At 37.7% G+C, this 1153433-nt stretch overlaps 2 protein-coding genes across 10 annotated transcripts in view; both read left to right on the top strand.

The window, feature by feature from the left end:
• The first annotated feature begins 234904 nt into the window (after positions 1–234904).
• GPC5 (glypican 5) lies at positions 234905–970685 on the top strand. 8 transcript variants are annotated; one of them, XR_012584227.1, is made up of 9 exons: positions 234905–235128; positions 249522–249683; positions 353695–354389; positions 377111–377244; positions 381225–381350; positions 483508–483628; positions 625925–626087; positions 827398–827492; positions 964267–964392. XR_012584227.1 is itself a non-coding variant. In XM_074563101.1 (8 exons), the coding sequence occupies exons 1-8, from the start codon at positions 234963–234965 to the stop codon at positions 964422–964424; spliced, it is 1725 nt and encodes a 574-aa protein (XP_074419202.1). In that variant the 5' UTR covers positions 234905–234962; the 3' UTR covers positions 964425–970685. The 8 variants fall into 8 exon arrangements, 7 of the variants coding, with proteins under 7 accessions (XP_074419202.1, XP_074419192.1, XP_074419213.1 ...); XM_074563101.1 differs by lacking the exon at positions 827398–827492 and having other exon boundaries at positions 964267–970685; XM_074563091.1 differs by lacking the exon at positions 827398–827492 and having other exon boundaries at positions 964264–970685.
• A 124484-nt stretch (positions 970686–1095169) lies between these two features.
• GPC6 (glypican 6) overlaps positions 1095170–1153433 on the top strand; it is a 779374-nt gene continuing 721110 nt past the window's right edge. The window contains exon 1 of one of the 2 annotated variants that reach the window (XM_074563067.1): positions 1095170–1095530. In XM_074563067.1, the coding sequence (XP_074419168.1) occupies positions 1095170–1095530 (361 nt within the window). The remainder of the gene's footprint in view (positions 1095531–1153433) is intronic. The other variant, XM_074563077.1, reaches the window with a different exon arrangement.

Raw genomic sequence — 1153433 nt, 5'->3', positions numbered from 1 at the left:
AAGTACTCATTTTGGATCATCATTTCTAAAGCTTAGGAAGTCTTGAGTCAGTTGTGTAGTGTTAATTCCTCATACAAACCGAACCTGTGTTTTACTAATGTCAGTATGTTGAATGATTTTGATAAACCTAATTTTTAGTTGTCTCTCTGCTAAACAATTTTGGTTTATTCCGAGTTTATCATCAGTCTAATTTGATTTCGTAAGCCTCTGTGATGGATTTCCACAAGGTTCTACACAGCATGAATTACTGCTGGGAAGTTACTGGAGCACCTCACAAAGAATAAAGCTCAACATATGCAAATCTTTTATAAACAAAGCCATAGTTTTAGTACCCCTATCTCCTACGTGCTGCAAATTACTTCTTTGCTGCTTTTTACAAACAGGTTTTCAGAAAGTAGCTATGTTATATTGAAATGATATTTAATATTTAAATACTTTAATTTAATTTGGAATTAAAATGTCTATTATATATACCTGCACTAAATCAAATGAGTTCATCATGATAAGTCCTATTACAGCACATGACTAATGAAAGCAGAACTAGAAGAGAGACTGAAATTCTGGTGAAATTTTATTTCTACTTTCAAAGCAAATGGAAGAGGCCTTAGGAACGTTTTGTATTAGCGCAGAACTGATAAGAAGTATTCAGCTATTATTCTGGAGCAGGAAGGTGATAGAGTAAAGCAGCTTTTCTCCTAACTCACAAAATACGTCCCAGTCCCCAGATCCTCCCCTTTCTAAAAGCTTTCCAGTCCCTTGATGTATATGTGATTTTGTATAAATAAAGGAAAGTTCAGTCAGGGCATGTCTGCCTAAAGTTCACGCAGTGTGAAATAATTATTCAGTCTGCCTGCCTTTCCAGATTAGCTAACCCTGTTAATTCCCCCTCTTTACCAAAAAGCTAATTGTGTCACTCGGGCGTGCTCAGACCTGTTTGTTCTAAGGAGATGGACGCCTGCCTCTTGAAGAGAACAGGACCGAAATCCAAGTTTAGGAAAGCAGACATCTATTGTATGGAGTGTGTTTTGGAAAAATAGTCTCATGGTAACGATGTTGATCCACAATGTGGGAAAACCTGAGTTTTCCCCATGAGTTTTAGAGTGCCTGAAGACACATAGCAGAATAGTGACCAACAGCACACCCCTGAACGCATGTTAAGTTAGATGAATATTGAAAAAAGAGCAAAAACATTATCAGGAGTGAAACAGAGAGTTAGACCTCTTTGACCACCTAAACAACTAACTTACATGCTATACATAACCGTGCTCTTCCTTACTGGTTTTGGCTTCTTTTTTTTTTTTTTTTGGCTCCATGATACCTGGTTACAGCAAAGGCTTTGATTCAGTACCAGGTTAAAAACTGCACAGAATCAAATTTTTCAACTTTCAGGAGGAATGCTTCAATGAACTAGATTATTATGTGAAAGGTGGGCAGTGCTGCCACTATGCTGTTTTATTATATTGTTCCATTTGACATCCCTCTTCAGAGGAGGAATCATCCTGTATGTGTCTACAGGACCGTTCTGACATACCTGTGTTACTAGTAGTCAGTGGAAAGTGGATGCCTAAGGAACTACTCTCTGCTTTTAGAGGTACCTTCTTCCTTCCTTGGACATTACAGGGAATTTTAGTGGTTATTTTCGGTAGAATGGATCACCCCCATTTGGGAACATATCTAACATTTTAGTTAGGCAATAAGCGGTGATTACTTAAATTAATCACCTAACACTGGATTCCAAGATTTCTTCAAGTTACAGCAATATAGATCTTCTTATTCTGTGTTTATACCAAGAGGTGTGTAGGTTTAACTGAAATTGCATTTTAACTAAAATCTCACTTTACTTATAGCTGCAAAATTACTACACTATTTCAATGAGAATAAAAAGAAAGTACTTAAGCAAGATAAATAGTAATTATGAGATCTATATACAGACAGAATAGAACCAGTAGAAGAACTATAGAACTAATTTTGGAAAATGTTTGGTTTTCATATTATTTAATGAAGCAAAACTAAACTTCAAAATGTTGCCCAATTAATTAATGTTTAAAATGAGTTTCTAATTTTTTTTTTTTGTATGAAACTCCTGTATGAAACTAACCTAAATGTCAATAACCTGGATTTCTATCTGTGTATCTGTTTTGTGTGATTGATATTGTTTGGAATATTTTAGCTGCCAGGTGACAACATGTTCAGAAATGGCTGCTGTTCTTTTCAAAATGGAGATTTACATTAATATGTCTTTGCTGAATGTCTTTCTCTTCCAACTTTGCTCTTGTCAGTTCTATTGTCCTGAGAGCAAGGTCAGATGAAACTAAAAAAAAGTTATCCATCTTAACAGTTGTGAAATTCCCTCATAAATAGATTCTGGGAAAGATTTGGAAAGGAAATCAGGGTTTTCTATTTAGATTTAACAGATTTAATTATTTCAGTTTTAACAATGAAAATAGACAAACCATTTAAGAAATTAAAGGAACCATGACTGTTAATATTAGTACAGCTTTAGGTTCTACACCTGAAAGTACTTTTCAAACCACAAATAGAAAAAAATCTTCTGGCACAGCACATAACTAAGAAGACTTTCAGTTCCTAAGACGGCTAGTTTGCTAAAGATACTACTTTTGAAATAAGTAATGTTAGAGCTGATTTTTTATTATTATTACTTAAAAAGTTTTAAAGCACCAGTAACTTTCTGTATGCTGTTTTAATTATTCCTTAAATGTAAAAAGAAAACAGAAGTATTTTGCAACATTACAGGTAAATGAATCTAATTATGTACATGCAAATACCAACAAAAAGTATTTGCAACCAAACATTTCCTTGTCAAACTACTATTCAGCAGCTGTCATAAATAGACTTTTGAAGTGTCCTGGTTTGGGGTGGATCAGAGCCAACTTTCTGTTCAGTGAAAGAGGCTCTTGCTCTTACTTGTTGCTGTTACAACCAGGGTCAGCTGACTTCATTGTTTACCCCCATGGAGGGGTTGAACCTGTGGGGAGAAGCAGACAGGTGACCCAAACTGACCAATAGGGTATTCCATCCCATCTGCCATGCTCAGTATAAAAGCTGAGGAATCAGAGGGGCCAGGTTGGTTCTTTTTTGGCTTTTCCTCTGATGGCTATCTTTCTTTAGTGACTGATGTCTGAGGAGGACCTTGTCAGCTCATCTGCCTTTGATCCTGGTCAGTGTGTTCCAGTTCCCATTTGTCACTGAGTCCAGCCTGGAACTCTCCCAATGCCTGTTGGTAATATCTCCTTGGGAGATTGATATGGTTTTGTATATATTTGTATGTATTGTATCTTTTTCATTATTTTCTTTTTTAATTTATTATTAATATTTCATTAAAGTAGTTTAGTTTTTTCTAAATTCATAAATCTCTTTATACTTCTTCCTCTCCTTGGAGTAAGAGGTGGTGGAGAGCATCTGTTGTCTTGTCATTGGCCAACCCAGCCCAAACTTCAACACAAACTTAGATAATTACATGTATATCATTAGAATACTATGTTGAAGAAGTAACAGGCCAGAGAAGTCTATATGCCTGAGACTGCATTTCTTAGTCACATTATCAAAATGATTATGTTGCATTGGGAACTGATAATCAGAATCAACACAAGTAAAATGCCTTTTATAGAGTCAAAGAGAGTTATTGTTTTCACTCCTGAAATTAATCTTGCTCAGTGCTAGACTGTTTATGGCATGTGCCCTTAATCATTGGCACAGAACCTCTGCACAGACTCATCATTTGAAAGTGTTAGATGAGAAGCAGGACAAGAATAGATTTCCATGAAAGGATGGCATAGCAGTATCTTCTGAATATGAGCATATCAATTCTGAAAGGACAAAGCTGTGATCTAAAAATAACATTGGAAGGCATCAGGGAAGGAAACTCATTTATAATATCTTTCTCAAAATGGGAAACCCCTTCCCAAAGGGAAGGCTACAGAATGTGGATCTTCTTTGGCTTCTGTTGTTTCATTCATTCAAAATAACAATAATGATCATATAATAAGGCACAGGAGAAACCCCTGTGCCTGTGAATTTGTAGATGATGTAGCTGCTTTTATACTAGTCAAGAAAATTATGGCATAAGGGACAAAGCCAGAGACTGGATGAGGAGTTGAATGCAGTTGACTCCAGCTGGTCTACAATGAGTAGGATATAAAATGATTATTAACTGAACCCTGAAAAGAATAAATGTAATATAAAATAGTTATTTAGGTTTTGGGGGTTTTTACTTCTTTGCTTGCTTGTTTAGTTTTAAATCCAATTCTGTCCTACTTACTGTATGGCCTCTAGCACTTTGAGTATATGTAACTAGTTTGGTACAAAGATTAAGATGTTATTTTTCATTTACACACATAGCTTCACAGTTTATTGGAAGTAGTCACTCGTTACTTCTCCAGCACAGATTCAAGTTTTACAGTCTCACCTGGGACAGCATTCTCTAATATTACAGGATACCCAAGCTATACCCTTCATATCCTCTTAAGTATTTCTTTCCACTCCTTGGTTTCCTCTCTTCATTCAACACGAAAGCTCAGTTAGCTCAAGGGACTGGTCCTGGAATATAGAATAATTTGTTTTCAAATGGCCTTCTTGCTGTTCAGTTATCTGTGTGAAACAAACCAGTGGCTGAAATTTAATTCCTGTAGCGCAAGTGCTCCACAAGAAGTAAAACTATCATCAATTTCATTGGAGGGATTAGGTGTACCCTTACAGCCAGTTTTATCCCTGAAATATCTTTCTGTTAAGCAACTCGCAATACTATTTCCTCTTTGTATTATTCTGTAAATACAGCTAGGACTACAGCCATGAATACTCCCAATCTATCAACCTACAAAAGCACTACATGAACTTTTTAATTATTATGTCTGATAGTAATCAGCAGACAGGCCCTGACCAACATCTATATGTATGAAACTCAGAACATAAGGAATGCCACCAGGCTCATTTCTATGTTTTTATTAACAAAATTACTTCTAGCATTATCCTTTGGGACACTAATTGTTCCAAAGACAGAGCCCAGGTCCCTCCTTCAGAGGGAGGGACCCTTCTGAAGTTATAGGAGGGGTTAGGAGCAGTTAAGTGCTGTTCCCCTTGTTAGGGTTTCAATAGGCACTTTGCATCTCTGAGAACTCTGCGTTGCAGAGGTTCCTCTGGTACTTCCAAGGTTTACAGTCTCCACCTTGACACTGGGCCCTAAGGATGCAACTGGAGTGGTTCTGTCATCTAACTGGAGTTTGGCAATATAGCTGTCCAAAGGTCTTCACATACTTGTCTGCCTAGCTAGCTGCTACTAGGTCCGTGCCACCTTTGTCAGCTCCATGTGGATTCCTCAGATACCTTAGACATTTAGAATAGTATTCAAAATAACCATTTTTAAGTACCATCTCATCTGGCTCTACTTTGTAATCTGAAATTTTTGAAAAAAAGTGATTTTTATTTGGTGCTTTCTCTGCTATCTCCCTGCTTTTATGTTAATCTTGAAATAAGATTTTTTGCTGTGGGGCTCAGCTTGTTTTTGGTTTCTAAACAGGAAACAAAACCTCTTCAAAGTTAGGATAAAAAGCGATGGATACTGTGCCGGGAAGGCACTATGCATTATAATGTCAGAATTCCGGATATAACCATTGTCTTTAAATTTTTCTTTCTGCCTAGTTTTGAGTCAGTTGGTCTGTGTGTTTCCTGAAGGCTTGTATTACTTAATCTAGAAATGTATTAACAGTTCAAAGTTTATTTGGCTTCAGTGATGAAGTATATATCTTGAAGGCAATTTATCTTGTGTAGGCTTAAAGATTTATAGCTTTTTTTTGTTGAGAGGTTACAGAGCATAAAACATGCGATGAAAAATTACTTCAATGTGACTTTTGAACTATTCTGTTGAAACACTCTATCACTCAGCTATTGGGAGTAGCTTTGCTACTATGAATTAGCCCCTCCATTCTCTCTTCTCCATCTTAAAGTGCCATGATGTGAAAGGGTGAATGTTGCCGCATTAGTAATCAGCAAAGAAAGGATCAAAATCTTAATATAATATACAATGTGAGATACATCAGGGCACAAAGTTCTATTTTAGCAATGTTAAAAGGAAATAATTTTCAATCACTTAAGTACAGGATAGAAGCAATTTGGTAACTAGACAGCACTAGATAGCCTGAAAGCACATGTTTGTCCTGTGTTCTTGCCAATTTCTGAGCTTAGTGGTTGTGTTTGATAGGCACAAAATCATTTATACATCATTCATTAAGTATATCTCTATGTAACATGAGTTGGTTTGGGTTTTTTCCTTTCTTTTTTTCTGATTATTCACAATGCAATTAACATAACACAGGCATATTATTTTTCATACTTCCATTAATATTATTGAAAGTCAGATATTAGAGGCTATACTGTCCATGTCCCAAGCATGTGGAAGGTCTATGACTGAAATGTTCCCTGAATTGAATAATATTACTTTCTATCACCCTGTAAACTAAATTGGCTATAGTATTTTTTCCTTACTTACCATGGGATACTGTAAAACCTTCTCGTATTTAAGATTTGTCATATTTTTCTCTCCTCCTTCTGGGAGGAGGGATTTTTTTTTACTTACTTTTTGAAGGTTCTCAGGAAGGCTAAGTGTACACCAATAAAATATAAAGGACTCCGATGTGGGCTTTATCAATGACATACAATTTTCCACACTTTTGACTATTAACGTGGGCCATAACATTTTTAGCCCATGCAGACTAGCATTTTCCAGATTAATACGTGGGAAGGTTTGGGGTTATCTCTTAGAACTAATTCTAACAGTCAATTTGAGTGCCCTCCCCTATTTGGGAAGGAAAATGTAAGCATGATGTATATAGGTGAGCTGACTGGGTATTGGCTACACCATGTCAGTTGGCCCCAGAATCAAAGAACACTTCCTAGACTACAATAATAACTAAAATAAATTTTAAATTTGAGTACTACATTGCATATTATAAAATATTATTTATATTAATTTGAAAAGTAAAAGCAGTTGTTGCATATTCAATGGTAAATTTCAATGTCAGCATTTTATTAATATTTGCATGATAATTCTTTAAACTACTTAAAATAAGTTATAACAGAAGATAAAAAAAATCCTACAGTTGCACCAGTGGTATAATTCCTGCAAATAAGCTATTTGATCATTTTATCTTTTTGTTCTCTTAGGAATTTGTTTGCAAACAGATGCTGATTTCTATGAATGTATTCAAAATACATTTATTGAAGAGCTGAAATACACAATACATTTAATGCACACAGTACTTGTACTGAGCAGGTGAAATGCACAGTACATTTAATGAACACAATACATTTACTGAACAGGTGAAACAAAGTACGATTTAGGTCTTGACTAGTGTGGTGTGCATTAGCACATAAAAATATGACTAGTGGCTTGTATTAAAAATAACCAAGGATATATTACAAAGAAAAGAATCTCTGCATTAGAGAGGAGTGTCATTGTAGCAATGGTTTACTGCCCTTATGTTGTTTAACGGTATGCTGATACAAATGCAAATGCACTGATGTGTGTTATGAAAGCCATGCCCTTCTGCCCTTCAGTTAAATCTATGGTCTCATATCCAGTTTACAGTGATGAATTTGAGGTATCACTAATTTAAGTCTTTGAATGGAATTTAAAATCTCATTGTAGAAGAGGTAAACCAAAAGAGATTTTCTGTATGCATCCTTTTGTGATAACCTTTTTATTCTCTAATGGTCATAAAGTTTAAACTTGAATTTAAAATGTACAAGCTTGAACTCAAAAGCAGGAATTGAAGAAGAAAGGATGAAAGTTTCCCATTGTACCTTGACAGAAGTCATTTTTGATCCCTCATTCTCTAAGGAGTCGATGTGATACTCTGCTTGTACATCTTCACTTAAAAGTATTGCCGACCATTTAAAACAATATTTTATCATTCAGGTCTCCTAATTTCAATCCACCAATTGGGGTAAATTAATAGACAGAGATGGGCTTTTTCACAGGACAGCTCAGCCAAGGGCTATTCTTAATAAACCTCTTTATGCTGGATTTTCCCATTATGACGGTGCAGAAAATGGGATAGAAACCAATAGAATTCTGCATGACTTTTCTTGGTAGTAAGAATATCCTTCTTTCACAAATTCTGTGGGTACATTCAGAAAGCAATGTAAAAGTAAAATGTCTATTACACTCTAATAGAGGAATCCTTTTTCCAGAAAGTCTAAATAGCATGCTGTTTCACAAACTATTGTTTGCATGGCAAATAAAATTAGCCTTGTATTACTTTCTTAACAGTTCAAACCATTTTCTAGGAGGGTTTTATTAAGTTGGGAAGTTTACAATAAGGAGTTCCTCCAGTCAGTATATCTAGCAAAAGAATCATTGTTTTCTTTGCCTGGATTTCTACAAATCATTTGCACATGAACTGATAAGTAACTTCAGCAGGGACTTAAAACCTGGGGGATTAACTGTGACTGGAAACATGCATCTTCTTGCTTCCCTCTTTGTTTACTTTTCTACAAGGCTTGTTATGTAGCCTGAGTCTGCACTAATCCTTCAGTATCTACTTTTGACAATTCCTGTCAGGGAAAGGATAAGGATGAACACAATCAGTGTTGTCACTGTCACCCCCCATGAATAACAATCTGTTGCTCCTCTGCTACTCAGTGGGGCAAGTTGCTGAAAAACTTAACTGAGTCAATACTAAAGTTAATACTTTATAACCTGCATTGGTTTTCCTGGTTTAGGCACCAAGTGTTTCCTGTTATTTCTCTTGTTTGATGAGATTCATAAATTCATGTACTTTTAATGAGACTGCAAACAAATTTGAGAAGGATTGGGAATTTTGACTAAAAAATGCCAATCTTTCCTAACCAGAAGTTATTCTATAACCTCACATCTAGGAAGAGTTTTTACCTTCCTTACATCTTATGTTTTCAAAGTAAATTCTACCTTTTGTTTTCCTACATAGCATTTTCTTCACACAAAAAAAAATGTACGTGGAGAAGGAAAACACATCTTTTCTTGAATCTAAAAATATATATCTTTCAATAGTTGAGACTTTTTTTTACAGGAAAAAAAAATATTCCAGAAGCAAATATTACACAATAGAAGTGAGGCAACAAATAAAACGAGGACTCTTCAAAAAGAGATGATAGGGCAGCATACGACAAAGAATGTTCATGTTCCACAGAAAGCAGGAGTAGTAACAGTTTTGAGATCTATTCTATTTTACACTGAACTATGAAATAGAGAAACTATCGCTCTGCTGAAGGAAAACCCACAGAGATCCAAGGAAGTGCCAAGGCTGACTAAAGTGTGATGCTAGAATGAGACTCGGTGCTTTAGTTCCATAAAACCTACATATTTTGCTGCAGGATAGGCAATCTGTCAAACAGATACTGTATTCAGGCTGCATAAATATTAGTAAGTTATACATAAAGGAAAATAAACTATGGGTCCAGAGTATTTGCATATGAGTCTGCATGGGGAGAACATGAGAGTCTCTAGAAGAAGCTGAATTCTTGATGAGTCTTAATAAAACTACATAAAACAACACAGTATAGAATTAAAAGGAATTTACGGGATTCTTAGTTATTTTCCTGCAGACAGTACATTATATAGCCAATTCCATAACATAATCTACTTCATATTTAAAGCTGCTAACTTTGCCATTTCTTTGTCCTTCCACCATTGTGTTTGGAAGGCTGTTTAAAAAAAGCTTACTTTTCTCACTATTACGGATCTCTTTTTTTTTTCTCTTGCTTTTACTTTAACATTTGTCATGATGTTTAACTGACTGTTTCCAAATCCTTTGGAAACAAAGCAGCAATAGTCAAATGTTATATAAGGATTTTGCACTTGATATAACACATTTGAAATAGAAGACCAAGGGGGTGACAGGAAATCTGGTGACAACTGCTAATTGGCCTTAGATGTGGAGAAAGCCCAAGAGCTTGGACTGAGGCTACATGATTAGTCATGCCTTTGGTGGCTCAAGAAAACAATAAATAGTTAAAACAAAAGGTGGAGGGAGGAAGTGGCTTCACACATTGGAGAATTCACACACTGGAGAATTCTACGTTCAATTAGTTTGTTATGAATGTATGTGATCAGACCTCCAATGAACCCAGCTGAGGGGGTGACATTTTCGTAGGGAGGAAGACTTAAATTGGGTCAAGCAACATGCAGGAACAGATAAATAATTCTGAAGGGTCAGCATAACAGTGGCTTCCCTTTGTCACAAGTTGTTCCAAGGAATGGACCTATCTTGTAGACTGTTGGACTGTGCAATATGGGCAATGTAGAAGAAACAGCTAATTTTCAAGTGGCTTAATTGGATAGTAGAAGATCTCTTATGTTATAACTGAATGAGAGGCAACTGAACTGTTCTTGTAATTAAAAACTGAAAGATTCAATTGAACTGTTCTCGTTTCCTTCAGCACTGAGAAGTTTCCTCACTTGAGTAGACCTACCCAATGTTTTTACTTCAAAAATTAAATTGAGTCTGAAAACTGGGTTGAAAAACCAAACTTCTAGGCACTGTTTTGCCAGATAGAAGAAAGAGACATCAATTGGTAACAGCACGAAACCAACGAGAGTGAGAAGATTATGTCAGAAAACCAAAGCATATTACTTATTTCTAGAACTAAGTGGCTGTGGACACATTCTTGGGGAAAAAACATATGTCAGCTAGTTTTTTCCACCCTAGTTATCTGGCAAAGACTTACTATGGAAAGGTACATTGTCAGTTAATCATAGAAATATATCTTTCAAAATCAAAAAATTAAGTATGTTCTTCCTTGTGCTATGTAGTACGCTATAGGAAAGATATCACAATATATAATTAATTTAAAGAAATTAATGTTTCGTGCAGAACCAGTTTCAGGGCCCTGGTAATCCAGAAACTGCACAAACTTCATGATAGAACTACAGAGAAATTGTCTTTACATCTAGGGTTTTTTGTTGAATCTATGGCTACTACAGTTTCATTGAAAATATAACAGCATATATAACACCAATATGCCACACTTCAATAAGTACTCTCTGTATAAAACTGAGAAACAGAAAGTATATGATCTATCAAGTAAATACAAAAAAAATGCATATACTATGCAGGAATCTCAAAGTACTTCTAAAAATATGCACAGACCCTGACCTGTGCCTCGCAAGTTACACAGTAACTCATAAGGCTGTTGAAAAATTTACTTAATCTACCAGAGTGTTGAAAAATGCAATATTCATCCATTTGCGGATCCCAAGAACGGTTGACACTGGTCCCTGTTTGACATTTCTGCCACTTCTTCCCCAGAGAAATGAAAAAATGTTTATGGTTAATCACATGTTTTATCCACAGGTCTCTCTCCCAGAATAAATTTGTTGGCTGTTTAAGAGATTCACATAAGCGTGTCCACGATGCTGCTCATACCTTTTTTTTTTTTTCTCTAATCCAAGTAAAGTATTAAAGCAAATTATTCAATACTTACAATGACTTGAGGCCGTAGTATGATACTATTAGGAATGTTAAAATTATAGTGATGAGAGGTGAAAGCTAGTCCAAAGACCTGCAAATTGTACCTGTGCTTTATAGCAAAGGTGCATTTCCCTTCTTTCTGTGAATTTTTATATTTTTTTCTTTCATTTCTGGGATGTGTCCCTCCAAATAATTTTTATTGCTTTGGATAATTAACAGCAGATAATTAACTATCTTTAGAAGGCTAGTCAAGAGCTAACCACCCCCTATAACACTTTAACTTAGCTGTCTTGTATAACTGTTTCACCTTGTAGTGGAAGTCTACCTTCCCCAGCATAAAAACATATACAACATACTTTCCCTATGCTCTTTACTACCATTCCCACATTCTGTGATGAGCATGGAAAATGTATCATCAATATCTCTGCTGTGTTCTCAGCAACTCAACAGAACTTTTTGCACAAACCTCCTTATTATCTATGCATCACAATTATGAAAAATCTACAGATAAACCAGTGTCTGCACTTTCAGGGGAGAAAAAAAAAAAAGCAGAAACAGTGTTCTCTAATGAGGATTTATGTTCTCATTTTTAATAGGACAAATGCCGCATACTAACCTGAAATGTGTGGTAACCAGGTAGCAACTAACCCTGTCAATCTGAGAGAAATACACGGTGCATGTTAAAGCACAGCAAAAACTCTTATGCACCATCCATCAAAAGTTACTTTTTAATTTATTCAGTAGGTTGCCATGGTTAATAAAAAACAAATTATTTTTTAGTATCCTACAGCTTTGAGATGCGCCTAAAGTCTCAGCAGAGATATTCACCTGATAATATAAAGTTCATGGTTTATTCAACCACAGCAGCTGTTGTAAACCCTAGGTTGTCATTTATTTTCCAGCTCTTGAAAAAGATTTATAATCTGATTTTAAATGCAACACATATTTAGCCCTCAGATCTGTAGCAAAAACAGTCACACTGACATTTTACTAGACCCAGAAAAAGAAGGGGGAAAATATTTTCCTGGTAATAAAGAAATAAAGTGAAAATAGCTGGATTTTACCTCTTCTGAAATCTTCAGTAAAAAGAGAAAAAAAAATCCTCCTGTCTTCCTTTTTTCCTGGTTAGAATGACTTTTTTTTTTTTTGGTCAACCAGGGGCAGGCAAACAAAATCAGAAAGGCTTAGATCATGCACTAATGTAATTATGCTTCTTATCATTCAATCTGATTGAATAAGGATACCCTTTTATCCAAAATGCATGGTCCCAAATTTTTAAATTTTAGAAATTGACACCAGATTGTGCCTTTTGTCTAAAAGATCCATTCACCGATTACTTATACCTCCCAAATTATCTCATGTTTCCTGAGAATTACATGCTGTTTACTGATGTTTTCCTAGCTACAACCATTCTACAATTATAGTAGAGGCAAATCAATGTCCATAATGCATGGGCCTCCAACTCCATATCTAAGAAACTTTTCCCACTCTTTCTGTAGGTTTTCTGCTACTGTAATGGTGTCCTTGCTGTTAACAAGCCAGATTTATGTTAAGATTTTTATATATCTGACTTCATCCGGTTCCTGCCCATACATGGGTGGTAAAATACTGGAACAGGTGTCCCAGAAAGGCGGTAGGTGCCCTGTCCCTGGAAACATTCAAGGTCAGGTTGGACGGGACTCTGAGCAACCTGATCTAGTGGGAGGTGTCCCCGCTCATTGCAGGGAGTTTTGGACTGGATAACCTTTAAAGGTCCCTTCCAACCCAAAACATTCTATGATTCTGTGATACATGAAAGTGAGTTTTACTTCTGCTATAGAATCATAGTGGCTCCTCCGGGATTTAAAGTATATTAAGATATTGCCAGAATGGTTTATTTTACTTATTCCTGTAAAGTACCGAAGAGTATGGGGGTTGGAACTAGATGATCTTTAAGGTCACTTCCAACCCTAACAATTCTATGATTCTATGAAACAAGGATTTTCTCTGTCCCTCTAAGCGATGGAGAGATGTGTTCAAAATCACAGTGATTTGGAATGCATATTGCCATTCATTAGAAAGATAGACAATTTGCGTACTTTAAATAGATTTTTTTATATATATATTTTTAAGTAAGAATTAAACCTCCATCATCATCTCTGATGCTTTTGTGGAATTTTAAAGGTATTTTAAGGAGTAAAGAAACATTTTCTAAGACTATTTTAAGAGGGCCACCTTTCTTAAACCGAGAAGGAAAGATTTAGTTGGAGAAAAAAGATGACCTGTCTGAAATAATAAATGTTTGTGCATGACTCATGTTGTATGTCAAAATTTGGAACCAGCGGAACAAGTAGCATACTATGAGCAGTGATTACAGTACGTTTGCATATCGATCACTGTGTACCGTTGTGTAATTTATCATTCTTTGAAGTCTTGGCACTGTGGTTTTAAAAGACCAGACACATCAATTTAAAAAGAATAAATTTTTATATATTTATTGACGGATTTATTGCATTAAGACATTCCGTTGAGTCTAAGTACATGAAAATGCTAACAGGCATGAATAAACTCCCTTTTACAAGAGGCAGTATGTTCTCCTGAAACACTAGCCAACATCTGGAAACAGCAGTGCTCTAACAGAGTGTTCTCCGTGTGGAAGCTCCTATCACAGTGACACCGCAGCAGGGCCAGTCTACAGCTCCCCACAGCCCTGACCTGCCCAACCAAGGGCTCTGCTAAGCCAGGCCCACCCGCAGGCCCATGTCCCATCCCAAACTCAGCCCATCCTTGTCCCCAGAGAGGTGCCCAATGCCCAGGGCTGGGGCTGCCCATCTGCCCCCAGCTGCCCTGCTCCTGGCTGGAGTGGTGGGATGGGCCATGGCTGCCAGGTCCTGCCCCATGAGGATCACCCCATGGCTCCCAGAACCCCAGCAAGCAGCCAGCACACAAGGTACCTGACAGAGTGATAATTACCCTGACAGAGGGTAATCTGTATTTTAGACTACAGATTTTAATTACAGGATTCATAAACTTGCAGAACAGAGCTAATTAGGTGCAGATTTTTTATGTTTATATTTTAAAAGGATAAATGCCTAGAAAGTCGTTATACCAAAAATTCACCAAAATATGCTTTTTGCTAATATAACTAGATATGCTACTATAGGAAAGCCACATGAATACTGACAGTAACTGTCAGATTTTGTTTGGGTTCAGTAGCAAAAGACATGCATAAAATAAAAGTATATTCATGCAAAGAATAAGAACATGCTTAAATATCCTTTCCATGTCTACCACAAGCTACAAATGTATAACTTTCATCTATGTCTCTAACCACTCAGTCTAACCCAAACCTCAGATCCATCCATACTAGTGACTCACCTTCCTCAGGCCAACAGAAAGTTTATACACACCAAAACTTTCTCTTCAGATATGCACAGTCACAATTCTGCCTTTTCCTGTGCATCCCTAAAAGTGCTGTTGTTTAATTAATACTTATTCTTTGAGCATGTTTGGCTTATGTGGACCAGTAGCTCAATAAACAAGTTACTGGGTTTTGTATTCATTTTCAAGAGGCAGAGGTTCAATAGGTTAAAAGAGTAATACACAGCATACATAATAATTTCTCACTATGATAATAAATTGGATGCTTGCATTTAAGCTTTTAAAAAGTTATTTAAGGCCTCAAGGTAAACTGCCCACTTTCCAAAGTCACTAGATATTCAGTACTATGAAAAACTGATCACTAAATTTGGATCTCAGATACAAATATATAAGCCAAAATCAGAATGCACTCATGAAAAACTAGACTGTCATCTTCTTTCACCAGTTTAAAATAAGAAATATTTTCAGAATGTTATTGAACTATTTTATCAACCATGAATGAATTAGACTATCTGGTGCTGGCTCCCCAGGTCATTCAATGTAGAACGTTATGTCCATTTTAGTTACAGTATTTTCTTCAGCTTCTTAATGAATGTATATCAGAATTGCTGATATATGTAACACCACAGATTGTCTTCCACTCATTGGCTTCAGCTACTTCACAAATATTTGTCATCAAATTACCTCATCTGGATAAATTAAAGATTGTTTTACTGTACTTCTTCAGTATTATCTGCTTGCACATTTAAATGTTACTTGGAGCACCTGAATGAGAACTCTTTTTGATGTCTTTATTGACAATGTTTGCAGTCCAACAGAAAGTTTTGTTTTGAGAATGTAATCATCGTCATTCTTAGTTTGTATCTTAGAAACTGTAGGTCAATTCTATGTTAAATCTCATCTTTAGAAGGCTAAATTAGGTAAACATAATGTTTCTAGCTTTCCTCTAAACCTCTGAATGAAGACGAAAGAGGAGGCACGGGCAATTAGGATTTGCTGTGATGGAAGGAGAAGAATGGATATAGAATCCATAGATTCTATAGAATATAGAATCATAGAATCGTTTGGGTTAGAAGGGGCCTGTAAAGGTCATCTAGTCCAAATGCTCTGCAATGAGCAGGGACATCTTCAACTAGATCAGGTTGCTCAGAACCCCATCCAACCTGACCTCGAATGTTTCCAGGGATGGGGCATCTACCACCTCTCTGGGAAACATCTTCCAGTATTTTACCACCTTCATTGTAAAAAATTTCTTCCTTATATCTAGTTTAAATCTACCTTCTTTTAGTTTAAAACCATTACCAATACATATAACAAGAAGTAGTACGCTTCTTGCCGTATGAAATAGTGCAAATAAGATACAGCGTTTCTACAGGAGATATCAATAAATCCTGTTCCAAAGATCACTTTGGCAAAAATGTCAGCATTGGGGTTATAACATTGGGATTATAATCTCTGCATAACACTGGACTGAAATTCTGATAACCTCAGTCCTTCAAATGACCATGCATGGAAGCCTACTACCTTCAGTAGATTTCTTTATATCTACAGTACCAGGTCCTAAGATATTCAAGTTAGCAGAAGCCATAATCAGTTGATCCTTTAGAGATGGAGCTACTCCCCAGGTCCCTAAAGTGTTGAAGAAGTTTGTGTTTCATAGGTTTCCTACTCTCTTCTGTACAGAATAATAAAGGAAGCCACAATCAAATCAGCCTTACTCTTCAGTAAAAAAGTAAAATGTACTTTCTGATTGATTCTACTCTTATCATCCTGCCAAAACTATTTTTGCCTTAGATGTTCTCCAAGTTTTAAATCAATACCAAAGCTTAGTGCACCTAAGTATTGGTTCTTCTCTCTTGCTTGTCCAGTTTTGATTATATGACAGTCTTGTACAAGATATCTTTTCTAGTGCCTTAATCGGTACATACGTATAGCTGATTTTTCTGTTATCTTTTCCCTTTTTTTTTTCCTCAGGAGGGCTATTCTGCTCTTTTCACACTTTTTCTAAGGCATTCTGGACTATCCTCCCACTGTAAATATTATCTAACTCATTTTCTGATGAGTATATTTAATGCACATTTTATCTCACTTTTCTTCCTGCAAACTTTTTATTTTTTTGCTTCTTTTTTATTACCTAGCAACATGTTTACTTTCAAGATCCTATCTCTTCTTTTCCCTTCCTCTAGAGCTATAGATTCACTATATTTTGGGGGGAGAGGGAGGAAAGAATTTTTTTCAGAATTATCGTTTATAATTTCAGAATTATTATTTCCTGTCTAGAAGTGATTAGTAAGCACAAAAGAAAAAAATCAAAACTTAAGTTAGCCTTTAAATACCCACTACATTTTTTCCCCTGATACATAGATGTATTTTTGCTGTATTGCTTTAAAATGAATGAGTCTCCATGTCATGGTCCATGTTAATCAGTGTATAGTTCCACTCTTTGTCTTCACTAGATCTTCACTGTCTTTTTTTTCAGGATTTCTCTGCTTCATGAATACCACAAGACCATTTTTCATCTTTTTAAATTCTTTATCAGTAGGCTTTTTTACTATCCAGCTTTTGATCTGCATGAATCCCACAAAACTTTAGGAACCTAGGGAGGTCCCTAGATGAAGGCCATAAATTTACTGAGTTTAGGCCCACCTTTGTAGTCAGTGGAGGGAGAGACAGGGAGGGAGAACTAAGATCAGTCCTGTTCATTTAAATCTGAATCCATGGGCTGCAGGAGGACAGCCTGCCTCAGCATGGTCTTCACCACGGGCTGCAGGGGAATCATTGCCCTGGCACCTGGAGCACCTCCTCCCTGTCCTTCTTCAATGACCGTGATGTCTTCAGGGCTGTTTCTCTCACACATTCTCACTCCTCTTTCTCTTCTGGCTGCTATTGCACAGCAGTTTTTACCTTTTCTTAAATACCACCACCACTGACAGGCTCAATTGGCATTGGTTCTATCGGACATAGGGGAAGCTTCTAGCATCTTCTCAGAGAAGCTGCCTCTGCAGCCTCCCCGCTACCAAAACCTTGCCATGCAAACCCAATACACTATGTAGGAAAAAGCATAGAGCTTAACTAGAATGTTAACTTAGGTACATCATTTAAATGCCTGAATTTAGACCAGCTCAAGGTTGGTCAACACAACTATTTTACAGGAAAATTGCAGTCATTACCACCATTGCTAGTGATAAAACCAAATAATATTGATATTTACTTCTAAATTGCATGAAAGAAAAAAGTTATTGCCCTTGCATAGAAATTCACTTTTCAGTCATTTTAATCAAAACATACTATTAGAATCATGATTCTCATAACCTGAAAGAAGTGATACATAACACTCATCTAACTTATTAAAACCTTCTTTGATCTTCTAGAATAAAAATTTCTTAAATGCCATTAGGTGTAGTATTTATAGTGAAACATACACATATTCCATTACTATGCCTGGGTATTGCTCTATTATAGACCATGTAGAGAGGATTCATCCACAGTTATAACTGTAAATATAAGAGAGAGCACCAGTCAACTTTATATACACAGGCAAGATCTCTTTTTTTTTCCTTTGTAATCAGTGCAAAGCAGCTAACTTCCTTTCTTTCTTTTTAGACTGATTACTGTCTTACTATACCTGGTATCTTTATGCTGTACAAACTTCCTTAATGTTGATAAGGTTAAAGCTGGTTAACACCTGTAGAAACGAGAACAGAAACAAGACACAAAGACATAAAAGCCTTTCTAATTCATAGGGTATTAAGAGTGGGGGACATACGTCTTTTTTATTTAAGTCTTTAAAGCCAATGGTGATTTCAATATTTAGTATTCTTTTTATTGCACAAATAGATGAAACACTGATCTCAGCAAGAAACAAGAGAAGTCCCAATGAGGCTTTTCCAATTATTTGATATAAGAATTTTACCATGCCCCTAATGGTTCTCATCTCTAGTCTTTTAAATTGTTTACCTTGTGTCCCAGGAAGAACAAGGAGAAACACATTCCATTCTGTTGCCAAAGAGAACTGTATAGTCAAAGTTCCAATCTTCATTCTAATCTTTTTTATTAGAACAACTGAAAAAAATATATTTCATGTAGAGTAGTATTAATTCAATTAATACATTAATTGAAAATAAATGTGTATTATTTTAACATTACCCATATTTATTCAGTCCATTACCTTATCATCCCAACTTTATTTTTTTAAGTCATTCTTATGCATTAAACAAATATTATCTCCAATCATGTCTAGGCTGTAAAATAGCTTCATTTTCTGGTTAATTCAAAATTCTGATTCCTTGTGTTCTCCTCCTGCAATTTTCTATGCTAAGGATTGACTCACTGCCACCCTCTCTTCCAAAGTGACCTAAATAGTTCCTTCTATTTGTGAAAACAAAGCACAGCTCAAATAAGAATGTACTCCAGGGACCATTCTCAAGAATAGGAATGGACATGGACAAAAACTATAGCAGATCTGTATCCCTTCACCTCAGAGCATCCTACAACAGTACAGAGGATTTTGTATCCTGAAATATCCACACCTGTCCTTTATGTCATACTTCTACAAATGCAATGCGTACCTTCAGTTTCATATTATAAAAACACAATCCTGATAAGCCAGAAGATCATTTTACATTATTTCAAGCACTTTTAACAGAGAAAAATAATGAACACATACACACACACATTAGTACTTATGACCCAAGGACTGAAGGGCACAACACAGAGCCCAAACAAGACCCAGGACCAAACACTGTCTAACACAGACATGATGAATCTCTTCTAGACTGTGTTAGGCCTGTACAGTGAGTAGGTGGGCCACACTGAACTAGTCAGTTTCTGGTAGTTAAAGTCAGAGTTGCCTGAAGTCATATCCAAGTTCCTTTTTCTCTGAGGAAATCCATTTAATTTAACACTAAATTACTAGTAAGCTGGCCAAGTATTCCCTTCTGTTACTATGATACTGAATTGGGCAACAATGACATTTATAAAAGTTAAAAAATACTTAAAATGAGTAATAGTGGAAAAGAAGAGATGCACTCTTCCAGATGAGATGGAAAAGCAAAATTCTTGATATTAGTAAATTTAATACCTTCAGACTTTGTGGGTACAATTCAGCTCCAGATTATAGACATCTAAAATTGGGTACTCATACATAGTCAGCTAAATACATCATTTCGTTCACTAGGTTGACTAGGGACTTGATTTACTTCCATTCACACAAGCATTTAGTGCCTCTTCATATTTCATATACTCTGGGGAATGAAAGATGCATACATATGTCTGGCAGATGCAACACAGCACCAACAGAAAACATGTACTGTTCTGAAGAGATGGTTAGAGAGCAGTTAGGAGGATATCCTGGGGCTCATCAAAGGGTATTGGATGTCTGCGTTTGGACAAGTGAATTAAAGCCCTTGACTTTCAAAGCCTATAAGATCCTAAGACACGTTATTCGGATATAAATGCTTGTGTACAGTCCTATTAATTTGGTATCCTCATCTGGAGCTGAATCCCACTTGGGCATCTACAATCTGAAGTTAATCTGAAGCCCTTAGTGCTTGTTCCATTTGAATAAACATAGGCGTCTAGATTAATTTCAGATGTCTAAGGTATCCAAGACATCCACACAAGACTGGCAGGTATAGTGCCTGATCTAAGGGAGTGCCTTTCTGGGCAGCAGATAAGCAAGGATGAGTGAAATGGCACCAGACGTGTGATCGCATCCATTGGCAGCACGAGATCTTATAAAAAGGGCCATAGAAATATTGCAATAATACCTGGCAGGATTCATTTAAGTTTTGGGCAGCTTAAATTCAGTTAATGAATATTATACCAGGTAACTATTGTAGATTCTCTAATATTTTTTATAGCAATGACATTGTGCTAACTGAATTCTAATTCACTAAACTGCAACCTATATGCCTAAAAACCCTCTAGGCATTCTATTCGGTACAACTGTTTTTCAGTTCCTTCCCTGAGTTTTTAAATAGTTATCTTGCATATCTTTTTTAGTCAGCTGCTGATATCACATCACTGTAAGCCGAATTTCAGTAATCAACTACATTATTTCTACATAGTCTTTATGTATCTCAAAGGGATACTGTGAAACATAATTAATATGTTTGAAATCTTTGGAAAAATTCAAATGGAAACCAACGGAGAAAAATAGAAAAATTTAAAAGGCAGTTGAGAAAAATCAGTGTATCTCAGGTGTAAAACTGACGTCAGTACAGTGGAATAAATAGTCCTATTGTAGATAAATAGTCCTACCATAAGTAACTGTAACAACTGTCCAAGCAGACACTTGTGAAATAGAAAGTTTTATTTTCATAAAGCCATTTACAAGAAACCAGTGTAAATTCCATGTTCAACAAAGGTCCACGGTATACCATTTTTAAATTAAAATGTTATGCTCTTTCTCAACTTCTCCTATACCTTCCAATAATAACAAACAGAAAAATTTCCAATAATAGCAAAGAATCATTTTTAAAATTCAAATTTAAACTAAGTTATAAAATTTGAAGCTCAGCAGTATCAAATGCAAATGGCAAAGCAGTGATAACATTACATATGTAAAAATAAGATGTCAAAATCAATAGAAAATGATGAGTGGTGGGGCATACATGTGCGTAATTAGAAATCCTCATGTTCTTGTGAGGTTTCAGAATATGTAAGGCTGTAAGAATAAGGACAAAGGGAGACAGAAGCATTACTGTAAGAAATTAAAGTATTCCTTGATTATTTAAATGACAGTAAGAAATTCTTTCTTTTATAATCCCTTGGATTTCAGAAGCCTATGGAATACTGGGGAGAAGTTAATACAGACCACCAAAACCATGAATAAACATACCATAGTACAGTGAAAACCAAGGGGTAAAAAGAGATGAACTTTTAACTTGATGGTGATCTACATCCTTCCCTTTTCCACCTTTGCCTTCCTTCCCTGTAAAATTGACTCTCCCTTGATAGTCTGTTTTTTTTTCCATTTCTTTCCTCTCTAACGCCTATACAAGATGTTTCTCATCACTTAAATTTTGGTCTGCACTCATTCTGACCAGGCTTTCTGTCCAGTCCATACCACACAGTCTCTTAAGGATTTTGCTCCATTACCCAGATATATTTCCATGGATTTTTTCTCCTTTTGTTCATCTCTGTAGAGATAGTGTTGTCATCCAGAACAAGTGGAAATAATAGGAGGAAACAATAGGAAATTTCACAGAAAAAAAAATGAAACTGTCTCATGTAACTTTATCTAGTCCTCCTCTCTGTGGCCTCAGTCTATACAGAAAGAAGAAACAAATCCCACTGCTGTAGAATGTCTGTGGGAAAATTAAGCACAACTAGCATACTTCATTATGAATCATTAAGAATCTCATGTAAATTATGTATTCTAATTTAAGTGTATATATTTGCAAATAAATTACTCAATATAGAAGAAAATTTTAAGGAATAGAAAATAAAACTTGCACTACCGTGGTGCCATGAATAGCACCAAGTATTTACAAAATACTTCATATCTCTGTATTTAAAACATAGTGACAAATTATAGTCTCATTTATTATTTAAAAAAAGGAAAAAACAACTTAATTGATCTGAACTTATTGATGCTCCCAAAAGGAATTTTACTTTTCAGTAATCATCTTGGAAGTATTTCATTGTAACTGACAAAGTTATTGCTAGAATGTTGTAGCTTGCTCGAAGACAACTTCTTTATCAATCATCTTAAAACCAGGTTTCCATGGCTTCCATTTCCCCAAACTAAAAGCAGCTAGTCAGATAACATTCAAAGAGCACTCTCTCTCAAAAATAATTGCTAACATGGAAAATTGTTTTGAACAGTACTAAGCTTTATACTGTCAATAAATTCACAAGTTTTCTCACATTTAAGTTTATATTCATTGCTTTTTTTCTGTAGGCTTACACAAAATGTCAAGAGAAATCAATGGCACAAAATCAACTTGAAATAACAGGCGGACAATTTCCATTGCAGTAAGAAGTAGTCATGTATTCATACCTCAGAGCAGAATTTGGCTCACTGCAAAAAGCCCTCCATCATTATGAATTTGCATGGACAATAGAAAGCAAAGCAGAAGCTCTCACTCCTTTTCCATATTCCGTCATTAAGGTAATATTGCAAATAAGAGGGCCGAACTGTGATGAAATTAGCATATCACAGTAAATACTGTATTGCTATACGCTTCCCTAAGCATCTGTTGATGGTTTGTCTGAAGATCCTGTCTGAAGATCTAGACAACCTAAACATTTAGTCTGAAACAGTAAAGTAATTTTATTATTCTTGCGGCGAAGTACTCAGAAGTCAAGACGTGCAGTCTGTTTACTGTGGCACCGACTTCATATGAGAGTGGTTGAAATAGAAGAGTGCATTGGCAGATGTTATTATACAGGATTGATGAGGGAATTCAGGAGGAAAGTAAGGACCATTCAATTGCATTTAGAAGGCAAAGGGTACAGAACATTGCCGATGAAGCCGGCCAGAATGGCTCAGATGTAGAAGTTGTCTGCTATGTATTACTTCTGCTGAAAACAGATGAATTCAGCTATGGCATGGAATTCTGTTTCTCCCAGACACAACCTATAGAAAGCAAATAGGATTATTTTTTAAAGTGTTTTAATTTCTGTATGAGTCTCTGACATTTCATCTACCTGTTCCTTACATTTTGCAGTATGTGCACTCAGTACGGATCTGTTTACAGAGTTTTGGTGTCCTTTTCCACAACATTATTCTCCTGCTCTATAATTAACATTTTGTTTAGCGATAGCAATTATAATAAAATTATCATGCTGAACTATATAATATTTCATGCTAAGCCTGCAGCTGTTGACTATAGCCACTGTACTGAAATAGATTTTCCCCATATCATCTTATTAAAATAATTACAGGCGTCTTTTTAAAAGTACAATCTTAATGATCTTAAATTAACTTCTAATTCAAACAACTGATTTTTTCATTAATATATTACTGATGTTATGGATCACCTTGAAACATCAAACATTTAAGGAATTAAATGGAACACAGTTTTAATTAATTCCTACATACCAAGATGATATTCAATTCATTGTGCTTTAAAACACTTATTAAATACACTGTTTGTTTTTTGTCTTTTGTCTAACCCCTCATAATTTCTCATTGTTGTTTCTTTTTCCCTTGTTCAAATGTCTTTTATTAAGACTGTGTCCCATAACTGTCGAGCAAGTTTATTTGCTGAGTATTCTGTTCGGACACATTAGATAACCGTTCTTATTTCTTACAGGAGTCTTTAGTTCAAATCTGTTTTATTTTATATCACCTCAGCTGTCAGTCACAGCATCTGTCCACCAGAGTCATCTGCTTCTATGTACATGCCTTTCCCCATTCTGGTTTTGTGAATGCAATATCTGGTTTGAATGAGCCCATTAATTCATTCTCAACTTTTTAAAATATAATTTTATATCCCACCCACAGTGGGTTACTACAATCTCTTCAAGCATCAGTCTGGCTGTCACATAGCAGGAAACTAAGAAATTTGTGGGCTTACTGTTAATTACTAAATATGTATTCCCAAAATGAAACCTTCTTCTGGTGTGTAATAATATTGTCAGCTTTCCAGTTCTGTAAGCCAGTCGAAGTCATCCCACAGTTACCTACTTTGTTCTTCTTGCCATAATAAATTTCTTCCATTTAAGCTTCTTGCGTAGCTGAATCTTCACTGAGACCAGTCCTCACTGACACAAAGCATGGAATTCATCTGACTAAATAGTAAGAAACGCATTTTGAGAGGGTGATTCATCTCATATTAGTATAGAAATCTGGAACAGGTTAGATGACTCATATTCTATTTCTCCCATTCAATACAAAAGGGACAATAAATGTTACTTGAATTGTCTGAGAGTATTCTGCTTTGGCTAATTCCACAGTAGTATTTATCTGCTGGAACCTTTTCTGCTGTGTGGTATATTGACCACAGGCAACAGCTAAGCACCCACACACACCTCCAATGGGATGGGAGAGGGATAGGAAGCTACCCGTTTAGCAATAGCCAAAACACTGATGTTTTATAACACAGTTTTAGTCAGAAATACAAAACACAGCACCATACTGACTGCTGCAGTGAAAGTTACCTACACCCCAGCCAGGCCCAGTACACAGAGCTACCTCAAAACAAAACAAACCTTTGTCCCTTATTTCCAGTCACAGTAGTTTGAACTTTATGGAGGATGAAGGGAAATATTATCCTACAAACTAAATTTCTGTGTCTACGGAGAAAGCCAGGATCAGCTTTTGCCCTATCTATTTCGTGTTGTACGCACTCTCCCTCACACAACATCTTTGCTTGTGCCCTTCCTTCTACTAGCAAAAACTGGTTTTAAGCAAAGTAACTACTATTCTTATCTCCTCTACCCTTCTCTGCATCAAACATATGAAAGGCAGTAATGACCAGCCAGTTTTCATGCTGAAAAACAAAGCAAGCCCTTATCAGTCATTACAGAGTTCTTTTTAACAGGGCATGCTTTCCGTAAAAATTCGGCTATAACCCAGGTACAATTTTATAATTGAGTTACAAACCTTAGAAATTACAGGCAGACATAACAGCTGCCTATAGATTAAACTTTTCAGACTTGTGCTTCTTCTGTCTATTAACTGTGTACTTCTCTATGAAGGTGCATACTAAAGCATCTCCAGATGCTCCAGAAACAAATCCACAGTACTCCAAAATTATATTAAATTATATTATGCTCTACAGTATTTTTTCAGTACAAATGTAGTCTACTTTGGAGATGGTAGTGCTAATTGCATAAAACCAAACCGAGCTCTGTAATTCCCTTTTCTAACTCTTTAAATCTTCAGTAGACTTGATGACCAGCCTAAAATAAACATAATGCATCTACAGAGGTAAGTGGTTAGTGTACTTTCTTGCCCTTATGGAAAAAGGATGCCACTGAGAACTTTGTTCCAATTCAGAACAATTTGCATATTTGTTTAACTTTGGTTTCACGTAACAGCCTAATTGAATTCACATATTAGCACTGAAATTCAAAAATGCCTTTCCAGTAGGTTTTCCATATCTCTGCAAAAGTTTCCTATCTACCTTCTTTGGATGTAAATTATTTTTTTTGTTGTTTTTTAAGAGTTCTTTGGCTATATTACTTCATGCCTTATTTGTAGACATCTAGTTGTCTAGTGGACTTTGATTTTATACATCGAGACTAAACATTCAGGCTCCGTATCCAGTGCATAAAAAGAGTTAATTGGTTAAGAAAGCAACAAGGCATTACATGCTACAAAACTCACCTAGATGGGACAGTAAGGATGGAATTCATGTGTCTCATGCCCAAGCTATCCACCCATTATAATCACTAGAGAGAAATAGATACGTTCAGAGGCTAATTCACCTGTCCTGTCTGCTTTTTGTCTTATGAGGAGATGAATCACTCCCTAAAGATGAAAATTTCTCTCTTTTGAATACAAAGCTTGACTGGAATGACCAGCTAACTTTTTGACAGTGAATAAGAACAGAGGACTCTGGGGCTGAAGAATATTGTTGGGTTGAAGAATATACTTGGGTTTAATATACAGTATGCTCTCATGTCAATACTCAGAATTCACAGCTTTAAGAGCAGGACAGCAATTGATATCTCAATCCCTTCTTCTAAAAGGTGACTTATTTCTTCCAAAATATTGCAGGAGCAGCTAGAAGTAAGATTTTAATCCCATTCTTTGGTCCTAAAATATATTCTTGTCTTTTCATTTATGTACATACACAAGCACCATATATAGACATCTTTGATTAAATATATAATCTACCATAAAAACAAGGACTTGAACCTGGAAATCACACTCTAATTGCTTCATGAAAGTAATGAATTACAATAGATTTATAATATTATATTTTATGACATAACAGGGTGTTCTACTGGATAAAGTAGATTCAACCAACCATAGTCCAAACAGGAAACTGGACTCCAGGTTCTGCAATTTAAAGTCCAAGTATTCCTTTAGCTGTGGCACATTTTGTACCAAACAGACCAGTGCCCCAGAACAAAGCACAAATCTGAATATGAAAAAGGCTGTGTTGGATGCTGCTGTAGTTGTTCCTATTACTGGCTCTTGTCACTGTCCCTCTTTCATCAAAAGCCTGTTTTATTAGCATCTGAGAACACAGGACAGATCTGACTTGGCAGACAAGATATGGAAAGGAAAAGGCTGGAGACATTATAGTAGAAGCATACCTAATCTGCAGTACTAGAAGTAAAATGATTCTGGCACACAGATTCTGATATTAAAGATCTCTGTTCTGTAACAATAAACATTTTCAGAGTCAGTCAGCAGCTAATGTGAGTTGGGATGCAGGATGTATCAGTTTTGGATCAGCAAAACATGTAGAGATAGTTAGATACTTAAATCTTATGCAAGTCCCCATGTGGATCTAATCAGTAGACATTTTCAAATATTTAACAGATAGAGGCAATTGGCTTTGTTCTGTATTGACTAACAGTTTATCCATTTCCATCTAAAGTACTCCACAGAAGGACTAATTCCTTTTGAAGACACACACAGAACCATTGTGCCAAATGTTGAATGACAGCCAAGCTGTCCAGAGTCAGTTTCTGAGCACTCTTTCTAAACACATTTAAATTCAAGCCTCCACCTAGACACCCAAAAAATTACCAACATGAGTAGAAAGTAATGTTAGCACAAAAAAATTGTTTGGGAATTACAGCTCACATATCAAACACTTAAATAATGACAGAATCATAGAATTGTTCAGGTTGGAAGAGACCTTTAAGAACATCAAGTCCAACCATTAACCTAGCACTGCCAAGTCCACCATTACACCATGTCCCTAGGCGCCACATCCACACATCTTTTAGATACCTCCAGGGATGGCGACTCAACCTCTTCCCTGGGCAGCCTGTTCCAATGCTTGACAGCCCTTTTGGTGAGGAAATTTTTCCTCATATCCAGTCTAAACCTCCCCTGGTGCAACCTGAGGCAATTTCCTCTTGTCCTATTGCCTGTTACTTGGGAGAAGAGTCCGACACACACTTCACTACACCCTCCCTTCAGGTAGTTGTAGAGGGCGATAAGGTTTCCCATCAGCCTCCTTTTCTCCAGGCTAAACGACCCCAGTTCCCTCAGCTGCTCCTCATAAGACTTGTGCTCAAGACACCTCACCAGCTTTGTTGCTCTTCTTTGGACACACTCCAGCACCTTAATATCCCTCCTGTGGTGAGGGGCCCCAAACCGGACACAGTATTTGAGGTGCAGCCTCAACAGGGTCGAGTACAGGGGGACAATCACTTCTCTACTCCTGCTGGCCACACTATTTCTGGTACAAGCCAGGATGATGGTTGAACTAGATGATCTGAAGGGTCCCTTCCAACCTAGGTAACTCTATGATTCTATGCTATTGGCCTTCTTGGGCACCTGGGCACACTGCTGGCTCACATTCAGACAGGTGTCAACCAACACCCCTAGGTCCTTTTCTGCCAGGCAGATCTCTAGCCACTCTTCTCCAAGCCTGTAGCACTGCATGGGATTGTTGTGACCCAAGTGAAGGAGTCGGCACTTGGCCTTGTTGAATGTCATACCATTGGCCTCAGCCCATCGATCCAGCCTGTCCAGATCTCTCTGTAGAGCCATCCTACCCTCAAGCAGATCAACACTCCCATGCAACTTGGTGTCATTTGCAAAATTACTGAGGGTGCACTCAATCCTCTCATCCAGATCATTAATAAAGATATTAAAGAGAACTGGTCCCAGTACCGAGCCCTGGGGAACACTACATCTGACCAGCTGCCAACTGGATTTAACTCCATTCACCAGAACTATTTGGGTCCAGCCTTCCAGTTTTTTACCCAGTGAAGAGTATACCCCTCCAAGCCATGAGCCATTCTCCAGGAGAATGCTGCAACTGGTTCAGTTCCTAGTTCAGTGCCATATTCTTCTTCAGACCAAAAGCGATTGTTAGAGCAGCACCACATTCTCCCTGCCTTGATCCTTTCCTTCCTCACTCAAGGGATTCATTACACCTGGAGTATAAGGAGGGACTGTTTATCTTTGCATTCAAAGACATTAAAGGTAAGCCTTCCCTCCCCCAGGCAGGTCCATGCTTTCTAGACATCACATCATAGGATTTTCACATACTTCACTGAAAAATATGAACATACACTCTGAAATACTTCATGCTATTACTTTTGGTTAATCTATTCAGTAATACATATTAAATGTCATCCTTAAGTAAAACAGATTACTCCAGATATATTATTAAATTTTATTTAGAATTGTACAGTGGTCCTGTAGCTCCAGTGACTTGATGCAATTATTCTTGATTTACATCAGAATGATTGAAATTAAAATCAGTCTAGGATACCAAAAGTTTTAAAGGCCAGGAGGACAAAACCCTATTATCGGCAAGTTCTTCAAAAATCAAATGCGCAACACTGTTTAGGGGAAATTTCCTTAGTAGCTACTTTTAAGAATAATTATATAATATAGATAATTAGGACTGCTGTTTGTATAAATACTGGAGTTTAAAATAGCATTTCACACTAATTATCTGCAGTTCAAGCTAAGAATGATTATGGAAAAGAAACTTAGCTTTTTAGCTGGTATAAGTCATCATGGTCCATTAATGTCAGTACAGATAACTCGGTATAGATTGCCAGATTTATACCAGCTAAGGACTTTAATTTGTTTTTTTTCTCCCGTCCCTGGAGTGAATTGGTGGTTTGGATAGATTTGGAGTCACTACCTAGCATTGCCTTGTTTTCTCTCTGAAGATGAGTTGCACTGTACAATGAAATTATGCTGATAAAAAAGTGACATCAGATAGCCCTTGGGGAAATTGCTTTGTCATGTCACCCAGATTTAATTAGGCAAAACTAGAATCTTAGCTGACATTGAATGTCATTCATGGATTTCTAAAATTAGAATTCCATGTGACTTGGTAATGAAAAAATAAGAAGTCATGTAATACTTGATTATGATTCAATTTTAAGAAAACGTTTCATTTTTTCAATGCAATTAACTGAGTAATGAAAAAGATATGAATCGGTTCCATGGTCAAAGTGTTAATGCAGCTCTCAGGCTCTTTTAGTTTTGCAGTATATGTTACCGTTTCTGGTTTTCGCTTGTTCCTCCCCCCCCCCTTTTTTTTTTATGATTTGGATAGCATCTGCAGAGGTAAGTGGTTAGTGTCCTTTTTTGCTCTTATGGAAAAAGGATGCCACTGGGAGTTTTTTTCCAGTTCAGAACATTTTCGTATTTGCTTAACTTTGGTGTCCCATAACAGCCTGATTGAATTTGTATATTAGCACTGAAATTCAGACTATATATTATTTTAGTGATGATAGCTATACATTAAAAAAAATTAAAAATATGCTTATACAGTGATGGGCTCTGAGCTGAGTACTGGTATTCAGGGTCAAGATCCCAAAAGTACAACATGAGGTTCTCTGAAAAGATCAGTCTAGTGTTCAGTAGTAATCAAAAATTCAACTAAATTTTAGGAGTTTCTAGGAAAGACAACAGATAACAAAGAAAAAATAATGACACTGCAAATTCATACTGCATGTCAACCTTTAATACTTTGTACAGCTTTTTTCCTTCCATTTCAAAAAGGATGTAATAAAATAGAGAAATGTTCTGAGAAGAGCAAAGAGATCATCAAGGAAGAATTTGGAGGAACTTGGAACTAAATCTTTAAACTGGAAAAGTGAAAAGCAGAGAAAGAGACAGAGGTTTTGATGATGATGATGAAATCTGTGAAGTCATGAATGGCACAAAGAACGTGAACCCTAACTGTCTGTTCATTGTCTTAACTTTTCAAGAAGTAGAGATACCTTTGACCTGGTTTTGCTATGTCATGGTCTCATGCAGAATCTTGAGCCTTTCCTCGTAAGAAAAAAAAAATAAATAGAAAAACACAGAATTTTTTTTTTCAAAGAAAGTAGTCTTAATTTCTAACTTGTAAACGCTAGACAGAAGTAATTTTTCACAGTAGAGCCACTGGTCTAGTAAAAAATGAAATTTGAGTTATTGAAGAGCTATACTTCTTGAGTTCTTTCAAACACCTGTGAAAGTCTAATCTTTTTGTAGGAGCCTATGGAATCCAGATCAGAGATTTCAGATATCTGGGAATATGAAGATCTTATACATTAGAATTAAATTTGGGTAGAAATTATTTGCAAGACCTTTCTTCTCTATAATCTGTTCCTCCGTTTCTGAAAGAAATCAAGTTGTTCTCTTTCAGTCAAACATTGTGAACATAAACAATTTTTGTATTACATGATTTGCCATAAGGTGCCAGAAGTCAGGACATACTAGAGGAACAGTAAGGGAAGGACACTCTGGAAGAGTAAATTCTGGAAAATAGATAATAGGATTGTAAGTGTTTTGCCTACAAAAACTATTTCTTTTACTGTTCCTTTACAAGCAGTACTCCTTGTCATGATTATGGTTCCCAGCTCAGTCTTCCACACTACTAGCCCAGATGCTGAGAGAATTCAGGTTTTCTTAAATCACAATAATGTAACAGTTTCATTTTCCAGTAATAAAATAGCTTTTCAAGAATATGATGTGTTTCATGTTATATGACTGCTCTATGAGCTGTGAGGCCTTTTAAGAAATACTTTTTTTTCATTTAAGTATTTTCAATATGGAGAAATTAACTAAAGACTTACTATTCTAAGTCGTGAAACTGAATGGTTTCTGCCATAAGCTACAGTAGTTGCTAGATGGATAATGCAGTAACAGCCATTTTCTTGGCTTCAAAACTGCAAGCTAAACATTTTGCAGAGGGGCTCTTTTACAGGAACTCTCTCATCATATTGAAACACTTGCGGGTTTTTGTTTGTCAGAGTAAATTTCCTGTGATGGGTACCCCGTGGACTTCACATAAGTAAAAAGTCAAATGGACATTTAATATAATATTATTTAAGAAGATACCCTTCTCATTTTTCAACATATTTTTTTTTTAAATTCTTGTGGGAGTCAATGCTTGTAGCTAAGCTAAATATGACTATTCGACTTGTCGCTTTTTGCTTCATTATATTACAAATTTTTCTAGAGAAAAGGCAATAAATTATGGATTCTATGTAAACAATGTGTATACATCCATTTATAAAATGTGGTGCATCAACATTTTTAAAAATGGCACCCATATGCTTAAGGAGTTTGACCCTTTTTGTCACTACCAACGTTATCTAGCAAATCATTTCTGTTACTTTTAAAACCTACATGAATTTACTAGTTTTGCAATCCAGTAATAATGGCTTGAGATTTGCTAAAGTAGGTGGCTGTTTTGTAAGCTTTCCTTGCAAATTTTGCCGGTATTAGTCCATTCAAAGTGGCAGCCCCAGAGGCTTGTTTATGTGCTCAGATTCCAGGCTGTCCTCTCTATTTAAAAATGAAAGCAAATCAGAGATTTAGACATGTGCATAGCAAATAACCCTATTGACTTGATGTACTTGCCTAATTGGGAGGAATGAGACACGTGTCAGTTTAACTAAATTTTATTAATCAGTTTTATAGGCTAAGTTGTGTTATGCAGTTTTGAAGAATAAAAGTTCTGCAAGTGTGTAAAGTTTCTTTGTGACTGATTGGAGGCATGATGTTTTTCTGCACTTACCACATTCTTCATAGATTAAAACTGCTTAGACTAATAACTTCAGTTTTGGGTAATGCAAGTGTCTGCCTCTTCTGCTAAATAAAATATGCTCAAGCCTGGAATGCTGATCAGATCCACACCGTATTTACAAACCAGATCAGTCCCTTGCTCTTTTCTGGGGTGCTCCAATGACCGTCCTGTCTCGAGGTAGGACACATTCTGGAGAAAGCTCATCCCACCCACTGCTTCAGAAAGGGCAGCTTGGAGAAGACCAGTCCAGTTTTGATTCTCTGTACCCTCAACACCTCTCCAATGCTACTCCAAAAAGTTTTGTGCCTGCAAACAGCCTGTGTGCCTTAATGCCATACCAGATGTTTAGTAATTGAATCCAGCCCTTCTTAAGTTCAGAAATGGATTTGAGCTCACTTAAATGTAGGTGACTATGTTTCCGCTATACTCAGTGAAAATCTAATAAGAACAGTAGGTGGAATTCAGACAAATTTATCATACCTTAAGACATATTTTCACTATCTGAAGTTTTTGTTATCTGAATCTGGACTCATGATTATATTGATAAGAGGCTTATTTCTGTTTCCTAAATACGTGAGTCTAACACTGTATGAAATATTTGAAGATATCCAAAACATTTGCCTGGGGCTGACAGGCATAAGACAGCACCTGTAGGAAACCTGTGTTGCCAGGTGGGCCCAACTCAGCGGGGCCTATGCTTGGGCAGGGAAGGATTGTGTGGAGGTGGAGATTGGCCAAGATACAGCATTGCTGGGGCAGGGGCTGACAGCCCTGGGGGGGTGACATGGGGTCCTGGGGCATGGGCAGGGTTGGGGAGCCCCAGCAGAGGCTGTACTGGGTCAATGAGGCCTCAAAGTCCTGACAAACTGAAGCTTAATCATGAAGTGATGGTGAATTTAATACCATGCTAGATGTTTCCAGTTAGGCAACAATCATTGATGAGAACATCCTAAGTGTAAATTTTGGATGTAGTGCTTACACACATTTGAATTTAGTTATTTACTTTTTGCCCAAATGTAAATAAGAAATCATAAATAAGAGCAGGTTTAACGGAAAAATCTACAAAGTGAAAAGAGAGAATAGCTCAAGGTTGTAATAGTGTGAGATTCCCATCAAAAACAAGAGAAAGGGATCAGAACATCTCATTCAAAAAAGACTGAGATGGCTAAAGAAGACACAATCAAAGAAACCAGAGGAACAAGACTTCAGACAGCCAATTCTGAACAAAAATGTCAAAGCGCAGAAGTCCTGGTATTTGACCACACATAAATAGCTAAAATGTATATCTCAGTCTAAATTAGTTGTAAGGTGTATGCATTTCAGTCATTAGAATTAAGGATATTAAAATAGATAATCTAGAAAACAGTTATATGATCCCCATATTAATATAACAGATTCTTACACAGACTGTTCAGTGGAAAGTTAAAGAGATTTGCTGACGTAATTTTGCACATGCCTAGACTCAGATGATAAAATTTTAAGGTGCCTGTAGCCAAGATTTCCTACACAATTATTTTTCAAAAACATTAAAATCACTAAAAATTTCAGAGGGACCAAAATGATAAATTTCAGACAAATCTACCTAGAAGCTCCCTTATATGAATAAGTATCTTACTTAATGACAAATACACAATGTTAATAGTTTTGCATTAACACAATATTCAAATTCTAAACAGGTTTTTGAGGTGCTGAAAGGGCTCTGTGACAGCCAAAAAAATAAATCTTTTTCAGGCACCCACAGACATGAGAGAATTAAGCAAAAGGCAATGAATTGCAAATTTTACAGAAATACCAGTTTGCATATCTGGAGATAATTTATGGTTTAGAGAATACATCAGATGAATTTGAAAGGATCTGGAATCAATTTCTAAGACACACGTGAAGGGATTCACTTAATTCTAGATCCGACACTTAACTGCTAGCATATGGCTTAACAACTTGTGTAACATATACAGGTGCTGACTGCCTGAGATAAAGCAATTTTTTTATTCTTCATTCATTTATGACTTACCATTTCTTTTACCTTTCAGTGGGTACATGGAACAGTGTTTATCACAATCCAGAAAAGACACCAGTAAAAATTATGGCTTTTATCAAGCCAAGACTTACTCATGGTAGTAGTGGGTTAGTTGCTAGCTAAACCAAATGAATACTAAGCAAGCTTACTTTATAAATTGGAAGTTTAAAAATATTGATTTCAATATGAACTGTTATGGCAGCTGTGATTATTCTAGCTTATTTCTAGCTAAATCGCCATGACTTTTATAAGGAACCTTTAATTCTAAAAATATTAGTGTAAATTTTAAAATTGAACATTTTCTGTGCTTCTTTCTGGCTCGGTTCATACAATGTCTATTTCATTTATAACGCATGTTTTCCACTAATTCTGATACACTTGAAGTGGATATCAGATTGTATGTTACTTTTTTTTTTTTAAATTCAGTAATACTCTTTCATGTTGCCTGTAGTCATTCTGACCTCTCAAAAACTCAGACAACAGACCTTGAAGAACTTATTTTCTTATTACAAGTAATGCTGTAGACTTAAAAAAAAAAAGAGAGAGTCATTTTGGCAGAATCATACTCAGGTACACTGCATGCACAAAAACACTGTGTATTTTTGTTACTGTGTAACAGCAAGAGCAGTCTCTTCTCAGGGCTAACAGGGGAAAGAAACTGTAGTTTGCCTTGGTATTGCTTGTTTTTCCGTTGATCTTTTATGTTAAAACTGCACAGGTTCTTAAATATGTAAGATGCTTGTTTTTGAAGGAATGAACCTTTGTAAAACACAGCTAAAATACTTTCTTCAAGCCTTATTCAGTCAGTTGGAAGTTGTTCCAATGAATTACTCTAACTAAACTCCAGCTATTTTCCAGGTAGGGATAAATAAAGTATGGGAGGTCTCAACTACTTGGTTATTTGTCTCTATCAGAACCTGCACTTTCATATATTAACTCTTTCAATTTCAGTGAAATACATCAAACATGACCTATATTTTTCCGATAATTAATGTTAAACTATTAAATCTCACATTCATTCTAAGGCAAAATAAAGGAAATAGCAACTTACTTTTCCAGACCTTGGCTGCGCTGTAGATATTTCATATTGTCAATATTTTTACTTAACTTTCTCCTGTCCCTTTCATCAACCTGAGTATAGTCTCTTCTGATTTTATCAGATTACCAAGTGATAGATTTTTATACCCCAGAAAATTTCTTCTCAGAAACAGCATGAAGTTTAGCTAGGAGCAAAAGTTCAGGTTCTGTTATCTCTTTGATAAAGCCTTCCTTGATCTGCTTAAAGTGACTCCTCCAAGTCTCTGTCCTGAAGATCTGCAAACTAAAAAACCCATTTCACTGAAATGATTTCTCTCTCACTTCTGCCTGCCTATAAATCCACTTGTGGCACTAGTATTGATTAGCGTGTCAATAAGTATTTTACCTGACTATCATTCACAGTCTAATTGCCAATAATGGCAGATTAAAAGATACTACAGAACAGAATGGAATTTATTTTATATTTAGACTTATTTATGAGCATGATATTTGATAGGTGAAACCTTACACTGAAATCATTCAGCTAACCAGTACAGTATGTAATTTTTAATAGCATTTTCAGACAGGATACGTGAATAATTGGGAGTGGGGAGGGTGGTGTGTAGATAGAGAAAAAAAATAATTTTTAAATTCTTCTAGATGTAAAAACCTTTTTTTTTATCCTATAGGAACACAGATAGCTATTACAGTGGTATCTCGAATCTGACCTCTGGAATTGATTTTTGAAATCTGAGTGGACCTTAACATAGGTCTTGCTATGATTTGGCTTCTCTTTAGTAAGTTGATAGGAACGATCAATTTATTTTTCTTTTCCCGGGTTTTACAGGATTCAATGTATATTACTTTCAGCACTTTTTTAAATTCCACATTACTGTGTATCATATTTCCAGATGAGTTTTTTCTTCAGTGATGACATTTTAGGGATTTGAGGGTCTCTCAAAAGCCAGACTAGAGTCATAGACCTGAAACTCACTGTCACAGAAACTGGCGATTGTCGCTAGTCTTGATCAACAGCTAATAAAGACATTTAAACTAATGTCTTTTATATCTTGTAACTATGTAGTAAAATTCAAATATAGATTTTAGTATATAAGGTATACAAACATGATAAACTGCCAGCAGAGTCTTCTCTTCCCCGTCTTGATAATACATAGTATTCACAATGTTAGAAACTTGTTGCAACCCAGGCAATTGCCAGGACTATTATCAACAACTTTTATATGTAATTGGGATGGGAAATAGATCTACTTACTTATGCCTAACTGACATTTACAGCAGAGTGATAATGTCACTTCTGAAAGATAAGAAGTGGTTGTGAATAATCTTTCAAGAAAGCTGCCAGGACTAATATTCAGGTTTAGTTATGAGAATCTGTAGGAAGGAGTTTATAATCTGTGCATACATGAATTTTCAAATTCATATTTTATTCAGTGAAATAGTACATAAGACAAGTACTTTTATTGTTTGTTTGTTTTTTAAATAGGAACGAGGTACCAGCATCAAGAAGTCTTTGTCATTGTTCTCGATAGTTGGATGAAACAAAAAAAAGAAACTTGGAGCTGATGTAAGGTACAGGTAGCTATAAGCTTGATTATAAACTGTTGGTGAATAAAGTGTAGAATAAAGTATTGCTTTATTTGCTTTATTTCTACTCGTTTGACTGGTGCAAAGACTAATTTCAGGCTAAAATGGCAAAAAGTGGTACCTTCTGTTCCTTAATGTAGAAAAAAAAACCCAAAACCTATAAAATAGGTTGCAAACCACCTTTTCAGTGGGTATTTTTCCATAGTCTTCCAAGACTTTGGAAGAGAGTTTACTATGTCTGCCTTTAGCATTTATAGTATTCATAGCATGCTAGTAACCAGGACTCACATTTTCATAATCGTACGAAATCTAATTTCCCTCACTTTCTTTGGAAACCAGGGGAAATACCCCCAAAATTACATTTAGTTTCTTATGGGTAAGGAGACCAGAATCTTATCCTTGGTATTTTAATAGTGAAAAGTTCTAGTGTGTTTTTTTTTTTTCTATTATTATTCTGTAAATAAAATAAAAGAGCATGTGGTGTTCTTCTAAGTAGACAGACAAGGATAAATGTCCTATTCAAAATCTAAGAATTTAAAATTGTAAAATTGTAATCTATCTAAACTAGATATTACCTATGAATGTGAGCTTGTTAGATGATTAGAATCTTAAACACTATAAAATTCAGACTTACGAATTAAAAGATAACAGCTATTAGCTTTTTTGTTCTCTGGTGCATCTCCTGTTACACTGTAGAAATATTATGCTAGAAATGCTATTTACCACTGTGGTAACTCAAATAGTGAATTCTCAAAAGAAAATTATAAAGTCCTCTTATGTGTATTATCTTTCTAAGATATGTTTAATGTCTCCTATTAGCACTTCTTCTACCAAAGATGCAAAACAATGATTAGGAGTGGAGCATTTACCAATAACACACACATGAGAAAGGAGCTAAAACCAAGAAGGAAACCATGTTGGCATTTAAATTTCTCATTGTGATTGGATGTATTGCTCAGAAAAGCTAGGCCACGAATTTGTTCATCCCATACACTTTTATTTCCTTGTTAAGTAATTGCCCTGAACAGCTTTGCTACCAGTAAGTATTAATTACATAGTGACGTCTCCATAACTTACTTCTAGCAGTACACATAAATTTAAAATTCCTGCTCTCTCATGAATACCTCCTGAATTCTTTTTTTTTTCCCCCCACAAAAATGCATTGCCAGTCCAGTTCATTGTTCTTAACCCATAAATAAGATTGCAGTCCTGAGAGTCCTATGCGTATTACTCAATTTTATCCTAAACCAGATTCTCCACAAATATTATCTGGCTAATTTTCATAGTCTTTGCATTCTTCAGTGTGAAACAACTATAGGGATTATTTTTGCCTTTCTCTTTGAATACCCTTTCAGCCTGTCGTGTTATTGTATGCTTGTAAAGGAACTTAGATACCTAAATGTTTTGTTAGGTTCCGTCTCTTAACCAGAATTTAAGCAAGGTTATAATGTGACCGTAGTGTGATTTAAATCCTCAGACCCATACCTAAACCATCAGGCATCCATTTTCATGTTAAAGATGCCCAAAACCGAGTCTTTTTTCTCTGCAAGCCCACAGTCTTCACATATATTTCTTTTGTAAAACCTGTTGTTCTCCACAAATTGAGTTTCCCCAAGAAGCTCAACCTCAGAAGTATTATATTGAATCCAGCATGGTGTAGACTGTGTTTAAATTGCTTTACCACTTCAAATCATTGGTGTTTCTGCCTCCCATTTCCTACAAGCTTGCCACAGCTATCAGGCATTCAGGCTTAGGGGTGTAGCTGACTGACCATACTTGTTTTGACTGGGATAGAGTTAATTTTCTTCATAGTAGTTTGTATGGTACTATGTTTTGGATTTGGGATAAAAACAGTGTTGATACCACACTTTTTAGCACTGATGTTTTAGCAATTGCAGAACAGTACTTGCACAGTGTCAAGGCCTTCTCTGTTTCTCACACTACCCCGCCAGCAAGCAGGCTGGGGGTGCACAAGAAGCTGGGAAGCTTAGTTGCCAACTGGGGTTAAACCACAACATTCACTTTGTGTACAAGTGATGGTTTATTGAGCTAAAAGGCAACTGAAATGAAATACAAGACTGCTACTTTCATCGAGAGTATGAGCTATGCACCTGTGTGGAAAACTGCATCTAGACTTCTGTCCCCTCTCCCAGGACTGTTGATGAAGTCTGTGAACAGTTCAGGAGTGGAGAGTTCAGTTTGGTGCTTCTCACTAAATGGGTAGCAGAGTGGTAGCAGAAGACCTTACAGCCTCCAGAAAACATGGAGCCCTCTGTAAGGACAGTTCATTGGATACATCAGGCTGCATACTTGCTCTGTTATGGTTTAAGATAAATGTTTTTAAACTGAAAAAAACAATTATGTAAATGACATCGGGGGGAAGGTAAGGTGTTTGGCAGGAAAGATTACCCTACACAGTGCCAGAAACTGCAGTGATGTCTTAGAGGTGCCAGCAAGGAAAATCAGGAAGGAACAACACAAAATGCCTCTGTTTTGCAGTAAGGAGTGAGCTGGGGTCTTGCTGAACACTTTTTTCTACTTCAAAAAGCTGGCACACAGCAAATGTTCTTTTAGGTGCCCAGCAGACCAGCAGACATTGGCACGTAGATATTAGCAAACTAAGCAGAACAAAGAACCATTCTCCGGCCCTGAGGCCAAGAGGCATGGCACGGTCACCTCCGCACAGCATAGCACTTGGCTACAGGTCTTTTCTAGGCCTTATGTGGTGCGTCGCTGGCAAGGAGACATGGTTGCTACTTTTTATCTATTTTTATCAGTTCAAAATCTCTGGAAAAAATTCTACAGCTGCCTCTGAGACTACATGATCCATACACTGATGATCTGCAGTGTAACATAAAAATACGTGGGGGAGTTTGAGGATTCAAAGACTGCTGAGGTAGTCCTAGAGAACTAAACAGAGCAGAGAGACCCAAACATGGAGAAGTGTTGTCCACAATGACTTTTGGGAGTGTTCCTTGGTACCTACTCTCTTCAACTTGTGCTCAGACAAAATCTGAGACAACATTGTTTGGCACAGCAAAAACTGTACCAGTGATGACACTAAGAACTAAGCAGTCAAAACAATGACAGGTTAGTGCTGAATACCATCTTCTGGCCCTGTTTTATTTTTTTAACATAGACACAGTCAGCAAGGATTTGGTTGAATGAAGTCACAAAAAGAAGCTGGCAAGAGCCACCCTATTTCAACTGGGAAAGACAATCAAGTTCTCATGCCAAAGCTAATACAATTCTTGCCGATCTAGTAAAGTTTTCAGGGTAGACAAAAGGCTTGGTACTATTCATGAAATATAACCAGAAGGACAGAATGGATATAGAGTTAGCTAGTGTAGGCGTCAGGATGCTGGCCTTTCCTCACAGAGTGTAAATGCATAGTTGTTTCAAAGCAAAGAGGTCACACAGATACAAGATATTCTCTTTGCCTCATTCTTATGATGGTATCCTCAACCTTGCACTCTTTTTTGTACACTCTATATGTATGAAAAGAGTTTGGTCTGGATCACAGACTAGGACTCACCCTCTACAAGCATGGTAAACTTAGCCCATATAAATCCATGCAGCAGTGAAACAGAAGTAAGGTGAAAAGTTTTTCAGGGAGACTGTAAACTCCATCTGGATTTAAAGTAACTGTGGGGATTAGCTGGATGTTCCCTTCACTACGTACCAAATGGACAGAACTGATTATATGTTTTATGCAGGTTCTAACATGTAGTGTTTGAAAAGACAGTAGATCTTTTGAGCTTCTAAAGCTTTTAGGACTCACACAACAAATTCAAAAAGAGCTGATCTACAGCTCTAATATATATTGATTCGTCATGTGCTAAGCTGACAACTGCAGTAGAGATGGCCTTCGATTTTAATTGCTCTGTTAGGCTTTTTTGGGAGATGGATGATCTGATGACACATAGTATCAGTAGTAGTTTTTTACCCCTTTTAAAAGTCCATCCTTATTTTTCAAATCTTATGGTACAGATTCTGCAGATTCTAAAAGAATTCTTTATCAAGATTCAGGTCTTTATTAACAAATGCTTTTCCCTCTGTAGTAACTGTCCTTGCAATTTGAAAAATTAAGTCCTTTGTCATGGTTTAGGCTGGCCTGGCCACTAAAACAACAACAGATGCTCTCTTTAACCTATTTTCCTTCCCAGGAGAAGGGACAGAGAATAAGGGAGAGAGACCTAAGGGTTAAAAAGAAAACTAAAACTACTTTAATGAAATATCAATAATAAAAAGAAAATATAATAATATCAAAAAAAGAAAATCATGAAATATATACAACCTGTATTGAGCTTGCAGGATGACAGTCATGTCACTGGCAGCCACTGGGAAAGTCCCAGACTGGACTCAGCGATGGACAGGAGCTGAACTCAAGAGCTGGATTCAGGTATGCACAGATTGCAATCAAAGGCAGACAAACAGACAGAGTCTTTCTTGGATGCTGGCCATCAAAGAAGAGAGGGATGACCCCTTTGATCCCTCAGCTTTTATACTGAGCATGAGGCAGATGGGATGGAATACCCTGTTGGTCAGTTTTGGGTCACTTGTCCTGTCCACTCCTCCCCATAGGTGAGTCTCCTCTACGCTTTTCTGCTTCTGACCCTCCAGTGGGGCAAATAACAAAGTTAGCTGACCGTGATTGTTATAGCACTAAGTATAAGCAGGAGTCTCTCTGCATACCATTCCTTGCAATTAGCTATAAACATCAGACGTTATATGCTAGAAGCAGACACTGTCTGAAAAATATGCCATTAATTTCAGAGAGTTACTTAGAAGAGACTTAACTGAAAAGTAAAAATACTGAAAACAAAATTGGTTCTGTTCTACCTCAAGCCAGGACATCTTTGCATTAGCCCAGCTTAAAGTAGCATGCAACATTTTTTCCTCTTTATCTAGTATTCCCAGAAGACTTCTCATTATTTACTTCTTAGCTCAGACTTATCAGAATATCTTCCTTTAACATCTCTCTGCTTTATCTCAGCTTGCTTTTTGACATTAGCAAGTAGAACATATTTCAATAATAGTTTGGCCCTATTAACTAGAATGGCTTCTTTTCAGTTGAGCAACAACACACCTCTTTTGATTAATTCTTTACATTTCTCTTATCCTTTTTCATAAGTTATAGCATTTTATCTCTTTTGTTTATATTCATACACTGTTCCTCTAGACTGAGTGTCTTCTTTGTATTTTTTCCTTCCTCTGACAAGGAACTAACCATTTCATTTTCATTTTCATCTACTTCATTAAGCACAACTAGTGTTGGCATTTAAAGCACTAGCATACAGCGACAAGCAATTATAAACAGTCAATCTGCTTTGCAAAAGGACAGGAATTTGTCAAACCAGAGGAATAGACTATGAGGGCAACTAGTACTGTGTAAGCAGGTTATCTGTACTATTGCTTGGGATCACTTTTATTAAATCAAACTGCTAGCATTTTGTAACAAGCTATTTGGCCTTCCACTTTTTCTGCTATAGCCTCAAAGAAGATGAAAACCATGAAAGATGAAAACCAGCACTCCTACTATGCCTACCAATAACTGAGTGCTTAGAAGTACATCACATGTCCCAAAAGTCAAAATGTCACTTCCATTTAATAAATACTGGTATGAGCTGTAGCTTTTCACAGAAGGCATGCATACTGTCTTTCAAAACATCCCTCTGCCTCACTTTCTTCATTCGTTATCATTCCAAATACCTCACTAAGATGTTGAACCCTGCTCTGGTCCCATTTCTTCTAACCATCTTTCCTGTCCGTTGACAGCAGTGCCTTCTTAAGACTGCATGGGTAAACTAAATTCCTCCCAAGAAAATAATTTTTTGTGAATTTCACAACTGCTTTGCCATTTGGCAGGAAGAGTGTGAAAACCTTCCCTTTATCTAGTAATAATTTTTTGTTCATTCTTACTTGTCATGAACTGCTGTTGTTTTGTTCCATTATTCTCCATGGTTTAAATGTTAGGAGCAACTTAGAAGCTCTTCTGATTCAAACGACACCTAAATGCAAAGCACAATAGAGCAAGCTAAACCCAGGGTCTGGAAGGCAGTGGACTCAGGTCCAAAAATGTTCCTTATTTCCACACATTTCATCCAAAAGTTGAAATCCAAGTATATGGATTGGTGGACCTCCTTGAGCAGGAGGGTTGGGCCAAATTACCTCTAGAGGTCCCTTCCAACTTCAACTATTCTGTTATTCTGTGATACATCTGTTGGTTGACTCTGGGTTTATGTGGCTTGACTATAAAACGAGCTGTCTTAAAGAAAAATCCGTGAAAGACAATCTTCTAGATGACACTGGATGACAAGAAAGTGGGGGATCTGGTCTTTCAAAGTAAAAAATACTTCAGAATAAATTTCTGGAACAGAGATGTATTTTCCTGTAGCTTGCTTTCTGTTGACATAAATAACTGGTGAGACATAATTTTACTGGAGCTTTTGAGTGGGCTTTTTGGCCAGCACATGAGCTACCTATTACAAATGTCCTCTGAATTGGAAAGCTTTCTGAAAGGGACTGGATTCTTTCAGAATCTATTTTTAACGTTTATAGGAATTTGAACTTGTATCCATCCACTCCAATCAGTCACAGTGGGATGTCCCACAAACCTTCCAAAATGTGTCATTCAGTTGTGGTGCATTCTAATAAGAAAACTGCAGAATAAGCCATTTAAATCAGTGCTAGTGTGGAAAAGGAGCAAGAGTTCAAAATTATACTTGATATAATATGGCTAATATGGATTTATTAAAGTGTTTGTATGAGATGTGGTTCCTCCAGCTGGTTCCTCTTCTATCTCTCCAGCCAAATTTTACCTAAACTGCAAATAAAATGTAATTTAGATTCATTGCTAGCAAAGAATAATCTGGGATATGTGTAAATATTCTGTGCTGTTCCTACAAAGCCTGTAAAATAAAACAGTGAAAACTGCAGAACTTTAAACGCCTTAATAATGGGCCTTCTCATTTTGATTCCAACAAAAGTGTGCCCAGCAGTGTGCCCAGGTGGCCAAGAAGGCCAACAGCATTCTGGCTTGTATCAGGAATAGCGTGGCCAGCAGGAGTAGGGAAGTGATCGTGCCTCTGTACTCGGCACTGGTGAAGCCTCACCTCGAGTACTGTGTTCAGTTCTGGGCCCCACTGTACAAGAGGGACATTGAAGTGCTGGAGCGTGCCCAGAGGAAAGCTACCAGGCTGGTGAGGGGTCTGGAGACCAAGTCATATGAAGAGAGGCTGAGGGAGCTGGGCATGTTTAGCTTGGAGAAGAGGAGGCTGAGGGGAGACCTCATTGCCCTCTACAGCTACCTGAAAGGAGGTTGGAGAGAGGTGGGTGTTGGCCTCTTCTCCCAAGTGAATGATGACAGGACCAGAGGAAATGGTCTGAAGCTGTGGCAGGGGAGGTTTAGATTAGATATTAGGAAGAATTACTTTAGTGAAAGAGTGGTCAGGCACTGGAACAGCCTGCCCAGGGAGGTGGTTGAGTCACCATCCCTAGAGGTATTTAAGAAACGTCTAGATTTGGCACTTCAGGGCATGCTCTGAAGGGCAGAGATTGTAGGTTGTTGGTTTTTGGTTGGTTTTTCTTGTGTGTGTGTATGGTTGGACTCAATGATCTCAAAGGTCCTTTCCAACCACGAAGATTCTATGATTCTATAATGAAGAGTTTCAGGTTAAAATATCAGAATTGTGCTTTTACTTTTCCACTCTATCTTAACCACTCTGTTTCTCCTATACATAGAGATAGACTGTTTTTCTTTCATTCTTTTTTTAACCAGATTATTTCTTTTCATTATTTCTTCAGAGTATAAGGGAGATATAACTGTTAGAGCATGTATTGTGTTCAGACAAAATACATTCAGACTTCTCAGATAAGTGGCTTATGTGTAGAAAAAAAAAAAGCAACCTTAAAAAAACATAAGGACAAGGAAAGGGAGTGCATGCTAAGTGGTCTTGCATCACACATGAGAAAGAAGAAATCTCTATAGCCTGCAAAGTGATACTTCAGAGGAGTAATAAAGCAAACAAGAGTAGAGTGCACAATAGTAGAGTGCAGAAATGGCAGGAGTCGATACAAATGAAGAGAAATTAATGAGATATTCTCCTAAAAGAGGCTGACTTATAAGTGCTTTTCATATTTCTAGTTATCTCTGAAGAGAGCTTACTGGAAAGGAAAAGTAACAGTACGGAACACAGAGGGTAATATAAGAATACAGGCTGTTATAATAACTGTTCAGACAGTTAAGAGAAAAGTCTGTCTAGGAAAAAATTGTGGGGTTGGCCTATTCTAATGGTGGCAAAATTCTGAAAACTGTTGAAATTACTCTGAACTTTAGTCAGGGCTATTATTACTAACACTAGAAAGTTACAGAGAAGACTTCTTAAACATTACAAAATCTTTTCAAAGTACTTACACTCATTTTTTAACAAACATGTATGCACTGACTATTACAAAAGAATAAAACAAGGTTATAGTGTATAGATACATACAACATACATGCTCCTGCCTTCAGATGTGCTACGTTTCTAGGAGTCCACTTTTTAAAGATACAGATGCCATTTTGTGTGTAACAGGGATGTAACATGTTAGGGAGGATACAGAGAATAGGTCCATACAATATTACATGCATTTGCAGACTCATTTGATCTCAGGCCTCAAACACGTGAAAAGGAAGAGGGTGGGTGACTGAATACTTGCCCTCACCCCATGCACTTGATACCTTACCATTTGAAGACAGTCTTAGGTATGTCCATGCTCTCCAGTGGAGTCCTCCACTTACTAATATCTACCGGTCTGTCGTTGTATCATCCTGACAGTGTTGGGGAAGCAAGTCACACAAGTTTTCATCTGGAAGAGCCTCCAGCATCATCAGATTTGTAAGAAGGGGCATTTCGTGCCTGTGAGGACACATTGACCATCTACAGTGATAAGTAGTAAAAGAGCAAGGGATGATCGTAAGCAAAGTGGCATCGACTGATTTGCATCCACATTGCTTTGCTTTAGATCCCTGTAGCAAAGATTTGTCTTGGAGAGACCCAGCCCTGCCTAGACCCAGGGAGCAAGCTAACATTAGCTAACTGACCGCTCTTTATCTAGTAACACACACATACTCTGTGGAGGGCAGATCAGAGAGGTAACCCTTTGCCTCATTAACAGTTCGTGTAACTGCAGAACACTTGTAAACAACTTCTTTAATGTTTCAGCTGTGTTGTATCACAGTGCCTTTCTCTTCCCTTAAAACCATAGTCCCACCAACAGCTGTTCTTTCTGGGATTAAACCATATGATTTTCCTTCCTTTCGGTGTACAGCAGTTTACAAGTCCAGTTTTTTCAGACCTGTATCACTTTGATGAATTTGTAGCTAGTAGAAAAGGAGAGCAGAGGATCTGTAGTTGAAAATACCGAAAAATAAGTTGATTCAAACTAGAGGAAGCTGAAGAACTGGATCCCTACAATACCCCCATTAGAGCCGGGTAATACCTCATGCTAGGGTATAGAATTACAGTGGCTTTGAAAATTTAAAGTGTCAACATGTAGCTGAAATATAAAACTCTTCCTTATTTAATAGAAGAAAAGAAAATGAAGAAACAGGCTTTGTTTTCTATGAGTTTCATCCAGAATTTAAAATGGACACAAAAGTTCTAACACAGGACAACACTAAAGCAATCTACAAACAGAGCATCATTACCTGAAGGAATCAAGCTGACTATACTGTAAAGAGGGTGTCAGGCTTAAGACAACGATATGATCAATATTTAAAGAGACAGATTGCTTTAGATATTTAGTTATTTCTAGAAAAAGGCTTTAAATTTTATGTGCAGTTCATCAATATCCTAGACAAAACTATCATTTGAGCTCAAGTATTATACCTAACAAAATATTCTCTTTGAACTAATATATATTTGTGTATGCAGTGCAAAGGGCAATTGTCTCCACTCTTTTTAGTTCCAGTTCTCTATAACACATGATTAATGATCTAAAGTACTGACCAAGATTCAGAATCTTGCTTTATAAATTCAATTTCAGTGTTTTAACATTATACTGTTTATATTCCAAGCCCTTTATAAGATAAATTATTACCCATTATTATAAAGATAAGAGCTTACAAAATTATTTATTTTTTGTGAGATATAACTGAAACTGTAGCCACAGTTAATGATTTCACTGTAGACTGTAAGCAAAGCTTCAGTTTTATTTACAACAATGATCCCATGAACTTCAAAGAGATCATTCTTTTATATAAAAATATGTATAAGCTTAAGTATTTTTAAGATTGAGGACTGAATCTTTGGGGGTTTTTTATAATGATTTTCCTTTTCTTTTTTTTTTTACTCTTTGCTTAGTTGTGACTACTGATCTGATGTTTTAACAGGTATCTTTGCTAATCTTTTTTTTATAATTGCTAGCAGCAAATATATATACAAATACAAAAGCAAGGTTCTAACTTGACAAGAAAGTGGCATTTCACAGTGCCTTAAAAATATCGTGGACTTTACTACCTTCCATGGAAAATATGAAAGAAAAACAATTCAATTACATCTCTATCCCAGATGAAAGTTGGGGGAGGGGAAACGAATGTCATACACATTATTAAACAGATTTCATCACTGCAGATTTAATGAAAGATGCACCACACTGAACCCTAGCATTTCATTACTTACCAAAAAAAACATATGCTTACACGAGAAAAATCAATGAGATCGAGACAGCCAATAATGCTGCAGCTTTAAAAGGGCTAGAAGAATAAAATTACTTTCATTCATTCTAGTTATATGTGCATAATAATGGCTTTTACCGGTATTTTATTAATCTATGCTTAAAAAGAATTCATTTCCCAAAGTGATAAGGACAGTGATTGTTTTCTATCAAGAGTGAAAACATAATAAAATGAGAGAAAAATACATAGACCAAAAAAGCAACAGAAACCTCAGCTAGTACTCAGAGAACATACCGCTGAAAAAAAAATTCCATCTTTTTGTTGGCTGCAAAGCAGCTTTCTTGAACAGAAAACTCAGGTAAGGATATCTGTGAGATAGGGGCTGGATTTGTTTTATCTGTTGTGATGCTCCTCTTTGTCCTTTTTTTCCAAGGCAGTATGTAGAACACATAGGTAGAAACTGTCCGTGTTGTTCTATACTCTTAAACAGAATATTTGGTAAAATCCTTCTTATTTAAAAAAAAAAAAAAAAATCACTTCTGTACTGAGGACTTGAAATCGCTCTTGTGCTCTCTGCTTTAGCTGGCTTCTTCTGCGGTAGTTAAGAAGTCCATGGTAAGTCCATAGAAGACAAATTTTTAGGATGTTATAAAGATCTGTGGAAAATTCCACCAGATAAAGGTCATGCCATGGAAACAATATACAACTAAAATGTTGATGCTTAACAAAAACAAAATGCATTTATCAAGAGCAAGTAAATAACAGATATCCAGAGAGACAACAGCAAGGCTACCATTAATGTATAACAGTAATGGAGAGACACTTAATCTTTTTGTGCGTAAGATATTTAGTCTGAATATTCTCAGAAATAACTACTATATCCAACTTTCTACAGGAACAACGCTAATAAAAAAATAAAACCAACTAAGAGATCTGAAATGGTGACAAGATAAAAACAAGAGAGGTAAAATATTTCAATTTTGTAACTTTCCAAACAGCAAAATATGGAACGATGGTATAATATTAGACGACATTGGCTTCCATTTGATTGTGATTAAAAATTTAAAAAAAAAAAAAAACCAAACAAATTTATATAGGAATGGTAGATGCATCAAAATTTTATGTAGTTATGGTAGAATATTAATATTTTAAAAATTCTGAATTTGTGATTTTTGTGAAAGCACCTGGAAAGTTGAGATGTAGAAATCAAATATGCAGTGTATTTCCTGTAATGGCCATTATGTAATGTAATGTAATGTAACGTATGTAACAGCATTTCATATCTAGAGAAATATATCCTCACAAAACTTTTGTTAAATAACCTGAAAATGATACAGAAAAACAGACAACTGGAAGCTAGACTTCCTTTTGAATAAACTGAAGGGGTTGGCAAAGAGTTTTAGCACTTCTAATACTTATCTTGCCATCAATTAATCAATACTATCAGTACCATTCTCACTAAAGCTTTTTAAGCACCCTCGATCCCTGAAAGTCTTAACCTACAGTGCTGGCTCAGGTACAACTTGTGTCAGAACAAGCGTGTAAGATTGCATTCTTCTTCAGCAACCTTGTTCAGCAGATGTGGTTTTGTCACGCTTCTGATTTAAACGGAAGATACATTAAAAAAATGATAAAATTTTTAGGCACAGGAAATATTTTTTTCCAGTGCTTTATTACCATTATTTTGTTAATGTGGGGTTTTTTTTTTGTATAGCATGCTTATGTCTTGATTGTTCAGTGAGACTGTTATTGTGTGTTTCTCAAATTTCTCTGGCTTCTCAAGCTTTTTTTTGATCCTACAATAACTTTCATGACAATAACTATCATGACTGTCCACCCATTATGAAAAACAAATAATGGGAATAATCAATTACTAATTGTATGGAAAATATGGGTCCTTAATCATTGACACCTCACCTGGAACAGGCAGTTAATACACAGAAAATCTTTCCACCTATCAGTAAAGTCTTTCAGTTTACCCGCTACTTCATACATTAGACTGGCAATTTTTCTGCTTTTCTGTACTTAGGAATTAATAGCCACTTCTATTTTATATGATCTTGTTCCTTGGTTAGAGATTTTTGCCTATGAATTTTATCTGGATACTTTTCTACACTTGATAATGTATCTGACTTTATAATCTGAAGAAAACTGCAGAAAGTTGTCAGGCCATTCCTTCCTTCTTTGGGAACATGGGAGAACATTGAACTGATTCTAGCAAAACTACACAGGGTGGTTTCCAGAGAGTAAATCAATTGCAAGTTCCTCAACAATCCTAAAGCCTCCTCCTACAAAAAGAAACCAGCAGAGCAATTTGCCCCTATTTGATCTGCAGTTTCTGTAGCCAAACAATCCACTACTTTCCTGTTTCTGTATTTTATTCAATGAACTTGTGACGTTTTCCTCATTCTCACTTGCTTTCTCCTCTCATCTTCTGCCTCTTGGGCCCTAGCAGTCTCGAAGTCTGGTTTGCACAACGTTTCAGCTTAACTGAAGACCTGAAAGGTGGCTCCTTCCATACTAATTTATAATCTAGTACTGAAGACACTGTCAGGGAAGACTTGTCTTCAAATACTTTCATGCTGAAGACATCACTGAATTCAACTCTCTGGTTCTCACCTTCTCCAAATTTCTGACTAAATTAAGCAATCTGGACTTTTATTAAAAAGCTAAGTAAGAACACTATCAAAAACTTGTCCTAGAAGAGGAGACTGAAGTTATTACTCAGATTAGAAGAAATATGCTTTTGAGTGCAACAAACAGTTCCAGACCTGAATCCAGTCTCACATGGCTCTTAACTCAGTGGTATGTAGGTATCTAAGAGAGGAAGATGATTTCAAACACGCCTTTATGTTCACATTTTTATTGGCTGACATAGCAATCTGCTTTTTATAACACTTCTACTAAAAGGTTGGGAAGGGGGCAGCTGAATATCACTGTTCTTTACTGGCTCTGGGTCTTGAACTTTCTCTTTAAGATGAAGATATCTATTCTTCCACCATTTTTTCTCATATATATCTACAAGGTTCTTTGAGGCATAAGCACAAAGCCCAGTGAGAACCTCAATATCCGTCAAGGCTTATGGATGCTGTTATACACCATTTATTTAACATTAATTGTAACTAGTCCATAAGGCACAGTCGTTGATTGATGAAATTAATGGTCAGTTGCTGGCTGATGCTAAGTGAAGTAGTATGATTCACACATATCTATCCAGCTACAATAGTAATGAATCACAGGTCACAGCTGCATTGCTTCTACATGCTTAACAAAAATGTATTGTTAACAGTGCAACCGGGGACTGTAAGGGAGGGCTGCTTTTACTACCCACCTCTACGTGAGGAACAGACAGGGTACCTGAAGACCAGTAAAACTGGTCTCTTTCCTCCTTTCAACAAGGTCTGGTCTCTTTCTTCCCTCCTTTCTCCCTGGTACTTGAAGATAGCCGGATGAACTATATTTCTGATTCTGCATCTTCTCTTGTCTCCTTTACTGGTCTCTGTTTGCACAGAGGACTGGCCATAATTTTGCTGGGGGCAGCTCTCCACTTCTGCAGAGATGGGCAACGGCAGTGTCATTAACTAAAACACTTTTCCTTCAATATATTTAATGCTCAAGTCTGTTTCTTATGAAACAAATAACATCAAGACATGCCTATAAGAGATTCTGAGCACTGGGCTAGGAGGCTTCCCTTGCTTATTTTCAAGGGTAAGTGGCAGTCCTTTTTCCTTCTCTCCCCCATTAGCTTCCTTATTCCTTATGAGACATTTCATGCTTGCCATATTTAATAGGAAAATATTATTGCAATATTTCATATTCTCCATTTCTTTTTTACCAAGTTTAACTTTATTCAAAAGTAGTCACTTTTCTACCACTTTTACCCTTTAAGCCAGCCTTGAAGGAAGTGACTTCCTGAGCCCCTGGTATTGAAATCACATAATCCAGCTGTTAATTACCAAGGTCCTCTTAAAAGTAGTCAAGCTGCTGGTTCCTAATACTTTCAATGGAAGGCTGTTCTAAGACGTCATTCTTCTTATAATTAGAATCTTCCTAATTTCCACTCTAAAAATATAAAATGGCAATTTTCAGTCCTGTTTCTGAGCCATTGTTTGAGTAGGTTTTCCCCCTCCCCAGTTTGCCTCAGATAGACTTGGGGAACTACAGGCCAGTCAGTCTCACCTCTGTGACCGGCAAGATCATGAAGCAGATTCTCCTGGAAACCGTGCTAAGGCACATGGAAAATAAGGAGGTGACTGGTGACAGCCAACATGGCTTCAGTAAAGGAAAATAATGCCTCAGAAATTTGGTGGCCTTCTACAACAGCATTACAGTGTTGGTGGGTAAGGGAAGAGCCACTAACGTCATCTGCTTGGACTTGTGCAAAGCATTTGACACTGTCCCACACGACATCCTGCTCTCTAAATTGGAGACACATAGATTTGACGGATGGAATGGATTTGATAGATTTGGTGATGGATAAGGAATTGGCTGGATGACCAAACTCAAAGAGTTTGGTCAATGGCTCTATGTCCAAGTGGAGAACAGTGACAAGTGGTGTTCCTCAGGGGACAGTACTGGGACAGGTGCTCTTCAACATCTTTGTTGACAACACAGACAGTGGGATTGAGTGCACCACAGCAAGTTTGCTGACGACACCAAGCTGTGTGGTACGGTCAACACACTGAAGGGAAAGGAAGCCATCCAGAGGGACCTGGACAGGCTTGAGAGGTGGGCCCATGCAAACCTCATGAGGTTCAACAAGGCCAAGTGAAAGGTCCTGCACCTGGGTCAGGGCAATCCCAAGTACAATACAGGGCGGTGAATGGATTGAGAGCCGCCCTGAGGAGAGGGACTTGAGGCTGTTGGTGGATGAGAAGTTTAACATGAGCCAGTAATATGCACTTGCAGCCTAGAAGGCCAACCACATCCTGGGCTGCATCAAAAGAAGTGTGGCCAGCAGGTCAAGGGAGGTGATTCTGTCCTTCTACTCTGCTCTTGTGAGGCCCCATCTGGAGTACTGTGTCCAGCTCTGGAGCCCGCAGTATAAGAAAGACATGCACCTGTTGGAGCAAGTCCAGAGGAGGGCCACAACAATGATCAGAGGGCTGGAGCACCGCACCTAAGAAGAAAGACTAAGAGAGTTGCAGTCATTCAGCCTGGAGAACAAAAGGCTTTGGGGAGACCTTTCAGTACCTAAAGGGGGCGTACAGGAAAGATGGGGAGGAACTCTTTATCACAGTGTAGTGATAGGACTAGGGGTAAAGGTTTTAAACTGGAAAAGGATATATTTAGATTAGATATCAGGAAGAAATTCTTTACTGTAAGGGAGGTGAGACATTGGAACAGGTTGCCCAGAGAAGTTGTGGATGCCCCAACCCTGGAAGTGTTCAAGACGCAGATGGATGGGGCTTTGAGCAACCTGGTCTAGTGGGAGGTGTCCCTGCCCATGGCAGGGGGGTCGGAACTAGATGATCTTTAAAGTCCCTTCCAACCCAAACAATACTAAGTTCAAGATATTTATAGATAGCAGTCAGTATTCTTTTCAATACATGTTCTTTGAATGACTTTGAGTATGTTCTTAGATGGACTCTCCATTCTCCTATATCATTCTAGCGTTCCTTCCTTACATCTTTCACAGTAATTCTTCTTTCCTAAGGACTTGTGACCAGCCTCGTACAGATATAGTTGCATCCTGTGTTCTACACTTCCTAAAAAATATCAGTAATACATCAGTTCCATTGGTAATATTTTGCCTGATGACACCTGTGTCTCCTACAAATGTTATCTCATTCACAAGAATAATTCGGAACAATCTATGGCCCTAATCTGAACTTTGCAAGTAAACCAGTTCATGGCTGTAGAGTCAGCCTGATAATAAATCAGAATACATTTCAGTACATACCTATTTGAAGGTTACGGTAAATAATCTTGGGAGCAATAACAAATATCAAATGGTAAACCTATTTTATTTCTTTTTTTCTGCTGAAAACTGTGATCAAGAGATAAACCTGAAGCAAAAGTGTAAGTATGTATCTTTCTTGTATAAGACAACCCCCACTTCCTGAAAAGATCATGTGGGATCACAGCATTATCTAGTTAAGTTCAATCAATCTTAACAATTAATACAGAGAGTTACCATCATTACCTGCTTAATTTCTAGTTAGTTCTGGAATTTCTTTGTGGAAGTTAAACTTTTTCAGGAAAAATTGTCATTAAATATAAACAAGTTTCAAATACATTTTAAGGTTTTGTTTTCAAACGCCGGTGAACACAGTTAAGGAAGTAATTATTTCTGCCTAACTATCTGTCTCCTGAGGATGAACAGTTGGTGGCATTGATTCTTCAGTGAATTTCACATTTTTCTACCTGCAACAAGATTCCCAGTCTTTCCAGAAGCAGTCTTGATGGATTGAGCAAGAAGCATGTACACTATTATTTTTCACTACATTATACCAAAATGAATGTTTTCGAAATGTCACAGTTTAAATTTCATGGGGCATGAAATCTACTTTTGAAATGAAATTTAAAGCCCTTTTCTAAATAAGAAGTCTAATCTTATAGTCAAAAACACTTTATATTTCCTGACATTATTAACCTTGGAGGGCTGCCTGCAAGATGATAACACTATCTGACATATTAAAACTGAATTTTCTTTTATATAATTATGTTACAGAATATTTAAAATAGATAAGGTTCCACAAAAAATATTAATGTGCATTTAGCAGTATTTTCATTTACTAGTAATAAATCTAGCTGCCCTTCATTTTAGCATGTTAATGTTAACACAAATACTAACAGATTACTTCTAAAGAAAACTATTTTTGGACTAATCATGGTACTTAATGTCAAAAAAGATAACACTTTGCAGTAATCTCAAGGAAGCTCAACATTAAATATACTCATTTGCTATTGAAACTGCAATACATGTTGCATTTTCTGTTTGCAAAGAAAAGGAGAACAAAGATTTTTAACAGATTCCAAATAGTAGTAATAGCTCTCATATTCATATAGCAATCCATAATTAATTTATTCATTATTGTGAGACCTAAACCCAGGCTTTTTTTAAAACAATTTTAAAAGAAACATATTAACAGAACTGAAGATTTTCACATGCTTCAACTTTGAATTTCTAAAATGCAGACTAGGAAAAATATAATGAGAAAACCATAAAACCCTTACAAAAGAAAAGCAATATCTCTTTGGAGGCTATCAGGTCTTGATAAAAATAAAAAAAATACTTTGTCTTTTCTTTATTTTTGCTTTTGAACATTAGGCTTGGTGCTATTTCCATTTCAACAGTCTGTTGTATAAGCAGAACAGTAAGATAGACAGATGAATAAAGATTACTTTTTATGTCGGCATAGCATTCTCCCTTGATGCAGAAAAAATAGTGAAGACATTGATCCCATGTTATTTAATATCTTATTTTACCATAAAGCAGCCATATGTTCAAGGATAAGACAACTTGAGAAAATAAGCATGAAATATTATTTGTGTTCAAAACCCGTTTTTTTAGTGGAAAAGTATTGGAAAGTTACCAGCTTTTCTCATAGGTATCTGTCATGGTTCTGGCCAAATTGGCCAATGACCGGTGACAGATGCTCTCCTCCCATCTCTCGCACATGGAGAGGAGGAGGAGAGATAAAGAGATTTACAAGTTTAGAAGAAACTAAACTACTTTAATGAAATATTAATAATAAAATAAAAATAAAATAATGAAATAGATACAATATATACAAAACCGTATCAAGTTCCCAGGATGACGATCACGTCACCAGCAGGCACTTGGGAAGTCCCAGACTAGACTTAGTGATGGGTGGGAACTGGATTCCGGATCTGGAGTCAGGAACCCATGGATCAGGATCAAAGGCAGACGAACAGACAGGGTCATCCTTGGACATCAGCCATTAAAGAAAGAGACTTGACCCTTTGATCCCTCAGCTTTTATACTGAGCATAATGCAGATGGGATGGAATATCCCTGTTGGGTCAGTTTTGGGTCACCTGTCCTGTCCGCTCCTCCCTGCAGGTGGGACCCCTCTATGCTTTTCCACTTATGACCCTCCAATGGGACAAATAACAAAATTATCTGACCTTGCTTCTTACAGCAGTAAGTATAAGCAGGAGCATCTCTGCATACCATTCCTTGGTATTAACTATAAACATTGGTCTTATCACTCTGAGAACAAACAATTTTCTGCACAATCTGCTGTTAATTTCAGAGAGTTAGAAGAGGCCTAGCTAAGCAGTAAAATTACCGAATAGAAAGTTTGTTCTGTTTTACCTCAAACCAGGACATTATCAATAAAATGTACTTCCAGTTCCAGAAACCAGAGTTTTTTAGGAAAGGAAGAATAAGTCTGATGGCTTAAACACCAGGCTGAAGTTTAGAAAACCTGGATTTAATTTCTGAATTCAGCATTCCTCTCTCTCTGCTCATATACTTGTTAATTTGATAATGATCTAGTCTCCAGCGAACTTTACCAGAGTGTCCCAAGAATTAGCTCTAGATCAGGTCCTTCATATGCCATCTGAGAGAGCTGTGCTTCCCTTTTCCCTTTATACTCGCAAATCTATTTTCCATTTTTTGCAGGTAATGCGTCTTCCACAGTTTTGTCCAGGATAAAACTGCACTCACATCAGGCTGTTGGAAACAGATGCAACACTGAAAAAAGCTGCTACCACCAAATTGTTTGTATCTCAGGTGCATCTCTTACCTTGGGTGTAGTGGGATCCATCCCCATCAGAAGTTGACAGCCCTCAGTAAAATCTAGTTGAGTTTCATTTCCCTCTAGGGCTAAGGGCAGATGGCACGTGCTGGCACCAGTGCCAGCACCACAACACATCATGAGAGGAAGTACACAGCAGCACAGGGAGCTGAGACCTCAGCTGGGATTCGCCTGGCTACCCCCAAAGTCACAGAGTTTTGTATGCAGCGACGTAGTCTGAGTGTGAAAACCAGTGAGTTGCTTGGTCCTGCTACCTCATTTATCCTGTGAGTTCATGCCTGAGGTGATTTGTGAGACTTTGTTCTGTACGCTTGTGCTTTGACCCTCCTTTTTATGATGAAATTGAATGACAGATTTTTGGTACTGAAAAAGCAAGTTCAGTGACAGCATTACGGATTTCCCACGCTTTTGTGCACCTGTGCTGCAGACCTCAGTGCTGCTGAGTGCTGGCTGTCCTTGAGTTCATAGAAACAGGCATGTGACAGCATGGGCTGAGCGTGAAAAGAGGCAAACAGGAGAAAGCAGCAACGTCCTTTAACCTTGATCATGGTCATTTTGGGGTCCTTCTAACATATAACCATGAAATATCCTCCTTGAGTTAGTGTTGTCATGATAACATGTGTAATTTATATTGTTCTTGTTTTGCATGATACTGTTCTCTTAAACTTCCAGTGTCTTATATGTAAGCACACACAAGAACACACACACACACACCCCTACCACAAAATATTCTTTTGAGATACCCGCTAGATAACAAACACCTGAGCCACTGCTGCTTGCAGACACCCATTTGCAGTTACCAGCCCTATAAGAGTTGTGGTGAGAGCCCTCTGTGATAGTTCCTTATCCTGCATCAGGAAAAAAAAAAAAAAAACCAACCAAAAAAACCCAAAGCATAAAATCATCTTTATCAGCTGTTTAAACTCCACTGCGTTTGACATGAAGTAGGCAAGGAGAGTTCACATGATCCCTTCTACCATCTTAAGTTTCTGGCATCTTCAGGTATCTAAGTCTAAAAGCACTGAAGGACAGGTTCAGCATAGCTAACTTCAGACTTGAAAATGTTGCACTCATGCCTGATGCCAGAGGCTTCCTTGCTGGGAGAAAGACACACTTCTAGGCAATTCAAGGAATCTACCTTAAACACTCCTTAGGAATGAATCACCCTTAGGAGGTGTATATCTTTCTTACTTGGCTGACAGGACAGTCTAGGCTGACTAGCTTTTATTTAAGCATCTGACTTTCAGATGCTTAAATGAGGACAGACGAAGCCAATTCCATTCGTCTGTGGCTTTAATTGGCACTATGAATTGCTACAATAGAAAAAACTAAGAAGCGTGTTTCTAAGAAACGTTACTTTCCTGCCATTAAGAATCTTAGAGACAAGGGTGATAACATCCATTAAAGAAAAACACCTCATCCAGAGAAACATCTCTTAGATTCAAAGCCTGTTATATGTGCAGACACAGGACATCCTTTTCAACTGCCAGATAAGGTAATAAAAGACAGCAAGGCATAAGGTAAGGCATAATATCTGCCTGAATGCTGTAAAACCTGCAGGAAATGTAAAGTTGTTGCGACTGTGATACACGCCAAAAATGCATGCGGCATGCCACAGGATATCTGTAAAGTACTGTAGCCAAAAATGTTTTGAAGATGTCAGATCAAGGAAAGTACATTCCCATTTATTGGAAGCATTTTCAAATTACAATGCTCTCTCACTGTCATGAATATAAAGCTGTGACTTCCTTTGGTTTTCTATATCACTTCATGCAGGTTTTCTACAAAAAGCTTGTGAGACATAGATGTTTTCTGAGACTAGCCCTATCACAGAAGCTCCAACTGAGCTTTCATGCAGGGTAAAAACAAGTATTCATTTGAGCAGCACTATCACATTTATTATCTGTTGTCTTTTCTGCTGCAATCAATAAGGTGAATGTCTATGCAAATCAAACATTTTCAGTGCTGAGCTGAAACACACATCTCGCAGGAGGTCACTGTACAAGCTTTACCCATCTGATACAGACTGCTGCATTTTGCTGTTGAAATGTAAGGTGTCTCTCAAACTCTTACTTTCCCAGACCATGCTGTTGAAGAAAGAAGTAAAATTAAAGCAATCCATACTTTGCCATGGTCCAGAAAATGAATTGAATTTAATCTCGGGAATAAAAGATTATTTCTAACCTGGTGTAAAAATAATCACTAAAAACTGCAGTTGCCCATTTTCAGGGGCCTCATTGAAATGAAAAGGGAAACAAAGGGAGACGGGCATTGCAAAGGAAGCAAATAAACAGAAGATCAAACTTGAGGCTTCTTTAAATCTTCAAAGAGGACTTTCTGAGGAACAGAGAAAGGAAACATTTCTTTATTTATGTTTAATAGGATGTGGCTCCATTTCCTCTCTTCTACTATGACAAGTCCGAAAAACAACTTATATCTTCTACGATCAGTCTGTGATGAGGGATCTTGCTTCCATTAGGCATGGTTTACACATAAAAGTTTCATACTGTGCTTGTGAATATAAGTTGCCCTGTAGGTATTAATATTACAGGTTAAATAATTTTTTCCATGTTTTTTGCGAACACAAAAGATCCAACAGAAGTCACTAACTTGCCAAATAACCACACTGAGCTAGATCCTCCTGTTCCAATGAATTCGTACTGTATCACTTGAGGATATGATCGGAACATTTCAAGGTGGTTTTTTTTTTTTTCAATATTTGTTGTATTTTCTCTATCATCTGATCAGTAGCTTGACTGATGAAAACTCTTCAGTCTTGTACCAATGGACCTTTACAGCAAGTCAAACTAAAGTCATATTACTGAACTGATGTATTTTAAAGTGAGTAAAATAGAAAACAAGTTAATAATTATCTCCTTTATTCTGGAACAATGCAGAAATGACAGAATGAAAGCTCTACTAAAGCCAGAGTGGCTTGCATTTTTGAAATCATGGCCCTAGTCAACTAAGATAAAGCATTAATTTTGTACTACCTAAAAGTCTCCCTCTCCTAATCAGATCAGGTCTGCCGCTTTACATGTTTCACCTCTGTTTATACTGAAAGAGAGGCATAGTCTGTTGCTGTGTGTTTTTGTAGAGCCTGGCAAAATGAGCCTGTGAGCTCAGCTGGGTATTCCAAATGTTCTTAAAATGTTTTTCGATAGATAGATTGACAATGAATAGATTGTCATCATTGATGCCAATAAGAGACAATAATTGATGCCAGTAGGATGTCTATGCAGATAAGAACTCAGCAAAGTATTACAACCCATTCTTGTAATTTATTATAATAACAAAGATAATTATAATTATTAATAATATTAACAACAACTAACAGTAATAGTAACAAAAATGGTATCTCTAGATGCCACACTTAAAGAAATTCTATAAATATGTTGTCTGGGACTTAAAATAAAACTATTTTTAAACTCCATATAGTTGGACTTGATGCCTAAGAAGATTTGTGTGCCCTAAAGTCTGCATCAGCTGCTTAAAATGTAATGGATGTAAATATCAAGAATTTAAGGGTCCCCTTACCGCTATTATCATAATTTACATGGCTATTGAGGGAAATAAGCTGTCACCTGAAAACCCTCATAGAACACCATTACAACTTCCAAACTGAAGAATACTCTGCAGACACGTATATGTAGCTCTTCTGACTTGTATTTTGCAACCAATTACGTGTTGTGCCAATAGAAAGTGAAGGCAGCTTCTCTCCAATATCGGGATTTCACTTAAGTGTGTCCTCCCTTGAATAAAGCCCAGGATTTGGAATAAATACATTGAAATTCTAGCTTTATATACCAGCTAAAAGCCCAGAAAGACTTTCAATTCCTAACAGGGACTGCTGTTTCTCATAGTAACAATGAACTTGGTGTGAATGCATCAGCTAAGAGCACTATGTAAAAATTCGTTTCTCTTCTTTCCCTTCTCGTCTATTCCCTTCTTTCCCTTTTCTCATCTATTTCTTAGAGGACTGAACACCTGAAACCAGGGCTGAGTAGTGTTTAAAAATAGCCATGATTTCAAAAAAAAAAAATAGAAAAAAAAAAAGAAAAAAGAAAGTAGTAATATGTTTGGCTCAGATTCCTTCCACCTAACTTCAGGCTCCTGAATGTAAGCAGAACAATCAGAAACCCAGGCCAGTCAATGGCAACTGGTGACAAAAGGAACATACGCTCTTTCTAGCCCAGATTATGCACTCCTGTGCATGTTCCCACACTGTATCTGTTAATTCTTTAATTCAAAACATACAGAATGTTCCCAGAGCAATGCCACGGCTGGAGACTTTTCTCACATTTCTGAGCAGAACAAATGCTATCCACATAGTCTGACTACAAGACCACAGCCCTTCATGCATTCTCTCTCAGTGGTCCGTGGCCCACATTTTATTTCTGTCACTGGAATAGCTTCCGTAAGAACAGGGAAAAAAATATCCCCATCTCATCCTTGCAGTACCTTATATTTTCTATGACAGTCTGAAGAATGTAAGACATTTACCACTCTCTGCATCCACTACTCAAATTTTAGAACAGCATTTTTCTCATGGCAATTATGAAAGTCTTCCCCGTCCTATCCCCCCCTCTTCCCAACTCCTACCCACAAACACATGCCCAGGGCGAAGTGATTTAAAAAAAATAATGTGTCTTTCTGAAAATACACAAGCAACAAGTATTATTCAGGCTCGTGGTGAGGTCCTGGGACTTGGATTATATGTGACTTTCAGGTTGTGTCTATTACTGAATTCATTTCACATCCACAACGTGTAAGAGCAAGTGCACAGTCCACTGTGAACTGCAGAGGAAGCAAGGAGTTGGGCAACGTGGGGTTACCCTGCCCTTAAATGTAAGTCAAAGACTATTTCTAGCTGCAATTTAGACACACACACGCATATGTGTCTGCTGAATTGACTAAACTAAGTAGACATCCTACAGCAATGCATAATATGTCTTAGAAAAAAAAATCAAAACAAAGTAAAAAAACTATCAAAACTTAAAAAACTATGTAAAACCTAAAGCACTTTCAAAGACCTAATTCACAATAATAGCCCAAGATGTTTTCAGTTTCACCAGATAATTACCTTCTTGCTTGAAGGATGACCATGAACAAAATACATTCAAGAATTTAAATACAGTGAGCAGAATTAAATTAGCATGACTGTGCAGAGTCAAAGCAGATGGACTAGATCTACAGGAATCTCAGTGTTTAATTTGAAATAAATTGCTCAATTCCAATTTATTTTCACAATCTCAAATTAGTGCTGGCACTAACATTTTAATATACGAATACAAATGGAAACACAGTTAAACATAGGGCGTAAATGGAGTCAGGCAAATAAAAAATGAGGAACCATTGCACAGTAATCCAAAGCAAAATAAGCATAATGCAGATTTAAATAATGCACCACAATATTAATATATATTTAAATAAGAAAAACTACAGTCCAAGGACTAGATAAAATCCTTTCCCTTTGAGGGCAAATGCATTTGCATTTGATTTGGTTGATTGTCAGAAATTTTCCCTATCTGGGAAAATCAGCAGACATTTTTTTTAAATGTCATTAATTTTGGGGGGCCATATTTTGATTCATTATTACTGAAAAGTGCTAATGGTTGAAGACTACATTCAGTTAGCTTATTTAGAGACTGGATTATGTTTGACTTTTAATGAAACCTAAAATTCATAATTCAAAAAGAAATAAGGTTTTACTTCTACCCTTTTTTCAGACAAATCTAAGGCCAGCTTCTTACAAGTCTCATAAAGATGATGAGATGGAAATCTAGACTACCATTATTATTTTATTTTCTTCTCAAGGCCATTTGATGGTTTACAAAAAAGGATCCAGCTATTCCACTATCGTTCATGGAAATGTTTATCCCATGAAGGCCCCAGCACCGCAGTAAATGTTCAGCAGAGGTGCCAAGAAACAGAGATGAGAGGCAACCTCTCAGCATAAGTGGCTCATGAAGGAAGGTTTAGCATTATTACAGACATTATTTCCACTGTGTGATTTTTGGTGGTTTTTTGATTTTTTTTTCCATTCTGTGGATGAATGAAAAGCTAGGACTGCAGAGCCATCTTGTAATTAAATTTAAAATGTTCTTTAGAAGCTATAAATCCCTAATTCAGGTTCTACAGGGCATAAAGACAATTTGACATTCAAAATTTAACCCTTATTTTTCTTTTTACAAATTCACTTCTAGTTGTTTATTTTACAGACCAATTGCAGGCTCTGAGAATGACTTTTGGTTTTTCTTTACAGTACCATCCATAACAGGAATAGTGGGACTGCAGTTCTTAGATTCTAAGATAATAGAAATAATTAGCTGTAAGAAAAACAGAAAACAAAAAAACCTGATTCAGTTATTACATTTTGCTTATGAGGGACAAACAAGAGATTTGCTTCTTTGTTCGTTAGCTGAAGGAACATAATTAGATTGAGATTCCAGACTCCGAATGGCCCTCTAACGGGAATAAGGCATACAAATGATCACAGAAATTGCTATTGCAAACTACCTGATATTGCAAAACATTGGTAATTGATGGGTGAATGCATTCAACTAATACTAACTCTTATTAAGAATCAGATCAAATGGAATCATCTATAATTTGGATAGGAAGAAGGTACGGTGAAGACTGAAATCTATAAAAGGAGGGATATCGTGCTCTTTTTTATTTATTTTTAAATGTAATTAGAATAACATACAAAAAAGGTTTGGCTAGGATCCAGCATCACTGCTTAAACAGATTTTGTTCTCGGTTGCAAGAGAAGAGCTCTTATCCATTCCATTCACAGTGGTAATTGTTATATAAAGTGGTCAGACTGTTACCTAAACAAGACCTTCTCATGCCTACATATTCCAGTGTATATCCTTGATTCCCAGAAACAGCAATCATACAAATGTGTATCACCCTTGGCTAATGTGACAATACAACCATCTGATGAGCAAGGACAGAAGGAATGATGAAAGAAAAAAAAAGAATAAAACAGGATGCATTTTCAAGATAACATACTTGCTTCCTGCAGTAGAATTTTAAATAATTCTTTGAAGAATATTGACACAGCGAGACTGCAGCAATTAATGAAATATAAATTGTATAGAAAACAGTATAGAAGTTCCTTTAAATTCTCATTGTAATTCTACTGATTCCACGGCAAGCCTATTAAATAAGCATCCACCATTTCTGTATTCATACACGAGTTAAAATTTCTATAAACGTTCTCTCACGAGGCAATGATGCTTTTGCAAAAGACCCAAATGTACGGAAAATACAGCTAACAAAAAACTAGAAGTCCTACCACAGGAATTAAAGAATCATCAGATTGCTCTAATTACAAGGCATATTTCTTGGAGTGTGCCCTCTCTAGCACATATCACTGTGCATCCGTGCATTGCTTTAATTGCCAAAAGAAGCTCTATCTCACACACACTTGTCTCCTTGGGAGAAGCTGACAGTACAAATATGCAGTGGATGTTAATTATTCAATGCACTACCACAAGGCACTCAGGTATTATGATGATAAGCACAGTGTAAGAGCACATATGAAAAATAATAGAACAACCCACACTGCAAGAGTCTGACAAAGCTGGAATAAATTAAAAGCTGAAGAAGCAAGCGAACGTTAATATCTCTACTAGAAAAATGGTTTTTAACAGATTCTGAAAACCTAATGCCAATGCTTCTTTCCTGTCATTCATATTAGCACTAACCCTTATTATTTTTGCAGACTGATTCACTTTTCCTTGGTCTTTCAGCATACATAAGAATTATGTGCCTGTATGAGGTCATCTATAGCTCAAGAAGACACGTACAGCGTCTGCCATGTCTCCATTAGCTGCTAGAAAAAATACATGTGTAATACTTTATTTTTTTCTTTAAAATTCTGCAACTGCAACTCTATTCTAAGCAATTGAGGTTCTGTATTGTTGCATAAAGCTACCAGAAGAAATTAAGCCAGGTTCAGACAACGTATTGCATGCAAGATCTAGCATAGTTCTTGTTATATATGAAAGCAACTGTTCTTTAACAGAAACATTTTTGCTTTTACTTAACTGCAGGAAAATGAAAACACAAGAAACTAACAAGTTTGACTTTAAGGTTAATGCAGCAGAAACCATTTCATTCCAATCCATTCTCCTCCTAACCTGTGATTTATTTATTACTATTGTTTTTCAGCATTGTAACAGTTTAGTGGTACTGAAAACAGAATTGTTTAGGAAGAAATAAGATTTTTAACATGTAGTGCTCCTAAGCACTAATACAGATTTTTAGAATACAGGATAACCCTCCTGTTTAGGTATTGACAAAATCAAATTACAAAGGAAGATGTAGTCTACCTCTGCCATCTGCTGTAAGAAGAAAATACTGCAGGTCTTCTACTTGAACCAAAATTTAAACAGAATAAATTATTCGATTGTCTTTACCATTTAGACCTACTTCTGATATCAAATCACAATTTATTTAAATACAAATCAGTAAAAAAGGGATGGCAGCATAGACGTACCTTAAAAATATATATAAATCCGTTGTTCAAAAAGCAGACCATATGTGTCCATTTGTTGAAAATTTAAAAATGAGGATTCAAACAGCACAAAGAAAGTGAGCTTACAATTTTAGAGTTTGAGAGACGGTGTGTGAGTAACCACTATAAGCATCATAGTGAAAGTATGAACTATTGGACTTTTTCTTCAATGTTTACATACTTCTCTTAATATATAAATATAATTCCAGCTTTAAAGCTCATTAGTATACCCAGCTTCCAGAATAGTGGGCAAAGACAACTTTAGTTTGTGGTGCATTTTGGTTATTGGTCAGCCTCTATAGATATGTCCACATTCTAAGGAGAAATGCAAGGACAGGTTTCAAGTGCTGATTTCCCGATCATCTATACTGTTTTTTAGCTTTCTCCCTGGACCTGTGCTGGATCAGTACAACTACGTATCTGCAGGTTATAGGCTTTGAGGTCATGGATTTTTCTCTGACCATCAGATTTAGCAGCAGAGAGCCAATTTGTGTGAACTGACTGCAGTGGTGCACAGTCATCAGCTTCTTTTACCCGGTTAGGCCAATAATGACACCACCTGGGAAAGGAAATGATGTCAAAGAGGTAACAGTGCTGTATTAGTAGTGCTTTGTTTAGAGCACAGGCAAAATTTTAGTGCCTACCTAGGCAGATTTGGGCATGTTCCCTGTTGCATACCCATCAAGGGACCCAGATCCTAAGCAATGAAGAAGATTCTTCAGTGGTCAGCTCCTCCTAATGACTTCTCACTGTCAACTTTGGAGAAAAATAAGATTATTTTTTTGGACTTCAAAGACCATTTTTTAGAATCCCATCTGAAGAACAACATTAAATGAGAATCAAGTCAACCTGGAATAAGACTGTGACAAGCCCTCACAGCTGTATTACTTTAGTACCTCTTCTCTGCAGCATTCAAAGGTAGACATCTTTGTCTTACCACAAAACAGAAATTTGAAAGCTACACTTTGACAGACTAATGCCTGAAAAAGACCATCTGCTAGATGAATTAAACTTATGCCACTTACAGATACCAGAATATTTCTTTTGAAATCACAAAAAAAATCTATTTCTACCTGGGAAGATATTTTGCATTTTCAAGGTATATATCTCTCTATCTATACATCTATATAAATTTATAAGACGTTTGTTATGTACATAACACTTATTAGACTTTTATATCATTCTTTGTGTATGTGGATGCCTCATAAATGAGCCCTCTATCTTGAAAAAGACAATGTTTTTGAAAAAAAGCAACTTTTACAGAAAGTGTTTCATTCGAAAAATGTCAACTGTTTCAGGAATATGTATAGAATATATATATTTTTATATAAGCATCTAAGTTTTATGCTCCTTTTATTCTTTTTTTTTTAAATATTGCTCAGAAGTGCTTTTAAATTGTGAACATACAATGTGCCAGTGGGGGGATTACATCAAGCAAAATTTAGTCTGTTCTTTTCCTCTTCTGCTCTTGGTTAAATTTCAGTTCCCACCCTCCAAGTCTCACTATCATGCTGGTTTCTTTTCAGGAAGCAATAAAACTTTCACTAAAATACCAGCCAGAACGAACAAAGTAACTTTTATTATTTACTTCAGTTCTCCTGGGAAGGAAAGAGACATCGAGGATTTTGCTTTTGCTAACACTGTTGGCAACAAGACAAATCAACGTGACAGGCTACTTCCAGAGTTATGTGATGGGCGCTTCATCCTCCAAGGCACTTGTTTTCCAGTCTTTGGGATCTGGGAGATGCTGTCACTCATTTCTAGCTCAGATACCCATCTTTTTCTCTTCTATGGTGACTGAGGAACAAGAGAGCAGAGGGTGATGTACACCACACATCACACTTCCATACAAAACCAGGACATCGCAGAAGCAGACACCTGGACTCAAAAAGTAGTCTTGGGCCTGGCAGCTCATTTCAGTCCCACTTGCTGCTTCTTCTCATTGAAAATCCCAGCTCCTCTTACACACCATTGCATTTATTTCTGCTGAAAAAAAAAGATGTGAAGAAAAAAAAAAAAAGATCATATTAATGTAGAAAGGCCTATCTTTTGCTCAAAGACCCAATATGAGCAGAGTGTCTGAATTAATTCTGCATGACAAGAATCCCTCCCAAACATGACAGGAAGCTACATTACCCGAATAATGAGGATTCAGCTGAGGTAAGTCAGGGAAACGCATGGACTAGTATATGCAAATACAATGCCTCATTTAATGCCTGGAACATACAGACAAGTCCAAGAAGGCTCAGTGTTAATCAAAGCACATTAGAAGATTTTGAGAATATTCAAAATCCAATCACATTTTGCAACAGACATACCTGTCCTAGAAATTCAGTATAGTCTCTAGGGGATTTACTGTATATTCCTGAGCAGTAGAGCGAGTACGGCATGGTTTATAAAGATTTGTTACCATAAAAATGCAGAAGGCAGTGACCTGTATAACTGCATATAAGGCTGCTATCCAAGCTTTGCATTAAGAGGAATTTCATTCTCTCTCCTTGTCCCTCTCCCTCTGGGGAAGCGTATTTGAATTGCAGATAGCATCACTCATCATAATGCAACACTGCTTACCACCTGTGTATTTCAGGTACTAGACGCTGGTTTCAACACAAAACTATTCTACCAGAAGATGTAACATCTAAGAAACACCCCCTCGGTTTTCCTTATTAGGAGTTTGTTTCTACTTTCTCTTTCAATTTCAGAAAAGCCCTTCCTTAACTACAGTGCTACACCAAGAGGCATTGGGAACTTCAGTACTTATGGAGATGCTTGCTTTGAAAATCACAGCTGAACACAGTCAAAACGCCAAGTCTCATGGGGGCGAGTGCCTTTCTCTGTTCACAATTCACATGAAGAGCGCGTAAGGGAGAAACTATATGTGCTCAAACTTTTGCCTCTCTTCACATAAACAGAAACTGAAAAGATGTTTGCCAATTTAATGTTTTTCACTGACAGTGCACTGAGAAGACTACACACCTGTTTGTTTGTTTGTTTGTTTGTTTGTTTGTTTCTCCAAACAATTATTCCAAAAAAAATATTTAAGTTGTAAGGCTACATAAGGTAACTGTTTCATCTTGTTTACCACTATGAAGGACTTTTAAAGCACATCTTGGTCTGAATACCACCTACCATTTGGTTTTCTTATTTTTCAGTCAGCAGGGTAAGTATACAAACACCCTTTCTCACATACAGTTGCAGTATCCCCGTAAGGCAGCCAATTGGCTGCAGTAACTTGCTTAACCAACTGCTAAGTTTCTTAATAACTGAAAGGGTTAAACACAAAAAGCAAGAACACGTTGATGTTTTTCTCATTAAAAGAAGTGTGGTTTGCAGTTATTTCAACAAGCGCCAAGGAGATCGAAAGTATATAGTTATTTTTAAAAATATTAAAAATTCTATCTGATATATATTTAAGAAATATTCGTGATGTCATAGAAACATAACCCTCATTGTTAACCTCATAACCTCACCAAGGCAGAGTAGAGGGGGAGGATGACCTCCCTCGACCTGCTGGCCACACTCTTCTTGATGCACCCCAGGATGCCATTGGCCTTCTTGGCCACAAGGGCACGCTGCTGGCTCATGGTCATCCTGTTGTCCACCAGGACTCGCAAGTCTCTTTCCACAGAGCTGCTCTCCAGCAGGTCAGCCCCCAACCTGTACTGGTGCATGGGGTTATTCCTCCCCAGGTGCAGCACCCTACACTTGCCCTTGCTGAATTTCATAAGGCTCCTCTCTGCCCAAATCTCCAACCTGTCCTGGTCTCTCTGTATGGCGGCACAGCCTTCCGGTGTGTCAGCCACCCCCCCCCAGCTTTGTGTCATCGGCAAACTTGCTGAGGGTGCACTCTCTCCCCTCTTCCAGGTCACTGATGAATATATTGAAGAGGACTGGACCCAGTACTGACCCCTGGGGAACACCACTCGTCACTGACCTACAACTAGACTCTGTGCCCCTAATCACTACCCTCTGAGCTCTGTCTTTCAACCAGTTATCTATCCACCTTACTGTCCATTCATCAAGCCCAATGTATTATAAATAAAAGATTCTTTAAAAAAATTAATAAGGCTTCTGAAGCCTCTGTCACAGACTGACTCGTGGTTTTAATATGTCACTTAAATTAACCTACAACTGAGGAAACCATGAGAAATAGATCAACCCGCTGAGTGTCGTGGCCTCACAAAGACAGGACTATGTTATAAAAGGACTCTTTGCTAATAAATTACCAGGTCTCAGGGTTACCACTAGAGAATGCAACAAAGACACAGATCCTTTGGAAATAAAAATGTCCTTTGTTACAATCACAAAGAATGGTCTAATTCCCTGCACTCTCTTTTCTCTAATCCTTGGTCAGTGAAACATTCTTGCTCCTAGTTACACGGGCAATATAGCAGAATCATTTACCTTATGTTGTACTATGAGGCTATAAAAAAAGGAAGTAAAAAGCTGGCTGCTTTGCTCTGTTTTCCACATCTATTGATAAGCAAGCCACACAGCTACTTTCTCACCCAGAATCCCTATGTGTATTTTATCATTCAGATTAAATGGATTATCCCAAGCAAAATACAGACACACATATGAATCATGGGTTCCCTCCTGCAAAAAAAAAATAAAAAATAAATAAAGCTGCTTTGTGCTTTGCTCCTGTGGAGCAAAATAGTGATTGAGCCAGTGAAGCCATCTCCTTTAGGATCCCCTCTTCCCCAGGGACCGCATGGATGGCACACATTTACTGCAGTTACTCCTATACAGCAAAACCTTTTCCTTTCCCAGTGAGGATGGCACTATGGGGAGTACCCAGCTAATAATACACCCTTATTTTAGAACATGAAGACTCTCAAGGAGAAAGAGAGTCTTCGCAAAACTGTCAGACATATCGTGTGGCTTACTAGCTGTGTTACAAAAGGTCAGCATTGCTTCTAAAGGAGAAATTTACCTAGAAAATTCACAGCATAGGAAAAAAAAAAAGGCATTTTAAATACCATAGGACAGGTTCTCCTGAATTTCCCTGACTTTCACAGCACTCTCATCCATAAAATACAGACTTCAGATGCCATGCACTGGGAACCAGTATCATGTAAAATGTGGTCCTGCACTTATCAACCAGCAGAGGGAGCAGGACGAGGAAGGGACGTTCAAACAGAGTAAAGGCAATTTGTCTGCACTTCTATTTTTAGGGAAAATACTGAAAAAGTTCTTAAATTGAAAAGTAATTAGTTCCTACAACTAGCGGTGTCTTCTCTGTATACAGTTGTGGTAAGTGTACATCTTCTTGTCAGCAGTTCTGCACTAGCATATACACTTCTTTCAATGGAAATGGAGACTAGAGGTCTCCACAACAGATGAATTCCACACTAGATCCATGAAAATGCCACATAAATGAACGAACTTCATAATGACATATTAAAAAGAGGGGATATTCATACACAGCCCTTCACATGCATTAAAACCTTTGAAGAATTTTATTTTAATTGAAGTGATCTTTTTCAGTTTCTTTACTTTAAAGATAAGAATTATGGCATGAAATGTTACTATTAGTACTAACATGAGCAGAAAGATGATGCCATTTAACAGGAAATACTATGTAAATGCTTCTCTCTCAGAATTAGTATTTCTAAAAGCCTGCTCTTTGTCATTACTGATTAAAAGTCAATGATGCAACACCTATGTGTTTTACTCCCCCACAAAGACGTGGCCAGTGAGCACAAATGCAAAATGCTACACAAAAATGGCAATAATAACAATTATTATTTTATTTTACTGTGCAAATGCTTACACACAGAGCAAATCAGCAAGGGGGGGAAAAAAAACAAACCACATGCAGCCTACAGCAATGGCTAGTTATCACAAAAGAAATCATGTTTATTAGTATTAGATACAGCTCTACAACAGTCCAGCCTCCCCACGCACACCGAGAACCGGTCCTTGCATGCATTCTGCTCTGCTGTACTTACACAAAGGATAGGGTTTGTCTCACCTAACCTGAGACGCCAACAGCGCAAGCTGTTCGCTGCAGGCTCCCTCTATAATCCAGGCAGACAAACAGGCAATTCTAGAGCACAATCCATCTGACTTATTTCAGGCGTACAAATTAGGATAAAATGAACTGCACCCTAGAAAGGGGCCTAGGGTGATTAGATCAGATGTAGAAGTCTGCATTTGGTAAATGAACCCCACCCACGCTGTCTGCTCCGGAGGGCCCGTCGTCTCGACAGACCAGGCAGGCAAAGGCCAAAAGCAGAAAGAAGCACTGGCAAACTGCAGCAGTGCTCGTACGGCTCCTTGCTCTATACACGGAACACACTGGCTCTGGGGGGATTTTGTGTCCATAGTGTCCTTCTTATTTTTAATTAAAGGATTCCCACTTCAGTGAGTGAATTTGTCCCAAATGCAAAAGTAAAAAGAACAAAAAATACCTGATAAGCCAGTATTATCTCTAAAACTGACCTATGCTCTATAGCTGTCTTCATGCTTCATTGAAGATCCTCTGCCTAGAATTTTGCTCCAAGCTCCCTCATTTCCTGATACAGCTGTAGAGAAAGATTACAAATATGATCACAATCTGTACTGTCGTTACCCCTCTACAACCAGTACATTAAGGTTGCAATTTACCTGCTATTGTGAGACTTGGAACATTTCAGCCACTAGTTTAGGAAACTGCCTTAATCATGAAAGTGATGGAGTGATAACAAATGAAAAATTCTGGGATTTGAGGATTCTGATGGTCATTTTGAACTCAGACCGAATCGCAGCATGACAGGCAGGGTTAGAGTGGGTGGAAGAATGGTATTTATTCCTGAGATTGCAAAATTGAGTTGTATTCTATAGTAAAGGTCCTTTGGAAGATCAGAAGTTATATTTGATGCCAATGTTAAGCTAATAGTTTTGTTGGTTAAATCTCCCTGAGACATCCAGGTATTCCCAGTTTTTAATAGGGCTTCTCTGAAGGGGATAGTAGCTGACTTCAGGCACACACTGTTTAATTTCAGTGGAACTATTTGAGCATATTTGAGGTAATATGTACCTCATTCAGTACCCTAGTGGGGGGTACTGGGACCTAAATGAATAAAAAGCTATTATGCAACTGAATATACCAAGGTTATTATGAGTTTTTATAGAATTGGTTTGGCTTTTGAAGAAAGCAAATATTCTGCTCTCCTTAAGATCAGTTTAGTGGATGTTGCATCCACAGAGTAAAAGTGGACAATTACAGCTCTTCTAAAAAATATGGAATTGAAGTTCTGCTCTAAGGATAGCAAAATCCTTCCATTGAATTTCACGAAGAAAATTAAATTTTCAACCAGATATATTCTTAAGGTGGCATGCAAGGAGATTTTTAGCTTTAATGTACAGAACTGTCAGATCTGTGTGCATATCAGGCAGATTGAACATTACCAGAAACAGTTACTCATTTAATTTAGGGCAGTTACAATTTAGACATGCAATTACATACAAAAGCTCAATACTAAGTAAGTTCCTCAGACAATGCAGCACCATGCATACTGATACAGTATACTCCTACAGTCCAGTAGTTCACATATAAGCTCTGTTTTTTTCTGATACCAATCATCCCACTGTTAACATGAATTATTTTGGTGCTGTTTTAGTATCAGAAAATCCTCACCGTAAACATCAAAGAGTTAAGTTAGGTATTCATGGCTTCAAAAACCTGTAATCTTGCTGCTTGAACTCCTTACCCAGGCCTACAAATGCATGTCAAGCTGACCCATCGTAGTCAATTCTTATTGCCCTTATCTAAAAGGATTCCCTGCTGCAGAACAGTCCTGTGCTGCAATGGTAATGGCAGGAAACTGAAAACAGACTCTTTTCTAACAACAGGAACTTCATTTATAGTGCACGCATAGTGTAAGAGCAGTCCTGGGTTTCCTATCAGCATGCCTGAGCCTAATTACACCTGCTGTAGTCCTGAGTCACCAGCCAAAGGCCTGGAGTAGTGCTTCAGTGCCTTGCTGAATTCAAAGAATAGCTGAGATGGAGCCTGCAGACAACTAATGTGCTCTAAGAACAATGAGACAGTCATTTCATGGGGCGAACTGAGGGATTTCGAGGGAGCTGCCACAGAGACTACACATTGTTGCAGAGCGAGCGGTACTGTTTTGTGTACTGCACTTCACTCTAACATTTTCACTTGAAAACTAAGCTATTCAAACCCAAATAAAACCCTGAGTCTCCTGGACTAATTTTTAACATCAGGGGGTTGGTTTGTTTGTTTTTCCAGCTGCTGCATTTTTTTTTCTGTATATACATGCATCATTTTTCTACCTTGTAAGTAACAGAGTCTCTTTCCAGTTTTCCATCTTTCTCCAGTTTCCTATGTTTTCTTCATCTTTTGTGTGTTCCTTATGATTCCTAACACACTTGCTGCTCTCTGCCCCAGTTGCTGCTGCATAGCAAAAGTGAAAATTGGGGGGCAACATTCTGGTTTGCCCTCTGGAGTTATTTCTGTAGTCTGAAGCATTTGCTTCTTTTGCATTTCACCTTTCTCGTAATGCAAGGGTGGAAAGTCTCTGGCTTCTGGGCAGCTTCTGACTCTTGAGACATTCAAGTCACAAGACATGCTACTAGCACAAGCAACATATCTTGCTTGTGAAGACCAGTACCCTTCATGAGGCCAGGATCCCCCGCTGGCCTGGTTTTAGATGGGAGAGGGTCCCTTTCTCCATGTAGCCATTGCCATCTCTGGTGTCTCCACAGCTGCATTCAGCATCTGGAATGTGTTTTAAGGCTCTCAATCAAATGAAAATATTAATCTAATTTTTCAGGAAAGCTGTAAAATCCTGCTTTACTGTGTCCTTTCTATAAGTGCCTCTTGAACATATTCTAACACAAGTATTTTTTGTGCTAGGTCAAACAAATTATTTGTTCTGTCCACAGCTTCGCTTACATGCTCTGTTAAACTTCTCAGTTCTTCGTTCTGGTAGAACCTTAGTTCTGCGTAAAATAGAACTGTAACTGTTGACTGAAATCTCTCTTCCACAGAATAAAATAACTGTTGAAAATGCAAGGGAATAGAAAAATAGACCATAGTGAAAGTCACTGACAAGCTACACCCAATTCTTGTTTTCATATGATATTATAGACAAACTGAAAGGTACTGCAGCCAGTACTGGACATTTTACATCTCCAAGGTACAGAATAGCACATTAAATTAATTTTCAAGGTTTTTTTGTGGACAGCAGACTAATAAAATTAAACTTATATGTTCTAGAGACAAAACAATGAAGGAGTAAGGGGATACTGATACAAGGAATTATACAAAATCTAGGGAAAACAAACTCTATGTTTAACTTACCCCGACCTGAAACAGCTTTTTTTTTAAAAAAAAAAATACTCAACTATTGACCAAACCTTAAAAACTGAAGCAGGGAATTCTCTTTGGATAAAAAGTAAACGCATCACATTTTTAAGTTACCTTCCCCAGAAACCCAAACAGAATCCATGTTATAACCTCAGTGAGAAAGCAAGGTCTCGTTTTGTCTGTGTGCGTGAAATACTGCTAAATAAAAACACTCAAGGCAAGAAGCTTGGGCAGGGGTGGTGTCATCACCTGAACTGCTTAACCCTTAGCTAGAGGTCGGGTTTAGACTATGCCAAGTGTAGCAGTCGCTGGGGCAGTGCTTGGGCATAGTTCAGGGGACAGCACATGCAGTCTGCCCTTCCCAATATGTAGCCTGAACTAGACTGCACCAGGTTTGGCTCCCTTCACACTCCGTATCTCAGCAGGATTTGCAGAGTCTCAAGCATCCCTGATGGCCCTCATGCCGCATCCCAGAGCTTGCAAAAGGTATTCTCAGATATGAAAATACCGGTCCAGTGGTCTGCGCTCATATTGTTTCAAATGATTTGAACTGGGAAAAAAAAACACAAAACATCAACACGAAAAAAACCCCACACAATGATAACTGTGTCCTAGGGACGAACAAAAAGCATGGCATGAAGCCCAGAAGAGACCCAGAGCCAAGCAAAGTTTGGTTGCAGCCAAGATTTAACACTTGGCCTCAAGGCCAGAGAAAGGTCCTTTGCCGTGTTTTGTTTAGCAGTAGAGATGCAGTCATTGCATCTGTCTAGCCTATCATCTTCTCCTCAGCACTAGCTAGTAGCAGATGTTAAGGGAAAATCTGTATGAAAAACTTCCACAGGCACACCTTTCCAAATTCTAGCAAACATCTCTTTTAGGATTTCTAGGTTCAGATGTTGAATCCAGGACACTATGCTTGATAATTGAATTTGTTCAATGCTCTTTTCTGGACTAACATAAAGTTTTGGCTTCCAGAATGTCTTGTCACAGATGAGCCCTACAATTTAATTTTTCTCTCTGTAGAAAAAAAAACCAAACCTTTCTGCTTTTTAAAAATCTACTGAGCAATTATTTCACTGGGTGACATTTTGGATTTTCTTTTCACTAAAGAGACTTTATCTACAAAGCTCCTTCTCTCTGAAACTCTTCCATACCTTAGTCCATATTTACTAATATTTCTTATCTTCCCTGATTCTATTGTGAGCCTTTGTATCTTTTTAAAATCCCGTGGGCTTTAACTGCATGTATTAATCAAGATGCAGGTGCATCGTGTGCGGAGGCATCAAAGCACGATGTTCTTTCCCAATAAGTCTAGTAATTCCTAACATTGCACTGCATTTTCACTGCTACTGAGCATTGAGTTGATGTTGTCAGAGGACTATCACAAGGTCTCAAAAATTTCTGCTGAGAGGTAATAGATAAATTACAGCTTAATCGTGTACATCTAGAATGTATATCAACAGACTATCACCTGTTTTGACAGTCCATTTTTAATAACCTGTAAAGCACATACCCAGGAAAGTAATTATTAGATTAAATATAATATTAAGGTACAAGAAGATTATACAGTTATCTGAAAAATATTGATTTTCCTCATGCTACTAACTTCATTGAACAAATAATACTTATCTATAAGAATAAAAAGTGCACTGTAGTTCATTAAATAGTTGTACTTCTGACTCTTTCAAGTTTATGATTGTCTGTTGTGCTGATGCCTTGAAGTTGATTCTGCCCTACTTGCAAGTTATTCAAGAGGAGAATAACTTAGATAATATGATTGGTCAGCAAAATATATAAGCTTCTACTTGCAAAATACAATAGTGGCTACAGAGAAGCACAATTCACTATCATTAACAGTGCAGCTGCAGCTGCACCTATATATTTCTCTGTATTACTCATAATAAAACAGTAGCATTTTCTGTCCCCTTTGCTCTCATGCAAATGACTTCATAAGCAACAAGACAATGATGAAGCACTCCTTTTTCGACTCACTCTTGATGTATGCCCACTGGGACTGTACGAGACAAGCCTTTTGTCCCACATAGCTTACTTTCAGATGGAAAAAACAGATATATGTTTAAAAAATAAATATGAAATATTAAAGGAGATTGTGTGAAGCAAAAATTTCATTTTAAGCAAGTAGGAACAAAGGAAGAACTATCCTGTCAGGTAATCAGCATCCTCTGGCTACTAGTTTTTCTTTGACTTAGACATTCATCTAAAAATACTAGTTCAACAGCAAAAAAAAAAAAATAACAAAGGAATTCCATGTGGCAAACTTTTCCCAAATAGAGGACCAAAGAAGTCCCTATGGACATATACAGTGCATTCCTGAAAGAAAACAGTAATATAAGATGTATTTAAAGCAACTGAACAGAGAGAGCATCCAACATTTATTCAAAACAAATTCATAATATATTTAATTACTCACTAAATCTTTTCCTTATCAAACTCCATAATTTTCTATTCTGGAGCTATAATTCAAATGTAAAATAAAAGGAAACTTTTTTTTTTTTAAATCATAATTCAACTATCATTTTATTTCTCTTCTACTGAATTACATTCCATCGAGCAATAAGTGTCTTTATCTGTACTTAATAACTCATTTTTCATATTATACAAGCGCTTTCAGGGCTTTTGTATTGTATTTCTGGGGTTTGATTTTATTCATTTCTAATATAACCATTTTACAGAGTCTCCAAAGAATAATTCAGACAAGGAGTTGGCACAATAATGTGCCTCGCATTGAAAAGAGCTGATTTTTGGAGAGAGGGTCACTCTGTGAGATGTGAAAGTTATCATTATCCTTATAGGGTCAATTCAATTTAAAACTTCTGAAGTTAGTTATGTACTTTAAAAGGCATTCAAAGAACAGAGGAAAGACTATTTGGAGCTTTCAGAAAACGTTGGTGGCATTAATAGGAAAAAATACCCCCACCTTTTCATGCATTTGTTTCAGCACATTACCCTTGTGAAAATAGAACTATTAATTTCTATTTAAGAGTAGGTAAATACTGAATAAGATCTGAAATCAGAGAAACAGCTTTGTATGATTTTCTAGGTGACTTTATTGGATCTGAGGATATATACAGTTGGGTTTAGTTCAGTCTTTCCCCACTCTTGCTTGTATCCAAATGGGGTTGTCATAAATCGGGACCACTACTTGCTCTTCCAATACAGTGCATAGACTCATCATGTATTTCGTGATCTTTAAAAGAATGTTTAAAAAAGGGATCAAAGCATAGTGGAATTCAGGTGCCGACGTCAACCCAGATGTGTCCAATAAAAGCTAGACTTTGCTTTAGGTCACAACTTAAGGAGAAATCCACTGCTTGTCCTCTTCTGAAGAGAAAGTCACTGCGTACCTGAGTACACCATTCACAGTCCTGCAGGTGGAGCAGCGCCTGGGCTGCTCCCAGGCTATGGACTACAGGTGGGGAGTTGCAGGATGTTCACTTTAATTTCTAGATCAGAAGCTGTATGTCATTTGGTATGTGCCATTGTTATGTACACACCATTTGGATGAGGAGACTAGTTGGAGTGTATTAAAATCCCATTTTTTTTACTGACCCTAAGGCATACTTTTTCTTGCTGTTTTAAACACTATAAATCCAATTAAAGCAGAATCATTACAATGATTTTAAGCTATGCAAAACTTATAAGGTACATGAGAGGGTATTTTCAGTCCAATGATGCTTAAAACTATGACAATTTAACACATGCCACTCTTTTCATTGTCCACAACAAATTACAGAGTTTGGTTGGAAAACAAAAAATAAAATACTTCACAGTAGGGGTCTCTATGTATTTGGTGGCTAGAGACCTAATCAGTTTGAAGCTCCCCTATTATGTTCAGCATGCCTGGAGCTTTTTAATAAGTGGAAAGTTAACAGTGAGTTTGTCACAATCTTGTGCCATGTAGTTAAGAATTAATACTGATCCTTTAGCTTTGCTGTCGGGCTAAATTAAAGATCCTGCACCAATGTGCATTAAATGTTTCATAGAAAAAACTTTTGTACAATTTCTTCATAAGAGAAGAGAGACCGTATATTGTCACTAGCATTCACCTTCCTCTTCCTTCTAAAAACATGTATGCACAGCCCTTTGGTTTGATAAATCACGTGCAGCCTCGGAGATGCAGATTCAAATCTAAGACCAGAAAGAAATCAACTTTAGTTAGCTAGTACCTGCTTACGTAGAAACAGACACCATATTCTTCTTATCTGCTGAATCAAGTACTAACTTTCACGGTTTTTCCCCAGGTGAAATAGTTAAATTATCTGACCCCCAGTTTGAAAATTTTATATTTACATACTGGCATCGGACTTTTCAAAGCATAGATTAATAGCAGAAAAAGCCTGCCCAGACATAATTACTATATTAAAAGACAGCAGGTAGCAAGTTTTTGGAAGCATTTTTACTTAGAACACAGCAGAGGGTAAAATTAATTTCTCAATTATCTTAAACCAACCTGTTATTATAACACACTTCTGAGTCACGGGTACACTTATCAACAGCATCAATTTTTCACTACATTTCTCCATTTCTTCAGTCCCAAAAATGTTAGCTAGACCTACTGGTGAGCATTAATCTTTCAAAGCCAAACTGTATTACTCAGTAGTAGGAGTGAAAAAATGCATCAAGAGGAGTTTTTTGTTATTCCCTTTTCTCACCACCTCCTTGTCTCTCCTCCCACTTCCCTCCCTCACCCTTCCTTCCCCCCCCTCTTCCCCCAGGAGAGAGTCACATGCAAAATTCCACAAGTTCTTAATTAAATTGAGCTGTGGCTGATCAGAAATGACTTTGAAATGTAATATTACTGAAAACTTTCAGATGCATCTACTTATTTAGACATTTGTGAAGCTGATCAATTATTGTTTTCAGAACAAAACCCTACATCCCAAAGGCAAGGTGACTGACATAATATTCAGTGTGTTGGTGACGTATTCAGCACCTTGTTCGTGGTAGCAGACCAGTTTAGTACTCTTTACAAGTTCATAAGTATACCCAAAGGAGTGAGCACTTCGCATACTTAAGCATTGAACCATCCAGTAATCACCTTGCAATACCTAAAGAAGTAAAACGTCTGAACATCTGAATTTGTCACTTTCTGGTTTGGACAAGCAGAATGATGAAGATAATAGTTAAAGTAATCTGGCTCTGGCAATCTTTATGGAGAACTCTTATTCGTTTATTAGCAGCTATGTGACCACTAAAAGCCACAAAAAGAGAGGGAAATAAACAAATCAAAGTATTTTCAGAGTCACCCATGGGCTACATCATTGTGACTTTGCCAAGATTTACAATGTTAGCTGTGGTAAAAACTCAACTTGCCTTGCACAGCTATAACATTAAGGACTTTGCAATTTCCTGGTTATTAATAATAAAACTACCATTAACATCTTAAACAGAAAGACAGCAGAAGAGGAACAAATGCACCTCTGGAAGGAATTAACCACTTCTGAAGATGATTAAAGAAGTGGATGTGAAGCTTTTTATTAAAAACACTGAGACTGAACTTTCAATTAATGAAGTACTGCTTATGGTTTTTGGCTTGATTAACAAAGTCTGTAACTGAACAAAAATGGTATCAGTAATGAAGACAAAGTAGAGCTCAAAAACATGTTGCCAGTAGTAGAAAAGGGACAAACGCTCTGTATGTTAATTCAGAAATGTAGGGAAGTAGAACATCAATACAAGCCCTGAAAACAATTGGTACTTTCAATATTTTTATTTCCCTGATAATCTGTGAAGGTCATCATCTGAGGGCATATATTGATGAGAGGCAAAATTAAGTTAAGTGTCATGATTTGGCCCGGGTTGACTGATGACAAGACAAGACGTGCTCTCCCCCATCTCTCACTCCAAGGAGAGGAAGGAGAGAGACAGAGAGATTTACAAGTTTAAAAGGAACAAAACTGCTTTAATTAAATATTAATAATAAAATAAAAAGGCAAAATGAAATAGACACAATATATACAAAACCATATCAAGCTCACGGGGAGAAGTCACCAGTAGGCACTGGTGGAGTTCCAGACTGGACTTAGTGATGAATGGGAACTGGATTCCAGATCTTTATTCAGGAACCCACGTATTTGGATCAAAGGTAGACAAACTGACAGGGTCATCCTTGGACATCAGTCATTGAAGAAAGAGAGACATTGAAGAAGCAAGCCATTGAAGAAGAGAGTGACCCTTTGATCCCTCAGCTTCTATACTGAGCATGATGCGGATGGGATGGAATACCCTCTTGGTCAGTTTTGGGTCACCTGTCCACTCCTCCCCACAGGTGCAACACCTCCACAGGGTAAACAACCAAGTCAGCTGACGCTGGTTGTCACAGCAACAAGTGTGAGCAAGAACCTCTCTCATTGAACAGAAAGTTGGCTCTGCTCCACCCCAAACCGGGACAATAAGATGTGAAACCAGTTGTGTTATTGAACTTAAGTGGGTGAACTCCCGACTTCACCGTAATTCTGTGGCTGAACCTGAACAGCTGTGTGTGCTGCAGGCCAAGGGGCAGGGTCCTGCATGATCCATGCCTTACAACTATGGATGCAGCTCTTCGGTGCCCATTGTGGGTGGCACAGATGTGTGTCCAGGTTTGGCACAGGCTTGCCCAGGCCATTACCGGAAATTTGCTGCTCTCAGCTAGTGCTTTCTATGTCTATGCCTAGAGCTGGTACTGGCAGACTCATAATTTCAATGAGGACTGCAAATGATTCAGTTTAGGAAACTCTCCTGCCAGTTTTTCCACTTGTGTTAGAGCAAAAATGTTAGCATTTCTTTAGCTTACCTTTAGCTTCTATAATACAAAAGTTGTGCCATCCTTTAATAAAACACTTTGAAATGCAAGCAAGTATAGAAATGCACAATGATATTATGCAGGTTGTTTACCTGCATGGATTTCAGAAGCACCAATGAGGAGATAAAAGGCACACAGAGCTGAAAACAGTGTGCCACAATCGTAGCCAATAAGCCTTAAATTTTAACAATCATGAAAAAGGTAATGGTGGATCCACCAGTCTTTTGTCTGAACAGAGATATTAATATGTAATGGGTTTTAGCTTGTGAAATTTTAGGTCTGAATATAGTATTTTTCTTCAGATTGTTGATGTGTGAATCTTCACAGTTAATCATTGTATGGTTACTTATACAAAGAAAAAACCCTGCTACTTCTATTTCTGTAGAGCTCTTCTGTACATAAACATGTGGATGCACACACACACCGCAGAGACAATCTTGTTACAGTACCAAACTCCATGAAAAATAAAAAAAGAAAGAAAAAAACAGGAGTTATAAAATAGATAGTAATTTTCATTCTTCAGGGCATATAATAATAATGAGGTTAGAGGAAAAAAAATTGCCTTAGGCACATTGTACATGATTAAAAGATCTGAGATGGGGCAGCTTTAATGGCAGAATAATAACTATGCCACAGGTACAATTAAATATGACACTTCCTATGATCCCCATCCCACATATGAGTAAGAAAGATCTAAATTTTGGTTGTTATGGGGAAGTAACTTATCAGTTTGGGTGGTTTTTTGCACATACCAAAGGGCAATTATGTACAGTAGAGAAATAGTCTTGTTCAAATAACCTCATTTGCAATACCAAAATTGTCTTGTGTCATGGATTTTGATACAAAACCCAAAAATCACTTCATGGTCAGCACGTGATACAAAATGGGAATAAGATTATGTGAGCAAGTGAGAATAAGAAGTTATGGATTTTATTTCAGTGTTGCTCTTTATTGAAAGAAATGGTCACCTTAGCTCAGTTTTATTTCTCACTTGTATTTGTAATACTCAGACATTCAACAAGCTCAACAATGACATGCTACAGTGGCAGTAGTTTGAGGAGCAAGACTATGTCTTCATACTAATCTATGATTATCACTGAATTAAGAAACTCTTAATTCTCAGGAGACCTTTTACATTTCTTTTTTGTTCCAGAAAGGCTGGAGAGGAAGTATCTGGCTTAGACTGTAAGAGGAAAACATTACTTCACTGCACAATTAATCCCATAATAATTCTTACGGTTCTCAAGATTAAATAAAGGAATTAAGGTAATAAACCATGTAAATGGGCATTAGAGAAATAAAACACTTTAAAAATCAGAAAAGAGACTGGAAATGAAATGAAATTAAGAATTGCTATAAAATATAATAAAAGACAGGTGTTTAGCAATTAAAAGGGATGATTGTTGTAACTGGGGCAGCTGAAAATGGTAAGAGAACAGCTGTGCTTTAACATTACTTCTATATTAGCTCTGTATTAACAAAGAATGCTTGTTTTTCATTTGCTTTCCTGAAAATATTACATTACTGCTATCTCATAAAAGAAATTGGAAGCTAGTGATAATACTTTAATTAGCAGCTTCATAATACTATGAAATTGCACAATAAAACTAATTTCTGAACATTTGTGCACTGGTCTTGAGCATCAGTTGGGTGGCTATTTCACAGTTGTTCACTAGACTGACTGAACATTAAACAATGCTTCTCAACTACAATTTCTAAGGAAGTCATCATATCGTGGAGGAAACAAAAAAAAGTCTCCCGGAGAATCATCTGTTGGCTTAATGAATGTGCTTTCCTCCCTCATTCTTTCTGGTCTAAGCGTGCCCTGATGATACAGTATCTCACTTACTATTAGTCTCTCTTTCCAGAAGACATTTTAATGACCAGGTATTTTACATTATTTATTTTCCAGCTGGTGAAACATTTAGAAGAATTATACTGCCACTCCAGCATTTCATAGCGCTAAACTCATAAGGATGATTCACATTTTATCAGGGTAATTTGAGACAGCTTGTCTAATGACCAGTGCTGACATTTTATACATCCAAACATACAACAAATATAAGGTTAGATTTTTTAGCCGTAGCTTCTTATTTTTGCAAATGTCATTTTGCACACACAGCTTGATTGAAAAGGCATTTTTATACTCTTGATTGACTACCCTACTACCGCATCAAGCTGAAGAGAAATGTCTCACATCTGTAGGAAGGAAGACTGATTATTGTCTGTATCCGTAAGTCATATTGTAGATAGTGTGGGTATAGATCACACAGATTATGACAAAACACTCTTTAAATAATAAGTAATGATGAGAAAATCTTTGTAAGATGATGAAAAATACACACAAAATGTAATATTTACCTCAAACTTATCTTTACTTTATGAGATCATTTTTTTCTTTTCTTAATGTGACTCTCCTCTGCCCAGTCGGCTTTTAAAAAGTGTGTGAACTATACTGGCAGGATTGAACAGACTGAGAAAAGGCATGTGCTGTTGTGTGATAACATGACCTAACACCCAAACACTAAGTGAGAAAGTACAGACATCATCAGTTGATTGTATTGGTTTCTCCAAAGAAGCAGCTTCAGGTGGGACCACAACAACCATTTATTGACTCTCCCCTGAGCTGACTTTGCCAGTGGTACATCCCAAACCAGGACAGAGCTCCCTACCAAGCCCCTGGCAACCATTTACCCCTACACACTGGTGCACAGGCACTATGTGTTCATGTCGTCACTACTGTTAAGCAGTGTTAGCATTATAAACTTTATTCCTTGTACTGATTCTAATCTTTATACTCAGCCCATGAAGACGTGGGCATGCTTCTCCTCTGAACTTGCTTGTCATGCCCTAGCACTTATCATAGCAGAGATAACATAGGTCTGTTTCTTGAAGGGGTCAGTCACCTCATAGACAGGGATGTAGAACCAAAGTGGAGATGTTTAACGCCTTCTTTGCCTCTGTCTTCAACACAATAATAGGCCCTGGGACCCCCGAAGCCCTGTGTTGAATGCCCATAACTGGGGGGCATAATGAACTCCCATCTGACCTTGAGCTTGTTCGAGACTTGCTGCTCCATTTGGATGCACATAATACTATGGGTCCTGATGGGATTCCTCCCAGGGTACTGAAAGAGCTGGCTGATGTCATCACAGGACCTCTCTCCATTATTTTTCAATGGTCTTGGGAGTCAGGAGAGGTCCCAGTTGACTGGGCAAATGCTGTCCCAGTTTTCAGGAAGGGTAAGAAGGAAGACCCTGGTAATTACAGGCCTGTCAGTCTCACTTCACCGCCTGGTAAAATTATGGAGAAGGTTATTCTGGGAGTTATTGAAAAACACTTGAGAGACAATACAGTCATAGCCAGCATGGGCTCACAAGGGGAAAGTCCTGCTTAACTAAATTAATTTCCTTTTATGTCAAGGTCACCCATCTAGTTAACCAACAGAAGCCAGTAGAAGTGTTGGTGTTTTTTTAATTTTAGCAAAGCTTTTGATATTGTCTCTCACAGTATCCTTCTGGATAATCTGTTGGCTGACAGGTTGGGCTCAAAGGGTTACAGTAAATGGAGTTACATCAGGCTGGCGGACAGTCACCAGTGGGGTTCCTCAGGGCTCAATTTTAGGGCCAGTGCTCTTTAATGTTTTTATAAATTATCTGGACAAAGGAATCAAATATTCATTAAGTAAGTTTGCTGATGATACTAAATGAAGAGAAGCTGTGGACTCCTGCAATATTAGAAAGGCCTTACAGAGAGGTCTGGATAGACCAGAGAGATGGGCAATCACCAACCGTATGAAATTTAACAAGAGCAAGCGTTGGATTGTCCACCTGGGAGAAGGTAATTCAGAGGAGGGCAACCAAGACGGTGAACGGTCTTGAGGGCAAGACTTCGGAGAAGCGGCTGAGGTCACTTGTTCAGCTTGGAGAAGAGAAGGCTGAGGGGTGACCTAATCATAGCCTATGACTTCCTCAGTGAAGGCAGTGGAGGGTGAGCTGCTGATCTCCTCTCTTTGGTGACCAGTGATAGGACATGAGGAAATGGAATGAAGCTGCATCAGGGGAAGATCAGATTGGACACTAGGGAAAGGTTCTTATCTGAGAGGGTGGTTGGTCACTGGAACTGGCTCCCCAGGGAAGTGAACATGGCACCAAGTCTGTCAGAGTTCAAGGAGCAACTCAACAACACTCTTAGTCAGATGGTTTAGTTTTAGGTAGTCCTGCAAGAAGCAGGGAGTTGAACCCAATGATCCTTATGGGACCCTTCCAACTTGAGATGTTGTGTGATTCTAGTTGATCTATTGTGTGATCTGGTTGACAGGGCTTTAAACTAGATATGAGCGGGGAAGGGGAGATAACCGGGCCTGTCAGGACTAAACCCAAGGGAAGCATGACAGGGCTTGAAGGATGGTGGACTAGTGAGGACTCTTGCTCTGCCATTTCATTTGAGAGAAGGGATAGATGTTTAGAAATCACCTGAGAAGGGTTTGATAGGCCCACACTCACAAAAAGGTGTTGGAATCATTAGCTCATCTGAAGTACGTCTATACCAATGCATGCAGTATGAGCAACAAACAGGGGGAGCTTGAAGCCATGATGAACCAGGAAAACTATGACATAGTGGCTATCACAGAAACGTGGTGGGATGCCTCACACGACTGGAGTGCCACAATCAATGGCTACAAGCTCTTCAGGAGGGACAGACAGGAAAGGAGAGGTGGTGGAGTGGCCCTGTATGTTAGAGAATGCTATGAGAGCTTGGAAATCAAGTATACTGATGATGGGATGGATAGTGTTTGGATTAGGTTAAGGGCCAATAAAGCTGATATCACTGTGGGAGGCTGCTATACACCTCCCAACCAAAGCAGTGAGGCGGATGAAGCTTTCTATAAGCAGCTGGGGGAAATCTCGCAGTCCCTTGCTGTTGTCCCTGTGGGGGACTTTAACCTCCCGTATATCTGCTGGGAATACAACACAGCAGAGAGGGAACAATCCAGGAGGTTCCTAGAATGTGTGGAGGGTAACTTCCTCACACAGCTTCTTGTGAACAGGGAAGAACTTGTGGGGGAAGTAAAGGTTGGTGGCCATCTAGGGCATAGTGATCATGAGACAATCGAATTTCTGATTCTTGGAGAAACAAGGAGAGGGGTTAGTAAAACTGCCACCTTAGACTTCCAGAGGGCAAACTTTGACCTGTTCAGAAGACTGCTAGACAAAATCCCTTGGGAGGCTGCCCTGAAGGATATAGGAGCCCAGGAAGACTGGACATACTTCAAGAGAGAAGTCTTAAAGGCACAGGAGGAGGCTGTCCCTGTGTGCCAAAAAAACAAGTAGTCAGGGAAGGAGAGCGGCCTGGCTAAATAGGGGCCTTTGGCTGGACCTCAAGAACAAAAGGAGAGTCTATGACCTCTGGAAGAGGGAGCAGGTCTCTCATGAAGACTATAAGGATATAGCGAAGCTATGTAGGGAGAAAATTAGGAGAGCCAAAGCACAGCTAGAGCTCAACCTAGCTACAGCTGTTAAGGATAACAAAAAATGTTTCTATAAATTCATTAACAACAAAAGGAGGATTAGGGAAAATCTCCCTCCCTTACTGGATGCAGAGGGAAACAGTCACAAAGGATGAGGAAAAGGCTGAGGTGCTCAATGCCTGCTTTGCCTCAGTCTTTAGCAGTGGAACGAGCTGTTCCCTGAGCACCTAGCCTCGTGAGCTGGGAGACAGGGAGGGGAAGCTGGACAAGGTCATCACAATTAAAGAGGAAATGATCAGTGACCTGCTACACCGCTTGGATGCACACAAGTCTATGGGACTGGATGGGTTACATCCAAGAGTGCTGAAAGAGTTGGTAGACGTGCTCGCCAAGCCACTTTCCATGATCTACCTGAAGTCATGGCTAACTGGGGAGGTCCCAATGGACTGGAGGGTAGCAAATGTAGCACCCATCTACAAGAAAGGCAGAAAGGAGGATTCAGGAAACTATAGGCCTGTCAGTCTGACCTCGGTAGCAGGGAAGGTCATGGAGCAGATCATCTTGAGTGCCATTACAAGTCATATAATGGACAAGCAGGGGATCAGGCCTAGTCAGCATGGGTTTAGGAAAGGCAGGTCCTGCCTGATGAACCTGATCTCCTTCTATGACAAGGTGACCCGATTATTGGATGAGGGAAAGGCTGTGGACATTGTCTACCTAGACTTTCGAAAAGCATTTGACACTGTCCCCCATAGAATTCTCATGGAAAAACTGGCTGCTCATGGCCTGGATGAGCATACGATCTGCTGGATCAAGCACTGGCTGGATGGGCGGTCCCAAAGAGTGGTGGTCAATGGAGTTAAATCCAGCTGGCGGCCGGTCACAAGTGGTGTCCTTCAGGGCTCAGTGTTGGGACCATTTCTGTTTAACATCTTTATTGATGACCTTGATAAGGACATAGAGTGTATCATCAGCAAGTTTGCAGATGACATGAACGTAAGCAGGAGTGTTGATCTACATGAGGATAGGGAGGCTCTACAGAGAGACTTGGATAGATTGGACCGATGGGCCAACGTTAATGGAATGTGCTTCAACAAGGCCAAGTGCGGGGTCCTGCACTTGGGCCACAATAACCCCATGCATCGCTACAGGCTTGGGGCAGTGTGGCTGGAGAGCTGCCTGGCAGAAAAGGACCTGGGGGTTCTAATTGACAAGCGGCTGAACATGAGCCAGCAGTGTGCCCAGGTGGCCAAGAAAGCCAATGGCATCCTGGCTTGTATCAGAAATAGTGTGACCAGCAGAAGGAGGGATGTGATTGTCCCCCTGTACTCAGCACTGGTGAGGCCACACCTTGAGTATTGTGTTCAGTTCTGGGCACCTCAATACGAGAGAGATATCGAGGTGCTGGAGCGAGTGCAGAGGAGGGCAATGAACCTGGTGAAGGGCCTGCAGAATAAATCTTACGAGGAGCGATTGAAGGAGCTGGGACTGTTTAGTTTGAGGAAGAGGAGGCTGAGGGGAGACCTCATCACTCTCTACAACTACTTGAAAAGACATTGTAGAGAGGTTGGTGCTGGTCTCTTCTCACAGGTAATCAGCGATAGAACAAGAGGGAATGGCTTCAAGCTGCAACAGGGTAGGTTTAGGCTGGACGTTAGGAAAAAAATTTCTCACAGAAAGAGTGGTCAGACACTGGAATAGGCTGCCCAGGGAGGTGGTGGAGTCACCATCCCTGAATGTGTTTAAGACTCGTTTAGATGTGGTGTTAAGGGATATGGTGTAAGGGAGAACTTTGTAGAGTGGAGTTGATGGTTGGACTCGATGATCCCAAGGGTCTTTTTCAACCTAAATGATTCTATGATTCTATGATAAATGTTAAGAAGTAAAATATCCATATCTAGTTGTAGCCTGTTAAAGTGTATTTAAGCTAAACTGAGATTTCTGTCTTCAGTGTCATTAGTTATATCTAATACAGCACATAGGTACCTAAAAATCAGGTTACAATGTGTAACTTTTAGATACCTCATGGGTGATTTAAGATTATATACAACACGAAGAAACTATTGTGACAGAGGAAATAGCTCTCATGTCAATGTTGAACTGTTTGGTTTTTTTAATTTCCTGAAGTGAAATTGGAAGTTTCATTCTGAAAAAAAAAGAACTGATGTTAAATGGTACCAAACCATCAGCTTCTAATATCACTTTTTGGAAAGGAGATAAAAGGCAATGATAAGATAATGGAAGACAAGGGAAATGCCAGACAGGTTGGAAAAATCTAAGGCAGCAGATAAGTGATTAATAAATAATGATTGAGGCAAAACTTTAAAGTGAGATAGCTTTCTCATTCTGCTTAGATAAATGTGGTCAAAAAAATGCATATTAAAATTAAGAGGTCTTTTTGCTTTCAATAATTGATTTCACTAATAACTATTTAGGAATAACTGTTTAAAGCAAAACAGAAGTATACTGTTTGCATGATAATTAGCGATGTTAGTTGAGACATAATTTAAACATTTAGAGGTGCACAAATTGTTCCAATAGTATAAAAAGACTTCTGGTAAGAAAATTAACTTGGCACTGAAATTAAATAATTGTTTTGTCTAAGACTTCTATCTTAATAGGGCAATTTAAAAAGAGAGATTAATATATTTCCATGGTTCTAAACAAAGTATAAATGACAAAACCACCATATTTACATGACCAAGTCCAATGCGTTTGGCATTCTGTTCATATAATTAAGAACACATTGAGTTTAAAAAGCCTTTCATGCAGTGACTCCAGTGTACTTTGTAGTTACATGAACCAACAAATATCCTGAGATGAAGCTGTTCTTTCTACTGAATATTGATTTTTCTGTTTTTTTTTACCATTGACCTAGATGGGGCGAAAATTTTACACTTGCTGTTATCCATACCTGAAGGAACACAATTCATTCCTATTCAAACTGGATGTCTGTCACAGAATGAGGAATTAGTGTGAGTCCTCACCAAACTATTTTTAAGACACTTTACAGTCTGTATGCAATGAGAACAAGGCTTTTTAGCAACTGTATTTCAGCATGGTGAGTTAAATGTTTTAATGATTTCATACTGTTACTTTCTCACAGTGTACACAATAAAAGTGAGCCTATGCCAGAACAATATTTATTTTGATTCACCAAAGCCATTCACTTAACAGCAGGAGAGATGCCTATATGAGGTATTTGGAACAAAACTTACCTCTAGGGTTATGCTTTGTATGGGGAATATCTTAATTAAGTTCCATTGCAATATTGAAACTTGAGAATGAGGTCGTAGCCTGCTGTAGCATGAAAGCCTTTAATTTGCACACTTCTGTTCTATTGAATAATCAAGGAAAGTTTAATTGAGCACTCTAGAGCCCTGGGTGTTCAGAGTTTCTATGTACTTATATTGTGTTCTCTGTGCAGTGGTTTAACTCCACATAGTTATTTAGGAGCTCATTTAAGGCAATTAAAAACTACAGCTGGGGTTTTGTTGGGCTGTCTGTGCTCAACCTGATTGGGTAATTAGACTCAAATGGATACCTTGCACCCACTTCAGCCTCAGACTAGCAATGCTTTGTGTGTGAAACAGAAAAGTATTTTTTTTCCAGTTAGAATTTTTGTTCTTACAAATAAAAAAAAAAACAAAACAAGTATAATATGTGCTTTGCACTACAGTCATAAAAATTATTTCTTCACTGCTGATAGCAATTCACACTAAGGTGACATTTTAAAAAGAACCCACGGTAACATATATTCAAAATATTTTGGCACCTCTTGGGATTTCTTAGTATTGCCCTAAATTCCATTTTAGATTTTTTGAAAAGCTTGCTAGCCTCAGACCTTGATAACTTGAAGTGTTACCTGCGGCTCATAAAACCACAAAAGTGCCATTTACCTGTCAGTAGTTGCCTAGGTCTAAAAAGTAGGTCCTTAGGAGCCTGTCTCAGCTGCTGGGCATCCTCAGGGCTCTTGCATTACTTAAGCAAACAGCTTCTGCAAAGCAGGTTGGCTGGGAGCTGAGCCTCTGCTTCTAGACATGCCCACAAATCCCCGGGCAACACCCGGTTCATGGCCATCGAGATTATTTCACAACTATGTCCTACAGGGATTTACAAACTATATGCTGTCCTACCAGCTCTTCCTCAAGCAGCTGGGAGGCACAAAGAGAGATGCACTCCTCACATCTGTGCTACTGGGTAGACGAGGGCCAGGGAGCCAGCTCAAGCACGGGGCCTTTGAACATCGAAACTGCCGCTTCAGTTACGCACTGGCCATGTTTTGTACCATCCTAACTAACTCCCTTAAGGATAAATCTGCAACATAGGAGGCTATCCCTCACTAGCCTAGTGGCAGTCCACGCCACCCATCTTGTAAGGCCAGGGGTCAATTTTTGACTCAACAGCGACTGGCAGTAGCCAGGGAGACCCTACCCATTGCACTGAGCTTCCTCTTAAACACAGCCAGGGAAGGCAGCCGAGTCCATGTCATGCTGTGATAACATTCAGAGGTTTAACTCCTAGCTCTACCTGAGGACATGTAGAACAACCTCAGCCCACAAATACAGGATATTTTAAGGCAGATATCCCTTCCTGAAATTCCTTCCTGAAATTGCTTGGGGGGGGTAGGACGGGGAGGGGGGGGGACGGAAATCATCCAGTAAGAAAAAGAAAAGGAAACACAAAACTGATTTTACAATCTTGTAGTATGCCCTTGAGATGACAAGCTTCAGCTGGAACACAGGAGACATCAGGTTTAAATCATGTTCCTCAGATACTACATATTTTGTATGAAGTGGAATAAATTCATCCCAGGAGGTGCACTAAGAATAAGCTGCCTCAAAACACCCCATAGCCTGGCAAATAGAATGCAGTTTTGGAAGGCTGGAGTTGGGATTCAAGAACCTACTCTAAATTAGTCAAGATAAAGGCTGGAAAACAATTTTCAGGTCCTCAAAACCTACTATCTTAAATTCTGTTGTGCTGCTTCATTGAGGAAAAGCCTCAGGGACCTATCTTCTTCTTTAATACTTTCTGTTGATTAACTTATACATCCTCCCCAATATAATGACCTCTGCTAGACTCCTCAGAATCTGACTTTCCCCAGGCATACTCACAGACACGTGTATCTCAGAGACTTCAAATGGCAGGAAACCTGCTTGCAGCAATTCAACGCACTGCCACGCCTAACTATGCTGAGTACTGGAAGCAATATAGGTATTTTTTTCCCCATTTGGATTCGCACAATACACTTCACAGGGTTGGTTAGCCTGCACTAACTGCCGCAGCAATGTGACTATGCTGCTTCTTGATCTGGGTTCCTTTGTATCTTTCCATAGTATTGTCATAAGATACATAGAAATTCCTAAAAAATAAAGCATCACAATGTCTATATCAAATTTGGGCTTCTATCTTTATTTTAGATTAATTAATTAAGATCTCATTTTAATTAATTAATTAATTATAATTTAATTTAGATCTAATTTTAATCAATTCTATCTTTAATTTAGATCTAATAAAGGATATAGATGCCTATGTATAGCTAAGCAAAGAGCCAAATATTCAAAGCGATGACAAGGAGAAATATAGTAAGAGCAACAGAAAAAAAAATCTACTCCTAATTGCAGATTTGGTGTGTTCTGAAGAGAAGTAAATCTTGGGGGACTAGAAGAAAGAACAAGGTAGTTGCAATAGTAGGACAGAAAGAGAGAACCTACTCAAAGAATACAGGAGAGCACATCAGAGTTCCCATGAAATAATTTTTTTTCCTCTACTGTAGTTATGACTTGTATCAGAAAGAGAATTGGATATTAAAGCTTATTTGCTTTATTGGAGGGATTTAGGCTCTCTGCTCCATCTAGTTATTCTTTATGATGCCAAACCCTGAAAGAAGAGAGCTAAAACTGATAATCCTATTATGCAAGATAACATATGGGTAGTAAATGTCTCCAGTAAGGAAACTATGAAGGAAATTTTTTTTTTTTAATATTCTTCAGTGTTTTCAAAGAAATATAAAGATTTTTTTTTCTTTCAAAGGCACAGAATTAGTCCAAGTTTACAGTAGTATAAGTACAAATGTAATTTTGCTCAGTCCTTCTGCTTGATACTTTTTCTGCCTTTACTTGAAGAGATGCATGTAAATTGCATCAGTTTTGCATTGTTTTTTTTCCTCACAGGAAATCTAAGAAAACTCTGATTATAGCTTTCACTTTCATGTTAACAATTCAAAATGAAAAGAATTCTGAAGGGGGATTAAAAAGGATGTGTATGTATCCGCATGCACATTCATCATGACCTACTTAGTTGTGCTAATAGGGCGGAAGGTTGCAGTAAATCTGAGGCAGCTTTAAAATCCTCCCAAACTGTTATCAGTAACAAAGTCATAAATCACTTAGTTTCTTTATTAATTTCATACTTCAGTGGCATCAGATGTGTGTACTGGATGCAGTTGTAGTGTAACTAGAAGTACACAGCCTCTTGGATTTAGAGATAACCAAAGAGAAGCCAATAAGAAACAAAAGATTTCTATGGAAAGTTTTCACAAAAGGAAATTTGACCTTTAGGCCAGCAGATTTGTCATTCAGCAGTATAATAGGAACAATGTGCACTTTTTAATTGGCTTGTGATTCCTTTCCAGTTTCCTGAAATTATGTTGATTGAGGCAGTTAAGAATATAATCAAGTTTGCAGCAGTAGCTGATAAATGACCTGTATTATTAATATATAACATTAGGATTAATTAAATAGACACAATTAAAAGATAGTTCATGTATGCCCCATTGTTTCACCAATGAAAAAAGAATTTACCAAATGTGTTCAATGAAGGAGAACCTGTTTTGAGAAAAGATTAGTTCAAAACTTGATTGATACTATGTGCAGTTTTAATTTTAAGGTCTTGAAAGTGCATGCCTTAGCAATACCTTAGCAGATTCAAAATCCCTTTAACTCCCGGTTAGTTTACTTCTCATTCATGCTTTTCCCCTACATGGTTTAACTCTTCATACATTATTCCTGCTCTCTTTTGGCCTGTACTCAGGAAAGAACTGCCCGTTAAATAAACCTGGACTTTTTTTCATACTAAAGAAAAGCAAGCACTCTGTGTATTCACACTCTTATACGGGTTCAGAATTCACTGATATGTGTTGTTTATTATATGATGGGGCAACTGGATTGATATCTTATAAACTCTAAGAGGAAGAAAGTGTAAGCTTTTCAATTTTATAAAATTAAGTATTTGAGAGTACTAGTTCACATCAAAGCAACAGACCTGTTCAGGACAGGAGTCAAAATTTCTTAAATGCCATATAACGAGTGGGAGGTAGAAACGAAAGAAACAACGCAAAATAGGATGTCACCATAATAACAGCCTTCTGGTTTGCTACTCTTCATGATGTGCTAGAGCGAAGTTACTCCCCACTCCTACCTCAGTCCTATTGCATCCATTGGTCTGAGTTCACATCCTGTCCTTCCCTGTCTGAAGTGTTAACTTCCACTGCAAAAGGCGTAAGTGTGACAGTGAATTCAAAAGATTTAATGTTTCACATAGGACTTCAGCACCAACATAGTTTTATGGTTTTTGAAGGAGTCACAGAATGAAATCTTATGACCTGCTCTGTGCAAGGGGTCAGGCTAGCTGGCCTTAAAATCTATTATTCCTAGGATTCTTCTTATTTGAGACATCACGCACGGTGCAGAGGTCAGAAATTTTTTGATCACAGCTTTTCTTTCCTTGGGTAAGAAGAATACTCTCAGCTGTCATGAGTCAAGTCCTGTACAAGTACAGGATATTTCCAGATATGTTCACCAGAAAGCCAAACCAGCAAAAAGTCCCTAGCGTACTTTGAAGAGCTGTTGCTTTGCAGACCCGAGGGAGCAGAGGGCCAGGGAACAGTCACATCACAATGTCAATCAGTAGTTCAACAGATATATCCACTGTGGTGGGAAATAACCTGTCTGCGCACAGCACTGCCCGCACTGTGCGTAAGGCAGTGCCGCTTGAGCTCCGGGCAGAGGTACAGTTATTCTCCCCTATTTCCAAACAGATAGGAGGTGGGTGAGCTCTGGTCCAGAGGACTATATTATCAGTAACTTTATATACTCTGCCTCTTTGGGTGTGATGTCAGCGTTGGTGATGTCAGGTTTTTGGTTATCTCAGAATAACCCTGCACTCTCACTAAACTCACATCTGCCTTATACCTTCCCCCTATATACTACATCACACGTCACCCTGCAGAATAACAAGGATGTCCTAAACGTCCGTATCCTCATTGCCTATTTTTAACTACTGTTTTGGCTACCTAGGGTATATTTTAATGAACATTAGCTAATAAGGAAAGTAATTCTAATGCATCTTCCCTCATCAACTGCAAATGTAAGAAATGTCACAATTAGAAACCTACTGAATTAGATCAGTGGTTATAGGAAGTTACAATGATTTAACTGGAAGAAGGTTATATAACCAGGAGCCACATGTAAGAAAGAAATAAAGCTCTGGTTGAATATATAGGACTCGTAGTTGTGAAACTTGCATTTCATGAAGAAGTGAATGAGGCAAAGCCCATGAATATTGGGAACAATCCATATTTCTGCAGAGGGAGTGCAATCTCACAGTAGCAGACTTACTTTTGCCTAAAAAAGAAGAATTCTGCAAGTCATGAAGGAAAAACAACAGGCACAAATATGTCAAAACAATGAAGAAAATAGATGTAAATATCTTAAAAGTGTCTGAAACTCTCTAGTTGAATAATAGTTAAAAGTAATAGCATTAGAGAAGAAACTTCTACTTAAATTTGCTGTAGCTAAGGGCTACAGCACATTATACTGCAATCTTCACACTTTGAAATATACAGGAAGACAAATTTACATTTTAAAAACATTCCCCAATCATAACTATAATTCCTGTTCTGTGCTTTGGTATAACATTAATGATTACTAAGGAAGTCATAACCTGAGAGAGTATTTAATAAGCACATTTTTCAGTTAGTATTGTCCGCTGGAAAAGAACAAAAAAAAGACCAGTCTTTGGGAATGGTAAAATACAGGCCTCCTTGTGTTTTGTTGTGATGAGCAGTCATCAAAATTTAGATCTGTAATTGCACACATGTGACTGTGGTTGAATATACTATATTATTTGTCAAAACTGGAGAATGTAGCAAGGTTGCAACATCAGAAACAGTTGCTAAGGAAAAAAAAAAAAAAAAAAGGCCATAAGCCTAAAATTTTAAGTACAAACAAGGAAGCCCTAAAAGAAGTCTGGGAAGTAATGATTAGAGTAAGACTGAAGCATTTAAATCCCTTTGTTCTAATAATTTCCTAGGGTCCTTCTTTCTGCTTCAGCTGAACAACGCAATATTTTAGCTGACAAAGTTTCCTGACACTTCCACGCTGAATTTAGACGATTTTGAGAAGGGGTAGCTTGTCTAGATATATCAGCACCTGGTCTTCTTAGGCAGTTTATAACAGCTGGACTACAGAAGTGACTACCCAGAAACACCAAATCATGAAGGTTTAAACGGCTTTCCTTTTTTCCCAAAATACAAACAAGTTCCTGGTGCTCCTGGGCAAAAACTTGATTTCCCCACCCCAATCTGTAGATTCCTACACTGTTCAAATTATTTTGTAATGTCTGTGATTATTAGCCTATGTCAAATGCCTGTCTGATCAAATGTTGCCACAGGGAGATGATAAGAAATTAGACCAGGGTGCTCGAGGTATGGAAGACCAGAAGAGGAACAGTTAAGGGGCAGTCTGTGCAGTCACCCAGTGTGGTACCTCAGCCATGGGTGCAAGCTGACTGGTTTCCAAGGGGCACAGTATGAAAGACTCACTTTACTTGTTCTATTGATCTGCATGTGACTTTTTGCCTATTAAAGCAATTCTCAAAATGAGTAAATCCTTAACAATCTCAGGGTTTTTTTCTAAGCAAGTTGCTCTCTACAGTCTGGCTCTAAATTAAGGTCATCCTCTGAATCTTTCTTCCTCTTTCCTACCACTTTCTTCCCACCCTTTCTGTGCACTTCAGTTGTATTCTGCTCAGCAGGGGACCCATATTGGATTGGGTTTACGGATGCACTTTAACTAGAAATACCTCAGAGAAGAAATCTAAGAACAATCCCAGAACACTCAGAATTCAGAACAGTTGTTGTTTTGGTTTTTTTTTAAATAGTATAGCCAGGATCATCTGATTTCTACTTCTGCATCATTTTGAGGTATTTGGGTTTTATTACAAGCATAAAGAATAGACAGTGCGTATGTAGTTTTTTTATGTGTAGGTGTCACGGTTTTGTCAGCAGGGGGCTGCAGAGGTGGCGTCTATGAGAAGAGGCCAGGGACTGACCCACGCCAGACACATGGGTCCAAAACGGACCCATAGCAGGATGCAGCTGAGCCCATCAGCCAGGTTTGTGGTTCCTCTGTGACAACACAATTAAGAAAGGGAAAAAATGCTGCAAAGGCAGAGGAGAAGAGAAAAAAATGAAAAGAGTGGAAAACAGCAGAAAGAACACTAAGGTCAGAGAATAAGGAGCAGGGGGAAGTGCTTCAGGCACCAGAGCAGAGAATCCCCTGAAGCCAATGGTCAACCCACACTGGACCAGGTATTTCTCTGCAACCCATTGAGGAGGGTCCTCCTGGATTCCCTTCAGGGAATATCCACCATAGATATTTCCTGAAGGAAGCTGCATTGCCTGTGGGGAGAGCCCATGCCCGAACAACAGAAAAGTGATGAGGAAGGAGCAGCACCTCAACCCCCATTTGCCACCCCCCAACTCTGCTGTGGAGGAAGTAGAGGAGTTGTGAATGAAGGAATCAAGTTGAGCTTGGGAAGAAAGGTGGAGGAAAATTGTTGTTTTAATGTTTGTCTTTGTTTCTCACTACCCAGATCTGTTTTAATTGGCAATAAATTAAATTATTTTTTCCCAAGTCAAGACTGTTTTGCCCACAACAGTAATTGGCAAATGATCTCCCTGTCTTTATCTTGACCCACAAACTTTCTTGTCCTATTTTCTTCCCCTGCCCCACTGAAGAGAGTGAGTGAGTGAGTGAATGAGTGGCTGGGTGGGAGGTTGGCCCTTAGCGAAGGTCAGCCTACCACAGTTGTTCAACATGGTAGGCATGACCCTCCGACTTTTCTGCCCCAGGCTCCATTATGCGCAACGGTGAGAATGAAGAGAAATTGGTTGCCAATTCTGCTGTGAACTCTCATGCTTGTTTTTAGAGCATCCTTAAGACTGCTTCTTGTTATAGTCTCAATGGGAGAAGCTCAATGGGCAACCTATGGGGTTGACTGCTAGCTATGAATCTCCATAGAGAATTTAGTCAAGTTGAATGATAACATTCAGCATAATTTTTAAAAGGCACTGATTATGTGAGGTTCGCATCCCAGGTTTCACTTTCAGAAAAGGTAGTTCTCTGGATTTTTAAAAATGGGTAGACAAATAGTGCAAAGGGAACATAGCTGGATTAAGTTTATAGTGCTTAGTGAGAAAATCTCGCTAGAAGAAGAATTGCATGCTTGCATGTCATTAATATACTTCTGTGATTCATGAAGTAGAAAATGTTTATCTTTTATGTTGCAATACATAGTTTACTTATTTAAAGATGTTTAAGAAAACAAAGATTATAAAGACTCTCTTGCATAATATTGTATAGAAGAATGTATTTTTGCCACCACAAATATGCCTAAATGTTATGAAAACAATACAACATAATTCCTTTGGTTTAGAGTGTCAATAACCTGATTCACTAAGCCCATCTAATGTATGTCTGCTACCAATTATTACTGCAATTATTTAAAGATTAAGGCTCCCTAAAGGTACACAATATGATAAGCTACAATAATTCCTCTAAAACGTATGGTCTGAAGATATCCCACCGAATGGCGGATAATGATTTATGGTCTGTTGGTAAGAGATGCAATTTAATTGCACTTTGGAACATTCCTAAAACAGCAATCATCATGTCACAGAGTACCTGCAAAATGTCAAAGTCTAATTATTTCCATGACAATGTTTCTCAGATTTGACTCTGGTAATCGTTCACTCTGAAGGTTTACCCATAGAAAATGAAACATCAAATAAATTATGCTCAGCTGTCATCTTTACCATGTGCCATTTTTGTCTAAATTTGGCCAGTATGTGAAAAAAGGGAGGTGATCTGATCTGTTATGGAGCTAATCCTAAATACTTTAATACTTACGTGGCTTCAATTAGTTTAGCAAATGATGCCTGGGAATTGAAAGGTAGATACATGGATAGAAACTATATTTATTTCAGGAAAACAATAAACTAATTTTTAGCTCAGTGGTGAGATTCCAACCTGCTTTCCTGTATTTTGACACCTATGGAACTGTACTGCTTTTAATGGAATTAAATTATACACCAGCATACATCTGGTCAGAATTAAGTCTACCTTTCTCAATTTCATCAGGAAAAAAAATAAAAACCACTGAATTAGCTGCTCTATGCAATTCCCATCCCCTTATCTCAAAGTCTAAGTTTGCAAATAAATTAATTCAGTCTGTCCTCTTCAAGCAGATTCACTGGCTCTCTCCCAGTGCTTCTGTAACTGTTGCGGTGAAGTCTCTGATGATTTTTTCACTGTTTGGAAGCACCCTAGAGATTTCCCCTGTATCTCATAGTTACACTTTGATCTTTCCTTCACAAGATTAGCTCTTCAGCCAGTGCTGCAGGTCCATGCTGTGATTATCTCTGGATACACTCCCCCCTGGTATCCACATGGAGATTGTTCTTGGCTGTCCTAGAGGCATGTTACTCACACCAGTGAAATTCAAACAGGAGCCTGAGGGCAGATCTTAGTTTGAAATTCAGTAATTGTGAGCCTGCATGAAGTTATTACTCACTGCTATATTTGCGTCACATGCCTCCGAAAAATCTCTACTCATGGGCACACACCATAAAGTTAGAACACAAGAAGGACCCTGAAAGTCCTAAAATCAGAAGAAATGGGGGAAAACAGGAAATATCGTTTGAAGTTCAGCAATAAAATAACTCTAATAGAAGTGCTAGGATTTCAGAGAAAGCAATGGTATTTTGTATCTGAGCAGTGCAAAGCAGTGCAGATGGCTCTCAGAGGAGACACTGCCACTGTAGATACCCTTTGCCCAGGACTGACTTAAATCACAGGTCTCAGAGGAAACAATTAGCCCCCTTCTTTAAAACCAATGATAACTATATGTAATTTGATTTTTAAACTATCTGAATACTACATGAAGAACTGGTGGAAATGCAGAGATCTTTACTGCAGAGACACTTATAATACTTTACACAAGCAGATCTCCAAGAAATTTCAGAGACGATTTATATTGTATTTCTCATTGCATGGAATACAGCTCAGTTGCAAAGGCTTTAAAGTTATTTTACGTTTAAAGTTTTTGCCATCGAAGATTATCGAAATAATCTCTTTGCAGGGCTTAATGTTTAGGTGCCACCTAAGGATTTTGAATGAACCTTTTTTTGCATCATTTGTTAGTGCTCCACCACTGGGACGCTGTGAAGACACAAGGGAGGAGGAAGCAGCCTCACTTCGCTTTCATTTGAGAGGTGGGCTGACTCACCTGGGCCTTGCAGGTGAGGAGAGTGGAGAAAGCATCCTGTTTCTGTGTTCCACAGTGTTTTAGGCACTGCACTGGCCCACAGTGAACTGCACAACAATACAAATGAAGGAGCACAGAGAATTTTACTGCTGGGTGCATATTGGATATTCAAGGTCGCACAGATGTAAAACAAGAATTTTGAGAACCTACCTTTTGCACATAAATTGCCTAATTTTCTTCCCCCTATTTTTTACTTATGGCACTGTCCAGAGACCTGTTCTTTCTTCATGTATGTTTATGTATATATAGAGAGAAAACAACATTCTCAGCTGTATTAAACAAATGGCTTTCTTATTATCCTTTTATTGATCAGCTATCATTGTAACCCTTAAAAGAAACAATTAAAAACAGTTTGAGGCAACAAAGGTATGTTGCAAGACAAGAGGATATGTCACCGTAAAGTGTCCTGTAATGTAATATTAAACTCTAGAATTTATGGCTGTTTTCTTCCTTGTGGTGTTTTTCAATACACTTTTATTACAGGCTCTAAATTATACTTTCACAGAAAAGGTCTCTCTTTAAACCTTTAGGTCAGGATTGTTCAGATCTTTTCACACTGAATCAGTCAGCTTTAAAGCTGGCAAAATCCTTGGCAGGCTTGTAAATCTTTCAAAAGATCTTATCCAATTACCCTTCATGGTCCAAAGGCTTCTACGGCGTGACTGTTTCCTTCTATGTGAGGAATTAAGTGCTCATGAAAGGTTAGGAACCAATGGAGTTGAAAAGTAAGCCAGCACATTTTTCTACAGTTCAGATACTATGGCTATATCTACAGAGACAGTGTAGAGATCTATAAAGAAATTCAGTCATGGTCAAGAACACTGACGGTCCTTTGAGACCAGAAGAACAGTAAGGCCTGAAATTTTTAGTTTATTTGTTTATAAAACACAATTGGCCATGTTAAAACTGGAAATTTCTGCATATACATCTAATGTCTTAAATCTTGCCAAAGACCACAAAATATATTTCATTTTATCTGTAACTATCATAAGCCTTGGTCTTTATTATATGTAATAAATATATTTCTCCAGGAAAGGTGGCAAGAGGTCAATGATACCCTAGTTTTTTTAATATGATGAGAAATATAGTGAAGAGCGATCTTCACTATATGAAGAAAGTACTTTAGCACTTCTTTTTTATATTTTATATACTTATTTAATGCCTTTACTAACTAAGGGAATATAAAAGATAAATATTTACTAAGGCGTTTGTTAATATCAGAAAGAATTTTGGACTCAGTAGGTTTTAAACTGCAGTATTTATTCCAGTGACATATAAGCAGCAATTACCAGGCTATAGCAGAAAGGGAAGAAAAACACTAAATCAATTTCACATGTAGCATAAAAATATTATTTCATCTCACTCTGTTGGTCAGGATTACTAGAAAAATGCTCCTTCAAAAACATTACTTGCGTAATAAAATGACAGTTGGGAACAAATGAGAAAATGCGTGCTGTCTCTTTGAGGGAGAGCTTAAAAAACTTCTTTTCTTTGTAATGCAAAAAAAGAAGAGATTGCAGTGAGAGAAACCCAGCTGCATATTTAACCTGTATTAGTGACCTGTAACTAAACTTTGACATGCTGACATTTCCCAAATTTATATATATACACACATATGAAGATATACATATTCATTTTGTTGGTACACACATATATATTATGATGTTCATTTTTTTTCCACTTCACAGTGAAGAGAAATTTCATTTCTGAATTGAAGATCTGAAGAATTACATAGCAATCAACTGCTACTCCAAGCCCTTTCTATGGCTGATTTTCAATTGTATCTTTTATAATTATTCATTTATGTTGATGCAAGACAGAAGGATCTTGAAATGTGAAACTTCACACAGTGGAACCTTACTGAAAAGCAATCAAGTCAAGCAGAATTAGGTCCTTGTTAGTTTGGTTGTTTCTAATACACTTCAATTCTGAATAGGGAAATTAAGTTAAAAGGAATTTTCATAGGCAGCTTTTAAAAAGCTTTCAATTTTACAGCTTGTGTGCTTCACTGTATTGTTACCTCAACAGAACTTGCACTTATTTCAAACAACAATGTGAAATGGAGGAAATAAAATAAAAGCTTAATATGATCCCAAAGTCTGTAATTAAAGGTCTTATGTATATAAGGAAAATGCTGTTAGTCATTAGAAAAATAATTATTGAGATGGTGTGGGTTTCTGCAGAGTTCAACCTTTCTGTGACTTTCATGTTTATGGATAAAAAATATATTCCATTTAGTGAAATTTTGTCCAGTTCAGATTCCAGAGAGCTTGTCAATGTCATGTGTCCCAAGACTAAATTTCATTTATAAACTCATCTGTCAAAGAAATAAAAGGTCACTGCTTGGTTTCCAGCAAGAAATTGCTTATTATTTAAAAGGAAGTTTCCAGATCTAGTGGGAGAATAGTGCTGCATTCTGAAGAGAGGAAAGTGCATTACTAATGCTGTGGCTCATGTTTATTTCACAAAATTACAAATTGCAACACAGAGCTAGAATGAAGCAGGCCAGTACTTTTCTACGTGTTTTATTTTTTGGATATAGTGTTTCACTGTAACCTTGGAACGTTTCCTCCTGACCAAACCAGGACAAGAACAAAACAGAATAAAGAAATCTGCATGGGAACCCTAGACACAGATTATAAATTTGGTGCCTATCACCTAGATGAGGTATCTGAAACTTCTGAGTACAACTGCACTTCATTGAAATCACTTTCATAAAGATTTCACCTTGACTAGCGATGTGTGTTACAGCAGGATCAAGAATTATGTGTATGATAAATGTAATCAAATTCTGGTAGAATTTGGGGTTGTTAAAGAAAAAGAAAATTAAAAAAAAAATATTTCACTTTATGAATTCAGAGAGGAACATAATTTTAATGAAGGAACAAAAATAGAAATACTTCTGTAAAAATAATATATTGATGCTTTTATTCCTCCTTTATTTCCGTTATTTTTCTTCACTAAAAAATAAGAAAATCAATGCTAAGTGTGTTCGTAAATATTTCCCAACGTTTTTCATGGGTTTGATTTTTGACACAGTATTTGAATTAGGTTATTTAAGAGAAATTACCGAAGACCAAATAATCAGTTTGATCTTGACACTATTGCAATGTATAAAATTCATTCCACATCCTCCATTTTGAAGGCCAGATATAATCACTCTTGCCTCTTCTCTTAGCAGAGATCCTCAGTAATGAGTCAACCACCCTTGCCGGATATTCTCAGAAAGAAGCACTTCCATGAATCTGAGATTGAGTGTCTTGATGTATTAACTCGTTATACTGTCTTCTGTTCTACTGACTCTCTTATTGCTTTTTCAAGTTTAAAATTTTAGCAGACCTTTACTCCCTGAGGAGTGTTTTGCTAAAATCAGATGTATCCAGTGGATGTTTTTATCAGTGCTCTTTTCCCTGCTAAGCTATGATGTATCATGAAAGGTTGCAGAAAAAAATGGCTACATGAAGACTTTGCTGACTTCCTTAAGCATCTTTTCTTCCTCTTTTTTAAGTTTGGACTTGGCTCTCATGACAATGGGTCAGCGCAAGTTTTTGAAAAAAACTTCTTAATATATTCAGAAAAAGGGGTAATCTTTTGGAATATTTTCAGAAATATTCTTAAATTTATTTCTGGTACCTAAGGCAATGAATATTACACTTGAAATCTAAAACAGTATCACAGAGAAAACGACCAGAATGAAGTGACAACTGAATAGTCTATCTTGTTTGTTTTCCATACTCTCAGACTCTGTCTCAACTGATTTGAGTAAATATGGAAGCCTCAAGTGTAAAGAAAACTTCTGTTTACATCTTGTATCTACCACCATTCTAGTCTCCTTACAAGCTGCCTGTGTTAAGACATCTAAAATGCCAAGTTATGAGTTATGTGACTTTGGCTATGCAGATGGCAAGATTAAGTTATCATCTACTAGATATGGTTTGGGGCGATAGCTTTTATTGTTATTTCATGTAGTTCCTTTGCCTTGATTGGTCATTGCATGAACACTTATATTACTTTGCTGGAATGAAGAAGGTCAGACATCCTCAAATCACTAGTCCTTGGTGTAAAATCATGATGCCATTCCAAAGATTATATAGCCATGTCAGTCATAAAGATGGAAAATGTCTGCTTTTACTGTCAGCTTTTGCTAACATCTCTAGTAACTTGGAGTCTGGGGTTTTTTTTATTCCACTGGGGGCTGACAATCATTGTTGATGAAAATGTATAAACTGCCAGCTCAAACCACATGCAGGTATGCGTATGTCATGGGAAATGCTCCACACCTTGAGGGATTAGTCATTATGAAGAGGGCATGCACAAAACAAGCAGAGGCATACCTGGCCAAGCAAGTGAGAATTATTGCAGTTCCCAGTATAATTCAGAATGGTTTTTGAGCTAGGCCAACTTGTGAGTGGCTACTTACAGCCCTAGAGACATTCAGTGATGGCTGGGTTTTTGGAAGACCTATTTGCATGATCCCTGGCCCAGTGAAACAGCAGAATGTCATTGCTGAATTATTTCTGCAGTATGAACATTCACTGTGAAACTGAACTGAGATAATCAGATTATTCCCCAGAGACCGTTAAAGAGATACAAAACTTTTTATTCACAACTTCTACAATTACAAACTGAGCTTCTGTCATTTTTTATTGTCAAGTTACAAATAAATTTAAGATAAAAAAGCATTCCATATTTTGCCAAAGTTATGACTAACTTCAGTAATTATTCTGTTGGTTTGTATTGTTTCATTTCATCTGTCTTTTTGATTTATTAAACTGTGACTAGTACAAAATGGAGTAAAATTTATAAAATACCAAACAGCTTTTAAATAAGATCACTCAGGTAAATTCAAGATCATCCATTTATTTAAATCTTAGTATTTCAGAAAAGCTGAGTTAATTTATTTTTAATTTGAAAGTGTTAATTTCTTATGAAATCCTGATTCTCTTCCTCATGCTTGTCAACATATACCCTTTAGATTTCCCAGGGTTCATGTGAGTAAAAGACTAATATTCTCTTCTATCTCACAGAATCACTCAACAGTTGAGGTTGGAATGGACCTCTGGAAGTCAGCCAATCTAATCCTCCTTCTCGAAGCAGAGTCAGCTAGAACAGGTTGCCCAGGACTATATCCATTTGAGTTTTGAATATCTCCAAGGATGGTGGTTCCACAGACTCTCTGAGCAACCTACTCCAGGGTTTCATGGCTCTTACAGTAGAAGATTTTTCTTGTGCTTAAATGGAATTTTCATGTATTTCAATTATGCTCCTTGTGGTGGGTTAACCTTCACTGTCTCCCCAGTTCCCACCAAGCCACTCTCTCAGTCCTCCTCCTTAGCAGGACCAGGGGAGAAAATAAGATTTAAAAGTTCACGGGATCAGATAAGGATGGGGAGATCACTCACCAGTTACCATCACAGGCAAACCAGACTCAGCTTGGGGAGTATTTGAATTTACTGCCAATTAAAACAAGAGAATAATAGTAAGAAACAGAAGCAAAACACACACACATGCTTCTTCGCAGGTTCAACATCAGTCCTTCATTCCCAATTCCTCTGTTTCCTCCTCTCCCACCCAAAGCGGTGCAGGGGGGTGGGGAAGGAAGATTGCAGTCAGTTCTTAACAGTTCATCTCCCCCGATCCTTCTTCCTCATGCTGTTCCCTTGCTCCAGCACAGGGTCATTCCTACAGGATACAGTCCTTCACGAACTGCGCCAATGTGGGTCCTTCACAAGGGCTGTAGACCTTCCTTCAGGAACAGACTGCACCAGTGTGAGTGCCCACATGGGCCACAGTTCCTGACAGAAAACCTGCTCCTACATGGGCTCCTCTCCACGGACCACAGCTCCTGCAAGGAGTCTGCTCCTGTGTGACCTCTCCACAGGCTGCAGCTTTCTTCAAGGCACATCTACCTTCTCCAGCATGGGGCTGTCCATGAGCTACAATGTGGATATCTCCTCCACTGTGGTCTTTACCATGGGCTGCAGGGGAACCTCTGCTGCAGCACCTGGAGCACCTCCTCTCCCCACTTCTTCCCTGGCCTTGGTGTCTGCACGGCTGTTTCTCTCATGTTTTTCACACTCCTCTCTCTCCCAGCATTTGTTACGCTTTCTTTAAAACATTATCACACAGGCACCACCAGCTTTGGCAAGTGATGGGGCATGGGGGCAGCCCCTGGTTTCTTCTCCCAGAGGCCACCCCGCAGCCCCCCCTCCTACCAAAGCCTTTCCACGTACACCCAATACACTCTTCTTAATGCAGCCCAGGAGATCAGTGTCCTTCTTTGTGACAAGACCATGTTGTGAGCTCATGTCCAACTCATTGGACAGCAAGACACCCAGATCCTTCTCTGCAAAGCTGCTTTCTAGCCAATCAGCCCCAGCATACTGGTGCATGGGGTTAATCCTCCCCAGGTGCAATACTTTGTGCTTCCCTTTGTTAAACTTCATGAGGTTCATGCCTGTCCATTTCTCCAGCCTGTCGAGTTTCCCTCTTAATGGCAGCACAACCGTCTGCGGTACCAACCACTCCCCTCAGCTTTGTACCATCTGTGAGAACTTGCTGAGAGTATATTTGGTCCCATCATCCAGGTCATGAATTAAGATGTTAAACGGTATTGTCACCATTGTCAGCCCCTGGGTTACACCAATAGGAACTGGCCTCCAGCTGGACTTTGTGACACTGATCGTAACCCTCTGAGCCCAACTGTTCAGCCAGTTTTCAGTCCACTTCATTGTCCACTTACCTAGCCCACATTTCATCAGTTTGTCAATGAGGATGTTATGGTAAGCAGTGTTTAAATCCTCACTAAAAATCAAGATAAATAACTTATACTGCTCTACCCTCACCCACCAAGATGATCATTTCATCACAGAAAGCTATCAGGTTGGCCAGGCATGATTTTCTCTTCATAAATCCATGCTGACTACTCCCAATTACCTTCTTGTCATTCGCAAGTTTGGAATTGGTTTCTAGGATTAGTTGCTCTGTCACCTTCTTAGGGATCAAAGTGAGGCTGATTTTCCCACATCCTTCTTCTCGCCCTTCTTGAAGAAAGAAATTACATTTGCTTTCTTCCAGTCCTCAGGAAGCTCCCCAGATTACCATGACCTTTCAAAGAGAATTGAGAATGGCCTTGCAGTGACATCAGCCAGCTTCCTGAACATTTGTATCAGGCCCACGGACTTGAGTATGTACAGGTTGTGTAAATGTTCCCTAATTTAATTCCGCTCTACTCTGCAAGGTAAGTATTCCTTGCTCCAGACTCTCAGGTCTCAGGGGACTGGGATTGCTGAAGGCAAATCTCACCAATAAAGACTGAGGCAAAGAAGGTAATAAATACTTTGGCCTTCTCCATGTCTTTTGTCACCCAGATCCCTTCTCCATGCAGCAGGAGGTCCACATTTTCCCTTAGTCTTTGTTTTGTTGTTTATGTATCAATAAAAGCCTTTCTTGCTGCTGTTCACATACCTCATGAGGTTTAACACCAAGTGACTTTTCTTGCCCCTTCCCTGTATGCTTGGACAGTGTCTCTATATTCCTTCTGGGTCATCCGTCCTTGTTTCTGTCTCTTCTATGCTTCTTTCCTGCATTTGACCTTTTTTCATCTGTGTTTTTACATGATATCCTGCTTGGGGGCATGGACTCTTCCTGACCTTGGAGGAGCTGATCCTTTGGAAAACAACCGGCTCTCGTGGAACCCAATCTCTCCAGGGCCATTGCCCTGTGATTCTTCCAAGCAAATCCCTGAACAGGAGGCTAAAGCTCTGCTCTGCTCTTCTAAAGTCCAGGATTGTGATACTGCTATTTGCCTTTCTCCATCCTCTCATGGGGAACTCCTGAGAATTCTTCTACTTCGTGGTCACTGCCAAAGCTGCCTCTGACATTCACACCACCAGCCAGCCCTTACTTGTTTGTTAGTATCAAGTCCAGCAAAGCACCTCCCCTCATCAGTTCCTCGATCATCTAAGTCAAAGAAGTTGTCTCCAACCCACTCCGGAAATCTCCTGCGTTGCTTGTGCCCTGCTGTGTTTTCCTTCCAGCAGATACCAGTGAAATTCAAGTCCTCCATAAGGATCAGGGCCTACAAATAGGAGACTTCCTCTAGTTGTCTGAAGAAAGCTTCAGCTACATTTTCCTGATCAGGTGGTCTGTAGCAGACACCCACCACATCACCACCCACAATGGTCTGCCCACTAATCCTTACTCCACTTTGTCAGGTGGATCCTGTCTCTTACAAGCTGACCTCAATCATCAAAGAGGCTTCCATGGTCACAAAAAATACCAAATCCCTGTTTTTGGCACCAGCTGCACAAGCAGCTGAACGTGCAGAATCCATCCACTCCTGCACAAGACTTCCCTCCTCACTAGAAAGACCGAGAAGAATACCAAACATTCAATTAAAGAATAAGGCACTACTAAAATGAAGGAGGCAGAGATTCTAATCTGAGTTGCAAAGCTGCAAATATCATTTTAATAGAAATGCTTTTGAATTATGCTGTTGTAAATCAGAATCTGCCCCCTGCACTATTAAATGAAACAAACCAAATAGAATTTCTATTTTCCTCTATTCTCAGTCCTTTGTGGTGAATTTTCTTCTTGGACTGTGAACTTGTTATTGATTTTTTTACTATCTGCATCACTCATTCAATAAGTTTATCACCAAACTTTGCCCTAAAAAATGCTCAAAGCAAATGAGAAAATGCAGTAGCTGTTCTCCTTCAGTAATGACTAAATTCTCCCTTACTTTTGAGGAGTCATGTTAAAAATCAGACTAGCAAAAAGATAGACTCAAGCGCTGTATTTACCAGCATGAGTACATGGGAATATCTGGTTAAAGGACAAAGGAAACCATTTTCAGGGATATATCCTTGTAAGCAATAGTTTGGTAGTTGAGGTTTACTGGCTGTCCCAAAGGTTTAAAAGCTGGAAATGCAGGAGTCTGTCTCAACATAGCTGTGTAGATTCTTTATGTCATGAGATACACTTGAATCATCTCCTTACAACCTAAAACAGAAAAATCAAGGAAATGCCAAGATCTCCTTACAGGGGTCCCCTAGAATGACATGGTAGGGGAGATGATATACCGTCTCCTATGAAAGAAAACAAAAACAAACAGAAAAAAAAAAAACCCAAAATTAACACATGGACAATCCCTTAATTTTAGAAACTCCCCAAAACCTGTATGCCAGCAGTGTGCCCAGGTGGCCAAGAAGGCCAACAGCATTCTGGCTTGTATCAGGAATAGCGTGGCCAGCAGGAGCAGGGAAGTGATTGTGCCTCTGTACTCGGCACTGGTGAAGCCTCACCTCGAGTACTGTGTTCAGTTCTGGGCCCCACTGTACAAGAGGGACATTGAAGTGCTGGAGCATGTCCAGAGGAAAGCTACCAGGCTGGTGAGGGGTCTGGAGACCAGGTCATATGAGGAGAGGCTGAGGGAGCTGGGCATGTTTAGCTTGGAGAAGAGGAGGCTGAGGGGAGACCTCATTGCCCTCTACAGCTACCTGAAAGGAGGTTGTAGAGAGGTGGGTGTTGGCCTCTTCTCCCAAGTGAATAATGACAGGACCAGAGGAAATGGTCTGAAGCTGTGGCAGGGGAGGTTTAGATTAGATATTAGGAAGAATTACTTTAGTGAAAGAGTGGTCAGGCACTGGAACAGGCTGCCCAGGGAGGTGGTTGAGTCACCATCCCTAGAGGTATTTAAGAAACGTCTAGATTTGTCACTTCAGGGCATGCTCTAGTGGCACAGATTGTAGGGGTTTTTTTTGTGTGTGTATGGTTGGACTCGATGATCTCAAAGGTCCTTTCCAACGATGAAGGTTCTATGATTCTATGCATCCATGGGTCTTTTGCCTCCACACCGGCACTCATAAATCCTCTGGTATTCTATGATTTAGAAGATGACTTTTTTTAATTTTATTTATTTATTTAAGTAGAATCTTCCTAGGCTCTAGGTTTTCAATGTGTCGCTGTATATTTCAAACCACATTAAAAAGATACCCTTTCAAAATCAGTAATATTTTTAAAGATTTTTATAAATGTAAAATAGCATCAAAAGTCTCAAGATGCTAAAATCTGTTTCTGTGATCATCTTCAGATATTTGACAGTATCAGAGAGAGTGAGGGATCTGCATTACTTAAAAAGAAAATTATCTGCAACTGAGTTTATCTATTTGAAAGAATGTGATTTCACTGAAAGGAGCTGTAAAAAAAGAAACAAGACAGAAATAAACCACACCAGAGAGAAAAACCCAGAGGCCCAAAAAACCCTAAGAATGGAAAGCCTACAAGTAGGAAGAGGAGATGATTTTGAGAGAGAAGTGCTGTTGAATATGAAGCGAAGAGCAGAGGGGTGGGAACTACAAGCCACCTGAGATAGTGGGATTCACTTTGGCTTGGAGAGAGCTGAGGTGGTACAGATGAGATGCAAATATCTCGTTGGCTGTATTCCTTTGGGTGAATAAATGGTACATCCGTTTAGAATGAAGTAATCTGAATCAATTTTAATCAGTTCACAGGCTTCAGGAAAGAGGTGTCTTAAAGGTGGTAATTACTGTTAGTAGGCAGATATGGACATTATGTGAGAAGATAAAGGAGGGCAAAGATATTTGGCATTCTTTCTACGTAATCCTGACAAGAGAACAAAATTAGTGGGTTTGCAGAGATGAGCCCCAGATTCAACTCACCTAGAAAAAGGTACAAGATGAGATTTGAAACTTGGAGGAAGTGTTCAGGGGGACTAGGGGGAGTTCATACACTAAGTTTTCCTGTAGGTTGTTACATGAACTAAAAACATGTCTTATTTGTCTCTGTTTCGAAAAATCTTTAGAAGTCTAAGAATCAGTTATTTGGTATGCTTCAGAAAAAAAGGTCTTTTGTTTACAGAAAAACTTTCTATACTGGTCTTCTTAGACATCTTTTGCTGTTGAATAGTTTCTGGGCTCAATAAAGCACTGATTAGGCAACAGACCCTCCATAGGCGAACCTTTTAGGATTTGTCTATGTGGGGTTTCTTGCAAGATTAATTCTGGCTTCTTTTCATGGCCATTCCTTGGTTTCTTGAATGTACCTTTATCTACAGACACTATTTGATTAAAAAAAAAAAAAATACTCTGAAAAAAATTTTTCTCATTTATTCCCAGGAGCTGAAGGTAAACTAGCAGATTTAATTTTTATTTCCATGACAGTTAGACTTGAAATTCTTTACAAGTTATTTTTTCTGAGATCTCTCTTATCCAATTTTTACTTTTGGATACAAAGATACAGTTTAGACAGTATTATTACAGTAATAAACTTATTTATGTAGAAGTGCAAATTTATACTAAAAAACCCAGAAAACTTACACGTTCTTAAAACTGGGCAGAAGATTTTAGTTATGATGAATTCAGGCAGGCTTTTCTACATAATTGTATTTATTTGATACTATTCTACTGATATGCTTCAATATCAGAGACAGCAGTTAATCCAAAATATCAGTGCAGGAAGTTCTGCCTTGATGTTGCAGATGCAACCCCACACTAGGGAAGTTCAAAACCAGTGCAGAGCTGAGAGGTCCAACAACAACCTATGAATAGGTAATCATTACTACACCTCCTACTGCCTTTCACAACTTCAAAGGAAAATCTTCTATAAGAATTTAGCTAGAATTCTTTTGTGCTGGTCAATGACTTCCTTATGTGTAGGCATGGAAATCTAAAGAGTTACAGATACGTCACCCCTCCATTTCAGTCTTGAACCTGATTGGACAAGTCTATTGCCAAAAAAAGAGTGACTTGGGTAAACAGCTCTAGCGGGTACAGGTAGCACAGAAGGTTTACAGCCTGATATCAAGACTTTTTGAGGCCCAGAAACTCCAGATTAATAACTTGGAAGATTAATGTTCAGCATCTTTGGGGAAAAAAAAAGGCTTTTATTGTGGCTAGCAAGGGAAATGCTAGTCTATTTCTTATTAGGAATTTGCTGCTCCCTCAGTGTCCAGGGATGCTAACACATGAATACAGATTTGTGCAGGATCAGTTAAGCCCTCCAGAAAAAAAAACAACAGGGAAGTGGAGTCAATATTTTTGTGATCTTACAGGCTTTCTCATTGCTATGCTTCTAAGTATATAATTACTCATTTGTAGTACTGTAGTGTCTAAAATCTCTCTAAGGGGTTATGAAAGGAGGAGTCCGTTTTGTCAGGAGCAGTCAAATTCAAAACAAAATGCAGCCATCACTCCAGAGAATTTTCTACAACAAAGATTAGATCAATAACCTTTAGTGTACTTCTCTTACCTTAATAATTCTATTCAAAACATAGGAAGAGGAATTATGTACTCACAGTACCAGAATTAAACCAGCTGAGCTAAAGTATCCTGTAGCACGCCAATCATTTTCTCCCAATAAAGAAATAACCCACTGCTGGAGTGTCACCTGTGATCCAGGAAACTGCTATCAAAAAATGAAGCACAGAATAAAATACATCACAGAGGACACAAGGAGTCATCCAGAAAAGGATACCTGAGAAAACGCAGATGAACCTCACCAGAGATCATCACCTTTACCTGCTCTGATGAACTTTACTCCTTAACCCATTTTAGCCTTGGATAACTTGTTTTATTCCCCACCGGACTTAAAAGAGATCCAGCTGATGTTAAAAGAGAAATGTGAATTGTTCAGTTCCTTGAAAGTCCTGAAGTGTCAATGGTCATATTGGGTATAAGAAGAATGAAAACTTTTTTTTTTTTTTTTCCCACTGACTACTTCAGTAGGACAAATTTTCACGTAAAGGCTTTTAAAATTCATCAACCAATAAAATGCTAACGCTATGAGTTACTTCTTTAAATGATCTTTTCCGGATCAGCCGAGATCTTCTCTGAACAGCACAAGAAAATAGTTACTAAATAGTATAACTTCCTTCTCAGGACAAAACACAGTCACATCTCAGATTATCCAATATTAATTATCTCTCCTAGTTACCTGTACATAATGAAGATAGTGGCATAGAAGATGGTAAGGATGTTTTATTTCCTTTGGATTTTTTACTTAGGCAGCTGTAGGATTTTTTTTGGGTCAGCTGGAACCCTTCCAGAGTCACAGGAATAGATAAATCCCATGATCTTCAAGAAGGTTATAAAAGTCATATGCAGATTTTGTTACAATTGACAGGAGTCTTTTCATTGACTGTAATGGAAAACACATTATGCAGAGGAGCAGGTTATGCAGATTTGCAAGATGGGCCTACCCTTCCACACACATAAAATAACACTACTTTGGAGAAATTCTTCAAAACTAGAGGACATATGGTCTGGGAATGCATCTGAATTTCCAGAGAGAAGCAGTGATAAATACAGTTCATACATGGCCAGTTACAATCACGACTTAAATCTATAGTTATGCCTTGCAGCGTGATTTTGCTTGCACATTATTCCTGTGATAATCTACCCTTAATTCCTGAATATTTCAATGATCCTTAAACTTTTTGAATGGTTGGAATTGGGGATTGAGAGATTCATGGATTTTAAGTCCATAAATGATGACTGGATATAGCTTTGGTCTTTCCTTAACTGTAGACCACTAATTTTCACCTACTTATTACCAATCTTAATAACCTGCCTTGATTGTATCATTTCCTTGAAAGCTCATTCTAGTATTCATCCACCTTTGCTATGAAAATCTTCTGCTTACCCTTTCCTTTGGATCATCTGATCCAAAGATGATCCTGATCATCTCTAACATGAAATTAAAGAGTATGGTCTATCTTGCTTCACAGAGTCACAGAATGATAGAGGTTGGAAGGGACTTCTGGAGATCATCTAGTGCAAGCCCCCTGCAAAGCAGGGTTTGAGTGTCTCCAGAGATGGAGACTCCACCACCTCTCTGGGCAGCCTGTTCATGTGCCTGGGTGAAGTGCTAAGCACAGTATCCATGGTCAGCACTGCTGCAAGTCTGCTATCACCAGTATCAAAAAGTAAAGCTCTGCCTGGGTGTGTGGGCTACTTCCAGCACCAGTGCTGCAGTCTTTTGGAGGGTTAACTGAAGCCAAAGGAACCTAATTTAACGCAATGAAATTGTGGGTGTGCTCATTTCGTAGTGCTGAGCATCCTCACTTAGGCTATTTTGCTGAACATAAGGCTACATTCAGGATTTCTTGCGATCAGATCAGTTCTGGAGAGGTCAAACACTCTGCTGAAGTGTCAGCCTTTGAAATTGAAAGTGCAAGGGAAGCCGCAGGGAGTCAGGCCTCTCCTGCAGTGAAGGAGGCAAAGCGGCCTTTGCTCTGTATGCACCATCGTTCGATTATTGTTGCTTTTGTTCTTGTGTTAGTGGGCCTGGTACTACCCACCTTCCCGGAGACAACTAGCTTGAAGTTGAAGAATTTTTTTGCTTTTCAGGGCCAACAGGTTTGGGCATAGGCAGTCTTAGTCGAGTAAAAAAAATATAGATCTTGGTTTGCAACACAGTGGTCTGTTTTCTGTTTCAAAATGCAGTTTTATTTTATTTTCCTTGAGGATACATATGAAGGCAGTACTTAAGGAAGAAGTAGAATGATCAAATGTATATATTCCATAAAATAGAATACATCTAAAAATTATAAGTATGCTGACATGTTAGGAGAGCTTTTTGTTAAGCTTAATGACCCACACATATATCTTTATACTTCTGTGTAACAGTATTTGAACTCAGATGTATTTGTCATTAGCTGGAGTTAAATTTTCTCTTACCTTTGTAACAAACAATAAACACTCATGAAGTGACAAGACACTACACCAGCTCTAACCTGGTATTTTAGAAAGTGTAGCCCTACAGCAAACTAGTAAAGTAAAAAATGGTAAACCATACTAGCACAGATTATTAAATGACAGTGACTCAAAAAACTTGTTGCAAAATTCCTGTTGATTTGCTGGAAATCCTGAAGAGTTTTACTACTTAGGCTGAATTGCTAAAAAAGTCTATATTCCTCAGGAAAAAAAAATGCACAGAGGGAAGGGGAGGTTATCTTAAAGTAGATTTGAAACTGTTTTATCTACAAAATGAAAATTTTGCTTTATGCCTTGAAACTAAGCACCAGTATGGTAGTTTTTTGTGTTCCTAAATGTAATGCAAAGAGATTGATACTAACATTAATGTAATTCAGAAGAGGCCACATGAATAAAAATGAGAATTAAAAAATGGAAATATATTCTACCTAAAGTCCCTAATAATATGTTTTTGCTTTTAGAATTCTGCTTTAGAAGAGATTAAGAGCATAATTCACCTCTGTAACTGAGCAGAACTCTGTACAGAAAACAAGGTGGAAGTACAAACGTAGATTTATAGCTCATCTATGGAGGAAGTGCCAGAGGCTAAAGAGTGTATTTTGCGACTCTCTTGGCTCTGGGACCCTTCTGGCATACAGGAATAAGCAGGAGATGGGACACCCAACGAAGTCAGCAAGGTGGAATCACAGCCTTTTTGTCTTTGCTCCCTGAAATGGGAAAGTTTCAAAGGTGGCCACCATTGCAAACCCTGTTTCCAAAACCAATGTGAAAGGATCACACCACAGGGACCCCACGAGTAACAGGGTTTAATCTGAGTCATATATGAACCAACAGCAAGTATTTGGAAATGGATAATTGCACCTGACAAACACATTTGTTACATTTTTTTCAGCTGCCGAACTCTTAAATAATGACATTGCTTCTGAGCTGAAGTGAAAGCATCTTGAAAGTCACCTTGACCTTAGAATAACACAGAAGACCCAACTAGCAAGGTATAAGCAACTTGTTCTTACATGGAAATTTTAAAGTAAAACTTCTATGTGTCAGTTCATCATCACATGTGCCCCTCTTACCAAATGAGAGAAGCAGGCATTTTCAGGAGGTGATACATCCAATTTTAAGACAGATGTGTGAGATAGATGTACTGCCTTTTGGAGGTGACATTTTTTCTCTCCATTGATCACTAAGGTGACCTAGGATGAACTAGATCCTGTTTTGATGTCTGCTTTGTAGATAAGTTGAGAAGAAGTGTTTCTCAAGTTAGGTTTTTGCCATTTCTTTCTGAAATAAAATGTTCTAGTCCCTCCAATCACAAAGGAGTCATGAGAAATATTTTTCTTTAAGACTTATATTTCTCTTTCCTAGCAATATTTTTAAGTGTCCATTTGCCCTTCAGGAATCAAATAACATAAATTGTAAAAAATACAATGAAATTTCTTAAAAATAATTGAAAATAAAGAAGCATCTTTCACTCAAAGACCACAATTTTCTCAGCACTATTAAAAAGCCTTTCTCCATCTATTTTTTCCACAAGCATATTAACAGTTTCAGAATACCAACTGAGACACAGTCGTAAAATATTGCATTCATTTCCCTCATTCATTTGAGAAAACATAAAGGTTTCTTATCATGATGCTGTGTCTTCATTTTGCAAACTTCATTTTGAAAACAAGGTCCAAAAAACATTTCTTGATTTAAAAAAAAAAAATAGTTGAAAATGACACTTTCAAATTCATTCTACTCCATGTCTGAGACTGTTTCTTTTGAAATCCTAGAATCCGGTGCTAGGGCAAGTTACAGCAAAGGAAAGCATCTGTTAAGATGTTGGAGGAGTTTTAGAATGTCTTTTTCAAAACTAGTTTCCAGTTGCTGAATCCCACAGGCGCTTCAAAGTCAGGTGAACTAAAAAGCCATTTTCGGTAAACATTCTAAAAACTTACCACAAACTGGGACCATGAAGACCTTTCCCGATCTAGCTTTACACTTGAGACACAGGTGTACTAAAACAAAACTGTACTAAAACAAAACAAAACAAAACAAAAGAAAACAAAACAAACAAAAGCCATTTCCTGCCATTCATTATATGAAGAATCTGAGGGCTTCATATCAGAGGCAGACTACCAGACCTTATTCATTTCCTCTGTGGTAGTCACTTTCGTCCCTACCTGATGTCTCCATGTCAAAGTGCTAGGGATGACAATAACAGCATTCAAAATCTATGGTGTAAATGGTCCACTGTTGCAGCAATAGCGTAAGCAGAAGAATGATGAGCACTTATAACAGCAGAAGAGCTGCTTACAGTAAATATACTGTCTTTCTTTAAAATGGCTTGATAGCATGGTTGAACCCTTTTTTCCCTTAAATTTCTGAATGAGTGGGGTTTCCTCTCATGTGAACAATTTATACAAGCCTTAAGGAGGGGAACTGGATCCTATCTAGATTCAAATCTATAGGGTAGGTTTTCAACGTGGTTTGGGAGGCTTTAACTACTGAATAAATTTTTCTGATGAGATTATTTAGTTAATTTGGAAAACTAAGGAACGTATCTAGTGTTTTTTAGTTCTTGATTTAGAAGGCTTATTTCACCATATTTAATACAGAAAAAAAGAGTACTTGCTATTCCGACAGGTGAAATATCCTGAGGAGAAAAAAAAATGTTAAATGCTTCTTTTTCCCTAAGAGAGCTCTAATATCAGACAAATGCCTATGGCATTCTCCTCACCAAGATACTGCTTTTTTTAAAAGAAAAAGAAAACAAAAAAGAGAAGTCTATAATTTTGAAGAATTCTGTGGAATTCTTGGTAGCTAATGGCTATATTCAAATACATTTAAATGACTGGAAATTTTCTTGGCAAGATAAGATATGTAAATATTGCCAAAATGTGAAAAAAAAAAAAAAGACTATATTGAATAGATGTCTGCCTTAGTTTTGCATACACTACTGCAACTGTCCTTTGCAGTAATACATTCTTTATTGATATACTTTTCCTCTGAGAAGCTTCTCAAATATAGTAGTCCAATCTGGCTTCAGTGTAGTAGTCCAAAATTTTTTTAGTTTGAAGATTTATGTTCTCCAAAAACTAGACTTTTTTTATGGAATTATGATAGATAGCATATGTAGGAGAACTCTTAGCCTGACTAAGGGAAGGTAAGAAAAAAATTATGAAATAGAGGAGTCAATAGCAACAAGGAAGGACCTTAAATCTTATTTTTTTCTTTCACCATGCATTCTACCTTTTTCTTAGCCAGAGCCTAAATAGAAGCGCACGGTGCTAACAATGAAATAGGTGGTCTTCCTCATAGAGCAATTGAAATTGAACAAAAATATTAATACTGAATTTCAAATTTTAGACTTTAGACATAAAAGGTGTGATTTGTAAAGGGAAAATTACTTTGCAGATTCAACTCATCCTAAAGTAGCCATTTTAAATGTATCAGCTAAATAGAACCCAAAAAGTGTCAAAGAATCAAAGAATGGTTGAGGTTGGAAGAGACCTCTGGAGGTCATCTGGTCCAAACCCCCTGCTCAAGCAAGGTCACCTACAGCATGTTTCCTAGGTGTTTTTTAATGTCTCCAAGGAGGGAGACTCCACAACCTCCCTGGGTAACCTGTAACAGTGCTAGGTCACCTTCGCAGTAAAAAAAGTGTTTCCTGATGTTCAGAGGGAACCTCCCATGCTTCAGTTTGTGCCCATTGCCTCTGATCCTGTCACTGAGCACCACTGAGAAGACCCTGGGTCCCTCTTCTTTGCACCCTCCCTTTAGGTATTTACATACGTTGATGAGTTGCCCCCTGAGTCTTCTTTTCTCCAGGGTAAACTGTCCAAATTCTCAGCCTTTCTTCATACATGACATGCTCCAGCCCCTTAATCACAGGTCTCTTCTCTCTGTTTTCTCTCTGCTTATTCATTAAGGCTTCTAAGATGATTAACTCAGACATATACAATGGGGACGTCTACATTTAGTCAGACTCAAGAGCTGAAATGACCATACTCCCTAAGATGACATTGACTTGATTATATAGTACAACTATTCATTTCTGATATATACTTCAGCCCTATTATCATGTTTAACACAGAAAACTTTACTGGAATCTTTGGCATATATAACATACAGCTGTTCTAGCAGTTTATGTTTGGAAGTGTACTACCTTATTTCCTGGCTCTAGAGGATTTGCTTTCTAAATATTTCAAAAATACTGCTTTTTTATATGATTCCCTGCTGATCACCACAAAGAATACTCAAATACTTTCTTCCAAAGTTTGTTCTGCATCAGTGGATGATCGGGTCCCTTTGTTGAAACTCATAGGCTGAGCCATAGACAAAACCCAACCAAGTAGCTTAACGTGACCACTGACCTTTCCAGCAGTTCCACTGTAATAACCCGGCATGAAGACAGTGGGAATCCTGATATCAGTTTATAACATCTTTGGACTTTACAGTCTGTATAAAGCAGAAAGAAGCAACATATCAGTCTAATACAAAACGTTTTCTTTTTAACATTAAAAAAAAAAAACAACCTGATGGATTAATAATATGAACATATTTGAAAAACATAAATTGCAATCAAAGAACTTCAGAGTTACAGGGAAGTTAGATAGCTAGCAATTTGATATTACATTTTAAAAATATAAAAAATCTAAGAATATTAAATGTCAATAACATTGAGATCTAAAAATTAAAATTCCACCTTTTTATTTTTTTTAAATGGTCATTGTGTTTGCGTTATGAAAAGTTAGATGAGGTGGTGATGTGGTTTTGCCTCATTACACAGCTAAGACGTGCATAAATCTGCATTACTTCATGCTCTCCCCGGCCTTGCCCCGATTACTTAAATGAAGGCTTATTGGAGAAACTATAGTAATAAAAACTGAGCTGCACCTCTGAAGCAGTCCTGCAATGTACGACATTACAGGAAGAGGATCTCGGAGGGGGCGGGGGGAGGCTATGTGTGGTTTCTTTTAGCCCTGTAAAAAAAAAAAAAAAAGTAGAAAAGCCATAAAATAGTAATGTTTAAAATAAGAAATAAACGACTGTATAGAACTGCACAATGCCCTAAAGTTTCCAGCAGCTCTGCAAAGGTACTGTCATGTGAACAGTGCCATCTAATGGGTTTTTTTGAGATTAGATGGCACAAGTATTCACGAAACTGACTTGAGCAGCATTCTCATGCTGTTGAGGCAGACCGGCTATCCGAATATTATTGGGAACATTAACTATACATTTATTGGTAGAATCGTGCACTGATATAATCATATCATTTCAGGCACTGCTCTTATTTTAATACATAGTATTTAAACTTGGTTTCAACAGGAAGCAATCACACAACTATTTATTTGTTTTAAAAATACACTGCTATCATTTCAATACTGAAACCATAAAAATAAAAGTAAATTTTTAAACAGTCAATAGAAATATTTTTTGATCTAGAGATCAAGAAATAAAAGGTCAGAATGAAAAATAGAGGAGGTATTGACAAAGCAAGAAAGCAGGGAGAAACCTCTGAATTACAGTGTTTTATCCCATTCTTAGCTAAATGGATAAATTGAACCACAATAACTGAAGAACTCTTACTTCTTCCCTATTCCTCTCAACCTCTAGCTTCTTATTCTATCTTCCTTTAACCCTAAAATACATATAGCAGTGTTTTTACTTCATGATTTTATTTCAAGTTTATTTTGGCTGAGCAACAATATTTTTAGTGGAATTTAATATTGAAACATAGCCTTTATATACAGCAAGAATTCCACAGCAGGAATATATCTCTGTTATACTATCTAAAATGGCTTAGAATAAATAGAACAAGAAGCTTCCTATGGAGCTTTAATCCACCCTATAGAATCCAGTATTCCTGCCACAGAATTCTGTAAAAATCTATAGGGACAGTAACATAATCTTAAACCATACAGCATTTTTTTTCCACAGGGGAAAGAAAAAGCAGAACTGTAGTCACAAAGAAAACCAAGGATGATCACTGCAATAAAACTACAGGCCATGTTTTATGAGGCTGTAAGCAGAAGCTTCAGCCACAAAATAAGCTGGCTGTCTTTAGCCTACTTAACAAACAGATACATTTCCAGAACTTATAAAATATCTCTGAGCTTCTAATTAGTAAAATTCCAAGCTATAATGGGTGCAGTTCAGGTAATTCAGTGAAAGTCTAATAATGATGTGTACTCAATGCTACTGATACCTATGTTGCAACATCTAGAGCAACTTTCACAGCATTTAATGAATTGTAATTATAAATGACCTTGCTCTTGAGGGCTTGAGCTGTGCATGTATTGTGCATGTATTGTAACTCAAAATCCCATCATAGCAGAACTTCCAGCTGCTCAGATGTTGATGGCTTAGCAGGTTGCTCTAGCATCTTGTTGGGAATTAAAATTTGACCACTAGTTCTGTGGTGGGTATACAGGCAGACAGATCTCAAGCTAAAAGGTTCTCCTGAAGTGAGTGTTGCTAAGATTTGGGAGTGACTCAGCTGGGTGAGTTGTTTTGCCATGAGGCATCAGTATCTCATGAGTCAAGCAAATAAATTGCAATGACGCATTTTGAAAACCCAGGCACTAAGCGACAACTGCGTTGCTTATGATTTCATCATTGTCAATTATAGAAACAATATGGAGCTTGAATTCAAAAAGACTAATAATTTTTGTTTTAAATACAGTAAGCCACTGAAGGTGAGTCAGCTGAATGATCAATATGTGACTAATTCAGATACCTAAGGAGTAAAATCTGTTGTTTTGGTGCTCAGATTCTTTACTTAAAACTCTGTGATTCCCCTATGCTTTCCCACTAATCTCCACTGGTTTTGTCTGGCATTCCCTGTGACAGATCCAACTTTTATTCCTAATTTTTAAATTTGTATATACTTTCTTTCTTCCACCTATATCAGCCCTATATCAAGACTTTGTTCCTTTCCCCTCTCTTTATTCTCATGTTTTTTCATTCATCTGTGTTGTTGGAACCACTACGTTCCCTTGCCTGTACCATTTATACAAACAGAGATTATTTTATGAAGTCATAAGCCCTGGAACCTCCATACAGTTGCAGTAAATATGTAATCTGAATTCTGCTTCAAAATAGGAAAGTAAAACCTATAAATAAATGTTTCACACAATTTTCTGAGGGTCTTTTTCCCTTAGTAAAATACCGTAATGTGCTGCGGTCCTGAATATCTAGATTAATGCTGCCATCTAGCGTACATTGGAGAAATGAAAAACCACTTCATGCGAACATACGCAGTCTTCCAGCTCCCTGACCTATTTAAGACCTATTTAGCTTTTTCCTAGACTCAATTACTTCAGAGCAGACATTCAGTGAAGTGTGTAAAGAGTTAGCTCCAAAACTGTCATTTGACATTATATTCTGGTTTCATGTGATGAATTTAGTTTTTGTGCCAAATAGTGCAGTTACTAGAAACATTTTTGGTTTTTATTTCCGTAAAGGAATATATAGAAACAAAATGAAAATAAAAGAAATCAACAATTTCCTATTTAACAGGAATATGAATATGGTTACCCTAAAACTGTGTATACACTTGGTTTTCTTGAATATCTATCTATCTCACCATCAATTTATAGGAGAAAGGATTTTTTCTTATAATCTGTGAAAAGAAATAAAATTACTCACTGGTAAATATCATTGATTTAAAGGGATAAAGACCATACCTATCTCAAAATCTATGAAATTATTGCAAACATATCTTTTTATTTTAGAATAAATGTATGGCATGAGTGTTCCAACTTTTTCATGGTAAGAAATCTGTCTTAACAACTCATGAATCATATTTTTTTTCTTCTAGGATAAAGTCATTTGTGTCTACACTTGAAGTTAAAATACTGAACAAATATCTCTCAGGAGTCTTTCAACGACATCTGCTTTTCTCCATTGATTTTATAGGTAGTTAAACATTAGCTTTTAGAGGACTGCGTCCTAAAACATGAAATGCCTTACTCCAACAGAATCGCTGTTAGACTGCTTTTACCACTAACTAAGAGGCTCTGGCACAGATTAAGATGATTTGCCTACCAGCCGGTGCTGCACTGCTTGCATATGTTTCATATCAGTGCATGGGTTGGTGGGCAGATAGTTTGGTGGACTAAAGAGAGATGGAAGTGCTGGACCTCCTTGGGCACAAACTGGCTGAGACATCACAGAAAAAGTACATCTCTGAATGAATATGAAAAGCCTGAGCAGAATCTCCTCATTATCCTCCTAAAGAGGTTATAATTTGTTCATTCCAAAACTTTCTCATCACTGCGAATATTGTTGGTCTTCCTCCTATATTTCTGTGATGACTTCTCTAGAAATACAATTTTTACTCCAATTGCTGTATTAGTAAACAACAGAGATATTGCCAGTGCAGCTGCTTGTCATCAAAAAGTTATCTTCCCTAATTCATACAGTTCTGGAATGGGAAGTGGATCTATTTTCTAAAAGTCTTCTTTCCATATGCTTACGTAATGTAAATTGAACAGTTTTATAGAATTATACTATGGGTTAACTTAGCTATAAGCCTAAATATTTTAGATACTTTTAGACCTAGTCATAATACTGTGAATCATTATCACTGTGCTCCTAGAAAATAACAAGGGAAAAATAGTACAGTGCATTTAATAACTAGGCTTTCGTTCAGATATGTTGTTTTATTCCTTCCTCCCTGACAACCATCAAAATAAAACTAGCATTAGGAGCAGTTCATAGAAAAGGGGATGGGAAAATGACTGTTTCTATACTTAATTCCACCATTTTACCCACAGTGATGAGAATCATCTGCCAAATGAGAAAATTGTGACAGCCTTCAACAGAGGACTGGATGAAAGGGGTGAAAAAGATCTCAATTATATAAAATCTAGTAAAACCTTTGATGTGATGCCACATTGAAAAGCTGTTCATTTAACTGAGGACACTGAGATTAGTAGATGAATTAGTAAATTAGTTGAGCTCAGTAAATAAAGTCATAAATAACCTAAGGGACCAGAAAAAGTGGTGGTTACGCATAAAGGAAACTTTCACCAGCCAGCTTGAAAATAGGTGAAAAATAGATCCTTCCAGATCATTCTTGAAATTGATTTTATTTAACATTTTGATTGTGGGAGCCTCGCACTAAAAGTTGGGAGCTGTAGATGGAATCTGAATGTGATACATAGGCTGGAGATACTCAATACTGGTATCGATATCAAAGGCTGGACTAGTGAAATGGACAGAAGTATGGTTGTAAGAAATTTCAGATCATGCATTTAGAAATCCATACAAGGAAAATGATATTGTGAACTGAAAATTTATCTGCCTAAAATGACAGAGGAAGAAAAACAATTATGTTTCCCTGGATCCTATGAATTGCCAGCGTAGTGCAGCAAAAGCAAATATAATCCTTTTCAGCTCAGAAACAGTTCAGCTGTTCATCATGTTGAGATTTTGGGGTGTTGTACATAATTCTGATGAACCCATTGAAGAAAGATGAAAAAAAAAATTCAAATAGATATAGAGGAGGTCATGAAAAACAAGAAGACAAGGAAAGAGGCCCATAAGACCAGGCTTGCCTCATTTAGTGAAACAAAGGCTCAGAAAGGAAATAATTCATGGCCCTACTGGAAAAAGAAGTGAACAATGAGAACTTAAGTGTCATTCCTTGTGATTAAAACCGGATATATACTGTCTATTCTGCTTTGTTATCTTTTACTGAAAAGAGAATTCAAGGGAGAAGCGGAAGTAAAAGGGAGGTGATTTTGGCCTGACAGAATGATCCCTGGGCGATCATTCCACCCGGCATCCCTTTAATTGTAGCTTTTCTATAAAGCTATTTTTTGCACTGCACTACTAGGATCTTGGGGCTTTCATTCTTCAGCTGTGCCTACCATGAGCTGAATCACAGTGTAAATGTCTAATTATATCAACTAATGTCATGCGTTCAGATTGCAGAACTCTCAGCTAGTCACCTAAGGCTTCCTTTACAGTCAACGGAAGGAAGTGGGACTTACAGGCACAATTTATCTGCCTTAACTTAAAATTGTGCTGCAACATCAGATAAATGGCATCCCAGAAGTGCGTACTGAGTGATTAGCTGAGAAATGGACTTGTAAAAGACAGTAGGTGAGATTAATCTCACTCTATCTTTCTGATATACATGTTAAAACAGAGACTGTGTGGAGTACTGCATTCCCCAGGTACCACAGACTCAGGAGAAAATGAAAGCCATTCTGTGACAGAGAAGCAGAAAGAACTCAGAACAGCTGCGGTTTGAGCCATTTATTTAGTATGTATTATAGGAAGAACTGCACATGCTATCTGCAGTTCTCACAGGATAAAAAAATAGCTCCGGAATGAATGCATGGACTGAATTTATTTAGGGAGTCCTTTTATCATCATAAGCTACCATCACGAGAATACAACTGAAATCAGTTTATATTAATCAGTAAATCCAAAGCAATGAATGTAGCTAGGCATGCACTTTGGGACCGTATTATGCCCTTTATAATTTCTGTTTACAGCTTGGCAATCTGAAGCATCATATAAAATCAACGGCCTTCACCATTTGCTGTACAGGGCTTTGAAATGCTATGAAACATTGTGATGAGCAAGAATGAATTCTGCCCAATTAACTTCATTTATAGACACATTCTGTCCTTGCAAGCCCATTACATACAGACTATGCTTTTGATATTTTCCTTCTTTTATTCACAGACTGTAAAGGCATGAATATTTTTCTGTGTTTGTAGCTGTGATTACAAATTATTTTAACCTCCTTTTGTTAGCTGTATGTAAACAACAATGCTAATGACTATGGGTTGACAGACGAGCACATAAATGAAAACTTTCCTCTGCTAATAACAGTTGTTTAATCAACTCTAAGATGAATAAAAAAAGGACACTGAAAAATAGAGTCAGTTAATATTGTAAGAACTATCTATAACAGTAATTGTTCCTTTGTGTATGCATATAGAATGTAGGTCACTGAAACTCTCATTTCACATTGTTTTTTCTGAATTCAGTACAAAACAAAATAATGCACATTCAACTGCATACACCTGTAGATAGAAGTGATTAAATGGATAACTCATCATTATCTGTTTCGAGAATTTTGGGGGGTTGTAAATCCAGATTTTCTGACACTTTGATTTCTATTTTGAGTAGCACATGAATTTGCCATAGACAATTTATTTTGCTGAGTTAATTTCTCGTAATGTCCAATAAACCTGAGAAAGAAAAGTCATGGGTTTGTGAACACAGTGACTACCCAAGTCACCTATGATACATTTAATTGAATAAAATCCCATATGCTAATAAATAAGGTAGCTATTCTTAAAGTGATATTCCTTCAATTTAAAACATCTTATTGCCTTTTATTGAATGAAGTGCATTAAGATATAATACTTTATGCAGTTACAAAATATGATGTGCATCAGAGTAGTATATGACATCTGAAATGGAAAAAAAATCTTTATCATTATTTTAATAATGTTTTAATTATATAATTATAATTTTTATATGTTTTTTAAAAAATGGGTTTCTGATATACTGCAATGTACCTACGAGCAATATATCTCCATACGCAAAAATGACCCAGGCATTTAAATCCTCTGAGATCAATAACAAGGTGCTTGTTTATGTCACCTGAGGAGTTGATGTAATATATGGAAGTCATAAATTAAAATATTCAATTGTCTTGTCTCTCTTAATTTGTCTAGTTAACAATGACCTCATATATTTAAAAAAATAACAATTTTATTCCTTGCATTTCATGAGATGAATGCCATGAGGCTTTTAAAAGAACACTTGTGGGAGAGCAGAATGTATCATAGAGAGCTAGTAATGCCTTTTTTAAATTTGCTAAAATCATCAGCTCCTTAGCTTCAAAGGACTGAAAGACCAACTGGGCTTCTGATACCAACCCAAATGAATTTACATGCTCATATCTCATTTCTCTGGATTCCAACTTGGTCTAAGATGTTGGATGACTGGGTTTGGTAGGTTTTTTGTTACATTCTAAGCATGGGGATTTTCTTCACCATAAAGAATTTTCTGATTAACGGGAAGAAATTTAGGGAAAAAATCCTTTATCTTGTAAATAAATTATTAAAGAGTAAATGATTCAAGATTCCTTTCATCACAGAAAATAAAAAAATGAGAAACTTAGATTTTGATGTCCTGAACTGATTGTACTGAAACTATTGATATATATTAAATCCAGGAAGTTTTCCCACATGTACTTTAAGTTCAGGTGCTATGCTAATTAAGAAAACTGTAATTGATGTAAAATGTAATGTATTATCTAACTTCCACCATTACTCTATTGCTTTTGTATGAATGTTCCAAGTTTTAATGGTAGGTCAATGTTAAAAAAAAAAAAAAAGGAGAGAGAGAGGGAAGAAAGCAGAATGAACCGTGCATCAAATCAATTGCACTCATATTTCATAGAAGATCATAGCTGAATTCTAAGTGAATTCCTCTTTGATCTCCCCTCTTGCCCAGGTTACCCTGTCTAGGAACTATGTAGCCAGGAACAAATACAAGTCAGCAATGTGGCTGATCAAGGAGTGGGGGCCATGAGTTTACATGATTATAAGCAACTTCAGTGGACTTTTTGGTATTTGGTTTGGAAAAGAGGAAAGACTTCCTTTTCTCAGCTTCTTTTCAGTTATTATTTACAACTTGTAACAGTTGGAAATGGTGTTTAACACAATCCACTACAACTCTCCAATTCAAGCGTTAAATTATTATAGTTGTCTTTCACACCTGGAAATGTGATCTTAAAGTCCTCTGAGATAAAACATGAAAATGAATTGGTAGATGGATCCAACAACTATTTTTAGCCACAGTGCAAAAATACCTATCTTTTGTGCATAACTGGGAGTTTTGTTAAGTCAAGACTCAGAAATAAAATAGAATTCAGTTATCTCAGGACTGTTAGCACAAAGTGTCAGCTTACAGCAGACATGGCCATATTCATAAGAACTCCACAATTTGTCTCATGTTTTAGTTGTTTCTTACTATAAGACAGAAATGCATTTTCAAAAGATTATGAAATACTAAGAGGAGCAGTAAATTGCTCTCCAAAACATGCTTTCCAATTTCTATTACATTTAGTATCTGTATAGGATTATGACAACATAAAATATTTACTCCATAGAAGCCAGGACCAGCTTTTCAGTAACTCTTACAGTGTAACTTCCCTGCTCTGCGGTTAAAAAAGGACAATTTAAAAAGAAAATGTGTTTCTTCTAATTCTCCCAGGATTTTAAACCAACTGCAGGGACTTTGCTCTTGGTACAGAGACGAAGCATGAAACACTCAAGCTCCAAAGGAAAATGTTTCAGAAAGTTGTGAGAGCACTGGGATATCATGGAGACTGTTCTATGACCTTCACAACGGTGGAGACAAGTAACAGCTGCTGCAATTAAGGACTACAGTGGAAGCAAAGTGACAAAAATCACTGTGTATCCTTTCTGATCTCTGTACAATCCTGATGCAGAGATTAATAAGCGTGTGGACCGAATTCTATCACTTGTGATGTTACGTTTCAGAAGAAACTCCCATTATACATATCTGCAAGATAATTAACACTTTGGGTCACTCTGCTTCCAACAGACCTGACTTTAAGACAACTATTTGATCCATTATCTTGTGTGGGATGCATTATGTTGACTGCCATGAAAATGGATTCGTACATTGACAAATCTCTGCACATTGAAATCACACTTCTGTTTGTTGTTTTAGTTGTACTCTAAACAACTTTGATGGTATAATTTTGCTTTTTAAAAGAATATCTAAATTATGCTGTGTTAAAAAATTGTGAGTTAGGAAAACTCTGACAAGTCAGAAAAACATGAAAAAGAGTATGAAATAGATGCAAATTCTAAGCATCTATTTCAACATCTACCTAAGAAATTATTAACATTCTTTATCTTCAAGTTCCTCTTTTTTTGATGATTTTCACTAATTTTGATAATCAAGTTTGTGGGTTTTTTAATTGCTAAAGAATTCTAATTATTTTTTTTTTCAATTGCTTTTAAACTGAATCCTGGAATTACTCTATCTCATGTTATTTTCTTTAACCAAATTTTTGATATTTTCTCTACTCCACTTCTTTGATTTTTTATCACATGCAAAACAGTCAAATCTATCTAGAAGTTTTAGGCATATTTATTCTCCACATGGTAACTGGAAAGTTAGTATCTTTCTTAACCACTTAATTATGAGTACTGTTCAGCTACCTATCAAAACTATTGTCTGTCTATTACTGTCTAAACCTCACCCTGAGATCCCACAGCTGAGACTGTGCAGGCAGTGCCTGAATTGTAGTTATTACTGCCAAGGATGATTTCAGATGTGCTGAATGCATGTGCCTTTGTGCACAACTCAACAAATCTAGAAAATATGATCTCTTACTGGCATTTACTAAAAAAAAAAAAAAATTGTATTTGCAAATACTTCTAAAAAAATATAGAGTCCTGAGCTGACAAATAGATTTTTCACCAGTGATAATCCAGAATCTATTCCTAAATTTAATGTCAGGAGGAGGAATCCACCTAAACCATCTTGAAATATCAAAACTGATGAACTTACACCACTGATGTAATAATGTATGATTCGGTGCATTTTCCCTCTGTCTCACTAGGTGGCAGACTCAAGTGGCTCTGGTTTGAAAGGATCATCCTTTCATGGCTCAGAAGGGAGTTTCATTGTTACATAAAAAATTGCTCAAATACCCAAATGTAAATGACTTCTTAAGACATCCACTTAAGCTGAACCAATTCACGATCACTCAGCCTCAGGTTACTTTGAATTATTTAACAGAGTAACTTCCCAAAACAGTTTATTACATCTGGTGGATTTTTGGCGTGTGTCCCCTTCACATATCCTGGGCAAAAGACACACTCTGTACTACGTCTTACACAAAATAGTCAGTCTTACCCTTAAAATAACTAAACGTACTTTCAGTGTTTCATTAAGGGCTTTCAGTCTCATGTGTAGAAAGACTGGCCTTAAATGACACTGAAATAACCGTGGCTACTCTCTTAGCTGGAAAAAAAAAACATCAAAAACTCTTTTTTTTCTATTACTATATCAATTTAAAAAATATTATTCGGGATTAAAAAGTCTTGAAAAGAAAACTCTTTCTGGACTTAAAACAAAGGAGGACTAATAAATTAGTTCCTTGCAAAGACTGTGGGTCTGAAAAGATGTTGTGATAATTTAGTGCTCTCATGCTTCTGCTCCAGGCCTGCAACCATTATCTGATAAACAGGTTTTAAACTGAGGATTTTGTAAGTTGTGAATGTGACCAAACTCCCATTATTGCTAATGGAAGCTACCTACACACTTTTTAGCTTTTTTTTTTTATTATTTCCTTGAAAAGTACATTATCTAAAGCACTTAGCACTGTGGTAGCTAATAGCAAACACGATTTAAACAGAGAAGCACTAATAATGTGTAAAAGGGATCTCAGTTTGTCTGCTCTACGTGATTCCATGCTTCTGCCATCTTCTCTCATTTTTTTCCGTGATGTGAAACATTTTAATTTACACTGAATGTATAAATGATTCTGAAAAAAAGCAAAATTACCATGAGAAACAGCTTATTGCTCGGTTGGGGAAAGTACTAAGATTTATGGACATGGCTTGGATGTTTCCTGTTGCCTATTTTAAAATTGTGTAGCGCCACTGACAGCAGAAATGTATAGCATTATCAGTGAGACAGGAGCCTGACCCTTTTTGTTTAAGCAGAAAAGAATGGTGCTACCAGCCTCAGCCAGCCTGGACCAAGGAGTTCTATGCACATGCGGAATCTCCTACTAATACAGAACATTACCCCAAAAATCTTCATACACCTTGTGAAATGCCTTCTTCAGCCAAGCTGCATGACTAGAAGTGAATGAAAACCCTGGATCACTAACAAGATAATATGCCAAGGTTTTACTTGTTCTTTTTATTTTACCCCAGAGAGAACAAGTTTGGTGATATCTCTAGACATGTCAGCAGAGGAGACAAATTACTACATCACCTGCGAGTAGTCATGCCTTCAACAAATCACATTTTTACCAAAACTGTATGTGAATATACTTAGTTTGCATGTGTGTATGTATGACTCCTTCTAGTACACAATTTTATCTCTGCTCTTTCCAATTTTTGAAGGCAGCAATCCCTTCTCCCAAGGCCATGACTAATGTCCCTTGCATGGCACAGCAGAGATGGTAGTCTTTTATTGTGTGGCCTCTGTAAGCCTGCCAGCCCATCACACAGGCTGAGCTGGCAGGCTTATTTACCCCCAAAGAACAATGCATATCTCTTTAAAAAAGCGTGATGTGGGATCTGTGTAAGAGTGGAAAAGAAAGAGGTACAGAGACAAAAGGTTGTTTATTCAAAAGAATTGTGTATTCCTTTATAACATGCAAGAACGTGCTTTGATTCAAAGTGCAGTGATTACGCATGTATTGTTAACTCTAAATTATTTTCAAGTCATATTCTTGAAACATGTCCCTTTGCATCTTAACTCAAATGTAAGTAGTTAATCTCAAGATATGCAAAGCTATTTCCAAAGATAACTTCTTAGATGAGATGTTGTTGCTGCTGGAAATAAACCAGTATCAATTGCCTTGCCAGGCTGTTCCTAACAAAACAAAACAAAACAAAACAAAAAAAATTCAGGTATGTCTTTAGTACAACTATGTTTATTTGCAAAGGAAGACTACAGAGTCTTCTTTCTTCAAAGAGAATAAATAGGAGGCCATCTCTTTATTCGAAAACATAAGTCTGTTTTTGCAGTCAGTTCTGTGCCTAAAAGAAGCTCTCTCTGTCGCTCTCCTGCCTTCCTCTTGCAGCGGCGCTCACACTGCTTCCCTCACTGCTGGGTTGTTTTCAGACTCACGTAAATATGGCCTGGCTTCATATTTGCTTACGCATGGATATGGATGTGTAAGCACATGCATTGCATTGTTCATTTTAGTTTAAATATTGCAGTTGTCATCTCCATTTATGCAAAAGAAAATTTCTTCAGCTACTTGGGCCAGCTTCTGTTCACAAATTGTGGTGCTGACCCATGTCTAGGCACAAGTGTCCTAACATTTCAGGCACCAATAAAGAAAAAGCACTTAACCGCACCCTCAAATAGCTTGAATAAAACAGGGATTAACAAATTCTTTTATGCATGAGACTGGCAGCAACATCTTTTAACACCACAATTTCCATCTTTCAATCTCTCCACAGTATTAGTCCAAAGCCATGTATTTAAAAGATATTATTTATTTTGCAACACATATGAAATACATCTGTATGAAACTCAACCAGCATACAACAAAATAACTGATCTAATTTTTATTTCATTATTATGTCAAAGGGAAAAGAGATTTACTGGAATTGACAAAGAGGTATTTTCTTACAAAAAATTCTCTCTCTTGCTTTCCTTTGTATCTTTTATTACTTTTGTGGAATAACAGTGGGAAGAAGAAAGGTCACAAGGCATTTGTTTGTTATATTGCTTAGCTCTCACTTAACGTCTTTGTCTTTTATTTAGAACTAGTCATTTACTATAGTGGCAGATATGTGTGCCTAGAGTGCACACTGGGGGACACCTCACCTATCCTGTCCCTGTTTTCCTGAGATTTCCTTCGTATGCTACTGTGATGGTTTTATCTCCGTCCTACCTCTTAAATCCCTGTACTTGCACAGAAGGCAGTGGCCTCTCCCTCGGGGCATATCTGCTGACTTCGGGAAGCTTCTCCAAGCCCAGCTATGCTGGACCTGCCTGTATGATGCCATGTAAACTTTTATGCCTTTTGAGGAAGAATATTTCTGCATGGGACAGTAGTCTGAGTTGTAGATTGGGGTGGACTAAGACATGGACCCACAAGCAGGAAAAATGGAAAAAAAAAATGGAAAAAAACACAACCAACTATTAACTGGTGCCTCAAAACTATTACTTGCATAGCTGACTTCAACAGAGGCTTTTTGCTTTTTATGGTTTATTTAATTTTTTTACTTTTTTAACATTGCCTAATCTTTGTTACAGATTTAAACTATTTCCTTGCCGATGTTCTAGCTCTAGCCCTCTATTTTGATACCAGTTTTAATTCATCATCAAAGGGTCTGGCAACATTTGAGTTTTCAGATATCTTCAAGGTCCTCTCTCTCAAATGTAAGCAGTCTTAGACATCAATTTTCAAAAAATGTCCCTTCTAAATACTAAAAATACTGTACTGAAAAAAAAAAAAGAAAAAAGGGAAAAAGAGAAATATTTGACAAGTAATTTTTTAAAAAGTCCGTTTTTAAAAAGGAAGTTAAAAATGAGTCTAAACTACTATGTTAAGAATACTTAAGAATGAGGGAGCAAGAGACATATTTACCTTTTGTTATATTCACCTTCACATCACACACTTCAGTTTGTCTAGTACATGCTCAGCTCTCCGCTTCAGCATATCCATGACAGACACTTTCATGACCTCGGTTCAGAACTTAGTACCTCTTGTTCTATTGCTTTACAGCTGAGAACTGTGGAAAATGGTTTAGAGGATATGGATGAGAATTGCTCTGTATCTAGAAGCAGCAATCTGGCAGCGAAAGAGAAAAGCAGCAGATTATTAGCTAGCGATCAAGAAAGAGATGGTAATCAGCACGTTGTTTTTACCCCTTTGAGTCTTGCTGTGATACGTGCATCTTGCACGTGATGCTGTATTGATTTTCCATTCTCTGCAAGCGAACTGCAATACAACACACTTTCATAATCTATCTACAGGTAACGCCATACTTCCTGCAACACCCTGGGCTTCAGAAATTCTGGAAAGGTAGGTTCTCCACCTCATCAGTGACAGAACCAGACAAAATCCCTTTGCTATATCAAGTGACAAGAGCATCTCCTTACTGAAAGACATAGCAAACATCCCTTAAAATAAATTACCTGGCAAGGACTGAAATCAACACCTTTATTTCTATGGCCACCACTAATGTTTTCATATTATCTGTCTTACCACTCTGTTAGGAAAAGCTGGCAGAAGATGGGCTTAACCTTTATCCTTCAAACAATTAATGTCATTCAGTTCTTAGAACTTAAAATAATTAGTTGTCCTGCCTGTTCTTTGCAAATGCCATTATTTGTCTTTAATTGCCTTTTTTTTGTTCTTCCTTCTCTTTTCTTAAAGATCACTTAATCCAAAAAAAGTCAGCCTTACAAATCATTGAGTTTCCAAGAGCCAGTAATTGCCAGATATCCTGGCATAGTCTCCGGATTTGTGCCTATGCTATACAGAATTACTCAGTGGTGCTCAGGAGAAGTCCATCTGGGCCACAATCTATTTAGACAGCAGTGCTCCACGACTGCACCTATATAGACATTGATATATGTTGTCACATGCTGCCACCCCTTGCTAAACCAGAGCAGCCATGGGGCTGGAGCCAATGTGCCGATTCACACAAAGATCATGCAAATCAAACATGCTCTTAGAGGTTCAGCCTGCTATAGACATAGCTGTTATGGTGAGATTTTCTTAATGAAATATTAACAGAATTAAATAGAGTATTATGAGAGTCAATGAAACCCTTCACATCAACCTGCTTCTCAAATATACTTTTCCCAATGGAATTCCTTTGAAGTGCATGTCTCTTTTGACTATCTAAAAGTTGCCATTACACTATTTAATTTTTCAGTACTACATTCCATTTATTTTTACTTCTTATTGTTAATTAAAATGTTTTTCCTCTCTTTCACAACCTGGCACTGTTGTTGGAGGACAGGGAAGTTCACAGAAAACGGGACAAAGCCAGTCAGACTAAAAAAATTAAATCGCTATTTAACAGAATGTCTAGCGGTCAATATTGAATCTGTAATAAGTACAATATTCAAGTCACTAAAGATTGTTGCATAAGTACAGGTAATTTTAGCATCTGAACATACGATCATTTGATGAAAATTTAAATCTGTCCCTTATCTTGGAATTGGAATTGGCCGATGGATAAAATTGTGGTTGAGACTATCCTGATGTCTCTCTTGCCTTGTCAATCATCTTCTGTATCCTTGCATACATCATTATGTGTATACACAGAGAAAGATTTCTTTTTAGTCTGTAAAATGGGAGATTTAATACCTTCTCATCTTATGTGGTACTGGGAATTTAGGGCTACTTCTGTATTTCAAAATTGATTTGAGAATCACAGATTCTAGCCAAGTAAATTATATTACTCTGAGTAGCCCACATCAATGAGGTCCTTAAATTGCTGTCATCAGGCCTCTACTGACAATTTATGTAGTTATATATACATAAAATATGTCTCTCTATAAATAACAGGATGTTCACAGATGACACAAAGTAGCTAAAAAAATCCAGCATCATATTCTGACTTCTCAGTGGTTTTACAATGTACAATTGCACACGTTTTTTATAAATCAACTTCTTTTTCTGAACACCAGTAAGTTGTAGTATTTTTGTATGCTATTGAAAAACAACCATTAATTTTGTTAGTGTAAGTAGTTGTTGGATGCTATATCCAGCAAAAACACCCATTATCCAAGCTGCATTAGTTAATTTTACATACATAGACTAAATATGCTGTTGTTTCCTTTCCTATTAGCTAAATACAGGATGTATGAGTTACTGATTATTTAAAGGAATGAGCAACGCTGGACAAGCTTGTACAGTCTTGCTTCTTTTCGTGCACAGATAATAAAACAGAGTTCTTAAAAGTTGCTAGCTGGTTAAGTGTGGAGAGTCCCACTTCACTCTTATTGAGACAAGTACAAATAACTGTTCTTTTGATTTGCTGTGAATGCACCTGTCTATGTTCCATTCAGGACTTGTCAAGAGTAGGGGAAAATTTAAAAATAATTTCTAAATTTTATTTGTTAGTTTTTTCTTTTAATGTTTCTTTAGGAAATTATACTAAAATCCTTCTTTTTTAAGGTACTTTTAACATAAAATCATTTTGTTCTTGTTAAATTTTTGAGATCAACAGAAAAATATTATTTCAACACAAGAAAAAAATCTAGGTGTTTCTTTAAAGAATGTCAATACTAAACTTTTTGGTCTTTTTTTTTTTTAATAGAAGCTCGTGATTTCTTTTTACTTAATGTATATGTAGAAAGCTTGTACTTGTTCATCATTGTCTAATTCTGAATATACAACAGGGGATGCAACAGGAGTGCAGCACTAGACACTGCCCAAAGTCCTGATTTCATTGTTGTTAACTAGTTTACTTAGCAAAAAAAAAAACCTTCCTAAACTTCATTCTCTCCTTCTTTTTGTAAATTACAGACTGATCATATTCTCCCATCTTTCAAGACTTTGAAATATAAATTACTTTTGCTTTGTCTATAGAATGTATGTACATAGATTACTAGCCTGCAGCTAATATGTTTACTCTAGAGCAAAGTTCCACATTCATACACACACCAGCAGCAGTTCAGAGCATTACAGTAGTAAATTAAAATCTTCATAAAACAGGAAAAGAGACTGTCTCTGGAAAATCCCTTCTGGACATCCAGGTCATTGTCCATGCCTCAGTTCCTTTAGCATTAAAAATCAAACAATGGCTGCCGCCCAGCCGCAAGATAACAAGCCTTATCTTCATCTCTACTACTGTACTCAAATTTTATTCAATGCCTGAATACCTATCCAGAAGTTGTAAAAGTTTTCCTTCTGAGCCAATGAGATGTGACTTGTATGTAATGTGGCTGAACTGAAACCCCCTGTCCTCCTGGAGACAACGGCCAGCAGTAATCAAATCTGGTGGTAATAGTGGTCTTCTAGTTGTGATTGACGTGCCTTTCACCACATCCTTAAAGTTTTCAGGTTTTAAAATTAATTGGTTTTGAGGGTTCAGTTGCGAAATTAAAGCAACAGCCCTCTTTTGTGTTTACTTCTTTTAGTTGGAGATGCTAACTAGGCTAGTTAGCCAACCAGCTAACTAAGGCTAAGACTGTTATTAGCATCTTCAGGATTAAGAGGGTCAAACAGTTTATGTATACATAAATATATATAAGTATACATATATAAAATTTGAAAGCACAGAATATATAAGTATACATATATAAAATTTGAAAGCACAGAATCACAGAATCACAGAATCACAGAATCACAGAATCACAGAATCACAGAATCACAGAATGGTTTGGGTTGGAAGACACCTTAAAGATCATGTAGTTCCAACCCCTCTGCCATGGGCAGGGACACCTCCCACTACACCAGGTTGCTCAAAGCCCCATCCAGCCTGGCCTTGAACACTTCCAGGGATGGGGCTCCCACAGCTTCCCTGGGCAACCTGTTCCAGTGTCTCACCACCCTCACAGTAAAGAATTTCTTCCTGATATCCAATCTACTCTCTTTCAGTTTGAAAGCAATCTTAAGATTGCTTAACCAGACCAATCAAGTGTACTTAGCTCTAATTTATTAAGGATGACGGAGAACAACCAATTATTGTTTTTTCAACTAGTTCTAATTACAATAACTAGGGATGGTGGCAGGAAGGAAAGAGATAAAAGTCTCCAAGGACAGAGAGGGGAATACACCCAAATCTTATTGGCAAGTAAACATGTCAGAAATTAAAAATAACTATAGTAAAAAAGCTGAAGCTCTAATTCTTTAATGAATAGGAACTTTTCAGCTGTGAAAAACTGATGGAAAACAATACTGAATTGGAAATGAGCTGATTTGTTCCATTACAGTCAGTAAACATAACAGCTAAAGGTTTCCACAGAGCCATTAACTCATCAAATGCACAAACTATTCATCGAAGTACGCAACGGTAGAGTTGACAGTTGCAAACGCTTCAGATCTACAGTACTTGTAGACTACTATTGCTATGGAAACCTTAATTTGCATTCCCCATTTATTTTTATTTTAGGTTTGCAATGTAAATAGCCTACAACATCATTTTCTATTGTGCAATTAACTTAAAAGGAAAACAAAAAAACTATAGCAATTTATGCAAGTATTAAGTTTCCATACGCTTTTCTTTGGCACCAGCCCACAAAATACTAGTTTTCCTCTTCTTTATAGGTTCTCCCTCTTAAAATGTATGTATTTCTCCCACTTAAAAGAAAAAAAGTAAGATTTAGAAAAATGAGAGAAATGGGAGGTACATCTCTAAATATAGAAGAATCACAGGCTTATGCACACAGAAGAAATTGCCAGCCAGATTACTAACAGAAGCCAGGAAAAAAAAATAATGAAAAAGCTATTCCCCCTAAAAGGTAGAAAGATGGGCATCATGGGACTCCAGAATCAGTGCAGAATGCAAATTTCTGAGTTTAGATTACCACAGATTGTCCCCACGTTCTGTTTGGGAACATTTTCGAGGATTTTTTCATACTTTAAATGTGATTTCAGATAAACTGCATGTAATACGCAGTAGCTACACCAATATATGGCAGACCCAAATGTTCATACTAGATGGGGTTTTCCACTGTAAGACCCTCAATGAAATAACCTTGCTGTGCAGGTGGGGAGGCTGCAGAATTAGAGATCAATGCTCCCAGGAAATATTTTTTTTGTGTAGTGCACAGGTTGCCTGCACATGCGCTGGAAGTTCAGTGCTTCCGAGTGTGGATTTGCCGGTCATGAAGAGAGGCACCTGTGAGCTGCATACACAGTACCATAGATTGAACTAATGCCTTCTGCAACTTCTAGATTTATTGCACAGGATTCTATAATGCATTCAGGACTATTTCCATTTGGGATTTCTCACAGGAAATATTCCATCCTTAGCCTGTGTCAGTCACTCTGTGGCACACATATAAACCAACATCTATCAAATTATGCTGCTGTGGGGACAAACCCAGCACCTCTTTGTGCTTCCTATTTCATTAATTAGAGCACATCCCTAATGCCCACTAAATTCCAAGCATAATTTACGATGTAAATTCACAATTCACTATAGCACAGTACCTTAGCACTTATGGACAGCTTGAGCCCAAAGCAAAACAAGAAAAAAATAATCACTTGTCTCTGGTCCATGTTCCCAGTACATTTGGTTTTGGCCTGAGGACAGACAACGCTTACTTTGACGTGTCTGGTTTGGTCAATGATATCTTTTGATTCACAGTGAACCAGTTTCATTTCTTCCATGTTAACTAATCATTATAAATTAGGAACAAGTAAATCTACCACCATTATAGAGTGCTTAAGTAAAATCATGGGATCAAATCGGAAAGTCTTATGTAAATCTTGCAGTCTGACACTTGTAAGAAAAGGCTTATCTGTTCGATTAAATCAGAGGTACTACAACTGTGAAACTCTTTTTATTGTGACATTTTGTTTTCCAGCCAAAACCAAGAAATCTGCAACTTGTGAAAGAGAAATTAAAATATTTTCCAGATCTTTGGTACTTTCTTCTTTCCCTATTCTCATTGAAATTCACAGGTCACATTGAAACAGGCTGCTTCTTCTAATCGTTTCACAACTTTCTTTAACCTGGAATATCATACACAGGAAATGCCTTGCCACTCTCAACTAAATGTGTTATCGTATCTGGAGGCAATGATGTTAGCAGATAATACATCAGAGAAGATGGCAGTTGGTGTTCAATGCAAACCACAGGTCAATGTGGTATACTGTTAGTAGCCATAATAAATCATTAAGAGGAAATACCTACGACACTTCCAGGATGTGTGTTAGCCCTACATGGAATTTTTATATCACAAGCCATAAATATCTTCTTAATTACATGCAAAGCGACAAAATCATGTGCAATAATTTACAGCTGTTTGGGTTTTAACTAGAAATTACTGAAGGAACAGAAAAGAAAAGCCTCTCTGTTCTTTGCCATTTTAACCTTTCGGGCTGAAATGCTTGACCTAGGCAATTCATTTTAACTATTAAAATGAGTTCTTGAACTATGTGTGAAATGTACAGTCCATGTGTTAATTGCTGCATGAAAACTAATTAAATACAAATTGATATGCAAATTGCCAGTAACTCATATAAAAATCTTGTGTACAAGTTCTTCCAAAGCTGCCATCCCATTTCTGTTGGAATTAAAAGGGTCTTTTAACACCACGAAAAGGCATTCCTAGTCTAATATTCTAAGATATGATATTATAAAATAAAGCTTTGTTTCGGCAATAGCAAACAGTCAATAGGTTCCTAGACTCTAAACTGCTCAGCTTTTATCATTAACACAGTGCAAAAAAGCCACTCTTCAATTAAATTAAAGGGCTTTCCAGATACATATCCTTGCACTGTCTGTTTAACAATTGGTCTTTATGATCCCACATGTGTACTCTAATCCAGTCTGGGTGGGCTACCCTTGGTCTGTGAGGGACATCCTGAATCTGCTTGACTCAAGGGGCTCTAAAGCCCTGTAACCACTTCGACAGATTTTGTAATGAGCTAAATACTGACTAAATATTTTTGATAACCATTTTTAATGGATAGAAAAGTGTAATCACTTTGGATTAGTTAAAAAAAAAAACTTTTGGCATACTCCTTAAATAACAGTTAATTATTACAGACATTTGTAATTAAGGTATATTCTGGGATGGCAGCCTCTGCTCACAGAGCAAGTAATCTACTCCCAGCCATCTTGGTGGTCATCCTCTATGTTTTCCCCAGTCTGATGGTGCCTTTCTTGCTGTGGGTGAGGAACTGTATGCAATAGCCTGTATATAGCCTGAAAAATGGAAGACAAAGTGCAATATTCGGTCCCCTGGCAGCAGTCATTCTGGTACGCTGCTAGCCTCCACTGCTGCCATGGCAGGCAGTTCACATCTGTTCAGACACATCAATTCCAGAGCTCCATGACCAAAGGAAGGAAAGTCATTCTGTGAAAGGACCACAGGCTAGTTGGCCAGATATCCTTTTTCCTCTTTTAGAAGATGGGTACAACAGTTACCTTTTGCATTCATCCGGCACCTTCCCTGATCTCCACAACCTTTCAATTACCATTGAGTAAAAATACCCCAGATGTTGCAAAGCAGCAAAACTCCCATGAAAACATGCCTGGCTGGCAGATGGATGCCTCCATCTCCTGCAGGAGGTAATCTGACCTCTATAACCCACCACTTCCTTCTGGACCTCATGCTCACAGGGTACTGTGAAAATCCTAGTCAGTATGTTGAAATTTTTAAGTAGAATATTTTAATTTTTTTTGAAGACTTGAGCTGTGGCTTATATTTGTTGCTTTTGAAACTGAATTGCAAAACCTACGTTGACCATTAGAAAATGAGTTAGATCAAAACTAAGAGCCCTTTGCAAATTCAGCTCTGTGTGCAAGCCTCCTCTACCACTTGAGTAAAATAGTTAGCAACTACTTCACAGAAATGACTATTATATTTCTGGTTGAAAAGTTTTAACTAATTCTCACTTCAATGATTTCACAGCAAAAAAGGAAAAAACCTATTTCCCTGCTGTTTGCCAGTGCCTATGTGCTGTGACTAACTAAGGTTTCTCTGTGTGTTTCATTTTCAAGTCATATTGAGTCCACAATGACTAGCTATTCAGACTTCTATCATATTATTGTTACCTGTATCTTTTACTAAAAAACCTGTCAGGCTCATAGCTTCAATGTTCCACAAATTTTTACTTTATTTTCTTTATTTTCTTTCTTTTATTTCACCAGTATTCTCCGTAACTGGTGTTGAATGGCTTGACTTCAATGGCCTGTAGAATCAGCTTGAATTCTCTTTTGGAGAACATTGTATTAATCAAATACAACACTTTATCTGCACAGGTTGTCCTAGTAAGATCTATGAGACTTGTCATATTATTAGAGGAACTTATCCACATATCCTGATATTAAATGAAAACATCTGTTTGATTGTATGCATTGTACTCAATCACATTCTACAAATGCATAATCTAATATAAATGGTGCCTATTAATTACTTGGTGTTATTTGATTTTTTCCCTCTTTTTCCCTCAATTTTTTTACAGCTATCCATGACTATAAAATCTCTTACAAAATGACATTCTGATTTCCCCACTCAATGAATATATATTCAGTCTCACTATCTAAACCTTTCTAAACTTCTAGGGTTATTCTTTACTTAAATTGTAGGGTTTTCAAAATATAAATTTCTTTCACCGTGGGCATACATAAGGCCTCACAAATGACTGCCTTGAAAAAAAGTCATTTTTTTTCCTCTGCTCAAACAAATCTTTCTGAAAGTGAATTCATCCCACAGATAATGACAGGATATATTTTGTCTTCAGGTTTTACATTTGTTGCTCTCTCTCAAAAATAGCGTGATACAAATATATATAAATTGGAAGGAAAGAGAATGTTCCTCAGAGAAATGAATCTTCTTGGCTCCATAAGCAAGGAATTGCACTGGGAAATAAAATAGGAAAAATAAGGAAAAAAACTTAAAAAAAACCCAAACACCCACACAAATTTCAGAATGTTGAAGATACAACATATATTACATTTCTTCTCGGTGACAGTGTCTAAAAAATATTAAAACTGTATATAAACAAAAAAGTAGACAGACTAAGAAGTATTCTGAAATAAAGAAACAGCGATAGGTACAATTTGCTTACTTTTTAGCTTTCTCAAGACACCTGGACGCATCATCTCGAATACCTTGTAATCAATATATAGTGAGTAAAATTATTTTTCCAAACTGAGATTGTTCCCATGACTCTTGGGATAGACAGAGGTAGCCATAGTTCTACGGTCACACTATAATACATAACTAGAGTTTACGTGGTCTAGTTTCTTATTATTTTTCTTCATTTCATATTCTATTTAATGCTTGACCTTCAGATTGAGAATATGGTTCTAAGACTTGTTCCATTTCTCTGGATATCATCTCCTGCAAATTAAGAGAATGTATCAGAAAGGAAATGTGTATTGGGTTAAATGTTACATAAAAGATTGTATGTCTCATTAAACAGTTTATCAGCTAAATAGGTAACTTTCACCAGCTAAGAAATGGGCTTCCAATTTTAAAACGTTCCGGTTTGCCTTCATAACTGTCATAGCGAATGCTAATTATTTGTTACATGCCCAGGTTTATCCAGATATTTACATGGCCTCTAAATTGATTGTGCATACAGAACAAAGAGTATGCATCTTAGGCACTTTCCTGGAAATCATTATTACTTTTTTGCATCTTATTTTTTTATTATTCCGAACTCATAAATTTGGCCAAGATTTTCCTTTCGCTTAATTTTCTTCAGATCTGAAGTACATATTTGAAAAGGAAAAATGATGTAAAAATTACAATTCTTCCAGAACTGTATGGAATAAGACTGAGCCTTGCCTTCAGTGATTTTAGTCTTTTGTGACTCACAGAGACAAAAGACTCGTACAATGACGACAGCTAGTGACTGATCGAAGTCCCAAACACATTGTGTTCTCGCAAAGACATAAATATGTTCTGTGTTCCTACTTGCTCTAAGGATAATAAGTACAATAGGACTACTCATGTAGGTTAATGCAAGCATTTGCAGCGTTTCCTAGTGATTTCTCATTCTGTTAACCCTAACAGCATATGCCCTTTTTTTTACAGGACTATATTTCCTTCTCATTATTGTAACATTCAAATTGAAAATACGGAACTTTTAGATTTGCTTGTATGCAATTTAGCAAAACTCTAAATTCTATTGAACTATGTCAATGGGCTTCAGATCACATCTTTTGCTCCCAGTCCCAAATAAATTTAGTATCACACACAGTGCATTGCTTTCGTAAATTATCCCTGTCCAATCAGTAAAAGCAAGATACAATGTCAGAAAAAAGTACTTTTTTAACTGAAGGGGTTTTGTTCCTTGCTCTATAAGATGGGCTTAAACAAATAAATAGAAAGAAGAACTTGTGCTGAAGAGCCTTTTCAATTTGCTTCAGTTTAGCTAAAGTGGCAGATGGCAGCTATCTCTGTTCTTCTCCCAGTCCTGCTCTCTGTATGGCTTCTCTCTGCTGTTCAAAGGAACTCCACACTCCATACAAATTATTTCAGAAAAGGAATATTAAGGTGCTAGCTGAAAGAAGTGCTTTCATGAAAAGCAGGAAGCTGCTTTGGGGAGAAAAAACAAGCTCTTTGTTGATGGAACAGGACAGGGCAGGGGGCAGAGCAGCGTGGGTTTGAGTGGCAACAGAATGCACCAGAATTTTAGCATCACCCTAAAGTACTTACTAGTATTTCTGACTAAGCCTAAACTACAATAATATCAAAACAAAAATTGATGTAAACATTTCTTAGTCTTTTACTACATTAAGAACAGTTGCTCACCTCACAAGATGTTTTAATGAAAAGAAAATTCAACTTGTTCATTTCTCAGGACCAGTTGAGCATTAATTTTTTGTAAATGTTCATTTGATTAAAAAAAAAATCAATTCCATGTGCTTCTTTAGTTCTCTTTAATTAGCATCATAAATCCAAATTCATGGCATTTCTTTCAAAGCAAGTGTAAAATTCTGATATGAATATGTAGTGGCTTGAAATACTAACTAACTCCTCAGAATTTCTTTAAGTAAAACCAGACATTTCTGAAACTGATTTGTTTCAAGTATTACAGAATCTTTTTTATAGATTGTTACATTCCTTTTCAATACGTAGCTTCTACATTATTAATTCTACCTATTTTTGTCCACTGCAAAATAATTAAAGATTTTATTTGCTACTATTGCTCCACTTACTAACAGTTTGCTTCTGGCATACCTAAGGTATTGAACATCCAGATTCCACTGTGCTGTACGTACGCAATAATAAGACATCCTGAACTACCATGCTTAGTCTAAACACGGGAAAAAGCTAAGAGGAAAATGGGAAAAGATTATTTTTAAGTTACAAAATAATATGGTTAAATACAAGCTATGCAAAATGAATTTGTGAAGGATTATGATTTGGAATTATTTTTAATTTTCGAATTTTGAAACAATAATGCTTTAAAGGGGATATTTTCCTTCCACAGTCACTTTCACTTTTCCATTAGAAAGCAATGAGACAAGTTTAATAAAAATGAAATTAGAGAACAAAACCAAAACACTTACTCTTTCCCTTTTTCCTCACTGAAAAATAAAAAGATAGAAAAGTACAATGCTCAAAGAAAACTGAAACACAGGATAAGGATGAGAAGTTCAATGTAGTGGAGGGATTTGAAAGGAATGGTTTTAATCAATTTTCCAGAAGATAGAAAAGGGAGGTAAAAGTATGGAATGAACATTTAAAATCTTCAGTTCGTCTATACTTTTTTCCCACAAATATAGCTTCTTCTCTAAGATGAAGAAAAATAACCATGAGACACAAGGAATCAATAGAAAGACAAAAAAATGCTGGCTTTTATTTTTTCAGTTACCTGTTCCACAAACCAATGTATTTAACTCTTACATATGTATTAACTCTCACTAAATATATAGCAAAAGTTATGTCCATAGGCTTCAGAAACATTTATATTGACCCTGGGGGGAAACACCCAGTTGCCTGTATTTCAGGATATGGTTTCGCAGCATGGCCTGAACTGAACAGCTTTCCCTTTCTCAAAGGAGAAAGTTTTGCTTTTCTCTTCCATCTGCGCTACCCCACACTCCTACAGCTTACTTAGAACAAGTGCTGGTGTTACTTTGATCACAAGATAAACTGATTCACCTCATAAAAAACGGCAAAAAAACCTAACTTTGCAGAAAAGAAAAAATAACGGGGGCTGCAGAGCGGGGGTTGGTCAGGTTAAGGAGTTGAGTTTGCTGCAATCACACAAAATGCTAAAGCCAGGATAAGGCAGCAGGAAATAATGCAGCTGATAGCAGGGGCAAGTAGAAGAAGGAATGAAACAAAAGATTAATTAAATGAGCTCTTAAAAAGGGAAACATTTTTTTTTTCATTTTTGTTTTCTTTTTCTTCTCCTGCTAGCCAGTAATTTGGCACAAATGTAAAGAGAAATCAATACAAATGAAACTGAGCAGGTGTCGTCAAGTCATATTTAGCTTTGAAGTCTGTTGCTTCTACACCAGACTTAAGAAGGGCTTGTACATTGTTTGTTTTTTTTCCAAATATAAAGGCTATTCTAAGAAAAGATATTACCTCTACCTCCAAGCCACATCTTTTCTCAGAACAACTGACTGCTTGGTTTGGTGAGTATAACAGGACGCTTAAGACTGCCTGTAATATGCCAATGCATTGACAAGATATTAAAATTGTTATTTTTTGTTGATGCTGTCAGAGTTTCAGCTGAAGGCATTAAGACAGACGGTGGTAGCTATGCCTACCTCATGAGAGACAAAGCCTAAGAATCAGATTTTTTAGGATCAGGGCCTGTGACAGTGACAGTTTGCAGAGGCTAACCGGCTACTGCTTAGGACTTCTATGAAATGTTGCACCTTACATTACCAGTGCGTTAGAGAACTCCAGGCTGATTGCAGGTTGTGAGAACTTCTGTAAGCAAGCTTCAATCCTACCTGAAGTGTAGGAGAGGGCATTTGTGCGTGACTAAACAAAGAATGTGTAAAAAGTTTAAGATGCAGCTGAGGTATGGGGTATGTTACGAATGGGGATCTAGCTAAGAAAATGCAATTTAAAGAAAAATGTGTCAAACAATTGCAGAAGTCTTGGCTAGCTGACAGTTGAGTTCACCATAAGGAAACTGTTGGTATTTTCTGTGGGAGTGTGTGAGAAAAACTGGATCTTGGTGTCAGGCAAAAGAAACTGACAGCTCTGCTCTCATTGACATAATGAGACATAAGCCTCATTCTAGAGAAACGTTGACAGTCCTAAATCACCCCTAAAATAAATTATTTTAACCAACTACTCAACTTACTTATGTTGCCAAACTCATTTGACATATATTCTGTACAGGAAAGGTCATGGAGAAGCGTGCCAGTGATGAATCCCATTGCTCTCCATCTATGGAATAAGGCCAAAAATGTTCCAAGGTCCTGACTATGGGAATGCCAAAGGTCATTCTTGGAAATGCATGTTTGAGAAATGTTTCATAAATCAATTCTCAAAGCACCACAGAGACAAACTGAAAAGAGAAGGAACCCTCAAGGTTTTTGATCTGGGAGAACAACAACAAAACAAAAAGTATTCTATGACTGAGGGGGAATGAAAGAAACAAAATGTTTCCAGGTTCTACATGTTTTTTTCAAATGTGTAAAAAAGCTCTTTGACCCATTTGATTTGGTCTGTTCTATCCATGTTGGTTTGAAACTGCAAAATTCATCGCTATAGCCTCAGGATTGCATTATTTGCTCTCAGTTGAGTAAAGGATATACGCTGGGGTCAGTGTTAACAGAAACTGAATTCCTCAAGCTTAAGGGATAGCAGTTTGGGTGACAGTTATGTAGTCTTTCTGCTTGCCCAAGCAATATTCTTTGCTACTATACATCTACTATGTATTTGCCAAACCTACTTTCAAAAATACCAAGTATTTGAGTTTTCATTGCTTCCCTTGAGAGACTGTTCCACAGTCTAATACATTTAGCTGTCAACAAGTAAAAGACTAATCCTGAGTATTTTCAGTTTCAGGCTGAATCTTTTGTACAGTTCTACCTACATTCATACTCCAGCCTGCATTAGCTACTTTTTATCTTGAAAATTTGTTTCAGTTTTGCTATACCAGCATTGCAAGTCTTAAATAATACATGAGTAACCCGCATCAGGGACCAACTGGAAGTACTAAAGCTGGAACTGCTAACTGTTTCTAAATATTGTATAATCTTAAGAGAATGAGAGGAAACACATTTTCTTTCAAAGGCATCTGTGGAGGGAGACCTGTTAGTATGTGTCAGATTACATCTCTGACATCCCTCTGGGTGAACCTCAACACTGTTTAACTTCCTTCCAGAGCAGTATGTAGCTTGATGTAGATGTTTACTTCTTTTTACCAAACTGTGTGCTGGGTTTTTTTTCATATGTTTCACTATAGTGTCTTTTTCAGCATATTATTTTTAATGCATGTTAAGAGTTCTTTGGAAATTAAGTCCAGTCAACTTGACTGAGTTGCTAATTCATGTTTTAGTTCTCTCAATCTAAAAATAATGACAAAAATGTTATGCATATATTCAACGTATCTTCTGTAAGGCACTTTAAGTCATCCTTTAGACTGATGAAATACACATAACAATTTTTATTTTTTTTTCATCTATTTTAAATAAATTGGGTCATTCACTCTGTGTTTAGCTGTTTTGCCTTTTACAGCTTGGCATCACCATTACTGCCTACTCATAAGCTGGTATTATTTCTTAAAACTTCGCTGTTTTAGTGGAAATTTATTTTTTTTAGTACAAATATTTTAAAAGTAAACAAATTACTCTGTCATAGGATACTGTCAACAAGTCAGAAAAAGATCATCAGAAAGTAAAGGGATTGATTTGTACCATCTAATTTCTGTTTTAACTTGACAGTTCATGGTTATTACAATCTGAAAAGATAGTAAAAATAGAAGTCTACCTAACACACAGTACTAATAAAGTGCTGTGTCTCTGCCAGGTCTTTGGATCCTTAGTGGCATGAGAAGGTTCAGATTCCCGATTTGACAGCAGCTAATATCTACAAATGAATAAATCACAGTCAATCAGACCCCAAGTTTTAGTTCATCCAATTTTAGAAATAAGGATCTGCCGTGAAGTTCAGTTTTGGGTTACCCATAAGAAGGAACTGATCCAACCTCAGAGGATGCAAGGAGGTCTATCAGACGATTAGCAGCTGACTCTGGTCATTGTCAGTTCAATATGGTCAGGAATTGAGATTTTTGCTCCCTTTCTCCAGAAGTTCGCCATTAAACTATTCCTTGCTTAAAAACAATTTTATCTTTTCTGCAGGTATTGAGATATCTGTTCCCATACTTCAATTCAGCAACTTCAAGTTATTGAAATACTAATATCACATTAATGCTTTCAAGGATTTCTATCTTGTTCTAAATGCAGAGATTGTCTTATTACTCTTTTGTGACTAAGATGAACTTGTACCTTCCCAAATCTGTGGCTTTGGACCTATATCTCAGTATTAAGTTTAACTGGAGGAAACCTAAAATATTGCTATAAAATAATCTGTCCTAGTAACCTGTGAACAATGGTAATTTAAGTTCTTGCCAGTAACTGATATTAAGGTTAACCATCTCCTCAGGAATTGCATTAAGCCTGAGGTTGATAGATATAACCAAAACCAATTTGAGTAAAGTAATTTAACAGGCAGCAGATGATATGCACAGATGGGATTTCCCAATTGTATCACTTTGGGGATAGAGCTAGTGTTATGAAAAAAATCAATCATGCCATTTCATAGATGCTTTCCATAGGAACTCATGTAAAGAACACTGGAACTGACAAGATTTTTGTTTCAATAACATTTAATCAATGATTTTTGACCTGGAGGGGGGAGAAAGGTAGAGAACCTTTCCAAACAAATCAGCATTTAATCCAACTTAATTTATACCTTTACTTTTGGACAGTAATATGTCCAAACTACAGAAAAGCAGAGAAAACATATTGATTTAGTTGCCTTCTTTGATTACTTTTTTCAATCAACGTGTTCACCCTTGACTCACAAACTAATGAACAACTGTTCCACTTAAACTCCTAGCAGATCACCTGTAAGTAAAATTAACATCTAAGATTGCATAGTTTAGATGTAAAAATAGAAAAATTAAGTTCAAAATACAAACCCATATTTTATTCTAGGGATATATGTACATGTACAGAAAAGTATACAATTCTCATTGACTTTAGGCGTTCTTGTTATGCAAGGGTGTGAATGTAAATATGAACTGGGAATTTGTGTCATCAAAACCAAAATATAAAGGACATAAATATTTATGGTCCTTATTTAAATAAATACAACTACTTTTATGAGGTAGCAACAGAAGATCAGGATCCCAATGTACTTAGTGTTCAATAAATACAGAACAAAACACACAGCATATCCCCATTCCCCAGAAACAAGGATAAGAGCCTTCCTCATAACTTACCAATTTTGAGTACCTACAGTTTTGTCAGCAACAGTGTTTGTTTGTTTGTTTTAAAATCACACATATAAGACAAGGAAATTGAATATAACCTTACAGTATATCCTAACAGAAAGACACACACACACTCCTTCTTGCCTTGCTAGCTGAAAACTACATGTTCCCAAAACCTCACAATCTAGGGCTTGTTCACACCGTGGGTTGTGTTTGACCACAGGCTTCACATCAAATGTTCCAGAGAATATGGTTGGAACCCACTCCAGGTCATAGTTGAGATTTACCTTTAAAATAGACTAATGTTTGGTCAGCAACACACTCCAATTTGCAGTGATAATATTGTAAGAACATACCAAACCATGGGAAAACTAACTTACCATTACCATCAGCCATCTATGGGCAGAAATAGATTATTCATAACTTCTTGAGCGATTGCTGTTTTGTTAGTATTTCAGATGTTACATTACCTGATTCGACCTTAAAGTTCTGCTGCAGAGTTGTATTTTCCCTCTATCTGAAGTAGACTCAAAAATTGAGACTGCTTTACATTATAAGTTTTACAGTCACTCTTTAAGCATCCTAAAAACTTTCCTGTATCACCCCATGAACTGTAGAGTTTGTTTATCCACATCTTTCCTTACTCTGTACAGCAGGACAAGTCTTTGAATTTTTCAGTGACAGAATATATTGAGCCTGATTTGCAACTGAATTTCCCAGTTTTATGACAAATGGGGCTTCACTGAAATCAATGAGATACAATTGCAACTCAAAATTGTTCTCTGCTGACACAGTGCCTTTTGGAACAGGGAGGCATAGGCAGTAAATTACCTGTTTCCAGCCTATTTCTCACCTATGAGGGGAAACAATATGGGCAAATAGAGCCCCCCCAGCATATGTAGTTGAGAACTTGAACTGAAAAATGTGTGTTATGTTTTACATGCTTGATTGTAAACTGCACCTGCTCAGGAGCAAATGCAATTCTGTTTAGTACAATGCCATGGCAATGGCAGGCTATGGTAAAAACAAGTGGGTTAGACTCAACCCAGCTAAATCCACCCACATATTTGAGTCACTGTCCCAGCAGTTACAGCAAACTCTCTAGAACTCAAATTAAATCTCTCCCATTCTGATTCTCATGCATGGAACCAGAGGTTTCTTTTTTTAAAAGCCATAATACGCAGATGACCATTCAGTTTAATGACTAAAACAGAAATCTATCAGGTTAAATGTTGGTGTGTGGAGTGTATAATTGGAAGGTAATGTCTATAAACACTTCATTTCATCACACTGAACATTATGTTTCAGGTATAGAACAGAGGGGAAATAGAAAGAGTTATCTACAAAAGAAAAAATGGATGAAAGCAATAATTAAACACAGACGAAGGACAATGAATTAGCAAATGCTCTCACTGTACTGTCTTCATAGCAAGAAGAGAAGACATGTTCATTTGAGTGAGGGGTTCATTTTTCAGACCAAATGATGTTAGGGATATTCAGTAACCTTTTTGCGCAATGGCGTTTAAACTGGCACTAGTAACAGACAGTACTGCACTGTGCCATTGCAGCTGGGTATGAACCCGAGTGCTAGCTTTTTGAAAACCTAACAAAGCTTCTTTTGGACTCTTTACATTTCAATTTAACTGAATTGAAGTACTGACACATTCCAGTTTAGCCGCTATCCTTTCTGCCAATGCAGGAGCTTTAACAATAATGGTTATTGCATTTTCCCTGAGTAGTTGCTTAGAAAACATTAACATTTTCACTAATTTTGGTCATTAATAACTACTATATCAACCAAATACATTAGAATCAAGTAGTGCTTTAAAAAAAACCAAACTAACACAAAAAAAACCACCACAGTGACATTCTGTGTTTACTAAACATACAAACGATGCTAGGAAATTTCCCCTCTTCCTCAGCTATACCATAAAGGATTTAATATACACAATTGAAAAATTGTTCCTCTGGTCATTTTTCCCAAGGTAGTAATGAAAAAAATACCAAGATCTTTTTTTAAATAAGCTGTGAAAAAGGTACACATTAAGGACAAGATTGCAACACCCTTACTCACTCTGAATAGTAATGTTCATCATAACTGGTTCCACTGTACTCAAAGGGATTGCCTACCAAAAAAAGGAAGTTTTTATCTGAGGAAGAACAATCTAGATCTAGGAAAGTAATAAGATTATGTGGCTGAAAATAAACACACAGATAAATACCATAGTGGCATTTACTATTTTCTACAAATTGAATCATGAAAAGCTCTTTCTGTAGGAAAGCAAAAAATATTGTGACCAAACCAGTTATTTAGATAAAAACATATATGCTACATACTTATTAAAGACAACATAAACACTATATTTTGTTTTGTTGCACCACAAAAGGAGCATGAGTATGATGGGGGGGATGGGGACACAACAAATAGATCCAAACCACAGACATGTGCTCTTAATCTTTTAGTCACAGCAGCCTCCACATGACATCTTTTACAAGCCAACTTGTCTTCATTTTTAAAATGATGATGTCTAAGGCATTGTTCAAACACAACTCCCTCTTGGACTACTCTGTTTTTGGTGCATTCCTGTCAGTAAGATGCAAAAACCACAAAGCTGATGCTGAGTACTGCCAACTCATTCCTTGCATGGCAGAGAGCTGTAATTCCTGACTGCAGGTGGAAATCCACAGTTCTCTGAAGTAGCTACCTGGCTGGTAACAACTAGAGGCAGTTTAACTGTACCCAGTCCAGTAGTGATAGACACCTCTTACTTCCTCCCTCTGAAGAAATTGAGCTAATTCTAGAAAGAGATCAGGTGGTTTTTCTCTTTTTATAATTTTTATAATTATTTTAACCTTTTAAAATTATCTGAAGTTTTCTAACGGTTTGTGACTTCTTGGCACCTTCCTGTAACACCCTGGGGTTTTCGTGATTCAGTTTGAGAAACGCAGCCCTTGCTGATCTATGTTACAAACAGAAAAAGAAGAACCAGCCTAATAGATTCCAGCTAGTCATGCAACTGCACTGTCTTTCTGTCTGGATATTTTGCACTGTTTGTTCATAACAATCTCATAACATTGAAATTTTCATAGAGTTCCCTCTGATTCCCTAGCAACAGACTGAGAAGCCCCCCCGGCAGCAAGCCTAAATGATATGCTTATCTATGCCCAAACATCTATTGACAAGAACAGATTGTTTTTTAGAAAGTGATCTTTGTCTTACCAGCTAATCTCAATTCCTGTAGCTCTGTTCTCAGCCACACTGATTATCAGTCGTTCAGATGGTTCTTACAGACCCATAGGCGTAGACTCAGGGTCCAATCAGTTCTTGCAATGTCACTTTAAATACTCAGATCAGTAGTGTTTATTGTTCTTTGCAACATTTGTGCAACTAATGGCAGGGCTACCCCTGCTCTTAAATGTTCCCATTGTGTCTCTTTAATAGATCAATGACGATCCTTCAAAAAGACATGAACTTCTGCAACTGTAAAGAGGAGGTTGTTTCAAAGTCCAAACTTCTTTGATCCTTTCAGTACTTCACCCAGAGGAGTTGACAGGTTTCTTTGCTCAAATTCATGGATTGAGAGCAGCGTGGCACACAAAGTGTTCTTATTGACTCTGTTCTGGGAACTCAGTGGAAAGAAATGCAATGTCCCAGCCCTACAAACTTATGTCCTCTTCAAGAGAAGGGGCCAGCTCAACACTTCAATGAAGAAAGAAAGCAAGAAAGCATGAGAGAGGAAGAGAGAAGGAGAGAAAGAAATAGAAGGAAAGAAGGAAAAGAAGGAAAAGGAAGGAAGGAAGGAAGGAAGGAAGGAAGGAAGGAAGGAAGGAAGGAAGGAAGGAAGGAAGGAAGGAAGGAAGGAAGGAAGGAAGGAAAGAAAGAAAGAAAGAAAGAAAGAAAGAAAGAAAGAAAGAAAGAAAGAAAGAAAGAAAGAAAGAAAGAAAGAAAGAAAGAAAGAAAGAAAGAAAGAAAGAAAGAAAGAAAGAAAGAAAGAAAGAAAGAAAGAAAGAAAGAAAGAAAGAAAGATATTTCCATATGTCTGAAAGGGAAATGAACCCTAGTTAGGAGGAGGGGCAGGCTGTCTTTAATTGCACCCATGATAACACTTTTAAGAGAACATTGCCTGTAAGAACTGGAATACTTGACAAGAGAAGGAAGGCAGCCATGCAAGATGCATGTAGGTAAGGAGGTAAGTCACGCTACTGAAATAGAGACTTTACATAACTTTAGTGTAACTAGATTAAATTCACATTTTGTTTAATTTATTCATTTATGTCTTTTATAAAGAAATGCCTTTTTTTTCCTTATTTTCTTAACTCAGTTTGGTTCAAACTAATTGGGCGATAATAAAACACTCTTCATTGGAAAGTGCAACCGAGGTATAAGTAAAACTTCAGAGTACACCAGCACCCCAACACGTCTCGCACTGTAGCCAAAGGATAAGAGTGACATCTCAATTGAATAATGTCAGCTAGAACAGTGGGTATCATGGGCATCACAGAGGGCACAAGTGTCTTCCAGTGGCTGTGGCAGGGACTGGAGAATCTTCAGTACGCAGTAAGATACTAAGACATTCCACTGAACCTTGAAGATCCCAGAGGAGACTGTAACATGGTTTATCTTATCTGCTCAAATTTCCTTTGAAATATGTATTTTCAGTCAGACCATGCTCTATCTTTGCTCATTCCACTTATGACCAGTTGAATGGTTTTCTTTCATAGCTACTATTGACTAGCTCATTAATAAAATAGGATCTAAAACCTTCAAGTTTTGCACTTGTCCAATATTTTTTAAGCTTCCCAAGATGTCACACATATTCCTGTCATTATCATTCAACTATAAGAACTTAAATAAGCAAATAATGACAGAAGGAAACTTCTTGGCTAGCCTCTGCTCCTCCAGTTTTTGCTGCTGTAAGATTTCTTAAAAACTAATTATGGTCATGGCCCCTTCCCCCTTCAAATCTAGTTTAAAGCCCTATCAATGAAGCCTGCCAACTCTTGCCCCAGAATCCTTTTCCCCCTCTGGGATAAGTGCATCCCATTAGCTACTCGCAGCTCCAGTGCCTCATATACCAAGCCATGATCGTAAAACCCAAAGCCCTGTCTACGACACCAGTCCCGGAGCCATGAATTGACCTGTTGACTCCTCCTATATATTCCCTCGTCCATCGCTGATGTCAGAGGGATGGAGGAGAACGCAACCTGAGCTTCTGATCCATTTACCGGTTGCCCTAAGGCCCTGAAATCTTTTTTAAATTATTATGAGCCATTTTCAAAAAGGGAAAGAAGGAGGAACCAGGGAACTATAGACCAGTCCGTCTCACCTCCGTGCCTGGTAAGATTATGGAGCAGATCCTCTTGGAGGCACTGCTGAGGCAGAAGAATAACAAAGAGGTGATTGGGTACAATCAACATGGCTTCACCAAGGGCAAATCATGCCTGACAAACCTGGTGGCCTTCTATGAGAAGGTCACAACATCAATAGACAAGGGGAGAGCAACTGACGTCATTTACCTGGACCTGAGCAAAGCCTTTGACACGGTCCCGCGTGACATCCTGGTCTCCAAGCTGATAAAATATGGCTTTGATGGACTGACAATTCAGTGGATAAAGAACTGGTTTGACGGCCACACCCAAAGAGTGTCTGTCAATGGGTCCATGTCCAAGTGGAGGCCAGTGACAAGTGGAGTCCCTCAAGGATCAGTACCGGGACCACTCTTGTTTAACATCTTCGTCAGCGACATGGACAGTGGCATAGAGTGTACCCTCAGCAAGTTTGCTGACAACCCCAAGTTGTGTGGGGTGGCTGACATGCTGGAGGGAAGGGATGCCATCCAGAGGGACCTTGACAGGCTGGAGAGGTGGGACCATGCCAACCTCATCAAGTTTAGCAAGACCAAGTGCAAGGTCCTCCATCTGGGTCGGGGCAATCCCAAGCACCGATATAGGCTGGGCAGTGACTGGCTTGAGAGCAGCCCTGAAGAAAAGGACTTGGGGGTGCGGGTGGACGAGAGGCCCAACATGAGCCGTCAGTGTGCACATGCAGCCCAAAAAGCCAATCGTATCCTGGGCTGCATCAGGAGAAGCATGGCCAGCAGGTGGAGGGACGTGATTCTCCCCCTCTACTCCATTCTCGTGAGACCCCACCTGGAGTACTGCATCCAGTTCTGGAGCCCCTACTACAAGAGAGATATGGACGTGCTGGAACATGTCCAGAGAAGGGCCACGAGGATGATCAGAAGGCTGGGGCACCTCTCCTATGAAGACAGACTGAGAGAGTTGGGGTTGTTCAGTCTGGAGAAAAGAAGGTTCTGCAGAGACCTTATAGTGGCCTACCAGTACCTTAAGGGGGCCTACAAGAAAGCTGGTGAGGGACTTCGTAGGATGTCGGGTAATGGTAGGACTAGAAGCAATGGATTAAAACTAGAGATGGGTCAATTCAGACTGGACATTAGGAAGAAGTTCTTCTCCATGAGGGTGGTGAGACACTGGCACAGATTGCCCAGAGAGGTGGTGGAAGCCCCTTCCCTGGAAGATTTTAAGTCCAGGCTGGATGGGGCTCTGAGCAACCTGATCTAGTAGGAGATGTCCCTGCCCATGGCAGGGGGGTTGGAACTAGATGAGGTTTAAGGTCCCTTCCAACCCTAAAAATTCTATGATTCTATGATTCTATGATTCAGGTCTGGATGACTTTATATTTTTAACAGCCCTTTTTGTGGATATATTTTCATCACCAGCTCTCAACTATTATGTTTCTATTATTGCTACACTCCTTTATTCTGCAAATTGAATTTAACATGATTTGTCTACTCACTCAAAAAGCCAAAATCATTTTCTGTCACAGAGCTGTACTTCTAAGATTTGTAGCTTAGCAAATTTCACAACTCCGAGTGACCTATTCTGATTTTCAATCAATTTCAAGTGCAATTCCAGTTCTACCTAAATATGTAAAATTGATTCACTGCAAATTGAACTTGCTACAGCAAGGTCTCAGTTTACGAAAAATAGATAACAGTTGCAAAAAACCCAATCCTGTGCAAATTCTTTAGGTGGTCCAAATGTAAAACCAAGTAGCTCTTTTTCCATGAATATCTATGACTCTCTGATTTTTCAACTCTATCAGCCTTTCCTGTAGATCATCTTTGTTAGCTATTCTTTGGAGAAAACCTTTTCTAAATGGCAGTTAGGTTGCTGGCCACCTATTCTATCTGCCTGCTTTATTCTGGAAGTTTTTCGGTTGTGCTTCCCTGGCCAGCTAGAGAAAATGCTTACAGTGGCACAGAACTTTCAAGATAATTCCTTCTTAAAGAAAATACATCTTCAGACTCACTGGAACACCAAGTCGAACACAATACTTCATGAAAATGCAGAACCCATCCAATAGGACAGATCAGACAAAGTGTAGAAAAGAGTTTTGCCTACAACATATTTCCAGTCTTGCTCTTAATCTGGCAATTTACAGTGGGTTTTGTTGGTTGCAAAAAAACATACACACTTCATCTGGGGTCTTCATACGAGGTCTTCATCCCTTGGAAAAGCCTCTTGACCACTGCCTCGAGTTTAGCAAATCAACTGTTCCTTTCTGAGAGATCACCCTGTGTGTTTCCTTTCTTTCCCTTCTTCCATAATACCGCACAGTAAAAGCTTCCCACCCAAGCCTACCCTGTCCTGTTGAGTGGCTCTTTGAGTTGGTACACTACCATTGATGGATGATTTGCCTTGACCCATTCTGCTCCAGTCTGGACAAGGCAAACAGGCAAACCAGCGTTTCTGGCCACCCAGAGAAATTTATTTGACAAAGCATGAAATCCATATCCAGTAAACAAATAAACCAGTAAACAAATAAACCATTCATCATACTGTTCCAGTATTATTGCATCTCTTCTTTCTCTTTTTTTTTGTTCTTTATTTTTTATTTTTTTTGAGGGGGGAGGGTGGGAACTGTGAGTTTGCTTTTATTTCCATTTGGTCTCCATTTGGATATTTTTTTAGTTTCTTTTGCCTGTTTCAGATTTCCCCAGGCATTTTCCCTGAATCACTTATCTGTTTTAGTTCATCAAAACTTGCTTCCAGGTCTATTTTTTTTAAAGAAGTCCAATCAGTGATGCTTTTTTTATCCTTTCTGTGAGATAAAGAGGTAGAAAAAAATCACAAAAAGTAAACTGTTTCCACTGAGAATAGAAACTGATGGTAGAATCAGTCACTTCTTTGGTGTAATCCTATTTTTTTCTTATAAAGGATGTACAAAGTCTTCCTCCCTAGAGTTGGAAAGTTGTAACTGTTAGCATTCAACATAAATGCTCTCTTTCTTTAGCTTTCCCTCAAGGGCAGATACATTATCAGAGGTTTTATGTCATGCTTTGATACTTCCTTCTTTATGCTCTTGGGGATTTTCTCTCTCTAAGGGTGCAGTTCAGTAACAGAGCTAAGCCAGTTGTTGCTAGAGGAGGTGGCTGTGGACACCCAGCTCTCCCCCTTGGCTGCTGCCTGCACACCCAACTGCACGGCTCATGCCTCTGGCTCTTCCTGGAAGTGAGCACTTGGCTGATTTCAGCCTCTAAAAGAGCTGAAAGCTCCTCTTTTCTCTATCACATTAATTTTCTGTTGATTTATCAATCAATCTGTTCAGCATGTCTGGTAAGCACTAGAGTGGATGCAGGGGGGAAAGACAGGGATGGGGGTAGGAGGAGCAGAACCATCCCACCTTGGTGGCAGATGGATATTACATTAGCCAAGTTGGTTTGAACTGTTTCTGTACACGTGCAGCTTCTCACTAAAAAAATATTCACAATCTTTATACCTACTTTATTTCCATTTCTGTGAGATAGCCTCACATTTGTGTCTGTTCTGGGTGCTGACATGCAGGCATATTTGAACCGTGGATTCCTATTTTATTATGGGGAAGTAACTTATGAGGGACCTTAAAAGGCCTTTAAAATTAAAACTCTTTTAAATGAAGGGCAAAGGCTTCACTCACACACTTCATTCATTGCATGTTAACAAATCCAAAATTTGCTCTGCTCCGATTGATGAGGCCAATAGTAGGCATATGTTACAGATCTTTGTTGATAACAACCCACCACCACTGACAACAGCAAAGGCATTAAAAAGACTAAAATAGTACCACCCAAAATGCATGGAAATAAATATACAATGCCAAAAAATGGGTAGCCGTGAAGACACAAAGTGGTATTTGGTGGCAGTATAAAGGATGATTTGCAGAATTCTCTACTTGGCCACAGTATGACATATAGTGCCTCTCCTGTTTACTTCCACTGGGAATTTTTTATCTCTGACCATGTTCTATAACCTATTCTGGTTTTGGATGTATTCCTCTGTCTGTTTTATTCATTTTTGGACCATATTACTCTCTCCTTGTTGTTGTTGTTTCTTTGAATGCTATTGTTTTTCTTCTGCTGCCAGCTTTAGCTCTTCCTTGATGCTAAAATTTTACTGTTTGGTTCTTTCTATTTAGCAGTAAAATACAGGATTTAGCTAATGTGTTTGTGCCAGACGTAGGTGGCGGAAGCTAACTGCAGGCTCCTTTTGTGTTCCCTGAACTCCTGACAAACCAAGGGCTCATCTGTGTGCTTTTGAGCTGTGTGGTGCTATGCCATTATGTATAAAACCACATACAAACAGAATTTTGGCACAGAATTTCATCCGTTTCTTATACTGTCTCTGGTTCTTTTAATATTTTTTTAATGATTCACCTTGTCCTGAACAGGACATCATTATAAAAATAAAGTAGATTTCAATAACTAAAAAGACAACATTTGTCTTGGGGGTTTTGTTGTTGTTGTTGTTTTACATTCTGTATTTTGTTTTCCTAATGTTTTGCCTCTTACAAGCAGGCAGAACAGCTGGACTTGTTGCTAGCACCACTTTCTTCTCCTGTAATAGGTGATATTTTTCATGGCATAGATTTAGCAACTGAGGCACTGTGTTAGGAACACAGTCAAACATAGAAGGAATACGAGTTCCCTATACACAGAATAGAGAGAAACAGGCAGATTTAAAGGATGATTCGACCCATTTACAATCACTTTTGTCCTGAGAGATATTCACTTCTCTTTTCTGGGTATTCAGGGAGGTTTGAACAATTACACTCTAAATTAGGCACTTCTTTTAAAGTTAGGTGGGTCAGACTGTATTTAGGCACTGTTAGAGAGAAAATGCATCTTTGCCTGTTCCTTTGCTAATCAAAGTAAAACTTTTTTTCAATTATGTGTTCAAAACTCGTCCAATGATGACCTGTTCTGTAAAGAAAGTAACTTCTTTACTGTCTCCTAAAAGAAAAATCCATTCTCAACATATGGAATATGAAGAGATATAATTCATAATTACCTTCATAATAATCACATCAGGTAGTTTCTGTTCCATACCAGGACCATGCCATTCCGTTTTCCGTTAATTTAATTAGTTTCCATGATGTACATAGTTTTAGCAATTCTGAATTTGTTTTCACTTTTACAGATTGATACCTACATATTTGGCAGAATATTTTGGCAGAATATTATCTGAGTAACATACTCAGGTCTTTGGAACACTATTCATGTAGCACTAACTTGAAAACATTTCCACCCGTGGATTTCAAAGTACTTACTAAATATTAGTTAATTATATCTCTTTATACCTCTGTGAAAAAAATATTCTCATTTTACAGCTGAGGAAACTCAGGCCCAGATCATTACAAAAAAACTTAGAGAAACATATTCGAGTATTTTGACTTTTAAAGTATGTGACCTAGTAATAACAGAATTTTATTTTTTTTCCCTCCATTAAGCAAGAAAGCATCAACTGATAGCAACTCAGTGAAAGTAAATTGAACTATTCCAATACATTTTACCTACTATCTCTGCCTGGTGTTAGAATAATTTGTATCTTATCATCTGTCTCTTTACTGGAAACAGAACCCCTTGGTAAATGGTGTCTTAAAAAAAATATCTGAAGTTATAACATTTTCCATCACTCCTTCTAGGCAGTCCTAATGATCTGTCATATATAATTACCCTAGAAAAGTAAGAGTTGAGTACTAATCAATATCAGTAGACAGATGGAAGCCCAAACGGGAAAACAGAGGAAGAGGTTGCTGTCTGACCCACTGGGTTTGCTTTTTTCTTTAAATTAGGAGTATATCGTCAGAATGTTTGACTGATTCATTTGCCTTTTAAATGACAAAAGGACATTACTCTGAAAGTTTTAACACTTTTTTTCCACCGGGAGTTTTAGTAATGTGATGAGAAGAACACACTGCCTATGTGAAACTTTGAACTGTGCTGGTGCAGGCCGAAAACACAGTTACTTTAATCGAAACTAAATTGACTGTGCTGATGAGAAGGTCATCCTAACCTCACTACAATTGTCTTCCTTGTGCATGCACATGGATTCCAGCATCGAGACAGCTCTGGGAACTGACAGTGCTGGGGCCAAAAACAAACTCTTTCTGTGTGGTGCCAGGTCTCTGCCAGAGTAGTTATTACCTGATTTGGTAACGGTCTTGCAAACAATAGTACCAGCAAAAGCAAACTGGTGGAAATTGTGGTGCAGGCAGTGGGGGACAGACACTTGTTTTGGAGGAGAAAGGTTAACCATCATTTTCTCATCAAATATTCACAGTTCGGTCTAATAATTGCACGAAGCAAACTTCAGATCTAAGCATTCAGAGTACCAATACTTAGCATAAATTGGGCCATACTGTACCCTATCTACTGTGTTGGGTGTGGATAACTATATGTAATCCTCTGGCTCAGAAGGTGGTATCATCTGAAACAGCTCAGCTATGAACATTGTTGCCCTGGACTTGGGATTTCACAAAGACTCTGGTGAAATGCCAAAGGCAAGTTAGTCTCCTCCTAAGTTCAGTGACTCGGTGGAACGAGCCTATAGGTAAAGCACAGACGGAAAGATTTTTTCGGACGTGGTATAGCACAAAGCTGTCTAGGATTTTAAACACTGGTTTGAATCCATGGGTGAATATTAGTACAGGTCACAATCCTAACAGCAGCCACCTTCTTGAGAATAATGCTCCTTGAGGAGCATCTGTTCCTCAAAAGCTATATGGAATTTTGCTAATTCCTACAATTTCAATTGTATCCTAGTATTGCACATAACACTTTGGCATCCACCTTACTTTCTTTGTAAGTGAGTCACAGATGTTCCTTACTTTCTAGTAACTGTAGCTAAAATGAAACCTTTAAAAATATAGATAAGACATCGTGAATTTCAAGAATGATGCATATCCTGTTATGTCAGAGGTGAAACAAGAAAAAACAGTTCTTGAAAGGGAATCTACAGGATGAAATGATCAGAAAGGATTTTTTCAAGGGAAAAAAAGAAGTTTCTCGGTGAATAACTGTATAACTATTCTAGCACTAACACAAATTATTGGATTTCTTAAGGAATAGTTCATAGAAGTAGTTTTTCCACTGAATATGAAGCAAAGAACCAATTCTTTAACGAATTAATTCAATTCTGTACAACCTTTTGCAGCAAGGTAATATCACTGTTGTTATCTTCCTTGCCCTTTATCTCATTTACTACCCCTCTTCAAAACAAGCGCTGAGCAGATACTGCTGTTTTACAGCATTTTACATTCAAACTTAGCACAGAAGGAAATGAGCTTAAAAGCTTCAAGACAGTGGGGTATTATTTTCACAGTATCTAAGGGTCTGTCTTCATTAGAGAAATTTGCATATGAAAATATGTCACAAATTCAGTTGCCTTAGTGCAAACCCAGATTTATAACAGATTAGCAAGCATACATTATGAACTAGTACTATTCCAAGTAAAATAGGGTGACTTTATGTAATGTGGCCGACATTATAACATTGCAAACCAGCTCTCCCCCACTTTAAACTGCTGTAACTCTACTGCAGCTTCATTACAGTTGTGATAAAGTCCTAATATGTACAGATCCTAGAGCAGTTACAGTGTTCTTTGACAACACATACCAAGTCAGCCTAGGGCTGGTCAGAGCAGAGACTGAATGAGATTCACTTCACCTAACTTTAGTGCTTGAAACTAGTCAATAGAGAGAAATGGTCACTTTTTGATCGAATCTGTCCTAAATGCTTAATTTAGGATGAAATTAATTACTTTTTGGATATTCCTGTTTTCTCATAGTAAGGATCAAGGAAGTCTGAGGGAGACAGTTTCACCAATAGATGACTACCTCGTAGAAATCTAGTTTAGCCACATGAATCCCAACCATTACTCCTATGCAGCCACCCCTGATTTATATACATATATATTTATAATTACTGGCTAATGCTTTAGCATAATAATTCCCTGATCTAATCTCTCTAAGCAATATAAGTGCCAAAGACAGTGGTGGCAAAAACAGTTTGATGCTTTTGTTACACAGCTAACTAATTCCAGAGACAGAGAAAGGTGAATAAGTCTCAGTACTGATAGGAGAAACCTGGGACTTGCAAGTTATCTTACAGGTCTGATCTAGCAGCTGGAGATCCACAAAGCACAGCAGGTTTCCAAATACATTTTCCTTGGGCTATGAACAAAGAAAGGTTATACAGTAAGAGCTGCATGACACCTGGCTATTTGTACCACCCTAAACCCTGAAGAAAGGAGTCTCTTCGATCACGGGAGGAAGAAATGAGACAGTGGGAAGAACAGGCAACTGGTAGTTACATGTCTCTATTCTAGACCAGAGATTGGGCATTTCCTTTACCCTAGACCTTTTTACCCTCAAACCTGCTCAGCAATGAATTTACACCCTGAGAAATACCCTCTAGATGCATGCTACAGGACAGAGGACATGTGTATGACATACCTGTACCATTGCAGCCTTGCAAGTTCATACAAAGGGCTTCATCGCTCTGCCTGAAATGTGCATCTTTCTTCACCATCAAGGGCAAGATCTTATTAAGGGGTAGTTTGATGTTTACTTACTACTAGCAGCAGCAAGAGCACAGCGTTAACTCCCAATGGCAAGCATGGTATTGCTAATGTGTTATACCAGAGTTTTAAGGAGTTTAAGAAAGGAGAAGTATTACACGAATCATATTCAGATTGCTGATCAAACACCAGCACCTTCTGCAAAAGATGCACCTCTGCAGCAATGTCACATCCTTTCTCTTTCCGTAGCACATCAAGGGTTTCACCGCGGAGCTCAGCTCCAGTGTTGCTTGTACTTGCAGTATGTTGTTGGTGGACACCACAAACAGGCACCAGAAGTCTGAGTACACGACAGAAACTTGTTATATCCAACAGTTTCTGAAACTGCTACCATTCAAAGCGGGGTTTTGCGTTCTAGCTAGCTGAGAGGGACCCTGGAGTTCTGCCTTTTCCCCTTCTTCCTGCACTGACTTTCCTGCTTCACCAGTGTTTTGTCCAAAGAAAGATGTATAGCACTCCCGATGCTATTTATGCTGTACCCTGAACAGCTCAGCTCTTCCACTAGTCTTTCAACCTTCGTGTTTTTATCTCAAAGAAACCAGCTAGCAAACTCCTCTACTGCACTCTTAAGTCTCACGTATCTGCGGCTTTTATCTGTTTGCTACGGCAAAATCAGCTAGCATTTTTTCTACTCTTCATCTTAAAATCTGTGGAGTCAATAGTCATATCCCCTTCATCCTTTCGCCATCTCAAAGGAAATGTCCACAGCTTTTCCACTATCAGTATCCACCGATGTCCAGCTGTCGTGCTCTGTGCCTTCTCTTTCTGTATTTATTAGCCTCAGGTAACCACCCCTTTCTCCTACTCAGATACAAAAGGCAAACAATACCGGTTCGTCACAAGGTTTTTAGACACATCCTTTTCAAGAAGGTAGACGTACAGCGATGAGAAATCTAGCCCTAAACCCACACAATTTTCCTGAGGCAAAGTATATGACTAACACAGAAATTTGCAGACATGTTGCCATAAAACTGCCATTTCAGCCACATTTCCATACCCCCTCTCACTCTTTCTTATGGCCACACTTTACAGCTGGTTGACCTCCCCAGCTTATCCTCAGTGTCCTCATGATCACGCCACCAGATCATCTCTTCACTTAACAAAAGTGAGGGGAAAAAGATTTCTTTTGAGTAATTCCTCAGGAATCCATACCAGAAGTTTCAGGGGAAGATAAACAATAAATAAACCTTCTGGGCTGATTTACAACTCTGTCAGATTCTGCTGAAAAGAGTGAAGGTGAAAATTTTCCATTAAAGTATCAGTATTTATTTTTGTTTTTATAGAGAAAAAATCAAACAAACAGATTTGTGTGTAGAAAAGAGATATCTCAAGTGGGTTACTGTAGCTGAATTCAAATAGTGTCTCGGTTCATTTAGTTTTCAGTAGGTGCACACAGTATTTTCTAAAAGCATACATATAAATATATAAGCTCCAGATTTCTATATGCTGGTGCATTGCTATCATGAAACCCCTGAGTTTCTAATTAATGTTTTCAAGACAATACAGTCTATTTCTTTGTTATATCAGGCTGGAACAGAAAAAGAATACCAGGATTAAAATATATGGACAAGGGGAAAATACAATATTACTATTTTTGACTGAGATACCTGGAAACATCTATTTTAATGCCCTGCTTATATCAACTGGTATAAGAAAGATACTGCATCTCCTGACAGATTACTTCTGTTATATTCTTTAATCATCACATCTACAACAACTTTGTTACCTCAGATATGTTGTACAGCATTTTCCATATAAGTATTAATCAGAGTTTGGGAATATTATTTTTGCTATATTGTATTTTAATTAGTGATTAAAACAGAAAATTTAACTAGTCAGTATGGAATTTTGGAGCCTTGATATGGGTATGTAACAGTCCCATTTCTTACAGTAATGTATGTGAAAACCACTAATATATTTGGGGAATACTTATACAGATTACCTTGATATAAAAGTCCATGTGACCATTGCTTATAGGTAAGTATTTAGGTATTGCATGTACTATACCTGATGGTTTTAACTTATTTATTTCTTCCAATTTTATACTATATAGAAAATATGTGTATTTTCTTCCTTATTTATTGTGTTACACTAATCAAACTTCAAAAAAATTTCAAGTGAAAACAAAGAGTCATTTCACTTTAAATACCTTCTGGAGACTGTCAAATTCAATGTTTAAAAGTACTGAAAACAGATTGACAATATTTCTTGCAATATATTGCCATCTAGAGGAAAAAATGTATGTTGCTGCAAAAAAAAATGAGGGTTTAGTCGTTATTTTTAACTGCTATGTTTTACTGTGAAAATCACTCATTGTATTTTTCTAGGCAGAGATGTGCCATATTCACAAAATCAGGTGATAGAAAGGTTAAATGCATAAGCACAAAACATGCAATAACACACATGCATGCAAATATGGAATACTGTATGTGACCCAATCATACAGATATATATCAGCCAAACAAATGTTATTGGAATTTTCGGTCTGTTGCAAAAGAAAAGGGTTTCTGAATAATTCTTTTTGTGTATCCAAAACCTGTAACTGAATTTCTAATTAGGGCTAAGTAGCACTCTTTTCAGATAGTGGCACCAAAATATTAGATTTACTGATTAGACGAATGGAAATAAGTGAGATGCACTGCAGGATAGCTTGTAGCTACATAGCTGATTATACCTAGAAATAAACGGGATGTACAAGTCTAAAGAAATAACTGAGGGTATTAGGTATGAGTTCTGGCTCTCATGTAAGATATAATAGAAGTATACAGTATATAGTACTGTATATAGTGTATATAGTACATAGTACTGTGTAAAGTACTATGTGTATAATGTGTAAAATTGTGTATTTAAGTACATTTAAGTAAATTTAAGTACTTTGTTGAATCAGGAACTCTGTTTTCAACTGTTTTTCTTGATCATAAATGTGACCACCCTAAGTATATTTAGATATGAACTAATGATGAAAGAATTATTCTGGTTCCTTTACAATTTCCTTGTATTAAAGGTTTCTAGTGATCATTTTAAATGATTGAAAAATACCTTCAAGTATAACAGAACATGTTAGGAAAATAACAAATTGAGTATAAAGCCCCCTAAACCAGTATGAGGTCAGTTAGTGCAACCTAACTCACATGTAGCAAACTCAATTGCAAGTATTCTTTATCTCAGATTCCTAAAGTGCAGTTAAATACAAGCTGATCCATATGTGTGAAGTAGTGATCTTATTTTTTCAAAAATGTGGCAAAAAGTATGAGTATTAGCTATCTCAAAGAAGCAAGAATTTGAGTTACTTCTATATAAATGAAAACAAAAAACGCAGACACTAGCATTTAATCTCATGAGGTCCCACAAGGGAAAGTACAAAGTCCTGCACCCGGGGAGGAACAAACTCAGGCACCAGGACATGCTGGAGGCCAACCAGCTGGAAAGCAGCTTGGCAGAAAAGGAGCTGGGGGTCCTGCTGGACACCAAGTTGAACATGAGCCAGTGATGTGCCCCTGTGGCAAAGAGGGTAAATGGTATCCTGGGATGCGTTAGGGGGAGCGTTGCCAGCAGGTCAATGGAGGTGATCCTTCCTTACACTCAGCATTGGTGAGGCCACACGTGGAGTACTGGGTCCAGTTCTGGGCTCCTCAGTATAAAAGAGACATGGACACGTTGGACAGAGTCCAGCAAAGGACCATGAAGCTGATGATGAAAGGACTGGAGCACCTCTCCTATGAGGAAAGGCTGAGAGAGCTGGGACTGTTTGATCTGGGGAAGAGAAGGCTCAGGGAAAATGTTGTCAATGTGTACAAATACCTGAATGAAGGGTGCATAGAGAACAGAGCGAGGCTCTTTGCAGTGATGCTGAGTGACAGGACCAGAGATAAATCTGCTGTAGGTGGCCCTGCTTGAACAGAGGGATTGGGCCAGCTGACCTCCAAAGGTCCCTTCCAACCTCAACCATTCTGTGATTCTGTGATATGAGTACGCTTAGTTTGTCTTCTGCCACTTCAAGAAGGGAAATATATATATATTGACAACCAGTGGCAAACAGTGGGGGAAACCTCAACATCCACTGCTTGTAATTATTGTCTTAGTATCTCTCTCAGAGAAGATGGAGAACTCACTAATTTTCACTTCTGATTTCCTTCTGAGACATACCTTATGAATTTATTAAATTCTTTTTCACTGAGGCAAAGCAATACAAGCATATATTTTTATATTTTGTCAAGAAATAAAGTCATGCATTCACAGCAAGGAGTTTGGTCAGAGGTCATTTTGGAAAAATACAAAGTGATAAGAACCGATGTCTTCTATGGATTGCTTCCTTGTATTTGAAGCTATTTGACTTCCAGAATTAAAAACCAGGCCACAGAGAAATGTGTATCTGGGTAGTTTAGCAGGAGACTAATTGAATGATTTTTGGATGAAAACAGTTAGACTTTTTCAAAATAAAGGAAAAGTAAAATTTCCTTTTGTTGACATGAGTGTTGCATTTGGAATTCGGATGGCCTCTGGAAAGTAAACTATTCCAGTTATGTTTTGTTCACTTTTCTTAAAGCTGGTATTTTTATAAGGTAATCAGTAGTAATTTACATAATGATGTAACAATAATACCTGTAACAGAGACTTCACTAAGTTTGTCAGTATCTGTTTGTATTAAATATTAACGTTAGTAGTATAAAAGACTTTAATCATAAACATCTAATTGCATTCTGGTTTTGCTTTTAATTAAAAGTCAGGTAAAATCAAATCTTACATTTTAAGTGTCTAAAAATATCTCCAAAAATTACATTTAACAGGAGTTTTCAGTGAACAAAAATTGTAGCTAGTAGTATAGCTAGCTGAAACATCAGGGGTAAAAAAAAAAAAGTTAAATAATCTACATTTTTATTGACTTCTTGTATTATTACTAAATTAAATAAGTAATAAAGTAGTTTAAGACAGAAGACAGTAAATGATATCCTTCAAGAAAACATAAAGAAGACAAATGAAACTGGACAACTATTTTTTAGACAGAATACAGAGAGTTACTGGCTGGTAATTACTATCCTTTAATACAAACAGGCAGTCTATGATACTAAGGAAAGGCACAATTTATCTTAAATAGTTTATTCTAGTTGTTAGATTTTGTGTATATTTAGATATATGAGATACAGCTTCTGTGACATTTCTATGGATGTGAATGAACACAGTATCCACCTGAACAAGGTAGGCCAACAAAGGTGCACTTTTATAAATGGTTAATATTGGTTTGCTATCTTGCCTACACGAGCTTTGGCATCGCCAGCAGCTGGCTTAAACATGCCCTGAGGGTAGTTTTGAACATACTGGCATTGCCACACTTTGTAATTCTTTATAAATTCCCATAATATTGTCTCCTTGTTTAGAAAATATATATCATGTGCACATTTTATTTATTCCTGTGTTGCTATTACCGTATAGAACTTACAGTTTTATCCCAAGTGAAGGGAAGTGCACACATTATGTGCTCTATAGCGCTGATCCTCCACCCTCCAGACCAGGATGCCTGCTGGAAAGCACTTTCAACCACGCCGTTTTTTCAGTGACATTCAGAAGGATGGCAGGAAGCAAGGGGTGAGGTACACTCAGTTCTTACTGTACGTGCCATTGATCCACTGAGGCTTGTTAAAAACAACACAGGATCTTTTTTGATTGCTGTAATTTGTACACATGAAAAGAAACATGAAGAAAATAAATGTTTTATATTCCAACACTGAGTGAATTTAAGATAAAAGATTGGCTAGTCTTGGTAATGCCCATGAATTTAATACCGCAGGTGTTTTTGTAAAATCCGAACCATAGCCATTAAATTTAAGATAAAAGATTGGCTAGCCTTGGTAATACCCATGAATTTAATACCGCAGGTGTTTTTGTAAAAACCAAACCATAGCCATTAAAATCACTTTGCCAGGCTTAAGCAATCACTGCTAAAACAGCATATTCTGATAGTTTAAACCAAGTTTTTCAGAAGTGATTTTTGGCTGTAGTCACGTGGCTGTTCAATGCTGGAACTGAGATGCAGTGACAGGATCTAGCTTGAATAGATAGAGAATGAATAGATAGAGAATTAAGTCCGAAAATCAGGATCCTGCCTACAGGCAAGCAACCAAACCTATGGGAAAAGATGATGATAAGCACAGGGTTTGAAAAACTGGTATGCAGGCAACTTGTATGTTCCTGAAAGCAGAGATGTATATAGCGTGTGACTGAAGCACACTGAGAGTAAGTGCAATATAAGTTCCTTCACCTTGTTCAAACCTCATCTCTAAACCTGTATCATTACACAAGGCCTCCAAAGGCACCTCTTACTTCTTCATCAGTTATTTTAGTGATCTGAAACAATAAGAGACCTAGCACGCTTTATATATATAAAAATAAACAAACTCACTATATTCCATGTATTTCTTCTTTTGTCATACTAGATCTAGATTAACATGGAGGTACTTTTTTTTTTTTTTAATTCAGTGCAAAATATAATAGTAATTAGCCATTGGATAACGAATAACTGGCTATCATTTAGGGTGCCAGTGAAAGAATTGACAGCCAAGATCTTCAAATATTTCTCTAACAAAAACTTTCTTTCCAAGACTCCCGGGTAACTCATGAGGTCTTATTCCCCCACAGTCCTGTATGTCACTACAAGCAGTCTCCCTCTTCTTGCTGTCCCTGCATAATTTTCTTCAAAGTGCTTCACGACAACGTATATTTTGTTCTTTGGCTTCTTTTCCGTATCTTCCTCATGTGCTGTGTGCCACTTTCTCTTTGCACTGTCACTCTTCCTCTGGGACTCTATTTGTTCTAAAATGCCACCCGCACTGCTGCCCTCACTATGCATCTGTAAGTAGGGACAGTCTGCTTCAAATTTATTTGCAACAATTGACTGCAGTAGCCATTTTTGATGGTGTAAAACCAATTTCCTTCCCCTTTGTAGCAGGAAAAAAGTGTCAGTTTTATCTTAAACCTTGTTTCAGTTCAACTGAAGACGCTGCAAAAATATCTGCTCTAGTAAAAGCACACAGGAGACATCCTGCCACTTCTTCTGTTACTGCAATCAAGTTTAAAACAAAATAAAAGTCCCAAAGTCTACATAAAATCATGTCACTCATCATAACACTGAAGCATTGCCCATTTTCCATCTCTGTTTTACTATTTTGCCAGCTGTTATCATTATAAGCATGAATATTGATTGCTTCAGAAAAAATCCTCTGAATTTCACAGTCGATGTGAAAGGACAAAATAGAAATATCTTATTGATAGACATACATATTTAAAAACACTGCTTAGAATTTACTTGTGTTTTACTTAGTACTATGTTATTTTAATTGCAGTTTTTAAATGAGCAATGTGGAACTCGTGTCAGTACTAAAATTGAGCTCATCCTTATGTTTGCTTCCAAGTTAACTGACATTTGTGTGCACTGTAAGAACTGCATGTGACAGAGGTCATCTTGAATGAAAGAGAATATGGGACTGTATCAGCTGTCTTTAACAATCACATATAAAACAATCATTTCCACGACAGGGATGAAAGAAAAAATAATAATAAAAAAAAAGAAAACCAAACAAATCGAAGGAGACCATACCAGAAATGTCTATTACCGCCTTACTTTCAGTGAAGTTGTAGCACTTCATGGAAGCTCTTGAGTCCTTAAGGAAAATATGATTTGCCACTCGTAACAGTTTAATCTAATTAAGCCTTCTTTGTCTGTAGCAAGAGTATCTGAGCATCTTGCCCTATTTTCAAGGAAAATTCAGTAAATAGTATGTTAAATTAAATAATTAATATTCCTTTTAGTGTTAAGGTAGCCAAGAACACCAAAGAATACTAGCACTAGCCTGTAAATTTTGTAGAAACTTAACCCTAGTACAAAAGCTACCCCAGATTGTTATCCAGCACACAAATTCCCTTTGCCAGGCAAGTATTAGTGACGAGACTTCAGCAGCTTCTGTCCTTATTCCTTTTTGGTCAAGGTTGAAGTCAAGACATGCCAGAATGAATGCCTCGTGTTGCACACTGCGGGTATGGAGAGACACAATCCTTCATGATTACCTTTCTAGGCACGTGAGCAATTTATACAAATATATGAGAGGAAATGATGAAGTGCTCCAGCATCTGTTTTTGTTTGTTCCAGGTAGATACCAGAATATATGCTTCTTTTTGCCAAAATTCTGAAGTTTCAAGAGTATTAATATTTTATACTTTCCTGCATATATTCATAGCATGCATAGCTCAGAGAGAGAATGCAATCTAAAAAAATTTGAACATAGGAGAATATAGACCTTTCTTGTTCTGTACACTTCCTGTATATTCTTCAAAAACATTTTTTGCCTGAGAGGAATGAGCAAAATCAACCTTTAAACTTAAAGAGTGTTATAGTTTGGACATAGCTGCCATCCTTTAAGACAGCTGCAGTAGCAGCTACACCTCCGAATAGAACTGGAAAGCTTCAGGGAAATGATAAAGGTCCCAATCTTAAATAGAACATGCTTCCTGGTTTGGAAAATATTCTACTTTTCTAATATTTTATTTTGTTCCTAAGATGAGTGAGACCAAACTTTTCCAAATTTTAAATTTAGCAAAAATCTAGGAGAGACAAAGAGAAGGAGAGCTGTTTCTGAATTGAAACATTAAGTCCATGGTCCCTGGAGAGTCTGCGTGGTTCTGCTATCCTGGGGCCATAGGAAAACTGGGATTGAACCAAAAAGGTCATTTTGTAGGGCTTCTCAACTGCCGTTTCTTCAATTGTGAGTCAAACAGAAAAGTCCTCTTACGCAGTACCCCAAATCAGTCTAGGTCTAAATAGTTGAGAACCTATTTCCAAAAATTGATAAAGAGTTAAAGAAGTCAAATTTTAACTGTTAGATACCCCCCAAAAAAACCCCAAAAGTTCCAAATGGCAGGACATCTGTTGTGCAACTATTTATTAAAGCAACTCAAATTTATGTTTGTCTTGAGTGTATTCAGACCAAGAGGTAGAACCCTCCCCCTTTTTTCTTCTGGTTTCCTGTTATTGTTGCTGCAGCTGTATATTTCTTCTTCCATTTCACTTTGTGCTTTAAATAAAGAGCTAAGTTGTGACTCTTGGCTTAAATTTGTGTTAAAATTGTGAATGCTGGTTTTGAATTACTTTACTACCTGAAGATCGTTATCAAAGTGACTGTTTCTTCCTAAGAAAGGAGGTAAGAATGTATCTGTTCTATCTGCATCATGTTCCGATTCTTGAAGTTCCAGGAATCTTGGATTTAACAAATTGAATTTGGAGTGACTGATGAAAAAATAAGCTGATGATAAAATACTTATCTCTCCTCAAAATACTTAAAACATCTTTATTCAAAGTTTTCTGTTTATTACTAGAGCAAGTTAAAGCTTCTTTCTCATGAGGATTTTTTTCTGATCTTGCTGTACAGCCATGAAAATGTGGGTAGGTTGCTAATATCCATAGGAGATTGCTCTCATTTCCACTGCATTTTACTGACAATTTTTCTGGAAGATAAAAAGCCAAAGCAAACAAAACATGCATACATGATCTTTCTTGCTACGTGGTTTTTCAAGCAAAATGGTTATATTTCCTTCTAGACTGTTTTTTTCTAACATAATCTAGGTAATTTCACATTCTTCAGTTTATTATACAGATGACTAAAATAACCAACAACTAAGAAACATTGTTTTCTTCTTTCACAGAATAGTTGAAACTACATCTCTCAGTTGTCACAGTGATAGCATACATCTACAAGCACACACCCATGCACAAATACACATGTACATTATACAAATGAGAATATTTTTCACATTAAAAATTTAATCATCGTAGTAAAATATTTCCTTTTTATACTTTTTCTTTGTTTTTCTGTTTGTTTGGTTGGTTTGGTTTTGGTTGGAGGGTTTTTCGCTCTAACACCTTTGAATATCATCATACCTGGAGCTTTTTTGTTTACCATTCTCAAATTCAGTAGAAGTCATTTGCTGTAGAATGCTGTGGAGTAAAATATTCCAAGTTCATGACTGGTTGAAAATAATTTCAAAAGGAAATCAGTAGTACTTTCTAGGGAAAAAGTTTTACTATGTATTTCCTCAGTGCTCAGGAACGTGGGATTTGTAAAAGCAGTAACATTTGGAGTCTAGAGAAAAAACTTACCACCTCCTGTTTGGTTACAACTGAGCACTCAAAATATATATATTTTTTTCCCTCATTCCTTCAACATCTATGACTTTGTTTCCCTTCCAGATTAATACAACTTGCTCTTCCATTTCAAATGCTATCAGACAAAATACTGCTTCCCCTAAAGAAGACAAACCCATTGAAATCACCATCCCTCTTCTCATTTAACGTTAGTCTGGGTTCACATTAGCAAGAATGCTGTGAGAGGGAACCATCTTCTGTCTTAATATTCATTAAAATATTCTGAAATTTCAATTCCGTGCACGTGAGCCTGAAGTGCAATTCACATGATGAGGCTGGTCTGCATAGTACTTGTGCAGCTGATACTTTGTTAGGTGCATAATATGTGGTACCTATAGCAGATATGGGTAGAGTGGACAGTTAAGAATACCGAGCCATGAAAGGATCCAAACAGTTTGTTCTCTGACAGGCAGCTGCCTCTGGATCCTGTTCAAACTGCCTAGCCGAGGCTCTTAATTTTCACTTTGCAGGACATGAAGGGCAGCCACCTAAACCCAGTAACCTGATTCTTAGCACAGGAATTAGAAGCCCGTATTCTGAATGTAATCAGCAGCGAACAACAGCATAACTGGTTCTTGAAGAGGTTTTGGTTGAAATTTACCACCCACTATAACAAACTATGTGTTGTTTGTTAACGTCAGAAGCTGGGATGACTGAGGCATCTTTCTCCTTCCCTCACAAGCCATTTTTGGTGAATGTATTTCTCCTACCTGTTGTTATATGAAATACTCACCAGAGATAAAAATATGAATTCAAACTCTTTAATAGTGCACCAGTGAATAAAACTCTACAGCCTCCTCCTAAGGCATCTCTGAGAACTTACAGAGTAATTCAGTGTCTAAATTAGGAGACAGTCTCTCTCCGCTCACTGGAAGCCTCGGTGTCTCTGCAGAGGGATGGAGTGTTACCGCGCTGCACAGTGAGTTTACCCAAGCAGGCCAGCAGGAGATAGTAGGAGCAGAAGTACAACCGAAAAAGGTCCTGACGTCAGGGTTAGCAATACTTCTCTTTAATCAGGAGGCAAAATCCTCTTCCCAAGGTGCAGTGCAGGAAAAGAGGGAGCATTAGTGAGGGGGGTTGCTCATGGTTAGAGCACCCACCTGGGAAACGGGGGACCTGCGGTGGTGGCCAGCCTCAGTCAGAGGGGGTTTCAACCAGTGGCTTTGTTTTCCTGGAAGGTACCTTAAGAGCAAGCAGGGCCAGCCCACAGGAAAGAATACCATGAGCTCGAGAGAGAGAAAACCAGCGAGAAGCAGCCTCGTTTCTCCGGCCTCTGTGGGAAAGCGGAAGCCCTGGAGTCTGCTCACAATAACTGAAAAGAGCAAGTAGCTTGTGACTGGTAATAAAAACATGATAGCTGGCAGTGATGGTAGCTGGCGTGAGAAATGTGAGCCGGGGGTGGGGGGGGTCGTATCGGGGAGCATAGGGCAGATTGCGGTTGTGATTACAGAGCTCCGGGAGCTGGAGTAGAGGGTGAGTTTTGGCTTCCTTGGGTTCCCAGGTGGTGACGGAGTGCTGCTCTGCACAGCAAAAGGGTGTTAAAAGAAGCTGTGACCCCCCAAGACAGTGAAAGTTGTGGTTCCTCCCCCACCCTGAAGCTTAAGAAAGGTCTATAAGCTCTTTCACACCACATCAGCAGCTTGCAGGGGAATAAAACAAATTGTGATGAGCCTTTACTCCAGTCATTCTCAAGTGTTCATGAAAAAAAAGGGGAAACGTAGCCCTAAATCAGTAAGTATGCACAAACTAGATCCTGACCAAAATTACAAATTTTGCTTACTTTTTTGAAAACTAGCTTTTCGCTAAATTGTATACATATATTTCTGGATTAAAAAGATATTTAAATAAGTGTAGGTAGTAGGGCAAATCTGTGGCTTCCCTATTACAGAGGAATAAGGTATCATAAAACACCTCCCACTCGCCTGCTGGGAGAACAAGAATACGTGAGGCAATTTTCCCCTTTCCCATGCATGTGGGCAGAGGGTGGGTTGGCAAGGGGAGAAAATAGGAGAAAGACTGACTGATATGCTACTGAAAAGGCAAGATAGACTAAATAGGACCAAAAAAACAATTAGACCAAAGGTAAAGATAGACCACTCTGCCCAGTGTACGATAGCAAGAGCAGAAATAATCCATTGGATAATTCTTATCAGATAGTTACCAGAAGCAATTTATTTGAAACTTGAGTTTTTTAAATAAAACAAAAAAGTTCCATCTATTTCAGGATGATAAAGGAGTCAAAAATTATTTTTTTTTGTCCAGCCACTCCAAAAATAAAAATTTCTAATAAGCACATGGACCACATGGACAAAATTACTCGAAAATGCTTCCCTAAAAATCATTTTGGTGTCCAAAATTAATGTTAGTTTGAGTAAAGTACTACACAGTAACACCAACGTTAGGCAGGATTTGTGTTGACTGATTTATGCCATCTGTTCACGACTCAGATGTCACTTTCTCTAGCTTTCAAATAGGGAAAACAAAAACAAAACTTGCTCTTCCCGATCTCGATTAAGGTATTTAGTGAATTTAGTTGAATTTTCAACATTTACTGAGCTGTTTCTTTGAAAAATAGCACTTATACCGTAATGTTCAGTTACACTTAAGCGAAAAGCACACTTTGCAACATATCAATGTTTTAAAGAGAACGAAGGAATAAGTATTGTAATTAGGAAATGTTTTGCTAACAGCTAGAAATGTACATCCACTCTGTAGACTTGTTGGAACATAAACTGCTTTTTTCTCTACATCTGGTATCCATAAAAAAAAAAAAAAAGGACCTAGCAACCAAACTTTACATATAGCATTTTAAAGGGGCAGTACACAACAGCTTACCCCTCTCATGAAATAATACAGAAGCCTTTTCCTGAAACGAATAAACGGAACTAATAGCTCAGTGCTTATTCGAAGTGTCAACCAATTTAGATATAAAGCCGCCATAGATTTGCGTTTTGATGACAGCAGTTTGCGTCTGGCATTATTTACTGACAATCACAACTCGCAGGCAAAGTTCCCCTCTGGCTAAATCCCCCTGATTTCACTGAACTCCCCTGATTTCACCGGAGCCGTTGCTCCCGAGGAAAGCCTGCCGCCCTCGCAGCCTTTCACTCACCCCGGGGGGAGCGATTCCTCACCGCCCCCCGTTACGGGCGCTTTCGCCCTCCTCCTCGGTGCCCTCCTCACCCGACGGAAGAGCCGAACGGACCGTGAGCCCCGGCATCCCGCACGCCCCATCCCGCCGCCCCGCCTGCCCCCGCGGCGGCCGCTAGGGGGCAGCATGGTGCGCGGCGGCGGGCGGCGGGAGCGGGCCGTGCCCCGGTGCCGGGGACGCCGCCGGGGGCGGCGCGGCGGTGATGCGCCTCTCGCCCGCTCCGGTTGTCGGCGTCCCCCCCGCCCCCCCGTCAAGACCCGGGGAGCGGGTGTCCCGGGAGGGGGCGAGGTGTTGTGTTGGGGAGCGGGCCGTGTTTCCCGGTCACGTTTTCTCGGCAGGTTGCAGGCTCGGGAAGCCAAACGGCGAGTCAAACATCTGTTTCGCCGGGAAGAGCCCATCCGCGCTCCGTAACAGCGCTGCTCGCTGATGCGCGCCCAGACCGTCGCGCTACTTTCTCTTTCAAGAACAAAGAACTCTCGCTTTCCAACAGTAATCGCTTAAATATTTCCCATCTGGTAATGCTGCCGGAGTAATTAGTTGTTCCGTGTTAGGCTATGAGTCAGAAAGCTCTCGAGGGTGGTGGGGTTGATGGAAACCTCCTGGGGCTCCGTCTGGGGAAGGACCAAGGTCTGCACCCGAGATGGCATCACCCCACAGTCTCAGTGGTCCGTGGGCAACTGGGTCCAGGAAAGCACCAGGTGTTACGGCAGGTGCTATGGCCAACATGAGCCCAGAGTGTGTTTTCATGGACCAACCACATACTAGGCTCCATTACGAGAAGGATGGCCAACATATCAAGGGAAGTTACTGTTCTCCTCTACTTGCCACTAGTAGCCAGGAGCTGGCATATGACAGTCAGTGTTGAGGCCCTCCAGTTGCAGGAGAAACTGGTCCAGTGATGGGTGACCAAGATGGTCAAGGCCTAAAACATACCCCACAAAAAAAGGGATTGAGGGACTGGGCTTTTGTGGTCTTGGGAAGAGGAGGCTAAGGAGGGACCCAGTGATTGCCTGTGACTACTTGAAGGGCCATTTCGAAGATGGCAATAGTGCCAGATAGTGTAAAGAGTGGGCAAATACTACACATTTAATCTTGGGAGGTTCCATTTGGACTTTAGGGGGAAACAAGTCAGGAGGGTTGTTCAAGACTAGAAGAAGTCTTGAACAGAAGTCTTCTTCTAGAAGAAGACTAGAAGAGTCTGTCCTTAGAGGGTTTCAGACATCAAAGCTGACCTGGGAGTGGGGTAACAGTCCTGTTTCAAGTAGGAGGTTGGACTCAATGATCTCCAGAAACCTCTTCCAACCAATATTTAGTGATTCCATGGTTTGTATGCTTGCCAAGTTTGACAGTTCTGGCTTTCACACATTAAGAATATACAGAAAAGCGCAAAAATGTACTGTAATTTACCAGTAAGTTTTTGTATTTCTGTTGTACAAAGTATGCAGTACAACACATGGTCTATTACTGTTGTGTATTACTGCTGTATGTCCCAGCATTTGTAAATGCATTTATAGCTGGGTGAATGAGACTAAGCATTCATTTGTTTCTATGATGGAAGAAAAATCCTTTGGGATAAACCTTAATACAGGAGTTATTGGCTTATAAGCATCCCTGTCCTGCAACTACTTATGAAATAAATTAGTTGACCTATTTTGAATCTCTTGGCTCAATAGGTATGGGTAGGATTTTTAAAGCACTTTAAATCTTAGTATTAAAAAGACCGTAACTTTGCCTTAGACATCACGTGCTGTTAAAAGATAATAATTCTGTGAAGTAGGTGTTATGTTATGCCTCCTGGTTGCAAGATATAGTTCTCTGAATATATACTAGGAGCAATGGTAAATCTGAATCTCGACACCACAGAAATTTTACCTCTGTCACCAAGGACCAGCACTACCAATGAGAACCGTAATTATTAACTCCTGACTACAGAGCCTACTTTATCAAGATGCCATATAAACCACAAAATTAATTAAATTTCTCATAATACACTTGACTATATTTGAGCGGCCTCCTCCAGAAGCAGGCATGAGTCTGGAACAACAAAAAGTTAATGCAGCAAATTCCAGTTTAGTCCTGAAAGGTGTGGGATTTTGTGCTTTTCATCTTAGGAAGCAAAATTGAGTTTCAGTTTCCTCAGAAACTGTAGCTTTAGTCAAAAGTAGAAATTTGAAGAATTGCTGTTGGCACTTACAGTGAAAAATATCCAACTGCAAAATTTAGCAAGGAAGGAAAGGGCAAGCAGCTGAAATCTCCCTACATTTTTTGCAAATGGCGTTTAATAGAGACAGTGAAGAAAGTGGGGTATTTTTATCAAATCATTACTGATTGATAAGTCATGATCAACACATGAAAATATCATTCCAGGTTTGTGCATTTAGGCCAAGAAAAAAAGGTGTTTTATTGTAAGATCCAAAAGTGTGAGAGTTCATGATCGAAGTAACAAAGATTTCATCTGAAAAGTTCTGTCTTTAAGATTCAACTGTCATGGACTCTTTCAAGGTGAAAATGAAAAAAACAAAAACAAAACCAAAAACAAAACCTTATAAATTAAATGTACATCTCAGAATATCTTTTTTCTCATTCTTCAAAAAACTCATTTACGTAAGTGACTTACAATGTTTGTTTCTTCAACATCAAGACACCTGCTGAATTTTTTTTTTTTTAGGATTAGTGTCTCTATGTCAGTTGGAATGACTGGAGGTAAAAATGAACACATCCTGCCTCAGATCTTGTGCTAAATAATGTTTACTATTGCATTCCACATCATCTCTGTGCTCTGAGCCCACAGCTGGTCCCTCAGGAGTGCCACGACTAGTCTGTTAACTTCATCCACGGAAGATCATGAATATCAAGTTTGCCTTAGGAAGTAGATACTACCTACACAAGTTCCTTTTTCAATATGTAAGATAACTAAGCAAGAAACATGTACTAACACGCTTCTAAGAGGTGAAGAATGGCCTAAGGGAATTCCTTACCCATGGAAGTGATACCAATTCTCCGCTCTCTGAAAGCAAAGTGGTAATAAAAAAAAGTAGTATGCCTGAATGACATTTTTCTTCACCTTAATGACCTTTATACTGTTCTACAGCCTGTATCGAAGCATAAAAAAATGCATGCAGATTTTATTTAGGTACTATTAGTGGTGTTTAGTATTTTTGAGGAAAGAAAACAACCTTTCATGTTGCCGGCATAAATGAAGATACATGGGAGTAGCACAGACTAGCATCAGAGAATATGAGAGGGTGGAAGGGTTGTGGTCCCACCCACACAATCTGAGCAGTGAGCCAGGGGGTGGTTCTTCCTCTCCGTTGGTGGGGTTCATCCCTTCAAACCGTTAGAAGCCTTGGTAAAAACTTTATCAGTCTTATGTCTCTCTGGTGCTAAATGTGGACAGTGCACGTGCTAGCAACAAGCCTGGCACAGCAGAACACAGGCAAGAGATGCAAATACCAGTGTGGGTGTGAGCCGTCCTCCATGGGGATTTCACCAGCTGTTTCCAACATCACAGAGACAGGCATACAGCAGCCCAAGCTAAAGGTGAAAAAGGGAGCACCGGAGAAAGTTACCAAGCCCTTTCATTTTTTTATGTTTTCCAGCGTAAAACCACTGAATGTTCTCATTTTGTTAGGGTTGTGATAATGAATAGCCAGTACCTGTTGTGCTTTGCACAGATTTGTTTTATCAAACCTCTGGTGTGGACGTGCATTTGCATGCATGCGCAAGTTGACTAGAGAGTTTTCTGCTAAAAGCCATATGGAGTTACACCTAAACAACATTAGAACTGCCAGTGGAGTGGACTGTCCCCAAAACTGTATCTGGTTTTGCTTCAGAAGAAACTGGTTTGTAGTGGCTTTTTTTTCTGAAAGAAAACCCGTAAATGAGCTAATGTTTGGATTGTGTGAATGATAAGGAGATGAGGGCTCAGGATTGAACTGAGGTATGCCATTTGATACTGTGGGTGTACCCTTTGAGAGTTAAACATTTCCATAAGCATCTGAAAACAAATTTAATTAAGATTTAATGGTTTATAGGGATTATTTTTTTTCATCTTTTCAAAATGGTAAGGGAATACCAACATATGAATGATCACATAACTTTTAAAACAGAGAATAGAGTTGAGCATTTCTGGAATTAAACACAGATGACCTGTAAGTAGCCTTAGATGGGTGCTTTTTAATGACATTTAGACAGAGATCATTTTCCCAGTTACATCAAATGTCAATTTTTGCTATTAATAATGTTGGATTCTACTTTTTTTTTTATATGAGGCTCTGTTTTTGAGGCAATTCTATAAAAAGAGTGGTTTTATTTTAGAAATGTTTCAGTGGTTACTTAATAATTGCAACATCCAGTCATACATTAAACTTTGAACAGCTTTCTGATAATCAAAGGGTTATGCTTGATATTTCAGAATGTGCCAAAGGCCTTATGATTAAAGTTTTAAGAAATTAATGAAATGAATACCACCTTACAGGTTTACTAAAAGACAATATACACATATAAAGATGGAAGAAATTAGGTTTAATGAGAAGTATAATGTTGGATCTCTTCAGAATATAAAGAGAATATAAATAACTTGTAAATGGTAGAAATAATTTTACAGAATGTATTATGTATTAAGACAGGAAAGTGGTGATTATGAAAATTAAACAAACAGTCCCTATTCATTATGTGGACAAAGTGGTAATTAAGAAAGGAATTTTAGAAAAAGATGTATTTGGAGAAATTATTTCAGCTAAATTTAACATTGCATTGTTAATTGTGTAAATAAAACAAAGCTATTACCCCCACTTTATCCCAGCCACATAGAAAGCATGATTACACTCCATACATTATATGCATTACTTTAAAACCAGCTGGAAATAGTACCAGCTCACATTGCTTTTTAAAATTAAAACTGGAAGAGAAACTATTCTTTCCATGAATAGGTTACTATTCATGGATGCCCAAACCACAACAGGATGTTAAATTAACCTCTGAATTAATAAATTCAGGTCTCATTTGAAACCTTCATAAAGGTTTCAGATTTTTTACACTTAAAACTTTTAGGTATACACAACTGATGAAGCTTTGTTCTGTAGTGATTTTTAGGGCACAGTTCCTCTCAGTACATTTTAGGCATCAGTCATGTAAACAATTGCATCTGAGCTAGTCATCCTGGGCTCTCCTCGTAATCAAAGGAGAGAAGAACTTTTGGGGTACGATTCATCTGGCCAGTTTTAGGTTTCTTTATTAACGTCTGATAAATTACACCAAAGAATCACTTGTTTATTTCCACTGATTGACAAGGAAATGACTGGCACACATCCTACCCTTTGTCATCCAGCCATTCTTTAGAGATTTACCTTGTACTTAAATACAATCAGTAGGGTTGATTTTGCCTGCATTCCTAGAAAGCTAGATTTATTGGATCATGTATTTTGACATGTAACGGTTTCATCATCATTTGAGTTAAGTCTGTTGGAGTCTAAAATACTGTGAAAATACACCAGCATTAGTTTTATCTACAGTACATTGGCTTACTGAATATTAGCTTTTCTTTTTTTATTTGGCTTTGGGTTTTTTTCTCTGTGATTTTCCACAGTTGTTCTGAAATCTTTACAGATACTGTAAAGTGGTTTCTACAGGCGTCTGTATGTCTCAAATGGAAGTCTTCATCACTTCATGAGAACGAATGCATGCATGAGAACAAAAATTCATACAGAAATAGGTGAATGGGAAGATCTGTGTATGTAACTGTAACTGTGCTATATGAACTAACATTTGAGTGTGTGTTGTACCAAATATTGAGTTTGGGAAGGACATAGTGTAACAAGAGCATGTTCCAAAGCTGCATTTACCTGGGGCTCTTCTGTGCTTGGAAGATGTCACCACTACCTCAAAAACATAAAAACAGTACAGCACTCACAGTCTGTAATTTTAAGGTATAGCTGATCAGTATAACTGACAGACATATCATTTTACAGATTTTTACCGCATAACTTTATCTTGTAGGCAAGGCTAGAAAATACGAGCAAAAATATTGCTGACTGTTAAGGTAAAGAAGGGTTATATATGTTTATGAGAGCTTTTGTGAACAGTCAGCATCAACTTGTATACCAGTGCAATACAATTCCTTGTAGAAAAAGAAGCCTGAAAACTAAAAATGTAACAGATTTCATTTCGTGAAATGTGAAGTTGTAAGGCATCTACTTCACCAAAACCTAAAAAAAAACCCACAAAACCAAACAACCTAGTAAAATCCTCACTGACTTTAAAAAAACCCAGTGGTTAATTTCACCTGATTTTCTACCACAAGTAGTTTTAAACAGATTATATAGACCTATTTCCATGTTTCTACAGCAGTATAGATGGAAGAAAGAAATCTTCAGTAAAGTAAATCTAACTTTACAAATAAAACATCCATCAGCCTGATGACAAGGGAAACTCTCAGAGGCAGTTGGGACAGATGATCATCGCAGGTCCTTTCCAACTGAAATATTGTATTTTTTTCTCACATTATTCCCTTCTTTACTGTCTCCTCACTGCTATTTCTGTATGTGAGGTTCTGACTGCATTGTCTTGGTCTGCTCTTCTGTTTCATCTATTTTACATCAGAATTATTTCAACAAAAATTCAAGCCCAGGCTTCTGGGCACAAAAGGTTCAAATAAGCATTCATCTTTTGAATTATTTTTTCTGACCCTTCAAATTTTTAGGAGACTCACTAAACATGTTCAGCTATCCACTAATCAGCATGAGAAGCTGCTTCAGTCTTTGTTTTGCGATACATCCATTCTGTTAACATTTCCCCTGGTGGAAAAACCTGGAATATGGGGCAATTATAGACTGAAATCTACTATAGAGATAGTCATAGCAGGCGTGGAGTGATATGTCAGATGCCAATTTGAAACAATGATTAATACGTTATTAATATTTTCATAGATAAATAAATATATCTTCTCAAGGCTGAACCTTTTATTTCCCACCCTTGCAGCTCTAAAATTTTCAGTAGCACTGTCATCTTCAAGTGACATCTTTATCAAAATATTACCAATAGAAACTTTCAAAAAACTATTATTGAACTTACTAGCTTTCCTATTTTTAGAAAGTAAAATTATAGAACTGACAAAGTGTGTGCAGTGACTGTTGCTATGTCTGTTTGGAAAAGTAATTTCATTTTGGCTGGCTTTGCACCCACTTCACTCACTTACCCTAAAATTTCTGTCTTTCTTAAACAAATGGTTGTCCAGAAACGAAAAACTACATGGATCTGTTTTACTCCACTTCAGACCGCTTGAAGAGTGGCACTAGTAAGTAGTTTTGGCTGAGGAATTGACAGCCTGATATATCTATCTCTTAAGGATGCTTGAACTCATTGGAGAAAGTATTGTGTATATGACATTACAGACAAAACTTTGCCAACCAAAACTGAATTCCAGTTGAATTATTTGTTAGCTATTCCTTTCCAATGAGTAAAAGAGAGATCCCAGATATTATAGATTGAAAAAGCTACTGAATCCTTATACAAGGGCTAAGCAAGATGAAAGCCTGCTTTGTGTGTTAGAACGTCAGACTTCAAACAGCATTGACGGGGGCAGCTCATCTGAACCAGATTCTTTAGAAAGCCGTGATGAGCTAAAACTCTTGATTCTTGGTTTCCAGCCAAAAATTGCACTAGTGAAAATATAGTGTTGAAAATATAAATCCACTTCCAAACATGCCAGTTCTTCTGCATAGTTCATTACTTTTTTCCTAAAGTATAGAATTTGATGAATGCAGCCACTTGTGAATACTTTAAAATATTTTAGGTATTTTGTGAATACTTTAAAATATTTTAGGTGTTTTGTGACATATAATAGCTAAGACAAGTATTATGTTGTACATCATTGACCAAAGAAATTGATTATTCTGAATATGTTAAGAATATAGTTATCTATAGTGTAATGTTATTTAATATGTGTTGTTTTTTCTTAATATCGCTAATTAATAAAGCTGATCTTTTTTATATGTTTTAAGGGGGACTTTCTACATAACTCCACCGCTGTTCTTTCTTGGAGGTTGGCTTTGGTTTTATATTGGAAATAGTGACTGTAGTATGAAAGGTTGCTGTTTCCCTCTATTTTTTCCTAGCGTGCCTTTGGAGGAAGGAGGTGGATGGAAAAACAGATTTGGAAGGAACCCTAAAATATTCAGGGGGGAGGTGGAAGGTATTGATATTTTTCTTTAGCTCTACTTCTCAGCTCCCAGTATGGAGAAGTTCTATTACACAACAGATACAAATGCTGTAATAACTTAAGGAAATTCTGGAACCAGAATTGTTAAAAACTCTATCCCCTGACTCGTGCCCGCACCCTGTTGCTATATCTATAGCACTAATAAACAGGGCGAGGGCATATAGCAGATGCTGAAGTGCTACTAGCATGCGATCTCCCGTACAATGTGATTTGCTGGCACACAAGCCCCTGTGCTTTTGGTCCGTGCTAACTAAGGCTCTGTCAGAACACTTTTAGGTGCTGCCCAGGAAATTCCACTGGGCAGAGACTGTTCTCTCCTAGGCAGTAAGCATGAGGCCATCCCGTGTGGGAAATGAGAAAGGATTTTAGCTTTATGGGGGTGTTTGCCACTGCCATCAGGGCTAGCTGAATCAGCCCTTGTCCTTTTTATTTATTCATATAAATGTAGCCTCAGGGTTTGCCCTCGATGGTTGGTGGCCAGAGGATAACCAAATAAAAGAGCGTCACTTTAATGGGGGTGTTTGTGACCTGTTTGTTACCTGAGATTCTGCTCAAGGTTGCAGAGAAGCCTAAAGGAGGAAACAAATTTGTCCTAGCAGAGAAGAAGGATAAACTGCTTGGAAACAAAGTTACAAAAGCCATTAAAAAAAAAAAAAAAAAAAAAATAAAAGGCAAATTTAGAATATGCCTTAAAATAACTCCTTAAAATCTGTTCATGGTTGTCCATAAGGATTTCCTAATGTGTATGTTAGCCATAAAAACTGAGGAAACTATTCAGCTACAGCCCATCCCAGAGTATTGCCTTTTGGAATCAGTTCCAAGCTTCCCCCAGGGATGGGAAAACACTACCATTTCTCCCAAGCCTCCACAGTGCTGCAGCCTTGAGCAATTTTATTTCCCTTTGGTACAAATGTATCCTCTCTTTCGTTTTGTTTTTTTTTTAATCTGCTATTATTCTCAGCCTGACTTATCCTGCTGTTCAGAGCAAATTCATCAAGTAGACCTCATCGTACTTTCAGGGAGGTTGTTTGATTCCTACTGCATTATTTATTTGCATGTTGTTTCTAGCTTAAATGATCTTCTAGTTAACAAGATGTTTTCAAAACTCATGTAATGTTTTGTGAATATATACCTAAAGAAGCATTTTTTTGTATATGTGTGTGTGTATGTGTATATACACACACACCAAACTGCCATTCTTAAAACTTTTGTTTAAGTCTTTAGAGCCTAAACTATGAAGCAGGTGTGCAAAGCAAGGGCACTTCTTGAATATACCACAGCCTCTTTCCTACTCATCCAAAGGGCTGTAATTTCTGTCATCCAATTAGGAAGCAGATGGATTATACACCTGGATCCTCTATTTACACAAGTTCTTAATGTTAATAATACAAATGATGTTAATAGTATGGGTGAAAAAATTGGACATTTTAGAACGTTTTGTCTCCTCCTGGAAGCCTTTTATCATTTTTTGATCTCCTGCCATTGTGGTAACAGATGGTAAAAAAATGACAGTATAAACATCAATTTTAATGCTAAATATTAAACTTTAATAGCTCTAATGATGTTAAGGTTCTTCACTGAGCACTAGTAGTAATGAAATCTGAAAGATAAATCAGTTCACCTTTATTAGACACCTCACACCTAAATACCCTGTTTGCTGAAGCAATCTTTCTAAAACAAGTGCTTAAGTTTCCTGGATAGTCAATGGTAAGAGTTTGTTTCACGTAAAGGCCTCAAGAGGGTGATTCTGCCTGCTTCAGTTTAACAAGCAAAGTTAAGCTAATTGGATTTCCTTACGGTATCCTCAAAAAAAACCCTAGCCTTCCTCATTGACTGTACAAGGAACTCAGGTGCCCTGAGAGTAGTTCAGTAGCTTACAGGAGGGGATTAATCATACCTAATTTAAACTGTTTAAAAGCTGATTGTCTAGCCTAAGCTTATTGCTTACATTTCAACTATGATCAACAGCAGAGGTAAGTCTTTCCAAGGATAATTCATCTCATCCTCTGGAGATGCCCATTAGCTCCTATTGTCCAATAAAAGATTGTCAGGGAATGAGCTCAGACACTGGATACCTACTTACTCACACTATTTAATTGCTTACCGTCTTCCTGGAAGTGCCTTGGATTGTTACAACTTGTTTTCTCCCAGCCAAATCCACTGTATAAGATGCAGATGCAATTAATGATATTAAAGTTGTTCAGTGAGCACCAGAATCAACTGAAATCTGTGTCGGAACTCTGTCCATCTTTATTAGACACCTTACACCTAAGTTTCATGTGTTTGTAGAAGCAGTCTTTCTCAAACGAGTACCTAAATTTCCTGGAAAGCCAACAGTGCTATTAGTCACTGCTGTTCAGTGCCACTCACTTTCAGAGCCAGGGGCTTGTCCCTAGCCCTGTTGCATTCAGCTCTACGGACAAAGCCTATATGACTAGTTTGGGGTAAATAATAACTTTCAGGCAGCTAGTGCTGGTGAATTAACTCTTATCTAAGCTGCAGGTGAAAATAAGATGTCCAAGTCAGGTAAATTGAATTCTCTTATGACAAGTTTGTACCTGGCAATGGATTGGGAGCCCTTACCAAAGCCATCTGTTCTGTTTAGTGTGTTTTTTTCTCTCGGTGGTATGTACATCTCTAATCACACAACTCTTTCCCCTCTGCACGCCCTGGCTTTTATGACAGGCTGAGCTCATGCTGAACCCTTTCTTTTATTTAGATTCGTATGGTCTTCTCTTCCCAATTACCTGTTTCTGTGAAAACTGTAAGAACTTACGTATTTTAGATGCTTCCAGCTCTCTGTCAGAAGTGACTAACATTAAGCAGTAGGTGACTGAAATTTAGTAGCGTATAGACTACCATACTTTTTACTAATGATCAGCAAAGGCAACAACAATGTTATGTCCTGGTAAGTATTGCAACTATTTTATTGTGATGTCATAAATACCCTTGTTCAGTTCAGAAACTTCAAAAAACATTGTGAATGGAACTATTAAGTGACAGCAGTCAAGTACCTATCGTCTTTTGCTGGGAATGATGACTTTCTTTCTGCTATTATCTCTTTATTGATAGCCGGTTTCAGAAATTTGTAAAGAAACAAGTATTCTTCCAGGATGCCTCCACCTTTTATGAGAATGGATGTACAGTTGGCCTGATAAAAATGTATTATCATCTATCATGCTTGCTTACTAATACCAGTATCTTTATAAACTGGGTTTATTAGGAAAAAAAATGAAGAAGAAAAAATATTGGAATAATAAATCATGTTAAACATACAGAAAGGTATAATAATTTATATAACAAAATTTTCCAAAAGTCATCATCATCCACCTCCATCCTTAGAGTCACAAGACTGGTCATTCTGAAGGTTTTCTACACATATTCACTTAGGCTGAGTGTTTGCAAACTGTTACAAGCGAGAGCCCAACAGGGTGATAATAGATTCAAACAGCAGTAAATTTTTTCCAAGTGTTACAGCAAAACGAAAGCTTCATAAGTCTGGTTGTTTCACATATCACAAAACACACAAAAACCCTGAAATGTGCTTTTTCTTCCAGCTTATCATGCTGTGAGGTTACTGACTCTCTTTGAGACCTTTCAACTTCAGCTAGTGTCATTTATACCTTTTCATAAGACCAAAGGCCAAAAATGTTGTAACCAGCTGGAAGCAGCAATATCCTAACATAAACAGAATGAACAAGAATTTTTTTGTTTCCATTCCTCCACATAAAGCTCCTGTCTAAACCAATTCATTTTAAATTCTCTTACCTTCAGTTTCATCGTTTCTTCTGTGCTGTCCTTTATGTCTGGAAGAAGGAATATATATCACTGAAATGTTTCTTTAAAACAAACTGTTATGCCTTTCAGCAGAAATCTATACTATAATCAAATCTAAAATAAGATGCACACCAATTTTAAATTTGGTCTTTAAACTGGACAGCTGGGAAATTTTCTGTTTGGACTGTGTTATCTGTCTAATTGAACTGCTTTCTGAGCAATGCAGATTGTGGTGAAAGGTGCCCTCTAGCAAGATGGTGTTTCTAATTGACTCATCTGAACTGTAGCATTATTGCTGTCTTTCATTCGATTGGGTCACGGTGAGTGCATCATGATGCTCATGATCTTTAGGGAGGGTGGATCACCTTCCTAAATTTTGGATGTTAGGAATTATGGGCTACAAAATTGCCATTTACATACAGACAACCGATTGAATTTCTTCCTGACGTGGTCTGTTACTACAAAGACATTAGAGATCCTATTTTAAGTCACATGTGCAAGCTGCCTGGAGACTATAATCAGGTTGAATAATCAGGTGGCAGGGCAAAATTTGGACTCTTTTATGGTACATTGAGTTCACTGTCTTTGTATTCAATTCTAATATTTTTTACTTACTAAGGAAATAAAATCTCCTTTCTCTTCATTTGCATTAAAAATCAGTTCATCTAGAAAAGTGCGTATACAGTTGCACTGAACTCCTGTCAGTTATGTGCAAGTATCAGATACAGGATAAAACCTTGTAACTAGGGGCTCTTAAAAGCATTATTACACTGCATCTGCTCTTATTTCAGAGCCTTGAATACAGATAGAATGAAGTCTGTGTTGCTAATGGTTTGTTGGTTTGTGGCTCATTTGCTAGTTCTCCCTTTCCAAAATATTGCTTGCATATTTTGTAGTACATGATTATGCAGAGACAAAACCACAGATGTTTGTATTACTGAGGTTTCCCTCTTCTAACTGCATACTCTCTTAAGCACGTTCCGTGAAAAATTTGCATCTTATCCTTTCATTTCATAATCATGTTAGAGATCTTCTGGAAGCAGCATTTTATGGTCATTTTATGATTCTCCTCAATTTCTTTTCCTTCCGTTCTTCATTTTTTCTTTCTTTCATGTCTCCTTCTATCTCATTGGCATGTCTGACTGCTGGCAGTACTGTCAAGTCACCCATCCTCTTCTGTTGCTTTTGTTATACAATCACTGGAGTGATTATCCAGTGGCCAAACCTTGGCTTGATGTACCTCACAATGTCAAACTAGTCCCCAATGACACAGTCATACCAACGGTAGATGCTTGGAACAAGAAAGTTGTGTTGCCATTCTCCAAAAATACAATATGAAGACATATGAAATTTGGTTTTGACTTCCATCTAATCAAAATATTTCTGGAGGGAAGGGTGTTTGGGAAGGATAACTAACAGGAGTCTAATTTCTGAGGATGGAATTAACATGGTCCAACTGCAGCAGTCTAAATCTGTAGGTAGCCTATACTAGTCACCCATGTAGAGAAACAAGAATATCTAAGGGTGCTGCATACCAATTATCCTAAACAGCTATCTTAGAAGACAGGAGTCATCCATTTGAAAGACAATGTGTCACTGACTATAAGGGAAACTAGCTTATAATTCTAGTTGCATCTGCAAGCTTAAAATGATGTTCTGCTTCAAGAACCAGTGGAGGAAAAGCTAATTATTCCAGACATCTTCTATAAGTCTTCAGGAAAAAAAAAAAAAAAGTAACAGGAAGGGGTTTCAAGTTACAATTCCAGCATAAGGAAGCTTGCTTTACCAAATAGTTGAGAACTCATGGATCTCTTGCTGAGTTAAGAAAGCGTATTTTATCACTGTCCAGAAAATGGCTAGAGTGAGAATAATCATAGAGCAACTGCTAAGCTGACAAGAGGCTGTTGTTTTATTCAAGGGGCTTGAGATAATACTGAGTGTATTTAAGCACATTTTTCTTGTAATTTATTGTTTGCTAAGGACATAGCCGTATACTCTTAAACATTTATATAAATATTGTTGTTCTTTCCATTAAAGTGCCATCATTCTCTTCAGTTTCAAAATAGTCTTGAAATGCACTTTCTTTTCTCTAGCCTGAGCAGCACAGTTGAAAGACAGAAATTAAAGTAGAAGTGGGGGTGAAAGGACAAGCTTGTTGGTACTACAGCTAACTTCATCTGATGTTAAGATTGCAGGTGAGTAACATGCCAATTTTTTCTTAATTCTGTCCATAATAATAATAAAGAAAATGTCTTCTTCTTATGAGAATGAGGTTCTAAGCCCCTGCCATTTTTTCAGACTGAAGTTTCTACCAAGTTATGTCATATGGTGTCTTCAGAATCACTCCAGTGACAAAGCTACACATTTCCTTGCTTTAAGTGGAGCTATCTGCTCACATTAACATTCTCCACAACTGATCATAAACAATATGGTAGAGCACCAGAACGTTATTATTTCTGCCTCCACTCCTCTCTGGCAACATACCTTGAGCCACTTTATCTTCTTTGTCCAGAAACATCTTGTCTGTGCAGTCCTAGACTGAAACTGCAGAGGCATACTTTGCCACAAAAGTCCTCTTCAGACTTTTAAAGCTGTACAGTTTTCTCACTTCAGTTTGAAGCTCTTCAAAATTCTTCGATATTCAGACAGTAAGTACATTGATGTTGAGGTAATAATCCTATTGTTTCAAACTCTAGAGATGTAAAACCTGAAGAAAGATTGAAAGAAATGGGAATGTAGACACTAAGGAAGTTGGAAGTTGGATAATATTTAATCAGAGGTCAGATCACATATAGTATATTATATGCCAAAGCATAAAAGTGGGTTGTTCAACGGGTGTGTAGGAGGAGTTTGAAGATCCGTGATACACCAGTTATTGCAAATGCCTACATAGAGTGTTAGCCTTTTGGGAACAAGGTGTAATTAAAAGTACTTGTGGTTTGCAGGGCTGAAAGCTACTTTTGTTAGATTAGATCTTGGTGGCTGATACACAGGTATATGAATAGATATATGCTATTTCGAGTGGAGAAGAGAACAAAACTTCTTGCCAGTATGTAGTAAATACATCTCATGTAGCTTTAGGTATCCACAATATCTAAACTTGGTCTAGTCAGGGTAGACGTCTTTTATAGTTAAAGGAAATGAAAAGGCACTTTTGGGAATTTTCTATTAACTTTAGTATCTGAAAAGTCCACTCTAGAATGAACTGTTCTTCTCTGCTGTGTAAAAAGCCTAGATGACTAGATCAGACATAGACGTCTTCAGTTTACATATATGTATTTAATAAGGTGAATTTCAGCAACAGTGCTGGAGCTGACTTCACCTGTGGACAACAAAGGCCTTGACTTATATTGACTGACCACCTGATAGTAACTAAACACTGGAATCATTTCTCAGTGACTGATGAGGAAATGGGTTGGATATCACATTAACTCTTTGGTTATTTTTTGGTACAGGAATATTTAACAGTTCTTTTTTTTTTTTTTTTTTTTTGTCTAGCTTGCAGTATGAACGTGGGAAGATAGTCCTTGTTAAAAAAACAACAAATCTGGCATGTGTACAGCAAATTCACTTCACAGGAATATTAGAAGGTAGAGATAAACCCTACAGATTTTAGACAAAACTTAAGATGAATTCTGCACAGGGTGGGAAAGCATTAAGACAAAAAATATTGGAATTTACCAGAAATTCAGTATGTATTAATGGCCACAAAAGGAACCATTCTGTAAAAACCAGACTATGGTACGTCTCAATTTCTGCAGTAGATTAAGGAATGGGCGGTACAGCATTCATTGGGTATTCAAGATCCACTTCCAAAAAGTAACTTTATGTGGCAAAACCTAACATCTTCATATCTAGCTATTAAATGTGTGAAACAGAATTGAATGCACTAAGCTAGGCTCCCTTGGTGTCAATCAGAAGGACCTACACTCCTATGAATGAGAGAAACTAAGTACACTAACACACTAAGTACACTATGAACTTGCACATTGAGGGGACGTTTTGACAAAATAACTGGAGGTAATTCATGCCAGCACTATTCAGTTACGTGATAGTTCTTTTCTTTTTTTCTTCTTTTTTTTTTTTTCCTCCCCAGAAAGCTGAGGGTTAGATTCTTATTAGACTTAAGGACACAAGTCTCTCACTCTGTAGTCACTGGTTTAATAACTTAGCATTAGCGAAGGGCAGGGACCAGCAATCACACTGAATGAAGGAATCATGCTTGCAATGATTTCTGTTAAATGTAATGTCACCCATGTTAAGCATTCTTCTGGCATGTAGCTGCGGGGACACTTTGTTTATGAGTCTTAGATGGCTGTAGACAAGATAGGTGACAAAATTATTTGCTCTGAACTTCAGCATTTTCAGGCATCAGAACTTCAGCTACGGGAGCACGTGGCAGCAAAAATGAAGACGCCTTTTTGGACCTCATCATTATCTCTGGTGGTGATTGAAAGAACTCTATTTTATTATGTCTTGTTCCAAGCCAATAAAGATACGATCTTCATGTTGGACATCCAGATTCCTTTCTGTGAAGCTTGGGCCTGAGAGACCTCACATTGTCTTTTGTACCAAATTAAAATGTAACATGCTAAAAGATAACATCAACAAAACCCAACATATTGACTAACTCAACATTAACCACGCTAACACTGCAGGAAAGTAGTCATTATTAAGAGCTCTCCAGAATTCCAGCCCTTCTGTAGCCTGGAGATGTTAAGCCCTGGTGTACTGAGGTTGTGCATGTCCCACATGCTCTGACGCTTTAAGGGTTAACTTGTTTCATTTGTCCACAAGTAGAGATGACTCCGGCACTCTTGTTTTCAGTTTCTGATGAACAAATGTCATTCCGCAACATAGATGATAAATATGGACCAGAATCTGTTTTGTCATACCAAGTATTTCAATAATGATCACCTTATATTGGATAAGGTAAATGTGGATTTGTGCTTGCATATCTAAACTTATATTTCAAATCAAAGAAAGAAAATTCATGATCATTAAATCACAATCAAACAGTGTCAAGCATTTATAAAAACAGATTAGATGTGTAATCACTTATTTAGTTCCTAGTTGAGCTACTGCTTGAAAATGAGAAAAAGTCTAAAACAAGTGAAATAGTCAGGTTTCTACTCTATTTTTAAGAAATGTAGAAATACATATATGCTTTGAGACCATTTTTCCTCTGTCATTCAAGTGGATTCTTTCACCTCATTTCACTTGCATGTGACCTTTACATTCTGTTTTTATAACTATGAATAAATAATCTTCATATTCTCGGGGTGCAGCAAAGCACTTGCTAGATCTTCTTTGGCAACAGTGGTAATTGTTTTCTGGTTAATGTCAGTTAATAGCACATGCCTCTCCATAAATACAGAAATAGAAGGGATTGCATGCATGAACTAAAAACAAAATTTCCTCTCTATTTGAGCTTGCTGATGCTCAGGTACTGTTAATATTGATGCATAAGCCATGCATAATGGCATAAGCTTCACCCATACAAAAAGCAGACGGTTTCTAAGAATTCCTGGAGTCATCCAACAGCAACTTAGAAAACTGCACGCATTTTTATATTATATCAGCATTTGGGCATTTCTCAGCTTTTCCTCACTGAATATGTGAATCTTGACATTTGCTTTTCGTTTTCATTGAATATCTTTGCACAGAAACAAGATCTGGTTGCCAGTCAGGATACCTGTATTAATATAACTAATTTTGCTAGATAGGATAACATTGTAAGGATTTACATGTAGCATCCAGGTTCTGATGGCATACAATTATTGAAGTGTTTGAGAGGGGTTTTTTTATTCTCTATCCATTTCCATCTAGGTATGTATAAGGACAGAGTATTCAAGCAGGCTGTCCAGCATGTCCGGGAAGCTCAGTCCTCAATGGCAGTCTCCACTATCATAATCAGCAGCCTTCTATTTTTCCATTTTCAGGGTTTATAATTTCAGATCGATTGTAAAATTAGATATGCATATCTATCTACCAATTAAATCATCATTTATATGAGATGAGACATCAACACCAAATAAAAGGTACACGCTCGCAAAGACGAAACATCAGTCAAAACCCCAAATTGTACTGAAAGCCCAGATTGTTAAAAAATCAAAATACAGAATCAAAATACAGCTCCACCAAACCAAAACACTGAAGCAAAGTAATAAGAAGTAATATTGTTTTCTTATTTACATTCAGATTTACAGCATATAGGGCTTCAAGTTTTATTCTGCATCCAGGAAGATGAAAACTTTTAAAAATGAAAGTTGAACTATCATATAATTGAAGACACACCTAAAAATACTCCCAAAACCTGTCTGTATTTGGTAAGATGTGGAACCAAATAATGAGACAGCACACTACACAAATTTCAAATACAGCTCTACTTAGCAGCAATTCATAATTGGAGAACAGTTAATTCTCAAAAGTATGGTCTGAGAACAAGGTGAATTCAGAGAAAAGCCATAAGTAAGCTTATAAAGCAATTTCCACGCATTTCAAGGAAGTAGGTAAACCAGAGATTATTATGTAAATGCAGATGCAAGAACAAGGGAAGTAAATCTTACATATGGGAAAATAAAATATCTATTTGAAAACTTAGTGTTGAAAAGCACAGAATGTTCACACTAAAAAATTCTAGGATTTCAAAATAAACAAGATGAAGACACCAGGAAACTATCAACAAAAAGGCGATCAACAAAAAGGGCTAAAGGTGTTGAGACAGTAAATGCATTTTGTCATCTAAGGAAAGATTACAAAAATAACAGGACTTTTATAGGTAATTCTGTTTACCGCCTTTTAAGGTCAGGAACTTGTTTTTAACCTCCATGCTTGCAATGAATGTAGCACTTACTTGTTCTGCAGAAGATTTGTTATAAAACATGGGGAAGCAGATGCTGGTTTTGAACTCAAGCAGAATATCAAGCCAGAATGTCAGGAAAATAGGCTGTTTGTAAAGGTCAAAACATCTGAATTAACAAGACAAAAATATGTTTAACTATTTGATTATTAACTTCATTTACAGAATTTTATATTGATTTATAAATTTGGAAGGAAAAACCCCACCATTAGTACTTTCTAGTGTATACTGACATTAAAGCCAATGCTATCATAATATAATGTGTATCTAGTGTCTTTAAATCTAAACACATACGTGCATATGCACATACATAATTTCCTGAATAGGCTATACTTTGGGATTTGGTTTTGATAAGGCCACAGCGTGGCCATTTGAAAATTTTTGTCAGAGAAGAACATTAGAGATTAATGACCTAGCGTATGTAAAAGTCCACATTTGTTGTTAATTTTAATTGTATATATTTGTCTTAGAGTCCCATAAATGCTGTCATTCTGGATCATTTGGTGCATCTAGCCCAGTCTATTCGCCTTCAATAGTTGACAACAGATGTTGTTACATCTTGTAACAGATGTTGTATTTCCTGCACATTAAAGTAGAAGTGGTGCTGAAGAAATCATCAAAACAGAAAGAGAAGGTAGAATCCCCAAAGATCAGTTCTTGAGATTCACGGGTCTGGATAACAGCACACACCAAGGAACCTACTCTGCTTTCTGTTGTGGACCTCTTTACAACAGACTCCGTAGCTCAGTTCAGGCCATGTCCTACCTGGTCACCTCTGCTGTTTTAGTTACGTTGCCTTATAGTGTGGGGTTTTTGATAGGATCGTAGGATCATCCCATCTCATTGTTTTACCACATTCTAGCCAGAATCAAGGATTTACAAATGTCCTGGAACTCAATGGAAAATCCAGTTCAATTAATTTATTGACCTTCAGTTGAGGTGGGAAGTTTTGGGCTGGGGATTTTCGTGGGTATTTTTTGGTTTGTTTGGGTTTTTTTGTTTGTTTTTTTTTCTTTCATATGTATAAAGACAAATAATTAAATGCTGGTTTTTTTAAAAAAATAAATAAAATCTGTAATTAAGTGGGAAATTTTTAGAAGACAGATTTCAACAGAGTTTTCCAAAGAGCTGTCTCCTCATTCCTTCTCTCTCCCCAAATCAGCATATTGGAAATATGCATTTGTTCTGTAGTAATGAGAAGTTAATTTACAGTTTCTTCACTCCTTATTTGGAGAAATCCATATGAAAAGAGGAAACTATTTTTGGTCTAAGAACATATGGAAAGAAATGGAAGAACTCACATCTCACATTAACCATGATCTAAATCAGAATAAAGACAAAGACATTAAAGATGAACTCACTGAACATCTTTGTGTCTTTTGAAAGTATAGTTAAATATCATCACATTTTTCCCATTGTTCTCTCTAGTTCTCTTTATTATTGTGGTTACATCTACAACATTGTTATTCTCTTCTGTTGTCTATGAAAGTGGATTCCTTAGTTTCATAGAGCGTAAGGACTTGGGTTGTAATTCACTTCATATTGTCAATATCAGTTTGACTACACCCTTTTCTACATTCTGCAAGGAATTTGTTTTTATCCTCAGTCTTGCATTTGTTGGATCCAGTTGCTAGCTACCATAAGGTGTCAAAAGTCTACTAAATTTATGCTATTGATAAATCTGTCCCATGATTAGTGGCCAGAAACAGCTATTGAGAAGAGTCAACGTTATATAAAATATTTTGCTTAGACACTGGGCTGTGGAACAAGATGGAATAGTGCAATCTTTTTGGGTAAAGCAGTATCTTAAAATGGTTTAGATTACAAATTGAAAATTGCTCATTTGTACACATTGTACAAACTCATTATTTCATATTGCTTATGAAATAATATTCTTATTCACAAGAGTTTGAGCCTGAAATTCTCAGTTCAGAGGTCTTAAACTTCTTCCTTATTGTGCTAAAAAGTAAACTTTTTGCAGCTGCCACAATGGCATAGGTACATTTCAAAACCCAAATATATCCAGTTCATCCTATACAAAATGCAAGAGTTTAAGTTCAGACTACTTTTAAGATGGTAATATCACTTGTCTGCTCACCAGATAAACTTCCTTGAGGAATTTGGCTGGTGTAACTGATTAAAGCTGAAATTGTTTTGTAAAAATAAAAGGTGTGGATAATTTTCCATGCTGTATTCAACAGATAAAAGTGAGATGATCTCTTAAGAAATATTCAGCTTTCTAACCACAATTATCACTGCAGATTTCATCAATATCATTTTATCAATAGCATATGCATATGTGCATTGTGAAAATAAATTTGTATATTCTTCATTTTCACATTGCATCAAAACATCATTTTCAGTCTTTGAGACTGAAAGACGCAATAAGATGTGCTGATCATACCAGTGCGCAAATACAGCTATGTGATAGAACTTCTAAGCACATTTCTGAACTTCATAAGAACAGAGTAAGACTTGGTGGTCAAAATGTTGTGCCCACATTTCAGATTTATTCTTATTTGGGCACACAGTGTGGCTATGAGTGTACTTACGCCCCTGCATGAGCAATCGGGAGCAGGGCACTTGGTATCTTGCAGATTACTGGTGCTCAGTACTTTTGAAAAAAAAACGCGCTTGGCGAGTTTGTCCACAGGGTACTATGATGCAGCGTGACGCTGCGATGCCTAAAGTCGCTGCAAGTGAGCTTCGTTTGTGTACCAGAAACAGGATAACCGTGTTCATTATGCCTGAGCTAATTATAGGGCTGAAGTGTCTTTTTGAGGGAAAAAACCTAGAGAGTGTGATGCAGATGGAAGGAGAGAAGATGATGGAATAAAATAAAATGAGAAAATATTTTGAGGATAAGTAGAGAAAGTCTATATTTGAGACTTTTCTTGAAAATGTTATCATTGCAACACTGCTTATCTTACAAGGTGGAACAAGATTTGGTCCTTTGGATTCATGATTTTAAAAAAAAAGAAAAAAGAAAGGGAAGGAAAAAAAAGGAGGCCAGGCTATTTTTGGACAATTAGCATTTGATCAGAGCTGAAAATATAGAATATAGTATTTTTTGCTCATGTAGGAAAATAGTGCAGCTAGGGTCAAAAATAGCTTTACCATTGCTCCAAAAGGAACATGACTAAGCTTAATTAATGTGCAATTCCACAAAACATTTTTTAAAGGTATGTCTAACAGTCATAACCATTATGTGTCTTAATGACTGCAATAATTTCTTAGAGAAGGATGAGATATTTTTATTTCTTTCTCTTCATAAAAATATATTTTTAGCTCTGCATTTATTTTGTGTTTGTTCCATTTAAATCATAATGTTAGGTTAAAGTATTTCAAATTATTTGGCACATCAGCCAAATTATTTGGCACTTTTTAAATTTTTAGTGGATCATTCCGTAACAAAAAGAAAGATGCCAGATTTCTTCACTGCCTAATGTCCATAGCTTTTTTTCATTTAGATTGTTCTGAGTGATCAAAATCTTAATGGCTGACTTAACGCTATTGTCAGATAATTTTTTTTTTATTGTAAAAATGACCAAACAACTTGAAACTTCAACAGCTCATTCATTTTCAAAGCTGCTCTATCTTCCTTTTTACATGCACACATGTATAATGTTGACGATTCATCATTATTGGCTTCAATTTTTAACTTGCCAGTTAAGATTGACAGTTATAACACATTATTGTCTCTAACTTTATTCACGTACTTTCTTTCATTTAAGGAAATTAATCACTTGAAATTTATGTAGTTAAATTTTCCTAAATAAAAATATGAAGATAGCAAATGTAATTGTTTGCATAAAAAATTGAGGTTTTTTTAATCTCAAGGTAGTCGCTTCGAATGTTGAAAGATATGAAACTATGTTGTTAGTTTATGTCTCTGAAGAAGTAAGTAGCTTTTTACAAATTAAATTCATTTAACAGCTCTGTTGATGATGCAAATAAAATTAGGAAAAATATACCACAATCTCTCATAGACACTTTTTTTTTTCTTCAGATTTAACGAATAAGGATTATATAACTAGATGTTGTTAATCAGTAGAGTAGATGTGACATGGTTTATATGCAAGGAGCAGATCCACTGAATAAGCAGAGCCTATTTCTACCGTCACACTTCACACTATAAAATAGCTTGGTAAAACTCAATCCTATTTTAACAAGAAGTACTCGCTAAGTATCTTTCTCGCTGCTTACTTGCTAAGTATTGCTTTCTTCCACTAAAACTATGGCTACCCAGACTGTCTTTGAAGACACACATAACATATTAAAAAGTAGAATTTTAAGCCTATGTTAAAAAGATATTATTTGCCATACAATTTGAAGAAATCTCTAAAAGCAAAACAGTTAACAGTATGTTTAAATAAATGAATAAATTAATCTTAATTAATAAACAAATAATTACTAAATAAAATGTTAATGTATTACTGAATAAGTATTTATTAAATAAATTAAAATTTAAATTAATTAAGTCCTATTATAGCATTTAATAAAAAGATATCTGTCCTCTGGATATGGAAGTTGTGATTTCTGAGTTTTTAATTTTCAAATAATATTTGTTGGATATTTCATACTCATTCATATTTGTAACTGTTTTGTTATTTTCAGATAACTTTATGAGATTAAAAAAATGTGGATTTATTTTGTTCTGAAAAAGCAATAAGATCCAGATTCATTTTTTTTTTCGAATTTGTTCTGCTAATAAACACCATATGTGAGGGGCGTGAAAGTGACTTGTAGTATCTGAAAGCTCGCGGAACGTGACATTTGTTTTGCTGTAGTTCAATATTTTAAGTTCCGTGCTATAATTTGGCACAGCTCTTGAACACACATACTACGTTCAGTTAAGAGGAATCTCTGTTCATGAAAGAATTTGGACTAGCTTCAGAGTAGCTGACTGCAGACTGTACTGCAAAAATGTAACTGAGATACAACAGTGATGTGCACAACTGGAGAAGGGTTTGCTGACAAAAAGACGATAGAATTTGCCTAAATGTAGTTGAAAACGTGTCTTTATTTGCTTCTGATATATATGCATCTACCTGCACAAGTAGACTGCATGTCTAAAATACGTGTCACAAATGGTGTTCATTAATCAAAGGTGCGGACACAGAACCATTTTTTCTCCTTTTTCCTCACTCTGCTACTGCAATGCTAGCTGACCACGTAGCTTTTGACCAAGCCTCCATCTCTGGCAGACATTGAATCATCTTTTCTGCTGAAGGAATATGAACCACAGAAATGGAGACATGGGGAATGGTGAGTTGTGTGTTGTCAGCACAGTCACAGCATCTAATCCAGCATCTCACTTCTGAACCTCTCAGTCGTTTCCCTACCACTTTCAGTAGGAGGAAAGAGGAGGAGGCAAGGAATAGTCACAGAATTAGGCAAAAAGTTGTCTACTCTACATGTACTGAGGGCTGTGGGTTAGTCAAGAATACCTTCCAAGAAAGAGTGCGCTCCTCAACTCAAGTCAGGTGAACTGACTCACACACACACAACTTGTTGTTGGTAACATCTAGTGAAAATCACCATCAGAATAATGAAAATATTTTTAGTTCAATGCCTGAAGCCATCTAAAACAGGAGTTAAGCAATTCAGAAGAATTTCCTCTTATGAAAGGTCATATCATCCCTCTCTTCTAGAAACAGTGTATTCAACCCACCTTGCAACAATCATAAATTCTCACGAGTTGCTGACCCAACAAAGTATATTCATCTATGTGCATGCTGACGTCACCAAGAATCATTAGTCCCACTAACACAAAACTACTGAGAAGTTTAAAATCCTGGCCAAATATTCTACAGTAGACTAGGGCAAGCCGAATGCTTATGGCATCACTACCATTTTTTATTGGTGTATACATGCATCCATACATATGTTTATTTTAGTATAGTATTTTAAGCACAGTCCCACAACGAAGGGTAGAGTCACTGTGGTCTTCAATACATACATATGAACAGCCATCCGCTTGAATTTACTTAGAAACTTTTCTCACTAACAAGAGAGAGTGCTCTTTAAAAGTCTGCACACAGCTAGCCCAGCTGCCCAGGTGATGCTGAAATGATGAAATTACTGTATTTTGCTGTGATAGATACAGTTAAGATGGTTGAGCTAAAGCTACATTAAAAGGGGAGGAAATACCTGAAGTTTGTTCTTACTTTGACTAATGTCTTAAAATTATTTAAAATGAGAAGAAAATACCATTGTATGTATAAGTTTTTCATGTATATTCTTCTCACAGCTCCTCACCTCAGAAGGGATGGCTGCATCACGGGGCTTTGTAGGAGCTGAGGACGGCACTGGAGAGGACATGAAGCACCGAGCATTTGCACAAGTGCAAAATAAGGGCAGGGGGTGATACGATGGAGAGCATGCAGCTCACAGAGGCTGGACGGCTTCATTCTCTCTTGGGATGAGGACACCCTAGGTCTACCCAGCTCCAGATATACTCCTAAGGAAGGGCTGTCAAAGGATGTCTTAGATGTGTAGCAGTCATTGCCTGTAGAAATGCAGTCAATAAGTGGAAGTATAATGTTTAGTACTGCACATCGTCAATGAAAAGTTGATTCTCAAGTCATCTCAGTCCATTATGGAGCCCAAACATTCGGGCCTCTGGTTGGACAGCAGGGTTATGTTTGGTCAACAAAGTTGCCAAATGCTTCAAACAACATTAGCATTGGTTCCTCTGAGGCATTACTGTGGTCCTGGTGCCATGGTGGTGCTTTACTCGTTGAGTAATTCCAGGGTCAAAGGCCACCAACAGAGCAGGGATCTCAGAAGAAGACCCGAAGTACAATTTAACATTAGTCCTGCAGATTCAGGGGACAGCCAGAGGTGTAAAAGTCTTAAATACAAATATCAAGGATTTATAGATGTTGGTCTGAAGAATATCCATATGTTATATAATAATTATATATTATATATATACATACATAAGAATATCTACAGGTATTATTGTAACATTCAAAAGGTCCCACTGTGCCTTGTTATTCAGCTATTGCTTTCACATGAAAAAAGTCTCTCAAATCCCCATTTTTTTTACCACTCATAATTTTCTCTTCATTACACAATAATTCCCTCTTCCATACTAATTCTCTCTCTCCCTTAGTCTATTAATCATCCTATTCCCAAATCCCTACAGTACCTGCGTTGTCCCAGTCCTTCCATCTACCATTTTCATCCTTTTCCACTCCATCGTTGCTCATCTTCATTCTCTAATTAATCCAGGAGACGGGTAGCTCTATGAAGCATTTGGGTTAGCTAGCCCAGGCACGGGGAATCCCTAAAAGATAACCATGTCTCTGTAATAATTATTTCAGTAATCGTTCTTACACATCTGTGAAGGTGTATTACATAATTATATGCCTTAATTGCACCAGGATTGATTCCTACACAACTGTGGAAAAAACCCTCCCATGGAGTGTGGAGAGGGGATTTTGGGGAAGGGTACAACAGCCATTTTGCTTTCCCTCTCCTGGTATGGTCTTTTATTTAGCCTCAGTAAGTCACTGCGAGGCTTGAAACCACGCTCTTAGTCATTCTGAATGTTTGTAAAGCGGGGAGGGGGGGAAAGTACCTGCTTTTTTGCATGGATGCAAAGGGAACAGAAGGCAAGAATTACATCTACCAGTACCTAGAAAGGCTGAAATACAGACGGATTTATTGGACACTTGTAAAAACAGTGTCAGAGCACAACTTCATCCTGGAGAGATCCGGTCCCTATTGCGCTCAAGTTTTTTTTCCCCCTTTTCTCGGAGCCTCTTCTTTAGCATCTTTTTCTTACTTTCCAAATCCCTTTTCTTTAAAGACCTCTCTTACATCTATGCTTCTTTTGGTTTTAGCCCCCATGTTTTTATGTCTGATTTGCTCCTAAGTAAATCCTATGGCTTCTCCTATTTTCCAGCTGTTCAGTGCTTTTCATGCTACCTCCCTCTAGACTGAGTATTTAAGAGAGCAGAGGGAAGATACTTAGGGACTGAGAAAAGGAAAGGTAAGTGAATGGCTTGAAACAGTAAGCAGTGAGACAGTTTCAACAGCTGAGAAAGTAGAACTGTGAGATGGAGGACAGAACAGTTGAAGATGAAGCATCTAATCTTCAGTCCTCCTTCTCCCAGCGATGCCTTTGCTTCCTCTAGCCAGCTGGATCACGCTAACAGTAACCTCTCTCCAAATTACTTCAGAATAGCCCGACATCCTAATGGGAAGGGGTATTTCCAGTTTCTTACTAGCTTTCTCAGGAAACCTAAGGCACACCTTGCAGCAAAACCCGCCTCCATAAAAATCACAGAAGCAGATGCTTTTGGCTGGCTTGAGAGAGAAGGGGCTAAGAGTCCTCCTGCCTGTATCCAGCCATTCCAGCCTCAGAGCGTGCAAATCCTGAGTGCCAGAGGAGGGCAGAGAGAAGGGAAACACCGCTGCAAACGTAACTCTCTCCAGTTATAAACGCTCCTTCTTTCCATCCTGCTTCAGCTGCTCAATTTTCAGCTCTCCACAGATGCTGAAATACACCCACAAATTAGAAACTTCTACACCTCAAATGAAACTAACATATAAAGGGGAACATTTTTACTTGTGAAATGAAGAAGTAGAGTCTGGGCAAACACTGATCTCCAGATAGGATAACATCATAAACACTGGGAAATAAAATTAATGGTTGAGTGATAACAGTACTGAACTCCCAAGAATAATAATCAGATATAGATGTTTAACTGCCTGTGACTGAGGACTCTGTATCTTGTTATAACTCACCTCCCTAGAGTACATGCCTCCTTCTAAATATAAATATTTGAAATTAAGATTCATGTGTACTTGGGGATGATAAAATGTGCAGAAATTACAGGCTTGATTCTAAAAAAAATGGTATGACTGGAAAGTATATTTTAATCCTAGAAAAAAAGAAGTCTCTTTACACATTTTTGTTTGCTGTTTTGTCAATTCTATTTAGTGTTCTTGAAACTAAGTGGAATAGTGAGTATTAGCTCTGAAAAATCAGTGATTCCAAAATGTTTTACTTCAAACAAGTTATTTTTTTAAATTTTAACTGGCTCGTGTATTAGCAATGATGGATAAATAGAAAAAAGGTATTTGGGGGACTTTTCATCCTGTTTCTTCTTTCTGACTGAAACCTACTAAATCTGTCACCTCTGCTACAGATAAATAGTCTGCAAAGTTTTGAAATAATAATACAAATTTTAAACAAAGAGAATTTTTAAAGTTGGGAGTAAAATACCAAACTAGAGCACCTTCTGTTGGTCTGTCACTACTGAGTTCAGTTACATTTTTAGAAACAAATGACCCTAAAATCACCAAAAAGAATGTTGCGATTTTTTTTTTAATAACCCTTGCTGTCTTTAGTTTAGGAACTGCAAACAGACAAGGAGCTGGCATCACTAATGTATATCTCATTAAAAACATTCGTTTAACAAACTTAAAAAAGTTTTAGTTTTACTTCAGATAATATTTTTCTTTTCTTTTTAGGGGTAGCTTGCTAGGTTAGCTATTCCTAAGAATTCTTAGTAGTGTGTATTGCATAACATACACATTACCTGTGATCTTGAGTGATGTATAAAGGATACTGATTTATTCCATATTCTATCAATTAAAACAGAGAAAATTGGCCTTAGTTAAGGTGTCAGCCTTGGCTTTGAAAGAGCTAACTTCTGTTCCTTATTATGTCAGATTTTTCATCTGTTACATGGGAATAGTAATTGCCATGTCACTCTGTGTTGTGAAGGTAAATATTATGATAAATGTGATGCGTTCAGCTACCGTAGTAAAGAAAAATAAGATGGGCAGCACTCCATAAAGGACAAACAGATGAGTTAGTACATGTTAAACCAGAGTGACCTTAGGGCCTTCATTTCTGAGTATTTTCTGCAAGATATGGAACAGTATTTACTGTTTAACAAATTTCCACTTTAAGGGCATTCATAGTTCTTAGAAAATCTGTTCTCGTTTAGTGGATTCTACTCCAAAGCTATGTTCAAAGCAAGTTGCCTGTAGGAGAATCCACTAGAGCTGTGAAACACAAAATACAGCAACATGTGTGCTTGTGGATGACCTATATGCCTAGGGGATTTATGAACACCATTCCACTGGTTTCAGTGGGAGCCAGATTGGATCCTATGAGCATAACCATCAGTGAAATAACATGTTTAATTTTCTTCCTCAATGGCATGTTTCTTCTAGGTGTGGTGAGAGGAACACAGACACCTAGGTCCTGAATTCAGTACATCCCCTCTGTTCCAAATTAATTATGTCACTCAAAAAAATAAAATCAGTCTTGTGTTGTTTCTCATTTACACTTTTGTTGGCTCTTTTCAGCCAGTGGACAGTTTGGTACAATGTGATGTTACTTTCCCTATCACTTCATTTACTCTAGATTTTGAGGATACAAGATACTTGCCCAGCTTTGCAAAAGCAATTTGGAATTTTTGGATATAAGACAAGGATTGCAATCTTACCTGTTTGATCAGCAGGACTATTGCCACCAACTTTGGTAAGGCCTGGAGTTCATCCAAAGCAGTAAGAACAAAAATATGCGTATATTTGCATCTTACTGATTACCTTTTGTTGGCCTTTTTGCCAAAAGTTACAGGAGAATAGGGAAAAAAAAAGGAGAAAGAAAAAAAGGAAAAATATAGAAATGGGGGAGTGGAGGTGATGAATAGGAATAAGGAGTGGGAAAGGAGCCTCAGCCACAAGGGAAAACAATATTACTCAAATACAATTCAAAAACAACTACATTTTGTATTACTGTGATTTTCAAAAGCATCTATGTTTTTCAGTTGAAACGGTCCTTTATCAAATAGAGGATTGCAAAATAAATTGTGCATATCAGTAAATATATATTTAAGCAAAAAAAAACCCAAACAAACAAACAAACAAAAGGGTGTGGATAAAAAAACTCACAGCCAACTTCCACGACATTCCACATCACCTATAAATCCTAAAAAAACCAAAAAATACTCTGTGGTTTATTACTTTCTGAAGGCTCAAACACAGCAAAGATACCTAAAAGATAATGTTGTAGCTTTAAGGAGATGTAGTATGAGCTTAGGAACGATTAGTGTCTTATTCCAAACAACTACAAAACAAGACAAACTGAGAACAAGCGTACTTTTCTTGCTATATAGTGAAGGTATATCAGAATAACTGATAAAAACAAATATTCTCTTGCCTGCAGAAATCATTGGAATGATACAACAACAAAAACCTCAAAGTGCTTTGGAAACGGCAAATTCACACTACAGTTTTTCTCATCTTTTTATTCAGAAGTTGAAGTGATTTCTCCATTTACAACAACATAAGGAACTGCAGAAACGTTGGTCTATAAAATATTGCTGTCGTGTAAAATATACATAACTAAAGGCACTTTTACGTTTTAAAATAGAGAGTTAAATACATCTTTGAAAAGTAACTATGTCACTGAAAAGCATGTTGATCTCTAACCATCATTTTATATCTGAGTCCAGAAAACTGCGGCGAAAGCAACGATGACACGGGGCCATGGGAAAACCTGATAATTTTCTTTTTTTTTTTTTTCCCCGCACGCATCACTTAAAACACTCCCGCACCCCCAAAGCTTTGCTACAAAGAGCATCCCACAGGTCCTGGCACTTTTTCCTCCTGCTGCACCACGTTGCCCACTTTCTGCTGTCCCCGCCCTGGGGACGCTGCAGTTCATGGTGGCTCCGGGAAGGGCACATCTGCTCGGGGAAGGGCACATCTGCTCGGGGAACCGCGCTGCTCCCGCCAGCACACACACACACACCCGGGGGGAGGCTGCGGACGACGGCGGGTGGCACCGGCCGGAGCCCACCCGGGAACCGCGAGTGGCGGGTGGGAGTCCCAGCCACAAGCGGCCACCCGGCAGCGGCGCGGGATGCTGCTCCTCGCCATCCCACTCGCCATTTGGGTTTCCTCTCCCCTCACCCCCCCCCCCCCCCGCCCCCCTCTCCGCCCAGAAGCAAGTGCAGGACTTTCCCTCGGACAAGTGCAGCCACACGCGAGACCACCCCCTTCCACTCCGCGCGGGGTGGGGGGGGGGGTGGGACGGGCGCGCCCCCCATCCCCCGTGCCTCCTTTCCTTTCCCACCGCGCTCAACTTCGCGGGGCGGCGGCGGGCGGGCGGGCCCGGCCCGGCCCGGCCCAGCCCAGCCCAGCCCAGCCCCCCGCGGCCAGGCCTCCCCCCCACCCATCCCCCGGGCCCTCCCGTGAACGCGGGGCCACCATGTGCATTCCCCCTCCCCGCCTTGCCCTCCCCTTCCCCACCGCCTGCGCAGGCAGGATGCGCGCAGCACCGCCATCCCGCGCCCAGCGGGGAGCCCGGAGCGGCGCGGCGGACACCGCCGTTCCACCCCCCCAACCACCAACAACAACTCCCCCTCGCCCCGGCCCGCGGCCCGCACCCCAGCGGAACGGCGGAGACAAAGTTTGGCGGCGGTTGGCGGAGGTGCCCGGGCGGAGCGGAGCGGCGCAGGCCGGGCAGCTCGGTGCATGCCTGCTGTGTGGATGAATCGCAGCAGGCGGCGGCGGGCGGGCGGGGGCGGGGGGGGCCGCGGCCGGCGATTGGGCGGCGCGGCGCTCGGAAGCACTTTGTTTTCTATTCTAATGAGGGCGGAGCGGGGCTTGTGGATATTTACGTTGAGGCGGGAGCCGCCGCCCTTCATTCACCCACATGGTTCCCCGAGCCCGGGCCGCCGCCACCGCCGCCGGGACCTGCCTTCGCGCCACTTCCCTCCCCCCCACCGCCCCCTCGATCCGCCCCGCCGGGGGAGCGGCGCGGCACCCTTCAGCCCCGCCGCGCCGGAGGTGGCCGCGGGAGGAGGGAAGATGGTGGCGGCGGCGGCGGCCGCCGCTGGCTGGTGAGTGTCGCTGCCGCACGCGTGTCGCTGACAGGAAACCTGTTGTGAAGGCGCCGGCGGCCGCCCGGCGCGGGGGGCGAGCCCGGGGAGGGGAGGCGAGCGCGGCAGGGGGGCGGCCGGCGGAGCGCGGCGCCGAGGCAGCGGTTTAGCGGCGCGGGGGGTTCGCTTTGGCGGGCCGCTGTTGAGTGGCCGGGGCGGCGGGAAGGGAGGGTGGCGGTGTGTGTGGGTGGGCGGCGGAGCGGGGTGGGGGGGTGGAAGCGGGAGCAGGGCGCATGGCAGCGGCCGCCGCGGCGGCGGCGCCTCCCGAGCTCGCACACGGGGCGGGAGGGGCCGGAATGAGGGAGATTTGAAAAAGCGTGCGCGCCGCTCGCTGCTGCAGTGAGTCCCGCCGCCCCCTTCCCGCCCCCCCCCCACCTTCCCCCCCTCTCCCTTCCCCACCACCCACCCACCCTCCCTCTGCCGCGCTCCGGGCCCGGGGCGGCCCGCCGGGGCCGGCGCGGGGAGCGGCCGGCGGCGGCCGAGCCCCCGGGGCGGGCAAGGGCGGGCGCGCACGGCACAATGGCAGCTGCCGAGGGCCTGGGGGTGGGAGCGGGCGGGGGTTTGTGTGTCTCCCCCCACTGCAGGGGGGGGGAAGGCCCGTCCGGGAAAGTTTGCGCCGTGCCCGCATGCGGGGCGGGGGGGGAGTTGGCGGCACCAGAACAAAGCCGCACATGGGGCAGAGGCCGCGGCGGCGCGGGGGCTCCGCTCGCCGCCCACGCCCAGCTCGGGGAACGGCAGCGGCGGTAAAAGAGGCGGCGGCGGGCGGGGAGGGAAGGAGGGAGGGCGCGGGGCGGGGGGGCTCTCGGGGAGTTCCCGGCGGAGGCGCTTTGTGCTCCGCCGGCCCCCCCCAGGGGAGGGGGCGCGGGGCCCCGGGGAGGGGGCAGCGCCGCGGGCTCCGAGCGCGTCCCGGGCCCCTCCGCATGGGCTTTTGTTCGCAGGAGGGGCGGGGGCGGCGGGGCCCTCCTCTTCCCCCCCCCCCCCCGCTTCCCTCCCTCCCTCTTCCCCGCCGGGGCGCGGGCGGCCGGGCGCGGGCTCCCCGCCTCTCCCGGGCAGGCGGGTGGGGGGCAGCGGGCGGGCCCCTCGCCGCCGCCGTTCGGGAGCCGCGGGGCTTCATTACGAAATCGGCGCGGCGGCAGCTGCGGGGCCTCGGCGGCGCCATGTTGCTGGGGGGGGGGGAGGGGGGGAGGGAGGAGGCGGGGGACATGGCGGCGGCTGCGTGCTGGGGCCGATTGTTCCCTGTTTAGGCCCGGAGCCGCGTGTGGGCAGCGGCGGCGCGGGGATACGCTTCCCCTCTGCGCACAACCCCCCGCCCAGGCTCCGTCTCGGCCCAGGCGGCCCCCGGGAGCGGGCGGACCGCGGGTCCTTTCTCCTCCGCCGGGGCTGCGGGGCTCGGCGGGCCCGGGCGGGGGGGGGTGTTACGCCGTAGCCGGGCTGTGACCTCCTCGCTGCTGCCGGCGGCGGCGCCCCCTGGCGGGCGCCGGGAGCGCGGCCGGCCCCTGTGTTCTCGCAGGAGCACGTGCTGCGCGCTGAGGGGAGCGGGCCCGGCCCGGTTAGGGCCTGCGGGCCCCGGCCCCGGCGGCGGAGCCCACCGACCCGACCCGGCTTCCCTCGGGCTGCCTTGGGCCGCCGGAGAGGCAGCGGGTGGCCCCGGTGAGGGGGGAGGTTGGTTCTGGGTGGAGGGGGGGAGCCCGCGTGTGGGGTGTCGCACGGGGCGGTTTGTCGCCAGCCGGGAAAGGGGTACCGGAGGGTTCGGCGCCCTCTCGGCGGCTGGAGGTGGGGGATTGGTGAGCACTGGGGGTCGGGAACTTCATCGGTGACTTTGTTTGCTCCTCGGCAAAGAAAATAAAAAGCAAATAACTCGGTGGGATTTTTTTCTCTTTTTTTTTTTTTTTTTCAGCATCGGCACGTGCAGCAGGAAATAATGAAGCTTTTCTGTGGATGTTGCAGTAGCATATTCGTGGAGGAAGTTAACTTTTTACAGAAAACAGTAAGCTTTTTTTTTTTAATAATTTATTTTTTTAAAATGTGGAGGCAGAGCCAGTGCTCTTGAGACCAAGCCTGAGACTTTGGGTAGGAGCACTAAATTCCAAAGAGTTCCTTGGGGTTGGAGGCACATGGAGCAATCCACAATTTCCCTGGTTAAGAGGAGACTAATAAAAGTTTTTCAAGCACTCATTTATCCAACTGAAGCAGCTGGACAGTGAGAAAGTCTTAAAATGTTTAAACTTGATATCTGGGCTTATTTTATTTTTTTCTTTGTGCAAAGCTCCTTTTTCAGTCTACCAAAAGTTATGGTTTTCTTGTAGTTTCAAAGTATTATGTTAAGTATCAGGCAGGAGAGAGTTTATGATCCTTCAAGTCCATGTTCCTATTAAAGAAGGAATAAAATGTGCCTTCAAATTTTGGACATAATTTGGTTGTGGTAATATATTTTACAGCTATCATTAGAAACTGCATTTTGTTGCTAGATAGGCCAATATAAATACAGCGGTAGGAATTGTATTTTGAGACACGGTGTGTGTGGCAGTAGCAGCAAGTGTTCTAACCTGCCAGCAAAGCCAGTAATTGGAAAACTTAAGAGGGCACCTGGCATGTCATGGGATACTTTCTGGACTTTACAGAGCTGATGGTATGATCTGTTCAATATGATTTTTAAATTCCCAATTACCTAAAATTGAGCATAAACTTTGTTTATATTTGATTCAACTTTTATTGGCCTTATCCTTTTTTTTTTTTGAGGAGAGGTGATGGGAGTTCTTGCCCTATTTTAGATTGATCTTTGAAAGCTAATAGTTATTTTTGTCTCCAGAATTTGTGAAGGTGTTCTGAGAATGGTATGGGAGAAGCAGTTGACTCCTTCCAACAACTGTCAATCAGCGTTAATTTTGATATTCCCTAGTATTGTGTATGAGAGTCCTGGATTGATCTAATGCGCTGCTTCAGCTTACTCTGAAGGAAGTCTTTAGCCCAGAACCAAAATGTGAATATTTGTTCTAAAGCTGGCTTGTCAAAGGTGTGCAATTCAAAACCTGATCAAATACTCACTTTGTTCTTTTCTTTCAGCAGGTGCAATGTAGACAACATATCTTGAATTACTAAAAACGCTGGTTGCGTCAGAGTAATGTCAAAGTGCTTACAGTGCAGGTAGTGATATATAGAACCTACTGCAGTGAAGGCACTTGTAGCATTATGTTGACAACTGCCTCAGGAGATCTTGCAGGACTTCAGAGATTGGAAAGGTACAGTGTGGTGGTGTCAAGTGCTTTTTGTACTAAGGTGCATCTAGTGCAGATAGTGAAGTAGATTAGCATCTACTGCCCTAAGTGCTCCTTCTGGCATAAGAAGTTATGTCTTCATCCAGTCACTCAGGTTAAGACTGTAGATGTTCCAGTAGTTTTCTGCTTTGCAGTCTTCTGTTAGTTTTGCATAGTTGCACTACAAGAAGAGTGTAGTTGTGCAAATCTATGCAAAACTGATGGTGGCCTGTTATAATCTACATCAAGGAGTTTGAATGCTTTCTGCTGGTTATGGGATATTTTGTGGCCTTCCTCATTTTAACAGCGGTCTAGTGAATGACAGCTCTTGTAGCACTAAAGTGCTTATAGTGCAGGTAGTGTTCACTAATCTACTGCATTATAAGCACTTAAAGTACTGCTAGCTGTAGAACTACATACTCAGCAGCATGCCTTACAATTTATTTGTTGTTTAATTGAACACTGTTCTCTGGTTAGTTTTGCAGGTTTGCATCCAGCTGTATGATACTCTGCTGTGCAAATCCATGCAAAACTGACTGTGGCAGTGACAAGTCAGTCAGTGAGCGTGGAAAAATTGTACCCCTTTCTACACAGGTTGGGATCAGTTGCAATGCTGTGTGTGTCTGTGGTATTGCACTTGTCCCGGCCTGTTGAGGTTGGTGGGGATAGAGGCTGAAACACCTTCGTAGCTTTAAGGAATTTGTCCTTCACTGATCCAGGAAACTTAAGATTTTTAAGTTTCTGCTTGAAAAAATGTCATGTAACTTTCTGTGTAACCTGTCTTTCATTTCCTGTATGTGGCTTCTTGTTTGTATGTACTGGATTTGTTGCTGACACTATGTACTTACTGGAATCCTTAAGTGTGGATTTTTTTTTTAAGGCTATTATTAGCTTTTTATTAAACTGAGGTGGATACTTGTATGCAGTTTCTTCATGAATTTGTTGGGAAGAAATGGATCTTGGGTATCAGAAAATCTGGATGAAAGTTCTAACTTGTTCAGTGAAAGCTTGCTTCTCAAATTCAAATTACAGGAAGGATTTGGCAGATTTTTTTGGTAATGCTTTTTATTATGTTGAAACTCTGTGTATGCTCTAATTGCTTATGGAGCGCATTTTTAGCCTTAGTTTTTCCGTCCAGAATTTGTCAAATTTGAGAGTAATCATTCCTTAGCTATGGAATCTTTAATGTGAGTCAGGTGTCCACTTCTTTGTGGAGTATCTGTGTCTGTGGTGAGTGTAACAGTGGTCAAATTCTAGCCTTTGGAATGAATCACTTAGCACGTGACACATAGCAATGAAGTAAAACATCTCTTCAGCTACCTGAAGAACTTAACCTGGGGGAAAACTCGTCTGTGTAACTACTTCAAAGAAGCTGAGGTTGGTTGGGGAATATGTGGTAATTGGGCTCTGTGAGGAAGTGTCAATGTAAAAACTGCAAGTGGAGCATTCAGCACAACTTGGTTTTTTGAATGAGCTGCGTGTTAGTAAACTACAGTTGTAGCTCAAACACTAATGGTTTTATTTCCTAAAACAGGCTTCCAGAGAACTAATGCTGTAAACTCAAAGTTCTCCATTAGTCACTTCAGCCTCCAGACCCTTTATGGTACTCTGAAGTGCCTTTGTGGTAGGAAATTAATAATACTTTGGTCAATGCTGCCCTTGCTGTTCATACTTCAACTTAAAACAGAATACTAAGCCAAATGGGTTGTTCCTAATGTTGAACACTGTTTTCCAGAGTCGGTCAATGTGTATTAAAATGCTTTGTTGGAATATTACTCTGTCCTCCAGCAAGACATTGAAAATTCTTAGGTGGGTTTGGCATCTCCTAAGTTTTTTTCTGAAGTAGCCAGAATCTACTCTCTTATGTGCTACTCAGTTTCTGACCCCTTTTCTATCCCTGTTTCTTCAGAATGTATTGCTCAAATAGGTTTCTTACCCAAAATATTCTTTTCCCAAGCTTAAAATTTTCTTTTTAGTCTTGCTGATCAGAGGAAGCTTGTGTCACTGAAGTCAGCAGACAAAGATGCATGTCTCGTCGCGATTTCTATACGATAAGTTTCTGCTGTAGTCTGCTGGTCATGGCAGGTTTAACACCTTTTTGAGTGTAAAAGCAATATTGTTAAAAGTTGAAATGCATGAAGTGTTTCAATATGTGATCCTGTTCATACTGCCATGTAAGCATCACTTTTTGAAATGTGTGGAGATGTGTATTACAGGTATACAATGAAGCTTGTAAAACTGACAGCTGACAGAAGTGGGTTTTGTGCCCATGGAGCCTTAAATTGTCCATCAGATATGTTGGAGTGTACCTAGTTTTAATGCTTTGGTATGAAAATGAACTATGTGACATGTTAGTGTTTCCATCATTTAATCTTTTTAATTGCCTAGACTCCAAAAAATACTCTTACGTGGTGCAAGTCTGTGAGGAATAATTTTGTAACTGTAATACAGCATTTTAAAGACATGGTAAGGTATGCTTTACTCAGGGGCAATGACAACAATGCCTGTGTAAACTGTAATATCAGTCTTATTTGCCTGCTTTTGATACAGTTTTGGCCTATTAACTATATAACTTACATTATCAAAAGTTCCAAGTTAATCACGCATGCTCTCTTTTGAAAATACCTGTAATACTTTTATACTCTGATTCAACTCATTCTAATGTATCAGTAGCTTCCTCATGGGTAATAAGTGAATATAGTCTTGCCTTGTACATCAGTCTCAGCGTAAATTATTTTTCTTCTTTTTATAGTCCCTTGAACATCTCCTAAGAAGTGATTGTTAGTCCTGTGTACGTTAGTTTTGGTGTAGCTGAGATGTTGAACTCTAGTTGATAGAAGACGGTAGGGAGAGAAGTAATGCTGCTAAGTTCAGCTGGCTTTACTGAAATAAGCTGATCCTTGTCACTGATATTTCTGTAGAAGGTTGACTGGAGTGGAGTGGTTAGGTAGCTAAAGCAAGTGTCAGTTAAAAATCCTGCAGAAATATCAAGAAGCATTTTCTGCAGATGGGTTTAGTTGAGTCTATTAAAATACTGTCAGGCGGATGAGAAGCTTCTTTCTTTCTAGTGGCTTTGATACAGGTAATAATTTTTGAAATGAATTCCTGCTATGAATTAGTCTGAGCCATATGAACTTCTTTGAGCTTGGCACTAATAAAGATAAGCCTGCATGGATTTTTAGGAATTGTCTAAAATTTTTTTTTAAAATGTGTATTGTGCAGGAAGAGCATAACTTAGTCTGTCTTTCTAAACAAAAAGCAAGAAATTCCAAGCAGTATTAATACTTGCCTGAAGTTCTAGTATAGCACAGTTAGCCTTATAAGGAAAACCTTGTCTGTTAACCATAGAAAACTTCTCTGTACACTCTTGGTATCTGAAAGCATGCTGGGAAATTAAGCAGTTGTTTTTCAGTAATTTGCCACTGGATGATACTGAAAAACCAGCTCAGTTCTTTAGAACTGACTTTCTTGTGTTGACTTTAGAATATCAAAGCAACTAGCGAGATGACTGTCAGGAGCAGACATTTTGAGTAATAGCTAGTTCATAGGCATGAAATGAGCATAGCACTAGAAGGGGACATCCCCTGCTGTGGCGGCACAGACTTGTATCTCTCCTGCATAGCTGACATACTATCATGAGAAAATGAATGCAACAATCCATGGTCTGCTTTTCACTAATTCTCATCTTTAAAATACATCACTTGTAGACAAGGCCACTTATGAACTACACAAATACAAAGTCTTAAAGACTCATAGCTTCAAATCTGGGACTTGGCTTATAAGAGGTTTTTTCCCACGCCACCTTTCTCCTCCCTAGCCCCCCATCACTAGACTAGAATTCATTCCCTGAAGCCACCTTCTCTCTAAGTGTTTGATTTTAGTAGCTTTGGATGAACAGGAAAATAGTATTCAGTATATAAAACAGAAATGTCATGCATCCAAGAGATAAACCAACTAATCATAAAACAGCCGACTGCATCACGTTGTGACTCTTCATCATAGCCTTGCTATGACAGCTACAGTTTTGTTCTCAAAGAGACTCATTTCTGGTCATTCACTATCTGTTCACCTTTTTGGATGATGTCTAAATGAGAAGATGGTGGGAAATAAAAATGTGCCATTAGGATTTTTCCCTACTGCATTTAGTACATTAACTGCGCTTCCTGATGGATTATCTGCTATGCTTGTGTCTTCTGTGTAGCAGTGTTAACAAGGATCTGTCTTCCCTCAGTTAATCTGGTCAGCAGGGGAAGAGTTAAGACTGATACCGGTTAACATGGTGCATGAGAATTGTCAGTCTGGAATCCTCAAGGCTGAACACGTGTTCCCACCCTGGCATCATTGGGTGCTACCACTTCTAAAGCTTCCCGTTATGGAGGGTAGTTTGAAACAGAGGGCAAACAAAAATACATTACATATAATGAGCGAAGTTAGATTTTTAACAGGATTTAATACAAGGCTGTTACTTGCTACAACCAGTAGGATTCCTGGCTAGAGGGGAACTGACTAGCGGCCCTGTGAGTAGAGACTGAGAGTTGTAAAACGGATCTTCTCACAGTTATTCTAGATTTTCTACCTTCCTATGAAAGAAACAAAACCAAGCATCCATAATCTAGCATTTCATTCTCACTGTTAAATAACTTAATTTTGCATGGTTTCCCTAAGTGATGTAATGAATGAACAATTCTATAAATTTAGTTTCATTTCAGGCTCACCTGTTGGGGTTGGTTGTTTTTTTGTTTGTTTCTTGGGGTGGGGTGTTGTGGGTTTTTTCATTATGCTTAACTCGCTAGGGTGACATGAGTGATTCCAGTCCAGGTGTCCAAATACAGAATGCTTGGTGGACACCTGACTTCAGGCTCCTTGGAAACTGGACCGGGTTTTCTAAATGCGTAGCAAACTACAAAGCTGTAAATGCAAATAGCTGTAATCTGGGTAGCCTTAGATGTCTTTGTGACTTGAAGAGATTAGCACTTCTCTTCATCACTAGGAGGACCGATCCTTTCAAGCATCACAGATTGTACCAGGTTTGGGCACCCACTGAGTCTGAACGAAGGAATCTCCACAGCTAATACTAAAAAATTCTTTATGGCCCTTACATGTGGGCCAACAAGCTTTGCATGGAACAGGGTTTTTACATGGGTTTGGTGAACAGAGCTAGCTGAGGCTTTTAACTGAAGAAATGCTGATGTTGGTGATGGGTGTTTTGTGAGTAGCTGGGATTCATGCCATGGTTTTGATTACAGTCAGCTGGGCTACTAATTAGTAATCAGCTAGATTAGTGCTAGCTATTAATGTATAGTCTGAACTCCTAATGGAGCGATGTTTGAAAAGACAAAAAGTAGTCTCTGACAAATGCTTGGGTACTAGTCTTTGTATGTTGAAATCACTGGAAAATACATCTGCTCTCATGAGTCTGGCTGACGAGATGTGTATTTTGGGGAATCTGACGTGCAGATAAGTGATGGCTGGTCATGTCGTGCTTGCAGTAGAAATATGTGGGCCTGTTTCCTGCTGGAAAAAGTGTGATGGGAGATGGGAGGCAATCAAGGATGCAATTAAAGGTAGGGAAGATGAAAACTAGAATGGGTGGGAAAAGGAAAGAGTAGAAAGCTCAGTTAAAGTAGGAGACTAGTATAACTTTGGTTACTTAATCTGTATTTTCTATGCCTTGTACACTGCAGTGACTGACAAGAATGTAAGAGCAACTGTCCTGCTGTGGGGCATGTCAGCAGTTTGGATAGAAATGGTCTGGATTTTAACAATGGATAAGGCATTGTACAACAATAAGAAATCCTTTGGGTGACATGTTATAGAATCTTTAAAAGATTCCAGATACCCACATCTTTGCAGTGTGTTTATGGCAGTGCTTTTTCCTGCTATAGAACAAATTAACTAGTTCCTGCTTGGTGTACTTGATGCAGAAGGAAAGCTGCTGCTACTGTTGCACAGGACTGGCACTTTTCTAGTCAATTCTCTAACTGTGCTGTCTGCAGAGATGTAAAATAGGAGCACTTGGGAAGTATTGAGTCACTAGGTAGTTGTTTTGTTATGTGTGTATCTTTTTTTCCCCCACATCCCCCCCAACCCCATGCTACTTTGGCAAACGCCCATGTTTTATTTGGGAAATTTACCTTAACTCCGTAGTTTCTGAATGTTACTGTAATACTTGGAAAAGCTTGCAAATACTTTGAAATAGAAAATCTAGGTGTTAAACCCTGTAAACGTCTGCAGGCTTAAGTTTTTTTACTTTCCTGGTTGTTTTCCAAAGACCAAAAAATGCTGTGTATTGTGAGAAGAGAAAGGCTTTTAAGTATCTTATTTTCTACAGTCAAATTCTAGAAATTGGCACTACTAAGTGGCTGATCAGATTTTTCTTATTCAGTAAAAACATTGAAATGAAGGGTTAAATAATGAATCAAGAATGACTTAGTGACAACTTCTTAACCGCATAAGAGATTGTCGGTGTGTGTGAAACTCTGCTAATAGTTAGGTAAAAATTCCTTAATTCTCATCTAGCAAAAGCTTTTGAAAAACATGCTGATCTAAAATATTTAGATTTTATGATTGGAAGTTACTATATGTGGGGCGGAGCTGTGTGGTTACATTATGCTAAGTAGCTGATATGATGTAGTATGAGTGAGATGCTACAGTTCTGGGATGTAGCTTCTTTCGTTTGCATCAGTATTCTCAGATGAAGTGTACATATGAGTACACAAGTCACAAGTACAAGCATATCTTTGTGTCTTATCAAAACAGCTGCAAGTCATGAATCTTTTTCAAAATTGCATTATGCTTATGTTCTTAAGGTCTGTGGCAGGAAATAGTCCTTCTTAACATTTTATGTTAAGAAGTGCCCCCTTTCAGCCATCACATAGAAATTCTGCAAGCCTGTGTTCCAGTATGGCACTGCACAGGGTGGTTAACTTTCATGAGCAGAAAACTTGCACTCTGAACTGCTCACTTCATAATTTGGTTCCAGCCTGAAGGTCATACAGCTAACTTCTAACATTCTTCTGTACATCACCAAATAAGTGCTTCTTTGTATTTGTCAGCATCTTCTAGTAGAGATTTAGCCCTGATCTTGCAGTAGTTGACAGCTAGTGTTTCTAAAAGCATTGGACTGGATTTCTGTGCAGGTGAGTATGCTCTGAGAACTGGTTAGGTGTTAGAAAGCCCAAATATGCTTACTGACACAATTGCAAGAATGAATGTAGAGAGTATTTTGGAGTTGTCATGATTAATGAATGTACCAGAGGTCTTTTGGAGTATTTTCAACAGTCAGCCTGTAAGCTTGAGACACCTCCGACTTCATGGCAAACTGGGACTGGAGGTGCTGATGAAGAAATTGGCTCGTAATTCTGTCTCTGTGCTTTAATTTCTGGGGGTCAGGTGAAGTATTCAGTGAAGTAGGTCGTTGTTGTGCTCCCCATTCATATGTCTCCATTTGCAGAAAACTCGATGCCAGGTGAAACCAAATGGTTGAATTATTAATAGATCCTAGTAGACAGCATTTGAGAGGCAGCTTTAGCAGGGTAGTGAATGCAGGTTTTGCTCAAGGAGATGGCATGAGCAATCTGTAATACGGGTTATCCATGGAGATCAGTGCAAAGAAAAGTGAGCATGTTCTTTGTCTGGCCAGGTCTGAGTCAGCTCCTGTTTGAAGCTGTATTCTGAATTAGGATGTTTCTCTTTACCTTTATTTCCTAGCAACTCATGTCTAAGGATTGTTCCCATCACTTTGACGACAGATGTTCACTTGTTGCTATCTACTATTTAGGTTATTTTTGTCCCTTTTTAAGGTTTGTTTATTAAATTCAACCAATAATTAAACACCCAGTCAGTAGACAGATGCAGTTATACATGGATTCAAATATGTACTGCACTTGGAATTTGGAGGGGAAAAATACATTTATTTCTGTGACTAAAGCATTTCTAAACATGAGTGGAGGCTGAGGTGGATGGAGCTTAAAACTTAAAACTAGAGTAGGGGAAGAAAAGGCGGGGGGGGGGGAGGGGGAGATAATTGCTGGAAGAGAACCCTGTGTGTTGGGGAGGCTCTTCCAAGAAAGCGTCAAGGTAGACTGCGCTTGGAGTGATAAGCATTGTTTTGCCACTCTGGGTTTAGAATACTGCAACAGTTGTATATATTGCAAACCTAGTTTCATTAAAAGAGACTGAGATCCATTTTTTTGTGCTCTTTTTCTTGTTTATTTTTCTGATTTGCTTGTCTTTTCAGACAAGTGAGAGAGGTGGAGAAAAGCCTGCAGAGCTTTGTTTGCTGGACCAGTGGACTATTCTCAGTTCTTACTAATTGTATCCTCACATGGCTATTGAGTGTGCCCAAGACTTTTCTTAGGTGTCCCATTCTGCTCTGGTGATGGGGAGGGATATAAAGAGAGGGTTAATGATTTGGGGGTTTGGGGGAGGGGGTGGTGAGGGGTGATGGATTTTTTTTTTTTTTTGGCACTTGAGGAAATGTGAGAGTGTTACAGTTTTGAACTGTTTCATGAAGAGAGTAAGTGAAGAGTTCCACTTACTTGTGACGTGAGTTGGTTGTAGTTTCTTGGATACTGAGAAGCCTTATAGGTAGCTACTTCAAATTGGTGGTTTCCAAATTTTTTTTTTTCACAAAAGCCAAAAACTTCAGTCTTGATAATTTTTCACTGTGCGAATGGAGAGTAGTGGTTAAAAAGGAATCGAAGCTTTGGAGAATCCATTCTGCAGTACTGTGTGATGGTGCCTTCTAAGACTCTTGGATTCCAGCTGAAGGTGGCTGTACTCTTGTATTAACAATACTTCCTTTTTCTCCCCAAATCATAAAGTTGTTGCCTGGCAATGTAGCCTAGTATATCAAAAAGTAAGCCTTCTTACACTGATTGGATGTTTCGCTGGGTTACTTCCATGTAGCAATTGTCAAAATAGCATGCCTGGGCACAACCTGGAATCTGAGCTCTGCCCTTCATCTATTGATATAATTCCCACCCAAACTCAAGCATCGTCACTGGCCTTGACAGACATACTTCATGCTCTGACATGTGAGTGGTTACCTGGGGAAATAGTTTGTGGGAGCTATGAACAGCACTGTATACGCTGAGGCATTCAGTGTTGACAGCCGGGTAAATGGTGTCTGTATCTCGGAGCCACATTCAGGTATCTGCAACCACATAATGTTACACGTGAAATGATTTGCTCTATCTATGCGTATGTGTGGTTCCACTTGTTAAGTGCTTCTCTAGTACTAAATTAGAGTTAGGTCTGAAATACGTATTGATTTGTAGGCCTGTTCCCCTTTGGGGATAGAGAAGCTATGGTACGTTGGGGATCACCTATTTCTAGAAGTCTGCAGATTTCTAGGACGTTTAAATTAGGTTAGATTCCACCTTACATTATCTTTTATAAGAAGCATGGGGAGCCAACAAAAATGTAAGTATATTCTTACAGGCATTGCAGAAACGAAAGGGACTGTCTAGCATTCAAGAAAAAAATAAAGGACGTGCTTTATTCATAAAACATGAACTACGTATTTCAGAGTTCTGTTAGTGGTAAACGGTCTTCCCTCAGCCTGAAGGAGCTTGGAAAGTCTGCCCCTTCCCTCTCTTCTATAAAAGTTAACCATAAGGGAGCCTTTGCCAAAGAATCTAAACAACAAATAGGTAAAAAGAGAGTTCTGATAAAGCACACTGGAACAAAACCTAGATCAAAGTTCTGTAGGAAACTGCATCTGTATTTCTTCTCAGTCTGCTGAGAGATAGGGAGAGAAGGAAATAGCTGAGAGATAGATGCCGTAGGGGGGCTAACAAAGTAGTGTTAAGGCTTGAGACTACTTGAGTAGTCGCTCAGCCAGAAACTCCATACAGAGCCATTTTTTTTGGGTGTGGGGAGGGGGAGGAGGAAGCAAGGGGGGATAGTAAAGGTCCCCTCCTTGGTAAAGACTGGATTTTGTTTGTTTGTAGCAAGTCACTTCAGCATGCTGAAAGGAGAAAAACCATAAAAGTCAAGTGAAATTAAGCTGGGAATTAAAATACCTGTCCCTTCTCAGGTTGTTGGTTGTTTTTGTTGTTTGTTTGTGGTTTTGGTGGTTGGTTTTTTTTTTTATATATTGGCCTTGGGCAATGAGCAACCAGTTAAGCTTTCCTTTCTGCTCAAAACAGAAAACTCCAGATCAATCACCCTTAGATCCACTGTTGTAACAGCTTTTGTTATGGCTTCCACCAGATGGTACTCCCAGACCACAATTCTGGATTGCTATGGCAGAAGCATTCCTTGGGACTAAGTGGTCCGTGTTGTTGTGATGAGACTAGCCCTGTGCTTGGAAGTGTGACCTTTCGAAGTCTCCTGCTCACCCTGGTTGCCTTGAATTCCTTGTTTGTGGGTTTCCAGTTTCGGCCTGATGTCCAAGTTCACTAGTATTCAGAGAAGTAAAGGCAGCACCTGAGTATTCCAGGACTTGAGCTGGTGTGCAGTGTGTTCAAGGTACCAGAGTGCCACTTCCATAGGGCAGCAACACCACCTTGTGTTTGAGTGGCGAGGCAGGGTGTGAGCCTGTGTTCTTTCATGTGGTAGCTGTAACCTGTAGAATTGGTGTATTAGTCAGTAGTTGAATCTCCTGTATGATTTGAGCACCTTGTCAGAGCCACAGCTAGGTGCTTCACTCTTCTGTTCAATAATGTGAGATCTACCTCTGTTTTACTCACTGGGAACATCCTAATCTATTGAGGTTTTATGGCCACAACAAAATCAGAACTATATCTGTGTCTCTGGTGTGCTCCCAATTTATAGTTGGGAAGTTTGTGTGTACCTTATGCTGAGAGTCTCATGAACGGTAAGGACATAGACATTGATAATGCTGGTTGATCTGGTTGGTCTGTTCTAGTATCTGGGTTATGTTTGCCTTTTGCTAAGAGTTCCCAGGCTCCTTTTCTTAGATCTGCCAGCAAGTCTGAAAGTGCAGCATTTGTACCAGTCTTTGTTGACTTTATGTTTAGAAGTTTTCTAGTCCTAGTCCACTAGTAAAAGGAGACTTTTTGCCTAAAATACGAGATTATTAAGCATATTTCTTGGGCAAATGTGGAGGGGAGTAATAAGGACCGGTACTATTTTGTGTGCAAGTGCAATGCAATGTTGTAGCACTGTCTTAAAAGTGAGTTACAGGGGAAAGGGGGGTGGAGGAGGAAAAAGGGAACTTGGAGGGAATGTGCTAAGCAGAGGAGTGTTGATAAAGAGGAGTACCCGTTGCGTTTCTTATTTTGATGAACAACCTCTAGCAAAACGTTCATGCTCCAATTCCTTCATTTAAGCATCCTAATAAACATGCAAAATCGCAACTGACTGGTGTCTGTCTAACATGTTGCTTCCAATCTGAGTGCCTTCAGAGCTTTCAGTCTTTCCAGCTAATATGTCCAGGGATACCAGAAATGAACTCAGAGATCCTCAGCTATGATCTCGCAGATTAAACACTAGGACTTTGACAAAGCAGATGCCTTTTCATTTATAGTTCCAAAAACATGCGTGAAAGTGAACCTAAAAAGATGTGAATAGCATTTGTTTTAATAGGCCTACTTTTATTCAATGAAACTCAGCTACTTCTAAGCTGATTGATCCTTTTGATGAGATGTTTGATAGGTAGCTTTTACTGTACAGGTGCCAATTGTCACATTCTAATCACAAGTTGTCTGGTACTTTGAGCAGGTGGTTTTCTGTTCATACATAGAACTCGCACAACAATGAGTAACAGGAGTCAAGGTTGTAGATTGGAAGATCCCATAGGTTGTGACTTTAGGATTCTAGGATTGAGGCTGAAAGGTGTATGTAGAGAATCTTCTTTCTGACTCACTGCTGTGTGTTTGTTTGGCTTTTTGGGGTTTTGTTTTTAAGATGCTGGGAATCCCATTTTTAAATTCAAATACAACTTTGGAAGTTCACCTTCTATTAGCTTCAAAAGGAGTAAATTACTGGATCTAAGCACTGCTGACACTTTATGCTATATTTTTGTTCTTATCATCATACCACAACCATGCTTCTCCAGAGTTAGAATTTGTCATTGTAAGAAGTGTTAATGTTGTTCCTCTTACCTATAGCTATCCATCCGACTGTTCATGTATAGATAATTAATAACCTTTTATAGCATTTCTTAAAATGTTACTTTAAACTTGTTAGTCAGAATTTTAATAAATACTGTGGATGCCAGAGAATGTTTTGTGGAAGCATTCAGTAAAGCTACAGATATGTGCAATTTCTCTGATTTTGAAATTTCTCTAATTTCCCATGATTTTTTTTTTTTCAGGGCTAGCCTTTCCCTGAGCATACAAGGTCAAAAACTAACTAATGACATTACATCTTTGTCCTTGAGGGGCCTGAAAAATGTGTTACAAACAAATCAGGATGTTTCCTAGTTTCTTCAAAGTTCAGGAAATGTTCTTTCTTCACAACTGCTTCTTGTTTTCTTAGTCTACACATTTTCTCTCTTACAGTACATATATGCATCTCTCTATAGGTACGTATAGCTACTGTGTGCATAAACATATGCATATGGGCAATGCTGCTTATATACAATAGCTAGTACATACTTATGTCCACACAATGCAGGGCAAGGAACAGGTTGGTTAGTAAAATGACTTCCTGCATAATAGCTGCTACAGTGATCAGGAAATGGAGAAGGAATTACTGTAGCCTGACAAAACATCAGCATTTTATGTGTATTCCCTCATTCTCATTAGTGGTGTCTATGAAACTAAATTCTTCCTGGAAAACCTGTTTGGGAGGGGAGAAACTGTTTTTTTACTTGAATGCATTTTCTGATGACTGAAGTCAGCTGTGGACAGTGCAGGTGCTGAACCTGGAACCACATAAGGTTTTCTCTTTTTGAAATCCTGAAATATTAGCAGGGTGAGCTTTTTTGCCTTAGCTTGGTTGTCCATGGAAAGATGTCCAAATGTGTTGGGAGTGGTGGGGGATGCAATTGGACAAAATTAGGGGTAGGGAGGAATCCATTAAGGGATGTTTAAAGAAAGTGTGTAATTCAGGTAGTTCTGAAGTCACAGATGGTTAGAAGAACATGGAGGGGAAATGGTACATTCTTCCTAGGGATCTGCTATTACAGTTGAGATACTGAGTAAACAGAGCTGTAGTGTGACCTTGCCACAGCCGCCTTCTTACACTTATGGAGGAGTCTTGTTTCTCCATCAGGGAATTAGGTGGTCATACAATAGTAGCAGAACTAGGATGGCTTAAATATCTGAAGAAAAGTTTGTGTCATGAAACTTCTTATAACTGGTCTAATAAGATATTTTTTCTTGCTGTGGAATCAGCCTCACTTGTATTTATAATAATTTTCTTAGATGCTTGAGTTATTACTCCACTTTATTGACCACCTCTCTAGGAAGCCTGTTCTAGTGTTTGACCACCCTCTCAGTAAAGAAATTCTTAATGTCCCATCTAAACTTACCCTGGTGTAGCTTTGAACTGTCCCCATGTGTCCTGGCACTGGATCCCAGGGAAAAGAGATTAGCATGTCCCTCTCCACTTTCCCTCCTCAGGAAGCTGTAGAGAGCAATGAGGTTGCTTCTCAGCCTCCTTCTCTCCAAACTATGAAACCCCGAAGTCCTTAGCCCCTCCTCATAGGACATTGCTTCCAGCCCTTTCACCAGCTTTGTTGCCCTCCTCTGGACACATTCAAAGACCTTCACATCCTTCCGAAATTGTAGGGCCTAGAACTGCACACAGTACTGAAGGTGAGGCCGCACCAACATTGAATACAGTGGGATAATTGCCTCTTTCGACCGAATGGCGATACTGTGTTTGTTGCACCCCAGGATCCAGTTTGCTCTCGGCTGCCACGGCACACTGATGACTCCTATTGAGCCTGCTGCTGACCAGCACCCCCAGATCCCTTTCTGCAGGGCTGCTCTCCAGCCACTCCTCTCCCAATTTATACTTGTGCCTGGCCTTACTAGGTCCTAGGTGCAGAATATGGCACTTGGACTTGATGAATTTCATGTAATTGATGATTGCCCAGTGCTTTGGTCTAGCCAGATCCTTCTGCAATACATCTTGTCCCTCAAGAGAGTCAACAGCACCTCCTAGTTTGGTATTGTCATCAAACTTGCCGATGGTGCATTCCACTCCACAGAATGGCAGAGCTTGGAACAGCTGAGGCATTCTGCTGCCTCAACTGAGTTGGTACAGCTCAATGACGCAAATTTGTGGTTAAAGTAAGCACTGTGAGGAAGCGAAATGGGAATGAATACGTACCTGGATTTGAAGATAAAAAGTTCAAGACAAACTTTAAAAATCAAGTAAAAAATACTAGCTATTGTGTCAAGTTATACTTCAGGCAAAATGCAGGGTTTTTTACCAGTATGTCCTGAAGTGACTCTGTCTCCATTACGCTGATTAATTTATTAATCAACTTCCAATAAGTATTTGAAAATTACGGATATGATTGTTTGCAGTGATAAATTGTGAAATTCTTTATAAAAGGCTGGTATAAACTTATTTTTATGAAGTGGTGCACGAGGAACTGCATCTGCTGTATCATCTACTGCTCTATCAGTAACTGGTTTTAGTTTGAGTGTCTAATTGAAGGGAGAACTGGAAGAGCTAGGATATTAAGTTCATGTCATGTCTTCAGAGGTAGCAATATAACCATTTGAGATATTTATACTTTTTTTCTATAAAATACAAAGTTTTCAGGATTTTAATAGGGTACATATGATAATATTGTGTCTTAAGTAATGAAGGAAACTCAGTGGTGACAGAACTTACTTTGCATATTGTGTTTTGTATAAACTACTCTGGAATAGAATTTAGGTAGCTGTTGCCATGTTTGAACAGTTGGTGGCTCCAATGCTTTGCAGCTGTCACTATACGTAATGCCAAAACAAGTTAATTTCAGTTCTAGCTGTACTGAACTAGTCAGAAATTTAAAAAGAAAATCAGATTCAGGAACTTAGTAAAAAGCCAAACTCTTCAAACTTGTATTTTAGACCACAATGTAAATGCTCTCCTTAGTTCTTAAATAAGTGTAAGCTCTGCTATTCCTGTATAGCTTACCATAAAGTATAAGGGTCTCCTCCACAAAGTGTCAGTTCAGAATCAGTAGCAATATTCTTAAAACCAGGATAGCTGACAGAGCATTCCTGCTCTGTATTGCAGGATTATACAGGCAAGACAGAAGACAGCTCTCCTGAACAGAGGGGGGCGAAAAAAAAAAAAAAAGAGGAGGGGGGGAACAGTCAAAGAATCCATTTCTGGAAAAGAGGCAGAGATTGGCAAATACCATGTGGACAGTTTTTAAACTGAGACTCAAAACAACTGCTTATGTACCTAAAAAGGGAAGTGCTTTTGTTTAGACTTTGAAATAAAGAATTTAGTGGGCAATGGAGTTTGATAGAGCAGGATGGTAACTTCTTAACAGAAGAGCAGGTGCTGATTAGCTGACACTTTCAGTGATTTCAGGAACATTTAATAAATATGAGACTTGAACAGGATGGACAACTTCATAGAAAGTGTTAGTCCTAGAAGTCTGAAATCCTTGGATAAGTGTGTAGAAATTAGACTAGAAACTTCCAAAGATGACTTTTTCCAACTTTTTGGCCCCAGAAAATATGATTGGCGGGATGGAACATTCTTCCCTGAGTTTTCCATGTTTTAGGGAAAAGGAAAATTTAGATTTTTTTTTTTCCACTATGGGAAAACTACAGTTTGTATAATTTAACTGAAATATTTGTATTATGCCATCCAGAACTACTATAGGCACCCTGTGTTCCTGTTTTCCTTCGTGCCTTGTTTTTCATCTGGATTGTATTACCATGCTTTGTTCTTGAAAATTCTGTAGCTTGTGATGGGAACAGCACTGCAGGACAAAATCACGGGGAACACAGCATTGCAAGTACAGCTTAGCCCTCAGAATTGGAGTGAGGTAGAGAGCAGCTTGAGAAGACACAGGCCAATGATACATAGTGACCCAAAGCTATGTGCAAGTGTGGTCCATGTGTAGCATTTTATTTCTGCAGAGTTGAATGTTATGTGTTGATGAAGTTATGTTTGGGGGTGAAAAAAGGGGATGGGGGTGTGAGGAGCCTTTGCAATGTGCAAACAAAATTCCTTACCAACACCCTTGTTTTTTTTTTTTATTTCTTTCTGTCCCCTGCAGGATTCTCTCTGCTGATCAGAACTTGTACGTCAGTTTTGATTACCATATAGTGTCATACTATCTTAGCAATTTTCATCAAACAATATATTCTAGCAAAATGAAGCCAAAAAATGGTATCACCTACCCTCACGTACTTTTTTCTTTTGCTTTTAAAATTAAGATTTTTGAACTAATTTTTTATAGTAATCTTAAGAGTTGCACTTGAAGACAAGGCTTGAATGTAGGTAGAGGTAGTATTTACCAGAGAACTGCCTTAGCTTTTCCTCTAAGCCTATAAAACACTTTCCAAATATATTTTCTGTTCATTTTTGCCTAGTTATTCCTGGTATTTCTATTATATTAAGGTATTAAGTGTTAGTAAATTCTACTGAAACCACGTAGTACTAAATACTAAGATTAAACGTAGATGCTTGTGTTGTCCTTACTGTGCTCTGGAACAGTCAGTGGATAACAGTAGGCTAACCTCTCAAAGTACTTACATGCTGCAATCTCCAATTCTTGTTCCTGCAGTGGATTTCTAAGTCACTCACATGTAATATATAGTTTCCATGAAATGTATGTTAATGCTATTGGCAATACAGGAAACACACAATTCTGAAATCCTCATCTAGAATATGCCTTGAGCTAAGGCTAGTCATCTCATTAATGGGAAGCAGTTTGGTTCCAGTTTGTAAAAGCTTTTGTTCCTACGTAAGAGCAAATACAGTTTCTCTGTGTAGCAGTAAGATGTGGTATGTAAATTGGTGGTATGTAAGTATCTCCTTAAGTACCTTTTTTTTTTTTTTTCTAATGAGGATCTGGGGCTAACTGTTTCATAGAATCATAGACTTGCCTAAGTTGGAAGGGCCCTTTCAGATCATCTAGTCCAACCTTCAACCTAACCCTGCAAAAAAACATCACTAAACCATATCTCTAAGCACTATGTCTACCCATCTTTTAAACACCTCCAGGGATGGTGCCTCAACCACTTCCCTGGGCAGCCTGTTCCAATGCTTAATAACCCTTTCAGTGTAAAAATTTTTCCTAATATCCAGTCTAAACCTCCCCTGGCACAACTTGAGACTGTTTCCTCTTGTGTGTTACTTGGGAGAAGAGACCAACCCCCACCTCACTACAACCTCCCTTCAGGTAGCTGTAGAGAGCGATAAGGTCTCCCCTCAGCCATCTTTTGTCCAGGCTAAACAACCCCAGTTCCCTCAGATGCTCCTCATAAGACCTGTTCTCCAGACCCCTCACCAGCTTCATTGCCCTACATACACTAGTTTCATTTTTCTGTTTAATACAAAGTGGGAAGTAAACTTGAAGTACAGCTTCACAAGTAGTTCAGGGGCAGCAGAATTAATGAAAAAAAACCCAGAAAGCTGAAATCTGTTACACTATAAACACTTTGGTCCAATTGCAGGAAATGGAAGTATCAAGTATGTTGGTCCAGTTGCAGGAAACTGAAGTATCAATATGTTCTGTTTAGGTGCAAGTCATGTGGTTTATACCTCTTAGGCATAGTTTTTAACGTTTTTTAACCACCAATAAAAAATGAGAAGCTGGGTATCAACAACAGAGTTACAATAAATGCTTCCCAAGTTGCAAGGGCATGAGGAATAGTAACACAAGGTGTGAGTGATTCCATTTACGGTAGGAGTGTCTACATATGTGCATATTGGCTTACCTGCTGACTTAAAGGTGGTCCCTTCTTGAACAAGTATTTTCTGATTGCAAGGTCTCCTGGGGCATCCCTGTCCAATGAAGTAAAAATATTGTGAACATCAGATGCAGACTAAGGGAAAAATTAACTCATCACAATGGAACTTGAATTTGAGTTTATAAAATGTGAACAGCTGTCCTTTGTGGTGTGTAGGGAAAAGAAGACATTGTCTCTTGTGTATTCTGTGTTTAGAGATGGCCAAAATTATGTTGACCTTTTGATGCTTCAAAGAAGAGTATTTAAATATCCACAAAAGTCTGGCTCTTTTTAATACTGATGATGCTAAACCAAAATGGATATCGAGTGTAGATTTCTGTCATGGTTTGGGCTGGACTGGCCACTGAATAAATGACAGATGCTCCTCAAACTAGGATGATTTTTTTCATATTAGGATCAGGTTGCAGAACTGTACTTCTTCCAATTACACAACACATTGTTTCTCTGTGTTACATGCTAGTATTTTGTAGAAGTTGCTGCTTTGCTTTGCTGCAGTCTCCTCTACTGGGCATTCCCTTGTAGGTGTTCTTTCTGATAATGTTGTAATTGTACACGCCTGGGTACTATCCTGTAAGGAAGACAAGTGATATTAATGAAAAGAAAATCAGATTAAGAGTGTGCACCCTAGAATATCTGAGGAAGTCTCCATGGAAACAGTGTACCTAGCAGTAAGGAGAAGTACTTTTCAAAGTAAATGGCTGATGACTGAGCTATGCGTGAAGTATAAATTGTTAAATAAATAAAACCTCTGTGAAACGATATGTGCAATCACCTTCTGGATACAGTACTGTGAAGCGAATGCTTCAACTTAGAATTACTGTAAAGAACTGAAGCTCTTTCGGTGCAGGGAGGATCCAGCGCCTGCGTTTTTAAAACCTTTTTCCTTTCGCTTTATGGGAAAAGGCAGTAACGCAGGGCTTTGAGTAATGTGACCCGGCGGCTGGGAGGGGACCCTTCCCCTCCGTGGGGGGGCGGTGTGTGTCCGTGTGGCTCTCTCCAGCGGTCTGTCCCGCAGCCGCGGAACACTCGCGGAGCAGGAGTTGGTTGCGTTCCCGCGGGGCGCGTCGGGGAGCAGGCAGCGGAGGCTGCTGATCATAAGCCCTGGGGGCAAACCCACTTGAGCAGCCTAATAGACACGGTTAGCAGGTAACGGCACGAGCAGTAACGCTTCTCGGGTCTGCCAGTAGTTTTTTGGCAGGCAGCGATTTGCTAATTTCACCGGGAAGATGAAGAAGACGTGAGGAGTTACACACAGGCAGGGAACTGAGATGCAAGGGATGCACCGGGGGAAGCAACAATTGAAGTTTCCGTTGGAATACAGAATAATAGTACAATAGCACTTGGGGGCGGGAGTAGGCAATGCTGATGGTCTGTGATACTCCTCTGTGGTCCGCAGCTACTTCCCCAGCGTTTGCTCCCACTCATCTCTCCCTACCTGAGTCCTCAGCTGACAGTTCTTTGTGATTGCAAGCATGAAACAAAACACTGTTTTTTCATTAAGATTTCATAAAGATTTTCAGTTAAATTTTTTCTTTTTTTTTTTTTAAGAAAAAAACCACAAAAGCTCTTTGAGAGTTTATCTCCAAATAGAGATCAAATTTTTGTAATGCTAATATTAGCTTTTCAGCACCACTGTTAATGGACCCTTAGATGAGTTAAACTCAGAGTTGTGTTTGAAGTTTTACTGGCCTCATTGCAAGTTTATGGGGTCATTCATAAGAGAGTGTGGTAGCGTTATGAATCCAAATGCTGCGTAGCTTTTAGTTTTAGTTTACTAGCTTAATTATCTCAACCAAAAATAAGAGGACTTTTTTTTTTTTCATTTTTACTTACCATAGTAACTGTGGAATGGTTCTGTGTATCTGAAAAAATAGTTGATTTGTTGTTGTGTTGGGGTTTTTTCTCCTGTACTGCTGCTGTAGCTTCAAGGAGCTCCATTTGAGTGGTAGGATCCTTGCTCTGTTCAAAGCTGCATAAAAAGCAAAAGGCTAGTATCAGAACCAAGAGCTTACAGAAAGTGTGTGTTAGACCAGAAATAGATGGGTAGAATTTGCCACTGGGATATGATGCGAACATACTAGTCAACACAACAGTCCATGTTCTTAATGAAAAACTTCCTTAATTGCTTTGATACATATAAAAATAATAGTTAAAAGACTCATAGTAAAGAAAGCTTTGAAGAATGACTTAGAAGAATGAGGCAGCTTAATGGATACTACTTTAAACTACTTTCAGATATATGAGACAAAATAGGAGATAGCATGAAAGTATTCAGTCATTTCAGATGTTGGAGGTGGAGACATGCACTGTAGTCCTCTGGAAGTAGAAACTCCCCTTTGCATCCTGAGATGGGAACAGAAAAGGGATATGCAATTGAAGCCAAGTGACTTGTGTTTGATACAACAAAGAATGTGAGAAAAGTGGATGTGGTCAGAGTGACAGGTCAGAAAGGTTATTTTTGTAGTAGCTCTCTGAAAAGATACAAACAGGGAAGACAGCACAGCCAAATAAAGCATTCTCAGTAGTTACAAGATGACTGTCCAAAGGAGAACATCATCTGTGTAGACAAGCAGGAAATTTAGTGTTGTGTGCCAAAAATAGTAGAAAGTTTCATTTGAGCTTGATGTGATTCAGAGGGATGAGTTGAAGGTGTAACCTCCTCTGACATTGGGCCAGTGCGTCAGATAACATAGTGGTATTTTTCACGATGATTAAGTAAAGGAGGCAAAGGGAGAATTTGTGGAAGTGCTATTCTTTAGTTATCTTGAGCTGACAGCTAGATATCCGTGAGGAGCCACCAAGGGCTTTGTCAAGGCTTTGATCAAGAAGAGACAAGTCTGTAGCCAATGTTAATGTTCTCTCATTAAGTTCATATATATATATATATATATATATTCTTGTGTCAAAATGAGAGAAGTCCCTTTCTTCTGCATATGGTTGCACATATGCAGACACCTTTTCCAGAATATTTGATTCATGAAACTTGTTCGCTAAAATATATGTTTTAACACTAAAATCAGGGAAGCTTTGAAACATAAAACCTGCAAGAAAATTAAATTCAGTCTCATAATTGTAAGTCAGTTATTTCCTTCACAGCCCCTATGGTAAAATCATTAAAAACAAAACCAAAACTAATGCCCTCAATGCCCAAACAAACAAATAAAAAAATCCCAACAACCCATCCCATCTTTTGGACTAAACTGGAATCTTCCTTATCTTGAAAGAGCTTGTTAAAACATGTACTTTCAATTTCTTACTGAAAAGCTCCCTTTTCCCTTAGCCTGTAGAACTGGAGGATAGAAGTTTCTCTGAATTGCTACTAGTGGACCATGGGAGGAAGTGCTGATTCAATTTAAAGCCATGGGGTTCTAGAGTTTTTCCAACATCATCTGTTGCTGTTGGCAAACTTCTGTGTGGTTGTGAAGTAAATGAGAAATTTACCTTTTTTTTTTTTTTTAAAGTAGAAATACTTGTCTTTTTTTCTTAGCCTACAAGAATATTTCCCTGTCTGCTAATACTTTATTTTCATATGTTTATTGTGAGTGCTTCACGTCTTGTAGTAGGTGTTGAGGTTGGCATTTCTTGATTCCCAGAACTTCCTCTACTATCTTCAAGCTGCTGAATAAGATCCTACATTTTATGGCTCCTGTATTTGGAATGTTTTTCCCAGAAATATTTTTCAATATTTAAAAATAAGTGTTCTATTTAAGAAAGAGTATTTTATTAACTGACAAGGTGTTCGCTGCCTATTATCAGCTTCCACACAAGGCATTGCATTTTTTTATTATTTCTATTTTTTTTATCTAAACCAAATCTTTTTATTTGCAGTGGGACTCCCTGTTGTGTTTCCCCTTCTTTTTCCTCGTGAAGAGCCTAAAATGTCTTTTTCTGTAGTTTGCTTTATTGAAAAGATGGTAACTTGTCATCTGTGTTCACTCTTTATACATCAACAGTATAACAACAGTAGGACAAATTCTATTAAAGGACATTTCGTATAATATATGTTGGAACTTGCTGTCAGAAGGAAGTTGTCAAATCCAGGAATACAGATGATTCAAAAAAGGGAAACACTAGTCCTCTCTGCTTCTTCGGAACTAAGTTGTCACTCAGTAGACTGGATAATGTTAATGTAAAGCTGTTCTTTTATTGTTTTGCTCAGCAGAGAAGTGGTTGACCTGTAGTGCAAGTTTTAATAACTTATATGTCAATTTGTTACCTGTGTTCAAATGGATGCATAGAATAATTCACGCTTTGAACTCTTTTTGCAGTCTTGTGTTGAAATTGCTGCCCCAAAGATTTATTTTAAAGTGAAAGCTGGGATAGACTAATGCTGACTAGTGTTGAATGACCATCGTCAGCTTCAAGATGGACTAAGAACCATTATCAGCTACAAGGGATGAGGTGTGACACTTAAATTTGTGCATGGAGGGGATTCTTAAATCTGGCATCAAGGAAGCTATTTGAAAGATAACCTGATGAGTCCCAGCTGCTTCCTTGGCTGCTCTGACAGATACCATTGGACTTTGGCTCGTAGACATGAGAGGGTTTTGTAAAACTGGTCCTTTATCACTTTTGCCTAAGAAAATTGAAATTTTTGAAGACCTCTTGAAGATGTCTGAATTCTTGAAGACTTCTGTCAGAAAAGCAAAAGTTTGGCATTTAAAGCCGAAGTGAATTGTGTAAGCTTGTAAGTTTATTGCGAATAGTTCCTAAAAGCACTACAGTTTATTTTAAGTCTCTCTTTTTTTCGTGCTTTCTGGGGTTTATTGCTTACACAGCAACGCGTTGCTTCTTTTCCCTGCATGTTTCACCTCCCCACCCTGCACCCCCCCGGGCCATGTGGGGGTCTCCCCAAACGGTCCATGCCCACCTCCCAGCCCCGACGGGGCGGTGTGAAGGCACCGAGACGCGGGCGGTGGGCAGCCGGGGGCCGGGCCGGGGGAGGGTCCCGGCGGGGGCGGTGCTGGCAGCTTCCCCCCCCCCCCCGCCCCCGGCGGCGGACGCGGGCCCGACGGCGGCGGCTCGGGGGCGTCTCAGCCGCGCTCCCTGCCATGGGAGGGAAGAGCCTCAGCCTCGGCGTCCTCAGCCTCGGCGCCCTCCTCCTGGCCGCCGCCTCCGGGGGTGCGGAGCCGCCGCCGAGCTGCGAGAGCGTCCGGAAAGTTTTCCAGATGCGGCAGCTCGGTCCCCTCCGAGGCATCCCGGAGTCCCCGAGGGCAGGTAAAGGGACAACCCGCAGGGAGCTGGGGGGGCAGAAGGGGCGAGGAGCGGCGGGGGCCCCGGGGGCTTCTCTGCCCGGGTGCGGGGAGGGCGGGTTTGACTTTGGTGCCGCTGACGGTGATGAGCGGGTGGTGCCGGCGGCGGGGCTTGCCGGGGCTCGCCCGCTCCAGCTGCGGCTCCGCTGGGCACCGGTCGTGCCTCCTGGGCCGTCCTGCCTCCGCGCTTACATCGGGGGTTGATGGGGTCTTTTTCGTGGCGGGGGGGATGTCCGTCTCCTTACTCGAGTGAGAAAACGCTCTGCAAAAGCTGGAGCACCCCGACACCTGCCTAAAAGCCACTTGCGCCCCCTCGTATCGCGTGGGGCACAAAGAGAGCCAGCTTCAGCTGGTTGGGGGTGTCGCCGTGCTTTCAGCTGTCTGTGGGCAGGCACAGGGACATCGGTGCCAGTGCAGACCCTGAAGGGACAGGGAGAGCGCCGAACTGCGTCTTGGACTGGTGGAGTTACTCTTGTGTGAAATGAGAATGATTTACACCACAGCGAGTGGTGGATCTGCACATTTTGTCTACTGGATGTCTGCCTATAGCTGTAACTGAATGAAATTCCCGGGAAAGTAATGCCTTAAATAATGGCAATTTGAGTACATCCTAGCATTTATATCAACAATGAAACTTTTTTCAAGCAGATGCTAAATGACGTGACAAAGCATGTATGTAATAAGATGTACCTTCTTAGATTTGGGGTTTCTTTCCAGCCTGGTGAGAAACTCAGTTGATTTCAGTGGTGCTAATCACAGAATTAAAATTTAGGTATTTTTATGGTCAGGGATATAGCATTGGAAAAACACCTTCCCCCCCCCCCCCCCCGCCCCCAATATCTGTAAAGTATGTTCATGTTTAGATGACATGTTAACTAGTAAATGTGAGTCAATGCTGTCATGATAGAAAATGACTTCTCAGTGCAACAAAAGCTAAATTAACATCCCCTTCACTTTAAACTATCAATAGCATCTTCCTTTTTTTTTAAGGTAATCTGTGTATTTTTTATTAACTGCAAGTTGAGATAGGGCATACTATTTTCATTCCTAAAGGAATAACTTCAAAATACAAGTTTTTAATCACTCTATTTTAAAACATAACAGATAATCCTAAACTTAACGGGCTTAATATTGCAAAGTGTAGTTTACAAATCAAAGTACTATATTTAGGCTACCAGTACATTTGAGAACTTGCATCGTCTTCTTACATTGTCCTGAGCTAAAGGTTATATTATTGTCTTTGCTAAAAAGAAAATAAACACTTTAATTGGAAAGCCTGGATAGATGGGTACTGTGCAAAGGAAGATGTCTGGAAAGTGAAATCTGAGTCAAAGCCCTGTCAGTGATTTAAATTTTTTGTGCTGATAATTTGTGTCAATTATATCAGTATGAATGGTATGGTAGCAGTTTATCTATATTCTTCTCATTCCACAGTCTAGCGTAACTATTACACTTTCTCTGCCATTGTCATTTACTTTGATACCATGGATTCGCTTGTATACTGGGGATAAGGAGGAATCACGTTGCCTCAAGAGGAAAGAACTACAGTACTTTATATATATTTCTTCTGCCCTCCTCTCTGATTTCCTCCCTTCCCCTATAATATTTTTATAACACCCCTCTCATTTTCTTTTTTTGACTTTTCTGTATTTGCTGTTCCTGAAGCAAAAGCTGGTTTTGAATTAGAAGAGTAATAAAAGAATTCCTCTCTCCGCTGCTGCCCCTGCAAACAGCAGTCAGCAGGAGGTGCGGTACAGCTGTGTGGTCAGCAGCCTTCCACCCTTTGAAGGAATTGCATTGCTGGGGGCAGCCTGGAAAACGCCAGCCCTCGAGGAACCAAGTACAAGCGTCAGAGTTCTCACTCTGACTAGCTTTGATCTCAGAGGTACATGAAACAAATAATTGCGAACAGTAAAATCTATTCAGAATTGGAGATGACAAGAAAATGGGGATTAAATGAGTATTTTAGAAGGTTTAGATGTGATTAAAGGTATTCGTAGGCTGGAAACATAATGCGAAGAGGAAAGAAATGTCACTTTTGCTACTGATCTTCTATATTCAGCCTTTTTTTGAGGCAAGAAATAAAAAATATTTTAAAATCTCATCTGATGGCACTTAGAAAGGCATTTGTGTGTGAAACACACACAAACACTTTCCGTAGGTGTCCACTTGTGGAAACAGATGTCAAAGCTGCCTTTATAAGGCTTAATTTGGTTACTTAAATGTAGGCATCTGGCACCATTTGAGTTTCCCTAGAGTCTCTGGAATATCCCCATGGGGCTGGCAGATGCGATACCTCTGGGAGACTCGTGTCTTTCTGGAGTGGCAGTGGGTGGGATATCTGTGGGCAACTGCACTGCACGGCCAGGACAGCCAGTGGCATCTGGGAGCTACTCAGCTATCAAATGTTAGATGTCGACTTCAGAGTGAACTGCATAGGTCCTTTGCTTCTATCGTATTGCCTACATTTCTTTATTTTAGGGGTACTTTAGACTTAGCTTGTATAAGGACACCTTCATTTAAATGCCTTAAGCTGAACCACACCTTTTACATGGAGAAGGATCACTAGCTGAAAAAATGTGGGAATGTTAGCTGGTGTATGGATTTGTATACAGTGGAAGGCTACCTCTATAGTCAGAAAAATTATAGGGAAGAAGTTGGCTTACGTTGGCCTTGTTTTCATTGCTTATGTAAAAATAAGACTGTAGCATTCAGAATTGTATTTTTTCATCTTCTTAGTAGTAATAAAGAATAAGCAGCCTTATATCAGTAAATCATGCAAATTATAATTCTGTTTCATTTGAGGACTGCCATGTGTCTGTATTTTGAATATATGTTAGCGCAAAACACTGTGCATTATTTTATATAATTAGCTTTGCAGCCATTGTATGTAGTTCATGTATCTTTGAAGGAGCAAAAATATCTCTATCATTATAAGCAAAAATGCTAGATACATGCATGAAGGTGATCTTGAGGGGTATGGGAACCACAAATTTGAGTTTGTGTTATCAGTCTCATAACAGGATATCATGGTGCTGAAATTGGCAGCTAATAATCAAGATAAATTAATATCTTTAACAAAACCAAGGTTTTTTATTGCTACCCCCCAGCAATGAAGAAACCTGACTAGCTGTGCTCAATCTTTTGTAGCAGTGATTTGTGAACTATAGTACAGAGTTATGCTCAGCCCCATCACACGCTGCATTGAAACATTTATCACTTTCATACTGCTTTTAAATGTTAGTTGCAAAAATACTTTGTTTTTTACTGTCTGGTTCTGTGCTACAAGTGTGATAGTGTTGAGGCTGTCCAGAAAAACCTCACTAATTAAAAATCCTAAAAAACCCTTTTCATTATATGGGCAATCAAACAATATGCGAAGCATGAATTAAATACAAAAAGGCCACAAAGGTTTGGTTTGGGTTTTTTTTTGTTTTATTTTTGTATATACACATTGTTTGGATTATTTAAAAATAAAATTGGTTTCTGCAAAATACTTCTTTTAACATATTTTTGTTTCCTATGCTCAGTTTCTGATATTGCAACATAAACCACTTTCTTGAAGAATTCCACTCTTACCCCATGTATGCTAGTAAAGCTAGAGTTTATAGCTGATTTCAGCAGCTCATTTTTCAGACAGATGGGAGCTCTCAATTCTCCTTGTTCTTTTGGTTGCAAATAAGATTTCTTCTCCAGTTTCCTTCTCTTGGAATCTGTAGAGCAGCAGAATAGGATGTGACAGTAAGCCAGTCACCCTTGTCTTCTTGGCAAAGGGCTTCCAGTAGGTACATCGGCAAACAAACTGTCAGGCGCTTCTGTTTGCACCAAAAAGCTGAATTCCATGGCTTATTGAAAAATGTTACATTTGCTGGAACTGTAGAATCAAACAGTTCCCAGTGAAGTGGAAGAAAATGCTGGAGATATTTTTTCCAAGTTCTCAGCAGGTTTTTTGGTGTTTGTGGTTTGGTTTTTTTTTGTTTGTTTATTTGGGTTTGGTTGGGTTTTTTTGTTCGTGGTTTTTTTTTTTTTTCAGGAATCAATCTAGATTTCAGCAACTTTCGGGAGGTCATGTATTCAGCTGTGAGAACAAGAAACAAAGAGTGAAAACTATGTGATTAGTATAAATTTTATTGCAAAGGCTTTTTGATAGAGGATCATTATGCATATGAAGTTGAATAAATGAGGCAAACTATGCTTGAAGGATGAGATAATCTCAGAAAAAGTTGGTGTGCAATGCTCTTTTGTTAATTCAAGTTAAAATATTCTTGCTAATTCAGCTTAATGTGATAATAGAAGTCCGTTTAAAATCCAGATCCGAGTACTTTGATGCAACTACAAAATGATCTTTGAATTTTAATTGGGGTTTCTAGTATGAGTTACATCCAGGTAATCTGGATTTTGGTTCTATCTGAAATCAAATCAAGAATTTTTAATTTTTTTTTTCTTTTTGGTGTGTACAGGCAAGGGCACTTCTAGTTACTCTATTTGTCTAACTGACATTCAGATCTCCGGAAGAGGCTTTAGGTAGAGACAAAAAGTGAGTTGCTCTGTCGTATCAGTTATTGATGTTCATTATATCACATCTGATTTTGTAAGGACTGTTGCCCGCAACATATTTTTGTGTGTGTGAACATACACTGTTGGTTCCTGCATACAAGTAATATTTCATCTCTGGATCCACAAAATGATCACTGTGAAACAATTCTTGAAACATTTTGGGATCTCATGCTGGGTGGAGCAGATTGGCTCATGTCTGCACTGCTAAAGGCTGGTATCCTGTAGAAGGGACCGACTGTCCTCACTTGATGGTGTTTGCCTTTTGAGTCTTCTCTAGATCCAATATGATGCTCTTGTAATGCTAAGGCACTATGGATTTTTGGGGTTCTCCTCGCCTACAATTCAGTCAGTCTTAAAAATAGGAAGGCTTTTCGCAGGCAGCGGGTGTAGTGTAACATGAATGCACGTTTTGTGCCGTGAGCTGTAGCATGGGTGTATGAAGGGATGCCTGTACCTTGCTAGGGTTCCTGCTAGTAGGAGGATGATCTTAGAGGGTGTTAGGAAGGAGCCAAACCTGTACTACAGTGTTGCCTATGGTGTCCTCTGAAAGCAGTATGTGTAGAATAGTGTAGAACACACCATCCCTAGAAGTGCAGTTGGGCACTGCGTTGAGAGAAGTCCTGGCACCACTTGAACAGAGCCTCAGAAAGAGGTGAGATGATAGTTCAGCAGTGCGGACAGTCAAGGCCAGGTGCCTGAGGCTGATCCCTGCCTCTTTTATTTAACAATGATAAAGTACTTTAGTCATAATGATGGTGATTAATGCTAAGTCTGGAGTGGCGCTTGGAACAAAAATGAGTTAACGGATATTAAAGGGCAAGCATGAGAAGGACAGATGTTTGATACAGGTTGCAAATCTATTTTGCAGTAAACCACTGGTTTGAACAATTGCTTCCAGGCCCTATGGCACTTCAGTGCTGGCTTTTAAAAGACTGTTTATCATGACAATCCTAGGTCTGTTTTGGGATTTTTCAGACTCTGGATTTGACCTCATGGACGTATTCGTCTAAGCAGACAGGCAGAAATTTACCACACATCTGGTATTTTCTCTTCCTGGCAAATTGGCGTCCTCATCCTGCGAGCACTTTATCTCAAGGTACTGAAAATATAGATTTGTATGGTTGAGACCATGAATAAAAGTTTGAAATCAGCTCTGGATCTTTTGGAAATAGGTAAACCTATACCTCAGAGTAATTACATTTTATTACTGCTGAACTGTTTTTTCTACACCCATCTAGATGGCTTTCAGTTGTAAAACCTTTCCTGTACTATAACTGTTTATGTTAATATGTTATTACAAGATAAGTTATTTCACTTTTTGATGTCTTGTGATCTTGTCTAAAAATAGATTGCAGCGTAGGGTCTTCATAACTTGGTACTGAAAAGAGCCAATATTTCTTATTGGAGCAGAAAATGTTTTCTCACTGTATTTCAAAATAATTGCTTATTGACAAAATGATTCTTGTGGAAGACAGGAAGATTTTTAGATGTGAAAACACAGAAAATAAGTCTGTGGGTTTTTAACATTGGTTGTACTGAAATGGAACGACCTGGTTCGCTTGCTGGTTTACATACCCTCTTCTGAAATGTTATCCATAAGCTGTTGCTTGTTCTGTAGCTCTCCACAAAGCCCCTCTCTGGGTTTTGAGCAACCGCTCCAGTTTTAGTCAGTTGGGTTCTTTTGCATGATGTGTTTGGTTACTTTTTCCTGACCATTGAAAGCAGCTGTGTTTAGTGAGCTGGAACAGAAGTAGGTCAATAAAATGTACTTTTATATGCATGTGATTAGCAGTCTTAAAGTATAAAACAAAGTTCCTTTAGGATTGGGAGTGGTAACCATGTTAAATAGATGCTGCTTAAAAAAAATGCTTACCATAAAATCAAGGGACTAAAATAATATTGAAGAGTCATATGAAACCATAAATAAATATTCGTTATTATTTTAAAGTTTTGCTAGAATGACTTCTTGCTAAATATCTTCTTGAGGCTATACTAAAGCTCATATTAAGCCTAGGTAAAATTTCATATTAGCTCCTGCTTTACAAGAAGCAAAGCGCAGAAGGCTTAAAAGCTAAGCACTGCCTAACATTTGTTTAAAATATTAAGCACAGTTTGGCTGATAGAGCTAATCTTCAGGTTATTTAATTTTAATACTAAACAAGTATTCTGCATGTGTGAGCCTATATACACATGGAATTGCATGTGAGCAGACGCTGTGTATATTATTTGTTAATAACTAAAATGTAGTAGTATCTTTTAATTAAAAGAAAAAAAACAACTTCTAAAAATTTATTAACTAATCTGTTCAGCCCTGTAAAATGTGAATGATTTTATGTTGTTAGTAAAACTAAATGGTGTATGTTGCAACTGAGGGTAGGTAGCATCAGGAAAACATGGCATCCTTTTTTTTCTTTTTTTATTCTTTTTATTCTAGGAGTAGAAATGAGTTAATCTTAATGACCTTCCTGTGATAAATGCGTTCTCAAATGAAGGTCAAAAAGAAGGAAAAGTAGTGTTGATCAGAAAATCTAGAGCCTAAAGCCAATCAGGAGGATACACAGTTTAACCTTTTACATTTTCAGGGAAGGGTTCAGGGCAAAAGCATGATATCTCTGTGTATATTTAGTGTCACTGACTTTAATCGATGCTAGAAACTAAACAACTATGGCACTTTCCTTAATATCAGTGAAATAATCTTCTCTACAATAACAACTAAACCAAAGTGTATAGTAGCCCTGAAATTACACAAGGAGAGGGGAAATAGATGGGCTTGTATAAAAATTGCCTGGCAGGACCCTGTAGTTCTGTTCATCCACTGGCTGGTGCCTGCCCCAGCTCCCTCGTAGCCTGCATGGGTAAATATTCCTGCCCCTGTGCTGGAGGAGGATGCCAAGTGCCTGGAGCTTGGTGTGGAGCTGAAACATGGCCAGCACGCATATGGGGACTCCGTATCCGGGAAGTGCTTTTGCATTCCACAGCTAAGGTGTGCCCAGACACAGGCAAAGCCCAGACCAATAATTACCAGACAGAATTTGTACTTCCTGAAGAAATCACGAATGAAATTATCCTGAGATCCCACCACTGTGGTGCTGACAAGGTTAAAATTCAGGAGCCCCTTTTCTCTGCTGATGTGCTCTGATTATTGTGCATTGCCCTTCTGCCCACAGCTCAAAGCAGATAAAAAAGCAGCAGGAGCATCACAAGTTATGAATTATCAGCTTCAGGTGAGCTCTGCATACTTTGAAGGGTTGCTTCATTAGTTGGGTTTTTGTTGTGTTGCCTTTCTTGCCTCACGCACACACACACAGAAAGTCAGAATAGTTGTTTGTAATATTTAGAATACCATGGAAACACTTCTGTGATGCTCTAAAAAAGATATACTTGATATTTCAGACCACTATTTAAGATCATAGACCTAGTTCAAAACTATAGTCAATAAAGACCATGATTGATCCCTGTGCGTGTGCCCCTAGAGAACAGCTAGAAAATCTTAAATTCTTGTTGATGACATTAATAGAAAAGTATCCAATTTTACTTTTTTAAAATATCCTTCTAACGCTTTTCACTTCTGCTGTACTAAAATACCTAACTTAGCCCTGAAAAACAGGCTTGAGTGTATTCATTATGTTCCATCTGCAAATTAACAGTTGAACTTTGAAAGATTTTCTGCTTTTAAGACTTTCTATGCTTTATTAATTCTGTTTGTGGCCTTGAAAATGTATTCCATATTGATATGCTAACTTTTTTGTCTAAGTTCATCTCTGGAAAATGTGTATATTGGATACGCCATCACAGCAGAGAAGCAAGTTGTGAAAAGTGCAGCAGAGTATGTGAGTCTTCAGTGTGACACTGCATAGTTCTGTTTTCTTCATTATCATGTTTTCAGCTCATGAAGAACACTGCAAGAAAGTCCTAATGCAGACAATGCTTAGTAAAATTAATCTAGATTAATTTATCCTCCTCTTTGTTGTTTAATTCTAGTTCAAACTGCTGCTGTGTTTCTTAGTCTGACAGATTTGTTGGGCTCATAACAAAAATTTTCTGAGGTAAAGAAGAAAATAAGGATAATTAGGCGTATTAAACTTAAAAAGTATGAAATTGAGAAATATGAAAAATACTGAGAATTGTGCTAGAAAATAAATATTTCATTTTTATATAAATATATAATTGTATTAAATATTTATGAAAGACAGGTACATGACATGAGTCGATCAGGGTTCTCAGGCTGATTTGTGAAATTGGAAGTGAGAAAAGCATGTTGAGAATGATTGCTTCCAGCACCTGGTAGAATTAAAGGATTTGGAAGCCAAAGTGGTCATGAGGAATCTCAGCGCTACTAGTTAACTGAAGGAGCACATTGCAGGAAGAGTGGAGAGACCTTTTTTAGAACAATATAGGAGCAGTGGGTTATCTTGTGGATATCTAGAAATGAAGTAATTTTAGTGTTTTTGCCCTCATAAAAGTGATGCAGCTTTGAGAGAAAGCCAAGCTCAGGGTTGTTCTGAGTTAGCTTCTGTGTCAGTCTCTTAAGTAGGTGCTGAGCATGTTTCTTGACAAAGACAGGCTTTGGGCAAGATCGGACACGGATTTAAAATACAATTTCTAATAGCCCTAGAGGTTTCAGCAACATAGGAGTTCGTAATTTAATCCAGGTGTTAGTCTGTTTAGATGAATTTCTGAAATGATGAATTTCTGCAATGATGAATTTCTGCTGAACTGTTCAGCATCTATTTCTTTAGGGCATCATATAGGACAGAAATATTCTCTTAATGGGATATTTCCATTTTAGAGTCCCAATTCAAATTAATGGATATATTAGTTACCAAATGTAAATTTGAGCAGCAATATTAATAATGATGGACCAAACACCTGAAAATTCATGCATGTGGGTTAAAAAAATCTCTCTGTCTTAGATTTGTAGTATCACAAGTGACCTCCATCCCCCATGCACTCTTTTTTTCGTAAGTCATGCTGGCTAAATACTTATTTATGAAGATGAAAGACTTTCCTGGAACAGTAGAATTGGAGTTTTAAGAAAAAACAATTACTGCAAAGAATTGTAAAATTGCTTGGTTTGTCAATGTGAGGCAAATAGACAAACAGTAATAGATCAGGTTATATGAAAAATTCTTTTGTTTTGATCTCTCTGCTGATTTGTTTGAAGGTTAGTAAAGAGAATTAATATGCACAAATAATGAAAAAAGAACAAATAGAGAATCTGCTTGTAAATAAGCAAACATTTCCTTTTCAGAAAAGAACCTAAAGAACATAATCAAGGGAATAAGGAATACAGTAAGTCTAAAATTGGTATGGCATTGAAATCTGTCCAAACAACTTAATAACATGGTTCCTCTCTTTTACAGTGTCTGTTACATGACTAGATAGCTGCCTGCCTTTTTTCGACACTAGTGAGTTGGTTTTTGTTACAAGCAGAAGATAATATTCAGTAGCCAAAAATGAAAAAAGGCCGTTGTAATGCAATACTGTGGATATTGCTATCAGTATAAACATTTTTTTTCTCTTGGTGTTTGTCAGGTATATTGCTGCTGGCATACTACGGACTATACCTTAGCTTGTCTCGTACTGTGATATTTTTTGTGTAATAAACTCTTTGAGAATAAAAAAAAATAAAATGGGAGGGAGAACTGCGTGTCATACCTGTGGATAGACCTTTCTGGTGTGATGAGAAAATATTGCTGCAGGCTTGTTTATCGTTCCTTTAATTTGTTTGTAGGTGGGTGGTATATTAGTTCAGTTTTCTGCTTGCTGTTTTAACAGTATGTTATTTTAAAATTTTAATTTACTGTAGCTAATATTTAAATTAATTAGTATTCAGTGTGACAGCAAATGTATCTAATCATGAGCAAGAAGACTTAAAAGGATTAATAGAAACTTGCAGTGTTTTATTTCCTTAAACAACGTTAACTTAGATGTGTTTTGCCTTAGAGTAATTGCACCTGAAGGTTTATGTTATATGTACATGCAGCATAACTCACCTCTGGAGTGAGGTAGTATTACCATAGCTTTAATCCTTACGTTGATTTATTTGAGTCATGCACCACTAATCTGTTCTCTCGACCCATTCCCTTGAGTAACCTGCTGTCTCTTTCCAGAACGAAATTTTGCTGAAGCCATCACCGCTGCCCTGATAAAAAGATTTAACTTTTAAACAAGTGTTGTAAGAGTTACAGCTATAGGTTGCAGAAAAACAAACTTTCATGTAGTTCAAGTTCCAGCTTTGCTCGTTTTAACTCCTAGATGTCGCTAGCCTTAAGCACAAGCGCCTGAAGTGGTTGCTTGGGGTCCCATGACTTGGTCCGTTCCCACTGCTGCACCTTCACTACTTTTTACTTTCAGCTGCACTGCAGCAATTGCCTTCTGCAGAGACCTGCACCCAGAGCCGCAAATCTGCATTATATCGCTCTTACGTGATATAGCAGTTTCTGTGTCTGCTTTGATTTACCCTGGGCTGTGATTTGGACGATCACAGGGCATGCCATTATTTTGTGAGGAAAAGTGGGATGAGAGGAGAGGAGTCTTCAGTATTTTGGTGGTGGGATCATGGTGTCTGGGACTGGGAATGTGGGAATGCTGCATAAGTTAAGGATGGTCAGCAGTGCAAGAGCTTAAGTTTGGAGAGCTGGTATGGACTGGGAGGAGGTTGGAGTCAGTGGGGCCAAAGGATTGAAATCTGGCTTAGGGGCATGCAGTGGAGATGGAGGAGAGGGAGGCCGTATATAGATATTACATGGATTTTGAGGTTGTAGAGCACTAATGAACTGTATTTTTAATATTCACAGTAAAAATTTTTTTAAGATGTTCATTAATGTTGCTTGGAGGCAAGTACCTTTGTTAAAGGATGTCTCTGATGTTCTTTTGCATGCATAACAGAAATACTAGAGTAGCTAATAAATAGGTAGTTTAATAGACTGCCTTAATTTTGCAGCTTTGTTTTCATTCTTTGGCTGAATTGGAATGTCAGAGGATGGAATATTAAAGTTTTCACATGGCAAGAGATTTGTAAAAGTGTCTGGTCAGGAGGTGTTACTTAGTTTGTAAATTGTAAAAATGTACATACTGAAGAACATGGAAATTCTATTTTTAAATAAATTATGAGGATAAATAGCCTTCAAAAACATCAAGCTGTATGTGGAAAAAGATATCTTGTAGCAATACTATAACACTTAAGAAATAAAGTTTCTTAATACGTGCAGTTCAGTGATTTATACCTGCTTTAGAATAGAGTTTTAACTTTCTCTTGTGATAATGAAGGTGTTCAGCTTTCTGGACTGTGGTTTGTGGGTGTACTAATCACTGTGTGTTAAACTGCTACTGGAAACCACTTCAGAGAGATTTACAGGGATCTCACTTGGCTTAGTTCATTTTCACATCCAGGAGTTACGTTCTTACTTTTGCATGCTACCATGAAGGCAATCTCAGATTTGTGAATTCTGTACAGTAGTCAGATTTCTTAAAGTATCTACTGCTTTTCTTTTAACAGAATGATATTTACTGCTGCTTATGTCTGTGAAATGGATTTATTTCAAGGCACACATTTTTACCATGGGCAGTAAACTGTTCTCGTGTGTATGGAGTCAAACTTCTGTCTTCATAAATATGGAATTATATCAATTCCTGAGCAGCATTCCTAACTAAAATGAATTAGTTTTCCTGAAAACTTACATTGTATGACCTAAAGCATGAAGCAGAAAAGATCCTTTAAAAATTAAGAGAGATTCTGTAGTATTTAATACTGAAGGTTCAAACATATCCTTCTTCCACACCTGCTTTTGGGTGGAGAGACCAGGAATTGTGAAGGTGGAAACCACTGATACCAGAAGGAAATATTCAGCAAATCTGAGACCATATTATCTGCAATTAACAAGGGAAGTTCGTTTATTTGTCATGGGAATCAAATTACTTCTGTGTAGTATTGTAGAGGCAAGTATTGTAGGATAACTCCCTTGTGTTTTGTTTTGTTTTGTTTTTTTTGGTTGGTTGGTTTTTTATGGTCCATAGAATCTACCTGTTTCATTCTGGTCTTGTGCTTTTCTAAATGTGATTTCTAAGCAGTCTTTTGTATCTTTTCTACCTGTCTAAATATGACACAGTAGGTTCCTGCTTCAGGATTGGGATTGCTGTATGTAAATAATAACATTTTTTCCCACTGTGTAGCTGAAGTTCCAGGGCTAGGAATCCCTTCATTAAGATTGCTCCAACCAACACATGGATAAAGAGACATAAGTTTGATATAATGAATTCAAACATTTTGCCGTTCCTCCAGAATGCCCTTCAGTAGCTTAACTTTTCTTTCTTAGCTTTCTGCAATTTATTATTTAAAACAACTAATTTGCATAAGATAACTAATGGAATATTTAGGGTGGAAAGTATCTAAGGCCTCCCTTTCTTCATAACTATATTCATACTCCCTTATAATTTATTAGAGAAAAATAGATAAAAAAGATTTAAAAGGAATGTTAAATCTTGTAGGTTTAGTGGTAGGGAAATAAAAGGTTAAGTACAAAGAGGTGGTGTAAGAGCTGAAAGCAAGCGTAGAGGCAAGGGCAATGTGGATTTAAATTTTGACATTTGAATGTCTTGCTTTTTTTCTTATGATCATGATCTTCCCTTTTTAACTATTATGAAGAAAGTATGATGCATATACACGTAACCATGGACTTAGACTTTAGTCCACAGAGCAGATAAACAATGTTTCTCATTATATTTGCTAGAAATCTTGTGATATCTTTCAGTGAAACAGTGTATCTGAGAACAGAATTTGGATTGGACTGTGAAATTTTGTATTAATACAATTTATATTCTCACATCTTTCTTCTTTCATGAAATGTTTGTTTCCTCATTTTAGAAAGCATTGTTTAGATACAGTGTAAAAAAGATTTTAAATACCACATGATAACAAGGAAGGTGAATAAGGTATTTTCATTCTTGATCATGCTCCAGTTGAAAAAAATAAAATGAAACAGACAGCCATTATAACAGTAGTGAATTGCACCTCTTGAATTTCAGCATGCACAAAATTTGAAAAGGTGTTCCTTTCTAGGAACGTTTTCCGACCTGTTGGTGAAGTGGTGGATCAGCGTGACAGATGCATAGGAATGTTAGACAGTAGAGAAAGACACAGTAAGAGGGATTAGACTGTAATTTAGGACCGCTCCATATAAAAGTTACTATTACAGCATTCATTATAAACCTATCAAGAATGGGCTTTCCACTGGTGTGTTTGTAATATTTAGCAGTAGTTAGCTCTTTCCAGTCCAAGATTTACAGAAGAACAAGAGTGCCAGCCATGAGCTGGCCCAGCAGTTCAGTATTCTAGATGATCATGGAATGGTTTGGGCTGTAAGGGACCTTTAAAAGTCATCTAGTCCAAACCCCCTGCAATGAGCAGGGACACCTCCCACTACATGAGGTTGCTCAGAGCCCTGTCCAACCTGACCTTGAATGTTTCCAGGGGTGAGGCATCTACCACTTGTACAATGCATATTCAATATATTTTAACAACAGTAGTTAGTAATATTCACAGCTGGAATAAGATTACAGTGTCAGGAGAATTACATTATTGGATATTAATTAACTGTAGTAAGTACTTTTCCCACACGATTTTTGTTAGTATCCCCTTCTATTTTTGTTTAACAGGATGAGATGTCTTTGAAGCTTTGGGTATTTTACGTGTATATACCTATGTAAAAAAAAAAAAAAAAAAAAGTAACTGTTTTCTATGTATTTGTGTGTTGCATACTTATGTTTAGTAGTAATCAATGTAATTATCTCTTTCTCTAGGGGCTGATCTCCAGGTTTGTACTTCTAAAAATCCAACATGCTGTACCAAAAAGATGGAAGAAAGATATCAGACTGCAGCAAAGCAAGATATACAGCAAGTGCTTCAAACATCAAGTGCTACATTAAAATTTTTAATATCTCGTAATGCAGCTGCTTTTCAAGGTAAGGCATTCTGCTTTTTGTTTCCAAACTGCTTCATACTTTTCTTGATTTTCACCTTTGATTAGTTTATGCATGTAATAGAAGTTACGTGTTAATTTTTAGTTTCTCCCTATGCTTTTATGCTTTCAAAGGAGTATTAAATCATGCAGGTGATTAGAAACTGCATCGCTTTTGGAATTTGTGACTTTTAAAAACTGATATTTGGAAAAAAGTAAGAAACCATTTTAGTAAGATGCTTTGATTTGAATTGTAAACCAGTACCTTGGTGTTCCTGTTGAACTTGTTTAATTTTGGATGATACTAAAATGCAAAATTACTGCCTGCAGTGCTACAAAAGAGACATTTTGTTATTCTAGTATTTCCACCCACCATGTTCGTTGTCTTGTTCTGCTAGAAATACTTTGGTAGTTTGTTTTTGAGGCTCATTTTTGGGATCTAGTTTTGTAAGCTTTTGAGTTCCTAAAACTTTTTTCTGAGTTTCTAAAAATAATTAACAAAAAAATTGGAGGTTGAGTGACACTTGCTCAATGCACAATAGGAAGCTATCTGATAAATTAATAGTTATTTGGGCTGGTGGTGGGATTGCCTTTTAGCAATTACACTGCATACTACTCAGTTTTCTCTGAATTAATATTGCATAAGTTAATGCAGAAATTGGTTAGGAGCTGGGAATATGTGAAAAATAGTGGCAATATGAGGTTTTATGTAATAGAAAGGGATATAGAGTTCACATGTGTACATGTGTTGAGGACAAAGCCCTTCAGTCTTGTCATTTGTCTGTTAATGTGACTTACGGCCTTAATGACTACTTCATTGGACAAGGTAAAATGGTAACTTTGTACAGGCTTAGGAAGTTGTCCTTCTGGTGACTCTCTTGTTTTTAACTTTGTGAAGCCAAAATGATTAGCAGAATGAAAACGACTGCCTAGGGTCAGAAAATGGGCAGCAAAGATGACTCTGGGGTACTAAAGCCTTCCCTTTTGGAAATTTAGGCTGTCTAATGCTAAAAAGAAGTTGTAGTTGCTCTCTACTTTCTGGGAGTATTGCCATTTAGTGTGCCTAACACAGCTGTCAACGGGTGTCATGATCAGGAGATCATTGGTAAAATGTGCAAAGAAATCTCTCCCTCCCTCTCTTCTGCCTTCATTCTTCCTTCCAACTTCTGTGTATTAGCTCTCTTTTTTTTGCACTATATTAGTATAATATGTTGTATTGCTTTGCTAACCTAGGGCTGTAGACTCTGTAGAGCTCAGTATGCAACCCAACTGTACTTTCCTTAAGTGAGGGCTGTACTCTCTGCCTTGGTGTTTTAACACCTCCCTCTCTCCCCCATCCCTAAAAAACAAAACAAAAAAACAACTCACAAAAAAACCTTAGGTGTCTAGATAACATACTTGTGCAATGCCAAGATTTCTCAGTCTTCACAAGAATGGGATTTAAGTGACATTTAAGTGAAGTTAAGTGAAATCGGGACCCAGAGACTACGTTTCTGTTGCTTTTATGTCCCGAGGAGCTCAGCCAGTGGGGTGTTTTTAGAGCACGTGTAGAGCGTACCTCTCCCCTGTAGGTGGAAGACAGGGATACACACATGCCTTTGGGGAGAAATGCCTGTGCTTGCCTTGGGTACAATCTGAGCAGATATTCAGCGTGTGTGTTCTAGGCCCTTCTCAGCTTGTAAAGATTCAAATCATATCACCTGCCAGTCCAGGAGGATGCCCTAAACACCAGTTCAGACACTAATGTGGGACATACACACTTTTCACTCTCCCACTAATGCTATTTTACAGTGTAGAAAGGAATTCAAGAAGCACTGACCCAAAGAAAGGTCCCAAAGGATGATAACGTCCTCTCTATAGACGGATGGTTTCAGGACTGCTTGAGAATGACAGTTTTTCATTTTTTTTTTTTGTGAAACACATGTGAGCAGTTCTTATTGCAGGAACACAAGCCATCCTTCCCAAATATGTAGCATAACACTAATTACTTCTCCCACTGTCTTTCTTTCATCATTTGCTTTTAATATTTTTCAAAGCATATACTTCAAAGTATATATATTATTTTATATATTGTTATTTATATATAATATATATACCTTATATACTTCATATATTTTTGAAGTACATGCTTTTGTACTTTTGTCTTTAATTTCCTTTTATGTAAAGAAGTATAATTAAGAAAGAATATTCCATGGATTATGGTATTATTTAGATTTAAAACCTTGAAGTAGTTATTTGTGGAAAAACATGCTGTTGAACATACTGGTAATTTTTTGAAGAATTGCTACTGTTGCCAATTAAAATTCAAGCTAAATGATTTCAGATTCAGAAACCATAATAAAATGCTGCTGGTGTTTTTTGGGTTTTGAAATCTAGGAACATAATAATAAGTTATACCTGGTCTGAATTCAGTTCTGACCCTGCTTTGAGCAGGAGTTCGGACTGGAGACCTCGTGAAAGTGCTTTCCAATCTGAATTACTGTATGACAGGGTATCTGTCTTTAGGCATTCCCTTTATGTATAGCTGAGGCTGCAGCTAGGAGTGAGATTACCTCTTCTGCTACTTTGGCAACTGGACAAATGTCTCAGCAGTTACACAGAAAGTGTGAAGGGGATTCTTGTGGTGTGTCCAGAGGGGAGCAGGTGTCGTGGGCTTTGCCACGGTTGCCACCTGCCTCTTTTTGAAGTCTGTTGAGGTTGGATACCATGGCCTAAAAGAGGTGGACTGGATCCAAACAGAACATATAGCTGATGTTTTCTCTCAGTTTCTTATATATTCAGTAGAGAGAGGTAGGCAGTTAAAATAAGTAATCTGTATCTGCCTCTGGAGCTCTTCAGAGATGTGTTTTCTCTATTAAATACAGTCTAGAGATCCTGAGTACTTCAGGATCACTAAGTACTAAATACTTTAGGGTGGCTGACTTTGTTCATGAAATGAGGCATCTGTCTGCCTGTCTATCTACTAACTCTATGTGTATGTATGTATCCTTATATGAGAGTAAATATAGGTATATATTGACATATCTTTGCCACCTTCTAATGTTTGTCAAAATCCCGTGGTTCTATATTGTGCTAAGTGCTGCTGGCTGGCAGTAACTCTCTGTTGACAATTTTCAAATGTTGCAAAAATTCCGTGTTTCGTAGGACATGTCAAGCTACATGATGCAAATCGTACCACTTGTGTACTACTTTCTAGCAAGTACTGTTGCAGTTTTTTCCTTACATTTCAGGATTTCAGAGTATGTATTTTCTTTTTCACTGTGAATCTTGTTTCTTTTTAATATCTTTGAGGAGTGATAAGGGAACAGAAGGATAGGTGAGAGTGAAGTTAAATAAGATATTAGTCTGGTAAGTGGGAGAAATAGTATAGAGAGCAAGAAATTATTCTTCCCTTTTGAAGGGTGACTGGAAAACTTAAGCTCTATGATAACCATGCTTCAAGACAGTTAATTTGATAGGATAACATTCTTGCACATCTGCATTTTTAGTATTTATTATCTTAGTAATAACTGAGAAAAAGATAGTGAATGCTGTACAGGGATGGCCGTAACATCTCCATTCTAGTGGTAACCATAAAAACAAATGCTTTTTTAACCTTTATTTTATATGCTGTAGACCTATATATATACACACACACACACTCTCGTTTTGCACAGTTCTTAGATGTTGCTCAAAGTTTGCACTGACCCTTGTCTATACCTTCAAACAGAAGAGGAACAAGCGCCACCAGGGTCAGCCCTTGTGACTGGGTCAACCCTTGTGTAGTCACAATTCAGTGCCAGTTTTTGTGTAGGGGAAAAAAAATCCCTACACTTTGTAACAACTTGGAGGGGAACTGAATAGTCATCTAAGTATCTGGTGATTTGGAGTGGGATGGAGCTCTGTGCAACAGAATAGCAGATCTTGTGTCACTTCACTATTTTTCTGCACCGAGAGCTCATAACCCTTTAAAAAGTGGCAATATATGACATAGAACAAGATAGCAGCTTGTCTGGTTGAATGGGAAGTTTAGAAATAATAACTAAGTTGTAGAGTCTGAAAGCAAATGGACTTTTCTTTGTGCTACTATATTTGGCAACTGTAGTACTGTACAATTGATTTAAAAATATGGAACTGTGAATCATTTATGAATGTGGCAACCTATCACCAAAACAGTGGACTTGGCAAGTATGCTTCTGTAAGAAAGAGGTAATAAACTGCATTTTTCAATATAGCATTTCCTGACCCTTTTACTGCTATGTAGGAGAACTCTAATGCCTTTGTGATCTAAGTTCTGGAGTATATTGAATCAGGTTTTCCTGATACAGTTTCCTGTTCCTCTGTAAAATTATTACTCCACAATAGATCAATGTCCACTTTAACGTAGACCAGAATTAAGTGAAGTCAGACTGTTATATCACATTGTTTGAGGTCACAGTACAATTACTACATTTAAATATGATAAAGTTGTAGTCAGTAGCTAAAATAAATTGTGTGAACTAGGAAATGTGTTGAAATCTTCTGAGCTGCTTTCTCTCTGATAGCATGGTAAGCCATAAGAAATAATGGAATATTTGTTCATCCTTGTAAAACTAAATCTGCCCTGGCACTGATTCAATTGTTTTGCATTTATGAAGTTTTCTGAAGAAAAATTTGAAGATCAGAAAATTCTCCTAGCAAGAGCTGCTGTATATATCACTTATGGTTTCAAATGATAGATTGCTCTCTGTATCATTTGCAATGTGAAGAACTACTTTGAAGTTCCAAAATTTTCCTCTTTCTCTGCTCTGTAATGCTTTATATTTTAAGTGCGATATAAATAAGCTAAAATCCAAATACCTGTGAATCCCAACTTCTATTACTCAAATAAAACTGAATGGTTCTATTAAAAGTCAAAAAAAGTGGACAGGCTAAGAGACCTGGTTGTCTATCTGTTGTTGTACTGGGGGATAAGGGTCTCAAAAATATCTCTGGTTCACCTGAATTATGCTCCTTGTTTTCTGTTGCTCTGCAGACCTTCTCCACACCTGTGATTTTGTCCCCCTATGGGCTGAAGAAGTAGGAAATTCTAATAACGTGGGAAAATGATTATACCCACTGGTTGGTTTAAGGAGCAAAGCAGTTATACAAACCCTGCTAACTTTAGAAATCGTCTACTCAGATGGTATTTTGATTCCTTTATAATACAAAAGCAGGATAAACAGTATGCCAGTATAACTTAGAATTGGATCCAGTATGTCTATATATACATAAAATATAGCATTAAGGGGCTGTTCTAGGTGCAGAAATTTGGAGATTTAGATTAATACTTTAAATTTCATTATTAATCCTGAGTTTTATTTTTGTATTGCAAGCAATCACTCTGTAAGGATTTGCTTCCATTGTATCTCATTCTTATCTAAAAGATATTTACTTGCATACGTGTATGCTGTGCTACAGGCATTCCTGGAGTATATATACACAGGCATTTAATGGGCTTCTGTAACAACAATTTTTACCCCATCAGTCTTTTCTTAAATTGTACTTTTTTAGTGTGCGCTTGCGCTTGCGGATTCCTGTCTCAGACTACCGTTATTTACCATCACTTAAGTATTTCTCCTAATTGCAATAATACTTCACTTACAATTAAGCTGACATAGGTACACTGGCCAAAGTTTCAGACTCATATATTTGGTGAATACTATGTTTTTTTCATAATCATATTTTTTGTTAGTAACCAGTTAAATACTATTTTGGTTTACATCTGTGTAACACAGTGATCAGTGTAGATGTATGCTAATTTAGAATATTTATACTTTATGTAGTGCTTATACATTAGAAAAAAACCTGTGAATTAAAAATTTAAAACATCATTCCCTTGGGAGCAGTGGCTATAAAAAGTTTGCATTTTCACAGAACTGTGGCTGCCTGCTCCCTGCTTATTCTGAGAATTTTGGGAAACTGATTTGCTGGCAAAATGTAGGAGTTTGAAAGCAGACTGAACTCCAAGAGAAGAAGGCAGTGTAAAGTTGGTAGTTTAGAATGAATGCTTAGTGTTGTTTCAAAGATAGCGTTTTCCGTAGCCTTTTAGATTTCCAAGATTTCTAAGTACGTGTGGAAAAGTTTTCGCTTAGTATTTTTATTCTCTCTGTTAAGAAAATGAAAAAAAAACCAGCAGCAAGTCAAGTCCTTTTGAAAGACAGAATTCAAAATAATCTTGACAAGTCGGAGATGAAGTCTAAAATCCTGTTGTTCAACAGGAACAAGTGCAAGGTGCTACATTTAATTGGGGAGAAACAGTGGAAGACATAACAGAATGGTGGATAACTTGGAATGGATCCGTTCTGTAGGAGAAGTTCTGGGAGTAACGATGGATCAAAAGCAGACAGAAGTCAGCAGCTTCATGCTGTTGTGACACAGGCAGCTGTAGTTGTAAGATTCTTAAAGAGAAAAACAACAGAGGAGGTTTGTGAAGTGAAACTTCCCTGTTTTGCACTGATGAACTGGAGAACTGGTGTTCATCTCCGGTAGCTTGCTTAAAGAAAGGCATGGACCAATTGGAAAAAAGAGAGAAAAAATATGTTCTGAAATATAAACCTGTAACTTAAAAAAATGGACAACCCTAGTTCCTTTAAAATGAGAAACCTAGGGAAGAATTATGCTATTCCTTCAAAAACATAGGTGACAACCGAGTAGAAGAAAGTAGTTATCTGCACTCTGTCATGTATTAGATTAAAAACAGTGTTTTCATACTGTAGCAAAGGAAATGCAGGCTCAATATGAGGAAATATTTTCCAATTACAATATTAAAATGCTTTTGATTAAACTTTTGGGGAGTTTCCACGTCCAGAGGTCTTAGAAACAGACTGACAAGACAGCAGCTGCCATATGTTGCAGATACGACTGATTCTGCTTTGGGGCCAGGAATTAGACTAGACGGCTCAACAGGCTTTTCTCAGTCCTACGACAAGCTTAAAATACAATTTACAAAGAAAGGTTAAAGGAATTGAATGTTTTAACTAGTTTTAAGCTTAATCTATGGGTGCTATGATCTGACAAAAAAAGGTTCGTGAATTTCTTTCCAAGAAGATAACGCATTTCTCTGCTATAACAGAACCGGATGGACTGCTTCAGCCATAAAGGTGCTTGCAGATGAGTTTAAATTTAGAATCCTGTATTTCAGTATTAAAAGAACAAGAACTTTCCCAAAACTTTGTTCATTAAATATGATTTCATTATTTATTATTCTTACAGCAGAACTGTTGTGTATAGAGCTACTAAATCTGTACGCTGTCACTTGAATAGATACTTAGTAATTACAGTATTATGAACTACGTATTCCACGTGGGAAATTCAAGGAATTTTGCAGTTTTTATAATATAGAAAGTGTTATTTTTAGCCCCATTTTTTTCAAATTTCATCTTGGTGAACCTGGCATACTGCTTAGGAGAAATGGAATCATCTACTGCGTTTTCAAAGGCTTTGTAGGAGGTAAAACCAATTTTCTTTCTCAGCAAAAGTGAACTAAAATTGTATAGTTTTGGGTGGAATTTTTAAAGATAGACGCTTTTACATCTAAAGCAGGTAAATCTAATTGCATTTTAAGTGACATTGTTAATTAGAAAACCATCTTGTAAAAACAGCAAGTAGGAAAAGTGAGGGAAGGTGTAATTGCATCAAATTGGAATTAAACAAATAAACATTAGAATACATTATTACAAAATTTCACAAACCAAACACTGACTTTTTCCTGTAGATAACTACACCTGTACTTTAAAAAGTAGATGATGAGTAATAAAGTGAGAATTAAACCAGGAAATCTGCAAAAAAAGAACTGAACAACAAACATAAACCTGGGAGGAGAATTTTGCTCCCGTGGAGTAAAATAAAAAACCCTGAAGTTATTGCTAGGCACCTTAGGGGGTATATCAAATGTCACTAGAAATCTATGGTTAGGCAAAACTGAACTGAGCCCGGTGTCACCCTTGACTGTAATGAAAGCTTGGACACTTATATTTCAAAAATGTAGATACCTACACTGAGGTGTGTGAAGCCATGCCCCCATGTGTATATTATGCACACCAAAGTAACAGCCCTCGGAAGTTCCTTACTCTCTGAAGCTTTACAGCCACTCTGTCTAATGTAGCTCAAGGGCGTTGAGTAAGGTCTGGGAACACAAGCAGGTTATTGAGCAATAACCTAATATTTGAGTTTCCAGCCTATCAACTACTTGGAGGTGATTGCTTTTATCCTGAAGTAGATGAAAGCTGTTTTACTGCTCAGAGTGAACTGCTTCCCTCCTGCCGGAGAGGTAGAAACGTGCAAGTAGATTCTGTACACAGAATGTGAAACCTGCTGTTCACCCCTTTACTTATCATGTGTCAGTTTGCTTACATGCAAAATAGGAAGTGATTATCTACTTTTTCTGGAATGAAGTAGAAAGGTATGTGTTTTATCATGAAGTAGGTGGTATAGTGATTTTAACAGTGCTAATGAAACAAACCTTTACTAATATTAAAGAGGTCATCTGCAGACATTGGTATCTGTACTTTGAGTCTTAAAATCTATTGACATAAGTATTGTCAATTTTTAATACATCGACAAATCTCAGCTTGCACTAAGGGCTTGAATTTAGGTCTGTGCAGACTAGAGGAGTGCTGTGGTAGAGATCTGCGGATCCTGGAGTTCCAGAAGAGAACGTTTTATATTCTCTCTGTAAGTGCATTTAAAATGCACATGCATAGCAGATCACGATACAGAATGCCACAGATTTTCTGTAGATCAGCTGCATAGCCCTTCAGCTCATGTATAGTAGCCATTTCTGTAGGACTAAAAGTAGACCATTCTGTAGGTCTAAAAATATAGCAGATTACTGAAGAGAGTTAGCTGTTTTCTGGGTTATTTATTTTGCAGTGAGTAACTCTTAGACTTACCTGTTGCAGCTGTTCAGGTCTGTATAGCTACTTAATATTCATTGGGACAGAAGCAAAGTGAAAAATTAGCTCTGTAATTGAGTGGTTAGGGTGCTCATCTGCAACAAAGGAAGGCTGCATATTGCTGCTCCAGTGAGTATTTTTAATTATTTGTATAAATATAGTCTAAACTGACATACTTTCACCTGCTAGGCCTGAATCACCTTCGGACAAGTGTTTTTTCGAAGCATGTACGAACTCTGTGCTGGATATACTTCCAGTTTTCCATATCTCATTGATTGTGTTGTTGCCCTCTTCAATGGATCCTGTATGGTCACCAGGACTTTAAAAAGAAGGAATTATGTGCTGAATGGGAGCCAATTAACTAACTTCTCTTAAAGAATGAAGAGAGATGCATCTAAATTCCTATGGATATTCTCCACCACCACCACTGTGACAGCTGTGGGTTGACTGCTTATTTTGAATGAGAGAAACTTGTGCAAAGTATAGCGTAGATGTTCTGCAGGATCAGGCTTATTACGTAGCTGAGACAATTTATTTCCAATCAAATTACTATGTTATTTTTATACTGGAGTATAGGATGTCTTTGTTCTGTGCTTGTGTAAAACGTTTGTATAAATATATTTATTTATTGTTAGATGTCTAAAAATAATTAAATATTCAAAGTGTTTCTTGTTCTTTTTGTTGTACCTACAAGGTTTTTGTGGTTTGTAAGATGGGATAATGTAGTTATAATTTGCAAGGTTTTTAGATGTGCAGAATGGTACTAGAAATTTTAAGTTATATCACAGCTTTCCATTGTGCTCCCATTATGTCATGGCAATTTTAAACTTAAGTAGTTTGTAAGCTAGTTTTCTTGCTTTTGCCTAACACAGTTTTAACCTCATGTTATTTTAAACAAATTGCTGGTAATGTAAAATATCTGATAATCACCAATAAGTATTTAGTTTTTTCACTCCTGATATGTTACTTAAAAGCTGAAAGGAAAAATTCTATAAGCAAAGTAAGGCCTAGTTCAACCATATTAAAATTCTATTTACATTTTAATTTGCTTTCTGCTGTGTGACTGTGTTATACTGAAGCTATTACCTGGCTCAGTGGTCCTCACAGACAATTTCCCTTTCTCATTCTGATTTTATTGTAAATGATTGTCAGTGTAGTACAGGAAACTGCAAATTCAATTTTGATCAGTCCCATGAGGGACTTGCTTCTTCATGACTTATTCTTGTTGTTTTAAAAATAAATTGAAATAGCCATCTAATTTAAGGGTTTCCTTCAAAGTACAGGATTAAAATCTGTAATTTTTTTATGCAAGGGCTTTTCCTTTATTGCGTTATTGGGTAGAAGCTAATATTTAAGGAAATTTTGTAGTGATTACCCCCCCTGGGAGAGATTTAGTTCTTCATTTAATATTTCCATTTTATATTTAATGGTTCATTAAGCTGGCTTTTTTTCTTTCTTTTACACCTGGTGATCATAAACCTGCTGTTTTCTTTTAAAGATAATGTTTTCTTGAGTATTTAATGTAATTTAAGATTTGAATGTAGCCTTTCCTCCACTCGCTGCACTTAGTCCTTACTGTGAAACAGATCAATGACCCCTGTGGTTTAAAGAACTTTAATTTTGCTTCCTTTTTCTGTGCTGTGTTACTGTGAGGCAAAATAGCCAAGAATGTGGAAGATGAAATAGTGTGAATTTAGAAGGGGATCATGAGGAGAAGAAAAGGTAACTGCATAAGAAAAAAAAGGGTTAGTGCAGTGTGACCCTCCCAGAGGCAAAGGTGTTAACAGTAAATCATTGGGATGAGATTCAGGCCTGGGTTCAGCTGCACAACAGGCATCTATCTTGTGCTGCTTTAGCTGTCATAGAGTGTCCTGTCTGTCCTCCAGGCCTACCTCTACAGAGAGATGCTGGTCCTGTTTGTCCTCTGTTTTATCTGCTGATCCCGTGGTGTACGTCCTGCATAACCTCGAGAAAAGCAAATGACAGTATATTTTGGACAGAAGACTCAAGTTCACTCTTTCAGGCTGTAGATGTCCACATCTAGTGTCTACATGTCGGGTAGGGGAATTTGGTCCCATAACGGTAAAAGGAAATAAGATCAAATATGTCTATTTTAAATAGAGTTAAGTAACTTCAATGACTACACTTATATTAACAGTTTTTACTTAACATAAACTGTGTATAGTGTATATTTATATTTTAAAAGTGATGGACTACGTTATATTAAAGCCTTAGGCAATGTCACCGTTACAGAACAGTCACTGGAGCCTGAGGGGGAAAAGAAAAAAATGGCAATTCAAATTGCTCTTCAGGAACATCACGCTTTTTGAATTAGATACGGTATAGACAAGATAGTAAAGTGAAAAAAAATCATTATTATCATAGAATCATAGAATCTTCATGGTTGGAAAGGACCTTTGAGATCATCGAGTCCAACCAACCAACCTACAATCTCTGCCACTAGAGCATGCCCTGAAGTGCCACGTCCAGACCTTTCTTAAATACCTCTAGGGATGGTGACTCAACCACCTCCCTGGGCAGGCTCTTCCAGTGCCTGACCACTCTTTCACTAAAGTAATTCTTCCTAATATCTAATCTAAACCTCCCCTGCGGCAGCTTCAGACCATTTCCTCTGGTCCTGTCATTATTCACTTGGGAGAAGAGGCCAACACCCACCTCTCTCCAACCTCCTTTCAGGTAGCTGTAGAGGGCAATGAGGTCTCCCCTCAGCCTCCTCTTCTCCAAGCTAAACATGCCGAGCTCCCTCAGCCTCTCCTCATATGACCTGGTCTCCAGACCCCTCACCAGCCTGGTAGCTCTCCTCTGGACACGCTCCAGCACTTCAAGAACAAACCTACATTATTGTAGGTTTGTTCTTGCTTCTAACTACAGATTTGCTTCTCTAGTTGAAATAGTTCTTTGATACTCTGTTTCCGTTCCTACAGTTGCTATGGTATCTAATGTAACTGGAACAGGAGCATACTGTCAGGCAGATTTGGGTAAATGCACTGAGGCTCAAGCTTTTTGTATATCTTCTTAAAACTCAGCTTCTCGTATGAAACCAATCAAAAGCACTTATACTAGTCGCTTAAATAATTAAAAATATGCATATCAATTAAAGATCTTTACAAACTATCCAAGCATCAGCTTATGTCTGTGTACTGATCAAGGCAATCAGCTGGGGAATGGATTAAAAAAAACCCAAATAAACAAACCAGAAGTGAATGAATCCTAAAAAGCCAAACCTTAGAGAAGTAATAAGAGAAGTATAGAATTAGGGCATTAGGAAGAAAGAAGAAAAAAGGGGGAAATAATTGTAGTCTCTTTCATTTCTTCTTTTCTCTAAAACTTTACACCCTCAGTTCCTTCAGCTGTGCAGTGTACAACCATAACCAATAGTCATTTCTTGAGGAGATTACAACCTCAAGTGACTCTAAGTATCAGAAAGGTAGGGGGAAGTCAAAGACGGTATTAAGAATTCTCTGCATCCAATTAATCTGCTGGTTGTTTTAGAGAATCCAGGAACTTTCTTTTCTGCGCTTCAAATGAGGACACTACTACTTCTGTAACCTGAAGAGAAGAAAATCTGACTGTGTTTTAGAGACTCTGATTTCTCACTTCTCTGATCTCTCTTTCTCACTTCTCTGATGATCTCAAGATCATCTAGCTTTAGATTTCAATGAAGCACATTATAGCTAAAAGCTGTAAGGAGTAGTTCCCTAACTTGGTCCATTTATGTGCAAGTATCTTCTGTAACACTGAAAGAAGGCCAACCACGGCATCTTCTCACTGTGTATGTTGAGAATGCAGAACAAGTGATAGGTTTTTTTTTTACTTATCATTTGAAAATGTAAAATCTCATACAGCGTGAGAACAGCATTACAATATTTTCCTGAAAAGTTAAAATGAAAATTCTTAAGACCAAGAAAAGTCTATTTGAGGTTCTAGCAAAATGAAGCAAGAAAAACGTTCTAAATAGAGTATGTCAAGTTTAATTCAAAGTATAAGTAGTTTCTCAGAATAAAGCTGCTAACCTGCTTCTGTTCCCATAATAGTATAGGAAAAAGTAGAATTGGTTATTCTGACTCAAAACTTCAGAGTTTGTACCAATTCTGGGGCAAAACCTGTGCAGTTTTTCTCTACAGCACTATAGCTAGATTTTCCATTACCTTAAACTTTAGAAGTCATCACTATCTATTTAATATGGAGATGCAGCATTAGTGGCATTCTTTTACTGTCCCTTTGTATCCACTTTCACAGAGTAAATACTCAGTTATCTGAAGGACTCAATATATGAATCCAATTGATAGGAGCTGTTAAGTAAATCTACGCAGGTAAATGCATCTCTTAAGCAGAGTGATCTCTGGCCATGAGCTTGGTTGAGTTGCATATGCAATATCCAGGCATAAGCAGTATCTAGGCCAGTGGTTCCACAGTAGACTAACAATATCCATGTGCATAGCGTTAAGCTGTTCCATTTGCTGCCCTTATGCTCTGTAACGTGATTATTTTCACAGTTTTTCTGTTTTGCTTGAGCGTGTCTAAAACGATGATGGAAACCCATCAGAGTAGTGTTTTTAGAGTGTGGCATCAAATGTATGTGTTGCATGCCCTTGGGTATGGTGCCGGGGCAAATGGTGGTGCTTGAGTGGGAACTGCTGCTGGAACAGTGATAATGAATGGTATAGGCTGGAGGGAGCCAAACTAACCTATATTGCTTTTTAGTCCCAGGTCCCTGGAGTGAGGTGAGGTTTTGTTTCAGTGGGCACAAGTTGGCTCACATCAATCTTAGGAGCAAGCTGGCATTTAGATAATACAGCTGATCAGGGGAGGTGGGAATGAACCGGGGGAGTTAACTTGCTTGGGCTTGTATATGTAGCTGTACTCTGACTAGTCTTCCAGGAAACTGTTGACAAAGTCCATCAACAAAGGTATTTAGTACACAAGATAGACAAGATAAAGATAAAATCCTTGTGTGACTGAATAACTGTGGGGGAGGGGGAAAGAAAGAAGTTGTTAACAAAAAAGTATGCGAAGAAATGGTTGATTCTTACAGTGGAGGGTGGTCACCAAAGTGTTTTTTAACGGTGGGTGCTGTTCAGCATGGAGCAAAAAAAAAGACCTGCAAGAAGGAACAAAAAGTTGCTTGTGATCATAAGTTATACGGGGTAATATAGAAGACAGCCAAATGCAAAAAGTTGCAGAAAGGCTTTACAAGACTGGCTAAACAGGATTTAAAATGGCAGACAAAATCCAGTAAGATTGCATGTCAAGTGATACATATGAGGAAGATAAATTCTGTTTCTTGTATAAGATGATAGTCTTTGAGTTGACCACTAATAAGATCTTGTGACTGCGATAGGTAATTCTGTGAAAAATGCAGCTTGGTGCTCTGTAGCAGTTAAAAAAGTAAATGGCATATTAGGAACTGTTAGAAAGGGAACAGATGGAAAAGCAGGAACCATTGTATGTTGTTACCTAAATCCATGTTCTCCTGCATTTTGAATACCATGTGCAGTAGACTACTGACAGAGGCTTTGGAATCCCTTGTCATTGAAGCTCTCTAACTTCTAAAGAGAAAAATGCCTCAACATCATCTGTCAGGAAGGTTATTGTTGTCATTTATCCTTTCTTGGGGAAAAATGAGAGATTTGATGACTTCTCAGAGTTGGTTCAATCTACATTTTGTTATGGGATTTTATTTTTATAGCTTATTAATAGCTACAATATTCTGGGTACTAAAGAGATCAGGTCAGGCTTGATGAGGCTCTGAGCAATTTGATCTAGGTAAAGATGTCCCTGCTTACTGCAGGGGGTTGGACTAGATGACCTTTAAAGGTACCTTCCAACACAACACATGCTATGATTCTATGAAGCCTTACAACAGCCAGTGTCTGGGAGCTCAGCCAGATGGACTCAGATGAGAAATAACCCATAAATTTTAATAGTCAAGGTGATTAGCCACTGGAACAAGCTGTCTATGAGGATGATAGAATATCAACCCCATCTCAAGTTCTTCAGTTCAAGTTTAGCTTTTGAAGACGTTCTGTAACCAAATGCCAGCCGTTGCCCTATTTTGTAAAGAAATATTTTACAGGCCCAAGGTGTGTTACAGCAGTCAGGTTCTATGATCCTACTCTAGTCTTAAAAATGGTGAGTGTGAACATGTGAGTGTGAACATGTGAAGGCATTCATCGTAGTAAAGTCTGGCACTAGAATGCTTCCTTGAAAGATGAATAATGTCAGTTTAATCAGAAAGCTGAATACAGTCTGCCCTACACACACATCCCCTCACAGTTTTCTTCCTGATGCAGGGAGTTAATGGAAGACCACTGAATTATTCAAGTTCTCCAGGCACTTTTACAACTAAGTGGGATTTAATGTGGAATGTGTATCATTAAATTTTTCTCAAATATAAATATCACATCAAGTATTTATGGTTGCTTTGGATTCTCTTTGCATGCTTTATACATTTTTTTTAAGGACCTTAGGACCTATGCATTTTTGTATTATTAGAGAATCCTTTCTGGATTACTAGGCTTAGGGGTATCAAGTCATGTTACACATTTAAGTCTTGAATCAAGTCTCTTTCACTTCTTTCAACATCACATACCTGTACACCACTGACATCATTGCTCTGTGCTGTCAGTTTTTGTATAATTATTCATTAAGGTTATTTTTTTAAAAACAAATAATGTCCAAAATGTCTTCCATTTCTTCACCATGCACTGGTGCACTCTTCACCATGATTCATACTATCCAATTGAACTTGGCTCCAGCTTCTAAGAAAGAAGCATTTAGAGCCTGACATCCATCAGTGGAACTTCCAACCATCAAATTTTACAACAATGGAATTTCCAACCATCAAATTCTACAACAAAACAGGACTTTAAAGATTTTGGCAAAGATTTTATTTTTTGGTCACAAACGGAGAGACGTTGTACATAGCAACAACTTTGTTTCTTACCAAGCTAAGATACTTTCAGCGTCTTGAAATCTTACAACACTCGTATTTCACCATGAAGAAACAATCCCTTTTTCCCCCTGGAGTCCTCTTCAGGTTATCACTTGAAATGCGTAGCATAATACAGGGAAAGAATAACTTTGGAAGCAAGCTGCCATGATTTATTATTGCTTTTTAAATGAGTCTTTACCCTGCATGAAATAATATTTTGCATCCTTTCTTTAGCAGGCTAGAACTTCACATGCCTTATAAATTACCTACATAATAAGTGAAACCAGGTTATTTTTTATCTGTGATTCTCTAGTGAATATTATTTTGAGCTGCTGTTTGGTTTTGCTTTTCACTTTATCTTTTGCGATTCATGACTGTTACTATGGTAAGTATATAGGATTGAGAACATGCCTAGCTGAAGGAGGTAAACAAATGCTAGGATGACAAAATATGACTTTTATATCATATAAAGTATCATTAGAATTCTGATTTTGCTGGATTTTATTATATAAAATAAGTTAGGCAGAAATTCATAGATAGAGATAAATTCTCATGATCTGAATTGAGTGGATAAACTTTCAACTATGTTTTTTAAGCTCTTAAAAAGATATTACCTTTGTCTACAAATCCTGGTCTTCTCTGTGTCATTAGGTCATCAGAATTGTAGGAACTGTATGATATTAGATAACATACTTTAGATATATGAAAATTAATCCAAAGATAAAATTCTTGTACTCAATGCTGTCTCAATTAAGTTCTACTTCAGGAGTTTTTGAAAGTGTTTTGCTTTGTCCACTAACAGATCTATTTCCAATACTGGTATCTGGTTGTCCTGTAAAGACCAAGGCCTGTTCTAATCTAGTTGTTTTTAGTAACCTAGTAAAGTTATGCCTCTGAGGACCTTTGAGAAATGCCTTAAGTGAAAGGACTAGTATTTCTAATTGTGATTTACCTTTTTGTCTCATTGCTTTGGTAGGTTTTCAAAAATTAGATGTAACAGCTGCTTCTAAGTATTTACCTGGTGAGAACACAACGGTAAAAATCTTCCCTGATGCTTTAATTGTGCTACTTATACGCGAACACATACTTTGTCCATTTCCATTCAGGGAGGAAAAATGTGTCTACCTAGAAATGGACAGTAGGGGGACTTTGACTCTGTTCTCCGTACTGTTTATGTATTTTATTTTAAACAGCCAGTGGATTCAAAACAACAGTAGAAACCAGAGTGCTTCTCACTCACATGGCATCCTTGTTCTGTGTCTTCGTAGCAGGGACTAAATCAGTAGGTCTTTCTGCCCTTATCTGAGTTTTTGATGATTAAGCTAGAGCTAGGTTTCCTCTGCCTGCTCTCCTTCCACCCTGAGAATCTTACATCCCACGCCAGAGGGTGGCTGGCTGAGCTTTCACAGGAGTAGTGGAAGGTATTTTCTCACACATTGCTTGATAGTCCCAAGGAGGAGCCCTATCTGGCTCTTTCCAGATTTAAAGAAGAGAATTTATGCATTTCCAGACTGAATCCAACTTAATGTTTAGATATGTATGTATCAGTGCATGTACGTTAGTGATTTTATCTATTTATCTATTTATTTATTATAAGCTTAATACAGCACCAGGGTTTGTTTTTTTAGTAAGTTTTAAGTAGTTTGATTGGGAACCTGATAATTATTCTTTTAAAATTATATCATATCAGAACCATAGTTATCTTTCAAATAAGGTGCTAGAATGCACCACAGTGTTCAATCCTTAGTAATATCATAGATTTCCTACATGAACTAAGAAGTCATTTAATCACTGGAGGAATACAGTCTGTGTAACATCTACCTAAATGTTGAGTTAAGCAACTAAAATTGTAAGTGGATTCTGGATAGTGGTACAGATCAACTACTTTTCAACACTACCTCAGTATGTGGGTCCCTAAGCTCAATAGATATGTCTGTTCTTGGATGTATTTTGGCTTAGAGAGAAGGGAGGGAAGTAAAGCTGGGTTGTTAGAATAGAGGACAGGATAACTCAGAAAGTCTGCTCTGTAGTCTTGTGTGGGTCCATTTACATTAGCAATTTAGGTTGAATTAAGAGAGCTCTTTTGAAGGGGTTCTCCCAGCTGTCTTCATGGACGCTGCTGTGGTTTGTATCACTCAGCAGTTGCACAGTTCACAAGCTTGCCTCCTTACAGATGAATCTAAACTGAAAGGTGCCTTTCAGGATTACATCTATTTTTCTCCAGCCTCTGGTGGGCATGGGATCTGTGGAACTGAAATAAAGTCCTTCAGAATTCAAGTAGCATGAACACTGGATCATCTGCACCAACTGTTTCCCTCTGTAGATCTATTCCTATTATGCAACAGAGCTTGCTACTTTATGTAGTCTATGTGATCTTAAGTAGAGTAGTCCCATCCATCAAGGAATTGGCCATCCTTATTGCCATTTCTGGAAGTGAGATTATTTAGCGTTTCTGGGAATCAAATTCTTAAAAGCTTCTCATTTTAATTCATCAAAACGTCTTTAAGACTGATGATATCTGCCTTTTATGTTCATATATATTATATCATGATGGTAAGATGACAGAAGGCTGTTTAAGACGACTTCTGGTACTTCAGAGATAACTTTAAAGCACGTTAAGCAGTTCATGTGTTTTGCAGTGACCCTTTCACAATAATAAATGTTGCGCATTATGGAACTGTAATAACCTCTTTGAGTAAAATGATTGCTACTCAAATAATGGAGAAAAAGTACATTATATTTAAATGGGAATTGAGAAGGATGTATATTCCAGCAGGAACGAGGTGAGGTAAGTAGTTTTCACAAAACTACTTTTGCACAGAATCTTGAGATGTTTAATAACTACTAGTGGCCAGGATGTTGATTTCAAATCTTCTCCTTTTCACAAATTAGGTTAGTATCTCGTAATAAAAACAGTTACATGAAGGGATAAGGCCCTGGAGGGAAGAAAGCAAGCCACCCCAAGAAAGCTGGTTGATATTCAAGGATCACCTCCTCCCAGCTCAAGAGCAGTTCATCCCATGAAGCAGGAAGTCAGCCAAAAATGCCAGGAGGCCTATGTGGATGAACAGGGAGTTTCTGGTAAATTTCAAACACATCAAGGAAGTATACAGAGGGTAGAAGCAAGGATGAGTAACGTGGGAAGAATCAGGGAAGCTGATAAGTATGGGCTGGATGAGCAGCAAGTGAGGTGGACTGAAAACTGGTTGAACATCCGGGCCCAGAGGGTGATGATCACTGGCATGAAATCTAGTTGAGGTCAGTAACTACTGGTGTACCCCAAGAGTAAATACTGGGTCCAGTCCTGGTCAACGTGTTCATTAATGATCTGGATGATGGGGCAGAGTTTACCCTTATTAATTTTTTGATAACATAAAACTGGGAGGAGTGGCTGATATACAAGAGGGTTTTGCTTCCATCCAGAGTGACCTGGACAGGCTGGAGAAATGGGCTAATGGGAACCTCATGAAGTTTAACAGAGGCAAATGCCAAGTCCTGCACCTGGGGAAGAGTTATCCCATTCATCAGGACATGCTGGGGGCCAACTGTCTGGAAATCAGCTTTGCAGAAAAGGATCTGAGGGTGCTGGTAGATACCAAGTTGAACAAGAGCCAACAATGAGCCCTTGTGGCAGAAACCACCAGCAGCCTCCTGGGCTGCATTAGGAGGGCTGTTGCTGGCAGGTCGAGGGGGGTGATCCTTCCCCTCCACTCAGCACAGATGAAGCCACACCTGGAGTTGTATTTTGTTCAGGGCTCCCCAGTACAAGACAGATACGGAGGTACTGGAGAAAGTCCAGTGAAGGGCCGCAAAGATGACTGATGGACTGGAACATCTCTCCTATGAGGAAAGGCTGAGGGAGCCAGGACTGTTTAGCCTAGATTTAGCAATAGCTAATATTGCTGTGTTGTTTTATGCATGTAAGGTGAATCTTCCCATAACATCATTGATCATTGCACAAAATCTGGCTTTGCTGGTATACCTAAACATAGGAGTGGGGTTCAGATGATTCGTTAAAGGTCTCTCGTGTAACTCTCCCTCTGTAACCCCCTTGGTTACCTCCTCTGCTGCCCACAGTTCGGCAGGCTGTGTTCCAGGGACTGTCCACTATGGTGCAGCTGAGCATGGTCTTGTCTCTGACTTCCGAGGAGGTTACCTGTACTGGCAACCACCTCCTGTAGCGTGCCACTGCCATCACTGCCCTGGTTCCTTTAGTCCCCTGCACGGTTCCTTTCCATCCCATGTGCCAAGTCCGTGTTAACTGCCAAATCCACGCCAGAATGCCATGGGGCCAGGGCTCCTGATCTCTAGTGCTCCGTAGGCATTTGTGAAACCAGACGCAGGCCTGCTCTGCTGAGATTGCAAGCCCAGCAGGAAACTTCTTGTACTGTTTGGTGTCTCCTAACCCAGCTGAGATAGACCCGCTGTATGAACTCCGCCGTAGGTCTTAAGTTGCTTTGTGTTGCATACATAGTTTGGGTCCAAAAGGGACAGAAACCCCTTGGCTGGGATTCCCTTCAGAATAGACATGCCTTTTACACATAATGAAGAGTCTGGAGGGGCTTTGTTTGTTTGTATGTTTGTTTGTTTATTTATTTAAATACTTGAGAAGCTTTTATTTTTCAAGCACTGTAATAGTTTCACTGGTGAACCACAGCCAGATATACACAAGTTGATCGATCTTTACAGTTGAGCCATCTTCTGGTAGGCTTTAGTAATGGAGGATTTGCAAAAGCTAGGTATTCGGCTTTGAATGGATTTTAATGATAACTGAAGTTACTGTCTCCATTAAAAAAGAATCACAGTCAGAAAGTGACTATAGTAGTGCTGGAAGAGTCAAGTTATCCTGTTGGTTTGCCTTTTGAGTGCAGACTTTTTCTCAGCATGACAGTGTATGTGCAGGAATCCTTAAGAGCAGACCATCATATCCCTAATCCAGATACTAGCTCTTCATAACAGAGCTACGACTAAGTGTGGATTTGGTTTAGCTCAGCATAAAACAAAGGAATTTTGTAAAAGGAAAATCATGGGAGAATCTAAGTATCATAAGCTTCAGAAACCATAGCAGCCGTCATTTTGGGAGAACACAGCTGTGACAGCCATTTATTGTATAAAAGGCGTTAAGGAAAGGCCTGTGAGGCCTAAGGGCAGGTAGAAACATGGCAAGGAAGGTTAATGTATAAGGACATGCTGATGGTCATAGGAACTGTAAGATGTCTTCGAGGGGAACAAAGCACTAGCCCTTAGTCTGGGATTCAGAATTTTTTTTTTTTTTAAAGTAATACTTATATTTACTTTAATAATTTTATTACTTCAGAGTGATGTGTGCGAAGAGTTAATCCAGTTCTGTTGTTTTTAAAACAGCTGCAAGAAAACTGAGAATGTTTTGGAAAGTAGATATTTTAAAAATGTGGAGATCCAGATCTATTCTATTGCAGGTTTTTTTTCTTTCTGTGTACAGCACAGATAAAATACTCTTCTTTGCTTGAGGAGGACACAGACAACTGGCTTGGCTAAGGACAAAACTAGGGCCCTGCACCTAGGAGAGCTTGAACAACAAGCTAAAAAGTGAGTGAAAGGCTTGTTGCTAACCTGGAGGGCAAATGTGTAACTTGAGGAGAATGCTGCAGTGTGTGTACAGACCTTTTGTTTTAATAATTTTCCTTTGTTTCTATGGATGTTTGGTGTTTGGTTGTTTTTGTTGTTTTTTTTTTTTTTTTTTTTTTTTAAACAGGGATGCTGGTCTGTCTGCATCATCTTTACATCAATTTCAGAAAATAAATCTATGGCAAAGATAAACCCTATTATATTGCCAAGGAAACACAGGTGGCTGTCACTCAGGTTAGAGAGAATGCTTGATAACACCTTTGATAGATGTGCTGCGTTCCTCAGCAGAAAAAATGGTGAGGAACAAAGACATATCCAGTCACGAAAAGATAACAGTTCATAGCCAGTTTGCAGAGCGTGAGCAGTCCTGGTTCTTTTTTTACTTACTTCCATTTTTTTTATATCAATTGTACTTCTTTAAGTTGAATGCTTCATTCTCTTGCTCATGCATGTACATTTCCTGTCTGATTCATGTGGTGTTCCTTCTTATGCTCATAACTTTCTTATCTATATCTATTTTTATTTTGGTTATTTTTGGTTAATACTTGCATTTGACTCTGAGATTAACATCAGTAGTATTAAAAAAAAAGCTGTTCTGTTCCTGTGCATTAGACAAATTAAGCATTTTTTGTGATTTGGTTTCCTAAGTGCAAACATCTAATACTGTATTTGGTGACCTGGAACCTCTTGCCTGGCCTCAGAGGCTCTTCTGAAGTGCAGGTCTCCTGTGAATGCTGTGCCACGTCTACTGGCTATCACAGGTACTCTGGGGCTCTTCCAGTGGCACTGTATGTTTATGGTTAGGTAGCTGAATCCCATTCAAATTGCTTTTAAACGGATTTATTGAGAGTAGTGTTGATGGCAGTGGAACTGATAGACAACAGCATTTTTAACACTGCTATTTAGGAATTAGCTGAATGCAATGAGGCTGGGAGAATAAGCTATTCTTTACCTGGCAGTCATGAAAAGCCTGGTATATGTCTATAGTTTACTGGAATGCATGTGGGAATCTGGCTTCCCAAGGAGGAACAAGTAAGATATGTGTTATAGTGGCATCCTTTTAGGGCCTTTGCTGAAGTTACATCATTGTTTTGCCATGTTAGGATGCCAGCAGTCAAAGGCTCATAATTACTGGAATATTGATTCCTGCAAAGAGACATTGGATATCAGAGGTAGAATTGCACAGATGGGCTAATACCTGGTCAGGTATCTTTTTGAAATTTTCCTTTTCCAGATATTGTTGCTCGTTAAAATACTTAGGAGCCAGATTAAAATCCTGTCAAGGGGAGTGTCGGACAATGTCTTAATGTGGATCAAAACTTGAAACATGAATTCTGTTTGACATGCCATATGTAGTGGTAGAATCACATACTCTTAATGTTTCACGTTAAGGTATCAGAAATTCAAAATAGCATAATAAATGTACATTCATTGTTTCAATGTACTTTTTTTATAACTAGGCATCATTTTATTTCATCATTTAGATTGTTCTGATGGCAGTACTTATGATTGTCTTTTCCTGCAGCCTCTCCCAAAAATGTTTAGAAGTCAAAAGGAACAGCATTTTCTTAGGTGTCTCTGAAACTCTCTAAATGAAAGGAAGAGCTCTCTTCATAGACAGCGAGAGCATTTCAGTCAAAACTAACTTGATCAAACATAACAGATGACCGAGATTTTAACTGTGCTTTCAAAAGACAGCTTTGTTGATAATGTGAAAGTTAAGCAATTAGTCTGCTTTCCAGACTTCTCAGCTATTATTCACAAGGAAGGTATTGTGAGAAATTCCACTCTTGCCTTTGACCCTTTCCTTCACACTTATAAATACATTAAAGTGAAAACCAATGTTCTCTGTTCTTTATAAATTTTTCACTTAAAAGTCTTTTAAGAATAAACATGAAAGATTGCATGTAATGGTTTATAAATATAGTTTCTCTAATACTTCTCTTTTGAGAATAATAAAGAAAACCATTGTGGTTACATTTGCTTCAAAAGTTAAAAGTATTTGCGTTGAATGCCTGCAGTATCAGTCTGAAGGAAAAGTAGGTTGAGGAATATTTTATAGCTAAACAGTTTTTCCTACTGTAGCTCTGAACCTACAAGCACAGTATTCCATCAAATTTCAATTTATGTTGTCTCTTCCGGTACAGAAAAAGCACGAGTTTTTGCAACATACATGGTTGTGTTCAGGTTATATCTTTTTTTTTTTCTCTTTTATAAATTCTCATGGAAAGGATAGGTATTTGTCCCACCCGCCTGTTTATACATTGAATGTGTGAAGACTTTGAAGTCCAGGTTTTATATTTTTTCAGCTGTGAGGTGGTAAGTGGAGGGTACACCTCACTGAAATTAGTTTGATAGCATGGTGATTTGGCATGGAGTCACTCAAGACAGCTGAGTGGTGGAACCACTGAGATAATTAATTAATCTGTTGAGGATGTCCTGAAAGGCTTCTCTGAGACAAGTCATCTGAATTTGCCATTGAAAGGTACCTATTTCTTACTGCTGTCTGCTCACAGTTGGTGGTTATAAGTTTTAGAAAACTTATGGAAAATTATAGAAAGTAATAGAAAACTTATAGAAAACCTAGCTTATTTCTACCTAACTTGGACACCTAAGTTAGGAGCAGCTTTCCTGGGCTCCTTTGTAGTCAACAGTGAGAGAATGGTACTGACAGAGGAAGATTAGCCTGCTGCTTCATCTTCTACCTCAGCACCTCAATTGGTACCTGAAGTTAGACAATGTGAATTGAGGTATTAAGTCCCATCGATTTCAGTAGAAATCGGGTTGCCATTTTGAATTTGGGTATTAAGAGGCATATTCACTATCTTTAAATATTTTGGTTTCTAACATCTATGTTCAGACTCCTTGTGCAAATAGGAGTTCAGCTGATTCAGTTACGAATCTGCTTCTTTTTGTGGGCTTTGTGTGTGCCCTACAATCCTGACTTCTTTATTTAATGTAGGTTCCTATGTTAAGTCAGTATGAGTTTCATCCTTTTGTGAGCATGGCTTTGATTTTCAGTTTCCAGGCTTGCATGTAATACCTCCTTACCTTGTAAGTATCTGTGCTACTGGAAGGATAAAATACGTTTAAAGGCTTGTGAGCCAGCTGAGTATTGGAGATATCTTTTAACAAAAGTAGCTAGTTTTGTCTCGTTTGACTTGCTCCACTTCATGGATTCATATCAGAAACATTTATGCTGAGGAATAGTATTCTGTTGGAACAGGATGGGATAGCTTTGTCTGACAATTTTTCAGTTAAGTACCAGTTTTGATCACAGGTATTCATAAAGCTTTTCTTAATTTTCTATTTGTTATTTTTAGCATTGATATGAACCTTAAGGTATTCCTGTTCCTTGCTTCATACTGGTGCCTCTTAGAAGAGTATGTGCTGTGTGCTCTACTCTTTGTAGTAGCCCAACCACTTTTGTGATTGCTTTGTGAACTAGAGTGGGGAAACTAACACTGGATAGTTTTTCCTTCTGTATTATATTTAAATTGGATTCTTTCCCTGATCTGCTTCATGGAGCAGCTGCAGAAACAGTTGTGTGTGTCTCTGGAACAGTTGTGTGTCTCTCTGGTTGTGTGTCTCTCACAAGTTGTGTGTCTCACAACAGTTGTGTGTCTCTCACAAACCTTATGAAGAACGACTGAGGGAGTTGGGGTTGTTTAGCCTGGAAAAGAGGAGGCTGAGGGGAGACCTTATCACCCTCTACAACTACCTGAAAGGAGGTTGTAGAGAGATGGGGGCTGACCTCTTCTCCCTGGTGACAAGTGATAGGACGAGGGGAAACGGGTTCAAGTTACGTCAGGGGAGGTTTAGATTAGATATTAGGAGACATTTTTTCACTGAAAGGGTTATTAAACATTGGAATAGGCTGCCCAGGGAGGTGGTGGATTCACCATCTCTGGAGGTGTTTGAAAAAAGGGTAGATGGGGCACTGAGGGACATGGTTTAGAAGTGGCTTTTGTCAGGGTAGGCTAAAGGTTGGACTCGATGATCTTAAAGGTCCCTTCCAACCTCAACAATTCTATGATTCTATGATTCTACGGTACTGCAGCCAGACTTGTGAAACCATAGTCTAAGTCGCAATGCTTTTGAGATACATGCTTCCAGTGCTTATAATTAAAAGGCAGCTATGATTACATATCTGTCATAACTTCTGTTTTCATGATCTTTCTTATTAGAATAGATAGCCACATTTGTCCCAAGATGTAATTATTAACCACATCTGTTTTGCTGTAAATCAAATGGGCTACTTTTAAGTTCAGGGAAGGGAAGCAGTAGTGTAGTCTTGCTACTTCAATGCTTTGTATAACTAATGCTAAAATGCATTTAATTAAAAGGTTGACATAGTCTGTCCATAGTATAGTATAATTCATATTTTATATTTATAATCAAGTAAATACATCAGAACCTTATTCTATTTCATAAGGATTTGTCTGCAAATTTGTTAAATGAGTTCTGTACAGTGCAGACTGAAAATATAGTAGTATTTAATTAATATACAAACTTCTCTCAAAACAGTAGATCGCAAAAATTCTACTATAGAATTTGAGTGATCCACAAATTAGATCTATAAATTACTATCTGTAAGTTACTATAGAATTTCTGAACTGAAATCTGAAATTCAGCAGAACTTAAACTGGGAGTAAATGCTAAGGTGCATTGAAGTTACAGTGGTGGAAAATAAGACTAATATTTCATTTAAAGTACTACTCCCATCCTTCAAAGTTGCATCCATCTGAAGAAAATAAAATGTTGAAGTTTAACATATATCTCAGTTTAAAGGTAATCCAAGTTAAATATTAAGATTTAAGGTGATAAGTAGTAATTCAGAAGACAGTTATGAATCAAAGGAAAAAGGAAAACGTTTCCTTACTGTTATAGCTGACCAGCAAAATCTCAGAAGTAGGAATTAATCTGTAAGTTAATACATATTTAGAAATTAGCCCAAGTACCAACAATTCTTTGCTTTGACTTTATTTCTGTTTTATATATTTATTTTCTTTTCGGTCTTTCCCATCCAACTCTTGGTTCACATATACTCCAGATATTAAATGCTGGGAACTTTTGGATAGCGGAAGCTTTTGAACAGATATATATTAAGTATCTCCACTTTTTTCCTCAGGATATAACAGGGTTCTAGTATTTTCCTTTTATCAGTAAATAAGCATACATATGTTGTCCTTAGGCAAGGTATATTGGATAATGTGACTATCTCTCAGAAGGCATGTAATAATCCTTAGTAATGTTGTACCCTGAGTCTGCTGGACTTTAGTGTCGTTGTTTTTATAAGATTGTGTGTCTTACAAATAGGAGTACAAAAGATTTCTTTTTTTTTCTTCCCCCCCCCGAGGACCAAGTATCCCACAAAATGTGGTGTAGGCAAGTCTTTTTCTAGACAGATTTTAAAAGTGAGGGAAACAGATAGGCAAATGTTTATATTAGCTGCTGTCATAAACATTCTTTTTGATCCAGCTGTGGCAGGTTCTTCTAGATGTCTGTTGTCCCAATCCAAGAAAAGTCTCTGTTGCTTGCAAATGCACCAACTCTCAGCTCTTTACAAACAAAACTGTAGCAATTGAATAAAATGGGAAATCTGTGGGCTCTGGAACAAGAAGCAGCATAATATATCTAGAGAGCACAAGGGTAGATTTATGTTGACAGTCCTCAGTAAGGGAGAGGTGCAACTCAGAGACACGCTCGCGTGTGGTGACAGAGATGAGACGTCACACCATGCCTTCAGCAGCTGGGTTATCTCCCCCAGGGTGAAAATACTGTCATCTTAGGCTCATATTGGTCCTCCCTAGCTTTAGGTGGAGCTGCATCTGTACTGATAGATAACACATAGCCTGGGAGGAAGATTGAAACTGTTAGTTACCTGTGTTGCCTGAGGATTAGTATTTTCTCTGGTAATGTTTTGACTTATGCCATGTTGTGCTCTCTGAAAATGTTCATCACAGAGACTAATCCCTACAGGCCATTCAGATGAGACTGTGGTAAGTTTGGCTGTCTTCACCCTACATGGACCTCAGACGTTACTGTCATAACACATTATGCTCTGTAATATGCTATGAAAAGGTACTGCAACTGGCTGTGACAGACCCTCAGACACTTTTGAACAGAAAATGAAAATAAAATGTTGATGCCATAGGGTTCACCAGCTAGTTGGTGGACAGAGCCTGTGCTTCAGAGGTGGTACAGACCACCCAAAGCTGACCTGCTGTTTGGGATGACTCTCCTCCCTCGTTGCTGCAGAGGCAGTCTGAAGTGACTCTGGTTTTCATTTAGTGAGATCAGCTTACTCTGAATTTTTTTTATATCTGAATTTGCTGAGCTTTATGAAGAGCTTCCTGATTATATAAAAAGTGGAAGATTGAGTGATGGCACATTTTTCATGTCTATACTTTCATTCAATCGTTTATAAGAGCTTTCTTGTTTTCTATAAAGGTTTGTACTTGAGGTATGAACTAAAGAGGAAAAGGTGTCTTACAATGAATATTGATTTTTCAGAATGACAGATGGAACTTGTCAAACACATTAGGTTGACTTTAGCATAAATTTCCAACATTTCACACACACCCTACCTGCCCCTGCTCTCTCTCCTCCATAAAACAGGCTCAGTTCAAGTCACCTATGCTAGAGGCAAGCTGAGATGCCTGTTTCTCTCCATTGATTCTGCAGGGTCTAAAATGACTAGCTCGGATGCAATTGTCTACGCTGGAGGCATCTAAAATCAAATGGTGATCACATATGATACATCTGGGCTTAACTTTTTGTCATCACATTGGAGTTATTGTTGCTAGTGAGAGGAAAAAAGAATCCGTGGTAGATAATATGGATTTACACTTGCGATTGCAGTTACTATGACGATAAATAACTTAGAAGTATACCTGGGAACAGTTGCATGGTATTTGCATTTATCTTTGTAGATCAAATCAAAGGGACTTTATCCTGAGGCGGTGATAGGTGGAGTCTCATAAATTAATAAATAGCCAATTCATGGCAATATCTGTGCTCTTAAAATTATTAGCAGGTTGCAAGTTTTGCTAAACATAAAGTAGTGCTAGATAGAAAAAAAAAAAAGATCAGAAGCAGACATTAGAAATTGTGAGGACCTAGAAATTGCTTGTACACTCTGGTGATGAGTATGAATAGGTAGAGAACCTGATCCAATTTTTTTATCCTTACTGCATTTTGTGGCTGGCGTATTTTAAAGTATTTCTTTAAATATTTTTTACTAGGTCAGAATAATCTGTTTTCTTGCAGTTACTACATACTTTCCTTTTCCACCTACTCACAATCACACCTAATCAGATGCATTCTGTTTTTTATTGCTGTTAATGTTGTTTTCCCCCAGTCGCTTAGCTATATGCAATTTAGTAATGCACATTAAAAATGTGGAATCTAGATTACTAACCTTCTTAGTCTTACTGTGTAGTATTCAAATTCACTCACACTGCAGAAATTGATTTTAGAGCTGCCTTTCAAATCACAAATTATTCCTAGAGTACTTAAAAATATACAGAATGTCTTTTTATTTTGTTAAAACCCTGTGGATTAAAATACATGAGCCAATGTATCCAGGGAATGAAATAGCGACGTAAGAGAAAAGCAACTTTAAAAGAAATATTATGGGATGGGTTAAATGTAATGAAAACAAGGAAGCAAATTTTGATTTTCTGTTATAATAACTGCAAGTGTTTATAGCTATAGTGTTAATCTACAGCTTCTGCACTGTGAATTTGAAAAGGCATATATGCTAAATGAGGTCAAGCCTGCAAGGCTTCATGTTTTAAGACAGATATTGTGTCGGTTTGGATGTCTTGCTCCACGGTAGTACTAATGCATAACTCTCTAGGGTACAGCTAGCTTGTACTATTTCATGACCAGCTGTAAGTTTTGGAGAGTCACCATCACTTTCACCAGCTACATGTGAGAAAAAGTATATTATTCTCCCACAAACCTGTTCATATAATTCCTTACTTGTAGTTTTCAACAGCTGGAGCCTTGTCTGAACTGTGATAAAATCTTTGGCTAAGATGTATCAGTAGATCATCTAGTCAAACATTATGTTTTTATATCTATATTGAGTTCAGTAAGTAAAATTTAGCTAATACTATTTTCCAGAAATGTGTCTAATTTTGGTTTGAAGTTGTCCGGAGGAGAAGATGAATGCATTGTTTTCTTCGATAATTTGATCCAGTAGGTAATCACACTGCATGTCAACATCTTTTCTGTTAGATTAAAGAGCCCTTTAATATCCAGCATTTTCTCCGTATGAATGCAATTATATCATTCTCAATAATAGTTTCAGTAAGCTAAGCAATTCTCTAAGTGCCTTACTGTAACACATTTTATCCAGTCGTCAAATAGTTTTACTGGTGTAAATTATTTATGGTTTTATGATGTACAGATGCAATGTACAGATAAAGTTACGCTACGCTGATCCTGAAAATATGCAAAGTGGAGCTGACATTAATAAAAAGTCAAAGGTGGAAAGTTGAAAACCCACCCAGCTAAGTTACATGCAAATAAAATTATTATCTTAAGTCTAATAAACTGCATTTTTCCTATAAGCTAGAAGTATTAAGCCCCTTGAGAAAACAGAGACTGTATGGATTTATGGAAGGCTGGCTGTGAGCTTTATGCATTCAGGGTGAATGCGAGATATGATGACGGTGTGCCTTCACTGCCATTAGGGAAAATAATTCCCATTATTCCTTCCTGATGTGAGAAATGAAGTGCCCTTCAATCCATCCATCTTCTTCCAATGGCAAGAGAGTAAGGAGAATTCCCTGTTTTTTCGCAGTGTTTTCAGCTTCTTTGAAGAGGAACTAGCAGAAAAATGGGGCCCACATTCTTTTTTTTTAGTGTGTATGAGGAAAGAGGAAGGCCTCCATGTCCCACATCAGATGAAGATAATAAGGCGGAGAAAACGGAAATGGCCTCAAGTTGTGCCAGGAGAGGTTGGATTGGATATTAGGAAAAATTTCTTCACTGAAAGGGTTATCAAACATTGGAACAGGCTGCCCAGGGAAAGGGTGGAATCACCATCCTTGGAGGTATTTAAAAGACAGGCAGATATGGCGCTTAGGGACATGGTTTAGTGGTGGTTTTGGCAGTGTTAGGTTGATGGTTGGACTCGATGGTCTTAAAGGCCGCTTCCAACCTAGACAATTCTATGGTTCTATGATCTCTAGGACTTTTTATATCAAAAATATGTAACAAAGGATTCTGGTGCCTCTGAGGTATAAGGGAAGTGTTGGTATCCACACTCCTGGAATTTTCAGCAAAGGTGGTAGGTGAGAGGTGAAGAAACACACTGCTTGTTTTTTACATTTCATGGAGGTAATCTAGAAGAATATAGACTAGGGATCTTGTGAGGTATCAAGTTGGAAGTCAAGAATTTCAAAATAAGGATAAATATGGAGTACAAGGAAGGATACCCCTGATGAGAGGCTATACAGGCAATTGAACAACTTTTATGTAGAAGCCAGCTCATGTTGTATACAAATGGTCTCAGTCCGTAGGCAAAGCAAATTCAGATTGTTCTGTGGCGTCCTGTGTGGATGTATCCTTCGACTCAGATTCATTCCTCCCGACTCTAGTCGTGTAAATTATGAGTATAAACACAGTGGCTTTTCTTGTTCAGTCTATGGAGAGAAGTAGACGGGGTGGTTAGAGCTGTGGGCAAATGACTAGTCTCTGTTTTGAGGTTGAGATAATCAACAGGTTATTAGAAACTACTGGATATGACATGAGAAATAGGCATTTGTGACAAATGACAGTGTGTGAAGCTGAGAGAAATTGCAAATGAGGGATGGCTAGATTTCTTAGGTAGTTAAGGGGGAGTTACATGAGAAATGCTTGCATGTCACAGATAATTAGAGGAGGAGCGTTGAAGACCATTAGTAGAGCAGAGTCTTGCCAGGCTGGCAGTACACAGGTAACTGTACCAGTTGCAACTATCCAGGTGACGATATCAGATGTTCCAAATTTGGGTATGAATGTATCAAAACAGGGACCAAAGGGGAAAAACTAGGGATGGGTTATGTATGTGAGAGGAGACCGGGGTGGAGAAAGGGAGACTCAAAAGTGGTGAAAAGGACATCAAAGAAATGACAGAAAGGATAAGAAGCCATCCAATTCATGTTGTGGATGGTGGCCAAGGGCACTTGTCAGACAGCCCTTCGCCAGGTCACCATGGACGGAGCAGTACAGTAATCCAAACCCCTTGTTCTGAGCATACCACAAGTCAAACTTCTGTGGCAAGGAGGACTGGCTCAGGGGAGTGTCCTGTGTTTAATTTTTATTTCTCACAAATTTTTCTTAATGTTTGCAGGCTTTTTATTGATCATTCAATAGAATGGCAAGCAGGAGGACCCAGGGAACTACAGGCCGGTTAGTCTCACCTCTGTCCCTGGGAAGGTAATGGAGCAACTCATTCTGGATGTCGTCTCCAAACACGTAGAGGAACAGGAAGTTATTGGAAGTGGTCAGCATGGATTTACCAAGGGCAAATCATGCCTGGCCAATCTGATAGCTTTCTATGATGTTATAACGGGTTGGCTGGATGAGGGGAGAGCCGTAGATGTCATCTACCTTGACCTTAGCAAGGCTTTTGACACTGTCTCCCATAACATCCTCATTAGGAAGCTGAGGAAGTATGGGCTAGACGAGGTGACAGTGAGGTGGATCGAGAGCTGGCTGAGTGACAGAACCCAGAGGGTTGTGATCAGTGGCACAGAGTCCAGTTGGAGGCCTGTAACGAGTGGTGTCCCTCAGGGGTCAATACTTGGTCCAATTTTGTTCAATATATTCATTAATGACCTAGATGAGGGGACAGAGTGTATCCTCAGCAAGTTTGCTGATGATACCAAGCTGGGAGGGGTGGCCAACACTCCAGAGGGCTGTGCTGCCATCCAGTGTGACCTGAACAGGCTGGAGAGCTGGGCAGAGAAGAACCAAATGAGTTTCAACAAAAGCAAGTGTAGGGTCCTGCACCTGGGAAGGAAGAATGCCAAACACCAGTATAGGTTAGGGGCGGACATGCTGGGAAGCAGCTCTGGGGAGAAGGACCTGGGGGTCCTGGTAGACAGCAAATTATCCATGAGCCAGCAGTGTGCCCTTGTCTCCAAGAAGGCCAATGGCATCTTGGGCTGCATAGGGAAGACTGTGGCCAGTAGGTCGAGGGAGGTCATTCTGCCCCTCTACTCTGCACTGGTGAGGCCACAACTGGAGTACTGTGTCCAGTTTTGGGCTCCCCAGTTCAAGAGGGACAGAGAACTACTGGAGCGAGTCCAACATAGGGCAACCAAGATGATTATGGGACTGGAGCACCTCCCTTATGAGGAAAGGCTGAAAGAGCTGGGACTCTTTAGCCTGGAGAAGAGAAGGTTGAGGGGGGACCTGATTAATGTTTACAAGTACCTAAAGGGTGGGTTTAAGGAGGACGGAGCCAGGCTCTTTTCAGTGGTTCCCAGCGACAGGACAAGGGGCAATGGGCACAAGCTAGAACATAGGAAGTTCCATTCAAATACACGGAAAAACTTCTTTATGGTGAGGGTGACAGAGCACTGGAACAGGCTGCCCAGGGAGGTTGTGGAGTCCCCTTCTCTGGAGATTTTCAAGACCCGCCTGGATGCAGCCCTGAGGGATGTGCTTTAGGCAATCCTGCTCTAGCAGGGGAGTTGGACTAGATGATCTCTAGAGGTCCCTTCCAACTCTGAAGATTCCGTGATTCCGTGATTCCCTTCTGCAAATTCGGCACACTGAATTCTGGTTTGATGACTGAAAGTGGTCTGCCTCTGTGAACAATTATGCATCTGTTGGTCTTGCATGGTAATATGTTACCAAAACATCTCCTTTTTAGATCCCTATTACAAGTTTTTCTCCAAAGGATGTATTCTATCTGCATCTAATACATTCATCTAATTGCCATTCATTTACACTTTGTTTTATTGAAATGAAAGTGTAGCCTTTGCCCTTAACTATTGCTCATCTTCCTTTTAACAGTCTGAATGAAAGGCATTTACGCATACATCATACTAAATTAAGAAGCCTTTCTTTTGTAGGGGAGTATTAATGTCTTCTATTTATTAATTTACAAAGCTATTCTAATTCCTTTGGGAAAATATGATCTTTTATTTTCATTACAGTCTTGCTGGATTCCTTTATCTTCTGACAGCTTAAATCTCCAAGGAGAATATTGTATAATGAAGTAATATTTGTCTGTAAAACATTCTCGTAGTCATTTCCTTCTGGAGTTTCTCATATTTTATATTTATTTGTGAGGTACAGGATGATTTAGAAACAATTTGGATCATAAGCTAATTGATATTTTGATAAAATACTTATTTTTCTGTGTGTATGTGGGTTTTAAAATTTATTTTAAATGTTTAGGTTATTTGTAGTGACCTAATTGCTTGTACCTCAGGAGTCCTGTTCACACAAAGAGTAATGGTTTTTAAGGATCATACTTTAAATGGTGTATGTATGTTTCTGCGTTGCATGTCTGGGGAGAACTCTTCAGGTGTTTGAAGCCATAAACCATTTATCTTTACAAAGGTTAATGAATACTTGTTAATAACTAAAAAAATGTTTCTGTGGCATCTTTCTCTTTCTTCTGAAATATTATATGTGCTAAAAATCACTGTGGTTTAGCTGTTCATGGAAACTCATTTCATTCATCAGTTAACAGAAATCTCAGAGAATAGCTAATAATTATTAAAGCCAAACAGGAGGCAAGAATCTAATGTTACACAGGATATATACATACAGGGTGTATGTGCAAGAAAGTCTCCCTTGGATTTGGATACATATATATCCTGTGAGTTTGTATTTTGTTGGCTTTGATTACGCAGTGTTGGCGGTTGATACAAAAGGTTGCTTACTATCATACAGGCAAACAAAGTATGCTCAAAGTTCTGTTTCTCAGAGATCGTGTCAGTTGTTTCACAGAGGACTAACGAGGCCATTTCCAAAATCTTTATTATGTTTAGAAAACATTTTTCCTAAGATGATAGTCAAATTTTCACTATGAAGGACAGTGGTATTTCAAGATGAGCTGGTAAGTGGCAATTGGGAGTTAGCTTGTTAGCTTAAAATTCATCTGTTTGACCTTTTTTTTTTTTATAGGTTAAAAGGCACTCCTTCATATGAAAATATACTATGATTATTTATATTTCTATTTATAGAAATATAAATAGTTCCTATTTATAACAGAAGATATAAACATAAGTGATGCTGCACGTTAATGGAAATCTGCTCAATGAAGCCTGACAAGTTACATTTATTACAATATTTTCCAGTTACTGTGGGAATGAATTTGGACTGAGAGGCAGGATTTATGAAACCAGCAATAGTGTGACCAAGCTGCTGTTAATGTGAGACAGAAAGTAATGTAGCTTTCCAGAAAATATTACAGAGGAATGAGGGTGGTGGGGAGATGGCAGACTGTAGTTGAAAATAATATGAAATTTGATAAAAATTAAGAGGACTTTTAGGTGTTGAATCAGAAGAAAGGGGAACTTTGTTTTCCTATAAAGGTTTAATCAAGAGGAGCTTGAGTAGCTGTAAGGAAATCGGTATCAGAGCTGAAAACTCTTGCTGATTTCTGTTTTCAGTCTTCAACAACGTGTCATCCATTGGAAATCCACTGCAATATTTTTCAGTGATTTATAGGATACTTCGGTTCTGGAAAGCTGGCTGCTATTACCAGTTAATGAAAGTATGATCAAGTGCTGATATATATTTCAGAACCACATAAAATAACATGTGAGAAACAATTCTCCATGCCTTTGTACTGAATCAAGTACTGTGATTTTTCTGACAAAACTACAGCTGAGAGTCTGTTAATATAAAGGATGGAGAAAACATTGAAATTTAAAATGACGTGAGGTTTCTCAGTGTAAAATACAGTTTTATTTATAGATTGATTTGTGATTTCAACCTTTTAGTTTGAATAGAAGTTAGTCTGTTCTTTTAATATGGGAGCACAGGTTAGAGCTGCCCTGAGGGAATTAATTAAGGGTGACTTATGTAACCAGTCTTGCATCAAACAGTATATGGGGTTATCAGTGCAATACAGAACACTTTCAAGAAACAAACACTTCACATAAAGGTGTAAAAAGAATCCTGGATATTTTCATAGAAATGCTTAACGCTGTGCTACTACAATGGGTAGCACATACCAGCACTGTGCTGCTACATTTTAATATTGTATTGCTTCCCTAGACTGTCGCTTTTGTGTGGGTGGTTTTTGTTGTTGTTGTAGGTTTTTTTTGTTGGGTTGGGGTTTTTTTTTTTACAAATAAATACAAGAAGAATGTGTGTCCTTGAATTGTGTGTTGTAATTTTTTATGTAATTGTATGAAGGTATGTGTAAGAACATGTTGGCTCCATAGTAGGCTTTTACTCACACTTTTGGTTTTCAACTTGTTCTGTGTGACACCAGGGCTAATACCATTTCTGTTACATAACGAAACAAGTATCGTACTACTGAGCTTGGAAAGTTTTCTATTTACAGGTTTCTGCAATCTTTTCCATTCAGCTTAGGGTTTGCAGATATTTTTCATCTGAGAAAAGGATTTACTGGGCAAATTAGCAGACGCTGTAATAAAGAATAGACTTAGTGAATACATAGATGAGTAATGTGGGGGGAGAGTCAACATGGATTTGTAAAGAGAGGTTATTCTTCACATTTATTGCAGGTTTTTGGAAGCAGTCAGCAGCTAATTGGAGACATGGAGGATATAACCTACTTGGATCTCCAAAAGACTTTTAACAAATAACTGAGCCATAAGGAAGATGCAGGTTCTTATATGCATAAATAATTGGTTAAGCAATGATGAATGGGGAATAAAAATAAATATTCTGTTCTCAGTGTAGAAGAAGGTCACCAGTGGAGTTCTAGATAGATATCTAGTTTTTGGATACAGTTCATCATATTTCTAAATAATCTGGAAAGGGGATAGCAAAATGAAAAATTTGCTTACTAACTGTTTCAGGGTAGTAAAAATAAGGACCAACTGTGCAGGGCTGCATAGGTATCTTTTGAGCAGTAAAGCAACTGCAAGTTAGACGGTCAGATGACACTCACTGTAAGTTTAATAGCATTATGGAAAAAGAAAAAAAAATAAATCTAAAAAACAGTGGCTCTGAGCTGTTTCCACTCAGTGCTGAGATACTGAGTTTATGATGTTTAGGCCTTCCAGTACCTGAAGGGGACCTATGAGAAAGCTGGGGAGGGGCTGTTTGCAAGGGCATGTAGCGATAGGACAAGGGGCAATGGTTTTAAACTAAAGCAGGGTAGGTTTAGATTAGGCATTAGGAAGAAGTTCTTTACAATAAAGGTGGTGAAACACTGGAACAGGTTGCCCAGAGAGGTGATGGAAGCCCCATCCCTGGAGACATTCAAGGCGAGGCTTGATGAGGCTCTGAGCAATCTGATCTAGTTGAAGATGTCCCTGCTTACTGCAGGGGGGTTGGACTAGATGACCTTTAGAGGTCCCTTCCAACCCAACCCAACACAATGGCATAGGGATGGGAATGGTTGCAAAAATTTTACATCAGTTCAGCTCCACAGAGTAGTTCACTAGTAAATACAAGGTTGCCACCTCTGGCTAAGAAAGACTTCCAGTCTCAAGTGGTTGGAAACTGAGAAAGTTCTCTGGAGAATGACTGCCCTATTTTATGAGTTTCAATAGGGATCTATTCCACCACTTCAGACAGAATATTGGTATAGCTGGATCTTTGTTCTGATCGTGTCCATATAGTATTATAAGCTGATGTAATCGTTTCCTTTATTTGATATGGATCATAAAATTACATAAACTTTAAGTAGATTAAGGGTAAAATTAAGGTAGTGGCATTGTACTTTTAAACTCAACTATTTAAAGACAGGAAAATAAAAATCCAAAACTATAATTTGATAGAGTTCTTTCTTACAGAGAATCATTAATAGGTACTTTTTTTATTTAGTAATTTTGAGTAAAAACCTAATTGTCATATGGTACAAAACAAAATTTTGAATATTCTTTATATAATTCTTTATACAATGTAAAAAAGTATTTTCCATCAGGAGTTTGTAATTATTATATCCAACAGAATTACTTTTCTTTTAGTTACCAGCACCATTACCTTTTCTCCAAAATCCAGATTTTTTTGCTTTCTCTATTGAAAGACATGCATGCAAAATCTTTTAAACTCTAGCCAAGTCTAGTCTATTCTTATAACATGCACTGGCATGTTCCCAGTATTTGTCAGAAAAAATATTTTAGAAATTTTTGTAAATTATAATCACAATCTGGAGGATTTGTTAATATTTAGTTTCAGTGGTATTGATAAATATTTTTGGATTTTCATATTAAAATGTTGATTGAGGTATAACTTGGCAAAAAACTCACTTAAATTTGTTTATGGAGTCAGATCAAATACTGTGCACAGCCTCTACTTGCAAGTCAAGTTCTGCAGTGCCTAAAATTTTTGCTCTGGTCCTTAGAGAAGAATTTTAAATGCAGATTGCCTTAGGGAGTTGAGAAGATTAATTTTGAAAGTGTATGTAGTGATTTGGGACTGCCTCATATTTCTTGCTGTGTTGGTATAAGATACCAAAAAATACGAAAGAGGTGTGTCTGACCCCTTGCCCCTTCGAAGTATCATTGGTAAAGTGAAAGTTGCAAGGGGATATCTCAGTGTAATAAGATGCAGTTTAGACTTCTCTGTTGACAGCAGAAGCCTTCATCTTTCTTTTTTTTTTAATGAAAAGCATCACTATTCTTTTTAAAGAAAAAAACCCAAAACATCGCTACTCTTCGCTATTCTTTTTAAAGAAAAACAAACAGAAATAATGAGGAGAGGAAGATCTGATATTCTGCTTTATGGTTGAGTGCCCTAACCTTAAACTGCCTTGTGTTTGTACTTTCTGTTCCATGAAGGTCTTGTTCTTTTTCTGAAGCTCCATCCAAAAAGGTGAGGGGACTTTTCTCTTTCCCCCTATTGTGGTTTAACCCCAGCTGGCATCTAGGACCATGCAGCTGCTTGCTCTCTTGGCTGGGCTGGGATGGGAGAGAGAATCAGAAGAATAAAAGTGAGAAAAAACTTGTGGGTTGAGATAAAGATAATTCAATAGGTAGAGCAAAAGCTGCGTGTGCCAGCAAAGCAAAACAAGGAATTCATTCACTACTTCCCATCGGCAGGGAAGTGTTCAGCCATCTCCAGGAAAGCAGGGCTTTGTCACGCATAACGGTTACTTGGGAAGACAAACACCATCACTCTGAACCTCCCTCCCTTTCTTTCTTCTTCCCCTAGCTTTGTATACTGAGCATGATGTCCTATGGTATGGAATAGCATTTGGTCAGTTGGGGTCAGCTGTCCCAGCTGTGTCCCCTCCCAACTTTTTGTGCTCTCCCAGCCCACTCACTGGCAGTGCAGTGTGAGGAGCAGAAAAGGCCTTGAGAGCTTAGCGACAACCAAAAACTCCAATGCACTGTGAACACTATCTGCTATCCCAAATCCAAAATGGCATCATACCAGCTGCCAGTAAGAAAGTCGACTCTATCCTGGCCTAAACCACGACAGCCCCTCTCACTTTTTCTTTGACGCTTCGAATGTTAGGGGTAAGAAATTAATGTAGGTTTTGTCATTGGCTGCACTGCAAAAAGATTTTACCTGTTATATCAAATATGATGTGGTTTTCTAATAGACCTGTAGAAAACCAAAAAGCAGTGGCTTCATAAGCTGGAGCTATGTTTTTCTTATAATATCTTTAAATATCAATAGTATGAACTAATTTTCTACTGATGGTTTTAACAAGGATAACTTGCTTTCATAATCATGTAGAATTTATTTAGATCCATATCCTTGCTTTAAAAAAATGTAAATGGGTAGTCTGATACAGATCTCGTATATTTTCTTGCAATACAGGAAATAATAAACAAAGAACCCCATTAGTTTGTTACTGGGAAAGGATAATTTATTCTGAAGTGAAGGATCATTTTTGTCAGCACAGCTTTATGGGGAGGATCACATGCCAGATGTTGAACTTAAACATCTTGGTGATCTGGGCAATATCCTTTAAGGCTCATAAAACTCTTTCAGGAGAGTCTAATTATTCTATTCAGCCTCTACGTCAGCAGCAAGGGAAGCATTTCACAAAGGTGGTTTTTTTTTTTCTCTATAAAAAAAGCACTTTCCAGAGCATAAAGTAGAGTCAAGGGGCTTCCCAACAACATCTTTATATGAATATCTTAAGATGGAAAAACGTTTTAGCAGCAAATGTGCAAAAAAGGAAGGAAGACAGAAGTGTTGCATTTTTATCAGTAAATTAGATAGCCTACAACCCTTTCAGTTATGATAGAAAAAGACTGGAGCCAACCAGGCTGTTACGAGATTAAACGGAATCAAGATGCCATTTATGTTCCTCTGAATGGAAAAATCATTATTTTCCTGTAAGCATCACACTTACGAGAACTACACTGAAAAATGAATTGAATTTTCTTTCAGATTAAGTGTTGTTATGTTTGCTTCATGCTAATTGGGAATTTTCAATGTAAGTTAAAATTGAACTATGTTTCTTTAAAACAGGAGGTAATCAGGCAAAATATGATTTAAAAATATATATGTTTTTTAAAGGTTACATTTTAGAAATTTAGAATTAAATTTTTCTTCTTTAATGTTGCTGTATTTAGCTGTGGAATAATTTAGTGAATTCATATGGAAGTCAATCACATGTACACTTACCATAATTTCCACTTCATATATTTTTCTAAAGATTTTAAACCCAGAATATGGTAATGATAGGTCATGTTATAGAGATTTTTTTGATTTGCGAGCATTGTGTGGAGTACTTACTAAGTACGTACTACAGTAATGTATTTTTCATCATAAATACATAAAATACACTTAAAAAATTTTCAAAGAATTTTTGTGATGAATGATACTTTTTCTTGCACTTATGTGCTAATTTGCAGTGTCATAGGTGCTCATAACTGTCAAGCCAGATATTATTGTGAACTAACAAGATTCTGTTCTGTAACAAAATCTGTCAAAGCATGACTTCTCTCTTTCTTGTGTCAGAGGTCAGTAGATGCTTATTAATGAAAAAAACCCAAGATGGCAAATTAGAATGCATTTGGATTGCTGATCTCATGCTTTGATATATTTATCCTTTTTTCCTTGTCTATTATACACTGAATGAATTATGTTTCATCCTACAGACTACATCCTATGTGGGTCTTGTGAATAACTAATTTTCTTGGGTAAGGTGTGTGTGTTCTTTTTTCTCTTAGTGATCAGCAGTGACCTGTTTCCCTTTTGATATATTTCAGTTATTTTATTTAAAATTAGTCCTATGTTTTAAGCTGCAGACTCCTCTGAAATGAGAATTAGAAATGTAGTGCAGTCTCCCAAATAAGAAATGACCAGTCATCCCAAATTTAATTTGTTTACGCATCAAAAATTCTCGTTTTCCTTGAAAATTAAATCTAAGAATTTGAAGATATAAGCTTCTTACTTTCTTGAGCACAGGGAGTTAATGCCACACTGCTTCTTCCCTGAACAAGATAGAGGTTTTGTACACTGTTACAGCCACCGCTAGTGACATTTTCAAGGCTTAATCAGTTTGATGCAGAATTTTAGAAAATGTTTTTTTGGTATGAGTAAGTGGCAAATACTTATGGTAAGTAAGTGGAGAAACTTAACACAAAGTTCTGACCAAGGCACTGAAAGTCCACAGATGATGGTAATTCCAAAATATTTTTGTGTTCAGGATTTTCCAGCATTTACTCAAGATAAATTATTTTATGCGGGTTGCGCAGAAGAAGAACTCATCAAATCAGTGTTCATAACATATTAGATCATTAAATATTAGGTCATTGTACAGTTCCAGAGGTTTACACCTAGTCCCACCATTTGTGTGGGATCTTAGTCACTTACTGCTGTTCCTGTGAATCAGCTTTCCAAAGTCGGGGACTTAACTTTTAAATATTGTATGGTCCAGGTTAAAGATGCTAAAGCGGTTTCTCTGGATTCATCATCATGTTATGTTTACTAAGGATTTTCCACTTTTCAGTCTTGACCTGTGCTTCATCCAAGTCCCAGCCAAGACCTATAAGCCTATGAAAATTAAGGCTGTGTTTTTATTAATTAATCAATCAGAGAGTATCAGAGCTCGTGCCTGTGTTCTGTAATTAACTGTTGTTTTGTTGTCAGAACAGTCCCTTCATTGCTTGTTAGCCATGCCATCTAGCACAATACCAAAATCTTCCTCTGTATAGTTCCACAGTTAGTGCGGGTCAAGAACATCTACTGTTGGCAGTCAGCATGCTGGTTCGGAGTGGGTGTGGGTCATTCCATGTAAATTGTCTTCAGTGACAAAGGCCAGTCACAGCCATGTTTAATTTATTAGTAGAGATGAAGCTTAAATGTCACAGATATCTGTAGACTTGGAGTTCTGGAAGTTACTCTTATGATCAATCTATTCATAGTCTGCTTTTAATAAAACACTATTATACCAGCACATAATAATTAAAATTCTTAGAAAGTTTAGCTACTAGCGTTTACTTTTGGGGTTTGTTGGGGCTTTTTTGAACCACAAGAGGTTTGAAGCCATATTTTAATATTGTGATGAACTGTGCTTTCTTTTAGCCTGTGATATCTAAAGCAAAAAGCTTTTATGTGGGATTTTTATCAGAACCTGCATCTGATTAGCAATTGTGCTAATGTGAATTTCAGATTAGGTCTTTTCTTCTCTGTCTTTTCTTCTCTGTCTTTTCTCCCTTGATTCGCTGTGGTAGAAATTGACTACAACGATGAAATGCTCTAGTTTTAATCTTCCCAGTAAGAATCAAATGATCAAACTGCTACCAAGCAACATCTTGGTCAATTGAATAAGTCTCCTAGACATTGCAAAAGAATGTGCTGAGCAAACGTGAAGGGTTCACAAAGCCATTTAATAGCAAACTGCTTGCAGAGCCGTTCATTATTGTTTGAAGGAATCACTGCTGAAGTATAGTGGTCATATGCTTTGTATTTCATAAAGGCTTTTAAAACAATCCTCAATCCAAAGGTTAGCCTGACATTGTTCAGAAAAGATGTGTGAAGTAGCATGTGATAAACCATAGCTCAGAGTTTCAGTAACTTCAGTGGAATCCTCCTATCATTCATTTCTAACATAGGAGTGATTAAGTCTTAAACAAAATCCTAGTGAAAAAGTAGTTCATTAGCAATGACACTACATTATATCTGCTTCAGAAGTGAAGAACTGGTCATGGCTGATCAAAGTAGGGGAACAATCGGCTTATTTTTCCTGGTAAGTTCTTGGAAATTTCTATTTATTTAATTAATACATATTTAAATATTGAATTATTTATGATGATTTAATTATTTCTCAGTAATTGAATGATTGCTTAGGTGATTCTTGAGCCTCTTGGGAGGCTAGAATCTGTCTAATGCTAAGTTACTCTGCAGTCTTTGCCAAAGAGATAGAAAAATAGAAAACTTGCACTGTGCTGAGGGCATGGAAAAACAAACATGAGAAATACTTTAGCTTTCCATCACCTCTACAGTGTGAAGTAAGTCTTCTAAACTTCAGTATGTGTAGGATCTGTAATGTTGCTTTTGCGCATATTCTGTTCTCCATTGAAGTTAGCTGAAGCATTGGACGTGGCTCAAGTAGAATGAAGTTGCACATTTCATTTGTAATCAAAGGATGTGATCTCTGAAATGAGAGTAAAGAAAAACATGGAACTGAAAGTATTTGCAGTCACACGAGGGAATGTTAACAGCTTCTCCAGGTGTATAATAGGAAGACCATATACTTTAGGCATTCTTGAAAATAATTATGTACTTTTGTATCCTGTAAGACTTAGATGATGTGGCTTTTCTTTTATTAGCTTCTACTTGTGAGATATATGTATATTGCATAATTGTAGCATCTGAACATTTTATCAGAACTCACTTGTTTTAATATTTCTATATAATTTACAATTAATGTTGAAACATAATACTCAGAAAATACAGTCTAATCAACTAGGAGAAAGTGCGACCAAATAGGGTGAAGCTCATAAAACAGTATTTACACTCACAAATTGATCCTAATTACTCAGTTGATAAAAAGTGACTAAACAAGGAGATTTTCATGAAGATTATTATCACGAGATATGTTAACACTCTTAAAAAAAATCAACCCTGCTGATAAAGCAAATAAAATTTTGCCAATGATAAAAAGGCAAAAAGAAAATAAATTTACTTATTTAAATTGGGATGAGATTAGAAGGAAAAAAATATGAATAAAATTGGCTTAATCAGGTATTGTGACCTCAGTCCTTGACTGCCTGTCAATACTACATGCAGAAAGAGTGATGACTTAAAATGTCTTGCTTGTTTTCTTTGTACTTGAGATATTGAGACAATGTGTTACTGTCATCTGCACAGAGTAATCTCTACCCAGTTGATCTCTTGTCTTATTTCTGAACGTCTTTGACAATAGTTGAAGGAGAGATTTTTGTCACTGTTAAACACTGCAGACAAAAAATGGAATTTTGCAGGAGAAAATGTCAGGTAGTTGAATTACATCTATTTCACCTTTCAACCTTGAACCTCTGATTTATTTGTAAACTTTGTGATTAGTAGCAAAACTTGGACATAGCCGATATAGGATAAATGTGATTCCCTGTGTTGTAAATTAAATTTCTGGAATTGCTCATTTAGGTTACCTATTTGTATATACTTCATCATAACATTGTTATTCTTGTATATGCATATAAAATCTTACATCATATAAAATGTTGCCAACATTAAATGCAACTTCTAAGAGATGACATTTCACAAGTTATTTTATCAGGTGCTGCTGTAGTTGTCATTGTCCTTACATGGGCAGAGTCATGTTGTGTTTTTTTTTTTTTCCCCTCCCTATCATCTTCTTAGAAAGAATCATTTCTCTCTTCACTTGGAAGAAAGGTAGTTTCAGTTCATGTTATAACCTCACTCATACCACATCTAACAACTTCCAAATTCTGATTGCATTATGTCAAATTATACCACAAAACAAGAAGCAGAAAAAAACTATGAAACACAGACAGATATCTATGTATTTTGTGAAAGTCAGTGACATGCAATTCCATTGAAGAGTATCTAAACATTCAGATATGTGTAGAACATTTGGAAGCATTTTGATATTATTAGAGGATCTATTCGTCTAAAGGATTTATACACAGAGCTTTTAAAAGCCAGCCAATGGTAATCTAGTGTTAATAGCTGCAATGTACTTGTCATCAAATTTCCCCTAGTAATTTTTGCATTGACACTTGTAGCTTTTTTTTTTTTTTGATCTATAGCTTATCTTATAAAGAGTTTTCCTTTCTTGAATGAAAAACTTCAAATGATGAAGGATCTGTGGTATTCTTTAGGTAAGTTACTTCAGTGGTTAATATCCTCAGTACTGAAAGATGTGTACCTTATTTCTGATATAATGTGGCCTAGTATTAGCTTCCATTCACTCAGTCTTGGTTTTTGCCGCTTACTCTCAGCCATCTTTCACCGATGTAGGTCAGGGTAGGAGATTTCCTAGGTGTCTTTTTGCCTGGAGAATCTGTGCAGGCAGTTTTGAAGATGTACTTTTACCACTGTTTTTGGGTGTTTGGAATTCTGTTATATCTGCGTTATGCATGAGTAAATAAACTGTTGTTAATGCACTGGTAATGGTTGTATTTAGTATGCAATAAGTTACTGTGACAATTTAGTGCAAATGTCCTGCAACCATGACCCTCGTATACTCCTTAAATCAGAGGAGTTCCGGGGGCATGGGAGTCACTATTCATGTGCGGTTAAAGCTGTAAAAATATGGAAAACCCTATGGAAATGTATTACTTATGGTCCTGTCACCTATTGACTTCCGTAATTTGGGCTGAACTTCTTAAATCTCTCAGTACAAGGCATGGGTTATAGATTTGATTTGATCTTGTTGCTTTTTTCTGAATCCTTTCTAACTTTCTTGCATTCTCCTTAAAAAGATGGCACAGGATTTTAATACTGATTTCACTGGTTTCATATATGGGAACATCAATTCTGACTTGATATGCTCCCAGGACTGAGATATCCTTTATAACTGCACTGTCATAAAAGGAGTCTTAGCTCAGCTCTCTGTATACCAGTATTCGTAGGTCCCTCAGTATCAGTTTATTTCAAGATATCACATTACTTCTCTTATATTCCTCTGGCCTTGCATTTGACTGCTATATTTTGTCTTAGGCTGTGCAAATAACCGCATATTACCCAAAGATCCAGATTTAGCTGTATGATTAGCTTCAGCACATCATTATTTGTATATCCACCAATTTTATGTCATCTGCAAATTATATCAGCAATGATTTTGTATTTTGTTGGAATAAACGCAGCTAGTCACGACACAGGATCTTAGAGAACATCGTGGTTAATCTTAGTGATTCAGCAGTGATATTTACTCCATTTTTACTTCAAATAGTGCATGTTCTTGTCTTAATTATTAATGCAAAGATTTTAGGTTCTCATCTCATTTACCTTTATCAACTAAAAGGTCTTGTAATCTCATTAAAAAATAGCAACCTTGCCAAGAAGACCTATTTTCCACAGAGTCATGCTTCCTGATATTAATTGCGCTTTTATTCTGCACCTTCTAAGAACATTCTGATTTCATTTTTCCAGAAATGCTACATTGTTTTGCCTGTAGTCCATATCAGGGCAGTGTAAGTTGTATGAGTGACGTCTTTATCTTTTTTCTTTTTTCTTTTATTTTTATAACTATTATCACAATATATGTGTTCTTTTCAGTCTTTCAGAAATTATCCATAATTCATCCTTAACCGATGAATGTAAACCAGTTTGGTGTTGCTCTCACAGGGAGATCACAACAAGTCTGAGTTATCTTGTACTTTGGATGAAATTTAATTTTGTTCAAATTTAGGTATCAATAATTTGGAGGTCCATATCTGAGCTAGGTGTCCAGACTTAATTTATAATCACTGGAGAGAGAGAAGCACTTACAGAGCAATGTGTTTTGTCATGTGCCTTAGGAGGAGATCAATTATGCTTTAAAATGCCAAATTCTCCATATCAATCCTACATGTATAGACTAGTATGGTTTGTTCAGATGTAGGTATTTACATCAGATGAATCTTAATATCTCTCACAGTTTCCATATTTTTGAAAAAGGTGCTATTTGGACCTATGGAATCATCAGAACTTTCCAATGATCAAATCATTTAACCTATTTAAACATTTCTCTTGGAATGGAATTGCCTTCTGGAGGTATCTCTTTCTCTTTATTTATTATAAAGGGAATGTGTATGACCAATTTAGATTTAAAAACCTTTATTAGGTAACTATTAAACTAGGTGAGATGAAACTCCCCCTGTCAAGCTAATTTCCATCAAGGATGGACATAATTTGTGCATTTTTTGCATAAGACAGCTAATTCAAATGCCCGGAATGAAGGTTCATCTTCCTTGAAAACCAAAAATCCAACTCTGTTCAACTAAAATTATGTCTAGTAGTAAAATATAGCACACCAGAGTAAGGCATCAAGATCCAGAGGTGTCAGAATGAGGAAAAATAAGCCAACAGCACTCTGCAAATTGCTACTATAGTTCATCTTCTCAAGGTGCAGCAGATACTGCATACGATTCAGTAGCAAGAATAGACAGTGCCATTATAGATGCCCTTATAGTACCCTGTCTGACCACTAGCTGTGGCTTCAGAAAGGGTCTTACAGGCGCTGTGTCATACCTGCCAGTCTCATGTGGCATTCACTCCTAAACCAGCTTCTATTGTCACTCAGTGCTCTAGAGAACTGGACGTATCCTCTTGGGACATTTTATTAGAGATCCATTTTCCATTCCTCAGGACAGAATCAAATCCAACTGAAATAAAATAAAGCCAGAGGTTGGCATGTATATACATAGCATGCCAGATTTCACTTGCAGGTGCTGTGGTTATGCCTGTTGTATCAGTGTTCCCAGCCGCAGTAAGCAAAACTACTTAAGTGGTGCACTGCTATTAAGGATCTTACTGATAGATTTTATAAACTGCTTATACATAGAGAATGAAAGTGTCCATTGATTATACTACTTAGAAAGGTGATATTGACAAAATTTAGAATAAAAATTATTCTTACTGTTTCCCACTGTCCATGATAGCTATATTTGATAGGTCATTCTATAGCCTATCCTTCTGGTGAGGTTTCTGGGACCTAGGTTTTGCAAACCCGCATTTTATCGACAAAACTATTCTTTCTGGCAGGATGTTAATTTGTTTGGTACCGTGGACAGAAATTTCTTTGCCAGTCAAGGCCGTCGTGCAGAAAAAAGTCATCAAACAGAATAACTCACTTCTCAATCTGGAAATCTCCAAATAGTTAAGCAGGATCTGGACTGGCTGTTGTCACTGATGTCAAAGATCCATAAATACTTTCTGCACTTCAAACAGGCCAGGCTCATCATTAAGTACTGACACATTTCTTCCTGTGCGCTATTTACCCTTATAGTTAGAAGAATGCCTTGCTTTGTTTATTAGAGGATTTAAGTGCGTGTCTTGGAGGTATAATGATCTTAATAGCTTACTAAAAGTAAATACTTCTAATTAAATCAGTCAGTATCTTCTTCTCTGTTAAAAACATTAAGTAGTCTCTGTTCAAAATCTGGTATTATGTATGATGTAAATCATCACCTCTGTTATGATCTGTGGAAAGATCCTGTGTTGTAGTGTGGAAAGGGAAAATATGAACAGCACATTGGCAATATGCAATAGCCATGAAATTTAAGCATTCAGTCCTAAAGTGATATTCAGCTCACTACATTTATTTAATCAGACTTGAGATACGTTGGCTGCAATGACAGTGTGGCATGTCTAGATTTTAAAAAAGTGAAGTGTACACTAGCAAGTATTGATTTTTGCATCTTACAGGCAGCTTTACCTGCTCGGTAATATAATATTTGAGGTAGGAGTCTAGTTGGAATTTAGATGGACAGGAAACGGGCTTTTCCCAGGACATTTTCATTTTTAATCAGCCCACAAATGATCTTCTGAGTCATCCTTATTAATAAATTTACTAGAAATATACAAAATGCAAATTTGCAACATGTAAAAATAAATTGAGAGCAGGTAATTTCAGGAGAGAAATTTGCAAGTCCTTTGCTTTCAATTCCACATTGGTAAGTCTTTTATCTGACACCAGTGACGTTTTGTCTTTTCTAATGGTATCGAAGTTTTCTAAAGGATTCTTACAATCTGTGTACATATCGGATTGCACCTTTGCCTGAAATCTTGATGTGAATTCTCCTGAGGTTCATAGTTTTTATTATTTATTGTAATATTCCTTGTATCATTTCGCAGTTTTCTTAGCTGGCAGCAATCAAAGATCACAGGCACTTAAGGCTGATACATCCTACACAAAAGTTCACATAGATGAGAAAATGCTGAGAACTAACCTAATTGCAAAAATGGTTCCTGAATTTAATCTGAAACATTTAATTCTGTATGTTATTTCTGAAGCTATACTTTCAATGTCGACAGAAGTTGTTTGTCCTGGTAATGTCTAGATTTTTTTGATACCAGGTCAAAGGGTCCACACTGTTCAATAGTTCATGCTCTTTTTTTTTAGCTAAAGGTTGACATTTTGAAGGTGAGGTCATCTTACTGGAGATTGTTGAAGCACCAATTACAGTGTAACTTAGTTTGCTTGCTCTTGAGCATCTTCCCTTAAGCAGATTTGGTCTCCCAGAGCTCAAGTGTTACACTTTGGACTCAACGGAGATTTGAGTTGAAAGTTTAAGAAATTGTTAAAGCAATCCAAAATTCACAGTTCAGGCTGCTGCAGCCTTATTTTATCATCTTAATGGGTATTATGCAGCAATAGCCTGTAGTTAACTTACCTTTTCTGAATACATCTTGGAGAAAGAAAAATGATCGCCTCTTGTATTACAGTGTGGCTCTTCTTTTCATGTTTTTCGAAGTCTGTCACCACCAGAGCTTTGAATAATGACATATATAAGGGATGCTCATAAGTGGTCCGTTCTTTATACTTTCACACAGGCACGTGAGGTTGTTATCAAGAGACAGTGCTATTCAGAGAACTGTGATCATGTTATTTAGAATCCACATGAGAAGGTAAATAATAATTTATCAGAACAGTGACTCCCTATAGGCGTAATTAGTGTCGAGATCACAGTAAATCAATTGCTGTCAGTTACTGACAAAGATAATTGCACTCAACTGGAAGCTCAGGGAAAAGGTTTACTGTATCTACATGCTCTTGTTGTACTTCTTGGTGTTAAAGAGACCTCTGTTGCATGGTCATTAAGTTAAAAAATATTAAGGACTCAGTCTTCACCTGGTAGCTATTTAAACAGAAGTAATGACCCTAAAGCTTTGGCTTAAAACCTGCCCCGTGCAGTTCTTTAGAAAAATAACTTGCATTAGGAAGCTTATATACTGGGAAGATAATTAGGATTACTTCTCACTTGGCAAGAAGTATTTAACAAAGTAATTTTTTACTTGATGTTGGCAGTCATCTTGTTCTCTCATTTGTGTCATAAATTGAAGTTTTTCAGTGCTAGATGAAAGAAAACAAATACAAAGATTTAGCCGGTAGAAGATAAAAGTTTTCATGTGAATTAAAAATGAAGTAATTATGGGAATTTATGCTGTATCATGTCACTCTTGAGTAGCAAAAGCAAATTTTGAAACCAATGAGATTTTTTCAGTGGTGACTACAGGAAAATAGTGTCATCTTGTAGGACTTTGATGTTAGAGGAATTTGTTGTACAAAATATCTGGGAAGTTCTTTGATCCACTAAAAAAAAAAAAAAAATCTGAACAGAGTTAGGAGCATTGAACGTCACACAAATATTAGTGCTCTCATTTCCTTCCTCTCTGCTTTTTGTTCTTTGTTGCAGATGGTTTCTGAATTTTGCAAGGCATGAGTTTTAGGAAATTGAAATGAAACAACAGCTCTGCATGTAGCAGATGACTAAAATGAGGGAAAAAACCACCCTAGGAATCTCCTTTTGTTTTACTTCTCATTCCTTTATTCACTGAGGAAAAATAAAAAGAGAAACAAGAAAGGTTTCAACTAAAAGTACCAAATATTACAAATTTGAAAGATGGACACATAGTCCTTATTTCGTGGCAACATACAACTAAAATTACTTTAAATCTGCTTCTTTGTGACCCTCAAAACTTTCAGTGGCTGTACAAATACTTAATCTTCAATTGGGTTCTGGGGCCACTGTGCATCTGTGATTTTGAATTAGGCCGTATCTTCAGAATTTCCTTGATCTGAGAGGTAGCACATGTATTGGTCTAGATTTGGCTTTCTTATTTGGCTTTAGAGAAATGATTTATGACGATGACCATCTCAAGCATGAATTAAAAGCTTGTTTAATTAAAAATAATGATTTGTTAACGTGTGGTAGTGTTATTTATTAGTTTAAGTGATTACCTTGGGATAGTATGTTAGTTACGGAGTTTCTTATCGTCATCATAAACGTGTGTTGCAAAACTTTGAGAAAAATCCGATTTTCCAAGATCTTACTTGAATTTTTTGAGATCATTATGTGCTAATAAGGGTTGATCCAGATTTGTGGAAGGTGTTCTATTTGCTTTTTAAGAAACTAAAGAGGAAAAAAAGGTTATAACTATTTTGATCTTTTTTACTATCAGTTTGTATAAGCCCAGGTTTGTTATGTATCTTTCCTAAGCTATATTACAAGACAAATAATGATAGTAAAAAACACGATTGCTTTGTGTCAGGTAAGGGTGAACCTGCTGGAACATGATTGCAGGTTGCTTCTGTCCTGAGAGCAGCTGAGCGTAACACTGGGGGAGCATTCCAGGATGCAGGGAAGGCCAAGGTCAGAAGGAGGTATTTAGGAAGCAATAAGTATACAGAGAGGGTAGGAAGCAAGAAGTAGGTATTTGGCCAGACTAAAAAAATGACGAAAAGACTTTTCTTGAAGAACTGTTGTGGCAGCTGACCTTTCTTACCAATACTTTCTTGCTCTTCTGTCTCACTGAAGACTTAGTCTATTTTAAAAAGTACACTGTTGTAGTAAAACAGAGGTATTGAGATGCAAAGCCTTTTGGTGCCTTTGGGGTGTTTGCTTTGTGGAAAAAAGTACTGGCAGATCTGTTTCAAAACTCTTCCTAACTATGAGTCAACCCACTTCCCTATAAGTCAAGTGTAATCTCTCTGCTGGCGTACTGGGCTCTATTTTATCCCACGTAAGTTCACTGGTTGCACTACAAAAGAAAAATTCCTCATCAAATACAGGGTCTTATACATGTTGTTGAAAAATTGGCTGCAAATATTGTGTTGTCACTGCTAAATTTTCATCGTCATCAGTTATGCACAAGGCTATATATTCAATACTAAATTTGCTAGTGCAATAATGCCAGTTTCTTATTTTTTCCAGATTTATGGCCTTTATATCTTTATGTTTCTTGGCTTCCCTATTTTTGATTTCAGGTCTTGCCATTTATCTTTTAATATTTCCTATGTCACTCTTAGAGAAGCTAAGAGTTAATCAGACTCTCTTACATGTGTCTGTGACTTCAAGAAGCTATTGGGTGCACTGTGACTTATGTAGTAAGGACTTTTACAGGTATGATCTGTTTTTATAAAACAAAATAAATCCAAATGTTCAAATCTTTATGTTACCTTCTTTGTACAGTCTGCATATGTATCTTTTACATATGCTAGAAAAGGACCTGGTGTTTGCCTACAGTTCTTTTTCTGCTAATACTGAATTATTGAACTGCTGATTCGCATTCCTTGGATAATAAAATGAACCTGAACCCCTTCAACTCCTACAAGGCCACACAGCACACAGCTTGAAGTTTTAATTAATAAAGTAGCCTTGTGGAAGTGAAAAAAGGTCACAAAAGAAATACAGTTTGGAATACAGTTTGTCTAATTTAAGATGTTAAGCTAGGCATTGTCTCACTTCAAGTTTAGATTACTGGGCCCTGGTGATGGGGATAATATAATCTGGTGTGCAAAAACTGTGTGTTTCCTATGCAGTTAATGGAGACAGCAGCCTCAGGCAAACAGTCCAGTCTGCCTAATATAGGTTCTTTTTTCAGCTGAACATACCAAACCCATCTGAGTGTTCAGGGTCCAAAAAGGTTAATTCTCCTTCATGAAAAATATGATGGAAAATGTAGGTGATACCTGTTACCCATCCTGCTGCAGATGACACAAGTTTTTGGTGTTTCCCTAGGGATGTTAAGCAGAGTTCGGATGCCTGTCTACTTAAACATGTATTGAAATGACATTCTAGGGAGGAGAAAAATGCAAATCTCTCGGAAATAAGCAAATGCAACAGATTGCAATTAAGCAAAGGAGCTTCCAGAGCAAAGAGGCCGCTGCATGAATAGGCACTCACAAAGTTAAGCAGACCTAGAAAGTAGGGACAGTACCGTGTCCTGGAATATTTTTGGTAACTCTGTAGAAACATAACCAGGATTTATATAAACTGGTTATCATACCCATTTTCTATCATTAAGTCAAAGAAAAATCTTCGTTGAAGAAGTGGATGAATCCATATGTAGTAGGATTTTTGCTTTCATTTCCAGGCTGGTCACTTGGCTTCATGTGAGCAATAGTTAGTATTCATGGCCATCCTTTGAGTAAGTGGCAACTTTTTAGTTTCCAAAGACGACAGTACCATGGAAAACAAAGTCCCTCACACTCTTTTTGCCTTCCATTTGCTTTGACATCCTCCTTTCCATTTTTCCAAATATTGAAAGCGAATCTAGAAGCCAACAATAAATTTTATTATGAAGAGACTAGATGAAAAATGTCCTATAACGACAAGCTAAAATTTTACTTTTTGTTACTCAGACTGATCTGCAATTATCTGTGTCAACCATCATTCTAGTCAGTTGGCTCACAAAGCGGTAACGATAACATTTACAGTGCCAGTATTTATATTTCTTGCACCTTGCCTAAAGCTAAATGTAGGAGAGAAAAGCCATGCTTATATTATGAGGATCTCTGTAATGAATTGCACTTCCCTGCAGACTTTCAGATGTATACTTTTGAAAGATTTTGATGATAATTCTTGCTATATTTAGTAACGCCACTCAATTTTTATTTTTCAGTATGCAACATGTGCTTACACAGTGTATTTTTTTCTAAGTTACAAAAAGTACACTTCAAAAGTCTGTGATGACAAAAGGCTTTCAATGGGCTGCATTGTAAAAAAATAATGGGTTAGGTAGCAATATAAATACTCTACTTTCAGAGTTTAGTACAACCTTATAGGTTTACTCATTGGTGATTAATAACCATAATATTTTTATATCACTTTCTTGCTGACCTCAGGCCCCAGAGAAGCTGAAGGATGTCAGGTTTTGTGAATAACGCCACCAAAAGACATTAATACAAACTTTCATTAATCCTAGAAACTGAAAACATCTGTTTGGATTCTGTAGCATGTTGTGTGTGTGTGTTCAACATCAAGGCAGCTTTCAAAGAGTCAGCTGATTTTGCTCCCAGCAGTGGGTTTTGCTTCAGCCAGTGGGAAATAATTTCAAAAGGATTTAGATGGTGCAGGAATAATTGGTTTAATAAGAAAAAATAAGTAAAAAGTTAAAAAAGTCAAGTACTTTTCCACTGCATTCATGCACCACTTCTTACATCAACTGTTTGTTAATAGGGAAGTGTTATACCTTATTCCATTTTATTTCCTGCTAGCTTAATGGCAGCAATAAAGAAGAAAATAAAATGGATTACACCATAGTTGGCTTCTGAGCTATTACAATATCATAAATTTAATAATAATTTTACTAGTGCACATTCTGTAGTATTTTCATGATCATTAATTTTGCAATAAGGAAGACTTTCACATTTCAGTTTCCCCTATCATTCTACATATGAAAAGTATATAATTATTTACATTTTACGGAAAATTAGTCTTAAAAAAACTGAAAAAAAACCAGATTAAAATAAAAATATAATTTTCTAGAACAAAATCTTGAAAATTCAACGTGCTGGTGAGGCAGAAAGATATTACAAAGAGATATTACTACAGATATTATGGAGCGTAGGAACAGATTTTTAAACTGGGGAGAATATTCTGCTTCCGTTGTGGAAATAAGTTTTTCTTGTAACTGCTTTATCAAACAAAAATCTCCAGAGAGAGATTCCTCCTGTCTGAATTTAGAGGTTGATTCTTTAAGAAGGTTAACAGCATAGTATATTAATCAATTCCTAAGTATACGAGAACATAGAAGATGTATTTTCTGCATTTATTCCAACTGGTAATTTCAGGCCTCTACGTTGTCCAAAATTAAATGGTTTTGCTATTTATTTAAAAATGTTCATCTCTCCAGTCTTGTTCATCGAAAATTCTTGACTAGAGAAGACTGAAGAGATAAATTTAATTTTTTTCAGGATAGTACTGAAACTTTAGTAGAGCTGGGAAGCCACAGTCAGTATCCGAACAGATGTGCCTGCCCATGGCTTCTTTTTTGCCTGCATGTGAGCACTTTCTTCCAGTCGCAGTCAGGGTACTGGCAGTGAGGACAACCATGGAGTGCACACCCAGATCTCATCACAACATGAACTGAGGACGGCCACGATGCATGTCCCTGGAGACATTCTTGAGCGTACCCACAGTTTGCCCATAACTGTAGAGGCTGGTACCACTGCCTTCCAAAGAGCATTTTCTCTGTTTGCGGAGTAGCCCATGCACTACAAACATGTACACATTTGAATAACAGTTTTACTGAGTTCAGCCATTCAATGTATTCTATATTAGTATACACAACTGTGTGTGTACGTGCACAGGTGTGTATGTTATGCTCCTCAGATACTCTTTTAGTGATATAATACTTTTAAATAGAAAATCCTTTTTGCATCCAAGTTGAGATGTGGTTTCACTGTAGCGTCAGATATACTGAATATTGAGTTAATTTCTGCATCAACATTTCTGGACATTTGCAAAGTTCTTCAGAAAATTATTCTCTCCTCTGTGGATGCCAAGCTTTGTGGATTATTTGTGGAATATATAAGAAGTGTCTTGTTCTGTGGGAGATAAACAGCTTTTCCCAATCATAAATGAATAAGATACTTACATGCAGATATTTCTGCAGATATAAATATCTGTCATTTGGTATTAATTGAACCTTCCATTTAAAAGTTAGTGTATTTTGTGAGTGAAAACAATGGAAAAGTTTTGTGTCAAAGTAACTTCCTATGACTGTCACTGTCCATGAACTATGTACATACTGCTGCCTGCTGCTTATTACACAAGCCGCGTGCAATGTTGTTTGTTGTCTGGCGTCACTGTAAGAGTGACTCTTGCTGGGAGAGGCAGGCACTGGTTTTTAGATGGCATGACAACAGTGGTTCCTTGTCATGTTACTGGCTTTATCTTTCCTTTCGTGACAAAGAACTATTTCATTAATATCTATAATGCACAAAATTATGGAAACTCAACTTATGAAAAAATCAAGAATAGGAAACAAGGCTGTTTGTGTAAGAGTGTGCATGTGTATCCATAGTACATGTACTGTGTCACTTATATGTATGACTGTATTTTGGCAACCTTGCATAGGCCTGTTGTCTGTTTCTATTGACCTGGAATGTCATAAGAGGAGCTCAAAGCTAACCAGGCCTGTTAATTTTGTTTGCTCTGTGCTGGGTTCACACTAGTTCATATAAGGAAATCAGGTGGCCGCAAACCACACAAAAAACAAAAAGAAGGGTGAAACTTGTCAGAAGTGTTTTCTACTCAGTGCTCTACCATTGTAAGCAATTGCTGTAAAGAATGCATTGAAATGGAATATAATCTGAAGGCAGATTCACTTTTGTAGCTGACTTCCTGGGCAGGTAGTTGACCTTCACGTAACAGACTCTTCTCCTTAGTTGACTCACAACTATTTATATCTATTACCTTACAGAAAAGCCTAAAGTGACAGGACCTATTGTTTAAGGCGAGTTGATTCTAACATGAAGGTAAATAAAAAGATAACAGAACATAAAATACGAGTAATGTAATTGATAAAACAATACACACACATTTGAATGTTTAGATAATTATGTTTTTGCTCTCAAAACTAAGTTATTGTACTTCTCATCATACCAACTTTTAGGTTCTTCTCCCTTTTCAATATATTTTTTTTTTTTTTACTTCGGCATTGTTTTCACCCTGTATTGATTAATGGTATTTCTTGATTGCTAGGTGCACCATATCCTTACATCTTTAATTTTTAATACCAGCAAACAAATATGATAGTCACATGTTATCTACAAAACCTTAACAGTATCATGCTCGGGAGCTCACACAGCAAGGGGTGTGCCTCAGTTTTCTATTTCTCGTATCATGTACAGTTTAATATCGTATACAGTATTCATTGTAATGATTCACAGTCATTTTAACTGATTCTATTTAACGCTTCAGTGACGACAGTTATGAAATATCTTCATATCCTATTCCCTGATCCTGCAGTGGGGGAGATATACCATGGGAGGACTCAAAACAGTCACACTTAGCCTAAATTTTAGTTTCACATACACAAATACTTTATTTTAGGTGTAAATGCTTAAAGGTTATTTAAATACACAGTTTGATCTGTTACACTACAGAAATTTCTGTGGTAGCAGAATTTTCTGGGGTTTTTTGTAGCCTTTGCTTGTAGGAGTTTGGAATATAACATTCCCCAAAATTCACATTGATTTCAGCCTGCCTGAACATTGTTTATTTGGGAGGTGGGTACCTGTAGTGTTCCTAAATCCCAGTCAACAGTTCAGTCTGTCTCCTTTCCAACATTCTGTATCTTAACAAATTCATTAGATGCTTTCAGATTTTGGCTGAAAATCACTTGTCAGCTCAAATGTAGTCTGTAACTGAAGAAGTACCTACTTCATGAAAGGAAAACACCTACCTTGTTCCATTGTGTACGAGTTCTACAGACAGCTAGCAGCAACCTCACACATGCAGGTGGACTTCAGCCACCTCATAGAGGGACTTCAACAGCCCCAGTATCTGCTGGAGGGACAACACAGCAGGGCATAGGGAATCTGGGAGGTTTCTGAAGAGAATTGATGATAACTTCCTGACACAAGTGATAGAGAAGCCAATGAGGAGAGGTACTCTACTGGACCTCATACTCACAATAAGGAATGACTCGCTGAGGATGTGAAGGCTGAAGGCAAGCTTGGCTGCAGTGACCACGAGATGGTGGAGTTCAGGATCCTAAGAGGATGGCGCAGGGCAAAAAGCAAGATCACAAGGCTGGACTACAGGAGAGGAGACTTTGACCTTTTCAGCGATCTTGTTGAAAGATTCCAATAGGATAAGGCCCCAGAGGGCAGATGGGCCAAGAAAGCTAGTTGATATTCAAGAATCACCTCCTCCAAGTTTAAGAGCGGTCCATCACACTGGGCAGGAAGTCAGACAAAAATGCTAGAAGGCCTACATGGATGAACAAGGAATTCCTAGCAAAACTTAAATGTAAGAAGGAAGTATACAGAAGGTGGAAGCAGAGACACGTGACCCAGGAGTAGTACAGAGTTGCTGTCCTGTCTTACAGGGACAGAGTTAGGAGAACCAAAGCCCACCTGAACTTGAATCTGTGGAAGGATGTCAAAGGCAAAAGTAAAGGAATCTATGAGTATATAAACAGCAAAATTATGACTGGGGAAAACCTGTACCTGCTGCTGAATGGGACACACATGAATAGTTCACACCCAATTTGGGGAGGTACAGACACTTGCCTCCAGCAGCCGGATCAGGCACATGGGCTGTGACCTACGGTCCTGCTCCAGCTGCTAGAGCTGAGCCTCTCACTCACCCTTATCTTCCCAACTGAAAAAAAAAAAAACATTCCCCCTCCCCACATATCCTTATCAGTTCATGGCACTGACCAGGTTTGTTCTTATTATGACCTCCCTTATCATGTGTTGGTCAGGTCTTCACAACTTCTTTGACAGGATACTCTCAAAGGAGCAGACACCCTCCTTCCATGTACCCTGACAATGGCATACACCTGATATGAAGTATTTGCGTTCAGACTTTTTCAAGCTGAAGATCTAAATCATAGTTGTCTTACTTTGCAGGCAAATGGTCTAAAAACTTGGTGGTTAAGCAAAATTATGTCTAATTTGCATCACTTTGCGGAAGGTGTAGGTAGTTGCAGTGAAGGTTGTGCCTAACAAGAGCTCTTTCAGGCATTTAGGCATGAGGAGGTTGTCATTTGATTTGACATTAGATTACTTCAGAGAGTAAGAGGGAAGCAGCCAACTGTGTTCTTGGTTCAGGACACTTCTGATGTAGGATATGCGAATATCAAACAATAGCTATCTAGAAAACTGTAAGGACAACTGAGGAAACATGTAAAGGAGTGTCTGAACCTGTAAGATTAGGCAGTGCTGGAAAATAAATAGAAGGGCTCATTATGACTAAAATAGGTATTGAATCACATCAAAGTATACATATTTCTCAGAGACTTCCGTGCTTCTGGTGCTGTGCAGGGATGTAATAAGGAAATTCTAAATCATAAAAAGTTCACAGTATAAGTAAATGAGGAAGTACCAGAGCTTCTCTTATTTCCTTTGAGTCCCACAAGTCATCAGTGGCAGAATAAAGAACAAAGCCAGTCTTTTTTCTGAATTTTAATCTAGTGTGCATTACTCATATTTCATGACATATATGGTATTATTGTTACTCCATTCTACACCTCGTGTTCTTAATGAATGACGCCATATAGTATGAAATGCAGTAGAGGTTCCCCCTGGCAATATTGAGTCATTTACTTCTTTTGAAATGTTGTTGCATGCATATTAAAGAGTGATGTTTTAATAGCAGCATAGTTTGGTGTTTTGCATGTCTTTGTGGTAGGATTTTTACTAATCTTTCCTGTGGAAGCTTGGATTATACCTGTCATGCTTCATGTAGATCAGCAAGGACATTCTTGTAATATTGCAGAATCCCTAAGCATTTCTTTGCGTCTTTTGAACTGCATTGGGCTGGTTTTTTTAGTTCTTTTGTTCTTGAGATTTTCTATTAAGCATGGAATTCCTTGAGTAAGCAAAGACTTTAATCTAATACCCGGGGGTAGTAGGAAAATTCACATCATTGTGATTAACCGTGAGAATTTCCAGTAGCAGTTTGCGACTATGTCATTAGAAAAAAAAGTCTTGCTTTGAAAATGTTGGTGTTAGTAACTTGTAAAGAGCAAGCTTATTATCAAGTTGTCCTTTACATCCCAATACAGCACGCATCAGTGTTTCACTGCAAGGGTACCTGTAGGGCTGCCCAGTCCTGTCTCCTACAAGGCGGCAAATGTTCACCTTCTGAAACTGCAAAGATGTGGCAATTCAGAATATTTGTGATTAATGCAAAAGTAGAGATAACCAGGTGTTACGGTCTAGACCGTAAACTAGACTGTAATGTAGCTGACTGATCTATACCATGGTAGGCTATTTGCATTTGAAAAACAAGAGAAATATACTGTGACCATGAAAATAATTAGTTGTTCACTTGTTCTGGGCTTTATTTTAATATGTAAATGAATTTCTAAAGCTAAAAGTTTATGGAGTCTTCATTATAGAACTATGAAGGAGGAATAGGGTGAGTTTTCAGTTGCTCATAATGTTTTGGGTGTTTATGCTACAAAATTTATCCCTCTTTTGCTGTTAACTTGTCATCAGCCATGAAATACCAGTAAGCTGGTATTGGAACTGAAATTAAGTTACATATGTGAATGAGTTCCAAAAAATACTCTAAGTGATAGATAATGTCCAGACTGTCCTAGAGAGTCAAAATTGCATTGAGCCCTGTACCCTCTCTGTGTTCCTATGTGCTTGGGAAAAGAATATGAGAATCAAAATTATTTGCAGGTCCTTCCCATACTGCAGCCTCACGCCATCTGGCAAATGAGACAAAGGCAACATCCAGAGATTTCCACTGGTGGATGTATTCTCCCTGATTTTTATAAATGCTTTTGGAATTCATTTTTACTTTTGGTCTTCACAGCATCCTGTAAGAATGAGATCGATGTACTGTATGAAAAGCATTTGCTTCTGTCTCTTTAATTATGCTCCATGGGGCACCTCAAGAGGAAGTATAACCTCACGTCTGTGTTAGAAATTACAAAGACTCATTCTATGTTCATCTTTCTCGTGATTTTACACATCTGTGTTCATTCCCACCCTCGTCTCATTTCTCAGTTCCAGATTGAAGTGTTCTGGTCTGTTTAATCACTGAGTAGGAGCTAGTCCATACTTACTCATTATTGCCCTTCTTTCTACCTTTTTCAGTTCTACTGTTGTCTTCTGGATATGTGATGATTAGTGCTGTATACAGTTTTCATTATTTGTAATACTCCATGCCTAATAATTTATGCTGTGAAAGATGGTATTAGTTATTTTCTTCTTTTTCTCTTTCACAGCAATTCTGAATATCCCATGTTTGACAATTGCCAAGAAAATAGTCAACAGTTTTGGCAAATGACTCACAATGATTCCAAGATTTCTTTCCTGAGGGGTAATAGTTGAAGTCCATCTTTGTGTTTTATTTCCCTGTATGCATGCATTTGCCACTTGGATAAATGACATTAAGATTTTGAGATCATTCTGAAACTCTCTGTATCAGTCATGGTTTTGTTTTTTGAGTGAGTCCCAGGGACCCGGACTATGCCATGGCGTGTATCTGTTGGGGCTGCAGCTACATGCATTTCTAAGTTCATTGAGCTCAGATGTGTTGCTTAGTCCCGCCAGCCTGGCACGGGTACACCCTGCAGTAAGAGCAAACCCTCTGCCATAATGAGGGTGGAAGGAAGGGTGGAGAGAGCATTAGTTTGGAGTCAAGGGAGTAAATCAGCCTGAATCAAACTCTCAGTGATTCACACCATTAGAATAATTTTATTTTGAGATGTTTTTATTTGTCTTGCTTTTATAGCGAGAAAGAATGGTTCTTTGAATCTCTGGAAAAGCAGTATCAATATTGAAGCGTTCAAGGCCAGGCTGGATGAGGCTTGGAGCAGCCTGGTCTAGTGGGAGGTGTCCCTGCCCAGAGCAGAGGGGTTGGAACTAGATGATCTTTAAGGTCCCTTCCAACCCAAACCATTCTATGATTCTATGTTTCTATGATTTTGTTTTATGAGGGAAAAGTGTAAGAGCATGGCTAATTTAGTTGTACTAGTAATGTAAGATTCCTACCTATGTATGTACTGTCATCTCTTATTTACATTTATAATTTCATCTTTTCTTTTATACTTCTACATAAATCTCTTGGCCATAATTCATTCTTTGTGCTATTATTTATTGTGTGTCTTTTACCTTTTTGTCTCATTGTCACACCTGTTTGAATCCTGTCCAAATGTCATCCTTCGCGCATCCTTTTAGTGTCAATCCTATCCTTCTGCCACACAGTTATATTACACTGTTTTTGTTGCTCCTCATGACAGCAGCCTGCTTTTGGTTAGAAAATGTAACTTTTTGTGTTCTTCTCATGTAGGACATAAATTTGTTTCTGTTAGTGATTTTTCCTGTATCTTCCCACTATAACTACCTCATGCCTTTGAAGAAAATCTTAAACAAAATACATGAAATAAAAGATAAATCTTGTAACAGAAATGAGACAATAGTGCCATCAAAAATATGTCCTTAACGCTTGCACAGTAAAAGACGAAATATGGCTTTGAAGCCTCACCAAGAGGGCACAGGGGACAGTGACTCCTCCGATCTCCTCATGCCTGTGCAAAGGCACTGCAGCTCCAGGGCATCGCTGTCTCTGGAGCTGAATCTGTCCCAGTAGAATAGACCTAGCACAGTAATTCTGTATGCCAAGAAGTATCAGTGAATATCAGTATGTATTTAGGTAGTTCTCATCTCTCACAGAGATTTCGTAGGTTAAACTCCACACAGAATCAAAGTATATTACCATTCCAAAATCTGTATAAGAATGATGCTAAGAATATTAAATAATCTGTATAATAATGATGATAAGTACGATGATAAGAATATTAAATACAGCACAAAGCTAGATTTTGGAAAGTACAAAGGGTTGGGTAATTCTGGCCTATAGACAAAAACATCAAAGAAATGTGCAGTTCATTCTCATCCTGTCTAAGATGGCAGGCAGAGGAATCAAATCTCTGAAATGTTTAAAATTAATGTTTTGTTGTAGTGATAAAGTCAGCCCTAGAGTTAAGTAAATTGGTTAAATGCAGCAGAAAAAAATCCCAAATCAGCTAACCTGTTATATATTGACAGTACTTGTTTCCTTTTAAAGATTACTGCATTGGCAAAGGTGGTGAATCTAAGTGGGAAATTTTCCTACTTACCTCAAAACACAGGCTAGATTTCAATATTCATTTAAAATCAGTATATTTTTGCTGATTCTTACATGACACGTAGGCTCTATGAGCAAAGCCAAAACTTTCTCATCTCTTTTTATTGTTAATTTTGTTATTGTAAGTATAGGTAGGATGAAAATACTGAAAAAAATAAAATATTTTTTACTTTTAAAAGAAAACACCTGTGGATGCTGTGGGATCATTGGGACTATGTGATGGCATCATCTGGTCCGGACGTATTAATGTAGATTTAGGATCTGTGTTACTCTCTACTATTTTTTTTAAAGTCTTAGTTCTTAGAAGAGATTAACAATGAACTGCTGGTCTCACTGAAGTCAACTCTGTAAGTCCAAATTTAAGGCCAAGATTTCATGCAACACCGGAAAGTCTTCCCCTTCCCTTTTAAATTATATACTCTCTATCTGTCAATTAGAAGGTGGCTTGTGTTTTCTACAGTGATGTTAAGATAGTCATGTTTATAGAAATTAGAATAGTTATTTCTGGTAGGATTATGTTTTAGTAGAACTGTTATTTTTGAAACTGTATGCAAAACTTTTATACATCTATTTCTGCACATGAAATCTCGTTCTTTTTTTGTCGTTTTCTCTTCAAGGTTTACATGGCGGTTTACATAAGTTCTTTGTATCAGGTGTCACAGTGAGGGCCAGCTTCTCCTTATTGCGCTTACAGTTCAACGCTTCAAGTTTTTTTCCAAAGAGAAAATAGTGATTTTATTGTCTTGCAAGCTTCTGCAAGTATCTCTTAAAACTGCAAGAAAACAACACTGTACCGTGCATGAAGAGGTGGGCTCTGTGCAAAAATGTTATTCCAGGTGTAAGAATACACTTAAAAGAATGACTATTATGCAAACTACATCTTAATTCCTGGAATCGGCATACCTTTAAACCTACAGGGTTGAAATCTGCATTAATTTCATGTTGCTGTTCATCACTTATATACTTTATTGAAAAAACGTATATGTCTGTAAAAAACCTGTACTATTTTTCTTAAATCACTATGATTTCAGATTTTACTTTTTAAACAGTGCTGCTCATTTATTTATAGCTTGCTTGAACAATGGATCCATAAGTGGATCAGAAAAAAACACTGCATTAACTGAAAGTTGATCAAAACTGAACAACAAAACCAGAAGTTTGTTGATTGAGTGTCACATTTGTCAACTCATCTTACTGTTTTCATAATTCCATAGCCCCAAAATTATCTTGTAGCACACAGGGTCCTTTAAAATTCAGGAAAAAGGCAAGGATAGCAAAACACAAGAGCAGATCAGTGTCAACCGGAGCAGTTAGAATCAATAAAATTTTTAGAAGAATATCAAGGGAAAATGAAGGACTTGAGAGAAAGTAATCTTATTAATAAATAAGGAGGTAGATTAAATTAATGATTAATGACTCTAAGTAGCCAAGTGCTTAAGTGATTTTAAAAAAAAATCAATCTTGGGGAAAAAAAAAAAAGAAAACCAGGAAAGTCATGAGCAAACAGGAGCGGGTTGGCACACTGGGATCTGCCCCATCCCAGGTGAGACACAGTTGTACCATTCCGGGCGAAACGCAGGTACTGAATCAGGAGGCTGAGATCCGCAATCTGGCCTTGGCTTCTCAAATCACGCTAATGCAGTTTAGCTGCCAGTTCGCACAGTTTCGGCTACACAGATTTGCACGTCGTGCAGCAGGGAGCGACAGCTGGTGAGGAATCGCTGCCTCTGCGGCGGCCGACTGTTCAATACCTGGGTTTGGTTGATCAGGCAAAGTCCTGACACTGCTTTTGTCTCTTACAGCCTGCTTTACGGTCTGGCCCTTAGCAAATAAGCGGGGTAAGTGGCAGTTGGATTTAAACCAAGTCAGACAAAAAGAAATTTGCAGGTTGTATAAATATGAATGGAGCCTGTGAATTTAAACACAGTTTATTACAAGTGTATTTTATTCTAAAAAATAAAAAAAACTATGAAGACACTGGAGGATTAAGACAGAAAGCTAAGGTAGCATTGATCTTCAAAAAGAGAAGGGGGCAGGAGGGAAATGATCCTCATAAATCGTGTTCTGTCAGTCTAAATTAAATCCTTAAGAGTGAGAAGAATACCCTTAGAAACAAATAGTAAATTAAAGAGTAGTAGGCAACTAGTTTAGAAAAAAACCCATGTGCACTAAGTAGAATGATCTTTTAAGTAATGAATCACATTCTGGGAATGTTATTACTGTCAATGATTAAAAAAGAAAAGAACAAAGGGAGCGTAGATGTAATGTAGAGTCCTTTTTTGTCCTTTTTCTTCTTGGACGGCAATTCGTGCTATTGGTAATTGTCTTCAGAGCCCTAAGCAGTCTATCATGAAATAACCAGAAGGCATCTCTCACCCTATATTCACTCAAAGTGGTTCTTTTTAATACAAGTTAGCCTTGCATTCATGTATGTATATGTACTTGTAATATATCTACATATAAGTTAGCACTGTATATTTGCAATATTTGTCTTTTTCCCTCTGCATGTGTATGTACGTGTATTTATGTATGTGTATTTATGGGCTTTTTTTGCCTCAAACTATTTCTCAGGCTGTGCAGTTGGAATGGGGCAGTCAGACTAATTAAGTCAATAAGAGGTAATAAACAACCTATTAATCTAGTAAGCGGGAACACAGGATAAGACAAATGGGATTATTTTAAATCAACTTTTATTTTAAATATTTAATAATATTAAGGTTTAGAATATGATATGATATAAACAATGCAGTGGGACTGACAGGTTATTTTGGAAAGAAAAGGAGAAAAAGAAAAAAAAAACAAACTAAAAGAAAATCTCAAACACAATGAAGAGTGAGAAGAGTTTTGTTGGAAATGGTGTAGGAACTGCACCTCTCCTTCAACATTAACTTCTCTACAGTTATGTTGTATGGTTTGGTGCTTTAAAAAACTTAAACCTACCTTTCTTTCTATAATATTTTCATTAATCTTGAAAAATATTTATTGAAATGGACACCACTTTTTCAGCAAATAACACTGAAGGTCATCTCTTTGCAGATTTCATTAATATTAAGAAATATTTCTAGGAATGGTAAATATCCAGGAAATTCAAGTATCCGTCTGAATTTTCCAGAAATGCTTACAGTGCCAGGCTTTACAAGAATACACTGCTAGTTTTGTAGTTAAGGCAGCCAAGCATATGCCACACTGGGGAAACCACTAGCTACAGTAACTAGCCAGTCACTTAAGGGTCAGTCCTACAATATGACTAATGGGGTTTTTCTTTCTGTTTCATCTTCGAATGGCAAAGGCAAAAGTAGACATTATACCTGTTGTCAAGTCTGTAGTTGCTTCCTTTTCAACAGATGCCGACTGCTCCCTTCTTTGCTTTCAGTGGGAAGTGCTCTGATAATCAGCAGCAGAGCACATGCTGATGACGCTAACAGTATTACAGGCGTAACTGCACTTCGAAGTACAACATGATATACTTACTACATACACTATTATACATATGTATCAGATGACTGAAAAGCCTTCAGGCGCTTGCTTCTTGTTACCTTTCTGGATTACTATTAGTTTGCTGCATCTGTAGTTCCTTCTGAATTTTACTCGTAGGCTTAGAGTCATTATCTTAAGACAATATGCATTCACAGTAATTTTAAAATCAAAATAGACAAGAAGCACCAGAAATTAAAATAAACTTTGTGTTTAATGTACTTAAAATACTTTTTTTTTTGCTTTAAACAGCTGCAATCGGATAACTTGCTGTTAAAAAAGCACAGTTAAGTAACTTGAGAAGGAATATATCAATCCATTTCCATACTGAAAATTGGTTTTAAACATTCTTTTGGAGAAACTGACTGCTCGTGACTTGGATGGGCATACTCTTTGCTGGTAAAAACTGGTTGGATGTCCAGGCCCAAAGAGTTGTGTTGAATGGAGATAAATCCAGTTGGCAGCCGATCACAAGTTGTTTTCCCCGGCTCAGTATTGGGGACGATTCTGTTTAATATCTTTATCTGTGATCCGGACCAGGGGATTGAGTGCACCCTCAGTAAATTTGCAGATGACACTAAATTGGATGGAACTCTCGACCTGCTTTAGGATAGGAAGGCTCTATAGCGGGATCTGGACAGGCTGGATCAATGGGCTGAGGCCAGTTGTATGAGGTTCAACAAGGCCAAGTGCCGAGTCCTGCACTTGGGTCACAACAACCCCATGCAGTGATACAGGCTTGGGGAAGAGTCGCTGGAGAGCTGCCTGTCAGAAAAGGGCCTGGGGGTGTTGGTGGACAGCCGGCTGAATATGAGCCGGCAGTGTGCCCAGGTGGCCAAGAAGGCCAATAGCATCGCGGCGTGTATCAGAAATAGTGCAGCCAGTAGGACTAGGGAAGTGATGGCCCCCCTGTGCTCGGCACTGGTGAGGCTTCATCTCGAATACTGTGTTCAGTTTTGGGCCCCTCACTGCAAGAATGACATTGAGGAGCTGGAGCGGGTCCAGAGGAGGGCAACAAAGCTTGTGAGGGGTCTCGAGCACAAGTCTTATAAGGAGCAGCTGATAGAACTGGGGTTGTTTAGCCTTAGAAAAAGAGGCTGAGGGGAGACCTTGTCTCTCTCTACCTGAAAGGAGGTTGTAGCGAGGTGGATGTTGGTCTCTTCTCCCAGGTAACAAGTGGTAGGACAAGAGGAAATGGCCTTGAGTTGCACCAAGGCAGGTTTAGATTAGGTATTAGGAAAAAATTCTTCACTGAAAGGATTGCCAAGCATTGGAAGTGGTTGAGTCGCCATCCCTGGAGGTTTTTAAAAGACATGGCACTTAAGGACATAGCTTAGTGGTAGACTTGGCAGTGTGAGGTTAATAGTTGGACTTGATCATCTTAACGGTCTTTTCCAACCCAAATAATACTAAGTTTAATTTTTTTCTCTAGATAAAAATACATAAAATCCAGTGGTCCCTGAAAACAAGCATCCTGGGACACCAGGATGAGCAATAGCTTATGCAGATATTCTCCAAACAGCAGTCTGGCCACTGAAAGGTAGTATTATAGATATGGATTAAATGGATTAAAACTTTTCCCAGGACTATGGTATTAAGTTGTACCAAGTGTCTTCTAGGAAAAAAAAGTATGTAACTTAGATCAACTATTGTATTACAGTTCTCAGAAAGAACAAACAGAACTCCCTAATACTATGAGACTGGCTCAAAACACTTATGATAAAACTGAGAGCAGTGACTTTTTTGAGTTTTTGCTATGTTGCTGTCTCACAATCATCAAACCATCGGGCATAACCATCAGGCGTTATACATAAGCTGAGATACGTGTTCATGTAACCGCTGTCACATAACTCATGTAGCTTCTCAGATTGAAACTGCAGAAAAAGTAGCAAATAGCAAATGTAATGTTGTCACAAATGCTGAGAAAACTGCAAGACATAGTAAGAGTTAATTTACTTGCTAGGATCTTAATTCTCTTGCAAATGCCTTCCCTAAAGGAAGCAGAAGAAATCAGAAGAGGATTCAGTCTGTGTTGTTTTGGCCCCTAGTTATCCCCTAAATTTTAGGCATAGTCCCCTTATCATACTTGTCACCACTGAACCTGTCACTAAATTAGGTATAAAGGGTATCAACGATTGGATAGAAAAAGGTAATTCGGGTTCAGTCATCTTGCGCTGATTCAATCAGGAATAGTTTGTTTGACTTTGAAGACCTTATTTTACATTAACATAATTGGGACCAGACTCTGGTCCTTTACCTTTGATCGGTATTTTATTTCTGCTGCCAATGTTCTCCTATAGATGTTTTTGTACAAATGGCCTCTACATTTTGGGGGGCAAGAGGACCAAATTGTCCCCTTTTTGCCTTTTCAAGTGCCGTAGCATCTAATTAAATGTATGTTGTCATCAAGAATGCCATCAGTTTACAAAGGGGAGCAATCTGATCCCACAAAATCAACTCTGATTTAGAAAAGGATGCTTTATTTCCCTAAATTCTGAATTAAGTTATCTTATGTAAGAATTTAAACTAATGATAGTGTATAGTATATGTAAATATGTAGCATATAGATTATTATTTGTAAAGATGGATAGTATTTATTTAGAATAAATACTATGTTTAAAATGGAAATGGATAGTGTCTATAGATAGTCTTTTGAAATTTAATTAATATTGCTCTGAAGTTAAAACTTCAGTCTGTGTACCAACCATGCAAATCTACGTTTCTGCATATCATATCATGTGTAGCATGCATACGCTGTTATGTGTTATGTATATGTAGCATACACATGCTATAGTGGGAATATTATTAGTAACATCTAATAGGGCCAATAAACAAAGAAAATAATTTGTAATAGGACATGGTAAGTGCATCATAATATCACGATCTTCATAAAGCCAGTGTTTTCACTGTAACTGGCAACATTTTCAAAATAATTAATTTTTTACATCAAGGTTTTGTCTTAAGTACGTTTTCTTTATCAATTGAGTTTACATAGCTAAAAATCCATTAACTCAGTTCAGGAGAACACATGAAGTCTATGAGGACTTCAAAAAGAAGCATAGAACTGTTTTATATATTTAGATTACACACTACGCAATATTTAGGCAATGAACTATATCTAACATATATTTAATATTGCTTAGCATGATAAGACTTATTCTGATTGGGATGAATGAGTCCCGTTGTAATAAAATAAAATGAGATCTACTTAGGTAGTACGAAACTACCACTGAGATAAATTTTGAATGAGAAAGATGAACTGTATTTCATCTTGAACGATAATATTGAAGAATAAAATAAATTGACATAACTCAGATAAGAATCCTTTTTTTTTCAAATTGTGCTTCAGTGATCTTATTATTAAATCATAGTTGTCAAGGCTTGAAGTTTATATTTTCAACAAGCTTTAGAAGGGTCCTGTTAACAAATGAAGTTTTCATGTCTGTCAAATAGATCCCTGTTCATTTATGTAGTAAGTAGGCTGATTCTTACGGAGCTATGTAAGTGATGGGTTTTTCTCTAAAATAACCCAGAGAAACTAAAAACGTTTCAGATTAATGGCTTTGCTTAATTTCTGTGTGAAGGCAAAAATCTCATAATAATGTTATTGAGCTTATTGTAAACCTGTTAAACTGCATTAACTTATTACAGGTGGTTCCTTAGAGCTACTCCATACAAAAACATCATTAAGTCAGTAGCTCTATTATATTTGCTGCATGTTACTGGAATTTAAAATGAAAAATTGCAGAATGTCTCCTTTATCATTTTAATTACTGTTCTCTACAAGGTTCTTTTATGATTCAGATATGGGCCAAGATGACACTATAATTTTGCTATAATATTGCAATCAATATCAGAAGACAAATCTTTAGAGATCAAGTTGTGAAAATTGACATGGTGAGTTATATTACTCACTGAAAGATAATGTATTTTCAATATATAGTTTTGTAACTGAGCTTTACCTGTAGAGATTAATCTGTAGACAGCAAACCAATTTTATTTGCTCTGGTAATTCAAGAAGTTTATGCATGGTACATGTGCTGTATAAATTTTGTGGGATCCCAGTTTCTGATAGACACTTCATAAAACATACAGAAATTCAAGGAGTTCATTTGTTCACTGAAAGATAAACTAGGCTCTCTTTTACTTGCTTAAACATCTGAGTCTTTCTAGACCTAACACCAAATTAATTTTTTCGTGAGATAATATATGTTGGCCAAAGTGACTAGAAGATGTAATAACTCCTGCAAGCTAAAGCAGAATGGAAATAATTTCATTTTCTTAAGTAAAATAACTTATCATAAATTTTTGCTTTTCAGCATATAATTTAGGTTGCTGTAGCCTTTTTGGTAGCAGCTTGAAAATGTGAAAAAAGATGCAGGAAGATGCAGGTGGACATAAGGAAGCACTTGTATTTATATATTTGAATTCTGTCCAAGCTCTATATCAGAGTTCAGATTCTAAATCTGAAGCACTAGGTGAATAATACGTAACACTTAAGAGACAAATACATGGTGGATATTTGTTTAAGAAAAAGTGGCCGCAACAAGATTATGCCATGGAAAGGGAAACAGATAAAGATAACACAACCCAAACAATAGAGGTACTTAAAATTTTTCATAAAAAGATAGCTACCAAGTGAACTTGAGAAGTATATTCACATGGAGAATCAAAGAATCTGATCATCTGCTTGGAATTATACATTAACTTTGCATCTTTTAAGCTCCTAATCATGCAATCAGCTCATGCAAAGAACTCCACTAAGTTAATGATATTGCTCAAGAGTTTTCAGGATCGGGACCCTAATCAGCATTTTCCTGATTTTTCGCTCTTGCAGCATGTGCGCAGCTAATTGGTGTTTTGACTGAGTCAACAAAAGAATGGTAACACCAATGAATCAAAGGAAATTGTTCTCATTAGAAAGTGAAGCTAGAGAAGTACTGCTTTCCAGAACAAATATTATCCTCAAAAAGTATTCTCATTAAAACAAATTGCCCTTTGTGGCATAATAAAATTTGTGTAAAGAGAAACATCTGGCAGAATCATATAACCTACTGTAGCGTAACATTTGGAATGAATTAATTTATTTTATTGTCATAAACTGCTTTTTGGGCTTCTCCACATTTTATCCGCATTTAAATGTATCAGTATGTTGCTTTATGTCATTTTATCATACTCAACTTTTATTTCCTTTAAAGTCATTTTATTCTGCACATAAGAAGCCCTGGAAGATGGGATATTGTGCAGTTAAAGAAATTTCAGACAAGGTTTGTAGACCTTACTTTGTGTACAGTAGCATTTCATCACATTTCATCACTAAGTGTTTTACAAGGTTTCCAACATGTGGAGGCACTAAAATGCAGATGTCCCAGTGTTGAGAAAAAAGTTTGCCTTACAGTAACCAATAGGAAAAATTATGTTCAGTAACCTAATCTAGAATGTCTCCATTTCACCCTTCATGTTTATGATAGAAGTGGTCCCCACTCCTTTTACAGTCAATGGAAAAAATGAGGTGTATTCCAGACTTACTCCACTGTAACTGCGTTGGATGCCACTATAAAAAAATATCTAGACTTGGCACCTGAAATACACATCTACACTGCAGATGTCTGCTTAGATTAATCGCACCATGAGTGGTATACTGTGAATTTGATGAAGAGATGAGATAAAGCGGTGACTTTGATTTTTAACATTGTTGTGAAATGTGCTCAGAAAGCTCACAGATTTTTTATCATGTGCCTACATTTGCTAGCCACTTAAAAATATTTAGTTCCTACAGATTTCAAAGATACTGGAACATATGCTGAGTAGAGACCTGAAGTGTTTATACTCAATAATAATATGGAATGTAAATAATGTAGAATAATACAGGTGCTGAAGAGATGCCAGATTAACTGACTGAATTTTATACCTAGTCTTAGTGTTTCAATCCTGAGCCTGCGATCGCCAGGCTGCCCACTTCAGGAGCAGGGGAGTAGGACACATATTGCATATTCATCTCTGCTGTATGAGACAATGGTTTTGTGAATTAAGCACTGGTTCATGATATTAAGTACTGAGAGAAAAAAAAAATGCTGTTTATTTAAAAGAAAGATTGATGGGTTGAGACAGAGAAGAGAAATCCAGAGAGATTTAAATTCAAAATAATCTAGAAAGCTAAACAGAGCAACACTTTCTCAGCCCCTCTGCCCTGTCAATACCCAAGGACAAGAAATGTTAGCTACAGCTGTTAAATGGAGGTAAAGGGGAATTATTCAGAGCAAAAGTGCTGCAAGCTAATAGGTTGTCTCAGTAAGAAAAATACATTATGCATAGTGAAACCTTTCACACAAGGACAGTATTTATAACTTGTAAATGAAAGAGTTGACATAGCCAGCTTATATGCAAAGACATTCCTCAACACAATATTAATTTCAGTTCTGTGATATCCTTGAATCCTTGAATATGTTTTTTAGTCTACACCTCTTACCTTTTTTTTCCTAGAACAGCCTGATTTAAAACTGAAGGCACTGCTCAAAATACATTAAAATTAAAATTAAATAAATTAAAATTAAATTTATGTTAAAATACATTAAACATTAAAATTAAGATGCGCAAAAACATTTTCTTAACTACATTTTATGAAAGTTCATGTGCTCATCATATTGGTGGCGTGTTAGTTCAGTTAATAAAGTGTTATAAACCGTGTTTCCACTGAGTGTGTGTACAGTAATGTGTTCAGATGTTGTAGAAGTTATGCTTACAAAGCTATTTTTTGATAGGAAGGAAAGAGATTAAAATAACAATATTACATTATATGAAGTAGAACCCTTCATCTATTGTATTTTCTAACAATCAAGGTTAGATCAGACACCTCACCATTTACCTTCTCAATTAAATTGGTCATCTATTTTCCTTTCAAGTATATTAAAAAAGAAATAAATCCCTTCCTTGTGAACAAATCTTAAAGAGCCAGAGAAGTTTCTCATCATTCAAAAGATTCATATAATGAAACATTTCTTCAAAATAATCTTATATTCCCAGATTCTAAATTACTTTTCATCCGATAAATGCCTTTCATTTGCTGCAGCTAGCAAAGAAGGAAGTGAATGTATATTTTTCTCACAGTTACTGTCTATCAGGCTGCTCTTGGTTCTTCATCCAGCCATGCAAGAAAATGAATAAGCATGATGTTGATAAAGCAGCTGTGATACAAGAATTTAAGGGTAAAAGAACCTTCACTAAATAACTCATATAGTGAAGACATATTTCCCATTATAATGTCATAATGTTGTTCAAGGACATGCCAATAGATTAAATCCTAATATATATTTTTTTGGGGGGGTGAACATGAAAATTAGGTTAATGCACGAAATTTTGTGCACTTTGCACTTTAAAATTATTTTGAAATATATTATTGGAAGAAAATTTAGTCTTCTGATAGCATTCCTCAATGTGATATGTACATACTGCGTATTCAGTGTATACAGAAGATAAGAACAGTTTTACCGTCTGGTCCAAAGTCCATTTAAGTCGGCAGAAAGAATTCCATTAACTTGAATGGGCTTCAGGGATAGAGCCCTCTCCACATATGTTTGTAATCTGACTAGCTAGCCTGTACAAACCTTATTCAAATCATTCCTCTTAGGAACGTGAGTAATTTCTCCAGGAATTGTGCAGGTTTGGTTTGGTTTTTTTTTCAATTCATGATAATTTGACCTTAATCATCCCAGTAATCATCCCGCTACCCATCTTAGAAGACCTAAGGAGTATTTTGAAGTAACTAAATTAGCATGAATACTTTGTTATTGGCATCTTTGGTAATTGTAAATGCTTCTAGCAGTATCTGGCTTTATGTTCAAGCATCTTATGTCAAGTAATGGAATTACATGTGAGCCTGAAAAAATTTGAGGTGAAAACAGATACTGCTTTTTCAGTAATTGAGTTATTTTAAAGCTAATTTTGTCATGCTTTGAATATTACTTCTGAAGCAACTTGAAGTATTTGAGACATTTAAAAAGTAAGGTAATGATGTTCTTAATCGTTTGTTGGATTATGTTTACTGTTACTATATTTTTTATGTCTTGGCGTCAAGAACATGACTGAATGACAGGGAGAAATGAGGAAAAGAGAATATGCATTTAAAGGATCTTTCAATATGAAAAAAAATCGGAGCATGATATTGAAAATGCTGCCTGAAAACAGCACCTATGCTTTATTATTTTCCTGTTGTAGAAGAGTTCTAGAAATACAATTTTGTGAATTCAAGATGTTTCCTTTAAAATGCCCAATATATGGCAGTAATTTCAGATAAGAGATGTTATATTATCTTGGGTTTTTAAAGCACAAAGTAAGTAATAAATAGAATGCGTCTAGTAAAGTGATTTAACTAAATATTGTGGTGGGCTTTCATAAACAATTCTGATAATTGCTTTGACGTTTTCTGACAAGAGTGAGAAACAGGTGTAGAAATGTGGAAATCTAGCTTAACAAAGTGGTTGCCACCTGTTGATTAACTGTTTGCATACACCACTGATTCTGCAAAGCACAGCAGAGCAGTACTTCCAAATGACAGTAATAAAACAAACGACATAATGGTATTAGTTAATGACAGATATTTCAGTCCAGAATTGTTACAACAAATGCACGAGGGAGCACTGGCAGCTGCTGTTGGGATGCAAAACAGAACAGCTTCTGAAGCACTGTCTACTTACCATCTTTATCTTTTCTGGGCAATATGCAGAAGTTGTATTGTGCTCTTAAGGTCTCGTAGGGATTAGTTTATTGGCCGTGTGAGTGAAAATGAACTGTATTGATATGACAAAGGGTAGTAGTAAAGTTTTACAAATCAGCTTCTGTAATTGTAGGTATGCAAGTCTGGTTCTGAAGGCAGTCGCTCCTTTGTGCAAGATTGGCCTCCATATTTTATCAAGACCTATGAGCCACTTATGGGCATGCAATTATAGATAATAACCAGACTAAGTTCACATAAATATAGGAACATAATAATACATTTAACTTAAGAAAAATTGTGATCCTTGACCATATACTCAGCCACAAGAATATTAGTGATATTTAATTTTTATGAAAACCACGAAAATATACCTATTTAATTCTAACATTAATTCCTCCATTTTTTAGGTACATAGCATATCTACTAATGTACATGAAAAGTTCTGAATAACATTTTAAAAAGTGGCTTTATAGTCCAAAGAGCTGGGATTCAGCTCATCTAATTATAGAAGCTTTCAGTCTAGGTTTCTACAGCTGAGGTAATAACTTTTATAGTTGGGGAGAGAAATGGACATCTGCAGGTCATGACTGATCTATTCCATATTAGTTGTGCGTTTCAGAGTGGGAAGATTCATACGGGAGTATATTTCAATATATTTCTCTCCATGAAGAGAGGCTATACAGCTAACCCATATCTTGATATTTACACTGAAGATGTTAGGGGAGACAAATTTTCCTCATCAGTTAAAAGTTCAGCACAGAAGCTTTTGAAATTGAGGCATCCCACTGAGAGTGAAATTCAGAGTCCTGTATGAGGTAAAGCTGGCATAATCCCCTATTAAAATAACAAAAAGAAAAAAAAAAGGAGGAATGTGGAAGGGAGATAGAAGCATGTACAGTAGTTTTGTGCCAGCTCAAGGAGGAGCTGTGTGTGTTTGTGATCCCTCTTCGTGCCAAGGCCCTGGTTATAGATGGTTAGAGAGAGGAGGAAGTTTTTAAAGATCATCATTCCCTGACCCAGAGCCTTTCACATGCCAAATTGTCATTCTTCTGCCAAGAATTTAATTATCACCACAGCTGCTCTAGAGCCTTGAAGACTTCTCAATGCAGAGGTTCACTAAGTCTCACGTAAGTCTCCCTGTCCTGCTAGCTCTAAAGCCTAGGTTTTTCTAAACCGAAGCCCCAAACTCTTAATGCCCTCTCTCTCAGACCACCCCAAATTCCATCCTATCTGCTGTACTCCCCCATTGGTGCAACCATTGGGAAAAGTCATCCCTAGATTTGGTTCTTCCAGCTGAAATTTTGGGGCAAGTAAGGAAGTAATACAGAACCATTAGGGACAGACAGCAAAACATCTGAGTGACCCATGGCCCAATCAGCCCCATAATTATCTTCACATGATAAGAGAAAGGAGCATTAACAGTCAAGAATTATTTCTCATTTCTTTCCTCAAATGTTACTTGAATTCACTAAACTGAGACTCTTGTTGTATCTGAAAATAATGAAAACTTTATTCCCACCTAACACTAGTCTTTAAACAAGAAACACAAGTCATTTAACAAGAGCATGTGAACTGGTATCTTTCAAACAGAGAAGTGTTTCATCCTGGATTTTTATTTGTAATACTTCTTAAGACTTCATCAGCAGGAGCAACAAAGGTCCATTGCAACTTGTTGAGATCTTGTTCCGTTCCAGAAAACTGCTTTTGGGTGTTCTGATAGGGGGAGCAGTTTCACTGGAAAATGCTGATCCAGTGGCAGCTTACATGTTCCACAGGCACATACTGATTGAAGGAAAACTTTTGACATAAAACCCAGCAAGTTTCCTTCTTGAGTTAGCCTGTTTCTGGTCTCATTTTCTACGACCCTTCTGCAGTCTCTAGGGACTTTGAGTTTTGGATCTTGTGACTAATTTGCTCCCTCTTTAGTATTGTCCTGTCTTCCAAGCTGTCCTGTGATTATCCATGCTGAACAGTTCATTTATCAGATGTCCTGGCTATCAGATTGCTGAGCTCAGGTAGACCCTTGGTTCTGTAGGTCTGGGCCATGTCCTAGCCCACCTGCCAACCTCAGCTTTTCATCTCCCTTGACTTTGTGACCAACAGTCAGCATTTCCTCCTAGCATTTCCTTCCCACCTCTGTGATCCTGTGGATCACCAGACTTCTCTCCTGGTTTGTCACAGGGGTACTGAGCACCCCAACTATCTCAAGAAGTTAGAAAACTGTAAAGTCTGGGAAACGAAGGCAGCATTCTGTTTTCAAGATAGAATCTCTCAAAATTTTGTAGGTGACAAAAAATGTCTTGTACTACCCAGAATGGGCATGAAGAATAGTTCATTCTGTTCCTCTCTGCAGTTACCTTTTATTATGTCTTTCCTCCGTTTTAGGCTGGATTCAACTTATATTACTTATATTTTTCGTTACAAGTCATGTTTAAATCATCATTTATGATGATTTTTGTTGTTGTGCCCCCTATTCCTTCTAGACAATTCACATACGTTTGGAATTCTGGTACCAAAATCAAATATAATATTTCAGCAAAAGTTGTCTTAAAGCCAGCTAAGCAGAAAGATTATTTACATATTTTGTATTTTTATGCACCAATACCATAGTATTTTCCTTTCCCACATGGCATAGAAGACTCATGTTCAACTTGATATCCACTAAAGCCCCCAGATATTTTCTTTCATGTAGGCAGTTATTCTAGAGTCTAGATTTGTGCCACTGACTACTTCTGCCAGAGTGCACTATTTTTCACTTCTGCTTATGGAAATTCATCCTGTTTTTATAGAACAAGTATCCAATATGCGGTGGTCATTTTGAATTTTAGTTCTGTCAAGAAGAATGCTTACAGCTTACAGTTTGGCAACACCTTCAGATTTCATGATTTCACATTTCTTAAAACTTTCATTTTATCGTACTGCACATTAAGGAAAACGTTGATTAGGCCAACAGTAGATCCCCAAGAATCTCGAATTGGTATATTTTTATTTAACAGGGAACCATTGACATCTCTCTGAATATAGTTTTCCAAGTGGTTTTGCATATGAGAGTAATTTAATTTAGACCATTTTTAGTCAGATTATGAGAACATTATGTTAGTATCAGATGCTTCACTAAAGCTTTTTTGCCCTACTAAACAAGTAAAATCTTGTTTTACTCCCTCTTTTACACCCCCTCCCCCTACACTCCCCCCCACCTCACTTACAGAAATTGTTTTTGAAAAATTGTTTTGGCTCAGTCATCATCCCTTTTGCTGAGGCTTGCAGTCTTTTTGTTTGCTAATATATTCCAGTATTTTTCTAGAAATGGAAAGTAGTCTGACTGATATATAGTTTTCCATCTCTTTTTGCTTTCCCTTTTTTAAGGATAGATAGGTAACTTGTTTGATTTTTTTCCAGCCTTCCAGAATCCCATTCATCATCCATGAGTTTTGTAAGTGCTTTTGAAATTGCTTCGGCAATTTCTCTGTACTCCCTGAATTTCTTCATGTCTGGGTGATTTAAAGCCAACTAACTTATGTTTGTATTCACTAATCTGTTTCCTTTTTTCTATCTTAAGTGCTTTGTTGTTTGTGTTAATAACATTGTCTGCCTGATTGCATCTAACCTTTTTAGTGAAGGCTAAAGCAGTAAATGCATTAAACGTTTAGGGGTTTGTTAGTGCCATGACTTCATAGCTTTTTTCTCTGTTGAGTTCTGTCTTTCCTTAGTCTTCCTCTTGCAACTAATGTACTTATTGATCTTTTTATTTGTTTATCTTGCATGTTCTTTGCTAGTTGTTTCACATTTTGTGCCTTCACTTTTCTCAGTATGTTTTTCTATGTTCCTGGTAGCTCTGTTATTATTTTGTTCTTCATTTCTCACCTTAGTGATTTGAATAGTACTCTTTTTCTGCATCTATTCTTCTTGTGTCTGGAGTAATGACTTTTTGATTTTACAAAGTTGGTCTTGCACAGTTTCCATCTTTCTTCTGTGCTAGATGATTCACAGTCACATTTTAAAAAGAATTTCTTTAAGGAAGTTCTTCCTTGAATTTTTTTCCCAGGGGATCTTACTTGTCATTTCTGAGTTTCCTGAAATCTTTTTTGGTAATGTCTTTTGTATTTATTTTATTGTTCTTCTTCCTTCCCATCCTAAGAATTGAAAATACTGTGATTCTTTGGACAGTCACCTAAATCTCTTACTGTCTGTCTTTTTTCATAAGGTCTAGGTCTTCTTGCTTTCTGTTTTGTGTAACAAATTATTATTAATCCGTCTGAAGAAATTGTTGGATAGTCTGCATTTCACTACATTCCTTTCCCCAAAAAATATGTAGTTAAGTTAGAGATCAGAATTATCTCTGTTTTTATGTTTCAGGCAATATTTCTTAGATGCTCGTAAGAATTATTGTTATCTGTTCAGTCTTCCTGGTTTGACACCAGTGTAATAACCCCCCACCTTCCTTTCCTCATTATTGTAGAAGATAACAGATAACAGAATAACCAGTCAATAATAGAAAACGTGATAGTGACATACAACAAGTCGTATACCTTTATCTATTTTTTAATACATAAAAAAAGATGTAATATTAATGATGTTTCAAACAAATTTCACAGTTTCTTATAGTTGTACGAGCTGCTAGAATATTTATGACACTTAATGTATGAAACATGCTGATCAAATAAATAATGCTCACAGCCTCCTTCTCATGCAAGTAAGTATATTATCCCATTGCAAAGGAATAGAAATGAGGGAATTAACAGGACTTCCCCAAGTCTTCACAGCTAGTCAACCTCTGGTCAGTTTGGGGTTCCTGGAACTTGAGGCTTCCCAATTGTCAATACTTTTCAGTGATCCATTGGATTATTGTGGGAAGTATTAACTATTTTACTTCTATTTCCATATCCTCAATTCTCAGTTCTAAGTAACATATTGTACATTTCAATCTATTATCTCAGAAGACAGCTTCCCACTATAACAACTATATTGCTGTACTATGAAACAGATTCTGTACAATACCCTATCATAACAGCATATATGGTAAGAGTACCTACTAGTTTTGTATGGAGTCTGCTAGTATTTCTGTTACTGAAACGCAAATGGAACATTTAGTAAAAGTTTACTTGAAAATGAAGCCTCCTTATTTTGTCAGAGGTGTTTTTTTACAGAGTACTGTTAATTGCTATTAACACAAATAAGGACCTAATAGATCCAGCCTTAGGTTGGGTAGCTTTGAATAGCACAAGCAGTCTGACCTCTTCACTCAGTGAAGTACACACTTCAAAGTGCCATTTAATTGCTCCCTGTGCTGTAACCCTGACTGAAGAATGATTTTTATACTGTATTTATTACTGCACAGTAAGAAAACTGGATTTTTTCTTCAGATTTTAGTACATTCACATTCACTGGAAGTATAGCTTCTAAGTCTGTAAATAATTTTTAAAAGATTGGATCAAGAAGCTAAGTCCAGAGAAGCAATTAAACACCAAATATGGTACTTAAACACCAACCTCCATGGGTTTGGTCATCTTTCCTGTGTTAAGATCTGACACACAAATTTCAGCCTGATGTGTGACAGCCTGCTGAAGCTTATATTCCGTATTAACCTGTAAACTGGCAGACATTCTTGTTATAAGTGCATGAATAGGCTTAATGTGCACAGCTGATAACTGACTTTCATGTGATGCCAGGAAGAAGTCAAGTCGTGTTGAACAGTAATGTTTTTGGGTGACTCATTCACAAACTTCTCTTTGATAGTGAATACCAGAAGCTGGAAAAAATTCGTCTACGTTTAGAACTGTAATCTGAAAACCTGCCATTTAACTGAGACCTAACTCTATAGGTGCTTCAGTGTTTAAATTCCCCAAGGTGCTCAAGAAGTGTACTTCCATAAATTTATGTTCCATAACACTGCAATTCCTAACGTTTTAAAAAATTTTAACTTAACTGTAGGTGCATAAAAAAAATTAGAGATCCTCATGCCAAAACCCCTTGGATGCTGGTTCTTACAGAGCGTGCAGGATTAGGCTCGCTATGAAATACTGTAGCAGCCCTGGCTTTTCTTGGAGGCTCCTGCGGAATAGGAGCCTACACAAAATAGTCTTATTTTGTGTACTAATCTGCATCACTGAGCAGGATATAGGAGATTCAAGTACACTTACTTTCTGCCTGAAGGAATTAGAAACATTTCCTTCACTATTTCTAACTCAGCATGAAATTGCAGGCTGAAACTCAAGCAGCTTTGAAAACTTCTTAAATTCCATTCTCCAAAATAGATTTCTTTCCTACCTGCTAAATAAAAGAACACTGTTCTCACTATTAATCCAAATAGTTGATTTCCTTCAGATAAGCATACTTAACGCATTATTTGAAAATGCAGTAGTTTTTCTTGTCAGCATTTGATCCAGGATCTCTCTGGCTAACATCCCATGCTCGGTTTTTCATTCCTGGGAAGAAGTAATCACCGAGTTCTACTAACACACAACATGAATGAATTTCCTGTGCATTTCACAGTCAATGATCAGACCACAGTACAGCACAAAAAAAAAAAAAAAAAAAGAGATCAAGGGCCGGTAACATCAATAAACAACGACTTCCTTATCACTATGAACAGTATGAGATTTCCAAGCTCATTCTCCCCTCTGGCTTTTGAGATCAAAGATCAACAAATGATTATGTGATAAAGCAGAAGTAGATGATCCAACCCAGCAGTAGCTTGCATCGTTTTTCTCAGAGGAACTTAGAAACTGTTACCGGGCAATTTTTCTTCCGGTCAGAAAACCATTATCTGTGGAGCATTAGTGGAACCGGGCTATTTATTCTGTCCCATGCCGTACAGGATGCCACTGTGCAAGACAGATGGATGCCACAACCTTGGCTACACTTACACATTAACAATGCATTATGTTGTGTCTTATTTTCAACTGATGCACATAAGTAACTGTCAGAATGTCTTTGGGATATTAGCTTTTAAATAATAAATAATGTCCCTCAAGGAAGATAGAAATGATGATCAGAAAAGGAAATACTTTGAAGAATTAGGCGAGCTGTTTTCTCCATCTTCCACTGAAGATAAAATCCTCTGCTGGCCAAAGTGTTAGTAAAACTCAGAGCCGTCTTCGGATTTTTTGCTAACTTAGAAAGGAGAGCATCGGTTTATAAAAATGCTTTCTTTCACCTTCAGTATGCTAGGACATTGCTTAGAAATCTGTTTGTATAGCTGGATTAATTCAGTATACTAGCATCCTTGAAAAATTGAAGTGTCGTTATTTAATAATCAGTGTCTCCCTACCTTCAGGTCTTGCTCCCCTGGATGTTTTGATCATGGGCCTTGTTAGGGACGTGAAGTTTATTTTATGGGACAGGGAATTGCTGCATACCTGGATTTTATTCCAGCACAGATTCAGGGAATGAGCTGATGATGCAGCCAGACCCAGGAAAAAATAATTCTGGAGTCTTTATGCTTGTGGAGATAAAGATACTCAGAATACTTAGTTGTAGGTGGATTATTTTAGAAGTAAAGATGTAGTTCAGAAAGTTATTTTAAAATGGACTGCTATGGAAATAATTGTCTACTGAAAAGGTACCTTAAATAAAGTCAGCACAGTACAGACTGACTTTTCACTGCAGTATTTCTTTTCCAGTTATCTATTTCTATGGGATGAATCAGAAAAAAAATCATATTAATATGGTATTCTTTAGGCAAAACATATTGAAATAACAGTATGCTCCATGCTTACCTTGGGAACTGAAAATGCCTATCATTAACTTCTTAAATGGGTGATAACTGATCTGTATATCAAGCAATACACATTCATTAAAGTTCAAAATAAATATATTACTGGTAGATATATACTAAATAATTACAAAACATTAAACCTGCTAGGATGTTTTTAATAATATATCACTGACTTAGTCGGATATATTTAATAGGATATTAGTAAGAGCTTCCTCTGCCCTTTCTCCAGTGCTATCCGGCATTTCAGGGTTGGATTGAACAAATCATCAATGGTAGCATATCTCATTAATGCCAGACAAAATCAGCACAGCCAGCAGGAGCAGATTTTACGAGTTTTGTTCTGGGTTCCCCCCCCCCCTTATAATTCCTGAGTTTTGGGGAATCTTTGCTGAAAGTAATTAATTTATGCAATGGGTTAGACCTTTTAGGCATCATCAGAGTTAGCATGTAATCAGGTGGGAAGCAAATTTACATTTCATAATTGTGGTAGTCATTTGCACTTGAAGGCCCTTGCAAAATCAATTTAACACCCAAAGGTTCCCAAACAGCAGAGAATCTTATAGTAACATATTTTTCCTTTTTTTTTTTTTTCCTATACATTAATTCAAAGAAATTATCTTTGTGGCAATTGAAGACCCATGAGATAGGTAAACTCAGTACTAAATTGATCTAGCACTAAACCTGATTGAATTTGCAGACCCTGTGAGCGGCATTAATCTTTTCTAATTTTAGCCACCTATAAAGTGACTAAGAGTATTGCCTCATTTAGGCTCAGCATAGTTCATAAAGAAAGAAAAGGAACTCCAGAGTGCAATTCATCCCATCTTAACATGGATGAGTTGCCTATCAAAGTTGTCTGTCTGACGAGAACTATGCCTTGCACAGTTAAAACTTCTTTTTAATTAATCAGTAATCTTAGATTTGCCTCAGGGATAAAATATGGGGACGTGCCTATCTGAAGCCACTGATTATCCACATAGCTAGGGTAGGTGAAGTATTTGACTTTTGGGTGGCTAAAATAAGGCGAAATGAATCCTGCTTCATACTTTGGAAAGGTGACACTTTGGCAGGAATTGTTTCATTATTATGATACTACAAATTATCATTCTTAAACATATAGAAAGGAAAAAAATATTAGCCACTTTATTGCCCCCCCCCCCATCTCAGGACATGATTAAGGAAAAATACAAGTACGTTGTTGTCTTATATACCTACGTAAACTAAGCCATCCAGGAGAAATTTAAAAACAATACTTACTTACTTGTTTATTATTTTGAAGACTATAGATTTGGTGGGTTTGTAGCAGCAAGTTATTAATGATGCATAAAGTACTGCATCAACAGTTAAAAGACAGAATAAAACCAGTACTTAGCAATTTTTAAATTCTGTTATTATTTATTGTAGGTTTAGAAAAGCTAAAACCAGTAAAGCCCAACAAGCAGGGAACATTCTACTTGAAAGAGAAAATAAAAGAAAAAAAATACAATTTTTCTTTTGTATAGATTTTTTTTTTGCTTTTTTTCATTATTCCCCTGAGTCCTTTTTTCCTATGTGCCATCTATAAAGACATATGACTGCAATATGAGCGTTCACAGACCTGTGTCTGCTCAGTGGAATGGTTTATGTTATGGTGCATTTTTCCACAAAAAATAGTTATGGGTGTCATCTTTTCTCATGTAGATGAAAGTTTCCTAAGCCCCATTTTTCCAGTTGATCCATAATGGTTCTTACAATGCTACTTTCTTCCATGGTTCCTAAATGACCAATGATTATTGCTCATGCCATACAGAAAGTCAGTTAATTTACGCAGCTGAACCAAACCATGCAGAAACATGTCAAGTGAAAAAAAAAAAATTGGAAAAAATCCTCATGATAGGAATAAGTCAGAGAATCTAAGAAATAGTTGTTTAAAGGATGTTCTGATACCCAGCTTCAGAGAAGTAATGCTCGTGGCAGCTTCAGAAGTACACTTCAGTGCTATTCGTTCACGAGTCACATATTATAGAACAGTAGGATTAAGGTGTATTAAGGTATATTAATTTGCATTACCTGCCAGGTAGAGGAGAAAGGTATTTCTTCTATGTCATTTGCTTCGAGTCAAATGACAGCTTTCTGAGGGCAATTTCCCACCCTCACGGAGAGAGTGCATCAACGGTCACCCTGGTTTGAGGAGTCTTCTTGAACCACTGATAACAATCTGCAGGAGTCTTAAGAAAGAGCAAGACGATCCCATAACTCTGCCATAAATGTCATCCCACTAAGGCTGACAAATAGAGAGGTGAGATTAGTTCTCACAACAGAACATTTCTGTAATATTTAATATGGACAAACTTCCAGTGTGAACTTCTGGTCACAGAAGAGAATAGCAGGGCACTTCTAAGGGTCTCCAGAGACTGAGAAATTCTCTCAGTGTTCAGCTTCCTCTTATTTTCATGGTACATTGTTTGCTAGTTTGAAACATATCGTTCCTGCATGCATGGAATATGAGAAGGGGGTATTGTTTTCTAGACAGATGATTTTCATGGTCATGGAGAAAGCTTTCACATCTTTTGAATATCCTGTATTCAGAGTAACAGTCTGTTTTCAAGTGCTGCAATTATCGCTCATCCCTTAGGATTAAAGTAGGACTAATTTACATGGTTTTCTAGTAAGAGAAGCATACGATTGGAACTGAAATGGAAGTTTTCTTTCCTGGATGGTCACAGAAGATCAGTGTTCTTGATGTTCCTTCCCCCACCACATTCTTCATGGTGCGCAGTCTGGAGACGAGTTGTGGTTATGTCCATTCGGTCACTGCTAGGCAAGTGGCCAGTACAGGAAATAGTTTAATATGTGATCTTCTTGTGAAACTGAATTTGGCAGGGGATTAAAAGGCATCTGCTAAAGTGAGTGGAGAATAGGGCTGACACTTTCAATCTTGGCACACAACTTTTATTGCTTTTTTCTCTTGTACCTCTGTCTCTTTGATCTCTATTAGTAGAGGGTGAGGGAGCCCCATCAGCAGTTCTGCAACCAAGTACAAAATTTGGAAGTGAGACGAAAGGTGCACAAGAGGGACAGACCATTACAGCACTGTTTTCCAGATTGCAGAAGGAAAGTTGCCCAGAACTGGACATTAGCTATATCAGCATTTCTAACTACGCAGGTCTAGGGAGGCATTATCCGACCTCAGGTCAAATAATAGAGTGTGGCTCACGTCCACACCACTTAGGGCCAGCCCTTTCTGGAGCAAAATGAACACATCCTTTTCATGTGTTCACACACTTGGTGTGTGTGTACTTGATTTTATATGATTTTTTTTTTTTAATGCATTTTTTCAGTCTGCAATGATATGAAGGATGCACCACACCCACCAAAATGAAGCCAAGGTGCTATGCTATATGCCCAGGGATATGAGAAGGATATAGAGGATGGGAAGCTTTCTGGAGCAATAGTGGAAGAGTGTGGAGAATGCCAAATCTTACACAGTTTCATCCATTCTATTTTTTTGAGTGACCCCCATACTAGACCTGTCTATGGAGCTACACGGATTATCTTGGAAAGAACTAGGAGGAGTGATCTGAAAGAACCCTGGGAGTAAGCTAATAGTTATGGGTCCAGTGGTGAAATTCTTTCCCAAGGCCTTTTCGGTGGTCTTGTTATCCATTATTGGTGCATAGCTTTAGAAGTGTGTTAAATGCTGGCAGTGTGGTCTAATTTAACTTTACAAATATGTTGCCTTTCTTCAGTGCCATAGAAAATAATTTTTTTTTCAAGCAAAGAGATATTGCATGTATCTTTTGCAAATGCTGCCGGTACATGATCCTTCTGGGATTCCAGTTTAATTGTTTGTTGATGTTATAGCATGCAGGTATTGACATTTATATTATGTATTGCATGTGTCTTTTGTGGTGGTGTTCTGGAAGACAGTCAAGTTCAGAGGTGAGAGAGCATAGAAGACATTTTTAAAATAGGGGCTGCATTTTCAAGACACGTTTTGCATATGAAGAGTGGTTGAAAATAGGAGATTATCTTTTGGTTGAGTCAGTCGTATTCAAAAGGCACTGAAATTCATCTGTCTACATAAGCAAAAAATAGCCTCTGTTACGTCTTACCTCCTTTTCATATTATATGTTTTGATTATTAACACAGAATAAAATAGTTTGACAGAGAAACAAAAGATAAAAGAACTTTAGTTGGTAATTTAATGCATATTTTTCAAAGTTGCCTCTTTTAGTGAAGGAATAGCTTATGAGGTATACAAGCTTGTGCGTGTTAAATATGCATATATAAAAGGAGATGCACATGCATTTATCTTGTATGACTATTAGGTCAACATTAAACTAACTTTAGACATCAAAAAGAAATGTGGCATGACTTCCAACTTATTGAGGTATATTGTTCAGCTTCTGTACAGGACACGTGTTTTCTTTAAGAGTTCATTACTTTCACCAAAAATTTGTTATGTGTTATAGATTGCATTCATGTAGTTGAAGTTAGATGAATATATCATTTTAAATACAGATCTAGTTGCAAGAAAATAATCTTTGGACAAAAAAATCTCTGGAGGAGACAGAGTTTGATCTCATTTTGTACAGTGGAAATTCAGATATAGCTGTTACAGGCCAATAATACAGAAGTTCTTAAGTAATAATAATACGGAATATTACAGAAGTAAATATAACAATAATACAGAAGTCATTAGTAAATTTATGACTAAGATATAAATCGGAATTTATAACCAAGTTATACAGGTGAAATAGCAAAACTAATGATGCTTGGTGTAACAGACTGGATTGTTGAGCTTGTCACCATCAGCTCCCTCTTTGAAAATTAAGTGAGAGGGGCACTTTTTTGGCATGATTCATCTCCCCATAAATATTTTGGCATGATTCATCTTCCCATAAACATCTAAAATAGGTCAGATGAATCATTCCTTAAACATCTCCACAACTTTTTACTCTTCAAAAAAAGAGAATATGGTATTTAGCTGAGGTGGTAGCTGAGATGAATCATCACCGTGTATATTTGTGTGATAGGTGTGAGAAACTCATGTGATCTTTCACTGCCTTCTTGCTTGTGGGTTTTGGGTTTGGCATTGGCATTGTTTAGTAAACATCACTGCTTTCATCAGTATTGGCACGCATACGTTCAAGTTTATATATGAACTGAACAGTATAAATTGGAAGGCTCCATAATGAGCCTTATACTTTCTATTGCAGAGGTAAAATGTGTATTAATAGCTGACATCACAGTATACATTATTCTAGGAGTATAACAATATAAATCAGATCCTCATGCAGAATCATTAAAAAAAAATCAGAACAGGGCCAAATGTTCTCACATGTCCTACCAGGTTCCACTGGAAATAGCTAATTCTACTCAAGCCCAGCTATCATCAACAACGATCAGACTGTTAACAGATAAAGGACGTCTTCGCACAGCTATGGAGTGGTGTTGGTATGATGTAAAGGACCTTGCTTCAGAATTGCTTTCCACAGTGTTTTCACTGATTAGTTTCTTTTGTCAATATACACATTCTGAAGTGCACTAGTACTTGTCTTTGGATGTGTAGAGGTAGCAAAAGACTGACAAGGGCAAATATTTTTTTTTTTTTTTTTTAACAGAAAAGGGGGAAGCTAGAACATTTTAGACTGCTTAGCTTCATTTCAGTTATTAGGAATAAAAAGCTGAAATATTTAGAAGCCAAACACAAGAAGAGATCAAGTTGATAAGTAACAATGAAACTGTATTTACTGGAGACAAGTTGGGTCAAGCTGATCTAATTTCCCTGTATGGAAATGGAACCAAAATATGGGTATGTATGTGAGAAGCACAGACGTTAAATCACTTGTCTTTCCTGAGTCTTTTTATGCTATTCAACATGCCATTCTCATAAGTAAGTAGGGAATTGTCTTGATTAAATTACCATGAAACAGATGCAAAACTGCATTTGATTGGTTAGCAAATGTTCACGATCAGAAAAGAAAGACACTTCAGTTGTGGTTCTTGGGCAACTACAGCCACTTTTTTCACTACTGTGTTGAAAGGTGAAATTATCAGTGTGCTCTCAACAAGTGAGGGAGGGCAATAAGGGCTCATGCGCAGGCTGAAAAATAGAGCTAGAATTCAAAATAGTGAGATGCCATTTAGTGGAAACATATGCAGATTCTGCATTTAGGTAGGAATAAAATGTGTAGAAGATTGGAGAAGGACTGGCTCAGCAATTGCTCTGTTGAAATGATGTAGAGATGTAGATATGAGTTTGAGAAGCGATGACATTCCAAAATAGGTTAAGAAAACATTTTTGAAGTACCTAGTTAGGCAGAGCTATATATGAATTTGAAACTCCTAAACATATAGATGGTCCACTTAAGCACATAATCTGGGCAATTTAGACTTCCCTTTGCAAGTCTTTAGGATTAAGTTCAACTATGCAGAGGTAGGATGGACCCCCTTTATGACTGAGAGAAGTGGGACTGGTCATTTTAATAAAAAGAAGAGAAAATAAGTTTATAACAGTTTTCAGGAGTAAGATTCATCACCTAGCTTCTCTGAACTAATCACCCTCTTTCTCTGTATAGAGGAGAAAAGCAGTGTGATTCATCTTATTTCGATGCGGACACCTAAACTAGATCAGATGAATCATGTCATCATACTCTCTACTGATTAGCTGAGACGTAGGCTCATCTACTTTGGGGATGTATTTGGTCTTTGGAGATGTCTGCAATCAGGTGCAGAGAATCTAATCTGAAATACCTAAAAGGAGGAAGAAGGAAATCATTTGTTCTCATTGGTGAAAACAAATGAGAGTATGGTGAAGCACTGGAATGACTTTTTCAGAGGCTGTGGCCTCTCTATTACTGGTCATTCTTTTAAGAATAGGTTAGATATTTATGTTAAAATACAAGATTGTAAATCTAATTGAACCTGCTCTGGTTTCAAAGGATGCATTAGAGGACGTCTTAAGTTCCTCCTAGCCTTGTGTTTCTGTGTGGTTTAATTATTTAGTGAGAGATGTCCCAGTCCTACATAAACTAGGATACAGAGCTGTAGAGGGGATGGAGAGGTAACCATCCAGTTTTGAGTCATGCAAGAGATGCATACCCTTTGTGACGTTACATGTTGGGGCAGATCACATGATGGAGTGAAAATCACAGTGGGGCTGTAGTTTGGAAGAGACACATTTCCAGCAGCTATTATCTTCAGCTCTTTCCTGGAAAGCATTACGTGCCCTGAGAACGTGTGAGTTGGCAGTGCTACAGCAGGAGTTGCAAAAAAGGGCTTAGCACAACATCTATAAATAGTGGTAGGGCGAAATGCCATTAGCACCCCCTGTAAAGCTGTATAGTAAAAGTAGATAATGTAGTGGTTATACTCATGATCTTTCTGAAAGTGAAAAAAAAATCTAGCATTTAAAAAGGCAAATTATCTTTTTTTATATATTTGGAAATAATTTGGTGAAGGTTAAAGAGCATTAAAGTATAAATCTTAAGGGAATAATTTCATGAACCCATAGTTATGTAATTATTCATACTACAGTAAACTTAACTGACTGACTTACATTTAAATCTAACATCTATTGTTCTTTGGTCCATTGAGCAAGCTCTAACTAAACATTAATAGTCATTAAAAAGCATCTTGACAAACAAAATCAGAAAGTAATAAGTGAGATAATTTCATGAAAAAAATGGAAAGCTATTAACAGCATTTCAAAAATTGACTGCATCTTGACAACGTATGTGGACTTTGTAAAGAAATCCAGATTACATAAAGAAATCCAGGTTTCAACTTCTTGCTTATTGGTGCCATGAGGCCAGAAATCAGATGGGATTTCTCCTTGGCCAGCGCCATTCTACCTGAGAACAGCTACAAGTGCAGTAGCTCCCCCAGAAAGCATAGGGAGAGACATCCCTCTGCCAGGTGGTTGCTTGGTTGTTTTTTTGTTTCTATGTGTGTGTGTTTGTGTTGGGTTTTTTGGTTTGTTTTTATGCAGATACGCTCAGTGGGGGTATAGTCAGCAGTTTATCTGAGTACATGGGAACCTTATAATAAACAGTATGTGATGGGTTTTTACCTTTTTCATAGTAAAAGCTATTCTGTTAAAACAGCTTCAACATCATGGAGTGTATCCAGAAATTTCACCTCAAGAGCTTCTGTTGCAGGCTTGAATAACTGCACAAAAACCTCTAAGAGTGTTAGTGGGGAGCAAGCAGAACGCAAGCAAAGAGGGTTAAATCTGGTTTTGTCCTTCAGCTGTGTCTGCATTCAAAAATGTGTATGAATTGGAAGTAGAGCTAAAGGCAAGTGCCGAAGCTACTAGAAACAATGGATCATTTAATATGTATTGTTTAGTTTAGTTTCTAAAGAATGGCTTATGAGTTGGTGTAGAAATGAATTGTATTAAAATAAGGAGTCATACTGGGTAAGAAAGGCTGAGTCAAAATAGAACAGACTATTCCAATCCATATCAATATTCGATCCTAAGATGTTGTCATCAAAAGCAGTTGCACACAATATTCTGTACCACTGCCATAAAAAAGTCTTTCTAGAAACAACTTCTTTTTCCTGAGACTTCCTTGGTGTTGAAATATCTTCTGAATTTCACTTAAATTTGATAAGTTTATGTAGTAAAACTGTATGTCTGTTCCTAACCAGTTTAGAGAACTGGATTTTTGTGTTGTTGTTGACAGGTGCTGTTTTCCTCTTGTAATTGGGAATTTGTCTGCCTGATTATCCACCTCCTGAGAGTTTCTGTCCTGTCAAGTTAGAAATGGTATATTTATTAACCTGTCTGAAACTTGAAAGTGCATACTTCAAATGCTTTCCGTTTTACAGCATTGTGCAAAGTTGGTACTGAAATATATGGAATAAAACAAAATGCTTTTGTATCACCTACTTTAAGCAGAATTTTGCACATATCACTAATCACTAATAGTGATTAGATCACTAATCACTAATATACCAGAGCTATGCAGAGGGACGTGGTTTTTGTTCTTGATATCCAATAGTAATAGAGGAACATAGAACTAACTTCAACATAATACAAAACGAGTCATAAACTTAGTAGTTTAAGGAAGTTCCATCTTCCATGGAAAACATGGATGTTTGTTTAAGAAATGCAGCCTTCAAGGGCATCTTTTTCCTCTCTTTTTATCTCAATAAAAATGAAGTGAAGCAAAGTGAAGTCAAAGATAACAAATGCATCTAATCTCTTACCAAACTCTTTGGAGACTCTTTGAAACCCGTGAATGTAGTCATATGTTAAGTAAACAAACTCCTCAGATTTCTTTGACTGACTGGTGTGATGATTTTTAGCGTGGAATTCCTCAGACTATCAGATGCAGGAATTCACCAAACCTCAAACAACGCTTAGAAGAAAGCTGTCAGATTAAATATTCAGTGATACAAAATGAGTGTATTTACTTGTGTGATGTGAAAGAAACGTTGCTCTGAAGTGTTGCATCTGCTAGAACCCGATTGTCATTCCACTTTAACCTGTGTAAATCAAAAACCAGCTCACTGAAGTTGAGTGAGTATTGCTAGTATAAAACTGGGATAAGTGGGAAAAAAAATAACCAAAAAATCAAGTTCTAAACTTTCAAATATAAAGACAAAAGCTTCATCTGATGACAGTCCTCATCATAGCTTTACGAAATCTTCCTGAGATTGTTCTTCCTCTTCATGTGTAATGCCTCTGTGATTCCCTGGTAATTACTTTTTATAAAGCTAGCATGTAAAGTCATGATGCGCAGGCAACCCTCTGGAAACCCAAGTATATACTTTATTTCGTTCTAAGAAAAACATGTTCCCAGCTGAAAGAGGATTTACTTAAAATATATTACAAGTTTGTCATTTGTCTACCATTAAGACCACTTTGTAGAAGCATGATCATCTTAGCTCTTTATTCGTATAAATTGCAGTATTGTATTATGTTTGATGAGACTTTCTCCTACTACCAGTTCCTTACAAAAATCTAGGGATTCACCCTGACTAAATGTAGATCTTTGTATCTGAGTGATTTGCTCTAACGTCCAGTTATATCAAGGGACATGAACAAGCACTTCCAAAAAGCAGTTCATCTCAACCAAAAGTAGTCATCTAAAGTCAGACAGATGAATCATGCCTTAGAAGTGCTTCTTTCTCTCACCTGGCTTTTAGGGAACTTCAGGTGACTAGCTCACTGTTGCATGAAAGGGGCAAAGCGGTTTTGGCAGAAGATAAACCCCCTTGTGTTCTAACACTCCTCACCGAGGTGGGAGGCTAGGAGTGGCTAGGTTTAAATCCTGAGTGATGCCCAATTCAGCACTATCAGTCCAATCGCATTTAATATGTATTAAACTATTACGATTTGGATACACTAATAGTGGACTGCACCTTCAGTCTAGTCGTGCTCAGGAACTAGCACGGCCACTCTTGAGTCTTTGGTCACGTTCAGCGAGAAACCGAAATGACTAGCTACTTAAACAGTGTCGTTTATTTAAACAACAGATATATAGGTTCTTAGGATTGCCAGTGATAAATACACTGTCTGCAAAGCACATGCAAATGAAAGTATTGTTACATTTACAAAACACATGACAAAGTTATAAAAATACAGCCTGGCTATAAATGTAGGAAAGAGACTCTCTAGAGAAATTTCTAAGTTTCCCAAGAAAGCACTTGGTATAATCTAAGTCTTACCCGAAGGCGTCCTTATGCGGGGGAAGAAAGGCTCAGCCCATCGACTGATCCCGGAAATCAGTGATGGAATTCTTCGCGATGGTGTCTTCCCTGATATCCCCCCTCTTTCAGGCTATTTTTATACTATTTGTTATCTTCAGGGTGGAGTTTGAGTGACTTTAGTCATACATACTTTTATTATGATTGGTGTAAAATTCTCTTGCTTCACAATTAAAGGTATAGTTTATGAGAAATTCAGGGCACACACTCAAGAAGGAGTGGTCCTACCTCGGAGGCGGGTAGCCTTTGGGATGGAGGTGTGTTTTGGTATTATAAAGACATTATAATGAGCAAAGTTCACACAAAGGACAGCATTTCATCAAAATATGACAAAATATTGGCTCAGGGCAGTGAGAAGGCAGCTAATTGGCAGCTTATCTGTTTCATGGTACCATCCCATTCCCGTATCTGCATAAGACAAGGCCACGGAATAATTATCTTCCGTCCCGTATCTAAGCATCGTACAGAGAATCGCAGATGTTGCATTGTGTGCCAGACGTAGCTGTTTTCTACCTCAGAAGCCTCTTGATTTTATACTTTTCCTTAATGTGTGAACAATGCTGTACTTTTGTATTTTTGGCCAATTTAGTAATTATTCCACACTCACGTATATATGTTTGAAGTTATGCGAGATGAATTTTACCCTTCTAATCAATTAATTTTCTGATCCTCCTATGTCAATATCATCCTGATATCCCTTTTCAAAAAATCCCTTTTTCATACATCTGAGATGACTTCCCTTCCTTATTTGTTATGGCCAATGTGGAAAAATGCATATCATAAATCATTATCAATTTAATGTCCTTTTGCAAACCATGCACAATGCTTTACCTCAAGAGGTTTTCAAACAACTTCATTATATGATACCAGTTTTAAAGCTGTGATCCCCTGGAGTGTTCTGCTTGCAACTCTGAGCGTATTTCATTCCAAGCTAGTAAGCAATATATTCAGAAATTAGTAATGTTTTCCTCCAACCAGAAGGCATTGCCTGTGAAATCATAGAATGATAGAATCATTTAGGTTGGAAAAGACCCTTGGGATCATCGAGTCCAACCATCAACTCCACTCTACAAAGTTCTCCCTTACACCATATCCCTTAACACCACATCTAAATGAGTCTTAAACACATTCAGGGATGGTGACTCCACCACCTCCCTGGGCAGCCTATTCCAGTGTCTCACCACTCTTTCTGGGAAGAATTTGTTCCTAATGTCCAGTCTAAACCTACCCTGTTGCAGCTTGAACCCATTCCCTCTTGTTCTATCGCTGATTACCTGTGAGAAGAGACCAGCACCAACCTCTCTACAATGGCCTTTCAAGTAGTTGTAGAGAGTGATGAGGTCTCCCCTCAGCCTCCTCTTCCTCAAACTAAACAGTCCCAGCTCCTTCAACCGCTCCTCATAAGATTTATTCTGCAGGCCCTTCACCAGCTTTGTTGTCCTCCTCTGCACTCGCTCCAGCACCTCGATATCTCTCTCGTATTGAGGTGCCCAGAACTGGAGACAATACTCAAGGTGTGGCCTCACCAGTGCTGAGTACAGGGGGACAATCACCTCCCTCCTTCTGCTGGTCACACTATTTCTGATACAAGCCAGGATGCCATTGGCTTTCTTGGCCACCTGGGCACACTGCTGGCTCATGTTCAGCCGCTTGTCAATTAGAACCCCCAGGTCCTTTTCTGCCAGGCAGCTCTCCAGCCACACTTCTCCAAGCCTGTAGCGATGCATGGGGTTGTTGTGGCCCAAGTGCAGGACCCGGCACTTGGCCTTGTTGAAGCACATTCCATTAGCATTGGCCCATCAGTCCGATCTATCCAAGTCTCTCTGTAGAGCCTCCCTATCCTCATGTAGATCAACACTCCCGCTTAGCTTCGTGTCATCTGCAAACTTGCTGATGATACACTCTATGTCCTTATCAAGGTCATCAATAAAGATGTTAAACAGAAACAGTCCCAACACTGAGCCCTGAGGGACACCACTTGTGACCAGCCGCCAGCTGGATTTAACTCCATTGACCACCACTCTTTGGGACCGCCCATCTAGCCAGTGCTTGATCCAGCAGATCGTATGCTCATCCAGGCCATGAGCTGCCAGTTTTTCCATGAGAATTCTATGGGGGACAGTGTCAAATGCTTTTCGAAAGTCTAGGTAGACAATGTCCACAGCCTTTCCCTCATCCAATAATCGAGTCACCTTGTCATAGAAGGAGATCAGGTTCATCAGGCAGGACCTGCCTTTCCTAAACCCATGCTGACTAGGCCTGATCCCCTGCTTGTCCATCATATGGCTTGTAATGGCACTCAAGATGATCTGCTCCATGACCTTCCCTGCTACCGAGGTCAGACTGACAGGCCTATAGTTTCCTGGATCCTCCTTTCTGCCTTTCTTGTAGATGGGTGCTACATTTGCTACCCTCCAGTCCATTGGGACCTCCCCAGTTAGCTGTGACTTCAGGTAAATATTGGAAAGCGGCTTGGCAAGCACGTCTGCCAACTCTTTCAGCACTCTTGGATGTAACCCATCCGGTCCCATAGACTTGTGCGCATCCAAGCGGTGTAGCAAGTCACTGATCATTTCCTCTTTAATTGTGATGACCTTGTCCAGCTTTCCCTCCCTGTCTCCCAGCTCACGAGGCTGGGTGCCCAGGGAACAGCTCGTTCCACTGCTAAAGACTGAGGCAAAGTAGGCATTGAGCACCTCAGCCTTTTCCTCATCCTTTGTGACTATGTTTCGCTCTGCATCCAGTAAGGGAGGGAGATTTTCCCTCATCCTCCTTTTGTTGTTAATGAATTTCTAGAAACATTTTTTGTTATCCTTAACAGCTGTAGCCAGGTTGAGCTGTAGCTGCGCTTTGGCTCTCCTAATTTTCTCCCTACATAGCTTTGTTATATCCTTACAGTCTTCATGAGAGACCTGCTCCCTCTTCCAGAGGTCATAGACTCTCCTTTTGTTCTTGAGGTCCAGCCAAAGGTCCCTATTTAGCCAGGCCGCTCTCCTTCCCTGACTACTTGTTTTTTTGGCACACAGGGACAGCCTCCTCCTGTGCTTTTAAGACTTCTCTCTTGAAGTATGTCCAGTCTTCCTGGGCTCCTATATCCTTCAGGGCAGCCTCCCACGGGATTTTGTCTAGCAGTCTTCTGAACAGGTCAAAGTTTGCCCTCCGGAAGTCTAAGGTGGCAGTTTTACTAACCCCTCTCCTTGTTTCTCCAAGAATCAGAAATTCAATCATCTCATGATCACTGTGTCCAGAATTATTATACAGAGAATAATGCAAAATCAGAGAGAAGGTAAACAGAATCCAAGAGGAAAAAGAGGTTTTGGTAGAGCTCTATTTATTGCTAGTTATTTCTTCTCCTGGCACCATACAAAACAGTCTGCTCGTGTTTGTTCCAAAATGGCAAGATGAATGGCCCATAATCATCACTATTAAAAGGGTAAGAACAGACTGAAAAAAAAAGAAAAAAGAACAGTTTTGGGAGAAAAGTGGAAACAGTGATTATGACTAGATAAAATAATAACCGTATGATATTAATTCATGTGATTATAATTTGTTCGTTCATTCATTCATTCATTCATTCATTCTTTCATATGACAGTCATTCAATATTAAAATATCATTTATCGAGGTATGATTAAATACCTTACCTTCCAATTAAAACTTAGGAGTATGTTAAATGACAGATTCTAAGGCTAGATACTTTAAAATCATCAGTAGCAAGTTTCAGTGAAAAGTTTAAAAATAATTTTCTGAACTGTTGATGATGATTTTCATTAAGTTATAAAAATTAATGAAGCTCCAGCAAACTGGAAAAAAGATTATTCCAACATTTTATTAAAAACAAAGACTTGGAGATCATAGGATCACATCAGCTGAACATGAGTCCTGTTGCAGCGCTGGGCCTGTTCTTGAATGTATAAATAGGAAGATAGAGAAGGAAAAGAAAAATTGTTGATTCAGAAAGCAAATTCTACATGGCAAAATAGTCAGTATCCGGATTATTAAGAAAAGATTAACACTGAATGACAATATTAAGCAGATTTTAATATAACAATGGGAAGTACAGTTATCAGTTCGGACTAGTGAAAAATGAAGCACAATCATGGGTGAAATTCATCTCACCTGGCTTTGGGACATGTTTTTCTAGATTCTTCAGCATACTAAATTTTGAAATAAAATTGAAATGATTTTTTTAAGAAACACTGGTTAAATTGGGAATGAGTTTCTTATGAGTCCACACAGTTTCATTATAGGCAAAAAGAAGAACTCACCTTACATATGGATCTGAGAGAATTTGCTGTTTCTCTGATTAAAGTTTGAACAGCCTTTCAAAGTGGAACAGTTCTTTTTAGAGTAATTGCAGTGACACTAATGCTTATAGCCCAAATTATCTATGATTGCTAATTCCTATTAATATTCCAACTAAAACTGTCATACACCGACTTGCTAATGTCTCTGCTTTTCTCTGGTGCTGTGCTCACACCTCCTGTGCATTGCTCAGATCAGCCATCAGTCCTGTGCTCTCCACTGGGCGGAGGACAATGCTGCTGGTGAAGCTTTCTTCAGTGATGACCTTGGGCCCTCTCAGGGTTAATTATATTTGTTTCAGTCCTGTTTTGTATTTGTTTCAATTCTGTATACCTTACCTACCCCCTGGATCCCTGGGTTTAATTACACAACGGTTACTTATTTTTTTTTAAGTCCTCCACGTAATTTTTTAAAGCGTGAGAGTTACGCAGTTGCAGAAAGCTAAAAAAACCAAACCCCAAACTCTACAACTTAAGAAATAAATTAAGCCAAACTCAAAATCACAGGATATGCAAGAAACGCCTGTCATCTGACTGACTGAGTAATTTGCCATTGAACACAGGACAACTTAGGCAATGGTCAACTGATTAATTCAAGTTTCTTAAATATTTTGTTTCAAATAGAGCTAAAATAAATTCAAGACCAAACAAGACCTGACAAATTCTGAAGTCTGTTGTGAGTAGTTATGGCTGTAAAGCCTGAGGTGTATCGGTAACAATTAGCAACAAAATGTTGGTTGGGTTACAGGTTTACTCTGTTCTGCCAGTTTTCTTACTGACTTCAGTGGTGAACCTATAATCTATGAAATGGATTAATTTGAAATAGGTGTTAATGAGGAGCAGTTTTAACGAGTCTGAAGTATCTTCTGCTGCCACTTAGCCTTTTGATCTCTTTCCCATATAACCTTCACAGGCAATGCCCTAATGAGTTCATTCCTTATAATTCATTTATATGTCTTGAAGACTTTATTCTTCCAGCTCTTTTTTCTGATATGATAAATGATTAGGGGATTTCACAGTATATCTCGCACTGTGTATTACTTTGTAGTTAGAGATAATTACACTGAATTTCCCACCTATACATATTTCCCTATTTGATCTATTTTAAACAAAGATGTTATGTGTCTGATACTGGGTGGGTGGATTAATTTCTTTTCCATAATTGTTCTTTTCCATAATTTTTGAATGCTTTTTGTTTGCTAGACTGTAAACTGTACCTGAGACATTCCCCTTGACTCCAATAGCACAATGTATGCAAGATACACTTCATTGAACTATAAATCTTGTATAGAGAGAGTTTGATGCTTCTAGATTATTTGCACTGCTCATAAACAGGAGGAAAACATATGAGATCACCGAATATTAACAGCAAGTGGCAACAGGCTCATACTTTCCCATAGCTTTTTTCAAGTCATAATAAATTCATAATATTATTAGGTTTTTCAGCTTTTGCTTGCATTTAGTTACCTGGATTCCTGTATATTATGGGCTGATACTTAAGGTGATCCAGGTTCATCAGTTTTGGATCCCCTCTAGACTGTGAAAGGCATTCCTGCTAAATGCTACGTCTGTAGTTCAAGGCTGGATTTTAACCTGTCTGGTTATAATTTATTGAGTTCTATATCTTAGCCTGAGTAAGTGTGAATTAATTTATAGTATGTAACGTAGGCTGGTGATTAATACTGAATTATATGACTTCACAAGTTGTTGGCTCTCTACTAGTAGTGGATTTTTAATTTATTAGACTATCCTTGTGTTAAGTACTATAGATGTTTCAAAAGTTAATACTCAGAATTTAGACCATGCATTTTCTCACTCAGCAGCTTGTATAGAACATTTATCTGTATGAAGAAAGGGTAAACTTAAGAAAATGAAGTTGCTTTTATACAATGCGATTACATATAAATTTGTTTTACATTAACTTTCTAAGGTGTCTGTAGTAGAAAGACACTTCGCCAGAACTCTTAAGGATGAGAATTGCAGGGCTGGTTTAAAATCCAATCCAAATTCTGTTTCATTCAGTGCAATATTTCCATTAAATGTGATGAATATCCAGGAATAAAAAACCAAGATTTATTTTGTGTTCTTTTTGTGAGTTGTTCTAGTAAACAAGGCATGTGTATACTTTCGTGTCCTCTTTTAAAGCCTTAATCCACTGGGCTGATTACTACATGGTAGTGTCTTTATAATTTATAATTCCTGTGGCTCTCAGGAACATAAAGGTTAAAGGAAGTGAATGAAAGATTGCAAATCCTTTAAAGCAATGGCCTGATGGTTATTTTACATCACTTTGTGATCACTTTGTTAAATACGCTATTATCAACAAATAATGTGTACTGATATGAAGAATCACCTGAATAAATGCAATACATAAAATAAAAGGATGCTTATCTACATTTTTTTCCCTTGCCTTGTGTTTTGTTCCTTCTTAGCAAAACCAGGAAGAGAGATATTACCGTTCTTTCAAAAAATTAGTGGTTTAATATATTGACAGCTATGATTTTTTACTTAGGAATGTACAAATCATAATTTTAAGTGTAGCCAAAGAAAAATAAAGTTGACATGGCACCCATGGTAAATGTTAGACATTATTCACGGTGGTGCTGCAGAAGGTATCTGTAGGATATTGTATAGTGGTTACTACGAAGGTCTCATAGACGGTGGAGATAACAGGCACTGAGCCTGAATATTAAAAAATCATTTAATAACAGTACAAAGAGATTGTCTGTCTCATTTTCATTGTATTTAAGAAGTCTTTTATATTTATTGGATTTATACTGATTGAAAACTCACTGCTTCTTTTATGTGTCTGAATAATTAAGACTGATGATGTTAGTGCGGGCCCGTAGACTTAGAAGGTACTGAAACACATTGTTAAATCTATGATGCACTTGCACTATTGAACCAGCATAACTTGATTTGTCACTGAAGTCTCTGAAAGTGTTGTAAATGACATAGATTGCCATCATAAGGCGTTCACAAGAGCTGTTCAGTATTGAAAATAAACATAGGTCTGCTTTGCTGTCTGTCATTCTTCAAGCCGTCTTGAGAGCAAAACAAATCTCTGGAACAGCTTTGGCAGTTATGAAGTAGGAAACATGCCAGTGGAATAAACCCGATTAACAAATTTTGTAAGAAATCCTGAAGTGACAATTAAACAGCATGATGCAGAATTGTAAACACAAGTGGCCAGTATTATCATATGCTGTTTAGAAAAGCACAAATAGTCAATAAATCCTGCAGTTGATTATTGTACTCATCCATCTGTGGGTTGCTGGGGCGCTAGCAATGTAATTCAATCTTGAAGGTTTGTTATTGTTTAGACCACATTGTAAAATCTATTGATTATCCACATGCAGCATGATTTATTCTTTCATCATATTTGTGCTCTTGGTAATAGGATACTGCAGCCATGGATTGTAACAGACATTTTAGATCACATACTTTACGTTTTCATCTAGGAAAAAGTAATAATAAAAAATTGAGAAGGGTCATAAAAACCTTATTCATGTCATTCTAATGAGATTATTATAACATCATTATTTTGCTAACATTACCCACTTCAACAAATTTCATCTGAAGCATTGGCAAAATTTCTGTAAAAGACTGAATCTACAGTTACAAAAATAGCCATTTTCCTAGGAGGCTTTAATATTCATCACACTTTATTATTTTAAACCGTCTAAACCAAGAATCAATTTGACTTAAATTCACAAATTCTGGCTGCTCCAAGCTATTATATGAAGTCTTCTTGAGTCGGTGACAGCTGGGTATCTAGAATTCAGTTCAGTTGTCTAGGCACAGCCATCTAGTACCATTTTAAATGCAAAAATCCACACAAAGCCTGCAGATGTGACACAGGACCTGCAGGATACCCATGCCCTTCTGAACAGGCAGATAAATGGCTTCTAACATTGGAAATGATGCTAAACACTCTCGAGCGACTAAATAAAGCCTCCACAGTAGGATTTTACTTTCTTTGTGTTCCTTGTTCCCTCCAATAAAAAAAGAGAGATAATGTACAGTAGGATATTTAGGGCTGTATTTTAGCTGTCCGTGTATACGTGCCTCCATGTGAGCAAGGTGTCTGAACTGCCTTTATAGCTGGCGGAGATCTCATCCTTGGTTCAGTCGCCTTAAAGTGGGCATCTTGATCAACCTAATGTGCCTTGTCTGATATGTTGTGTCTCACCTGCTGCTCCAGGACATGGGTCTCCCGTACACACGCGCACACACACATACACGGGGTGCAGGGCAGGTGTCTCAGGTACGATCTGGCATGCGGTGCTGGGGTGAGAAGAGTCACAGAGCCGGTGGTGATGCCGGACAGCTGCGGTCTACAGAGTTACCCATCTGTCACTTGTGCGTGTCAGCTTGTGGGACGAAACTGAAGAGGCTTTGCTGTATTGAACAGGGCTCTGTTGGTGGGAGCCTGGCTCCATGCAGGGTCCTGGCTTTAGGAGTCTGACTTTTGAAACAGATCAAACCCTTTGCTGAATCATTGTGATATTTGGCACCTATGGATGCTTATAGTGAAATTCACTCCAGCAGAAGCGCACATATGTATGTGCCATAGTGATGAAAAAGGAAAAAAAAAAAAAAGACAAATGGGATACACTTTCCTACTCTTTACTGTGGGCAGTCAACACTTTTTTTCTTACTTATGTGAATATTAGAGTGGTGGAAAGAGAGAGATAGCAAAATCAGTCTTAAGGGTGGTGTGAAATATGAAACTAAGAGTTAATAGATAGCAGAGGAATAGAGGTAATGACTGATTTATAAGCATCTATCTCATTTTTATTGGAGAAAACAATGCATAGGACATATAAAGAGATTAGTTTAATATGTCTTGTCTGGGATCTTTTCACAAGGTATGCAATTTCAAACCCACTGAAGCCAGTGATAATCATTTCACTGACCTGAACAAGCTTTTGTATCATAATATAAGACGTTTATTCTTATGCATAGATACATATTAAAGATGTGATAGCCAGTCTTGGTTATTGTATGAAAATTATTCTGAGTGTTCTACTATTCCTTTCAGTCAGTGACTTAACGTCAGGCTTCAGATTGCTTCAGTACTTCAGTAATTGCCTGACATAGTTTGACACTGTTTGATTCTGCCTATTTTTAACATTTACTGCCTGGACAGTATTAAGTGTATTTTATGTTTCTCCTAACTTTATTTCTATAGAGTCACATTAAAAAAATGAATGTGAAAAAATAAATACATGAGAACTTGCAAATTTTGAATGAATAAAAGAAAGTTACTGCGTCATAGCCATACAGTGGATAACATGGGTTAATACTTGTAATATGTGTTTCTATGTATTTTTTTCCTCAACTCTGAGGTAGGTTTCCTTTTGATCTATTTATTGCTCCTTTACCTTCTGTGAAATGCAAGTTTCTCGGGCAGATCAAGGAAATCCCTCAATGAGAACAGTTTTTCTGTTTTGAAAACCAGCATTTTTCCTTACCTGCAAATCATAGATCAAGTCTGGAGTGAATACTTCTCCAGTGTACTCTAACTTTTATTAAAAATTACTCAGTGTGCTTAAGGATTGCCACATAACACATGAAACTAAAGGTAAGTTTATCCATTCAGGCTTTACCAGTTATGGAGATCTTGAGGGTTAGAGAGGGTGTATCCATCACCGTGCCCGAGGAGGGCAATTCTGCACGTTCCATCACTTTGCTTGACCGTAGCAATTGCCAGAACAAACAGCATTGTTTAAAAGCATATTCTCGTGCGTGTTTGGTGCAGCTCCTTCCTTTGGAAGACAAGAAGACAAAACCGTTTGGTCTTTTAAAAGCTGAGTTTTAGTGGAATGGAAGAGTTGTTTCAATTATTTAATGTTACTTTTGCCCATCCGTTAGGATGGTGATAGGAATGGCTTGGAGTGACTGAGAGCATTTCACTTCCTATTGCACCTTGCAGAAGGAGTCGTGAGCTGAGAGTTTATGTATGTATATACCTAGACAGGTGTACAACAGGCCTTTGTTGTGTTTTGTAACTTAATAACTCAGCTTACAATTGATTTCCTTTTATATTTTTTTAGTCTGGGTTTAATATTTCCTGCCAAGAAAACATGGATTATTAATTGTGTTGTAACATGACTTGTAAGGTGTTTGCCTATATACAAAATGCAGTTGTCACAGTTTGTAAGAAGTTTGTCTTTTTGTAAATTCTAATGCAAAAATGCATTCTGGATAAATATAAATTGTCCTGATGTAATTGTTCTAATTCTTACTCTAATTTTGTGGTTTTTAAACCTTAAAAATAATGAAGTTTTTATTTTTTTATTACAGAAACCTTTGAAACGCTTATCAGACTGGCTGAGAATTACACAAGCACACTTTTCTGCAATGCATATAGAAACATGGCTGCCGAGGCTACTACACATGTCCAGGAGTTTTTTACAGATGTTGGACTCTTCATATTTGGCACAGATGTTAGCACAGAGGAATTTGTCAACAGATTTTTTGACACCCTGTTTCCAGTAGTCTACAACCACGTGATTAACCCTGGCCCGACTGACATTTCCGTGGAATATGCGGAGTGCCTCCGAATGGCGAGAAGAGACATCAGGCCCTTTGGTAACGTTCCCAAAAAGGCCATAGGACAAATGGGAAGGTCATTGTTACCCAGCCGGACTTTCTTGCAGGCTCTGAATTTGGGGATCGAAGTGATCAACACAACAGATCATCTGCATTTCTCTAAAGACTGCAGCAGAGCTTTGCTGAGAATGCAGTACTGCCCCCATTGCCAGGGGCTGACGTTAAGTAAGCCCTGCATGGGCTACTGCCTCAATGTCATCCGAGGCTGCTTAGCCAACATGGCAGAAGTTGATCTTCATTGGCGAGGATATATTCAGTCCATGGAGGAGCTCTCGAGCGCCATGAGTGGGACCTACGACATTGAGCACGTGCTTCTAAACTTTCATTCACTTGTTAATGATGCCCTTGTACAGGCTCGTATCAATGGACCAGAATTATCTGAGCAGGTAAGAAGCTGTTTTTATCCACTACGCTTGGTGCAAACATGACACTAAGGAAAGTAACATTGATAATTAATAATTGTTTGGCCGTTCTTATGGTGATAAACACATTTTTTTATATTAAAAATATAAACTATATAAAGTTGATATAAAGTTCAGCTTTATTCAACAATGCATTTTTCCAGCACTACCAGTTTTGATTTTAATCATGCACATGACCTGCTGATTTCCCATATTTTATTCACAAGTTTAACATCAAGTGGAGATGTAACATTTTGTCAGCATTTACAGTAAAGGCTTTTCAAAATGAAAATAATTGTTCTGTGGAATTTATCTTTTCCCATTTCGCATGAAATCACAGCTTTTTCCAAAATTTTGCTGAGTGAGAATTTTTGTTGCACAATCGAATGGAAAAGTCTATTCCTTCACCCTGTTTATTTAGAAGTTAACATTTTTGGTAGATGCACTGAATAGCTCAAGGTTTAACTTTACAGCTGCGTCTGTTAAGTTCTACTGAACAAGGGTGAACAATGGAATATGTCATTAAGTTTGGAAGCTTAAAATATTAACAAAAGGAAAGTAAATTATCTGGTGAAAAACTAATTCCACAAATATTCTATAAAACCAGAATTGAATAATAGTCTGACATTTGTGTAAATGAGAGTGTTAAATCTCAGCAATAGTATTCGTTTGCAGATTGGAAACTTCTTATAGGACATACAGGGAATAATTTTTAGGAACACAAAAAATGTTTTTCATGAACATAAGTAAATTGCTTAATCACTTCATTGTTATCTTATATGCACATAAAGATAAATTTAAACAATCCTTCTTTTAGATACCAGTGGCCTGTCTTAAAGAACCTATGACTTTGCATACATTATTTGCATAACTGTGTAGGTTTCAGAGAAAATAGAACAGTTCATTTGTAACATGAACTAAATCCTTCCTTTCCTATACTTAAGGGAAAAAGCAAGTTACGTGAGAGCTGTGTTAGCTGTGAATGCATGAAGTGAATAATTTTAAGATACTGTTGGGGAAAATACACATTATTTAGCGACACATTAGAAAGGAATTAGTGTATCTGCGAATTTATGAAGGTGATGTAAGTAACAAAATTTTATTTCTTCCTATGTTATAGTTAATCCATGATACCTTATGCAATTATATTTTCCTATGTATTCTTACATGTAGACTTCACTGACAGTGACATATTCTGGTTTAAAGCTGGGTCAAATATCTTGATCTGGGGAGGTGCCTTTGGTTTTACCCTCAGTCTATTAAAATAGGTTCTTCATCCTGCTTGCAGTCAGTGAGTAACAGGGAAATTGCCCTTTTCTATGAATTTCCCATTTTATCTGCTTTATAGCAGCCAGCTGCGTTAGCCAGAATCTCCTGCTGCTGAACTTCCTTGAGAAAAACTGTGATTTTTTTTTTTTTTAAAGGTTTTTCACTTAACAGTTTGGCTCAAAGGTGGCTCACTGATGCCTGTCATCTAAATTCCTAATGTGTTTCAGAGTGACAATTCCCTTTCAGGGATTTTCCTTGTTCCTCCTCAGATTTTGAGGGATCTTTTTTTCCTACAATTTTCAGAAACAGACTAGAATAATAAAGTAAAGATTTAAGGGAAGGGCTTCTGTTTCCTGTTTGATCCTGGTCATTGAAAAGTTTTAGACTTGGGTTTTCAACAGTGAACTGGCATTGGTCCAGAATTAAAAGTCTCTTAGCACATTCATGTTTTCGAATGAAAGTTTTTACTCTCCAAAATAGTATATTTTACTCAACTTTAGTAAAAAATTAAATGGGTGAAGAGCTCTCCACCCAGTCTTTTGGCTTAATGAAAATTTCAGATTGATCCAAAATAAAATGCTTTATTTTGATATTCCTGAAAACTCTATGCCTTCCGTTTCTCTTTCTCTTATACGATGTAAGGATATTAAGATTTCTTATTTGATGTTATTTTGTGCCAATGCGTTTGTCTGAAGATCAAGTGTTTACTTCTATTGTGTTAAGATCTTCTCATATAGAATCACTTCCAAACTTTAAAAACTAAATATTTAATTTTTCACTGAATCTGCATCAGAACTGTGCATTTAGACATACCTTTCAATTAATCTCTGTGCTATAACTAACTGGTCCTTTCTCTCTTTGATCTATAATTTGGTCAAACAAGACTGTGATGCATCAATCCCTTGAAGCATGGTGATCTAGTCAGTCAGTTCTGATTTGCTGAATATGGCTTGAGGATATTTCGTATTTACCCATACATTAGGTACCAAGACCTAATTCTGGTAGTTAATAAGTACAGTCTTTCAGCTTTAAGGGGCAGAGGACATGAATTCTGTTGAAATTGGCTCACTAATATTTATTTATTTTATCTTCAGAGTGACTCATGAACTGTGTCAAATTTTGATAAGCAATTAATGCATCAGTGATTCTAACAGACACAGAAAAGATAATTATGAGCCAGCAAATCATGTCTCGCCTAGGCATGCAGCAGTCTCTGCAGTTTTAAAAGTGAATTTCATCTCAATAAGTACTTTTATGAGTTTTAAAGGAGTAAACAGTGGAAAAAAAATCTTTAAATGTTTGAAAGTATGATATATACATACGCAAATGTTAATATGAGAATCAACAGAGTATCCTGGTTAGTGATACATGTATTTGTCTATCTAATCACATATGTGTAAATAACTGTATGTAAAGGATTTTTTCTAACATGTTGCATAGATATCTATATTTAAATCTAACGTATATTCATACTTTAAGCTCTGTGTGGTGTGGAAAGAGCACTAATGCCTATATAACACAGCTTCCTTTTTACAAAACTTTTTTTTTAGTAATTTACAACTTGTTCCCTTTTCTGCTTGGGTCAGCAGACCAGTGCCATGCTGTCTCCAGATGGAATTTCTCTTTCCCTTTGTTCTTCTTGTTTCACATTTACACCCTTAATTCCTGCCTCCCACAGCTCCTCTGACTGACAAATAAGTGCAGCACCTGTTCATCACCTCTGTACCTGGACATTATTTTATGCTGTTCTGCAGAATCTAGTGGATATGTGTGGGTTGTGCAACTATTCACATATTTGTATATGTTCACATATATTTAATGATAGTTCTGTTCTGTGTTCCCGAAGTCTATATATGTCCATTTATGTACTGTTTATGCTCAGGACCCTATGCTTTTTATCTGGTAGGAGTTGGAACCGAAATTTTATAGCAGACTTCTGTGTGTATGCTCATGCAAATATAATGTAATAGAGGTTTAAGAGAGCTGCATCATACAAAGCAAGAACAGTATTCATTATTAAGATAACCTGAAAAAGATAATATTATGTAGTTGTTAAGCATTGGATAACAGGTAAAAATGCGTATTGCTACAAAGGACTTCGTAGCTTCGTGGTATGCTCCTCTTTGGGCTCAGCCTGGGTTGCCACGTGCTGGTCGCTGCATTGTGGAAACCCCCCTTGAGGGCAATTGAACAGGCTAATAAACGTATCAGAGGTTTGCAACACATTTAAGCCTTATTTAAGGAAAAACAAGCAAACTAACTAAAAACCTATGGAAACTTGGTTTTAAGTTGTACTAAATTGTTTCATGTCACCACCGTTCTCTTATGCTAGCTACTGTGTGTCAATATTAAGATGGAAGGACAAAGAGAGACTTTAGCCAGATTTACAAAGTTTTGGTGTGGATGGAGGGTACCATCCCCAGCATAAGAGTGTGTTCTGTTCCCTTTATGCCCGGGTTAATGGCACGGCCCCATGCCATGCAAGGGCAAGTTCCTGTGTCACTCACAGTGTGGAGCTTAAGCACATCTCACCCTGGGTTGCCCAAGTCCTGCTCTGGCACCAGCCTCAGCTGTGTGTTTCCACACCTTCCCCTGTGCACACACTGCTTCGGCGTCTGAAAGTCACGCTGTTTGAAGGAGCTGTCTGCAAGAGAGAGTCTCTCTTAGCCACCTGAGAAATCTGTTGGAGCGGAACAAACAGTGGATCTGAGAGGGGGTGAAATGGGTCTGAGGCAAGGGCTGAAGGAAAAGGGGAAGGGAACAGGAGAGAAGAGAAAGAGAAAAGTCACAAGGCTTTTGACTTAGATCTTTCCTCCAGACTTTACAGGAAACTATTGTTCTTGAGTCCCAAAAGATCAATGGTGTTTGGGATTAATATTGAATAAAAGAGATGAAAAGGAATATTGATTAGTTGTTCATTGTGTATTCTGGGCACTGAGGATTTGAGGATCTGGAGGCAAATGAAGTATGTGACCATGATATTAAAAGCCATATATGCATACAAAAACATGGGAATCAGAAATGCAAGAGAAAAAACTAAAATCACACAGACAAATCCTGGCATTTCCTAGTTTTGGAAGTGAGGAATTTGTGCTGTAGGTTTGGTAAAATTCTTGTATGTGTTTTTGTATGGCATATAAGCCTACCAAAATTTGGAATGGGATTTTCAAAAGCACTATGTCTTCATGTGTTCTAACCCATGTGGACTTTTACCGCATCAATTTTCCAAACAGTTGGAGATAATGAAAATGTCAAAATTCTGGAAGTTCTTAAGTCTTCTCACTTATCTTAGTCTAATCCTGAAAGAAGATCTAAGTTATGTGTCTCCTAAAAAATATGTGTAATTATATTGTATGAAAAGAGAGTTTTTTTCTTGCTCTTTTTGTAATCTGTCATTAATACTAGAAAAAAGCAACATCTTTCTTGTGTCATGGAGTGCTAGCAGGAAGAAGTTAATAGACTGTATTAAGAGTTTCATTTCCTTATTGATTATTTTTGCTTGGAATGACTAGCTATAAACACTTAAGCAGTCAGAACTGCTGTAATACAGTGATGCTTTAAATTTTATATTCCCATGAACAGACATATTCACACATTGTAAATAGAATATTTGTGGGGTTTTTTTCTGGTCCTTCTAGGATCTGTTTTATGTAGCTACTTTTTACTGGGGTTTCTCTAGCTAAAAGTCACACAGCCTTATTCCATGCCATTATGGAAACTGAAGTGCTGTAGAAGTGCACTAAACCAATTTTTTAAAAGGGAATGGAAAGAAGGTGATGAGAAACATCTTTTGATAATCTCAAATACACAGAAAACATACACCTGCAAGCTGTAGTATAATTGCAGGAGTTTGTTGGTTTTTTTAAAGGAGTAGGCTTCATTGTCAACAAAAGACCAGATTAACAGCATTTATGATTGTGGGAAGTGCTGTGGCTGGATATTTGGTAACTTTCATAGCTTTACAGGTTAAGGCATTTACAGAGATGGAAGAGATCAGCATCCTTTGAAGTAGCTGTCCTGTGAACCCACTTCCTTAGTATCTAAAATCTGATTTATTCACTTACCTGATTATATGCCTATAAATACAGCAGCTTTATGCCTACTGCTTCATAGCTACAGCATTTTGATTGCTTACTTACAGTGCATTAGCCAATCACAAGCTATTTGAATGTATATTAAAAAATAATTAATTTTGTCGCTCTATTTTAAAGAAATTTTAATATTAGAAAATGCTTATTATAAACCTTTTATATAAATGAAGTCAAGAAAGGGATCTGAAATTCATCACTTAAAATTAAATTGTAGTTATCACAAAGAGCTCTACTCAGCGCACCTGAAATGGATTTCGATATCTATTCTATATGCATATGAAAATAGACAGTATAACATTAACCAAAAGTGGTTACTGATTTGGTAACAGAGACATAATTACAGTATTTTTCTGTAAGGGGAAATGCTGTACCTGGAAGCATTATTTACAATGTCCACCCCTGATTTTGCTTAAAAAACTTAAAAGTTATCTATCTAATAAAAATTCAGGAAAATAGAAGAATAGAAGAAAAAAATAAGCATTTCCATGAAAACTGAAAATTCAGGAAAACAGAGTAAAGGAGGAAAACAAGAAACATTTTCCCTAAAACAATTCAGTCTGTCTAAACAACAATGTCATATGAATGTCTTCTAATGTTATTTTCATCTGTTTCAGTGCACCCGACAGTACGTACACAGAAGGGACATATATTTATTGTAAAATTTAATGACTATTTTACCACTAGCTTATCATATTTTCCCTCATTTAGTGGAGGAGCCTTTCATCATTTGATTTTGTGGACTATGAATGCTGCATACCATTTAGCAAAACGGTTATGGACTTTAACCTTAATTTTGCTTCTTTAGATTTTGTTTTCTTGATTCATAGCCTTAGCATTATTCCCATGACTCCTGCTTTTGGACTTTGAAACTTTTAAAAGGAAATAACGTACATTTACTCTTGCCACCTTAATTTTTTCAGGACTTTAAGCCAAAATGAAATAAGAAATATGCCATTTGGAAGTGATTGTTTGAAGATTTTTTTTATTTTTTAAATAAATATTAAAACAATATTTTACAAATGGGGAAATTCAGACTTGATATTGGAAAACGTTTATTTACTGACAGGGTGGTCAAACACTGGAACAGGCTTCCTAGAGAGGTGGTCGATGCCCCAAGCCTGTCAGTGTTTAAGAGGCATTTGGACAATGCCCTTAATAATATGCTTTAAGTTGGTCATCCCTGAATTGGTCAGGCAGTTGGACCAGATGATCGTTGTAGGTCCCTTCCAGCTGAAATAGTCTTGTCTTGTCTTGTCTTCTCTTCTCTTCTCTTCTATGCACTTTTATGAAATGGCATAGACTGAAAATCAAAACCCTGGTTAACAAGAAAGAAAATCTCTACGCATAAGACGAATTAATTATGTGAAAACATAGTTTCACAGCCTAATTTACTGTATGTACTAGAGTGAAACTGGCAATTGTTATAGAATAACCTAATCACTTATTATTTTACAAATTAAGCAGATTACCCATGATTGTATAATTTATGACTGCTTTGGTTTATTGTCCATATTGTTTATATTTAAACGGCACAGTAAATTTCTCTATTGCAGACATTCTAGGTATACTTTATCTGATTGGAAATAAGTAATTTTAGACAAATATCTAGCTGGCTTTTCCAGATAGCTCACTAAATTTGTCTGTGATTCAGCTGCTGCTGTGTAGACCACTTCTTCCAGCATTTGCACAGTGCAGAGATGTGCAGACGGCGTCATTCTGATGGAGTTCTCCAATGCCGCAGCAAAAAAAAAGCCATTTGAGGGCAGGAACAACTCACTGTATTTAAATCCCAGACTTCCCTCTCTTCCGTGCTTGTACGCATGCTCCTGCTCCTTCATCATGAATGCTACGATTACCTTGGAGGATCAGCACTCTCCCTAAGTGTGAGCTGTAACACCAGGCTCCAGGTGCCCTTAGCATGGGCAGAAAAGAGAAGCACTGACAGTGCTGGACGCAGGGTTTTGTGCCTCAGAGATGTCCCCAGTATGGACAGCTGGCCTAGCTCAGGCAGCTCCTCCCAAACTTTGGTACGATTGCCACTAGCAGTCAAGGAGGCAGCAGGGAGATAGGACGATTAACAGTTCCCTTACTTTTGGCATCAAACAGCCAAACCACTTTATGTATATATAAGTACGTATGTGTGCCTATGTAGTGTGTGTGGTGGATTACTGGCTTGCATTTTCTCACTGGTAAAGAAAAAAAGGAAAATTTAACTCTGAAGGAGGATTATCTCTGAAATAAGATGCAAAGGGATGGGGAGAAAAGGAGTGTGAGTAAGGGTGAGGGCAGTGCATTGGGGTTCTGGGTAAGATGTACAGGTCCCCCACACTCTATTGACCCTCTACTCTTTACAGGCTTAGGTTACAACAGTGGCACAGGAGTCAGGGCACTGCCATGTTTCACTGTCAACAACATCCCATAGTTTATCAAGAATGCAGTGTACATTGCAGGTGGAGTAAGTTGTAGCTTTTTTAAAGCATTTCATTGCAATCAACCAAGGAGAATCCATCACTGGAAGGAAGTCTCTGTCACCACAGGGGAGGGCAGGAAGGCTGGGCAGTTGGTAACAAGAGATCAGCGGAGTACCCAGCACCAGGATCCCACTGCCAGGCCAGAGTATGCTGCTTCCATGGGGGGATGTAGTCATTGCTGCTTTTCAGAGAAGAGCCTCCACCAAGGACAGACCACAGTCTCCATGGACAGAGACCACATGTGATCTGAAAGATACAATAGCTCAGATGCATTGCATTTTCCTCTCCTTTAGCTATTCCTCTCATTTTTGAGATTATACGTGACACAAACTACTTTTTCTCTTCGCTTTTGACCTGTCTTTCTACCTGTGCTGTTTTCTTTAAAAGCAGACACCTTCTGGTTGTTTTTATGCCTTGTTTCCATGGCAAAGTGTGTGACACTGTTCTTTTGTCATCCAGCATACCAGCTCTTGAGTAGCATTGTGCTGCTTCTGCTAGGGCTCTGCTACAGGACCTATTAGGACTGCAAGGGACAAATGTCCTTGTTGAGCCTGTCCCTGTTCACCCTTTCTTACTTGTTCTGCCTGGGCTGTTTTCACCTTCTTCCTCTAGGCATAATGCTTCTTCCTTTGCTTGCTGGAAGCAAGTGTGCAGAATGCTGTGACCACTGAAGATGTCATTGACACTTATCAGAGCATTTGTCAGGGCGCTGCCAGACTGATGCAGCCAGTGCCATTGTGTTTTCAGGATGTCAAAAGCCTACATTTTTATGGTGATGAGAGGGCAAGATCATAGTTTCATTTTTCAAGGGCTAAAGAGGGTGAAAACTCTCAGCTGGAGGGAATAGGTGGAATCTCCTATGGGAAGACTTTCTTCAAAAATAGAGGTAAAATATCAGAGAACTTGTGGACAGAGGACACTCTATCCTGCTGATAGTAGTCAAGGTGGGGCTGCTGCCTGTCAGTGTTCTCTTGCTTCAGATGTTGATTTGGAAGGGACACACATCATGGGGAAATTATAACCACCCTGGTGTCTGCTGAAAGGACAACTCAGCAGTGAACAAGCAATCTAGGAGATTTCTGGTGTATATTTTTGACAACTTCCTGGCATAGGTGATTGAGGAGCTGACAAGGAAAGGTGCTCTACTGGTCTTGATAATGACAAACAAAGAAGAATGTGTCAGGGAAGTGTGAGTCAGGAGCATCATTGAGATGGTAAGACTTCAATATCTTAAGAGGAGGAAGTAGTGCAAAAAAGAGGACCGCAAGCCCTGGCTGTTCATGGCTTGGATGGATGTATGTTTCGCTGGGTAATAAACTGATTGGATGGCTGGGCCCAAAGAGTGGTGGTGAATGGAGTTAAATCCAGTTGGTAGTCAGTCACAAGTGGTGTTCCCCAGTGCTTAGTATTGGGGCCTGTTCTCTTTAATACCTTCATTAACAATCCTGACAAAGGGATCAAGTGCACCCTCACTAAGTTTGCAGATGACACCAAGTTGAGTGTCAATCTGCTTGAGGGTAGGAAGGCTCTACAGAAGGATCTGGACAGGCTGGATTGATGGGCCGAGGCCAGTGGTCTGAGGTTCAACAAGGCCAAGTGCTGGGTCCTGCACTTGGGTCACAACAACCCCATGCAGTGATACAGGCTTGGGGAAGAGGGCTGCAAGTCCCAACATAAACTATTCTGTGATTCTGTGAAATGACTTAGAAGGTGGGTGCATCAGTGGAATATTCTTACTGAGGAGCCAAACATCTTTGAATCAGTAGCTGTGGTGGGATAGGACTCACATATGGGCATCATGGACAAGGCAGAAACCTATTGTGTTCATGGTGGTCTTCTTCTAGGGTAGGATGTGGGCACTGGCTTCATCTCGTCGCTGATGCACATTGTCATGCAAGGTATTCACTACCACTGTATGCTGGTAAAATTGACTGCACAAAACAGTACACGTCTATTTCACAGATACTTGGTCAAAGCAAAAGTGAATGAATTGCTCCTTATACAATTTCAAAGCCTGGATGAAATTCCTCAGGACACGATGATAAAAATTGAGGCCAACAGAGTGATACCCCAGAGGTTCTTGAAACATCTGGTCGCAAAGCTATATATCAACTATATGCACTTTTGTTCTTGAGAGAAATGGACATATTGATGACAAACAGTGGAGGGAAAATGAGCCTTGTGTTAGAGATTGCACAGATACAACCTAAATTTGATGTCATGGGAAAATTAATTATATCGTTTTTATCACCAAACTGTCTAACTGGACTCAGCCTAGTACTCCTTTAACTTTCAGCAATCATGCATTCTCATTACCAATTTGTAAAACACAGACCCCAAGTGAGCAACATGCCGTATAGTTCTTTCATACTCGTTAAAAAAAAAAAAAAGTAGAAAACAAAATACGTCATTTTCAGCAAAGCAGACTTTGGAATAAAATTGTAGAGTTCTGCCTGAAGCTTTTGGCATATGTCTCTGCCATCGTTACTTCACTGAATTTAAATTACTTGATAAATTGATGAATTTAAATTACTTCACAAGATCGATAGAAACTGATTTGTGGAAACTGCCGAACAGTAATTGGATTTAAAGTCCTCATCATATACATGTCTTTATTCTAATATCGTTATGTTCTAAAGGAAGGTTTGATATCTAACCTAACACATAGTTGAACATCAGCATCTTCCGTTTCTCTCCATTCAAAGATATGCATCCAGCTGTAGCTCTAAAAAACTGTGGTGCTTGTATAATAAAGCGTGGCATGTTTTTATAAATCAGTCTCTTTTTTTTGTAAATGTAGCGTAGGGTAAGTGTACTGCAGTCACGACCTCCATCTAATTCAGATTCCTCTAGTGTTATATTTCACTTCCCCATTGTTTCAAAGTGGAAAAGCTCCTTGCTTCTATCAAAAGATTTTATTCTGAGGCTAAACTGGGCTTCGTTCATCAGAAAAGGGAGTGGAGCACTTTGAAAACAAAGTGAAAATCAACAAAACAAGTGTTTATGGCTTGTTTGTAACTAATGAAAAGTTGTTTTCATTAAATAGTAAGCTTTTTTTCCTACCTAAACATAACTAGTGGTTTGACAGCTCTTCCCATCTTTTCTTGTGTGATCCATCCTCGCTATATATTCACTCGCTTGCACTTACTGGCGTCTGAAGTATCACCCTTATTTCTGTGGTCTTGTCCTCTATACCACGCACTATATATTACCACCATAAATACCCATTCTGTTTTGCAGATTTTATAACTAAAATTGGTGTTTTCCAAATAACAACAAAATCTCTGCTACAATATTTAACATAACAATAGTGGTAAACACATCCTGGAGCGTCTCGTGTATGTCAGAAACCCTGTTGTAAGCTCTGTGCTGCAGAATTCTGCTCAAAATTGGTGTCCTTTTCCTGCACAATTGATCTTGCTTTAAGTGTGTAGGAAATGGGCTTCAAACAACACACAGAATATTAACAGTGTCAATAATACATCCATAGTTATGCACACACTTTGGAAAAGTGTGTGTTAGGGTATGATCTGCTCCTTTCATTTACCAGGGCATTACTTCTCAAGTGCAAATTGGAAAGAAAAAATAAAATTGATACACATTGCTGGACATACACTTGCTAATATACTGTTAGTGTCTTTATTTTAAGGTTTATGATACACTGGCAGATGTGTGGCAAGAACTCGTTTCTGTCAAGAATCATAGAATCACAGAATGGTTAGAGTTGGAAGAGACCTTGAAGGTCATCTAGTTCCAACCCCCCTGCCATAGGCAGGGACACCTCCCACTAGACCAGGCTGCTCAAACCCCCATCCAGTCTGGCCTTGAACACTGCCAGGGAAGGAGCATCCACAGCTTCTCTGGGCAACCTGTTCCAGTGCCTCACCACCCTCACAGTGAAAAATTTCTTCCTGATATCTGATCTAAATCTACTCTCTTGCAGTTTGAAGCAATCTCCCCTCTTCCTATCACTGCATGCCAGTAAAAAGTCCCTCTCCAGCTTTGTTGTAGGTCCCCTTCAGATACTGGAAGGCCGCTATAAGGTCTCCCCAGAGCCTTCTCTTCTCCAGGCTGAACAGTCCCAACTCTATCAGCCTGTCTTCGTAGGAGAGGTGCTCCAGCCCGCTGATCATGTTCGTGGCCCTCCTCTGCACCCTTTCCAACAGGTCCATGTCCTTCTTGTGCTAAGGACTCCAAAGCTGGATGTAGTACTCTTAAATATAATAGAAGAACATGAAGCCATGAAACCGTGTCTATCTAAATACAGTCAGCTGCTACATTCTTCAGCTTCTCCATGTGTGAATATGTGATGGTACAGCTTTTGGTACCTGTTTCAAGATACATCATTTCCAATTCCTCTTCTTTCGGCCATTTTCCTTTCATTTATGGAAATGAGAGAGGAGTATTTCTCACCTTTGGAGTGAAGAGGATCAAATACAGTGTTAAGTTCAGGTCTCACACTTTTCTGAAAAGTGCTTTTTTTTTCAATTCATTTGCCAAATTGCCCAGTCTCCTGCCCAGCAACTCCTACAGTGGAGTTATTTGTTGTACGGGGGGCCAATGCCCAGGCGCTGGCAGTGGGTGGCTGCTGGGCAGCCTCTGTGAGGAGGGGCCGGGGCTGCCCTGAGCCAGACACAGCCTTTTTCCAGCCATCTCTGACCAACCCACTGCAGGGCATGGCTGAGCCCCGCAGCCAAGATGGTGGCGCCTCAGGGAAAACATATTTAAGAAAGCTCAAAAATGATGTATGGCAGTGAGGAGTGAGGAAAAAAAAGAGAGAGAAACAGCCCCACAGACACTGAGGCCAAAGAAAGAGGATGGGGAGGGGGTGTTCCAGGTGCTGGAGCAGATATCAACCATTCAGCCCATGCAGAAGACCGTGGTGGGGCAGGTTGTGCCCCTGCAGCCCATGCAGTAGACCATGGTGGAGCAGATATCCACACTGCAGCCCGTGGAGAACCCCATGCTGGAGCAGAAGTGTGAGGATGAAGGAGCGGCAGAGACAAAGTGTGATGGACTGACCACAGCCCCCATTCGCGCTCCCTCTGCAGCACTTGGGGGCTGAGGGGAGGCAGAGAAGTTGGGAATGAAGGAGTGAAGTGGAGCCTAGAATGAAGGGAGGGGGCTAGGGGGAAGGTTTTTTTAGTTTTATCTTTGTTTCTCACCGTCCTACTCTATTTTTATTTGGCAATACATTAAATTCATCTTCCAAGTTGAGGCTGTTTTGCCCATGACAGTAATTGATGAGTGATCTCCCTGTCTTTATGTTGACCCCCGAGATTTTTCATCGTATTTTCTTATTGTCCTGTTGAGGAGGAAGAGTGAGAGAGTGGCTCGGTGGGGGTCTGGCAGCCAGCTAAGGTCAGTCCACTGCACTTATCAACACACACACACACACACACACACACGCACGCACGGCTTTGGCAAGCAATGCTGAGTAGTGCAGGTTTGCATAAGGTATGTTCAATATAGGCTGCCAAGTAAATAGTGTAGGAACATATCATGGCATGCATTATGCATTCCTGTTTAATGTGTTTGAGCAAATCCACTTCACAATTTGAAATTACTTGCATCTTTTGTTAAATCTTTCCTTCATAAGATTGAGATCTGTTTTGTCAGGAAAGCATAGGATCTTTTTTCTTTTTTTTTTTTCTTTTTTTTTTCTTTTTTAATAGAAGATTAGGCAAAATTTGGGCAAAATGCACAGATCCAAAATGGCCTTCCTATTTCCATTGACTCAAAGGTCTGAAAAATGTGGGGTAAACAGTCTGGGCTGCCATCATGTTCTAGTTTTAGGTGACATGCTAGATGTCTAACTTTGCTTTGGCACCATGGCAGGCTTGTCTGAATGTGTCCACTGAGGAGCTGAACTGAAGGTAAGGAAGATGCTCCAAGAGGCTGAAAATGCTGCAGTCTGGTTCTTCGTATTTGCAGAAAGAGAAGAAAGGAGGCTTTTCACTCCTTGCCCAAAGCCAAGTTATAGACATGAACAAGGGTAAAGGAAGTCAACTGAGAATCCTTTCTGTAGGCTGTGTATGTGTTTTCTTTTTTCTCTGCTCTTCCTTTTTCATTGTGAAACAGAATAACTGTTCACAAAGAGAGCTACTGAGCTGAGCAGACTTCTGGTGTCTCAGTTGGCCCTTAAATCACTACCAGCCGTTTGTCCTGGAAGAGAAAACTTTGTGAGGGCAGATCCAGAGATTTTGAAGCAAATGAGTTTTTCAGACTGTTTTGGTCCCTGAAACGATATGAACATGTATGAATAAGTGACTGTCTTGTATATCACAAAAAATCTTCAAAGAAAACTGGTTTGTCCAAGTTCAAATAAGAGGGTGAGGAGACACCAAAACACTTAATGTACAGATACATGAAGAAAAACCATTATTCTTGTAGTTTGAGATGAGGGAGAAACACCTAGGTTGTCTGAAGTGCTGACTAACTAGATAGTAGTTTTTTCCCCTCATTTTTTTTCAGGTGGTTTTCGATCTTTTATTATCATGAAAAGGTGACCTCCCCAAGTATCTAAATAGTTGTTGACAGTGTCTTATGCTAAATGAAATCATACATTATGACTGTTACTGTAAGCGTGCATGATTGTATTGACCTACGTACTTCTGTGGCTGATCTTGCTTACAAAACTGCTCTCCTCTTCACAATTTTGGAAGACAAATTGCAGCCTGCCACAAAGTGTAAACACATCGTGCAGCTATGCTGGCGCAGCCACCATGTTTCGCTTCTACAAATTCTTTATGTATTGTAAATTGTAATATATTATCTCACATTGTAAGTGAGAAACATACCTGATAAAGGTTAGAGCGCCCCATTTCTGCTTTCATTGACAGTCACATTCCTACTGAATTTCTTTTGGTTTACACAGGTGACCCTGGATAGACTTGTACTTAGATTTAATGAACAGTTCTGCCTGATTGAGACAAGGAGGCATAATGTTGGCCCTCTACGTCAGAGCTCTACTTGCAGGGCACGCAGAAGTGAGGAGCAATAAAGTATATTTTAACCACTAGAGAGCATAGACAAGTCAGTCTAACTACATGCAGGCAGCTGATCTTTGGAAAGGGCTACTGCCGGTTTTATATAATTGCTTTTCAGAGGAGAACCACAGACTGTTTTCACTGAACATAAATGAAACACCTTGGCATCCACTGAAGCAGACTTGGATCGGGAGAGCTGGCAGCCTCTCACAAGAAGCAGTTTTGTTGAACTGCCTTTGAAGAGTTTGAACTGGCAGTGCTGTACTCTGGCTGCAGGGTAACTTGGCTGAGAACATTAGGATTTCCCCTGACATTAAGCCATTAAAAAAAAAAAATCATTTCCTTCCCTCCCACCCCCATTCAGAAGGAGAAACTATTTTTACTGCCAGACTTGCTGAGTGTTAGTCCCTCATGAAAGGAGCAGCAGAATTAAAGCCATTTAAGGTTTTAGTAATTAAAGAGCAGAAGACACAAATTAAAAATATATTAAGTAACTCATATTTAATGGGCTATTAGACTTTATTTTACAATCAGAACATGCAAAATTATGAGGGAAATCAGAGATAATTAAAAAATGCAAGATATGAGAACAGTCTCGAGAACTTGGGCTGGAGCACTGGTTTTGGTGGATGGAGTGGTCAGAGGGGGGTACGAGTCTCAGTCACATGAAAGTGGTGGACTCTGGCTCCCAGAATGCAACGGCTTGGACGGCAGTCTTGCAAAATTGTATAAAAAAATTGCTGATTAAAAAAAAATTGTTTTCAAACTCTTAGCATTTTTGTGTCTTCCTTGGTCTTCCATCTTGACTGTAGATTTCCCCACAAAGGTGTACAGCAATGGCACTGATGCCACACTAGTGCCAATCAGAGTGGAATAATTAATTCAGTATCTCCAAGTTGTACTTTTATTTATATATCACAGAAAATTATTTTCCTTTTTTTTGCAACATGTAATCCTCTCTTTTTTTCTGATGAGGCTACCACTGCCTTTCTGGTGGGTCTGCATTTTGTATATCTGCAGTTTGCATTTATCTTTGCTCAATACCATCTGGTTGGGTGTGCAACAAACTATCACGTTTAATAAGGTTGCTTTGAATTGGATTGGTTATTTCTTGAGCTTGAAACCACTTCCAACTCTATCTCACTTGAAAAATTATGACTACACTTTTTCATGAGTCACCTGAGCTTTTAATTGCAATTTTGAATAAAATTGCTTTGAAAATATCATTATTTGGCAAGTCCATTTAAGATTTGTCTTGTAGGTGATTATAAGTTGGGTTTTTAATAATTTGTGTAAGCATTATTCTAAGTATCAGCTTTACTCTGTAATTCTCTAGTCTCTTATTCACAATGTTTTCCCCTTTCAGGTTGTCTTGGACTTCTCTTGCAAATTTTTAAAATGATTAAAGTTAAGTATGAAATTTATAAAATTATTAAGTTGCCGCTGTAACTCTAGAGATTGCTTTGAGTTTTGGATGCCTAAGACGTATTGTCTACAGTGGAGAAAGGGAGACAACTAGTCACAGATGAAGAACACAAAATTTGCAAAGGAAACAAAGGAAATAATACACAATTCCTGCGTGATTTTCTTGTGTTTTAAACACTGGTGGTACTCCATCGCTCTTTCCTAAGACAATCACATTAATGTCTTTTTCCTGTTCTGAAGGAAAAACAGCCCATAGTACCAAATGCTTGCTCTTGTTTTCAAGAACTAGAATTTTGTCTCTGCAGGCAATACTTCAATCTTTCACACACATGTGCACGCTCTCACATACCAAAATACATTTTTCTTTGCAACAGACATTTAATATTAAATAAGCAACTTTTATAAGCAGCAAACGATAAAACCCTCCTTAAGTGCTTGGAAATCCTGAAATGCTGGTGCCCCCTCTTGTGGTTTAACTAGAAGAAGACAAACCAGTGAAACTCACACCAAGCGTGTGGATATATTGGCTCCTGCAGCAGGAGCTCAGCTGGAGATTATTTCAAGTTAAAAGGAGAAGCTGATCTTACTTTGAGAAATCTTCATTTTCACCTGCTTCTATGATCAGAAAGTGCCAAACCCCTGTGTGTTGCCTGGTGACGGGGAAGCCACCCTCTCCTGTGCTGCTCGCAGAGGCTGGCTGGCAGAATGATGTGGAAAAAAGAGTATGCTGTGTCGGTCTTTGTTTTATCCTCTGAGACACAGGCATCTACCTGAAAGCATTGCACATCCGCTTGCAAGGATTGAATCTGAATTGAGGAAACTTCATAAACATTTAATGCACCGTTTTTCTGGATGAACATTTTGGGCGGTTTAGTTAGTAATCTGTTGCTGGAAAAGCTTATGATTCATTGAGAATCTGTTTCTCGAAGAAAGTATTTGCTTGTGTATTCCTAGAAAATAAAACCAAATTCACTTAACCACAACGTTTTTTGTAACAAAGGTATTTTCAACCTGTCCGTCCCTGACACCTAATTCTATCTTTGTTTTAGAGTTATTAGACTTCGTCTGTCCATTTGCTCGTGAGTATTTGAGAGGATTTAACTGTAAGGGGTCGTGACAAATTCGTGATCTGATAGCTAGAACAAAAAGCCACCAGACTAATCACTAACTAAAACAGGCATTAAATAAAAGCAATTTTAAATGTCTATACAGACTACAGCTACACTGATGGCTTACAGGTCTGAGAGACCGTGTTATAAACTAGTGAATACTTGACACATACCCCATTTAGAGGAAATCCTGGATATATATGCATCAAAAACTTGCTAAACTTACCAAAAGAAGCATGAAACAGTTAAACATAAAAGAAAGAGCAATTTTCATACTCCTAATTCTGGTTCTCAGCTAGAGAAGTGTTTTCTTCCCTGTTACTCTATGCACAGCAGTAAGAACTAGTGAATAGGCTACAGACACACTGCAAGACTAGATGATGATCATCTTTTCAGCATATCTCACAACAGCCCGTGAACCAAAGTGGAGCAGAGAATCTCAGGATTCCTGGCAGAGTGGCAGCATTTAAAGATCATGGCATAGTTAATCACCGAGACTTGGCATATCTAGTTTGAAAGTGCACCACAGGACCGGGCATTCAGTTTGCTTCAGTCATTTGAAAATTCTTTCAGCAGACATGCTGAGGCCAGAAAGAACCATTTCTATAGTGGAAAAAAAACCCAAACCAACCAACAACAAAAAACCCGAAAAAACCCCAAAGAAAGTGGCTGAAAAAAGTCAACTTAGAGGACAGTATCCCACCATTGTTGAAATGATGCTCCCATCATTGTCCAGTCCTGTGTAAATGTAAAGTTTTATGATGAACTGGTTTTCCAAACTGTAAGTAACCATAAGTAGACATTTTACGGAATTGCACTGAGCAAAATCAAACTGCCATAAAGTTCATGTGTGGCACTAATTGCAATTTAACTGCATGGTTATTACAAGAGCTTTTAATTAACCCAGTCATCATACTGTGGCATACAAATTGTACATAATAACAGCATGCTGAGTATAATGACAATACGTTTGTCTGAACTGTGAAAATCAAGAGTTTTATCATTTTCTAAGGTTTCTTTTTATGCTCTTAAATATTGTGCAGTATTTAAGAACATTTGACCAAAAGAAAAAAAAAAAAGACAAAAAATCCCTAGTAAATTGCTGAGGCTTTTCTGTTTTTGTAATTTATAGCAGTCTTTAATTCTTCCTGAAAGTCAGTGAGATCTGTAATTCTCTGCTGAATAATATTTTTGGTGATTTTTCAGTCTCACTTTTCTCAGGGTATTTTTGGTTCCCTTTGAGAATCATTTTATACTGTCTTTTAGGATTTTGTGTTTGAAGCCAAGAAAAATACTCAGTTTGTGGAAGCATTCAGTGGGAATACCCTTTCCGTGAAACTGGCAGACAGTAAGAATACCTTCTGATCAGATATTGCTGCAAAATGCTCATTTGTTAGGTCATTAGTCTAGTGAGACCATTCCCGTTCTCTCAAAGTTATGATTCTAGTCTGTGTCTCTCAAGACTGATGGTAATAGCACTGAATGAATTTTTACTTGGAAGGTTAATTTTGCAGCCCAAAGACTAATAATTAAGCAACAATGTGGCTAATAGTTATAGTTGTAGTCCCTCAGAAAACACGGGAAATGCAACTAAGTGGCATTACACTGATACCGTGTGCGCATTCCTGGAGACCTAAAGAATGGGTTGAAAGAAAGCAGACATGACTACAGAAAGTATATTTATCTGTTTTTCAGACTATCATCAGCCGTGTATTGGGGAATGAGATACTGACATTTTGGTTCGAAATTATTTGGCTCCCAGGCAGAACAGGCACCTGAAGGCAAGATAAGAATGTATGACCTTTTCATGTGCACAAGTTTACTGAAGAAACCGGGTGACAATGAAGACTGGGCCAGTGAGGAAGGCAAACGTACTCTTCGGCATGCATATACAGTTAATGGTTTAGCCATGTTAAAAAAGTGACATAAAAGTGTCAGCCACTGGTGAAGAGTTAAAAAAAAGGACAGATTGGGTTCAGTTGGGTGACTAATACAAGTGCGATGTACCAAACACAAAAAGAAGAACCAACACCACACAAAGCCAGTCAGTCAGCCAGTGGTCCGAGGGACTTAAATATCAGAGACGTGAGAAAGGTAAGAGAGATGATGATGATACCATTGTACGTGCTGAAGTAGCTCACCCTGCAGAAACTATGTCTGAAGAAGCAAGTGACTTTGGTAAAGACTGGTGAGAAAACTTTCAGCTGTGAGAGTTGTTGCTGTCATCAACAGAACTGCGTTCTCAGCAGTATGATTACTGTCAGGCACTTCTTTCTGAGAGCAGCAGAGGTGCACGTGGTGCTGTACAAACACTTCTTCTCATTTAGCTAAGGCGGTTTTCAGAATTTTCCAAAAATGGCTTTTGGAAAAAAAAATAATTCGTTCCTTAAAAGACATTTCAGATAATGCCTGGTTTTTTATGGTATTTATATGTATGTAAAGTTTACCCAAGATTAATTTTTTAAGAAAGATTTTGTAATTGAAACTAAGGTTTCAAGATTATTTTTTTAAGAAAGATTTTGTAATCGAAACTAAGGTTTCTTTTTAAATGTATCAGTGAATGCAAATTTCCTGGTATTGCACAATGCATTTCTTGAGATACTCGCTCAAAGAGAATAAACAGAGAGAAAGGCCATTAAACAGTACTTTGAAGCAACTGTATAATATATCTAAAACAAATATCATCCATATTCCAAACCACTATGACTGTAAAAATTATTTTCTTCATTTGATCATTTTAGTCAGAGTAAAAGGTAATGAGATTTTATTGTAAATTCAAGAAATACAGATGGCTGTGGATTCTCCTGCCTTCCTCCTGGAGCTGAATGCATGTTTTTTTCAGTTTGCTATAACTGGAGCAGATTTTTTTTCTTTCTTTTTTTTTCCCCTGACCCAAAGGTCTGGTACTCATGTGCTTAGGGTCTGTATTAGCCAGTGACTGTGTTTCTCCACCATGTTTCTCCTCTCCTCACAGGCTCCCACCCTGCAGTCAGTCTCTGAGAGTGCCTGGACTGCTAAGGTGCCTCTTTCAGATATGCGAGGCACCTAAGACCTACAACAACCTACACCCATAATCCATCCCTGTCATGAGACAGAGCCTTCTTCCCAGACACCTGGATCTGACTCTCACTGTCTGTTAAACCCTTATTTTTATTCTTGATAAGACAAAGACTTGTTGAACAGTGTATGACAAGCTGGAACTGAGGCAACCCAAACCATCAGTTGCTTTGTCCTAAAAGCTGATCATAAGCATAATGCTGCCCATGTCCCATCAGTGAGCATAAGAGAATATGAAAAAATTGAGACAAATAAAAGGAAAAGAGCATTTTTTGTCTCTGGTAGCTATGCATTATATTGATGTAGAGCGGCTGGTGGGATGGAATGCTGCAGAGGCTGGCGAAATGCAGCACTGAAGTGAAGAACCCACACAAGGATGGCTGAAGTCTAGAAAGAGCGTAGGGACTTACGGGGGTGAAATTGGAGTCCCGTTAATCGTGTGAAGAGCATGGGATAGTGTGCTCTGAAGAAGAGCTAGTGGGGGAAATAGTGGGAAAAGTGCAAGGGAGATTTTAAACTGAATTTGAGGACAAGAATAAATGTCATAATGACACGCTCTCCAAGGGGAGACTGCCTCTGATAAGAAATAGTGAGGTGACTACTTCAAGTGATATTTAAAGTGTATCCCATTAAGTCCCTTAAGGGACATTGGCCATATGTCCAAGGACAATTATCTTGTAGGTAAATTCATGCCCCTCATTTGAAGGGGATTCAAACTATAACTTGGATGCCTAAATTAAGACATGTGAATTGCACCCAAAAAGGACTATTCACCTTCAGCTTTACCCTCACTTTCAATTCATAAGGTGAACGCTTATTCCACCTTATTATGGTGTAAGGGAGAACTTTGTAGAGTGGAGATGATGGTTGGACTCGATGATCCCAAGGGTCTTTTCCAACCTAAATTATTCTATGATTCTATATACAGTAATAATGCTGATTCTTTCTTTTTTGACTGGCCTAAGCAAGTACATTCAATGAGTCTTTCATTATCACCACTTAAACCATGCATAACAACAAACTCACTCATCAAAATTAGATACATTCATTTCATTTTAAATTTTAAATGTATTTCTTAACTAACATTACAGCAGTTCTTAGCTGGAAAGGTGGTCCCTAATACCTGCACTTTTTTTTTTCAATGTGTGTCGTGGTAACTTGAAACATGAGATTTATTTGCTTTCTCTGCTCTTACATTTGGGGATCTAAATGCAACAGGAAACAATAATCCTTGCTGTATAACATATGCACCCTTTCCTATTTCTTATGGTAGCATTTTGAATATATTTCTGCTTCAAAAATTGGATCCCTGTCTTAGAGCCAACAGCGATCTCATCTCTCCCTTTTTCATTTAAAAAAGCTGACTACCTATTGAAACCAAGTTTTCATAAATCACATACAGTATTAGTTTTTCAGTAGGGCATGTGTGCTAGCTTACACAAGACATGTGCTGTTCAGTCTGCTTAATATCGCGTCTATGTGATCCCCAGCACGAAGTATCTCTTATTTAATAGATATGTATGACCCTAATTATTTTTATTTACTGACTAGGAAGAATAATGAGCTATGAACATCAGTTGATATCCTCCATTGTACAAAATGCTCGGTATCACGTTTCACAAAGAGGAAAATGGGAGTTCACGTGAATTTGTGTCTATTGACATCTAGATCAGAAAGCCAGAAATATAAAATCCCTTGATATTTTCAACATCTATGGTCCGAATCATTAAACTTACATCTTGGATCATTAAATTTACATCTTGCAAAGTTGTAATGCTAGTTTCCACCATGCTAACTGTTCACTATATGCTCTGGGTAACTGTGCTGAACATGCCATAATAATTCATCAACCCTGAAAGAAATCACAAAGTTCAATGCATATTAAAAATCTGATTGGGGTGTAATACAGAAAAAATGGTAATATGCCACTGTTCACAACACATCATGTTCTCTGAGCTTGCAGTTACTGTCTGCATAGCAACACACTTGCCTTACAGGAAGAAAAAAAGCCACAACCAATAAAATACATGTGGTGACTTGATTATACACCGGGTATTCCTTCAAAAGGAGTGATTTTGTTTGGGTTTTTTCTACTGTAAAATGACTAGTTATGTGTTTACTGCAGTCATTATGCATATAGTGTTGAGAAGTATGATAATTAATGGTATTTTTCTTAGCTGTATGTCCACATAACTCTCTTTCTTATTAAAATGGACTTAAACTGAATTGAGATACATAATAATTTTTGTTTACATGTGTTCTTTCCTTTTTCTTGTGGCTTTTTTTACCTTTTAGGTGAACAAGGTATGTGGTCCTCCTATAAGGAAGCCTACGCAGTCTCCAGGTTGCTCCTTTGATCAGAACAAAGATAATCAGGGATTGAAGATGTTCTCAAGAGACAGTGAAGAAACCCTCACCAACAGAAGAAAGTAAGACATTAGTTTTACAGCCAGAAAGAAAGAATAAAGTAAGCCATTAATTTTACAACAGAATAGATTATATTCAATGCAATGGCATGCATTACTAGAGAATGAATAAAGACTGCAAAGAATGAAGCATTTCAGCAACACAATCTGCTCTGGTACATTTTGGAAAGAGTAGTTTCATGACTAGATTTTGTTTTCTGAAATAATGGACACATGACCAGGGTCATTTGGTGTGGTTTAAAGTATTTAAAAGAGTGGGTAACACTGATAAAATATGAATGTTGGCTCTATCTTTATGTGTAAATTTTCAAATTACATTTAACTTGCACATCAGCCGGCATTATTAAATCTGTCAAGAAGTCAGAAGACTATTTGTTTAAATTGATCAGACAGAAAAAAATGAATGACTGTTCTTACATACCTTTCTACTGTGAAAAATGAGACGACTAAGCATTTAGGGCTAAATCTTGAAATCCTTGTTCAAGCAAGTCCAGCTGATTTTTTTTTTTTTTTCTCTGACTCTGCTAGTATATAGTGAATTCAGGTGACTGCAAAGGCTTAGAGGTTTGATTTATCCCTGTCTGAGCATTACAGGGTAATATTTGCCTAACTGCATATGAGCTAGGTCTTTAAGCTGGGTATCCCAACTGATCTGCTGCCAAGAAGGATGCAGGTGTCCTGTATATTATATCATATATTCCAGCCTTCTGCAGGTATCTTGGACAGCTGAGGGCATCTCAAAGGCCAAGCTGTCTTTGGAAAAATGAATCAAGTCTTTAATGACTGTAAGAAGTAGTTGCACTGTAAGGAGTAAAGATAGTATTACGCTTGAGACTAAGAGTTATGCAAATAAAATACAAAGTTAAAATCAGAAATTCTGTTTCTATCACAGTGTTTGCTAAAATACAGAGAGGTTTTCTTTGTCCTCTTTTTCCTTTTATTTCAATCTGCAGTGCAGAAGGAAACTGAACTGAGAGAATTGCAGGGAATAACTGCTCACTCCTGAGGTCTGGAGAAGAAAAGGTGCCTCTGAGCTTCAAAGGCAGACCATTCTAGTTAGTGCAAGGTTCCAAGTAGTGGAGAGAAAAACACCAGATACAGGATTTAGAGAACATTGTGGGAAGGGAAAGAGATGCAAAACAGACGTTTGCTTTAGCCAGCACAGAAATTCATCAGGCAATACCCATTATACAGGCACATTTTCTCTCTTTTGTGTAGCTAAGCAAGTTCTTGATGTTTTCCTATTGCTAGCACTCTGCAAACATGAAATCGTGTTCTAAAATCTCACTTAATTCAGTTCCGTGTTTCAAAATAAGTGGTGTCTGGATTGACCTCAGGGAGATTGCACAAAAGGAGATCTGAAGGGACACCAGAGGCAGTGGGCAGCACAAAGCAATGTTGTTTTCCCATGACTTCCCCCCTGCTTGAGATGCTAGAAACATTTTATGGCATGCAACAGGCGCTACACCAAAAGGCGGCGCGGGGCAGGGGGAAGTTTGAGATCCACTGACATAGATTTCTGTTTTAACAGCTTCATAGTTGATATCCTCTTCATTTGCTGCCTCAGATCACCTCCTTTCTTATTAGTCACAATTGCTTTATATTTCACTTTATATTCCCATGGCAACTGTAACAATTCCTCACATGGAAGAGCTACTTCAGCGAGTGCTGGCAGTCTGCTTTTGAGGAAGTGCTGTTCTCTGAGTCTAACTCCGCTTTATTTACCTCCCATGAACTTCTGGCAGCAGGTTGCTCTCAGCATCTTTCACAGGCTTTAGCAGAAAAGAATAGGTTTCTCCTAAACTGTGTAGACTTGGTCGATGGCAGTTATCTTAGGGAAAACTAATGAACAAAAAGAGCGACTCCTTAGAGTTCCCTAATTTCCTAATATTTTTCAAATGCATCTCCAGATGAAAGTTTACATTTCAAAGTGCATGTTGGACAGCCTCTGCCTGAACTTCTCCTAAATTATTTTTACCAACAGACCTGAGATGGTATTTTCTGGTACTATGTGGCACAAGAAGAAAAGGAAGTTTCTCTGTGCTATTGACACCAAAAATTTTCAGATTAATTTAAAAAAATCTAAGCAGAACCTTCCATAGTAACAGACAAACTTGAAAGTATATGTCCCTCCAAAACTTAAAATTGCAGACAGCTTTTAGCCAGCAGAATAAAATTGTAAAGAAAATGAAAATTTCCAAATAAATGATAAGAAGTATCTGCAGCTTCAACTGACTGTAATTGCACATTTGTGCTCGGCTGCCTATAATTACATGCTATCTGGTCTAGAAGATGATGATGTGAAAATTGACATTCATACCATCTGCCTTTATAACTACTTTGGTCAGACATCAACAGGGGCTGAAATCAGTTATTACTTCTGTATTAACTTTATCTTTGCCTCAGGATATATTTACTAATAAGCTGAATAACTGACCTTTCTGTTAGAATGCAGTTTGTCACAAGATATTATGGTAGCTGTGTTTATTTCAATTTCTCCATTATACATGGATTGATTGTGCAGGAGAAGAAATTCCAACTGTTTGCTATGAGAGGACTCTCTAAACAGTAGTTTTCATCCAGAATATGAACCCAAAGCACAGACAAAATCAAAATCAATCCCACTCAAAGGGAAATGGAGGAAAATTGCAAGCATACTGTGCATACTGGATGCAATTTTGGGGATGGAGAAACACAAGATATGACTATTCATGGTTGGGAGAGTGTGGATGAATCATACTTATATATTTAAAATATATTGCGCAGAGACAGTTATATGATGCATAGTTAAAACTGACCTTACCTGAGATTTTCAGAACTGCAGTTTTAGACTCGGTAGGGAACTCATGTCACATTTAATAGGCATAGTGAATTTAAGTCACTGTGGTTTGTGTAAAATATTTGCCCTACAATTACAAGAAACAACACGTGGCTTTTAAAATGACGGACTGTATATAATCACTCATATTTTATCTGTTTTAATTTGGAGTAAATAATACTTAACAATTTAATTCCTTATGCCATTTTAGGCCTACGTTGACTAAATATAAGGAAATGTATAGAATATTTCTGGCATTTTTTCACAACTACAGACACCATAGAAGAAGTTTGCTGGTGCCTTTCTTTGTGCCTGTGGGTCATAGATAACTCAGTACAGTGTGATGTTCTAAACTAGAATGAATAATTATTTTAATTTTACACAGCAGGAATGGGTCTCCCAGGAAGAGATTTTCAGTACATAAGCAAGCAATTTATAAACATGAATATCATAATCCAGTTACAAACATACTAAGTGAAAAGTCATTCATTGGTTTTGATTTAAGTACAAAACCTTATCATTAGCTCTGGGCATCTTGAAAATTATTTAAAATAGCAATACATAATTTATAACCTACCAAAACAGCACATGATAAAACTGATGTGATTTTTCAGACAGTAATTTAAATATCCACTAAATATTTAACACCTACATCTTAAACCCATCTGAAGTAAATCATGAGTTGCTCCATAATTCTAACAAACACTCTTTGTAGTATTTGTAGGGGGGACTTTGTAGGGGACTAGTTGATAGGACTTTTGAAAAACAGATGACTTATGCACCTATTTTTTTATTTGCTATGCTGCTTTTTTTTTTGGACCATTTTTTGGTATATTTGTACAAGTGTAACATTGAAAACTGTATCACAACTATGCAAGAAAACTTCAGGTTGGAGGAAAATAATTCCTGTTCTAGAGGATGAGTAAAGTTGTTTTTTTCTTACTTTGACCAACGAGAGTATCAGCTTTCCAAACTCCTGAAGTGTATCTGAGAGAATCAAACTTATCTAACAGGAAATTGACAAATTGATTTATAAAATCATTGGAACCTATGGAGAGTAATAGAATAAGCACATTCTTTATCTTCTTGTAGAAACGTGTAACAGCAGTACTGTTTAATGTTATTGATTGACACTGCCAATTATTTCCTGTGTTCCCCCGTGCAGAGAATTTATCAGCCATCTCCGGCTCTACAGAGCATTTTACGGCGGCCTGGCTGATCAGCTGTGCGGTAATGAGTTGGCAGCTGCTGATGGACTCCCATGTTGGAATGGAGATGATGTTGTAAGAAGGTACCTTTCTCACTCACTTTTGTCTTTTCTTTTGTATTTTGTGTTTCTCTAAGTTCTCTTCCAACTGTAGTCAAGTACATTGCTTCCCTAGGCATGTGTCAAGGTTAGTTCAAAAAACAAATCAACGTGGGTTTCCTTCTCTCAGGCTTCACCCGTGAACAGTAAAAAAAAAATAATCTCCCTGCATCTCTATTTTGAGGCAAAAGAGAATTCTACTGTTTGTCAGACATTTCTTCTTCAAATTTATGGCACCTAAACATATACTGGAAAAGAAGCTGGACTGGCATTTACAAAATACAGTTGGAGAAAGAGAATATGGATTTTTGTTTGATCTTGACCTTTATAAAATGCTCCTTTTAATACAGAGTATGTGATAACAGACTCAAGCTATTTGCTTAAAGCTTCCCTGGCTCTGAAGAATGCAGTAATCTCCTAATATATATGGTTTCTCAGGAGAGAGCTAAAAGTTAAGACACAAAGATAAAACATTTTAAGGGTGAAACACATGTATAGTTTTATGTATGCAGTGTCTTGGGAGACATCATTCAGCAGCAATGGCAAAGAAGAAATAATAATAAACTGCTACTCTCCTGGACATGTATCTCTGGAATCAATATATTTCACAGCTTACAAAACAGTAGCATTTGTGGGTGTCAGAAGGATTTTCAGAGAGCTGATCTCTATGGTTTTGCTTTATTGCTGTCATCACCAAAACAAGTATTTCTCTGAGCAGAAAGTCTTTGTGATAACAGAGACCAAAATATAAAAAGGTTCATTGCAATTTTTTTATAAAGACCATGACATGTGTTTGTATTTGAGATAATATATTTTTAATGAAAGAGTTGGCAGATGCGCTCGCCAAGCCGCTTTCCATTATTTACCTGAAGTCACGGCTAACTGGGGAGGTCCCAATGGACTGGAGGGTAGCAAATGTAGTGCCCATCTACAAGAAAGGCAGAAAGGAGGATCCGGGAAACTATAGGCCTGTCAGTCTGACCTCGGTAGCAGGGAAGGTCATGGAGCAGATCATCTTGAGTGCCATTGCAGGTCATATGATGGACAAGCAGGGGATCAGGCCTAGTCAGCATGGGTTTAGGAAAGGCAGGTCCTGCCTGATGAACCTGATCTCCTTCTATGACAAGGTGACCCGATTATTGGATGAGAGAAAGGCTGTGGACATTGTCTACCTAGACTTTCAGAAAGCATTTGACACTGTCCCCCATAGAATTCTCATGGAAAAACTGGCGGCTCATGGCCTGGATGAGCATACGATCTGCTGGATCAAGCACTGGCTGGATGGGCGGTCCCAAAGAGCGGTGGTCAATGGAGTTAAATCCAGCTGGCGGCCGGTCAGTCACAAGTGGTGTCCCTCAGGGCTCAGTGTTGGGACTGTTTCTGTTTAACATCTTTATTGATGACCTTGATAAGGACATAGAGTGTATCATCAGCAAGTTTGCAGATGACATGATGCTAAGCGGGAGTGTTGATCTACATGAGGATAGGGAGGCCCTACAGAGAGACTTGGATAGATCGGACTGATGGGCCAATGCTAATGGAATGTGCTTCAACAAGGCCAAGTGCGGGGTCCTGCACTTGGGCCACAACAACCCCATGCATCGCTACAGGCTTGGGGCAGTGTGGCTGGAGAGCTGCCTGGCAGAAAAGGACCTGGGGGTTCTAATTGACAAGCGGCTGAACATGAGCCAGCAGTGTGCCCAGGTGGCCAAGAAAGCCAATGGCATCCTGGCTTGTATCAGAAATAGTGTGACCAGCAGAAGGAGGGAGGTGATTGTCCCCCTGTACTCAGCACTGGTGAGGCCACACCTTGAGTATTGTGTCCAGCTCTGGGCACCTCAATACGAGAGAGATATCGAGGTGCTGGAGCGAGTGCAGAGGAGGGCAACGAAGCTGGTGAAGGGCCTGCAGAATAAATCTTATGAGGAGCGGTTGAAGGAGCTGGGACTGTTTAGTTTGAGGAAGAGGAGGCTGAGGGGAGACCTCATCACTCTCTACAACTACTTGAAAGGCCATTGTAGAGAGGTTGGTGCTGGTCTCTTCTCACAGGTAATCAGCGATAGAACAAGAGGGAATGGCGTCAAGCTGCAGCAGGGTAGGTTTAGGCTGGACATTAGGAAAAAATTCTTCCCAGAAAGAGTGGTCAGACACTGGAATAGGCTGCCCAGGGAGGCGGTGGAGTCACCATCCCTGGATGTGTTTAAGACTCGTTTAGATGTGGTGTTAAGGGATATGGTGTAAGGGAGAACTTTGTAGAGTGGAGTTGATGGTTGGACTCGATGATCCCAAGGGTCTTTTCCAACCTAAATGATTCTATGATTTTATGTTAGTACAGCGTGTATTAGTAGGTAGTATCGAAGCTCATATCAAGGAAGGTGGCAAAAGGCTGTGAGGTGAGTTAGTAAAGTGGGAGATAGCTGGTACCAAATAGAAGGAACACTGAAGGCCTGCACCTTCAGGTATCTCTAAAAAGGTTAGGTAGGAGCTGTAATTTATTGATTAAAGATACCTAAGGAAACTTCATGGATAAGCTTTCAACAAACACCCACAGGCCTACTTCTCTTTATCTTTTTGGGTAGTCCAGTTGCAACACCAATGGCAGCACCAACAGCAGCACCAAGGCCCGATTAGAGGTTGACTCCCTTGATGGTCTCATTGGAAATCTGTGTCCTAAGGTTTCAATGATCTTCTCAGGATGACATTTCCTTTCTTTCAGATTTAATCACAACTTTACCTCCTGGCTTTTGTTTTGCCGCCCTTCCCCAAATGCGTTATACTACTCCTATCAAATGTTTCAGTAGCAAATTGAAATTAGCATCTTGTAATTACAGATTTCCCAAGAACAGTGTTCTTGTATCATTGCTTTTGGCTGCTTATACTCTTACTATTAATATGTTATATGTTTTCAAACCTATATTGTTATATTAACTGGTGCTATTATATTTAGTTATTGCTATATTATATTATTATACTATTACTATGTTTATACTATAATACGACAATAGAATAGAATAGAATAGAATAGAATAGAATAGAATAGAATAGAATTGAATTGAATTGAATTGAATTGAATTGAATTGAATTGAATTGAATTGAATTGAATTTGGGTTGGAAGGGACCTACAACGGTCATCTATTCCAACTGCCTGACCAATTCAGGGCTGACCAAGTTAAAGCATGTCATTAAGGACACTGTCGAAATACCTTTTAAACACTGACAGGTTTGGGGCATCGACCATCTGTCTAGGAAGCCTGTTCCAGTGTTTCCTTGTTGGCTCACGGAGTACCTGTGACAAGAAGTTATCTCCAAAAAATGAAGAATTTCCAAGACCTGCTTGTCTCAGCAGTATGATATTCTCAGTTGAAATCTCCCATAAGAACAAGGGCTGCCAATCCAGAAATTTCTCCTAATTTCCTATAAAACAGCTCATTAGTGCTATCATCCTGGCGATTGGTAGTAGACACCCACTACAACATCTTTATTTTCCATCCCCCTAATCCTCACCCAGAGGCTTTCAGACACATCATCACTAACTGTAATGATCCAGTTGGATATATGTATACTATACTATTTGATTTTGATTGATAAGACACTTCAGTCCTTATACAGAAATGAAACATTCTATTAAATTCTAGACAATAGTGTCTTTTAAGTGTAATTTAATTTGACTAAAAATACTTAATAAATGCAATTTACTTATTTGTGGATCAACCTAAAGCTATAATTACTGACAAAAGCACTATATCTTAAAAGTAAGACAACTTTGATATTAGTTTAACTTATACATTTCCTTACTAAAATATTTGGTTTCATATGTATTTTTTTATATATATTTATATTTTTGGTATGAAAACTATAATGTTAGCTTCCTGAAAGAGCTGACATGCAGACAATATTTAGAGGTACAGATTGCTGATTAAAATCATAAGATTAGAATACTCTAAGTTGCTCTAGGTGATCCACTGGAGCTGAGACCTGCATATTAGTTCCTACATCTCAATACTTCTACTAGTACACTAAATATATTGTGGTACATATTCTCCTGCTTCAGTAGCTGTATGAAGGTGCTCACATCTGTCCTCTTCCTCCCCTTCATTTTGCCTTGTCACTCAGTCAAAATGTCCTCTGTTCAATTTTATTTGTTTATACTTGTTCTTTTGTAACTGAAGGGGAAAAAAAAAGTCTTTCCTGTGCTTTGACTGAGATCAGGGGTTTTCTACTATTACTATTATTACAGAACTGTTAATCTATGGAAAAATCAGCACTCTCTTCTTTTTGTGCTTAGGCAAGTCTGTGTGCCTGCTATGAAAGTAAGGCACATTGGGTGTGCGGTGCCTGGAGATTTCTTTTGGTTATGGAATGTCAAACTCAGTCTCAGAAACACACTCAAACAAACAAAATCTGCAAATTCAGAAACAAGGAGGTTGTGTTTGAGCAAGAAGGGTTCCTGATGTGCCCCACAGATTGTGCTGGGAATTGGCGTTCGAAATGCATCAATGAATCAATCAACTAGCGAAGAGATCCAATGGGTGACGAGCAACGTCGGAAGTGAGTGTGTTTAGGGATATTGCGAAGGGAAATGAAGATGTCAGGCTTTGGGAATGTGGGCTGGAGGCAGTGAGCCTAACCACTGTGCTGGCAAACCAGCTCAGAAGGCACTAATAACATGCAAAAACCAGGATACGCAATTCAAAATGAACTTGATGAAACTCAGCCTGAGCCCAATTTTAGCATTTTCAGGAAAGCTGTGGCATACTCGAAGAGTGTTCCCAAAAGCACTATAAGATGAATTGAGAACCTAGGAAACTCCATTTAAAAAACAGAGTCAAAGAATTAGATTTGTTTAACCTGGAAAAGAAAAACTGTAAGGAGAAAATGCAAAGTGCAAACAGGCTGTTGCTAGGTGGAAGAAAAGTATCTGTTATCTGCTTCCATAATGGCTAGGACACGTAGTAAACATTTAAAATATATTCTGATTAAATATTAGGTAGAGTTTTCTAGTGGCAAGGACAATAACAGGCAAAAATAGGTAGTTTTGGGGTCCAGCGTCTGCCTGAAGGCGGATGTTTAAGAACAGGCAAGGCGAATCACTGAGAAATGATGCAGCAAAAGCCAATTTTTCCTTAGAGATATGAAGATAAATTGGATAACCTCTTAAAATCTCCTCCAGCCCTCTGATTCTGAATCTAGGATTATCTAAATTCTGTGTTGCTCAACTTCTGTTGCCATGATCCCAGGATACTGTGACATTTTAGAAGCAATAGTGACCTGAGCAGGCATCATCGCATTTCTCTGTAAATACTGAGGAACACCTCAACCTGTACTCTCACTCTCCTTTTTTTTTTTTTTCTTCCTGTCCCCCCATCCCTCCCATTATAGTAATAAAGAAAGATATTGGTGAATTCATCTGTGCAGTGTTCCTGGTACGGGGCAGGGCAAGTCTGTATTGTTCAAATTAGTTAAGATAAATATGTTTTATCTGTTTTGAGAGTCTTCCTTACTTCCGTCTGGTTTTACCTTCTATTTAAAAATCACGTGCCATAGCTGGTGACGATTGCAATTTTGGGCCTGACATGGGAAAGCAATATCATAAGCTCCACGATGCTGGTGTGAGTGTATCATGACCTGAAGAGATTGCTCAGACTGTTTGCTGTATCTGTGTTTCAAGCTGCAAGTAGCAATAAGCCCTGGAGGCAGAAGATAGATATGTTCTAAAAAAATCTTTGCAATTCTTTTTTCTCCTTTTCTGTGCATTTTTCTAAAGGAAGTAGTTCAAGATTTTAACAGCTGCAATATCATATCTCAGATAAATCTTATAGCCTTTGCCATCTGTAATACCATCTAAGAGATTATCAAGCCTGGATGGGAAAAGGTCAGAAAAAGAAAAAGAGGGTATTATCGAAATGAAAGCTTACTTAATGGTTTACATTTCATATGCTTCAGCTGTTTCCTTTTTGGTTTAAGCCTTTTTTTTTTCTTTTCTTTTTTTTTTTTTTTTTTTTTAAATCAGAATGTCATGGCAATATGTCCCTTGATTCTGAAACTAGAAATTGTTCTGAACCTAGCCTGTGACACGGTGTAGGCTTCTGCTTTTATCAAAACTGAGACCAGAATCCTCAAATTCCTGTGTTCATGTCAGATAAGACTGGTAGCGGGCAGGACTTACAGGAGCAAGATTACTCTCGCAAGGTCCATATCACTGCAGGAGGAGTGAGACGACATCTCAGAGGAGTCTTCAGCCCTTCAACTATTTTACCCAATTGTGTGACTACAGTTGCTGGGCATGAAATTCAAACTTCAGTTTTAAAGGCATAACAGTGCCAGAGAGAAGGTGCTTGGAATTTAATGTTATAGGATTCATTGGGTTCAACGGAAAAAGAGAAATTGCAATTGATAAATTAATAAGGACAGCTGCCAAAGCATACAAGAAGAATTGCATGCAACAGTCCAGAATTTCAGTGGCATCTTAGCATTAAAGCTAAAATAATGGGAATTGTGCAAATAAACTGAGATTGTTCTCATTCATGAAGATAAAGTGGTTTAGCTGACATTCATGCAGTTTTGGTAGTCCAGAATGCCTGGCTAGAATGTGAAGAGAGGTGGATTAAAAGTCCACAGAGGGGAGCAGAATATGTACTGTACATCTTGAGGCCAGTGATTCCACTGCAATAAAAATAGATGTGAGAGAAGAAAATAGTAAAATTATTTGTGTTGACGGATGCAAGAGTAAGGGAGATTATTAAAAACAGCTAATCAAGTTTGAAAGGAACAGTTTCGTATGTAACATATATCTAAAGTATCCCAATTAAGAGGAATTAACAGCATGATTGATTTTAATTGCTGAACATGTCATTAGAAAGTGATTATAATAAGCATCTATCATCTAATAAAGGCTTAGCTTTAGCACAGCTCTTAGGCTGAGGAAAGGAATTTTCTCTTTTGATTCTTAAATATTTTGAAACAAGACTACAATCCTGAATTCATTCTTAGCCAACAGAAGAAGATAAATGGGGATATAAGGAGAATTATTTAATTCCTCATAGTTTTCTTCTATTTGAGCTACTCATTGCTTTTTAATGAGGCAGAATGTAAACTGCCATCAAAGGCACCACTTGCCACCTATGCAAAAGATTTGCTTTAGCAACTTGAAATGTAGGAACAGCCCATTATGTCTCTTACTGCTTTGCCTAACATACTGTTGCAACAAGGACCAGTGACAGATGCATAGAGAAAAATTGTAAATATGTGCTTCGTCACAATCTGGAAATGACTGACCCAGAACTGTGAATATACAGGCTTCCCATAAGCACATAAAATCTTTGCACCAATAGCATTCCACAGCAAGCTAACCAGAAGTTTTCATATACTAAAACACCGAGTCAACTTAAGAGGTAAATAGTGGACAAAGATATTTGTAGGCTGATTGTTTTGTAAAGAAAATGAAAATTAAATAAATTATTAAATCCAAATGCCTGAAATCGGAAGTATTTCTGTTTTGAATTGCTGCTGCCCCTTTAGGGATGCTTGGAAATGAAGTCACCAGCATACGGCACCTGGGCTGTAATGAAAAATCAGGTCACCTGGGATAGAAGAACATGGGGTCCTCCCTGAATTCAGGAGGATTTTTTCATTACACTTTATACATTTTCATTTGGAAAAACGCTGACATCAGGATATATTCGATGACTGATCAGCAACACCATTGGTTTTACTACTGCCCACCCCATCACAATAATTTCCCATTGATCCTACTTTGCTCGTCAGAAGAATGGGAGGGGCTTATGATAAATTTTTGTGTGTCAATGTAGAAAACAAAAGTAATTTCTATTTCTGGCATCCACATGTAATTGAATAATAAAAAATAATTATATTATTCTAGTTGTTGGTTTTCTGGAAGTAATTTTCTGTTGTCTTTTCTTTTGAGAAACTTTAAGCATTCTTTTTAGGTTAGCTTAATGAATTTGGGAATTACAGTGGAGAATATAATCTGAACTATTTATTCCAGAGAAAGACAAAAATTAGTAGAAAGAAGAATATTGGCTTGATGATAGATTATCTAAAAACTAGGTGGTTTATATAATAAAATTCAGATCCCCATGTCAGTTGGTTTTAGGAGGTCCAAGTCTGACATTAGGGGAAAAAATGAAATGGCATGTGATCCCTTTGCTTATATTAATTGTGGGGTTTGTTCAATATTTTGTATTGAGATATAAAAATAAAATGATTCCTGCTTTAATATTGGTAATACCAGTTCTCAATATATGCGTAAATAAATCTCATGACACTTCAGGATGGAATTTGTTCAATTACGTAAAAGCAGCAAAATATCTATTCATTTGATTGCCTCAAAATATAGTATCTGTGTTTCCTTTTGTTTGCTTTAGGAAATATATAATTTTCTGGAGTGTTTGTCCTAGAAACATTTGAGCCGTTTGTCATGCACTGCAGGGGTTATGATCGAAGGATTCTTACACTGGGTGAATTAATTTTTATTAAGCTGGTAATAATTTACAGAAATGTATTGACTTTTAAATTTAAAAACATGATTAGAGCCACGTTAAATGAATAAGGGCGTTTATAAAGTCACAGAAGACCGTTGAAAGATAGGCATGAGAAGGAATGGTGAACAAGTACATTCTAAGAGTCTGAATTATGGCATCATCATACCTTCATTTTGGAGTGTTTTCTTCTTTCATTTTACACAGCTGCAGAAAAGTAGACTTACTCCAGAATTTAGTATTAGTGATCTAATGAGTCTTAGAGGTTTTCCTAAGGAATGGAGAACTACTTTACCATAGTTTATGACATGAAACAAAAGAGGCAAACCCCCCAAAATCTGTCATCTCCTTTTTGTGTAATAAGATTTCATATCAATACCAAGGAAAACTCATGTAAGAGACTTTGCTGCATAATGCAAAAATAAGCCTAACAAACTAAATAACTATGAATCATAGCAGATTATACTAGACAGAAGATTTGTGTATTTGCGCCTCACTGAGGTTCTTATAAAAGAAATATGATCTAACTGAAGTCAACTTTGATATACAGGATACCTTTCAAATAATAAGTTTAGTGATATTTTACAGTGAGGGCCCCTTCACGCAGTGATGTTCTGAAACATTTTATATTTCTAAAATCAAATTATTTATCACCTCTAGCCACGGCAATTTAATACAGCAGTTCTCAGTGAATTATTTAAACCATATTTTGGGTTGTGAAATGTCTTCTATGGGGTCCTCTTTCGCTGTAATGTTCACAGCAGTCCTCTATAAACACTGCAGCCTTACCAGTCCCTCCAGGAAACTTCTGAGCACTGGTGTTCAGCACCGCAGCACCTACAGGTTCCTTTCAACCTTCATATTGCTACGCTGCATCTGCTGAAGACTTTTCTCTTGACAGCTATAGGTCAGTTTTTCATGGAGCATCCTGCACCGACTGTGAAAATCTGCTACTGGAACTTAGATTATGCTGGGGTTTTTGTTTTCTGCATTCTCACAGCTGACTTACTTAGATACTCAAGCAGGGTGATTTTAGCGATCTGGAAATTGGTTGTGAGTCTCACGGGAAGACCACTGGTTTTTCCTATGTGTCTTATGAAAGTTTGCAGTAAGTTTTTCTCTATGTAAGAAAAAAAATTCTTATAGACTCCTAATTTGTTTAATATTCTGTAGATTATTATGTGTACAATTTAATTTTGTTAATGTCATTTATGTAATACAGGTGATAAAAAATTGATATTCATATAATTTTATTAATGCGTTCAAAGAACGAGTTCACTCATTATTTTTTCTAGAAATGAGTATTATTCTTTCCAATTGTATCAAATTCTTCTTGCTGCTTTTGTAGTTAAAAAAATCATTATCTCCTCTTTAATGAAGTAAAACTAATCTGCCATTCACAACTGTGAGTCTATGAGCATCTACTTCAAAATACCATATCGTCTGTTCTCCTTTATAAAAGTTATGGCTTCTTATCTTCCCTAGCAGCTCAGCTTCTTCTTATATTCCTTTAGAATTATATAATGGGAGGCACAAGTTGCCTTATATTCATTAAAATGCCTATTTTGTTCTAACTGTTTCTATTCTAACTCTGCGTTCTCAGGGCCAAACTTTTTTAGCACTTGTCCACATGTGGGACTTGGGAAAATTAAGCTGAATTAATGAAGACTGAATTTAGAAATCGGTGATGTTAGCTCATTTTTCACTCAGTTCATTGAATGAGTAAACTGAACAGAAGCTGCTTTAATTCAGAAAGAATTTTAATTATGAAAGTGTAGTATCCCACGCAGAAATTTAATGATGTTTTGCTAGCCCAGTTAATGCATTTGCATCTTTAATATGTTCCAAGAGATGTTTTGAGTTTAGCCATACAGACAAGCCTGTATCTGCTATGAGTCCTTCAGCGACAGCTATCTCTGAAAAAGACTGAAGCAAAACCTAATGAAATTGAACACGCTTATATATGTGATGCTGCAGGCTTATTAAATGAGCCAGTCAAGCACTAGTGTGAATAGCCATGTCCAAATCTGAAAGGTTTTCATGTTCAACTAGTGCCTAAGATTTCACGAGAGAAGTTATTATGAAGAATGGATCAAAGCAGCAGAATTAAATTGTTACATTCATGCAACAGGAGACTGTGCAGATTCGTCCCAAATACATGCTTCATACCTATGAGGCAGAGAAAGAAAATGGGAAGCATAAAACACAGTCCAAACTCACAATGAACTGTTTTCCTTCCACAATAAAAGAGACCTCTCAGCTGCCTGTAATAGGCAGGAGTACCAGCAAGACCTTCCTTCAAGCTGTTAGGAATCACTTATGATTCCTAATATTTATGAATATTTGAGAAAATCCCATGCCTACGGATGGAGGGATTGCACTATACCATACTGCTGTGTAATAAGACATAGTTTCTCCTCATAAGGAGTGTGAGACCTGAATCTCTGTCATGTTAATTTTAAAACGCATTTATCTCTTATGTTAATAAAAGCTTGCCATATTAAAACTTGTGATATTCTTCATCTCTTCTAGTCCAGGTGTTTTTGTGAAGAGGTGCACATCTAAGTGGGCCTCTTGGCCTCTTTTTCAGTAAAGAGATAAATGGACCCTTGTAGGATGCAATTAATTTAGTCTTTAAATAGTTGTACAGAGCTTCCTAGATAGGACTTGTTTCTCCCCCTTGGCTGTAAAGGGCATCAGGCTAAAGGTAGTGGTAGAATTTATGTATCTAAGCTTAAAATAGCTAGAAACTCGGATATATTTAAACAACAAATATGAAGTATCTATGCTGAGATTAAAAACCAAAATACCCTAAACACTGAGTGTTAAACCTGGGAGATTGATCCAGAACCATTACGCCTAAGTGTCTGAGATATTTTGCCAGAAAACTAGGTACGCATGTTGACTTATATACTGGAAATAATGCCATATAGCACTGTTGATCAATTTTTGCTAGTGCCGATCTTCTGGTCAAATTGGTGTATGAAGGTAAGTGGGGTAAGCAGGATAAAGGATTGTGTAGGACCAAGCACCTCTCTAGCTCTTTCTCAGTATCTTTGGTCAAAGATAGAACATATTATTGAATAAGGTATAAAGCCTTCTGTTTTGCATAGTTTCTTAAAGTTGTTTCATTTTAAAGGCTAGATAAAATTAGGAACAGATTTGGAGGCTGTTTGCGAAAAGAATATGAAATTTTCCTTTTGTTTTCTCTCTGTTTCCTAAGTGTTATTTTCACTGTAGGAGAGGTTATGGCATCTATAAATCCACCTTTTAAGTCTCCAGTTCTTATAAAGTGTTATAAAAATTGGTATGTTGGTATCCTTTTTCCAAGTATGATGACAACAATATTTGAGAGAAGCTTATGTTCCTGTACACAAGTATGTTCCTACTCATCCTTCTTTTAATATGTCCCACTTTCATATCCTGATGTCTTTAAAACCTCTGAATCACACATAAGTACAACAGTAATAGAGGAAGTAATAAGCCTATCGTATCTTACGGTCTAATAAAACTGCTTTTGTTTGTTTCTTTGTTTAATGAAATACTTCTGGAATGTACAAAGATAGCATGGCAGATAGCTAATATTATTGCCTTCAGTTCAAGCATCAAAGCAGCACGTTTTATTCTACTTAGGGAAGAAAAATATATTATCAGTGCCTCCTGAAATCCTTGTACAGAAGCTGTTTAAAAGAAATAAAAACTAATTAAAGAATCATAAGAAACTTTTTTTTTGATAGAAGGATGTTTCCTTTTCCATTGAAAAGCATTAGACATGATCAGTTAACATGCTGCAGTACCGAAGGTTAGAAGAGCAGTACTGAATGGTAGACAGCAGCTAATGGAGAGAGACTGCATAAACCATTATAGTTACATTTTGAGCAAAAGCCTCCTGTATTTGCAGATTATCACTATATTTTCTTCAATTACCTGAACAGGAATCACAAGATAAGGGCAACTGGTTCTTGACTGCATGTATTTCTAGCACAGGAATGATTTGGCTCTGATCCAAACCAATGAAAGCTCATTCTGGAGTACTGCCCTTCAGCCTTTTGACAGCACAGACTGTATTCACAGAGATCTTGGCAGTAATCGTTTAATTTCAAATCCATATTTCCACGTCTAGAGAATTAGTTTTTCAAAGGAGAATTTTTAACCAGCCGGTTCAAGAGCTGATAGCTAGACTCTGCCGCCTCTTCCATGCTTTTACTTGCTTAGTAGAGGAATATATTTGCAGAAAAAAAATACGTTGGGTCAAACATCCAGACGTTGTTTATTTGCTTAGGCACCAGTGAAAGATTTAAAATGAAAAATATTTTCGCACACGTTTCAGTCAATACGGTTGATTCTTTTGGATTCATATGTTTATAATGCCATATTTAAGTATACAAGGAAGACTTCATTTTAGGGGGGAGATTCAACTGACATCTTTAGCTATGCAAAACATAGGCATTTAATCTGGACTTCTTGAGTCTGTGTCGTCAATGGAGAGAGACACATCCTACTCAGTGCTGGTGGACTGGCTGTTTATAACCACTGTAATCACTTGGAGTGAGCAGCACAGAGGCGCTGTGTAGCTTAGGTGGTCTGAATCATGCCCTCAAGGATGTGTAAGGCTGATGGAAAAAGGTTTGCAGCCTAAAAGAATGAATAGAGACAATTCAAAGCATATTTCATGACTATCAGAAGTACAGAAATGGATCACTTTTACCTTATGCCTCAGGGAGCTGTAGTTACAGGTGCACCGCTGTGCACTATCCTTAGGTAAATGTCACCAGAAGACGACCACTGAAAGTAAAAGAAAAACAAGTTTGCTGAACATCAGCTGGAGCTCATTGGATTGCTTTTTGCTGCTTTCTTCTTTCAGATTCTTCTAGTCTTTGAACTCCTCTGTAGAGAGAGCCTACGTGGCAGATGCTTCAACACTGCCATTGGAACAGCTCGCAGTGATAGATACAGCACATACGATCAGTCAAACAGATGCTCATGACAAGAAAAACTCGTGTCTCAGCTGTGTACGCCAATTGTAGTGGAATACATGAAGAGAAGCCATATGTAAAAAGATCCTACAGTTGTTGTTCAGATGAGATGTTTTCTCTAATAATTCCGTCACCTCCAGAAAGTATTTAAGCTATTTGGGATTTGCATTGCCTTTTTTTTTTTTTTTTGTAAACATGAAATAGACCTTGAATACATAAGATTATCATTTTGTAGGAAGAGAAGAAATTTTTTTCTCTAGGGACAGAACAACTTATGTCATAGGAAGTCTCATTTTCTGAAAAACAGGCAGTGTAATAAGTTCATTTTTCTCACTTGTATGTGTGTATAAAATAATTCTGAACTTACGCATTTAAACTTTCGTGCATCTGGGAGAAATGCTACTTTACCTGCAATGCCTGCAATGAAGAGGTACAGATACATCCTGTAGTCAGATTTATTTTTTTCTGTCAATTAGTGTTGAACACAACTAAATTCATTCCATTGGGAGGAGCTTTTCAGAAGACATGAAGGTAGATGAATTCTTCAACTGTATCAATTTGAGGGAGTTAAATCTGGGGGATAAATGAAATCCATCAACTGAAATCTGCTGACATGATAGGACAAAAGTGGAGATTTCAAGTTAGCGTCCATTTGGGGAAGCTAAGCCTGAGGACAGACATTTTCAAATGAATAGTTCCCACATATGGGAAATTGTGTTAAAAGTCTTGAGGTCATCTGGTAGTTGAAGGGAACACCTGGAATGCAAGCCAGATTTTCAGGAAGGCATGATATTTTTATTACCCACGTCTGTCTCAAAATATCATTGTTGTTCCATAAAAAATCGCATTAGTAAATTTCAAACCCATTTTTGCTTTTATCTTAGTATTTGTTGTGAGTTCAAACTAACTAGAATACCTTGATAAGGTCAGAAAATTTGGGAAATAGTTAAACTTTCTGCTGCAAAATTTTATTTACAAACAAATAAGCCAGCACTATTATAATCAAAACTAAAATAAACCATGGTGAAACCACATTAAAAAGTATTATGTTATAGCACATTACAAAAAAAAAAAAAAAAAGACACTAGGGTAATAGTGACAATAATATGTCCTCCGATGGCTGTGGTTTTCTGTTTAAATGAGACCACTCACCTGGAACATTTGGAGATCTGACTCCAAAACAGATTTCTGGCACATGAACTTGAAAAAGTGATTAGGCAATAGTCCTTCACAGTTATCAACAATAAATGATGTCTGGCCAGCTAACTAAAAAAGGAAAGTACTTATTCACATGGTGTATAATTAAATCACAGAATTTCTGTGCCGGGATGTTGTGGAAATCAAAAGTGTATCTGCGTTCAAAGCATGGCTAGACAAATTCATGGAATAATTCATCAAGGACTCTTGATAAAGTTACAGTATAATTCTGCTTTCTATAAATTGCCAGAAACTGGGGGACTGTACCCAAGGAAGAGAAGGGAGAAAGTGTAGCAGTATATGTTTATTCCAAGTCCCTGCTGGCTAACCTTAGACAGTGGTTGCTTAGAGAGTGAAGCTTCTTGAGTGGAGACATGTCTCCATTTGAACTTCTCTGTGATATTGTACTGGGTATTTCTGAACCATTTTCCTCTTACAAAAAGGAAAAAAAAGGTATCGTTGGGCACTCAAATGAATATAAATCAGCTGTAATCTAATGATCAGTCACACTCGTGCATTTACTTCAAAGCATGTGTACTGTGGATCCATAATTGGTGCTTTGCAGCAACCCCTCAGAACTAGGTAGTGATAGCCAGAAGTAATACCATAAATGTTTCGAAGTTTTATGGGCTTCCCCACTGTGACAAAAAGATGCAAACTTTTTTCTTCCTAATTTCATACAGTATGAAGAGCTCAAACATATATCTTTTTCTATTATTTCTCTGGAAGAAAATGCCAATGTGGTTCTTTCTTTCTTTCTTTCTTTCTTTCTTTCTTTCTTTCTTTCTTTCTTTCTTTCTTTCTTTCTTTCTTTCTTTCTTTCTTTCTTTCTTTCTTTCTTTCTTTCTTTCTTTCTTTCTTTCTTTCTTTCTTTCTTTCTTTCTTTCTTTCCTTTCTTTCTTTCTTTCTTTCTTTCTTTCTTTCTTTCTTTCTTTTTCTTCCTTCCTTCCTTCCTTCCTTCCTTCCTTCCTTCCTTCCTTCCTTCCTTCCTTCCTTCCTTCCTTCCTTCCTTCCTTCCTTTCTCTTCCTTCCTTCCTTCCTTCCTTCCTTCCTTCCTTTCTCTTCCTTCCTTCCTTCCTTCCTTCCTTCCTTCCTTCCCTCCTTCCTTCCTTCCTTCCTTCCTTCCTTTCTTTCTCTTTCTTCCTTCCTTCCTTCCTTCCTTCCTTTCTTTCTTTCTCTCTCTCTTTCTTTTTCTCTCTTTCTTCCTGTTCTATAGAATTTTGACAGGGGAAGTACGTTCTGCATTTTAAACAAATCAGAGACAGAGTGTTTGGTTTTGGGTTTTGTTTCTTTTAATTTTTTTTCCCCTATTTGCATCTTACGTTTTCTTACTACAAATTCAAGTGACTATTAAACTCATTCATTCCAAAAAAACTGCAGAACTGTAATCGTGATGCATGTGAGAAACCACTGATCAGAAGTCAGCATTAGTTTCAAACACTTCTAATGGCAACTATAGTTCACATTTTATGACCCTGTTGTGATCAAAGAGAAACAAACAAAAACCAGGATTTTTGGGGGGCTATGTTAATACTTGTTTGAACTGCCATTAGGCCATAATCAGTCGCATTTGTTCAAAGTTTCTTTTTTTCCACATGTTCATAGCATCATTGCCAAGTGCAACACTAACAGCAGCAAAAACTTTAGGTAAACGTGAATAGTGGAGGATTTATCTTTTTTTTTTTTTTTTTTTTTTTTTTTTTTGTGGTGGTGGTGCTCCAGAGAGAGCAGTTCTCTCTATTGATGCATCCTAGGTTGCCACCCAGTGGAGAAGTTTGTAAATTCTCTTTGTCGCAGGCTGAAAGGCTGAAAAAGAGAAGCCTCGTTACCCGCCGGCAGCCCTTTATTCTGCAAGGAAATACCTGTGGGTGGTCTTTGGCGAAAACAGGGCTTGCTTTTGTTGTTGTTGCTTGCTTTAATTTAGATTTAAAACGTGAACTAGCAATAGCACGGAATCTTAAAATAATCTCTGGGGTTTGCCTCTGTTCTCTAGATATTTGCTGGTTTTGACCAGTGTGTTATATGCCATATAACAGCCCGATAGAGCAATACAGATCCATTTATATTAATGTAAAAACTGATTGATGTGGCAGCACATCAGAGCCATGATTTGCAACAGTCTCTTCAATTCTGCAAAAAGATTACATTATTTTCAACTTCTTATAAGTTACGCTATGTGCTGTTAAAATCTCTTCTAACACAAACTTCATTTGGCCTTAACTATGTTTAAACCAGCAGCTCACAGCTTTGAGGAAAAAAAAAAAAACAACCAACCAAATAACACCCCAAACCCAAAACTAGTTTCCTGTTTGTATTACTGAAGTATCTGACTCATTCTGTACTTATTTCACCAAGTGTTTGAAATTGCTATACAAAGATAATGGAGGCAAGTGTTGGCAGCCACCAGTATTTAAGTAGTGTATTGTGAGGAAATACTTTTAGTATTTAAGGGAAGGAGGACACCAGAGAAGGGTGAATAAGAGTACAAGAAAAATCAAGGATGCTGATCACTCTTAGGAACAAAGAAATCAAAGGCAGTGACCAGTAACTTCCATATCAGAAGCAATTCCTGAGTAGCAGTCATTCTGCCCTGGCCCACAAGCCCAAGGGTGTCCAGAGCAGACCAAACACAATTGGAAGAACATATTGGCCAAATCCTCTTTCCCTTGGAAGCCTGTAGTAGGCCATTGCCATGACAAAAGCCAAGTTACAAAGCACAATCTCAAAGAGTGTTTTCTTTCTTTAGAAAGATTAAAAGCAACAGAAGCTTGAAGTCTTTTCAAATTGTCTCTCACTTTTTCAGTTGACGATAAGCCTCCTTATCTAGTTTCTTACCTGGTATTTCCATTTTTCAAATTCTTCTCCCAAAGCCTTTGTCTGGACAGAAGAAGAGAGGAGGGCAAGGCTGATTCTGCCTGTAATGGCTCATGTACAGTTTCCAAACTTGTCATGAGAGATTCTGCTTCTTTAAAGACCTCTTCACGGTAGCCTACCTGTGTCTTTTACTGATGAATCAAGTTGGAGTAGATAAGGTAGTAGGAGAATATAAGCTCTATGCCTCAGTACTTTTCTCATTGTTTGCAGTGCGAACCAAAGAAATATCATACTGCCTTTTATCTTTGTCAAAGTAAAAACATGCATGAACTGTTGCAGTTCAGGATTCCAAAGCGAAAAAAAAGATAATATTTTTTTATAATATTTTTTCACCTTGTGTGTTAAACTTCTGTTGTTACCTAGGGCTCATAAACAGAGAAAAGCCTGGGTTGGGAAGGGACCTCTGGAATTACTGGGCCAAACTTCAGTAAGGAGCCAGGGCTGTCGATTAGGTTATTCAGGACTCTGTCAAGCTAAGTCTTTAAGATTTTCATTGGCGGGGATTTCACAGGGTGCATATTTTATTCATATAGCCAGACAGCATTTCCCCTGAGCAACCTGCACCTGTTGTTTCTTGTTCTGTCGTGGTGCATCCTTGTGAAAAAAGTATCCCCTCCTTCTCAGTACCCATGGTTTTTAGGTACTTCGTAAAGTGTGTGGTGAGATACCCGCTAACCCTGGTCTTTCCCAGGCTGAACAAACATCATTCAGCCTTTCTTCATAGGTCCAGTTCTCCAGCTCCCTAGTCATCTTGGTGGCATCTTAATGGATTCACTTTGCCTTTCAGGTCCGAAAGGCCTGAAAGGCCTTATTTTGCTGTGTTATTTGCAATTATGGGTTTTGGTTTGGTAAAATTAAATTATTTTTAATTTCATTTAATTTAAATTATTTTTAAATTTAATGAATTTAATTTTTAATTTAATTTTTAAATTAAATTTTAAAATTTAACTTTGATTTATTTCCTTTGATGTGCTGTCTGTCTTTCTGTAATTTTAGGAAGGTAATAGAAAGCACAGTCTGAAATCCATTGCTCACATTTAACATATGAGCAATGGTCACACTTTGGCCACAGATCTGGGTATTTTTCTAAGACCAATCATTTTATTAATTGCCAGAACTTGTTATATCATTATTCAGCTCTCAGATTATTTCTATTCCTATATGTTCTTTAGGATTCCAATGCTGCATACAGTTGTGGGGTATGGACTTAATATTTTGGGTTTGCTTTTTCCTTGTATGCTTATAATCACAGCTGTGTAAAGTATGGCCAGATATTTGTAATGTTTGATAAACAAATATATATAGTAAATGATCAGTAGGATGCAACTGAGAAATGAAACAGTCAACAGCTGAGATGTGGGAGAGTTCTGAGGAGTAAAAATTTCCCACCCATTTTAAATCCTGGGTATATGTGCAGAAACTGAAGAGGATTTCTTTCCTCCTAAATTATGGACATGTTACAGACTGCTTTCTACTTGAAGCAGCAGGTACAGATGCATCTATGTTAGCATTTTAATTTGTATCCGGACTGTGCTTTCAAAGCAAATCTCTCAGTTGTCTCCAGTTGCTGCACTTCAGTTCATGCTGTGGAGCAGTCTTATGGCAAATAAACTGGATTCCTTTCAGATGAAACTCAACATTCTAACTACCGATGGACATTCAGTTTCTTGGGATTAGAGTAGATCTAATCAAATATTCTCTGTCCTGGTTTGAGGTAAAACAGAACTAATCATCTGGACCCTTTATCGTGGAGTGTAAAGGTAGGATGAGGGGTAACGGCTTTAAACTGAACGAGGGGAGATTCAGATTGGATATTAGGAAGGAATTCTTTACTGTGAGGGTGGTGAGGCAGTGGAACAGGTTGCCCAGGGAAGTTGTGGATGCCCCATCCCTGGAAGTGTTCAAGGCCAGGCTGGATGGGGCTCTGAGCAACCTGGGCTAGTGGGAGGTGTCCCTGCCCAGGGCAGGGGGGTTGGAACTAGGTGATCTTTAAGGTCCCTTCTAACCTGAACCATTCTGTGATTCTATGATCTCAGTGGCCAGACTGGCCCAAACCATGATATTCTCTTGCCTCCAAATAAATATATTGTAAGCACCAGGTTTTTACAGAAACAGATTTCTGTAAATTTGTTGCTACAGAATTTAACTACTTGCTGATGTTGGATGTAACTTGACTTGTTATGGCCCACCATAGGGAGCTGTGCATGTGTGTGGGAGGAAGGGAAGCTGGTACTAAAACCCCTGTAGAAAACCTGGCAAACCCAGGCACATGAGGGGAATTGTCTGGATTTCATTAAAAAAAAAAAAAAAGGAGGGGGAGACATATGCCTTAAATATATTTGTATTCAGAATGTTGCCCATTCATTATTCTAAGACTCATTATTTAAATGGATTAAATTAACAACCTTTTTTTTTAAAAAAAGAATCTTGATACTTGTGTTGAGAAGGGAATTGTTAAATTATATGTTTGGTATAAAAGCTTGTGATTGTTTGAAATAATCATGTTTATGGCAACACAAACCTTTTAATGAGGCATGATGAACTGAGACATCTACTTCAATGGAGGAAAATAAAGTGAAACACTTTTTCTCTGAATAGAATACACGATCTTTTGTTTCAGTGGGACAATCATCATGTACAAGCCACTGCATTGGGATGTTTTTCAGCCTTAATTGCCCTGTCAGTTACAATTAGAGGTGTTAATGTAACTGTGAAAAGCTACAAATTACTTGTGGCTTTTGCTCCTTGTGTATTCTCAGCCTGTCTTGCACAAAGAGATATCAGAATGACTGAGATCTCTTGCTGAGTCTGTTATTAAGGTTTGCTTGTTACACTCCCCGGGTACAGTTATTCACTCAGTGTGGATTCAGTACTATGGGTGTAAAGATGCCTGCAGCAGAACGGTTTAGTCCTTTAAAGTCAGGGAAAAAAATTCTCATGTATTAGGCATTTTTCCTGAAATAGCTGCAGCTATAATAGGGATTCGTACAGCTGTACTGGTTAAAAAATTACTGGTTTTACCAAAGTTGTTATTAGTATGAAAACCTATGATTTTCTCAATCTTATGTGTGCTTACTGATCTGTAGGTATTTACCATTGTTTGGGGTTTTTTTCTATTATAATAAAGGTGTTGACATTTTTCAAAATCCTGCCACTATGATCATCTAGAACAAAGGGAACCGTCTTAGTAGAACAACAGAGAAATTTTTGACAGTTAGAGGGAACCATGAACTTGAAAGTGAGCCACTGAGGACAGTGATTTGCTAGGCCTTTAATTTCAGGAAGCAGTATCAAAAGCTTACCTCGTCCAGCACTAATAAATAAAGCAAAGGAGAGATATGAAATGAATGAATGAAGGCTACGATGCTATACTCTGTGATAAACTGAGAAAAAGATGATGTGCAGGAGGAGATTCACGGAAGGGTGGCCAAATGCTCCTGGCTGTGCGGAAGGTTGGATTTGATTTTCTTCCACTACTGAAAAGCTACCAAGTGCGGTCGTTCAGTGGACTAATAGACCTACTTCATCTTGTTTTGAAACAGTTACTCTGCATTTCTGCAGTCTTAGAGATTGCACTGGTTTTTGAAAGGGCAAGTGTCTCTGACGGTGGTTTAAAGACCCTGGTGGTTGCTTCAGAGATGGAAAAAAACTCAGAGTGTGGGATGGTTTTATCTTGATGTCCGAAATCTTGGAAGGCTGAGTAAATTGTACACAGCGAGGGGCCCTTCAGTATAGTCACCAAGTGGTGATGACTAGGTAGAATGACAGCTCACCTGTTCGGTTTTGATGCGTATATACTGCTTAGTGAAGTAATTTAAAATACCGGTCATTGCTATTGGTTGATTCTTTAGATTAACAACTCATTACTGAAACCCATCATTTATAAGACATTTTAAATGTGATTAATCCAGATGGAATAGTTTCTCCTTAATATCTTTTTATTCTTTTACCTGTGCAGTACAAGTACCCTCCCAAAACAAATGCAAATTTAATGACTGTAAAGCCTGAGCATTAAGATCTTTTCTTTCAGCCTATGCTTACAAGGGGAGATGTCAGGATTTGAAAATATTTTGAAAACAGGAAAAAAGAAATGAATCATTAGTCTTCAAAGACATGAATGGTTTTCAAAGAGGTGGTTTTTTAGGGTTTTTTTCGGGTTTTTTTTAAATTTTGAAGGCAAGCCCACATTTGTATGTTAGGGAAGTTTTTCTATTGTATCATTTTTCTTATCTCAGACAAACAAATGAGCAGTTGCAAAAATTATGCAATTGTTAAGAATTGCAAAGACAAAATTGTTTACAACAATTTTTTAAGCCATGAGAAGTAGTGATACCTTTGTAAAATTAGTAACGATTAAGACTTTACTTTTTGTGTAATAACACGTATACATTATTTTAGAGATAGCCTGGCACTGAGTTATGTACCAGTGATGTGCTTTTTGTGCCTGCTGACTCATCTGATGTAGGAAAAAAGGAAAGTCTGTAAACTGAAAGCATTAATGTATTCACCAAGTAGACTAAAAAGATTGTATCACTGGTATGTGACATAGTATCTAACATGATACTTAGCAACAAAAGCCTTATTAGACCCGTATGTCATTCCCATATATGTGTGTTTGAGTGTGTGTGTGAACTTAGCATTGTATTAAAGACCAAGTAGAAAATATGTCTGACCTACAATATGTAGGAATTAAAATTGCCTAACATGGTAACTTTTTAATATTGTAACCGTTTGATTTTCATTATTTCTTAGCGATGGAAAGTGTTTGGAGGGCTAGACTGCAACGTTAACAGTATCACCATAAATATACTTTATGAAATATTTTACTTGCTGAAGGGAAATGTTTCACAAGCTGGCATCTCTGCATGCCTGGCCCATGGGAGAAAAAGAAAGCAGAACCTTTTTCTGTGCTAAAATGTCTTGGGGATAAAGCTTTCATGTTGGCTACTCTAGGACAGTACTTCTCTAGCCTAGTCAGAAAAGTCGACTTAGAGTCTGAAAAAGCTACATTTTAATACCGCCACAACATGGTTGTTTATGTGCTTCAGTTCCTGGTCTGCAAACACTAGGGATAATGGAGCATGGGTTTAGCCTGTTCTTTAGGCATCTGACTTTGGGCTTTTTCCTCGGCTAATCTTCTTAGTCTTCCTAAATGGCTTCCTAAAGAGCTGGACAGACTCTGCAGGAAGGTGATTGGGAAGCCCTGAGTTAAGCTTCTTCTCTAAGCAGCTCTTTTGAAGAAGCACCTACCTTTCTCCCATGATGACATGGGAAGCCTTGGCCAAATTCCTCCGATTCATCTTTCTTGCAGGCGTCCTTTCCCTTGACTTTGTCATCTGCTTAAACTCAGACCGTGCAAAAGCATTTTGGAAGGTAAATGCAGTCAGAGGAATACTGCTGAAATCAAAGGAACTTCTTATGTGTGTAACCACACACAAAAAAAGCACTTGCAAAGCTGGGGTGTTAGATAATGAAGTCTTTGAGGAAGAAGCTCTCTGTCTGGCAGAGTTATTTGTTAAATAAATAGGAACCAGTAGGCTCTACTTTTGCAATCAATAACTGTAGTATTTCTTTTCATGTTTGTGTTTAGATAAAAATGTATTTATGCTGAAGCTCTTGCAAAGATTGACTGAAACTTTAAAGCCACATAGTCACTCAAATATTTCACATGTGCTTTTCACCAGAGGATGACAGTTTTACTTTTGTATAAAGGGTCTTATGATAAACAGAGAAAGAACTATGCTACTGAATTTCATAGATACGGCTGTATTTGTAAAGAATTTTCAACTATATTGCCACATCAATGTGCATATACATAAAGACATTATTTCTGTTTATTCAACAGTACTGTTTCGGATACTGGACAGTTACACTTGACCTGTTTCTGATCTCTAGAGCAGAAGGTGATTAACTGCAGCTTTTGCTCCCCTTCTTGCTTGTAGATATCCAGAAGAAAGCGATAAAAAGGACTATTCAAGGGAAAGAAAGAAGGTCAGGCACTCAATCAGACTGTAAGAGCTGGGATTACTGTCAGACTGCAAAATCTTTTCTATAAAATAATAATTTTGTTTTCTATTATTCATATAAAATTAGCATAGGTTCTGTACCATTTTTTTTTCTCTCTTTTGAATCTGTAATTCAACTATTAACCTGCTGACAGAAAGAGCAGGTTGAGCTGTGGAAGATCCATGGCACCCTGAAACAGGATGGAAGATGCAGCATTGGTGTGTTCCTGGACAAAAGTCCTGAACTGAAAACATAAATACTGTGGATGTTTTGTGACTGCAAGGGCTAGGCAGGCTGATCTATCTGGAAAAAAAAAACAAAAAAACCCAAAAAACCCCCAAACCAAACCCTAAATTACTGTTTTACTTTGTGTATTTCTTAACCCAGGCCTTTACTTCCTTGCCAGTTTATTAGGTGTGTTCACTGGAGCCAGTGGGTGCTGCGAGCAGAGTGCAACACAACTAAGTCCTGATGTGACACAATATTAAAGGAAAGTAATTCTCCTCCCCCAGAGAAAATTAAAGAGAATGAAAGAAAATATTTTATTGTTCATGCACCTTTTTTTACTCAATACATGTATTTACTTCTCTGGATTGAAATGAATAATCATAACAGTGATATTCATAAGCCTCTAGCCCGAAATTCTCATATTTACTCACAAAATGCATGCAGAAACACGTCCGTTATACTGTGCCCTTGGCATATGCTTCATCCAGGAAAGTGAAACCAGGAGTGAGATTTTCTAAGCCTACCCAGTAGTTGGGTCGCTTGTTGACACAGGAGATAGGAAAGAAATTCTAAGTCATAGGAAATAGGAAATTCACTGGGACCTGTACTGCACGCACATTCATTTCTCAAAGGTATAACATTTATGTAGATCAGTTAATGACTGTTGGTCACAGTGCTAATCAAAGAGATTATATGGAAGGGGAAGGTCTATAGTCCTAATTATTGCACTCTGAGCCATCCTTTCTTTAATCCTGCCTCACCTCTCTCTTCAGATGGGATTTGCATAGCTGATCTTTTCTTATGTTAGTTTTCAAATGCTACATTCTTCACATGTAAGGTGGCATCTCCCAATCATCAGACTTTATCTGATGTAGCTACTTTTTTCTCCTAGTATTTTTACCTCTTCACATTGTCCACACTTTGGGTATTTGGGTGGGATCACTAATGGCTCATGGAGCGGAGAACAACACTAAAATTTTTAGATTATTTTTGCATACCAAAGAAAATACCTAAAAAAAAAGAACTAAATATAATAGGGAAAAGTCCAAGGAACTATAAGTAGATAGAAATAAGTGCCGTGCACTTACTGGATAAACTGATTAGATAGTAGCTCTCCAAGAAAAGGTAAAGAAGTTGTGCTGGGTCACAGTCAGAATATATTCCAAGAGAGACATTCTGTTGGGAAAATGGCAAGCAGGTATCACAGTATGCCAAACCATCGTGTATTTTCAACTCCATTCAGCATTAAGAAAGGCTCCGTCAGAATACTGTGGCCAGCCAGGGTAAGCAGGGCATGAAAAGAGCGTGTTCCTGCTGAGATCTATAAGATATGGTGTTCACACAACAATGTCAGGTTGTGGCATGCTCACAGAGTTTTGGGTCTGTTTAGTACATAATGCTTTTGTGTCATTTCACTATGATATTGGCACCACAGATACTGACGAGTGAGGCTGCTATAAGGTAAACAGGGAAGGATTACTGTGGGAAAGATACAGAAAGAAGTAACACTGGTTATGTCAGAGATAAATAATGATACTTATGTCTGAGAAAAAAGTGCTGATTTATGGAGGTTTCAGATACCTTAGTTCCATGTAATTTATTTTGGCAGCACTCCATTTACTCCACAGTAAATTAAGTATCTCTATGATAGAATTAATAGGAATAATGCTGCTCTATATAAAGGCATAAATTATCCCGAAGTTCTCTGATATGCAAAACATTAAAGGTGCGAATTCTGTATTTTTTTTAGTCAGTTATTATTCTGCAGGCATTCACACAGGCCAGAAAAGCGTCTGTCTGATTTAGGATAAAAATCATTGTTATTTCTTCACATTTTCTTTGCAAAAGAAAAAGCCAGCAGGAAACGTGCACTGTCAGCGTTTCCTGGGGAACAGAACAAGAAGTACTTTGGAGTCAGTGCATGGCTCAGGGATTTTACAGCTATATAGCAGGTGAGTACCCTGGGATCGTCACACAGTCATAGGATGGTTGAAGAGGCCTCTGGAGAGAATATCTAGTCCAGTCCCCTGCTCAGAGCAAGGTCACCTAGAGCTGGTTGCTCAGGGCTGGGTTTTGTCCATGCAATATGTCTGAGGATGGAGACTCCACAACCTCTCTGGGCAACCTTCTGCAGTGTTTCACCACCCTCGTGGCAAAAAAGTTTTTTTCATATATTTAGATGGAATTTCTTGTGTTTCAGTTTGTGCCCATTGCCTCTGGTCCTGTCACAGGGCACCACTGAAAAGAGCCTGGCTCCGTCTTCTTTGCACACTCCTTTCAGGTATTTATATACATTGATAAGATCAATGGCTGGCAGTGGTCTGTCAACCACTCTTCCCAGTTCTATGAGCAGACTCCTTGGAGGTGCGTTCTGCCTCAGTGTCAGGAACATTAATATAGATGCTAAAGACTACGGGTCCCAGTATTGACACCTAGTATGCAGCACTCTTTGCTCTCCAGCTGGACTTTGTGCCACTGATAACAACCCTTTGAGCCATTTCAGACAGTTTTCAATTCACCTGACTATTCACTTACATCGCCCGCACTTCTTCAGCTTGTCAGTGATGATGTTACGGGAGACAGTGTCCAAAGCCTTGCTAAAGTAGAGATGAACACAATCTACTGCCTTCCCCTATCTGCTAAGCCTGTCATCTTATCATAGAACGATGTCAGATCAGTCAGACATGATTTTCCCTTCATAAATATGTTATTGAGAGTTGAGTGATATCTGCCAGCTCCCTCAGAACCCATGGATTCATCCCATTAGGGCCCATGAACTTCTGTGTATGTCCAGTTTGTTTAAATGTTCTCTAATCTGTTTCTCCGCCACTGGAGAGTAAGTTTTCTTTGCTCTAGATTTTTCGGTGGGACTCAGGACCTGGGATTGCAGGAGGCCACTGTTACCAGTAAAGTCCAAGGTAAAGGTGCATTGAGTACCTTGACTTTTTCCATGTCCTTTTTTTCCAAGTCCCCCGCCCCATTCAGCAGCAGTCCCACATTTTTCCTAGGCTTTCTTTTGCTGTTGATACATCTGTAGAAGCTTTTCTTGTTGCCCTTTGTGATCCTCTCCAGATTGAACTCCAGGTGGGTTTTGACTCTCTTACTCCCATCCCTGCACCCCATCTCTATATTCTACCTTCGTGACCTGATCCTCCTTCTACCTTTTATAAACTTTCTTTTTGTGTTTGAGTGTAGTCAGGTGCTCCTTGCTCATCCATGTAGGCCTCCTGCCACCTTTGCTTGTTTTCCTGCACAAGGAGATGGACTGCTCTTGATCTTGGAGGAGGTGATCCTTGAAAATCAACCATCTTTTCTGGACTTGTCCTTTCCCCAGAACCATCTCCCATGACAATAGTCCCAGCAGATCTGTGAACAGGCCAAAGTCTGCTCTCTCCAACTTTTCCAAAATTAAGTAGCAGTTTTGAGATTAACAGAAAGTATGTTTTAGGCTACTTTGTGGTCTTTCAGGTGCCATACATGGGAGCTGAGCTTCAGACATTGCTACACAGCTTGCAGGATGTTGAGTCTGTGTCCTATTTCTTCTTGTACCACAATCAACCCCACTTTTAAATTGCAGCTATATACCTCATGTCCGTTCCTGGTTTTGAACAGTGTGTCCATACAGAAGCAACCATCTTGCCCTAGCCGGTGTGTTGCTCTGCTAAACTAATGAAGCTATTTAAGGACATATCTCCACTGCTCAGAGTGCAATGCAGAAGGTTCCCAAGCTAGTGCCTAGTCAAGCTGACATATCCGCCCTGCACGGTATGGAGATGCCAATTCCTGGCGACAGTATAGCTTAATATATCATTTCTTAAATTATGTCATGCCTACCAGTGTTCTTTCTACTGTTGTATCTGAAGATCATATTTTCATGGCTGCAACATTTGGTAGCTTATTGTGACTGTGTGATCAAGTGCACTTGATAGGGACTTTAAAGAATTTCTGTTAAGTACATGAACATAATCTTGGGAAAAATACAAATAGCACGAAAACAAAGTTCTGTTACTCAATGTCTGACTCCTTCTACTCTACTCATATTAATCGCCTGTGACAATCTCTGGCAGAAATATCTGGCACACAATGCAGGCAAACTGGATAGAATAAAATTAATGTTTACATTTCCATTGTGAAATTGTATTTATGTGGCATGAGCTGATTGAGATTATCTAAAATATACCTATTTGGCTTTCTGTCAAAATAATTTTAGAGCACTTTAAAGATTTTTCAATGTGTTGTAGATTAAATATCCATTTCAGGACTCCAATACCATTATTTCTCACAAGCCGTTTAATTACAATGCGCTTTAGTTTCACAAGAAGAGTAATTACTTTTTATTGTATTGATAGACTTATCAGATGTAAAATCAAGATTTGAATTTTGTTCTAAAAGCATTACCTCTATATTTTGTAAGCTGTGACGGAGACTTGGAAGTGATTAAAGTGATAAAGGATCCACAGGTTAGGATTTTTTTTCCTTAAGAAGATCAATCTCTTTTTCTGTTAAAATCGAGTCCTATTTGCTCTTGCTGTCACAGAAAGCATCATGAGTTTCTCTCAGCTCCTTTACTAGTAGTTAGATGACATCCATATGATTAATTTGACTTTTGAAATTACTGTTGGTGATAAAAATATTAAAAGATGAAGCATCTTTGAAGGCAGATGAAATAAAGACAAAAATGATGGAATTTAAATGTCGGTCTCCTTGGGAAAGAAATGCTAAAAATACTAACTCATGTGAAGATGCAATTAAACTCTTGAAGTGGTTCTAAGCATTTTCTATGTGGTTGCAGGGAGTGAGGTTCACAGAGTAGTGAAGTATTACCTGAAAAATCGCTAGCAGTGGGTTGGCTGCCCAAAATCCTTGGATTAGGGTGATATGTACAACATGGTGCCGTGGCCTGATGAAATCCTAGGCCAGGAAAGCAATCCAGCACCTGAGGATCTGCTCGGTGGATCAGTTGTGGTCAAGTGTAGCTCCAGTCGTTGGATGGGAATGTGCCATGGAAAAAGGGGCCATTCGAGTTGGAGCAGAGCACAGGTTGTCTGGGTGAAATTACAGAGTGGGAGTTAGAGCAAATTATGCCCAAATCAGCTGCTTGACAATATTAATATTGAAGTTGTTGATTCGTCAATCTGCGGGCAACAGCTTTTATTTTAAAAAATCTGTCTGAGATACTAAAATGTGCTCAAAAGATTCTTGTTAATATTTTTTTTTTTTTATGAAATCTTTAGGTTCGGAAAATTTCAAGATCCTTTGTTTAGTCCATATTTTTTATGAATTTAAGATCTTTTTATGCTGAATTGCACTACATTGCTTTTTGTATTTTGCTGTTATCAGTTAAGTTCTCAGCTATAGGTTTGCTTCCATTCTAGAAGGAAATATCAATCACTAATTACAAAAGTCAGCCAAGCAAACATTAAGACATAATCCCCAGTTCTTAAACCCATTTTCCTTATCTTGTTCCCATTCCTCTTGCCTACTGAATCTAGCCCTTTACCTAGAGAAAACCAAATTTCAATATGTAATAATATTTCCTGAGAATTTTCACCAAAATGCTAATTGTTATATCAAATAATAAACTGCAGACAGGAAAAAATAACAATAAAATCAAATAGCTGCAAATTATCAGTCTCTACAATGTACTTGTATTCAAGTGTATAAGAACATTGGGAATGTGTATACAACTGTTGTGAAACAGTTGCCTGTTTATAGCTGAAATAGATGAGGATGTAAATTTAATTATTTATGCATAAAAGTCATTATTTATGCATTTATACCTGTATGTAAATTATTTATGTATTGTTTATGGTTAAGCTTGTAACCGTCAAACATGCAGAATGGAGACCTATACTGGGTTCCATAAATTATTGGATTAACTGTGGTTTAAATCCATCAGTTGAACAAATAGGTTAATAAAAATGCCTCCCAGATTCACTTGTAAATATCAGCTGTTTCCTACCTCCCTGACAATACCATAAAACCCCAGTGCAATTACTGATGTTGTGCAGTTGCAGTTGCACAGCTGCAAAGCTATGTTTATATCAATCTACAGTATTTCAGGCTCGAGTCACTGAAGTTTTTTTGGACAGAGTACGGCTGGACATGACATCACGTGAATTTATTTAAATTAGGTTTACACGTACAACACTAATTACTCTTACAGAAACCTCCATAAGTCCTCTGAATATCTTACCAGACACTATTTGTTTTGGAAAGGTTTGGTACAAAACCAAGCTGTTACCATTGGACTGTGCAGAACCAGAAAGCATATATAAGGTCCAACACCACTGGTTGGCTGCCCAAAATCCTTGGATTAGGGTGATATGTACAACATGGTGCCGTGGCCTGATGAAATCCTAGGCCAGGAAAGCAATCCAGCACCTGAGGATCTGCTCGGTGGATCAGTTGTGGTCAAGTGTAGCTCCAGTCGTTGGATGGGAATGTGCCATGGAAAAAGGGGCCATTCGAGTTGGAGCAGAGCACAGGTTGTCTGGGTGAAATTACAGAGTGGAAGTTAGAGCAGTGGCAAGATTGGAGACTATTGTCATGTTGTAGCAGGCAGGAAAAAGAGCAGATATGTAGATTTTTTCACTACTGCTGAGGTAGGGGTGCAAAAGATGAAAGGTGCTATGAGACAAATTATTGAAATGGCAGATGGGCCAACTGTATGGAATGGGGAAAGAAGAGGAAAGGAAATTGATTTGAAAAAGGTCCAGAAAGTCAGCCTCTGTGTTGAAGACCATTGTATAGTGGCAACAATTCTTTAAATCGGTTTAGTTCTGTAACTATGTCATCCCTTCGTGGTTCTAACTAGCCTGCTGCATATGAAACAACAGTCACTTCCATATTTTTAAAACTGCACAGGCTCTAAGAAATTCAGTCAACTTGTCAACATCTGGTGGAGTTACAAATATATAAACTGTATATCACTGTTTCCCAGGGAGTATCAGAGAAAAAAAAAAAAAAAAGAAAATGCAGAGGCCATTGAGCAAATTTCATGACTGAGCAGACAATGATGCCTACAATGTATTGCTGACCAAATACTGCCACTTTTCTTAACTATTTGTGTGAGACAACATTTCATAATGACTATTTTTATTTCTTCCTGTACTCAGACAAAGATTCCTAAAAAGTAGGAACAAATGTCCTGGAATGTATTTAAGCAATCGTTTGGTACATTAACTCTTTCATATTAGTCGGGTCAGTGAAAGCAGAATTGTGCATTACCTTGAAAAATGAGGGAGTTTGTTTCCTTACTGATTTCAGTTCTATTCATTTCTTCACCAGTTTGTATCTTTCAGAAGTAGCCTTTTGACAGTCATCTCATCATTTTCAGTGCCCATCTGCTTTGCTTGGTAGCATCCACTTTTGCCCTAGACCTTCATGAATCATGGAAGATGACCAGTCAGTCAGCTTTTAAAAACATGTATTGTCAAAAGTTTTTAAGAACATAAGTAGTTAGTGGTTCTGACTACTTTACCTAAGTATAGCAAGACACATTCCACACAGTAATTTAAAATGTGATGGGTTAATATATTTCTTCTGTAGATTTGCAGAGATGGGTTCTTTCAAAAGGCCTAGAACATCTACTTCTTTCTGCAGGATGGTCAGTTTTTGTATGTCTGTCCTTTCTGGGTGGTTTTTCCTAAGCATAAATTTTTATGATTTTATAAAAATAATCACTTTTTTTTCCTGGCATTATTTTTCACTTGTAACCTGAAAGATACCACCATGTGAATAATAATTCTTGTAATACACTAGACATGTGGGAAATGGGGTGCTGATAGATGATGTGCAGCTGTCCCAGTGAAAGGGGGGCTGACTCCATCCCTGAATACTATATTTCGTTTTATCTGGGTTTGTTTGGATTGGAACCAGCCTTTGATGATATCAGGGAAAGGATGATAGAAGGGAAAAGGAAAAGATGTGTTCCAGAAAATTAAAAAATAATTTAATGACTTGTAGCTCATTTATGTTCATTTTCCTACAGTATCCTCTGATGTTTCTTTTATATCTGAAATAACTTGCTAGTGACTGTGCCATAAGCTACAACATGGAATTCTCAAGTGTGCAATCTCAGAAGACTCCACCTTTTCCCCCTTTCTCTATAATGTAATAAATTCCCAAGTGAATTGGGAGAGGGTACTCAGAACCAGTCTATGCTTTCAGTAACATTACCTTCAAGGTGCCTTTATTAGTAACATAGTGCAGTCATGCATTTTAAAGACTGGTTTACCATTGATCAGTATTTTTATTGGATGTTTTCAAGCAATTCTGTGTATTTATATTGCACCTGTCTTTCTGATATCCAAATACCAAACAATATAGAATACTGCTAGGTCAAAGTGTACATAGCATTTTCGTCTTCTGTCATGAGAAACAGGGAAGGGTTGTGTCTGCAGTTTGCTTAGTTGCACTTTCTAAAATAGCAGCATTGCTCTAAGGGACAAAAGCTGGCTTGAGGTTATTTAAGGATGTAGAGTTCGGCCATTCACAAAGAATATTTTGTGGGTAAAGGTGTGATGCAGTAGGCCTTTCAGTGACCATTGAGATTTCTAGGCCCTCCCTTTGCCCAGGAAGAGCGCTCACTATTTTAGGGAGAAAAGTTGTGTTTTGCTGTGATATCCTCTAAAGTCTGGATCTTTTACAGAAGCATGGCAAATAAATCTGTGAGAGTTCAGTGTCAGCATCCCACTAAAGGAAGAAATATTATGTACTGTCAGTGAGATTCATAGAAATTCTGATATAGTAATGCGTGAAAACTGAGTAACTTCCTGGTTTCTTTCAGTGAATTCACTATTTATAAGATACTGACAATGAAAAAAAAACATGCAAAAAACCCCAACCTATGCAAAAAAAAAAAGTCTGTTAAAAAACAATCAGAGAATTCTTTAATAGTGTATATGCTAGTAGTAAGTCATCTTTTTTGATGGTGAACTTCTTCAAATGTTCTTTTGATATAGAACTTCTTCATTGTCCTATGGGCTCCTGGGTTACAATATTTTTTGATGGTGTGATATATCATAGTATCATAATATGAAAGGAAGTAGATCTTGCACGGTGCTTAGAGTTTAATTTACACATGAATATCGCCACAGACTTCAGTGGGAAAACAAATACCTCTAATCCACATGTTATGATCAATCATGACACTCTCGGGATCGTTCCTAAAATTGCTGTCAATTAGCTGTGACTGGTTTCCTTCTGAGTTGAAGGGCACTATTCATATGCGATATGCGATTCTTAACGAAATGAAAGTATTTGGTGTAAACCCATAGTTAATGCACCATGATATCTGGCAGAATGTTATATGTTTCATAAAATAGTACTTGGTACCTACCTGTGATGTAAGTGAGTGTGATTTCCTACTAACTTCTGCACTGATATGTTTTGTAGTGAAAGTCTGATCCCACACATTCATTAATAATGAACATGCTCACATGCATATCTGTATGGAAATATAATAGTAATGTTGAATATTCCAGGAAGAGTTAAAAATAATTGTATAGACACTTAGAATGAGGTTGTGGGGTTTAATTGAAAGGAATGTGTGGGAAAAAGTTAGTCATGATCAGTTGGGCTAAGTTGTAACTAATATACTGAGAAAGATTATACTGTTTGGTAGGACTCCACTGCAGACTGTAGGCTGATTAAGTGTTACTGCCCTCTTTTGAGTGAGCTGAACCAAACTGCATTGACTGTCTTGACTAGAGACCTCATTCAGCTGAGTGAAAAATATAGGTACCACATACCACTTGCGATGCCAAGGGTATCTGAACTGTTGCACAGGGCTGGCAGGTACAGAATCATACAAATATTGGTTGGAAAGGACCTCTAGGGATTGCCTAGTGCAAGTCCTCTGCTCTTGGAGACACAAGCCTATGAGAGACTCAGGCCTTTTTGGACCAGTAGCTGGAGGCCATACATGATATCATCAAATGGCACTAGTTGTCTCTACTCAACCTTCTGAATCGAACCCTAGATTTTCATTTGCTGTAGTGGGAGTGCAGATACTTACCTCCTGGGCAGACACCAGTACTTCTGTGTCTGCAGTCTGGAACTCAATCCTTTCCCCAATATTTGAAATTAGCAGTGTTGGAAGCAGAAGAGGAAATTAGGATTGTAGACAGGCTACAGCTGTGGTAGGAGAATGGGAAAAACGAAGACTCTACATGAATTTTGAGAAATATTAATATGCCTTGTGTTAAGGACAATGTTCTAGGCAAAATGATAAAAAAGTTATTTGTTACTTTTTATGGTCTCACAGGCACATAAAAAGATAAACTGATGACAGCGAATAGTTCTGCAGTAGCAGAACACCAATCAAGATAACCTACTAGTCTTTATTATTTTTTATTATATCGCTTTTTTATTTTTCTTTTCAGCTATCCATCCTCTCTCTTAGAATAAAATATATTGTTTGAATATTAAGTGAGACATGTGTTCGTGTCTTCAAAGTTGCTGCGATATAAGTGTACTGGATCATTTCTGCCTCAAATGCTGTCAAATTAAAAACTACATTAAAAAAAGAAATCATTGGACAAAGAAAGTGTTGGAAATGTACTGCTGTTATCACTTCAGATATTTCCCAGTTCAGAATCTGTTATATTGGAGATGTCTGTGAAAATTGCTTTCTAGTTAGTTTATTTACCTTTCTGGTTTTCAAGTACTGGTCAGTTTTATGGTAAGATTTAAAAAAAAATCTTTCCTGATTGTATTAGCATCTGGAATAATTTTCCTACTTTTTCAACTCTCCACCCCAAAATGTACATTAGTTTTTTTTGTTAACTATATAGTTCCTTACAAAAGCACTCAAGAACTATTTGAGCACAAGTGTTTTGTGCTTGTGAAAAATTAGACATTATTTGATGGTTTCCAGTAGTCTCATTGTGATGGTGTAGTTGATGTATTTACGTTGTAGCACAGCAGAAGAATTAACATTTTGCTTATTAGTGAAACGACACCTAAGAGTTTCATTAGAAATGTTTATAACATTTGCCAAAATCTTAAATATATAGCAGCTAGAATATTTTCTCTTCTTAGAATGTTGTGTATACTAAAATTGATCAGTACCGAAGATGAAATTAGGCAAATTCCAGAACATAAATCCTTCGAGTTAAAACAAATATTTAGAAGCAGCTTTGGGCTTATAGTCCCCCTAGGCTGAATGCAGACATAAATGTTAGGGGCAAACACCATATCTGTGCTCCCCGTTCTTATTCTTCCCCAGTCATCTGTTTAAGGCCACCGTTGGACACAGGGTACTGGGCCACGCCTTTAACCAAATGGCTGTTTTTATACTCTTACATTATTTTAGGAAACTACATATTTTTAAATCAATTTTCCATTTTTATTACATATTAGGTATTTCTTGGTAGACTTAGCCCTGGTTCTGAAAAGAACAGACATGCATTTCTGTGCTACACAGTTGAGTGGGGTACTACTCTTTCCTTGCAGAAGGTGTCATAAAATACTGATATATGTTTTATCAGTTTTTCTAGTATTTGGAAAAGCATCCTCCTATTTGATTACTGTAGTAAGGAGAATTCTATACCAAATTATTTTTAATAATACGTTAAAATTTCTGAAGATTGACGTCACATATTGTGGTCATAAATTACTACCTCTGTATCTCTGAAAGATCTCAATTTCTTCTTCTCTTTCACAAATCAGCTGACACTGCAGAGGGTGTATAGCCAAGCTTTGTATGAGTCTGTGCAGCCAATAAGCATGTTGCTGGTGTTTATAATTTTTATTTTTGTTACAGAACAGCAGTAACACCCCTCAGTCACAAGGTTACCCAGGGAAATCCTCACCCCCTGACTCGTGGTGATGGGTGTCCCCTCCCAGCCCATGGGCTGAGGGTCTCCAGGGACAGCCCTGGGGAAGCTGGGCCAGACGCTCCTCTGCCTGGCCTTGCCCCTCTCTGCTCCTTCATGTTGTTAGAAATGACCCTTTAATTGTATAACCTAACAGGAACTGTGGAATTTTACTTGAGTTTTTGTATGTCTACAGTGCTGTGCTCTACAAACATAATTTACAGGTTGAAGGATTTTTGCTTTGTCTCCTTTTCATTTCTGAAAATAGCAGGACTGGGGACGGGGGCTTTTGTATAGCACTTGCAGCACTCTATATTCGGTGCCCTTTTTAGCTTCAGAAATTTCAGCCCTATTTCTCCTGCCTCCCAAGGAGAATGCCCTGAATCAGCAGGCTGGAGGTTTGCTAGGTTGCTTTCCATCCTTGTGTAGGAACTGTGAAAAGAAAAAAAGAAAGCCAGGCCAGAAGGAGAGGGGAAAATAACCACATCTGTGTTGTGAGCGTGTTCATTTAGGAGTGGGGAGACTGTGCTATTTTGGTTTATTTTTTGTTTGTTTATTTGCTTTAGCAGATGATTGGTAGTGTTGGAAACAGGCATTCTGCTGTTTTTCTCTCTTGCTTATTCTTCTTCTAACCTCAGATGCATTAATATCACTCTGCGTGGGGCACACTCTGCATAACTGGGTAGTTTAGGGGCTCTGATGTTCCTGTATTGACCTTCTGGCTCTTGCTGGAAGCAAAGCACTGCTGAGGCAGTTACGGGGTTGTTCAGCCTGGAGAAGACTTCAGGGAGACCTTATTGAGGCCTTTCAGTACTTGAAGGGGACTTATAAGAAAGATGGAGACAAACTTTTTAGCAGGGGCTGCTGCAATAGGACAAGGGGTAATGGCTTTAAACCAAAAGAGGGAAGATTTAGACTAGATATAAGGATGACATTTTTTACAATGAGGGTGGTGAAACACTGGCACATGTTGCCTAGAGAATTTGTAGATGCCCCATGCCTGGAAACCTTTAGGGTCAGGTTGGACGGGGCTCTGAGCAACCTCATCTAATTGAAGATGTCCCTGCTCATTGCAGGGGAGATTGGGTTACATGACCTTTAAAGGTCTCTTCCAACCTGAACTGTTCTATGATTCTATACTACAAGTATGTTATTAGAGCTTCATGGAGGACCTCCCACATACCCACATACCACCTGCCCCCCCAAAAAAGACCCAACACAACCCAAACCAAACAAACCCTGAGAAGGAGCTAATGTTCTTAAGGAGCAGAATAACAGGATCTCTTAGAGGTAAAAAGACATCCTTCAAAAAAGCACTTGTTGGTGTTTTTTTTTGGTTTTGTTTTTTTTTTTTCTACAAAGAAAGTGGTCAAAGGCATAAACTCAGGTAAGTCAAGTCAGGCTGAAAACAGATGTTGAGGGTCAATTTGTGAAAAAAGCACAACAGAACAAACCAAAACAGGGGAGGTCTGAAATGCTGTGCTGGATCCCTCAACTAAGAAAGGGGAGGCTGCTGCAGCTCCATGCTTTGGGTCCAACCCATAGCAAGGTTAAGTGTGTATTCCTTGTAGGCACACACGTCCAGAGCACACGTATACACTACATACATACATATATACACTGTGCGCCACACAGAGCACAGGCAGACACACAGAGCACTCACATGGACACAGGTAGCACCAGTGGCCTCATCCTGCTCTTCTCTCTGGCTAAGCAGGGTGGATGTCTACTAGTGAGAATATAGGTATATATTCTGTATATTCATATATATATGTATGTTAAAGGTGGATTCGCCACAGCAGCTGGGCTCAGGCAGTCAGTCTGCCCAGCAGCTGCCCCCAGATCCCAGTGTCCCCTGTTGCTGGTACCTGGACACACGAGCCCCCAAGGCTGCAGCCCTACTCCGGCAGCTGGTACAGACCCCTTCTCTCATACACGTACAGACATGTGCACACACACATACACACACAGAGGGCTCAGCCAGACTTCCCTTAATAGCCAGAGAAAACAGGAGAGGTATCAGTAAACCTTGTTTCAATATATCATCAGGAAATATAAAGCCTCTGGGAAGAAGCTGTGGGGAGGGTCGGAGAGCACAAAAATGATCCGTACGTGAAGTCAGTTCCAAGGAAAGTAGAGACAGAACAGGAAATCTGAATTCCTCATGTGTCTCGGTGTTCACGATGGAAGAGCCAGGAGCAGAGCATCCACCCTGGTAATCCAGTGAAACGTTGACATGGACGTGCTGTGTTACAGGTGGTACAGTTGTACCTGTTGCTCCAGGCTGTCCTGGTGCCAGATGAACAGAATGTGGCAAATGCAGTTTTACAAACACCTCCAAGCAGGATCCAGGGCCAATTCCTCTAGGGGCGAAACCAAGTCTGTGCAAATACCTCTCTGCAAATAAAGGAAAGCAAATGTCACAATAGAGTTAAATCTTACAGATAAATACAGGGCTTCCCAATCTTTTTGGAAGCAGATGACATTTGTCTACAAACTGTCTGTCTATAGATCTACAGTTAGACATAGAAATTTGTTTATCCTTCTATATATTTGTAGATCTATGAGTTTACTTATATATCTACTTATATCTTGGAGCTAATGGAGAAATATTTTCCTCACTTCAGCAGACCCCTTTCTGTTCATAGGCAAGATCAGTGTTTCTGTGGTGTAAGTTTTATTGTTTTTTAAACTATGCATTTCAAAATAAATAAAATCTATTAGAGCTAACACCAAGGGTGTGATTAATCTTAGGAAATTTTAGACCCACACAGTGTACGTCTTTGGCCAGTACTGAGTGATGGGGGTCCCTTTACAGACAGTGGAGACAAGTGCTATTACACAACTCAATGCACCATATCTACTTTGGAGATGAAATTCACTTTCCTAAATACTGGCATCTAGTGTGCCATTTTAGATGCCAAAGGTATCTTGCTTGGCCTCTGGGTGCTGCTCAGGTGTTTGATCACTTCTCTGTCATGTTTGCCAGCCCCATGGAAATGTCTCAGGTACCCTATGGCGTCTGGAATGGCTTCACAGATGCTTAGGTTTAGACCACTGAATTTCACTCTAGTTGTCAATTCCAGGATAAAAAGCACTCTCTAAATGCCCTCGCTATTAAGAAAGCCTACACAACTAATTTACAGGTCGATATCCAAATGGTAGACATCTAGAGTAGCTCAGATGAATCCTACCAATCTGTTTTTAAAACAACCAATCTGCAACCATTCTAATAATTCCTGACTTTCTAACTACTATGAAGAAAATTAAAGGCTGAATTAAATTCTGATATAAATGGATACAGCTCTACTGAATTTTGGGGTATTTTTGTAGATGCTGGCTTGTTTCCAAGTCTCATTTTCTGCTTACTCAACTGGAGCATTCAATAAAACATACTTTCAGTGTATCATGGATATGGAAGTTCAATAAGCAGGCATCCATGTTGTTATTGTGTGTGAATCACACCACTTTTAGTTACTTTTCTTTTTTTTTAATAAAGATAAGGTATGTTGAATAATAGAAAGATATGGGGCTAATATTCAGAAGCTGGTTAATGATATTCTAAGGTGTATTCTGAAATCAGGTTTGAAGTGTATTCAGTCTTTTCCTGATATCAGCTATACATTTCCAAAAATTAATACAGCGAAGTTCAAGAGTCCTAGATGGCAGAAGGAAAACTATTAATACTGGTATTTTATCTTATGCTTTGTATGTTAAATAATCTAAAAATAGAAAGGTGGTGGTGTGTTTCAAATAGCCTTTTGTTATTGAAATCTCATCTTAAAATTGAAAACCTATACTGTAATAACATTAGGACACTTCAGGGCATTTTTAGCAAAATGTTAAAGTGCTTTAGATGTTTGAAGACAGCTGTTTTGTTACTTTATGTCTCTGAACATACCCAAGGCATATATAAATGCATGAGCAAAACATGCCTTGGGGCATCCTAAAAATTTATAGATGGCGTATTAAAGTGTTGTTGGGGGAGCAAAATATGATTATTGATACTCAATCCAGACGTTGCTCAAAAATTCATGTTGTTTCTTCACAGTCCAACCTGCGCTGATCAGTGCTCATAGGGTAATATTTAGTCTATAGGAAATAGATGGGGCAGGGCACATATGTGATAAGAAACATTAATCTAGGCATACTTTCTTCTCTAGGTAATGTAATCTGCAGCATGAGAAATAACTGATATGATTTGCCCTTATATGAGCTCCCTCCTTTGTCCAGTTTCCAAAAACTTTATGTGATTTCTGTAAAATATCATACAGTTCAGGTAACTACAGGTATAGAAAATACAATATTTATTTTAGGCTTGATTTTATTTTTACTTTGAGGGAATCGGGTGAAATAGAAGCTACGGGTATCCTGTGTTCTACATTTGTTCTATATTATATGTTCTATTATATGTTCTACATTATATGTTCTATATCCTGTGTTCTACATTGAACGAGGTTATTTTTATTGGTGAAAATAGTTATTTAATACAGGCCAATTGAAATCAGGAAGTAGGATGCAGAATTCCACTTAATTCAATTTTGTCGCTTTAAACCCACATTCTGCCTGTGAAAATGGAAACTTCAGAAAAGGGGTTTGTGAACACTTTGATGGAAAAAAGTCAGGACTGAAAAGAAATATTCAAAAGACACTTTCAAAACTTAATATAAATAAAAGAAATGCACAAAATGAGTAGCAGAAGAAAGCCGAGTTTTCCTTTGCCTATACTCATAGTCAGAGATTGATTTTCAACATTTTTTGATACTTTCAAATCCAGGTAAAGTCAGTGCAAGTCTCTCGTAATTGCACTGCAGCACTGCAAATCGGACCTTGGCAGTCTGGTAGTGAAGTTCTCAAAATACGAGTTTTATTCATGAACAGATAAATTTAAAGTCAACTAGAGTTAAACCTCTAAGGAGTTTTGAAGTCAGATGAATGGACAGCGGGGAAAAAAAATGTCAGTGACTGAGAAGAATCTGAAGTAAGTAATAAAATAGGAGCTAGAGATTTTAAAAGAAAGGGAAAAGTCACAAAGGCAACAGGATGTCCAAAGAAACTGCTGTATGTCATGCAATGAAACAGGGATGAGCTGAAACTTTTAAGAGTTAAAAGTATGAGACAGGAGAACTGTGAAAATAAACATAGAGAAGAAAAGGTAATCTATTGAACAGGTCAAACATTAAATTACCTATGAGTGGCATACTCCTTGCTATTTGGAAAAAATACTTCTCTACATGCACTAGAAAGCAGAGAATAAATATGCCTATTTGCTCAAATACATCCCTCCTCCGGCCTTACACATATCCCCAAGCATATACAGACATCTCAGCCTTGCTAATTCTGCTGAAAATATTTTTCACTGTTCAACCAAGGTTGTCATTTCTATCCCCCTGCCAGCTGGCCCTCTGCTGATATATTGAAATAACCTGTCATCTGAATGACAGCTGGCAGTAAGAGGACTTCTGGTGATGGAGTTGATTACTAAGCTTCATTGACAGAAGAAATAAGTGTTTTTGCTCAGTCTTTCTGCAGCCTCCCTTCCGGGCAGAACAAAGATAAATATTCATTGACAGATTTTCAGTTTAATGAGAATATTCAGCCATGTGGATTTTTTTTTCCCTTCTCCTCTCTCTCTTTTTTTTATTAAGATGAGTTTTGGGCACAGTCTCTAAATGCTTTAGAGGAGATTTACTTCTCTGATGCTGTTCTTATGCTATTTTTATGTACATATATATGCTATATTATATGCTAGTATAATATAGTCAGGGTTTTCTCTTCTCTTTCAATAAGTTACTTGGTTTTTTTCTCCTGTCTCTGAAACACAGAAACAAAGCCTGAATTGCTATTTTTTTCATGGTTTCAGACAAAACCGAATGTTTAATTATACAAACTAAAATACAGGGTATATTCACAGCCTTTGAAGGCATGAAGTGACAATGGAAGATAAAAGGAAATGATCCACTCTTAGAGAGTGAGAGAGAACTTATAAAGAAGGGTATGGCTGCAATTATCAGTGGAACTTTAGAAATGTTAGACACTGTTTTCAATGCCTTCAGCAGCTGATCTTGGATAAGTAAATCCACAGATACACAGATAATAATAATAATTTAAAAGTCAGCAAAGCTATGTGTTTCCTTGTCTAAATATCACACTGGTCACCATTACATCAAAAAAGAATACTAGTCGATAACTTTGAGGATTTTCTTCTTCTAAAGCAATGTCCAGTACATTCGTTTTAAAAAGCATTTCTCTTTCTCTCACATTCTCTCTTCCTTCCAAAAAAAATTAATTATTCTTTCTTTTAGCAGTACTAGATTTTCCTAAAAACCTTTCTAAAGCTAAAGAGTCCAAGCAAATTCTTCGAAATGAGGCAGGTGGGCTATCGCCCTACGCCCCTTAATTCAGGATGGTTTGCAGAGGGAGTCAGGCCATAGCAAGGAGCGCGCTGCAACAAAGAGAATAAAAAGTTCTCGGTAAAGCTTAGCTCCGAGGCAGTCTTTGTGGCATCATATAAACCAAAGTGAAATGTAGCCTGTGACTGTCTTCTTGTAGTCTGTTTTTGTACAGCACATACTTGTGATGACTGAAACTTCCTTAGGTATTTTTTCAAGTGAAATTAAAAAGTTTGGACACATTTAAAGAGTTAATCTTTTAGGATCTTGGATGTCATTCTGGGTACTCAATATAATGTAATCATAAAAACAGCAGAAAAAGAGATGGCATTTTGTTAAAATTCTCCTGCTACTGGCATTTTCAATGATTGAGAGGACATCAGCAGGTTCGGTAACCACAACTAAACCTAAAGTACCCAAAGCGCCATCAGAATAGACAACCGATATTATTTCTTACAGTCTCTTTTACATACAGTTATATCAGATGCTCGATGACTGGAAGGAGTGTATATTTTATATTGCTGGTGTGCCTTTAAAAGGGACACTTGAACCTGTAATTTGGGACCAATTTTTAATAGACTGATTGAATTTAGTTCAATTGCAGAATTAAATGCAAAAAAAAAAAAAGTATCTCAACACTAATGCACTTATATTTATATGTTGTATAAATATTATCCCTAGTATCAAAGACTTTAATACGGAAGAATTCTGTGACATTGTAAGAGATACAGAAGGCAAAATTTACTGTTATTCTGTGTAATTCATTACTGTGCAAAAATTTAATACTATAAATGACAAAAAGTAAATTTGCTTTGTAGAATTATTTGCATGTTAATAAAAGATATTAAAAAGTTATGAATTAAAAATATGATTAACTAATAAATGTGGAAGGAGCTATCATGCAGAAGAATGGGTATAGGCTTCAGAAAAACCCTGGTCTTAATCTTGATGTAGCATTACTTCATTGTACGGTCTTTTGCAAGTCATTTTGCCTTTCTGTGTTTCCCTAAATAAGGATAATAACACTTACCTATCTGCCTTATGGGGGTATAATGAATATCAGTTAAATCCTGCTTGTAACGTATTCAGATAAAGTATCGTTACTGTTTTAATTATCGTAAGGATAATCAAAACTGGGTGACCAAAATTTTACAGAATATTGTCAACTGCTATAAGAAAAGACAGGAGAAAAATCTGTCACTGGATCCTTAACTTCATACCCTTGTCACACTTTGCAAGCAGACTCGGGATAATGTGTGATATTTCTTATCTAGACATAGCAAGCTGAATAAAGAACAGATTGTCAGCCTAATATATATCACAGTGGCCCCAGGGCAGAGCAAATCTTTATGGTCAATTTATGAATGCCTGAAAGGTTTAACTAGGAATAAAATAATGCAAACTGGCAACCTTAACTGTATTGCAATTTCCCAGTTTAATTTTTTTCTTGCTTGAGCGAATCAGTTCAGCAGTGGTAGCACAGAATTAACTGTATTCCTAAACTCTCAGAACATTCATCACTTTTGCAGTTAACAGTGAAGGAACTTTCAATGCATTTATTCTAATAGTTCATTTCAATAAGTACTTATATTGAATGAACAATGGATCTGTATTGTCTCCAAACACCCTCAGGGCATATTAGAATCTAGATCTCCGGTCCAGTTTTAAATTGAGCAAGCTTGTGCACACACTTAGATACTACAGCAAGTAACCTGGATGGATTCACCTCTCAACTTGTCAAGGAAATAACTCACCATAAGAAAAGAATTGTTTGTGAGAGAATTTTAGTGATCAATGACATGTAATTCAAAGTATTTATCTCGCTTAGTAGATTGTTCCGGTGGAAAAGGCAATCATGTTTACAGGGCTTAAAATATCCAGTTTTTCTCCTTATTTGTCCATGAATTTGCCTGAAAAATGAAAAGCTGTTCTACTAGGCAGACGCATCTTTTGTCTTTGTCAATGCTATATTAATTGTATTTACTTATTTATTGCGGTATGGTGTTTTATAAAGAAGCCGTCATCTTACAGGATATAAAAAGACACTAAGCTTCCTGAAGTTAATATTATTAAGTTCCTGAAGGTAATATTGGAAAAAAAGCCCATTAGTAGATTGCATTACCCTGTAATCTTTCCTGCTGGGAGAGCTGTTGATGCCTAACTGGGGAACTCATGCACAGAGCAACTGGAAAATCATTGGAAATGTCTGTCTCGCCTTCAATATGTTCTCACATTGGCCACATTGTGGAGCTACAACTAAATGAGTCGGAAACTTTGAAGCACCCTGCCAGGTTCACAGCAGCATGTGAGGCTAAGCATTAGATAACGTGTAGTGTGTGCAAATGCATTTTGATTTTATTATCTTTTTTCTTCAAAATCATATGGTAATATAAACACCTTCTATTACTTTTAAGACTCAGATAAAACATTCTCTGGAAAAATAAGATGCACCTCGACTTACCTCCTGACTCATGCAGCTATAATTTGAGAATAAGGGGGGTTGGACTAGATGACCTTTAAAGGTCCCTTCCAACCAAACGCATCCGATGATTCTATGAATAAGGCATGTTACCATAAGCAAGTAGTATTACAATACCAGAAAAAAATCTTCCTTATTGTCATCAGCTTATGCCCAGAGAAAGAGAATTAACAGTCTCTGCCTTAATTACTAGTTACTGAAATTGCAGTTACTGTTCTTACTCAAACATTTGGTCATCTTTTCAGAGCATAATTAGGAAATGTTCCTGGATAATGTTGTGTTTGCTTTTTCTTGATATTTTTACCACATTTCAAAACATGTGCACTACTGATTTTCGTAGGGTATACTTGAGGTCGTTAAACATCTGCTTCAGCTTTCAATAAAAATCACTTCAATCTAAGAGGCCCTGGCTCAGTGGCCCGATTGTTGGCTGAAATAGTAGCAGCTTGGAGAAACTCAGGCCTTTTAAGAAATGCCAGGTGTTTGTTTGTTTTCAGAAGACTCTGGGTTTTGATCCGGGGGTGAAAAAACGATTTTGACTTATCAGACAGGTTTTCTGAAGTATTTGCCATGAAAAGTCCTTTCTCCCCAGGCTGACTACTTCAAAACAGCCTGTTCCCTAAGCAAGCCCAGCTTGGCTTGAAGTGGATGGTTTTGTGAAGATCCCAAAGTACACAGCTTACATATTTTCTGTTGAAATAAATAACTAGGCTTTGTTTGGTTGGGTTTTTTTTTGTTTGGTTGGTTTTTTTTCCCCCGTCCCTCCCTGGTAGGGCATTGGTTTTTTTCTGTCGCCTTTCTTTCAGAAGTCAGAAGCAAGCAAAGTGGTTAAAGTTTGTGAAAACAAAGGGGGGAGCTCTTGCTGCACTGGTTGTGACTCGGAGGCAGCTGTAGGGGAGCTTGTGCTGCTGATTTAAGCCACAGAGCAGAAGGGGAGATTTAGGAAGGGTGATCTCTCTGGCCCTCTTCTAACCCTTGCCTTGCCCATGCGACTTTTGGTGAAGTTACTGAATGATTCATGCTTGAAATGCCATTTTGGACCAGAGGAAAGCGTGCCATGCAGAACTGAGTTTTCCCTCACTGATGGGTTCCTTCCTTAATCTGTCTCCTTTGTAAATATTGTATAAAAGGTGCATACATACGTAGAACTGAAAGCATTGGTTTTGATTGTGTTTGGGTTTTGTGTCACTTCCTTTTCAAAATGATACACAACATTAGTATCATAAGGCTTGAATCATGTTGTTTTGAATATAGCTTTGTCTATACAAAATATAGGATATATATAAAAAACACTGTTTCTTAAGCATATTTAAGCCTGGGTCTTTAGGTTAATAAACTAGAAATTTAAAAATCATCATGAGTTAAAAATTTTCATGACAAATCAATCCACAGTTACACGGAAATCTGTATAATTTTAGTGTAATATTGCTGAGCAGTACCTGGGGAACTGTAAATACACAGCACAGTACATATACAAGTATTGTGTCTAATTCCCTTTGTGTCTGCAGGCTGAAAATACAGGTCCCTTTTTTAAAGACCGGACTGTGGAACAGCTAAATAGTTGCAGTCTGGGAGGCATTTACACTGCAGGACACAGAATGCCCTCCGTGTTTGTATGTTTACTGTTCAGTCCTGACAACCTTTTAAATTTTTAATGTGAGAGGTATTTTTTCTGCCCTTAGAAAAAAAAAAAAAAAAAAAAATACTTTTCCCTCCTATGCCAGTTCCCTTAATAGCGATGACCTCCTGAGCATTGGGAAGGACTTTTTATCTTAAAATACATATACAATATTTGTAAACGTGACTTTTAGTTATCTCCAGAAAGAAAGGCTATGTTTTTTTATTGGTGTTGTTTTCCGTTTTACTTAGATGCTTCTGTTATGATTCCACTGACAACCCTGTCACTTTCTGCAGCTCCAAGAGCAGCCTTGTACCTTTGAAAATTTCATTACCTTTTGTCTGGCTGCCAAGATTTCTGCCACTGTAGTCTGGTGATGCAACAGCAGTATCTTGTACTGACAACCCAGAGCCTCCAGATCAGAAGGAGAGAAGCTCCAGAACGGAGCAAAGGTATCAGCATTCTTCATTTTTAAGTATATTTTCACTGGATGATGGGTTGCAGGGGCAAGTGGCAGAGCAGGGACTCACAGCTTACGGCTGGCACAGAGTTAGCCACCAAAAATAACAACCCAAACCCCCAAAGCCCAATGGATTTAACAGTGACTGAAACCATTTTTACTCTGTCAGAGGTGAATGGAAGGAAAAAGTGGAAGGCGTGATGCCTGATAATGGGGATGGACATAGTATGTAGCACTGAATTAGGTATATAATTAACAACCTTGAAATGGATGAATGAAAACCACCAATGGTGTTATGGATGACTATATCTGTATTATGTTCAAGGACATGACTGCAATTCACTGTAGAGCATACACGTTTGTTTATATACTGAACTGGTTTAAAGCCAGCTAGTGCGAGTCCAGGACATGTTGGAGTTACGTAGGAACGTGGGTGAATAGTCGAGCTCCTGGCAGTAAAAAAATACTACAACTGCATTTCTGTCAGATTTTCAGTCATCTGAGTCTATATGAGCTGTAGACATGTCCGTGATTACACTGAGTGGTAGCATTAGATTAGATAGCTATTTGCTAAAAAGCATCAGATACAGATTGCCCTCCGTATAATGCCATTAATACAATTTGCTTCAGAGTACTTTGTCATTCAGAGGAAATACAGCCACTGTTCGGAGCAGGGCTATGTCTGTGCTTGAAAAGGAGAGCACGAGGCGTAGCTGAGGAAATTACGTGTGCAGTCAGAGTGCTTTCGCCTGTATGTTATAAGGTGTAATGATATTGATCATAATTGCCTTACATATGGCATATGAAGTGAAAACTTGGAGAAATTACTCTTATTAAGGACACTATCAGCAAGTTCATTTTTGTTTTTCTGTATCTTTATAAATGTTTTATTTTTTAGTTTTAGAAGGTCCTCTCCGAAGATTGCCAGGCCAGGATCTGTGTATATCCCTTTTCAAAACACAAGGAAAAGCAGGTACAAAACAAACTTGATCAAGCCAGCAGCTTTTTGCTTTCCTTCCAGCCAGATGGTACTCATTAGCAATGAACTGACTTTAAAAATTTCCCACTGCATCCCTTCCTTTCCCAAGAGAAATTCCACCCCTGTACTGGCTTGAGAAGATGGGCAGTTCAGCCTTTTTGAAAGATTACGGAGTGTGTTAGATCCAGGAATAAAGGGATCATTTCAAAAGGAGGGGGATCACATGTATGAAGCTGCCTTGGCAGCCGCCTCTTTTACATACACAGGGAATCTTTTACCCCCATTGTTGCATGTGTTTTGGAGGGCAGTTAGCATAGTGGCTCTTTATAGTCGTGATAATATTTCCTCAGAGTATTCTAGGCACTCTGATTAACACTGTTTCAGACAGATTTCAGAGGTAATATTCCTCTGAATGGCTTTAAATTACTCTCAGACACTAGTATTTACATATTTTTTACAAATGTTATTCAATTGGTATGACATCCAGCTTCAAGACCTTTTTAAATCATATTTTTTAAATACTGGAAAATAGCTTCTACAAAATCTATACTTATGTCAGAAATCTCTTCAAGAATTTAAAATATAATTGATCATGTACAGTAAAATGATCCCATGTAACAATATAGTTGTGAGAAGTCCAACTGTATAAATACCTGTCTTCCATTTAAAAGTATAAATATTTCGATTTGGATAGAGTATGCTGGTTATGGTCAGTTTGTAGCAACCATGTGAATCTGTGGGTATTTTAGAGATTTGAAATTATGAAATTGTTGTAGACTTTTTCAATTAATCATGTCTTCTTTTTTTGTATCATACATTTTTCTTTCCACTTAGTTGTTTTGCTGAATCTTTTTTTGTTTCATTAATAAATTAAATGTCAAACAAAGCTGAATAGGGATTTTTCTAAGCGACATTTCATAATTTACTGACTGAGGAATTTTCTGCATTAAAAAAAAAAAAGGATTCTCGTAATTTGATTTAAAAGATTGGATTTAAATATTACATAGCAACTTTAATAATTTGAATTTCAGAAAACACAGCCGCCTCAGTTTTTCTGATGACAAGGACAGTTTGACCAATAGTTTCTAGGGCACTCTGAGTCTGCCCAGTGCAGTAACTTCAGCCTTCACTTTATCATTGTGCAGGTCACAAGATCATGTTATACTGCTGTCTCTAAAACAGCCCAACTCCTTTTTAAGTTCAGTCCAGGCTTCTGGGATTCTTTTGATTTTTCACAGACTTCATTGTTCAAATGGGCACATCAATGCTCTGTTCTTCGTATTGGTCCTTACCAAGATTTTGCGTGAATTGTCCAACTACATGATCATTTTTTGTATGGCTTTTAATGAACTGGCTAGCCAGTGCATTTCGGGGACAGTTTTTCTTTTCTGAATGCATGGTTAATGAAATGAGTCACTTCACATTTGTGCTATAGTGAATTTTTATACATGCATGCATCAGCTGAATCTGTCTTTCTCTCTCAGCAAATATATCCCAGTTGCTTTAAATCATATGAGCTGTAGCTCTGACATCTATGTTTACATCTTCTTTCCCAATATAATGTGAAAAATAAAGGAAGATTATACATACTAGTACCCTTTTTGGTTTTTAATATATATTCGAATTACATACATACACACATCTACTCAAAAGGCTTTACCAAAATCTATCCAAACTGGGAAAATTTAACTATTTTCTTCTTTGCTCTGCTATAGCAAACAAAACAGCCTGTTTCGTAGTTCAAACACTTAGCAATTATAAAAGAGGGAAGCACATACTTCTTCATAAGAGTATGATATAAATAAATGGAATTATTTGTTTCATAACTATCTGAATATTAACTTTTCCATGAAGATGCACTTAAAGATGAAGGGTGCAGAAGTTTTTTTCCTTTCCACCAATTTTGACAAAATACTGGTTGTCGTCATCACCACACTATGAGGAAGTGCAGGGCAAGGGTGGAACAGCTAGTGCCTCTAGCAGTGCTAAAGCCTAGTTAGGTCTTTACTTTGAAGCTGTAGGTACTAATGCTTTGTGTTACATAAAGTGTATTTAAAGAATAATGTTACCTACACCTGCCTATTTGTTTTAGACATTTCAGTCTGTATTTCCCTGTACTCTCTTTTCAAATACCTTTTATTTAAGAACATTTTGTCAAGAACGTTTTTAAGAGCCTGTAATGGTTCCTAAAAATGCACATCCTTGCAAAGCCAATCTGTGAGTCAGATCCTGTTCCAGGGCTAACCCCTCACCCGGGTTTAGGTAGCCCTTCTGCTTCTTTGAAAAAAACAATAGGATAAAGTAAGACTTCAGCTTTGGAGCTACTTTGGCAAACCAACCTAAGAAGCACGGTATCAGAATAGGTGATTTGTATCACTGTACACTTTTTTTGTCAGCACCATCTGTGCTATATCAGTCCTTTCATAATCTTAATAAGTTCTAGTTTGAAATTAATTAGTCCTTTTTCCTGCACTTCATGTTTGGAACACTATTATGAACAATGTTTAACTAATGGTTAATAGTGTCTTGATTTCCATTTGATTTTTTTTGTTATCCAGTTTATAATATTTTTTTCTTTTGCCACCATTTTCCTTCCATTGAAATAATTATCTCTTTCTAAAGACAACTATAACATCCTGTGGGGTCTTTACTTCTTCCATAATTCTTCCATCTTAGATTGTTGCTGAGATTTAAAAAAATCTCCTTCTTGGTGTAAGTTTTGATTTGGTGGCATTAATCCTCACTTCATAGAATCATAGAATAGTTTGGGTTGGAAGGGACCTTTAAAGGTCATCTAGTCCAACCCCCCCTGCAATGAGCAGGGACATCTTCAATTAGATGAGGTTGCTCAGAGCCCTGTCCAACCCGACCCTGAAGGTTTCCAGGGATGGAGCATCTACAAATTCTCTGGGCAACCTGTGCCAGTGTTTCACCACCCTCATTGTAAAAAATTTCATCCTTATATCTAGTCTAAATCTTCCCTCTTTTAGTGTAAAGCCATTATGCCTTATCCTATCTCAACAGGTCCTGCTGAAAAGTTTGCCTCCATCTTTCTTATAAGCCCCCTTTAAGTACTGAAAGGCTGCAAAAGGTCTCTCCGAAGCCTTTTCTTCTCCAGGCTGAGCAACCCCAACACAGCCTTTCTTCCTCATTTTTGTGGCCCTCCTTTGGACCCACTCTAACAGGTCCATGTCTTTCCTGTATTGAGGACTTCAGAGCTGGATGCAGTACTACTGGGGTCTCACAAGAGCATAGTAGAGGGGCAGAATCACCTCCCTCGACCTGCTGGACACGCTGCTTTTGATGCAGCCCAGGATATGGTTGGCTTTCTGGCCTGTAAGTGCACGTTTTCAGCTCCCGTCCAACTTTGCATCCACCAGTATCCCCAAGTCCTTCTCAGCAGGGCTGGTCTCAATCCCTTCATCACTCAAGCAGGACTTTTCACCTGGCCCTGTTGAACCTCATGAAGTTCACATGAGGCCACTTCTTGAGCTCGTGCTCAAGTTGAAGCATCACTTCTTTTCTGTGCTGGCTCGAGTCTTGCTGATACAGCCTAGGATGCTGTTGGCCTTCCTTGCTGCAAGGCCTCACTGCTGACATTGATCGTGTTGTCCACCAAGAACCCCGGGTCCTTTTCTGCAGAGTTGCTTTCCAGCCTATCTGAGACACGGCGTTATTCCTCCCAGGAGCAGGATTTTGCATTTGCTTTTCTTGAACTTCAAGGGATTCCTGTTTTCCCATTTCTCCAGGCTGTAGGGATGGCTCTGAATCGCAGCCCTGCTTTCCAACAGACTGACTGCTCTTCCACAATTTGACATCACCCACAAATTTGCTGAAAGTGCATTTCCTTTAATTGTTAAGGTCATTAATAAAGCCATTAAACAGCATCAGCCCCACCATTGACTCCACTGAAGTGGTTTCCCACTAAACTTTGTTTTACTGATCACAACTCATTAAGCCTAGTGATCCAGCCAATTTTATATTTACCTTACAGTCCAGTTAGCCAAATTATATCTCACCAGCTTGGCTATAAGGATACAAGAGGCCATTTCGAAGTCTTCGCTGCAGTCAAGTTATAGAACATTTGTTCTCCCCCCTTCCACAGAGCCAGTCGCCTCAGTGCAGATGGCTAGCAGGAGGGTCAGGCACAATTTGCCCTCAGTGCACCTGTACTGCCTGTTCTCAGTGCTGCTGTCCCTTTCTCATGCTTCTGCTCATTCAGAAAAAGAGGTTGTGAATACAATGACTATGAAAGGTTTGACTTTGTAAGCAGCTCGTATCATGATTAGTAATAAATAATCTTAATTTTATTTACATCATTTTATTTAAGAAAGTACAACCTCAGAGCAAGGAGAACACTGCAGTTATATTCATGCAGTCATATTTCCAGTACCTCAGCTAGAATCTCCCTCTCTCATCAGACCTATAGGAGACAGTACATTTCCAATGCCAATTTCACTAAAAATGCAAATAAAGAATATCCGTTGAGGATGAACTAGGGGTTCTGTCTGGAATCAGGATGATATTTCCAGAAATAAACAGTTGCAGTTTTTGCAGTGCAAAGTATATTTTGAAAAAAACGTTAATGACAGGTGAGATAACGGAATTGCCTAGGGGACATAATGAAGGTTGAGAGAAAGAAAAAACCAACCATAAACCAAAATCCAAAACAAATCAGACTGCGTTTGTTTTAATCTTAAAATAGAGATAAGTGAGTGGAAGAGGAACCTTTCAAAGGTTTGGACGACCTGTGCATGTAAAAGCAATGCAGGGCTGTGCCTAAGGGTATGCATTACAGCACTAGCCTTTTGGCATTTGTCAGGTGAAACTGTTTTGTTGGGATAATCTCAAGTAAAAGACAGTGTTCTGGCATGGTATGTATGATGTAGCAGAACAGTTTACCCCTAAAAAGGATTTGGTCAATCTGTTTGAATCAAATGAAACATCTACACATGAGAGAACAGGTTGTCTTTTGCAGCAAAATTAGAGGAAATTATTTGGTTTGCAAAGGAAAGGAAGGGTGTGTGTGGGGGTATTATAAGACCAAGAAACTGCTCAGGGCCTGATTCGGTTTCTGCTGAACTGTTGAGAGCCTTTTATTTGATTTCAGTCGAGGGGGATCTGATCTCCAGTGGCTAAGCTATTAGTATTCCAGTCATAGTCAGTGAAATAAACATATTAATTAATATCCAGGAGAGAAGCTTCACAGATCGAATTGGATGCATTTAGGTGTGCTTTTACGTGTGTCTGTAGATGGCATCAGTGTACTGTATGCAAGGCAAAAATAATTAATTGTGCTGATAAATCTTTCTTTCCTGGCTTCTGTTAGCAAGTAATCAACCTGGAGAGTTGAGCAAGTGCTCTAGCATCTAGGATACCAATTTTCTGAAACAGAAAGGTAACAGGAAAAGTAATGCACTCTTTTTTTTTCGGTTACAGATAAGCATGGACTCCCTCCATATTGTTGGTGTCAGCATTTTTCATAAGCATTGTCTAGCAGGCACTCAGAGAGACAAGTTTAACGCTTATTGATTTTTCTTCTGCTGGGTTATAATAGTAAATTCTTCCTGGACTTTGATTTACAGAAGCAGAAGGTGGACTTGTTGTTCTAAACTAAAATCTATACAAACGTGTTTATGGAATCAAAGGAAAGAAGAAATGCTGTTTGTGTTCTTCCTACCCTCCCAAAAGCGAATAATTTTAACAACAAGTAAAATATTAGTGAAGAATATTTTCAAACGAAGCTTTTAACAGCAGAGATTATAGCAAGGCAGAGCCCTAAGCGGGCTCCAGCCATTAGTCTTTTTCAGTGGCAGCTGTGAAATCTCCTGTAGAGCACGTAGTACAGTTTACCATCAACGGGGAACTAGTGACCTGTCAGGATCTGCACTTTTCACCCACAGTGCAACAACAAAAAGATTTGCAGGCTTTAAAACATGCTGAAACATGCCACTTAACCTCTTCAGGGCACTGAACATATGACCCCTAAAATCTGTATACACAAATGTGCAGCTCATCTTAAATAAGTCTCACAGTATGGAAGCTGCACTTGTGAGGTGTATAGGCCAAATTTTCTTAAGGAGACGACAGATGCTGCGAAATACTGGAAGAAATATCATTCTTTTTATATTAACTGTACTATTTGGAGTCTTAAACATTCCTGTAAGCCTTTCAGAGCAGGATCCACAAGATCATCATTATTCTGTATTGGACTGAATGCAGTTAAAGCACACAATTAATAGTCGATAGTTAGGATCAAAGCTCTCTGCAGAGTAGTACAACAAGGTATTTCCATCCAGTACGGTAACAGTAAGGAGCCAAGAGACACTGGAGAAATGCTCTGGGCTTCTTGCCTGCACTGTGGACTGCCACATCCCCTTGGGAAGGAGAAGGAGATAGCCATATGGACCTGCATCATGCTGCTTTTTCCCAGGAGCAGGAATAGGTCTTGGTCCAGTTTATTTAGGAGTAGAGGGACAGTCAAGATAACTGGGATTCCCATATGCTCTCAACTGCATCAAGGAGCACAAAGTTTTCTCTTAAATCTTTTAAAGACGTTCAATAAATCTAGTTGACATAATCAGGATGAAGTCTAAGAGTCAGAAAAGTAGATAATGCTAAATGCTTATGTTTAGGCTATTTAATGAAACCCCAACTAGCCAGACATAAGAACATAGACCTGGAAAAAGTCTGCTGAACCTCAGTTGTGCCCTGCCATAAAAAGCAAGATTGCATAATCACCGCTGCATGTTTATCAAGCTCTGTGTTGTGAGTGGTTAGGGTGTGTAATCTCCCCACTCCCTTGAAAAGTTTTTTTTTTTTTTCATTTTTCTCATTCAAGTTATTTCTAGGAATTTGTCCTCAGCAAATCAAAGTATACTAAAGCACAGTATTGCTGCTGCTCATTTCAGTGGTCAGAAACACTGATATTTATAGGTTTTCTTGCCTCCTGTGCTTTTAGCTTTTCTAGTTACCCCACATTTTGATTAATTTCCTTTGCAGTGCAGGTATGGACTTTACAATTTCATTTCAATAATAAACACTCAATGTTGTAGAATGACCTAAGTCATAAACATAACCTCAGTTTACATGGCATCAGTCATTCTGAGTAGGTTAAGGTGACATTTTTTGCTGTTTCAGGTGATGATTTTTAAAATAGCTCCCTCAAGTAGTAAACCCATAACCTTTACTAGGTTTACGTGTTCTAAGTGAACTGGATTGTGTCCCTTCCTTTTTCTATACTAGGGCTGAACAGTATTGTCTAGTGCCAGAATTTTCCATTTATACTTTCATATAGTTTTTACCATCCTGAAATCTGTGAATAACTGGGGCAACTTTAATCTACTCTTGCTTTTCCCTTACCTGGCAGTTAAGATAAATGACTATAATCTATCAAGGGTATGGTAGAAGGTAAATTAATTCCTAATAGTCAGCATTTGCTGATTGAAGTGAGGTGGTGTAGACTCTATTTATTTTTTTCATTGTACCTTGCAGATGTTTTAGGAGTTTTTGAAAACAAATACCGTACCACTTTCTCTTGAGTACTGTAAATACACCTGCTCAGTGTAGTGTCAACAAATGCCCAGTGGCTTATACAGAACACCAGCTGTGCTATATAAATTTGTAATAACTAATTTGGGGAAATAGATCGTTGCAATCTTTACACAAAAAAAACAACAAAGAACTTCCATACATTCTCTATGCACACTCCAGTGTAATTGAAACGCAAGTATTCCAGTCACAAGTTTCAGAACATTAGAAGAAAAAAAAAAAAAAAAATAAATGTGTCGATTTCTTTTACATTTTGCTTTTACATTTTGTCACAGCCTTAACCTGCTTGCAGCTATCAAAATACTGTTGTCCTAGAAGCTGTCTGCTTTACTCAATACTCTCAGGATTTTAAGAATGTCACTGTTACAGAGAAAGAGGGCCTTCAGTCACACCTGCCAGCCTGTAGAGCTCATAGGGGATTTCCCAATACATTTCTTCCACAATTTCCATACAGCACTCTCCTGCTCAGATTTCTACTTAGCAGCTTTATTCACATCACATCCTTCTTCTCTGTATCCTGAGATAAAGGACTGTTTTCACAGGAAAGTAACCAAGGTCATAGATCTTATTTTCCTTGCTAATAAACAGAATGGAACACAACGCAACAAACGAGGTTAGCTAAGTAGAAAGAATTGCTGTAGCAAGTGGACTAGATTCTCATGTGGTGAAAACTGGCAATGTAGGTTTACAGCAGCATCATAAAACCAGACCCAAGTATTGAAAAACTCTCTCAAATGTAGTCCCAGATTGCTAATGTCACAGCAAGATTAATAAAATAGCTACACTAATTAGGGTCACTGGACTGACATGTCTAATTTTGCCACAGGCATTTATTGTGCAAAGATAATTTTCTTAGATCACCCTTTGGCTTGGTCACTCTTTCTTGGTCTTCTGCTTTCCTGTCAGGTCCACTTCCTCCATCTCATCTGAAATGATACATGCATTCTTTAGTGGTGATGCGGAACTCTGTAGCACAACTGAATATGCTGATTCCAGTAAAATACCAAAATATTTACATAAAGCATATCTGGGAAGCCGCTTAAAAAACCAAATGTGCTGAGGTCTTCCTCTCTTAATATGTCCGTGGTTAGACTTTTCCCATGATCGTACCAATACCTTGCTGATGCAAAAATCCGTGCTGCATCCTGATTAAGTCTTGTGAGAGAAACTGGTGCACCCGTTCCCTCAAAAATAAAACCTGGGGATGTTACCCAGACAGGCACGACAGTGCACTCAATTGCTTGAGTGACCTGAGTAGCCAGGGCCCTGGACACACTACAGGAGGTAGGTGTAGGCACATCGTCCTGTAATACCTGTGGTGGATCTAAGAAAGTTTGACTATTAGATTGACTATTAGATTGATACGCAGTCTCAAAGTGAAACAAAAGAGAATGTGAATTAGGATTGAGGGCACATGCATCTTATTCACTGTTTAAAACCGTAGCGGTTCTGCTGCCATCCATTTTCTTTCTGGTTGTAAGGAAGGCAAAGGGAAACAGCATTTAATGTTGAGTTAGTTGCTCACACTTTAAAATCTGTATTTATGTTGACTTGTGTGCATTTTCTTTAGTTCCGTCTCCAGCGTTTTGCAATAATGCTGACATGAGTATGTATGGCTTATGAAAAAAGTATGAATGGGTCTGAAAAGTGACTGAAAGTCTGAAAAGCCTGACTATTTGAATGTTTGTCATTAACAGTGAATGGACTTTCTTGGCAATGTGCAAAATAGATCCTGTGTTTAAGTACATTGTTTCAATACGGCTTTGTGATGAGTTGAAGTTTTAGCATAGCAATGACAGGAGAAAACCTATTTATTCATCTATTACTATAACGTGAACATTTTTTTTCTATTTTCTGACCAGTTTTGCTTTTATGTATGGAAATAGGTCAAAAGGTATGAAAATAATGCTGAATAGATGGTGGCACAGTGATTTAGTGAAAAGAAAAATTTTGCAAGTTCATGTTTTACACAGCAATATGTGTTCTATATAATGGATTTTTCCCCTTGCTTCAAGTTGCCATTAAAAAAACCTTTGGGACAGACATGATGAAAAGGATCTGGATCAATCTCGCTGCACATGTTTCAACTCTTCCATGCTTTTCCACAGTTTTGAAAATTGAGCCAATGGAAACCTGTAGTAAAATGTAAAACTTTCTAAGTGGATTAAATTAGCAAATATTCTATTGAAAAGTATATGAGTCTGCTACAGCATAAATTTTCAAAGGCTTTCAGGCGGCTTCTTTTAAGCATTCCTGTTCATTTTCCAAGCTAGGACTTAGGGTTGTGTGTCACTTAGACATGTCTGAAAATTACTCTTGGATTTGCGTGTCTTCTAATTTTGTTTTTACAAAATTTTCTGTTCTAGCTTTTGCTCTCTTCATTCAATGATCACTTCTCTAGGGAAAGAGGAATACGCACAAATGTGTGGATGTGCATATACATTGATTGGTGCTGTGATTTATAAATGAGACCAAAGTTGGCACCTATCAGCAACAAAAAAAATGACACGTATTTATTTATGTTTATATTTTAATGTATAACTTCTGTAGTTCATGTGATTATTTTTAACGCTCAGCATCTTCTTAGTCTTCAGATGTTGAGCTCAACTGATTTAATAAAATATGATGAGGTAGCAATAATCCAAAGAAATTTCTCAAGTGCTGTGGACAGATTTAGATAATAATGTGGTTAGTAAGATCTATTATCAAGCTGGCTTTTTGTTGGGTTGTTGTTTTTTTTCTTCTGTGATATTTGCTACAGGACAGGATCAAGTAAAATAAAATCTGTGTTAATGCTAGGTACTGATGAAATGTTATCTTGTTACAGTTTGAAAAGAAAAGAAGCTTTACAGGTATTCCTATCAGGAATGCACTTATCCTTTGAACATCTTCCCTGGCATGAACAGCTTTTTAATTTAATTGGCAGATCAAACTGCACATTTACCAGTGGAAAAGGTTACTGTACATCATATAAATTAAAGGCCATCTAGCAACTTGTTTAAGAATGAAGTTTGATACTAAGTTTATATAGGATTTTGAAAATTAATTATTTCAGCTGACATCAATGTTTCAGCAATATGTAAATTATGCATTAGAATGTAACTGCAGTTAACTCAGAACAGGAGAGAATTTTGGCTGAACATAAATTACGTTTACACTCACTGAAAGTCCCCTTAACCCTGCCAGTAATGTGTAAATGGCCTTCAGTATAAATGAGAAACAGGCTTATTGTAGAATTTTGTCATAAGGAAGTCAAAGGTTTGCTTTTTTTTGTTTAATTTTAGAACTTTAAATATTTCGAATGAGGAACTAAGTGTACAAACACTGTTACTTGTTCAGGGGGTGTTTTTTTCTATGATTAAATGGAAGAGTACATTGTGAGGCACTTTCAGTGTAGGACAGTTTGCTAAAAAGTATATCTATTTGTTACATAACTCCAAGAGGAGGAGTGTGTCTGTTGGCCTATTGAGTAGAAAAACTCAGAGAATTTATCTTAATAACTGCAGTCCACATACCATAATAGAATAAATATATTCATTTAGGACAAGCCCAAATGTTTCAGAAATTTTTTGTCAGCGTTATATGTAAACAAGAACATGCTGTACTGATAACAGTTTTAAATGGCTTTCTTAGGAGACTCTGGTTTGGGTAACTCTTCTCTTTAAAGTGACTCGGAAGACTGAAAATCAAATATTCGCCATGCTGTGTACTGCATTTTACAAATAAATTGTATCTCAGATGAACAAGTGAAAACATCTTTCAAAATATTGATAAGATAAAGTTAGTGGACAGAGTTAATATGTTCTACTAAATCAAATTATATACCTGAAAAAGTAGACATTTTTTGAGGGTACGGATCTGAAACAGTTCGTTGAACAGAAGTCGTGATCTCCTCCAGGGAGCAAACATGGCGCACACTCATCTAACTGTCATGGCCTTTACCACACTACTACCACAATATGGGAGGTAATATAATTTGTAAAAAGAATTTTCACTACACAACTGGTAGAAATGTTCTCCTAATTATTATAGTATAGAGAAAATAAAGTACTCAGTGTTAAATCTTCAGTGACTCCTGTTATTAAAAAAACATATTTTAATAGCCTGTTGATTTTAAAAATTGCCTGTCTTGTAAAGTAGTCAGAAATATTCAGGAGTATAATTTTTTTCCCCATAATGTCAAGAAAATTCATGATATTGTGAATATTTACGAGATAATTGTCTATTTATCAATCTATTGATGCATCTATAATAAGAACTGAAGAATCACTCCATAAATATTTTTTCTGTGGGATTCCATTTAAGATTACTGTATTTTAAAATTAAAAGTTCTTTCCATATTGTGGTCTTCTTTCTGGTCCTCAGAATAAACCCTTTCTTCTGTAAATTGTCACGAGCACTTTTTTGTTCCAGTTTTTGGTCTGGTGGGAATGTTTTCAAACATTTGAGACAAATGCAACAACTGCCGGTTAAATAACTGCAGATATTTAAAGTAGGTGCAGACATCGTGCTTCTTTTAAGTAGAATACAGACACATTTTTTTGCATTGTGGCTACTTTTCTAAGAAAAATGAGCAACAAGGAATTCATCAGCTGCCAGCAAAAGAACTGCAAAATATTTCAATTTTTCAATGTGTGATGAACGCAAGGTTTGTGGAATTGATTATGCATACAGAATTATTCATTAAGGTAGTCTGAAACAACATATAAATGGGGCTTCTCAAAGAAACAGTTGAATTAAGATACTCTCTGACAGGATTGTTACTACACTTCTGATAATAAAAATAGATTTTTAGTGCAGGCTTGGATAATACATGCTTTTTGAAAACACAGATTAGGGTGTAGAATTCAATGAATCATGTCATAAATTGAGCTCAAACCACATCTAACCATGCCTTGCAATAGGTGAAGTGGAGGTAGGGTTCTGCAACATGAAGCAAAAAAGTGAAGAAAAATGTGTTATATTTAGCAGAGAGGACTTTGGAATTAACATGGAAAATTCAACGTATAGGTTGTACTCTGCTTTGTGTCATGGAATTTAATTCATTAATGCTGTCCAAATGCTTTTGGATCCTGCATCTAAAAAGCAGATTTGATTCCTAAGCAATGTGATTCATGCTGCCTAAGTTAGAAGCCTTTGCTCACCTTTTTTTTTTTTTTTTTCTCTGCCAGAAAGTGAAATGCCTATGAGAGCCTTTAAAATGTAATTCAGAGAACCTGAGGTGGGAGCTTTCTTCTCCTGGTTGTTTGTAAGGGAGCCTGGGATCTGTGGGACAACTCAAAGCTTCGTTTCTCTCAGTGAGGAGCCAAGTGGCACTAGACCTACAGAACAGCAGTATTGATGAGCTTAAGACAGATAGGCATTTGATCCTGAGCTAATGAACAGGATGCATATATTTAATCAAAAACTTAATAGAGGCGGCCGCCAGGTACCTATGGTACTTTATGGAGAAGGATATACAAATGAAAGATGAAATGGGAGATGTTTGACTAAGGCCCATTAAGATAAGCAGCATAAACTGCATGTATGGTGTTGCTGCTCAAGGCTGTGGAATGCTTATACTTACGGACAATTTAATTAATCGATTGGAAAATGAGAGATTTTTCACATGAGCATAACAGTCTATAGAATCCTTTGTTGAACTGATTAAAAAATATATATACACACATATATATACATATTTATATATAAAAGAAGAAGAACTGTATATTAGATTATTTGGCTTGAGGTCTACTGTCATCTGCTCTTCAATTTTTGGTACATGGTGGTATGTTTGCTCTTGTCCACATGGCCCTAAATAAGGAAATTTGTGAGTGGGATGCTATTTGATATGACACCTAATTTAGGTATCTATATACATGTCTACAGTTCAGTTCATTACCTGAACTTCTGTTGTGGTCATGTATCAGCAGCCTGGTCAGTGGTACCTGGAGAATGATCCAGCTGGTCAGACACCTGAGGCTCTATTGAGTTGTCCAAAGAGAGTTGTTTGGTACCGTTTGAGTTACTGTAGTGTTTCCTGCCAAGCCTCTAACTGCAGTTCATAAGGGTGTCCCTTTCTGGGTACAGGTTGGGTTCTGGGTCACATTTGCCAGCCCCGTGTAGATGTGTTGGATACACTAGATCTCAGATAATGCCCAATGCTTGTATTTACACAAGTGAATAAAGTTCCCATTGTCTATAACATAGCCTACATATAGACTATTAAGTTTAGGTATCCTGATCTCAAGCTGAATCCCAGCCTTGTGACAAATGAGTTATATTTCGAGCTGAGTCTGATCCCTAAAAGTGGTGGCATTACACATATACAGTGGAGCAGTTAGTACTGACAATTGATAAGCAGGCGTATCCTGGAGTGCAAACATGAGACTGATTGCAGAGTTTGTAATGCTAATAGTTTCTTTCAGCCCATATAGAGCTGGAAAAATCAGCACCTTTGATTTTAGGTTTTATTAGCAAGTCAAAAAATGGTATTGTTAAAAATAATCAATAGGTCACTCAAGAAATACTTATCATACAGTAATTCATTTCCATTTATTCAGCAGAAACAAGCGATAAAAATACACTCAAGAAGTTTTTAATTAAAAAAAAGAAAATTGAAACATTGGTGGTCAAGTAAAACTTCAGGTTCTAATTATGAGGAATTTTGTGAGAATCTAGTAAGAATAGAACCGTCTCAGAAAAGCCTCATTTTCCTAAATAGTAAACATCATTTATTTATATTGATTTCAAACAAGGTTGTTTAATGCCTCCATTCTCTGGATACTGAGGGCATGATTCTGCTTTCTTTAAGGGGGACGTGTTGCTCTTGAGTAAGACTGTCTTACCTTTACTTTGAAATGAATGAAATATAAATTTGAGGTTGAGAGCTATATCTATATTTAAAAGATGTTAATGAATTTATTTTAATAAATTCATTTTTATCCATGTAGTAAACGTACAGCTGGAATTTAAATTCGTGGTGTTTGGTTTATTTTCCATAATGCAGAACAACTCTGTTGAGTTTTGATGACCACAGTTTTTACATAAGAGTGGAGAGATAAGCACCATATTACAAGAATTATATTTGTGATGGAGAAAAATTTGTGTTTGGATGTGGGAAAATATGCCAAGACCGATGTGGCAATTTACTATACCACTGTATGTGTTCACAGAGAAGTTGTGGATGCCCCATCCCTGGAAGTGTTCAAGGCCAGGCTGGATGGGGCTTTGAGCAACCTGTTCTAGTGGCAGGTGTCCCTGCCCATGGCAGGGGTTTGGAACTAGATGATCTTTGAAGGTCCCTTCCAAATCTAACCATTCTATGATTCTATGGAAAGCTTTCATTTCTAAATACAAAATGCTAAACCCATTTATAATAAGTTTGCATTGTAAGGAGTTATAATTAATTTGTGTATATTTTATCTTTATAAATATGCATATCATGGCTTATGGAAGGTACTATGCAATAGAAGATTACTAAATCAAATGTTCTTTACAAGATTTTTTCATTTCAAAATACCAGTCTTTTACTGAAAATTGCAATCTTGCTAAGGAACCCTCCAATTTTTCCAAAATTCCATTAAAAGTGTTTTTATTAATAACAAAAAAGATGCATTGTTATTTATGGAAATAAATAGTTTTAATTTTATTTGACTTTGTATTTAGAATTGGAAAGCTGAATTTCACGTTAATCCTTACAAATTTAATGGAGAAAAATGGAACAAACCTTATAATAGCCTTACTTCCCTTTCTTTATCTATAGCATCCTGGTTTTCAATTGGCTACTTTGACTTTTTTGACAAGGATGATAAGGGTGATATTTTAGGCAGGAGGTATTTTTATGCATATAAAAATTGTGATGGTACAACTATTACGGAATAATCTCGAAAAAATGTGTGTTTTTTATAAGCAGAATAATAAAAAAGGTCTGTAGCAGAATCTGAGGCCCTAAGGTTTAGGAATGTAGCGGAGAATAACCAAGTTCAGGGAGATCATTCAACTGCAATAGGAATGTAAAGAAAACCTGAGGGGAGTGGGTTGAAAATGGATCATCTATGCAGGAAACGACTGCTGTGCTCTATGACCATATTTCTTTCCCATGTGGTCAGAAATTCAGAAGGAATTCCAAAGGCTGCACATGTGGTATCTTGCGTAACGAATAGGTTGGCGTAGGACAGAAGAAGCCTTTACAATTCTGCACCTCGTTGTAGTCAATGCACCATCAAAGACTCCTCATGAAAGATGGAAAGTTTCAATTGTTCTCTAAAGACTGAAAAAGGTCTCTGCAGGCATTTGAAATGAATAGAACTGGGGAAAATTATAGGTCTGCTAAAGAGAAGATTGCAAACTCAAAGTCCTTGCTAAGGAACAGTTCAAAATACGATTTGACCCTGCAGGATATAAATATTCTCTTTTCTGTTACATTTCCTACCTAGCTAATTATGTATTACCTTGCAGTTTGGCATGGCAGAAGGAAAAATCTATTGTGATTTTCCGAAATGCATATGAAGAGAATATGAACATGAAGCAGGGAGGCTGTATGCTTCTTTATATGATCTACTGATATTGTGTTCATTTTTCAATACCCAGACATCAAAAAGATATGACCGGTGTACAGAGAATTCAATTTAGTTTTGACTAATTGGATGTGATAACAAACTTTTGTATTGAAAGATAAAAGATTTTTTTCAATGTATTGCAAGGAATATAAAGGCGATGGAAGTAAGAAATGAAATATATTCCAATTGAGAGAGATATCCTGTTATAATTTATTACAAAATGGAGGAATTTAATCAATTATGATATTGCTAACTAGGGTTAAAATGGTAGAAGAAACTATGCAAAAAAGAGGGAAATATAGTAAATGTTATGATAGGCCTGTCCTGTTACTTTTTCTTTCATTCCGTTTTTCTTTTTAAACATAATTTTGTGTTTTGTCATTGTAAGATAATTTATTTCAGTTTAGGTAAATCCAGAAAAATTATTTCAAATTACTTTTGTCAATACAGACCTGGTATAATTCGTTATGATCATGGCTGTAAAACAGGTGGCCATTCAGACTTCTGCTGGAGCACTAAATGCAGAATAAAAGATGAGAGGAAAACCAAATAACTGCATAACCAATAGAACATGGTCTCTTTTAAGCACACACAATTTCTTCGGAGTATCTAAGAGAAAACATGTAAGAGATGTCATTAGAGTAAAGATATACTGAAAAGTTGCTTTGCAAATGAGGTATTTTAAGATATGGAAACTACCTTTAGTTTTGGCAATATTCCAAATAGTTGTTTCAGCTCTTAAAGATTTTATTGCCAGTTGGATTCATTTTGTTAATCTTTCAAGTACTGGAGATGAAAAGTAGATGAATCCATGAGGTACCCAATTATCTACTGCCTTAAATAGCTCCATTAGTTGAAATAATAGCAAGAATACTTGATGTCTGTTCTCTTGAAGCTGTTGCTTTATGAGGAAAAGATGTCACACTGGGACAACTTGTCTTACCCAAATGAGTCGCCCAAACTTTAATATGGGGCTAGAGGAATATTCAGTTGCTATGGCTTTTGCATAGTAAAGAGGATAAGATGGGCTTTTCGATTATACTGGATGACACTATGGTAATTGGACAAAAAAAAGTCAAGATTTTTAGATAAAATCTTTAAACTTCTGTATGATTCATAAAAATCCATTCTGCCATGTTTCCTGTATGAAATGCAACTACAGATAATATTGCCACTCTCTTGTTGGGAACTTGTATGACTTTACAGTGCCAAAACCAATGCCAAATTAGCCCCCATACAGTGTTCAGTATTAAACTGGCTACCAGATTGGAAATTATTATGGAAATTACCAAACAAGCATTATGGAAACTGGAATTCTTAAAGGCTGGCACTCTTTTTCAAAAATATTTGTCAACCGATGAGCCTGCAAAATTCAGATTATCACCCTTATTCTGTAAAATGGCAAAATAACAGAAGGAGAAGCAGCTGGAAGAGGAGGAACAACAGCAGGAGGGATCATAAAAGCACCAGTTTGGGGGTGATTTACACCCTGCTCACTGGCTCCAACATACTAGTAATTGTGGAGGGGACTTGAAAGTAGAACATGAGCACGAGAAGAGCAACGGGAAGCATTAAGCCATGACCATATGTAGCAGTGTTTTGAACTGACAGGTGATAGAGAAACATGTTTTATAATTATCCTCTTGGGTGCCTATTCTTAGACATATATTTTGCAACATACCTTAACTGTTCTTAGCTTGCATGGTAAGGTTGGGATATATGCAAATAAAACCTTGCTGTATTTAGAAGTCATAATCATTTGGGGCAAGGAGATCTCAACAATTCATGATTAATTTTGGAACACGGGGAATCTGTATTTACTTTGTAACCTATTAAGTCTGGAAATTGAGTTTTCCTTGCAGTAGGATGTGCTGTTCTTTTGGCTTAAAACCAAAAATGAGTCATTTGCAGGGTGGTAGGAGTGCTTTTGCATGTGAAGGTACTTTTTCTACCCTAACCTCTCTTTTACTTTAGTTGTATTTAAACACATAATGCATTAAAAGATGGACGTTGTAGTAAGACCTTTCTACTTTGATGGAATATACTGAAAAAAAATGATGACAAGTTTTCTCAGCCAATGTTTGCTTTTAGGGACATTGCCACCTGGGAGAGCTGTGAGGATGTGTCTAAGTGGCTCTAGTGATGATCACTTCTGCTTGGGTTTGTCGTCCTCATGGAAGAACCTGCATTAAAAAATATTGGCTTAGCTTCAAGGTCATCCGGTATTTATAGGCTTTATATGAGCTTAGTCTTAGCATCTGTAACACCTCTAAGGACCTTGTCTCTGAAGTTTATATCAAAATTTTACTGTGCAGACCATAGAGTCAGCCTAATTGCAATGTGCAGGATCCTGCAAAGATCTGTAGTGTCAGTCTGTGCCTAATTGGGGATTTTAACAATGATTATGATGATAATAATAGATAATAGGTAATTTATAGATAATTGGTAATTGATAATAGATAATCAATATTGGACAATGAGACAATTTTGTAGAAGAGGCAAAATTCACAGGCTATCAGGAAGAGTTGACAAGGCATACAAAAATGCCAAAATTTTTCCCTATAATACTACTGCCTTATCAGCCCACAGGAGACCTATACTGTAAATAACCAATTGTGCTGTGTTTCAGCCTAAAATATCTCTAATGTCTGTGTCTGAGGTAAGTAAGCACCTTATGACTACCCTGTTCTTTTTTCTAATTCTCATTCCTGCCTTAAATAAGAAATCTGGTGTATTATTGTATATCCTATCTTCTGGATTCTAACAGAAGAATTTCCTCTTGGTTTTGCATTTATTTCTTTATGTACGAAACTGTCTGTCCCTTCTGCACTACTTTCCACCCTGTTTAAAATTCACCCCAACATCTGCCCAAAACCACAGTTCACAGAGCAGCAACGGGGGCACTCCATAATAATTCAGATGTTTGAGCTTCTCAAACTCTGGTGGTCCTTGAGTGCGGTTCAGTATGACCAAGAAAAAGTCAGCTGTACTTATGGATTAGGCTGTGTCACACAGCCTTCCACTTCTGGAATATGTAAGGTGCTAAGTGGGGACGCTGCTAGGAGGAGGAGGAGCCAAATGATGAGAAGATGAAAGATGGGAAGACTCTTTGGATTCTGTGTACCGTGCAAGGACAGGACCCTGTGTATGGTAGAGAAGGCACGTCAGGTGTTCGAGGGAAAAATCCTATAGCAGGCAGTCAGCTTAGCTAATCAGAAAAGGCTGGCAGAATATTTATTCACATGGCCTGAAGTCAAATCATTTTCTGGCATACCACTAAAGGATAGGATTTAATGGACCTTTAGATAACATGCAAATATAATTTAATTGTGAATATAAAGAAAAGAGAGTTTAAAGCAAAAATACACAAACAAAAAATGGGTTTCTTTCTAGCCTGAACTATTTATCTGAAAGTAATAAAGAAGAAAATAATCAAATTAAGCTAGAAATGTATGGGAGTATCTGCTTTTCTTTGCAGCCGGTGATTCTAGCAAGGGATGCAGAGGTAGCAGATGAGAAATAAACCAGATTCACTCAGCGGTAGATCCATGCTTAGACACTAGCAATTTCTTCCATCTGCTGTATGGCTTTAGATACAGAGGTGGAGTATAAATTATCTGGAGCAGTCTGGTAGACATACTTTAAAAAAAAAATAAAATTAGAAGAAATAAGAAACAGTCACTGACAAGTCTTTTTCCAGACACTAAAGAAGGAGGTTTCAAAGTCTTATTTAGACTGGTCTGAGTGAGGAATCATTCTTATATTCTGGTTTGCCTGTCCTCTCACTAATTAATAGAATCATAGAATCATTTTGGTCAGAAGAGACTTTTAAGATCATCAAGTCCAACCTAGCACTACCAACTCCACCAGTAAACCATGTCCCTAAGTGTCACATCTACATGTCTTATAAATACCTCCAGGGATGGTGACACAACCACTTCCCTGGGCAGCCAGTTCCAATGTTTGATAACTCTGTCAGTGAAGAAATTTCTCATAATATCCAGTCTAAACCTGCCCTGGTGCAACTTGAGGCCATTTCCTCTTGTTCTATCGCTTGTTACTTGGGAGAAGAGACCGACCCCTACCTCTCTACAACCTCCTTTCAGGTAGCTGTAGAGAGCGATAAGGTCTCCCCTGGGCCTCCTTTTCTCCAGGCTATAACGACCCCAGTTCCCTCAGCTGCCCCCCCCAAGACTTGTGCTCAAGACCCTTCACCAGCTTAGTTGCCCTTCTCTGGACACTCCAGCATCTCAGTGTCTTGTAGCGAGGGGCCCAAAACTGGACAATGTACTCAAGGCAGGACCTCACCAGTGGTGAGTACAGGGGGACGATCACTTCCCTAATCCTGCTGGCCGCACTACATCTGATACAAGCCAGGATGCTGTTGGCCTTCGTGGCTACCTGGGCACACTGCCGGCTCATATTCAGGTGGCTGTTGACTAACACCCCCAGGTCCTTTTCCACCAGGCATCGTAAAGCTCTTCCCCAAGCCTGTAGCGCTGCATGGGGTAGTTGTGACCCAAATGTAGCATGTGGCATTTGGCCTTGTTGAACCTCATACCATTGGCTTCAGCCCATCGATGCAGCCTGTCAAGATCCCTCTGTAGAGTCTTCCTACCCCCAGGCAGATCAACCTTCCCACCTAACTTGATGTCATCTGCAAACTTAGTGAGGGTGCACTTGATCCCTTTGTCCAGATTGTTGATAAAGATGTTAAAGAGAACAGTACTGAGCTCTGGGGAACACCACTTGTGACCAGCCACCAACTGGATTTAACTCCATTCACCACAACTCTTTGTGCCCAGCCATCTAGACAGTTTTTTACCCAGCAAAGTGCACGCCCATGCAAGCCATAAGCAGCCAGTTTCTCAAGGAGAATGCTGAGGGAAATGGTGTCAAAGGCTTTACTAAGGTCTAGGTAGACAACATCCACAGCTTTTCCTTCATCCACTAAACCAGTCACCTTGTCATAGAAGGAGATGAGGTTGGTCAAGCAAGATCTGCCTTTCATAAACCCATGCTGACTGGGCCTGATTGATGGCACTCAAGTTGATCTTCTCCATAACCTTCCCTGGCACCGAGGTCAGACTGACAGGTCTGTATTTTCCCAGGTCCTCCTTCCAGGCATTCTTGTAGATAGGCGTCACATTTGCTAACCTCCAGTTAACTGGGATTTCCCTGCTTAGCCAGGACTGCTGATAAATGATGGTAAGTGGCTTGGTGAACACTTCTGCCAGCTCCCTCATTACCCTTGGATGGAACCCATACGGCCCCATAGACTTCTGTGTATCTAAGTGGTGTAGCAGGTTGCTAACAATTTTCCCTTAGATTATGGGGGCTTCATTCTGCTCCCCATCCCTGTCATCCAGCTCAGAGGGCTGGGTACCTGGAGAACACCTGGTCTTACTGAGGCAAAGAAGGCATTAACCACGACAGTATGGCACCATGACAGCCTTTTCCTTGTCCTTTGTCACTGTGTTTCACCCTGCATCCAATAAAAGATGGGGATTCTCCTTAGTTCGCCTTTTGTTGATAATATATTTATAGAAACATTCCTCACAAGCTGCAGAACAGAGCAGTTCCTGTGGATATAGATTGTGGGCATGGCACAAGTGATGGAGGAAGGTGAAGGAATATGCAGGTTTTTGACTGTGAAAACTAGACAGGATTATGGCTAAACTGAGTAACAGCTCCTGATGAATGATGGATGTATTCCATCCATGCAAAACCTGCTTTTGTTTTTGAAACCAAAACATGCATAAAAGAAGAAAAATAACAATTGTGGGGTTGTTGCTCTTCAGTTGTTCAGCTTTTTCGACTCAGGAAATGAGGAGTCCTGAATGCCTGACCACCATACAGCACTTCATTGGACAGATAACCCATCTCAGATTTAGGGTTGCTTCTTTACCTGTTTGACTGCTCTATACAAATATCCTGTGCATGTCTTCCTTGTCCTGAGTGTCATGTGACACCTCCCTGAGTATAAAAGGCACTGTCTGGCATAAAGAAAAGAAGAAAGTCAGATGGGTAGTTTGCAAACCACTGACTGACTGACTTAGGGATGACTTTTCTGTGCCTAAGTGAAACGTTCAGTTTCATTTTATCCTTTCTTATGATGTTTATACTTTATAATCAGTTTTATTACATTCTTTATTATATATGTTACTTTGAATGTAACATTATTAAAATAAGTTTTAACCAGTGAAAAGAGACTCCATGCTTCAATAGGTTTTATTTTATCTTCAGTGGTGAAAGAGTACATGAAACAGAAAATGAGATAAATCACGTTCTTGGATTTACCAGACCAATCTTGGTGTTTCACCTTACTGTACTGCTGGGGACTTGCATTGAACCCATTAGTTATAGCTAAGATCCAAGACCAAGCATGTGCTTGAAAATTAATGATTTTGATTTTCTCGTTTAGTCTTAATATGAAATAAGGTTGGATGATACTTAAGATACTGTATCCTATTTTTTTTTTACAATCACTTTAATGTTCTACCTTTTATTTTTAACTTTTTTCTTTACCAAGCAGTATGTTTTAAGATGACTCAAAAATAATTAAACTTGTAGTAAATCTTAATGGAAAACAATAGATATTATTTATTTATTTATACTTAAATTAAATATTGTGTTTTCACTCAGCAGGAATGAATGTACCATGTAGAACTTTGTTCCATAATTTGGAACTGTGAATGTTGCATTCAGAGTGTGTCCCATGAGTGACAATAAGCTACAATACAGCTCAGACGTAATCTGCTTTTTTCACAGCAACAACTGATAGAGAAGGCTATTTTTGCTTGTGAATTTAACTGAGATATGTCTCTGAGCAATTGGAGTGGGTTTTTTTTCCTCCTATGCTGACTTGAAGTTAATTACTGGCATAGCAACATGCATGAATTGACTGTGGCAGCCAATAATGTCTTCAACAGTTAATGAATGAACAGAAGAGTTTAGTTGAGTACATTTTTAAAGGGCCTTACATGCCCTTTAGGTGCCTTTTTACAATTTTCCTTGAAATACTAATTTTCTCTGTTGTCTTTATAATGTCTGCGCTCTTCACCCTACAATATTTTATGGATTTTTTACATTAAACTCTTTATGTTATATAACGTTTAGAATTTTCTGAAATACATTTCAAAAGGTTAGTATTTAGCTGATCCACGTTAGAGTCAAACATATTAAGACATTCAAAGGCCTGTACTATGGAGAGCTGTTTCTAGGTCATAATGTTTTATTGTGTACAATCACAAAGTGTGGTGTGGTTGGCAACCCCCACATGGGTTTTTGAAATTACTGTGCTACCAGTATGTTCCAATCAATGAGAACCTCTGAGCCATGAACTTTTATTGATTTGTGTTCTCCTGGGTAACATGAATGGCCTTCCTTAAGTCTTCCAATTCCACTATCATAATTTTTTTTTCTGAAAACAGAGCTGAAAAGAATGACAGGTTTATTTATGCAGTTGCTTTGTTGTCCAACTCTTTCAGAGCCTGAAACAAAAGTAAGTGCTACAAAAGGAATAGAAATGCAATGGTAACCATATTTTTGATTTCTAGACCATTGATTAGGACACCTATGCAGTATTGTCTGACTTGTGGAAATATGTAATATCACATTAAACCTGTTCATCCTTTTTTGAAATGTTTAATTTTTCATTCTTTGAATTTCAATATACTGTTTTTATTACTTTAAACTGAAGAAGCGACAAAACAAAATCCTAGTCCTCCTGCTGCGTTGTTTTATTAAAGATATTTAGATAGCAAATTTCAGCTTCACAGCTCAGTCCTAGTCAATAATACCAAAGACCAAGGGAACCATGGCTATCTACTATGGGAATGAACAACTTACCGTTCTGATGCACAGGACTCAGTGAAGCTACTTTCCAAGATCCCATTTGCTAGACATACTTACAATACTGAAGCCGCAGCTCTGTAAGGAGTAAGATTTAACCAGAAATACCATCTGGATTGTGCCTAATTAAATTGCTTATTTTTTCATTGAGAAAGATCTCATAGCTACTAAAACTTAATTATTTTAGGTATTTGCAGTCCTGGAATGTGGCTGATAAGGAAATACTGGAAGAGCAATGGAGTGAATTAGCTTCCAGAGAGCTCCGTGCTTCATGGGTCTGTCTGTGTGCACGCAACTGTGCTGCTGCAGAGATTCACGCTGATTCATTTAAAGGAAAACTGGAGATAGCTACACATATAAATAGATGTATCTAGCAGGACTTGGTGAAGGTCACAGAAACTTTGTGACAGAGCAGGGAATTAAACTACCTATTCCCTTAATTCCAGATCCAGCCTATAATCATGAACTAACTGCCTTTGCTTCCAGGTACCCAGTCAGTCCCTGCCTCTGCCAGAGATTTTCTGCATCACAAGGCGGTTAATAAATTTGGCTCTGAGCCACAGAAGGATTTATGTGCACAAGTAGGAAACTGTGATCATCAAAATACCTTCCTTGGCACCAACAATCGTCAGAAAATTTAGCTAGGAACCAGAAGTTCTGCTTCTGTGCATAGGCAAAATTATCTCAGGCAATTTCAAGCTGAGCAACTACGTGATTATCTCATGTCAAATCTGAACAATGATCATTAAATTAGGTTTTCTTCTCACTAAATGCCCTACAGGCTCTATCTGAAGGCATGCTCTCATCACACCTATCAGACACTTTCTGGATGAGATCCACACCTAACATAATAGTGATAGCCAGTTTTATTTTTAAAATAGGTGGTAACTGCCACTTGCTCTGTTAATTCTCTTAAGTAATTGTTTCATAGCTCAGCACTGCAGTGAAATACCATTTCTAGTTTGGAAATAAAATTTACGGTATTTTCCTCGTTTACTGTTATAGCTTATAACCTCTTTAAGCAAAGTTCATTCTTGCTTTATTTTTGGTTTATGCTGTATATAAGAGAACAAAGACCCACTTTACATTGAATTATTTAAGGTGCTTTAAATGGTTTGCTGAAACACATTATGACAGTAATGCTCAGTCTGAAAATTACTTGCTATAAGATGTATGAGGCAGCATATATACATAAGCCTATATAGATATACGTATCAACAAATAGACAGATAGCTTCTGTGGCTGACTGTTAACAAGCCTGAAGGGAATGTAATAAAAATATAACAATTTTTTAATTTTCTATAACTGTAGACTTGAAATAATGCCACAGATAAATATATCTTTCTGTAGCTTTTGGAGAAGAGAAACTTAAATTTTTCTTCGTTGGTGCCATGTTTTTTCAAGTCTTTTAATAACATTTTCCAGTACAAATCACAGCTGTTCTCATTTTTATGTCCGTCTTTGGCTTTTGAGTTTTTATATATAGACTAGCTTTGCTTCCATTACTATTAAAGTTTATATTTTACATCTTATTTTAGAATAAAAATTTTAAAAATAAAGTTGTCTTTTATTTTTACTTGTTTGGTAACTGTTTTGATAAATCCTGTATAAATTTATGAATTCATCGTACCATAGAAGAAAAACGTATTATTGCATCTTTATTCTCTTTGGTATTTTAGCTAAACTATTTGCTTCTCATTTCAAAAGGCTTTTAAGAATCTTTTTAATTGAAAACACAAATCTACCGAGAAAAGGTTTTACATCTATTTCTTCCTCTTTCAACCTTTTTTCAAGGGTTTATTTAAACAAGAACATTTCTGCTATGTATCTGTTTTCCTACCTAATAGTCACAGCCTGCCCATAGACCTAGTGCAATCTTTAGAAACTGTTGTGGTTTAATCCAGCAGGCAGCCGAACACCACACAGCTGCTCGCTTGCTCCCCCGCCTCCCAGTGGGATGGGGAAGAGAATCAGGGAAAATCAGTAAAATTCATGGGTTCAGATAAAACCAGATTAATAGGAGAGAGAAGGAAGAGAAAATAATAACAATAATAATGATAAAAGAATATACAAAACAAGTGATGCTGAATGCAATTGCTCACCACCCCCCGACTGATGCCCAGCCTGTTTGCGAGCAGCGATCACCAAGTCCTGCCCCCTCAGCCAACCCCCATTGGTATACCGAGCATGACATCTATGGTATGGGGTATTCTTGGGTCGGTTGTCCTGTCTATGCTCCTTCTCAGCTTCTATGGGAAGCTGAAAGAGTCCTTGACTGCTTAGCAACAACAGGAGTGTGTTACCAACATTATTCTCATCCTGCATCCAAGACAGCATTATACCAGCTGCTAGTAAGAAAGTTAACTCTATCCCAGCTAAAACCCGGGCAGAAACATGTGAACACACAGAGCCAAGTTCATTTAAACCTTGTGACTGATTCGGCCAAGCAAGTAAAGAGTTCTGCTGGATCTACGTTATGCGAAAGTGCATAGAAGTGGAGTGGCGTATATGTGAGGTAACATATGGTGTTGGCATGTACTCCAGTGGTTGTACTGACAGTAGATAAAATTAAAAATTCAGGAACCTGGGGCAGTCAATTCATTCATCTGTAAATTACATGATACTGTGATGATTTTTTCCCTGCATAATGTATGGTTGCACTTTCTCTCCTCCCTTGAATCTTCCTATTAGAATAAATTATTTTGACAGCCAGAAGTGATTGCTGAAGTGCAACTCCTGTATGTGAATGATAGTGATGTCTGTCTTTTTTGTCATATTTTTTGTCATAACATGCAGAACACTTGCATTTACTTTAATGTGATTAATATAGTTACATATTCTAAAGTGTGTATATTGGCCACCATTTGCTCACAGAACTGTCAGGAAAATGTCTATTACTTGGTAAGGGTAAGCCACAGATGAGAAAAAGAGACCTTTTTTCCTCCCTTAATTTTTTTTTATTGTTATTTACTGTTTACTAAAGGATAATCACCCACATGACATCATAAGCTCCCCCAAAATGCCGGTGTACCCAGTGTATAGGGAGACATCCATTTGGAGAAATGCTGCTCAAAATGTGATTATGCCATATTCTTTCCTAAATGACTGTACTGTATTGATCAAACCCAGCTGCGTGTAGTCCCTGAAATCCTACTTGATTTCATGCTACTTGAAATCCAGTGACCTGAATCCTGAATATCTCATTTGGCCCTCATTCATCAAATCCTGATTAAAAGGCTTGTCTGTCTCCTAAGCAAGGAGCCTATGTGTCCTCCTGCCTCCTATGTTCAGTGGTGTCAGAGTCCAATACTGTCTGACCAGGCTCTTTTAGATATTCCACATGAGGAGGGTTTACCATTTAATATCATATGTACTTATTTGAAGGTATTTGGCATTACATGGGATTTTGGTTTATCAAAGTGATACAGCAATATGCTGAAATCACAACACAAGCATAATATAGTGATTGCAATATACAGATGAATCTCAATACAAACATGATTCCCATTACTGGTCCCTATATGCTCACCATCATGACACTGGGTGTCCCCAGTCACTGGGAATGAGTTTGTGGATAAAAGCTAACTAAAGCCCATTTCTCTATTCAAAGTTCCTTTCATTAATTATCCATTTTTCATACTTTATGTTGAGTTGATCCATGTGTATGTTTTTCCCCTGGCCCCACACTGGTCTGGCTGGCTCAGGAAGACATTAGCCTCTACTAATTATTCCAGGGAAGGCTCTTTATACAACCTGCAGACCCCCTGGTACAGCTGTGTATCTGCAACAAAGGTTACCCTCCAGTTCCCCGTGTGCTGATATAAGTTTAGCTTTCTCTGCAATGACTGGTGGTCATTCCTTACCTTCTTCCCTAAGCTCATCTTTCTTGCCACTCTACTCTGAGTCTTCTTCCATTGCGAGGGTGTGTTGGTCATCACACGTGGAGAGACAGAGGCGCTTATAAAAGCTAAATAAGACTTACATGGGATAATTTTCCCTTCAAAGTTGCCTCCGTCTCTTTACTGACTACAGAGGGACTGTCAGGCAACTGGGCATATAGCATTAGCACTTTTAACCAATTACTTAGTAAGGCGGAATTAACCCAGTCCTATGTACCTCCAGATAATGACCTCTCGCTAGAGAGCTGTCTAGTAGCTGATTTTTAAGCAGATCAAAAGTCTTTTTTTGCTCTATATTACAATCACTGTTTGACTGCTTTGTTCTACACTTCGCTCTGTTAACAGTACATTATAACAGACTAATCCAAGAAATTGTGTGTAAAATCCCACTTTGGGGATTTGATCCATTACCATATTTTTACTTTGTTAGATATATGTGTCTGTTCTTCAATATAGGTATGCATTCCCCGGGTATGTATATGTTCACTGTATGTGTGGGTATTGGACAATTTGTGTATGTGCTAGCTGGTGAAAATATCATGGGTTGTATCACAAGATATCACAAGCTTCACTGTAAGAAGTTTGTGACAAACAAAAGGAGTTTTAATATCTCTCTGCATTTAAATTAACGCATATTTTATTTGGTACATTTCCTGAGATTATTCATTTAAATAGCAGTCAAAATCTGCTGGCATTTTTTTTTGCCTACTAAGTATGAAGAAGTTGATTGGCATAAACTTACATAATTTTGCTCTAAACATAAGGAGCTCTATTCAACTGGATGTTAATAATATAAAATCTGCAAGTGTTATAATCAGTGGAAAAAGAACACAGTTGATTGTTTATTATGTTCTTTCATACCACATTTTTGAAAACTTTTGTTTTTTTGACTTTTTGACTTCATACTTACATAAGGAAAAAAATAATCTTGTGCCATTTATTCCCACTACCCAAACATATATAATGGCAAACCCACAGAGAATAGGAAAACTGCCTCTTTGTATGTAACGGAAGTGGCAGCATCAATAGAATTAATATTGATGAAGTTCTTAACTGGTTCTAATTAGGTTAGCTAAAAACTTTTGCTGCCTTCATCTTTTATCAGTCACTAAAATTATTGTAAAACCTCACATGTTTCTTACTGCAGAAATCAAAAGTCATGAGTTAACGTTATTTTGAGTGTCAAGCTGTTGTCTTCCATCAAAAAGACAATGCACAGCAACAGACAAAGCCTTCTCAAGTCCTATTATTTATGCTCATATACAAAATCTTGTTTGCTTCTGTAATGTGGCTTGACAAAATGGGTTGTCATGTTGGTATAAATATAATTTCTAATAACCGCCTATGTCATATTTTATCTCCTGCAAATTTTTCATTTTACAAACATTTGTAAACCATGTAAGTATGAAATTAGGGAATTACATTCTCCTTAGTTACACAGGACATTCAATTTTTTTTTTTTTGACAAATCTATAAAAAATGTTGTCTAATCCAAGTACATTATCATTTTAACTTAAGCGGCTTCTAAAATGCCCACTTGTGAAATAGTACAGGTATCAGGTCACTCATTCTAATGAATAAGCATTGTTATCTTTGTACCTCATCCTCAGTTAACCTAGTCTCTGCGGGTATAGAAATGCTGTATGTATAATTCTTATATCAAGTAGATGCTTTCCAGTTTCCTCGGTCTCACTGGGACTTAATTTTTCCTCCTCGCCTTTCTGTAAAGTTACAAGTCTTATTATGTCAACAAAGGTCTCTTGATAAATGCCATGTTCATTCAAACATTAGCCACAGATGTTTTCAGAGATTTTGCCCTTCAACACCTGGCTGTGCCAAATGTGATCATTTTATGAAGTGCTGGGAATCTGGCTCATTGTAAGTCACAGCAGATCTTCCTGGCCTTTTGCAGGCAAACCTACACTCATTTCACTTGTGCTTAGAGCTGGCTAAAGGCCAGCAAGCTTCAATCTGAAAGCTGTGCATCTTTGTTAGCACGATGCTGTACTCCCATTAGGATTACCATACTAGCTGGAGCTCGCAACCCTCAGATCAGGGCGGGCTGGCATCCATCCAACTTGGAGCACAGGCAAAAGAGGTATGCAAGACCCAGAGGGTAATACTGAAAATTGGAGAAGTCCTCATCTGAAGGTTACACAGATATTTAAAAACAAACAAACAAACAAGCAAAAATCCAAACCAAAACCAAAACAACAATTCCTAGGGTTAAAATTATGTCTAATTTATGTCAAATTGTTATTTGAGTGCCATCCTTATTTAAATAATAAGTGAAAATCAACTGTCAAGTTCAATATAGATGTTAGAAACTGTTAGAACTGTTGAATACTAACATTAATGTTAGTATTAGTTTACAACTATGGTTAAACATGTCAAGTTTTCCCACTGTAGTTCAGGGGTTTATAATATTGAGTTTTTGTCTAGTAAGGTACGATGCTTAAGTGTGCTATTTGCAATATCCGGAACGGCTAGAATGACCTGCATGGAGCAGGTAGATATACCATGGGAGATCTGCACGGTTCTGGAGCAGCAGCTGTTGACCAGATGCAATACTTGTTAGCATCTCAAAGAGCACTAGACACCTGTGTTTAGACAATTCAAACAAGTCCCTAATCAATACAATTAGTGATGCTTAAAAGATGGTTCAGCTGATGAAATGTATTTTTGAGGTGTGTTGCTTTCTTGACTCCACTGAGGGTGTCACTAGATCTCCAGGGCGTGATTTTGTTCCTTAGCAGTATGATACCAGAGGCAGGGAAAGGCTACCAGGTACGGCACAGGGCCTGTGAGGTACTTCTGTGTATCTGGACCAGCAGCTGGAAGATAGTCCTCATATCTAAATGTCAGTGTCTTAATTAGGGGCTGAATTCCTGATGAATTTAGATAAATATTTTAAAACTGCATTTTAACCCTTATATTAGTATACTATGCTTAGTTTCATAGAGATAATTATATTATGGCTCGTGTTTTCAGTGCAAATTCATTGGTCCTAGCTCAAAAGGTTAACTAAATGGATTAAATTGAGGAATGTTTTGGGTTAAATTGAATGTCCTTTAATGAACTAATTTCTTTGACTCTGCCATATATCATGTCAGCTCAGCTTCAGGCAATTGAAATATCTGGGTAGGAGTTCAGTTTAGACGTGTAAGCATGTATGGCACAGGGCCTATTAAACTAAGGTGTCTCGTGCCTTTTTGACATCCTTCCAGTAGTCTGTTACCTATAGTGATGAGACCTACATGGCTCTCATGCAGGGTGTGTTTGAGGTACCTAAACATAAGTGTTTTGCACTGCAGGAGTACCCTGTATCCAAGTCCCATGCCAAAAGAGAGCAGGTATCCTCTAGCACCTCTGTCAGACATGAAATCTGGTCGGTCTGTCTAAGGCATCCCAGGCTTTCAAAATGACACTTTCAAAATGTGTGAGGATTTGAACTGCATCCTAGACATCTGCAGCTAAGCTAAGGCAGCCAAGTTGTCCATATATATATCTGAGGGAGAGAAATAGTACTCCTGGACGTGGTCGGTCTTCTAATGAAAGGAAAAGGAAATAGTTAAGTGAAATGACCTAAAAGCTTTTCAGAAAAAGTTTAGCTCTTTAGAAAATCAAATCCTAGCCTGGTGTGTGGCCAAGATTATGACTTTTTGCAAGATAAACCTGTAACTGTTAATTTTAGAGACTGTGAAGCTCTCAAAATTCTTCCATTCCTTCTTGGTTTTATTTTCTGTAGATCTGTGGTGGGTTGACCCTGGCTGGACTCCAGGTGCCCACCAAAGCTGCTCTATCACTCCCCCTCTTTAGCTGGACAGGGGGAGAAAATATAACAAAAAGCTCATGGGTTGATAAGGACCAATTACTGTCACAGGCAAAAGAGTTGACTTGGGGAAATTAGTTTAATTTTGGCCGATCAAACCAGAGCAGGGTAATGAGAAATAAAACCTAACCTCAAAACACCTTACCCCCTCACCCCTCCCTTCTTCCCAGGCTCAACTTCACTCCTGAATTCTCCACTTTCTCCCCTGTGTGGCACAGGGAGATGGGGAATGGGGGCTGTGGTAAGTTAATCACTTGTTTCTGCTGCTCCTTCCTCTTCAGGGGGAGGACTCATCACACTCTTCCCCTGTTCCAGCATGGGGTCCCTCCCATGGGGGACAGACCTCCATGATCTCATCCGACGTGAGTCCTTCCCATGGGCTGCAGTTCTTCATGAATTGCTCCAACATGTTTATTTTCTATGGGGTGCAGTCCTTCAGGAGCAGGCTGCTCCAGCATGGGTCCTCCATGGGGTTACAGGTTCTGCCAGCAAACTTGCTCCAGCATGGTCTCCAATCTCCATGGGTCCACAGGTGGTGTCAGGATCCTGCTCCAGCATGGCCTTCCCATGGGGTCTCAGTCTCCTTTGGGCGTCGACCTGCTCTGGGGTGGGGTCCTCCATGGGCTGCAGGTGGGTATCTGTTCCACCATGGACCTGCATGGGCTGCAGGGGGACAGCCTGCCTCAACATGGTCTTCACCATGGGCATGTCTTCTCTAGCACCTGGAGCACCTCCACCCCCTCCCTTTTCAGTGACCTTTGTGTCTGCAGAGTTGTTTCTCTCACGTATTCTCACTCCTCTCCTCCAGCTGCTCTTGTGCAGTTTTTTTTATTTTTCCCCTTCTTAAATATGTTATCCCAGAGGCGCTACCACTGTTGCTGATGGCTCAGCCTTGGCCAGTGATGGGTCCATCTTGGAGCTGGCTGGCATTGTCTCTATCGGACACGGGGGAAGCATCTAGCAGCTTCTCACAGAAGCCACCCCTACAGACCCCCCCATTAGCAAAAACTTGCCATGCGAACCCAAGACAAGATCACAATGTGGGCTGCAATATAGTAAAGCCACACAAGTGGCTGAAACCATTCCAGAAGCAATTAAAAATTAATGAACAACCACAGATTAGAGAAAGGCAAGCAAAACTGCTCAATCCGTTGGGAAGATGAGTTCATATTGGTAAGCACTTCTTCATCATAAATTTCTCAAGTCAGTCCCTCAATAATCAACTTTTCAACATACGCTTGCCAGAAAAAAAACAGCCAGTGTGACCTTGCCTTTCCATCAGTTTCCATCTTTACTTGCTCCTGGCAAATCTTCTTCACATACAAAACTTGCTATTGGTTTGGCCCTTGACAATTTTGCGAAATATGTCTCCTGTAGCTATTTGTTGATCACAGTCTTTGATTAATAGCTAAACAGAATGAAGCACAAACTAAAAAGAAAAAAAATGTTACATTCATTAAGCTGATGTCATCCTTAGGAGCAAACTGGCAAAGAAAACTAAGATATAGTTAACATTATATGTATGATATACTCCTGCAATTCAGTATAGAACTTGACTTAGTTCAAACATATTTAGAAATAATATAAACAGATTTATATAAATTACATTAAAGAGATCAGTCAAGAAACATCATTAAAATCTTTATTTTTTGTTTAATATTTATTTTCTCAGGGCTTGATTATATTACATTCAGGTTAAAAATTTAAAAAAAAAAAGACAAAATTTGCAACTGAAGATAGAAAAAAGCAAGCAATGACATCTCATTTACTTGATAATAGATTCTGTTTCCATTTACAAAAATAAAGTAAAAACCACATGGAAAAGTAAATTTAGTGTAACCATGCCTAAGAAGAAAATCTTGACCATACACCTAACTTTATTGAAGGTCAGTATTATCTGAATTTTGGTAAATAATTTATGTAATTAATTTCTGTTTTTCTCTGGGGACAAAAAGAAATTTTTGTTGATGTTCAGATTTCTGTCATCTCATATGAATTTTAAAATTACAAAAACATTTTCCTCCAGAGACAAAAAAAAAATTTGATTCCCTTAGTGTACTAGCCAGTAGTTTTAATTGTTGTTTTTTTTTCGATAACCTAGTGAAATCACAGATAAATAGAGAAATAATTGTCCAATGTTTACGTCACAGCTTGAGAACGGAGAAATTTGAGTTCAGTTCTTTGCTTTATTCTGACTTCCTTTTAATCTCTTTCTTCAAAATAATAATTTTTTTAATGTATGCTTCTTTCTTAAACATCACCAAAGTGAGTTGGAGTGTTCAAAGGCACTGATAGTGCCCTCCCTGCCTGCAGCTGCTGGGGGTTGATAAAGCTCTTGGAAACATAATCAAGGAGGAAGATTTAAAGCAGGATGTCTAAAGGAGTCTGAAACTACTTCTCACCATCTGAACAGTGGTTTTCATTTCATAAACTTGGGTGAGATCTGTCAAAATTCAGCTAAGGCAAAAGAAAGTTGGGGTCCCAAGGCAGGACATGCCTAGTTCTGTCTTGGTGGGCATCACACTCATTTAATAATATCAGAGGCTGTTTGCAAAGTTGCTGCTGTATCTTCTGTTTTATAATATTGCTGCTCTATTTAAAAAGCACTCTAACAAATAAATAAAAAAGCAGGATATATGGGCACCACTTTATTTCAATATTTCTCTAATATGTCCAAACCAACGATATTACAAAAATAATCATATTTGCAACTGAAGTCTGCATTTTCTACTATATGCATGGAGAGAGGCCTCTTTGAATAGACTCATTGAAAGATCAGGACCTTAAATTGAAAATTCCTTTGAATGAAGACCATAAGATTGGGTCTTGATTAAGTCAGAAAATATAGGTTGCATTAATACTGCTCTCTGTGAATGCTACAAGCTGAAAAAAATTATTCAGTGCCATTTGGTGACTCACTCCTATTCTGAAAACAAAGTAACAAAATCAATGACCTGAATAATGAGTATTTCTGAGATGTGTCCTGAATACTTTGACCCAAGTGTTCTTCCTGTGACTTAGTCACTGTGTTCCTTCCACACTGGTTGAAAAGATACATCCTAGTGAAAAATACATCCCAATGCTCATTCAAAATTAAGCAGGAAGTGGACAGAAAGGTTAAAATAATAGACCACATTAGTATAATACTTACAATATTAGGCACATTAGAATTCTGACATATTGTCTTGAGTGCATAGTTCAGATGTTCAGATGAAATTGCTGCTTCCGAGCCTTGTTTGAGTGTTTACAGCAGACTCATGGCAGTACAGGATTGACAGCATCAAATCACAAATGGAAAATCCACATCTTTTCCAGAACCTATTCCAGTGCTTAACAGTATTTGTGATAAAGTTCCCCTAATAACTCATGTAGGTGTTTTAAGCTTTCATCTACTTCACAGTAAAATGTCTTTTGTATAATAAGTCAAATCGGGCCTTATGCTATAAGGAGGATGTTCAAGGAAAAAAAAAAACAAACAACCTATTTCTTCATTAGGATACAAATATTTTCAAGTGGTCTGAATACTGTTGTTTCAACAGGTCTTGTATTGGCAGACTACAGTCTCCTGAGGAAAATATAAATTCAGTGGAGAAAACTCCAAATCTGAAGAATAGCCTTAAGATGGTGGGACTAAGACCCACTTATACAATAGTTCTAGGCCCCAGAAAGAGGAGAAAATTGTCTGTAGCACTGCATTTAAAGAGGAAAGCACGGAAGTAGATAAATGTAATCAGACAGAAGCTCCAAAACAGGAGAATAAGCATGGAAACAGCAACTGAAGTAGTCTGAAATGCAGTTGGTTTTTTTTTTTTTTCACTCACCATGACCGCAGTATGTGTTACCCTTGTCTGAAATGCCTGTGTTGGTAGGGTTATACTAGTGGGTAATGGCAAAATGACAGGAAAAAAAGTTGGATGGAGCTGTCAGTCTACAGAGGCCATCAAATAGTAAGAAGTTAGAAAAATAAATGGAGTACATTCACACCATTAAGTAAAAGATGTCTAGGCCGCAAGCTTGAGTACTGTCATTGTTCACCCTCATGGCCAACTTGTTAGCCCACTCTCCAACGTTATTTTGAACCACTCAATACTATGCCCAGTATATGACAAATTTTGCTCCAGGTACCGCTCTTAAAAGATAGTAAGACAGCAAGTCTGGCTTTGTCCACCCTACACACCCTTGAGGAACTGCCTTGTGAAGTGCTGCATCCTTGAATTCCCCCAGGAACCCCAGGTACCCTCATGGTACAACCATTACCTACCCTGGGTTTCATGCAATAAAAATACCTGTCTGGCAGGTTGCCACCTAGTACTCACAGTGTTTCAGTCACTCTTATTTTTAAAAATTATGTGAAATGATAACAGACCACAGGACCTCAACTGGCCAAAAAGAGGCTCCAGGATCAAGTTCCGTGTAATGTGGACATAACCAATGTGTTCTAGAGAGAGTACATCCTTAGATTTGTGGCCACAAAAACCACAGAGTGCCACTGGACTTGTGGCCAGCAATTGGTCATAAACCTGTGCTATTTCACAAGATACAACGATGAAGTAAACTCCTCAAGGTGTGAAAAGAGATGCCCTTGGGTATAAGAATAGGTGAAAAAATCTTAAGTTCTTAAGAATTGTTCAAACAACACCCAGGAAGAGTGTACCAGCAGTCTGGTAAAGAGCAATGCCAGTATGATTTTTAATGAGGAGCAAAATCTGATCTGGAAAGTGAAAACCTTCCATGAGCTTTCAGGGCTACAACTAGGAATTTTTGGGACAAAATGGGATTTTGCCTCAGCTACTACTAAGAACTAAAATAAGACAATACTGCTATCCTGAATTTTCTGCTATCCTGAATTTTGGCTGTCTTCAGAGAGGCAAGCATTGCCATGCTATTCAGACAAAATGAGATATTCTTACAGAAAAAATTCAAGGCTGTGCCAGTGAAGCTGTGCAGTAAACATGCATATACTGAAAGAAGACCAGGTGGCCTGAAATAAAAAAAAAACCACAAATAAATTATTTCCAGACGCAGAACAAACTCATGATCAGGAATGAAGAGAATATGTTTTTAGAAAAGTAGAATTAGCCATAAAGGACAAATAAAGAAAACACTGAACAGAAGTCTAAGTTACATTTCAGATCTCCATGAAGCATATTCAAAAGTATCAAAATTAAGTAATAACCAGAAGCTTTGGCGAACTTCTGGAAGAAGAAATGTAGAATTCAAAGTGATGTTTTTCTGAAGGACAAAAGTTTTCCTTATGAGGCAGTTTTGGAATCAGTCTTTCAGAGAATGAATCAGAAATGAGACTTCCTTATCTCATATTTGCATTCTGAAAATTGCTGCATCAATATTATGAAGTTCTCTAAAGATCTATTAGTTACTCTGAAAGTTATTTGGTAGATTTATTCACAGTGAGAACCTTAAATACAAGGAGAAAATACACACAGTTAACTTATTTTCTTGAAAAAAGTATTTAGGGTCTTGAGACAGGGACCATATTACTATCACACAAATGTAGGTATTTTCCCAAAAATATGGACCAAGCAGTTCTGAGAACAAGCTTGAGATAAAGGGATTCCAGGGATTCTGAAAAGAAATATGATTTGAATATGGTTATTTTTTTTCAATGAATTTATTCTAATTCCTTCTGTGTGGTTGTTCTCTGGTTAGATCCTCAGTATGTTCACAGAGCAAACAGGATTATATATCAGTAATGCTTTTGGGTTCAGAGGGTTTTTTTCATCTTTTATATATAGAACTTTCTCTCAGTCTTTACTACCACTAGGAAAACTGCTTTTAGGTTGGATGGATTGAATCAAACCTCATGTCTACTTTGCTGGACGGCTTAAGGTAGTGTTTGACAGCATATCAGAGAGTTTAAGATAATTTAAGAGTTATGCTTAACACTGAGCTTCAAGTATTTGAATGTCTGGTTGAACTGCAGCCAAATAATTTGTTCTAAATTTGTTCACAGAGTCTGTATCTCTTAATGGCCAACATTGAAAGTGTATTCGAGAGCTGGCACTATAATTTTCTGCTCTGTGCAACCTGTTCACCAAGATATTCATGTATCTCAATTACTATTCATAACCACAGAATTACAAACTAGCTGATATGCTATTATTATATAATAGCATATTATATCTTAGATATGCTATTATTAGAAATAGGTAAGTATGAGCAAAAGCTGTCTGATGGAATAGTTTTTTATAGGAGGGAGATGGTTTGTCAGAAACGAAATATGCATAGACTCCTAATTGTTTTCCTTTGTAATCTAGTCCATTGGAAACCCTGTTGCCCTGACCAGCTTTCTGTACTCTCTTCTGGTTTGTGGGCCTCTGGTTTGTTCTTAGTACCTGTATGTTTTGACAGGCCATTTTTCTATGGTGTTGACTTCCCAGATACAAAGAGGTAGTCACTCTACTCTGACAAGGATGCCACTCTATGAAACAAATCATTCCGTTTTAGGTAGGTCCTCATCTTCTGGAACTTGCCTGTCAGTTTACAAGAAAGCAAAGTTCCTAGGCTGTTTAGCATCCCATTCTATTATTTAAGAAAATTATTTTCTGTTCAAATCCACTCATCAGAATAAACTGTAAAGTGATCTACTTTGTGAATGGGATGTTCAATTTTCTGACTGTTTTAATTAATAACAAAGTAGTTGGTAGCAGGCCCAGAATTTTCAGAAAAAAAAATTCTTTTGTTAATAATATAGAAAGCCTGTATTTTTTATGGTCTTCTAATCTGAAATAGAATTTACGCACACAATAAATAGCTTTTCTGCCGAGGGAAATCCCAGTTACTATATGGTTGCTGTGACTGGTCTGAAGATTACTGATCTGTAATGAAGAACTGTATGAGTAACACTGTGAAGAACGTAATACACAATTCAACATCAAGAAATGAAAAATAAGTAACTATACATTCACATAATCACAGAACGGTTGATGTTGGAAGGGATCTCTGGAGGTCATGTGGTACAACCCCCCTGCTCAAGCAGGGCCAACTAGACCCAGTTGCCCAGGACCATGTCCAGACAGCTTTTGAATATTTCTAAGGATGGAGACTCCACAACCTCCCTGGACAACCTGTGCCAGAACTTAGTCACCCACACAGTAAAAAAGTGTGTCCTGATGCTCAGAGGGAACCTCCTATGTTTCAGCTTGTGACCATTGCCTCTTTACCTGTCACTGGACACCACTGGAAAAGGCCTGGCTCCCTTCTCCTGGCACCCTCCCTTCAGGTATTTACATACATTGATAAGATTCCCCCTGAGACTTCCCTTCCCTAGGCTAAACAGTCACAATTCTCCAAGCCTTTCCTCATAGGAGAGATGCTGCAGTTCCTTCATCATCTTTGTGTCCTTCTGTGGACTCTCTCCAGTATGTCCATGTCTCTCTTGTACTGAGGAGCCCAGAACTGGACCCACTACTCCAGGTGTGGCCTCCCAGTGATAAGGAGGGGAGGGATCACCTCCCTCGACCTGCTGGCAGTGCTCCTGATGCAGTCCACTTTGCAGAAATGGTACATTGCTGTTACATATTTAACTTGGTGTCAGTCCCCAGGTCCTTTTCAGGAGGCTGCACATATATTATCTTCTGTTAAGAAATATTTGCTAACAAAAACGGATGTATTCCTAAACAATTGTATTTTCTAGACAGATTCTGAAGTGTTACTGAAAACACTGATGGTCAATTCATTTTATTACAAGATACTGAATATCTGCCTTACAGTTTATTGTTCATCTCAGTGGATACTATAGACAGCTGATTGAGTCACATCAGACTTTCAATAAAACGAAGATAGAGTGCTCCTTGAGATTATTACCACTTAGATTCGTAGACACATGATATTATGTTCATTTTAAGCACTATAAAAATAATAAAAAAGTTACATTCTAAATTGAGGCTTTGTGTGTATTATTTGAAATGAGTCTAAAGAGGCACTTATCAAAATTCTAGAGTAATAAGGTCATCTCTTTTAGCAATCTCATTTTTTAAAAAATCAAAACAATTGCTTCTGAGCCATATATTACTGCTGACCTATATGCTGGCCTCCGCGCCAACAAATATATGGAACTGCTTATCTCACTGCATAAGCTAGAGACTTGGAGGAGTGGAAAGGATATTTACCAGGAACACAAACTAAATACGGTTATATTTGTGCTCTGATAGCCTTAATATTAAGGACTCAAAATTCTATTTTTCTTTTCCTTTAATATTTACTCTTTAGATCCAAATCCATAATGATTAAATGTACCATCATGGTTTTCAAAAATCTCCAAGAAGTTAACTATGTCTTGCTTCTTTGATGCAGCCTTCTCATTCAGAGCCACTTTGTTTTCTTCTTCAGTTTCTAGTTCAACCCTCCGTACATCAGAAATTTGTACGACTCTTCATGCTGCTACGTCTATTTACTGCTTGCCTTTATATGGCACTTCCTCTTTAAACTGTTTGCCAAGTTCTGTTTCATTCTTGGCTATTAAAAACCTATTTCAGGGATAAGAGTGTGGAACAGCTGAATTCCAGCTTAAGCACCGACCTCTCTGGGCTTCACAATTTAGAAGATTTGGCTGTTTTATATGCAATATGCAATCTGTTAAGTGTTATCAGAGCACGTGTAACTGATTAGGATGCATGTTTAAAAAAACACCCAAAAAACTGAGGAGGATTTGGCACTGTTAAAAAGGTAGTTTCCCGATTCCTTTAATTCAGCAATTAGAAACGTGCCAACAGGGTATGGAATACAGGCCATTTACTGTTCCTTTCAGAATCCACAGGGATATAAGCCATTGCAGGCATCAGAAAAGACATTTCTCAGTCTGTCCCACGGATATTTCTGCAATTTGTATGGAGTAATTTGAGATTCATGAGTTGAAAAAACATTGTAGGAATGAGCATGGGCCTCTAGCCTAATGACTAGGATGGCTTGCTAGGAACTAGATGTCAAAGTCACAGTTTTTGCTGTCATGAATATTTCATCATTTTATCCAATAACTGTAAAACAAAGAATATGTACCTTTGTATAAAGATATGGGAAGCTTTCTTTTTCTCTGTTTCTTCCCCAACAACAATCCACAGTCCTTTTTGTCTCTGGCCAAATTAGTCTCTAAATGAATGATGTACTGATGTGACTGACTGATTAACACTCTGTCAACAGAGAGGAGAGTTTCCTGCATCCAGCTCTTTCTTGTGTTACAGCATGGAATAAATCTGAGGCACATCAGTCACCTGAATCATTATGTTTAATCCTTGCAGTTGACAATGAAGTAAATTCTACAGAATCAATAGAATTTAAATAAAACAGCCCAGTGAAGAGAAATATTTTTTAGGCGGCTTGACATTTGCATGTATTGACAAAGACAAAATAATGTTTAGAATAAGAAACTTATTAATTCCTGTTTACCAAAACTGACTGTGCTGGCCATTGCGAATCTCTTTCTTAAACTACTCTCTCTCCAGAGATTTTGCATGAGAAATTAGGCTGTGGTTTTCCTGACATCAGCCAATGACCTAAAACTTACGACTAAAATGTCACTGCAACACTCTTGTAGTGTTGAAGACCTAGTTTCCAGTTGCTTGTTCAATGTTAAATCAGGAATATGTAGAGACACAAGTGAAACCCTACTCTCCCTACTCCCATGATACTGAAGCGTGTTGGTTTTTTTCTCTCAGTGAAAGTCCTGATTATGACAATGTTTTTAAAATCTAGCTATTGTTCATAAACATTCTGATCATTTCATTAGGGTCTATGATACAGGACAGAGACACTTAAGTTTGGCTCAGTATGTAGATCAAAACAAAAATGTACACATCTGTACATAAGTATGTATATACATACAAATACAAATCTATAACTATACACTGGAATTATATATATTTTTGCAACACAAGATTCATTTAATATTTTCAGACATGTACTAGTTGCTGCAGGGTGGTGTTTCCCTGGAGAATGTTTTTAGCAACACTTTGACCCCATTTTCTTGTCTTCTTTTGACAGCTTTTCCCATAGGGAAGATAGCCTATTTGACTTACATTATCCTTGAACCCCTTGTTACTTACTTGACATTAATTTCTGTAACCAAGGCAATATCACAAGTGAAGTTAAAAATCAAATCTCTGAGAATAGCCTTGCCTAGATTGATTGTCCTTTCAGACTGCATACTAAGCAGTCACATAGACCTTCCAAACTTACAACAGACAAGACTTCCTCCCCTTCTGATCCCAAAGGAAGAAAGTGGAACCCTTCTTTTCTTAGGAAGAGCTTTAGCTTCCAGCAGTCCATTATAATCTGTATAAATTTCTCATAAGTTTTGTCCTTTAATTTGTCAGTTTCTACTGAATATTTCAGTAAATGAAATACTTTGAGTTACTTTAGGAACAAAATGGAAGATAAAAACTTATTATTAGCTGCACTGTTTCCTAGATTGCACTGAACTGCATGTTCTATAAAAAACGCAAAGTTCTCTGACATCCTACTGATGCTCAGGTATACAGTTCCCATTACTGCAATAGGTAGACAAATCATAATATTTAACTCTTGTCTTTTCATAGTATCTTCCATGATACAAATAAGTAAGAATTACGATGACTAAAACCAGGGGGAATAACAGGTTTACTGCAGGAAGCTTATGATTTCAACAATGAATACATGAAGGCTAATGCAATCTCATTTCAGTTTAGTTATTTGATATTTCAGGATTGTGTCTAACTAGTTGTTTAGGAGGCGTGTCCAATGGAGATGGCAAGTCATCATTTCATCCTACAGTAGGTGCTTTATTTCCCTTGAGAGGCCCTTCTCTCTCTTTTCTTTCTCTTACCCTACTCTGTAGGGGAAGCTTAGGTAATAGATGTCTTATTTTTAAATAGCTAAAGATAGGTAAGGGGAATACAATTAATAATCATTTGTCATCTTCCTTCTTATGGGGGCATTCTCAGGGGAAAACTATGTCATATTTGTCTAAAATCTCTATTTTATTAAGATTTGGGTGAATGGGAAGAAGGTGAAATTAAGTCACTGCAATGTTTTCATTGTAATTTTGTCACAACACAGCAAAACAAAGAACAATTAGAGATTCATAGACAATAGAACTGAACCAATTAGTTTTATTAGGAGTTGGAAATATGATCATCTCTATCCTTACATAAAAAATACTTTTACTACTGTCATCCCATAAACCTTTATCCACTAAAGAGAAAATAAATGCATTTACATCCACTCAGTTATATCTAAAAGTAAAAACTAATTCAATGTGATAAATTAAATTTGTAAAAAGAAGACACAAAAAGGGGTGGTTGGAAAGAAAAGGATAACCAAAAAGTTTATTAAAGCTCTTAAGCCTCCAATACAATCCCTATCTTTAAAGAATTTAACATTAGCTATGAAGGCTTTCTTAGCTCATGTATTTGTTGGTTGTACGTGCAAAGGGTAAAGGATGAGTTCATCTTTTTAAAGAAACATTAAACAGTGGTGCCACATCATACGTGAATGCAAGAACCATCAGGCTGAAATGTTGTGGAAAACATTGAAACATTCTCAAATGTGTTTTTATCCCTTCTTATGCCCCCTGTACCATGATGTGCTTTATATATAGTGTTTACATTATTCCTATTCTGTCTGATACTAAGAATGTGCATCTAAAATATGCCTATCTTGTACTGATATGATTTTGTCTAACAAAATTTGAAATGAAGGATATGTATCTTAACAGACCAGTTCAAATACCTTCCTAGTGGTATCACACACAACCCTTCAGCCTTCTCCAGGCACTTCAGTTGACTACTCTGCTATGAGTGGTTTCTGAAACTGGAGATCTTAATGCATATGCCACTACCTTTGAATATGACTTTATTTAAAACCCATATTCTTTGTGACTTCTTCTGAAATACTTTAAAAATTACCCATCATGCCTTTCATGGAAGGTGAAAAGCATGAAAGGTTAAGGTAACCATATCTATGTTTGGGGTAAGACTAGTTAAGGATCAGTACAGAATGAAACCTTTACTCAACTGTAACTGATAAAAAATGGCATTCTAGAAAAGGCTTAATTTCCCATAAAGATTAAGTAACGCTAGCACATCACTGGTATTATACTGTAATGCTTTTTCTATTATATAATAAAATACAATATGCTGTAGAGCTTCTGATCCATAACTCTGTATTTGTTCTTCACTCTGAGAAGAGGCAATGCAGGTATTTTGCAGATCAGGTAATACATACATCCAGCAAAGGTGCTGTGAATAATAAAGCTGTGAAATAAGGAAACAGTTATGGGTTAGTAGCTGAACAAACTTCTAGTTGCTGAGAAAACTCTTTTTCAGTAAAATGTCTTATATATTTTTATAAAAATGAAACCAATCCAAATTGTATAGCAATACATCTGTGGAGTGATTTTCCTCTCACACAGACGTGCACGAAGTAAGCACGCTTGTGTAAGTGTAAAACTGGTTTGAATGAAGAGAGAATTACACCCTGTCTCTCCTCAAGACAATGTTATCTTCTCCGGGTTTTAAAAATATTGAAAATGGCAACAAAGTGTTTTATTTGTGAAAAAACGAACAAACAAAAAGTAACAAACAACCCAAAACGCCACCATCCCACTCAATGTTAAGCACATAGGTGTCATAAAACATTTAAGATGGTAAGCATCGTGTGTTGGATACCTGTCATTGATTCCTAGTTTGCAGCATTGTGATTCATGCACATTTAGGTAAATTAGGAAGATATAAAGCCACAGAGATGGATTGGCTACTTACTTTGATTTATTATTAATCCACCAATCTTTTGCTAACTCTGAGTGTAGTCTGACAACAGAGAGGGCCAGTAAAAAGCAGCTTCACCGCCACAGGGATTTTCACTGTTTAGAATAAACAGGAAAAGATCTATCAAGTGGCTCATGTCAGTGGATTTGCTGAAATAGCATTTCACTCTTGGCGTTGCACAGTGACTTAGGTTACTTCCTTCATTTGACCTTTATTTGCTGAATGAACTTACTTTCTTTTGTCAATAATCATATTCAGGTTTATTATCTGCTTGGTAGTCCTTCACCATAACTGTCATTTTGTGCTAATTTTCCATAAATTACTTCAAAAAAACCCAAACTACTCAATAACGAAGAATGGATTGTGAAGACTGCACCTTTGACATGATTTGTAGTGGTATAGTCCCCATGTGGCTGTGTGATAAGTATTGACTGTGCCAGCACTGTGTCAGGTATCAGTCCTAAAATGATCAGGTGTATTTCAAGTTCCTAGAGGATACTTTGGTTTGTGCACTGCAGCGTTACGTTGGACAAAGTATGAAATGACAGACTTCTGTCTCCAAGGTCTGGTGGTTATTGGAGACTTCTGTCTCCAAGGTCATAATGCCATAGTTACATGACTCTTGTGCCATGCCTAAGCAGAGATATTTTAGTGTCATATAGGGGAACCAGGTTTATCAATTTTAGACTAATTAGGCTTGACAACGTTGTGCTTCCAAATTGTTTGAATTATTTTTCCAAGATAATTCCTTTTGTTTTGCCAGCTATTTGCTATAAACATTTATGTGCTTGTTTATGATAATAAATACCTCTCATTTCCTTGCTCCATTAAATGAAGGTACAGTAGAATTATTAAGGTTGTAAGAAGATTTCAAGAGTACTACAAGAAGAAGGAGATATTGTTGTCCTTATTTATCTAGATTTAGTGCACTTGCATATGTCTGCTGTTTAGTTATTTTCTAATGTAATAAGAATTTATTTTCTCAGTTTTAAACATGTGACTTACCCAAGGCACCTAGTTTAAATGAAATATCTGTCTCAAAGCTCCTCTTCAGTTCTTTTCTCTTCAACGGAGCTTGCAATTACTAGAACACATTTATTTGTTAAGGTGCATTACAGATTGATAGTGGTTCCCTCTCAGATGCTTTTTCTTTTGCCTCTGTGGACAATTTGGACATTGTTGGGGTGAGGAATTCCCCCCATTAGGGTGGGATGCTCGTCAGAGTTTAAGTTTCTGTTTGACAGAACAGAGCTGTTGACTGCGTGTTTTGTCTTGCTCTTTGTGGCATTCATTTTGCATCACATATAAGAATAGTGCCTCTGGAATTTCGCAACATACTGCTGAGGTACATACACATAGATAACTATTACAGTGGTTACCATTAATTGACAAGAAGATTAATTTCCATGGTATCTTTCAAGTGAGAATTCTTCAAAAGTTCTTGAACTTTTGAAAGAGTGTAAAGATTACATTTTGAAGCAAAAAAACCCAAAATTCTCTGACACTGGTAACATGATGTATAAGTTTTCTTTACAATAGGAAATAGCAGCAGTTACAAGGAAATATATTTAAGCTTTCATGATATTTGGGCAGAATTGTTCTAGAATTCTTTGAGTTTATGTAGACTACTTCATTCAGACGATGTCCAAGAGAAGGAAGATGGAAAACCAGCAGGAAAAGACAGTATTTAAAAAAAAAATATTTAAATAAACTTATCTTGAAATAGATTACTTTGATGAGTCAACGCAGATCCAGGCAAATTTGGTGTATTTCAAAACAGTTACAACTGTGCTACTTATCAGTTTTTAAAAGTGATCAGGATTTATTTGCTGTGCTAGAAGAAAGCTTCAAAACATGAAAGTTCAGTGTGTAGAATATAGCACTTCTGAAGAAGAAAATTTAGCTTTAGTAGTTTTCACTTCAGTAGAAGTTGCATTCTTTGCAAAAAGGATATAGTCTTACTTAACAGACACGTCTTGTACCGAATTTCAGATACTTAGTAAAACAATCCTTCTAAATACATGTGTCATACATAGCAACTAGAGAGAAGCTGGTGTTTTTGGAAGTCTCTTCAGAGGGAGACCTGTCTGCCTAATGAAGCTTTCAGGACGTCCATTAGCAATTCTTATTGTTTATTAAGAACTTATTTTTGGAAGACATAGTTAACATCAAAACTATGATGAACTAGCTTCCAACCACTCTGTATAAAATCCTCTCAAAAATTTTGGTGTTCAAATTAAGACCATGAAGGATTGTTGGGGTTGTTTTTGAGCTTTGGAAGAGCAATTGTAGGATTAGAACATCATGGAAATTATTGAGATGATAGATTTTGTGCTGTACAAAATAACAAAGGTCGGGGTCACACTTGGAAATTCATTAAAAGAGATATTCTGAAAGGCTAGTTCCGTTATTATTCCTGAATAGTTCCTTTATTACATACTTCAGTGTGATTTGTATTATTCCCATGAACCTAGTTCCATATAAGCAAATTTCAATGAAATATCTGTTTAAAAAGGAGTATTCCAAAGACATGTCACTTAATTTTCAAAAGTAGAAAAGCCCAAAGGCTGACCTACTATTTTTTCCTTCAACAAGGCAGGCCTAGTTAATGATCAAAACCTAAATACATATCTTTTATTAGACATGTTTTAGCCTAAATGATTACAGGAACATATTTTTGTCTGAAGCATAAATAACACAGCTTTTACTCAGTTGTTTTCCACGCTTAATATTTTCTGTAAATTTAACAAGTGTATATGCAATCAATTTTTTTTCAAATATATACCAAATTACAGATCTAAAAATAATTTTTCATTGAGAAATTAAAAGACATTTTATTTTATTTTGCAATAAATGTTGATCAATTAAAAAGTATTGAAAATGACTAGAATTACTAGTTCTGATAACTAGGTGCAAAATATTTTTGACAAGTTTTCTGAGGCTAACTTTGCAATATCTAATGTTGAAAAACTATGTAAGACTAGACAAAACCAGCAAACTAGACACAAACAGCTGCACAAGCTCCAAGTGCTTTTTTTTTATGATTGTAGTGATTCTTTGATTTGTTCAGATTTGCTAATTAAAATTTGCACCGCTAAACACTCTTACTCATTTGTTGCTGCACATGTTTACTTTTTACTAGTATTCAGGTAATTGTGAGTGTCTCAATTAACAGTTACCTAGAATTTTGAAATGTCCAGCAGTGATGAAGATGCTAGCAAGAGCAGGTGTAAAACAACAATTATCAGCAATCATAAAGCAAGGAAGCAAGCAGAGAAGGAATTATTAAAAATCGTATCCCAGGTTTGAAATAAACCAAAACGTAGTGGGCACACTGTGTTATCTTACCATTCTTAAGCACAGTAAGACTATATAAATACAGGTGCTTGCTTGCAACTTGTAAATGCCGGCAGCCTAAGCTGTGAAGTAATTTAGAATTCAATTAAGGTGAGAAGCTGCACAAAACAAATCCTTTAGCGATGCCAGTACATGAATGCTTATTTATCCAAACTAGAACATACAAACAAGAAAATCCAGTTTGTGAAGGAGGAATGTATTGCAAAAGTTGCATCTTGGTGTCACTATCAATCCCAGTTAAAAAAGATGAATACAGGAGAGCAAATACAGTAAATAAATATATTATTTTAAAAATCAAGTTATTTGGTCTTGTATATTTTATTCTCTCTGTCTGGAGCTTCACAGAGAACCCACAGGAAATAAACACCTAGTTTCAAACTATTTCCCTAGCATTTCAGTGCTTTAAATAGTCAGCTGATGAAAATCAGCATTGCTTCATTTACAACAAATAGTTTCAAATGCAGAAAATTAAGTCAATGGAGAGAGTTAGTGGTTGTTGTCTTCTTGCTTTCATGGAGATTACTGTAATACAATCAGTTAAAATTTGATTTGAGATGAAATATCGCAAATGCAGGTGAGAATCATATAGCCAGATTTTTTTCAACTGAAATTTTTCCCTGTTTATTTCCATAATACATGTTTCTTCTTTTTGAAGATATTTAGTTTCTTAAAGCCTCTTAAGTAGCTGTGTGAATGGCTGTGCTAAATAAGGTTCGCTTTACTCGAAACAAATCTGTTGCTAACAAAGGATTTGTGTTCTCTTCATACTGAAGTAATAGCAGAGATAGGTAGCAGCAAATTTAAAGAATAACAGGTCTGAAGCAAAACATTACTAACACTGGGAGTTGAACTCTGGAGAATTTTGCATCTAGATCAAAACTTTATGGCTCAGACCCAGTTTTAGCATTGATTTCTTTATCTATTCTATACTGATGTTATTCTGCAAAGCTGGTTTGAAGGAATGGAAAATCTTGATCTGTTGTTGCCAATAAATATGATGTATCAGTATGCGTTGTCATCAGAATATAACATAGATTATTTGTGTTGGAGGGATACAAAAGTAGATCTGCCTTAAGCACCATGTCCAAAATGGCTGATCCTTATGAGAGTTACTATATTCATTACTTCTAATAGCTTTTCCAACTGCATGTACCAAGAATTCAGTGATAGCCCGTAGAGCATGGTCTTCTCTTTTAACAGAGATATTGATACAATCAATTAGAAAACACACCAACTACATTTCTAGATACAATAGAGAGTAATAGGAAATTTACATGAATATTCACATATTGAACTCAGAAAATGTGCACCTTGTTATTCATCACTTTAAAACATGTTTCTAGAATACAAATATATTGGTGCTTGTTTTTTTTCCCTAGCGTTGATGAAAATGAATAGTACTTGGGGACCAAGTCTGCCTATTAAAGTGATGTGATACATTACCATGCTTGTACAGAAATGAGCACAGATGGCGGGTCTATTACTTCTCTAGCAAGAAATTTGTCTTTTTTTTTTTCTTTTTTTTTCCTCGGGATTTAAATCTGAGCAACACTTGCTCAAGTCAGGCTACCTCTGTGGGAATCCTTGAAATGTTTTTCCCATTACTTGTACATTAGGAGTAAAAGAAACACAAAGTGATTAATGCTGTATTAAAACTTTATAATGTATGAAGTCTTTCAAACCAAGAATATGAGATTTTTATATTTTTCCCCCAACTAAAGAGAAACATATTTTGCATGTAAATGTAAGTCAACAGGGATGAAGTTTTGTGTACCATGCTCAGATTCCCAATAGCCCATTTAGCTCTGACAGATCATTTAGTTCACATTAGAATGTTTGAAGATGTTAGATTTATAGACATTTGTTAATTAAACACCATGATATGTGGAAAATAAAACAACATATAAGTAAGTTTATAATTTTTGTATGCAAAAGATATTATTTCAAGCAGAAAGAGTAGATTAAATAAAAAGAGATTGACTTACATAATCTTACTTTTTTGAAAAGAATCAGTAAAGCAATACTTCATAAGGCTTTGTCAATGCCTTATTAGACACCTGAAGAAAAAAAAAAGATTTTCAACTTGCCTTGTGCCTTGCCAAAGCCCGTAATTACAAAAGACTCAAAGTTAAATCATAGTTTTTAACATCAATTGATCAAAGCTAGATCACCTTGCAGTGAAAGCAAATTTAATATGGGTTAGTTATTTCCAATAACAGAAAAACATGCAAACAAATGCATTTACCTCAGTATGTGAAGTGTATTCACGTTTGGGTGTTCTATGCTGGGTCCACCATCATTTAACAATGCAACATCACAGGAAAAATGCTGTTCAACACTTATGCTGTGAACTGGTCCACAGAGGAGTGTCAGATTTGGTGTGGTGGGTCGACCCTGACTGAGCCAGGGCACTCTATCACTCCCCTCCTCAACTGGACAGGGGGAGAAAAATAAGACAGAAGGCTCGTGGGTTGAGATAAGGATACTCAGCAATTACCATCAGGGGCAAAACAGCGTCAACTTGGGGACTTAATTTAATTTATTACCAATCAAATTGGAGTAGGATAATGAGAAATGAACCCAAACATTAAAACACCTTCCACCCTCCTTGGACACAAAGTTTTTTCTGTGGATGTATTCTTGTGTGTTATTTGGGGTCTGCTGAGGCCTGTAAAAGACAAAAATATCAGGAGGATGGGCCGAAATGTGTCAGTTGTCACAGACCTGGGTTTGAACTGTTCTGGGGGCAGCCAGTGCATTTGTGAAGGTTTTAGGTGGAGGGGTGCTCTGTTCTGCTTGGGAACATTGCTTTGGAGGGTGAGGAGGCCCACAGGCAGTGGGAAGCAGGGGCAATCACAAATTCGCTTCTGTCAGCCCTGGAAAGGATCATGCTGGCTGTGGATGAAAGAAAGGTCAGGACTGATAATGAAAGTAGAAAGGTGCTAAACAGCTCAGAGCAAGTAAGGCCAACTAATATGGAGGTTGTTACTACCAGTACCTAATGATCCAATAGTTGTTCAATGCTAATAGTCCTAAAGTTGTGGTATTATCAAGCACTAGTGTGATACTTGTCATTGCTTCAATGCCCATGTCACTTTTGCTTCACCTGCTTACCCTTCCCTACTCTCAACTGAAAAAAGCAAACCCCACCTCTGAGCAGTCAGCAAGGATGCTATTTAGTAACTAATGTCAGTAGGTTCTTTGACAGGTAAGTGACTGAGTGGATTTCCTTCCTGAAAGGAAGAAAAAGTAGCCTGGTAGTGACTGTAAAAGAAGAAAATTATTACCAAACTTTCAGTTTCTTTATGTCGTAGCCGCTAGGACAGGCAAAAGATGGACGGGGATATTCGCAGACTAGAGCATGCCCACTCATACTATACAACTGCTCTCTGTGCAGAGGTGCTTCTTTCTCACCAAAATGGGTGAAAGAGCTGAAGGTTAAGTGAAATTTGCTACAGGCAGTGTTACAGGGTAAGAATATCTGGACTTTGTATAGGAATTGCCTCAGTCATGAGAACTGAGAGAACATTCAAATGGATTTTGGACATGTTTCGGTGATAACGTGAAGCTTCCAACCCAAAATGTCAAAGAGCCATTGGGCCACACAGGTTTGACAATGTTGAAAATGTGTAAATAAGAAAAAGAGTATATTTTTTTACATGAGAAAGGAGAATTAATCATTGCCTAGAAAGACATTTTAATATTAGGTAATAGAGCTCCTCTACCTGGGGAGCAGATGTGTATTTTGCCTTTGAGAGAATACAAAAACAATTACTATAACTGAATGACTAGGAGTGGGAGAGAGAGAACTAAAATTAATTGCTTACACTTTTTACTGGTAAGTAAATCCAATTATTCCTTATGAATGACAGCTGAAGAGGAACTTAGAGGATGACAGCTCTAAAGAGGTTGGGGAACAAAATTGAAACTTTTAATATCTGGTCCACTCATAAAACAGTATTACTTTCCCTCGCGTGAAAGAAGGGAGTTAGTCCTACGGCAAATACCAACTGTGCACAGGTGTGGATTTCATTGTGGAAATAGCTGGAAAAGAAATGATGGTCAGCCTTGAATGAGTCACTGCCAGATAATTCCCAGATGAGACGAATTAATAAAATTGTAACCTAGGCAAGTCTCAACTTCTGTGTGGTTTATTTCTTCCTGCCCAGTTAGAGAAATGAGTATCATCAATTAAATTAAAATAAGAAAAAGGATATTCTAGTTATTCAGTTCACAGGCAAATGTGCAGTAGTTGGGTTTCCAGCATTTGAAGAAAGGTGTTAATTGAAGAATTCCAAGTGACAGAAAGTGAGAACATAGGTTTTGTGAGCTGTGAAACAGAAAATGGGAGCACTGTTTAGAAAGGATAGCCATAACCTTTAAGATTTTTTCATAGTGTTATAGTATGAAGAGAAGTTACTGTGTTGCATTAAACCAGTGTGTTGAGTTAAACCAGTTGTCCATCTGGTGAGTGCAGTATTATTCAGCTGGAAAGAGGAAGGAAGGAAGGAATTCCATATTGAATTATCTATTTTGATTTAGAAAAAATGACTGTTGAGGAAGGATTTTTGAGAAAAGTATTGGAGAAGATTTTTAGTTTGGGGGTGTTTTGTTGTTTTTTTGGTTTTTTAATCCTTAGAAGCTACCAGAAGATTTATTGACCCTACTCAATTTGCTGCGTTAAAAGTTCCCCCAAGTCTAGCAGGCAGGCTGCATTTTTGGTACACAAACCTATAAAAAGTTTTGCCGCATCACTACAAGATGGCAAATTGCCCCATCACTGCAAGACAGCACAAAAAGCTGTCTGCTATAAACCTAAATGCCACACTGTGAGGAATATGAACCATTCATATATTCAATGTATTCAACAGTGCTATGAAGATTTTTTTATAAACTCATTCAACTACCATGTTCCAATGAACTACATTTAAGTACACTAAGCCTTGCTGTCCTGACTGTGCATCATTAACATCTATTCCAAGTAATATTATGGCTAGTGAATCAGTAAAGGGTTCCATAATGGCTTTTAGTAATGAACTCATTATTTTTAGTATTTACCTTTCACTGATACAGTGTGTCCTGAATATTGGATACAGCTGTCTATTTTCTCAAATGAAGGATGAATAAAGCTGGAATCTTTTACTGGTGACTAATTGTAGGTGATTATTGCTGTGATATGTTTATACATAAATGAATTTAAATTTGATATTATATCTGCTTCCAGTGAACTTGATTGCAAGTAGAAGAAATAGAGAGCAGATTTGCCCTAAATAGCACATACAGAGCTGTATGTAGAAGATCTAGAATTTTAGTATTTACTGTGTGAAATCAAATGCTTTAAGGGACTTAAGAGATGAACGACTGCTGACTCTTAATACCTTAAATGTCAGGGAAAATTTTGCTGAGCCTCAGAATTTGTTCACTTTTGAAGCATTTTGCAGAACTTGTAGTCCAAAAAGTATCTTCTTGTAATGCCTAAAGGAGCTACTAATTTTTGTCATACAGAAGGCAAATTGTGCTCTCTGGGACCTATGGAAAACTTGGTGTCATTTTGTATGACAGGGTTAATTTATATCTATGAGCATGGCCAATGTCATTTGAGGAGTGGTATCTGAGTCCACGTATACTTCCTTAGGAATATCCTCAATCTCCTTTAAGGTGATATTTAAGGAAATATCACAGACAAAATATTGTTGTTATGTGGCAACCTTGCTTTAATGAACAGTGTTCGTTGTTTAGCATACATGGAAAGTTTTCTGCAGAGCTAAGAGGACCTGCAATGTTTTTCATAAAACAGTTTCTGAAAAATTTTAATATGCTGTGTTGTCTATGCTCATACGCAGACGTAATAGGCAGGAATTAGGCATTTCTTTGCTCCATTCCTGATAGGGTTCTTTCCTTTCTTTTTTCTTACAGTGTAACAGCTGGCAAAATATTTTTGAGACAGAGATACATAGAGCTATCCTCTTGTAGAGTATGCAGACAAAATCTAACATATGGAGAGTATTTGCATAATGTACAGTAGCTGTGATGAGAAGGTAGATATTCAGGGTTTTTTTGCATAACTTGAGTATTACATATAACACGGGAAGTTGAATGAAGAATTGTGTCTTAGTAAACCACAGAATTGTGCTAGGTCGTTGATTTTAGTCTCTGCATTTTGAGTTTTGATATATTAGAAACAATGTTCTACTTACTTACTACAGCAGTTCTTTCTTGAATGAGCATATATCTGGTCCCTGTTGCTTCTTTTTTACTTAGCTGTCTATTAAGTAAATTTTGGTCTACTCTGCACTTATATCAGTTATATAATGCTAAATAATTTATGCACAATTGGGCTGTTGTCTTGCAATAAATGTTCTATCTGCATGTGCATTCACAAAAACACTAAGAAACTTCAGGTGTAGTTCTGAACATACAGTGTGTGTAGAATCTGGAGTTCGTTTTGAAATCCTGAGATGTCATACATTTAAGCAATCACCATGGAGTTAGTATTTAGCAAAACCAAAATGGAGGACAGTCTTTGCACACACAAAAAAACACACATAGGACTGAATGTTCTCGCTTCAAAATGTAGATAACTCTTTTCTTGTTAAAGTTTGTAGTAAAATTAAAGGTGTAATAAATAATACAACTTTGTGGAATGTAGTAATTACATTATGCTGTATTTCTTTTCTGTGAAAAATATGTGCACAAAATTAATGCATCTCATTAAAGTGGAATGTTGATGCCATGAGAGCTAATACAAACTAGAAGATGACTCTCTGAGAGTAGAATAATTTACTAAACCATTTTTGTGTGTGTGTTTGTGTATTAAACTAGCTATACTCATCGTGTGGTTGGCAGTGGAGTCAAAGCTCAGTCTGCAAATCCAGAAGTAAAAGTGAAGGGAACAGATCCTGTAATAAGTCAGATTATTGACAAGCTGAAACATGTTATTCAGGTAAGCTGCTTTTACCTATAGATATAGTATAGTACTAAAAGCCACTCTAGTAGTGAAAGTATTAATTTACTGTGCATTAAAGGTTAATTGTTAATTCAAGTTACTGCTCAGTATACGTCAACACCAAAACACTACTTGCTCTCTGTCTCACTTCAATTATTAAAAATGATTTAGTTAAAAGGTTTGCATATGGTAGATGAGCATAGGAAGTAAGACTCTGGCACCTGGGCCCTTTGTACCTGTGAGTACCACAGGGCAGCATTGCAGTAAGTGCACAAAAGCACAAACAGTATAATTTAGGGATATTAACTGAGTGCGTATGTTTAAAAAAGGCAAGAAAACATAAGTTCCCTCTACCCTCTTTACTAAATTTAGGCTCTTTCTTAACTAGTCTTGCTGAGAGGTTTTTTGTTTAGATGCCAGATAGAAAAACTAGAAAGTTTTAAGAACAGCATGCTTGCTAAAGGAGTTGGTCTTCATTACCTGATGTACATGCCTGTGTTACCAAATTTAAGGCTTACAAGGCAGTCAATTCCCATATGGTTGTGCACAATCATAGTACTGTATTGCGTTTAAAGGATTACAGTTTTCTTTTGTTACATGCCGTATCTATATGCACAGATAGCCAGGACTATGGGACCAAATTCTGATTCTATTGAAAACAATAGTTATTTTGCTGACAATTCATTATTTCAGTTTAATAATACAAGTTTCCACTCTGATCTGAATTTTCAGTGACAAGAAATGTTCTACTGGGATTTCTTGTCAGTAAACCATCTAACCCAGTATCCTCTCATCTGCAGAGGGAAAAGGAGAGGTACTTAGGGAGGATTTACAAGTTTCATCTAAGGATTTGCTTTAATTTTGTTTTTCCATCTTGGTGGCTTTTAAATACAGTTTCCCAAATGGTTTCTAGAGTTGAAATAAGCAAGCCATTCTAACATTACTGATGTCTTCATGATAAACTCTCTCGGTTGTTATTTCTCTATTCGTATAAAATACCTCTACTCCGACAACAAAAGAAAGAGCGGTGAAATAGAAAAAAAAAAAAAGAAAAATTTCTTTTCTGTCAGCAGGGTTGTTTTCTGGAAGTGGCATCCAGATTGAAGCTCAAAGGCAATCATTACTCATTCCTCCTTAAAAGAAATATCTTTTGTAGCCCTCCAGCTTCAACATGCTTTTGTCTCTCTCTTTATTAAAATGGTGACTACAATGGTGAGAAAATGAATACAGTTTTCCCTCCAAAGAGATGGTATACCTTAATTAAGAACTACAAATTACTGTGCGAAGGGAAATATTGCAAATCTTACTGGGTAAGCCTCAAGGTCTTTCATCTACCAGGAATGCCCTCCTTCTTTGATATTAAATCTGCACTGTATAGTTTATTGTGTTGTTTTCCTCTAGAGACTAGGAGTTGTGTTGTTTCCTCCTTGGGTGAGGATCTAAAAGAGGGGAATAGAACAATTCCATTATGAGGTATTTATTTTGAGAGCTTATTTGCCCTTGTCCCAAAAGAATAGAGTGGGTCTTGGGTATAAAGACATAATTTACATACTGAAGTCCTACTAACCTCTGAATATGTTATCTTTCTATGGGATAGTTTCCTTTCTTGAAGCTCTGAGTATGGAAATAGGGTCAGGGGATAAAGAGAGCATCAAATTCCTTGGAGACCCGACATATAACTGCTTTTTCTCAGATAAAAGGGCTGAAGAAACTGCAGAAAAAGCTTTCTTCTCTACCATTTACTGCTTGGGATGGGGAGCATAAATTAGAGATTCAAATACAAAAGATCACCTTTTTGTCCTTTGTGATATGAAAAGGATGAATCACATATTAAGCTTATGATGGACAGATTAAATAAGGGGAGCTTAATGGATTGTGGTGCTGCCTCAGAGACAGACAGAGTCATACTTAAGTCCAGCACTCTATCCAAGCAGTATTACTACACAGCAAAAGTTTAAATAGCTAATTTAGTAGAAAAAAATCGTACTCGTCTTGTTTTCCAGAACTAATAATTCCTGAAATCTGTAAAAGATATATATACTTTAATTTAGCTTTAAGGCGACACAGATTGGCAGGATGATATGTAACTTGTTGTTTGTGTAGGCAACTATATATATTTTTTATATAAATTCCATGTTGCTGTAACCTTGCTTGCTAAGCAAGTACATTTTTGTTATTTGGTTGTGTTTTGTATGTAGTCATTTGCTTTCTGTATTAGGAGAAAGGAAATAAGTGGTAATTCGGGTTTATGTGACTTTTCACATCAGCTTTTAAACTTTTCAAGATTCAGGATATTGAAGTAGAAGTTACCTCTGTCTCATGATTTCATGGTAGGATACGGTCCTTCCTTCTCAGCCATAGTCAGAGTTCTGTGTATCAGTGGTAAGTATAGCTTGATTTTTTTACTTGTACAGCCTGTCATGGTACCAAGGGTTTCAGGACTGAATAGTCTCTACCACTTTGTAAATAACAATGCGTGGCAAAGAATCAGAAGCTTCTCACAGTGAAAACGGTGAAATGCACAGATAACCTGTGGCATTTGTTTGCAGCAGGGGCGGAATTCAGTTCTTTAATCAGACAGCTGCGTTTCATTGCTTAAGCTTCCCTTACATGTAGATTTAGTCATGGACCTTAGAGAGATGTTCATTTGGCCATATGCAAATATTTTCTTCAGGATAAGAAGAACAACAGTTCTTTAGTCTTGCACAATATAAAAGGAGTTTGGGTACCTTGCCCACATGTTGGCATCTGCATTGTAGACACCTGCAGTTAGGTGACTGATTTCACCCTTCATGTCATGTTTCTGAGCCCTTTCCAAGAGGTTGTCAGTCTGAACACACAAACCAGAAATGTATCATTTTCTAATGAGAAATATTTAGCATATGCACTGGATCTTCTTATAATGCTACCTTTTGCGTTTTCAAAGGCTATGTTGGACCATAGCCTTTGATCATCAAACCATAAACAAACTTAAAGTCTGCTTGAAAATGAAGCCTTTTGCTTTTGCTGGTATCTGAGCTGGGCTGAAGTACTTAGGATACTTTTGTTTGTTTGTTTGTTTGGATTTTAATTTGTCTGAAATGACTGTTTTAATTTCAGAGATCTTAGGTAGAGTTCTGACAGACAGGAACTTATAAAGATACATACAAACATTTGGGGAGCTCTTAAAAAAAAATTGAAAAATCTATAGAAAGACTATTTTGAAGAGGAGGACCAGTTTTGCATTTAGAATACATGGTTTAAGTCAGATTGAGAAATATATCCTGATTAAATTTTGTCCTTCCAGACCAGAAAAGGTAATTCTCTCTAGTAAATCCAGGGTAGAAAAACTCTGTTAGAAAGCTTCATTGTTTTCTGAAACCTTCTTTCCTCTTTGTCATCAAAGCAGATGACCCTTTTTCTCACCGATTACGCTAGATTTCCCTTCTTCCTTTCAAGAATCCAAATATGAGGGCAAGAAGAAAGTGAATATTCTGAGATGTAAAGGAAAAGCCCGTTTAAGGGAGAGCTTAGTGAGCTCTCAGAAAATCAGACTTTACATATTTATTGTACAAATGACTAAATATTATTAAGTAGAAAAAGAAGAACAGATATCTTAAAGATCCATTCCTGCTTATCTTTAACGGGTACATAAAAAACCAGATCAAAGACCATTCTGCCTTGCATGCAGGAAAGAACAGATGTCTCCTGGTATCTCCTCATTTCTTGCAAGGTAGATATAGAAGTGCATAAAAATCCCAAGCAAAGAATCGGCTTTAAAATATGTAACATACAATGCTTAAACATATTCTGTTCTCTAAATTCTGTTATATTAAAAACTTCAAAACACTGAAACCAAACTTGTTGCATAAGTGAGAGTATCGTCTTCCCAGCAGGCTGTGGTTTCTGGGCTCTTCTCCTTTGTGAGAGGCTCACAGTAATCCTCCTCCTTTTTCTGTAAATAGTGGATTAACCAAAAATCAATAAAACTTTTTGATTCCATAGGACCCTGACTGCTATAATCTGTGCTCTGGACTCCACAGGTTCATATTCACAGCAACAAAGTGCAATTAGACGAACTAAAATGAACTCTGCTGAAGCAGTCAGTGCTGAAAATGGCTTGACAAAGTCACCTTCTTTTGTAAAAATCCTTACTTGTACAGACTGGTGTTTTGGAGAGTTTTAAATGATGGGCTCTTCTTCATTCATTTGTCTTCACGGTAGGCAAATAATGGGTTCAGTGCATAGCCTCTTACGTACTGCAATCTACAACTATTACTCTAATAGGCAATCATGACAAGCAAAGTCAGTTGCATATGGCAGCAGTAATAATGGTAATTATTTTTCTTTCTTCCCCTATAATTTAAAAACATGATTCATTTATCTTTACTGCAAGTGCAAATACTGAGGTTATGAAGTAAGTATGATATTTTGGTGCTGTGATTACAGGCGATTGGACCTTGGTCATTTCAATGTATTTCTTCTTTCAAAAAAGATACTGCTTTTGAAAATAATAGACGTTACTTGGAGCTCGTATTTACAGGTGATATAAAGACTTCCTAATTTTAGGAAATCCTGCCATAGTAGAAAATACCTCTATGACTGTCTGTCTAAATTGGGCAGAACAAATCTCCCTCTGGACATCTCCAGGGGCACCTGCTAGTCTATTGACTATTGTGGAAATGTAAATGCTTCTATTAGGATAAATGATTTCCTATTTCTAGGTGAAGCAAAAGATGTGCATGAACTTATTTGGAAGGAGTCCCATCTTATACTGCTATACCACTGGACTGCTAGCTGATATACATGGAGTAATACTTTCTCCACAAAGGGCTGAAAACTGTCACTAATGGAAGTGACGCCTACATCTTTAAATGAATAGAGGCCACTACTTCATAAGACATTAGATATAGGTGACAATCTATTTTTTTGTTTACTACTGGTCGTTGTTATGGTGTGGTAAGCACTGTGTTTCACCATGCCATCATTTACCCATTTACCTGGCTCAAAAAGGTTACAAAAATAGTGAGGTGAGATTTTGTTTTGACACTGATCTGTCATTCTAACAACTAAACTTTTCAGCTGTGTTTTTCAAAGCTTTTATCAATGTACCGGCCAGTACATTTTGCACAGGCAAAATAATATGTGTTTTCGTAAGAGCTGTTCAAGCACATATTGGAAATGGTGATAGAATACATTACCTGAGCCCTCATCTGCACATCCAAAGAACGATGTTTTTAAATTATTCATATGCAAGATGTGGCACTTGCAGTTGTGCTTCCCTTTGATCACTGATACCAAGTTTGTGCTTTCTTTAGTGTTATGATAATCATCTAATAGTTAAAATCCCTCTGTACCTTAGAATAGTTCAAACTGCTGTATAAATTTAATGATTCTGATGACTCTGTTGATGACTGAAATGCAATTCTTTCTCATGGAATGAGTGAATTCTCAAGAGTACAGCATTTAACGGTCTTGGATACTTAGGGCCTTAGTTTTATATGCTCTTTAGTAACACGTTCTTGGAGACCCACTTATTAAATGTTTTTCTTTCCTTTTCTCTTCTTAAATAATTTTTTGTTCATATATTGTATTCTGCACTTTGCACTGTTCAATAACAGGTACCCCATAGATGTAATAATTGGGAAGTAAAATTTCAGTGCACTTTGTACAACAGCCATTCCACAGTCACTGGTGTTAGAATTGCGTTCAGCTGTGTTTGCTCCTAAACTGCCTATTTATTATTTTAATTGCAACAGGAAAGACTGCTTCACAAGTTTTATTTTGTTTTTCATTTTACAAATCCATATCTAAATGTTAATTTTGCTTTAGTTTTCACTGTTACTAAGTTTTTCACTTTCTAGTTTATTCCAACGTTAGAACAATCCTGCAAGGTACAGAATAGCTCAGTATCTTGATTGTGTTAATTTTTTTCCCCAGTGATTTGTTGGCTCTCCCGTTCATATTTGATGTGTTGTCTCCTTCTTTTGTTTTATTTCTGGAATCAATACAAAGTTACTGTCTTTTTGAAATCAGTCCCTTGGACAAATTCGATTTTGGCAAGACATGATAGCAGAGTATGAGAGTGACGTGTCATATTAGGATATTTCTACTTACCAGAGAGGCCTATTTCTTATTTGTTGTGTGAGCTGTTCCTGTCTTTTGGCACATCGACGGGGAGCCAGCTTATCACACTGTATTGTTTTAGGCTACCTCTGACTGCTAGCTGGTGCCGAAGATATGTTAAATACTGGAGTATTACCATTGCATGTAAGACATTGGCATAACTTCTGTAAAGATATTAAACAGCTAGAAATGAAATGGGAAATTATTTTTTGAGTTTGAACCTCATCCTTTCAAAATACACTTCAACTTCCAACCTCAAAAATACACATGAGAGTACAGTATCGCTGATGCTTTTGTATCTCTTGAGAGCGAAAAGGTTTTCTTCACAGTTCTGTGATGACAATGAAGGCATACGCCCTTTTTGTGGTCTTTGTGTATTTGTAAGTCAAAACACTGAAAGTTATATGAACATTCTGAGATGACTGTAAATCCTGGAAAATTATGCGTAAACTCAAACCGATGTATGGTTTACAGGTGGAAGGCAAAGAAGGAAAAAGTGATTAGGAGGGCATGAAGTTGAAACTATGCATCTCCCAGTGCTGGGATGCTGAGGGGGCTAAATTGAGAACAGGTCACTCGCAACATAGTTGGTTTTGACATTAATTTAAATAAAAACCCAATAATCTTTTTTCCTGGTTTGTTTTGTTTTTCGCTAACTAGCTTACCAAAGTTGCTAAAGGCTAATCAGAGTCCCATTCATTTAGCACAAATGATGCTCATTTTTGTGTAGTATTTTTTTAAATAGGATTTGTGCTTAAATGAAAAGCTTTTGATTTCTCTTAATGTGAATAACAAAAGGAAAAGATTGTACATTGTACAGAGCTTTCTGTAACTAAGCTAAAAGTTCAAATTTGTCTAAAACTCTAAATGATGAGGTATTTGAAAAATATTTTAAATGCCTAACATATGTATTTTTGCTATTTTTTCTTCTATTGCTTATAAAGCATTGCACAGTACACAGTGAGAAAACATACCCATCGATGCAACAAAGAGATACTATCAATTCTTATCCGTTTAGTGCAGACAACAGTGGCACAGAAAACAAGACAGCCTTTTCTAGCTACTTAGGTGGATAGTGACACTAACTGAAGTATTCATTATGGTGCAGATGCTCTCTACAAAAGCCTATTTTACACCTAAATTGCTTGCTGCTATAGCTGGTAAAAACTGCTTGTGTCGGGGTTTCTTAGCAAAACAGACACATTGTTCTATCTTCTCATTTTTAAGTACAATATTAAGTGAAGGAGAGTTTTGAGGTTTTGGAAGAGTTATAGGTATGACAAACAATATGATCTAGGGCACAGATTTTGTGATGCTTACTTTAGAAAATCTGATCTACTTTACTATTTGCAAAACTGTGGAAAGGAAATTATTTTTTCCTATTTTTAATTTATTGTTTATGCTCCTTGGCTCTCTTAAAAATGTATTTTTATTTTATTCTTTTAATACTTTCTTTCAAAATTCCCATAACCTTGGCTATAGATCTCAAAGAAAACAAGCGGTTTTGTCCCCCTACTCCATGGAAGTAGTAACAATTCTGAAAGTGAGGAGTTTCTGATGCCCTTAATTACCAATCCCAATTTTGAAAAGGAAGGGAATATATATAACAGTATATAATAGGACAGACTAGAGAGTTCAAGAAGGCTTCAGGGCCCTGATACAGTAGTCACAATCGTATTCACCCAACCTATCATTGACTTTGGTGGGCTCCACAGAAGTGTAGGCATCAGTCCGTGAAGGCTGGACATTTTTGCTTTCTTCTATAATTTCATCAGTGACTAGAAAATCCCTTCTCTTGCAGTAAGGTAGTACCCCATTAGTTGTACAGATGGATGCGACATATTGCATAATGTATGACTGGATATATTGCCAGATTTTTAACTAGCTGCCTGGTTTAGGAGAATCTTTCCTCCAAAATGGCTTGGGATTTTTTTGGGGCGCATGTGTTTTTTCATTGTTATAAAAAAAGGCAAAAAACCTCCTTAAATTTATTATATATTTCAGTTGTATAAAAGGGAGAGGAAGCTGTTGATGCCTTATTTCATATTTTAATTGGATAACTTACTTAACCTCTTTGATGTCTTTTGAGGAAAGGGAAGAAAACTGCTATAGGAAATGCACTTAATCTTGAGTGAATGCCAGTTTAACAACTGACTTCTCTCTGAATACTTTCAATAAAGGATTGTTTTAGGCAGCAGTATTGTGGATTATTTTTGCTGTTGGCCTTCCCACTTAGAGAATCAACTGTTGTGCAATAGCAACCATGCCACTTAGCATATAATCAACTAGAAATGACTTTAGGAATTCAGCTTGCAAGTGTCCTGCCTAATGGGATCTGGATTTGTGTAAAGAGTCTTTCTTCTTATGATTGAAGAACCACATCCTCTTTTTCTTATGTAGAACAATAATTGGACTTTGTAGAGACGCATACAAGCCTGAGCTACTTGCAATACAAACAACATTATTCATTCTGTCTTTTACATTTATAGCTCAGGTTGACAATGAAACAAAATGCAAGTGATATGTCTATAATAGACAATAAAACAGGGAGGACATATCCTACTAATAGATTTTTTTTTTTAAATGATATTAGTATTCACTGGTATTTATCACATTAGAAAAGATAAGAATATCACTAATCTGATTAGATTTTAATACAGTATGGTGAATCTTACTTAATAAGTTTTGGGACTACCCTAGCTCATTTAGCTACAATGTACTAACTACACTGGAATACATACATGTCCAGTATTGTGAAAAGTGAATATGTGTTTGAGTATCAAATTGTACTCATACTGGCTTGTGTTGTTCTTGTACAGCAGTAGAACGACTATTTAGTTAGTGTCTTTACAAAATATATTTTGCAGTGGGTTGCAGTTTGCTATAAATTATTTTATCCTAAACCTCTTCTGAAATATTTTAAGCTAGTTTGTTTTGCAAATATTTTATATGCAGCTTTGAATAAGCTTGGTTACTATTAAAAAGGTTGGTTTAATCATAAGAGAGTTTAAGTATAAGAATTCAATCAGTCTTTACATTTGAACTGTTTTCCCAGATTTGCACTGTAGATTACTTTAACAGACGTGATTCTGGAGGAAGCTGCATTAATTGAAGCTGTTATTTGCATCCAAATAAATACCGTTTGTGGCAGGTTGACCTTGGTTGGCTGCCAGATGCCCACCAAGCTGCTCTCTCTCTCCCCTTCCTCAACAGGACAGAGGGAGAAAATAAGATGAAAAAGCTCATCGTCTGAGATAAAGAGAGGGAGATTGCTTAGCAATTACTGTCATGGGCAAAAAGTACTCAAATTGGGGAAAATTAATTTAATTTCTTGAAAATTAGAACTAGAATAGGATGGTGAGAAACAAGGAAAACGCTAGAAACACCTTCCCATCAGGTCCCCACCCCCCACCCCTTCTTCCCAGGCACAACTTCTTCGTTCCTGACTCTTCTACCTCCTCACCCTCAGTGGTGCGAGGAGATGGGAATGGGGGTTGTGGTCAGTCCATAAGACTTCATCTCTGCCACTCCTTCATCCTCACATTTTTCCCCTGCTCCAGCATGTGTCCTTCCCACGGGCTGGGGTCCTTCCCATGGGCTGTAGTCCTTCAGAAACAGGCTTCTGTGTGGGCTCCTCTCCACCAGCCGCAGCTTCTGCCAGGGCTTTTCATGGGCTGCAGCTTCCTTCAGGGTACACCTACCTACTGCAGTATGGGGTCCTCCGTGGGCTGCGGTGTGGATATCTACTCCACTGTGGTCCTCCACCGCCTGCAGGGGTATAACCTGTTTTGCCATGGTCTTTACCATTGGAAGCAGGGGAATCTCTGCTCCAGTGCATGGAGCACCTTCTCCCCCTCCTTCTTCTCCAGCCCTGGTTTCTGCGGGGCTCTTTCTCTCTCATGGTTCTCACTGCTGTCCCTCACAGCTGCTGCTCATGGGTTTTTACCCTTTCTTAAATACGTTTTCTGCCTTGCCCTGGGGTGGGTCGGTCGGAGCCGGCTGGAAACAGCTGTATCCGGCATGGGACAGCCCTGGCCTCTCCTCACAGAGGCCGCCCTGCAGACCCCTGCTACCAAGCACCCAGCACGCCATTATAATACCTACTTCTGGAATCAATATGCTTATTAGGAAAAGGTTCTTCACCGAGAGGGTGGTTGGTCACTGGAACAGGCTCCCCAGGGAAGCGGTCACAGCACCAAGCCGGTCAAAGTTCAAGAAGCGTCTTGTTGATGCTCTTAGTCATATGGTTTAGCTTTAGGTAGTTCTGCAAGGAGCAGGGAGATGGACTCGATGATCCTTATAGGTCCCTTCCAACTTGAGATAGCCTATGATTCTATGATTCTGTTACATTAATAAAAGATAGAGGAATATTCCCAAACTAGCAGACTTGGGACAACATATTTGGTAAAAAGGGAAGAGAAATGTACACTTCAATATAAAATGAGATTTCGAAAGATTTAAGTAAAGCAGGAAATCAACTCTCTTATCAGAAGTGAAAATTAAATCAGTGGTTTTAACTTATGAAGTCTGATACGTATCACAAAACCATCCCTTAGTTAGCTTCATTGACAGCCTCTTCTGAATAGAGGCTCAGCAACTAAATCGCACATCAGGATGGACGATATCAACAAAAATTTGAGAAGCAGTTTACTGTTCCTGTTAGTATTAATTAATGACAGATATAGTCTGTAAATATCATAAAAACATTAACAAAACACTTTGTAAGCAAGCAAACTCATTAAAAAGGAAAAATAAAGAGAGTAACTGGGATTACAGTAGGTACCGTTAAGATCCAAGCATCACGTAGAGTGCCATGAAGTCTCACCAGAACTATGGAAATTACTGAGTGAGCAGTTCCTCTAAACTGATATATTAAGGGAATAAGCAAGATAACTGTACTGTGCATACATTTGTATGTTAGTGCTGGCCGATTGGTGCATTCCCCACATTAGTTTACTGGGAGTGGATTCTGTGCAGCAGCACAGGTCAGTTCAAAGATAATAGCATTTCTGTAAGTGTTGACAAAAGGCAAAAGCGTTGCCTCTTGTCAGTCCAAGTGTCACAGCTGAGGAAAACACTACTGGGAGGTTGAGGGATTTACTAGATGACCTTTAAAGGTCCCTTCCAAACTATTCTGTGATTATAGGATGATAGTGTGTGAGCTCAAACTTTATTAACACCGGGTAATACACATGGGAACAGTCATCATAAATGCTAAGGCCATGAAAACGGGTTGTCATCAACTACAAAACAGAAAGCGTCAAGGAAACAGGCTTCTTTATCATCAGTGATCATAAGACCATTTCTTAGAATACGTGCAATACTCACTGTGCAGAGCTATGATGTCTAAAACAAAAAAAGTACCGCAGTAGTACAAAACACTGCAAAAAGGAAATGCAGCAGTATTTCTGTGTTATACAGTTAACTGCTGAGAGAAAAGAGTTGATGTCCACAGACGTTCTGGCCTGAAAAGTGATACATCCTTTTTGAGCATATTGAATGTTTCCTATTTGAGACAGGCTATTTCCTTTTAGTCTCATTCCTGGGAAATCCTCCGAGTCAGTGGCCTGTGGACAGCAATACAGAGCAAGCCATTTGCTGCAGCCATCATCATAATTTGTCCTCCTCGTCAGTCTGTACAATAAGCAATGCATTCTGCAGGCACAAGAAATATCGGTCTGGAAAACAATCTGTTGCTCTGAAACCTTATAAACAGAAATCGTGTGTTATCTATGAGGGCTGCTTGTTGCCTAAAGAACTCATCTGCCTAGTCTTTTGCTCTTTGTAAGTGTAGGAAAGGGTAGAAAATGGCAGCATAGTATGGTGCATTAAACTGCTTTTCACTCCTGTAATGTGCACGTAAAATCTATGTGGATAACACAAACCGTATTTGAAACTGTGCTGTATATTTTAAGGGCACAAGTTTTGCTCAGGAAAACCCCGGTGTTCTCTTGAGGGAGTCAGCCAGCAAGTGGTTGAAGAATCAGAACCAAAGAGGAAGTATACAACTGGGATGAAGTCTCAGCAAAACCGTTCAGCAGATTAAACAAAGTGCCAGAAACAAGCTGTGCTGTGAAATTTTAAATTTTAATTTAGTTTTTGTTTCAAGAGATAATACAAGTGAATGCAAATATGTCCTGGCAGATTATGGTTATTTTTTAGGTTTGTGGTTAGGTTTGTTAGGTTTGCTAGGTTCTCTCTAGAAAGAGAAACATTACACTGCTCCGTATTTAACTTTAATTTTTTAACAAATTAAAAACAAACAAACCAAAAAAGCAACAAAAAAAGCCTGATAAATATGCTGATTCTAAATTATTTCTAAAATAAGCACACAATTTAAAAAGTGCATTCCTAGAAGAAAACTTGTCAAGATTCATTACATATGTAACAAATCATAACTTCGATAGTAATAGGATTGCATAGAGATTTATGTATCTCTTTACAAGGCAGTTTTTTTGAAAAATCTTTTTCAAATTTTGTCTTTAAAATATACAACTAAACCAATCTTTATATACGTTATTAAACAGATGGCGCAGTCTCATTTAGATTTACTTTAATGCATCCATTTCTTTAAATGACTTTCCAAGACCTTATATCCTAAAAGTAACATTATTTTATTTGTTGGCTTAAAACCAGCGTACTTGCCAGTTCCTTGATGCTCATAAATTTTCCTGTCTTTTGCCCTTCTTAATCCTTGTCTGTTTCTATTAGGCCTCATCTTTAACAGCAGACAGATGAAAGTCTGAGGGAAGATCTAAACACTCTGCTGTCAAAGACACACCCTAAGTTGTTTGCAAAGTTAATTATCTCCATCCCTGTAGGTCATACTTTGTAGAGAAAATGACGATACCTTTTTCTCTTTCCTATCCTGGAGCTGGTGATAATTGTAGGAAGTGCTGTTCTGGTAGCAGGACATTGATGAGGCATCTCTGCTTCCTCTTTTCCCTGGGCTTTTTTTGTCTCAGGGACTGGTTCAGCTTGATCTACAGACTACCTCACTGCACTGACATAAACAGCTGTAGGAGAAAAAAAACCCAAACAACAAACAATGAACTGGATCTGTAAAATACTCATAGAGGGAGCCTGAAAGCAGTCCTGTTATCTATAATTTCTTAAACACAATATATAGACCACAGTTTTTCATGTATGACAATGATTTGATTAGAAGCTTCTCTTCCTGTAACTTGCTTGCCACTTCAATTGAGCAAAATCATTAAAAGTAATAATTATCCATATCTAGTGTTACTTGACATCTGATTAACGTATAAATCTGCTGATGGATACACTGGCCCATAATCCAGGCTGTGCAAATCACAACAGAAATTTTGTGGGGACTAAAGGCTTTTACTGATGGAAGTGCTGTAGGTTAGTTTTAGATAGAAGTATTTCTTTGCTTTCTCTTCTGCCTGTTGGTGGGATGTATATTAACAGTGAAGAGTGAAGTGTCCTACCCTTCTTCCATATTCCTTAAAGTACTATTTTCCCAGGTCCACTCTCCCCTTATCAGCTTCTTGTTTTCCTTTCCTGACCCTCCTTGGTTCCTTTTCCTGTCTTCTTGAAGACTCCTATGGTTTTAACCTCATTCCATAAAATATTTTACTGTCTTACTCAGCATTTATTTTAATGGATTTCTGACCTTCATTGTTTCCCATTGGTATGCAGGTCTGGGACAGTAACGACCCATCTTGAACACAGAAATGTTGCATCCCAGTCAGTCATGACTAGAACAGAAAGAACTGGTTTTAACTATCTGAATTAAGGTCTTACTGTTAGCTGGTAACTATTCATGTAGGAGAGAAAGTGTATTATAGCCTCTGTGAAAACTTTTGCCTTGGTTGTGGTGATAGAGAGGCATTTTAAAGTGCAAATAATGAATGACTATGATAAAGCCACAGTGATAAGGTTGAAAGAGGTTACAAAGTTCATATTCTCTTACCTTTAACTGTAATTTCCTTCTTAATTTAGCTGCTTTGCCCTGACTCTGCCTTGCAACAGAACTGTTTACTCAGGTCTGTGCTAAATTTTTTTGTTTGAGCTTAATGTCAAAGCACACACACCTTTGCATGCACAAAATTGTACACAATACATCAATAAATATAACTTTACTTCTTTAAGAGAATATGCAAATGTGTATATCAGACCTGTATCACAGTAAGGCTACTGTTCATAACACTGACCATCATTACTTTATTTCTTCTTCCCCTGATTTAACACCCTTGTGATACTCAGAGATGTAACAATCTGCTTTCCAAGGGTATCTCATACCGGTTGTGAACAGTTAGATAGCATCGTAACCCCAGAACATGACATTCAATAGTGTCATGAAAGCACTTCAGGAAGTGCTTTTACTTATTATAATAATAATTTGTTCCATTCCATCAGTTATTCTCTACCTTCCATTTGACTGTTGCTATCCTGTATCTTATCCTTTTCTAGAGGTCCTTCTCTAAACCTCTGCACCTCCGTTCAACACTTTGTATCTAGTACATACTTTATCGTAGCTGTCAGGTTTTCCCCATTCTTCTGTTTAAGAACTCCTTTACAACCTTTTCAAAGCCTTGTTTGAAGTGCTAGCCATCTGGTTCCCTTACAGTTCAGCTGCAGTTAGTCCCTGCTGTAACAGCTCCCTCCATTTCTGAAGTGTCTCCTGTTCTTGATTAATCTGAATGTTTTTGACTTGCACTCTTTCTTCAGTTGTAGATTAAAGCTTTGCCCCTGTACTTTTATTTTTAGCCCTATGTGTGATATTGAAAGTATGTCAGTAAATGCTACTGTGGAGGGCTTGGTCTTCAGTTTTCTTCCTAACAACTTAAATGTTATAATGTTGTATCCAGAGCCTTTTTTTTTTTTTTTTTAATATCTACATGTGCCAATAATACTCATTCCTCTCCAGCAACTTTTAGATATCTTATATAGACAACTCACCGGGTTCACCACAGGCAGGTAATTTGGTGTGATTTCTTCCCTGGCATCACACACTGAACTATTTGCCCATCATTTCAGCCTACCTCTAGTCCCTGCAGGGATCCCTTCTTCCAGGGAGAAGACGATTGCAAGTATGACTGCTCCTCAGCAACACTGAAGATGAATGTTCAAAGAGTACTCTTGATAAACTTCTCTGTTTCCCTGAAACTCTTAAGTTCAAGAAGTTGGTCTCAAGTGTCAAGACTTTGTCTTTTAGGGCTATAGGCTGCTTATGCAATGCATACCCATCTGGTGCCTGCCCCAAAGCAGGTAATCATATAGATGTATGATGGATACTAAATGCAGTTCATTGGGAACTCTACTCACTCTTGCTGGAGGTCTGCCTGAAGGCATGAATGGCTTAATGTACTTCTGTGTCTGATTGATTTAATTGACTTCTCTTTATGTGACTAGCCTTCGAGTTTAAAGAGAGAGAATGTTTTTTCTGAAATCTGTTTGCCCAGTTCCTGGGCTCTGGAAGTGCTCAAGCACTTCAAGCAAATAAGAAGGTAGGTTCTTTTCCTTCCTCAACATTTCTGGCAACTTATCAGATGAGGATCAATCTGAAATAATATCTGTCATGTATCCTTTTTATTTAAAATGTTCTGCTTTCATTTAAATGTTGTTTATGTTAATGTCAAATCTATTATAGTCAAGGATACATAAAACCTGTGATCAGGAAGACATATGGCTTGTACTGTGCAAGACTGGTGAAGGGTTATGCAGATGTTGGATTCCTGGGAATTTCAGGAATTTCCTATTTTCTCAACAGTTACTATTATGAAATGGGCTACTATGGCTAGGAGTCAAGTGAGCAGTCAGTGTCGCCTGGAATCCTTGATATGTTTGTAGTAAAGAATATGCACTTACTGAACATTGTTAGAGTTCTACCAAATAAGCCAGAATATGAACCAGAAAATATTTAAGATCCTTTTGGAGACAGTCCATATTTTTGTTCATGCACAGAATTCCATGTATTTAGTCAAAAGGGCTAAGATCAGAAAGAACTTAGGGTGTTCAAGTCTATTAAGCATCTCCTATTAGAAGTTCAGTAGCTACAGGCTATAGCTGGAAAAATACTAGGAATGTCGAGTCATGATATTTTAATTCCAGTGTGATACAACAAAAAAATAGCATAATTTATCTAGCTACCACTGGAATATTGAAAAAAAAAAAATCACTGGTGAAAGCCTTGATTGCCAAGGATCAGTAAGTTACTACTTATAATACCTAGGCTTTCAAAAAAGCATTTGACACTGTCCCCTGTAGAATTCTCATGGAAAAACTGGTGGCTTATGGCCTGGATGAGCATACGATCTGCTGGATCAAGCACTGGCTGGATGGGCGGTCCCAAAGAGTGGTGGTCAATGGAGTTAAATCCAGCTGGCGGCCGGTCACAAGTGGTGTCCCTCAGGGCTCAGTGTTGGGACCATTTCTGTTTAACATCTTTATTGATGACCTTGATAAGGACATAGAGTGTATCATCAGCAAGTTTGCAGATGACACGAAACTAAGCGGGAGTGTTGATCTACATGAGGATAGGGAGGCCCTACAGAGAAACTTGGATAGATTGGACTGATGGGCCAACGTTAATGGAATGTGCTTCAACAAGGCCAAGTGCCGGGTCCTGCACTTGGGCCACAACAACCCCATGCATTGCTACAGGCTTGGGGCAGTGTGGCTGGAGAGCTGCCTGGCGGAAAAGGACCTGGGGGTTCTAATTGACAAGCGGCTGAACATGAGCCAGCAGTGTGCCCAGGTGGCCAAGAAAGCCAATGGCATCCTGGCTTGTATCAGAAATAGTGTGACCAGCAGAAGGAGGGATGTGATTGTCCCCCTGTACTCAGCACTGGTGAGGCCACACCTTGAGTATTGTCTCCAGTTCTGGGCACTTCAATACGAGAGAGATGTCGAGGTGCTGGAGTGAGTGCAGAGGAGGACAACGAAGCTGGTGAAAGGCCTGGAGAATAAATCTTTTGAGGAGCGATTGAAGAAGCTGGGTCTGTTTAGTTTCGGGAAGAGGAGGCTGAGGGGAGACCTCATCACTCTCTACAACTACTTGAAAGGACATTGTAGAGAGGTTGGTGCTGGTCTCTTCTCACAGGTAATTAACGATAGAACAAGAGGGAATGGCTTCAAGCTGCAGCAGGGTAGGTTTAGGCTGGACATTAGGAAAAAATTCTTCCCAGAAAGAGTGGTCAGACACTGGAATAGGCTGCCCAGGGAGGTGGTGGAGTCACCATCCCTGGATGTGTTTAAGACTCGTTTAGATGTGGTGTTAAGGGATATGGTGTAAGGGAGAACTTCGTAGAGTGGAGTTGGTGGTTGGACTCGATGATCCCAAGGGTCTTTTCCAACCTAAATGATTCTATGATTCTACAATTCTATGATTGCATATGTTTTTGCTTATATTTCTAGAGAAAATGTCCGGAGAAAAGAAGGCTCCAAGGAGACCTTATAGTGGCCTACCAGTATCTTAAGGGGGCCTACAAGAAAGCTGGTGAGGGACTTTTTAGGATGTTGTGTAATGGTAGGACTAGAGGGAATGGATTAAAACTAGAGATGGGTCGATTCAAACTGGACGTTAGGAAGAAGTTCCTCATCCTGAGGGTGGTGAGACACTGGAACAGGTTGCCCAGGGAAGTTGTGGGTGCCCCATCCCTGGAAGTGTTCAAGGCCAGGCTGGATGGGGCTCTAGGCAACCTGGTCTAGTGGGAGGTGTCCTTGCCCATGGCAGGGGGGTTGGAACTAGATGATCTTTAAGGTCCCTTCCAACCCTGACAATTCTAAGGTTCTATGATTCTTATACTGGCATTCTGTGCAAGTCCTTCAAGAAACCACTCATTATATTTGTTTGATTTTCTTTCATCCCTTTTAAGGAAGTCTTGTTTGAGGAAGTTGCTAAGATTAGAGTGTAAATATAGGATTTAGCTGGTGAAGTGCAGACATTTAATTTAGATAATTTCCAGAACATACTTTTATAATATTTGAGGGACAACACAGCAGGGCATAAGCAATCCAGGAGGTTCCTGGAGTGTGTTCATAATAACTTCCTTCTCCAAGTGACAGAGGAGCCCACAAGGAGAGCTGCTATACTGGACCTTGATCTTACCAACAAGGAGGGGCTGGTGGGGAATGGGAAGCTCAAGGGCAGCCTTGATTGCACTGACCGTGAAATGGTGGAGTTCAAGATCCTTAGGGCAGCAAGGAGGGTACACAGCAAGCTCACTATCCTGGATTTCAGGAGAGCAGGCTTTGGCCTCTTGAGGGATCTGCTTGGCAAAGTACCATGGGATAAAACCCTGGAGGGAAGAGAGCCCCAAGAAAGCTGGTTAATATTCAAGGATCACCTGCTCCAAGCTCAGGAGCAATGCATCCCAACAAAGAGGAAGTCAGGAAAAAACACCAGGAGGGCTGCATGGATGAACAGGGAGCTCCTAGACAAACTCAAAGAGAAAAAGGAAGCCTACAGAGGGTAGAAGCAAGGACAGGTAGCCTGGGAGGAATACAGAGAAATTGTCTGAGACAACCACATCCTGGGCTGCATCAAGAGAAGTGTGGCCAGCAGGTCAAGGGAGGTGATGCTCACCCTCTACTCTGCTCTTGTGAGATCCTATCTGGAGTTTCAGTATTCCATATTCAGTTTTAAAAAATACATAATTGAAGATTTTTAGTTCTGATGAATTGGCATGTTTAGCCCCATCTTATAATGAATTACATGTCAGTATAATTACTTTTGTGTGTTTTGGTTATTATTTTCAAAATAGCAGTCACCTGCATTTTCTTGAACATTCCAGAATTTTTGAAGGTGAAGGCCATATGAAAAAAAAAAAAAGCTTTCCATGACTTTTCTAGGAAATATTTCAAATAGTTATATTCTTCTTCTGTTTTGGTTTTTTTTTTGTTTGGTTGGGGTTTTTTTGTTTGTTTGTTTTTTACTAATATTCATGAGAAAGCTATTATTGCTCTCCATTAGGGTATCTTATTTGATGCTGAGGCTTCACTGGTGCTGTGTATGAAATTCACAGGATGTGCTGTCAAGATATTTTCTAGTGCTTTTGAAATTCTGATTTTTAGTTTTCTTTCATCTGCTGTGAATTATGAATCTTTTCAGTTTGTTCATGGCTTAATTATCTGTCCTTTGTGTTCTGCCAATTTGCCCGCCTACTCAATTCATATTCAAATTCTTCTGAACTGTCTAGCCTGCACGTCAGACCCTTAACCATACTCTCTAGATCCCTTGAATGTTTACCTGTCTCCTTATGCCCCATATAATATTTTTAATCTTAAACTTTACCTTAGCCTAATGTAAGAACTGATAGCATTAGTGGTACCTCTTCATCCTCTCCTGGAAATGTTATTCAGAATTGTTTCCTATCCCCTGCACTCCAGTCGCCACCAGGTTCTCATCGTCAGTAAATCCCGTTACTCTTCATTCCCTCCTACTACAAACAGTCTTTTGTTGGCAGAGAATCATGAGTGGGATGAAATGCAACTTTGCCCATGGCACTAGTGGGCAACTGCTGCAGAGCACCTTACTGGCTCAGATAACTTTGAAATTGTGGGCAATGGAGGAGTAAAGGGAAAGAAATGTTACTTAAGAACCTAGAAGGAACGATTCTGGGCATAGAGGCCTGTGAAATAAATGAATAAAAATTGGAGCAAGTGGACTATATTATTTTTCATCTTTAGTGGTCTTAAGTAGATGTTATTTGTAACAAAACCCCTCAAACCATTTTGAGAAAATATTTTAGCATTTTTAACTGCTGGCAATTCATATCACGTCAAAAAAAAGTCTTATTCAGTTTTGTTGCTGTTGTTGCTACTAAATAAGTTAATTTTGCAGTCCTTTGTCTAAATGATCCTGAAAATATTCTGAGAAAATGGAAAAGGTCTGTTTTAAGAGCAGAATTCACTGGAGTGTGTATTTTTTATGGATTCTGATTGTAGCAGTGAAATTTAGAGGATACGTCTTGTAATACTTTAAAGAATGTTTTAGACAATTTTTCTGATTAAATAAAAAAAGTCTTTGTTTACAGGGACCAGCACCACAAATTACAGGAAATTATTTTCATTGATGTATATTATTTCTATAACTTATAACTAAAATCTTGTTTGATTACTTTCAAGGCTATTGCCCGTAAGACATTCTGGTAATGTAAATCCACATGGAATGTCATCTGTAGACCCTGAGATTGTGTTCTTTACCTCCGTACTTCTGTATTTTACAGGAATGGGTGGCTCAGGTGAAAGGCTTAATTTTATAAAATTATTTTTAATGCTTCTAACTTCTTTCTCTTTTCCCCTTCCTCTCCCTCTCCCTCTCTCTTTTGTTTGCCAATGTATTTAAAATAATAGGTTTCAAGCAGTACAATAATTATTTTTGAGTCTTACCTTTATTGCTTTCTAACTTGCATGACAGTTCCATTATTCAGAGCGTAAAATATACCACTTCCTTCAGGATTGGAAAATACTATATTGGTATTGTGTGTATTTCTAGAAGAAAAAAAATACATGAATAGCAATTATTACTTTGATATTGAAGCAAACCTGTAGCCTGGGCTCAAACCATGGTGAGTCTTTTAAATTGATTGCTGATACTTTCCCTTTAACAAAGGGAAAAAGGCACCTCTAGAGGTAATTGGGACTTGAGAAGGTGTGACTCATGCTGTCTCACTTTTCTATTTTGGCATCCTAGAATGACCACAGTCCAACTGAGATATCTTTCTTAGATATATTTGGCCAGACACAGAATATTATTCATTGTGGGCAGCACTAAATTCTATTTGCTTCTGTTCATGTGGACCTTAGGCAGCTATCTTTCAAGAACAGATTGACTGCAAAAGTCCTGTAGGTTTTTAAAACCTATTAGCAGCTCCCCAGACATGTAAACTTCATTAAAAACCCCTGATGAGCTGATTTCTTGGGAGTAATTTGAGTGTACTTAATTAACTCAGGATATATTTTCATAACACAAAACTTTAGGAGACATACCAGTCTTAAAGATTCCCATCCGACAGATGTCTTCTTTCACGGAATCACGGAATTTCAGAGTTGGAAGGGACCTCTAGAGATCATCTAGTCCAACTCCCCTGCTAAAGCAGGATTGCCTAGAGCACATTACTCAGGGCTGCATCCAGGCGAGTCTTGAAAATCTCCAGAGAAGGGGACTCCACCGCCCCCCTGGGCAGCCTGTTCCAGGGCTCTGTCACCCTCACCGTAAAGAAGTTTTTCCTCTTATTTGATCAGAACTTCCTATGTTCCAGCTTGTGCCCGTTACCCCTCGTCCTGTCACTGGGAACCACTGAAAAGAGCCTGGCTCCGTCCTCCTTAAACCCACCCTTTAGATACTTGTAAACATTAATAAGGTCTCCCCTCAGCCGTCTCTTCTCCAGGCTAAAGAGTCCCAGCTCTCTCAGCCTTTCCGCATAAGGGAGATGCTCCAATCCCTCAGTCATCTTTGTTGCCCTGCGCTGGACTCTCTGCAGTAGTTCCCTGTCTCTCTTGAACTGGGGAGCCCAGAACTGGACACAGTATTCCAGTTGTGGCCTCACCAGTGCAGAGTAGAGGGGGAGAATGACCTCCCTTGACCCGATGGCCACACTCTTCCCTATGCAGCCCAGGATTCCATTGGCCTTCTTGGTGACAAGGGCACATTGCTGGGTCATGGATAATTTACTGTCTACCAAGACCCCCAGATCCTTTTCTTCAGAGTTGCTTTCCAGCAGGTCCACCCCTAACCTATACTGGTGCCTGACATTCTTCCTCCCCAGGTGCAGGACCCTACACTTGTCCTTGTTGAACCTCATTAGGTTCTTCTCTGCCCAGCTCTCCAGCCTGTCCAGGTCACGCTGGATGGCAGCACGGCCCTCCGGAGTGTCAGCCATGCCTCCCAGTTTGGTATCATCAGCGAACTTGCTGAGGATACACTCTGTCCCATCATCCAGGTTGTTGATGAATATATTAAACAATACTGGTTCAAGTATTGACCTCTGTGGGACACCACTGGTTACAAGTCTCCAACTCGACCCAGCTCCATTAAGCACAACCCTCTGAGTCCTGTCACACAGCCAGCTCTCAATCCACCTCACTGTCCCCTCGTCTAGTCCACACTTCCTCAGTTTCCTAAGGAGGATGTTATGAGAGACAGTGTCAAAAGCCTTGCTGAAGTCATGGTAGATGACATCTGCTGCTCTGCCCTCATCCAGCCAACCAGTTATAACATCATAGAAGGCTATGAGATTGGTCAAGCATGATTTACTCTTGGTAAATCCATGTTGACCACTTCCAATAGCTTCCTGCTCCTGAACGTGCCTGAATATGATATTCAGAACGAGTCCTTCCATTTTCCTTATTCTTGTTTGCAGAGTCTTTTGTATAGCTCGTTTAGGGTGATTTGGAGGGACAAATAAGAGGAGATTGCTTTTACCTAGCTCTGATCTGCTACGCAGTATGGGACCCTAATTATCTCAGGACTGCTGAGATAAGAAAATAATTTTTTTAAACTAATAACGTTCCATACTACATCCTGTGATTCCAGTGAATTAATTACAATGAAGAGAAAGAGTAAGATTGAGTTCACATTCAATAACTTTTGCTAATAAGTTGGTTGTTACAGTGCTGGCCCAGGAAATGCAAAACCTTAGTTTTGGTGACTGTAAAGCTGCGAAAGAATGAACTCCAAAGTTATTCGATAAATCCCAAATGGAATTGATGGAATGACTGAGTTAAAAAAAAATCATAGTATTCATAACAGCAAAAGTTTACAATAGCAATACAGTAATGTATTTATTTATTTAGAGTGCAACATGTCATCTGGTCTTCAAGAAGGAATACTTTACGCATGGAAAAAGAGTACGCAAAGAGAAAATGTTGTGCCCCTCCACTAAGGTTTTTGTAGAGTATAAACCCTATTCACCTAAGAAGTTGGTACACAAATGGGGTCGTCTTTACTAGAAGGAATCTAAATGTAGTCCTGTGTGCTTTGCTGCCAGTGATACCAGGTGATCATTTCCCATGTTGCTGAAGTGTTTCAGTCACCTTAAAAAGCTTTTTGACATTTTAGATTAACATACTGCCAAAAATATACGAGCCATTCGTACACAAAAACTCTGTAGCTAACATTTTTCTTTTTCAAAGGGCAAACTGAAAAAATTAGGGATATGAAAGGAACTTTGCTGAGAAGTTGATGATTTTGAATACAAAACGTATGTGAATTGTAGAAACTGTCTCTTATTTAAATGTCAAGAAACAAGAGGAAAAAAAAAATAATGAAGTGGGGATCCAAATTGAAATGGGTAAATAAAAATGCAAAAGTCTATTGGAAACAAGGGACCTGATGGAAGACTGTCATTATAAAGTGCAGGGATTACATGGAATTGCCAAAAGTTCAGCTGACTTAAACTTGCAGAGAATAGTAAAACAAATAGTTAACAAAAATCTTCAGCAAGATTAATAAAAAGCCAGTTAGAGGGAACTGAGCTTTGGTACATTCATTTTGACTAACGAAGGTGTTGTTGAATAAGGAACACAAGGGTGACTGAATTGTGGGAATGAGGACATGGAAATAAAATGTAGGTAATCAAGATCAAATAAAAATTTTTAAACCTCATTTTAGGCTTCTTTATACCTAATAGATGGACCGCAATACCATGAATCAATTTAGGAAAAAATGCAGAGGAAAGGAGAAAACAGAAAACATGTTAAGAGACAACACGAGTTTATAGAGAACTATTCATGACAAAGCAACATAAAATCTTGTCAATATTCCAAGCAAAAAAGATGTTGTAGAATCTTTGCTTGAAGGAGTATCATAGAATAATTTCTGGGTGTCAGTAAGATGGTAGATAAAATGTTATATGAAGTACTTTTGGCCTAGTTGGAAAGATAAGAATTATAGAGATTGTAGTTAAGAAATTAACTTCAAAAGAAAAAAAGAAAAAAAGTAGTCTACCATCTATGTTTAACGAGCAGATATTAGGCTGGAGGAAGATCACTAGGAGAGTCCCTCAGAGCTTGTCACTGCAGTCAATATTAAATGATCTTGGCTTAAATGGTGGTGTTTTACAAATTTAGAAATTTAGAAATGACATGATTTGGCAATGAGAAACAAGTCAGATCATGTAGAGACACAGATAAGCAATTTAAGGGTCTCAGTAACAGAAATAGGATGAAATATAAAAACGTGAAATGTAAGCTTGTGCATAAGGGACAGCCTTCCAGTTAGAATTAAGAAATTCTATGAGGTCGAAGCACATCAGCTGGAGGCAACTGAGAAAGGTAGGACCTGGGTCTGGTAACCGATCAAAAGATGAATTTGAGCCTCCTGTATTCCCCAGTAATTTGGACTCATAGAAGGCTTATTATCTTTGGCACAGCTATAGATCCAGGGACAGATTCTTATCATGCATTCATCTTCTTCCCAGTTATTTTCTATATAATATGTCCATAAGATGACATATGCATTCAGGCAAGGATGGAACTTGACTGTGTTTTTTTTTTCTTTAAAGCTACTTCAAGTTGAAGTATTCTTTTAGAATTAAAAACTATATAAAAAGAAAATTTTCTCTGCAAATTCCATATGCTGTTTCTTATAGCTTTTTATTTTTGTACCTTATTTTATAAAAGCTTGAATAATATTATTATTAATATAGTAGTATATTCCAATGTGATTGGTGAATCTTTGGGTAAACATATTAACTGATTATTTCATGAACCCAGTTGCCCTACAGAATTACTTTCAACAATTCCTAATTTTTTTTTTCAGATTCTATATTTAATTTTAGCACTTGATATTATTACAAGGAAGAGATGACAATGTAAATTTATATTTTCAGTTATTTCTGCTTTACTTAAATATTTAAATATTTCCAATAAATATATAAATATTAAACTGTTTTGTTCTATTCTGAAGTTGGTTACGATAGCCTGCTTCCTGAAAATAAGAGATTACAAACCTTTTATGTGCTTTTCCAGTATTAACAATGAAAAAAATTCATGTTCTTTTTAAATTTTTTTTTCTTTTTTAACTCGGGAAATTATGATCGTGTTATTTTGAGGAGCTTTTCATGAAACCAAGAAGATAATAATGACTGGGACTTAGAGAAAAATCAATAATACTTTCAAAATGACTGTAATAGTAACTTCCACATTCTATTGAATGATTTTGAGATGCTGTTGATTTTATTTCAGTTTATTGCCTTGACAGAATCAATAATCTTACTATTAGCAAATTCAGTAAAATTTAAAGGCTCAGATTATTTCGCAAACTTCACCCCCCCCCTAAAATATATAAGAAGTTTTTATTAAAATTGATCTCTTGAATAGGTGTGTAGATTTATTTTAACCACTTTCTGATCTATTGATATTTCCACAAGTAATTTCACAATTACATAGTTTAAAAAGGTAGAATTGAACCGTAAGGAATTTTTTCTCCCTCCACTGAACTTTTCATAGGAAAGAATTGCAATCAGAAATATCTCATGAAAGCTTTTTGTGACCATTTCGTTTCTTTTGCTAGGCTGAGAGCCATGAACATTTTAAGCACTTATTAAAGTGGTGAAATTTGGCGCATGTTTCTTGTAAAAGCCTTGTAAGTGATGCTAGACTTTGCAAAATGAAAAAGAAAAAAAATCATCTGGCTTTTGTGCCAAGTCTTGGTAAGCCAATATATAATTTTTTCCTAGCTGAATACTGTATAAAGACTTCAAAATAATAATCCTCTTTTTCCTTTGTAGAAATAAAATGATCATCCAAGGGCAAAAAAATTCTGTTAAACTCCCAAGGTACTTTCCAACGCTTAATTGTTTGGTTAAGCAGTTATGAAAAAAAATGCAAACAGTCTTTGAATAAGATGTTTAAGTATTTATCACTTGTGTCTTTTGCATTCACATCAGGCTCGATTAAAGGTTTGTGTTTCTCTCCCCTTATTAAGTGTAAAGCTTAATAACAATGAAAAGGATTAATTACAGGATTAATTACACTTCCATTTACTATGGCATTCAATGATTCTTTTATTTTTCAATGGATTATGCTTAATATAAATCTGGATTTCAGTTCTTTCTTTCAAAATCCTATATAACTACTAATTATGAATTTACTTTTACAGAAAAAATATAGAAATTGCAATTCTGAAGTAATTGTTTTGAATGATGAATTTCTCAACTGTTTTAAGTTTGTTCAAAATATTAATGCAAATACTATAATGAAAAAATATTTAGTAGTAATCTTTGGTTTGATTTAGTAGCAATTATTCCTTAGGCATATATTTACACAACATCAAGTATCAGCATTTATGAATGTTAACTATTCTTACTAAAAATAATTTTAAGTTTCTTTTTTAAGTTTTTTCAAACTGCTGGTGATTTTTTTTTTTTTATAAAAAATATATGAGTTTCATTCAGAAATCCCTTTGCCACTGAGTGTTTCCAAACTACTGGTTTGTAAAATCAGCATAGCTTAAAATGGCTGGTTAATCTATATAATCATACTCCCTTTATCATATTTTTTTTCTTGGGATATAGTGTTTGATTTGATATTTCACTTTAACACAAGTCAGATATTATTAGAAAATTCAATTAATCATTATTGGTTTTATTTTTCAAAATGTGAATATGAACCCATTATTTATGAAAAGGCATGCAGTTTCTTGCTTCTTTATCACAGTTAGTTGTCTGCTGTTAAGAACAATCTCCGTGTTTGTCTTTAATTTCTGATTTTAATGGAAGTGTGAATTAAAGTGTATTCAGTAAGAAAACATAATGTGTGTGTGATAAAAAGAGACAATAAAGAATAGTGTTCTTAACACGATTTGGAAGATGGGAAATTATGGGTTCCTAATTGTTTGTGGAATTTGATTTATTGTCTGTCTGTAAAGTTTTGATCTCTTTTGCCTTATATTTTCATTTAAGCTTAGTTCTTTAAGTACCATCATTTAGCTTAAATGCATATAATGTTTACTCCATAATGATTTCTATTAACATGTCTCTCTTCCTTTGGTTTGTTTGTTGTTCTGAGATACTGTTTTTCATATTAAATCTCTTTGGATTGTGAATTTTATCTTTCTGCATTTTGAATTTCTGTTTGGGGCTTTTGGTATGGATGGTACTGTAATATGGAAAACAGTTAATCCATTAATATAAAAGCAAAGGAAGTAATGACAATGTTGACTAGAAAACAGATAAACCTTGATTTTCCTCCCCTGCTGTATGGTGGGCATGTACACACTAAGGAGATAGTATTAGACCCAACCCAGAAAAATTGTGAGAAAGGAAAACTACAAGTCTACAGCTAAAAAAGTGGTCTTACATACCACAGCCATCCTTCAAACTGTGTTGCAATAGCACAGCAACATGCACAATCCAAGTGGAACTCAGACTAAAAACACTGGAGCCTGAAGACAAACTGTCAGAGATTCACAGAGTGGCAGAGGTTGGAACGGACCTCTGGAGATCGTATCACCAAAATCCCCTGCTTAAGCAGGGTAATCCAGAGAAAGTTGCCCAGGGCCATGTCCAAATGGCTTTTGAAGATGAAGACTCTCTTACAAGATGGAGACTCCACAGCTTCTCTGGTCAACCTATTCCAGTGTGTAGTCACCCTCATAGTAAAAAAGTGTTTCCCGATATTCAGAGAGAACCTCCTGTGTTTCAGTTTGTGCCCACTGCCTCTGGTCCTCTCACTGGGCACCACTGAAAAAAAGCCTGGCTCCCTATTCTTTAGACCTATCCTTCAGATTTATGAGTTTCACTTATGAGATCCACTGAGCCTTCTCTAGGCTAAACAGTCTCAGCTCTCTTAGTCTCTCAAAGAAAGATAGCCTGTTGCTGGATTCTCTCCAGTAGCTCCTTCTCTCTTTTGTACTGTGTGTGATGCCCAGAACTGGACCCAGTACTCCAGGTGTCACTTCATCAGTGTTGAATAGAGGGGAAGGATCACCTCCTTGACCTGCTGGCAAGACTTCTCCTAAAGCAGCCCAGGAGGCTCTTGGTGGTCTTTGCCAAAGAGGCACATCACTGGCTCATGTTCAAGTTGGTGTCCACCAGGACCCCCAGGTCCTTTTCTGCCAAGCTACTTTCCAGCTTGTCAGCACCCAGCATGTCCTTGTGCCAGCCGTTATTCCTCTCCAGGTGCAGAACTTTGCACTTCCCTTTGCTGAACTTCATGAGATTCCTGTCAGCCCATTTCTCCAGCCTATCAAGGTCCCTCTGGACGGCAGCAAAACCCTCTAGTGTACCAGCCACTCCTCCCAGTTTTGTCTCATCAGCAAACTTGCTGAGGGTACACGCTGCCCCATCATCCAAATCATTAATGAAGGTGTTAAGCAGGATTGGATCCAGTATTGATCCCTGGGGTCCACCACTAGTTACCTGCTTCCAACTAGACTGTGTGGCACAGATCCCTACCCTCTGTTCAGCCAGTTTTAATCCTCCTCAATTGTCATTGATTATAGAATCCTCTGACAGTGTGATTCTCCTTTTATTATAACGAAGTCCTTCTGTTCTTACCGAAAATCATTGCATTTTACTATTGCTTTTCTTAGATTTTTTTTTTTTTGACTGTGACTTTAACATACGTTTTGGAGCAGGGTATTGCTCTGAGTTCATGGAGTTCATATAGACACGTCTTGACAGCATGTTTTATTAGAAATACATCCACATACTTAGACAATAAATAACATATGCTTGAGCACTAATTGTAACTCATTCAAAATTTATCTAAAAAAATTAGAAATGGTGAATACAGATATTGCATCTTCAAAGAGGAAAATATCTAGGTCATTCTTCAATCTTTAAGCTCCAAAACTAATAACTGTTCATAACAATTGCAGCTCCACCTCTCCAGTCCACTGCACTCCTGTCTCTCCAAAAAAAAGAGAAAAAAGAAAAAAAAAAAAGAACTATTCAATTTCTGGTGCATTAGTAATAGAAAATCCTGAAAAGTGTTCTCAAGAAGTGTTTAGTAAAACAGTTGTCTCTGCAATATGCTATCCGACACAAAGAGGGGAAAAATGCATGCCCAAGTGTTTATAGCACAGTTCCCTTCTAGAAATATCCAGATAAAATTGTTATCTTAAAAATACCTTTATTACAGTGGTCTCAGAGAACAATCTATTGCTGTATTGCTAGCAAGAAAAAATTAGACTAAAATGAACAGTAGAAAATAAATAAGATAGTAAAGCTACTATTAAAAGACCTTTGAAAGTATTAAAGCTGAAAACTCATTAATTCAATATTTCATGCTCCCAAATTTTCATAAAATTTACATCTACTTCAGCAAAAGAAGGGAATTTAATTCTTCTCCTGCCATTTTTCTATTATTTTTAGCAGTGTTTTTTATGCTTTTTTGATAATGCATCTAAAATGCAGGTTTTATTTTGCATAGGTGTTTAATGGAAAACCAAGCTGTAGTGAATACTGAGGTGGTATCCAAGCTAACCAAGACATTGTCAGCAGTGGCAGGTTGCAGAGCAGTACACAAGGATAAGGCCATGACATTCCCAGTATAGCCTACCTTCTGTGGAGTCCTGCCAGCGCAAAGTCCTGGGGAACAGAGCTGACAGAGTATTGAGAATATTGGGAAAAAGGACGCCTGTCCAGACAGTGTGCTTGCCAGTTTACCAGCAATACTCTTTGGTACAGAGTTTGGAAGATCCCCTGGACTGTTCCTCAGCTGTCCTAATGACATAGTTTGACATAATAGCAGAGATCCGCAGGTACTTGGCAAGAAATCTGTTAGACCCTTAGCTGACTCCTCTGCCTCACCCACCAGCTCTCTGTAACTCTTAAATTGCCATTCGTAATGCAGTCTACACATAATTTTTTCTAACTAGCTTAGCTGACTGAAACAAGATTTGTAAAATACACTGACAGAGTAGAATAAAGCACACCATGATCTTCATATAGTTCTTGTCTTTTTGAGGAAAGCAGTTGCGATAATTTGTTTGTTATGTATACGTCTGTATTCCACTGCATTTAGAAACAAAGAATGTTCTACTGTTTATCTTAGCATTTTTCAGTAATTAATACTGTCTTTAATGCCATCTTGTAAAAACCCAAATGTATTCAGGCTTTTTAAAGAAAACTCTAAAGGTCTTTTCCTTTTCTTTTATAAGGATCTGCAAATGATTTTCTTGTTTTAACTCAGAACCTCATGTAAATAGGTCAGCTGCGGTGCCAAATACAAGCTATGATAAATTTGGCAATTACATAGCATGTTCAGGGGAAAAAGGAAGCATTTTCATTTCGCATGTGTGATTGCTTGCAGGAATACGTTCTCTTAGAGTGCAATGAACTACACAGAGTTATCTCTGTCTCTTCCTGTTGTTTTCTCATGGTACATTGATGAGAGTGCTATTCATGACTTTTCCCTCTTTGGAACAGAGGAAACAGCGTTCCGTGGTCCAGAAAAGTCTCATACCAGTGTTTCTTTGTGCTTGTTTATGAATCTGACTGTATATCTATCTTGTTTCATTGGACTGTTCTATTACATATCCAGCTGACCTGGAAGGCAGCAGCTAAAATAAACAAGTTGACTTCCTCCCAGCTGCCTAACCATGACCTTTTTAATAGAATGTAGTAAACAAAACTTGTAGTAACTATAGAGCAATCTGCAAAAGCAAAACAAAACACCTCCCCCCACAAGAACATAGTTGCTGCATTCATCACAACACCTGAATAATTATTCTCACCCATCTTTCTTATTTTACTCTGTCCGATCTCCGTTACAATATAGACACGTTGTTTGTTTCCTGTGTGTGATGTAGGCTGTTTGCCAGGATGAAGTTTTCTGTTCAGATGCTCTGATGTCACAGTATCACAGCTCAAGATCTTGAAGCCATATTTTACTGTTTTTCTTAAACTATGTGGTCTTAAAGAAGACTAATTTCTAAAAGGGACTAGCTGTTCATCAGCAGTTAAGTCAGCTCCAGAAGGAGATGAAATCTCAGTTTGAAAACCATGAGTTCATGAATTATTACAATACATGCTGTTATCAACAAAGTCTTACGATGCAAAACTATTTCATGATTATTATATTCTCCTTCATTTAAACTAGTTGTCTCACAGATACTTATGGGAGAAAATATATGTTAGTACATACCAACATAAAAAAAAATTCTAGTTAATGTCTGTTTCTTCAAAGGTTGTACTGTTATCAAGTTACTTCTTTTTATCAAGTTATGTATATATATACACACATATACATACTTGCATACACAAAAATATTTATCTAAAGATACACACTCTGATAAAGATACACACGTATCTAAAGATACGATACGATCTGTCTACTTCTTCTGTGGCTAGAGATATGGTGGAATTGCCCTTTACTCGAAAGTAGCAGATAACAGGGACTTTTTATGTCTTTTCCTTAAGGGAAAAGAAATCAGCTTTATTTGGAGCTTTATATATGCTCCTGTCCTGTAATAATGCCAGTCCAATAGCATGAAAGTAAATCTATTTTTCAGGAATTTTGGCACAAAACTGGTATCCACTTCCTATAGTTCAACTTTTCCTGAATAAATAATTTTAATCTGAGAAGGAAAAGAAAAAACTCTTTGGCTTCTTGTTCAGTATCCAATAAACTCTGTTTCAACCACAGCTTTATTTAGCAAGCCTAATAATATTTTGCACCTTGACAAGACAACATTTGTCTACATTGGAGGAAAAAAGAAACTCAAAGGCCAGTAGAGAACAACTTTATATGGTGATTCTTGTCGAACCAGTACAATGTGCACTGGAAGTGTGTCACTTGCCTGTCACAAATACCTCAATACATGTCGTTATGTATTGCCTCCTAAACCATTCTTTCTCTCTCCGAAGGCTGATCTCTGAAATACTTCTGTCTCTTTTCTGAGCTGTTTCTATTTCTGCTTGCTTACTTTATAGGTTCCTGCAGACTTTCTTAGATTAAGTTTGATTGTTGCATTTAATTTCAGGAAGGCTTTAATTCTTGTGAGATGGCCTCACTTTTCAGTCACTCACGGGTACAGCCATTTAATCATTCACCTCAGTGCAAACAGTCCATCAGGTCTTTAACAACAGAACAATGACACAAAAAAATGGAAATCCATATTATGAAAGAGGTCCTAAATCAGCCCTTACTGATTAATTCCCCCTTTATTCACAAAGCCTAAGTCATCCTGACTGAATCAATCAAAAAGCTATTACCTTCATACTTGCAAGTGTTACTTTCAAAATCAATAAAAACTGAGTTCATTTTAAAGATGCAATATATTACCAAAATAAAAGTTCCCATTTACTTGGGCTAGAGATTTATCAAAAACTGTTGTAGTTGGAAAAATCCTGTTTGCTGGCCCTGTGTATTTTTTAGTGTTTTGTAATTTTCAGCTTTGTCCATTTTTTTCAGTTTCGTTTACTTCAATGGCTAGATTACTATAATTTTTGTGAATTCATTTTTTCTTCTTCTGTACATGAAGGAGTTTTCTTTATGATCAGTAATTTCAAAGAAATCCTTTCTGCCCCACGTAACATGTTTTCTGTTTTTTAACAAGGCCCCACTAAAAACTTACAGAGGGTGGAAGCAAGGACAGGAATACAGAGAAACTGCCCGAGCAGCAAGGGATCAGGTTAGAAAAGCTAAAGCCCTGATAGAGTTAAATCTGGCCAGGGGACAAAAAGGGCAACAAGAAAAGCTTCTACAGGTATGTTCAAAGACGAGGGAAAATGTGAGCCCTCTCCTGAAGGAAACAGGAGACCAGGTTACCCAGAATATGGAGAAGACTGAGATACTCAATGACTTTTTTGCCTCAGTCTTCACCGGCGAGTGCTCTAGCCACACTGCCCAAGTCGCAGAAGGCAGAGGAAGGGACTAGGAGAATGACAAACTGTCCACTGTAGGAGCAGATAAGTTTCAATACCGTATAATGAACTTGGAGCTTTACAAATCCATGAGACCTGATGAGATACATTCACGGATCCTGAAGGAAGTGGCAGATTAAGTTGCTAAACCACTATCCATCATATTTGAGAAGTCGTTGCAGTCTGGTGAACCTCCCACTGACTGGAAAATGGGAAACATAACCCACATTTTCAAAAAGAGAAAAAAGGAAGACCCAGGGAACTACAGGCCGGTCAGTCTCACTTTGGTGCCCAGCGAGATCATGGAACATGATCCTCCTGAAAACTTTGCTAAGGCACATGGAAAATAAGGAGGTGATTGGTGACTGCCAACATGTCTTCACTAAGGAAAAATTGTGTGTGACAAATTTGGTGGCCTTCTACGACAGCGTTACAGCATTGGTGGATAATGGAGGAGCAACCGACATCATCTACCTGGACCTGTGCAAAGCATTTGACACTGTCCCACATGACATCCTTGTCTTTAAATTGGAGAGACATGGATTTGATGGATGGATCACTCAGTGATCCACTGAGAAATTGACTGGATGGGCGCACTCAAAAGACTGTGGTCAATCGCTCAATGTCCAAGTGAAGGCCAGTGATAAGTGGCGTTCCTCAGGGGTCAGTATTGGGACCAGTGTTGTTTAACATCTTTGTCAGCGACACAGACAGTGGGAGTGAGTGCACCCTCAACAAGTTTACTGATGACACCAAACTGTGTGGTGTGGTCAACATGCTGGAGGGAAGGGATGCCATCCAGAGGGACCTTGACAGGCTGGAGATGTGTGCCTGTGCAAACCTCATGAAGTTCAACAAGGCCAAGTGCAAGGTCCTGCATGGGGGTCAAGGCAATCCCACGCACAAATACAAGTTGGGCAGAGAATGGATTGAGAGCAGCCCTGAGGAGAAGGACTTGGGAGTGTTAGTGGATGAATAGTTCCATGTGAGCTGACCAAACCATTCTATGATTCTATTCTAGCCATTGGTATGTTCTCCACTGCAAATGTCAGAAGAAATGAAAAATAATTTGATAGCTGAACAGCAACAGAATTTGTTATAAGACAAGGGCTTCATCGATTTGAGGTGAAAAAGAAGATACCAGTTTAGAGATGTCTCTGTGTCTGTCCAGTGAGTTTGACCTATAATACCACAAGTACTTTCGAGCATTTCTGAGGTGAAACACTGTACTTCAAATGTCTGTGTCCTAAATTCGTACATGCATGTGGCATAGCATATTACATGATCTGACATGCACGACCTATTAGGATTTTGTGAAAAAATAAGATGCTATATTCAGTAAAAAATTGTATGCATAATTTTAAACTTCATATTCTTCAACCTTATTATTTCTTTAGCAAGAATATATTTTACTTATTTATTTTAGTTCTTTAAAAGGAAAAAAAAAGCTAAAAATTAAAAATACAACCCAGGATATTTTGTATTATCTCACTGCTGGATTTACGTGCAGTGTTTAGAGCCTATTTATTTTCACAATAATAGGAAAAACAGATTATTTAGTCCAATATCAGAGTATATGTGGGCAAGCATCCTGGAAGAGAATGTAAGGAAAAGCTTCTCATTACTGGCCTCATGTCTTCTTTCTGTTGAGCTTAGACAAGGTGTTATAGACTAGTTTCTCCTATTCCACCAAATACATACGGATAATGACCGTCCTTATAGGACTATATTTCACTTAAAGTCAGAATACACTATACAACACTGGCCTCATCATATCTTGTTATTTAAGAAAGTTATTTTCTGCTTTATATTGTATTAATAATTTATTTTTAGGGTAAAAAAGCTGTTTCAGGGAATGCATATATATTTTCTCTTTGCCTACCGTGAGCACTTAAGATCTTTAGTCATACAGCTTACAAATGGCCACAAAATGTCACTTTCATATCAAATTAAATTCCATTCCCTGGGGTGTGAATGGATCGTTTCAGCTGTGCTCTTAGGCCTTTCTATTTTGAGGAACGAGAAATACAGTCAACCATCCAAAATTAGTTTTCCTGCAGTTCACTTTGAAAAGAAAGCACAATTAATATACATATAAACATTTTGAAAAAAAGATCTTGGGGACTGTGGTGAGCAATTTCAGTGTATGTTTTAAAATGAAAACCCTATAATAATGTAAACTATAGGATTTTTAATTTGAATTAAATTTAAAGGTCGTAACTTCTCAAGTGAGGTACTGCAGATGTTTTTGAGAAACAGGACACAAATTTTATTTATCTTGTTACTTCTCAAACAAAATCTAAAAATGTATAGGACACTTTATGAGTGTCCTAACTTTATTGGGTTTCAAGCACGGGGGGAACAGCATAGAATTCACTAATGGTTTCTGTTTCTTGCACATTCATGCAGCCAATGGGATTTTCACAAAGACACATCAAAAAGCCTGGAAAACTGAAATTCAGTATCCTTTGGCCAGTTATAAAAGAAAATGTTTAGAAGCCATTTAATTTAATGACAGTACTAATTCTTATGTAACTGATTGTTAATATCTTCTTTTAACCAGAATTCTGAAACGTATGGCCTTACAGTGTTTCAGAAATCACTTTGTGCAATGGTATTGGCTTTGTGGCTTCTTATTTTTCTTCCTCTGGACAAAAGGGAGCAAAAAGCATACAATGAAAGTGTAGTTATGGACGTTGCCTTTTCTCCTTAGATGGGAACTGGATTGTGTTTCTCCTATCTCTACCCTGGTGGAATCTTAGGGCTCTTAAAAGAAAATAGCTGCTGTCTAGTACTCAGGACCCACTATACCTGAACTGTCCTGTGGGTTTATCTGGAATGACTGAAAAAGAAAGAGTAAGGTTTGCTAGCTTTTACACAGAAGTACTTGGGGGCAGGGGGAAAAAAACAGAGTGTAGTTTCCTTGAGGATGCACATATTCTCAAAACAAATTATCTCAGAGCATATCTACAAACAAGGACTGGCTTTAAGGCTAGAGAACAACCCTGTAATTTCAAACTTAAGCTCATCACACTTCTTTCCTTCTATTTTCTTTAACAGCACTATGTATTTTTTTCTATATATCTATGTATATGTGTGTATACATATGTATCTAAGTATGCATGTAAGTATATATACGTGTGCATATCCTTGCAACCCCATCTACCTCATCAGAGCTTTTTGCTTATTTTAAATAGCAATGATTTATGTCTCTATCATGTTAGAGCAGTAAACCACAGAAATTACAGCATTATCAACATTAATACTCTGTAGACTATCCTGTAGTACCCCTGCTTCTACACCCAGCCTTTATCCAGAAGTGTAAACCTATAAAGATGAAATGCGAAGGCCTTACTTAATTCTCAGTCAATAAAACTTTTATTAAAATCAGTAGGGGTCTGTCCAGTGCAAACTAATAAGAAACTTAAGAATTTTTTGACCTTTGCTAGGAGTATTTGCATGATCAGAGCTTTGTGCGAATAAAAGCAAAGTTAATTCCTTATTTATGGGCTAGTGAAATTAAGGTATGTGTGAAAGAACGCTTGTTTGCTTTTTCCTCTTAAGATTTTCAATTTCACTTTCATTTTGTATTCTCAGTTGTAATTATAATTAAAAAGAAAATGCTTTTATTTTTCAGAGTCAATATGTTATGTTAAAATATAGATGAATCCCATGAGCAATAACAGGATTATACATGAGCTACTGTCTTATGCATCCAAATGACTTCATATAACTTAAGGGATATAGAAACCATGTAGGGGAGAAACAAAGCTGTAACATAAGAGCAAGCATGCATGGTATTGATGACACAGCTCATTGTGGTGTTAAAGGAGGAAGTGACAGAAATATACACCAGATGTTCCTTCACTCTACAAGGGCACAAATGAATCCCATGTTGTAGTAATTATTCTGTCACCTAGTTGCACTCCTGAATACAATTGATGAGCAAGACCATACCTTTTGGGTTTTTTTAAACACTTTAGGAAACTGCTGTTCAAGGAAACAAAACAATCCATTCCTTCTACTGAGTGAAAAGCATGTCAGATTTCCAAACTCCGGGCAGCTCAGAAGACAGATAATTTACTAACTTTGCTCAGGCATCTGTATATTTTTTACTGAATAGCTCCTTTTCTGCCTTGGTATGGTAGACTTGTAAAGTTACCAGTATTATTATTGCTTTCATAATTTTTAATGTTAGAATTTCACTTTCATCTTTTTTGAAAGATGAAAATGAAGAAGAAAAGGACAGAATTTTGGGGGTTTTTCACCTTTTGAGAAAACAAATAGTATTTTGTGTCATGATGGTGCTAAGCGTGGAGTAATGCTTTATTGGAGGGGGTTCAGGGACTAATCTTCCACAAGGGGCTTTAAGAGGGGATGTGATAACAGAAGATTTATGGGATACTGGAAAGGAGGTGTTGTGGGTAATGCATGATCCAAAAAAAAAAGTATTTTAAGTATTTAACAGTCCTATTCAGGCCCTCAGAAAAGAGAGAGGGAATCAAAGAAAAATGATAAATATTACTGCCTTAAACTATGGGAAAATCAAGCAGGAAGTACTTTACAACTCACTTTACAAAAATGGAAATATTTAAAGGGGTTTTGTTTGTTTTTTTCTTTTTTTTTTTTATATCATTGAGGTCAGTAAGATTTGTGAAGCATAATAACCTCTGTACCCTCCAGTTTACTGAAATTTCCTGCAACAGCCACTGTCAGATAGTAGAATTTATAACCTTTCTTTGGAACATCAGCATTTGAGCGAAATGTTGGTATTTTAAAAATGCATTGCTAGAACTGGTGCATGATGCAGTACCTTCCATGTTATTTTAGGTATATGTAAACAATATGATCCCTCACGCAGTGGCTTAGTACAGAGTTTCCAGGCATTTACTATGCTTTAAAGAGAACATAACTTAAAAAGATTCACTGCAAAATTTCTCCATGAGAAATTTTTCTTCTACGAGAATGTTTTTCTCTGAGAAATATTTTTTCAGTGTCCCTTTAATTTTCTGTAACTCATTTCTAAAACAGAGTTTGTACATTACAGATCTCCAAAATAACAATTATTTAAATACACAAACTGAATTCCTTAATCAAAGTGATCCTTAAAAAAAAAAAAAATCATCAGAAAACTACCTGAGAAATTATGTTTTCCACATGTTCCCTGAGATAACATGCGGTGCTAATAAACATAATCTTTTTGGTTTTCCATTTAGCCAAACCAAAAGCATTTTGGAGCACATAGCCTTCGTGAAAAGGAGAGCCATACTCAGAGTAAAGTTTGGCCATGATTTTAGAGTATGTAGGGTGTTTAGTATGTAGGGTGTTTAGTATGTAGTGTGTTTAGAGTATGTAGTATGTAGATTTTACAGTATGTAGAGGATGTAGTACATTCATGGAATAACTATATCTTTTCCCTGAGCAAGCAGTTACTTTAAGGTAGTCCTTTTTAAAAAAGGAGTACTAAAGTCTTGCGCATATTTGTGTCTGAACCAGCTTATGAATGAGCTAGCAGCTTTCAACTAACAAACAGAGTTATTTTTACCTTAGGCAGTGGAGTTTCTTCCAGCTTTCTAAACCCAAGTTTTGTAGTTTTAAATAGACACATCCAATATCCTTGTCTATTACATATCCAATATAATAGCGTTATACTGAGTATACAAAATCATATCTTTCTGCTTCTATTGCAAGAGGGTGGGGAAAGGCAACTATGAGTAAATAGTATCTCTCTCACTCTGAAAGAATCACTTGTAGAGTAAGTGAAACAAATTCTTGTGACCAGAGCTTTGAATTTGAGCAAATGCTTCCAGAACCTGAATTTCAAGCTTATCGGAAAAGAATTTATTAGTGCTGTCATCTCTTGCCTCATCATTGGCACACATCGATGTATTTCTTCTCCTGCTACACAGGACTTGATCATGGCGGCTGCTGCTGCTGCAGGTATTCAGAAATTAATTTAAAGTTCTAGATTTTCAACTTTCTATCTCTACTGGTATTGCTCCAGTGAGGATAGCAGTTTTTCTATCCCACAAGTACCCACAAGATACTATACAGAAATTTACTCCACTGGAAGAAGACGGGAGGCCTTGCATCTGCTTCTCCATTTATTACGAAGTTCATTGACTAGCACTGAGCAGAGAATTCCCTACAGTTTGCCTGTGCATTAGAGGCATCTATGTTCACATCTACATTCATACTCAAGGCAGCAGAAACAGGCAGCACTTGACTCACATTTTGAAGATTTAAAAAAAAAAAATCAATTTTTAGATAGAAATTGTAGAATTTAGTGGAGTTATTCATGCTTATTGAGGAAAGTTACCTTTTAAACTGAAATAAGATCTTTCCAAGCTTCCTAGAAGACTTCTTATCAGATATTCAATTTCATTGCCATTTAGTCATATCAGACTCTGACTGGCCTTTTGGTGGATTCTAAGAAGCACAAATTAACATTAAATAGTAACTTCATTAACGTCGTTGATATCCTTTTCCTTTCTTGTCTCTGTGACTAATTCTGAGAAAAAAGAAAGTGACTTCCCGGATGGATTGAAACTTGTATTCTAAGCATGCTGATGCTGAACTGATGGCACTCAAGTCTCATCTTCTTCAGAGCATTAGTGTGAAAGCATGGAAAGGCTGACTGTATTTACTAATTAGCGTTTACTAAATTTATGTGTCTACCTTCTATTTCTTGATCAGAAATGGCTTGAGTTGCATACCTTCAAGAATGATTGCAAAGTGTGTTTATCTGAAGATTTTCCAGAGCATGGAGGAGGAAGAAGGAAGGACAGAGGGGTAGGGATTTTGGTAAGAGATTTATGGTTGAGGACTTAATTTGCTTGGTTAAGCCAAGTCCTATATTTATAATTAATGTCAAGAATGCTTCTGTATGTTTTAGAAGTGCTCTTCAGTAAATTGAAATATGAACAATTTATAAACATTTATTTTCTTTGTGCATCTGTTTGGTTTGTGGGGTTTTTTTGTTTGTTTAGGAGTCTACACAAATATTTATGAAGGTTTGAAAACTTTGTAATAATTCCAACTCAAGAAAGAATACTTTTTCTTATTTATTTTGCACAAGATCTGCCTTCTAGTTTTTTTATATCTTTAGTTATTTTGTCATTCACAGTTTCTTGTTTATTATGACTGTTTTATACCTCCTACTACATTTTTTCAGTCAGCATTTTGCCATGGGTAGAGGAAATAGAGAAAGTGATATGATGACATTATACAGTGATATGAGAAGAACTAAGCAAAAATCAGAGGTGCTTTAAAGAACAATCTTGTTTTCCTATTTGTGTGTCTGCCTATTGCTGTGGAAATGTTTTAATCTAAGAAAAAAATTAGAGATAGACTGTATTAAATTTAGTTTAATTCCGGGGTTCTTTTGAATGACAGCACTGTAGCAGGGATTTTCCTAAGAGGAATTAAACAGTCACTGAGGTTTATTTTATTAAGTAGAGGAAACTACACCATCTATGTTTTCCTTCCCATCTCAATGCTGTGCTAGTGAATACTAGATTCTGGTATGGTTTAGTGATGCTGCTTGAACAGAGACTGCCCATTCATTTGCAGTCCTTTTGTGTCCGTTAGGAAAATTTATTCTAATTCTAAAATTCTAGTTTCTATTATCAATGTTATATCATGTTTACTGTCTATAAACAGGATTTGAATTTATGTTAAGAGCCAGCAAAGTCTTGATCACTCTTTATTTATTTAAAGAAATTAGTTTTGTTCATAAAATGGCTTTGGTCACTAATGTAAAGAATAGTGTTAGCTCTTGCAAAGAAGAGTTCTTTGCTCTTGTTATAAGCCTGTGGAGAAGAATTACACAATATGCAACAACGAGATGTATTCTTAGATAGTCATACGTTTCTACCAATGAATGAGCAGAAGCAAACAACTCACACATTTCATTTGTGCATAAGGGATATTAGCCAAAGTAACTGAATCAGAGTTTTAATTCACTTGTGTTCAAATTCATTTAGGCTTGTCATACTGAACAAAAGAAAAACATCAGCCATAAAGGAGCAGTCAGGCATGATATTAAACAGCTGAACTTGTCAAAATAATCATCATGTAGTTATAAAGTTGCATCCAGTACATCACTGCTTTACAGTTATTGCTATTGTGTTTGATTTTTATATGCTTTAGACAAATTGATGTCAGGTATTGTTTGGTTGGTTTGTTGGGGGTTTTTTTTGTTTTTGTTTTTTTTTTCTTGTACAATCATCATGGAAGGCAACCTTTGCTTAGCTTTTGTCCACTTAGCTAGGGTATTGTTAACTGTTTTAAATTCGTCCTGTTTGAATAGTTCCCCTATTTTCCCAAAGGCACGATGATGGAAAGATGCCCTTTTGTTATTTATTGATATCTTAGGCCAGTAGATAAGATATTTACAACCAGTTTGTAAGCTTTGCATTTGCTTGTCATACAGACATATTACTCTGCTGAATTTTCCAGCCAACTAAAATACATGTCTTGTGCATGTGCAACTCAAAACGAATACTTTATTCTATGCAGCTGTATGAAAAAAGAATTGTTCTAGGTCATTTATTATTATTATTATTTTGATCTCTGCACCCTGTTAAAACCTTAACATTAGAGTTTTCTTTTTAGTGCCATACTGAGATTTTCATAAGCAGACGATTATTATTAGTAAGTTACTTCATGAATGGTAAATGGCTGCGCTGCAGTTTCAGACCATGTATTTTCCTGTCGATACTGTTTACAGCATGTTGTGCTCTGCCTCATCAGAAGAAAGGAGGACAGCTTATGTAATATTAATAAGCAACTCTTTTATAGATAGGAAGTTGGTAATCTTTGAATATTAATTGGAATCATTCTAAAGGAACGGTTATAAAATAGACACAGAAAGAATACTCTTTCCTCCGAGTGTTGAATAGTACATTATCTTTGGACTATAAATTATTTACATGGAATTGCTGCTTAGAGCCAGGGATCTTTTATCTTTCAGTCCTTGTTTTAAATCCGATCAACAAAATGACATCTAACTTCAGATTTCCCCTAGAGCTTGACAGTCATGAAAGCACAGCCATTTTTAGGCAGATGTTTGCAGTTGATAAGATGCATTAAAGCATGGACCATTAGCTGAACTGTTGTGTAAGTCGTCAAAGATTCAGGTTGTTTAACAAATTGATATCTATGCAGAAAACAAAAGACAGAGAAGGTCTATGGAATGCTGCAGTAGTTCTTATTGACTGTCTTTGAAATCAACCAGAAGTGCTACATTGGGCAGAGTATGAATAGAATGACAATGGGGCATGTTTCAAGCTTGAAACTGAATGATGTGGATCATTTATTAAATGATACCCTCACAACCACTCCCAAATATGCTGAAGCAGATTTTTTTTCTAGCTAGTGTCATCTATTGCTGTCATATTTAAATGAATTAAAGTGTAACTTAAGCTTTACAGAGAAACTCATCCTAAAACTATCCTGTGATGCTATATGCGTGTGCTGCATGCAATTTACAACCACACAGGAAGAACTGTGTGACCCCCCCAAAACAGTAAGGCCTAAAGATAAATATTACGAATGGAAAGATGAATAGTAATAGCCAAATAACTGAATTGAGGAGAAGCAAAAGGGAACAGAGGGTCTGGAAAAGCGTAAAAGATGAATAGAAGTGAAAAAGTCTCACTGAAAGGTAGATAAAAAGTGTGGCAGGACTCAACAGAAGATCTAAGGGAAAAAAGGGAAATATGAGGTAAACTCTAATAAATATTTAATGGGGCAAGACAGACAAGAAGAAAAAAAGAAAAAAGGAAAAAAACTGGAAGACAATATATGGCCCAGAAAGAAGGAAAGAGAGAAAGAAAGAGACAATGAAAGGAAGGAAGGAAGGAAGGAAGGAAGGAAGGAAGGAAGGAAGGAAGGAAGGAAGGATGGATGAAGGAAAGAGAGAGAGAAAGAGAGAGATAGAGAGAGAAAGAAAGAAAGAAAGAAAGAAAGAAAGAAAGAAAGAAAGAAAGAAAGAAAGAAAGAAAGAAAGGGAAAGAGAAAGAAAGAAAGAAAAAGAAAGAGAAAGAAAGAAAGAGAGAGAAAGACAGAGAAAGACAGAGAGAAAGGGAGAGAGAAAGGGAGAGAGAAAGGGAGAAAGAAAGAAAGGGAGAAAGAAAGGGAGAAAGAAAGAAAGAAAGAAAGAAAGAAAGAAAGAAAGAAAGAAAGAAAGAAAGAAAGAAAGAAAGAAAGAAAGAAAGAAAGGAAGGAAGGAAGGAAGGAAGGAAGAAAGAAAGAAAGAAAGAAAGAAAGAAAGAAAGAAAGAAAGAAAGAAAGAAAGAAAGAAAGAAAGAAAGAAAGAAAGAAAGAAAGAAAGAAAGAAAAGAAAGAAAGAAAGAAAGAAAGGAAGGAAGGAAGAAAGGAAGGAAAGAAAGAAATAGGGATGAAGAGAAACTGTACAAGAGAGGAAGGGGAAAAAAGAAAGGAATAGTTAATGTTACCTTGTGTGCATGTGCCTACAGAGATGAGAAATTTTCTAGTTATATGCACACTGTGCATATATATATGTGTACATGTCACTTCATGACATCAACTATGACTGTATATAGTTTAAGTCTTTTATGTCTTCAAGCAATTGCCTGGTAGAGCTCAAAAATAAATTTATTCTGCCAAATGTTTTGACAGAACAATTTATTTTCCCATCCTGGCATTTTTATATTATTGATCTTTAAGTATAGTTCCAAGTTGATACGTGTATATAAATAAATATTTTCCATAACCCCCACCTTTGTAAAGAATGGGACTGCTTTTTAAAAAACCAAACAAATCCAAACACAATTTCAACAGGGAATCAAATGGAAATGATGTCTTTGCAATTGTAGATTAGTGAGGTCATTATGGTAGTCATGCTAAACTCAGCAAATCAACCCAAAATTTCCTGTTTATTCCTCTAGGCTTTGGATTGGAGCCTGTGTCTGGTAAATAATATATGCTAGCTCTGGACTTATTCTTGGCTTATCTTTTAATACTGTATAGTTTTCCTTCCTTGTCTTTTTGCTACTAGAATCCATTATTGTAGATGAGGGGATAGATGTACTACATTGTTTAAACATTCATTAATGCTGACAACATTCACGAAAAACACTTTGAATTTTACTGCTACTTTCAGCAGGAGTAGCAAGGTACCCCTTATTCTATTGTTATGAAATCTTTTTTTACCATAATATGAAAATATTTTTAAAAGGACGTATATTTAGCAAGTTGCTTCATTATAACTTAGAGGTAAAAGAAACTAATTCTACACTGTAAATATTAGGACAAGAGCCCAGGCAGGTATGGGGGTTGGAACAAAGTTCAGTTCAGGGTTGCAGAACAGTCATAGCAGCATAGAATCATAGAATCCCCTAGGTTGGAAGGGACCTTTCAGATCATCTAGTCCAACCATCAACCATCAACAGTGTTGTATCCTTTCCCTTTTTTCCCCCGTCTCTTCAAATCTGGACTATTCCTACTGATGCAAATGTGTAAGTTTCATTCAAGCATATGTTCCACTGTTCTTCACATTATTTTTTTTTCCTCTATGCTATGCTAAAGCTTCTTTAGACTGCCTCTAGCTGCCTGCCTGCCTCAATATCTTTTCTAAGGGAATCCTTCCTCAATTATAAATGATACTCAGATTTTATACCCTTCACATTGCTCCAGTCCATAAAAGTTTATCAGTCACACAATCTAGTTAAAGGCACCTGCTGTGTTAGCTGATTTTCTCCTAGCTCCCAGATTTCTCTGAGAAAACTTTTCACTGACGTCAAAGGCAAAACTCCTATTAACCTCAGTCATAGAACACTCCATTTTAAATAGTTGTGTTAATGATTAATTAAGTGGTTGGGTAAAGTTTCCTATACATTGTTAAAGAGTTTTAATGTAATTTTATGGTTGAAAGTAATTTGCTAACTCAAATAGCTCTCAAACAAACAGTCGCATTAGACAGCTAATTTCTACAACAAACATCTTAAGGAAGTGAACAGAGGAACTTTCTGTCTCAAACATACTTCTTCTGGAAAATTTCAAAGGAAAATTAAATAACAGCAGAATCAGATGCAGAGTAATGTACTTGTGAATGCAATTCATAAAAACTGCCTTGGAGTAGATAATACACAAGCCTATGTGTCAACATTAATTTTATTTGTATTAAAAAAATCCAAAACAAACAAAAAACCAAACCTTACACAAGTTTAAGTATATTTTCCTACAGACTTCAAGATCAGTGGCTGAGCATTTCATTGTGTAACTGACAAGGGCTGTACACTAGCGGCTATATATCAGGAATTAATTGTCACTTTGCAAGCAAATGAGATAACAGTCAGGCTTGCACAAAAATTACACTGTCTTAAAAAAATAAATGATTCCTTGGAAAGCATAAATGAACTGATAATCAGGCAGCTAGACATTAGCGTGAAGAAATAAGCTCCTTGAAACATCTCTGTACACTCAAAGAGAATTTTAATAAGGTATTACAAGCTTCAGTAACAGAAAATCAACGACCAAAAGAATGGAATCTGTGAGAGTGATCATCTTAGTCCTAACTATGTCTAGAGAAAAGCTGTGGGAATTCCTCACAACTTTTCTTGTCCCCTATTTTAAATACATAACTGAAAAGAGAGGAAGTTGCTTAGTTATACCAGAACAAAACTATTTTCAAGTTCCCATTCATTGGATTTTTTAGTACTCTAGCATAAAGTCATAAGCATTGCTAATAGTAGACATGTCAGAAGAAAGGTAGAAATTTGATAGTAGATAAAAGAAAACTTGCTTTGTTTAACATCTGCAATGTCATCAGGTAAACTGGCTTAGAAATCAATATGATTCCATGACTACTGGAGCTATTATAGACCAGCCTCACTGAGACTGAAAATAAGCCTTTTGCCTGAGTTGATAGAAGTTGTAGGTCAAAAAGGGCAGGACTGATGACAACCATAAGATTAAGTTTCTGTGGAGACAATGCATGAGCTTGTATGTTGCTGACCCAAAATGAAACATCCTCCAAACGGAGGATGGACAATTCAAGTATGTCCCAGAAAATTTAAAATAAGACTTCAAATTAGCTGAAGGCCTCATAAAAGGAATTAAAACAAGGTCTGGATATTTTCCAAGAAGGCAGCAATAACTCCAGACAAACTCTTGTACTTCACACAATTTAAAAGGTCATTTCCTCCATCTCTTCTGCTGTATCTTTCTCCAGAAGTTGTCCAAATGAAACTACAGTTGCCAGAAGCAAGTATGTGCCAGCTACCCCTAGTTCGTGGCCTGCTTTATTTATTGAAAGTGAAATCAAATGGCATAGAAAAAGAATGTGCCAGGCTGTGAATTAGAATGACTCAGCAACCAGCACACACTCTTCAATTGTCAGTAATTTAGGAATGGTAATCTCTTATACAAGAACAGACAAAGTCTAGGGGAGAAGTTATTCCAATCAGTCGCGTCAAAGCTTGCTTGGGAGCATTCTAGTAGGTAACTCAGTCAGAGATGAAATCTTGTTGAGGCAGCAGTTATAAAATTCTAGTCACTTACGGATACTCTAGCTGCAACAATGTCAACCAGGAAACCAGAGTATCTGTAGCAGGGACTTACAGAACTGACGAATCACTGGGAGAACAAATTCTAGACGAAAAGGTTAACATGGGAGTCCGTCAGAGAAACTGAGTCAAATCATATACATGGGTAAGATGTACTGTTTGCAGCAATTTGTTAACCTTGTAGTCCCAAAATGAAGAGCTTGGCCAACCTCTAACTTTTAAGAAAAAATGTTTCAAGTAAGCTCATAGAATCATAGAACTATAGAATGGTTTGCGTTGGAAGGGACCTTAAAGATCATCTAGTTCCAATCCTTCTGACATGGGCAGGGACACTTTCCACTAGACCAGGTTGCTCAAAGCCCCATCTAGCATGGCCTTGAACACTTCCAGTGATAGGGTATCCACAACTTCCCTGGGCAGCCTGTTCCAGTGTCTCACCATCCTCACAGTAAAGAATTTCTTCCTAGTATCTAATCTAAATCTACCCTCTTTCAGTTTAAAACCATTACCCCTCATCCTATCACTATACTTCCTCTCTGTCTTTCCGGTAGCCCCCCTTTAGGTATTAGAAAGCTGCTATAAGGTCTCCCTGGAGTCTTCTCTTCTCTAGGCTGAACAATCCCAACTGTCTCAGCCTCTCTTCAGAGGAGAGGTGCTCCAGCCCCCTGATCATCAAGTAGGCATTAATCCAAATCTTAAGTCAAGCAGTTCAGCGAACTGAAAATTCAGCAATTTAGTTGATATTTTAAAGAGAATTATACAAGAAACAGATTCATTGCACGTACAAGTTCTGCTCAGTTAGCAGATCTTAATGACAATTTCTTTGATGCTGTAAAAAAAACGCTCAAACCAAAACCCAAACAAACAAAAAAATGGAGAAGGTAAGCGAAAAGGGCAACCTTGGTGCTTGCAGAATAATTTTCAGAGTTCATTTTTTGATCAAAAAGGTTAAGGAGCAATAATGGCAGGTTTGCTTTTGAATATGTAAAGTACTGCTGGCACTTGTTCAAATATATGTAATTTGAATAGTTTTACTGCAAGAAGGGATTAATCGTAAGCTGTATCACCCCTTCATATTCAACATAAAGAATGGCCAAAAATGTTTTGCTTGTCCAAAAATTAAAAAAACAACAACAATTTTCATGACGGACCTTTAAATTTTCCATAAGAAATCCAGATTGTTGAAACAGCTGTAGAGAAAGTAAAAATTACCCCTGAGTTTTGGCTAATTATTTGAATCAAAGAAGTGCTTAGCAAAAAGCAAGTGCGTTCTAATCAAAGGAGAAGGTAGTATTTTCACAGGTCATCTAGATTGCCTGTAACCAACAACGGGATTCACCTCCAGATTCAGATATTATAAATGTGAGTATCTACACTGCAGCTTATTACATGTACCCACATATCCTCAGTGAAATATCTTTGTCAGCCACAATGGGCAGGATTTGGTTACCTGAAAATACATAATTAATGATGTTTCGAATGCCCTCTTTAGGTGGTATCTGCATGGAGCTCAGACACCTTGCAAGTGCAGAACCTGGAGGAGATTCTTACTTTTCTGTGGGGGCAGCTGGAACCTGGATAACCTATAGCACTGAGAAGGCAGTAGATGCTTAAATTCAGGCTTTGAGTTAAGAGTGGGTTGAGCTCTATGTCCTCAGAGTTCAATTTATTTTACTGCATATTGGTGTCTTGTGCCATCTGAAGTGACTGGCCCCTACCTACCACAACTGAAGTTCATGGATAAGTCACACATGCTACAGCATGTCCGACAGATCTGGGTAGATGTTTTGGACATTCTAGGTCACCCTTAGATATCATAAGGCATCTAAAAACTCAGATATTTTTTCAGAAACTTCCATTGTAACAGTGCAGAGTACAAAAATCAACAGTAAATAAATAAATAATCATATAAAGTTTTATAGTTGGACTTCTTTTCTCAGAAGCTAAGGTAAACACGGCTTTTATGTTAAATTCTATTTCCTCCAACATATTCTTAAACATATTCCTAATTCTATTATCTCAGTAATGCTGAACATCGCTACCTAATCTAAATACACACCCAGCAAGCAACCTTTTAGAATGAATAAAACAATATATAGGTCATTTAATTGGTATCAGTAGAAAGACATCCCCTTAAATTTTTTTTAAAAAAGGAGTCTCCAAGTTCTGTGTAGACTCTGCTTCTGCTTTTATATGATGAAATGCTGAAGTAGAAAAAGCATATTAAACTCTAATTGTTAGTGTAATTTACAGATAAATATAGCCCTTGCATAAAAAAATACAGTTTTGGACCCAAAGTCATAATACTTCCATTATTTATTCTAAGTCCTTTTTGCAGCTGAAAGTAAGGCACAAAGCTGGCAATTAAAAGACTCAAATATACATAACCAAAAATAAAATTGACTAGTTTGTTTTCATTGTCATAAATAAGTGAATCACGAATTGCATTAATACTAAAAAAAAGAATATATTTCTAAAATTAACTTTTAATAGTTTAAAGTGCTTATTATACTGCTTATTTTTTATGCTACATTTTGTAAAATCTAATAATGAAGGGGGTTTTTAATAGATGTTTGGGGAAACAGATTAACTTAATCCTGTTTTGCTGTTTTTAAATAAATACTTAAAGTACACCTAAAGCTTAGATGTTTAAAGTTATAAAATTTACAATTGAAGGTTACCTTTTTAAAATCCTCCAAATAAAAATTTGCTGTCATGTTAATTTATACCTGTCACATAGAAGAATTTTGTTCTTAATTTACACAAGCTTCCCAGCTGTAAAAGGTTAATGGCTGCCTCATGTAGTGTGTAGAATATAATCCCAAATACAAATAGCCAAAACCCCACTTCTGTATGTTCCGAATCATACTACAAATATTTAGAGTAAAACTAGTAGAAATAATTGATTTACTTAATGGAGTAGAAAGGCATCATTTTTGTAGTGACTTTAAGTCAGTCTCATCTATGGTTGTAACTACTTATTTGCCTATAGTGAATATTTCTGCATCCCAAATACATTATTAAAGTGCTGAAAGAATGCTCAGACTAAGTGTGAATAGTATCACTGACCTTACTTTTTAAGGCTATGTCTAAATAGTGGTAGTTAGACATGGTGTGAGTTTCAAATAAGAGAGTATCTGCTAGGATTGTAACCTGCCTATAACTTTTTCACCTTGCCTCCCAAAGCCTGATTCAATGACAGTACTTGATGATGAAAGAGCTTCATTGTGTCTCCACTTCTTTTTTTCTAGGTGGTGGGGAGGGGATAGGAGAAGTGTGAGGGGAAATCAGGGTATGCCGTGGAATTCACCTTCTTTGCAATTCAAATACTCAAACAGTGAAAAGTCAATTCTGCTGCTCACACGCAGACTTCTGAAATGATTTAGGATATTTAAGGCATGTGCATGTGGCTTGCAGATATGACATGGGACCTACAGGTGTCATACATGAGCAACAGCTGGAGGCCATGTAGGATAGGCTTTGCCATCTCAGACGACACTAAATCAATACCTGCAGTCAAGCGAATTGAGCCCCTTGTAAGCACACCAGTAGTGTCTAGGGAACCAGCTGATCAAATGTCGGTGTCTGGTTTTACAGTGATGCAGATAGCTCTGTAGACTCTATTGATTGTATTTACTGCATCTTCATTGACTGTAATGATAGTTTAGATTCCTAGCGTAGAGATAAACACGTTCCTGTGACACATGCATTTTTAGCTAGATCTGAATTCTTGCATAAGTGAATTTCCTCATGTGGATGACGGGGTGCAGAAGAATATTGCTCTAGGTAGGGAAGGTATTGGCTTCTCATGTCAGTCTTCATTTTTTGCTCCATGCGGTAGCACAAGCAGGGCTTCTTTTTAAAACAGAGTTTTATAAATTCTCAGTGGCACCCAAAATCTTTTAGATTAAGTTAAGCATCTGACCTGGGAATGTGAATGCAGCAAGGAACTGGGAGATGCAGGTTAAATAGTTCCTTTCATCTCCCTCTTGTCTCTTTGCCCAGGAAAGAAACAGAAAATTGTTATGTATTTGTTTGTAGCTAAAGTTTTTTGATTTGTGTGTTTGTAATTTTTTGTATGTTTGTTTGGTTGTTTTTTTAAATGACGTAGTGGCCTAAGTGATAATATATCTAGCCATCACATTCAAACAGAACTGAAACATTAAATTCATCTTAAGAAACTGCAAAAAAGTGAGTTGTTAGGCCATTAGATTTAAAACACATGCCCTTGTGTATTACTGAATAATACATTGAGTGGCACTGAGTGCACCCTCAGCAAGTTTGCCAATGACCCCAAGCTGTGTGGGGCAGCTGACATGCTAGAGGGAAGGGATGCCATCCAGAGGGACCTTGACAGGCTGGAGAGGTGGGACCATGCCAACTTCATGAAGTTCAACAAGACCAAGTGCAAGGTCCTCCATCTGGGTCAGGGCAATCCCAAGCACCGATATAGGCTGGGCAGTGACTGGCTTGAGAGCAGCCCTGAAGAAAAGGACTTGGGGGTGCGGGTGGACGAGAGGCTCAACATGAGCCATCAGTGTGCACTAGCAGCCCAGAAAGCCAATCGTATCCTGGGCTGCATCGGGAGAAGCGTGGCCAGCAGGTGGAGGGAGGTGATTCTCCCCCTCTACTCCACTCCCGTGAGACCCCACCTGGAGTACTGCATCCAGTTCTGGAGCCCCTACGACAAGAGAGATATGGACGTGCTAGAACATGTCCAGAGAAGGGCCACGAGGATGATCAGAAGGCTGGGGCACCTCTTCTATGAGGACAGACTGAGAGAGTTGGGGTTATTCAGTCTGGAGAAAAGAAGGTTCCAAGGAGACCTTATAGTGGCCTACCAGTACCTTAAGGGGGCCTACAAGAAAGCTGGTGAGGGACTTTTTAGGACGTCGGGTAATGGTAGGACGAGAGGGAATGGATTAAAACTAGAGATGGGTTGTTTCAGACTGAATGTTAGGAAGAAGTTCTTCACCATGGGGGTGGTGAGACACCGGAACAGGTTGCCCAGAGAGGTGGTGGAAGCCCCATCCCTGGAAGTGTTCAAGGCCAGGCTGGATGGGGCTCTGAGAAACCTGATCTAGTGGGAGGTGTCCCTGCCCATGGCAGGGGGGTTGGAACTAGATGATCTTTAAGGTCCCTTCCAACCCTAACAATTCTATGATTCTATGATTCTATGACACTGTAATGTGTATTACTGCTACAAGTGATCTGTAAGTGAAAATGAATTGCAGTCTTTTCATTAGCTAAGGTTGTTTTATTCATTACTAATAGGAAGAAAAACCCTAAACTATGCCCTGATGTGTCTTGATTTCATTAATATTAAATAAACAATTAATTTAAGCTAGTGTCTCTCTTTTATGTTGCATAATTATTGCAAAAAATATAGATATAAGTATACTCTTAGGAAGCAGGACATACCAAAACAACAGGTGCCTACGTCTTTGCAAGCAGTACCCTTGCAAAATGTTTAGTGGTCTTAGATTACAGTCAGTGGAGGCAGGTTTAATGCCGTCCTTGAAAGAATAAACAGAAGTGTGTACAATAGAGACAGGAAACAGTCTTTTTCATTTAAACATATTAAAGACACCAATAGTACAATGCAGAGCTGAAGTCAACATTTGAAAGGGGTGTGGAAAAGTACAAGAAGAACATAGAGAAGTTATGTTTAGAAAAGATAACCCTCAGTTAGAACCTGTTATTTAAAGCAAGCAAATATGAGGATGATTTGGGAATTATTTTCTTGGTTTATAATAATTTTCAGAAGGAAAATCTGGAAAGTCAGCTTCAGTATGGAATTTACGAAAAATAATGATAAAAGAAAGGAGCCAGACACATTTGAGGGCAAAATAATGTTTACTAGTAAAGGTGATTGACCAATGCAATAAAGTGAAGATCAATTCTTCATCCTACGAGTTCAGGAAGTCGTGAGAGAATTTCTTTCTGCATTGTATACTTAAGTCACACCAAAGTTAATGGATTCATTCCAGGCTCAAGTGGCTGAATCTTAATAGCCTGGTGAAATCAAGTTTTTGACTATGAACATATGTATGATGAGTCTGTAAGCATTGGTTACAAAAACTGCAGAAAACACAGTGTGAGAAAACTCCGGAGACATTTGCTCTCTCTTGGGTTTACTGGAGTTTCCTTTCCTTGTACTTTAATTCTTTTATCAGATTTGGCTCATATCCAAGAACTTTCATTGTCCTATTGATAAATCATTCAGATTTCTTAATTATAAAGTAGTACAGTTGATTTTGAGATCAGTGATCCTTGAGTTGGAGTTCATCCAGAGTGCTTTCTACATTTAGTGCAGGAACCAAAAATGTAGGATGTAAAAGGTTGATCTAAAAGCCCAGGCAGAGGGAATCAGTAAGACCTCTGAGCTCTAAAATATCTGAGCTCTAAGCCAGTGTTGTATTTTTCAAAATCTTTTTACAACCCTTTTCTGGTTATGAAAACTGTTTATCATACTTAATTTAAAATATAAACCATTTTTTCTTTTTCTTTTTCCCCACACTCCCCACAAGAAAACACATCACAGCACTTTACAAAATGAAGTTAGCATCAGCTGTACCTCTGAAAAATTTTTAACAATTCTCTTTCTGGCAGTTTCAAAGTTCAGTGATTGTCTTGCCTATAATTGCCAAAATATGTACATTTTTCGAGAAATGTCTTTTCCATTTTCTCTTTCAAGTAATCTTTTTTAGACTAGTTAGGGCTTATTTTCCCCCACCCCCATCCTCTTGCTTCATGGCTACTTTTGTAATGGTTCACCTATTGTCTTTACATATTACCATGAAAAATGTACTGTTGACAAATCCCATCCTTCTAACATTCACTTCCTTTTGTCATTACAATTTTGCCACATTTTCACAGTTTCTCTTCTATGTGATACATGAGCTTGCACTTAATACTCAGATAGGTTGTCCAGAATGAGAGTCTTTCAAAACTACTGGCCTCTGAACTGCTCCTTGCAAGTCTGCAAAATGCAGAATTCCAAGTTGAAAATTGTTGAGAAAGTAAAAGCTGAAAAAGATAACAAGACTACACGACCTAAAATACTTAAAGTTGCAAAAATCAAGTAGGTGGAACTGTGTTTACCCCAGGAGGCACTGAAAACATATGAAACCATGAATCTTAGAAACAACTATGGAAAATCCAAGGAGCAGGCAACTTTACAAGATACCACCTGTGTATTCAGCAAGCATGAAAGATTCAATTTGATCAGATCACAAAACACAATGAAGATGACACATGGAGGATGCCCTTGGGAGTTCACTCTATTTGGCTACAAGGGAACAGAGTTTTCATTAAAGTTAACATTTCCACAGTTAACTGCACACTACAAGCTCTGATACACAGCTAGAAGTTTCATTTTGCTAAACTTGTCACTTTGGACCATTTAATTTTTATAAAAGTTCTCCTGCTATTTAAAAAAAAAAAAAAAAAAAACAAACTAAAAAAATAAGGAAAGAGGTAAACAAAAGAGAGGGAAACCTCTGGGTTTATAGTGTCTGTCCTCTTTTGAAAGACTTTGTAAAGCCTTTTTTGGTAATTTCGCATTCATCCAGTATATCAACTGATTGGTTTTAATGTAATTGAAGTGTAAAGACCTTTGCAATTATAAATTATGTTTCTTTTTTCCTTGAACATGCTATTTTTTTTTCTACTTCAGTTTTTCAGAATGAAACAATTTTCTGGGAAAAGAAATTCCTAAAAAAATATTCCTTTTTCTGTCACTGCTATCAAGTCACTTTCCATATACAAAGATTAAGAACTATTTTATGTCCCTTTTTCTGTCATGCATAACAGGCAAGATCTTCAAAATTTTCATTGTTCAATCAAATTTAGCTTATAGTTAACTAGCTAAAACTGAACACTAGAAGAATCGAATCTATAGTACTGATAGGTTAAATTCTCTAGGCGATTGATAGTCATAGAGCTAGGACATTTATCAGCAACTAAAATTCTACCCTTTTCTCCCTGTTCTTTATCATTTTAGCCATGATTAACTTTACCTAATGTTTTTATATTGTTTTATTGATCCACAGTTTTGAGTTTCCTCTGGGCATCATAGCATGAATGCATGCCCAAGGAGTCAAACTAAAAGGAGCACACCACTTTCCTTTGCTATTACTATATATATTTTATGCATTCTTGCTGTCTTAACTATGTATATAGTTTGCTTAATCAGGTGGTTTCAGCCTACACTACATAAACACAATGAGAGGGATCATAAATTATTAAAATCAATGCATCTCAATACTCTATACAAGCAATAAATTTTTGTTCATGAAATTACTGGAAAACAGTTAAACTTCTTATGCTATACACCAGATTTAATGGAAATAGTCTCGTTGATTTCACTAGGATCTAGACCAGGGCCATTGGGAATATATGAACATGAGTATTGCGTTTGTGTGATAGGTATTCTGAACTTAATAGAAAGTTTTATTGTGTATTATACCATCTGTCAGCTCTTATTTATCCATGCAAGTATTACAGGGAAATTATTCCCTTCCATGTTATAACCATGGGGAATTTCTAGTTGTAAAATAAGTAGGTTTTTTTTTAAAGTAAATCGAAACAGAATATCATAGCGTTTTATTTTAAATTACAGTGATTTAATAAACAACCCTTGGTGATCCAACACAAAATACGTATCTGAAAGTTTCCCTTCTCATTCACTGTGATGCAATATAAAACCAAAAGTAAACACAGTAATTGCTTCTGACTGATGTACTTTCATTGTTTGAATCTTATCTGATAGGGTGACTTGTGGCATACAGATCAGGCACCCCTGGGAGGAGGTTTCAGCTTTGTTATGTCATACAGATAAACCATATCATAAAACTCAATATGGCTATCTTGGGTCAGACCAAAAGGTCTGTGAAGTCCCATACTCCAATATCAGCTAAAATAAATGCCTAGAGAAGAGCAAGAAATAAAATACATCTCTTTAACACACAATCAACTGCAATGTCATTTTTACATATTCAATAACCATTAGATTCCATTAACTGGTCAATTTTTCCCTCTAAATCCACGTAATTTTCAGCATTCACAACACTCTATATCAAGTAGCTCTACAGTTTTATACTTAATTCCACAAAGCGTCCTTTTGCTTATTATGAATATGGCTCCAGCTAAACTTCATTTGATATTCCTGATTCTTGTTTTGGAAGAGATGATGAATAGTCAGTTTCAAGCCAACGTGTCTATGCCAGTCATTTTTAAAATCTCTATTGTGTCACCTCACCTCATAGTATCTCTATTCCTTAATTAAAATGCCTGCTTAAGTAATTGCTTGTAGTACAAAAGTCTTTGTATGCTTTTGATCATGCCACTACCCCCTCCAAATGTCTTCTGTGAAATGACCAGAACTGCACATAGGACTAAATATATACGTGTGAGTCATGAATTTCGAAATGGTGAACAGTGTTCTCTAATGCTGTCTGTGTCTTTTTTTATTATTATTTCCTAATAATTTCTAGCATTTTATATGTATTTTTGATTTATACTACTTACTGATCTGATATTTTGATGGAACTAGCTATCATAAGCCCAATATCCTAAATTGGTAACAATTGTATCAAAACCTATGGTCCTAGATATTAAGTTAGAATTCTTTTTTCCACAATATGAACCAATTTAAATTTGGTTGCATTAAATTCCACCAGTTATTTTATTGGCAAACCACTCATAAGATACTTTTGCAGGTCATCACAATTGCACCTTGACCTTATAATTCTGAGTAACTTTATAACATGAACAATCCTTCATCCTTCACTGCCCATACCCTTTTCAAGGTAGGTATTCATGAAGACGTTGAAAAATGTAACGGTAATTTAGGTTGGCAGGGTCCCCCAGAGGTCACCTCATTCAACTGCCTGCTCAAAGCAGGTTTAATTAGACTGGGTTGCTTAGGGTAACATGCAATGGAGTCTTGAATACCTACAAGGTTGGAGATACCACAGCCTCTCCAGGATTTAACCACCCTTACAGCCACTTTTTTTCTTTGTATCTAATCAAAACTTCATGTGTTTCAATTTCTGTCCATAGCCTCTTGACCTATTACCACGCACCCCAGAGAAGAGTCCGGTTTCGTTACCTCTGTATCCTCTGATCAGGTAGCTGTAAACAGGAGTAAGGTCTTCCCTGAGCCTTCTTTTCTCTGAGCTGAAGTCTCCCCTGGTATATGATGTGATCCAGGTCCCTGACCATGTTGGTAGCCCTCTGCTGAGCCAGTACATCCATGTCCTTCTAGTTCTGTGGAGTCCAAAACTGGGCACAGCATTCTAGATGTGGTCTTACAAATGCCAAATAAATGTGAAGTATTATTCTCCTGGACCTACTGTCATTATCACTAATACAGTCCAGAATACATTTGGCCTTCTTTGTTGCAAGGGTGCACTGTTGACTCATGTTCAGCATGTCCACCAGAACCCCCAAGTCCTTTTCTGCAAAGCTACCTCCTAGAGTCTACCATAGCCTGCACCTTGACAAGAGGTTAGTCCATTTGCAAGTACTTGCATTTGCTCTTGAACTCCATGAGGCTCCCATCAACCTATTTCTCCAGCCTACTGAGGTCTTTCTGAATAGCAGCTCTGCCCTCCAACATGTTGATTGCTGTCCACTATTTGGTGTCAGCAATGGACCCCTTTGCTACCAATGTATTTATAGAAATCTTTTTTACTGCCCTCCACATCCCTTGCTTGTTTGAACTCTACAGCTGAGCTTTGGCTATGGTGACTCCATTCCTACATTGCAGGAAATGCATCTGCATTCCTCCCAAACAGCCTGTTCCTAGTTCCACCTTCTTTTTGTGTCTGAGCTCAGTCAGGAATTGCATGTTCATCCGTTTTGGTCCTCTGTCATGCTTGCTCAACTTTCAGTGCATTAAAATGGATATTTTTTGTGCTTTGAAGAGGTAGTCCTTGAAGATTAGCCAGCTCTCCTGGGTCCTTTTGGCTTCTGGGACAGTTTCCCATGAGATTCTACCAAACAGGCCCCTGAAGGGGCTAAAATCTGCTCTTCTGATGTCCAGGGTTACAATTCTGCTGTTTTGTCTTGCTCACTCCTTTTGAGGTCTTAAAATCCACAGTTTCATGGTTGCTACAGCCTAGGTTGCCATTTCACCTTCACATCTTCGATCATTTTTTCCTTGTTTGTGGTTAGCAGGTCCAACAAAGTATCTACCCGTGTCAGTTCATTAATTTCCTGTATCAATAAATTGTCTTCAATACATTCCAAAATCTTCATGGATTGCTTGCACCCAGTCATATTGCCTTTCCAGCAGATGTCATGGGAGTTAAAAGTCATCCATGAGTATTAAAGCCTGTGACTGAGGCTTTCTCCAGCTGTACAAAGTAGGCTTCATCTTTCTCCTTTTCTTGAACTTCTAATTCCTCATGTGTTTTTCCCATGTTACCTGCATTGTTGTACAGGCATTTGGGATGGGCCAAGTTGTGCTGCTTTTACAGAAAAATTGTCTCCCAAATGCATCTGTGCTGCACCTTATACTCTCACTGATCTTCAGGTTATGTAAACCATCCCCTGGTGCACCTAGTTTAAAGCCTTCCTCACTAGATTGCCAAGCCTAGTTTGTTTGGAATAGAATAGAATAGAATAGAATAGAATAGAATAGAATAGAATAGAATAGAATAGAATAGAATAGAATAGAATAGAATAGAATAGAATAGAATAGAATAGAATTTTGGTTGGAAGGGACCTACAATGATCATCTAGCCCAACTGCCTGACCCATTCAGGGCTGACCAAAAGTTAAAGCATGTTGTTAAGGGCATTGTCCAAATGTGTCTTAAACACTGACAGGCTTGGGGCATCGACCGCCTCTCTAGGAAGCCTGTTCTAGCGTTTGACCACCCTCTCGGTAAAGAAATGCTTCCTAATGTCCAGTCTAAACCTCCCCTGGAGCAGCTTTGAACCACTGTCACGCATCCTGTCACTGGATCCTAGGGAGAAGAGCTCAGCACCTCCCTCTCCGCTTCCCCTCCTCAGGAAGCTGTACAGAGCAACGAGGTCACCCCTCAGCCTCCTTTTCTCTGAACTGTTCTTAGCTGCTCCTCTTAGGACATTGCTTCCAGCCCTTTCACCAGCTTTGTTGCCCTCCTCTGGACGCATTCAAGGACCTTCACATCCTTCTTAAATTGTGGGGCCCAGAACTGTACGCAGTGCTCAAGGTGAGGCTGCACCAACGCTGAATACAGTGGGATAATCACCTCTCTTGACTGGCTGGTGATACTGTGTGTGATGCACTCCAGGAAGCAGTTTGCCCTCTTGGCTGTTCCATTCTTTCAGATCTAACCCATCCCTGCTCGGTAACCCTTCTTCTTCAAAGAAGATCCCACAGTCACAAAGGCCAAAGCGACACCCACCATGTAGCCAGGTGCTGAGCGATATCCTCAGCAGGTGCTGGAGCTGCCTGGGGAAGCAGTGCACAGTGAGGGTGAGTGGTGGTGGCTCAAACTCTGGTTTAAAGAAGCAGGTTTAAACTGAATTCTCAAGAAACACAATCTAGCTCTATTTTTGCTATCTAATTTAGAGCAGTTGAATCTGGCATAGACAGAAAAAGTGTCTGTTGTTAATATTTTAAGGACTGTAAGAATGGAGAAAAATAAAAGTCAAAGAAGTGACAGAAACACCACTGATGAACAGAACAGGTAGAACAGTGTAATTTTATTCTCTTCCTAATACTTGGGTGTTTGCTGTCATGGAAACATTTATGATAAACCCACTTTAAATAGCCAAATAAGAACTACTAAAGAAGCATGTCAAAACAATATTTGGATGCTCCTTTGAGAACTGTGATCATGAGACTCTATAAAGTTTGAATCAGATCTGTTTGGGATTATTTGTATTTATCCAATGCCCTAATAATAGTCATGTTTTATTAACTAAGCTTTATTACTGGCTATATATAAGGGAGGAGAACTCATAATAAGTCTTAATTTCCTCTCCTTTGTACTTGTATGGGAATCAAGATGCATGATATAAACCTTCTATTTATGATGTGCAAATATCTTGCATTATGCTTGCTATCTAATGCCTTTACCTATGAGTAAGATCAAAAGGGAAGACGAATGGAAAAGAAATGAGAATGACTAGGAGGAAATTGGTCAGTGCATATAACAAGCAATAAGATAGGCCTTACCATTAAATAAATTAGCATTTGAAACAAGAAAATCATGGTTAATTTTAAGTCATTTAAACAGCATGTTCAGAAATGGCTGCTCCACAACTCCTCCATTGAGTATGTTAATCAGTAAGAAACAAGAGTCATGCTTGTTCTAGCATAATAAATATTTGTGTGTATATGTTAATGTGTGGAGGATGAGCTTCAGCTGCAGAAGTACAAAGTACCTTCCCTCCCACCCCAAATACTTACACCTGATCATTACAGCATTGTTAAGAGAAATGTATATTTAAAGCCATAAGATGGAAAAAAAAAAAAAATGACTCAACATTTTTCAAAGGTCAGAGGAATTCTTCAATCACTTGACTTCTGGTTTTAGGATAAAAATAGGGAATGGAGTTTCCTATAAGCAATTATCCTATACTATCAATTTGCTCTGAATGAAAGTAATGTTTCCTTTTGTTTTTGTGAAATAAAAGGCTTAACTAAAATCCACCTAAGGGCTTTGGGTTGAAATTTTCAAGTAGGAGAAAAAAAGAAAAAAAAAGCGCCTTCTGGGAGCCTTGTAGAATATGTCTTTGCTTAAAGAGAGGACTGAAGAAGAGCAAGAGGTCAGGGTGAGTGAGCCAGAGGGTTTCAAGATAAGAAATTATGTTCTTTGGTGTTGAAAGTATAGAACAGGAATCCTATATTATGGAGGTGTCATCTTGCCTACGGGGTGGACTTACATTTTAATTTTTGTAAGATGATTATAATACATATGCAATAAGAAACTGAATTAAATCAATATGTTTGACTTTGCAATTGTAACATTTAAATAAGGTTTCTAACGTATATTTTTATTTGCAATACTGGCTATAAGAACAGGTGAAATACCTGACTACTAACTCCAGAGAAGGGCTAGGTAGTAAAAATGCTAATTTGTAAATGTGAAATATTTATTAAAGTTGGCAACAGAGCCAATCTTGAAAGAACTGATGAATTGGCAAGAATGTTGCATTCACTACTTTTACCATTTTCCCAAGAAGTCTGGAAATTTGCCAGGAAAAAAACAAGTATTAATTCCTATATAGAAAATAGCCTAAATGTGTCTTTTCTTATGTATATTGCAACAGAAGGTTCACTGTGCTCTGCAAAAATATTAGAAAACACAAGCTTCCTGTGAAAGTGTTGACATAAATTATATGGAGGTCCAGAACTGGCTGTCGCTTTTCTCTGGAACTTTTTGAAATTAAAAATAACTGTTTCCAAAATGAACTTTTACGGTTTGAGATCTTGGGTTTTGTCTTCTGGTTTTTAGGTTAAAATATCACTTGATATAGAACAGTTCTTAGTCTACAGAAAGCCAAAGCCAGTGGCTGGAGGCCATAATAAAGGATTAAAAAGTCTCTCCAATTCAGTATATTTTGTACCGCAGAAAGGTGTGGTGCATATTGATGGAGATGCCCTTAGTAAGTGTGTATTGTGTCTGAGATATTAGACTATTGGAATGCAATCCTTGTTCCACCCACAGATTAATTTTATTTTAAATTGGCCTCATCTCGCTCATAAAAGTTATTGTTTTAATGGGCTGAGCCTATCCATTACAAGTATAACATTTATTACAAAGTATTAAGTGGATTTAAAGTACAACTAACTTTAAGTGAATTTGATAATTAAGATAACTTTAAATTCAAATTACATTTTACAAATAGCATGATTTGCTACCATTGATTTCAGCAGTAGAAAGCATCCCATTTTCAATTTTTTTTAAACTTAGTTTTGGGCTAATATCACACAACTGCAGGATCCTCTATTTTGTCTCTCTGCTCAGTGAAACCATTGGAGTTGCATCAGCATTGAATATCATCCAAAAAAATCAGTGGAAAAATGCTTACACGCTAATAAAGTCCCAGTATCATAATAGTCATGTCAGACAGAGACATCATCATTGTCTATCAAGGAGTGTTCAGCATTGCATGTTCATAAACGCAAACTAAAGTGCAGTAAGCTGTAAGAAAGCATGCTTGGTTAAAATACTCTCAGTAGAGACTTCAATCAATCAGCTCTTATATCTCTTGAGAGTCAGTTCCTTTTCCAAAGAGCATGACTGTTTGTGTATACAAAATGTTTTCTGAAGTGGTGATTGTGATATGCAGGATGGTTGCTGTAATTGCCTCATTGTTCAACTTATGTCACAAAATTATGCTAATCATGCACCATAGGTGCTTCTGTGCGTATCACGTGCGCACAACACATTGGTGCTTCATTCTTTCCTTTGACATACGACAATGAATATATTTCTGTTCTGGCACTACTAGAGCTGCTCAGGTAGGGGACTAGCAATATATTGCACAAAGGCAGACTGATGAAACATTTTTTTTTTTAATGCAAAAGTCTTTTGGAATAACACAGTGGCTGGAAGATACTGCTGAAATGATAATATGTTTGTTTGGGTTTAGAGCAAGGATAGTGATTTGGAGATGCTGTTTCATATTAGTCTGTTCCTGTATTGACTCCCCTCTGGTTTTCTCAGAAAAAGAAGGTGTATAGATAACGGCTGAATGCGCTTCAGAAATTCTTAGTTGCCACAACAGTGTCTAGGGAATTATTATTGGATGCTGTAAACTTGAAGACTTTTAGCTGCTCAGGTTGATGCTGGGCTGAGCTGCCTTCAGGTATCCTCAGAATTTATGGGAACATAAACCTACCTTACACCCATTTATTCTCTCAACCATGCCAAGTGGAGTAAGTCACTCTTGTTTTCCTGGTCCCACCCCACATCATTCTCTGTATCATGGCACAGTAGAATCCAAGCTATGTTGTCTGCAACAGAACGGAATGTTGTAACGAAGTGAAGTACTACTGTCTGCTGTCTCTCTCGGTTATGGAGGAGGATAGTCCAGGATATTTGACAGTGGCCTGGATTATTCATAGTACCTTTCTATGCACGTAGTTTGGAAGTTCTGGTCTTTTGTACTTAAGGTTTTGCTATATGTCTTTTGTGGAGCACAAGGAAAGATTAGATACTCCTATGGCACCTTCTGGATGTAATCACTCGTTCTCTGGATTTAATCTGCATTCTCACAGTTGCAGAAATCAAGTGACGTTTGCTCAGGACAGACTCAGCTTGGATATAAGTGGGCGCAGCTGTACAACTGTGTGGCCTTGCTTAGGACAGATGATGTCTGACCACTGGAACAGCAAGTGCTTATGAACTATAGGGCCTTCACCCCAACTTTTGCCAGTAAGGTTGTATTTGACCCCTTCCTGTCTTACATGCCTAAGCAAAAGCAGAGAAGGATTGTATTCCACAGCTCATTTTGTGCCACAGAATCCTATTTTTTTGAGATGAGGACTTCAGGTTGGGGGTACACACTACTCTGGAACAGTATCTCTTGAACCTTTCATTTCTGTTGGTCCCTACAGATCCAACTAGGTGTGGGGAAGTTGGCTACGTTGCTTAATGTTTAAACTACTGAAACTACTGAAATCCAATAATACTATTAGTAATTCTTCATGCAATTCTAAATATACGTTAGGCAACGCTGATAAAGGAAATATATCTTTTCATGAGCTGTTTTGCTAACTTCTTAGTACTCATCTCTCAACTGCACCTGAAAGTTCTGCCAACATTTCACCTCACTTTAATCTCTGATCTATCAGCTACCACATTTTGACTACCACCTAAAAATTCCTTACCAGAAAAAAATTATTTTTTTTCTGTTCCCTCCCACCCCCATGAAAATTTTGATTTTGGAATTTTAAATCCTTTTTCTGTATCTATCTGCTATGATATTTTAACTTCTTAAATAAATATAATTAAAGTGCACATGCATCATTTAATGTATTAATTTACTAGGCTTTTTGTAACCTTTGGATTAGGTAACTATTTGTATCTTACAAACTATAACTAAGGTATAACTTACACCAATTTTGTTTTATAAAGAACAGAATAGTACTGTTTAATGAAGTATTAATAGTTCAGCTTATCTTACTAACTTTCTTCTGAAAGGTATAAATGCATTAAGTTATATTTATACTTTAAAAGCTGGAATACTTTAAGCAAATGTACATATACAGAATTCCTGTTTAAGTCTTTCTGTCACTCAACAAATATAATTTCTGCAACACGGCTTCATTTCTGTAACTTTCTCACTTTTGTGTGTACTCTCTTTGTTTTTCTGTCCAAAGCAATGGGAAAACCAAGGCCCCTATAATCAAGTTGTTAATGGGTTTGCAGTTATAATCAACAGTAATCAGTAAAACAAATGTGTTTAAGTCTCTTTTTTACCCTTTTATGCCTCGACTCCCTGCTATGTCTCACTTCTACCTGAAATCAATGACACTTTTTCCATTGATTTACTATAACAGGGAAAAGATCTAGCTGCCTGTTAATAAAGTGTGGCTTATTGAAACCAGGTGGGGTGAATGAATTGGTTAAAGAGGCACTATTCAAAAAAACTCTTTATTTTTCTGTAAGACTTTTAAAAGAAAATTAATTTCATTGTCATAGTTCTATGCCTGTATTGTATTTTTAACAAAAAATTTATTTTTTTTTTCATAATGCTGAATTAAGAAATAACGCTTTTTTGGGAAAAAAAAGATCTTGCTGTTCTTATCTGGAGTCTGATTTGAGCTCACTGAAGTTAGTTAAGTTTTTCACATTGGCTTGAATGATTTCAGATTCATCAGATTTATGGAGTTTTTGGAGGTTAAGAAACTTGAAAATACCAGAATGGCTATGCAAAGGAAGAGGGTGATGCTTTCAAAATATCAGTCTTGATTTGCCTAAATTAAGACAGTCACAGTTTAACACTCAGTGCAAGCCACAGTGTATCTAATTGTCCTCAGTCAGGTGGGCTTAAAATTAGAAGGCAATGATATATATATAATTAATATAATATAATTAAATAACATCTTCATTAAAAGGTGTCATTGTTTGGCTAACAGAGAAACAACTGAGGTTAGGTTTGCATGCATATTTCTTTTCTTCAAATTTTTAAGTGAATTAAGAACTATTATCTTTATTGAAAATTAAAAGGGAATAATTATGTTGTTGAATGCAACGTGCAGTGAATAAAATATTACACTACTTAACATAAATATTGCAATGCTTAATTGGGCTGATTTTTCACTTGTATCAGTAAAAAGAACTTGCAAATTCATAGTCTACAATACCACAATTTATTGTCAATCATTTGTTTATGTTATTTTAAAAAAAAAAAAAGAGAAATGTTAAAAAGAGCCCTGAAAAAGTGCAGTGGTTTTACAAATTATTTTACATTCTGTCTATTGAAAATGCACATTCCCTTTTTCAGTAAACATATTTTATCACTTACTGCGCTGGCAATGGAGATTTGTTTGTCCTTGTAGCGTAATGATCTTGAACATTTACTTAATGGTAAGGAGACTTCTCTTGGGAATATATAACTATTATTGCATGACCACTTCTTAGTCTCTGTCCATAGTAAATACAATACAGAAATTGTGCCCGAGTATGGACCATTTGCTACATTTACAATTTTTATGGATCTGTGATGTTTTTTTCTTCCTGTCATTGCTCTATCAAACTTTCCCCCACACCTCTGCAAAAGAATAAAAAAAAAAGGGGGGGGAGGGGGAGGAAAAGACTGTTTTGGGGCATTTTATATGTGAAAAATAAAAAAAAAATTGTGTATTCATTTGAATGTGTTTCATTTGGGCTTGTATGCAATGTCAAAAGATCGAATTCTTTCAATCAAGTCCTAATAATATTTTGAGCAAAACTTAAAGATTTGAGTTCTTGTTTGATAATTTAATGACAACAGAGTACTGTAATATGACTATTTTTTATATATGTGTTATTTTCACTGCCTGTTTTTGTAGCTAATATAGTTTTGGAGAAATTTATACTTGGGCTTCTTATAATAATGACAATATTTTTGAAACAGAAATTTGTCATCACACTGTATCATTTTATTTTAAGTCTTTGGTAACCTTCACAATACTCAAAGGCTGAACTGACATTGCCAAAACTGGTTTTAAATCAACTTTTTACAATAATGCCTATCAAATCAAATTGTCCAAGTAGCTCTGCATATAAAACTATGTGCAGAAAAATCAGAATACACTGATACAGTCACTAGTGTTTTAATTATCCCCTTTATAAATCTGAAATAAAAGAACATTTTAAGGAGCCATCTAACTGTTTCTTAAAAATGTGATATTCCTAAGAATAGACTTTGGTTTGCTACTTTGTGACCTGGATTCCTGATGAACACAATACTGAAAAAATCAGAGTTTTAAACATTATTTCAATCTTCACTTTATTAAGTGACGCTTATTAAGGAAGCTAATTAATAAAAAAACCAAAACACACTGTCCATGACACCATATAAAGTGGTAACCAGAGGTATAAGTTTCACATAGAAGTTATCTCCTCTCCTTTTTGACATTAATTGTTGTGATAAATAATTGGGGCTTTTTTTCACTTGTAAAATAAATACCTTGTCAGTGGGCATGCTCCTTTAAATTGCAAACGTGAATAAAATGACTGAACTCTGTTTAAAGTAATTCTGTAACACTCGTTAAATCACAAAATTAACTATATTACTAAATCTCTTTACCCACAGTGTCTCACAGTGTATGTTATGAATTGCACAGAATACAAACTAATGAAAAATATACCTTATGGAGGATTTATGTCATATAACTTGACTAAAAATCAAATACTTTTGCTAGCACCTCTCAGCTTCTAATATAACAAAAGGAGGAAAAGGGAAACAGAAGAGTATGTTCTCATAGTGGTGGAACATCTGTCTTTAAGAAGTGAATTATCACCTAAAGATTCATATTTCTTTCCATTGTCTACAAACAATGGAAATGAAAAGTAGAAAGAGAGTTAGGTTAACTGAGGATGAATGACAGTATTGTTATCCACTTGTGATGATTTATTTTTCTAGCAAAATTTGGTAATTTCAGGAGCAAATGAGACAACGTAGGCATGAAACATTAAAGTGATTAACTGGTTGGGGTTGAAAGGATTTTTTTGCCATGAGATAGTCTTTACTTACATCTCGTGTCAAGCCTTTGTTTATTTATTTATTTTTATTTTTAATGCCACTTGCTTGCTGAGTGAAAACAAGTTGCCTTAGCAAGAGCTTCTGACTACTGCTGAAAGCTGAACAGATAGGCTTTGAGGTGACTTAATCTAGCTCCTGCCTGCCAAAAGTAGGATTTTCTATTTCGCTATTAAAAGCTTGGAGTGAAAGGAGAGAAAGAGAAGGGGAGGAGAATAAAATAATTTAAAAAAGAGAGGAAATTAACAGGTTCTTAACAAAACTGAATGAAAAACAAAGAGATACTGACTTAACAACGGGCTATGCTTAATATGCATCTCTCTTGTCCTTGTGACTCTTGCCGTTTATTTTAAGGTAGTGGGTAATACAGCACGTGGAAAGAATTCCATCTTCCTTAATCTGACTTCATGCTAAAGAAATATAGTCATAGCAGAGAGATAGAAAAGAGATGAGGTGTTCAGTAAAATAATTTGCAGATCACACAAATGGCAAGCATCAGTAAACACATGCATTACCTTATGTGGTATTGAAGTGAAACTGAGGCCAGAAACTAATATCTTTTCCCTTTTTATTTCCTGAGGGCCTGATCTAGTTGGAATGCTAAAAATACACCCAACGGACAAAAGAAAAAAAAAATACAGATTTTTCCATCATTTACTTTCAAAGATAAACGGAATTGCCCATATTATCATAACTTTAAAAGGGCTCCGCAGACCAATGAAGAGTGAGGCCATCAGTTCATTTCTTCTTCTGCCTGATGAGGTTCAAAATCACCTCTCTCATCAATTAGTAGATCTAGAGAAAGTCTTGTGGTTAGGACTCTGGCTATACTGTTTGAAGAGTCTTACTGTCCCACAAATAATTGTAGTATAAAATGACTGAGTGAGCGAAAGAAGGCATCTTTCTCTATCCTAAAGTTTGTACCTAGAAACAGGATAGGGCTTGGTTCCTGTTCTGGTTTTATTGTCATTTATTTTAGATGAAAGATCCTTTTGATAATATAATTACTCTAAAATCTATTGAAAACATCTAACTATTAGTTAGATGGTGGCATCTATATCTAGCTCCAAATTATATATAGTGTAATGAATCTGAAGGGAAATAATGATTTTTGAAAGGAAAGTAAAGCATTCTTCAAAGTTTACAGTTAGCTTAGTATTTTTAGTGGTCCAAATAGCATATTTGGTCATGCCTAACATACAACTTAAAAATGAAGCAATGAACACGCTAAGCAAGATCCTCTGTCCAACCCTAAACCCAAGCATTGTCCCAATGCTTAGTGTTATAATATGCCATGCTTGCAAGTCATTCTTCTTGATGCCTTTTTTTAGGCATCAACTTTTTCATTATCAATGAAATTGATGATGATTCATCAACATTATCAACTTTTAATAATAAGTTATTTAAAAAAGCTTAAAAAAAATCTTAAAGTTTTTCAGTCCTAGAAAGGGTATCACAGGTTCTCATACCAAATCAACAACTCAGAATTGTGAGAATTTCCTTGTACATCTGCAGGAGTTGGTGCTGGCTTGTGTGAGCATAGGCTATGCTCATGGAAATAAAAGATGAGATCATAAAAATTGGTACATTTTGTTGCATTTGTGGAACAGAAAAATGTTGTGCATGGCATGTGGAGGACACTGAAGAGCTTGTAGGTCTATAGAGTAGGTAAGGTATGAAGCCAAGGATAATTCCTGGTCCTGAAGTGAATTTTAGCAAGTCTGATCGAGAGGAGTCTTGTAATGGTTAGTATGGAAACAGTCTTCACCAAATAAACTGCAAAAAAGAGATCTTTCTATAGGGGTTGCAAGATGGAGCCAAAGAAGCTAAAAATCAGTGAAAATCAAAATCAAAATTAGTAGTTATTTAAGCAAAGTGGATTTAATAAACTTCTGAAGTTCTACTGAATTTAGTATTTCAGAGAGCTCAGATTACCTTTAATGATAGTGAGGGATCATTAGAGGAGGCATTTGTTTCTCACACATTAGGTGGTGGAGAAACCTAAAGAGAGTTTACAAGACTACACAGGTCTACGCTGTAAATGTAAATACTGCTCTTTATTATTGAATGAGTTGAAGAACTGGATTTTTTTTTTTTTAATTTAATAGTAATATGAAGTTGTGAAAGATGCGCCACGTGAGATTAATCTTCAACATGTTTGACTGAAAACATGCTTGGAACTCTGTCACTCCCTGATGACTTATATTTTTCTTCCAAAAATTTCTTTAGAAGAATACTGAGGTGTGAACTGTAGGGGGGGCAATTACACTATGCCACAAGTTTATATAGTGTTTAGTAGATAGATTTTGCCAGTCATTTCATAAAAGGTTGAAAAAGTAATATCTATATTTTACCTAAACAAAAAAAAAAGATAACTGCATGTACAAAATACGAACAAGACTTTCTGCTTTTTATAAATATCTGTTGTCTGTAAAGGGAAAATTGGAAAAGATTATCTGTCCTCCTGCTATTATGAGTGAGTGTATTCTCATTGAGGACCATCACAGATCAGTTTCTCAACTATATTAAAAAAAGTTTAAATTACCTTTTGAGTCAGGCTAATCCGTTATGCAAGACACTTCACCACTTGCTCAGAGAGGAACAGACTACAGCATTCTACGTGAGTTTTTCAGGCATAAAAAGAACCTTGCCATGTACATGACTGCAGGGGTTTTTTTGCAGTTTTATGTCATATTAGTACATTTGACCTCATGTAATTCACAGATTTTAGATATGAGTTAATGCTTTATGATTTTTATTCACTTTTTTAAAAAAAAAAAAAAGAACAGAAAGCAAAACTTATTAAGAGGGGAAGCATATAATAACAAAGATCACTTAGCCAATCTCTACATAAGTTTCTTAATCAGGATGCTTTTCTTCCTCCAAAGCTTTATAGGTCAAATCTTGTTCTAAATGAACTATGAAGTTGGTACGTACTTTTATGAGACTACAGTTTGGATCTGTGTGAGGCATTTAGTGAGGGTGAGAAACAAGCAAGCTCAACCTTCCTCTAAATGAGGATTTAGATCTAATTGTGGATTTAGAGGAATCCTAAAGAGAAGGAAGTTAGAACCTTCTTTCCTCCTGCACTGACTTTGCTGCAGAGAACCACCGCTTGATGAGTCAGCGCATATTTATTTCTCTTGAGTTGATAATTTTTCTCCTTGTGATAATTTCTGCGCACTGTAAGTTAGCTAGATGCTTCATTATAATTGGGAAGGTTTTCACCTGCATTCATAACCTTCATTCCCTTTTCCTGCTTCACCTGATCCTGGGCAAAACAACTGCATTATTAACTATTTAGCAAGTAAATCATGCCTGGCCTCTACAAGGCTGCCTTAAAGTATTGTTTTTCTAGCAGCAAATGGCTAAAGTATGAATTTATCACATTTATACATTGTTGTTTTATGGAAGCAAAGAGGAAAAAGAAGGAAACGGAAGCCCATAACACCTTTCCCTCCTAAGAAAGAAAAAAGCTCCATATAACTATCACACAGGATTTCTTTTTCCTGAGTCTCAGTGGACATCTAAAACACTTTCCTCCCTGAGATATCAGCATAAGAACTTTTGATGGTATATTGCTTTGTTTGAGTAGATGATTCATAGATTTTAAGATGACAAAAGAATGATTTAGTACAAGTTTCTTATTATTATGTCATGCAAGGCTCAAATGAATGATAGGCAGGTTAATACCTTTAAAACCTGAGTGGCTTATTCTATGGAAATCTTATTTTATGAGTAGTTTTCTTTGTCTTGAATGATGATTATGCATATATGCACCCATACAAATGATCATACATGCACATAAACGTGAGTGCATATCAGAACATGCAATGTATAAATCTTGTCTGAGAAGACAAATATATATAAGCTGTGTGGAACTGGCAGTGATTTAACTGCCATCTGTTAAGTGTTTATAAACTATATCACATATCAAATTTTTCTTGGTTTTTTTATGAGATTTTTGTGAAGCTAACAGACCCATAGTTGCCTTGGTCAACCAATTTCCCTTTTAAAATGCTGGGGAGAACTTTAGCTTGTCCAAATTCTCCAGACCCTACACTGTAGTCTGAAATGTATTAAAGAATCAACATCAGTCATGCAGACTGCTCCTTTATCCATAATTTTGATGTTCGTCCCTGCAAGTTAGTCTGATTAGCTTGCATATGTATTCTGACTTATTTTAATACAGCCTTTCAGTTTACACTGTGGTGAAATTCAATGCCCATATTTTATCATTTTAAAATAGCATCTAAACTGGATTGAAAACACTTAACAGCTGTCATTCAACATCATTTTATTTAGTCATGGGATAGAAAGCATTTTCTTATCACTTATGGTGAAATATTTCACCTGGCTTTGTTCCAAACACGGAAGTATTCTTGTACAGTTTTAACATGTTGCATTATGACTGATTGATGAATTGGCCATCTGTGTCAACTTTAGGTCATATATCAGTGCTAGAATATTTTTTATTTCCAATGTACTAGAGTACTTATTAGTCTTAATGTTTGCCTTAGAAATTTCATTAATATATTTAGTTTCCTTCACCAGTTTTTTGTATTTCCCAGTTGTCAATATATACACATGGCTGTCAGCTTCTCCATTTTTCCATTTCTGATATATGTTGTTGGCGGTTCGTTGTCATTAAGTCAAAACAGAAACCAGCTTCTGGAAAAGTGTTTATTGCATATTTTTCTGGTCATGTTTTCCCTACAGAAATCGTGGAGAGCAAATATTTGTTTCTGTCAGTGCTTTGATAACCCTTACCAGGTTTCCACAAAAGCAGAGTATTGGAATGCACGGGTAACTTACATGCCAAAGGAGCCTGCAGAATCGTTGAACATGAAATCAGTGTTAAAAATTGTGTGTTTAAAGAACACTGTGGCAACTCGTCTTCCTTGGTCTATTCAGCTATCACTATTGCACATTTCCTTAGTTTCTTTTCATTTTTGATGCTCTGATTATTTTTGTAGAAACAGGTAAGACAAAAGAAAACATTGTAATTATTATTTATTACATTTAAAACTGTTGTGGTTGTGGAAAGTGTATGCAATCAATAGCAAACTATAAACAAAAACGAATCACGATCTCATAACCAATGATAAATTCTATTTCCTATATAGAAAAATGTGTATATTCCCAAGTAATGGTCTGCACACAGTTTTAATGAGAGGTGATAAGATTAGATACTTATTCCAGATAGTGCTTCACTGGAAGAAGTTCCACTGAAACAGAAGGACAAAAATATACAGAAGGTTGCTAGTCAATTTTGATCACACATATTACAATCTTGCTTTCTGTTTTGATTTGCTCATTTGTATGAAAGAAATAACTTTAAAATACTATTTTGTGAAACTTGTAAAAATGTTGAAAGAATTTTTGGGGTTTTAAATGTCACGTAATGTCATGAGATTATTCTTTATACACACATACTTGTATATATGAGTAAATTTAAAGTCAATGTGATAAGTAGCATGAATCATAGATATTAAAGTTATGATTTAATTTAATCAAATGTCTAATATTTCTGATTAGAAAAAAGAAGCAGGAAAACTTTCCTGGGTCCAGTCATGTTAGTCCTTTGTGCATTGAACTTGTTTTGAAATAAAAGGAAGCCTATCATGAGAGTTTGAAAAATCAGCAGAAGCTCTAGCTGTTAAGAATAGCATACACTGTTATTACTTCTTTATTTGAATGTTCATCCTATTGATTAGTGATGGATTCCTGCAATTTGGCTAACTGGACTCTTTTTAACAAGTGAAAGACGAGGCATATTTGTTTATATTATTAGCTCAATAGCAAGAGAGCATTATATAGTGCAAGAATTAGGTTGTTATTGTTCTTTGTGTTTGAAATCCTAGTTGTCCCATAAGTGATGGAGAACAAAGCAGTTTAAAGTAGGTTAGCAAACAGAATGGGAAATAGACAGGACAAGTAAAGAATTTAAAATATTTCTGGAATATTACCAAATCCATTTTAGACAACGTGAAGCACATTAGCAGAGAGGGAAAAAAAAAGCACGGAAATAGCAATGGGTATAAAACAAAGAGGCAATAGATTTTAATGTATTTTCTTGCAAATGAAGTCTTTCATTCTGCACAGTGATGTCTTCCATTGGGATTGATCTGGCTGCCTTAGCATAAAACTTTCAGTGTCAACCGGGATTTTCTGCTGTCTTCCAACTTTTTCTACAATTGGTTGCAAGTCTCTTTTTCCTCCTGTGTTATGGTTTCCCGCTCAAGGTGTATGCCTTGAAAACCCTGGGACTTCTCAAATAGTACTGGACACTTAGTTTGGATAGCTGAGCCCAAAATATTAGACTCAATAGCACTACTGGTTTATTACTTTTTAGATATGTTTTATGAAAGATTTTATTCAAGCAAGATTAAAAAAAAATCAAGGACATGAACCATCACATTATATGGAAACAATACTGATGGGGGCAAGTCAGAAGGCAGTAGTGACCTGCAAAAATGAATTGTATAAATCATTAAACTATCTTTAGCTGCAAAGGTCAGTCTAGATCAGAGTAAGTATAGCACTGAAAGGGTAGCCAATGACGGCAAGACAAAGAAGTATGCTACGTTGTGCTTAAAAGTATCTGGAACTGAATTAATTCCATTCAAAAGAAATGCTCATTCAGGGTGAATTGGAAGGATTTGATTTTATTTGTTAGCTTATTTTCATAAGATTACAGAAAAGAATATACAGAAAGTCAACAAAATTAAAAGAAAATTTTTACATGAAGTCTATATGTACTACCGAGAATAAAACTTTGCAATGAGTGACACCAAAGCCACCCAGTCAGATAACAATACAGAACATTTTACATTACCCAGTCTTTTTTTTTCTCTCTGTCTATATTTATACCACAGTTTTTTGTTATTCTTAGAGTCAGAAAATTTTGAAAGTTGAATGCTGACAAATTAAGTCTTAAACACTGTGTTTTAACAAAAATTGTATTATCTTTCTCCCCCTCTATTTTATATAAGTATGTTAAATAATTTTAAAGGTTTTCTTTTAAAAGATTTAATTCCACGCTTACAAGTGTCTAGCACAGTCCACACACTGTTGTCATTTGTTCTTTTGAGGTAAAGCTGATGAAGTGTATGGGATGGAAGAACAGAACCGCCAACCCTAGAAAAGTGGGGATCAGTGCATGAATTCTACTTAACGCCAACAACTTGTGGTGCACAGTAGGGGTCAATACTGGATCCAGTCCTGCTCAACAACTTCATTAATGAGCTGGATGATGGGGCAGAGTGTACCCTCAGCAAGTTTGCTGATGACACAAAGCTGGGAAGCACGAGTGATATACTTCAGATTTTTGCTGTCATCCAGAGGGACCTGAATAGGCTGGAGAAATGGGCTGGCAGGAACCTCATTAAGTTCAACAAGGGGAAGTGCAAAGTCCTGCACCTGGGCAGGAATGACCCCAGGCATCAATACATGCTGGAGAGCAGGTGGGCAGAAAAGGACCTGGGAGTCCTGGTTGACACCGGTCAAATAGGAGCCAGCAATGTGCCCTTGGGACAAAGAAGGCTCACAATATCCTGGGCTGCATTAGGCTGCATCAGGAGAAGTGTTGCCAGCAGGTCCCATGAGGTGATCCTTCCCCTCTACTCAGCACTGATGAGGCCATACCTGGAGTGCTATGTCCAGTTCTGGGCTCCCCAGTAGAAACCAGACATGGACATGCTGGAGGCAGTCCAGCAAAGGGCCATAAAGATGATGATGAAGGGACTGGAGCATCTCTGTATGAGGAAAGACTGAGAGAGCTGGGACTGTTCAGCCTGGAGAAGAGAAGGCCTGGGAGGGATCTCATCAGTGCGGACAAATTTTTGAAGGGAGGATGCAAAGAAGAGGGAGCCAGGCTCCTTTCCTTGGTGCTCAGTGACAGGACCAGAGGCAATGGGCACACACTGAAACACAGGAGGTTCCCTCAGAACTTCAGGAAATGTTTTTTCACCATGAGGGTGACGGAGCACTGGAATAGATTTCCTGGAGCGGTTGTGGAGTCTCCATCCTTGGAGATATTCAAAATCTGTCTGGACATGTTCCTGGGCAACCTACTCTAGGTGTCTCTGCTTGAGCAGGGGAGTTGGACCACGTGACCTTCAGAGGTCTCCTCCAACCTCAACCATTTTGCAGTTCTATGAAAATGATGACTTTCAGTGTTACAATTTGAATTCAAATTACAATTTGAAACTCTGATATTCTAATTTTAACTTGCTTTCAGTTTATCCAATAGGAAGAGCTATTCAGTAGCTATTCCATAGCTATACTTGCTTGTCACTGAAACTTCCTTCCTATAAGTAGAGTGTTCTACAATGTTATAAAGTGTACTTTCTTTATTCCAACATTGCTTGTATCTTAATAATGGTCTGTGAGCTTTATTTCATTACACTTTCTAGTATGGTATTCACAAACACCTTTTACAACTTGCATGATTTTTATCCAATCCCATAATCTGAGAAAGAATTACATGTTTAGTAGAATATGATTACCAGATGCTTCAAAGTCCACAGGCATTGTGCTTCTATGCCAGTTAGGTGCTTCAGAAAACAGCAAGTACTTTCTTGTAGTAGTGGAAGGCTAATTTGGCCAAGATACTAAAATATACTTTTTCCTTGAAGCATATATTTTATTCTTTACAATCTTTCCTGTGCAATTTTCAATAGTTTAGATAAATGGAAAGCAGTATTTTAAGTCAAAGCACTTAAAATATTTTTTTTATATATATATAAACCTAGAATGTTGGGATTTTTTTGCCATGTAAGTATATTTTGCTGAATCCACAGTTACTGCAACCCTATCCATAAAGTCCAATTTTTAACCCCAGTCATAACAGCACAACTACTATACAGGTAAAGCCTCTTCTGTGATACTGTGTACCACAGGTAGGTTCTGCTCAGTGTTTTTTCCCCTTAACCTTGGAGCTCCCAATCCCACTTCTGCCAGTTCTTCAGCCATAGCTCATCTGCTTCTGTAAGGGCCAGTTCTGCTTCGAGTTCTGATCACTGAGAAGAACAATATATTTGGTGAAGTGAACCATAACATCTGTGCAGTGTTGTTCCAAGATCTCTGAGCTAGCTGGTAAATCTGTGTAACACAGGGCTGTGCAGAGTCCCATAGAAATACTAGATTAAGTCCTCAAATCAGAGTAGGAAATATCTTCCTTCCTAACACTAATATCAACTGCTAATAGCATCTGAAATAACTTGAGTGAGCAAAGTTTATATTAAAAGAACAATAGATAACCCCAGAGTGGCATTTTTAGTCTATAAATTAAGAAATTTATAATAGATTTTATAAATTTTAATAAATAATATAAAGTGTACGAAAATAAATTCTATAAAATTGTATACATTTTAATAATTTTTATGATATATTTATAATATATTCAGTTTTAGTGGGGCTTGTTCTAGTTGGAATTTTGAATGCAAGGAATGGCTAGAAATTATGTGAGTACATGTATATGTCCCCATCCCAAACACATGCTTTGGGTCAGAGAGGGAGAAAAAGGTTCTACCACCTAGAAGTTAGACCATTTACCTAGCCAACATGGAAATCAACTACATCTCCCTTTTCCAGATGAATCAGGGAACACTGAACAGAAAGGAAAGACTCCTCAGTGGCATTGGGACTGGGATATTTTTCTGGAGATGGAAAATGCTGTCTCTTGATCCAAATAAAACAGGCTGAAACCAGTATCAAAACAGGGATTTTGAGAAAAAAAGATTAATTTTCTTGTAGTTTGGGAGGAGAATCCTGAGCTGATTCTGCAACTTCTAAATTTTACGTCATTGGACCTTAAGCAAAATATATATCCTGTGGATACTTAGGTGCCTCAGAACAAGCTGAGAACAAACTACATGTTATATGCAGCACAGAGACAGAAGTGCCTCGAACTACCTAGAGCAGAACATGTGAGCTGACAGTACTGTGGTTTAAGTCTAGTCTTTCTCACAGCCTGGGGAACCATATTTATGGGTTAAAAGTCTGCCAGGGAGATAACGCTTATTCTGTCTTTCAAGTCAAGAAAGAGAAATGGTCCTTTCTTCTAAAAGACAACTCAGCGTCTGTGAAGGTCTCCTGTGGGGTTCTGTAGGCAAAGTTATTATTTAATCCTCTGGATCACAAAATGCATTGCAACCTGCAAAGATGAAAAGGTACGTTTAGCCTATCTGTATTTTAATCATATGCATTTCAATAGAATTACTCACCTTTGCATACTTTGGCATGCAAACTCTAGTATGTGACTATGCTTCTGCAGTCAGGAATATTAATTCTTTTGTCCAGAGAAATTCTCTTCAGAGCAAGCAGTTAATAAATAATTCTCAAAGCTTTTTTACATCTTGAGTTTCAGACTTTTTCCAGAGTTTCATGAAAGAGAAACTCCTGAAATGGAAAGGGCTTCTTGAGAAGTATTTTTTGTACCCTGCATGACTAGGTTTGCAACAAGTTGATGTTGTAAATTCCTGAAAAGTAATTAAAATGTACATGAACTACCAAAAATTCATGATACTTCCTCAGCAAATTTTGTATACCTTTCTATAGTAGCTGCCAAGTACTATGGGAAATAAGATCCCTAAACAAAAGTAAAGTCAATGCATGTGTGCCTGACCTGAAAATGAATGATGACGGATGTCAGTACATGGCTGTAACTAAATCTGAAATATGCAATGACTTGCAATATGAATTTCACTTTTCTGGTATAAGCCAGTTAACTCACTGACATTTCACAAAAATGAACATTGTACTTTGAGCAATACTTTTTCATAAATCTTGACTGAGTTCTGCTAAGTAGCCATTGGATAGCTTCCAGCAATCTGGCCAGCATCTCAGCTTCAATGAAGGCACAGTTCAGCATGACTGTGGGAAAATAACTACCCAAGAATTAGAGTATTAAATAATTTGAATATTGGGGGAGGTGGGGAGTTGGAAACTTTTGATAAAGCAAGTATCTTTCTGTGAACAGGAAGATAATTTGGTATCAAAGAAACATATCAAGGCTTTCTGTTTTCCCATTTGGAACCACACTGATGTTCTACAGGTGAAGACTTTTTTTCAAGTTCCTAATTGTGGAAGAGCTAATTACATGTAGTATATTAAAGATGCTCTACAATATTCTCATTACCTACTAGGGTTAAATTCTAAAGTAATGGAAGTCCTCTAATTTTGTTAAACTGGTCTAGTATTTTAAAACACACCTCATGGGAGTGGGCTAGAGTTTAACCTATTTTGATGGGAAATTTAATTTGCAAAGAAAATCAAGAGTATTCTTAGAAAAAATTAAAATGCATTCATTTTTGCTGCTAACTTTGTTTGATGAAATTGTTCTCAGAATTATTAACCTGAAAGACAGTGAATGAGCAGTGCCACTCAGTGTCCTGGTTGCTGAGGAAAAATATCCTTGATGTTGACACAAGGTAAAGGAAAAAGTGCACTCTGCAGTTTGCTTTCTTAGTTGGTGTGCTTTGGTTTTGCATGCTTTTTTCTGTGTAACATACGTTAAAAAAAAAAAAGTTGCTTTGTTTTTAGTATCATATATATTTCTAGTACTAAGAAATGCTTTCCTAGTGCATTTCAACCTTAAACTCTGAATTTCCCCTAAAAAACCCACCACTTCCAGCAACTCAATGCTTTATTACTAAACAACAGCAAATGGAACAATGACCGCCTTGAGGGTTCTGTTTCCAGACATTGCAAGTAACTAAACCTGGCAGCAGCAGGAGTGGGAGGCCAGAATAAAAGATGTGCTACCAGTAAGGCAAAAATAATTTTTGGTCAGTCAATCAAATTCTCTTCAAAGTTGTAATTATTTCTCTCACTTTGTGCCGCTGTCGGTACAGCTCTCATTCTGGCCTACAGCTTTCCCAGACTACAAGTACTGTAGGTCTAGTTTGCAGGTGTCATAATGGATTTCTTCCAATGCATATAGAGCTTTCATTTTGAATACCAAATAAAGCACAGAAATGGAAAATTTGGACCTTACTTGGTTCTGCTCTGATTCAATGAAAAGTGCTCCACTGAGACGGTTGTTAGTCTAATCACCTGTGTTGAGAAATTTTTCAGCAGGAAGATCTGTCTTGATTGTAATCTGAAGTTTTGTTGTTGTGGGTTTTCTTTTTGTTTGTTTGTTTGTTTCATTTAAGTATTTGGATTAACACTTTAGCTGCTATATTGCCCTTTTATTCAAAGACTAACAGGTAGGTGAGGTTGGAAGGAGACACTGGAATCATCTAGTCTAACATCCCTGCTCAAAGCAGAGCCAACTAGAACAGGTTGCTCAGAACCTTGTCCAGTTGGAGTTAGAATATCTACAAGGATGGGGACTCCAAACCTGTCTGGGCAACTCGTTCCAGTCTTTGATCACTGTCACTCTTAAGTGTTTTTTCTTATGCTGAGATGGAATTTACTGAATTTCAGTTTGTGCTTATTGCCTCTCATCTGTCACTGCATGGCACCAAGAAAAGTCTGTGCCAGACATCATCGTTACCCACACCCATCAGGTATTTATATACATTGATAAGTTAGCCACAAGGCTGAGAACAATATGCTGTAAACATACCAGGCATTTCTGTGTTTTCTAGACTATAGGGATTGCTGTCACAAAAGCAATTTTATAAATTCATCTGGGCAAAATGTTTGATAATATTTTAAAAAATCTGTGACCAGATAATTTTAAAAATACAGGTGATACAACAAGTCAAAATAAAAATTTCTATAATATTTTCAAAATTAAACACATTAATTTCAGATTTTTTTAAGCAAAATTACTCCAGTATTTTAAAGTTATAAAAATGAAATTTTTGTTTATCCCAAAATGAATTGTTTTTCTTCTTCACAGTTTTCAGAATTCTGAACACAGAAAGAATTCAATTATTACATTTTCTCCACCCAATACCAGGCAAAAAAATGTGAAAAGTATTAGAAACAGAATCCGTATTTGCTTTATTAAAAGCAAATCATACAGTGATCCTCACATTCCCGTAAATCAGAAGAAAAAGAGAAAGTCAACCAAAGTTTGGGCTTTCTTATACCAGTAGGGAAACACATTGCAAATGTAGAAGATTTTTAATTATTACTATTGTTATTTTTTTACAGAAAATGCTCTTTTACAGTTCCAATAAAAGTGTCACAACCATGCTCAATGGATGTAGAAAGGGTGACAGACTGAAGTGTATTACAGACATTTGAGGCTAGAGGAGAGAGACTCCATTGCAGGAACAGTGATCAGAAGACTCATATCACACAGTGATGCAGGGAGAGGACCAAGCTGAGGCAGAAATCCAACAAAGCCATGCAGAATTACTAACACGTACCTATCCTGGATGTTTCTGTGTCTAGATATATTGACTGTAATTCTTTGCATTATTTGTTAGCATTGCCTATGGCATTTTCAGTAGGCATTTTTTTCCCCAATTATTACTTTATATTTACAGAATGTTTTAACATTCTGGTGAGGTCTCTACCGTAAGTTTCTATTTTAGTTTTCTGTGCTTACAGAAGATTAGATTCAAACCAAAATTTAACATTGAAACACCTAAACTTTATCTATCATGCTGCTAGAAATTTAAGGTCAGTGATTGCAAGCCTACAAAATACTTGAAAGATAAGTAGGAAATATAAGTGGGAAAGATATGCACCTAAGAATGGGAGATGCTGAATCAGGTCTGTAGGTGAAACCATGTAGCTGTGTATAACAACTTAAAGCTATCTGTCTGAGAATCTGTTCAAAATAAGAAAATTTAAATTGTAATAAATTTATTGTAGCATATATATGTGCAGTACTAAAGAAATCTGAACTCTGTCCATCTTTTCTATAAGTCTCAAACTTACAGCCTGTCTTTATTCCATATTGCAGCCATGTGGGAGACATGTTTTTAAGTAACAAGTTGTGATCTTCTTATGGTTTCAGACCAAATTATAGTGTGGAGACTGAGTGGATTCAGATACCTTTCATGACAGATATACACAATTTTACAAATTACGTGACTGTCCTGTTCTCTGTGAGAAAACGTGAAGTCCAGGGGAGACTGGTGGGTCAGTACGGGGGTTCCAGGTATGCCATGTGTCCTCCTTTAGCTTCAAGTGCTCTTTTCCTCTCAGGCATCTCTGGAATTCAAAGAGATGATCCTGACCCTGTTGCAGGGCTGTAGGGTCCCTGAGGTTTTCTCCCTGAGCAACTCTGGGCACTGTCCATGCTGGGATGGGGTAGAGAATGCACAAATTTTGACTGGCCCATTCAGATTCACCAGATGCCCAACAAATGACTGGTGCTGGTGTTCAGTCTTCCTGCCTCAAAGGATCTCAACAGTCACACTGTTTCAAAGGTTTATGTTTAAGTTACTTCCCTGCTTAATGACTCCCTTTTGTTATAGGGTCAACTTATCTTATAGGGATCCACTTATGCTAAGACTGCTTTCAATTAGGCCTAACTTATGCTAACTGCTACAAGTTTCCATACCAAGCAATTCAATAATGTCAAGCATTGGTGTTGGTAAGAACTTGGGACATAATTCATCTCAGTTAGTGTTAAAAACCTAAAGATTAATCATCTAAGTTGTCTTTTCAATAAGTATTTCTCTTCACTAACTTCAAAATGAGCCTTGCTCAGGTATAGATAAAATTTAGGTCATATAAATACCACTCTCTTCTCTCTTCTTCTCTTAAGGCATCCCTTAAGCTTAGGGGAGAACTCAGTGAGGTTTTCAGCTATATTTGGTTTCTAAGGAAACAGCTGGATTTCTTTTTGTTATTTGCAGAAAACCAAAACCATTGATTTTTTTCCTTTTAATTCCATTGTTTTCCCTCCTATTTTAAAGCATATATTTTATATAATTCATCATCTCTTTATAAATTCAGCTGTTGACTGGTTTCTACAAGTCTGTTCGTGTGGTCTTCCAATGCTTTCGCAAACCATTTTTCATACAATTAGTTCCTAAGTCGGCTGTTTACATGCTGCTCTCTCCTAAAGATACTATCCTTCAGATAGTTTAGGACAGTAACAAAACATACATAATTTGTCGTTTATACACATGCACATATTTGTCATAACCTACAAAAAAGAAGAGTAAGATAAAGCACATGAGCTTTCTAACCACAGTGACCCACACTCACCCTGTGCCATTACTGGTAGATATTCCTTCTCCTGAGTTGCTGAAGTCTTTTTTGAAGCTCTTAAGCGGGAAATATTTAAAACATTTTTCTTCCCTGGATGGAGGTATTGAAAGCTTATGCATAAGAGCTTTCATGCCATCCCAGAACCTCATTTACTGTATTCTCCTGGGCATAATTCACATTGTAGTATTCAACAAGGACCTTCTCTAATTCTGCAGCAGTGCCATATTTTTGCACATAAAAAAAGTGTTAGTCATTTATTTAAACAGTTTAAGGCTGAAAATGTCTGGGCTCATGTTATATTGCAAGTGCATGATTTGATATTGAATTTTTACCTTACTTCATAAGATTTAACCTTATACCTTGTGCATATATTATGAATTTGCTGCAACAGAAGAGAAGTTAATGTCTTTATATATTTGATGTCTGTGGGTGTAAAAAGTACAACTGAACACATTAGCATTTAATTTCCTCCAAATGTCTGCCAGTTAAAGATCCCTGAGGATTTTGTTTAATTTGTAAGTGAAAGCTGGAAGCCATTCTGCTTTCTCTGTGTCTGTCCTCCACACCAGAGTTCAATTAAACATATCCCCTGTGGTTTTCTTCACCTGCAAAAACAAAGCAAATGTACTAACAGAAAAAGGACCTGCATTTGAATTAGACAGGTGCATGTCGGTTAGGTGGATATATATGCAAGTGGGTAGCCAAGCTGTCATTCCTCACCCTTGCCTCCAGTGAAAATAAATCTCCTCTATTTACTTTCACTCATTGAATCATCCAAACCGGCATTTTTCTGTTGATTAAAACAGGTAAATCTTTCTTCTTTGAGTGTTGGAAGGTCATGGTCATTTTTTTTTCTTTTGTATTTATCATACGCTTTCTTAATCAACAGAAAACCATAGAAACATTTTCAGCATGGAAGTACAGCAGTTTCACAGGTTCGTCCTCAGATGCTGATACACAAGTTAAAGTTGTTGTCACAAGCAATGAAAAAAGAAGACAAAATATATATACCACAAAACCAGGGATGTTTTAAGTGTCAAAAATCATGATGAAAATTGAGAAAGAAAAGATATATATACTTTTAAATTAATTTAAGAGAGCTTTATTATATAACAGCAAATTACAATTTTGCAGGTAAGAAAGCTTCTTCAGCTGATTCAGCCAATAAGAAATAAAAATAAAACTTGTAAGATGATCAAAAATATATCTGTATGAACTGGTATGCCATGTAGTACTGACAATCACCCAAGCCACAAAATGATAGAGAATTGGTCACTATTCTGTTTTGCCATCTGATGGTACTACTGTCATACCCAGCATTTTGAAGTTTGAGTTCAAAAGCTCTGTATGTATGTACAAGAGCAGAAGTGTGTGTCTGCATGTATAAAAAAGAACAAAAGGGAGAAATTAATGTAAATCATGAGTTGAAAAATGTCATCAGTGTGGTTGAAGATAACCTTCAGAAATATGTGGTCAGTATGATGAGGGGTAGGGACATTGAAACAGTGAGTGGGAAAAAGAGAATTATGTTAAGAGCATATTTTTGTACTGAGAAGAGGGTAAATTGGTAAGGTTGTACCAGTATTTTTCCAAAACATAAATTAGGTGCTGTAGGCAACTGTCCTGATACTGAGTCTGGACAAAGACTTGAAAGACTGCAAACAGATGTAGAAAAAAAAAAATAAAATTTCTGGTTTGAATTATTTATAAGAAGGAGTAGGGCTTGAGTAAAAGAAGGTCTTCAGAAGGATCTTGGCATACTTTGGGAAATTAATATCTCTGCTGGAGAATGTTATTATTATATGCCAAACACTGGATTTAGGTGCTAGGTTAGAGTGGTGATATTTTCTTTCAAAAAATTTGTCAGAGATGTGGCTTGAACAAAGACTGTTTCCCAGATTCTCAGAGATGACATGGTATCCAAAGTATATGGAGGAAAAATACCAGGAATCCAAGGCTAGGAGCAAATTTTCATTCTGCTGATTGATCACTTCTCATTGTTCAACAGATACTTTACAGTGCACAGTCCTATTATCCCCAACCCTTCCTTAGACACAGCTGCATTTCTTCTGGGTATCATAATCCCCATCAAATTCTTATTTGGTTTAAAAGAAGAGAAAAGATGCTATCTCTCTCATCTTTTTTATTTGCCAGCAAATAAGTATTCAAAAAAAATCTTAACATCACCATTTGTTTGTCTGCTATATGCCTGCACAGCCAGATAACCCACTCCCAAGTAATTTGGCCGCCCTACCAGTTTTGCTTGACATTTGAATGTCTGGTGGAGATTTATCATCCTGTTTGCCAACCACCCTTGACTAAGGGGCACTTGATCTGTCTTCACCTCAGGTCCAAGGGATGAAAGGATCTCATGCAGAGCCCTTTGCAGCTTCTTTTGTGATCTTTTCTACAGGAACCCATTAGGACAGTTCAGAGTGAATTGTAATCAGCTCTAGCCTTAACTCTGTCTCTGACCTCAGTGTGAGCACCTGTCCGTAGTGTGTTCTCTCCTCATTAACAACGTCCCTGAAAACTTCCTGGTTATTTTACATTATAATCACCCTCACTAACTGAGGTTCATGTTAGCAATCAGCACTGGATACATCTCCAAAGCACAATCTGTTTGTACATGAGGAATGGAACAAGACTTTCACACAAATGATGTATGTCTTCAGTAGATGTATAAGTGGCACAAATTCACCTGCTTATATCCCTTACTTTTTTAAAAAAATAAATTATTATCAAAAATTACATCCTATACCCTGTAATATATAATCAATATACATTGGAAAGTAGGGCAAAATTCATCCAGAATGTAGATGGAGGTCTGCATAGTCACAGAACCAGGATCATGGGATGTTATCTAGAACATGCACAACTCACTATTAACAGGGGAGAGAGGAGAAGGACATTTCAACCAGCTTGCCTGCTACGTGTTCCTGAGGGGGAATTATGTGTAACTTTTACCTCTAAGCCTGGCAAAATTTCCTGTATTGCTTTTTTCCACATCTGCATCCAAGAAAATTGGCACTTTAAATCCCAGATTTGCAGACACCAGTTGTTACTGCAGCACTTGGGCAGGCTGTGTTGTTTGCAGTTAAGGTGTCAGTCTTAAGTCTGACTTCTTTTGCCTTTTCAGTTTTTGACAAAGTTGCTTTGTAGCATAGCTATTTTTGAAAAAGAAAACAGAAACAGCTTAATTTGCCATCCCCTTAGGAATCACCTCAGATTAACAATGTTGGATTGTCTAAGTCTACAGATAGCCTCTCATGCAGTAAATTGCATAAGTGACAACAATAGACAGTAGGCTACCCTCTTCTCTGCATACTTTTAAGACTTAAGCTTTGCCAAATGATTTCTGAGTTAATGAGTGAGCTGGCAAGTAGAGGAACAGTTACAGCCAGGAATCCTGGCTTGAGCTGAGATTTCTGGAGGGGAAGGAGGGTCTCTGAAATGGTAGCGTGGGAAGAGGAAGCTGTGCAGTTGAATGGCTACAAGCACATTGCAGGACTGAGAGCGAATGCATTGTATCAGATGATGCCTGCAGTGGAGGCTAGAGATGCTGTAGCTTCCTTTCTTCCTTTTTACTCAGAGCAGTCTGTACCTAGAAGTGATCAGGGCTTCAAATGATTCTAGTTGTCAATTTACAGCAGATCTTAGAAATTTGAACGTGGTCTTCAGAGTGTCAAGAGGTAAACACCCTTTGAACCGCTTTTTTTAATCTCACCTCACAGAAAAGAACAGACATTCTGTAGAGTGAAACTCATCTTTTAGGAACCATGCAGTTTTTCGACAAAGAAATATACAGGCAAAGTGGCTTCCTTTTTTTAGGAAGAGATGCAGCAGCAAGGTCCCAGTGGAGCAGTATGGTTCTTTTTCTTTTCCGTCTTTTGAAAAATGGTTCAGATACTTGCTGTTCTTCCCTAGACAACTTACTTTTTACTGTCCTTACACACCAAGCTGTCATTTATACAATCGGAGAATGTGGACATCCTCAGCTGTGGAAAGAGGGGAAGTCTAACGAAAGGCCAGGAGAAGGTGCGATGCTGTAAAAAGTACAGTATTTTATACATGAATGAAGAAGCTGCAAAATGAATTGATAGGGCAGTGCAGAAGAAAATATGACATTATTCATTCCGATGTGGTACAAGTACAGCTAATTGAAAATTAGAAGGCAGTTAAGTACCAGGCAAGCCCAGGTATCAATACAGCCTGGGCGATGAAGGGATTGAGAGTAGCCCTGCCAAAAAGGACTTGGGGGTACTGGTGCATGAAAAGCTGGACATGAGACAACAAAGTGCGCTCACACCTCAGAAGGTCAACCTTATCCTGGGCTGCATCAAAAGCAGCATGGCCAGCAGGTCGAGGGAGGTGATTCTGCCCCTCTACTCTGCTCTGGTGAGAGCCCACCGGGAGTACTTCGTACTTAGTACTCTCGAGTCCTCAATACAGAAAAAACACGGACCTGTTGGAACAGGTCCAGAGGAGGGCCACAAAAATGGTCAGAGGGCTGGAGCATGGACAGGTAAATAAGAATGGGAGAATTTTTTGTTGGTTTGTTGGGTTTATTTTTGGTTTCTTTTTCTTTTTTTTTTTTTTTTTACTGTATAAAATGTAAATATGTTCTGTGTGACAAATACTAGAATTCAATGTAAGACTCCCACTACTAAAAAGAGAAAATCTGAGAAAAGTGCAGTTAATTTCTGATGAGCTAACTATACACTTTTGGATTTCCCATACTTCTTTATTTTGACACAAAATGTAAGCACTCAGCATAAGTTCACCTTGCCTAAGTTTGACAGTTGGAAATTTCGGCTTGTAGTAGAAGCTAGTCACCTCAGCACAGCAGTACTTAGTGGTGAGAGATGGGCATCCTCAGGACACCATTCATTTTGTTCTAGTACAGATGTGGTGAACTGCCTTTGGAGAAGCCTTCCTCTTTCAATTGAGATGATGACAAAATATTAGGAGGCATGGCTGATACACTGGGTGTTTGTGCTGCCATTCAGGAGGACCTTGACAGGTTGGAGAAATGGACTGATGGGGCCCTCATGAAGTTCAAAAAGGGGAAAGAGAAATTCCTTCACCTGGCCAAGAATAACCTCATACACCAATGCATGCTGGGGGAAGGCCATCTTGAAAATGGATAGACAGAAAAAGACCTCAGGGTATTGGTGAACACAAACTGAACATGAGCTAACAATGTGCTCTTGCAGCAAAGGCTGAAAAGCCTCCTGGGTGGCATTTTAGAAGTGAATTACCTTTTTTTCAGGAGAAAGTGCCTAAAAATAAAACTATCTGGAACTTATCTGAAATTCAAATTATAATAATTTAATAATGTTATATTATTTTATATTAAAAATAGAACTTGCATTATCAAACTATACAGTCTGCAAAAGATAGTTAGCTGTAAACCATGTAAAAAAATCATGCATTGTAATACGTAACATTTTTACTGGCTTGTTGTAGTCATGGTGATCACCTCACACTGGTCTCCACATTTTTAGGTTCCTCCTTGCATTCCTTCATTTTTCTGGACAAATACATTTTATTTTCCTTTACAGTAATTCATTTCCTGGTGAGGATGGAAAGGCAGAAATAACCTACTGGCACCAGTGATATTTCACTGAGAATAATTACTTATTTAATTTAAAGGACATGATGTCTGACATAAATACAGAGCTACAGCTCCTATAATGCAGAAAAGCTGCTATATCTCCCATAATTTACTACTGATTTTCATCTCTGTGCATGAGATGAGGAAATGAGAATTGGTTAGGGACTTAAAAGGTATGTTGTAACTGTAGACAATTAAATAAGCTTAGTATTTTGTATGAACACAATATGAATTTGTATGCTGTTTATTTTAGGAGGAAGTTAGGTGGAGCTGAGGAAGCATCATATATTTATGTCATTATATTTTGGTTTCCATTCTTCCTGATGAATTTTTATATTTGGAATCTTTATCATCTTGAAGGTACTGAAATTTCATTTCACAAGCAAAATGTTCATATTTCCATCTTACTCATTGCAAATTTAAGTAGATAGAAAAGAACTCATCAAAAACCTCTCCACTGCTTTGCTAAGGAATTGTCTGAAGTTATTAGAAAGCACTTAAAATTATACATCCTTTTCTTTTGCCTATTTAAGGTCCCAGCATACCTAACTGCAAGATCAACCTAAGAGACAGATTTATTAATAATTACAAAAACTCAGTTGTTTTCTAGGATTTGTGTAGGAGATGAAAGATTGAGATATTTCTTGAGCTTGATTTGCCCTAGAGATTTACTGGTGCTCCTTACAGTCCTGGTCTTTTGAACATCACCCTAGTCTTCCTTTGAAAGGATACCCAGATGTGTAGGAGAAAGCTGTGTCCAGACACTGAAAGTCCAGTGTCTTCCAAAGCATTGCCTTTGGGAACAAAACTCCCAGGAGCAACATGAAGCAGAGAATCTACTTGCCCTGTAGCATGGGCTCTCTTGCTTAGCTTTTGTAAATACCTAAAAAAAAGAAAAACAGATTTCTGCTTTGACAGATCTGACAAAGTCAAACATGAGCCAGCAATGTGCCCTTGGGACAAAGAAGGCTCACAGTATCCTGGGCTGCATTAGGCTGCATCAGGAGAAGTGTTGCCAGCAGGTCCCATGAGGTGATCCTTCCCCTCTACTCAGCACTGATGAGGCCATACCTGGAGTGCTATGTCCAGTTCTGGGCTCCCCAGTACAAACCAGACATGGACACGCTGGAGGCAGTCCAGCAAAGGGCCATAAAGATGATGATGAAGGGACTGGAGCATCTCTTGTATGAGGAAAGACTGAGAGAGCTGGGACTGTTCAGCCTGGAGAAGAGAAGGCCTGGGAGGGATCTCATCAATGTGGACAAATTTTTGAAGGGAGGATGCAAAGAAGAGGGAGCCAGGCTCCTTTCCTTGGTGCTCAGTGACAGGACCAGAGGCAATGGGCACACACTGAAACACAGGAGGTTCCCTCAGAACTTCAGGAAATGTTTTTTCACCGTGAGGGTGACGGAGCACTGGAATAGGTTTCCTGGAGCGGTTGTGGAGTCTCCATCCTTGGAGATATTCAAAATCTGTCTGGACATGTTCCTGGGCAACCTACTCTAGGTGTCTCTGCTTGAGCAGGGGAGTTGGACCACGTGACCTTCAGAGGTCTCCTCCAACCTCAACCATTCTGCAATTCTGTGATTCTTTAGCGATATTTTTTTCCTAATCATTTTCTAATAATCCCATCATGTCTTCTTGATTTCAAGAATAAATCTATCCATAATTACACTACAATCACTTTTGATGTGTTCTAGCTAACACAGATCTTAGTATGACTTAGCAGTGGCATTTTTTTTAATGCATATTACTTTACATTTTTCAACACTTTCATTAGCTGTTTAGTTCTCCTGTTCATTCAGCATCTTCAACATCTTCTGAAGCTCTGCTTAATCAGTGGTTCTGGCTTGACTAGTTGATGAAAGGTTGAAGAAATGTGTGACTACTAAATATTTTAATATTAAATATAATAATTATAGATTAAATATAATAAATATAAATAAATAAAAAATAAAACTATGTTAATATGTAATTTATATTAAATATACTTTAAAATCTTATGTCCTTCCTACATTAATCAAATTAGATGATTCAAATTTTCAATAATTTTTTCAAACTATTCCTTGCATTTTTCAATCACAAGTTCAAGTATTTCCAAACTCTAAAGGAGACACATCCAGCCAGCTCTATACTAAATTTTAGAAAATAGGGTTACTCTGCAGACTATTTGGTAAAAATTATTTTTATAACGTATGAGCATAATATGCATTGTTGAAAAAAAAAGAGTACTTGCATATAGAAAGATAGTTTGCCAAAGAACATTTGCATATTTTAACCATAATTCAAAAACATAATTTGCTTGAAGAAAGATTATTAATTTCCTTTTCTTTAAGAGCAAACACTGAATTTTAAAAAAACAGACATCCCTGTGTCTTTAAGAAGGAAAACTCAGTTTTTCTTCCAGATACAAAATCAGAATAAGCTGAATCTTGAATGTCTAGGCAACATACACTTGCTCTACCTTTGAATATTAAGAAATAATCACAGTAGGTTGTTTTTTGTGGTTTTTTTTTTTCCAACCAGAGTTGAATAATAGTTCAAAATTACTAATGAGGTCTGCCTATACCTAATTAAATACAATAGAGTTAAGTGATTTCTTCACATTTATTTTAATTTGTCTTCTGAGTACACAGGAAATTTCTTCCAACAGCTACATTTTACTGAGTGATTCTATGAATTACTGCATATTTTTTCTTTTTATTTTTTAGATGTAGTTATTATATGAACATAATATGAGAAGAAGATATAATCTTATGAGATAATCAGCACACAGTTAAAATAATTTGGGTAATCCCTAGTCATTGCTTTCTTTTGTGAGATGGTATATTTTAAAAATAAAGGTTTTCTTTCATTTTTCTCCTGGGCAGCAAGAAAACATACAGCCATTAGAGGAAAAAAAATATTGGTGAAGAAAAGTATTCGGCCCAAAGCAGTTGTTAGAACTGTGATCTTCTGGTAAATTTTTACAAAATACAAACCATCGCGTGCAATTGCCACCTCCATTGTGTGCTTGGTTTTGGAATGTTGTGAGGCTTTTTGCGTGCTCTGCAGTGAACTGCAAGTTTTCTACAGTTGGTTTATTTATCATGCTGAATTCATTTAGTGATCCCACAAACCTATAGGAGTGTTCTGGCTGATGGGTTGTGAATAGATTTGAGGGAAGGAACGCATTCTTCATGTAAAAGAAGTGTGAGTGGCCATGCTACAAATACTAGTGTAACCATTTATGGTGAACATTTTCCTATTCTCTGCCTTCCTTTGCAGTTTTGATATTTGAGGTCCATGTTTGGAAAAAAAAAATTGAATTTAATATCTGGCTTACTTTGTTTCATCTCTTTGTACTTTAGTATTTATTGTGTTGACTATGAGTGCTAAGTGGTTGGTTGAAGTTTCTGAATTATACTTGTATCTGAGTTTGTGATTAAAGGAAGATGGAAATATCATCAAACATCACACAGTCTGTAAATTAGCATTATTAAGAATGCTTATTATACATTGTGGGATGCTGTAGAATAAGCCTTTTAATACCACCACTTGAAAGGGGAACCGATGCCATTAAAACATCAGTATGAACTCAACAACGTGCACTCCATGGGTGAAAATAAAAGACTGTGTTTCACAGTGCTTCCTATCAGGCTGTCTCTGTCACTTGGTGCAATGCTTCACAGATAGCAAGGCCACTTTCTGCACTGGGGTATGTTTTTCTTCTCAGTGAACTTTTATCAATTTTAGTAACACTAATAGGAGTTCAGAATATGCTTTAAAAAGAGCCTGATTATTGTGTGTGGTTTTAGTAAGAATGTTTTTTTTATTCATTTTTCTGAGTGTAAAACCAAACAGATTATGATATAATTGCAAGGAGGTACTTCAGAGTGTGTTTCATGTTGCTGTTAATGAATAAATGAAGGTTGAAGGTCATTGACCTTGTGTCTCATATGGCAATCAAGAATTGTAATAATGACCTTTTTAAATTATGCACTGTTATGCTTCTTGTATAAGTCTTAAGTCCCAAGTTTATTTTTTTTCTTTGTAATCTAATAGAAACTGATTTCCTTTAAAAGTGTTTGGTTTTGGATTGTTTTTTGTTTTTTTTTTTTTTTTTAAATTAGATTGGACTGTAATGACAAGAAAACACAGCAGTCAGTTATGCACAAGTCTGCAATGTGTTTTAGGTATTACAGTATTTCTTTCACAGTATCACAGTCTTTAAGAGAAAAAAAAAAGACTTCAGCTACAAATTCTACTTATATGCTGAGACCTCTAAAAGAAGCATGCTAAGTAGAAGATGTCTCTGCAGAAAATGGAAATATCCTAAGGTCAAAACATGCATTGTTAGAAGATATGGTATGATTCATTGACATTTCTATGAGATAGATTTATAGGTGTATCATTCTGTCTTTGAGTTTACAGGGTCTACTACAATTCATAGAGCAAAAAAACACACCAAAAAGCAAGAAGTTGCCAACTTTGAGAGCAAAAGAGAGATGTTGCACATTAAATGTCCTTTTAAAAAAACAGACTCTTTGTTCTCTCTGGTCATTAAGAAGGGAGTTTGTTATACTTCCTTCCCTGGCCTTGTTTACCTTCATGAATTGATAATGGTGACAAGCCTTGACACCATTTGCAGAAACTACTGCTCAAATCCTTAAAATATATATTTTATATTTATGAAGCCCGTGTATTTCTCCCTCCCAGTTTCCTTTCATTTTTTTTTTCAAAAAATTTAAAATATGAAAATCTAAAATAAAACTTCTGCCTTTTACCCATAAACTCAAGGTTTAATGTTTCTTTAAGACAGTGAAGACAATTTTGCTGTGGATCTACAACTGCAGCATGTTGAATGGTGGGAGTGATGGCAAAAGCTCCTTTAAATGTTCAATTTCACAAGCTGTTGATAACAGCAAGTGATATATGTTTTGTACATGAACAAGAGCCCAAAGTTTTTTGTTACACAGCAAGTCAGACAAAAAAAAAAAAAAAAAAAAGAAATAACTGTTAAAGGCTATATATACTATAGATGTATACTGGAATGTATAGATGTATACTGGATCTAGATGTATACTGGAACTAGAGAAGCAACACAGATTTTGTGAAAAAGTATTATCCACTTATGAAATTGCACACTTTCATTACTGAGCATAAAATCAAAAGATCTGTTGAATGAACCTTTTTCATAACTCTCTGAGGACATAAGCTGCATTTCCGTTGTTTTGCTAGCATAAAAGCATGCTCTTTGATGGAAAGTGCCAGGGAAGGGCTGAAAATATTTTTCGTCACTGAATTTCCAAGCCAATAATTTAAAAACATCTAATTTGATAAATGAAGTTATTTGACTTAATTTTGCTGTTTCTTGTAGATGAGAAGCACAGGTCACGCTGACTTTCAGTGGGACTTAGGCTTCTATAGTCAGATTTTGAAAACTCCATCTGTTTTTTGTAAGTTTGTCAAAATTACTAATTTTGGAGTGAAATGGCAAAACTTGTTAGTGGCTCCCAACATCTTGATTTAGTCTTTGTTCAATACATCAGTAATTTGTTTTCTTTTCTCTAGTCAAAGGGGACACACTGTTTTTTATTACTCTAGTTATTTCTTCAATGTATATGCAGAGCTAAGTATCTTTAAGTACTATGTCTTCTGGAAAGACTTTTATACCTGAAAATTTGCTAGGGCTACTTGGGATCTTTTCTTATAATCATTTTAAGAGCTCTTATATGCTACATTTATTTCTTGCCTATAAATAGACCTCATTTGTGCAAAAATCTCCTGCAAGTGAATGAGACGTCATTTTTCATGTTGTCTAACACTTTTAGTTTTTAATATCCTCTTTAGTGTACTAACTTGGAAAAATCTTTCTAACAGCTAAGTGTAAATATGTGGCTTTTTCCTCCAAATAAATTCAATTACTTTTAATTGTGTGATATCTTTTTAATGTATTTTAGATGACATTTGCTGATTTACTAATTAAAACTGCAGAGTCTGAATCCCAGCTGTCTTTAGCTAAGGGGTTGTTGTACCTAACTGCTTCACTGCACAAATTGTTTTTAAGGGAAATGTTTTGTTATGATTTATTGGTTGTTAACTATCACTCAAAGAGAGACAAAAACGTTTTGTGACCTAATGAGCAAACTGAGATTCCTATGGTCGGGTTTTTTTGTTGTTTTTATTTTCTAAATAGAGACTTTAATCAAGACATGAGGCAGGAGAATTCTGCAATAGAAATAACTGTCAGTTTATCCTCCAACGTACATCTGAAATATAAGGCCTATTTGGTCTATGAAGTGTCTTGCAGGCTAGCTTTTACCTCCACTGCCTTATACATAGAATCACAGAATCGTAGAATGGTTTAGGTTGTAAGGGACATTGAAGATCATCTAGTTCCAACCCCCTGCCATGGGCAGGGACACCTCCCACGAGAACAGGCTGCTCAAAGCCCCATCCAGCCTGGCCTTGAACACTTCCAGGGATGGGGCATCCACAGCTTCTCTGGGCAACCTGTTCCAGTGTCTCACCACCCTCATGGTGAAAAATTTCTTCCTAATATCTAATTTAGATCTACCCTCTTCTAGTTTGAAGCCATTACCCTCTCCAGCCTACATGATGGCCTCTGGCTGTTTTTCCTCTTAACACAGATGTGAAGCCCATGGCGATTATGAGTACCAGTGTGTGGTAATCTAAACTGAACTTTAAACCACTAGGAAGTCTGGAAGAACAAAGCACAGAACTGTAGTGAAGTTACAAAATAATTAGCAAGGAGACAGGAGTAAGAATTCAGAAGCTTAACTGTGACATTTCTCCTTGTCCCCCAGTAAACCAGTTGCTGCTCTGTAATGTCATCCTGCTTTTAGCTTCTTTGTGATTAAGGAATTTTACATTTTTCACATGTATAGGCTGATATTGTAGAACAGGTTTGAAGGCTACAGGTTATAGCAGGTCGGTTCAAATTATGCTATAAGTAACTAGTTTTCATTCTGAAAAGTCACATCCTCAATTGCTAGGTACTTCCCTAGGTTTTCCTTTTTTTCTACTTGTTGAAAAGACAGTTGTAATATTTGTCTGAAGTTTGGCACTACAGAAATAAAAGTTACTTAAAATAAGAAAATCATTATTAATAGCTAGTAATCAAATAAGTGCTATATAGCATTTAGTAATTTAGCCTAATTTTCCTATTGTTAAGTGTAGACATGTGACCACACCTGTAAATGCCGATTACATCACTTTAGTTTCCTTCGTGTAGACTCAATTTATCTGCCTATTAAATTAACAGGGTTTAATTAAAAACATTGGAAATGAATGTATCAGTTAAATTCTGTAACCTACTTTCATATATCACAATCAAATTATAGTGTTTTCCAAATAGAGCTTAGCTGATATGAATGTCTCCAATTACTTCATCAGAAGGACTGTGATTCCCCAATGATACTGCTATAACATTTTAGTTGCTGTGTCCATTCACACTGAACTATGTGCACTATGTTGTTCATTATGAATATGTCTCTAGTAGAAATAAATTTTTTACACTAATGTACATTGAAATTGGGTTTCAACTTAAATAATTCAGCATCACTGTCTTCTAATCTCATTTTCAGTGTTCCAGAAGCCATAATGTAAAATATATGACGCAGTGTTTTTGTAAACTTTTACACTAAGAATTTGTGGTGCTAAAAGGTCAATTAAACAATGAGAAGTTGAAGGAAATAATCTGTTGTGAGATGTTTGATTTAATAAAATTTTTGTGTCCCATATGTATTACACAAAGACTGACTCAGAACAGATGTATTACTTCTTTATTTGCAAGTAAATCTCTCTTGTATGTACTCATTTAAAGTGTTACAGGTCTTTCATATGTGAACTCTACCCCATTCCCTATTGATAGCCAAATTTACAAAATTTGCATCTTTTTGGCAGTAACAGAAACTTCGGTCCTATTACTTACATGATATTTGCTCAATCTTTGGCTATGCAACTGTAATTATTGTTACTGTACAAAAATACAGGCTAGGAAGGTGTCATGTGGATCACTGAGTCCTGATACCCCCAGTCCACAACAGATGCCTGAGTTAAAAGATCTCAATGAGCACCTGTTCTACTCTCCACAGGACCCTAATACCGTATCAGAAGTGAATGTTTTCTTCCCTAAAACTCTGAGGAGGGTAGCACTATTAATTCATTAAAAATGAAAATCTGTTCTCCAACAGATGAAAGTGGACTGGGTTTCTTAGGATTGACTGAAAGTTTGTGTCATTTATGTTATAGCTTTATGTTATACTGGAAGTGTTAGTGCAAACTTATACTCCAACAGGATGAACAGGTGACTTTAACAGCACGGAGCCTGCCTTGCAGCACTGCATAGTCTAGGGAAAATCTTTAACTGATGCGTCCTAATTTGAGAAAGCTTTGATGGTTTTGTTTTACTTTTCATCCTCACGTGTTCAAACATAAAAAATTAATGTGTGCAGAAATATATGGATGAACACGGGGACTGCCTTATAACTCTTTAAAGGGGTTTGTTTTGTTTCTTTTTGCTTAGCTTTTGCTTTTTTTTTCTTTTTTCTTTTTTCTTTTTTTTTCTTTCTTGGTAAGGAGTTTAATAAAAGCTTAGTAGAAATTTCTAGTTTCCAGTGTTTTTAAGTATGTGAGTGCATGAATTTATTGCAAAGTTTTTGTGATCTAAAATACACAGTATGTTTATTTCTGTGCTTTGAAGTTTAGGGAACAGCTGGGAACTTCTGTCATTTATTCTGTTTTTCTTCACTTGATATCATTATCAGAAGTTAGGGGATGGAATTTTTTTCTACATACGATACTAACATATTGAATGCTCTGAAATGAAACTTCATAAAACAGAAATAATGTCTTTTATTTTATCTAGTATTTTACGATTGTCTTCTTCAGATAGAACTGAAGAAGAACTTCACAAAAATTGCCCATATTTTTAGCCAAGCCTATCTGAAAATACCTGAAATTTGAAGACAATCTGTATAAGGTCATTCTCTGTTTTATCCACTGTTCGGTGGATAAGGAATTTGTTGGATGGTCACATCCAGAGGGTAGTGGTCAATGGCTCAATGTCCAGATGGAGGTCGGTGACAAGTGGTGTCCCTCAGGGGTCTGTGTTGGGACCTGCATTGTTTAATATCTTCATCAATGACATAGACAGTGGGATTGAGTGCCCCCTCAGCAAGTCTGCAGACACCACCAAGCTGAGTGATGCAGTTGACACGCCTGAGAGATGGGATGCCATCCAGAGGGACCTGGACAAGCTCAAGAAGTGGGCCCATGTGAACCTCATGAGATTCAACAAGGCCAAATGCAGGGTCCTGCCTGTGGGTTGGGGCATGCCCCGGTATCAATACAGGCTTGGGAATGAAGGGATTGAGAGTAGCCCCACATAAAAGGACTTGGGGGTACTGGTGGATGAAAAGCTGGACATGAGACAACAACGTGCACTCTCAGCCCAGAAGGCCAACCTTATCCTGGGCTGCATGAAAAGAAGCATGGCCAGCAGGTCGAAGGAGGTGATTCTGCCCCTCTACACTGCTCTCGTGAGAACCCACCTGGAGTACTGTGTGCAGCCTGGGACCCCCAACATAAGAAGAACATGGATCTGTTGGAACGGGTCCAGAGGAGGGCCACAAAAATGGTCAGAGGTCTGGAACATCTGTGAGGACAGGCTGAGAGAGATGGGGTTGTTCAGCCTGGAGAAGAGAAGGCTCTGGGGAGACCGTATTGTGGCCTTTCAGTACTCAGAGGGGGGTTATAAGAAAGATGGGACAAACTTTTTAGCAGGGCCTGTTACAACAGGACAAGGGGTAATCACTTTACACTAAAAGAGGGTAGATTCATACTAGATATAAAGAAGAAACTTTTCAAAATGAGGGTGGTGAAACACTGGAACAGGTTGCCCAGAGGAGTGGTAGGTGCCCCATCCCTGGAGACATTCAAAGTCAGGTTGGACGGGGCTCTGAGCAACCTGATCTAGTTGAAGATGTCCCTGCTTATTGCAGGGGGGGTTGGACTAGACCTTTAAAGGTCCCTTCCAACCCAAACTGTTTTATGATTCTATGGTTCTATGATTCTATGTGTGTTAGGACAGTGGAGGTGGGAGGCGAGATATAAAGCGCTAGCATTTTTTTGGAAGATAATGATGTGTGAAAATGGGATGGATGATGTGGACTTCTAGATGGAGATCAGATGTGATTTTGAAAGGAAAAGAGGAGGCTAAATATTTCAGAAGGAAAAAAGTAGAGCTTGTAAGTCTTGGTTGTGACCTCACATTGCCTAATATTGGCCCTGATAACCATGGTTATTCTTCCATTTATGTGGCCCAGAGAAGTTTTTCTGCTGGAGGCTATGATTATATATCAGCAGGAGAGAGTTCACCTTTTCCTTTTCTTAAGACCACAGAGGGGGGAAAAAAAAAAATTCAGATTTGCCTCCGTAGATTCATATCGTTTTATCCAAATGGAAGATATTCATGTCAAGAAAAAGCTATTTATTTCTGGGAGAAGAGTTTTAACAACCCTGTTGTGATAGAGAGAACATACTGTATCAATAACAAAAAGTTATTTGCTTCAAGCACAAATAATTTAAAAATCATTATTTATTCCTTACAAACAATTGTAGCTCTGTTTTGTTTCTTTGAAATGATTACATGGTGGTTTTTTTTAAAAAATCAGATCTGTAGTTTAAACATATAATACACAGTCTCAGGTTCATGTGAATGATTATCTGGCAAATTGAGGCTCTGTTGTTCAGTTGTGTTTTGTGGTTAAACTGTAAAGCTCTATTTGAAATTATAATAATTTCAAAGCTTTCTTCAGGATTTATGTCTTTGCCAATAATCTTGACTTGATGAATTGATAATCCGTTGTTAAAACAAATGCCCTGAGCTCTAAGATTATTTAAAACTATTTCTATATCTCTAGCTATTAATTTAGTTTTATGCACAGTGAATTGAGAAGAAAGGTGTTCACAGAACATCAGAGAAATATACATTTTACAAGAATACAAGAGGAACTGAGAGGGGTGAGCGTGACTTTAATTTACTGAATAAAAATCTTGGGAGAAAATCCGTTCCTCTGCAGTTCTGGTAATGTGAATGGAAGTTATTTACATGTATTAGCAGGCCTGTTTTCCCAAAAGAAATCATACACTTCGTATCAGTTTCTGCTTAAATAGGCATCTTAGAATAGTTCTTTCTACTTATTTAGATACGGGAAGGCAGGGAGGAGAATTAATTTCAGATGGCTTTAAGCAAATGTTAGAAAGGTTAACATTCACAGACTTTCAAATATCTTTTGGGCAGCTGACATTTTCAAATACTAAGCTCTTTCCTTTAGCTGAATTACAGTTCTGGGCAGAAAGCAATGGATGTGTGAAATGAAATATGCCATTCAAATGCAGCAAAGAAGGGGAAAACTGCTTGTAACTATTACAGAAAATAAAAGGTAAAATTGAAAGCCTCTGCTACAAGCCGAGTGTTCTGTTTGAGACATTTCGCGTGGACTTGATATATTTTATGTATGAGAAATGCTTGGAAACTTTTTTCTCTCACCAAAATATCTTCAAGAGTAATTTATTTTCAGATGAGGAAATTGCCTATTCAAATGAGAGAAAGATGTCGTTTAAAATTCCACAAAACCACATTGTAAGCTGAACCTGAAAAGCAGGCAGTGTTACTAACTGGGCTAACATGTCTGAGTACCACTTTGGATTCAGGATGGAGTCAATCTATTAATTATTTTTGCTTTGAAACTGATATACCTGTAGCATGCATCCATATAGTATGGGAACTGAGTATACATCATCAACATGCATATGTGCATATAAAGATAAATATGATTGTTTCTAGGGGAAAAAAAAAACAAAGAAACAACCCCCCAAAAAGAAAAGATGATATTGCTGACTACAGTGCAGATATACGGCAATCATTGAAATAATTAAATACAACGTGATAAAGAGTTTCCCAGAAGCACTGCATCAAAATATTTTGAATTAATCCATTTGTAACATGAGTCAAATGTACATTAGCTACAGAAAATAGGTTTTACCTAGAGAAACGTGAATGTTAGAGACATGAATGTTTCTCTAGGTTCAATCTACAAATGTTGATGCCTCCAGTACCATGGATTTGCTAATCAGTCATGAACATTTTTGTAATCTTTTAAGAAACTGGAGCCTATGTAGTGACACAATGTCTGCCAGTACTCCTATTAACTTCTGGACCTGATAACCTTCTTCAGACACATTTAACAAAGGAATAGATGTCACTCAGGCATGGGACTTCAGAATGATTTTGACTAACTTTGTTCATGTACTAAAAAGGAAGGGAGCTAGTAGTACTGAAGCCAGAGGAACTACTGCTAGAGGGAACTGAGGGTACTGTATGGAGGATTTGGTGATGAAAGTGTGCTAAATTATGAAAAGCGGGGGTGTGTATGTAGAGAGAACCTGACATTACTGTTATGGGGTGGAAAACTGCCAGAGGAGAACAGAATTGCAGCGGGGTTGTTGTAAGCACAGGACAGAAGTGAGATCTGGTTTTATTTCAATGAAAATAGGCAGAGGGAACATATGGGAAAGTGGACATAAGTCCATGGCAAACCAGGTTTAACCACAGTTTTATGGTTAGTAAGACAATTCAGAAGTTTTCAATTCATAAGATAGCAATAAAAAAACCAGCAGAGTGACCAAAGTGACATCTTCATGTATTTACTCACCCTGTTCCTTGAGTTCTTTGTTGAGCAGTAAAAGCAGTTCCAAGAGGAGAATGAGTAGCACTGTGAACTGTGAGCTGTGCACTCTGCCAATGGGCAACTCCATGCTTTGTGTCTAAGATACCTATTTAATACCATGAGTTCAATACAGAACCCAGTTACCCAGTATTGATTCTGCTGGAGGCATAGGGACCTTCATTTGGTTTGGTCCTATGTATCTTTTCCAGAACCCCATTTACAGTTGTATTGGGTCTGGCTGAGTTGAAGTTACTTTTCCTCATAGCAGCCCTCATAGTGCTGTGCTTTGTATTGGTAGCTAGAAAGGTGTTGATAACACACCAGTGCTTTGGCTACTGCTAAGCAGTGCTGGTTCAGCATCACGGCTGTCTCTTCAGCATTCCTCGCTCAACAGTAGGCTGGGAGTGGGCAAGATCTTGAAAGGGAACATAGCCAGGAAAACCGATCCAAACTGACCAAAGGGATATTCCATACCATATGACTTCTGCTTAGCAATAAAAGCTAAAAGAAAGGAGGAGGAGGTGGGAGGCATTCATTGTTATGACATTTTGTCTTCTGGAGCAACCACTACACGTGTGGAAGACCTACTTCCAGGGAAGTGGCTGGACATCGCCTGCTGATGGGAAGCAGAGAATACATCTTTTGTTTTCCTTTACTTCTGGACATGGCCTTTGCTTTTGCTTTATTAAATTGCCTTTATCATGACCCAAGAGTTTTTTTCCATCTTATTTTGTTCCTATCCTCTCTGTGGAGGAGGGAAGTGATAGAGTGGCTTGGCGGGCACCTGGCATCCAGCCAAAGTCAACGCACCACAGTCCTTTTTGGCGCACAATGTGGACCATGCTACCAAAACCTTGCCACACAAACCCAATACAACAGAAGGGCCCTCTAAGAGGAACATTTTTTTCTATAAATTTATAAATGCTTCCAATTACTTTTATAGGACCCTGTTTAGGCTGTTAAGATTATGACACCAGAGACTTCTTCCTTACCTTCCTTGTTATATGTATCAAAATCAAAGATAAATCAGGGTGTCTATAGGTGTAAGTGCAATACAATTAATAGTTGTCCAGACTTAATCTTCATTATTTCATGCATCCCTTCTTTTTATGGCTGGTCAAGATTCAGTGTTTGTGTGTTGACTTCTTTGAGGGTAAAAAATCCAGCTTTTGGCTGTGATTTGACAGTATGACAGATAGTGTTTACTCTTCACACTTTATTCTCAACAGTGGTAACTGAGAGCACAAGATTTGATAAATACATTTGTTTGAAAAAGCATGTATTTCATATAAAAGCTGAACAATACTGTCCGCATTAAAGCTAAGAAATACTTTAAAGCCCTTATCTTCTAAGTTATTTAAGTACATAACTCATAGCAGTAGATTTAAACATACGCTTTAATATTTTGTTGAATTATGCTGTCAGTATACCTGAACATATGTCTGGTTCTTGGGAGCAGGGGCATTAAAGAGTGACAGCAGGCTAGACTTAGAAATTGAATGCCAACTGTTTGAACAGCATAGCTCAGTGAAAAAAAGGTACATGTAACTTCAAAGCAGGGCTGTGCAACAAAAACCTCTGTGGCTGCTGTTGGGGACTGAAAAGAAGTCATTCTTCAAAATATTTTGGTCCTATGGCAAATGTAGACTTTTTAATAACCTATTGAAGCTGAAATACTTAATGATAAAATGTCCAGGATGACAGTGAAATTTACTATCATTTAGTCTACTCTTCAGTAAAATATAACTAAGGTAAACTTTCAACATTAAGCCATTTTCCCATTCTGTACTGGAATAAAAACAAATCCTTTCATGGGATTTGTTTTTATTAACATGACATTGACTGTATGACTAGCAACCAATTGTCCTAATTATTGGAGCACTTAGCTGAAGGTGGGCTGTTCAGCTTCCTGTCTGTGCTCTGCACATCTCAGAGAAGTCTGGAGCCTTACTCCGCATTCTACAGCACTGTAGTTATCAGCTCATTGACTATCATAATTTTCATTTTTAAGTTCCACAGTGAAACCTGAATAACTTAATTGTTGTAAATTATACATTTCTTTTCCATTTTTACAAAGTTATGAAATGAACAAGAGGAGTTGTCAGGCAGGTGTCTACAGTTGTCGTTTTCTTTGTTGGGTCAGTCGACTATTATGGCTATACTTTCACTCGCTGTTGTTGAAATAGAGTATGGTGTGGAGGCCTGTTTTTCCATTTTGGGAAATCATATTTATGTTAAATATTGGAGACATGAGGCAATCAGACCCTATTTCTGATAAAACAGTGCTGCTGTAAAATTAAACTGAAATATTTAAACTCTTCATTTTACTTGATGTTCTCGGTCTTCTGAATATTTTTTTAATATTTTTAAACAATAATACAATTTTGTGTTAAAATGTATATTAAAGGAAAAATCTGATGTTAGGAAACAGGATTAGAATCTGACATGAAGTACCAAAGAAATGAAGGAAGGATTAGATAATCTAAAATGGAAACATTTTGCTGTAGTTAGTGATCCCTGCAGACATAGTTAATCCAGGATTTTATACATTTTTTGTGATATCTTTAGAGACCCTTGAATGTATGTGTGTATGTGTATGTGTGAGATATGTATATTAGTTTCATGTTTTATATTATTTTCCTGTAAAATTGGTCTTCTTATAGTTAAAATAGTGATTTGACTAAAATTTATATGGGTGTAAGTATGCACAGGTGGGATCCTATAAGAGAATTCTATGGGAAATATCTACAAAATAAAAGCATTGCCATTGGATGCATTTCTTACCTACTCTCAAAACAGCTCAAGTAAAGAACTTCTATCCTGACTCTGCAGCACCTTTGTGTCCAAATCTCATCTGATCAAAAGCATCAATGCCGCTCTTTAAGAAATAGATGTGTTGTTAATGTTGTCTATTGTTATATCTAGCCATTGACAGGAAACCAGAAATTCCTTTTTCTGAAAGAAAGTTTAGAGCAAGGTGGACATAGCTATCTGTTGAAAGTTGTGATGACAAAAAGCTCTCTGTCCCTGCTACCCAGGTTAAATTATGCAGATGAGTATGTGCAGTGAGGGCCTGAAGCAGGCATATGACCACTGAAAGCCAACTGCTAGCTTGTGTTTGTTTCCATATGATTTTTTTAATGAAAGTTTTTATTGTTTGTTATAAAGACAGCTAATATCACGTGCAACATATCAATGGTGTTTTAAAGTCTTAATAAACATATACATCTTTTACACTGTATGATGCTTGTGACTGTAAGCTTTCCCTCTAAAGCATCTGAGAAAAACTGTATGAAATTTTTAGGAAGAGTGATAACAGTTACAGGTATGCAAACAATGACATGAAAAAGAGAAGTATTTAAAGTTTAGTAAAGGGCAGGGAAAGGAAGGAAGGAAGGAGAGCCAAGTTGGAGATAAAAATAAAAATAAAAATAGAAAAATACAGATGATAGGAAAAGACAAGAATAACAGAAGATATCAAAGACATAGAAATATATACCATTAGTCTGAACTGTTTGAGACAACTGGAGTTTTCTAAGCAGTGCTCTGAGAGAGGAGTAAAAAAGAAATGGAGGGGATAGAAAATGAATTAATTTTGATATCTGAAAGGGATATGTATATATCATTTTGTAGGTTAACACCAAGAGGAAGCAGTAGAGACAAAATAGTTTATGGACTCAGATTTTTTTCTGTGTAAGTAAATGCAGATTTAGTAATTACTGGGGACTTACAGTGGGATGACAAGCTGTATTTGTAATGCTAATTAAGATGGAGAAGAAGGCAAGGAGCAGTGCAGTTCTGAGAAGTTCTCTAGTAGATCAGATTGCATTATTTTAGCAGTATTTAGCTAAAATAATGTAACTAAGGTTGGTTATGGGTTTTGTGATAAAGTCTTACATATGGTTTATAAAGTTCAAGGATGCGAAAGTGCTTGGTGATGGGGGCAGCCTAAATTTTAAGTGTAGTGTTTGAGGCTTGAAGGCATGGAGTTGTCAATTTTTCTTCCAGCCCAACAGTTGCATTTTTTTATTTTCTTGAAAATTTTCTTTCCCTCTTTCCTTTTGCAGATCTATTTGTTTGCTTGGATTTCCTGAACTACAGTGACCTTACTTAATGCCTCAGAGCATCCTCTGTGTTCAGTGGTACTTGTACAGACCTGTTCTGCTCATCTGTAGTACTTGAAAACATTATATAAGGAGACATGGGGCTTGACTTTGCTGTACTTTTTTTCTAAAATTTTTTCTGAGATCAGTGAGAACTGATGCACAGGGAATGCAACCTCAGAGAGAAAAGGACTTTGCCTCTGCACTTGCTTTAAAGCTGTTTTGCTGTTGCCATAACTGTGCTAAAATTATGGAAACTGGATACATGTTCTCTTATGCTGGCAAGAATGCACTGTCTCTGCATATATGAGATCAGTTAGTAATTTTGAAGTACATTCTGCATAGTTTCAGGACCAGACTTACTGGTTTTTACACTTTCTGTTCAGCATATATCTGGCTTGTGCAGCATTTCACAAGGCTTTTTCCTGTGCAATAACCACTAGAATGTGCTTATAGCTTAGCAGGATACTACCACTTTTCAAATCTTTCCCCTGCGTTTTACTGCTACCTTTGCCAATGGCACTGCAGAAATGCTGACATTTTATGAGACTAAGGGAACAAGAGTTCTCTTTGTAATAGATTTTTCTTTCTTGAAGTATATATTGAATAAAATTAATAAAGTCTTGTCTGACAAGAATCCTCTAGATGAAGCTGGTAAGGAACTGACATACGGTGAATATACTTTTATTTAATTTTGAGTTCTAGGGTATTATTAAAACAGATTTAACTCTTAATTGGCTAAATATCTGATACAGGATTTCTTGTTATGTTTTACTTCAGTTGCTTTTTATAATTTTATATTTCAGTTGAGCTATTATAGCAAGTTTACACCATCTAAGAACTGTCTTGCTTCTTGTCATTCCTGTGTCTTTCTAGAGTATTGCATTTATATGTGTTATCTGTAACAATCTGAGGAGACTAGAACACTTGAGACATGAAGAACTGAGCACTTTTAAGTTTTATTTTTATTAAAAACACTGCAATACACAAAACCAGAAAACATTATTTTAGAAGCAGCAATGACTTCAAATTGATTTCCCCTAAGAATATCCAAGATCATTTTATTCCATTATAATTTGTACTTTCACACTTTTACTTGCCATTAAAAATTGTTCTGTTTGCAGGGTGGGATGAGAATGGCATTAGTCACCAGGCTATAACATCGGGATGCATGGAGTGTCTTGACTTCCCAAAAACTTTGGACTGCCACAAAGTGTATATGCCTGGAATGCTCTGTGTGTGTGTCTGAGTAAAATTTGTCTGTGAGAGGAAAAAAGAACAAAAGACATTAGTTGTCTGAGTGGGTGTATTACCCTTTTTGCTTTGGAATGTAGATTGTTGATTAAGTGGCTATACTAGCTGCCAGTCAAGTCAATAAATAATACTGAAGGGATTTTGTAATTTGGTCTAATTGCTGCTTAGGGATATGCTAGAGACCCTACTAATTCTGGTCTGGATGGAATATTGTGTCTTCATTTTACACAGTCTGCAGCTCCATGCGTTTTCAAGTTATTACAGAAAGATGTTGTTATGTGTTCTTATGTGTTGTTGACCAAACATGATTGGAAGGTCTATTTCATCTCTCATCACAGAAAATATCTTTGTTCCTTGCCTAAGGCTATAAGTAAATGTTTCCTGTGGTCACATTTTTGGCATGATTTTCCCTTGTACAAAACCAGCTTAACACTTCAGAATTCTACAATTACAGAAGATCATTTCTGTCATTTAGTTTGGAGTTCAAAGTTGGAAATCGACAGATTTCTTTGCTTTGGCATATGCAATTGCTAGCAGTCTCTTAGGTTACTGACCCAGATACTATCATGTTTTTAATTTTGCCAGTGAGCCTGCCCACATGTTGACCCCAGGCTTATGTGTTTAGAGGTTATACGTGATAGTAATTTACTCGTTTTCTTTTGAGTATTTGAGCACTGCTCGGATTTGATTTTTCCGCCTTGATTGCTTTCCAGTAGGTGGCATCCACGCCTAATAAAGCTGTGTGAGCCTTTTCTAGTCGGAGTGGCTTTATATTGCATTCAAGAGAAAATCGTATTTCAGTACCAACCCAGATTTCTAATTAAAAAAATAAAATATTTTACCTGAATTAAAAGGTATCAGTATAATTTTTATTTCTCTTCTGGCTAGACTCAGCCAGTTTTTTGAACAAAGGTAAAAACAAAGGTTTTTTTAAGAAAACCTTGTAATCCTTCTGGGTTTGTAAAACCAGATCTGCTCATTCTCAAAGAATACTCTTGCTTTCACTTCACAATTTCTGGATGTTATGCACATATCAGACACTAAATCTAATGGAAAAAGTAAAAAAAAAAAAAGTCATCAGAGGTAAACAATTGTAATTTCTACTTTGAAATTAGAGTTACGGAAGGAATAAAACGTATTAGTTCATCAGGATGGCTAAAGCTTCTGATTATTTCTATACATCTGATTTGTTGCATAAGAAATGTTATCAATAATATAGGCAGAGTTCTAACTCATGACCATCACAGGCATGTTACTAGTGTATAGTGCAGACAAGTTCTCTGAGCACTTCTGCTACCTTCAACTAACATCTGTTCTGCTAAGTTGCTCTTTCCCCAGCTGATTAGTTGACCATGGCCAAACACAACTAAACTTTCACTTAAGTTTTTTGAAATGGCTGATAGTCATTGATTTCCAAAGATGTGTACAGGAATGTTGGATTCCAGCCCCTGTATCAAATTTGTCTGGAATTCACTAATGCTTTTAAAAATTAGTAAGGGGGTACAGCAGACAGTCAATGAAACAGCACAGTTATTTTTTTGTTCCAGTACAAAAAATTTCTAGCTTTCCTCTCTTTGGGGAAAAGCTGAAATATCCAAATACAGTTGCCCCCAAAATCACTTACAAACTGTTACTTTCAGTATTCTGGATTGGACTAGTCTGGTCCAGGCATGATTCTCAGGAACACTATCCTGATTAGATTTTGAAATTCTGGGAAATGAAAGGAATATATGGCACCACTGATTTATAAATCTTTTATAAAAGCTAATGGTCTGTCCAACCTACAAACTTCCCAGTCTATTTTAGCCCTGAAATGGTATTACAGAAAACTTATCCATATGATCCCACTGCCCATGTGGAGAAACTCACCTTAGTTGCAGGGTAGATCCTTTAGATAATAGAGGTATTGGTGATTAACAATTGCCTTTGTGGAGGTTCTAAACCTAAATCTCTGAGACTCAGCAATCTCAGAGTAATAACTGACTGTCTGGAGGGCTTGACTTCTGGCTGTGGGATTCCATACCTTCCCATAGAGGATTATAACTATCAGTGACAAGGGTGTAGGCAGGAAGTGAAATAGTTGGAGAGAGTACCAGTTTAAAAATGTGGTAGGAAAAAACGGTGGCAAGTGATAAACTCCTACTTGGGAACTGTAAAGTGGAGGCATGGTTAGGGTCCTAGTGCAGGAATAAGAAAGTGTAGGGTATGAAAGTTATGGCTTCCTCCTGTATGGGAGAAAGAACTGATCTGGGACCTCTATGCTCCGTAGCTCCCAGTACCAAGAGCTGTGAGCACCAGTGTTACCTAGGAAGACTGTGGGTCAGTATTTACTGTGGGCTTATAATTGAAAAGAAAACTTGGAAACATGCATTACAATTATTTAATCTAACAAGCTTTGTTTTTATAACTTTTCTGATTACTTCATAGTTTGGCATCAGAAGTATTTGACACGCTGAAATTTAATCCTTGCAGTTTTCAGTTTTGCTAACAAAGCAGAATAAGCTTTGTAAAAGCTGCTGGTTACTTTATAAAAGCTATTCTAAAATCAAGTATTTCAACTGTTATTCATGGAATAAGAGGAAGTTCTCAAAGACTGTGGTAATAGTAGACCTGTCTATTTCTTGTCCTAAATCAAGACTAATGCAGCAAAGATGTCACAGGGAGTAAGATATGGAATACAACATGCAGAAAAGACTTCAAAGATTGTTATTATACTCCTATATGCATATTCCTGTATACTGTGTGTTGTGCAACTACTTTGTAATCATGAGCCCTTAGGATAAAAATTACTGTTAAATAATGAAAATCTCTCCTCAAATGCATGCAAAGTATTAAGTGCAATTAGGAATAGTGGTGGCACTGGTCAGAGACAAAATAAAATAAGGATACAAAAAAAGAAAAAAAAAAAGACAACTTGTAATGCAGTAGCTAGAAGAAAAGGCATAGTAATTCTGTCTAGTGCCTTTATATGACAGTGATTCCATTTGAAAAATCAGTCAAATAGGAAAAAGTAAAGTGAATATGATAATTCAGAGATTGAGTACATTGTTCAGAAGAAAAAGATGTAAGCAAGAGAGCCTCACTGAATAATCTACTGACTTTTTCTCCTCCCTTTCCTCCAACTGGAATGGATTTTGGTTTTCATTTTTGTATTTTATGTTTTATTTTTATCGTTTTGTTCAAGAGAAGCAATAAGAACCCTTCTTTTACTTAGACGCGCAGAAGCTGTGATCCTGCTGGGGATAGGTTCCAGAGCTCAGCTCCTGCTCACTTGGAGCACTGGCTGATTGATTGCTCTTCAAAGTATCTGTGTAATGGTGTTAGTCTTCTGGTAGTACATCAGACTAAATCAATTAAAATTCACAGGAGTGCTATATGTTGCATAAGGCAGTTTTCTGCATAAAGTGAATTAACAGACCAGATCTGCTCTTCTATGTCTTTGAAGTTACTCTCAGTGAAATAATAATAATAATAATAATATTAATATTAATAATAATAATAATAATAATAATAATAATAATAATCTACTTAGTTTGGTACAGAAAAAGTTATGGAACTGGTTAATCAATCACTTTAGAATTCTTAAGATATTAGATTTACTGGTTTTCTAAATGGTGAGCAAGATATAATTATATTAAGCTTTTTATTGAGCTATAATTTACAGCCTTGAAGAACCCCAAGGAACAAATGTACAATCAGAGACATGTTGTCAGAAGTTCAGTCTTTTAATTATTTGAAGTTTAAAATGAGCTGCAATATATGAAAATAAAATCCTGATGTATGGTTGCTTGGCAGATCCCTGAACAAAATCCCCATATTATGAAGATTAAATTTGTAATCTGCCCATGAAATAAGGAAACTATTCTCTCCTGAAACTGAATATGTATGCAGTTTCAAGCAAGATATCTGGAAGAAGTAGTTAGGTTGTTAAATTAACTACATGTTCAATGTAATTTCTGAACATACCTTTCTAGAGTATTGGCATATAGAAGGCTATAAGCACAGATGTACTCCACTGAAACAAAGTCTGAGTGTATTGTTACTGTGTACAAACAGCAGCAGTATCACCTGTGTTAAGTCAGTCTTGTGTATAAGAGCAGAATAAAATTTAAACTCTGGCTGCACTCATATGCTGGATCTGGCAGAGGCAGGGCAGCTCTTTGTCACCAGATGATTCCCAATAAATTTCTTTTCTGTCGAAAGGTTTTCCTTCATCTGTAGCATGACCTCAACAACAGGTATCACCCCTTTTCATCCCCAAGGATGGAGGCGGTATGGCTGTTGTTAGTGCGCAAGTCCAGGAAGTCAGAAGTGCTCCCACGTTACGTAGTCTTGATACAGCCTACATGTGTGTGGACTGTGTTGAGGAGATAACAGAAGTAAAAGAGCTTTGTGCTCTTCAGGCTGCTTATCTGATAAAGTTTAGGTCAAAATTCTCTAAGCAATTTAAAAAAAGAGTTAAAGGGTTCAACTGCTGAGATAGCAGATTGTGCCTTTTCTTAAGATGAGTATATATGACATGTAGATCTGCTTTAATCTTTGCATATAAACAAGCATCTGAAACACCTAGTTGGAATACCTGTGCAACCTTCCTCAGTAGCTGTCATTCAATAACCATAACTTTGTCAGTGGTTTCTCTCACTCTTTATTCTCGTTAGTTGTTGCTCCAGTAGTTTCAATAAGAGGACATGGCTCAGACCATACTCCATTACTTAACACTTCCATTTCACAGAGATTACTTCTCCATTGTTTGGTATCAGAAGTGTGTGCTTTTCATCAACAGTGTAAAGTCCCTCAGCTTTCCTTTATCCCTCTGAGAAGCTCCTCAGAAATCTGTCCAAAATGGTACCACCAGCTGTCCTGGTCCCTGGAGCCGTCCAGGACTCCTCCTCAGCAAATGGCCAAGCAGAGAATCTGCCAAGATGGCTCAGACTCTGCAGTTCAGCCTCCCATGTGTCACTTCTACATCGTCTGGTCACTGGCATCACAAGATGGGAGGTGCGTGTGTCTCCCCTACATTAAACTCCAGCTGCTCCACCACTGGGAACATCTCCTTAGTGGAAATTCTTCTGCACGATTTAAGACAAAACAAATCAACAGCTCAGCATGCAAATCACACTTGACCAAGGTAATATTTGTGGTGATTATGACACTCAATTTTAATACCAATGGATCTACCTCAAAAGTTTTTGCACCTTCTCTCACCTCATTTAAAATTGTACATAGCCACATATTTACAAAGAAGAGAATACTTTCCTAATTCTAATGACAGTACTGGGCATAAAGGCACTTCGTCGTTTGTTTTTTTTTCACCACGTGTGAGAGATTTTTACTTTAAAGGCTGCTGCAGTTCCATTATGGCAGGTGCCAGCAAGGGCTTTTAATAAAGCAACTTTGCAAACGAGTTTGTTCTTGAACTCTCCAGGAGGGGACTTCTGTGGGTGCAGCATGCTTTTCCTGTTTAGATCGCTGGTTGCATAATTATAGCGTGTTTACCTTGATGCTAGCAAGGTGCTCAGTCATGTGTGGCTTTAGAAAAAACACACAGTCTCTTTAAGGTTTTGAATGGACAAAGAGTCCAAAACAGTCCAACAAGTTGCTCTTTCTCCCAGGCTTGTGAAATGAAACAGCTAAATCAATGACTGTGAGATTTTAGGCTATTGAAAGTCCTCTACATATTCTTGCTATCGCTTCTCCTTGCCAACCTAGGTTTTTCATTGAATTGATCTAGTTGCCATTTTTACTTTCACATAAGAAAATACCCTTTTCAGAAAAAGAACAGGGTATATCCTGGAATTCCCCAAAGCTAAGAGAGAATAAAAATGAAGATTCTGTTTACAATGACTAATATTATTTATACAGTAGTAGTTCCTAGATTTTTACTTGGTCATTTCTAATTGTACAACAAAGGCAATTATTTCAAATTTACAGGTATGACTAAGACACATAACGAGTACATTCGGCTGAAAGGAAGAGCACAAATTTATAATTAAAACAAGAAAAATGAGATCAGTCTGAAAGCATTACCTGCTCACTGATACAGTGTTTTGTAGGTTGTATATCAGAAGCAAGAATTACAGATAAATTTGAAGATTTTAAAGAGTGCTTGTATATGCGGTGATGGAGGGAAAATGCTGAAGTGCATTTTCTCCAAGTTACAGTTCTTGTTTCTGTTTTTCCTGTATTCATCTTGCAAATTATTATGAAGCAGTATGTGACGAAAACACAAAAAGAGAAATAATTTAAGTCTCTCTTTAACTATATGAAGTTTTAATGTTCACCTTGCTGGATGAATTTACTGTTTTAGACCATTACTCTGTTTGATGGGAATAAGCAATTTTTGTAAGGAAAATTTCAAGTGGAACTTTGTGATGGTCCAAAAACTGATGCCAGATTAAATTTTCTTTCAAATTGAATACTGAAATACAGAATTTGAGACAGATTCAATTTTTTTTATTGTGTCATAATCTTTTGGACTATTCAAGTTTACATACCCCATATGGGAAACCATTAATTAGGTTTTGGTTTATATTCCTGTATTTGATCACACTAAGTGAGACTCTGATCAAAGTGTGTGTTCGTGATACTTAGGAGGTAACCTGTTATAGCATAGCTGTTAACACAAATCAAGAAACACTTTTCTTTTCCTGTAGTCTAAAAATCAATAATTATTGCAAGCTGAATGTTAAATTTATTTATTAAGCTAATTTACAGAGCTCTCATTACTGAAAGGCACTACAGGTGCCATGCATAAAATAATCCAGCCTTTTACCCAGACCCACAGCTGGTGACACAGAACATTTCTGTCTCTTTGTACCCATTGGCAGTGAAGTAAATCAGATAAATTGGTCACGAACTAATTCTTTCAAAATGGAATAATTTAAAGCATGGCACGACTCTAAAAGTAGCATTTAAAAATGTCAGTAGAGGCCAGTTCGTATATTTAATCACAAAATAAGAAAGAAATAAATTCAGAATATATCATATTCTCTAGCATGGTTCTGCTCACAATTTATTTCAATGCTTAAATAATGTCATTTTCAAATCACTTTGATTTGATTTTCGTATTTTGTTAGGTCCTTTAATGTCTTTGAATCTCTGAGGAAAACTATAAAATGACTATTTATTTGTTAATAGCTTAGCTACTTTTCTTGATCTTACTATTATGAAATTTACAGAATCTATTAGCTCACTTTTAATAGGATATTTACCTTATATGCTGTAAGTGAATGGAATATTATCACAAAGCACTGTGTAACCATAGCCTTATTCATGACTTTCTAAATTTTCTTTCTTCTTTTCTAGAGAAAAAACAATGATTAAATAGTTGCACTTCTTCCGTATCTTGCATTTAAACAATTTTTAATTCCCTATTTTTTCAATAGCTGTAAATCTCCGTGGTTAAAATGAACTCAGGGGATAACAGCAATTTACACTTACTGAGAATCAGGTTCAAAATGTTTAGGCTATTCATTGCTCTAACTGATTGTTCAGCGATATAAAATGTTCAACACACTTATTTCATCCTCAAAGCATTTGAATTATCTCCTTGACTTTAATGGAAATATGCAAAAGGCTAAGCAGGTAGACAGACGCTTTGCTATAGTAGGGTGTGTATTCAGCCTGTTTAAAATAAAGCCCTGAAAAGAACTACCACGTGGCTGTTTTATTCTGGACTTGTTCCCTTTTCTGCCTGGAAGGAGAGTAGGCATTCGCCTTTCAGTTCTGTTGTAACTACAGCAAAATATCACATTAGACAATTTCTTTCTTTAAGGACTCTAGCTGTAAGTATGACTTCTGTGCTAAGTTCTGCATGAGCTAGTGGCTACTGCATTTGTACCTAAATACAGTATAGCCCTAGTTATATTAAGAATTAAACCTCACAGCACAAATGAATTTTAATAGAAACATTTTCCCTCAGATGGCCATTTCAATGTGTAGTTTCTGTCAAAATGAAATTGGGTTATACATCTTTTTCATGAAAAGCTATTATGCACAAAAAGTTGTAGTTTTAGGTGGCCATTTCTTTTCTCAGAGTAAATGGGTTCTTGGTGCTACACAGAAATGTGGCCATCTTTCTATGACCGAGAGGCCCATTATGTATCATTAAAGACCATGGAAGCTTTCGCACGGAATGCAGAATATTATTCATTTGGATTATTTTGGAAAAAGACAGGTGTTCATTTTTACTTTTTTTTTCTTTTTAATCTTCATTAGTGGTATTACTAGTCCCAGTGATAACTACTACTGTAATGTTACTGATAAGATATTTGTTAGGGAAAATATTTTAATTTATAAATGCCATACATGTTTTAGCAAAAGCATAACCATATTTTCTGTCTTGCATGTCAGGTACTGGATCCAGCAGCAGACCTGTTTGAAAGGTCTACTTGAACTTAAAGCAGTACTTTACCATGAATAGTAGCAGCATGTTCTGTCTGCATTTTTAATATTACTATCAATATCTTTAAAAGATCTTTGGTCTTTATTTCCACCACAGTGTATATAAGGCTTAGACTGCAAAAGTTTTGGTTTTATACTGAAACGTTTTTGGTTTTTTTGTTCTGTTAGTTCTGTATGTGACATGTGTATGTGAAGATAGTGACCAACAGCAAACTGAAGGATGCCAAAATCAGGATTTGAATATTTCCATCCATATTGCTAGCTTTTAATCTGGTTGAAGCATGTTCATATTGTACTTAGGAAGAGTAAAGCTTAGGATGTCTGCTAGTGGATCAGCTGTAGTGTGCTTGGCCTTGCAGCCGAATGCCTGAATCATCCAGAAGAAGGAGCCTAAGACAGGAGTGTGAGCCTCCATTGTTCCCAATGCAGGGGAAGGCAAGAATTGATCATTCCTGACTATTGTACCTTGACATTTTTTTCTAGATGGGAGAATGAATTCTTGAAGAGAATTTGCTTTTCCTTCATTGTTGTGTTATGTTAAATCATGACGACTATGTGGGAAAATAAAATATGATTATTTTTGAGTATGACTAGTCAGAAATTGGTTATAATAATACCACTGAATCTAACCCTTTTCAAAAATTGCAAGCGACTTAACCTTTGTCCTGGCCTTTAATTCAGACCTTTTGTGTAATGTAGGTGTCCAAAGAGATAAATGAATAATGCTTTCTCAAAAGAAATCTGCTAATTAATGCAGTTGTGAATGCCAGACAGTAATGAGATTTATTGTTTTGTTTTTTTTAAACTTGAGTTTAAAAACTGGAGATGGGCAAATTAATATGAGGAAAAATGTGAAGGATTCAAAAAATTGAATTACTAATATCTGATCTTTTCTTTCAGTTTTCTCAAGAGATAATCTCTCCAGTGTAAATAATTCCTAGAACTCATGAATGTTATGGTTATGACATATTGATATGGCATATATCTAGGCATATTGCTGAAAGACAGCTGCCTCTGGTCTAACCTGTCTTCAACCCCCTCACTCAGCTTTGGTTCTTAATCCAAATGCTCAAAAGCTATTTCAAATACAAATGTTCTTACTGAGTCACTTTTATACAAATATTTGTCTTGTGTTTGTGTCCCCATGTGCTTATAATTCAAATGTCTGAAGCTCAGTAAGGTGCTTATACACAATGATACCTATGTTATAAGATGCTGTATGCATTTGGAGAAATGCAGTATAGCAAGGCTGTTTATATCCCCAGGGTGGCAACCAGAATGTGATGTTACTCAGAAGTAGGCAAATTACACTGACGAGTTTAAAATATTAAAATATATGGAAATATAGCATCATCTTTATTCCATCCCTAAATCAGAAGAGTTCTTCTGTCTTTCAAAGATTCTCTCTTCTACTTTTTTTTTTCCTTTACCACAAACTAATATAATATTTTTTCATCTTATGTATTAGATTTTCTGTTTCGTTATTTCCCCCCAAAAGGTTATTGCTTCAGTACTAAATGATTAAGAACACCAGAAATATCCTTTCCATTTAGACCAGTGATCCATTGAGTCCAGTATTCTATCTCGTACAGTAGCAATAGGAGATGCTGCTTGGGGAGAATGTGATCCTGGTCACAATCTGTGCTCCATTCCTGTTATACTCTGCCACCATCCACAATGGTTGTGTTAGAGCTGTTTGAAGATATGTTCCTGCCTGTCCCTTTTGATACGGACACGTTGTCCATTTCAAGTGACCCATGAATTTGCTGAGTTCCTTTATAAAATTTCTCATGTTGCTCACCTTCACATTCTCCCGTGGCAAAAAGTTCTGTAAATTAACTTCCTGCTCTACGCAAAGTACTTTCTCTTATTGGCTTTAAATTATCTATTATTAGTTTCTTCAACTGCATTCTTGTGCAACTTTAATGTTGCAGAATTTGGTGAAAAAAGTCTTCGCATTCAGCATATCCACCATCCTTATGCTTCTGTCACCTCAACCACATCTCCATGTGTCACCTTAATGCATATCAATCACATTTCTGCTCACCTGCCTTGCTTGCAAATTGTACTGTGCCAGCTTATTCAAGCTATCTCTTGATGGGCCAGTCTCTCCATCCTTTTAATCCCTTATTTGCCCTTATCTACACCTTCCTTGACATCTATTTTTTTCTAGAGATATGGAGACTAGAACTGCACATATATAAAATGCCAGAGCAGCAAAATTTGATTTGGCAACAAAATGGCACCTTGGTCTCGAGACCCTCTCTGATGGTACTTACAATAGCATCAGAATTTTGCTGACTCTTTTAGACAGCAAATTTTCCAGCATTGTCAAAATTAACCTCAAAATCTTCTTCTTGAATTTTAACTTCAAGTTATGAGCATCATGTAGCTATGATTTAGATGATGACATCATTACTTTCTTTTACCTACATTGAATCATATCTGCCATTTGCTCAGTCTTGTAAAGTTCTTCTGGAATGCTTTGCCATTGACAATGCATTTGAATGCCAGAAGGAGCTTATTACTATCTACAGAACTGCGAGTTAGGTAGCTGTTACTTTATTTGTTTTTCTAGGAATTGACTGAATGAAAAAAGAAGAAAACCAAAAATTGACATTTTTCTGCAGTAAGGTGATACTTGCACAGTCTTATGTTTTAATGAAGCAATATGATTCTGAAATACAAAAATGCTGAATGCTGTTTAGTTTTACATGGTGGCAGATCTCATATATGTTTTTCTAGCTTTATACTTCAGGCATGAGTATACAGTCCCAAAGAATTTTCCTTGCACTTAGAGTTTTAATTTTGAAAGGGCCATATTCTTTAAGCAGTTTTCACAAGAATTGTTGTAGCTAGGATTCTGATTACGTTTTCCTTCAGAAATCCTTTCTAAAGGATTTTTTCCTTAAGCACTTTGTATTATGCCTGCTGGGTACAATAAAAGATAGGGCAATTCTGATGTCATAAGTAAATCTTAGGGTGTACAGTCATCTCAGTTTGGTTTTCTTAAAGAATGGATAGCAGCTGTGTTCTTCACACAAACCATTCATGATCTGTAGAAATTCAGAAGTCCAAAGGTATTCTTTCTTATTAAAAATATATATTTACTGCAATATGTTATGTATATACCATCTAAGAGTGTGCTGCCTAAAGGAGACCAAACCCTGTTTATTTCACACGGATGGCCTCGCGATGACTGGTCTTGTACTCAGCTGCCTACTGCACTGTACTGATTTATTTTGAAGGTTGTCTGTGAGAACTGTTAAACACAACAAATATATATGTAAATGTCATGTGCATAAATGTTTTTTACATATGTAAAACCCAGTCTTTTTCCAATACATAGTCCAAGACTACTGCACTCCAGCGAGTGCTTTGTTTAGGTAGTTCTGCTGTTCACCTAATTCTGGCTCCTTGGGTCTCCATGGTCCTTCAGCAGTGCCTCAGCAGGCTTTGCACAATTAAACACCACCACATTGTCACGTGTGGCAACCAGGAATTTGCCACACACATTTGCACTTCAGTGCATAAAACCCACAAATCTGATGGGCTGACACAGCTCCCTCATGTTGTGCTGGACACTGAAGTAAAAAAACTCCCATGAAAGAATTGTTATGTCTTAAAGCAATATGAAGCTCAGAGGAGGGATTGGTTTTCTGTCCTCATTTTATTATCAGTGCCAAGGTCATAGATATATCTCTTTTTCATGTAATTTTTCAACCAGTTCCCTTTCCATGGGAGATTCCTTCTCACGTGTCCTATGGAAAGACATGCCTCAGAGTAATCTCATGTGAAGAAGTGCTCTTGTTAGTCACAGTAAAGTAGGGTAGGAAGGGAGAGAGTTGCAGCTGAGATGCTGGCAAGGAAAGTTATCTCATGCAAGTCTCCCACATTGTACTGCGCTGTCGGTGCCAAGTGATTCCCAGAACCAACTCATTCCAGAGTGGGGAAAGAAGGTAATTTTGTCTTGACAAACAGCCTGTGTCCTCTACTCACACCCCTGGCCTTATACAATCATTTTAGTGTGGATAAACCAGGAAATACTAAAACTGTCAGTGACAGAGGAGAAGTTAAAATTTGGATCTGCACTGAACTATCATGTTAATTGCCAGGTCAGTTTGGCAGGGTGTTTATTCTAAATCTGCCTGAGTGAGGGATTAGGTAGTTGTTTCAATCGTCAACATAGGAATACTTGTGTATTCACTTTGAAATGTGCATAAGTGTACATCATGAGAGTTTTTGTTTGCTTACAGTGGGTTTTCTTCTGTCCCCTGCCCCCTTGAGCACTAGCAGACATGTAGAGAAAACCTTTATGTCTTGGAAAGCAATTCAGAATATGTAGAATTTTGGAACGGTAACCATAGATCCTGCTCTTATATTTAAAGTGTGTGCCTCTTTCCCTCTGCACTCAGGAGGCAAATTGCCATTGGAACATATGTTTCTCCTCTAAATGTTTTTTTCAGTAGTAACGTCACCAGTGGTCCATACTTTTTCCTTAACTGAAGCAGATGGTTTAAAGGTCCTGGCATTAGCTGCACTGATTAAAATTAATAAATAAATACATTCTACTCTGCTGATTTCTTTGGCTTCATGCCTATAGGAGATAATGTCTGATTAGGAAGTATTTCACCGAGAACAATATGAATCGTGAATTCCAAACTGAATTGTCCTGTGGCTTACTTAGAACTCAAACAATGAATTTGAAAGTGAAAAAGTTTATTTGAAAGTGAAAAAGAAAATACCAGCTTACACTGGTATTTCCTGATTTTTTCCATTAAAAAGTTTCACATAATTCAGTTTTCAACCCTTCTCCAAGGAAGTTGTTGCACATTTTTAGTATAATGTATGTCATATGCTGGAATATCTCTCTGTGATTCCTCTCCTATGTATTGATTTTTATCTCTGACAATTGCTTATAGTCTGAGTTCTGCATAATAAATCGTTCATTTGCTTTTTCAGAGGATAGATTTAAAACAATTATGCTCCTCTACATAAAAATTTACAGTGTTAGACTACTCCTGTTTCACACTTTTGGAGTTTGATTCACAAGCTTCTGTATTCAGACAAAGTATTTTGATTGATTTCAACAAGCTTTACATCAGTCCTTTTGCTTTTAATTTTTCAGGAACAGATCCTCAATGAGACTAAGTATTGCAACAAAGACTGTCAAAATTTACAGTTGTAGACTTTGCCACTCAATTTTACCAAATCCCCTTTTGTATGAATTTGAGGTTTGAAACTTTGGTCAGTCTAATCCTGGGTATCAACAGCCATGTGATAGCTACCGACTATCTTAATCATCTGTTTGTCAATATTCTTTTTGTAATATGGGATTCATGTTGATGCATGAAATATCACCCTGCTAAGATTGGATGGCTGTATCCATACAAGGAAATTGCACAGCGACAACCAAAGCATTCACACGAGACCAACTACAGTGTTTAAATGTCAATATGCTCTTTGGAAACTATGGCCCTTGCCAACTGATGCAGCCTGGAGGGTAATGAAGATGAAGGACTGTCCAAGAAAGCATCTTTGTGGGGGAAGAGGGGATGATTATGGCTGAAAACTGAGCAATGGCCACAGCTCATTTATTAAATGGTGTGGACATCCTTTTGTGGAGTCTACAGAATACAAGCAAATTACACAAGTAAATCCTCACAAGACGCTGACTTGGGAGAAAATTCCTAAATCCAGAAGTGAAATAAGTATCAAGACAACTCTATTTCCCAGTCTTCCAAATATTTTTTGTAAAATCACAGAAGTTATTAGCGTTTTACTGGTTTCAGCAAAGCCCATTTCATAGATTACATGTCAGTCTTTGAAAATGTTCTGCTAATTATTTGTGCCTGCATTAAAATGAGTCATCAGGATGTAGACTATTTAATATACCATTGATACAGGTAAAATTCAGCTTTGTCAATATGTGGTGAGTTTTGTCTTATATTTAGAATAACAAGTAGTGTAATTGCCTAGTATCCATGATCAAACACTACCTTTTCATAGAATTGTATACATGCTGTCACTCCCTATATTTTTTACTTTTGTCTCATACAGAAATCTGATAATTCACTTTCATGCCCTGCATTCAAAGCAGAGAAAATGAGGTGGCTCTGAATTTGGCTGCAGCGTTTAATGGTTTCCCGTGATTTCCTGAAAAAGTCCTGTACTTACTATTTTTGTTGAATCTCTCAGCATGATGATTATTTTGCAGAAAGACTTTGAAGTAAGCGTGAGTCAGTTTCAGGAAAAATGAGGTTTTGCCATAGTGTTCAAATGTGAAGTGAAAGATTTTTGATAAAATCTAAGAATTGTTTGATGTTAATGTATTTCATTTGGGGTTTTTTGGGGTTTATGAACTATGAAACTGCCTGGCAAGAATGCAACCAGCTGTTTTGTCTTCTGTTTTGTTTGCGAATAGTTTATTCTGTTGTTAAATCAGACTCCTGAAATAAACGCAGTATCCCAAAGATGTATTTGCAAGTGTTAAGCCAAGATTCTCTGTACATTTTGTTCTAATAGCAAGTCACACTGGTATGTTTGGCTTCGTTTTCATAACCCTCATGTTGCAGGAAGAAAAATCTGAATAGCATGGTAGCAATTTGCCACAGAGATGTTACCGAAGCAAATTGATGACTTTTTAAAGCCACATAATTACTTAGAAATAACTGAATAAAATTAAAATATGTGTTCTCTCAAGTTTTGAGCTACATTTGCCCTTGGAGTACTACTATCACCTTTGAAAGAATTAGTCCACTGATGTATTTGGCTGCTATTTAGATTATATTTTTTTCTCTTTGGTTAACATTTTCTTCAGTGTTGTTTTGAATTACGAGGATTAGCAATTCAAAGCTAATATGCTAGACCCATTCCTATTAATCCATTTGTGTTCAGGAACATTTTGTTGTCCCTACTGATGAAAGGTGTCTCTCATGTCAGTCTGCAACTTTGGGGATGTAAGTAATAGTCCTTTCTCCATCTATTGCTCTTGAAAGTAAATGTACGTAATTTCTCTGTCTTTCCCTCAGTTGTCCACATCTACTGCAGACTCTGAGGGTATTAGTGTGCATTTATTATTGCTTCTAAAGCACTCTCTAGCAATCATTTAATGAAGCAGCCAAACAAACTGCTGTGTAATCTGTTAATATCAGCATTTACAATGTAATTAAGATAGTGTTTGAAAATTAATGTCTTATAGTTTTATGTCTAATTAGTTTCTGCTGATTACCACAAAACACTTAAAACTGTAATAGCTAAACAGAATAATTAAAATCATAAAATGAAGCCCCAGTGTCTAAACTACATAGGTGAAATTTTGTTCTCCTTGATCATCTATTGCTCTGAGGCCTCTTGATAGAAAACGTGTCTGATGTAATATCTGGCCTTCATTTCGATATTCCTGACTTGTGCTACTTGCAAGTTGTGAATCAGAGAAAAATGATCTGGTAAAAGAAAATAAGATAGTGACTCAATTATATAATAGAAGTAGTAATAGTGTGAAAGCAGATGGTTTTTATTATGCCAGAATAAATTGTATCTCAAAATCCGGTGGTCTACTGCAAGCTGCATTCTTTGCCGCAATTCTGATTATTTTGTTGAGCTGAGTATTTGAAACTGCCCCAAATTAACAATTTTTCTGTGTATTTTACCATGTGTATCCTCATCATCTTCTGTGACTACAAATTGGGGAGAAAAGGCTTTTTGTTTAAGCACAATAAAAGAGGGCAAACCAAATATTAATTCCCTACAAATTGTACCTCTTTTTGGAAGACAGGAAAGATTTGTATAACTGCATTATCATGTCATTCTCCTCCTTCTCTTGCTTTCCTCCTCCCCCAGTCAGTATTACAAAACCATCCTCTATCAACATGGATGGCTTCTGTAAAAATCTACAAATATTTATTTCATCGCTACTCATGTTGTTATTACAAATGGATGTACACTCGGTGCTAATCTAAGCATCTGCAGTAGTGTTTAAATGAGCATCAGTAGTCCACTTGGTTGCCACTACTGAACGTGCACACGAGTCTTGGAATATACAAATTTGATTCCTCTTAGATGAAATGTAACCAGAAGAGGCACTCCTGGAGCAAATCCAATGCAATGCAGCCACAAAGGGGAATCCAGACCCAAGGACTACACCAGAGTTTCTCAAAAGTAGAAAGTTAAATGTATTAAGAGTGAGGAGCCCATTGTCAGCACCAACTGTTTTGCTGTTTGGGTCACTTTCTGTTGGCCCACAGAACTTGCTAATGTACATGCAGTCAGTCTTAGAGCAGCAACTACAATCAAAGTTGGGGACCTAAGGCTCAAATGCAGGATTGAACAGCTGTATGCCAACTGAACCACTTACTATACACAGTGATTATCAGCATACACATTTTTAATCCTTGACAAGAGTAAGATAATGTGCTAGTATAGCCTTGAGTGATAGAAAGCTAATCCAATTCAAGTAATATTGTATCAGCTAAAACCATCCACGTAGACACTAACCATGAATTTGCTGATAATTAAGGTGGGATTCATCTCAATTCAGCATATTGCAATTGTTGTGAGATGGAGGCCTTGATTACAGCAGCAGTTACCATTTGAGAGAAACAGGTGCAATCTCTTCATTTGCTGCAACTCATGGTCTTGCTGCTGCTATAATGTTTGTAATGGGAATACAAATCTAAAACATTCAGGTATTATCACTTTGCTGATCTGAATATGATAATTGTTCACAGTTTTTGTTTTTTTTTTTTTTTTTCTGCTTCTCTACTCTTGTGTCTGTGAGAATGAGGATAAATAATTTCAAGAAACTGTTTTTTATCTTATTTGTCAGGAGATGAGACGATGAGCTGACATTAAGTCTACCTAAGGAAATGGGATTTAATATTGCCTATTTTTAGTGTGTTGGTGCAATTGAACTGAAAGAAGGTCACGGGCATATTATAGAGGACTTGTGGTAATATTGAAAGTGGAGGAAGTAGATTGTACTTTTCAAATCTAAAAAAAGTTTAGGAAGAGTTCTGAAGATATAAAGTTGATAGGAAAGACACCCTGGCTGTATGTACTCTAACAAAATTGACATGCTTGAGCTTGTTCTCTAGTGCTGAGGCTACTTGCCATGGAACAGCTTGGTTTCATACAGGTCTTGTGGGTCCTGGGGGTCTTGTGCCTCCCAAAACAGGGAAGTTACACCCAAATTGATCACTGGGATTTGGTTTCTGGCTTGTCATAACTTCTGAATGAACCCCAGGATTCATTCAACTTCTTACCAAAGAGGTTACTTGGTGATTGTCGTGAGCCAAAACCATACTAGCAATTACAATATACGGACAATTATATTATAATGCTCAAGATTGTCTCCTGGGCTGCTAAAGATGCATACTATGGATGAGTACTAGCATAGATGTAACCATAGTGTTCCTTGTTTGCTTCTTCTTGATATGTCATCTTCAGGCCACCAGGACTGTGGGTTGCACTGTGCAGTACATCTTCCCTGCATTTTAGAGTCAGCTGCTGGGATGAGAGTCCTGGTTTACATGGAGTATCTTTCGGAGCTTGTGACAGTTTATAATGTATTGCTGACATTTATCAGAATTTGTTGTGTGGTGATATTGTGCTTTATTTTTTTTTTTAAATTACTGTGACCGTTTTTACATATTTGCTTTATATTTATTATTTATTATGTGATAATCTTCCAATAAATGAGGCATTAATGAATAACAAATTTGAAAGTTATGTCATTTAAAATGGAATAAATATCCAGAGGAAAAAAAAAATAGTATTTTTTCAGGTCTGCTGTGTGAAATATATATTTTTTATATGTCCCTAAGTTTGAGAACATGCCGTGCCATTTCTACATTTATAGGCATCTAGAGAGTCTTTTGTTTTTCAATACTTTATACAAGTAAGGGAAAGTGCTATTCTTTAAGCGTTCTATTGTTTACAAAAAACAATTCTGACAACAATGCTCTATCTTTGGGCAATAATACAATATCTTTGCTAGAAGTGCTAGAACTCTTATTTGGAATAATCCTGTTGAAAAATCATAAGCCAAGGTTTAATTTCAATATAATTAAGCACAGGTTATTTTTTCCCCATCATTAACAGCTCTTTTTTAGTGAAGAATAGATTGTCTGTATGCTATACAGTATGGAATATAGATAAAAATTAGGAAATTCTCATTAATGAACTGCACAATATATGATTGTTTCAGGTTAAAAAGAGCTATGAAAAGTTTAATTTCACATAAGTAAGGCTGAAATGTAGGCTGAAATGCAAATGTGTCCTTGGGACCTCTGTAGTAAATATAATCTACTCTGCCAATATTTACATTTTAATTAGTAAGGTAGTGGGTCTTCTCAAAATTATAGACCAAATAAATTAGTAGTTATACGTCTTAACTGGCCAGATAGTAACCCTAATTTATTTTGATTTAGGAATCTGTAACAAACAGTACATAGGCTATATTTTGCTTGGGAAGTGGGAAGAAGATGGTGAGAGTGTGTTCTGGAGAAAAAGAGAATCTTTTAGAATTCTAGTGTTAATTTATGCTATGTGTTTCACTGTTCTATATACAAAGAGATGAAAATGATTCCTCTCGCACTAAGTGATAATACAACAAAAGGAATGGTTTATATCAAAACAATAGAGGGCCTGGCCAACATATGGCAAATGATATATGACAAACTTGCTAACAGTTTTAATGAACTCTTTAGAAACACAGTTTTGTATGTGCATTTCATCTTGAAATTCAGGCCTCGAGCCCTTACTTATTTGTTTATATTAGGGATGAAAAGGGAGGAAAACAAAAGGAAAAAATACTTCTAAATTTGAATCTCAACTTTGTATCTGGAGAGCAATTGTTCTGTGGAACGGAGTCTGATAAAATCTCCAGAGGTCAAGCCGGGGGGAAGGTAGTGTGCCTCACAAAGAATGGCCATTTTTCTGATGTTGACTTGGTGCTGTCGTCCCGTATTCGCTGATGTACAAAGGACGCAACAGAGTTGTAATACTTGCACAGCCTGATGACTAGATACGGGTATATGCTGCGACCACAGCCATTTTTTAGGGTTCTGTTCGTCTTTCCCAAGGGGTAGACTTTCCCTCACTCAAAAACAAAATAAAAAAAATTAAACAGAAGCTGAGAATCTAGATAACGTTTTGTTTCTCCTATTCACTTTCTGCTTGACACAGAAGCACGTAGGCTGCATTGACACTTCAAAGTTTCTCAGGTTCCAAGATTAAGGTTTTGTGCATTTCTGAAGTCATTCCACCCTGAAGAACTTTGGGGCTACCACAAAGCTTTGCTAATGCAGATACAGAAGTAAGGCATCCCTCTGCATAACTGTCCTGGAAAGCTCATTTTAGCAAGCCTTCTCAAAGGCTGCTGAACACACATGGACTGAGAGCGAGGCGTCCTAAAAAATGTGAATGCAGCTGCCCTGTGTTAGGGGCCCTACTCCAACTTCTGGGACAGATGCCCTTTGCCCACACACATCCCCAGAAACACACTCTAGAGATACCATCAGTAACTACCCTTAGGCACTCATCATCTACTCAGCAGCCTTGGATTCTCTGGTCTCTAGGGGCCTCACACACTGACACGAACATGCAGATGGCCTCCTGGCCCCTCCACTATCCAACACACAGACCCTCTGATCTCTCCAGTATCCATCCCAGACTTATGTTTTCTTCAATACCTGGCTCCCAGGACTCTTATCTCACTCGAGCTACTCCAGTCCAGCGATCACACACTGACATATGGACCCACACAATATCATTGCACACCAGTCCCTCCACTGGCTAGCATCACGGACACGTTGACCTGTGTGACTGAGGGTCCCAGATCAGCAGCTGGCCCTCAGACTGTCATATATACACATACACACAGACTATAGAATCTCTCACCCTAAATGATACTTAGAGATGGATTTGAATGAGAAGACAGAGCAGGTTGTGTAAGTCACATATAATGACACTGACCCAAGTGTACAGATAAGACCCTGTTTACAAATGACTGTCCCTTTTCATCTGTTCATCTGTTTATTTTCCCATGCTTGTTCCACCCCAGACTCCCTTGATCTCTCTCCCCATCTTTGGTTCTTCCCCTGAGCATCCCATGTTGTCTTGTACGATCCCAAAATGCTCTTCCCCTGCAGCCCATAACATGTCCCACATTCCCTAGGAAGTAACCCCTTCAGTCTGTGAAGTGATCCATGGGGATCCTCCCCCACTGAGTCAGGGTGACAAATGTTTCCCCCATCCCATGGGGCTGGGGCTTTTATGGGAGGGCTGGGATGGGGGCTCATCTCTAACAGGCTTATTTGGGTTCCCCTCCATCTGTTGTGTCTGTGTGCTCCTTCGTATTGGTGGAGTTGAGCATTTAATCACATACTCTAAATGGTGTAGTCTTTTAACACCATTCTGAGATAATAAGTTGCTACTTCTTCCCTTCTTTCCCCTCAAATGACAGTTTCATGATTCAAGTACTATCCTGCAAGGTAAGAGATCCTAGTTCAGTTTCTCCCAGTGAGAGTGCCTCTAGGTCAAAGCTACAGTATTTTTGAGGAGGAATAACTGTATTTGTCCTTCAGTGAGTATAAATTTCAGATCTTTAACTATGAGGTTGCAAGTCTATGATTTCTCTTCAGCACTTTGGTCCCATAAAATAATAATTCGTTCTTCATTGATGCATTTTTGTAAGACTAGCTTTAGAGCATGCCTTCCTTTTTCTTAATGAAACTAGACTAGCATAAGAGTTAGGACAAGAGAAGAAAACATGCTTATGAATCACTGTGGACAGGGAAAGGACTGCAGTCTGAATATCTCATTTTTTTTGCATGAAAACCCTAATTACTAAGGTATTATATGAAAGAAAATGAGCGATATCTGTACTTCTATCAAGAGAATTTTAAGGAAGGGTAAGACATGTAAATTCTTTATTTCTGAAGCATATCTTCTTCCCTAATGCTGTGCTTGTACCAATAGCCTTTGCCTCTTGGGGATATTATGGGTGCTATTTTTCTCCCAGGCTGGAGCACAACTGCTGGTAGTGCCCAGTAGTGCACTATGCTGTACCAGCTCATCTTAGAACTGCTTTATTTTCTCTGCAATTTATAGAGTACTATAGCCCAGCCCTGTATGTAAAATAACACTACAATAGAACAAAAAAATCAAATTTTGATTATAGATTGGAGATCTCTTAGTGAGTATTAATTTATAAACACAACTGTATTTTACTAACTTTTATTAAGTAGTGTATTACTGAAAAGATTGTATGCAAAACTCCAGACTTGAGCATCTTCTAGGATTCTAATTTACTAAGTATTCAATTTATAAAAGATAAAAAGAGAAATGGGAACACTGAACTCTAGAAACTAAACCACAGACTTAACATTTTATATATTTTGACTCCTATTTCATCAAAAGTATTCTGTATTTTTCTGCATTAATACTTGATCTCTTAATGATTCTTATTTCTACATAAATTTACACTACAGAAACATGCATAAAAGAATACATTGCAATAGTGAAATTCTTCTCTGGTTAAGTGCAATTTATAAATTCTACTAGCATTTGAAATGAAATTCAAACTCTGTCTGTCATATTATCCTCAGAGCAGCTAGGACATGTACATATGTAATTGGATTATGATAAATTGAAAAACACCCAAAGTGCCTTACAAAAAGTCTTATGATACTTCTTCTAGGCTTTAACAGTGATTTCTTAATTTTGTATTAAAGTCTTTAATGTTAGAATTTCATACTTCCAATAAAATGAAAAATGCATAACTGCATTGAATAGCAGTTTCTAGTATTTTCCAAATTAGATGCACTATGTGAGAGAAAAATATAATGCAATAAACAAGGCTCACCTCAAAGGAATGCAAGATTTTTTATGTTTCATAAAAGCTTTAGAATGCTGACTCATCTATTTCTGATGTTTAGTTGTTGGCATGCTTTGTGTGAAGTATTTCTGATACGAGGAAAAGAATTCAAAGCTTACTGTTGCTGTGCTAAAGAAATGCATAAAACTTGCCATAAAAGTTTTATATTAATTGTATATATTAATTGTAAGGAAATATATTAATTGTAAGGAAAATGAAGAAAACAAACGCTTTTATAATTTACTCTCAGAAATTTTACAATATTTTTTCTCTGTCTTTGAGACAGTAGGAAGACTGCCATCAAATGGCTGATGTTTACTTTCTTTCCTTCCTTTCTGATTGATCCCTTCTCCAGACTTTCAAGGAAGAAATTATCACACCTTCTTTAAAAGCCTTAGTATATAAGTATAAAGGACTAAGTATATGAAGTATTATAACTTCATGGTCACAGTTTTTCCAGTTAAAAGCTAAGGTTTCTAACTTTTACTTTGTTCTTTTAAATAGTCACCCCCTCCCTTCATTTTCTGAAGGAGAGTAATTTTTACCAGAAAGAGCTTTTAGTGCAAGAATTCAGCGAAAAAAAAAATCAATGCTCTTTGGAATATGTAGTGCCGGCTAATACCCTTCAAAATCAGTAATGCGTATGTCCATGCACTCTTACGTGGTTTATTTTAGGATGAGGTCAGTCTTCTAAAGACGCTTGTTTCTTTCCATTGCCTATAAAAGGTCTAGTGACTTTAAAAGGTGACTAGTACCACCTAACCAGCCTTCAGTTGTCTAAACTGAGTAGACAAATCCTACAGTGAAAAAAAATTAAACCTCATTCATGCCCTGATGCTTGCATTTTTCAAAGCTGAGAATATGAGCAGGGAATCTGACTTTTGACTTCAGTGAACATCTTTCAGTTAACTTTAGGCTGAGATTAATTACCCACTGGATTTGCCTGTCTTTCTGCAGAGACAGATGCTTAAGTTTGGATAGTTAAAGCTACGTGAAGTGACTCTCACCCTAGCAGCTGAAAAGATACATAAGCAGGTTTTGTGACTTCTGTGATCCCTCAGTCTCTGCCTTACTCGTTAGCTTAAGCCTACCCCAGGACATCTTTGAAAAGCTCGGGAGTTGAATCAGTTTTCTTCGTGGTACTTTTTGTAAATGTTGACTATTTTCTAGTTGTTTTGGGTGTTTTTTTTAATAACGAAGTTTTTCATTATATTTGATTTAAACAAGGTTTTCTAAGTTCTAAAAAAGAGGAACACGTGCACTAGATTCACATGTCGATGAATGGTGTTGCTGGATTGATCCTGTTTTTCTGCACTGTTATTGGAGATTTTCTATTGATATCTCCTACCTATGTGATCAGTGAAGATGGGTGATTATGAATGGCAGTATTTAATAACAGTGGGCACAGGGACTAACACGATACAATATACTGCTGAAAAAGTACTCTGATTTCCAAAGTAGTCAAAACTGTCTGTAATCTATGCACTATTCATTTCACTTTAAAAAGAACATGGTCCTTTTAAATTTTCAGATAACCTAAACAAGAAAAGAGTTATCATAATGGAAATACTGAGTTTGCACATGCATATAAAAGGATTCAGAAAAGACAGATTAATATACCTGGAATTTTTGTGTGTGCTAGCTCTAGGAGTACATGTGACCTTATAAATATTTATGCAGGTTTCAAAGTCATCTGTCAACAATTAAAGTATATGTCACGTTTAATAACACAGTCTGCATAGATTAGGATTACTATAATTAGACTATTGCGTACATATTACAGCTGCAGAATGGATGAGCCAGGCTTTCTCGGGAATTTCAAAAAAGGCTTCTTCTATTTGACAATATTCTGCATGGTATTTGATTGCATCTGAATAAGTAATGTTGCAGAGAAAGAGCATAGGCAGCTACTTGAACTTGAAGCTAGCTTTTCTGAGAAAAGTTATAATCTTATCACACATACAAAGACCCAACGGGATCTAAAGAATAGTTCTATCACAGCTTTCTGAGAAGGTTCTGGTTGTAAATGGTCCACTTCTTTATGTGCCAAGAAAGCTGTTCTCAACCAATATAAGTGTCCCCTCCTCCACCACTTCCATACTTCAAGGATACCTTAATTCTCTTGATTTTGAAAAACAGGCATGATGCATTTTGACAAGACTAGGCAATAGCAACTATTTTAAGAATAGTTTGGAGGCAAAGAGGATTTAAAAATACAGCCCTTCATGCATGATAAGTCTCAATTTATGCAAAGCAGCCTTACTACGTAACGAGCATAACCAGAGGAGTATAATTCTCTAGAAGTCATGAAAATAAATGACAACTCAAGAACGGGGATGGGGCGTAAATTGGGTGGCAGGAATGCCTTGTTTTTACCTCACTAAGAATTCACTTGCCTTCTGCAAAGTACCAGCACACAATCTCAGCAACTGGAAAACTTTCAGTGTAAGGCTTATGTGGGGAATAAATGATATACTAGAGTTTGCGATAACTTTCTGTCTGAAGGATATATGTTGGAAATGAAAATAAGATATATAGGACCTCAAGAAAAACTTGGTAAATAATGCAGACTCTGAATGTGTGTTTTTGCTGTGGTGTGTCATGTGGCAAACTTATTATAAGATTGGGCCAGCCAAAGTCACAGATAAGGACTGGTGGTATGCTTCTATAACTGATATGTGATCTCACTAACCGAAGGGTGTTCCTGCTTATTAATTATTTTAGGGTCCTGCTTAATTTCTTTTGTACTGGGAGGGAAACTATTTTTGCATAGAGAATCTCTCCCCAACAAAACTGGGCTATAGACAACATTGTTATGGTCCATTGTGAGATAAATGAATACTGAAGGGTTTTGTTTCATACTAATTGAGTTCTGTACTAAATTTCTAAGGTGTCTACTCTTACATCATCTTCTAGATCGATTTAAAATGCTCTGATCTAAGGAAAAAGTACCTGTCCAACTGCTCAAGATGGAAATGTATTTTTAATACTTATATTTTTTTTTAAGTATGGTGGACGATTTTTAACTTCTGTTACCTACTGAACAATGGCTAATGCAAAAGTAAAGGCTTCCTTCTGCTTTTTTCTTGTGTTAACTTGGTTTCAAATGTTTCTGGGAGTGTACTGGTTTTAAAAAGATATAATTAATTTTTTTTTCTTGCTGAAAGACTTTTACCATTTGTTTAGAAACCTATAAAATTCTGCCTTTATGGGATGCGATGTCACATAATTGTATGACAATTTAGTGATAACTGTACATAAGAGCATCTCAGTTCTCTGAGTGCACAAATCACTTGAGGTAACAGCTTTTGTTATCTGCATATGCCTCAGTTTTATTGGAGGTAGGTGAAGTCTACATGAAGTATTATTCTGTACTCCCTCTTCTAGATCTAGAAACTATAAGGATCAATGATTTACATGCAGATTGATTAGAAAAAAAATCTGTATTCCTGATTAAGTGCAAGCCACAAGTCTTTTGTGGACCTGCCACCTACAGCAGTTATTGGTAGACATAAGTGTCTTGGAGGCATATGCTGTCATTTGTGTTAGATTTCTGAAATGCTGAGAACGCTACAAACACATCTCCTGGACGAGCTGACTGTTGATCTGAGCTGCTCACTTCCACTTTTCTGCTGTGGAGATGCGGGGGGGTGTACACATGTCAAGTCTACCTTTCATATTCCACTTGTTGTAACTTTTTTCCAGTACTTACCCAGGGCCAAAAGCAAGATGTTTCTGTCTCCTTGAGAAATAAAAAGATTTACTGTGTCCTGTTTGTCAATAATTGGTTAATTATTCCCTGTTTTGTGCTAGGCAACAATGATAATTGTTCCTATCATCTGTCAGTCATTGTACTGATAAACCATGGGTGAATTATTTCACAATGTCATCATTAGTTGTCAGAGAACAGGCTTTATAACCACTCATTAGCTTCATGACTTATTGATATAACTGAGCTATGTCATGCAGAGTACCCTTCAAAATAACTCAGCTGCATAGAGCCTGCAAATTCATATGATATTAGATTGGTATGATATGTGAACAGAAACAGACATTTTTATTTCTTTCTGACTCTTGTATTTCCTGCTGCAACATTATTTTAGTCCTTTTCAGAAAAAAATTATTGGAGAGACACAAAGTGGACGTGATTGCCTTGTGAGACCTTTTCATATCTGAGACAGGACAATGGAGTCCTTCCCTATAGTGTGTCTTAGGAGGAGCCAGCACTCCTCATACCTGCATCCTTCATATTATGTTTTGTTAACAGTCATTGTCCCAATTAATTTGTCCAAATTGTAACACCAAACTTTCAGATGAGTGATCTTTTTTGCTGTTAATTAACAGTCACCTTCCATTTAATTTAAGCAAATGTATTATTCCCCTTGTTTTTTGATTCCCTATTTCTTCACAAAAATATGGATAATTGGTGTCTCTGAAAATCTCATAAAACTTCTACTTCAGAAAGTGGCAAAAATTAATTCTGTGGCTGCTTCCTTAATATATCTGTACTCTCTCTAGGCTGTATTTTTATTTTCCAAGCTCTAAGCAGCTTCATCACTGCAGTGTGTTAAACATACACACTGCCGCAGCTGAACGGAACATCCTATTGATCTGTCACAAGAGCTTATTCAGTTTATAGAATGGTGCATGTGAGGCTCAATTATGTCAAAATAGTTAGAAAATAATTTCTTTCTCAATCTGTATACAATAATTAAAAAGGATTTTTTAAAGTTAGTCAGTAACCTAAATTAAGGTGCAAAGACCTCAAGCTGACAAAAATTCAATCAGTTCTTTGTCTGAGGGGAACTGAATAACACTGTTGCCCTGAATATATTTGTTCATTTTTCATAGAACCAAAAAGTGGTACAGATAAAACAGAAGCTTGAGGTGTTTTTTTAGTTAAAGGCAACGTTCTGTGCTATGTGCTACAATGAGAAAAAACTCGTTGAAAGCCTGGTCAGCTCACAGGGCTTTCATGGAGTTTTTACAGCCAGGAACAAAAGAATGATATCTTAGGAGCTGTTTTGGATGTCTTTGACTCCACAGGTCAAATGACCAGAATGGATTTCCAACTGAATCAGCTGTGGTGAGCTTTAGGCATAATTTTACAGCAAAACTGTTATTCTTTATGAGATGCCTTAATCGTTATGCACCCCTTTTCAACAGTCTTAAATTTTAGGATTTATCTACACCGTCTGAACTGATTTTTCTTACCAATAGAGAGAAATAGGTGGTGCCAGGATGCAGTCCACCTCATCCTATAGGTAAGTCTAAAGCAAGTCAGGGGATGGTCCTTAAAGATTCCTTTTTCTTTCTGCTGACCAGAAAATATTGGGATGAGTAGCTCAAATGTAAATGCCTGCAACTCATTGACACGAATCCTATCCAACATTCAGGAAGCTCTTCTTTTTGATTTCTAAATTTGTGCTTGAATGATATAGCAGAAACAGTTAGAGGCATGGTTTCAAACATGTCCTTAAATGCAATATTAGCCCTTCTGTCAACTTAATCCTCATGGATTTTACACAGTAGCTGTTGATTTTCCTAACTCATTCCAGAGCTGACTCACGTGAGGGCTGGAAATATTATCAAGGGAAAAAGAAAGTAGCTTTATCATGCTGCTGGTGGGTAAGAGAAAGCAGTGTGTGAGCCAGTACTACTGGTGGGTCACCTCCACTAACCATCCACTGAATTACATTCACTGAAATCAGTTCGTTGGATAAATCACCAATTTATCCAATCACAATAGGGTAGAAATAGGAAATACCTCTAATAATTGCATAATAATTTTGCTCATGATGGCACCAGTGATTATTGTAATACAGCTTTTTCTGTATCATCTTCTGAACGGCTCTCCAGATGAAATGTCAAGTAACATGTTATTCTTACAAAGTGAAAAGCATTCCAGAAGGTGTTGGTATTTTTAAAATTCTTCCTTTAACTGGCTTAATATCATGCCCTTTCACTTGAAGATCTGTGAAGTATGAGGAGAAATCAGATCCTGAAATAGTTTGTCTGCAATTTTCATTGTCTGTCATGATCCGCCATTAATTCACTTCAACTGTAACTTTAGTCTAGCGTTTTCACTAATACTGAGAGGAAACTAGGGTTTACAGATCATGAACTCTCCTTAAGTACCAATCCATGTCATAAAAGTGAGGCAACTTCTACTTTTGTAGATATAAGCTCAGAATTGCCAGAGACTGGAAATGCACAGATGGACAAGTGACGTAGTATAGACAATTTTCTGTAGAATCCAATCTTAGCTTATTTTTCAGTAGCTATTTGATATAAAGGTGCCTGTTGAAGCATTAAATAAGTATTTTATTCTTAAAAGAATAAAATAAACATTTATTGTTTTGCTACTGTCATGATTTTTATTTCTAAGAAACAGACAGACTAATAACTGATTGATAATGTTATCAATACAAACCAGTGCATGATAATAAACTAATTGATGTACATGTACTCATGTCCATACACATGAATTCTTGCTGGTTGGTTAATTCTTTTCCATTCCAAATCTTCCTTGGTATGCTTTGTTTTCTTCTGTTATTTGAAAAACCATCCAGTGTAATGATAGTCATCAGATTAATTGAAGTTGGATGAGTTAAATATCTGTAATTCTGATTAGTTCTCCATGTGTTTTCTTAAGTTCTAGTTGTTGCACTGAAAATGTTTGGTTTCAAACTTTTTTTCAGAAAATTTAATTATTAAGTTGTATAATGCTGATTACAGCATTTTTTCTCACAACTAATTTGATCTTTATTCTTGCTAGTACATTTATATATAGAGAGAACTTGCAAAGAAACAATGAAATTTTCTATTTTATAGCTATAGTATACAGTTAATGGTTGGGATCCCATTGTGCTTTTATGCACTTGGCCTAGGCACTGGGTTGTTAGCAAACAACAAAAAAAAAGTAATGTCTGGCTAAAAGAATTAACAATTCATTTGGAAAACTTGTATAGTAATTATTTATTTTCTATAAATCTCAATTTAGACACTCGCCTTTGTTCATTTGAATAGCTCCCTGCTTTCTGTTGGCTCTGTTGACTAGGATTATGATTCAGTTGCATGTACACAGACGCCTGGAGCCATTCCAGCTGCTCAGTGTCCCTTGATCTCCACCTGCTGCTCCAGAATGTCTTCTGCAAACTCTCTGTCATCACATCTCTCCACCTATGTAGTGCCCCGGGTACTCTAGGCCATCTCAAATGGCATTAGACTACCATTGAATGAATTTTGAATGAAACATCTAACATGCAAATTACTACTGAGGACCTTAGGCACCTTACATGAAAATATTTAGATTTTGTGACATCTACATTGAGGTGTAAGGATCTGGAGCCAAAAGCCAAAGAAAATCTTGGGTGAGCTTGTTCAAATGAGCTTTATCTGATCACGGTATGGCATGTTATTTAAATCAATCCTTTTATTTATTCTTGTTAGAACTCAATTGTTCATTAAACCACTTGATATCAAGCTATCTAGTGTTTCACATAGACTGTTCTGGAAAGACAGAATTTCAGCTTCTGAAGAAGAACGTTATGTCAGTCTACTACTACAAAAGAAGAAAATGATCTAATATATGCCATATCTCTTATTGTCCACCCCTGAAAAGGGAGAATGGTCTAAAAATGCACATGAGGATAAGGTAAAGGATAAAATTATTTGCAAATTATCTGAAAAAATTATTTGTAATATCTAGTGGAGGGGGTTATGCCAATAACCTTCAAAGAAATACAGTGAAACAGATGAACAGAAAAGACCAATGAGCTAAAAAATCCAAGCAGATCCATGGCTCGGAAGAACAGATATTGAAGAAGCTCATACTATAGCTTTAGAAATATTTTAAATGAAATTTTGCTGGTGATGTTTTTTTTTTCTGAAATGTACATGTTTCTTTTTCATTATTATTATCATCTGTTTCTGCTTGTAGCTATTCTGTCTTCGTGGACGAGTGAAACAGGCAAAGAACATTAGTCTCTAAACATTAATAATATATAATGTGACTTTGTTCTGTTATTTCAACTGCCTAAACAGAAAGAAGAGCACAAGCTATTATTCTGGGGTTTAATTTTGCTCTCGTTTGTTATCTTAGAAATGCCTGACTTGTTTACTTAATTTTCTGAGGATGATGTAAATCTACAGTGAGATGGTAGCAAGACATATTTTTTTAAGGCCAAAAAAACCTAAATATTTTTTAAACAAATCAAGTTGATAGTGTGCATAACTGTACTAGCAGGGATTGTACCAATGGACAAGAGCCAAGCTTTTCTTCTCTATTCACTTGGAACCAGTAATAACTGGAAAGAAAAGTAATCACTCATGACTCACATGAGAAGGAACTTCTTTCCTTTGAGGGTGGCAGAGCACTGGAACAGGCTGCCCAGAGAGGTGGTGGAGTCTCCCTCTCTGCAGACATTCAAAACCTGCCTGGACGTGTTCCTGTGTAACTGGCTCTGGGTGACCCTGCTCTGGCCAGGGGGGTTGGACTGAATGATCTCCAGGGGTCCCTTCCAAACCTATGATTCTATGATTCTATGATTCTATGACAGAACTCATGTGAGAACCTGACTTGAGGGCTTTTTAACTGTAAAATGCACTCCCAGATATAAAGTAAGATTTTTACAGCAGACAAGACTTTGTCTTTAATAAAGTAACAAATGAGGAAAAGGATACTTTTTGACAGACAATTGTATTTAGGAGCTGTATCTATATAGCTAAATAAGAATTGGATCGAGGATGAGAGCACGCGCTGCTTCATGTCTCCAGTGCTCACAATTAGCCTCTTTAATAAGAGAGTTACCTTTGGGAGAACTGTTTGGAATAATCCAAAACAGATGTAAATTACAAAGATTGAGAAATGTCGACATTCAGTATCTATTGCTCTAGCTCATTCCCCGGTTCTCTTTTATTCGGCACTGTAGGCATCCTAAAAAGTTGTATCATCTGTTGCATTACATAAAATTGGTCAGGGATTGCAGGTGTCCTACTTCCCAGAGCAGAATAACTATATCTAGGCTGCCTGTTGGGAACAGTCCCTAGACTATGCTAAGGCTCAAACTGGGGTCAAGCATTTTTTGTGGAGAGTGCTGGCAGGGTCAGTTCAAACCTGTGGTGGCTGGGAAGCATGCTGACGATGGAACAAAATGGACAGCATATGCTCGTGCTTGGGCCCACAACCTGGCTTTTTTGAAGTGTACCTTCAGTGAAAATTATTAGTCATTTCTACCTAATTCAGTAGTTAACTGTCTGTGAGAATTTTGTTTGCTTACTAAGTGGTTTTGAATGCTACATAAATAACTACTGAAAATAAATGTCTGGATTTTGAAGTAGTAGTATAATAATAAGCTGGGATAATTCCTATTTCTACTGTTCAAGCAGCAGCTGTTTTGATCCTGAGGTAATAAAGGAATATCAAGAAAGCACAAAGGGCAGGTTAGAGCTGCGAGGTGCAGAGCTGGCTCACAGCCACCTTACTGATCCCTGCTCCTGTTCAGGGAGCAGAATGGATGTCTATTTCTTTCTGTCTTCAGATGAGTTGGCTTAGACTGGAGAGAAATGTTGTGTTACTTCCATCAGAATTCCAGACCGCTGTTTGGCTGGTGATTTTATGGAGTAGAATGAGTCTGCAGACTTAGCCCTGGATCTTGGGTAGGAAACAGTGGATTTGACATAGTAGTGTGTGCGTTGCTTGTACTTTCTGCATCATCTCAGGGCTGTAAAGGTTATAGCTGATTAGAAACCTCTTTTTCTCTTTGCAAATTTAATTGAAAAAGCAAAAACTAAGAAAGGAGCTGATGTACTTTACACAAAGCTACAGCTTTTTATTTAAAAAAACCACCACCAACACGGGCCACAATCATGAGGGACTAAAAGAGTTGTAATAGTATTTATCTAAATATTAGGTCCCAATATAAGCTGGACTTCAAATTTAGAATACATATTTTTGTTAAGGATCTTTTCCATTATTGGAAACGAAACGCTGCAGGAGATTCTTTTTAAGATAAGATTTTTAAGTATTCAGGTATGTAATGCTAGGCAGAGGAATAAACTGTAGCATAGTTTATTCCTCTCATTTGAAAGAGTTCAAAATAGTCATACTTCTAGAAATGATTCTTCTAGATTTGATTTGATTAGGTAAATTGGATTCACTGCTGGGATCCTTTGGGATTCCCTTTGCAAGTAGTTATGATACACACATAAATGAAAGAGAGGAAATATTATGACTGAGCTTAGTTCACATTGACTGCAACAGAGTGTCATCAAGATATTTTTATTGAAAAAGAATAAAATAAAATTCATAGAAAATCAATGTTTCGCCTGAAGGTATATGATGTGTAAGATAAGTAAATAGGATACTAGATTTTTGTTGAAAGAGAACCAATATCGCATCAGTTTCAATAGTGTAAACATAAGTTCCCTTGCCTTTCAGTGTTATCACTCACAAGAGATGAAAACACTTGTAACTCCCTGCAAGCACAGGAAAGTAAAAAAAGTTTTTTCATTTAAACCAGATTTACTTACATGAATTCATAGATTTCTGAGAGCTAGAAGGGACCATTTTGGTTATTTAGTCTAACCTCTTGCATACACCGTCCTTGAACCTCTGAATTAAATCATACTTTAAGACCAAAACCTATTTGATCCAGAACATATACATACCTGACCAGAACTGTTAATAAATTATTTTGATATAAAACAACCTTCATGGATATTTTAAATACATGACATTAGTAATATAGATTTGTTTGATTCACTTTGAATGTATAAATAAAAGGTTTTGATTATTTTGCTATTTTCATATTCTTTGGCCTGCTACACAAATCTGTCAAACTTGTTTGCCATGTAGGTGCTTACAAAGCTTGTTAAATAAATTCTTGAGGTGGGGTTTTTTTGGTACACTTAAGGAGGAGCTCCTTGGTTAAAAACAAAACTATTTTTTTTGTTCCTTTTTAACCACTGTAATAGAATTCCTGTGCCATCCTTTCTGAATAGAGGAAACAAGGACTGGATTTAGGACTAATATAACATCCCTAATCTGACTTACTATTCCTATTTCTGTCCCCAAAGATATCACATTAACATCTTTGGTTAGAACACTGCTTTTGATAATTCTGGTTACCCAGAACACCCACAATTGTTTTACAGAACAGAATATTTTGTCTTCTAATACACATGTAATACAATATTTAGTCTTGCAATTTTAAATTTGTCTGTATTTTAGTATGTGTTTAAAAATTCATTCAGTTACCTGGCTTACTAGATGAGGTATTTTCTTAAACAAGTTTGTCACTTCTCTTTGTTATTTAGTAGTTCTCCAGTTCTTGTACCAATGAAAGGTTCATCATTACCAGTAAATCAGCCTCATCAGGGGCCCAATTTATATACCTCTATGCAAATGCACATAGCATGGGGAATAAACAAGAGGAGTCAGAGATGTGTGTGTACCAGTATGGTCTTACTGGTATCACGGAGACGTTGTCCACGTGTCCGTTGATGTCCAAGTGGAAACCAGTGAGAAGTGGTGTTCCTCAGGGGTCAGTTCTGGGGACAGTGCTGTTTAACATCTTTGTCAGCGACATGGACAGTTGGATGGAGTGTACCCTCAGCAAATTTGCTGACAACACCAAGCTGTGTGGTGCTGTTGACATGCTGGAGGGAAGGGATGCCATCCAGAGGGACCTGGGCAGGCTGGAGAGGTGTGCCTGTGCCAACCTCATGAAGTTCAACAAGGCAAAGTGCAAGGTCCTGCATCTGAATTGGGGCAATCCCAAGTACAAATACAGTCTGGATGGAGAATGGATTGAGAACAGCCCTGAGGAGAAGGACTTGGGAGTGTTGGTTGCTGAGAAGCTCAACGTGAGCTGGCAACGTGTGTTTGCATCCCAGAAAGCCAACCGCATCCTGTGCTGCATCAAAAAAAACATGGCCCGCAGGTTGAGGGAGGTGATTCTGCCCGTCTATACTCTCGTGAGACCCCATCTGGGGTAGACCCCCCAAAATAAGAAGGACATGGACCTGTTGGAGAAAGTCCAGAGGAGGGCCACGAAGATGATCAGAAGGCTGGAGCACCGCTGCTATGAGGACAGGCTGAGAGAGTTGGGATTATTCAGCCTGGAGAAGAGAAGGCTCTGGGAAGCCCTTACAATGGCCTTCCAGTACCTAAAGGGGGCCTATAGGAAAGATGGGGAGGGACTCTTTATCTGGGAGTGTGGTGACGGGATGAGGAGTAACAGTTTTAAACTGGAAGAGGGTAGATTTAGATTAGATATTAGGAAGAAATTTTTCACTGTGAGGGTGGTGAGGCACTGGAACAGGTTGCACCGGGAAGTTGTAGATGCCCCATCCCTGGAGGTGTTCAAGGCCAGCTCGGATGAGGCTTTGAGCAGCCTGGTCTAGTGGGAGGTGTTCCTGCCCATGGCAGGGGGTTGGAACTACGTGATCTTTAAAGTCCCTTCCAACACAAACCGTTCTGTGATTCTATGATTGCCATTTTGTGTTGTATGCTGCTTTCCAGGTCATTGATAAAAATCTTAAACAATCTTGAAAAATTGCCAGACCCTGTAGGACTATTCAACAACCACACATTCTTAGTGATAGTTTTCCTAATTATGTTTACACTCTGAGATTTGTTATGAATCTTCAAATACCCTTATACATGCCTCTGTAGCTGCTGTGAGCAATTCTTCTTACCGAAACTTTTTATAGCACCAAGTCATATATTTACAGAACTCTGCAAGTACTTTATTACAACAGTGTAACTTCTGTCACACAAACCTGCATTTTCTTTCTAAAAGATGAAATTTCACAAAATTTATTAATGGTTCTTTTTGGTATTATAACCATTTTTAGAATTGCTATTTCTGTCAAAGAAAGCGTTCCAATAAGCCACCAGTGAAAATTCCAAGGGGTCTTCAGGCAATTGGGCAGTAAAAGACCTAAGCCGGATGCCCAACTTCCCAAAGCTATGTAGTCAAGGTGTGAAGTTGGAGACTCCCAGGGACCTTTCAGCTGTTCTACACCTGAATAATTCACCTGTGCTCATGTACCAGAGTAGTGGTAAGAAAACACAAATTCTCTGTGAAAATAAAATTCCACCAGCAAAGGATATGTTTTTGATACCAAAATCTTAGTTCAACAAACTTTCACCAAAACTAAGGGAAAGATCCAGCAAATCTAGCCTGGAATATCGGTGTGCCTACTGCAACCTCACAACACTGGTGACCTAACCCTTGCCATAATTCAGTCAAACTAACATGGTTCAAAATAATATTTGCTGCTTATTTCATTGAAATTGAAAGACAATGATGCATAATTAAGTTCACAGTATTTTTTTTTAAAGACAGTAATTTTATAGAATAGGAAACCTTTTTGGACACCTAAAAGAAAAAGAGATTATTTTAGCCTGCAATAAAAAGAGAAGAACATTTATTATACGAGGTTTTTTTAGGCACACAGTATACAGCTAGTAATTTTCCTTATTCAGCCGGAAGACCCAGTAAGTGTATACAAAAAAATCATCCAGTTATAACCTGTGTTTCTTTTCCTCTTAAATAATAGCTTTATAAAAATTGCAGCACAACAGACTAATCATTTTAAATGCCTTTTATCTTTATTTGTAATGTGAATCAAACTAGCTTTGAAGAAGTACATAGGTATAAATTTATTAAAAAAATTATACTAGATCTAAGCCAGGCTTGGTAGAGAACCAGCACTGAGATCTGTGAATTTATATGGAGACAATATTTCCTCTTGTGCCATTAAGGAGAGTGAAGAGAAAAACAAAATCCAAATTACAGATAAGCGTGTTCATTCCTTAATCTCTACTCTTTCAAGTTTTTTCAAATTTTGGAAAAAGTTGAAGAACAATTTTTCAATGTTGAAACTGCATTTAAAGAAACTTAGTGGGATTGTCTGAGTTTTCAGATCTAAATTCATAAGTCAATAACGTTCAATATGTAGAAAGGAAAAAAAAAAGAAAACATAACTACTTTGGGCTGAAGTTTAGCGAAGCAGGAAAATATAAAGACCTTATTACTCTAATACATTTTGAAGACTGAGCCAGAGATACTGAATGTAGAAGGGGATGCATGTTTTCAGGCTGAAAAAATGTATATATGTAAATATATACTATACTATACTATACTATACTATACTATACTATACTATACTATACTATACTATGGAAACCTTGTTTGAAAAACTGTCTTGCTGGAGGTTCATTCCCACATTTATGCCACAAAGCTCAGGGACAAAGACTAACCTGTCATACAGCTGGCTTTGGAGCTGTGTCATGATTTGAACTGGGCCAAAAAAAAAAGAAAAGTGTCCTGTTTAACTGGGTGTAGTTCATTAAACTGGCTGTGTTTTGTTTCCATAAATACTGTGTTGGCAAAAGTATGGCATCATTAGTTACTATCATTCTGTGGATCCTGGAGTTTTCTTTTAAAATCAGATAATTATTAGAGAGACATATATGAAATTTTGAGTACTCGCTGAAGTTTTCCATCTGTACCGCTAACTTGTATACCCTATCTTCAGCTGTTACAGGGCAAATCATTTCCTAAATATCATAAATGGGATCTCCAACAAACAGGCAGTGGTGGAGGTGTGGATGAACAAATCAGTGGAGACTGTGATGATGAAGATGGTTGTGGAGGATCAGGAAGTGGAGAAGTCAAAAGAGTCCTGAAAATTACAGACAGTAAGTCCATTATTCTATTTCCTTCGTACATTTAAATAGTCAATTAGCATATTTCCCACTAAGAAATACCACTTAATTATCTTGGAAAAGGTGTGGAAAAGTTGTCTGTATAACAGTTCCAAGATTTATAGGAATAGGACTGCAATTATAGGATTTCTGTGAGCATGGTATCATGACTATCAGTTTCAGCATAACACATTAATACATATTTGGCATAATGTAGACAGACCTCAACACAGTATTTTAGTCAGATAAAAAGTGTTAAAATGACTTGTTCCTGTGAGTTACTACTTACACATAAAAGGTTTGGCAACTAAGCAGAGAAATTGTTCTAACTTTTCATGGAACTGTGGGAAAATATAAGGTTTAGTTGTAGCTGAATTTCATAGAGCAGTATTGGAACCAATGTACTGTAGCCCACTCAGCATCAATGCTTCTTACACTTCTTTCTGCCTTTTTACTTTTTTTTTGTTTTTTATGTCTGCGGTGTGTTTTTTTTTTTTCTTTTCTGAACCACATTTTTAACATTCTTCTTCAAAAAATTTTGACATCAGAGCAATTGGATTGAAGCACAAGTAAGTTAAGTACTTCTCTGCATCCAGACATTATTCTGTGTCACTTACTTCTCTTCCAAGTGCAGAAATATAGGCAGAGATGATGGTAATAGAAGCCTGGTATCATAAAAATTGCATTTCTGAATTTTGGTGTTTTTTTTTTTTTTTTTCATTTTTCTGAATTTTGCATTTGAAATTCGACACTAATGAATAATAAGTCAAGGTTGGGGTCAATCCCTGAATTTACCTGTATTTACTGAATTAGAGTGTATCCCAAGTTTCCAAGCTTAGGTGAGAACCCCAGGTCCTTTTTGACTTGACAGTGAAAAGACAATCTAGAAATGTGGCCGTAGAGCAGCTATAGTGTACGCTTGCCCAATTCTGATCTAAACAGCTGGAGAAATGAGACTGAGTATCCTGGAGCAAGCCTTAGCAGGTCAGCTTAGATTCAGCCTAAGATGCTGTTGCACTGATACCTTGTCTGTACATTTTCAAGTCCTGCTGTACTTCTTTAGATGGGAATTTAAGAGGTCTGCAAAAAGATTTGGACACTTACTTCCTGAGAATGCATTTGAAGATTTAACTTTGGAAAAAGAAGTTAGAGATCAAATATTTAAAAACAGATGTACTTTGGAATACTGGATATGTTATATCTATTTGATAATGACATTCCGTGGTATGGAAAGACTGTAAAATAGTCTTAGAATATGACTAGAGCTATTAAGCAAGTATTAAATGACAAAAGAATTGTAAGAATAGTACATTTTCTTTCACCCTCTTCTACTGCGTTATAATTTCCTTCATATTGATATATTTAGTGTAATCTTTTCAAATGCCAAAAATATAATTAGCCTTCATATTCTCTTTATACTACATGTTTTATAAATCTCTAGAATTATAAACTATGTATTAGGCATACTGAAGTTTGCACGTAATGCTGTTTCATTTGAACCTTTTCTGAGACAGTACTTAACAAAACTATGAGTCCATACCATTCAATATAATGACCTGTGCATATATATTGAATTACTAGTACCTTTGATGAGCTGTTGTGATTTTATGGATTTATGCTGCCATGAATTTAATATTTGGAATGCGCCTTAAAAGGTGTCTTGAATGTATATCAGAAAGAGTCACACATAACATTACTTTACTTTGTTCTGGGGTATCACGCGCGTTTACTGACATCGACTTTCTGTCCAGTAGAACTGCTAAAACATTCCAATTAGTAAGAATTTTGTTACAATATAAGTCAGGAAAATCTTTTTCTTTAGAAATCACTTAAGTGTATATTTAAAATAAACAAAACAGGGGCTTGAACAATTCTTTTGAAATGTTGTGATGTAAGAGTGAGAATTCGGGAATTAAAAGCTAAATTGAAAGTGAAAAAAAGTTAAGTAAGTGTATTTTAGTAAGCAAACAAAATTATCATATCAAGATTTATGATTTTATGTGAGAAATTAAAATGCAATTAAAAAATTAAAAGGCAACATCATCACAATTTAAGTTGCTGATAGTTATTAGCTTCAGGTGACCGGTATCAATTTTAAGCTGAACTCTTTGTTTTTGAACTGGGAAGCTAGATTTACTCCGGTGATATTTCTTATTGATCTTTGAAAAGCATGACTGAACTTCAGCTAAACCTAGATGTTGACTACAGCATATTTGATCCTCAATGTTAGCTTGTTAGTTCTAGTGCTTTTTTGTGCATCCCATTTTTTTTTTTAGTTGCATGCGAATGGCCAGAAACCTCTGAGTATTCTTCTGTATTTAGATATGTCATGGAATCACAGAATCACAGAATGGTAGGGGTTGTAAGGGACCTTCGGAGAACACCTAGTCCAACCCTTCTGCCAAAGAAGGTTCACCTGGAGCAGGCTGGACAGGAACACATCCAGGAGGGTTTTGAATATCTCCAGAGAAGGAGACTCTAAAACCTCTCTGGGCAGCCTGTTCCAGTGCTCTGTCAGCCTCAAAGCAAAGAAGTTTTTCCTCATGTTCAGATGTAACTTCCTGTGTTCCAGTTTGTGCCCACTGCCCCTTGTCCTGTCACCAGGTACCACTTGATCACAATCCTCTGAGCCCTGACATTCAGCCAGTTCTCAATCCACCTCAGTGTCCATTCATCTAACCCACACTTCCTAAGCTTACCTATGAGGACATTACGGGATATGCGACGGGATATGTCATATATAAATATTCATATATGTCATAGAAGACCAACCAAACTTATTTGTTATATAGAAGCTTATATTTGTAGTCCTAAATAAACTGATACAAAAAAGAAAAAAATCCACACTTGCAGTGTGAACAATATTGAAAAGTTAGATTTGTTCAAATCCAACCCTTCATAAGCTTCTGATCTGCAAACGCTTGCAATCTTGCTCAGAAGCCAAGCTCAAGAGTCGCTGTACATCTGTATAATATTACTTTGTTTCTTCTGGTATATAACAGATCATTGTTCAGGTTTTCCACTGTTACATGCTGCTTCTATGCATTATAAAACACTCACTTATTAGTGTAACGAACGTGACCACTTTTTTAAGCTGAAAAACAGACCTCAGCTGCAGTAGGACTGGACAAGTAGAGATACAATGAACTGAGTTGGCCAATGTCCACATAGCAACTTAGGAATCATGGCAGAAGAAAAATGATGCACAGTAGAAATATCAGTGGCCTAGTATTTCATTGCTGTTAACTTTCAGTTTGCAAAAAAACTGTAAGAAAACCATAAAGACAGAAGGCAGAAATAGGGTGGGGCAAAGAACACATAAATGTGGGTGATAGTCCTGTTTCTCTATAATACAGAGACTTAGTCTTCCATCCATATTGATAAATAGGTGACAGTAGACGTGTAAAAGACAGGAATGACACCAGGATTAAACTGTAGCACCAAATAGTTTGAATGTGGGAATACGAACTCAACTTTTACTGTTGCAGTTTTAAATACATACTCTTGTTACAGTCATTTTGTCTAAGAAGAACTTTTAAGTAAAAACAACTTCTAAGAAGTTTTAATAAACTCCAGAAACCAGATACTTTCTTGTCATATTGGTATAGGACTTTATAATGCATTTAAAATTTTTGAAGCTCAAAATATAATTATGACATAGAATAGGTAAGTTATTTCATAATTATTTCCTTTTAATATGTCACATTAAAAGCATTGAAAAAAGATTATTTATGGGGTTTAGTAACATTTTTTTTATACACGGAGTCATACAGATAGTTTTATTTTTTCCTCACCAAAGAAACTTTTTACAGTCTTAATTTTCTGGGCAACTTTGCATTGTCTCATAATCAGCCAGGAAAGAAAGGGTAATTATTACCTATTTTGTACCGTAACAGAGTCTGGAGGTCCTCACCAAAGTCCGAGTTCCTTTTCATTAACTCTTCCAGACATTTTCACCAAGGAAACGATCTTGTCTGCCACAAATTCATAACCGTAATAAGCTGATAAAGTATGATACAGAAGTAGCCCTTTTAAGTATGTTGCTTTGTATAAAATGTAAAGACAAGTCTGCCTTTTTTTTGATGCCATGTCATTGCCTTCTAAACACGTGTACGATGCTCAGACCTGAAAGGAAGAGAGGGGAAGGGAGGAGATATGTTTCTGCCAAGACAAACCTCTAGCAATTTCATGTGAACACATAGCCTCTGAAGTCAAAGATGACTTATTTCTACAGCGTTACAGATGTAAGAATTGTTTTCATTTAATGTTGGAGACTGACAAATGTGTGATGGCAGGCTTTAGGCTTTGGAAGGCCAATGAAGAGATTTGATATTTATGACTCATAAGTGATAGCCCTAGCATTACAGGAGTGCTTAAAATATGTTGTATTTTGAAAAATTCTGGTTTTCATATCAGTCAATCCTTACATTACATTCAATATTTCAAAGCCCTATACTTGTTCTGAATGCTTCGCTCTTCCTAAGTGCCTTTAAAATACAGCAAATTGGTACTCTTATTTGAAGGAATAGTACTAGAAAGGATTGTGCACTTTAAATTTGTAAAATAAACAGTAGTATAAAGCCCTGACACTTCATTTACTAGTTTTATTCTGCTCTAACCCAGGAGCTCCCACAGGACTATTTCATGAGTCACAATGAATTACTTCCTCAAAACCCACTGCAGAATGCAAGAGGTAATAACAACAAATACTTATCACCTATATATTGATTTGAATCTGTTTTCAAACAAACAGCTCCGTGAGGAAGGGCTTATCCTGATATCACTCCTCTGAGGTACTCAATACCATCTATAAAAATTCTCATAAGACTTTTATCAAGGCCACTAATTTTCTGAAAAGCACTCTACCACTGCTTTGTCTTTCTTTTTCTCAATTTGCCATGCAACGTGGGTGTTTCTTTACTACACCAAGAGATCTCCTAGTTAGGGTCTCATCAAAGGTGTCTTTGTGTTTAAGGTATTTACAGGCAAATCTGGTCTCTCACTTGCTTTTTTGTCTCACCTGATATTCATCCTGTCTGAGGCAAAAAGTCTCCAAAAAGTTTTGGTTTTTTTTTTAGGACTGCTTAATCTGTAGATTATTTTTTTCTTGTTCAGACTATGCGATAGAGGGAAAGTAACTTTGAGAAGGCTTTATTTTGTCATTTTCTGTTGTGGTTTAACCTGGCACGCAGGTAAACACCATACGGCCGTTCGCTCATTCCCCTCAAGTAGGGTGGGGGAGAGACTCAAAATAAAGGTAGAAATCGTGGGTTGAGATAAAGACAGTTTAATAGGACAGAAAAGGAAGGGAAAATAATAACAATGGTAAAATAATATGCTAAACAAGTGATGCACAATGCAATTGCTCACCACCCACTGAATGATGCCCAGCCAGTCCTTAAGCAGCGGCCGCCACTCCCTGGCCAACTCCTCCCTGTTTTATTGTTCAGTGTGACTTCATATGGTATGGAATATTCCTTTGGCCAGTTTGGATCAGCTGTCCTGGCCGTGTCCCCTCCCTGCCTTTGCTGGCAGGGCAGTATGAGAAGCTAAAAAGTCCTTGACTTAATGTAAGCACTGCTCAGCAATGACTAAAACATCGGTGTGTGATCAACATTATTCTCATCCTAAATCCAGAACACAGCACTACACCAGCTACTAGGAAGAAAGTTAACTCTACAACAGCTGAAACCACGACATCTCCAGGTAAAAAGAGGATACTGTGATTCAAATAAACCAGTCTGTGTCACTTATCTGATGTTATATACTCAAGTCTCAAACAACCTTTCTCCTCCGTCTGATCCTTCACTCACTTCAGTATAGTTGCTTTCTTCTTTTTTTTTTTTTTTTTTAATTTTAGATCTGATTCTGATGGCATCTTCTGTGATCAAAGCTTCTTAAAGCTAGCACACGTGTGAAACTTCATTAGGCTCCCTAATTCAAAGAGAGCAAATGTCACTAACTGCTATACCTGGAAATGTTCAAATTCTGTAGTGGCTTTTCCATCTTGCTTCTCACCACTGGCAGGCCTACCCAGGGCAGGGCACAATATTTTCCTAAATAGAAAAAGAAGAGTTATATCAATTCAGTAATACCAATTCACATGAACAGGTGGAATTAGAAGAAAGAGCAACAGTATCTCCCATTTGTACAGCTGCTTCCCTTAGTTGCTTCATCAGCCATTCCCATCCTAGATGTGCTGGAATTGAGCAGTTGCTGTTCATTGAACAAAATAACTAGTCTGAGTACAAATCTTATCTGTGCTATAACATATGATTTCACTGAGCTAATGTCCATTCAAAGTACTACACTGAGACACAAGAAGAAGAAAAGACTGGTTTAGGCAGCAAAGGCAAATGTGACAAAATGACTGTATTTATCTTGACCTCTGTTTATTATAAAAAAAACATCTGTCATTAAGCACATAGGACTTATATAAATCATCACAAGACTAGATTGAGATGGATTCACCAAAGGAGTTCAACATGAATGAGGACTCACGGTCTGAATTGGAAGTGGTACACAACTACACAGACTGTCAAATGCTAAATGAAGAGCCCCTGGATTACTTTGAAACTTCTTAAAAAATTGTATCATGTAATCTTAAAACAGTCTTAATCTCTATTTTAACTTATTAGGAAGCAAACTTAAAAGTATATGTATACAAATAAAATAGATTAAACATTCTAATGAACAATAAAATTGCTTTAATGACATGATATTCCCCCAAAGTACTTTTTAGAGGCTTATATTTGAAAGTTCCGGTCTGGATCTGCTGTTTACTTAAAAAGATTTCAATACTTCTACCACACCTATTTAACAATAAGCTTGTTATTGATCAGTGTCTTTGAGTGCATCTTTATCCCAGTGTATTGGAAAACCAATATCTTTGTCTCAGAATGTAAATCTCAGAATGTATTAAAGTATTAGAAATATGGTCCAAAACTAGAGTTTCTTGCACAGTTCACAGCCCCTTCGCTTAAAAATCTATTGTCTAATTAAACAAAGGAAACAAAGACTAATAAGTAGACAAGTCTGAAAGTTACACTTTCAGCCTTAAAAGTTGTCAGCATGGTATCAGGTAACACAGTTAATCCATTCCTGTGTTCACTGGGCAACCTCTTCCATTACTTGTATGCCATTCACCATCCTCAGCTCCAGAAGTAAAGCACTGGGGTACAAACCATCACGGAAGTGGTGTGAAGGGCTTCTCATTAGATTTCTGCTGTCTGTGAGTGTCTCAGTATTTAAAGACTGAAGAAGACTGGTGGAACGCGCCAGATAGTGGAAGTAATAAAATCTCCATTATGATGTTTGCCATCTGTTATATTGCTTTAAACTCTCATCTGCACTCTGTGTTACCGCCGTAAAGGAAGAGATCACTTATGTCTGAGTAGGATTTCAGGTTTTATTTTGTTTACACACAACAGTATTCTTCCCAATCCCCCATTGTTAATGTGAAGTATTCTTGTTCAGTTGTTTTTGGAAGGGCTACATGACTTCATTCTTTATATATTCACTCAATTCAGAACGTTTCAATTCTAATAAAAATGAATTAAAAAAAATAAAATATGTTTGAAAGACAATTGTGGAGGAGGAGCAGGAAATGAGGGATCTTACAGGACATTCCACATAATTTTGAAAAGTGAGAAGAGAGTTCCTTTCCCCACTGTAGCATCTGCTGTGACTTCTGCACTAATTCCAGGCAAAAACATTTCTTATAGAACATGTTTTTACCCATTTCATAGAAGGACAATTCAGAATTAATTTTATAGTCCACAGTGGGAGACTTGACATATTATTCACTGTTTAAGCTAGGACTGTATCTGTAATTGACTTTCTGGTCCTCTGTAACTGCTTCTGTGCTTTTTGGTCTAAAATTAGGTGAAACAAGTAAATGGTGTATTACTTTTCATTCAGTATATAACTTGTTGGTTCAAAGAGCTCAAAAGTGTCTACATATCTGTAAGACCAATCAGAAGAATTTGGGTTTTTTTTCCCCTTCTCTATCCAAGGAAACAGCTTGAAGGATTCCCGTGCTGGTGAGAAGGAAAAGTCAGAAGGAAGTGAATGAATCCAGGGAAATGAGTGAGCTTTCCTTTCTGTGCTGTTAATTGGAGCCCCAGTAATCTCCAGACTGATAAATTACCCTTTTATTACTCCAGTACCAAATAAAGTGACTATCTTCTCCAGGATGCTAATTTTATTCCTATGTATAGCCAATTAGTCTAAAGGTAGTTCAGGTGGTACTCAACCTGCATCATATCTTGACCACACAACACCATATTCTGATTATTCCAAAAAGGAGCTCCTGAGGAGCTGTAACCTACACAGGAAAATCCAGATCAGGAAAGGACATAACAGAGTATATTATCTTTGCTCAAGTTCAGGAGGCATAAAGTAGTAGGCAGGAGGGTTTTTTTGAAACTTGCTAAAAACTAAGAAGTGGTTAAGTCTGAATTTGTCCAAGAGGCAGGTTGTGTACACTAATACATTTGTAAGAGTGGCACTGGTTACTTTTCTTCTACTCCTGTAAAAATAAGAAAGAATTTGGGCTCTTGTCTATCCAGATGAATAGCTGTAACATCTATTATCTTATTCCTTTTACGCAGGAAATATAAAAGAATGAATTAGAAAGCAATATGCATTGATACTTTGCTGGAAAGTTTGTTTCCCTACTGGTCACTGTGAGCATGAATATTTATATATCAGTTCAATGAAATAATACATTGAGTAAAATTTTCAGAATTAGTGGTATTATTATAAGGTAATTCCAATCAAGACATAACCTCATGTTTTTAATGTAGGTAATTTGTAATAAGTACACTGCTCTGATGTGCTGTGTTTTAGACCAGTGAGTATATGCATTAAATGTTTTTTCTTAACTTAAAACCTTTGAAGGGTTTGAATTCCGTGATTCCGTGATTCCGTGAGTGATTGTGTGTGTTTGTGTTAGTGGTAGGCTTTATCATAATCTTCCTGTTGAGTGTAACGTGTTAATACCACGTAATGCACAGTTGAAAAGTACAAAATTTTGTATTAGCTGACTTTATTTCTGCTTCTGTGTGAATTCCCTTAGCAAATGTTTTGTAACCCTTCCCCTTATTTGTTTTTGAATTAACAATCCAAGCTGACAGTACAGCTTTAATCCCTTACTCAGGTTAAATTCATCACTCAAGAAGAACAAATGTTGACTCCTGACAAAAGATTGTGTTCAAGAGAGAGCTGATACTCTTTAAATAGGAAACAACTGGGAACTGAAATGTCATCATTTGCTTTTTCCAATGCATAATATGAATATGCAGATCACACCTTTTTGCAAAATAAGATACAAGGAAGTTGTCTTGTAATTTTTCTCAGTTTTTACATGGTATTTCAAATAAAATTGCTTTGGTTTTTCTCACACTGCTTCATGTCATTATACTTCCAGCAACTTTATCTGTGCAAACTTCACAGCCTAGTGAAGGTCTATGCATACGAGTCTGCAAGTGAATTTTTACTTTTTGTGGAAATCATTGGAACTTGTGTATCACTGTGGCTTTTTTTATGCTTCAATAATTTATATCATTATGTATTACTATGCTAACACTTGATCATGCATACAGAAAAATCTTTGAACTTCATATGTGTTGACAATATGTAACAGAAAGAAAAATACTGATTTATTGAAATGTAAATTTTCCACAGGAATGTACTGATTACAATAAATCTTTTTCTTCAAAAGATTTTCAGTTTCCCAAAAGACAAAGGAAAGAGAGAGAAGTCTTCCTGTGAGAAGGGAGGGTGAGAGATCCCTAGCCTCCCAATTAGTATCAGCCTATGAGAATGTTATTGATGTGTTATGTGATATCATCAAAGTTGTGTGATTTTCTAACCCAATCCCTTCAAATAAGCCAGTGGAAAATTGGTTGAGGTTAGTCTTTCAAAAACCAGCAGATTATGCACAAGTACATTGTCTCCTATCTTTACCCATTGTAAATCCATCTCTCTTTGGCCCAAAGACTCTTTAGTTATTTGAATACAGCAGGAAAAACTAGAGGGAGATAATAATCAGGCTAAGTCTCTAGAGCTGTGGATAAAGTCATTCACCTAGCATATGGGGGAAAAACAAAATAACCCCTTCACTAGTGTTTGACCCGAATTTAGGTCTTTGTTTTGCTGAAACAGCTTTTAAAAGGTTTATGTTTCATCCCATTAATGGATAAGAACTTTGAAAATTTCATCAAAGGAAAAGAAGACATTGTTTCCAACTCTTAAAAAAAGAAGTGCATCTTTATGCATTTTTTCATACAAAACATTTAAAATTACTTATCTATTCTAGATTAAGGTATGTACTATTAATTTTTGCATGTGAATCTGAGGTACGCAAAACCAAGTCAAAATACACTGCTTGTTTATGCAAAGTCTGGATAATTGGAAAATAATAAGGCTAATATGTGTTACATTTTAAATGAGTTCTGATCAAGTTCTTTCTGAAGTCAGTAGGCATCGTTTCACTGACTTCATAGGAGAATGCATTTTCCAGAGAGACCACATAATGACTTTAGTAGGAATTACAAATTTCTAATTATATTTTAATATTAATAAAAATGAGCATGAGTTTTACCGCAAAAATATAGTCCTTTCAAGCAAATGTGTTTAAATCAATACCTTTCTCTAAGTGGTGATATCTAATCCTCAAAAAGCTGTGAGTTTTTGCTTCAAATACGCATCCAAAAGTCAAGCTATTTTTGAAAAACGGACCTTCCAAAGAGTTGCTTTCATCTCCAGTTGGCCCCATGTGTGAGTTTATTATCTCCAAGAGGTCTTTCTTTAGCTCAAAATTTTGAATTTTACTTTTTAAGTCTGTCACAAGTGAATTGATCTTGTTCATGTTTTGGAGAGGCTGGGATCGGAGACAAAATCAGCAAAGACCTGAATATTTTCTTTGGGAATTTGGCCTGCTCTGTATTTTTATTCCATATTTTAATATCATTTTCTTTGGGGTGAGGCGGGGGAGAAGAGCGCCATCCCACAATTAATGTCTCATTTCTCACAATGTCTGTGATAGCTTTTATTATCCACTTTTGATGATTCTTTTATTCTTCCAGTGTATTTCTACTATACTGACATGAAACCTAAAAGAAAATATAAGAGGTTTTTGGTAGAAACTGACTCTTCTTATTACTTTGAGGGAAAGAAAAAAAAAATAGCTAACCTTCCATGCAGTTTGAAAGGATTATCATATCCTAGTAACAATTCCCTAAAATGATCAGGTTAGCTACTTTAATGTTAGAGTAAAAACCTGACCTTTTCACCACCCAAAATCTTAACATGAATGTTGGAAGACAGCTATACACTACTGTTATTTTTTTTTTATTTTCTTCACAAGCTAATCTTACTTTAATAACAATGGATACAGGGACAGGATTTTTCTTCATGTTACCTGTTTATAATGTAAACATCTGTGCTTGAACTAAGAAATTTAGATGCCTTTTATAGTCACTGTAGATGAATAAACATGTATCACTGGCAATTAATAGACACGTGAGGGCGCAATTAATTAGGCCTATATTAAGCACCTCCATTAGGATGAGACGAATTGTGCCCTACAATCCTTATTTCTCTCAACTGATTGTAAAAGGACTCAAGCTTCAGTAGCTCAAGTACAGATATCTAAAGTTAGTTAGACAAGTCCTTCCCTAAGTTAGGTTCTTTTGCTTTTGCTCTGGTTTAAATTTCATTTTGCTTAGTTTTAGGTAAGGAATAAATATTTTTCAATGTACTTTACAGTCTTATTGTTGAGATCAGTAAAGATTTGTTACAACATAAAATAGAGGGGCTACTTGCAAATACAGCCAATAAGGCCCATAAAATGGAATTCACGTTGTCTGAAAAACCTTGTTTGCTAGGAGAAGAAATCATTCCTTTTTTGCATCATCTATGGTGGAGAAAATGGTTACTGGTGCAACAGAATCTGGGAATGGCTGTGAATCGCATGGTGTGTTTGGTTACCAAACTGTCTTGGTATCTTGGTATGATAAAACAGATGTTTTATCTATTCTCTTTAGATTTGGAACACAGAAAAATAGATGTTAAAACTACAACAAACCAAAACTTTTATGACCATTATACTAAAAAGGAATTATTTCACTGAATTGAAAAGGAACTGTAAAACACTTTTTAAATCTTCTTATGAAAGAATCTTCTTCTTTTTCAAAGTTATGAATCACATCAGACCTTTATCTTTCAATCTATTTTTTAAACAGATTGTAACCATGATAAATGTCACACTTCTGTACACTCAAAGGTAGTTTATAATCAAAGGTAGTTCCTCTGCCTGTCGTGTGCTTCCAGTCTTTATTATGTTCTTTAAAAAAAATCCAAGTCTGTGATCTCCTGAGAGCTCCCTTTGCAACCTGTGCAGAGACTTAAATCAGATTAATTTCATATTTGTGTCTTACACTATTAATGATTATAACTCCAATGCCTTGAATAATCTGCTTCTCAGTAATTCATGTTCAGACCATTTAAAAACTTTTAAATAAAAGACAATCAGTTAATTTCTGTTTGTTACTGAAATTTAGCACTTTTTTTCCCCCTAGAAGTAATCTGTGTGGGATATGTGACTATGCAAGACCCAGTTCTTAAAATCTGTAACATGTATGTGAATATAAATACAAGAAAAAGAAAATCAGCAAAAGTTTCCCAAAGAAGGGTGAATCCATTCTAAAATACTCAGTTATGACCTGTATTCCCTGAAGTAATGTATCAACAAGGCAGCAACCGAGTTCCATTTTCTTCTGCTCTTCTAAAGGGAAGTGGTTAGACATCTGAAAAATTCCAATCTGGCCTACAAATGTGATACATCTTTTCCAGAGTTAGTCTGCTAATAGGCACAAAACCAGTTTTTTTACATTCTAGGAAGAAATGCATGGCAAAGATAGTACAACGGAAAAATTATTCTTTATTCCCTGCTCCTCTTAGAAGGATTCCCCTCTAGATCAGACACTTAGTTGCAGGGGTGGGACTCAGTTGCTTAGACATGCTGTCATTTTAGCAGATCATTTCGGGAGTCTGTTTCAATATATGCTCACTAGTTTCTTGTGACTGTATGAATTGGGTTTCCAGTGTCTATAGCAGGAACTATCTCACATTAAACCTTGTATTGTAGATACCTACATTTAGATAAGTGAATCTGGAAATAAATTCCACTCTGTGTTTTTAAGGGTTGGCTAACTAGAAGAACTCTCTGACAGATGTTGGCCAGTAGCAGTGAGATTAGATGTGCTAAACATGAGTCATTTTTCTTACTTGGAGCACCATTAAGCAGGTTCTGCTCAGGGCCTGTAGACATGCGTGAGAAAGGGAACATCTCCTGCTTCATTGTGATTTACCCAGTTGCAGAAACAGCAGGTTATACCACAGCTCAATAGACACAGGCATCCTTTGTGGCACCATATAGTCACTAGTGTTTTTTGTGTCAAATCCATTACATCTCTGAAACATGGATCTTTTCTCCCTTTTGGCTTCCATTCTTAAGTATATGTTACATGCAGTCATCCCCAGGTAACTGCTTTTATAGTGTAAGGTTAAATTAAAGGCCCCCTGAGTAGTTGGTACATTTCTCTTTCAGACATATGATTTGGGCATGTTATGAACGTTGTGATCCTGGACAGATCATGTGGAAAAGTGTGCCACGTTTCTGGGAAAGGCATGGATCCTTTGTTTTTATTTTATTATCAGTAATGCCCTAAGCATTATGGACATAAGTCAATCAATGCCATTTTTATTCAGGGCCAAAATGTCTCTGAGACCCAACCTGGAGAAGGAAAAATGTAGCCTTGACAACAGTGTTAGACTAAACTAAAATGCCTAAGAATAAGAAACAAGTCCTGAAGAGAGGAATCTTTTGAGGAAAAAGTCTGATTGAGATGACTGAGTAAGAACAAGTCTGAATGGAGAAGGATGTATGAGAAATAGGCAGAAATGTCCTTGTTCACTACCTTTATTGTGTTTGTTCCACCATTTTTAATTTTTTTTCAATGTTTATAGGCTTAAATAGAAATGCTGATGTGTGTAAGATTCCACCTCCAAGGCCAAAGGGTGGATCCTGTGACGAGCTTTAGGACATAAGAAACACAGTTCGGGACATTTGCACAGGTGATAGTGATATAGAAGTATAACACCCTTATGAGAATCTTAAGAGAATCTTACAGATTGCAACAATGACATTTGGAAAACATGTCAGTTGTTAGACAGAGTGGAAACAGCTGTCTGTTAAAAAATACTATTTCTGAAATCAGAATATGATAGTTGTTCTTGAAGGAAGAAGCTATGTATGAGCTAAATAGATGCAAAATAATCACTTAGTACATATTGTATTGATACCTTACATAGATAAATTCAGTTATTAGCCAAAGAAAGAAGGAACTATTAGTTAAGGTGAAGGTTTCCTAATCAAAATGTTCAGCAAAAACTAGTTATAGACAAAAAATATTGATCATACATTGTGACTTACAAAAGTACTTGAGATTTATTAAAACATTTATTGTTTGTTAAATGTTGGCTAGTTAAAAGTGCACATCGGGGATTTCATATTCAATAATTAAATATGCGTGCTCATATATTTAAATGAATATAATAAGAAACTTGAATAAGTTTCCAGTTTACAGTGTGCTAGGCTCTGGTACTCCCAAGACTTAGACACAGAAGACACCTAGACGCACCTTAAATATAAGCAAACTAGGAGCACTGACTGTTGTTCGCAAATTGATTTAGCTGAGTAGGTGGCCGCTGCTGCACACCTTGCCTGTCCTCTGGAGCTGTATGTCCTCTAGCCAGTATAGTTGAACTACACATGATGCTGGACCTCTACTATAACTACTTAGAGATCAACACTTTAAGGAAAACTGAATGTGTTTCTTCTATATGTTGATATAGATGTGGTGGACTGATTCAGCTGGTTACCAGATACTCACCCAGCTGCTCTCTCACTTTCCCTCCTCAAAAAATGACCAAAAAAAAAAAAAGATAAGATGAAACCTGGTCTAGTGGGATGTGTCCCTGCCCATGGCTGGGGCTTTGAACTAGGTGATCTTTAAGGTCCCTTCCAACCAAAACCATTCTATGATTTTATGAAAAAATTTCTATGTCTAGATAAAGACAGAGAGACCACCTACCAATTACCACCATGAGTGAAAAAAGACTCAGTTTGGGGAAAATTAATTTAATTTCTTGCCAACTAAAATAGAGTAGGAGGGTAAGGAACAAACACATTCCTTTCATCACCGTCCCATTTTCACTCCACTTCACTGCTTCGTTGCCAGCTCCTTTGTTTCCTCCTGCCACCAAGTGGTGCAGGGGTGACAGGGAATGGGGGTTGCAGTCAGTTCATAACAGGACTTCTCTGCAACTCCTTCCTCCTCACATTTTCTTCCCTGCTCCAGTGTGGGTCCTCTCCATGTGCTACAGTACTTCAGGATAAGAACGCTCCAGCATGGGCTCCTCTCCACAGGCTGCAGCTTCCTTCAGGGTACATCCACGTGCTCCAGCATGGAGTCCTCCACAGGCTGCAGTGTTGTTATCAGCTCCAGTGTGGTCCTCTCCATGGTCTGCAGGGGATTTTCTGCTCCAGCGCCTGGAGCACCTCCTCCCTCTCCTTCTTCTCTCACCTTGGTGTTCACAGGGTTGTTTCTCTCACTTCCTCCCCTCCCCCTGCCCCTCACTCTTTACATTGCCAGGCAGCATTTTCCCCTTTCTTAAACACATTTTTCCCAAGGCATTACCATCTTGACTGATGGGGCTCAGCTGTGTCCTGTGGCAGGTCCACTGGAACTAATTGTGTCTGGCACGAAGCAGCCCTGGTCTCTCCTCACAGCTGGCCACATAAACCCAGTGCGATAACACCCTGGACACTGGTGTGTCAGGTACCACAGGGGACTCCTCTGTCTTTATCAAGAAGGAATCACTTTTGGAAGTGGGGCCGAGTGGAGAGGTTGAGGAAGTACTCAGCTCACTTTAATCACTTGCTGCTTAATCCAGCCCTGGTCATGGTCCGGTTCTCTGGCCAGCCCTGTGGGCTCAACTGTGAGTCTACTGCTGTACTTACACTGCAGAAAGGGCAAAATCTGGAAGGTCTGGCCAGTCAGATTTCAAAAACTGTTAATTTTTTTTACAGCTCTGTCTGCAGTAAGTTAACAAGTGTATCGCTCCATGAATTTTTATTTTAATTTACTCTTAATTTGATCAGATTTTTAAAAGTAAAAATCAGAGAGAACCTTTTGCCTGTAGATCTGCTTATGTACAGTCAGGACATCAGCTGCTATGCCAAGTATTTTTGACAGATTCAGGACTTGTTCTTTTGAGACAGTCACCAGCTACCAAAATCCCAGTAGCTTCACACTGTGAAAAATGGTCCTGTGATTGATACCTTTGTTAACAACTTCCACAGAAAAGGGAAACATTCAATAGATGCTAGAAATAAATGGTAACTTCTTATGACCTGTGCTGAGCAACAATGGCCCAGGAATGAGCACTTTAAGGCTCTCATCAGTGGACTGAGGAAGTTGCTGCTTCTGCAGTGAATCTCAAGAGTCACTTCTTTGAATGCACCGAGCAAGACGTGTGGTGTATGATGTGATAGCATATATCATAAAAAAGGAAAATATAATATATAATTAAAGAGATTGTGATAAAATCTTTGAATTCAGTAGCATTTTTATGAAGTTATAAAGCCATTTTCTACTGAAATATCAAATATAATATTCAGTTCATTAACAACTCTCATTATCGCCAAATCCATAAACATTAATTTATTTTACTGTGCAGCAATTTCTATGAAATGTAAGCCATAAAACGTAACAGAAAGTGTTTCAAGAGGTGGATTTAAAAAGACAATAATATTTTTTTTTTCTTTTCTAGTCAGTTCTATCTATTGCCTTTTTTCCTCCTTTTTCATTGTTCCTCCTTTTTCTAATTAACTACCATTTGTCATCTTATGTCAATTGATACAATTATAAGTCATTATTTAAGATACTAATAGCCTGAGAAGCAGTTGCCTTGCACATAAACTCTCATGCCCAAATGGCCACTTACCAAAGAGCTAGATTTTAATTTCTCATCATTCATTACTGTTTTGATAATTCTAAACAAAATAACTGAAGAAGAGCAGGTGCTGTTTATTTCAGCTTTTTAGCTTCTGAACTTACCCTTTTAATAGCAATGTTCTTTCACATCAAAAAGGCAATTAATTCTTCTGTATGCCAGAAGATGCCACTGTAGCACTCGCTGACAAATAGCAAAGACTGATGGCAGGGGAGAAGGGTATGAATATTATCAGGTACAGCATGTGATTGATTGCTCCTGAGAAGGTATTACTGTCAGTATCCTAAAAATACAGGGTCTTAATTTGGTAAGAGAATGAGATTCTGCAATATTTTTGATTTAAAAAAAAATAAAAATCCAAGTATTTAGATATTGTCAATTAAAGGATATAGTTATTTTATGGCATAATTTCATTAACTGAAATCCGAGTACAGTGTTTGCCAGTTTGGGTATTTATGTGCTACAACACTGTAACAAACATCAGTATAAACACATGTTCTTTCTCCAAAGGATTTCTCCAGAAAGGATTTCCCCACTGTTTAATATACTGTATAAATCACTTAAAAAAAAAATAGCCTCCTTAGGTTACTATTTCATTTTCTTCTACATCCAGTTAATCACAGAGAGGTTTGGTATCATCTGTCTACTGCAGTGTCATGGTTCTTTTTTTTCTCCTTTCTTTCTTTTTTATTTTTTTTTTAAATGCTGGTAGTAAGCAGTCCATCACTAGCTTTAGAATCTAGGCTTTTCCCCAGGAATTAAAGAAACAGGACAGCCAACAAATACTTACCCAAAAGCTCTGTCTAAAAACATGCTTTATTTTATTTTGTTTTAGGAAAAATTTGAACATTTTATCTCTTGACAGCTGTGCTACTTGCACAGGAGATAGGGGAGAAGAGGGAGGAAGGTTACAGTGGAGACCCACTGATGGTCAAAAAAAGCTCAAATTGACAGTCTATAAAGAAATACAATAGGAAGCAGCACTTTAAAAGCACTTCTTGAACAAACTCTCTGTTAATTAATTGTTTGCCCTCAGATACAGGGTGGTGCCTACATAAGAAAGCAAGCAAATATATTCAAAGTGTGTGTGCATGTATGCTTTCCAGTGGGACACTGAAATCCACTGTCGAATGTGAGTGTCACCAAATGGACAATGAGAATGCATTCTTGCAATTTAAACTGTGCAGAGTTTTCTGCTATGAAATGTGGAAAAAACTTATTAATTGCAAGCAATGTACAATGCAAATTCTCTGCCATGTGTTATCAGTGAAAAAAAAAATATTCAGTTATTACATACAGACTTCATGTCTTGAGGTTAAGAAAGTTTATCAGCTAACATTTAGAGTTTATGATACTTCTGCCTGACTAGAAGTAGGCCCGACTAAACTCTGTGTGGGATTGGGAGAAAGAGGAGGGGTTTTTCAGTCAGTCATGGAATCATAGAATATCCTGAGACCCAAAAGGATCATTGAGTCCAACTCCTGACTCCATACAGGGCAACCTAAAAGTTAAATCATGTATCTAAGAGCATTGTCCAGTTGCTTCTTGAACACCTATAGTCTTGAGGCCATCACCACTTCCCTGGGTAGCTTGTTCCCATGCTTGAACACCCTCTTAGTGAAGAGCTTTTTCCTAATATCCAATTTGAACTTCCCCCGATGCACTTTTAAGCTATTCCCTTGCATCCTGTTGCTGGACACCAGAGAGAAGAGATCCGCAGCTTCCTCTCTGCTCCCCCTCATGAGGAAGTTGTAGACAGCAATGAGGTCACCTCTTGGTCTCCTTTTCTGAACAAACCTAGTATCCTCATACCCTCACCCACTCCTCATAAGTCATGTCTGTAGTCCCTTCACTATCTTTGTTGCCCTCCTTTGGACATATTTTAATATTTTTATATCCTTGTATTCTGGAGCCCAAAACTGCACACAGTACTTGAGGTGAGGCCGCACCAATGCTGAGTAGAATGGGACAATTGCTTCTTTAGACCAATGAGCTACACTGTACTTAATGCACACCAGGATATGGCTGGCGATTTTGGCTGCCACGGCACATTGTGGATTCATATTGAAATTCCCAAATCCCTTTCTTCAGGGTTGCACTACAGCCTCTTCTTCCTGAATCTATACGTCCACCCAGGAATATACCAATACCAGGTGCAGAATTTGGCATTTATCCTTGTTAAATTTCATACAATTGGTGATTGCCCAGCATTTTATTCTCTACCCTCAAGGGAATCAATGGCTTCTCCTAATTTAGCATCATCAGCAAACTTACTTGGTGTGCACTCAACTCCTGTGTCCAGGTCATTGATAAAAACATTGAAGAGAACTGGCCCTAAAGCTGAGCCCTGGGAAACACCACTAGTGACTGGCCACCAGCCAGGTGTTACCCCATTTACTAAAATTTTTTGAGCCCGACCCTTCAGCCATTTGTTCACTCATCATATTGTGTGCATGTCTAGTTGTATGCTGGACATTTTATCCACAGGGACACTGTGAGAGACAATATCAAAGGCTTTGCTAAAATCCAAAGAAACCCATGTCCACTGCCTTCCTTTCATCCACTAGTCAAAACTGATGATAAGTGTTTCCACATCCAGCACATCTGTTCAGCCTGTTCAGTGAGCTTAGTAGCTCCATTGTTAGAAATACCTTTCATCTCTTTAGCTGCAATGACAGATTTTGTCATCAGAATTCAGAAGTTACCGTGTGGAATAAAACCCTGGTCTCTGTGCCATGGTTTTGAAAGGCACATTGGGCACTGACAGGTGTTGGGGAAATTGGGGATGCCTTTCACACCACTGAAATTTATGCCTTCTTAGCTATCTTCATGAAATGCTAGCCAATCACTCTGTCCTTTCTTTCAAATTAGTGAAGGAGTATGCAGGGAGGAACCAGAAAGGATATTTAATCAAGTGACAGAATATTGAACAATTGATTACTATGAGACACAACTACAACTCACATATTATCTGCCTATTATAATTATGATTAAATATTCTTATATCAATTTTTTTGGCTGGAACAGTCAAATGACTTGAATACACTTATGAAATTGGTCTAATAATAACAAACGGTCTCATATGATGGCAGTCCTATGGACTGAACCTTAGCCTTCTTATCAGACCCACCATAAAAATGTTATACAGTAATAGCACATTGAGACTTTTTGTTTTGCTTCCTACCACGGTAACTCATTTTTCATTACTTCTCCATAGCATGTAATATTTGCATCTCTTGATTTGTGAAGCATACACTGTAAAGCTAAGGCTATAAAACACACTTACATTGTTAAGTCACATTTATATAATTAAAAGGCAAAATTACGACTTAAATGCACCAGAAGAAATTTTTTGATGCCAAAAACTTCTTTGCATTTTAACAAAGAAGGTAAAGTAAAGAAATCGTGTAGCCCATCTGTTTCAAACATAGGTTATTCTTACCAGTAGCTACAACAATTTTATCTGCAAAATAGGATTTATTCTACCTTGTATACAGCTAAAAATTTCTGTGAATAAAGATGTATTTGGGAACAAAATGGAACCCCCAAAAGCTTATTTTTATACTAGCAAACAACTAACACAATGGCTACCATAGCCCATGAGTTCCATGTTTACCAGTGTTCAGTGACCCATTCATTATTCAGAAGCACCAAATATTAGGTACCTATGAGTCAGAGTACTGGCTCATAGGCTGTATATGTGAGTGGCTGAAGCATTTAGTATGCAATAGAGAATTTTTTGATGACTCATTGGTAGGGCAAGTGATATTGGCAAGTGAATATTATGTCACTGTGCACATCAATTTTGCAATGGTAAACTGCTAACTTCTGCTTTTACTGCATTGATTTCATCTTTATGTTTATCTATAAAAAAATATAATGGATCAAAAATCATTTGTGATGAAGCGTTTAGTCACAGCTGTGCCCATTTCTCAGTCTTTTCTCATTTTGGAAAACAGCACTAGGAAATATTGTGAAAAAATATTCAAAGTAATTAAAATTAAACACTTTGATGGACCACTTCTGAATATTCCTTCTTATGACATTATCTCCGTTTCATCGTGTAGTGAGTTGACCTTGGCGGATGCCAGGTGCCCACCAAGCTGCTCTATCCTTCCCCCTCCTCAATGGGACAGGGGGAGAAAAATATGACAAAAGGATAAGGACAGGGAGATCACACATCAGTTACCATCATGGGCACAAACTCTACTTGGGGAAATTAATTCAATTTATTACCAATCAAATCACAGTAGGTTAATGAGAAATAAAAACAAATCTTAAAACACTTTCCCTCCACCCCTCCCTTCTCCTTGGGCTTAACTTCACTCCCAAATTCCCTACCTCCTCCCACCCAGTGGCACAGGTGGACGGGGAATGGGAGTTGTGGTCAGCTCATCACACATTGTCTTAGCCACTCCTTCCTCCTCACTCTCTTCCTCTGCCCTGGCATGGGGTCCCTCCCACTGGAGACAATCCTCCATAAACTTCACCAGTGTGGGTCCTTCCCACGGGCTGCAGTTCTTCATAAACCGCTCCAGTGTGTGTCCTTGCCATAGGGTGCAATCCTTCAGGAACAGACTGCTCCAGTGTGTTTCTCCCATGGCGTCACAAGTCCTGACAGTAAACTTGCTCCAACATGGGCTCCTCTCCCCACAGGTCCTGCAAGGAGCCTGCTCCAGCATGGGCTTCCCATGGGGTCACAGCCTCCTTCGGGCACATCCACCTGCTCCAGCATGGGGTCCTCCATGGGCTGCAGGTGAATATCTGCTCGACCATGGGCCTCCATGGGCCGCAGGTGAATCTCTGTTCTGGTGCCTGGAGTGTCTCCTCCCCCTCCTTCTTCACAGACCTTGGTGTCTGCAGAGTTGTTTCTCTCACATGTTCTCATTCCTCTCCTCCAGCTGCTGCTGCACAGCAGTTTTTCCCCCCCTTCTTAAATATGTTGCCGCAGAGGCACTACCACTGTCACTGACGGGCACAGCCTTGGCTGGCAGCAGGTCTGTCTTGGAGCCATCTGGCATTGGCTCTATTGGACACATACCTCCCCCCGCTACCAAAACCTTGCCATGCAAACCCAATACACACTAATATTTTATGAGATTACAACAGAGACACACAGCAAAAGGCAAGAGAACATGCATGTACTTTTAGTTTATTTTGCAGTTTGAGTGGGAGTATTTCCTCTAACATATTTTGATTTTCATAATTTTTAAAGGTCACTGGCAAATAAAAGAAGTCAAAATTGAGACTGAAAATAGAACATCTAAAGACCCAAGCGGTGAGCTTTAAGTGGCTAAAATTAAGAAAAGAAAATAAAAAAGCCCTATTTTATCAAACCTTTTTTATTTCTTTTTACAATGTGTAGCTATTGCCTCATGCAAGGTAATATAGATGTAGGAAAAAGGAAGCAGATTATCTTTGCAACCTCTTTAACTTCCAAGTAGTCTGTTTTTAAACAAATGATTACATCAATCTAATCACAGTTTCCCAAGGCAAAGAGTAATAAAAATGAATAGATTTTTTTCTTTTTTTCATCCTTTTAATTCACAATAGTTACGATAGGGAGACATTTTACAACTAAACCAGTAGTTATGTACAGGACGCCTACTGAAGTATTAGCATATTATATTCTCCAAAGAAGACTTTTACAACACATCAATATAAGACTCCTACAAAGAGGAAGGGGCATATAACATATTTTATTAAGGTTGTGTGTGGTCAATATCTCATGGCATCATCTAGGGAAGCATACTGTTTTTTCAGGCTGTGGTCCTCATTTTTTTTTTACTGTTGGTTTATCAAGGGTTCAGTTTTCACGAAGAATGTTTTTTTTCTTGGATTTTTTTTTTTCATTGAAAGATAACCTATTAACCTGCACACAGATTTTGTCCAGTCTTTGTAGTCCAGGAATTAACTAAAGCAAAATCAAAATTTTAAAATATCAATGAAATTATTAAATAGCATATTTGGTATACTAGCAGATTTAGCAATTAGTAGATCATATGATTCTCAGTATTGATAATGGTTATTTTCATATTAAAATATTAAAAAACAGTTTTCTCCAGTTATCTGTTATTGCTTTTAATGTGAGTCTTTTGTCTTACCATGAAACCCGGAAAATTTGTCTTGCAATCTTTGACGTGTCAGTTTTCATCATTTTATCTTGCTTTATTTCTCACTGTGACCTAAGTATTTAGTGAGTCTTCAGGTTTGTGTTAGTTCATTTTCTTAAGGAAGATAACCTGATACTGAAATCAAGGGATTTTTCTTGATTAATGGAAGTACGTCTCATTGTTTTCCCAAGTATAGTAAGCAAATAACAGATTTGTTTGTTTTGTTCATGATTCAGAACCTCTGTCTTAAAAGTGCTCTATCCCCTCCTTCTTTTTCTGGAGTGTATTAGCAGTATTTTTTCTCACCATATCCTTTGTTTTTCTGCTGTCTTCTTTGACTGTTCTTAGCACAGAACATTTCAGTTTCACTCATCTATCTGAAGCCAGCTACCAGCTCTCCTTAGCTTTGGACACAATCTCACTGCTGTCATGTTTTAAACAGGGAGTCCCACGTGCTGCTTTAACAAGGTTTCACTGAATATCCATTGCATAAATTAACAGCTCAAAAATCAATTTTCTGATAGTTTTGAATTTCCTCCTGAATGTTTTAATGTGTTTTGTTTCTTTTTATTCCATTTTGTTGTTAGCTACCCTAATCCTTTCAAAAGATTTCAGACTTTGGGATCATAGACAAATATAGTCCTCATCACAACACTTTCTGTATTTATTCCCATTCACAATTTTTCTTTTACAAGGAGTGAGAGTAAGGGCAAGAAAGAAAGAAAGCGATACTGCGTACTGTTGTATTACCATGCATTCCTATGTTGGCAACAAGACCCATTACTAAGCCAAAGAGACCACCTCCAGTTTTCATAAACATTGGTTTAAAAAGTTAGGTTATATTGGTCATATTAATGAATTCAGTGACTATAGAACATGCACATTTGCTCTCTTCCTTCTCCTAATCTGTACAAACAAAATAACAGGTTTCTGCCAAGAGTTCAAGAACTGAAGAAAGAGCAAATGGATTGCTGTTCCTTTTTTCACAACTTTCTGAGACAATGAAGAGTGAAAAAGCAGTCAGAGGCCCGACTCTGGGTTTTGTAAAAATGACCAGTTCTTGTATTTTTCTTTTATTAGTAGCGCACTGGGCTGTGAGCCATACAGTATGGAGAATGACCATAGTTAGCTTGTTTGGTCTGAGTACACTTATTTGTATAAAAAGCAATAAATTTTTTTTAGCACATTTAATATCAAATATTGATTTCTCCACTAAATGCATTCCAACTACTATAATTCTTTAATTATAAGGTCCAATAAAAGTATAAATAAATAAACCACTAAAAATTTAATTGAATAATCTGTATTTATTTGAATTATTTTATTCTTTACATTGAAATTTATGTCCTATTTATAGTAGTGTTTTTGCAGTATATATACAATAGCATACATTGACTAACTACATACACCCTTCTTTCTGCCTTATTAAACACATAGAAATCATTGGTATGATGTCTTATAGTGAAAATAAGACAATGCCTGGGTTTTTTAAGTGAAATAGACCTACACTGAACAAGAATGTATTTTGTAAGAGAAGGCAGTCAAAGACTGAAAATGAGAGTTGCTTTTTCTGTACTGCAAAAATTATGTGGATTACTTTTAATCATCTAGGAATGCACAGTGTCTGAAGAAGCTACATAAGAGGAAATAGGCGCTAAAAATACATAAAAGATAATTCTATTCTACTAGCTGGTTCTTGAAAGGAGAACTTGCCATGTTTTTACATTCTACAAAGGTTTCTGTATCATGGTTATCACCACAGGGTCACTAGTTACCTTAAGCAACATGACTAAGTCTCTTGCAGCATACAGGCCTGTCATTCTAACCTCGATGGTGGGAAGGTTATGGAGCAGATCATCATGAGTGCCATCATGTGGCACGTATGGTACAACCAGGTGATCGGGCCCAGTCAGCATGGGTTTGTGAAAGGCAGGTCCTGCTTGACTAACCTGATCTCCTCCTATAGCGAGGTGACCCACTTAGTGGATGAGGGAAAGGCTGTGGATGTTATCTACCTAGACTTTAGTAAAGATTTTGACAGTTTTTCCCCCGGCATTCTCTTGGAGAAACTGGCTGCTCATGACCTGGACAGGTATATTCTTCACTGGGTAAAAATCTGGCTGGATGGTCAAGCCCAAAGAGTTGTGGTGAGCTATATCCAGATGGTAGACAGTCACAAGGGGTGATACCCAGGGCTCAGTATTGGGGTCAATTCTGTTTAGCATCTTTATCAATGATCTGAACAAGGGGATCGAGTGCACCCTTAATAAGTTTTCAGAAGACACCAAGTTAAGCAAGGGCGTTGATCTGCTTGAGTGTAGGAAGGCTCTACAGAGGGATCTGCACGGACTGGATCAATGACCCAAGGCCAATGGTAGGAGGTTCAACAAGACCAAGTGCTGGGTCCTGCATTTGGGTCACTACATCCCCATGCAACACTACAGGCTTGGGGAAGAGTGGATAGAAATCTGCATGGTGAAAAGGACCTGGGAGTATTGGTTGACAGACACATGAATATGAGTCAGGGGTGTGCCCAGGTGGCCAAGAAGACCAACAGCATCCTGGCCTGTATCAGAAATAGAGTGGCCAGCAGACTAGGGAAGTCATCGTCCCCCTGTACTTGGCACTGGTGAGGCAACACCTCGAATGCTGTGTCCAGTTTTGGACCCCTCACTACAAGAATGACACTGAGATTGCTGGACCGCACCCAGAGAAGGGCAACAAAGCTGGTGAAGGGTCTCAAGCACAAATCTTATGAGGAGAGGCTGAGGGAACTGGGTTTATTTAGCCTGGAAAAAATAGGCTGAGGGGAGACCTTATCGCTCTCTACAACTACCTGAAAGGAGGTTATAGAGAGGTGGGGGTCGGTATCTTCTCCCAGGTAACAAGTGATAGGACAAGAGGAAATGGCCCTAAGTTGCACCAGGGGAGGTTTAGACTGGATATTAGGAAAAATTTTTTCACTGAAAGTGTTGTCAAGCATTGGAACAGGCTGCCCAGGGAAGTGGTTGAGTCTCTATCCCTGGAGGTATTTATAAGATATGGAGATGTGGCACTTATGGACATGGTTTAGTGGTGGACTTGGCAGTGCTAGGTTAACAGTTGGACTTGATGGTCTTAAAGGTCTTTTCCAAGCAATCTATGATTCTATGATTCTATATTTTTTTTCTACATTTCCTTCCCCTTCTCTCCTCATGGAAGAATTATGTGTGCACTGTAATTCTTAATTCACTACAAACTAAAGTCAAAGAATTGCATCTTATATCTAAAGTGCAAGAAGATGTGCTTCTGATGATCTTTATCTGGCTTGGCTAAGGAAGTCAGTAAGACCTATGCTACCAAACGATCGAACTAGAACTACATATTTCCCTCTAATATCTCTCTCCCCTGACCAGAATAAATAAAAGTTACCTCTTGCACTGGTTTTGTCTGGGATAGAGTTAATTTTTTTCACAGTAGCTTGTATGGTGCTATGTTTTGGATTTTTGACCAAAACAACATTCATAGCACACCCATGTTTTAGCTGTTGCTGAGCAGTACCTGCACAGTGTCAAGGCCTTTTCTGCTTCTCACCCTGCCCCACCAGCAAGTAGGCTGGGGGTGCACAAGAGGCTGGGAGGGAATACAGCTGGGATTCTAACTAGATGGATATCCCATACCATGCAATGTCATGCTCAGTGATAAAACCTGGGAACAAAACAAGAAGGAAGGAAAAACAAGGAGGAAGGTCACATGTTTGGCATTATGGCATTTGTCTTCCCAAGTAATTGTTACACGTGATGGAGCCCTGATCTCCTGGAAATGGCTGAACACCTGCCTGCCGATGGGAAGCAGTGAATGAATTCCTTGTTTTGCTTTGCGTGAGATTTTGCTTTCCTTGTTAAACTGTCTTTATCTCAAGACACAAGTTTTTATGTTTTCACCTTTCCTGTTCTCTCCTGCGTCCCACTGGGGAGGAGCAAGTGAGTGGCTGTGTGGGGCTCTCTCTTCTGGTCAGGGTCAGACCACAACAGCTGCACAAAATTTTAGCTATTTACTCCCTTAGTGAATATGATGATCTTTGCTTATCTTCCACAGTCGGACACAACCTTTAAATGGATAATTTGAAAGCTCAAAGATAGGAATGAATGCATGGTTTGTAATTTTGCTCTAGGTTGTCATTAAAGAGAACTTTTAAATGGAAATATGTGCTTAGTGCAGTTCTCTCAGTTGAAGATAAAATTATACGTGTCCCCAGCGTATGTATGCAGTGCTTAAAATAAAAATACTTGAAGTATATTAAGGCATGCTCTCCATCACCTCTTCACAGGACCCTAAAAAGCCCAGTATATAGTTTAGCTTCCAAACAGAAGATACCCAAATGTTTTTTAAACTCTCCCATAGCAGAAAGATGATTAGAGAAAAAATTATATTCAGGTGAGATCATTAGAAATGAGAATGGATAAAAATGGATATGACCACACAATTTTATATCTCAGTGAAATGACTTCCTGATCGTGAGTTTCCTACTCAAAACGAAACCCAACCAAATCCCTCAAATGAAGTAAGTGTACTTCCTTCTCTGTTACCCCCTTCTTTTCTTTCAAGTACAGTAAATCAGTGCCAATCTTGTACTCCCACAGTATTAAATCATATTTTCTACTTTAAACTTCAGTGAATCACCTAATGCTTCCAAATTCAACATAATTTATATTACCTTGCTTTATCCTTAATAAATTACTCTCTGTTTTCCAGAATTTTTCTTATCTACCTTCATTGTTGAGAAACTCCTTTCCTGTGTCTCAGCTTACTTTTAACAAAATAGCCCTTATTCTTAAATTCAATTGAAAGACTTCTCCTGAATCTAGGTTCCCATTTGTTTTGTCTTGGATTTGTGGTGACTGGCATGCTTTTGGCATTCTGCCATCCTTCTTTTGCTAAAGCATGGTTAGTTAGAGAATCCTAGGAAGGAAAGAAGCCTTTGCAGATTCATCACTAGTAACATCTAATGAAATGGAGCCACTGCTAAAAAACACCCTGTCTTTCAAATTTATTTTATTAGATAAACTAAATTATAAAACTCTAAAAGAAACAAATAGTGAACTTCAGTAGCAGGATTTTATTTCTGTGTTTTTTTGAAAGGGGAGGCATAGCATTATTATACCTGCTCATAGTGCTAAATAGTTAAAAAATATGAAGATTGTGCTTTCACAAGAGCCCCGAGAGAATGTATTTGTTAACAAAGTGTCCTGTTCTGAGTGAAAAAGTATTAATTTCCCTTTCACTAATTTTAGTTTTCAGTAAGGTCTCTTCTAATGCTTGGGAAAACTGCATTTTTAGAAGACTCTAGTGTCCGAATTTGTGAAAACATTTACTTTATAGCCAGCTATGGTGTGTGGTTTTCAGTGTCTCAGTGTTTTTGAGCTTTCCCAGGTGCAGGGATGAGGAGGAGTGAGACCTGGGCACTTGACCCAAGCCGGACAACAGGATTATTTCATACCGTGAACATCACATTCAATATAAATTAGAAAGTTTGCTGAGGAGTTTTTTTCTGTCTCCCTTGATGGCTGTGATCGTGAGAACTTCTTGCCCCAGTAGCAGACCCCTGAGCCCTTCCATTCCTCCCAAAGCAGTAGCTCTTGCAGTGTCCGACATTTGCTGTCCACTGACGGGAGTGCACATCTTCCTGCTGCTAGAATTACTGAAGAATCCTTGTATATTTTATATCGGTATTGGGATCAATATTGGTTCTTTAGTATTATTAACATTAATTATTTAGCATTATTCTATTAAACCTGTTTATATTTCAACCCTTGGGTTGCCTTGTTTTTCCCTGATTCCCCTTCCCTGGTGGTGAGGTTTCACTGGGTGACAGAATAGTTGTCTAAGTGACAATAAATTGTTGTGGGTTCTTCAAACAACACCACAAAAATTAAGTGAGTTTTGTTTCCTATACCAGAGCTTTGGATAATTATCTTGAAAATTTAGTAGATGTGGGATTGAAGGCATGTTTGTATGATGGTAGAATCATAGAATCATAGAATCATAGAATTGCTGAGGTTGGAAGGGACCTTTAAGATCATCGAGTCTAACCTTTAATCTACCCTGACAAAAGCCACTTCTAAATCATGTCCCTAAGTGCCCCATCTACCCTTGTTTTAAACACCTCCAGGGATGGTGAATCCACCACCTCCCTGGGCAGCCTATTCCAATGTTTAATAACCCTTTCAGTGAAAAAATGTTTCCTAATATCCAATCTAAACCTCCCCTGACATAACTTGAACCCGTTTCCTCTTGTCCTATCACTTGTCACCAGGGAGAAGAGGTCAGCCCCCATCTCTCTACAACCTCCTTTCAGGTAGTTGTAGCGGGTGATAAGGTCTCCCCTCAGCCTCCTCTTCTCCAGGCTAAACAACCCCAGCTCCCTCAGTCGTTCTTCATACGGTTTGTCCTCCAGACCCCTCACCAGCTTTGTAGCCCTTCTCTGGACACACTCCAACACCTCAATGTCCCTCCTGTAGCGAGGGGCCCAAAACTGAACGCAGTACTCAAGGTGGGGCCTCACCAGTGCCGAGTACAGGGGGATGATCACTTCCCTAGTCCGGCTCACCACACTATTCCTGATACAGGCTAGGATGCTGTTGGCCTTCTTGGCCACCTGGGCACACTGCTGGCTCATATTCAGCCGGCTGTCAACCAACACTCCCAAGTCCTTTTCTGTCGAGCTGCTTTCAAGCCATTCTGCCCCAATCCTGTAGCGCTGCATGGGGTTGTTGTGACCCAAGTGCAGGACCCGGCATTTGGCCTTGTTGAACCTCATACCATTGGTCTCAGCCCATCGGTCCAGCCTGTCCAGATCCCTCTGCAGAGCCAGCCTACCCTCAAGCAGATCAACACGCCCGCCCAGCTTAGTGTCATCTGCGAACTTACTGAGGGCGCATTCGATCCCTTCATCCAGATCATTGATAAAGATATTAAAGAGAACCGGCCCCAGCACCGAGCCCTGGGGGACACCACTTGTGACTGGACACCAACTGGATTTAACTCCATTTACCACCACTCTCTGGGAACGTCCATCCAGCCAGTTTTTTACCCAGCGAAGGGTACACCTGTCCAGGCCATGAGCAGCCAGTTTCTCCAGGAGAATGCTGTGGGAAACAGTGTCAAAAGCTTTGCAAAAATCCAAGTAGATAACTCTGGCCCATCACCAAGCCTAAAGACTATTAGACAGATAGACTATTAGACAGAAATCTCCTAAATATAAGTAATTGCATAGGTGAAAATTAATTCATTTTTGTGTATTTCTCTATAGCTTTATCCCTACAGAAATTTTATTATCTATCCATATCACAGAGAAAGGTCTTCAAATAAATGAGATTACCGAAGTCCTGAATTATATCCCAGACTATACAGTGCCACTAACATACTTTTCTAAAGAAATTAAACTGCTGAGAAAAAACCATATATGTTGACAATCACATCAAGAAGTATGAAAATTTATTTTTAGAATGAAACAATTACTAGAGCCTGGAAAATTTGAAAGGATGTATGAAAGTGATATGGATATGAAACAACTCACATTATTTGAAAGGAAAGGATTACTTCTCAAAATTGTAATCAGACATAATAGTCCTATTATACCTTATAATTTGAAGAGCATTATAAACTCAATCTTTCTTTCTTTTTCTTTTTATTTTTAATTAAGAATAAGAATTACATCAGAATAAAACTGGAAATTAAATAATGATTAAATAAATCCTTTTAAAATATTAAATATATAAACGAGGATGCGGTTGGCTTTCAGAGCTGTGAGCACACATTGCCTTCTCATGTCGAGCTGTGACAAATAGTACTCTAGTTTTTTTACAAGACTTTTTAAATTCTGTGTTTCATTCTTAAACATAAAGACACAGCTCAAGAAAACTGTTTTGTAGGCTTTTTGAAGAAAGTGACATATTTTGTTTGTATTGGTTTCCATTTTGGCTGGAGTATAGCATAATCTATATTATCTACAAGTGCTAGTAAAAAAGGAAAGATTATGTACTAGCAGATTTAGACATACTGAAGTCAGTGACAGAATTATCTATTTTCATTTACAAAGTTTGGTATAAATAGATTGCTTGTCATTTGGAGTCAAGATGGTCTTTAGACTTACTTAATGACCTTGATATAACCTGTATTTTGCAAACATCAGAAAAACCCTTAATTCTTATTTTTCTGAGGTTGTTATGAACCCATATAATTTAAATATGAATGAGATGGAGCATTTGCCATAGGGCATTTCGGAGTCTGTAAGGGGAGATCTTGGCTTAATATGCTACATTTAATACCTAAAAGTGTTCAGCATGTAAAATTCTTCTCTTTCTTTTTATCCTTTAGAAGGGTAAATGAGTAGGTTGTTCATTTACTGGTACAATAATTATCTCAGATTCTATTATAGAGAGTTTTCTACTTGCTTCTTCATATCTATCAGGAATATTTTCTGAATCCTTGTCTTTGAACAAACTGGTTAATTTTTTTTTTTAATTTTACCAACCTCTTAAAGCACCATTAACTTGCAAAGAAAGCAAAATAATGTAAACGTATTTGAAAGTCTACTTTTCATGTAAAAGAAATATTTCTGAATAAAATAAAAATAAATCCTTCCTAGAACAGAATTGTCTGGCTGCCAAATAGCTTAGTATTTGCCACTGTATTATATTAGTCTTACTGATGCTTTTTCCAGTTTTTAGTTGCTGTCAGTTCTGTCAATAATAAGTGGGTTGCCTGAAACTCGAAATAACAAAAAAATGGGATTACTGACTAGATAATCATGTAGTCTTGTCCAAAGAAATCAGTTCAAAGAAATCAGTGTTCTATCCTGTCATTGCCTTGAACCCTGAGCCTTTTTGCCTTCCTTCTATTTTCTTGGACGGTGTTTAGCTGTTGGCTGAGGTCAGCCCACCACATATACATCGACAGGTGTTTATACCTATACACACGAGTTTTAAATACTACACATTTAATCTCTAAAATGCAATCCAATTACATTTCTAAAAATTTTTTTTTAAATCTACTACTTAGTTTGTAACACCATTTGTCCCACAAGAAAAATTCTGATCTTCTTTGCATAAGCTCAACACATTCTTATTGCATGATTTTTTTGTATTAATAATGAAGCATGAGTTATTAAAGAGTGGCTTAAGATCCTATCTAATGTTATGCTACGTCTTTCACTACGGGGAAAAAATAATTTTCTTGCAATTTTTATTTGGCTTGCGAAGTAAATAAGGCCATGTGTTATAACACTCCTGAGTTTAAATCTGTGTAGCGACAGGAGATGATGCTTTAAGATACTGTGCCCTTGTGAATGCCTACATTATAGAGAAGGACCTTTTCCCTGTGTTGTAGAAGTAACGTCCCAAGTTAAAATGCATCCCACTATAAACAGTTCAAAGTATTTATGCTCAGATATATTTTGATTTTTTTCATTTACCAACCTTTTTATTAATCCCTTTTCCTAATATATAACTGAAATATATGCTCCATATTTTGTTATTAGCCAGCGTATGCATAATTAACCTTCAGTTCAAGTATGAAAGTTGTAAATTTTTTTCTTCTATTCATGTTCAAACAATGAATTTAAGTGATATAAAGTGAGATTTGTCTCGCTTTAAAAGTTATTTTCTAAATCTAGAGCAATCTATATTCACTTTTTATTCTACCAAGAAAATTGGATAACTCCAAATAAAGTTTTCTTGATCAAAAATTATGTAATTAAGAAAACAAGGATGAATTTTTCTCCATATGTAGCTATTTTTCTAAGATGACAAAAGAGAGATTTTAGATCACTTAGAAAACTAAAAGATATCTTAATATATTCACATAAAAATCCAGCCTCAAAAATAAACCTGATTTTCAAAAAATAGCTTAGGCACTTGAACCAAAGTTCTCTTGATATCTATATGCCCAAGTTTTTGCTTTTTTTTCATGGAAATTATGATTCTTACAGACTACATCCTCAGAGATAATTATGTCCCTAAACAGTATTTACATTTCAGGAAGGGAATCTAATTTCTTTCTGAAGACTTTTTTTTGTGAATTAACAGGTACTTTATAGCAAAATAATAGAAAGCACTGGAAAAAATATGTTTTCATTTCTGATCAACCAAAGGAACCTTAATGAAAATTTAACCTGTAAAAAGGCCTAACGTGACTGATAAACACACATTATAGATATGTAACATAGAAATGCATTTTTAGAAAAGACTTGGGAGATTTGGACTTCCAAAACTATGATGAGGTTAGCAATACATATGACTGGTTTTGGTAGGGTTTTTTTTGTCAAAGGGGTTGATGTTGGTGAGAACTACTTGATTTTAATGAACTGTCTGCTGGATCAGTGAAGACAATACAACAATAATAATCTATGCTTTTTGGCCAAAGACAATTCTTGTTTTTTAAAAATAATAACACTAATACCCTGCATGCAGTGCATTACACAACTATGCACATGACATTTCAGTCTTCCTTTTTTAAAAATGTTTAATATATTTTACTAAACTATGATAGTGGGCATGCTTGCCAGGTTTTCATTACTAACATCTGAGAAGTCCTTTGAGAACTCACTGTTTATGTAAATTTTCTTAGCAACACTGGAGAGCTGAATCTCTAGTACATTCATGAGGAAAATTCTAAGAACTTATGTAAACAGATGGAAAATTATTAATATCTCGAGACTGTTTCATGTAGTATAATAATTACTGCATGTCATTTTCTTCATACTTTTAGTATAATTTTTCATGAACTAATTTCACAGTCTAAAGATGTATAAGTTCTGTCTGTTCCAGTAAGTATGACTATTACAAGAACCTAATAAATCAAATCCAATCTCTTCTATTTCTTGTCTTGAGCAATGTCAGTCCGTGCTCAGAACTCAAAGTGCTCACATAGTTGATTGAAATAGAGATTTCTAACTTAAACAAGAAACATAGTCTTTGCTTCTTTGCAAGGATAAACTAGACATTAATATTACAAATGTAGAAGAATGTTTTCAACCTCTGGGGGCTCCTGCAGACTTGACCTGTCAGTTACCTGCAGACTATTTACTTTCTAAAACAGTTCCTCAAAGAAAACATCTCTCTGGTACTTAAAAGTTAGGATGCCGAATGGAGACAGTGAAAAGAAACATGCTTTCTGTGAGTAACATGAACTAATTGAACTATCAAAGAATTAATTTTTTAAAATTTATTTCTTTTTCCATAGGATTTACTTTTCTTTCATGTATTTTTTAACTTAGCTTTTGTTGAATGCAAAACTTAGGCTGTAGTGAAATTTTTCCTTTAGTTACATAGACATGATGAACTTCTAGTGTCTTGAAAAAAAATTGGTTTAAGTTTTGCAAAGCATCAATATATTATTTTCCTATTTATCAATTTCTTTCCTAATGAAATCTCTGTCTAAAAGCAAAATCTCAGACAGTAATTGTATACTGTCAAACTAGGAGACAAAGAACGTTTATAGGTTTCCTTTACACTGTAGTCACATTCCTTTAGCTGTTGCTCTGTAACCAGCAACTAGACTCTGTGTTTAGAATCGGATTGGGTTTTTTGGACAGAGGTTTTATTTTTATTGTATTTGCAAAGGTTTGCTATGGTGTCTTTTTCTGGATAGACACAACTTACTCTTTCATAAACCATTGCTCTGAGGATATTGTTCTAAGTCTCAGCCTTTGCACCTTCCTCCAGTATTCTGCTTTAAAGTGAGGTATTGACTAAGGTGCTGTTTAGCAGTCAAGCATTTAACAGAAGTCCTCCAGCACTACCTTCTTGGGACTGATCACAGAATTTCTCAACGATCCTATCAAATGAATAAAGGCATGAAGCCCCTCATCCCCTCTGAGCAAGTCTACAGTGTTGTTATGTGTCAGAACAACTTTAGTCACCTGTAACCCACAGGAAGCTGACTAGTTTTTGTGTGATGAATGAGAAGAATGGAGATTATGGATTCGCTCAGTTTATTGTGAAGTGAAGCACTGTCATTTTTAACTCTAGCCAACAACTAACATGGGAATCTTGTTTCTTTATCCTGAATATTTTCTCTGAAAGAAGCTCATCAACTTAAATATATATATATTATTTTTTTTTCCTTTGGAATGTCGGTGTTTCTTCATGAAATTATTTTTGGATTTGTTGATGTGATTCCACCTGTATTTCTATTCTCAAAACCTTTTTTAGCTCACCAGTTTCCTGCGTGTTATTGTAAGGAGAAGTCTGATAACATTTAATAGAGTTCTAAAAATCTGATCACATTTTATGTATATTAATCTCAGGGTCTGTTCACCTGAACTGAAATGCCCATGTTCTCCAATAGTGTTCAGTAGTACATATATTTATTACTAGCAGCATTAGTGCTCTGTAGAAAAGTCAAGAAACTACATGGAGCACAAGACTCTCAGTGAGTCACCTGCTTAGCACAGTGCTTTATCTTCTGTGTTCTTATATTAGGATTTGCTCTGTTCTGGTGCCCCTGGTTTTGTCTGGATCCAGCTATGCTTTGCAATGAATTTGTAAACAACTTTGATGTGTCTGTGCCTTGCTTACGCACTCTTGCTGTACTCCAGCAGCATTGGTCTCTCTCTGTTTATTCTTCCCATTTTGTAGCCAAGTGCACCTGCTGCCAAGAGCTCTCACAACCGTCTTGTCGTGCTGTCATCTTTCCTGCTACTTGTAGTGACTGCCTTAACTCTTCAGTGGAAAAAGGAATATTTAATATTTTAGTAGCTTGACATTTCTGGACAATGATCTGAGACACAATAGACATTTACTGGTTGCTATAATAGATTGTAGTTGCTCTCTTCAGGGTTACTACCTAAGCACTGAACAACAAAGTGAAGAATTTTCTTTGTATTAAGTTAGTACCATCTACATTCTATAACACTAATAATGATAAGTAGCCAGACAGCAATAAGATATCTTTCAGCCCAAAATGCATTTGTTGTAACCAGGGAAGATAGTTTAGGGTGAACTAATAATCATTAATCCAGGATTTATGAACTGGAGACCTCCAGCTGCTGTAGAAAAAAGGAAGAGTTCTTTTGCTGTGGTAGCTCTTTTATTGTAGTAGCTCTGCTGAGATGGAAAATGTGGCAATTTGCCGTATTTTGTTACTACTAAATACATAACACTGCTGATTCCTTGTGGATATGTGCCCTGTACTTAGTATCACTCCAAAGCTCAATGCTTCACAAAAACTGCATCTCTCCTATCACTTATAAATTTTATCATTAGACTTTTTTTAATGCTATTTTTCTTCGTTTCTTTTGGTGGAGTTGGTTGTGAGCTAATTCACGTACTATCAGATGCAGGTACAGACTGCATTGTGAAGAGAGTGACCTTTGCCAACGGACAACACAAATGGTGAAAATTAAATTACCATTTCCTTTCTCAGTCTTGTAAACCTAATGTTATTAGTAGCAAAGGAAATGACATCCACTTTAGAAAGATGACATTTACCCTGCCAATGTCCTTTTAACTTTGTATTTTATAACTTCTTTTGTCTGTATTGCTAGCACAAAGAAAATCTTGTGCCCTTTCTTTTGGGTGTTTTTTGAACAGTTGTATGCAATACTTCAAATGGAAACTTAAAAAGTAGCCTTAAATTAAGAATTGCTCTAAGCAATGTCCCTTCTTCAACATTTGTGAGGTGCTTAAAATATTCTTTGCTCTTATACAATGAATAAATAAACTAAAAGGATCCAGTTTATAATTGTGAAGCCCCTTATTTCTTTGGGGACAGTGCAATGTAAAACGAGTTGAGGAGGCAATGACTAGTGTATTGTGTATTGTGATATGGCATCTCAACAGAAATTACAGTGTCCTCCGTAGAGTATATAGGACTTTGAACTGTGGGCAAAAAAGGCTTGGAGCTCATCTGAAGTCTTGCAGCAGACACAGGTCTGTGGTAGCAAGTGCTTAAGTAAAAGCCACAGACTCACCGGGCTTTTGCATTAACAGGAGGACAGAGGTACATCACTCTGAAAGAAGCTCCCCAGTGCTACTGACCGCAACAGGGGAGTTACTATGCATTTTGCTTTGGAAAATTGTGTTATTTGACACAGAAAAGGTCCCTTAATAGTTGTCAGAGAGTATGGAACAGGACCAGACCCTTTATCTTCACCTCCTGCCCAGTGGAAGACCTCTAGTGCAGCCGAGTCACCCACTCCTTGGACACAGTGAATGTTGTATCTAACTCCTTTTACGGTACTTATTGACTTCGTTTATGTTGAGTTCTCATTTAGTTTCAGTCTACAGTACAGGTATTATATGATGAAGCTTTAGCTGTTCTGTGAGGATCAATATGGCAAAACAATAGTATTAATTTTGAAAAGCCATTATTCCTTCTATAAAATATTACAACTTTATCTCTGCCTTTACTTAGTGTTATTCATCTTATTTTGTGGATAACTGAACAAAAGATACAATAGAGACTTAAAGCTGTTAAGGTCAACCTTGACAAAATATGCTTTGTACGCGTATTTGTTAATAGTCTGAAAATCACTGCAGAATATTTGCCAACACAAAGTTGTGGACATGTGTAGAGGACTACGGACTACTTAAAATACTTCTGAAAATTTTGAAATGCCCTCAGTCTCTCCTGATGAATCTATTTTCATTAAAAAAACAAGACAATCTTAAAAAGGCACACTAAAGCTTAAGATGTTTCTTAGTTTTCAGAGTAAAATAATTTTTTGACGACCATACTTATCTGAACTGATTTCCTTTCAAAACTTGAAACTGAATTTACAGAATTTTCTTGGTATTTGATTTACTGTTCTCATGATTGCTCTTTGGTATGCCAAGCTTCAGTCTGAAGCAAATGTTTACCATAGAGCTATGAACCCATGAAACCAAGGGTTACAGTAGAACTGCTGATGCAACATTAACTACTGCAGTGTGAACAATTTCATTATAATTTTATTCATAAGGAAAACCTTTTAAAGGAATTCCGAAGAAATTTGTAGAGCTGGTAGGACTGTGGGCCAAGGCTAAGAATTTATTGCTCGTGTAAACTGCAGCAACACCTTTGCTAAATAATGATGCTCCTTATATTGCTTCCTGTTAATTATTTTTCCTAATCATTAACCTTGTATGTTTTGACCATAAGTAAATTGTTATCCTATATAATGAGACTTCTTAGAAGTCTTACTTCTGCTTGCTTGGTCAGAATACCCCAACATGTATGTCTGTAGTTCTTGCCTTTATGTGACATAAGAAAAAAAGCTTTTTATAGGTGGTAATTTGCCTAACTTTAGGCATGTTGCCATGGTAGGAAAGACTATTTGAACATGAGACGTGCGTTTATATCATCCTAGATGACACATTATCAAAAATTCACTGCTCTTTTAATTTGAACAAGTGTGAACCTACGAAAGAGGGAGGCGGTGATTTATATTCTCAATACCTAAATACAAAAGGTTATCCTATCCCATCACTATCCATGCTCAGTACTTCAGAATTACATTAATTACTTTATTAAGTTACAGAGTTAATAACCTGTTTGGATTCTAGAATTTGGCACACACTAATTATACATTGCCAGTTGTTTCCAACCCTAGTTTTGTCCTAACTACTCTGATTTCTTTTCTCTCACACATATTTCGCTGAGGTTTTTTTCTGGTTTCTGAAAGGCACGTTTTGATATTGATCAATCTGTACTGATTCAAAGTAGGTACTCTAAAGACAAATAAAACTAAAATTAGAAAGAAAAGAAAAATGTGAACAGTGGCAGAATAATTCTGGAGGGAAATGTGTGGCCAGTAAGGTGTTTGAGTGGGAGAAGAAAAGAAAGATGAGGGGAAATGAGCCATGAAGATGCAAATCTGGCTGATACCAGGTGTGAGATTTTGGATATCTTATTAATGAGCCTTGGAAGTAAAAACAGAACAAATTTACTTTGATTTTTCCATGTCTCTATTCCTGAAAGCACTGAGTCTGGGAAACCTCATTGCGGGCAGATGATTTGAGCTTGTTGTGATATATATGGTCAATCACAGGACTGATACAAAGCATTCCTCTCAGTAATATTTCATTACTGTTTCTGTCTACATATTTCAAAGTACAGTCCAAAGGACACTGATGATCAGAGTGACACAAAGACATAAATATGTAGAAAAATGTATATATAAGACATATTATATAAGACATATGAATTTATATATAAGATATTTATATAAGACATATTAACCTCTGCTTAAGGACTCTCTTCACAGGTTTTAAAATTGACTTTCTCCCTAGTTTCTGTACAGTTTCTCCAAAATAGTTTTTGACTTTACTCATTCTTCCCCTTGCCAGGACTTTAATTTTATTACTGAAATAGTAATTTGTTAAAGTACAACTTAGACCACTTTACACTTGTTTGGAGTTCATTAATCTATGCAAAAGTACTTTAGGTATAGTTTGTTTAACTTAATTTCAGAAGAAAAAGCATAATAATAGATTGCAGAAAGAACAAGAGCTTTTTTTCTGGACAAGCACATATATGTCAGTAGAATAAATACCAGCTCTTCTTTGTATTGCTGCCTCAGAAATAGATTAATTAACCTTAATTCAAAAACCTGGTTTACTTCTGTGTCAAACCTTTACTGGTGTAGTCGGGACCACAGTATGTATAGGCATAATGTGCTCATGCTTATAGGGACAAGACAGATCTAGATTAAGGTATCAATAATCCTGTGCCTATTTTGATGACTTTGGCCAAGGCAAGGAGGACAAACTGTTTGCAGTCCAAAAAAAGACACACCTTCTACATAAGCAACTAAATACACGGGAGGATGGGTGACAGGTTGATGCTATTATGATCACAGTTTCTCAGCTCTGAATGGCTTTCATAATACTTCTACCAGGTCTTTCATCCAGGCTATTCTTCTTTCTCATTTCCTTGACCAGAACAGCTTGAACCAAGTCCATGTCTCTGTGTCTACAGAGCAGCTCAGTACTGGGAAACGGAACTGAAAAACATCAGTATTTGGGCAGGTTTTGGAGAAGAGTAGGCTTTTGGCAGGAAGCAGATCTCAGGAGAGGAAGAGAGAATTACATGCCTTAGACATGCAGGAGGAGAAGGAATAAGCCCTGAGGAAAGAATTCCCATAGCCTGGGATCTGTCTAGCACCTCTGAAACCTCTCATAGTCACAAGGTAGCCAAGTTGCCTCAAGCAGTGCTTACAGAAAGTAGGAAGCATAATCAGTAGAAGTTACATGGGATGGCAGAGCTCTTAGAAGGAAGATGCAAAAATAAACAAGGAAGAGAAACAAGAAGAGAAAAATGAAAACCAGAAGCAGGGACCTACATAAAGAATACAAATAATGAGCATTGAGACTAAAATGAATAAATGCAGAGGCTATAAAAAGAAAGGAATAGGTCTCTAAAGGAGGTCAGAGATCCAAGCAGGTGTAAAAATCCAATTTGCATTTTGAAAAAAAATTTGCTTAGTACGTTTGAGATCCCAGTTTGTCCACGCAGATGAGGAAATTGTGTATACTCATGAGTGTGTTTATATGATAACGACTGATTTGCATGCAGAAACGGTGATTCTGAACACATACCAGGTGGCATACACTTGTGATTATAGGCAATATTTTACCTATATTACTAGCTGGATGATGCACTAACTCTTGAGTTTTTTCTGAACGCTTTCTTCTTGTGCAAGAGGAAATGATTTCATACATCACGTTTTATATCTGCATTATACAAATGTCCTTCAGTTAGACATAATTATTGTGATTTTTTGAAAAACAGAGCTGGACCAAGGTGAACAAAGGAAATTGAAGTACAAGCAAAAGTGATTTGAGGTTAGCTTTTCCTAATCTGGAATTTTTGTGCTTCTTTATTGTAATTTAATTTATGGAAAAATCATCTGCCTTTAAACACGCCAGTCTTCTCACTCCTCACAAGCACAGATTCCACTTCTTCAGTCACACCACTGAACTCAGTAAGTAATGCCCTCCAGTTTATAGTGGTTCCAGAAATGCTGCCCTTCAACAGCATCTCACATTTAAATGTGGTTTCGTATGTTGTTATAGACTATGCAAGTTTTTATAGATTATATGAGATGTAACCAGAGACAAAAACCATAATAAAGTTCCCAAACACTAATAGGCTAATTTAAACAGCAACAACAAAAACCCTAAAACAAAGCAAAACAAAAGCAGTAACATAAAGGAAAAGTAAGACCAGACAAGAATAAGGAAATTTTAGGTCACCTAAATTCATAGAGTTGCTGTTTGCAAGTGCTATCTCAATTTGCAAGGTATATTGTGTTATGTCTTTTAACTGTAATAATGAAGAAATATGAATGAAATCTGGGCCAAAACTTGGTAGAGTATTTATAGTTTCAAAGGTCCCTACAGTGCTCTTGATGCATACTTACAATGCTTTACTTGCTCTCCTAAAAAATCTTACAGAAAACATTTTGAATAATTCTTGAATACTGTAACATTTCGGTAAGAAACTGTACTGCAGAATCACATCAGACAAAAGAAAATGAAAGTTACTGAACACTGAAAATATTTACAGTGGATGGGGTATCAAGTTATTTCATTTGGTATTTCTCTAATGATGTGATATGTTAAGCGAATTCACTTTGTTCAGTGTCTCAAATGTCTTATTTTCAGTGTATGATGAGGAGTTATATTTCCTTTTATGAAATAAATCGCAATATAATTTTCTGGTTTCTACTTTTTCCCATCACATGGTCTGTGGTTTTATATTCTCCTGTCTCCCCTCTCACCCCAACAACAACTCCCCAAAAACACCCAAGTGAAAAAAAGCAACCAAAAACCCCCACCTCTCTGTAAATGGGTTTATTGTATGAGCTGATAATTTTAATATATTCCAGTAATGGCAATAATTATACTTTCTTATGTTTAAAAATAAAATTAAACAGTAATAACTTTGACAACGGTCAAGTTGAAAGTATCAAATGAATTAGACATGAGAAAAATATGTAGTTCTAAGTCATCTTGTCTGTCTCCATGCCAACGTGGGAATGTTTCTTAAAGAATGTATTAAATGATAAATCCTGTTTAGCTTTAATGATTTGAGTAGTGTAATTCCTACTTCTTCTCTTCAGGGATCACAGCATAGCACAAGAAATCTCTTAGGACCTAATTCTGCCAGTTTTACCCTGAACAGTCTCTTAATCCATCGTAATCTCATGGAAATTGTTTTAAGGGTTTGCAGAGGAAGGTGTTACTCAAAATGAAAAATCTGTCCTATACAAACAAGTTACGATTGCTGTTTTTGACTTTCTAAACAATTTTTTGCTTTGAATGTATATGTTTAATCTAGAACATGCTGGGGGAAGAGGAGGAAGACAGTTTATTAACCTCAACTATTTACAAACCTCTATAGTTTTCACTTTGGCAAATGGTAAGTAACCAAGGATATGCAGCAATTTCTGTTATAAATCATTGCTCTTACCTGCTTATAGCTTTGCCAAACATTTTACTTCTCTGATTAAGGTTTACTTTTTCCTACTTATGGAAAAGAAACATCTCAGTCATTTCCAAGACAGTGAAAAAATAAGTGAATTTCTGTTTCCCTCATTTATTCCTTAAAGATGTCTTTGAATAATCTTCACAATTTGGAGCAGATCATGTGTTGATTATCAGCAGATTCTGTTTGTCAACCCATCCAGATGATACCTATTTGAAACCTTAAACTCTTAAAACCTGTTGAGTCTCTAACCTGTACATTTCAACACAGTAGTATGAGTTTCCTGCTGGTGTACTGTTAATATGTACGTAGGTGCAAAGTTAATTCTCCACACAGAGCATGGTGCAACTTGAGTAGAAATACTTATTCGTTTTGATCTAGGGGAATACTTGTTGGATTAGAAGCAGGTGACCGGAACAGGATACAAGATAAGCAATTTATATTGGCATTTCTCCCTTTTCTACTGCTACTCATCTAGAGCTACATTCTTTCATTTGAGGAGGTAGGCAAGTAGCAGTCTCCCATTTAGAAAATTTTCAGTGCTAGCAGAAAACCACGTTTGATAGTGTGGGAATAGAACCCTATTTCTAATTGTAGTAGAGGCATTTCTCTTTTTTTTAGCCACAGTATCTTTGAAATGAAGATACATGTTCAGGACCTTCTAGACTATCATCTGTTGATTATATTCCTTTTTAGAGACAAAAAAGCAAGAGTCATTACTTTTTTGAGGTTTTTTTCTCTTTTTTCTGACGTGAAGTTCTGAGGGCTTCCTGAAGGAAACAAATGTGTTAGAAGTTAATTTAATTCAGTTGCCATTTGGGTTCCAAGAGCCACACAACCTACTTTCCTCTTTCAGGCTTGAGTCCTTGCTTGTAGTTTTCCTCAGTACAATGTCTAATTACTTTTAAATCACTACAATGATTTCCCTCAGGAATGTCTTGTGGAGTATACCTCTTATTTATTTGTCTCTGTAGAAATGCGTGTGGAATTACACTTTACCTATATGTGCATTCCTGTATTGCACTACTCCAATGTGAGAAGTTTCCCCAGATACCCCTATAGAACTTACATCTCTGTCAGTTTGAAACACGTAGCAGAGATTGTGAGCTTTTCTTAAATATGAAACTCGATCAGAAACAACGGCTACTCTCATTTTCAGTGCTTGAATTTCTAGACCATTATAAGTTAATTTTTCATCTCGGAGGCTTTCTTGTCAAAGTCTTAATATCCATGAATCAAATCCTACATTATTTCCTCACACAAATAATAACTAATAATTAACAAATAAAAATAAGTCATTATTGCAAGAGAGAGCAGCAGAGTGAAAAGAAAGACCAGAAGGCCAGCAAGTTAGAAGGTTAAAAATAACCATGAAAAAACAGTATAACTGCCTATGACAAATTATTGGAATGGAGCTCAGAGTCTGGCCTTCTCATTCCCCAAAATTAAGAGAGCTTGGTAAGAATTTTTGGCTGCAGAACTGAAAGAAGTAAGTTTAAGGCCATCTTGTACCCATGGTTGCAAAGGGTGCTAAAGCACTGTAATGCTGGCTTTACCCGTCTGCTTTCTCCTTCCATTTGTCATTTTCTGTCACAGGGTCTTCAAAACAGGCTTTCATTAAAATAAATAAATTTAAATTAAATCACATGTTCTTTAGAACACCTTTGATTTACTTGTACATATTATTTATATAGATGATTTGTATCCCATGAGCTCCACAGTTAGGCCGAAAAAGAGAGGAAGAAAAGGCACAGCCTCTGTTATAGTATAAAAAACAAGAAAAGAAATGTCTTTTATTCTTATTCCTGCTGGTAGATATACCTGAAAACATTCCTTTGATTTCTCTGGAGTGCTTCTTAGAAGAAAAAAAAATCTTAATTCATACAAAGAGTGAGACTTCTAGTTATTTATTTATTGCTTTTTATCCTATTTAGTTATATTAAATGTATACTTTGGGAAGGAAAGTGTAGGAAAGCTGACACTACAGGTCTGTATGTATCTAACTTAAATACTTTAATTACAACCCTAATTTCTTGTAACGTTGCTGGGGTTTGCAGGTTATTCCAGCTGTGTCTCATCATTAACTATTTGGTGTCTCTTTGATCCCTTGAATCCCTGTCCCATCCCGGCTACCTCTTCCTGCCTCTGTGTCAGTTCTGTGCTAAGATGGGCATTTCTGCAGCTATGCAGAGATTTAGACTGAGAAACTGACCCATCTGAAATGGAAACTGTTCAAAAAATGTTTTTTCTGTGCAGTTACACAAAGAGCTTTTACAGGTGAACACAGGGCTGTTCATCCAGGTAAGTAGATGAGAGTAAGGGACATCTAAACTAGCACTGAATATAAACCTGTATTTTTTGGAGCACCTAGGATATATCTAGAGAATTTTGAATTTCTAGATTTGTAAAGTTAAAATGTGCCAACATCATGATAATTGTTTGTTATTACCACTCACTTATTGCATACCTCATTGTTCTCCTTGATATCGCTTCTAGAGGCTCAGTAAAAAATCTTATTACTACTTTTTTACACACAGAAATTTTGAATTATTTGTATTTTACCTAAATCCCAATATGGTATAATGCCTAAAACTTAATTTCAGAAATTAAAAATTGGTAACTTGTCGTCTTAAACTAAGACTGACATTTTGTTTAGTGTTACGTATACATCCTTAAACTCCCTAAACACTCTTTTGTTAAAGGTTCAGAAAATGCTAATTTATAAAATCTCTGGTTAGAAAAAGCTATTTTCCACTACATTTCAAGGTTATCACTTTAGTTTTCATCACTGATTTTTAAATTAATTCATCTTAATTGTAGAAGATTTGGTACACTAATTCTTATCTTTTCATTAACTGGCAACACTAAAATTTTCAGTGTCTGGTGTATAGTTTATTCTCTGTGATAATGGTATGATTTGAATATTCCTTTTCTGTAAGCATGTTTTACTGAATAGTCTGTTAAATTATCATGCTTCAATTTAATTCATACATATTGAGAATTCTTAAAACTGTATTACTTGTCATTTTTCATGGTCCTTCTATACCAGTGCAGCCAGCATAACAAATACAATTATCCCTGAGCTTTAAACGTTCTCATTTCTGTACTCTAATTTTATGATTACTTAAAAAAATAAAAAGTATAACTCTTTAATGATTGTTTTAAGCATCTCAGAAATCTATGTAAACAATAAGATATTATGAGGAATGATAATAAGGCATATTGTATCTTCCTCACTCAAGTTTGAATTACTTTACTGTTCTTAACCAAAACTATATTGTGCAAAGAAGCAAAAATAATAAAGAAAATATTACTGTATGCACTGGAAATGAAATTGAAATTAGCAATTCAGAATGCTAAATGGAATTAACAGTTTATATTTACCACTATTTACCTGCGAGAAAGAAATTAGAATATTTATCAATCCAAACACCACTGAATCTGTATTTCAATTTATGAATTGTTGTGTTCTGGATAGATAGTTATATGCAGGCAAGATCATTGAAAATCTAGTCTAGTCTTTAGAAATAGCCATTTCAAATGCATATACTTTTATCTGTCTTGATACTGTATTGAACAGCTTTCTGTAACTTCCAGAATACAGAGAACTTGACCTCAACATTTAATATATTGCAAATAAAAATGTGCAGCAACAGAGAAGGAAACAGGTAAAGGGAACATAGTTCAGTATGCTTGTTCCTGTATTTTTCAATATGCTTATTGCTATGATATAAGCATCTTTTTCTGGTTATACTATTTTTTTAAAAAATATTAGCAATAGTAATAAAAGAGGCCCAGTATTTTCTAGTTGTAGTCCTGACTTTGCAGTTGGCCCTGTATAATCAAACTTCATACAAAGAATAGCTCCTCATGAAATGGATTTAAGTTTTGTTATTATATATTCTTCTCTGGAGCTTCTTTGGCAGTGTGAAACTGTACCTTTCAAAAATAGTCTGCTCTGTGTTGATGCAGCAAACTAATAAAAGCAAATAAAAGTGTGACTAGTTCTGTTTATGAAGGCATATGGCAAGCCTTACTTTTTTAAGTTAACAAAACTTGCTATAAGGTTCATATATAAATAAAAACTTAATTCTAGGAAAACATGAACAGTTGAGCAGAAATAAAACATAGGACAGCTTAGATTTATAAAATCTGATAAAGTATTGTCTATATTGAAAATGTGAAAGTGGGAATTATATCCCTTCCTCCCACCATGATTCATATATATTTATATGTTCCTGAATAAATGATGAGCATATATCTTCTAATATCTGCTCGTCTATTAATAAAACAGATATGCTGTACAAGTTGAAATTAGAAGAATTTATTTTCCATCACACTAAATCTTTTTGCACATTTCAGTTAAATTAGTGAGGTATATTAGCACTTAAATACTGGAAAAGAGAAGCTAGATAAGCAAAAGCTAGAAAAGAAAAAGAAGCTGCTGAGATTGAAGGCAACAAAAATGTTGGTATGTATTTCCATCCACCTATGATATGGTGATGATTTTGTTTAAAGAACAAGCAAAATCTTCATACTGGATTGTGCATATGACATCTTCAAATGATATCTTTACGACTATGATGTCACAGCATTTTCAGCTCCAGTTCTGTAGGCTGACTTGTTTACCAGATGCCAATGGCTATTTAGGCACAGAGGAACATCTTAGAGCAATAAGGTAGGCCAGTGAAATTTCAAGATTATGATCTGTATTTAAGGGTCTATATATGTGCTTTATAGACCTTAATAAAAGTGCACTACCATTAATGTCTTGAAAAACCATGAAAATCAGTAACCATGATGCTCCTACGAGATCTACAGAAGTACTTAACATCAACGTGGTTTATCTCAGCTTACTTGAAAAAAATGTATAGCTATGAGATTTGTTGTGATTAAGCCAGAAAGAGGCCAGCATAAACAATTGTGTATTAAAATTTTGTATTTAGTAGTAGTAGACGTGACTTGACTTAAGGTTTGGAAGTGACAGCTCAATATTTTTGGTATTTTAGCGATGCCAGATAAACCTTGGGATATTCTAATAAATTGGAGTTTAGAGGTTCAACAATTTATGCGATATAAATATGAAATTGGGGTAGACCTCTGATTTGAAATTTGATATTAGTAGATCCTGGCTATTTATATATTGCACTACTTTTTCTTAATTTGTATCTGAAAGTGCTTTAATGATTTTTTTGACTGGGGAGACCTAAAGAGAATGTGTCATCTTGTGAGTTATAATGTTGATCAAATTGTATTTTTGCCTAAATGGAACAATGAGTTAAGTTCTCATCTTATAGGAAGTGTTTGAGCTCATTTTAGAGCCATCTGCTTTCAGAGAAGGTGCAAAGCATTGGAAAGCTGACAGTTCCCAACAGTCTTTCCACATGTTTTGAAGAGTTTGTCCTTTCCTCTTCTCCTGTAGAACAGATATGTTATCTTGCAGCTGTCACATCTGTTGGGAAAAATCCTGGAGCATCTTTAAAAGAGAGAACCTCAGGATATTCTCCCTAAACGCAAATAATAAGTTCTGAATTTATATATATTCAGGGAGTATGTTGCTAAAAAAAGGTCTGGGAAGCAAGCAATTGCCATGCTCTCCACCACCCCATTCAGGCACATTTTGGGGAGGGATTGTGCTGGGCCGCCCTTGGGCAGTATGAGCGGTGGAGAGCAGAGGCAAGTTTAGCTCCTGGCTGCTGCACATCCTGCCCAGTCGCTCAGTGCTATGCCTGCGGGCTTTGCACCTTGAAATGTCCCTACAAGCATCAACCCACATCCTCAGTTTTATGCCGTAAGAAAGCTGTGCCTATAGGCTTCAGTTCAGCACAGCCCTCAAATTATTTGTCGATTTGAACAACAACAAAAAAAAAAAAAAAGCATACAGAAAGTTCTAATTATATGATAAATATAAGGGCAACACATAGGACAGGCAGAATCAAGTGTGGATGTGGCCCAGTTATGCCATATATTTGGCCTCAGAATTAGAAAATGGACCATCTTTGACCTACCAATATAAGCAAAGACAGCAAGGTGGGTAAGGCTTTTGCAGTACCTCACAGTCAGTGTAGGCCATCTGGGCAGGTGAGAAGTAGTGATCTGAAATGATCACTGAGGTGAGAGTGAGCAGGTAAATTGAATCAAGACGTATGTTACAGAATTTAGAACTGGAAGACTATTGTTTCCTGGGTGAAAATATTCAGTATGAAAATAACGAACATTGTGAAAGTATTAGGAGGGAAAAGTGGGAGTGCCAAAAAGGATGGAAATATAAGGTTAATGGGTAGAATTTAGTAACAATCCTTCGAAATTTGGCTTTTTTTTTTTTTTTAAATACATGTCTATTAAAAAAACCTCCTCTCATTAATTTCTTTATAACAGTCACAGGTCTGGTTTACAATATTTTGAAAAAAAATTCAAATTTTCATATTTAGTAGAATAGTATGCTGGAGCAAGGGATTTACTCATATACTCTTAGGTTATTGATAGTGCAAAATGTAGTAAAGCACATAATAGGAGGAAGGATACCAAACATGTATTTTATCCAGTATCTTCTTTCAGTAGGCTTTTTATTTACGTCAGTTTGTTCATTACTTCATACTTCTCTTAATAAGGACTTTATTATAGCAACTCAAATGCTTACTGGGAGTACTTGCTCTAACAGAAAAAGGGCAAATATTAATAATGCAGGTAGAATTCATGGGCTGCATGAAATTAAAAAGAGATTTGTTCTTTGCTTTACAACAGAAGTAATCTCATCTGTAATGGAAGACGTTGAAGTGGTTCATGTTCTTCGAAATTGGAAGTTCATTACCTATACTGTTCAACCTATGTTCCTTAAATAATATCTCACGTTAGGATGCATTGTCAATTAAGCTTCACTATGTCTGACTACCCAAGCCAGGCATCCAGCACGTGTCTGGTGACAGAGGAGCACAGATGATTTCCTTTTCAGTGTTAAGGGTCCATCAGCCTCTGTCACTCCCAGGGTTTTCCAAGTTACCAGATACATACTGTAAATTGTCAGGTCTGACCTCTCCAGGATCTTCATCTGAACTATCACAGGCTTTTTTTTTTTTTATAACATGAAATTAGAGGCCAATAGCTTAACTAAAATTTAATATGAAACTTGACTTCACACTATATTTAGCTACAGTGATACTGAAAAACTGAGGATACAAAAGAGAATTGAGCTGTGCCATGTGTCTACCTACTGCACATATCTTGTTACAGTGACAGGCAATCTTGTCATGTTAGTGACATGACATATTCCAGATATTCTGAGGATGCTCTTAGTACTTGTACAAGCATACTTAAAACTTTCCTTCAGAGTAATCTACAGCTCTGCAAGTGACTGCTACAGAAGCTCTAAAGTAACAGGACCGAGTGAACCACATCCCTGGTCTACTGTGTATACCATGATTCCTCACCTTTACCTCATTCAGTCTGATACAGACTCCTTAATTCTTGTGCAGTTTTGATATCCATTGAAAATTAATTGGACTCTAGCAATACCTGTTTCTGCCCATGGACTGTACAGGGGACTATCACAGAAATGTCTACAATATAATATGGCCATAGTTGCTCAGATGATGCATTTTCAAAGTGAGGACATAAAAAAAAAAAATGAGAATGCTCTTCCACCTATTATCAATCAGAATAGAGTGAGACAGTTCTTTCCCTAAGGAGCAATTTAGACATTCAAAAAAAAAAAAGAAAAAGTTTTAACTCAAATGATGCTAGCTAAGGACTGTAAGTTACTGAGACCAGGAACTTGAAAGTTACATGTGATACAGATAACCAGCACCATTGCCAGGAGTAAGAGTCTCAGAAAAAGCACAAGAATCTTTTGAGATTCTTGAAGATAAGAGGAAACAAATCTGAGGAGCTAAATTGCAGCTCTAACAAAGTCGATGGCAACATTCTCATTCACTTTTTTCGGAGTCATGATTTCCCCTAGAAATATGAGCTGAATATGAATAAAGGAAAAATTCTCCTGCTTTATGATACAGCATCTTATGTTTATGTACAACCTGTCTTCCACAGGGAAGGGCTTTGGAAACTCCGTACAATAAACAGAGTTCATGTTTCTCTGAAATGCAAGTGCATCAAAGATAAAAGGTATAAACTTTTCAACATAGCAATCCAGCAGTACATAACTGTTTACTACAGAAAACACACAGTTATTTCAATGACAAAACTACTTAAATCATAATTTGATGGGGCAAAGCATATTTTGAGAACAATGTCAATGTCCTTAACAAACACAAGTGATCTCCTTTGAAAGACTGCTGTTGAAATAGTTCATGATCTAATGCTATACTTTATATTGCTGTAACAGCGGATTCAGAGAGAATAGTGTCGACTGAATGTCAACATCTCTTCCTTTATTGTGTATTTTCCAAAAAAGATGTGATTAAACTTTTTTCTTTATTTATAGTTCAAAGCCATTTTATACCTAGAGTGGTACTGGAGCCAGTAAGAAAAGAGAGTTGTGTCACGTAAGAGAATTTTGTTTACTGGTGCTCTTTGCTTTACCCATATATATATATAGAGAGAGAGAGAGAGAGAGCTCATTCAGACTGAATGTGTCCACATGTGTGTATGGAACAAAAATACGTTTTTTTTCTCTTTACATGGGGAAAAATGTTGTCATTTTTTGTTGGAAGTTTTCCAACTAATACATTAGGGGAAAAAAAACAAAACCCTAGGCTGACGTATGTCAGCACTTACCCTTACCCCTCTTCCTTTCCTTTCTTACTGAAAAAAAAAAAAAAGATAAATATGAATTGCAGGATACGAAGCTTATATGACCAAGTAATCAGTAATCTGGGATATGAAGCTTATTTTTACAAATGTAGTCATTAAGTTTTAAAAATAATAATAAAAAATCAGTTAAAAAACCATGATTGGCACGATTTCTACTGTATTCTAAAAGAAATATTTTAGACTGTGATTAGATAAATAACAAAATGTCTATGGTAGAAACTTTGTCAAATGTTTAATGTATGATAATATAACTGAATCACACAGAATTACAGAATGGTCTTGGTTGGAAGGGACCTTCAAGATCACCTAGTTCCAACCCCCCTGCCATGGGCAGGGACACCTCCCACTAGACCAGGCTGCTCAAAGCCCCATCCAGCCTGGTCTTGAACACCTCCAGGGATGGAGCATTGACAATTTCCCTAGGCAACCTGTTCCAGTGCCTCACCACCCTTACCATAAAGAATTTCTTCCTGATACCCAATCTAAATGTATCCTCTTTCAGTTTGAGGCCATTACCCTGTGTCCTATCAGAACCCTCCCTGATAAAGAGTCCTTTCCCATCCTTCCTGTAGGCCCCCTTTATTTACTGGAGGGAATGCATCTCTGAAAGTCAGAAATACTGTGTGATTCCTAATGAATCAGCATGTCGATGTTGACCATTGTGTGCAATACATAACTGCTTCTTTATTAAAAATAGAAGTCATCCAAAGCCACTTAGATACAGTATATTTTGTGTCGGGAAAAAAATAGTTTTGAGATACTCTTGGAAAAAGACTCAACAACGTAGTATTCAGTACCTTTACAGAACAATAGACCAGATGACCAATATCAAGCAGGGCTTTGAAAAGTACTGAAATTATGCCAATGAGGATACATGTTTGATTTCAAGATCTTCTTAGGAAACATTTGATTACATAGCTAACTCCAACCAAAAAAAAAAAAAAGGAAGCTTTTACTAAATAAAGCCCACTACCTGAGAAAACTGTAGTTTGTATTGTAGTTTAATTCTCTAAGTTACTGCCTGCAATATAGAATATGTATATTTTAAATAAACTAGATTATTTTATAATCTATAGACATAAATAAGGATTTATGAGGGTAAATAAGGAGAATGATTCACCTGACCTCTTTAACATCTTAAGAGGACAAAGTTTTAGCATGTTACTTGGAGACAAAGATATAAAGTTCCTACATATTGTGTGATATGGGGTAAACTACTTGTACCCTTAGTTTTTCTCCTGCAAAATATAGCATACATCACTACTTGACATTTAGTAATTTTGTAAAATGTGCTATGTATTACTACTGTACCATTAAATACTGTAGTGATGTATGGGTTTGTTATTAGGATAAGTTGTTAAAATACAACTGTTTACAATTATCTGGGATTTATATTTATTTTCTGTTCACCCTACTCTGTCAATGCCTTTTGTATGGTCTTTCATAGAAAATATTTAGCTTACAGAACTATTCAGCTATGCCTCCATTCAGCTATAATGCCACTGTCCATGAACTGAATAAGAGATCAATTTATGATTAAAATAGTCTGATCACCTCCTATTTCCCACACCATTGATCTGTTCATTACAAAGTACTTTTTTCAAATGTGCAGTTCCACAAATTACCCTAATGTAATTAAAAGCTACTCGGTACCTTATCTTCCAGATTTTGTAATTTGCTATTATTATTAATTGGTACTTTTGGATAAAAAATATTTTCTCAACTTAGTTACTACTCATAACTGATCATGCTTACACATATGGGTATGTAAATATTTATTATTTATTCTGAAATTTTGAATACAGCTGTCTGAGAAAAGTTACAAAGAAGGAAATGGCTTATCATATTAGAGGTTAGCTAATTAATTAAAAAGGAAATGTCATGGTTGATCTCTCTTGGTTGTAGCTGTACTGTATCCAGTGTTGCAGAAAAGCTCCTGAAGGTGTTGGCTATAAAAGTTAAGATGTTATTGAGTAGCCACATTCTTCCACTCAGTGAACTGTTAAAGAACCAGTAAAGATAGAATGGCAACTAAACACTGAGTGTTATGGCATTGCCTACCCTTTTGCAATTTCAGATAAAAACAGTATCAGCTTCAGCTTCAGAGAAGATCATGCCTGGTTCATCGATGCTCTGTGCTTCTGTAATCATGGTTGCAGCTATGATTAAAGGCTGCTGTTTTGGAATTGTATCGCATCTGAATGGTGGCATTTTGTAATTTTTGTCTGTAACTGAACTACCTGCAAGACTCTATTGCAGACGGACCGATTTTTGTGGAGACATCAAAATAAATTGAAATTTAAGTTTATTTCCAAATAAGTAGTAATAAAATTGGTATTTGGAACATTCCAACAAACACCTTTGAACAAAATAGTACCATTGAGGCTATACATTTATAAATTCCTCATTTAACTATAGTTTACTCCAAATATAATTATATAAATATTAAGCATTTATTCAAACCAAGCACTATTTCAGAATTGAAGATATAATTTTATTTTTCTTCTACAAAGACAAATTATTACTAAATTCCTTTTCTTCAGTGGCAGACTGTTTAATGTTTAGAATCATACCTAAATTTAAACATTGAAACTATTCTAAGGAAGTTTTTATATGTGACTTTCGACTTTGAAGAATAACCTTGCTGTTTTAAAGAAAATGGATGTAACCGATATTTTTCGGTTTTTCCAAAGGCTGTTAATTGGAAATAAGTTTTCATTGTATTTAAATCCCGAAACGTGAATCTAATTTTCTGAGGGAGAAAATAAGAAAAATGTCAGTGTTTTCTTCAACAAAGCCAGAAGTATTTGCATCATATGCAACCATATCGGCCTTTAGCCTTTTTCCTGAACATGATCCAGTTGGTTGGATTTTTTTTTTTAAATTGTATTTGACAGGATGTTGTGTATTCTAAATGTATGTTTATACAGAATATGCCAGAATGACACTTTTAAATATTAATTAGCTGTTCAAACATGTTGTATATCAAAGCACATCTGGTCTGTGGCAAAATGTGAAAAGAAATGGCACTTCAGCTTTTAAGATAGGTTGATAGGGTCACATAGATCAACTCGTTCCTATCTCCACTCAGGGAGTTTCATCAGCATCTCGCTTTTTATGACATAATTTGCATTTTAGGAGGCATTATAATGTGTGCTGACATGCCAAAATTTTCTCAACAAACAGTTGTTATCTGAGTGGTGGAATAGAGCTTCAGAACTGGAATATCTGGAACTTTTTTTCTTCCTCTCCCCAGGGGGGATTAAGCTTGCATCCTCATGAAAGTCTGACAGTTCTCAAGCTACAGACTGCACGGTCACGTGGTGTCTTTCTCTTAAAGTCATGCCGCTGCACAGCCAGCAGTGTTAGGCAGAAGGGGCAAAACTGAAATCAAGAAACAGATGTCCTGACACTTCATCTGTATAAAGTAGGTGTTCCCATGGGAGAAGGAAAAGCTAGGGTTTTGTTTCTGTTCCCATGATGACTTCTTTGTCTTGTTCATCCAAAAGCTCCCCAACGCGGCACATAAAAGCAGATGTAGACACCTTTGTTGCAGATCAGATGAACCACATGCTCATTGTCTGAGAGGTTAGGTGAAGGTGAACTCTTGGACTCTAGTATACTGAATTTTACATAAACCCATTTGCAATTTAAGATCATATTAGATTCCTTAGAGCCTCACCAATTTCCATAATCCTTTGACTTCCTTAGGTCTTGAGTAAGTTTCAGGACAGATAAAACTTTTAAGTGAAGTCAGAGATTTTAATGTAAAGTGGGATTGCTATTTTGCAGTGGTTTTTCAACTCTGGAAATCCTCATAAGGTATGAAATTATAAATTGCATAAAACACAGGTAAAGTCATATCTGAAATAGGACAGCTACTACATAAATAATTTTGAGAAAAGTGGTAAATGATCACGCATTTTTTTGAGGTAGTATCCTCCAAGATAATACAATACTAGCAGGTATATTTCAGATAATGTTTTTATTGTCTGAGAATCAAAATTAGGTGTTGAGATACTAGAAATAAAATACTGCCTTTAAATGAATGATTCTTTTTAATTTAGATTATTTAGTATGCAACGCTAAGGAATTAATAGAAATTATTTTGAACATTCATGGAGATTATACCAATTTACTTGTGTTAATAACTGGAAATAGAGACAGCAAGAGTGTTAGTAGCAATGACAAAAATGAAAGAATGATAGTTTCCTTCATAAGATTAGCAATAATAGCACATATCGGAAAAGCTTCAGAATCTGATAGCTGATTTGCTACTACATTAATACCCTGTCCACATTAGAAAATAGAGTTTTTGAATTATTCTATATTTTATCTTATTATAGTAAATTTTATGTATTATGTTGTTTTATACCAAAAACCTTGTTAAATCATATTTGTGTTATCACTTAAGTGTATTTTTCTGCTTCTTAAGTACATTAAAGTTCTGCTGGAGTGAGCGCTTGATGGGCAGTTTTTATAAATTCTTCTGTCTGTAAAAGATGAATAATGATTCCTGTGAAGAACAACCTGAGGTTTGCATTGATTCCTATGCTGTGTGCTTCCACAAATCCATGAAAACATTTTATCTATGCTTGAAAACATATAGCTACCTACCTGAAAAAATATTTCCTAAAAGTTTGGAACTTTTGAGGAATATCAGGGAGTGCGATAGATAGACTAGGAGTCTACCTGAAATTGCACCCTACCTCCCCTAAGACAGGCCCGACAGGCAGACAGGACATGTGATGCAGAGGATTCCCAATCCTCTCTCTGTCTGGCTGAACACAGTGACTTAAGGGATAGGGTGCAATGGTGACAAGTTCCTGCCTGATACAGCAGGTAAGTCTCCTCTGTGACTACCCCACCTCCCCAGGTGCTCTTGCATAATATGTATGAGAATCTGCAAGTGGAACCAAACAATAGTGAGGATGATGGTTCATCTAGCTTGGAGGTGTCACCAAGGTTAAGTCGGCCTATTCCCTGCACCAAAACAGCTTCCATAAAGAAAAAGAAGTGAGGTTATTGTCATAGGAGACTCTCTCCTGAAGGAAACAGAAGGCCCAGTATGCAGACTGGACCCACTCCTTAGGGAAGTCTGCTGCTTCTCTGGGGCCCAGGTTAAAGATGTGTCAAGAAAACTTCCTGGCCTGGTACAGCCCTCAGATTAGTATCCATTATTGATTTTTCAGGTAGGCAGCCATGAAGTTGCAACAAGAAGTCCAAGGTCAATCAAGAGAGACTTCAGGGCCTTGGGACGACTGGTTAAGGGATCAGGAGCACAAGTAGTAGTTCTCCTCTATCCTTCCAGTTGCAGCGAATAATGAGGGAAGAAACAGGAAGAGCCAGCAGATCAATACCTGGCTCCAAGCCTGGTGTCACCAACAGAATTTTGCATTTTTTGATCATGGGTTGGTTTACACGACACCAGGCCTGCGGGTGACAGATGGGGTACACCTGTCTTAAGGGGGAAAAAAGATGTTTGCACAGGAGTTAGCAGGGCTCACTGAAAGGGCTTTAAACTAGATTTGAAGGGGGAAAGAGATAAGACTGTGCTCATTAGAGATAAGACTGGGGGCAGCATGCCAATGTTTGAGGGATGGTGTCCTTTTGTCTGCCATCTCAGTGGAGGTAGGGGATGGAGATCCATGCAACAGTAAAGACACAAGGGTTATTGATGTGTTAGAAACCACAGAAGCGCCTGAGAATGGTCACATAGGAATTAGGGCTTCTTCCCCCAAAGAGGTGACAGGATCAAGAGCCCAACTGAAGTGCATCTACACCAATGTTCACAGCATGGGCAACAAGCAGGAGGAGCTGGAAGCCATTGTGCAGCTGGAAAACTATGATATAGTTGCAATCACGGAAACATGATGGGATGACTTACACAACTGGAGTGGTGCAATGGATGGCTATAAACTCTTCCAAAGGATGGAGAGGTGGTGGGTTATCTCTGTATGTTAGGGAGCGTTTTAACTGTCTAGAGCTTAATGACAGTGTTTATGAGTAAGAATTAGGGGGAAGGCCAACAAGGCAGATATCATAGTGGGAGTCTCTTATAGAGCACCCAATCAGGATTAAGAGGCAGACAAAATATTCTATAAGAAGCTAGGAGAATTCTCCCAATCACTAGGTTTTGATCTCATGGGAGACTTCAACTTACCATATATCTGGTTTAAGTACTATACAGCAGAAAGGAAATAGTCTCGGAACCTCCTGGAGATAACTTCCTGACGCAGCTGGTGAATGAGCCAACTAAGGAAGGCTCCCTGATGGACATTTTGTCTGTAAACAGAGAAAGACTTGTGGGTGATGCTATAGTTGGAGGCCATCTTGGGCAAAGTGATCATGAAATGATAGCTTTCGATTCTTGGAGAAGTAAGGAGGAGAGTAGAAAGAACTGCTACCTTGGACTTCCAGAGGGCAGACTTTGGCCTGTTTGGAGCCTGGTTGACAGAGTCACTTGGAAGGCAGTCCTGAAAGACAAAGGAGTCCAGGAAGGTTGGACATTCTTCAAGAAGAAAAACTCTAAGGTGCAGGAGCAGACTGGAGGAAACAGCCTCAAGTTGCACCAGGGGAGGTTTAGGTTAGATATTAGGAAAAATTTTTACTCTGAAAGGGTTATCAAACATTGGAACAGGCTTCCCAGGGAAGTGGTTGAGTTACCATCCCTGGAGGTATTTAAAAGATGGGAGACGTAGTGCTCAGACATATGGTTTAGTGATGGTTTTTGTCAGTTAGGTTGATAGTTGGATTAGATGACCTGAAAGGTCCTTTCCAACCTAGGCAATTCTATGATTCTATTATGTACAATGAAGTAACTAAATGTACAGCCTTGATTCAGATAATCAGGAAGTTCCCACACATAGTGTCTGTTGACCACTGAGCAGTTCATACGGTCTGTATGTCATTCATATGAAGGACTGTAAAAGAAGCCCACCCCACCCCTGCCGTGTGTCTGCAAAGGGCCACACACAGGATGCACACTACTAATTTACATTTTTCTTTTTTGAACCTGCCTTTCTGCAAAGACTTAATTTTTCCTCAAGTATCTAACCTCATCATTCTTTGTGTTTCTGCAAAGTGCTGCACTGAGTAGTGAAAAATAGTAGTTCCATGTATCTAAAAAGTTTTGACACAAGCAAAATATTTTGGGGGGATATAATATAATCATACAAATGCTTCTTCTGATAAGCATTTAAAAGATGTTCGGAACGATAGTAATTGCTCAATTCAAGTGAAATCTTTGAGAACTGGTAATGAAAAATGAATTAGTCACTCAATAGCCCAGTATTTTTATTAACTGTATATACCTTGTGCCTCATAAGCTTACAAATAGAGAGAAAGTAGTATTCAGACTAAGAAATCACAATTATGGAAGTATAATAAATCCTATTTGAGGAAGGTTATTTCTGATTATTAGAAAATTGAACAAGCTGCAATACAGCAGAATATAAAAGCTACTTATAATTTTCATACTATATGGAGTTGCTTTGACTCAGTAGTCATTGTTCTCAATGATGATAAATCATTCCTTGTACTTTTTCGAAAACGTGAAAACAGATGCAGAGACACAGTTATTTTACTCTTTATTTTTTTTTTTTTTTTTAGTGAACAAGCTCTTTTTTAAAAAGTAAGTTATTCTTAGGGCACTTTCTAAATTGCTGCAAATTGCATTTACAGTATGACACACAGATGATTCATATGGTATTTTCTGCTTATATTAACTGAATGTTTTGAAATGGGTGTTCCTGGTGAAAAAAATTAAAGAAAAAAAGATTTAAACTACAATGCAGAACTTAAGAGCTCATCTCACTGCTAAGAAACTGAAGAATACTGTGAGTTTTTTTAAGGCATTAGTATTTTTTTTCTTTTCCCACAAGGAATAATATTTTGAGGAAATTTAGTAACATTAAAAGAATTTTTTGACTCCTAATATGGTGAATGTTCCAAAAACACTCTATGTACTTTTTGAACAAAAATATTTAATATTCCAGATTATTTGCCACTTATCCTGGAGTTAGTGATTTGGTTGTGGGGGTTTTTTTTGTTGTTTTGTTTTTTTTTTCCTCAGGTTGTTGGTTTGAAGAATTATGCTTGAAATGTGTATTTTTTTCTTCTCACTTTTTTCTTCTACTCAAGCAACTAACTTGCAATATATCACAGCTGTCATTATAATGAGAGAAAACATCATGATGCAGCAGAACTTAGTCAATTCAATTATATAGAAGATGCAGTGAAATTATTTTTGATAGAAATGCACCTGCTGAGGCTGCCTGCTAGGCTAGTCCACAATTAGATACTGTGTAAAAAGTTATTAAAAAGTTCACTTAGAGAATTTATCTCTCAAGTGTGGCAGGGGAATATTTCCCTGAAGGAAGGATCAAAACTCTGGAGAAAGGTTTGTTTCAAAAATAAAGGTAGATTATGCAACCTGGTCCTAGTAAAATGAAGACACACACTGTCTTCAGAAAAAAATTCAAACTCTAAAAGATTTTGAAGATGGGCGGGATCAAGCCACCAGTGAACCTTATAGCCTTAGTCTGTAGGTCTAAGACCAACACAAAAAAGATGAGGATTTCTTAAAGAAATAAAAAACAACCCCAATTCAAATATCAGAGTGTCTGTCATTACCACTCCACTGAGGCTGGATTTCATTCACAGAAATAACACAATAACATAAGGCAACAAAAGTTTACTGATGAAAGTGCCCCAGAAAAATGAGTGAAGGCATAATCTGCCTTCTATGAAGAGCCAAACTGCTTTCATTTTGGAGACAACTTCTCCACTCTAGTACTACCAGGAGGAACAATATATTTCACAGTGTGGATGACCTTCTGATGCAGATCTAACTGTTCCCGGTTGGCTGTGTCACATCCAGCAAGTGAAGCAACAGCTTACTGTGCTAACATGAAGCAAAAGCTTTCCATAAAAATAGTCATGCTCGGAATTAGTTTATCACATGGTGCCCATTCACTTTCCTAAGAAGGTAATAAATCACTTCTGGAGCTTAGATCTTCCTGACTACTAAAGTCATTACTGTGTGATGTTTTTTCAGCTTATTTTGCTTACAAGTTACGATAGCTTTGTGGCATTTTTCTCATAAATGTGAGTGATTGCAACAGTAATAGGACAATTTTGTGCAGTTCATACTTTGAGTTTAAGAACTGCTTGATTGTTTTAACCATTAGTGTGTAAAACTGCCCTTTTATATTGTTCCATCTGTGAAGATTTTGTTTCAGTAGTTGTTCTCAGCAGTGTGAAAAAGATACACAAACCATTTTTGCCAGCATGGTATTGTCAACTGCATGTTTTAAGTGAGTTTGAATACTGTCACTGTAAAAAATGACTTGTGCTTTTGGGAGCAGTTCTAAGTTTTCAAGAGCATTTGTCCATGAATGATATATCAGGAAAAGAGTGATATCTTCTTAGTGTTGAGGAATGACAATTCACTTCTCAAAGCTGGACAACAGATGGCCAGCACACCACTGGTATTATGCCTCTATAAAAATATCTATAAAAATCTAGTAAAAAATATATACACAGAGTTCTTCAGTAACTTCCTAAAATTTATTATGCTGTCAACCAAAGAAGGTTCTCATAGAATACTTTCTGAATGACTTCTTTTCATCAAGTATATTGAACAAATGAATGAAACTTAAATATTTTAAAATATATAAATATAAATTAATGTAATTTAGCTATACATTTAGAAAACATTATCTGTATGTTGTTTACATGAGAATAACTTCAATGTGATAATTCAAAGAAGGCACCTGGTAACTCATGTTAATATGTTGTCTGCAGAAACCATGGACTCCTGTGGTACATAGAGAATTAAAGAAATTATAAAAAACCCTAATCTTTGCATTGATTTATTTAGAGAATCTGACTTTGAGTATGTAAGTGGAAGATGGAGTCTGGGTTCATAAACTCTGTTCTGAATGGTTTCCCAGAAGAATTTTGGTTCCATTTCAAATCAAGCATGGCAAGTATTTGAACCCCACCTTGTTTTTATTTTTTTTTCCCAGCTGTTGGCACAAAGTGATGCTAGTCTTGCAAAAACTAATGAACTTTTTGGATATTTGTCTTTTGGGACTGCAGTTATATAAGAAAGTATCACAGTTTTTGGCATCTTAGAATGCCTCTCTGACATGTGATAGGTTTCAGACATTAGCTGAGATTTGCAGTTAATTCATATCTGCAGAATATCATACAGGTCCATTTTCAGATACACATTTTATTAAATATTTGCATTTATAATTGAGAATGAGAAATATCCATTTTCTGCTTAGCACAACATTCTTAAGCCTTGTTTTGTAACAAACATAAAGGTGCATGTAACTGAAAAGAAGCTTCAGTTATGCTACTGGTAGGCAGGAAAGCCCTATATTCATATAGAAAAAACAATGGCATTTCTATTTGTGTATCATAGAATTATTCAGATTGGAAAAGACCCTTAAGATCATGGAGTCCAACTGTTAACCTAACACTGCCAAGTCCACCCCTAAACCATGTCCCTCAGCACCACGTCTCCACATCTTTTAAATACCTCCAGGGGTGGAGAATCAACCACTTCCCTGGGCAGCCTGTTCCAATGTTTGATAACCTTTTCAGTGAAGAAATTTTTCCTAATATCTAATCTAAACCTCCTCTAGTGCAACTTTAGGCCGTTTCCGATCTCATCCCATCTCATCCTATAGTATATATATGGAAGAGATTTGAATAATTATTTGTGCACATAGAGAGTTCAAAATTATTCCTTCAAAATAATGAAGGGATCTTAAACTGGCCAGTGAGAATAATTATGTAAATGCTGTTAATGATTAAATCATAGTTTATTCAATAACATGAATAAATCAATTAAATTTCATGGGTTTTTTATAGCACGATATATGCCCCCGTATTCATGAATAATTAATGTAAGCAACAACAACAAGAATGACACAAACAACAAACAAAGACAAATAAACGCATAATATATGTTGGTTAACTCCTGAAAAGGTTAAGAACATCAAATTTTCAAATATCATGACCTGACTTTAATGACCCAGTAACAGGCTGACATTTGCAGTACCGTTTTTATGTAATAACACTTCACATGCAAAGATCAGCAAGTGCAATGTAACTGCTTATCTCAAAGGAGAAAAATAAGTAATAATGGTACAAGAGAGGTTAATAACAGGTACAAGTCCAGCCTGGCTTTTATCAGTCTCTTTAAAAAATGAACTGGGAATTGCTGTCAACTTGATTGGAAAACAGAGAGGAGAAATAGATACATATGGGAGACATCAGTCAGAGTGGAGAAGACTGGTCTGTGTGAAGGTTGTTTGCAAGGTTACCTGCTCTGACGCAATGGAAAGCTGGAATTTGCATCTCAAAGCTTTGTTCCTTTCTCAACATAGTGTCACATAAATTGTCCGCCCTGGGGTTTTAATTTCACAGATGTCTAAGCTCATTTAGAAATTAAAGTGCAATAATCTCTGATCCACACTGTATCTCATCATTCTGATTTTTCTCAGCAAATGCTACATGGTGATTGTTTTGTTTACACATCAAAATTGTACTCAAAGTTAGGGCTTTTTTTTTTTTTGTTTGGTACATCTGTGCATTTGTATGAAAGTCTATTTTTTCTCTAGAGTTTTTTTTTTTTTATTTCTGTATGTGAACTTTTCTTTTTTTCTTTAATTTATTTTTTATTCTTATAATCTGTGGTCTTTTATAATCCCCAGTCAGTATAGCTGGATGACAGATGCTTTGTAAAGATTTTAATTATCTCCCTCTCTTTGTTAACAGATATTATCCTCTAAGGTACTGGCTCTCAGTTTAAAAAAACTGTTCAGAAGGGTTTTCAGCAGTGTAATTGTAGTGTGAATCCTAGTAAAATAGTGTATCATTGATTTACTAGAGGAAATTATTTGATTAATTTTAGTTGTACATTGTGTGTTTAGATTTACATAAAAATATAAACTTACTTATTCCAGATCATGATTGGCAGGACTGAATATAGAAACAAGCAAGCAATTCATCAGCAAAACTTGAGACAAGGTTAGCATGTAAGAAATGTGGTTGCTACCTCCCCACATTAGGGGCACAACTAAAAAAAAAAAAAAGAATTAAAAAATTAAAAAGAAGTTATTTATAGTCTTCGTTCATGCGTGTCACAGCTCCAAAAAGTCCAAGGAAACAAATATGTTTTGGAAATTTCCTTTGACAGTCTCTTGACTTTGCCTTTGCAGATTAAATGCAACAGTTCTGAAGCTCCAGGAACTGTCCTGCCAAGCAGGAGCCCTACTACTTTAAAGGTAGTGTTCCATTTGAACAACCCTCTCTCTTGCAGCTGTAGCAACATTCCATGGAACAGACATGACCTCTCCAGTAATCTGTTCTGCCATTCAAACTTTGTAACATGAAATTACATCGCAAAAAACAAAATACAGATTGTGGAACTCCATTACAGAGCTCAATTGGCATGCTTCAGTTTCTGAACAGCATGTGCTATGGATTCCTGTATTGTAGAGCTGCAAAACCAGACCTGATATATGTACCACTCCAGGTCACCCTCTAATACTTTTCTAGACACCAAAGGCCCTTTAAATGTTTTTACATGGTCTTAAAAATAGTAGAAAACCAAAAATTCCACTATTATCTATAAAAAGCCCCATTAAACTGAGTCTGTTTGAATTAATTTCCGTTTTTTTCCTCCTCTCTGTATTGTTTGTTGGTGGCTCGCCAGACAATCTTATTAGATCAACACAATTGCATTAAAACACAATACTGATTCAAAGCAAAGGTGAAAAGCATTGCATTTGCTGCTGATTTACAGCTAAATTAAAAAAGGTATGGAAGGGGTGAAAAAGGAAAAAGGATGTTTTGACTGAAATTTTTATAGCTTTGTTATCGCTGTTCTCAGACATCATTAAATATAGTTTCCTTAATAAAACCTTTCCTTAAAAAAGAAAAAGATGTAATAATTACACATCTTACAGTATCATTATCATAAAATACACCATATCAGAGACAAATTGCGCCCAAGCCAGCTTATTCAGACACCGCATGATTTCCCCAGTTTAAAGGCCTTGAAGTTTTGCAGTTTCAGTCTCTACAGAGTAGCTACAGGCAGGGTAAGAGAGCAAAGACAGAAGGGCTCCTATACCTTTTGTGGCCAGTGCTTTTTAAAGCAGTAACTAACTGCCACTGGGAGTGGTGTTCATCTCTCTTAACTGCAGTCATCTGAATCTGATCTAATTACTCTTGAATATCCTTACTACGGAAAGAAATAGGCATTCCTAGGGAACATCTCATTCTGATGTAGACATCTAGGGCTAAACTCAGTTGCCTAAATTCAAGAACTTAAAGCCATTTGAGATGCTCCAAGACATCCAAAACCTGGGGATTGGCAGGCAATTGAAAGTGCTTTCCTGACGTTTGAAAAAATTCCAGATGTTACAGGTTCTGCAATAGATTTTTGGCCTTCTGGCACATCAGCCAAAGGCTATCCTAGATCACCTCAGATGTCACTAGTCGTGTTTAGGCAATTCAATTGAATCTGTGGAATTGAGGTGAACCATTTCCTAGATGAGCCCATTTCTCTCCATTGTCTGTAGAAGGAGCCTTAGCTCCTTAGACTTAGCTTGGATGCATATTTGACCAGATGAATCCTCCTTGGAAGCTGCAAAATGGGCTTCCTTAACACTGTTGAACTTAGTGCTAACCTGGAGTATGTAACTCCTCAGTTACAGGCTTTGTATTCCTCAGAGTTACCTTTGCATTTGCCCCTGACAGTTGAGTTCGACTGTAAGAGTACCAGTGACTTGACTACAATGGGAACCCAATGAGAACGAAATGCTAGAAAACTTCTGTAGTTATCAAATGTTGATGTGGCTGTTCAGCATGATAGTGACAAGACAGGGCTAGAAAATTGTAATCTTATTCAGTGTAAAAAATAACACGAGGCCCCAACCTGATAACTGCATTAAAGACTTTATTTTGAGCATCTCCGTTTTTCTTTGACTGTACTGAGAGCTGTAAGACTCCTCAGAGATGGTATTTTGTTGGAAAGGCTTTTAATAAACATTGCAGCAATAGCTCCTGCAAGACGTAGTGTTCTGAACTGCTACTGGAATAAGTTACAGAAGAGGGTCTCAGTGCTTGAGAAATGATCTTAATTTACCACAGGATCCTCCTACAAACTGAAGTATCATTCTTCTATTTTCTTCCGAAAGATTTATTGCAGTTGAAGACAGGAGGTTCTCTAGGCATTAATGAAATATTGAGTAGGATTTTTGTGTACTTTGGGTTTTTCATTTATACTGAATATAATAGCGAAGTCTACAGTAAACTGAGCGATGTGAAAATAGAAAGATGGGATTACATGTATAGCATGGCAGAATACTGAGAATGTGCTTCCGTTCTCACTGATCTCAGCAAGAACTGGATAAAGATATAACACAGCATGTCGGAATATATGTATGTATTTTATTCAGTAAATGAATAAGCAGAAATTGCTGTGACAGAAATGTACGTGCTATGGCACAGAGGTTAAAACAGATGCATTCACTTTATATAATTGATGGTTGAAGGAATAATTCACTAATCTGCTCATGGAGCAGAATAAAGATTGTTTTTCATACTCCTGAAGAGTTACTGAAGTAAATGTAAGAAAAATCTTTTGAAAACAGAAATAAACACACACACAGAAATATATATATATATATGTGCTATATATGTATGCTTTGAAACTAAATTACTAGGATAGCGTTTGTCTATGTCTACAATAGATAAAACTTGCGTAAAATCATGAAGACTTTCTCTTTAAAGGGAAGCATTCCCATGTCAGTGTGTGTACATGTATCAGCTCTTGTCCCCGCACACAAGATCCCGCATAGATCCCAATAGCATGAAAAGTTTTTCCCAGTTTGTTAACAACTGCTCTCCATTAGTAAGGAAAACAAGGATCAAAAGTGTTAATTATAATTATCTTCATAGTTCCTTATGCTTTACTTCTTCACAGTCTCGGGATTTAAGTTGACAAAGAACACAAAAACTTTGTCCAAATACATTATGCAAGTTGGCAATGTTCCCCTTTTTTCTTTTCATACACTGTAATAGAGGTGTCTGCAAAGATACATTTTAAATGATGCCTATCAGCACTTCAAAGCCACCTATTGCATGGTAGACTTAAGTTTAGCTTAAACAATGTTTGATGTAATGAAAATCTCTTGACAGAAGTTGATATGCTTAGAAATAAGTCTCTGATGCTTCATTATGTATTCACAGAAAGGTGAAATTTGTGGTGATTATCCACACCTCTGAAATGCGTCTCATTGGATTAACAGCTATAATTAGCATTCACTGCTATCAAAGTCGGCTTAATAATATTGCTTTTTCTACCACAGATAATATTCTTATTGTTAATAATATTTTATTCCAAATAAATACTATTATTGTGCAGAATTGCATTTACTGTACTTAATTCATCACTGATTAAAAAAGCCAGACTTTTCTATCGGTCTGAAAGCTTTTGCTAATCTAAATTAAGTGTATATATAAACACACATATTTTCCCCAACAGCATCCTTAAAACATTAGGGCAACAATTTCAAAGAGCTACTTCCTATGCTAAAGAGAGACTCCAAGCAGGGTCTGTCACAGTAAATTTCCATAACTAGACCTGGAAGTGTGTACTTCCCATTATTTTAATTAACAAAAGAAACTCCACACATGATGAACTGCAAGTAATGACTACTGAATAGCATAAATCAAATATCTATGTAATGCACTCAAGAAATATGCAGTGACATAACATTAGATCACCATGGTGTGGATTCAGTGTTATAGAATCCTGCTTCTAGTAAACATACTTTGCAGGTATGGATCTATAATTTCAGTGGTTTATATATGCAAAAGCTAATTTGTTTTTTTGCTTGGTTTGCTTTAGTTTTGGGGCCTGGAAGTTTCTTGCTTAACTGAAAAGTTTTAACAAGTTTCCCAACAGACGTACAGTGTTGTCTTACAACCGCTGCATTGAGAAGGTCATTCATGGTGTAGCAGCTCCTTTTTGTGTTGCAGTGTTAGGTATAAAGTTTCACAGTTTGTACTCATTATTTCTATATTATGACACTAAATGAAGTCAAAGCTCAGGCCAAGGCACTGTCACTTGACCGTCCATGATATTGAATTGCTAGCATGTGGATGGCTATTAATTACTCTATTATTAGAATAATTAATTACTCTAATATTAGAATTAATACTCTGAGCATGCTTGGCATGTTAGCACAAATGCAGGGTAAGTCTGAACAGGTCATCTGCATGTAAATATTTTTGGGAGAAGGGAGAAGAATTTCACTGTGTGTAGGTGAGTTGTGCCATGCCTGCTGTAATCAGAACCAGTCTCTGTCTATTTACTCTCAACTGTATAAGTAGGAAATCAGTTGAAACACTGGGGGCAGTCAAAGTCTGCCGTATGGTCCACTTATGATGCATTGGTTTTGTAAGGCAAGTTGGCATCCACCTAGAGTGGAAGATCGTACCAGAATTTTTTTGTTTTGCTGGAAGCATTTGATTCACAAATTGTGGTCAGTTGACTGACCACACAACTAATGACTTGTTGTAAGAAAACTGATATTCAGTTTAACTAGATTTTTGCCTTTGTTTTTTATCCACTAGATGCTTTTACAGAAAACAATGATATTTGATACAAGCCTGTCTTTTACCTGACTGAAGAAGTAAAATTTCTTTAAAAATATTTAAAATTCTTTAAAATTTCTTTTAAAATCTCTTTACGTAAAATAAGTTCTTTAATTTCCTTAGCAAAGTACCTTTTCTGTACTAAGTCAAATCTGAATAAATATTTTTTATATTTAAAAATGTGGTTTTACAGAAGCCCTATAGAACTATGCTAAAAAACCTTAATGTGATGGATCCAGAATAATACTTGCTGTTCTCCACCATTGCCTTGTCTTGATGGTTCATAGCCATCTTGCAGTTAGCTAACACATGCAATATTTCTTCATTGTTACTTTTCAGTCCCTAAGTACTTCAGTCAGTCTATACTATTGATGATTTTCATCCAATTACTGTTATTCAGTGACCAGAAATGCCCAGTTATTCCTGTGAGATATTCCAGTCCTCCATACTGATGAGAATATCATCAGCAGATATCATGAGTACAGTCCTGGTCTTTGTGCCAAGGTGATTTAATGAAAGATGTTTAATGTCTTCAGTCCTAAGACCGACTGCTGAGAAACTTCACCAAACACTTCCCCATGGGCAAAGCTTTGCATACATAAGGAACCCCCTTGTCTTTTTGATGTGTTATCTACTTGTTTAGACAGATCAGGTGAAAAGAAGAAGAAAACTGGTATGTACTCATATTTCCAATAAGCCACTGATAATGGGTTTTAAATTAAATCCAGCCATAGAATGAAAATTTGAAGCTGTAGTAAGGACGTACCTTAAAGAACATTTTTCAGCATCACAACTTCATTGTATCACAGAGAGGAAGTTAAAACACAGACAAATGCTTGAGCATTGCATGTATGTGTTTCTACCTTTGTTGCTCAAGTGTAATGGAGAACCAGAAGTTCAGATACGCAGCACTTAATTGCTATCACAGATACGTTGTGCTTTTATTAAGCTTACAAAGGGTCAGTATTAGCTATACTCCTTTCAACGTGAAAGAGAATTTCTTGTCCTTTTCCAGGGTTCCCATCAAACAGCTTTGTATTCAAATCTACACACTGGCAATGCTTCATAAACCTTTGAACTTTTTGATTCATATTCAACACTTTACCAAAGTGTTTCCTAAAATAAAGGTGAACTACATCTATCACGGTACTTCTAGATTAATCTCTCTTTTGAGGCACTTCAATGAAAACTCTATTAGAACAGTTTTTTCTATATGCTTTCCTCTGCTAGCAGATCTCATTCCTCATATAACTTCATAGTATAGTATCAAAAATTAACCACTGTTTGCTTATTTGCTTAAAATATTTCAGTTTGGCTGTTTTGTCGGCGACATAAATGCTAGAGAATTTGTTACTTTCCATGTGTATCTTTGCAGGATTTTGGCGTAAATGATGTTTAGCTTGGTGGATTTCCTGCTATTTAGCTTTTTAAATATGATCTGTATTTTTTTGCTTGCAAGTCAGATGTCACTCCATTGCACTGTGTTTTTTCCTAACAATTTATTGGTCTCCATTTAATTTAATTTTTACAATATATAATTTTATTATATAATCTGTTTAAAAGTCAGCACCAAAAAAAGCCATCTTGAAAGAGTAAAGCTTTAAGTAGCAGTTATGAAATAGCGTATTTGGGATAGTGTCTGTCACTTGAGCTCAAACGCTAAAAACTCTTGTGCTCTGTGAACAGAAAAGATTTATGAAGTGCTTAATCATACTGAGTTGGGAAATACTTATCTCTCCCTTCTCAGTAAGGCATTTCTGGACGCCCTAGAACACTGATGTGCATCAAGGTGCATTTAAATTGTGCGTTAAAGTCACCATATGGAAAAACTCAGGTTTCATGATCTGTGTGAACGGCTTGTGTTACTCATCTCATTAGAAGCAAACAACTCCAAGTTGTTTGTGAAAACACTGATGTTTCAAGACCAGACATAAAGAGTTAGTTTTAGATTACAGTTTTAAGAACAGTTAAAGTAGGATCTGAATTTCGGTGCCTCATTCTTACTATCCCTTGTTTAATTTTAATGCCTTCATAATATGTGTCTGTAGCCTAAAGAGTAGGTTTAAGTTTTGTATTTTCTATCATTTGGAACCCATTAATATAATAGGTGATTAGATGACCATGTCATACAACAGTTTCTTTTTGCACCTCATGCGTGCGTTCAGCTGAAATAACTGAGTGGCTGGAAATATATTCAATGTATACTCACATTAAGCTCAGTATAGGAAAAATATGATAAATCAATCCTTATGTAAATCTGTATGGTATTTTTCATTTTCAGAGTCCAAAATATCCTGTTTTCTGCATTTCTGGGTTATCTCTCTTAGCACATTAATTTGTATGTTTTTGCTGTCTTTAGGAAAGCTTTCATGATGGTTTTGTTTTCTGTCAAATGTTATTTATTTCATATACCCTTGTAAATATCCAGTAACTTACTGGCATGACAAATTATATTAGCTGCCCTTTATTATCAGTTATTTCTAAATGACTGTTTAGTAGCGATGACTACAAGATTTCACATTCTCCCAGTACTTTAGGAGTTGCAGAAATTATACTCCTGTCAGACATCGTTGGCTATTGAAGACACTTGACCCGCTTGACTTCAAACGATCATTGAACTTGGAAATCAGTGAACTCTTAAAACAATGCATGATAAGAATATATAGAGAGCTTTTTTCATTTTATGTACAGGTTATTCATTAAAGTCTATGAAGACTTTTTTTTCCTATTGAAATGTACAATGACATTTACAGAAAGCATGAACTGAATGTCGGGGTTTGGGTTGGTTTTTTTTTTTTAATCCTGGCACATCTTTTACTGTTGCTTTCTAGTATAGAACTAGTTATGGTGAAATTGACTTTCTGTCAGCTTAATAAATATTAATGTATTGGATGCAGCCAAGCATCACCCTACATGATCCATCTTTAAAGGTAAAGTCATTTTGCAGGAAGGTCACAATTTATTTATTGTTCACGCATTCTTTCATCTTTGGAGAGGAATCATTATATAAACATCGAGCACATTCATGAGTTGATAAAACAATGTTGTGGGTTCTCTGCCTAAAGTTTAAACTGGTAAAATTCATAAAGCTGCCAGCAACATAGTGAGGCTTTTTTTTTTTCATTTTCTCTAGTGACTGATACTTTTAAATATTTTTTTCAGCATGGAATGATTCAATTCCATTAAATGAGTCTATGGAGACATCTAGTTATTTGCTTATTTAAGTATATTCTTTAAAATTTATATTTAATGTCTGTAGATTTACCCCAATGTAAAACTGGTCTGAAATCCAACTTGGATCAACATTATTCAGTTGTCAATATAATAACACTTTCAAGATGGATGCAGTTATAAATTCTGAACATTTTGGAGCAGTTTCAGAAACAAAATCTTTATTAGGCCTTCAAAATGAATGCAAGCCAAATGTATTCCACATTCCAAAAGGCAAGGTTCACTCCCCTTTGCACTCTCTCTAGATCTGATAAAGTCTAAGTGATAGAATAAGAAGGACTATGACAGAAGGAGTTTGCTATATGCTTTGTAATTTAATTTCAAGTGCCTTCATTAATCCATATCAGAATTAATCAGAATCAAACTAATCCAGAAAGACAGAAACAAACTTCAGATTGGAATATAACAGCATTGTTGCCTTTGGCCGGTAGCCTTTAAATAACATTTCCTGCAAGCTTGTATTAAAAATTACGATTATAGTTTATATTTCTTGCTTTGAATTAATCATAGAGTATCAGTATCTCAGGATAAATGTAAAATGGTTTAAGAAGGATGAAAAATTTGATTTGTCCTTGCTGAGGTGAATTGGGCTATTTGCATTCATTTACTAGTTTTAGGCAAAGAATTATAAGTTGTCTTAACATCTTTCCACAGAAAACACGTCAATATTCCTTTTTATTTTCTGTACACTGAATGGAGTGATGTCACTTATCTGCTTTCCAATCCAGATCAGTTTTCAAATGCAGCTCAGTTTATTATAAAATGCTTATTAATGGTCACTGATACTGCCTAGTCGACAAGAAGCTTATTGAAAAGTGCGCTGTGACAGAAAACAGAGTTTTCAAATAAAACTTGTTTTCTTGCTATAAAATTCTGTGAGATAGATTGAATTTTTTTTTCATAACTTTCTGAATGTTTTAGAATATTTTGGTTTAGAAGTTTTAAGATTTTTTTAACTACGTCTTCTATAGAGTAGCTAGTATTTAAGACTTTTCCTTAAAAAGTTGCATTCCTTAAAGTCCCATTTTGTAACCAAATGGGACCTTCCCACCTTTTAGAGGTGCATTATCACCACTGCAGGAATAACCTGGGAGTAGCCATCAGCAATTGCCTTAGAAAGAATCATTTATACTATAAATCTCTCACATCTCTGTCTTTGAATGGTATGTGCCTACTCTGGACCAAAGCTGAACACATAGAAGGTTGCTTTCACCCGCGCACACAAACTAGAAGGGTGCAGCAGCTGCAGAGTAGCCTGTGCCTGTGAAAGTTGTTAGAATGATATTAACAAAATCCAGCACAGAAGAGAGAGCTGCCAAAACTAGTTTATTAGAAATTGTGAGGATGGTGACAGAAGTGTTTGCAGCTCCTCTCCAGGGACCTGAGCCAGCAAATCATGTATAACCCTTCTTCCTTGCCTTAGTGTGAGCATTTGAGCCCTTTCACAGGAGGAGAACAATGCTTTATTTTAAAACAGACTCTCAAAAGAGTATGTGAGGCAGGCAGTGCTGGAAGCACCCTTGTTTGCACAGCAGGAGCTGGAGACGTGAGAGACCAAAGGTCCAAGAGCTGCCTCTCCCAGCTCTCAGGAGAACGTGCTCGCCTCACTCTTTTGACCTTACTATTAGTTTTAACTAGACTTTCTTCCCAGGCCTCGGAAACTCAGCATTTTCCAACTAGAAGTAAGTTTGCCAGGAATTCCCAGCCAGACCGTTATTACAATGCTTCTTATACTGACCACTGTCTGTTTTTCTTTCTGTAAGAAATAGGGCTGCACTATTCACAACAGAGCTTAAGTTGCCAATGTTTCATAAAACCTTGATTTTCATGTCATACTTAGAGCTTATTAAATGCCACAACACATGATTTAATAACTTCTTAATATTTTTAGGGGTTTTTTTCTTAGTTACTGCAGTAAAAATAAATGGTCCACAGCAATTTAGCTAAGCAGACTTTTTCCTGTAATCATTGCTCACTGTACTCCATAGTTCATCAGCATGTGAAAAAAATTATTGAAAAAGATTTAGTTATAATGTCTTATTTTAACTGGTTTAAACCTAATTTCTGACTTTCCCTACATGCAGTTAGACTGCAGAAGCAAGAGAGGGAAAAGACATGAATATTAATCCTTCTTTTACCAGTGAAATATTGGTATTGGTTCAATTTCCCCCCAGTACTCCATCAATCTACTTTTTAATACTTCACACAATCTAAACATTTGTTGTGATATTGCATTACAAATTCATGTGTTAGTTTTCATTAATATATATCATACCTTAGTATATGTGGCCTTACTATAGTTTCAGGGGTTTTCCTTCAAGACTCGTTTTAATTTTGAAAAATTTAAGAACTTAATTTCTTCTGCTTTTACTCTCTTCTTATGCTGAGAGGGGTTTTTAATCAATATTTTAACCTGTTAAACCTTATTATAGCTGTCTTTCCTCATTAGAACTCCTAATTTAGCAAGGCGTGACTTTCACAACCTGTTTACTTCTACTTGCAGATAATTTTACCTTGCCAGAAGGAGCAAAAATAAGTCTTGTAATGAAGTCCCAGAAATTCAGCCAAAATCCTCAGATCTCAAGCATTGTTAAGGTTCATGAAATTTGGCTTCATACTGAACTGTTGTGGAAGAACAGGGAAGAAGAACATTTCTCATTTGTTACTTCGGAGACAGAAAATATCAAACTCAGAAAAAAAAAGTATGCTTATGTGAGAGAAACAAAACATACAGAGCTAAATAATGTTCGAATAAATATAACAGTTTAAATGAGAATTCAAAGTAAATCATTATAACAAAATCTGGGGTAGTGACATAATGTGTGATTTATAAACAGTTTCCTTTTTTTTTTTCTTTAACGAGTGTCTGTAAAAAAAAGCATTATATAGGAGTTGAGGTACAGGGTTTCCTAAATACATGAAGTTAAAATATTTTTGAACATAAACTTCTATTCAGCCTGAACTCTAACTAGGTATTTTAAGCTTGCCAACTAAATGGCTATTAAATGTTTCTTCTCAATGCCCTTCCTGACTTTTTAGTGTCTAATTGACTTTTAATTTCTCTTCCAAATAACAAAATAGAACATCAAATGTGGGAAAATTTCTTTTGCAAGAGATGCAGTTCCCCTGTGAGTTAAGACCAAATACATAGTCAATAAAGACCTTAATTCCTCAGCTAAAATTGCAACATAGCCATTAATGGTACTCTTAAATTGTCATTGTAAATAAATGAGTTTCTCTTCAAATTCATCAATCATTCCCCATCTTTATAGATGTCATAGAAATTGTCAGTATCGTGCATATCACTAACAAAGATTCTCCTTGTTTTCCCACTTTTGGAAGCCCCAGGAACACATATAAATCTACAGTGCTTTTTTGGCCTCAAAATAATCACTTTCTCATGTTTGGACCATATCTAGTTACAAAATGAGATATTAGGGATTACCCTTTTCACGATGGATGTCCGTGTGTTAAAAAGTGATCCCAGCTGCCTCTTGATGTTCTGCTGCTTGGCCCAGAGAACCACACTGCTTCGTTTTACTTACCCTGCCAGTTTTTCTCACATCAACTTGACTTACAGTTCTTCTCCAGCAGATGAAAACACAGCTTTCATTCCAATCTAATTAGCTGTATTCTGCTCTTCAGGAGAAAAATGTTCCTCCAAGACAAGACTGCATAGAGTGAATGAACTTGATTACACCTAGATTAGAGTCAGAGTCATTTAGACTTTTACTTGCTAGGACTGAAAGAAATTCCTTCCGGGTATGAGGCAAGCCTGATATGTCATGGTATTATTTTCCTTCTCCAAACTGCTAACAGGAAAAGAGCTTTTAAAGACCTTTTTTTCTAATACAGTGAACAATTTAGCATGTTCTTTTTCTACAGAATAGGAGCTATTATTGATATATGAAGAACACACAAATTGGCTTAAATATGAGCATTCATTAAGTATGTTATCTGTAATATGGTACATTTTGGTTGCCCTAAATCTCTGTAGATATGCTTTCTGGAATCCAGGTAAATTTTGTGTATGTGGTTTTCCTAGCTAATTTTCCTCCTTTAGTATTTCCTCCATATTACCTTTAAATTGTATTGAATGTGTTAGTTTAGTTATTGAAAAGACTGTGGAAATGTACTCTTTACTTGAATAGATTTTTTTCCCCCTCATAAGTATTTTATTAGGGTTGTAATGAGTTCCAGCTTGAGTGCTGTAAGAAGCTTTTTCTTATATATTGACCCTTGACACACACAAACCCACATTGTCTTGAATTTCTCTTTAATCATAGTAGAAGCCTCCTCATCCAGTCATTCGCCAAATAATGGTATGTGATCAGCAGCCAGATCAGCCTGAAGCCAGTGCGTTAAACAGATGCTCTTAAATGTTTGGCCCCCATCAAAGAACTAGTTCTCTAGAGACTGGCACTCACACATGCACACACACATGCACAAGCCCCAAATCAGCCAAATCTGATTTTAAGTGTTGAAACTACAAGTGAGAAATCTAAGTTGTGGGATACTTGTTCTACCTGTTTACAGGAAGGAAAGACTGTAGTTCTCTTCAATCCCGCCTACCCTGTACTCTGGATAGCTAAATTTCCATTTGTGTCCCAGCCACCACTTCATTGTATTTACTTTCCAGCAACACCCAACTCCAGCAGCAGTTCTGCGTATTCCCTTGTAAAAAGCCACAAATCCTTTTTGATAGCTCTCCTTCTGGTCCCTTGGCTGGCCTTACCAACAAAAGGAGTGGCAACTGTCCTATGCTAGGAGTCTCTTCAGAGGTCAGATTTAGCCTCGTGATGCTAAGGAGGACCTGGTGGCCTGCTTCTAGAGTGAATGTGTCAATAGTTGTGCAAATGTTGTGGAGAGAGAACATTGCTGTTCTCTCCTCTTTCAAAAGGAATCAGCCCTGATTTATTGCTTATTGACTCTCAGTTAAAGATTTAAATATTGAGTAAAGGTAGGACGTTCTTACAGTTATTTATATGGTTTATAGACAGAAGGACATTCCCAATTTAAATTGATTGTTTTGTCATCTAGAAATCTTACGAAAAAGTTATTTCTTTTTACTGATTGTACAGAAAATTTCAGTAGCAAAATTTCTTATGGTCTGAAGGGAACAACATCTAGACCTGGTACTGACAAACACAGAGGGATTGGTGGAGGACATTAAGGTTGGGGGCACCCTAGGTTGTAGTGATCATGAAATGATTGAGTTCAGGATCATGGGTACTATCCACAAAACAACAACAAGAAGTAAAATTACAACCTTGGATTTCAGGAGGGCTAACTTCGACCTCTTCAAGAAACTGCTTGGAGAGATCCCGTGGGCTAGGGCTCTGGAAGGCAAAGGGGCTCAAGAAAGCTGGTTGATATTCAAAGACCACTTCCTCCAAGCTCAGGATCGGTGCATCCCTAAGAGAAAGAAATCGGCCAAGGGACGCAGGAGACCTGCATGGTTGAGCAGGGAGCTTCAGAAAAAGCTCAAGTGGAAGAAGGAAGTTTATAATAAGTGGAAGAAGGGACTGACCCCTTGGGAGGATTACAAGAATGCCACCAGAGCGTGCAGGGATGAAACAAGGAAAGCCAAGGCCGCCTTGGAATTAGACCTGGCTAGGGACATCAAGCACAACAAAAAGAGCTTCTACAAGTATATTGGAAGCAAAAGGAAGACCAGAGAAGTTGTAGGCCCACTGCTGAATGAGGCAGGAGTCATGGTGACGGAGGATGTGGAAAAGGCAGAGTTACTGAATGCCTTCTTTGCTTCGGTCTTTTCTGCTCGGCCCAGCCCTCGGGAGTCCCAGGCATTGAATAAAGTAACAGGGGAAGAAGACGACTTCCCTTGGGTTGAGGAGGAGCGAGTGAGGGACCAATTAGATCATCTAGATATTCACAAGTCCATGGGCCCTGATGGGATGCACCCAAGAGTGCTGAGGGAGCTGGCAGAAGTCATTGCTGGGCCGCTCTCCATCATCTTTTAAAAGTCCTGGAGAACAGGCGAGGTGCCTGGGGACTGGGGGAAAGCCAATGTCACTCCAGTCTTCAAGAAAGGCAAGAAGGAGGAGCCGGGGAACTACAGGCCGGTCAGCCTCACCTCCATCCCTGGAAAGATGATGGAACAGCTCGTTCTCGGTGTCATCTCAAGGCATGTGGAGGAAAGGAAAGCTATCAGAAGTACTCAGCATGGATTCACCAAGGGGAAATCATGTCTGACTAATCTGATAGCCTTCTACGATGGCATGACTAGATGGATAGATGAGGGGAGGGCGGTAGATGTGGTCTACCTTGACTTAAGCAAGGCGTTTGACACGGTCTCCCACAGCATCCTCATAGGGAAGCTTAGGAAGTGTGGGTTAGATGAATGGACAGTGGGGTGGATAGAAAACTGGTTGAAAGATAGAGCTCAGAGGGTTGTGATTAGGGGCACAGAGTCTAGTTGGAGACCAGTGACGAGTGGTGTTCCCCAGGGGTCAGTACTGGGTCCAGTCCTCTTCAACATATTCATCAATGACCTGGATGAGGGGATAGAGTGCGCCCTCAGCAAGTTTGCTGATGACACCAAGCTGGGTGGGGTGGCTGACACACCGGAAGGCTGTGCCGCCATACAGAGAGACCTGGACAGGTTGGAGATCTGGGCAGAGAGAAACCTTATGAAGTTCAACAAGGGCAAGTGTAGGGTGCTGCACCTGGGAAGGAACAACCCCATGCACCAGTACAGGTTGGGGGCTGACCTGCTGGAGAGCAGCTCTGTGGAAAGAGACCTGGGAGTCCTGGTGGACAACAGGATGACCATGAGTCAGCAATGTGCCCTTGTGGCCAAGAAGGCCAATGGCATCCTGGAGTGCATCAAGAAGAGCGTGGCCAGCAGGTCGAGGGAGGTCATCCTCCCCCTCTACTCTGCCTTGGTGAGGCCGCACCTGGAGTACTGTGTCCAGTTCTGGGCTCCCCGGTTCAAGAGGGACAGGGAACTGCTGGAAAGGGTGCAGCAGAGGGCTACAAAGATGATTGGGGGACTGGAACACCTCTCTTATGAGGAAAGGCTGAGGGATTTGGGTCTCTTCAGTCTGGAAAAAAGACGGCTGAGGGGTGACCTTATCAACGCTTATAAATACTTAAAGGGTGGGTGTCAGGAGGATGGGGCCAGGCCCTTTTCAGTGGTGCCCGGGGACAGGACAAGAGGCAATGGGCACAAACTTGAACATAGGAAGTTCCACCTAAACATGAGGAGGAACTTCTTTACCCTGAGGGTGACAGAGCACTGGAACAGGCTGCCCAGAGAGGTAGTGGAGTCTCCAACTCTGGAGACATTCAAAACCCGCCTGGACATGTTCCTGTGTAACCTGCTCTAGGTGACCCTGCTCTGGCAGGGGGGTTGGACTAGATGATCTCCAGAGGTCCCTTCCAACCCTATGATTCTATGATTCTATGATTCTATGATTCTATGATCTGTAATTTAGGCACGTTATTAGTTAAGTTACGTTCTTGAGTTGTTGATAACAAATCTGGGCATGTGTGAGACCGTGCTCTTTGCTCTTTCTTTTTCTGATAGCTTATTGCTGGTGCACTACTTATATGCCTATTTAATATGTTAGCATTTGTAAAACCATTTGCACTTTTTTATTCAGATACTGCACTTCAGCTAGGAGGTGGTTGCTGAGAGGCAGTGAGGAACTTGTTCTGAAATGTCTCTCCTCTGTAACTGTATCTTAGTTTCTTAGTTCATGTGAAGGCAAGGTTGACTTACTGGTTTAAATGAATACACTTGTGTTCGTCCTGATACAGAGTAGAAATACTTACATAGTCATTTACCTCCTTTAGGTTGACAGACTCTCAATAACAGCAGAGAGGTACTAGGTTCTCAGCCTCTCAGCTGTCATGACCGTCAGAGTGCTTTTTATCCGTTTCCTAGATAAGTCAAGCAGGGTTAACCTAATACTCTTGCTGTAGTTGGTTTTGCTCTGACACAGGTTGCGGCATTCAAATACACAGGTTTCAAATTTCTGCTGGGGTAGAATAAATGCAGCTGCAAAATGGACTTCAACTAACAAGTCATAGGATTACAGCTTTGGGTTTCTCCTTCTTTACTTTTGCTAAAATTTCATCTTTCTCCTGTACCAATGTATTTTTAGGTGCAAAGTGTCATAAGCATTCACCTACTTTAACATTTAGTTTGGATCAGGAATGCACTTTTAAAATACACGTGCTGATTGCCCCAGCCAGTGCTTTTTTTTCTTCATGATTGAGCTGTTTTATGATATACAAACTTCCAGAAAATATCCAATTGGAAGATACTCTACAAGAGCATACCTACTACACTCCAGCAGCTAGAAGGAAGTCAGGGCAAACTAGACCTAATCCAAAATAAAACACTCTGAAATTAGTATAATGTGAACTTTGGACACACAGTACCAATTCCATAAATCTACACTCTTCTAATGGCTACAGTCTTTGCTAATGTAGATACTGCCTTAAAATGTTTTCCTAGGTTTGACAGTCTGCTAAACTGACAGTGTAAACCTGACCTGGGGCAATCATCAGTACTAGTGGAGACTGAGAGGTAATGGATCTCCGGTCAAGAAGGATATTGGTAGATGAAAAACTGGTCATGAGCCAGCAATGGGCACTTGCCCAGAAAGCCAACCGCATCCTGGGCTACATCAAAAGCAGAGTGGCCAGCAGGGTGAGGGAGGTGATTCTGCCACTCTATTCCGCTCTCGTGAGAACCCACTTGGAGTGCTGCATCCATCTCTGGAACCCTCAGCATGGGAAAGACATGGACCCAAGCAGGTCCAGAGGACGGCCACAAACATGATCCAAGGGCTGGAGCATCTTTCTTATGAGGACAGGCTGAGAGAGTTCGGGTAGTTCAGCCTGGAGAAGAGAAAGCTCCAGGGAGATCTTATAGCAGCCTTCCAGTACTTAAAGTGTGCTTATAAGAAAGATACAGAGAGACGTTTTAGAAGGGCCTGTTGCAACAGGACCAGGGGTAGTGGTTTTAAACTAAAAGAGGGTAGATTTACAATAGATATAAGGAAGAATTTCTTTACAATGAGGGTGGTGAGACACTGGAACAGGTTGCCCAGAGAAGTTGTGGAAGCTTCATCTCTGTAAATGTTTAAGGCCAGCTTGGATGGGGCTTTGAGTAACCTAGTCTAGTGGAAGGTGTCCCTGCCCTTGGCAGGAGGGTTGGACTAGGTGGTCTTTGAAGGTCCCTTCCAACCCAAGCTATTCTATGGTTCTATGTTTGTACTATTCTGTGACCTTAAATAAGGGAACACCTTAAGTCAGGACATATGCTCTTAAAAGGCACCTGACCACCACGAGAGTTTAGGTCACAAAGGGTTCCATACCATCCTTGTTATCTTGCTGTCAGTACATAAGCTAACTGTTTGATCATTATTATCTGAGTTAGCACTAAGACACATCTCTCCCCTCTACTACTGCAAAGTAGCTCATATACTCAGTAAATCTGGGGTAATATGTGGTGACTTCAGGTGATCATTTTCTGTTTTGCTTTTAGTAAGAACTAAGGAACTGCTTTTAGAGGAACTGTGCAGTAAATGACACTCAAATCCCTTCTAGCAGATTACTAGTGATTGGAGATGGAGAGTAATATGGTTTGTGGGTGTTTGTTTAGCACCACACAGCTTACAATCCACACCCAACTAAATGATAATTACATATAAGTAACGTAACTTAAGATAGTTAAGCATGAAGGACTCAAATCAGTGAATTACGCCTGCTTAAAATATTTGTAGTTACCTTGAGGAGCTTCTGAAATAAGTAAACATATTTCTTATTTTCATAGTTTTTAAAAACAGACATAGAAGCATTATGTAAAGAGAAAAAATTGTGGAAAATAGTTATTGAAGTACTCAAGTGCCTATTTTTCTTCTACAGAAATAATTTGCTTAATGCTCACTATTATTTTCTAGCTAATTCTCTAGTGCAACAGGTATTTGTTTAAACCACATGTTATGTTAGTTCCACTGTACCCTTCCAAATCAGTATTTTTCCCATTTCCTGTGCCGTATGTATTTTCATGAAAATTCTGTTGAATTTAATATTCTTTTAGGATACTATTATTGTTATTACACTTGTCTGTTAAACATTTTAAAACTCAGTATTATTCTTTACATTTCACTCCTATATTTAGTCAGAAGTGAAACAATGAAGCATAATTTGTTGACCAGGTATTCTGCATAGGTTAATTCACAGAGTCGGAACAGAAATCTGCGATCCAGTGGAAAGACAATGTCTCTCATTTCAAAAGAATAGCATTTACTGAGTTACCTTTATTTACTGGGAAACCCAGGTGACATTTTAAAATTCCATGATTGCGTATTTGAACTACATAAGAGCACCATATATTTGATAAGTATTATTAATTGCAATACAGCTATAGCATTTGTAATTTCTGCCCTTTTTGCAAAATCATAACTTAATCTCATATTATTCAGATTCTCTTCATACAACTTTTATGATGGTATGCAAGTCAAGGTTAATGTGCAGCTGGGAGATACTATTCTATCTTTCCACATTAGCTTCCTCCCACATGATCATGCACATTTTAAACAGAAAAAAATGAAACTATGATTTCAGAGAAAGTGCAACTAATAAATTTGAACCAGCTACACAAGTGCATATATAGAGATACTCAATACTGGGGAGTTTTTAATGATTGGCAGCACTCTTGTTTTTGTTTTGGAGAAGGAAATATAATTTCTGTCCTACTTTTTAGTAACATTTAACAGTTTGCATAGCCTTAGAAATTATTTATTTGACATAAAAAATGATATTGCAGGTAGAAGTCATAGATAGATTGTCAAAGTTACTATAAATCAACAGATCCACATTTTACTATACATGTCCTACTTGGAGCAACTGAGTTATTTGATAAAATAGTAGTAAGAAACAGTATTTTCTAATGGCTTAAAATACGGATTACTTCTTGAAAAAATAGAATTGTTTCTAGACATTTTTTTTAAAAAACTTATTTTATTAAAAGAAACTGAAATGTTGCATTTTTAATCAGCTTTAATAGAAAATTCTTACTATGGCAGATAGTGCCTCTGCATTTGCAACTTCAGTGAAAAAAAACCTAGGCAGCGTTACTGCACCTTCGCTGAAAATAAACAGCACTTTCCACAGGGTCAACACACTTAAAGACAGGTTATATTTTGGAAGTTCCACCCCATATTGTAAAAAACTATATCTGGAGCTTATAGTATTCTATTTGTGTCGTTGCAGTCCCTTTTTGTTATTTCTCTTCTTCATTTTAAAATAGGACACTTACATTTCAGATTCTTCTAGAAGGGATAAGTACCATGGGAAGTGAAGTTGCTTTAAAAGGCATTTTCTTTTCCTACGTTGTCTTTTTTTTTTTCTCTCTTAATCTTTTTCAATTAGCATTTTAGACTCATCCGAACCAACAAAAAAAAACCCCAAACTCAGGAGGCAGTATTAAGAGGTGAACCCCTGATCATCTTCATTGCTTAATTCTTAGGTTTATGCTGTTATTTTGGATATTTTCAGTTGGCTCTCTATAGGTAAGGGTAGTTGCAGGGGTGAGCTCTGAGCACTTTGGACACAAGCCAGCCCATGCCTTACTTTGTGGGAGAAAAAAATTAATGAAATACCATTAAGTGGTACTCTCTCTTTCTGTGCTCCTACACATGCTCTGCTGCAGAAATTTTCCTGTTGTGTGTTATGCTTTTGGCATCTCATAAATGACTCTTTCATGGGAGAAAACACAATATTTGCCTTTTTCAGCTTTATAGAAACAGAAGAATCCCAAGAGTCATTTCTGCAATTCTGTGTTCAGCTAGGTGCTCTTACACTAGAAAGTTTGTATATATATGTGCATGTGAGTATTTATATATATATTTAATAACAGGGAGGTCTCCCAAGTGTTTGACTTTATCTTCTTCCATTTTGAAGCCACAGAAACTTTATAATCCTCAAAAAGTCTAAATGGAAGAACAGTATTTGATTTCCACTGCTGCTAGAATTCTGTACAAAACTGATACACACTAAAACCAAATATTCAATAGAAATAAAAATAAAAAAAGATATGTAAGTGAAGTGACAGTTATCTTTATTAATAAGACGGAGAATTTTATTTGTGACCTGTTATATAGGTTTGTTAGCCAAATAGTCATTGATAAAGCAGTCAAAATTGCTTCTTTTCAAAATTGTAAACTGTTTAGATATTAAAAAACTATTTTGGACTTACTTCTGGGGACACTTCTGTGTGTTGGGTTGTTGTATGGGTTTTGGACCTGTGGACAGTGTCGCTTATTTCACTAACCCTTGGTTTGGTTTTATTTAAATTGGATTTCTCTTTAATCATTGCCCTTTCATAGAATCATAGAATCATAGGGTTGGAAGGGACCTCTGGAGATCATCCAGTCCAACCCCCCTGCCACAGCAGGGTCACCTAGAGCAGGTTGCCCAGGAATGCATCCAGGTGGGTTTTGAATGTCTGCAGAGACGGACACTCCACCACCTCTCAGGGCAGCCTGTTCCAGTCCTCTGCCACCCTCAGGGTAAAGAAGTTCCTTCTTATGTTTAGGTGGAACTTCCTATGCTCAAGTTTGTGCCCGTTACCTCTTGTCCTCTCACTGGGCACCACTGAAAAGAGCCTGGCCCCATCCTCCTGACACCCACCCTTTAAGTATTTATAAGGTGTTGATAAGATCCCCCCTGAGTCTTCCTTTTTTCCAGACTGAAGAGACCCAAGTCCCTCAGTCTTTCTTCATAGGAGAGGCGTTCCAGTCCCCTAATCATCTTGGTAGCCCTTTGCTGCACCCTCTCCAGCAGTTCACTGTCCTTCTTGAACCGGGGAGCCCAGAACTGGACACAGTACTCCAGGTGCGGCCTCACCAAGGCAGAGTAGAGGGGGAGGATGACCTCCCTCGACCTGCTGGACACACTCTTCTTGATGCATCCCAGGATGCCATTGGCCTTCTTGGCCACGAGGACACATTGCTGGCTCATGGTCGTCCTGTTGTCCACCAGGACTCCCAGGTCTCTTTCCACAGAGCTGCTCTGCAGCAGGTCAGCCCCCAACCTGTACTGGTGCATGGGGTTATTCCTCCCCAGGTGCAGCACCCTGCACTTGCTTTTGTTGAACCTCATTAGGTTCCTCTCTGCCCAACTCTCCAACCTGTCCAGGTCTCTCTGTATGGCGGCACAGCCTTACGGTGTGTCAGCCACTCCTCCCAGCTTTGTGTCATCAGCAAACTTGCTGAGGGTGCACTCTATCCCCTCATCCAGGTCATTGATGAATATATTGATTTGAGTAACAGTCCAGTCTCAACAGGCGGGCAGCCTCAGAGTGTATGGGTATGTAAAGATATTTGGTTTGTGAGGCTAGCTTGTGAATGGCTACTCTGTGTAAGCAACCAGGGCAGGAGTCATGAGAAGTAATGAATTAAGAAGCTGAGATGCTCTGCTCATCTTCTGAGAAGAAGATAAGAGGTTTCTGGTCACTGCCTGATGGGCCTTTAAAGCGTCACCCAAAGCCTTGAGGAGATTCAACCACAACTTTGTAACTGTTAAAAAGGGGGAAGCACGAATATTATCAGGAAAAGTCTTATCCTGGGATATTTGGAGGGGCTTGTGGGATTGAACAAGACTTATAATGGGATGCTTAGGGGAAAAGGCAACGGCAAGGTGAAGTAGAGGTCAAGGTAGATGGAGGACAACAAATGTGGGAGGAGAGGGGATAGAGGTGGCCAGGTGCATGTAAGCAAACTGCTGATTGATACTCTTTTCTGGCCAAGCACTGGGCCTGATCCCCAGTCTGGCTTCTTATTAAACTCTGTTCGTAACCTTTTTCCTTTGTATGATGCTAGCAAACTTCAAGACAGAGTAGCTGTTAAGTAGGCTAAGAGGTCTGGCCTGTTATCATGATTTTAGCAAATGAGCAGTAAAGCACACAGTATGCTTCTTGAGTCAGATATCATTATCTTTTCAGAATAATTATGATAAATATCTGTTGGAAGAAGGAGTGTCAAAATTTTCTCTAAAGTTGGGCAGTGATCAAAATGATTTTTTTTATGTCTGCCTTAATTCTCAACTACATTGAAGTCAGATTTACCGCATTTTAATATCTGTAAGAGAATCAGACCTCTCACATCTAGAACTGTTTCACAAGAACATCAATTCCTTTTCTGCTCCTTCTGACTCCCTTCCTTTTATAATATTGAAGTCCATGTAAGATGCTGGTGTCTGGCTCTGGTTGTGAAAATTGTAAAATGAATTTGCAACCTTATATTAAGTTCAACATATTGAATGTAACCAGGGAAATGGAGTACCAGGGAGCAACCCTCATGGTATGGAGGTAGATGCACAAGGGACAGAAAAGAGGGGTATTTCTGAAATGGTGATTCACTTGGATTTAGACTCTGAAGTTGCAATTGCAGGTATTTGAAACGCACTCCTATGTTCAGATAGCCACTGTTTCCTGTTACCATTTCTGACTCTACTCTTTTTCATTGAAAAGGCAGCCTTATGATCCTGACACTGCTGAAATGTTGTGTAGTAGCTTTGTTGATAGGGTGGTTTTTCAAGAGCGGAGACCTGAGTTTTGGCTCTCCTTAGCCTACATGAGAACCGAGTCGACAACTCCTGCTGTAGGTTAAGGTGGAGTAGGTGAGAGCTGCCTCTGCTTCTTGTTGAAGCCAAGCTTCTTTGCATCCAGGAAGTTCAGATTCACAAAACCCTGGGGAAAGCTTTATAAGGTAAGATGTTTCTGCAGCTGGTAATTAGGACTCTCAGCTGTACCACACAAGACCTAATGTCTTCACCACTATTCCTTTGTTTGTGCATTTTATATAATTTTAATGTTTAAGAAAAGATCAGTCTATAAACCTCTAAAATAATTCAGTCATTAATTTGGACCGTGATCCCTATTTGACACTTTTGGATAATGTCAATGAAAAATAAAAAGTTAAAAGCATAATTCAAAGACAGAAAAATTTAGACATTGCAATAATTATCAGCTCTCTCTGGATGAATGATGATAACACAGGTCATTAACATCCAGTATACTTCAGCTTAATACTAGGCTAAAGAATGCAGTACGTCTTAAACTGAACTCCAGAAGGGATAAATACATGTAATACATTACATTATCAAGCACAGCAAGAGAAAGTCAGCAAGGTAAAAATAGTAATTGCTTTCTATGAAAAGAAACAGGCAATGAATCTTTTTCTAAGCTTTACAAATAGAGACAGTTTGCAAAAATCACACTTTTTACTTCACTTGTACAGCTTGTCCTACCAGTCAAAATAAAATGCCTAAGCAAACATGTAAACTATTTCATGAAGAAAGCGTTGCCGTGAAGAATTCTTTTTGCTATTTCATTCCTTTTTTTATTGTGGTAACCCCAGGGTCTTTTGACTTATGCATCAATGAATATTTTAAATCCTTAAGGTCAAAAAGAGCCCATCACCTGCACATTTTCGTTTTTAAAATGGTAATTTTGAAATGAATTTAAAATCCTTTTTTTTGATAGTGTGAAACTGAAAGAATGTATCCTCTTTTAGTCGTGAAATACTTGATGAACATCACAGACTGGTTGTAGCCACAAAGATGACGGAAAGCTTTGCAGCAAAACCCTATTTATAATCCTAAGCACTGTAAGAAAAAGCAGAGTGGAAGACTGACAATGTATTTGCCACCTTCTTTACCTTCCTTCCTCATCTTTCATTCTGCAGTAGATCCCTTGGTTCTTTAGTTTCCCTCTGTTACAGGCATCATCAATAGAAGCAGTCCTGAAAACTCTCCACAAATCTAGGCAGTCATCGTGCAGCTTCCATGGCACACCGCATTTGTCAGCTAATATCTTAGCATCCGTGTTCTTGCCTGACAGTGCCTAATGCATTAGGTGCTCCACTTATGAGCATCCTGCTAAGTTTTTTTTTACACAGGCCATGAAATCTCTCAACTCCTGCACTCTTAAGACTAATCACGAGACTAAGTGTGACTCAGTCTTTGGGAGAGCACAGCTCACTACTCCCATTTTCTTCTTTCTGGAACTGGAAACAGGACCTCTGCCACTCCCTGAGAAATCCCTGATAAATCCCTCCCAGCTGAGCTTCCTTCCTCCCAGCATGAAGCACATCGGCACTGCCAGACCCAGACCAAAGGCTTTTTCAAGTCTCTGGGGGTTTTTATCTTTTGACAACAGAAATTTACCATATCATATCATTCTCTACAGTCAGCCATTTTGGGCGCTACTTTTCAGTAAAACAAAAAAATGTTGGCACACAGGTATTACTGTTCAGTGCCTGTGAAAGAAGAAGAAGGATATATTGTAACGTGCTTTACTCCTCCTTTTCAAAAACTACGTTTTTCTCGGGTCTCCAGGGCCATCCAAAGGACTGGGAAAAGGATCACTGAGATGAAGGCGGATGAATCTTTTCTGCTAGAGTCCCATACTAAGATCTGATACCAATAGGCATTGCTTTAGTAAGTAGAACAATGACAAAAAAAAACAGATTCAGAAAGGTTTTTTTATGTTTTTTTTTTTTTTTTTTTTTTTTATTAGAGTTAGTTCTGGGAGTTTCTGTTGAGATTCAGCAAAAGCATTTGCTGTGTGACAGAGATTCCCCCTTATGGCACACAGAGGGAAAATTGCAAAGTCGTGTACTGTCTTTCAGTAGAATTAACAAGCTTGTGACAATGATGAGGATTTAATAGAGTGCTGAGATCATGCACCTTTTACCAAATAATAGGATGCATCTCTCCTCTGATTTTTGTGAATAAAGAGGAAAACAGGAACAAGATAACAACAGGAATGCCTAAGAGGTTGAACGCAAATCAAGTATTTTCTACAGTTACTTGTTCTCAGAAAGTCACCTTCTTATGAATGAAAAATATATTATGTGCAATTTAGTTATCAAGAATAGTGAGATACATTGTTTAGATAAAAGGAACTATATAGTCCTTTTTTGGGAAATCTGTAAAGCTAACCAGAAATAGGGCAATGCTGTAATACAAGAAGTTCAGTGTTATCTTTTTTAAATTTATTTATTTATTTATTTATTGTGTGTTTTCTGACATAATAACTAAATCAAAAGGATTGAATAATGGGAGGCAACATGCTTGAAAAAAATGTTCAACGTCTTTTTAGTACTAAACTGAAAGCTAAATAGGATTTATTGAAACACTAAACTGCAAATACAAAGGAAATTCTTCTTTCTAGAATAGAGCTGGAAAATTAACGGCATATTTCTACATTAATTGTTATAGAGTAGATTGACAGATGACCTTAAGGTTGAAGAGTAAATTTTAACACGTACCTAAATACCAGACATCCAGGAAGTATATCAAAATAATCATAAAACATACAAGTAAACAGTTTAGTTACAAACCATGGAATTATTTTTATAAATCTTTGTATATGTGTGCATGTATGTACATATATGTACATATATGTACTATATATGTATACTATAATAATGCTGGACATATAGTAATGTACCATTCTTGGATTTATTATAAACTATAAGCTTTGAAGTCAAAAGTCAAATTAAATTGCAATATCCTGTAGTTAAGGAAACATTCTGAAAGATTAAAAAGCAGAAGCAAAATATTTTTAAGCCCTTTTTTTAAATGCACTTTAAAAATTAAGACAAAAAATTTTACATAAAATGTGATTTAATCTTTTGTTAAATTATGTGTGTTTTCATATCAGACCTCACCAAAAGGAAACCACCAAAAAGCACAGAGAAATGTGGAAGGTTCTGTTTGTTATTTGTCTTCTAGACACATCTCAGTACGTGTCACAGGTGTGCGTGCTTCATAGAACAAGAAGGCATGGTATCACCAGAAGATTTTACATTAAATTTTTTAAATGATGGCATCAAAAGGAGCAATAGACAGTGAGAAAATGTTATTTTAAGAATTAGATCATCTGACTTCTTTTATTTTTCTTTTTTGAATACCATAGACTGTAAGTAAGCATTTGGAAGGAATGTGAACTCTGAAAAAGTAATGTGTTGGTGAACAAATATGAGAAAGAATCATCAGGAGAAGGTATGCAGCTCTAAATCTAGGAGGAGGGAAAATAGTATAGGTGGAGCAAGCTAGATTGTGCAGCACAGTAAATCAGATGAAATAGAGTGGTAAAATATTGAAAGCTTATGATGACAGTCTGTATTTGGGGAGTCATTGAATCTTGAGTTGTACAGGAATACAAAATTGTGATCAGAAGGGTTTCAATAGTAGAGATGAGATCAAAATACACTGAAAAGAACACCCTTATTTTTCCAAAGTTCAAATTATTTTTACTGTTAAATATGACTAACGGAATTTGTGGAAGTTTTGTAGATAAGGTCTTCAGATTCTTAAATAAATATAGACACAAAATATTGTTTCGCTGATACTTATGAATAAGACAGCATATTTTTCATACATGCTACCACCGTGTGAGTGTGCAGATTATGTGCAATTACATATAGAATTCTTGCATAACAAAGCTATGCACTTTAAATTTAGTTCAGACTATAATTCATTGTTATTTCAGCTTTGATCCATCTTGTATACAGTACCTTGTCATATAGAAACAGCATATGTCATAAATGAGATAAGTGTCTCAGTGGGAAAACACCAGGGATCTTCCTGTAATGTTTATTTTGAGGATGTTGAAATAAATGGTTCTCTTGGGTAAATTAGACCACTATATTTTCACAGATGAGTTCAAGTGCACAGTGAAGTAGTAGGTACCATTACGAATATCACATATGAAAATAAGCAGATGCATGATAATCTGATCATCTGTTTCTGAGAGAAAAATATTATTTATTTACAGAATATCTAAAATCTGACCAGAAGATCTTTTCGATTATCGTGGTTTAGGAAAAGTAGAATTCTTAGCTGATCCAAGGGGCAATGGGAGAACACACTGCCGTTATCTGTAGGGCTCTCCATGAAATTCAGTTCAGGTTAGCAGTGGTTAGGAAAGTAAATTTATGTGAAAAGAAAAAAAAAAATAACTTTCCTTTATTGAACTTTAATACAAAACATGTTTCCTTAGGAGGTCTTATGAAATGAGTGAATTGTCTGCCCCTTTATTCACACATGATTGAGTCATGACCCATCTAACCTTTCCTCGGAACCCAGCAGCAACCGCTGGTTTGGCCTTTGTTGAGTACTACTTTGCTATGGAGCAATTGGTGTGGCCTGGTAGGAAGACATTTGAAGAGAAAAACATTTGTTTTGGAGGACCAACAATATACATATTTGAGGGGATTTAGTGCAGTTTAGCTCCAGTCTGGTCCTGTGGACTGAATGACAATTAGCAGTTGGAGTGCATTAAGTGCACTCCTGGAGTGACTCTTCCAGTTAAATTTCATCCAACTTAACTAAAGCCAAATAAAAGGGTATGACTGGAAAATTCACTTCAAAAGTGCATTCTGGGTATGTAAAGGAAAAAAAAAAGTTAATGGTGATCTATCCTTTCATCTCACAGAGAGAGTGAGAAGGAAAAACTGCAATAGAAGGATATACTAGAAGTCAGATTTTTTTTCTGCTCTTAATTGGAAAGAGTAGGAAGACTATAAAATTTCTGATAAAATCAAATTGTAAAAGCGGACAGACCAGAAAAGACTTCCAAATGCATTTAGTGATATAAGCACCTTACTTTCTAGACACACTCACCTTTATAGAAATCTTGATGGACAGAAATAAAGCTGGATAGAACAAGGAGGTCAACTGGGTAGAGAGACATAAATAAATACAGTTTTTCTACTTATAGACTGGTCAGTTTTAACACAGAATCATAGAATGGTTGAGGTTTGAAGGGGCCTCTGGTGGTCATCTTGTCCAACCCACCTGCTCAAGCAGGGACACCTAGAGCCCGGTGCCCAGGACTGTCTCCAGATAGCTTTTGGATATCTCCAAAGATGGAGACTCCACAACATCCTGGCAACCAATGCCAGTGCTCGGTTGCCCTCACAGTAGAAAAGTGTTTCCTGATGTTCTGATGGAACATCCTGTGTTTTTGTGCCCAGTGGTCCTGTCACTGGGGACCACTGGAAAAAGCCTGGCTCCGTCCTTTCTGCACCCTCCCTTATATATATGTACATATTGATGAGATTTTCCCCTGAGTCTTCTCTTCCCTGGGCTGAAAAGCCCCAGATCTCTCAGGCCTTCCTCATAGGACAGATGATCCAGGCCCTTCCTCATCTTCATGGCCCTTTGCTGCAGTCTCTCCAGTATGTCCATGTCTGTCTTGTACTGGGGACCCCAGAACTGGACACAGTACTCCACGTGTGGCCTCACCAGTGATGAGTAGAAGGGAAAGATCACCTCCCTAGACCTGCTGGCAACACTCCTCCTGATGCAGCCCAGGATACTGTTAGCTTCCTTGGCAGCAAGGGAAAATTACTGGCTCATGTTCAATTTGGTGTCCACCAGAACCCCAGGTCCTTTTTGCAAAGCTACTTTCCAGATGGTTAGGCCCACACATGTACTGATGCATATGGTCATTCTGCCCCAGGTGCAAGATTTTTGGCTTCTCTTTGTTGAACTTCATGACGTTCCTCTTAGCCCATTGCTTCACCCTATCGAAGTCCCTCCGGATGGACGCACAACCCTCTGGTGCATCACTAACCCTTTCCAATTTTGCGTCATCAGCAAACTTGCCCCACCATTTTAATTATTAATGGATATGTTGAACAGGATTGGACCCAGTATTGAATCCTTGGGTACACAGATAGTTACTAGCCTCCATCTAGATTTTCTACCATGATCACCACCCTCTGTACCCATCTGTCAGTCAGTTTTCAGTCCATGTCACTGTCTGCTCATCCAGACCATAATTCATCATCTTGTCTATAAGGATCTTATGGGAATAGTATCAAAAAGCCTTACACAGTCAAGGCAGATTATATCCACTGCTTTCCCCTGGTCTACAAAGACAGTCATTTCATCATAGAAAGTTATCAGGTTGGTCAAGCATGATTTTCAGTTTGTGAATCCATGCTGACTACTCCTGATGATTTTCTTGTCCTTCGTACGCCTGGAAATGGTTTACAGGATTAGTTGTTCCACCACCTTCCAGGGACTGAGGTGGTCTTTACCAGCCTATAATTCTTACTGAATTCATTGCTCTGTTTAAATATGAAAGTAATGCGTTTATTGAACTGAAGTTTTTTTTGTTTACCATTGAACTGATGAAGAACCCAGCAATCAACTTTGGAGACTTGACATATTCAATAACTAAAGTACATACATCCAGATTTTCAGTCACTTGTATAATAACCGCCAGATTTTTGTTGCAATGCACTTCTCAGGAGCAGTAGCAAGTATTTAATAGGTAACGTTGTAAAAGTTAATTGCCTTAATACATATGTTTAGTGAACAGAATTCTGTTAAAAAAATGTACCAAGAATCCATCATTTTGTGAATTAACTTAGATAATGAATTAGCATTAAATATTACGTTCTGCACAGGTTTTTAATGGGGGCTAAATGTGGAATTAAAATGGTGTTCTGTGATTTGTTTTAGGACTCACTGTAGAGTGTTCTATGAAAAAAAAACCAACATTATTGGTACGTCAGCCTTCTTTCCCATTTTACTTCTTACTCTTGTAGATATCTGTTAGTCTTTAGAAGTAGGTCTCCAAATTTTCCAGCATTATAATTTTCAAGTACAGTGTTTGGTTTAAATAAAGTAAAAATCACCAGTATGGTAAAATTTAAGTTTTCTTGTCTCTAAACCGGATAATATAAAACTAGCTAGGAGAAAATGCTTCATATCATGCAACTCACCAATGTCCAATAACATACAGGATATATTCTGAGTTTATTGAGTTAGGCGATAAAACTTGTAAGTCATTGCAACAGAGGGAATACTTTTATTCATCTTGTTTGAATCTGATCAGCAGAATATCTACCAGATATTGAAAGAATTGTTTTTAAAATGGCAGAAATAAAACACTGTCTAATCCTAAAGGTGTTGTAAAAAGAGTTCTGAATGCATCTGTAAATGTTCTGGACACGTAATACAAAGGGGATTATGTTTTCCTACAGCATAATAAAAAAGGTAAAAGAAATGGAATGAAATGAGGAAGAAACAGGTGAGGTAATAAAATAAAGACAAGCAAAATTGTTTTCTTATTTCTGGGGAAAGCACTGGAACCCCAAAAAAGTGTGTAACAACAGTGTGTTTTGCTTCCACATGTATTTTATGTATGCATTTTCAAAACCAAAATCTCCTTCAAAATGCACTCCTTTGGTAATCCGTGACTTTTTATATTTTTTAAAATATCTTGGTAAATGAGGAAAGGCTTACCAAGGACGTGTTTGATTACCTGAAGTTTATATATTTGCTGCAACTTATTAGTGTTTGAAGTTTTCCTAAACCAAGTAAATAATCAACTTTAAAAAAATAAAAACATTAGTGAGGGAAAAAAGGAATGAAATTTAATAAAATACAGTGTGCATGATCTCTAACTTTTTAGCATTTTTGGCATTTTCTTGATAATGTAGCAAGTATGTTTAAATCAGTCATTCCTTTTTAGTACTGGTGAAAAGTTCTGACATGAATCCATCACATGAAATTAAATACAGGAATGTACTGACTTTTTAAAACCATTGTCTATCCAGCTTTATAAAATTAAATCTTTACTTAGGCATATAAAAAAAAAAAATTTGTTATTTTTTTTTTTAAAAAAAGGTACAATTTAAGCTTGCTGGGTAAAAGTAATGAGAGGAAAATTGCCTTATAGTATTTTCCTGGTTTGGAAGTCTCTTTGGATAGACTACTCAATAAGAAAAAATGAAATAATGCATGCGTAGCTTTTTCTTCTGCAGACTAAATCTTCCCTGTTTCTTTTGTTAGTGTGTTTCTCATATTTATAATTACTTTCTCTTAATAAGCTTCCATCTTATGCCATCTGACTTTTTCTGTTAAAAACTCATGCTTTTGTTGAACAAATTAAATATCATTCATATTGCAGTTGCATGAAGTTTTGCAGAAAGAATAAAAAATCTCCATATGCAGAAATTATATTTTGTACTTAGAAATTATAAATCAGAATTTGAAAATTCCTAAATTTGATAGTTGATGATTTTATGAACATTTATCAGGTAGCAAATTCTTTGAACATTAAGTAATCTTTCTTCTATATCTTAATTTTATAGATGGAACTTTGTGCCAAATTTCTGTATAATTTCACACTAGTAATACTATGAGTTTAACTTCATATTTCCTAGCAGATGATTGACAGATTAATACACTCTGACTAGCTCTGCTACTTTTGTTTTTTTACTCTTTCATGTAAGGCAATTTCAGCTTTCTTAATGCTTCCAGATCAATTGTACTGTTATTAAGGATGGAGATGAGACTGCCCTGAAAGATTACATTAGAACTTTTTGAATCTGGGGAAGATCAAGGTTCTGATTTAAACTTTGTAACTTGGGTGTGTTTTGACTCAAGTGTGAATTTATTGATATAATACATATAAAAATGAGCTTCATGTCACTTTGCCTTCTATAAATTCAAGTCCTTATGGTACAGTGTCAGAACTGCAAAACATTTTGTTCCAAAGCATTACAAGAAGTTCTGTGAAAAAAAAAAAAACCCACAACCTGAAAAAGAAGCCTTTGTGAAAACTCAGTATCCGAGTCTAGCAAAATAATAACAAAAAAATACAAAAAGATCTCTAAGCTAGAGGCTATGTTCTGCCCTCCGTCTACAGAGAGATGGACATAGCTGATACTGATACCGTGATACAAATAATAAAATTAACAGTTGGCCAGATTTGCAAGTGCTATTTGTTCGGGTTTGTTTTTTTTATTAATGTTCAAATAAACTGCCCACAGTGGTACTCGAAAGCACACTGAGACGCCTGTCATGAACAAAGGGGGAAGCTGAATGTTGAATGCTCTTTGTTAGGGATTTAATAGATTTCACTTAACTAACTGTCTGAAGCACAGGTAGCCAGTGTCAGCTATTTGTGTGGCCTCCCTGTATAAACAATGAGAAAAATGGACAAATCTTGGGATAGGATGAACTGGTCTCTGAACTGTCTCTTTCTTGTTATCGGTGAGCTTAACACAAAAAGTTTGTACAAATAGAGCCGAGTTCATGAGTTCTGTAATCGGGCACTTTTTTAAAGTACCTAACAAACAGCAGGTACTTAACACACTGAAAATTAAAGTACTGCCAGGGAATGATTTTGCCAGTATTATCATGTTTTTTTTCCCATAGAGCTTGTTGCATTTGTGTTGTCTAATCCAACAGCTGGAGTAAATGCTGTTTTGTTCTCAGGGGATGCTTAAAGTATCCCCAGTAGGTGTGTCCAGAAGTTCCCTATCAGAAGAATCTCAGCAATAGTCCATTCAAAACAGGCCAGGAAGTTTACCTTATTATCCGTCCTCAACACAAGAAGATGTTATGCAAAAGTGGAAAAGGTGTCATAGTAGGTAGGATCCCGTAACTCACATGGGCCCAGCTGTTACTGGAGGTTGTTGACTTACTGCTCTTGCAGTTCATGGTGTTATAACTACAGAGAATAAATGCTTTTGTTTACAATTGTTTAGTTACAGAACTATACCATTATTATTGTAACAAAAAGCATTGCATCACACAATTGTACAAAGCTACTCTAAAGTTAAAACAAGTTGGGCAATAGTCAACAGACCAAGAATATCCCACACAAAGCCCAGGAAGTCTTGAGAGCTGCTAGCAACGAGAAGGCTGAATTTTGAGGCTATCGGACTAGAGTCTGACGTTATCAGAAGGCTGGGTTATATTTTGTACTTAGCTTCTCTCTCTGAAGTCAGAGCAACGGAAAAAGTCACATTACATTTTTCCCACTGTTTAATCACTTGGAATTTATATCTTTAAAACTATGCTATGGTTCTTGACTTTTTGAAGTGAAAAATCATACAAAATACTATTTAAAATTTATTTTATGTATCTCCTATAAGTTTTTGCATATAAAAAGTAATGAATAGATTTTAGTTTTGTAAACTACTTTTTGGCTTATCTATGAAAGTCTGAAGGAGAATATATTTGTTTATTTCAGTAAAATGATGGTCTGGTAGGAAGCTCCTTTCTTTTCCCACCTCCCCCTCCATCTGATGAAAAGGGCAGCATGTTGAAATACCACTCAGACATCTCTTGCCAATTGAAGCTTTACTGACATTTTGATCGATATGTCTGCCCCTTCCTCCCGGGAGCCATTGAACATAGAAAACTGCAGTTCAGAAGATCACATGAAATTCTCTGCATAGGCAAATGAGCACTTTTTGTTTCACTACTGCTGTGAGATTTACTTGAGATTTGCCTTCTCAAACTAAACTATAAAAGCCTTTTTGTGTTTATTTCTGATTGCAGATAGAAGTTTCTTCAAGTGATTGACCTTGTTTTCTATTGTTTGATAGGAAGAAAAAGCTTGTTTCTCTGGTAGCCCTGCTATGTGATAAGCTGAACACTTTTCTGACACTGAAGCTCCATGGATACGCATTAATCCATAGATCTTAATTTACAGGCATTTCCTTAGAAGTGCTGTTGATGTTTATTTGTTATCAACACAGCATAGCTGCTTTAGTTATAAACAATTAATGTTGTAAGTGTTCAAGTACTTCACATATTCACTGCAGTTATTTCCTTCTCTTAGGTCTCAAATTTTCCTTTAGCAATGTTTTGCACTCATAATCCCTAAGTAGACTAATATTTCATTACTGCACTGTATTCAACACAAATTGACTTTTAAAAATTAAATCTGGGGATATCTGTGATCTGAAATATTGCCATGAAAATTAGGTTATGTGATTGCATAAAACCATTAATTAATTATAATGGAATATCAAAATTCAGTAAAGCCTTATTGTTCCTTAATTTCAGATCGTATTTCAATCAGACTTTAAATGATGTTTCTGAGGTTTAAAATCAACTCTGAAAATGAAAATTTAAAAACGACCTACCCAATCTGATCTGGCTTTGTACAGAGATAATTAGATAATCTGAATATTTCGTTGTCACTGAGTTAAAAAAAAGCCTTTAGTGTGGTGAAGGAATTGATTCAGTTACTTCTCCAGTGCTTACCAATAACTCTGTCTCAGTTCATAGCAGTTACAAGTCAGTTCTGAACCAGAAACACTGGGCCAAATCTGAATCTGTTTTACCATGCAAGTAATGCAAGGGCTTCAGTAGGCTAGGTAAAATCAACAGAAATTAACCTTTACAAGAAAATATTTTTCCAAGATTCCTATGTGTAAAGTGGATCAGACCAGGGAATCTGGTATGTAAATTTAACTTTCATTATTGTCATGAATATTGTCTCTCTTTACGCTGCCATGTAGTCTAGCTTCTAGATGGGTGTCATGCTAGATAAGCTTCAACTGTTGGGTTTTTTTGCCTAGCTATGTTTCTCTTGGACAAGGTGGTTCTCCGTACTCCATACACGAATATTGACTTCATGCTTTCTCATCTTGTCTAGATATTTTCTTAAGTATGATGATTGCACATATAGCATTTAAACTAATTTGTTACTCTTGATGTTTTGTTCTACTGCCTGGAATTATAAATAGACAGAAAATCATTTGGGAGAATGATTTTCCATCAATAAAGAACCTTGTTGATACAAAAGTATACAATTTTGCGGGGTTTTTTTACATTACACTCAGCTGCCTATTTGAAGAAATTAGATTAGCTGATGTGAGTTAGAAAAGGAATCAGTCTTGCTTATTTTAACTTATTGGGCAGATGGGTTTTAGTTTTTTGGGGTTTTTTTGAAACTGTTCCCAGAGGAATTAAATGAAAGTTAGTTCAAGTTTCTTAGAGATTGAGCAGTGATGGGAGGCGTTTTAATGACAGTCTTTGTCTTCACAAATATAGTACAGAAGGAATTCACTTGGACGTCCTTTTAATTATCAGGTATTAGTTCAAGATATTATGAAACTGGAACTTGAATACTGAGCACATGTGTGTGTAAAATTAAGTACGTACTTAAATATGAATCAAACAATGAAAAGCCTTACATGCCTACATCTATGCCTACACCTACACTTATACCTAGACCTACACTTATTTTACCCTAGAAAATGGTTGGGTCATTTTTCACTGTTCTATTTAAAAAGTATAATAAAGGTGAAAGGATTTAATGTTTCTTAAGTAACTGAAGGAAAATATCAGTGAAGGTATTAATTGATGCAGATTCCTTGGAATACTGCAACACTGATCCTACTTACTTTTCCTCAAAGCCACAGGAGAAGAGCACGGATTGTTACTGACTGGAGAATAAGAAAATTGATCCATGCCAAAAACATTTTGCCATTGGTACTTGTTAGATTCTGGAAGACGAAGCAATCTCCTATGTGTTAAGGCCACACCAGTATGATTTTGTGTACCCATATTTCAAAATTACTTGGAGACTATCATTGTTTTAGTATTTTCACATCATGAGATGCCATCTCAGAAGTGAGCCACCGAAAGTATTAGTGGCTTTGTCTACACAGCAAACCTGGATGGCCAGTTTAGGACAGATTGTTAAGTTTGGACATAAATCCCTTCCTGTGGTGCTCAGTTATTTCAGCATGTTCTTCCTTGAGTTAGGTGGTACTCTTACACTCAGGTGTCAATCGGTAGAGTTCCTTTCACTGTCTGTTTCATTCCTTTCACAGTCACATAGGCTTACTCTGTAGTCATAGGGAAGAAATAGTCCCTTTCAGAGGATGATTCCTCCCAACTATTTTAGATATTTTTCTTCAGATGGGATGAATCACCCTCTGGAGGTGCTTCTCTGTCTTTATATTAAAGAAAAAAAACCCAAATGATAGGTTTTAAGTAGGTCACTAATTCTTCAGCAGCTAAATATAGTTGTGATTAATTCTGATCAAGGTGAAACAGGCCTGGATAAGGGTAAGTATCTGAAATTTGTATGCAGCCTTGTTGTTACCGGTAGATGGAAAGATTACTTGGGCCACCACATGACAGGTGGGAGTCAAAATGGACTCACAGACTGTATTCTGCAAAAAAATGTTAATTTAAAAAAAGTAATATCTATCAATAAGTGTTTTATTTAGAATTCTGGTGATCAAAACATGTAACTGTTGCCAACTTCATCAGGTAAAAAGATGCAGATGACCTTTTTCTGTTAAGATCTGACTATAAAATCCTGGCTAAGAAGCAGAAACTTTTGTTTTCAAAAATATTATATTTAGTTGCAAACTATGTTGTATCACAGATACTTATAATAATACTATCTGGTTCCTTTTGATTTCCAATTTCTCAACTTGTAACAATAATTTTATACCAGTCTTAAAAATGTACAGCCACCAGATATTTCTTGAGAAGTGTCAAAAAATAGCAAAATCTGTAGTTTCATAACCCAGGCCTCTTCATTATTGCATTTATATACCTTTGAGTATTATTTTTGTGCAGATTTCTTTTGGAACAACTTCGCCTGTAAATCACATGTTTATTTTTTATCATGAACTTTTAACTTCAAATAAGTTTGTATATATTTTGACAATTCTCTATGTAGCAATGACAACATTGAAATATGTAAGTACACCTTTAAAATACACAATTAAACCTTGTTATGTTGTTATATTAAATATATATTTATCATATTAAAAGTGACATTTAGGAAAAATCTTAAATTCACTAACCTGGATAGTTTTGCCAAGTGATCATTAATCACGTATGAGAGCTTTGTCACAAAACTAAGCTGTAAGATAGACGGTGAGCTGGAATCACACTGCCACCTTCACTGGGAAATTAAGACGCAAACAGATGAAATTTATAAATAAACAATAAAGAATTATTTAATTTAAAATATTCCTGGAGGTTGAGGGGGTGCTTACCAAGGAAACAAATGTGAAAGAAACATGGAAGAGATGGAAATAAAAGCTATGGTCTGAAAGCACTAATTGTGCGAATTATATTAGTAGCCATATACTACAGACAGACTGAATTTTATTGAGATCCTGCTGAGTTAGGAAAAATTTTCTTCATCTGGAAGCATCTGCTTTTCCCACTGAATCTCCAAAGAATCTAAGGCAAATGCAAACACAGTGACTTACTTTAAAACAGATAAAGTTAGCTAAGAGAAGTCCCATCAAAGATAAGTAACATACAAAGGTTTTCTGGACACGAAAGAAAACAATAAATGTGTTCATATTTCACTCAGCTATATAAATAATGATTTTCCCTTCCCCCTTCAGCCTCCTCTTCACTAGTCTTGCTCAGTTTTTAAATGTTCTAGAATTTCTCAAACTAAATGTTGATGAATGGCTCTGCAAAGTGTGTGCTGTTTTTTTTTCCCCACATCCACTCTTGAAATAGAGCACCATAGATTTGCTCAACAAGTTCTTGTCTCTCATCTTTAACCAGACAAAAGAGCAAGATAACTTGGAGTAGTGTCATGAAAATACCATGTCCAGAGTCAAAGAAAAGCACCATGAGACAGGGATATGAAGGTCGCTAGATAAATTGGTTGATTCCTTAACATTTTTCATTCTCATTATGGTCTTTATAACAGGTCTTTTTTAACAAGACTTCCTTTTCAACGTAGTACTCATGCTATTATAGCCACAAGGACAAATACAGGTTGTGGTTTTCTCTTTTCTTATTGCAATCATTTTTTTGTCAGGAAAATAGATTACTTTGGTACCATTTGTCAATCTAACCACAATCTTAGCTCTGGGATAAAATTCAGAGCAATATTCAGATAAAATTCTTAAAGAACAGGAAAAGGCACAGAAGGATGTGAAGTGTTCTGATAATGATACGTTTCTCTCCTGAGAATCTAACTCTTTTTCTTCCCAGTTGCGCCACTCCTGCTTGCAATTGGAGCAATTATGTAATTCTTACTACCGTAGCCACATTGACAATGACCTGGAATTAAAAGAACTGTTTTCTCTTTTAAAATGCAATATTGATTATTATTCTTTTGATGTAATCATCAGAAACTGATGATATGTATGGCAGGTGCAGCTTTTTTCTCTTTCTGTCTTCCCCAACTCACTTGGCTAATTTACTTATTCTTTTTAATCTTTTAATTTTACATCTGTTTATATGTATGTCTTAAATTAATCAGGAGAGATCACTACTAAGGCAGCTTAGCATTCATTTTTCTCTCTCTCCTCTTCCCCTTTTTCTAAAAATTTCTCTGGTGAAAGGACCAGTAAAAGATATATTTTATGTAGACTATCTTTGATATGGACTGGAAAAGCGTTACAGATACGTCTTGCCTTCTGACAGAGTACACATTAACAATTTATTATCTTTTTTAAATGGTCCACAGTTCACTTGCCTGTATCAAAAACTAGTAAAATTTCTTACTTAGTAAGAGCTGGGGGAAAAAAAAAGAAAAAAAGGCTCGTGTGGGTGAGATTTAACTCCAGATTTGAGAGATCAAAATTTGTCTGATCTTCTGTGTACTAGGTCTGTCTGGCATGGAGTTAATTTTCGACACAGCAGCCAGTACGCTGCAGGTATTCCACATAGTGGCATTTGTGACTAAAACAGTGTTGATAACACAATGATGTTTTAGCTATTACTGAATAGTGTCTGCACAGCTCCAAGACCTTCTCTGTTTTTCACTTTGGCCCTCATCAAGTACCCTGAGGGTGGGCAAGAAGTTGGAAGGTGACATAGCTGGGACAGCTGACCCCAACTGACCGAAGGGATATCCCATACTATATGGCATGATGCTCAGCAACAAAAGCTGGGGTTAGTCTTTCCAAGGTAACAGCCGCTCAGAGATCAGCTGAGTGTCAGTGTGTTGGTGGGACGTGCTGAGTGATTGCCTTTTTATGACTCGGGTTTCTTCCTTTCTCTCTCTCTCTCTTTTTCCTTCCTTCCTTCCTTCCTTCCTTCCTTCCCTCCTTCCTTCCTTCCTTCCTTCCTTCCTTCCTTCCTTCCTTCCTTCCTTCCTTCCTTCCTTCCTTCCTTCCTTCCTTCCTTCCTTCCTTCCTTCCTTCCTTCCTTCCTTCTCCTATTAAACTGTATTTATCTCAACTCATGATTTTTTCCCACTTTTGCACTTCTGATTCTCTTCCCCATTCTGCTGGGGACAGAGTGAATGAGCTACCTACTGGCCAGGATCAATGCACCCCATCCTGCTATAGTCAACGTAGATCAACAGTGTAGGGTGGGATTTAGAGATGCCCTAAGGTATCCTGTCTAGATCCTGCTGGGTCTCCAAAAAGGTATAGGCATGCCATACCTTCACTGTCATATCTATCACACACTTTTCTCCTTACCCACTCACCCTCTTCCTAGGTTGGTTTTTTTTTTAGGTGGAACCTAGAAAAATATTACCAGATGGGCACAGCAGAGTTTGCAGTACTACTCCGCCATCCCTAAAATAGGTCATCTATATCTGTAGTCTTTGGAATCCATTGAGCCAATAAGTCTGGATTTTGTGGTCCAGTGCCACATATTAGACATGAAAAAGACGCTGTGATGATGACCAAGCACGTCAAGTTTCACTATGTGCCTATATTTAACAAGCAGAATAGATCCCCAGATATCCTTTGACTGTGATAGATGCATAGATAGTTCACATAGTCAACCTCCAGGCACTTAAATGTTGACAGGACAGAATGGTATCTAACCTTGTACATAATCACTGTTCATCTGGGCCAAAGAAGAGGCTTTGTATAGTTTTTTATTATTTAGTGCTAGTTTTAAGAAGGTAACAGCTACAATTACCTATAAAGCTGAAAATCTACTTTGCTAATGCCTCTACAAGGAGAAATTTACAGCACTCTCTCTCTTCATTGCACATTGGTATATGACAATATATACAGCATAAAAAATTGGAGGAAAAAAAACTGCTGAGGATGACATGATAACTACGTGTATTTTATGTACATAATGTACTGTGTCACAGAATGGTATTAAATTAATACATTAGATCTTACTACAAAGATTCAAACTGGAAGAACATCCAAAACATCTGCACTTTGTTTAACAGTGCATTGAAATCTGTGACTTTAATGCAGCTGATCAAAACAAAACCTCTTAAAAAAAGCAGATGGGAAGCATTGACACTGGTAATAGGTGAAGGAAGGGCTTATAACAGGAAAGTAAAATTTTCTGGGCTGCTTCATGAACTTTTCCAAGAGAAATTCCACACTAAATGTATAGGCAGGAGAGTTTAACAACAGGAAATTCTATCAGAGAAGCTGAGGAAGCAGGCAGATGAGATAAACTCAATTATTAAATGATCACAATAACACAGATGAGTAAAGAACTGGGTAGAAGAGTGGCCATGGCAGAGTTAACTCATATCTCCAAGACAAATAAACCAAATAGGGTTTGGCTCCAAGTAGGAGCCTAAACCTTTTTGTCACATGGTAGTCCAATTTGTTACATGTGTAGTGTGATATCAACATGCTAGATCCCCCTTTTGCCCTTTGAGGTCTAAAAGCATCCAGACCTAATGAGTATGTAACTTATTAAATAATACACTGGAGAAGACATGAAAAATGAAATGAATTTATTGAAAAGGGCACACGATTTTGACCCAGATTACCCAGAAAGGAGGACGAAGAGGGTTTTGCTGGTGAAGTGAAACAGAAGGAGCTGTTAAATCTCAGATGAAAAATTAAAAAGTATGATAGATTAGATAACAGAAACTGAAGTAAGCCATAAAGCACATAAGCGTGTGGTAAATGTGCAGGGAAACAATGAAATTACACAATGTTTTGGGTTTTTTTTAAAGAAAAGCAAAAACTAAGAAGTTAATAATTTTATACACACAAGACTGAACTGGGCAAGCAAATTATGATGTAGATCAGTTGTGGATACAGAAACAAGAGCATAGGAGACAGCAATTGTGTCTCTGTTACTACCCAACTAACAAAATAGATGGGGTCCCAGACTTCCCTGTGGTTTTGGATGGAGTCTGTTCACACATTGGAATTTGATGTGCTGGATTGTGGATATTATCCTGCCTTCTGTGTCTGTTTAGGCAGGAGAAATCAACAGAAATTAACTCTTGATCTGGACATCATAGAGAAAAATGTGATTCGCCTTCAAGATAAAGATACACAAAAAAGCAAGGTGGTACTAAACCAAATTCTGCTTATATGGAATGTTTCACTTTGATAGATTTACAGAAGTTTGGCAGCTTTTTATTTTTTCTGAAAAAAAATTAAGCAGAATATCTTTTTCCTCCAAAATGTAATTACCAACTTTCTGGAATACAGACTTCATCTGCAGAAAGACAAAGTATTTATTATTAAAAATGCTTTAATTTTGTTAACATGTAGTACTTTGCAGCAGTCTGTAATTCGATGTTCAGTATGCATAACTTTTTGACCTTTGAAAATGTAGCTAATAATATATCATACAACCTCTTGCAAAAATTCAAACATTTTTGTACCATTAGTTTCTTTGGTGCGTTCCTGTGTGCACTGATAAATGTTAAAGCGTCTTTTTTTATAAGGATAGCACTCAGATTTCATTCTCTGAAGTGTGTGAACAGATAGATGCTGCATTATAGTGCTACTACTGACATTTCAATTCAGAGCCAAGGCCACCAACACTTACAGCTACTGCTGTTCTATTAAATATTTGACAGTGAAAGAGACTGAAGATTGCTTCTTTCATATTTCTTGTACATGCTGAGCTATACCAAAGACAAAATGTCAGGTAAAAATCAGTACATACCCTTTTTCTAGTAGCGAAAATCTTAGCTTGCATACAGAAACTGCGGTCTTTGAAGAATATGCGTACTGTGATCCTTTAATTGAAAAGCAGTGTAGGTAGATAATTGTGCAGATTAGAGACATATCCACAATGTGTGCCAATTATGCATGAAAAAAAAAAGTCGACTTCGTATGACGAGAGGGATAAAGTCAGTCTGATATAATCATAGTAGAGACAAACTTTCCCTATAACTCCCACATAAAATTAGAACTTGTAACTTTTAAGTGACGCAGCGGGGGCTAGTTTATTGCTAATGCTTTTGAATAGGCCCTGCAGGGCTTGTTCACTTTTAGTTTCTTGGTAAGTACTTTGAGCATAAATGGAGCTTAAATGAACTGGCATGATAGACTCTCATTTCTGTAACACATGTGAAATTTCCACTATAGTCATCCCCTGCTCTGTCTCATCCCCTTGCTTGATAGTACTGTGAGTGACAGTATAAAATTCAGAGACAGGATTTATTTGTTCATTTATTTTAAAATCTGGGGGAAGAGGAGAAAGGGAGTTTCAGAAAACAAGTTATTTAAAAGTAGTAACCATAATCTGCTCGATGTACTGAGGGCCTTCTAGTGAATAGCTCTGCTTTCACCAGCATACAGCTTTTCAACTAATCCCAAGTGCTATTGTCAATGCAGTCAGCCATAAAAATCAAGTACCAATACAGTTAAGTGTGTCTGTGCCATTGATGATTTGTGCCACTACTGTTATTGAAGGGGTCAGACATAAGATATTATTTGCATTGTTTTCTCTTTTACCTTTTTTTTTTTGTAATAACTTTTCTTCTCTCCATTGCCCATTCAAAGAAAGAAGTATGTTTTTTTCTCCTCTGTCATAGGGGAAGAAGACTGAGTTTTAGACTCTGCTCTGTCAGGGGTGGATAGAGTGAGAAGGAAACTCAGAGTCTCACTGGGGAGATTGGGGAAGAAGCTGTGTGTAAGGTAGGTTTTAGGGGAAATGGAACTCTGGAAAGACCAAAAGATTTGTAATGTTTCTCTCCAGTACAGTTTTAAGTGGGTGGTTCTGCGTGTAGATGGGAAAAGAAAGTTTTTTATCCTAAGCTTATGCTGTAATTTTTGGAAGAAAGTTGGAGAATTTTCAGGTGCCAAGAACTATACATTTTTGAATTCTCTGAAATTTCCTTTATAATTAACCATAGTGAACCTCATATATGGGCTTCCTGTAGCTTTGGGAAAGTTCCTATCCTTAAAATCATTATTTTGTTGTTGGTCTTCCTGCACGTGTTGCAGGAGTGGTTTCTTGTTAAAGTAACATTAATTTTCAAAACATTCCAATAGGTTTCCATTACCTATCTCTGATGGTGTCACTTTGGCATAGGCATTAAAGGGCAAAGTAAACCTTTGCCAGGTAAAATCAAAAGTGCAATTAGTGACAAAATGCTTCACATGATGCCCAAGATATGCAGGTAGAATCATTATCCAAGTAATCATTTTACACATCTGAATTCCAAACTACACCAGAATAGCACGTTCAAACCACTGCATACAAATAGAAAGAGCAAATAGACCATGTGACACATTCGGCAGGTTAAGCAGTGTTGCATCAATTAACTTCAAATAAAGCTCCCTAAAGGCATGATGTAACATTTCGCTTAAGAGTGATATGGTGTAAGCTGCCTGTTTTAATCTCTGAGCAAGCTGGAATCTTAACTATACAGGCAATCTACCAGAGCCCTGGTTGAGCCCCTGTTGAGACCCACATTGGGTACCAATAAATCTGTCATGGTTTGGGCCAGACTGGACACTGAAGTGAACGACACATGCTCTCCCCCATCTGAGAGGTGGGAGAAAGAGAAAGAGACTAGTGAGTTTAGAAAAGACTAAACTACTTTAATGAAATATTAATAATAAAATAATGAAATAATAAAAAGGAAATAATGAAAAAATATATAATATATAAAAAACTGTATCAAGCTCCCAGGATGACAATCACATCACCGGCAGTCACCAGGAAAACTCCAGACTGGACTCAGTGATAGGGTGGGAACTGGATTCCGGATCTGGAGTCAGGAATGTACGGATGGCGATCAAAGGCAGATGAACAGAGTCCTCCTCAGATGCCGGCCGTTGAAGAAAGAGAGCTGACTCTTTGATCCCTCAGCTTTTATACTGAGCATGGGGCAGATGGGATGGAATACCCCTGTAGGTCAGTTTGGGGTCACCTGTCCTGTCTGCTTCTCCCCACAGGTGCAACCCCTCTGTGCTTTTACACTTACGACCATCCAATGGAGCATATAACAAAGTTAGCTGACCTTGGTTGTTATAGCAATAAGTATAAGCAAGTGCCTCTCTGCGTACCATTCCTTGGCATAAATTACGAATAATCAGGCTTTATCGTTCTGAGAATGAACAGGGTCTCCACAATATGCTGTTAATTTCAGAGAGTTCAGTTAGTTAGAAGAGGCTTAGCTAAAAAGTAAAATTACTGAACAGAAAAACGGTTCTGTTTTATCTCAAACCAGAACAGCTTCAAAACATTACGTGTGCCTATTACATATTACAATGTAGTATATTTTTATTCAGATTATTTCATTTTGCTAAAGAAAAAAGGGGGGTCATTCAGCATTACAGAATATCAAATAAATGTTAAATTAATTAATATGGTAACTTCAGAATTTGTAATCATACAATATAAAATGCATGATGTAAGTTGCTGACATAAACACAACCTGCGTAGCTGGGAACTAAGGCAATGGCCAAGTGATTACAAATAATGAGGAATATTTTGAAAAAAAAACCCTACCACTTAAATTAATGTTATTTTCCATGTTAAAAGATTTTTAGAAATAAATTAAAATATTTTTGTGTGGATCCAAAAAAGTTAAAATTTGGTATTGCATTATAATCTTTGAAATCTAACTGAATATGAATAATATTTGTACTACATTGTAATATAAGTGATCACTATTTATGCCTATGAACAAGTTGTCTCTTCATAGAAAAAGAGAAAATTAGGCAATTGGAAGTAAAATGTTGTCAGTTATGTAGGCTCAGGTTCATCTCAGCTAACTTCAGTACTTAATTGAAGTACAAAGATGGGAACATATTTGCCTCCCAATCAATGAAGAAATTATATACTTCTAGACTGTAAGGGGTCTAGCACATCTGGAAGTGCCATTTCTTCCTGCTGAAAATAGCAGCAGTGTTCAGGAACGTAGAGTTTTAAACTCACAATCCATTTCAACTTGCATAAACCAATAGCTGTGTCAAAAAAAAAAAAGAATAGATGGGCTTCCCTTAGTCTTCCTGGTTGCTCATTCCTGTCCCGCACTCCACCACAAGTTGCACCCACATAGGCACACCCAAGAACATCCAGCAGCACCGGATCCCTAATGGAGCTTGCCACTGAAGGCGAAAGGTGCTGCAATTTTGCATTTTCAGTTAATGTTCTGATTATACTGGATTTCACTACCTAGTGTTAGAAATAACACACTTTGTAATACAGACTAAACCACAGCAGAACCTGTTGGGGATAAAAAAAAAAATTAAAATAATTTAGATATGCTGTGTGTGTACTCACTGTAAATTATTGCTAATTCACCTATGAAAAGCCACACTGAATCACATCACCAAACAAATTTTATGCAACTGCAATTTCTCAAGTAACAGCAGACTTATGGATTTTTGTCTGGACATTTTGCTTTGTCTTTATCACAATACACAATATCTTACCACCTATCTGTAGGATGGGTGTTTACTCCCATGCTTATTTATGCTAGTCACCCAGTTTTTTACATATAACGGAAAACAATGGGGGAAAATATCTGGAAAGAGCAAATGGTGATGTACAAAATTCACTAGACTTCATAAATTTTAATGGAGACAAAAACTTATTTTCTGACCTGTGCTTTGCCAGATACATTATGAAGTGCAGTCAGAAGAACTGAAAAATAATGGTCAAAATAAAAAGAGTGTCCTTTGTTTTCAATATTCAGTCTGTGTAAAAATTCAATAGTAAGTTAAGATGTTCTCATTTTTATTTATTTTCAGTACTTAAATATATTTCTTACAGTTTATTCAAATTAATTGTTCTAACTTTGTGCTTTCACTATATTTTTGTTGATACATACACAGAGCTTCTTTTGGTATTTTACAGTTATAAATGGATGAGCCATTAAATGAATATATGGCAAAAAACCACTAAACAGACATGCAATTTTTAGGTTAACAGCAACCTTAAAACTCAATGCAGGCTGAGAACATTCTACTGATGAAATATAAATAAATATATGTTCTTCTTTATATGCATGCATAATTCCCCAAAATTTTGTGCATAAAGATTCCATGGCTTATATGTATATCTGTGATTCAAAATGTATCTGCTTTTGCTATTTTTTGACATGTCTCAAGAAATAACTTGTGGCTGTAGATTTTTAAGACTGGTATAAAACTGTTGTGACAAATTAAGACATTGGAAATCAAAAGGAATCAGACAGTATTTTTACAAACATCTATGATACAATATAATTTGTGTACTTTTTTACTTAAAAAATTAGGTTGCAAAGTACATTTTCTTATATAGCAACATTTTATTCTAATTTAGCATATTTTACTTTCATTTTATGAACTTGTAAACTTCAATCATTTAACAAACCTGTGATTGAAGCATATTTTCCAGAGGACCATGATAGTTATGAGGTCCTCGTCACATAAATTGTTTATCAATCGTTTCTTTCAGAGGTAGCTGTTTAAAATGAACAGACACTATAAATTATTGTCAAATAGGGAAAAAATAATTCGTATATTGCACTACATGGTTTCTTACTCAGGCATTCATTTAAACAGACATGATAAGATTTTAATATGTCTTCTGAGAACCAAAGAATATATGTTAGTGGGTAGCAGCAGAATAGCTGTAGATTAGTTACAAATGGATTATCACATTACTAGGTAATGAACTAAATATTTTTAGATATTTTTAATTACTTCATAAATAATCTCTAGGATATTTACCTTGTTTTCTGTATTTAAGGAGCAAAACTTTTCAAAATTAAGGGCAATTTCCAGTGTGCAATATGTAGATGAGAAAAATGCACGCCAAACCTTTGCTTGTAATAATTTCCAGTATGTTCCAGGTATGTCATGGTTTCAAAGCTGTTTCACCCAAACCCCCTTCTACTTGGGCTATGATTCTTCTATCAAAATCATGGAATGACTCAGTTTAGAAGGACCTCAGGAGCTCTCCAGTCCAAACTTCTGCTCAAAGCAGGGCCAGCCATGAGGTCAGACAAGGATGCTCAGGGCTTTGTCCTTGACATTCAGTTGAAAGCACAAGGCCTAAGTCTCTCTACTGTCACTAAAGAAAGGTAGGCCAATTATTTAACTGTCTAAGATTAAGTGGGATGAACCTCAAATATTGGCTCACTACGAATTATCTGTTTAAAGTACCAGTAGTTTTCATGCTGTAAATTAATTAACTTGCTCACAAAAACAAGGTAAAACCTACTTCTACAGTTCTAGGGAGTGTTAGAAAAAAATATTTAGTCCTTAGATTATTTTTTCTCTTTGTAAAACTCTTTGTAAAACTTTGTAAAAAAAAAAAAAGTTGAATTCTTTAAAACATACGCAATGCTTTTAAAAAAATCTTGAAGAGCCAGTTGAGAGCTTTCCAAACAAGGTTTCTCACTCACTTTTCAAATATCTTGAAAATTAGTAAGTCTTTTGCTGTTTTATTGAGCCACATCACATCTTAGAGCATTCTGTTTTATTCTGTATCATTCTGTTTGATCTCATCAAACTGCAGCAGTATTCAAAGTTATAATGATGTCTAGCAGAATAGCTGTAGTCTCTGAGGAAAAATCATGGAGATGAAAAATTGACTTAGCACTCACACACCATAACAAATCAAATTTTAATTAGAATTGTTTTAAATTAATTGACTTCCAGCAACATCTTTAAAATCTCATTTAAATTAAAAAAATCTCACGTATCTTTGTCATAGTTCTATGAATTAAAGATGGTCTTGTATTGTAGTCACAAATAGTACTTTCAAAATACAGTGAAAGTTCTATTTTTACTGTCTTCTTTTCTACTGCCACAGGTAGAAAGAAGTACTTCTGTGAAGATGCTCATTAGTCTGAATGCAGTGAAAAAGATCCTGTGGGAAATTGGTTTTGAACTGTAACACATACATTTTCAGGAATCACACATTCACGATTTATCTTTGATAAATAAATATTTACTTCATTCAGATAAGTAGGTCTATCCAACTGCAATTCTTAGGGCTAGCATTTCTGAAAATAGACTTATGCATATACGAGTTCACTGGAGACTGCTTGTCCTTTTTTTCCATTACATTATTAAAAATACCAATGTTTGACACATTTGTGCATAGAGATTTTTATGTTAACCTCACAAGATAAAAGAGCTGGCACACATCTGCTGCTGGAACCTAGTCTCAGCTTTGCTCACAATGTGAAAGGGGCAAAATGACTAGAAAGACCATTTTTACAATAAATAATAAAAGGAAGAGAGGATGTTCTTATTATTACCTTGAAAAGCCTGAGTATTAAAATAACACCAGAACATTTTTTAGCTCAAATAAAAATACAGATATTATGTTTAGGAAAAAAACCCAACATATATATTTACCTGTTTAGAGAGTATACTACACCAGTGAAAAATAACAAAAGTATTCAAACCAAACATCCTGTTTACCCAAGTGAAGCTTACTCGGAATAGAGTTTTCAATGTTTTGACCTAGATCAAGCTTTGTTTACACTAGACAGGACTGAATGTGGGTCAAAAAGTCAGAGGGCTTGCTCCGATGTTTTATTTCCTTTTAATACTTCAATGAATTTTCATCTCCTGGAATACGCTTTTAATGCATTTTTGACAACTGATTTTGGGTTGGTACGTTCTTTAGGGATGGGTGCGAAATGTTGAGGTATATATTTTCTTCTTCTCCACCAGAAGAGTTTGAATCACAAAATGCTAGTTTGTGTGTACTGGACTGCAATGTTAACTGCCACTGTGAGGTATTACATACAGTTCAGCAGAAAATGTCCCATTTTCAACTTTGATGGTGAAACAAGTACCTGTCTTATGGAGACAATTATGTTATCACAGTATACCAGTATCCTAAGTTTGTTTTGGGTTTTTTTTTGTAAAATAATAATTCTGACCCTCATTTTCATATATTTTTTATCTTTTCTAAACCGAAGAATTAAAAAATTCACTTGCAAATAACTTCTGGACATTCAAATTACATCTGGATTTTTTTAAGACCAATATACCAGTAAAGTATGAGGGAACACTCAAACAATCCATGACCCATGGTGACGGCATAAAAAAGTATGGTATTTTAAATCCTTGGTCCATACGGAGAATCTTGGAGGTAGTCCCAAATGACATGTGAAAAGCATTAGAGGTTTTGTTTCAAACTGGAAAACGTTGCTGGAAGGCATTGCAGAACAGATCGACAAAAAGATCTACAGCAAATTAACAGGACCACAAGATAGTCACCTAAAGAGTTTTGAAGCATTTCAGGGATAAAATAAGCATGGGCACTTTTGCTTGAAACTATCTTGGCAGTGGCCAAGATACATCCACAAAGCTGGAAAATGCCCATTTCTAAAGAGAGCTTCAAAGGAAATCCTGAGATCTACAGGCAAACAAGCCTGATGAGTTTGTTAAGGGAAAAGGAGACACTGTTTAAAAGAATGGATTAACTAGCACGCAGACTAATGTGGTACATTGAGAAAGAGCCAAAATGCCTCACAATGTCTATTACAGTGCTCTTGGATTTTCAAAAACAGTTCACCAAGTCCCCACTAAAGACTTGTAAAAAGTCTAGGAATGAAGTTACAAGAACAACAACAAAACACATAAGGAACAAATGATTAGTTCTTCGAGATGAGGAGGTCATTATGGATCTGAATGTAGATATTCCATGCTGTTCAGCATATTAATAATAGCTTTAGAGAAAAGCATGAGGATTGAAGTGAACACAATTAATAGTACAAGATTATTCTCACAATCAAGAGAGGCAAAAAGGCCACATAGCACTAAGACACTGGTAATATTACTCAGGAATTAGATTTTAAGATTTTGATCTGTAGTTCTGTAAAACTAGCAGTGCTTGCTAGGAATGAACATGAAAGTAAATCAAATACTAAGAATAATTAGGAAGTGAATGGAGAAAAAAGCAGAAAATATCGTTAAAGGTATTGTGTAAACCCATCAGATGACTGAGTATAGTTAGGGAACTTCTTTCCACCTTCCCATTGCAAAATGTCTAGATAAGGTTCATAAAGGCAGCTAGGCAATCAAACCTATGATGTGCCTTCTGCACAGGCAATCAGTAAATACACTAAAAAATGGGGAAGAGGAAAAGGGAGAAGTCAAAGAAGACTAAAATAAGGTCTCTCTCTAAAATCATGAGTGGCACTGAAAACAAAAGGTCATACTGTTCATTACTTTCATAGATATAATGTAAATTAACTACTAACAGTAATTAAGTTATTAACTCTTAACTGTGTTTAACAAAGGATACAGTCCAAGAAGGCTTCAAGTTCTAATCTGAAGACTTCAAGGAGTGGAGAATTTACCAGTTCCCTTAATAACATCTAAACACCTGCACAGTAAAACTTACGTTGTCGTCTCCTATATGAAAAGATCTTTTACCACGTGTTGCTTTCCCTGTATGAAAATACAAGTGCATTATAATCAGGCAGGAAAAAATATCATGACACCAAATATGGAAAGATACCTCAGAATGCTGGGGGTGTTATATACTTAAGAAATTCAATTAACAATGGGTGAAAGAATCCTCATTAAAAATGGAATTTTTATTTAAATGTTACACAAAGTAATCTTAAAACTTACAAGATTCTGTCATCATGCTTCTATTGAATTTCTCTTGCTTATTCTTTGTGGATTCCTTGTATAAGTTAGAGTCATAGAATCATAGAGTCATAGAATCATAGAATCATAGAATCAAAGAATCACAGATGGGTCGGGTTAGAAGGGACCTTAAAGATCATCTGTTTCTAACCCTCCTGCCATGAGCAGGGACACCTCCCACTAGACCAGGCTGCTCAAAGCCCCATCCAGCCTGGCCTTCAACACTTCCAGGGATGGGGCATCCACAGCTTCTCTGGACAACCTGTTCCAATGTCTCACCACCCTCACAGTAAAGAATGTCTTCCTAACATCTAATCTAAATCTCCCCTCTTTCAGTTTAAAAACATTACCCCTCATCCTATCATTATGCTCCCTGATAAAGAGTCCCTCCCCATCTTTCCTGTAGGCCCACTTTAGGTTCTGGAAGGCCACTATAAGGTCTCCTCGGAGCCTTCTCTTCTCCAGGCTGAACAAAACAACCCCAACTCTCTCAGCCTGTCCTCATAGCAGAGGTGCTCCAGTCTTCTGATCATCTTCGTGGCCCTCCTCTGGACCCATTCCAACAGGTCCATGTCCTTCTTGTGCTGAGGACTCCAGAGCTGGAGGCAGTACTGCAGGTGGGGTCTCACTAGAACAGAGTAGAGGGGTAGAACCACCTCCCCTGCCCTGCTGGCCATGCTTCTTTTGATGCAGCCCAGGATGTGGTTGGCTTTCTGGGCTGCAAGCGCATTGCCTGCTCATGTTGAGCTTCTCGTCTACCAGCACCCCCAAGTCCTTCTCCTCAGGGATGCTCTCAAGCCATTCTCCACCCAACCTATATTTGTGCCTGGGATTGCCATGACCCAGGTGCAGGATCTTGCACTTGGCCTGGTTGGACTTCATGAGGTTCGCACAGGCCCACCTCTCCAGTCTGTCAAGGTCCCTCTGGATGGCATCCCTTCCCTCCAGTGTGTCGACGATGTCACACAGCTTGCTGTCATCAGCAAATTTGCTGAAGGTGCACTCAATCTCACTGTCCATGTCGCCGGCACAGATATTAAACAGCACTGGTCCCAGTACTGACCCCTGAGGAATGCCACTCATCACTGGTTTCCACGTGGACATTGAGCCATTGACCATGACCCTTTGAGTGTGGCCATCTAGCCCGTTCCTTATCCACCAAGTGGTCCATCCATCAAATACATGCCTTTCCAATTTAGAGACCAGGATGTCACGCGGGACCGTGTCAAATGCTTTGCATAAAGTAAATGATGTTGGTTGCTCTCGAAAATTTCAACATTTTCTTTGTATATACATTATAAATGTGTTGTATTCATACTTTTTAGATTCATATGTACTACATTCTTTCCTTTAAGAAAATTGCAGTGATGAATACTTCATTTAACAAAATCCTCTTTGAGTTCTGAACTCATACGGAAACTGACAGAAAAGACAACCTGGAGACTGAAATTGCTGTATTTCTAAAATTCTGACTCTATTTCTTTGTAGTACAACAAAGGAATAGAAAGCAAGAGCACTACCCATTTAAGCATATACTATACGTAACATATTCTGCCATACTGCAGATGGGCTTGTAAGAGCTAAATTGAAACTGATATTTTTCTTCTTCTGGCAGAAGTGTATCTGAAATGAAACGTGTGACTGACCTATAGTAAAAGGAAGCATTGCCCACAGGAAAAACACGCTATGTTTGGATAAAAGTTAATTCCTTTGCTCTTCTTTTTCAAGTGTCTTATGACAGCTGTTTTGTAATTCATCTGTGATACAAACATGCTACAATCAGCTTTAAAGACTCAAGTGATAAATATAAATCTTGATAGCAGTTACCCAAGTAAAAAAATTATTTCAGCTAATAAAGTAGCTCATTTGTAAAATATCAATTCCCTTTATTTCTTATCAAGCTCCAAAGAGGTCTCAGCCTAGATCTTACCATTTACATAAATAATGCATAACACTAAGATGCCAAAGCCTTGACAGATCAGACTTATACGAGTAACATAAGAGCTGATGGGCCAGATTTAATTGCTGAAAGAAAAAAAGGATCAGTGCCTAATGTTTTTGTTTAGATTCTTTTTCTTCTTTCATGATTTTCTGTCAGTTTCATTCTGGAACAGAAATGTTCTGGAGTAGCTGTGCCACTGCGATTTCGGGGCTTTGTGAGACCATTTTCTTTCTAGAGAAGACCGAACCATTATCAGAGAGAAAACAGTGTGCCATGTGCATTAAACAGCCAAATAAAGCAACTAGCTTTACTAACTAGAGTAATGCCATTTGCCATAGATATCTATGAGCTGTATCAGTTCTTCAACTACTGCCTGTTAAGTGCCTACTAGTTCTTTCACTGTTTCTCACATGCTACAGTTCTCTAATAGCAACAGTGCATATTTCTAGCCTTTCAGTGTTTCAGCCTTTGCCATCATGAATGTGAAGTACAAATGGTATAGGCACCGAACCCAACCTTAGCCTCATTCATATATCCTCATTCCACATGTTGAGGATATCAACACTTTTGTCAAAGGATTGTCCCTTTGGAAAGAAAATGTGAAACAAAATCATAACAGAAAAATGATAAAGTTGATAACAACGTGAGAAACAAGACATAGAAATTCAGGAATCTCCAGGTAACTTCATGAGTTGAAGGACAAGAAACTGACCTTTAGCAAAGTCATGTTTCAGCTCAGGCTCAAGGATATTAAAACCTGAGAGAATTTTAACAAAAGTCTGCTTCCTGTACTCATGACTGGTTTAACACAGGAAATGTTTTTCAAGAATTCAATACACAGCTTTTTCATTCTGTCTAAATCAATGAAAAGAGAGCACCTTAAGATACTCATCTGAAGACCTTAATAATAAAGAGCTTGGACATTTCTAAATAAGGCTGTCTAATGATTTACAGCTCACAGAGCTAAAAAAAACATAAACACAGAAGTCAAGAAAAAATCTCAACAAAGAGATTCTCTGTACTATGTAGCCCCTAGCTGATAACTGTGACCAGTAGGTAGATGAAGGGTTTTCTAAGAAAAACATAAAAACTTGTATTCGCTAAATTTTCTGCATATATGCTTTTATATACAGAAATATTATCCTTTGTTATTTTCAAGACTGAAATTTTGCTGTGATACAGCTAATAACTAAAGTCACTAGAAAGACCTGACTTTCAATCAGACATTGCAAGACTTAGTACTTCCCTACAACTAAAAAGGTCCATCCTCTGAAGAGTTGCCATGTGCAGATAAATTAGGAGCTACCTAATGGTTCTGTGCTTAATTTGGTGCCATAATTTACTCTTTGGAAACATGACAGATAAACCAGGAGCTCAAGTACCTAATGCTTGGAAGAGTTCTTTTGATTTTCTGATATGACTTTATGCCTCCCACTACTACCTTCATGTGCCATGTGACTCACAGCCAGCTTCATGTTTCTTTCTTTATTGTTTGAGACTGCTTTTATACCTTATGGTTGCTGGGGCTTGAAGTCATACGTTTGTAAATAGAGAAGTTCCTATTTCAGGAAATCATATTGCCGTTTAACACTGATCTTTCTTACATGGAAAAAAGGGTAAAATATGAGCTCAAAGCCTGAGAATCATTCCTGTCCAAACATGCATATTAGATGTGAAGGATAATCTTCAACTGGCCAAATATTTGTGTCTACAAAGTAGTCTTTTACCTATGAGCTAATCATCTGAACGCTCTTTACAGGCAGTGAAAAGAAACGGCTTGTATGGGGCATGATTCATCTTCTTCTAAAGCAGACTTAAAACTCTGACGGTAGATGTATGAGAGGTATCTTAATCAAGGTTATTACAGGAAATTGCCTAGTACACTTTAATACTGTAAGATAACTACAATTAAATTACTGTAATTGCTGGATAATATGTCAAGCTTCTTGCCAAGAGCTATTAGACTTTGAATGATCTTAAATTTAGCAGCAGTCCAGTTGTTTTAAGGGTTGAAAGAGCCGTTTTGCCTGCTTAGTGTCTTTTGTTAAGTTTTTACTGAGGCAGTTTTAGAGCTTACACTATGTCAGCCTGTATTCAAAGGCCTGATTCTGCATCCTTAGCAATCATCTATTAGTTTTGTAGTGTGCGATAGCACCCGTTCAGCTAGACGGAATAAGAAACATATTTCATTCCCCAGAAAAATTAGAATTTAAAATTTTTCGAAGTCAAGCCATAGAATCATAGAATATCTCAAGTTGGAAGAGACCCATAAGGATCATTGAGTCCAACTCCCTGCTTCTTGCAGGACTATCTAAAATTGAACCATACGACTAAAAGCATCGTCCAGATGCTCCTTGAACTGTGACAGGCTTGGTGCTGTGACCACTTCCCTAGGGAGCCAGTTCCAGTGACTAAACACAGTCTCAGTGAAGAACCTTTTCCTAATGTCCAATCTGAACTTCCCCTGACACAGTTTCATTCTATTCCCTCATGTCCTATCACTGGTCACCAGAGAGAGGAGATCAGCACCTCCCCCTCTGCTGCCCACTTGAGGAAGTTGTAGATTGCAATGAGGTCACTCCTCAGCCCTCTCTTCTCCAAGCTGAACAAGCCAAGTGACCTCAGCCACTCCTCCTAGTCTTGACCTCAAGACCTCTCACCATCTTGGTCACCATCCTCTGGGTTACCTAATAGACTCCTCTACTAGTTTGATGTCCTTCTTATATTGAAGTGCCCAAAACGGCACACAGTACTTGAGGCGGGGATGTACCAGTGCAGTGCAGACTGGGACAGTCAACTCCCTCAGCCTGCTAGCTATTCTGTGCTTGATGCACCCCCGGACATTGATGTCTCTTTTGGCTGCCAGAGCACACTGTTGACTCATATTCAACTTTACATAAACCCAAACCCCCAGATCTCTTTCCATGGGGCTGCTTTCCAGCCTCTTCTCCCGCAATTTGTACATATAACTGGAATTACCCTGTCCCAGGTGGAGAATCCAGCACTTGTTCTTGTTAAATTTCATATGGTTGGTGATTGCCCATCTCTCTCTTCTATCCAGATGACTCTATAAGGCCTCTCTACCCTCAAGGGAGTCCACAGCTGCTTCTAGTTTAGCATCAGCAGCAAACAAACTTACTGTACATTCGATTCCTGAGTCCAGATAATTTATAAAAACATTAAAGAGCACTGTCCCTAAAATTGAGCCCTGGCTAACCCCACTGGTGACTAGCCACCAGCCTGATGTAACCCCATTTACTATAACTCTTTGAGCCCAACCTGTCAGCCAATTGCTCACCCAACACATTATGGACTTGTCTAGCTGCATCAGCCAGTCTCAAACAAGTTCAGGGTCAGTTAGAAGTTTATCATAACCCCAGTCATGGTCTTCCAACACAGGGCTCCCAGGGGTTCCAGGGCCCATTATCAGTGTTAAAGACAGGAGAAGAAGGTATTAACATGAGAGAAGGGAGGCCATCAAGGGAACATAGCCATTTATGTCCGATTTACATATATATAAGCAGAGAATTAAAAATTTACTGGTGGGAAATTTACTGGTCAGAAAAGGAAAGGATTTTATCATTACTTCTGACGTTAGCACTGGTCAGTGTTGATCTCCTATACCAAAAAATGCAGAGTTGGAGAGACAATTCTTCAGTCTTTTCTCATATAGGGCCTCCATTCTCCTTTAGAAAATAGGTTTTTGCTACAATGAAGTCAAGTGGTGAAAGGTATTTTAAAAATGGGATTGTGTGCAGTTTTTGAATATGCACTTTTTAGAGGTGTTTACTTAAACATCTGAAAAATTGTGGCTCCCAAATATCTTAAAATATTTTGGAAATTTAATTATATTGATTCCCTAAGGGCCCTTCATATTTATTTGGAAATATATAGTGTTTGAGTTCTCTTACTTCATTAATTGCTTAAGAATACAGACCATGTGATGACATTACTGGGATTTTTTGAGGCACTGAATGCAGTTGAGACTCAAGCCAATTGACCTTCTTGTGAAGCTCATAGATTTTCACCTTCACTACACACATCAGTTGTTTAGCTGCTTCCTTGATCTAAAAGCATTGTCTATCAGATGTCTCAAACTGTGAATATTGTGCAGAAAACTATAAAATATTACAGAAAATTTCTAAAGAGACAAGAGGATAATTCTGTCCTTTTATTCTTAGATTTTTTCTTATAGCAGTATGTCGGTCTGATGTAAACCAACTGTAAGTAAGTGCTTTCTCTTTCTTGACCCTTCCTGGTTACTTCTATTTGTGAGAATCCTGCATGTGCCCCTGTGCTGCTTGTTCTTGCTGCCATCACAGGACTACACTGTGATCATAAGTGGTTATAAAAAAAATTAAAACATTGAGGAAGGAGCCAAGCAGTCATCACAGTGTTTCTGTAACAAGAGAGATATGTGTAAATAAAAATATAATCCTGATTTAATTAAGTTGTATAGAGGAGAAAAAGGATTAAATACTGTCATCCAATCAGTCACTGTAGCAATAAACTGAAATTTAAAATTATGTTCCTTACTAACATAACTTAATACTTTCTGTCAGACACACATGGTGCTGTTGTATTTTCTATAGGTATGTCTATTTTCTTAGCTGACTCATTAGTAAAGTTAACCGTTCTTTTGTTTTTGTAAAATTCCAGCTGTCTTGATCTTATAACATCCTTGGCTCAGAAAAGTTGATCTTACCTTGTTGTATAACCCCTTTTGATTATCTATATAAAAATGAGTCTCAGTATGAAATCTGTATCTCGACCAGTATACATAGTTAAGTTTTGTGAGGTCTGTTTTTAGAACACTTAAAAAAAGAAAATCTTAAGACTTTTCTGTTTTCTTTCAGGGAAAAAAATGTTGTGTTTTTTTTTTTCTCCTCTGTCCTTCTAAGACAATTTGTAGTTCCTATTTATTCAAGTAGTGCCCAATCCTGTACTCCTTATACAGCAAAATGTCTACTGAATGTACAAGACCAGTCTGAGCGAGGACTGCAGTTCTGGTACTTGCAGAATTTACAAGCTGTTTGACATTGTCTTATAATAATTAAATTACAGTGTTGGCTTTTTTATAAACACAATCAATCTCTTTCAAAATTAATGGCTTTGCTGTGGGGGAGGGGTTACAAGGTGAATGTGCTTTCACTTCTTGATTAATTGGTGTCATTACTGGTTAACTTCCCTGATTAAATATATATTTAAATACTTCATTTTAGAGATGGAATATCTTTTATTTTTATATACCTGTCTAATACCTGTTTGACTTGCTCACTGCACGATATCATAGCTTACATTTGCATGTTACTTTAAATTTATAGTCTTTAGTTCAAAAGTCATTTTTGGAGGCTACATCAAAAATTAATCTATATTTGAAAAGAAGATTATTCATCATGAAACCTAGAATACTAATCCTTCTCATCTCACTTGAGGCACTATAAAGAAGCAACCTATGTGTACCTGTACATTCATTGTACTTCTGAACCTTTTGGAAGGGTGTCCATTTTAATAAAGAGTGCCTTTCTCTCAGTAGTGATAATTCAGATAATTTATCTCCTTAAACAGTGACCTAGAATTAGGGCAAAGTTGTAGCATGATTTTAGGGACCAGTATTGAATCTTTTTTGAAAAGGAATCACTGCTGCAAAACAGCCTCTTCTACAGGGATTTAAATACCTGAGCAGCATTTCTAAGTCAAAAGGCACAGATTAAGGAGCTCAAAAATAATGGATGCTGGAACTCTCTAAGGGAAAAAAAAATCCTACTCTATTAAAGTAGAAACTGTTTGGAAAATAGATAAGCACTGAAAACAAGGCCTCAGGTTTTGGAAAGACTAGGAATACAGGTGGAATTTTGATGGGCATAGACTTACAGACATATGAGATGATCAGACATCATACTGGAAGCTTAATACGGTTTTGTATACACTGTATCTATCTTATTATTTCCTTTTTATTTTATTATTAATATTTTATTAAAGTAGTTTAGTTCCTTCTAAACTCGTAAATGTCTTTATCTCTCCTCCTTCTGTCCATGTGTGAGAGGTGGGGGGAGAGCATCTGTCGCCAGTCATTGACCAATTTGGCCAAAACCACGACAGAGGTTATCCTGGTACGTATTTCTAGATAAAACCCCACATATTTCAAGAAGGATATGCATTTTCTAATCAACATTCTGACACTGAGCTACGAAATAAACCAACTGCTGAACAGCAAGTACTACCTAAGCAACATGAAATATTCTTGGAGTCAGTTCCCTGCTACATACTTTCTGTAGTGAAGCTTAACATGAAGGAAGGGGACACTGCAAACATATTGAACAACAAAGGCAATGTTGTTCTGAAATGCACTGAAGGATAGTTATCCATATAAATTGTTGTCATTAATTCAGTTTCTGAAATCAATACAATTGCTGCCTCCTGAAACACAGGAGGTCAAGGGAATTTACTAAAGTAAATTGAAGACAATTTTCTTTTTCTATCGGGGAAAAACTTCTATTAGCTAAACACAAAGTAGAGGGGAGCAATAGTTTTCATTGGTGGGAAAACATCCTGATAACCCATGTGGGTCTTGCAGAACTTTAGCTGTTATAAGCTTCCTCATCTGTATATTTTCCTGTTAATTATTTACTTTTTTATAGTCTGGTAAGTGTTCTTGTTTTTCCAGATAAAATGTCTTTTGACAACTTACTACATTGGAAAAAACACATATCCTGGCAATATGCTATGGCCCAACAGTGCACTGAACAGGAGCATACAGGAGTTCTCTTTATGTTGGGGATGTATTGAGGCAGGTTTTGTCGGCACTTCTTAGCCTTGTCCGAGGTGTATTTTACCTATCTTTTGGACCGTGTCTCTTCTGATACCAGAAAGTGCGAAAACGTATGTTTCATTGTTTCATTCTTTTTCCTCGATTCCCAAGGAACTGATAAAATAGTGTGTCATGATCCTTGAGGAATTGGTTCTAGGAGCTCTGTAGTTATTTTATTTTTTTATAACCATGAAATTATTTTCAGCATGAACACATTCTGTTTCATACTTATTTAAAAAAAGACTATCTCATCTCTCAAGAAAGAATGAATGTACTTAGATTCAAATGAAAAGAAATGAAATAATTTGATTTTTTGAAGTATACTATATACTTTACATCTTAAATACATATTATTTTTTATTAATCTTATTTTCCAAGACCCTGTTTCATTCTTAGTATCTCTCATGTATCATGTACTGTAACGTCTATCTATTTTTGTATTAATTCACACCTCGAGGTTCCTGTCTCCAATGCAGTTCTTATTTAATCCCTACATAGGTTAAAATTCCATGGCCTTTAATGAGAATTTCTGTTTGACTATTATTAAATGACTTTTCCCTAGTAGAAAGATTCCTGTACTAGAAAACAAAACAAAAGAAAGGGTAAGGTTGAAGGGGAAGAGAAATAAGGGAGATGTTGTGCTGGGAGTATGCTATAGACCACCCAACCAGGATGAGGAGATAGATGAAGTATTCTATAAGCGGCTGGCTGAAGTCTCGCAATCGCCAGCCCTTGTTCTGGTTGGAGACTTCAACCTGCCAGGTATCTGCTGGAAATATAACACGATAGAGAGCAAGCAGGCTAGGAGGTTCCTCGAGTGCATGGAAGATAACTTCCTGACACAACTGGTAGGTGAGCCTACCAGGGGAAGTGCCTTGCTAGACCTACTGCTCACAAACAGAGAAGGACTAGTGGGAGATGTGGTGGTCGGAGGTCGTCTTGGGTTTAGTGATTATGAAATGGTCAAGTTTCCAATTCGTAGCGATGTAAGGAGGGGGGTTAGCAAAACCTCCACCTTGGACTTCCGGAGGGCAGACTTTGACTTGTTCAGGACACTGGTTGAGACAGTCCCATGGGAGATAGTCCTGAAGGGCAAAGGGGTCCAGGAAGGCTGGATGCTCTTCAAGAAGGAAACCTTAAAGGCCCAGGAGCAGGCTGTCCCCAAGTGTCACAAGTCTAAAGGGCAGGGAAAATGGCCAGTCTGGATGAATAAGGAACTTCTGATGGGACTTTGGAATAAAAGGAGGGTTTACCACCTTTGGAAGAAGGGACAGGCAGCTCAGGAGGAGTACAGAGATCTTGTTAGGCTATACAGAGAGGAAATTAGGAAGGTAAAAACCCAGCTAGAGCTCAACTTGGCCACTAACATTAAGGACAACAAAAAAAGCTTTTATAAATACATCAACAAAAAGAAAGCCAGGGATAATCTCCATCCCTTACTGGATGTGGGGGGGAAAGTTGCAACCAAGGATGAGGAGAAGGCTGAGATACTGAATGCCTTCTTTGCCTCCGTCTTCAATAGTCAGACCAGCTATCCCCAGGGTGCTCAGCCTCCTGAGCTGGAAGATAAGGATGGAGAGCAGAACAACCAACCCATAATCCAGGAGGAAGTAGTCAATGATCTGCTTCTGCACCTAGACACACATAAGTCTATGGGGCTGAATGGGATTCACCCAAGAGTACTGAGGGAGCTGGTGGGAGAGCTCACCAAGCCTCTCTCCATCATTTATCAACAATCTTGATCAAAAGGGGAGGTACCAGATGACTGGAGGGTGGCTAATGTGACGCTCATCTACAAGAAGGGTCGGAAGGAGGATCCGGGGAACTACAGGCCTGTCATCCTGACCTCGGTACCAGGAAAGAACATGGAGAGGATCATCTTGAGTGAGCTCTCATGGCAAGTGCAGGGCGGCCAAGGGATCAGGGCCAGCCAGCATGGGTTTACGAAAGGGAGGTCCTGCTTAACCAACCTGATCTCTTTCTATGACCGTGTGACCCGCCCTCTGGATGCAGGGAAGGCTGTGGACGTTGTCTATCTGGACTTTGATAAGGCCTTTGACACTGTCCCCCACGGCATTCTCCTGGAGAAGCTGGCAAATCATGGCATAGACAAGTGTACTCTTCGCTGGGTTAAAAACTGGCTGGGTGGCCGTGCCCAGAGAGTTGTGATTAATGGGGTGAAATCCTCTTGGTGGCCGGTCACCAGTGGTGTCCCTCAGGGCTCAGTTTTGGGGCCAGTTTTCTTTAATATCTTTATCAATGATCTGGATGAGGGGATTGAGTGCACCCTCAGTAAGTTTGCAGACGACACCAAACTCGGTGGGAGTGTTGATCTGATTGAGGGTAGGAACGCTCTACAGAGTGACCTGGACAGGCTGGATCGATGGGCCAAGGCCAACTGTATGAGGTTTAATAAGGCCAAGTGCTGGGTCCTGCCTTTCGGTCAAAACAACCCCAAGCAACGCGACAGGCTTGGGGAAGAGTGGCTGGAAAGCTGCCCAGCAGAAAAGGACCTGGGGGTGCTGGTGGACAGACAGCTTAACAGGAGCCAGCAGTGTGCCCAGGTGGCCAAGAAGGCCAACAGCATTCTGGCTTGTATCAGGAATAGCGTGGCCAGCAGGAGCAGGGAAGTGATCGTGCCTCTGTACTCGCCACTGGGGAGGCCTCACCTCGAGCACTGTGTTCAGTTCTGGGCCCCTCTGTACAAGAGGGACATTGAAGTGCTGGAGCGTGTCCAGAGGAGAGCTACCAGGCTGGTGAGGGGTCTGGAGACCAAGTCATATGAGGAGAGGCTGAGGGAGCTGGGCATGTGTAGCTTGGAGAAGAGGAGGCTGAGGGGAGACCTCATTGCCCTCTACAACTACCTGAAAGGAGGTTGGAGAGAGGTGGGTGTTGGCCTCTTCTCCCAAGTGAATGATGACAGGACCAGAGGAAATGGTCTGAAGTTGTGGCAGGGGAGGTTTAGATTAGCTATTAGGAAGAATTACTTTACTGAAAGAGTGGTCAGGCACTGGAACAGGCTGCCCAGGGAGGTGGTTGAGTCACCATCCCTAGAGGTGTTTAAGAAAGGTCTGGACGTGGCACTTGAGGGCATGCTTTGAAGGGCAGAGATTGTAGGTTGTTTGGTTGGACTCGATGATCTCAAAGGTCCTTTCCAACCATGAAGATTCTATGATTCTATGATTCTATGAAAAAAAAACCAACACCTCCCCCCCCCACACCCCAAAAAAAAAAGTCCCTCCCACTGTAAGAGAAGATCAGGTTCCTCTACCTGAGGAACCTGAACATAGATAAGTCTGTAGGACCTAACAATATTTTACAGTTGAACTCAATGATCTTAAGGTTCTTTTCCAACATAAATGACTCTATGATTCTATAAGATGCCTCCCAGAGTCCTGAGGGAATTGGCTGATATATGTGCCAAGCCACTCTCCGTCATATTTGAAAGGTCATGGCAATCAGGTGAAGTCCCTGGTGACTGGAAAATGGGAAACATTGTACACATTTTTAAAAAGGGTAGAAAAGGGAATCCTGGGAACTACTAATCTGTCAACCTCACCTCTGTGCCTGGGAAGATCATGGAACAGATCCTCCTGGAAGATATGCTAAGGCATATGGAGGACAGGGAGGTCACTTGAGACAGACAGCATGGTTTCATAGAATCATAGAATGGTTTGAGTTGGAAGGGTCCTTTAAAGGTCATCTAGTCCAAACCCCCTGCAATGAGCAGGGACATCTTCAAGTAGATCAGGTTGCTCAGAGCCCCATTTAACCTGACCTTGAATGTTTCCAGGGATGGGGCATCTACATCTCTCTGGGCAACCTGTTCCATTGTACCAACTGCTCACCAAGGGCAATCCTTGCCTAAACAACCTAGTGGCCTTTATGATGGAGCAACTACACAAGTGGACAAGGGAAAAGCTACTGATGTCATCTATCTGGAGTTCTTTTAGACCTTTGACATGGTCCTATACAACATCCTTTCTCTAAATTGGAGAGATATGGACTTGATGTACCCTCAGCAAGTTTGCAAACACCAAGCTGTGTGTTGCAGTTGACATACCTGAGGGACAGGATGCCATTTAGTGGGATCTGGACAAGCTGGAGAAGTGGGTCCACGCAAATGTCATGAGGTTCAACAAGGCCAAGTGCAGGGTCCTGCACCTGGGTCGGACAACCTCCGCTATTAATACAGGCTGGGGGATGAAGGGATTGAGAGCAGCCCCACATAAAAGGACTTGGGAGTACTGTTGGATGAAAAAATGGACATGAGCTGGCAATGTGCACTCGAAGCCCAGAAGGCCAACTGTATCCTGGGCTGCATGGAAAGAAGTATGGCCAGCAGGTTGAGGGAGGTGATTCTGTCCCCCTACTCCTCTCTCATGAGACCCCACCTGGAGTACTGTGTCTGTCTCTGGAGTCCTCACTACAGGAAAGACATGGACCTGTTGGAGCAGGTCTAGATGAGAGCCACAGAAACAATCAGAGGGCTGCAACATGTGTTTCTTCACATCTATGAAGAAAGGATGTGATAGTTGCAGTTGTTTAGCCTGGAGAAGAGAAGGCTCTAGGGAGAACTTACTGTGGCCTTTCAGTAGTTAAAAGGGGCTTATAAGAAAGATGGTGAGAAACATTTTAATAGGGCCTGTAGCAACAGAACAAGGGGTAAAGGTTTTAAACTAAAAGAGGGTAGATTCACTGGAACAGGCTGCCTAGAGAAGTTGTGAATTCTTCATTCCTGGAAACATTTAAGGTCAGATTGGATGGGGCACTGAGCAACCTGATCTAGTGGAAGATGTCCCTGCTCATCACAGGGGGGTTGGACTAGATGACCTTTGAAGGTCCCTTCCAATCCAAACCATTTTATGATTCTAAGAAAGCAGAAAATTCACAAAGAGAAAAAAAAATAATTCTTTTGATTCTATGCTTCTATTAAAAAAACCCCAACATCTGAACATGGGCCTAGGCCCTGCTTGAGCAGAAAGATTGGGCCAGGTGACCTCCAGAGGTCCCTTTCAACCTCAACTGTTCTGTGATTCTGTGATTCTATGAGCTCGATTTCTGCAAATCCACATATACAGTTCACATTTGTCTATTCAGGGAATAAAAATAAATATCAAACCTTATAATTCAGACTGACACCAAGGGTTTGTCATGGGCACTCCACACACTTGAACCTGCTGATAGTAATATTTCAATTCCTGCTCCCGTCTTGTTCTTTCTGCACCAAGGTGACACGAATATGACTCAACAAGACAACAATGCAATTCTACATGAAGGCACCTCATTTTATATACATGACCAATGTGGTCATTTAGGGCTAGCTTCTTCTCCAGATTATAAATATCTATGCAACTCAGCCTAAAGTTGTAGGCTGAGTTGAAGTTGTAGGCTCAGCTCTAGGCTGAGCAGAAGTAGAAGTTATTTGGTTGATCCTAAAGTAGGCACCTAGATTTTGTCAGCTGAACACCATCAAGGCTGCATTCAACTTCCTGGGTAAATCTCCATTTACTGTAATGGAAGATTAGACATCTAGTTCCCATGAAACCCTTGTACATATATTCTTAAACAAGGCTGTTGAAAATATGGGACTGAATTACCCCTGTAGGCTGTAGAGACAATAGGAATATATGAAAAACCAAATCTGCCTTATTCTAAACAGGGTATCTGTGAAAAGTCAGGAAAATGCAGCTCAAAACTGCATTCTGTATTCTCTGTAGGGAACCAGTCCAGGTACAAACATCCTCTCTGAAAATCTATGAAGCTGAATGGCTGTCGTTTGATACTTAGACAAAAAGTCATGTAACCAGTAATCTAGAAGTAAGCATATACTGTACAAAATATACTTGCTAATGCTTGAAGCACAATACTATTACCAGACAAAGAAAAATCAAGCAAGCAAACAAAACACCTGCAGTGTCTGATAACCATACAATTTCTGAAATAAAAACACCTTAGGATAAATATTTAAAACACAAATAATTTTTCAAGCTGTTGTTCAGAGGACACAATGTATCAAAACTTGTTAAGAATTAAAGAAAGTAAAATCTGAAAGTAATTTACATGTGTTATTGTTGCTAGATGCTAACAACAGGGACATTATCTTTTCTTTCACCGTAATTTGTTTGATGCTATTTCTGCTTTTTGCTTTTAAAGTGTCTCTTCTAAAGTAAGTACTCATCACTTTAAGGCTATTTGCTGTAAACAAGGCCAAATCTAGAAATAGGGCTTTGCAAGATTTTCCTTAATATTTGAAAATCTCTCCTCCTTGTATCAGCCAAAGAAATTTCTATGTTTGCCTTTATACTGACCAAACCATTTTCATCTTTCCTATATGAGTGTTTCTTCATGCATTCCTTCCTGCTGTTTTCTTCCTTCCCTCATGGTCTCCCTCAGGTCAGTGCCCTAAGCGCTTCAGGATTCTTCATTTTTCACGTGTGCAATTTTCTTTTTCTTATGATTTTGGTGACTTGCGTCTGATACATGCTGTGTAACCTGGAAATCAGTGCCCATTTATTCCTACCTCAAATATGTCCTAGTTCTCACCAAGGAATTGATGTTAGATGTGGAGACAAAGGCAGGAAAGTTAAGAGGAATAAATGTATAGAAATGAAAATTACCACTAACACAGAAATAAAACTTAAAAAGTGCAATGCACTAAAATTCAGTTTTCTCTAGAAAACTGAATTATATCTTACTGAGTATTCTGAAACAACTGACATTTGAAACCAAAAGCAGTTTGAATATAGTTATTTTGAAATCTGGAGTATTATCACATGTCTGAAGAATAGCAAATGCTTGAGAAGTTGGGATAAGCAAACAAGGGAATCTCACTAGGGTGTCCTGTATCAGATTTAGATTACATTGGGAAGAAAAGAATAATCAAAGACCTGGAAAAAAAAAAAAAAGATAAAATACTGCATTGGTTTACGAATATAAATAATGTCAGAATAATCTAATATCTTTCTTTTTTATATCAGCTGGTATATCAGCTCTCCAGAACAAAAAAAAAATACAGTAAACTTTATCATCTGGATTTGAGCAATACATTTTATTGGTGCCACATGAGATTTCATATCTCAAGGTGGAAAAATGGGGATTAACTCAAGTATTATAAAGTTGGTGAAGAGCAGAGAAAATGAGTCATAGCAACTGGTGCACCAGGAGAAATACAGAGCTGGAAAGTTAACAGTGTGGTTTCTTAGGGTTACCCTTGGGACTAACCTTACTTAATATTTTCAGAATAATTTAAACACAAGACAGAGGAAAACTCTGGAGAAATTCACTATTGGCTAGGTTGGAAGTACCTTTTATACATAAGACAATGGCAATATCACTGTCTTTGAGAACTAGAGCAGTGACAATGTCCTGAAGCTTAATGATGTTGAACACAGAACTAAGATATCTATAAGGAAGATGTTCTACTATAAACTGACACTTTGTCAGTTGGAAATTAAAAAATCAGACAAAGATTTGTTGTGACGATTAATCTGAGACATATGACCAATGTGATGCATCTGATGAAAATCAAAGTGCAAGTTATTAGATAAAGAGTTTGTATTAAAAACTTGAGTACTGTGGTACAAGGCATTATGGTCATAAGACATCATCTAGAGTCCTGTGCGTACTTCTGGTCATTCACATTCAAAAAAGGTTAATTTAAGAAGGAACAGATGCAAAAATGGCTCTTAACACAATCAGGAGAATGAAGAGCATTTTATTTTATAAGAGGAGAGTTAAAGAATTTAATTTACTTAGCCTACCAAAATTAAGGTTAGGAGAAGAGATATAGTTACATTACAAAGACATCGGGGGAGTAAACACTGGGGAGAGAAGAATATGTTAAGCTAAAGGATGGTGTTGAATGAGAATGAGCATTTGTCACTGGTCATGAATAAATTTAGTCTGGAATTTTAGGACATGGTTTGTCAGTGGTGTGTAAGCAAAATTCCAGTATATCCTTACAACAGAAGCAATAGGAACTGGAAATCCAATTCATTGTCATGTAAGGCCTGACAAATTTTTGATGGGGGTACCTGTAACATAAAGGGACTGGATTCAGCAATCCATGATATCATTTAAAGTCCTATGAACACGATAAGCATACAGAAAAATTACCCCTTTCTATTAAACTTTATGTGATATTTCATTAGAAGTATAGCATAATAAATATTGATGTTAATAGTACCACAATGATTTCATCACAATTCAGATACTGGAAGAAAAAATCTTTGCTGAGTGTAAAGTGTTTTGAACCAAATAATGACCATTTTAACCTTTTATAAAAGCTTCTTTGATTTCTTATTCTAAGAAGACAGTAAACCTTAATATTTATTTTATAATATTCCAGTATGTCTGCAGTTCTTGCCCCGTCAGCACTCAAATTAACGTGGATTATACTAAAATGCCTTACTGTTTACAGGAATCAAACTATTCAGAGTGAAGGGTTAATTTTTAAATAACTAAAATTATTGTCATGAGCTGTGTAAATTTATTTTCCAAGATGAACTGCCAAGGCTGTTCTTTGGAGGCTACATAGAAAACTATATTGTTAGTAAACTGAATGAAAAAATAATTACATGTATACTATACTGTGGAAAAATAACCTGGTACTCATTACTCTGTAGGCTGAGGAAATTGGGAAGGATAAATGAATGTGTTAAATAAGATATTATTTAGCGGAAAAGAATGTATTCACCTATTCAAAGCAAATCTATGCTGATATTAAAGCCATTTGAAGTCAAATTGTTCTGGAAAAATTGCTTTAACTAAATTTTTTTCATTATGGAAACTGTACATTTCTAGGTGATTTTTTCTGTTTCTTTGCTTCCTTGCTTAAAGGGATAGCTTAATTTTGTATTAAAAAGGAAAAAAAAAAGGGGAGGGGGAGGGGAGAGGGTCAGTTATTTGCTTTTATCAAAACAAAATTACCTGTTTGTCGTGATGAAGGGTTTATTTAAAAGCACACCAAACTCATTAGATCCCTTATCGCTTGACATTCATGAAAGCCGATTCATCCTATCTAACTTTTGACACTTAAGTGACCACCTATTACAGGTGCTCAGTCTCCTTCTGTGTTATCCTTATTTGACAAAAAGACAATTAAGCTCTCTTAAAGTTGGAATTGCCTTACTAATCCCCTCCTTTGCCAATTAAGTGGCAAAAAAACAAATGGAAAAAACTCAGACTTTAGGCATTGATTCAGCAGAATGCTTAATTACATCCCTAAATGCTTTACCAAGTAAGGTCCAGATGCCTGAAGTTATTTAGAACTCTAAATGCCCTTGAAATCCCTGGGAATTGCACAGTCACCTTCCTTTATGGAGCCCTGCCTTATGACAGATCTTGCAAAGAGATAAAATACTTTAACATTGGGCTGAAGTGCTTTAGAGTTATGCGCAGATCTATAAAGCTCCTTAACATAGATGGGTTAAGAGAGCTGCTGAATGAAAAATCTTTTGCATAGAAAAGGAAGGCTGCAAGTACAACAATTAAGGTTTTGTTTTGTTAGGATTTTTTTATTTGTTTCAGGTTTTTTTATGTTGGTTTTGTTCTGGTTTTGGTTTTGGTGTTTTCCTTTTTAGTCAATATGCTTTTGAGAATGCATCCTAATATACTTTTTAGAATATACTTTAAAATAGAAAGTACAATGTTCGCTAAACCTACTTGGAAATCAAGAGACTAGGAATCTGTTACCCAATCACAATTTAACTAGCTAATTTCACACCCAGAAAGCATAACACAAGTAAGAATACCATTTCTAACATCAGTTTAGAGGTGTGTGCTCATGGCACGTGTAGGAAAGGTGATAGCTGGAAGAAGTTGGCTTTTGTCAGATGCAATGTTATTTTTAATTACATCTGAGAAATAGAAATTTAGCCGTTTCTAAGAACTGGTGAGTCATAGGAAAAAAACCTCAAAGTGGTAATTAAATAAGATACTAAACTAACCCAGCTTCCAAGGGTTGAAAACAGGCATAATTACATACTAAATATATGGAAACCCTGAAAGTAAAACTTCCTATAAAAGACCATCGTGAAAGCTGATCAAACAGTAAACAGAGTACGTCTAAATAATGATGTAATGGAACAAAAGATGTATTACTGATAGGGTATGTGATACCTCAGCAGTACCTTAGTAAAGAAAATATTCATCAATCAGCTAGCCATTCAATATTTTGGTCAGGCTTTTGTCCCAAAATAAATATTTTTCCCTTAATAGCTGAAAAGCCGCATTATATCCACAGGTAGTAGACTAAGAACAGAACGGTTTTACAGTGCAAGCTGGCAAGGTGAAATACGTGCCACAGCTTCGTATAATGTCTGTGAACAGTGGACATATTTTTCATGGGAGCAAGATACATATTCCTCTGCAAAATAGCAGTGAAGTGGAAAAACATGAGACTGCTGATGTCAGATCAGACATATCTATTTTTACAGATAGGAATAGAATTAATCTGTCTTAATTTAGGTATCCAAAAATTAGATGTCAAATTCTGAGTCCTCAAACATAACTTTATTTGCTCAGTAGCAATACAGCCATTTCCAGAACAAATTTCATTCCAAGGTGTGTCAGATGAACAATCTATTGCAGATTCTTTTCCATTGATTGTAGAATCATTGAATCATAGAATTGTCTAGGTTGGAAGGGACCTTTCAGATCTTCTAGTCCAACCATCAACCTAACTGACAAAAAAGCATCACTAAACTATATCTTTAAGCACCATGTCTACCCGTTTTTTAAAAACATCCAGGGATGGTGCCTCAACTACTTCCCTGGGCAGCCTGTTCCAATGCTTAATAACCCTCTCAGTGTAAAAATTTTTCCTAATATCCAGTCTAAACCTCTCCTGCTGCAACTTGAGTCCATTTTCTCTTATCTTATCACGTTACTTGTGAGAAGACACTGACCCCCACGGCTCTACAACCTCCTTTCAGGTAATTACAGAATCATAGAATCATAGAATGGTTTGGGTTGGAAGGGACTTCGAGGATCACCTAGTTCTAACTCCCCTGCCATGGCAGGGACATCTCCCATTAGACCAGGCTGCTCAGAGCCCATCCAGCCTTGTCTTGAACACTTCCAGCGATGGGGCATCCACAGCTTCTCTGGACAACCTGTTCCAGTGCTTCACCACCCTTACAGTAAAGAATTTGTTTGTAATATCTAATCTAAATCTCCCCTCTTTCAGTTTAAAAACATTACCCCTCGTCCTATGCTCCCTGATAAAGAGTCCCTCCCCATCTTTCCTGTAGGCCCACTTTAGGTTCTGGAAGGCCACTATAAGGTCTCCTCGGAGCCTTCTCTTCTCCAGGCTGAACAAAACAACCCCAACTCTCTCAGCCTGTCCTCATAGCAGAGGTGCTCCAGTCTTCTGATCATCTTCGTGGCCCTCCTCTGGACCCATTCCAACAGGTCCATGTCCTTCTTGTGCTGAGGACTCCAGAGCTGGACACAGTGCTCCAGGTGGGATCTCACTAGAACAGAGTAGAGGGGTAGAACCACCTCCCCTGCCCTGCTGGCCATGCTTCTTTTGATGCAGCCCAGGATGTGGTTGGCTTTCTGGGCTGCAAGCGCACATTGTCTGCTCATGTTGAGCTTCTCGTCTACCAGCACCCCCAAGTCCTTCTCCTCAGGGATGCTCTCAAGCCATTCTCCACCCAACCTGTATTTGTGCCTGGGATTGCCATAGCCCAGGTGCAGGATCTTGCACTTGGCCTGGTTGGACTTCATGAGGTTCGCACAGGCCCACCTCTCCAGTCTGTCAAGGTCCCTCTAGATGGCATCCCTTCCCTCCAGTGTGTTGACCATGCCACACAGCTGGGTGTCGTCGGCAAACTTGCTGAGGGTGCACTCAATCCCACTGTCCATGTCACCAACAACGATGTTAAACAGCACCGGTTCCAGTACTGACCCCTGAGGAATGCCACTTGTCACTGGTTTCCACAATAAGAGAGCAATAAGGTCTCCCCTGAGCCTCCTTTTCTCCAGGCTAAACGACCCAGTTCCCTCTGCTGCTCCTCAGAGACCTCACCAGCTTTGTTGCTCTTCTCTGTACCTGCTCCAGCACTTCAATGTCTTTTTTGTAGTGAGGGGCACAAAACTGGACACAGTACTCAAGGTGGCACCTCACCAGTACTGAGTACAGTGGGAAAATCATTTCCCTAGTCCTACTCACCACACTGTTCCTGACACAGGCCAGGATGCTGTTGGCCTTCTTGGCCACCTGGACACACTGCCAGCTCTTATTCAGTTGGCAGTCAACCAACACCTTTAGGTCCTTTTTTGCCAGGCAGCTCTCCAGCGACTCTTCCCCAAGCCTGTAGCATTTCATGGGGTTGTTGTGACCCTAGTGCAGGACCTGGCACTTGGCCTTATTAAACCTCATACCATTGGCCTCAGCCCATCGATCCAGCTTGTCCAGATCCCTCTGCAGAGCCTTTCTACCCTCAAGCAGGTCGACACTCCCACCCAACTTGGTGTCATCTGCAAACTTACTGAGGGTGCACTCAATCCCCTCATCCAGATCATTGATAAAGATGTTAAAGAAACTGGCCCCAGCACCGAGCCCTGAGGAACACCGCTTGTAAACAGCCGCCAACTGGATTTAACCCCATTCATCACCAGTCTCTGGGCCCAGCCCTCCAGCCAGTTTTTAACCCAGCTAAGAGTACTCCTGCCCAAGCCATGGTCAGTCAGTTTCTCCATGAGGATACTGTGAAAAGGGGTCACTGTTAATTTGTTCAGGCGAATATCTAATTACTAGATATCTAATACCTGCTAAATTCCTAATAGATAAAGATGTAATTCTTCCTTTAAAAACCACAAACTTTAAATACAGAAGAAAATAACAAAAAACTGTATTGCAAGTGTGATTTCTTACGTTTCTTTTCCTTAATAAAGACCTTGTCTTATCAGTCTGGCAACACAGATCCTTGGATCAAATGCAACAAAAGATTTTGAGAAGTAAGAGTACTGGCAGCTATACCAAAGGGTCCACCTGATTAAACGCTTTCTCTTCTTTCTATTAGAAGTCATATTGTGCTACAAACACTCCAAATAATCAGCTATGTTGCATTAATATCACACAGTTATATTGAAAGTGTTTTTATTTGGAATTAACCTCTAAAGAAAGATGACAATATCTGACATTGACTTCCTTTATACTCAAGAAAATGTTGTTCTCTGTTTCAAGTTGTGGAAACTCTTGATGAGCTGTAAATAAGGTTACACAATTATCACTTCATGCTGTAGAGTGTTGCTTGAAATGGCAACTAAAAAGGGAGTCCGCAAGGAAATTTATAAGGATAGTCTTACCAGGAAGGCTGGGACTTAGAGTCTTTGGTTCAGTTCCAGGTTCTGATGTAGCCTTAACCGTGTGGTCTTTGGCAACATCTGTAGAAATAGAGATGATACTTTCTTGTCTCTATGGGATTTTGTAATAATAAATGGACTAATGTTTCTGAAACATGGAAATACTGCATTGATGGTGGTCATGCAAAGTACTAAATAGAATGATGTCAGTTTGTTAGAAAATGATTCATGTCTAATAAAAATAAATATCTACACAAAACTCAGGAAGTAAAAAATTCAAAATGTTTTGTGTATGGTCTGAAGAATACAGACAATATAGATGGAGTTAATTTGGTTTTATATTATTGTCACAGAGTCTATAGTTATTACAATCTCCTTTTATGTCTACTACAGAGAAAAAGAGCTGCCTTTGTTTTGTATAACAATGATGTTAACAATCAAGCTCCTGAACTGATCTAACTATTTTAGCACAGGAATAGAAACCTGGTATTTCTTTAAAGGGGTAAAACCAAAGGATCCTGATGAGAATTAAAATGTTTCTTCACATTATACATACATTAAGCACAAAACTTTGGCGGGATACTTCTTAGGACTGAACTGAGAGGGGTGAATATTTTATGCAAAAAACATATCTCTGAGCCACATTTTCAGTAAATATATACTCCTAACATAATGATGCTCGCTGTACTTTTCAAGTAAAGTTGTTCCTTTCCCATGACAAACACCTGAACAGCACAGAGGGAAATCACCCCATGTTTCTGTAAAAGCAAAAATACCAAACTTCTCACAAAGAAAATACAGGCAATTTTCTTTTCCATGACCATCAGAAACAATGAAGCCTATTTCCTACAATTCTGTGTCTCGTGGTTGATTGCAGTTTCTGATTGAAGTTTCCAGTGTTGGCTGAAGTATTTATAAGGTGTCTCTGGCTGTGTCTAGATGACATCTGGTCCGGCAGCCAGGAGGGCTTGCAAGACTGCAGATCTGGGTTCCTCATCTGCCTCTGTCAGGGCTATTTCACTTCTTCACTCTGTTATCCACACAGATGAAATCTTATTACACATCCCAAGGAGCTTCCATCATGAATGACCAGGGAATCAGAATTCCAGGGGTATATTCCAGGATGCAACAAAGATCAACTGAGATATATCCTAAAGTGTGAACTCATGAATAAGGTATTTGTGCATGCCTCAGCTTCTCTATCAGACCCGTCAGCTGTAGGCTCCTCCTCCTCTCTCCATTTGCTACTTTCACAAAACATGTAAGCAATACCTTTTTTAAAACTTTTTCAACATTTTTTTTTGTTGAAGCTAAGATCGGATTAAAAATTTACTAGGGACAACACAATTAAAAGCATTGTACACACACACACATGTACAACATAACTGCATGAACCTAGTTTCTGTATGACACCAGTTTGGTGTCATTCACCAAAGCCGGATGGTGAATGAAAAAAAGACTACATATCACTGTGATCAAATACTTGCCTTCCTTATACTACTAACACTGACATTTGTGCGTGGAAAACTCCACATATAGGTCTAAAAATCTTCTGTAACCAAAAAACTCCATGTAACTCCACCCAGAAGACTGGTCATACAACTAAGCAATACAAAGAAATGGAGTTCAATGGAACATGCAAATTCACTTATGCTACTGTATGAGAAAAGTATGGGTACATAGTTATTCATGGCAGAGAAAGTTCCTGCAGGAAGTGTTCAGTCTAGAGACAGATTTTAATTATGCTTATTTAAAAAAAAATAAACTCAAAAAATCATCTGTGAAATGGTTCAGGTTAAATTCTTCACTGTCTCATTGATAGATAAAATTGGTTTCAGGCTTTGTAACACAAAGACTACAAAATTACAGATGCTTATGATATCAACTGTAGTGGTGGAGAGCATATTATAGATATTTACTCCATTTCACTATTTATTACTTAGATGTAGATCTTTGTATTTAAAAGGATAGCTGTGATTTCTAAATCAAATACTCAGATAAAGTGGAGTGAATGCTTCTGGGAAAGACAAGTGCTAGAGTAATGCAATTCCATGCAAAATGGATGGAGCGTTTACAAGTAGATGTTGACGTTATTGAAACTATAGGAGTTTCGTATATTTGTCATAGAGGCTTACCAATGAGACAAGAATTTTCTGCTGGTTTATAATTTCCTAGAAGGAGTATTCCTTGTGTCAATACAGGACTTTTATTTGTTTATTTATTTGGCAAGAATTCTCAAAAAGATAAACAAACAAAATCATACCAAATAAAATGGGAGCCTTCCTCACCATTGTACTCCAACTCTAGAAATTATTCACGATAAAATCTTGTAAATGGTTGGGGGCAAAAGAAGATTAGCTTTCTGAGAAGGTGCAGATCTGGAGTTCCACATGCAAATTCTGCTGGTTTGTCTCTAGTCCTGATATTTAACTCTCTCTCTGGTAAATGTAGTTAGGTTTTATTAGTATCAAAGGGAGATTTTGACGGGAGATGTGAGGCTACAACCAGAATTTGGTCCACATAATTTAAAGCAGAATATAAAGTGGAAGAATAATTTAAGAGTTCAAAAGTGAGATGTGAAAAATATTCTTCATTCTCCTAATCTAACAAAGATTGCCAAATTCTTATTAATTTTTGTGGAAAGCAAGGCAGTGAAATGCTTAACACATTGAATGTTGTGCTAAAATGCATTGACACTGTTTGTAATATTAAGGTTGCTCTTTCTGCTTAGGGGAACAAGAGTTAAAGTCTGTGTCAGGAAAGATGTTTTATTTCTCAGAAAACCATTAAAGTCCATTCCTCACAAATGAAGAAAGTGAAAAGAGAAAGAAAATTTAGAAATTCCCATGAAAATAAGGAAAATATTTCTTTATCTGGACTGGGCGTTACATTGTCACAGCCCAGTTCTCACCAAATTTTTGTGGAGTTAAGCTTGAGAAAATGACAGGAAATGTGTTTGTATAGATCACAATGGATTCATTTCTCTCAAAGGGCAGTACGAACGCTGAGTTAGGGAAAGCATGGTAAATTGAAATCCTAATTGATTTGATAGAAAGCCCCTATTATGATATTCTTTGTTGCTAAGAATAGGAAGAATGTGCCAAACCCATATATTTTAGGGGAAACTTCTCCACCTAGAATTATAATCTGTGACTGACCAGCTTCTTTTGCTTTGTTTTCTTAATGAATTCACACAATCTGTGTGGTACTAAGACCAAGTATAGTTAAGCCTCAATAAATTCCAATGCAGTTCATGGGATATGATTTTTTTGGCCGTGTTAATGGCTCCTCCAACAAAAGTTACAAATGATTCTAGCTTTTTTTTAACAATTCTGTCAGTGATACTCATGTCTGCAAATAAATCCCTCTGTAGTATTCCCTTTCTGTAATATTCCCCTCAATATTTTTGTTTAGACACACCTATTGATAGTGAGTGGAAAGCATGTTGAAGATTTTTTAAAGACTGATCTCAGAAAGAGATGATATTTTGGATCAAATCTTCAATCACAAATATATACATTAAAGTTCTATACATGACCCATCCATAAACAGTTCCACAGGCAGGTATTATCACCACCTAAAAATCCATAGCTCTTTTTAGAAAGGACCATAAACTGAAACTGAACCATACATAAAGCTTTCATTTAGGTTACAAGAATCTAGGATTAGACTCAGTGCAGGCCTGTACAGATGTTATCTAAATTTGAAAACAAACTCATTACTTCTTCGCTTTGCTTCAGAATCTAGGGAGAGATTAACCTGTCAGATTAAGATGTGCAAATTTACATGTCTATAAGTACACTGGGTGCCTAAATCAACAGAGGTCTACAGTTTGGTGCAGTAGCTTCAATTTAGGCATCTAGTTCCATTTGAGATACCCTAAGGTGACCTCTTAGATCTCAGGTTGACCTAAGGTAACCTCCAGTCCTCACCTCAGAAAGGCTCAGATTCCCCCATAGGTCCTTATCAAACCTCTAAGCCTCATGTGAATGTCTTGAAAACCCACAGACATCTCAGTTATTATATTTAGCCAACAGCCATTGACGTAGAACAGGAATATGACACCTGGGGAAACTGTCCACAACTAACTTTAGGGTCTGAATCAGCAGTTTTTCCACTCAAATGCCTTGCATGTTGTGTATGCTGAGAATGCCTAATGAAGATTGTCTGGATGAGGTTCCACAAAAAGTTACAGGTCCTGCTTTTTTTTCCATAAAGGTGGTCAGGGGATGTGATGTTGCTCCTCTTTTATATAGCACCCTAGTGGTCAGAGTAAGAAGAAAGAGAAAATGAGAGCTTCCTGCTTCAGCACTGTCTTCACTATGCAGAAACTTGCACGCCCTGACCTCCAATTGATGGTGAGGCACTCCTCATCCATCCTCTTTAAGATATAACACAGAATGAAACAAAGAGATACAATACTGCAGTTAGGGAGATAATCTGTCACCTATTCCAGATATGGCAATTTATATTGATAATAATGAATACGTAAAACACCCTTTCTACATTTCATAGAATCATAGAATCATAGAATCTTCATGGTTGGAAGGGACCTTTGAGATGATCGAGTCCAACCATACATACACACACACACACAAAAAACCAACAAACAAACAAACAAAAAATCCCAACAACCTACAATCTCTGCCCTTCAAAGCATGCCCTGAAGTGCCACATCTAGACATTTCTTAAATACCTCTAGGGATGGTGACTCAACCACCTCCCTGGGCAGGCTGTTCCAGTGCCTGACCACTCTTTCAGTAAAGTAATTCTTCCTAATAGCTAATCTAAACCTCCCCTGCCACAGCTTCAGACCATTTCCTCTGGTCCTGTCATTATTCACTTGGGAGAAGAGGCCAACACCCACCTCTCTACAGCCTCCTTTCAGGTAGTTGTAGAGGGCAATGAGGTCTCCCCTCAGCCTCCTCTTCTCCAAGCTAAACACGCCCAGCTCCCTCAGCCTCTCCTCATATGACTTGGTCTCCAGACCCCTCACCAGCCTGGTAGCTCTCCTCTGGACACGCTCCAGCACTTCAATGTCCCTCTTGTATGGCAGGGCCTAGAACTGAACACAGTACTCAAGGTGAGGCCTCACCAGTGGCGAGTACAGAGGCACGATCACTTCCCTGCTCCTGCTGGCCACGCTATTCCTGATACAAGCCAGAATGCTGTTGGCCTTCTTGGCCACCTGGGCACACTGCTGGCTCCTGTTAAGCTGTCTGTCCACCAGCACCCCCAGGTCCTTTTCTGCTGGGCAGCTTTCCAGCCACTCTTCCCCAAGCCTGTAGCGTTGCTTGGGGTTGTTTTGACCGAAAGGCAGGACCCAGCACTTGGCCTTATTAAACCTCATACAGTTGGCCTTGGCCCATCGATTCAGCCTGTCCAGGTCCCTCTGTAGACCCTTCCTACCCTCAATCAGATCAACACTCCCACCTAGTTTGGTGTCGTCTGCAAACTTACTGAGGGTGCACTCAATCCCCTCATCCAGATCATTGATAAAGATTAAAGAAAACTGGCCCCAAAACTGAGCCCTGAGGGACACCACTGGTGACCGGCCACCAAGAGGATTTCACCCCATTAATCACAACTCTCTGGGCACGGCCATCCAGCCAGTTTTTAACCCAGCGAAGAGTACACTTGTCTATGCCATGATTTGCCAGCTTCTCCAGGAGAATGCCGTGGGGGACAGTGTCAAAGGCCTTATCAAAGTCCAGATAGACAACGTCCACAGCCTTCCCTGCATCCAGAGGGCGGGTCACACGGTCATAGAAAGAGATCAGGTTGGTTAAGCAGGACCTCCCTTTCCTAATCCCATGCTGGCTGGCCCCAATTCCATGGCTTGCCATGAGAGCTCACTCAAGATGATCCTCTCCATGTTCTTTCCTGGTACCGAGGTCAGGCTGACAGGCCTGTAGTTCCCCGGATCCTCCTTCCGACCCTTCTTGTAGATGAGCGTCACATTAGCCACCCTCCAGTCATCTGGTACCTCCCCTTTTGACCAAGATTGTTGATAAATGATGGAGAGAGGCTTGGTGAGCTCTCCCACCAGCTCCCTCAGTACTCTTGGGTGAATCCCATTCAGCCCCATAGACTTATGTGTGTCTAGGTGCAGAAGCAGATCATTGACTGCTTCCTCCTGGATTATGGGTTGGTTGTTCTGCTCTCCATCCTTATCTTCCAGCTCAGGAGGCTGAACACCCTGGGGGTAGCTGGTCTGACTATTGAAGACGGAGGCAAAGAAGGCATTCAGTATCTCAGCCTTCTCCTCATCCTTGATTGCAACTTTCCCCCCCACATCCAGTAAGGGATGGAGATTCTCCCTGGCTCACTTTTTGTTGATGTATTTATAAAAGCTTTTTTTGTTGTCCTTCATGTTAGTGGCCAAGTTGAGCTCCAGCTGGGCTTTTGCCTTCCTAATTTCCTCTCTGTATAGTCTAACAAGATCTCTGTACTCCTCCTGAGTTGCCTGTCCCCTCTTCCAAAGGTGGTAAACCTTCCTTTTTTCCTTAAGTCCCATCAAGAGCTCTGTGTTCATCCATACTGGCCATTTTCCCTGCCCTTTAGACTTGCGATACTTGGGGACAGCCTGCTCCTGGGCCTTTAAGATTTCATTTCTTTTTGAAAGAAGATGCCCACAGAAGATGCTGCAGGAAACTATATGTTACTGATGTGTATTAGGTATTCTTAAGAGAGAGAGGCAGAATAACGTGTGAGTTCATGTTCATTGACCAAATTTATAGTGTAGGTATCCCATCAAAGTCAGCTACCTGAAGTTCTTTTTGCAGTCAATAGGAAGAAATAGGTTGGCCTAAGGCACAATTCATCTCGTGATAAAATAGATATTTACAAATAGATGACAACAGGTAAGTCATCCCCACAAAGATCCCATCCATCTAATTTTAGAAATCTGAGTTAGGAAAATATAACCTCCCTCTGGAAACTGTAAAGGGAAGCCTTTAGGCTGATTGTGCAAGGAATGTAAAAACTTGATGTAATAATTGCCTTCATTAGGTCCCTAAAATCAAGGCAAAAGTTAGGTAGTATTCCACTCCCTGTTGCTGCATCTTAATGGAACACATTTAGATGGAAAATAAATATTGAGACTTTTAAATTGGGACAGCTCAGGGCATGTTCAGAAACATAACTCCAAGTTTCTTAGAAAATTCAGTGAAACAGGAAGGTATTTAGTCAGTGGAGAGTTTTTCATGTGAGAAAGGTTTTGGATATTATTTTGGACGTTAGTTTTGGACTCAATTCTTTCTAATGCTTTTATTAGCGATCACCTTACTCTCTCAACACACTACAGAGGGAGTTTACTGTCTAATGCAAGATTCTAGACTCTATCCCAGTGGCTGACTGCCTAAAATATGAGATGTTGATTTTAGGTATTGATGTCCTTGACTGGTTGTATTTCCAATATCAAGAGACTGATAGGAAAAGTCTCAGTCACTGAGGCAAAAAATATGAGACTATTACACACGGGTGAAAAAAGAAGGCTCATATAAAGTACAGGTTTAACTATATTTTTTATTATCACAGTACGTAGGGTGTTTTGTCCTCTGAAGATATGAATAAGGTTGTCAGTTTCTTTGTCTGGCAGTCACTCATGGGTTTGATAGCAGAAAAGTGACTGTTTATATACAGGTCCTTTTGGATGGTTTCTTGAAAGGCTCAGTTGCTTGTAAGGGTACCAAGACTTGCAATAAATTAGTTTCCATGCCAGTATGTTTCTATGATAGTATGCCTTATATGTATACACTTGTACAATAAGCTGAACCCTACATAATTTCTCTGCCTATTGGGTTTTAATAACCATTATGAACTGAAGGTACAGTACAGATTTGAGGCTGTTATTGCCACAGGTTGGCTATTTCTGTAATACAGTGTGCCATATGGAGGAGTTAATGATCAATTAATATTTACTTTGCTATGTGTTTTGCCACCTCCCACCCACTTGTAGATTACTAAAACAAGTCTTGACTTGCATCATTTTTTTCTACAAATAGTGCATCTTATTTTCCAGAAAGCCCACTGCAGTCTTACAGAAGTGAGGAAGAGTCCATTTCCCCACCTCACAAGTGTATTAATATAATAGATGGGACTCCTTTGGTTTTGGATCATGCTTGCAATTTTTCTTCTCCAGGTAATTTTGCAGTGAGGAGGTTCTTCGTAGTAGCTGATCTCTTCTGTAAAGGGTCCTAGACATTAGAGCCATTCATTTTTCTCTTAATTCTCAGTTTGGAGCACTGACTTGATAAATTAATTTTGCCTAGTTGTTGGCCAGTAATTCCTTGTGTATCCTTGAGGATATATTCTTTGTGGTGGCAAGAATGAAAACTGCAAGCTTCCAAAACAGTCAGACTTAAACATCTGTCCAAGTAACAGAGGAAATTATCCATCTCCTCTTGTTTCTACTAGTTCTGGGTAAATTCCTGAGATGAATTTTCCCTCTAACACCTGGAGTGCATTTGTAACATTAGATATGGCTCTGTTCCAACAGTACAACTACATCATCTTAGAGAAGTTCATGCAGCTAAATGTAACTGCTTCTGATAATAAAAAATGCCTCCACATTTTTATTGGAACCATTTGTGCATACAACATTCAACTTTGTTGATGTTCAGATTAACTATACCATTATTTAGAGCCTTGGAAATGTTTCCTTTCACACTGTGTAATAACCTTTTTGTTGATTTGGCCCCAATGGAAGATTTAGCCCAAAGTGTATACTTCGAAAAGATAACATCTGTGCCTGTAAAAACCTTGCAGAATAACTTTGAGAAAAGGCAATTAAATAATGTAGAACATTTGTGACTATGTAAACTCCACGAGGGATTCCTGATAGAATCAGGACCTTTGTGATATAACATTAATGGCAATATACAGTCTTCAACCAGCAGTTTCAGAAAAGACTCAGAGTATGAGTCTCAGTGAAGAGGAAACATTTTAAAGGAGCATTCATCCAAACAATATGAATGTTAAAATAATGCTTAGTTAGAGAAATAAGGAATAATTTAATTATCATAGTAGGAAGACAGATTATTATTCATCTTCACAAAAATGATGACGTATAAAGAACAACATACCCTCCTGACAAACCAATTCATGAGTGGGTGTCTAACTTATTAAGACACTGATTCATGCCTTTTAAAATATGGAGAAAATTTGAAAATGTATTAGCTTTTAAGCTTATTTCACATAATTACAGAACATATGAAATTAAAATTCATATTAAGAAATGAAATAGCTGACTGGTTTTGTCTCATGTGGAATTTACACTGGTACTCAATACTAAGAGTTAAATCTTAGTATATCACAAAGAACTTTGACACCATCATTTAACATGACATTTATATAAAATGTGGCTTTTTAGAGCTATTGTCCAATCTAGTAGTTCCTTTATCCTAATTTAGATTTCAACATGTGAGAAATAAGTTCCGGTCCAAATGAAATAGGCTCAGGCAGAATCCTCTGTGAAGCACAGTTTTATTCACTTCCTTGCAAGAGCGGGTGACCTAGCAAGTAGGCACACTTTCAGTTCTTGAAACACACCTTTTTATTTCCTAATCCCGGCTGAATTTTTCCCTCCCCTGTTTCCCATTGGTTGGGTATACTCCAGGGTTCACATCTTGTCCGAGGCACCTAAAATTATTCCCAGATGTCTTGCCTCTGTTTACTTCTCTTTATGCTACACCTAAAGGGATTGTCTGACTAGTTTATTTCTTTCCCTTTTGGTAAAAAAATTGCTCAATGTCATTAGTCCTGGTTAAATGTTTGACTGCCCTTCTAGACGCTAATCCAGTATGAATCAGTTTGTCCTTTTGTCTGTGTGATAAGAGATGTTCTACAAGCCTTTGCTGGAGCCTCTTTGTCTTAGTCATTCCCTTATCATGTCACCTCTGATGGCAACGACTTTCCTCCTCTGCAAAAGCAATACCTGCCTTTCTTACAAACAGAAGAGATTCTGAGATGGCAATGCCTACTACTCAAGATCTCAGTCTTGCAACATTTTACACACGTATACCTATATGCTTCAAGCATATAACTATTCATGTTGCACAAATGTGCATATATTGGATCAAGACTTGAATCAATACAGTGAGCCAGATTAGGGAAGGGAAGGGAAGGGAAGGGAAGGGAAGGGAAGGGAAGGGAAGGGAAGGGAAGGGAAGGGAAGGGAAGGGAAGGGAAGGGAAGGGAAGGGAAGGGAAGGGAAGGGAAGGGAAGGGAAGGGAAGGGAAGGGAAGGGAAGGGAAGGGAAGGGAAGGGAAGGGAAGGGAAGGGAAGGGAAGGGAAGGGAAGGGAAGGGAAGGGAAGGGAAGGGAAGGGAAGGGAAGGGAGACAAGCTGAAACTCCTTGTTTCAGTAAAGGTGAGATTTTGAAGTAACATGGAGAGCTGATTCTCCTGATTTTTAGCAAGGATACCTGGTTCACTAGAACAACAAAGGAGAAGTTTTGCTCTTCCATTCCTCTCTCCTCCTTTTTGTTTTCTCATTTGATCACATTATGACCTGATCTAATTCCCTAAAACTATTCCAGAAGTTTCCTCCAATTTTAGTTAAATCAGCTCAATGAAGGGTCTGACAAGGGCCTATGAAAGATAAAAGAAGGAAAAATATTGCTTGGCAGGAAACAAGGTGGAGAGAGCTGAATGAGAGAAGGAAGGATGAGGATCAGAGAAAAGGAAGGATCTGGGTTCAAGAAGGAGGAACAGGGCTTCTTCTTTTGGCATTGATAACCCATGTATCTGGGGATCAGATGCACATGAAATCACAGACTACACTTGTCTCAACCTATTTTGTGGAACTTAGTCTTCAATGGAAAAGCGGAAAGAGAGAAAGATTTTTTACAACTCATTGAGGAAATGTTAATTAGTCACTACATTACAGGAGATGTTATCTAATCTAACAGAGAAATATCCCTAAGCAAGCGAAATAATGCTTACTTTAATTAAGAAGAATAAGCAAACTGTCTCCTGGATAAGGAGGAAATAAAAGTTTCAGGAAGAAAGATTAAATTTGTCTGGACCCTTGGAGGATGTTGAAAGGGAGATTGGTTACCACAATTCAGCAAGAAAATCTAATCTATAGTTAATGCAAAGTGTGCAGAAAGAGGGAATACCTCAAAGACATGAAAACTGGCAAGAAGTCAGATGGATAAGGTAGAAACAGAGTGTACGCAGGACAGTTTTATTGCTTTTCCATTTTTAATTTATGTCTTCCGTATATATTTGTAACACTGATATATTTTAGTTGTTGTGGATAATTACTTTTCTTTATATTTGATATTCATTTAGTTTGAATTAGGAATAATTTTACTGTAATTACATAACAGCATTTCTAATGTAAGAATCTGACAAATCTATAAATGATGTTTCTTGGACATTTTACCAAGTAACTGAAGTATAGGTTACTTAAACAAGTAACTTTATCAAGACACAAGTAATTTTATCCAGTAGAGTTTCTGCAGAACTCAGAGAGTCCTTGAAGGGTACTGCCCCATTTTGCTTGTATTGACCAGTTGAATACCTGCCATTATACAAATCTGGAGGGTCAGAAAACCAGCAATAACTAAGAAAACAGGGTGGCATGTAGGGAGGTGTTGTGCTGCACATTTGAAATCAAAGGGTCCTCCAGCAGTTTACTACAGACTCTATTATAAATAGAACATAAAATATGGAAATACTAGGATGAAGACTGATATGCAGGAACAGATTTTCATTCAGCTTAGTGCTCAATATTCATTACACCACAGCTTAGAGGCTGTCTTGACCTCTGAAGAGAGATTTACCAATTCTCAGGCATCTGACGTCCTGATTTTGTTATGAAAGCCTATAAATTGTACCAAATTCCCAAGAACAGCACTCCACCCATTGTGAGAGAAGCCAACAACCTTAAGATCATTATTCTTTTTCATTAACTACAGCAAGATATATTCACACAGGACTTTATTACATGGATACATGCACTGTATGTGAATTACAGGATATCTAAAGCGTGCCTTTTACTTCCTGAAACCTTTTTCTGTTACAAGTATCGCATGATATTCAAGATCTATTCAAGGGATCAGGCCAATAGTATCTAAAAGTTCCAGGCTGAAAACCAGGGCTGATATTTCCACAATTCTGGCGCTCAGAAATGTTTCAAAAAGAGAAATAATTTATGCTGGGTATAAAATTCTCAGACATTCTGGAATTAACACCTAGTGGAGCTGGGAGTCGTCACAAACCCTGCCATCCCTTCCTGAAAATGAGAAGCACCTGCCACCCACCATGACTTCTCCAGTGTAAAAGTATGTTTGTCTGCTGATTTTGGGGCAAAACAGAACCAGAAGCATTCAAAACGAAGCAGCATGTGTGTTCTCTTTAAAGACAGAACGAGAGAACATGTCTGTGAACAACATATTTGTGACAGATGTTAGTGCCATTGTTTAGAATAGTATTGGACACACTCTGATACAAAGAAAAATAATATAAAATAGGATTTTCTACAGTATAAAAAAAATGCTGTCGTTATACTGCTCAATAAATATTTTTTTTAATAATCAGTGGCCCCATGTTTAAAACTTAAGATAATGAAAATTAGTTTATTATTCACAAAAAAACCCTTAAGATAATGAAAATTAGCTTATTATTCACAAGATTTCCTTCAAGCTCTAAACCCAGTCTAAATAAACACTTGCAATACCCTCTGACAATTCTGTATCCAACAGTTGCTTGTAAAATCTATTTTACACATGTAAAGAAATTAACGATACTTTCAGGGATTTTTTAGGAGAAACTAACATCTGTGGTTAGGATTATAGTTTGATTTCACAGAGGGAAACAGGTTAAAACTAAAAACATTTCCACCTGTTAGGGAAGTAGTGGTATGTTTATTTTTATTCCTTTTATTCTTTAATCTTTTTATTTTATTTATATCCTGATGAAATTCTTCACCAATTAGGATGCCTACACTGCACCAAGAGCCAATGTTTTTAGAAGTTATAGGTAAGCCCAGTATATTAAAAAGAAATTTAAGTTACATCATCGAAAAAATTGCTTCTTTCTCGGTAGTCAAACCTTGCATCAGTGGATACCTCAATTGTCTAGAACTCTGTTCAGAAGCTGCAAAGGCGAGCTTATCCTCTTTTGTAATTTCACAATTCAGCTAACTTTTTCTTAGCATTTTGTAAAATATTATACTTTGGTGGGTTGTAAGTTTGGTTTGTTTTTTTGGTTTTTTTTTGGTTGTGGTTTTTTTTTGTTTGGTTGGTTTGGGTTTTTTTTCCAAGCTGTGGCTCACTTCAGATAAATTTCTTAAATATTTAACTTTTATTTTGATCTAAAAATGTTACATAATATTTTTACTGCTTCTTAAAGTGGCCAAAACCAAAAAGGAAGAATGACTCTGTGTTCTTGGCTTGACTCTTGGACTGTTTATCCTTTTTATTCTAAACAGTCCCTTGATAAAAAACAGAAACAACTGAAAGCACCAGGAATTGACCACAGTGCTGCATTTTTCTGGATGAGTTGTTTAAATATTATGTTACTAAGCCTGTGTTTCCACAGCAGCCTAAACCACTGTAAATACTGCCTGTTGCAGTCCCATCCTCTGCTGCATCTCTCATTCATGTGTTCCACCTCCTTTCTTGATCTGGCTTTGGGGTTTGCAGGGTCCTTCATTCACCTGTTCTATGCTCAATGCCACAAAAAGTCACTATTCGACTCTGGAGGAACCAATGATAACTGAATAGAGCACAGAGAAAGATGTATCAACACACAATTGAGATTTGAGTTAGTGCAAAATTACAACAGCTGGCAGCTATGGACTCAGGCTCTTACTTCCTGATTTTTCTTCTCTCCCTTTGAAATTTTTGATTTTATGGGGATCTAAATTCAGCCAAAAAGGGCAATCTTCTGTGTCATTATAGAGAATTATCTGAATCTCTCCAAACTGCAGTAAGAATTTAGCCTAGGTTTTCCTCTTGCCACTGACTACTTTTAGTGTATTTTATCATCTAAAAGAATCATGATTTCACTTCTTCATCCACTAAGTTTTCAAAAGAGAAGGGTTATGCCTTGTGCTGAACTCTGTGCTGTCAGATTTGCTAAACCTATTCAGAGCATGCTAAGTGGATTATGTCCCTTCAGAGACTTAGATATCTGCCCATACTTTGGGCCTGAACATCATCGCAGCTTGCATGAGAGCACCTCTCTTCTCAGGCATTATGGAGTTTATTTACTTAAATGCTTGATGCTCAGTTTTGCTGCCAAATGAAATTGGCACTGGTCGGACATAATCTCCTCCAGGACTACATGAAACCAGACAGTAAATTTTGGGAGTATCTCTCTGTCTTAGGTACCTAATTCAGCCTAAGTATCCAAATCTTCCCTATGCTTTCTCAAAGCAAACAAACAATGGTCCTGGATTTGGGACGGTCTGCTGTTGCTGCTCAAGAGACCCTTTGGAGTGAGAGCCATCTGCTGTGTGAATGCTTTGCACTGTCCTGCTCTGCACTCTGGATGAAAGCGTTGGTCTAAACCAGTTGATCCTTTGCTTTCATGAATCATCTAGGGAGTTTAGGGGGGGAAATTGTAGCAGAGATTATAGCAAATTACTTCATTAAAAAACTTTATTAAAGGCTTAAAGTGAACACACTGGATTTACTGAATACATAAATCTTTGAATGACCACTGGTTTCCTGTTCCGTTGGTATAGATACAGAAGGATTTTATAGGATACCAGCATTAGATGACCTCTTACTACCATAATGTTGACAGTGTAATTGATATTTTTCTACAGTTTGTTTTCAACCTCCTCTCTATTATCTCTTTCTTTTTTTGTTGTTTTTGTTTTTGTTTTGGTTTTGGTTTTGGTTTTAATCCACCATCCATATAAATAAAAGGAAAAAAAAGCCATTTGAGACGATTTCATTGAATTATCCAATAATTTTATTTAGTGATTTAAGGAAATTAAATGGTGGTTTATACAGCAGAATATGAAACATGGTGTTGATAAGCAGACAAGTTGATTTCATTCTAATCAGATAGCTTGCTATACCACTGATATTTGTTTTATCATTTTATTGTGACATACCATAACAACCATAAAAGCTCATTGAGTTACTCATGTTAATGAAATGGCAAAAAACACAGCACATATACAGATATCTAAAACCACACACACAAACACACCCACTCACATGTATTTTTACATATATATAAAGCTATACACACATATATATATGTACATTAGCATGGAAGATTGTTGTTGCATCTGAACTCTGCCTGAACTGTCTGAGTGGTTCTTAGTGCTTGAGGACAAAGAAAGTAACTTCACAGTGTATTGGGTTTGCCTTTGAAATAATACCACAAAACTATTGACAAAAGGCTCACCTAACAGCAGAGCTGAGATTAGGTGCTGAGGGTTATTGTCCTCCTCTAGTCTCAAAGCTACGTGAAATGTCAGTTAATTGAAAATGGTAATTGTTCCACATAACAACATCAACTGTTTCATTCCAGGAAATGTGCTGCTCTTAAATTAATAGCCATTGATCCAGAGGTATTTCATGATTCTTCTCCATCCTTTTCTCAAATTATCCAGCTATCAGTCCTTAGGAGAAAACCTATTTCACCATTTTTATTGACCATTCTTTACTGAGTGACCTGGCTTCCTGTTCAGATAGAGTAAAATAGATCTATCCATCTGAATGTATGTCAAGCAGACTGAGCCACCTAACTTTCAAAACACCTGTGCTTCTTACTATAAATACTCAAAATGAAAACAGTTAAGTAATTGTACAGAATAGTGACATGGTTATTACTGATTAATACAATGAACTACTCCCTCATGCTGGTAAATTGCTTTTGTGATAGTAAAAATTGTTGACGTTTCGTTCAGTAGTGTACTTCAGCAAACTTAAATCTCATTTTGATTTCTTATGAAGGAATGTAGGATATCTGTGGGCTTTGTTTGCCAATATCTGTTTGTAGGATATTGCAGGGTTTTGAGTAATAAATGGCAATATGCCTCAATATTACATAGAGAACAATTGCAAAAGCTTTGGCATTACTTAGCTGCTATTTTGAAAGCTTAATAGAGAAATTAAGTGGTACAGAGTTATTCTTTTGTTCCATTGTAGAGACAGTTTTCCTTCCTTCTGTATTGATAAAATGATCATTAAAAAAATCCAAATATATCATTTACATAAGATGTTGAAAACATTTATAGAGATAAAACTCATATTTGTGTTTGTACTTTTGTAGATTTTCAGTCTAATAATTTTAAAATTTAATTTTACAATCAATTGTAAATTCTTGCAACTCATCAATTTTTGGAATTATTTTTTTTTGTAATAATGTGAGAAGACTCAGATTTTTCCAAAGCTTACATTTCCATTCTAACTTGGAGTAGTTTCACCTCTACTGATATACTAAAAAATGTTATTTATTTCTTCATAATCTTTAAATTTCAGAGCAAAATTTATTTGAAAAAAAAAAGAATGATGAAAAAAGCAGACAGAAATATAAAGCTTTTAAATAAATGTATATTAATACCCGGTTGTGCAGTGGCCTAGAAAATGCCTCCTTTAATCTTGGAAGGAAACACTTTACATTTCTCTGTTCAAGGGCTTTTACTTACAGGGTGTTGCAATTTGATGTAAACTGCAACAATTGAAAGAAAAAGAAGTCTTGTATAATATAAAATACCTTTCTATTCTTTCAAAAATAATATGTTAGTTGCAAAGACCTTCAATGTGTAATCTTAAGTTGCTGTATTTTTGTCTTCTCCTATTTATTAATAGACAGTTTTATATTAGAAATGGAAGAGAAAAATCTGATTAAAGTTTCTAGGACAGCTACAGTATAAAATCAATTGAAATTACATTGCAACATAACATTCATAATGAATTCAGTTGTTATATACCAGGTTTAATGCTCAATCTGGTTTATAGTTAATCTAATCTCTAAGGTAAGGGAGCCAGGGAATTTTAAGAAAAAAAGTATCCATGCTCTATTTCATTCTGTTTCAAAATCTAAGCTTGCCCATGTTTCATTCATTTTATTGGTTAAAAAATGAACAAGTGCTCTTTCAAATTGTTAAAACTTCAGCATCTTCCCTCATGTGTCACTTTAAGTTATTCAGTTAGGTTGCCAGTTTATTGAAAGCTATTGGAAATTTGAACCACTTAGGCAAATTTGTACAGCCTTGAGACTCGATTCGGATTATCTGAAAATATTTAAGTATGTAAACTCAGCTCTAAGTGTGTTGCTCTCACTAATAAGCCTTGAAGATCAAAGCCATTTCTGGCCTTTGGAGCTTTATCTCTTTAAAGCTTATATTAGCAGCAAAAGGATGTCTTTGTCAAACTAATTTCGCATTAAAATATAAAAATAACAATAATTATATAGATGAAGATTACAGATGTAGATAGCAGCTAAACATTGAAAGTGCTAAGCAAATCTACAAGATAGCAGTAATGACTTAATTAAAACAAAATGCATCTGTACTGAAGCACAGCAATAAAGAAAAAGTGGCAATTCACAGCAAAATAGTAACAAAACCATGAACCATTCAGCTGAAGTATGTAAGAGTAGCACGTAATGCATTGGCTCAGGTAAGTATAGTTTATGCCAACCTTAAACATTAGCATTCTAACAGCTGCCAGAAATTTAGAATATGTTGCCTTTTGTGTGCCAAGCAGTTTAGAGGGTAACTACCAATTACCCAAAAACTGAGTCATATCAGAAATGACTTAATGTTTCATTTCCTCCCATGGCCAAGCTGGCTCTGATACCCTTGCAATATACTTCATTAACTCTGATCCCTGATTTGAAGGGAAGTTGCCCTTTCCAAGTTACCAAATGGATTGAAATGACCTCAACAGGGATCTTTGCAAAGTCAGTGCCAAGAAGCAGAGATACATCGAGGCCTGTCCGCACCAGGTGATATTCTACCTGGCCCACACCTGGCACATGCACAACTTATCCCCTGTTCAAGTCTGTTTTGAAGAAACAATTTTATGTCTTATTCTGTATGTGCTGAAAATTCAACCGTTGGTAATTTATATGCAACAATATTAGTGTTTCAAAAAATACATGAAATTCTTGTTAATTTAGGTTAAAGGGAGAAGCATTTTCTCTCTCTGGTGTGGAGTGGATAAAAAGCAGCCTTCTCTTGTGTTAACTATTTCTACCTAGTATTCAGATGGAAAAATGACACTGAACAATTCTCACTGGAGATGGAAACAACACATGCAGTTATTGTAATGATAATAACTACCACTTTTGCTGCCCTTCCCCTGTCACAAACCACAACACCTGATTCAAGGAAGTACATTATCCTAAAGAACATCTTTTTTTGGAAACATCACATGGCACTTGCTTTGTTTTATACAACCCCTTAGCTTCCTCTTAATGTCAAAGAGAAGGAGTAATAGCCTGACTCTCAGAATCATCATAGCAGAAGGCTTGTGCTGCCTCAGTCCACACTGTAGGTTGTCTGTAAGCAAACTGAATACCCATTTTACGTCTCAAGTTGATGTTGGCTAAGTAGAATGGATATACTGGAGGAACATCCAAAATGTCTAATTCTACATGGATATACATTGTTTTTATGTAAACATTAATATCATATATAACTTCTTAGAAATTAAATTAAGGTTAGGGTTTTACTGTTGGTGGAACTTGCAGCACTGGTGGTACTCTGTAGTTGTTTAATAAGAAGAAAGAAGAAAGAGGGTCTTCATAATTTACATGTAGCATACACATTACATTTATTTGCATTAATTTTGAGACCCATGTTGAATGTTACTATTAATATAGAAATCTGTATTGATTGAGATTTTTTTTAAGTGAAAAAACTACATACTGTATCCAACTCACAACTTATCATTATAATTCTAATTAATACCTTTCCTTCCCTGAAATATATCGATATATTCATCTGAGAAAAAAAAAAAAAAGTCTTTGTTTATGTATTTGTCTGCCTATTCAGGTTCTCATATTATGTTCTGACAGTAAAAATTATCTTTATGTGGGAGTTATCTAATTACCTTTACAAAAGATAATGTAATTTGCTTCCCCTGCTATTTCTATTTGCAAAACTATGCCCTGGAAAATGTCAGTTTAGAATTCCAGAAAATCTTTTTTCATGTGAAACAGGAGTTACTTTAAAAAAAAAAAAAAGGAACTAAGGAACTTTTGGTCATTAAATTTTCATAAAGGTTGATCTTGCAGTTATTATCTAGAGTCATACACAGTTACTTGTAAATTCAGAGAAAGGCTCCATATGACTGGGTGGATGAAAAGGAAGTTAAGATGGAAAGATGAAGCTAGGGGAAATAGTACTGTTCATAGAATCACAGAATGGTAGAATGGTTAGGATTGGAGGTGACCTTAAAGATCATCTTCTTCCAACACCCCTGCCATGGGCAGGGACACCTTCCATTAGACCAGGTTGCTAAAATCTAGTCAAGGATACAGCCTGGACAGCTGGTTTGAGCTGAGAGAAATAAAAGAGCAAATTATAAAGAAATATGAGAACCGAGAAGAATATTTTTAATCCTGCCTGTAGATGGATGAGAAGACAAAGAAATTACCTCTGTTGAACATGTGCCAACAAATATTGAGAATAATTGATGGTAGCACCCATCAATTATGAGCCTTATGCAAAACATGCAGCATCATCACTGTCACTGAGAGCACCCTCTCTGGAAGTCACCTACTCTCAAGTAAACTTGAGTTCTCCATTAGTCTTTATTGTTCAGCACAATTACTGTGCTAGGGCATCTGAACTGTATGTTCTTTTTTATACTAAATAAAAAGGTTCAATTTGCCTACCTTTTAATATTCAGAGTGTCACCTTATTGAGAGAATTAGGTTTATGCTGCAGTATAGTCTGATGGAATATTAATTAGATTCCATTCAATGCCTACTTCAGAGCTACTTCATTTCCAAAATATCATGGAGACATAGGTTAATTAAATTACATAAATTTCAGACAGTGATGGAAGAAGCAATATTTGATATAAGTAGCTGTAAGTTTTTACTGAAATCCCTATTAGAGAAAAAAAAAAGTGGCGATATATCATCAATGTAATTAACAGTCTTTTTATAAGTCAAGGAGAAGACAGATCAAAAGTAGGTTGGCTGTTCCTGGGCTGGTAAGCAGGACCTTTGTTGTTTCTTCTTTCCACGCCTGTAGGGCAGAACTCATTCATAAGTCAGGCAGGAAAATTTAATAATGTACAATCTGATATTAATTGTGCACATACTCATGGGTCACAGTAAAGGGTCTGTCAGAGTTGGCAGTTTGCCGCAGGTGTTTAATGTCACATGATTCATAGTAATGACTTGAAGCTCACAAGTATCTGCAACTAAAAATAATTCTGCTCTGTGCAAGGGCCCTCCAGAGCAGAGGGGATATCTGTCAGCACAAGACAGTGGGTAACAATTGACTCTAGTTAGCACCATCTATGAGCCATTTCTCTAGGATAAAAAAGTGATAACGACCAACTTCATCATTAGAAACCGTGTTCTTTATACTGGGTCATTTTTTAATATTTTTCCTTCCTAGCAATATAAAACACTAGCATCTATCTTTATCATAAAATTGCAAAAGGCCCCATAGGCCAGACGTTAGACGCAGTGGCAATTTTTTAGTTTCTTCAGCCATATTTTCAAAGACAGAAGCTCCCTTCTTTTTCAAATTTCTTCCCTAAATTGAAACTGGAAGCTTTTCCTTGGGCTCCAAAACACATCATACCAAAAGAAAATGGTGGGATGAGGGACACTGGAGATTTTGCCTAGTTGACAGTGCTAAGCAGATTTGAAATCCCAGTCCTCTGATATTTCACAGTTGACCTAAAACCCTCATGACAACTGTCCTGCTTGCAAAATTTCTAGTGCCACTTCTTGCTTCCAGTCCTGCTTAGAATTGAGAAGAGCTGTAACACAAAGCTGAAAAAAAAAATGGTAGAGAAAGGTTAAATGTCTACTAATACAAAAGACATTGATCCTTTATTATTTTATTTTGTATAGGAACTATAGAAAACATATTCTTATTTCACATGAGCCAGCTTGCCCAGCCCAACACAGACTACAGAATAATTTAGTGTATATATTCTAAGATCCCATTTTCTAACTTATCATTTTAAATTTAAAAGAGACTTCTGAGCACACAATAAATTTGATATCCTAACTTTGTATTCAGAAACAACAGAACTAAGTTTAAAAACATGTCAAATGGCAGAAGGGTTTTCAATGTGAGAGCTGCTTACTAAAGCACAGTAATGGTTAACCAAGTTTCAGTGATGTGTCTATCTAAAGCAGACGAGGACCCCTTGGTGTTCAAACCATATAGACAGGATACCTTCCAGCACCTACCTCTGTCCTGCCAACACTGGGAAGTGGAAACACAGTAGAACTGCTGCATCTTTGGCCATCAGACTTAGTGTCTGCAAAAGTACAATAAACCCAGAAGATCCTATAGCAAGACCGCATATCATATTTGTGGTGAGGCTGCATGCCAGTGTCCCTGAAGAACATGAGATACCTTCTCCATCTGTGCACCACATCCATTCACTTGAGGGTATTAGAAACCTGCTTGCCTCATTTCCAGTGGAAACCTAGACAGCTGTACATCCTCTGGATCTAGAAATCTGGACGATGTCTGCACAAAGATCAATGCATAAAGCCGACAGTCTGTTAAGACAGGGAAGGTACTCAGGGCTAGATTCAGACACTCAAATTTAGGTGTCAGAAGTTGAATCTCACTGCAGGTGTCTCAGTCACAAGATGTGCATATGTAGGCTCCAGTCAGTGGGAAAGGGAAGAAGCACCACCAGAAGGTCATTTGGAAGCCTAGCTTAAATAGCCTGAATTGCTCTGTTCTGACTCTTTTGAACAATGTTTGAGAAGTTACTATAGTAAGCATAAAGAGGAAAATTACTGACAACAGGAAGCTCCTCCAGCTGGGAAGGAAAAATATAAGATGAACATTGTACCACAAAGCACTTTCAAGCAAAGCAAACAAACAGATTTATGTTTTCCTTTTCATATGAAAGCATGAATTCATGCTACTTCTTGTACAGTGCATGTAATTTAGGAAAGTTTCCTCTTTCAGGTCCCTCAATAGTTAAATGGAAGTGATAAACCACTACGGAGATTTTAGGTGGGCTAAATTATTCCTGGGAGTGGTAACTGGCTCTAGAGGAAAACTTTGGTGGTTAAGATTCTGAACTAGATGCTTCAGTTGAGAAGACTGCACACAAACTGAGGAAATTTAAATAAAAAAAAAAAAGTACAAAACATTGCAACTAAGAGAAGGTATAGTATATGAAAAAAATGCACATCAATTGGAAATTTTTTCATCCTGATGGAAAAGTTTTTTTCCTAATATAAGCATAATGCATATATTTTAGAGAACTCTTAGGCTGCCAAAAGTTTTCTAATTATATCTGTATGTGTACCCAATTTTTCATGTGATTCGTAAAATACTTGTTACTGGTTATTCTAGGCATTCTTTCCTACCACTGCGAGTTGGGTCATACAGACCGTGAAATCAGTTTTAAAAGGGTTATGGTCTGAGAGAGAGTGGAAAGGTAAATAAGTACTGCTTGGTCTTTGCTAGTGAAGTTGATGACATGAAACATGTTACTTACAGATATTTCACAAATTTTATATATGTAAATATCTATATTTTTTTTTAAAGGGTCTTTTTTGATGTGAAACCAAATGTGATCTTGAAAAAAAATACAGGGGAGGTGGGAGAAATGATTAATGGTCTTAATGAATATGTAGAACAGGAGAGCTGGAAAGGTTACAAGTTAAATCATTTTTCTGCCTGTAAATGCAAATAGCTCCTCATACAGTTGGTTATGCAACAGTGATGCAGGAATATTTGCAAATATTTTCACAAATCCTATCCAAAAGCCACAAAATGCCAACACATACTGTCGGTCAGTAAACAGATTAGAAGACACAGAGGGCAGTGTGCAATTACAAGCCGAGGAGAGAACCAGAAGGCAGCTGAACACTCTTAGTTGCTGTTAGGGTAGAGAGGAGGCAGAACAGAGCTAAGGAACTGAAGAAAAATGATAGGCTAATGTATTAGAGATCTGTGGATAAAAATCTTGACAAAGTCTTCTTTTACAGCTTCTACATCCTAAAATGTGCCCTAGCCACCGGACTGTTAGTCTGCTGCTGTTGGAGAACTTACTCCTTATAAAATCTTGGAAACTGTGTGAAGGTGAAAGCCTTCATTGTTCAATGAAACACTTTAAGTAGTTTTTGGTAAGAACAATCTAGTGAAATGAGCTAACATATTTTGCCTGGTTCTACTTTTGTTCTGACATTGTAATGTTTATAGACAGGCTTTGCAGATGTGCTAGTAATCTAATATCAAAACAGAAGCAAAAAGTTGTATAGACCAGCTGTACCGTAGAAATGGATATAAAGAATTAGTGGCTACATTAGTATCTGGAGAAGTGCATGACTATTTCAAAAATATTCCAAAGAAAGGAGGCAGGAAATAGTCCTTTAAGGCACATTGCAGACTCTATGATCTTGTAGTCTTCTACAAGCATAAAAAATGGAAAAAGTTTGAAGATTATTTTTTAGATTGTCTTTAAGGGTTCATACATTTCAATAACTTAATTTGGGAGATACTGAACATACAACTTTCTTCACTAGAAATGAACTGTATCTTCCATTAATATACGGATTCTTTTAATAATGAATTTACTCTGCTTGCATAGTTCTAGCTACAATTGTAGTTCAGTGCACCTGCATTTAACAGTTGTATGAGGAGTAGATAATTCTTGAAGGTCATTCATAGCGCCTAAGTGTAGCTTTTAGCCTGACGATAACTGTTCTCAGAAGTCTTACAGGCTGTTTTAGTTTGGAAGAAGAGGTTCTACAGCCACCTAGTCTATCATTTACAAAGAGATGGAAGGAAGTTTGTAAGCCTACACTGGGAACAGCAAAATCAGCTCACAAGGAAATATTACCTGGGAGCAGGTGTCTACTGGTAGGAAAAGTAAAGACAGAAAACAAAGACTTCTAACAGATGCCTTTAATGATCTATTAATGTCTTTGGTAGTATTTGGTACATCCTTACCCAGCCACCTCTTTGAGTAGTAAGACTACTATTTTATCCTTGTACCACTGCCTAAAACAATCAGGTTTGTCTGACTAATAATCTTAATACAAATCAAATAGAAAATTTACATGTTCAAATAATTTCTCTTATTTCTTGAAATTTGCATTCCATTTCCCTTGTGGTGAATTTTTCCACATGACAAAAGCCATGTGAATTCCTCATTGGATCAAGCTGTCCCTTCGTGTAAAGGCGGCAAATAAATATTCAAAGGAAATTTATGGTGTTATAAAACTCTTTTCTCTTCTGAACATCAAAATGAGAGACCTGTCTGAATAATGAACACCTCAAACTTGATATTCCTAGTTGATAATAGTTTTGACTTCACAATTACTGACCATGGCTTTGAGTGTCAGTCTTCAAACCCCACATTTCTAGAGACATGTGAAAGCTGCTTCATGGAACAGCATGCACATGGGAAGAACAGTTTAGTCTTTGGATATTCTGATAAGGAAGTTATATTGCTATGATTGTGCACTGGCTTTTGGAACGACTTCACCTCATAATCATTTTGCAGAAGAAATAAACGGTTAAAAGATTATACTTGTAGTACCTACCTACACTCCATTAATTATTGTATTACGTGTTCTTAACTTACCCTACAGATAGAGCACTTAAGTTTGCAGTTCATAATGACTATGTGGGGGAGTTACAAAAATCACAGTTATATGACATAAGAACTAAATGAGGAATAAAATTTTCTATTATTATTTCTCTTTACATAAACACACAATAAAGTCTCAAATGTAATTTATGGAGGGCACCTTAAAGGGAAACAGTGATTTCTATCGCTGAGGGAAAGTTACAGTAAGAAAAAACAGTTTTTGTGATATACTCTCTCTATTATGGTTTAACGTAACAGTTTACTAATGGTTGCACAAAATCTTGGAAATATCAGTTCAATAAAAAAAAATTTGCAGAATGTGGGCAATGCTGAAAAACTTAATTCTGAGAGCCTAGAAAACTGTCCATTATAATTCCTTAAAATAATTTTCTAATTAGTTAACAGAACTGAAACAGATTTTAGAGGATGTTAGGTATTTGGTTTAATAGAATCAAATTGTACTGTTTGTACTGTCTTAAAATTCTCTACCTGTTGCAGATATTGTAACTCACTACAAGCTGTTTATCCTGTCATTAAGCATCCAGAGGTTTGGCTACAATGCGCTTGCAAAGTCTTCAAGAAGAAAATGAATCTACAATGATCCTCTATTATGATGACAAGTAGCAATACTATTCTTCTCACTAAAGTGAGCTTATGTATGCTTTTACAGTTTGTGAAGGATTTATTACACTTGGCTGAACTTAAATGGATAAAGTAGGAATCAGTCTGAATTTTAGCTGATGCCTGAAATGGATCTTCTGATTTTCTTTCTTAGATTAACTCAGATAAGATTTTCTACTCTGTACATATTGTTAATAGTCTATATTTATTGAGGAATCTATGCTTTTGTGCTTGCTACCATTACATGTTTTAAATGGCTACTCAGCAGATTTGCCAGTTGAGATCTGATGTTTTAAATTTGCTGCCATCATGGCTTAAAAAATATTAGATAAGCCCTCATGTGTGCAGCAGGGCACTAATAGCAAGTCTTAGAATATGTAAATCTTTCCGCCTGGATTTGTATATCAGTGTGTACCTGTATGTCCTGGGGCACAAGTTACAGGAAATCCCTTGAATACTGGCAGATTTCCCACGTGTTTTATGTTGTACCAAACAGATGGAAAGAAAACTCACTGTACTTCCTTCCTGAAAGAGACAGAGAGGAAGGGTCTAATAATGATCATATAAATGAATGGTGTTTCTGCTTGAAACATTTTCTAGAGAGCACTATAGACACACAACGAACTGGTATAACTGACCACAGTCTGCAATTTAAAGAAATTAATAGATCATAAACTAGACCTGTCTTCCCTTCTAGAACTGAATAAGGAGGTCACTGATTTAATTTTCTCTAATGAAGTCCGTGACAAGTAGTTCTGACAGAAAGCTCGTAATATTATCAAACACAAATATTAGCATTTAAGAGGTTAGCTTAAATCACTGTCTTTATTTATTTTCTTAAAGTAGGGATTTGTTTCTTGTACGTTGTTTTCAAGCAATTGGGAGCAAAAATAGTTTCTGAAGCTATAGGATCCACTATAATTTATGCCTCTTTTTAGCAGGATAACTTTTAAGGTAGGCATTTCACCTTTCAGTGAATCAGGCATTTATTCCACTCTCTATTTCTCAGCAGCTTACACAGTTCTTATTTCCTCCACCATTCCTAAATACCCTGTCCTGGCTTCATTTTAACCAGTACAAATGTGGGGGGCTTCTGCTATAACATAATGAGTGAATCTAACTTTTTTTTCCTCCAGACACACTTTTAAACTAAATCACTTCAGTTACCTGATACTGATTCACTGTATAGCACATTGTCACAAACAGGAATGCCTACTAAACTGAGGTGGGCTCTCAAGTGCAGTAATAGAAGAAATTAAATGTGAAACATATGGCTGCAGTTTCCTTGTCCAGAGATAACACAGTTGCTTCTCTGTAGTACTTTTAGATCTAATGATGAAAAGTTCTTTGAATTGGGAATTATTTTCAGAAAATTATCAGAAATTAATTGTCATATTTTGTGCTACTTTCAAGTTGTTCTCTCTGTAATGAAAATCGGAAACAACATCCATATTATTATTATTATTATTATTATTATTATTATTATTATTATTATTATTATCAACTAAAAGAAAGCAGATAACAGTATTCCACACTCATTTAAATTCAGGAGCTGAGGATTATAAGAAAATGCAAATATTTCCATAGTCACTTTATAGGTATTAAATGCCACGCATATTCCTTGCCAGTAGCTTTGAAGTTGTTATTTATCGATTATTGAGAGAGTAACTAGCTAGCCATAAGGTAGTCAAGTTCAGGTAGAGAGCTCAAGGAAATATACCTTCACTGCTGCCCTGCTTAATTAGGGATTAAATAAAATAATCAACAAGATCCTGGGATCATTATACTATCACGTCAGATCAGGCAAGGACATTGCTCACTGTGCTCTTCCAGAATCTCTTAGTTCTGTGGTCCATGTTGTACCTTTCATAGAATCATAGAATCGTTTAGGTTGGAAAAGGCCTTTAAGATAATCAAGACCAACCTAGCACTGCCAGCTCCACCACTAAACAATGTCCCTCAGCACCACATCTACATGTCTTTTAAATACCTCTAGGGATGGTGACTCAACCATTTCCCTGGGCAGCCTGTTCCGATGCTTGATACCCCATTCCGTGAAGAATTTTTTTCCTAATACCCAGTCTAAACCTCCCCTGGTGAACTTGAGGCCATTTCTTCTTGTCCTAACGCTTGTTACTTGGGAGAGAAGACCAACCTCCCCTCTCTACAAGCTTCTTTCAGGTAGTTGTAGAGAGCGATAAGGTCTCCCCTCAGCCTCCTTTTCTCCAAGCTAAACAACCCCAGTTCCCTCAGCTGTTCCTCATAAGACTTCACACACAGTGTTTTTGAACACTGTGTTTGTGCTTTGCATCAGACTTTTAATATAAACAGAATGTGCTCTGAATTGTCTTCTCTGCCAGTTGCAGCCTACACACTGTGCCAGTTTTTTTGTCCAGCTTGTGTCAGTCCATGTAAGACAGAGCTAAGGGGTCAGAGATTGCAGCCAGTTATTCTTAGAGGTGATTGCCCTAATTCCAGAGTAATATTTGAGTAGAATGTTCCATAAGAAATTAATATTTTTTATTTTCAGCTTATTTTCTATGCTTAATGTACTTCCTGAGAACATATCTGCTTACTCCAGACATCCCTCCTGTGCCTTGCCTCAATCTCCTATTGAGAATATGCAGCTCTTTTCAGAATCATGAACCATGTAGGACAGTGCTTATTTCAGGACTAAACACGTGGATGAATGGATTAATGCTGGGCAAGTAGGACCAAGCATCCCAATGCCTTTTGTCAATTGGGACCTCATTACCTTTCTGAAATGCAAACCATTTCAGAGTTCTGGTTTATTTGTTAATTTTATTCATGACTGAACATGCCATTTACCTATATTCACCTTTTTGTTTGTGTCTGTGTTCTTACTGACTGAGAATTCCATATCTGGGACAAATTCTGTCACATTAAACGGCACAGGATATTCTCATAAAAGCGTAAATGTGCCTGATACACGTATCATACATCTGCATACATATACATAGACTTATCTGCTATGTAACCAATGACTGGGAGGCATGCGGCTTCATGATGATTTCAATAACAAACAGAACTAAATATCTATTTTCTGAGACAGCTTTCAGCAGAAAATCTATTCGCGGAGCCCAAAATGTTTTATTTTTATTTCTACTTCTACATTTTATTACCATATTTACCTCTATGGATTTTATAATAATCCTCCGAAGTCTTTCTTGGTTACATTCTTGCCTAGCTACCCTAGAGCCAGAGGCTCACCACCTTTTTAGGCTTGGGTGCTATCTGTCTACCCCAAGTCCCTGATTTGTGCAACCCAAAAATTTTGGATCTGTGACTTTAGGGCAGACCACGTAGGAAGATAATTTTGGATAAGTATGCGAGATGAACTGTTTATAAGGTGCCAGAAGCAAATATGCCTTATACAGACAGGAATCACAGAATCACAGAATCTTAGTGGTTGGAAGGGACCTCTGAGATCATCGAGTCCAACCACATAAAAAAAAAAAAAAAAACAAAAAACCCCACCACACAAAAAAAAAGCACCCACCAACTAAACTCCACCAGCTTGGTGGCTCTCCTCTGGACATGCTTCAGCACTTCAATGTCTTTCCTGTAGTGAGGGGCCCAAAACTGAACACAGTACTCGAGGTGAGGCCTCACCAGTGCCGGGTACAGAGGCACGATCACTTCCCTACTCCTGCTGGCCACGCTATTCCTGATACAAGCCAGGATGCTATTGGACTTCTTGGCCACCTGGGCACACTGCTGGCTCATGTTAAGCCGGCTGTCCACTAACACTCCCAGGTCCTTTTCTGCTGGGCAGCTTTCCAGCCACTCTTCCCCAAGCCTGTAGCGTTGCCCGGGGTTGTTGTGACCGAAATGCAGGACCCGGCACCTGGCCTTATTAAACCTCATCCCATTGGCCTTGGCCCATTGATCCAACCTGTCTAGATCCCTCTGTAAAGCCTTCCTACCCTCAAGCAGATCAACACTCCCACCTAGTTTGGTGTCATCTGCAAACTTACTGAGGGTGCACTCAATCCCCTTATCTAGATCATCAATAAAGATATTGAACAAGACTGGCCCCAAAACTGAGCCCTGAGGGACACCACTGATGACCGGCCGCCAACCAGATTTTGCTCCATTAATCACAACTTGCTGGGCACGGCCATCCAGACAGTTTTTTATCCGGCGGAGGGTACACTTGTCTATGCCATGATTCTCCAGTTTCCCCAGGAGAATGCTGTGGGGGACGGTGTCGAAGGCCTTACCAAAGTCCAGGTAGACAACATCCACAGCCTTCCCCTCATCGAGAAAGCGGGTCACATGGTCAGCACAAAATCACCTCTGTTAGCCTTCCCTTTCACCCTTACCCATAAACACTCAACTTCTTCATCACTGGAGTCTATCTCTACAGAGTCAAACAACTCCCTAATGTACAGAGCCACACACACCCCCCCTCCTTCCTTGCCTATTCCTTCTGAAGAGCTTATAGCCACTCATTGCAGCATTCCAGTCATGACCATCATCCCACCACGTTTCTGTGATGGCGACTATGTCGTAGTTGTCCTGCCGCACAATGGCTTCTAGCTCATCCTGTTTGTTGCCCATGCTACGTGCATTAGCATAGATGCACTTGACCTGGGCTACTGATTTCACCCCCATCTTTGGCCCTTGACACTCAGGTTCATTACCAGCGGGCCTGGTTTTATCCCCTTCCCCCTTAACTTTCGGCTTAAAGCTCTGTCCATGAGCTTTGTTAACTCTTAGCCTAGTACCCTTTTCCCCTTCTAGGAAAGGGTTTTCCCATTGTTCTCTAGCAGTAATTTCTAAACGTCTATCACCTTTCTCTGATGAAATGTCAGAGTGGGAGTCCTCACTAATGTGATCTCCTTCAAACCGTGGCATGCTTTCCTCAGGTTTAGTCTTGACAGGCCCAGTTATCTCCCCTTCCCCCCTCATATCTAGTTTAAAGACCGGTCAATGAGCCCTGCTAACTCCTGCCCCAAAATTCTTTTCCCCCTCTGGGACAGCTGTGTCCCACCTGACAATGGCATGCCAGGTGTCTCATATAGCCACCTATGTTCGAAAAACCCAAAGCCCTGCCTGTAACTCCAGTCCCGGAGCCACAAGTTGATCTGTTGCCTCTTCCTATCAATTTCTTTATTCACAGTTGCCACTGGTGGGATAGAAGAAAAGACAACTTGTGTTCCTGACCCCTTGAGCTGCTGCCCTAAGGCTTTAAAATCTCTTTTAATTGATTTCGGCCTCCTCCTACCCATTTCATCACTACCCACCTGAAATACTAACAGGGGGTAATAATCAGTGGGGTTTACTAGGTCTCGGAGTTTGTTCGTCACATCCCTGACCCATGCCCCAGGGAGGCAACAGACTTCCCTGTGTAGCGGGTCAGGGCGGCATATTGGTCCCCCTGCCCCCCTCAGCAGAGAGTCACCCACAACTCTCACCCACAACTATGACCTTTCTCCTTTTCCTTTTGGAGCTAGTAGTGAAGTTGGGTCCGCTGTGACGTGTACTTTCTGTCTTCTCTAGTCTCGGTGTGCCATCCTCCTCTCCATCGGCCAGTTCCTCCTGCAGGACTCCATACCTGTTCTGCAGGGGTAACTGGGAAGCTGGGAGAGGTTTCAAGGGGACTCACCTGCTTCCTCGAGCAGGGACCTGTTTCCATTCCCCCTCTTCTCTGAGATCCTCTCCTGTTGCTTGGTGAGAAGAGGGGAGAGGGTCCTCCGATTTACACGGGGCCTCAACCTATTCCCCTGCTCTCAGGGAGTGGGCCCACCAGTTAATCTCTCTTTCACACTCCCTGATGCTCCTCAGCCTCTCCACTTCATCCTTCAGCTGGGCCACCAGGTTGAGCAGATCATTCACCTGTTCACATCTTATACAGGTCTTGTCTCCGCTACCCTCCATTGCCAGCGCCAGGCTCCGGCACTCTCTGCACCCAGAGGCCTGCACGCCCATATGTGCACATATGGGCGTGCGCATATTCCACAGAATACAAGAGCATTTTTTGTTGTGGAACTTGAAGTACTTGACAGACTTAAGCTTGGCTCCAGGTTCTGCCACAGGAAAATTGGACATCAAGAGTGTACTCTGATTTTCAGCACTTTATGGAAGGTGTTTTGTATGCTCTCCATATGGGTATACATATACAACAATAAAGAAACTGGCCATGAATTATATGGAAAATGCATTAGTCAAGTAATGCTAATGCTTCAATCAATTGGTGTTAGATTTGTGTACAACCGTGTAGGTATGATTATGACCAGAAATAAATAAAAAAGTAGAAAGAGAGTCCCAAGAACTTGGTTTTGACCTACAAGGTCTGTCTATAATGCAATTCTTGCAGTGAAGAAGCAGAATGCCTTCACTAAATTGAGCAAGATTAGAGGATGGACAGCTCTTTGTAAAAACAGATTAACAGGGCAGTAGCAAACATCTTCACATTATCAGGATTGCCTTGACAATGGAAAAGAATAAATAGCACTCTGTGATTTTGAAATTGCTTTCCTATTGTTACTCTCCAAATGTACCTGTTTATCTCTTGACTGTAGGAATTAACACCACACTACTTAATGGCAGAGGCTGACCTGTTGATTTATTTGAGGCGTTAAGGCCAGTGTTACCATGTTTTTTGCCATAAAAGAGGATGTGAAGGAGTAGTGGAAAGACTTGCCATCCTCAAAGTCATAACAAAGTAATCTTAAAGGTACTATAGCCATTGCCATAATAGTTGTAGTCCAAGTTTAAAGGAAAAAATTATCTTTCCAGGGTTGGCAGTCCATTAAAAATTCAGGACTTGTTCCCCTCTCTAATTTTGATTACGAGGCTATCTAGTTTGTTTGCTCTAAGATGGTTTATTTAGAAGAATTTTCAGTATATGAAGAAGTGAAAACTTGGTCTTATACACGTGGCCTCAGCAAAAATCTCTAATTCTCAGTGTGATTGGGGAAAATACCTTTTTCGAAGTCATAAGAAAATGAGGCCCTGAGGGTATATGTATAGCAAAATAGTGAACCCACATGCAGTATTTATGAACCTGGAATGGAATCCATAAAACCAGATAAGTTTCCAAAAATCCTTGCCTAGGAAGACTCATAGTAACTAGTTAACTCTGGCACCTAATGACATGTTAGTTCAGAAAGGCACAGGCATGACACATGGTCTACACCTATACTTTGAGGAGGCAGGATATAAGAGAGATCCAGTGTAAAAAATTGGTAATTACAGTACTCCAAGTCTGTGTGTACATACAGATCAATCAGACTGACCCTAATAAGGCACTATGGTGGCTATCACCTGCAAGAGTTACAGTTACAGGCTTTTCAGACTGAAACTAGCTTGTCTTCTATCAGTTTGGGCACCTATCAGCTTAACTCAGTTTGACCCATACTGATATACTTCAGATAATCCCTTCAGCTATTGACAGCTGGTTCTCTACATTCACTATATGGCTACAGAGAAGGAGGACCTTGTGTACAAGGCAAACTGCCTCTACTTCTCACCTTCTATATTACCACTTCTGATGGATTGAAAGGTCTGGGTCCAATGCCTGCTTTGCAATTCCTACCTTTCCAGGCGGAATACAGGCTGGGACAGATGCACAGCTCAGATTGAAGCTGGGCCATATTGCACAGCCAAGAATGACAGGAAGGTCTGGACCAGGCAGGAAAGTAGGAAAACATAAATATAACATTGTAGACAGGTCCTGTGGACATACCGGGAGCAAGAAAAGGTCCAGTTTTGTGACTGGTTCTTTTAATCCATTCATGAATTTTATCTGGTGGCTCTTTTATGCAAACCGTATAAGTAATTTGATGCAGTAGGAATTGAGGCACCTGCAAAAACTCAAATAAAATGTAAGGTGAAGGAGTCTGGATCACATTTTTAGGTGTTAAATTCCACATAAGTTGCACTTCGTGATTATAACACACTTTTGAATCTAGCCCTAAAATTCTACTGAAGAAATTTGTGCTCAGAAATTATTTTTAAGTTATTTGTGACTTTCTGAGTACTATTCGCCTCTTTTTTTTCCTGCCTGCACCACATATGCTTCATAATTAGGGCTCTTCCTTTTAGAAATTACAAGCTCCATTTGGTTCGGCCTAGGGTTTGGATTTTTAAGGGAAAAGGTAAATGTCCAAAGTTGTTATTCAGTAATGCATACAGAAGTGTTTTGTAATTTGGTGCTGCTGCATTTTTTAATAAAAATTCTTGTCATTCCTTGAAAGTTACTGTAATACTTTTGGTACATATAATTTAAAGGCCTCGAGTCTCCAAAGATTTATTGTCACGATTAATTTTAAACATCTGCTTTGCTCATTGATTTTTATGAGGTTACTTGTGCTCAAAGTTAAGTGTGTGAATATTTTATGTAAGAACAAGGCCATGACTTAACTACAGCCTAACAGGGTTAAATAATCAAAACTGTTTAAAACATAACAACAGTTGTAAAAGCTACATTACAAGAGCCGAAGTACATTAGGTTAACGTACTATTTGAAGTAATTGGAAATAATGTTACTTTTTTAGAAGTGGAAAAGCTGTACTTTCACTATTTACAAAATTCAATAAAAAAATTAAATGTAAGCGTAAATACATAAACTATGAGTGTTAAAATGTTGAATATAATGCATACAAACAAATGGGGTTATCAGATGATCCTAAGAACTCAAGAATTTCTCCAACATTCTTTAGGTCAAAAGAAGGTTTGTTGTAACAGGTACATATATGCGCACATACATAGACATGTCATAAAAGTGACCATTTTGGTTACTTTTCTTTCCTCATTTTTTTCTTTAGACTCATTGTGGGTTAAACCCCACAGTCAGCTAAGCCCCACAGAGCTCCTTGCTCACTCTCCTGGTTGTGATGGGGGCGAGATTCGGATGAGTAAAAGTTAGAAAACTCATGGATTGATATAAAGGCAGTTTAACAGGTAAAGTGAAATCTGCGTGTGCCAGCAAAGCAAAACAAGGAATTCATTCACTGCTTCCCACTGGCAGGCAGGCATTCAGCCATCTTCAGGAAATTATGCATAACTGTTACTTGGGAAGAGTAATGCCATCACTACTAATGTCCCCGCTTCGTTATTCTTCTCCCAGTTTTCATTGCTGACCATGATGTCACACTGTATAGGATAACCCTCTGGTCAGTTGGGATCAGCTGCCCCAGCTGTGTCCCCTCCCAGCTTCTTGCCTACCACCAGTCTACGCACTGGCAGGACAGTGTAAGAAGCAGAAAAGGCCTTGACGCAGTGCAAGCACTCTTCAGAAATAATTAAAACATGGGTGTGTTATCAACACTGTTTCTAGCACAAACCCAAAACACAGCACCATACCAGGTATAATGAAGAAAATTAACTTTATCCCAGACAAAACTAATACAATACTAAATTTAGGAATCTGTCAGTGCATGCTACTTTAAGAGAACAAACGTGCTTACCCTCAAAATATGCCATAAAATATGATGCACAAAGAGGGGTGATTCCGTTAACACAAATCTGGCTGTCAGACAGCTACCCAATCCATGTTCTTGTCTTCCATAGCATCTCAATTTGAAGCCCATTTGTTTTTTCCACAGCTTCGGATGGTGAGCGTCCAAACAGACATCAGGGGGGCACCACGAGCACTGGTGCCTGTTCTGCACACCCTAGTGGCACAGCTCCAGCTGGGGCTGGACACAGCTCTCCACAACATGTGGATAGGCAATCCCGTTGTCCCCATGGCAGCACATACCATGATAGTATAGCATATACCCAGGCATGTTCCCGTCTCACATAGACTGCCTTTGGCAGCCTGCAGCCTCTCCATGCAGCAGTTGGGTGTTGGAGACAGCATCAGAGAGAAGGAGCCCTTCCCTTTCCAGCTACTCATGGCATTTCTCTGTGAAGAGGGCACAAAATCAGGCTGATCTAGGAAATGGTCCCAACCTAAGCTTTGCGGCCAGGACAACCAGCTATGTTCACAAGCAGCACATGTCCACAGCACTGTGGGGGACCCCAGAGATGGCCAGGCCCTCCCCAGTGAGCACTGTCCTGCAGGGCCTGAGCTGAGAGGGCAAAGCTGGAGCCAGCAGCCCCTGACACTGGCCCACCATGGGGGCAGACAGTGCCAGAGATGAGGCTGGAGATGAGCCATAGTGTGGGCCCAAGAGGGAAATGAGTTCCCCACAGCATCAGGCCCAGGCCTGGCTGAAGGCAGTACAGAGGGGAGGCTGGGCATGGGAACTGCCATGGGCCAGGATGGGGCCGAGCAGAACCAAAATGGGGTCTGTGGACTCTGGTCAAGGGGTCCTAGGAGAGATCTGTCAGGGACAGCGAGCCTGGGTGGTGGCTTTGGGGCCCTGCGACTACACATGTCCTTGGTGTGTTTCCATGGAGCTCCCCAGGCCCCAGAGCTGGAGAGGAACAAGGGAGGAGACACCTGCCCCTGAAGGGAGTGCTCGTGTCCTCCCACCTGCCGTCACACAGCTTGGCTGTGTGCTGAAATGAAATGCAAACACGTAATAAGAATGTGACACCGCTAAGCGTTTGTAGTTCACAGAAGTGACATAAACACAGAGCAAGAGAAAGGAGCAATAGTGTATGGATAGTGACACGTAACTAATGGCGTGTTGCCTCCATCCCCTCACTCACATTATTTCTTTCTTTGTTGCTTGAATGAATGTACCTAAGAGTAGGTTTTCATTTCCATAAGTAGCCTGTTGAATTTTTAGGGGGAGGAAGTAGTCTTGCTGGGGATTATTAAAGGGTGTTTTCATAGTTGCTGTGTGTTGGATTCACATTCGTTGCTGTGTTATTTGGTATACATAAATTTCTCTTTGATCCTAGAAGTACAAGGTCAGCAGAGCTGATTATTTTGTACTGTATCAGGGTATGGATTTGTTTCTAGGTTTGCTTTGCAGACTAAACAAATTTAGTTTCTTCTTTTGGTAGCAAAACTACAACCTCACAAACTTTTTGTCAAACTCACAATTTCTTTTGGCACAGTTGTGTGGCAGCATTTGGTGTCAGCCAAGTACTGCCCTTCTCCCTTTTGTATCTGAAGTATCAAAAGGCGGTGTTGCCAAACTATATTCCCCTTTACTTGAGTGGGGGAAGACTTTCAGGAATAAGTCATTGAAAGCATGAGAAAATAAATGATTTAGACAACAAGCTGAAGCTTTAAGATGAAAGTTTTTGTTTTTATTTTTCTTAAAAAAGCAAAAACGGGCTCTATTTTCCAAAAATAACAATGACCTGTATTTCTTTTTTGTTTGTTTGTTTGTCAATGATATATTTAAAGACAACTTAAAATGTCTTCTAGAATATTGCTAAAAGAAGATTTATCCTTGTTTTTAGAAATAGCTCACATGTGAAAGTTCTTTGGATAATGAATCTTACCTTCTTCATTGCCCATTACATTGCAATATTGGTGGAAGGGTTTAACTAAACTATAATAAAGTCCACAATTTTACCTGCGAATTTTAGATTAATAGGTCAATCGTGGAGACATTCAATGACAGAATGTTTCTTGAAAGAAAATTAATTTATTGGCATCTTTTACAGATGGTAATGCTCATATGGGGAATCTAGTCTCTTGAACAGGACATTCAGCTGCTGTCTGGATGTGACAACAGTCTCCATTGCAAGGATCCCTGTAACCAGATTTTTAGCTTGACTGAATGAGATTCCCCAAACCTGTGTGTTTGTTAAATTCTTATAATCAGTCTGGTCAGAGGTCCTACGTGATTTGAACTTGATGATCTTAAAGGTCCCTTCCAACCTAACGACTCTATGATTCTGTGATTGCTCCAAGATATACCCAATCCACTTATATTGAATATCTTAATCTACATAAAAAACATGTCAATTATCTCAGCCGCATGCAAAAGGCTGTCCTAAATGAACATTTCACAGCTGCATGAAGAATTTCTACTGTTTCAAAGTATCTTAGCCACGTGCAGCTGGACCTGTCTGTGAAAGTCCCTGTGACTGCCTGATGCTGTACCCAGGATGTTTATCAATACATCTATTCATACACATGGTGCCTATCAATTGGTCCAAGTCCAGCAGGAGCTTCCTAGGTGAAGGATATAACGCTAGGACTGTCTGAAATTCCCACCTGAAGAGGTCTTGTGATGAGTCAAATGCATTGTTTTGAAACTAGATAGCAGCTCAATCAACCACCTTGTCTCACATCAGTCTCTTGTCTCATCTTTGCTGATGACTAATGTGAAGTTCCTGAACCACTCAGGGAATCGATGACTGAGTGAGCTGGGTATGTGCACAGGCACAGACCTGGCACCCCGCTACTGCACAAAAGTAACTTGAATTTCCTTGTTATACAACAAGGGTAACTTGCATTCCATAAATATTGCTAGAGGGTCAGCCTGTTTACAAGTAGCAATTTCTTTTCAAAGAGATTTCTTAATGTAAATAAAATAAATAGCTTATCCCCCTGTAATTATATTCATTCTCTTTTGTGAAAGCTGAATGTCTGGCAGTATTTAAGCATTAATGTTTCTCAAGCCATGCTTAACACCATTTTTTCTTGTTGCTTAGTAGGCCTGCACAATCTACTCCCGGGTGAAATAATGAGCTAGTCAGAGCTACAGCAGTTGGACAGGTATCCTTCCACTTCAATGAGTTAATCTTTATCAACTCCAGGAAGGTCATTCCTGACAGATTTTGTTAAATCTGTTCTTAAGGGCTGCCAGTCTTGAGTCTCTACAATTTAGTTCAGCAACCTATTTAGTTCCTAAAAGCCCTTCTGATAGAAAATATTTCTTGAAGTCTGGCCTAAATTTTTCTTGCTTTATTTCAAGTCTGATACTTTTTGTCTTATCCACTATGGATATTAAGAACAGAAGCTTTTTACATACATTAAGACTACTATCATGTCTTCAGTTTTTTCTTCAGGGTATAACAATTCTGCTTACTAAATCTCTCTTACTAAGCCATAGGAGCTAGAACTCTGTTGTCCTTATGGCTTTTTTTTTCTGGATTTTCCCAAATTGTACCATGTCTTGGATCTGCAAATATCATGAACATGCTATCTTTACAATAAAGGACATGTATTTTAAGAACAGAAAACAGATTTACAATTGCAACAAGGTTAAATTGCTAATATGAAAGTCAAATGAAAAATTTATGGAGTTTCACATGCAGAATTATCATAAAACATATGGGTAGAAGTAGTGTTAATTGCGTGGGTTCTGCCAAACCCAGCTTTCAGTTTGAGTTTCATTCAGTATGACAGACATTCAGGAACCATCATCCTGCAGTCACAGATTCATCAGTGACTGCTGAATGTAATGTAGTGATGTAGTCATGTACATCGAACGTACTGTGGGAAAGAAAGGGAAAGAAGTTTATTTTTCATTAAGCAATTGAATTGATGAACTGGTTCAGAAAAAAAATAGGTCAATGGTTCCTGGCTTCCATATTCTCATGGATCCCAAGCTAATTGGTTTCTTCTCATATCTTCACCATCCTTGCCAGCACAAAGCTTGAACATTAACTTAGATCATTCTCCCACAGCCAGTTGCTACTTGGCCTTTCTGATTTATAATTGAGTTCCTAAATGGCAGTTGTAGAGCGAATGAAAGTTAGAGGAAAGTATTTTCACTGTCCCCTTTTCCTGATCGCTGTCTCCCCATTGTTCGGGATCACAAAAGCAGCAGCATCTTACACAGCAGTGATGTCAGGTATATAGTCTATTGCATGAAACTCTTACACATATTTATTCTTCCATGTAGCAAGTTCTTAAACTACCATTTGTTAGATTTTGAGAGACAGTCTAGGGAAAGATCAATTTATACTTGCCCTGTGTTTTATATTCTTTACCTACACATCTGCAACTGACCAAAGATTTTTGTTCTGAACCAGTATCATGGTTCCTGTATTGTTATGTTATACATTTGTTTTAATGATCACTTCATTTTGTCTCATTAATTTCTCCACAGCAAAAATCAGAACCTTTATCTATTGCATTCCTCAACATCTTCTTGTCTTCCCTTCTGTCACTAAAACCCTTTCTTTATTCTTTGCTATTCTTTGTCTTTTCTCTACCAACAGATCATATTCACATTTCCCTTTTTCCCATTACCTCTCCTCTGTTTTGTTTCATAGATAAAGGAAAATATAGACAAGGATACAGAAAACCATTTCCACTTTTTCTTTGAGCTGCTGTGTTTATGTCAAATTCTCACTGTCCTTATTCTTCATCTTTTTATACTTCTCATGTGTCTTTAGAATAAAGGCTGTGCTGGTTTTTTAATGTTGTTAACACATATAACAAAACGCCTGAAATTTTACTATCCCTGTTGCAGTTTCCATATTACCAAACCCACACTAATGAAAAACCCCCACTTGTCCTGCCCTTTCCATCCGGTATGTCACTGAGATTCCACTCAGATGATACTTAGAAAAAGCATTGTCACAATGCTTAACATTCAGCAGGAAACAGTAATAATGACGTTAATATTGATATTTCTCTGATTATGGTGCCTTTGTTATTGTGCTGTCAGTGTTGGGACTATTTGCTGTTCATGCGTTCAGCCTCTCAGCTAAGACAATTTTGAGTAACTGAGAGAATATTTTGTGAATGTGTAAAATTAGATGGGAATGTGTGCTCTCTATGGCTTTTTATAATTAGCCACTGCCAGTATAATGTCCCTCATTTTATCTGAAAGTTTGTCCTTGAACAAATTCCAGGCATCTTCTGTTCTCATTGTGCTTTGTGATGATCTTTGCCTTTTCATTGATTCAGCACTTACCTTTGAGCCTTACTTTTCAAATATGTTGAATTTGCCTTTTATCAGCTTAAAAATGTGGATCTCATGCATATTTACATTGCAAGCTGTGACAGCTCTGGAAGAGGTCAGTTGTGTCAACTGCTCTATACATCCACAAGAAACTCTATTATCCATTGAACAGGCACAGTTTTACAATGTGTAAAACTAAGCATATTTTTCTAATAATATTACCTCCTTATTTTGAAACTAATAGTTTGTGGGTTTAGTTATACAGTTTTAAATAAGACTGGTCTCAAATTAATACTGAAAAGAAGCAAAATAAAGTTTGAATGACAAACCTTTGTTTCACTGTAGTTTTGTGGCTGTCACCAAGAAACTCTGTTAGTTTTAAAATGATAGCTGAGACTTCCTTGGCATTGTAATAGCAGTTTTTTCTGATTATGGGATGAGAAGGGCAAAGAATTTTGACAAAAAAGCAGTCATTACCAGTGTTTGTTGATAAGGCTGTTGAGTCGGATATTTCATAGGCTAGAACCTGACTCGTAAGTGTTCTCTGCAGTACAAGGAGGACGTAAAATATTTGCTTGTCTTTACTTTGAATTTTATTTCTCCTTTTATGTACGTGGACTGTCTGTGATTTCATCTGAAAAATATGCATCTGTTGATGATGATCAACACTGGTTTCATTTATTGGTGAGGCTGGAATTAAAGCTCATGGGGGCAGTCGGGGCAAAGGAAAATTACACTAGCACAGTAGGTGAACCCAGCCGTGATCTTTGATGTGTCAGAGTAAGAATGGTATGACAGAGGAAGAGACGAGACTAGGAGAGCTGAAAAGCTACAGAAAGGAGAAATAAGTCAAGGTTTTACAAAAATAAATAGTAAAAATAACTGTTTTCTTTGTTTTAGATGAACCCTAACCTATCCATAGAGATTTTCTTAAAGCATTCACAGAGTACTACCTGCACTGCTTCCTTTGACTTGACTTAAAGCTTAGTTATTGTAATTTATATTTGCATTGGCATTACCATTGCTGCTACTTTGTTGGTTCCTGTGGTCATTCTGAGTCATATTAGTCCCTTACTCTAATATGTACATTTCTATCTCTTTTACAGTGGAAAAATCTTTATTATATTATAAGGGAAGTTATACAACAATATTTTTGGAGCTTTATGTTGCTCTGATGATGACAGGCTGAAATTACCCAGAAGGAGGCTCTAACATCCAAGAAACAGAAGCTCCATCTCTTCCCAATGCTGAAAAAAAATATTTAGAAAGTAGAAATAACTGTAATTTATCACTTATGCCAGCATCTGGCAAACACTTTAAACCCTGTTGTGTAGCTTTAAATTCTATAAGTTAGTAATAAAAAGTAGAAGTTACCATCTTAAGAGGTTAAATGGAGATATTTTTATGCAAAAACATAAAATAGGAATTCAAAAGGAAAGAAGGCAGTGCTTGACATTTTTTCTTTGAGTTAGAACAGACTTGTGAGAATTTCATCCAATATTTTGGTAGAAGGAGGAACACTCAATAGAATTTTTCATTTTTTGAGTTCTAATTAATACATACCTCAGTCTCTAGTTAGACTAGGGAATGCATTGTTACAGGAGAATGCGGTAAGATTCAGAGAGGATTTTATGGACATTAAGATTGCTACAATTAATAACACTTATTTTATAAGGCGGTATATAAATCTCATATTTCAGGGATTATGCCTGCACTTAACTGTTAGAAACAATAATGTTTCAAACATATCAAACGATATGTTTGAAAGGACAGGATAGGAATCATCAGATATTATTCCTCATGTCACAGACCCTACATTTTTAACAAATTCTCAGCGTTATGTCTTCCATTCTTCCAAGGGCTGTTGTATTTTGAAACGTATTTTCTTTTCTCAGATTTCCATTCCAGGAGATGCTAGAAAACAAGGTAACTAGAACTGTATGTAAGTTCTCTACCCAAGACCCTCAGAGCAGTAGGTCCCCTGTTCTGCAGTCATTCATATTCTAAGAGTTTTATCAGGTTTTTGTTCCTGTTACATAACTTCCAAGGCTTCTTCCTGTCACATTCTGACCTTGTTTTAATTAACAAAAGATAACTAATCCTGTTTTTTGTCTTCTATCATTATGTACATTCCTAGTAAACCATAGGGTGTGGGGCTTAATATGTGCAGGAAAAACCAGAAGTACTTAAACAAATTAAGTTATTCCAAATATCCCTCATAGTTTTAGAAAAAAGTAATCGCACACATTTAGAGACTCATTTGAGACACTTTTAACATTTTTCAATATTGAGGAGCATCACCCTTGGTAAAGACTGTCAGTTAAATGACCACTGAAGTAAAGATGGTTTTCAGTATCAGTGAGAGCATAAAAATCTGGTCCTTACACATCTGGCATTTGTTTTTAAACTATTTGATAGCATAAAAAAAGATTTAAAAGATTAAGCTTTTTTTGTAGCCTTTTAATTTTTAAGGAAGTGATTTTGAATGGTCAGAAAGCATACGGGATGCTGTCGTTGCCTATCACATATGCACACTGCACCATAAAAATGACATAAACAATGAGCCAAGTGCAGCTTAAGAAGGGTAGCTACTTGAAAGTCACTTCTTTAGTTCTTTAATGCTTACAAACGCCTCCACTAAATTACCTGCTTCAGAAAAAAAAAGAAAAAAAAAGTCATCTTTTCATTTCTATGTTGGGAGAAAAGTGGAAATGTTATTGAAAACTTTGCAGAATTCTAGTAAGGGCTCCATTTGACCACTACATCTTTTCACTCTCTTTCTTTCTATATTTGTCATTTGCTTTTTTTCATTTTTCTGGACTGTGTGAAGTTAATGCTTCAATGTGAATTATTTCTCTGTTGGAGTTTCCACATTATGACTGCAGTGAATATTGTTGTTTGTAGAAAAGGCTCTATCACAAGGCAAAGGAGCTTTATGTCTTTTTGTGCATGTCAATTGAAACAATTTATTCGAAGATTTTCAGAGTGAAAGAAAAAGCTAAAAGCAAAAAGAAGCTAATAAAAGTCAATATCTCCCCTTTGAGCAGTGTCAATCAATTTGAGTGAAATAGATTCGCTGTTTGTTCAATAAGAAAAGTACTTCGTGTCACAAATGACCTGGAGAATTCTTGTGTGTCCTTATTTTCAAGAAATACCTGGTGCTTTGGTCTTATATTACCTAGTTAATTGGTAATGTTATATTCATATTAAGCTATCTGTTTCTGTTAGACAATTTAGAAGAAAATATATTTTTATTAAATTATGTTATACTACAAGTAGAAGTTCCTATGATAAAAAGTGCTACGGCAAGTCTGGAATTCATCTGGCATCAAAACAGCATGGTAAATTGAAAGTATATAGTGGATGTTTAATCAACTCAGCAAAGGATGGGATTGAAATTTTTATAATTCTTTGTCCTATTGAAAGACAGATTGTATTATATTCTTACTCTCTCTTATGTGGCTCGTAGTTGTAGTAGTAAAAAATAAATAGGGAAATGTAAATTTACTTTAAAGATCTTTTTCATTTAAATGGTATTAAACATTCAGTTTATATACTGGATCCAGTTTTCTCGAAAATATTCATCTTTTAAGTCACATTGAGCCTTTTTAAAAAGTAGAATGATCAGTTTTTAATAAATTATTCTAATGTTTAATTTATATTTAGGTAACTAATCTGCATCTAGGTACCTAACAGAAGTCTTTTTTTTTTTTTTAACGTAACATATAGCTACTATACAGTGAGCACATCATGCTACAATGGGCTTAAATAGGGCAGTGCTAAGGACTACTTTGTCTGAACTTTCATAACAGGCTTTTTTAATCTGACTTTTGACTTAATTTTGGTGGGGTTTTTATTTTGTGTTTTCAATTTCAAGTGTTCCAATTTAGGCTTAGTTTTTCCCTCTTTACTTTGCTGACCAATAAAAACATACAACCTCTGTGCAAAACAGCGTTAGACAGGGTTTCTCTGAGGAATCTAATGAGGTTTTTTGTTTGTTTTTTAAGGACATTTATAATGCTTTATAATACTTATTCATACCAATCTTCTTGAGGGAGTCAGATGTTAAAAACCTGCACCTTCTTTTTCACCCCTACCATAAATATTGTACAATACACACACTACAAAACACAGCTTGAATATAATTTGGTCCCTTGTTGACGACAGGCTCCAAACAGCTTGCTTCTGCCTACAACCCTTTAGCAAATTACCCTCTTCCTACATAGCCAACTGCTCCGCCTAATACTGTATTATTAATACTGTGGTGGGGGTAGAGACAAAATAAATGTCCGGTAAAATCTCCTTATAGAAAGTTGAAATAGGATAGCATGCCTGCTTTTAGGAATGAATAACTTTATGGGCAATTGCAGACAAGAGTGAAATTATCAAAGATATCTGTGCTGGTTGGTGAAGCGCTAAAAAATATATTCTTAGATGACTTGACACTTTATCTTCCCTTCTTGTGTCAATGTATGAAGGATGTATTCTAGACTACTTAATTACTGCTGGCCTTCTGCTTTATTATTCCTACACACTAAAGACAGGGAAAGACAACTTACCTACAGAAACCTTTTTCTACACACAAAAAGTGGATTAAATGTCTCCAACTTCAAAGAGTTACTAGAAAGCTTGATATTCTTAATCTACAAGGCTCCAGCTGCTCTTATTATGGTCATGCCTATAAACAATAGAAGTAGATTAATGAGAAATTCCTATTTTCTCAAGCACTCCTGACTTAAGGGAAATGCCAAAGTGACATTTTGAACTCATCTTTCTCTTTACCATTCACAATGACTTACAAAAAACTCTATGCTGTCATTAACTTTTTCACTGAGAAATGTGGATGTAGTTTGCCACATATGTGTTACAAGTTTTAATAGGTGATAACTGAAAATGGTATTTGATCCCTCCGTAAGTTAAATGAACACTCTAGATTTCACCTTGTTTTGATTCAGCTTAAATATCCTACATTGGGTTCAACATCCGTAGAAAATGAGTGTCCAACCACTATTCATTTAGTATGTCTTGTGATAATGATGAGTTCATTTGGTGTTACTGTAATTGTTGTAAGAACTTTGGTAGGATTTCCAGAAGAATTAAATATTAATTAAGTATATCCATGTTTGAGAATCCCCTGATACACTGAGTATTTCATTATAATGGAAAAACATCAAAATCTTCCTCAGAGGGAAAAAATCCCGTATTGTTCAGAAAATAACTGTGCAGAAAAGGAAATAAAAAGTCAGTGCAGAGTAATCCTTCCTCTCTACACTCTGCTTCAGACTCTCATGCTGTTCTTTGGAGTAGGCTTTATGTTCTTTACTTGTGGTGACAATAAGGTTGCCTTCATGGTTGAATTATAGAAAGTGCATCTAGTTCAATGCTGTTGCCATAGGGTGTGCCAACAACGCTACTAGGTCTTACTGGCAGATAAAGGGCCTTTCAGTGAAAATGGGAATAGCAGAACCAGGTCTTTTGATCAGTAAATTGTACAAGTGACTATTATTATCTTATGTTTAGATGTAAAACACAGGAAATATATTTTTCTTTTCAAGTTGTTGAATTACATGATAATGTGCCTTATGCTTTTCACAGAGGTTTCCCGGCAGTCCAGAAGTTGTCAGAATAAATCATGAAATAATTCAGCCGTTGTTTGAAAAATCATAGAATCATAGAATCACTTAGGTTGGAAAAGACCTCTAAGATTATCAACTCTAACTGTTAACGTAACACTGCCAAGTTCATCACTAAACCATGTCCCCAAGTGCCACATCTACACATCTTTTAAATACCTCCTGGGACGGTGACTCAACCACATCCCTGGGCAGATTGATCCAATGCTTAACAACATTTTTGGTGGAGAAATTTTTCTTAATATCTAATCTTATACCACCCCTGGTGAACTTGAGGCCATTTCTTCTTGTCCTATCAACTGTTATTTGGAAGAAGAGACCATCACCCACCTCTCTAAAACCCCCTCTCAGGCAGCTGTAGAGGGTGATAAGGTCTCCCCTCAGCCTCTTTTTTTCCAGGCTAAACAACCCCAGCTCCCTCAGATGCTCCTCATAAGACTTGTGCTTGAGACCCCTCACCAGCTTCTTCATTGCGCTTCTTTGGACGTGCTCCAGCACCTCAATGTGTTTCTTGCAGGGAGGGGCCTCACTAGTGCCAAGTATAGAGGGATGCTCACTTCCCTAGTCCTGCTGGCCACACTGTTTCTGATACAGGCCAGGATGCTGTTGGCTTTCTTGGCTACCTGGGTACACTGCTGGCTCGTATTCAGCTGGCAATCAAACAATACCCCCAGGTCCTTTTCTGCCAGGCAGCTCTCAAACCATTCTTTCCAAGCCTGTAGCACTGCATGGGGTTGTTGTGACCCAAGTGCAGGACCCGGCACTTGGCCTTGTTGAACCTCATACAACTGGACTCAACCCAAATTGTGACCTGCAACTGAGTAGACAAATAAGGAAGAGAAAATGGGAGAAGGATAGGGGAGGGATACTTTTGCACTGTTACTGTGAGTTATATGAGTATTCAAGGAGCTATTAATATGCAGAAAAAAGCTCTGTATTTATTCTAGATTTCTTTAGGGAAAAAACTCAAACCAAAGCAAACAAACAAAAAAACTGCTACTCTGTACAGAACTCTTGAGGAGAGAGAAAGTGCCTGTCTAATAGTCTGAGCCTACCGTTTCCCAGGGAACTGAAAGATGTTTTGATTGAAGAGAAAAATCTCTTTAAGTAAGCTTCTTGTGGCTATTGTACTGGCATGTCTCAAACGCTCTTCCAAAGCAAACCCCAAAATATAGCAAACCATCAAAGTTGAATTTCTATTTTAATATTTAGGATTGGGTTTTTCAAATATATGATTTCCTTCAGCACTTTAAATTACCTTTTGTAACAAGGGAATAACAACATGTTGCTCTGTTACATTTACTCCATTTCAGAACACAAAATGATGAGCAATTGAGCATTTAAAAAGAAGTAATTTGGTTAGTATTAAAAATTGAAGGGTGACTCTGAAACCTGTCATAAAAAATACAATAACTTTGTTCTGTTCCTTTTGTTAAGACACTTTGGACGTGGCTTCTAAAAGAATGAGTCGCAGGATAATATTTATAATCTCTCTGGCTGAAGCTTGAGAATAGACTAGACATTATGATTTCAAAATATCTGAGGGTACCGTTACGCTCTGCTTAAAGAATATAAGTGATCTACTTGACAAAGGAGGTAGAGTGTCAAATGATGTGGACAGAAGTCATGGAAATTTATAAATTGATGAGAAATCAAGAAAAGGTTCCAGAAGCCAAGTCACATATCTCTGAATGCCCCTGAGATGCATGGGAGTAATGATGAAAATTTTGAGGGAAACTGCATGAAGACAAATCTGGTTGGATGACAATATACTCCTATTAAGCTGATAATAGAGATGGAAGAGAAAATATTGGAGGATGAGGGAAAGATTGTAAAACAAATAAATTGGAAAAATAACGTGTCCTTTCTGGGCAGAGTGCATTACCTAACACTGAAGAGAATAGAGGATAACGGCAAATGGACACGGGAGCTGACAATTCATGGCATGAGAGTAAGCAGAAAGAATAAGAATTTGAATATTTTAAAAGCACTTGAAGAGATTGCATGAGAAGCAGCTGTTGTGTGTTTTTTTGGGTTTTGTTTCTTTTTCTTAAGGAGACATTTCTATAATCACACAATTACAATTTAGTGGAAACTGCTGGCAAGGAGTAGCTCCTACTTATTCTTTGTTGAGCTGGCTTTGACCCAGGGGGTCTAAAAAAGACAAATGGTGTCATTTACGTGTTAGGGGTTATTCCTGGTTTTAGGTGTTAGAGGTTATTCCTGTTTTATTAGTTACCATGTATTGATCGTCAATATCAAGCACAAATACAGGTTGGGTAGAGAATGGATTGAGAGCAGCCCTGAGGAGAAGGACTTGGGGGTGTTGGTGGATGAAAAGCTCAACATGAGCAGGCAATGTGCACTTACAGCTCAGAAAGCCAACCACATCCTGGCCTGCATCAAAAGAAGAATGGATAGCAGGGTGAGGGAGGTGATTCTGCCCCTCTACTCTGCTCTGGTGAGACCCCACCTGGAGTACTGTGTCCAGATCTGGAGCCCCCAACACAAGAAGGACATGGACCTGTTGGAGAGAGTCCAGAGGAGGGCCATGAAGATGATCAGAGGGCTGGAGCACCTCTCCTCCAAAGAAAGGCTGAGAGAGTTGAGGGTGTTCAGCCTGGAGAAGAGAAGGCTCCGGGGAGACCTTATAGCAGCCTTCCAGTACCTAAAGGGGGCCTACAGGAAACATAGAGGGGAATCTTTATCAGGGAGTATAGCCATAGGATGAAGGGTAATGGTTTTAAACTGAAAGAGGGGAGATTTAGATCAGATATTAGGAAGAAATTCTTTACTGTAAGGGTGGTGAGACCTTGAAATAGGCTGCCCAGAGAAGCTGTGTATGGCCCATCCCTGGAAGTGTTCAAGGCCAGACTGGATGGGACTTTGGGCAACCTGGTCTAGTGGGTGGTGTCCCTGCTCACGTCACGGGGGTTGGAACTAGATGATCTTAAAGGCCCCTTCCAACCCAAACAATTCTATGATTATAGGATTCTATGATTTAAATTTATAAAAAAACATTTCTGAAGAATTCATGTTAAGGGTAATCATGATTTTTTTTATTCAGATTTGACTGAGTTTAAAGCCTCCATTTTGCAACTATTACACTATATTTCCCTTCTATCTCTCCTTTAGAACACATTGTATGACCCTGGGTGGTATATAAGAATGTTATAAATCATGGAGGTGAATGAGGAATATTATCACTGTATCATATAACATGAGAACCTGGAAGAATCTAAAGAAATTCTCAGGTAATAGGTTTAAATATAGGATAAAATAAGCATCTCTCATACTTTTTTCACTCAGTATATGATATTACACCTTCTAAAAAGATCAAGAAATGATTCAACAAGTTTATGGAGGAATGGTCTGTCTGTAGCCATCAGACATCACATTTCAAATACAAGTTCCAGCTATAAAAGTCCCACACTAGCGATTTCTGGAATTGGAAGAGCAAGGCATCCTGTTTTATATTACAAAGAATCACAGAATGGTTCAGGTTGGAAGGGACCTTAAAGATCATCTAGTTCCAACCCCTCTGGCCTGGTCAGGGACACCTCCCACTAGACCAGGCTGCTCAAAGCCCCGTCCAGCCTGGCCTTGAACACTTCCAGGGATGGGGCATCCACAGCTTCTCTGGGGAATCTGTTACAGTGCCTCACCACCCTCACAGTAAAGAATTTCTTCCTGATATCCAATCTAAATCTCCTCTCATTCACTTTGAAACTGTTACCCTGTGTCCTATTGCTACACTCCCTGATAAAATGTCCCTCCCCATCTCTCCTGTAGGCCCCCTTTAGGTACTGGAAGGCCGCTATAAGGTCTCCCCAGAACCTTCTCTTCTCCAGGCTGAACAACCCCAACTCTCTCAGCTTGTCCTCATAGCATAGGTGCTCCAGCCCTCTGATCATCATCATATTCTTCCATACATATAAGTTGTGGCCTGGTATTAGAGGTGCTGTATTTTACTGTGCCTGCTCTTATGGCTTTATACTCTTGGTAAACCTTAGGTAGTGCAGAATCTGAGAAATAATTTATTTCGGAAATAACCAATCTTTGTTTTCCAGATGACATTTTTCCAGTACAACTTTTTTTTTTCTACTAAAGAAAGTTTTTCTCATTAATTTCTGATTTAATTCTGTTCCTGTTTTGGCTGAAAATGATCTCTGTTTCAGCAGTGACTGATTTTATGCTTAAGCCCTTTTTATTAACAGTTGTGTTTGTATGTCTGGAATGATTCTCAGCACACGGTTTTAGGAAGGAAAAGCCTAATGTCTTTCACAGGTAATATGTGATATCTCTAAAAGAACAGCCAAATCAGGGCAAGCTATAAAACACAGGCAGAAACAGGCTTCATAAAGTAATATTTATAGTTCTAGTATTAGAGGAATTTATAGCATAGAGTTCCTATCATTCCTAGGAAGATTTAAATGCACATTTGCAAATAGTCCAAGGACTGTGAAATACTTAGCTACTCAATAGAGGTTATTTCTGTATTATTAGTTACCATGTAGTGATTTAAATTTATAAAAAAATGTTTCTGAAGGTTTCATTTTAAGAATAATGATGATTTTTTTATACAGATGTCTTCCAGAAATATGGATGAATGGCTTTCTTAAAACAACAGCAACAACAACAAAAAAAAATGCCACTGCATACATTATATTTTCTGGGTTCAGATTGTCTTTACGTAACCAGTAGATAAATTGAGTTTCCCTTGGTATCAAAGAAGAAATTTATGTACTCTGAAAGTGCCCGGACTGCATATCCTATAATGTAAATGAACAATTCGATAAGGCTCAGCAAAACATTTCTCACACTAAACCCGTGGTCACACAAAGCTAAAGTCAAGAGAGTGAAAAAGCAGTCTAACTGAGCATTTTGTTTTACAGCCATATTGCTAACCTGGTGCAGAGGCGGTATTTTCCTTCTAAAAGACTATGTCATTATTTTAGCTCATCCTTTCATTATCTTGTAGAAAGATCAGTTTCAACATAAATCTTAGCAGGAAAATAAGGCACTTGACTGTACGTTTTCAAATGACTTTAAAAGAACTACATGTTCCAAAGCAACATCTATTTCCCTAAACTTTTACATGAAAAACCCCTTCATAATACCTTTCATTATGCCAAAAAGATGAATGGTTATCTTAATAATAATAATTCAAGGAGACAAAATAAAAAAAATACAGTGGCATTCTATGAAAGGTGAAGCAAAATGATACAGAATATGATTGGGAATGGTATTGTAATTTATGCACATACAAACTCTTGACTTTTTGGATGATGACTTTTACTTCTGTTACTTCATTGTCCTTGAGAGCTAAAAGCCAGCAATTTTTTTTTTTTATGTTGTTATGTTTGTAAATGTCTAGTAAGGGTTTGAGTTATTTTCTGAATTCAAAAGGGCCTTAGATATCTGAACACACAAAAAAAAAGTATTTAGGCAGGGAACAGACATAAAATTTACATTAACTTTCTCTTCGCCATCTCATGATGAGGAATATTACAAGCTTCTTGCTGAATTATATTTGTTCTGCTTTTCCTTCATAACAATAACCAGCAAAATACAAAACTGTTACTAGTGATATTGGCTAGAGAGAGTCTCTGGTATCTCAAGTTGTGGAGTTGAATCGCATATTGAGTTCAGGAATGGTTTTGGGTCCCAGTGCATTAGGTAACTGAGAAATATAGGGTAAAAATCTATCTGTAGATTTCTGTCAGTAATCTAGTAATTCATTTTTAGGAAAAGTCACATACATGTGCATGACTAGTGTTTAAACAAATAGTGTTGAGAACACCACAAATGTCAGTATTTGCCTTCCTTGGAGATCTGTCTACTCATATGTAAGGCACAATCAGGAACACATATTATGAGAAACATAGCTCCTAGAAGCCAAAAAAACATGAAACACTGTGGTATCTTTTCCAAGGGATGGACTTCAGAAGGTGACCTCCTCTGACCTTTAGAGGATGACCTGAAAGGAAATTGGTTTAGATAGATCTTTAAAATTGGACAGAAGGCCAGACTGGTTTCCCCACTTCATAAAGCTTTGTATTGGGTGTGAGTGGCAAGGTTTTGATAGTGGGTGGGCTGCAGAGTGGTCTCTGTGAGAACAGGGGCTGCCCCATGCCAGACACAGTTTGTTCTAATTTTCTCCACAACAGACCCACTACAGGACACACCTGAGCCCATCAGCCAAGCGTGTGGTGCCTCTGTGAAAACATATCTAAGAAATGGAAAAAAATGCCAGATGGATAGCAGACTGAGGGGAGGTAAAAAAGGAATAAACATCAGTACGAACACCAAGGTCAGAGAAGGAGCAGGGGGAGGAGGTGCTCCAAGTGCCACAGTGCTTGCAGCCTGTGTCGTGGTTTAACCCTAGCTAGCAGCTAGGACCACTCAGTCACTTGCTCACCTCTCCCCCTCCCAGTGAGATGGGGAAAAGAATCATAAAAATAAAGAAAACTTGTGGGTTGAGAAAAAGACAGTTTAGTAAGTAAAGCAAAAACCATGCACGCAAGCAAAAAAACCAAAGAATTCACTCACTACTTCCCATCAGTTGGCAGGTGTTCAGCCATCTCTAAGAAAGTAGGGCTCCATCACACATGATGGTTACTTGAGAAGACAAAACACCATAACTCCAAATGTCCCACGCTTCCTTCACCTTCCCCCAGCTTTATATACTGAGCATGAGACCACGTGGCATGGAATATTCCTTTTGCCAGTTGGGGTCAGCTATCACAGCTGTATCTCCTCCCAACTTTTTGTGCATTCCCAGCCTACTCACTGTCAGGGCAGTATAAGGAGCAGAAAAAGACTTGGTTGATTAGCAACAACCAAAAATATCAGTGTGCCATCAACATCACTCCTATCCCAAATCCAAAACACAGCACTATACCAGTCGCCAGTAAGAAGGTCAACTCCATCCCAGCTGAAACCATGACACCCTGTAACCCCTGGAGAACCTCACCGGAGCAGCTATCCGAACTGCAGCCAGTGGACAACTCCACACTGGAACACATGGATATTTTCTGAAGGACTTCAGCCCCTAAGGGAGGCTAATCTCCCTAAGGGAGAGCTAATCTCCCCTAAGGGAGATTTAAAGATCATCTAGTCTGACCTCCCTGCCATGGGCAGGGACATCTTTCACTAGATCAGGTTACTCAAAGCCCCATCCAACCTGGCCTTGTACACTTCCAATGACAGGTCACCCACCTTTTCCAGTGTCCCACCACCCTCATCATAAAAAACTTCTTCTTTACGTCCAATCTAAATCTACCCTCTTTCAGTTTAAAACCATTGCCCCTTGTCCTGTCACTACAGGCCTTGGTAAAAAGTCTCTCTCCATCTTTCTTATAAGCCTCCTTTTAAGTATTGAAAGACCGCAATAAGATCTCCCAGAGCCTTCTTTTCTCCAGGCTGAACCCTAGCTCTCTCAGTCCTTCTTCAAAGGAGAATTATTCCAGCCCTCTGATCATTCTTATGGGCCTTTTCTCAAATGAAATTTATTTTGATCATAACAGTAATTGGTAAGTGATCTCCCTTTGTTTATCTCAACCCACAAGCTTTTTCATCCTATTTTCTTGCCCTGTCCTGTTGAGGAGGGGGAGTGAGAAAACGTCTGGGTGAGCATCTGGCATGCTTCTATGTATCAGGACATTAAAGCTAACAAACTTCCAGTGCCAAGTTCCCCCACTTTTGCAATTGTTATGTGTAATATAGCCTTATTATTTATAAGCACAGATGAATCACTATAGTAACTTCAGTACCAGTGTCAAGTACAGCTTGAAATCACAAGGAAAAAAAAAAGTAAAGAAAAAAAAGTAAAGCAAAAAACCCTAACAATAAAAAGGTTAAAGTCCCCATTGTAAGATAAATTTTAGACTTTGTTCCCTCTGGATCAGATCTACACATTTTCTGACAGCGCTCTTTCCAGGTTCTTCCACCACCACCCCTGCAGTTAATACAGACTAGCATTGTATTTCTGCCAGCAAAGGATTAGGTTGGTAAATCAACATGTTTTATTTGAAAGCAGAGGCCATCCAGGGACAGAGAGACTGATAACAGAACCTATTTTTTATTAGGGCACTTTTAGGTTTAGCCTTCAGTGAGAACCTTATTTAAATAGAAAGATTTTTGGTTGCTCCCTATGGGAGTCATAAGCAGCCTGTGAATGGACAGAGCTTTACAAATGAGAATATGTGGGAACTTCAGAACAACTGCAGCGGTTTTCTATGAAAAGTGCAGAATATTCCTTTTATACTTTCTTTGAAGTTAAAAACTGCAAATTAAACATTAAAAATTAATAAAACTCACACTGTAAGAAAAATGATAGTAAGTGAAACATAAAATTTCATTCTAGTTTAAATAATTTGATTGCTAGTTTAATAAAATGTTCTTCCTCCCTCACCAGCTGTGTTTGAACCAACAGGAATTAGACAGCTTGGTAAGCCACACTGCAATCTGTATTTCTTTCTCCTTGTAGGCATTTATTTTTTGTTGTTTTTTTTTTGTTTTACTGTGTATATGCTAGGGGCAGGAGGATGCAAAGAGGAAGGAGGTATGGGCAAAGGCTAAAGGCAAAGACATTAGCTAGCCTGCCACAAGATCAGCAGCAAAGCTAACACATGGGACCACAGGCAGGTCAACATGTTCCTGAAAGTCTCAAAGCACTAATTCAAGTCCACCAAAATTTTCTGCCTTTGTCCTGTAAGAACAGCACATTCTTTCTGCAGTGTTGACCTCATTCCAGATGTCAAGAAGACGGCAACCTGCAGGAAGAATTAACCTCGTCCTTCCCTTGCTCCCCTACTCTTCACTTGCTTCATCCTATGTTACTGAATTGCTTTTCATGTTTTCACAGCAGCTAGCATGTGGCCACATCTTTTCTAGTTCTATCTTGGACATTCTGACAGCAGTGTTCTACATTAAACTTTAAAGCATTCCTATGTGATTTAGAGGAGGGTTTACATGCTCTGGATCTTCTCTAATGTTAGGAAGGCTATAGGTGGCTGTTACTATGGTTTCACACTCTCCTTTCACTGCTAGAGTCAGTGTAATGGTACTGCATTGCACTGATTTTTACCCATCTGTCTCTTCCTATAACATGCTCAAGAATTACTACTCACCTGAAGCTGTAATAATTCTGACTACATATCACCAAAAAGGAAAGACTGATTTTCTTGCTTGCCACTTTTCATATGTGAGGTTACATCTTTTATGTGCAGAAGGATCAAAGGGAAAGCCTAGTGCCACAACAGACTCAAAAGCAGATCCCAAATGCCCATCCCTCTTACCTACAAATAAAGAAATGAAATATTTTCCAGATATTGAGGAAATTAGTTTCTGGATCTGAAACTGAAAAGCGATACTTAAGACACCCTCTTTTCACCCTGTTCTAAGTGTTAGGGATGGGGAGATAGGCTTCTTGTTTATTGGAGGGGGTATTTTGGAAATTCATTCAGTTGTATTAGGACTACTCAATTCCACCTGAATTGTATGCATTTGTGAAAAGAAATATAAAGAAGAAAATCTATACCATATCACCCTTTTTATATTGCTTAATTACAGCCTATAGCCATATAATTATTTCAGCTACACAAGCCTTCAAAAATACCCTTCATTAGGTAGGTATTCATCAGCCAACAATTTTCTGTTTCTCCCTGTTTCCGTCTCCGTTGTCCATTTCCAGCCTATTAGAACATCAGTAGATATATTCATTGACATGCTATTTGAATTGCTATTCCTAGGCAACATCTATGATTATGAGGAAAGGCCAGATTAGTAATGTGATTTTCTAGTTGCTATGTGAAAAGCAACCACTTAGAATCAGGTGGATATTTTTGTCTGCAGCTCAGTCCTTATTAATGTATGCTTCCTTTTAAGTATGGTTAAATTACTAATGCTAGAATCTTTAATAATAAGCAAAATGTTGTGAAATACAGAATATTTACATAATTAATGTCTCATCTAGCAGTTCTGTAACACATTAATCTCTGAATAACCTTCAATTCATACCATAACATGAATGTTAATGGTAGAAACTAGAGCTGAAAATACCTATTTGGTCTTCCATTTCATGTAGTCATTTGATTGTTCCCTAAAGAATATTTTGCTGTGCTTTGTCTCATCTAGATTTAAATGTACTTAGCAATAAAACTACTACTATTTCCCTTTGGAGACTATGTCACCATGTAATAGATTTCACTGCTGGGAATCTTTACCCTATTCAATCGTGGTAAGATATTTCACCTTCTCAGAAACAGGAAAGAGGAAAAACATAGCAAAAGCAAAAATATTTATTGGCTAGCAAGAGAATTCACTACAAACCAGGAATGCTACTTCTTTTAAAAGCTCATTCCTTCTATGATGCTATTTTAATTTCCTGCAGTGTAAAATCTGCTGTTGCATTTTTCATCACATTTTCCTGAGGTAAAGGCAAATCCTACCTGTTCTCTTTGACTGTGTCATTTAGCTTTCATTTAGCATTACTTCTTTGTAGTTGAATGCTTGTCTTGCCCTTGAAAATGAACTGCTGAAATACCCACATAACCATCAAATCTTTGTTGGATTTATTAAAAACAGAGAAAATTAATTTAAAACAAATAGAGACTTGTTAAGTGTATCAAGGTGTCGTAACCTTAATAAGGCATTATCTCCTTAGCCCCCAGGGAGGGAACACACTTGCATAAGTGTGTTCCAGGGAGGGAACACACTTCCGTCAAGCTATATAATATAAGGCTACATGGAGACAACAGAGTCAGGTAAAGGGCAATAGAGGAAACAATAAAACTGTATTTGGGTTTATGTGTAATAAGGCAAGTTAGAATGCTATAGAGAAGAAAAACATATCATTTGCAGGAAAAGACAGACACACACAGAGGCAAGCACACCCCCACACACCCTCCCCCACACAATCCTGGACAATTGCCTTAGCAGGTCAAAAGGTTCTTGAGGAACTAAGGGCTCCTGGAGCAGGCAGAGAGAGGGAGAGCTGCTGCTCTTGGAGCAGGCAGGGAAGGCAGGCAGCTTCCTCACTACTCCAGTGATCTCACACCAATTCTGCAGAAACAGTTCCTGTGGGAACTACATCTTCTTCCTCCCCACCCCCATTCCACAGCCTTTAGCCTCTGCACCCTACACTATGCACCGCACAATGAGGGTGTTACTTACCCAGGCAGGTGCCTTATTCTGTTGCTCAGCTGTTTTTTCTTGCTTACCTGCTTCTTTTCTTTTGTATGCTGAAAGCAGTCTTTTCCCCACTGTCAAGGTTGTACTTCTTCAATGATCAGTAATTAATTGACCATCTGTGGGTTGTTCATAGGTCTAGGTCCTCTGTTTTCAACTATATTTTCAAGGCACTTGCTATTATCCCATGGTTAAACTCTACGTCATAACAAGAGACACCTGGTACCAAGCTCCAGTTCACACAGCAAGTTCTTGTAACAAGTTGATAGCACGCTTAAAAGGTCAGGACAGAGTCTTTGCACAGTTGGCATAAACTTTCATTTGCATTTTTACTGGGTCACTGTGTAGTGTCCCTGTTCTCTGAACTAGCACTTCTTGTTTGTTGCATATGTAGATGGTAAGGGGTGGGGGGGAAATGGAGAAGTCACCTTCACTACTAGTGAGCGCATGCCTATTTGCAAAATTTTAGCAGAATCTGCATCAACTTGTCTACTCAGGTCAAAAAATTTCTGGTCAAAAGAACTTTACTTCTGTTCTTGGAGAAGGCAGTTTCTTCAGGCTGAAATTCTTCAATTCTGCACAGGTCTTGTACTTTGCTTAAGAAATTAAGAAAGAGAAATTGGTGTTTCAGAAACATGTACTGTTTACATTTTCGGCTTTTAAGGAATTAAGAGATAGCCCTTTGTTCTGCCATTATAGAGAAATTTTGCATTTAAATCAAGATCGGACTATGGAACAGAAGCCTTCTGTGGCTTACGCTTTTTCATTCAGCTGATTTATTTTTCTTGCTTGGTGGTTAAATAGAAAATAAACTTAACAGCATCCCAAATAATTGTGTTCCAACATTGATATTTTTGTAGCTATCGATCCAAACTCCTTGACACTATGCTATATATGTCAGTGAAGTTACAGCTAAGGTAAATGTGCATGTTTTCTTTTCCTACCTAACAATTATGTGGTCATAAGTAGGTACAAAATATATAAATTTATCTATGGAACTTAATTCCAAAAGCATCAATTTCTTTATTTTATAATCAAGTTGAGAAAAGTTTCCTCTAGAAATCTGATTATAGTTAACTCTTCGGCTGCTTCATTGCCTTCATTGCATTTTCACTGCAGGAAAAATTCTGACATATTCAAATTACCTTTCCAATGGACATTTATATAATTAAAATTAATATTTTAAAATGTCACATCTGTTTGAGAATTTTGTTGTTAGCTTCACAGTTACATATCTAATGTGTTTGGATGTTTGCGACACTTCACTGAATAATGTTTTCTTCAATATAGCCAAACTGCTACTACAGATTCTGAATATATGATAAACATGATCCACCTTTTCAGATTTTCTTTATTAGAATTTAATAAGTGTATTACTATTTTTAAATATCTATCTAAGTACTTCTGTAAATTGATTCCATCTATATGGTTACTTTTAAAATCCAGACAAGCGGGTTAGAAGCAACCAGACCTGACTTGTACCAGATGGTGACTTTTTTTTTCCAGGAGACAGAATTAAATAGGCATGCTGCAGAATCAAATAAATAGGGAAGAATGAGGTGATCATTCATATGGACATATTTGCTATAACTTTTAGGGGAATTTTATTTTTAAAAAAAATAAATTGTAGGCTGCTGTAAAAGCAAACAAGAATTTTTCATGTGGTTTTCATATGGTTTATCTGTTATCTAAGGAAGACAGTTATAATCTGTACAGTACAAAACAGCATAGATAGTGACAGTTTAGTTGTGGTCTTGAATGCCTAACATTGTTCTCAAATTGAAAGAGAATTATTTAACACTTTAACGTAGTAACTGTCAGGACTGCTAGAAGGTACCACAGTCTGAGGGTACCAGGCATACCAGATTTTAATAGTGTTAGATATGGATGGGACATCGTTCCATGGGAGTGAGACTGGCTGTGGTTTTTAAGCAGAGTGAACTTAGGTGCTATGCCTGCAGAGGCACAATCTCTAGGATTTATGATCATGTATAAACTAACATTATAACTGCTCAATTCTAGACTGTTCTGGCAAAATTGGATGTGTCGAATAACTAGGTCCCCAGAACAATCTTTGGAGTAGAGCTGCTAATTTTCTCTCTGATTCAAAGCACCAAAACAGACTGAGAATATTTTGTTCCTGAGTAGCTTTTACAGTCAATATGAATGAGAAAACACTGACTGATGTCCCCTTGTTTCCAAGAAATACCTCTAGGCCTTCAAAATACGTCAAGTATGTCTTCATACCCTGTCTCTAGTATATCATTCAAGTCCTCTGTCTCATGCTGTAAAACCCATCTTGGCAGGCTTCAGCACACTGCTCCCAGAGTAACAGAGCATTTAGAGAAGTACACAAAATAATTATTAATCTTGAGCCCACAAGAGACCCTGGAGAAGGTCTGGGCAACAGGTAAATACCTAGCCTTGAGCAACGTAATAAGATGCTTTCTGCAAGATTAAGCTTGATTACTGTCAACTACTTGTAGCATAGAAGAGGTGCAGAAGCTGCATCTATCCAGAGGAGTGCTCTAGCGAGCACATAGCGCTGCATACTGGTGCCTGCTCAGTCTCTGTTCTTAATCCTCTAAAGCAGGTCATAAGAACAGAGGTTCTCAAGAACTTAATGGATGTTTCATAATGTAGCAGGGGACCAAAACATCTTGAACTATTGCTTACAAAAGCTCCCTTCTGATTTTATTGCTAGTGTAAAAAAAAAAGAAAACAACGGAGACCTGATTCTTGTGGTTTAAGACCAAATCACAGTGTGGATACTAAATGGACTTGAATACCAAAATGATTTAATCACAGACATTTGCAATTTTATGAATTACACCATGTCCCTGTTCCATGGGAGAGACCATGCAGGTAGGAGAGACGTCAGGCAGGTTAGTGCAGTCCCAGCCATGTCATGTGCATTTCTGGGGCTGGGCCACAGGGTCTGCTGGGGTGCTGGAGAGATGGTCCCAAATCCTGGTGCAGAATCATGGGTTCCCATCAGAACCTCACAGGTTCTCCTTTCTCTTGGTTCCCTCTGGAGTCTCTTCCTCTGAGTATTCCTAAGTGTTCTTATTTATAGGGTTGGGCAGACAAAATCTCACTGATGATTTATCTGATCAAATTGCATTGTCTTTTCACAATGTGCTGTCACTGTCCTTGGCACTTGCAGTCTGCTTGTTCTGGACACACCAGGGCATGTTTGTACATGATGATCAGCAGGTTGTTTTTATAGTTTGGCTATCTATCTCCGTGAGCTCACAAAAACAACACTCTGGTTTTTGAGACAGATCGTTGTTCATATTTTGTTTACCTCTACTACACCAAAAATTTGGTACACTCCTTTATGCTGACAGTTAGGCTAACTAGGCTAAATTGGTGCTGACTTCTACAGTGTTTCACTCCACTATGTGGACTGAGATGTAACACTGGGTAGAACGGGAAACGAGAGATTGTTTCTGTATGAAAAACTTTAAAGATGACCTTTTTTTTTTCTTTTCTTTTTTCTGTATCAAATATATGTATGTCTTTCCATGAACTGTGTTCCTACTCTGTCTTTTGCCCATAAATCATTGACAGTTCTCTCAATAACCAGAAATATTTGCTGTAAATAAATCTGTCCATTAAACACTCACTGAATGTGAAGCTTTCTGACATTCAGAGCTCTTTCTTGTTGTAGAAAGTATTATTGAAAGTACCATTGCATATTGTAATGAGACATGTTCCCAGTTCTTTAATACTCCAGCTGTTAATGTACTTTATGATACAAATGTCAATAAAATATGAAACTGAACAGCTTTTCTCTTAATGTTAAAAGAATTAACCTTTATAACCCATGCTTCATCACTAGTTCCACAGTATTTAAATATACTTCTTATCATCAACTTCAATTAGGCAAGACATTGTTTTGGACCCTCTTCCATTTACCAGTGTAGCACATCTAGAGTGGAAGACTCATATCTTGGTCTCCAAAAGTTTGTATGCACTAACGTTAAAAAAAGAGAAAAGTTTATGAAACTGTGTAAGAAGGCATACTTTTCCCATTGACTTAAATGAATTGTCAAATTTTTTTTAAAAAGAGTATGCTGATATTAACTCACGTATATTAGATTTTAAAACAGAAATTTTCTCACGGAACTAGTGTTTAGCAATTGTAAGAAGGGTATTTACTAGTTTTGAACTTGGGTTTGCAGGAGGTCTTTACTATACACCTACATACCCTTAACATAAATGGCTTTTCCACAACTGTTGAATATGCTATACAATTTCTATAAAAATATATATAACATTAGTTAAATTGATCAGGTCAATCTCTCACATTTTTTTTTTCCCATTTGCACTCTCTGATAGCACTTTATGGTCTAAACTGTGATACTTCAGTGGGAAATGTTCTCGTTGTGCCATTATACTAAATCCAATGTCTCTTTTATTAAAGTATAAACAGATCCTTTGAATGTTAGTCTAGAACTTTGAGGGTATCTCTTTCTTTCCTCCCCCTCTCCCCAGCTAAACACGTGATACATTATGTCTTCTTTTTAGAGTCCATGATATGTAAAAGTGTATGGAGAACTAATTGAAGTATGGAAAAACATTTCGGTGTGGTCTGTGAAAAATGTAGTACCTACCTATCCCAAGCAGAAAACATTTCTGCAAATAGACTCCATGTTCAATTTCATCCCAGTGGTATGAGGTATCCCATCTGGACTAATGGGAGTTAATAAAATGTAGCCATTAGTGTGAAAAAGCTGGAACTAAAGAACAGTGCAAGCAGAGTTATGATTTAATCTTCCTGTAAGATAGAAGATTTTCTATTCATCATTATACTTATGTATATTTGCCAAATCTATGGGGATTACAGTACCAGGGCAAAAGGGGTATAATTGGACTGAGCAGTAAATATTTTGTTTCCTTCAGTTTTTGTGAGATGAAAGTCTGGTTATTGATTCTAGAAACAACACAACAGCAACACATTTAAAAATCCACACTTCCCTGAGCACTAATTCTAATACATTTCAATGTTATTTCTATTCAAATACTGATTTCCAGAGACCAATCACTCAATTTTAAAGATAAATATTAAATGAACTTTATATCTAGCATTCTTAAACCTAGCTTTCTCCCATTTAGAATAAACCTCAATTTATTTATTTTTTTAAAGAGGAAATCTTCAGAACAGATTTTGAATGCCTGAAGATGAGCAGAAAGGAAAGAGTAAAGATTGGTTTCTATCTCTGAAAAAAAAATAAAGGTAAAAATTTTGTCACAATAATAGACCTCATACTTACTACAAATCCCAGCAGTTATGATTTTTTTATTTTTTTTTTCGTTACAGAAGAAAGTGTCTTGATGCAAACACACAAATTCTACCATGTGTATTGTATCATGTGATGGACGGCAGTGAAGAGTGGTGTCCCTCAGGGGTCTGGATTGGGACCAGTATTATTTAACATCTTTGTTGGGCACATGGACAGTGGGGTTGAGTGCACTCTCAGCATGTTTGAAGATGACACCAACCTGAGTGGTGTGGTTGATACTCTAGAGGGAATGGATGCCATCCAGAGGGACCTTGATGGGCTAGAGAGGTGGCCTTGTGCAAAGCTTATGAAGTTCAACAATGCCAAGTGAAAGGTCCTGAACGTGGGTTGGGGCAATCCCAAGCATAAATACAGAGTGGGTGATGAGTAGATTGAGAGCAGCCCTGCACAGAAGGATGTGGGGATACTGATGGATGAAAAACTGAATATGAGCCAGCAATGTGCGATTGCAGCCGAGAAAGACAATCATATCCTGGGCTGCATCAAAAGAAGAGTGACTGCATCAAAAGCAGGTTGGGCAGGTCATTCTCTCCCTCTACTCTGCTCTTGTGAGGCCGCACCTAGAGTATTGTGTTCATCTCTGGGGCCCCCGGCATAAGAGAGACCTGCTCAGGCAGGTCCAGAGGATGACCACAAAGATGATAGGGGGTTGGAGCATCTCCCTTATGAGGACAGGCTGAGAGAGTTGGGGTTGTTCAGCCTGGAGAAGAGAAAGCTCCGAGGAGACTTTGTAGCAGCCTTCCAGTACCTAAAGAGGGCCTACAGGAAAGATGGGGAGGGACTCTTTGTCAGGGAGTATACTGATGAAACAAGGGGTAACAGTTTTAAACTGAAGGAGGGTAGATTTAGGTTATACTTAAGGAAGACATTCTTTACGATGAGGATGGTGGGGCACCGGAACAGGTGGATCCCCTGTCATTGGAAGCGTTCAAAGCCAGGTTTGATGGGGCTTTGAGTAACCAGATCTAGTGAAAGGTGTCCTTGCCCATGGCAGGGGGCTTGGAACTAGATGATCTTTAATGTCCTTTCCAACCCAAACCATTCTATGATCTATGATCTAGGCATGCTACCACTGTAAAACGGCCCACTCTCTGGAAGCAGATGGAGCATGGCAATTTAGGATGCCATCTTACAGTCTCAAACAGGGGTGTTAAGCAGCACTGGCTATTTTACCATTGGTGAATTCTCAGCTGCCATTTCAGCTCTGCTGCTGATGTCTCTAACTGGTCAGGCTTGGAACCATCTCTGAGCTTTAAATGAGGTTGAACCATTTCTGATGTAGATACTACCAAGGATGCCATTACCTGCAAAGTCCGCCATTTGTCAGGGGAAAGCAGGGGAATAATATCAGATACTGAGGTCTTGGCGAACCCAGTGAAATATATCTGTAATTTCAACATTGATCAATACTGATACCATCTGCCTTCACAAAGGTAATGCTGTAATGGCTGAAACCAGCCAATGTGCCTAAAGATAGGATGATCTGTGCTATGTTATACCTACCTTATCTTTTTTCTTCTGTCATCTCTCCATCTGTAATATACAGTAATATATTTCAAAAACACAGTCAGGAACAGATGACAACCCATTGCATCTATACAAATTTACCATGACTTTTTACAATATTAATAGTAAATTTAGAGTACTGAGGAAGAATAAAGAATGTACTGTAATATGGATGAAAATATATATTCTCTACTTTGTGTATTCATTCTAAGAAGCAGCTACTCCTCTGTCAAAATTCTGAATGTTTTGTCATTTAGGTTCCCATGGAAGAACACATAAGGAAATGGGAGCGGTTGGTTATTTTAGCATAATCATAAGAAAATAAGTACTTTTTTTCTGTGGTTTTGGAGTTTGCTTTTCTTTTTTCCAAAAAATATTCAACATTTAATCTCATGAAGTCCCATTCCCTGGTTTTAATTCAGATGCTCATCTTTCTGTTCAATTAATATGTTTAATTCCATTTTATCTTTATATAGTCTGAAAAACTTGACTCTTTCTTCCGTGAAAGGTTATACTGTGAAGAGCTCAATAGCATTTGTGTGCAAAAGATTAACTGAAACTTGACACATATTGGAGTGTTTTCTCAGTATGTAATTGAATAGAACGTATTATTATAGTTGCTATTCCAAAGTAATCGTACCCTGCACTGTTGCCATCCAAGACTGTCTTTAAACCCCATAGGCAGGAAAGTTCTTTGAGCTAGTAGTCTTCATCATTTATCTTGACTAAACATTTAGATCAAGATTTTAAGCAATTACAGTTCACTTTCTTCTGTAGTTAAAGACCCCTAGTGATTTCTTGGCAATTTTTGTTTGTGCTCTCTGAAGTTTTTTTTCTGAATCCTTCATTAGCTTCAGAAATTATAAAGTGTGTTTTAGATTAAATTATATGGCATATAATTTATTGCAGATACATAGCAAATATTGTACATAAATGGGTAGCTTTTATAACCTTGGCATAAAAGTTCTTTACATGCTGGGTTTTTCACTTATTTTCTTCAACAGTTTCTATCATTTGCATGGAGTTTGGGGATTTTAATCTAAACATTCAAACAGCATCCTGATAACCTTTGTGTTGATAATGCCTATCTGATAGGATTTAAATTTTATTAGTGTAATCTTTCTACTGAGTTTAAGATTGACTCTGAATTTCATATCATATTTATCGTGTATCCCTGTTGATTCTATAACTAACATTAGAATCCCTATAGTCATGCAAGATGGGAGTTTTAGTTTTGTTAAAAATATGACAAAGTTTACTTCAATCACAGTGTAGGGAAATAACACTAAGGACCATATGCATTTTCACAATAGTAGATGTGTACATTTCTGTACAAAAGTAAATAACGAGGAAACTCTTTACACTTTTATACTTTGCACAAAATTAAGATTATAAAACAATGTAGGACAAAAACTCTTCAGCTTTCATGTTCTGCACTAGTAACTATTTAAAAGAACTTCAATCACATTATGTTGTTGCTCACGCAGTATTCGGGAGTCATATATTTTAAAAATACTTTTGTGTCTTCTTGGTGATGAAAATAGTTTGTCTGATTCTTGCAAAAAAAGGAATTACCTACTGGATTGTATTAATTTATCTGCAGACATCTCAGAAGCTGAATATTTATAATGGATTTCAACATAGTTCCCTGAGGAAAAACTGCCTTGAAAAGCATCAGGCATCAGGCTGAATATGCATGTAAGGTATATTTTCTATTCCTTAAAAAGTGTGCTCTGATACATAAAATTCCCTGGCTGTGAAGAATATGTCACAGGTTTATCAACAAGTGAGCTTGTTCCTTCATCTTCAGTCTTAGGGTGCTCATTAAGTAATTCTAAGGTTTAAGAACTATTTTAACTTGCCAAGCAGCTAACTAAGGTCATCAGAAAATTAGTTGAAATACCTTGGCTTTAGCCTTGTGTGTGCGTCTTTTTAGGAAAGCTTTGTCTGCAGTATACCGTGTTTTTCTCCAAATTCTTTATTTGCCGGTGTACTTAGGGGCAGTTTGCACTACAACACTGGGGTTTTTTTTCACAGTATGTTGTGAAGGTCCTTGTCCAACTGTTTGAATGAATCACTGGAAGCATGTAAGAGGACAGTGATCACATATATATATATGTATAATATATATATAAAAATACTTGCCCGTGTTTATATTGTACAGGGCACAAACTGCAACACAACTCAGACGTAATCTGAAAGAACTCCTTAAATTTAAAACACTTCTGAAACCAAGCCAGTGATTTTCTGTGTGGATTAAGGGGAACGGAAGAAGGCTGGAGGTTCTTGCCATGGTAGGGTCCCTAATTTAGGAAAAGCTTTAGGATGACCAAGAAGTACACAGTAGGGCAGAAGTCACTGAAGCCTGTAAGACCAGTGGTTTGCTGTCCAGGCTGGCTCCTTACCTGTACTGTAAACTATAGCCTCTCTCAAAGGGCATTTATTCCTCTGGGAAAAGACTGAGTGGCCTTTAAGCTGCACACATTACTCTCTTGTTTTCTGGAGGCTACAGAAACGATGTGATTTACAGGACAATTGGGCTTAGGCAGACCTTTGGCCTTAAAAACCTTTAATCACAATACTTCAGTATTTTGTGGCCAGACGTAATTCCACATCTTGCTCCTGTTTTCCTGGCACTAGGGAAGGAGGATTGTAAAGGAGGTTATATGTCATCTTCTGTGCCTTATTCGGGAATGGGAATGCTATTCCTAAACCTGCCTGTTACAACAGTAACAAAAGCACTCTGGCCACATGGTTCAAAGTAATCATGCAAAGACTTGGTCCTAGGAGCCTCTGATAGAACAAATATGCCATTTTGCTAATTAGCAAATACATTTTAAAGACTCATTGTACTCTTGGATGTATTAGGTTGGTTTTTCTTGGAATTTGAAATTATTTTTGCTCAAGTGAATCTCAAGACTACATGCATAGAATGAAATAAATTCACGTTGAGACTAAGAGCAACAATACATCTCCCATATGAATCTCTAAATTATTGAACACAAAGAAGAATGTTTTGCAACTTTGATTAGGGAATTGTTAATCAGGCCCATAATAGTATGTAGGTCAAAAACCAATTAAAAAAGTCTGACTAGAATTTATGATTAGACAACCGTTGAAAACACTCTTATTAAAGAAAATAAAAAGATGGAATAGATCCATAAATATGAATTTTTTTTTTCTGTGCTCTGGATACAGTATGACAGTTTGAGCAGCAATAAAGCAGTTAAGTTAGCGATCAATTACTAACTTCAGGAACAGAGAAATAGTTTGGCTGATGAAAAGCTTATTCAGCCCTTGACAAATACTTGGCTGTCACAATAGTTTATTTGAAATACCAATGTAACAACCCCAGCTCTGGCTTTTATTTTTGTATCTTCCAAACAAATAAACTATGTATGGTGTTTTTAGTCAGGCTTTGAAGTTCAATCTGTTCTGGCAAGGCAATGGAATTTCACAAATAGTAAAAATACAATTCCTGCTGTTACTTATCCAGCAGAACCATTTTCTTATCAGAAAGGCTTGCACAACAAATGAGCAGTTGGATCTCTGCTAACTGTAAAGTTTTGTAAAACATCACCGTCGTGACAATAAAGGAACATAACAACAACTCCAATACTTCAAAATGCACAAAAATTCCAAAGAAGAAATTATATATCTCATCTGATTTTTGATCAACAAAGAAAAGTGATTCTTCATCCCATCTTCACTTTTATCTCCAATAAGGATAAACATAATTTCACTGTATTAGGAGCTTGTTGCAAATAAATCTTTGCCAGCCAAACATGCCTGTGTATGCATAAAGCACTTAAAATTCTGTCTTTGAAATTTAGTAAACACACCGCCTTTCAGTTTAAAAAAAAAATAATTTTTTTGTTCAAAGTTATTTTGAAAAAAAAAAATCAAGGAGAAAAGTAATGTTTGATATGAGGTGAAGGATGTTAGAGATGAAACATTCTCTTAAACTGCAAGCTGAAAATGAGTTTCAGGACATCCAGATTAAGAAATCCCAGATGGACGGGGGACACTGAAGAGATTGTCATGCATGAAGTATACTCAGTTTAACAGGATTACCAATAATGATACGTTCAAGCTGTGAAGAAAAGATTTCAGAGGAAACTAAGGGAATCAAGCAGGTGTTGGAAGAATTACAGGGTGCAACGTGTGTCTCAAATCTTTCCAGTGTATTGTGTTTACGCTTTCATAAAAATCCAATAAGGAAGGGTGGCAATGTTGTCTCCTGATAGATCCATTGTGACAGTAGATGTATAAAACTTCAAGGTTCTGTGTTTTACAGAAATAAATATGCTAACAGTAAAAGAGACATTATAAAGGGGGTGGGTGGGAAAGAAATTAATGTCTGTTGAGCTTTTAAAAATTGTCTTGATAAATTGTACTGTTTCTGTTACTGATTTTTAATGGATACCCATATATTTATTCTCAAAACAGAAACCTGAGATATTATGAATATACATGTTCATATCTGCAATAGTTTAGGGACCAAATCAAACCTTCAGAAGAAGGTAGCTTTAACTGAATTATTTAGGAAGAACTGATGGCAGTATTTTTGGACACGGCCCTATGAACACCTTCACAAAATCTGAAATCAGGGCAGCATGAGTGTTTTAATTTGCATTATAAGCAAGGTAGACACAAGAATGATATAAATAGTGCTCCTTTGTCAAGAATAGAGTAGACTGGAAGCTAAAGGAGAGGATCAACAGCATTTGAGCATACTAATAGATAAGGCCCATGAGCTTTTTTCTGGCCTTGAAGTCAGAGGGAAAACAAACTTGCCATGTTCTCCCTTCTTAGCATCTAGCCCTGGACCTCTGACCCTGAAGAATGACAGTTATCTTTTGTGCATATTGTCATTTCTAAGGTAGTATGAAAACTGTCTTGTAGTTTATCACAGTGAGATTTTTCACAGGATGAACTGAGGGTGAGCATGTGCAGGATGTCCTGGATATGGTATGAGACATGCTGAAACAGCTGAAGGTGCAAAGCCTGCTACAATAGTGTTGGAAGACTGGCAAGGGCAACAGGATGCCAGTTGTGAGCAAAACTGCCTATAGGTAGTCACTTCTTCCACGCAGTTTCCCTTGAACTGTGCCTGAGCATTGACCAGAAGCACGTTGACCTGAAGAGCCAAGACTAAGACAGGAACTTTGGCAGAGAGTCAACATGGGCAATCCCTGCTTGAGGTTCCTCCTTCCTCTTTTAGATGTAAGTACAGGCATGACTAAAGGGTCTAGGGCTGATGTCAAGCAGCTAGTTACCCAGGCTCTTCCTTAATTAAAGAAGAAAGAGTTCATAACTTTTACAATAGGTTTTTATTCTGAATGTCCAGAAGTGTCTGTCTTTCTCCATTGACTGTAAGGAAGAGCATTCACAGATATTTTTCCGCCTCTCTGAAGAGGCCTCAAGACATACATAAATAATACATGTAAAAACCACTATGATATTAACAAACTTAGATTAATTTAACTTTGCAGTAACAATCAGATGAGACAGGTTGGTTTTGTAATATCCCCTGTTTTACCACTAGGGAAGCAGGGCAATTCCTTTGCATTAGCCACATTTTTGGCTAATTTACCCATCACAACTCCCAGGCTAAAGTTCAAGGAAACAGTTAATATTTTATACAATGTTTCAAAAACCCTGTCTACGACCCTATCACTACAGCTATGATGGCTAGGACAATTCTGAATAGGAGAAGCCTGATTTACTAGGCATAGTTTTGAATTTGGGCGTGATGATTCCAGCACTTTATCTAAATCCAAGTAAGACATGTAGAAATAGAATATGCTCCACATGATTTAAAGATGATAGATGTCTGTGTGTATTTGAGAAGCTCCTGGTATTTGGTTTCTTTTTTAAACATTAAATAATGCTATATAAGCTTGAAAATAGGCAATTTTCATTTTAATGTTCCCCTGTGGTGACTGTGAACTTTCCTTTTATGTCCTTCCAGAGACACAGCTGGAGGCCATGTGGACACCCCAGGGCATCTAAAATGGCACTCAAAACCTATTCTTAGGCAACTGAACCCACTCTTGGATTCATTTTATTCACAATTAGAATTTTACAGGAGGTGCCAAACAGACTACAGCAAGTACAGCTCAGAAAATGAGCTATATATCTCTATTGATCCTTTTTCATGTACATGTATTTTCCAAAGGAAAGGCTTTGGTGGCAAGCTCTTGTCCATGTATATAACTTTCCAAACCAGATTTTGTCTGCCTTTGGCCTCATAATAAAATGAGAGCTGTCAAGTCACACAGAATTCTGTTGTTTTCATTTTATAATATTAAGAGCAGAAATGTTTTTGCTCCGAATTCTTTACCATACCATTCATTTCTGCCTTAACTTATTCTTTTTAAAATTTCCTCCTCCAGCTTTCTCAATAACTGCATTTTTTTGGTCATTAGCTATGTCTCTTTACCTGTAAGAATCCACAAATTACCTTTCTGCTTTTACTAACTGGTTTTAAAAGTCAGCTTGAAGCTTTGATACAACAGTCCTGAAAAATATGTGTAACTATTTCAGAAATAATTATACTCCCTTTTGTAGGTATTATACTCCCTATTTAGACAGCAAGATCTGAATGGATAAATAGGTAATGTGACCTCCAACTGGCACAGTATGCATAGGCTAAAGGGAAGGACACGGAGAATAGATCGTCTGATTCAGTGGGACCAAATTTTTTAATTCTCAGTAAAGATATATGCATTCCTGTTGATTCAGTGAGCAATAAAAAATATCAAGCTAAGGCACAAGCTATTCAACTTTACTTGTATTCAGTGAAATGAGCGATGAGAAAATTTCGGATTCCTTCCTATACACTTAATCTTAAGAAAGAAACTTATGATTGAAAATTAACCTTGACAAATCAATAGGTATAATTTTTTTTTATACTAAAAATATAGGATGTAAGACCTACAACATTTCTGTTGCAATAAATTAGATGCAGAAAAATTTGATTTAAGATTTGATTATCTATAGCTATTTATGCTTTAATTTTCTGTGATAGATGTTACTATAGAGACAAAACCACTCTTTTAAAGCAATTTAATTTACAGATCATATTCCTATGTCTTCTGAAGTCTGTCTGTAGCAAGACTGCATGCTCAGTCAGCTCCATCAAATGGTGCACATTGAACCTACCTTACGCTGATAGGTTCCTCATCTAGAAAGAGAGGAGACTGGCCCTTTCACTTCTTAGGACAATATTTATGGTGGCATCTAGATCTGTTACAGCAGAAAGGATGGAAGTGAGCCAGAAAATTTCTCTGGTGCCCATGATTGAGTCCAGAGAAACATTGTCTATCACTCTTGCCTCTGGTAGATGCTTAGAAAATTCATATTTTGGAATGTAGCATACGCACATGTACAAACCCAAAAGGTCAAGTATGCATCTGGCAAATGGCAATGATGTAAAGTTAGCAGCTTGGATTCATCTAAATAATATGTATCTTGGGGATACTCTGTAAAAAAAATCAACATCATTTCTGTTCAGTGCTATGCAAACTCCCAAGTCACACTATTATACTATTCTATGGACTCTTAAGTCTTGGTTTTCTGAGTTAGAAAAGCAGGTGCAGACCAGTAAGGCTTGAAATAATTGTAGATGTATTAAGAAATCAAATTTTGTTTTAATAACAATGAAAGAAACACCAGTAAGAGCAAGTCACAGTGCTACCTGTCTGCTTAAATGCAGTTATTTATATCTACCCAGAAGCTGCTATTTGTCATGCTATACTTATAAACCAACATACTGTTAAAATAATGGTTCTGATTCTGGTGGACACATGGTATGCTTTATGTGTGCTTTAATAATACACAAGCTACAGCGAACTATAGTGCTACAAATATACTATGAACAGTTAAGATCCTTGTCTGAAGTTGGTAGGGTCTGGTACAAATCCCAGCTGCAGGCAGCCCATGCGGAACCAAGATTTTAACCACTTAAACATGAGGAAGAACTACTTCTTATTTGTAGCATTGCAGAGTTAATATTGATACGCAATTGGCTGTTACATGACTAAACTCCATCTTCCTCCGTATTGAATCACTCTCCTTATGTGTTCTTTGTTTCTGGGTTTGAGGTACACATCCTTGAAGCATTTTTAAGCCACGTGCACCCATACATACACATATTTATACTTCTTTTTCCCTCTTGCAATTTTATACATATACATACCCTCATGCACACCAACAAATACAAGAGTGCCTATGAGCCATGGCACATACATTTACAAGGTACGAATGGAAAAACTATGAAGAAGCCACATATCCTTAGAAAAACTGAAGCGTGTAAGACCAGAGAAACAAAGTGGAAATTATTTTGTAGACATAATTTTGCACAGCCTCCCACAGATTGCTTAACTAAATAATCATTTTAACTTTTCAATATTTCTTAAAAATCCGGTAATTGTTGTCTAAATAAAATAAAATAGTAATGCTTAGGATAATAAGCTTGAAGCTCTCAGTTTTTTGAATGCTGAAGTTGTGGTAATGTTACTCTTGTATTCTGTTCCTCGATTTTTTTTTCGCAAGAAAGCTGCCACCACTTGCATTTAATAACCATCAGATTTTCTTTCTGTGTCATGTACTTCTAACTAACCAAAAAGCAGAACATCATGCTCACTGTAGCCTGAAGTAGACGCGCATTTGATCACAGAATCAAAGAATCACAGAATGGCAGGGGTTGGAAGGGACCTTCAGAGATCATCCAGTCCAACCCCCCTGCCAGAGCAGGGTCACCTAGAGCAGGTTGCACAGGAACGCGTCCAGAAGGGTTTTGAATGTCTCCAGAGACGGAGACTCCACCACCTCTCTGGGCAGCCTGTTCCAGTGCTCCATCAACCCCAAAGTAAAGAAGTTTTTTCTCATGTTCAGATGGAATTTCCTGTGTTCCTGTTTGTGCCCGTTACCCCTTGTCCTGTCACTGGGCACCACTGAAAAGAGCCTGGCCCCATCCTCTTGACAGCCACACTTTAGATATTGATAAGCATTGATGAGATCCCCTCTCAGCCTTCTTTTCTCCAGGGTGAACAGTCACAGGTGTCTCAGACTTTCCTCATAAGAGAGGTGCACCAGTCCCCTGATCGTCTTCGTAGCCCTCCGCTGGACTCTGTCCAGTAGTTCCTTGTCTTTCTTGAACTGAGTAGTCCAAAACTGGACACAGTACTCCAGGTGCGGCCTCACCAAGGCAGAGTAGAGGGGGAGGATGACCTCCCTTGACCTGCTGGCCACACTATTTTTAATGCACCACAGGAGACCATTGGTCTTCTTGGCCACAAGGACATATTTCTGACTCATGGTAAACTTGTTGTCCACCAAGACTCGCAGGTCCTTCTCTGCAGAGCTGCTTTCCAGCAGGTCAACCCCTAACCTGCACTGGTGCATGGGGTTATTCCTCCCTAGGTGCAGGACCCTACACTTGCCTTTGTTGAACTTCATTAGTTTCCTCTCTGCCCAATTCTCCAGTCTGTCCATGTCTCACTGTATGGCAGCACAGCCTTCTGGTGTGTTAGTCACTCCTCCCAGTTTTGTGTCATCAGGAAACTTGATGAGGGTACACTTTTTCCCCTCATCCAAGTCATTGATGAATACATTGAACACGATTAGACCCAGTACTGACCCCTGGGGAACACCAGTAGTTGCAGTCCTCCAACTAGACTCTGCATTGCTGATCACAACCCTCTGAGCTCTGCCATTCAGACAGTTCTCAATCCACCTCACAGTTCACTTATCTAACCCACACTTCCTAAGCTTACCTGTGAGGATGTTATGGGAGATAGGGTCAATAGGCTTGCAAAAGTCAAGATAGACAACATCAACTGCTCTCCTCTCATCTATCCATCCAGTCATGACATCGTAGAAGGCCATCAGATCGGTCAAGCATGATTTCCCCTTGGTGAATCCATGTTGACCACTTCTGGTAAACTTCTGCCCTGGTTTGAGGTAAAACAGAACTAATTTTCTGTTATGTAATTTTACATTTTAGCTGGGCCTCTTCTAACTGACTAAACTCTGAAATTAACAGCATATTGTTCAGAAACTGTTCACTCTCAGAGTGATAAGACCTGATTATACCAAGGAATGGTACGCACAGAGGCTCTTGCTTATAGTTATTGCTATAACAACCAAGGTTAGCCGATTTCGCTATTTGCCCCATTAGAGGATCGGAAGCGGAGAAGCGTAGAGGGGTCACACCTGTAGGGAGGAGCGGACGGGACAGGTGACCCAAAACTGACCAACAGGGTATTCCATCCCATCTGCATCATGTCATTATAAAAGCTGAGGGATCAAAGGGCCAAGTCTCTTTCTTCAATGGCCGACGTCCACGGAGGACCATGTCTGTTTGTCTGCCTTTGATCCCGATCCGAGCATTCCTGACTCCAGATCTGGAATTCAGCTCCTGTCTGTTGCTGACTCCAGTCTGGGACTTTCCCTGTGTCTGCTGGCAATGCGATCGTCATCCTGGGAGCTGGATACAGTTTTTTATAGATTGTATAATTTTTTTCAATTTTTATTATTCTATTATTATTTACTGTTTCCTTATTTATTGTTATTTTCATTGAAGTAGTTTAGTTCTTTTTCTAAACTCGTAAATCTCCTTATCTCTTCCTCTTCTCTCTTTGTAGGGGGGAGTGGGGGGGGCATCTGTCATTCTGACTGGCCAATCCAGCCAAACCACGACACTGTCACCTTCTTTTCCTCCACAGGCTTAGAGATGACATCCAGAAAGACCTGTGGTGTCATGTGACCACACGAAAGAGTAACAATGGATAGTAGTCCCTACTCTTGACAAGTCGCGTCACCTTATTGGCAAAGTCTCAGATCTTAGCTCCCAGAAGGCAGCAAACCTCTCGTGACTCCCTGTCAGGTCGGCAGATGGGCGGCTCAGTGTGCCTTAACAGGGAGTCACTCACTATGAGCGCTCGTTTCCTTTCACAGTATCCTCTGTGTGCTGTTGGTAGTTTCCCTTTGCAGATCTGGCTCATGGGTTTCTATAGCCGTATAAAGATTTTGTACTGAAATCTCCTTCCTGCCAGTTCCGTCTGGGTTGATGCATCAGACATCTCAGGGGCTTTGTCTGTATGAGCACTGGTTTTAGCTCTGAGGTGAGTGCCTACTATTTTTGGCAGAGACCTAGAGCACTTCCCTGGGTTATGGGCCTACAAGCAGGTTGCAGAGCCCTCCCTGCGTGCCCTCCCGTGAGAACTGCTGCGCCATGCCCTGGCTGACATGCCACCCTGTTTGCCTGCCCTGTTCATAGAATTATAGAATTAGAATTGTCTAGGTTGGAAGGGACATTTCAGATCATCAGGTCCAACCATCAACCTAACACTGACAAAAAACACCACAATACCATATTGCCAAGCACAGTGTCTACCCGTCTTTTAAATACCTCCAGAGATGATGATTCCACCACTTTCCTGGGCAGCCCGTTCCAATGCTTAATAACCCTTTCAGTGAAGAAGTTTTTCCTAATATCCAATGCAAACTTCCCTGGTGCAACTTGAGGATGTTTCCTCTTGTCCTATTGCTTGTTACCTGGGAGAAGAGACTGACCCCCACCTCTCTACAACCTCCTCTCAGGTAGTTATAGAGAGCAATAAGTTCTCCCCTCAGCTTCTTTTTCTCCAGGTTAAACAATCCCAGCTCCCACAGACGCTCCTCACAAGATTTGTGCTCGAGACCCCTCACCAGCTTTGCTGCCCTTCTCTGAACTCACTCCAGAATTTCAATGGCTTTCATGTAGTGAGGGGCCCAAAACTGAACACAGTATTCCTGGTGGGACCTCACCAGTGTCTAGTACAGGGGGCAATCACTTCCATACTCCTGCTGGCCACACTATTCCTGATAAAGGCCAGGATGCTGTTGGTCTTCTTGGCCCCCTGGGCACACTGCTGGCTCGTATTCAGCTGGCAATCAAAAAATACCCGCAGGTCCTTTTCTGCCAAGCAGCTCTCAAACCATTCTTTCCAAGCCTGTAGCACTGCATGAAGTTGTTGTGACTCAGGTGCAGGACCTGGCACTTGGCCTTGTTGAACCTCAGACCACTGGCCTTGGGTCATTGATCCAGCCTGTCCAGATCCCTCTGCAGAGCCAACCTACCCTCAAGCAGGTCGACACTCCCACCTGACTTGGTGTCATTTGCAAACTTACTGAGCGTGCGCTCAGTCCTCTCATCCAGATCATTGATAAAGATGTTAAAGATAACTGGCAGTCTTGGTCACTCATGCTTCCTGGGGCCATTTGAATCTCCTGCAGTTGCTCCCAGCAATGCCCAAGCCACGTCAGCTTCGCTTGCAAGAGCTGCTGGCTTCTGGTGATGCTCTCTGCTTTTCCCTGGGTTTTTCTGGCTCCTGGAAACCCACCGTCCACCTCATTCTAGCGCCCAGCTGCAGAACTTACCTTTTATCTCTCCCCAGTCATAGCTGTCAATGGCAGATAAGTCTATCTGGTTTAGATGCCGTTGCTTAAATTCATTCATGTTTCTAGAGTCTGTGGGCTAGATCTCTAGCTGCAATGTCAGCAGAGTGTGGCCCTGCCAGAAAACCTGTGTGATATCTGCCAGCTTTGTACAGATGTTTTGGGTACTGTGGGGTTATCTGTCTGTGCATAAACCCTACCTCTGCCATCAAAACTGTTGCTCTGTTTAGCCAGAAAGCAAAAGAGCTTGTGACCAAAGAATTTCATAGAAGTCAGCTACAGTGTCCCCAGTTTGTTAATTTACACAGAAACACAGTTTGTCTTCAAAAAGAAATCAAGCTTGTAGGCATTTTTTTTTTCATTTTAAGTGTCTTCAATGAAATATCTTACTGTTTTGAAAGGTTTTGTCTGGCAATTTAGTCTTTCTCTGTTTCAGAAAGATTCTTTTATAAAGTTTTGTTGCTTTCATGGCAAAAAAAAAAAGGAAGAATATTTTCATTTCAAGTCATCTTTATGCATATTAGACTTACAGTAACTCATCTTTGCTTTGATAAAATGCTAGATCAAGGCTGTTCAATGTTCAGCCCTCATGTAGACACATCCAATCTGCACAGTGTTTCCAAGGGACCCACTGATAGCAAGATAAGAATCCCACACTGATGTGCTTGAGAAGCAGAGGAGGGACAACATATTGTTGAGAAAAAGGGAATATTGTTGAGTACAGGCAAGTTCACAAAGTCTGCTGATGCACAGCCCCTGAAAAGGCAGCACTCCCAGGGCTCCAGGCTCTATGCCAGATAAATGACTTCCTGAGAAAATGCTCCTGGACATGCAGCCTTCAGCTACTCCCTCCTCTTGCTGCAAATTTAGCTCTGAATAACCATATTTTAAGAGACTGTGATCATATTTTTTTTAAACATGAAACATATTTGATTTGAAAAGAGGGAGGGAAATCAGATGATCTTTTCTGTTGTCATTGTATCTGGTATCACAGCAGACTGTTCCACTTGCTTGCTTAAAAATCACAGAAACAGAATCACAGAACAGCTGAGGTTGGAAAGAACCTCTGGAGGTCATCCAGACCAACCCTCCTGCTCAAGCAGGGCTGCCTAGAGATGGTTGCCCAGGACCATGTCCATATGGCTTTTGAATATCTCTAAGGGATTCCACAACCTCTCAAGGCAACTTGTGCCAGGGCTCAGTCACCCTCACAATCAAAAAGTGTTTTGTGATGTTCAGAGGGAACCTCCTGTCTTTCTGTTTGTGCCCATTACCTCTGGTCCTGTCACTGGGCACCACTGAAAATATTAATAAGATCCCCTCTGAACCTCTCTTCTCCAGGCTGAACAGTCCCAGATCTCACAGCCTTTCCTCATACAAGAGATGCTCCTGACCCTTAATCACCCTTGTGGTCCTTCGCTGGACTTTCTCTAGTATGTCAGTGTCTATCTTGGACTGGGGAGCCCAGAAATGGATACAGAACTCTATGTGTGGCCTCACCAGTGCTGAGTAAAAGGGAAGGATCACCTCCCTTGACCTGCTGGCAACACTCCTCCTAATGCAGCCCAGGACACCATTCGCCTTCTCTGTGACAAGGGCACATCACTGGCTCCTGTTCAACTTGGTGTCCAGCAGGACCCCCACATCTTCTGCTAGACTGCTTTCCAGCTTGTTGCCTCCCAGCTTTTACTGGTGCCTGGGCTTCATCCTCCCCAGGTGCAGGACTTTGCAGTTCTCCTTGTTGAACTTTGTGAGGTTCCAGTCACCCCATTTGTACTGCACTGCCAGTGCAGTACACTCAGACACTAAAATACTACAGAGCTTAATATTTTGTAGGCATCGCTTTATCATAAGCAAAATTTTTGTTTGGTGTGCTAATTTGCATTTCAATGCCTCTCTTGTCCCTATATTTTTAAATTATTATCAGATTTCTTTTGCAAGCAAGTTCTGTGTGTCACTGGATGCATAATCAGAATCCTGAAAACAGATACATTTAGAGAGTGCTGTAGTGTCTTAGTATCTATGAGAAGTATACCAAATTTAAGTATTTTTGTGTTTAAAACCATATAAAGAACAGCACAAATATATAGTCCTTGCACAGCGCAAACCAAGACCTTTTCTTGCAAATGTCTGTGTACATGTTTAGCAATATTTGCACAATAACACATATTTATCAGCTACTCAGGATAAATTTTAAAGGGAAACTAGAAGATTCCTTTATGAACAAGTAGGTTCTGAAACAGGCTTCTCTTTAAAATTAGCAGAGACAACAAAGGCAGTTAGTTTTAAGAAGAGTCTAGATGCTTTTCGGGTTGACTAATGTAATTGCACAGCCATGTAAGGTACAGAACTCAGTGACTCAGGACATGTCTTCTGCTCTTATTTGCCTAGAATTATGCACACAAATGGCAAATAGATTTATCTTTGGATGTCAGTGTTTGAAGGATCAGAGATACCAGGGAAGACATTTCATTTTATAGGAAGCCTGCCGTCCTAACTTCAAGAATAAGTTGACAAATTTGTCCTTGCTTGTGTATGTAGGCTCATTACATTTTGTAAAATACTTTTCAAGCTACTTACAAAAAGAAAGTATGTAAAAGGTTAATATAATACCTATTTTTAGCTTCTCATTCCAATGACAAAATGGCAATTTGACTGTATTCATTGTGATTTGAAACCAGATAAATAATGAATAGTTCAAGTGATAATTACCTTATTTCAATATTTACAGAAAACTGGCACTTCATCATCATCAAAGCACAATGAGAATTGTCTTATTATCTACACAAGTGCCTCGTTTCTATAAATATTGAAATTTGGTAATTATCTCTAGTACTATTTCTTCCTTATCTACTTTTCAGAATTGAGCAAATATAAATATCGTTCAGTCATTAACATTTTCCAAATACATATCTGGTTTCTTTTTAATGAGAGTGCATAAGTATGGAAAGTAAGTTGCAAAATAAGGTCAATGAAATGTAATGAAATATCTTTGTATCAGAGGTATCCAAAAGAATGCGTTAAGACCATGTTATTCAAATATCTGTATTTAGCCTAAGTCCTAACTTCAAAATCTCTTGTTTTGCCAAGGTATTTGGGCATGCTATGCAGTCTAGCTCTAGTCTGGAGGAATCTTTAGCTATGTCTGTACTAGTATATAAATCAGGGCCTGTGAAAAGGCTCAAGCACTGTCCAGTGATTGTCCATATAATTTAATTGTTTGCCTGTTGCCCAGCAGGTCTTATTTACTGTTTTACTTACTTATTCTCCACACTCACTTGTCTTCCTCTTAAACTAGACACATTGACCACTAAAATTTTTAATGAGACTAGTTTGATGGGACCCACGTCAACTAGCCTGAGATGTCAAGATACTTTATTATCTTAGCATGGTATGAACTGTGACCAGAAGTGTTTCTTTCACTGAATATAGATGGAATCAAAACAATTAATTCATATGTAAATGTCAATGACATATATTACGTCTATAATATATATTTTGAGGGTGGATGAATCTCACTTTTCACTGTTTTCTTAGCTTCTCCTTTTATACTCTAAGTCTCATTACGGTACATACAATCCTTAGAGTGAAACAACCTGCATATGCTTCAAATAATTCCTGATCATCTGCATTAAAGAGGAGCTCAGTCAACCTGAGCTTTTTAAATGCTTCCCTCCTTAAAAAAGGAACCACCTGAAATAAAAGAAGTATCTGATTTTTTTTTTTTTACCACCTTCCACCACAGAGACATCATAAAAGGGCTCTAATGTGGTCACAGCAGTGCCTGATGCTATAGGAGTTCAACATAAAATGATGATATAATTAAGACCCTACAAAATAATATTAATTCCCCTCCTTTTCTAGGATTCAAGTAGCTACAGACCTATCTAAGATAAATGTGCATTTTTACATTTATTACATCTTCCCTTTGGAAAGAGCAATGTAAGTGTAAACCCCATTATTCATAACTCAGAGACACATAGCCAGTCCAAGATGTCTAAAGAGATACAAAAGTATGGAATTATTTTCCCAAATTGCTGTTATAGTGAAAATAAATGAGAAGTCCTTATGCAAATGTTGTACTGGTGAAACTGGTAATAAAATTCTTGGGTATCCCTTTGCTGTCATTTAATTTTCAGTCTTTTACTGAGGCAAAGCTAAAAGAAAAGTTACTTTCTTGATTATTGAATATACTACAGAAGATAAATACTAGTGTCAGTCCCTATGCACTTTACAGAAGGCAACAGGAAAGCTGTGAAGCCCCCTACCTTTTCTTCAGTGGCCTTTAAGGTAGGAAGGAGGAAAACAGGAAGACATAATTTTGACTGAACATATGGAGAACGAGATCAGAGATGCAATTTATTAAAGTAAACTAGAAGTGCAGAACACAAAGGGTGTACATCCTATGAGTAAATCTTTTTATTAAAAATGACTTAAATATATAAATACAGTAACATACCATGTCAAGGTTATGACAGTTTAACAAGGAATAGGGCTGAAAGTACCGGTGCTGTGAAAAGAATACATTTTAAATTTGTGTGATACTCCTTTTTTCTGCCACATTGGCTGAAATGTCCCCCCACCCACTTTTTTTTTTTTTTTTAAATAAATCTGCAACTTATTCTAAAAAACAGCAACAACATCTTTCTCAAAAAGTATAAACCTCCCTTCCATTCCTTCCATCTTCTTTCCCTTATTGTGGCCTTTACCTCACAGTCCCAGAGACAAGCATAAAAAGGGCTCTAGACAGAAAGTAGAAGATGGAAAATAACAGGAAAAAGCAACTCTCTAGGTAATATTTTCTTTTACAAGCAACAAACGTAAGGTGTGATACCTTTTGGTAGCATAGTGTATAATGGTTGTTCATCCGTATACTCCTGCAAGTTCCTCGGTCTCAATTTTGAGATGCTTATGTTGGTTAGAGGCAAGAAGCCGCTCTGGCAGGCAAGCCTCTTTGTCTGCAGAGCCTTGTAAATGCGGCCTCACAAACAGCATTTCAGCACTTCAAGGGCTTGCTCAGAACAAAGGTCTATCTCTCACGACAGGCAAGCATATCACAGAAATTTATTCCTGAAACATTTGCACAGCATCCAGCTCCTGAAATTCTGCACCCACTGTAATCCACAAAAAACACTTCTCCAGTCCTACTAATATACAATATCTATAGTAAAGAAGTGTAAAAGCCATAAATTATAATGTGCCTTAAAAAAGAGACAGGAACTTGGTGGTATATTCAGCAAAGTCACCTAATAAAATGTGACATATTCCAGACTTCTATATCATTTTCCAAGGTTCTCAAGGCAACTTTACAAATATTGTGGGTTTATGACTTTGGCAAGGGAAGATGGTATGCCCAAATAAAGAACACTGCAAACATTCTGCATTTTTATAAGGAATCAGAAGGAGAAATTCCAGAGTATCTTGAGAACAGAATCCCAAGATTTGCCATCATTCTATGTATCCTTCAGAAGTGGAAAATTTGATTCATACGATGAAAATTATGACAGAAAAAATTTTTTTTTTTTTCAAATTACAACTGCATTATCTTCTTGTTATAAGTAATTCAAAAAGGTGTTCTAAGTTTTATATTTCGTAGATTTTTAAAATAAGGAGTATTAGTTCCCAATAATCGTTCCATTTTAAAAAGTTATACAAGAAACAATCTTGCTTTAACAGCAGAAGATAATAGACTTAAACCAGAAATACATTTCTCAAAGTGTCTTAAAGGATTGTCTGTCAACGACTTATGAAAAGTTAATACATTTATAAACACATGTAATGTAACAGATTTACAGAAACGAATAATTTTAACATATTAACTACTGCTAATGCATTCTCTTTATTTAAAAGATGCATATTTCATTATAAATGTCTTACTGAATTATGAGATGGCTTTTATAGTTGCCTTTATTTCATTTTGAATGTGTTATGGTTTATTCTAACTTGCCAGCAACCACTACAACTCTCTTTACTTCGTTTTCAGAAACTGCCGTTTTCAGTACACATAGATTTGAAATATATTTAAAGCAGTTACAATGAATTTTGAAATAAGAAAAATGCATTTTATGTTATCAGTGGAATTTTGTATCAACCATAAGTGCACTGTTGATGTTTAGAATTATGGTTTTCAGGTTTTAGTCTATTTTTACATTTATTTGCAAATGTTTACATGTCGCTAGTACTGTAACTGCTGTTTGAAGAACTGGCTGAACAGCAGGGTTCGAAGGGTTGCAGTGAATGGGGCTACATCTGGCTGCTGACTGGTCAGCAGTGGTGTTCCTCAGGGCTCGGTCCTGGTGCCAGTTCTGTTCAATACATTTATCAGTGATCTGGATGAAGGAGTGGAATGCACCATTAGCAATTCTGCCAATAATACCAAACTGGGAGGTGCTGTTGACTCTCTTGAGGGATGAGAGGCCTTGCAGAGGGATCTAGATAGACTGGAGCATTGGACAATTATCAATGGCATGAAATTTAACAAGTCCAAGTGCCAGATTCTGCCCCTGGGATGGAGTAACACCAGGCACAAGTATAAATTGGGAGAGGAGTGGCTGGAGAGCAGCCCTGCAGAAAGGGATCTGGGGGTGCTGGTTGACAGTAGGCTCAGTAGGAGTCAGCAGTGTGCTCTGGCAGCTGAGAGGGCAAACCGCATCCTGGCATGCATCAAACACAGTATCACCAGCCGGTCAAAAGAGGTGAATATCCCGTTGCGCTCAGCGTTGGTGCGGCCTCACCTTGAGTACTGTGTGCAGTTTTGGGCCCCACAATTTAAGAAGGATGTTGAGGTACTCTAACATGTCCAGAGGAGGGCAACAAAGCTGGTGAAAGGGCTGGAAGGAATATCCTATGAGGAGTGACTTTGGGTTTTGTCCAGTTTGGAGAAAAGGAGGCTGAGGGTCGACCTCATTGCTCTCTACAAATTCCTGAGGAGGAGAAGTAGAGAAGGAGCTACTGATCTCTTCTCCCTGGTATCTAGTGATAGGACACGGGGGAATGGTTCAAAGCTGCATCAGGGGAGGTTTAGATTGGACATTATTGGCATTTATTCACCGACAGGGTGGTCAAACACTGGAACAGGCTTCCTAGAGAGGTGGTCGATGCCCCAAGACTGTCAGTGTTTAAGAGGCATTTGGACAATGCCCTTAATAATATGCTTTAACTTCTGGTCAGCCCTGAATTGGTCAGGCAGTTGGACTAGATGATCGTTGTAGGTCCCTTCCAACTGGAACTATTCTATTCTATTCTATTCTATTCTATTCTATTCTATTCTATTCTATTCTATTCTATTCTATTCTTAATGAATAAAAATGTAATTGATATTGTTGATGGCGTGTAGAGACTGATTACCTCATCCTTAAGGAAACAGACAGGACGTGATGAAGTTGCTTGAACATTTGAGAGGCTTTCATGCATGCTGCCAAGCCTCCAGCTGTGAGTCCAGAAGAATACAGTTCTGTTGTAGGTCTACTAAATATCTGCCATCTCTGAGCAAATGCTTTTGGGCACTTCAAATGGCATGAGATACTTTTCCTTATGTATCTGAAGAAAACTTCCATTAGTTGAATCATTCCCTTACTCCTCATGGAGGTATTTGTTGAGTCTCTGTTGACTGTAACAGTAATTTAGAAAAGTATAGCTCACATGTAAACATTTGCACTTTTAGTATTAGGGCAGGTTGAACCTCATGCCTGCTGCTTGCCACTGAGTCATTTTTCTATGATTCAACTCTCCCATGTCACCTATAGCTGAAGTTAAAAGATTTTTGATTTCTTTATCCCATGGATACTATGTTATCATTAATTTCCCAAATGCCTAAGTACAACGTAGTTGATCGAATAATTTGGCTGGGTAATAGTAATTACCTACATTAGACCACAAATTTTTATCCTTAAAGCAATCCTATAGGAATAAAGTGATTTGAATATAACCTTAGGTGAAACACTTCACCAAAGATAGTTAAGAAGGGGGAGAAAAGATGAGGTTTATAGTGTGGTTTTTTTGGTTTTGTTTTTTTTTTTTTTTCCCTATAAATGCCTTCATTGTCTTCATTCTTTGTTGGTAGCTTTCTTATTAGATTTTGTAGATTTTGGAGTCAATGGGGCAATTGGTACTAGGACATCAAACAAGATTAACCGAAGGTTAAGTAAGCACAAGAGCTTGTTTCCAACAGCAACTAAAAGTAAATGTCCAGAGAAAAAACACAGCAGCATATGGTAATAGTTCTTCTAGCCTACAAGACTACCTGAGGCAGAAATGGTTTGTATGGATTTTTCTCACATGAATTTGTCTAGTCTTCCTACAAGCCTATTTACATTTTTATCATCCACAATACTCTGTGTCAAGGTGATGCCTTGACACAGCCTATCTGTAACTGCGTTTTGAACCTGACAGCTGACTGCTTCATTTGATGCCTACTAGTTCCTTTACTGTCAAGGGGCAGAGAACAATAGATCGAGTTCTCTACATGCTCTATCATTTCCCCCTCAGTCATTTCTTTTTCAAGCGGAAGAGTCCCAGACTACTTATTTATTCCTTTTACAGACACTGTTTCATACTTTTCATATTCTTTGTCTCCCTTCTCTTAACCTTACCCAGTTCCTCTATATCCTTTTGTTTTCTGGGGACCTAGACCACGCATAGTAAGCATAATTATTTATACAGCTTTATAATGACAGCTTTTATTCTGTGTTCCATTTCTAATAACTCGGTAGTTATTGTTACTGAGATTCGTCTAGTATCTTCAGGATTTTCTCTGTTATAACTTCAAATCTTTTCTCTAATTGATAGTGGTTGACTCAGAACTCAGAGTGGAAGATGATTCTTTGCCATGAACATCACTTTATATTTATCTACATTGGGTTTTTTTAGCCATCATAGTTGTCCCTGGTTTTTGCTACTTCAGATGGTTTAGTATTATCAGCAATATTTTCACTTTGCTTTTCACCTCTTTTCTAGGTCATACTCATCCTTTTTTCTAGGTCATTTTTGAATAAGTTGAACGATATGGGACCCAGCACAAACTCTTATGGAACTTCATTGGTGGCCTCCATCCACTTGCTTGTTATAACCACAGAAATTTAGTCAGTAATGACAGGACTGACTGACAGTCAGTACAGAAGTGGAATTCTGTGGATATCAACCTCCAAGAAGTCAGGCTAGGTGATATAAGGGCCTCCTTGTCCCAGAGATCTGTGAAACTCTGAAGGCATCTGACATCCAAGAATGAATGTGAAGGGCATGAACATAAGGGATTCAGTCATTGAGGCTTGAGAAAGGGAGGATCATATTTATAAACTAACAAGCTCATAAAAGTATTACAACTAGTACATTTTATTATTAAAATGCAATAAAATCATACTGAATCTTCACATTTTTCCCCACGTGTCCCAGTAGGCATTCTACAGAATGAATACAAGAACAGCTATGAATCAAGTATAATTCTGGCTGCAATAAATAAGATCAACAAGCAGCCCTAAGGGTAGCTCCAGCACAGCAGTTTACCATCTTTTTTATTAGTTATATAAACAGCCTCAAGATATTTTGTCATATGATATCCCCATGGCATCTTTAAAAAAAAAACAAAACCTTTTAATCTGGCTGTAAAAGCTTGTAACGTGTAGCTCAGCCTTACAGCCCTTTGCCTTATCTCCGTGTACAGCAAAGGCTAATTTGTCCCCTTTAAGCATTTCACTGCAACCTGATGCTCTCTTAATCACCCCCTGAAACTCTGCTCTGTTTATCCTCTTTTACAGAGACAGGTGCAAGGGATTTTATTAATGCAATACCTTCTTAAGTGGTTTAGTTTTATCCTTTACTATTGATCCAATGGTTTAAATCCATTAAGAGTGTGCGAACAGACACTTTATTCTTTGCTTAATAGAATCTACTCTAGAAAAGATAGGTCATAGTATTCAGTCCTCTTCTACAGTTTTATTTTTTTTCTGTAAAACCTGAGACCAATGACAGATTACAGAACATCTACCTGCTATGTAATTTTGTTTGACACGTTTGTTTGTTTGTCTGTTAATCTGTAAGTCATGTATTCAGATTTTTAAAATTAATATATTACATTTCTGTAAGAATCTTAATATTCTAAATATGACTACACACCCAAAACCTACCAAACTTTTCATATGGGCTATATGTTACAATGGATCCTTATGTTTCCAGACAATAATGCAACAGTGATGACATTTACAGTAATCCTACGATAGTGCTTTTCAAATAGAATCATAGAATCATAGAATTGCTGAGGCTGGAAGGGACCTCCAAGATCATCAAGTCCAACCTTTAGCCTACCCTGACAAAAGCCACTTCTAAACCATGTCCCTAAGTGCCCCATCTACCCTTTTTTTAAACACCTCCAGGGATGGTGAATCCACCACCTCCCTGGGCAGCCTATTCCAATGTTTAATAACCCTTTCAGTGAAAAAATGTTTCCTAATATCTAATCTAAACCTCCCCTGACATAACTTGAACCCGTTTCCTCTCGTCCTATCACTTGTCACCAGGGAGAAGAGGTCAGCCCCCATCTCTCTACAACCTCCTTTCAGGTAGTTGTAGCGGGTGATAAGGTCTCCCCTCAGCCTCTTCTTCTCCAGGCTAAACAACCCCAGCTCCCTCAGTCGTTCTTCATAAGGTTTGTCCTCCAGACCCCTCACCAGCTTTGTAGCCCTTCTCTGGACACACTCCAACACCTCAATGTCCCTCTTGTAGCGAGGGGCCCAAAACTGAACGCAGTACTCGAGGTGGGGCCTCACCAGTGCCGAGTACAGGGGGATGATCACTTCCCTAGTCCGGCTCACCACACTATTCCTGATACAGGCTAGGATGCTGTTGGCCTTCTTGGCCACCTGGGCACACTGCTGGCTCATATTCAGCCGGCTGTCAACCAGCACCCCCAGGTCCTTTTCTGCCGGGCTGCTTTCGAGCCACTCTGCCCCAATCCTGTAGCGCTGCATGGGGTTGCAAATACATAACGTGTTCTCTATGAGAATGTTAAGGATAATCTGGATGATGGGGCAGAGAGTACCTTCAGCAAGTTTGCTGGGAGGAGTGGCTGATATGCCAGAGGGTCATGTTGCCAGCCAGAGGAACCTTGACAGACTGGAGAGATGGGCTGACAGGAACCTCACAAAGTTCAACAAGGAGAACTGCAAAGTCTTGCACCTGGGGAGGAACAAGCCCAGGTGCCAGTAAAAGCTTTTTGATTGTGAGGGTGACTGAGCCCTGGCTCAAGTTGCCTTGAGAGGTTGTGGAATCCCTTAGAGATATTCAAAAGCCATATGGACATAGTCCTGGGTAACCGTCTCTAGGTGGCCCTTCTTAAGCAGCAGGGGTTGGTCCAGATGACTTCCAGAGGACTTTTTTTTGACTCTGTGATTCCATGAAGGAGTTAATGAAAATTCAGTCTTAGGTAATCTGAACATATCTTACCAATAATTTTTTGGAGAAAGTTCAATGGTCCCATTCGTTCAAGATAATACTGATTTTTGTCAGTCTGGGGAAGTCTTTAATGCATACTTTCCACATGAGTTATAATACATGGCAGAGTCAATCCCAAATTATAGTGTGTACTGCCCTAGAAAGAAATGCTGCGATAGCTTCCTGCCATCAGCTTTTTAGCAGCTAAAGTAAACAAGCATAGTAAGAGATGGCAGTAAACAAGACAGGAGTAATTTTTCTTTGACTTTTTAATATCAATAAATAAAAGTAATGAGGTTTTGAGTAGTATCTAAGTACTCGCATGTTTAGCCATGGAAAACACCAAGTCTTTATGACAACGGCAGTGGAACCGGGAAAGTACACTGTCTCCATTAACATGACCTCAGGGTTGCAGGCTGCTTCACCTCCTTCCTTGATGACTTTTTAAAAACTTGTCCCAGCATGACTGTCAAAGAATGATGCATGTATCTGTGTAAAGGAAGAGTTTTTAGAATAGTCCAGGCTGTTCTAATGAAAAGCAATATTCAATAGCAGCAAAGAAAAATACTAGTGTGCATTTACACATTCAGTAGAGATGTATGGGGGTGTGCGGTTCTTTGCATAACAGAGACATCTATTAAAGTTAAAACAGTATGCATACATAGCAGTAGGGAAACAGTTCTACCATGAAACGACTATGGCTTAAAAGCTATCTATTTTTTTTAAGGTGTAAACTTGCTGCGTAGAGGGGAAAATCTTGTTCTTTACCCAATTTGCCTATTTATCTATGTTTGCCAGGAGTTTTAAAATTCTGTTTGTTCTATAAGGAATTTAATGTCCTCCAGCCTACATTACTCTGAAAAAAATGTAGTTTTTCTTCAGAAAGAGCAGTACTCCCTTCCTGTATGACAAGAGGAAGTTTGCAGTCTCTTGCACTTTAGCCCATGCTCTCAATGAGGTTATTATGCTGCTATTGGCTCCGCGACAGACTGAAACCTGGAAAAGCATGAAATACTCCACTTTAGCTTGGGTTGTGGAGCTAGATTTCTGAAAGATAATTTGGTGGTATTTTACATCCCTGCCATCTGCAGGAGCTCTGTTCTTTCTTTCTGTAAAATCCCCTCAACATCTTCCAGTTTTACAGATGAAATAACCATATATTTATACAAGTGTTCTCAATACCAGAGTATAGAATGGCCTACAAGTACAGACAGAAGAAGATGAGTAAGATGACAGACAGAGGTATTATAGATATGTTCTTCTTCCCCCTCTCCCTTTCCATCTTCTCACCTTGCAGCCTGGTTAATGTCAGTGTGAGCTGACAACACACAAGTGACGATACAAACGGCCATGAAGTCTGTCACGTGCCAGCCGACTGCAGCTCGTGCCAGCTCTCATTGAAGGCAGCAGAAAGACTCCTTCCAGCCTATTTCTTTTTAAAGTCTGGGTTTTCTGTCCTGTGAGGATTCACATACTTTAACCAAAGTCTAAAAAGTTCCAAAAGAATGTCTTACGAGGACTCTGCAAATCTGAGTCTTTAATATACACAGAATGAAACCTGGGGAGGCTTATGCATAGAGCAACTAGTGAAAAGGATTAAGGAGGAAGTGCAGCTTTTTTTTTTTCTTTTTTTTTCCTCTCAATGTACTTCTCAGGTTTCCACTTTTTACTCCTACAGGATTTTTGTAGAGTGCTGACAATGCAGTGCTGGTGCAACGGTATGTAATCTTTTTTTGGAAATGTAGGAACCAAGCATTGTATCAGCTCTTTTTTATCAGGTGTCAAGGGTATTTGGTTATGGTCCCAACTATTGGAATTGGAGGGGTTACTGTCTAGTGTAATTGCAGCCTTCCTCCGTTCTGTTATTGCTGCCAGTTTCTACTGAGCCAAATCAATCCTGACAGCTGGCCAGATGCTTCTTGTGCCAGTCAGCAGGACTCTGGTCTCAAAAGAACATCTGGTTATAAGGAACTTTTGCAGCAAACTATACAGCCAATCTTGTTTTCTAAAAATACCATCATAAACACTGAGGAAAAGGTATTTAGTGACTTCATTAATAAGCCTTTTTTTAAAAGGTAGGGGTGAGCGCTTGACTTTTTCAGTACAAATTACATTTATATAGGATAAATGGAGACTTGTACAAAGCTTTTTTTAGTAGATGAACTATACATATCATATCTTTATTACAGCCTGTGCAGCCCACAGACTCAAGAGCAGCTGCTTAGAGTGTAAGCCAACAGAACAGAATACATTTTCCCTAGTATTTGTTTAGTAAGGTCACAACATTCATTTTAATTTGGAAGGTCTTTGGGGCATGGACTCTTTAGCCGCCTTAAACTTTTTTTTCTACTGCAATATAATTAGCAAATAATAGGGTTTCTTTATTTTTACTGATCAAAGCAGTTAGAACAGTACAACACTTTCCACAGAAGACATCACTGTTCTCATGCAGTTTCTTTAGTTTTCTACGGTTTATTTTCACTTTGTTCAGAAAATATTTTAAGGGAAAAATAAAGAATGGGTCAGGGAAAAGGATTATTTCTTTTTTCCTTTTTCAATACTCCCTTCACTGCTTCTGCTTGCTGAAGTGGAGCGCTTATGTATTTCTGAACAAAGTAAAAATGCTAAATATGGATTGGCTGCCTGTTTTTCATTTAATCTTTTTCTTTCCTCAATGGGAACAATTGGGATTATGATCTGAAAATACCTCTGTTCATCCAAGGTGTGAAGAAGAGCTAATAAAAGTTCCATACTTGAAAAAGTCTACTGATGTATTCACAACCAAGGCTATTTGTTTTTCCTATTGTATTGGTCCATGTGTGAGTATAGATACTTTGAATGACTCTGAAACAGGAGGCATATGCTGAAATACATTCATATATGTTTCTTGCAAAACCAGAAAGCAGGTACAACCGCTAAAACCCTACTAAGCCCTCAAAGAGGCCTGCCAGTGCTGGCTGGAATTCCACTATTCTAACAATACCACAAAAAATGGCTTGTCTGCTGTCATTTTCTGTCATGAAAACAAGCTGATATTGTCTATATATAAATTCCAGCATCTGAACTCCACATGCTGGATGTAGTTGTTTCTTCTTTGCTGAGAATATTTCTACTGGGGAAAAAATAATGCCACAAAATCAGAGTATTTCTGGTGCAATTTGTTTATTGAATTAACACGATACTTTTGTCAACAAAAGTGTTTAAAAATTGCAGCCCCATTCCTATGGGAACTTCAGGTTTTCAGCTTTTCCCTCTGTTGGCTTTACTCATGTTGGCAGTATAAAAACATCTTTAGAGTCATTGTACTGAAGAAAATCCCATACAGATCATATACATGTTGCACTTCAGGTCAAAGTAGTGGGGAGAGAAAAGGGGTAAAACAGGGAATTAAAACTCCTGGCTTCTCACTGTTCTTAGAATATAGGACTTCTGTCATCACCTTAGTCCTTAGTTTTCTCAACTTATTTTTACCATATTCAAAAGGCAGTTGACATATGTCCTCATATTTTTTCCCTTTTGTCACAGAGTTTATACTGAGCATATGTTAAGTGAATATTTTTTAGGTTTGTATTGGTGTTGTAAGTGCTGCCTGGCATTAAATTTTATGTCACTGTACAGTAGATTCGCCACACTCATTGTTTGTTCCAATTAATAGAGTGTCATGATTTACAAAGTTTAAATATACCTTGTATTTGCATCATTTCAGAAATAAGGGCACAGGAATAAAGATCCTATTCACTTAACTTTGTCTTTATTTCTCCATTTTCATTTTCCAACTGAAAGGCTGGAAATTTTACATCTGTTTACCAATGGCCACACACCATTTAACACGATAACACCAGCCAAATGAATCTCTCTTAAGTGTAATGCTATTACATATGTCAGAACTGAGTAGCAGTTATTATTACCTTTAGTTTAAAGGTAGTGAAATTAGCTCCTGGGGATAAATTCCGGTTAAGCACCAATTAGTGGATTGCTCTTTTCTTTGCCATTGCCAGTGCAATCTAGCGTGACCAGTGGACAACGTTTCAGAAGACCTAAACACAGTCCCGACCTTTCTACCCATTGTGCTGGGAAATAGTAATTAACCTCTTTGCATTCCCTCTCCTTTTCAGTAAAGTGATGCTGAGCGTTTATTACAAAAAAACCCTGTGTACGAGCTGTGTATCCTCATGATTAAGTTGCCAGGAGCTATTTCTATTTAAACGTTTTGCCCAAAATGCACGTTCTTGTTTGTTTCTTCTATTCCCCAACTCTGTGCTGCCCTTTCTGTTTCACAGGCAGATTCCCTGCCCATCCCAGGATTAATCTATTTACATTTTTTAGGCCAGGGCCAGCAGCACCAAAAGCAGCACTAGCTGATTGTAAAGGCTGGAATTTGTTCCTATGGAGACCCAGTTGAGGAGAAAATACCGGTGGTTTCATGTCACTTGGAGCTGGAGGAAGATCTATAAGAATAGACTAATAGGCAAACCAACATAGGGATAAAGAGCACCTGTGACTTGATCCTGCACTTGAGGAGGCTAGGAAGTATGGACAGACTACTAGGAATGCTATGCCAGTATCTGAGAAAGCAAACAGTGTTTGAGAGGACGGCTTGTAGCCTTGAAGAAATATGAGGGACCCTGAGTAAGACAATGAGCAGGTTTCAGTACTATTGTAACCAGCTGAGTGAATATGACTGACATTTCTTTCCACCTTCTTAACCATTCTCCAGCTCTCTTCTCATGATCTCCAGTAATTATAGCCATTTTGCAGAGTTTGTTCAGTGAGGTGGATGGACTTTCTGCATGTATTCCTACCTCTGTTTTCCCCAGGGACATCTGATTCTGGTGGAGCATAATGCTTTCTCCCTCCCTTGTTCAGCCTCCCTGAGTGTGGAGGCAGGTTTCTCTGCAGCTATCAGAAATGCTTTGTATAGCAGCAGACAGTCCTGTTAATTTTCTTTCTTCTTGCTTTTTAGAAGTTCAGTAATGATCTCTGCTCCATACAGCATTGTCAACAATGAAGTAGTGTGCACAGAGCACTGCTAAGGATTATAACTTCTGTTACTACTGTGCACTTTTAGCATCTGCTTATAGATATCACCTGTATTTTGTATGAGAAAACAAAGTGAAGTGACTTTCAGAGAGATCTAGAATGATTCTGCTGTCTTCCTGGGGCCCGGGTTAAGGTCATCACCAGGAAACTTCCTAGCTTGACACAGTCCTCAGACTATTACCCATTATAGATCTTCCATGTAGGTGGGGAGGAAGCTGTGACTTGTAGTCCAAGAGCAATCAAAGGGGACTTCAGGGCCCTGGGAAGATTGGTGAGGGAGTCTGGGGCACGGGTTATTTTCTCCTCACTCCTTCCAGTTGCTGGCAGTGATTTTGGAAGGAACAGGCGGATCCAGTCTATTAAAACATGGCTCTGTGTCTGTTGTCACCACCACAATTTTGTTTTTTTTGATAATGGGATGGCCTACACGGCACCGGGCTTGCTGGCATCAAATGGGAAACACCTTTCTCAAAGTGGGAAGAGGGTCTTTGCCCAAGAGATTGCAGGGCTGATTGTCAGGGCTTTAAACCAGATGTGAAGGGGGAGGGGGATAATAATACCAGGCTTGTCTGTGACAAGCTATGGGATAACACATCAGGGTTAGAGGAACAGGGTACTAGTAAGGGTCTTCAACCTCTTGCCCCGAGGCATGCTGGGACACTACATCACAGCCAAAGTCTTACAGAGATGATCCAGGGGCTCCTGAGGTAGTCAGAATCAACACCTGCAAAACACCTCAAGGAGTGCTCCTCTAAGAAGATGGCACAGCCAACAGCCCAGCTGAAGTGCCTCTACATGAACAGAAACAGCATGCGCAACAAACAGGAGGAGTTGGAAGCTACCATGCTGCTGGAAATCTATGACATTGTGGCCATTACTGAAACCTGGTGGGACGAATCTTACGACTGGAACGCGGCTATTGATGGCTACAGGCTGTTCAGAAGGGACAGGCGAGGAAGGAGGGGCAAAGGTGTTGCCCTCTATGTTAAGGAATAAATAGAGTGTGAAGAGATGTCCCTAAAGAACAGCCAATAGGGAAGACCAATGGATATCATCTATCTGTACTTCTGCAAGGCCTTTGAAACGATCCCCCACAACATCCTTCTCTCTAAGTTGGAGAGATACGGGTTTGATGGGTGGCCTGTTCGGTGGATAAGAAACTGGCTGGATGGTTGCATCCAGAGGGTAGTGGTCAATGGCTTGATGTCCAGATCGAGAGGGGTGACAAGTGGGGTCCCTCAGGGATCCATACTGGGACCAGTGCTGTTTAATATCTTCATCAATGATATAGACAGTGGGATCAAGTGCACTCTCAGCAAGTTTGCAGATGACACTAAGCTGAGTGGTGATTCTCCCCCTCTACTCTGCTCTTGTGAGACCCCACTTGGAGTACTGTGTCCAACTCGGGAGCCCTCAGCACAAGAAGGACATGAACCTGTTGGAGCAGCTCCAGAGGAGGGCCACAAAGAATGTCAAAGGGCTGGAGCACCTCTCCTCTGAGGTCAGGCTGAGAGTTGGGGTTGTTTATCCTGGAGAAGAAAAGGCTCCAGGGAGACCTTATAGCGGCCTTCCAGTACCTGGAGGGTGTCTGTAAGAAAGCTGGGGAGGGGCTGTTTGCAAGGGCATGTAGCGATAGGACAAGGGGCACTGGTTTTAAAGTAGAGCAGGGTAGGTTTAGATTAGACATTAGAAAGAAGTTTTTTACAATGCGGGTGGTGAGGCACTGGAACAGGTTGCCCAGAGAGGTGGTGGAGGTCCCATCCCTAGAGACATTCAAGGCTGGGCTTACTGCAGGGCGTTTGGAGTAGATGACCTTTAAAGGTCCCTTCCAACCCAACATGTTCTATGATTCTAAGATTTTATGTTTCTCTGACAAATCACAGTAAAAAACGCCACCAGCAAAAAACAGTTGTTGCTTTTTTGCTGGGCAAAGGACTTTCATGGATTGCATAAATTGAGGTATAAAACACCAGTGTGCTGTCTCTTGAGATGAGTCACTATGTATAACGCAAACTTTAACTTATTTATCTTGGTGTTTACTTCCCTAAAAGTGAGGTTCACTTAGAAAATCAGCTTATTTCAACTTGGCTACCACTTGAGTAGCTGGTGGAAATACAGAAATATTTAAACAGGCATGTTTCCGAACAGGAAGTTTTATTTTAGGCTTTTTTTTTTATAGAGGCCAATCCAAATTCTACTAAATGATTGTTGGCATACCATGATAATTATTTGTGTATTCTTGTTTTGAGTTACAACTCATAAGAGAGTTTAAAATGACAAAACAATAAAGATATTTCAGTATTGGTAAATATAGCATTTAAAAGCAGCTTTATGAAATATTTATGAAAGACATGATTTCATACAGAAAAGTTTTTTGTTTATACATCTTGAACATTTTATATTCACTCCTTATGTTATTTCATGAGCTTTATGCTGCATATACAGTCATTAATTAACCCCCAATATTGAGTTTAATTCTTCCTGAAGATGAAAGAAATCTTGTAGAAATATTGTGGATAATTTAGTTAAAACATAGTTGAATAGGCAGAAGCTAAATGAGTATAAATCATTTTTTTAAAATAAATTGTTTCCAGTTGATTTCTGTGCTTAATAAACTTATAAAATTTAAACACGTGGTTTATAAACTTAAGTAGTTACAGTCCTACTTACTTCTGTATGTATCATTTTGTATTAACATAAAAACCTTAGTTGTTTTTAATCTCAAATTTTAATTTATCTTTAAAATGAATTAAGATTTGTTGGCCCAAAAAAAGTTATAAGTAAATAAAACTATGTGACTTGAAGTCTCACCTCCAATGTACACAAAATATTCTATTGTGGATTGACTGCCACAGATGAGAAGGTTTGGCTTTCTGTGAGGGAAAAAAAATGCTGGGCATGGAGAGGATGGGCATCCAAATTCTTGTTATTACATCTCTCTTCCCTATGTCTTGCTGGTTTATGTCCACCTCTCATCTTTTTTTTTTTAATTGTTGAAGATTTTCTTAGGATGTGGCTTCTCAGCAAGGTATTCAATTGTGGGACTGAAAAAAAAATTAAACCCTGAAACTGTCAACACAATCATACGGTGGTAATCAGACTGCTTGTTAAGCATTGTAGCCCCCATAAATAGCAGGATATAGCAGAACGCAGGGATAAAAAGCTGCTATTGTGATATGATTCATGCAGAGAAATAAATGCCTCCAAAAAGTGGTTCGCTTGTATATGGCCACCATGAGTTTACCAACAGTAAACAGAAAAATTTGGAGCATGTCTGATTGGGGGCTGGCCCGGAGTCTTCATGATGCCTACAGCCGTTCTCCGGGGCCCATGGAGTTGAAGGCAAGGCTTCAGCTTATCTGATGGAGACAGAAGTGAAAGCCTCTCCTCATGCCAAACTGCTGCGGTGAGAGCATTGATTGAGGAAAAGGCAACTGGATGTTTGAGTCCCCCAGAGAGATGCTGCAACCACTGTCTGGGCAGCAGCTGAGTTGCATGCAGCAAAGAATTCAAAAGGTATGGAGGCAAAAAGGGAGAATAAGAGCAGTGGTCAGATGGTATTTACTCTGCAGCACCTACAGGTCAAGCTGTGTTTCTTCCCGTGATACTACATGTATTCTGGAGCATAGCTTATTTCTCTTTTTGATACTTTTTCGGCAAAGCAAATTCAGAAGCAGGTATGCTTTGAATTTTATGTCCCTATTTTAGCAAATGTTTTCAGACATGTTTCTGCCAATGACCTATTTCATATAAATCAAGCAAAAAGTGAGTTTCCAATTCATATTCAGATACGTTAACGCATCCGATCTCAGGATTTATATTCATCTCATCAGAGAACAGAAATGTTCCACAAGACCTATCAAATCTATCCAAAATAACTTAGAAACTTGCTGAAATTCCCACAAATGACACAGCAAGAATTATATTCTAAATTCTTTGGGTAATGATTTCTGATAATTTATATGTTAAAAAATTACAGATGATTCATGTAGCAAAATGGTGACATTCGCTGAATGTGCTTTGGGGATTACTCATCTGTCCTAACTTAATATGCCATTTGATTAAAGTCATATGTTCCCAGACTGCTAAAACAAGAACTTTGTTGTTAGGAAAAGGAAACCTAGCAAACCACACAGTCTTTTCCTGGATCTTTTCTATAAGTACATTTTGCTTTGAAGAATAAAATTTTATAGATTTCCAGAGGTTATTGATTTATGTTGCAATTCATTTCAACTAACTTTAGATGTCTAGATTGGTCACCCTAAGCTTCTAAAACCAGTGGAAAGGGCAATTCCAAAGCATCTAAGGCATCTAACCTACCTCATTCATACTTCTCAAGATTAGATGAATTGTCTTGGGAGACACTTTTTTCTTCATTGAGATAAAGGCCTCTATGAGCCTAGACGAATTGACTCAGATATTTAACTTGTAGATACCTGAGTTAAATTTGATTCTTAGCTGTGAAATTAATGAAAGGCTTCTTTTGCTGTTCTGCAGAGATGCTTAACATAGTCTAAGTTGTTTAAGAAGGTGAGAGCAGGATGAGCAATATCCATGCTGCATGTGATTGTCTTTCCCTTTCCTTATCCCCATAACAGATAAGATAAACTTATTTTCCTTGCCCACTCTTCTAGGAGAGTTCATCTACATTCAAATGTAAGATCAGTTTTCATACTGCTGCAATAGAGATAGCTCATGCAGCGTGGATTTCATAAAGCTTAAATGGAAGCTGGGCTATTCAGGACTGCCAGGTAAGAGGACAAATGTATAGTCCAAAGGCTATGTGTATTCATCCCTAAATCATAGGTGAGAGATAACTTCAGGAAACTATATGAAAAAAAGAAGCAGTCTTTCACTCCTTAATGTAGACCTGATCTAAAGCCTTATGATGCTTTATTGAATTTTTTAATATGAGTTTAATGACAATCCAGACGTAATGAAAGAAAATTAATTGAACTGGAACTCAGCTTCCATTTTCCTGCACAGCAAGTATTCACAGAGAAGATAAAAGCCCTGAAGTATAAATTTATCTTAAATAAAAACATTGTTTGACTTTATTAGTGTTTAGTCCTCATTTTATTTGTTATATCCTTTTCTACTATAATTGAAAAAGTAACGAACATTAAGAAATAAATTGAGGTGATTGACTCCTTTCCTCATGGAAAAGAGATGGAGTTTTTCTTCAAGGATCTCCTGCTGCCTTTGAACACTGAGTACTATCACTACTGAGCTTCTTATGGTTGTTGAAATAACCAGAATCTCTGAATTGAAACAAATCAGCCTCCAAGCTATTGGAACTCCTTGTTCATGTTGATACTATATCTATTTATTGCAAGTTCAATTAAGAGACAAAATTAGATAAGACAAGACCCAATTTCCTGTTTTGCAAAAGTTTAATATATTGCAAAGCCATAAGGGTAACTGGCAACCTTTAATTCCAGAGCATGTTTTCCAATGTCTCTGCTGCTGCGCACCTACTGTAGATAGATTTATGTTCCAATTTGAAATAATGACAGAAGCTGATTTTTTATTGGCATAATTAAAGAAAACATTCACTGAGGTTTGTAAATCCACAGACACTTCACAGTATAAAACTTTATTTTTTCAACAGTAGCTAACCCAAATTATCCAACAATATTTTATGGAACAGGGTCTCTTGACCCACCCTGGACTTAGATTTTATGAAAAGTGCAGCAATGGCTGTCATGAGATTTTACAAGGTAGTCATTAATGTTAAATCATCTTTCAGGATATGATTCGTCTGTTGTTCTGTTTTCTGCGACTGAAACAGTGGTTATATAGATAGTTACGCCTGTTGCTAGTAAAATGAACAACATAATACTGCATTACTCTAGGTTTATGCAGATGTATCCCTGCTGCTGTCAATGAAATTACATCAATATAAATCTGGTTTATCACCAGCATGAATTATGCTCACATTTGTAACTTAGATCTTATGGGATAGTATTCATAGTTGAAAATGCATTACCTCCTATTAATGGTAAGCTTCTGTGTATATGTATTGAACTGATTTTAGTTCTGGCTAGCAATACTTAAGATTCACTGAATACTGGCTAAAGTTTTGTTTGTCTTCTTGTTTTAAACTTTCATATTTAACATCACTAGACTTATTTTTATAGACTCATTATAGTGGCATATTAATTGTTCGTGCTGAGGAGTATATGAAAAGATTAATGGGTTGTGACTCAGTACCTGCTGAGGCTTTAAGCAAGATCATTTATGCATTCTTAACACACTTATCTTTGAATTTACTCCCCAGCAAAAACTATTATCTAAGGTGAAAGCATTCATTGACTTGTAATGGTAATAATGCTATCTGGATTTCCAGGTAATATTATGCATATTATTGGTGTTGAGGATAAGATAAAGGCAGCAAAAGTAATCAAAATGTGTTGAGGCTAACCATAGAGGTCAATGTGAAAGAGATAGTCTTATACAAATACATCAGTGGAAAATGAATTACTGGGGAGAAAGTAGATCTATCAAAAGGATAAAATAGTGAAGGCAATGAAACAAATGGTAATTTAAAAATCGCTGACATGTTATTTTCATTTGAAAATTCTCTTCAGAAAAGAAGTAATATGAATAATTAGCAAGGAAAAATAAACCCCACAACACTGTAAAAGTAAGGCTGAAAATGTGCAAATCAGCCAGCTGAGATGCGGTGCTTCCCAAGATGTTAATGGATCCATTTAATAGGTAGAAGAGATTTTCAAAGGTGTGAAGGACATATGGTGTCCTATTCTCTGCAAGTTAGTGATAGTCAGGAGCCCAATGGCTGCATATTTTGGTATACTTACTAAACAGAGACATAAATTGGATCTTTTCACCATAGAAGGATGTTATCAGTGTTTTCCCGTACTTAAAGGGTAGCTACAAAGAGGACAAAGGCTGTCTTCACAAGAAGCCATGTGGAGAGGACAAGGGGCAATGGATACAAGTTGCACCGGGAAAGGTTTCATCTTGATATAATATGGAAATTTTTTACGATGACAACAATCAGCTTCCCCGGGGGTGTGGTGAAGTCCTCATCACTGGATGTTTTCAAGACACAACTGGACAGGATGCTAAATAATCTCATCTAGGACCCTTTTCCATTAAAGTTTGGACCAGATGATCTTTCAAGGTCCCTTCTGACCTGGGCTGTTCTGTCATTCTATGATTCTATTTCTGAGGAGTCATGGATAATAGGAGCGGTAGCAGCAAACTGAATGCACACCTAGTAGTCTTCTTTTTCCTTTTTCTTTTTAAAAAGAGGAAGAAGGGAACATGGTGGGAAGAGTCCCACACATGTGACTTCCATTCCAGCAATACTAAAAGCAATGCTCTAGGGCAAGAATCACAAACCGCTTCAAGGTAGTAAAGTCCTGGTAAGCAAACAGCATGGCATTATAGAGAGTCATTTTGTTTTGCAAACTGCATTCATTTCTTATACAGGATTTGTAGATAAAGCCTTCTTATTTTATAAAATTATGGTGACCAGGCAAAGGTCATGGCTGAAACAAACCAAAAAATTCAGTCACCCAAGAAGGAAGGGGTGTGATGTAAGAAATAAGTCTTCTTATATGTATGGCATATTAGTTAAAAGAGCTTGTTTTCATGCATCTTTTAAAAAACTAGCCTTCATCAGCTGAACATGCATGACCAGTATCTTAACACTGATTGCAGTGCATGTGGTGGGTATCCATGTCTTGCTCTGAAGAGAGTATTTACCTGTCCCTTCCATGCCTTGTGGTAGCAGTATGCATACACTGCATCTATACCACTGTTCGGGATGTGAGTTTAGCAGGGAATCTTTCTGAGGTGAGAAGATGAATTGTCACACAAATCACCTCCAATCACACCCAAAGGCCTCATTCTGAATAGATCCAGAAACTAACGCAACCTTCAAGATACATTAATGATGTATTGTCTTATTCTCAGGCTGTTCGCAACCTCTCCACTGAAAACAGTTGTCCTAGCAATCAGAGTCTGTGTCCAAATGACACTGCTGAGAACAAGACAAAGGTTCTCAGTAGCTTGTTCTGAAAAGCAAGATCTCAGTCCACAGCAATCCACATTCTTTCAGCTCTCTGGAGTGCATGCTTCTGGAAAGAATCTATTGAAATGTTTAGAAAGATGCAAAGGATTCCAAGGGACGAAATATTTAACTTATTTGGACTGTTTAACTCAGAAGCAGAAAAACTTGATAGACAGAAAAACAGATATGAGCTGCGCAGAAGGTACATTTTAGGTTATACGACATTCTTTGCTGTATGACCCTTTCTCATGGCCGTGAAACAAGAGCTGGCAGGGTCCAATCTAACTGAGGAGAAGGGGTTTTAACACAGGTGTAACTACATCAAATTATATAAGATGCATCTCTCCCATTTCTGCAAATGTTGCTTTCAGGAAGTCTGGGAGTATGTGATATACAAGGCACATACAGTTATCCTGACACATTGGGATGCACTTGAGCAATCGCCCATGAGCTGCACAGATGGCCAGAACATATACAGCATGCATTACGTGTTCTGGATACATTACACTGATTGCATATGCTCAGCGGTCTGTTATTCAGAAAATTTAAATACTGATCAAAGCTGCAGCTACTGCTCAGGCCAGGTCGCCGGTGTTCAGAAATCCTGGAGAAGCGTTCTGCTCCCATTGTTCTTAAAGGAAGGATTGAGCCAGCCTGCCTTTCCCTTGCAGGTAGCGTGGAATGGTTTTGCACAATAAGAACCTGTGGAATCCATCACTTCAAGTCATAAGGGTGTGGAGGCCAAGTGTTTTTAAAGATTCAAGACAAATATGTATGTTAACCATTGTCACATGGACTCATTTCACTTTATTTTGCATACTAGAGACTGACATTATTATTTCAACATCTTTATGGGGAAATGCAAGACGACAGTCAAAATTTTGCCCTAGAGACAGATATCTCAGTGACCATAAGAGTACTTTAAGACAACTCTGGACTCCAAACATCATTCCCTTATCTAAGTAATGAAAGTGATGATGGTGAATCTGATAAAATATGAATAATAAAATCATTTATAGTTGAAGTACAAAAGATTGAATTTTGAAAAAAGAAAAACTAAGCAAATAACAGGTCCTTTTTCTCTGTTCTCTGTGTAAAACAGGAATAAACAGAGAATATTCCATGTGCAAGCACATGTGTTTCTCTTTTATGTTGCTTTAAAGCTCTTAGAAATGGCCTCAGTTGGACATGACTTATCTAAGTGAATCACTCCTACCCCTGCAGAAGTTTGGGGGTTAACCTAGTCTAAAATAATGAATATTGTTTCACAGTTTAGTCAGTAAATTTGTTCCTGATTTATTTATAGCAAATAGAGAATGAGGATTAAAGTACCTAGCACTGTAATTGAACTCAAGTCCTTTTCAAAATCCCAGTGAGAAAAGCACTGCTGTACCTTTTATCTATTGTCATACAATCTTTTATTGTATCTGTGCTCCACTTGACAGTTCTTTATTAACTTCCTGTACAACTATTTACTATTCAGAATTACTTCAGGTGCCTTTCTGAATACAAGTATCCTGGCTCTAATGAAAAAAAAATAAAAATAAAAAAGTCAGAGAACGTTGTTGTTTATGTAAGGCACTTTAAAGAAAGATACTGAGGCAACTGACACATCAAACATATTGTTATAGAGATACAAATCACTCCAAACAAGCATTTAAATATTCATAAATTAATAAGGAGGCCGACTCCCAAAATAAAGAAATAAAGGAAAAAAATATTGTGAAAACATTTTCATTACTTATTATTGTCTCCATTTTGATTTTGTTAGAATTTTAATAATAAACCTGCATTACAATTATATTTTTTTCCTTCTTAAGCATAAAGAACACAAGAACACTATTGATTTTGAAGACTAGTTATTAAAGGAATTAGGAGTTTTGTCATAAGGGACAATTCTTCAACTGCTCCTGTAATTACAAGACTGAAGGCTTGGCCATGGTAATTTTCATAAAGGTTAGAGTAATTTCTAGCCTGAGCGCACTCGCATTACACTAATGCTTTACTGGATATCTTCATTTACACTTCTTGAAATCAGCATTGTTCCAAAAGTCACTGGTTGTCTTTCCCTCTCTGCTGTACCATGCAGAATGCACGCGGAGGGAAAATTAAAGGACTGATTTAAAAAGCTAAACATACAATAAAATTAGAGTTCTGTTCTGCCTTGTTCTGAGGCAGATTTTGCCCCACCTAGCCTTAATTTAAAAGCTGTTCTAACATGATACGTGATTCCCATCCTCTAACCTAGACATCTTATTTAACACATTAGAGTTATCCAGCTATATTTTAGGAAACCAAAGGATTTGGTCCTTTGAGCATCTTCTTTTGCTGAATCACTTATCCCAGACTAGCTTGATCAAATATGGTTTTGATCAGCTCTCCCCTTCTACCCAGTTCCCTGGGTAGGGATGTTCCAGGGCTGAATCACAGAATCATAGAATCATAGAACCATAGGGTTGGAAGGGACCTCTGGAGATCATCCAGTCCAACCCCCCTGCCACAGCAGGGTCACCTAGAGCAGGTTGCACAGGAACGCGTCCAGAAGGGTTTTGAATGTCTGCAGAGTTGGAGACTCCACCACCTCTCTGGGCAGCCTGTTCCAGTGCTCTGCCACCCTCAGGGTAAAGAAGTTCCTCCTCATGTTTAGTTGGAACTTCCTATGTTCAAGTTTGTGCCCATTGCCTCTTGTCCTGTCCCCGGGCACCACTGAAAAGAGCCTGGCCCCATCCTCCTGACACCCACCCTTTAAGTATTTATAAGATGTTGATAAGATCCCCCCTCAGTCGTCTTTTTTTCCAGACTGAAGAGACCCAAGTCCCTCAGTCTTTCTTCATAAGAGAGGTGTTCCAGTCCCCTAATCATCTTGGTAGCCCTTTGCTGCACCCTCTCCAGCAGTTCACTGTCCTTGAACCGGGGAGCCCAGAACTGGACACAGTACTCCAGGTGCGGCCTCACCAAGGCAGAGTAGAGGGGGAGGATGACCTCCCTCGACCTGCTGGACACACTCTTCTTGATGCACCCCAGGATGCCAGTGGCCTTCTTGGCTACAAGGGCACATTGCTGGCTCATGGTCATCCTGTTGTCCACCAGGACTCCCAGGTCTCTTTCCACAGAGCTGCTCTGCAGCAGGTCAGCCCCCAACCTGTACTGGTGCATGGGGTTATTCCTCCCCAGGTGCAGCACCCTGCACTTGCCCTGGTTGAATTTCATAAGGTTCCTCTCTGCCCAAATCTCCAACCTGTCCAGGTCTCTCTGTATGGTGGCACAGCCTTCCGGTGTGTCAGCCACCCCTCCCAGTTTTGTGTCATCAGCAAACTTGCTGAGGGTGCACTCTATCCCCTCATCCAGGTCAATGATGAATATATTGAAGAGGACTGGGCCAAATACTGACCCCTGGTGAACACCACTCACATATTCATGGCAGTATTGGCACTTCTGTCTTTTGTCCACATCTAGAGGAACAATAAAATTATTTTCATCTTTGGTTTCTTTGTATGAGGTCAAGCATAGTTTTGAAACCTGAGAACATTATTCATTGTATCTAGGATCCAATCCTGCATGCAGCTGTGCATGCCTTTCAAACTGATAACTCCTTTAAAACCTATTGACAGTGGTGCTTAGGGTGTTTGACATCTGATAAGAAACACTTAGGTTTTTACAGATGAGGAAGGAAGGCTGCATATAATAATATCCCATAGGACAATTCTTAATTGCTATCTCTATTTTTATGTCTTTACTGAATATATATAAATCCCTGTGCATAGATAAATCTGTTAAAAGGTGACCTGCTAAGTTTTTAATTTAAAAAATAAAATTCTGCTGTCCCCCACTCTCCCCTTTTTATGATCCTCAACTGAGAGAAAATAATGCATCTGGGATTAGGAATATCATAATTAACTTTTAAATACAAAATTAACACCTGAATAGATTAAAAACCGAATAGCTCCTTATAAAAGCTCAAGTGAATGACTACATAATTGTCTCGGTCTAAGGCCAGCACTGGGAGAAAGAACATAAAATCATGGTTTTATACATTTAGAACACCAATATTATCAATTTACCTATCTATACTGCAGTATCTTGTGACCTGACCACTGAGAATCATACAATATCTGAGATGTTATATTCACAGAATCTGAATCCTTTTTTGGGAGGGTCTTGCTCAAAATCTCAGAAAACAAGCAGTGGAAAAGAGATTTCTTCATATCATTAAACTTTTCATGTGTCCTTGCAAGATATTTCTATTCTTTACAAGCTGTTCTGTGCTGTAAGTACTGTTTGTGTGTTTTGTATTTGTTACAAAATAAAGCGGAAACCTTCTGAAACGGACCAGAAAATGGATATTTTTTTAAACTGGGACATAGAAGCAAATCCTCACTGATTTATTATATCCCTGAATTTATGCACATGGTGCTTACTTTTGTACAGTCTTTCAGCTTTAATGGAAGGTTTAAGAACCGTCTCATTTGAGTCTTCATCTTGGCCTAGACTTGTTCATACCAAAGAGTAGAGGACTTGAAACTGCTTAAGATGAGTTAGACCTGGAGCACAGGTTTTCCCACCTATAGATTAGCGCTAAACATTACCACTCCTTGTTTCTTCTCCTCAAACACATTTATTATTCCTCTTAATAATTGATAAAGCATCTTAGAGCCCTGTCTTCAGGTATCTGAACTAGACAGGTATCAAACACAGGTATTGTGTATCTTGAATGGCTGCATTGAAGCAGATGCTGAAAGCTAGCTTGAAATGCTTTTGCTTACTGTCATGTTGACAACTGAATGAACATTTCTCATAGCCCACATAAAGGTAGAAAAATATGGGTCACTATATTTTGTCTCTTTTCCAGCGAGAGTCTCTTTCTCTGCCTTCCTTTTTTTTTTTTTTTTTTTTTATTGTACACTACATGAGACCAAACTCGTCTCCAGCCAAATAAGAAAAGACAACATTTCAGGATACTAGAATGTGGGTGGAATCTTCTGTTTTACTTGGCAAATATATTGTGCTAGTGGAAGTCTGGGTGACAGCAAGGTGCTGGGTGTGTGTGTGCGCATGTTTTACGAGGGAGGAAAAGGAGGCAGCCAAGTAGCAGGATCCTGGCTTGCTTCCATGGTCAAGTAGGAGGTAATTCTGGTACTGTCCAATTGATTTGCTCAAGGTGTTTGCTGGAAATGGCTGCTGTCTTACCCTTATATTGCATAGCGTGAACATTTACCATGTGTATTTGTCAGAAAGATTATTCTGGGTTTTCACAGTACAGCATGAGCTCTTTCCTAAAACAACTGTCCTGGGTCTCCAAAGCAGATGGTGCCATTTTATTCAAAGTTTAGATTGCGGACTTTCACTATTTTTTTTATTTTTAGTGTTAAGTAATAAAAATTATTTCAAAACAGGTGTTTGAAAAGAGGAAGTAAAAAAATCCATGTCAAAATGTTATGTCAGGGTAACTAAAATCCTTTGTGCCAGGAAAGTGACCAGATTAGAAAGCAGTGGTATTGTAGGCATAATTTGATCCACTTCCTGGATCCAAAACAATTGAGAGCAAATTCAATTAATGTTCTCATTCTCTCCTTTGCTTTCTTAATGTAATTCAAAGAATTCATCCTAAAACCACAAGTGATGAGGTGGCCTGTTTTGAATGTCATGCAAATTAGGGAGTGGTCGGATACGTGTTAGTAAGTTTCAGTAAAGGAAATTCCCCAGTTGTTGTGAACATTTCTAATGGAAGTAATGATTCCTTAAACGAAGTAAAACGGAGTTTCAAGAACAACAACTTGGTTAAGGTTTTGAAATAAATTAATGTAGAGCAAAGAAATAAAATGGCTTAATGTGTCTGGGTTTTCCAGATGCCAATTAAAAATGGATATAAAATATACATGACACAGGTATTTGAAACAACTGAAAGTACAGTTCTATAACAGTTTAAGATGATTTAAAGTGGTGCTGCTGCAATTGTAGTTCCCTCCTCTACTTGTTTGTGCATTTCTGACTCTCCGTTGCAGTAGCTGACACTCTTCTGTCCTTAATTGTGGTTATTTCAGAGAACTAAAGCAGAAGAAAGCTAATCTCTCTGGGTGGCAAAAGAACACACTCTGAACAGCCAGAAAGATAAGCAAAGTGTTGGGAAGGAGGAAGATCATCTTAGAATAATCTAAAGAAATAAATTATGGTTTACTTTTAATTTTAAAACACCTAGGATTATGTAAGGACACAGATTATCTTCAGGAAGTCCCCTCATTCAGGATATGTTAAAATTTAACAAGAGAAATTAAACATGATAAGGAGAAAAATCTCACACTGGCTGTGAAAAATAATCATGCTTTTCCACCATTTTTATTAACCTCTATTATTTGAAAAGCTGAAAAACAGTGAGCAAAATTTAGATACATCTCACCACTAGAAAAATGGTGGAAGAATTGAAAGTGGAAAGAAGTGTTCTGTCATTCGCTTTTAAATATTGTCATTAACTTTGACTAGTTTGTTAGTAATCAAGAAACATATTTAAATAGAAGCTTGAGGGAAAAAACTTAAAAAACATCCTGCAACATAACTACCACACAGCTAGTTACATCGATTGTTAATTATTATAACTGTTATTATTTGCCTTCATACAGAGATTCATTTAATTAAAATAAGTCTCCCTGTTGCATGCATTAAAATATTTATTTTGTGTGAACAGCTTGGACCTTTTTCTTGTTATTAGAAATGTAGTACAGCATTGAGTATTTAAAGCATACAGTGAAAACTAGTCATGGAGTTGAATAAAGTTATTCTGGATATATACTGATAAAATGGATTGCCAATGAACACAAAGAGCTTGGAATTCAGCCACTAAAATCCATCTGCAGAGCATTAATTTAGTTCCGAAAGGGGAAACCTGGGAAATCCTACCAAGAGGGAGTCAGATGATTCTGTGCGAATGAGGACAACTGAGAAATGATTGATTGTGCTGTCCTTGAAAGGAAGGACTTACAGCTCTATTATACATCTTCAAGAGAGCAAGAATTAAGAGTTTTTCTTCGGAATGAAATTTGAACATTTCTTTAGCTGCAGTTGCATGCAGGGAGCCACTGGCAAGCTCAGATAATTTAGATGTTTGTAAATAAAAGACTTGCCGTTTCTAGCTGTTCTTTTTCTGTCCCTATTCCTTTGGCTGTCTAAGTACCTTCAGGGCTGTGCCACCGCTGACTTTTCTCTGCTACTGTGCACCAGGCGCCTTGAAGGCTACCTTGGGCAGGGCTTCAACGCCAGCCTCCTGGTAAAATTCCCAGCAGGAGTTATTCCGCATGGTGGCTTGTGCTTATTATAGACTAGAGTAGCGCTTGTGCAGAACCCTCATTTCTCTTAAGACTCAGGAAATTGGAAGGGAATAAGCCATTAATTTAAGAGAAGTCATTCATTTCACTTTCCCAGAATCTCCAGGCACCATTTGTCTTATTCCAGATACCTTCACTTGCCTAAAACACTATGCATGACAGGGGGAGGTGTCTGTTTTTAGTTTTAGCTCTTTCCTTTGGTCTCTAAGATTTAGTGTTTTATTTAAACTATGTCAACAGCTTCAGAAAATAATCCAGTAAGAAATGAAGTATATCATATGTTGAGTAAACATTTTCTTCAATACACTTCAGACATCTGTCAAGAGTACATGCTTAACTCATTCTGCACAGAGTTTTAAGTCCCAAAACTCATCAGCAGCAATGAAGAGCAGCTAGATACCGTGACTTCTGATCAAAATGTGTAATGATACAATCAAATTCAGATTCGTAGTTGTGGCTTTTGAATATTCCACCTTACTGCTACTGAGAGGTATGAATCCTTAGTCATCAAATCAAGACTAAGGCAGAAAACAGTGAACAAATTTTATAAGTTAGAGTATTCACAGATTGGCCACGTTATCACACGCATTTTGAGAGAGTGACTAGGTTTTATTAACAATAAATTTGCTTGAGCTGTTGTTAAATAGTTCTCTTGGGCACAACACTGATAATGCCATACGTTATTTCTTTGTGCCCCTCTCCCTGTCAGCATTTTTAATTAAGGGTGCATAGGTGAAAGCAGTGAAATCTCATTAATTTAATTAATGGATTGAAAGGCTATATGACCATGAATTAACATGAATTACTCTATGGAGACAACATTATTTTTTTGAAGAAAGAAACATTTCAATGACCTCTAGTCACCTAAGTGAAATAGGCAGAGATAGTCAACAATCACGACTCACTAATTAATAGAATAGGAAATTTAAATATTCTTTGAAACGATGCTTAAACCTGAATTTTTCCTAAAGCAGATACCTAAGGGTACGGAGATTTGAAGAGGTCTGGCATTTCATTTCAGTTATCATTTACTATTCATCAGTGTATTTGCAAAGGAGAAAGAAAGATTGTTTTTTAGTTGGGCTAGGAGAACAGAAATCAAGATTATCTGTAGCAATTTTTGTTTTACTTTTCCTGCTAATAAGATGTGAGATTTGATGAGACATTTTTCTGTGCATTATGTTTCTCATCTGAAAAATAAAGATGTTCATTCAGAAGAGAATTATTAAGCACATGCTAATGAAGAATGCTATACATGTGGAAAAAAAATGAGCACTTTTTAGCATATAAACAAGGGCTAGAATCAAAAAAATGCAATTTTTAAAGCAAGTACTGGAAGGATTTTCAGAAACTCCAAGATACGTCTTTCTAGTGCACTAGTTGATACCAGCATTTGACCACCTAAAGAATAGCTGGCTTTATTTGTTTTTTCTAAAATTTAGATGTTGTATAAAAATGTGGCTGCAGAAAACCGATATAATATTTTTGCAAGAGACTAATATACACTAAACAGTAAAGTGGATTTTTCTAATACTTATTTAAAAAGAAGGAATTTTGCAGGTAATCAGCAATAAGTTATAATAATATTTAGGATGTACAAAGTCCGGAAGTTTGAGTTATGTATTTGCTTCTCTTTGCTTGATTTTTTTAAATAAATAATTTTATGGGATTTAAACTGTTTTGTTGTATATGTGCGACATTTGTTACGGATTTTAGAGAAGTTAATGGATACACTGTTATCTAAATATTTACATATCAGAGTTTTCACTGCATCTAGTCACTTGTTACAACATGACAATATGTCTAAAGTAATAGAAATGCAACAGGCATTAAGCTTATATGGATATAATAAATATACCTGGGTCTTGTCCCAGTAACAAAGAACAGCCATATATCTAATTCCACAACAATAAGAAAGCATTTTTTTAGAAGTGTGCTGAAGGGATTCTTCTCAATTTGTCTTATTACTTGAAGTACCTTCAATGTTTGAATCAGCTTTTATCAGAATGCATGTGGTCTGGATGCAACTGTGTGCTAGGGGGTTTTTTTTTGTTTACAAAATGCTACCAGAGTCATTTGTGAACCACTTACAGATGTATACAACTGAAGTCAAATCTGCATTTGAAAACCACACATAAAGTATTTTTATGAAAAAATACACTTGCTCTGCTACTAGCAGTGTTTTATGTGCAAAGAACTGTTGCACCTGTGCTGCAATATTTTCTGTCTTCCCATTTTTTTCCAAATACAGTTCAAGGTACTATATTTTGCCCATAAAACCTTTTAATGTTTGACTCCGAGGCATCTTAGAGACCTGTTCTCTCTCTTTGCTTTATATCTGTAGTTGAGATCAGCTGGGACATTTAAACTGACAGCCTCTATATTTAATTTAAATGTCATGGGGCTGGTGACACATTCTCCTTAGAGCAAAGCCATAGATTTCTACAGTTCACTTCTGGTACATTAGAGTTAATTTTAGGCAGACTTCATTCACTAGCTATGTTCAAATAGAACAGGTTGCTTAGGAAGATTTCTAATGGACTGGGGAATTCTTTTGTGTCATTTTCCTTTCTCACTGTCAATCTATATTGTTATGAGACATGTCTTCAAGAAGTTTTGCTGTATTTATGCCTAGTTTTTTTGCCCTCCATTGGGAAAAAAGCATCTATGCTGGGAACTTGCCAGTACAGCAAGAACGGCCTCCTGAGTGAGTACAGAGCATTTTTTGAGACCTTTGCTGAATGGAAAAAAGTAGTGAAAAGCATTTTATAATTTTAAATGTATAGAATAACTCAAACTATTGTCTGCAGTAGGCACAGAGTATGCCTCACAAAAATGAACCCGTCACTTCCATTTTGATCAGACTTCCTTATCTGTAATACATTTTATCTTCTCTTGTACCTTCCATTAAACTTTGGAATATATGAAGCTCACCGACATGTGAAATGTTCTTCATGATACCTACAGAGGTATTTTGATTATACTATTCAACTTTCAGGAAAAATACAAGAAGCAGACATGTTACAAAGGATTTTTGGAAATTATCTATGCAGTCCACCTCTTACCACTGTCTGCAGGATGCCTGTTGGGTTGTCACTGCCCGAATCCCATTAAAGTGAACGAAGGTCAAAACCTCACAGATTTAAAAGTTTACCCCTGACTTTATTTCTGACCTGCAGTTTAGGGCATGACTATATGCTTTATGAGTAAGTCAGTCATTAAAACAAACAGCAATTATCTTCGCTGTCCACTTGTGTAAGTCAGCTTGGTTCCACTTGGTGTTATTTAATATAGTGAATCCCTACGTGAACTCTGATTTTTATTGATAAACAAAGTCAACTTTATTAATATTAATTTTCCCCAAGTTATTTCCTCTCTACACTTAAAGGACTTGAACACTGTAACTCCTTAACATTTAAATGGGAACAAAGTTGGGTTGGGCCAAAACTGAAGTTTATAAATCTGTCTGAAGATCTAGCAAGTCATTGGAGACACATAATATCAAATAATGCTTCAAAAACTTCAACTACTAACTAATTTGGCTGGGGTTTTTTTTAATTAATTTTTGGTTGCTTTTGATATAATTAATTCTGTCCATTTTAACTGTTACATTGGTTACCTACAATATAAGCTTCCACCTGCTGTTGGTCCCTCAGAGAAAATCACAAATTCCCGCTGATTCACGGATCCGTGAAAAAAGCAGAATTCCTTCAGAATCCCTTTCAAGTTAAACTGGATCTTCCCTCTTAAATATCTTCTGCTCTCCAATAATGATTTTTCTATCCTGTAATCCCAGCTGTTTTGATATAGTTTAGTAGGCAAGATAAGAGGCAACAACAGGGAAAGAAACAATGATGACTTTTTCTGTGCTGGTCACATAGTCGAAAATTACAGAAACTAAAATCAGGAAGATTGAGGGGTTATGTAAAAAATAAGTCTACATATCTGTGTGTGTGTATACATACATAAGTGTATATGTGATCCTCTCAAAAAAATCTGGAGAGTATGTTTCTAACATTTCAGAAAAAAATGTGTATGTAACACATAAACCACATAGGCTTATTTTATAATTTTATATATAATACATAAAGTATAAAATGCATTTAATAGAAGATACACACATATAGCCTAATGACCATATTTTAAATCAAAAATTAATTTTCCAGTGGAAAAAACTGATTGATTTTGTTAAATATCCAATGTAACATGAAGTTTTTTCCGTTATAGGGCAGGTAGTACTGACATTGTGCCACAATAATGCATACGTGGCTTCAAATATAATTACATGAATATCTGCATGTATTTCTCCTCTGAAAGACCGTAGAAGGTTGACTGGAAAGTTGTAACGCAGTGACAGTACTGTACAGTTAAAAAGTTTTTTCTAGTTTCCTGTTTAAATGTATCTTATGCATAGTACGGTTTTCTTTATGTTCTTCAACCCTAGTAAATCTTATGTGAAGTGTGTACTTCTTTTGCATTCCGAAACACCTATAGATGGCAAACATACCTCATCTTTTTTTGTTAGTCTAGGTAAACTAAATTATTTTGGTCTATTTATAGATATTCCTCATTCCAGTTCTCTGGAACATCCAAGTTGTCTTTCTCTGTGCCTATACTAGTCTAAAGGCATTTGTCTATAGCACAAATGGCTATCAGTGTATTAGCATAGCTGCAAAGAGCATATAAATGCTGTGTACAGCACTTGGATTTTCACTTGAAGTAATAGCATCTCTTTCTGTAACCAATGGAGAGAAATAATCCAAGCAAGTTCTAAATCACTCAGAGCTGCCTGTCTCTCTACCGTGACAATAGAGGGATCTTAGAGCAAATATAGTGCTAAATCAGGCGCATTAGGCACAGATTTATAAAGTTAGGAAGTCCAGGAGATGAGTACTTACACTTTGGGTACTGAAAACTGACTCTCGCAGGCCTAACCAGGCATGCTTCTCAAAACTCAGGTTTTAGTGAGGTTGCAGATGGACAAAAAGCATCTTGCTTCTATGTCAGGCTGCAAATTGCATCTTAGATGCAAAAAAAAAAAATTCCTGAAAATGCACTGTACCTCTTTTAAGGTTAATTTTGCGGTTTCCCACCCAGCGCTATGTTTGTTTGATTAAAAAAACAATATTGTTGCATGTGACATTTTAAATTTGTTGTTATTCTGAACAGTAAAGCAGGCTAAGAAATTTCTCAAAATGGAGGAAAAAGCATCATTAATGAATAATGCAAAATCTAACCAAACATATTTCTGTGCTGGAATAATAATTTTATTTTCTCTGCAGGGTTTCAACTTTCCTTTGAAAGAAAGTATTGCTATACCACGCACAATGCTAGAAGTTATGATTCCCAGGATAACACCTTTGCTTTTCATTTATTGTCTAAACTACAACAAGGTTTCTAAGCTGTTTTCTTCTTAGACTCCATTCTAATACTAATTATTATATTCTAATTAACAGTATTTTCCATACAATGTGAGAAGTAACAAAAAGTGTGGTATTTCATTACTTTGCTTGAGAATAGAATAAAGACCACAGGATTTGTCACCAAATAAATTCTGAGATTCTATAGTTTATAATAGTGCAAGTCAACTTGCAAATAAATTATTTTGGAAACCTCCAAAGCAGTTCCAGCCCTAAATCATTAGACTTACTGTCATGAAGTACATTTCATTCATCATAGTTTGTAAAACAAGAAGATGGCAGACCTGAGCTAGCTCAGCAGCATTCTGATGACAATCACTAACGGGTTGACTCCGGCTCAGAAAGGGGTTGACTCCTAGAAGATAAATGAGTCTCCAGAAAATAAAAATGAGCAGCAGTGACACTACCTAAACCAATATGATTGTCTGACCTATGCAACACAAGAGGCATTGTTCTTCAAGAAAATTTGCTGTCCACCGCTACCTCCCAGAGTAGAAAGCTTTAGAGAATAATAATGAAGTGTATTTTAGGACACAATTCTTAACTCTGCCAGTGGGATTCATTAGCAGCAACGTGAAAATCTGCTAACTGAAATGGGTTTAAAACTGTGCAAGTAGACTAAAGCTGTCATTGAACCTCAAGGTTGTCTGAACTTCCTGACGATAAGTATTGTACAAGAACTTTAATCTGATGTTTCCAAGTGTCTACTGCTAAGCCTACTCTGAGTGGCCTGGAAAAATGAAAGCCAAAAGAAACAGAGTACAATTTTGTATTCAGTAAAAGTGGCAACACGGTCTGGTTAACATACATTCAGCACCATAAAAATGTTAGGCCACCTGAAGCAGTGACCACCCAAGCTGCTTCCACACACACACACATACACACATTAAGTGACTGTTGTCCTTGTGGCAGGGACAACGAGACTGCAGATGAAAATGCAATCTCACAGCAGTCTACATAAACTTGCATCAGATTTTGTCCTTGTTACAGGATTTCCAGCTTCTGGGAGAGAAGAGGAATCATCATACCTTTTGATTCCCCAGTTCAGTCTGATGTCAACAAATGTTAAACACTCAAAGTCTCACATCTTCTGGGGTACAAGGCATTACAGCCATTTTGCTCAAGAGAAATAGACACGATAGGCACATACCTACGTATACAATGAAGAAAGATTGACCTCAAGTTGCTTTACCGAGCCTATGTACAAAAATCTATGGCCGAACCTGGGACAGAACAAATGATTGAAATCTTGACTCATTTTAAAACAGTGGCAAAGATCAGCCATCTTTAATAGCATTATTACTAGTATTTCATAATAGGTCTCCTTCAGTTCAGTCCTGGGCACTGGTTTGCGACTGTATATTTCATAATATATAAAATCATTACGCAAAAAGGAAAAGGCAGTATACCGAGACATAAAATGAAATTACCAGTCTGGAAGTCCTCCCAAAACCAATGTGGAAATGCCAAGGTTGTCAAAACCTGCTGATGGGATATTAAGAAATCTTTCATCTTATATTTCCATGCTAGCAGTACTGAGTGTCTTCTAAGTATCTAGGGAAACCATAAACGCATGCAGCACAATTTCATATACCATAAGAGTGACAAAGAGTACCTACGCATTAAATTGACTGCGAAAGCATGTTTTTGTACATTTTCTAGGTGTTACCAAGTACAATCTTGAATGTCAGTATCTTAGAAATCATTAATTATGCCCTATGCTAAACTATCATCTAGTGCCAAGAAAAAAATGTTAAATTGGACTGTATGAATTATTCATTATCTCCAATTCGATATGAACACTGTTCTAGTTGAGTGTTAAGCACTTCTGAATAGTATCATAGAAGGTGAACACTTTTCTGACAATAGAATACCAGAAACTATGACCTGACATTTATAAAATACAGGTCGCAAAGAATCAAGAAGATATACTTCATGAGAAGAAACAAACGTACAACTAAAGGTAGACTTTGTTAATAAGGTCATATAAATATTTGCATAAAGTATTTCAGATCAAATCCATTCATAAAGGATTAAGACTCTCAAAAATAATGTTAGAAATCTCTTAATCCATAATGTCTCTCCACTCTTTCAACAATTTTTTCAATTGTGTCTTCAGAGTTAATTTACATAGCCCGTTTTGCATGTGCCCTTTAGATGACTAATCTCTTCCTTCTGTGAATATTTCTAGAGAAATTGTTACTCCTGCTCTGGTTTGGTAGCGTTTTGCCTGTACTATGCTAAGGATGCGTATGCTGGCGGAGAAAAATGGTAAAGCGGCCTGGTGCTCTTTACATTTGTGCATTGTTACAGCAGCTACCAAAGTTAAATATTCAATGTCACTTAATGAAGGTGCTAATTGGATAAAACATTATTGTCACATGACTACTCTATAAACTTTCACATTTCATACTGCACACTTTGCAAGCTCCTTTGCTGGTTCAAATAGATTCAGGTGTCACAGATCTCACTTTCCATGCTGATAATATAATAGTTAAGTGTTGGCATGGGAGGAAAAGTAAAGAAAAGAAACAACACAAGACTCAAAAAAAGAGAGAAGGTAAGTCACTGTTGTCAAAATCCAATTACTAAGTGAGAAATGGAATTTAAAAAGCCCCTGGTGACCTGATGACCTGATGACCTGAAAAGTCTATGGTGACCTGGTGACCTGAAGGCTTGAAAAGTCTTATCCAAACTAAGGTTACGTGCTTTCTTAAACATATTTTAATATGTTTACTTTATCTTTATTTTAGCTTCTATTTGAAATTAATATTAATTAATGTTTAGGAAATAGATGTATGCTATTATTGTATAGGAAAAAATTAGATGGCCTTAATTCACCGTAGTAAATACTGTTCCACAGAAGCTGCTTTACATACTGTTTACATAGTGACTAGCCTTCAGCTGACCTTAGAGTCTGCCAGCTCGGAGGAAAAACTGTAGAGAAATGGAAGGACACAACTACAACCATATGAAGTATGGCAAGAACCTTTAGTCCAGGAGAAGGTAGCAGTGTTCCCCTAACGCTTGCGTTTTTTCTGTGTCATGCTGTGCGTTACTCAAATTCTGAAGTTTTCAGCATTTTTCCTACTAGTTAGTTAGTTCTTTTTTAATTCTCTATTAGTTTATTATAAAGTTGATCATATTAGTGTGATAGAGTTCTTCCTTTACATCTTCAGATACCAGCACATGATCACTGCGTAATATTAAATAATGAAACTTTGTTGTGAACCTTAAATTTAAAATAGTATCTTCACATAAGTTAAGAGTAGGCAGGAAACCAAGAGGTCCCCTAAATCATCACTTTCCAGAAAAAGACCAACAATCAGCTATTCCCAACATCTAAGTTTCTGGTAAAAAAATTTGGAGATATAGGGAGTATGTATGCAAAGATATAAAGAGATTATTTTTTTTCCCTCTTCTCTTCTGTCCCCCCCCACCTCCTTCTCCCTTAAAGCATTGATACAAATCTGGGGCGCCTTCAGCTTCCTCATGGATGCACGCACCTGTGTTGCTAAGTAAAAGAGAGTCAGGGAGTGACCTTGAGCACTGGATGCTTGATCACACTTGCTGCTTAACCCTTAGCTCCCCCTTTGTCTTTATTTTGGACCACTCTGACCTATCTCTTGGACAAAAAATTTGTTATAGAAGGAAACAGGTCTAAGAAGTGTAGGTAGAAGACAGTATGGATGGGTCAATCCTGTTGCGTTTGACTCCAAGCCCCAGGATTGAAGTCTGGCCCCTTTTTTTTATTTAGTGGGACAGACATAATTGTACTCTCTACCTAGATTTCTAGGTGCAGTGCCAACTTGAAACCAGCACTTCGAAGGCTAGATGATCTTAGTCACCTATTTATCTTACACAGACAAGCACCTGAAGAAAGCAATATATTCACTTATTGAGGAATCTTACCTGGAGATAGATCTGTGTTTAGAAGATGTCCATGTTTAATTTAGTGCCTAAACCAAGATGGGACAAATTTAGTGAGATGGGACAGACATACAATTTGTACATTTATACTCAAAATTTAACAGTAGCGTTAGGACTTCAAAAATGCTCTCCTCACAGGGAGAGGAGAAAGGAGGCAAGCCTTTTAAAATAAAAGTTTTACAAAACAAATAAAAAAAATTAGTTCAAAATTATGATAAAGAAGATTCACTTGCTTCTATTTTATCATAATTTTTCCATTGTCTGCTTAATGGAATTGTAGTTTGTGAAAAGCTTCCTAAAATATTTTTAATGAATCAAGAAACAGACACATAAAAAGGGGGGCTGTCATTCAGACGATAACCAGGCACTGCATGATGTATGCTGGCAAGTTACTGAATCTGTTTTAGGTGATTGTCTGAGACCAGGGTTATGGAGCATAGACTAATAGCACATCTGCTATGGTTTATAGCTATATGGATAAATATTTATCTACAAGTAAATTCTGGTACACTCTGAAATTTGAACAGTGTGGAAGTTAAGAGTTCTATGTTAAAAGTAAAGTGCCAGAAAATACATCAATGGGTAAATTTATAGTTATTTTTTGCTTTAAAAGGTCAAGGGTTTAAAACAGCAGGCATGTATGAAACAAAGACTTTATGGTATTTCAAGTATAGCCTGAAAATAGAAACATGTATGTACCGATCTTTACATGATAATACAGCAGTTATGGTTATCTTGGTAGAATTTCTGCACAAAAGGGTAATAAAAGCATTCAGTTAAGAAGGAATCTGGAAGTTCCAGAATTGTGTGAAATGAGTGCAATATCCTGCACCTACTATTATGTAAGAGTGATTTAGAAGGGTAGAATGTATCTACCCTAAGTACCTTCACTAAGAATAAAATATTGAAAAAATTTACCTGTATCTTCACAACGTTTACCTTCTTTATAGAGGACAGTTTATCGATAGGTCTACACAGAAGCTTGATGCAGCTGTCCATGCATAAGCATCTGGTATCATCTGAGGTGCTCTAGAGAAGATGAAACAAATGCATAAGTTTATCATCTGTGACACAGGATCTGTAGGAGAACCTACCACCAGGGGACCATTTAGGGTCAGGCAGGCTATCACTGGGAATCTCAACTTTTACCATTACCTCTACGTGGGCAAATGAATTGAGTCCAAGGTTATGCCATTAAATAACAATACAATAACAAAAAGCAAAACTTAACGGGGGCCAATTTTATTTTGCTGAGTATAGGTGTTTCATACACTTTTAGGTATTGAGAGTTCTCCCTCCTGGCTTCCATCTCCAGAAAACCATAGATCTATAGCTCTCAACTCAGATCTGCAGTAGATATCTAAAGAGCTTCTCAGATGCCTTAAGTCAGTAGGCATCTCTGCTTGCACAACTGAATACAACCCCGAAAAACCTGTAGTCATAGTATGATTTGATGCCAAGTCATGTCTGATGGCTCTTATTTTTTTTCAGTTGGTCAATTACTTATCTGTGCCTATGAACTTTCTTTTCTGAAATGAGACATGTCTCCAAGAAGAAATGGAGGTCATACATAAATATCCCAGCCACTGCAAAGGTTTTAAACCTTTCTATGATTCAAGAATAAAAATAGTTGTCAAAGACAACAAAAATGAGAAAAGTGAAAAAAGGACCAAATTTATCCAGAAAGCTTTTCCATTTCATTATCCAAAGGATTTTTATAAGTATGCTGATAAGAAAAAGACACAGAGGTGTGTGATTCCCATATCAAATAGTGTTTGTTATCCTGTTCTTGAGGCTGCCCCAGCAACCAGTGACCTACGTGAGAACCTGTGCTGACAAGCTCCACAGGTATCCAAGCTTAATGTAGCTCTGGAGTGCTTTTAATAGATAAGCATGCTCTATCTGCTCTGGCAAAGAAAAATAGGGCAGGCAATCAGACAACCATCTTCCCTAACCTGAGTGGAATACTTAACGTAAGTCAAGGGTAAAGAAAACAGTCTTCCCCGAACAGTGACTTGAAATGCCATTGAAAGAAAAGCACCTGTGCTTATACACATATGTGTATATATATGTTTGTATGCATGCATTTATAGCAATAAGAATACAAAAATGAGAGATTTCTCCTTTGTTTGCTTAAATATATTGCTTGACAAAGCAGAGACCCTTTCTTATGTAAGAGTCTATATATTATATCTAATAAAATGACTAGAAAATTTCCTGTAAAACCAGAAAAATGTAATGACAAAAAAGTGTTGACCCATGAGAAAATGAAATTTTGCTTAGTCATTCTAGTTGTCTAAAAATGAAAATTCTAACGCTACTGGATAAGACACCACAAAAAAAAATACTCATAAGATTATTTCTTTTAACACATTTTCCCCTTTATTGAGTTTTATTCCCTTTTTATTGCCAATAACAATCTTGAGTAAGATGATTCTGGTGTAATACTGTGTATTGCAAATTCCCTGCTACTAAATTGCTTTTTTCTTTCTGTTGATTTATACACAGACACATCTGAGAGTAGAGTATAATAGATTTTTTTCTTCATTTGTTAGGATTATTAATAATGTTGTTGTTATTATTATTATTATTATTATTATTATTATTATTATTATTATTATTGTGGTGGTCGTTGTTGTTGTTGCTGTTATTATTATTATTATAAGATTTAAGACCTAAGATTACCTGTTCATCTTACAATTTGCCATGTAAGTTTCAAACAAATTTCTATAGGGAACAAAGTCTAATACCATTAATTTAAAAGACCAGGAGACAGCTTATTAGCTTATTGGTTACAGAAGCTTTAACCACTTTTGAAGTACAAACATCCTGTGAATTAGAAAAAATATCCCCTTGCACCAATGAAGTTGTAGTACCAAAAAGCTGATAAAAAGACAGAAAAGTTATTTGAGTGTTCCCATTCTCTCTGAACTGTCATCTTACATGACATGATCCATATCTTAGCAACACCAGTGTGAATGTAAGATGAATAATTCTGTGGAAGTGGATACTGTCACCCAGTCAAGTTTTTGAAGTGTTGCTGAAGGAAAATTGTATATGGAGAAAAAAAGGAATTACTGGTAGAGAAAGAAGGCATCCGGGAAAGAGGAATTAAGTCAGAATCCTACTGAAATAGACCTTAGGATATAGAGGAAGACTACCCAAACATTCGGCATTCCTGATCCCAAATGTCTAAAAATCATGAAATTTGAGAGCTAGCAAAAGGGTCTAATTCTTCTTTGTGATGTGGGGTATATTTAGGTCTTCAGATCTGTAAAGATTAGACACTAGACATGCAAAAAGCATGTCTCTCTAATGAAATCTGAAATATTTACATAATCATCTCCTTCAAGAGCTAGACATTTAATTTATGTAAAACATTATCTATTAAGAGATTTATGACAACAGCATGAGATCTGACAATGATGTCTATGCAAGTTTGTTAAAAACAATGAGCAAAAGGAAAATTATATGCATGAATTGCTAGGGTCCCTTTGCTGCTGTAATACGAAAATCAAGTGGTACAGAATAGTGTTCCTTAAACTTAGGAACCACTTAGGAAGCTATGAAGGTAAAACAATGTATGCTATCACAACCAGAGGTATAAGAAAAAGAGGTGTGAATATCACTTTGTTAAAAAAAAAAAGCTATTTTTTAAATTTTAAATATTACTTTTCTCTCTGACATTTGCTTCTATAGATGTTACCCAATACTTTAGACTCCTTTTTAGTGCTACTTTTAGTAAAACAAATTCTCAGATGATAAAACAAGGATAGGTTAAATATTGATAAGTAAAAGCGAGTCTGAAGCCTGTATCTGTGAAGAGCAAAGGATGTTTTTAATGTAATGCTCTTTAGTTGTCTCATTAAAGCGGTGATGAAATTCACTGTCTGCTGAAATCAGACAGGCCTTTGCCATTCTTTTCCATGATGCTAGAATTTCACTTACAGATTCAACACCCACTGTATTTCAGACAGGGTGTGTTGGCTCAACTTTTCCCTTTACTCTCTGTCCCATCTCCTGGAGACTGCTACAATCACAATAGGAGGGGAAGCTGGTCCTGAACTACTACAGTTTCCAGTCTAATGTATAATATGCAGTGGTCATAAATTCAGATTATCCTTGTATACGTTTAGGTTTTTGAAAGGCAGGGGCTTAAGAACTTTATCTATTTCTAAAGATACTCTGGCACAGTACAAATTCCACGCCGTATAAAATGGAAAATATGGGAAGGCTAGTATAGCTTGCTGCAAAAATAAGATACAGTATAAAGCAAGAATAAAAATTACCAAAAAAATAGAACATTAAAAGAATTTTTTTTTAAAACCAGAAAATACTTTTTCTGTTTTTCTTCACCAACATCACTTCCTGTTCCTTTTTCAGTGACAAAAAGAAAAGAAAAAGAAGAAACAGAGAAAAGGAGAGTAGGAATCTAGGAAAAAGAAAAAAAAAGAGGTGAAAATTTTCAAAATAAAGAGACAAGTAAAGAAATAATTCAAACTTTGAAGAAATGAAACGTTAAAAAGGAAAAAGAAAAACCCAAACCACAAGCAAGCTCTCTTACTTGTCTTAAGATGTAACTCTGAGGTACATCTAGACACTCAGAAACCACTCTATTGTCCACCAAAATGTGCTGGTACACGATTTGTTATACACTAAAACCCATCAGTAAAAATATTCTTATCATTTTTTTTCTTTCTGTGACATATATTCCAAGAACAGAGATCCTGAAATGTAATCATTTTTCTTCGGTGAGACTTTCAAGGAGTTGTCATGTCTTCTTACCCATTTGTCATTGGAAGCCAGGTCTGGTGGTGGATCCCAAAACTGTGGTGTTTTCTGGGACGGCGGTTGCATAGCGTTTAAAACAGAGTGTATATACTCTGGGTAAATATCCTATGAAGTTTCTATTGGCAAAAACACTGTAACACCTCAAGAGCTTATATGCTTATGAGCATAATGGCTGCAGGAATGATGAAAGTTTATGTGGTTTGTTGTAAGGGGAGGGAAAGGTGCCATCAGTTTTCTCCATTCAGCCAGCTTATTTCCACTGCATGTCTTACCAGGCTCTCTATTTCCCTGCATGGAGAATGGTTAGTTTTTAGCTGTCCCTTGTTACCTATCTTTTCCTTTAATAGTTTAATCTTAGGTCATTCAGAGGTCAAACTAATGTATATGTTCCTAAAATAAGGCTATACACTATATGGATGAAACGATATACGAGTTCATGTTTATGGAAAAGCATGGTATACTTTCTTCCTCTTATTCTTTCTTTCAACTTTAATGAGGGTGAGTGAGCTAGATTGATAAGAGTTACATTTTAGGCTTCTCCTTGAGGAAAGAAGAGGAAAAGTGAGATTTTATGCATCAACAAAGGGATTCATCTAAAATCAACTAAGCAAAATTTTTCCCCGACTTACATGGCAGTCAAATATTAATGTTTAGTGTTGATGTCTCAGTGTTGTTATAGCATGTGATCTTAAGAATTTAAGATTCTTGATGTAAAAAATGTGTGTAGTTATTGAGAAACCCCATAGTATGCGAAAAAAAAAAAAGATAAAAGATTATAGTATGATTTTGTTGGATGATTCTGTAAACAAGGAGCAAATACTATTTTATTTCCATATTAGTTAACATTATTGATGTGATCTGTTGGGCAGAACTGATCCTGGATTTAGGTCCTCTTTTGGTATGTCTTTTCTTAATAGTCAAACAACTTTATTTTGACACAACGTAAAAAAGAAGCTGTCTGTCACTACCAATTTATCTTTCAACTACATTGTATAGCACCTTCAAATTTTTTTTTGAAGTTTTTTCTGTGCTGGGCCATACTCGAACAGATATTGTCATTTATCTTGCTGACGTTAGTGTCCTTTTTGATGAAATGCAACGCATCCTACTTGGGACAGTGAAACCAACCTAAAGCACATTTTGCCACTTTTGCATCCTAACATTTGAAAATACACATTTCAAGTCATAGTGTGTAAGCCCGTTATGTTCAGAAATGGAATTATTTATTTTTTTTATCCTCCAAAGGAACTATCCAGAAACTGGTTAGATCATGCGCACTGCTCAATTGGTTCATTCTTAACCATAATAGCAACATTTACTTCGTTGTCAATAAACTCCTTGAAAACCATCAAGTCACTCACTTGGAATAAAGGATTGGTTGACCTCTAATAGCTGTGGAAGAAAAATCTATTAACACAAAGATATCACTTATGCCTGAGGAAGTCCCTGAACTGTACATTGTTTAAACCTGGGAAAATAGCCTGTAAAGTAACACACTTTCCATTCTTTTCACTAAATATCATCTACAAGTCATTAGTAGATGAAAGGTCCCATGCTACATGATCTTTGGTTTGACTCACTTCACTTTTGTTTCTTGCTGAGTGAGTTGTTCTTTTTCAAGCTTCTGTTCCTTTTTTATTTAATTATTAATGTGTGTGGTGGGGGGAGTCAGAGTTAGAGACAGTCCAGGAAAAAGTAAATTCAAATTTTCTATGGTATGATGAAAGACTAAGAAATACAAACTTAAAAAGCACATATTAAAATGTACACCGAACAATGAAGGCAGCAAAACAGTGAACCACACACAGTCATATGGTGCTATTTGGTATTCCTTAAGGCATCCAGGACCCCACAGGGGGCTAGCAGATATGATATAAGAGGCTTATGTCCTTCTGGAGTTGCAGCCTGGGGTCAGGGAGGATAGCCCAGGGTAGCCCAGACAGCATTAAGTGTCTTTGGTTAGGCAATGCAACTGAGCCTGTAGTATCTTCATGTTGATACAACACCTCCTTTTGCTCATTTATCACAATGAACTTGGAGCTTTGCTCTGCAATCTGCCACTAAGTAGTTTCTACCTGAGCCCGGCCTTGCAAGTTTAAAGGTTTTTTCTGTTTGGTTTTTTTAGCTTCATCAGTTTCCTATTACTCTTCCCTACAACCGTCACCTCACTTGTATCCTTCTATTATCACATCCACAGGTTATTTCAACGAGAGTACTGCATATTGCTATTTTATTCTCCATGACAAGAGCAATATCCTACAGTCCTGCAAACAGATTCATTTTTGTCTGTAGGCATTTCAAAGAAGGACCATCTTTGCTGGAGTTGTTTATTTGTGTTAGAGGAGACCACACCAATCATGGAATCAATAATACATTTTTACTGACTATTTTTGTATCTGTTAAAAGATGAGAACTCTGACATTAGTCTAAGCACAGTTTTAGAGAATTTTGATAGCTTCAGGTATTTCTATACTGAATAAGAATCATAGAATCATAGAATCATAGAATCATTTAGGTTGGAAAAGACCCTTGGGATCATCAAGTCCAACCATCAACTCCACTCTACAAAGTTCTCCCTTACACCATATCCCTTAATACCACATCTAAACGAGTCTTAAACACATCCAGGGATGGTGACTCCACCACCTCCCTGGGCAGCCTATTCCAGTGTCTGACCACTCTTTCTGTGAAGAATTTTTTCCTAATGTCCAGCCTAAACCTACCCTGCTGCAGCTTGAACCCATTCCCTCTTGTTCTATCGCTAATTACCTGTGAGAAGAGACCAGCACCAACCTCTCTACAATGGCCTTTCAAGTAGTTGTAGAGAGTGATGAGGTCTCCCCTCAGCCTCCTCTTCCTCAAACTAAACAGTCCCAGCTCCCTTAATCACTCCTCATAAGATTTATTCTGCAGGCCCTTCACCAGCTTCGTTGCCCTCCTCTGCACTCGCTCCAGCACCTCGATATCTCTCTCGTATTGAGGTGCCCAGAACTGGACACAATACCAAGGTGTGGCCTCACCAGTGCTGAGTACAGGGGGACAATCACCTCCCTCCTTCTGCTGGTCACACTATTTCTAATACAAGCCAGGATGCCATTGGCCCTCTTGGCCACCTGGGCACACTGCTGGCTCATGTTCAGCCGCTTGTCAATTAGAACCCCCAGGTCCTTTTCTGCCAGGCAGCTCTCCAGCCACACTGCCCCAAGCCTGTAGCGATGCATGGGGTTGTTGCGACCCAAGTGCAGGACCCGGCACTTGGCCTTGTTGAAGCACATTCCATTAGCATTGGCCCATCGGTCCAACCTATCCAAGTCTTGCAATTTTTGTATCTTTACAGAGAGGAACTTCAGCGCGTTGTGAAAATGTTTTGTATAGCTGACTTCATTCCCCCGAAAGAGAAAGTGAACTCCATTGCAAATCTGATATGCAGGATTCTTCATTACTTTTTACTTCGATGTGGAATTTCCCTGTGGTTTCCTTTACTACTTTGTTGGTTTTAATTGTCTTTTCACTTAGCTCAAAACACCATGAGCTTTACAACAGACAGCATCTTTTAGTGACAATGTTGTTTTCAGTTTTACTTGAATAAAAGGTGGCATTTATGTTCAATTGAAAGAAAAAGTCCAGAGGATAAAAAGGAGGTTTTGTTTGCTTGTTTGCTTTATTTACATTTGCCGAGTCCATTCTGGGATGCAAAATACAGAACACAGTGGTAGCGACTGCACTAACTCTGTGTGGTGCGTTATGAAAAGCTTTTATCACATTGAGAAATAAAGGAAGGAGATTGTGTCACAGTTTAACAGACATAAAACAGTCAGGCAACTCACTGTGATTGAGGGAATACAGTTTACAAGAGCAAGTTCTTCCAGGTCTGTGTGCCATGCTCTCTGCTGGAATGCCTCGAGCACTGGGAGGGAGAATTCATCCTGCAGAGAAGTCTGACACCCTTTTGTGACTCTCCTGCGGACTAAGGGAAAATACTGCATTGTGAGCCAATTTTCTTTTCCGTTTACCTCCTTTTATAGAATCTTCTTTTTTTTTTTTTTTCTGCAAACAAGCAATCATATATTGCACTAAGTCACTGCTGTTTGAAATATCTGCTGCACAACCAAACCGAGTGGGAGGATATAATCATGTTTACTCACTCTCCATTGCTCATATATGGGTAAGGTCAATGATGAGTCAGACTCGTGGATAGCTCTGTCTAAATCCTGTTTGCTAATGCCAGCTTACTTAATTCTTGGTTGAAAGACAAGCCAAAATTCTGCCTTTTCAGGGCTTATCAGAACCATTACAAAGTTAACCTCCAGGGCTATTCTCCATAAAACTCTGATAAGCACTTTTTAATAGTTCACAGTCAGCTGGAGTTAAGACAGTCACAGAGAAAAGCACCACACTGTTTCTCAATAAATTAATATTCATTGCAAATAGACATTATGTAAAATACTAAAAAATACTGATATATAGAATTTGGTAGTTGCTCTTTAAAAGGAGTTACAGTCCTCTGAGAAAGAATTAGACATGAAGTTTATTGGTATGTTTATTCACACTCCACCTACTTTTATTGGTCGAGGATAGTGCACCACTGCACGCTGTCAAATGTTTAAAGAGGGAACAACTGTATACATTTACATCTTGCTCAAAAATCTGCTGTTCTTTTGATGCATTATTTTCTAAAAATTCTGCTTTCCAGCTACCAGTATTCTGAGGAGAAGGGGTATCTTTTTTTTTCAAATGTTTTGAAAGGCTTTGCTAGAGAATTTGACAAGTCATAGATATATGCCATCTACTCCGTTTTTTATTCAGTCATGTTAAAACAGCAGCAAGTTCATCACCTGAGTTTTAGTGCCTTTTTGACAGAGAATGTCTAATTTATTTTTTTTTTCCTTTTTTTACATGAAGAATATCCTACCCTTTTTCTTGCTAGGTTTGAATTAATAATTGTCTGCTTATTCAGGAGATTCAGGAAGCACTGAAATATCTGCATTTTGTGGAAAAGGTAGTTCATTGACTAGTTTTCCACAAGATTATCCTTTTCTTTTTCTGTTATTGAGAGTTTTGTTATGAATGTGCCATTCTATTTAATCTAGAAATTATTATTTGAGAGCTTTGCAAGCAATTCAGCTGTAAAATTTCTCTTGAGACAACGTTTGGCTTACAAAGAGTGTTTCAACACAGAGGATTATATTCAAATTAAAACACAGCAGTTGCTTTAGTTTCTAATGACTACTGACAAACTAAAAAGCTAAATAAAGAACAATGGGAACACACAGGTACTGTTAACCTGACAGCATACAGTAACCATGGATTAGGTTCTTACAAACTTTGGGAACGAAAACAACCCTCAATAAAGAACCCTTCTGACATTAGAGAAGTTGTGTCACGTGAAAGTTAGGAATTTATTTTAATAAAAGGTGAGATTGTCATGCTTATGGGATCTGGAGCATTAAGGAGATCACAAATATCAGCCTCTTGATATCTGGACATAGTATTGCTATCCCTAGAAGAGGGGTTGTATATGATCATGTTCCTCATTCTACCTTTAGGTGTACTAGCTTTTACGTTTAAGAATGAAAGTACATGTGAAATATGAGGTGTAAAGGATAAGAGTTTATACCCCTCCCTGGGCTTCATTTTTTGTCATGAATCTGTAATATTGTCCAAACAGATGCAACATCATAGAAAGAACAGGGATAAAAGATTAACTACATAAAGTATTGTTCTCCTCCAATAATTGGCTTTTAGTGTTGAAATTATATTGATTTTCTTAATATTTAAGTAATAAGATCTTTTTTTTCTCTGATCTGATATGAACATTTCTCTGCATCATTTGTTTGACACGGTATTCTTGCATTATACTCTATAAAGTGTGGTTTGCTACTGCCATATCAATACAGGACATTCAGTTGCAGAAATATTACATTAATAACTGAACTAAGAGTATATTAAGTATAGCAGATCTGACTCAGTTTCATATTGTAACATTTAAAAAACTAAAAATAAAAGTAAAACCTTTTGCTTTTGCATGGGCATCATCAATGATGTATAAACAGGGAATTTGGTGCATAAAAATGGTTCAAAACGTGAACAGGGTTTACGGTAGTACATAAACTAGGGACATAAACAAAAGCGCAAGGTGGTGCAAAAAACCCCAAGTACGTGAAAGTACGTTATCTTTGATTTTAAAAACAAGTCATTCTTGTTTCTAGGGAAGAAGCGTCAGCCGTGCTTACACTGCAGTACAACAGCAGCTGAGCTAACACAGACCTGACTGACGTTGTTAGGCTCAGTGTTACACCAGGTAGACCTAGCAGCACGCACCTTGATTGTGCGCTGGCTATACCAGCCTATTGCTGCACCCTGGCAAGCACGCTGAATTCGTTATTACCTGGGCACTACACCAGGCTACTACTATGTTAATGAGTATGTCGCATGTACAGCTTATACTTGGATGAAAGCTGTCTGGCATAGCAACAGTTTGGGCTTTATGTAGCCGGTTTTATACTTGCAGGCTGGTGCGTCTTTCTCTTCTTTTTTGCCAGTAAGACAGTAAACAGGCGAGTCCAAATTGAAACGTCGTGTGAAAGCTTTGCACCAATCCTCAGTGCAAAATTACTGTGAGGTGAGATGACATTAAGGAACTGTTTGTCCCAAAAGGGCCTAGATCCTGAATTGTGGCGTATGTTTTCAGCTACCAAAGTAGATATAGTGCAAAGAAAGCCATTTCTTAAGGTATTTTCCTAGCAATTGCCATCTGTGAAATAGACAAGTAATAGAATTTAGTCTCCAAATTCAGCTCAGCCAAGAAACATGTCAGGCCAACCCTCTACCACAGATCTGTTGCAGAAGTACTCCAAAGTAGAACATTTACATAATATGAGCATGGAATCACTATCTGGAGCTTCATTTGCTTATGTTTCACATTATATATCCATTTATTTATTTCAACAATCAAACATATAGAGAAAAAGAAATCCTAAAATGGAAAAGTAGGAAAATGCAACATCATTAATGTTGAAGTAAAACAGCGTTTGTGTAATAAACATAAGAAAATTGAGTTAGTGAAATAGAGGAATTAATTGGTAGATTTAAAACAGAAGCAAAGTAAGTAAGGCTCCCTGCTGCATTTTCTGCCTGTAATAAGCACTGTTAAAGCAATTTTGAATTAAGATATTTTTCCAGTTTAAATTCAGGCAGAAAGGAAGAGCCATGAGTTGTTCGTACAAAGCAAGAAAGACTGCTTTTGTCTCCCCATTCCTGGGCTGTAGTGTTGCTGCGTGTACCACTGCCCCGTTAATAACGTGAGAGTACTCACTCTTTCTGAAAGGAAACTGGCTTTTCCTTAAAAGAACCAGCACTGCAAACACAAGCAGCTTCTCACTATGTTTTTCAGTCTGCTTTCTGTTGTGTTTGCTCCAAGATCATTGCTCCCATAATTTGGGAGGCTTCCATTGGGCAGGCTGTTATTGACTGCCATCTGCAAACCTTATCATCCTCCAAAGAAGGAAGAAGTCATTACATCCAATGTCTAATACAGGTTCTGACATCTTTCCTAAAAAGAGGAAACTATGATATCCAAAGCACTTTGGTATTTTTCTTTGTGTTCATATGAAGCCCTGTAATGGGAGCTCTGCTCCCATAGCACACAGACAGCAATGTGAGGCTGCACAACACTCTGAGCCTCAGGACTGGCATGGATATTGGAGGACATCCTAATGCTCTACAGCTGCCCTCAGATATGCTAGATATGCTTTCAGACCAGGGTACTGGGATATGAAGGCAGCTTAAAATCAGTTACGCCCTGAAATGAAAAAGGGATGAGGATCAAGCAATGAAAAATATAAAACAGGGAGGTTGAAGTTGACACCAAGCAGAGCTTCCTTTCACTCCCCTAAAGCCTCCAGAGTGATGAATCTGCCTCGAGATGTGACAAAACACATGAACCAAAAGTGGCCACTTCATCACCAACATCCTTTGCCTCCCCTGAAAGTTATTCCTCAAAGACAGGATGTTGTGTAGTATGGATCTTTGGTCTAACCCTATTGTTGCCTTTATTGAATTATTTTCTGAATGCAGATATTAGAATATAAGAGCTTCTATAGCAGTTCCACTGAGCTCATGGCCTTGCCCATCTAATCCAGTAACTCATTTCTTAAGACTGTCCCCTGTGCAAAGTTTAGGTAGATGTAAAGGAGCAGAATCTAGAGTGATGCTTGCCTGCGTGAAACAGTCCCCACTTCTGGTGATCTGAAGCAGAGTCCAACATTGTTTTCTAATGCTAATGTGTTTTTCTTTCATGAGTCTAATCATGTTTTAACATCCTGGAATGATGGGTGCAATGGTTTAGTTATATATACATTTTTTTAAAAAGTCCAGTACCCCAAAAAATCACATTGACCCCACTTCTTGCACTGTAAGCAACTGAATAAGCATTTCTAATTTCATTTCTCATACAGCTGATTCTATTTCACATTCTTCTCCAGCCCTCTCCTTCAATGAGTTCTAGTGTATTCAATTTCTTCTTATACAGAAGTCATTGTATAGAAATCTTCAACAAAACTTGTTTACTTTTCACTCTAACTCTTCTAGTTCTGCTGTACTTTTTTCATAAAGAGGAATCAGAAGTCAATACATTATGGTATAAGGATACTTGCAGCTTTTTTCCTGTTCTTTGTCTAATAGTTCTTATCGTTTGCTTTTTTTAAACAATGAACATAGAACCAAAATGTTCATAGAGCTATCTTTAGTAAATTATAGCTCTCATCCCCCTGTGCAATGGCTGTTTAGAGTCAGTCATTGTATATAGCTTGGCTTGTTTTCCTATGTGTACCAATTTGCACTAATCAACACTGAATTTCATTTGCCACTTTATTGCCTAGTCAGTCAATATTTTGACATCCTTCTGCACATCTTCACAGTAATTTTTTACTTTTATTATCCTGAATAATTTAAGATTATCAGCAAATTTTATTCTCACTACTTACCTTCTCTTTCAGATAATTAATGAGTATGCTGAACAACACATACTAGGAGAAAGAGGGACCTAATTTGAATGCCTTCTATTGGGAAAAAAAGACTGCTTATTTTATGGTTTGTTTCCTAATTTTTTTATCTGCTATGACTGACATAATAAGGTTTGGGTTTTTTATTTGTTTTGTTGTTTGTTTTGTTGTTTTGTGTTTTGGTTTTTTTTTTTAATAGCCTTTCTAGGATACCCTGAAATTTATTTTTGAATATTTAAAATATATGATGCCAATCTTTATTTATATGATTTTTTTAATGCAAGATCTCCTCCTTCTTGTTGACTTATCCCTGTTCAAACATGGTTTTTACTGTAATTTTTATTAGTAGGCTAGAAGAGTATTCAGCTGTATTGATCTGTTACTGTGAATCATCTCTGGTTAAAAAAAGTAGATTTACATTTATCACCTTCCATTCTTCTAATCCCAATGGTCATCTAGGGTTTTGGGTTATGCACTGAAATCAATAAGTGGATTAACATTCTGAAGTCCCAGCTATTTTTTAGTGCTCATTTTGTCAATTTTTCCTAATTTTTTTCTCCTGATTCTTCAGTTTGGAAAACTTCTTCTGTGTTTACTCATAAAAAAGACGGAAGTGTGGGCATTTGCCTTATTTCTGTCATGGTGAACATCAATGTAATGCATTCACTTAGCTTCTCAGATACTGCCTTTTTTTCCTCTGAGGATAACTTTTGCATTTTGCATCATCTATTGGGTCTCCAGACCCCATTTCCTGGTTTTGATGTTATTTAGAGGATTAATTACTGTATGGTAAAAATCCTAAGATTCAGGCTTTTAAAAGGTATTCTTCAAAGTCATTTCTGGATTGCCTTACTCTATGGTGTTTTTTTTAACTTGTCATAGTTTTCTTTACATAATTATTTCTATGAACTCCATGAAGAATCTAGCAACTATCTCAGATGTACACATCCACCCTCTAGAAATAAGATGAAGCTGCAATTTGTAGGCACCTCAGTGTAGGTTCCTACCTGTGAGTGAGATAATTAAATGCCCTTGTAGTTAATGGTTATCTAATTAATGTAAGCACTAGTACCTAGTGAGTTAGTCAGCTCACCAAATTCCCCCAGGTTTGGTGAAGCTGAAGAACCTTTAAGATGTCCAGCTTGATTCAATAGCTCACATAACATCCACTGTGGAGCTAAATCCACATATTAGTTCCAAATAATACCTTATGTTCTGGGATACTGCTGTTTTGTCCGTGCAAAGCCCTACTGTTATAGCAACTTTTCAAAACAGCTGAACCTTCAATTTTCACAACAAAATGTTGGAAAACAATAGCTACTAATTTTGTGGCATTGGAGGCTTCATTCCAATGGGTTGCAAAGGGTTTAAAATTTATATATATATATATTGAATTATCCAGTTTCAAGTCTACTGTTTTCTAAAATAATACAGCAATCATGTAAGTATAGGCATTTCTTTCAAAATTTGCTCATCACATTTGCAGGATGGTAACTTAAGCAAAGGTCATTTAATGTAGATATCCACTGGTACAACTACTGAATACAAGAAAACCGCATCACAAGACTGTACGAAGCTATGATTTACTTCCTGACAAAATAATTCCTGAACACCATTAATAGGTACAGGTAGTCATGCACCCTAGGAGAATATTACTACTAAATTTCTCTGTACCTTTACTACTTGTCTCATAGCCTTAAGTAGTGGAAGATATTCCATGTTTGAAGTGAAGAGAAGACTGAATTTGTGTAGATACAGTCAGTGTACTTCTTTTCTAAGTAACCTAATGGTAACCTTTGCCTGATAAACTCATGTTTTCTTAGTAAGCACTAAACTGTTGGGAAAAAATCCTCATTTCAATGAGAAGGGAACAACCTAAGAGGAAGGGAATATTCTCTTCCCAAATAACTGGCAAATCAAACAGAAGGAAAGAAAGATATATTAGGAAAAACAACCAAACGCACTTTTGAATTGTAAGACCAGTGAACTACTGGATTAGGTGGCTAGGAAGGTTGTATAGCCACCATCACTAAGAAGCAGGCTAGACAAGTCTGTCAGGACTTTTGAGCCTACTGTGGGGAGAGGGTATGGACTATATGATTACTTGCATTTCCTGACAACCAATTTTTTTCCTGATTCTAATACAACTTTTAATCACCACCAGTGAGGTCTATTCTTTGGTGTTAAAAGTAGAAATATTGCCTTAAGATAAAAAATTTAGTAGTATGTTAACAGGGACCACGTGCATGTCACTGCATCTGCTTTTATCTGTAAGAAAACTGTGATTATGTCAGATCTTCTATTTGTTTTGAAGTTTAATTTTTTAGCACTTGTTTCAAACTGCATACACCAAGCTTTTAGAGACTCTTGTTCTGTGCATGTATTAAGCAAACCAAACGAGTTTTATCACACAGCTGGAAATTCATAGACTCATTTCAGTTTTGCCTGTTTTGCAGTATTTGCTCACAATAATGGACTGTAGACTTCTGTACTGTTTCCACAGAAAAGACAATCCAAAATCTGGTTCAGGTCATTTTGCTGAGGGCTGAGTCATCACTCTGATAAAACATTTACCAAAGTTAAAACTTTGCCAGGATCAGAAGTCCAGAAGTCTTTTACTTTGCATTCTTCCATACTGGTTTCATCTCTTATTTCTCCCTTGCAGAGGCATATCTGTGGAATTCAGCTCAGATATCTACATTCATTTACCTAAATAGATATGCCATGAACCACTTTAGACGTCACAGTGTTTCTCAGACATCAACCCAAGGCTGACAAAAATGACACATAAACAGTGGGAGTTCTGCACCCTTTGGAAGCAGCAGCTGAAAAGCCAGGGAAATTATTGTAGGGCATCTCAAATCGTTAGACATCTGTGGTTAAACCTCAATTATCTGACGATAACTGAGACATGCCCTTCAGGTCTTCATTTTACCATAGAGTCAGTAAACAGCAGTCAAATGGCAGATTCAACAGCTGATAGAAGCTCACTCACTGATTTTCAATTTTCTTGCTTCACACTATCACACTCCTTGTGCTAACAGTTTTTGCCTTGTCGGAAGTGCTTTTGCATATTTTAAAAATAAATCTTGTTCTCTGCCTTTTACACTCTTCTTTCTTGACTTGTTCTTCATTTGTGGCCAGGTGCATTTTATTGCAGAGGCTCTCCTGAAGTATCTGAATACCCATTGTCATTTGTAAGGTGCAATCCACTTTCACAATACGTCTGCAGTGATTTGCTTGTTAATTATATGCAGACATAAATAAATTCATATTCCCTGTAACTATCCCATGCGCTGAGAGTTTACAGGACTTCTCAATATGCCAGGGCACAAGCAAAAATGCTCTTATGCCTCTAGCTGAAATAGTTTATGAAATTATCCCTCACAGCTGCTTGTTACCAGCCTCACAGCTGAGATGCCATAACTGATCATGTTAATTTCCAGTCCATTTCTGTGCAAAGTGAAATAGATTAGTTTAATCTACCACTGAAGCTGTTTTAAACAGATTTACTTCTTTACATTGAAATGTAGGAGGTTTTTCTGGTGAAACAGCTGTGACTCAAATCGTTATTGTTATATGGAGAGGAGTAAAACCAAGAGGAGAGGAGACATTTGTGTACCCTTCAAACGGAGATTTAGTAAAAATAAAGTAATGAAAGTTTTTCTTTAGGAAAAAGATCCTTTCATTTCTTATACTGTTTGCCACACGCTCTGTATTGTCTAAGCCACATTTTCTGTTTGATTAAATAAATTGTTCATTTTATTAAGCCAAAATTAACTATGATTATTTCTCTGAAATGTTCCTAACCGCAGCAGTTCCTTAACACAACTAACATTTGCAAAGTCACAGAATAATTACATCAGAAAATTTTTCATAGCTGTAAAAAATTGCCAGTAGGTGGCCTGAACAACATCAATTGGCTTGAAAACATGTAGTAGAACAAATAAATCCTCAGGGAAGAAGCTGATCAGTATTGTTCCGCATTTCTCTTATTTTCCCTTTCCCTCAGGCTGGCTTGAATCACGTTTCCTATGTTAAGGCTATATATTCAATTGTTAAACTTCTCCATCTAAGATCAAGGAGGTTAAGGGAACTGACTTCCCTGCTTTCTTTCTTCCTGGCCTGTTTCATATGCTCAGTGACTTCCCTTTGGAAGCTGAAATTCAAATGTTTTCTGTGGAGGAGGCAGCAGGAGTTGCATATATCCTTCATCATCTTGAAGACTCTCTGTACCTGCGTACATTTATATTCACAAGCATGAACACACGCGGCATGGCAGCAGAGATAGCACCGCTGGGCGCTGAGCAGGTCTGGCTCTAAATAACATCTAACATAATCAGTATTGTGAAGTACTCTGGACTCCAGTGTGAGCATCTCTCACTCACCACAGACACCCCTCTGTCTAGTCTTCACCAAACAGAACCCACATCACTAAAATAAACCAGTCCTTACCAGTTACAAGCTCCCAGATAAAAAAGTCAAGCAGCTGATACTGAAGGCAAAAAGGACAGAGGTCATGTCAAGTGCAGAAAATGCTTCGCTGTGCTTGCAGCTACAGCTGTATGCTTCACGGCCACAATTAATTAAATTGGGAGGGCTTCTGCATTGCTTTCCGAGAGACATCAACACCTATAAGAATGCACTACATCCAGTTGCTCGAAGCCTAGGAGGTTATGACCTGCTCAAATAGGTGTTTTACCATCTGGGCTAAGGCAATGCAACATACCTGGGCATGAAACCATCAGCCTGTAGGGAACTCCAGCTGCTTCAGGATATATGTCAAATCCCCTCCCTAAATGAACTGGCAACTGCAAACACACCTAATTCTCTCGTCTGTCTTTGCTTTCTCAGAATATTGAAATACGATGGAGGGTGAGCTGTCTAAGTAGTAACTCCTAGAACTCCGGGAGAGACACTGCGCCTGATGAACAAGCTTTTGCGGAGCCTACTGTGGCTGATTGTGGATAGAGCTTAAGTGACAAAGTTGTCTTTGTAGATGCAAAGTTGTCGGATTCAGTCTATAGTCAGTCTGTTAGTGATCTGACAGCATTTCTGAGAAGCTAAGAATTTCGTGGGAGCACTGGGTCCAATAGGCTGTGATATGCCTAAATATCTTCAGCATTTCTTTCTCTGAAATTTAATTTCTCAATTTCATTTTTATATGAACAAAAGAAATTTTTTCATGTTCACTAAAACTGGTTAGCAAGGGAATAACAGCAGTAAAAGTGAGTGGTTAAGGTTATCTAAACACTGATTTAATCATGATATGGATGAGCTAGGTGAAAAGGGCTTATTGGATCTCCCTTACCTTTCCCTGTCTTTTTTGCTTTTTTACTTTTCTAAAGCCTTGGGAGAGAAAATAAAGATGTTAGACTGAGACTAAGCCTAATAAAATGCTTGCCTTTTTTTTTTTTTTTTTGATGGAACTGCACTGAGCATTGCTAGGCCTTGCCTCCTAATGAGCCTTGGCAGATAGATTATAAAGAAAACACTAATATATTAAAGTATAAGGGATATAAATACCTTCCTTTGAAGTTTACATCAATGACCTCAGGAATGGGCAAGCAAAAGGTTTTTCTGAGCACAGCTATTTTTCTCCTCTAATCCAGTTTTTTTGACTTCTAGGTTGCATCCGCTCTAAACTAGACCAAGCATAAAGAGAAACTGTCTCTAAAATCAAGCATCCGCTTTTGATACACCTTTGAATAAAAGCACCCTAACCATTGTATTCTGTTTCTCAGGCTTGTAAGAGATTCTGTGATGGAGCTTTGATCTTGAAATTTTACTTTCCCAATTTGTCTCTCTACTTTCATTCTAAAATCAAATGCAGTTACGAGGCAAGTCCAAGGCTGCTTTTCATCTTGGATATCGAAAAGAGCTCAATCTGCATCTAAAAGCATGCTCAAACCATACAGTTTGTTCCCATTATAGAGACAGATACTGAATTATGCAACAAGTTCCCAGTGAGCAATTACATTTTAATCACTGTAAAGATTTTTTTCTGCAAAAGACACTCCAATAGGTGATTTATTTCTAAAGATAGGAATTGTGCCCATATAGCTTAACTGGGAAATTATTCAGCTTCCACAGACAAATTTCCTGGCAGGCAGAATGTTTGAGGGGACCACTAACTAGTATTTAAACCACTTTTTTTTTTTTTTTTTTACAGTAAATCTTTAACACAGCATGACATACAGTAGCTAAGTCTCAGTCAGCAGTTCCATTTGGTCACTCACAGCTCTTTCTTGGATTAGAAACTCCATGAATTATTTTTACTTTTCTTAAATGGATTGTGGTGTTTACAGTAGTTGCCTTCTGTGCTGCGAAATTGAATAACCATATAGTACTTCAAAGAATAGCTGAAAATAGAAGTATATTATAGAAGAATGTTCCACTGCAGTTGATGTTAAAATGAAGGTTTTACTGTAGGCAAATAGATGTGATATTGTTCAGAATTACTTATTTTACTTAGCATCATGCATAGGATATAAATTGTGTAAGCTAAGATTAAAATTCAAGAATACATTAAAGATATTTATAAACTACATTCATTTACTTAGGTCCTGGCTTCAGATAAATTTCAAAGTGTGCTGCCACAGTGCTACCAGGAACATTTGGTACATTGTACATGGAAAAACATAAAAGAGATGAGCACATTAAAAAAGAGATTAGAACAACTTTTTTGTTGGTCTTTCCACTGAGAATTTGAGCATAGTTTATAACTGTTATTTGTGTTTCCCTAGTAAACAGAAGTACCCACATTAAGCTGCCTGCACAGTGACTGAAACTCAAAAGCTTTTTTTGGGTTTGGTTGGAAAAAAAATTACAGACCGTGACAATACACATGTCAAATAAAACAGTCCTTTGCATAGAACATATTTTTACAGGAAGTGGAAGCAAGCTTGGCTGCGATTACCTAATCCATCTCTGGTATTTTTGCCAGCACAAAGGAGCAAGCTCTGAAATGGCAAATGCCGATCCCCTTGGGCATTTACAGAGCAAACCCCAAAATTTCAGCTCCACTCAGGAAAACACTCACTGTCTAGTAAGTGTTTTACATGGAATGTAGACTTCTGGCAGGCTTCTGCAGCCTGCACCACCCCAAGGCTGCAGAGAGACTTCCATGAAGTACTTCTTAGCTGCCATAGGTTGTATAAGTAGTTGCCTGAATCCATGTGTATAGCTATTTAAATAAATAAATAAATAAATAAATAAATTCTTAACAGGGATCAATGCTGTGCATTGCATAACTATGCAGTTTTCATCCCAAGAATCTTCAGAACCGTCATTTTACAACCTGCAACCAATTTTTATTTAAATCTATAAAAATGTAAATGGATGAAGAAATTTTATAACCAGGACTGCAGGAATGTGTTCTGATCGTCTCTAAAAGCTCTTATTTCTAGTGTTTTGTACGGGGGTGGGGAGGAGGGAAGAAAAAAAAAAAAGAAGAAAAGCTTTGATTGTTGCAATGCCCAGTTGTAAACAAAAGGCACGCTAGGACAGTGGGGAAATCACTAAATCACTTAGCACAGCTTGTTCTAGTTCTCTTGCATTCTGGAAGAGGTAGTTAGAAGGTGCAACATAATAGATATCATTTTAGCACTTCTTTCTACAATAATCAATCTCAGTATATAATTTTCAAGACTACTATATTAATATTCAGTAATAACTAGAATTTAATTAGACATAGATGTACAATACTTCAGGATAAGTACATGTTGACCTTGGTCCTTGCAAACCAATATGCTTGGCCAGCTGTTAGCCAAAGTCTTCGCATTTTCTTGATCTTTAAAAACCTTCAATATCTTAAAGAGCTCTCCAGGAATAAAGATAATTCTTCCAGTAATCTATAGTATCCACACTCACAATTTTGACATGCCAATAAAATTAACTATTTTTCCTCAAACCCCAGCTACTGACACAATAATCTGTTAATCTCATCTTTTATCTGTTTATTTATCTTTTATTTATTTTTCAAATACACTTAGAGCTCGCATTGTTATAAAAAAAGCGTAATGTATAATGCAATTGTAATATAACAGCTCAGAAATGAGATGGCAGCCTACACAGAGACCTCAAATTTATTTATGCAATTTCTTGAATATTTAAAGACAATGCTATAATTTTTGTGTCCAGTTCCCTATTTTTTGAGTGCCTGAGGTTGTCAATGTGAAGCTGTGATAAAGCTGCGATTAAAGATTTTCCTGATGAGACCCATGACATTTGGTATACCAAATAAAAATAGACAAAACAAACACACAAATATTAGGAGCTAGATGTGTAAACAAAGAGGGGAATTGAAGCTAATGCACTCAGATGTTTAGCAGGTTTTGTTATGAACAGAAGTGTTGAAATTCTAAACAGTACTTTTTTCTCTTGTTTGCTCAAACTACTTCTCTCACACTTATTTAACCACTCATTTTTTACTGTTTAAAATCACAAACTCTATGCTAGCTGAAAAGTATAATCCTCTTGTCTGGATTTTTTTTCTTTCATCTTCTGCAGTCAGCTTCTCCATTTCACATTTTCAGAGGCTCCATTTTTGACCCTTGTATGTAGCTCACACTACCATGGCAATTTTCCTTCCTAGTCCTTGCCAGAAAAGCTATTCCTTCACTTAATGCAAATTTATCAGCGTACTTAGTATACTTAGTCAGTGTTAGCTCAAGACTTTGAAGACAGAAAGTGGTATGTAAGGGCTTAGTGCACCGTCTTATACAGTCAGATTCCATTTACATCATGTACCCACTGTATTTATAGAATAATTAAAAGGTGCTTGGGTCCTTGAAATAACAGAAGCATGTTTCATTTTCCACCATCCTAATTAGGATATGTTATATTATTGTCGGTGGAATATTCTGTTTCACTGAAATGCGAGGAAACCTCAAGAGTGAAGTCAACACAAAGCTTTGCATTAGCATAAAGCTGTGATATAGGGTTATATTGCTAACAGTACAGGTATACCAGCTTCTCATTATTCTTTCATGATATGAGACTTTTAAAAGGTCAATAACAAAGGCTAAAATGCTAGCTGCTTTATGATTAATGGAAATTTTACTGTTGGATATATAGGGGCAGGATTTCATGGCAAATGTTTTGCTGTGGGAAATGAACTGATGAAGATAACGAACAGTTAGATTTATTTATAAAATACATTTCCATTACAAGTTTGCATTAGTTTAGTAAATATGAGGGTTGCAATCAGAAGGACAACCCTAACAGGTACAACAATGAGGTTACTTTATTGTATGAAGAGTACAAGGATGTTACCTCAGAAGCTACAAATTTTGGTCAGCCTCCTTGGTTTTGTTTTGCTTTTACATAGATGCTTGCTTGTATCAAGAAACAAACTAAGGAAAGGGATGTTTAAATGGATTATCTTCCAAAATTAAAAGTTGAATAATTATTATTTTCACCTTAGATTATTTATTCTTTTTGTCCTGGCAGCTTGTGAAAAAACACTGGAAAACTTATCGTTGCCATGGATTGCCTTTTTCCCCAAGTCCTGCTGTTTTTATTATACTCCTGGCTAGTGACCCCTTTAAAATTTTATTCACAGGCAAGTGACAAAAGCAACTAGGAAATCTCTCTGTCTCTTCCTCTACTTCCATTGTGATCTTGGAAATACATCTAGGACATATTTGGATAACATCAGTATTTTGATAGGAACTTATCTGAATCCATACTTTTTCTAAACATTTCAGTGTTTCAATAGATAGCATCCCTTCACTTGCAAAGATGAGTTGGAATGAAGCGATTACGTCACTAGACACCGCAGCTTTTGATTAACACTTAAAGCTCATGAGAATAATGGTATGGATTTCATTTAAAACACAAGCCTTCCCCCCTAAACAGTCAAAATTCCAAGGTACATGAAAATATCTTTGGAATCCCATAGAGAGATGTAAAATTGGTGTGGGAATAACTTGTAATAAGAAAAAGAGAAACCATTAAAATTAATTTGCTTACCTTGGATGAAGCTCTTTGCTCAAGGAAAAATGTAGGGATTAGACATTCAAAATTCAAAAACTGTATATGGGAAGGTCATGAAAATATAACAATGAAAAGTTGCTACTCTTTTTTAAAAATTGAAAATAACATCTTCAAATTAATTTTCCAACTATTCCAACCCCTGAAAATAATAGAAAGAACTCTGTCAATTAATTGATTCCCCTGCCTTAAAATTCCAAAGCATTGTTTTCTTGTAACTGGAAAGGTTTAAAAAACTTTGTTGGAGGACTTCTGCTGAGCCAGCTTTTTGTTACCCTGATGACACAGAATTGTTTTCCAATACTGTGGATACTGTCTGAAGGATTCTGAGATGGCTTATTTCTTGCATGTTTCCCTTTTTAAATATTCCTGAGTTTGTGAGCAGTTTGGATTTCAGTGCCACTCACTAACTCTCAAAATTTGTTTCTGTGCTTTCATTATGAGATTAGCAAGAAATTTACAGATTCCTAATGATGCACTATGCATCATTAATAACATTAACCTAACAAATAATTTAGTTTACGGTAACGCTTTTTTTCTGATACTCTTGGAATTTTGTTTCTTTCACTTAAACGGGAAATAATCTGCTCAGGTCACCCAGAAACAAAAACATTTTCTAGTGGAGTAAGGAGAATGAACATCATGTTTCATATTCCTCTTCAAAATCACTTTTACATCCGAATGGCAGCAGAAAATGCACAATAGTATCTGGAGCAAGGGCCAGGACCTGGTGTTGTCCTCTAAATAACGTATCTTAATGTCATCAGGTGACAGAATCAGACTCCTTATTTATCATCACCCACCTGTCCTGTACTGAAATGACGCCTGTCTGGAATAAGAAAAGGAATGCATTCGGGCTCTGCACATGCAGTTCATCATGCTCTCACCGACCATGAATACAAATCCTCTCAAGCTGAAAGGAGGTGGGACAGAACACAGGTTTTTCTGTTTCTAGAGCGCTCACCTGAACAGATTTGTCTGAGGGTGCTTGTAACAACTGATTTAGATATTTTTAATGGTGACATTTGAAAAATAAATAGTCTGAATTGCCTTCCGCAGCTCTGAATTTACTTTGTCTGTTTTCCGACCTGGCTGAACTTAAACCGGGTCTGGTTCATGCTCCACACACGTTAACAGCATGCTGTAACAGAGTGGATATTCTTTACTGAGAGGCAAGATGCATTAGCTCAGGGACAGAATAAATGCAACTGTATGATTTCTGAGCTGGACTGTGGTTGTTCAGCTCAAACTGCAGAGAGAGAACCTTGTGTCCATCCTAACCCACCTGTAGCTGAGGAAAATGCGTCCAAAGTCTGCCTGTACTAGTCTTGGGCAGAATATGATATTCTAAATGTTACCTCTAGAGTTTTGGGATTAAATTCGTCCCTTCGTGGGAGTTAATATACAATATCCATGGCTTCACTTAAACTTTTAGAAATGTGAGATTTGGAAAGGATAAATGTGATTCATGTCAAATGGTGTGAATAATTTCGCTCAGAAATCAGGACAGCTGAACCTTAAAATGGGGAAAAAAGTACTGAAAATGTTCAGATTTACCTGCAGTGTGAAAAACTAGGTGTGTGTAACTGACATAAGGCAGAATCACACAGAGAATTATTGTTACATGAAAATTGTGAAGACAGAAAGTGCTGTGCTATAACCTCACACAGGAGTCCACTTTGGGTCCAGTAACATTTTCATTAACAGGTTTTTTCGGGTGAAACACAGAGGAGAGCAATCTAATTCAAAGAGGAAAAAAAACTGAGAGAAAATGCAAACACTTTTTGAAGTAAATGCTTTTGATGACAGAACTTTAGAAAAGTATTATCTTGGTAAGCTGGAGGAATTGCTGATGTGGTTGAACCTAGATTCAATTACAATTTTGTAACATTCACTTTTCTCTTAATGGAAAAGCAAAACGAGGAAAACTTCATTGCAGAGTAACTCAGGAAGCAAGGAATGATTATAAATAATCTGATTTTTTTGTTCCTTCACTCATATTTAATAAACATTTGTTGTAATTGTGGCCAAGATTTCATTTTTTTTAATAGCACTTCATAGAGCAGTACTATGTAGACAATGGATACCACAAGAGCAAAATCAGGCTCTGGGAATATGTATGCAATACCCACCATTTCTAAAGCAAGTGCCTGCCTTACACTGTTGCTCTGTTTAAAATAAAACATGCATGCACATGTAACAACATCATAGATGTTGCCTAAAAGGTAGATCATATTTTTTTGTTTTCACTTTCCTAACATGAAAAATCTGCAGCAAATTTTTGAGGTACTACAGTTATACTGACACCTCTAAAATTAATCTTGCTCAATTGTGTTAGAGGTAGCAAAATACTCATTGTATTTTAATAAAACACCCTGCTTAACTTATAGAAATTTCATACGTGTTTTTTGAAAACAGAAAAGAATCAAGTTTGTACACTTAGTACTGTGCTAGAGAACGACGTATTTATAGCTAATAACATAACCCTTTATATAAACCTGCGGCAGAACCTTTGTATTACAATGTCAGTGATTACAAATTCTTAACTGCGTTATTTCAAACATTCCTTTAATTTACTGTAGCAGTAAACACCTAATCAATAAAAGCTCATTAAAAAATCCAAACAACAACCACAACAACAAGAACCCAACAAAAAAGATCAGTTTAATCAGGGAAATCTGCATGTTTTAAATAGCCAGTTGAAGGTCTTGTCCGTCAATGTCCATTTCAATTCTGAGGGCACCATTGACAAGCAGTTCCGTGCTCCACTAAGAGACACTGGTGTGTGAACTGATTTGGAGGTCACCTGTCATTTTAAATACGCAATCAATACAATCGCGAAACAGTCTTCAGATTCATTTAATAAGTGAGAAAGGAATAGGTCACTGAGGCCCCAGTGAGTTGCCTGTTATTTTCTGAAAGGCTTTTATTTTCATCAGTGTAAATCGGGTTCTCTTTGTGCTTTTAAAAATAATGGCATTTGCATATTTTCACACTGAGAAATTCCCTAAAGAAGGTATATTAACATATTCATTAATAAAATATGGGTGAGACTTCCCATATTTTCACATTCATGAACTTGCTTTTACTTCTAATGTAAAAACAAGCCCTTTTACTAATTGCTAAATGGTTTGTCAATCTTACACCAGAGAAAATAACATGAAATTAATACGAGGAGTCAATGGGAACTTAAATGGTATTTCTGATTTTATGTTTGAAACCACTAACCTCTATAGGTTGGTGTTTAAAATAAAGAAGAAAATAGCTTGCTTGACCTATTGTCAAAAACATTGCTTTCTGTTAAATGTACCTGATAAAAACAATAATTTTTTTTCAGCTGAAAAAATTAATTGAAGCCCTTTGTAATAAAATATTTTTATTGCTGCTTAGCGACAGGAGGAAATAGCAGTTGGCAGTGATGAAAAGTGGCTTTCCACCCGTGACGCCTAACCATTAAGTTGATTGTTCCATGTATTTTTGTCTACAGGTGGAGATTTTAAACTTGCACGTTTTCTTGGAAAAACAGAAACCTTTTTTGGGAGAACTGTTAGAAAATAGTGGCAGCAGTGACTAAATCAGGGTGACCAGGCTTCACTGGGGGCTGGGTCTCAGCAGGGACAACAACCTTGAGCAGTGGCATCAGCAGCGCAGGTAGTCCCAGGCGAGGACCTCCCTCCCCACTGGCTCTGGGCGGTTCAGCAGGATCCAAGCCTAAGGGAGCAAGAAATAAGGGGAGAACAAAAAGGAAGGGGGAGCCCAGCCTGCGCGGCTCCAAAATGGAGAGTGCTCTGGACTGCTGGAAGAACTTGCAGTAGCTGGGCACACTGTGGCCTCCTTCCTTCTTCCTCACCTTGCCCCTTTCAAATATAAATGAACAAAAGCTCATGTGCCCATAATCCTGGCAGATGCCAAAACACCTCACTCACAGCCAGCGGTTAGAAACAGCCTGCCTGCCACCTGGAATGCAGCTGTCTCCTCTTAAATCCAACGAGATTTCTCCTCAGCACCTTTTTAGCAAAGCCCGATCTTGTACTCATCCATCATCCCTCATCTCTTGTGGCACTTGCTCCCAGAGGTTTGACCAGCCCTGAACTCCTGCTTGCTAGACACTTTGCTGGGTTGCCTGCCACCTATCAAAGGTGGGAATTTACTGTGGCATATTGTCAGACCTTCCCCTCGTTCTGTGGAGACAGCAGTTTAACTCGGTGGAAGAAATGATGGCACGCACAGCACGTCTGCCACCAGTGCTGACTTTCCTGGCCTCTGTCCCTGAGACCATAGGTCTTCAGTCCCAGTGACAAGCGCTGTAGCAGCTCACGTGCCCCCATCAGTGGCTTCATCCTGATGTTTTCCAAGGGTTTTTGCTCAGCCTGCCCTGAGATGCAGGGCCTGTGGAGGGGCTGGGGGAGCCACTCCTTTTCAGTGAGCCCAGCGCATGGCCACCTCAGCTGGTGAAGATGCGCATGTGCGGGAGATTACTGACCCAAAGGCTAAGGGCTACTGACTTTGACTCAGGACTGCTTTTACACTTCTTTCCAAGCCACTTCATGGTGTCTGGGGTGCATTGGAGGGATGTAAGGTTTTAGGACTAGCACTTTTGTTCTCATTTCTTTAGCTTTTTCAGATAGATCTTTTTGTTTCTCTTTTCTGCATTAAGGTAGCACGTGCAAGCTGGTTCAGGGGTGTCCACTGGCTTCAGATGTGCGTGTACTAGGAAGGATAGCTGGGCATTCTTGTAACCCGATGGGTTCTCCTTATATCCAATAGTCTTTGCTGTTCCTGTAAGTCAGAACTTCTCTACTATGTAACATTAATGAGCATTTGTCCTAAATATGATCAGAGACTAAGTCTTCTAGCTGGTATTGAAGCAGCACTTCTTCTTCTTTGTTCTACACAGTGATCTTGAATCTGTACACATCTTTTGATCACCTATGAAGTTTCATGCCCCTCCTAGGCTTCCAGGTACACTTTGATAATTTTTAATAGGTGAAATAGTGTTTCTTCTTACATTTCTCAGATAATCACCTACAAAGATGGTGATAGGTGCAATGGGACACTTCTCCTGGCCTATGCCTAACTCTTCTCTCATGCAGGCTACATTCCTTTTAAGGATTTCTGTTGCAGTTCAAATAAAATAAAAACAAATTCCAAAGAAAAAATAAACCTTTGTATTTACTGACTATTATATTTTTATTTTTAAAACTTTCCTAAGTCACCTATCCATACATTCCTGCAAGTATTTCCATTAGGAAATACCCCAATACTCCAGCTTCAGTACTTGGGACTGAAACTGAAACAACAAACTGTCGCCCATGGGGTTCCTTTGCCTTGCTACACGAACTCATTCATAACCACAGACCAAGGAAGATGGGGTAGACTCATGGCCAGGGACTAAACCTGTACAGTGTTGAACAAAAAGAACAACTTGATTCAAGGCGTTGTATGGTATTTTTATTTCTTCTTGTATATCCATGTCAGTGAACACATCAGACTCAATGGCAACCCACACAGCTGACTCGCTGATCTCATTTAATACTGAGACATATTACAAGCAGGTATTGGTGATCAAAACTTTTGTCCAAATTCAGCAATACATGGTTTGGTTAGACTATTTAATGGCAGCTGTACTTCAAAAATCACATTGAAAAATCTTGTTTGTGTGTGTAAGTTTTGTTGCCTTTTACTTTCACATAAATTAGTTTAGTAGGAAGAAATGAAAATCAATCTAGTGGGGTTTTTAAAGTTTCTTCTGAAACTACTGATAGTAGTAATTTGGCTGCACAAGAAGGAAAAGGAATAAAATATGTAAACTGACGGTTCAAGTGAGAGTTTTTGATTCTCACAGCATTGGCAAGAATATATTGCTTTATGCTTGTAGATCCCTGCAGATTGTGTAGTTCTTTTTCTTTGTTTACTAGATAGGCAAAGCTGAAAGCTATATTCATTTTCTGAACAGATGGATTTCATCCAGGTTCAGCAGGAAACTTTCTTATCTTGGAAAGCCTTTATCAATTTCAAGAGCTGTTCATATCACTAAAGTAGGAATCTTTCTTCAAGTGACTAAAATGGCAATATTCTGTTTGTTATTAAGGAAATGAATGTGACTTATATTGACATGTTTGTACTTGCTACATTTCTATTTTGTAAAAGTACAAACATTTTAACTGACAAAATAGCTGTAGCTATTTGGTTTTTTCTGTATAAAATATAAATCTATAGACACGTTTTCACCACAGAAGCCTTCTCTTCTCAGCCGGTGATTTTTCCAGGTAAAAAAGCAGGACAAACAAGAGTAAGTGTTTCCTAAGGAGGGGCAATTGCACCAGGAGCAGCATATCAATACCTCCACCTTAGACCTAGCTGTTTAAATGTATTTGAGCTAGACAGAACCCTTAATAAAGCTGTGCAACAGCCAAAATAGTTGTTCAGGCAGGCAGAAATGAGGGACAGGAAAGGGAGCTAAAAAAACTCTGAATGTCATTACTGTGGATTTCCCTGCAGTGGTGGTTCTTGTGACGCTTACCCACAATATTAACATTCTAAAATATTCGTGAAGACCCACTTCTGTAACACTCTCACACCCACCTCTACCTCATTTTTTCTCCTTTTCCCAGCATCCAAAATACACTGACAAATTACAGAGTCAATAGTGCTTTCTGGATAGCTGATGAGCCTTCCTTAGAACACTTGCAAATCTATTCATGAATTCCTTATCCATGATTCATGGAAGTAAACTCCTGCTCAAAATCTGAATACTTTATTCATAAATAAAATGATACGAGATGGAGAGAAAATAATTTGTTTTGGTTTATTAAAACTCCAGGTGGCACAATGTAGCTGTCTACAAATACATTTCATAAGTTTGTCACACAGCATAATGTGCGCTGTACGCATGAGAGAAAGATTGCTATTCTAAAAACAGCGTGTGTTAATTCAGCGTGGATTTTCTGGTGGGAAGCACGGGGTTTTTGTTATTGTTATGGAAACCTGGAACCTCTTCATCCAGCTGTAGGCCTAGATAGACTCGTCCTTGCTTCGGCTGCACCTAGACTACACCAGGATCATATTTGAGTTAAGTGCCATGGTGTCTCACATCCCATATAGCTCTTTATCGGGAGAGGATGCTTGCTCCCAAACTGCTATCAGGAGCAGCTAACTTGAGCTTTCCCTGTGTCTAGCCATTCCTGAAGGACCGGTCATTTCATGGACCAAAACTACAGCGGGGAAGTGACCCATAATTAGCAGAAGACCTATCAATAATTTATAATTTGCCAGCAATTAAAGATTTACCAGTGAATAATGATGACTATGGAAAGTCCCACTTCCATACGCAAACCCATGCACTGGTTCTCTCTGCGCTGGTGCACTTGCCCCCACTGAGAAGGTGGGGCTGCAGGGCTGCAGGAACATGCTGGCTGCTCTGAAACGATCAGGAACTACAGCAAGCTCCAACATCATGGGCAGGCCATAGAATCATAGAATAGAATCATAGAACCATTTTGATTGGAAGAGACTTTTAAGATCATCAAGTCCAACCGTTAACCTAACACTGCCAAGTTACCACTAAACCACATCCTAAGTGTCACATCTACACGTCCTTTAAATACCTACAGGGATGGCAACTCATCCACTTCCCTGGGCAGCCTGTTCCAATGCTTGATAAACCTTTCAGTGAAGAATTTTTTCCTAATATCCAACCTAAACCTCCCCTGGTGCAACTTAAGGCCATTTCCTCTTGTTCTATCATCTGTTACCTGGGAGAAGAGACCAACACCCACCTCTCTACACCCTCCTTTCAGGTAGATGTACAGAGCGATAAGGTCTCCCCTAAGCCTCCTTTTCTCCAGGCTAAACAACCCCAGTTCCCTCAGCTGCTCCTCATAAGACTTGTGCTCGAGACCCCTCACCAGCTTTGTTGCCCTCTTGTGTACCCCCACCACCTCCACTGCTGAGCTGATGCAGCTTACCAGGGGCTGGTAGGTCAGGTGCTCCTTGGGGAATCCTGAGAGCCCTGTTTGCCCATGCCCTTAAGAGATAAAAACGATGCTCAGTTGGTGATGTTACACCAGTGCCTGTTGTTTTTTGCTGCCTAAATAGCATACAACAGGGAAGATCTGAATATCTTCTTGGGCACAATAATATTTTCTAATAATAGCCTTGTTTTAGCTGCAAGACACACAACTGCAAGGAAGGCTGTAGGGGGAATATTTATTATTATGCCAGCTGCTACAGTTGAAAAAGAGTAGCTGGAATGCAGAAGCTGCCCTCATTCAGTGGCTTCTAATTATTTCACAGAATCCTAGTGAATCTGGACATGCAAACAATGTCACTTGTCCATTATGTTAATTTCATGTTATTATAACTAATGCAAAAGGGAAAATGCTCAAAATTTTTTCACACCAAAAAAAGAGTCTTTTAAATCATATTCTCTGGTTTGAATATCCTCCCGAAACACCCTCCTTCCCAAAATAAACAAAGCAGAAAACACCTGTCTTGAAATAAAACCAATATGAGTAATCCCAGATCAAAATGCTTCATTGTTGTTTGTTTTGGAAAGGTTGAAGGGGCTGGTAACCAAAGCAATACTGAAAATGGAAAAAGATCTTGCAATTACCAAATAAAATATATTTTTCAGGCCGTTTTAGTGTTTTGTTTTTGTTTTTTTTCACACTGTTTTAATACTGTGCTCACTTTAACTCTGCTCTTGACCCTTTGTGTCTTTTTAAACCACGTTGTGTTTTGCATCCCGTGTGTGACATCCAGCACTATGCGAACATTTCCCAACTTCCCAAAGCAATTTCCACTTCAAGCATATTTCATGAACATTAATGTTATTTTACAAAACTACTTTAATGTTTTGTCTTTGATTTTCCAGGCAAGTTTTCTTTCTCTTGCAGTTTATTTTCTCTGCTTCTTTTAAGCTCTAATGAAGAATCTCCCTGGCATTTTTTTTTTTATTTTTAATTTGAGAATTAATAGATTGGCAAAAGGATCAGAAGTACTCATTTTATACTTTTTCTAAAAAGCTTACTCCTTTGTGGTGATGACTTACTAATTAATTTGGGATTGTTCTCTACTTTTTTGGAAGCTCATTTGAGGTGTACTAAGAAACAAACAATATTAGTACAAGTAAAATGGGTCACCAAACCATTGCAAATCCCTCCATTTGGGCTTTATCTGTTGTGAGTTAAATAATTCTTGTGATCTGCTGACTAACTTCATTTTCCACTGCATCCAAAAGGAACTGAAGATGCTCCACATTATGCTGGGCCGATCATTTCTTTGTGAGTCTCTGCCACTCTCACTGAACAGCATTAATGACATTCTGGCTGGGGATATGAACTTACATTTGCCAACTATTTTCTACCAACAACATATATCTAGGCTACTTGTAACTTGTTAAGCATCTATTTAGAAAAGAAAGGAAGAGCTAAGTTCCTAAGTCTAGCAGCCTAAGATGATTCATGTACTTCCTGAATATAAATCAATGCTTCGGATAAGAGAGGGCGGGCTTCAACGCACACTGGCAGTCAGACAATGAAACAAAACAGATGTCCAATGACACTTTGCATTTAGCCTGACGGTTTGTGGTAGCTGTCTTGCTTTTAGCAAAATAAAATTCATAAATGGAATTTAAAAAGGGAAATGAACAAAAGAATATCCCTGTGCATACATATGCATTTATTCATTGGTTTGTGTAGATTATATAAAATAAATCTTTCTGTGGATATGAGCCAGGGAACTCATTTTCCTTTTCTATTTGTCCAGCCTCATTGTTTCGAAAAACAGTGGCATTACACATTATTAAATACATTTCAGACGCTTATGTGTCTGAGTGTATTCACACATGATCAAAATATAGTAATATGGTGAGATTGCTTCACGAAATATACATTCAGGTAAATTCTTCCAGCAGTGTTCAAGAAGATATAGTTTCATCAAAATCTCTACTACAAATATTGTGTAAACTATTGTGACTTTCATATCTGGCATTAATGTACCTGGAAATGTTATACTTTAGTTTGAATCAGCTTCTGCTAAAAGACATTTGCAGTGCAAAAATATAACATAAATCCATTATAGATGCTTATTTTTCTCCTATTACACAACAATATAAAAATCCCATGTTTTTATTTGCAGTTTTTTAATTTTTAATGCTAAGAAAAATAGGGATACAAATACTAATACTAATGCAAGTAAAGTAGGAAAAAGTAATATGTATGTGAATATACTATTATGCATGTTAATTGTATTCTTATTATTCATGTACTGACGCATTATCCAGACAGATTATAGAAATCTCCTTGAAATGGCTCAAACAAGATGTGATATACTTCCAGTAGTTTTTTGGCATATGAGGTAACATCTGCAAAGAAAATCCCTGACAAAAAAATAAGCAAAGTCCTCCTTCATAGATACAGCTTAGGTCTGGGAACATAAAGGTCTTTCCTCATCACGTTAAGATAAATCGGAAGAAAACCCAATCGAGCAGTTACTAGTGCATTCATACCACTTCACTATAGGGATTTCACTTAGGCATGAGTGCATTTTGTTTCTCCATTGCCTATCTAAGAACCTAATGTGACTGCAATCCTAAAATTTTTTTTACGGCATCCTAGTTTGCTCTCGTGAGGTCTTTACTGCCTCCCATTAACTATAAATGAAGCTGTGGGTAACTACGTTCTTGCCTTAGCGATCTATGATGTTAGGTGTCACAAGCAGGTGGAAAGAATGAGATCAAAATAGTCAAGACCATGAAACAGGTAGCATGTGCTGAGATTTCTGAGAATATGACATATATAAAGCACATAAGCATCACTTTTTGGGAGCATCAAAAGCAGACAAGCAGATTAGTCCATGGGGTCATACAAAGTTTTGGCAACAAGAACAAGGCAGAGACTGGAGCAGTACGATGAGAGTGTCACAGGAGTGAATTGGTCCAGTGAATACTTCAGTGCCAGAGCAAGTATTAAAATGATAGAATTCGGTCTTTACTTCGGTCTTTACTGCTCGGCCCAATAAAGGCTTCGGTCTTTACTGCTCGTCCCAGCCCTCAGGAGTCCCAGGCTTTGGGGAAAGTAACGGGGAAAGAAGAAGACTTCCCCTGGGTTGAGGAGGGTCGAGTGAGGGATAAATTAGATCAATTAGATATTCACAAGTCCATGGCCCCCCATGGGATGCACCCGAGAGTGCTGAGGGAGCTGGCAGAAGTCATTGCTGGGCCACTCTCCATCATCTTTGAAAGGTCCTGGAGAACATGAGAGGTGCCTGAAGACTGGAGGAAAGCCAACTTCACTCCAGTCTTTAAAAAAGGCAAGAAGGAGGAGCCGGGGAACTACAGGCCGGTCAGCCTCACCTCCATCTCTGGAAAGATGATGGAACAGCTCGTTCTGGGTGTCATCTCAAGGCATGTGGAGGAAAAGAAAGCTACCAGTGGTACTCAACATGGATTCATCAAGGGAAAATCATGTCAGACTAATCTGATAGCCATCTATGATGGCATGACTGGATGGATAGATGAGGGGAGGGCGGTAGATGTGGTCTACCTTGACTTCAGCAAGGTGTTTGACACTGTCTCCCACAGCATCCTCATAGGGAAGCTTAGGAAGTGTGGCCTTGATGAATGGACAGTAAGGTGGATAGATAACTGGTTGAAAGACAGAGCTCAGAGGGTCGTGATTAGGGGCATAGAGTCTAGTTGGATGTCAGTGACAAGTGGTGTTCCCCAGGGGTCAGTACTGGGCCCAGTCCTCTTCAATATATTCATCATTGACCTGGATGAGGGGATAGAGTGCACCCTCAGCAAGTTTGCTGATGACACAAAGCTGGGGGGCGTGGCTGACACACCAGAAGGCTGTGCTGCCGTACAGAGAGACCTGGACAGGCTAGAGAGATGGGCAAAGAGGAACCTTATGAAATTCAATAAGGGCAAGTGTAGGGTGCTGCACCTGGGGAGGATTAACCCCATGCACCAGTACAGGTTGGGGGCTGACCTGCTGCAGAGCAGCTCTGTGGAAAGAGACCTGGGAGTCCTGGTGGACAACAGGATGACCATGAGCCAGCAATGTGCCCTCGTTGCCAAGAAGGCCACTGGCATCCTGGGGTGCATCAAGAAGAGTGTGTCCAGCAGGTCGAGGGAAGTCATCCTCCCCCTCTACTCTGCCTTGGTGAGGCCGCACCTGGAGTACTGTGTCCAGTTCTGGGCTCCCTGGTTCAAGAAGGACAGGGAACTGCTGGAGAGGGTGCAGCAAAGGGCTACCAAGATGATTAGGGGACTGGAACACCTCTCTTATGAAGAAAGGCTGAGGGACCTGGGTCTCTTCAGTCTGGAAAAAAGACGGCTGAGGGGGGATCTTATCAATGCTTATAAATACTTAAAGGGTGGGTGTCAGGAGGATGGGGCCAGGCTCTTTTCAGTGGTGCCCAGTGACAGGACAAGAGATAATGGGCACAAACTTGAGCATAGGAAGTTCCACGAAAACATGAGGAGGAACTTCTTTCCTTTGAGGGTGGCAGAGCACTGGAACAGGCTGCCCAGAGAGGTGGTGGAGTCTCCCTCTCTGGAGACATTCAAAACCCGCCTGGACGCGTTCCTGTGCAACCTGCTCTGGGTGACCCTGCTGTGGCAGGGGGGTTGGACTGGATGATCTCCAGAGGTCCCTTCCAACCCTATGATGCTATGATTCTATGAATTGACGTCAATATGTGAGCAAGAAAAGCAAATAACAAAATGCTGCATAATGTGTCTGAACACCCAAGGAAGTGTTTAGTATGATTACTTTTAGTTAATTTTGAAGTGGGCAGAAGTTACAAATTCTGAGAGGACACACAGCCCGCATTGATAGAAGCCCATGAGCAGTGCAGCAGCACAATCTGCAACAGAGGACGCCTTCACAACTGCAGTCAGGAAGGAGCTGGCAGGAACTTTCAGAGAAGATGCCAGCAGTGACTGGCAAGCGATTGCACACTCTAACCTTTTAGTGCTGTCCTCAGTGGTCAGTCGATGTAAATATCAAAGGCAGATCTTCAAGTCCCATGTTAAAGAAATGATACCTAGGACTGAGCTTCCTACACAAGTGGTATGTTTACAGAAATGGTATTTTATCAGCAAAATTTGAAGGCTATATCGTGTAAATCAATTAGGCAAACAGAACTGCTTGCAATATAACATATCTACTTCAACACCACATTTTCTTTGTGAATTACCAGCTCCGGGATACAATATATAATTAAGAATGCTATGACTGGATTCACTTTGAGACTGGGAAGAGTTAACTCCTTCTGTTGACTTTAGGCATGATTTCTTGGTTCATTTTCCTAGTATTGATTGGGTTGGTATTTGTTTTTTGTACTTTCAGAAATTTTGCTGTTTGCATTAAAGCAAGCAATATTTTTGCCCTCCCTGCATCGCCTACCCTCCCCCACCCCCACTCGCAGCAAGAGGCTAATTAAGAAAGTACTGTTTACAGGGAACATAGGTATAAATCTGCCTTTAGGGAAATTTCCTCAGGAAAACAAGTAGAATACATAAAAGTGTTCTACCATCAAATAAATGAGTCATCACTAAAAATAAGCTGTTTAACATTTTTTTTAAAAGTTCTGAGTCCACTCTTTCCTGCTGCCAACCTCTATTTCAATATGAACATTGGAAACATAAATGTTTTGCAAGTGTTGACTTTACCCTAATCATGTTCATTTAACTGATACTAAGACATATGTGCGCCATTAGCAGGAATCGTGCCCCAGAGCTGCCCTTTTTGCTTTTGCCAGAAGCTTCGTGTATCAGATGTTTTAGCACTGTGCCCTGCCTAAAAAGTTGATCTCAGTTTCCCATTGGCGTGGTCCTTTGCTTTTGCTGCTGCTGCCAAGGACAATACACAAGCATCTTGATGGTTGTCTTGGAGGACTGGAAGGACCAGGGGCCCAGGCTGAGCTTAAAGGAGTCCCTTGGCTATGGACTATTGTTATGGTTGGACTTGATGATCTTAAAGGTCTTTTCCAACCAAAATGATTCTATGATTCTATGACAGAGGTCTCAGGGAAGGCTTGGTGCCCTCAGGGACCCTTGGTGTCTTCTTTCCCTGCCATGAACATCCTCAATCTTCACTGCAGCTTTCCATCCTGGCCAAACGCTTCTCAAAAACTGCCTGTTTCCTTTCACCCACCTTTGTCATTGCTCACTCCTTTCAACTCTGTGCCTGGTCTGCCACCACAGATTTGTACTTTGTTTCCAAGACGAGGAGAAGAAAGCTTGTTTTTCCTTCATGTTGGGGAAAGCAAAACTCAACTTTGCCTCACGGTGCTGAAAGCAGCTTTGTATTGGCTTTGAAATTAAAAGTAATTGATCTGAATCTTGAGTAATCACTTCGAGGTTTAGTTTAAAATAAACAGTTTTAAGCAGACAAGACACAAGAGTAGAGGATAAAAGGTTAGAAGAAAGGATAATTCATCTTGATTGACATCTGTAATTTTTAAATAACTTGAGTAGACAGGTTAAAGCTCTTTCTTGGGTGTTTCAGATGCCATTTGACTGTTAAATAATAAATACAAGTTTCAGGGATATCAAATTTTCCAAAGAATCATTTGTTATTTAAAAAGATTTAAGCAAGCTTTCCTGAAACATGAGGGTAAAACTCTTCACATTCTGAACAATTTCTTGGAGCAAAAATACTATGTCACTGAAGGAAAATCTCAGCTTCCAAAATATATCTGTGGTCTCACTTTTACAATATCCAGGTTTAATGGTCCTAGATTAAATTAATGATTTAATACAATCTGACCTAACAGTTCTTTCAAATGTTCTGCTAGTGTAGAAAGGATATCCTGGGACTGAAATCTGAATAAATCAATAGAGAAATGACAAATAATTTCAAAGGGGCAAACACTTCCTCTTAGGAGTCAGTCTTTTTGGAAGGTTTTATGACTTATTTTGTGGGAGCAAGCATCGATTCCTTAGACAGTGCTAACCCACAGAGTTCTCTGTTATCTCAAAAATGTTCTATGATTTTAAGAGACACATGAAAAAATCCTCAGAATTCTAGTCGAGTAGGAAAGCTAGCAGTATAATAATAATGCTGGCTTAGGTGTCAGTAAATATAGACTGATTCAGCTAAACTGAGTTAGCAGCAGCTGTGGACTTTTCTGGAATTATTCTGTGCCTACACTTGTGTAATTGGGAGCAGGAATCAAACCTCTGTTGCGCTGTATCCTGAGTATTAGCAACACTTGAGACTACCCACCTGGCATCTTTCTGGCGCATCTGCCTACAAGGAGGTTACATCTGTTTTTTAAATGGAACTAGGGGTGAGATTTACACTGTATCTGTTGTTCTGTCCTTTCCACCTTTCCATGAGTGAGGAAGCTTTTCCATGGTGTTAAGCCAGTTTATCCTGACATCTCATTGCCAATAATCCAATGTCCTTGCACTTCAAAGGCTTACTTTGCTAAGTAACCTTCTTCAGTGTTGAGGTATATATGGAAATCTTAACAGTTTTTTTTCTTATAAAAAATCTTTTTTTTTCTTATTACTAGATATGTTTTTTTTCCTATTCAATTACAACACCTATTAGCTTTTTCAGTCTTTCCTCATTAACCATCACCTGCAAACTCTTTGCTTTATTGTTCTTCCTTAGGTCCTTATCACATGGTGTTTCGGAACAGTTTCTTTCCTGTGAGCTTAAAATGATGTGGATGAATATAGTATAACTCCAGTGGTAGAAAGCTTCTGGAGGGATAACAGGATACTGCTGTATTTCTGTATTTGCATCTGTGTTTTATGTACATACCATATTAAGCTTGTCTTTAAACAGAAGTGAATAACAATTCAGATTTTGCAAGTGTTTCTCTTAAAAAGGGATAAGTCCATACTATCTAAAACAACTTCAATTGGATAATTAAAGCATTAAACAGTCAGGGTGAGACCCACAAAGAAAAGCTGGATCTGTGACATTGGTAAGAGATTCACCTCACCTGCCTTCCGTCTTCTAACATTAGTAACCTCAGTCTACATGGATAAGCCATTGATTACAGAAAAAAATCGAGATGGAGCTACAGGGTAATTCATGCCACTTACTTACCTAATGTGTCATCTAGAGATGCTTCCTTGTTTTCTTGTCTGTCCTGGGTTATGCTCATGACTCATACTTAAATGTGTAACTTTTATTCAGCTGAAAGTGAGCTGGGGACTATTCTAAATATCAGGCCTTTTAGCATCTGGCTGCTGTTGGGCCCATTTTAGGCACCATGGTTCCTAATAAAAGGAATGGGAGAAATTACTCCTTTTCTAGTAGTCTTGCAGCATCTAGGTTGCTGCAAGATGAACTGCAAATGACAGTAGCGAGAACAACAAGGAGAGGGATGTATTTCCTAATACATTGATTTAAGATTTAAAAAAGCCCCACATCATTAACTGAATTCCTATATGTGTCAGCACCCTGTGATGTGTGAATGCTGAGCTGCAAAATACATCCCATGAGCACCAGAAAATTACATTCTTTCAGGTACTTTTGCCCTTGTTACCCACCTTGTTCAGATTCATGTTTCTTGCACTGTGAGACAGGACTCCCTGGGGCAGGCATTGACCTCTTCCTAGCAAAGCATAAGCAAGCCATTCATTGAAAATGAAGCGAAAGGAGCATCTTTTTCCTTTCTTGTGGGATCACTTTTACTTAAGAGGAAGCCAACACAGAAGTATCTACATACTTTGACACAAAAAAATAACTCTTATTCTGTGCTTGCCAACTCTAAAATAAAAACAGAATGAAAACAAGAAGAAAAATTAAACTGCTCTCCTCACATGTTTTTTAACAATCTCCCAAAATATGCCATTCATTTTGCTATTTTTACCAGCAGAACTCCCAGCATTCTTCTAAAAAATCTTTATGTTTAGGGTGCGACTTCTCACATTTTTTCATTACCGCAGAGACAAGTCTAGTCCCCATGCAAAATCTGGGAAATCCTGCGTTATCAGACAAAGTAGGTTATCACCACTTGCAAAGTGCAAAGAACATTTTCATCCTGTTCTTTCTATGATGGCACTTTTCCCCAAAAGTCTTTTTGAAACCATTAAATTCTCATTAGGATATGTCTAGGCAGGAAAGCAAGGAATTTTTACCTTACTTGCCAGTATCCTTTTCCCAGTCCATGCAGCATTTGAAACTGGCAAAATAGCGTAAGACGCAGCTCTGGCAAGTTGCAGATGGCTCCAGCAGAGCTGGAGCTCTGGGAAAATGTACTAGCAACGTCACTGGCCAACGAGGGTCAGCTCATTGTAGAATCTTCATCTGGGGATGTAACACTGGGCTGTAGGCATGATGGTGCCCTTACCTGCCTACCAGAGCCACACGGAACAGGCCAAGGAATCAGGGGAATAAAGACCAGGGAATAGTCAGGCTCTGTTCCTTCTGCCCTTTGCTTTAATCCACCAGCAAATAGCTTCCTTGTGCCTTTCCATGTGACAAAGTTTGAATGGGGAAATAAAAAGCCTCAGGAAAATCTCTCTGAAGTATAGCCACATCAGTAATGATGCAGTTTACTCACTACCTGTGGCTCTGCTTAGAGTCACCACGTAGCTTTACAGAGTCTTTTCTGTGATCTTTAAAGATAATGGATTATTTTTTTTAGCAAAATGTTGCTTTGAGTTGCAAACAGCTTCCCTTTCTCTGTTACTACTGATTTTACCTTCAGTGTTGCGTGAAAAATTAAGTAAAAGCCTGAAGGCACACTGCTGCTCTTTCTTCTAGCTGCTTCTGGGCGTTAACTAGCATTACAGCTAATGATGTACACGGGCATCAAATGCTATGACATGTGATGTCTTTGAGTCTTAGGAATATTAATGCAGCTGGGAAAAATGACACATAGTACCTCATCATTGACAGAATATGACACTACATAGAATCACAGAATGATAGGGGTTGGAAGGGACTTCTGAAAATCCTCTAGTCCAACTCCCCTGCCAAAACAGGTTCGCCTAGAGCAGGTTGCACAGGAATGTGATAAAATAATTCATAAGGAAGTTGTTTCAGGCCTTTAGCCAAAGGTTCTACAGTTAAATGAGTTTATGGGAAGTCCGTCTTTTGTGTTTTCACTTTTCTTAGAGTGTCTCTGATATAAATGGTAGTTTATCCCTGGATGCTGATATCAATGCAGTGTCAGTAGAAATTATCAATACTCTTTACCTTCAGTACTCTGCACAATCAAACTTTTTCACTGCTAAGAAAAGCACACATCATACCAAAAATATCACTTACTTTGAGTTACGTCTCAGTACTGATTCACACATTATGTTAAAATGAAATTATTTTATAGAGAAAAATCCAGTTAGTTGCAAGTGAAAACTGAATATGAAGCGAATTAAAGTGATGTCAGCACTCTGTACTGCTAAATTGCTTTTAGTTCAAAGAGACAGGCAGTACTTTCGATTAATCTTTACCATATCAAAAAAATGGTGAAATTTAGAATTCCATTAAATACCTCCAGAAAGCATGAATTTCCAGAAATACTGAACTCTGCCACTCTGTAATTGGCAACAATATAGATATAGGCAGAAACTGGAACTCTCCAATTAAACATCCATTACATTTTAATGCATTCTGTGGATAGAGGGAGACTAGTATTGTCCTACATCTTTATTTTAGAAGGGCTTTGGAAGTTATCACATGACATTCTTACAAACAATCAAGGGAAATACTGTCCAGATTAAACAACTGTACTGTGAACATGAAATTGATGGAAAACTATTTTAGGAAAGAATTAACTGTGGCTTATTTTCAGAGTGAAAAGATGTTTATTTGCGATATCACAAAAGCCTATCCAAGGCTCTGCAATATTTTTCACTCATGACAGTGGAAGAAAGAGCAACTTTATTAAATTTTCAGATGTTATGAAACTCTAGGTCTGCAAGTACTTTGGAAGATAAGTTTTTTGGTTTGTTTTTTTTTTTTAAATGACCTGCTGTAGTAGTATGCTTAAGTAAAATATAACTCAGTAGGAAGAAAGGATTGCACTTAGGCAGGGACAAACTATGATGCAAATGCAAAATAGGAAGTTACAGGTTCTGCAGAAAAGAAACTGAGGGTTATTATGGGCTGCAAAATGAACATTTGCCAACACTTATTGCAGTATTGTGAAGAAACAACTTCTCTGTTGGGATATACAAGCCACAACGACATATAACCTATTTTCTAAAAAAGTTTTCAACTTTTTTTCTTCCCTTCAAATTCTTTACTTTGACCACCAAACCAAAGAAACATAATTCAGATTGGAAGGCATCTGTAGTCGAACCTCCTGCTCAAAGCAGAGTCTCAGCAGCACTCCACTTGTTACCAGCGTCCAAGTAGGGTGAGATCCGTTACCCAGTCATCTGGATGGTATTTTTATCCACTATTCTGAGTCCAGTGAAGTGCAATTTTAGGAATAGGCATGAGCTGCACAGGGCACAGGCCGTATTGATAGTTGTCCAAAAGGAACCAAAAAGCTCTAAAAAAAATGGCCTGTGTAAAAAAGATGAAAACATTTGGGCTGCAGAGTACGAGCAGGAAAGCCTGGAAGGTGCTGTGATATCAACCTTCAAATATGTTATGGTAGCTTACAAAGGAATTGTAGTGAAATTACTGTAATCAAACTCAAAGCAAGGTCTTCTGGAAAAGGAAGGTGTCTTTTTTTTTCCCCACAAAATATGTAAATAGATTGATTTTTCACACTCATACTCTCATACATTTCATTCATTCAACATACTCACATGCTCTAAGTGCTCAGAATCACTTGTGCGCAAGACAGAGAACAAGACAAAAGCCCTTGTCCTGTCTCTGTTTTTCTCTGATTGGTGGCAACAAACTAATTTGTTGACAGATCTTTCTGTCAGCAGCTGGGTGGTTGTTTATCCCAGAATCTTGCTTAACTCAGCTTCCCTAAATCTTAGTCGACTGCTGGCCATTGTAGGATTTTCTTTCACTGGTAAACAGATGATCTAAAAAGAACTGATATATATGATATATATGGTATGCTGCAACCTTGTCTGCATCCTTCTGAGGCTTCTATGTAAGTTCTTCACTGACGCAACATCTGTTATCAATACAGGCCACTCTTACAACCCTGTGAAGTGCAGTTTCTTTTGGTGTTTTCAAACATGTATTTCCATTCATACTTCATTCATAACAGCCCCCAGATTTCTCAGCAAAAAATTTCTACAGCAAATAATAATATAGTTGCATTTATGCTCACTGTGGATAGGGCAAGAGTTGATGAGTTTTAAGTTGCAGCAGACAGAGTTAAACTATACATCATGAAAACAAACCCTAAAGCTTTCTAAAAAAACAGCCCTAATCTAGATTACTAGTGAGGTTGTACAACTCCACCACTGGAGGGTCTAAAAAACAGTTGTTACGGGGTTGACCCCAGATGGCAGCTAAACCCCAACCCAGTTGCTCATTCACTCCCCCTAGGGGAGAGAGTCAAAAGGGCAAAAGTGAGAATAACTTGTAAGTCGAGGTAAAGACAATTCAATAAGGTAAGGAAAAAGAAAGAATAAACAAGCAAACAAACACACAAACAATAAAAAAAATCCACCTCGCAAGACAACAAGTGATGCAAGGGCAATCATTCACCACCTCCCACCAGCGGACCAACGCCCAGCCAGTCTCTGAGTCTCTGAGCAATGGCTACTTCAGAAATATTCCCTTCCCCACACCCACTCAGTTTTATTGCTGAGCACGACGCCATATGGTATGGGATATGCCTTTGGTCAACTGGGGTCAGCTATCCCAGCCATGTCCCCTACCAGCCTCTTGTCCACCCTCAGCCTACTCGCTGCGCGGACAGAGTGACAAACAGAGAAAAGCATTGACACTGTGCAGGCACTGTTCAGCAATACCTAAAACACTGGTGTGCTATCAACACTGTTTTGGTCACGAATCGAAAGCCCAGCAACATATTGGCTGCTATGAAGGAAGTTAACTTCATAGATAACATAGCCAGACCCAGTACAACAGTTTACACAAATATATTCAAGAGATATTTTACATTTAGCTGTTCTTTCTTTGGGGTGCAAAGATAGATGAGACCATCCTTCTGGCTACGTTTATGCTGCAAATTGAAACAGACTAAGAGCAAGGCATAAAGTCACAGGTACAGCTTGGCTCACATCCACACAGCTAAACCCTCTTGCAACCAAAAGAGATGATGACTGTGCCCAAACTTATGGGAAATATTCCTGGCATAAGTTACCTCAGGAGCTATGCCCAGGCATCGTCTGGAACTGTAGTAGGTGACAAAGACCAAAACCATTAACAGGAATAAACAGGATAAATTGTCCAGCGGTGACACATGGAGTAAAATACTATTACAGAAAAAATTATTCATTCTGAAAAAAAAAGAAAGAGGGAAAAAGAAAAAAAAAAAACAAACAAAAAACAAACAACTATTGCTTTTCACTGATGTGGGAGACAAAGTGTAAATAATTTTATACATCCCTGAAAAAGTTTGCACAGAAGCAAAGAGCACAGCCCAGAATCCTTCTAGTGGAACGTCTGTAGCTCTATGCATTCTACAGGTAGTATTGACATATGTCTGAGAAATGTAGGGAAGAAGTCACGTCTATGCATCTGATATGAGATTATAATTACACAATGCTTAACTGTCTTTTTTTTTTTAGGTTTAGTATTTTTTTGTAACTTTTTGGGAGGAATTAAATGTAAATCTGTTCTAAACATTTTATCCATTGTGCATGTTTATTTTCAGACAGTTGTGTTTGATGAGAGACATTCACACTGTTAATGTTTCTAAACTGTCCTAACTCCACACACTGAATAGGGCAATCAATACAGTATGCAGAAAAAAATTTACAGTACGAACTAAAATTAGAACTTTCCTTCTTTAGCAAGTTAAGTAAATATATTTTTAAATTGGGGACATTTAGACTATTTAAATATTTCTGACACATATTAAAGAACAGCAAATTTACCACCCTCTGTATTAATTTGGCACATACATACATTTCATCAGTTTTCACTGACTACTTTAATCTCCAAAATGTGCTTTCTGTGATTAACATCCAAATCTTTATGTAAACTAACATATGACAGATTAATTAATGTAATTTCATCTGTAACTTGCTATATTTTGCCTATTTTGCAGTGAAAAAAATGAAAGCAATTTTGCATATACTCTGCTAAGCCTTGTTGTAAATTAAAGCTTTCTATTCCCGTTGGATTTTGTCTCTAGCTCATTTTAGGTCTGCTAATCTATTGACTTGTATAGGTGGTCTGTTACCAAGAACAAGCACACAAAGCAATGAAATTGCCAGATATCATTATTTAAATGCAACTTACTTATTTTAAAGTTAAAAAGACTGTATGCTGTAGCCTAACTGTCATCTACACCAATAATAAAAGTCAATGTTAGGAGCAATGCTCCTTAACTCTAAATTTCCTGTTACTTTATTTTGGACTTGATATTGTCTAGAGAAAATACCATTTAGCTACTTTTCTACACTGTTTCTCCTTTTATTGAAATCTCTTTTTCCATAACATGACTTTCACAAAGAAAGAACTGTTAAGCCTCTCTGAAAATGTTTGATTCCTTGAAAGCAAAAGTAACCCAAGTTCCCTGTGGATCTAAAAGTGCACTTAATTAGTCCAACCACATAATTTCTCAAATAAAATTGTTATTCCAGTAGTGTAAATGAAGGTCAACTTGCAATTCACTAAGATTTTCTATCTCAGAATTCCACAGTTATATCTGCTTGCAATTTTTTCTTTGCATGGGCTTGTAGACCTTGCTGAATTAAAAACTGTATGTAGTTTAAATTTTCATTGTCAAAAATAGACCAAAAAAAAAGGATTGTGACTTATTTTGTGTACAATACTTTCTAAAATATTTGCTATATGCAATCATGTGAGTTATAGTTCAAATCACTTATCATCCAGGGTCAGTCACAAACCCTGTTAACATTTTAAACCCTTTAGGGCACAGAAGGCCATAGAAACCATTGTATGTAGTTGGGAACTTCTAGAAAACAACTTATGAAAAATGAAATGATCATGTTATAGGTCCCTTAGCGTGAATTTAAATACAGTTGTCCTATATCTCCCAATCCCAAATTTCTTAAGTGAACAACCTGTGGCTTATGAGAGTACTTTTAGTAGCAACTTGAGAAATTAATTCCATTATGTCAGGTTTTTAAGATTTTAACTCATTCTTTGCATTTTAAAACTTGTTGGAAATGTAAATGGCTATCAAATATGCCCATAATTGCAAAAATGTAAGTATTCAAATTCAATGGCATTCTATTTAACAGTTTAATGATCAGATTTATCACAGTAGCAGACATATTAGTACGTAGAACTCAGTGTGCATATTGGTGTTGTAATACAGTAACTGCATTAATTTGTTTCATCTCCATTCCAGCGGACATCAGTGGGTTAGGCAATTTATGAGAAAAGAATAAAAATATGTTGTTTCCCCAAAGAGTTTGTTCTTTATACTTCTAGAGATAAAACTATAACTTTTCTTGGTGTACACTTTTCTGAGAATCCATGCATTATTTACAGGAAATACCTTGTCTTTGTACTGCATCGTGATGCAGCTGTTATTAAAAAGCATCTAACCTTGTGGGGAGAGAGGATTGCAGCAGCAGAATTCATAGGATCTACATCTGAACTTGTTGCTTCACAGAAAACACAGTGCGGTTTTAGATGAACGCTAAGATTGACCTAATCACCTGAAGCTCATGGTAGGATCAGTCACAGAGAACAGTTAAAACATAAATGAGAAAATAAGCACAAGGAAAGCACAAAGATAAGAGAGAAAAGGATAATAAGCCTGTGATATGTTCTGGTAGCCCAGAGGAGCTTGGAGGTTCGCTTGAGGAGTGGTTTAAACAATTTCTGGAAAAAAAAAAACCTCCACTCAGTTACATCTGTATTAGGAAATAAAACATTATACGTTCTGATTAGAAGAAGAATGTCAAGATGTTTTAAAGTCAGGTGGATCCTCCTCCTTTTCCCTACAAGAAGAAAAAGATTATTCATTGTGCCTGTTGAGAACAGCCTGTGGTGTATTCTCTTCTTCATATTACTCCTAGACTCTGTCTGGAAAAGTGGATCAAAATTATGCCAGGGAGTGTGCTAGCCATTACTGAAGGCAGATAGCCATATGTCAGTGTTCAAACCTGTGCTCTTGGTCTGTGTAAACTGTTGCTGTAAATGGAGCTTGAGGAAACATGTAAAGAAAGTGTTGGAAATAGCTGTGAGGTAAAGGCACAAAGGTTTTCAGTACAGGGGCAATTTATGAGACAGGACAGGGAAAATAATCTGTTTCAGATATGTAGGTTTATTAGTATCTTGATATTTTGCATGTGTTCATGCCTTCATATAAAGTAGATCAAACAATTCAAGGCACTACCTAGAGCAAGTAGGTCCTTTATTTTAATAAGCCTCCATCCCTTTCAGGATGAACAGCTTGTTTCATACAGCACACATTTCAAAACTTTTCTTCTCTACTGATCTCACCTGAATTTCATTGGATTGCTGGGTAATCTTTTTTTTTTTCCTTTTTTCTTTTTTTTTTTTTTTAATGCTGACTTGATCTTAGCTACTAACCATACACAGCACAATAAATTCCCAGAGAACAACATAAGGACATCTATGTTGCCATACTAACACTGTTCAGGGTCCATCAATCTCATCTACTTTACCTATCATCTGTCTCCACTGGCTAATAGTAGCTGCTTAGGTAAGGATTTACAAAAACAACAAGAATACAGCGATCATTGATCATTCCTGGAATATTTTCCTAGACTGACAAGAACTGGGATTCCCGGTTCTTGTCAGTCTGCAACACTGGGATTTCTTGAGCCAGAAGTAGTTGCTTTGGATATTTAGCAAAACATTAATACACTTTCATTTTGATGTCTCCATGCAACTGCTTAGATGTGAGCTAGATGTCTAAGCTTTAATTATAGTTAATGGACTGACATATATTTAATGAACTGTCTAGTCAAGACTGTCAACAGTTCATGCTAAAGTAAATATCTGGAGTTCAGATGCATAAGCATGAATGCCTGGTGTCACTTGAAGTACCCAAGTGTAAAGTTAGCATTAACCATATATTTGTTAACTATACGTCAGTTCATTAACTATAACTAACTGTAACTATAACTAACTCTCCAGCTCTGGTGAAGAAAGAAAAGGTCTCTTTCAGGTTCAACATCCACCTGCAAGTTTCTAGGGTGTCTGAAATGACATTAAATGCCAAACTTAAAGCAAATACCCTGAACCTTTTTGTGTTTAATAGTTGATGGACTTTGCTGCAGCAGGTTTTACCAAGCTCCTTCTTGAACTTCAGTAATAGATCAAGTCCTCAACATCTTGTGGCAAAGTGTTCAACACAGCTCATGTATGTTTTGTGTGAGGACATGCTTCCTTTTCTTTTTTTTGTTTCTGTTTCATCTTACCATGTTTTGTATCTAACAATTGCTCACTTCATTTCATTCTCTCTGATTCTCTTTTTAGCAGGAAGATTGAACAATTGTTTTCTATTAAATTAATCATGACTTTATAGACTGCCTTATTATCTAGTGACCTTTCCAGCTACTAGCACTCCACACTGGTGATGTTTTCCCAGACATAATTTTTTTATAAACTTTGAAACACATCTTGCAGGTTCAATTACAACTTTCCAAACAACTTAGTTGCCCCAAAACTCTGTTCATTCAGTCTTGGCCAATTTCCATTTGCTTGATTTTTGAGGCTTTATTCTGTTGCCAAATTCTAACTGTCTTGGGATCTTTTACTTTTTGAGACAGTCTTCTACATTGTCTCATGCACTGTCTACCGTCTGTCTTGAATGAAGTTACTTTCCTTTTAAGCACACATTTAAGTGCTTTTCTGAAATGATGCCCAAACTGCTAGTGTTCTCAAACAATGTGCTTTCTTTTTCTAATTTTATTCTATTAGTTTATTTATTTCAATAAAATAATAATTACAATCACAAATATTAAAGCTAGAAAGACATTTTAAATGAAATTGGAAATCATTTATAACTTAGTTTTGACTAAGATATGGGCTAGCTCTTGGGCATAGTTTAAACAAAGATTTTGGAGCCTATGCACCTTTTATGAAAAATCAAAGTAAGTAATTTTTTTCTTTCTGCCTCTTTAAAGGAGAAAGTATTTTGAAAACAAGACATTGATTTTCCTAAAAAAAAAATAATCCGTCCAGCAAAACTTAATGAAATTAATCCAGTCAGATCATTAGACACTCCCACAAAGCATTGTATTCAGATAGTTAGCAAACTCAAAGCAAAAGTTGAACTTTAAAACCATAGAAGCTGTGATTAGAGAAGAAAGGTTTAAAATGCAGAAAATCACACCTGCCAAGCTTTGTACAGATCTAGTAAGAATTCATGCTGATGGCCCCCTGGATGCCTATAGATCAAACCCCATAAATATTTTTTGAATAGATGATTTCTGTTGGAAGGGACCTACAACGATCATCTAGTCCAACTGCCTGACCGAAAGGTAAAGCATGTTGTTAAGGGCATTGTCCAAATGCCTGTTAAACACTGACAGTCTTGGGGCATCGACCACCTCTCTAGGAAGCCTGTTCCAGTGTTTGACCACCCTCTTGGTAAAGAAATGCTTCCTAAAGTCCAGTCTAAACCACCTCTAGCACAACTTTGAACCATTCCCACATGTTCTGTCACTGGATCCCAGGGAGAAGAGCTCAGGACCTTTGTCTCTGCTTCCCCTCCTCAGGAATTTGTAGAGAGCAATGAGGTCGACCCTCAGCCTCCTTTCCTCCAAACTGGACAAAACCCAAAGTCCTCAGCCACTCCTCATAGTACATTCCTTCCAGCCCTTTCACCAGCCTTTTTTTCCTCCTCTGGACATGCTACAGTACCTCAACATCCTTCTTAAATTGTGGGGCCCAGAACTGCACACAGTACTCAAGGTGAGGCTGCACCAACACTGAATACAGCGGAATAATCACCTCTTTTGTCCAGATGGTTATATACTGTGTTTAATGCACCCCAGGATGTGGCTTGTCACACATGTTTTCTATCTTGTGACAGCCTGATGAAATATCTGAAATACTGCAATGAGAACAGGGCCGTTGCATTCATGTTTTTGTACACAGACTTAAAAAAATATTTAACTAAATACATAATAAGAATAAAATATTTTTCAAAAGAAACATACCTTATGAAATTATGAAACAGCGTGTTCCCTAAAGCAAAACAGAGCATATGTTTATACATATATATACATATACATATACATACAAAACATACAGAGCAAATGTTTGTATATACACATATGTATATAAGTGTAGACATATATACATGAACATACATATATATACACATATATACATATATATGCATAGATATATACATGCTTATATACATATAGATACATAAGTAGGTAGGTAAGTAAATACAAAAAAATCTCATTTTCAAGACAGACAGAGAAGCTTTGTTTATTAAGTCTAGGTATTTTTTCATTCACTTCCTCTGTCGCATAAAAAACTGGAAAATTCTAAGGGCCCTTCCCAAGAAGTAGCGTTTACCATGAGTCAGAAAACATAGCTTTACCTAACTCCTTAAAGATGTATCCTGGTTGTCATTTTGTAACAAAACGTTTCAGAAAAAAAGTACATCGAACTGTAATGAATAGGTCCTCTAGTTTGGAATGAGATTCTCTTGACCAATTGTGAATATATTTCTCACCTATCATTCTGTTTGTTGTAGCACTGAAATCAATAGAAACGCTTTTTTTTTTTCCACTTAAATGTCTAAATTTACCTGGAGAAATATACTTGTCTTGAACTGTAAATATTTTGCTTTAAGTTTCCACAGGTAAATTGGATTTTTCCTGATGTGTAAAATTAATTGAGAGTAAAAGTAGTTTTCATACATCTAACAAAAGATTAAAAAATAATAAATCATAGAAGACTTGCATAGAAGCAGAATATCTATTACAGTATATAAAAAACTGTCTTCAATGTTCATTTTGAATATTTTTTTCTTAGATGACATAGAATTGTGATTAGCCACGTTTTTGAAGAGTACCTTCAGTAAATGAGAATAGAAAGTTGGCAGCAACAGCTTGAAATATTTGATAAGTAGTAGAGATTCCTCCATTCAAGAATATGACTGGGGCAGGATGAGAAATATTAGAGACTCTCAGAGCAGAAAAGGTTGATTGAAAAAAGAATGTACTTTTCCAAAACACTAAGCAACTATTCTAGCCACAGAGCACATAAAAAGCTTAAATTGGGAGTTCTTTCAGTCTCTTATTTCTCATATAGCCTCCTATTTCATCTCCTGAATAATAAAACAATAACAAGAAGAAAATCCACACAAACTTAAGGAAGCTTTCATTATGAGTACACAAGTTTCCTTTCATGGAAGCGTTGTATACTTTTCATTCTCACCAGAGATGAAGTTATATTATTGCAAGCAGTGCATCAAACTACACTAAATCTTTGAACACTTATTATTACTGTTCCATGAAGGTGAACTACAGTGTAGAGAAAGAAGTTTTATGCAGTATTATTTTTTTCCAATTCCCCATCTCGGACAATCTTTGTCTTTTTTCATTCCTGTAGCCTTAGAGATTGGGCAAAGTCTGTTTCTATCATTCTAAAAGCAATGGAAAAGAAAGCTGCATTGATTAACTTACCTCAGTGGCTGATAATGAAAGAAGATGCTTTCATGGTTCTGGGTTTTGTGCAGAGGGTCTAGGCTTCTGAATGTTGTCATCACATCTATCCACTGCTGCTATGTTGTTTGTTGGGGGTTTTATTTAATCTCTGCATTAAAATATCTTATAGATTCCAGCACCTGTACTTATATTTAATATCTGTTTGGTTTAAAAAGTCATCAATTTTTTACTGGATTTTTTTCAGGTTCTGAACCTGCTCAGAGAATTAGTCCCTGTCACCTCGTTATGATTTTTGAGATGCTATGGCCATGGCAATCTGTTGCTCTATGGGGTTTAGCTACAACAGTATTGCTCTGTTGACTGTTTTACCACTCTGTTCCTGAGGGAAATGCAATTGTAATCTAGTTTCTTCTGAACATGCTGATATTTCAACCTGTAACTTCCTTACAGGAAAGGCTGACCAGTTAGGAAGATGAAAAACCATTACTTCTCTTTCTGGAACAATACCATTCAGTGTGACAGGGGAAATGATAGTTTGCACATGAGAAGTTACTTTTTTCTATGTTAAGGCAGGTGTCACAACATGACTTTTGAAAAACAATGTAAAAAAAATACAACAATTAAAATGGGCATGAAAATCATTTCTTAGTTTTCTGAAATATACACATCTAAATTGTTTTATTTATTTATTTAAGAAATTAAGTATTCCTCAAGCTGTAATGAATACCAGAAACAAGGTGATTTATTTATAGAAACCTGTTATCAGTGATCATTTTATGGGAGATTTAGGTTTATCATCCTTATTGTTTTCTGAGAAAAGTTGTTTAAGATATTCCACATAGCCTTCGTTCTGAAAAAGTTATTCTCCATGGTAAATGCTATTGGTTATGAATGAAAACATGATAGAAACTGTATCACTGGTGTTTTCATAATGGCTTAGAAGAGAGACAGAAATCGGAAGAACAACAGCCTACAGATTACGGCTCTGTATGGGCTGATGGATGCTAAACTTCAAGTCTCTGTTGCATTTGGGGCAGATAATTGAACTTAGGTTTCCTTCTCTTCGAGTAATCTGCCTACCTATATTTGTCCTGGCATTGATGCTTTGGCTATTTTTGTAGAATAAACCCCCAAGGCATAGAATCATAGAAACATTTAGGTTGGAAAAGAACTTTAAGAATCCAAACATTTACCTAACACTGCCAAATCCACTACTAAACCATGTCCTTAAACACCACATCACTGGTGAGGCCTCACCTCAAGTACTGTGTTCAGTTCTGGGCCCCTCTGTACAAGAGGGACATTGAAGTGCTGGAGTGTGTCCAGAGGAGAGCTACCAGGCTGGTGAGGGGTCTGGAGACCAGGTCATATGAGGAGAGGCTGAGGGAGCTGGGCATGTGTAGCTTGGAGAAGAGGAGGCTGAGGGGAGACCTCATTGCCCTCTACAACTACCTGAAAGGAGGCTGGAGAGAGGTGGGTGTTGGCCTCTTCTCCCAAGTGAATAATGACAGGACCAGAGGAAATGGTCTGAAGTTGCGGCAGGGGAGGTTTAGATTAGCTATTAGGAAGAATTACTTTACTGAAAGAGTGGTCAGGCACTGGAACGGCCTGCCCAGGGAAGTGGTTGAGTCACCATCCCTAGAGGTATTTAAGAAATGTCTAGATTTGGCACTTCAGGGCATGCTCTGGTGACAGGGATTGTAGGGGTTTTTTTCTGTGTGTGTATGGTTGGACTCGATGATCTCAAAGGTCCTTTCCAACCATGAAGATTCTATGATTCTATGATTCTATCTACACATCTTTTAAATATCTCCAGGGATGGTGACTCAACCACTTCCCTGGGCAGCCTGTTCCAATGCCTGACAATCCTTTTGGTGAAGAAGTTTTTCCTCATATCCAATCTAAAACTCCCCTGGCACAACTCGAGACAGCTTCTTCTTGTCCTATTGCCTGCTACTTGGGAGAAGAGATCAACCCCCACCTCTCTACAACCTCCTTTCAGGTAGCTGTAGAGAGCAATAAGGTCTCCCCTCCAGGCTAAACAATCCCAGTTCCCTCAGCTGCTCCTCACAGGACTTGTGCTCAAGACCCCTCACCAGCTTTGTTGTTCTTCTTTGGACATGCTCTATGTCTTTCTTGTAGTGAGGGGCCCAAAACTGAGCATGGTATTCGAGGTGTGACCTCAACAGTGCCTAGTACAGGGGGACAACCACTTCCCTACTCCTGCTGGCCACACTATTTCTGACACAGGCCAGGATGCTGTTGGCCTTCTTGTCCACCTCGGCACACTGCTGGCTCATATTCGGCCAGCAGTCAACCGATATCCCCAGGTTTTTTTCCACCAGGCAGCTCTCCAGCCACTCTTCCCCAAGCCTGTAGCATTGCATGGGGTTGTTGTGACCCAAGTGCAGGACCCGGCACTTGACCTTGTTGAACCTCATACAGATGGCCTTGTCCCATTGATCCAGCCTCTCCAGATCCCCAAAACCTTTATATTTCTTTCATAGAACAGTAAGAAAACAATGTTAAGCTTGAATAATTTTTTTTAAAGGAATATTCTGTTTGTAGAGACTGCTCTACATTTTTTTTGCCTACCTTGAGCATATAGTCAGACTTTTAAAGGCATTTAGATGCCTAAACTCTGTTATGGCTGTAGGGGAGAGTTATTGCGTATTTTATAAACCTATTCTTGGATTTCTTTTTTCCTAAAGTAACAGACTCAGTTGGATAGCTATGAGCAATTTTTCCTTGCCGAGTTTAGAAAAAGGCTCTCGTCCAATTTCAGCAGTTTGCAAAGAGTGTCCAATCCATGCATTCTGTCACTATTACAGTCATATTCAAACTGGGATGCAGTTTTTTTCAGGCAGATTGGTGTCATTGATTGTCACCTTCTAATGGTATACAGGGGACCGTTACAAAAGGCACATAATAAAAGAGCAGATTTATTCTAAGTGCTATAAAATAACTTCCAAATCCCAAATCTGATCTGACATACAAGTTTTTTGTATTCTTCATATTTGTCACGCACATCTGACAAACTAGTTTGATCAGTACTAGTGCAACTATACTTTTCCTTGTTTTTCTGAGCATGTTTCATTATTAAAAATAAACTTGAATTAGTTTGTTAACAATAAAAACTCTAGACGGGCTTTTTTGGTAAGCTGATTACTTATTCAGTATAGGTAATATTACTTATCCTTGCAACAATGGAAAATTGTAACCGAGTTTGTGCAGAGAGAGAAAAAGTAGCATATCAATTTGAACTTAAAAAGCTGACTAGATAATAAGGCTTTGTCTATATCCATAAACTAAATGTCTATAGGACTATCATATGGCACTAAAGCCCACTGGCATGGAAAATTTACATCCTTTTGCCCTCCAAGACAGGGTGGCTGTATCCAAAATTACTATTTGCTTACATGTTTCTGCTTCATACTACCTTACAGTCTGTGACTGGAAGTGGGTTTGGGGAGTTCTGGTCAGCTCAAGGGCAGAAATCACTAGAGGCCATTTTGACAATATAGGAGTCGCAAATGATCTCTTTTCATCAGCTCAGAACACTCCCTCACAGTGCTTATTTAGTACCAACAATTTAAAAAAAGATCAAACTCAATTCTCTAGAAGCAACTTTGATTCTTACTTTTTTTTTTTTTAGCTGTTTGACTTTTCAGTAAGGTAATAGTGCCCTAACACATTTTTGTTCTTATGCTTTTTGCAAATCTTTGTCTAAAAAAACAACTGGAAGAATCCACCCCAGAATAAAAAGAAATCCTATATCTTTTCCCCTCATTTTTCATACAGCTACTTACATTGACTATCAGCAGGTCTTGAAGTTTCAGATCAACTGCAAAAACTCTGCTGTTTAAACTAAAAGATAACAACATGAGAAGGGAATCAAGAAATTCTCTACAGCAGCAGTTAGACAATCCCACTGTGTCTCCAATTCCCAAAGATAATTCTCCTTTCTAGTGCTAGTTTTGGTACTCATTTAACCCAATGGTAATTGATTTTGTTTGATCTCTCTTTTCAATCATTTCCAGTCAGTTTCAAAAATTAACACTTTTAATGTACTTCTCTCTCAGTTTCCACCTTGTTCCCACTCCTTCAACTTTTCCTTTCTAGCTTCATGTCAAAGTTAATTTGCCCCACCATCTGATCTACACGCTTTCATCAGATTCCACTCTATCACTGTTTGCTCAGCTACTTCCTTCATTCACAAGTCTGATTTTCCTGTCAGTCCCACCACCTCCCTTGTCACTTTCTTCTTTTGAACTGAATACCTTTTTCCAGGCGAACAGTTTCCAGTCTTCCCTGTATTTCCCTCAGGTTCTAAGTTCTTCCCTCCCCAAGTTTCACAGTCTTGGTGTCAGTTAATGCCTTTACTCAGTGAATTCCCTTCTCAACAAGATATTTGTTTCCACTGCATTTGAATCAGATTATTTCTCTGACACAAATCTGTGCTGTTTGATGCCAGCACTGTTATAGAGGGAAGACCACCCTTGTTTTCGTTGATGGTACTCAGGCTATGGTATGACGTCCAGCTCAGCAAAGGACCTAAAAGAATAGCAGTTTTGGAAAAAAGTCCAGAGGGAAGTTTTGAACTTGCACCCATGTTAGGCAGGAAGCATGGTCAGTTACCTGACTCTAGTGGTGCGGGCAGAGTTTAGTCATAGGAACCTGAAGAGAATGGATTGTTCAGAAATTTTAAGTGACAAAATCAACTTTCTAATACATACGTGTACTCATTGTGTAATTGGGCATAGTTAAAGATTTGCAGTGGGGGAAAAAAAAGACATTGCAAAAGTCACTGAAGTTGCAGGTTTTCAACCAGAGAAACCTCTTCATAACAAAACTTGACTGATGATCCCACAAGAGCAAATGTAAATGCAAAAGATGTAAGAGTTTGGGAATGAATGTGTATTTTTTTCAGTCTCTCTTTCAGGTATAGTTCAACCATTATGACTGAACATTTCCAAATAAATAATTGAATTCATTCTAGAGCCGATACTCAGAGATTTTTGAGTCTAAATAACTCAGTTTTGGCAAGAATGATGCTTGTCATCGTTAATGGAAGGTCCAGAAAGCCTTAATTACAGGGAATATTGCCAATGCCAGTGAACATCTGATGGCAGAAAATAGTAAGCTCCTTTCAAGAAATATATTACTATTCAGGAATTATTCAGGATACAGACTCTTATGTAATATGTGTTCAAGAAAGATATTTTTACTCAGTTTTAATAACTATGTGAAATTTGGTTTCTCAGTAAAGGAGCTCTGTTAAACTTGAAATGTCACATACACTTAAGATCAGCACACGGTTCTAGAAAAATAGTGTGCAAGACAGTGGAAAATTAAATAACTTTTACCCCCTGCAGAGATTAAATTTACAGGAAATATTGAAGAAAATACTATAAACACAGGTTTGACCTGTCTGTAGAAGCAATTGGAGCAGAAATAAAATGAGACCCTCAGATGCTCACTGTACTCCTAATAGTCCTACTATCCACTGTTCTTGATGCACACAATATTTTTGCATGCACTATAGAAGGAGAAAGCGGAAAGTGAATCAGTTACTGTAATATAAGCATCAAAATATACTTCCAAAAAAAGAAGAAACATATGTTTCTTGTGCAGGTATAAAATTCAAACGGATTATAAAACTATCAAAGAACCTGTAATGAAGTGCAGATTAAAGAGCACAGTCTTGTTGTTACAACATATGCTTTGAAGTTTCATGAGATAGGATTGTATAGAACTAGACTTGTACTAATGAAAACAAGGAGATTGAAAGCACCTGCAAAAGAAGTGTTCTTGTTATGTTCTGAAAGGTACAACCTGCAAAAGGGGATGAAAGTAGTATGAATGTGCCATATGAGTTGTAGAGTTGGACTGGTGCATAAGCATCCATAATCCAGTTCTCTGCAACTGAAAGTCACTTTGACTGAAGGTCATTACGACCAAGGTATAAGTCTCAAAAGTTCCTGGAATTTCTTTTGGTAGAAACAGTGCCAACTCCAACAAATACCAGTTTATTTTGATTAGCACTAAAAGGAAAGGACTCATTTCAGACATCTCATTATTTTACAGACCTTTTGGGTAGGATTAATTTCAATTACAGAGGGAAGGATCTGCCAGTCCTTAATTATTGTGCCTAAACACATGCCCTCATGTACTTCTGGGCTAACTAGATACGATATAGCTGTCTAGAAAAAAATTTATTTACTTAACAGGTTATGGGTATTGGGGTAAAACCCAGGTGTCAGTAACATATGTACATCAGAATGTCATTTTTCATTTTATCATCATCACACACCACTTAGGAAGATGCAATAAAACGAGTTTCTAACTAATATCAGTGCTTTGTCCAAACTTTCATGATCATAACTGTAGCCTTGTGATGTGTGATTCACAGCAACTGATCATAAACTATAGACATAGAAAAGTAATATATAAATACATTGCAATCCAAGAATGCAAAAAAATATGAGCTAAAAAGATATGAAAGAAAATAGATTTTTTTATATATGAAACAGTAGAAATTTGGAGTCCTCTTGTACACACTTCCATATGGATACAAGTGAATATCTTCAAATTATTACAAAATCTGTGAAATGAAGAAAAACAGGAACCCACCTTAACTCTTTCAGACCACCAGTGTATTATTTTCTCTCATGACTTCATGGGTGCTTTATCAGCATCCATCACCATCCCATTTATGAAAGCCCAGGACAGCAGGCAGGCAGAAAATCAACAGAACTGCACATTTTCCCAGGCAGATACTGGATCTTATAGTCAGACTTGAGAGAAATTTAGAAACATTTTGCTTCCGATAAATGTCCATTTGGATATTCATCTGGATGAGACATCTCTCCATTTCAACTTAACTGTCATTTGATGGAATTGCTCTGTTCACAGAAAAAGAGCAAGCCCAATTATATACTAATTATGTCAATGAGCAGGAATATCTATGATACCCACAATCGTTGATAACCAGAGATTGACCATGCAGAAAACGCACATTAAATACAAACCTTTTCGTGCTTCCATTTCAAACCAATTTTAGTTAACAGCAGAGTGGAAGACAACTAGAGTGGGACTATTCTATGCCTATATTGATAGGTATGTAGCATCTTCCAAAGTACATAAGGTTATCCAAGATATGAGGCTGACAGTTACAATACGGATCTAACAGAAGTCACCGTTCTTCTAGACAGACAATAAGTAGCTGAGCAGGATACCTGACAGTGCCTGAAACAGCCCTTAGTATCTCTATGTAGGCAACTGAATCACACAGTGTGTGTCTACATTCAGGAGATGAGTGCTGCTGCTATTTTACCGGGTGAGTGATTCCGCAGCTGGGATGCACAGAACATCAGAAAGGCCCCAGGGACTTATTCATTCCCCAGGGGGATTCGTCCCTTACCCTAGTTTCTCCCCTGCTGTGTGGTTCTTTTACGGTATTATGTGAAAGGCCTCCCTCTGTAGCTTGTTGGTCTGTGCATCAAGGCCTCTATTGCAAAAGCATCAGAGGAATGTGGGAATCCATATTCTGTCCAGTACCGTTCTGAGCTCCATTCAGAATCCATCAGCTCCCATTAGCTGATGTCCCATCAGCTCCATCACCACTCCTTCTAACTGCAACAGGCTGCTTGGAAAATTTAAGGTGCTGCTTATGAAATTAGAATACGTGCTTGGAAAATGGCAGAGAGTGAGTGCACAAACAGAGGTACTAGAAAAAAAAGAAAAAGAAAAAAAAAAAACACAAACCGAAACAAAAAACACCTAGCAATGAATCACAGGGAAACTAAGTATAACTGGAGCAGATATAAAAGCATGTATAAATCTAAACTATGTATCATGTCCAGGTTCAAATGGATGAATCACCAAGAGGATTGCTTAAAAGCACCAAGTTTAGTATCTTTGTTCAGGAATTTCAGGAGCTGAAAACTTCCATTGCTAGAAAGTTCTGTCAGAAAGGTACGTGGTACTCTTTGGCGTGGAGGTATGAGAACAGCCAGACTGGTATCAAAAGCTTGAAATAATTTATGAAGAACCTATTCATCTAAAATATTCTCATCCCAAACCAACGCCATTTGACAATTATTTTCCTTTGCTCTGAACTATTATTTCCCTTTGTTCAGCCCCAGGTGTGCTCTCAAACATGTGTTTGAATGAGGGTTTCCTTCTTATCTAGGTACTTTGCTTTGCTTCTGCATATGCTGACACTTCATTTCTTATTACTTTGACTGACCAGCAAGTCTGAGAGATGATAAAAAAATATCTCATACACTGAGAAGAAATGCTTCAAGGTTCTGTTTTCTCACTTGGGTTGTTTGGCTACCAATAAATTCAGCAGTGATCAGGAACATTGCCAGGCAGCGGAATTTGGAGATAAATACTGTTAAATTTTTTGAACAGTACCCAATATGTGTTTAGTCCGTACCAAACTTTCCTAGTAAATTCACTGGTACGGGGTTGGGTGTGCTGTGCTGGAAATGCAGGAGTTATCTGTGTCATGGAAGAAACCTGTGGGCATGGGAGGCTGAATCGGTTCTTCCTCCCTAGAATTATGTAGATCGTGCTGGGCTTCTTTGCAGCTGAAGATGTGTTCCAGCTAAATACCATGAAGCTTCAATTTATTATTTTTTGTCTGTTAGAGGACCTTCTGTTAGCAGTTTGTCCACTTTAGCCTGCAATGGCTGCAGTTTATTCAGAAATTGCTTTGAAAAACGGTGGACTGTAGCCAAGGCTTCAAGGCAAATCTACCATGCAGACATTCCTTTATTATTGATTGTAAAGGTGCCTTCAATGCCTAAGGTCTCCAGGCAAAATTGATCCCATCATTCAGGATATCTCTGAAGGTCTGAAGTTTTGAACCTGTCAGCTGTTCAGCTGTCTCCCTAGTTTGTACAATAGTTGTAGCGAGGATGGACTCCTGTCCCCATTATCAACCTGTCACAGGCAGCAGGCAGCACTGGGGCTGTTCACGCTCCTCCTGGCTACCGGACTCCCAGCAGCCTGGTTTGGTCGTATCTGTACTGAAGTGCTCGGCAGCAAGCTCGCAGGTAGCTTATCAGTTTCTGTCTGTAAGTATTTGAAAGCCTATCTTCCTCAAAAAAAAACCCCAAACTAAACCCAACTGAAACAAACAAACAAACAAAAAAATCCCCCCAAAACAACAACAACAAAAGAAACCACAGCAGTTTTTTAAGTTGAAAAATTATGAAAATTTTTGTTTCAGTTGGAGCGGGGTTTACATCCAGTTTCACTTAGTATTGAAACATATGTAAAAAACTTTCCCCAAATATATTTGTCTTTTTGCCAGGTATATAATTTGTCTAATGTACGTGTATACTCCCAGAAGGCAAGGTATAAATAGATTTACACAATTACCTGGATTAAATATTAGAAATCCTTCTTGCCCCCAGAATTTTTTTCCAGATGCTCTGACATAATTGCATTCAGCTGAAAGTATCTATAGTTGTTCTGTTGGCTAAATTGGTTTATTGCATACTTTGAAATCATTTAACTTTATTTCTGTTTCTTCCTCTGTGTGAATCCTTGACTTTATATTACTCCGTGCCAGAAACAAATTGAAATAGATGTGCTGAACACATGGATATGAAGCAGTTTGCCCAGTGATAATTGCTTCATGACAGTTTTCTATTCTTCCAGTTCTTCTCCCTTTGGGATAGTTTAGTGGTTTGTATAGCATTAGTAAGAGAGAGACAAAGTACTGTCTCAAGCTAGATGGTATTACTGCAGACTTGATAAAATCTAGACATTTTTGAAACAACAGTTCTCTGAATAATTAAGTGGATTCTGAAAACCTCAAAACATTACTGATTTTTACTACACTTCACATTTTTTAAAAGACCACAAAAGAATTCCAGTCCTGGAGAGAAGTCAGCTTTGTACTGCAATTGAAAATATTTTGAGAGCAGGAGATATTCAGGGCAAAAGTTCTTTTTAATACACTACTTTTCAGCATTGTCAATTCATAAATAGTTACATAAACGTTACTTATAAATAAATGTTTTCTTGAAAGTAACTTTTCAGCTTTTATTTGCATCTAAGAGAGATATTGTAGTCAGGAAATTCTCTTGTTTAAATTTCAATACAAGACAAAATGCAATCAGTCTCTAAACAAATAAATAAATAAATAGAGACCAGCTGTTAATAATTCTTGCACATCAGCTAGTCATTGCTGTGTAAAGCAAAAAATAAATTTTGGCAGGAAACTGAAATCTATTTCATACAGAAAAGTTTTTTTAAAACTTACTTAAAAAAAAGCTTTCTGTTTCACAAAGCTGTATTTTGGCAGCTTCACAGCAAGTCTGTTTGTCTTGAAAACTGAAGAGAATTCTTCAAGTGTCATGTTTGCTCTAGATTTAGGTCTTGATATTAATCGTGTTCTATAGATGAAGGGGTCATTTAAAAAAAAAAGTCTTTACAAATAACACTGAAATACTTCTGCTGTAAAGTTTCCATCAGCAGTATTTTTTTTTACAATTTGGCATGGAAAAGAGAACTTGGTTCAAGTTTTATCAGGTAATGTGAGAAATTCATTATCCCTAATAGATTTAAATTACTGAGATTTAATATAATGGAGAGTTATACATTACCTTATGGTATTTCTTAATTACAGTGAATCCACAACGAAAGGTGTTAATTTTAACATTACTTTGGCTTACTAAAAATTATTTCCAAAACAAAGAATACTTCAAGAAAACTGCCCATCTCATTATATTTTATGATATCTTACATCTATTTTTTTAATTGAACTATTTCTCTTAGTAGCTTTTTTGGTGTCTGTTAAGAATTGGAACAGAACGTTACTTCTGTAACACTGAAATACAGCAACATATGTATGGAGATGTTTCAGGCTGAGACCTATAACAACACTGTGCACATATTGTTATGTGTATTAGAAGAACATAAATCAGAATAGATCTTATAACATTTCGCAGTACAATATTTTTTAAGTGGAGAGTAACTATTCGTATGGATAAAGAAAGAATCAAAATAGTAAAATATTTCATACTTAAATAATTTATAAAAAGAATACTTAGATGTTGACTTTCTAGCTCTTTTTATAGTGAAAAGATTATACATTTCCTCTTTTTTTCCCCTTTGTTTACAGAGTTTATAAGAAAGTTAATCCAATAAATACAGATACATAGAAACCTGTACTGTGCACAGAAAGGGCTCCATAATCAAGGCTTTTAAATGTGAATATTAATATTTCAATAGTTACAGAAGGGTAGATATTGAAAGTATATATCCTGGCACAAAAATATATCTGATACTAATATATATTTGACTAAATGTCTGCATTAAAAAATTTTAAATTTACTGCATTTTTTCCCCATGGCAAATTTACAATTTTGCTCAGGGAAGGAATGACAGTGCACCTCACCAGAGAGTAATTACATATTTCTTTTAAGAGCAATTTTTGCTAAAATATTCAGCATTTTCATACTTAATGCTTGGAGGCAGCCAGTGTATCACTGACCTTGTAAATCCAGTCTTGCTGTCACTGGTAGACCCAAAGTGGATATAATGAATCTTATGGTAGACTTACTGGCACATGATCTGCTTTCCTTGACTTTCTGTGGATGCAGAGTGACCACTGGGCTAGGTTTTGTTGGGTTTTAGTCTCTTGAATGTCATGCAAAAATATTGGAGGCAGTACGTCCATAAATGTCTGTACCATTTCTCTATGGGGACAGTGTTGTAGGGGGCAGCCATAATTAAACCAGGCAATGTGAACATGAGCAAATAAGGTAATCATGCAAATCTTGTACCTTTCCAACATATACCATCCTTAATATAAATTATGACTTTGTATAAATATGCTTAATTTGACAATTGTAGGCTTTTATTCTTGCTTTTCTTTCTTTCTTTCCTTCTTTCTTTCCTTCTTTCTTTCTTTCTTACTTTCTTTCTTTCTTTCTTTCTTTCTTTCTTTCTTTCTTTCTTTCTTTCTTTCTTTCTTTCTTTCTTTCTTTCTAAGGAAGATCGTTCCTTCTTCCTCTTACAAAATATCTAGAAATATGCCTGGGAACTCTAAAATAATTACATATTTAGAATAAAGAAACTCCTTAAGCCAAATGATCACTTTTACTTGCAATTCAATTTGAGCCAGATATTTCAGAAAACCTGGGCCAGACTGTAAATCACACCATTATGCTGAGATCCCAGTATAATGGAAAAAATATTAAAAAAAAAAATAATAATCACATACCTTCTTTTAAACAAGCTGAAAGTTTTGTCTAGGAGATGCGGATTTGGGTAGATGTTTTTTTTTCCTTCATACTCACTCCACAGTGCAAAAATGCTGATCACAGACCAGCTGTAGTTTTAATACTGTTATTGAACATTTGGACCATGAACTATTTTAAAATACTTCTTTGGAAGCAGAGAGAAAGATATAGAACAGTTACACAATAGGCATGGAGGAAGGCTACTCATATTTAATCATCTGTTCCTCAGGTTCTTAGCACCAATGAAAAACCCACAGAAATCACCTACACTCCCAGAAGTACAATATCTTTCTGGGGAAAGTATTTGCACAGAGGAACACTTTGAAAAATGTCATCTGAATACAAAGCATTGGGAAGAGTCTAGGTACAGAATTTCTAGTGTCTAAGTTGTGCTTGGACACTTGGCTGTGACAGTGCTGAGTGCAGTGCTTTGGGTAAGTGTCTGTCAGCATTCAGCTAGTAAAGCCCTATTTTCAGGAATTTATCTCTTTAGAACTTATGAATTTATTTTGATACAAAAGTGCTCCTGACATAAATAGTCTCTCATTATAGGAAATATTTTTATTTCTTTTTAATTTTGCATGGGTCTGAAAGATGATCGTCATTTGCAAATTATAAAATTTCAACAAAATATGGCAAAGTGAGTACACATAAGAACTTTATGGTAAACACTGAGTATTTGAAATGTCTGCATTGCTTTCAATTAAAAAAAAAAAAGGAAAATTTTTTTCAAAGTACTCTAAGAATTAAAAATCAGCTCTATGAGCACAAGACAAGCTCCTCAGGTCAGGCTATCCCATTTGGGAGCACTTTTATCTCATTTCATATAATTAGAAATTTTTCAGTTGGAGAGGTAACGTGGAAGTCTGGCTAATAAGTATTAATTCCAGTTCAAGAGGATTTCAACCTGCACATAGATCTGCAGCCAAAAGGATTCTATTTTGGCCATTTAGTCTGATGTTGTGCATAATGCAGGACACTGAATTTCACCAGCTTCACTCTGTATTAAAATATTCACACATATTCCAGACGTGTCATCTAAAAATATTCTTGGGAAAGTATAATTATTTAGGTCTGTGTGTCTTCATTTTCCTGTTTACAATTTCTTTTCGTGCCAGACAAAAATTTGAATGAGATTGACTAATTGTCCCTAACATGCTATTTTGGGTATTACAGTTCAAGTGTAAAACAATATGCACTTTAAAATACCACACAGTGGTCTGTGAAAAAGTCAAAATACAATGGATCTATAATAGTTTTTTCTTGAATTTTCTATGCACCACATTTTAAAAAATCTATCTATGCATCTGTAATAGTTTTTTCTTGAATTTTCTATGCACCAGATTTTTAAAAAATCTATTTCACTGATGCATTTTAAAAGAATGCTAGGGTTGCAATTCACTGAATATAGAAGTGAAAGATATTTTTTTTTTTTCATTCAGAATTAAATCTTTCCTTAAAGTCTCAATTTTGTAACAATGCTTAATCATACTTTCTTAGGAATTTCATTGGTATAAGGTGTAAAATTCATTAGTTATCCACTGCTATTTATAAATCAGACCACCTGCGTGGAGAAAACTGTTGTAACATCTCCTTTATTTACGCTTTCACAGTCCATATGCAGAGAAAGCCACTAAAAATAGATTGCATCTGGAGGGTTGATCACTGTGACAATGAAAGGATTAAACAGCAAGATATCTCCCTGCTTTCAGTAATGCTTAGCAATACAGAGGATCTGTTTTATTCTTTATGAACACCACACCTTTCTTTTTTTCTGTCCTTGAATAGTGACTATATTGTTACTAAGTTTGTCACAGATGTTTTATGTGAAGCAAAAACAATCGCTGAGAATGCAGAAAACTTACACAACTTGCTTAAAATAGTCAGTCTCCCAGATATTTTTTTTTCCAAGAAAATTCTTTTTAAAGCCATTCAGTACACAATTCTTTTCTATCATATTTTTAAGTTTTTTTTCATAAACCAAAAATTTTAACAGTGATGTAATTTTTTATTGTGTTGAAAATAATTGTGAGATTTTTTTATTTTCTTTTGTTTACAACGGCTTTCTGCTTGATAGTAGTATATATAAACCAATGTTTGTAGAAGCCTACATAGTCTTGGCTGATATCACAAAATCACAGAATCGTAGAATTGCCTAGGTTGGAAGGGGCCTTTCAGATCCTCTAGTCCAACCAAAATCTCAATTCCTTATATTTTAATATGAAATTCAATGTTAATACTGAACAAAGGAATAGGTTCCCATGGAAAAGACTTAGATTACTCAAGCAAAAGGCATATTATTTGCAGTATTTTCATCTGCCTTTAATCTCCACCAAAGAAATATATTACTATAAATCAGATCTAGACTAAGTTGTTTAAAGAGACACTTGGAGAACGGAAAGACTACAGCACGGGATGATTGGATCAAGTGGCAAGTGCACATTTCAGTGACAGTATCAGCACACATATGGCTAAATTGTCGGGCTATTGAAATAATCTTTTGTTACACATAAATCTGAGGATTTTCAGTGGTTTTGCTCAAATGGATTAGCATCTTCTGGTAGGATTGTGTTCTCCTGCCCATTTGGTGGAATCGGCAAATCAGTGTAAGATGCTGGAAGGCAGAGGGTCCTGTCCAGGTCGCTGTCAGCAACCCTGCTGGCTGCGTTCACTTGTTACATTCCTACACTGAGGTCTTCTCCAGAAACAGTCCTCTCTAGTAGCTAACAGTGTTAGCCTTTTTTTTCCCCCACACACTCAGTCTATATAGCAGGGAACACAGCCACACAGAAAGTGCTCCACTCTGTTTCCATAGAGGAAACATAAAGGTTTTTGACATCATTTCCCATAGCATTGTCCTGGAGAAACTCGCTGCATTTGGCTTGAATGGGTGTATGAATCACTGGGTAAAAAACTGGCTGTATGGCCAGGCCCAAAAAGTTGTGGTGAATGGAGTGAAATCCAGTTGGCAGCCGGTCACACATGATGTTCCCCAGGGCTCAGTACTGGGATCAGTTCTGTTTAATGTCTTTATCGCCGATCTGGACAAGGGGATCAAGTGCACCCCCAGTAACTTTGCAGATGACACCAAGTTGGGTGGGAGTGTTGGTCTGCTTGAGAGTAGGAAGGCTCTACACAGTGATGTGGACAGGCTGGATCAATGGGCCTAGGCCAATGGTATGACATTCAACAAGGCCAAGTGCCGGGTCCTGCACTTGGGTCACAACAACCCCATGCAGCGCTACAGGCTTGGGGAACAGTGGCTGGAAAGCTGCCCAGCAGAAAAGGACCTGGGAGTATTGCTTGACAGCCAGCTGAATATGAGCCAGCAGTGTGCCCAGGTGGCCAAGAAGGCCAACAGCATCCTAGCCTGTATCAGAAATAGGGTGGCCAGCAGGACTAGAGAAGCGAACGTCCCTTTGTACTAGGCACTGGTGATGCTGCACTTCAAATACCATGATCAGTTTTGGGCCCCTCACTACAACACATTGAGGTGCTAGAGCACCTCAGGGCAACAAAGCTGGCGAGGGGTCTGGAGCACAAGTCTTATGAGGAGTGTCTGAGGGAACTGGGGTTGTTTAGCCTGGAGAAAAGGAGACTGAGGGGAGACCTTATCGCTCTCTACAGCTACCTGAAAGGAGGTTGTAGAGAGGTGGGGGTCGGTCTCTTCTCCCAAATAACAGGCAATAGGCCAAGAGGAAACTGCCTCAAGTTGTGCCAGGGGAGGTTTAGGTTGGATATGAGGAAAAATTTCTTCACTGAAAGGGTTGTCAACGTTGGAACAGGCTGCCCAGGGAAGTTGTTGAGTCACCATCCCTGGAGGTATTTAAAACATGTGTAGATGTATTTCTGAGGGACATGGTTTAGTGGTAGCTTGCCAGTGTTAGGTTAAAGGTTGGACTTGATGATCTTAAAGGTCTTTTCCAACCAAAATGGTTCTATGATTCTATGATGAGAGTTATGCATCCCTGAAATTCCTAGCACGTTTTATATATGCAATGGATAATTTACAACTAAAAATAAAAACCTGGACATCCACTTAAGAGAAAGGCCTTGACTATCCCCTTTTTCCTGTTTCAAAGCTGTGTAATCCCAATACAGCCACCTGCTGTAAGGCTGACACCTAAAACAGTGAAAGGGGATGCTTTCATTTCCTCAGGAGAACTTGAACCGGAGACATTTTGTGGTAAGGAAGCCGGGAGAGAGACCCACTGACAAGTTCTTAGTAAGAGTTCATAGAGAATAGCTTTTAGAAGGATGTCTGGTTTTCCTCCTCCTATCTCCAGACTTTTCTGGAGAAAGATATTTACTCACTGCATATTGTCAGCAGACAAGTGTCTCAAAGGCCTCTTTTTCTTTGGGAAGATTGTGTTTCTCAGACTCCTCCGTTGAATGTTGGCTAGGAACATAGATGTAGTCCATGAGCAGCTGGATGCAGGGTCTCTCCTTCACATATATTTGAAGAAATAAAATCAGCATGTAAGTCCTTCATAATGACTGACTACTGTATTGCTGTTCCCAGATGGTTTCTCACTTTCCTACCATATGTTCATCTGGAGGACAAAGTTCACAGCAATATATACAGATTAGAGGACCACAGTCATTCACAGGCAGATTGTATTCTAGAAAAACGGGTTGGAGATAATCCCCAGAGAGTGCCCTAGCAGCTACTGGCATGTCCCCCCAGTGTCAGCAGGAACATCCTGAGGCTGGCTCTAACAACCTGCCTGTCTCTTCTAAAGCCCACAGTTGGTACTCCAGCAGGAGAGGGCTGAGATGGGTGCACACAACAGGAGGAATGAAGGGAGACTTGTGCTGTGTGAAGGACACTGTACCCAGCAGTGTGTGGGTACCACACTGTGTGGTCCAAACTGTGTGCCTGTACCATACTCAGAGGAACAAGCGAAACAAAAACCTTTTGCAGCTTCAGACACCCTTCCAGAAAGTGGATGAGTTCTTGGGGTGCTGCCTGCGGCCTGGGGGTTCTGTGAAACTTGCACAATTAAGGTCTATTTTCAGATAGTTGCTACAGAGATATACCCGTGTCCCCTAATCTAAGCCTCAATGGCCCTGACCAGCGTCACCTGTGGCTTCCACCCATGCCTTTTTGGCCATGGACCCAAGACCCCATTTCAGGGCTCTAGATGAGGCCCTGTGCAACCTGATCTAGTTGAAGATGTCCCTGCTTACTGCAGGGGGGTTGAACTAGATGACCTTTAAAGGTCCCTTCCAACACAACACATTCTATGATTCTATGATTTCAGCTCATTTTGGCACACCTAGGCCTTCCTTGAGTTATTCTGTGGATGTAATTATCTGCAGTCCTGTCTCCTGGATGGCCTCAGAACAACGTGGAAGGAAACTTCTTTTCCAGTCCTGTATCTGTCCCCATTTCCTGTTGTTCCTGACGGGTCTTCCTGGATGGACCTGGGTTGGATTCAACACCTCACTTTGCCTGGGGATCACTGGGCAGTCAACAGAAACTGTTCCATTCACCAAGCCAGGCCTGTTCAGGTGCTGCAGGACTGAACCCCACCAGCACAAGCATGGTCTGTACTAGAGTCACACTCAGTGCTCAGCTAGACATAGCAGCAACCCCTGGGAGAATTCATCTCACCTCTCAAAGTTCTGTAAGCCTGGTCCCAAACTCAGAGCTGTGTTTCTTGACAGCTTTCTTGGCAAAGCAAGGAGATACCAACTTGATTCAGTGTCCAGGGCTGTGCTGGAGTTTGATACTCTTCTCCTGCTGCACATGTTGAGGAGCTCTGCTGCTCCCTAATTCCCTGCTGACTGTAAAAACTGGTGGAGCATGACCAGAGTGTACTGAACATATCCTGAGACTGTGTGGAGGAGGATGATGGAGGAGCATGATATGACTCATCCGTGAGCCTGAAGGAAAGAGAGGGCACACAGAAGGAGGGCACACCACAAGGCAGGAAAGAGGTGATATGACTACCACTTAAGCTTACATGACATTCCTAGACTTATAGTTTTATTGACTTATTAAAAACTTAGAGTCTGTCTTTTCAGCAGTTTAGTTCATCTGCTTATTCTGCTGAACTATTTTTGGAGAATTTCCTTTGTCATTTAACTTACATTAGCTTTTGAATGCATTCATTCATTCTGCTCCAATTCTGCCTTTTTAGTTTTGTAAGAATTTCCATCTTTTCATGCCCAGTTTCTAGTTTGTGTAACTTTAGTCTTGGTCTCTTACACTGTAGATTTTGATGGTATTAGTTCAGTAGTATACCTGTTTTAATGTATCCATCGCTGCCTTTCCTTGAAGTGTGACCTCATCTGCTAATTTTGCCATAAGCCTTTAACAAATATGTATCAGTGGTAAAATAAAAATAAACCCAACTTGGATATAGTTCCCAAGATAAATGCTTTTAAGTATACAAGAAGTTATTTTGACATTTAGTGTGTAAGAGAAGATCTAAGTAAATAACTCAGGTTTTTTTCTTAAGATGTAGGCTTTTTTCACCATATAGTGAACTTTTTTTTTTTTTACTTTATGATCCAGTCACTCTAATCCTTCACCCTATACACATTCTAATTTCCTTCAGAGCTTCCATTTGGAGTCCCTCGAAAGGGAAAGGCCTAATGTTCCTGAGAAGATAGCTTGCTTCAGGACTGGCTGTATTGCTAGAAAAAGGTATAATCTGCACCAGGTTTTGCTTTCTCCATCCTGAACAATCACTGAAACATACGCCAGTGACTTCACGGCTTCTAATGTCTACATAAAATCACAAATCCCTGGCATCAGGCTGAAAAACAAATTTCTGGTTTTCTGTAGAGCAGTCCTGTCATTATTCAGCTGCCATTTTCTGGAAGAGGACTATCCGAAAACAAAAAGAGTTTCAGGGCCACAAGAGTTATCATATGCTTTAAACTGTCTCATATCCAGGCTCTGCTCCCCTACAAGGATTCCCCTCTCTATTAATTCCCAAGAAATTACAGCTGTACTAAGGTATGCATCTCAACTTAAAAAAATACCTAGGAAACATACACGGAAGGTCAGGGAAGTGAATTGTTGTTCTCATGTTGTCTGGTATACATTCATAAGCTTCTGGGTACAGGCTTCTTGCAAAGCTTTCTCTGCTGCACTGACTGTGGGATCTGAGTCCAACCTTCCTTCTCTTCATCTAAAAGAAGAAAAATCTGAGTGGTGATGTGTGCCAAGGTGACTGTTATCATTTCCGCTTCTCCTGCCAAGTGCTAATGCTTCAACAGAGAACAGGAGCGTGGTGGTCTTGGGGATGGTCTTGGTCTGTTGACACTTAGTTGGGTTCAAGTAGAACATTTATGCTTAAAGGACTGTGAGCGGGCAGGATAAGAACTTAGTAGCTTAAAATGAAAGGAAAGCTCAGAGAATGACTCCGCAGTGTATCCCCTTAGTTCCCATGACTAATCATGCATGAAAAGCTAGTCTCTTTAATATTTTCACATGCCTCTTCACTGACAGTGGTACAGCTCAACTTGCCATGCCCCACTGGAAGTAGTTTTAAAGCCAAAATTAGTGCCTCCCAACAAAAAGAAAAGTGCAAACTTATGGTGCCTTTAACTTACAGGTTTACACAGTGTTACTTTAGATAGAGGTCACCTTTCACTCTTCTCTTCTCTTTGTTTTTCAACCCTCATTCTTTGTTTACTCAATTCTTTCTCTCTTGGATCAATATCTTCAGGCTAAAAACCTAAACTGCGAAAGTTCAGCTGTTTCTCATCCATCTGTACTTCCGTTCTCTTTGAAGAGCTGCATTGTGACTAAAAACCTGTTTTGAAAATATATCTAAATCATAAAATTAACCAGACATAGCAGTTCCGTTTCTTTACGCTTAAGTTAGTTAAGTTAGATGAGCCTTCCCCTTCAGTTAGAAGTAAGGAACATACATGGCTTACGTATTTTTAAGAAGAAACTCTTGAAACCATATAGGTTTTCTTTTTATTTTGGCTACCCTCATATCCACACTCCCAATCTGGAAAACAAGGAAATAATCTTTTTTCCTCAGTCTTTCTTTTCCTTTTTTTTACACATGTTATCTTGAGACTTGTTATTACATTATTCACTTTTTTTGTTACAAGCCTGGAGACTGATATCTTACTTTTCTTAGAAACTACTTTCCCTCAGTCAGTCGACCAGAGCCAATCAAGTCAACAGTCAGCTTTGTTGGGCTATGGGAGCATGAAGGGGAAAGAAGTTTTTTTCCGTTCAGGGACAGATGCGTGGGAGCCAAACAGAAGCAGCACTATTTGTGCGTTGCTGAACTGGAACCGTATATTTGCATGAAGGCTGTGTGTTGATATGAATTCTGCAAGGCCAGCTTTCCTAGGGTGAGGTGAAACTGCTACAGGTTCCAGGTTTAGTCTTTGAATTGCCTGACGGTTATCTGCAAACTTAAAGAATGCACCTATTTTGATCTTTAACTCTCCATTTTTAGTGACTTCAGATCAAAGATACTGTACTTGTGGGATGCACTGAGACACAAGACTTCCGATGACATTTCATAACACTGAACACACTGAGGGATGCAGATCAATATACGTCATCAAGCACCACAGTATTTATCACAGGCATTCATCTACCCTGAAAGAAATTGAAAACTCTGCCAGAAAGGACTGTCTCTGAAATGAAAATCGGAGAGCAAAATTTTCTATCAAAAATTTTATTTTTTAAACCTCATAATCTGAATAGAAAATGCATTTCTAAGAAGACTTCAGGAACTATATTCTTTTCAGTCATATGCTTTTTGATACCTTTTCAACATAATAGCTAAGACTTGAGGAACCAAAAGTTATCCCAGAAAGGAAGAGATATCAGCAACCAAAGAGAATCTCAGTGTTGCATTCTTATTTGTAAGGAGAAAAACTGTGCTTTTGTTTACAGTGAAGGAACGGAGGCAAGCATGTCTACCTTCTTTACTGTTCTACACTTCCTTTTTTGTCAGTAATTCAGTCTTTGACGTGGTTCAGGTCAGATATCAACAGTGGATTATACATTTTTCTCAGTCTGTTTCTGGGTGCTTTACGATGTTATGGTTAGCTGACAGCTTAAGTCCTTTCCCGGATTATAACAGCATGATCCTTCTTCCTCTTACCAGCACTTATCTGATCCCACCGTGGGGTGGTTCTAAAAGTAAGCTCAAGCTGCAGTAAAACCAGCTCAGCAAGAAAAATCACAGATCTGGTGGCTCACCTCTGGGAACAGGTTCACTACAGGGATCTTGCACATGCCAGAGCATGGCAACAGGTGGGTTTATAGCCCACACCTGGAAGACATGATGAGGAAATAACTGCAAGCAGACCTGCTTAATCAGTCTTTAATCAGCTTAAATTGTGGAAATATGTCATTAAATATGTTTTACAGCTAAAAATTAAGAAGGACAGTTTAATGTATCAGTGTTTTGGGGGATTAAGCTAATCTACAGGCTATGTTTCTTTTAACAGAAAGTGGAATGACTGGAATTCTAGGTGGATTGACCTGAAAAAAATTGGCAGTTACTTCATCATCTTAACAAGGAAATTAATTTAGTTCAGATTTCTCTTCTGTAAAAGGCTGATTTTATACCTTTATTTAAAAACAGCATCCACTCAAACAGTAAAATAACGAACTCTACAGTGAAATTGGGCCATAAATCTTGGGAATCTGAATGATCTAAAAAAAAATAAAATTGAAAAACATTTCATTTTCTTAATGGGCCTAATTGGTAATGTTCTGCCTCAACCCAAGTACAAACATTGCTTTCAGGAATTTCAAAATTCACCTCTCTCTTCTAGATGGTAGTTTTGTATAAACCAGAATTGTTGATTATAAACCTCCTACAGCAAAGTAAAAAAATAATCACATGGATAAATTGTTTCAAAGGACAGTAATTTATATGGGATATCTGTCTCTTAGGAAGGAAATTAGTACTGATCAGATGAAAATTCAAAGAATGAAGAATTTGCTTACTTTTACCCAGTCTAATTTACAGGACTTTAGCCCTATTATAATTTTGTATTGATTATGAAGCCTTTGCATAGGTTAATGATAAAGATTAGAAGTTCCTGAATAGTGAAAAGGATTGAAAAGACGGATTTCTTCATTTAAAGCAGGTGTTATTGACAATGCTGCTTCCAGCACTCTAGAGCATTAAAGTTATAATGAACAGGAATTTAGAAGCTATTGCACGAGAAAGCAATAGGAATAGATCTAATGAAGGTTACTGTGGTTCTCTCTACCTCAGATGCAAAATAAAACAGTCTTTTAGACTTCTAATGTTTTCATACATGCTAAAACTGACTTACAAGTAAAAAAGTATACATTAACCATTTTGAAAAATAATGCTATCTCTTTCTCATTCTTAAGAATGTGAAATAAATGGAAATGTTTTTGTTTGTGACGCCATTTGTTTGTGTTACATTAACTCATAAAAGCTTTGTTTTCTAAATGGAAATGTTCATTAATGTATAATGTGAAACAAATGCCACTGTCAACTTTGAAAGAAAACTTTCAAATGCTAGACTAGAGACTTAATGTCTGCTGCTCTTGTAGTTAAAATGACTTGCCAGACTTATGCTAAGATCGTTGGTTACACTCTATTTCTCATATATACAGATTTCATAAAATATGTGCAGTTAAACATGATACGTTGGATTCATTTCCTAATATATGGTTAACCATGAGGAATTCTCTTAGCTAATGCCATTAGGCAGACTTCATAATTGCTTTCTAACAAATAACAGTAATACTATTCCTTTGTTTATAGGTGAGATTACTTGCGTCTTGATATTCCCCATGCATTTATAATTGCTATTTGTGTTGATTTGTGTATTATTACAATGATCATTAAAATACATAAAGTCAAAAAGGATGATTTTAGATCAAATTATTTCCTCCAAATAAGTACCAATTACCTATTCCAAAAACTTTCTTCATAACAGTATCTATGTTTAGTGCATAGGCAGAGAGCAAAAGCTAATAACAGCTCAGTACACTGTGTTTCAAAGAGTTCTTACCTGCATCAGCTACAGCATAATGCATTATATGGCCAGTGACATAGTTTTCCTTGGGGAAACCGGTGAAAGCTCTGTCACTTAAGAATAGATTGGATAAAGCACAAGAAAGCTACTCTGAGATAAAAAGAAATCTAATGATGGCTTGATTACCACCACACTTCACTTAAGGACACAAAACTCCTAGTCATTGATTATCTCTCTTTATGGAGGCAAGGTAAACGTAAATTTTCAGTTGACTTAGCTCCTAAGTGAGCACCATCTCCCTGTTCCACATTGCCTTGTAGTGTATAGATCAGGTTCATTCTTTTGGTACTCCTACTCAAAGTCCTGTCTGGGATCTGATACAGGTTTCCTGAGCTACTTTTCTTAGGAGCGGCCATGAAAACCCAAAATTGCATTTCAATGAAAGAAATGACTGGACAATTACAGAGGTGAGACTCATGAGGACGTTAAGAATTTGCTGCTAGAATTTATATCACAGTACAGAACCTTCCTAATATAGTAAGCAATTCTCCAAATTTCAGTGATTTCACTGGCTATATCTATGCTGTCAAGTAACATAGCTTGTGAGTTTTCTCCTGGTTTCAGTTCCTGTTGTCCACATTGCATAAATGTTAGTTCACTCCATGGCTCAGAGTTAAGGAAACCCATCTCTGACCCTCCAAAACAAACCTCAAGTTCTGTGGATAATTCATTCCAAGGACTGCTTCCAAAAGGCAACACAAACCAGACGGCCGAAGGCTTGGATTTCTCTGCCCTACAAAGTCCCTCAACAGCAGGATTTTTATTTTCAAAACACTTTCCCATGCCTGGATATCATATCCCAGAGCCTGTAATGTACTGCTTCAGTTTCATGTTGTAAAAACACCACCTGGTGGGTTGCAGCACAGCCCTCGTGGTTTTTTCAGGCACTCTGAACTCAAAACAAGCAAACTGATAACTGGGTCTTTGACCCAAGGAGACTACTGCATGTGGCTTGAAGGAGATTCAGGGCATTGTACTGGGTATTGGTAATTTATTTAGCAGTTTCTTCTAGGTATTGCTGTCTCTGAGCACGGTAGACATAAGCCACTCAACACCACTTTGTCCAAAGGATCTCCTTTTCTGGGATGTGTATTTAGCTATGTAAATATAGCTGCAATGACTCTTTCTGTACTTTAGCAGGAAACACTTTCATGAAGTACTGGCTTCTCAGAGATGTTTGCACACATCGGACATTCACTATTTTCATAGCAATATGGCAGCCCTCCATTCTCCTGCACTTCAACACCAGATGCTGAAAACAAAAATATTTAAAGGGAGAAGGGGAGGGGTTTACGAATTAGTGAAAATATAAGACACAAAGCATAATGTCAGGGAATATGTCTGAAAATATTCACTGGTAACATAGTGATGAACCTGTTGTGTGAGTAAGCATAGGATTCATCTGTCCAAATTCAGACTAAATATCTATGTCTGGATACTTCATCTCCTTTTCTGTATTTACTTATTTCTCTACATTCACTATAAAGGGAGTTGCAGTAACTAACTTTGATGCAGGGCAGGATTCAGTTGGCTAAACCGAAGTGCCAAAAGCCATTGGAGATGCTCTAGGATGTCCATGTCACTCTTAAAGGGATAAGAATCAGACTTCTTTTGGATGGGCAGCTGTATGCCAACTGCGATAGCTCCCCTCCCCTGCATCTAAAATGTCTGTAGAAAGCTATGTTTAACCAAGTGAATCCTAGCTGTAGATGTAGACTGTACAGCTATGAAAAACTAAGTGGAATCAATCGCGCCTTACATATCATCTGTTGTTATCTTCTTAAACTCACCACTTCAGCATCAGCATTATGCTCCTTTATGCTGCATTTGAGATGGTGCTCGCATTTAAGCTTATCATTTCTGACACAAACTGACCCATACAACCAATATAGCAAAGCAGATGAAATTCTGCTCTGCCAAAATATGAGCTCATCTGTGATTTTAAAAAAACTTTCCTGAATTGTTTTTAATGGATGTATTTTAAGGACTCTGGCCTTCACACTTAAAAATGATCTCATACAACTGAGGTGCAAGCACGTTTTCAGTTTGTTGTTTTTTTTTATTTTGGCTTTCATTGCTTTGGTTTGGTTTCTCCTTGTATAAGGCAAAAAGTGGCTGTAGAAAAAGTAGCAAGAATTTATAAGAATTATGAGAATCATTCAATGTACTTTACAAGGATAATAAATATGTATCCCTATGCTCCAAGGCACACATTAATCACTGAATGCCAGAAGTCAGGAGTCCCAACTGACTGATTATTTAATTTTTTCACTATATCGTATTGCTTCTCCCACCTCAAAAGCATCAGGCAATGGTCACAGGCAGACTCAAATAGTGAAACAGAGAAATTACTGTTTTGGCAAAATCTGTTCATTGTGATTTTGAACCTTCTTTTCTCTTTCATGTTACCTTTACTGATAAGCTATTGGAATTGGCACAATCAGATAAAATAATTTATTGCACCCAAATTAAGATTTTAGACCTCACAGAAAGACACAAGGGGATAGGAACGAAAATCGGTTTACAACACACAATTTTAGTACCAGTGAAGCCTGTTTTCTGTGCTAGTTCATTAATTTGACTGATCAGGCAGCAGTTATATGTATGTTTATATAACAATAGATTCCATAATGGAAAAGCTTTCATTCATTCTAAATGAATAACGTTGACTCTTCTGTTCTTTCCTTATGAACCTTGTAGCAAATGGAGCTTCACTGAAAGACAACAAGTTTGAAGTATTAAGCAGCTCAGCTGAGTAAACTGATTTGTAATTCAGATATGGCAAACTAACGTGCAATGCTAGATAATTTATTTTTCTTTAAAATTAAAGCCTAAAGATCCTCAAAGCTTCATTGGAAAAATGCTTGAAAACTTTGACATTTCTTTAGCGTCTGTTAATTTCTCCTTCATTAACTGAAAGTTAAACTAAACAAAGCAGAGATATTTTTCACTAGGTTGATTCCTGACTAAATCCTCAGCAGACATATCTCTCATATCACTTCACATCTTCAAAAGTGGTATAGTCAAAGCATGGTAAAGCAATGTAGGTTCCTTCCCTCTGCACTACTTGCTAGTGAAATCCAGTGGGGCTTTTTTGTTTGCTTGTTTGTTCATGACTAGCGCTGAATTATGAAACATTTAAAACTTATAGAATCACAGAATTGTTGAGGTTGGAAAGGAACTCTGAGATTGTCCATTCCAATCCCCCTGCTCTTTCCCATTTCACTAACTGAGCAATGGACAGGGCAGAAGTTGCACTACATCATTTCCCGAAGACGGTGAATACGTGCACTGCTATAAGTGTACTATAAGACATATGTTGAAGCATAATATAGCATATGCTTTCCTTTTAGGGACATCCCTTAGCTTTTCCAAGTACAGATGGAGTCATAAAAACACGGAAATGGCCTCAAGAAATTAGTCCTTTGCCAGGTATCCTTCACAACATAGTTCTTCTCAGACATCTTTTTCTCCCCTCACTGAGACTTCGTATCCAACATCATACAAACTTCTCATGGAAGAGTCTTCAAATAATAGTAGAGGTGGTCCATCGTTTCTACTTTTCTTTCTAAGCACTGGACACTCATAACTATTTTGTGATGTTTTTAAGATTAATGACTTAAACACACTAGCTGGGGAATGATCTGACAGATACTGAATATTTTTTTCTCACATATAGTTACTGTTCAAAAAAGGAATCTATATAGTATTTTAAATGCAAGTTTTCACAGCAACTGCTACATATAAACTGAAGCCTGTCTGAGGTATTTAAACACAGTTCTGTGATCTAGTTAGTATAACTATGTTTTGAAGCATTTTCATGATATTATGTAGTCAGGAATAAGACCTGGCAAAAAATCAGTAAAAGGCAGGGAGGAGATATCAATTAGAAACTTTGAAAGTTCCAAATGGCAAAAGATTGGGCAATCAAAAAAAAAAAAAAAAAAAAGGTTTGGTAACTAATATGTCATTTTAATTTATGGAATGACAATGCAAAATAAATATTTTTTTTTCTCTGCTTCTTTTTTGTTAAAATCAAGTAATGCATTTTTTTTGAAGTTTAACTGCATAAAGTCATTATTGAGACCTCATTATTGTGAATTGCAGGAATCAAACTAATATTACGTCTTCTTTCATATTACAAAAATATGTTGATATTAGTTAGTGTCAATGTTTACTTGACACAGTAAGGAAATTGTCTTAGCTCTTGCTAGCTGCAAATTCCTGAACTCATTGCTCTGATATCACAGTCTCTTCCTTCCTGTTACTCATTATGCTATTCTTTTTGGCTTTGCCTAGAAATTCTTCCGTTTACTTTATCAGTTACATCCAAGTTTATCTTCTACATCCCCAAAATATTATTGCTTCCTACTGATATCTATAAATTCATTACCAAGATGCCTACATGTCATCCTTTTCCAGGTACCCAATTACTGCAAATTACATTTCCAACTTCATGTTTAAACATTCATCTACAGCACATCAGGTTTTTGGTCTATTCATCTGACCTTTATGTATTTCTTTAACCTCTCATAAAGCTTCTTCATGATCTTTCTCATGAATTTTGGGACAGCATTTCAACTAGTTATCAGTGGTTTTCTTCACAGCTCATGTCTTATAAGATCCCAAAATTTAGCTTACATATAACAATTGAAATAGTTATTTGCCCTTCTAAGAAGAATTTTGCATACAGCTTCACAGGAATGTTGTCTTGTAAAAGCCACTTTCTGCATTTTTTTCCTATCTGAAACACAGTCCCATCCTTACTCAAAGTCTTCCTTATATTTAAGGCCTATAGCAAATGCCATAAAGACCATATTTTGAATCTTCCAGAACACCATAAAAATGATGCATCGAGAGAAATCCAGTTCTTCCTGCTCTCCAGATCTTTGAAAGGGTTTGTATCCAATGGGATTCCCACAGCAGCTCATTTGGCAGCTTCACTTTCCCTTGAAGAGCCATGTTAGTTCTGATATATGTTACTCAGCAGACAGAAGACGATACAGCAAGATGTCTGATGTTAGACTACAGTTACACAAACACTTTATGGTTGGGTTTCAACCTAGGCCATTATTAGAGGATGTTCCATTTAAAACATTTAAAATGCTTGAATTCCCAGCATGGCCCTTGGTAGGCAAGCATCTACTGCTCAAAAGTCATAGCCCATTTTTGTAATAGTTTGACAATCTCAGGAGAAAAGCTCCATGTCAAATGAAAATCTTCCATGACTTTAGGTTTGACTTTTCAAATGAAGATCAAAGGCTCTTGCTGAATATTGGAAAGAAATTGTATTGTTGCTATAGCTATTCTGGAGAACATAACAGGTCAGCTCTCAAGACTACCAGCAGTATTACCTCTCAAAATCTTTAAATATCTTTAGAAGATGTTAAAGACCATTAGAAGTACTCTGCAGCTCTTACACTATATTGAGATAGTGTGCTATTTATCACAATCACAGAATCACAAAATTGTAGGGGTTGGAAAGGAGCTTTGGAGATCATCTAGTCCAACCCCCCTGCCAAAGCAGGGTCATCTAGAGCAGGTTGGACCCGAACGCATACAGGCAGGTTTTGAATGTCTCCAGAGACGGAGACTCCACCGCATCTCTGGGCAGCCTGTTCCAGTGCTCTGTCACGCTCAAAGTAAAGAAGTTCCTTCTCATGTTTAGATGGAATTTCCTGTGTTCTAGCTTGCATCCGTTGCCCCTGTCCTGTCACCAGGCACCACTGCGAAGAGTCTGGCCCCATGCTCTTGATACCCGCCTTTTAGATATTTATAAGCATTGATAAGATCTCCTCTCATTCATCTCTTCTCCAGGCAAAACAGACCCAGGTGTCTCAGCCTTTCCTCATAAGAGAGGTGTTCCAGTCCCTTGATCATCGATGTTCGGTGAAATTCTTTTACTGATTTTTTTTTTTCTAAACCAGAGCAGGACAATACTTTAAATTGCAGCCACTGAGTTTCACAGGTGATGCTGGGGACAGGTATGTGATACTTGGCAACATTGTTTAATACATGATCATGCAAACATTATATTTGTATTTTAATTCCCAAGAGGTTTATTTTCTGCTCTGCTGCATGTTTAGCTTTTCTTCAGAACAAAACTCTGAATCTCAGCTGAAATATCTGAATTTTGCCATTTTCCAGTCAAAATATTAACTCTGGTATGATTTTGATATTAAAGTAGACATTTATATTTGGGAAACTTAAATGTCTCTTCTATAACATAATTTCAGCTTCTAGGACGTGAGGAAACTAAAATCAAACAAGTTTGCTTTTGGTTTTAGTCTCTTCAGCTGCAAATGTTTGGAAAGATCTCATTGCAAGTTTGCTGTGAACTATGAAAGTTAATTTCATTTAAAGGAAAGTTTCATTTTCATTACTGATTTTGATATATGAAAGGTGACATATATGTTTAAATCCTGATGTGTAATGGACAACAGAAACTTCTTATTTAAATAGAAAGTATAGCCTATGTGTAGGAATTAAATATATAGTTATATAAGTATATCTATTTTATATTTATATAGTTATATATTATATACATTTTATATAATTATATATATTATACTTACATAGTTTTATATATATTGTATAGTTATAGCTAAAAAAAAAAGACAGCATTCTGCAGGAAAAAAACCCCACAGTTCCGTTAAAATAGACTATTTTTTAGGCGTGGTCTTCTCTTCAGTGCTTTTTTCACAGGAACATGTCTAAGTATATTTTTTGAACTTCTCATTTCAATAAAGTCAAAGTTGTGGCGTAGACTTATGGGGTTGACTGAATAGGCGACAGGCTCGCTGTACATTTGCACTGCAGTCCTAACAGTATATGCATGTAACATTAGAGATTATATTCAATACTTTACAGGATTTTGATTGATCAAAGGAAAATGTATTGGTAGGTTTTGACATTTTTTTAAAACACTCTTTTCATGGGAACTTCCAAAGTTTGCAGTATGTATTTAAGACTGGAAAGAAAAGAAAAACTGAGATAATATTTCCCATAAAATCAGATGTATTCTCGTCCTATTTTCCATAATATTGTCAATGAAATTTTCACTAGAAATTAAACCTGAGTCTCCAGTCAGTAATTAATATCTAGTCACATTGCCTTCAGATTCAGATCGCATACTTTAGCTGAACCCTGTTGTTCCTTTAACTGCCAGATCTAGTAATATTTTTCTTTTTATTATATTTATCTTTTATAATAAGTGATATCCTGGATGTTTAATATAAGGCCATGTCTTTCACTATGGTGATAGCATATTTGTAAATACACTGGGAAAAATCTGTTCCGTTATGCCTATAGGACTTGGTGAACTGCTTTGTTGCAGGGGTGGGAGCTGAATTTTTCACTGTCTGTTGAAATTAGTCTTTCAAATATGGGAAATCCTCACTAACGCTCTGGTGAAATGACCCAAACCATTTTCTGTTGTTGTTCTACTACCAAAACTTCCCAGAAAAAAGCACCTTGACGTACCCTCTTTGATGATCCACCAAACATCCATTCAGTGAAGTGTTGGGTGACTGATCGTTTTCTAGACAGGGTACTGAATGTGCATGATAAGTAGAAGTTGTATTGCCTCCTTCTCAACATCTATTGTCACTCTTCCTCCTTGTATGTCCACTTGAATTGTACCCATAGAGCTAATTTTCACAAATTCCGGGCAAGAGCACTGGATCGATAAATCCACACAAAATAGCAGTATATTCTGCTGTCTAAGTACAGCAGCAAAGCAGACAAATTCATTCTAGCAGGTTTCTCAGACAGCATGATTGACTTTAGCTGACTCTTCCCTTAATGCATTTTTTCAAAGCTACAGGAAGGAGATTTGAGTACATACAGCAAGTTCAGAAAGAGCAGCTTTCAAGCTGCTTTTAGAGAAAAGAGTATTTTTAACACAAGCACCAAAAAAGTTGTTCCTTTTAAAAATAAGGGTTCTCTGTAGCTTGCGTTAAACCAGCTTAACAAAGAAGATAGCACCCTGACTAAAATTTTTAAACTTCATCACCATCCCTTTGAATAATAATAAAAAATTATCAGTAGTTTATTCATCTTTCCTAATGATACCGAAAGAAGTACCTAAACCATTAATAATAATGCAGAAACTCAGACTGTAAAATCAATATGTCAGCTCAGTAGAGCTAAGCTTCTTTCTAATGCTGCTATTCCAACAGTAGAGCTTACCTTCTGAATTATATATGTATTGACCTAATTACATAAATATTGACTTTGCTTTATACGAAGCCTTTTTCAGTCTCAGTGTAATTACAATGTCAATATTTGTTGCATGTAATAACACTGAATTTGGACTTGTTAATTTTGATTGATAGTGGCATGCTACAAGTTATTATATGAGCTAAGACAGTCTAGAAGTATTCATAACAAATACAAGCAGCTGACAATGCTGTCAAATCTGAAAGCGTCTGCAAGACCTTCTGTCTCCGATTGCTTAACCAGGCAGAGGAAATATAATGGGTGATTACATCCTTGTTCCATACAAGGCACTGTTTTGAGATAGAGAAATATTTACCTTGGTACAAAAAAGTACAAATATTCAGCTGGGAACTCAGTAAAAGAGTTCCTGTTTAAAGTTAGCTTTACAATTTTGCCTTACAATGTTGTAAAGTCTGTTTAAATTGTGCCAAAATGGAGGTTTTATACAGCAACAAGTATACTTTGCTGCATACCTTCCATCAGGTATATGTTATTTTGGAATAATATTGGGACCCAGACACAAGCAATTTCACATTAAATTATTTCCCTTTTCCTTCAAATCCAAGAAAGATGTGAGCAACGGACTTTTAGGTACTACTGGGACCTGCAAAACTGTTCACTTCAGTCTGCAAATGTTTGTTGAGATATATTTTTACAAGAACAACTTTGTTCAGAGCTGGCAGGCCTCTGAACTAGTTTCAACGATGAATAGCTGTATAGTATAGTATGTGTTTCTAGATGCAATTATAAAGGATTTTGAATTTGGCAGTAACATGAGAATTAGAAACCAAACTGTGACAGTCTGTGTGCTAAGGATATTTAAATTTGTTCTAGCTATAACGTTGCCCGTAGTGACAAGGCATGCATCATACTATATTTTCTTATTTGTCTCAGCAGGGATGCCAGACAAGATGAACCTCAGTGACGTAAAGCAAATCCATCAAACCAACGATGGCAGCACTTTAGACACAACTGGAGCAGGATGTACAACAGTGGCTGATTATATGACATTTATGCTGATTAGTTTGGTAACACTATTTCTCAGTCTTTGGTAACTGTTTAGCTCTGGCTTGATATATGTGTCTCGTTGTCATTTCTTTATCTCCACTCACAAGCCTGGAATAAAGGATCTGGTGGATATAGCTATATTTACGATAGCTTGTGTATTATCAGTCTCTTTGATCTTAGGCCTGAGTATTAGCAAAGTTGTTTGCGTAATATTTTTACTGTGTGGTTTTGGTTTTTTTTTAACACCTGTATAGTCATGCAAAATCATGTTTCCTTTTATATTTTATGTTAAAAATAAGTTGACTAGGTATCACAGAATCACCAAGTCCTGGAAGGCGATCCTGGAGATCATCTAGACCAGCCCTGTGCAGAGCAGAGTCAACCAGAGCAAGTTGCCCAAGGCCGAGTCCAGTCAGTATTTGAATGTCTCCAACAGTGGAGACTCTACAGCCTCTTTGGGCAAAGCGTTCCAGTGCTTGAATATGCATTGCAAAAAAAATTTGTTCTTATGTTTAAATGTTATCTATCTATTGCATTTCAGTTTGTGCCCATTGCCCGTTTTCCTGGCACTGGGCACCACTGAGAAGAGTTTGGCTCCATATTATTTACTCCCCTTATCAGGTATTTATACACATTGACAAGACCGCCCCTGCATCTTCTCCAGGCTGAATAGTCTCAGTAGTCTCCGCCTCTCCTATGTATATATCCCTTAACAATCTTCATGACCCTTTGCAGGACTCTATCCTGTATATCCATGTCTCCCTTGTCCTTGCAAGCCCAGACCTGGACACAGCACTGCAGATATGGTCTCACCAGTGCTGAGAGTGCATTCTGTTGCATTGTCCAGGTCATTAATGAAGAAGTCAAACAGTATCAACCCCTGGGGTAAACCAAGAGTAACTGCTCTCCATGTGGACTTTGTGCTGCTGTTCACAACCCCACATACAACTGGTAGCAACTAATGAAACTGTTGCTCAGCACTTTATGAGTTTTGCATTTAAAGTCCTGCCTTCCGAGTTGTGATCCCTGTAAAACAGAAAATGTTGAATTTGCCCTTCTCTCTTTCTTCAAAAAGTAAAAAAAAATCCACAGTGTAAACTCAAATAATTTTAGTAGGAATTACTTGTCATAGCTCAGAAAAACTACATATGAAATGCTGTGTATGTATATGCAGATATACATACAACTGCATTTTATCTAGACATAACATCAAGGTTAAGATTCAGTGTTGGATTAAGATATCTCAATCTATATGTCTACATACACATGTTTACCTATGTGCTATATGTCTATTACATATGTGTTATACATCTAAGCTGTCATGCAGTCAGTGGAAATACAGGGTAACATTCAATTGCTAAAATACCAGCAATGAGCGACAGTTGAGATGTTGCAATAAAACCTACTTGGTGTCCAGCTACTGAAGGGATTCAGGTCTTTCTGTGGGCAAGTGGCCTGAGCCCTTTGTCAACACAGTTAATGAAACTCAGTAAGTTGTCCAGCTCATATGAAAACAGATACCTAAGAAAGCAACTCAGTCACCCAAAAGTAAGTATCTGATGCCACATAAGATTTCTTGGAGTATCCAAGACATCCTCATTGGATTGGCATATATGACACAGGCTTTACGGGAAATTCCAGAGGCTTACTTAAACGGGAACCATCCAGAGTGGCAGCTGGTAGCTAAGTGGGATATTCGTGTGTATCTCAAATAGATCTAGACATGCATATGTGGGCCCATGAATCAAACACCGGGTCTCCATAATTAATACTAGGAGCTTAGATACCTAGTTGAAGTGGTGACGCATGAATGCAAATCCGAATCACAACATGAATCCCAGCTCAAGTTCTTATGCTTTATACGATGACGCAAGCTCAAGTGTTCCACAGTACTAGTGGTAAATTATATATTATTGTTATAAGGTTTTATTATCCTGTAATGACTAATTCCCATGTCATTTTAATCCAAAAGTATTTAAGAATATTTTGTATTTATTTCTCATTTACAGTCCTTTAAAAGCAAAAAAAAAGGTACAGTATTGTATGCACTCATACTTCACCTATAACTCTTCGTAGACTTCAAAAAAAATACTGTAAATATTTGTATTCCCAAATGCATGCATTAGCTGTTAGTGCACACCGTATAACATAGAGGCAAACAGATATAAAATTTAAAAAAGCAACTGAACATTCCTAAGAGCAATTCCATGCCCAGATAAACATCATTAGTAGGCATGTGTGCAAGTGTGCACATTTTATTTGACCTCTTTTTTCTTTTGCAGGTTTTGTAAACCAGTCCTTCAAATTCACTTGTCTTGTTGTCTCAGCATACACTGAAATTACATTGGTAAATCAGGGAACAAAAATCTGATTTTGTTATTTTTTGTTTTCATACCAGCTCAAACCAGAAATTAATCGAGTCCAGCAATGTTTTTTTGAACAATGACCAGTATCAGTCACTTCAAGAAAAACAGACTACAGTTTTGAATAGGAGATTCAGAAATGGAGAAAAAAATCTTCCGATACCCATTACTTAGAATTTGATTTATATCACAAAGTACTTTGTTTTTATTCCTCACTTTTGGGTGTAGTTCAAGACCTTACTCATGGCACCTGGTAGTCAAGGAGATAACAGTTTATTCTATAGCAGCTTGGAAACATAATCCCCATTTTCAAATAGTGATAGTAATTAGGTCCTAAGGCCTCTTCAGATATATGTTAATTAGTCTGTGTTACTCCTCATTTTTTTCATGGCCTGTTCTTCTATTTTCTACACTGCACCTATGCCAAATTCCTTCTGGGGTGCAAAATCAGGTCTTTTCCTCACAGACACATATGAACAATCTAGGTTGAGGGGGCTGCTTCCACAGACAATATGAATACAAGAATGGCAGGTCTGGAGTTTCCTCACTCGCCCCTCAGCCACAAGACCTCATTCATGCTCCTGTCCCGTCCATCTCTAGGCACCTCCACACGCTCCACATCATTGCCTACACTCATATGTCTGCTAGGCTAGGCTGCATTATGGTTCCTTCATCATGTCTAACATACTATAAAGAAATAGTCTTGTTTCTTAAAGAACTATAAAAAAAAAAACATTAAAATGTCTCAGAGCAAGGAGACAATACTTGCCTCATAGGAAACCAAGGCTGTTTTGCAATTTGTCTCAAGGTTACTTTTCAAGGGAGGTACCCTTGCAAGAAACTGTGGAACATGGCAGGATGTTGAAGTGTAGCTCCAAGTTTGGCAGATGGAAAAAAGACTTCTCAAACATTGCCGGTATTAAAGCCAGCAATGAAATGAGGAATAGTACAGAGCAGAAAAATGCAGATAAGTTAGAGAAGCCAGGAGAAGAAAAAGAAAAAAGACCCTAAATTGGAAATCATGACAATACAGTGGAAAAACATCTGTATCCACATAAAATGATGGACCGTATGCAGCGTGTATTTGAGCCGCTCTGGGTCAATCGCCTTGGGCTGCAGAGGCTTTTCCCAACAGCGGGTCATACAGGCAGCACAGGGCTGACGCTGGGCTCCCCACATCACCTGAGATGTGGCACCTGGGTCTAGGTTGCTCCGAGTACTATCATTTGGTTTTACTCAGACTCTTTTAACAGTTTAAAACTTCTCTGTCTCTCACAAAACCTTTGTTGAATGCGATTTTTGTTCTGGTTTGTTTTGCTTTCTTTTAAATAAACTTTTTGTGTATAATAGCTGATATGGTTTAAAGTAGGTATGCTTTACTCAACATGTACCATTCTTCAGATGGACACTCATTCAAATGCTGTTTATACTAAAATTGCAATGGATATCACTATTAAAGTTGTGTAATGGTCTCAGCACAATTAAAAAATCAACAAGCATAAGGTGAGAGAGATTTGTAGGGAATAATTTATTAGAGGACAATGTTGTTACTTGTAAAACAATATTTTAGAAAAAAATAGTTCTAAAAATACATTTCAAAAATCCATTATATTTTTATTCAGTAAGATCGAGCTATTCTTCTTGAATGTCCAATTTTCATTTTCTGTAGACATACCTGAGTATTTAAATGTACCTTGTATCTCCTAGGAAAAAAAAAAAAGTACTTTTTCTCATAACTAATGTTCTAGCACTTCAAATAAATATTTTAAGGTGACAACTTTCCTTAGTGTAGCTGGGGAAAGAAAACAAAAAACATTTTTTTCCTTTGGAAGCAGGTATCACTGTTCCTTTCATGACTAATAAAAGATGAAGCATAACTATAGCCACGGAACAAGTTATCTTTGTCTTTCTGTCTTTCTATAAATAGGTAGGTGCACATATACATCATTTATTTCTCTATACCTGCATTTTTATATGTTTACCAAAATATTGTTCTTGTTCAGATTATAACAGGGTTTAGATTAATCTATCGAAGATTTCAGATTAACCTTAATATTTCCCTAGCATCTTCTCAGGAGCATGAATTAATATGAGGTACTGAAGCTCTCTGCTTTATTTTTTTTAAGTTCAGTTCTACTCTGAAATACTTGTGTAAACAAGAATCTTACTCAACAAATTATTCTTTTCTTATGTGCTCTGAGTTACAAGTGATTATAATAGGAAGAAAAAAAAAAGTTGTTTCTAACTACATTAGATTAAAAAGCTAATGTAGCTCTAGTAAAATGCAGATTCTACTCTTGCAAATCTCAGCAAGTTATTAGTAAAGCTTTAACTCTTAGTTCTTTCTTCCTGGTAATGCATGAACAAAAAACCTGGCTTGATAGATTTTGTCAGACGAAATTTGCATGTCTGGCAGTTGGATATTTCATCTTTTACTTTACTTTGGAACTTGTAAATGTGAAATGGTAGGGATAATATACCTGGTACCCTATGGAACTCTTTTACCAGCTCACATTGAAGAGGAATAATATGCTGAGCTTCTCTTGGATGGGAGGACTCAGTCGATGCATGTCATCACCCCTTACAGCGCAGAGGGCTGTGCTAAGATCACCTGCTGTGCATCCCTAATTTAGGTGTCACAACTATGTCGCTCCAGGTTTGTCAGGCAGTCTAAATCAATTGTTAGTCTCTTGAATTTAAGTAACATGGAGGATTTTCTCAGTGGCAGTTTCTGATTTTCCTGCTTCCCTCAATGTCACTGTCTCTCTCATTTGTACTAGTACAAGAGTTTACAGGACCATGCCACAAAACTCCTCAGGGTATTTCTGACCCAAAGGAACTCCTTGATCCAGATCACCTTGCATCACAGATGATGGCATCAGTAGAATGGACGGGGTGGCCATAGTGCTCGTGGCAGTTTAGTCACACATTTGCAGGAAGTGAACATAAGGTTAGGTACAACAAAACATTTTAATATTGTAAACACATCATGCAAAAATTGTTTTCACAGTTGCACCTTGTGCAAAGATTCATAGTTCTGTATCTAAAGCAGGATTCGTCCATTAGAAAACATCGTAGCAAAGTCTGATTTTTATGAAAGACTATAACATCTCTTTTGCCGATGGGCAAAACCATACTGCCTAATGCATACATCAGTATACCTTGCCCTGAGCTGTTTCCTTTTCTTTGTGCACTATAGATGTGTCTGTAGTGCATTGATATTGCATAGTAGGAGACCGTGTTTTCCTGTTTACTTGTAGTTTATTTATATGTATAGCTAACACTTTTGTGCTGGCTGTTAAAAATATTTTTCATGTCTATGAAAACATTTCCATTTTTTGGCAGACAGGTGTTTGTGAAATCCTTACATTTCACCTAATTATTTTCAAAAAGATACCAGGCCTTCAAAAAGGTAAAAAGCAACATAATTCTGAAGAATAAATGTTGCTTGTCATGTGTATCTTTAGTAAGCTATAAAAAATGCCCTACCTGAACTTTCAGAGCATTAGTAGGGCTGGTAATTAGTGCATGGGCCAGGTTCTTCTTTTAAACTTTTGTGATACTGTGGAATTCAACAGATATAACTACAAACATAGATTGGCTTTGTATTATCTATGTGCAAAACTGAACTGATACATTTAATACAGTAAGATTGTTTTTAGAAAAGCATCACTACATTACAGGTAATAGCAATTTGTATTTCTCTGCTGTGTACCAGTTATATGTATACTATGACAAATAAAAATTTAATTTAGCAAATAAAAATTTATATTGTGAAATCTTACCTATATGAATCTAATGAAAAAATCATGTATTTTCCCATGAAATATATAACTTGATGTTAAAATTTTCAGCATTTTAGTAACCTAAACAGCAAGTGTAAGGGGAAACTACTTGTGCTTAAATATCTAAGTAGACTTGCACACAAATACATGGTTAAATGAGAATTTTTGAAATACTGTCTTAATTTCTTTGATTTCAATCTTTTGCCCTGAAAATCCTTTTTCTCTATAACACTTCAGAAAACCACTAAGACTGAGGACAGCTGTTGGCAATGGAATTTCTATGGGAAATGTTGAGCTATACTCTTGACTAGCAAAAAGATTTCTAAACTATATCACATTAGTTATGGTGTTTTATGAATAAAAAAACCCACAAAAGATCAGCTTTATGGAGGACTGTAAGTATCCATGCAATTCCAAATCCTAGGAAACACTGCAAACCCACTGATCAAAATGAACAACATAAAGTAAAATTGCTTTAGACTGCTCTGTTTCTTTAGGCAAAGAGGAAAAGTAGTCTAAACTCATGAATCTAGAACAGATATGATCGTTTATTCTTTCACACTCCAGGATTCACTTCATTTAATTTTTATACATTTGCTAACACACTTTTATATGTTTGCTCTTTCTTCATTCATCTGTTGCTCCTAATTACATCTGAATTTACTATACATAGTGCTATTTACATATGTTTGATACTATCTCTTGGTTCTATTTGTTACCCTTAAAATGAGTTTTGTCCAGCTCCAGGTCTGCATTTCTTTAACTTACCATGCGTCAACTATTTAGAGCCCTGGGGTCCCCAGTACCAACCCTGTGCCCTGTCCGTTACCATCCCATGCCTATGTTCCTCTACATCACAGCCTGTGTCTGCGCTTCTCAAGGCCTCTGCTATCGCACTAAGCCTGTATTTCTCTACATTGCATTATTGTGTTAAAGTCATAATTATCTCATTCCATGCAGAATAACTGCTTGCTACTGCTATCTGTATAAAACTATGGTTGTCTCATGCAAAGGTAAATTAAAGTAAAGCAAATTTGCCATAGCCACCTGGTCAATTAGGAAAAAAACCCAACGTGCTGCCACAGCTAAACCTAGTAAAACAAAGCTGCAGGCAGGTCAAGAAAAGTTCATATAGGCCAAGTGTAACAATCCTCAGTCTGGAGGACTTGAAAATTCAGTAAAAGCTGATGTCCAGCTCCTAGCCATGGCAATGCCATGTTACAAGTCTATGCAGTTACACCAGGACAGCCTGAGACACCCACCCCTTTCTGGTCCTGCAGGGAAGCGGTGACCTTCTCAGCCATGTCTTGTGTCCTTTCTGCCAGCTGCTGGCAGATGCCTTAGGTCACCTCAAAAGGGATAAAGAGCTTCTGCGTGGCCAGCTGAACTGAGCCCTCTGGATCAATGGAGCACCTTAAAAGAGTGGTTCCTCTAATGTGAGAAAGGTATGTAGGGTCACATAAGTCTCTTCTGGCAATGAAGAGATTGGTTCAAGGATACCTAATATTTAATATGTGGGGTTTCAAGAGATAAATCTCATTTTTAGCATGGGATTCAATCCAGCTAATTCCTTCCAGCTTCTTCTTCTAGAAGAAAAACACCTTCTAAAGTGTTACTTCTCTTCATTAGCTGCACAAGGAATTTGGATACTTACCCTAGCAGGACTGGTCCTCTATACTACCTGATATTCAGCCACTGACTGGACTTACCGCCTGGTCTTCTACTTCTATAGTAGCACACAACAGGCTGTTGCGGGGGAAGCCAGGGAGAGACACCATTTTTGGTGAATAAAACCTGTATGTCAGCTCTTCCTAAAAGAAGAAGAGAACATGCACAGTATTGAGAGGTCTGAGCAGAACTGGAAGAGACAAGCAGAGAAGTTGCTGTGGGAGCAAGCAGAGGTAAAGGCAGCACAGGCCTGGCTATCCAAACATGGCCTTGGAGAGTCCTAGGCCAGAGAGGAACTGAGTTAGTTAGGTGGAAAGACTGATACAGAACTTACTGACAATATCTCACATCTAATGAACAGTTAACACTGATCATGCTAGCAAAAGCAGGTACGAGCTGTTCAGGCTGTTACCACCCATGAGATCTCTGCTCAGTGGGAAGACGGGCACAGTAGAAGCTGGGGATTGTAGCAGAGCCCTTTAAACCACCTATTTTAGTGGCAGCGATTGGACCCGTTTGCTTCACGGATGGACTTTGCTAAGAGGAACAGTTGGAGCACAAGGCTGGTCAATAAACTGTGAATAAGACAGAAATGGATTGAGAGAGTAGTGTCTGCCTTCCTTATCCACCATTTATGACTTTGCAAGCATACTTTGAAGAACAGTAACTTTGTCTTTCAAAGGTTTCTGAGGTTTGCCAAACTGATAGGTTATTTAGTTTTCATTTCTACCTCGACCTCATTAAAGTCCTACTTAAGTAAACTCTTTTATATAAGTTATTGCTCTCTAGCAGGCAAACATGGTTCACTGTGCACACAGACAATGCAAATGAGTTTATCGTTCTCCCAGGTGGGTTTTTAGTCACACTTTCCTATGAGTTTAAGAAAGAGTACTATAAATTGAATCTGGACCTTTTTGCTTGGAATCTATTTCTGCCAGGATTAATATTGTTATAAACAACATGAGTGCTAAAAAAATTTCCTCCTATTTCACCACTAAATTTCATGTTCACCCCAGTTTCCTAAATATCCTCCTTAGCTAGTTTTGCATTTTGATGACCATCTTCACATCTTTTGCTCTTGAAACCTCATATATGACAGCTTTTGTTGTACAAATCACAGTTCAGTACTCACACAAATGCTTTCTGATGTGTTTTTCTTAAATGTCTTTTTCTCCTTCCAGCAATGATGGACGTCACACATACAGAGATAAAATACATCTAATCCCAGGCATTTACTGCATTAAGAATGAAGCTTTTCAGATACCACGTGCATGACAGCAGGAGGTAGAAAGGCGAACAACCCTATCAATAGAAAGCAAGAGAAAGACCTGCAGATTATTTTGTTCTCTTTTCATACCAAATTTTAAAATTAAGATGAAGTTAAGAAGATTTTGGAAAATAAACATATGGTATTGTTAACTCTACAAAATCTTTACAATTTTTGAGAAAATTTTAGTGGGGGATAAAAGGCTCCTCCAGTAACAAAGTCATACAATGTATTTGTGACAAAGCTGTAAATCCCACAAAAGCCACCTACTTCTCTGTTTCTGGAAAAATACTGGAATTTCAGATCATATTATTTGAGAGTTCATAATCCCATTAACATAATTACTAATTTGAGCAATAATCATTCCTGTTTCAAATTTAGATAGTGAAATAATAAGGAAAATCGACCATGTCAAATTCTGTGGCATACCAAGTAAATGCAGATAAAATTTTGCTTCTGTCTACTGAGATTTTCTCTTCAGTTTTCCATTAATTTAATACAAAATCTTGAAGTCAAAGACTAAAAAAAAAAAAAAAGAAAAAAGAGGCACAGCATGTAAGTAGTCCAATAGTTAGAAATCTGTAATGGAAGTCCTGAAAAATTTCATTCCTGTTCCCTAAGTGGTTTATGCATTTTAAATGTAATTGTTCCCAGATAAAATACAAACACAGTCCAGAGAGAACACAACAAGATTTCAGACTGTCTGTCAGTAAACCTTACTGTCTGTGAGCTCTGATGGTGGAGCAGCTTTTTTGTTATGTACCTCTAAAAGATGATGTTGTCCACCTAGAAGGTATCATGTCTCTTCCTGAGCTGCTACATACAGCCTAGCAATTTACAGAAACACATTAGGGTCTAAATTGCTGCGACAAGGGCAAACACTCATGTCACTGCTGAAAAGACAGTAATCTCCAGGAGAGAAGAACCAAGACCAGTAATAGTGTTTCCCTGGTCCTAGTAGAAATTGTCTGCTAATGGGAATCAGAATTCTGAGTGCTGAAACCCTAGCCAAGGACCACTTTCTGCAGAAATGAGAAAAGGAAATTTTTCTGCTAATTTACATTAATATATATAAGTATGCATCTGTACATAAACAAGCATGGGCTAATACATCAGCTAAGGATCACCAGCATTATCTTTTATTTTTTTTTTTTTTTTTAACAGTTGTTGTTTCTTTTCCTTTAAGTCATAAGAGGATTTTGGAAGAGCATCTTTCTGTATTAAAAAAAAAAGGCAATATATAACTGAATGAACACTCAGAAAAGAAAGACAATGTAACCATTCACTTTCACATTTTGATCTCTACAGACATAATCATACTTCATAGCTACCTCTATCAGGTGCCCATGTGCCAATCTTCAATGAGAAACATTGGTTATCTGTGCATTAAAACATCCGGTTTCAGAGACCATAATTTGACTCTGAAAAAGATCAAATGTCATCAATATCCATTGTTCTTAATTTTCCCAGTTAAACTTAAACCACACTGGGCCAAAATAGTAACTAACATGCAAAACAATGTTACCCTAAATGCTTTCTAAATCCCTGCATAACTATAAACTCTGTCTAGTTCTCTGGCAATACAGATAAAAGCATAGATGTATAACCGTTGACTAGCACAGATATAGTTCATCCCCACAATTGCATACCGATTTTGTTGTCTCATGTTACACCCTGTCACTCCTTTTGCATGCTAAGTTTATTTAGTCTTTTGTATATTTGTCAATTTTAGCATTTTATTTCTAATTTGACTGATGACTTGCAGAGCAGATCTGTTTCTTTGTAGGTTTGTTCATGGCCCACTCAAGGGGAATCCCAATTTTATTCAGGTCTGTAGAGCCTCTTTCAAAAATTTATGCTTAAAAAATATTAATATGAGGCAAAGCCAAGATATCAGGTACGGGATATTAATGCTGGTATGCAAAATTCAGCCTTTGCTTCCAGACACGTACTTTTAATTTGGCATCTGTTCGTAATTTTAACAGACTTCAGGCCAGATATTAGAAGAATCCTCCAAATTCATAAAACTCTGAATTTATTCATCACATTTCCTGATGAGGCAAGTGGAAAAAATAACAAAACCTAAATCCCAAACTTCTTGCTTTTCAGATATGCCTGGATATGTTTAGGGAAGTAACTATGTGATTTGTGTTGCCTGAGATAATGGGTAACTGCATGGCATGAATCAAGAGCTCCCTCCCAGTCCTGTATTCACAACTGCTTTTCACGCCATGATGCAGCATCCATTTTGCAATTTCTGATTCTCCTACAATGACTGTCGCAAGACATTTTGTTACTCATATGTGCTAAAAAAACTCCATAATTAAATAGGTATCAAACCCACGAGGGCAGGTCAAGTAAGGCCAAGCAATTCCAATGAGTTCAGACACTTTTCAGTCTCAGAAGGAAAATAACCTTTATTCATCCACTACTAAGTGGCTAGATAGATTACACTCTCCATATATCCATCATACATTTTTTTGTAGGCATGTTTGGCATTTCTGTTTATATACACATATATTCTATACATACATACACATTATCTTCTTCATCACAGTCATCTTTTCCACTTTCCGTCTACTTTCATTAATTAGGATGATAAGACATATCTTATCAGAGACCCTACCATCCAGAAGGACAAATTTACTTCTATGATAAGCCAGCCTTTTCCAGGGAATTTAGCCCAATTGTCACAGGAGCTGGATGAGACAAGCAACTGACAAGGTGCTTATGAGATGTTTCAGTTTTAGACTGGTTGTACAACTTTGGGCAAATTAGCAGCAACACCATTTGCTTTATTTGCTAGGGTTTTGCAGGACTGTATTGAAGAACGCTGCAGTTTTAGGCATGTTGCAATGAGTACATTTGATTGGCAGTTTCAGCAAAGAGGCTGAAGTTTGAACAAGCAGAAGGTGAACTGTACCAACCTCTGTCACTGATTCTTCCAAAATGGAGCTGAAGACAATGTTTTGACAAGGCAATGTCAGGAATCTTGCAGTGCTGCTGCGGGTGTTGTTTGTTCAGTGTCTAGATAAAAGATATTAGATTCTTGCGGTGTCACTCTGACATATTTCAGAAACACAAAAATGGCTTGTAAGAACGACCCATAAAGCTATCAAATGTGAAGGCAAAATTAAATCTACATCTCATGAAGGTTAGTAATTATCATTTCTCAAACATTGCTAGCTGGTTTAAATAAAATGTTCTTGAGGATTTGTGATCTATGGTGCATTGTACTGAAATAACTTTACATCAAAGCCTGACACTGGCTTTTCACCAAATTATATCTTTGCTACATGATGTATGTTCATGGACAGTCTCTTAAATTGTGAGGTTAAAAACAAAACTCTTGCTTGCAGACCTAGCTCTGCCCTTTATTTCTCTATCCTTCAGGCTGTATCTCATTTATTCAAAAAGCTCCAAAACAGCAAGTATCTGAATTAAATAGAATTTCCCAAATTCAAATATCCCATCTAAATGTTGGACTACCCTTTATGACACAATAAGTACATTGGGAAATCTTATATTCTTTCTTTCATAGTGAGAATGAAACGACTCAAAATAGAACATCCATACCCCAGTGTAAGAAATGGCCAATTTCTTGTGCACAGAACCTCTAGTAGATAAAAATTCCTAAAAGACTCTATCTTATACCCCTCTAAGAGAAAAAACTATCAGGTGTTCACTCTTTGATGTCATGCAGGTAGATGGTCCAGGTTTAGATGATGAAAAGACTTATTTCGGAAATTACTCCAAACAAGCATCCAGACCACACAGAATGTTATAGCAGATTTTTTTTCCACAGGTTGAAAATGGTTGTACCAAAAGCTTGCAATGCATTGTATAAGGACCTATTAATTTCATGAAGTATGAAATTACTGAGATGTTACATGTGGGATCTGGGATTTTATTTAACTGATTTAGTCTTTAGACATAAGTATGTAATACTTGGTGTTTCCTCCTGTGGAAAGATTGAAAGTGTGTTATTTGTGCCTCTGAAGTGGAGACTGTATTTAATCCTTAAAACTGAGTGCATGTAGTCAGTGTTTGTACCACACATTGTGATCTGGTTTATGTTTCATTTTTTAATTAAATTTTTGAAAGTATGCTAAGGCTTCTCTCTACCTTTGCATACTAATTTACAATTCTGTTAGGACACTGTGAATGACTGACCACTTTAGAATATCAGATTATTCCCCTACTCCCGGCTTCAAGTAAGGTTTTTTTCTTGAATAAAAATAATTTTTAAAAAAAGGTTTATCCACTACTGCCTTTGAAAATAACTTTATAAATAACTTGCAGTAACAGAATCAATGTAAAAAGTTTCTGGTTTCCAGGCCTATGTGCACTAGATCATATTCTAAATCTTTCTAGATATTATTACATCTGAACTTTTCTCCAATGTACAAGGTGAAGCCCAGCTCACTCTGAACCTTCTGTCTGTTCTATCAGCAGTATATATAAATTATCAAAGGCATATGAGTTTCCACCAAAACACATGAAAAATGAATGAGTGAAAAGATACATAGTCACTAATAAGAAATGTCAACTTAAATGATAACTTTTTTCTGTCTTCTCTCCTTTTTCTCAAAGAAGGATTAATGCCCTAGCTAAAATTGAAGTTAAGAAGACTCTTAATTTTGAATTCCTAGGGGAAAAAGTCTCAACCTCTAGCACTGAAGAAATGCCTCTTTCTGGGACAATAAGCTCAAAAAAGATGGGGCATGGGAAATTAGGTAAAAGCTTTTAATTCTTCTAGCTAATCTTCATCATAAAAAAATGGAAATGGCCCGTGAATGAAACAAAGCCTCCATGCAGTAGGAGACTGCTATGAACTGGAACATGTAACACTCACAGGCAAATCCCTAAGACTATACCAGAAGAAGTAAGCATAGATCTAGACATTCTTCTAATGTGTTTTCTCGAGTTGCTAAATCTTAATTTAAAGATGCAATCATAATACAAAAGGAATTATCTAATAAATGTAAAACGCAAAACAGACCAATACCAATATTCTATTGGAACCTTAAGGACTCACCTGTTGCACTTCAGCAAGTGCTGGCAGCTGTAAGTTCCCACATAAAGGAAATAATGATTTATTTTCAATGACATATCTTCACCAAAAGTATACAGGAAAAGTAGCAACATTTGAGATCAAATTAAACATTTTGCCATCATTTCTAGAAGTAACAGCAGTCTCTGCTTCCCTTGCAGAGAAATTCTAGTGTAGAGATTCAAGCCTTTGTCATCTGTTCTGTCAAAAAACATCTGCAAGAAAGCAAACCTGACTAAATTTTATGAGATTTTCATCAAATAAAACTAAGTAGTATATTGAAATCTATTAGTATCTTGGAAGACAAGTACCATTCCCTGGACAGAAACTTTGAGCTATTGAACAAAAGCTTTGAGAAATCAATTCTAAAATGAAAAGCCATAGTTCTTTTCCACCAAATATCAAAGAAGGCGGTTTAGACTTTTTTTTTAGGGTACACATATGCTCAAGGAAGCGTACCAGTTCATGGAAAACTACCACAATAAACCTTGTATTTTTAAATCTTTGAATGAATACCTAGTCAAAAGACCTTGCTGAAAATGTAAAATAAGTTGAGTTTGTAGGCAGAAGAAGAAGTCATCTATCCACGATCAGTCTTCTAAAAGAAAAAATGTTTAGTCCAAGCCTATCCAGCCACTGATCTGTGAGACATTTGCAGCAAATCTCATTTTAATATAAGTTTCTATGACAGGAAAAAATGAATTGCCCTCTGGAGATACACGTCTTCCTAAATTCTCTGTAAAAAAGAGCTTAGATGACTAAATTACATAAGGTACCTTAGCTTTCAGGTCGCAAATAACAACTCATCCTCACCTCAGATGCCCAGCAGGAATGAGATTGCCTTAATCAACTCTTTCCTTCAACTAAACGAGTTCTAAATACAGTTGTGATTCTGAAAATCTTTATTAGAACGCTGATTATTATTATCTAAGGACATTAAATGGAAATTAAATTGATGTGAAATACAAATGTGAAATACAGGTTACAAATTTTTATGCTTTTCCAAGGTTTAGAGACTAAATAAAAAGCATAACCTTAACTGCATCAATACAGCTATTTTTCCAGTGTGTTTATTCCAACCAACAACCACCGCAGCCATATCAACCCCATGGCAGGAATGAACTGGCAATAGGACTTTGGATTGGTTATAGTCATAGGGCCATGATTACACCAGGCAAAGAAAAAAAAATCTTAGACAGCAGAAAGTTATCATAGGCTGGCCTTTCATCTAATAATTACTATTACTACAAACTTACTTTGGCAGGAGCACATGTAAATTCAGCTTTCTGCCACTAGCTGTAAACTTCAAAAACAATAAAATCATTTCCCAGGGATATTAATGGAGATGGTCTGGACCTAAAAGGAAAGGTTGGTGCTTTTTAGATCTTTGCTAATGAAATTAATGAACAAAGCCGTAACGTCTAATGGATTAAATATTACATTATCAGTGCATTTCCAAAGGATTGATGAGTTCCTTGTTTGTTTCAGATGATATTTAAAACTGACAAGTAAGATTGACTAGCAATCTGAAGATCTGAATGTCTCTGATTTTGTTTACCAAAATACCGTATAAAAAGCACCAACCACACCACAACCAACAACAACAACAAAACAGCAGTGAGAAAAGGCCTTTGTTGGTAAAGCTCTGGTTGAAGGCAAGACTGCAGAGTAATGTTGCCTCGGGATATGACCCAGTATCACAGATGCTTTATACAAAGGCTAATGAGCCTGTTATCGGTACTGAAAACATTATTTGCCAGTGGCAAAACTAACAGTAACTCTATATTACCACTAATTTGCTGGCTATTTTTCTTCATTCACTAGCTCATAAATTCCAACAATGTTCCTTCTAGGGAAATATCAATTGCTATGGAAAAGGCATGTAAATATGTCATAAGTCTAAGTGCTTTTGTGACAAGATTAATAATATTCACAATTCACATATATCACTGAAGATACGAAAATTAAACTTTTCTAAAATATCGAGTCAAGGAAATGTGTTTGCTTGGATTTAGAAATGAACAGTAAAGAGGACTAAATGTCAATAAACAATCCAAGACTGTCGTAATATCTTCAAGTGATTTCTAGTTTAGTTGCTTGAGAGGAAGAAAAGCTAATGGCTTGCCAACTTGTAAACACGAAGTTTTCCTGAAAGTACTGCTATACAAATATCCTCTAATAATGCTCAAAGGGTAAATAAAATATTTATTTCTGTGGGATGTATTTTTGTCAACAATTATTGTCTTTATTGATGTAGAAACCCTCTTAAAAATGAATATAAAAGTTAATGGCAGGAAGTTTTTACTATATCGAACAATTGTTATTTTACTATGAAGGAATAGAAGTGAGCAAAGGAAGGCTTGTAGTTGTTTGCATTATCTTGAGTTTTATCTCCAAAAATTTTTCTCTGAAAACCGTAAAGATCAGCTTGGATAACAAACATGATGTGAATTTAAGGATACCTAGTCAGGTATATTTTTTCTATTGAAGCAGCTTGTTTTAAGTCTAAATTTAGAAAACCAACTCTGGCAAAGAGTACACTTGACGATGTGATTTCTTCCTTATCATAAAAGTTACTACATCTCCAGGGAAATTTTCTTTGTAACATGTATTAATAGCTGTTGACAAATGAAGGGGGGATGGGAGGGAGCTGAGGGAAGGAGACATGGAGGGAGATGGAGAGAGAGGAAGATTTAGAGAAAGGATGGGGAGAGAATGAAAGAGGGAAAGGGAGGGATGGAGGGAAGGAAGGAAGAAAGGAATGAAGGGAGGAAAACAGAAAGCAAAAAGAGAGAGAAAAAAGAGAGACAAAAGAGAGAAAAAGAAAAAGAAAAAGAAAAAGAAAAAGAAAAAGAAAAAGAAAAAGAAAAAGAAAAAGAAAAAGAAAAAGAAAAAGAAAAAGAAAAAGAAAAAGAAAAAGAAAAAGAAAAAAGAAAAATAAAAAGAAAAAAGAAAAAGAAAAAGAACAAAAGGAAAAAAGAAAAAGAAAAAGAAAAAGAAAAAGAAAAAGAAAAAGAAAAAGAAAAAGAAAAAGAAAAAGAAAAAGAAAAAGAAAAAGAAAAAGAAAAAGAAAAAGAAAAAGAAAAAGAAAAAGAAAAAGAAAAAGAAAAAGGGAAGGGAAAAGGGAGAGAGATAGTGAGAAAGAAAGAAAGTGTAAAAGAAAGAAAGGGTAAAGAAAGAGGGAGAGAGACAGAAAGAAGGAAAGAAGGAGAGAAAGAAAGAAACAACACATTTATTTCCTCTTGACTCTGGACTTCAGAACTCTGAATATTGTTGTTCATATAAACATGAACTAATGTGGCTTACGTGACAAGACATCAAGCGGTATGGCATTGAGGGGAAATGTCGTAATAAAGTTATTTAAATAATACAAAATAAGTTCCAGCAGTTTGCAGACTGTATTTAATGTGGACTGTAAGACTGTATTTAATATTTTTGAGGATGAATTTATCATGTGTATTACAGGTCATATTCCAAACTCCTGTTTTTAGTAAAAAGCAACTATAAAATCCTATAGTTCCCTAATGAAAGGGAAGTACAAAACTCTGCCAGAAGTCACTGCAATAAAAGCATTTATCCCTGGATGATAGAAAGCTTTAATACGCAAAAAACAACTATATTCACTTATTTTCAGGTAAAAGAAAAATTTCTGATGAGTTGCCCAACACTTTAAACAATGTGTGCTTTGCCTATTTTCCATTTACTTGAATAATGGCTTTTAAAACCTTTGTAAATCCTTCTGTTTGGATTTCCTGCATGAAATATTTTGATACAAGCAAGCTGTGTTAGAAAACGTGATGAATCTTATAAATGCCCTCCATTTCTTTAAACCAAGATGTCTAGAGATTCCTCTAAACAGCAGGCTAAATGGAGATCACTGGTTTGATTGAAAGCATACTGGGTCAAAATGGACTACCTGGAAATGCATCACAAGTGACACTAGTGAAAAATACTGATGAAAGCAGTTCTTTCCCCTGGGTGGTATCAATTTTTCCACTAGTGCTGGTCAGCACACTTCAAGACATTCATCCACAGATCTGTGCTTCTTGGAAGAGCCAAGCTGCCATATGGCATATGAAAGATCTCAGTTAGTAAATCTAGCTAAGAAGACCCTTCCTTCAAATTGTTGGTTTGTTTGTTTTGTAATACAATTTCCTGATTTTGCAAATGTCTGGGTCTGACAATGAGGACAGCGTATGCATTTTGCAAAGAGATTCTGAATCTCTGTTATCTGCATCACTGACTTTCAGTGCTAAGAACTGTATTTTTCTGCTGATACATATCTGTCTTCATGAGAACCTGAAAAAATTAAATATAAACCAAAATGTGTTATTGGCAAGCAATGAAGGTATGTAATGTTTGTTTGCTTTTCTTCCTTTTTTGTTTTATTTTTCTTTTCTCTTTCAAGAGTCACTCATAAGGAAAAATTGCATTTGATTATAAAGGCAGAAGATAAAAGCAAGTGGCAAATTAAAAAGAAAAGGATTATTAGACAGATGTACACTAAGTCTTCCATCAAAACAAAAAAGATATCATACTTAGGATTTCCAGGACAGCTGCCCTTTCATGTAACATCTGAAAAATGTTTTTATTTGACTTCAAATATTTTTTTATATGACTTCAAATTTGTCATATATTCAAATGATGTGCATGCACCTGTTACATAAAACTAAATGGCCTCTAGGCAGTCATATAATGTCCATCTTGTGTAGATAAAACTATAGCTCAACACCTTTGTTGTTACAAGTAAACCTTTATTTCATTGGGATTTCAAAAATAAATGCTATCAATACAATATGAAAAATGAACACTATGTGATTTTATTCTTTAATAAAAGACACAAATCAAGCACAGTAAATCAAATAAAAATGATTTTTAAACAATAATGAAACACAAGGGTCTAGGGTAATAAGAATTCATGGGTCTGGTACAAATACTGCCACATATTTGTGTATCTTGATATTCATAGATTTCCCTACAGTCTGGTTCTGGGTGTCTCTGTTACAGTGTAAAAAAGAATCTCTATTCTCTGGCTTTTATTCACATATCAGAATATAGCAAGGTATACATTTCTGCAGATACTAATCAACTTCTGATGCACAAACATAAAAATCTCTAGATTTTTTTTCTCTGTATGGCTTCCATACTGAAAATTTTCAAGCTATGTGACACTACCTTTTATACTTGCCTCTATTTTCAGCAATACCAGTTGTCCCTGGTAACTATCCGTTCATACCACACATGCTCCCTCATGTAGTTCTGTTACTCTTCAATAAAGAACAACACAAAATATTTTTGTTAAATATGTTCTTCAAAATGCACCAACTTCTAGCATTTGCTTTGTTGTTTTATTTCTGGTTTACTACTTACCTCAGTTCTTCTTTTCTCATTTTCTTTCCCTACTTGTTCAACATGATAAAACATGACGTGATCTCTCCCTGTCCCCACTGGCAATGAGGCTTCCTGGGTGCCTCAAGTCCATGTGGGACAGTGCTGTGCTGAGAGTGACAACCTCCCCCCATGTCTGTAACTGCACATTCCCACTGCCTCCTGCATTTCAGCTAACTGTGCAGTGAGGCAGATCAACTTGTCAATCCTGCTGGAAATTTATCCACGAAAAATCAACATTTGTTTTCAGCCTTGCTGCCAATTGCTCTAGCAGCAACTGCTTGCAGGAGCACCACTTCAGGTCAAGAAATGCTCAGGATCCTCATCTTAGAAGTGACTGTAGCCTGAAAATTAGGGTGATGAGGATGCTCACCTAGATCTTAAGAAAAGTGAAATTGAACCCTCTTGGCCTGTAGGAATCTTTCACTGATCGGTCATTGTAACCATGTCTCTGTCACGTAAGAGCGAACAGGTCTACCAACACCACAGGCTGTTTAGCCAGGTGGTGCCCAAAATGCACCTATAATCTGTGGCTTATGAAAAGATAAAAGGGCGTACACACACAAACGTGTATGCCTGCAGCCCTACCGGGTACTAGTATTTCTGATATATCTCTACCCTCATCATTCCCACCAGGCAGTTCCCTGCACAGTGTGTGGGATCTGAGGTTTTCATGTATGGGGAAACTAGCTACTGAACAAAATCTGCAGTCTTAAATATCAGGCCTTATTGAGAACTTTTAAAGCCTTAATTGAGTATTTCACTCCCAGACTCAAGAACTTGGTGTTTTCTTGGACTTGTTTCATTTATTATTCTTCATATCAGTCCCTTACTAGAATGTGATTCGATTTTCTTTAAGAGTTCTTTCAAAACCTGAGGGAGGAAAACCCATCACAGCTAAAGCTTTCAAAGCTGTAGCTATTTTCTGTCTTAAGAATTGTAATCTTTTCATCAGTGCTTGTCTTTTGAAGTATGACATGTTGCCAGTAAAATTATCTTCTGTTTTATTGTTCAGAACTTGTTTTCTACCTTTCTGCAATCTGGTCACTGACTCCCCTAATTTAATTTCGAGTTCACTTTCTTTAAAGCACTTTATAGCTCCACCTCTTTGCTATCTCTTATTTCGTTTCTTTCTATTAACAGTAGAAAATCTTCCTCCTGACACAATCTGCCATGTGCTTTTTATTAAATAACCCTCTGTGTTGCAAGAGAAAGCTGATAATCATCTGCTATATGACCTCCTTCTTTGTCAAATAGCTCCCTCAACCGCACTTACACTGTGAGAACTGTTCTCGCAGCTAAGTACATTGTTATGGGTTTCCATTGTCCATTACTTGCATTCATTGCAATGAATGTACCTTAATGTTGTACACAGCAGTACTGCAATAAAGACATTTTTTGCATTTCTTGGCTTTCTTCGTGGTCACTGAAGTCAGTACTTTTTCTTTTTCTTTTTTTTTCCTCCAGGGATTTCAGTGCTTCAATGGGCTTTGAATTAGGACCCTATATTGAGTTTTCATGAACGGCATCTTTGTCTTTCAGCTGTGACATTTGCACTCAATGTGCTTTTAAACGCTGGTCATGTCACCAATGTAGTAGGGGTAGGTCATCTCAATAGAAGAGAAGGAAAGGGAATGGTTCTCTCCACGTTTTGAAAGAAACCCTGTTAAAGAAATGGCTGAACTTGCAGGAGGTTTGTAAATGTTTTAGAATATGAAAAAGTGCTGCAAGGTTAGTAAGAATGATTGATGATAAAATGTAATATCAGACAAGTTAACAGCAGCCACTTTAGAAGACAACAGTTTCTGTAAAAGTTAAGCATCTTATTGATATACCAGCCCAGTACCACCGGGTATTTTCAGCTGCTCATTGAAATGATGCTATTATTTTCAGTGTTGGTACTGATGCTATTACTGTAAGTGCTACTGTTTGTAACATTACACCCTGCAAAAGTGAGATGTTCCATCAGGAGAAGACTGAAAGCAGAAAAGCACAGGAAGGGGAAAGAATAGTTATCTAGTGAAAATGTTAATAAATATTCAATAACTAAACAATTAAATTACTGATTTAATCATCATCATGTTCTTGGCTATAACAATTTCTGCATATGTCATCTAGTATTGTCTACAAAATACAGAGGAGTTGAGCCTGGTATCTATTCCTAGCATATACCCATCAATTTTTAATTTATAAATTCTTTTAAGTGCATTTTTGGGAAAGATTTATTTTATATTATGGTTTTGCTTGTTTTCATACACACATTTGAACAAGGCTTGGACTGGGACCTGGTAAACCTTCCTTCCTTGAAATCTTTCTTACTAGAAAAAGTGATTTTGATTGATGTTATGTCAGAATATAATTTAAAGTAAACCCCCAAGTGAACTGTACTTAACTTCAGAGCAATTTAAATCAGGCTTAAGCACTATCAATACGATAACACAGTTTCTTCCTCATTTACAACAGCAATCATTTATGTAATTGAGTGCAAAGTGAAATTTCTTGTACCATGTGTGCCTATAAGCAATCTCCAGTGAATATGATTTTTTTTATCCAAATCACTTTGTTTACCTTGTCCATTTTATTTTACATTCTTTTGGAACATTATAGTGGAACAATTTTATTGGAGAGAGATCTAGTTGATATTTTATGAGACAGACAACTTTTAGAATTCCTTTCGAGGTTTGCTAAATTTAACATGTGAAAATAAAGTTTTCAGGTGTAAGAGCAGTGGAGCATTTTGCTAGTCTGGTCTGGAGGACAAAATCACATGGTGCTATCCTGAGAACACTGATTTTAGTCATTGTGAAGTGCAGCATTATTATTCAGAGTGATTGATCAAGGAAAGTATTCACTTCATTTAGATCAAGCAAAGCCACAAACAAATGTCACCACTTGATTATTCTGTACACAGTCAGGTACGTGCGATCTATCTCATCTAAACCAACCTAATACACTTTTCAATTTTGTTACAAAAAGTAGACTGGTTCCAGTAGCTGAGAAGTAGTAAGTGGAAGATAAATAACTCAATGATCGTCAGGCTATATGAGCAGAAGAGACTGAAACAATAAAAAAGAAAGACAACTTTAAAATCTTGTAAGTTACATGGAAGGAAGGACACATTTCAGTTGATTTTATTTGAAATAGTGTTGGTATCAGATAAATTAGATATACCTTCTGCCAAAATGTTCGCACAGTTTTGGAAGCAGATGGAGTATTTTTATATTGTCAGGCTGACTAGGTGAGAAATAGTCCACTCTGACTATTTGTAAACAACTCTCATTCATTCCATTACTTTATTAGATAACTGTCAAGAAACTTAACATGTCGTGTAATTTGTTTTTGGTTGCGAAGAGGAAATTTCTGAGCTCCTGAAACACTGAAATTAGAGCCAGTTGAACTTACAAACGTGCTTTTACAAAAATTTGTTTCATATGTTCTTCAGACTCGGTAAGAGTCTGAAGACACTTCGGTAAGAAAAACAGATATATTCTGAGATCTATAATGCTTTATCTTTCATGCTTCACAACAAAGTCTAATTTTCATTTATAGCATTTAAAACAAGGCTAAAATGTGATGATGCCAGTGAGAAAACTTCACCCGGTTGGCACTTGCACATGCATTCCCTGAACTCTGTTTAAAACTCTAGTTTTAAGCCAAAGGGGTAAAACGTAAATAAAACATTATCATTTGTTACATATTGACTCTGTCCTTAGCTATGTGTGAAAGAGAGCACAATTCATGCTCTAAGAAGCTTGCATCAATGAGTTAAAGCAGATAATGACCAGAGCCAGTTTCTGAAGAAAAAGAATGCCTTTGTAGATCAATGTGAGATTTGATCCCAGACTTTCATCCACCTATGGCAAGAACAGTATTTGAACCGTTCTATTAGATCATGCAGCTTTTGCTCTTCTGCATCAGTAGCTGATATTCCTACGCAGTACAAGGGAGACAGGACTCAACCCCACTTCTTCTTGCACCTCTTTAGGGTTCATCATGGATATTCCACATAAATAGACAATGATGACTCTCAGCTAATGTTTTTCAGTTCTGCATTTTGAGCCAGAGATTATAATATCCCAACTGACAGACTAATAATGAAACAACCACAGAAGTAAATCCTACCAGAAAGTAATTATCCTGTTTTCAGAACAAGTTTTAAATAAGTAGTAAATGGGGTATAGGGCACACACTGAAGAACAGTGAGAGTAAAGCAAATTGTCACATGGGCCTTAGAGTTCTGTGGAAGGTTTGTTGCTGTTGCAGTTATACAATCTTATTCTGACTGTGACAGCTGAGAGGAAATGCCAAGCACAATGAAACCTTTGTAGGTGCTTATCCACAGTGCTGGCATAAACACCTTTGTAAAAATGAGTTTCCTAGCCTAACTCATTAATTTGCTCTGAAAATGTGGTCAATAAAGAAGAATTAAAGGATAGTGATGAACTTTATAAGATTGGAGAAGTCAATCAAGAAATTTGAGGAGATTACTCTTTCTCTCAAACTTCAGTTTTATTCCACATCATCTGCCACCTCAACAACTGAAGTCAAGCCATGGTGGAGTTAGGAGCGCAAGGTTTATAAGCACAGAATAAAATTCAATCCAGAAAGCAACTGATTCTGAGTATCTTGGTCCTGCCCCCAAGGCTGATGTATATTTTATAGTAGACAGTCACTGAATACAACACAGTTATAGCTCAGAATCAAAGACCAAACCTCTGCCTGCCATGCATGTCCACATTTCTCCAAATAATTTCAAGACCTACTACCTGAACATGAAGATTTGGGGATTTTTACTGTGATTTTGTATTGGAATTTGGGCATTAAATTACATTTTTAAATTCCCATATTTCACCTTAAGCATCTTTGTGAGCAGTAAATTTTCTGAACAGAAGACTCCCCGTATAATCCAGCAGTTAAAGTATAAACCACAATTTAGAGGAGCAAATGATGATCCACAGGCAGCTTTAATTTAAACCATTTGTATCTTCTTGAGTTCTTGGTTTTGTAACTTCAGCATTCTTTTAACACAAACATGTAAAATATTTAAAATATTTTTGAGTGGTAAATAAAATTACTAGAATTTAAAAAAAAAAAAAAAAGATTATAGGAACTACATCCAAGTGGGATTTATTTGATAATCCCACTTTATTAATAAAGGATGGGTCTCTTTTATCCACCCATCATATTATCACAGAATCACGGAATCACGGAATCTTCAGAGTTGGAAGGGACCCCTAGAGATCATCTAGTCCAACTCCCCCCAAACTCAATTCTCTTATTAGATAGGAATACAAAATAGTACAAAATAGGGATATTCAAGTCCCCTGTTATTGCAGGCAATTTGCTAGCATGATGGTTCAAAAGCAAACTTCCTAAATAGGTTATTTCTTCACAAAGATTAAGGAAAGTATACTCAATGAAGCAGAGAAATATAGTGAACATTGAGGATGGCAAAAAGACGGAAAGGATTTAGACCTTATAAGAAGGCTTAAAGTGAAAATATCTAGTAGAAATTACTTATGGGAGAAATTGGTAACGTAACTTACATTTATGAAAACATGAAGGAATAAACATACATTTTCTCACGTATATTTAAGGAAAGAAGGGCTTTTTCATGCTCCCCTGCTTGGTCAGGAATATTGAGAAAAGACTACTTCTGTTTCCACTGTGAGGAAGATGATGAGGGCTTGACAGGGAATGGACGGGAAGGGGCCAATAACCAACCTTATAAATGCTAGGAGATGTAGCTGGTACAACGTTCAGAGAAAGTTAACTAGTCCAGAAAAGGACAACCTCATTTATTCCTGCTCAAAACATCTGGGAAAACTGGGAAGAACAGTGCACAGTACTTTATTCTAGGCAGACAGTAAAGCTAAAATCTATAAACAAAAGGCCTACCTGAACAATTAGTTCATGATTAGACAAGATTAGTCAAGAATAACTAGGTGACTGATTTTATTTACTTGTGATATAGTTGCTACCTTTTCCCAACATCAACTACTGGTTGTGACCCGTACACATAATTAATTTATTTCTTCAAAGGATGACCTTTAGTAAACCTCATGCCCTACAATTTATCTTAAAAAAAAAACAAAACAGAACAAAACACAAACCAAAAAACCCCCAAGACCAACACAAAAGCACATGTATATAACCTATGTAAAATGCCCCAAAATAAGTAGTTATACAAAACCAACCAAAGATAGACATGGCTTATAAGACATATTGTTTAAAGATTTACAGTCTTTCCACATTTAACATTTCATTTTATCTAGATGAATACATAAATGACTTCTTGGATTATTTACGTTTTCTTGGTCCTCTGTCATGACATGACTATTGTTAGATATAGAGCTTCTATTAAAGGACTTTTTCATCAGGTTTATCATTTTGCACTTGATGCTGCAACTGTGAGCACTACCAGTGAACAGCGAAATTGAGAACGATACAGCTGATGGGTTTTACCCTTTATCAGCTTCATGCTAATTTAATGCAACACAGAATATTATTTGCATTACTTCGAAAGTAAAAAGATGCTTCCTGTGGGATTACATCACTGTTAGACATTTCTTACGCTATTATGTGTGAGTCAACGCAGCATTCAAAACGGGGTTTGTACAAACTTCGTTTGTGATAATAAACTTAATGAGCAGCACTGAGAAATGTCTAAAGAACTGAATTATGATGGCATAGTATTTGCCAAATAGAGCTTTGTATTTTTGTGTGTATTGTTTCATTAAAGACACACTAGCTCTTTTGGCACGCAATTAAAAATGAAAATAGCAAAGTGCATTTTAAACATCTGCCATGCTGGGCAATCACTGGAAGGGAAACAATCTCCAAAGCACATATAAGATGTAAAATTTGAACACTCAAACTTGTTCCTTATGAAATAAGATGGTTATAGTGTTTTGTTATGTTTTCTGTTGCCAAAGCAGTAAAATTCCCCAGTTTTAGTGTACATCACTGACAGGGAAACGGAGGAGGGATCAATATACAAGACCAATTTCATCAAGAAATGCAATTATAGCATCCCAGTTTACTATCAGAGAGAATGGCTGAAAATGGTGGTACACCAAGGAAAGTGAATAGCACCTAACTTGGTCATTGTATGCAACCACAGAAGAAAACAAAGGAAAAGTCTTGTAAGGCTTCATACCTACAGAATGGATTTTGCCTGGTACCCAATAACTCCTCTGGACCCAAACCTGAGGGAAAGCCTCTTTATTCACTAGCTTCCATGTCTGAGAAATTTAGTATCTGGAAGACACTGTTCTGAAGAGCTACTCTAAACAAAACTTATCCCAGGAAAGAAACACAACACAAACTCTAAAAATGAAAACGAAGGCTTCATAGGAAACAGATTTGCCTGAAAAGAAACATATCACCTTTTGCCCTAAGGGTATCTGAGACTTCTATATGGGTGTAAGAGTTATGACAAAAGATCTACAGGAGACTCTTGTCCTTCCAAAGTAGCATTTAAGAGCAGGGAGATACTCCAGAGAATTATGAAAAAAATGAACTAAACTCTTCAATGTAAAATCAGGTAGACGGGGGAAAAATAGACACAGAGGCAAGCTATATTAATTCTGCTGTGGACTGCAAGAGTTTCTATTATCTCTCTGGAAAATAATAATGGACATCAGGAACAAGAGAAAAAATAGGATAGATATGCCCCATATTTCAGAATTCATACTGAAACGATCTGAAATTGAAAATTTCAAAATATTTTTGCTGCTATTTTTCATAAATTGAAACATACTTTTAAAAAAAGTCCATTTGATGTTTGGTTTGCAACATGGTTTTTTTTGTTTGTTTTGTTTACCATGTCTGACAGTCTTTCTTCTCTCATTTCATTTTCTGTTTTGATATTTTTCACCACTGTCTCGCTGTCCTCATCCTTTTGTTCCCATTTCTGTCAGTCTGCTCTCTATACACATAAGCACATCATCACCTATTTACTCTGAATGAAATAGCCAGCATGGTGGGCCTTGGGCATGTCAATAATTCATATTGTCCAGCAAAGAGGATTTGAAAAATACTTGTGATCTCTGTAAATCACCTTGAAAACTGATTATATATAGGATGATAGAGATCAAAATGACCTGTGAAACACTGCATTTGGGGATAGAAAGGTGAGAAGACAGTTTTTCTAGTATGAAGGACAAATATTTATTTATTTATTTAGAAGAAATGTTGGTGCAATTTCACCTGATATGGCTTTTTTTTCCAACTACTTCCCATGACCAATATTCTTCTATTTCTAAAATAGATTACCCAGTTCAAAAAACAAAAAAAAAAAAAGAAAAAGATAATATGATGGACAATTTCAGACACTTTTCACCTCGGATTTCATTGCTGGGTAGATAGATCTTCATTTTTTCTATTTATGCTACCTTTGCTCCACAGAACTTTGACAAGGCTGTACATGAAGAATCAGTGTCTCCTGTTTGATTCCATATGTTTCTGAAAACTACTTACTAGTTTTCCTTCATTTGTTAAATCCTTTAGGCAATTTTCTTTAAAAACATTGGTCAGTGTCATTTAGAATGTGCTGAAGATAAAAGATCCTTGAGTGGGATGCACACAAGATAGTCTTCTACTGAAACATAGAAGGTCGTAGCAGACATTTGATGGGGAAAACTGTAAAGAAGCAGTGGTTGTGAGTTAATGGAGCTGTGATCTGTATGATCTATAATGACGTTCTACAAAATCCAGAAAGAATATGTGTTATAAAATAACAGTCACAATTGACACTATTGATGGTAATCACAAAAGAAAAGCTAAAAGCTAAACAGAATGATGGAATAATTTGGTAAATTTACTTCTCTGATTCAAGGTTGAGATCATTTGGCAAATGCCCCTTGTTATTTGTATTGTAAATACCTCTGCCTATGTTATAGTGATAAAGGCCTTGAACTACAAATTTTTCATTTATTTCGTCAACAAATTCCATCTATGTCAAGCAAATAGAGGCCATGTGTACACTGCTGTACAAGACAGCTTTTCTGTGGTTCCTATGTCTTGGTGAATGCCAAGTCACATCCCAGACACACATTAGGACAAGTTATCAGTATTTAATAGCCCTTTACTGTACTCCCAGTTACATAAGAGTGGACCTTTGGAGTACGGGAGCCATCACTTTTGTTAAATGAGTAGAGGTCTGGATGTCTAGGATACGAGACCCAGGAATGAATCAACAACAAGGCTAGTGACAGCCATAGAAATCTAAAGACAATGCTGAAAAACACAAAGCTTGCTTTTTTTTTTTTTTTTTGGATTTCCACACATATTTGAGTCTATTGTAAGAGAGAGTGAGAACAGGAGCTCTTCAAAACTCCAGGTTTAATTAGCTTCAGTCTGAAAATAAACGAGGAATGGATATAGGGTGACAAAGAGCAAAAGTTAATCTACGTTACAATGCAGTCAACAACTGTGGGCCAAAGGTCGTCTAGTTAATAAACTGATAATTTAGATGCACTGTGTCAAGAATTTCGGTGGTATTTCTGTAGTGCAGATTTCTTTAGTGAATGTCTCCCAGATCTGTGAAAGTGGAAAATATTCAGATGCTTTTTGTCAAGTAAGAAACCATCTCAAAGAGGACTCACTGTGTATGAATGTCATACCTATACCATTAATTTTGCTGTAACGTGGTGAGCTGAAAACTAGTTGTGTCCTAATCCAAATTTGTCCTATTCAATGAAGTACGGTAGTCATCCTTTTTAACCAAATATTTATCAGCTGTTTAAAAAACATCGGCTGCCAAAATTCTGCTGTTACTTTTTTGTTCTCATATGCCTTGGATTTTATAGTGTTTATATAGAAAAAAATAGTAATTTTTCATCACTGCAGGAATCATGGAAGGAAGTTCCTGCTTGTGCCTAGCTTATTCTAGATTATTTAGGGACTTTCTTTTTATCCTTATAAAAAATCATGTTATTTCAAACACCACTTGTGGTTTAACCCCCGTAGGCAGCTAAGCCCCACAGATCTGCTTACCTACAGCAGGATGGGGGAGAGAATCAAAAGGGTAAAAGTGAGAAAACTCGTGGGTTGAAATAGAGACAGTTTAACAGGGAAAGAAAAATCTGTGTGTGCAAGCAACGCAAAATAAAGAATTCATTCACTTCTCCCCATCATCAGGCAGACGTTTAGCCATTTGCAGGAAAGCAGGGCTCCATCACGTGTAGTGGTTACTTGTGAAGACAAACACCGTAACTCCGAACATCGTCCATTCCTCCTTCTTCCCCCAGCTTTTGTTGCTGAACACAATGTCATTATTGGACATCTCTTTGGTCAGTTGAGGTCAGCTGTTCCAGCTGTGTCCCCTCCCAACTTCTTGTGCACCCCCAGCCTACTCACTGTCAGGGTGGTGTGAGGACTATAAAAGGCTGTGTAAGAACTGCTCCATAATACCTAAAACACCTGTGTGTTATCAACACTGTTTTCATCACAAATCCAAAACATATCACCGTCTATGAAGAAAATCAACTCTAGACAAACTTCATCAGCCAACACCAGTTCACCACTGTATGATACCGGTACACAACTGTTAACGATAAGCCCTCAGTCTTTAGGAGGGACCATTAAAATGCTGCATAATTAATAATTTTTGCAATCTACACTGTGCTTATGGACCATTGCTATAGTCTACCAGGAGCTAAGTATTTCAGACTATGTACACCTTATTAACTTCTTGGCCCATCTGCAACCTGGTTAGGAAAAATATTTACAAGAAAATGTTGTATTGCTTTGCTGCAGTCCACACAGCTCTTTTGAAAGAGCTATTGCCTGTTTTGATGCTGCATTGTGGTGCTAGGAAAGGTGAAAGAGGAAGATGAAAACAAGCAAGGAGTCATAAATCACTTCGAATTAAGCCTGATCTTTTAAAAATGACGTGTAGAAGGGCTGTGAACACACAGAAAGTTTAAATCTTGTTTGAAAAAATAAATAGGTAATGAAAAAAACTTAAAAGGGGGAAGAGATGATGTATTTCAAACTATAGTAAAAGATTACGTCAGTAACTCCTGACAAGGTAAGTGTTTGAAAGAATCTTACTGAAATGGTATGAGAAATATCATAACAGAAATTTATTTTTCAAATAACTGTAATATCAGAGTTTTGAAATGGAGTGTCTCCCCCAAAAAAGTACAATCTTATTTTCTGCTATGAGTAGGCAATCTGCTATACAATGCTGCTATACAACTGATAATCAAAGGGGTTTTTTTCATGCATTAACATATGTAGAAGTATTTAGGTAATTCTGACATGAATTTTACAACCAAAATTAATGCTGTTTTTTTTTTCATTCTTGGCTTTTGTTGAAATAATAATAAAAATTATACCCTGCAATCTTAATACTCAATGTATAAGTTTTTTCTTTCCAGCACATCAACCCATTTTTTGGCCCACAGGAGTATATGAAAACCAAGCTACACTGGCCCAGTACAATGCAATTCTGGGAAGTCATCCAAATCTGGGAATGCTGTTTTATGATCAGCACATCAAAAAATGACAGATAACTGATCTCGTAGTCAAGTAAGAAAAGTATACAACCAAGGAGTTTGAAGATGAGGTTTTGTATTTTATAAAAAAAAAATGCAAGAGACTTTCCTGTTTCCTTACTAAGGGTGCCAGAGTTTGTACTCTTTGAAAGACCCTTTTTCATTTACAGTCGTTTTACTAAGATGATATAGTTGAAATAACCTTTCATGCAGCCAAGATTACTTCTATGCAAATATTAAAGATTTGCAGACAGAACCACTGCACAGAGTGGTGTTGTCTACTGTTTAAAATCTACCATAGCAAACCTGCAATTAAACAATGTCTCATTGCTTGCAAAACCTTTCCAGTCTAACAGTCTTTCTGCTTCAGTAGTTTACTGGTTTCCTCACCCTGGAATCTGAAGGTTATTTGAAAAGAAACAGACAATTTGTCTTTGCAGGAGGAGTAGATTAGGGAAACAGTTTAGAAAGGATGAACTCTGGAAGTAACAGAGCTGAGTGTCTAAAATAATATTGGAAATTGCTGTCCAGTGCTGTTTATGTTCTCTGGCTTCAAGAACATGCAGTGCGGGATGATGAGTGTCAGCTAATAAACATGACAACTCCAAGAGGGAGTCATGAAATGACAGCAAAAACACCTGGTAAGTACAACAGTACCCAGAAATCCCAGAACTTCAAAATCACAGATTTGTAACGGCTGTGGAAGGTAGCAAGATATTAAACGTGCAGCCATTCTTTCACAGGTCTGTAGCAGGTTACTTGCCATGGGAAATAACCTACAAGTCAGGCTTTCTTGCTGTTGGGCTTTCCGCCTTTGTAATTTGAGGGGCTTGTAGGATACCCAGAACACAGTCCCACGTTTCAGGTTACATTACCATTTATGGAGCCTTTGTCAAAGAATCACCTTAAATAATATACATAGCTTTAGGTACAAGGCACACTGATTGGCAATGGTTCTCTTAAAATATTCTCTTTAAGCTATTTTTTTACAATTAAATGGGTCATTTCAAGGGCAAAGTTCATTATTATATCAGGTGGAAGAAAATTCTTATTTAATCCTCTCAAGTAGAATTTGCTCAGTGCAGATCACCCAAAATGCTGTCAAAAGCTGAAATGCGCCACACAATTTTTATTATTTTTGCTAGACACTGAATTACAAAGTCCAAGCTTAATTACAGAAAATAAAGTCCTCTGGAAGTATAAAGCAGCGAAAGTCACAGGTCATTTATACTCAAATAGGTTGGAACTATAACTTGAGTATAATAAGCACACACACAAATAATTCAGAAAAAAATAACCTCCAATAAAGATAACATCTGAAGTCTTTCTTTGGAGAAGTTTAATAGAATAGCAAGGAACAAACCAGTTGGATGAACTTGATTCAAAACATCCTTCACTCCTTGTCATGGCATTTAAATTAAATTAAAATCAATTTCTGATCTCATCTTCCCATCACATTCTGTGCAGACATTTCAAACCTGAGGCTAAAACTGATGAAACCAATAATTTGTAGAACTTGCCTTACCTTTAAGAAGGCTCGTGCATGTCAAAACAATACAAAAAATAGGGCTAGGGCCCTGGCCAGAAAAGAGAAAAGAGGCAGTGGGTCAAAAAGCTGTGTACTTTGCTGTTCTTCAGGAATGGTTTTTTTTTATATTAAATTTTATCTCCCAGAAATAAATGTCATTCAAAATACTGAAATGAGGGACAGATAATGGAAAACCACTCATTTAAAAATATAATATGACTAAAACAAAAGAGGTGAGGTGGGGCAAGGAAGGGAAAGGAAAAGGGAAAGGGAAAAGAGGAAGGGGACGAGGAAGAGGAAGAGGAAGGGGAAACTGGAGGGAAGGCGTAGGGGAGGGAAGGGAGCAGGAAGGAAGAGGAAGAGGGAAGGAGACAGAAAGGGGAGGGGAGGGGAGGGGAGGGGAGGGGAGGGGAGGGGAGGGGAGGGGAGGGAATGGAATGGAAGGGGAGGGGAGGGGAGGGAGGGGAGGGGAGGGGAGGGGAGGGGAGGGGAGGGGAGGGAGGGGAGGGGAGGGGAGGGAAGGGAAGGGATGTCTTTTCTAAGTGAGAACACCTATTGCTTTCTAATTCTACTTTGATTGAATTCTGCACGTAACAAGGTACATCTAACGAAGTCATTTCATGTACCGTTTGAGATGATACAAGACACTCTGACCTCATTAGAGAGGAAAAATCATGAATTAGACATCTGTGTGGTGAATTACAAGGTTGAAGAAAACTGTGGCAGATGCTATACAGCATAACACGGATGGAATATCATTTTAGCAATATAATTAAAACTGCAGATATTATAGCCAAACGGAAAATAAAATATGCCAGTTACAATTTAAAAGGGTCAGAAAGAAGCTGAACCTTAAAGACTTTATTTGCACTTTAATTTCTCAGTAGTTATCTATACACTGCAGGGGGTGTGCATGAATACAGGATTCTGAATCCTGTGTTATGAATCATTGCGTGTCCTGATAAGTAAGGTAGAGATGGTGACTAATTATTCTATATAAACACATATATCTTTTTTAGTAATGACAGAAGTAATAAAATGCATGTATTAGTGAAAACATAGGTTGTCATGTGGAAGATACATACATCACTAAAGATAAATGACAATGTAAGTTACAGTACAGAAGGAAGACATGACAAGGTATGTGTATCTCAGAAATACACTGCAGAATGAAATAAGCAAGATAGCAACTGAACTGAATATGTTGATGGTAAAGAATATAAGCAACATCCCAGCTGCTACTTTTAATAGAGTCATAGAATCATTTAGGTTGCAAAGGACCTTTAAGATCATTGAATCTAACCATTAACCTACCACTGCCAAGTCCACCACTAAACCAGGTCCCTCAGCACTACATCTACACATGTTTTAAATACCTCCAGGGATGGTGACTCAACCACTTCCCTGGGCAGCCTGTTCCAATGCTTGGTAACCTTTTCAGTGAGAAATTTTTCCTAATATCCAATCTAAATCTCCCCTGGCAGAACTTGTCCTATCACTTGTTACTTGGGAGAAGAGACTGACATTCATGTCACTACAACCTCCCTTCCTTTTATGTCAAAATTCCTTTTTCTCTCCCTACCTCTTCCAAACTTGTCTTTATCAAACACTCATATGTACAGTTTCAAGATGCTGAAAGAAGAATTTCAAATTTTTCTTCTGGAAAGAACTTCAAGTTGTAATTACAGTAGTCTGGACTATTAATTTGTGTAAATTAGTGAATGTTCCTGATAAACAAAACAATTTTGTTGCATACTGTGTACTTTGCTGTTCTTCAGGATTTTTTTTTTTTTTATATCAAATTTTATCTCCCAGAAATAAATGTTATTCAAAATACTGAAATGAGGGACAGGTGATGAGCAACTTTCCCATTTGAAAGAGCAATATGACTAAAGCAAAAGAGATAAGACCTCTTTTGGCAATTTTGTTGATTTACAGTACCTGAGAATCTGACCCAATATAGAAATTTTTGATCCTTTTGTTTGCATTTACTTGTGCTATGAAGAAAAAAGCATGGCAAACATATGAAAAAAAAATTACAGGCCATCCAGACCCCTGTTTTCTCCAGATGTGATTCAGGAAGGCAGAAGACAAAGAGAAAGAAATGGTTTGTTAACAGAGGAAACAATTTACAAACAAAAGAGCCAAAACTGCCATTCCTATGTAATCCTGCTGCAGAAGTTTGGCCTGGATACAAACTTCCGAGTAATCTGAGAGTGAACAGTAATTTAGGAAATACAGAAATAAACATCAAAGTATACTTGAGGCCATAGTGTTAATCATGCTACAGATCTCATTTGTATTTGTCTGTTGAAAAGCTTTAATGGGACTGAAGTTATTATATTCTGAGAGACATTTTTTAGGAAATAGATTCAAAAGCAGCTGAGCTTACCAAAAATCACTACAAAAATGTTTTCTCTTTTTCTGAATGCAGTTAGATTCAATGGGCATACTGTTCCCATGCCTTGAAAAGCATTACAATAACTAGTACTAGCAGACAGAAGGAAATGTGGCTACAGGCAGAAAAGGGAGCTGAATCACTTCTCTCAGTAGGAGCACTGTCTAAGTTCAGCATAAGCTATTTGTGAAACCAAATCCTAGGACAAGTGAGGAGAACTACCTTCTGAAAGTGCTTAAACCAGTCTATCAACTATGGAAGATACGTAAATGCCTAGGTCAAAATTATCTATTTCATGTTTCAGACAAGATTACCTGAGCAAAATTTGGTTTTCAGCCTCAAAATCAAGGCTTAAATGGTTCACAACTGAATTGCATTTTTCCTCTTTCTGTCCTGTTTGTCTTGTCCTCTACACCACAATAAGAGTTCAGAGAGCATTCACAACCCTGAAAAGAAAACAGTTTAAGACATATTATTCCATCAATATTTCCCGCTAATTAGTTTGGGCTATACATTTAGCACTCTGGCTGCTGTAAATTTCAGTGCAGGTCACTGATAAAAATGCTCCTCATTTAAAAACTTTCTTTCTGCTTATTAGAATGGGTTAATGTGATAAAAACTTAATGCAGTCCATTTTATGTTCCTGAGTTAAGTACTACCATACTTGATAAAATTATATTAGGGTAAGCCATGGTGATTCTGACAATCTAACTCTTCTGCCTAGCTCCCCACAGAGTCAATATGCAGAAAATATAGCTTTGATCCCTGACTGTTTTGGGAGCCTAAGCACCTAAGTTAGATTGCTCAAATAGAATGACCTGGATAAACACCTCTAATAAATTAAAAATCAGAAATCAAAAAGTTTATTAAAATCACAAACTGGAATAATGCATTTTGGTAAAAATAGTTTGCTCACTTCTTTATGCTTGCAAAAAAGATTCTTTCATATTACTCTGTAATTAAAGTATCAGCGAGGGACGTGATATTCCTTCATTAAAGGACTGCATCTTGCTCTCTTCCTGACGCTGAAATTTTTACATTTTGAGATACACAATTATGCTTCTTCAGTGCATGGCTTGTAAGGGATACTCTGTTGATTCTGTTGCTCTACAGACTGCTGGTCATGTCATCACCTGAGAAAACCTACATTGCAGTTGACTTGAGTACTTCTTAAAATGCCCCGCAGTGACAAGAAAATTTTCAGGCAGACCAGGCTATGCCTGAAGAGGAGACAGTCTGTATTGTTAGTTAGGGCTTAACCTTCTACATTTGACCTCAGTGCATTCAGAATTAAGTTGCCTGGATCCAGCCTACTGGAGTTAATCCATTTGATGCTGAAGCAATTGACAATTCAGAATTCTGCTAATCTCGAGTGGCTCTGAACATTTTTTAAGATCTCCAGCAACTTACAGGAAATCTGATTTGTATTCTTTATCTTTTGTGAAACTGGAAGGATGGTCAAAAGAGTAGTCAATGCCTCATTTTGGCCTGATATTTCTACAATACATTGTTTTCCTTACTTACCCAGTGCAATAGGAAAGGAAATAAAATTAAAGTCTCTCATGTCTCTGAAGGATTCTCCTTGTAATTCAGATAGAATCACAGACTCATATAGGTCAGAGAAGACCTCCATAGGTCATCTAGTCCAACCTCCTGCTCAGAGCACATCCAGTAGGTTGCTCAAGGCCATGTCCAGTTGATTTTTAAATATCTCTGAAGATCCAGGTTCCACAGGTTCTCTGGGCAGCATGTTACTGTGTTTGACCACCTTCATGGCTTTTTTTTTTTTTTTTTCCCTAAGTAGAAGGATTTTATTTCATTCCCTTATCCTGTATTCCAACTTATGTCTGTTACCTCTCACTTTCCACTCTGCACCTCTGAGAAGTTTGGCTCTGTCTTCTCTACTTTCTCGCATTTGGTGCTCGTAGGTAGCAATAAGATCCCCCTTAGTTTCTCTTCTCTGGGCTAAACAAGCCCCATTCTTTCAACATTTCCTCACAGGACATATGGATCAGCCCCCTCAACAATCTCGGTATCCCCATGCTTATCTTGCTCCAAAATGTCTTTCCTTATGCCAGCTCTTTGAACAGAACCTGGTATAAACCATTGGCCCATTCTATGTGCGCATCTGCTGTTCTCCTTTCTTAATTCAAGTAGAAAGAAAATATTCACTCTTCTCATATGCATCCTCGATTGTTTACCAGAAAGATACTCTGCTCAGCACTCCCTCAAACAGAAGAGAGGTCACACATGCTTGATTATTATACAATCAACAAATGTCACAGAAAGCTCTTGAAGCAATCGCCCCATAGAGTATTTTGAACAAAATGTGATGAATTAGTAACTTCTCTTAATATTGTATACTTTTAATCCTCCAGTTGCTAGATATATAGAGCAGAATATATTATTCCCTACATATATACATATATGGATAACTTTAATTTGCATTTTCCTTTATTTCAAGTACAAGTAAGCCAGAATAGCTCAGACTCCTTGGAGCCAGAGTTTAATGAAGGGCTATAGCTTAGGCTATTCTGTTCATTAATTCTAAATTTAGACCTGGTATTAAACTAAACACTGAAGCAATGGGGTTTTCTTATAACATCACATCTTAACTCTTACAAAATAAATTATTCGCACCAGTCTATTCAGAATGTAAAACAGAGAACAACTAAAAAAGGCTCTTTTTTACAAGTCAGAATTTATTGTAATGACGACATTTCTTTAAATCAAGACTCTACTCCCATTTTGTAACATTTCTGCATTGCAAATGCTTGGCATATTCACTGAGACTTCATAAATACACCTCCCACTAGACCAGGCTGGTCAAAGCCTAATCCAACCTGACCTTGAACACTTCCAGGGATGGGGCATCCACAACTTCTCTGAGTAACGTGTCCAGTGTCTCACCACCATCATTGTGAGCCCAGCAGTGAGTCTCACTCATTGATAGCTCCCAGGTCCTCTTTTTTACCCTTTAAAAAAATGTGCCTGATATTCCCTTTTCTTCAGTCACTGGGGACTTCTCCGGACTGCCATGGCTTTTGGATTATGATGGAGAGTTGCTTGGCAACTACATCATTCAATTCCCTCAGGACCCTGGGATCCATCTTGTTGGGTCCTATGAACCTGTGTATGTTTAGATTCCTCAGGTGGTCTAAACCTGATCTTCTCCTATGACGGACTTCATTCCCCTGGTCCCTGCCTTGAGGTTCAAGGACTTGAGAGATGTGGGAAGAGAGGTTACCAGTGAAAACTGAGGCAAAATTTGTTGAGTACCTCAGCCTTCTCCACGTCACTAGGTCTCCTCTCTTATTTATCAGGGTGGTGGGGGGGTATATTTTCTTTATTCTTTCTTTTCTGAGCAATGTACCTGTAGAAGCCCTTATTATCATACTTCACATTCCTTGCCAAATTCAGCTCCAACTATGCCTTAGCTTTCCTTATCCCATCCCTACACATCTGGGCAGCACCCTTGTATTCTTCCCATGTCCCTGGTTCCACTGCCTATGCATTTCCTTCTTATGCTTTAGTTTGACCAAAAGGTCCTTACTCAGCCATGCTGGTCTCCTGCCTTCCTTACCTGCCTTCCCTACCTGATGATAAACATGTATGTTATTTTGCAACCAGACATTATTTAAAGGAAGAAAGGTCATAGGAAAAGAAGTTCAACAAAATAGAATTCACCAATACAGATAATACAGTCATCTGTGGGACTGTGATTCTGAATATCAAAACAGGGAGTATGCCCAAAATGCTCTTAATTTTAAATGGCAGATTGTTAAATGAAGGAAAAAGATTTCATCAAGCTCAGGAGATTATGTTTAAATTTATTGTATTTCAATATGTTTATAGGAATAATAAACTGATTTGATAGGAACTGAGAGGAAATTTTTTATAGCTCTTATGAGGCCACAAGTTCCATAAAAGTCCCTCTAGGTATTCATAAGATTTTTTAGAAGAAAAAAAGAAAAAGAGTACTGTAAACTCATGTGAAAATCTAATTTCTATTTTGATGACTAAGGATATGGTATGCACAAAATATTGTATTTCTACCCTAGCGGCCATTCTGGGTTAGATTCAGTTGCTTAAACACAAGCACCTAGTGTCATCTGAGGTGTCACAGGTATGCAAGTTATGCGAGTAGGACTGGCAGCCAGGTTCATAGACTTCCCAGAGATCCATGCCTTGCTGGAATTGCTGCTGGAGACCAGGTGGGGTGCCTCACAGCCTCTAAAATAACAGGAGACACCTAAATGACTAAAACTCGTCTCCAGGCTTGTTTTCTACTTGCTCTCTTTTAAATATTTTATGTCCTCTTTGAATACATAAATATGTAAATTGCATTAAAAGTCATTCAGATGTTTAACACGTGCAGTGTTACAGGCTTCTAATATAGTTACTTCAGTTAAAGGCCTTAAAGTAAATGCAACGAATCTGACTCTTGCGTTTCTGTCTTTGACACATCTGTCTCTCTATTCACCCCTCTTTCTCATCATCTATTGTTCTCGTGACAATTTCAGTGAGTCATATACTTAAACACACACTTGTAAACAAACAGTCCTGTCATATAGTTCTCCTGTACATTTGTATAACTTTCCTACGAACAATATCACAGTTATCCATTACTCCAGTAAAATGCAGCAGGAAATTGAAGTTTTTATAAAATATATTTATATATATATAAATATATAATATATTTATTTTTTAAACCTATAGTTAGACTTTAGACTCACATTCATAATACTTTATTTTACTTCTACTGTACAGTTTCTGTTGAAGCTTTTATCTGCAATCTGTTGTGATCAATGTGTTACTGTCTAAAGTGAGGCTTAAAATTTGTTCTGAATTTGCAAGTCTGATCGTTTTTGTCTTTTAATTAACCAAATCTATTTTTTAATTATTATCTGCATGAAAGTTTTTTTTTTTAAAAAAAAGCATTATCTTGTTAAAATCTCTTAGCTTTCTCTCAATGTATTAGACATTGTATCAGGCAATGAAGTAGTATCATCACTCCATGAGACCTTCATTGCAATTCTGTATTCCAGATGATACTACATTTTGATCACTGGTTATAATGTAAACCTCTAAGAACTGACTATGAATTAAATATTGTATTGATAATACTAAATGTATCATCTACCATAACAGAAGATCTTCAAGGAGTTCAGACAACTGCAGAAAAAACAAGAGTTTAATTTAGATCTTAGTATTAGTTGAGGGCGGGTATAAGGTTTTACTCCTCAGTAACAGGGAACACAAATGATTCATCAGCAAAATGAAATATTAAAAAAAAAATAAATGCTGAAAACATTGTTTACAAACTACAAAAAAAATTGTGTCTCCCTACCTGGTCAAGCTTTGAATAATCTATAGTGGCAGCATCTTCTTTTTTTTCTATGTTATATTCTTCACTGGACAGAAAGTTGAAGCACTGCCAAGTGAAAACTCGATCATTTTGTGCAAATGAAATATCTATCCAGTCATTCCAGATGGTTAGGCTGGGATACATCCCACCTAATTTTTAGGCAGATAATCAAGGTGTTTCCTTTTTAGTAGATGCTGATGCTTTTTATGACGATACATGAAGGGAGCACAAATCTAGCACAATTCTAACAGAAACTATTAACTAACTTCAGCTCTTCTTCAGTGGTCTAGACAGAGGTGGAGCCCAGAAGAATAAACCCACAACAGTATGGTTTGTAAACAAGATTTGGACAAGAGTGCTCAGGAGAGTTCACTTTCTAGAAAATTAATTTAGAAAAACAATATGAAAAGCAAAATTAAATGTAATGGAAGTCTAGAGACCTGGTAGAAGAGCTTGATGGTCTTGTATACCAAAGGACACCTCAACTCGTCTTCAAAAACTTGTTTCACGAGTATAGTTCAGATAATAAAAGCATGAATCTTCAAATGTTTTACTTGCTCTCAAGGTCAAAATGAAAAATCTCTAATTCAAAAACAAATACAGTATTTCATGAGACCAAGAAATGAAAGAAGGCATGATAATAAATAATGGAATAATTTGGGTACACAGCAGTTTCAAAGCAGTAATTCTCAGACGTGAGTCATAAATCCCTTTGAGAGAAGAAAAACTTTCATTCTTTTTACCACCTGGTTTTTCATGTCAGGTTTAGAAAGGACAAATCATTAAGTACAGAAGGAAGACATTATATTGCAGCTACTCCATAGAGATTATATTGCAGCTACACCCACCAGAGAATTATCTAAAGCTAGTTGCACAGTACTAAATCTCAGCATTTAATCTTTGAAGACCTTAGTTAATTGAAGTCAATGAGGAAGCTGAATGCTTGATATAACTAAATATTAGGTTACTGAGTCACGGTTGAGCATATATATTTAGTTTGGCAAATACTGTGCACTATATATTATACCTATTAAAACTGTGATAACTGTTGCTATGAAGGGGTTTAAATAATTAATATTCATACTGAAATGAGACAAAAAAGATTCCAAATTTATCAGACTGCTTTATTTATGAATAAACTCTTTGTGCTATTTCCACTGTAGTCCTATTTCAGAGATTTCATGGAATTTCAATACATTTTGGTTTATTGACAGGTGTATTTTCAGATATAAAAGTAAAAAGAAAGAAAAGCATTTATGATGGCTGGTATTTTATGGAATGTTAATTTTATTTTGATATAATTATGTCAATTTTACTTGATAAAAAATATTTCTCAATGTTAGATCACTTTTTTTATTCTGCAGAAATTGACATCTTATAATTTGAGGAAAATATAAGTAAAGAGAGATAAGCACTAAGATGGCAATTTGTAAAAAGTGATTAGACAAAGGAAGTAGGTGTTTGTTTTTTATTCCTCTTTCTGTTTCTGGAAATATCTATGTTTTTTCAGAGCATTCTATCTCACTACACTACCTGCTTGCTCTTATTTTTCTCAGTCTTGCAGTGAAGTAATCATATAGGACTGAAATATTATCTGCAAGGTGGCTATCATGGAACTTACTGTAGACTGCAAATAACACTGGTTAAAATGAGTTTTGTGGGAGGAACAAGAAGGCAGCTTCCTTAAGTATCATATGAACATATCATCTTCCCATTTTCAGGATCTGTGTGAGACTCCCTAAGCAAATAAGTGTTTCCTAATTGAATACTGAAAACTTGCAAAATAAATCTCTCTATAACTTATCAACTGAAAGTTCATAATTTCAAATTAAATTAATTCAAATTACTTCTACGCAAATTCATGTAAATAGGTATTAGTCTGCAGATTCCATTTGAACAGGACTTTATAAGAATTTGAGCGTCACTGACTTAAGTTTTGACAGGACAGAATCACTAAGAGAATATTTTTCCCCCTCAAATGAACATAAGTAGTTCATATAATATTGCTTCCTTTCATCCATTATAAGACCCATACTAAATTCAGTTTTATGATTATTTACTGTTGACGGTGTTGTTTCGTGTGATTTGTTCTGTCTTTATTCTTTATTGCTGTCTCTGCAGCAATACCTGTTAAAAGACCAGGTCTGTCAGATCTCTAGAAAATTTGGGGTTTGCAATTGTACATAAAGATCCTGTGACTGGCAGGTAAGAAACCTGTGAATATAAAAGGCAGAATAAAGACAACAAATACTTCTGACTGAGTAAGCAGTCTAGTCATTCAAGCAGCTTATACTGAAGTAAAAAAGATAAAATAGAAATCTGATTTGCAAGCTTATATTTCTGGTTTACAAGGCCCAGTAATCAAAGAGGTCATATTTGAGCTATCTAGGAACGTGTATTGGAAGCCCCTGATGCCCTGTATTGATCACTACTCTAATGTTATAAAGTTCTCCTTTATTAAAACCTTCTAAAAGTTCAGAAGCCATTTCAGATTCTGCAAGAACAAAGCCCTATCAAAAACAGTTTCCAGCTAAAAAAAATCATAAAATGAAAAAGCTTGATTTCCCTCTCTTTTTTTCCTGCAGTGGATAGTAAAGGTGAAAAGAAAGCCTCTCTTTTGTCTGCCTGTTGTTACAAAGTCTCTTACAGTATGATAGTCTTGATGAAACTCTTTTATGCAGAAACATTTTGTGGAAAGGTGCAAAAGAAAATCCCTTCCCTCATTTTCAAGATTAAATATGGATTTGGACAAGAATTAAAAATAGAGATAATTCCTAGCAATGCACATCATTACTTCATTTGTTTCAGCATGTGGTCTATATGTTTTAATATGGCAGGAACTCCTGACACATTTTGTCTGATCTTCAGAGCTACCGCAAACACAAAACCAGTGTTTCAGAAAGTTCCACCTTGTTCTGTGAATGAACCATTTCTGGTAACTTAGGAACACAGGAACAGAATACAACACGATTAAATTTTGTCCATTAGATGCCGTGGCTAATTAAAAAAAAAAAAAAAAAAGCCAAAAAAGGAAGTATTGGAAGGGAAAGATAGTCTTGTCCTACAAGTTATTTTTCTAATGGACTTTTGGAATAAAAGCATTAGTAACAATTTGGACATCTGCAGATGCATCAGTACATCAGCTCATTGCAAGGACCTCCTCACCTCCATAATGATGCAATCCAGGAGAAATCTCTATTCTACATTTTTGCTTTTTAAAGAGCTGCACTAAAATGTATGTACTTATGTAAGAATATACTATATTTTACAGAGAATTTGCATAATGTATTGAAGGAAACGGAATGCTTTTAAATCATATGTCTCAGCAATGCATTCATTAATAGACCTAATTTTTAGAGAAAGTGGCATTACATACATACTCCATCTTTTAGCTATAGACTTGATTTTTTTTAGACTTTATTTCATCTAAGTGCTAAGAATATTTAGCTTGATTGTACGCCTCACTGTATTTCAGGTATAAAAAAAGTTATGCCTCACAGTAACTCCACCAGTAGGTTTTTCATTCTCCACATCTTTTAGGTTGGAAAATAAAGGTGATTTACTTCAGAGAGAACATCTCAAATTGGACTTTGAAGGCAAATTAGTATCTAAAGATTTCATATGTCTCATAGCTTTCTACAGGATGTTTCCTGGCTTTATACCCTTCTCTGTACACAGACCTCTGAACATCTGACACACCCTCCACTGAAACATCTTGATGTAGTTCCACTTCAGCAATACACTCTTATGAGAACTGTTAGCATTCTCATCAGCTTTACAGATAAGCCTGCATTTACTCACCCATCTGTGGTAATGGGGTATTATGTCCAATCATTTTTCCAAAAGGCTTGATTCAGCAAAATCTTGAATCACATGTGTAACTGCAAATATTCATCAATTCCAATTATGGAACTTTTTTTTTTTTTAAGTTTCCCCAACTTACTGGTTTTTCTTGACATGCATTTTTGAAAGGACAAAAAAAAAAAAGGCATGCTATCCAAGTCACAAACTATCAATAAGTTTACAGCACTCTTACTGAGCACAAGTAAGCTATATTTATAGAAGACCATTTGCAAAAGAGACTAAAATAAAAGTTGGAGCTCCCTAAAAAGGAGATCATCTCGAACGTATTGGGATTTTTGGCTACGCACCAAACTGATATTGCTTGATTTTTTTTACCTTTTACTTCATTTCATTTCATTTATGAACTATGGTTGCAGAAGAAGAAAATGTGGACAACGAGGATAAGAAAATAAGGAAGAGGGAAGAGAAGCAAAGAGGAAAACAATGAGGAACAGATCTTTGAGTCTCTTCTTTTTCTTAAAAGACACTGAGTACAGGTGAAAATTGAGAAAACCGAAAAAAGAAACATAATTACGGTGCACAAGGAAACGAGAAATACCAAACCATATTTCTTGTTGATCTTATTGACTGCTAATGTGAGCAGTTGCATCAGCATTAAGTGGATTTTCCACAGACTGCATTATTCTCAGTGTCAAGCATTTGTAAGATTGAATTCAGAAATTTCAGTTCCAAAATTTAGTTGCCATTTCACCTTACTGACCTGTTCTGCAGTCACATTTTGGAACTGGCCTTGTGAAGCAACTACTAATTGCAATATTCAATATATAGGTAGCACGATAACAAGCGAACTAAAAATGCAGTGGAGAGAAACAGTGTCAGTCCTGGATTAGGCTGTAGGGAGATTGTGATTAATGAAGAACGGTGCCTATTTTTCATTGCCTGATAAAACACACAGTGGAAGCAACTTACCAAAAATTTTCTGTAAGATTTCTAATTGTCTCATCCCCAAGGGGTTTAAATTTTGCAGAATGTAGAGCATAGATACATAGTACACCATAAATTGTTTCTACCTTGTCTGTTTTATTAAAAATAAGTAAAACCTCAAATAACTATCAATAGAGACCAATAGAAAAAAGGCTCACCACACTCTTAATTTCTTTGCGTGCTTTCTACAGCATACCACAAATGTGACGTACTGGAAAATAATTCCCCACTTCAAGGTCTAAACTGAAGAATCCTCTAAAGTTTGACTGTTACACATTAAAAAGCAGTGTTGTGTTTGACAAGTATTGTGCATAAACCCCAATAAACATGGAAATACATCATTGTGCCTTGATACGGAAGTTGTGTGTTTCTAAACTATTTATCTTCTTAAATCAAAGGCTGTCAATTTTAATTCCATCTCTTTCCATTACCAAACTACATCGTTTATATGTCAAACTCCCAACCAAAAAGACATTGGAGAAGAAAATGGGAACTACATTTAACCTTGCTATAAATATTATGTCTTTTCTTATGCATTTTCACTTCTAATTCTCCACTTTTTTTTCCTTTACAGGAAAGGCATTTCATCTCTATTGTCTAATAGCTTTGGGCAAAAATTCTCCATTTATTCAAATTAAAAAAATTTTTAAAGAATCAGCTCTTAAAGGTTTCTCCCTTCTGAAAGTGTCAAAGTCCTGAAATCCTCTCAGTTTTGACTTTTTCTATGACACATTTAATTTACTGATAAAACTTATTTTTTGTTTGAAAAACTAATTTGTTTGGAACACAAAAGAAAACAGAAAACCAAAGCAAATTTTAAAATCCCAACGACATAAAAGAATTATGCAGACACTTTTTGCTTTGGAGGCTTATCAACAATTTGAGATTTTCACATTTGAATTTTCATGTCAACCACGAGTTGTGGTAACAGAAACAGCTGGGTCAGAGAGGAAGGCTGAGTTCAGCTACAGGATTTGACATTGAAAATGTGATTCCTTCACCTAAACACAAATATCTAATTGATTCCAGCAGGTCTTAATATGTTCATACTTCCCTATATGGAGTACTTCTGCAAGATAGCAGATACATTTATTATCAGACTATAAAAAATGAAGCAGAGAGTGATGTGAAATAGCGTTCTCATTATCTTGGGCAACTTGTAAAAGAATATTATTCACTGAAGAACCTGAAACTGAAGTTACTGCAAGTGAGGGGATTCTTCAGCCATCTGCAGGAATGCTTCAGGGTATCTGCTACACAGTGAGTAGTTTGAACCCGCCTGCTCAGGCTTGCTGAATTCAGCAGCCAAAAGAGGTGGCTGCTGCAGTTCCCTGTCCCCAGGTTCAACCACCAGTGGGGCGGAGTGTGGGTTCTCAACAGGCATGCCTGGATGGACACACAGACTGACACACAAAGTTCACACACACAAGGCCAGTCACCTCATGCTAACTTGGGTGGAAAATAGTGCCTTCACCAGGACCCACGTAAATTCAAACATATGAATAACATGAAAAGCGTGATTCTATGCCTCTTCTCCAGCTGATTGGGATTGAAGTCCAGTACTGGACTACACGCACACGCATGCACACACATGCACATATTTATACATACTTATAAGCACAAAGCAAAGCATGGATTGGTCCAGAAGCTCGTGTTAGACATTCAGTCTATTTAGCGGCTGGCCCTTGGATTCCCCAGTCTTCCCACTTTCTGGAACTTGGGCCTATGAGCCCCCACGTTTTTTTTGTCTCACTCACCTCTTATACGCTTGTTGGCTAATCCATCTTGAAGTTGGCTAGTGTTCACATATATGCAGTCAGAATAGAGAGCATACCCACACAGAACATAGTTAAAGATATGATTTGATGAGAATACGGGCTAGACTGCAGTGGTGAAGTGCAGGGTGCAGATGACCTGTTTACACTTTTACCATTTCTCTCTGTTTTCCCAGGCTTGTTTTATCCCTTTCCCTGCCTTTGGTCATTCCAATAAAGGTCCTGCAATAAGCCTTGTACATTCTCATAGTCTCCTGAATATATTTCCCAATGAGTTTTAGACAGTCCTAAAATGCTCTTTCCCTGCATCCCATAATTAATCCTATACCCCTCTTCAGCAATATCCCCATTCACTCCACAAGGCATTTGGGGAGGAAGCTTCTTTCCTTGACTTACCTTGGGGGATGAACACCCAGACTCTTGAGCAGCCCTGGGGGAAGCAGAGTCTTCTTGCACTCATGGAGTTACTGGAGCCCTAGGCCTATCATTGTTCCCCTGCTCCTCACCAGGCCTTAGTGGCTGAAAAATGGAAAAATGAATAATATTTAGTACATACTCAGAAATCATGCCACTATTGTAACAAACGGATAAAGCATTTCTAATGGTGACCAGTGTTTCCTTATCCCAGCTGTTAAGGGCTATTTAGATCTTGTACACCAAGTTATTAGAAGTCCCGGGTCTCCTTCTTTGTCTGTATGTTTGGTTTACACATGAAGAACGGCATGGGACAGTGCACTTTCTCCACGGTTTTCTCCAAGAACTTATGATGTGCTCTTCAGGAACTTAAAACTCTCTTGTACATGTAGTAACTAATCATGTGTCTCATCTTTGAGATATTTTTGGGAGCAAGTAACAGCCATAGTAAGGTTGGGCTCCAGTATTTATTTTTTTTCTCTGTTAGTGAAAGGGAAAGGATAGGAGGCAAGATAATCTTTCTTCAAACCACAAGCTTGAGACACCAAGATTTTCAAAGGAATGATGGCAATTGTGATGTGTACTGTGAATACATAGACTTGTTTAAATGACTCACTTTCTGGCATGCTGAAAAAATTATTTCCTGTCAAGAAAGATCAAACAACTCGTTATAGGGAACTACAGAAGACAAATATAACAAACTGCCTTGCAAAGGCATATCAGGGAGTTCCTCTATTCCTCTGCCCACAGTGGTTAGAAAAGCACAGCGGGAAGCCAGGAAGCAAGCATCTGTTTTTAGGACAAAACCATTTTCTTTGGATAATTAAATAATTTAGTAATAATAATGGCATTCAAAAAATATCGTGTTAGCAGTGTATATTTCACACCTACTACACTGAGATTTATGAGAAGCAGCTGACATCCAGGTTAATATAGCATATGCCAACTCAATGAGATAAAAAGTTCCTTCTTTGCATTTCATAAAAGTACTGTATGTTGTGACATCTGAAAGAAATGTCATAAATGGAAATGGTCACAAATTTTCATGTGGAATTTTTCAATTTAAAAAGTCATGATTTATTGAAACAATCTCTTAGTAAGAGAGTATCACTGAATTTTCTGGGTAAAAATAAATTTATAACTGTCAAAGCTTTCATAGCTTTTTAAAATCTATTTTCTGATCTTCTGAAGAAAAAGACTTTTAATATTAAAATATAAATAAATTTATAAAGTGAAAAATAAAAGCCAAAACTGAGATTAAATATCTTAGAAATTACTGCAGCAGAATGTTTTATTAATCTTTACAGACTTTTTTCTTTCTCACATTTTCATTGAGATATATTTCTCCTATATTCAGTATTTCCTTCCAACTCAAAAAGAAGCAGTTTAGTTGCTTAAAAATGGGTGTCTAATGACATTATAGATGTTCTAATGTTTTTTCAGAGAGTCGTATGGATTTAGCACATCTGACCAAAAATTATGGCAAGTCAGGGACAGCATATGGGTACCTCAGACCTCGTTTAGACAACCGAATCCTGCATTTTGTGACCTTGCAAGCCAAAATTATTTGGTGAACATATGTAAACACATCTTCACATTCAACTATGCTGCTTCTTTTGCTTTTTGTTTGCTTCTTGCCAGAAGCAAAGTGAAAAACTGCTATCCTTAAGTCTAATGCAAAATAAACAAGGGAATTTGAAAAAAAAGATTACCTACATCTACACTGATCATGTAAGTTAAAAGGATATTTCAGCTGGCTGTTTGTTTCTAATAAGTTAATGTTATTGATCCCAGGTTTTGATGGGTAGAACTTGCAAATGGAAACTTTAACATCTCACAGTATTGTTCTTCTGAGTGTAAACAGGAATTAAGAAGAAAAAAGAAACTAAACTTTTCTGAAGAGCGTTGCTCTGATTTTATATTTCATATCTATCCATAATTTGATATTATTAAGCACGAAATTGGAATGCACAAGGAAATCAGCTATTGGACTTTTCTTTGGTATTTATAGGGAGAAAAAGCAGTAGAAATATTTGCACTGAATCAAGTAAAAAACCAAAATAACTGCCATTTTTTTGTTGAGTGGTTTGTGTTCTGGTATTTGGTTCATAAACCATATTTTCCTTATGAGTATCTGAAACTAAAATTAGGACATTTTCAAAAATTTTGATTTTATGCTTACATTCATACTTGATACCAATCAAGATTGCCTGAGACCAATACTCATATTTCATCCTTAGCATAATAGAACATACCACAAATACAACAAAAACTGTAGAAATTTTTTTTAATTTTATCCTTAAAGCTACTTTGTTTCTACTAGCTTATCTTTTTAAAGTTTTATCTAAACCTATTTCTAAACATATTCTTTCTTCTTTCTTGGATATATATGTGTCTCAAATACAGGCATAGACACACATATACTGCCTCAGTAAAATATTTACAGCCAGTGCAATTAGAAAGAGTTACAACGGTATCCCCAGGGTATCTGGATCACTCAGAAGAATAATGCAGTTGCAGAGACCAGCACTATAGTGCCTTAGAGCTAGAGAAGCTATGAAAACTGTGGACAAAATGTGAAGAATTCATTCATTTTTTTTTCTTCTCACTCTTTGGGAAAAAAAAAAAAAACAACTAATTTTTTGAACTTTTTTTTTTTTTTCCTGAGGATGTTCAGGAGATCCAGTGAATTATGCACTATAGATATAAATTTATATAGATATATAAATTCTATTTATAAATATATAAATTTACTTTCACTTTACATCGATTTGCAACATGACAACAGATTTTCTAATCTCCATCATGGTCCAACCCACAGTTCTATCTCAGCTCTTACCAGCTTTGGACACAACTTTGTAGGTCTAACTCCCTTTGCAAACTTTACAATAGAGATATACTCAAAGATCTTCACTAGTTTTCAACTAACAACAAAAAGAAAAACCCATTTTCCAAACAAATAAACTTTTTTTCAAATATAGACCCTTTTCTGATCAAAAGAGCGTCGTTTCAATCCTACTAGCAGTTGTGACAGTTTTTACGTATTAAAGAAAATAATGAAAAATCTTGACTGTGATCAATAAAAGGGTAAATGCTTGACAATATGCACAGTTACATCTGTTTAATGACACTATAATGGCACTGTAATGACAAACAAATGTTCCTAAAAATGTACTGTAACTGAACTAACTTGTTGAAGGACTTGAAGGTCAGTTTGAGACAAGGGACTTGGTAAATGGAAGAAGTATGTTGCCCACAGAGCTGCCCTGTCATACGAAGTATTTGCTTCCAGAACTGACTCAAAGACATCTCCTTTCCAAGACAATGCATTCTTGATTTGTCAGGAGTGTGACACACTCTATTAAAAGTGGATACTCGTAAGTGCCTTCACAGAGCAAGTTCTGCTGAGCAGCCTGCAGAAGTGTCACATTTTGTTAGAGCTGCTACTGTGTCCTCGTGCCTCATTATGTGTGGACAACTATACTGGAGGGTACCACTTAATGAAATTAATGCTGAAAATGAAAAAAAAAACAACAAGATGACTGCATGACAATGCCACAATACACCTGCCCACTTTAAAACATGTTAAAAAATAAAGGTGCAGCTTCACTATTTTGACTGGCTTCATTATAATTGTTTTTGATGTAGTTGCAAATTATTTTAAATGGTTGCAGAAGGAACATATCACTTCTGTTGTTTAATTTATGCAAACATGTCTGAGTTTACTATTCTCCTTTCCCTCTCCCTTACATTACTCTGTCTTTTTAACCTCCTGTTATAGCTTGTTAGACACAGATTCCTTTGAGTGTTTGCCTTCCTTAACTTGTCTATGCTGGCTTGAATAATCCGAGTCTAAGGTGCATTGGAACCCACAAGCACTATTCACGATATACATAATAGATAACGACAGATAGCAACTAAGAAAATAATGCAAAATATAGGGATTAAGGGCCCATCGTGCAGTTCTATTGACACTAACGTTGTTTTACTTGAATATTCTACATGGCTATTACGGAGTCTTTCGTTCTGGAAAGAAGGATCTGTCACTGAGGCACCTGCTAGATCATACCTAAGACAACATTCATGCTGTCTTTAGTAAGTAATGCCAGAGTGTTATTAGAGTTCCTGAACAAAGTGGCATTCAGCAGCAATCGCTACTCTTCAGAGCATTTAGGCAAGGATGTGTCTTCCAGCATCTCTAACACAACTGGGATCCTGGAGGAGCATAAGGGAGTCCACTAGTCACACAAAATGGGTTGATTTGTACGGTCTTCCTAAATGGCAGTTCCTACTGCTCTTGGAGAAAAACACTGGGCTAGGTGAACCATTGGTTTGACCTGGGGGGGAATTTCTTGTGTTCTTGTGGTAGGGCGAAACCGAAATCCCCCCATGTAATTTCCTCTTTCCTCTACCCCACTCTTCATTTGGAAAGTTACATGGCAAGCGAAAGACAAGCATACAGAAGAGCTTCCTGTTGAAAACTCAGTGCTCAACTACTAAGTAGTAGAAGAGAATCACAAGATAAGAGGGATCTTGACTTCACAGTCTAGTGCCTAAAGCACTCCATCAGGCTGTGGAGTCCTGGATTATGCTCTCTGTTTTGTGTTTTACATTTAAGAGCCATTGATTTTAAAACACCCGTAGTAGTATAAAGGCTGATTCCCATCTGGGTTTCCTAGACACTAGGATAGTTAATAATGCTTTCGGCCTTTAGCTCTGAAAAGAGGCGATGAAGTATTCTGGGACTGTGGTTAAATAACAGTATAGATTCTTTAAGTTTTAAACTTGGATCCCACATGGTTCAGTCCTACAGAGATAACAATTTATGATAGTCATAATCTTTGTTATCATCATGCAATTCATTTCATTTTCCCCTTAGCTCAGCACTCATGATTATAACTTTTATAAAGTAATTTCAGTCAATATTCTTCAGGACCTTGATTCACAAGGGCATACAGGGATGGAGAAGAGGATGTAATGTATCACATAAAAAACTACAGATATTTTTTTATTATTATTGTTTAGCTCACTTCCTTTTCTACTCAGTCAAGATATGCATTCTACTAGATTTTTTTTCTCTCTTTGTGTCAGGTAAAATAGAAGGGAAGTTATTTCACAGTGTACAACGCATTATCACCTGTTATTTCTCAGGTAATGAATTAAGTTATGCACATTTGGCATTTATTTAGCTTTCTCGTATGTTAGACTGTACTTTCTTAAATAAATCATTATGCTCCTCACCCTCACGTAGATAAATTAGTACAGGTAAGGGAATCTGGGAGAGAGACATGGAACTGTCTAGGAGTTGCTATCATGTGAGCAGAGGTTATGAAACAAATCTGAACCTCTAGTAAACTAAACATGTAAAAATGGTGCAGAAATGCAAGATATTTCCCATAAAAGCTATACATTGAGGAATTCACAATATAAAGCTTTCAGGATGCAATTCTGAGATTAAAAGATGGCACTACAGAAACACTACACTATAATTATTAGACCAGTGCCTCACAACAACAGCCTTTTTCAATCAGAAAACAATCTACTCTTCTAAAAACGCAAAGGTTATCTTGTGCAGAATGTTGGCAGAATGGTTTTCATCTGCATCCTATTAAAAAACTAAACTAAGCATGGAATGCTCAGTTATTGTTTTTGTATTTTCCCATTTTGTTTATTTCCTTGCCTGTAAGTGAACAGGTATCATTTCATGAACCACTTGCTCAGATCCTACAGATCACTGATAATCCAGAGATCATGAGTTGAGGATCAGACTTAGATTTGCCTGCTCCAAGGGCTTCTTTGATTAGTCCTTCTACTCAGATGAAGTGTCACGAGTAACACTAGCTGCTATAAATCTTTCGGAGTTAATTTGCTTTTTGCTAGAAGCTGTCTGAAAAGCAAGGGACCAAGATCGGTGTTATGTTACATCATTAATGTATATACTGTCCATCTTCACACACATACTCAAATACACATGCACATATGCCCGTATTTTACAATGCTTTCTCTTGAGGTTTGATGGAAGTTGGTTAGTTGAAAAGGTGTTCTCTGTGTCTTGATCCTAAGATGTTTGTAGTCTCCTTGAAGGTGCTAAGGGCTTAAAAGTTGTAAACCACTTTCGTATTACATGACACCTGATCCTGTGTCTAGAAGTATACTACTGCAGACATGAAATCTGTGATTTTTCCTGCTGATTTCGTAGGAGACTGAACTGTATCTTTACATCGAAGTAAACAGGGTTAGCAGAAAGACTGACATTCATGTGAATTCATAGATGACTAGAAACTAATAATTATTTCATTCTGTATTCAATATATTATGAGATGGGGGTTTGTACTGTTTTAACTAGTATGAAAGAAATGGCACGATATGAGGAAAATATTCCCTGTTAAAATCCCCATGGAACTCATTATAAAGATGAATTGATTACAATACTGAAAAAAGTATGAAAAATTAGTCTGAAAACAAAAGTGGGTATCACATGGGTTTGGGCCTTATATTTTAGGGCTTTTTTTAATATGCTCTTGTTTCATTGCGTTTTGACATTTTTGTTACTTGGCCATCATTGAAAATTTATTTCTGGTGCCAGAGAGGATTTGGAAAACAGCAGAAAGGCTGAGAGAAGTGTAATAGAACTTAACAAGTTGAACTGATATTTTGGGGAAACAAAAGGATTTTCTTGTTGCTCCTTGGCAAAACTTTTATCCAGTAAGTCTAGAATATATGACCCTTATTTCAGCCACAATGTCGAAAAATGGGGAAAAAAATAAGAAAAAGAAATTAAAGGTCCTACAGAATTTTCAAAGCACAAAACTAACTCTCAAGTGATAAGGGTGAAGTATTTATAAGCTTTTTTTTTTTCTGTTTGTAACTTTGGTTGGGAAATCTTGGGCAACTGGCTCTAGGTGACCCTGCTTGAGCAGAAGAGTTTCACTAGATGACCTTCAGAGGCCCCTTCCAACCTCACAACTACTCTGTGATGCTGCAATTCTGTGGTTAAAAACTTTATCGTCTGTGTTTAGCACAAGCCAATGAACTACAGAATAAAAAAAAAAATAAAATATTTCTGCCTGTCAACTGCATTAGAGATGGAGTTGGGTAGCATACAAGCATTGCATTTTCACTCTGGTGGAGTAGTGAAGTATTGTTCATCAAAGTGAAATGGTTTATGAACGCTAGAATCTCCCTGCCCCATTCCTTTGCCTCAAACCCTTATAATGACTTTACATAAAGTGATTCTTGAGTTGCAGCAATGTAGGAGAGATGAAAAACAATCTTACAATGCATGTATGTGATCTTTGGAAGGCAAGCATAACCCTCATCTGCCTTCTTCTTCCTCTAAACTGGTGTCAACTTCTGTTGTCTCAACCAATCCACACACTGTGTTGCTGTTGTTAACATGATTTCTCAAGCTAATGTGATAGTGACTATTTATACTCAGTGCATTTATAACTATTTAATCAACATGTGAAAAAAAGTAAATAAATGTTTTGACTCGAATGATGGGTTTTCTTCTTATGAAGATTACTTTCTCAAATCATCTGTAAGAATATTTTTCTTGATTTTAAATGATTTGTTAATTGCATATAAAATTGTATTTATTACATTGTGTTATATTTATGAAAGTTTTAATATGCTCAGCCATGTCTAAGTGTACTTTTTCCTTTTTATTTACTATAAAAATCAATTCCCTATAATCAACGGTACCAATGGTAAATAAGATCATTTCATACTAACATACTAAGAATACATTCTGTTTAATGTAGTAGAGTATTAACTCTTGTTCTAAATCCAGGTATTGAAAGATTTTATGTAAGTGCAAAACGCATAGTCTTAGGGTCAGATCCAGTTGACCAAACATAGATCTCAAGTGCCATCTGAGCTGCTTTGGGATATTCCTCCTGGTCTACAGCCACTTCTTTAAAAGAGCATGGGCTATCCATAGATCTCATATCAAGTAGCCCTGTGTAGATAGCTCAAATGTCCATGAGTATCCGCAATGGTACTTTGTGCCTATGTACAGGCACTCAAATCTTACTCCAAAGTTATTATTCATCTAAGTGCCTACCTTTCCATCGCAGTCAAATGAGAGCTGGCATCATCAGTTCATCAGTTGCTTCATTCTGTAGACTTTGTTGGCCACAAAGCAGTTGACAAGACATTGGTGACTTGCACCATTTGAAATACCATGAGTTATTCAATTCAGCCCGTACTCTTCCAGAAGGTCATGGGACTTCCATAGTGTAAGATCTGCCAATGTGTGACATCTCAAAAGGCAACAAAAGCCACATGAATCAACTCTAGAGTCTTCCACAAATACAGTGGCATCTTGGACGCTAGCTTAGAAGTGGACACATAAATGTAGGTGTCTAAATTGCTTTGCAACTTGTCCACATTGGCAACTGTCTTGCTTTCAGTATAAAGGAGAGCACACAAAACAGCTCTTTTAAAATTCAGGATATTACATTTAATTTCCCTGCAGTGTATGGTATTTGTGCTACTTTTGTGCAGTTATTGGCTACCAATACCCTATGAAGTGAAAACAGAGCATCAGCTAACATTGCATGAAATTATCTACAGGGCAAAAATTATAGTAGTATCAAAAATAAAAGATAAACAAAGCTGCTAATAAAAGTATCTCTTTTGCAGAAGAAAGCTTCCTTGTAGTGCAATCTAAATTGAGATACTGTTGATTACAGATCTAAGATTACAAGAAGCATTAAACATAGAGACCTTCTCAATTACTTTGCATTAAACTTCTGAATTGCTTTTCCTTGAAGTCCCTATTTGTAGCTCATGGCATTTGTGCTTAACAATATCTTGTATCTACTGGATTAAAAGCAAAAATACTCGTTTCCTTTTTTATTTTAAATAATTAAAATATAAAATTCATCAATTCACATTTTAAATTTCTTGTGTAACTGGAAGTAGATAGGAATCCGCATTCTTTCTTTCATTATGCTAGACAGTCACCACTTTATATGCACCACAAAAGCTTAAGTATAGTAAGTACTTGCAGCTGGTTTGTAGCAGATGGCTGTAGTCAGCATCTGATTATTTTTTTTTACTGCTATTGAGTGCACAGCACTTGATTCAATGGCCCAACTAAAAAAAAAAAAAAAAACACAAAAAAAAACCCAACACCCAAACCCCCACTGACCATTTTAGAAGACACAACTTGTCTTTTCTCTCCTTTTGCCTTATAATTGCCATATAGCTTCATCATACTATTTCCTCAGCTTGGTTGAGATTTTTTGGGTTTGGTATTTTTCAAGACTCCTGCTTGGTAGCTTTGGGATTAGCATTGTATTGTCATTGAACGCTCTGCAGAGATTCTCTCCTCTGAAGGAAACTTACGCTGATAGTCTCTTAAAACTTCATTTCACAGTTTCAATAAACTTACAAACATTTCAATCTTGTTTGGATCAGAGCTGGTAATCAGGAAGGTAATAATCAGGTGAGATTTTTCCAAGCATGCTATAAACCTAAAAATTATCCATCTGGGCTAAAAGGCCAGAAAATTAGACAAATTAGTCCAAGCTACCTTAGACAACTTCTAGACCATTCCTTTTGGAAAGGAGGAAGGACACAGAGATTATGAGGGGTTGCTCTACAAATTTCTTAATCTATAGTCTGTAGTCCACTGCTGATCAGTAATGACATTTAAGGCAGATAATAACAATATCGTCCTCATAATTGCTTTTTTCTGCCAATGAAGTTTGATGCAGAACTGTCTATAAAAGTGTATATATTTACACACACATGCAAGTCATTAATAATCTTTAACTGGACAATAAATAACCCTCACACTAGACTGTATTTATTAATTTCTAGCTTCATAATGACCCTGATTTTTTATGTTAAAGCTATAGAGAAATATATTTTTGCTGAAGTTCCTTTATTGTTCTTTACTTAGGTTTTGTAGGCTCTTCATGGAGAAAACTGCTCGAGTCTGTCACTTTGAATTTCTAAAGCTTTGCTGAAGGTCAGTAATTTCTGCACTGCATTGAAGAAGGAACTGTTGGAGGCTTTGCATTCAGGAGTCATATCAACTAAAAGGAGACAACTACTTTTAAAAAGCTACGTTCTGCCTCTGTAAATTTTAGTACCTTCATAAGAGCAAAGTCAGTATATCCAAGGGGACATATTAGTGAATTCTTCATGCACCTCGGATAAACATATAGTTTCTGTTAATCAGAGTTTAGTTCATTGGATGTCCACTTGATTCTAGAATAATTCATTCTATGTTACAATTGAGAATTATCTAAGAAGTGTCTTAGAAGTATCTCAGAAAACATTCATACTTTGCAGGTTGATTGGCAGATACATTAGGCAGCCTTATGTATGGCTGTTGCCACCCTTGCAAACAGTATTTTCCCTTTTCCATTTATACTTTACAACTTGTTCTAATGCAGTCTAAGACAATGTTAGAGTCATGAGAAAGGACAACAAAGGGAGCAACTCCAAATGAAAATTCTACAGCTGTTTTATTCTAGTCTGTATTATACAGAAGTAGAAGGTCTGATAAACACAGAATTAAAAGTGGAAGAAAATCGTAAAAGAGAAGTCATAAAAACTATAAACCATACTAAATAAAATATCAGGTGACATGCTTGCTTTAATACCAGTTCTCCCATGCAGACTATTAAATAGAATAATAACTTGATAGCTGGAACCCAAGGTATCTTAATTCTATCTCTCTAGTTTCAACAGCATCTTTTATAGCCATTTTAAAGTTGTTTGGAGAATTGCATTATTCCTCCTCTCTCCCACCCAACAGATGAACTAACCTAACATATGGAGAAATCAAGATCAGGACTCCCTTACGAAAGCTGCTGTAACATAATTTGGGAAGAGCTACTTTAAAAGACAGTTTTCATACTATCACTTTGGAAAACTTGGCCCTGCTTTGAGTAGGGTTTTGGAGAAGATGATTTCCAGAGGTCCCTCCCAAATAAATAATCCTATGAATCCGTGATTCTAAAGCCTGTTTTATCTTTCAGGGAGTTTGTGGCTTAATTGAAGACAGACCACAATAGCCCATCCTGGAAAGAAAGTAATGATCAGAGCAAAACAAAACATACTACCATACTACTATATCATGCAATGGTCCTCATGCAAATCAGGAAAAATGGTTACAAGGAAAGTGAGCTATAAGACTGATTTGTCCAAGTGGAAAATTATGTCAATAACTGCCCCCTACTTAATTTAGGGCTTAGGCATAGTTGAAAGTAGTACAGACTTCAGTGCAACATCTTGTGACAGGACTACTGAGAGCAGTCATGATTGTTACTTCACTGATAAATCCACTCAAACACAAGACTACTGCTTCCAAATATGTAACTAGCCTGGTAGATGTCACTGCATCGACTGTCTTTGGTACAGGTTTTTAGTGCTTTCTTTGCTGTTTCGTGGGTTAGAAACCGAGCACAGCAAAGGGAGGTTTTCCCTTCTTTTCATACCTTTCTTTTGTCTTCCTTAATCAAAGGTAAACGGTTCAAAAGTACTTCAGACCCAGAAAGTAAGACCTGAGCTTACGTTTTAGTCTGCCATTGGAATTTCAAAACATGATGAATGTAAAAGAATTTTTTGTTTCTTTGAAGTACCTATCGTAGTTATGCTGTTTCAATGTAAAGGACGTAGTTTACTATCTTGCCCAACAGCACTAAACCACACTGATCTGCTTGTATTGTATCTCCCCATCACTGTCTAGTTAAGAGTGCACCGAATAATTTCATTCTGTAGGAACAGACTGTTATTTGAACATGCTTCTCTGAAATTGTTATGGGTGCTTGAGTGATAACTGACTGGATGACCTACCTACACTCTAATAATGAACAGAATATAGAAAGTAATACAGCATATTAAATTGAGGATATAAATCTCTTTCTATTACTACTGTCTTCCACAACACTAATGGAAAGTTCAGCTTTTTATGGCAGCTTAAATAAGAACTGGAAAATGATGAAGCAGGCCGGATTAATTGAATGCCCAGGAGACGTCACTGTTGCTGGTCTGCCTCCTCTCTGTTGGTCTCCTGCACTCACCCTACAGTATATCTATGCATTCACCCTCCATTTAAATTGCTTATTTGTGACAGATTGGGTTTAAGAGGTTTTTTGCTTTGTTTGATGAGATTAATTTTCTGCAAACCACAGGGGCCATTCTTGTGTTGACGTTACATGTTTGTGCATAAAACTCAAAATTTCCACTTAGGATACCTGCCCGCTCTATAACTATGACAAATCAGTGGTGTCAGACCACAAGCCTTGTTGCTAAAAAGAAAAAGGTTGTGCTGGTTCTGTGTCCAATACAAAAGTGTGACTCAATCATTTCCCTTATCCTCAGGTGTATAAAGTCTCTTTGAAACTTAATGTTCTTGGGTTTACCCTGCATAATATCCCATCTGATATGCATATAAATTAAATTAACTCTGTCAAGAAAAAATCAACTTATGAAAATGAAAAGAAACAAATATATCTGATGTTGACAGTTTACTATTTTATAGAAGTCTTGCAGACCTGTTTTTTTTTTTTTTTTTCAGAGTGAATTTGTCATTGGTAATAAGAAAGAGAGGTTTTGGTTGGCTTATTAAACTCTTTTGTCCAAGTATATTGACTTAGGGTTTAACACCAACAGTCAAGATAGAAGTTAATTACTATTCAGTACCTTTAATTGCAAGCTACAGTTCAAATACTTCAGGACAAGGTAAAGAAAATAACACTTGTCACCAGTAATTACAGCCAGTTTTCACCAACCTGCCTTGAAGGCACTGAGCTGCTCCTTTCTTAAGAGGTGACAAAAGATAAATGAGTGAAATGGAGATCACACTTCTAGAACATCTGAATAACAGTTCGAGAATTCTTTTCTTTATCCTCAAATATTGCTTGTGGTTCACTTTTAGTGTTGTTTAGACACAAAAAATGCATTTAATTTCTATTATTTTGTTGTTAGCCTTTCCAGGAAGTCTCCATATCATTTACTTTTGCCTACTGTGTGATATTCACAAGGTCTGAGGTTAAGAATGAGTTAATGGTTGTGCTTTTTTTTTTTAACAAACTCCCAGAAAGACTTAGTAGGCAAAGTACAACCTTGTAAGAAAAATGTGCAAGAGAAATATAAACAGAAAGCTCTATAAAAAAGAAATGGTCAAAGGGAGACTGCGATTGCTTCTAAAATTCAGTTACCTCTTTTTCTCCTATGCAGCATGTGTGGAAAACATAAACAAGTAAATGGAAGAAGAAAATTTACATCAAGCTCTTTCTTAATTGAGCTCTAATGGATCCCCTTTGAGACCCATGATAACAGAGAAATTCATACGTAGTCTGATTTGCATTTGTGCATTGAGCTGGCTCACAGGTGTTTACCTTTGCTATCTAGCAATAACAGCCAGTTTTTAGGACTGGCATGTGATCTAAATCCTCCTCTCATCTCTTCTAAGCAGCACAGCCCAGAGCCTCCAAGTAAGTGTGCTGATAACTCTTTGCGAAACTGTATTTCCCTTAAATATCAGCACCTAAGAAGTACTGTTTGTAACCTTGCCCCACAAAGTTTCTATGATGTATCCATGAGTTGGGTAGTTGAGTAGAAGACAGAACGCATGAACCCAAAAAACATCTCTGCTAGACAGTCCTACCATCACCACCAACTTTAGCTGCTTTCTAGTGATTATAAATTGTCATTGGCAGAAGTGAGGTGAATGTGTGGTTTCAAGTCAGTGTCTTGTGAATAATGAAGTATTTCACAAAATTCTCATTTACAGTGTATTCATAATTTTCCTGCATACGTGGGTGTGCCTTCATTGCACACACAGTAATGTAACCAATTCTCTGAAACCGATTGATCTGGACAATGTTCTGCCTGTTGAGAGGTGAAATACTGCAAAGAGTTGAGTAAAGCTTGTATGGCCTGAAACTACTCTATGCCTAAAGAAACTTTTGTTTTGGGTGCTGATCTTCACTCACTTAGTGACCACAAACTACGTGAACTGCCTGGAATTATTGGCACCTTCCTGTGAGATTCTTCACTGATTTTATTCAGACAACTCGAGTAAGTCATGGTCTGCTAGGATAGGCTTTAAACTGCTGCTGTACATAAAAGGGATCCTAGATTTTGGACTGGTCCTAGCTCATTGTCCTGGGTCACTTTTTTCCTTGAACTTTCATTGGTCCCTACTGCTCAGCTGTAGTCAGAGAGGAGTTAGTTGCAAGCCAGGTCAATAGACACTTGTTTGTTTTCTTACTGGTCTCCAGAGGGAACTCTTCATGAAGCCTGTATATGCTAGCATGTATGGATTTAAGAGGAGTAACAGGAGAGATTGACAGCTTCAGCATCAAAATATGCTCTTCTTATACGGGATCTTTTGTGCATTTTTCTTCAAAGTTCATCATCTAACTTTGTTTTGAGATTAATTGAGTACTTGAGATGTTCAAATATGCAGTTAATGCTTTGTTAGAAAGGAACTCATTTCAGTCAGATAAATAATCCCTATGTAAATCCTTTTGACACAAATGTAAATTGAATGTTCAGAAGAATTGCTATCCTCAAATTCATTTCATAAATGTAGGACTAGAGTTATGGTGATTTGAAGTTGTGGAGCTCATCAGATTAATAAATAAATATACATACGTACATATGTGTGTAATCTTATATACACCCTGTATGTATATTATTCTGATTTTATCAAAGTTTCCCATCAAAAAAGAAAAATCATGTACGATTGTCTGGGGACAAATTACGAGGGAAGAACACACATGAAAGTGTGGGGAGAAAGGGAATGTCTGTTTACCTTAGTAGGCATTTCAATTGTGTCATTTTGGGAAATGTGCAGATGATCAGATGCATACATGTCAAGCTTGAAGTATTCAAATGAATCAATTTATTAAAATAGTTGCCTTCAAATTAATTCTCAAAGGCAAATAATAATGTGTTTTAACTTCAGAGGATAATTGGCAGTCATAGTTTCCTGATATGCCTCAGGAACCCAAGTGCTGAATCCCATTAATAGTTTTCATTTAAGTAAAAAAAAAAGATCACAGAAATTGAGATACAAGACAGAAGTTCAGGAAGTAAATAAGGTGTCTGCAAGAATTTTGAGGTCATGTTTTTATCACTAATAAATGAAGGTGATGAAGGTGTTAACCCAAAATCCTAGCAGTAATCAAAGCAGAATGTGTTTTAGATACTGCTACGGATGTATTATAATGCCTCTGCCAATTCACTGCTTCAATAAAGGCTGTCAGAGTCATTATTTTCCCAATGAGAAAAAGACAACTTTCACCTTCAATAATGTGTACCGTGAACATGCTTTAGAGACCTAAAGGTGTCTTGCATCCTTTCCATTTTCCTGACTTTTTATATAGAGACAATCACGCATAAATTGTCAAGTTCTGGACAATTATCAGATTAAGAGAACAAATAAATCATTGACAACTAAAGGCATTTAAGACGGCAAGCTAATTCAAGACTATGTCTTACTTCACCTATATCAGTTTTTACACCCTGTAAGTTTCTGTGTGACACCTTAGCTGTGTGAGACTCCTCAGCACCCACAGCAGGGTAAAAACTTGGTGTGGCAGTAGCAGTGCATCAAATGTGAGCAGACGACAGACATCTGCATCAAAAGAAGCACGGCCAGCAGGTCAAGGGAGGTGATTCTCCCCCTCTACTCTGCTCTAATGAGATCCTGCCTGGAATACTGTGTCCATCTCTGGAACCCCCAACACAAGAAGGATATGGACCTGTTGGAGTGAGTCCAGAGAAGCGCCTTGAAGACGCTCGGAGGGTTAGAGCACCTCTCCTATGAGACAGTTGGGGTTGTTCAGCCTGGAGAAGAGAAGGCTCCGAGGAGACCCTATAGCGGCCTTCCAGTACCTGAAGGGGGCCTATAAGAAAGCTGGAGAGGGACTTTTTACCAACGCATGTAGTGATAGGATGAGGGGTAATGGCTTCAGACTGGAAGAGAGTAGATTTAGATTAGACACCAGGAAGAAATTTTTCACTATGAACATGGTGAGGCACTGGAACAGGTTGCCCAGAGAAGCTGTGGATGCCTCTTCCCTGGAGGTGTTCAAGGCCAGGCTGGATGGGGCTTTGAGCAGCCTGGTCTAGTGGGAGGTGTCCCTGCCCATGGCAGCAGGGTTGGACCTAGATGATCTTTAAGTTCCTTTCCAACCTAAACCATTCTATAATTCTATGATCAGCAAACTTGAGCTGATGTCTTCATCACTGGTTTGTTTATGCCAAGTGCTTTGTCAGCAGTGCCCCTAGTGTATATGCAGAACATGGCAGCAGAAAGTGTTTTTCTGACATTACAGTCTCACTAATTCTCTGAATGACATAAACTAAGTCTGACAAAGACTCTCCTCTATCAGCATAAATGTCTCCGCATAAGGTATTTTTCTGACATAACAATGTCAGCAAGGGGTGAGATTTTTTTCACACCCTCGGCTATGAGAGCTCAACTGATAAAAATTTTGAGTGTAATTTAGACTAAAACTGCAAAACTAGGAAATCAACATTAAAATCCCTAAGAGCCCTCTCTCCTTTACATCTGTGTGGAGGAAAAGCTGAGATGGCAGGAGCAGGATTTGTGAATCACAGAAGGATGACATCAGCATGAGTTTGATGTGGGGCTGTAAAATTAAGTGTTCATGTCACCCTCATTCAAAGATGGTGTCAAGGAGTTTGGGGAGAACTAAGTAGTGTTTGGGGACTGTAGCGATGTTAATCTGTGATGTGGTTATCAAGATGCCACTTTCGGTACAGTGATACACCGAAAAGGTGTTTCCAGGAAACAGTCCATATCACGGAGGCTGTTTTCCTCTGCTTTCTATAGGATGCTGCTGGGCCTGTTGCTATTGCTCTTAGTCCAATGTCAGTGACAGTGCTCTGTAGTATAAACCAAATTTATTATAAATAGTGGCAGAAATTATAATATTTCATACCTTTTCCTTCTCAGTTACCAAAAATGTGCTACTCTAATGGATACATAAAAATATAGGCAAATAATGTGCATTATATACTATGCATACATGTACATACACACCTACATCTAGTATATACTGCTATACCATATATAGTATATGTAAACTTATACATATATATATTCATATGGTATCTAACCCATGCCTGGAGATGCAAAGTTTTAGCTGATTGTTTAGATTTATTTAGTGATGCATAAAATGCAATTTTACTGGAAAAGCCCTGATAGTCCACTTCCTCTTGTGCAAGATTCTGAGGCCATTAGATATACTGTAAGATCTGATCCACAGAATTTGTGCATGTCAATTAGTGAAATGTTTTTCATTACCATTATACCATTGTACACAGGTATACAGTCTTGTACATATTCAAGATAGTAGAATTTCTTTTTGAAGGCAAGGCCTACTTTCAGGCCAGCATCTTCTCATATAACTGTTTAATTTTAAACCTACAAGGTATCACTGGAATAATTCTAGCAACGTTCAAACATTTTGCCCTCATTGTTTGAAATTATATTTCATAATTAATGGTACTATTTTAAGGCATTGCTTTATTCATAGCATTCATTCCAAATTCCAATTCTCTTCACTGCTTACTTTTGACTTCGGGTGCCTCCTAGTAACTATTTGTATTTATTTAATTTGGCATGGCTGCTTTATCTGCAATTCACATACACTTTATTACTGCAAGTAGGTAACTGAATTTATGAACTTGAACTTACGATGTGGACAGTAAGTAACTGAGATTTTCTGTCTTGAATGTTTTTTTCTTTGAATGCTTTCTTCTGGACTGCATATTTATTGCCTGAGTAGTTGTTGTCTTCATTGCTATTGTCTTAAGAGTCTTCCGTCTCATTCACAGGCAGACCTGGCTTCTGATTAGTGTTCACTAAGCACTCCTCACTTCAGACAGTGTCCAGTTGTATGGAAGTTTTGTTTACTACTTCTGTTTGAATACCCCAGACAGACCATATAACCAGGTCTTCTCTCCTTGCTGTCCATCCCTCTGGCTCAATGTTTTTGGTATCCCTCTGCTTACACAGGGAAACACATGTTTTCAAAAGTGAAAAAGGAAAGTTCTTTCTCCAAAATACTCTAATACTTAGGGTACTGCCTTACAAGGTGAAAGAAGAAACTCAAACTCCTCTAGGGAAAGTTGTTATTCAAAAGTAGGAATTTAAAAACTTTGTAAGAGTTATTTCAGACACTTACTCTGATGAGCAGGCCTAATTCTCTAGAGCATGAATGGTGACTTGGGATACTGAATCTGGGACAAGCCTGTGCTCTATCAGTCCTGTCTGTTGGGTATGGGATGCCCTTCCTCAGCTGGAGGGGTTCTAGCATCCTCTGGGGGAGGCTCCCTAGTCTCTCCCTTGACTGTAGATGGGAGCCTAAATACCAAAATTATGAGGTCTAAATCACCACCTAGTGACAGGTTCCTCATGCCTGTGTCTAGTTAGATAAATGAATCTCACCTTTGACTGATGATAGACTATACTATATAGTGTCATATAATGAGACTTAACTGTAGCATTCATGCAGTTAAATTAATATATTGTTGTCAAAAAATTACTGCCTTTCAGGAAAAATGTATGGTGTTAAATACAATACGTGGAAGTTTTGTGTAAAATTTTTATTTTACTGTAACAACTATTCAGTCTGTAACTTTCCTTACATTTTTTTTTCATATTGTATTCCTAGATTAAAAGACATGGCTTTATTATTTTTTTTAAGTTCACATCTATAATTAATTAGTGTAGAAGTGTATAGATGTTTTCCTTTTATTAGGTTTATCAATAATTTTAACATCAATAAAATCTCAAGTGCACGAAGACTAACATTAAGTTGCTGTGGCCTACATTCCAAGTCACAGAATCATAGAATCATAGAATTGTTAGGGTTGGAAGGGACCTTAAAGTTCATCTAGTTCCAACCCCCCTGCTGTGGGCAGGGACATCTCCCACTAGATCAGGTTGCTCAGAGCCCCATCCAGCCTGGCCTTCAAAACTGCCAGGTATGGGGCTTCCACCACCTCTCTGGGCAACCTGTTCCAGTGTCTCACCACCCTCACGGTGAAGAACTTTTTCCTAACATCCAGTCTGAATCATCCCATCTCTAGTTTTAATCCATTCCCTCTAGTCCTACCATTACCGGATATCCTAAGAAGTCCCTCACCAGCTTTCTTGTAGGCCCCCTTCAGGTACTGGTAGGCCACTATAAGGTCTCCTCGCAGCCTTCTCTTCTCCAGACTGAACAACCCCAACTCTCTCAGCCTGTCTTCATAGGAGAGGTGCTCCAGCCCTCTGATCATCCTCGTGGCCCTTCTCTGGACACGTTCCAGCACATCCATATCTCTCTTGTCGTAGGGGCTCCAGAATTGGATGCAGTACTCCAGGTGGGGTCTCACGAGAGTGGAGTAGAGGGGGAGAATCACCTCCCTCCACCTGCTGGCCACGCTTCTCCTGATGCAGCCCAGGATACGATTGGCTTTCTGGGCTGCTAGTGCACACTGATGGCTCATGTTGAGCCTCTCGTCCACCCGCACCCCCAAGTCCTTTTCTTCAGGGCTGCTCTCAAGCCAGTCACTGCCCAGCCTATATCGGTGCTTGGGATTGCCCTGACCCAGATGGAGGACCTTGCACGTGGTCTTGTTGAACTTCATGAGGTTGGCATGGGCCCACCTCTCCAGCCTGTCAAGGTCCCTCTGGATGGCATCCCTTCCCTCCAGCATGTCAGCCACCCCACACAGCTTGGCGTCGTCAGCAAACTTGCTGAGGGTACACTCTATGCCACTGTACATGTCACTGACGAAGATGTTAAACAAGAGCGGTCCCAGTACTGATCCTTGAGGGACTCCACTTGTCACTGGCCTCCACTTGGACATGGAGCCATTGACAGCCACTCTTTGGGTGTGGCCGTCAAGCCAGTTCTTTATCCACTGAATTGTCAGTCCATCAAAGCCATATTTTATCAGCTTGGAGACCAGGATGTCATGCGGGACAGTGTCAAAGGCTTTGCGCAGGTCCAGGTAAATGACGCCAGTTGCTCTCCCCTTGTCTATTGATGTTGTGACCTTCTCATGGAAGGCCACCAGGTTTGTCAGCCACAATTTGCCCTTGGTGAAGCCGTGTTGATTGTACCCAGTCACCCCTTTGTTATTCTTCTGCCTCAGCAGTGCCTCCAGGAGGATCTGCTCCGTAATCTTACCAGGCACGGAGGTGAGACTGACTGGCCTATAGTTCCCTGGTTCCTCCTTCTTTCCCTTTTTGAAAATGGGGATTATGTTTCCCCTTTTCGAGTCAGCGGGGACTTCACCAGACTGCCATGACTTTTGGAATATAATAGAGAGCGGTTTAGTAACCTCATCCGCCAGTTCCTTCAGTACCCGTGGGTGTATCCTAGTTTTGAATTTACAGGAAAATTAGAGCAGGGTTGAGTTAGTCTTTTCAGAATCTGGGGACAGAAAGAATAGGGAAGGGCTGTTCTTAAATCAGGGGCTCCTGGTGTTTGAAGACTATGGACACTGCTGCTACAGTGTTTAAGCACATGAGCACAAAGGGCATATATTATATATTACTCATCCCCCGAAACAGAGCTGAACATGAGGGTCCTCCTGAAGAGCTCCCTACATGTGAAAATTTGTAATTTATATTTGGGCAGTGCAGCATAGTACAATGCCAGGCAGGGGCTGCGTCCCAGCTAGTTCTGAAACTGGAGGCTCCCTCACACTGTGCCTGTACCTGCCAGGGTTACCTTAGTGTGCTTATGTTGCTTTCAAAGTCTAATGGGGCGTGAATTTGCAATTGCAGTATGGTATTGCACTGTGCAGTCACATTGCAGCATTTAGAGCTAGCTGAGGTGTTTCTAACAGGCTGTTGTATTACTTCTTGTAAGCATGTCCTTAAAGCCCTAAGAGCTTGGACTGAAATCAATTCATCTGAGATACTTGACACCTCTATTGGCTACAATGACAATGTTATGCTATAGTGATTATGATATCGCTGAATGCAATTTCTTCCTAGAAACCAGAAATGGCAGTTCTGTGGATGGACATTGCTCTTTGGTTTCCAAAGGAACATGTGCCACATTAAGATGAATCTTCAAAATCAAGGACTGTCAGTGCAGGAGTGGTTTCCAAAAAGTGCAAGAAGGATTTGAAAAGCAGAACTCAGCTAGTAGCTTCCCTATGACCAAGATAAGGCACATTTTTAAATGCATTTCAGTAATTTCTCAAGAATACATAGATTGTCTCCTCTTTTTGATGTCCCTGCAGCTCTGTGATGTCCATTCTATCAACATCTTTTTTGTTTCTTAAATTTTATAACTATATTAGATTCAGTTATCTATCTGTTCTGGCCGGTTACAATCTCAATATTGCAAGAGTATTTTGATTTGTTTCTTCTAATCACAGTTTTCTGGATGCTGTCCTTGTTACCATCTCTGTATATGAGACAGACAGTATTGTCTTGAATTGCAACAATAAAATTTCAGATCGTTCACTTTCAGTACTCTCTGTCAGGCATCATTTCTTATAACAATTACTTAAACAAAAGTGTTATTCAGTTTCTATAGTTATCTGTGTTTATTTTATTTATTTTCACCCTGATGGACTTTTGTTCTTGTTCCATTAGTATTGGAAACATATTTCATAGCTTTTAGCTCCAGCAGCTGGAATTTCTACATATAATCTAAGAATGTGGTACTGATGGTCATGTAATAGATTTTTGTGTGCATAATTTCAGACCATAAATAGTTTAGCAGCTACTAAAACCTTTATAAAAGTTTCCCAATGTTTTCTCAGAATGCCATGCAGTACCATTTTTTAAATTAATGTTTTTCAAGAAGCTGAATCTGTTTCATTATGTCTAAAATTTGACAGCTACTAGCATTTGAGACTAGGTGAAACATTTTCACTGAGCTGGCAGACACAAGGATGGGAAGGTAGAGGATGTACAGCAGATCTGTACCTCTCTGGAGTGGCAACAACAGGCTGGGCAGCATGTTTTAGGATTATAAACATGGCTCCAGACTCCTATCCTTAAGCACCTGAAACAGTCCCTAATTGAAGTTTTGTAATGCATATAAAATATTTCAATAACTGTAGTTTCCAAATAAGATTTAAAAGTTTCAGTCTCTCATAATCTCATGCATTCAAAAGCATTACCGTAAAAGAAATGTTATGGGCATTTTTTAGGCATTTAACACTTATTTTTCCTACAGATTTTATTCAAATACACAGGGCGATGTGTAGTAGGGTCTTGTGTGAGTATATGTGTTAGCCACTTCATGCAAAAACATGCACAGACTATTTCTGCAGAAAAAAATATTACATCTGAAAGGACACAGAACTGAGGTCCCTTTGAAAATTAGAGATAAAAATAATGTATCAAACTTAGTAACCATTTAGGTCTGTGCAACTGCACTTGTACAGGGACAAATGAGAATAAAGTCTTTCCTGTGAATATTAGTCAGAAGGTGATGAGATGCATTATGGATTTAATAATTATAATTAAATTTTTCAATCAATTAAAAAGAAGCCTTCAGAACAACAAAATAAAAAAAATAGTACGGTGGCGATCTTTTTTTTGCCTTTGCTGGCAAAGTACAGCTCTCAGCTCCAACAAGCAGAAATTCCTTGCCATAATAAATTCAGTATTTGATCTTGCTGTCCCAGTACTGAACTGAATTAAACTTATGGGTCACAGCACTTCTGAAATGTACACCATTTGTACCTGCAACAACTGCCTGTAATTAAACTATTCCGCGATCTCTATTATGTGCCTTACAGAAAGGTTCCGGAGAGTAATTAATACTCTTCACTACAGCAGAAAGTGTTATTAACCAACACTAAAATAAACACATGGAAACAATTGTAAATTAATGGGTTTGTAAATTAATAGGTTTGCAATGTGAAGATCAATAAAGTTTAGCAGCCGTTTGAGAACTTACTGTAGAAACAAAGCAGTATTTTTATGTTCCTAACAGCAAAGGTGAACTTTGTCTATCTTGTCTTAGGTAGATAGATAACCACTTCTGACCTAAAAATTTCAACGCAGAGGTGAACATCATTTTGAATTTGCCATCTGATTTGATAGCATTATCTCAGCTGTTTTATTTGCTAATACAGAGGATACTTTTTGAATGGTTCTTACACCTCTCTGTAGTCACATGGGATTTATAGTAATTTTGAACCCACCTATAAGTATAACTGTAGGTATGATGGATATATCAGAGTTCAACTTGTGTCTCGATGTGTCAAATTTCTATTATAAAGTTCAATTTTTCAAGATCTTTTTATAAGATCATAGCATTTTTAATCTATGGATTTTTCTTGAGTTTTTTGATCGGGTTTTCTTGGAGATTTGGTAGGATGAGGGCCAGAACGTACCTACTGGCCACTTAACTGGTGTTACATGCCCTTTCTGTTCTTTAATGCTACCTGAAATCCATTTCCCCTTACAGGAATATGCCCCATTGTTTCATTAATGGCATTATTGGACAGAGGCCAACGTTGGCATCATGGGCCTGAATTCACACAGGGGCTCTACAGTCCCTGTCCCTCCTGGAGGTCAGGCTGCCTGTGCTCAATGCCAGTGTTGATGTCACTCCACCACCTAACCTTGCAACTAACTGCTGGGAAAACAGCTTGGATGGCAGAAGACCTCATGGAGGCCCTGCTGGAGGCCTCTGTCCCATAGCTTTGAGGCTGCATTTATGCTTAGACCCACAGCCCTGGCCCTTGCCTGAGCTATGCTGTAGGTATGGCCATGCCCAACCTGATCCCAACCTGCTGACTCGACTTCTTGGCTTCACCTCAGACTTACTTGCTACTATAGACTTGCCTAGTGATTGCAGGACTCTTGGCTGATCATGGTGACCATCACTGGTCCTGCTCTGCTCTTCTTTCTCGCATACTGCAGGGCGATGCCCTTCCAGACAAGAGGCTACTAGTCTGTCCACCTCATTGTCACCTTCGGCACCGTGTTGGGAGAGTGGAGACAGTGACATTCAGAGGGAGCCACCACTACTGCTGAGCTTCTTCAAGCAGGGCAGCATGGGCAGATCAGGATTCCTCTCCTAGAGCAAAGGGGCTCCTCAGCTGAAGGCTGGGTACAGGCACAACTGCAACATGGCACGGATGAAGAACAAGGGGAAGAGCTTAAATGCAGCTTCTGAGCAAAGAAACAGGGAGTCCCTGATGGGTTACCTAGTATGTAGCTTATTCACTGTCCAAATCTGGGGATCCCCTTCTCTTTCCATAATGATTTACCAGAGCTACTACTTTTTCTTTTGACCCTTTCTTGAAGATTTGTGCTTGTTTTCTCAGCTTAGGGTGAAAGAATCAGTTATTATTGCTGATGGGGGTTGTCATCCACTGGCACTCAAAAACCATTGTGAATGACAAGATAAATTTCAAACCAGCTCTGTTACTTCTCCTTTTGCCTTCAGTCTTCTCGACTTATGTATTCAAGCTTTTCTATGTAATAATTTTGTAATTTCATGTTTCTTTGCCTCTTTTTAATTAAAAGTTCACATTGGCAGGTAATGATACAGAAGTTAGGACGTACAAAAAGAAAACAATTGATTTTGTGAAATCTAGTGACTCTGAGCAATGGTTTCATGAGCTGTCGTGTGAACCAGGGTTGTTGGTATAGTGAGTTTGTAAAAATCCTCTACCCGCAGTCGTACAGTGCTTCCCTATCTCCTCTGTGTCATATTATTAACATTATGAACAAAAACCTGAGAAACCTTCAAAAATTATCTTTGAAGTGCTTGGCTCTCCTACATGCAGGCAAATGATTCCTTATGTCTCTGCAATTCATTTTGAAGCCAATTCATTTGAGTAGACCACATTCATGTAGACCAGCTGATGATGTTAGTACAAAGGAACTTATTTTTGCTTTCAACCTCACCTCATACATGAGGTAACAGCAGCTCCGCCAGCCAATACAAATGTCTTGGAATGGAGTGTAAAGCTGGCAGTTTTTACAACAAAAGTTGCCTTAAAAATGTCCTTCTCTAAGCACAAAAAGATACACACAGAAATGAGACGTTAAATAGCTTCCATTACATTTATTTGAGCATACAATGTATCAGTTTTATCTCCCTGGAGCAGTATAAAAAGAAAATATAAAATGGTTTTAAAACTCAGGCAAACACTATAGGTATAATTACTCAACGTTGCGAACACTATTGTTATCCACGATGAACTTGTCATCCTGAACAAAGTGTTCACCCCTCATTTTTGTTTTTTATAATGAAGGCATACATACAGTAAATAGACTGATGTTTTCCTAATTGTGTTTTTATGAGAAAATAAATAGTTAAACTTTTACTTGATCATGAAGAGCTAGGAAAATTAATAGGGAAAGCAGCATGTCCCCCACAATATCTAGAAACTTCTCCCTTATCCTAAAAAACGCCCAGCAAAAGCAACTGCAACTTTGCTCATTTGTTTGGGACTTTTTTACCAGTAACAGTAATCCAGCATCCTGCTTTGGGAGAGCTGGGTTCAAATATTCAAGCCACACAGGGAGTTCCACACCAAGTCCACATTGAGCAGGAGCTGGACTGAGAGAACGGCGGAGTTTCCCATGACGATCCACTGGTGCACTCATTTTCTGCAACACCATTACAGCGCGTGGCTGCATAAACATTCTCCCATCTTCTCCCCGCTGCATTTAGGTCAAGGCTATATCTGCCTACGTACTATTAAATAGCAGAAATTGAAGCCATATAGAAAGTCACAAAGGACCTATCGTTGATTAAAGGGCATAAATGCATGCAGAAAACAACAACAAAAAGATCAGCAGCTGTAATCCTAAAAAGTAAAGCATTACATATTCATGTGTGCAAATTATACGGATGAAAACAATGTGCCATGATTGAAAATAAAGTATTTGGATTGCCATGTATTCTTTCCATGATTTTTTATCACTGCAGTCCTTTCCAGGCAATACCAAATTTCCACAAACTGTTCCAGATCGCTGAATTTCCTGACCAGAGTGGTTTGGGATTTTTTTAAAATGAGAAATAGAAGTCTCCTAGCCTGCTGCCTGTATACCTTTTTCTGCAGTGCAAAAGGTATTCCAGCAAAAGCTCAAAACTGTTTAATTGCTTTTTTTTTTTCTTTTTCTTCTTTTTTTTAAAAAAACTTTTGGTGTTTGGGGTTTTTTTTATTATTATTGGGGGGGGCTAGGTTGTTTTGTTGTTGTTGAAAGATCAAAAATAGCTGAATATCAGGGTTACTTATGAAATGTTATCTTTTTTTTTCTTTAGAGGAGATTTTCCATTTTCTAGAGAACTGTTTTTTATTGTATTTTAAACTCTTTTTTTTTAATAGAAATTACCAAAAATTATATTATTAATATATATTATATATTATATATTATATATTATATATTATATATATTAATAATATATAATAATATTATATATTATTACCAAAGCAATATAATACTGGTATGGCAGTGCAATTCAGAAAAGATTTGGATATTTATTTCAGATAATTAATGCTTGAACTCTTTTTTCCTTAATACAAACCCATGGTAAGACTCCTAACAAATGTAAATTTGATTTAAATATGAACCAGAAAATTTGTGACCCTGTGACTTTTAAAAATGTAATCTTTATGACCAATACTCTTAGGTTTTTTGATCTCTTAAATTTATTTTTGTTACCAGAGAGGTTGCTTTGATATAATAAAAAAGTTTAGAGGTAGTTTAATCTCTTATTTTACCTGGAAATCTTTAACGAATGACTCAATTTACCTCCTTACAAATCAGTCGATGACAATAGATACAAATTAAAACCATTAATCTCTGTATAGTGCATGCTGAGTTTGGACGGTATCCAGGAAGTATGTTACTTAAATATACTGGTCAAGACAAAAATCTTTGACAATTATTCTGGCTGCAGTTTGGATACAACAAAAGAAGAAGCAGCTGTCCCATTTCTACAAGTTAATAGCGAAGATGGATCTTTCAAAAATCTTCATGTTGAAATGCAGGTACAATTATATACTTACAATGTCTTTGAAATGTCTTTGCCCTGAAAAAAAACCTCTTTTATATAAAAGGGTAATGAGTAAACAGTTAAAATCAGTAGCAACATAGATAGAGCAACATAGATGTAGCAACATAGATGATGTTAGGGTTTTGTTCTTATTTCTCTTGCAGCAGTCTAACTCAGACTTACTCCGGGAAATTTATACCTGCACTTACAACTTTTCTTTCCTAACTAGTATTTTCTTTCTTCCTCCTTCCAAGTTTACTCCTGAAAAACTTACAGTTGATTTTTCATTCAGGAATGGTTATGATGCCTTTCCACAAGATCTTTCCGATATATTGATCATTTTCTTGAATGCGAAGGAGTCTTGGAATTTCTAGGAATCAATACCCTCAGTTCCTCAGCGCAGCGTCACTAATTCCCTAAATTCATTGAAATCTGACCACTTCAAACCAAGAACATTTGTTACAGAACTCCTTTATTTTTTAATGAATTTAAATTGAATGATTTAAGTTATTTCTATTAGATCTTTACAAGGATATCCCGATCAGTATAAACTTAGCACCACTTCTTGTTGATTCATAATGACTTAGCAGAGAAATCTGCCAGCTGTCACAAATCTGAATAGCTGAGGCTATTCAGTACTAATACCATTATTAGTCGCATTTGTTCTCCAACACTGTATTTAAGAAGTTAAATACTTCTGTAATGATACCGTTCCCAATTCGCCATCTGTTGAATGATGATTGGTCTTTATACAACACTTAGAGCAAAATTAATACTGAAGTCTTCTATGATGATTAAAAAATTACTGTTTCTTGAAACATCAGCTATACAGTTTCACAAATGTGTCTTCAGAAAGATAAGAGTGAGAAAACAGCCTGAAACCTTGAAGAAGATTGTAAACAAATTAAAGAGCACAACAAAAAAATGTAAATCAGAAAATGCTGGTGAAAAAAGCTACAAATGAAAACCCAAGAAATTGAGTAGGATCATCCAAAAGCCCAATCATAGAAAACTAGGAATTAAATTCTTATAACAGCAAATTGAAGACCTTAGCTTAGGTATGATAGAAAGGAAAAGAGAGACAGACAGCTTCCCAAGCTAGCTAAGAGACACTGAGGCATTTCAGGAAGTGCTTTAAGGATTATCTGCGTGTAAATTTTCTTGCCCTAAGATTTCTTTTGTAATGTTTTCCTTTAACATAATGATATTTTTTAGTTTTAACCCCTGTCAAGCAAAGATCCATTCTGGGGAGATCTGGCAACAATAACCGGGTAAATAAGGAAAGGTGGCTGGGTAAGCAGTGAACCCGCTTTCCAATATAGGACTGACACATGGCTTGAGAGTCTTCCCAATTTATTTCTTTCTGTGCTTGCAGGCTGACATGAGAAAGGCAGGTTCTAGAGACCTGGCCCATCTGCATACAGCTGCAAAGGCTTATTTTGGGGTGGGAACTCCCAAATGTCTAAGTTGTGGAGCATTTTGACTGCTGCTGTGACAGGCAAAAAGAGTACCAAAGTGACCGTGATGAGCGTGATTGTCATGTTGGTCATCATATCCAGACCGGGCTCAAGGGACAAGAGAAAACTCCCAAAACAAACCAGTAAAATCTCCTTCATTATTTTTTTCTCTTTTGTCCCCAGAAGATTGTCCACTATCCACACCTTTAGTGTGCTGATATTTCTGTGGCAAGTAGGGTTCCTCCAAGAAAGTTTCTGATAGAAGGGAAAGAAATACTTAACAGAAGCATCGGTTGGAATGGGTGATAAAGGAAAGACCATATTTTCCCAAACTAAATATTTCAAGATTGAGATTCCTGAAGCAAGCTAATTTATCTTCAAGAGATGCATAAAACATAAACCTGTATCTATTTCAGGACTCAACCTCTGTGTCAGACATAGATTTCCCAACCTGCTGTGATAAAGCAATTACCTCAAGTTTTGAAGTCAGCTATAAGAGAAAATATTTAAGGATTCCATAGTCTGGTGGAGACATCTGGCTGGAAGACAGAAATTAGTGCAATTTTATTGCACTATGCGAAGACACATTCCAGCCAACAGTCTCAACAAGGCACCTGATACTTTTTAAGACTGAAAATATATTTTAGAAAACAGAATGTCTGTAAATACAGTAGATGTTTAGGCCCTAAAAATAAATGAAACTATCCACTTCTTTTGAATTGGCTAGACCATCTTTCAGTGGCAACAAAGCCACTGAAACAAACTTAGTAGAATGTAAGTATTATTTTTTCATTTTAATTATCTTTTACCTGTAAGTAATTGTCTTGTCCTTCACATTTATTAAAAGCAGAGCAAATTCTATTAATAACATAGGTGAAAATCCCCATGAAGTATTCAGATTTCCAGATCCCTAGATGGGATACATCATTCTGGATGACTTCTCTCTTTGCATCACTTATGAAAGTAAGCCTTCATATATATAGCTTAAAGGAAATGGATCATTTTCAGGGAGTTAAAACTGAGTGAGATGGATTGCACCTTTACTGATTAATTTGATGTGTGTAAATTTTGCAAGCTTTCCATTTGCATTGCCATTAACATTTTTCAAGATGCCTAAAACAATATGTCTTGATTGCTTTCTTTCAAAGAAAATTAAGAGTCAGATGATGCCATCTGTAAAGGGTAATTTTCAATTTAACCTGTAACTCCCTTACTTATTAAAAACAAATTTCAAACTGTGCAGAAGCACTAAAAAAAACCTAACAACAATCGAACAAAGAAAAACCCCAACAAATAAACCTAAACCAAAAATAGCCCAAAATTATATTTCAGAAGAGCAAGCTTATACCCATTTACTTAACCTGCAAATACACTTATATGGGAAACTGAAAGGTATTCCTGTCTTCACGAGCACAGACATGAACTGTTTTATCTGAGCAAATGTATGGGAATGATGAGATTAGTAGATGTAACCTGCTGGATCTCCTCTTTCTCTTCAGATTTTGAATCTTCTCCAATCCTTAGCATAATCCTAAAATTATGTCCTTTTAACAGTCACTTTCCATGTATTTTTAACTTGACCCATTTTTTTTTCCTACCATGAATGACTCATAAAATAAATGTTACCTTTTTTTTCATTAGCTAACCTGTTTCCCTCCTAAAGCTTCTAGTGACACTCAGTGATTGTGACAGGACTGTACTAGAGCCTTAAAAAAGATCATTTCCTTTGGGTGGTTACCTCTTCAGAAGTAGAATACCTAAATCTTTACTTTTTAATTTAGTGATTAACCTTAGGGTTTTAGATAGCAGGGTTTTTTTAAAGGTTAATTCAAAGTCCTGGAGTTTGTGTACTTCCAATGCACAGAAAATTATTCAGTCACACAGATCTGACAATTTTGATGGAAATTATTTTTTCTTCAAGCAAAAAATATATAAATTTAATTAAATATCATAATATTTATAAGGTGTGTGTTTAAAAAGTATATTTGGTATGATATACCACCTGGGTGATATTGATACGTTATAAGTGTGCTTCTTTCTTTCTGATAACAAATTATTTAATGAACTTTTCCACTGGAACTTTAGATTATCTATTTTTTCCTTTGAGCTCCGTTTACATAGTCTTTGCTGTCACAGAGGGCAGTTGATGTGCAAGTTGTTGTTCATTTAGGGCACCTTTGAACTTATCACCTTGCTATCTTAACAAGACTTAAACAATAGAATAAGAAAAAACTGTCAGGTTTTTCCTGCTGTTCATAACACTGGTAACAAGAGAGAGAAACACAATGTTACATCAGTTAAAGAATCCATTTTCAGAAGTGACTGTGTTGATATTGAGTCATGATGAATGGGCTTGATTTCTAAAGAGTGTTATGGACATTTAAAATAAATGTTAATCACTTCTGAATATCTATGCCTTATTAAGAAGAATCTAATGTGCCTTCTTGAAATTAAAACTTTTAATTCTCCACTCCTTTAATTTTCAACTGTGCGTGTATACTATGACTTCTATTACTCTAAGTGATTCAGATTCTACTACAAATAATCTAATATAGTTTGACCTTTCAAAAGCAAAATTCATTTTTAGATTAAGAAGAGTTAGGTATTTTTATCAACTGTAGAGGCAGCATGTTATAAAATTCTTTTGTAACAAAATTGTATTCCTCTGTTTCTGGGAAGACCAGAAATAAGGAACAGTGGTGAGGTACTCAGGGGCTAGCAAATTGACATGTGGTTTAAACTAAAACTATAGGGTTTAACTCCCCAGTAATTTCTGAAAAGAAACCTTATATAAACATTCTGTACTGACATTGTGGTTTAGTGTTTATATTTTCACTTCACCTGGCATCTAAATCCCGGCAGAAAAGAGCACCTGCTTTGACAATATAAATTGTATATTTACATTTTCATAAAATATGGAACAAGAACAAAGATAAAAATCTTCCCTCCGTTAACTTTTGGATATGATGAAAAAAGAAAGCAGATAAAGAAATGGTCAAGGAGGCGAAACTAAGAAGGTTTAGTACTATAAGCTTGCTTACATCAACAGCTGATCCATGTTGTATGAAAATTCTTTTGCCACTATAATTAAGAAGGGGTTGTGAGGGCTAAGACAAGTGACTGAAATTTCCCCATACACACTTACTCTTTTTTTCCCTTAAATGTGGGGTTCTTTTCCCCCTTGATTTCCATAACTTTAAGTGGTACTCTCCAATGAAGAATAGGTGCCTTTTTTGTACTGAAAGGATGATTATGTACAATGATGACACAAGTGACAATGTTACTGTCTACATTGAGGTAATATCTCACAGCGTAAGAGATGAAAAGAGAAAAGCTTGAAGTATATATAAATACTGGAATCAGGGGAAGGTTTTGGACAAGACTCTCATGTATTTTACTGTGTGTTTGCTTTTGTTAAAAGGCAAGTCTTCAGGGAGTATCTCAATGGTGCTAATAAAGTCCCGTCCCTTGTATAATTGATTGAGAAAAAGGCACGATCCTGCCTTGAATCATTCTCTGGAAGAACCTAACTCTATTCACTAAATTAGCAGCTGAGAAGCCTTTGTCTTTCTCCATTGACTATTAAAGAAGCAAATGAAGATTAGACTCTCTAAGCACAAATTAATCCTTAAGAAGACCTTTCACTTAATTGAATCATGCCTCTAGATGATGTCCCATCGCATCCATAGTTCTTCAATGGTTCCTTAATGCCGGCAGCCCTGCGCAATAGCTGGCTCTAGGGACAGAGCTGCAAAGGCGGAGGGTAAAGGGAGTAGTTGGCAAGCTATACCATAGACAGAAAGCAAGGGAAAAACACAGGATATTTCCAAGTGAGGAGAACAAGAGTTCTTTGGAACATTTATGGACTCATTTAGAAACACAGAAATTTTCTTGCTACAGATTGTCAGGCCTTTCTGCAATTTTATGCCACCTGTGTAGAGAGAAGCAATACTGTGAAGATATTTTTTCTAAATGACCAGTATTGTACTGAAGAAATACTCAAATTCTATTTCCAAACAAATATAAATTAATTACATAGGCTTATGGACAATATTTGCAAGATAGCCAATACTCTTAAATGTGTGTTCAATAAGATTTTATGAATTTAGACCTGTGTGGAGGTAGGTTTCGTTTCCCTACATGTTTGGAAAGTTTAAAAAGCTCGGCTTTGCAGGTTGTTTTCTTCTGAGACAGCTGGAATCGGATGCATTTCTAGTCAGTGATACAGGTATTTGTAAAGGAACTGAACATGTAATGCATTGCACAGAGAGGTGAAAGCTGCTTTCAGACAGAAGCAATTTTTCTCCAGTGGCACGGGATTCTGCATTCATATGTGAATACAGGGGTAAATGCTTGATGTCTGTGACCAGTCTCCTTCATCATCTGTGCCCCTGAGATAGATACAGAATTTTTTATACATATTGTTCTCTGTTAGTATATCCTGTCAAGACACTCACTGACAACTTACTTTCAGAAAATAAGCGTTTCACTAATAGCAAGGTCACTTGCATAGAATTATCCGTATTTGGTTAGTCAGTGCTGCTGCAGGCAAGCTTTAAAGTAAAACCAATTCACCAGATCATTGTATCCATGATTCACCAACCAAAATGTCCTGTGGAACTGTATCATTACTGGCAAAATTTGGAAAGTTTTGCCTGCCATACAGATACACAAATACCAGGCTATGGCTTCTAGCCACCCGCTGTGAGAAGCAGAAGAAAAATGTCAAGCCTGCAGCATTTGAGGATCCTGTTTTAGACTCATGGTTGTGCATCAGCTGGGATTCTCCACTCCCCAGAAGTGAGCTTCTCTTTCCGACTGGGAACAGGGTTGCGTTTTGACATCCTGAAGTGCTCCTATTGCTTTTTTCTGCTCAGCTCTATTAGCAATGTAACTTTGTGCCAAGAAAATAAACTCTCACAGTATAAGTTGCATTCACAGCTATTTAGAACACATTTATACCTGTTTAAACTGTACTTTGGACAGGAGATATATACAGTACAAAATGATGATTTATATACTTTTTGATATTAATTAACTAACAAAAGACCAAGTAAATCACACTTCAGTCTCAAAATGTGTAAAGGACATAACTAATGGTGCTAAAATTTAATTATGATTATTTCATCAGTATTTTTATTCACCAGTAGGACAAGCATTGTAGCAAACGAGAAAATTATGATTTTAAAATGAAAGTTGTGGCTGGAATTCAAAACCAGACATCACTGTGTTCTAAAACTGTTTTTTAAATGGGGGGCTGTGTGTGTCTGTGTGTGTCTTGTTTACCCAACATTAACATACTCCTACCACAAATCTCAAGTGAAAATTTCAGTATTAGTAATACTGTCCTGGTTTGAGGCAACAGGCCTTGTCATTGGCCAATCTGGCCCAAACCACAACAAATACTTACGCTTCTTATGGCAATATTCCGAACTTTCCCCATTAATGTCTCAATTTGACATCGATCAGTTGATTAGTTAACCCAAGTGTGCAACCATGGATAAAACTGGGAAGCCTTGCACATCAAAAAATAGTCATCCTCTTAACAGATAATGCTCATGATTAACTGATTAAGATCAATTCATTGAAGTTTAGCACAACGACATTTTCGGAGTTTATTTATGGAGGTTGATTTGTTTATCTACTTCAAAAAATCTAATGACCACTCATTTTTTAAGTAATTAAACAGTATTTGAATAAAGGAAGTAATTTTTAGGCTGTGAAATGGAAAACAGTGGGCTAAATTCCCATTTCCTGATAACAGAAGATACTCATTAAATCTGGATATGTTTGTATGAATGTAACTGGGAAAAATTATGACAATAAAGTTGAAAATAATGTACATAGAAAGGAGGAATACAATGTGATATTTGATTCTTGGCTATTTCATGAGATATACCCCTAAGCCAAAGTAAGAGCCGTGACAATGACCATATTAAAAGTAGCAGTCTGTCCCATTTGTAAATTCATCTGTTAACATTAGCATTACAGACAATCACTTTCTTTCTAAATATAAAATGGTTTATAGTATGTCTTTAACAAACTTTAAAAAGACTATATGTCAAAGGTCTTTCTGGACTATCTTCTCTTTTCACAGCAGACACAAAACACTTTTTAAGAATTTATGAGCACAAAAAAAAATAAAAATAAAGATATTAAAAACTGAGCATATCTCAGTGGAGATGAATAAAAGCTAAGCTAATACAACAAACATTACATTGAACTTAACTACAAATTCAAGCGGTCACGTTGGAAACACTTGGAAATACCCATGAGAAGTACTTCAGTCATATTTCCATCTCTACTGAAATACCTTCAATAATGGCAAAAAGCTCACATTGGTATTACTGTAGGGTACAAATTCTCATAGAACTGGAGTCAAAATAATCAGGACTATTGCCGATATGAAGATAAACCATTTGCAAGCAACCATTCACACATACAGCAAGCAACAGAGTTCTTGTAAGGGAAGACAATAATGGCATGAATCTCTCTGTTCCCATCTCCAAGCCATGATTCAATTCATCCTAATACAAATGGCAAAACCATGTGAAGTGAATTCATTCTAAAAGTGTCCAGCTTGGACTTAGACATACAAAATTAGGACAGATGTTTCTCATCCTATTTGATTTTGAAACGAGTTCTGTTCAGGCTGTTGCTCTTGCTGAGTATCTACCAACAGGAACTTTTCCTCAGTAGTGAAACATTTTGGCCTCATGGGTAGGATACATCTCACTTAACTTTAGACAAGTACAATTGAACTAGTTTGCAATGCTCCCTTTCAAGTTAATAGAGATAAATAGGCATCTTGAATCAGACTCATTGTCTATGAAGACAGTCTGGACAACTAATCAAATGTAGACATCCTAATTCACTTATTTGAATCCTAAAATACATTGCTAATTCTAGACACAATGTTTTCAGTGACAACCAAACGCATCTCTCCTTTTTCCTTTTTCTCTCCCTTCACAATTCTTATTCCTCAGTATATTATGAAGATACTTTACAGTCCTATTAAGAGTGATTAAATACTAGTTTAAGTAGATAATCAATGTCTGCCAAGACAGATCACCTTATTAAAGAGAAATTTAATTTTAGCCATCTCCAAAAACTGGGACATAGTATATAATAAAAACTCAGGGTAGTTCATCAAGGTCAGGTTCAGAAAGAAATGTATCCGATCAAGCAAGAGCAGAAATAACTACACACAAACAGTCAAACTAAAAGTAAAAATCACAAACATAGGGGTAATTTATGTCTCAACATAGGCAGAGCAAGACTATGTCTTATGAATCTCTTGCTTAACCTTAAATGACCTTCTGACTCTGCACTTCAATTGTCCAGAAAGAAAGTTTACTTCATTATAAGAGGGATTTATTTTGCTATGTTAAGGCCTAATGTTAAGGCTGATGATAAGGCCTGCACTGAGAAATAATCAGCTGTCTGCTTAAATTCCCAGTATTTTCTTCCCTTCTGACTAATGTAGGCTCCACTTCTCTTCCTTTTTTATGACTTCATATATCGTCTGATCTATTCCTCTAATGATGCCAATTTGATGGGATGTTTTGCCACCTCTGATGTACAGGAGGCTTCGGAAGAAAACTTCCTAATGATCCCTAATCTGTATTTAAAAAGCACACAACAAATGATGGATAAGAATTGGTGCACCGTGAAACTGGACAAAACCTGAATTTCTTTTTGCTCATAATCATTGCGGGTATTAATAACACTACGAAAGGAGACCTCGAGCAGATAAAGAGTGGCTCTAGAGCCTATCATGGAAAGTATAGCTGCCCAAACAGCATCGTTCTTGATCCTAATGGTCAAAAAGAAAGGATTGGATCACAGAGGATGCAGGAGAAAGTCAACTCCCAGCTGCTCAGCTGAGAGTCACTAGCAGGTCTTTGTTTGCTCTGACCATTAATCCCTCTTCAAAGGATGAGAATTTCTGCAGAGAGGAGAGATAAGTTCCACCCAAAGAGGGCAGGAGGTGAGATTATCTTTACCAGCAGGATTGCTGACCTCGCAAAAAGGACTTTAAACTAGACATGGTGGTGATGGAGGCCAAAAAATCCCCAGAGAAATGGGGGAACAGGGACGAGTGAAGGTCACTGGGGACAGCATGATGGAAAAGGGTCTCACACTGCCCTTGGGAGGGCAAGGTGGCTGTGAACTCATCTCAAGTGCCAGTAGCCTATGAAGTAAACAAAAGAAATCACAGCTGTACACAGCTGCTGACCTCTGATACAATTGGGAAGTGAGAGATGTGGCTGGATAGCTCCATCACCTGGAGCACAGCAATAAATGGACATGGACGGGCTCTTACATGAACATAGGTGGAAAAGACACGTCGTGCAGACTGCTTCAGACACAATGAAGCAACTATGGAGCACAGACATCTGCTATGGAGCAGCCTATTGAGAGCTTATGGTTCGGGATCAGAGAAGAGCCTGTACTGGGTCTACTGGGAAGGAATAACTTCTCTCCATAGCAGCCCTCATAGTGCTGTGCTTTGTATTTGTAGCCAGAACAGTGTTGATAGCACACCGATACTTTGGCTACTGCTGAGCAGTGCTGGCATAGCATCAAGGCTGTCTCTCCAACAGCCCCATGCCAAAGGCCAGTAGGCTGGGAGTGGTAAGAGACTAGGAGGGTACATAGACAGGAGAGCTGCCCCAAACCGACTAAAGAGAGAATCAGAGAATCATAGAATTGTTAGAGTTGGAAGGGACCTTAAAGATCATCTAGTTCCAACCCCCTGCCATGGGCAGGGACACCTCCCACTAGACCAGGTTGCTCAAAGGCTCATCCAACCTGGCCTTGAACACTTCCAGGGATGGGGCATCCACAGCTTCTCTGGGCAACCTGTTGCAGTGTTTCAGCATCCTCAAAGAATTTTTTTCCTAAAATCTAATCTAAATCTACCCTCTTTCAGTTTAAAACTTTCTGGGCTTAATAGTGACATCTATGCACAGAATTGAGTGTGCAATTGAACGTAGATGAAAAAATGCAGTACTTCCCATGTGGTATTCTTGTGTCTGCATTGTTTGGTTGCATCTGCCTTAGTAATCTAGCTCACAGTAAGAGTCTCTTTTGATGAAAACGCCCCTATGGCCTTTCTTACCGCAAGTTCAGAGCACTTACATGCACCTCAATGTGGAGAGGCTCATTTCCCGTGTGTGTAATAAAGTCATAACTTGTGCATTTCAGTGCCATGTAGCTAGAAGTACTCCTGACAGGGACACAAGGTACAGAAACATGATTGTATCAGTGCTGAGATCCGCCAGCACTGTCTGATGGCACATGATTTTTCTACTGTTCCATAGGACTTAAGATTTTCAGAAGACTAGAAAGGCGATTAGTCTTTTGCCATTGTTTTGGTGAGAAAAAGCATTATATATATCTCTTACAGGTACTTTCTCTGGTTGTATTTTTGGAATTCAAGATCACTCTGCATTCAGCACTGACAAATTTCATTTCTCCAAATTCTCATCTCCTGTATACCTCAAAGCTTTGCAACTTCTGTATCTGCAATTAGATGTGGCAGCAAGTGAAAAAATGAAAATCAGGAGAGGTATTTCTGTGGTGCCATCCGGACAACACCTGAGATTCTCATGCCTGTAAACCCCTGCAAAGAGGGAGTGTTCAGGGGTAGCAGGAGAAGGGAACACAGCTCACAGGGCAGGATGCCAAAAATGCTGAACAACTGACTGCCACAGGTTACCTGGAGACCGACACTGCATAAAATTTAGAATTAAGAAGACTGTTTTTCTAAAGACAAGGGATGGCATACATGACCAAAAAATTTTAGTCCACAACTTCGCCACATATTTTGGCATAGGTCACCACAGCCTCTGACATTTTTAAATGAACTGAGGCAAAGTCACCAAAAAGCCACCTTTTTATCTCTGACCTTCATATAATCAATGTTGTCCTAGAACATGGGTAGAAACTTTTAAAAGGTAAGAGGTGGAATAGAAATGGGGTTTTTTTTGTACCTGTCTGCTGTTTCTATAACTTATTTCTATAAGGATATGTATCCTACCTGTGCTTCTACATGCAGAACTAACTACCACCTTTACAAAACTTCCATGATACAGAGCTGTGTTAACTGGTGGACCCGTTTCCTTTCAATCTTACATACAGCTGGGCCAGAAACTTTATTTTGTAAGTTCCATGCTTGGCATAACAATATCTTGTTTGAATCACACCAGATTCACAAAATAACGTGGTCATATACGCACTAGAATACTGGCATCTCCTTCTTCCCCCTCTCCCTGCCCCCAACATGCCTAATTTATCGCTTTATGTCTGTATACATCAGTTATGTTGTCACCAAGAAGCAGACTGTGTCTGCTTTTAGTAGGCAGAGGATGGGATAGGCGGAAAAGACTCGATTTCTACAACAATCATTTTTCATAAAGTTACCAAAAGCAAATATTTGAACACATTTTAGTATCATTTATGAGCAAAAGCATGTTGAGCAATAGACAACTATGGTCTGTTGTCCAACAAGTGAATAAAATAGAAGCAGATGGCAATACATTAACTCTAACGTGTTTATTTCAAGGCACTCAGTGCCAGCTGCGCTCACCAGAACTTCCCACTATTAACTTCCTCCTCCTTCATTGCCACATGCCACCTAGCGACTTAACGCTGCATCACAACTTAAAAGCTATTAATGACTGGGTGTTACAGCAGATCACGAGGAGAGTCTTGTTTCTGAATGTTTAAGGATGTAAAACTGGCCATGGAAACAGCGCAGCATGAAGCGTAGCTTTACTTCTGAGTGCAATTTCTCTTGCAGACCTCCAAGGACAAAGCAGCAAAACAAAACAAAATAAATCATATGTCTGAATGATCCAAATTTTGCCTTCCATTATTTGTCTCCATGGAACTGAAATAATAAAAGAGACATCAGATTATTCAGATGCTAAAATAAAAAATAAAATTTTAAGACAGAACGTTTGCTAAAAGATCAACCAATAATTTCAGTTAACGTATACAAAAAACGAAACATTCCCTTCCTCTGACTTAGACTTCTTAAACATTTTTCTTTACTTTCTTATTTAACTCTGCATATTTTCAACTTTTTAAAAGTTATTCTTTTATTCATATGAGTTCTGGGCTTTTATTTTTTATTTTCTAAGAGCACACAGGATGTGGAAGAGAGTGCCTCTTTCTGACTGTGAGCTAAGGAATGTTACAGAAATGCTTCGGTTTTTGAACACAGCATCACATTTCTTACTCACATAGTGAGAGTATGGTCTTTGTCTCAGAAATTAGAGATCTGTAAGACATTATTTTAACAGCTTTACCAGTAACAGCAGCTCTAGAAACTCCCTAAATGATGTAATCATAATAACTTTTGTGCTTGACCAGGTGTCTCTAAGAAGAAGAGATGTGGTGATATCTGAGGTTTCTTCCTGCTTAGGAAACAAACAAACAAACAAACAAACAAAAACAGTGGGGTACTCATGATGCTTATCAAAATACTGTGTCTGCTTTCTCTCAAGTGTATTTTGATTGAACACTGTCTGAGAGGTTCTTCATTACACAGGCAGTCCAGACGCTAGAGATTCAGTATGACTTTATGTAATGTAGATCAGAAAGCATTTGATGGCAACTTAGTATTTGAAATGTAATGAATAATTCACTATGTGGATCCAGAACATCATTCTCTAACTTTCTACGTTAATAAAATTAAACTGCAAAGAAATATTGTCTCAAAACAAAACAGGATACCAGAGGAAATCAAAATGACATTTATCATACAAAACTGTTAACAGATCTTGTAAATGAATACTGCAATGTATTCTCCTTTGAGGGAGGGTTAGTGTGGGACTGGTAAGATAATAATTATGCCATCTTTGCCTATAGTATTTTTTTTAATCTGATAACTCTTGACCTGTTTCCCAGGAAGAAACTTCTCCTAATTTGCATCAGGGAAACTGAAGTCAAAAGAAACAAAGAATCTGTTAGTGATTTATCTGTTGCCTTATTCACCTGCAATTGTACAATATTCTACACAGCCTGTCTTTCAACAAGATTTAGGAATTCAAATCTGAAATATGTTTTCCTGCCCTGTGGATTTTTTTTTTAAATTCATACATAGCGTGACTCCACAGTTTTAACGGTACAAAGTATTCCCTTGCCCAGCAGTTGAATGCTCACAGAGATTGCAGGCCTTCAATCAGCAGCAGTTTCTATGATTCTATCCTGTGTAAAGATCAAGCGTATGTGCATTTGAGAATTTAATCACTTGACCTGTTTGCACTGGATAGGACCAAACAAAATTTCTTTCATTATAGTATTTAAGCTCCAGTCTTCCTCACTTATAAAGTCTAAGATTTACAGTCATAATTCAGACATGTAATTCTGAGATTAACTGAGAAAGTCCCAAATGCCTAAACAGAGACCATGTTTGTAATGCTGATCATTACATGAAAACAAACCTAGACTGGTGCTACAGACGTGGGGTAGTGCTTCATCAGTATTAGACAAAAGACAGACTGCAGGAAAGGTAGTTTTAGTAGGCTTAGGCACTCATAGCAAACGTTCAAAATGTTCGTTTAATTCGAGGGCTAAGTATTCTTCTATGGCTGCGTTGGTTCTCCTTCAGCTTGTCATGGATATCAGCCTTGATAAATGGGAGGACGGGAGTGATTCATCCTTCCTAATGCTGTGCACTACAGCTGACCTCAGTCCCTCCTGAGAGTTCCCAGCGTCCGCTGAATTTATTGGTATAACCTATGGCTCATAACTGAAATTTTGAAATAATTGTTTACTGCAATTTAAATATATACGTATCTCAGTGAAGTGATACCAGAGACGGTAATGAGGGCAACATACACTGTGTTGCAAAGGGAATCTGCCTTTGAAAGGCTATGTCCTCATTTGGTGTTTAAAAACCGTCTGCTTCACAGGGGAAGAAGGGAGAACAGGCTGTCAGTGTTCTATTTATCAGACAAGGACAACGCCAGTCAAATTTTAACGATAACCTGTTCTGGTTGAACAGCTTCCTCCAGCTTCTTTGCAGGTGTGGCAGTTTGGTGAAAGTCTCTCAGGTTTTGACAAAGTAATAAAGTTGTTAATAGTGTCTTCCAGAAACCTCACAGTGGCAAGGAGAAAGAGGGAGAGAGAAGGAGGAAGAGAAAGAGGAATAGATAGGCTTTGTGATTTCATAGAATCATAGAATCATAGAATGGTTTGGGTTGGAAGAGAACTTAAAGATCATGTAGTTCCAACCCCCTGCCATGGGCAGGGACACCTCCCACTAGACCAGGCTGCTCAAAGCCCCATCCAGCCTGGCCTTGAACACTTCCAGGAATGGGGCATCCACAGCTTTAATGACCAACTCTGGCAACAGAGTAAGATCTGGAGCATCTTCAAGAATATATGCCCAAATATTGGAGAGTTTTTCCCAAATGGTAAAGCAACCGTGGCAGCTATTGCTTGGGATAGATTATTTTTTTGTTCATGACAGTAGCAGTTTGCTGCACTGAATCTGCTAAGCATTCCCTGTGCATCAAGTGTCACGCCCTCAGAGGACTGAATGGTAATAATCCTTGTGGTAGTGAGAAAGTGTATGCTAAAGCTATCAAGTAATCACTATGTTGGCCTAAAAGGATTGCAGACCTCTATTCTCCTAAATCCTAAAGAAGAGCTGCATGTTGAGTCTACGTTGCAAAACAAAAGGCTAGAGAGCAAAATCGAGCACTGGCCCTTGATTATCACACCACATAACTGTAACTCCCCCACCAGCTCACTGTTCAACTGTCCCAGCTAGCTTTTTCGAAGATTAAACCTGAGCTGGATAAGGGATATAGTCGATTCCCAAAAGCATAAGGACAAGACTATACCAGGACTGCTTTCCTCCGCTCTCTGCGTCCTCCAACGCAATCCAAGGGCATCTTGCAGTCTCAAACATACCTGAAGACCCTTATCCCTTCTCCAAGGCAGGCAACTAATACCCTTATTTTCACACTAAAACACCATTCCGGTGAGCTACAACGCGGCCCTAAGTTATTTTAGACACTCCTAATGTAAACAGAAGCAGGGGCAGTGCAGACTGTATGTATAAACTGTAGGACCATATCTCATAGGACAATCCAGTCTTCTCTTTCATAACACTACCCATGTCTGGAGCACTTAAAACAAATGAACACGCCATCATGCCACACTTAAGAAAACGGGCTTGCTTGAGCTACGTTGCAGTTCAGTGGCGGAAGTGGAGGAGCCTAAATTACTCTCTAGACTCTGGTAGGGTAAAACTGGCAGACACAAATCACGTTCACACGAAGTCTAGCACAGCCAGGCAGCACAAAAGGCACCAGCGCCTCTGCCAGTCACTGAGTTAAAAGGGTCAGAGCAGCATGAGGAAGACACATCCTGAAGATCTAAACTTTGCTCTGGCAGCAAGCTTGGGGTTACGGAATAGTTAATTCTACCACTAGTGACCTGCTATGTAGAACTTGTACATGGAACATTATCAGGCTGTGCGCTAAAGAAAGAATAAATTGAAAATGCAGGTTGTGTACGATCTAAAGAGTATTAAATTAACTTCTTCTAACCTGACTCATTATTAATAATTAATGTTAAATCACTACCATGTATCATTCTTCATACACATTAGTAATCTAATACTAAACAAGATCAATAATATAAATCAGTTAAGAACTTTAAGTGAAATCAACATAACTCAATCATGAGTGTGTTTTTTTTAGTTTAATGCAGCTCAGCCAGAGAAAAATGAACACTAAAAAGTAAACGGAGAAATAGTCTATTAACTACACATTTACAAACTAAGATGCTTACTATATCAAAATACAGTAGATTTCAAAACACAGTAGATTTCAAAGCGCAGTCTAGAGCTGATATAAATGAATAAGTCATTGTAGTGCAACAGCTTCACACACCTCAGCTGATTTGTGGCAGCTGCCTGTATACATGCTCGTAGCTTGTGGTGAAGTAATTTGAGACAGCTTAGCTTCTTTTATTAACTCCTTACCCTGTGGGAACTTTTTCATGTATTTAAACTCTCTGGCTGACACCTAACTTTCAGACTGATGCACAACACTGAAACATCACAGCCAGACTGGTAGGAAAGCCTATCCAGATTTGAAAATGTGACCATCATTTTAACCTACACTGTTGGAAAGAAGACTTCGTGGGATCACACAATTTTCTTTGCCTCTGCAGAACGTAATCAAGCCTTACGACAAAGAAACATCCAAAAGAAAATGAAAAAAAAATCAGATGCATGTACTGCACATATTTTGCCAAACCAAGGGATAGCTTAGCAAAAGCAGCGTTCTCTAACACTGTTAAAACTCTGTCACCTTATGAAGCTGTCTTCAAGGACATATCAGCTCTTAATCATTGTCTGTCTGACTGATCTATTGAGAACACTTTCCTTCTGATCCCTCCATAGCCTTTTGTCAAAAATGACTGAAAACAATAATAAACAAAATAATCACCTAAAAATATTCTTAACGTTAGAAGTGGGGAAAAAAAGACATCCTTTTCCCAAACGAACCCGATACCTCTAGTTTTATTTGTATTCAATATTTTATACATATTTCTATTTTTTTTTATATTCCCTCAGAATAACAGTTGTTTCCTGCTCATTTTGTCTCATTTTCAGGGATGAATTACCTATTTTTTCAAGTTTTACTCCTTTTATCCGGTTAATAGAAGAACTAGAAACTACCTCTTCTGAGTCTTGTTAAAGTTATTCACAGTTCTTCTCCACTGTGTGTCATGGGGCAACCAACTTTGGAAGGGCTGAAAGCAGAAATGTACTTAGTGAGGAGAAATATCCCACTTTGAAGAATGAGGTGGATGTGCGAATGGGTCTTTATTTTATGAATATGGGTGGAAGATGTGGAGGGAGCAGTATCATTCTCACCTGACTATAGACATCCAAAATGTTATTTAAGTTTATCGTCATCAATTTTTATTGATAGTAGAGAGAAAGCAAGTTTATTGATGGTAGAGAGAAAGCAAGCTCCAAAGAATAATTTAGCTCACCCTAACATAGATGTCTAAGACAGGCCAGATTAATCTGAAGGTGCCTGTTTCTTTCCAAGATCAGCAAAAAGAATTTAGGATGACTACTTCTGACTTAGGTATCTAACTTTCAGACTTCTAAACTCTGAAACAGGCGAATGTTGCCTTTAGAATTATGCAGCCTTATTGAACTGATAATTTAATGCTGCTGAAATTAATGCAACCAAGAAAGAACCACTCCCCTTCATAAGCATTCTGTAATGTATATGCTCCCAGTGCTTTTACTGGGCTTTTTTTTTTTCATAATTTATTTAGATAAGCCTCCCAGTTATCTTTTAGACTGATTTCTATAGCTTCCCTTTCTTGCTCCATAAATCCAGTCTTTTTTTTTTCTACCAGAGTACTACATCTGAAATACTTTTTGATATATAGCACCCTCCTCTTAGCATCCCTCAATTAAAATACAATCTGTCTTCATATCCTATTTGAAAAGGGCATTCGTTCTGCAATAATCTTAAACTGGCAAAGAAATTTGGAATTTTCCTATCATAGCTAAAGTATTATAAGATGTCAATTAGCACTAAGTCAACTACTTTAAATGCATATTATTTTAACTACCTCCTCTTATGATATCGAGAACTATTTTTCAAAGATAATAGTGTTTTAGTGTTACCTCTGTAGAACATTTCTGTAGCTGTTCCTTTAAGTAAAATGGACACTGACCAAATCAAAATATTTATGTGTAAGCAGGACCTCACAAAAATACATATTATATATGACTAGGAAAGGAAAAATGAGCAGGGCTTGGAAGAATAACAGCAACAAGAGATATCACTATCAGAAATAAAATTAAATGTAGACAGGAACATCAAACAAGAATGTTGTATTCTAAATAACCATGTCCCTAACTGAAACCATAAATCAGACTTTACTTCTCTTTAATCTCTCTCTTGAGCATTGTAGATGTAGCTTCAACCGCCTCACTACAGCCCTGACTGGCGTTCAGTCCCTGGGACAGTCCAGTCCAGTCAGCCTTGAAGCAATGCATTCCACCTCACAGTAATCCATGACCTGGACCAGATTTAGGCTTCATTTCTACTCTAAGCCATATCTCTTCCCAGGCTGCTTTTGAATGGTTCACCTCAAGGAAAAATTTGGGAATATTTGGGATTCTGTGCAATTCCTAGGCAATTGTCATGCAGGCAGCGTAACGTGCCCTGGCAGCAGCCCATTAAGGCTCCAGTCCTGCCTCCAAGGTCCATCCCTGCCTGTGTCTCGTCTTCAGCTCCCGCTTAGGCCCAACTGCCTCTGCCAGTTCCATGAGCTTTGAAGGTCACCTGGTCAAGAAAAAGATCAAAAGTGAATATTTTAAGACAGGTAAGTGTCATGAAGTCTAAATGTACAAAAAGGCAGCGGAAGAAAGCAATGCAATTGTACTGCCGGAAATAAATGACACAACTTTTGCAAGAGAAGTGGATATAGCATCAGTTACGGCTAATAAATATATGACTGCCTTTATGACCTACAGATTTCTTATGCATAACATTTCTAAGTTAAAGCCTCTTCTATCCACCTGCAAAAGAAAACAAGTGAACAACTTGATTTCTTTTTTTTTCACCTATCACTTTGATTAATGGTCTTTTTTTGCCTTGAAAATTGCAATATTGGCCAAAAATATCCATTCAAAATGCTGTTGCAGAGATCATTCTCCTTGTGCTCAGTTTGAGGGACTGTCAGATAAGGGACTGTTTCTCTGAGTCCCTTATCTGACTCCCCATTCTTAGCTCAACTATACCTACCCATCAATACATTCAGGCAACAGAGACTAAAGTTTTTAAGGGATTTTTGTTTGTTTTTTAACATCATTGAGATTTCAAGCTGCTTACAACAATTAATTATTCTTGAAATGCAAAATTCAAAAATGAATAATAAAAACAAAGTAAAACAGAGAAGAAGAGGTTAGAAGGCAATATTGCCGAGGAAAAGTCATATCCAAAGATTTTAGCCCCTGTGATGCACTACCTACTATAAAAACAAACAACATCGACATGCTCTTTTTACATGAAAAAAGTTGAATGCTGCACAACCTTTGGTGTAAAATTATTTGTACTAATTGCACCACAATTTTAATAGTAACAAATCTATAAATAACCACATTGAAATTACACCACAATAAATTAAATATGAAAAAATAATTCTGATTTATAAAGTTGAACTAGTGAACTGCTATAAAGTCATAGAATGGACATAGAGGTCAAGCCAATAAATACGAATGAAGTATGTTAGAATTTAAAAGAGAGGAAATCAAGATGAAAAAAGGATTAGATACACTATATCTAGGCTCATAAGTTTTTAATTTAAACTGACAAATATAACATGCATGGATTTGAAACCATAATTTTCCCCAGTAAAACAAAAAATAGTCAGCAAAATCTGGGTGCAAAAAGTAGTTACGTCTATCCTTTTTCAATGACTCCTCTCTACTGCCCCAGCTAATCTGCAACATCGTTGTGATGAGTGAGTCAACAGAAGGTAATATAAAATCAAGGTATTAGTTTTCGAGGAGTGTTGTAAGCAGAAGTCATATGAAGAGTGTGACGTGTTGATGGAAGAATTTGAGAAACAAACGTAAAGAAGAGTGGCAGTACTTAGAACCTTCAGAGCTTATAATGTTGCGGGACAAAGAAAACAGGATGTACAACACCACTTCAAGGGTCTTAGTTTTGTCAGGCCAAGTGCTAATGAGAAAAATGAAACCATGATGGATGCATACTTCAGCTTCGTGTATCAAGAAAGAAATCTAGCAGCAAGATTACGCTGTGGTTTATCATGTGCTATGACCTTCAGGGATTCTATTTGATTTCATTCCAAAGTCAAGTTAGCCATTTGCTTTCCTAAATGAAGCTGTACATGTGTTGTGTGTGTCTTCCATACAACAGAAAAAAAGATGCTCTTTCCCAGTGTGTTCGATTATTCTTAATAACAAACATTTATTCAGTGATCAGTTTTCTGCAATTGTTACTAAAGCAACATAAAGAGAAAGGCTGTCAGTGATTAAAGTACTTCATTAATAGTTGGTTTGAAATAAATCAACACAGAAATAAGGCTTCCAGAACAAAAGCTGTTGATGCAACTGAATGCCCAGGGTTGGACACCATCTAAAAGTGAACTGAAAGAATTATTTCAGGAAACTAAGTGTCCATTAACGACCCTTTGACAGCAGGTATTTGGACGCTTGCAAAATATATAATTAAAATGGGTCTTCACTTGTTGCACATTCTATGGAGCAGATGACTTTGTGCTGAAAGACTGAAGATTACATCCGTCACAATAAAATGACCGGTCATCTGCAGATATACTACTATCTTTCATAATTTATTTTTTTTTGCATAAAACACAAGTAGAAAAATATAATCTTTTTTTTTTTTACTTTGCTTTATTAGTGCAAAGTCTTGCATTGCTATTTGAGACAACGAACATCAAGAATCTTTGAGCCAAACAAATTGCCACAACAGAGAACTGCAAGAGAATTTAATCCCTTTATGAAAAAGCGTATGAAGAATTAAAGAAAGATTTGCACCAAGTTATTTGACAAGTGAACAGCAGTCAACTCCTGAACTTGGAACTCGAGCATTGTAGTTGCTGTCTGGGCCTTAACATCCATGACTGCTGAGTGCTCATTGAGTTCATTTCAGAAAATTCAGGACAAAAGACTAATTCAGTTCTCCTACAAGCACTTTTGACAGTTCAATAGGTTTTATTCTAACATAGACATGGAAATCAACTCAGAAAATTGAAAAGAAGAATGTTTTTGACTGTCATAGAGACAGTTGTTCTCTGATAGCTCCAATGCTAATTTGCAAACTTCCTTATTACAGTCATTGTTTCTTTACCATTTTATTTTTAAGATTAATTAACAAACACATATAAAAATGAATAATTAATAAATGCATTGGCTTTTATGTGACTGTAGGTACAAAATTTGAGGACAAAACCATAAGCTTATTGTAAATGTTATGGAACAAAAGGGTAAGCACATACTTAAATGTCAAAAATGATTCTCAGTGTGTCTCAAGGCAGTTTTAAATGCCTGCTTTTTTGTTAATGTGATTAATGTGCTGCCTTTGAAAAGATATTCACAGAAGAAAAGTGTGGCAATAAATTTGGTTACAAATAACCAGAAATCTTTCAGGTTTTGTTAAGAATTTTCATTGAAACATATGGCAGTTTCTATAAACTCTACCTATAATTCCTGACCAACATACGTCCCTTTGAAATTTCCAGAATAGAGATTCTTTAGTCTCTTCAATGTTTAAATTGGGGTATTTTCATAATATATAAAATAAAACTTCCCTTTCTGAAATTAAACCCCACGTACAACTGTGTACTACCCCACATAAAACTGTGTACTACCCCACATACTCTGTGTGCTTTTTCTTCACATCTAGCATTCACAATTGTACCTTACCATGTTTTCATTGCATTACAGGAGCACTGCATTACACAAGCATTTCATCTGCAACCTTCTGGACACTCTCTAGCTGGTGTTTATGTACCCTATATCGCAGGTGAAAGCATTTCAGCCAAGTCTGTATAAAAAGGAACTCCACCAAACAAAGCAGAAAGGGGTACATATTGTGTCTTTGAGACGGTGTTCCTATATATATATCCTGATAATAATGATAATAATGATAATTAATGTTTTTTTGCTATTGCATTACATTAATCACTGTTGTTTATCTTTGATCCTGATCCTTTTTCTTGGGTACTGCTACCCAGGCTATCATTCTTTGTGAAGTAATGCAAACCTTCGTAGTGTATTTGGAGAATTTCATCCTGTTCAGACTGAGGATCTTTTTTTAATATTATTTATCCAGTTTACCAAGACAATTTTGAATTTTAATCTTATCCAACAGTGTGCTTGGAGTACCAACTAGGTAATAAGGATATATTCTCTTCTATCATCAAGTGTTTCAAGGTATTCTAATATAAACACTTAGGATTTAGAATTTATTTTTCCAAAATGAAATGTTCAGAGAAGATTCTCAATAACAGAGGTGGAAAATAGCTAAAAAGAACTTTGCTGAACTAACAGATTATTGTGTTGATGTATGAATATTGACAGTGCTAAATGACGTTTTTTTCCAAAATACTTAATTCAGCAGAAAGTGACATTTTGTAGTAATCAAAATAATTTGCATATTTAATTAAGAGTTTAAATAAAAATATTAAAAGATATATTTTGAGAATGAGTTGTTCTGTCTTCAAAATGAAAAATCATTTCTCTTTGATATTTTTAAATTAAACTCTTTAATATATTGTTTCTTTTGGATATTTATCTTCATTAAAACCAGAAAGGGCTTAATAACTTGGAAATGAAGCAAATATTTTCATATGACAAAAAGAAAGCGTTCGACATTAGTCAGATTGGCAGAGTTTTCATGTTTCAAAAAGAAAAGCGAGGAGGTGTGGTAGTATGACCCACAAGAAATGTGTTTCCCACAGCTATTTGGGGGAACTAATTGGTATTAAACAGAATTTTTTTTTGTGTATCTTATTCTACTTTAGTTGTCAGATCATAATGTTGAAATCACAATATTTCCTTTCACATTTTAAAAATACTAATAATTGTCAAATTAGTCTTTTAATAGTTATTTATATACTTATGTTAAAAAATGTGTCAGATACTTTAAATAATATTTTAAATAATACAGTTTGATTCTAGGATCAAAGATTAAACCAGGCATAACTAAAATAATCCTTCATATTCTTCTCCTCAGCTCTCCCAATAAATATTCCACCATGGCTACTCCAGGATAAATGTCATTGTTAATCAAATAAATGTATAAGCAATTGTATTGGAATAAATTGAAAAAAATATAATAAATCAGCCCAGTGTGCAAACACTGCTACACCTTTTCTGGCAAGTCTTATTTAATTGTGGACTGACTATTCAACTCTGGACAGTGATAAACAACAACCAATTCACCACAGCAGTAGTTAATTCCTCCTCATTAGTTCCTTTCATTCCGTTTCCTCTGATCTGAGAACTTAACTGCCTGAACAACCAAACAACTATTTCTCCTTCCACTATCCCTGAGCAAGGGCTCTTTCGGCTGACAAATGACAACAGTGCTTTTCCCTCACCTAAGCACAGTCACACCAGTGACCCAGTCATGTAGGCTATGAACCCGCTGTGAGACCCAAGGGTCCAGCATCTTCCAACCGCACATCTGGGAGAGAGTTAGGTGCGTCCGTAGTCCCTGGTCCCCACGGTTGCCATTGGAGGACCATCTTTTGCAACCACAGGTGCAAAAAAGAGACTTCAGTGTCCTCTAGCAGTTCTTTTGGAGAAAGACCAGGCCTGCAAAGGGAACTGGGGACCTATGCTACCAAACAGCTCAAAAGCAGTCACAGACTTTGGAGTTGGTCAATGCATTAATTTATGTATCTTAGTTGTATCATTTCAAGACAGCTTTTTGAAATTCCAGCCAAATTTGTCTACATGTAATAGGTTTCAGATGTTTGCAAGATGACTGCAATGTTTCTCTCTGGTGACAGTGAAGAGAGGACGCTGTAGGAGGACCAGCCAGTACCGCTGCTATCGGCTAGAACCGAAAAATTTACCACAATTGGTTTACAAGAGCAAATGTTTACCAAGATTTTAGAGGACAAGTCCTCACATAACAGCTTGAGGAAAGGCCGCCACTGGAACAACACAGGCTGAGACTTGACCTGGGACTGTACAGTTACTGTATTATAAACAGTAATATTCCCAAGAGGAGCAGTGAGGGAGCTTGGAGACACACTGTACCACTGTGTGACAATAATTTATTCAGCTAGAGTCTTGTCTGAATTGATGTCCTGGGTTTTTTTTGAGTACTGCTGATACTAGCTGCTTTAGGTCGTTGTCAGGAAAAAGAAAAAGGACCATTTATAGTTCACTAGTTATGGAAACGAGCATTGTGAAAACATGAATTTAGTTGCTGAATTCCTACATTTCACTTCTCAGATTTCAACAGCACCATCTTTTGAAGCTACCATGAGCTGTGTAAGAATTTGTAGCTATCATCAACAGATCTTATTCCCATATAAAAGGCAGAACTATCTCCCATTATGATTTCCTCCTGGAAATACTCCCTGCAGGAAGATAAACATATGGTAAATGTGAAAAAGTTAATTGGCTATATATTGGCTGTAAAAGTTAATTAGCTGCATAGTGTTCCATATATTGGTATTTTAACAATTTACCTTCAGATGTCAAAACCAGTCCTTTCATTTTCCTAGGTCGGTTACCTCAAAATTAGCTTTGAAAAAAGTTCAATGCAATAACCAGATCTTTCTGTCCAGAAACTGTGTGTACCTTGCAGAGTAGTGTTATACCCTTTTGTTAGTCATCACAGTGAAATGAAGTGCATCCTTGGGATTCTTGCCATCTGAATTTGTGAATGGCCAGTCAAAGGCTAACCTGGCAAATTCAGTGTCTGTCCACGCAAGCACAAGGGCTCAAAAAAAGAGGTAGGAAGATACTGTCAGACATGATTTGTGTGGCCTTAACCTGCCAATAAACCACAGTTTAACTCTTGTTATATTCTGTCGCTATGACTACTCCACTTTTTAGCCTCCTGTGCTCAAATCTGTCTCATATTCGGGCTTTGAGCAAGCTTCAAAACATGGTGTGTGGGGGAGAGAGGGGAGTTTGAGCTCCAAAGACCCCTTAGGACAGTGCATCAAGGACCTGAGATGTACAGACACCTGGTAATGGCCATAACCACACTCTGTCTATTTCTACATTTCTCATACTGCCTACAAATGCAGTTATGGACGGCTCCAGTCAGCCGCTTCTAAAGCAAACTTGTTGTAGAGACAGATAGAACCAATTACTCTGGAGGCAAGACAGTCTGTGCCACTTGGTTTTGAGGTCCTCTTTAATTATTATAATAACTTATTATAATAATGTAATAATCACTTGTTTCTCTTTTACCTAGTAGAGACTCTGGACCTGACAGCGAGACCACTGAAATCTTCAGCTACCAAGAACTGGACAGCCTTAAGGAAGCCTGGTAAAATTAGATGTATAGGAAGGTTTTTTACTTTTCTGTCTTTTGGGCAAAGGAAAGGTGGCAAAGGGACTATGATTAAAAAATGAAATTATTTTTGCATTTACAGAGGGTCTTTTATGCAAGAACCTTATAGTATTTATGAATTTCATGTACTCATGCAACTTGCTCATGAAAGTTCACTATTCCAGGTGGCTAAGGGCTCAGAAGACAACTAGCTTGTCAGTGGCAGAATATGCACTACATCACCAAAACCACTCTCCCTGATGCCAGTTAATGAATTATTTCAGGAGGAAAAAAATCACTGGAAGGTACAAGTTCTTAATTTGGATTATGATCTCAACTTTCATCAAAGCTGGAGCTACATTTGTAATAAAATTTGTAAAAATAATTAGAAATTCCCCTCATTATGTCTTCAACTCTTTTTCAACTTCGTGTGTGTCATTTCTTATGCCGCTGATAGATGCTTCTGCAGGTACTTTTCAAATAAAAACATCCTTCCATCTGAATCTGAATTCTCAAAGGCTGAGAATCTTTTTCTTTTCATTATATGTCTTATATGTCAGGAAACTGAGAAAAATAAATGACTATCAGTAAAAGACTACCAAAGACTACCCAGCTCTTCTCACCGTTGCCTCTAGTCTGACTTAATTGCCTAGCAATTCCATTATGAATGTATTTTTTCAGCTTTTAATTCCTTCTTTCTATGCAGATTATTCTCAAAGAAACAGTAGACTTTTCTAAAGCATGTTAACTCTGTTTATTTCTGAATATTTAAAACAATCTCACTGGATTTTACCTACAATTCCAGTAAGCTTTTAAATCCGAATTTACATAGCCCAGAAAATCTGCCTTTTTATGGCTCCATTGGCAAAACTGGAATAGTGTAAAATGATCTTGTGATGGTTAAACAAAGCATTGACCTGTTTGTTCAATCTGTGTTTGTCTTTGCAAAAAAAATCTGAGCTGCTAGACTGAAAACAGTTGAGTAAAAAGACAAATCTGGACCAGCTTCAAGAAAGGCTTATGCTTCTTAAGTCAGTATAAGGCAAATTTTAAATGGTCAGGTGCAAAACTAACAGACGGCCATCTCCACAAGCACTAAATCTGAGCACTTCTTTGTGTACATCAGATGGTTTCACCATCAAGTTTTTTGCAGCAGCAGCACTTTAGATCCCTGCATGCCTGATAAAGTAGGTGTGCTTTAAACACACCTAGCACACAGGCCTTACTAAAGGCAAATTTATTTTTATTTTTTTTTAAATACTGAGGATGAATATGTCCACTATTTTACCAAATAGACTCATAGAATAGTTTAGGTTGGAAAAGACCTTTAAGATCATTGACTCTAACCATTAACCTCGCACTGACAAGTCCACCACTAAACCATGTCACTAAGTGCCACATCTACATGTCTTAAACACCTCCAGGGATGGTGACTCAACCACTTCCCTGGGCAGCCTGTTCCAATGCTTGATAACCCTTTCAGTGAAGAAATTTTTCCTAATATCGAACCTAAACCTCCCCTGGTGCAACTTGAGGCAATTTTCTCTCGTCCTATCACCTGTCCTCGCTACAACCTCCTTTCAGGTAGTTGTAGAGAGTGATAAGGTGTTCCCTCACCCTCCTTTTCTTCAGGCTAAACAACCCCAGCTCCCTCAGTCAGTCCTCATAAGACTTGTGCTCAAGACTCCTCACCAGCTTCGTTGCCCTTCTTTGGACATGCTCCAGCACCTCAATGTCTTTCTTGTAGTGAGGGGCCCAAAAGTGAACCCAGATGTAGGTGGTCTAGATTCCTGTCCCTCTTTAGACTAAGGAGCTATAAATGCACATCTTAAGGCTACTATTAGGGCATCAAGATAGAAACTAGTTTCTTTTCTATGCAATGAGGCTGTGGCAACGTGTGGAAGAATATAAAGTTCCAGGGCCCAGAAAACAAGCAAATCAATGTGACCAATGGCAGATGAGGCTCTGATTTCATTCTAGCTGAGCAGGGAATAGAATCCAGGCTTTTTATTTTGTGGTTGTATGTTCTACTAATTTTCTAAACAAGTCCTGAAAAGTGGAAAGTGTGTCACTGCCATAGAATCATAGAATGGTTTGGGTTGGAAGGGAACTTAAAGATCATCTAGTTGCAACCCCCCTGCCATGGGCAGGCACACCTCCCACTAGACCAGGTTCCTCAAAGCCCCATCCAGCCTGGCCTTGAACACCTCCAGGGATGGGGCATTGACAGCTTCCCTGGGCAACCTGTTCCAGTGCCTCACCACCATGTTATCCTCATGTCCCTCCTCCATGTTCTCCTCATCCTTCACCAGCTCGCTTAAGTCTTTCAGTGCATAGTCATATATGTGGTTTCCAGGATCTGGATCACAAGTGGTGAAGGTGTTTGCACTATTTTCTCTTAATTTTATTTTCCTAAGAAAACAGCAATTCTAAAATAATTAAGATTTCAGGTATGGGTAGCTATTGGCTACCTTTCGGCCTGCCAGTGCATTAAACATTGATTTTTTTCTTCTTTTTTATTTTTCATGGAGTGGACTTCCTCCTCTCAACTGTATTAGGATTCCCCTTCTGAGTTCCTCTTTGTCAGATGAGAGAACAGGCCTTCATGGGGTTTGGCCTCCATCTCCAGGAATGATGAATTCAAGGAGTATTTAGTGTTAATACAGTACCTGAATGTATTACTAATACTCCATCTGAATGGAAGGGAACTTCCCTTTAGCTTGTCTCTGTAACCAATATGCATGTTAAAATCAGCAGGTCACTGCATGCACATCCTTCCCGGTCTGTGAGATTTGGAACCTCTTCCTAGTCCATCCCAGATATATCCTGACCTCATCTCAGACATGCACGCCATCTCCTTTCTCCACAGACTGTGATTATGGGAAGAAGGAGTTGCACTACATTCATGTCAGTCCTCTCATGGGCACAGGGATCAAAACAGTAGCATGCTCAGGGGGGTCATCTGCTTTACCCTCCTGACACAGGGACAAAGTCTGCCAACAGGGAGCCTAGTTAGGATCTTTATAAATCACTGATAAAATAAACAACAATCCAAAATGCAAGGCCCAATACCCTGAGAATGTATACAATGCTGTATGTAAACACAAACACCCAAACTTTGAGTACAAGCTACCTACCCTACAGATGGGCTGAGAGATCCTGTATGTCACTTTCTTGTGAATCGCTCCTCACAAACCCACTTGGAGGAGTCTTCAAAATGCTAAAAGCTGCCTACAATATTTAGAAATCCTATATTTCTCCTGAATTAGATATCCAATATTTCTCTCACCAGTGCTATCCTGAAGAACTGAGGGCTGGTTTTATCCTTCTGGTGAGTGATGTGAAAGATCTTGTGGGTTTGCCAAGTCAACCTGGCCATCTTCAATATAAAGGAAAGCTCTGCCTTTTCAGTCTGGGTGAAGCTCTCAGATACAGTTGTATAGATCTGTGACTGACACCAGGGACCCGAGAGAAGCTTTTTAACACCTCACACAGGTTGTTAGATTTTATCAATCTCTCCACAGCTGGTATACATTTACAGAGGGCAACTGAGCCTCATTACCAAATCAGGCAAGCAGGGCAGATAGCCTCAAGTCTAGCTAATAAGCCCGCTATCAAAACTGATAAAGGACACTAGGCTGGGCAGTAAGAGAAAAAGATGCAGATCAAAAATGTTGCCTGAAGAGGCCAGAAGCTGTTTCATGAGGGAGTTGTTGGTAGACATTTGTACATTGTTTGTTTTCCTGGAACAAAACTGAAGTTAGTAATGTTAGATACAGTTGGACTGGTGCTTGGAGACTTTGATACTGTGAACTTCAGAAAGCTGCCACTGGACGCTAGGTTTGCTATTTCTTTCCTTGCATGTAAGTCTGAGTATAACGTAGCTACTGATCCTTGTTGATTTTGATTATTATCGTGATAATATCAGGATAAACATGATCTTATAAACTTCAGTATGTTTGGCTTTGCTGTTTTTCCAGAGTGGAAGCTGATCTCTGCTGTTTAATGTCCTTTTGCTGTTTATACTTTATATGCTATATGAGTTGGACAATACAACCACATAGGGTTTAGGTTACAGAAAAGCAGTCAAATAGACTCATCCCAAGTCATCCAGATGTAAATCAGAACGTGTAATTTGCATTTATGCTGAGAAACCCTTGTATATTCTTGCATCTGAGAACTTCAATTGCTGAAGTATCATTACTTTTCACGTTTTCTTTTTAACTCCCATTTTTTTTTGTTTTATTGGTAGACACTAGTGAAATGGTTAGCAGTATTGAACAGTGGTTCCTAACGCCTACATCCCACAATCACTCAAAGAAACATATTTAGATTGAATTCTCTTTTTTACTGTCTTTTTGTCTACCTTCTTCAAAGCAGCCACCTTTTCCAAAGACATATATAAATATAATGGCAGTCATATTGATCCTCTGGTCCAAATGCTTAAATCCCATTGTCATTCTAAGAAACATGTTTAGATGGGAAAAGATCTCTGCAACCCCTTGTTTAGATTTGGGAGCAGGTAATCTGGGTTTTTTTCCCAGTTCAAGATGAAAAAAAATAATATTTGAAATATCAACATTTCATAGATGTCTAAATAAAGCACTCATTCTAAAAAAAGAATGTGCATATGCAGAGTGCACAAAAATGAAAGGAAAACATGATTTCAATTCTTGTTAGCTTGACAAACCAAAAATAAGACACTCTCACGCAAAAATTATTTATGTATTAGTTAGGAGTAAAATCAATGCAGAACTGTGAGTAGAAAAAAAAAAAACAGAAGCTCGGAACCAATTTCTTCTCCAGAGTTGAGGAAAATGGAAAACTGAAATAAGTGGTAGCTTATCATAGGCACAAACTTGCTTTTAATTTTTTTTATTTTTCTTTTGCTGGAATACACAACTCTTCCACTCTATTTTAAAGCTGCTGACCTCAGAAGCTCACAGGATTATTACAGCAGACTACTTTTTTTTACGCACACTTTTTGAAGTAACTTTTTGGACAAGAAAATGATTAGACAAGATTGGACAAGACAGTCAAACTAGGGCTGTATTTGGAAATAGAAAGCTGTCAAATGTAGGATTGAACAACTTCATTGTTGGTATACTGCTTTATCCTTCCTTCTGTTTATAGCTAAGTGAAAAATTCTATTTGCTCCTACAAAAATTAAAACAAAATTCCTCAGGCACACCTATGAGACTATATGTGGTTTTGGCCAAATCGGCCAATGACGAGGCAACAGATGCTCTCCCCCCATCTCTTGCTCCAAGGAGAAGAGGAGGAGAGATAGAGAGATTTACAAGTCTAGAAGGTACTAAACTACTTTAATGAAATATTAATAATAAAATAAAAAGGGAATACTGAAATAGATACAATATATACAAAACCGTATCAAGCTTCCAGGATGATGTCACCGGCAGGCACTGGGGAAGTCCCGGACTGAACTCAGTGACAGATGGGAACTGGATTTCGGATCTGGAGTCAGGAACACACTGATTGGTATCAAAGGTATCAAAACATTCAGTGTCCTCCTTGGATGTCAGCCATTGAAGAAAGAGGGCTAACCCTTTGATCCCTCAGCTTTTATACTGAGCATGGGGCAGTTGGGATGGAATACCCTGTTAGTCAATTTTGGGTCACCTGTCCTGTCTGCTCCTCCCCGCAGGCGGGACCCCTCTGCGTTTTTCTGTTTCTGACCCTCCAATGAGGCAAATAATGAAATTAACTGACCTTGGTTGTTATAGCAATAAGTATAAGCAAGAGCCTCTCTGTACACCATTCCTTGGCATTACCAGGTCTTATCACTCTGAGAATGAACAGTTTTCTGCACAACATGCTGTTAATTTCAGAGAGTTAGAAGAAGCCTAGCTAAGAAGTAAAATTGCTGAACAGAAAGTTGGTTCTGTTTTACCTCAAACCAGAACAATCTGAGATGAAGAGGATCAAGGTGTGTCTTGTACTTTTCTTGTTTAAGCATTTTGGAAATTCTCAGAGTTGGGATCAACACTTTTTCCAAAAAAACACAGAACTGATACTGGAACTCAAACTGAATTTTGCAAGTACTTGTGGCACACCGCTGATGCCAGTTTGGGTAGCATTTGGTTGCTTACTGTATTACACATTCTTTTTCATGGTGATTTTTTTTTTTCCAGCTCTTTCAAATCATGATGTGATATATTTACTCCTGTATATTTCATCCTTTTTTTTTTTTTTTGGTAAATAAGGAGTTTCACAAAGATAAAATAATAGATATAAGGGAGTAGGACAGTAAGATTGATTTTGAAAGTCAATCTTATAGTCATTTCAAGTTTCCATAATGTGTCTTGTTGTTTTGATTCAAATCTTCAAAGGAATAAAACTTTAAAAATACTGATTTTCTACGTTCTGAAGTACAATATCAAAATTTTCCTGCATTTTAAAAAGTTCAAGATTCAGCAACTAAAATCATTACTCTATAAAAAATTTAACATGTATGCATAAAAAAATATATTTGAGTAAATTATTATCTCCTAGTTTTTCTGCACTTACAACTAAAGGCAATGCATGAGTAAACAAGCCTGACAAACTTCTGTGAATATTCCCTGATAATATGTTTGTTCTATTAAGCCAGGGAATTAATTCAATATAGCTATTTTTTCATATTTTTCTTCAGGAAGGAGAATATTGCTACATACTGAACTCAGAATTCTGATGAGTTTTAGCTGCTCTAAAGATCAGGTTTATTTTACTTAAACAGTAATATGTGTTCACCCCTTCAGAAGACAGGTTCTGTCAAAGAACTTGCATTGATTCATAACCAATTCCAAATGGGAGGAAAATGAAAATTTAAGGTGATGTTAAGATTCATTTTCTGTATATACTATTCCTACACGTTATAAAAGAAAAATAGAAAGTTTTCTCTTATTTTTTAATATACAGTCTTTTCTTTCAATGATTTTTTCTGCTTTCTGCAGATAGACTGAGGCTAATCATTTAGCTGAAGTTGAATTTATAATCTGGTTATATCCATTTTGCATATTTGGATACTATTTGCATAAACAATGCAGCTACTATTATCAGTTTTTCCCAAAAGATTACAAAAATACTAATTGATCTCATTTACATGAGGATAAAGATAGTTACCTGAGCTCATTTTCTATTATTTTTTTCCTTATTTTACCATGGTAAAATGCCTTTTTTTTTTTTTTCTTTTTTTAAGATTCACACTGTACCCTTATAGAACTGTGTCTTTATAAATATTGGTTTTCGAAGTTTTCCAAGACAGGGCTTAGTTCCCTCAAAATGGATTCTTCTGTGATTATATTCCCTGGATATCAACTGCATGATACCGTGCACCCATTCAGCTCAAAATGAAATCTTGGAGTCTTGGGCACTCTTGGCACTATAAATAGCCTCTTCTTTACTCATATATTCTCACATGCGTGCTCACAAATGAGGAATTTGTGGAACAGGTTAACCCCACTGCTGTGTTTGCCTTTGAATACTGAACTCCTCTTTTTTTTTTTTTTTTTTTTTTTTAAAATGCTTTGGGCTTCTAGATATCTCTATACTCATGTTTTCTTCTCCAAAAAAAAGAGATGCAAGGCTATTTTAAAATTTGTGTGAGAGGAAAAGCATTTGCTTAGTTGAGTGGCTAGCAGGGTTCGATAGATTTGAATCCCTAGATGATTGACAGGTACGTTCTTTGCACTCATCATCATTGTAGTCAGTGAGCTAAAGGGTTTCAGAGAGAGTGAAAACAAAGATCATACCCAAAGGACTGCTTCTCCCAGTACCAGCAATAATAACCCTGAGTTTTATCCTTAGGCAGCACACATGAAAAAAAGGAGTACATAAATAATTTACAACTATTAAACATTAAAACAGAAAAGTTTTTTTTGGAGGGTATGATGTGTCAATAAAATAACACAACAGGGAAGTACAGCATACTTTGCTGTACTCTCCTATTGGTATCCAAAATGAAGGGAGGCTGGCAAGGTCAGAATTTCCACAGATTGGCTACAAGTAGTGACTTGAGTTATAAATGTGGGCATAAATTCATATAACTCAATTTTTCTATTTTCTGTGGTATAAATTTTTTCCATGTGGTACAACTTTTTTCCATGTGGTACACAGGTCACATTATCTTGTGGGTTTATGGGATTTGTCATTGCTTTCCTGGTATAGTAGAATTACTATGGCTGAATAAAGGAATTTTCCTGATTTTTTTGCTATTGCTGCATGTCACAGGTATGCAGGAATCATGGTGTTTTATCACAATGTAGAGGTGGAACAGTTGCACGGGGCTAGCTGCATGCAGTACTATTTATGGTGGCACCAACTAAGCTTCCCTTGGTGTCAGGTTTCCTGCTTTTGCCTGCCAGGACAAAATCTGCCGATTCCCATACTTTTGGGTCAGACCTTGCATACCATCTCGTGTAGTGTACATCCCCATGGTTATCACGATGGTCCCAGTCTGGCACCTGGGATTCTGCAAGGATGCTGGAGCAGACTGATGAAGCAACTCTCCTATTGCCAGTAGGAACAAGGTTTCCTAAGGTCATGAAAAGAAGGAAAAAGCTTAAAATATCAAAGTGCATGGCTATCTTATCTTCCCTTAAAGGTGAACTTCTTTCTTTAGACAGTGTTCTTGTTTGCCCAAACTAGTTCATGTGGCTTTCTGGGGAATTAAGCGTGAATCTCCTCAGTCTTTGGCTTTTCCTTTGCCTTTAAACACATCAAATGTGTTTTCTTGTATGGCTTCCTTCAAGCCACAGCTTATAATTCCTGCTGCTTTCCTGAACTTTCTATTGACTCACTCCAATACCATGTGCAGTGCCACGGCATTTCAGTCTTGGTCCTTCAGAGGTGCTGCATTCTTCTACTTGTTCCCTCTCCTCCCTGACCCAAATCTTCCCAGACCCCTCCCTTTTGTTAGCATATTTTCCAGAAGGAAGGTGATGCAATTAGTTTTCAGTGGGAACAGGTCCCTTATTAAATAGGCATGCTGCATTATTTCTGATGGACTAATGCACAAAGAGGTAGGAGGTGATGGAAGAATAATCAGGTTTTGGCAATTCTGTTGCAAACAAACTAGTTTTCTAATTAATAATTTTTCCATATGGCATTGTGGAGAATCTCCAGTTTATCAAGCAACTATTCTCTTGTCTTCTCAGTAATAATCACTAATGATTTTTCATTTAGTTTAATGTTAAATGAAAACAGCTAAAATTACTCTGTAGTAGAACAAATATAGGTAATTTAATTAGAATAAAAGTGCAGCAAGGATTTTGAGATGTTTTAAGACTGCATTTATTTATAAACAATGCCTTTTCATGCAACAGATATATTTTAAGGTTTATGTGTTGTACACAGACTTATCTCCGAAATGTTATCTCTGCTTGCTTATTTGTCTGTCATTTTTGTGTCTTAAGTGCCTCTGTGAAGTTTCAGCCTGCACTACATGAAAAAACCGCATCATTTGAAGCCAAAACTTTCATAAAATATGAAGATGAATAATACATTGTCAAATACCAACAGGGCAGAATAAGATTCAGCGTCAATAAGATTCATTTTCTCCTGTTCTTTTTAACCATAATCTTCGTCATGCCTTAATTGATTACAGCTTTGAATTTTTGGACCTTTTCTACATTATATGCTAAAATGAAAGAGACAAAAGAAAGAACCCTATGCTTACCATGATTTTTAAATGGCATTATTTGAAAAAAAAAAACAAACAAGCAAAAGAACCCTCCCATAGCTCCACAACTCTTTGGAGGACCTACAAATGTTGTACTCATGGAATTTTGGTGGGTTTTAATGTTAAATTGTAATGCTTTCAGAGTTTTGCCTTCTTTTGAGCCTGAAGGTTGCTGCAGGATAGTGCAGAGCAGCACAGCGACCAAGGCAGGCCAGACCTTCAGCCTCTTCTCTAAAACTCTTCCTGACAATCCTGATGTTGTCAGACATTCCTGAGAACTTGTCATTATCCATGTCAGCTGGGCTGCAAATGCTCTCAAGGATGCATATACGTTATGCTAGCAAATAGCGCGCTGCTTTTGAACGTGGGCAGTACAGCCATGGCTGTCCCTGAGCAGCAGCTGCAAGGAGAATGACGAGAAGGCTTTGACATGCTGAAATTCCCAGGCATGAAACAGGTACTCTGTGGGCTGCAAGCCAGCGAAAATTATTATGGCCCCCGAATAAGAAGCTTAGTCAAAACTAATAAAGCAATAATGACAATGTTAATTATACATTTTATGCTGCCTTAATTTCCATTTCATTTATTTAAAAGAAGAAAAATGAACAAGTGAGAAAAGGTATGAAAACTCCAGATTCAAATGAATTATATAAAACTTGAAGGCTGCTTAGGCCATGAGAAATGAGGCATATGTAACCTTTTCAAACGCATCTATTAAGTACTGTTTTAAGAGAGAAAGAATAAAGAAATACTGTTCGTTTTATGAATATCTTCTAGTCTTAAAAACATGAGGCACCCATTAGTGCCTCATTTACTGATTTCAGTGTGATAATTTCATGCACACAGTGTCTGACTTGTACACATATATTTGCTTGGAAATTAGGCAGAAACCCTGTTGTCAACTGTTGTTGACAAGTTATTTCTTACAACTCGGTATACGCTGAGGTGGCTGCAAGTTTGGCAGCCAAAGTGAACCTTGAGCCTTAGAGTAAAATCATTGGGATGTTTGATTTACAAAGTTTGAGTGGCTTTTCTTGGTATAATGAGATGATTTAATAATGATTTAATAATGTATGTTTGCAATAATAAGCGTGAAAAACATCGCTCTGTGCTCACAGTTTTCCTACCTGTCCCGATGAAAAATCAAGTCCTTGGTTTTACTTACTACAGATCCTGTGTATTTTTACAGAATTTGCATTATGCAAGTAGGTCACCAATAACCTCAAAGTTTCTGGGCTGTTTGAATGCTGTTGTGTGAATGTAAAATGGAATTTCATTTGAAGATATGCAATTTGCTAGAGGGGAGTGGAGAAAATTATGAAATTATACTAAACTATTGTGCTATACTGCATCCTTTTTTTATACTCCTTGTCCCCTAGTGAATGAAGACCTTGAATGGTCAGCATGTTAAATTATCTGAATCAGATAATACTAAATTTCTGTTGATTAAAGTAATTTGTAACTTCATCTACTTATTTTTATTAAGGCGAGCTGATATTTTTTAGTGTTGTTTGATTAATATTCTATCTCCCCACTTATTAAATCAACTCCAAACTGTTGGTAAAAGGATGCATTTCAAAGTATTCTGGTTATATCTTTTATATCCCCCCAGTCTGTTTGTTTAACTGAATCCACAATGTATTTTATGTCAAGTGACAGTCTTTACAACCTCACAATACAGTCAAGGATAACAAGTTGCATGGGTATAAAGTAAATTGATTTGAAATATTGTTCTGTTACGGCAAAAATCAGTTACTAGTGTTTCTCTCAAGGGTTTGCTTCTGTGTGTTGCCATATGCTACTGATGTATTTTTACATTACGTACTGCCCAGTGAGCTGTTTTCTTTTCTGTTATCTTTTTATTACTGACTGAAACGTAGCAAGGGCTGAGTTAAAATTTTACCATGTCAGACTGGATCAGGTGAGTGAATAGTCTCTTTGTTGTTTTTGTTGTACTGGCCACATATTTGAGCCCAAAATGGTAAGAAAGAGGATAAAGAAATCCCGATATCAAAGAGTGTGGCATAAAGTCTGAAAACAGTATGGTCTCAAAAAAAGCAGAGAATCTGAGGCTGACAGGGTGGTTTGAATCTGTCTCTTCTCTGCAGACAAAAGGGAAGCAGTACTGTTTAAGATAATAAGAAGTAGGTGTAGAAAAAGTCTTCTGATTTAGGATTATCGGTCACTCTAAAAAAAAATCTTTCCTATAAATTTTTAATATACTATTACACTTCTGTTCAGCTACTGGATCTCTGTAAAACTATACTCCATGAACTAATTAATCTGACAAAATCTGTTTTGTAAAGGATTAAGTACTTTCTCTTTTAACCTGTTATCTTTAACTCTGTAGAGGTTAGTACATTAATATGTGACACATTAATACAATCTGATAGCACAAGCTGCAGCAGCTGAGGTTACAGCAGGGACAGATGCTGCCCTGGGGGGAACAGGTTAGGGAGGTAGGGCATCCGTGTCAAGAGCCCTTTGACAGACCAGCCAGGGCAGGAGAGGGTAACGTGTGCTATAGAGCTTTGGGTGGGAAGAGGAATTATGCCCTCTCCCGCTATAATGACTACTGTCTATCATGCTTTCCTTCTGCTTGGCATTTGGTGACAAAAGAGGAGCTGAGGCCTCTTGCTGGCTACGTGGAAATCCAGCCTACATCCACTGCAGTGGGGTGTATGCAAGCCCCCATATTTTCAACCAAGGTTTCCTGGACAGAAAAATGGGATGCAGCCCCACCCTCTGCTTAATAGCCCTTTTCCTTGCTCATGCATTGTTGAGTTGCAACCATTTCTTTTCCTAAAAGGTGGTCAACGTTTGGGTCATTTTACTTTTGATTTGTGATGTTATGGAACTGGAGAAGGACATCAGCGGTGAGGGCAAGTTGTGCTGGTGAGCCACAGAGTGGAAAGAGCATGAGAACAAATGGGGTAGAAGTAATTAAAACTCCCTCTGTTAATCTTCACCTTGAGGAAGAGCGAACAATATGATTACATCATCAGGAAAGATGAAAAAGAGACACTTCAGCCAATATCTAGCAGAGTTTGACCAAGTTCTCTAAAGTGTACACACTTCGACGAAAATAAAAACCGCCTCTTCTAAAGGACACTAAAAAGTGGGACATCTCCCAGAATAAACACTCTGTCTCCCAGGCAAAAGCATGTGAACGGACATTGTTTTTTTTTTTTTTTTTTTTTTTTTGCATAACAGTTACTTTCATAGAATCACAGAATGGTTCGGGTTGGAAGGGACCTTCAATATCATCTAGTTCCAACTCCCCTGCCATGGGCAAGGACAACTTCCACTACACCAGGTTGCTCAAAGCCCCATCCAGCCTGGCCTTCAACACTTCCAGGGATGGGGCATCCACAGCTTCCCTGGGCAACCTGTTCCAGTGCCTCACCACCCTCACAGTAAAGAATTTCTTCCTAATATCTAACATAAATCTCCCCTCTTTCAGTTTGAAACTGTTACCCTGTGTCCTATCATTACACTCCCTGATAAAAAGTCCCTCCTCACCTCTCCTACAGGCCCCCTCTAGGTACTGGAAGGTCGTCATAAGGTCTCCCCGGAGCCTTCTCTTCTCCAGGCTGAACAACCCCAACTGTTTCAGCCTGTCTTCAGAGGAGAGGTGCTCCAGCTCTCGGATCATCTTCGTGGCCCTCCTCTGGACCCATTCCAACAGGTCCATGTCCTTCTTATGTTGGGACTCCAAAGCTGAACACAGTGCTCCAGGTGGGGTCTCAGGAGAGAGGAACAGAGGGGCAAGAGTGGAGTAGATGGGCGATGTGTCATGCTGGATTGAACAGGTACAAAAAACAATGTCAAGAGCCTTCTGCTGCTGGCAGCATGTTTCCAGTCACTGTTGCTCTCACCTGTTCACGGTAAGCACATCAGAAGACCTCACTGCCAGGGAGTAGATGCATCGGGGAAAGAGAATGGGTTAACATTCAACCTGGTGAATCACATGTATATGACAAATTGTTTTCTGCATGTAAAGAGGACTGCTAGGTTCACTGACAGTTTCTGCCCTGGCTCAGTTATATGCAAATATATGGTTAAAAATAGGATACATGTTTAAATACCAACAAGCTGACCCCAGCTTAACCTCATAACTGCATAAGATCCCACCTAATAATCTCTGTATCCAGCCTATGACTTCTATCATATTTTTAAACATATACAACTGATTTAAAGATTTTCAGCGTAACCTCACCATAAAAGAAAAATCTATGCCCTCTGTTTTAGATTTATCCAGCTTCAGTTCCCTAGCACTGTACTTTGTAATGCCTTTGTCTCTTTGAGCAATCGATCTGAAATCTTTTCCTTTATGGGTATAGTTAGACTGTAATTCAACACTCTTAACTTTCTCTTAGGTAAACTGAAGAAATGGAGCTTCTAAAATCTCTTATTATGAGAGATTTTTTTTCATGTTCCCCCCGGTCATTTAATGATTCCACAGGTATCCTGATGGGTTAATACTCAAATTGCAGATGGTGTTGCAACCAAAGTCATTATTGCCAATAACAGCTCCCTTGCATAAGATATGTTTGTAAATGACTGGATCAAGCATTGTAATAAATTACCCTGCATGGTTAGAAAACACAAAAGTTGTTGCTGATGTTTGAAAACTGTAGCCTTGCAGTTCTTCTACAGTCTAGTCACTTTGTGAAAAAAGGCCTTAAAACTTGTGTTAACATATTTTGTATATATTTGCATACTGTCTTAGGGTTTGGGTTTTTTTCAATGCAGTAAAAGTAAGTAGGTGCAGGAGAGCAGGCATAGTGCAGCAAGTGTGGTTTCTGTTTAAATGAAGGATAAGGAATGATTTTCCTGAAAATAGGAATATTTATTTATGCCTTTAGAATCTTCTTCTTTTCCTTTTCTCTACTTTTTTCACGGATGACTTAGAAGACCTTTAAATAGTCGTTAAAGCAGGAAGAGTGATGCCACTGCACAATTTACATATTGTATCTCCTGTGTCACAGAGATGGCATACAATCTTTGAGACTTGTTCCTGTGTTAGAGTTCTAAAGGCTTTGTAAGCTGGGATTCAGTGCATTAAACCATCTCAGATAAGTAATAAAATTGAGATGATTAAATACTATGTACTTTTGTTGGCTTCTTTAAATAGGTAAATATTTGTCAGTAAAACTGTCCTTTCCAGCATCTGGAGAATTATGCTGTAACTCAAATGGCATTATTCTACCACCCACAGAATGTTTTTGCGCAGAGTTCATAGAGAGATTGAGATGATAAAAACATATTCTAGCAATGAATGCGTTAGAGGAACATTTCTATTGTAAGGATGCTAAAAGTTGAATCAAAAGAACATCTACTTTAAGCACGTTTTTTCAAAGAAGATTATTTCCTTCCTTGTTTTCTATAAAGCTGTAGTAAAGAAAAGGATTTATTCTTCCTGTGTAGTATTATTTTTGTGGAATAAATATTCTTTTTCCCATTTTCTTTCAGTTATTCAGGGCTTTGATCGCTTTCTGGGAATATTCATTGCATATATTTTCAATTGTAATATTAAAATAAATATTGCTATTACTCTGTCAACATTTCATTCTATCAGCATACTCCTTAATGAGAAACAGTGACTTGGGTGAATTCAAACCAGTTAGTTTTATAAGGGTTTTTCCTCCCTAAAACGAGCAGCTCACTTTGGTTTCTTTAAGTTGATGTGGATGAAATTTGTATCGGTGTGCTCTGTACCTTATGGTTTGTGGCATTCAGGGAATACTGTACATAGGAAAATCAGAAAGGAGAAAACACTAAGATGATGAGGGGTGGCCCCCAGGAGGAATATTAGTTCCACATATATTACATTCAGTCGTTTCCTTCCCAAAGTAGCAGATGGGATAACCAGTGCTGGGGGATTCATAGGCTGAAATGGTTTTCAGTTTTGTATTTTGTGTGATCTTTTAGCTGAAAATGTCTGGCTTCACTCATCAACTACAGTCGCCAACGTTCTGGATTTGCCCTTTTGGAGATTTAGATGTATTTAGTGGCTAAACAGATAAGGTAAAGCAGAAATATATGGGGTCACTGAATAGGTCACTAATGTTCTGTTAACAATCGTTTAAGCTGAGGTCACCATCTTTCTATTTAGAGACTTTGTAAACATCATCCTCCCCTGTTGAGCTTAAAAATTCTAGTTCCTTTGGGAAGTAACTATCTTGTAACATTCTCAGGTGTTAATACTTTGGCCAAGATTTGCTAGGTTCAAGAACATCTCGCCTACTGCTGAACTAACATCTCCATAAATATGTCCCTGGTACAGGTCTGATGGTTATTTTACACCGAGAATATTTTTGCAGTGATCACTGTCAGGAGAGGTAGGGTCTGATTAACACTGGTCACCTTTGCTAGCTGTGCCTTTGATCACGGACTCTGCAATAAACAAAGAACTGTAATCAATAAAACTGCAGATATAATAAAGAAATATAGATGGGCACTAAAAGTCTATTGATGAAATCTGGTGATTATTTCCCACCAAGACTTTAGGCTGTTATCTTCTTCACCTGTAACACAACCCGGCAGAACTGAGTGGCCAATTATTAATAAACATTGTCAAGAAAAAAAAACACTGAAGGAGTTCCTCTCAGGTATGTTTCGTAGACCTTACTTTTATCTACTTGATGGATTTTTTTTCTTTAAGTATTTCTTACTATGTGATGATTTGGTAGGCAAATCCTTTATGCACACTAATTTGAAGTTTGCATCATTCCTCATTATAACTTTATTGTCACTTAACCTTTCAGGTAACCACATAACTTAAAGCAATTCTAGAAAGTGATCAAATATTTTCATTTAAAAAAAAGGATTACATCTTTGTTTTCTTTTACAATAAATAGATAAAATTACTGTTATTCTGAATGTTACAATATATAACCTTTTCATAAAACCCCAATCCAACTCCCTTATGTTAAATAAAGCTCTTAAGCCTAATTTTTCTCTTTTTCCCATCATTTTTGGTGAAACTTGGAGGAAAAATACCCCAAACCCAAACGGCAACAGCAAAATCAAAAAAAACTCCCAAGAATTAAATGTGATAAATGAGATTTTGAGTTACAACTATTTTGTTTCTTTTTGTAGAAGTTGCATGCGACTGTCAAGGATCTTCAGGGAAAGAAAAGGGATATTTGTCTTAAGTTTGACGTCTTTATTAGCCATAAATTTAGTAATAAATCTGTCTATGTAACAAATGCCTAAATTTAGGTCATAATACAAAGTATATGTGCATCATATATAGAATACATGTTTGAGAACTCTAAACCTAAAACATCGTTTTAAAGAAGTATGTTTATCATTCGAATCTCCTTTCAAAGTAAGGAATGGCACCATTGCTCTTGGCGGTCAGGGAACAGATCCAATATTTTCTTGGTTTTTTTGATCAAATAGGGTAAAAGCATGATAAATATGTCTGCTATCTCATAAATTCATGATAAACTGTCATTCTTTTCCAAAAACAATTTATCATTGATAAATTTAAGCCAGCAATTTAAGCATACACTTCTTGAGGATGAGCATAGCTTCCATAAAGACACTTATATGCCTATTTACAGTATTTGGTATCTTGTCATTAATTATCTTTTGAACATTAAACTAGGATAATGTTTTTAAAACCTTACATTCTGCAAGTACGAAGCAGTTTTCTTTCTCATGTTATCAGTGCGTACTTCTACATATACTTTGAAAAATATGAAATAAGTTGTGGTTTTCAAATTCAGATGATCTGCCACTTTTATGAGAGCACGTAAACATATTTCTGGAAGCTTTGCAAAGGTATTTTGGGGCTGAACTCAAGATGACAATGGAGTTAGTGAGTGAAATCTTTCTTACCCATCACAGCAGAAAATGTACACTGCACTGTATTCATCCTGCTCTCTCTCACTCCAGTGATCACACTGTATGTCAAAATGCCAGTGTAACTTTATTACAAACTGACAAAAATGAGAAGGTCATGTGATGCACAGACTGGATATGGGGTATGGAAATGTGCTCTTTGGCTAAATATTTGCATGTGCCTTACATGTCCCCTGCGTTAAGACTTAAATTATCAAGTCTCCTGCTTAATCCTTGCATTTTTGCAAGATGTGTGTGGTTTAGTATTCAAGTGGTGTTCAGACTTGTAGTTTACAGATACGATGCAGCAAAGCTCTGCCCCAAACTTCTCTGACAGGACTGTGGGAAGTTTTTAAGCTTGCATGCAGATTAAGTCCTTGGGTAGATGCAGAGAGAGGAATTGCTAGGACACGGACAAACAGAACTTCAGGGGCCCCCTTTCCTTCACTTTTATTCTTTGCATATTTTGTTCTACTGTCTGGTTAGATACCTAAGGTGCCTTAGTCCATTCTATACCTGTCAATTGTTCTGGTTGTTAGTATCTATTGTTTGGCAATATGTTTTTCTGTGTTATCAGTGACCTGAGTTGATTTTTCTGCTATTCATCTGCAATTTTTCAACCGCTAGAGTCATAAGACTCCAGTAAATCTAACCTGAAATCCAGACAAAAGGACTCTGCACGTGGATAAACTATGCATGTCTAAATGCAGTCCACTGCATGTGGCTAGGCGGACTATACAACATTTACCATACCCATTTAAACATAAGCAATCTGCATACACCTAGTAAGGTAGCAGCAGGGACAGTATGTGTGAAGAAATCAACTGCGATAGTTCTGCTGATATCAGAGTAATTTAATGTCTTTTTTTTTCTTTTTTGAAACTCATGGTCTTTGAAAGAACTTGGCTTAGTGTTTTGAGCTTTGCATTTAAAAATAAGTACATGATGTAGGAAAGGCATCGAGGGACTATTTTTGTAGCTTTTCTCTGGAAAAAAGGTAAATCGGATTTACAAAAGGATCTGCATAGTGTATGTGCCAAGATATCAATGATCACTTAAATTGACATTATGATACCTGTGGTTTCTAAGAAGGTCTCTAAAAGCACTCCAGGAATTGTGACTTTTATCAGATGTGCGTTTTGTAAATATTTATTGTGTTAGGATTTATACATGTTTTATCTTGAAAACAAGCAGCAGGAGGCCATTTTAGCTGGACAGAAGAATGTGCTAATTAAAGAAACACAGGAAGGGTATGAGCTAATGCTTATTCTTGAGCCAAGATCAGTCCAGTTGCTACACATGCAATGAAAGACAACAGAAGCCAATTAAAATGTCCAGGAAGCAAAGAACAGAGAAGATTGCATTCTAGGCATAGACATTGCAGAGTTGCTGTTCCAGTCAGCCTCAAAGAATTATGTCTCAGTTTCAGTCCTCCCAAGCCACCGTTGCTGTTCCATTTTGACAAGCAGCAAGAAAGGAGTCATGGCTGTCAACAGTCACGCTCATTACATCTATAGCTGAGATCTGTCCTGTGGAACCACAAAGAAAGATGGAGCTTTCCACCAAGTTTTTTTCAGAGATATTTTTGTTTTGTCCTTGTGTAACTTTATGTCTCACCCCAAAATCAGCATATCACGTAGAAGTCACAGAGTCATAGAATAATTTATGTTAGAAGGGACCTCAGAAAGTCATCTGGTCCCACCAATACTGAAAATAGCAATATTAATGTGTAAGAATTCCAAGGTTTTTTTCTAGTAATCACAGAGAACAGTACAAATAGGCTTATAAATGACCTCCTGCATATTCAGTGATCTTCATATACAAAACTCCCGCTGGAACTGCAGATAACACAGAAAAGTGTCTTTTATGCTGCTTCTGTTTATTTGAAAGGATATCTGAGTGGATCTGATTCAGCAGAGAAACATATCTTCAAAGATATGAGGCTGAAAGTGACTCCCTGGCCACTGATTTTCCAGGCTCTCTCTTACCTCAGCACTACCTCTCTTCTAGGGAAGGCAGGGCACAAGCCCACTGTCTTCACAAAGACACCACCCTAAGACTCCATCAGAAAACAGAAATGTTTTAGCCAAATATTTGCAGCTTGCCAGGTTAGGAAAATGGTCTTTCAAAGCTGGCCACCTGCCATGCTGCCCTACATGCCCATGGGGTCATTGCTCCTTTGGTACTGCTGGGGAACAAGCCATGCATAAGGAGCAGGTAGATTGCTGGATCCTATATCTTCTGGGTTCCTATGGTCTCTCTCCTGTTTTATCTGCGTTGGAGCTGATTTATTTTTAAGGTTTGTAGTTGCTGCAGAGGAAACTGCAAAGTACTTGCAGGCGGAGAAGAAACTGCCCCGCTTATTTTTCTCTTGCTTTCTGCAAATAAACTCCTGCCATTCCTCCTCCTAGCACGTTTTGAAATCCTAACGTTCAGATTAAGCTTTGCAAAAAAAAAAAAGAAAGACGGTGATATGATTACACTAATGATAATTTTGCTGACAGAAGTAAAAAGTATCAAAGGAAGATACACTGAAGCATCTTGGTGGAGGGTTCATAAGGGGGTAACGAAAACAATCTCCAGGAGAAAGAGGCATTCTCCTGAAACCTGTGGGCCTGGAAATAAAAATAAAGCATCTGAGCTACTTAACAAATATACATTTTATAATTAAAGCCAGTTACTGTCTGAAGATGGGAGGGAGGCTGAATACGATACCTAACTTTCACAGAAGAGTTAAAGGTAATGCTGGGAACTACAAAGCAGTACTGAAGCAGTACAGGAAAAGCTAGCTGCTGCTAAATTAACCAACAAAGAACTGAGTAAGGACAGATCAATACCCACATCTGATTTTTCTGTATCAAAATTCTAAATCAACAGAACCCCCTGAACGTGAGTGTTGACAAAAGAATACAGTCCTTTCTTATGTAATATCTGCAAAAATGTTCCTGAAGGAAGTGGGGTAAACTTCTGATGAAAAAAACTCACCCCCCCCAGCCCCGCTCCGCCAAGCTTGGATTTGTAGCTTGCCGAACTTGAACATAAGGCTGAAGCAGACAGGTATTTATCTGAACAGTAGGCAAGTAAATACAGAAGAGAGATTCTGTGAGCTTTCCTCTCCCTGGGAGGAATGATTTTTTTATTCAATTAAATGTGTGGAATTCAGTGTCCTGAGGATAAAAAACCTAAGACTTTTACACTGATACTAATAAAATCTTAGCAGTTTTGCCATTTAAAGGTCAAATGGACATGAGCTGTGTTGAATCAAACTAGAAATTACTGCTGGGACTGAAAAAAACTTCCTTCCCATGGAATATCACCCAGTAGCAAGTCAGGGTGACTTACTGGAAGGGAAGGATGGGAGAGAGGGAGAGTCTGTGCATTCCCATGAAGCAGAACATACTTTCAGAAGGAAGATTTTGTGTTTGTTCAGGCAGTGGTCTTGCAGAATACGGCAATTCCTGTCAACTGCCTTGACAGTGGGAAGTGGAAAAAAAGCCAGGTTTTGACAATCTCTGTACCACTTGCAGGCTGCGGTTGGTAACCCAGAGGTTTATGAGGGATTTACAAGGCATGCATGTTTATGGGGCATCTGCACTGCTTCCTGCTGGAGGTTTGAATCCATTGAATGCACTTTCAAAACAGTTATGTTTTTCCAAAGCACGTGGTGATGGAAAGTACAGGAAAGGACAAATATATAGACATAATCTGACACCTTGAGCAACTGGTTGCTCAAGTTATTCCTGAGCCAAAAGTCAACAGTAGTTAGTAGTTCTCAGCTAACTTCTTTTCTGTTAGTTGACTAGTTGCCTAGTCTCTCCATGAGCCCATGTAAATCTCTATTAAGTATCCATGGGAAAGAGACACAATTGTCCATTCTTTTACATGCTATACAATATTCTATTTTGATTATTAGGCATGCCATGTCCACCCCATGACAAGAAGACGATGACATCATTCCATGGAAAGTGCCAAGAAAAATGAAGTTATTTAACTGTGCCTGAGGTGTATTTTCCTTTAATCCTCACAACAGATTTCTTGCCTATCTTTATCTAAGAACCTGGCCTTTCTTTTCTCACCCCCTTCCAGTACACAAGCATGTGCACAGAAATGAATACTCCATTGAAACCTCCTCCTGCACTTCATAGAATCTTAGAATTGTTAGAGTTGGAAGGGACCTTAAAGATCACCTAGTTCCAACCCCCCTGCCCTGGGCAGGGACATCTCCCACTAGATCAGGTTGCTCAGAGCCCCATCCAGCCTGGCCTTCAAAACTGCCAGGGATGGGGCTTCCACCACCTCTCTGGGCAACCTGTTCCAGTGTCTCACCACCCTCATGGTGAAGAACTTCTTCCTAATGTCCAATCTGAATTGACCCATCTCTAGTTTTAATCCATTCCCTCTAGTCCTACCATTACCCGATATCCTAAGAAGTCCCTCACCAGCTTTCTTGTAGGCCCCCTTAAGATACTGGTAGGCCACTATAAGGTCTCCTCGGAGCCTTCCCTTCTCCAGACTGAACAACCCCAACACTCTCAGCCTGTCTTCATAGGAGAGGTGCTCCAGCCCTCTGATTGTCCTCGTGGCCCTTCTCTGGACACGTTCCAGCACATCCATATCTCTCTTGTCGTAGGGGCTCCAGAACTGGATGCAGTACTCCAGGTGGGGTCTCCCGAGAATGGAGTAGAGGGGGAGAATCACCTCCCTCGACCTGCTGGCCATGCTTCTCCCGATGCAGCCCAGGATACGATTGGCTTTCTGGGCTGCTAGTGCACACTGATGGCTCATGTTGAGCCTCTCGTCCACCCGCACCCCCAAGTCCTTTTCTTCAGGGCTGCTCTCAAGCCAGTCACTGCCCAGCCTATATCGGTGCTTGGGATTGCCCCGACCCAGAGGGAGGACCATGCACTTGGCCTGGTTGAACTTCATGAGGTTGGCATGGGCCCACCTCTCCAGCCTGTCAAGGTCCCTCTGGATGGCATCCCTTCCCTCCAGCATGTCAGCCACCCCACACAGCTTGGTGTCATCAACAAACTTGCTGAGGGTACACTCTATGCCACTGTACATGTCACTGACGAAGATGTTAAACAAGAGCGGTCCCAGTACTGATCCTTGAGGGACTCCACTTGTCACTGGCCTCCACTTGGACATGGAGCCATTGACCGCCACTCTTTGGGTGCGGCTGTCAAGCCAGTTCTTTATCCACTGAATTGTCAGTCCATCAAAGCCATATTTTATCAGCTTGGAGACCAGGATGTCATGTGGGACAGTGTCAAAGGCTTTGCGCAGGTCCAGGTAAATGACGCCAGTTGCTCTCCCCTTGTCTATTGATGCTGTGACCTTCTCATGGAAGGCCACCAGGTTTGTCAGGCACAATTTGCCCTTGGTGAAGCCGTGTTGATTGTATCCAATCACCTCTTTGTTATTCTTCTGCCTCAGCAGTGCCTCCAGGAGGATCTGCTCCATAATCTTACCAGACACGGAGGTGAGACAGACTGGCCTATAGTTCCCTGGTTCCTCCTTCTTTCCCTTTTTGAAAATGGGGATTATGTTTCCCCTTTTCCAGTCAGTGGGGACCTCACCAAACTGCCATGACTTTTGGAATATAATAGAGAGCAGTTTAGCAACCTCATCCGCCAGTTCCTTCAGTACCCGTGGGTGTATCCCATTGGGTCCCATGGACTTGTTCTCTTTCAGGTTCATCAGATGGTCATGAATCTGATCTTCGCTTACGATGGGCAGTTCTTTCCAACCCCTGCCATTGTCTTCTGTGACTCCGGGAGTGTGGCTGGAGCCCTTGCCAGTGAAGACTGAGGAGAAGAAGTCGTTGAGAACCTCGGCCTTCTCCATATCACTTGTCACCAGCTCCCCTGTTTCCTTTCTGAGGGGGCCCACACCCTCCCTAGTCTTCTTCTTACCATTAATGTACCTATAGAAATTTTTGATGTTTCCCTTGATCTCCTTGGCTAGGTTTAATTCTAATTGAGCTTTAGGTTTTCTCACCAGGTCTCTTGCTGTTCGGACAGCTTCCTTATATGCACCCCATTCCAGCTGTCCTTTCTTCCACCCCTTGTAAGGTTTCTTTTTGTGTGACAGTGTGTCCAGGAGCTCCCTGTTCATCCAGGCAGGTCTCCTAGCATTCTTTCCTGTCTTCCTCTTTGTTGGTATAGTTTGCTCATTCACTGATATTCCTCAAAGGTATTTTATTTTGGAAAACTAAAGCACCCAAGAAAGCTGACAAGGTGAGCATGCCAAGAAATGATAAGAAAATTTACTCTCCAATAAAATTTCGACTATTATCATAATGCACATTCCAAGTTGAGTGTAAGATGTCCTGTATTTTTGCTGAATGTATAAGCTTGTGTGATTCGTTAAGCTCCCATTCATTATGAAAATAGACTAGTAAATTACATCTCTTGCAAATGGAATCATTACAGCTGTAATTTACGAAATATATTAAGCCCTTTGATCTTTGTCAGAGAACATATCATATACTTTTAAACATATTGCTTGGAAATTGTAATTTAAAAACTATAAACCTTACATTCACAGCTTTAATGCAGATATTAGACTGTACTTTTCTACTGAAAATAACGTCCATATTCTGTCTATTGCATAACATAGCCTCAACTTTCAGCTGAACAGAAAAAAAAAAAAAGATAATGAAAATGGATAAGATATGAATGAAAATTGTCACCAATGGACACCTGTTGGCTTTGGCATTACTCAGGCCTATGATATAAAAAACCCTAGTCTTTTTAATGATAATCTGTTGCATATTGAATATTTTTTAGTCAATAATATTGCTACAATTTACCCTGTAGTTTGGTATCTGATATATGCATGTCTAAAAATAAGTAATATTTCTCAAAAATATTAATCTACAGTCTAAATGTTGTTTGGAAATTAACATTTTTCTTTGACTTTCTATATGAAGTGCCTTTGTGTTTTAATTGTTACTTCCTAATGACAGTAAGACAGTGCAGGAAAACAAAAATAAAAAGATGCTTAGCCATTTTTAGGAATCTTTAAAGTAATCTCCTTCCACAGTCGAGAACCAGAACAGATGTTGCATCTTATCCATGGATTAAATACACAGCGGATCCATAAAAGTATATGTTTGGAAATGAACCTGATTTTGTACGTATTTATTCTTACGAAAATTGGCATTTGTTCTTGAAAGATCTAGTATAATGTCAAAATCTTGCCTGAGCTGGAGACCAGTCACTTAGAAGGACAACAGCACAAAAGAAGCAGTACCTAATATTTAAAATGCTATTCCCTGGTCAGTGTAAGATCTGCACAAATATATAAGTAGTTGGATTTTGGAGCTTTGCCAACATTTATTCAAGCTTTAAAAATGTTTTGAACTTCAGTGAAATTGAGCATAAGATTGGAACTCATCTATATACGTGCACTTCAGTCTGATGGTTTCATTGTTTATTGTAATGAAAAGTTATGGTTTTAAAAACCATTTCATTTTCCGCCTTTTTTTTTGGAACCAGCTTTTTCTAAGGAAATACAAACTGTAGGCGTTATACTTAAGAGAGAATGTCACTGTGGTCCATAGCTTTTATTAAAAATGGGTAGATCGAATGACACTACCTTAAATAAATAGGTAGAAAAATACAGGGTTTTTAAAAATTGTTATTATGAACAGCAGCCCTGGATTGTTTCCTGTAATCCTCACCTAAAAGGAGCAATGGTTCTGTCCAGCCTTCGCATACTGTTGCTGCAAAGCCCAGGCATTTTGACTTATCCATTCAGTTGCTATGCATAAACTTCTAGCATTTGTTCACAAAAGGTTTCATAAAATGAACAGCTAAAATAAAATGCTGCTATTTGCCCAAAATAGCATAGCCTGCAGATTTTGAGAGCAACCATTACTGCTTATAATTAATATGATATCACTGATTACCACTTATAAACCTTTTTTATGGGAGCTTAAGCCTCCTATATTATGCGTAACTGAGCATATGGAATCTTAGATCATTTTTTTACCTTCTGTCTCTGAAAATTTTCAGAGGAGAGAAAGCTAGTTGTATTTCATTATTCTGTATATTTAGCAGATCTGTTTTCTTGGCCATGAGTCTAAAAACCTTTTCTAAGAGGACTTATCTAGCAGCTGTGTTGACAATTCTATTTTTGAGTGCAACTTCAAGAGCAAGATGAGTTCTTCACACCTGTGCCTCTAGAGCTTACTTTTTGGAAAGAACTGGGCTTTGCATTAATTTTGCAGCAAATACCTTACCGTGTAAAGAAAAAAAAAAGTTTACCCTTCTAGCATAGAATGATAAGGAAGAGCAGTTTGTGCTGTGTGGAGGAAGTTTTTCTATGAAGGCTTTGGACACAACATGAAAAACCAGTTAAAAGGGACCTTTTGATGCTGCAATATATGCCTTCATTGAACTGGTCTTTGGAAAATTTTATTGGGACAAACTCATAGCTCAGTTTAATTCACAGAGTATCACCTCATTAACATACACTTAATGATTTCTGACCTTTCAAAGATCCACGTTGACCTGGAGTGGGTACTGTGTACCTAGAACAAGAACATTTTCTTAATGTAATTTCTTCATATTTGCCCACGCAGTTTTATAGAAAAAGGACCACGTTCAGATTTCCCTGTTGGGATGTACAGCCAGGAGCGTAGTCCACTGTATCTACTTGGTCCTCAATAGCATGTAGTCTAAAAAAAATGCATTGGAAACCTGTGTGGGGATGGATCTTCTCCTAAGACGAAGGCAGGATCCTACCAGCCCTCCTTACTCCAGAAGCTTCAGGGCCTGGTGGTGCAGAGAGGGGCTAATTGCAGAGAAGCAGTCCCCCGCCTGCAGAACTAACTGAAACATCGGAGCTGCTTCACCACCAATAATCCTATTGGACACCTGAGAATCTCACCGATCACCGCCTCAACCCGTGAAACTTTCTTGCTAAAAATCCGTTATGTGAAAGCTGCAAATCTACGGAGCACATAGATTTAACGGTGAATCTAGAAGTCAGCTTCTTTTTTAGGGGGGGAGAAGTTGAGTTATAGAGCGTTTTGACATTTGCCAAAGCTTTATTGTCAAGTCCAGTGAAAGATGCTTTTGTCTATGCAGTCCCCTTAATACCCGTGACATCAATGAGAGTTTTTTGATAATACCGGGAAATAAATCAGCATATCTTTCAACATAACATCATTTATCCTGTTTCTAAAGTGAAATAACTCAAAAACATGAAAAAAAATGAGCAAAACTTCCTTGTAAAATCTCAATCTCACACTTCTGTAGTACAAGTTATAATGCTTAAAATCCATAATCATGTGTTTTTCCACCATGTCCTGTCCTTGAATCGTTCAGAGCTCAAGAGGTTGGCTGCTTGGCAAATGCCGCAGCAATTCAATATTTATTTTTGTCCTTATTGTTTAGAGATTCCACAGCTCCTTTACTGCACACCATAAAACTGTCTCAGCCGTGTGGGGCAGAGTGTTCCAGTGGTTGGAGGAATTAACGCTGGCTGCTGCTCCACTTTGTATTGATGGTTCTATTATGATGGGGTGTGAATGATTATTTTTAATCCATTTTTTTATAGAAGTGTCTGGAAAAAAAGGTTAAAAACTATTTGTCTTACATATTTTTGGCACAACTTTAGGGAAAAGTTTGCAAAAAAGTCAATCGGTAGAACTTGATACAAATGAACACCTTCTATTTGGAATAATTTGGGGAAAAAAAGCCCGCGTGTGGTAAACTTGGCCAGTGTATGCATTGCAAAATTTTAATTTTAAGCAATCACCTATGTTACTGCATTGAATGAGTTTGGTGGAGGGGGCTCTCCAAGAGGGTAAATGATTGATTTTCAGTCTGACTGCCGAACAAGCAAAAATATTAAAAATAATTTTTTTTAAGTGCTATTATTTCTTTCCACAGAAGTGCAAAAGAAGCAAAAAAACATTCCCCAGTGATTAAAATGTTCAATTTAGCTGAAATAAAATGTTTCATTTTGGTGCTTATGCAAATGAATTGAATGCATTGCTTCCCAAAATTAATGTAGGAAAAGACAGCCTTTTACCCAACAACTTAGAAGTTTGAGCGCTCACTGATATGTGGCAACTCAGAATCAAGTCCACCTCTGCCAGAGAACACTTAAACCTGGAAGACACTAATCACATCAAGGAGGAGGAAGGAAGACTTTATTCACCATCTTATATACATTAATTTTTTTCTCATTCAGCAACCAGTGGTCTCTTGGGCCTCCTTCTGAGAGAACAACTTAAAGAGGTATTTTCATGAGTTGTGAAATACATGAGTTACGTGGTTTTTTGGTGAGGTACAGCTGAAAAAGGATGGGCAAGGGGTGACCACCTCAAATGGCCTAATAGTGTGGGTCCTGAAACAGGAGAGCTTTCAGCTCGTGCCTATGATGCGTCTGGCAGAAGCTGGTGTGTTTCTAAGGGATTGCTAAAGCCACTGGCTAAGAGCGCGTCCCGACCTGGGCTTTCTTTGGAGCTCTTCCACTTTGTACTAAATTAATTACATATGTACTGAGAACACACAACGATCCTCCCATGTGATGAGTAGGAGATTTGTTGAAGCGGTAGAAATACCTGTGTTTAAATGTGAGCTCTTGGGAGAGTAAGGCGTTCCTTCAACACGCACGACTGCAATGCAACTGGCTGTCTAAGGCCGTTTACATCTGAGGCAGGATTAAAGGGTGGAAATGAGCATGATTTTCCCATGGTTTCCCATGTTATACAAAGGTTACATCATGCTGTCGTCACCTTATGTAAAAGTGCTACGTACTACCAATGGCATGAATTGAACTGGTATTTGCAAAAAATGCAGCGGTGTCTAAGCCCCATTTTTTTCTAGCAAATTTACAATTTCCTTGAAAAGCAATTACCTAGATGCGCTCCTGAGTTAATCACAGAATCCCTTTTGCTATTTCACAATGATTCCTGCACTTCAAACCAGTTTGCTGATTTTCTCATTTGCATCTTTGAATTCGTGTCAAATAACTTTCTTGTGCGTTGAAGAAATGTTGGAGAAGACTGGATTGTGGGGGAGTCTGTCATGCTTGATATGTGGGAAGCTAATTCTCTGCTTTGACCACAATGTAGAGGGAAGTTGGAGCAACCCAGAAGAAATGAGGTACGTGTAACATTCGTAACACCCTCCTGATCCTATCTTGGGGTGAACTGTATGTATCTTACATACAGTGAGATCTTACATACAGATCCGTCAAAACTTTTCCACACAGTAAAGATACAGACCTTGCCTAATTTTTCATTAATATGGGGTCACTAGCATATAGTAACAGCTTATTATTTGTAGTGGGCTAGTGACACATGGAGTTCTCTATTCATGGGTTGCTAAAGCAGTGACTTCCATCCAGGAGATGAGGCTGGATGGTAGCACTTTGACACTGTTACGATACCTACCCACCAACCTCCCAGTCTCCCAAAACCAGTGCTAGCAAGGATGGTGGTATATAACGAAACCTTTCAAACTAGCGACTCCATGGAGCTTTAAATGGCTTGTGGACTCGGGGAAAGGAAGGAAATCTCTCTCTTTTGCTAACCCCCTTCCCAAACCTTTGCTTTCCAGCGTGACCCCACTGGGGTCTGGCACCTGTCCCCTAGAGACATCTCACCTTAGGGGGAGGTTGTAGGGAGAAGTGCTAACCTCATCTTTCTGACCGGATTGTAGGATTCTTACAAAATCCACGGCTCACCCGCTCCTTCCTGGCCCTCCTTGGCCCTGCACACGCAGGAACTTTGTGAGGAAGAGGGAGGACAAGGGCTGCACACACAACTGCTGTGTCCACGAGCAATGTCAGAGCATCATCACTCGGTTGGTGGGGAAAAGGGGAGGGAAGAAGAAGGAATGACAATGTGGGAGAGGAAAAATAGTAAGGGAGGCTAGAGGAACACGCAACGTCAGGTGGGACCAGGCTGCGTACGCTGGCCCAGTCCCAAGACTAACACTGGATTCAATGTGACACTGCAGCAGTATTGGCACCTAATAATTTTGGTCTAATTTGAATGCATCTTGAATTATGATAGTGTCATGATATTGCTCTATGGCTCCTCACTGGCAAGTGAGTCTCCAAGTTGATGGTCGTTTATCTCTTCTGTTGGCCTTCTTCACTTCATCCTGGGCCTGACATCTCTGTCTGTATACTTTTGACAAAATATCACACTTCTCTACAGTACTCATAAAAAGCACTGCAATAAATCCTTTAAAACTGTAACTTTGGATTTTACTATCAAATTCTTAAGAACAGAGTATTTTTCTTTCTGCCTAAGGAGAGACTGAATTCACCTTGCAGGAATTTTCTCCACTTCCCCCATTCAGTTCTTTGCAGATGCTCATTTACAGGAGGGAATTTATGGGTTTGTCCCCTGCTCTCCTTTCCTAGGGTGGCACAAATTACCTGGGTCAAGGACTGCCCTTCTTGTTTCCTTGTTTCCTCCTCATTCTTCTCTGTCTGATGCACAGAAACATCCTTCCCTCACTCTCCTTTAGGCAATGGACTCTTCCTCATTCTAGCTCTTCAGCTCAGGTTTTTATGTGTGCAACAAATAATAATTAATGAAAAGGGGAAAAAAAAAAAGGTATTTACGGGGCTCACTCCAAACTTGTCATTCCAGAGAGCAATACCACGAAGAGTATCTTTTTTGACATCTCGCTAGCAGGCAGTTTGTAATTTTGGGGCTAGGAGCGGCTGGATTCGTGGAGAGGATGAAGTTTTCGGGGCTGTGGGTGCTTTTCCTTCCTTCTGCCAGCAAACAGCGATCCACGCCAGGATTTGCTTTCTGCTCCTGTATTTCGGCGATGCAATGTGTAGCACGTTTCCCTCTGTGTGTGTGTGTGTGTGTGTGTGTGTGTGTGTGCATGTGTGTGTGTGTGTGTGACACGGCTCTTCCTCGCCGTGTCTGCCTCCAGGATTTCTCCCTGCCTGGCTCCGGAGGCTGCTCCAGCTCTGCGCGGAGCAGAGGTTTCCCCGGATCCCGTAAATACAGGCACACGCATCCAGTGCAGTGCACCACACGCATGCACACACACGCACACCCCCCCCACACCCCCCACCACACACACACAGGCACCGAGGCGCGCACACAGCCGCTGTCCAGTCCATCCCCACGCCGGCTGCTTTTCCCACCACCTCCAGCCTCGCAGAGGCGGCGGGCGCAGCTCCGCGGCGGATCGCGCTGCCTCCCGCCCGGGACTCCGCTCGCAACAACGCGCCGGCGGTTCCAGTCTTCACAACCTACAGCCTGATTTTTACCCCCCCTTTTTTTCCCTTTTTCCTCTTTTTTTTTTTCTTTTTTTTTTTTTTGGCGGGGGGCGACACCGCTTTACATTTGGAGAAGGAGCCGGGAGCGGGGTGACGAGGCTGCCGCTCTCCTGTCCTCCCCCCCCCCGCCCCCCCACTCCCGCCTCCGCCGTGCGCGCATGTGTGTGCCTGCGCGCCCACCATCTCCCCCCCGCCTCGCAAAAGTTTGCCTGGGCGGCCGGGGGGCTCCCGAGCCGCCGCCCCCGCAGCCGGGGGGCGCGGCGGCGGCGCGGCGGGGCGGCGGCGGCGCGGGACTTGCGCGCCGCGCGGGACTTGCGCGCCGCGCCATGCCGGCGGCGCAAGGGGCTGCGCGGCGCTGCGCCCCGGCGGGGCTACCGCTACTGCTGCTGCTGCTGCTGCTGCCGCCACCAGCCGCGGCCGCGGGGGCCGAGGGCAAGGCGCGGAGCTGCGGCGAGGTGCGGCAGGCGTACAGCGCCAAGGGCTTCAGCCTGGCCAGCGTGCCCTACCAGGAGATCGCGGGTAAGGGGGCGAGCGGAGAGGGGCGGGGGACCGCGGAGCGAGCGGGGGAGAGGGGGGCTGGGGGGCTGCGCGCCCGCCTGCGCGCACTCTCCGCGGGAGCGGGGCCAGGAAATCGCGGCGCTGTCTGGAGCGGCTCTGCCGGCACGGGTGGCACCCGGGGGCTTCCCGGTGCGGTCTCTGTGTGTGCGTGTGTGTGTGTGTGTGTAAATAGATGAATAGATAAACATAAAAACTAAGAAGGAGGATTAAAAAAAAATAGGAAAAAAAAAAAAAAGGTTCTCAGCCGCGGTTCTGTTCGCCGGCAGAAACTTCTTGAGAGTTGGAGCCGGGCTGCGGGAGGCAGCGAGCGGTTCCGCAGTGGCTGCCGCCCCCGCTCTGCCGCCCTGCGCGGGGGAATAACTTTGCCCTCTGCCAGCGGGGACAGGGCGGAGGAGGAGGAGGAGGGTGGGGAAGGCGGTCCTGTCCCCCCCTCTTTCCCCCCCTAGGACCCCGCCGCTGCCGCGGGGGCCAGCCCAGCCGTGCACCCCCGGGGCCGGGCGGCTCGGCCATCGGAGGGGCAGCCGGGCGGCTCCGCTGCAGCCCAAACGGAGCAGAGGTGTGGGGTGCCGGGGAGAGAAACACACACACACACACCCCGAAACACACACACCCTCCGCGGCCCCGCTCCGCCGCCCCAGACGCCAGGCAGCCCGTCAGTGGGCTCTTCCTTCTGCTGAAACGTGCCTACAACAGGTTATTTCTCAATCTGCCCACGAAGGTGTTCGGGTTGTTGTTGTTTGTTGTGATTTTATTTCCCTGCTTTTCCTTACAACCTTATCCATATTGCGTCTTCGGGACTGAATGAATAAAAATATGTCCAGGGTGGATAATCCTTTAGCAATCAGAGAGCACGACAAAAAGAGAGAAATGAGGTGGGAAAGCATGAGCTTGGGCCACTTAAATTGGGCTGCTCGAGCCCTCGGGAAAGGTTTCTGCTTTGCCACTGGCACTTTGCTGTTAGGTTCTGGTGCTTGTAGAGTGAATTAGATGCCCCTCGGTTTGCTTGCTTCCTTTTTAAAGTTGGGAGCAGTAGATTTATCTTCCGTGAGGTGAAATAAAGCCACGGTTACTCACTGTGCAGTATTTAGCACTTTACATGAGGAACGATAAATGCGGAAAATCTCAGGACAGCGAGGAGGTAGTTTGCAAAAATACAGGGAAGGTTGTTCCACGTTGCCAATGCAGAACAGAGCAGACCTCTGCATAGCCACGTTGCTTCCTTCGGACAACATAGGTCTGACCCGCTGATGTGCTTTAGGACAAGGCAGGAGAGTAAAGGACCTGTGAGTGTAACTGCTCCACAGGCACCGTCATACCCCAGGCTCACCAACTCACTGCATCTCTGGTCTTTCTGTGCTCTTTTTTAAAAAAAAAAAATCTCTTCAGGTTGCTCATCAGTTATATTAAATCATGAAATATGCCTTTGAATATGCCATCATGCTTTCCCTTCGCATACCGTTACTCCATCTGCTTTGAGACAGGGGGGTAAGATATGCCCTATCCCAGTTAAAAAATAATGATAATGATTTCCAGGGAATTTCAGACTCCTAGTAACTTCGGGTAAACACTTGTTGCTTTCAGCTCACAGAGAAGTTTTATTGTCTTATTTAATTCTTTAATGTACACTGCAAAGTTGCCATGCATTTTTCAAGGAATCCCAGCATTTGCAACTTTCTGCTAACATGTATCAGTACAGAAAGACTCGTGATAGCTAAATATTTATCAGTAGTTAAATCCAAAGTTACTCTTCAGTTTCCTGCTAGGCTTCATAAGTAATATCTACTTTTACGGTTAAGAAGTGATTTATGCAGAGATGAGTTATTTTTTCTGAGCTTCCTATTACAAGTTGCTTGTTTTCTTTGTGGTTTATCTGCCTTGTTACTAGTTGGTGCGTCAACTTCTGAGCAGTTCTGTGCGTAGCTATTCAAGCTACTCGGTTGTTGGAAAACTGGGGCTGCTTTAAGGTGTGCTTTGGGGTATGTTCTGCTCGTACGGTGCCAAGAGGCTGCGCAGTAACTGTGCTCTTGTTAATGTGAAAGCTACATATTTGCAACCTGGTGCAATGTTGGAAGTTTAATTAAAGAAATCAATGTGCAGGTTTCAGAGTAGTTCTTTGGGGTTTTGTGTGTGTGTGCGTGTGTGGGTTTTTTTTTTCATTCTGCCTTTTTCCACCATACTGACTTGGTTAAGGAAGCAATTTGTTAGTGTTATGAAAGAAGTGTAAGCTGTCAAATGCCCCATGTTTTAAAGAGTTCAAATAACTTTAATTACAGTCATATTTCTGAACAAACATTGTGTCTTCAAAATATTTTGCATCAATGCCCTGATAATATGATGGAAAATAGTAGTACGCAGTATGGTTTATGTATTTTGATTTAGCAGTAGTTGTATGTTTTCATTTGTCACTTGTTTGAAAGCTGCTTTCTAGCTAGGACTGTTGAAACCTGATAAACTGAAGAGGTAGCGTGCATGTACTGATGCAAAGCGTGTATGTACTGATGCAAAGAGCTGAAGAATCTGTTTAAATTGGAGAGGCTATGGACACAGAGGTACCCTTCTGTTGAATTAGTCAGAATTAAGTCAGAATTGTTAGGTAATGTTTGTAAAATTATTTCTACTGGCACTCACTTTTGAATAGAGAAGGTAGAAGTTGCAGATTTAATAAGCTGTCTGGTTTTGCACTGTAAGGCAAGGTTTTCCCACAGCATTTTGTTGCACATGAGATGTGTTGAGGTTGGTAATAACGTGATCACTGCTGTTGTCTGCTGTGCATTTACAACAATGCTAAATTGAGGTGCGATTGAAGGAGCTGGGACTGTTTAGTTTGAGGAAGAGGAGGCTGAGGGGAGACCTCATCACTCTCTACAAGTACTTGAAAGGCCATTGTAGAGAGGTTGGTGCTGGTCTCTTCTCACAGGTAATTAGTGATAGAACAAGAGGGAATGGGTTCAAGCTGCAGCAGGGTAGGTTTAGGCTGGACATTAGGATTCTTCCCAGAAAGAGTGGTCAGACACTGGAATAGGCTGCCCAGGGAGGTGGTGGAGTCACCATCCCTGAATGTGTTTAAGACTCGTTTAGATGTGGTGTTAGGGGATATGGTGTAGGGGAGAACTTTGTAGAGTGGAGTTGATGGTTGGACTCGATGATCCCAAGGGTCTTTTCCAACCTAAATGATTCTATGATTCTAAATTGTTCAATGCAATCGTATAGTACTTATTTGTACTCAGGTTGCTGCGCCTTATGTCTTGCCTGCTCACCGAATTCTGATGCTGTGACCTACATTAGAGTACAGCATATAAAGTTGGCTTCCAACATAGGTGGTCAAAGTAAGTCCTCAATAAAGGAACTTTGGGAATGAGGGAAGGAAGAAAAATTGAAGTACACATAAATACGCTGCCTTGGGCTTGATTCTATGCCCCAGTCACAGGCAGGGTGGGCAGCAGTAGCTTGTGGTGTGCATTGGGCTGCCCTGGTAAAACCTGCCCTCTCGTAAAGCTGCTGTGGAGTGTCCTGCATGTGAAGAAGAGTTGAACCGTCGGACTCAGGCTGCTGTGCCCCAGCACTCCTGAGCACCCAGAGGAGCTCCTAAGGACTGTGCAGGAAGTGTTTTGGTGTAGGAAAATTTGTCACATGGCAGTCAATACCAAAGAGAAAAGTCACAGCGCTTATCTGTTAGCATCACTTGTTTAACTCCGACCCTGATTGCAATAACTTAACAGCCTCTTAGGGGAAGCCATGAAAATAAAACATCAAAGGTGGAGTGTGTCCTTGCCTCAAAGTTTTTGAATGAAAGTGAACCTCTGATTGTTTAAAACTAACAAAGTAGCAGATGTGTCTGATTTGTGCCTTTCCACTTCCAGTTGATCTAGAGGTTTTGAAAGGTGAAGGGTGTGGGTTTGTTGCGGGTTGTGGTTTTGTTTGCGTTTGGCTTTTTTTTTATTTATTTTTTTTACTAGATGCTGAATAATAGTGCATTAAAGAAAGACTAGAAATGTTCCGGTAAAGCATCCAACTGTAAAGATGTTGAATTCTAAATACTGCATAAGAAGTTAGTTAGCTTTGTTCTCCTGTGCAGATGATGAACGAGGTGAGATTCTGGCAACACAGAGACACTGTAGTGAACGTAACTGAAATGAAAGCAGAAGCAAACCCTCCATTTTGAAGGTCAGGAGTCACTTGAAATTGTGATTTGATGAATGGGCTTCATACTGGCATAATACAGAGGTGTTGACTGAAGAAAGCTAGCAAACATAACACAGTTGCTTGTAGCTCTAAAGTGGCAATAATAATAATAATAAAAACCCCTCAGCAGTCACTCATACAATTGAGCTGTTAGTCCATGTCAGATGTTCCCAAGATACTCCTTCTGAATGTTTTGCTTTCCTTTAAGTAGCTCTAAAATGTAATGATAGATTGACAGCAGAACAGCGGAAAATCCTCCGGACTGAGTCTGTATCAAAGCACTTGTTAATTAATGTCTTCTTTTACTGTTTCTCTGCTGCTGTCACAGAGTTGTGTGAAGAAAATGCCTGTAGACCGGGAGGCAAATGGGGATTCACAGGCCCCTTGTGCAGTTGTCTCAGGAGTGTAAAGCAGGAATAGCCTTACTGAAATCAACAATATAATTGATGCGAATTTGTGAAATTTGAATTGGAGTATTGGAGATTAATTCACTCCTGATCTCAGTAAGGGCAATGAAGAGGGACGCCAAATTTCGTGTAAACTTTGCGCTTCTCTTGTTTTGGTGCTGTAGTAGTAGTGCCCTCCACCCTGTGCAATCTTCCTCCTCACCTCTGCGATTTCAGTAACTGCAACATCCAGAGACTCTCTGGTCACCCTCCCTTACGGGCTCCCTTATTTTCCCGTTGTGAGTGCATGGTGACGCTAATGAACCTGCGTGTGCATTTAGCTAGGAGGAAATACAGCTTTTCAAATACCTGGCTTTGCTGTCGCTTTTGTACGTATTTATTGGTTTGCATGTGACTGATGCCATTAAAAGGAGTACAACTTACATATGCACCTCTAAACCTAAAGGTGCACTTCGTAAGATCAGGGCCTTTGAAGGGAAATAGCATGTTTTTAATGCTTATAAATAACGCATTTTTGACTGAGAATTTTAAATCCCGGCATCTGGAGTTTCCTGATGTGACTTTATGGTAGAGTATCGTGGAAAGAGGGACTTTAAAATAGAAAAGGCGATGCTTTAATAATTAGCGTACTGATGGATTTCAGTGTATTGTACTCTAATAATCTTTTTCCTTTCTGCCATTGGTCTGATTTATTATCAAAAAGCATACCTAAAGCTATAATATTTTCTACACTTCCAAGTGCTAATGTGTTAAACTGTTCTAGTTCTGTATTAGTACTTATTTCATCATATGCTATTGTGAAATACTCCTGAGATTAGGTGGTGTTCAGACACCAGAGAGGTCAAGCACTATGTTAAAAGCTCAGGCCATTCTTTTTATATTACTGCAATAAAGAATATATTCATTTCATTTATATTACCACTTGGCTCTCATAAAAGGTCAGTTTCAGCTGAATGTACAATTACTTTCAAATGGCAAATCTTATAACAAGTGATCAACAATAAAAGCTTTTTGGGGTAATTTGTCTTTAAAATTACCACCTGCCATTTCTTTTGAATGACTTGAGCATCTTGCAGTATCACTGGGCGATCTCTGTCTTATTCCCCACGATACATGTAAGAAAACTATGCATGCTAATCTTCCTTTCTGCTTAGTAAAGTAAAAATGCGTAATTACATTAAAGTTTCTAGTTGAAATAACAAGCTTGGTGCTTAAAACTCCATTACGGTATCAACGTATCAGCACTCCCATTACTAGCAAAATGAAATTACATTTTCAGTGAACTATGACTGTATGCTCCCCTTCATACCTGGCTAATGGGTGCTATCTCCCTGGGAAGGGAACCTTCATTCTGTGGATTTGACTGTTCATACTACCAGGCGTAATTATTTTAGCAGCTTAAATACGTGTAAAAGAATTAACACTTCTCCACAAATTCCTAAGAACAGTATATAAAGGTTGGTGTTTAAAGGCAGAATAGTTATTATGCTAAACAGAGAGAATACATTACAAGATGCAAAAGGAATTTAAAATGCATTGCAGATGGCAGGAAAACATATGCCTGGTGAAATTCTTAGCACTTTATTCCTCCGTATGTAAAAACAGCCTAATACCTACTGAAACTAGGGTTTGCTTTCTTCACGACTCGTAGCTACAGCGCTCCTGCGTGCATCCACAAAAGAAGCGTCCCTGAATAAGAAAATTTTTAGCTCTCGTGGTAGCAAAACCCACCAGCTCTCTCCGATCAGCTTCTTTCGGCTAACGTGACCTTTTCCATCCAGCAAAGCGAAACAGCGGGACTTCATTCTGTCGGGCGACCGCAAAACGCCCGACCCCGACAGCGTTTGAAGGCAGGTGCCTCCGCATCTCCCCCCCGCGGGGGAGTTCGCCCCCCGGTTCCGCGGGGGCGGCAGCAACGCGGGACCCGCCGCTGCGCCCGGCGGAGCCGCTCTCCCGTCGGCCGGGTCCCGCGTTGTTCATTCGTAGCCCCGGGTTAGTCGTAGCCCCCGGGGATGGCGGGGGGGGGGGATCTGTGGTCCCGCCAGCCCGCTGTAGAACCCCCGCTGCCCGGGAGGAGGCTCCACAGCGCAGCGCCAGCGCCGGGATGGAGACGGGACCCGCCGGCCTGACCCCCCTGGATGGATCTGGGACGAGGGACCGCTTGCGGTCCGTCAAAATGAAACAGCGGTGGGCCGATAGTCCGAACGCAAACAGCAAATTGCTCTCCGACTCGCCCAGCCTGCGAGGTCTGTCACCTTGAGCTTCTAATGGCCTTTTAACCACATCTCCAGCTGAGCAGCAGATGTAAAGGGTACTGAACATCCCCGAGCTGGGCTTTTTTGAGTTTGGTTTTTTTTTTTTGCCTCCTGAACGAAGCATTTCTACAGACGCTCAGCTAAAACAGCGGAGCCTCGGACCTGCTCGCTGACCTGTTGGGTTTAAAATAGCAGGGCAAATCTCCAAAAATAAGTGGAAGTCTCGGCTGCTTTTAACAGGTGCCTTACAGGGCTGTTACATTAAATTAGGTACTCTTGCAGCATAGCACAGTCACATCTGTGCATGTGCACATGTGTGTGTGTGTGGGTAAAATCACAGCTTTTACCTGGAGTGGACACAAAGTTACATTTAAGCACTGAAAAAGCTAGAGAAGCTGCAGGGTACCAGGATAGGTACTTGCAAACCAGGTTGAAACTTTGTTTTATGGGCCACATCTGAAAGACACATGTGCAAACACACATGGATGCAAACATATGCAGAATAAAAAGCCACACAAGGTTCAGTTCATACATGTCAGAAAGATCAAAGGCTAAGGCAGCCATGCTAATCCTACTGTTTGGGGAGTCTAATTAGTTCAAGCCTGATGCTTGTCTAAGCGGTAGGTAATATAACCTGCTCTCTAAGTCAAAAGCTAGACCTCTGTTGCCAGAAACATATTCTTTGCCAGTCTCCGTAGCTGTAGCTCTTGCCCTGTCTATGATGGTAGCCGCATGTTTCTCTGATATTTTTGGCTATGTCTCTCTGACTTATGTGTTGAGTTTCTAACATACTAGAGACTATGGGGACACCCGTCTGACTTTTGTCTGAGTTTGTCTTGGAGGGAAGTCAACGCATGGGATGAAGCTGTTGCACATCTGGGTATCAGACGGTAGTATGGGATAGCGTGAGGATGTGCGTGGGTACTGCCATGGTTGTGAGAACTATGGAGGTATGTAGAAGTACTCCAGATCTGGCAAAATATAGTCCATGAATGCCTCACTACGGTTCTCAAGTCATATGTCTGTGGTTGGCTTTTGAGTTACGGTATCCCTTATGACCTCGGAGTTTTCCTTCGAGAGTCCATAAGCAGTAATTAATACAAGAAACTGGAATTGCTTTCTTAAACAGATTTTTTTTTTTTTTTTAAGAAGTAAAGCATAACATTAGGGAAAGGATCTTTATGCACAGTTATCCTACCAAGTGCTGATTGATGGTCACAGCCCGGGAGGCTCCCGACAGGTCCTGTGTACATCTCCTGTGTGCTCTTTTCAGTTCAGGATTCAGTATCCTGTCTTCAGGAAATGTTTCTCTTTGAGCTGCTCTTCTCTAAATTTCATTTTTCTGATTATATCCATCAAGTAATAGAGGTAACATTTTGGACAAAGTGTTGGTATTTATGGTTGCAGCATTTGAATCTGGAACAACCATTTCTCTTGCCCAGAAGATGCCACATTGGTCTGTGTTTTGGCTTTGGATAGTCTTTTGTGAACGTAGCAGTTTGTGGCTTTGGAGTCCAAATATGCGGCTCTAGACAGAGGTAATGAGGCTAGCAAAAACCTGACTCAGGGAACTGGGAAGAGAATATAGGGTAGGATGATTTGTTGGAGAAGGGACTGTTACTGGAAGGTGAATGAAGTATGAATAGGAGTACTTCTTTCTCTCATTGATTGAGTCACTTCGCATTCATTGCATTCATTGTTAAGAGCTTTCATGCAGTTAAAGCCCTCGGAGAAGGGAAAAAGACTGGAAAAGTGCTTTCATGCTTTCATGCAAGTGTTTGGATGAATAGGATGCAAAGAAGGAGGAACAGAGCAGAGATGCTCCATTTCTTTTTTTTTTATTTTTATTTTTATTTTTATTTTTATTTTTATTTTTATTTTTATTTTTATTTTTATTTTTATTTTTATTTTTATTTTTATTTTTATTTTTATTTTTATTTTTATTTTTATTTTTATTTTATTTATGCCCCACTTGGTCTTGGTCCGTACAGTTCATAGATTTCTCCTTTTTCTTACCATCTGAGTAGTTCAACATCTCATCTCAAACAGATTGTGGTGACCTGACTGATCATGCTCCAAAATGGAAAAAGTTCCCATCAAGGTCCATTGGCCTTTCTATTGTTGAACAGTTTCTTCAGAGCTTGTTGCTCTGCTAAGTGGGCAGTTCTCAGTATTTCAAGCCCAGTATCTGATACATAATTGTCTTGTTGCAGAGAGAACAATGCAGCTTTTACATGTTTCTGTCTCTCATCATAATTTTACGTAACTGTGCTCCATAGCCTGAGAGATCAGGCTGTAAGTTCCTGGCTTACACCTTTAAACCTAAACAATTTTATAAAAGGCTTGGGTCCAAACTATTGAAGCACGTTTTCATTTAAACCTCACCCCGTTGCATGGGAGCTAGCTGTCAGCAAAGTTGTGTGTTCCCCGGTCCTGCCTCTGCATCCCTTGCATCAGGTCTGGCACACTGACCTGCACCAGCAAGCCGATCCCACACCTCACCCACCAAAAAGGGTCTTGAAGTTACTCAAGAGAGTATGTGGGAATGTGTGCCTGAAATCATGATGAGAAAGCGGGGCTCACCATTTGGTGGTGGCTTTCAGGTAGATGCTTCAGAATTATCATGAAACTGCAAGAGGAAGGCTGTCCGTCTTCTCTCACGTGGCAGCAAAATGCAATGTGCCAGTGGCACAGCACTCTTGTGGTATAACTGAGAAGAAACTACCCGCAGCTGAGCATTCTTGGGTACTATCCCCACTTTTGCACTTGGCTTTCTAACTGCATCACCAAAACTTGCAAAGCCGTACTAGCAAAGTCATCTGTTCTCCAAAGTGGAAGGAGCTGAACGTCTGCCTGGGATGAGGGATCACACTGAGAGTGCTTCACTACCTTAGGGAAAGAGTCTGCTTGTTATCATGGCGATGCGTGATAGTTAACGGGGCCAGTTTAGCGAGTGTCTGCTGATTTTATTGCATGTTGAAAATTGGGGTTTATGAGGCAAACGGATCGGATTATTAGACCGCAGTTTTATATACTGCTATTTATTGTTGTTTTCATGTTCTCAATCTTTTCTACACCTGAGGGTACCCATTCCCAGCTATATGCAGCCTTGACATATAAAAAAAAAAAAACCGCACATAGTAGTGCTGAAATAAAAATTGTTAAAAGCAGTGGCAGGGCGCTTCTTTGCATGTCGTAAGTATCCAGTGGGCAGCCATCAGACTTAAGCTGTTGCACCATTTTTAAATATTTTTTTTAATTTCTGAGTACCCTCGTTTTTAAACATGTGCTAGTCCCTAAGAGGTTTAAACAATGCAGTGACAAATCAAAGGCAAGGGATGATGACGCCCCGTATCCAGCAGCTACACCTGAAGTGCTTTCCATCAGTTCTCTTAAACTGACATAAAGTTTCACAGAGAAAGGAACTGTAAGTACAAACAGTGACTGCATCTTATTTAGTTACACAAAATTTATTCACAGTGTAAACGCATAATATTTATTTCTTTTATATTAGCTTTTGGCTTTACAACTATGAGATAATAGTGTACGAGCAATTTAGATTCCTTGGATGAAAATAGCTATGCACCATTTTGTCTGTCAGTATTATCTGTGTTGTAGAGCAATATGGAAGATACCTTTTGAACAGTTTCAGACTCAGACCACATTCTCGTTAATCCGTTAGAGTCATTGCAATTTACAGAATTCTTATCTCGTCTAAACTTTCCGTTACATGCATGTATTTAAAGCAGTTTCAAAAATGTAATAGAAGATACCAAAGCTGGGCCACAGTAAAAAATTCCGTAATAAAATCTTTTTTTTTAATTTATTTTGTGAAGTAGTCTGTCCTCTACTAGGAGTCCATCTGCAAAAAAAAAAAAAAGCAGGGAAGACAGATCATGCTGATCAAAATTACAAAGTAGGTTTTGTTGGCTCAACAGAGGTTTTGGTGTTTCTGAGCAGAGAATCAAAATCTAATTTAAAAATGAAGGTATTTAAAAGAATGGTGCAGGGGAGGTTTCTTTATTGAATTGGTGAAAAGCCAGGAGCAATATTCCTTGACTGCTGCTGTTCCAAGATAGTCCATCGTGTTGGCCATGGACTGGAAATGAGCACTGTTAATTGAATAGCTGGAACATAACTAATATGAATTGATTAAATACAAACACCTGTCTTTGCAATGTAGCATGGCTGATGAAGTGAAAGGACTCCCAGAAACGGCTTCCTGAAATTGAACGTTGAAACACTGATTAGCTTGTTCTTAAAGCTGATCTTCAGAAGTCCCGTACCACTCTTTGAAGGAGAACTCCAAAGCCTCTTTCTTCTTTAATTACTGAGACAGCATACTAAAAGCCATGTATAAATTGACTGTAATCAGATTGGTTGTGGGGCACATGCACACTTCTGTTACAAGTTTTTTGAGCTAAAGACCCCCAAACATGGTTTCTGCCTATCTCCACAGAATGCAGCTGAGGGCAGAATTTGATTGAGAACCAATTGCAGGTTTTTTTGCAAAAGTAAGTAAAGCAGTCAATGATCCAAATTCAAAATCACAATGTAATTGTGTGGAGCACTGAAGAAGTACAAAGAAGGGACAGACCCGTCTGCAAAGAGCTTCTATTTTATATTTATGCCAGTATTTCTTCATGAGATTCAACACAATCATCATGTCATAGTTATGTACATACTGTTTAAACCTTTTTTCTGTTACATAAACAACAAATGTAGTCCAAATAAATACGCTGCTTAATTTTTTAATTGTCCTTTTAAAGGACACCAGCTTCATATCTCACTGAGATTACTACAATAATTGAGGGATCCTTTGTGGAAGCATCTTTGTACCTTGTTAACTAGTAATTTAGAGTCTGAGTTTGCTTTTTAAAGCAACTCTAGCTGGACACTGTAAATCATTGTTTAGGGCATAATCTACGCTCAGTACAGAAACTGGCCAAACCACAAACTCTTTGCACCTTGGGTACCAAAATCTGGTTGCTGGCAAATACTTGAATATATAAATACAGAGCATTGCTCAAGTGGAGTTTTTCCATATCTGATAAATGGATTTAAACTGCTCTTCACTTGCATTTTGCCCAAGAGACTAATGCCTTCTCTTCAACTGAGAAGAATGCACAGAGGTATTATGTCCACAGTGTGTAGACAAATGTAAATACATTGTACCAGAACAGCCTCTTACATTCAAAGAACCTGCTGAAATTGTATTGTATACCAGACAGCTTTTTTCAAAGGTGTATTATAAAATTGTAGATAACTTTTGGATTACAAGTGAAGTCCAATTTTCCTTTCAATATTTGAGTAGTCTTCCTTTCATTATTAGTTTTCGCTTCTTTGAGTATCCGTGAGTTATTTCCGTTTTTCTGGTGGCAGGATGGTCATTGCCGTTACCTTCATGCCTCATGGACCTCTCAAGCTTTTGACAGAAGAGGAAACACTACATAATTTCCCTGTGCTTTTTAGCTGAAACACCAGCAAAAGTCAAACTCAAGATGAAGAAAATTATATAGAATCATAGAATGTGTTGGGTTGGAAGGGACCTTTAAAGGTCATCCAGTCCAACCCCCTTGCAGGAAGCAGGGACATCTTTAACTAGATCAGGTTGCTCAGAGCCTCATCAAGCCTGGCCTTGAATGTCTCCAGGGATGGGGCCTCCACCACCTCTCTGGGCAACCTGTTCCAGTGCCTCACCACCCTCATTGTAAAGAACTTCTTCCTAATGTCTCATCTAAACCTACCCTGCTCTGGTTTAAAATCACTGCCTATCGTTACATGCCCTTGCAAGCAGTCCCTCCTCCTAGTTAAGAGCAGATTCGTCCATTTTAGTCTGTAATGCTGAACAAATCCGGAGCAGGTCCATGAACTCCAGTAGGGCTAAAGAATCATACCTGTAACATCGCTACTGATTTATATACTTTTAGGATATTTTTTATAGTCCTTTCAACATCGTTGTTGCAGTTATTGTACAGCACAGACAATAAACCTTTCTAGAAAGACTAATGGAGTTTGCAAATTAGGATCATCATCATCATTTAAATGGCTGATACATAAGTGCTAATCTTTTTGTTCTGTTCTGGGGCTTGCCTGATGTTGGGAGCTGATCAAACTGTTGCATGCAATGACTGTTCAGATGAGTCGTGTGGAAAGGACTGATGTAGCAGAATAAAACTTCTCAAAATGGTACTTAGAGTTCCTACACCTTTGTGTTGATTCAATATAGAGATAAAGAGATACAATCTTAATTAGTTTAAATCAGCAAAAAATGAGATGAGTTATTCACGAGTTTCAACAATAAGCATCTTGGGAAGATGATAGTAAGAGCTAGCAGCCACATTTTCTGATTAATAGATATTTATATTTTTGACACTTTCATATGAAAAGCAAATTTGTAAACATTACTAATATTTATTCCACAAATATTTGTCTCATTTTTCTTTCACCCTGCTGTGATCTGCAAGCGCTAATCATTTGGGCACCTTTGGAGCAAAGGTACTTGCTAAATTGTGTTAGATACAGCAGGAGCTTGATAGCAAAACAAATTTTTGTTGAAAAAATGTCTCGGTCAGTCTAATTTTACAAGAGAGCTGCACGCATGCCTTTCAACGGTGAGAAGTTAATTTGCAGAGGCAAGCTAAAGAATATATTCTGAATATTTTCTCAGTTGCGTATGGCAGACTCCTTCCTTTTCTTTCTGAATCGTTCTTTTCTATTCTGCCCAGATTATTTCATGTTTATGCTACACAGACACGTACACACCTCCGTATTTCAAAAGAATTAAAAATAACAGATAATTCATTTTTCAACATTACTTGCATTTGCTGGAACACGTATTGCTTCCACAAAGAGTTAGGCCATCGCTGTATTTACCGATACAGTCCCTTATTTTTAGGCAGCTTTCTGCCTTGCAGGGTAAAGTTTTCATAGGGGCCCTCAAGGCGGCAGGGTACAGTGCACGAGGAGAATTAGTCACAGCAACTGAGTAATCAACCAGTGAATCTAACCGGGGTGGTGGGGGGGAAATCCTGCGAGTGATGCTGATGAGTGAGAGGTTTGAGTCCTCACTCCTCACCTTTTGGGAGAACATCTTCAAGGCCCTTTCCGGGGCGATGCGTGCGAGCTTTCCCTTTGAAGCGATTCCACTGTGCACGTTCCCTAAGCCAGAGAGGGTGTTTGGTTTTGCGCCTGTTTGTTAGCACATCGGAGGATGCTGTTTTGTAAGAGATGAAACATTCTTTCAGCCACTGGTCCAATAAATGCATAAATATTTAGCTACTGGAAAACAGACCGAAACCAGAATCCTGGATCTGGAACCCCTCTGTGAGGTAAGGGCAGGCTGCACGCAGCTAGATAGTTTCTTCACTCTCTTTCTGCCCGAGAAATAATTATTGCATGCAAAGCAAGAGCGTTTTAATAGAAAAGATTGAGAGCAGGCTGTCAAAATTGTTTTTCTTTGCTGAGGAGAACCCTGTCTATAGTAAAAACCCTGTCTATAGTAAATCTATTTAAGCATAAGGTAACTTTGAAGTAGGCTGGCATTGCCATTTGATCTTGAAGCTTTTCTTAATAAAAAACTTAATCGACTTGAAAATTGGTCAGCATAAAAGGGTTTTTTTTCCTTTATTTTTTCCCTCTTGAGGAATATTTAAACAATTCCAATTTTCTTCCTGTGCTGATAATGTTACTTAAATTATTAGTAATCGAATGCTAGATTGCAAGCAGTCAGCAATAATATAAAAGATGTTTCACGAATGCATTAGTTTATGGCATAATCTTCCAAGGGATTTAATGGGAAACTCATTGCTTGGTCCGTTTTATCCTAAATTAGACAAAGTACAACGAATTGCGTGTTCCTGTCACCTCATTGTGGTTCGACAGTGGTGGTAGCAGGCCTTTTTTCTTTAAGTACTCCAAAGGAACAAATGACAGTGAAAAGAAGCATCTACACCTTCAACTGTGAGGTTCTGTAGGGGCCAGTTTGGATTAACCTGGTTGCCGGTGTAGGTGACTGCTGGCTCTTTGGCTTATGGATTCCCAGGTGACCCAAGCCCTTTTGATACGTCATATTTTCTCCGAGCAAGTGCACAGCCTCAGAAGGTACTTATGGCCTGCTCCCACTGGGCAGGATCCTCAAAAAGCGATGCTGAGTCAGTGTGAGAGCCTCCACAGAAATACTTTCTGTTTTCTGCAAGAGCGAGTCTTTTGTGAAAAAGCAGTAGGCGTAACTACTGGAAGTGTACATGAATAATGTTAAAGGTGAGTTTTGGGGGGGTTGTAATTCCAAACCTGGCTTGATTCTTCCCCACTCATGTGCATGAAGCAGAAAGCATTCTTGGAAAATGTTTTTATTTTCCTGTTAGTGGGAGTGGGTGGTGGTGCAGAGTGGTTCCTTGTGGACCCTCAATAAAGGGTTTAACATTTTGCATCCTATAAATGTGTTTTTTTAAGAATAACACTATAGAAACGAACAAAAAAAAATATTCCATGGAGAGTCAGTAGCAGAAATGTTAGTGTTCTGTGCTGAAGATGAAGCTATTCTCCTTTTAAGGTGTTCCACTAAGGTTAAGGTAGAAGGGAGAGGTCTTGAACATCCCGTGGGGTCTGTCTGTTTCCACTAGAAGTTTTGTTTGCTTTCTGAGCCTAGATACAAACTCAGCAGTGGGAAAAACAGCAGCTTTAAAATTTTCTCCTGGGGAAATTGCTTGACTTCAGAAGCACCTTAGAAGGTTGCAAAGGTATCGCAGGCCAACAGGCACAAAATAATTTGATATAAAACTGAGCTCTAAGTTGCTGTTGGAAACCACCAAGATAATGAGTCAGTTTCAGAAAAAAAAATAGGTTCATTATTTTTTAATTGGGCTGCTTTTCAAGAAATGCAGGGGCTGCTCATCAAAATGCAAGAGGTGTTCCAAATATCATAAAGGTTAAGGAAATTAAGTTCTGATGAATGCTATATACCTGACAAGATGGATCTATCGATTGTACACTGCTGACCTTCACTAGTGAGTTTTCCTGCGTCTTCAAAAGTCTTCTCATGTGAAAAACAACACAAACATCAATTTAAGCAATATATAAATATGAACTGAAGTAAGTACTTAAAATGAAACTTTAACAAGACCAAAAACATTTTGGCAAGATTATTTCAGGGAACAGTTAAAATAAATGAGAACAGCTTTCCTTTGTGATTAGCATCATTATATTCTCATTCATTCAGGACATTATATTGATTCAGGACTTAGCAATTTTCAGAGGAGTTTTTGTATCAACAAAATGAGAGAAGCAATAAAAGGCATAGAACTAATAGTATATTTGATTTTCAGAGGAAGCAGGATGCCGAGTGGGCTAGGAGGACCGGGGTACATCTTCACTCAGCTTGCTGCAGAACTGTGATGTAGGCAGATGTGGGAACTAAAGAAGCATTTCTTGTGCAGTTACATGTATAAAACCATGACTGAGGAGGTGGATATTTGGTGGAATGCTGAGGGGTTGACTTAAAAGACTTCCAGAGATATTTCTTTGTTTTCACTTTAAGTACGAATTCCCTCCTGATTGCCATCAGTCCCAAAAATAAAACTGGAATCCAACATTTGATGGAAGCTTAGATAACACTAAACTCAAAAATGAACATGGCATTTATCACCTGTCTTGGACTGTGTGTCCCTGAGTGACTAACAACTGCATCAGTCTCTTCCCTTAGTCTCTTCCCTTTCCCTTCCTTAAACATGCCGTAAGTTTTCGAGATCTCCACAGCCCCCTTACCACACCTCAAAATACTCGACACAGTCTCAAAAAGCTCTTCCCTCTGCACCCTTCCTATAAGGAGTCCTGTAGTGAGTTACCCTGTTTCATGGGCACAGCATGGGGGGGGAGAGAGTCTCTTTGCTTGACTGGGGGTTGGACTAGATGATCTCCAGAGGTCCCTTCCAACCCCTGTCGTTCTGTGATTGATTCTGTGTGACTTTTTTTTGGTTTCCTATTAGATGCGACAGTCTCATCAACCCATCATTCTCCTTGGGCAGTCATGGGAGCAGCCGACTCAGTGTCCTCTGGTTTGCACTGACTAGGTTTCTAGAGTTCCTTCACCTATAATGGTTCCGTGCTCCTTGCCAAGATTTTGTATTTAATTTGTGTTGCTTTTATTATAAAGATATGTTATAAAGATTATAAAGATAACCTGACACTAAATACTTCACATACAGTCTTTTGCTTTTTTTTTTTTTTTTGGATAATCTTAATATTCTTCTTCTTCAACTCCAAACTGTAGTTTTACCTGCCAGTTACTCCAAAAGAGATATCACTGAGCGTGGTCTTCTTATATTCATGATTTAACCTCCTTTCAGTGCATTTTCTGTCAGCCTCTGTTGGGAGCACTTTTTTGCCTTGTCAGGCGCAAGTTTGGTTTTATCTGTATTTCAGGAATCATCTCTTCCTGTGAGAATACGATCAATCATTGCAGCTTTTCCCCACTGCTGGTTTTACCAAAGTCTATGTCTATGTCAAAACTCTGTTGGATTTTAGTAGGGCCAGGACTTCTTTCTTAGCCCAGAATTTTCTTTCCTGGACTGCTTGTTTTGGGAGTTTTTAGTTATTTGCTCAATAGTTATAGCAATGTGCAACAAACTTTTTATCTTTGGGAAGGGGAATCCCTTCAGTCTTCGCAAAGGAGCGAAGTGTTGAGGAGCAAAAGCACGAGGCACAGAAATTTGCTTTTGAAGAGCTGTGTGAAAGTAGAGGAACACAGTCAAAGTTCAGCAATATATGCAAGAACAAAATAACCTGTAACTAAAGTAATCGTTCGTGACTTTAGTGTGTGTGTTACTATAGTGGTTTTGCTTACATTTTTACAGCACCAGAATCTTGTTTACAAACTCCGGTTTTATGACTGCTCTATACTTAGACCATGACACTTGAAACCAGTGAGTTCCCATCCTTTGTCAAAAGGGATGTGCCAAGCCCTGCAGCCCACTTGCAAATGATGTGGAGTGGCACCGGCAGGGATGTCCCACCAGACCACGACCCCCAGGCTGGCCAACCTGGCATGCATGCATACATAAGCATGTTTCTGAACTTCAAAGAATGTCAGGAATTTAGCCTTAAAACACCCTTAAACACTCCACTGCAAAATATCTTTACTTAGGTTGAATAATAGCCCCTCTCGCCTTATGCGGTAGTTTGATATGTGAGGACAATAATGCTGTGCTGCAGCGTAGCAGAGGGTATTAGGATTGGCCTGAATTTGGATAGGATGTCGAATGAAAATGTTAGCAATGAGAGGTTTATTACATTATTTTCCTCACTTTTGAAGGAGGGGGAAGTATTAATAGCATCCAGCAGTACAGATGTATTTTTACTTCTCAATCAACAGCACTTCGGGGAGAATATAGACGAAAGACAAAACAAGAAAAAAGCATTAGCAGTGGCGGAATGTGTTAAAAAGGTGCTGCCTTTGTCATCCTGCTGTAGTCAGAAAAGTCAAAATGCACTTCAGAATACAGGAATAAAAAAGGGCAGTCTGCTAGACTGAAGCCTGATGAAATTGCCATGAAAATAAGCTAGCTCCAAGCAAAACATTGCTCATCTACCGTTTACCGTGATATTGACTTTTAAGATACAAAGTATGATACTGTATTTGGGGAGCAGAAAATTAATTTTTTCATTAGCATGACAATTTTTAATCCCATTATTTCATAATTACTCCACCAATTTTGGAGCAGAGGCGTCTAGCGTTGCCAATAGCTTTTTCATCCTGTTGAATAACACTGAAAAATAATCAGCGTAATCAAATCCAAATGTGAAATTAATATGAAATTGCCATAGCTTTGACTTTTTATGTTCTAAACAGACACATAAGCTTTGAAAAAAGCTTCATTAAAAAAAAAATAGAAGAAGTATAAATGCTCTCTTTTTGTTACCAAAAGGGAAAAGTGGAGCCTTTGACCCAAAGGAGACAGTTTCAGAATAATGTGTGAAATAAGCCATTGGTGCCTAAAAGTGTGGAACACCAAAGGCAAACCTCAGTCTAAATCAGGACGGTGCAAGCACATAGCGTGTGGCACCACAGGCCTAACTGATCTGCTTACTGCTACTTTAATCTCGTCTCCTGGCCGGCGCATGGCTAACAGGCGTGAGCTTTATTTGGTGACATTTTTTATGTTAACTGTGGTTTTAGTAACAGCGAATAAATCCAAATTTTAGGAGAGAAACACCAAAACAGTTTTTTAAAATGTCTTTTAAAGGTGTAAGAAAAAAAAAATAAAGAGACGTGTTTAACACGGTAGCATATTGTGATTATAACCTGAACCCATGTGAATATGAAACGTATTGCATCAGCAAAATTACTCTTACAGTATTATATTCTAGGGTTAACATTAAATCGTGATGGTATTTTCCACCACCTTGTTTAACCGTGACTAGTTTGCCTTTATAATCATGATATAAAAGGTACGTGGTCAAGGTACAGCTATTTTACTAACTCAGGCAGAATAGCCTGGAGTTCTGCTTTTTGGAATCATGCTATGTGTCTGTAGAGCAAGGGAACAGTTCGTTTAAAAATGAAAAATCCACTTACTTATTCCTTGCAGAAAGTTGTGAGTTATTACCGATTCAGATTCTGGGCACAAACGATACATATACACATAATGAACCAGGTACTGTGATTACTGTTGTTTAAAACTGTTTCTTACACTACAATTCATGAGCAGATATTGGTAGAAAAAAACTTTACTCTGAACAGAAACAGAGCTGGGGAAAAAAAAAATGGAGAGGGAAGTCTGTGAATTGGACTGAGATGATGGTTGAATTTGTGTTTCTGCGTGATGCTAGGGACAAGTAAAAGAGGCAGATCCAAAGAGAAATATACTTGGAAGGCCACTGGCAATAGGATCAAAAGGAAAGCAAATGGGAAATAAAGAGGATGGGGAAGGAGAGGAGGAGCTCCGCGACAACATGTAGCAGCATGTGAAGGGAAGCGGAAGTGATGGAAGTGGCATGTGGTACCTTCCCTTTGGATATGAGGCTTTAATTTGTTTTTGCATGTTTTGCACATGAATTCTGTAGGATTGTATTTGCTTTCAAAATCTCATCAGGCACAAGTGCTTGTTGGAGTATTTCTGACAGCATTCCTAGGCTCTGAACTTCATAGTTGTGATTAGTTCCTTCAACAAATCTTCCATGCAGTTGCTTTGATTCTCATAATTAATCATTCTTACTCGATCAAGTACATTTTTCAAAGACTGAAATTGTTAAACATAAATTGTTCATGATCCCATAAAGAAAAGGCAATTTTCAAAGTTTTGATTTTCAGTATATGTTCCTGCTATGAAGAGAACGTGACGACCTGAAAAAGAGCCATGTTCCCAGATACTCTCCATTTAAGGATAGTTTGGGGATTTATTTTTTTTTTAACACATTCTTAATGCGTTAAGATGCCAGTCAGTTTCCAAATACTTGCAAAATCCTGGAATTGATTTAATAAAGATGTAATTCTGTATCGTATAGCTCTGTATAGGTGGTTAAAGCAAAGCTGTCCATTTGCCGACATTTGTGAAACAACATTTTTCTTACTATGCATGTATGCTCAGGGAGTCTCAGCAGATGAAATGATGTGTGATACTAGCAAACAGAAAAACAAGCAAAACGAAAGGTGGTGTTCCACCTGGAACCGAAGGCTGAAGCGGAGGATGTGCTCTAAATGTTTTATTGCATGCAAATCCCATAGTCCGCTTAGCAGGAACATATGCAGACCCCCTAAACTGTAACTTAAAAGGACTTTATGTGGAATTTTGATACTAAAATCTCAGCAGTTCAGGCAACTTCTTCTCAAGAACCCCATGACTTCTGTAAAAACATAAAAAACCAGCCCCCCTGGCCCAAACAATTGCATTGTCTGTTTTGGGGCAGAAACTTCAACTTGCTATGTTTATCACCCAAAAAGAAACGTTTGGCACTTTGAATCCCAACTGGATTTCGGCATCTGCTTAATCAGGTTTATGTGCACTAGTGTGTCCAGTGTTTTGGCATATGGATACCTAGTAGTTTCCCTTGGAGATATATAGGTTTCTATGGTCTATACATTTTCTTTTTTCTTTATATAGTATATGAAAAGAAAATATAAAATATTTCTTTTTTTTTCTGTTACAGTTGTTTGTAGTCAATGGAGAAGGGAAGACTTCTAATTAAGATGTTCTGCATCATTCCCTGGAAGCATTCAGAGAATGTACCTGCATTAGCATTTTGGTATGATTTAGGAATGTGCTTTTGTAATAAAGCTCCCCATTGTCTCTACTTGCTGTGCTTGGATTCACATCACAGAGCGATTTTGGAGAACACAAGATGGACCTTTTTTTGGATAACCAGAAGATGTGCTCCAACCAGATATGCAAATCCACAGGCCCAGATCAGAATAGGTCCAAAGCCTTTAACAGGCTGTGTAGCGTGGATGTCAGGTTCTCATCACCAGTGTTTTACCCTAAGGATTTGCTCCTATTGCACTGCGCTGGTTGCTGATGTAGGTACAAGCACAGATTTCTTCAAAGCTTTCTCTCTTTTAGCTACAGGGCGAGTCGGGGTCCCCAGCACAGGCGGTCTGAATCGCTCTGCTGCAGCCAGGGGCCTAAATTAGAGGCACGGAAATGTTCACATTAGCTGTCTAAAAGTAGGTGATATAAATACAGTTCATGGCGTTCACATCATAAAACAGAGCATGGCAGCGCAGGCAGCAGCTGTGTATCACTTCTTCCTTCAGTCCCCTTCAGCGAGTTATTCTCCCTGGGGGAGAATGCGATGAGGGTTGCACCCCGTCTGTGCTAATCCAGTTCTTGACTGCCTGTTGTTTGAGAGAGACATGATAATATTGCAAAAAAATATGAACCAATAGTTCTTGACTGTTTGTTGTTTGAGAGAGACATGATAATACTGCAAAAACGAATAGATAATAGGCAAAAACCCCCACCTATTTCTTTTGAGACACACCCTTGTAACCACCTGCATTTGGCTGCGTGTAATCACTTGGCTAGCGTGAAACAAATAGTTTGATCTTGTACTAAGGCTATTAAGTAAGTAAAACATCTAAATTGTTACTAGCGTTAACTCCTGTTTCCTAGCTTGTTCTCTCGAAAGCTATTTGGTAAATCTTGTTTCACTGTCGGTTTAGATATTGTTCCTCCCTCCCAGAACACAGACCTCTGAATTCATTCAAAGAATAGTTTACCAGTACACATTTCTCATGTCAAGGCCATAATAAATCAAGTACAGAATGGTACAGGCTTTAGTGATGTACTTTTCTATAACTTACTGATTCTCATAAGCATTTGTACCAAACACTTAAAAATACTACATTAGCTCATATGTAGGACCAAAAAGAAAAAGACAATGTGCTAGCGTATTTTTAGAAATTTGGATTGTAACATCAAGCATTAAAAATTTAGAGAATTAAGATTGTTGCAGGAGCTTCAGTTTAGCTCCCTTGTATGTAGGAGTAAAGATAGTTCCAGCAGTATAATCATGCACAAATCCTTGTACACAATCAATGGTGCTTATACAATTAATTATTTTCTTTTTCTTATACTGGATTTTATTCAAAGTTTGTTCTGAAGACAAGACTTTACATATTCTCATAGCCTCTTCTCTTATAACTACCATATCTGGAAACTTAATGAAACCCCTTTTATATTCGCAATACTTTCTGAGATGTTATTTTCCTTTTACAGGTGAGAAAGAAACATATTTTTAAAATTTCAGATGCTCAGCTTGTGTTTTAAGAGTACTCAGCACTTTATATTTTCAGAGCATCACTAACACTTGTTTCAGCTGCAGTCTCGGAGTAGATCTTCTGCTTGTCAGGCTCCATTGTGTCTGGTTTTGGGCATCAGAAAGTGATTAATGTAAATGGGGAATCATTTGTGCAAGTTTGGCCGAGATGCAGGAAACTACAGCAAGAAGAATGGGACGGTGCAGTTCTCCATGGAACTGCTTTTGCCGTCATGCTCATGGGATTATCCTTTCTGTAGCTGCAACTCCCATCTCCATTCACTAAACACTTTCCAAGTTTGGCAAAAAATAAAGACTTTTGTCCTACATACTGAATAATACCCAATCTCGCTCATTCTAAAACCAGTTTAGTCCTATGCCATTCACCATTGTGATGCATATGCACGCAGGACAGAAGGTAAAGTTTAATTGTCTGAATGTTTCATTTCCTGACTTTCATAATGATCTTTAAACGGGACCCCTCAGATGTGTATAAAAGTTACAGTGAAGGTGCTTGAATTTAGACTTTCTTACCGCCATGTAGACTTTCTGTATAAAATTCACTCCGCATCTGTCTCCCTGCGGTCTTTGTTCTGCCCAAATCACATCTTTGTTCATTAAAAGAAAAGTCCTTTATAAACCCTTTGTGTTGTGATTAATTTCCCTGATATTCATATAGTAGTAGCTTAGCAAGAATTGTATTAAAATGGACAGGGAACAAGGTGACACGATGACATTCTTTGAAAAAGGTGAGATCAGCCGCACACTGAAGTGTTCTGGGACTTTGGCCGGTTGATAAGATTAGGAGATTTGCTTCAAATGATACCCAAACCAGGACAACTGGATATACTATGGCACTCTTGCTTTACAAAGGTTAGGAGGAACCTTAGAAGGACATTTAGGGGGAAAAAATAAACAGGTGGTGTACAACTTTATTCTTTTGAGTGTCTGAGTGGGATTGAGGTCCATACATGCAGGAAGAGGGCGGTCTGGGATTTGACTCACAGGTCCTCTTCTTTGTGATGCCTGTTCTGCTCCGAGACTGTCACCAGGGGACCGAGAGACAACTCATGAGAAAACAGATTTTGCAAGTGGAGCGGACATGTCGGCAGAAAGGCTGGGGAAGTTGAAGAATGAATGTTTGGTTTATGCCTGAGCTCTTCCAGAGATGAAAAACACAGTTTGTTCACATCAAGTGGCAACTGCTAAAGTGCTGCTTTAGCAGTGCTTTAAAGTACTGTTATTGAAGCACCAGGTTCATATGGGACACAAACTTAAACACTCCACAAATATGAGAACAGTTCTTCAAAGCTGAAAGCTAAAGCATTCATTTATTTCAGATGTTTCTCTTAGAATGATTTACTTTTAGTAGACTAGACTTTTCATTTACTATGGAGTAGTTTATTATTGTTTCTGTTTCCTTCTGAGAGTTGCTTTGGATATCGTAACAAAAAGTTCAGGACCTCCCTGAAAAGTCCATGAGAGAGAGAAGCCTGGCTTATCTCCTCCTCCTCCTCTCTGGTTAGTGAGTTTACGGCTGCGATTGAATTACATGAGATGAGCAAGTGGCAAGGTTTAGGAGACGTTGTGGCACCCCTCATTCAATGCGTTTCACTTGGTTCAAGCCTCTCCTGTGCTATCAGACCACCACTTCTCCTGTTTCATGTTTCTGCCTTGAGGAGTTTGTTTCCTGTTGTTGTTTCAGCCTCGTGAAGATTTTGTTTTCATAGGTCTCGGGAACATTTTTCACTGTGCTGAAGCTTGCAGCACATAATCCAGCGTCTATCTGCAGCCCCGTGACCTTGTACCAGCCAGCAGTATAGTGTCCCTCGTTGGCAAAGAATGCTCTTCCTTCTCCATAATTTTACCTGTCTCCACAGCAACTGACAGCTCAGATGGATTTCCCAGAAGCAGATCTTTCGTGTTGAAGGCTTAATTTCAAGGCTTAATTTTAAATTCTAATTCTAAAATGTGTGTGCTGCCCACATCTAATTCCATTTGTGCCTTCCCCCTGTGCTGAAAAAATTTTGTCTTCTCTCTTCTCCCTCTCCTGTCTTCTGACATAATTGTAGTAGCTGGTGCCCTGGTAGATTTCAAGGATCATGCTAGAGGAAAAAACCCAAACAAACAAACAAAGCAACACAAAAGAAAGAACCCTACCCTAATATGTTTTTTTTTTTTTCCTATTTAACTTCCATCTTCAATCCCTACAATCACATATAACTGAATATAGGCAGAGTCTGCATCATCATCCGGAAAAGGCAGGACTAAATCAGACAGAATTAGATGGTCTAGTCCAAGACACACATACAGCAGACAGTATTCCTAAAATAAAATCTAAATCTATCTGGTTTTTTTTTTTCAAATTGAAGTTTCTTAATCTCTTTAACCTTTTCAGAGATTAAGTACAGAAGCTTTTTCTTATGTTGATTCATTGTGGTCTTCCTTCTCTATACCTTTGCTAAGTATACCACCCTGTTGAAATCATTCTGCAGATGCTGTGCATCGTAAGGTTGTATAGTAAGTCATTTTCTATTTTGGTCTTGTTTCCTGTTACTTAATAATTCCTAAAATTGCATTTTGTTTTTAACTGCTACTGGGCATGAAGAACCAAAGGGTTTAAATTGACTATTAATACTAATGAAAGTTTTGGGAGTCCATGATCGTTTATCTGCAGCTAGGGCTCTCCCTTCTTGCCTTGCATGTGCAGTACTTTGCAAACAGCTACTTTGAATTTCATCTGTCATTTTTTTGCCAAGTGACTCAGTATTGTGAGATCCTTGTACAGCTCTTCAAAGGAAGCTTTCCTTCTTCCTGTTGGGGTTAATTTTCTGTCATCAGACTTTCTCTTTACCGATCAACCTCTTTTCTCAAATGCTAAAAAAGGAAGTTCAGCGGCACAAGAACCTGAGAGAGGTTGTTGGGAACTCTTCCTTCTCTGATGTGAATACTGACTATTTCTTTCTAACTTGCTTCCTATCTGCTAAACACTTATTAAGCCAGGAGAGACTCTTCCCTCTCCTCCCATGATAGTTGAGTGTAAGGCTCCTTGAAGGATGTTATCAGAAAGAAGGCTTTTGCAAATCCAACTATTCATTGTAAATCAATTGCATCTTATACACACTTTGTTTATTCTTTCAGAGAACTAATAAGTTGTGAGACATAACTTTTCTTGTTATAATGCTTTCAACAATTTTCTATTAATTTGATTTGTTAGACAAACTTCCATTGATACATCTGATACATAGGTTGGGATTTCTCTTTTGGTGTTTCTTAAATCCTGAGTGAGATAAAAAAACCCCCTCTGTTCCAACTGCAGCCTTCCTCTGGCACAGAGCTTGATTTAACTGACAAAACCAAGTGTGTTAGGGCTTTCCCGTGTTCTAGACTAGTTTGGAGTGCAATGCCAGTTATAGGAAGGAGAGAACCAGAGATGCCTGATGAATTATGAAGCCACTGCTTTGTGGACTAACTGGCCATTACCAGAGGTCTCACTCTGCAAAGAGAATTTCTTCATTCAGAACCATCTTACAGAATCACAGAATGGTAGGGTTGGAAGGGACCTCTGGAGATCATCCAGTCCAACCCCCCTGCCAGAGCAGGGTCACCTAGAGCAGGTTGCACAGGAACGTGTCCAGGTGGGTTTTGAATGTCTCCAGAGACGGAGACTCCACCACCTCTCTGGGCAGCCTCTTCCAGTGCTCTGACACCCTCAGGGTAAAAAAGTTCCTCCTCATGTTTAGGTGGAGCTTCCTATGCTCAAGTTTGTGCCCATTACCTCTTGTCCTGTCCCCGGGCACCACTGAAAAGAGCCTGGCCCCATCCTCCTGACACCCACCCTTGAAGTATTTATAAGTGTTGATAAGATCCCCCCTCAGCCGTCCTTTTTCCAGACTGAAGAGACACAAATCCCTCAGTCTTTCTTCATAAGAGAGGTGTTCCAGTCCCCTAATCATCTTGGCAGCCCTTTGCTGCACTCTCTCCAGCAGTTCCCTGTCCTTCTTGAACCGGGGAGCCCAGAACTGGACACAGAACTGCAGGTGCGGCCTCACCAAGGCAGAGTAGAGGGGGAGGATGACTTCCCACGACCTGCTTGCCAGTTCGAAGAGGAAACTGAACTCATCCTAATAGGCAGTCCTAGAAAGGCAAACCCTTTATAGAAAACCCAGAACCATGCACTAATTGCCACGATAAAAAAACAGAAACAGTTTTTAGAAGACCAGTAAGAAGGGTGTGTTGTGGCTACCTGAGTTAGCACAAAAGCAGCAAGTGAAGTTGTTTTACTGTGTTATCAGCATATTCACAGAAAAGCCTCTTAACTAGAAATGCCAACATTCAGCTCTTTCTTAGAGTTACTTCTTCTATTTCAGACCAGAAAAGTTAAGACCTTGGAACATTATTCTTACAGACCCATGAAGATCAGAGAGAGAGAGCTTTCCAGAGATACCACTGTAAGGAGGCCTTTTTGACTAGAGAAGTATAACCACAATCTTCAAGCAAACATCTTTTTTGAAGCTGGAAACTTCAAAATGGGATTGCATTATTAATTCAGACGAGTACTTGTTATAACTCACATAGCATTCATTTTCAAAGTAAATCCAAATAGCAATTCTTCCTTGCAGGTAGGCATCAGAGCTTTTAGAACGGTACTATCAATCTGAGGCAGAGAAGTCAGGACTTCTATTTCGAGATCTATGAGAAGGAATGCGTGGCTATCAGTACATAAAGGTACCATTTCTGCTATTGGTCATGCAAAGTAGAGGAAAATAAAAATTATATATAATATATAAGGTTTGTTTTGAATTTCCATATTTAGAGCATGGTCTTGCTTTCCAAGCAAGACAGATCTTTCCAAGCTCGTAACTGTGAAAAATTGCGCCGTAGTGGATTTATGGACCTTAATGTGATGGAAGGTAGAAAAGTGTAACCGTGCTTACCTGGAGGTTTCCTTTCTTCAGTGATAAAAGTCCTCAGATCAGAATATTCTAGAAATGCTGTGTAGAAATATGGAGATTTATGTCATTATGGTGAACTCTTTTCCTCTGCAGTACTAGAAGTCTTTTTTTTTCCTTTTTCCTCAGTTCATTTGTTTGAAACAGTCTGTTACTTAGAAATGTAACATTGAATTAACTTGGTATGAAAGTTTGCTGATACAGATTGAAACTTCAGGGAAAGAGATGGGGTATCACTTGTTTGATTTTGCCGTCTTGTTGCAGGGACAAACCTGTACCAGTCTTAACAGACCGTGTGATCTTTGTAAGAATGGGAACTTTTAACAGTTTGCTGTGACTTAAGGTCACAAGGATGGGGATTTCTATTCTTTAACCCATTTATTGAAAGAAACCTCAGGTATATATGAGGACCATTAAATACCCCGAGAATATTTTGATTATTTTTTTTTTAAAGTGGCTGAAATTTTGGCACTAGAAGACATATGAAACTTTGGAACATACTTAGATCTGCTTTCTCTGTTCCCGTTTCCCCTAACCCCACGCCCGCAACTCAGCTGAGGCTTTTTATTAACAATATCCAATTATGGTGTGTTTGGGTTGTTGAAGTTTTTATGATATGGTTTGCATATATGGTATTTTTTTCCCTGGACTTTCACCTTCTATCCTCACCTCATAATGCAATACGTTAAGCTGTGGGTTTTGTTAGCCAACATTAATGGTAGCCTGCTTTCAGTGTGTTTTTTGTGACCACAGTTGAAGTGCCAATAAAAAGTTATGAGTCCCACAAGATGAGGACATAAAAGATGCAAAATTCAATCTTCTACTTCATAGTCTTTTAACCACAATATTATTTGAATCAAGGACACTATCATTATGTGTTATAAACCCCAGTATTTTTAAAGAGTGTTTCCCAAAGTAATTCTGACAGATGGGACAGACGAATTCCTTTCACCTGGTCATCACCTACCAGGGGTTTTTAAATACCTATAAATGTTTTAAGAAAATAGTAAAAGGGGACTTATCACTGTAGATACTAGAACGACTAACATGGTGGTCTGGGCTCTAGATGAGCCTTCCTCAGGAGTACTTCAGCACAAACCAGTTGAAAAACTACCATGCTTACCAGAGATTGCTGAAAAGTGGTAGCTGTGCCTTGCCTGTGTCCTAGTACAACAGTTGGGATGGGTCTTAGGCTAACCTGGAAAGATTTTTCTTGAAGGACGCTAGTTAAGGCAGTTTAAAATACTCTTGGAGCAAGATGCTACTGGTTAAACAGTGTGGACTGTGGTAGAATCTGGTGCTTGAGCTCATTACATGGCCCTCAATTTTTTTTTTTTTTTTTTTTTTCAATATCAATGTTCAACGCCAAATATTTAGAGAACACTATTAGGTGATTCAGTGGCCTTACCCAAGGTGTCAGCACTGAAAAATATCCTCCTTGCTCAACATCGTGATAATGCTCCCCCTCTATCCCCTGTGACAGTCAGCTGAGCACTCTCTTCCTGGGGGGGAAATCAGTCTCTGGGTTTGCTTCCTGTGGGTATCAGTATTATCTCTTCCCTTGAAGTCTCTTCTTTATTATCAGGTTTCTTTTCTGCCCTCCAGTAAAGATAACCTTCATCAGCATCCAACCAGCCCATTTCCATCGCGAGTTCTCTCAGTCCTTGGCAACTTCTTTAACATCAGCTTCCGACAGCAGCTCATTGTGCCTTCTTTGTAGTCTAAAATCAGTCTAAAATCACTTTCCAGGCACTGTGGAAGAGTTACCCTCATTTCCTCCATATTGTTAGGATAAAAAGGGTCTTGGGGTGGGACCAGATATCCCTAGTGAGTGGAAACTACACACTCACACCAAACTTAGAGGGTCTTGGGACCACAAGATGGCCCTTGTATAAGCACTTGTCCTGAACCAAAATATCCTAGACCTAGTCCTAGCTTGTAGGACCACATAACTCTATTGTTAAGATGTTCTGAGGCTTAGGCATAGGTATATATGTGTTTGCATCTGAATAGATAGATATAGCTATGTATATATATACAGAGAGAGGTATATACACCTATATATCTAAGTATATATACTATAGATATATACTTCACCAAAGGATTCTTCTGGCCACAGATCAGATGCATTAGGAAGGTCCCCATCACCAGGCTGAGAAAATAAATGGCTACAAACCATTTTTTTAAGGTACTGACAGTGTCCCAAGAAATTCCTCATTCTTTCCTGGACCCTCTTTTCCCTAGCTAAACTTTCTTACACGGGGGACTAGTCTGCCTCTTTCTCTGATGCAAGTCCCTTGCAGCTCCTTTAGCAGGCAGTCACGGTTCCTCGCTGATTCCCAAAACCTGCAAACAGTTAGCTTTTGGATCAAAGCTGGCCCTTTCCCAGATTTCGTTGAGGGACGCATGTGCACCGCTGCACTGACCATTACTGAAAGCAAGTTAACTGTGAAGGCTGCAACGTTCTCAGTAATGAAATTACCAATTTTCAAGTACATAAATTCTTTGAGAAAAACCGTTTTAAGCTGCAGTGTTTTTGTGAGCAACATAATTCTTACATGTGATAGGGACTGTGCAGGCAGAGAGAATGTAGCTGCTCTCCGTGGAGCAGCGGGGACGCTACAGCTGGTGACTATAGAAAAGTGTGAGATGGCGTGAAATGTTTGAGGTCAGGTAATGGGACTGAGGTCAGAAAAGTTAAATCTAGTTAGACCATTTATTATGTTGCTTGCCAAAAGGCTGGTCAGGATTTGGAATTCTTGGCTGGGAAAAAAAAAATGCTGTGAACCTCTCAGAATTTTATTAGTTTGTTTTGGTTTAATCCTTCTGTCATACACTAGCTTAGTTTTCAAGTATGCTCTTTACTGCTATGCAATGTGCCAGAGAGTTTTTCATTGCTATTGACGGGAAACCACTGGAAAATGCTTCTTCATTTCCTGTTGTTTGTTGTGCTTATTATTAAAATATCCCATTATGAAGAAATATATTTGTTATTCCCTGGATGCCCTAGAAATAATCTGTTGAGGGCCTGGGCACTTTTAAGTGTTTCAGTACCTGTGTTTAGAGATTTGCCATGTACTTTCATCAGGAATGTCTTCTTGTCTGTCAGGTCATCCAGGCAGCTTTCCCTGTTTAAGAACTAAATAGCATGTCTTTAAAAGATAAATGTGCGTTAATGGGACCTAAATACAGAATGGTACAACAACAGAATTAAGACTATGCTTAATAATAGTGACCTTCTTTGGCTGCTCCAGCCTCTCTGAAAGGTTTCATCTCTCTTGCTTTTCTCTCAAGACAGACTCTCCCTCTATTAATCGAAGCTTGTCTGCAGACCCTTTTTAGTTTGCTTACGCTGAGGAAAATGTCTCCAAGAAAAAGCTAGCGCTTTCCTCCTCTGCCATCCCTGAGCTAGAGTGCTCCCGTATTTTTACTCGTCATGTAAGAAAGGCTCTTCCTTTTTTCCCCTCTTTTCTGAGCACTCCCGGTGATGACTACCCCTGGCACTGAGGAAGAGCTGAAGGGATTACTTTACTTCCTCCCCAAGGTTCTCGGAGTAATGCTTCAGCCACTGCTTACTTCAAAGTGGTGAACAGAGCAGTGCCTGATGGAGACGTGTGTGCTTAATTCGTCTGAGAACCATTCCTAAGAAGACTTATAAGGATTTGTCTGGGATCAACGGACTTTATAATATGCCTCTCATTTACAGAAAACGTGAATTTTGTGCCTTTTCTTTTGTATTAGAAATATAATGACTCAACAGGTGTTTCAGGCTTTGGGCGTAATATGTGATTTATATTTTTTAGGTCACTCGGAATATATAGCTTTAGCTTTTATTGCATCTCAGACAACAAAATGTTAAAGCAAGTGCAAAATCTCAGACTGAAAAAAACCAAACAGTGTAATGTAACAAAAAAAAAGTCTGAAGCATAAAAAGTGTAAAGATTTGTGCAGTGTACACAAATGCAGAAGCAATTTTTAATCTTGGCAAACTGTCAGTGATGCAGGTATCGTATGCGCTGTTTTCCACACCTTATTTCTGAATATCGATAAATCATTTTAGCCATAGGGAACTCTCACCTTCAGCCGCTGTTTTGTTCCTGTGTATTGCTTGGGAGAGATTCAGTAAATGAGGTCATAAAAATTCGTCCATTTTTGTCTCTGGCAACTCTTCAGAAACAGCAAGTCCACAATCACAAGAATACGCGAGGGAGTCCCTGATCACTGATCTTACCAATTTAATTTGTGTCATAATAAGCCATTTAGGAAACCCACCTTGCATCCCCTGCTTATTTATTTAGGTTAGGCAGATGCTGGTATAGTTCAAGTTATCACGCTAGATGCAGAAGAATTGCATGATTGCTGTAAAGGTTTTCAGCCAGTGGGTGTCTAAATGGGAATGCCAGCAGACAAGCAATATTAAAACGAAAAAAACCAAACACTCTTCTCCACTAACAAAAACCATTTAGGAACATAGATTTCTCACAAAATAGGAGTGATGATCTAATGGTAGTTTTTACAAAAAGGCAGGAGATAAAACGTACCCTAGAGGTACATTTAGATCCCTTTCAAAACCACTAGAGAATATCTGTAATTTCAATAGTATTTTCTGCTATTGCTTGTTGGTGAGTAGACTGCACTTCCCTCTTCTAAAATGGGGAGAAACTCTGTCCCTTCATATACACGTGCAGTTCCCAAAGAAAGCGATGGCTCTACATAAAGCGGTTTCTTGAAAAGGTTTTCAGCTGCTAAGAGGCTTAGAAAGAAATGGTTGATGTGCCGTCACTGGTGACCTAATGGCTGTACTTTCAGAATGGAGTTTTCTAAAGCCCTTATTGAGGACCTCCATAAAACTCCTGGGAACAACCAAAGATAATTCTGTGCTGTTTTGAAAATTTGCCCTAAACAGGTGAGCTTTCCAGGTGCTACATGAGAATGTGAATTGGGCTGTCCTGTCACCAGGAAAAGCCCCCATGATCACTACGGTGATTCTGTCATGGGGGCATTTCTGCATTCTACAGGCAGTGCAGAAGTGGGAGTTGCCATAGCACCCAAGGACTGTCGTAAAATTAAAAACTCGCAATGGAATTCACATGGAATCAACTCCATTTTCCTTTATTTAGTTCAGTTATCTACTTCTGTCTAACAATAAAACATGCTATTCCTTCATGAGAATGTATTTCCACTGTAATTTCTTTAATTAAATGGTACTAGATAGATGCCGATATAGGATAAAACTGCTGCTAAATTAGACATTCAGGGGCATGCAGACATTCCAAAGAGCCTCGGGCAAAAGTTGAAATTGTGGTCTTTTCTAAATTGGGATTTATTATTAGTGTCGTCACACAAAGCTCACTGTGCCTACTGGAAATATTGCAAACTGTCTTTCCTGCTTCCTCAGCCTCATCTCCTGGGCAGCCCTGGGAGTATTTGAGAGATACTTTTTTTTTTACTTTTTTTTTTTTCCTATTTTAAACTCCTCAGAATCCTTTTTTCAAACTTGAAGTGTGGTCATTGCTATAGAGACAGCGGAGTACATAGTGGAATGGTCACTTGTGGTTGGATTTAATAATAACTGGGAGGACAATGTGAGGTCCAGTTATAAATTATAACAGCTTGAAATGCATTGTATGTAATAGCTTGGGAAATACAGCAGATGTACTGCCCAAGTTCAAGAGCAATTGATTAAAATACTATCAAGAGAGACATACTTAGGAGAGCGCAGTATCTCTGAGTCAGTGCTTAAATTCTGTTTTCCTGGCTGCTGGATCCAACTGCTGTCTCTTATTTTCTATACGCATCATAAAAGCTACACGTGTGTGTTACTGTTTCTCCCAGCCTGATGCAGCCCTGTGCCCTGATCAGTCACACTACGTTTTATCAAGATACAGATAATAAATGTTATTGCACAGTGGAAGGTGCAATTGGTAACTGTGGCATAGGTTTCACAGAGGTGGCATCACTTTCGGTGACAGTCAGCCCATTCATTTCGTTGCTAGACGATGCTTCGTGCTTATCTTCTAATTCTTTCTCACACTACCTGTAGTCTTTTATCTCCTGCATTATATATTGGGCTTAAAATACTATATTAATAAGTATTTAAATATTTTATAAAAATTCGAGCTTTACAGTTAATATTGTTCCTGCTGGTTTTGCTAGTTGACACATGTTGCTCATTCTTTCTAGATCTGAGGGCAGTCTAACTCTTAGGATTAGACACCTGGGCTCCAATGCTCAAATGGGATTCACAAAATGCAGAGGATGTTCCCTGGAGCTTAGTAAACCTGTTGCTTAATCCCAAGGAAAATGTAGTGGCTGTGGACATCCCATCGGCACCCATCTCCCACCTCTCCTGCCTTTCTAAGTAAGGTCAAATGGAGCGTGCCGTAAGTATGGTATCTTGCAAACCTCAGTGTCTCTAAAAACCCTGCCTGCAGATTCCTCTTTCGGATGCCATTGTCAATGTCGCCGCTTTTATATCCTTCCCACCCCTGCAAGTATATATTTCATTCCAAGCCTTCTGTACTTTTCATGACTGCTAATTTTGTCTCTCTTATAATGTTGTTATGTCATCTATTTCTTTGGCTGGCCTTTTTAAGGAGGTTAGAACTAAAGTTGCTTTTGCAATCATGAGAAGAATTTAAAAAAACAAACAAAAAACCCCTAATAAAAATAAGATTTAGCTACTGAATGCTGAGCATAGCCACTGACTAACCTTTAAATGCCCAAATTGGAAATTATGTTAGGCATTGCAGCTCTTTATCTCGTGCATGAGATATAGGAGACATATGTGCATGTATATATACATATATATAGGCTGCAAGGGTGAGAACCAGATGCGAGACAGCATAACTGCTGAGGGGCAAACAGGGAGTCGAGGGTTTCAAATCTGCCTCCGGAGTGGTCTAGTTCCTTACATTAACCAATTGCTGAATAAATTTCATAAACAGCTATAACAGCAGGAACTGGAGCAGAGAGAACTGCCCTCTCACCTGGCTGTTCTGCCCTCCAAGCTACAGAATCATGCTCTTTGCTTCTTCTTTCTCCTCTTGACAAAGGAAATGGCTGGAGGAGGCTCTTCCCCAGACAGAATAATGTACAATGTACTTGTGAAGACACTTTCCGGGGAAGCTGGATGTTGGAGATAAAGCTCCAGCTCTTCCTCCTCAAACAAGCACTGAATCCATTTAGACAAGTGTATATAGGGGAACTGGAAATATCAGGTGGATTTTTACCGGTGCTGCCTGAAGGAAAAGAATGATCCCAAGTACTTTTTTGAAAGAAGGTGTTTCTTCTTCTTCTTAGGGAAGATTTTAGCCTTGTATATCTCTGCAGAGATCTAGAGAGGGATAGCACTCAAGGTATATATGGGGCCGCTTTGCTAATTGCTGGCTACTTCCAGGCTAGCTTGAGCACTGTTCTCTGAGGTTAACTGGATCCTCCGTCAGCCTGGATTGAGTATCTCACTTCTGTGATAATACTGTACAGCACAAGGAGCTGTGCTGCTGCTACCCGATTTCGTACTCAAGTCACATAGCCGGATGCTTTGCATAACCTGCAGGGCAGTGGGAGACAGGGGCTTGACTTGCAGTAGACGAAGAAAGGGGCTGAGCCGTCGTCTCTTGAAAACATCCTGAGTACATCCTTGACCCACTGAATCAAGAGTCTGAATTTATATTTTTTTGATACTATTTCGGCTGATGTGTGTATCCGTAGCAAACTTAAGTCTGTTGATGATAGATGTGCTGCTTTTGGTTATTTTTTATGTATTTTTTATGTCTGTTCTTGTCTAACTCCTGCAGACTACAAATTGAATATAGGTTAAGGTATGTCCAACTAGTGAAAAACAGGGAAAGCTAGCACTTTGTGTCAGGTTTTAAAAGTGCTGGTTAACACTGTAATTCGGAGGTGCTTGATCCTGGTCCAGTGTGTCACAGGAACATCTAATGAATTCAGTTTTTCATGGAAGCTAGGAAGGAGATTATCCACCTCATTTTTGTGTTTGGATTTAGCTAAATGCTGACTTCTCAGTATTGCCAAACATGGAGAAAATTTGTGCATATGCTAAAGGAAAATTTTAGGCACCTAGGAACTTTTCAAACAGTAAAAGTAGATTCCTTGAGTAAACCTTCATCTGAGTTCAGGTCTTCAGGATTACATTCTTGAATACAGGCATCTCTGTTTTTACTGAGAGTACTTTAAGTGCCCAATTTCCTTCTTTACTTCTTTTAGGTTTTTCCATCTGGACCAACACGGATTAACCTTACAGTGTGCCTACAAATGAGTAGAGTTAATACCCAGGCTATGCTGCTAATGGCATTGCATTTACTGCTGAACTAGGAAGGAGAATAGATACCTTAGCATCTGGCTGGCTGTGATCTGGCACCAAGTTTAATTGGACAACAGCAGCTCCTTGAATTAACGAGTCCTAGTGGCAGCACGCACCTGATTTCCAGCATGAGCAGAGGGGATGCAAAGGAAAAAGGTATCTTACACTAGGAAGGAAAAAAAGAGAGAGGCATTGCCACGAAAATGAGTGAAAGCAAAGCTCATCTTTCAAACTTCTTTTCTTTTTTTTTTTTTTTTTTTGAGAATTAACAGGTAGGGATCAAACATCGGTTATATTTCAGGAACTGCTAGCTGAGAAATACTTTCTAGATTTCTTTGAAATTTTTTGGCTGAGAGTTTTGACTTTGTATCTTCCGTCTTGAGAAATCTTGGAACAGAACAGTCTTATTTATAGTAAATATTGGCAGAATATTGGACATATAATGAAGAATTATGCTACTTCTTTGAGTAACAAATAACTTGTCATACCACTTCCCCTAGTCAAGGCATGCATTTCAACAATGAATCACTAAGTACTGGTGGTATTTTTTCCAAGTGTTTTGAACCAGGCAAGGAGAAATTATGGCACAGATTATTATGGTAGACCATCTCAAACCAATCACCAAAGAGCTGTAAAAATGCACTTGGTGGGGGAATCTCTGTTCTTTAACCATTTTGTTGCTGCTTGGATGTGGAATATAGGAAATGAAAAGAAAATTATTTTCAGCTTTACCTCATGTATCTGCCTGGAAAAGTTGGATCATTCAACATCTTTAGTTGGTCACAGCTAAAAAGTGAAGCTCGCAATCTCCTATATGTTGGTGTGTGTCTGTGTTTGTGCATAGCAGTTCTGAGCCTGGTAAAATCAGAAAAAGATTTATATGTGCCTTAGTAACAAAACTGTCCATCCTTGTACTATAGTAGCTGATAAACTCCTTATGCCACCTATTTACTCTTCTCTTTTGCTGCAGTATGGATTTTGTATGATGTTGGTTCTCATTTAAACTGGTCCTCCTATTTGCTTTATTTTTTCCCCTCACCAACCTGCTATCTCGGCTGTCTAGTTAAAAAAGAGAAGTGCTAAAAGAAGCAGAACTGAAGAGGACCAGTTTCCTATGGATTTATGTCTCTTGGTTAATAATTGAATTATAGAGGTCTTCTTTTATCTCTGAATATGCATATATTCTGGTAATGGTATGCAGACTGCCACACTTGACAGCAGAAAGGGGCTGATAAGATTGTTAGCACCCTGCATGTTAAGGCTAGGATCCTGGTCTCTCTTCTATCCAGCAGCTGCCGCTTTCAAAATTTATAAGAGCCTAACTATCTTTGAGATTTCTATCTTCTCAGTCACATTTGGTGGAAATTGGGCTACTTAGTTCAGAAATTAGAAGGAGAGGACACACAGACTGTATTGTATTATACTATTGTGCAGCCTCGTTTCCATAGGAAACCAGGCTAAAACCAGCCTGATAAAAGTCGACTTTATCTTTCGTAAAAACAAAAAACGCTCCCAATTTGTATGCTATAGACCCATAATATAGTTGAGGATACTCTGAAGCAATTACTTTTAAGGAAGATAGCGTGCTAAGCGCACATCTGGAAACGCCAAGTTCTCACCTTCTGTTAGAAAGAAGCTTTTCACCTGAGCAGGTGTAGATATGAGTCACTCAACTACGGAGAGCCTTCTCTGCCCAAACCTTCCCCTGCTGTCTCCTTTGGATGAGGGTTTGACATCTTGTTCCACCCGTCTGTGAGGAGAAAAAGTCGATGAAGGAACGGAGAAGAGAGAAGAGAGAAAGGTAAATTGTTGTTCCTTCCCTACTTGCTGGTGAAGATCCAGATAAATCTTTTCTTCTGCTTGTACTCCGTCTCTCTGTTCAAAGCTTCATTTCTCTACAGGTGTGCAGGGAACATTATAAAACTGATTGGAAGTACATTATGAAACAAGTTGGAGGTACAACCTTCCAGTTGTATATTGCAGCAAGAAGAAGCCGTGCTCGTAGAATTTAACTGATACATGACAAAGTGAAAGAAAGAATATTTGCCAAAATCATAGAAGAACTATCAAAACCCAGTATCATGTAGATACATGTAGATACATGATTCAGAAAAGAGGAACTTTCAAGAATAGCTTCGCCTGAAAAAAATACCATATACAAAACATTATTGAATTGTTTAATAACATGACTTCACACATCTCAGAAAATATTACATTGTCGTGAAACAAAATGCCATTTTCCATGATAAAACGCTATTTCAATGATAAAAATGAAACTGTATTAAAGAACAGTCAGACTCTACTCATCAAGTACAACTAAATCAGTAAGTAAGAATAGCTTAACTTGAACAGTGCAAAATTTGAAGAATTTTGGCTTGGCAGACTTGTCAGAAACTTGGCTATTTGCGGATTTGTTCTGTATGCTAAAACATTTAACACATACGACAAGGGAAAATATGTCAGCTCTGGACTATTCATGAATTATTGAGCCTTTGAGGTAAGTACTGGTCACTCAAGTCTCTCAAAAGTAGCAAACATCGTATGTCCAGTACATGTAACAGGCCAGGTATACATATACCAGCTGACTTCCCTCAAAAATATGTGCAAACTAGAGGCTTAGTCAATAGAAAGCATCTGTATATTTTTAGAAATACAAATAATGATTGCTTACATAGTAATATATTTGGAAGCGTAAAATTCTGGAAACGACCCAGTACATATAACTGAAAACTCTCTGAAATTGAATGCAGATAATCCATCTCATTTGTATTAGATGCGCAGAATACAGTAAGTTCTTCAAGATTTAAGCGTCAAGCCTTAAGTTAGTTAGTTCAGCTCCCTCTGTAGTCAGTGGAGAGGAAGGGGCATCTCCAGAGTGTGGTTCATCCCATGCTAAGTGTATAACTGTCATAAATAAAAGTGGGGAAAAATAAAGAAAGGAGATATTCTCATTCTGAAGATAAGGGGTGTTTAAAAAAATTGTCATTGATCTTAATCACAGCATGTCTTTCACCTTTAGAGCAGCACTTCAGGCACATGCTGATTTTTGTTGCGACATTTGCAGCATGTGGCATAAAAGCATGTTTAGGCAGTGGCATGGGAACTGTGCCAGGTGAGGATTTTTTTTTCTACAGCATTTTGCAGATGGACCAAGGTTATGACAAGATGCAGGTAGGATATCCTTCCAGTTTGCTCAGAGATGCTCTGGCTTATTGAGTTCTAAAAATCCTTTTTTCTCTATTATTATTTAATCAGGCTTAGTACTAGCAAATATATTCAATAGCAGTTTTACCATCTGAGGAGCAGACTGTGATTGCAGATTCCCAGAGTAATGTATCCAAGATATGATGTTATGACAACCGCCATTTTTATTTCATTGATTGAGGACAGTAATGAGGTCAAAACCATACATCTAAAACTGGTTCATTTAAGCCTCTAATGAGCTGTGTGATATGAAAGCTTTTTTCATGTCTTATAGTATAGACACAAACTGTGCAGTAGGAAAAATACAGAAAAGCAAAACATCTGAAAGAAGTATGTACTTTCTAAAGGCTACAGAAATAGCAAGATCAGAGTAATATGTTTTGGAGTTGTTAATCATTCTAGTAACTTAAAGGAAATTTATGGCTGATTAAGGAGTTGCAGTGCAGTAACTTGAGGCTGCAATGCCACGTTGTCTTGCAGACAGAAATTACTGGCCATCATCACTGGAGGAAGGTATGTACGCTAAAAACCATGTTTATGGAGTTTGTTGCTGCCCACAGGTTGCACTGTGTATGGTCAGGGGTCCGCTGTGTGAAGACCTGGGGAGATGCGGATCAGGAGAACGACGCTGATTAGAGTTGCAGTCTAATTTAAAATGCAGTTGAAGAGGTAGGAAATACTGCTTGAAGGACAACTGAGAGCAGGAGGCTTCCAGTTCTGGGAGACCAAAGCCATGGAAACTAGCTCTGCGCAACAGTCTCATGTGCATGTTTTTATTCATTTATTTATCAGTGTTCTTCTGCCATTTTAAATTATTTTTCAAAATTTACTATAAAACCATAGGCACTTACTTGTTTGTATCCATTACAAGACAAGTATGTTCATATGCCAATACGTGCCGTACGTGTGTGACTTTTCAGGTATATCACTCGTCTTTTACAGGACTGCATTCCTTTGGTTTGAAGCTATCAATACTGTAGAACATACACTTTAGACTGTAGTAGTTTGCAGTAGAATCACAGATCTGTGTTACTGTCTTAAGCGCTTATCTTAAAACAACCCGTCTCATGGTACCGTGCTTCAAACCGCTGAATCTATGGGGTGGAAGACAGCTAAAAGAGCTGCAATTAAGTTTTATTGTGTAGGCCTGAGAAGAGGCCCAGGACAGGTAAGGAGGAAGTTGGATGTGCTGGATATGGATGCTGATGGATGTGCTGAAGGAGCAGAGCTACTCAGGAGGCTCCCATGCATCAGTTACCCCCTTTCTTCTCCTTACCTACGTAACGTAAGGCTCTTCATCACTGCCCAATATGTTTACTTTTCCTCCATCTTCCACTTGTCTTACCCAGTCTTCACGCTCTTTTTTCCACCTTTTTCTTAGGTGTGGTTTCCATTAGTAAGCTATCCGTGTTGGCCCTGCATACCTTTCTTCCCTCCCACATCTCTCTCCAGCTTACCAGGTCCATGTCAGCTTTCTTCTAGACTTTCCACCCCAATATAATTTTCATTCCAAGATGAAAGCTGGGCTCAATGATGGATACTTGGATATTTCTTGCAGTGTTGGGCATCTCTCACATTTCTGGGAGGCTGAGTGTGTTCCCCAGAGGATCATAGAATAGTTTGGATTGGAAGGAAGCTTTAAAGGTCATCTCGTCCAACCCCCCTGCAATGAGCAGGGACATCTTCAACTAGATCAGGTTGCTCACAGCCCCATCCAACCTGACCTTGAATGCTTCCAGGGATGGGGCATCTACCACATCTCTGGGCAACCTGTTCCAGTGTTTCACCACCCACATTGTAAAAAATTTCTTCCTTATATCTAGTCTGAATCCACCTTCTTTTAGTTTAAAACCATTACCTCTTGTCCTGTCACTACAGGCCCTGCTAATGCCCTGCTTAACCACGGTAGCTTTGAACCAGGGCGCATTGAGGCACCAAGGGACTTCTTGGAGCATCTAGCTGCCAAATTAATTTCCACAGTGTATGTCAGGAGAGAAGTCTTTCAGAAGAGTTTGTGTTTTGTTCAGAGTCAGTACTTTTTTTCTGGGAACCACAAAAAGCAGCTTTGTTTACACATTTCAGTTTGCTGCTCCAAAGTGTGAAGTGAGAGGTTATCTGACGAGACTGGAGAAGGAATTTGTAAAGCTTTAGCAAAGCAAATCTTTCCCTACCTTCCCTGTCTAATACCCTGTCTGGAATGAAATATCTGAACAATGTTTTGCAAACTTAAACCTCAACCGGATAACAGGTGAAAGAATATCTTATTGAAAAATTATTGGCAAAGTTGGAAATTCCTGAAAGCAGGAAATGTCATAGAAAATTTTGAGTAGTACAAGTGCTGAAACTTCCCATCTCCTGCAAATAGCTTCAAGGGTTAGCGTTTAGCAGTGTCTCTAGAAATAATGAGAAATAGAGCAGAAGATTAATGACAGTGCCATTATCATAATGCTGATTATAATTGGATACACATTATAATAGCTTCACACCGTGATTAGCTGTTCAGATTAGGATTATTTTAGGTTTAGAGGTTTTGAATTTTACAGAAATTTACCATGGTAGTTAGTTGCTGTCTGTGACAGATTTTTTTATAGCTTTATCAAGATTTAACAGGGAGAATTGAAACAAAAAATGTTCTTCCCTTATGCAGACTGCTATTATTTGGTATTCTGTTTATATACTTATAATAGCGTTAGAGCAATAGACCAAGAAAAAAATCTTTTCTATCTTACATTTTAAAGACATTTGTAAAATTAGTGCATGCCAAATCCCTCTATGTACAAGGCATACCAAGACTATTACAAGGCTACTGTTAATGAGTAGTCCACCTTCCAGCTCCTTTGAACTCGCTTTTAACATGTGGATGTGCATATAAATTGGCACTAGAAGGATCTTTCCTGTTTTCTAAGAATTGCTGGAGAGAGAGAGGGAATGAGAGAGACAGACAGGCAGGTGGACAGACAGGTGGCTCCAATATTGCACAGTTTATGTTTGAGAGTCACATACCCTCCAGCACAGATCTGGGATATAATTTTTTAATGCATTCGGCATAATAGAGAGTAGATGCTAGAGAGTAGATGCTGTTTAATACACATGGAAATGCTTTTTATGTCCTTTCCTCAGATGTTTTCTTGCGGAATTTTAATTTAGTTATTCATAATCCCCCGAGTTCTCTAGAAACCAGTATATTTTCAGCTCCCATTCATCTCTACCAGTTTGTCTTCAGATTCCTGTGTTTTTCAAGGGAAGTTCAAAAGTTTAGTTTTTTTTTAGTTATGCTTTTTAAACAGCATAAAGTTTAACAGCCTTATTGAAAAACTAGTACTGTACAATACAATTAATTTTTACGTAGAGACATTTCTACCAAAGTGATTCTTCATATGAACAAGTATAATAAACTGGTAATTCTTTAGTGAGAAGACACCACGTTTCTCATGCAAAACCACTTTTAAATGACAATACAGTCCTTCACGGAGTTTTTGTTGTTAATAGTTTGTTGTAATTTAGAGGAATATAGGGAATGCAAATGGGGAGCAAAGAGAATTTTAATCATTTGCTAAAAACACTGTATTACTAGATTATGCCTCCTGAATAGTCATGCCCAGTATCTACCATAGTCAGAAGATCTTGCAGTTCCTTTTGTAAATATACTCAATCATATTTTTTTAAAAAATGAGCGTGTTTTGCCCACTTATGATTTTTATCCTTCTTGCTTACCCCTTTCACCCGTGCATTGTTCCATTTTCACTTCATCTCTCATGGGTATCAGGCAAAAATATTCCAGACAGAGTGCATTACGAAATAGCACAGGCCCTTTTCTCTTTCTTTTCTGGATTTCTGCTCCATATACTTCTAGGATAGCACTGCACTCCCTTCTTGCTTTTTTTTTTTTTTGGCTTCATCATCTTGTTGGCACCTCCTAATCTTCTGGGCTGGATTTCATAATGTCTAATCTGAGTCACCTAAAAGGTGAGCATCCAGTCTGAAATAGTTGTTGGAGTGGAGAGAAAAAGACAGGCATCTAGCATGTGTGATTCATCCCACCTAAGATATCAATTTTAGTTCAGTATGAATCATGAGCTAAAGATACTTTCCACTAGCCGCAGAGAAATCCTCGACGATTAGCTTAGACTAGACATCTTTTAGATGTCTGAACTGGGTAAGTTGAATGTGGTACTCTGTGATCGCTTGTACACAAAGACTTTTTCTTGCTTCTCCTGGTAACAAAGAGAGCTCCCTCGTGCCAGAAGGCAATAGACACGCTTGTGTAAAGCATACTGCCAAAGAAAAAGCTATGCTTTTGCTATGCTAGTGGTGTCATTGCCTTTATTCTTCCATCTCTCTTCCCTTTTCACAAGGCCATGCGACACCAGCTATGCCGGAATTGTCAGTCCACTGAAAACACGATTACTGTCAGATTTTGAAGTAGTACACTGCTGTTCTAATAAAATGAATTATTCTGTCTACACGGTTTCCCTCCAAAATTAGTCTAGGGATAAAGTGGTGGATTTAACCTAAAATGACAGCCTGCAAGGAGCTACAATGGGAGGATCGAATACTTATATCTCAACAAATCTGAGATGGCAGACTTCTTACTAGGAGAGTTGTGAAGAAATATTAGAAAGAAGTTGTATTAGTAAATACAAAAAGCATAGTTAGAACCCTTCTTGGTATGCATGTTCTGAATAACTGAATTTATTAAGAAGAATCTACATCTAGAACTCTCCAATGGTTATCACATTTTTCAAATTTTTCACTCTTAGTAATACCTTGTGTTGCAGAAACATTGATGAAGTAAAAGCTTAATTTTTCCTAATGCTTTATGTAGTATTACCAACCTCAAATATAGTCTTTTAAACTAAAGTAATTGTTAGAGTGTTTAAAATAAAGTTTAACACCAGTAACTATCGAGTAAATTACTGACAATTTTCTTTATTTTTTACCATTGGAGAGCTCATCCTTGTCCTTATGAGCCTGGCAGCTTGCTTAAACATTGCCAGATGATTAACTAACTTCCCAATTAAAATGAGCATTTGATAGTTAAATGTTGATACCACAGTGATAACCAGATACAACTTCAAATGACCTTGCAGTTTTTATACATAAAACACCTTTCTTTGTACCCGATGATGGCATTATAAAGTATTGCCATTAAAAGCGGCAATATTTTAGAATTTGGGGGGAAGAGTTTTTATCTTAATATCTGAAACATTCTTTAGATGTAGCAAGAATTTCTTGTTGGATAATCCCCAACCGTAAACGTTCTTCATAATATTGAAGCTGTGAAGACTTCAGAGTTTGTGATACACACCAACAGGAATTACAGAGGGCAAAGTTGAAGTCAGTGCCTACTTTTGTGTTGTGGGGTGTATTATTACAAATAGAAACTGTAAGATTTGAATATAGAATATCATTCTTTGGGGTGATATGATGTACAGGTTATCTAAAAGTTGTACATATACAAATGACTACATCTTAAATGTCAGGTAGCCTTAGGGAAGCTCGTGATAAGGTAACCTTAGAAGAGAAATCAGTAAAATTCTAATTTTTAGCTGGTTTTCTTGTCATTATATTTGTTATCCATTTTACCACTTACAAGCACCATCTCATTTCTTGCATAGCAGCCAAAGAAAGTCCTATTTACCATGTAGTAGGAAGAGATAATTGTGTGTTGGTATTTTCCTTTAATCCGGGAAATGCTGTCATTCCCAGATTAAAATACTTTCTTATCTATACTATTCTAAATTTCCACAGGTTTACAAATGCTTGCAGATAAGCACACAGCTTAAATAAACCATAGCCATGTTTCTTGAATTTTTTATGCTCAGATGATGACAGGAGATGAAGACACCAAAACTTTATGACTATTGCCTGTCAAACGAGCTATGGGAACTAACAATGACTCTGTAACCATAGCGATTTGCACTTGTGAAGTAAAATACATGAGCTTAAACCAGGGGCGCTCAAGGTTTCTAAATGGGTGGAAGATGCTTATTATAGGGCCCTAGTGACTTCTGTCAAGAAGCACCCATTGGGTGAACAGCATCAGTAGAAACTGGGACAGAAGAAGGCTGAAGTGCTGAAGGCGTCCTGATGGCCATAAAACTTGGTAAATTTTTTGATAAGCCAAGCGTTTGCTTAAATCCCCTTGGAGTAAGTGGTGTCAATTTTAGCTTTTGATACCTCAGTAAATTAATTTCTTCTGACTCCCCAGCAGTTTGCAGGTGCCAGCTTCTACCGCCAGACTTTGATGTGGTATCTTTTGCTGTTCACTCAAAGAAATAGTAAAAGAGTCATGCAAACTTTAGTTTTACCAGCGCAGGTAAAATGTGATGGCATGAGTTTCAGTGTGTGCTGCGTGAGACCGGTGGGATCTCTACCTGCTGGGCTTTTCTGCCAGCGCCGATCTCATAGTTACCACGTCTTCACTGCTATTGCTACAGGGTCACCTGGATTAAAGTTAATGTGAGCGCGCTGTTGTCCCAGTTGTAAGTACAGCTTGTGTAGACTGCGTACAAATGCTCTGTTCCCAGTCGTGGGTCATCAGCTTGTCTTTCATAGTACTGTGGTGGGGACAATCGTATTAGTACCTGGTTAGTTGGTATTCATAGGATATGATCATAAACTGTTCTCCAGATTCTACATCAGAAATTATGTATTTAACTTCTATGCGAGTTTAGATTTTTTCTGTTGTAACTGACTTTTGCCATGTGCAATTAAAAAGCTGTGCCTGTACCTTTTTTTTTTTGTTGTTTTGTTTGTATTTTTTTTTTTGTAATTTCTTTTCAAAGTCCTAATTCCTTTCATGCTTAGGAAATGAACCGGTGTGTTTTATGTACTAGTGATCTTTTTTATTGTTATTATTTTCATTTTAGACCATGTCCTTAACATTTATTATTCAATAATGTTGTTTCATGGAAACGTGAGAGTACTCGCACTTTGAGTTGTCACCTACTCAGTCATCACTCATGTTACACACAGTAAAAGAACTTGATTCAGTTGACTCTGCTTTTTTTTTTTTTTCTTTTCTTCTTAATCCATTTGAGCCCTTGGGTGAAGCTAGAACCTCCGTAAAGATATGTTGCATGTCTTTTTAGAAAGATGAATATTTAAGTACTGTTGGGACTTTTTCTTTTTAGAGAAAAAATGCAAATAGAACCACAAATTTGTTTACTTAAAAGGTCAGTGTTGGATGTTTTGGATCACCTAGAGTGTCTGTCCAGGTGACGGAGACTAGTCCCAGGAGACCTGTTTGGACCACTTCAAAAACTAATGAAGATGATGAATACTGTACTGATACAGAAAAATACAGAAACAAACCTATAAAGGAAAGTTCTGGACACTGACATTGGTGTAAATGCACATGGTACTTGTTTATGCTTTGCTACCAGTGGATTAGCAGGCAAATTACTGATAAGTGTGATATGGAACTGGGGACACATGGACAAATATAAAATAGTGGAGATCGTTCAGCATGACTTTTGTGAAAGGAACTTATGTCACTGACTGTTAAAAATCTTCTGAAAGACCTAAAGGACCATATGGACGAAGGCGCAGGTAGTTAGTATAGTCTGCCTGGATTTACAAAAATCTTTCAGCAAAATTCCTTACCAAGTCTTTAATTAAGCTTCCGTGGAATAAGAGGAAAGACCTTTCCATAGTTTTGTGTTTAAGGATAGGAAGGAAAGAGTAATAATGAAATTAAGGAATAAAAATGGTCAATATTTGCAATAGCAGCATAGTGGAATTCCACAGGTATTTATGCCGATATAGGGAGGTGATAAAGTTTTCTAGTGATACTGAACTATTCAGGGTACTATACTCAGAAGTGAACACACGTTTTGATGAAATTCAGAAATGATAAATCCAAAGACAGGAGTGCTCAGGAAAACCAGTTTTACCTATTTGTATATAAGGATTGTCTCTAAACTGACTGCTAAAACTGTGAAAATGCATTTTCAAGCTTGATAGTTCTATAAAACGTTGGAGAGGGATGACAGGCTTGATCATAGATATGGAACTGTGTCTGGGCAAGTAGATCTAACTAGACTAAGGCTCCAGTAAGAAAAAAGACTAAAGATGAATAAGGGAGAAGTGTATGAAGTCTTGCTGGGGTTGAGGAGAAAAATGATTAGTCACTTTTTCTCATAATTAACATGGATCATTAAATGAAATTATCAGGTAGCAGGTATAAAATGAGGAAAAGGAAATATTTTTCATACAGTGCATAATGAATTCATGGATTTCATTTCCATAGGAAGTTCTGGCACCTGAAAATACACAGAGGATCAAAGAGTGACTGAATTTGTGGAAGAAGATTCCCACAAGGAGTGTCAGACCCTAAGATGCAAAGTTTATAAAGTCCTGAAATCACACATTTCTGGGAACTGGGAGCAGATGTTGTGGAATTCTTACTGTGGGATTGTTCTGCATTTAGTAGATTTGTAATGATGGTTATATTCATTACACTGTTTCAGGTACAGGATACCTTGAAGGATCTTTGTTCTGGCTCATAACTCCTGCTCATACAATCTTACAGCCTCATCAAGCTGCTTGTGTTCCGTGCTTTTAAAAAGTGCGGTAACACTTGGGTACCGGATCAGACCCAGTGTCCACCTGCCCCAGTCTCCTGTGCCAAAAAAGCCCAGCAGGGAATGCTTAGAAAAGGGTTTCAGGTTTGCACCAGCACACAGTTATCTTTCCACTCCTATACACTCTACAGTCTGCAATCTGTGGCTTGGAGATTTTCTAAACAGGAGCTTTTTTTTTTATTTTATTGTTATTATTTTTAATACTACTGTTGGGTTTTCTTAATCTAAGTCCATCTAATGGTTTTTGAACTTACACTTTTGGCATCTATAACCTCATGTTGCTAAAAAAGTTCAACATTGCCCAGATGCTGTGAGAAGTATTTTCTTTTTCTTGTTTTGGGTGAATAACCTGATAATTTCATTTGTTATCCTTCTACTACTTATACTATAGTGCATAGTTCTTCAGGCACAGTGTTTCCTCTTCGCCATCTCTATGATGGTATTGATTTTACATTTTTCTTTTCCAGTTAAGTGTCTTTATTTATCTAATCTCCTCTCAAACAGAAGCTGATCTATACCTTCGCTTATCTTTGCCATCTCCATCTTTGCTGTACAGTCCGCAGTTCTTCTGTACCTGCAGAGGCACTTCAGACAGATCTTATGATGGGTTAATATTAGACAAGTTTTTGCAATGCTGGTAATGAACAAAGAGAAGTTTCACAACACGTCTTGTATCACTTGCAGGCAGGCCCATGGACTTCAGTAGGAGCTCTTCCAGAGCAAAGTAACAAAGTGATGTAAATTAAACCATGTAAAAATGCAGAGATGTCTTTCACTACTCTGGGCAGAGATAAACTGATACATATACAGTACCATCATCATGCCGAGCTTTGTATCAGCCGTAACAGAGAGGAATGCAGGAGGAGAATACAAATAGCTTATCTGTCTTTGTAAAAACACGTATTTTGAAATACTTTTTCTTTCAGTTTTTGCAGTTACTTCTGGTAATATAATTACCATGATTTGAAATGCAAAATGCACGTACAGGTTGATGGAGATAAGGGTCCAAGGAGTGTTCTCCTCTGTCTTCATATGGCAGTGTGCTGGCCAGCCATGGTTTCAGATTTTAGCGAGGTGCAAGTATAGCTGTGTTTTTGGTTCCATAGGCAAAAAGGCAATGGCTTCCAATGCAGCTGAAAGAGATACTGATGAAAAAAAAAAAAAATTGATGGGAAAAAAAAAAAAAAAAGAGATTGATGAAAGAGGTCACAGAGGTTTAAGGGCAGAGGTCTTCTACTCTTTTGGTACCTGCATATGGGTGCCATGGGGAAGGTTACAGGGATCCCTTCTTCTCCACTCCACAGCAGAGAAGCTCCTGTCAGTTGAAGCGAATTCTAGCAGACCTGAGACCATAAATTCAGTGTTTCTCAATCTTAATGTTATAACATATATTAGGTCTTATACCATACCTGAGCTGAGATTAATCTTGGCCAACCTGAAAGATAATCATGTTCCTATCTTTCCAGTGCTCATCTGTATTGTTAACTGTACTTATCTTTATGGAAAAGTAGTATTCTTTCCTCATGTTTTTGTGCCTTCAAACCAGTATCTATGAGGAAAAAATATTTCTCTTCCTTTACACTGTGCAGTGTCCTTTTCTCTTTAAATTACCTTCTTTAAATCCATTACAAGATTTTTAAGATCTTTCATTGCAACTTTAATCCTTTCATGGTTTCTTTTTTTCTGATTTATTCTTCTTTACATTTTTGTATTTTCTTAGATTGTAGGTTTGGGGATCAAATAATATAGCCAAAATTGTAAATCAGAATCCCCTAATGATGATTTTAGTAAAAACAACTTTAATGTTTGTAGTAGGCCTTTTTTATACTTGCTTCCTAACATTTTGGGTTTGTTTTTTTTCCTTATAATAAGAGTGGTTCTTTTTACAGAAGAAAGTTGAGCCTTGAATAATTATGTTTAAATGGATATCTAAGGAAAATACTAAATAATGTAAGACTCCTGATGACACTATATAAGCTTAAACCACTTCTGATATTTCATGATCTGTTTGAAGTATATTTTACATTTGCACTCTGCATGTTCGCCTTATTTACATAACAGAACAAAAACAATGGATACAAGTGGAAGTTTAAGGTTTGCAGACAAGACTCTTCTCTTAATCAAGATCTTTTAAATTTGCGTATTCATAAGAATTCAGATAATGTAAAGATATTCAGCCACCTGAACAATGAAAAAGGGAAAGACCGGACTTCCTCTGTTAGACCAGATTTCCTGACTGACTTAAAATGCTGCTTGTGTATTTTGTCCCTCAAATGCTAGAATGCTTTGTCTTTTCATTTTTGTCCTTTGAGGATCAATGATGTTTATGGTATATAAGGTATACGGGAAAAAAGTTGGCATTTTGATCTGTTAAGGAAAGGGTTAAAGATCTGTTGGTACCAAAGGCCAGTGTTTTCTTAAAGGCTCCTTTGTTCCATATGTGTACTTTTACAGTAATAAGTAAATTCATTTTTGATATTATAAACGGAAGAAGCCAAGGTAAGATTTAAAATTTTAAATCGGTGATTTTCGGGCGTACCATCATCAATTTAATTTCAATAAATTACTGTGAGTATTTTTATATAGGTATAGCATACTTGCTAAAAATGTACTCTCATTATATGCCAGGCTAAATTTGGGATATTTTTGCATAAATAATGCTACTTATAGAAACTGTATACTTACTATATTACTGTAAAATTAAACTTTTTTCTTTTACATTTGATTTACTGCATTTACTCAAACTGACTAGGTACTTTAAGCATGTAATGAAACAGGTTTTTTTATCGTGTGCAATTTAAGCAAAATGTGGAATGACTCCCAGTCCTCTTTGGTAAATGTCTACAAATATTATTTTTTAAAGCATAAATTACAAATCTGAAAAAAATATTTTTTCAAAAGATTTCAAACCTGATATTATGTAGGTGTTATTGCTTTAAATCATATTATCGGTGAAAGCTGAACAAGTAAAATCCAGGAAATCCAGTGTCAAGACTGATGCCCTATATTTATATTTTTGTGGTATTTCCTATTCAATTATATGAAACTGAACTTTTCTTGGAGATTGCACTGATTTTCCAGGAATTTAGACTTCATTCTTTAAGAACCAATTACTCGGAAAGTATCAACCCATTGCACTGGTCCATGCCTTGGTGACCCTTCTATTTATTTTTACCTCAGACTCAATTTGACCTGAACAACACAAAACAGATTTTATGACATGATTAAGAGGAAATGACATTGGGAGAGGAAGAGGATTATATTACCTGGAGTGGTACCAAGGTAAATAAACACACTTCTGGTATTTCTTCCTTTTTTTTTTCTCCCATTAGCTTTCACTGCTTCACGATTTGTGTCTTACAGTTTCCAAAACAAAAACCAACCAAAAAAAAAAAACACACAAAAAAAAACCCTATCAAGAACAACAAAAAAGCCTATAACTGCAAGTTCAATTACTTTCATTGTGGACTACAATAACAGTAGTTATTGGTTATGGTTAATGCTCTCAGGCAGTAGACAGTGATCTGCCAACATCTCTGTCTGTTTGATGTTACTTCAAGTAAGTGGAGGGAAATTAAAACTTCCCTTTCATAATTTCAGTCACTGTGAACTCTATGGAAGGAATTTAACCTCTAAAAAAACCCTTGTTTGGATTGGTTATATAAAAAGAAATTAAACAGTGATTTTCCTGAATTGCTTAACGTTGTTGCAGCTTTGCCATTTTCCCGACTGTGAAGAAACACACTTGTTGAAGTGGGCATTGTCCTTTGTGCACAGGGTTTCAAATCATTACGCTTAGCAAAATGATGCACCAAAATGCAGCGCCAAGATGATGTCTTGATGGCTGGTCTTACAAGGTTGGGATGGCTTTGGTGTATAGAAGATACTGAAGTCCACTAGAGGGCTTACAAAGTGAAGACACTGAGTTTTCCTATACTGCCTATTCTTTCCTGCAGGGCCTGACAGTGGGCCTGGAAAGCACCTGCTAGCATCTGGAATGTAAGTGTAGTGAGTATAAGTAGAGAGCTCTTATATCGTTTTAAGGACTACTATTGTCTACAAATTCCCAATATCTTAGTGTATGTACCAAGCCTCTGTAGTACCCTTGTACAAATGGTGCTCCCTAAGAACCAGATTCTGCACATACTTATGCATATGTGCATTTTCATTTGCCAGGAGCAGTTCAGTTTTCTACTCTGACTCCTAGCGCATGCTTGAAAATTCAATAAGGATTAGATACAGCTTCAGAATAAACATCTAAACATGTAAGTGTGAACTAGGGGTCCCATACAGACCACATAGGTTTAGGCAAATAAGTCAATGTGGCCAGGAGCACTATTGGGCCCACATTAAAGTTAACACATTGAATATGATTGAGGTGACTGTTAATGGTCACATTTGAGGTGCCCTGCTGGTTTACAGATGCTACTTCATCAAGTTACAGATGTCCTATCTGCCAACCCCATGGGAGTGCTTTGGATGTGCTCTAAAACCTCATATGGCACAAGGCTTCTGTGTAGGCAGCTAAATTAATCACCTTTGGTCAGCTGAGTAACTCTCATCCTAAGTTACAAATTTCTAGACCATTATGATTAGTAGAATGTCTATCTCAGTATGCCTACAGTTTTTAATGAAAGCCAAAGCAATTTCCAATAATTGATTTCTGCCCCCCTATTGCTTTCCACGGAGAATAAATGATACGCGTGCTTAATTTATATGTTTGGTATAATTCAGTCTTCGTGTATTATCAAAGCAAAAATTACTGCTGGTAGGGTTAGAGGACTGGAGCTCCTTATCCCACCTATGTTGGACCATCTTCCCCACAGGACCAGGATGAAGATTAGCAGTTCTTTGGAGAAGACTTACTATGTCATTCATGACGGCTATCCATACTACAGGTGCAGTAGGCTCATCAGGACTGACAATATCCTTGTACCCTTGCATTGTATATCAGCATAATTTGGCTCTCTTGACAAAGAACAAGCTTCTTTTGTAACCAGGAAAAAAAAATATTTTAAAACCAGTATTACCAGAATAAGTCAAGGTCACCAATAATCTTCTGCTTCCATCTGAAAAATTAATTATGAGTGTTTGGAAAAGCTATAAATGTTGATAATCATCTAAACCTTGCTGTATATAGCATCTCATAAGGAAAGGTACTACAAATACAAATATCAAAATGAGACACAATGAGCCATCATCAGTTTGATACTGATTTCATTTTTAAAGCATTTTTTTTTTCCAAGTGGCTACTGTGTACTTAGGAGGAAACACAGCCTACCTGTGTTTCTATATTTTCTCAATAATTTCCACTTGACGAAGGTTTTCCAAGCCCTGAAAAAGCATTTTGAAGCACACAGCTCAAACTAGAATGAAGTCAGGGTAATCCTCTGTCCTTTATTATACATCAGGTCGGATTAGAGGATCACAGATATCTTTATGGCTTTATAATCTATGATTAACGTATTAATTTTTAACTATGTGCTTTAGTCCAGTTCTTTGCAACAATGCAGATAAGCATGTCTTTGTTTGGAGCAGGTGGAGCCGAAGCAAGGGGTTAAAATTAGGCAGCTATTGAAGTGCTTTGCAGGCTGGAGCTTGAGTTCTGACATCCTGGGTTCTCCTGGCTTTTCAGAAGGTTTGCAGTGAAATGTCTTTTTTTGGCATAGTAGTCTTCATGCCTTCCACTTTACTTAAAAAAAGAAAAAAAAGGTAAAAGTGTTAAGGTTATAGTACTTTTTCTTTGCCTAAAGAAACAATTTTATTAATTAAGAAATGCATTAAATTAACTTTTATTTAGATGGAATAATCTGCTTTTCCCTAGATTTGATTTTTTAAAATTTTATGTTTTCATAGAATCATAGAATATCAGGTTGGAAGAGGCCTCAATGATCATCTTTTCCAACCTTTCATAGAATCATAGAATGGTCTTGGTTGGAAGGGACCTTAAAGATCATCTAGTTCCAGCCCCCCTGCCATGGGCAGGGACACCTCCCACTAGACCAAGTTGCTCAAAGCCCCATCCAACCTGGCCTTTCTTGGCAAAAGCATAGTCTAGCCAGGATGTCCCAGCATCCTGTCCAGCCGAATCTCAAAAGCGTCCAATGTTGGGGAATCCACCACTTCCCTGGGGAGGTTATTCCAATGGCTGATTGTTCTCATTGTGAAAAAATGTCCTCTTGTGCCCAATCAGAATGTCCCCAGGAGTAACTTGTACCCACTACCCCTTGTCTTTTCCATGTGACTCCTTGTAAAAAGGGAGGCTCCATCTTCTTTGTAGCCACCCTTTAAACACTGGAATGTGGTGATAAGGTCTCCCCTAAGCCTTCTTTTCTCAAGGCTGAACAAACCCAGTTCTCCCAGCCTTTCCTCATATGGCAGGCTTCCCTGTCCTTTGGTCATCTTTGTGGCCCTTCTCTGGACCCTCTCCAGCCTCTCCACATCTTTTTTGTATAGGAAGGACCAAAACTGAACACAGTATTCCAAGTGTGGCCTGACAATGCTGAGTAGAGTGGGACAATGACTTCTTTATCTCTGCTGGTGCTGGCCTTGTTGATGCAACCCAGCATCCCATTGGCTTTCTTTGCCGCAGCAGCACACTGTTCACTCATATTGAGCTTGTTGTCCGCCAGGACAGTCAGGTCCCTTTCCACAGAGCTGCTCGCCAGCTGGGTAGATCCCAGCCTGTGCTGCACTCCTGGATTATGTTTTCCCAGGGGCAAGAACTTACATTTGTCCTTGTTGAACTTCATAAGGTTCTTGTTAGCCCACTCTTCCAGCCTATCCAGGTCTTCCTGCAGGGTGATTCTCCTTTCCAAAGTGTCCACTTCCCCACTTAGTTTGGTGTCATCGTCAAACTTCATCAGGGTACACTTGATCCCATCATCCAGATCACTTATAGAGTTGGGCCCAATGAGGATCCCTGGGGGACCCCACATGTGACAGGTTGCCAGTTTGAATGGAAGCTTTTTACCACCACCCTCTGTGTGCAGCCTGTCAGCCAATTCCCCACCCACCCACCACACAGACCACTTGTCTAGACCATAACACATCAGTTTCTCTAGGAGGAGGCTGTGGGGAGCCATATTGAAAGCCTTGGAGAAATCCAGGTAGACAATGTCCACCGCTTGCCCCTCATCAACTGAACAGATTACTTTGTCATAGAAGGCGAACAGGTTTGTCAAGCACAATTTGGCCTTGGTAAATCGATGCTGGCTTTTCCCAATCACGTGCTTCATTCGACTTCTGATAGCCCCCAGGAGGATTCGTTCCATAACTTTCCCAGGGACTGAAGTAAGACTGCTGGGTCTATAATTTCCTGCGTCTTCTTGTAGATGGGGTGACATTAGCCTTCTTCCAGTCTTCTGGGACATCCCCCGATCTCCACAACTTTTCAAAGATTATGGAGTGTGGCCTTGCAATGACATTAGCCAGTTCTTTTAACACCCTCGGGTGGATGTTGTCACGGCCCATCAATTTGTAGGGGTCAAGTTCTTGTTTCTGTACCAACCCTTTCTTCACTCTCAGTGCATCTGTGTTTGCATCAACCTGGATTTTTGTTCCCAAGGCCTGGGGCCCAACAGTGCTCGTAAAGACAGAAGTGAAGGAAGCGTTGAGAACATCTGCCTTTTCAGCATTGTTATTGACCCTAATTCACCCTTCCTATTTAACAGTGAGCCAATATTTTCTGTTTCCCTCATTTTCAGACAAAATACATATATCACCTGTAGACATATTTTAAAAGTTCCATTTTTCTTGTGGAGGTACATTAAAATAATATAAGTGTTGGAAAATTAACAGTATCAACATGAATTCTGTACGTCAGGGTCTGAATTAAATCTATAAACAGTTATAACTGAACTAAATAATATATGTTACATTTCTAATAACCTGTTAAACTTTTGAAAAGTAATAAAACTGAGGATGTTAGTCAGGTTGATATCATTCTTAGTTAATTAAACATCAACAGTAACATTGAACTTAAATATACTGACCCCGAAAGAATATATCTTTGATGGTAGCAACACGAAGTAGCTGGCTTACAAAGTGCGACTAATTCTCCAAATATCTATTGAGGTCATTACTTCCATTATTAAGTGCCTGTGCCAGCAAAAATCAATAAATTTGTAGCAGTGTGGTACATCTTGAAAAGTATCGAGGAGAAAAATAATAAATACATATGCCTATAATAAAAAGGATCTACATCTTTCTGTAGGAGGGATTCATCTTTCCATCTTTCATCCCTGCTCCCTTTGGTACTGTAGTTTATGACTCTCCGAATGTTTCTATTACAAGTAGAGTTGCAAGTGTAATTCATAGACAATGATACGATCAACAAATTTCTTTCCATTCGCAAAGTTTCTGTCAAGTTTTCTTGTATTGACGTTATTCATACACCCAGTACTTCCAATAATGTTTTTGCATTGTCATCAGTGTTCAAGAATCTCAGATGTGTTGGGTTTACTGGTTCTCAGCCAGTTTTCAGCTGCCATTCTAGGCCCTGCCAGTTTTTCAGTTACCCAGATGCTACAAGTTTTGTTGGTAGGATAGCTGCATCTATTGTGTTTCACTGGTGAAATTCAAATGGTGAAATTCAAATGAGGAATTAGGAAAAACACTTTGGCAGGTATGCCACAAAATATTCTAACACTGCCCACCTGAATCAGCCAGTAGCTACTGGGAACAGTAGTAGTTGTACAATAGCACACCTAAGTAGCAATGGAATTATTTGTGTTGTGTGCCAAGTATTTGAATTTGCAGCATATGCCTTGTTGGTGCTCCATCTTCCTTTTACAGTATTAAGTGCAAATATACTGAATAGCAGGGGATTGGTTGAAGGAGGTTGTCAGTGTCGTGAATGATGTATTAAGATCATAGCGGAAGCCCGAGGCTTCCAGTTATTGTCACCTAAATAGAGGTGTTTGCAAGTGAACTTTGTAAGTAAGGGTGGAATTGGAATCCTGTACCTCAGTTTAGGTGTCTAATGCTATTTGACATGTCTGAGCATTTGGCATATCTGAGACAGGCACATAGGGCTGGTGAATGTGACCCAGGCCCAGACGGAGATTGGAAACAGATTTTCCCCTGTGTCTTCAAGAACATCAGAGGCAGAATTTGTTTCCTGAGTGCCATTTGAGGTGGTCTAGTGTATCCTACTGATGGGAAATTAATAAATACCGATTAAGCTTACAGGTCTTACGTAGAGCCTGTGTTGTACCTGAGTTGTACCGTCTCCATGCATGTGTTAGGGGTACCTCACAGCTTCTCAAATGACTTTGTATGCCTGTATTGAAGTAATCAATGCTATGTGTAACTCTCTGTTTACAACAGTTGGGAACTCATTCATATTTAGGCACTTTGATGTATATCAATGAAGAACTGAGCATATCTCACCTTCAGTACTAAGATTCTGTTTCACTGAGAAAAACAGGGTGGCATTTTGTCATCGTGATGGATAACAAAATAGTAATATGGACGATACAGATCAATGCAATAACAACATGTAAATAAAGGCAGCTTAGGAAAAATATTCTTGTACAAAGGAGAAATTAAGTTCGCGAGGGCTGTTTGATGAGCAGTAGATTCAGAGACAGAGTGGAAACCATACTTCAGTGGTTTCCTTTTAGCTTGCACCTAATACGCTCATCTGGCTTTCATGTAATGCTTTCTTTTCCCATAATGCTTCTATACTGTTCTGTAATATCTCTAGTGGTAATGTTCTGACCCCGTTATTAAAGAGGGCAGAGTTGCGGTTAACATTGTTAAATCTTCTTTCTTTGATTTTTTAGAGACTTGGGGATATTTTAGTTCAGATTTTGACACTACCAGGTGACCCTGACTATGCATGAACTGGTGGGTTAACCTTGGCCAGCAGCCAGATGCCCATCCTGGCCTCTTGCCGCAGAGGCCACCCCTGCAGCCCCCTCCGTCTACCAAATCCTTGCCACCTACAGCCAATACAGTCAGAAGCAGTACTTTCCTTCCTGTGCCAATGAAGGAAATATACATTCTTCCCTTCTACTGCCTGTAGTTGTTTGAAAAGAGTTGTGCTGTCCAGAATTAACCATTTTGCTGCTTTTTCTTATTATTTTATCTCTTCTTATTGTTTGACCTTCCTCTTTTGAGGTGGGGAAGTGTTGTGAGTAAGAAGGGTTTGATGAGCTAAACGAGAGACAGGGAAATTGGAGAGACCGAATG

This window comes from Larus michahellis, chromosome 1, assembly GCF_964199755.1.
Source record: "Larus michahellis chromosome 1, bLarMic1.1, whole genome shotgun sequence".
Taxonomy (NCBI): Eukaryota; Metazoa; Chordata; class Aves; order Charadriiformes; family Laridae; genus Larus; species Larus michahellis.
Note: the sequence above shows the minus strand (reverse complement) of the source record. Positions and strands in the feature narration are given on the sequence as shown.

Excerpts from the sequence above, each read along its gene's own strand:
- GPC5 (XM_074563091.1), top strand. The coding sequence starts at position 234,963 with ATGGGAGGGAAGAGCCTCAGCCTCGGCGTCCTCAGCCTCGGCGCCCTC. Across the intron at positions 381,351-483,507 it reads GGAGATGATGTTGTAAGAAG|CTATACTCATCGTGTGGTTG; the intron begins GTACCTTTCTCA and ends GTATTAAACTAG. Across the intron at positions 483,629-625,924 it reads AGCTGAAACATGTTATTCAG|CTGTTACAGGGCAAATCATT; the intron begins GTAAGCTGCTTT and ends CCCTATCTTCAG.